Source organism: Numenius arquata, chromosome 3, assembly GCF_964106895.1.
Source record: "Numenius arquata chromosome 3, bNumArq3.hap1.1, whole genome shotgun sequence".
In the NCBI taxonomy this organism is placed as follows: Eukaryota; Metazoa; Chordata; class Aves; order Charadriiformes; family Scolopacidae; genus Numenius; species Numenius arquata.
In genome coordinates this window covers 54,596,307-55,749,739 of record NC_133578.1, presented here as the reverse complement: position 1 = coordinate 55,749,739, position 1,153,433 = coordinate 54,596,307, and the positions used below count along the sequence as shown (strand labels likewise).

The window sequence follows — 1,153,433 nt, the reverse complement described above, 5'->3', positions numbered from 1 at the left end:
AGAGTCTGTAAAACCAGGAAGAAATCATAGCCAAGCATACTAGAGTGTTGGGTGGTTCCTCTGCTGGGTTTATGAAGAACATTCAGGGTCACAGAGCTTCTGATCTCTTGGCTGTCCATGACCAATACCTGAGCCTTTTCCTTTCCCACAGATGTACCTTGCAGCTTATCCCACCTTCAGATGGGATCTCTGGTTGCAGCACTCTGTGTGTCAGCCAGGATTACACTATGGGGCTGACTGTTTGCTGCCCCCACATGCTTCCTGTGGCTTCCATCATCAGTCAGGGATGCAGGGATACACAGGTGCTGCAGGGAGCAGGAGGCTGCGGTGCTGAGACAGCAGCTCCAAAGCAAAGCACTGGACTCCTCTGGTAGTCAGTGGAGAGAAATCAACATGTCCAGAACTGGATTGCTCTTGTCCTTGTGCAGATGACTCAAGGAGATCAGGCAAAACACCTTTCAAGTGCCTGTTTCTCTCTGACTACAAAGGAAGCCCAGTTGCCCAACCGAGAGAAGACACATGGAAAGCACTGAAGTCAAGTGAAATCAATCCCATCACATCTTTAGAAACCAGGGCAATTTCACACAAGTGTTTGATATATAGCCCTAATATGTGGAGACAATTATGTATGGAGATACTTGTGTGTGTAACATTATACCAATGTGCATGAGAAAGCATCATCCTCAAGATGAAATAAACAGTACCCTTAATCCTCCAGTCAGAAAGCTCTAATGCCATAAGGTCTTTTAGTACTTAAAACTGGGTAAAATACAAGAGTGACCTTAAATAGTCACCAGGATAATGCCCAGGACTAGTTTAGGACCAGACTGGCCCCAGAGCTGCTGAGCCCCACATTGGCAGAGTGTGTGACACCGGGCCTCATCTAGAAGTCACGCGTGTGCCACAATTATTTTTTTTCTTTTTAGTACAAACTGCCCTTGATTAGTCATCGACCTGGTTTAGAAGTTGCACCACTACCACTCAAGCTGTGAGCGAGGTACATATTTAAATATAATAGGCTCTGCGATCATTTTAAAACTGGCCTAGATCTAAGCCCACGGGGGGCTATAACTAATTTGATAGAAACTGTAGCTTCTAAGTAGAACCACCTGAGACCTCTCAAGAGTTCAGCTACGGGGCTCACCGTTCCAGCACAGAGCCTCAGCTGAGCTCCCCTGACTGCTTCACAGCCCTTCTCAGCAAACTGAGGCCGGTCTTGGGGGGACAGCAGGACCGAGTTTCCTGATGGGTATCTGTCCCCATGGGAATTATGAAGCAAATCATGGGAGGGGAGGAATTATGGTTTCAACTCCCAAAACTATTGAAAGTCTGCATTTTTGCACAGTTTTGAGTCAAAACCATATGCAGCTCCACCGTTTTGGCTCTGTTTTGCCTTGCGTTTTTCCCAGCTAATGGCAATAGTCACTGATCCAAAAGGTAGGAGTAAGTGAAATCACCGTATGTTTTAAACCTTCCGTATTGGAATGTTTCATGCAGTACGTAAATCCCGTTTTTAATGTCAGAAGCACTTCCCACCTGAGCTTTTTAATTGTTCAGCGTTGACTAAGTACCTCTGCAAACTCAGGACTAAATATCTGCCTTTCGTCAGCAAGCGCAACACTGTCAAGCAAATAGGGGTGTGTATCTGTAGTTAATCTGTTTGCATTAGCAGGTACTAATTTTTTGCATTAGCTGGTACTCCTGTAGCCTCCAGACTAGAGGTGCTGCATCTATATAAATAGTGAACAAATCTTTGACTGATGGTGGGCGGCACTTCAGTGCTACTGAACTAAAATCATCAGCCTACGGACGGTACCATAGCTGAGGTTCCCTTGCCCATCTCTGATGTTTGCTGAAGTGGAAATCAGCCATTGCCCCAGGCTCTTTTATCAAATTTCATTTCTTTCAAATTTCACCTCTCTCCAAAAAAGGTTTTAATGGAAGATTTGAGTGAGAATGTTCTATAGCTGCTGTATTTGCCTCCAAAATCACTTTCCCACTTCTGTGTCATAGTATAAAGCCATGAAACCACAATAAAAGGTATAGTAAAGCAAGTGTTAGTGGTACTGAGTTCTAGGATCATCTTTATTCATTGCAGATGATACTACAGCATGCATTCTGAATCCAGTGCTTCACAACTGACTGAATATCCTAGTGTAGGTAAGGCTCACCTGTAAAAATGTAAGAAATACCAAGTGCAACTTACTTGCTAACTAACTTCCTTGCATCAAATGAAAGCAGACATTCCTAAAATGTTTATTATTTTATGCCTCCTCCACATCAGCACAATCAGTATTGCAAAGTCTGCGATATTCTTAATGAATTCCACATTCCCCTAGATCCCAGTCATTAGACCTGTATCGTGCCCTTTCTTGCCTGGGGCACAGGAATAATGTTCAAATCTTGAACATGCAAAGGGAGTCCTTCCCCCAGGATTTGAGCGAGGGAGGGACGTGGCTGACTTTGTATGCAGATAGGGTTAATTTTTCCTTTTTCCTGCATTCTTTCAAACAGCTATCCTGAGGGGAAGTGTCATGTTACCTCACCTCTCATTCCTAGGTTTCTAAGTTGGACCTGGATTTGAAGTTCCCTGGCATTAGAGAGGAGTCTCATTCACTGTTCTGGTTTGGATCCATCTTAGAATGGTAGGTGGGACCTTCACAAGAAAGGAGTTCAGTTTGCTTATTCCCAATCCAGCCCATCTCGTTTTGCACAAATCCTGGTGTCTAGTCTCCCCCCTTTTGTTCAGCTGTGGAAGATCCTGGGAGGAATCACTGCTTTAAAGAGGAAATAAAGCATTGCCTTCCCATGGGAGAATTCCTAAAGACAGAAAGACAGGATGGTTAAGCACTGCAGCCTTGTCCTGGCTTGTCTACACATGAAAGTTATTCCAGAATAAGCTAGGGGTTGAATGTAAAGCAGGATAGGCATTCCACAACTGCTGCTTGCACACTGTGATGCAGGATAATTCAAAGGAGACAGTTCTGAGTCCGGAAACATCTAGTCCATTTTCCACACCAGCACAGATGCAATCTAAAGACAAGCGTTGCCTGGCATTTAGCCAGATTTCACCCAAGCATTCTACAATACCCCTAAGCACCAGGGATACAAAGAAAGGTTATTCTCTATGGCCTTTAATTGAGAATTCATGTCTACCGTTTCCTTGAACAGTCTGGCAGTATACCTTCAGCCTCCACCTCCACCCCTCCCTGCTGTCCACTGCAGGACAGAAGCAGGGCAGTCAAACCGATATAAACCCCATCTTGAAGGCATTGGCTGCCCACCTTTTTCCAGTGCCATGTATAGCTTCTGCAGCGGTGAGCATCGGATCTTCCCTGAAACTAGATTCTGGTGACTGTCTGGACTGTTAGACACTCACTAATACACCTTGTCTGATGATGATAGCACCCAAGCAAAATCATCGAATCATAGAATGGTTAGAGTTGGAAGGGACCTTAAAGATCATCTAGTTCTAACCCCCCTGCCATGGGCGGGGACACCTTCCACATAATAATCATACTCTTTATTAGACTCCTGTTTGCTTACTTAGGATAAAATTCTCCGTGGTGCTCATGCCATGGTTCTGCTGCACGTTCATGGAGTGTCCCATGGAGGTGACATCTGCTGGCATTATTTGCCATTAGCCCAGCACCATGGGTGAGGAATGGGCCTTAGGGTCAGGAGCAGAGGGGCAGAGGTGATGACAACAGACAGTGGGTTTGTTACAGCCTCTGCATGTTCCCGCCATGTAAACGTGAAGCCAACCTCCCCTCGAGGCAGAGGAAAGGAGGAGGAAGAAGCATCCCTCTAGCATTTTAACTGATTTTCTCTGTGTGCACGACAGCCATTCAAAAACAATTGTTTTACTTCTTGCTCCCAAAGATATGAGGAGTCGTGAAGGAGAGGTCCTCACACACTTGCCAAGGTCATTTAAACAAGCAAGGCAGACACTTTCCTTTGCTCCCCAGAGGCCTCTGACCCCTGCAGCCATCGTTCCTCATCTCCAGGTCCTTCCTGTCTCCACTCAAAAACCCCTGGGGCTTCTTGCCTCCCTCAGCCCCACTCTGATGATCCACACTGCTCAGTGTCTTTCTCCTCCCAGAAACAGGATGGCTGCCACCTCCTCCCCCTCCAGGAGCTTCTTTCCTTGCCAATTGGAGCCACTTCGGTCACTGGCCCAGCCTGCCATGTCCTGCTGCCCACCAGTGCTGCCCTAAGATGGCGGTGGGGCACTGCCCTAAGATGGCGGTGGGGCCCTGCCCTCCCTCCTGTCCTTGGGCAGCAACGATGGCTGGATCCGCCTGTGCCCCACCAGGCCTCGCTCTCAGGGCCGGCCCTGTGCTTCAAGGTTGAGATTCCCAATTAACCCAATTAACCAGCATCCAACCGAGGTGCTAATTAGGGCTCCCCAAGCCTTCCCCTGATGGCAAACTCTCCGCTCTGGGGGTGTGCTGGTCAGGGTAACGGTGTTGCCAGGCTGGTGCAGGCAAAAATCTTCCATTTTGCTCAACTTCACAAATTACCAATATTTAACTTCACCCAATGAAATAAAGATCTATAAGGTCTAAAGTAGCTGGTCTGGATCAGAGCTTGTTGACCCTTTGGCTGAAGTGGAAAACCAGCAAAGGAACAAAATATGGGAACCGGGCACAAAAGCAAAAGGTGTGGTGTTTTGTTTGGGGGGAGAGGCTGATTTTTACTGAATTAAATGTAGGAAAAGGCTTTTAGATGTGAAAAAACAGAAGTTTCATTTTGATCGTGTTGGGAGTAAGTATTTTCAGAAAGGTGACTGTTGAAACAAACACAATTCAGTGCATTCAGCATAGACTTACATATGTGTTTTTAACATCCTCTTGTCTCCCAAATGTGGTGGACTCCAAAATCCCCAGCTGGCTGAAGTAGAAAAACTTTATGCCCCCAAAATTTAGGAAATACTTCCCTTGGACTTAAGAGGATGCACTGCTTTGCCTTCCCTGGAACAAGATGAGAGATTAGTGAAAAAAATTATTTTAACAGTGGTTTAAACACTTTCTTTTTTCTTTTTTTTTTTTTTTTTCTGAGAAGCCATAGTCCTAGGCTATGCCTTTGTTGTGAAAAAAATGTGGTTTAGTATAGCTATAAAGTCCAATTTGAGATAGGCTTCCCTACTGTTCCGCCACAAATTGGACTGATGAAGCAGGGGTTGGGTTCAGTTTTTAGAGGGTCTTTGCAAAAAAGAACTTGAGCATTATTTTGAGCTTCCATGGAAAAAGCTGGGGAACTGCATTATATTACCTGGGCCTCATTGTGTGAAATATCTCCAACTGTAAGCAATAAAGTAAAAAAAAATGTATTTGCACAGACATAACATCTTTAGAGGGGGAAGAAAGAAAAGCACAATAAATCACATCAATTTGGTAAATCTGAAGAACGCCCCGCAACACCTTTCCCTCGGTATGTTGGCAGTAGTCCTGACATTTTCTCCTCTAGCTGGGAGTGCAGCTCCCACCCGCTCCTCTCCCTGCTTCCCGTGGTACTTTTTCCCCAGCTCAGAGGCATGCAGTCAGGGAACATGCTGATGCCTTGCTCCTGTTTTCTGCAGCAAGGATATAATTCTTTAGTCAAACACATCAATTCTATAGAGGTAAAGCTTCAAAAACAGACATACGCACAGTGCTCCAGCGAAGAGTTACCATCTGCCTTCCCCTCTCCTCCTCCTCCTCAAAGGAAGGAAGAAAAATTTAGCAGGGGCTTAGCTCTTCATTACCTGCTTGCACTGACATTCATGAGATTCCCTGCAGGATTTTTCTTGCTACCCAGGCAGGATGAACACCCACAAAAATTGGCAAGGAGATGACTTTTAACTCGTCTTCAAAAGCTGGCTCTGTTTCAAGTAGACAGTGTCTCTCTGGTATCAAACCAGGAAGAATTTGGTTTTGCTTTTCTCTGAAAAATAGAAAAGGCAAGTAGCCATCCTACTGGTTGCCTTGAATACTAGCAGAGAAATATGATGTTTCAAGGATTAAAAGGAATACAGTTTCACCTGCCAGAGCCTGGGGATGAAGTTCCATGTTTGCCTGATAATATCTTTTAGCTGAGCATCCTAAAAACCTGAAGCAGAGTTTACTTTCTGCACAGCCTGCTCCCCTGCCACTACTCTAGAGATGCAGGCGCTGTTGCCTACAGCAGGGAACACCCAAATGTCAAATTCAGAGTTCAGCCATTGTGTCAGGAGCGAGCTGTTGCTGTTACTGCTATGCGAGTCATTAGAGTGCAAGGTTACACATCTGAATGATATTTGTATGCTGGGAAAAGTTGACTCTTGGTACAAGAGCAAAAAAGTAATTTTGTTGGAATGGGTTTTTTTAGATTGAGAAAAGTTAAAACGGCTCCCTCAGCAGAAACATAAAACAAACCCAAACCAAACAAAAAAACCCAACCAAACTTCTTTAGCCAATGTACCTTGAGTAAGTATCACGGAATCACGGAATTGTCAGAGTTGGAAGGGACCTCTACAGATCATCTAGTCCAACTCCCCTGCTAAAGCAGGGTTGCCCAGAGCACATCACTCAGGACTGCATCAAGGCGGGTCTTGAAAATCTCCAGAGAAGGGGACTCCACGACCTCCCTGGGCAGCCTGTTCCAGGGCTCTGTCACCCTCGCCGTAAAGGAGTTTCTCCTCATATTTAAATGGAACTTCCTATGTTCTGTCTTGTGCCCGTTGCCCCTCGTCCTATCACTGGAAACCACTGAAAAAGAGTCCGGCTCCATCATCCTTCAACCCACCCTTTAGGTACTTGTAAACATAGATAAGGTCTCCCCTCAGCCTTCTCTTCTCCAGGCTAAAGAGCCCCAGCTCTTTGAGCCTTTCCTCATAAGGGAGATGCTCCAATCCCTTAATCATCTTAGTTGCCCTATGTTGGACTCTCTCCAGTAGTTCCCTGTCTCTCTTGAACTGGGGAGCCCAGAACTGGACACAATATTCCAGTTGTGGCCTCACCAGTGCAGAGCAGAGGGGGAGAATGACCTCCCTCGACCTACTGGCCACACTCTTCCCTACGCAGCCCAGGATCCCATTGGCCCTCTTGGCAACAAGGGCACATTGCTGGCTCATGGAAAGTTTGCTATCCACCAGGACTCCCAGATCCTTCTCCTCAGTAGTGCTTTCCAAAAGATCCATCCCTAACCTATATTGGTGCCTGGGGTTCTTCCTCCCCGGGTGCAGGACCCTACATTTGCCCTTGTTGAACCTCATTAGGTTTTTCTCTGCCCAGCTCTCCAGCCTGTTCAGGTTAAGTAAATTCACTCTCTCAGCAGAACCTTACAAGGCTTGAGAGAGACTTGACAGATGACTGGGAGTTTAACAGAAATGCAGAGAAGCAGTGGGTAAGAAAGGACTGCTGTAGAAGTGCGGCTGCAGAGTTACTCAGCATAGGAAGGCACATGTATTCTCAGACAGTATTAATCTTAATAAGCCTTAATTTCAGTCAATTTATTGTCTGGGCACTACCAAGAAGCATTATGCCTAACAGGCTATCCAAGACAGTTCCCCATCTTGGAATGGCCACCTCTGAGCTTTGAGTTACAACTCAGCTGATTTGTGTTTTTCAGGGCAGTGAGGTTCTGCGATTGCACATAGAAGTGTCATTTTTGAAAGATATCAACCAAACTCTACTCGAACCACTTGGAAAAAGACAAACTTGCTGTACATTTCATGTGCTACAGACAGGGAATGTGTTTCTTTTATATGGCCCCTATTGCAAGCTCAGCAAGCAAAGCGCTGTGAGGAGCTAGCGCCCAGCAGAATTACACGACTGAGGCTTTTATGACTTACTGGAAGTCTTCCTCAGCCCGAAGAAACAGTTGCAGTTTATTGCATCAATAAGAGTGCAATTTACATTAGAAAGTAAGAGTACAGTGTTTATTCCAGGAAATTATTGCCATAGCTTGATGCCACTTATTACCTTGAAGGTGAAGAGCAATATCACTACCTTGTAGTCATTAGCAATAATTATGAGCAGCTCATCAACCTTAATACCTCCTGTGGCAAATAGGGAATCTTTGACTGCAATCTCAACCATCTACAAGTATAGAAAGCAAGTAAACTCCTGAATACTGTCAACAGTGGGATGGATGACACTCTCACACTGCCACAAATATATGTTTTCCAAGGCAGCACAGGAGCCCATTATCTTCCACCTCTTTGTCTGGATCAAGATTTCTCACAGGCCAAGCATGAGATTTTTCCTTACCATAGGAACTTAAGGGCTCTCCTTTCCCCTAAGCTTTTCAAACATATAAGAAATATTGATGTATTCTGTTTCCTGGCTTATCTTATGTTCCTCCAACGCTGTGTCAGTTATGGAGTCTTGCTCCATGTTAACATCAGTTGGATCAACCTGTCTTGAATGTCCTTAGGTCTAGATGGTCCTGCCACTGCATCTGGCTTATCTGCACTTCATATTCAAGATGGATTCAAGATAAATCTGTCCTTCAGATTCTTACCACCACTCCTGGCCTAGCAGCAGGAAGAGACTCCTTCTATTTCATTCACCTGTAATGAAGGGTCTGACCCAAACTTCAAATCCACATACTCCAGTCATTGTAAAAATTTGCATTTTGATCCAACACTACAGAAGTCTTGCTAATAACTGTACACACAAATCCCCTGCTGGCTGGAGAAACATTTCATACTGGCAATGGGGACCTGTTGCTGACACAGTTAAACCATCTCCCTGAAAAATTCAAGCTATCTATCCTGTATGTGCTGTGTCTGCTTTGGCTGTGGGCTCCAGGAGAGGTGCCGGCAAATCTTTGTCAGTGAGAATATTGTTTTTCCTACTCCTGAGCCAGTGGGGCTGTGCCAGGAAAACTTGGTATCCAGGCCCTGCCTAGCATGACTCCAGTCCACTTCCACCTCTCTTCTGAGCAGACTTTACGATGAATGATGTGCAATATCTCACTTCAGGCAACTCACGAAGTCTCCCTTCCCAGATTGCTGTAGCTGCTAGGAAAACCAGTATCCCTCAAATTAGACACCTACTTTAAAGAACAGTGTGCCTCACGGTAACAGACATGATAAATGCTATGAGTAATGACAGATCCATGTGTTAACAGTACTCTCTATCAGCCACCTACTGGCTCATTTCTTCTTTTGATAAAGGTTTTTTCTCCTCTGGTTATGTATGAAACGCATACTTCTCGTGGGAAGGTGGATCTCTCTGCAGAAGCAGTGGGAGCAGAAGGCAGGAGTTCTTGAGTCCTGACTGCGGCTGTGAAACAGACTCAGTGCTGGTCAAACAACTGGCGCTCTTTGCCTCAGTTTCCCCACTTGTAACATGAATAATGTCTATGCTGCAATCACGCTGCAAGGCACAGCTAATATTTGCACGGTGGTGCTTTGGAGATGCCAAGCATCAGATAAACCCAGGAGACAACAGTATCGTCAGTAAATCAATTGTATCTACACAGTGAACAAAAGCAGGCACAGATGCTAGCATAATGCTATGCATTTTGGTACAAAACGAAATAAAAATCTTGCCTTCTGTCCTCAGATTTCTTGTCAAACATTTATTGCTTCACATGCTGAAGCAGTTAGCAATACAAAGCATATTTCTATCCTACTTTATTTTACATAAAAAAGTGAAGAACCATGATTGAATCTTAATACAAAAAAAAAAGGGCTTAAGTTACATTCTCCTGGGATCATCTGTAGCAAAGCATAATAAGTTTCTCAATATCTGACCTGATTATATCTGTCCTTCTAAGTTTTGTTTCCCATAAGAGCTAAATGTCTATGGTTAAAAATAACATTTGAAACTCCTCCAAGTTCCAACAGAACTTTTTCAGCCTCTCTCAAATTTAATATCTATTTTTAATTTGTTTTAATTTTTCACCCAACTTTAAAAGTTATGATTTTGAGGCTGGCATTCTGCTCTATTATCCAGCTCCTAAAAATGTTTGGGCTAGATAAACTCAGGAGCTGGGGGGGGGAGAGAAATTGTATTATGTGTATTTATTTCATGTTGGAAACATACCACAGCTATCGAAACAAGCAACAGAGAGGCACAGGGAAGGAAGGATGCCTTTGTGGTTGAAAAGGAATTGGCTCTGTTTGTTAGAAGTGTATCTGCTGGGTCATGTCGAGGCCTCTTGACAGACAACACCAGGCAATTCTGTGATGGCTGTTTGTATCGTTTGTCCCTACCCGAGCACCCAGCTCTGCCAGCAGCCACTGCCCCAGAGCAACAGTGCTGGAAGGTGATACAGGCTCAAGCCCCCACGACCCATCAGTTCTGTTTAGAGCTCCCCGTACCAGTGGAAAAGCTGGCAAATTGTGCTAGTGAGGGGATGGCTGAATCCTTCATACTCATCTCTTCCTGCTGGCCTTGTTATTAGAGGGCTGGCACAGACCTGAGCCTGGGAATGCCTCGCATCTGGATCCACTTCACACAAAAGTCAGAGATCCCAGTGGCCATTTAAAACCTTTGTGCCTCAGTTTCCCTCCCATAATCCATGGAAAACGGCACTTACCTTCAGACACTGTGAGGCTAAAGTCCTAATGTTTGCCAAGGGCTAGGAAATCAGCCATAAATTGTTTAAGAAATACAAGGGATTATTATTATAACCAGTCACACTCCATTCCCAGGGAGGTTGATCATAAATAACATTTATACGGCACCCTCCATTGTGAAGAGGCCACGAAGAAAGACAGTCTGCACCCAGAGATCCAAGCAGGATTTTTGGATGGAAGATTCAGCTCAGCCCTTCTCTGTTGAGCGGCTTTTTTGGCCTTGTGGCAGGAAGAATCTGGAGATCGGATTGACTATTTGAATATCAAGCCTTGTCCACCTGCAGGAGTTCTGCATCCATCACTGTGGACGGGCCATAAAGCCTCATCCCGGAGCTTTATAAATGGTGCTGCCTGGACACAAGAGCAGAGCCGGCCTGAGCTCTGTCTTCACGGTTCAGTTCACGGAAGGGGGGCGCAAGCTGAACAACAAATGCGGTTTATAATTGCCCAGCCGTTCTGCTTGGAGGGTCTGGGAGACTTAAATGTCACAGTATACAAATGGGAATTGTTGGGAGAAATAGAGCAATGCAAGGCTCAAAGTGATTTCAAAGGCATCCGAGTCCAGTGCTTTCTCTAGTTTGTAGCACAGGTTCAAGGCTGGAGCAGATTGCCGAAATTCCCTCAGAAAGATGCAGCGAAGGGCCGTGAGGACGAGGCAGCAGCTCCTCAGCAGACCCTGCGGTGAAGAGATCTGGCTTTGTTAGATGGGCGGCAGCACGGTTTGGTGGTTACGATATTCCCACAGGATGTGTACGTCCGGACCCCTGCGGGCTGAGGCGGGCGAACTCTCCTGTTTCACTGACCTTGCCTTAACCGTCGGGCTATCCTGCTGGTGCAAAACCTGGTTGCAAGCTCTGGATCCTGACTCTGAAGCATCTGACTTTTCCCTAAGAACTCACGTGAGGGACACATTCATACCTTTCGGTTGGGCTGCCTTAGGACCACGGGCTGCTGTGAGTCCCCAGCTTCAACCGTAGCCCTCAGCTACGGGGAATTCAATGCAGAGCCAGCCCAAGGCTCCTCAGAAGAGCCGGTGGCACTGAATATTGCCATCCTGAGCACAAGGGGCCCGGGCTGGGTTGCTTCTGCTGCAGGAAAGGGGAAGGAAGGGCAGCACTGTGACGGAAAACCAGGCTTGTTACCGCTGCCTCCTCTGCAGAGATAGGAAGGGTGAAGACAGAAGTGCTGTCGCAGGATGGGGCCCTCCCTTTGCCCCGAACTGCAAGCGCTGCCCTGGCTGCCTGCGCTCCCCTGCCGGACGCTGCAGCTGTGAGACTGGTTTCCCAGGGCTGACGCATCATGTCACTGTGACAGCCTGCACTCCTGTCCCTGAGCTGCCTGTGGCCAGCACTCGCCCTGCGGGGGGTGCGCTTGGCAGTGTATGTTCCCCCTGGGGAGCCATGGGCCTGCATCTGCAGCACATCTGCCCTGGATGGCAAAACACCGTCCGGGCCCTTGCAGAAGGCTTGGCTAATATCTAGTTGGACTAGATGGTCATTGTAGGTCCTCTCCAACTGAACTATTCTATTCTATTCTATTCTATTCTATTCTATTCTATTCTATTCTGCTGTATTCTGTTCTGTTCGTCTATTCTATTCTACTCTATTCTATCCTATATCACAAAGCCATCTTACTCTTCCTAGAGGTGGTATCCCATACAGCAAGCATTTTGCAAGATGTCTGGAGTTAAGGCATCTCCTCCAGAGAAATAAACCATCAAAGGGTTGGCAGCAAGCAGAGCATCCTGCATTCACCCCTGCAACAACAGAACCACCAAAGGAGGAAAGAAGACAAGACAGCAGAGCTTTACTTACATTGGACTCTGGCTACTGTAGGTGGGGACTGGGATATAGTAGTGGTACTCTGGCTCACTTGTAATGCAAGGGGGGATTTTACATGTGAATTAAATGCAATGTGCTTCTATTCTCCATTTTCTAGCTATTCTCCCCTGGATAAGGTGTTGCACTATGTTTTTTTCTTTTACCCATCTTTTTTTTTGACGAGTAAGGTAGAAATTAAGGATCCTAGACACTTCTGAAAGTTTAAGTAGTCCAAATTTTGGGAAAGGGTTTATTTTTCTCTAAGATCTTTTCTACTAAAAAGATGGTTTACAAGTACAGAGCACCTGACATTCTTTGATGATATATCACAGCTCTACCACAACCACTTTGGGAAGAAGTAGATGGGAAAACTCCTATTACAGAAAAGCCAGCGTAGATCTGTCTTGAAATAAAAGGTCTACAATTTTACCAACATTAGGCATCCTATTTTGGGAAGAAACTGAAGAGAGAACTTTTTTTTCCCCAGAAAATATTGACATTTCCAAAAGCAATATATTCATAGGTGATGAGACTGATTTACAGCAATAGGTGCACACAAACATTCACTTGCCTCTAGACTGTGAGCAGGAATGTCAGAGATTCATTTCTAAATTGGGCACTTGCACCTGCATGTGTAATATTCCAAACATAGTAGCTGCTTCTGACTGTTTTCCTATGTCTGATTTTGAAAAATCTGTTCCTTGCTAGATTGAACTCATTACCTCCCAAATATCTTCTTAAATATGAGTTTGCATGTGATATTCATCCTGGAGTTCTCTGCAGGATCAGTTCCAAAGTTATGTTTTCGGATGTTACTTGTTTTCATTGTTCCATAACATTTTTCTGTCCTCCCGTTCATTTCTATCTGATCTCCCGGTAAACCTTTATAATCCTGATATGCGGTTTTCATAGTTTCTCCAGCTATCTCTTTGAAGAGACTGGACAAGACAGACCCTCCCTCAAATGATGCAAAACATTTCCCTAATGCGGACATTATGTGTGCCAAGAAATTCCTGACTTCATTTGAGTGTTTCCATACCGCATTCACATATGTCAGCAGCAGCCGCGGGAGCTCTCTGTCCTCACCGGAGACCGCTCATTCCCAGAGAGGCTGTTTTGCACCTCGAGGTCACCACGTCTGCCTCTGCCAGTTCCATCACCAGGAAATATCCACCCTCAGAGATCACCTGTGATCACAATTCAGATAGATAGCCAATGCTGGTTTATTTTTATGGCTAAATGCTGCCTAGATGCCTCTTTTAAAAGAATTCCCTTTTTTCTTTTTTTTTCTTTTTTCTTCTTTTTTTGGTGTCTAGAGCAAGTCCTGATCACCCAAGCAAAGGCCAAAGCAGAGACACTTTAAGCAGAAAGACACAAAAATAGGACCCTCTCCCATGGCAATCTTGGATTTCCAGCAGAGCTGCTCTCCAGTTGTTGCAACAGCCTTTACACAATCGCTGCTCCTCTGCTCCCCCCTCCAAGGGAGGTGTCAACCAGCCGAGCTCAGCACCCTGCCTCCCTTAAAACACACAGGCTGTGCACAGGATGACGGGCTGGTGCCACACACAGCCAAGGTGCGCAGTGGGGACCTTGCAGCTCAGTTGTGCATCTCGCTGGGAGGTCAGAGCCTGCCCACTGTGCCCCTTTGCAATCTGTCGATCCCTGTGTGGAATAACAGCATTCCTCTCGTTTCTAGCTGCTGCATCCTTGCTAAAGGGAATGAGGGTTTGTTCTTCTATCTCTATTTGTGAGAACGTTCAAATGCTGAAGTTAAATCCAGGCTTATCCTCTCTTTTCTTTACATAAAAGCTCCCACTCAAAGCAGACATGTTCTCACATCTATTATCCTCTATATTGTTCATAGTGGTTCTAATTTTTCCCACATTGCTCAAAGCTCTATCCTCAGGTGACTGTTCTCTGAGCTTTTGCAGCTCAGCTTTACCTTTCAAATAAGATTTATCCATTAAAAAACAATTCCACTGCTTTTTGCAGCTATCATTTTGTCACATATGGATTTATTCAATAAATGCTTTTAATAGCAACATTTCTAGGCTTTGTTTGTCAAGAGCTGCCAGGCTTTTACAAGCCAGGGCTGGCACAGACGCCAAATTGCCTCTCTGTACCCAGGGGAGAGTTCCCTGCTGGTCATGACAGAGGTCCTGCACACACAACTAAATGAAAGGAAATTAAAAATATGAGTATCTACATAGTTCACAGCCAGCAAATGGTGGAGAATATCAGGCTTCCAGAAACTTCTGGACTTCATCAAAGCTTCTAATAAGAGCAGGGGTATGTGATTTTAATCTGCAATTCCAAGATCTACCCAAAGACCTTGAAGCCCAGCTTCAACATGGGCACCAGGGCAGGGAACCATATAAAGGCCATCAGCAATAGCAAATTCAGTCAGCCTAAGGGCACTGGGACGTAGCAGCTGACAGGACAGAAGACAGAGGTCAAGATCAGTATGCCAAAAATCCTTCCTCCCTGGGTCAGCCTGAAATTCAGCAGCACTGCTGTTGTCTGTCTGCTGCCTGCTGCGGAGCAATGGGTGTCCAGCATTTGTGTCTCGGTGTGCGTGGCATCCACCCATCCAGGATTTCAGGCACATCTCCTGAAGAACCGTAAAAGGTGGCGGTTGTTGAAAAAGAGAGTGAGTCTTTCCTTTCGTTCGGTTTCCCCAGTCCCTTGCTTTTTCTGAGGTATTCAGATGTCTATTGCTAGATCCTTGGCCCAAATTCTCCTCCGTGAAAGTGTTGCAGTACTAAGTTTGTCTAAAGCAAAATTGAAAGAGAAAAGAGAACACATTGCCTAATATTCTTTTTCAGGTTTTCCAGGAATTATAAACTCGTTTTGGTGCCTCTTTTGCTTTCTTTCAATGAAATATTTAATACATTCAGACATTGGGAAGATTTCTTTTTTGCTCATCTTCCTCCATTCTCTCCACAGTCCCCCACAGTCCCACAAGGACTTATTAATTAAATTCTCTCGGTACAGCGCTATCTCTCTCTGACTATCTCTATTTTCTGTACTGCAGCTTGTGTACATTGTCGAGAGGAATCAGAGAGAGCAAAGAACCAAATAAAAAGATCCCTCCAGGAATACAGCGTTCGATTATACAAAGAAAACCCACAGTTTAGATTGCTCATCCTTATTTCCCAGGGGAGGCCTCAAATGTCTTTGTTCTTTGGCTTTTTAAAAAGAATTTCCTTTTTCTGGTAAAATCATTTTACCTGCGAACTGCAGGCCAGGCTTTTGGTCACATTTACTTGCTTTTCCATTATCAGCTGTTACATATTGTCCTTCCCCGTGCTCTGCCTCCAACAAACAGCTTCGGGCTGTTTTGCAGCGCTCCCTGCCCACGGCTTTGTGTCCGGGCTCCAGGACCTTCCACCAGCTCTGGCTTTCCTGGGAGAAAGCCTGGCTTCACGCAGACACCACAGCACGTTCTTCTCACAAATGACAAAGTGTCATAAATGCATTACTGTTGATAACAGCGATGATGAGATCCCTGGAGAGGCCAGGAAAGGAATGAGCATGGGGCCCGAAGCCCCCTCCCGTCTCCTGAAGTGCTGTACCTGGTTTATGGACAAAGAATAACTTCTGCTCCCAGAGCTGTCAGTCAAAGCCAGCTTCCTCAGTGCTAAAGTTACCATAAATAACAGAATAACTCTTAAAAACATAAATGGGAAGTACAGTAGTATATATAATTCACCAAGCGCTTCAAGCTGTGCACTCCCTGCCCCCTCAAAGTCCACAAATTTGTATGACTCATAGGCATCACACCTATGTTGTATGTGCACACATATACATGTTTTGATACGTTCAGTACTTTGCTCTTGTCTAAAAATAAAGCTGTAAAATGGAAGGGGAAAATCCATCTACCCCCTTACACTTCACGCTGGGAACCTGATATTACCTCCAGTTTGCCGTCTTCCCAGCTGGCTAGATATTGTATCGTTTATGTTGGACCTCCTCCAAGATTAATGGCATCATCTGTACAGTTTTAACACTCTAATCTTGCTAAATCTCTTTGTTTTGGAATTTGATTGTGCCTGATCTCCATTATTTTAATTGTTTAATGTATTATAATTAAGGCTCAATTAGATCTAACAGATCCCAATTCAGCCCAACATATTCACATCCGCCTGCGAGCTGCAGGGAGACAAACCAGGCTGATTCCATGCTGGTTTTTCAGTCCAGAGACCAGGTACTATTTTTGCCACTGACTTACGTTTGACTGCAGGCAAGTCATCTATCTTTCCGTTTCTCCAAGGGATTCCAGCTTGCTGTGTTTATAACCTAACTGGGTGTTAGCACAGGTTGACATCTTTACACGCCAGTGTTATGGAAATAACAATAACAACCCACAGTCCATCCCATACGCAGCTGTCTTCTAACTGGGGACTGACTCCTGTTGATACGGAGCACAGGAAGAAAAATCGTGAACACAGAGGCTTATAAATATGCGTGTCATTTCAGTGCAAAATGTGGAAACCTCCCTTTCCTCCCCACCCACCTCAGATCAAGTTCTGGCAAGATTTTGGTACTTCCCGGAGGACGGGCTCTCTGCCTACGTAGAGGGATACCTTCCACTTGCTATGCACAACGCAACCCCATCGGAGCCGTGACAGTCATCTCCTGAAAAGGCAGCTGCTGGAGCGTGCACAGGCCTGGCCTCCAGACCCCCAGCACCACCTCTCCAGTGGTGCATCTTCTGCATTCTCCCTGCATCCCTTCCCTCTTTGCTTCTTCTGAAGACGGAGCTGGGAGAAGAGCAAGCAGGTATCATATTTTCCTTTCAAACAGTGAACAAAGTTGCCTGTCTCCTCCGCTCCATCACCTTAACCCAGCACTTCAGTGGGAAAAGGAGCCGGGACACGTGGGACCCAGATTCAATTCACTCCTGTATCTGAGAGAAGACAAACCCATTACTTCAGAGCATGCTCCTGGCTCCACAAGGGGACCTTTAGCTCCTGCTAAAAATCTGTCATACTTGTCCAAAAATTAACAACAGAATATTGATCCTGAAAGCAATGGCAGCCTGCTGGTCTGCTGGCCAGAGCTCGCAGCCGAGGGCAAGGAGATCTGGTTCTGCTCTGTGCCTAAGGACTACTTCTGCGTCTTATCCGGTGATTATTACTGTGTAAAATAAATAAACTCAGATTACCTTTCCAAGGAGTATCAGGGTTCCCTAGAACTTTCCTTGCAGCAGTAGACAGTATGGGAAAAGACCGAAACCACCCGATAGGTAACAAATCAGACCTTGACTTACTTCATCATTAAAAAAAAGATGGGAAGAAACAAACATGTGCAGAAACCTGCCGTTTTCATCTCCACAAGGAAACCGCATGTGAATGCCCCCCAACCCGATAAAAAACATTCCCATCAGCGTTGCAGGCAGCCAACTGCGCGGGGTCGTTAACTTGACAGTAACGAACAAATGCTCCGAGGAAGACGCAACAGGTGTGACAGGAAAAGAGCACACGCTTATGGCCCAGCAAAGATGCCCCCCACTGGGTTAGAGAACGAGCCCCCACTGGTACCGCACCTCTCACCAGCACTGGATTTGCGGCATCAATGGTGTGGGCTCAGCAGCCAGCCTTCTCTGGAAGTGGCTCATTCAGATTAATTAAGACCCTCCCCCCCAAAAAAAACCCCAAGAAAAATAGTATCTTATTTAGGAAGCTCGGTATAAAAGAGGCAGAGAAGAGGATCTCTAGCAAACATGGAGGCAGAATTTAGATTTTAAAGCCCTAGGAGTAAGAAAAATATGCGCCTCCTTTACTTTTAAAACGCCTTTGAACATTTTCAGATCTGTAAAAATATTCAGTTAGAACAACTGTAATCAAAATAATATAGTGTGTATTTTTGCAATTAGTTTGGGCATTCTTTTCCACTCCCAAAACATAACACAGCCTTGGGTTTAGGTAGAGGAACATTTTTATTTTTGCAGTTTATTTTCTCTCTGAAGAAAATGTGCTTTTAAATTACGTGCAGGACGGATTCATAAATTTGGAGCCGTTTGCAGGCCGTTAGAGCCGAAAAAATAATTTGAGAGTTTGCAGCGTTGGGGCCAGGTATTCCCACAGCCGGCCCTTTCCGCTGGGACGGTCCCGGTGGCTGGGTACCATTCAGCTGATGGCTTGCTCTTTGTCAGGCTTGTCAGCAGGGCTGCCGAGCGTTTCTGACTCAGGTGGGCAAAAACACTTCACACCCCAGTAGCCATGACCACAGACTGGGAGGAACCCAGCAGGAGCTATTGTTGCCAAGGGAGAATCTGTCAGAGCAAGAAGCTGGCTGGGGAAGGGAGGAGCAGGCCAAAATCACCAGCAAGGCTGGTCTGTGGGAGGAAGATCATGGCGGGGGGCAGGGGGGGGTGGAGCGAGGAATTTTTGGCTGGTGGCAAAGCACCAAGGCACAGAAAAAGAGCACTTTAGTGCCGCGTACATACAAATGAATGTATTGAAGATCCCTCTGAACATCCTTCGAGCTGCTATGCCTTATTTACTTGGAGAGGTAATACGCTGGAGATATAAATCGTTCTGTGAATGTCGGAGTGGTGCCAGGGACCGCGTGAGCCGGGGGCAGGACGTGCCTAGCAAAATCCCAGATCGTGCTGGGAGCGGCACGCTGCTCGAGTGCCAGGAGAGGCGGCATTTGCAGCTGAGGTACAGGTATGTCAGCCCGGCTCGTTACCCAAGAGCCTGCAGGAAAGGTCTTCCCCAAGTTTGTGTCCGGCTGTTTGAGGTCTGGTATTGCAGACCAAGTCCCTCTGCACCAGGAGCTTAAAAGTTTTGTCAGAAAGAGAACTCCTAGCTGTGCTTGTCTCATCACCAACTACCTGTAGGAGATGGAGAAAACAAATAGTTTGGAGAGCATCTTGTTCAGTGCTGAGTGGCTGTAGCATATACAGCACTGCCTCATGGACTTAAGCATGCTCAGTGGAGTTCAGGACATCTTGAGAACTTCCTGCCCAAACATCAGTCACAGCACTAGCTGGACACTCCCAAATCTCCTCCTTGTCTTGCGATCTGCTCATTAACACCCCCCCGCCACATGTGCTTTCCAACAGTTGCAGGACGCAGTACAGATCTTTCCATCCTTTAAGACAATCTATGGATTTCATCTGTAGTAGTCATTTTTAGTGCTTGTTTTTCTTCAGCCAAATTCTGAAACTAGATATGCCTCAGACTTCTTTTAATACCCTCCTTCCTTTTTGTTTTCACAGCAGGTGGAACATTTTCTACACTATGTTGGGGGGGGGTTAGTTTTTCTTCCCCAAATCTTGTCCCTCCACCTATCACTGCACATTGGCAAAAATGTCCAGTTTCACTGTAGCAGAGCACACAATCTCTGCTTTTGAGCTCTGATCTAAACAAGAGGAGGAACTTCTTCACTTTGAGGGTGGCAGAGCACTGGAACAGGCTGCCCAGGGAGGTGGTGGAGTCTCCTCCTCTGGAGACGTTCAAAACCCGCCTGGACAAGTTCCTATGCAACCTGCTCTAGGAGGACCTGCTCTGGCAGGGGGGTTGGACTAGATGTTCTGCAGAGGTCCCTTGCAACCCCATATCATTCTGTGATTCTGTGATCTTTCCTTGTGCAAGGCATCTTCTCTGAAAATTGTCACTGGTCAGCATCTTAATCCGTGGCCTAAGAAGTCTTCCTGTGCACTGTTGTCTCCATACAACTTTTTGCATTTTCAGGTGTAAACTGTAACCAGCCCTGGTGACAGTTTCTCTGTTAAAGAAAAAGAAGAAAAATGACATTGTAAAATCTGGAGCTGATCAACAAATCTGTTGGTGAAGCTCAGAGGCAACTCACAGCATCCTGAAGTTAGTCTACTGCCATTACTGCTGCTCGCATGCTGCTTATTGTATCATAGAGATCATTTGGTTACAGCCTAGTTGCACTCTTAATTAGCCTAGCCAGAAGCCTGCCAAGTTAGAAAAAAAATAAATGTTTAACTGAGAAGTGAGACATTAACTATTTGAGCGATAATAACATCCATAATCTTATTAGTCTGCTTCAGCAGTTTAACCTTCTTCTCCTCAAAACCTCGTTTTCAAGTAGGAAAAGAGAATCCAGAAGTTGTGTAAAAAAAAAAGGTACCTGCCCTGTGAGACCTTAGGCCTGGATCTTTTGCTTCAAAAATCCCTCCTCAAGGCCTAGGTTTCAAAGTCTGCCCTAGATAAATGACAAGAAACATTGGCTTGAGGGCTCTGGCCCCGGCTTGCAAGTGAACGGGGTGGGCTCTCAGCCCCTTCTTCGGCCTCAGGTTTTCCATACGGCCACAGGCAAATCATGCAGATGTTTGTCCCTACAGAGCCTCCTCCTGCAGGACTGAGTGTAGATGTCAATTTGCTGCTGACCTTTAAACGACTGTAAAACTGTAACTTGGCCACACTGCAAGCACTCCCACTAATTTTATACTTCCTGGGGCTTATCTATTATGCAAAACCAGACAGGTTTCACAAGCTGGGAAGTTGTGCAGAAGAGCAGCTTTTATCACAGCGCAGTACTATGTATGTGTCTATTCTTTGTTTTAACATCATCAATTGTGTCCTCTTTAGATAATTGACCAGAGAAGAGCTACCAAAACTTTCCATGCTGGATAAGGTATCCATCTTGAGGAAGGACCTGACAGAAAAGACAAAAAGGAGACAAGGCATTTTTCTTTGTTTCTCCAGCTAAGCTAATTTGTAAAATACACAACTCTCACACAGGTTTTTAGAGCAATACAGACCCTGCAGGACTGTCATAAGCTTATAGGAATAGTCTAAATACATTGTGATGTTGGGTCGGATATACCGTTTGAAATGTGTGTACAGATAAAAAAAAAAAAAAACAACAAAATAATTTGCTTAATTCTAGTTAGCTTCTTTTAAAGTAGATTCACTAGCCCCACCACACAACAGCTGGGTTTTAAAATGTCAGGTAGCTGGCAGGGGGGCAAAATAACAATCCACAAATGTTTGATGAGTATAAATATCAAAGCAGGAGATTCTCCAGTCAGGACGGAAAGGGGTCAGTACCAATTAGTTTTGTTACAGCTATTGACATGAGCACATCCTAGCAGCCCGGCTGAACTTTTTGGATGAACAAACAGCCATTAACTGGCTCCCACCAGGGTATATCTGAGACCTCATTACTAAATCAGACAGAATTCTTAGGCCGGTTAAGTTACAGGAATTGATGCTGAGCCAGGAGAGCAAGGGGAATACAAAGATAGCAACAGACTCTGGAGATTCTGGGAGGGAAAAAGGTGTTCAGGGTGGGAAGGAGGAAGAAGAGGCAGGGCAAGAGAACCAAGTTGCTCTGCAAGAAATAAAACAAACAAGGCAGGGTTTGATTGATTGATTTCATGAACTTAAGTTCTTTGCCTCCTAAAATCTCTTCTGTTGTAACAACCTCGGGTTCGCTTCCGAAACCCACCCTCCATATAGGGCACATGCTATGCTCAATCAAAAACCTTTGAGCATATTCAGGCAGGCTGGCGGCTCTCAACCGCTATATAAAGGCTGGCTTCCACCTGCCTTTGCCACAGCGCAGGCATTTAATTACACGCTTTGTCCTCTGTACAGCTGCAGTTTTTCACAGACCTTATTTATCTTGAGATTTCAGCTCATCTCTCACATTTGGTTGAAATTGGGTCCCAAAGTTTTTAAGGGGAATTGCTGAATGTACAGAGAGATAAACAACACAATCTCATAAACCTCATTTCAAAGGCAACCAGGCTAAAAAATGCCAGTTTTTAATTTCTGATCCTGTTCATGCCAAATGTTGTCTAACATTTCAGCAGCAATCTGTGGCCCTGAGAGCCTCTTTCAATATCCTATCAAGAATATAAAATAAATTGTGATAAATGTAGTCAGTATAAAATAAAATGAGTTGAAATTGGTTGCTGGGATGCAAAACTGAAGTTGACAGGCAGTTGAGAGGAAACTTGCAAGAAAATGCTTATTTTATGTATTTCTTTGGGGCTTAGCAGCCTGGAGCTGTCAAGATGGTTTTGCACATGCTCAGCAGCAAAAACAAGGGAACTGAGCAATTTTACCAGTGGAAAATGTAAGTTCCTGCTGCATTAAGAAAACCTTCAAGGATAGAAATGCTATTAATGCCTATAACTTTATTCAAGTTACTTAAATACATATTTAGGGGCCTAATTTTCCCTTGTAAAACTACATCCTGCATTTGTTTAGTAGCCTGTTGTGATAATTTCAACAACGGCTTGTGAAAATCTAATAGAATATGTTAGCAAGTTCTCCTTCATCCATACCTCTGTTGAACCATTCAGATACCAGTAAGAGATTAATGAGACAGATTTATCTACTCTAGAAATTGCCGTTTCTTAGACCATCTCATAAAATGACCTCTGAGGTGCTGTATCATTTCATTTTTAAGTAGAACGTCAAATGATCATCTAATACACAATTTACTGTATTAACTATTCCTTGGATTACCTGGGATTAAAAATACAGGTTCAATAGGCTACCCATCGATCCTTTTAATGGCAAATGTTTATAGTGAGAGTTTGCATGTATCCTATAGCAACTATGCTATTTGGTTCTTGAGGTCCTCCAGAAATTCTCAGCGTGTACCCTTATGAGACTGGTAACTTGGTACCTTGGCATTTTTTCCAATGCCTCAACTCTAACACCTATGATATCTTTCTAAAGAATGTAAAGAAGGTAAATAATTTACTATTTAAAAAATAAGAGACAAGCTGAGCATAAACACATACAAGACAAGAAACTCTGAAATTAAGTGGCAGAACCGATTTGAAACAAGATACCTCGGAGCCTTTTTCCTGACAATCAAGATTAAAATAACATTAGCTAGTAAGCACAAATAAATAAAAAATAAGTCCAAAAATAAATCAAAGTAGGTATAATAAAATGATGTTAGTCTCAAGTTTGCTTCAAGACATCCTGTCTCTTCTGGTAACACTTTTTAAATATTATCTTGCTCACTCGAGCAGTTACACGTAACGGAAATGAATACAAGCTAAAAAAGAGTTCCAAGTTCCCAAATCCCAATGGCCATTGTTTGCAAAAAAGAAAAGTACTGTTTTCAACTATAAACCAACAGAATTACTCAGGATTTAATAATTCAGGGTGTAATTCAGCCCTGTGTGGAGGCCTGGGATAAGGCCGATGCTCAGTTAATTTACCAACAAAGTATTAAATCCACTCCAACTCGTACTTCCAACCCCGAAGGACCCACGTTCAGCTGGTGCTCCCAGCAGAGGGGGTGGCCGATCGCCTTCCCACATCCCAGGGCAAAGCACGCCCTCTTCGGCACCATCCATCTTGCTTCCTGTAGGGAGAAATGGAGAAGAAAACATATGCAACAACGCTCTTTCAATATATCTTTGGAAGACACACAAATACCTCAGCACTGGGCAATCAGTTAGGAATGAGAATATAGTAAGATCGTAATATATAAACCATATATATTCCACTTGCAGGCCTCTGTCTAGCCTAGTGTTTTCAAACACTCGCGTTAAATCTCCTTTTTGTTGCTGATGGTTGGGGATATTTCATTTGATTTCTTCACGGTTCTGATGACTGCAGCAGCATCCCTAAAATGCTCCTTAGCTGCATCTCAAAATAGTCTGATTAATCAACCTTTTTCAAGAGCAATGAACTTTGTTCTTCCGTGCAGCTTTTGAGTTTGCATCTAATATTGTAAAATCAACCCAGGTACAACACAGAAACAAACTGAATTTTCCATGGGAAAGTAGATACACCCAAAGCAATGCCATGTTGCCCGTTTTCAGAATGAGCTCTCAGCAATTCAAGAATTTGCACACTTTTACATTCAACATGTAGGTGCACAGATGCCACTGATGCACTCAACAAGAAGAGTGAAAGGAACTGATGAGATCTGTATAAGGACCTACATTTTGTACGTAACAGCCTCGCCACCCAGACCCCTCCAACCCTCCTTCCAGCTATCCGGCTACTGGAAGTTATTGCAGCCCTTCAAGTGAGGCCAGATCCTGATGTCCTCCCCCATCTCATGCACTAAATGCAGAAATAAAAGTTCTTTAGATTAAATTCAGCTTTTCAGTGACACCTGTGCAAGATTACAGTCGCTCATACCTTTCAGGAGCTTTTTGTAAACAAGGAAGAACAGCATTTAGCTTCCTTTCTCAGAAAGGTCAGTAGGAAGTAAAGAGCAACGCTGATTTATCTTCGTCATTTGGTGACAAGTTCTGTGAAAGAAGTTGCCATTTTACATCCCTCTTTTTTTTTCCAGAATCAGGAAATGTGATAACTTACAATTCATCACTTCTATGTCATTTATTTGGTGGGTACCCTGACATCATTCTTGGATACCTGTCACTTCGGTGACAAGATGTTTGCAAACATTTTAAAATTATTTTTCTGAAAAAAATGACCTTTGCATTTTATTGACGGCCCAGTCTGAGGAATCATCCTTGGGGACACTTCCAATCGTGCACTAGCTCTCTAATATATATATATTTAAACTAGTCCACATCCAAAATCATTTCAGGATTTTAATCCCAGGTACAGGATTACTTAAGCAGGACTCACCAGTACTTTGATTTTCAGCTAAATGTGTCATTTTTTATTAAAATAGACTATGGACAGACAGGTGAGGAGGTTAGAGAAGGTTCTCAGGACATCTTGGGAGAGGCAGAGGGAAAGGCCATGTGAGATAGAGCAGTTCTAACTACTTTCCACTCAGTGATGGAAATCTAACTACTTTCCACTCAGTGATGGAAAACAGCAGCCTTATCCACAATTTATATGTTTTCTCACTGGCACTTGACATAGAGTCAGAATCTGACTCATTTTAGACCACTGTGGGGAGTGGGGGGTGGAGAAACAAAGAGAAAAGACAAGAAAAGAAAAGCCAAAAATGCATCCACCCTTCACTGAAGATTCCCAGTTGGGTCAACCTACAAGAGTGTCCTGAGGACAAAGGGTGTCAGTTGATCCAAAAGCAGAATCAGACTACAAAGGAGAGGAACGGAAGATCTCATTCCCTTGTGCAAAGCTTGAAGTTTGGCTTGTAAATCACAGGCTGTGGCCAAGGAAAGAAATAAAGACAGCAGGGACATATTCCTAAAAATGTTAATAAATGTTTTCTTCCAGAAAGGTGGTGATACTCCGACAATCTTGCTTTCGCTAAGTGGGAGGCAAGAAGCTCAAAGCCCTCCAGAAGCACACAGAGGCTGCATAAGAGTACTCCTGTATACAGTATAATCATGCAGCCTGAGAACCAGCACAGAAAGGTATGTATGTAACGAAGTCACAAGAGTCAGGATTTTAAACAAGCAGCTTCCAGAAAAGCAGCTCCTGACATCAGGAGAGCACACAACAGAGCTGCTACTCCTCTTTTCCCCCCCGCAGGCCATAGATTTGAAGAATCATCTTCTGGTCTCCGGAGAAATGCCCTTTGCTAGGCTGCCTTTCCTCATTTTCCTGTTCCCAGGAAAAACAAACAGTCAATCAGAACACCTCCATTTTCTAGCAGGAGGCTGGTTAGCACCAAAAGCAACCACCTCTGCGCCTTCCAGTCCTGACAACCATTCACCGACTTCCAAGAGCTATTCCTACAGACTTCCTGGACTGCCTTCCCTGGCCCGCATGAGGGTAACCCCCAAAAAACCCTGCCATACTCTTCTAGTGCATGGATAACCCTGCCTTGCTACCCATCCACTTTTAATTAAATATGGTTAAGCACAGGGGCAAATAACTAAGCACGTATGGGAGAAAGGATGAGAGGGAAGAGGAAAGAACTAAAGGCTGTGTTAGAGGGAGAATAAAAGAGATCTGGCGTAATTCCCCCCTCCCCATCCCTCAACTTCTTCCTCTCATGTAGGAAAGTAAAGGAAGAATCACTGTAAATAAACATACATGTATGTACTTTTATATGCAAATGTGTCTAACTCTACAAATGAGTTTTTGCTCGTAGCTGCCGAGGAGTACGCCTGACAGTCTGAGATAGTGAAAGTGCAAGTCATCGAACAAAAAGCTGTGTGCGTGGAGCGGCAGGGAAAAGGCATTTGAAGAAAAGGGAAACTGATTAAAGCCTATCTTTTTAAGAGACCAAGCTCCCTGGTCAAAACTGCAACAAGCAAGACAAAATAAAACATTCCACACTGGGGTAAATGCAGGAAATATAAGAATAGAAGACGGCAGGAGAGTATCTGTTCAAGAGACGGCATATGCAAAGGTGAGTAATGTCTAATTCCTTGGATCTGTTTCAAATGGCAGCGTTCACGAAATCCAGAGGAGTGGAAATGGTCTTTGGCAAAAATAGCCCACTTAAAGGGGAAGGAGTGCAGAGTCTATTGACATACGAGGCTGCTAGCAAACAAAAACTATGGTTAGTGGCAATTAGGGTTGTTCCATTCACTCCAAAACCAGAAATAATGGCAAGAAGTGAATGGAAAGGCTGATGTTTTCCTTCCACAGAACTATTGACGCTGCCTACAGTATTGCAGCCTACTTCAAAAGGGGTTCCCCTATATTTCCTGGAGATATCAAAAAGCAATGCATACCTGTGCTTCATCTGACATCTGCTCCAGGTGGGATTCTTTACACACTTTTAATGATTATTATTTTTTCTGTATCAGTTAATTTTTCATCACGCTACTGCAAAATATTCAAGTACCTCTGAAAACGTATAGTCTATATTTGGGTGGTTGCCATTTCAACGAGACTTTTCTACAAAATAAAGGTTTAAAGCTTATGTTAAAAATGAACTCTGTAACATAACTTCAAGCAAGTTGCAGCAAATGCTGTGCCATCATACCATCTGTGTTCAAGTACAGCTCTCAAGCTCTCCTCCTATTGCTTCCTAAAGTAGAAAATAATGATAAAAAATAAAAACAGAGAAGACGAAGAAGCATTGTGTACTGGAATACATTATGAACCTGAGCATTACGATGCTCGTTTCAAAAATTAACTCCTCTGTATCTGTATACCCCAACAAAGCATAATTGGGGAAGTAAAAAGGAAGGTTATATTCTTCTTCACGTTTAAATTAAGCATCAGTGATGTTCTCACCTGACACAGCTACTAGATTCTGGTAAGCTTTGCTCTATCCGATATTGCCCGCTTTGCTTTTTTTTTAGCTCTCTTCACAAGCGTTCCAGCAATATTCCACAGGAACGTGAGTGAAATTCATTAAACCTCGGAGTAAATGGAAGGCACTAGAACTGATGAGAAATCAAAAAATAATATTCTACGGCTAAATCAATGTCTAAGATAAGAGAAGTCGCTGGATAAAACTTACACAGATTATGACAAACCGTTTAGGCCACGAGAAAGGGTGGTAAGAGATCCATATAGGTAAAATGCCACCACAGAAAACCTAACTGCTTTTTATATAATATAATTTTAAGGGTAAATGAAAAAAAAAAAAGCCCTATTCTTAAAAAATCAACTTTGTCATGCGGAGCTTAGAATAGCACCTTTCTGATATTCAGTGAAAACACAGGATCATTGTTTTGAAGATTTAGGAACAAAACCCCCGTTCTGGTCACTTTATCGAGCTATCAGGCCTGCAGTCACTTCATCAATGCAGGGCAGAAGGAAGACAAGGAACATACTGAGAAGCTACCCCAGAAGCACCTGGAAAAGACAGAGCAGGGCACGCGGGCAAGACTAGGAGGCACAAGGGAGAAGGCAGCTCATCTGCAGGAGAACCTGTTGAGGCCGCTTTCTCTGGTCCCACAACAACCTGGTCCCGGCCAGTCACTTGTCAATAACACAAATACATTCGTAACTTCCTCTTGCTTTCCAAAAAGCAAGCGCCCCACTCGTCCTATGCTATTCCCACATACTGCCCTACCAACAGATTTTTATGACTCTGTCTACATAAATACACATCCGTCCCGTGCTGTGGCTATTTCCAACAATTAGTCAAGCAAGTATTTCTGATCCGAGCAGGAGCCCCTCAGAAAGCTGCTGCCGCTTGATTTCCAGCTATGGCTCCGCAGCTGGGGTACGATAACCCAGCACGTGAGCAGAGCCCGGGGTTTTACGGGAGACCTGGCATTGAAGAGGGATGGGGCGGAGCGCTCACCGGGGTCTCCCACGGGCGCCAGAGCCTGGAGCAAGCCCCCTGGGGGGGAATCTCCCTCTCCCGCCGGAGATGGTCCTGTTCCATGGCATCGTCAGATCCTACATGAGTCTGGGGGAGAAAATCTCCCTACCTCCTCTATCCCACCTGAACCTTCTCAAAAAACGTATCAAGGTGCTTTCTTCGTCTCGTTATTCTTCAATCTTACTTTTAATTCTGTGAAATAGCACCGATTCCCAGAAGCAAGCATACGAGATGTTGGGACACTGCGGACTTGAGTCAGGGCATCAAGCTGGGGCAAGCTCCTCAAAAAGGGAACAAGTGAGTGCAGGCTTTGAACACCTTTGGGAAACACTCTGTTTTTTCTTTTTTTTTTTAAAAAAAGCACTTCCAACAACAGCAATATTTATTATTTTAATACCCTTCCCACTCCCATCAGCACATTCTCATCAATGTCTGCGTGGTGCTGGCCGAAATGCCCGGTGGCCTTTCCAGGGGAGAGGCTTGCAATAGGACAGTTTGCACCCGCAGAGCCTGGCTGTCTGTCAACCCCGGCAGGGTCCCTCAGGGCTCCCGGTACCCTCAGCCCCAGGCTCCCGGTGCCTTCCTCTTCTGGGCCTTTCCTTTCCAACCCACAACCTCCCTCCTGCTCCGGGCCCAGGAGCCATTAGGTTCCCAGCACAGGCCATTAGGTTCCCAGCCGGCGGTTCGATGCCTCGCTCGGCACACGCAGGCCGTCACGAAAACCCGCACCACCGGGACAGTCCCCGTCCCCTCGGTAGCCCGGGGCTCACCCACGTTGCGGCCCTGCAAAGGGAGCAGTGCCGGCTGCTCAGCCAGGCCCCGCGGGGGCAGGGGCAAGGGCGGGTTAATGTGAGAAACTCGGCGCTCGTGGAAAACCCAAGGCCCGAGGAGGTCACTGGGGGTGTGCGGTAACCGGGGAAGGGGGGGGTGGCGGGGGTGACACCCACAGACAACCCACGGCCACATCAGGCGGTGCCTCCCCCCCCCCCCGGGCGTTTCCACACGGCAGGCCCGGCGGCGGCGAAGGCAGGGGAGGGTGAAGGCGGCTCCCCGCCGGGCCGGGCTGGGCGAGGCGGCTGGCGGAGTGTCAGAGGCCGGGGCTGAGGGGGCGGGTCGCCGCCTCGCCCCAGCCCGCCCCGGCCCTGCGGCAGCCCTCGCCCCCCCCCGGCTCGACTCCGCAGTCGGGGAGGGGGGAGCGGGGAGGGGGGGGAGGCGCGCGCCCGCCGGTTCCAGGGCGTGTCCCGCCCGTCCCGCGCGCCGCCGGCGCCCGCGGCGGTTGGCGGGGCCTCCGCCCTTGCGGCGCGCGGCGGGGGGGGGGGGGGCGGGGGAGAGTTGGAGGGGGGCTGCGCGGGCTCGGCGCTCGCGCCTCCGCCGTTGCCATGGCCCCGGCTTGACGTCACGGGCGGTGCGCTGCCCGTGCCGCTGCGGCGCGCTGATTGGCGGAGACGCCGTGTGTGGCGCTGGGAGAGAGGCTGCAGCGCAGCGAGCCGCCAGACAGGCACAGTCCGCGCCGGCCGCCCGCCCGCCCGCCCGCCCCGAGACACCCGCCGCCGCCGCGCTCCCGCCGCCCACAGGTAACGGGGCCCGGCCGCGCCGCCGCCCCGCCACCCTGCCCCGGGGGGCTCGGCAGGGGGAGGGGGGGGGTCGAGCGAGGCGGCCGGCGGGCAGCGCCGAGCCCCCCCCGCCCTCCTCCTTCTTCGGCCTTGGCGGCGGCAGTAGGGCGGCTCCGCGGGGAGGGAGCGGGGCGGCGGGGGCCGCTGCGGGGGCCGCGCAGGTGAGGCCGCGGCCCCCCCTCCCCGCCGACGAGTAGGGAGGAAAGCGGGGGGAGAGCCGCCGGTGGGCGGCGGGGCGGGGGAGGGGGGCGGCAGGTGAGGGCCCCGCCCGTGAGGCGGCGGGCGGGGGCGACCCCGCGCCCGTGGGGAGGGAGGGAGGAACGGGAGGGGGGTGCGCGCCGCCTCCGCCGGGCGGGGGCGGGGGGCCTGGGCGCGGGCGGCCGCCGCTGGGTGTGGTCTCCCGCCGGGAGCGCTGCCCGGGCGCGGAAGAGCCGCAGCGGCCGCCCCTCGTTCGGGAGCGCTTCCCTCCCCCCCCCCCCCCCTCCCGCCCCCCCTTGCCTCCGCCCCTCCTTCCCCCGCCCCAGCCAAGGGGTCCGGGGGTAGCGGCGGTTCCCCTGGGACGGAGGTGGGGGCTCCTCCTCCTCCGCCGCCCCCTCGTTCTCCCCCCCCCCTCCCCCCCGGCTTCGTCCCTTGGGGCTGGGCCCGCGGGCTTCCCCTCGTCCGGCCGCTGCCTGGGCGGGGACGCGGCATCCTCCTCCGCCGCCGCCCCCGGCGCTGGGCGGAGGTGAGTGGGATTAACGCGCGCTGAAAGTGGGCTGGGCTCCGGCGCCGATCCGCCATGACAAAGGCGGCCGGCGAGGCGCTCGGTGTCCCCGCGGCGGGCGGATGCGGCGGTGGCAGCGCGGGGAGGGGCGGCCCGGAGCCGATCCGCCTGGCCCCGGGGGGCCGCGCCGCCCCGCCCGCTGCTCCCCCGGGCCGCTCCATTTTCTGCTGTCACCTCGCCGGCGGGGGAACCGCGGGCAGCGCCCAGCCCTGGCCGCGCCTGCGGGCGGTCGCCCTCGGCCGCCGGGAAGGACACGGGCAGCGTGGCCGCCGGGGAAGGATGCTGCCGTAGCAGCCTGCGGGCGGCCCGGTGGCCCGGTAGATTGGCGTTGAGGCCGGCGTTTTAACCACCCTCGCCCAGATCACGCCGGGTGGTAATTAACCGTAAACCAAAACCTTGCCTTAAAATGGCTCCTTAGCCCGCCGTTCGCGGGTTCTCAACACACGTTTGCAAACGCTGCGGAGCCACCGCTGAGTTTGTGCCCCTGTGTTGGGGGTAGGAGCTACTAAAACTTTCCCTTTCAGGTGACTGGAATGTTAAAACATGCTTAATTTATTCCTAAATGGAAGATAGTGCCACTATTGTTTGCGGTAACTTCATGTGAAATGACAAAAAGGTTAATGGTTTAAGATGCTGGATTGTTGTGTATGGAACGTACAGAAATACATAAAACATATGTGGCCAAAATTGGTTCTTGGTTTAGTAAGCTAGTCAAACTTTAAAGGATGGTGTATCCCAAAGCACGTGCCAGGGCCTCAAAATGATCGAGTCAAGGTACATAATAGAATGGGGTGTGAGGGAGGAGCATTCTTTCCTTATATACCAAAAAAAAACCCCAAACCATTATCTCTGTTCAGCAGAGCTTGATTTATTTATTATTTTTTTTAAGTGCTGATAAGATGCAAGTTGTGAAGCATCTCAGACAGGTTGTGGTATCTCAAATACCGATATTGAAGTAATATTTTTAAAATAGTAAATTTTCCTTTTGTGTCTGAAAGCATAGCCCCTCAGGCTGAGAAGCAGTACCTTGCTCAGAACATCTACCATATGCCATTTTGGGAAAGGAAGTTAACACTGTTGAAGGGTGTATACTTCGAAATGTAGATATATGGTGGATTATGACTCTAACATCCAGTGTGGGATTTGATTTGCCTGTGCCAAGTGTTTCTGCATGTAACTGTAAGATTCTGTTAAGGCACAGAGAGTTGCCTGGTACTACTTGTCTAGTTTTTATTTTGTCTGTTCCTGTGAAAAACTTACTATTGGATGTTTTCTTTGTCAACTTTGGTATATTGATAATTGGATGTGGTTGATGCTGCAGCTTGAATGTAGTCTTATGAGAGAATGATGGCAAAGGACTAGTATTGTTCATGTACATAAGATGGGACTGACTTGCTTTCAGTTCACCTTTGAATGCTTTTGTTTGCATTTATTAAAATAATAACATACTTTTAAAAGTTAACAAATTTTCAGGGGGAAGCAGTGATTTTAAGTCTTCGATTCACATATTGGTGTGTTAGAGCATTGAGAGTTTGCGTGCCTTGTGCTCTCTATTTCAGTTGTACCTCTACAGTTCCAAAGTACTTAGAGGTTGCTCTGCATATGAAGTTAAAACACTTTTGTCCTCTATCAATGTCTGAATAATGCCTTGCTATTTTTCCTCTTTAGAAATATCAGCATGGATAAAAATGAGCTGGTGCAGAAGGCCAAACTGGCTGAGCAGGCTGAAAGATATGATGACATGGCAAGTTGCATGAAGTCTGTGACTGAGCAAGGAGCCGAGTTGTCCAACGAAGAGAGGAATCTTCTCTCTGTTGCCTATAAAAATGTTGTAGGAGCTCGTAGGTCATCTTGGAGAGTCGTCTCAAGTATTGAACAAAAGACGGAAGGCGCTGAGAAAAAACAGCAGATGGCTCGAGAATACAGAGAGAAAATTGAGACTGAGCTAAGAGACATCTGCAATGATGTGCTGGTGAGAAATAATGAAACTGTTGATCCATTTTTACTTAGAGTTGCAGGGTAAATGGTGCTGGGTCCTCTGGGACTACTTCTAGTCTGTCAGTAAAGCTGTGGTCTCCTATGCTGTTTCTGAAGGACAAGGTTTAAAAAAAGTCTGACTTTGCTTCTGATGTATTCATTATTTATATACAAATAGTCATAGTTATGAATGCTAGTGAATTTGGAGACATGTTGAAACACTATTGTATATAAAATAAGAGGTATGAAAAACCAACATACTACTTTGAGACTGAACTAGATATAGGTTTAGTTTGAGGCTTTCTCCTCTGCCCTTCCCCCTCAGTGCAGTATTTGTATTCTAGATTGCTTTGATTTCTGCAACTTTAATATGCTGCTCTAGTTGTAAGAGGTAGTTCTTACTCTACGGAAATTGTGCCCCTCCCTGGGTAAGATGATGTAATGTTAGTTATGACTCAGCCATGCAGAAAATTGTCTGCAGGAAGGGGCAGTAGAAATGTTGTGATACCCTCTTAAACTTCAGATTTTTAGTAGCAAACTAAAAGGGTGTTCAAGTTAGACGCTTTCTGTGGCTTGTAGTTATGTTAAAATGTGCGTGTACCCAGCAAACAACCCTATATTTTCATTAGGAGACTGCTTTATGAAATCCAAACCTCTTCCAAATGCTTATTCCAGATTGTCAGGTTTTTTCGACTGGATATGCCTGTGGCGCTTCAGCGAGCACACGATTAATGGATGTCCAGTACTGCAGCCACTTGTGAGGTAGATGTTACTGTCGGGAATAGAATTGTCCATTGGACTGTGGAACCTACTGGTGTGTCATCCCATATGTGACAAGGGATCACGTACCTGGAGGTGGCAGAATGACGTGTGATAGGAGGGAAGTGTTAAATAGCTAAGTGTGTGCTTGAAGATCTGATGTCAAATGAACATTAGGATCAATGAGTAGCATGTATTTTGCTTGCTTTATAAGATAACTAAATGACGCTTCTAGAAGACTGGTTCTCTGAGGGTGTGTAAAAGTCAGCATGGATAACTCTTGAGTCTTGGCTTCCAGTTTAGGCTGGCTTCCATGGTTATTGTAACACACCCAGTTTCGTATCTTTTGTTACCTTGTGTAAGGGTAACTCTTAATCTTCCACTTGAAAATGGGAATGCCAAACTTACACATATGAAAGAACTGATTTACTAGTTCGTGTATTAAGTGGTGGCTCATCTATTTAAGCCAGGGAAATAAGGATCCAAATCTGGTGTTCTGATTTATTTATTTTATAAATTAATTAATTTACTTTATTAGTGGGAAAGTCCTCGGGGGTGGATGCTTTCAGCTCAGAGCGATCCGAAATTCTTTTGTAAACTATGTTTGGGTTTAAGAAATTTTAACTAAGTTATTGGGCTTAAAAACCCCCTTAGTGTTTGCAATTAAATTTTTTTTCTGATAATGGAAACCAGATTGAGGTGAAAACTAGCTTTTATTGTGCATGCTAAATACGAAAACTAAAACAAAAACCCAGCTTTTGAATTTGCCGCAGCAGCTAAAGTATCTAGGAGGGGGGGAACACGGGTGGGGAATCTTGTTAAATCTTCTGAATCTCAAAATGGACTTGAATTTCTCTTCATGTTTAATGAGAGATATGTATGTTATTCAAAGAAATTATTATTCTTTGACATGTTACTACTTTTAGGAAGCTAATGTCTTAGTAAATCTTCTGTGTTGCTACTCCAATTTTTCTTCATAGATTAAGGAAAAATTACTATCCAGAAGAAACAATGCCTTAGGCAGTGATTAGTAGTAATTAAACTACTTTTTTTAGACTTTTTAGACTTATGTTTAAAAAGAAAAAAAACTTTTTTTATTCAAGGGATAGGGTTTAAAAATGCTTTCAGTTGGCATGCACTACCTTTGACATTGTTAATTGCATTGAAGAATTAGGTTTATATTTAAAAACATATTCTTGTTTTCTTTGTTGGAATATTCTGTTCACATGCATTCTTACTTACCTAGAAACATGACTGACTATTGCTTTATTTGACATCCACTTTGCTTTAACAGAGGAAAAAGGATTGTGGTAACATATTTAGTTGGTTTTTATGAACAGGAGTCTGCACAATGCTACGTGCAAGTGTAGAACTAGGGTGGTGGGGTTGGTTGGTGGGGTTTTGTGTTTTTTTTTTTTTTCAGAAGATCCTCTGTAATTTTTGTACAGCATAATCTAGTCTATAACTGTTCACAGAAGTGAAAAACAAGGCTTACCAATCGTGGTGTGAAGTATGCCATTAATAGGACCTGAAGCGTTAACAGACTTTCAAAGCTTTCAGTCACGAGCCTTATCAATTGCAGTACAAAAGCAGCTTGGAAACTTTTGTACCTTTTATTAAGACTGTGAATCTGTTTGAGCTGTTGTTGCATCTTCAATTGCCTGCTAGACTCTTAAGTAATATTTAATACCCTGGGGTGTTACATCACAGCTGAGTGTGGAAGTAACTGGTGTCCAAATTTCAGTGTTGAAGGGAGGAAACCAATTAAGAGAATGTGTTTGTCACTAGCAGAATGTAGCCAAAGCTCGCTCCTCTGCAGCTTCTCGCTCTCTTTCCTCATTTATTGGAATCGAATTACTATGGATTGGAAGAAATAGCTCCTCTAATCCAGTAGATGCAGAGTGTACTAAACTCTTCCTGGGTTCTGTTCCCAGCTCTTTCACTAGTTTACAGAGTGAATAAGAGCAGTTAATGCTGGACGTTTTTCGTGCTTCATAACTATTTGACTCAGCAATAAAAATTTTAGTAGTTATGTGGGTTGGGTTCAACTGTTTGTTTTTCTCCTTTACACTGACCTTTTAGCAGGAAAAGCCAGCATCTACTTCCTTGCCACTTCCTAAATCTTTCCTCACTTGAACCTCCCGTGGAGTACCTCTACAGTTCTACAAACAGCTGAACTTGTCCTCTTGTGTGCTGCGTACAAAGAAGAGACACCTAAAATCTCTTGGTCTAGCACCAATTCTGTCAGATAAACACTGGAGTATTTTCAGGTGTAGTATGGTCTGGTATTGCTGATAAACTGCGAATAATTGCAACACATTGTGCATAGTACAAGTTCCTTGCACTGTAACGTTAAAGACTGAATTTCCAAATTCTTCAAGAATAATATAATGTGTGTGGGGAAGTACATACATTGCCATACTTGAGCATCTTAAATGATGTACTTCAGTATTATAGAAAATTTCCAGCCTCAGAAATGTCATATTAATACAGGAAATTAAGGTTTTTGTTAAGTATTTTTCCTCATGTTAGCTACTTCTGTGCTTCGCATCCTGTTTCACTTTCTATAGTAGAAGGGAGGGTCTGTCTAAAATACCAGTATAACGATCTTTTATTTGTCATTTCCATAATAAAAATTGTTATTAATATAACAGGTGTGGATTTTCTTCAAAATGCTTTTTGCAGTTAATGGGGAACAGAACTGTGGCTGAAGTGGTTCAAATTAAATCTGTGGTAAGATGAATTTTTCAGCTAATGAGGATTCTGAAGTACAGAGAAGAATGCAGAGAGAGGTCTTCAAATAGCTAACATCTGATACTGCTTGAGTGTTAAAAGTTCTCAGGAGCTCTAAACTACTAGTAGCTTTCAGGCAGTCTCTGACATGAGCTAAATGTAAACTAATAATTTAAAACACCACTGGCTATCTTCGTTTTAGTATGAATGTAATTCTAGACAGTTACACTCTCTTCCCTAGGTTGGGACGTACAGCGATAGTCCCCTGCATGTCCTCTGAAGTAAACCATATGTGACAGTTCCCATGTTCTTCCCCCATGCCCAGTCTTTTGGGTGATGTCGTTTCCTCCCCCCAGGTTTCCCCACAGCATACCTTGAGTAAATCTCTTTGCTTGCAGTGCCCAAGTGCTCTGTTTTGCTGTTTGTTTTCCATTTTGGTGGTTCCCCTTAAAGTCTAGAGAGCTTCCTGAAACCTTGGCTGCCCTTCAGCACTCTAGAGTTACTGTTACACATAGGTGCTACTGCACCGGCCTTTTTCCCCCACTCTGTCCCTACAAGAAAAGCTGTGGGGTAATGGTGCTGTTCAGGACCCTCCCAATAATATGAATTGTTTGCTTTCTTCATGATGCTATTTCTTCCTAACTTCATGCTTAGAAGCATAAAATGGTACTCCTTGTGTGCTTATGCTATTTAGATTTCTTTGCACTTGTTATGGATGCTTCACTTTTTAGAAATGGTAGAAAAGAAGGTGCAGTTAGATCTCAGCTAAGTGACTTTAAGTGTACAATACTTTCATGTGTATGTTGGTTTTGGGGGGGAGAGCAGGAGAAGGTTTAGTAACCTGTCATGGGGCTCTGGTTCACTGGAGTGAAGGGAGCGTAATTAGAATGCATCTAAATGGCTTTTTTAAAGAATATATCACAGAATTAATGCCTGTTGCCGTCATACTCAAATTACTATGGGACTATTTTCTAGTTGCCTGTAAACATCTAATAGGGTACTATATTAACATCTATAAAACCTGTTTCTGCTCTAATTCTTGATGACAGCATTAGGAAATGTTGTCCTCTGTCTTACAGGAAGCCATGTGCTTTTTGACATGCACACGTGTGTGTTTTGCTGGGGTTGTTTTTAAAGTCAACGCTTGTATGCTTAGTGTGTCCTCCTGATGGTCAAAGAGCACGACTAACCTATGGAGTGGTGCTAACAAACAGATTGCTTATGAGCTCAAGTGACTGATTATACCATACAACCTTCCATGCTATGAAGATACCTGATACTAACAAAAAATTCAGTGTTCTGACTGAAAATTGCTACCTTTAGTTCTGGGTCTCCTTCAGGCATGCTTAATTTTTTACTTTTGACTGCACGTTGTTTCTGTCTTTGAGATGTGTGTCTGTTATTTGATATTCTTGGAAAAGAAGAAGAGGCATTTGTAGAAGCTTCTGTTTGCAGAATATCAATCACAGAAGAGGGGTGGTTAATTTCTTGAAATCTAGGAGTTAGGTGCCCAAAATCTTTGTTTTGAAAAAATTAGTCCTGATTATTTTAAGCTGTTTTGATAGACTAATTTTGGTTGGAAGGGAGGTCATTTAGTTCAACTCTGTTCAGAACAGATCCAGTTAGACCACATTGCTCAAGGCCTTGTCAGTCAAATTTTGAATATCTTTAAGGATGGAGAGTCCACAACCTCTCTGGACAGCCTGTCATAATACTTGATCATACTTATGGTTAAAAGAAAAAAAAAAATCCTTGTATGTAATCAGAATTTGCATGTTCCAGCTTGTGTGCTGCCTCTCATCACATCACTGTAGACCTTCAGGAAGAGTCTGGCTCCATCTTCTCTAGGCAGCTGTACACAGGAGTAAGATCTGCTGGTCTTCTCCAGGCTGAAGAAACCCAGCTCTCTCAGCCTTGCCTTGTACATCGTGTGCTCCAGACCTGTAATCATGCTGGTGGTCCTCACTGGACTCCAGTATATCCGTGTCTCTCTTGTACTGTGGAGCCCAAACCTGGATATAGAACTCAAGATGTCATTTCATGTTGTTAAGATTTGTGTTAAATGGTGGTAATAGATAATGTGCTAGAGGCATATGTGAAAATACGTGAGTATCTCTGGTTCACAAATGCTTTTCGGAATGAACTTTTATGTATCACAGAGCAAAATGTAGCCAGGGTTTACTAATGTCCCAGGATGGTTATAATTTAAGCTCTTGATTACCTCTCCAAATCTAGCTTTTTCAGTTAGGGTTTGGCTGGTGTAATTGCTCAGATACATTGAAGGTAGAAGGCTGAGGCAATTTGCATCAACCTCATGATTTCGCTTTGTTAATCCTTTAATCACTTCCCTGGTTGTAGCTACACCCCTTCAGGGTTTTTTGGTTGGCTTTTTTTTGGCTGTTGGATTTTAGTTTGGGGGTGGTTGTGTGGTTTTTTTTTTTTTTTTCCTGCAGTGAAAGCACTGCCTAAACTAGAGCAATTTTTTTTTTTTTTTAAGCAAATGGTCTTCATTTTTTTAAAGCAAATTAAACTGTTGAATCTTGTTGGAGAATTAAACGTTCATTCATGGACCAGCTCAAATATGAGATGACTTCTGTTGTTTATTTATTCTGCATTGTTCATGTAATTGTTTGTAAATGCATGCTCATGTTTGACAGGATTTTAGATTCCAGTATATATAAGTAATTTACTGGTCATTGGGATGCATGGGCAAAGGTGAGCTAGTACTTATTAATGTCAGCGAGAAGTGCATCCATAATGTTGATACGTGTGTTTGATGCATCCATTTATCATAACATCAGCTAAGGTGCTCTGTGTAAATACAAAAAAAAAATTTGAACATGCAGTTACCATTGATACTTCTAGTAGCCACGCGCACATGTGTGTATACGCTTATATACATGTGTCTATATCCTCTTGCATTTATCAGAACAAATCTTTACTATAACAGTCTGCTGTATTAATTTCACTTGGCATTAATGTTTAATAATTGGCTTTGATTTTTTAAAAAAGTACATAGTGCTTAACACTGTTCAAAAGCATCTGAGGAACAATTTGCTTTATTTGACAGCAACCTTCAGTATTAAAGTACTTTTTGCAGTTGCTGCTGCTATGCAGTTCTAAGCAGCAAAATAAAATAAGTTGATCGGTTTAGGCACCTGTGACAGATACTCTCCTCCTGTGCTGTTGAAGCAAGAATTTAATAGGTTGTACTTGAAATTTTGTGAAGCTGCTAAATGTGTTTGTTTCACTGGTTGGTTACTTCGAAGGCTAAGAGGAGAAATGCGTTGTTAAGATACCACCTTTTACTGTGCCTGTGAAAGCTGCAAGTGGTAGAAATACAAAACTTAGAATATGAGCAGAGTTACTGTGTTATCTCTGTACATCTGTATAAACAGATGCCACACTATCTCTGGTTTTATCTGGAAACTTCTGTCTTGTTACCATGCATTTGACAGAAGTACATGTTTCTGAAAGAGGTTTTCAAACACTTTAGTTGTTCTTTGCTGTAGGCAGACACAGGGGCTCCAGACTCTGAACCTGAAGTTGGTCATCCATTCAGGCAGTAGTTGACTACGGTTTTGAAATAGTTTGAGGAAACTTGTGCTATTAAAGTTGATTGAAGAGCATTAAGATTGTGATTATTTCTTAAGCTTGTTTTTTACTGAATCCCAGCGCTTGTGTAGTTGCTTATTTTTCTTGAAGTCTGACAGATTGGCAATGCCTCTTCTAATGAGGAGTAATAATAAGTAATTCTGCTGCTGGGATAAACAGTAAACTCTTATTATTATTTTTTATCACATGTAATGCAGCTCAAATAGGTTAGAGAGCAGTTGTATGTTGGTTTGGGGTTTTTTTCTGGACGTTATTACCTTCTGTGATTATGCAGGTAACAAAATATTTGACAATGGGAATCTGATCTCTAACTGATCAGATTCTCCTAATGCAAAGTAGGCTTACATGGCTAAAATGGCATTTTTGCTAATAAAATGCTTTTATTAACACTCTATGCTATAATGAACTTCTAATAGATACATAGTCTACTTAGGAGGTATCAGATCTGCTCGGAGTGCAAGCAACTAAAGATAAATTGTTCCTACTTCTGTTTCTTACCAAGGATAAAAAGTATTATGTCATGTTTATGAGGTTTTTTAATAGTATTTCTTCAGAGACCAAACTTACAGCATCTTAAGACAGCTAGAACGTGTTCTGGTTCAGAGTACACAATAGCTGTCGCTTAGACTTACCTGTTCAGCAGAAATTCTCATCCAACTAATTTGTTTTCAATTTTGTTATTATCTCAAGTTTCTCAGCAGATATACTGTTTCTTCAAAGAATAATGATTGATGCATTTGGTACCATTCTATTTTGTTGCAAGTCCCCAGTAGTCAAGAAATAAATTAATGAGGTGATTAAAAAAAAAAAGAGTAAAATTTGCATCTAGGCTTTGATCCTCAGCAAAGACTATAGTGATGCCTCAACAAATTTAATATTTTAATCCTAATTATTTTTCTATTAAGTGTCTTATTGGCTGCTGCCTTTCGTATGCGTTTTCTCAGAGTTGGTTACTAAACCAGAGAGGTATTTTTGCCTGTGTTTAAGAATTTGATTCCTTCACTGTTGCGTGTTTGCTAAGCATACTTTGGTAAAAACTTGTGATGATTGGCATGAAGGACTTTTTAAAGTCTTTTGAATTATCTCAGGGAGTATATCCTTATATTAAGCACATTTGCTTCCCTTGCCATAAATACTAATTGGAAAGCAGAGTGGTAGGAAGAATAAGCTAGTAAAGGGCATGATAAGTCTAAGCTGGGGAGCGTAGATCTGCAAGGAGAGCTACATGTGTGGCTGCAAAAGTGTGAACTGAGATGCTGCTCCTCATTGCTTCAGTTCCCGTCCTTTTGTGCAGACTGATGGTGTGTCCATCCTGAAGTGCCATATCTTCCCTCTAAGCATCCTGTGGGTGGTTTAGTGCATACACCTAGTTCTTACTGATTTCGTTCTATCTCCCAGCATATGTGTCAGCATGAAGATGATTTTTCAGGGTGTCCTACTTCTTCCATGTTTTCCTCTGCATGTCCATATGTGATGGACATACGGACCTATGTCTTAATCTAAATGTGTTTCTTTAGAATGTTTTAGTAGTATTTTTTTGCATAAGCTGAAATTTCTTGCCATTCTTTCTGCTATACAGGATTCCCTTTTTGCCATTAGTCCTTTAGTTTTTGGGTTTTTTTCAGTTACCTTCTTATTACTCAGGCCTCATTACCTCCATATTTTCACTTAGTCAATCTGGTGAAGATCTACAACAGCAAAACGGCTAATCAAGTGTACCTTTTTCCTGCTTTTTTCAATCCTGTGTGTCCCTGTGCATGTCACATCTCCCACTGTTGCATGAACTCCGCAGTCAAATTCTTTCCTTCCCCTGAAGGTCCTTTGTTCCAAATTCTGAATTCCTCCCCAGCTGAAGCTCATGGTTCTCATCTCTTCCACCCAGCCTTCTCACCTTTTTCAAACTTCTGCTGCTGTCTGTTTATGTGGGCGGCCAGTTTGATGGGAAGAGAGAATAACCGGTACTGAGAACAGGCAGCAGGCTTGTTTCCTTCTTCAGCAGATGTTTTACCAGAGAGATCTCCAGTGCCACAACAGCCACTAGTATTTGACAGATTATATTGTATTCCTGTTGCAGCGAGCAAATGAGCAGATAGAAATCTGTAGCTAAATTTAAACTAAAGGCTTTGCTTTTGGCTGGAATAGGAGGCTGACAGCAGAACAGTCCTTTTGGTTTTCCACCAAGAGGGTTGGAGGTCACCCATGAGGCAGCAGTTGCATAGCCCTGATCCACAGCTCTGAGTAGAATTGTAATCAGAAGCAGCATAATGAGCCTGTCTCAAAACAGCCTAGGTTTGGGAAGGGATTGTCTAAAAATATTCCCCTTAAAAATACAAATATTTGTCATTTTCCTCCAACAATTCAGATAGATGTGTGTAAATAAAATTTCTATTGGCCACGGATGGCTTGGTTAAATCCTTTGTAGTGTGTGTGCCAGCCTACAGTACAGCTAATTGCACGTGGTGTTTTATAGCTGGAGTAACTTTCCTAATGGTGATGCTGAGGCAGAAAACACGTGCCTGGAAAATCACACGCTAGCTTTTTATGGGAATGATAGGTGTCTTGAACTTGTCTGACACTTTAATAACTTTGTCATCAAAATAGAAGTCTGTAAAAAAACAGCTTAACAAAGGTGTGCTGCAGTTACTGTGCTGGTTGGTTAGTGGGTTCCACTTGGTGAAAGCAAGTACATGTAGCTCTTCCTCCAAAGTGTGTACCTGGAAACACTGATCTGAATCAATTTTTTTGAATGCCTGCCTAAGTACACCTGATAGGTACATATATGTAATTCTTTAAAATACTCATGCTCAGCTGTTGGTAGGTGTATCTTGATGCATCTGGAAACCTGAATCTTAACATTCAATAGACTAACTTTATTGCTTGTTCTAACACAGTGGTTCAGCTGGATGTACCTTTTCTTAATATCCATCACATCTTTCTTATTTTCCTTTCCCTCCTCCTCTGCTCACCTTCTTCCTTTTTAAAGAATAAAGTAAATAGCTACCTGGATGGTGTGAAAGTGCAGCGGGGGCTTTTGATTCCTGTTTGGGAATGGTACTGAAACTCTTCAAATAATCTGAAATTATCTGGTAGTCTTCTAAAATGAGTGCAGACTTCAATACCAATGCTATTACAAGCTAAACTTCTTTTTTAAATGAAACTGGGAAGTAGGTTAAAGACAAAAAATAACACTTCATTCTGTGCAGGTAGTCAAGCGTCTCCAGCTTCTTCTCCGTAGTGTATTGTGGGTATTAAGGTTATGTTGATGTAAGGGGAGTTTGAATATGTGTGTGGAACATGGATAAAAAGCCTGTTGAAGGTTACTATATTCAGAGAAACCACATCTGGCTCAGGAAGTCCCTAGGCATTGATGGAAGCTGATGGAAGCATGACATTTTCTTGCTTTCTTTATGTGTTTTTCTAACGGCATCCTCTTTTGGGCAGTGTTGCAGGTAGCTTAGTAGACAGAAGAGTCCTGTCAGCCAGTACAATCCCTCCTATGTTCTTGTAATGTCTTGGAGAAAGATAGTGGCGTGCTGCTTGCATCATGAAAATACTAGGACATTGTCAATTAGTATGAAATAGGTTTCAGGCTGAGTTTTAAAAAAAAAAAAAAAAAATAAAAATCTTTCTTTCATGTCTTCCATGAACTTAAAAAGCAAAGAGTTCTTCCATATTGTCTTCATCCCCATGCCATATACCACAGATGGATGACAAATAAATTAAAGTTCAGCTGATACACCTGTGTAATTTATCTTCAAAACTACAAATTATGTCATAACTATGTCAGGTGGCTTTTGATACTGCAGGAAAACAAAAGGCCTGCTTTTTTTGCTCTGAGCAAAACTAATACTGTTTAAATTACCTAATGTTTATTAGTGTATTTTGGATTTTTGCTGTTCTGCAGCTTGGTTCTTTTGTGCCAGAGCTATATCTTTTTTTTTGTTCCATAGTTCTAGAGTTTTTACTCTACAGCGTGTCTTAATTAATTTTTGGTATTTAAAAACAAAGTTTCTTGCTCAGTACCTTAACTATGTATTGCCTACACATTTACAACTATATTTTTCTAGAATCTGGTGATTTTATTCTTATGCTCCTCTTTGTCAGGAGGGGAATATCTTAAATAGAAAATTGAGCTGTTGATGCAGTCCTCAAGTGCATTAATAATTATCTAAAGTTCCCAGGCAATAACACTTACTGAGACTGAGCCTTTAATAAAGGGAAATACGCACAGAACTAAAGGCAGCAAGGCAAAACTGAGGTGTTGATTTTAATGCTCTTATGATGAATTTGGGAATAGTCTTCTGACCCACACAAGTCATTTGCCAAAGATGTAAGCAAATGCTTCTAAAAGAAGGGCAGTTTTAGGCTTCAAGTATCAGGAAAGGACTATTCAAGTCTTTATGGGTTGGCTTCCTGTCTTCAACTGAAGTTCTCACCACAACTTGGCAAACTGAAGCATGTCTACTTGCAGTAAGAAGCAGGCAGGCTTTTTGTAGAGGGTTGAGTGTTGGGGGTTTTTTTTGTAACACAGAATTACTACTTGTTATGCTTTCTTCACACTCCTAACTGAGTCTGATAACTTCTCCATTTCGGACTTCATCTTGCAAAACCACACGGACAAGTCCATAGGGCCTTTCATCAAAATAGGCTCAAAGCACAATGTGCTTAATGTTACCATCTGTTGACTGTGTCCTGTTCTGGCAAAAGAATGTGTGCAAGAATGAAGAAAGTGAATCTCTTACAGTTTAGTGTTTAAAATAAGCCAGGATTGAAGTTTGCCAGTAGAATAATGAAGCTGTGTGTACACAGCCTCTGTTACATCTTTGGAGACAAAGACTTTTCTCTAGTGCATACTTGCTGGGGGTGGGGGGACCACACCAAATATATGAGATCTCTTATCTGTGGTATGTGTGAGCAAAGCTGACATCTCCTGAGCTCAAGTGTGCTGTCTCTCCCGGTCCAGGGGACCAGAAGGCTGTTGACTTAGTCATAATCACAGTTGCAGATGTGAAGTGTTGATGCCTGATCTTTTAACGACCAGCATATTAGTAAGAGTTGATACTCAAATTTGGTATGTGCATGTTTGGGTTTTTTTTAAAAAGTAATAATTTTCCATTAAGTTTTTGCTATGAAAAGTATAAGAAGCACTTGTACAAGCTGTTACAGGTTTTGGCTGAAAGCGCTCCGAGATGCTGCTGCGTCTGCCTAATTGACTACAATGCTATGGTTTGTTTCACAGCAGTTAGATTCTTGCTGTCAAATTAAAAGCTCTGACAATTACAGCTGAGTAGTTGTGAGGTTTGGGGGGTAGGGAGTGGTGTTTTGGTTTTGTTTAAAAAGCTGTTTCTGCCAGATTCTGATTGAGGCACTGTAATTAACTGGCCATGGAGTTGTAGTTAGTGCATATTAGTATATATCAAAAACGGACGGGAATTTGGCACAATAGCAACAATGTCATGAATGAGCATGAGGGCTTAGCTACATACCACGTAGCTATAATATATCCGTGCTGTGTGGACTTCAGTTGTCTGGGTGTTGAATGCATCTCGGTGATGCAGATCACCTAGCAAACTTAGTCATTACACATCAGCTTATTGGTGCAGTCTTGGGCTAGCTGTTAGTGCTTCAGTAGCCCATATGGTGATCAGCTCTGTACTGATAGACATTATCGTATCGACTGGTAACGGAGAGAGAAGGTAGGTATATGTTGGTGGTACTATCGAAACAGTTCTTGTTTCTGTTTCTTCTGCTTTGTACAAACAGAACCCATCAATAGGACTTAAATATCAAGATAGTCTTCCTTGTGGAAAAAATTGTATCTTCCAGAGAAGCCTTGCAGTTAAAAGTTAAAGCTATTAAAAATAATATAGAGATAGACAGTATTCCCCATAAGCAGATGTGTTAGCAGATAACAAAGTGTTAGATTGGTTATTCCTTTCATTATGCCTAACATTTTATGTTACCTTGTGTAATTGAACTCCAAAAGGTCAGTAGTTTTATTGATCTCATCTATACGCCTTTCTGTAGCCACACCACCTCCATTCAGACTGCAGCTTTCACAGCCACTCTTCAGGATAAATCAGTGTACTCTGAGTCTTCAGGCTAACTTCAAAGGAGTGTTTTATGTTTACTTATGCCAGTAAAAGAAAATACATCCTGAACTAAAAAGATCAGTACAATCAGGAGAAACTGAATATATAGTACTAGATAAATAATAGGGGAGAGATCTCCTCTCAGTAATTTTGCATGCTAGCTTTTAAATGTTAATCTGCTTTCAAATTTTGTTGTTGCTGTTTATGAAGTACTTGGCATAAATAAAATTCTCCCAAAGATATGTGGCCTACCAGTCCTACATGTTGTTTGTATAAAATAGAGTCTTTCATCCAGATACAAGCTAGCTACCAGTGCAGTTTCAAAGCCTCTTTGCATAGGCTATATTCTATGAATAACTGTTCAAAGGGGTTTTCTTAGTTCATCAGCCTTTTAAATTTGACATGGGTTTAAAACTTCAATACAAGGTTTACACACTGTCTGAGCTGCTGTTGCCCTGCTACTATCTATCTCATTAGAAAGATTTTCTCAATTGGTAGTCTTTCCTCTTCTCTGCTGGTCCAGTTCACCATTCTGTTAGGTGTTAGCAAACGTCACCTTGTCTGTTGCTGAAGTCAAGTTTAAGTCTAGAAGTTTTGTTGCTGCTATGGGAGTGAGCAGAGCTGTACTTCTTAGTTGGACAACCTTCTATACAGATGATGAATGATTTCTGTTCCTAGACTCACTGACAATATTTTGGGCTGAGCAATTAATGGAGGGTACAGAAGGAGGGCGACTCCCCGTGGTGCCAGAAGGATAGGTGCAGACTGACACACCTGACTTAATTGCAGCCCTACAGAAAAAAACTAATAAGGAGCCTTATTCTCAGTAGCTGGGAACCTTCATTTGTCATTGGAGTCAGAGTTTCTTGGCACTGATGAAAAATGTCATAGCTATGAATCTTGAAGTTCTCTAATGGTGAGAACACAGCGTGTAAGTAGTTATAGAGAGCTGAAGCGCGTGACCCATATACCTTGCAGCCTTCTGCTTCGTTCCAGCTGCACTGGGCAGAGGTGGCTCTGAACCCTTCTTGCATAGTGTTGTGCCCTCCAGAATGGTGCCCTTGGCATGAAGCAGCTCATCAGCCCATTTGACTGGCTCCACAAAAAATACTGCTGCTGCCGACGTGCTTGTGTTGTGTTTCCTTTGTTGCCAAAGGGCTGTCTCTGCTGCTGTTCAGACGGGAAGCAAGGACACAGAGTATTTTTTGATATCTCCCTGCGTGGCTATAAAAGGAAGCTGTATACCAGCCCCCCCAATATTGGAAATACCTAATAGTAGAGATGATTGAATAAATACCTTCCATTATGTTGACTCTAATAAAGTCCATTAACAGTTTTTTATCTCTTTGGAGCATAGGCATAGCTGAACCTTGTCTGATTTTTGGTTTCTTCCAGCCAAACTTCTTCATTACCCTATCTGCTGAGATAGAATGAGAGAGAGCTGTCATAGCAGGTCACTTTATTTTGAAGGGTTTCATGCAAGGTTGAGGCTACCAGACTAAATAATCATGATTTATATAAATGAATTAGCAGTATTTTAATTAAAAACAAAACAACCAACCAAACTTGTTCACTCTTCTTGCTCTTTCTGTGAATTACAGAGTTCTGTAGCTTTATGTCAGTTGGCCTGTTAAGCAGAGCAGGTACCACAGGTAGTTGTGTCACAGTACAGTGGTTACAGCCTACTGTATTCAGGGTATGCCTGCCCCAGGAGTGCGTTGTAAGATACTCGCTCAACCTGCAGGATGCTATCTAGATGAAAGTACCATAAAGCAGCCATCGTTCTGTGGGTTGGAATGGAATTTGATTGTCCATTTCTGTGGTGTCATTTGAAATACGAGTTAAAAACAGACAAAACTGAAAAGTCATCTAATCTACAGAGGGGAAAAGACACAAACATTCTTACTAAAACCTCTGTTAAAATTTTTTTTGCTATGTAGCCTTGTATATGTAACAGCTTCTGATTTAATTTTGAGTATTCAAGAGCACTTCTGCACTTTTTCTGGCTTTTAAGTAACTGGCTTTTTTTTTTTTTTTTCCAAAGTCTGACTTTAAGCACTCAATATCAAGAAGTCTGACAAGCTTGTACCTTAATTTGACTAAATGTGTTGGAGTTAGTGATGGGGTTTTTTTTTTCCTTTTTTCTTTCCATCATAATAGAACTCTTGCTAAATTACATGACTGCCTCAGCTGGGAACTTGCTATGTTAATTTAATAAGCAGTTAGAATAATCTAGAAAAACCTGGTCTTAACTGGCAGCCTGCAGGGAGGATTTGGTGGAGTGACTCCAAAGAGCTACCCTTGCTTTGGAAGATATAGGAAACACCTGTTAGGGCAGCACATAAAGTCAAATAGATGATCCTTTTCAGTGCTATGCAGCTGACTGTCAGCTGTCTGGAAATGAAAGAATCCAGGTTCACCTTGCAGTTTCTTAGTGGCAATGCCAGTACAGCGTTCCAGTTAATGGAACTAGGTTAACGAGGCTTATTTATTGCCTGTGTATGTAAGATATTTGGGTCTGATTTAGCAGCTGATATTTCAGATGCTTTTATTATCTTCTGTGAATGCAGACTTTATTCCATTGTATACCCTCTGCCCAGACACTTTGGATTACCTTATTTTTGTCAGGGTACTGTATAATGGCTTATAGAAACCCTTCCTTTGGTCATACAAGGCTCATCTGCTAAATTAACACAGTCTTCTCACCACTGAGGCACAGCGTGCAGAATTCCTTTTCATACCTGGAGTTGTGACCCAGAACATGTTCTCCTTAGTTGAATATGCTATGTAGCGTGTGAAGAAAATAGGCAAAAATTAAAGCTGTCTTGACTTTGAAATAGATTGTAGTATAATTGAATTGTTGGTTCAGCGCTCTGTAAAAGTATGTATGTTCAAAACACTGTGTTCTGTGTTTCTCTTTTAGTCTCTGTTGGAAAAGTTCTTGATCCCCAATGCTTCACAAGCAGAAAGTAAAGTTTTCTATTTGAAAATGAAAGGAGACTACTACCGTTACTTGGCTGAGGTCGCTGCTGGAGATGACAAGAAAGGTACTGTATGTCAGCTTGTGGCTAAATATTGCCAAATTAGATTGCTTTTGGTGGGGTGGTGACATGACTAATTTAGAATAATTCTGATTTGGATGTACATTTCTGTGGTAATAGGCTTCTTGTTTTTTGACGAAAAATCGTTGGTCATTGTCTTTCAAATGAGTTATGAAAATTTCCATGTACCCGTACCGTTGTAAGCAGGGAGCAGATGTTCAGTCACAAGATCTTGAAATTCACTCCAGCTTATGTGTGTGTGCATCTGATTTATCACTGAAATACAGGTTTATGCATCTTCTGCCTGGCTGAGTATTGGTTTTTTACCTCTTCGCAGGAGAACAAAGTCTTGTAGCTTTTTGAAGTCTTATTCATGCTGTTTCTCCTGCATTTCTACAGTATACAAAAAAAAGTCTGAGCAAAGAGACTAGAAACCACCTGGAGAAGAAAAGGATTAATAAAACTAATCTTACTGTTAGGAAAATTTCTTCTGTAACCATGGTAGTTTAACGTCCAAATTTCCTTTTATTTCCTCTTATTTCTTGTATCTTCATGTAAGCAGCTTGTCATAATTGCAGGTAAGTTGCCTTCACCTAAATTTAGTTAGAAAAGTTAGTGTAAGGCACTTTAATATATTAGGTGGATTAACTGCTATAATTGAAGAGACACCCTAACTCCACCTTCAATTCAGAACGACACATTATGTTTAGATACAGCTCGTTGCAGACAGTGCTGAGCTGTTTCCTAGAGTTAGTTCAGCACTGGTGGCAGTGTGCCCTGAAGAGCAGTGCACAAGACCCCAATCTAGTAACTCCTGCTAGCCCGGAGCTCTTCCATTGCACACTCCATTTAGTCTGCACTCCATCTCCAGAAGTATGGGATGCTTGGGAGTGTGCAGACAGGTTTGACTTCTGATACTTTGTGCAAACTGACCCAGTCTTGGTGGTGGCGGAATTGCATGTGTAACTTCAGATCTGGTGTTGTACAGAGAGTAATTATATTTTCCTTTTAGTAATTTCTATTCACATGCATAGAAGGCACAATATTTTGAGTCCCAAAGTTTCTTTTTCTGTTGAGGATTAAGGTGCAGACTTTAAACTGTGAAAATCTTTGTTTAAAGTGGTTTTGAAGTTAATTTTTATTTAACCCAGTCTCCTGGCAGAGCAATTTTTTTAGTGGGTTTCCAGATGAAGAAAATTTACTGAAAGCCCATCTAGATCATACTTGCTATGGCTCCCGAACTTAAAGTTTCCAACCCCCAGGTGTTTCATCTCACAGGCTTTTCCTGTATGTTGTCTGTGACCTTGAAGAAGAGCAGTTGATAATTATTGTTCAGGAAATAATGGCCGTTTAGTTGGACAGTATTCTTTCAGCCTTTTGCAGTAAATACAGCAATAGTGTAAAGTTCCCAACTCTAGGAATTGGATTTTTATCTTCATAAACCAGATTGTTTATTTTAGCGACTGGGTTGTTTTTTTACAGCAATCTAGTGGACAGGAACGTCAAGCAGGTACCTCACCATGCTGTTTCAGCCTTGAACTTTGGAACTGTACTACACTTTCTAAAGAATTCAAGGTCAAAAATCTTGCAACTTGTTTTATACTGGGTGATTGATTTAAAAATTAACAGAATATATGAAATTTTGCACTAAGTTCCCCAAATCACTGCTGAAAAGGTAACTATTTTCTCAAATAAGGAGAAGAAATAGGCCTTTTTTTTTTTTTATGGAAGTTATTTATGTTAAATAAAATTTTCTAAGGCTTTTCAATTATGGGAAGAGTGAAACACTTCTCACTGTTTCTAAATTTAACTTAGAGTAAACCTCTTTCTTCCCAACCATAATATACCAACTTCTGGTCACTTTGAAGATATTATGGCAGTTGTCTGATTTTTCTGGAGCACTTCATTATTACTGATGAATGTAGAGAGGACAGAGTGTTGAGTAATTGTGCAGTGAGTGTCCTCCCTCTTCCATATTGAAGAGAACAATATGATGCTTTAACTTTCGTGAATACATAAAGGTGAACAAATAGAGACTGCATAAACATCCTGAGTGTTGGTACTCGCTTATTCTCAGAATTTGAGTACTTCTGACTTAAACACTGATGTATTTTTGAGTCCTTAGCCTAAAATTCCTTTCTTTATTTTTGAATACGTGTGACTGGCACTGTTGTAGAGATGCTGGATACGTTTCTGGTTTGATCCAGAAATGTTAGGATTGGAATCCTTTTGCATCTGAATTGAATGACTTCCTGCCCACCTTTTTCTCAGATGCTATTAACAGCCTCAGAGAGGGCAGGAACAAAGGTCCCTTTGTGCTCCGTGTCTAAAGTGTCTCTTGCCTCCTGCAGTCATCACCGGCATCCTCCAGCTGGTGGGCTCTGTTGGGCCGTGATCTCTGACTTGTGCAGGCATAGTCTGCTCCTAAGTTCAAGCGTTCAGTGAGAATGGAAACTTTTGAGCTCTTCAATCTTAGTATACACAATATAGTTGGGTTTTTTTCCACGAAGCGTTTATAACTTGTATAATTGAACCAATTAAAAGAATGGCAAAAGATTAATATCTAAAAAGAGAGACTAATTGTTAATTTTTCTCCCTTCAAAGTTTATAGGTACTAGAATGTTCAAGTTGGCTAAAAATGCTTTCCATATCTGCATTGGAAATGGAACTATGTTGAAAGCTTTTAAAAATTTACGTTTAATTGGGATTGAAGTATGCCACACTACCTTTGCCAAGCAATTTGAATGGGAATTTATAGCTGACTGTTACTGAAAGGGTTCAGCATGATAGGCAAAGGTCACCATTGTTTTCTGTGACTAAAATGTGGGTCTGTAATGCTTTGCGGCATTTAAAGACGTTGAATTTGTGGCACTGTTATCAAACCTGCATGTAGTTAAAACTTCAATTTTGTACCTTTTCGTGTAGGTGGTGGGTTTTATATTCCTTAAGTGCTACAAAACTGCTGCAAAGATTTGTAAATACAAGTAGTCACAGGGTGGCAGGGAGGGACTCGTCACTGAGCAAGTCACAGGTTTAACTTTGGTTTTCTGAGTAATTTAAAAATGTAATGTAGTAAAATCTTGATAAAATAGCGACTTGTTAGGTAAAGTGCTCATTCACAGGCATTCGGTCTTAACATACTTTGTTAATGCAAGCGTGAACACAGTCCTGATTGTATGTCTGAGTACAGTATGTGAATTACTTACTTGTTGTGGTTTTTGTGTGTGTGTGTTTTTTCCCCAAAGGGATAGTGGAGCAATCACAACAAGCATATCAAGAAGCTTTTGAAATCAGTAAAAAGGAGATGCAGCCAACACATCCTATCAGATTAGGTCTGGCTCTAAACTTCTCCGTGTTTTATTATGAGATTCTTAATTCCCCGGAGAAAGCCTGTTCCCTTGCAAAAACGGTAAGTCTAAGGGAGGGAAAAATCAATTTATGTTATTTTCATAACCTTTTGTCACACGGCCAATGGAGTTGTTTGTTTTTATAACACTAGGCTTTTGATGAAGCAATTGCTGAACTTGATACATTAAGCGAAGAGTCATACAAAGACAGCACGCTAATAATGCAGTTACTGAGAGACAACTTGACAGTGAGTATCGTTAAAGCTTGCATACTGTTCATAACGGGAATGGGCTTTGTGGCACTCGGTGTCCTGCTTGTTCATAGCTGCGGAGCTGTGTCTGTCATTTACTTACAGATGAGTTTATGGTACATCATCTTTCCGAGCTACATCTTTTTCTCCTACCTAGTCTTTCGTGTCTGCATGCTAATTAGCACAGTTTTCTGACATGACAAATTGACCAATTTTTTCAGTTTTTTTTATTCAAGGGATTTAGCTTAGGTGACGTAGTTTGGACTGTGACTAGCAAAGCTGTTATCTTTTGATAAACAGCATTTGAGAATACAGTTGCATTTGCATCTTCAAAACTTACGTCAAATTTAATATAGCTTATTCTGTGTGATTCACATGCAAGGAGTAGATCCTACATGAAAACTACAAACAAAGGTAGCAAGTCCATTTTAAGGCCTGTTGTTTGGGAGGTTTTTGTTTGATTTTGATTTTGGTAAAGCTGAAATTGGAATCAGTGCTAGTCAGGCTGTTCCATGGCAGTTGAAAAAAAAAAAAAAAAAAACCACACCAAAAAACCCACTGTCTTAATTATTTTTTTTCCTTCGACTTACAGCTGTCTGTGGTGTAAGTCAGGGATCGAGATTGTGTTGCTCTGTCAGAGTAATCAAAATCATCTTGTGTGGGGTTTTTTTTTAACCTACTTTGAACTTTAAAACTGGCAAAGCTAAACATCTAAAGCAAATGAAACAGTAAATGTAAGCAAACATGCAATAGTGTAATTAATATCATAGTTCACTCCCCGGTGTCGGGGGGAAGGGAGAGCTGCAAGCCAGAACTGCAAAAATAAGAAGCACCTTTTGTCACCAGATGTAACCCCTTGTTCACATTCTGTGCAGCTGATATCAGGGACATTTACAGAATAGCTGGGCCTCTTTTAACATAACTAGAAGTAAGGCTGTACAGTTGCATAAAATTGGAGTTACCATATTTTCTGCCTTTGTTTCTAACACTTTATTTCCCTATTCCTTGGAACCTTTTCCACTAGAATGGCAACTTCACTGAAAAAACTACTTGTGATTGTTCCAGCTGTTGCTTACCAAACAAATGGAAGGGATTTCTCAACCTCTGTAATGGAGACAGATACAGGGTTGGCGTCGCTCTCAATGTCTGTGTGTACTGTCCCCTTGTGAGATTGCTCAAGAGCTGTCCTTTGAATGACTGGTAGTGAAATAGAGAATAGAAGCTAACTTTAATTGCTAGCTTCCCAGTAAAAATAATGTAAAGCTTGTTATAGCAGTTGGAAAGCAAATTGTATCATACAAGAGCAGAAGTTGGACTGAGCTACCATAGTGTGTGAATTACAGTAGTAGGCCTGATAATTGATGTGAGCTTTCCATTATAAGGCAGAAAGCTGTAGACAGCTGCAGGATTCCGTATTCTTGGATGGGTGATAAGTCTTGCCTTAAATGCTTTGTGTGACCTGTACAAGTGCATTGATTCCATGTTTTTCCACAGCTTCTTGAGGTAGAAAATAAGTTTTGATGTATGTGTGACTGACAAAGACTGCAATGAATTTCATAAATATAAAAAAGGTCTGTTTTGCTAGTTGTGCGAGTCTGTTACAATGGCTTTTGACAGTGGTCCAGTGTGTTGATCAGTTGTGTGCAGCAGCAGTTTCCTCAGTTGTTGATTCTGTTTACGTTGAGTCTTGTATAGTTGAAAAAGAGTCTGTGTTCATTCTCAGCAGGGACTGAAGGCACAGAAGAGTTCAGTGTTGTTTAATATAACAAGTCACAATTCCGTTAAAGTAGATTTTTAGGTAATTCCTGATTTGCTCTGTTATGAAATTGGTTTTTTTTCTTTAAAAAACAAAAACCAAAACCCACAAAACCCTAAGGGTTTGAGTTTTTTTTCCCCAGCAGACTTGTTAAACTATGCTCTCAATTGGTAATCCTTCTTTCATGCCAGTCAGGCCCTTTTTATTTAATGAATAAAAGTATGTATATATCTGTAGATACTCTGGAGGTGAGGATTTAGGATAGAAGCCTCCGATAAAATTCTAATAAAACTGTTCCTACTAACTCTTCCCTGTAAGAATAGCACTGAAGTTGAGAATAACACAGTATTCTAATAATGTAGCCAGGTGCAGAATGTAGTGCAGGGGCTGGGAACTGACGAGTGTGCTGTTGTCTCCAGTAAACTAACTTGTTGCCTGATGCCTTCGGCGAGGAACATTTAGTGCAGATATTGTGTATTATGTTCAGAGCCAGAACAAAGCCACTGGTCTTGTGCAAGTTTCTCTATTGTCTTCTACTCCTGGAAAGGATATAATGTTTCTGATTGTGGATTTTGAAATTTATTTATTTTAGTATCTTGCGAGACCTTAATGTAGTTAGAGAATTAGTTGTTCTTAGGTTTTACCACCTTAAGCTATAGAGCGTGAAGGATTCGGTTAATGCTGCTATAACTCCATAAAGCGTGATATTACAAATCGTACTGCGCTGGTAATAGTTTGGAAGCAGCCAGCGTGGCTAAGTACTTGGTTCACAAAATAATTTCTTTGCCCTGGGTATTGCTCTGGAACTGATGCTTAGTTTCCTTAGTTGGTACTTAATCTTGATATATGACTGCTTAGTATGATATTTACGGAGCTGAAAATAAGATTTTGTGCATACTGCATGGTTAGCCTGACTTTCTACCCTCCTTGCCCCCTGCCCTCCAAGTTTGGAAGCTCTGTGTTCTGTAAGTTGCTGAAGGGGGGTACAACTGACAGAATAGAGCCAAAGAAAAGAGATTTCAATGAAACGTTCTTGGTTTTAAAAAACAAAAAAGCTTCAGATGCCCGCTTTGAAGAAAAGGTAACGCGCACTGTAATGCTGGATGTGGAGAGAGACCTTTACTGAAGCTCTTCCTTCAGAAAGTTGTGCAAAGTTCACTTGAGGAGAAGGTATAAATCCACAGGAAACCAAGTATTCTTAGTTCCTGATTTTTGTGTATCTGTTCTGTAGGTCTGATTCTTGCCTGCTTGTAATTGTATTCTACTGAGCCTTGTGGATATGAGACTTCGGTTTTGCCTGTTCATGAACTTCCTCACTCAATGCAGTGTAGAGTTGGGGCGCCTAGGACTACATTTCCATTTTGTCTTGTGTAGAAGTAATAGCCAAGAAATATACTCATGTTAACGTGTGCTTTTTTCCCCCCATGGTGCTTAGTAGGACCTCTTACAAAATTCTTATATAAGAAGTAGGCTTCCTTTCTAATAATTCCTTATTAATTATTAGTCATAAATGTTAATGTCTGACATGTTTTACTCTGTTTTCTTTCCTGAACAGTTGTGGACATCGGATACCCAAGGAGATGAAGCCGAAGCAGGAGAAGGAGGGGAGAATTAACCAGCCTTCTAACTTCCGTCTGCCTCATTCTGAAATTTACACAGTAGACCATTTGTCATCCATGCTGTCCCACAAATAGTTTTTGTTTACGATTTGACAGGTTTATGTTACTTCTATTTGGATTTCTATATTTCCCATGTGGTTTTGTTTAATATTAGGGGAATAGAGCCAGTTAACATTTGGGGAACTTACCTGTTTTCATCTGAGGTGGCCAATATAGGGTTGTGAAATTTTTATACCAGTTTTACATGTTTGGCATAGTACTTTTGGTACATTGTGGCTTCCCACAAGGCCAGTGTTAAAACAGCTTTCTATGTCAAGCGAAGACAACTGCTTGCATATTGGTCTGTCACGGTGGAAAAAAGGGATAATCAGTTGCAGCCACAGGTGTAGTTAGCATGAGTTTCCCAGCTGGAGCACACATGGCTGTGAGTAAACTGATGTCCCATAGATATTGCATGTCAAGTCAACATGTGAAATCTGTGGAATATACCAATCAAGTGTACATCTTTGATTGCAGCTGAAGTGTTCCTTAAGACAGTTTGATAACCCAGTCAACTTTCTCTAGAGAAGGACAGAGAAACGGTTCACATTCCATTATTTGTAAAGTTACCTGCTGTTGCTTTCATTATTTTTGCTACACATTTTATTTGTATTTAAATGGTTTAAGCAACCTAAGAACAAATGTACAAGTAAAGATGCAGTAAAAAATGAATTGCTTGATATCCATAATGACACTGTATATCGAGCACAGCAGTAAAACAAAAACCCATGTATTTAACTTTTTTAGGTTTTTTGCTTTTGTGATTTTTTTTTTGATACTTGCCTAACATGCATGTGCTGTAAAAATAGTTAACAGGGAAATAACTTGAGATGATGGCTAGCTTTGTTTAATGTCTTATGAAATTTTCATGAACAATCCAAGCATAACTGTTCAGAACATGTGTATTAAGTTGATGTAAGTGGAATAAAAGTTTTATGAATGGACTTTTCAACTACCTTTGGTGTAGATTTCATGTGATCTGTCTTCCCGCACCTTTTAGAGCAGTGGCAGTATTATACACAAAGTCAATAGGGAGGTATTTCTATTATGGAAAATCTTAATACACATGGAGGCATTTGGTTAATTTCAGGGAAGTCAAGATTTAATATTTCATATCTGATTTTACTGTTGCTCTAATTAATTGATTTACAGCTTTTAGATGTTGTCCACAACTTTCTGACTGTCTGGCTGGTACTCTGGAGATACCTTAACAAACATATGGTCCCCAGACTTGGGCAAAAGACATACAAAGTTCTTTAAGAGATGACCTTTGGAATAGGTCTAGTGACATGGAATCCCAGAGCTTGCTGTGACAGAGAACTGAGCAGGAGCCTCCAGACAGCTCAGAGGGTTCAGACGCTGCAGCTCAGTTTGTGGAAAGGCTCCCCGGAGTAATGATACTCTTCCTTTCTTCATCCCCAGTGTGGGCTGCACTGATGGTATTCACAGAATAACTATGACATTTGTAGATATTTGGTTCGAAACTGAAAGAATTGCAGGGACATTGAGACTATAATTCTCGAACAGTATCACACCTCTGTTGAGCTGAAACTCTTGGAAAGTAATTGAATTATATTAAATATTCTCGTATTTATCTAGTCAACATAGGGGAAGCTTGAGTGGCCTTTTTCTTGACTGAGCTGCACCTGTAAGCAGAGTGTAAGTACTTTCTGGTTTTAGATACCTTTTATTTGGCTGAAAAATTATCCTGGTGTCACCAGGTTAATCTGATACCTGGAATAAGATGAACCAAGTCACTGAATGTGAACTCCATTGCCTCACCCTTTTGCACACACAGTTGACTTAAGCAAGTTACAGGTCTGACTTTTTAGAAGTTCAGTATAGGCTTTTTATTGTATTTAAAAAAAAAAAAAAGTTAAAATACATATGATCATCACATTCAGAATGTGATGCTCCATTTCTAGAAGCAGCTGAGCCCTTTGTCACAGAATTTAAGGATCGAGATTGGTAGAGAAGGTGGGTAGGGTAATCTTAAACCTTAAAAAAGTGGTTAGGGACACTAGTCACCGTTCCTAGAATTGAAAGTTAATAATCTGTTATAATAGGTAATAGAAATTATGATCTGATTAAGAATAGAGTGAAGGGAAGAATATGGAGGGCAAAGGTTAATGAGGCTTTCTAAGGGAGAACTTAGTATGTCCCTCAATTACCACTGAAAAAAGTAACAATGGCTACTTTAATACATGAAAGCACTTGTCAAAAGGAAAAAGCAGTAATCAAATATATTTACAAAACAAAGGGCTACATTGCAGTCTGGAAGGACACAGGTTGGCAGACCATGACTAAAAAAATCCTTTGGGGATATTGGATCCACTTTTAGAAGGGAAAGACTATAGATCACTGTCGCAAAGGTGGGTTCTGTCTCTCAGAAAGGCTTTAATGAAGATGTTGCCCACTTCCCGTGCTGGTAGGATTTGACTTTCAACTTCCAGGGTAATCTGCTCTACTCTAAACATTTAAATGTAAGCTGTATGAAATAATGGGACCTCAAAATGCTTTTTTTTTTTTTTTTTTTAACCTTTATCCAACTGTTTATGAAAGTTTTGAGTTAGTGGGGTTCTGTATAGTTACTCCATCTACCTGGAGAAATCAAGGTATTGCTGAAAACTAAAAAAACACATAATCAGATGAGGACCGGTGGAATACAGCAGAAGTAGTATTTTACTCTGGTGTCTTTAAACACAAAATATGAAGGTACCTTTACATAGAAGGTCACTGGCTTGTCTTGGTGGGTTTTGATTTTTTTATATATTTTTTTTTTTTTAAGAAAGCCTTCTCTTATTTCAGTATCTAAGCTGATCTTTTAAATATTACAGAAGATTTACCCCTAATCCTTCATTTCCCCCATTCCTCCACTAGAGTGATCTACAGTATTTGATCACAAAAAAATTTTCCTGTATTGAATGATCAGCCTCCTCTTATTGCAAGCATATTTTCATGTCGTTTTAGTCTTTGCCCTGACATTGAAGACCCTCCTACAGCGTGTCAGCGTTGCTTCCCGGGCAGTGCATATCCCATTCAGCAGTGCCGTCTCCTGCTCGGCTGAGCGGAAAAGGCTCAGGGGGTCTGGAATTCTTTGAGCCTTTAGTGCAGTCGTAGCGCTGCAGCCGTTTGCTACACAGAACGCTGTTCCTGTGGGATCTGTATCGTGCTTACAGACCTATGGACCCCCCCAGCACAGGCTGAAGGGGTCCGACAGCGAGAGAGGTTGGGGGTGTTTAAACCGAGCAGCCTGCCGCACTGAGGGCAGCCCAGCACCCACCTCAGCCCTGTGACAACGAGACTCCCAGAGCGACAACGTGGGCACGCAGAAACTAAAGATGTGAGTTCGAGACCCTGCAGAAGCAATCTGCAGTTTGCCCAGTTAGCGCCTGCCTTTTACTCACCTCGCCTTTTGCTTCAGGTCCCTTTGGAAGGCAGGGAGCTGAATTAGCTACACCTTCTCTGGGTGAGCCGTCTGCAGCCGGCAGCGCGGGACTGGGTGTGCGCCCCTATTTCCAGTAACTTGCATCTCGGCAAGATCCTGGCAGGCTGATGCTTCCAGATTCTGAACGGAGGAGGCAAGGAAGGACAGCCATATGGATAAGAAAATGTATTGGAAATCAAGATTTAGACCTCTATTCCCAGCTCTCTCTTGGGATTTTTTGATGGTAAGTAGCTTTATTTTCTTCCAAGGTGCAGTTAAAAGTTATTGGAAAATGGGGAATCCCAGCCTTTCTGAAAATGGTTACTCAAAAGTCCCCTTCCAAACAGGGGAAATCGCTTGCTGCTGGTATGGTGTTAAGGTGCCTCAAAACTCAGGTGAGGAATCTGTTGAAAGTGAGAACTGTTCTTAAAAATCACTGTGGCCTTTGGGCTGTATTCAAAGGCCTTGTGTTAATCTTATGGATATAACTGGAAATAATTTTTTGCCTACCCCATGCTTAGAAAAATCAGTATTACCTGTTAGCTGTAGTAGTAGGAGCTGCTGGCTGTGACGAGTAAGACCCAAGGATGCTCTTCCACTGGAGAGGTTACGAATTACATAGTAAGGGTTGCTTGATTCGTGTATTCTTCTGTTTTAATGTAACAAAACCATTTGCTTTAGGGATTCTTCTCCTTTTCCTGTCCTCTTGTAGCCTAGTCTGAAATAACAACAGCAAAAAAAAAATTCATTTTAAACCTGCCACCAAGCGTTCATTGCCATAACAACTACCTGCTTTTTAAAAAATGCAGGAACACTCATGACAAGAGAGCTTCAATATGAATCCAGAAAATGAAACTCAATTCTATGTTTTTTGCATTGTGCCTTGCTGTCCCCAAGCTCTGCTTCTGACAGAGGAGTGACAGGAGAGTGCTCCAAAGACTTCCATGGAATTCAGTTTCCAGCTGAAAGCGGAAAAGCTGAGGCTGCTCCCCTGGTTTGGGCTCAGGGTTGAGGGATCCGCCTCGGGTCGCTGTGATTTTACTGGAGTTGGCACTTTGCGTTACCTTTAGTTGTTTAAGTTGTGGGTCAAGTTATCTTCTGCCCTCTCCTCAGCAGGGCTGACATGGAGCTTCAGTAGATACAAGCCCAGCAGCCTTTAAATGGGTGCTTGAAGCAGAGCGAACTATTTTAGAGGCGTGATTTGCTTTGGGGTTGAGAGGGGGCATTAGGGGTATTGGTCATCTCGTTAGCGCTGGCTGGTGCAGGAGGACTCTTCAGTCGTGGGGTAGGGCAAAGTCGATCGACGTACCAAATTGCTTTTTTAGAACCAGAAGGAAAATGGCAATTTGGGATTCTGTTCCCGGGCAAAATCCAGCAACAATTACGGCTTGGAAGTAGGGGTTTCTAAGGCCTTTAAGAGGTTCACTGTGCAAGCCAGGCAGTTTTGCTTGGCGTCTCAGGAACCCACATTTTTGGAACATCCAAGGTTCCTGCAGTGAGCAGGGCAGTTTTAGACATGTTTGGAGAACTTTCTGGTACAGCTGTTCTACAGAAAGTTTTATTGTTTTTTTTTAAGGAAACTTCTTCTAAGGCAGCTGCTTATATGGATGCTTAGTCCCACTGGCAAAACCCCCAGATGTTACCAGATTGCAGTGGCTGAAAGTTGCCTTGGAGGAAGCTGAAACATACGGGGGCCCAAAACTCAACTACTAGATGCAGGTCTGAAATGCTGAAATTCATTGCAGACCCATCACTTTATGTGACTCCTGACTGGGAGGAAGAGGGCAAAAAGAAAAGGTTTCAAGGACGGAACTTCAGATATGTCATGCCCTGGTTTACATGTCTGGGGCTCGGAAAATAGTCAAAGAGAATCAGTATTTTTTAACCGTAGGCTTTCTTTTGTGTTTTTGTGGGGTTTTTTTTTTCTTTCTTAGGGTGAGTGTTTTTTTTTGTTTTCTTTCTTACTAGAGATGTGCTTCCCTGAAGCAACTTAGTAAATGATTTCTGTTGACGAGCCCTTTCTTACCTGACAAGAAAGATTGGTTTCGATGGGAGGAATTGCTCCCTTACTGCCTCTGCTTTGCTCCATGTTCTTTCTTCTCCTTGCTTTTAATTGTGGTCCATTGTATAAGCCGTGCTCTAGCACTTTAAAGCTGGAGCATTTCATCAGGGATCTACGTATTTGTGGTGAGTGAAGTGACATCTGTGTATTGGGAGCGTTCATTTACAGTGCCAATATTGCTGTAGATCAGAGTGCCGTCTACATTAAATCTAAATATCATACACTGGAGCTGCCATCACAGCAGACCATCTCAAGCAGACAGCTGAGCCCCGCAGGTGACTTGAGGGCAGACATAATGGCTTGGCAGCACCTGTGAATTTGCAAAGCCACGTCCCAAGCTGCTGATACTTTTTTTTTTTTTTAAAGAGGAAAGAATTACTTAAATATAAATCCTTATCATGGTAAAATATCCTTACTCATAGATGAGTGTCAAATTTAATTCCATCGGGTTATTTCTTTATGTCTAAATTTGCTCATTTTATTTCTTTACAATAGAAGAGTAATACTTTCACATGCTCTGGTCTGGATTGACTCTTCCTGCTGCCGTGCAGCCACGCAGCGAGTGGAGAGGAAGCCCGATCCCCAACCTTGTGCCGCAAAGCCAGCGCTTGTCCGTGGCACTGAGCGTTTTTTAAGAGGCTCATTATAGTTTAACCTTCTGGGACAGGGTAGTTAAGCTGTTTTGCTGTTAATGCTAAACCATTTAGCATCAGCATATCTTATCTCCAACTCCTACTGCCAAGAGAAACGGGAGAACCCTTCTAGGTCAGTGAGATTGTCTCCGGATTGCCAGCAAGTGGCATTTCATGAATGAGAATTTTTCTGACCCAAGATAAGGGTGTGCCGTTGCCTCTGTTGGTTCCTTAATGAGTCCTGGGGGTTGGGTCATGGGTTCTAGGCTTGGTAGAGAAAACACAAAACTTTGGCAAAACACCTGTATATGTGTTTTGAGACCTCACAGCGTTTCTGCACTCAGTTTCACAATTCTGTTCCAAGTAGAGAAAGGTGAACTCCCTAATGCTGATAGCTGAGATTCCACCCAAGCTAGATCTCATAAGGCACTTCAGTGTGACTGAGTCCAGACCATTCATCTACTTTCTCATCCTGCCACACGAGCAATGGCCATGGAGGGGAGACAGGCTTTTATACTAGAGTGAAAAATTACTCAGTTACTGAAGCAAAGTGCCTTCCTTTCAATAGCAGGGAAACAGAAGTGTAAGCCTGTTACCTAAAGCAGCGAACATCAGCAGTGAGCGATTTCCTCCAAGAAGCAGCAAGTCGATGGTCAGTCTGCGATTCTAGCATAGCTCCAACTTTAATCCTGACCTACCAAGGCACAAGGATGGGGTTTACTCCCTGCTGCCCGTCAGTAGTATTAAAGAAGTCTGACTTTCGCGTGGCAAATTGTGTACTATCCATCTTTTCCCGGTGTGTTTTGTCAGGCTTGGAGTTCACTGTGTGCTAAACCCCCAACAAGACAGAAGGTTGCGCAGCTGGGGCTGTAGAAATAGCTTACTTTTAAACATTAGGGAAGATAAGTCTGTGGTGTTATGTATTCTGGAAGATAAATAGTTCTTTTACAGAGAGTGCAAACAGATACTTCGGTGAGGTGAGCAAAGAAAATGCTAATAACAAGGCTACAACAAAAGGAAGGAAGACGACGTGCTGAGAGATAGGGAAGTGAGGCAGCAAGAATCTAACCTCAAAGCACAGAGAGATTACACGACCCGACTTCCGAGCCAGCCCTCTCAGCACTTCAGTGAGCAGCATAGAGGAGCACCTTCTGTGGGACCTGCCGTTCTGTAGGACCAAGATGTGTTTTAACAACCCGGGCTTGACCAATGAGGATTTTTAGACAGAATGTGACCTACAGAAATGCTCTGGACTTTTGCAAAATGGGATCATGTTCATGAAATGTGACCTTCAGAGAGAAGCAGAGTTGGGCTTATATATTTTTGTTATTACTTTATACGTTAAGCATATGAATTAGAATTTATATGTTAAGTATATGTCAGGCCTATGCTACTTACCGAACTGTGATGAGATTTTGATTAATATTTGGTTTTGGTTTTACTGCTATCCCCGGTAGAAATTCAGATCACAATTAAGGTCATAGGGGAACATGTAGAATAACACCATCATCATCAGAGTGAAGATACCGAGTGCTGCACAGATAAGGGTTTTAAAGGAACCACCTAATTGATTTGGATTTTTCTTAACTAAAAAACCTGCCAGTGCCTGATGAGCACTGGGGCATGTCATCACGGACCCAACAGTCTCTACTTTTCAATTACTGCAGGAGCTCAAAATTATTATCCTGAGGGGTTGGTCAGCAAAGACAGTTTTTGCTTCAGTGGCTGTTACAGTGATATAATATACACCAGAAATAATTCTTCCTTGCTCTTGAATCTGCCATACATACAAAGCCCAAGGTTTTGAATATACTTGGAAAGTAAAATCAAAAATCAGCCTTGACATTCCCAACTGCAGCATGGACAAGCCAAGGACAATCTCGGGCCATCGTGTGGGAGCTACCTGCCTGCTGCCCACCCCTGCAGCACATCCCAGCTGCCAACAAGAGGCAATTCGCTGTCTTCTGCAGCTCCTGCTTGTCAGGAGCAACTACCAGGATGGACAAACTGCCTAAGGAAGCCCGGGAGCCTTCCCCTGGGGTATTAAGCAGATTGGGAGAGAGCTGTGGGATTGGCAAGCAGAAGGTGAAATGATTGATGGATTTTCAGGGAGGGGAAGGAAATAGCTCTGATGGTCAGGATGCAGTGGTGAGTCTTTTTATGGTAGGATAAGCGTAGTAATAGTGGGGAAAAAAATCTCCAGAGAAGTCCTTTGTTAAATATTTTCATAGTACATCATGGTCCAAACCCATGGAAATGTAAAGGATGGATCCAGTCCAGATGCTTTCCAGTCAAAATGGGCTTAATTAGGGATACCATCTGAAAGTCAAGTGAAAGGCTAAAATTGATGCCTAGATGAACATTTGGTGGTGGCAGATGTGTGTGTGGAGGGGGAGGGTGGCTTTCAATCTTTATGGTCATGAAGTGTGTGATGAGTTTGCAGCCTCAGCAGATTGTGCCTGGTACCTCTAAAGACCCCCCAGTGATTCATGAGTCACCTTCTCCTTTATCCTACTAATACCTGGGGGATTGATAGCAAAGGGAAGTGAAAAAGAAGTTGCTGTGATGGTTTCAGCTAAGTTTTCTTACGAAGAAACTTTACTCGGACTAGAAAAAGCTGGATTTTCTGTCTCTGAATTTCAACATTTTTCTTTTTTTCCTTATTGCTGTCAAGTGGATGAAACAAGGTAGCCAATTACTGAATTGTCTCTTCACTTTCTTCTGGTAATACTGTACATTTGGTATTTTGTGGAAAAATGAAAAGGAGTCGTCTTATTCCCCAAAGAAGTTCAAGAGCTTGGGGTGTCTGTCCTGTGCTGCACCCGAGTTCCAAGCCGCGCTGCTTCCCTGTCTCCGTGAGCATCTTGACTGGGCAACGCGCGTGTTCAGCAACTGCTGCTGAGCACAGGAGCGCTCCGAGGGCCGAGTCCCCATCTGTGACTTGCTTCTCCGAAACACTGAGCAAACTTAATTTCAGAGACAAAGCCATGGAGATCTCTCTCCTCCCCCCACAGGCTGATACAATGGGCGCCTGAGTCATTTTTGCAGATTAGTCCGTTAACGCATTATGGTCATTACAGCTTTGGAACACGGAAATCCCATCTGAGGCTGACGGTGTGAATGACAAGTCCACCAGTGACGTGGAGAGCCAGTTCTGAGCCTTTGGGAGAGTGTGTGTTTATGGCCATCATCGCTGATGCAATATTCCAAAGTGGTTCCCTGGAAATTCAGTTCATTTGAACCTGGGAAGATGATGTGACCAACCTCCACCTGCCTGCCAGCTCCTCCTCCAACGGAGAAAGCAGTGCAAGTGATAGACCTCCAAGGAGCTGGATGGATTCCCCACAGGCATCCAGCGCAGGCTGCTGGTGACAAAGTTCATCACCAAAAGGGGACCGAACAGGCCAGCTCTTTCTCTGCTGCAATCACAGCATCTGTCACTGCTGCTCTCTAGGTTTTGTGGTATAATCATAGGAAATTGCATTTTCTTGGGAGGATAATGAGGAAGCCTAAAGTCTTCTCTGTCCCTAGAAGCTGTCCCTAAAGGTTACAGCTGAGGCAGACGGGCAGGGACATAGGAGATGGCTGCTTACCCTGCTCCTGCTCCTGTTCCCTGGCTAAAGAATGGACTTCAGTCTGCAGGGCTGCCAGGTTTGACTTAAATTCATGTAAGAGATCTTTAAATTGAAATGTTTGATTAAAACATTTATTATTCAAACAAGAAGCTTCAAGATGGAATTTAAACCTTATATAAAATCACATAAATTCTTGAGTAAGTGTAAGCTGGATTTGGAGCAGATTTCGTGCCACATACTGAGCAAAAGCTACGTTACACTCTCCCTGTCAAGGTTCCTGGGACAAATCAAAGAATCAATTATGTGTCTTTCATGAAGAAATAAGATGTCCAAGAGGGATGAGCCAGATGACCTTTTCTTGATTTAAGAAATGTCTGTTACACTCTGACGATACATTTTTCTTTCAGTTGTTAGCCCTACAGAATGGATGGTAATTTTATTTTTTGTGATATTAGATTCTTCTTAATTATGTCTTTCCTTTCATGTGGCATGTGCTAAGGTTCCACTTGTGTCATGGACTTAGACTCCTTATGCTAAGACCATATGCAGCTGAAGATAAAGCTCAATTAAAAAAAAAAAAAAAACCCACAAAAACAAACCAACAACAGATCCAGAAGCTATCAGATGCTCTAAGGCAATGTCAGTGGCCTATTGCAGCAAGAAATAAAACCTACCTGTCCAAAAATGAGAGAGTTGCTTATGTTGTTGATAGAAAAGCAAGTATTTTTGTAGTTACTTAAGAGCTACTGCTGAAAGTAGCTGACACCCACCTTGAGCTGCATCTGCCTGTGGATGCTGTGTAGAAGTCTGGCTATTCTGTAGCTGAGGAAGGAGCACCGAGAGAAAGGTTTGTTGCTTCTCAGAATTGCCAGAAGATGCAGAATTATCTGAGAGAAGAGGGAAATCTCTTAGGAGATGTTTGTGCTGTTGGTAAGGGCAGCAAATGCTGTGCTGGGCTCTGCAGAGGCATACAAAACACGTGCCCTGAGGGAGCTTGTGCTCTCAGCGGTCGTTCAGTGCATCTGCAGAATTCCTCCAGAGGCTGAAGGCGATGCTGGAGTTCACATCTCTGTCCCTTACTGCCTGGCAGCTCCATCTGCTCTGTAACCTCAGTGGAGAATTGTCCAGACACCTAAGTACTAAAGCAACTACAATTGCCTGCAACTAAGTGCTGTTGGCAATCCACGCTGAAACTCCATTTTCTATGGTAAATAATGAACTGGAGCTCTCTTAGCAGAGCAGCAACATGCGTGTTTTCTGTCCAGAGATACCTGTAATCTTTCTTTTTCCCCTGGCCCATAGGACAGCATCATTATCAGCAAGTGTCTGGTTTGCCAGGTCGTGTAGTAGGAGAAGGATGTCAGGCTCCCCACATTCAACACCGCATCCAGCCTAACGGAGCGTTTCTGAGCACAAAGGCCCCTGGACACTATTTTTCGTCATCAAGCCATAGAACAGAAGAGGCCCAGGTGCCGAAATACGAAACATCTAATCCTTGGGATTGGTACCGTAGATGGAGGAGGCAGAGTGGGAGTGCCCCCTCAGCCTTCCTCCAGGAGCACGCTTCAACCTGCAGAGTGGTGGTCACTCCTGTGGCCCCCTCTAAAGCCAACAGAAAAGAAAGGGACCCTTTACCCGGGTGACTAATCCTCTCTAACAGGATAAACGGGATCTCCTGGAGATGCCCTTCTCTCCTTCGATGGGCGAGTAAGCCCCAGTTTTTGATGGCTGAAGTCAGAGAAGGTGCCTTTCCATGTCCTGACTCATGCCTGCTCTGTTTCGTGTGTGCAGCCTTCTCTGCTGCCCTTTCCCCACCACCTCGATGCCAGGCTGTGTGTGTTTAAGAGCCGGTGTCCCCGGGAGCAGGCAGCTCTGGCAGCCCTCCTGAGCTGAGGAGCGTGAGAGCTCCCAGAAAGGGCAGCCTCTGCGTGGCTGGAGGCGACGGCTTGAGGAGCAGGGAGATTCCGAACCCTGTTGTTTTTATAACCGGTTCCCTCGCTGCCAAGCAGCGGGGAAAGCAGCGGGCAGCTCCTGCAAAACCCTCCAGGTTTCTCTCGCTTGTGTGTCCAGGGCAGGAGGGCAGCAGAGCGGGGCTGGTGCCTCTCCGTGGGCTCTGCCTGCAGTGACCCCCGTGCCTGCGGGCACCCCAGAGCCGCGGGAAGCTATTTCTTGCCAAACTCATAATCTCTGAATAAACAGAGGAGCTGTGCGGACAATAAACCCTTGATGTTTCAACCTGTCGTACACGTGAAGCAGAGCTCTGAAGCGAAATGACACACAAAGCTGCCAAGAGTAAGTATTCGAGCAGAAAAGGCGTTCGGGAAACCTGCAAAAGGGAACCTGGGCACGTTTTTCTTATCATTAATTGAGAGCTGTCGGCAGCACGTCGATGCTATCGGCACGGAGCAGTGCACGTCAGGACACTGACCTGCCCTTCACTGCCAAGAGAAGGAAAGGAGCTGCCGTCCCCGCTCGCAGCCGCACATCGGGGCAGGTCCCTCTCCGGTTTCGGAGGCTGCGCCGCACCCCGTACCCAGTGGGGAATCAGCTGTCTCCGAAATCAGTTGGGGTCCTGCTGCCGCCTTTCAGAGAAACTGGACTGGAAGCTCAACAAGGCAGAAGGCGCGTGTTGCAATTAAAAAGCAAAAGCATCATGGCAACGGTTGTAGTTTACGCTGGAGGGAAAGATTTACAGTTCTGCTGTGTTTCTTTCCCAGGAGGACTGGGCTATCCTACGCATCTCTTGGTGTGGTTTCGCAATCAGGAAGCTAACGCAGCTGAAAACGAGTATTTTCTGCTGGATGGGGTCCCTGATGGCAGGGGCACAAAGGTGCCAGTGTCAGCTCCAGGAGGGTGCGGGACCACCCTTTCTGATCACCGCCCGCTGGGAGAGGGCAGCCTGCACTCGGAGCTTGGGCCTGGGAACTCGCCAGAGCCACGTGCAGTGCTCTGCTTTCCCGTCCCGTGGAGCAGAGGTGTGTTTTTGGTGAGCATCCCTGACCTGAACCGGGCTGATTCATCCGTGAGCCGCTCCTGTGTGAAAGAGAGGTCATGCCGTGCCGAATCCTGCCCTGCGCGCTCTCTACTCCTGTCTGAGATATAAATAGTTACTGAGCCTAAAAATGTTTACAGGTTTGGTTTTTTTTATACCTGAAAAGAAACTAGGTTAGTGAAAAAGGACATTGCTTCATCTTTTTTCCCCCTAAGGAGAGAGGAAGGTGAACTTTCTGTTTATAGACAATGTATGTGAAGGGTTTTCATCAGTGAGTTTCTCTCATCCTCGTGTTGCATTGTTACTTGACAGTAAACAGTGTGCTGATGAGATCTCTTAACACTTGCCACAAGATTGTAGTGACATGACAAGGGGTAATGGTTTTAAACTGAAAGAGGGCAGATTTAGATTAGATATTAGGAGGAAATTCTTTACAGTGAGGGTGGTGAGGCACTGGAACAGGTTGCCCAGGGAAGTTGTGGATGCCCCATCCCTGGAGGTGTTCAAGGCCAGGCTGGATGGGGCTTTGAGCAACCTGCTCTAGTGGAGGTGTCCCTGCCCATGGCAGGGGGGCTGGAACTCGATGATCTTTTAGGTCCCTTCCAACTCTAACCATTCTATGATTCTATGAAGATTACGGTTCTATTAGTGTGATGCTGTAGCTGCGGTGGGCTGGAGATAGAAGCCAGGCCAGGTTTGTAGGGAGATACCGATGCGTCGTATCAGACCAAGTTGAGATGGTGAATGTTGGGCACAGCTTTTCTCAGTGCATTTTCACTTGAGAATCTCTCTATCGCACAGGGTCAGGATCCAGGGTGAATAAACTGAATCTTACAGCTTGTAGCATTTGCTGTCTCCTACCAGCTCAGCTGGAGGAGAGGGGACAGGGAAAGGGAGAGCAGGGAGTTAATGCAGTTTCCATTGCCCCGTGATGTTTTTTCTTAAAACACTCAATGCACCACAGCCCCACTGCGGTGCCCAGGCTCCGGCGCCGCTTCCAGAAACAACACAGGGCTGTTCCTGCTTGCCCTAATCGCTCCCCAAAGCTCATGGTGTTGCCGGCAGCTGCCGGCAAGGGGGAGTATCGCTGCCTGTCAAATGAACCGTGGTAACTGGAGAGGAGAAAGGAGCCTCTGGGGGTTCTTAATATTCCAAAATTCCTGAAGTACATGTGCGGTAAGATAAAAAAGCCTAATTCTTTTTGTATTCGAATAAGACCTTTGGCGAATAACTTTGATTTCCCGGATCGAGAAGACTGGCAACAACTGCTGAACCAATGTAAGCATGGCAAAATTTAATGGCCCCGCTCACCTGAGATCAAAACACAGTCTGAGAAATTGCCTTTATAAACAAGGTGCTGGAGGGAAAGGTACAATCTAGACGCTGTTTTTCGTTCTTTAGGAACACGACCATATAGCAGCTTCAACCGTTGATGTCCTGATTGCAGCTGCTTGGAAGATGCCGTGCGAAGCTGCTGCGGCTTTGGGCAGGAATGGCTTTAAGGAGCGTGGTCGCAACCGGTACCTGTGGAAGGCAAGGAGAGACCACCACAGCTCTGGAAGCCCCTCCTCTCCTGCCAGCAGCCACCAGCTGCCAGGCCCTCTCTGTGACACCAGTGGGGAGGATGCTCTGCACGCCAAGGCCATGGCAGATGCTGCCGGGATGTGCCGGTGCCACAGGGCACTCCTTCACCGGTGAGAACCGGGCAGAGCTGGGAGCATCGGGAGCAGCCGTTGCCTTCCTGCACCGGGGTTTACCGAACTGGACGTGCTCATATTGGAAATGAAATCCAAAGTGCCTTTTGGGTGTTAGCAGTAAGTTACGCTGCTGAAAAAGAGATCATGAGATCATCTGAAGTTGTTTTTTTGTGCAGGCTTAAAACTACACTGTTTGGGATGTGATGAATAGTTCTCACAAAGATTCAGGGGACCACCCAGGAGTTAATATGATTAAGATCATTTATTCCTTTTGTAATTCTAAGAAAGCTTTCAGGTTCATCAAGTGAGCAGCTTCTGTTCCTTTTATCCTGAAATGGGTACACCTACTAGAGCTCGCTGCATGTCACCTTGACAAAATGCATTTTCTGAGCCTTATCTACATGAAAAAAATCCAGATTATGATCAACGTTTCTATTCATGTCAAAAGCATTTTTATTTTGCGAGCACTTCTTTGTTATTTCCGACTTAAACTTTGCTGCTCAATCACGGCTGCTGAGAGGGGAGCTGGTGCTCAGCCTTCCCACCTCCCGCTGCTGAACCGGGGGGGGTTCCATTTCTGCACGGGGACGTTGGTTCTGCTGCCGGTGGCCCGTGGACACACACATGCTCAAAACAACCCCTGGACCATCTGAGCTCAGAGCTTCAGTCCCAGGAGAGTCAGGGAGCGCTGCGGGATGCGGTGTCCAGGTTTGCCCGTGCGTGCGCATGGAGACCGTCCCTCCTGCTCCCCCACAAGGGCTGATGACCAGAGGTGGGAGATGGCCACCGAGGTCTCATCAGGGAGCCGAAAGGAGACCAAGAGTGGGCAGCACCCAGCTCCTGCTGAAACGCGAGCTGGCCTGGTGACACACAGCCTCCTGCATCTGCTGGGCATCAGCCATCGACGCACCCAGAGCCGTCAGAGGGGCACTGCTGTCACTGGTGGGCAGTGCCAGCGTGAAGCGGCCCTGGGCGAGAAGACCCCTTGGTGCTGAGCACTGGGACAGGGGCCGACCTGATGCCTGTAGGAATAGGGGAGACCAGAAGCTGCTTTTCAAGGAAGGAGCTGGCTCCAGCCCTGGGAAGGACAAGCTGAGGTGGCTGCTGGGGGCTCACCTGTGAAGCTGAGCTGCGGCAGAAGGGGACATAGCCATGGCACAGGGGTATGGAGGCCACTGCAGGACAGCAGAGTGGCATCTGGCCTGGCACTGTGATTCCCACAATTAACCATGGGGGGTTTTTTTTGGCAGCTTTTTCTTATTCTGCCAGTAGCATACTTGTTCGCAGTTGCATCTCTGTGAAGACCCTGCAGTCACACGAGATGTTACATAAATCAGTTGCTAATTTCTTCAGTGACTGAAATAGCAGACGGCCCCCGGAATGGCTCAGCTAAAGAAGCAAACCCGGCGGGGGAAAGAGGGAGGACGAGAGGCCTCCCCGCGAACCCGGCAGAGCGTGGGGTGCAGGCACCCATGGAGGCTGAGCTGAGAACAGGGTTTCCACCTGCCCAGGGCTTGTCAGCAGAAGGAAAGTGAACCCATCCAGCATGTTTTAAGCGCGGCTGTGAGCCCGTAGGGCACTGGGCAGTCAGGTAGACGCCAAGCTGCTCCCTGCACCAATGGACCCCGCTCTCCTCCCTCGTGCCCGGTGAAGCTGCAGTGACCACATAAACTTTTAGGTCCTTCAGATGGAAGAGGCAGGTGACATACCTGGGCAGAAGCAATGCCACCTCCTGCCCCTGGGGAGGAAGAACCCCGTGCACCAGCACTGGGGCCGGATGGCTGAGAGGCACAGGGCTGCTCACAGCAGCCTTCTGCCTTCCTCCACTCCTTATTTCTTTGATTTGTTTAAAACACATTAGTTTCTCGGCTGATGCTGCTCAAAAGTTTGCATATTGCTGTGGACCACAGTGCTCAGCAATGCCCTACGGCACGAGGCTGCTCCCGGTGAGCCTGGGACGTCAGGGTGGGACATCCGTGTGGGATGTCAGCATGGGATATCAGCATGGTCGGCGTTTGGAACTGGCAGACCCATCCAGGTACACCGGGGACGTGGGATGGCGAGGCTTCGGCAGCCAACAGACGCTGAGCCAAAGGCTCCTGGACGGCTGCGCCTCGCTGCCAGGGGTCATCCATTTGTGCTTGGAGCCTCGTGCTGTCCTCATCCCCGCGGGGTCTGTGCGTGGTGTGGGTAAGAGGATGGGCTGGTTTGCCAGGGGTCCCCTCCAGCCCACGTAGCCCCATGACAGCTTGCCAGGGGCTCTCCTGGGTGTCTGCAGTGTCAGAGACTGGCTAATAACTGAGTAATCGTATAAGGTAATTACAGGGTTACTTTTGCCCTCTAAAATAAAGCACTACCTCATAATTAAAAATAAAGTGAATGGCAATCATAATTATTAGGCTTTAATTAGGCTGACAGAGGCACACACGGCACGGCAAGTACCGTTCTCACAACCTGCTCTCAGTCCCCACTGACACCTCCCACCAACATGGTGCTCCCAGGGAAGCCCAGGGCAAACTCTCCCACTGAAAACAGAAGGTGAGACATTCATCTCCACATAAACCTCATCAAATGCCATGGAGATCTGAAGAACAAGAGGAACCTGCCCTTGAGCATCCCTCAGACTTCGATGCCTGCTGCAATTTGACCTGCAGGCTGCTGCTGACGCTCAGTCCTCAGCCACCTCAGCAGCTCATGCATTGCAATTTTAACATCAGAATCATAAATTACACCATGTTACATCTGTTCACATCCTCATGGGAGATAATCATAGCCTGGTAGCTCTTCGTGCTTAAAATACTGCAGCAAATACATCATGTTGTTCTTCCCAGCTTTCCCCCAGCAGCCTTGCCCCCAGAACGCTGGGGAAGGGCCATGTGGGCTTGTCCGGGGCTGCCTCTGCCGAGGCGCCAGGTACAGGTGCCTTGTGCCGCAGGTAAGGCTCAGAAGTCCCTCTAAGTTCAAGAGTACCCTTAAGTCTCGCTCCCACTAACAATGAAGTGACAAAATGCTCTATTAAAAACTCCAGTCCTGGAACAATTGAAAAAAAAGCATGAAAATTGAGCTGCCAAAGTCTGGGCAGGCAGATTTGCCTGTGTTCCCTCATGAGCCTCTTTAGAGTGTCTTCAAGTCCCACTCACCCACGCAGCTGGTGCTTCCCACCAACAACACCATCCACTTCAACCGCACGGAACACACCAGGGCTCCCTGCTGAATAAAACCACAGCCCTGCCTCTGCCACAGAGCGGATCCCACGCCTCTCGGCAGATGGGGCTGGACCTGCAGAGGCAAGTCTGATTTCTAGGAGCCGGGCTGAGTGTTTGGGGTCAGAGGAGCCCCTGTGGTTTCACGCTGCAGCCCGGCACCTCTGGGGTCTGTTTGCAACAACCAAGCAGACACGGGGCTGCCTTTCCCGCCGTACAGGTCAGAAAACCAGGAAACGAGGAATTAAAGTGATAAAATGCAAATGTCTGAAAAAAGGTACATCCCAAAGGCAGCCCTGTGAGCCAGCTCGCGGTACCTCACCTACTGCCCAACCCTGTCCCCCCAGCCCTCCCTCCCTCCCTCCCCCAGGGCACCCCCTGCCCAGCCCTGATGCTCTCACGCTTATTCCCGATGCGAAGGCAGCCAGGAATGGTTTTACCCGTGTGCCTGAGGCTGTGACCTGAAACGCTCTGCTCCACTACTCAGGGGAGCACTGCTGTGTTACCTGAGCCAGCTTTCCTCTTCCTCCCGCTTAATCAGTGCTAATTGATTGATGGGGGCTCACCCCCCACTCAGAAGAAGAGAGGCAGCACCGCTCTGTCTCCACAGAGCACATGGAATGTATTTGCCCTCGTAAAGCTGCTAGCATCCTTTCAAAAGCAGGTGGTTATTCTCCCTGGCGTTAACACGAAATCAGCATTTAAGTGGGATGGAGGGCAGCTGCGTGCCTGCCAATTACTCTGACACCTCTGCCTGGAGCGGGACCGGCAGTGACAGTGCCCAAGTGCCACTCGGGTGTGATGGCCACATGCCCCCAAGAGCCTTGAAACCCTCTTCCCCCACCTCCTGCCGCACCGAGGCGCCTCAGCGTGTTTGGCAGGTACCACCCGGGGCAGCATTTTCCATCGTCCTTCCCTTGGGGAAGGAGGGGACAATAACGGTATGGGGACCTGGTATTTCTGCCAGGGGCAGGAGGGGTACTGGGGGGGACGGCAGGCACCCGGCTGTCCCAGGGAATGGGGCGGGGAGGGGTCCGGAGGCTCCCACCCGCTGCCAGGGAAGGAAGCGGTGGTTTTCGTCAGCGGCAGGAGGGGAAACCCAGCAAAGCGGCTGCTTCGTCAGGGCCTGAGCCTCCCGGGAGGCCACGTCATCTTGCTGAAAAAGGAGCTCATGTGCCGGGAAAGTTAAAAATTGACTCGGGGTTATTTAGTCACCGGCCACGAGCTGGTAGTGGGATTACGGGCATGAACGTGGTGGCCCCCCCCAGCACCTACAGCGTGGTGCCCGGGGGACAGGCTGCCTTTGCTCCTGTGCACCTCGTCCCTTCTCATCCCCAGCAGTGCGGGACAGGGGACACACAGCTGGTGGCCCTCGAAAGGCAGCTCCGGCCAGCCAGAAACCCTGCCGCCACGCTCCCCTCGCCTGCCCCGGCGGCAGCAGCGCCGGCCTCTCCCCTGCCTGCACCCAGCCCGGCCCCGGCTGAGGGCCACAGCCACCCTGCGTGCCACTGGCAGCCTGCAGAGAGAGGGGACATGCCTAGGGGACATCCCTGGGGGATGAACCACTGGGCTGGTGAGAGCAGGATGAGGCTTTTTAATTCAGTTGTCCCCCTCCAACTAGGAGCGATCTTGGACATCCCTCCAGGGCGCCACGTGGTTTAGAGGTGAGGCTGTCCTCAGGTGCCATCGTTTTGCACATTTTAACACAGAAAGAAGAGCACCCCCCCACCCCGTGCCACAAGAAAGGGGATGGCAGGACCCCAAGAGACCTCATATCCCCTGAGCAGAGGGGCAACACTGCCAGGAAAATAAAGTGAGTAAAAAGGTGCAGCGGCATCCTCCCCTGCTCCCTGAGGGCTGCAGGACACAACCATTTGGGGGTCAGCAGAAGCAGATCAGCAGTTCTGGACAACCTTCCCTGTCCTCCTGTTCCCTTCTTTTTAAAACCTCTGAAGGGTGCAAAGCAGCAGGGAGGAAGCCAGAGAAGCAGTAAAGACTGTGATCTGAGAGCTACGTGCCATCAATTCATTGCTCACAGAGTGGGGATGGCAATTAACTGTCTAAAAAGTGGAGCATGAAGGAGAGCTCAAGGAAGGAGCAATCAGCTTACATAAAATAAGCCGTTCTGGATTGCTGTGGTCACCTACATGGTACAAGACATCACAGGACAAAAAAGTTGGGAGAGAAGACTTTCTTAAACTCCCTTTTAAGTCTCACACTCCAAACACGACTTTCCACCCCACGTTGTTTTGAGGGGATGAGCTGCCCAGGTCTGTAAGGAGGATTCTGCGGCTTCCAGGAGAAAGGACCTCTCGGGATGTAGGCTTGTAACCGGCAGCTTGAATTCAACCTGGCAAATAAACACGGGTTAGAGTCAGGCTAAACTAGTAGTTGTACAGATGAAATAAGAGAGGTCTCCAGATCCACACAGCTTGAGCTCCAGGGAAGCTGAGCCCACCCTCACATGTTCAGTCCTGAGATGTAGTGAAGCAGAGACCAGCAGCAAATTCTGGACACGAATCAGATGTTTCCAGAAACATATGAGATTTTTGAGGTCCTGGCTTCTGGTTCAAGCCCACCTGTAATTCACGGTTCTGCTTTTCAAAAGAGAAGGCAGTGTTTTGGGGCAGAGTGCTGGACTGGAACAGCTTCAGGCTCAGCAGCAGACCTTGCCTGCATGTGGGCACGTTTCCAGTGACCTCCTTGTTTGGAAGGGCTGCCCTCTCTCCTTGTCCTCAGTGGATGGTCCTCTTTTGAACATCCCTTGGCTCACTGTTTGCATTGCCATTCTTAAGATTTCGAATCCGAAGCACCGGTTAGGACATACACCACCCGCGAGAACATATTGCTATGGCAAGGCCTATGAAACTGCAGGGGGTGTTAATTGGCTATAAAGCTCTTGAGCCAACCTTCTGTAAATGGTGTCATAGGGCTATAATTCTCCATTCACCTCTCCAGGCAAGCTCTTGTGGATAGGATATTGTTGTCTTCTGGCTTGTTACTGGATTTTAGAGAAATGCTTTGATTCTTCTTGCTGCCAGACAGGTGGTCTACCTGGCAGGCTGTCATACGGTGCACCGAGCGCTCCAGCCTCGGTCCAGCAACACGACGATGTGCTCTGTCTAAAGCATGTGAAGGTTCTTGCAGAAGTCAGCGTAAGGGACCAGCACCTTCTGGATCAGGCCACCAGCAATCCATGAGGGAGGAGCCATCAAGTGGCAAATACTGCCATGGCTGGATATGGTTCTTCAGAGTGATGAAGTGGTGAGTCATGGTCAGTTCCCAGTACGTACATCTCTGGTCTGTAACACCGGTTTCCACTGCAAACATTTTAAGTTGCTCCAGTATGTGCCTCACCCTTCTAATTTATAGGAATTAGTGAGGCATTTCATGGGAAAAAAAAAAAAAAAAAGGGTGGGGGTTCCTATTAAAGCAAGGAAACAATGACAAAGCAAGAGATACTGGTAGTAACAAAAAATTAAAATAGAGCTTGCCTAACGAAACAGCTACCCTATTATCTCATCAACATGGCACAGACAGGAGAAATTATAAATAGCAGCAGCGGTAATGCCTGGGAGTTGCATCTTGGCACCACTGCCTCTGGCCACCTCTTTCTGGCTCCCGTTCACAGTGACATACAAGGGCAGGGACAGCAGCTAGACAGAAAAATCCCTGTCAGCTCTCTGACCCCACGCTCTGGCAGCGCAGGCCCCGAGCCGAGCGCTGGCGGGGGATGCAGCAGGCAGGCATACCGCTGACACTCGATCCCCGCCGAAACAGCAGTGGAGAACAAGGCTCTTTTGTTAGGAATCGCGGGTTTTCTTAGTGCAACTAGCTGGAAGGCACGAGGGGAAGAGCCGGGAGATGGGGAAGGTAATTGGTTTTAACTGGTTGTCCTGATATTTGAGATGATGGTGCACAATGCAGCCTTGGCTATGATAATCCCTGTTCACAGCAGGGAGAAAGGGTGTGTGCCATTACTACGATACTGGACTTAAGAAAGGCAGGAGGAGAGCCAGGAGAGCATCTGTGGTCTGGCTCTCACACCGAAGCTGGGAATGGGGGGGGTATCATTTATTAATTTCTATTGGGAAGGCTTCATTAAGAGTGTAACTGTGTTTATAGTGAAGGAAACAGGAAAATTCAATGATGTTGGAGACATGGATGTATATGAGCACTTCATTGCAAGACCCTCACGATACGGGACAGACACAGCCCCCCAGAGCCATCCTGGTATTCCGGAGTGGTTGCAATGGGCTCCCACTTTCTTTTGTTTTTCAAACAAGCACATATCACCAGGATCACAGGCAGCAGATCAGTCCCAACTGATGGTTCAGCTGATGGACAGTAACTTGGGAGCTTTGGTAATCTGAAACGTGTTACCTTCTTCAGTGTCAGGCCAAGCTCCGCAGATGGATAGGAACTTGCTAATTTAATGTCCTGGATTCAGCTGGGATAGAGTTCATTTTCTTTCTAGTGATTGCTGTGTTTCAGATTTGGTATGAAAGGAATGTCAATAATGCATATTGGTTTAGTAGTTGCTAGGTGATGTTTATACCATTCAAGGACTTTTTTCAGCTTCCCATAGAAGCTGAGAAGGGGCACAGACAGAACAACGGAATGGCCAGTGAAATATTCCGTGCCATAGATGTCATGCTCGGTATATAAATGAGGGTTGGCAGGGAATCCACGATCAATGCTTGCATCAAGCTAGGCAACCAATTCACTGGACAGTGGGAGTGACTTGTGTCTTGTATATTCTTTTACCATTATTATTTCCCTTTTCCATCATTGTTCTATTAAACTGTTGTTATCTCAACCCACAAGGGTTTTTTTCTCCCTTTCCCCTCCTTTTCTCCCTCTTCTCCCTAACCTTCTGAGGGGAAAAGGGGGAGTAAACGAGCGTTCATGGTCTCAGTTGCTGGCTGGGATTAAACCACAACACTTAACCTGATTGATTGCTTCAAATTCTATGTCCCTAGCCTAAGGTCTGTATTTTGCCAAGATACTCCTGGCTCTGAAACTGAGGCAAACTTCCCTGCCTGCTACCTATGTGAAGGTCTTCTGCCCGGGGCATAATGCCCTTATCTTACTGATCAAATGAAAAGTGCTGAGCGCATCTCCTCCAGCCCTCTACACTCCAGCCATGGGCGTATGGAGCGGTCACACATCCCAGAAGGGCTCCAACAGTGTCCCCCCACTTCCAGCAGAGCCTGGCCATCACAGCGCTGGCTGGTTGCCTGGCACTCCAGAAAAGAAAGGGTAACTGGGCCAAAAATACAGGCACAGCTAATTTCCAACAGCTGCCCTCGCTGATGTGTTAGTTGCAACACCTCCTGATGTTCAGAATGGAAACCATCCTCGGGTGCGGATGCATGGGACTCTCCATTTTGTGACTGGCACAAGGAGGCAGCGTGTGCTCCAGCCCCTTGATGGGACATGGGACCTTCTGCACCAAATACAAGACCAAGCTTAGACTCCTCAGCTCCCATTTTGTCTTCAAAGCTGAATTCCTCAGCGACTGAGAAAGAAATCACACAGAATCTCCACAACGACAATAGGAAATGCTTAAAAAACAGGTTGTGGCTCAAAACCACTGGCCCAGCAGCTGCTCGCAGGTGGAGAGCTGGGGCACGGGAAGCTGTGCTGGGCTCTGAGAACTGGTGGTTCATGTTCTGCAGCCACATCCTGGCCACAAACCTCTGTGCCAGCAGAGAGCGGGTCAGCGACTGAGGGGCTCCAAAACAGCCCGAGCAAACAGCCAGGGATCTGGCAGAAGCTGAACAGGAGATGATCCAATAATGAAATTAAAAACAAACAAAAAGGGTAACTCTGAGAACAGGAAACTCTTGAGTGGGGCTTTTCTCCTGACCAAGGAGGACGAAGAGAAGCAGTCTGCAGATGTCTGCGGTGTGGGCAGTGCAAGGGGAGGCTGCAGAGAGCCCCACCGCCAGGAGCAGTGCTGGCCGTGAGCTGAGCGAGGGCTTTCACTCACCCAGGCAGTCGGGACCAGCTCTCCCCATCGCCCTTTGGCTGGCATCAAGTACCTTCTGCAGGTGGCTCAGAGGTGGTCGGAGATGGCCCAAGACTGTGCACTGTGTGCCGGCAGCCTGTTGCCTTATCCAGGACTCAGTATCTCCAGGAAATCTCCTTCCACCATGCTTTCTCCCCACGTGGCACAGCCAGGGCACGGCAGCATGGAAGGAGAGCAGAGCGCCAGCTGCTCCGACTTGCTCTGTTTAGGGTAACGGCAAACTCTTTCCTTCAGGGAAGGGAGTCGCACAACCGGTTGTGTATTCCTGCCTTCTGCGGTTTCTCACTGTAAAGCCCTGCTTGCTGATAAACCAAGCGATACATGTCAGGGCCCCTGCTTGCTTCCCGGCAGTGGGAATTAGTGGGTAAATCCTGGCTATAGAAACGCTGGCTTTCATGGGGACCCTGCGATAAGAACAAAGGTGGGGAAGGGGATAGGCAGGAAAACTGAAGTGCTGGGATAGGCGACAGCGATGGGTAATTGGACATCGGATACAGCATGGAGGTAAAGCCCTTTCCAAAATAACAAAATGCAGAAGAGAAAGCCTTTCATCAGGGTGCTCCAGCCCCAAATAGCCACCACGTGGCTACCGGGCAGAAGGCTTCATCTGTCATGAAGAAGTGAAGGTGGGGCAGACATGTAGAATTATACAGAAAATCAGGAAAGCCAAACCTAATCAGCAGCAGAGCTTCCTGTAGAGTAGTCCGTGTTGGGGCACTTGTGCCTTACTGGGGTTGGTCCTTCTGGAGCAGAATACAGGGTTGTTTTCACTCAAAATCGACAAGATTGCTCAAAAAGTGAAAATGAAGAGCCCTGGGAAGCCAGCCCTGGTTTTCAGCTCCACATCCCCATAGCCCAATGGTACCTGCAGCTACTTCTTAGGAATTGTTCTTAGTTTCTGTGGTGATTTCGGCAATGACTTCCACCTGGATTTGGAGAGGTTTTGGATTATAATGTGGAAACATCCTGGCAGTGCCCCTGTGGAGAAATTGAGCTGTTAAATCTGAGTTACCCAGCCAGGTCTTATGAAGATGGGGAGGGGGATTGCTTTTATGCAAAACAGCTAAGCCAGCGATAACTTGGTTTTGAAGATCAGTAACCTGGCTGCAGCAGCACTGTTGCAGGAGGTGGAAGTTGTTATTATCCTCCTTTTTACTCCAGGGAGGCTGTGCTGCTGCCACGCAAAGCCAGCTGCAGCGCTCGGGAGCACAGGGTCTGCTGGACAAAACCTGGCGTGAGCCCCACGGGGCAGCGCGGCCAGAAAAGGCATGGAGGAGTTAGAGCTCTCCCAGTCCTCCCTGTTCAGCTACGCTTACAGCGGCGCCCTTGGGCTTTGTACTTTGCTAACACGATATGGAAGATGATTTTGGATCACTGTGCTCACTGTTTACTGCAGCTCCCTTGGGAGTCTGCCAGCGCGCCGCACTGATACCTGCTTATTCATGCCCATGCAGCGTGCACCATAGGCAAAGAGCATGAAAACATCAGCAGCAGAGCTGGAAGGTGCAGCTGGATGAAACAGGCTTGCTCTTATGGAGAAAAATGGCTGGCACAAAAAAAAATCTAGTAAAAACCAGTCCATATCCATGTGTAAACCAGATCCTCCTGACTATCAAAGTCCTGCTGTTAGACTGCATTTCTGCCTATCCAAATCAAAGTGCATGTTCCCCGAAGACTTTCACACTTAAGTCCTCTGAAGTACCTGAGCATCCCTGCTCTCAGCACTGGGGCATCTGACCCCGGTCTGTGGAAGACCTTCACACCCTGCAAGAGGCACAGCCCAGGCTGAGAGCAGGGGAAGATGCCAGCAGCAGATTCCCACTGGGTGAAGACCTGCACCAGGGTGGCTGTCCCCACACCACCTGGACATTCCCTCCAGTGCTGCATGCCCAGCTCCGTGCCACATTTGGCAAAGGTGCTCTGTGCCACGGCGTGCATCTACGTGGCTTAGTCTCTCACACCCTGCAACAGCCAGAGACACTTTTCTAGGCTCTGGATTCATTTTTAGTTTGTATTTCATAGAGTCAAGAAACTTGTGTAATTCCAAGCCCTGCCTGCCTGGTTTTTTGGGGGTCTTTTTCGCAGTATCCCCAGGTATTTGGGATTGATCAAATTTAGCCAACATGCCTGAAATATACCGGAGTTCCTATAAATTTACTTACAATTGGTGGCTGTGCAGAAAAGAGGGAGAGGGAGACCCATACCAGTGACCCTGTCCTCACCTGGTAGGAGTTTGCTTTGATGGCAGATGACATGTCACTCAGCACCAGCCACCCCTCAGCACATGAGCACAGTGGCATCGCCAGCAGCAAGATTTAGTGGGCTGGGCAGCTCAGGGGAGGTTGGGAGCCCAGTTTTATCCATTCCACCACTCAACAGCTTGTTTCCTGATGCTTTCAAAAAGTGGCAGCTTGCAGTGCATGAAAAGACAGTTCCTGTGTTCACATGATATTTCTTTGGATTGTTTTTGCAATGACATTTTTAGTAGCTGTTTCTGTTTCATTTTCCTCTCTCTTTGGGCTTAACTGTGCTTATGCTACTGCAGTTAAGAATCACTGGCCATTTAATGGTTCACTTTTCATTTTAAGCAGCCACTTAGAGCATCATTTGTCCATAGGACTTGTCCACATCCCTTACAGTTGATGGCTGAAGTCATGTGCTTGTTCAGAGGGCTCTGCCACTTGTACAGATAGAGGCAAGCGTGGGGTCTGGGTAGAAGGCTGCATGTGAGTGCAGCAGGGACCAGGATTGATGCAGCCGATGATGCTCCCAACTATGCAGGCCAAGCAAAGGGAGTATCATAACTGTTTTTAAAGTCCCGATTTTGAGCTGAGCCTGCAGTGCTGGGCTAGATGTAATCCCCTCCTTGCTCCTTTCCAGTCCTGTTTTGGATGTGTTATACTCAGCCCTGATGTCGTCCTTTGCCCTCCCCTTCTCCTCCCAGCCCTTGGCACAGCATGGAGCAGAGCTGGTGCTGCACATCACTCTCATGGGCACTCAGTCCCGGCCAAGGCTAAGCGAGGCTGACATCGCAATGGACTGTCGATAACTCGCTTCTCTGGGTCAAGTCACCCATGTCTGGCTCCCTCACTACATTCACCAAACACATAAGCTCGGGGGAGGAAGCCCTCACCAAGCACTCATCAGGAAGCTCTTGAGTGAGCTGGAGTGCAACCAATTGCAATTATAAGTAAGGGTTTGGTATTCCTCACTGAAATGGCCATAAGCTGGGCAGGCGCATGGAAGGTATGGATGGGCACTGAGGAATGGATGTTTAGAGCAAGGTAAACAAAGCCAAAAAACACCAGAACATTCAGATGTCTCTAAGTCACCTACAAGCAGCATCTCCACAGGCTCCAGCAGCCAGCGCTTTTGCTCTGCATCTTTCCTAGGAAAGGCAGACAATTTGTACAGTGTTACATCATTTGCTAATTTGTGCACTACCTGGCATTTTGTTACCTGCCCTTTGGGGCTGCAGGCGACTGGACTGGTTTGAATCCCATACCAGGGGGAGCAGAGTCTCTCTCAGCTAGGAGGAGAAGCTGTTGAGGGGCCAAGGACCACTCCTGTGGTTGTCTCAGGGGGTAGGAGAGCTCCTGCTGCATTACCAGCCCAGCTCTCCTCTTCCTCCGCTCACTGTGTCTGTGCAGACTCTTACAAAGCTCAAGGGGAAAGAAGCTAACCTGGTGAGAGGACAGAGGAAGCCCTAGGAGTCTAAACTGACTCTCTTACAAGACACAAAGTGTGTTTTATCTAACACTGCTAATATGGGTTTGGGCCTTCAGAGACCAAGGTGCTCAGCCAAAGACCCACCATATATTTCCACAGCAGTTGGGCCCTGCTCTTTTGTTGGGAGAAATGGGACACAAGCCAAACATGTTAGATGTTAAATCCTGCCCCAGGCACCTCTTAGGGCTCTTGGTCAAATTCCCCTTGCTCTGGAGGTGGGTCTGCTCACCCTCCTCCTGGCAGTCATTGGAGTCCTCTGCCCATCAGATCACTTTCCAGCCTGAAGTCCCTCTTGACACATCATGTCTCTTCAGTCCTTTCACCAACAATTAGCCCTTTCATCTCTCTCCTTTCCTTCCACTCTCCACCTTTTTTTGGGTAAAAGAGGGTGACCAAACAATTACTGCTAATTATTCCTCCAGAATCGTGCTGCAAAGGACAGTTTAACAGGAGGCCATAAGGCAAATTAACTTTTTATCAGCACTGGAACAGTCTCCCTTTGTCCCTGGGCATGAACCCTGCTGCTTATCTTGTGTCAGCTCTGACTCTGCGTCAGATTTAACTCACTAAAACATCCCAAACTCACTCATTGCAAAAAATAAAAACCAACCTTTTAACCAACTAACCCTTTAGAGGAAAGCAGTCAGGACTGTATGGGCTGGAGAAGGGGAGAAAGCCGTGAAGACAAGGGAAGAAGGAAGCAGGAAAGGGGAAGAAGAAGGGTCCTTCTTCTCTCAATGGCAACAAGTCACTGAGTATGTTCAGCTGCTGGTGGAACCACAACTGGTCAGTCAGTGCCCTCTAAAGGATGGCCAGGCAGGGCCACGCTCTGTCTTCTCCAAAAAACATCGTGTTTTTGTTGGGTCCCGCCTGTAACCGAAATGCATTGGAATCCACAGACACCACAAAATGCACCTGAACTGAACAGTTATGATATATAGAATCATCATTTAGGTTGGAAAAGACCTTTCAGACCATTGAGCACAATCTAACAATGGCAATACCCTACTTCCCACCTCTTACAGGTAAAGAGCATTATTATAAGGCAGTTATTAATTGCCAGTACGATCCCTTTGAACTAAGAGAAAAACTCTGCTGTGGTGTCAGTTGTGGAGAGCAGAACAGGTTCAGCTTTGGTCAGAAGCCCATGTCATGCTATAGGCAATGCGTGACTCCTTTCACAAGCGAGGAGCACAGTTTGATGTTAAATCGAGCTGTAGTGTTCTAAAATTGGGCTAAAAGCAGTGTATGACATGAAGTGCTCATTGATATAAACTCCTCATGGTGGATGAAATCTGTCCAAACAATGACAATGTTTTAACTTCATACTATCAGGCTTTATGCAGGTTCTGTCATCATGTCCAAGCCAGGGTTCCATGGCACCTTGGAGGTTTTGTCATCTGTTCCTTCTTGCTCTCCACCTGCCCCTTCATCCTCAGTGTCACCAGCTTCCTCCAACTGCAGAGCCCTTCAATCCTGTTCACATCTTCTCTCTGGGCACCTGCTATATGCACATCTTTTCTTGCCTCAGATGTCAGGTCTTGTGTCCAACTCCTCCAGAAAATGTTTGCCCAGAACCTCCTGCAACTGATGTAATGGTTTGAAGTCACTCTGGAAAGGTGAGCACAGCACTGAAATTGCACTGGGAGTGGGAGAGGAGAGCTTGGCAAGCAGATCTGCAAGATCCTGAGGTGGGTCCAGCGTTGTGGAGCCAATGGACATGGACCAAGGTGAAGAGTGAGAATTCAGTCAAGCTAGCACAGACTCAATGGGAGCTCATTCAAGTATCACCCTCATTTTGAGGGTCCCATAAGGGCTTATCGTCACCAGCCAACTCCTCATGCTATGTCTGAGCAGTGTCTCCATGCTCTGCACACCCCTTCCTTGGTGGGCATCCTTCCCATCCCATGCTGCCACTGCAGACCCACCACCAGTACAGTAGCACCAGGCTGGCGGAGACACTGTATGGCCATGCAGAGAAGGCTCCAGCCCCACCACCCCGGCAGCCACCCTCCCTCTCTCTGTCCTCTCCACAGCTCAGTTTCATGCAGGTCTGTGAATGATATTCTACTCCAGTTTTGTTTTGCCTTTTGTTTTTCCTCTTTGTACTTCGTTTTCAAACAGTCCTTGCACTTTTCTTTTGCTCACCATGTGAATGGAGGTAATTAGTTACAGGCTGCCAGGGCCTGCAGGGCTGCGCTGGAGGAGCTGCAGGATGACATTTCAGAGCCAGTGGGGTTTCGGCACCAGGCTAGCAATCCAAAGGTGACAGGACCATGATAAAATAGTTAAAGGGCCTAGATTGAGACCTGTTAGAAAAGTTTAGGGGAAAGCATCCTCCATGGATTAAGAAACACAGAAATACGTCCTACATACAGACAATCTCAAATCATAGTGGACTCCTAAAGGACTTTATGTAGAGAAATTGGCCAAAGCATCCTTTGTGAGTTGGTCCTTCCAGTTCTCATGGCAAATTAACTGCAACTGGTCCAGTGGAGGTCCGTAATTTCTCTCAGGCAAAGCACTTACGCTATCACCACCAGCCTTTCGCAAAGGCAATATACACACAAAACCCTCACAACACAGAAGGACTGCGTGCAGGTGGCAGAGCAACAGCAACTCGCTCTGGAATAGGGAGTGGCAGATTGGCACAGGCTGGCACAAAAATCACTATCATGTATAGGTGATAATTTAGCAATGTCCATCCCAAACAGATGAAAAGTGTTCTGCACTTCCACTGGGGACAGAACAAGAAGGAACTGTGAAAATGGGAACTTGGGTCAGACATTAGGGAAATAATTTCCAATTTAAGGAGAGTAAGGCCCCGGAATAGACTGCCTTAGAGATTACTGAATTGCCATCCTTAGAGGATTTTTATGAAAGAACTTGAAAAATCTCAGTCGGGGTGACACAGTGCTCTCACCTGGGGAGAGAACGGACTAGGACACTCAGCACACTTCCCTCCTGTATCTTCTCCCTCCACCTCACCCCTCCAATTCTGCATCTTTAACAGTCTACAATCTGTCATGATCTCGGTGTTTGCATAGAAATATGACAATAACTCTGGTTCCCCAAGTACACGACAACTTACCAGTCCCTGTGTGGCACTTTGAGGACACTCAGGAACAGCAGCACGATACTCAAAATGTTTTTGCTTCAAGTACTTTTCCTCTTAAAGAAGAAATACTGCGGCTACCGATGAAGGGAGCAAGCCTCAGAGTTAAGATATTCCAATTCTAGGTAGTAAAGGGCAGAGAGAGAGAGAAACACGAATCTGTTTTTCACAATACCTTAATTTGGTGGCTTCTAAGTGAGGGGGGTGTACTGTATCTGGCAGAGGAGGACAGGGAAACAGAGCAGTGGATCTGGCTGCACTGGGGACAGGGATGGAGCAGCACGAAGCTCACTCCCAGGGAAGGAAGGAGGGGTGAGAGACAAGAACCAGCAGGAGACACGGAGCAGCTGAGCCTGTTCCACAGGGCAGCGGGTGACAGCCAGGTGACAGCCAGGCAGGGACTCCCCCGGCTCCTGCATTGCACTGTCCTTCTCCTCCAGACAGAGCCTTCCCAGAGCAGCTCCATCCCAGCCTCAGGCCAGACTATACTTTTGAGGAGATACGAGGGGAAAAATGCTGCAGTGTTCCTGACCAAACTCAGCTCAGTCCCTTCCCATTCCCCCAGCTGCACTTGGCGTCAGAGAGAACAATCCCATCACACAAACCTGTAGCTTTGTTTGCTTCAGGCACGTTATAAAGTAAGTAACTATTAGCTTTCCCATGTCATGACTGCCTGAGAACAACACTTCTTTCCCTGTTTGTTGCCAAAACAACTTCTTCACAAGTTCAGTAAAGGATGCAGACATACAGTTCTTTGTACGAGTGAAGAATACTCATGAAACAGAAAATAAAAAAAAGCTAAACTGGTTTTGCTTATGTCCAAGAAGATTCAAAATACAGAGCCCTGAGGTCTTGATGTAGGCTTTTTTTGCCTTCTTTTTATTTTTTATTAAACAAATTACTCAGAATTTGGGACTGGCTCTGCTCAAAAGATTATCTCGCGCTGAAAAGCCTATCTGGACTAAGTAGGCTACCAAGAGCAAACAGCGTTATCAGCCAGGCACTGGGTTTAAAGAAACCGGCACTCCCCTTCAAAAGGTACATGTTCTTCCTTATCTCTTCACACAGACCATCAAGGTTTTAGCTTTCACAATGCAATTTTAGGACAAGGCATTGCTCTGTAGCTAAACAGAAAAGGAAAATGCTGAGATGTGACAAGATCACACGGTTCCTGAACCCAGAAACACAGCATGCGTATCCTCAACAATAAAACTTTCTTTTTTAAATCAACTATCAGCCGTTTTAATTTAAGGGAAAAAAAAAAAAAAAAAGATCTTCAATATTAGCACTTTTCAGATACGATTTTAAAATGCTTCCTGTGGCTAACTAACAAAGCCGGGTTTGCATCATTTCCAGTTTAGTGCAATCCATCATATATCAAAAAGTTGTAATTCCTAGGGAACAGAGAAGAAATGTCTCGAAGTCTGAACACATTTCAATAACTTTCCTATTTCCATGATAGCCTGGAATAGAAAAAAAAAAACAATTGCATTCACAAATCTTAATACCATTGGCACAAAAGAAAAATGTTGTATCTGCTTAGAGCTTTAAGTCACAAAAGAACTTTATTTAACTTTGGTAGAACCTATGTTTAGAAAACACATTATCTGCATAATCTAAAATATTCACCAATTGCTGTGAGTGAAAAATGCTGTCTAAACTTTGCTCTTTTTCCTATTTGGTGGTTCTATTAATATTTAGTTGAAAGGAGGCAACGTGTCCATCAGGTAAGTCATCTTATCTGGATTGTGAAATACTTCAAAGATTTATAATTAAGGAATTATTACCCCTCACCTCATTCAATTCCTGTTTGGCTTAGATTCCCCGAAGCTGACAAAGGAAACTCTGAGTTAGGTCTTCCAGATAAATCACAAGCGTGGGGTTTCAAAAAAAAAAAAAAAAAAAAAAAAGCAGTTTCTGTGAAGAGGGCCGACTTGCAGGCTCAGCCACACACGAGTAACACCTGCAATGGCAGGGCATAGACTGGGTCTGGGCAACGAGCCCAGCGAGACAAGGGTGCTACGGCAACTTTTATCAGCCACCGTGTAGAGCCTGAGAGCAGCAGAGCTAAAATGGACATTGGAGAGACTCAGACGAGAATACCAGGTAACACTCAACAAGGTCTGTCCTGCCAGGATCCCTTATAGACCCCAAGCATCCAAGTCCTTGATGAGATTTAATCCTAAATGACCAACAGAATTTGCCAGCACAAGAATACAAAGCTTAAAGCAAATCTTCTGCCTCAACCACAAAACCATCCTTTCTTGTTGCCTCAAAACACTTAAGGCCACATCTTGAAAAATAAGTTTAGCACGTTTGTTATAGGAGGGCGACAAGATAATTGTTTGGGGCACCATCAGCTAACTATACCTACCTCCTGCTGCAAAGCTTTTTTCTTTTATACAGGATATCCAAATTTCCTCTTTAACACTTTGTATAAAGGTGTGGGGGCAACAGACAGCAAAACTTTTACTAACCATTACATCCTTGCCTCGAGTCAAAGCAAAAGGAGTGCAATCTATGCAGACAAGACCCAAGCAGCATATTCTTTTGCTGGAAGAAGAAACACTAGAAATGTTTCATTAGAAAGCTCCAGTGCTTTTGAACAATAATTTGAACTCTGCTGGCTATCCATCTAAGGTTAAGAGTGCAATTTTACTGCCCTGATAGCATTTAGTGTTAGAAAAAGCCAACGTCATAGGTTAAGAGGCTAAGAGCAAGCTCACCAAAAAGTTCCTCTCTGCTGAAAAAAACCTGCATTTTTTTAATTTTTTTTTTTTTAAATTGGGCCAGAGAGAATAAATGCCCTACCACACTCTGGGCTCTTTACTGCCATCATCCCAGGAACTTGGACAGAAACAGTGAAAGGAGGAAGAACACTCCTAGGCAAGAAGAAAACATGCAAGAATATGCCCGGGTGCCAATGACAGAGAAGCGCGAAAGAAACGGTATATGAAAAAGGACAGTCCAAGGAAATGAGATGTGCTGAAGAACAGAACCGAGGAAGGGAGAGAGCAGAAATAGGAACAGTACACAGTGCACTATAGGGAGGGCATTGTAAAACAGTATTTAAACTAGAGATTTTTATTTTTTTTTCCCCTGTTAAAATTTAAACTGTGATTTTTTTATAAACACATCAGACCTCACTATAAGATAACCATTGACTCTGGCCATTTGCTTTGCTCATCCAACAGAAGTAATCATCGCTGTAGCAGGGCCAGAAGAGAGCACATTCCTTTGTCAGCTGCTTCAAACGCAAAGCCAGTACCTCAGCCTGAAACCCCAGTGCGGGGTGGTGGTTGAACAAAGATGTCATACTTTCCCATGAAACAGATGGGGAGATGCCGGTCCTGCTGTGGGTTTGGTGACCTCCAACAAGAGGCAGTAAAACTGCAGCAGCTGAATGCAAGTGGAATCCTTCACATATGACATCAAAATTCCACAAGTACTCCCTCCTACGGCTCTATTTAAACCCGAGATGGCAAATGCCGGTGAAAGAAAAATTAAACAAGATACAAAAATGCAGAGAATTCTTCCTCTTTCTGTTGAAACTATGTAAAAAACACCCCAAAACAACCAAAACCCACCACACACAGAAGGAAAATTTCATTAAAGAGCTGTCATCTCCAAGACTTGCAAATCTAAGATCTGAGTCCTTGCCTTACATTCATACTAATCTGTTTAGCAGGAATGAAGCACATTCAATTTGGTCCTATTCTTTTGTTAGAATGTGAAACACATTTAATCAGTTGGTAAAAAAAAAAAAAAGCAAGCATAGCTTTCTAAAAAAAAAAAAGGAAAATACTTTCCTTTTTTTATGAAAAGCTTCATTTTTTTAGGACTGGAGAAGCTAGTTAAAAATAAACAAGCAGTATGCTTGTTCACAGGTTTTCTAAAATCCACAGGATTGCTTCTTCTCTTTGAAAAATTCTTTATATGGCACAATGAGTGATACTCATTTGACAAGCTTCTAATGGGGCATTATTGCCTACAGCACCCCCCCAGCTGTCCAGAATAATGGCAGATGCTTTACATACTTGTTGAAACTACGAAAAGATGGTCAGCTAACGCCTGATACCATTCAACCTACAACCAAAACTTTAATGCTTTAACACAAAATACAGCAACAAAATACATTAAACTTCAGAACAACCCAAAGCAAAACCTAAGCGCTGTTCCCGCTAAACCCAGCTTTGCCAGTCTAGCGACAATCCCCCTCCTGGAGAGGCAGCTTCACTTTTTTCTCCAGTCTTTTACTGCTTCTTGAGCAAAATCCGCAATCCCGGACAGGTGTCAGTCTGGCTGGCGCAGCTCAGGGGAGGGGGGGAGCAAGCCAAAGGCATCGCCGGGCTTCTCATCAGCCAGCTAAGCCATGCTCGCCAAGCCTTTTGAAAAGCGGCGCAAGCACACCAACCCCACCAGGTGACGTCACCTACCGCCCAGGCCACCCCTGAAAAAAAAAAAAAATAAACCCCCAAACTCCTGAGCGAGGCCCGAGCCCGCGCGTCAGCAGAAGGAAGCTCTCGCAGAGTGTCTACAGCGTGGCAGCGGCACCCGGGACCCAGCCCTCCCCCCCGACAGAGGGACGGCGCCAGGAAGCACCGACGAGCCGTCGCAGAGATGCGCGGACGGCCGTTCCCCGTGGGGCAGCCCGAATCCCTTACACGGGCCGGGCCGGGCCGGGCCGGGCCCCGCAGCCCGCCCAGGCCCCACCCGCCTCCATCACCCCCTCACGACGCCGGCCCGGCCGGAAGCGGCCCTCCCGCGCACGCGCCGCGGGGGCCGGCCGGGCCCAGCCCTTTCCGGCCGGCACGCGACCTTCCTCGCCCGCCCGCCCCGCCTGCGCGCCCGCGCCAGTGGAGGCGCCGCTACTGGCGCGCGCACGCGCGGGGCAGGACGAGGTAGGGCTAGGCGCACGCGCACGGCCGCTCCCCCGCCCTCCCGCCGTTGATCCGCTCCCTGTGCGCACGCGCCCTTTGACCCGCGCCCCCCCACTCCGCACCGCGCACGTGCTCTCACCTCAGCGCACGCGCCCTAGCGCCGGGGCCCCGGTGACGTAAGCAGGCGCAGGCGCGCTCCCTCCCGGCCGCCCCCCCACTCCACTCCCCCGGCGGCCGGGGCGCATGCGCCGGAGCCTCCCTCCCTCCCTCCCCGTCCGGGCGCCGGCGCCGCGCGTGGCCCCGCCCCCCCGCGGCGGCGGCGCCTGCGCTGTGCGCGCGGCCGGTGCGTGGCGTGCGGCGCGGTGGGGGCGGGTGGGGGCGGGGCGGGTATATATAGTGCGCGGCCGGGGCGGCGGCCTCCCCCTTGTCCCCCGGCCGCCGTCGGAGCTGTGTGCGCAGTGCGTGTGCTCCGGACACCCGGACACGCCGGCCCGGCCCCGCCGCACCATTTATTACTAAAAATATAAAAAAAGCCAAAAAAAATCCTAAAAAAAAAAAAACCTTAAAAAAAAAAATTAATCCTTCCCTCTTCCATCTCCCGTCAACCTTCAGCAACAACCGGCCGGTTTGATATAAAATAACCCGGTGAAGCGAAGCCCCCGGACCCGGCGCAGCCGAGAAGGAGACACAGAGCGATCCCGACCCTCCGCCGAGGCCACCACCGCCACCACCAGCCGCCGCCACCTCCGCCAGGCCCGGCACGGAGTGAGCCAGACCCCCCCGCCCCTTCCACCCGCCGCCGCCGCCGCGCATCCGCCTCCTGCAGCCGTTAAGTTTCGAATCCGCCTCCGGAGCGTCGTGTTCCCCCTCCCCGCCGCGCCGCCACCGCCGGCCCCTGCCCTCACGGACCGCCGGGCCGCCGCGGCCTCCTCGCCTCGTCAGCGCCTCCCCCTTGCCCTCCCGCGCCGGGAGACGGCGGCAGGATGAACCCCAGCGCCCCCAGCTATCCCATGGCCTCCCTCTACGTGGGGGACCTGCACCCCGACGTGACGGAGGCCATGCTCTACGAGAAGTTCAGCCCCGCCGGGCCCATCCTCTCCATCCGCGTCTGCAGGGACATGATCACCCGCCGGTCGCTCGGCTATGCCTATGTCAACTTCCAGCAGCCCGCCGATGGTGAGTGGCCGGCGGAGGGGAAGGGAGGAGTGGGGGGAGCGGCGGCGTGAGGGTAGCGCCGGGGCGGCCGCCACCGCCGGAGGAGCCATGTTTCTCCCCCACCTCCACCAGGGCTCGGCGCGGCCGTCTCCCCCCTCCCCCATCCCCTTCCTCTCTCCCTCCCCCCCCGCCGCCCCGCATCCATTTTCCACGCCCGGGCGCTGCCGGTGTTGCCGGGACGCGGGCGAACTTGGCGGGGGGAAGTTGGCGGCGGGGCCTTGACGGGGCCGCCTCGTGGCGGGGAGCGGCGGGGGGGGGGGGGGGGGAGAAGCGGGGGGGGGGAGGGCGCTTCCGCCGCCGGGAACCGAAAAGGAAAGGGCCCGAAAGGCCGGGGCCTGGCCGAGCTGCCCCGGTGTGTGTTGGGGAGGGGGGGGGGGGGGGGGTGGCGGCTTTCCCACCGGCTGGCACCGCCGTGCGCGGCGGCAGCAGCAGGGACCCGAGATGAAGGAGGCTTGCCCGGAGACAACATCGTAGTCATTAGCGCCTGTTAATAACTACGCAGAGACGGGGTGTGTGTGTGCGTGATTAAGAGGCCAAAAGAAGGAAGTGGGACGTGCCAGGGTGGTTTAGTAGTTTCGCAGGCGTCCAGTCAAAACCCAGGCCAAAGCGTAATAACGTTAAAACACCAACTATGGCAGATCTGTCACGGGTAGGGAGGGGACGAAACCACTTGGGCCTCTTTTCCCTGCTCTTGGTGTAACAAGCTGTGTTCTGATCCATTTCTCTTCACAGTACACTCTTCCGACATTGTGTTTCCCAAGTTGTGTGTTTATTAAACTGGCTTTACACGACATGTTGCTGGTTCTCTGAAGTTACATCAGTAAAGAAACTTTCTGTGTAGTTCTGGTCACGTTTGCGCTAAGCTTGGCAAACTAACTTGTTCATTTGGAGAGTGTTTCGATAAAGGATCCAAATGTGACTGGTTCTAAGTTTTGTGGAGTACAACTTAAAGAAAAAATAATTCGGCCAGCTAGAACATACTTGGTTTCAAGTACAGTTAAGTAAACAGCTTTCTATTGTAATAGTTTTATTTTCGAGCTCATGAAGGCGACAGATTTGAATTACAAACTTTTCAAGCAATTACATTAGCTGGCTTTCAAAACTGGCTTCAGTATATGGCCATTATCAGATGAGGCTTTGGTGTACTGATGATATCTCTATGCAAGTAGTAAAAGTTACTGTCTCATCTATTTAATAGGCAGTTATTTCACCTGTTATCAGCTCTCTCACTTTAGAGAGCTTTTAATTTATTCAGCCATTGTTTAGGATGAGACGATTTGAAAGCTTAACATACTTTGCTTTCATTTGATAAAAACCTATGGTACAGTTTACTCTCAAAAAGAAAAATAAGGGGTAAGCACAGTTCAGTGATATGATAATGTCAAGGCAGAAGCTGAAGGTGATTCAGATGCTTCTCCTCCTTAGTAATGGCAGAATTCTGTAAGGGCCAGCTTCATCCTCATTAGTTGAGCAACCTATTCAACCCTGCATTTTGTGACTTAGCTTGTAATTTGTCAAATGTGTGAACAAATACAGCTTTTCCACTTGCGCAGTGCTTGCATTCAGAGTTTGAGAATGTGCTGCTTATAGAAATGCTGTTGCTCCAAACATTACAAGTGTTTTTCAGACTTTGGGAAGCATACACACTTTATTCTACACCTAGTCCAGTTCAGCTGAAAGCATTTCTCATCTGTATCAAACTTGCATCTGGCATGTATCTGGACACACTTGCTTAAAATATACTTAAGTGATATTGTGTGATTATACTCTTGCAACACTTTTAGAACTTGATGTTGTTGTCAAATATCTAGAAAGCATTTGCTGATCTTTTTCTTTTTTCATAGATCGTTCTGTCTGTTTACTGAAACCTTGAACTAGGAGTTCCGAGGATGAATGGTTGTTCTTACAGTAACACTGGTTTCATTTTGATTCCAGACTGGCTGCCTTTTCTTGGTTTAGGCTAATTCTTAGCTACGTCTCAGGCTATGCTTATTAAACATTTGTAGTAACAACTAGCTCGGCTTTTGAAAAATGTCTTTGAAGGTGTGTTTGACATTACCAGCTGTCTGTAAACTAGGGATCATCTCAAAGCTCTTCCAAAAACTAATTAGGCCTGATGACACACTTGTGAGGTATGCACCCGTTTCGTAGTTGTGAATTTGAGTCATAGTCCCGAGTAAAACCCAGGAAGTCTTGTTTCATCACTAAACTGGAAATATTCTTGAGTAATCTGAAGCTGCACTTTGACCTTCAGATTTTTTGAATGGTTACGTTTCCAGAGATTTGTTGTTCTGTAACTATTGCTATGTACATTTAGCACAGTTTAGCATTAAGCGTATATTCCATGTGATTTTGAAATTGTTACTAGAGTGGAGTGTCCAGTTGCTCACAACTAAAATGGGAACTGGTGACTCATTCAATAAAAGCTCCAGCAGAATCAGCAAAAGTACAGCATGGGTAGGTGTGTCCACTTGGTAACAAGTTAACTGCCGAATGGAATTGCCTCCTTTTATGGCAGAAATGTCATGAAAGCAAGCCAGTTTTACTAGCTGTGAATTTTAATGAGAGAAGCTTGTACCTGGTTGCAGATGTATTCTAGTAATGTTTTAAAATCTATTGTGGAATGACAACGTGGTGTTGGTTAAGCAGAAATATTTAAATTTTCTTGTATTTCTACTCCACAGAAGAGACGAGGAGAGCTGTTGAGAGTTTCCACGCTCTATGTCTTTGTGGAGCAATTGCATCAGTCTAAGATCCGTGCTCACTATTAGTGCAGAGCAGTAATTGCTTGCAAGGGCTAGTGTGGACCCACTTGGAGTCAGATGTTTGGGAAATGTGTCCAGGAACACACGTTTTTGAGGAGTATCAGGATTATTCTAGAAGCAATTAGCATGAATTAGAAAAGCCTCTTTTCTAGTAAAGGAAGCCCTGTTACTACTTCTGGAACTAATGAACTGTTTGTTGCTGGCACTTTTGCTGGTGCTGGCAGTAATAATTCTAATGACTTCCAGGGCAATAATAAAGTGTTAGAAGTTTCTACTGTGGCAAGTCTGATATCCACAGTTCTTTTTTTTTTTTTTTTGCCTTTTTTTTTTTTTTTTTTGGTAATGTAAAGCCTTCCAGTACTTTTTGTTTCTCATTATCAGTATGTAGGTTGACTTTTCTCTCATTCTTAATTTATATTAAAGTTTGTGAAAGCTTTGTTAACTTACTTGAAAGACTGGCAATGTCTTTTTTTTTTTTTTTTTTTTATGGCTTCAGCTTACATGAGTTGTTGACCTGCTATTGCCTTATGAATATGGTAATATTATTGACAGATCATTTTTTTTTTTACAAGAAAATGTTAGAAGTCCTTACTTCTACAGATGTCTTTCAGAGAGTATAATCTTCAAATTCACTTGTAATCTGAAAATGTGGGAAGAAGGGACATAAAACATGGTGTACCAGCTGAACAGAGGCTGATTGCAGATTTTCTTTGGCCACGATATCTACCAATGTAGCTAAAGATAAAAGCAGCACTTAAAGAACAAAAAATAAGGGTTTTCACAATATGATTGGCCCCTAGTCCTCCTCTGAAGAAAAGCAGTTAACTGACATGGGTACTGTTTTTAAACTAATACTAAACTTGATTTCAATCTTGTTAACATCACATTGCTCTGCTATATGCAAATTGCAGTGATGTGAGTTAGTACCAATAGGTATGACTTCAGGTATTTATTGGGACTTTTTTCATTGTCCTTCCAGATGTACAGGAACGATGATGAAAAGGAGATAGTGTAGGAGAGCATAAATTGTCTGCCATGCTTGAGACCTGTTGCTCTTTCTTGCTTAAATACCTTGTTGACTTAAAACATGACAGACATGTCTTGTTGCTTTGAAGGGACATGTGAAAACTGAAGTCTTGATACTTCCCTATCTAAATATATTGAGATCTTAAATACAGCCTTTGAAAAGTTAGTTATGGAGCTCTACTGGAAAAACTGCTCCATTGGAGTAACAAATCCTGGTTTGCACTACTTAATTTTGCTGTTTTAATGCTTGCTCTTTCATTGAGCTTGTATGTATTTCATTATGAGTTTTTAAAACATATACATAAAGAATTTCAGATTTTCAAAGCAAGTACTAGTTTTAAATCTCTTTGTACTGTAGCTTGCCCGGAAGTCCATCATTGTCACTAAGGAAGGAGTTGTGTGGAACAGCTGCCTGAACCAGGCTTGAACTTCATCTAGCAAAGAAATTTTGTCTGTTTAGGGGTATTGATGATTTAGGAGTTCTTATGTTAATGTTTGCAAAAGGCCTCATATGGGCACAAGCTGTACCCCTAAAAGCGTTTTTGTTGGTACAGTCTACACCTATGTGATGTGGGAGTGGCCAGGTGACTTTTCACAAATGTTAAAACTTTTTTTCTCCTGTGGAATAGGTTGAAATGGCATTACTCGATGCATTTTCTCTTGCCACTGTACCTTTAGACTACTGGGATTTCTACAACTCGTTCAGCTGACCAGTGCTTCTTCCTGTCTCCTAATTGCAGCTTCTGCTGAGGAGTTTTTGCTGGTTTTTACTTGCATAAAACAGAGTGGAGTTTATTTACATTGGAGGTTTGGATTTGTATCTTGGTGGTGGTGCTGGACCTAAAACAGTAACAATTTTATGAAGAATTGTACTTCAAATGCTGTTTGTGTGTTTATTAAGGTAACTAGCATTTCCTACTAATTCCATTATGTTTTTCCAGCTGAACGAGCTTTGGATACCATGAACTTTGATGTCATTAAAGGCAAACCAGTGCGCATCATGTGGTCTCAGCGCGATCCATCTCTACGCAAAAGTGGTGTGGGAAACATCTTCATCAAAAACTTGGACAAATCAATTGATAACAAAGCTCTGTATGACACATTTTCTGCTTTTGGAAACATCCTGTCTTGTAAGGTTAGTGGAGAATTATTGGTGCATGTAATGGTTTGACACAAAAAACTCAATTTACACTGGAAACATTCTATGGGCATTACAGCAGAGTTTTTCTTTAATAGGTGGTATGTGATGAAAATGGATCCAAGGGTTATGGATTTGTACATTTTGAGACACAAGAAGCTGCAGAAAGAGCTATTGAAAAAATGAATGGTATGCTGCTTAATGACCGCAAAGTGTAAGTACAAAAATACACAGTTGGGCGTCAACAGACTGAAATTAATTTTACAGCAGACAAATATTTAAAGCTCAACTAGAAGGACAGGTTGTTCTAAAATTTTGTAATTTTAAAGAGTATTTAGAATTTTAGTGCTAGGAATACTATGAAATGTATCACCTGCCTATTCTAAAGGCAAAATAAGCTCAGAAAAGACTAATAATTGACTCTAGGGGAGAAATTGTTATATTAGTTGTCTTAACAAGCCAGTGTTGTACTGAGGATTTGGGAATTTCTCTGGTTTTCTAATCATACTGTTCTGAGATAAAATACAATCCATCAGATATTCTGAATAACACTTCCTTTATGAGAGTTGTGAGATCGGAACATCATCCATTTTTTGGATGAAAATCAGAATGATCTAGAGCTACTCAGTCCTGAATAGCTGTCAAATTACACTAATGTTTTGGTATGAATGTCTGTTAATAGGCATATCTAGGAAAATAGGAGTAACAAACAAAACTTAGAGAAACATAATGTTGTAGCCATTATCACTGTTCTGTAATGTAGGGAAGAAAACGTTATTTGGCTACTTGGTTAGTGATAATCTACACTTGGGGGAAGGGCATGCGTGCCCCTCAGAGCTATGCGTAAGGGATCATTGTGGTATTTGGTATAGTTACAAAAGAATAGCTCTATAAATACTTGAGAGGGTTTGGAAAAAGGATAACAGAAATCAGCATCGGTGTACCATCATGGATTATTTTTACATGTAGAGATGGGTAAATCAAGCCACATACAAGGAGAACGTACATTTTTGATGCTTTATTTGTCCTGCTTGTTCTTTGCTTGACTGGCATGCTGTGGATGTTTTTACTCAGCTTCCATGTTTATACAACCTTTTTAAATTAGTTTAAAAAAAGCACTTATTCATAAAAGCACATGATTTATGTAAACTTTGGTAAAATGCATCATTAGAGTTAATTTTGCTTTGAATTTCTATTCAGTCTAGGCTTTTAAAAGTGAAGTACTTCACTCACTATCAAAATCTGCTGAACACATTGCACTATCATTCTTACCATTCTTGGTTACTATAAATCAGGTGAAGTTGTCAAAGTTTTAAGAAAATGTTGAGTTACTGTATGCTACTTTATTGGATTTGTCAGATTTGGAACTATAAAGTTGGACAATACACTAAAATTTGAGAGCAAACATCTGCTACAATCAGAAATCAGTGTTAGCCATGTAACATCTGTACCAGAGCAGTTCCTTGGGTTGCAGAGTGTTGTGTTCAGCTTCTGTTCTTTCTCTGACAGTATGAACTGACCTTTGGTGTTCCCAGCCAATTCGCAATGGTATTTGACTAAAGAGCAAGCTGAACTATTTATTTCTTTATGCCCATTTGAAAAAAAAAAAACAAAACCCAAACAAGCCAAAACAAACAAAAGTCTTGCTTTGATATAGGCTGGAAAGGTGTGTAAGGGAGTTAGTTGTAGAGATTAGTTAAATATCTTGCTTAAAAACTGGATTGCAGAATGGTAACTGTTTTAAGGCTGCCAAGTTTTTAGTATGGCAGAGGGATTATGCTGATCTCTAGGATTTCTGTTTAGCCACTTTACCTAGTGCTGTGTCCCGTTGTCCGAGCTCCTGTTGTCAAAGGCTGTTCTATAAGAGTGAACAATATCACCAACGGCTTGAAAACATTTTTGTGCTAGTAACTGTGAAAAGCACACTGATGTAGCAAAGGATAGTGAAATTGCTTTTCTGATGGCATTTTATCGCACGTATTTCATCTAAAGAATTTTATGCCTATAATGAACAATGAGACTGTTTAAGAATAAAATACAATGCCAGAGGATTAAAGTAAATTTTTAAACCTTGACAACTTGCTTTAATCTGCACTGTTCTCCTGCAACTAGATTTGTTGGAAGGTTTAAATCCCGCAAGGAACGCGAGGCAGAGCTTGGAGCCAGAGCAAAGGAATTCACCAATGTTTACATCAAGAATTTTGGAGAAGACATGGATGATGAGAGACTTAAGGAACTCTTTGGCAAGTTTGGTAATGTCTTAAAGTTTAAGTTTATATAAGCACGAGTAAACTTCGGCTTACTTCTTACATCTTACTGTACAGTGCTTTATAATACAAAGAATCAGCTGGCTGATATTGATGTAAAAAAATGAAAAATAAAAAAAAGGTACTGAAAAGTTGGTACTTAATTCCAATTTCACATTCAAAGTGCAGTAATATCCACTGCAGAATTTTAAATAGGCAGAATAGCATATATAATCCTGCCATCAGAATTGTTTCCAATAATCTGAAAATAATTTGTCTAAATAGTCTTCTGATGGGTTTTGCAATTTCTTTTAGTTGCGAATAGATGCGTTTTCTATTTTAGTACAGACTGAAGTTATGAATTCACTACAGGATATGTGACAAATGAGTTTGCTCTTGCTTTCATTGACCTGCAGATGTACCTTTACTCAGAGTGTCTCTGCTTTCATTATTCAGTTGCATTGTGGTGGTTGACCTAATGGGATATTATAAGGAACTTTTCTGTTGGCGAGATATTTGGCTCATTACTGATTCTTATACTTGTTTACAGGATGCATCTTCTTCAGCCTCAGCTTTTTTGGTTTTGTATTTCCTTTCCTCCATGCTTTTGCTGTTCTCCAGTGGATCTTATAAAGCAAGACAAAGCCTTGTATATGACATATTCTATGGCAGCTCTAAGCAGCGTTTAGAGGAAATTCCTTTCCACTATTGAAGTATCTGTGGTTGAAATGGTAGTGAATTTAGCTGCTAATGTCTGTCTCAACTGAGTCTGTGAACTGCAATTTTTCAAGGGTTTGGAATTGCTGAACTGGGATGGTCTTTCACCAGGGTAAATGGTGAGGCACATACCTAAATAGAAGGGCCTCCTCTCCAGCTTTCGGTACCTGTTTCAAAGGATGGAAGGACTGATGCTTTTTAAGTGTTGTAATTTTTAATGAGAAAACCAATTTCATTCACTTTGAGGAGAAATTTTTAGTCCCATTTTGGTTAAAATACAGTAGGAAAGAAATCCAGCATGGCAGAGTTGAGCCATAATGGCTGAAGTTCAGCATCAGGGCAAATTAGCAATTTTGTATTAATGGGTGATGTTTACTAGATACCATAATTAGTGCAGGAGTCCTTTGTAATACAAGTGAAACAAACTACATTTTAAGACTTCTAAACAGGATGTTCAAAACATGAAGAGAGTACTCTCTGTATACAAAGCATAAGTATTTCATTCTCTTTTTAGGTCCTGCCCTAAGTGTCAAAGTTATGACCGATGAGAGCGGAAAATCCAAAGGCTTTGGCTTCGTTAGTTTTGAAAGACATGAAGATGCCCAAAAAGTAAGCTTCTGGACTTCATTTTAGGAATTCTATAACTGAGACCCAAATAATGTTTCATTGAGTGATTTGAAATCTTGTGAATTTAAGGGGTTTTAATTGGTCAAGGACACTGCAAAAACAGGTGTCTGCTTCCTAAATGACTTAGCATGGTTTCTGCCATTTAGAGTGCTTTCTTATGAGCAAATGTCCATTGATTTGATGAGGAGCCTATTAAGTCAAGATACTCTGAGACAGCTGGAACTAGTGTAGAAATGAGGAATCCTAAATAATTTAATAACCTGTTGAGATCTAACTCCCTCATGCTGGGCAACATACAAGCATGGTAAATTAAAGCATGGTAAATTATTACAATCTGTGCAAAACCCAGATGAATCATGGTATCCAATTTGGTTGCACAGAACACTTATGCAAGGCAGAAAGGATTGTGTTTTCAAACTTCAGCACTGCAAAGTCAGCAGGAAAGCTGTTAGTTTTATGGAGCATGTTTGGCACAGCTGTAAGAAAGTAGTCATAGAGCCCTGTGATGTTGCTTTTACTCTGAAGAATAACTTGGGAAGAAGGGTCCTTTTAATTCGTGTATATGTCTATAACATGCCGGTGTGCTATATGACTTCATTCTTTGTCAACTGGTTGCTTTGATGTGTCAGTTGACTCTGGCAGTAGGGACATTGTATCAGGAGAAAAACTCAGCACACAACAAATCATGGCAACAAAGGAAGTTTGCTTTTCAAAAGGTGTTTCTGTAGTTTGTCAGTAGTGCAAGTGTACAAACGAGATTAGAACAAATCCTGTCTGTCTTGCATCTACATTGTTCAGTCTTGCATACGTTCATTGATGAATTGTTTCTCTGACAGTAGTCAGAATCGCACATACGGCGTTTTAATTAACGTAAAGCTCTAATATCTCAGTAGATATGTTTTTAATGGCTTTGATTATGAAGCTATACAATCCCTTCTGTGACTTTGGTTTTAAATTAATTGAATAAATCTGCGCCAGAATTTTCATGTCTTAATAGTTGTAACTCACAACATCTTAAAGGAAAAAAGTTAATATTTTCATACTCTTCAAGTATTTCCTTAATGAAAGATTAAAAATTAAAAAAAAAGCCATCTGTGCCAGCTGTAGCTTAACATAAAGAAAATCTGGTAGATAGTACAGTTTCAGATGTTACTTTTAAAAACAGAAGTCAGGTATGTAAATTAGAGCTTTTCAACTTAATTCGCTTTATTTTCTGTGCCTTTAGTATGATAAGGCTGGAGAAATAGTTTTCATTGTATGAGTTCAAATGATGGGGTTTTTTTCCCAAATTCATAGAAGGAAAGTTTTTTGCCTCCCTTCTGACTTTTCTTTAACTGGACAGAAGCATACTCAGAAAGCAATTTCCATTTAACTTTAAGCAGGGAAGTCTTGGGGTATTTTGTTTCAGCCAGTGATACTGTAGATGGATTGGATCTTTTTCTGGAATCCTTATGTAACTTTTTATATTTGAATTACTGGGGTTTTTTTGTATGCCTGAAAACCACTGGAATACAAAGCACTGCTAACCTCTTGTTTATTAATGAAGGCTGTGGATGAGATGAATGGGAAAGAGCTCAATGGGAAACAAATCTATGTTGGCCGGGCTCAGAAAAAAGTGGAAAGACAGACGGAGCTGAAGCGCAAGTTTGAACAAATGAAGCAGGACAGGATCACCAGATACCAGGTTCAGTTTTAATTCAAGAGGACTAAATATTATTCTATGATATTTTTAGATTTACACAGACTGTTTGCTTTCAACAATAACTTGCCTTTTTTTAGGGTGTAAACCTTTACGTGAAAAATCTTGATGATGGGATTGATGATGAGCGTCTTCGAAAAGAATTCTCCCCATTTGGTACAATCACTAGTGCAAAGGTAAAATAAAGTTTATAAATTGTGCTTATCCTTCCTCTGAAAATGAACAGTGATCCTTCACCAAGGAAGAGTGATTTGTTTCTTTGACTACCAGATGTGACAGTCACTTATCACTGCTACAGGGGACATTTGGTTTCTTGATTATTGTACATCTCAGGTTAAACCCATATGATCATCCTTTTTGAAATAAACTGAGTACTGATATTCATGTGAGAAAAATGACACCTTTTCAGTGCAGTAATGTGATTATTACTTCACTGAGATTTTTGTCTGTATTCAGTAAACAGCTATTAATTAATAATATTCTTTTTTTATAAATCAATTCAGTAAAATAAACCTGTACTCTCACTTCTAGCCATCTGAAAAAAGAAACTTGTGAGTTGAGTAGATATGACATTCTCTTGTTTTAAAACTAAATTTTATACTGACAGGTCATGATGGAAGGTGGCCGCAGCAAAGGGTTTGGATTTGTATGCTTTTCATCACCAGAAGAAGCCACTAAAGCTGTCACAGAAATGAATGGTAGAATTGTGGCTACTAAACCATTATATGTAGCTCTAGCCCAGCGTAAAGAAGAGCGCCAAGCTCATCTCACCAACCAGTATATGCAGAGAATGGCAAGTGTAAGAGCAGTACCTAATCCTGTAATCAACCCTTACCAGCCAGCACCTCCTTCAGGTTACTTCATGGCAGCTATCCCACAGGTACGTATGGAGATGAGTAACTGAACGTTTTGTACTGTGTATAAAATCTGTTTAGGTTTAACAGTAAATATAACTATCAGCATGTGTCCGTCACTTCAGCGTTCTGATTTCGGAGCAGAAAGGTGATGGACTTCAGCATGCCTTTCAAAGATAGCAAAGTGACACAATGTTTTTGTATCTGACAGACTCAGAACCGCGCTGCATACTATCCTACTAATCAGCTCGCTCAACTTGCTAGACCTAGTCCTCGCTGGACTGCTCAGGGTGCCAGACCTCATCGTAAGTCACTTTACCTCTTTCCTGGGGATTATGGTAAACTCCATAGCATTTACCTTTGCACTTTTAAGTACATTTTCATGGCATTACAGTATCAGTCTTCTCTTTGTCACCTTAGTGCTATTACTTCTGAACTCTTCCCACCATTCAGTGTTTCAGCATGTAACAATGTATTTTCTCTAAAACATAGCATTCCAAAACATGCCTGGTGCTATCCGCCCAGCAGCACCCAGACCACCATTTAGTACCATGAGACCAGCTTCTTCACAAGTTCCACGAGTCATGTCAACACAACGTGTTGGTGAGTTTCATTTCTGCAGGTTTTAAGTATTAGACTTTGTTTAATTTCTCTGATTCAGAATGATCTCTCAAAAGCATTCGTAAGTTCAGTATCACATGTGGTAAACTTCCCTCCTTTTCTGGCTCTTGCTAAATGAGTAAGCCAGTATCACCTTCTAGTAGTTGCTTTAAATGTTGTCCCAGGAAAGACTCCTGCTGTGGTCCCATTTCTTTAGCATGAAGCATTTCTTCTTTAGTGTGCATTTTAATAATACTGTATGACAGCTTCTGCCATTTCTAAACATTGTTGTGGCAATTGTAATAATAGGTTGCATGTAGAAATACTGAGATTTAGAATTTTAGCTCTTACTGTTTTGTCGTAGAGTACTGTGAGCCAGTGTCAGGATGTAGAATCTGCACATCACCGAATGAACCAGAATTGATTATAATAGAAACTTAATTCTCGCAGAATGTATTAGGCAGTAGTATTTTTTAGCTATCTACTTCATAAAAGCATCTTTTTTTAGGATGACTGTTGATGTCATGTGCTCAGCAAATCAAGTGTCCTTTGAGCTTAGAATGAAATTTAACACTCAACCAAAGTGAATGTTTTCTCACAGATCTTTTTTTCAATAGCATGTAAGAAACGCAATTCATTAGTGAAGTGACTGGAAGGTAACATCCAGTAAACTTTGAGCTTTGAACCTTCAGATATGACCAGTGATGTGACAGTTGATAACAATACTGAGATGAAACTATAATGTAATACCTAAATTAGGTATTCACTTTAGGCTGGATTTTTTTTAACTTGTACAGTGTAGGCTAAATAAAAAAAACCCTGAATTATTTACATACAGAATAATGTTGTCTTTTCAGCTAATACATCAACACAGACAATGGGTCCACGTCCTGCAGCAGCAGCTACTGCAGCCACTCCTGCTGTACGCACAGTACCACAATACAAATATGCTGCAGGTGTTCGTAATCCTCAGCAACATCTTAACACACAGCCGCAAGTTGCTATGCAGCAGGTATGGAATTTTAGGAACTGGTCCACACTTTTGTTGGTGGTTTTTTTTCAGAGAAAGGGGGAGGGGACACTTATGATTAAGAGTTGTCTTTGTTATTCTAGAATTCAGACTCTGCATCATGGCAGCAGAGTTACAGCCTTGGGGTTTTAAGTATATTTCAAGCTTGGCTGGGACAGGATGTGATCCTGTGTTACTTCATATTTTTCAGTTGCTTGATACCTTAGCCTGAATTCTCCTTGTGTTTGCTCCACAATGGAGTGGTTGATTAACTAATCTCCAGCATCACCCAGCTCAAACGTGCACTATTTGATTAAGTTGACTTAGTTGTAATTTCTTCCATGTTTCTGACAGTGTAGGCATTGTTTATGCTGAGTTGTGGAACATTGGATATTTGAAGCTGCACCTAATTATGAGCTAGAGTTTAATATTGAAATGATGTTAAATTAATTTGCAGCCTGCTGTCCATGTGCAAGGCCAGGAACCCTTGACTGCTTCCATGTTGGCTTCTGCCCCTCCACAAGAACAAAAGCAGATGTTAGGTATGTACATGATATCTTTCTCCATGCCTTGTAGCAGAAGGACAGTTGAAGTACTCTTTTTATCAGTCTTAAAATGCAGAATAGATAGTTTTAGCAGTAGAACAAAGTGTTTGTTTCCTGTTTCCCTTAAATCTAGGCTGTGTTTGGCAGATGATGTTTGTCACTGATTACTTTTTTTCCTCTCCAGGTGAACGTCTATTTCCTCTCATTCAAAGCATGCACCCTACTCTGGCGGGTAAGATCACTGGTATGTTGTTGGAGATTGACAACTCTGAACTCCTCCACATGCTCGAGTCTCCTGAGTCTCTTCGTTCGAAGGTAGGTGGACTTGTGCCTTACACTGGTTTTATCAGCAATTCGCTCTACACTGGTTGAACAGGTGTTTATGCTGGCACAGTGGAGTAGCAGCAATGCAACAGTGGCTCAAGGCGAAAAGTTAGAATACCCTGTTTGAGAGGGTGGCAGTGACTTACATTAGCATGAACTGGAGGTGTAATGTTACCCTTTCCTTTTTAACAATGCAGGCATTGTCTGTATGTATCATTTAAGCTGTTTCATTAACTTAAATATACAGAAATTACTAAGCTTCCCTTTATTAATTTTTCTTTTTTACTTCACAGGTTGATGAAGCTGTAGCCGTACTACAAGCCCACCAAGCTAAAGAGGCTGCTCAAAAGGCAGTTAACAATCCCACTGGGGTTCCAAGTGTTTAATAAGTAAGTTTTCTGAGCACTGTAGTTTTATAGCTTGAGTAGGGTAATAGTCCTTTGTCCATGGCCTTATAAGCAGTGTGCTTCCAGGCTCTCTCGTTTGCAGCCAAATAAAGTACCAGCTGTGGTCACAGTTGTAAACATACTCTGTGTTCAAGCCTGTTGGTCAAATTCTGTAGCTCTTGGTTAGCAAATGCTACTGACATTTGGCCTTGCATATTTAGCTGGAATTAACACATTGTTTTTAACAGCATATTTAGCTGAAATTAGTTCTAGGCACGCTTACCAGAATGGGCAGTTCTGTCACACTACTGTTCTTACTGTTGTCCAAGAGGAACTTATGGAATTGAACTAAGCCTGAAACAATACTCCAAGCCTATTTTAATTTAGAAATTAAATAGCTCATTTACACTATAATTTGTATATACTTGCCAAAATGTAAAATTATACAGTAATTTAAAACTAAACTATGTATTGTCTTGACTTCACATTTTGGTGAATTTAACTTCAATGTCAATTAAAATATTGATTTTTCTTTATTGCCTTCTGTGGGGTTAGTATCTTAATTTTGCATGACAAGAAGAGGCAAAAGGTGGTATCTTTACAATTTTGAAAGGGGAAAATGTTGCAGAGTTGAGGGTGATACAGGAATCTATTTTCTATTCAGTCCAGTTAGGTTTTGCCTGTCTATGAACTTTCCATGTTTATAGCTATCAGTTGAAGATGCCTGATTTAACATTTAATCACTTAAAATTTTCTTTTTTCTTGGTCTTTTCATTTCTGCAAATTTCATTTTGGAGACAGAATTTGAGTCTTGGTTTTTCCACACTTTTTTCTTTTTCAGTATTTTTTTTTTGCTAGTGACACTTTCACACCGGAGATAAACAAGAGCTGAATGAGTTGTCTGTCCTAAAGTGAGATGCCCAAACTTTGAGACCATTACTCTGTGTGCTCTGTGATGTTTTAGTAATTGGAAATTGAAGATACTGCTAGTGTAGTTATTTGATGGGCCTTGGTATGCTGGCCTTAAGAGTGGAGGTGATATGCAGTCGAGTTAGTTATAGTAACAAATTATTTTGTGTAGCCATTGTCCAAGGCCATGCTGTGCTAGTTTAGTTCTAGATTCAGTTTTGTCTTCGCAAGTGTCACAGACTTGGGATAGTTTACTTCCACGACTCTAAAATAAAGTGGGGAGTACCTCTGATACGCTGCCTGTAAAGAACTTTGGTATGATTGATACTGTGAAAGCCCAAAAGCTGTCAGACTTACGGTTGCAGAAAGCGTGTCAGAAATCATAAGGTGCTGCTTTAATTTTAAAACCTAACAATATTGTTTTTGTTTGCAGAAAGATCCGGGACTACAATCTAGAACTTCGCTTCACCGAAGAAAAAAAAAAATCTAAACATGGAAAAACTATTAAATATTGAGAAAAACATTGCAAAATATAAAATAAATAAAAAAAGGAAAGGAAACTTCGAAGCTTATGTACAGAGCAACGCCGGGACTAGCAAAACGAGTGCTAGTCCTAGATTACTTATTGATTTAAAAATTTAAAAAAAATAGTAAAATAAAAAATACAAATTAATGTTTTATAAACCCGGGGGAAAAGAATTTTCAGCACAGTACAAAAATTTAAAGCATTCCTTTCTTTAATTTTGTAATTCTTTACTGTGGAAAAGCTCAGAATATCACCACTGTTTTAGTTGACAGTGAGAATTGATAGCTGAGCAAAGAAACGTAATTTGGATTATAAAATTCTTGGTTTAATAAAAATTCCTTAAACACTGATTTACTTGTGATAGTTTATTTTGTACAGTGTACTTCTGATGAGGTGGTCATTCAGAATAACAAAGTAGAATCCCACTCTGTAGTATGTTTTAGCAGTTTCTAGAGAAGATTAGCGTACGTATAGCCAGCTGTTACTGATAATACAAACTTAGGCATTAAAACGAATGAAAAGAGCAGCTAAATCCATATCTGGGTTCTAAATCCTTAATAACACAATGTCTGAGCTTTTGTCTTCTAATTAGAAGTAGACCTTTAAATACCCTACTTTGAGATGATCAATAAGAAATGTTACTATAAAAGGCCTGTGTGGGAATTGTGTAACATCCCAACACATGATCCCCTTTTGCCACCTGCACGTGGTGTTCCTTCTCCCAGGTTTTGGTGGAAGGAACAATCTCTACACAGGTCTCTGGCTGCGTTGTCAGATGGCCTGAGATGGAGGTGGTCCTATGGATATAGGTGAATGAGCAAGGATAGTGTGTTGCAAAATTCCCTTATTGGCGATGTATGAACACAAGGCATTCCTAGAACAAAAGAGGTGAGGCTTCAGGTGGCAACATGTTAAAAATTGAATGCATAGTAACCAAAAAGATCATGCGTTTTATTTACACAGTAGAAATCCTGTGGACAGGACTTCTTAATCCTCTGAGGCAGATATTTCTAATGCTGTTTTCCCTAACAAGTGAATGGCTGCTGTTACCTTTTCTTTTTTTCCCCCCTCTGTTAGTAAGAGACCAATTGGTTTAATTTTAACTGCTGCATTTTGGGGTTTTTAATGTGCTGAACAAATCTTTGTCAGAGGCAACTTTGGAAGCCTCATTTAGCTCTTTGGTAACTAAATTCTTGAATTACTGCTGCAAAAGAACACAGGGTGCTTTAATCAGCAGATTTGAAAACTAAGAAAGTGATCTGAAATTGAATCCTTATTACTTAATATTCCCTACCAAGATCTCTTCAGTGACTTCCAGTTGTAATGTGCTATAGAGCTCTGCATACAGTGAGCTTATGTGAAACTTGGCAGGTTTTTTTTTAATCAAATTTGTGAATGGTGAAATAATTCTAGCAGTTTTACTGGTTCCAGGAATCTGCTTCTTCCTGCAAAAGGTGACCTTTCTGGTTCATCCCTTGTGTTTGACTGTCATTTAAAAAATTGAATTGAAAGGGAGGCGATGCCTTTTTAAAACAAAATGCTGCTTGATCTAAATCTGATCTAGTGTGCGGTACCACAGAAATAATCCTGTCTGCATTCGGGGCTGATGGGAGGGACCTTTAGGTCACCTTGTGTGATAGTCACCAAAAAGAGCATCCGAGCAAATGACCAGTGGCAGCAAAAGTTAGAAGGGCCAACGCTAACACAGGAGCTGCTTACTTTGCTACACAACCTTACCGTGGAGGAAAGTTTTGCAGGATGAAAACTGTTAAATGCATAACCAAGAGAGACAGAGTAACAAGAGCTTTGGTAGTAAAACAAACTTTCACTGTGTAAGCAGATACGTTGGAGTTGCCTATCTACAGATGGGGTATCTTATAGTTGCTGCCTTGCTTTTTTCCCCCTTCCTTTACTTTCTGCAGACCTGCAGGATAATGAGAGGTGTTTTCTACCCAGTTTAGCCCATAATTGGCTCTGTAAGCTGCTTAAAACTGATAATGCAGGGGGAGAAAGGAAGCAGTGAAGATGGCACATCCTCCTTTTGTGGAGAAGAGAGAAAAACCTGGCAGGCTGGGATGGGGGAAAGCAATGAAGTGAAGATCTGTTGGTCACGGAGGAAGGCATGACTCTTACCACTGCGATCCATCTGGCTCCAGTTGCTGTATTTAAAGGATATGGTTCCTACAGAATCATGGGAAGGGGTTAGTGAGATCTTTGGGGAAGGCTCTCTGAAGTCTATGTTGTATGGGGGGAACACCAGTGTTCTCTGGACCTATTGTTGCAGTCTTAAACCCCTACACTATGCTTTCTAAAGTCCTACAAAAGACAATTCAAGAGTGGCCTTATTTTTCCCCTTGTGCAAAGATCTTAAGTCTGGATTTTTTCTGTTAAGTGAATTTGAGAAAGGAGCCTAGCGCAGAGAGGTGAAACTGGTCTGGCATAAATGAATCCTATTTAGAATCCCTCACTTCACTATAAAAGCATTAGGTTAAGCTTGTACAATTCTTGTGTTCAGTCCCATGGGAGGCAGACTGGGTCAGCCTTTAATTTGCAATCTTGCTGAAGTGTACAACTATATAAGAGTTTTTGAAATTGGATGGTAAATCCTACAAAGGAGGGGATTCAAACAAGATGCTTGCATGATAAGAGGTTGAATGTACAACTTTAATTTTATGTAATGCCAACTATAAAAACATTAAAGCTTTGGAGGCAGTTTTAAAGACCTAAAAATATTTAGCACCACAATAGAAATGTTGAAGAACCAGATGATATTAAAGGTTTAATGGAAGGTCTAAAGGATGATACAAAAATGTAACTATTTGCAGGAGTTCCAGGGCCCTTAGCGGGAAAGTAAGAGCCCACCTCACTTCTGCTTGTTTCCCTAGAGAGGAGGCAGTGGGTCTTTGGTGAGTCTGCCGGAGTTAACCAAACTAATTTTTCTGTTTTGTAAGGATGTGCAAGTCATTTAACCTCTTGCATGGGGGTAAACTGAAAGAGGAGGGAAAAAAGGGGGTTCTTCCAGCTCTGTACAAGGCTTTTGTGGGTGTGTCAAGCACTAGCGTCTGTACCAGCCTGAAATACTAGCTTGATTTTTGTGGTGGAAGGAAACAGTGAGGCAATTCTGCTGAGGCGATCATGACAGCTTAAGAAAACAAAACCCTGGGTTGATTTGGTTTATTTCTTTCCACTCTTAATTACATGATAATTCCCCACTGTATACTGCAGAACCCTATTTCATCAATGTCTCCTTTTTTTTTTTTCTCCTTAAATCTTAGAGATAGTGAACAATGTGTTTGTCAGTGCCTCTATCAACGTATCTTTAGAGCGCTGCTGTAAAACAATGCACCACACAGAAAAATCAATTTATTCAATAGAGGTAGAGCATTGTTCCCTTGGGTTAATAGGCAGCCTAACTGGCAGTCACTTCCTTCTGCCACATGTTCCCTCTAACGTGTCAGAGGCTTACGCTGATCCTCCACCGCCCTGCAGCCACCCAGCGCTAAGCTGATTTTGCTGGATTCTCTGGTATTTTGTTCCTTCAGTCTTCCCCTCTCTTCCATTCTAACCACAGCAAAGGCATCACAGAGTTCAGCAGCAGCCAAAAGCCCACTCCTGAAATGAATGGAGATATGAATGAATGAATGAATGGATGGATGGTACTATATCCACCATCCGCTTTCCTGAGCAGAATGTGGCTTTATGGGCAACTAAATGAAAGATTTGGTGCAGAGGCAATCTGGATTGCATGCATTTTCCTCTTTGCTGCTCTGCAGAAGTCCAGGAAATTTGGACTGGGTGCTGGGGGAGGAAGGAGCAAGGTGGAAGAAATCAAGATGTTCCTGAGTCAGGCAATGTCATTATAGGTGCCAGTTTACACTAATTAGGTGTCTACCCTTGAATAAATAAATAAATGTTATCTTCAGTCCTTCCACCTAAATGCATTTCCTTCTCAGGAGCGTTGTTAACGATTGCTATGGACAACTGGGTGTTGAAAAACAGCCACTTGCCATTTTGGATTAGGATTCTTGGCAAAAAGGTTTTCTGAATTCTGCATTGAACAGACGTATTTCTGCTTGGAATAACTGCAAAACAAAACAAAACACCTCCCAAAAAAAACCAACCAGGATTTTGTACTTATTCTCAATTGATCCAGGAGTTGTGCTTCAAACTGACATGCTAGAGTGCCACAGTCTTGTCCTTGGGACCACAATTCACTAGGCTTTCATAATTATGTTTCAGGTACGTGGCAAGGCAGTTTTGGCCATCCTACTTGGGATTAAGTGGGAAGCTCCATTTCTGGGATTGATCCTTCCATTGGGGTTTCTCCCTGAAGACAACATTTTCACTCCCTGCTGTAGTAGTTTAAACTACTAGTGAACTCTTCACAGTTTCCCATGTGCATGAGTTGTCTCTGAGAGGCAATTTGAGGTTAGAAATGCCTCCTGAGTAAGTCCAGCACAGGCCTGGATTTTCTGGAATCAGAGGCTACTCTCACAAGTGTCTTGGTTCTTCTCTCAGATTACTTTTTATGATGTAAGTGGGCACTTTGAATTAAACTGCCCTATTCCCTTGCCCCCTTCCCATTTTTCCTTCGATCAACTAGTCCTTTCCTTGCAAAGAGAAACACCACATCCTATGTCCCATTAGATCAATTAGCTGCCTGATTAACATCATGGCAAGCGCTACTAAGAGCCCAACACCATCTTTGCAATAAAAAGCCATAGGAAGGCTACAAGGTTTGGCTGGGAAACGCTGCAGGTCTTCTCTGACGGACCTGCAAAGGCAGCATGCTGGCTTAAAGAGGATCTGCAGCTCAACTGCTATTGCGGAAGGCAAGCCTAGGACCTCCCTGTTCTCATGTGAAGACTTGAAACCTAGGGAATCAGTTGCCTCAGTCTTCACTGGCAAGGGCCCTAACCACACTGCCCAAGTCACGGAGGGCAAGAACAGGGGCTCTGGGAATGAAGAAGCACCCACAGTACAAGAAGACGAGGTTCGAGACCTCTTAAAGAACCTGAAGGTGCATAAGTCCATGGGACCTGATGAAATCCATCCACGGGTCCTGAGAGAACTGGCGGACGAAGTTGCTAAGCCCCTCTCCATCATATTTGAGAAATCGCGGCAGTCTGGTGAAGTTCCCACTGACTGGAAAAAAGGGAACATAACTCCAATATTCAAAAAAGGAAACAAAGAAGACCCGTGAAACTACAGGCCGGTCAGTCTCACCTCTGTGCCTGGCAAGATCATGGAGCAGATCCTCCTGAAATCCTTGCTAAGGCACATGGAGAATAATGAAGTGATTGGAAACAGCCAACATGGCTTCACCAAGGGCAAATCGTGCCTGACAAATTTGGTGGCCTTTTACAATACTGCCACAGACTTGGTAGACAAGGGCAGAGCGACTGACGTCATTTACCTGGACTTATGCAAAGCATTTGACACTGTCCCGCACGACATCCTGGTCTCAAAATTGGAAACTCATGGATTCGATGGATGGACCACTCGGTGGATAGGGAACTGGCTGGATGGCCGCATCCAAAGGGTTACAATCAATGGCTCAATGTCCAGGTGGCGGCCAGTAACGAGTGGTGTTCCGCAGGGGTCGGTACTGGGACCAGTACTGTTTAACATCTTTGTCGGTGACATGGACAGTGGGATAGAGTGCACCCTCAGCAAGTTTGCTGATGACACCAAGCTCGGTGGCGCAGTTGACACGCTGGAGGGAAGGGATGCCATCCAGAGGGACCTAGACAGGCTGGAGAGGTGGGCTCGTGCAAATTGCATGAAGTTCAACCAAGCCAAGTGCAGGGTCCTGCACCTGGGACGTGGCAACCCCAGGCACAAATACAAGTTGGGTGGAGAATGGCTGGAGAGCAGCCCCGAGGAGAAGGACTTGGGAGTGCTTATGGATGAGAAGCTCAACATGAGCAGGCAGTGTGCACTGGCAGCCCAGAGAGCCAACCGTGTCCTGGGCTGCATCAGGAGAAGTGTGGCCAGCAGGTCTCGCGAGGTGATTCTGCCCCTCTACTCTGCGCTCGTGAGACCCCTCCTGGAGTACTGTGTCCAGCTTTGGAGTCCTCAACACAGAAAGGACATGGACCTGTTGGAACGGGTCCAGCGGAGGGCCACGAGGATGATCAGAGGGATGGAGCACCTCTCCTATGAAGACAGACTGAGAGAGCTGGGGTTGTTCAGCCTGGAGAAGAGAAGGCTCCGGGGAGACCTTATAACAGCCTATCAATACCTGAAGGGAGCCTACAGAAGAGCTGAAGAGGGACTCTTTGTCAGGAAGAGTGGTGACAGGACAAGGGGCAATGGTTTTAAATTGGAAGAGAAGAGATTTAGATTAGATATAAGGAAGAAATTCTTTACAGTGAGGGTGGTGAGGCACTGGAACAGGTTGCCCAGGGAAGTGGTGGATGCCCCATCCCTGGAAGTGTTCAAGGCCAGGCTGGATGGGGCTTTAAGCAACCTGCTCTAGTGAGAGGTGTCCCTGCCCATGGCAGGGGGGTTGGAACTAGATGATCTTTAAGGTCCTTTCCAACTCTAGCCATTCTATGATTCTATGATTCTATGAATCCTTGTATGCCTTACTCCTGCCGGGTGACGATTTGCATTTGCGGGTTCCTCTCTCTTCCGAGCCACAAGTCAGCACCTCACTCACTGCCTCCCCTCTTCACAGGTTTTTCCTCAATTAATAAGCTAGGATGAGCACACAAACCCATGAGATACAATTCCTCAACAAGGCGGGCGGAGGCACACCAGCATCCTAACTGCTGTTCCTTTGGCAGCTGTGAGCTCGTGGTAAGACTACCTCTGCAAAGGAAAGCTTTTAGTCCCGCTTACCTTCTGTAGGATGTGGTCAATAATGATGGATAGTAGCTGTACCCAAATGAAAACGCAGCTAGCAGGTTACAAAACCTTAGGGCATGGCATTTGAAGTGAATGCAAGTTTGAAAGAAATGTTTTCAGCTACACTGAGACCACAAGGTGCACGTGTCGTTGGAGCTCCCTTTGAAGGACTTGGGCAACAAGAACAAAGGAAGAATATTTTCAAAAAATAATTTGAAACATAGGTTTCTCACTTGTTGTGTTGGGATTGAATGTAGTCATTAAGAAAAAAAAGGAAATGAGAAGCTGGGCCAACATAACGGGTCTGTTGCACATTAAGTACTAAGAGCAGTTTATCTATGCCAAACAGTCTCCTACTTCCCACGTAACCTGCTAAAGAAACATCCCTAATCAAGTCACGTTCCAGCTGGCGATAGCTTTCCAGAGGTATGTACTTTTTTTATAGCTCTGAGCAGAATTTAAAACATTCCATGTGATATCTGAGCATCCAGAAAATGAAAATTATGCCCTGGGCAGGCTCATTGGCTGTGTCATGTTACAGTGACTGGGACCTTGGGTTACTCGTGGTCTAGGTTAAACTTGAAGTCAGCAGATGACATAAAACAGGGATTACAGTTCAAAAAGCGGGCCCCAAACATTACATTGTCACATCTGTAAGTGGAAGCTTGCTTAATCCTGTCTCTTGCCACCATTAGAGAGATTTGTCATGAAAGGTAGCTCAGTTTCCCCTCCTGTAGTTTTCCAGAGGGGAAATAGATTCAGGCAGATGACAAGAGACCACCAACCTAGAACGACAGCAGAAGTGGAAGATTCCTGCCTGTGGACCAGAGCATAGATCTTTCCTCTGTCTGCCTATACCTCGCATTTTTCCATCCAACTCGCCACACAGCCACCTTGCCTCCCAGGTTACAAGTGGAGATGTGGATTTGCAAAGTGGCTTGGGATGGGAACAATGATGCACACAGAGGCCTTGCTCAGGAGCGGAAGAAAAGCTCTTCCAGAGCTCCCCAGGGCACAGGTGCCTCCTCTCCCAGGTACAACAGGGCAGCCGTGTCACCGGGGAGCTACAAAGGTGGCTCTGTAAGAGGGTGGTTGCGTGGGTGCTCCAGAAGTCGCCAGACTGGTTATATTTGGCTTCACAGACGAAGAGGAAAAACAAATCAAGTTATCAAAGATGTTACACAATGTTATTTCACTTACTCTTCATTTTCTCCAGAATGCCCACAGTTAATCCTGCTGAAAAACAAGCACAAACCTTGTTCCACTGGGAAGGGGTTTTCCCCAGGCCAGTTAGTGAATCACGGCCCTCCCAAAATGATTTTCTTCTTCTTGACAAAGGGCTATTTGGTGAGGCCAAAGCACTGTGCTGGTGTCAGGCTCCGGGTTTGCAGGGGAGGCGTTTCAGCTGCATTATTTCCGTGCTGATGAACTCATTTCACGTCTCCAGCAGCACTGCCTGTGTAAGGCTAGCAGGGCTTCCACAGCCATCCATCCACGCGAGAAGGCCCAGCTCCCACAGAGCCTTTCCCTCAGGGGTGCCAGAAATACGATAAAGGAAGCTAGGAAATACAGCAAGCGTAACTCATCTTTATTGTCTGGTAATGAGCGATAAACAAAACTCCCGAGCCAGAGATGGACCTGCCATTTTAAGTATATTTGACCTCCAGTGAGGCACTGTGTGAAAAAAGGACTTTCTTTTCTTGTAAACCTGCTGCATACCCCTTTCACCAAATGGTCCCTAGTTCATGTTCCTCGAAAAAGTGAATTACTATCACTTCACAGTGAATTAGTAGTCCCCTTCCCCGTGCTGTTCACGCCTCTTTCCCTCCTCAGCGCCCCAGGTCACCCCTGCCGCCCTTCCCCGCCAGGCCCCGTCCCCTTCGGGCACCGCTCGGCGCTTATTGACCATTAATTTCACCCCCGCGTTGCCCCTCACCCATAACGAGGCCCCTAAGGCGGAGCCGCCCTCCCTCAGGCCCCTTTTCTGGAGGAATTTCAAATAAAAGCCACCGCCGCGGCGGCTGCGCCTCAGGGACGCTGGCGCCTGAGGGACGGTCCCGCCGCAGCGCCCCCTAGCGCCGCGCCCGCTCCTACCTCCGTTGCCTCCCCCTTCCCTCAGCCCCGCCGCTGCCGTGAGGGGACGGGACGGGCCCGGTCACGCCATGAAGCTGCACTTCAGCATCACCGCTGCCGAGGAGCTGCGGGAGAGGCGCGGACGGAGCTACGTGGTGGGCGCGGGGCGGGGAGCGGGCGGCGGGGGCCGGCGGGGAGCGGGCCGGGCGCGGGTCTGACGGCGGTGTGCTTGCAGCTGTACTCGGTGTGCCTGGAGGGCTTCCTGCTCGGCAAGGCTCGGTACAGCCAGCTCCGCCGCTGGGACGCCCAGGTAAGGACCGGACGGGGGTTGGTAGGGTAGGGGGGCACTCCCAAAAGCCTCGGTGGGGGCAGCCTGGCGGGGTGCGAGCGGCCGTCGGGCCCTGCAGCCAGGCCGGGCCCCTGTGAGGGGCTGCAGAGCCAGCGGGGCTCTTCTGGCCCTCACAGGCCCAGTGTGGGATAGGGGTAGTGAGTTGGTTTTGCCCAAATCCGCGTTATTAAAGCCTTCCTTCATGCTAACAGCACGGGGAGGATGCGCTTGGTCCCGACCATTGCCCTGTCCTTCACCTGGCCGTGGCACCCAGCCTGGTCCCTCCCAATGCTGCGCTGTCAGAGGGCCAGAGCTGCCGCTCGCGGCGTACCTCGGTGTTTGCAGGGTGAAATCCAGCAGCAACTGAGGCAAATCCAAAAAAAACCCCACTAAGGGGTGTGGCAGAAGGATATGGTGAGCTGCCTTAGTGGGAAACGTTGGCCGAGCAGCAGCAGCAGCTGTGGGTTCCATGTACCACTTTTCCTCGGCCTCTGGGAAAGAGATGCAACTGCTTTATTTGGGTAATTAATCCTATGAACAACTCTAGAAAGTGTACAGAGGTCAGTCCAGGCAAATTGCAGGGTTTTTTTTGGACAAACCAGGGGTTAATCAAGTGTTGGATCCTTTGACCTGAATTGCCTAAGTGTGAACCTTGGGAGTGACCCTTTCACACAGGCAATTACTAGGCTATTGCAAAACAGCTGGAACACAGGCTTAGAGTATTCCAAGAAATAGTGGGCATCAGGGTCCCAACTAACTGAAGTGGGTTATTTCAGGGTGAATCTGCCTGTTTATGTCACTGCTTTTGTTTTGTTTCTTGTTCAAGTTGCCTCTGTCCCTTTCCCCTCTAGCCTTCCTTTGGTTTTCTTAGAAAGATAAAAGGGAGCATGCGGTGTTGAGCTTCTCCATGGAGGCAGAGTGGCTGCCAACTTTCTCTTTGCTAGCCTGATCTTTCTGGCCTTTGCCAGTCTTTGGCTCCAAGCGAAATCTCTCCCAACTCTTCCGTCAGTCTAGGTGCACACTGTCATCCCCGCTGAGCAGCCTTAATTTACCTTGACAACCCTATTTTAGGACTGTGTTTGATGAATGCTTCTAGTAGTAGTGGGTTAGGTAGGTCCTCCTTCTTTTGGTAGCCTCCTTGCTGTGCTCTCAGTTGCAGTGATAGGACCACTCTGGAGCAGTTTTTCAGCCAAGTAACCCTGGATGGGGATCGGTCAATCTTTCCCAACCCTGTGACTGCACGAGCAGCTGGAGTAGCACAGCTGAAAGACAGCTGAGTCAGTAGCAGGCCTGCTATGGGAAGGAATGTTTGCTGAGGTATGCTCTTGTGCCCAAGCTCTGCAATTCTTTTCCCTGTGGGGGCTCTCTCAGTAATATTTTGCTTTGGTTAATGGTGCATTTTGGATAACATATCTGAACTCATAAACCAGCTTATGTATTTGCTTGCTTTTTCTTTAAGACTTACTGTTTCTTGCCCAAGAGGCTTTAACTTCATTAAGGCTCTCAGCAAAATCTTTCCCTTCTCTGCTTTGTAACTGACGGTTTGCCTCTTGCTGGGATTTACAACTCATTAGCTGATTTTTATTCTTAATTCCTTAGCTCCTGCTGTTGGTAGCTGCCATACTTGGTCTTGCAGCTTACAACTACACTGCTGTCCCTTAATTGTCTTCCCTTATGTGAGGTTGCTCATCTATAATTATCATATCCTGTTCTGCTTATTTTGCTTGAAATGCTCTGTTAAGGTAGAGAAATGCACACATACTGTATCCTGGAGTTTAAGACTTCTTGTAATTTCACCCTCTTGAGCAGATCACACATAGTGTCCACAAAGTCCCACAGGTGCAACAATTCTGTGATAGACAGATGCAGGACATGAATTAGAAATAGGCTTCCCCCATGGACAGATTTCTGTATGATTATACTTGGCAGTATTTCTTGAACACTGCTCCAGAGGATGTGTTTCTGGGCTCTCTTGGATGTGATGCTGGACTAGTTGTGCCTCTGATCTCCTTCAGGGTAGCGATCAGCACTGTGAAAGGGGGGGTGCAGGTCTACTAACACTGAGCAGCATTTCCTTATCTCTAGGTGCCTTACCTGAAAATGGGGTTCACAATTGAAGCTGAGTGCCCAAGGCAAATGGTATAGAAGGAGGTGTGAACAAACAAGAATGATATCCTAAAAGAGATCTTGCCTAGAAGGAGTTGTTTAGGCAGGGGTGGCAGAAATGCTGAGGAGAGCAGTGCAGCTTTAGCCCTTCTCCTCTTGTGGAGATAGGTATTTGGCTGTGGATTTCTAGAAGGTGCCTGTCTTGGTCTGAGGATTTACTCAACCTTCCTCTGGGAGATAGGGCTTTGCATTGGCTGTAAGAGGGTCCACAGGTGGCTCTGCCTTCTTCCTTTTTGCCTCTTCTTTTAGAAGCTAGAGCATTCAGTTGGGGGAAATCCAGTTTTCATCCCCTCCATTATCTGGAGTATTTAGGTATTAAGTACTAGTAGAAGGAAGGACAGCTGGAGGACCAGTCTCTGTTTGCTTGGGATGAATGCCATACAATTTGGGCAGCGTTCCTTATTGTTTGCACTTGCTGAACTAGGACTTGTGTTAGCCGTTCTCTGCAAATGACTGTGAGCAGCTTCAGCAGGAGTGTCAATGGCAGATGGATGTGCATTTTAAGGATCTAAGCTTTGACCCTAGGTTTATACAAGAAGAGATAAGGCAATGCTCTGTACTGTAGTAGTGTTCTCCTCTGACTTTAGTTCTGTGGGGGCTGGACATGGACCAGAGCTCTGGGTCTTTATTTTGCTGATGGAGAGGTAAGACTCTCTTCCAAGATGACACAAATGACAAGAACTTCTAGAGTAGGGCTAGAGATTACCTGGACAGTGATTTGTGCACTAAAAACGTTCCTGGATTTCCTCGAAATTGAACAGTTGCTAAAGACACAGGCTGTTCTGGGTTTCCAATGTTGTGATGTTTACATTTGGCTTTTCAGTTTTGCAGCTGCTTAGCATATCCCTCTCTAAACAAGTATCATAATAATGAACCTATATGCTGTTGTAGGACTGAAAGGAACAGATTATTTCTTGCAATTGTTGGAGTATTCACTGATTTGCTTCAAGGTAGGGAGTAAATAGGAAGTGTCCTCTGTAGGGCTAAGAGTGAAATGCAACACTGATGGATTCTGGTCATGATGCCAGCCTCTACTGAGTCAGTTAGCAGTGTCAGTGATTGGTATGAACAGCTGTTGGGAAAACAGTTCTAAAAAAATCTGTTAATGAGAATAAAACAATTGGTAAAATGAAATTAAATATAGAAAATGTTTTTGTTGTTTTTTTTATATTTTTTTAACTTCATTTAGCCAGTCATATGCCAGAATAGTCTCATGTCTTTGATTGCTTGCATAGTTTCTGCATACCTATATTTTAATTTTCACGTGAGGCATGTTTAAGCATTTTTAATCTTAGAATGGTGTCTTCTCTTTTTCTTAATGTTTAATCAGGTAACTGAGAAGGAAATGCCCAGAGGCCTGTTCATTCTGTATATAATCCATGCATAATAGCTTTATAGTTACAATGCTGCTCTACTTTTTTTCAGGTTAGCAGTTTTGGTTCTGGTGCTCTGTCTGATTCTGGTATCTGCACACCTATGATGGAACATGGCCCTGGGTGAAATAACTGGTCTAGACAGCACAGGCGGGATCTGACACCAAAAAGCAGACCTATGGGATTAGACTAAGTAGGAGATGATGGATTCTGGTCAACTAGACTTTAAAAGTGATGATGCCTCCTGCTGAGGTGGGGAATACTTATTGCAGAAAGATGAAAAAGAAACAGTGCCAACTATGATAGGTGTCTTTACTCCCCTTTTTAGAGAGATTAGCTCTTAGAGTTTAAAACTGCCGTATTTAGGGAAGCTGCTCTCTCTCTCTTAGGTAGAAATCTTGGAGGAAGAATGAGTACCTCTCCCACAACGTTGTAACATCCTCTCTGGGCTTCCAGCACAGTCAGATTTAAGCTTGTTTTCATGATCCAGTCTCCTGTGGGCTTTCCTGCCACTTGCTCTTGAAGCTGCCTCCGGGGTGGGGAGCTGGATGTGGAGCTGTGCCCAGCCTCGGTGGTGGGCTGTGAGGCAGGACTGGCGCAAGCGGCTGCTGGGTATTGCTGACAGGAGCTGCACACAGCGTCGGCAAAGAAGCTGCTTGGTCAGGCACGCAGACAGGCCAGAGGATGGGAGTCCTCCCCTTGTACAGCTTGTGGAGCAGGATAACTTGGAAGTACCTGTCTGGTCAAGTAGGTCCAGTCAAGAGAAAACGTCAGTGCACAGGGCACCCTTGCTTGGGGCTGAGATGCATGTCTTCTGCAACCTAAAGCCACTCCACAGAAACAAACCCAAAGCCTTAAAAAATATGGTCAGAAGCAGATTTTGGGTAGGGGACCCATCTCTTATGGTGGTGTTGGCTTGGCAGGGCTGCAGGCAGGTGGCACCTGGCACCACCAGATACAGCGTTGTTGTTGATTTGCACTTAAAACCTAGCCTAGGCTGTTGGGTTTGTGAAGGCAAATACTGGCTAGTTTCGTTCTGCTAGAATGGAATTTCATGCTGGTGGCTGATAGTCTGGTGGACTTACGGCACTGTACGCAAATACACACTTTATGGGTTTTTCTTTGATTCTTTGAGATGTGAAAAAGTATCATCAGCCTGGAGAAGTTTCTCTTCTCTGTAGCCCAAATCCTGAGAACACACAATTGCATTTCAAGAAGCTTACCAAGCAGCTGGTACTGAGATGAATTAATTATTTTTTAAAGTAGGCCAGAGTCTCTGCTTGTGCAAACTGATGATAACAGACAGCGCAGCTTTGTGTAGGTGAGGCATGGCCTGAACACAGGGAGGAGAGAGGACCTCCTTGTTGGCAGTGTGGCTCTGGCTTTCTGACTTCTGGCAATTTTTTTGCTGTATCTCCTCAGTTTCCCTGCCTGTAGAACAGAGATAATATTTTTTTTCAGTCTCTGGGGGAAGATCACATATGTGAAGGACTCTGAAGATAAAAAGCACTCTATACTAGCTATTACGGTTAGCTTTACATAAAACCAAAGCATGTAGTGTTATCTAACTCTTTTATGCTGTGTATCTCAGAGTCATGCATATCTAGTAATCAAGAGCTCAGAAATAGCAATGTGTTGCCAATGTAGGGAAAGTGGAGCTGTGCGAATATCTTGGCCAACAGGCAGGAAAAGGTATTGCTAATTCTTGCAGTAGTAGCAATATTTTTTTTCTTCTTCAAGCTTCATCTGCTGGAGTCATGTGAAAGACTTGGGCAGCTGGGGCCAGAGGGAAAATGTCGTCTTTCACAGGATTTAGTGACACTAATTGCTGAGTTCAATGCTGGTGCTTAAAATTTAATTAGTAGTAATGTCTCAGTGTACTATAGGAATCTCATTTTACTGATCATGTCATATTCTTTTGGTGAAGGAAAGTTTCCAGGCAAACTTGCTGTATTTTGCTGTTTAGTAATGTGCATATTGAGAAGGTAAACATAGCTCATCCGTCTCTTGAGATAATTTGCCTATAGCGGAGAATTTTTTTACTTCCAAGTGGCAAAACACTGCCCAAACCTATACTGGAACTGTCTTACGATAACATAAGATAATGTAATTGTGGTTCTCTAGTCCTTTCAGGTTTGTTTATAAATGAGGTTGGGATTGTATAGAGACATTATGCTCCTATTGGCTAGCTGATATAGCTGGAGGAAGAATCAAACTTTCAGATAGTGTTCCTGAAAGATTCTCTGGTTTTTGTTGTTGTGTTTTGTTTTGTTTTTTTTTCTTTGACAATATTAGATGATCTGATAAAAGTTACGGCCTCTCACAGATGAAACAATAAAAATCTCTGAGGAAGCACAAGTCAAGGGCAGAAGTCACTAGCTCTTAAAAAGTAGTTCTGTGGTTATAGATCAAAGTAATCACGTATGGATTACTGGAAAGAGAAGACATGTAACCACATCTTGTTTGTCCATGAGGTGTATCAGACCTAGCTGATAAGGTTAATACAGTGCTACTTTTCTGGCCTGGAGCAGGAGCTCAGAAGTGGTAAGACTGTAAAAAGGAGAGGCCCATCAAAAGAGGATGCTCACTTGGGCTGTCTTCTGGTGGCTTTGCCCTCACTGTGGACCCTGAGGGCAATCAGGGAGGTGCTGGGTGGGTATCCCTGTGCCCTTTGCAGGTCTTCATGTCTTGCTGTCAAAACAAGAGACCAATGAAAGCTCCTTGGAAACTCTGAACACTTCTTCACTGATGTGGAGTTTTCCTTTGGCTGTTTTGCAGCTGAGGCAGCTTTTTGGGAGTGCTGTGCCTGCTTTCCCTCCAAAGTTTTACCTGGCAATGACCAAGTCAATGGCAGATGAGAGACGGTCTCAGCTGGAGCAGTACCTTCAGAATGGTAAGCTTGACTGTAACAACCCAATCGGCTTTCATACGTAGGGCTTAAACCTTTGTGGATGTGTCAACAATTGTGCTTTACCTTATATACTGAGCTGAGTAAGGGTGTACCTATAAGGCTGGGGCTAAGCATTGCAGCCCTGTCCTTTCTGTTGATTTACTGGGGCTAGAACAGCAGCATATCCTATCTCTCCTCTTATTTCTGAAGCAGCTGCCTTTCTGCTGCTTTCCCAAAACGTAAGGGAGCAGTTTCACATTAAACTTAACCCAGCTTGTCCTGGTGGCAGCCTGTGGTCTGTCCACTCTCTGTTCTTCCAGATCTGTGAGCTAAGCCACCCATCCCTGCTGCTTCATGTCTGCCAGAGCTGACATGGGGTTGGGTGTGAGAACTCGTGGCTGATGGGTAAAAGAGAGAGGCAGAAGACAGGCACTTGGACTGGTAGAAGTGTGATATCGAACTGGGTTCCACATAAACCTCTTTCCTCCAAGGGTTTCGGGGCAGGCTTGTGAGAATTATAACAAGATAAGAGTTCGTAGAAAAATTAAATCTCAGGCACAATGTGTTGTGTTAAACGCCAGGTCTGCAGGATCCTTGAAATGCATCTTGTGAGTTTCACATAAGCCAAGAAATAAAAAAACAAACAAACAATAGCAACAAAAAAACCCCAAACAAACCACCACCAACAAAAAACCCCAACCATTTCAACTACCCACAAAGAAGGGTGTGTGAGGGGATGAGCTTAAAGAGGTTTTGTAGCCTCTGGCTTCAGATACTTTGTGCCTGGACTTACAAAAGAGAAACTCAAGATAAAATAATCACTAATTAAGGTTTTAAAGACTTATCTTTCTCACTTGAGTATTCAATAGTTCTTTTTGGAGTTACTGGCCATGAGTGACTATGGAGTTATGTCGCCAAGAACCTTGCTTTAGGAGAATAGCAACACTACATGTGTTTTGCACTGTTTATGGCTTCAGTGATTTTACAGACTAGTAAAGGTAGCTGGGCAGAAACCAAAGGATGAGTGAAGTAGCACTGACCGTTTAACCAACAGTCATGATGTATGCATCTTGTTTTTAGACGCTAGCCATGATTTTCATCTTGTGGCTAAGTTTCGTTTCCTCCTTCCCCATTTTCCTCTTGTTTTTCAGTTACTTTGGATCCAAATATTACCAATAGCGATGTCTTCATAGGTTTTTTCCGAAAGCTACAGCAGGTAAGTTTTGAATTTTTCAGCCAAATAGTTTGTTATATGAAAGAGTAGAAATATTGTCCTACCTCCTGAGTTCAAGGCTTCCTTTGCTATCTTCCTTTCCTTGTGTTCTCATTTACAGTCTGTCCTGTAAAGCAGCAAGTTCCAATGATAGTGCTCTCTGTGAAGCCTGGGTGGCAACAATAATGGTATTGCTATTGTTTTGTCCATGTATGAACTTGTTTCTCACATGGAAAGAACTATTTGCTTTGCTTTTATATCCTGTGGCATATCTGATGAATCTTTTGCCTCTAAACAGTTCCCAGAAGAGTCTTTGTGAAAGCTCAATAGAAGGATTACGCACACTCTTGGGTTTTGCAACTGTAAATGCTTTTTGGTAGTGTCAGTGCTTTGGACAGATAAGTGTATTGATGACTGCTGTGAAAATGTCATGTTCTCTTATCTTGCAGCTGTAGTGATGGGTGGAATTGGGCGTGTATTTGGGTTGTTGCAACCTAGATGACTTTTGAAATCCATTTTAATGTGATCTATGTCATGTATGATTGTTCTTTGGCAGGCTTGGAGCCTGGATAGCTCTTGCTTGTGTCTGACTACTGCAAGGTGCCATATGTCCCTTGTCTTCCCTTTCCTCCTCTCCCGCTGTTGTGGTTCTTATGAGGATAGTAGTGTCTTGGAGCAGGTGGGTGCAGTATGACTCCAATGGGGAGGGGATGCTGCTTTAGCTTTCTGGGAAGTGCTTCACATGCTGCTGGTGCTGCTGTAACCTCACTTCCAGTGAGTTGTTCTGGAGAGAGGGGATGTTTTGAAGAACCAAGTAAGAGTTTTGTGGCTCGAGCTCTTCACTTGTTATGTGTAATTAAGGTATGTAAGGGTAGTTCAGAAAGGCTATAGAAAATGGTGTGAAGAAGTATTCCTACAAATTTTAGAAAGCTTTTTCCCCTATATACTTTGTAAATAAAAAGATACAGTTTATTTACAGTCTCTTAAATCAGACCTACTGGAGTGCTCAAGACAGTGAATGAAAACCCCCTTTCTGATTAGGGATTTCTGTTTGTGAGAAGCAGTTTCTCTTTAGTTCTGATCCAATGCCTGTTATAGCCCTACGGATAACTCCCAGCAGTTACTGCTGAGTCTTGATTAGTGTTGATGAGACCGATACCAGGTCTGGTAAAGAAAGTTAAATCCGTCAGGAATGCCTGCAATTTGCCCTCAAACACTGCCAACTGACTCTTTTTTGACAAAGTTCTGGCAGGAAATAATAACTCCTCAAAATGCATGTTTGCAGTGTTTAAAGATGTCTTTTCACATGCCACTATTGTTGATTTCTCTTAACATTCCATCAGAAATGATGTTGTATAGTTTAGCCTTTTCCTTACTGCAAGCCCTTTTGGTGAGGAGGAGTGACTTGATAAGTACATGTGTGTTATGTACATACGTGTGTGTGCTTATTAAGGCATGTGATGACTGTGCTGCCAAAAGCAGTCAGTTATTTTGAGGAGTTCAAGGTAGGCACTGAATTATACCTTAAGTGTTAGTGCAAGGTTAGTACATTCTCAAGACATAAAATTAACCCAAATTTCTGTTCCACAATACAGTGGATTTTCATACACGATGTTTAGGCTTCCCGTTTGGTGAAGACAGTAGTTCTCCAGCTCTTCTTGTTTACAGTTTCAACGTATAATGTTTGTGCTTACATAAATTACTGCTTCATAATACAAACACCAGTAGTGCTTTATGCAGTCTTTCATTATGTTAAAGAAAAAACTTCTAAGAGAGATCAGATAACTTTATGAAAGACAAGAGTGCATCTGCTGTCATTAGCCATGTACAGTGCCTTCATTCAGCTGCCAGTTACACCAATTAAGTTGGCTATTAAAGGATCTCACTCAGCAAACTGGCTTTGTGCATGTTCCACTATTTATTAGTACACTGTGACTTGTGAGATGTTTTATGGCAGAGTGATAAGAGTTCTGTAACAGCACTGAAAGACATGGGGTAAAGTTCATGTTTAAAGCACCTCTGTACTGTTCTTTCCTTCTCCATTGTTGAAGATGTGTAGGCAGAACTTAGCATCCTACTTGTTGCTTAGGAGTGAAAACATAGGGTTTCAGCATTACTGCTACTTAGTGTTAAAACCAGACATTCCTCCAAACTTACTCTTGTTTATGTTACGTTGCAAGAGGGATGACTAATGAATGATTCAAGAATAAAAACATTAAAATGATGAAATAGCATGCTTCTTTTCTGTCAGTGACATGAACTGGCTTTGACTAGTCAGTCTCAGCTACCTGAAACGAGTTAGTGCACAGCTGTACAAGCAACCTGCCGGCAAGCATGGGAGAAGTGGCAGAGGGAAGGAGTCACACACTTTTCTGCCACCACAGCTGTTTAGTGAGCACAGATCTGTCTGCAGGTAAAACCCATGTAGCTTTTGTAATAGAAACCTTAGTTTCTAAGGTTTAATAAAATGAGAAGATAGGAAACCAGAGGTGAGTGAAATTGCTAGGCTAGGTTTTTTCTTAAAAATTCTACTGCTGACTTTTTTCACCTTCACTTATATCTTTCATTGAGAGAGAATAGATCTGTCCTCAGGCAGTTTGCTAGTGTTTGCTTCTTGCTTGTCTTGGCTTGTCTTAAAGCCAGCAGTATTTAAGCTTCTAGCTGAAGATGTTTGTATATGTCACTGACTAAAATATAAGATGCAAAGGAAAAATCACCCTGAATTTAAGACCTTTTTGGTCCTTGTCCAGTGTTTTGCTTCTGAATGGGGTTGTGAAGGGTGTGCCAAGACTAGCAGTTCCTGGAGCCGGAGTGCTGTGTGAGGACCTTGGCTTTGCTGTGGCTGCCTGACAGTATTGAACATGCCTCATCTGTATCTGCACTCAGCATCACACCAACCAGCTATATCCCCCTTATCTAACAGGGCAAACTCTTCAAGTGGGGGCAAGCCCATGCAGGTAAACCCTGCTTTCCAGGCCCATGTTTTTGCCCAGCACCAACTTTACCTGTTGCTTAGGCTGTTACGGTTTGCTCCTTAAAGCAGGCATGCTCTGGCTGTTTTTCCAGCAACCTACTTGCACAGGAGAAGTTGTCAGGGGACAGCAGGACTCCCAACACATGGGCAAGCAGCCTGGCACAATGGATGCTTTGCTCAAAATGAAAATTGCTGAAATATTTACTAACACTATCAAGTAGCGGAGTTGAACAACCTGACCCATAACCTCACTGCCCCTCCGCTCTCCCAAATTCTGCAAACTTGGCCAGTGACCAAGCTGGAGAGACAGATTCAGTATATGCCCTACTCCCTCCAGCCCCTAAAGACAAATGGCACAGTTCTGGCAAGAAGTCATTAGCGAAATGAGACAGTTGTGGCTGTGTTGTGTCTTCTCCTTTTTCATCAGGAGAAAGATGATATGAGAAGGTATGTACATCCTTATCAGTCTTGCGTTAATGCAACTCATCTATATCCTTGAATGTAATCTGAGATAATGGTCTGTCACTGTATTGGGCACCCATGGAGTAATGTGGTATATTCAGGATGCAGCTTTGAGGACAGCTAGTCATTATGCATTTATGAATAAATTTGAGACCTATTTCCTTGCAGCAGCAGAGATTTGGAGCTGGTGGTCTAGGAGGATGACCTTTTCTAGTCTACATTGCTGGTAAACAGCAGCCTTTAGTGTGAGCAAAAGGATTCAGGTGTTGGCGAAAGGACAGATGAAAAGTTTCTGTGTACTTGAGCAAACAGAGCCAACTAGTGCTTGGTAACAGGCAAAAAGCAGTGTTCTTATGTGGTCCTTCATCAAAAGACTCTCATGGAAGGCAGTTTTCCTCCTGAGGAGCAAAGCCTGAGGCCAAGGATTGAATAGCATAAGAGAGCTGTGGTGTGTATGCTGTTGAGAATGTAGGTAAAACATGCAGATGTTACCAGGAATCAAAGCATGTCTGATTACAGGCTGCATTTTCTTGGATAAAGCCCCTGCCTCTGACCATACAGCCTCCTCTTCCCTGTGCACTTGTAACACACTTATGATTTGTGCAGCAATGGAGGAATGCATGTTTGTAACATTCCTCTGTGCTCACTTGCAGTAACTCACAAATGTGTTTGGATGTGTATGTAGACAAACAGAAGTCAGGCTGAGTATCTGTGATTTCAGCACTGCTCTAAAAAAGTTATTTCCTTCATATCAAACCAGGTTGGGTTTCTTATTTATGAACTTCTATTTCAAAAATGAAGCATGTGGGGAGTTCCCATGCTTTCACACTTTTATTGTGTGCTGGCCAGGGGGAAGGTTTCTGGCATAGAAAGTTCTGAAGAATTTTAATTCAAAGATGTCAGTTTTATTTTTTGTTTCAATGCAGTTCAGTTGCTTAACCTGCTGTTCTTGTCAATATGTTGTAATAAGGGCCCCATTCTCGCCTTTTTTCCTTTTATGGTGCATGCTTCTTAGCTGAGCAACAAATCCATTGAGAGCTTGCTGAGGGTTCAGATTGGTGTTGACTTCTGTTAAAACAAAATAACTTAATTTTAAGTTTTCTAATGGAAAACTGAGAGGGGGGGAAAAATAAAATCTAGATATCTATTATATAGTTCCCCCACAGGAAAAAAAAAAGGTATCTTTTTCTGGGTTGTTTGTTTGTTTGGGGTTTTTGTTGGTTTTGTGGTTTTTTTTGTTGGTGGTGGTTGTTGTTGCTGCAAAACTGTTCTTTTCATCAAAACCAAAAAAAGAGTCCCTCACCAGCTCTGTATTTTTCTGTATTCTTCTAGTAATGACTGAGCTGTGCTTCAAGCTACTGGGGCAGGCAAGTGGGGAGTAGGCAGCAGTTCTTGATGTTTCAGGAGATTTTACCATAGGTAATAGTGACAGCGTTATGGGGAGATTCAAATAAGCAGTATTAAGGGATACAAGAAAGTATCCAATTCTGGTTACATGGCATGTTCCCTGAATTTCAGGAGCAAAAGTGTAGGAAACCTAAAAAGTACTACTGAACACATACTGTAGCCAAAATACAGAGTTCTTTTGATGTTGGTGCCTGTTTTGAGTAGATGAGACAATGAGTTCACTGCTTTTTCCAAAACTAAAAAAGCAGCTTGGGAGAACATCTGAACTTTTCTGACTCACTGCTGCAAATTTCTTTCAAAAGTGTTTTTCTGTCTATTTTGGAAGTGATTGGGATTGCCATGTGCTCTCACTGAAAGGATTATCACTAACACTGATAAATGATCTTCCCTTTGTACTTGTATTAAACTTATGCTGGATTCTCTTCTGTTGTTTTAGGGACATGTCTGTATTTGTATTTCTTCACTTAAAACTGTCTTCTCCTGCCTTAAACTGCACTGTTTCCTCCTTTTGTTTTTATGTAAGTAATTTTTTTTTGTTTGTTTCAACAATACTTTGCTGATAAGAGGCTAAACACAAATATTTATAACACTGAACAATGTGTGGTGTTTCTGGCATGGACAGTTCTGCCTTCTGGGGTAAAAGCATGTGATAAAGGCAGGGAAAAATCCCCAAACACAACAGTTTAAGATAATTATTTTTTGGTTTGCTGTGTCATAGTCATATTAAAAGAACAGTAGTCAAAAGCTGGAGATAAGAAAGTAGGGAATTTTTCCCCAAGACCATGAAATGAAGCTGTGTCTGTAGTTCAGTAGAGTCAAGAGGAAACTAAAGCAGTTTTTAAAAGATGACTCTGAAAACCACCAGTTTAAGCATTAAACCATGATATTTCATGTGACCATTCTAGATGGGACTGAGATTCTCTTTTCTCTAACACAGCCTTTCTTATAGAGCCTCAAATTAATCTGCCTACTAATATGTTGATGGTGTTCTTGGAGAACTCAAACTGCTTGGAAGTAGCTGAAAGTTTGGGTTATGCTTCTCTTCTGCCCCTCACAATTGCCAAGTAGTGAGGTGGCAAGTAGGGTTGGGTGATGTGAGGTGGGACTCCCTTTGAGTGGCAGAAGGGTAAAGTGATCTTTTTGTCTTTGACCCTGGGTTACCACAGTGGACAAGGTGGTCTGTACTTAGGCTGTGAAAGCTGCAGGAGCAGCAGTGAGGATCTGGCAGAAGTAGATACATGAAGCCCTTCATGTCCTTTCCCTGTGGGAGCTTCAGCATTATCAGCCCACACCCAGAAGCACAAAGCGTGTGAGCCTTTGTACTCGCCTTCACTCCCCAGCGCTGCTGAGTCCTGGGTACTAAACTGGCTATATAGTGACCTGCTTGTTCTTCACCAAGAGTTACATGTCTTTATCTCATTCTGATGCTAGCATCCCGTTTTTGTTCCATGTTTCACATATGTTTTTATCACATGTGAAACATTTCATACCAAAATGTGCGCACCAAAGGTGTTTGTAAGGAAATGTCTGCTCCTTGTTTGAGGAAAGTAGTAAAGTACTCGGGTAAGCACAGATGATCCTCGATGTAAGAGAGAGAGGGGCTTTTGTATCTCCACAAAGGCGAAGTAAGGCTTATTTTAATTAAGAGGAATGACTAGACCTGTCTCCTGGATAAGAAGGAAATTAGTTTGGGGATAAAGATTAAATGTGTGGGTCCCCAGAAGGATGTTGGATAAGGCATTGGCTAATGCCTTGAGAAGAGGTTCACTTGGTGTTTTTTTTAATACATGCAAACAGATGTCTAGTCATGCAGCTAGGTGAAATACTGGGTGTCAGGAAAATCTGTAGAAAGTCTGTTTAAGTAAGAAAGTTTGTTCTGTTTTGGTTTTCCTCAAGACCTTTTGTCCCCACATCATTCTATAAACTTTTGACATGTTCTTATTTTTAGATGTTGTGGAAGAAAACACTTTTTGTTTGCATTTGATCTTACCTTGAAATAACTCTTAAGCAAGCCAGGTTTACTAGAATATGTGGTCTTTCTGACCCAAAAAAGTTACTAATCTGAGCTGAGTTAGTTGGCGTCATGCATCCTAGCATGTTCTCCAGGGTACCCGAAGGAGTGTAATGGAGCACACAGCATAAATGTCAGCTCTTGCTGACATTGCAGGGGTCAGGAGATGCTGCTATATACAGGTACCATGAAGACTCTGCAGCAAGATCTGAGACTATTTGAAACCTAAGGACTCCCAGGCAATCTCTCGTATCTTCCAACAGTCTAGCAAAGGTGGATACAAGAAATTAAAATTTAATGTTGCATGTAGTATGTACAATTACAGCATTTTCATCCACTGTGAATCTCAAGGGAAGTACCTCTTCTTAATTAATAAAAATGTCAGAAGGACCACTGCTGTCCTATGATACAGGGCAGTCAACAAGAAGAGGAGCTGCAGTGGTGAGTTGCCACCTCATCCAGATGTGTCTCCAACAGTTCTCAAACTAGCATCCATCCTCTTTTAACATGTAACTGACTTCTCATGCATAGCAAGGCATGGGGCTTCCTAAGTTTGAGCTTGGGAAAGTCTTCTAGGGAAATATAAAGTCTTGATTTAAAACCAGTTATGGTTTTAAATGTGCTACCTCACTGTTGGAAACATGTGCTTTACTTTTAGTCTGACCGCATCTATCATCAGCTGACAGCCAGTGGATCTGGCTTCTGTACTCTAGTTTACCAGATTGCAAATCACCCCTTTATTATGTCTAGACATAAGGCAGTTCTGAGGTCACTTGCCATGAAGGCTGTTTTCTCGTGACCTAAATGCTTTCAGGTTTCTTCTTTACATTCCCCCTCCATTTGCAGTGGTTTTGAACCTTGGGCACTGGCACTGCACAGTGTTCCAGTCGCGGTGACTCCAGTATATTGAGATACCATAACATCATTATTCTTACTGAAGATTTTCCTATTTATAGGTACAGGGATGCATATTTTTTTTTTTTCCCTTTTGGCAAGATTGTGGCTTTGAATATTCACATGCAGCTGTTTATCCACCTCCTCTTTTTGGAGTTTCTACTTCCTAGGACAGTGAGTGTGGTGTTCCTACAGGCACTGAGACACTAGGTAACCTCTGCTCAGCTTAACATTGAGGTGACCCTCCTCTAATTCTGCAGTATCTTCCCACTTGCTGTTCTGCGTATGGGTTTTTTGTCATCTGCAAGCTTTAACAGTAATTTTTTTGTAACTTGCTGTTTACTAAACAGCAATCTCAGTTGTTTATTTTACTGCAGTAAATAGGCAAATGGAGCATCAGCATCTTTGGAAGGGCTCTGGCAATATGGAAAGCAATAAAACAGTGTTTTATTTCTACCTAACAGGATACATTTAAGATCCAGACCCAGAGAGCCTGTTTGGATGTTTACCTCCCTGATGGCAGCAATATTAGACTTGATATCCAGACATCGGACACTGCAGAAAGAATATTAGAGGTAATGGGCTTATAGAATTGTGTTGAAATTTTCCATCTGTGAGAAGCAGGCAAAAACTAAGACAACTTCAGTCAGGAAAGGACAAAACTCCCTGTTTGAAGACATATAAGAATAACTTCTTTTGTTTTTTGAGGGGTTTATTGTACCAGGGGTGAGGGGGTTGGAAGGCATTGCTGATTTTGCAGATGAGCTTTTTTGGTTCCTACATTTGTCCATAATTTATCTCCTCTAACATTACGCACCCTCGGCTTCTATGGGATTTGGCTGTCAAGTTCAGGCTTCCTTAATTTATGATAGAATCAGAAAATCTATACTATTCCTTACGGGGACACATTCTTAAATAACCTCCTGCTTTGGTTTAGAATAGTGTGGGTGCAAATGCTTGAACACTATAGTCAGAAATGATAGTCTAGTCTTGGCTTATGTCTTAGATGGTACACTTAGTGTTAAAACTTAGTGTTAGGCTGATACATCTTGTTTTTCTGCGTGCTTCTCCTTTACTTGTTTTGTGTCCCTTTGTGTTTGCTGTGAAACTGTGGGGACTTCCTTTGCAGTATTGGCGCAGTTCTAGCCCCCTGGCTCTGGGATGTCCGTAACAGCTGTTGTAATACATACAGTAAACAATTGCTAGTTACACTTTGAAACCGCTAGCAACCAAATGTTGTTGACACAACTGGCTGGCTTGTGTTGAAACTTTCAGCTGGCGTTACCTCCTCAAGCCAGGAGAGGAGGAGCAGCAGTGGCTCTGTGTATTTTGTGTATTTGCACGTGTGTTTGAGAGCAAGGCTGAAGCCTCTTCCTCAGTTGCTCCTTTTTCCTAATCTTAACAGCAATAACAACACATATACCTGCCAGATGGGTACTCTTCTTTGTCATGGGAATCTGAAATATCCTTTTATAATACAGAAAATTGAGTACTGTATTTCTGTTGTGCCTTTGTAATCTGAGTTTGTCGAGGTGGTTCTCAGCTGGCCATGGGTACAAGTGAGCCGAACATGTATTCACTCTCCTCCATCAAGCTGATATGTGTTAGTCTGGCTGCAGAACACACAGTGTCTGTGCAGAGTTACCATGAGATGGATAATGCAGGGTGGCTCCTTGCCAGCTTTGTTCTCCCATGGGGTTTGCACCGCCTGAGGCAGTGCCAGGACCGGTTCTTCCAGGGAATGGTAAGTGTTGGAGTTGGCCTTAGACCCTACAACAGGAGACTTAGTGGGGTGGGAGATGCTGAAGGCAAAAAGTGTTAGGGGTGGCAGGGAGGTAGGAATTTTGATTTGTAGAGAGGGAAGTAGGTCCAATAGGATGGAAGAAGGAAGGAGACATTTTTAGATAGGAGCTTGCACAGGGACCTTGAGTAGGGAAAAGATTTGCTAATATACTTCAAAAAAATACTAATAATTTGGGCTTGATAAGCTTGCTAGTTTTCCAGTGGGCTAAGGTAATTTCCAAGCCAGACAGTGGTGTTGTGTGATGCTTTGTATATTGCATTTGTAGATGTTTAACATTTATGTGGCACTTTAAAGAAACAACATTTGAAATGCTGCAGGCACCATTTCTTCTCTTGTGATCTTAAAGATGAGGTAGGACTTTTAGGAATTATTTAGCTTTTGTGATTGTAAATGTGCTGCTGCATTCACTGTCCTTTTGCAGTGGAGGTAGATTTTGTTAAGTCACTCCCTAACATCCTGGTGCTTGGGCAGCATATACCAGCATGTGCTTTGATCCAAGGAAAAAAAAAAAGTCAAAATCCTACTGAATTGGAGATCTGTGCTTGTCATTCCTGGGAAATGCCATTCATACACTTAGTATTATGCTACTGAGGGATAACATTGAAGCACTGTGTCTAATTTCTTGAAGTAATTTCTGGGGACTTCTTAGCACAGAGGCAGACAGAATGAAAGATGGTGCTGCTCATAATCACTTTTGTCTTTTGCGTTTGGACTTCTAAAACTCTCTTCCCACTATACCTGGTGTCTGAACTGAGTGTAAGGCAAGTGATTTTTATTCTCTGCTGCCCTCTCCGGTAACAGCCCTGATACTAACAAGTATAAGGAAAATTTCACAAATGCATTCTTTAATTTTTAAACTGGAACAATTCTTCCCAACCTATTTTTAGTTTGATGTCTTTTTTTTTTTTTTCTATGCACAAAAACATGTCTGCTTTTTAAACCAGCTGATACAGCTGGAGAAAAACTTTCTGAACTGTGGTCATGAGTGAATTTACAATACTGTCACTGTGACACAGAGCTGGAGGTGTTTTGCGATTGGCACACTTTGGACGAAGACTGAAAACCGGTACTTCCACCTTATGCTCAGACAAAGAAAGTCCAGCTTCTCTGACCAAAGCATGACTCCTCTATCAGGTTGCACAATCTGTCAGATGAGCTATGCCAGGAGTGTTCTCAGGGGTGGAGAGTTTTCTTGTGGTTGCCACACTACTTCCCTGAGCAAAGTCAGGAGATTATGGTCACTGCAGAATTCAGGAATGCTCTGGCAGCACTGTGCTCCTTTAGGTTATGACTGCTTTAACTTATGCTTTGATTTTTCAGGACATAAAACAGAACAAGACAATCACCCCAATCGGGTTCAGTGGTTTCTGTACTCACCTCTGCCTGATTTTTCTGTTCCCACTATCCCATTTTGTAGCCAATCCTGCAAATAATTTCTGCATTTTCTGCCATTGCTATTTCTGCCCGCTGTCAGAAGAGGTGTAGAGGGGCCACAGCAAGCTAAAAACAATCCAAATGTCAAGCTGGATAGGATTTTTTTTCTTCCTTAAGCATTGTCAATAATGAAAGCTGAACAGAGCTCTAATCTGCTCTTGTCAGAAGCCTTCGCACAGAATTGTAGAACCCTACAGCTAAGACTACTGCTTTCAGTAAAGGGGCAGGACTTCAAGATATTTCCTAGAAAACAAGAGGACACTATCAGCTTGGAAAATACAAAAATCCTGTAAAAATACATATTTGTGATGCTCATGAGCAATGTTGTTATCTCGGAACACACAGTGCTCACTACAACAGGATTTGAGGAGTAAAGATCTGGAATAACGTGGCAGATGCCTTGTGTTAGAGGATACTTAAATGCACATCAGAGTAGTAAACATTTTCTATTTTACTGCATTTTTATGTTCCTTTGAAACTTATGAAACTCCTCACACGCTCAAGTGCTGCAGTATGGGAATGGTTATACTTGCTGTTAAATGGACATAAGGGAAATTTTAAAAACAATTAAGATGCATTAATAGGGATTGAACGTTTCTTCCTTAATCATGCTAATGGATAGCTAAGCTTCTGACCTATGTTTTTAAAGGTTACATCATGCAAGATGGGGCTACCAAGAGAATTAATGAAATATTTTAGCTTATTTTTCTTTCAAGATCATGATGATGGAGCACTCTCTGGTAAGTTTTATCCCTCCCTTGGATTACTTTTTTTTTTGTTGACTGCAGTGACTGAGCCTGGAGTCTGAACAGAGCTTGCACAAGCCTGCTCGGGCTGAAAGACCCATCCTGTCTGAAACCCCCTCAAGCCCTCTCTCCACATGGCTTGCAAAGAGTGGTAGTGGGGAACAAAGTATGGCAATAGGTAGCGTGGTGCAGGGATCAGACCTTTTTGCAGATGAATATTGCGTCCCTTTCAGTTCACAACTTCAGTGCAGCAACTTCATCACATGGGAACTACTGGGTGTATCTTCTGGGTAGGCGTTTAGTTAGATGGCCGTACCTACATAAAACAGTTCTTAATTTATAGGTCACATGCTGAGTTTAACAATGGGACAGGAAACTCTTTTGTTATATTTATAAACAAAGTCTGGCTTACTTTCCTTTATATCATGACATGTTTCCTTTCCTAACTGATAGAAGCTTAAGTTTAACCACAATGGTACCGAGCAATTTGTAAATCAGCGTTGTGAGTCTCTTTATGGTCGTAAAATGTGAAGGGGCTTTTATGTCATCATGGGTCTGCTGATGTCCTGTTTCCCATGTGGGCGGGTGTGTGGATGAGGCTGGATCCGGGATTGGGACTGGGATAGCCTTGGGCCACATCAGGGAAGTGAACACAGTCTCTGCTGTTGACTGGAGTGAAACTAGATATTGCAGCCTCTCTGTGTGGCCTTGACAAGTCATTTAGCTTTATTCAGTATTCTCATTGGCATAAAGACGTTAATGCTCTTCTGAAGCTTTTCAAGATGAAGGTCCTGTAGTAAACTTGAGCTTACTCAGTGGAGTAGGAACTTTACTCTCTCTGTTATTTATTGCTCCCCTGCCCTCTTCTCTCCCATTGTGAATGGTATCTCTGAGTACACAGTCTGTTACTTTGTCTCAAATGTATCTGGATACAATACATTATACTCTTCTACTGCAGTTGCAGATGGATTTATTTTTGCCTTGTAGTGTGATAGAATTAGATAATTAGAATTAGGAGAAGTTTTTCAATTGGTTACATTTCTATGCATCTTTGATATTCCTCACAAATATATCAAGTCCAAATGTAACCCACAGTCCACTGCCAAAAAAAAAACCCAACCAAAACCCCCTATGTTTAGAAGCTCACATGCTAAAATCACGTTTAAGTGCTCTGCTGAATTGCAGTATTGGCTTAGAAATAAATGTTTACAGGTTTGGGCCTTTAGACATACAATTTTTAAAAAGTGTGCAGGAAAGTAGTGACCTCCAAAGTGTGATGTGCTTTTCTTGCTGTACATTAGTTACAGTGCTCTTGTCTGGTGTTCTCTTCAAGAAAAGCACCAGTCCTGGAGGCTTGCAGCCACGTGTCCTTTAAATGCAGAAACATCTCTCCTGCTTAGCTGTGTTTTGAGAGAAGGATATTCTATTAGAGCGTAGTCTAAGGGAGCAGAGATACTCTGTAAGTAATAGACCTATGTAAATTTAGAGTTGAAGAAGTGAGGAAGATAACTAACCTGTCACCTTACTTTACCCCAGAATTTATATTTGTTAAGTTCTTTTTCTTCTCTAAAGCACATTGCTAGCCAGCACTAACTGATGCATGAAAGTAGCTGGGCTGTTTCACTGGATTTCACCAAACGTCTCTCTGGTTTTTCTTCTTTTCACAGTGGTGAAAAAAGTGGCAGACTTTGAACTTCCTTATGTGAGTCTTCAGAGCATGAAAGAGTTGCACTGTAAGCTTGGGATCAGAAAGTGGTGAGCAAGAAGCTTAAGAGAAACTACCAACATGCATGACGACTGCTATGAACAGAGAAAGAAATCCATTGAATAGCTTAGTTACAACGCCTTCAAGCCTCTGCAGCTCGACTGCTTTTCTCTGAGGCCAATTTGTTAGTGGAATTTACTGGTTTCTGTGACCCTGTGTGTTTTAAATTTTATCACTGTAGTATCCCTGAAGTGTCCTTTACTGCAGCTAGCTATTTATTCCTTTTCTCTTTCAGAATCTATAGAGAGGTGCTGTGTGGCTGCTTACCTCCCAGTCTTATGCCTGCATAATGCAGTGACCACAAAAATACAGGAATATACCTGTAAACAATATAGAAGAGAGCTCCGAGTTCTGAGTTTCAGGTTGCAACTCTGGGCGGAGATGGGTTACTTCTTGTCTAAAGTGTTCATTTCTATGTAGTAATACACAAAATACCTGTAGCTTGAGCATTTTTTTTAGTAAGTGGCCTGGCTTAAGCAGCAGAGCACTTTTCCCCTTTCATTTGCTCGCACCTCAGGCTCCTCAGTTATGCTGGTGGAACTATGTGGGCAGACATGGTGAACTGGCCTGGCGAGCTAACCTGGCCTAAAAATAAATTGCTGGCTGTTTACTTTTTTTATTTGGTTTTGCTGGCTTATTTTTGGCCTGGGTCAGTCCCCCAGTCTTTTTTGGTGCGTGGCAAACAGTTGTGCTGACTTGTGGGTGAGGATAAACCCTGGGGACAGGGGGTCTGGTGCCCAACTCCCGCTTGTCAAACAGCGCCCTGAGGATGCAGTCAGGCAGTATAGCTGAGCCAGTCCGGTGGCTTGCTGCTGTGCTTGTGGTCTGGTCTGCTTCTCCCTACAATGAAAAAGAAAAAAGGGAATAAATTGTTGCATGCTTAGTGAGTTGCATTGGCTGCATTAGATGAATACTAGAGCAAGGACTGTGGTTGGGAGCAGAAGAGGAAGAACAGGCCATGCTTTTTGGTGGCAGCGGACAAGGTTGCTTGGCTTGAAGCTACACAGAAACCTGTTGTTTGATGCTTGTAACTTGTCTGGTTTAAATCTACTGGGCTAGACCTTGGCCTCTACAAAGCTTTCTCTGTTTTCCTGTGTGTGCCCTTATAAACTAGAGAACCTAGCAGCCTAATGAAAGCAATGTGTGGTTCTAAGTCATGATAGAGTGACTGTCTGAGCAGATAACTTCTCCATCTAGCACTGCTTTGAAGCTCAGAGGTAAGAAACAGCAGTCCTGGGGTTGTTCCTGTGCTTCAGGGAGAATATCGCCTGTGCAATGTGAGGAGTACAGTTGTACCAGCTACGGAGCCTGTGTTGCTCTCTACTGTCATGTAGACTTACCCAAGCTGCTTTTAAATAAAATGGCTCAAGCTAGCTGTTGCAGCGTGACACTTGGATAACTGAGTATTTAACTTGCTTTGCTGCTAGTGCTGGTCTGATCCTGCAGCAGTTCTACAGTAGCTGGTACGCAGCTAGCACAAGACTAGCTCTTGTATGTCAGCACTGCAGCATGGCAGTGGCTGCTCTTGAGAGTCTTACCAACTTTTATGCAGACAAACCTTAAGTTCTTCGAGAAAAGGAGAAGGGAAGTTTTAGTTCTAAATTGTATCTGTTATCTTTGGAACCGCAAAAATCAAAGTGGAGAGACTGGATAACCTGGCTTTAGTTTCTTTCCGTTCTGCTACAATGTATAAAGAATGAGTATAGTACACACTTGGAGGGCACAACTGTGTTCTGTTGTTGTGTGTTGTGTGGTTTTTTTTTTTTTATCTGGTAAGTAATGGGATCTTTCTGGGTTGTGCTCACATCATGTTTAGTTGAAAAATCAAAATGCCATATTTAGAAGCATATCTTCATATTTTATTACTTTTCTCCCTTGGCATGGAAAAGGTATATGGATCCTTCTCTTGACACACTGCTGACGGATTGTAGAGCCTCACTGAATTTGCTATATATGCAGGTAAAACTGAAAGGTCTTTAGAATTTTAAAAGTTAACTTACCCACATCAATCTACAAATTCTTAAAGTGTTTGTTAAATGGTTTCTCTTTAACACTGCTTTGTTGTGCTTTTCCAAGTGCTGTTGTTGATCATGTTTTCTTTTTTTTTTCCTTCAAGCTCATGTAGTAGATATTGTAATTCATCTATGTTTTGTGCATGGGAAAAGTATTGCACAAAAAGGACACATTTAGGTATCTGTCCACTCTATTTTCAAGTGTGTGTTTGTCTCTGTCTTTATATGTAGGTGCTATGATATGATATGGATTTGATTTCTGAACTATAGGTGTGTTGAGTTGTAGTAGCTTTGAGAACTATTAATTCAGGAGGAAAAACAGCGTAGCTTTGGAACCTATTAATTCAGGAGGAAAGAACAGTATAGAGTGAACTTGTGCCAAAATCAAAGGCCTTGTTTGGAAAAAAAAAAAGCTTTCTATATGTGTGTTTCTGAATGTTTGTGTGTAAAAGGAAATACACTTTTGCTGACTTTTTTTGCTATTTTTACAAATTCTTTTAAGGCAGTCCAGGAAGTTAAGAGGAATTGGGTTAAACCAACAGAAGGGCAGATGCAGGAACTTGAATTTCTACAAAAAAGTGTGAACAAAGCAAAGGTAAAATAGTGTTTTTAAAACAATATAAACAGATCAAAGGAGTGGTTTTTGAAGCAATGATACTAGAGGCTGTGACTTTAAAAATAGAGCATAGTTTTGTGGAGTGGTTTGAGCGAGAGACACAGGTCTCGGATCTGGTCAGATACTGACCCACCAAATACAAAAGGAGGTGTCCAGCATTTTAAAACATCCCAACAGAATGACTTGGATGCCAAGGGCTAGCAAGAAGTTTTTGACTGTGAATCCTAGTCTTCTCTATTTGCTAAACTTAAGTGCAAAAGTTTGGCATCCAGTTCAGGAAATCAGGTGGAAATTCAGACTGCTGGGACTGCTGTTCTCAGTATTTCTTTACTGGTTAGTTCGATCTCTTCCTATCATATCTGATAAGCATCTAAAAGACCCAGGTCGTCATATTCAGTGGGGAAAAAAATATGAAGTTTCTAAGTCTAGACTGTGAGTGCTATTCTCTGAATCAAGCGTTGATATAGTGTTGTGAATCTGTGTCCTCCCTGGAGAAGGAGTATTAGGAATCTGAAAGATTTGTGTTATAGCCTTACTTCCCCACTCCCCGCTTCCCCCCTCCAGTCACTAGATGTCACTTGCCTTTACAGTAGATTGCTTTAGTTATGTCTTTTTGATGCAGTTCCTGGAGCTGATTCAAGAAATGCAGTTTTATGGATATGTACGGCTTGATCCTTGCACTTGTGACTATCCAGAAGAAGGCTGCTCAGTTGACATCTATGTCGGCAAGAATGAGATTAACTGCTACATAAAACTGCCTACTAAACAAACCAAAGAGGTCAGCTTTAAAATCGACAGGTTAAGAAGCTGGCAGGTTACTTTTCTTGTAAGTACTTCACTGACTTTGTATCTGAATTCACTTTCTCTTGATGAAAACTATGGCTGTTGGGGAAGGGCAGGTCTAGGGGGAAGGGGGTGGTCTGTTTTAAATCCCTCACATCTGCCCATATTCCCCTCCAAACCTGTCCTGAAACATACTTCCTTGGTAGTAAACATTGCCTTTACAGTAGTAAACTATCTAGCCTTATTCTGCTATGATTTCTCCCTTCCCTGGCATTCCATATCATACTTTACCTGCTCCTTTCCTTTCCTGTTGGAGATAGTTTTGTGTGGGAGCAAAAGAACTGCTTTAGCTTTATGCTTGTAAAGACTCCCCCTTCCTACCTCCCACTTGCTCCCTCCCACAGGAGAAGTGTTCTGGTACAGATCTTGACCTGTTTTATTTATATACTGTATAAAATTAACTTGATTGACTAATTCTGATTTAAGGCTGAACACCTTAATGTTGTTTTTAGCTGTTTCTTCTGTTCATTGGTTGGGTTTCTTTTATGGGTTTTGGGTTGGTTTTTTTTCAGGGTGCTGCAAAGGATGGTGAAGAAGACACTCTGGAGCTCAGATTTGAGTACAATGATTCAGGCACATGGGAGTGGATAATTTTGTACACAAAACAGGTTAGTTGTCAGTCCTCTGAGGAAAGGATCAGAATAAAATGTAATCTTACAGCCACAGGGGATCTTCAAAAGCAGTTAGTCCATCTTTACCAGAGTGCAGCAGCTATGCTTTTAAGCAGGTTAGCCTAGGGACAGTTATCTGGGGAAAAGCATTTGAGTTTCTAGCATAAGGGGAAGAGATTTTTTTTATATTTTTTTTTTTCCTGTTGAGGAGTAATGCCTAGTGCTCAGCAGCAAACCTGCAATGGAGTGTGGAGAGGTGTCATTTTCTGGACTCAGTAAGTATCCAAAATCCTTAATTGGTCAGACCCACCTAAGATCAAGGGCTCCCGTTTCCCACAATAAATCCTATTGTTCAAATATATTTATATGCCATATTGACATAGGTTAATGGAGGGTGTGAATATGTGACATCATAAGTACTTTTTTACATATAAATAGGACTTTATAGGGTGCCATTCCTCTCACTATTTTCAGGCAGCTCTTTAAAGAGAAAGGTATCCAGGAATTCACGTCACCCATCTGTGGTTATGCTGCCTAGCAAATAATCTTGGCTCTGCAGTAAAGAAAGCACCAGTCTCAGTTTAGGTACAGAGCTTCTATAAAAAAATATGGAGCCTGTTATTTAAGTAAACTGCTTCTCTTGCCTTTGAGACCCACCCAACAGCAGACAGGATTTTTAAAGTAAAATCAAAATGCTTAATTTCTCACACATGACTTCTGAATTCTGGGGTGGTGATGCAGTTCACACAGCTATTTAGTAAGTGCTAATTTCCTGCCATGCTTAAGTTTTATGAGAACATGAGCCATAAGCAACTAGCTTTCTAGTTTCTTTGCTTTTGGAGAACAAAAAAAAAAACCACCTAGAATTATTTCAGCATTAATTCTCCTGTGAAATCCATTAGAGTTGTGCTTGATGTAGTGACCTGTTGATTAGAAAACCAGTGTCCCACTTTCCTCAGAAGTGTCAGGAAGAACTAAAGCCCAGAAATGTGCTGCTGTGTGGAAGAAACAAGGATTTGATCCAACAGCCCACTGCAGAAAATGGAAAGACTGGATGACTTGGAGCTTAGTCAGATATGGTTCGTCCCTCCATCACTGATCTTGTAGGATATTTTGTCTTTGATTCACCTGTTGGTGCTTGATGATAACATAAGGAACTAAGGACAACTCCACTCCTTTCTGAGGTGCCTCTGCTGGATACCTGATACATGGGGTGAATGTGTACTGCTCGGTTCATATCAGCTGTGCAAGATGCAACTCTGAGTTGGGCTAAAACAAGTGCAGCCATCTCATGTAACCACCAGGGTTTTGATTTTTGGCAGTGCTGAGTGCCTGTGAACTCCAGCTTGCTTCATTTGTTGAAGTGGTTTTGATGTTTATAGTGCCACATTTGATTAACCTTACTTACCCTTTGGTGTAATTTGGCAGCCTTTAAGGTAGGAGCCACAGACAACTAGAGAGAATAACTTGCCTCACAAAACCAGTAATAAAAATACTTACTCTCCACTCTGAGCAGTGCCATGAGGGTTAGTCATGCTGAGGCTGGGCTTTAAGCAGCTGCAGCTAGTTTGGTCCACTGTAAGGATGTTAAGCACAGAGTAAAATTAACTGCATTAAGGAAGTAATAGCTGATCAGTAGTTAAGGACTGTAATTTTCTGGTGGAGGAGGAATGGAAGAATCAAGTACACTTTTAATAGAAGAAATCTGAATGTTCTTCTGGCTTATCCTCTTTAGGCCTTTTTGCTCAGTAGCTGCTTGAAGAAAATGATAACGGAACAGATGATGAAGGCAGCCAAAGAGGGCCAAGAAACGGTGAGCATGTGTGTATATTGGTAGCGACTTTGTATTTAAAAGAAATAAGCTTGCTACTCTATCGTTCTTTCAAATATGCGGAGAGAAGCCCTGTTGAGGAAAAGGATCTTGCATGTTCCAACATCTCAGTACAGAATTAATTGACTAAAAAGAACATCTTTGCTTATTTTTACTGAAATAGTATTCTGAATGTTATAGGTGGCTTATCATCACGGTTTTAATAATGTTTTGCATTCTCTCTCCTTTAATTTTTGCTGCATATGATAAAGGATATCTGTGGCATAATTTTTGTATATTCTGCAGCTATCCTGTGGTATCCATTTCTGGCTCTCACTTTTTCACCACTTCACTTGCTTCCATCTGCTGCAGTGTTAGGCCAATTTGAGATCTGTGACATTCACACTGAGAAACTTTTTGGTTTTAAATAGAAGTGTTAATAAAATACAAATCTAATTTGTAGCTAAAATACTTCTGATATCTTTTGTGTAGGCCTTTAAGGATGAAAATATGTTTAAAGACTTGTTATTTTTAAAAGTAGCTTCCAGCATTAATAATGCTGTTGTTTAACCTTGTGATACCTAAAGACTCTGAATGTCCGCTAACTGGTAACTTCTGAAGAGAAAGAAGGAAAGGAACATGTGTGATCTTCTAGACCATGCTGATTACAGTGAGCAAAGAACAGCATGTGTTTTTTCATAGCTTTAAGCTATAAATGATTCATAAGCAAAGACCAATTTTAATTTTGGAAAAGATTTGATCTCTTTCATACTAAGTTTATTTGTAATGGAAGTGGAGTAAATCTTTAATTATGAAGACGAGCATTCATTACTTAACTGTGAAGCTATTGATAGTACTCAGGTGGCTTAGACTGAAACAGAATTATGAGAGAAGGGTAAATATGCCAGTTCATTTCCGACACACTTTCTGCTGGGTTTAACTGAATGCTGATGTGCTCAGTGTGTTTTGTTAGAGTATTTGGGCGAGCATTTAAGCTCATTCTAAGTTTAAATATTTTAATCTATGTAGGAGATCAAGATGCCTGGATCCACGAAATATAGTAAGAAATCCAGCATCCAACAAAAGCAGGTTAGTGAGTGAGAAAGTGTCTCCAAAATGTACATGTAGTGTGTCTTGCTTGCTAGTGGTATTTAGCCCAGCCTCTGTTTTTCTGGTTAGGGAGATTCCTAATAAATTTAATAGAAACTTCTTTGGTAGCTGCTGAAAAGGAGCTAAACTTGAATCTTGAAAGGAAGAAGAAGGCAAGAAACATGGCTGAATAAAATTTTTATTTTAGTTTGATGGGTTTAATGACAACTTGCTTCATTTCATTTGCTTTTTGCAAGTGTTTCTGAATGAGACATTTGAAGTTTACAGAAAGCCAGAATATATACAGAGTCCCAGTGTGTATATTCACAAGCAGCTGCTGATGTAGTTTACAGACTTGTACTTGGGTTCTGCACTGGGATTGATTATACATTCATTTTCCCCGTAGTTGGAAAATTTGACATGTTATGTATCTGTACAAATATATACATTCATATCATGTAAAAGATGTAATTCCAAGTTCATTTGCTGGAATCACTATTCATAGCTAATAGTTCCTGAGTAGCTAAATGGCTAAAAGGTGCTGCTTTTCTAAGTCATTTGTTGAATATGAGATAATAAATGGATATGAGATAAATAAATGGAAAGGGAATAATGTAAAGCAAATGAAAATAAATACCTCTATTTCAGTGTGTGATTGGCCAAAGGGAAAATATTTCTAAAAGAGAAAACCAAAATCTAATCTGAATTTAGGAAAAAAAAAAAGTAATGTTTCTGTATCTTCAGAAACAGCATAAAACAAATCACTAACTGTTTCTTCAATAAGCAAATTGATTAACCTGTGTGGCGTGTTTTCTTGCCCCTTTCTTTGAGGTGCTCTGTACTTGTCACTGCTGGAGACAAGATTCTAGGTTAGGTGTCGCCGTTGGTATTCACAAATAACTTGCAAATGATAACAAGGGAGAGAATATTTTCTGAGTAGACTGAGATCTGTGATGAAGATCAAAGGATGCAGTTCAGTGGCTTCACTGTGGTACAACTGTAGCAAGGACTAAGTTGTGCGGCACTCTGGGCTTGAGGCAATTGTTTTGATGTGAACATATTTTAAAATACCTCCTTGATGGGCTCTTGAATGCTCCCTCTGAATTTTTGTGAGGAGAGCAGCCTTGGACAGGGCAATATAAAACCATTGAGCTCATCAGCTGTGTCTTCTGGTGCAGTGTCTGGCTGCTACTATGAAACTTGGTGAATTCAGAAAATTACAGCTGATAATTAGAATAGACTTGTTTGTTAAAGTAAGTCAAGGTATGCTGTTGTGTTACACAGTGATATTATGGCATGCTATGCCTCATTTTATACAGCAAGTTTAAACTGATTAAGGTCTTCATGCATCAAACTACTATTAGATGGACAATTAATATACAAACTCAAGCCATGCTTAGCCAACTTCTAAATGCTGTGTTTGCAATATTAAGGTACTTCAGATTTCCCTTTCCTATCGCTCTATTTCTCTTTGCAAGGCAGTTGAAAAAGGTATTAAAAGCGTATCTTTGCACATTCTTGTTTCAAAAAGTGTTGTTTGAGTTGGGCCTTTAATTTTGTCATTAGTGTCCCCAAGAGTCTTGCAAGTCTTAGCTCCATGTTGGTGGGAAGTGTAAATGACTGCTGTCCAAAGACTCTGAAAACTTACACCAAATATTTTCTGCTGACTCACAAGAAGAAAAACTTAACTTTGGTTTTCTTTGTGATCCTGTAGCAGTATGCTGATACTACCGGATCAGTGTAACAGCCTGTAAATTCTTGTTTGAATAGATAATCCAGTGCAGCAGGGAGTTTTAGTAGGAAAATCAAGAACAATCTTTTGAATTGAGATAAAAATGATTTAACTAGTATGCAATAGGTGGACTTTGCAGATAGTGAGGCTGTGCTGTAAGGGTATGCCTGAATCTAGGCAATTTTGCTGTTACGTCTTTTAGAAGTCTTGGGGAAAAAAAAGAGGTATGAAATAATTTCTACAGAGATAATCTATGCAAAATTTGGCTCCAGTTTCCTAACGCCTTAGTGTTGGTTATTGCAGCATGGTTGCCATAGCTTTGTGATTGATACTTTTAGTAGGGGTTTTCAGGACATTTACATATATATCAAAATACCATGTTGCAAGAGGCAGAAGAAAAATCTGTGCTGTGCATTTTCGTAATACAACAGAAAACTACAGATACGTGCAATGTAAGGGTATAGTTTCCCTGCATATACCTGCTGGGTGATATGATATTAGAAAGTTTCAGACAGTACATGGTAGCCTTTAGGAAAAGTAGAGTTGAAAGGTATCATTTATGCAGGCGTTATGATTAAAGTTAAGAACATGTGATTAACAGTAGTCAACCTCACTCAGAAGGCCTAGTAGGCAGTTAAAGTACCTGTAGGTATGTTATTTGGCATTATAGTGGCCACAAGGGCATCAATGTTAGCACATTTGGAACTGCCACTCAATCTGCACCACATTTAGTACATTGCAATAAACCTTAAGACCAGAAACAACTGTCCTTGTGTCCTATTCCAGCAGGAAAAAAAACCCACAAAATTATTTTCTGAAATGCCAACTATTGTACCCGAACAGTATCATGTCATATTTTCTAGCTTATGTTTGTCTCTATAATTATTGTAAGGAATATACTCTCTTAACTGTTTATTTGTTTCACTGCAGGTAGCTCATTCGGGTTTTGTATCCAGGAAAAGATTTTTGGTTAGGCCAAATGAAGAGGACTGTGTATTTGAGAAAATAAGAGAAGAGGACCTGTGATAATTTATTTTAGATTCTGTCTTTCAAAATTAATTGTCTGGAAATAATAAACCCATTGTTGAAACTTTGAATTACAAGGCGGGGGGGGGAATCTTCAGTGTTCTCTGTAGCATTTACAGCCCTAGTGAAGCAGTGTGAATGGGCGGTGAGAATCTGGAGACATCTTACATGCTTTTTGGGCTTTTTTTCCCTAAGACTGAAATTGTTGGGGGAGGGTTCATTAGACGTGGTGCTATGATATTAGAGGAGGAAAAAGTATTTGCCTATCAACGTGAAATGTTTCTGTCAGTGTTGGTATAATCACTGTGATGGCTGAGCAGGCTCTTGCCACCTAGACATGGAAAAGGTGTGTATTATGATTGTTCCACTGACCAGGACCACTCCTTCCTCTGTTGTGATGCCCTTAGTGACCTCCTGAGATATCTTCAGTGCTGGTATTAAAGTACTGTTTGGCCCAGCAGTATGTGAAATTGAGCAGTTTTATACTGGTGCTACTGGGGTAAGCGGGTACCTGATGTTGCTGGATAGAGGCAGACGCACCGTTAGCCACGCCACTAAGTTATTTGCTACTGCAGAAAGAACCACCATAGTGACACTAAAGCGAAGTTGTAAACGCCATCCCTTTGGAGCCGGAGGAGGCCGTGCCTCGCCCAACCCGGCTCCGGCCAGGCGACAGCCCTGTGAGGAGCGGCGTCGCCGCGACCGGCCTCCTCGCCGCTGCCCGCCGGCCTGCGGCCCAGGGGAGCGCTGGGCGGAGCCGCGCCTCCGGCCGGGTCCCCCTCGGTGGAAGCGGAGCGGCGGGGGGTACTTCCCTCTGCTTGGGCCATGGCGGCGCCCGGCGGCGGCCTCCGCCCAGCAGGGGGCGCGCGCGGCCTCTCCGCCGCCCCTCGGCCTCCCCCGCCCCTCCGTCCGCGCGGCCTCTGTGTGCCGAGCCGCCGCCGAGTGGCAGGTAACGCCGGGGGGGTGTCGCTGTCTGTCCGCGGGGAGGGGGCCGGTGTCCGTCTGTCCGCCGGGGGAGGGGGAGTTATCCGTCCGTCCGTCTGTCTGTCCGCGGGGAGGGGGGCCGGTGTCCGTCTTGTCCGTGGGAGCAGGAACGGTGTCGGTCAGTCGGTCGGGGAGGGCAGGGCGCTGCCCGCCCGCCGGTGCGTGTGGCGGGCCCGGGCCCTGCCGAGCGGGGGGTGAGGAGCGGCCCGGCACAGCCCGCCCCGGGGCCGTGTCAGACTCGCCGGAGCGGCGGCGGGGAACGGACCGCAGCGGCTTCAGCACCGCCCCCGGCGGGCCGGCGGCGCGGCGGGGAGCAGGGCCGGAGGGCGTGGGGCCGCGGCCGGGTCCGTGGTAGGAAACCGGGGGGAGGAGGGCCCGGCGGTGACAGGCACCGCAGGCGGCGACAGAAGCGACATGGGCCCGAGAGCCGGTGAGGGGGTGCACAGGCGGTGCTGTTTTCGGATGGGAGAACAGGGAGTGCACCGTCAGCCATTACCGCGGGACGGAGGGAAAGAGGGAGCGGAGAGCGGCTGCCCTCCGGGTAGGACGTTAATAAGTGTGCAGCTCCAGTGGGTGCTGCTTTGGAACATACTCTTCAGGAGAAAACAGTGAAGATAAGTGAAACTTAAAGGTGACACATATTTTTGCCAGAAGACCTTCTTTTAACCTGTCCTCAAAACTGTCTTTGATAAAGTAATTACTGTTTTTAAGGGAAATGGAGTAGTTTTCTGTGTTTTCTAGACAACACTAATGTTTTTGATCAGCTGCTGCAAAGGAAATCGTTATTGTGCTGGAAAGATAGGGATAACAGCAGATTTGTAAAGAGAATGGGGAGGTAACAGGAGGCAAACTATGGTGAGTAGTATTGAAAGAAAAAACCATCAAATCTGAGTATAAAAGATTATAAAATGAATTCTTTGACAATCCATCCTGAGACCAATGTTATTAAATATTTAATAAAAATCTTGATGTAACAATTAAAACTTTACTGTTCTAATTTAGTAGCGATGAAGAGTTGGGAAGCACTGGCAACATAGAAGTGGGTTACAGTACTACACGGAAAGAATTGGATGATCCTGAGATCTAGAGAATGAAATAAGTACAATAAGAATTTAAAGAACAAGAGTTTGTGGTTGCGACCTTGTAAGCACACAATTTACAGAAGAAATTCTTACTGATTGAAAGCACCACAAAACCAAAATGTATATTAGGCAGTTAAAAGATACGCAGTTATGGAAAAAGTGAATGCTGACCTATGATGATACAGAAAAAGAAGTTACTATAATCCATGAAGAAAACTCTAGAATACTTTATATAATGTTAATCATCTCATGTGAAAAGCTAAAGTGAAACAGGTGCAGGAAGATGTGCCTAGGAAAGGTAGGGAAATTAAGAGTCTGTTGAAAGAAGCTTTTGGCTTTTTTAGTTTTGCAGAATAAAGACCTTTTTTGCTTTCTATTGAACCGTCAAGGTAAACACTGTGAATAAATTGAGCTCAAAAATGATGTTGATACATGAATAATTTAACACAGATGTTAAGATTAATAATATATTAAAATTTCTAACCATTAGAGGGCAGTGATGTTCAGGAGTAGCCATCCAAAAGGTCAAGGAGGAGCAAAAACATGGCACTTTTTAAATAGAATGTAACTGTTTTGTAAAAGTAATGCTTTTATTTGCTGCAGCGGGGGACTACGAAGCTTAGTGTTATCTGTAGATTTTAGGTCTGGTTTTTTTTTTGGTTGTTTGTGCAATAGATTATTAATAAGAACTTGTTAAACACGTTTTTAGAAGAAAAATATTTGTAGTAATGTTTGCAGTCTGAATAGTTGGATTGGTGACAATCAGAAAATGTCACTGGCTAATTGCTCTGTTTTTCAGTTGAAGAGAAGGTATTGGAAAGTAAACTGAGATGAGTCAAAGGCTGGAGTGTAGTATGATTGAGAATAGCCCTGAGGAGAAGGACTTGGGGGTGTTGCTGGATGAGAAGCTCAACATGACTCGGCAATGTGTACATGCAGCCCAGAAAGCCAGCTGCACCTTGGGCTGCATCAAAAGAAGCATGGCCAGCAGGACGAGGGAGGTGATTCTGCCCCTCTAATCTGCTCTGGTGAGACCCCACCTGGAGTACTGTGTCCAGCTCTGGGCGCCCCAACATAAGAAGGACATGAACCTGTTGGAGTGAGTCCAGAGAAGGGCCACGAAGATGATCAGAGCGCTGGAGCATCTCTCCTGTGAAAACAGGCTGAGAGAGTTGGGGCTGTTCAGCCTGGAGAAGAGAAGGCTCTGGGAAGCCTTCTAAAAGGCTAGTGGCCTTCTAGTACCTAAAAGGGGCCTACAGGAGAGATGAGGAGGGACTCTTTATCAGGGAGTGTAGTGGCAGGACGAGGGGTAATAGTTTTAAACTGAAAGAGGGGAGATTTAGATTGGATATTAACAAGAAATGCTTTACTGTGAGGGTGGTGAGACACTGGAACAGGTTGCCCAGGGAAGTTGTGGCTGCCCCATCCCTGGAAGTGTTCAAGACCAGGCTGGATGGGGCTTTGAGGGCCCTGGTCTAGTGGGAGGTGTCCCTGCCCATGGCAGGGGGGTTGGAACCAGATGATCTTCCTTCCAACTCAAACCAGTCTATGATTCTGTGATTCTATGTGCATCTGCTGTCTTCTTACCAGAGTAATGTTAGTTTGCCTCTGCGAGAAGGGACTGTAAAAATCAGTTCTATCTGCACTCAATGATAGGTTTCCTCTTAGCGGGTTTTGGTATCCTTCACTTAGAGTTACCTCATCAGCAAGGGATTCTAAGTGCTTTAAGTTGACTGCATTATCCCACCTCATATTCTTGTGCAGCTAATTTCTGAATATATGTGGCCTTGAAGTCCTTATCTGCAGCCCAGGACCCGAGATGTCTGGTCATCCAAGGAGTGAACTACTTCTTGGGCGGCTCTCCTAGGGATCTGGATGTGCTGGAATTTTGAGGGCTATTTCTCTTCTCCTTTGATCAGTCTGTCAGTTGGTTGCGTCCCTCATGATCTCAGTGGCAGATGCTCCACTTCCAGATGGGTCAGTTAATAAGCATATAAAATATTTCAGAGGGCATTTGTTTGTACACGTTCTGTGAAATAGATGATCCCTGGTGCATTGAGCTCTCTGCAGAGACCATTCATAGCATGCTGTTAGTGTAGGTAACAGGCTGATGGGCCCATCTTGAGTGCCTGGGCCTGTTCCACCAAATTTCACTTGTTGGTGTTTACTGAGATTCTGCCGTTGCCTAAGTCAAGAGCACAAATACTGAAATGTTCAGATTTTTTGTGGTTCGCTTTACTATTTAAAGACGATACCTACTAAATATGTGGAAAAAGTTTTATCTTGCACAGTACCTCACTGAAGCCACACCTATACTTAAAGAACTTGTATTCTGTCTTTAGTTCATGTATCAACACCACTTTTTCAAGTGGCATTTATTTCTTTTACTCATATCAGTGAGATTTCAATTGACTAAGTGGAACAGAGCTGCTTAAACACCAGTTCTGTCACTCAGCAAATTTCTCACATCCAAGTAATGCAGCTACATCAGCGGAATTTTATAACCTAAACCTTAAGGAATAAGTCTTTCAATGTTTATTGATGGGGTTGTGTTCTCCAACGTGCTCAAGACCTCTTACAGTGTCAGATCAGCATAACGGGCAGCAGCCCGTTTCAGAGAAGGCTTCTGGTGTGTGGGTTTCCCATGGATGGTGTAGAATGCTTGTCCGTCTGCTTCACCTCGACATTTTTTTGTGCAGATAAGTGTATGCCTGTCCTTGCTGTGCGTTAGTATGTTAGGGACTAGTTCTGCCTGAGTTTGGATACATTTTTCAATGTTTGCTACATCTAACTAAGGCTCACCAGCTTTTACTAAACTTTACTGAGTAGGATTGTAGATGCAGATGATTCAGTTTATAATCTACTTGGATTTTCAGGAAGCATTAAAAAAAAGTACCCTACCAGAGGCTTTTGAGGAGACTGGGTGCTTATAGCACAAAAGAGATTTCTTACATGTGGAAATATTTGAGTTGAAAAACTAAAAAGAGAGCAAAAATAAATTGAAAAAAAAAAAGGAGGAGGGCAGAAAGGTGGCACATGAGCTTCAGTGTACACAAAGGTAAGATGATGTCTTGGGTAGAATAACCTGAACCATGTTTATATGGTGCTGAACTCACAACTGGCAGCCGCCACTCAAGAGAAAGCTCTTGGAGTCACCATTGGCAGTTCCCTGAGAATCTCGGCTCGGTGTGCTGTGGCAGCCAGAAAGCCAGGAAAATGGTGACTACCCTCAGGGAGGCTACTGAGAAGAAGACAGAGGGCACCGTTTTGCTTCTCCAGCTTAGCGCACCCATATCTGGAGCAGTGTGTGTGGTTTTGGTCTCTGCATCCAAAGAAGGATACGGGTGGTTAGAGAAGGGCAACCAAAAGGGCCATAGGGATCACCTTCTTGATGACTGGAAAGCCAGGGTTGTTCACCAGAGAGAGGAGATGGCTGGGACGTGATGAAATGAAGGCAGTGGATAAGGTGAGAGTTATTTGTCCAGTCTTGTGGCACTACAATGGGGGTTGCTTGCTGGGGCTGGTGGGAGGGTGGTTTCAGATGGGTAGGGGGAAGGACTTCAGCAGGGGTGATAGGGGAACCTTTGGAGGCAGGTTCAGGAAGGGGTTAGAATAACTCATGGACAAGAGGTCTGTTGAGGGGCTGTTAAACGCCTGGTCAGGCAGGTCCTCAGTGTAACAGCGGCAGCTGCTGGGGTGTGTTTGGGGAATGGGCTACAGAAAGCAGCCAGGCTCATATGCTCTCCTGAAGAAGGATCTCTGCCACTGTTGAAAGCAGAGTGCTGAGCGAGCTGGATCAATTTGATCCAGGACAGCAGTTTTTGTGAACTTAAGGTCAGTCTTTTCAGCGGGAGAATTTTAGTTCTGCAGAGTTCAGTTCTGGATTCTGAACTGTTTGCGTTTCCATGAACAGCCTAGAAAAGGCAGTGAGCAACAGTGACAGTGTCCACCGACGGCATAGAGTCATAGAATATCTCAAGTTGGAAGGGACCCATAAGGATCATCGAGTCCAATGGTAATGTCAGCTATGGAAAGCTGCAGAAGGACCCTGTAAGACTGACTAACTGGATAATATAACGTAACGGCACATGAATTCACTGTAGGTAGAGTGATTCAGATAGCGAAAAAGAATCCTAACTTCCCATATGAAATGCTGGGCTCTCAATAAAGAGCAGTAGTATTTTATAGTTACGATAAATGTTCCCATGAAAATGTAACCACAATGCTCAGCAGCAGTCAAAAAGGTATGTCAGATAGTAAACATTGGTGGAAAACAGTAAAGAACAAACAAAAGAATCTTGTCATGGCCCTCTGTTAATCCATGGTTCACCTCAAACAGCCTGTGTGGTTCCCCCACTCCATCCCCCAGCTCAGAAAGCATATAGTAAAAATGAGTGAAATTTAGAGAAACAAACAAACAATGGTCAAAGACAGACCCCTGCCATGTGAGGAATGACCAGGAAAGCTGAGACCCAAAATGCATCCTGGAAAAGGGTGCCTGAGGCAGATTGAGGAAGGCCTGTGGAATCTTGAGTGGCATGAAAAGAATGGGCAGGGGCCGAATGTCCATTCTTCCAGCAAGAGAGCTTTTCGCCCACAAGCGAAGCTAACACAGTCCTGATTCAGCAAGATCAAAAGATGTGGTTCTTCACAGGCAATTGAGTTGGAGAACTTGCCAGAATATGGTGTGAATATTAGAAGTATATGTGTTGAAGAGGAGAATGGGCAAGTTCACAGAGGGGTGGCACTGAAGGATGCTAAATACCTAGGAACCACATCCAGCTGAGAAGGATTTGGAATGGGAAAAACAGTATTGCATATGCTTGCCCTATTCTACTTTTTTTTTTTACTGGCTGTTGGCCATCATTTGAAAAATGATACTGGGCTTAAATTGACCTTTGCTGTGATCTGCTGTGGCTACTTTTATGTTTGCTTTTGCTGGAATAAAGCTGACTAAGCTCTGATTTCTGATGATTCCTGCTGGACGCAGAAAGTTTTTCCCATATTAGTAAACTTGTCATCTCAGACTTCTTGGTTGTCTTGGTTGACTGTGCTTTTGGGCGTGGAGGGGGTGTTTTGGTTTTAGTTTTGTGCTTTTTTAAGAAACAGACATAAATGCCTACTTTTTTTGAGGAAATACCTTTGTCTTCAGAACTCAAGCCACATACCAAAGTCCTCATTTCACTAATACAGGATCAGAGCTTAAAGGAGATGGCTGTTTATACCGCAAGGGACTAGCAGTTTGGATTTCAGAATTCTTTTCTATCAGGTTTTATAAAATCTTATTTTCAGGCCTTCCGTAATTTCCTTCCTACAAAATGTAGAAAAAGCAGTCTGTGTGAGTCCGGGGTTACCCACCCCACCGTCCCTTCCCTTCAGCCGGACAGGGGTCTGTCGTTCCACGCGGTGGCACTGTGCATCCAGACACGAGTGCGGTCCCTGCTGCCGCAGCTGATGGCCCGCCGGCTGCCATCCATCCATCCCTCGCTCCTCAGGTACCCTTGTCTGCTTTTCCTGGAGGCTGCTTCAAGGTCTGCAGCAAATTCAAACACAAACACTTCATCAGGAGTGGAATGAATTCTCTCTAGTCTGTTAAAAAACAAATAAACCAACAACAAAACAACCCTTAATAGTTTCTTGACTAACATATGTGTTCCCAAGAGAAACAAAGAAGGAGTTGGAATAAAGGTTTGTGACGAGGTTGATAATTATGACTGATGTAAGTGATTCAATAACTTTCTATAAAAGCAATATATTCAAACTGACTACAGTGATGAGGGAAATACTGCAGTTATTTACTGACTTCTCTGAGCCGGTTGTGGGGAATTAAAGTTACAGGTGATTTGAAGAAATTTGTAAATTGCCTTTCTTCCAAATTATTTCTTTTGCAGAAGATGAAAAATGAGCAAGGTTCAAAAATACTTAAATGTATATTTGATAGAAGTGAAATGCACTGAATGCAACTGAATTACCAGTTAAGTGTAGTAAGGATAAAATGTTGGTGAATCTGCTTGTCAATAAAGGTGTTCTAAAAGAATGATTTCTTTCCTATCATTACCTTATTTTGTGTACAAAAATACACAATGGATGTACTATGTTATCTGGGGAAGCATTCTGCAACCCTGGATTGGCACTTGGGATTTTTTTTATTTTTTATCTTGTAATGTTGACATACTGTACAATGATGAGCAAAGCTCCCTGTTGTTCAATGCCATTATCTGCTGATCCATAAAAGAGCAGCAATGATTATTCTATTTTTTTTTCATAAAGCACTTTGTAGCCTGCATGTGCAAAGCACTATGTATATGCAGTGCACCAAAGTTTCTACTTACAAGATAGTCCTGACATCAAAAAAATATACTTGTATGTCTCATGTCTGCAGACAGGAATAGGAACGACTGAAAACGAATGCCAAAATTGATGTTCTTGTATTACCACTTACCCATGTGTCTGGCTAGAGATGTGAAAGGAGAGGTAGGAACCTGCTGTGATACCTTGAATCCAGGAACTGTTGAAAAAATAGCTAAAGTTAGGAAGGGAAAATGCTGCAAAATGCAGCCGTCACACTGTACTGAATCTGAGATGCTGCTTTAGTGGTGGATCCACATTAGTGGAGCAATAAAACTCTGTTCCAGTTGGACTTAATAGATAAAAGGTTTTTAATAAAAGATGCAGAACTCTCAGTGGAACATGATGTAGATAATGGGGGATTCTTTCCTAAACAGAAAGGACAATTGATTGTACGATTTTTCACTAAATAAAACATGTATTCCGTTAGATGTCTTCTTAGTAACTTACACATAAATACAAGTAGGCCTGAAAACTTACCAAGGAATTTCTCCCTCAGCCTGCCTGGAAAGAGAAAGAGAATAATATTGCTGGGTTTACGTTTCAACATCTGATCAGTGTTCAGAGGATGCACAAGCAGGGTAACGTGGTTTGGTTTTCTTTTTTTAATTATTAAATTACCCCTTTTAAAAAAATTTATCTTGTATATCCAAAGAGAGCACAGCGTTTTTAAGGGAACAATCTCATTTGACCAGGAAACTTTGCTTTCGGAGATTGTGGGCCTACAGTTTAAGCGAAGAACTGGAATGTTTTTCATTCATTTAAAGACTGAAGAGGAAGAGCTCTGCAAGCCAACTGCCAGATCTCTTGAAGTGTATTCCTGAAAGAGGAAGCTGTTTGCCACAAGGGAGTTGGCAAACGTAGATTTTACAAGTAACGCGTGTTGTGTGTTTCGCTGGCACAGGGTGGGGGACGTTACTGTTTCTTGGTTTTATTTTAGTTTCCGTTTCTTGGTGGTGGCAGTTTCTCTAGTGGTAGTCCTACTGACAGGTTGTCAATGTCAGAGTGTGTATTAATACTGAGAAATCACAAGTACTGAGCAATTCAATTCTGTTCCGTTGTCCTGACATGTTGTTTTAAGATAGGGACAATTACTTCAGTTTTTCTGAATGTTCTTGGAAATACTGTGGTTTTGAATAACTGGTATATCCTACGTAGCAGTGACTGGGTGATTAATTACAACTTGTCAGGTTTATAAATATTTTTGTAGTGGAGAGACGGATCCCACCTTGGTGATTCTGTCTCACAATCTAGGCATTCTCTCCTTTTTCTGGAGCTATTTGGTGTTGGTGTCTATTGGTATTTGTCTCTGAGAAGGCAGAGACAGCAACATATATTTACTGTAAAATTAAACTGTCCGTGGTTAGTGCAAATTCAGGACTAGTTTAAGAAGCAACAGAACTGGCATCTAGCTTTATGGTTTGAATTATTCAAGATCGCTCCTGGCTTCTGCAGGTGTGAACGTGTTATACAACAGATCAGCTGTGGTCAGTGTACTGAGTTACCGTCGTACACAGTACAGTGGGAGACAACTGTCTTCTAATAAATAAACATAAATTCTTCTTAGAGAATCACTTAATATAAGCATTCCTTTTGAAAACAAAACAGTTAAATTAGATTTTCTTATCCTGTACTAGACCACGTGTCATCGAAGAGAGGGCTTACACCATAACTTCTAGAATTATTAGTCAAAGTACACTGTGCTCAGGCTATATCCACATTGTGTAAATTTAGGGAAAATGTATTCTTTTATTATGCCTTTCTAATGGGAATCCTTCTTGCTTGGGAGGACGTCTTTGAATTTACTTTTTTTCACAAAACTAATTTTCTATCAAAGTACCAAGTTATTAACAGTAAAACTTTTTTTTAAACAAAAGTATAATTTAAAAGATACATTCTCAGTAGATAGTGATGTATTTTTAGAAGCACTCACTGAACCAAATTAGATTTATTTAATTCCAGTAGTAGTAATTTATAGGGATATTCAGAATGCTCATTTTGCAATACTTTTGTCTTGTTACTAACGCAAGTCCCTTTGTCCTAATTTGTGCCTGTGACATTAGTGCTTAATGGCAGGTGTACCAGCTTTTAGGCAGATTCAGAGTTATTACCTGATTCACCTTTCAGAAGGGATTTAAAGAGAATGGCTAATGCTTTGGAATTCTGTTTCTAAATCCACTGCATTAGATATTCATTGCAGCAATAAGCTTTGTGATACATACGAGATATACTGTGGACAGAAATGTAACCACAGTTTGTTCATTCAAAAATATCTAATGAAGTTGACTATTGTAATTTTTTTCTGAGCTTTGTTAGACAGGAAATTTTACTAAATTGGGTTAAATCTGAGGCGAGAACATACCATTTGGGGACTAGCATTTTAAAAGTGGTATATGGTTCAGCTTTGTATGCACCTCATATCTGGCATAGGTTAGGTAGCCATATGTGAAACAGAATTGTGTTTGTAGAAAAGGTCTTTTTAATCACAAAGATAAACCAAACCAGACGGTCCCGATTTTTTTGTGTGTGAATGCGTTTGCTTAGTCCACAATTTTCAAATGTTGGGAAGAAGGATTTGTTGGGTTTTTTTTTCTTTCTTACTGTGAAATGCTAAGGTTTCACTGTAGCCTTCTACACTCCAGAGATCAATTCTAGAAGATTCTAGTGATAATAAATTCTGAATCAGAATTACTTCCAGTTGCACTTTCTGATAACTGCTAATCTTTTTGCTTCCTTTCCTGAGAAGATAAGGCAGTGACAGGGTTTTTTTTGGTATTGCTACCTTGTGTTTCATCAGAACATACACGTCTGGAATGAAAATATAAACATTAGCTTATATTTAACAGAGCATACCACACTGGTTCTCAAATAGAATGTGTCTCTTCCTGTATAATATTCTGTTGTTCATTTATGTTAGGTCTTGTTTTAAAAGACGTTTAAACACTCAAATATTCTTTTACAAGCAAACCCCCACGATCCTTTTATCAAGTACAAGTCGGGTTTTGTGCTGTTGATATGCTGTTACTATGGCTGATAGTTGGAGGTTTTTAAATGATTTATGACCTTGCTTTAGGGAAGATTTAGTGTGTAATGTAAAGGTCACAATCGCATTGTACAGAAACTGGGCCCGGTATTTTTCTCAGCAAAGGTTGGACTAGCAGAGTTGAAGAAGCATTCTTGTATCATTTATGATTTGGTGGGAAATGGGCAAGAAAGCTGAAATTGCTGTCAGTGGGAATCCTAGCTTTGCGACATCCATATGTTTTGTAACATATTCATTGGAAGGATGAATAAGTACATTGTCCTTTCTTTTTGTGTAGGGTTATAAGGAAGCTGTTAGTGACCTAAATGACACCAGTCTTGCATGAAATGTTTTACAGTACATCAGTGAACTGGCCTTTCGCTTTTGGATATGATTGTGGATATGATTGTGCTTGAGCCAGGGATAGATCATCACGTGCTTAAAAACATACTTGCAGCTTAGGGGAATGTACTCTGCTTAAAATCATTCCTTGTGCAGATACTGGGACGTAGACTTTATTCCTATCTCTTTCTCTTCTGCGTCCAAGAAAGAAAAAAAGCTGTGCGTTCCTGCACTGGGAAACTAGGCAGTGTTGATACATGTAGCAGAATTTGTCCAGATAGGAAATACAAACTAGTGAATTTTGAGTATGATTTATTAACCTCAACAGCCCCGAATGCTACAGCTGTTAATCAGACCAATGTGTAAACATTTTGAAATCACTTCTGTAGGTACTTTGATCTTGAATTTGATCTAAAACATGGAGGAGGAGCTATAAAATATAGACATTACAAACTCTCAAAAAAAGGAGAGGTTTTAAATCGAATTCTTTGGCTACTGGCCATGTTTCCATTCTCCCGGCTGAATGAGTGCACTGGTGTGGAAGGATACCTTATATAGATGAGAAAATTTAAATCTGTGTATAGTGGTTTTAGTAAGAGGTTCAGATAGGTAATCAGAACATTGCTACATCATGAGCCCAAAATACAAACCCTGGGCAAGTGAAATACACTGTTTCAAGTGAAGTTTCAGTTCAGTTTCCATTCAGAGCTTATCTCCTAAAATCACTTTTCCTTCCTGTCACTTGAACCGTGTCGTGTCTGTATTGAGATTTCTTTTAAGGATTTTTACTGGTTTATATGATTGGTTTTTTTTTCTTTTTTTGCCTCCTCTCTGAGGCAGTGTGAAGCTTTGCTGTCCAGTCTCCTAGATGTTTTCATTTCTTCTTACTATTGGCCTCATGTGTGTTTTACTGTCCTCTTGCATAGTCATTCTCTTTTTTCCTTGTTTTCAAGTCATATTTTTTGTGTCCCATAACCACAGTGTCATCATATCTCATTATTTGACTCATCCTTAAAATATTCTTCTGCAAAACTTAAATCATAGTTCATTAAATGTTCCATATCAAGAAATCCATGGTGAAACAACGTTTATCTTTCTCTTTTACGTCCTGATATAGAAAAGAACTTAATCCTTTATTTAGTATCAAGCCCAGGAAACTACATTTCTACATATTGGGGTTCTAGTTGAACCCACAATAGCTCCGTACTTGATTTTACCATTGTCCTCCTTGGAGCCACTTCCAGTTTTCACTTTCAGGTGGGCAATTTTCCATAGTACACTCAGTTTTCCATGGTCCGTATTGCTATTCTTCTTTGTTGAGTAGTTTGTGTATCTGGGGCACTACAAAAATAATGTTCTGCAAAGAGTATTGAAAAATATCGTTCTTGCAGAATGAAGGAATTAGGTTTTATAGTAATGAAGCATTTTTAGCAACTGACTGTACTTTGTGCATCAAAGTTCAAATTCAGATGGAGGTAATCCCACTGGAGTAGCTTTGCTTGTAGCTAGTGAGAATTATAGTTAGTGTCACTGTACCTATCAACTGGATTGCTTATAGTTTCCCGATTTATGAAAGTTGGTTCTTCTCCCTTTCATTTCTGATCTACAGTGTTTTGCCCTTTAATATCGATACTACTAGATGTGATCTCTTACTAGGTGAAAGGTAATCACCTGTCTTGCATTTGTGGCATTGATCTTATCAGTTTTCTGTAATAACACAGGTTTGCTGCTGTTTCCAGAGGTGTGAATAAGACTAAAAGGAGCTCTTTCCATATGACCAGAAGGGAATGCAGCACGCAATATACAGGACAGGAAGATTTCAGAATTGGTTTATGAATTTGTTTGCAGTCTTGTTTGGGAACCTGAGCAGTCCACCCAATATTTGTATTGTGTTTATTTGCCTGGTTTCACCATCATTTCTTCGCACTTTCACTTGCAGGTTAGACACCTACTCCAGCAGGAATCAGAACAATGTCCTACGTGTTTGTGAACGACTCTTCCCAGACAAATGTGCCGCTGCTGCAGGCTTGCATTGATGGAGATTTTAACTATTCCAAACGACTGTTAGAGAGCGGTTTCGACCCAAATATTCGTGACAGCCGAGGCCGAACCGGCCTTCACCTTGCTGCAGCCAGAGGAAACGTAGACATCTGTCAGCTCTTGCATAAATTTGGTGCTGACCTACTAGCCACTGATTACCAAGGTAACACAGCCCTTCACCTCTGTGGGCATGTGGATACCATCCAGTTCCTGGTTTCTAATGGACTTAAAATTGATATTTGGTAAGTCACTTTTTTTCTTTTTTACAGCATATACTTTATAATATATTACTCTTCTGTCACCAGAGCCTTGCATATAAATCTGCTGGTTTTGAAATGCTATATTTGGTGCAGTTCAACTTTTTTTTAGATATCACTTAATAAAAACACAAAATGAGAAGGCAGGAAAACAATAAGAGGCCACTTCTGCTAGCCTGTGCAACAGGCAAAGCAAATAAAAATAGCAGCTGCTGGTGTGGGCTGCTGTATCCAATTCTGCCTCTCTGATGACATTGCTATCCTGGTTTGGCCAGACAGCCAGGTGTGGGTGGTTGGCACCAAAGAAAAATCACATTGACTACTTTAAAAGAATTTTCTCCACCACAGTTCTATTGTAATTGTTGTACTGTCTAAGACAAAGAAAATACAGTATATGTGTGTGTCAGTTCATTCCCATACTCCTTTGGTAACAATGCTTCCTTTCAGTGTTTTCCCCCTCCCTCGAAGTCTGTGACTCAGCCCTTCTTTTAAATATTGTATATTCTTTCCTGCTGGCTCTCAGCAGCTGTCAGATGCCAGTGCTCAGATGCAAGCTCTCAAGCTGCAAAATAACTAGTTGTTTCATTGCAGTAACTGAATTATTTTGTTTGTGGAACTTTCTGCATAGTCACAACACATTGCAAAAAAACAGTAGTAACTTCAAAACCGTGGAGTTTTAAAATTTGTTCTTTTTTCACCTGTCCCTCATTAATGTTTTCAACTCAGCAAAACTAGTTACAGGCAGGCCAGATTCTTTATAGGTTGCAAGTTATTTGTTTTTTTTTTTTTCTCATTTCAGACAACTCTGGTGAAAATCGCTAGTCTGAAGGCAGCTCTGGTCCTATTCAATATTATTTTAATAGTAGCAGAGGGACCATCTGTATTTTATTTCATTTTTGCCTGATGTCCTAATACCCACATGGAAAAAGGAACCATGAGGAACCAGATTGCACAATTCCTTCTTGAAATTAAGCATAATCTTGAACATTGCCATAAATCTACTGTTTATTTTCTGTTATAACACCCAGAGTTTCCCATTAGATTAGTACTAAGAATTCTCATTTTATTTAGAGGAAAAAGAATTGTGCAATTTCAAACCCAAATATACTGATTTTCTTCTATAGTCAGTTATGCCATAACTTGTATAGACAGGAATTTCTTACCATCTGATATGGCAGAAAATAGTTCTGAGGACTTACTAAATTATAATGTGTTATGCTGAGTTGTCTTACTACAAAATTTCTATGTTAAAAGTTTCTTTTCTTCTCATGTCCTTTTGTGGGGTTATTTTAGCAATCACCAAGGTGCAACACCACTTGTCCTTGCAAAGCGAAGGGGTGTGAATAAAGATGTGATCAGACTGCTGGAATCTTTAGAGGAGCAAGAGGTGAAAGGATTTAACAGAGGAGCTCATTCAAAGCTGGAAACAATGCAAACTGCTGAAAGCGAAAGGTATTTACAAAACAAAAATAATTACTAGGAGAAATAGTGTTTATGGCTTTTAGATTTTTGTGATTGACTTGACAGTTTGTTCCTCAGAACAGATAAGATCACATTTCCCCTGGTGTTATCAGACCAAATCAAAATCAAATTTTAAATTTTGGAAAAATCTCTTTAAACAGATCAAATGTAAGAAAAAAAGAACTTTTTCTATTGAGACTTTAATTTTATGGTGGAAATTTTTAGAAGTAATTACTGATTTTCCATTCCAGGCTCCCAAAAATAAATATTCTACCACTTATCACAAAGCCAAAGGGAAAATGGGGTGAAATGCAAAATGCCAGTATCACAGGCTAACCTAACACCCTTTCAGTAAGATGGATTGTCTATGCAAAGAAGGGGTAGCAGACTATTTATCTATCTGTACTTGAATAAAGGATTTGATACGGTGCCATATATGAAATTTCTATTGGTAGTAGTCCTGGAAAACATGGAGAGTAAAATAAGAATTTCGTGGTGGCTAAAGAGATAGCAAAAGGAGAGTAGAAGATTTCAGGAAAATTGCTGACAATTTCAGTGAAAGTATTGGATCAGAGGGAAGTTACTAATGCATTCCTAAAGGTGTGCTTACTTATAATTTTCATAAATGATACTGGCATAGTAGCATGCTAGTGATACTAAGAAGTGAGATATGGGCAACCCAGAGGAAAATTGGGATGGCATAGACAAAAATCTGGGATGACAAGGGAGAGGAAATTAACAGGAATAAATTGTGATTCAGTAGCAAAAAATGCAACTTCATTTATCTAAAGCTGTGTGCTGTAAAATGGAAGTTTCTCAGTGAAAAACGAGGATATAGGAGAAAAGACTTGATGGGTTAGTCAGTTCCAGGAGTTGATGCTACCCAGAAAAAGGCAATGAAGTCCTAGAACGCACAAAACAAGGTATTTCCACTACATAAAGGAAACTCTCAGTGCCATTGTAAAAAGCAATGGTAAACTTCTGCTGTATAGTGTGTTTTATAATGCTGTTTGGCCCCATTCAAAGAAGTTTAATTTATCCTTTAGGAAGCATGGAGAAGCAATACTTCAGCACTCAAGGGAACAGAGCGTCTCCTTGCAAAAGGAGGCAACTAGAGTTTTAGCCCGTCAGAGTGAAGGCTGAGGTGTGTGTGGTTGCTCACAAGAAATACGGGTTTTGAACAATGTGAAATAACTGTTTAAGACAAAAGCTGATGATAGCACAAGAGCCAAAGGATACAGATAAACCACAAATACTTTTTTGGTTGAAAATTGGGAGTGTTTTTTTACAATGAGCTTCGAAGACAGACTTCTTGTCAGATTTAGATGAGGCAAGAAGCTTTGCAGGTTTCAAAGGCTAATTCTCTTGCAGAAACCATTGAATTGCCAGTAAATATGACAGAACATGTCATATTTTGTAATGCAGATTAATAATGCAAGGGATCCTTCCAGTACTGTTTTGTTTTTTAATTTATATGGGAAACAGGTTATCAATGTTGTTCGGAATACTTGCTCTTATACTGAGTTTATTCAAATTTGTAATTTTTTATATTGGCTAATAATGATCGTGAGCTGTGACTGCTGGAACATTATATCACAAAAGACAGAGTTTTGTCACGTAATTGTTGAGTTTGTGTCAAAATGTACACAGCCTTCACCGTAAGTGAAAATTAAACTGTGTAGATGGAGTTGTTATCTAAGTTGAGTAAACAGAAAAGGTGAAACCAACAAAATTACAGAAATCGTGCAAAATACTCCCAGTGAGCAGATTGGAAGTTCTTTCTTATACATTAGATGACCCTGCTCATCAGAGAGACTGTTGTAAGCCCTAAAATAGAAAATTTAATATTATTCTCAAAATTACATGGGTATAAATTATTAGAATTTGTGCATATTACATTTCTGAGGTAACGACGTTTTATTGAAAGTTCCTTGTCACACAGAAATGCGTTTATGTTGTTTTTGTTCAAACATACGGACCAACAGCTCAGCCCCACTTAAATTCCGATTTTTGATTTGATAGTGTCCCTTTAATGAACATAGCTTCCTTTCTGTTATTTGACCTTCATAAATGTTATATTGTTTGCTTTGGCAAGGAAGTCCGCAACTCTCCTTGGGGAGAGGCACAGAGACATAAACAGTGCATTACCCAGCCTGTTTGTGAATGTGTTTAAAATGTCTGAAATACATTATTTTTAAAATAACAAATAACAGATGCCTGCAGCAGCAGAAGCAAGTGAGCTTGTATGCTGTCTGCTTTCTAAATAAATAATGTCTTCCTAACAGTTGGCTTTTCAGACCTCCACCGTCTCACTCCTCCCTCTTAGTATTATTTTCACATTTTAGAGACGCTTAGATGAATGTCTTCTGTCCTCTCCCTCCCCAACGCTCTTACATGATGTATGAACCTATGGAGAAATAATGATTGCTCTTTCTATAAGCCGTCTCTGACCTAAGTTTTCTGCTCCTTATTGCATGCAGTTGCTGCTGCTCTGGAAGCAGATGCCAAAGTTAGGTTCCTGAGTCAAGTGTATTGTCTCTTGCTTTGTCCTCCTCCCCATAAGGAGTGGCCCTGTGCCGTCAGGAGGCAGAGCTCACTCTGTCTTTCAACACAGAGGATCTGTCCATCTGCATAGCCCAGCGTGACCTGTGACTGCGTCCACATGTGAACTTCCACCTTGTGCTGGAGGCAGAAGAACACATCTGCCTGGGCCATGCGGCACAAACTCTTCTGTAGGACGCGTTGCTGTGCTACCATTTCTTACGCAGCTGTAATTCATAATAACAAAAAATATCTTGGCTAACATTGACTTTAATTGGGTTGTAATATAAAATAGCAAAAGTGTTTTCTGTGTACGCTTTTCCATTTAATGAGCAAGCATGTGATCTTTTCACTTAAATTGCATTGCACCTTTATTTAACCTCTCTTGGTTATGTATTAACTAGTTAGTATTTAATGAGTGAGTAGTTCTGTTCTACACCAATAGCTGTCTTACTAAACGCTTTGTTTTTCTTGGGAAATCATAATAAGCAAGGAAGATGACTAAATTCTGCAGCTATGGGCAAGCAAAAATAGCTTTACAGCAAGGTAAATATTTAAAAAACAAAAAAGACAAGCTGTTTAATAGGCAATTTCTGAAATCTTCTCCATGTGGTGCTGCAATACTTCAGCAAGCTATGGGAGTTTAGGCTAATTATTCTTCAGTGGCTGTACATCCTAAGGAAAAATACCATATAAATAGTGTGAAGTTTTTCTGTGGTGCAATCTTAGAAGAGAGATTCACAAATGAGACCTTTTTCTGATAACAATCACTTGTCAAATTATTATTGTCACCAAAAACAATAGCATTTCTACACTCAGTTTTGACTTGGAAATTACTTTTCCCTGAAGTGTTTTCTTTTATGATTTCTATAAGAGAGAATTAGGAATATGGTAACTGAAAGCAATTAGAAAGGAGGAAAGAAATTGGTTTTTCTCTGCTTACCTTCTGCTATTGACATCATTGTGCACGTAGTTGGTTTGTGCTTGTCAGAGCCTGATCCCGTAAACACCTGTGTCTGTAATTTCACTCAGGTGAGAAGTAGTAGGGCTGTGCAGATGGCTGAAATTTTTCATAAGTGAGATCTAGTAATACAAAAGTTTTCCTATTCTTCGTGAGGTTTTTCATGCAGCAACAGAGAAAGTTTCCTATTGTAAAACAATTGTGAAACCAGCAAAATTGGGAGAATGATACAAGAAGCCGTAACATATTTGAAACAACTTACATCTTTTTCTAATGGCGATTCACTGTCAAGATGACTGCATCTTTCTAACTTTATATTTGTTTCTCATTTAAAAGTGAGAATTCCAGTCCCTAATTTATAGTCTGATGGTTTAAGGGGGCCTGATGGATTGGTAGTGGAATGTTAAAACATCAAAGCAGCTGCTGAACACCATATGGCAGAAAACACAGCGATGCCAACTTGTCTTGAAGATCAGAAAGTTTCTGAACTTCTTGTTATCCAAATTTATTGTTTTCTGTGATATTTTTATGCTAGAGAAGAGGCCTCTGTAATAAAGACATGGAGGAGAGTAGTAAAGAGCATTACAGAGTTCAGCATCTAAATTATATTGGTTAAAGTTTCCATTTTATTCATCAGAGTTTATTTTTAAATCATATTTTTTGTTTTATTTAGAAGAGCCGTGGCCCTTGAGGTTTCAGCTTATGCTTTGTTAAATTTTACTAAGCCATATTTAGTAGGAATTATGGGGAGTGACTTTTGAAGGCTAATAGGTGGCAAGCCTGCAAAAAAAGTGTGGTTGTACAGATACAAATATCATTCTCTTTACGCAGGTTAATAAAACATCCTTTCAGCTTACTTAAGTTTAAGAGTTAGGAGTCTTTTCCTGATCTCCCTTTGTCTTGATTTAGCAGAGGCGATGCTATAAATCTGCGGGTGGGTTTAGTTTTTAATTTAGAATGTTTCAGGTGCTCTTAGTCGGATTACTGTCGTCATTAAAGGTGCATTCTTTTGCTCTGATGTATTTTTAACTTTAATCCTCCGTAGTGCGATGGAAAGCCATTCCCTCCTTAATCCAAACCTGCAGCAAGGTGAAGGAGTTCTTTCCAGTTTCCGCACGACATGGCAAGAGTTTGTGGAAGACCTGGGCTTCTGGAGGGTGCTGCTCCTCATCATTGTTATTGCTCTCCTGTCGCTTGGAATCGCGTACTATGTTAGTGGGGTGCTGCCTTTCGTAGAAAACCAGCCTGAACTGGTGCACTGAGGCAAATGCAAAGAAGCGCACCATGCTTTCCCCTGGTCTAATTTTATTTTGAGCTTCTTGGAATTATTCTCTTGGTGCAGGCAGTGGCAGCTGTATATACTGTTTGCCTTTTGTACTTATTATTAACCCCTTTGAAAGAGGGATTAATTCATTTCAAGTAAAACACTAAATTCTAAAGTATTCCTAAGCTACCTCTGACTTATCTTGACTTGCCAGCAAGATGTGAAGATAATCCTCTCTGTTGATAAAATACTATGATTAGAAAAGGCCTTTCGTGATGAATATTAAATTCTTGGGCATGAAAAATATATGCTAGTACAGAACCAAATTGGATTTATTTTCCCTATGAAGAGAGGTAAATCTATTCTTGCATTTTTGTGTGTGCTTCAGTTGAAAGAAAAACATTATTTTAAAAGTCCTCCTCAAGAAATCTGAATAATATAATAATGCATTCTGATATACAGACAGTAATAAGCTGCATCTTCATAGTTCCTTTAGTGCCTCCCCATAGTTTCATTTCTGCTAGTTTATGAAAAGAATTAGTTCAAGTTTGACTATGGCTTTAATGTATAGATCACTCCTTTATTTATTAGGTTAACATCGTGTTTCTTCCCCAAATGAATTTGGTGTTGTTAATACCTGCCTGAAGTAAATTTTGTGGAACAAAGATGTTTGTTGTGCTTTGGAAGTAAATTTGTTTCAGCCTTAGGCTGAAAATTTTGCCTTTTTGTTGACATGTTACTAAGCAAACCTTTGTTTGTAAGGATGGTTAAAAAGTGATTTCGGTGTTTTGCTCTGTATATAACAGTTCTGTAAGGCCGTTGTTGTTATGAAATATGTCATGAAGGATAACTTTTCCTTCCTCCCACAAGGACCAGACTGAACCATATAATTGTATTGTTTTTATGTTCGTGGAGAGGACTTGGTTGAATAGAATTCCTTTCTAGAATTGTTTTCCATTTCAGTTTTTTCAGACAGCACTTATATGAATTATTTTCTGAGTATGCAGAATAAAAGTAGTTAAAATGTTAATATTTAGGAACATTCTATGAAATGAAATCTTGACCCATTCGGTACTTAGCTATGAAATTCTTTGTTTGTAAATAACCTAGGGATATGAAACAGTTAAAATAATTTCTTATGAAGGCTAGAAAGGTACTACACATTAAGTTGGAGGTTTTCAAAGAAAGCAGATTCTCTCCTTCCATGCTGATTAGACATCTAAGTCCTTTAGTTGTCGTTGCCTTGAAAATCCCAAACAAAATTAATTCCACAAACCTAATGATTTTTTTTTTTTTTTACTTAGCCACTCCTAAATTTTTGCTAATAACATCAAATCTTTATAAAATTATACATTACAATAAGTACTGACAGAAGTAACCACATACTGGTCTGCTGTCTTATATTTTTCTTTCTTGTTTATTGCTTTGAGTGAAGAGGGTTGTTGTCTGTTTTGATTTGTGACGTGGACTTCACTGAGCTGGGCCCTATTCTAAATTGCATCTGAATAATTCTTGATCTCATTTCTTAAGTTCAAGAATGTTCAAGTTAATGAAACGATACTTTTCTAGCATCGACAATGCCGCAGAAAGGAGAGCCTCTTAAAAAAACTAAAACAAAACAAAAAACCAGAGCATACTCCTCTTCTGAATATTTCAATTGTTGTACATCTGTTCATGAACAGAGAAACTCATAGTATACCTAAATTACATTTACTTCTCTAAATAAGTACATTTCTGTTAATAATACTCTGTCTCTTGAATAATCACGTTGTCTTTCAGTATGTATTGTCTGCATAATTTGTAATTGTATTCTCAGTATGGGTGAATGCCACAAATAAATATGTGTAGTAAATATGTTTTGTTTTATTATTACGTTAGTGCAGCAGTAATCATGCTACCCCGTTTTACTGAATTCATTTGTTGTGCATTGATAATGAGCATTTCAGAAGTGGGGAGGTCTCCTCCCTGAGAAATGGAAACCACACTGTTGGTATAAATGAGGTTTTAGAACATGGTTTCTTTAGGTTTGCCGGTTTTATTTTCAGTATTATCCATGAATCAAAGTTGCTCTCTGTCTCTCCCTCATCTGAGATTTCAGGTATTGAAAGCCTTTCAGCTGTTGATCTTCAGGCTCCTCGAGATTTAAGATTACCTCTGAGGGAGTACCAAACATAACCAAGAAAACCAAGCTTGAGCCTTAAGTAGCCTTTCCGACTTTGCTGTACTGTGCTTATGCTGTATGCATAAACAGTTTCGGAACTGTGCATTGAAGAGGTTTGAAAAACCATTTGTGTGTTCCAAATTAATGTATGTCACTTTTGAAACCCAAGGCACTGTTTGAACTTCAGTGTGTAATGTCTGTTACTCTCTGAAATAAGGACGTGATAAACATCTGACTAAAAGGGGAATTTGTTCTGTATATACCTCTGTTATTGAAAAAGGACAGCTGTGTCTTTCGATATATCTATAAACATTAACGACTTCCTTTTCAAAGGTTGATTCTAAAGAATTAATTTGCCTCCTGTACAGTAGATTTCAAGGAATACTATCTGCCTTACAGGAACAGAAAGAGGACTTTAGCCTACTTCCTCTTGAAGCTGTTGTCATAGGGAGTTTCACTGTTTCAGCATAATGACATATATCAGTTTAGATTATCTGTAGGTCAATAAGATTTATTTTATTTATTATTGCAGTGGTGTCTATATACTTTGATCCAGGGACTCCCATTTTGCGAAGCAGTCTTCAAATCCAAGACAGATTGTTATCTCAAGCTGTTCTCAGACTAATGAGCTAAAACAGAGTAAGGGTCCTGCACCTGGGACATGGCAATCCCATGCACAAATACAGGTTGGGCGGAGAATGGCTGGAGAGCAGCCCTGAGGAGAAGGACTTGGGAGTGCTTGTGGATGAGAAGTTCAACATGAGCTGGCAGTGCGCAATGGCAGCCCAGAAAGCCAACTGCATCCTGGGCTGCATCAAAAGAAGTGTGGCCAGCAGGTCGAGGGACCTGATTCTACCCCTCTACTCTGCACTCGTGACACCCTACCTGGAGTACTGTGTCCAGCTCTGGAGTCCTCAACACAGGAAGGACATGGACCTGTTGGAGGGTGTCCAGTGGTGGGCCACGAAGATGATCAGAGGGATGGAGCACCTCCCCTATGAAGACAGGCTGAGAGAGTTGGGGCTGTTCAGCCTGGAGAAGAGAAGACTCCAGGGAGACCTTGTGGCAGCCCTCCAGTACCTAAAGGGGGCCTACAGGAGAGATGGGGAGAGACTCTTTATCAGGGAGTGTAGTGATAGGACAAGGGGTAACGGTTCTAACCTGAAAGAGAAGAGATTTAGGTTAGGTACTCAGAAGAAATTCTTCACTGTGGGAGTGGTGAGACGCTGGAACAGGTTGCCCAGAGAAGCCGTGGATGCCCCATCCCTGGAAGTGTTGAAGACAAGGCTGGATGGGGCTTTGAGCAACCTGGTCTAGTGGGAGCAACCATGGCAGGGGGCTGGAACTCGATGATCTTTAAGGTCCCTTCCAAGTCTAACCATTCTATGATTCTAAGGAATTGAGAGAGAAAACAATCATGGAGGGATTTTCTCCAGTGCCATAAAACAACCTGGTGGACAAGATAGTGCAAGGTAAACTGGAGTGTAACATGGATACTCTGCAGTGGGCTGTCCCTGTCCCCTACCAGACATCGGTAGTTTGCTTTGGAGAAGGGGGTGATCTGTTGTGTGACTGCCACGGGTAGGTGTTGTTTCTGGTGCCCACAATATAACAGGTATTTCATTACTGGATGTGACCTGGGGCGCTGTGAGGTGCATCATCACAAAAAGTTCCTATGAGAGAAGAAACACGGTTGCACTTTAAAGTATTGAAACAGAACATCTAGGCAGCTTCTGGATCTGCAGCTGATCTGGAGTTTGATTTTAGCATGAGTCAACTAATCTCTCTGGCTGTTTTTAATATCTTAAGTAAAAAATAATCAACTCGCCAGTGTATTGTAGATGGGCTTGTTAGCTGGGTAGCTCTTTTTCTGATCAAAATAGGTTTGGTCACAGTGCATTAGAGAAATGCAAATTAAGTACTTTATTCAGAAATTCAATAGCATCATTTTAAAGTAGTACTAGAAAGTACAAATTGCAAATGAAAACTCTCCTGCAAACTAAAAAAAAAAAAAGGTTAATTTTGGCTGTTGTCATATTGAGAATTTTCAAGTCTAGCATATATTTAAACGTTACCTGAAGTTGACTTTTAACAGAACTGATTTCTTCCTCAGCTGACACACAAATGATCTTGTTTCTGAAGCCAGTTGTTTCTGAAGTTGTTCCTGTTTCTGAAGCCAGCTCTTTGTTAAATTGTCACTTGGTTCATATTTGAATTGGTAATTAAAATAAGTCTTAAATGATGTGAGAATTAGGTCAGAATGCTTTTCCTTCATTCAGTGTTCTTCTCTTGTATTTCAACATTAATCCTTGTAGATTGGTTACTTGGGCTACACTTTGGAAAATTTCCTAAGTGTTCCAAAATGTTACAGAAATTGTTGTTGTCAGTTGTTACTACATTTCTCATCCCTGGTGTTGGGGCTTTCTAGAAGAATTCAAAAGTCATTTATTTGCACAGTTTCATGACCTGCAGCTCTCGGTAAACTTTGTAAATGCTGAACTACTGTTGAATCATGAATCTCTATTAATGTTACGAAATTGATTTCTTTTGACAGTAGAGGTAATTCTGTACCTGCACTTGTACCTGTTTTCTTAAACGTATTTTAAGTGCTTCAGCTGAATTTCGTGTTGCCTGGCATCTTTTGTACTGCTCTTACAAATGCTTCAAAGGAGGAACACTTTAAAAATATACAGTATTGGAAAACAAATGCAACTAATTGGTAGCTCTTTGCTATTTATTGCCGGGAAATGAAGTGTTCCCAGGGTCACACTGCCAGAGAAATCTGAGATGAAAACTAGATGTCTCCGACTGACAGTGTTCTGGTGTAGTCTGTGCTCTTATGCAAAGCAGAACTAACGCTCTGATGTTGCAGCTGAAGCAGTCTGTGTGCAGAGCCCTGACAAATGTGTCTCCACTGTAGGCATTTATAGTCTGTAAATCACTGCTGTAACTAAGCATTAAGCAACCAATATTTCCTAATGACTATGATGCGACAAAACTGTTGTTCTTCATTACTGCCCAGGGAATTGGAAATCTACTGGAAATTGCCATAACTAAAAGGCAACAAATCAGAATTTCTTTTGATGTCAAAGTGTGAACAAGTCACAACTGTGGCTTCAAGTGACATGTTCTTTCCACTTGTGATTTTAAACTACCTTCTGGATAAGGAAAAACGAGGAGATGTTTGGAACACAATTTGTTGTGCGGTATGTATGGTTTGCAGAAAATAGGAGGGAAATGAATGCAGTGAGCTGAGACAGCAGGCAGGGAGGCAGAGCAGTGTGATACCTTCATGAATCACTGCTTAAAGGCCAATCCCAATGCTTGTAAGAAGCGCAAGGAGTGACCAGTAATAGCCTCCTAGCAGGAGAAGGATTTCACTGGCGTGTGATTACACCATCTCGCAAGGGTGGCCTGCAACCTGAGCTGGCCCTTCTTGACTTTCAACGTCTAGAGCGCTGCTATTTCAGACAACTGCATGTTTGAATGTGTGCCTACATTAACAGCTGCTCATGTGGAAGCTGAACTGGTTCCTCTTATACAGGAATCCTTCTGCACATAGGTTAGCAAAAGAAGTTTTACCAAATGTGAACGGAAGCCCTTTGTAAAACATGAAATATTTCTGGTGTGTTAAATTATGTTTATCTAAATATCAGAAGGCAGGAATCCAGATGAAGGATCAAGTATATGCAATAATATCTCATTTTCCTTTGCCAAAGAAAAAAGAACAGGTAACATTCTCTTAATGCGAAGCAAGAAGAAAATCATAGTGCATTTGTTTTCAACTGTAGAATATGAATTCCTTAGTATGAGGAATATTTCAGATAATATAATATATGACAGGTAAGTTTTCTAGTAGAAAGGCTGGCATAACCTTGCAAGTGCTGTGAAGGTGGTAATGTTGAAGGGTTGTGCTGGCTCAATGAAGTGTGCATCTTGAAACAAAACTAGTTAATAAAGGTAGTGGATTTCTGCTAGGATGTAAGAATCGAAGTGCCATATGCTCATCCTTATATTGTTGTTGTCTCATTGCAGGCTAAACAGCTGGCTCGGTTTGTTTTGGTACAGATATTTTCAGACAAAAAATGAAGTATGTAGACATCCATTGGTTTAAGCTGGAAAGCACAGTTTCTGTAGTGAACATAAAGAATAATGGAGTACCCCACTGAAAGGAATGGCAGCTTGTATGTGGACTGCTCAATCCTGCCAGACCTGTTCCTTACAGAACTGGTGTTTTTCCCATTTATGGTATTGGTTTGAATCCTTGTGTCAGTCGACGAACACCAGTGGTTAACATCGGGGTTGAACTGAAGGCTGTTTTTAAAAAAAAAAATCAGTTATAATAGAAGTCAAAGCTTTATTCTTTATTTCAAAGTTCAAGGAACTTTTTTTTTTTTTAATCTAATGTTTACTAGAATTGCAGCCTGCAAATGTGCACAGATAAGGAGCATGTGTGTGTCCTCACTCTGAGCGCTCCTATGCCAAAAGGAGGTTTAGGAATAGCAAGCAAGACCTCCAGGGAGATCAGTTTGAAGTAAGTCTGGTTTAAGGAATTCTGGCTTTTGTCATTTGTCATCAGATTGGTATTTAATATACCGCCAGCTCTGTTTTTATTCATCGCACTGACTTACTGACATATTTTCTTGGTCTCAGGGTACGGTTTGGGAAGTGTAGACCACATTGCCTACCTCACAAAGGTGTGCTTCACCTGCTGGGCACCATTATTTTGGTAAGAAGTGAACTCTTCAGTTTCAAAACATTCGTGAATTCTCTTTGGGTTTTAGAGTTACGCTGTCTGCTTTGCAAAGTGAGCAACTCTTTTGCTAGTACAGTACAGTTTGTTTAGTTAAGGACTTGGTTGTTTTGTCCATTTTTCATGTGAAATGAACAGTGTTTAGGGGAACTGTTGGCCTTGGCTTTACCTGTTCCTCCTGAAAGCCTCTGCAGATGCAGCAAACACTTCGAGGATTAAAAGACAGTCTGGCCATAAAGCTGGAGATGTGTCTATTCCCTGCATTTTCAGGCTTTCCAGAACCCTGGAAATTTCATACTGGGCATTTGGAGTCACTGTGCCGGAAGGACCGTAACTTTGTAGAAACGTTTGGTCTTTCTGTATGTTCTGAAATTCAAAGGAGTACAGTTTTGAAAGCTCTTCTCTTCCTCCAGGCAACAAGCTATGCTCCAGTAAAGCAATTAGGAATAGTTCATACGTATTTTTAAGGCAAGAAAGCAAGCTAACTGCAGTCAGTTCTTAAATCTTAACTAAAGGGTACAAGGCCACAGAGTTCACCTCCTGCCCACACCCTACTAGCACCTGCTCCTTTATTCCCAGTGTGCTTCCCTGTCCCTGCCCTGGCACTAGTGCCAGCACGCCTCTGACCCCAAGGACCTGAGTTGGGGAGCCATGCCAGGGAGCCCTACCAGAATTTTTCTCTCACTCCCACTGCATTCTTCCTAACTCTGCCCTTCCCTGTCATTTCATCTCCTGCCCTCCACTCCATGCCTCTGTCACGCTTCACCTGGGCTTGAGATTTACCCCATTCCTTATGCTCCAAGGATTCTCTTCATAAAACATATTTCTTCCCTCTAACTTCTTTCCATTTTGCCATTTTCATTGCTTACAGCAAAATACCACCCATCTTGAGCCGTTGTTCTTTGCCAGGTATCTTTATTTCCCTGGTCTAGGCTATGCTGAAAGCATAGAAGGTACCATGAAGGTACCGTATTTTGAAGAGAGGGTTATCACTTGGCTGCAGTTCACCAGTTCACTGTTAGCAGTAGTTGTCATCTTTTTAATTTACACATTCCTGTAATAAAGATACAAGAAGCTAATCTTGCTGCATAAGCCCTGTTTTCAGTTTTACTTCCTTTCTCTAATGCTGTAGTCAATTCTTTTGGTGCCTTCATTAAATCAAACTAACTCACGTGTGGATTGCTTCAGCTTTCAGTAGAAAATGTCCCGAGTCTGACTTGTGGACAAGCTGAGCTTGGTTTAGGTCAGTGGATATGAGGGATCTGCGCATCGCCTGTGAGACTCTCTGGGTCTGGATGGAGACCAGTCTCTGCTCCACAGAACAGGGTATTGCAGCCTCTGGACTCTTGTAGTCCACAGCAGCAGCACAGATCACAAGAACAGCATTGAGCTGGGCATACAGAAGATGCTGAAATAGCCTCTAGAGTGGACATACACCGCCAGAGATGCTCCCCTTCTCTTGCAAGGCTTTTGACATAGGACAGTTAATCCATCGAGGCCAAAACAGATGTGAAGAGATAAGACCAACCTGGTTCCTAGTTACCGCCAAGTGTCAGTGTGCTGGTAGGACCAGCTGCACATCTGCCGTGGGTTATGAACATACCTCGGGTTTTTCAGCTGTGTCCTGTCACTTCACAGAGGAGACAAGGATGAGCACCTGCGGCAACGGCGGCCGGGGAGGGGGGGAGAGGAAGTGGAGTCAGTGTTGCATAGTCTCTTATCTCTGCACGGCCAGTTAGCAAGCAGTTTGGAAGCCACAAACCCTATGTGAGATCCACTGGTGCACAAGAGAGAGCATATTTTCTTCATAAAAAATATTTTATGCAGGTAACTTCTGCTGGTTTGGGGGTATTTCTTTTTTGTAGGCGAGCAAGCTTTAGGATCCGAGCTTCAGTGTGACTTTTTAGCACATGAAGGAAGAACGCTGAAAGTAATGGATCAAAAAGAGTAAGGAGAAAGACTCAGAGAGAGATTAGCAACTTCCTTAGAAACTGCAGATGTTTCTGAGAAAAAAACTGGGCAGATGCAGACATGCTCCTGGCAAAAAGAACAGCTTTGGGAAGATCTTTTCATTCTCATGCCTCCAGTTATAGATGATATCTAAGTGTCATTTTACCGGAGCTCTCAAAATGAGCAAAACATTCCCAGTTTTGTAACAAGAATTGGAGTTTTTTCTCTTGACTAAAACCTACAAGATTTTTATTGTGAATTTTATTTCTAACGTCACCTAAGACATTTCTGTATACTGGGACTCAGAAGGCTGTGTTTCTGAAACGATAATGCATAGCAGGAGTAGTGTCTGGTTCTGACTTAACTACCTGCAGAGTAAGTTTAGAATGTCAGGTTCTAAATTAAGTATCAGAATATGTGATTTCCCCGTCTATTTTTTACACGTGGGGATTGGATCGGGAGCTCTTTCAGCTGCTTGACTTCAACTGAAGCCCAGTTCAAACAGGGCCATTCAGTTCTTTATTCTCTACTTTCTGGGGGGGTCTTGTTGATAAGTTCTTTGTCACTTGAACCTCAGTCTCTACCTCTCTTTCCGTGCACAAAAAAGATTGTTGTGGGTACTTAGATTTGAATCTGCCAGCAGTAAGTTGGGATTCATCCCATGGCATAAGTTGCATAAGCATAAATGAGAGGCAATCGGAAGAGGGTTTGTGGAGCAGGCCCTTTGCAGCTCCAACTGCTCTGTGCATTAAGGCCTCTACAAGTCCCATCTGATTATTCAGGGAGCTCTGTCAGGTTGGGCATCTCCCGTCTGTTTACCTGTAAAAGGAAATAAACTTTTTATGGAGACTCTTAATGGCATGGAAATGAATTCTTTATTCCCACTCCAGAGCCAGATTCCAGGTGGTGTGGTTATAGTACTGTCACGTAATCGGCACTTCCCTTCACACTCCTCTTGGTTAATGTCACAAAAAGTCTTTGAAATCACGGGGTCAGTTCCATTTAATTTTCTTAGTTTTCCAAAAACATTTCATCTTTGAGAGGAGTAAATTAATATTTAAATTCTTAATTTGCTTAAAATGGGTTTGTTTTTGTAAAATGTTCCAGTACATGCAGACAGGTCCAACACTGAGGAGCAGACTTCCATACTATAGAGCAGTAGCACAGAAATAGTCTTCCAGAAGCTGGAATAACGGTATCGCTCCTGGTTTCTTACAGTCTTGTAGATGCCAGGATCTGCACAGAAGGGAACAGTTCTGCCTTCCCTGAACTTTAAAGCTAACTTGGGATAAATCTCTATAAACTGCATTTGAAATCTCAGACACATTAGATTTTCTTTGTACTGGAAATCTCATGACATAAGGCTGTTGTGTCTGACTTTCAGTTTTGTTAAAAACACCGTCAGAACAATCTCCCTCGTGTTTTTCTAGTGCTCCTGTTTCTGGCTAACGCACTGGTAAGGTGTGACAACTTAAACAGAAGTTGGCTCACGTTTTTTGAATAGCAGAAAACATTTATTTTTTTAGAATTAATGCTTACTTTATCTGTACCTTTTGTTCCTTTTGATTCCTCATGTCCCTTAAGAGTTTGCTGGAAATATGCATTCCACAGTGAGTCAGCATGGCCTGCTGGACTGAGCGGAAGGCAGATTTGGGAGTTACAAATCCAAGCACTTACTTGCTGTGTGGCCTTAAAAAACTACTTAACCTCTACTTCCCCACCAGTAAAATCAGTATAACTTATCAATCTTTGAGTGATGTTGTCATTAATATGCATAAAAAGAGTTTAAAAATAAATACGGGTACTGATAGCCTGTAGGCTTTTTTACTCAAAGCAATTGTATTAGTTTTACCCAATATATTCTAAGCATAATCTAATGACAAAGGAATATGTACTCCTTGATATCTCAACAATTAATCTCATTGCTTCCTATTATTTCTTTAGCACTCTCAGGCATGCATGAATTGCAGACAAGAGCTCTGATCTTACATCGTCAGTCTCCGTCTGAGACTCCTGCAGCAGTGTGTGGAGTCCCATTGATTTCAGTGGCTGTGGGCAGGAGCAATTGGTGTCCAGAGATGATTTAGATCCAGAATCATGGTCAAACATGAAAGACCTGCCTGTTTTCAGGTAGGCATAGTGGAAATGGAAGAAGACTAAAATACAGAAGGTGAGCCAGGTGTCTGCCATTTCCTGAAGTTTTTAAGAAACCTGTTCCCAGGGTCAGTGCCTCTGGCTGAGGTTCAGTGGAGGCAGAGTAGGAAGGATTGTGACCAAAGCACTTCCCTTTCTTCTTTCTGGTGGATGTAGGGGCTCTCACATTTCCCTTTGAGCAGGGGATCAGTTTTCATTCTGGAAACAAGTTTGGCAGCAGGGGATGTATGAGCTATGGAATCAGAGCTTTGGAAGGTCTTCAGTGACATTTCTCCATTCTTAGCACATCATTTATCGACAGCACTTGATGGCCAGGTCCTAAATCCAGCACCCAGTCTCAGAAGTCAGGCCAGACATTGCATGTTTGTGTGCAGGAAGCTGGGGAAGTGCTCTCCAGCCGTGCCTTGGACTAGCTGTGGAGCTGCTTTGCTCAGACTGCTCCAATCCCACGGTTGCTCTGACTTTCACAGGATGAAGATGAGTTTTTACAATGGGGCTTCTTTCTGTTCCGTAGCATTTCTAAGTCCTACCCATTCTGCTCCCTGGGTTGCCAGTCCAGGTACTCACCCAGGATGATATCTTAAAAGTGTTATTCAGCTTTCATACAGCCCTTGCCAGCACCTGGTCCCATGTAGTAGAGGTTAATGCCAAACCCCTGCATGGCCATGGAGGAGGCAGGTAGTTTGTTCTCAGAGCAGACAGGAGCTGGTGGCCCAACATGTCTTCTGGTATCCAGAAGGAAGAAGTTCAGGAAACTTAAAGGGGCAGAAAAAAGAAAAAAGTAAAAGCAATCAAGAATCCACTGAGAGATAGGAGGGAGGAAGAGTAAAGGGAACTCAAGGTCCTGATGGCAAGTAATACTTTATGAGCGTTTATTTTGGCTGCAAAACTCATTGCTTTCACCAGCGCTGTGCACAGTGTTGGTCTGGGGGAACAAAATGCCAGTGTTTGGGCTGCTGCATTGCGAAAAGCTGCCTAGAAATGTCGCCTTGATTTTGGAGCTCTTGGGTGCAACATAGCTAACATCAGAGACACCCATCTAGTATGGAAACAGCCAGACTAAAGGGCATTCTTAGGACTGCAAACGGTGTAAGTTAGGAAGTCTTAGAACTCCTGTGTAAGCTTAGTTGTTTCTATTTTCTATTGTGTTATGCTTTATAAAATGTCCTTTACCACAGATTTTATTGCACTGGGCTGGGGCAAGATCAAGTGTGAACCTCTCTCATTGGGTGTTTATTGTCTTAGCCTGCATTGGTCACGTTGACCACTAAGAGATCCGTCACTTACACTGTTAATAGTAATCCTGATTCTAGAAAAATCTTTCTCCCTCTGCAGTCAAAGATCCATCTTCCTTTAGAGCAGTTGTATCCTTTGCATTCCCTTACTTGGCTGCTTGCTCATCTTTCATGAGGATAAACATAGAGTTTGAGGGAATTTCCCAGGTGGAAACTCCCTGTTCTTTATGAGAACACTGTGTGCAGCGTTAACTGTGTGCAACAGCCACTACACTTTACTCTTGGTCCATTATCATTTTTATTAGCTTCATTGTCTTTCCTGGGGGGAAAAAAAAGTAAGAAAAGGACTTACTAATCCCTTATTAGTTGTCCAGATTTCAATGTCACTTTCCTCACTGTAAATCCAGAGTAACGCCACTGAAGCAATGCTACTCCTCCAGCTTTTGACTATGGAATTGCCCATCTTCATTGTCATAGAGATATCCGGTAGAGATTGACAAAGATGTCTAATAAACAGAACTGTCCCTTTCCAGTTGTGTGAATTGCTGGCAACTCTCCAACCACTGACAGCCCAGAAAAGTATTTTTGGATATGGGCAGCTCCTCAGTTCATCAGAGACACTGCTATGCCTTAGCAAGGTAGCCAACTTAGGACAAGGAATTTATCCAGTGGATTTTGTCTTAGCAGTTCTGTGAATGTAACTATTTGGTTATAATTTATGATAGAAACACAAAAGGGTGGGAATACTGGTTGACAGTTACTCTGGGGATGGGGAAGAGATGGGTACGCTGAGTTACATTGCTTAAATGCTGTCACTGGCAGACTATAAGCATCTTTAAAACACAGTGAAAAGTGTAGATTCCTCTTCTAAAGACAAGATTAACTGTTTTCTATTGCCAAATAGTCTTCAAGGAGTTGTTACAATTTGTAAACAAATAAATTTCTTTGCTGTTAGAAATCACCAGCTCAGGCAGATTTTATTCAGTGTGTCCTCTCGTCCCCCTGCTGCACTGTCCATGTTGAAGACGCCCCCCTCTTATTCTGCCAAAGCTGGATTGTTGTTTTCTTGGGGTTTTTTAATGAACCATCTTGAAGATGAGATGCTTGGTAGCTTCTGCGAGTCCAGATGATAGACTTGATGCTTTGGTTGAACTGTACGGATGAGCAGGCTGAGGCTTTTCGAAAGCTCTTTCAGTTTAGGTCTATTCAGCTCTTCGTGACACCAAAATAAGCTTCAGTTTTGGAAGGGGTGGTTTTACAGCCAAAAGATCTTAATCCTTTCCTAAGCGATTTTAAGAAAAATAGCTACAGTAAGTGCAAAGTGCAAGCCTCTAGCCTCTTCTCTCAGTCCTTGCAGAAGCAGGTACTAATGTGCTGGAATTCAGCAACAGTATTGGTAAAAACTGCTTGTAAAACTAAGAGGTGCAAGATAATTCTTAATGCGTATAACTTGGCTACTCAGTGTTAAGTAGCAAATCCAGCTAAATTAAATATTGATTAAAATGCTTAGGCTCTGCTTACAATATCTTTAGCTTTAAAGTCTGAATGCATTTCTTTGTATTGGGGAAAAAAGAAAAAAAAGAAGGTAAGTTGGAGTTTTAATAATGAGGTGGTTTGAGGACCAAGTCCTAAAACAAGTCCTGAAAGCAGGAGAATTATTCTGATTAGCGTATTGGAAAGCGAATGAAAGTGAAGCCAGCTCTCTGTAGGGAAGGGAGAGTTGGTTAGGCATCTCAGCTGAGTAGAAAACAGAAAGTCTAAATGAACTAGACTAGATCTGTTTTTCTATGTAAAGAGTGACTTACACCAAGTAAAAAGGCATATGATTCAGGCAAGGAAAAATACTGTCTGACTGGGAATAATGAAGTACTATTCTTTTAAAATTAGAATTCAGTTCTGCAGTTCCCTCACCCCATTTTAATGGCACTCTGCCTCATGACTTTTCAGTGGCTTTGTCTTTACTTTCCGTGTTTATTCATCATTTATATTACACTGAAGCCTTTTTTGTGAGAAAGCAATATTATCCTCCCATGATTACTTCATGGATATTAAAAAGGGAAATAATAAATTCTATGCTGTTTTCTTAATTTATGTACCCGGTATCCTTTTTCCCCTATGTTAACAATGAAGGACGGAGTCCAGCACAGACTTTGTAAATCACCCGCAGTGTAGTTCCAAAAAAGCTGATGTGTATGAGATTATCATCACAAAAGGCTTCCAGAGACCTTGCAGGTACCGAATTCTTGACAGGAACTGGCTCCTGTTCCAACTAATGGCAATGCAGTCTCTATGGACGTACCCCAGATTGCTCTTTTGGTGAATGCATGCAATGTGCTTCTAGAGCTGTGCAGCGTAAATGTCATGGGTCAAAGCCATTCTCTTTGGAGCTTTGAGCTCTTTGAGCTTTGGATGGTAAAATAAAGAACAGCAAAAAATTCCTGTAGCCCCGTTGAGGTGCATCTCCTGAACAGCAGAACTGGGTTCTGCTGGTGGCAGGTAGCGTGCAGCGAGATCTGACCCTTGGTTCCTGCGCTGCCTGGAGAACTGACTCATCTGAAAACTTTCAGTTGTTCTGAGGTCTGAGTGCAAGGATGCCAGTCAGTGTGTATCACCGTATAATTGACCTGATACTGTTCATTTATCAGAAAGACTGACTTGAGGGGCAATAGATCCAGCCCACAGGCTATGAGCGGTGGTCGGAAACCTACACCAAGGCACCCCGATTCTTTGTGTGACTTGTTTGAAGTGGCACCCTCCATTTTTCGGACCATTATAGTTACTTTGGGAACAAAGAGGTAACAGGTATGAATGGAGCTTTATTACACAGTGAGACAGATTGGGATGTGCAAAAATGAGATTTTTTTTTTTAAGTAGACAGCATTTATGTACATAATTGTATTCAGTTTGAGAAAAATACAGGGCAAGTACAGAAAGAATGTAAACATGGATGTGAATGGAATGGACTAAACCAGTGCAAGCCTGGCTGGTGAGTGCTCGGAAAGGATGCAATAAAAAAACAAATTAAAAAGAAAGTATAGCATGGAAAATCAGGGGCAAATTCTATCAAACTAAAATTAGGCAAATATGAAGTAAATAGATTCAATTTTGATGGATTTACTCTGGATTTAAATACTTGTTTAACTGAGAGCTCTATCTGGCCTTAAGCACTGACTGCAGTCTTCTAGTTCTTGCCCCGAAACAACCTCGTTTCTACCAGTATAACATGATTCACCATTTTACAAAGAGTATCCATGTTCTTTATGATGTGTAGCTTAGTGTTCCCCAGCTGAGAGCAGGGCCAGTTTGTGTTAGGCATGGCACAAGCATTCTGTTCCTCCACAGCATGCAAACACTGTTCAGACATTCCCCAGGTATTAATCAGCACAGTACCCTAGAGCTGAGACTGCTGATGGCAAGGCTTGGTAATAATAATGGGTGTTTTATATCTTCAAGAAGTGCATCAGGAAGTAAACCTTTTCTGGAGAGAGACCAACCGACATTCATAGAATCACAGAATGGTTAGAACTGGAAGGGACCTTAAAGATCATCGAGTTCCAACTCCCCCTGCCATGGGCAGGGACACCTCCCACTAGATCAGGGCCCTCAAAGCCCCATCCAGCCTGGTCTTGAACACTTCCAGGGATGGGGCTTCCACAGCTTCTCTGGGCAACCTGTTCCAGTGTCTCACCACCCTCACAGTAAAGAATTTCTTGTTAATATCTAATCTAAATCTCCCCTCTTTCAGTTTAAAACTATTACCCCTCGTCCTGCCACTACACTCCCTGATAAAGAGTCCCTCCTTATCTCTCCTGTAGGCTCCCTTTAGATACTGGAAGACTGCTATAGGGTCTCCCTGGAGACCCTCTTCTCCAGGCTGAACAGCCCCAACTCTCTCAGCCTGTTTTCACAGGAGAAGTGCTCCAGCCCCCTGACCATCACATTACAGGAGCCTGAGCCATAGTTTGCAGGACTCAGCAATTTTCTGCAGACAGCAGTGTTCTTGACCAGAGTTGCCACTTTTCATGCTAAACAGAATGAAAAACACAGACCGTTTGAGCTGACCTTAGCATTCCTCACTCTCTGACAAACGTGCACAAATCATTATGCTCCATGGACAATTGTAATTTTCCACCCCAAAAGTTACTTCAGTCTGTTTCCTGTCTATGGCATTAATTTGCAATCAACTTTGGGATTTCTTCTAAAGCATGCCATTCATCTTTAATTTATATTTTTTTTAATATCACAAAAACATTTGCATTAGCATTAAGTAATTACCATCACTTACAGTATCCAGCCATCAGGTTTGCTATGAGGATGGTCCTCACAGAGGAAGAGCACAGTGAGCCATGACTTTCTTGGGTCTCTCAGTCCCAATGTATGTTGTAAACTCAATGACAAAAGCAAGAAACTATTTTCCACCCCAAGATACACCCATTTGAACTTACAGCAGAGGCAAATTTTACAAAGCTTTCATTCTGTATGGGCCTTTATGACTGGCCACATCTTTGAGTGCATTCCAGTAATGCCTTAAGCACTGTGCCTAACATCTGTCCAGTGGGGCTTGTTCTCTCACTGTCGCCATGTGTCCATGCTTCTCAACTGATCTTTTCAACAAAAAAAGTCTCTCTAGACTCTGCTTCCTGCTATTTTTGCTCAAACTTCCCTTCCTCAGATAACACCCATCTTCACCCAGCTATCCAAAGCAACTTAGCAGGCTACTGAGTAGCTTCAGCAGTTGCCCTCGCTGTGTGGGAAGATAGAGACTATTTTTTCTCAGAATAGCTCTTCTGTGAACTTGTGTGCTATTTCCTTTTCCTGCCTCCTAAGACCTTGAATAGTTCCCTAATTTTGGTTCTTGGAAAGCTGTCACTAAGCTCTTCTCATTGCCTAAACAGAAACAAACCAGAAATTTCAGTATGCATGACCATCCCCAAACCAGCGCCTGCTATAAGCCTACAGCTCTGGGATAGCTCTTCTGACGGTGAGACTCGGTCCTGATGGGCAATGATAGCAGCTGAGGTCCATGGACTCCACTGTGTTTGACCTATTTGGCAAGTGAGCTTCTTTTTGTGTGCCACACACAGGGCTTTCCAGCATCCAAACCTGCCCCAAATGCCTACAGCTAGTCCTCTAGCACAAAAGCCTTTTCTTCAGAAGTGGGTATTTTATTCTTGGAAGACAACAACTAACAGTGTCACCAAAAGCCCTGCCTGCCCTTTTGGCACAGTAAAGATCCCCTGAGCTTTCTCAATAAGTATTCTTCAGTTTCTTCGCAAAAAGCCTTCCCTCTTCAAATGCAATTTTTCCATCCCCCCTGCTGTCCCATTCAGTGTTAGGAATGGACCATGGCTGTGAAGTAAATTCATCATCTGTTCAAGTCGAGTTCGAAGTCTCTCAGCACTGTAAATGAAACTAATTTTTGCTGTTGCAAGGATGGCCTGGCCCTAGTGTCAGAAGGGAAGGAATAGAGGGAAAGATTGTGGGGGTCCTGAAGTCAGACTTGATGCTTCTGCTATTACCATTGCAGTGGGGAGAGGAGAGGGTAGTGCCTGCTGCAGCTGGATGGGCTTCTTCATCAACCACAGGTAGCACAGAGAAGAGCAACAGGCATTGAACTCCACAGGCAAATGGAGAGAAACCTGAAAAAAACACATAATGGACTACAGCAGGCAGGATTCTTGTGGAAAATTAGTATATTAAGAACATGGGTCACTATTGTTGCAGTTAGTGAGATTCATTAGGAGCAACCACTCACAGTTATTCCTGCAGCATCTTTTAACCATGGGATTTCAAAGCATCTACCAGGAAAAAAACCCCAAACCACTAAAAACCCCCAACATTTAAAAGGTTTTGAGCCCCAAATCAACACTTCCCACTTGGTTTAAATATATATAAAATTGTGTAAACAAAACCTCAGTTAATTTGCAAAGTCAAGCACTCAGAAAATGTTACAAATATGTTTCTGTACAAATATATTGTGGGGTTTTTTACATAGGGGCTGCAGCTCTCAAAGCTTCTTACAAACACCCAAAAATCTTCACTCTGCCTCTCTAAGAGGGTGAAATATGGACTAGGTAGGTGGCAAAGAAGTGGATGGGAAATTGGCTGGACAGCCTGACTCAAAAGGTTGGGAGAGCAATACAAATCCATCTGGTGGCAGGTTACTATTATTGGTTTCCCTCTGGGACCAATACCGGGGCCAACACTTTTAATACATTTATTAACAATTGGAATCTGTGGATGATCCCAGATTTCAAGCATGTGGTTGATACGCTGGAGGGCAGGGATACTATTTAGAAGGATCCTGACAGTGGGATTGACAAGAGTCTCATGACAATCCGCAAAGGTAAATGCCAAGTCCCTCACGCGGGATGGAATAACCTTGTGCGACAGTTCAGTATGGTCAGCTGTCTAGAAAGCAGCTTTTCGGAAAGGTACCTGGGTGTTCTGGTGGACCTCAAGCTGAACGTGTGGCAGCAATATGCCACTGTGGCAAAGACCAACTGAAATGACCCCAGTTCTGAGAGGAAGGGCCACTGAGGGGAAGTTCAGTCCCACTAAAAGCTATTGCTTCCGATATGAAACCTACTGGTTGAAGGGCACGTGAAATGCTTTTTGTGGCATCCCACAAAAACAGTTGAGATTTTAGAATTTTCAATATTTTTTTGTAGGTGAACAACGAGGCCTTTCTAGGCTTTGTCTGGTTTGGTTTTTGTTTCTCTGAAAAGATGTGAGAAAAAATTGGCTGTTTGTCTGGTAATCAAATAGCAGTTGAACTTGAACCTGGAGCTCTTTCATCCAAGAAGATCTTCAGGCCAGAAAGTGCTAGCCTCCCTCCACTTTCCCTGGCACAGCATATAGTTTATCAGGAAAAGTAGCTCCAGAAAGGATAAGTGAGGCATTTTTGCTAGGAAAATAATTTAGTCAGAAATTTCTGAGCGGGTCTGCATGGGCCCTGCAGTGCAGGACCACACAGTGACTTCAGAACAAAAAGTAAAGAAAAAACTCACTCACGTTGCAAACCGCTGTATTTCTGAAATAGAAGGAAATTGTGAAGACAAAGAAGTTGGCCATTATTTTGGGATTAACACCTCTGAAATGTGAAATATGTCCCAAGACAAATTATAATCATAAATGATAGAGCTTTGCTTTTGTGTCTCACGCAGTAACGATGTATTTGATCTGAGCAGGGACTTACTACAGAAAAAAAAAGAAAGCAAGAATGAGACTTCAGGCTTTCAGCTCATGTGGTCATCAGGCATCTTGTGACTGTGGTGCTTTTGTGTGTGGCAAGAGGGGCAGTGGTAACTACAGTTCTGGAGCAGACTTCGTAAGCAAGATTAGAATGCTTTCAGTGATAAAGACTGTGGTGTTATCTTCCTTGCATCATTCAAACAGTGCAAAGAGACGTAAATCTGTCCTAAATATCACATCAGATCTTTGTTGGCTGCTTCTGCAATACCCCTTTTGCCAGAAATGTTTAGTTACAGGTGGAAAATGCTCCCACCTGCATGATAGTGTCCTGGACTTCAATCCTGTCGGCCACATCTGAGGACGTGAACACGGGGGAAAAACTGGTCCTTGTGGTTCTTATTGCCTCTCCCTCAGTTGAATCCAGACCGCATTCAGCTGAAAATCTGGTGTTTTATCTTTCCATTTTAGTCTTCCATTGCAGTCATGTGCTCTTCAGGGCAGGCTTTGCCTCTGCCTGGATGCCCAGTGCCCACCACAGCAGGTTCCTGGCCCCTGGGCACTACTGCAATAGAGTAATACTTATCCCCAGCCATCCAGACACCGGCACAGTTGTGCTGTGGATAACGGTGATAGCAAAATAAGAACCAGGATGAAGTTATTTTTGTGCTGCTGATAATTACAGGGCATTTGGGGAGAGCATCTGGAACAGCAAAATCCATGCTGTGTGTTAGCAATCAGTGTTATACCATGTTGTCTTGAATGTTATGAAGACATTTTATCCAGTTCCCAGTTGCTTGGTGAATAGAGGGAAGGTTATGCTGTATGGATTTGATGGTCAAAAATTGACCATCCTGACTTGCAGCTGGCTGGCACTTGGGTGAGGCGAAAGGAGGCTTAAAGCTGCCCGTTGCCATCACGGGCACATTTGGGAGTTCCCGAGATACCTAAGAGCACTTGGCTTCCCACAGCCACCCTGGGAATCCCAGGAAACCTTTTGTTAGAACATCTTTGCTGTCTTGATTCTGGTTCTGCTCAAGCACAGATCCTGGATCCGTACTTTGACCCCTGGATCCTGCACCCTCCCGTGGTGCAGAGGGGGCGGACGGCCCTGTCAGACCATTAACAAAGGTTTGCTCAGAAAAAGCTTCACCACATCCAAAGCCAGGATGTAACTCTGGAGAAAAACATCGCTTTCCTGAACGGGACCACTGTGTTCAAATCGGGCAAGGAAAGTTTTTAAATAGCTTTAGCAAAGCCTGTTTGCCAAGCCTGTGAACTCTCAGGCCATGAGAGGGAGCTTTTAAAATGCTCTTCATGTACAGGAAAGCCTTTTGTCTTCACGAGTTCAACACGGCCCCGTCCTGGCCGTGCTGCCCAGCTCACCAGCGGGCTCCCGTCCCTTGTCCCTCTGCTCTCCGCTGCCTGCTGAGAGGAAAGATGCCGGCAGCCACAGTGACGCAGCCCCTCGGCTTTGGAGCAGTTCTTATCTCGTGTTTATACTCTCAGCGTACAGCGCGCGGTCGCAAAAGAAGCCAGCTCCAGATCTGGCTGCCTCAGCTGGCGACAGAAAATATGCTGCCGATGCGTTCAGAGGGGTGGCTAAGTCCAAGGGGTTTCATTTGCTTTCCGTCACACCAGTGTTTTCATTTCTTCTTTCACTTTTACTAAATCTTTAAGTTTAGAAAGACGTGTGTGAGAGTTTATGCACAATTTGGCAGGGGGGTGTTAGCCATTAAACTATTAGTCTTAATAAATAGTTTTGCCTCATGGTAATAAGACCAGTATTTCTGATAAGCCTGTGGCAACGGACATAAGAAATCTCATAACTGCAGTTAAATAACAAGAGCTTCTTTCAGATCGGAGCCAGGGGACAGGGTCAGGCACCCAACTGCCACAGCACCTTCCATTTAAACAGACAGCTATGGCACTGGGGTAGTCGTCATCAGGGGCTGATGTCAGACACAGTTATTTTCTCCTGTGGCCTCGTTTCACGTCTGTAACCCTGGGGTCTTCCCCAGAGAACAAATTGTTGTGATACAGTGAGGAGTAAGGCAGAGTTTGAGATATTTGAGTTTCTTCATTGTATTTCTAGATTATCCAGTGCTCAGCATTGGAAAAGATGGTCTTATTAAAGGTGTTTCACTTTTGAAGTTTCAGAATTTCTCACTTGCAAAACAACCCTACCGTGTTCTTTTGCACTTTGTACCTGTAGGTAGATATACCTATATAACAATTTGAGGCTCAGCAGGATAGATTATTCTTCTCGAGCTTTTGAGTGGAAATCTTCTTGAGCTTTTTAAAATACTCATGACTGGATTATAACATTTTGATATGTGGTCTTGTTTTTGGAAGATACGTTGGAATGTTTTCAAGTTTGTAATTTTTCTTACTGTGCAAATCTCCCTAGAGGAGGAAACAGATTTTATCTTTTTAAGAGGCCCTCTCAGGCTTCTAACCCCCACAGGCTGTAAACTATATGGGGACCCTTTGACGGTGTCTTGGAGCATTTATCTGCAAACTAATCAAAGCTCAAATATCTGATCAGTTCCAGTATGGACAGCCTCTGCTCAGATGCTCCAGCATCCATCCAGTACAACTTGTTGCTCCTTCGTTTGGATCAATAATGGCTAATGAGGATGAAGGTAACACATCTGACTCCTTCAGCGGACTGTTGCTGCTCTCTGACAAGCTGTTGGCTGAAAGGAGTGACCTGCAGGCAGTTTCTGTTAAGAAGAAAAAATAACAATGAACATTTTTTTTAATGCAATCCCTTTCATTTACAAAGCATGTGCAAAAGTCTGTTTCTTTTAGAGCAAAAGAAATCAAATAGCAGTGACAGCATCTTGGAGCTGGGAACAAAGACATTGTCTTTCAGCCAAAACTCTGTGGTAGGGTGGGGGGATTTTTCCTGCCATGAAGACTTCTATGTTTGTCTGCACTTAGTTGCTATCTTTTTTTCTCTGCTGTGTCTGCATGTCTTTTACATCACACAAACCACCAGAGATAGCAAAGGAGCCGCTCTGCCTTTGTTATGAAGCAAAATCTTCGTTGTTTGAGTTACTTGGTTCCAGAAGGGAGCCTAAGCCTTTCTGTAACGATGGGAAGTGGCTTTGTCCACCCCCTAACGTTGCTTAGTGTTGTAATAGCTCCAAAAGTCTAAGGACACAGCCAAGGAAAGGATAGCAGGTCTAATTTTTCATGAGACCACACACTCAAAAACTATATATAAATCTTTGGGCAACCAAGTTTTTTTAATAGGTCTGAGACAGAAGCTGCAATTTTCATGGTACTGGTTGTGAACGATGGCTTTGAGATCAGTTTACTTTCAGTAAAATAATCTTAATAGACTAAGCTATTGACACCCATGGACCACAGAGGGTGTTATGCCTGGGGGGGATGGTGACAGGTAGGGAGCCCCTGAGGACTGAGAGGGATTAGCGGGTGTAGGAGGTGTGAAACATTGCAGGATGACGTGAAGCAAACGTCTCTGCTGATCTGCTGAGTTTTAGTAGCTAGTAAAGGTGAATATTATTTCCTAGGCTTATTTTTGGTACGTCTTTCTTGCAAACTGGCGAGTAGAGATGGAGTAGTTGTTTTGTGAAAAACGTTCTCTCACGGGAAGCTGGCTTAAAGGTTATCTTGGAGAGGTCATCCTGCCGGGCAGCGGTCCTGGGCTCACGTCTTCAGAGACCACAGCACATCACAGCTAGAGTCTTCCCCCCTCCAATTCTGCACGGGGGAGAGTAGTAAAAAGGAATCCAGAATACAGTCACATGACTTTTCTAGTGATTTTAATTTCTTTTTTTCTTGTCTTGTCTTGTCTGATGAACTTGTCCAACCATCCCCAAGTAATTTTGAGTATCATTTCTGGCACAGATGAAAAAACACGCTACCGATTCCCTTCAGGTTAGTTTAGCTATGAGAGGGCGTGAGTGTGGTTATATGTGGGTGTGGTGCATGCGTAGGCTTATCAAAATCAGATAACACCAGAAAACTAATTACAACTTTTAACTGTCGTTGCAATCTCTGCTGTGGAAGAGAAGTTTTCACATGAATATTTCTTGCATTAGAGGTGAAATCAGATCCCGGTCCCGCACTTGCTGTGTTTGGAGGCTTGCCAAAAAAATCTCTTTCAAAAAGGCATTCCTACTGGAATATGTCACGGACTATTCCCAGCTCTGATGGGCTTCAGACAGGGAGCTGGAATGCAGACTTCCCAGTCGCACAGGAGTGGCGGCATTCGGGGGGCTCACGTTGCAACCTAGAGAAAATAAGCAGCAAGGCAGGGGCAATATCGCATGAAGATGACAGGGAGAAATAAGCAAATGCCCTGTGCTGTGTGTAGGGAGCTCAGCAAGTCCACAGCTCTACAAATCTGCATTTAACACTAGCCAGAGCTGAAGTCGGTGGAATGATTAGCTGGGATTTACACATACGTACTTCTACTAAAAAGTTATTTTTATTGCTTTAAAAGGCAATATCCCCACAGTAGAATGGGCTGCGTAAAGAATGCAGTGAAAAGCAAGGAATGAAGGAAGCACCTGAGCTGAATAAGGTGAGAGTTAGGTCAGGGAAAACTTTTTAAGGCAGAGCATTAGATGCAGAGTCCTCTTCATTCATCTCTCGGTTAGCTCTGGACTATCTGGCTGTGAAAGAGGCGTAAATATATATATTCTGAGCTAGGGATAATTTCATTTTAGGTTCTTTGTTTCCCAGGTTTATTTTAAACAAGCAGACCCACCCCCTCCCAGTAAATATTTCCTACTTCCTTTGGTGTCATGTCAGATTAAACCTGGAATATCTTTTAGAGATCATGTGAAAGTGGTTCTATTTTCGCCGGGTAACTGTCATGAATATCAACAGACTGTGACAATAAAAATGTTGATCTCTGCGGCTGCTGAGAGAGAGACATTAAGTGAATCTCTCTGATATTTAATTTGCAAACTGAATTGCACCTATTTAGGGAGGGAAAAAACAGCAATGCTCATATTGATGAGAAATTCTGCATTTAAAAACACTCCTTATTAATGATTCAAAACATACAGTCCCTAGGAGCTGTAAACAAGTTCAGTATTCTGTACGCTAATCCATAACCATTATCATATGTAGAGAACAAGAAGTTACTCACAAACAGATGTTCCTTCTGCCAAACCCATTCATTTAATGCACATTTTACTTTCCAAGTCCTAGTTAGCAGCTTTCTGTGGTGGGCGGATTACACGGAAGGATGGAAAAGCAGGGATTAGTTTGCCTGCAAAGGAGCAATGCCTTCATGTTTGTTCTGGAGTCTTTTCCATCTTGTCTTGCAGTGGAAGAGTTATTTCTCTTGGACTTGCTCTCGCTGCCCTGGAGGGCACTGAGCTTTATGTTTCCCGGCACCGTGAGGCACTATGAGATGCCAAACTTGTTCTGTTACCAGAGAGCTGCATCATTAAATGTGCTCTCTGCGCTGACTGGTAATGAAGCCTGGCATTCGCAAATGCTCATGCCCAGAGAAGACAATTACCTCGCCTAAGTTATAGGTGAGCTTTCAGGGAAAGGTATGCCAAAAGCTAAGGGTGGAGGAAGAATTACTGCTCAAAGCATGACTAATTTCAGAGTTACTTCTTGTTTCTCAGGGCCTAGTTCAGTGCAGTTTTAAGTATCTCCAAGTATGGAGATTCCACCACCCCTCTGGGCAATCTGTCCCACTGGTTAAGTACTCCAGTGAATTTTTTTCACTGAAATTTTTTCCTTGTGTCCAGATGGAATTTCTCTTACAACTTGTAACCACGTCTACTGTCCTTTTGCTATGCACTTCCAAGGAGCATGTAACTCAGTCTTCACTGGAACTCCCTGTTACTTAGATGCAGGCAGCAATAAGACCCTCCCTCAACCTTCTCTTCACCAGGGTTAAACAAATCCAGTCTTCTCAGTCCCTCCTCCTGCAGCACCGTGACCCTCCACTGGACTGTCTCCAATTTGTCAATGTCTTTCTTTTACTAGGAGCCCCAAACTGGACCCAGTACTCCAAATGCAGTCTAGTGAGTACTAAACAGAGGGGATCCTTACATGGATCCTTACAAGGAAAAGGACTGTCATGAATTAAAAACCTGACCAGGCTGTGCTGAGCTGTCCGAGAACTCCATCATTGCAAGTACTTAAAGAGGGCTTATAAGAAAGATGGGGACAGGCTTTTTAGTAAGGTCTGTTGTGATAGGACAAGGGGTAATGGTTTTAAACTAAAAGAGGGTAGATTTAGACTAGATATAAGGAAGAAATTTTTCACAATAAAGGTGGTGAAACCCTGGAACAGGTTGCCCAGAGAGGTGGTAGATACCCCATCCCTGGAAACATTCAGGGTCAGGTTGGACAGGGCTCTGAGCTGCCCTGCCTCTGATCAGGGCAACCTGATCTTGTTGAAGGTGCTCCTGTTCATTGTATGGGAGGTTGGACTAGATGACCTTTAAAGGTCCCTTCCAACCCAAACTATTCTATGATTCAGTTAGCACGTTGCTAACACTTTCTCTTACCTGAATGCTTTCTGAGCAAGCCAAAGAAAAGAAGACGGAGCCAGACTCTTCTCAGTGATATTTAGTGAAAGGACAAGAGACAATGGGCACAAACTGAAATAGAGGAAATTCCATTTAAATGTAAGAAAAAAATGTTTTACTGTGCAGGTGGTCCAACACTGGAACAGTTTACCAGAGAGGCTGTGAAGCCTCCATCCTTGGAGATACTCAAAACCCAACTGAACATGGTCCTGAGCAACCTGCTGTGGCTGACCCTAATTTGAGCAGGGGTGTGCTGCTGAGTGGGTCTCCAGAGATGCCGTCCAACCTCAACTATTCTGTGATCCTGTGAACTGCTAAATGAGATTGAAGAAGCTACGTGTTTAGGACAGGTTATAGCAGGAGGGAATTTCAGTTACCCACATTTGAATCACTCCCTCAGCAACATAAAATGCAGAGACACAATAAATGATTGTTTCTTAAAAAAAACTAGCCATTGAACCCACAAAAAGATGGTCATCTGGATTTGGTGTGGGGTGACGTACAGAATCTGCTTCAGATGTTAATGGGAGAGCAGTTCTGTGACAATAATCATAGTACAGTTATGTCAGGGTTGCAATGGGAGAGAACAACCCACATATTCAGCCCATGGATATTCTGTTTCAAGAGAGGTATAACAAAATGAGATTTAAAAAAACCAAAAACAAACAAACAAAGAAATAAAACCTTAAAAAGAGCAGTCTGAAAAGGAAGAAGGGAACAGGCAGCCTAGATGCTGTTAAAAAATACTAAAAAGGTGACAGTTGTGCCACAATTTGAAAAGAAAACAATGTGGTCTGAAAAGGCCATTTCACGGCTCAGTAGGAACATTAAGGATGCTATTGCAGGCCATAAGTTAATGTTTAAAAAATGGGAAGCTTACCCGAATTAGGAGAACAGGAAAGCCCATAAAATACAGCAAGTCAACCATATACCAGAAATTAAAAGGGCTAAAAAAGAATGTGAGTTGAGCCTTGCAAAGACTGATAGTAAATAGTTCTTTATATAGCAAAGGCAGGAAGCCAACTAGTTTAATGACAAATATGTAAAAGGGCACTCGGGGAAGACAAGGAAACAGCAGAAATGCTCAGTGAGCTTTATGTACCAGTCTTTCCTGCTGAAGACATAAGGGAGAGCCCCAAACCTGACATACTCTTGATAGTAATTCATCAAAAGAGCTAAACCAGTCTGAACTGAATTCACAGACATATCAGACCAAGCAGATAAGCTGGAGGTCAGTAAACCAGCAGGACCAGGCACAATTTACATGACAGTTCATGTATGAAGCTGCAGAACTGCCCGCCAAGGTGTGTAAACTCTCATTGGAAACGGCCTGTGTGCTGGAGGTGGGCAGAGTTGCCAGTGTAGCTCCCACTTAGAGGGGCCTTGAGGAACAGCAGACCAGTGAGTCTGACTTCCAGCCCTCCTGTGACAGCAGAGCCAGGGGATCACTGCACACATGGGGAAATGCGATGTAGAGGGGAGCGGTCAACACGATATCTGTAAGGGACAAGCCAGCCTCACCAGTGTGCTGGAAGTCCATGGAGGTGGTAACAAGTAGGTAGCTAAACTGGACATCATGTATTTGGTTAGGCTCACAATGTATTAGGTTAGGGCTCAACAGTGACTTTTCAGGATGGAGAAAAAGCAGCAACAGAACCCCTAGGAATCAGTTCTGGGTCTGGTATTTTTCAACATCTTTACCAGCAGCCTGGAGTAAGGGTGTGTGTTGTGGCATGCCCAGGTTTGCAGTCAATAGCAAGATCATTTGTCTGCCGAAATGCTGAGCTGTTGGTGAAGAAGTCCTGGAGGACTTAGCAAAACCAAGGGAGGGGGCAGAAAGGTGGCACATGAGCTTCAGTGTACACAAAGGTAAGATGATGTCTTGGGTAGAATAACCTGAACCATGTTTATATGGTGCTGAACTCACAACTGGCAGCCGCCACTCAAGAGAAAGCTCTTGGAGTCACCATTGGCAGTTCCCTGAGAATCTCGGCTCAGTGTGCTGTGGCAGCCAGAAAGCCAGGAAAATGGTGACTACCCTCAGGGAGGCTACTGAGAAGAAGACAGAGGGCACCGTTTTGCTGCTCCAGTTTGATGCACCCATGTCTGGAGCAGTGTGTGTGGTTCTGGTCTCTGCATCTGAAGAAGAATATGGGGTGGTTAGACAAGGGCAACCAAAAGGGCCATAGGGATCAGCTTCCCTATGAGGAAAGACTGGAAAGCCAGGATTGTTCACATTAGAGAGGAAATGGCTGAGGCATGACCAAAACTTTTGTTGTAAATTTATTTTTCAAATAGATGTGGGTGTGAAATCTGGTCTCCTGGCAGTGAGGGGATAACTCACTAAAAAGAAAAGCAATTGTTTCCAGGACGCCAAAGGCTTTATTGATGGTGTAGGTAGTCCCCCAGAGGAACTTCTTGTCACAGGGACCAGGATTGTTCCTGTGATCTCATCACACCGTGTGCCCAGGAGACTTTGCAGATGGCTAAGCAACATTCTCTGTTCTGCAGGAACTCAATTTTTTGCTCTGTCACTCTTGAGCCAAGGACTGATCCCGTCCGTGGGTGTGCGGTAGAGCTGGAGCTTTTACTTGAGAAGAAGCAGAGGTCCTGGGACCAGCAACAGGGCTGAGGTATTTCCATTAGAGCCAGGCATTTGCTCTAGTCTTCTGGCCAACTTGTTTTGAGTGTCTTTTGCCATTATGTGGTTTGCAGTTGTGTTCCAAAGGAAAAGAAATTATATGTATGCCCTTTATGCTCTTTATAGCATATTAAAAAAAAAGGGGGGATAAAAAACCCCCCTTGATTTGAGTTTTCTTCCAAACAGGATTTTTTTGGTTGTGTTTGGATTTTTTTGCCTTGTTTTGTTTTACTGGTTAATGTCATCATTCATCTTTCCTGTTTTCACTGTATGACTTCTTAGATGGTTCACAGATGTGGACTGGAAATTCTCTCACTGGAAATAAAAGGTACCATGCTTAATGTTGAACACAAATAGTCTTTGTTGGTAACTTGGGTTGTTATTGCTCACAAAAGCAGACAGAAAAGAGATTTCACTAGATCTTGCTGCTTTGGTTTCCCTTTTCCCTGGAATTTTAAAAAACTGCCTCCCAATACTTGCGCAAGCCCCAAAATAGGATTTTTACAATAACATCACAGCTCAGTTGGCATCTTTCCCCTAAACAAGTCTTTCCTCATCCCATACTTTCTTCAGCCCTTTGCTAAACGCAGTGGAACTTTCTAATCAACAAAACCTGTTTTTCTCTTTTTCCTTCATCTCTTCCAGCAGCTTGTTGCCCGGCTAAAGTATCTCTTTATGCTGTTTATTGCAAAAAGCCAGGCTGATACATAGACACATTTTCCCTGGTTCTCCCTGTCAGCTGTACTTCTCAGGATCCCCTTCATATCTCTTTCTCCTCTCAAACTTGGACTTGAGCATCCAGACACGACCCTCTCTCAACTTTCCAGGTCTAAGCAGAGTTTCTGCCACATCTGCTTCGGATACTGAGCATCTTCAGTGATGCTGAACCTTATACCTTTCTGAATTTTGCATACTCCTGTTTCAGACAGGACATCCTCTTTTTAGCAGAAAGTCATGACTCTCTGGGCCAACAGAGACAGCCCTATACCATCTGCCCCAGTAAAACAATATTCCCAACTATTTCTGTGTGTGTGTAATATGTCATATTTTCTTCATAACACGTAAAAAACACTTGGTTGGAATGTGAACTATTCGCTGGAGATGGTGGCAAACATCCCCATGCCTGCTGTCCACCGAGTGTTAGAGTTAATCGTGTTCCTCCAGAGAAGCTGCATGACGATTCAGCAAAGAAAGGTGGCAGAGTATCAAGCATATCAAGCATCTCTGGAAATTGTATCATCTTGTTTTCATTAGTTTCCGACCTTGGTAGGCTGGGATTGACTGAATGCTCTGAGGGAGTTCAAAATGAGAACGGCTGAATCACAGCAGACTCACTGGAGTGATCGAAGGCAACTGCAAGCAGAAATCTGTGTGAGTCATCCTAAAGAAAGAGGCCAGAGAAAAGGGTGGGTGTGCTTTGTACTAAAGTACATAGCTCTTCTGGGAACATGAACTTCTCAGGAGCTTCTGATTTCCTATTCTGGTGGAAATCTGAAGGGAATCTACTGATTTCTATGAACTGCTCTAGATACATATGGGCTCTGCTGGGAACCTGAGGTACATCCCAAGTTCTTACATATATTCTGTCCTTAGACCTGCCTGTTTTTCACCTGCTGCAGATCCATGTGTGTGGGAAGGCATCACGCCAGAACAAAGGCCCAGGGCTGAGCAGGGGCAAATCTGTACCCAGAGATACTATGGGACCATGGCATCAGTTTCCTCCACTGTGACATCCTGAACGTGTGGAGAAAAGGAGCTGCTCTTCTTGGGCAGAGGCTGGGAGCACAGTGCCTCTGGCAGTAGGGCCGTGCCTCTGGCAGTAGGGCCATGCCTTGCCTCTGTGCTGCCGCTTTGCACAGCCTTCCTTTCATGCCCTGTCTGACTAGTAGTGCTGTTTGGCCTTCTACACCTCCCACGCTTGCCAGCATGGGCAGGAAAGAGGACTTTCAAGAGCTAGTTGGCTTGACAGGGGGATGCGTGATATTTTTTGTGCAGATCGAGGGACTGGCAATGCCACGAAGGGTGTTGGTCTGAATCCCACGCATCAGCAGCGTCCTAGCACCCTCGCACTTTGACAGGAGCTGTAAGGTCTTCGCAAAACCAGTGTTGTCTAGTTCATAGTAAGCAGCTGTGTAGTAAACACAGCCACCACCAAGCCTTTGCTTAAAATCCCGGAAGGGAACTAGCTGCCCCATCATCTACCTATCCTGTGGTGGTTTCTAGAAAGGATGTGGTACGCCTGCCATCCTCAAACTAATTACTAGTTCCCACTGCTCATTTCTGGTGGAGGACGCAGTCCCTTCAACGTGCTGAGCTGCTGGTGAGACTGCTCCCAAATGTCCTTCTGTTGGAATGAGCTGGGTGAGACCAGGCAGTTTAAATCATCTGTCAGGTTGATAATTTGCCTCCTTTTGACCCAAGAAGGTGAGGGGTAGCCCAAATGAATACCTGCCCTAGCAGCCTGCCAGTGCAGGGAGGGTGAGCAGCCGAGTGCTTGCTCATGTGCTGTCTGACGCCTAGCACTGGGCAGCATGTTTGAGGGACACCCTCACAGTGACTCCAAAAGCTTCCTCTGGTCAGGCTCCTTCTGAATTTTCTGTTCAGGACACTCTTAGCTACAAGGTGGTGTGATTCCACAGCATGGTGCAAGCAAGGATCTCAAAGCTCTTTATAGATGGAAATAAGCACCATCTCAACAGTGACCTTCCAAGGTGGGGAAGCATCTGAAGTCTCAGCTTGGAGCCATAGTAATGGAGTTGTTTATCTTGGGGGGTCCGAGGATGCATGACTCTACCTCCCATCAATGACAGGACACCCCCAGCTACAGTTGGTGGCAGAAAGAGCTGAGGGCACTCAGCACACTGGCAGAATGGGCTCCCAGCTTGGCAGGGAGAACACAAAGGGCAAAAACCAGGCAGCCTGTCAAAAGGATCCCACAGGTTATCCTCTCGCAAAGGTGTCCACGGACAAACCTCAGCACCTGTGGATTCCTGTCACCCCCCTGAAGGAGCAGCCTGTGGCGAGGGGGCTCAGGTGACATAAACAGTCTGCTCCACACCCCCAGCTGCTCCCACAGCTCACCTCCTCTCTGCCTGGCTTTATCTTCCTGGGTTTGTTGCTTTTGCTGCTCTTTCTGTTAGTCACAGGAAAAGCGCCAGCACGACCATAAACCCCGCGTTCCCCTGTGGCGAGGCTCCTCCACATTCAAAGGAATGAAGTTAGGCTAATATTGACAAGAAATATTCTAATTCCAGCACGTGAAACCATCGTCTTGACAACGTCTTTCTGTGGCTAAGCATTAAAATGTTTATTCAGACTGGACCAAGGTCTATTTCAAGTCAAAACTCCACAGTCAGACATTCCTGCATCCTCCGACAGCGTTCCCTCAAGCCAACCATGACAGGGCAGAGCTGGCTGGAGCTGTCTGGGGACGGAAAGGTCATCTCCCGCACATGCATCGTCCCCTTGTTTCTGAAAAGCGATGCACAGTGACAGTCAGGGCTTTGGTGGCTCAGTACCTAAGAAACATTGCTGCTGCGCATGTGAATGAGTGCCCTGCGCTTTCAGGAAACTATGAGATGGGCAGTTCCCCTTTTTAGTGCTCTCTGATGTCCACTGAAAACATATATGGTAAAATATATGCACCAAACTGCCTCCATCTAAGCACTGGATCTACTACTGGATCTACACTGGATCCCACCAATCTTCAACAGCAGAAAAACATCTCCTGGAAGCTGCCTTCATTTCCAGTTTCTATGTATCTTGATGTGGAAATCTAGTGTCTGATGAGATATGAGAACTGCTTTTTTTCAGGCTCTTTTTGGCTTTTTTAACCACATTATTAGATGTCTCCCAGAAAGTTTCTCTTTGTGATCTTACGGTATGGATACTACTGGGGGTATTATGGCATGCATCTTCCCAGACTAGTCCAGGAAATGTAACCAGGTGAACAAACAGAAGCATAATTGCATATTCCTGCACCTTCTATACATGTAAGGGTCCAATAGGGATGTAAAAATACCAGGTTTGCATATATAAATATGATAAATGCAAAACAAAACAATATTCTCTGTAGAGAGACACTGCGGCGACATATGAAGTGACGTGTATGTATGTGTACATGTATATATTGTGCCTTCCTGTTGTGAAGTGTGGTATTACCAACTTGGAAAACTAAAAAAAAAATAACAAGAATGATTATATTTCCTTAAAAATAATGAGATTTTTTTAAAGTCAATATATAGTGAATTTTCTGTCTTCCACTTTTTCAACCTTCAGGTTTTGTTCTGGGATATACTGTCAAGCTTATTCCTATATAATCAAAACAGGGCTTGAAAAGACACCATTTGTCATGAGCCACACACTGAAGCTGTGAGAGCTGGCAGAAGTGACAGTATTACAATTAAGAATAACATTTTTTCCAGATAGGCTAAACACCATTTGTCACTTCATAAGCTTTAGAATTTGAAAATGGAACTACAACTATTTCCTTTTCTCTTCCAGATGTAGATGATGTTGCTTCATCTTCTGACATCGTAAGCATTAGTAGACATCATTAAATAACGTCTCTTTCTGCTCCCCTCCCTTACACCCCAATTTTGACAGTGTTTTCCTGAGTGTTGATGTAGAAGCCATCCAAGTGCTTTACTACTGATTGGCTGTATCACTTTAGATTGAAAATGTGCTATAATAGAAAAGAAAGATCTGAAAAGGATGACAGAGAAGTGTGTGGGAATACTTGAAGTTCTCAGTATCCACACTGGAAAAATCTGGTATCTGTTATGGCAGCACATTTCATAATTGCAGGTCTAGGGTCTGTATGACAGAGGTAAATTTGCAGCTAAACTGGATGCCTGCGTATCGTTTTGTTATGACAGTTGCACCCTGTATAGAAATGTCAATAAAACTGTTAGCTATTCATTCCATATGTCAGCGAGCAGGAGAGGGATGTGACCGTGTCCGTGGGTGCAGCTGGGAATGCTTACTGCAGCTCTGCAGAGCAGAGGAAACCTAGGAAGGATCCCCGCCAGGATTTCCAAATATTCACAGTGCAATAATCTGGTGCACATCACCCAGGACAGCTGTGGGAGTGCTGGATGTTTAATGATTTTAAACACCTTTGACAATCCATCGGCAAAAAGAAGTATGTCACTAAATGAAATGTAACTGCAGGGCGCTGGAGAGACCGTGGTTTTTCTCAGCAAAGTTAAAAAGAGGTCTTTAACGACCACAGATAAATAGGATCCAGGTAACGCCTCTTACTGCTGACATGGCATAACAGGGTGTCCCCTAAGGGACACAGAGGAAAATTAGCCACACAAAAGGCCAGCAGCACTCCCCGCAGTTCTTGTGTCTTTCTGAAATCTCTCCTGCTGGCGTGTGCCCGGCTCTGAGCCACAGGGGCAGTTCCAGTCTCTCCAACCTGCGGGGCTTCTCATTTTACCTCCCTCCATGACTGTCAGAGCTCTGCTCGCTGACGTGCTCTGCTCCTGCCTGGGCTCTGGGCACTGACGAGTCAGAATCTTTCCAACTGTTTTTCTTCTATTGGTCTTGATTTTGATTTTTTTTTCCCCAAGACAGTGCCCTCCAAAGTGATGAGAGGCAGCCTGGGTGCAGATGGCCAGGCCAGAAGCTTCTCCCCCTTGCAAAGCTAAAGAAAATGCACATTCCTTTGCAGAACCATCATGAGAGACACACAGGTCCCTTCTGCCCACCCCTGCCCTCACACTGGAAAAAGACAGTGCCCTAGTGTGGGGAGAGAAGCACTGCTGGGCTGCTTCCACCCTGCCCTCCATGGGGGAGACTGTCCCTCCTGGGGCCCGAGTCGGTGCCTGTGTTAGCCGGCACTTGATGGTCCAGCGAGGAAGAGGATAACGTGAGTACCAACGACTTGGTCCACCTAAAGGAAGGTTAATTTAAAAGAAAACACTGCATTTAGCTACGGCTCCTGAGAGAGCAACATCCTGGAGCTACCGCTAGGAACAAAGCAACAACTTAGTGGGGGACAGAGATCATATTCCATATACAAGAAGATGAAAAATTGTTAGAAACTGCAAAATTATATACCCAAAAAGCTAAAGTAAATGCGGAACCACCTCAGCTTAATTTTCTGCGTTACAATAGCCTCCCCACACTATCGCCCAAGATGTCTTCGCCAAGGCAGGGGCACACTGTGATGGGCCATTAGTGAAATAGGCTCTGTGCCCAAGCCTCACCCCATGGTTCAAGGTCCAGTTCCCTGCCCCACAGGCAGCCCCAACCTCTGCTCAGATCTGAGAAGCAGTGCCCTGAGACAAGGACCTCTGCTTTTTCCCCCATACACCATCCCAATTCTGAGGAGAACAAGGACCAGCCAGAAGAAGGGCAGCCCTTTCGGCTTCCTCTGTTCCCAAAATACCTTATTTATAACCTTAAAACATTCTTTATAATCTTAAAACAGCCTGGGAACTTGGCATCTCCACTGTCTTTGATCCTCTGATGTTCACTCTGGCTGCCTGCAGTTTCCAACCTGGGAAGCGTGGAAGTTTCATGACAGTGCCCCTCCATTTAAGCGCTTGTCTGCCTTGGGGTTGAGTCATTCCTGGTGAGATGATTTGCAAAGCAAAGCCCTCCTGACCAGAGCTCATTATTTTTTGGCCTCACCACACTGCCTGGCCCCCTCTGGGCTGTGAAAAGAGCACTCACACGCATAAGTTGGTTCCTGATGCACAAGCTCAGAAACAGCAGAAAAAGCATTTGACTGGCGTGTGTCAAGTGTGCGGGAACAGATCAGCAGGTGGCAACGAGAGGTGCCTTTTGCACAGGAGAAGAAAGGAGCATGGCAAGCCTTTTGATGTGTCTCAGAGAGCAAGCGGCGACATCAGCAAAGACAGGAAAAGATTTAGAAAAGCTTACTTGTAATAGTTGAACATAAAAGTGACAATTTTGATAACTTCAGAGACGGTTTGCTTTGTGTTGTGCCTGATTGGCCCATCATTTCACATAATGTGAAAACTTGAAAATAAGGCACAGTCAAAATGTCCTGGAGAGGTAACTGGCTGCTCCGTTCCCCCAGCACTAACACCCTGCCTGGGGTGAACTCCATCCTGCAGTCAAAGGAGGGAGGTATCCATAGGCCTTAAGATGGGGGTGGTTTAGGCTGTATTATTCAGAGCACTTCTGAGAGGGAGAGACACAAAGAGATGGGAACAATCCTCCCCTTTTACCTGAAGCCTTTCTGCTTTCCCTCCTGCAGTGAAAAATCTCCACGGCCATTATCACCCACCTCCCACTGGCTTTGCTGTGACCCTGGTCCAGGGAGTCCTCAGCTGTTTAACCAACAAAGCCGAGCAAAGCAGAAGCTGAAATAAAGGCCTGTGACTAATTAAGATGTTATCTTGTGAGCACATTCAGATGAAAGTTCCTGGGAAGAGAATACAAAAATCCTAAGTAGCTGTAAAGCGGCTCTTTTCACCAACCTTAAAGCACAGTACCACATAATAATTCACAGCTGTGCATATTTGATCATCATCTAGCGTCAGCTCATGCATTATTTACATCCTTATTACTGGCAGTGGAGCTGGGCAGAAATGACGGTAATATCTGTTACACCTGATGGGCGGCGAAGCATTTTGCATAGCTCACACTTGTTGCGGAGCACAGCCCCTTTGCTGGAATAGCAAGGCAGGGAATGAGGAGGTGGGAAAGGAACTGAGCTTGGAGAAACTGGAACCCTTTGGAAATCAGAAAAATGAGAAGGGGGGAGCATGTTCTGGAGTGTGAGCAGGCGCTCAGTGGATGGGAGAAAGAAAGGAAACTTGCTCACTTTGCCTTTACACAGTGCTGCAGCAAAAGAGCAGGTGAAGAGTGGAGAGGCTCGAGTGGAAAGTCCTGCAGTACTGGCAACACATGAAGCATCTGCACGATCTCAGAGAGTGAGCTGACGTCCTTGTTTGTAGTGTTCTTTGACTGACACTTGATGGCCTATGATAAAGGTAAGGGGTCAGGCAGGTTTCTTGACTACCGGCCCAGGCGTGGAGCTGCTCCCCAGCACAGAGACCTCTAATAGGCACAGGGGGCCCAGGCCTTCCCCTAGAAGAGGCGGTGAGGAACACCACACCCTGTGATGCTCAGCCAGCCTCCTGCCATCAGGAGTCCCGGGACGGCTGTCACGTAGACTGGTTGTGGAGGTGGCTGGTGGCAGCTTTTGCATGGATGACAGCCTGTGGGAAAATAAATGGACACCACCAATTACACCCATGCAGAGCACCAGGCAGCTGGTGGCAGCTGAAAGCTTTCCCTCCTTTCCAGTGAGGTCAAGAACAAAACCATGAAAAGCTGCGTTTTCTGTGCCTGAAACCTGTTCTGGTTCCTACAATGCTGTCCTACAAGCAGCCTGGAACAGATTATTTCTGCTGTCTTAAGCCGCTCCAAAGTCCTTGCTGGACAGCAGGGACAACCTTCCCAGACAGGCTGCCAGGCAGAATGGTTTGGCTCCGCTGGTGCCTTATGGATATCACCAAAAGGCTACTCCAGGACCACATCCAGCTGCAGGCAGAAAGAGGCAGGAAGCAAACCCACAACCTCTCATACACCATCTGCTCCAAATACCGGAGTCAAAACCCCTAAGCAGCAGCTTTTCAGTCAGCAACGTGACTAAACCCAGGTCAACTGAAGCCAAATTCTCCATTTGAATAAGCAGACCTCCAAGTATTACTTCTCTGACACACACGGTAGCACCACGCCGGATCATCGCACGCAAGATGAAACTAGCCTTTCTCCTGCCCTGAACCCTCTAAGTCAGAGGCAACTTTTCAATGAGTCATGGATCGGTCTGTCCAATTGTGTCTGATCCATGTGGGTCACGCAACAGGAGCACCACGTTGCAAAAGCTCTGTGTGCCGGCATGGCTGCAGAGGAGGAACGTGAGGAAGGAGTCAGCAGTGTGAGGCTCACGTTGGCTCAAGTTCCTGTATACATGGAGGCTTGGACTGAAGTATGTTACCAGCTGCAGCCACCCAGGGCAGCCAAGGCTCAAGGACAAGCAAAACTTCTGTGGATGAAGGTCACGGGAAGAAAAAAGGTCCCGTGCTGTACGAAAGGACCCAGCCTATTTGGAGGACCTCTGAGCAGTGGCCCCTAGGGAAGGCATTGCTGCCAGTATGCATAATTGCCAAGAGTTTTAAAGGGAAAACCCACAGCACAGCACGACTCTTGATGTTGTCCAGATCAAAGCAGCTTTGTGGTTTAGAAAATGTGTCATCAGAGGGAGGGAAAAAAAATTAATGGGAACCTCTTCCAGAACAGCCTAGCAGTAAGTAAGGGATAACCTGCTTGGTACAGACACCCCGTGTGAGACTGTATAGCCCTCACTGACAGCCTGGCTAATTGCTTGACAAAAGAGGGTACACTGTGCCCCATAGCAAAAACAAGCTCATCTGCATGGGCTAGGTTTGTGGCTTAGTTCAGCTGGCTTTCCCCTTCCAGGGCATCTGGACAATTTGCCTCATCTTACATCTTCTCTAGTGTCTTAGGTGATTTAGGAAAATGTAGGGAAACATAGCCTCAGCTTTCCAGGAGCTTCCCTTGCAAGGTAGCCTTGCAGAGGATGGCTACAGGAAAACTCCTTGTATTCCAGCCTTCCCTCCCCAAGTTCTTCTATGCAGGGGTGAGGAACAGATGCACCTCAGCAGTTGCTGCTTGGAGACAATCCCACTTTATACCTTTATCTGACTCACCTGATTTGCCCTGACTCCAGCATGTGGCTGATGTAAGCGGTAGGACAAGCCTGGTGCGGAGGAATATGTTTGTTAGTGCATTCCATCCCTCCAATTGTCCACAGATGCCTAACGAGACCCAGGAAGGCAGCCATGAAGCCGGGCAGCTCAGCCCTCATCTGTAATTGCTTCCTGTGCAGCAAGTTGCAATCGTATGAGAGCTACAGATGTTAAGACTATTGCCCCATCAGGAACACAAACAGGAGAAGAGACCTCCCTGACACGATTTTAGTTCAAATCATCTCAGGATCCACATGTGCTATGAGAGTCACAATTAATGAGCTAAATCCTGAAGGCCTTGCTCAGTATTTTTTCTGGAATTGAATAGTGTTTGTGGAAGCCTTACCTGGCTAAACGCTTTGAGAGCAGGTGTCCTGTTTTCCCTCAACAGGTATCTAGCACCACAAAAGCCTGCCTGCCTGTACAAAGCACCAAAGAGAGGGATTCTCTGCCCTGAGGAATTCACATTCTAGGAAGTGTTAATATGAGGATGGGCGGCCTCTTAGACTCGTAGCAGATTAGTCTCCATTAATCTTTAGATCGTTCACATTTTGTCATTTTTTGAAAGAAAAAAAAAATTCCAGTGTTGTTGTGAATCCCTTCAGAAACCTAAAGCAGCAGAGCACGCCTGCACGTTTGCTGGAGGGACTTGACAGGAACGGTGATAGGGGAGGTCAGAGGAGCTCATGCTCTGGAGTCCATAAAGTGATGGCAGGTGCTGACTGAGGGTACGTTTCTCGACCCTACCAGCAGGATGGAGAGAGAGCTGGGAAAGAACAGCCATGTGATTCCTTGCATTAAAACAGATGATTAAGTACTATGGGGTGTAGTATTGTGTGTGTCTGGGCAGTGCCTGCTGAACCCAGTGACAGCAAGGGGTCCTGTGGCTGTCGGCACAGGCACTCAGGCTAATAACAGGCTCCCCCATCATTTCTTACAGAACATGGCAAGAGGTAGCAAAGAAAGATGTCTCTTCTGTTCGCTATTTATCATTAGGGCTGAGGCTTGTTCAAGGACTCCCTGTCCTCCCCTCCCTGACAGGCCGAGGTCAAATAAGAACACAAATCTCACTGATAAGGTTGTCAAAGCATGCCAATTGAATATCAGATTTGATTAATAAGGAAGATAATAGTGATGTGATAGGTCATGGGGAGGAGACTGCAAAACCAGTTGTATTGATACATTAAAGGAGGCAGCAGAGCCAAGCCAGAGTGCAAAGGTTTACATTGCAGAGCAAAAGTCAAATCTGGGTGCTGGTGTAGGAAACTTTCCTATGAGCTCACTGGTCATTATGGAAGGGCTTGGACCATCTGCAGGAAAGTCACCCTCTTACAACATCCAAACGGTTTCAGGATAACTTCCAGAGACACCTGTGATTTCATTGCATTAATGCGTTGCATGGCATTCCCTGGTATACTGATTTTCAGCCTGGACATCTATCTGGCTGAACTGTCTCTGAGTGGCAGTGGGACGTGTCCCTAAAGAGTTTAATTCTTTAACGTTGTGACTAGGGACATAGCGGGGAGAGGAAATCCCCAAACATACACCACTTGCAGGATTACAAGGACAACTACGTGGGCTGCAGCTTCTCCAGTCCTTATCAGCATCAGCTGCTGCAACATACATGCTCCAGGTCACCCAGGAATGGCCATTTGGCTCCTGTCACTCAGATTACTGTTGTTTCCAACCCTACACATGTTTGCACAAAAAATGGCTGGAGGCTGAGGTAGAGGAGGATGGGAAAGGCTGGGCACAGAGTGCTGCACTGCTCCAGCAAAGAGAGTGGGTGAAGGGCGGGACAGGTTTTACACTGCCCTTTCAGCTATCCCAAAGCACCTGTCAGCCGAACCAAGAGGTGATGTAGTAGGGGTGAAGAGCACATCACCTGTACCTCAGAAGAAAGCAAGGCACAGGGAAGAGCTCTTGCTTTCCTGGCTCATGATCTCTTGCTTATGCTGCTTCTGAGACACTTGCCCCACACGATGCTTCAGGCTCAGAACGGGCCACTTCACCCCAGTCTCAGCCTCATTTACTGCCTTGGGTTCAAGGTCGTTATTGTGAAAAAGCTGGAGAGGACAGACCCCGGCAGCTCAGCCTGGCTCACCCTTGGGCCCTGTGGGTTCTGTGCCTGTCCAGAGGTATGTGCTGCCCCGGGCACCCACTCCGTGTGTTCTGCCTTTCCCTTCCCAGCTGCACCAGCATCCTCCTCTTCCCCATCGCTCCTGCGCCCCAAGACCTAAGGGTCTCCACTGGCTAAGCTGAGGAATAAGCAGGGGGGAAAGCAAGTGCTTTGCACCTGTGAGAGGGTGTTTCTATGTCAACTGTCAGTATACCGGGTTGTACCGACACACAACCCTGGCACAAACGCATGCGGCTGTAACCTACACACGACGTAACTCCAGACAAGCAGAAGTTGATGGTGGGACCTGGGGTCATGGCAAGGGAGCAGGTTTCTGGCCACTGACAACAGAAATTTAGGTTAATTTTTATGCCAGCAAAACTTCCATTTTAATTTAAAGCTCATTCTCATCTTTCTGCCTTCCTACTCTAAACCAAACATGCTTTTAGCCACTGGAGACTCACTGCCAGTGAATCAGATGAAAAAACCATTTTTCTTGCACTGTCACGAAGCCCCATTCTGGGGCGACTGCGTATGTGGAATTTTCCAGGTGGTTGTGATAAGCAGCCTGTGTGTAGAGAAAAGTAAACAGTACAGCTTTTAGAATTGCCCTGGATTATTTCCGCAACACCTGGACGGGCCCTTAACCAAAGCCTCTGGCTGCCTCCAGGTGAGACAGGACTTCAGTGCTATCAAGACAACCAAACGCCAAGCAGAGCATTTAGAAAGTGTCAGCAAACAATACTGGAGTTGTTGGGATATTTAAAAGTATCTCGAACGGCTGTAGCCAGCTAAAGTACATAAAAGGCAATAGCAATTAATTCACAGTGGTCCATACCACTGATTTAATGCACACAAACTGGAGAAGCAGGGGCCTAAATGTCATGCTCCTGGCTTGTTTCTGAAGCCCAAGTAACAGATTTCCAGTTCCTTACCAGACATAGTAGAAGAAAAATGTGCAATGATTTACTGCAGTGGCTGTGGAGTCAGATAACTCTAGTATGAGGGGTCATCTTCTCTGATCCATAGAAAAATGAAATAAAGTTCCCTGTCTCTATGCAAGTATCAAAAAAAGTCAACTGCTTCCTTCCTATTTTTTTCTTGAATATGTTTTAATTTTCAGGTTTAGTTGAATTATTTCAATTTTCAAAATCAAATTTCACAGATTCCTCGATCCATTCCCACTATTAAAACCAACAGGAATTTCGTTGATGGTTAGTAAGAGAACTAGTCCTACTGCAGATCCTGATCATGAGATCCAGTGTATAGGCATCAGAAAGGTGAAGACCCGCTGTATTCAGTATTGGACACCTTGAACACTGTGTGCAGTTCTGGGCTGCACAACTGAAGAAGGAAGTGAAGGCCTTGCATGCATCCAGAGGAGAGCAACAAAGCTGGAGAAAGGGCTGGAAGGAATGTCCCGTGAGGAGCAGCTAAGGACTTTGGGCTTGTCTAGTTTGGAGAAAAGGACGATGAGGGGTGACCTCATTGCTCTGTCCAGCTTCCTGAGGAGGGGAAGTGAAGAGGGAGGTGCTGATCTCTTCTCCCCGGGATCCAGTGACAGGATGGATGGGAATGGTTCAAAGCTGCGCCAGGGGAGGTTTAGACTGGGCATTAGGAAGCATTTATTTACCAACCACTGGAACAGGCTTCCTAGAGAGGTGGTCGATGCCCCAAGTCTGTGAGTGTTTAAGAGGCATTTGGACAATGTCCTTAACAACATGCTTTAACTTTTGGTCAGCCCTGAAGTGGTCAGGCAGTTGGACTAGATGACTGTAGGTCCCTTCCAGCTGAGTCATTCTATTCTATTCTATTCTATTCTATTCTATTCTATACACTGGAAAACTGTGTGCCTCCATCCAACACACCTCTGCTTTAGCAAAAGGCATGGAAAGGGCATATGTAGAGGTCAATCCTGCGTCTGGGCTCAGTGGGGCTGCTATGTTTTCTGTATGAACCTAATGCACCCAGAGGAAGTGTTGGGCAGCGATACATATGCTCGAGCTAGAGAAAGGGCTAGAAGGTGCTCCTGGGATCACCAAGCTGACGGCCACAAGCACTGCATCTTAATTCCCAGTATGAATTTTCATACAGGATGAGAGGGGTTATACTCCCCTTCCCCTTGCACCCCAGCCCAGTGACACCACACATCACACGGTGACCTGGCGGCTCGGCCCCTCTGTGTGTGTGGGAGCTGGACTCTCATCATGCATCCACTTGTCAGAGCCCCTCTGAAATGTGCTTGGGATTTTTGTGTGTCCCTGAAAAGCCTTTGAATGTCCTGGCAGTCTCATTCCCCAGCCTTCAGCATTAAGATACTTAAGGGAAGAAGGCTGTATACGTTGCTCTTACAGGCCTCCCTCCTACCCCTCTTGAAATCCTCAACTGCCACTTCCCTACAGTGGACCCCAGCTTCACGTCCTTCACAGCCTGTCCTGCACCAAGGACTCTGTCCTCCCTCATCTCCTCTCTGCCACACACCTGAGCCTCTCCATCCCTCATGTCTCCGGTCAGTCATGCTGTCACCCTGCACGATCCCTCCCCGGCAATCTTCTGCGCTTTCAGCCTTCTGCCTTCCCCGTCACCTGATGAGCATGTGGCTGCAGTGCCATGGCCCACAGGAGATCCAAAAGAGGTGAGAAGAGACCAAGCCCTGTGACACTGAAGCCTACATCTCCCTCTCTTCGCACGCACTGTCATATGGGACAGAAGGGAGACCAGAAAGGTACAGGCATGGGGCACCATCCAGACACATCTCACGTCCCTTCTATGAATTACAAGGAGGAAAAACTTCTGAGGTGGATTGTGGGTAGTTTCCAAAAACAGCCTCCAGGATCTTCTTCAGCTGGCACTGCACCTCAGGTAGTCTTTAAAGGCTGGAGCTGAGGCAGCAGGCAGCAGCTTGGGGACCGCTCTGTGCGTGGGCATCAATTCAAAGGTCATAAGAAATGCAGAGGCTCTCGCAGTCACACACAAACCTGGCTGTGCCAGCTGAGCCAGGAACAGCTCGCGGGGAGCAGACAGCAGAGCCAAAGAGCCTGTGAAAAAAAAAATTCAGCCCAAAGGCTTGAAAGAAGACAAATTTCTTACAAACCACACTTTTTTTCTGCAATGCTGACAAATTGTGTTCAAGAAATCCACCTCTTCTTTTAGAAACATTCACCCGACTTGCTCCTTCTCCTGAGAAATGTTTCCAAGCCCAGAGTGAGTGCAAACAGATGCGAGTATGTCAGAGGCTGTGAAAAGCTGGAGAATCTTTATGGGAAACGGCAGCCCCGCAGAAATACACTCAAGATCCACTTTGAAACTTGATGATGGTAAGTCTGACCTGAACACCAGGAATGGTGTCAAGGGGGATGGCTTTCATGAAATATCCAGGCAGCTCACCCGTCCCACAGCTCACAGTGCCTCTGATACCTTCCCGAGGGCCGGCCGCTCCGATTCCCACTGCCTGGATGCCAAAACCTCCGCCGCCGCTCCCAGGATGCAGCCCGGCATTTTCGCTTTAGCATTCTATAGTGCAGTGACAATGTAATATTTAAGAGGAGCATGAAATTAAATGTGATCTCAAAGTAGGTCTCCCCAGGAGCGCTGCACAAGGTGCATTATTCATTTTCATATTTAATTCATTCCAAAACTCCATTTGTGGATCCCGTGACGTGTGCTGACCTGGAGCAGCACAGAATCAAAGTTTCTCACCACAGGACGCATGGGGACCCACACCACAGGATGGACAGAACTCAGAGAGTCTTCTTCTACTTCTTGGGTGTCTTGGACATAACTACGTGGCACATGCCTGGGTTCCCATGGCTCAGCCCTTGGGCCTGAGATCTGAGGTTTAAGGTCTGTCTTGGTGCTCGTTGGGCTTATTTTTCAGACATACTGAGCACCAAACTGAAGTCTTCGAGAACTGAACTTTGAAACTATGAGTAGTATTTGGTGATGGATACTGTGTAAAATTAGGTATATCTCAAACTGTGTCCCACAAGTTTTCTAATTTTTCACCTTAATCTGTCTCAATTTTACTAAATCAAAGCTATTTTACCTTAATCTAGCTCAGTTGGCCATCAGCAGTGAACATTGCTTCCTCTGTAGAGAGGATGTTCTGAACAGAAGCTCATGAGGTGCTCCAAGGCAACAGAGATGAGCACCAATGACGATAAAGAAACAACAATTTTTTCTTGGTGGCAGAGTTTGAACAACATGCAGTGAAACGGATGTAAATTTACATGTGGAACAGTTAGGGGAAAACCAATCTTTCCTCATTGCTCAATAAATTAGTACGGCACATTTCATACACTGAATGAGGCAATGAAAAGGGAAAAAGCAGAATATACGATCAGGTAATTAGCAGTATGCAAAGGAGACTGAATTAAAGTGGCACAGGACTCCCTAATCCTGGTCTTTCCTGTCTTTGGCTGCTTGACTTTGCAGCATCAGTGTTCTTTGAACACAGATTTGGGGTTATAAATTAGTATTTATATTACGGGAATATCCTCATTTCCCCCTTAAGACAAGATGCACCAGATCAGGCACAGCATCTGATCCAGCAAGCTTAGTCTAAGAAGGCTAGTATAGAAGGAAGAGGAGGAAGGAGAAATAAAATAAGCTTTAATGCATATTGTTGTGTGTCTACATACATGCACGCACACATACACAAAAAATGCAGTTATATATACACATATATGTTACATATGTACTGATTTAAATACTCAGCATTTTAAAATAATATGTATATGCATAGAGTATCTGCAGAATTTTAGAGAGATATATATGTGTGTGTGTGTATATATGTCTTGAGTATTTAATGAAACACTGCCTTGCCCTAGCTGCCTCGTAGCCCAGCAAACATACAGTGGCTGGTTTTCCTGCTGGCATTGTAGCTTCAGCAAGCTGCGAGAGGCATATCAAAGACAAGGCCTGCCAGATTTCTTCAGGGAGACGCTCCATGCATACGGTGAAGCGCGGTGATACTGCAAAAATATATGTGGAAGGAATGTGCAAATTTTCTGAAAGCTTCTAGGAAATTACCTTTCTAATTAGCTTTGGCAGAAAATGTTTTGAAGCAGCATTTAAATGGGAAATTATTTTAAAATTTCTTCTATTTACTCGTCTTCTGTAGAAACTGTCCATTTTGCTTACTCCATTTTGAAGGACGGAGAACAAACCCTGATTTGGGTGTGTGTTGCATGAAAATTGAGACAATGTATGAATTTTAACATAAAAAACCCCACTTTTCACTCTGAGGGTGACTGAGCACTAGCGCAGGTTGCCCAGGTAGGTTGTAGAGTCTCCATCCCTGGGGACATTCAAAAGCCATCTGGACACGGTCCTCGCCAACCAGCTCTAAATGCCGCTGCTTGAGCAGGGGGGTCCGGAACAGGTGACCCCCAGAGGTCCCTGCCCACCTCAGTCACTCAGTGATTGTGTGATTCTGTTCATTTGGGCTAAATATGTAACTCTGATGACTTAGATTTCTCATTTATATAATGTCATTCACTGTCATCTGCAAATGGCAAAAGTGGTACTCAGTAATTTTCAGTTCTTTTTGAGTCATTAAACCCTAAATGTTTTTCCAGTAGAAATGCAGATTCATCTACAGTGAAATGAAACCTAATCACAGGAAGTTTAATTTTCTTACTCATGGTTTACTGAATCTGCTGGTCCCTGGGTCAGGGGAACACAGCAGGGCTCCAAAGACCCCAGTAATGTAATTGTTATCATTAATAAGTACTTATTTTCTTAGAAGGACTTTGAGATCAATCAGGCACCTTCAAATGGCTACCAGTGAGTAATATCATACATGTGTCTTGAGGCGCCTGGCACTACTCCCATCCTTCAGGTCTGAATAGAGATGCCCTGTAAACAGCTGTGGGCTATTCTTGGGACACATGTATTTCCTTGTCAGTATTGCACACAGCAGCTTTTGCTTCTAGTCTCCAGAGTAGTTTGTTTCTGGAGTTTCATTGATTCATTTTTGAAGTGGACAATTAGCTGTTTGAACCAACCTTACCAAAACCAACACAAGAGTTTACAAGAGTGCTGAATGTCCCAGGAAACACACACAAACACTCTTTTGCTTTCTCAAAAGCCTGCCTGTCCTGTGTACAGACTTACAAATAAAAGTGCCTGCAGTGGTGACTAATGCCTCCCTTGAAGAAAAAGACTGGTTTCATGTGATCTGCTGTACTTAGCAAACCTGCCTTTCTTCATACTCACCAGTGTAAATAAAGACTAATTCAACTGAAATCAGTGGTTATACCAGTGACAAACTGGGACGTAGTAGCATCTGATCCAACCCCACAGGGGTGAATATACAGCTGTTGACAAGCGTGCATGTCACAGGCCTCAGCTTTCAAGAAGACTGGGAAGCCTTGAAATTGTGTATTGCATCTGTAGCAGCTAAAGTCTGCTCTTTGAAATACCCCTTCCCATCCTGACCCGAAAGGGAAAGGAAGAGGAAAATTCTCCTGTTCTCTTTATTCTGTTATTAGTTAACATTTTTCTACATATTAATAGCACCCGAAGTGCCCACCCTTCCTTCAGGGCCTGCTGTGAAGGGGTGAGTGAACAAGGAATGACTTTTCAGTGGAGGAAACTGATGGACCCATGAATCAAGGAGACAGCTCCTTCCAAACCGTGAGGGGAAGACAAGGAGAGTATGGCTGAGAGGAGGCAATCGCTCACATGCCACATGCTTCCGAGAGTCTTTGCGAGTCTCATTTTTTCATTCAACCTTATTTCACAGCTGCATTCAGTTGCTCTAGCCTTCGCACAGGCTTCCATGAGCACAGTTGTCAATCAGTGTTACAAATGGTCTAGCTCTCAGTCTGCAGTTGTCGGCTGTCACACAGATTTTGTATTAATCCTGGCTGCCTGAAACGTATGGCTGAGTCCCATCTTGAGCACCTTGCCTCAAGTCTAAAGTTAAATGCAGGGGTTTTTTTCCTATTTCTGATATAATCTACTTGAAACACATATACTTGACTCAGGAAATTTCTACTACTTTATATTCCTTGATAAAGGCATTTCCGAAAAAAGCACCTGCGTGTGTTGCAGTGCTTGCTGGAGGCACACTGGTAAATGGGTACTCTGTGTCCTTTCGGTTGGCATTAAGATTGTAATGAATCATTGATAAAGCTAATAATGTACTCAGTTTAATCTAATATTACAGCACAGGAGCTGCACCCAGTGCTTACAGCACAGGAATATACAAAAGTAATTAATTTTACACTACTGAAGCTAGCTGCAGTTGAACCTCTCCAGGTTATGAAAGTTTGCCAAAGCAAGTGGTGAAAACGATCACCGTAGATGACGCAGGGGCTGAGTTTTAAACAGCTGAGCTAGACTCGGTGTCACTTTAACAAAAGAAGATATAATATCCATCTGATGTATTCCAAGCAGCCTGTAAAAGAGCTATTGACACCTACATATGAAACTGAGCTACATGGGAGCACATTTCAGGCAGGCATTGTTGCTTCCCAAGTCTTTCATGGAGCATGCTGGATGTTTACTTTATGAGCAGACTCAGTTCATTTGCAAAGCAAGCGTAGATAACATGGGCCAAAAGTAATCATAGGCCTGAAGCCAGTCCCTTCACTGGTATGTACCATAATAGCTCTTTGATGGAGTTACACAGTCACGGGCCAGCTGAAGCTCAGATCCACTCGCTCCCTGAAATGGCAAACTAAGCATTTTGTATTAAATTAACATTTTTAATTAAAATCAGAATGTTATACTCCAGGTTACTATATATTTAAGTAGTATCCATGGACAGACAACTCCCATCAAGTATCATATCCTATCAAGGTAGAAAAATTTAGTTGAGCTTGTTCCTATAACAGCAGAAGCCAGAAACCAATTTAGCCCAAGTTTGTCCTGGTCTGTGGATCACCACAGCCCAAGACATTCACAAGGGCATTTATGGCTTCCTCACTAGCAACGATGCTGCATTTTCTGCCTCTTCAGAGGCATTAGCTACATTAGCTACAACATAAGAAGCAGGGTAGGATAGGAAAGGAGAGGATGGGAAAGAACAAGAATACGTGACTGGCTTGAGCTTGTGAGGCCATCAAGCCCAGTCTCCCACAACATATAATTCTTTTTGGAAATGTTTCCAGCTCGGAGACTAGCATCACGTTACCCATCTGCCAGGCTCACTCTCAGGGGTGACCAAGGAAACATCAGCTCAAGCCTCCAGCCAGCCTCTGAGGAAAACCATCCTCTTCCTACCCAAATGCCCAGCATGTCGCATCTCCAAAGGAAAATCAAACAGATGGACTTGACCAAACAGGAATTTACGGGAGAGAGAGCGAGCGAGCTGAAGAGCAGAAAAAGCTCCTCAAAGATAAGCAGTCATCCCACAGCACCAGATGAATAAGGGCTTGCCTCTTGGTGGAGGTCTGTTAGACCAGATGGCCACTATCCCCCACTGCATAGGGCAGGCTGAGCAGAGATGTCCTTCTCCTCAGCTCCCTACAGACTGCTCTGCTTTGACTGCAGCGTTTCTGCAACAATTTGGCTGTGTGCAGGGAGCACACTGAGTACCCTGTCTGGGAGAAAGACTTGCTAAACAGTCTCACTTTCACTCCTTGTCCATAATTTCTTTTACCCCAAGATGAGAAGCTACAACAGCAGTTAGTGTTACTACTCACCCTATTCAAGTGGGGTCGGTTTGCCCTCTGCCATCATAATAAAAAGATATATTTCACATTAGGTTGTGACATGGCTACTCTTCTTCCACTAGGTCAAGCCAGACATGGTGGAACAGAGCTGGGCATCAGGTCCTAGCAAAGTCAACAGCCCCAAGAACATCAACCAGGCTCCTGCGTCATGTTTAGTAGCAACGCTAAGGAAGCAAGAGAGCTCAGTGGAAAAAGTAGAAAAAAGACAGATATAAAACGTTAACACAGATGGAACAACACCAGGAAACAAGAGTACTGTGGCCAGCTGAAATAACACTGAACATTGGAAAAATCATATTAATCTAAGAGAAAGCCTATCAGAGCTAAACAACAGGTCTTCACCAGAGTCCCCCCTGTTTTTGCCACCTCTTGGTTAGAGCTTTAAAGCTAATCTACTTTGTTGTACTTATTTTATGAACCTTGTCCAGCTGGGCCATGGATGAGTTTTACAGAGGAAGTTCACTGTGTTGATTAACAACAGAGTCAGTTTTGCCAAAAACACAGCTCTGCTGGCAGTATGTTGAGTTTTATGGTGATAGGCATTTTGTGCTGTTATTTTCAGCATTCTGCTGTGAAGCCTTTATCACCAGGACCCCTGGTTTAAACAGAGAAGAGTCTTACAACCACCCGAAGTGGCTTTTTAATAGGGAAAGTTTCTAGAGAGTAATTTTTTTTATCTCTAAAGTTGCCATAAATTTTCATCAGCTACTTTTCTCTCTCTTTAGAGATCTATAATGATAACAACAATAATAACAGATCATAAACAATTATGAAAGGTTCTAGCCAACTCATTTCTATCCAGAAAGATAGGACTTGCTTTGACTATTGTCCCTGCTGTCTACAATTCCCTTCATCAGTTGAAGTCTCTTCTGTTCCTGTGCTCATTTTCTTGCCATTTGGCCTGGCTTTCTTCAGCTTTTCTTTAGCATTGCATAGAGGAGATAAAAAGAGAAAAAAGAATAATGAAGAAAAAAGACCCAATTGCTTGAGATGATTTTTCTTCTTGGTGAGAACGTCTGTCTCTTCAGAGAGACCAATTAACATTCTCATCATCTCTCCGGACCTAATCTAAATATGAATAAAATATCAAACCCTTCCTAAAATTGTTCTTTGTTCTTCTTACCACACTGAAATTAACTTTTTGACATGATGCCAGGCAGAACTTCAATGCAAAATGCATGATTCCTCCCTCTCCACATTTGCATACCGAAATGCCTCCCCATGTGTCACTGGGCACTTCTACTGTAATAACAGACACGCAGTCATCCCCCCAGAATCCCAGTGGTCATCTGTAACAATTCAGAACTGTCCCCAAAGTTTGGGGATTTGGGGTATCTGGATTACTACACATGAACATATGACAGACTCTTTGATCTAACCACACCTTTTTATTGGCTTAAAGAAAGGAGCTCGTAGTAAGCACTGAACGTCTCATAGAAAGATGAAGAAAATCTCGTATATGGGAACATTTGCAAGGTTCTTGCTCATTTCTGGCTAATTATGGTCATTTCCCCATGTAATTACCCAAATTGCTCTTGCAATCAGTGTAATTGTGCTACGTTGTTTAAAAATCAGCCTCATTAGATTTTGCCTGGTAAAATATACTGTTTTTCAAAACCTAAATTTTGATTTTATGTTAGCTGCCAACAGGCCTTTAAAAGTAAATAGGTTTTCTTTTGTCTTCCTCCTCCCTTTTTTGTATGCTGGTGTGAGTTTTTTTACATTCATTACAGCTTAACTGTAGTCGGAAAATTGTCTATAACCTCCTGTAAAAAGCTATTATGTGTGTCTGCAAGTTATTGTATGGTTCTCTTTCATTTTCAAAACCGTAAAATCTCCAGTCTTTATGGCTGTGGAATTAAAAGAATACTTCAAAATGTGAATATTGGGTGTTTAGCTAATTCTACCCTGAGTCTGCGGTGGGCTGAAGTAATGAATAGTCACACAATAACCAGAGCCGGTCACTGACTCCTGCCACAACCACACAACCGCATTTGGGAGGAAGAGAGCAATATGCCAGAAGTGTGCTTCCTCCCAGCAGTTCTGATTGCGTCTTCCTAGGATATAACACGCCGCCTCTCCCTACCTGCAGCATCTCTGCCTGGCCATCCACCTTGCTGCTTTCATTTCCTTTCCAAGAAGTTCCCCCTCTCTACGTAGTCATTTACGAGGAGATGCTGTAACTGCAGTAGGGTGCTCTACGCGTCCTTGACTGTGGCTCTGCTCCAGCAGCACATCAGAAAGATGTTGCCCCTTCAGTGGTGCATTTAACCTCACTGGCACCCTCCGCGGTGGGAGAGACAGCTCTATATCAGCTCAGCAGCCCTGGGTTACGCCAGGAGGTGATAATTGTCGAAAGGGTAGCACTAAGTGCCATGCTGAGTGTGAACATCCGCTGATACGCCTCCACAGTCCTCTGTCCGAAGGGTACTTTTTCACTTCATGTTTTCTTTCAGAATAAAAGCTATTTGCTCATCGGTAGTAGGTACTTGAGTCTCTCTTTTCTGTTTTATTTTAGCTGAAATAAATATCTTGTAACCCCAAGGACATGCCAGGGTCAGGGTTTGTTCTAGAGAGGAAGGCACAAAACAGGAGAGGAAGACAGATACAGAGAATTTCATTAAATAGAAGCTTGAATTTTGTGTGGGCACTGAATGAGCAGTGTGAAAGGGGATGTAGAGTGAAAGGGGATGTAGCATGAAAGGGGCTCTCCTCAACTTCAGGGCTCAGAGGTGAGTGGGGTGTCAGGAGGCTGAGCCCCAGGTAGAACCTCAGTGGGCTGTGTGTGGAGCTGGGCTCAGCCCAGCTCCACCCTCCAGTCTGCAGTGCAGTCCCATGGGTGCGAGGGCACGTCTTCTTCTGAAAAAAGTAAGTGATGAGCCTAAACACAGCTACAAGTGAATTTTCTCTTATCTGAAGATCTGTTACTTTCCATGCCTCCCTTTGATTGTAAAGGACGTTATGTTGGAGTCATCTGTAACAGCTGCATTGTAAAATACCTCAGTCGTGTGGTTTTAAGCAACCCAGACAAAAAAGCGCCCAGTTCTTTAAATAAAGTTACATGTATTCTTGTGACATTTCCATACAATTGCAATTTTCAAGGGAACCAAGCACTCATTACTACACAGGCTGTTCTTTAGGGGCCAAACCTGACCTTTAGTCAAAGAAAATTCCCATTTGGTTAGGCTTATTCACACAGCCTACGGTTTTGTTGAATTCTGCATTGATTGAGAAAATTTTAAACTGGACTGGAGAAGTAATTAGATTAAGAGTAGAACTATTGAAAATCCTGCATTGGCAGAGAAATCTAAGGATCTTATCATACATGTCGTTTCCAGGGATCTAGATTTAGAGGAAAACTGCTTTATAACAGTGTATTGCAATTGTAGGGAGGAAAATGAGGGCAAAGAATGGCCCTGAAGAGGTTATTCAAACTAGGACTTAAAAGGCCACACAAACATCCAACTTTTCCATATGGTAGATCACAGGTCAACAAAGAGACTGTCTTGCAATGCCTGTCTCCCCTGCTTTCAGGCTTGTGGAGATCATCTTTTCTCCAGTACACATTCACATAGTACCCTTGGGGGAGCCATATTCATTATTTCTGTAGAATACCATTTTCTCTCTGCTTTTATTAGAAGCTAGCAGCTGGAAAAGATGAGGAGCCAGCAACATGTGATCAGATGAGTCTATTGGGACCACCAGGCAGCTCTCCATAGATTGTAGTTGGGTATTTCTAGACAGATTGAAAAGAATTGGTCTCACTCTTGCTCTGTGCACTGACACTGAGACAATACATTTAGTCATGCCAGAAAGGATATTTAGTAGAGTATTATATGGGTTAAGTTATGGTTTTTTTCTGAATTTTTCTATTTATAATCTAAAGGCAGGCACAAGCAACAGGGAAATGAAAGTTTGCAGCATGCAGTATTGCCGAAGTCTTGGCCTTTTGGATAAGATGCTAGTAAGCATGAGTATTCATTTGAAAAACAAGAAGGGACAGGAAAAAAACTGCAAAACACCAAGGGAAAATAATCTCATTAAATTGGAAGGGATATAAGAGTTCGGGAAATGACCAAGCTGCAGAGAACTGGGACTGCATGGTAGGGCTGTGCTCTGGCAAACTCTGGCCAAACTAGTTGGAATAGTTCCCCATATTTCCCAAAGGAAAGTGAATACCTTCAGCACTCTCCTCCAAGCCTATTTGTGCATATGAAAGAAAGGAAAGAGTCTTCTTTCCGTACAGGTATTTTCAAACTGTCTTTCATTTTACCTAGATCTAGAGAATGTCGCTAGGATTAGATATACACCAAATGATCAGTTTTATTTATTGATCAAAAAATTGCCCTTTAATACATTCTAGCAGGGAGACATCCTTGGGCAATAGGGATGAAGGACCTTTGAAATGGAAAGTGCCCAGAAGGTACATGTAGGTGCTTTTCTTTAGAAACAGGAGCACTAGTCAGTTTGGATGCCCAAAGATTTGCCTAACTCTTGTTAAAATATTACATATGGTTTTCTTGTTGCTCTGCTACTTCATTCCATTCATTAATTATTGCGAATGTTTCTTTGACAGTTGGTATAGAAGTATCTTATATTCTGCTAGTGTCCACTTCAATTTCAGGAAACATAATATTAGATATTATGGATTATTCTTCTTGCAATTAAATTATCTCAATAAGTTTAATTGCTCAACTTGTTTAAGCTCAACTCCATTTGTGGCTTAGAACTTCTGTTATCTCCAAAACAGGTCATACTTTAGTGAAGTTCCACTTGCCCTTCATTTCCCCTTTTCTGTAGATAAGAATCTATTTTCTCTAAGCATTTTGCTTAAACTGATTTCTCAACTGAATGCAGCATTTTGTCATCTTCTTCAGAATTCTGCAATACTACTGAGATGGCCAGAACTGACAGCCTCGTTGCTCTTGTTATGTATGTGTGTCTATGTGTAAAACAGAACACTAGATCTTGCAACAAAAATATATATTCAAATTACAGGTTTACTGGCATTATGTCTTCATACTGTGCTAAAATAATCTCCTGCAGTCTATATTCAGTGTTTCTATTTATGCATCCTGTATTTTGCTTAGCAGTAAGACAAAAAGAAAGCAGGCCATCGTGGCCATAGCATTACAAGGATGTTAACACTTTCCTCTCTGGGGTCTTCCTAACCTATCTGTATTGAGGGTGATTCTTGTTTTTAGCAATATGTTTAGAATTATTCTTTTCTGGCTTCTCTGTGGGGAACATGGCCTTAGACTCAGAAATGTGATGAGGCTCAAGAGCAGATGCTCCTGAGGAGCTTTCTGTCTCCTGTTTTTATTATCATTCACTTGCTTGAAGCCTCAGCTATACCTGAAGGGAATCACAGCAGACCTTTTACTGACAGTTTATTCACTGCTGAACAGCCCTAGCACTTCTCTCCAAGGCTGGCTTTGAGCCCCTCAACAGCTACACAGCAGAGCCAATGCCTGCGAGCTGTTTGGTCTGGGTCCCCGTGCCAGCTGCATCCCACACATGCCAGCCCCTTCCCTCTCTCCAAGAAGGAGACACAAATGGTCTTTTGGGGAGCCCCACCTCCCTTAGCAAGCTTTATAGCTTAGCCTGGATGCTTCAAGAAAAGGTGATTCTGTAAAGGGTAAAAATGAGTTCAATATGGTGTGAAGACCTGTGATCTTGTACTTTCTTCTTCTACTCATTCTAACCCTCCATTAGTCCTGACATGCTTTAATCCCGCATGGGGCCCTCTCAATGCCTTTTACTTGGCTGTAGTGTCTCTTACACATCTCTGGTACTGCACAAGCACTAAATCAAGGTTTCATGTGCAATAAAGAGGAATAAAAGCTACCAACCGGCTAGCTCACATCTTTACATAGCAAAAAAAAAAAAAAAAAATAATCCTTGCAAAGAGCCCTTACCACTTCCCTCCAGTTGCCTGTTGTGATCTGGCTGACAGAATCCTCCAGCTGTGGAAAAATTGATTTAAGGGTCTTAGAAAAGGAATAAGAGTTTATTTGCAAATTAAACTACATAAGCTATATCATCACTGGCTAATTATAGCACTTTTAAGTATGAGCATTTATTATACCAAATAATTCTGCAAGAATCACTATCTAGATTTTTAGTAATGCTGCAGAGGAAGGAAGAAAGGAGCATTTGATATCTTTTCTGATACCTGACTAATCTGAGGGCAGAATTCATCTGACCTAACCTTAACTGTTCAAATGGTAAGCATGAATCTAAGATCATAATCTGTGCTTTCTCTACACTGAAAGAAGAAAGACAGATGCAGCCAGAAGGTGATTCATACAGCTTCTTCATAGACAACTAGTTGATATGAGGCTACAGTATGTCATGGGAAAATGGCATGCCTCAGATATATGATAAAATGTTTACATTAACCTATGACTTCAGTGTCAAGATATAAACTGTTAAAGTATCTCAAGTCTTCAGAACAATATGGTACACCCCTCATATCCTAACTGCAAGTGCTCAGGCTCCAAGTGTTTTGTCTTACCACGGTAATTAAAAAAAAAATAAATTAAAAAATCAGTCTTCGTGCATTCTTATTACCAGATGAGAGAAACCCAATTTGTGAGCTGGAGATTTTTTTCTCATTTTGTCAACAAAACTAAAATAAGCAAGCATCCCTCCATACCTTTGGTAACTACCTTAAACTCACTTTTGGGGTGGGGAAGTGTTTCACTGGTGTAAATTGCAACCTGTAAAATGCTAATGGTGACACTGGATTCTAACTTCTAGCAGCACAGATAAAGAAATTGCAAACTGGAAAGCGATCACATCAGAGCAATGGGAAGTTGCAAGATGAAAAGTTTGAGTCCCAATAAATGTAAAATCCTGCAAAAAGGAAGAACAACAAATACAGATAGAATGGGAGATGGCAAACAATCCAAAGATTTCATTAAAATAAGTTTATTGAAATTTTGTCTTCCTCTTAGGCAGTGGTGTTGTTTTTTCATGTAACCAAGCAAGAGAGTTCTCACGAGGCAGGTGGGGAATCAGAAGCAGGAGTGTGTCATGAGATCTCTGCTGTCAAGCTGTAATTCAGTACCATGAAAAGGATTTAAATTGATGGCATTGGAGTATCTGCCATTATGACTAAGGTAATTACTCCATTGAGCCTTGTCTCTAGCAATGGGCAATATCAGAGGCTTCAGAGGAACTGCTCTACTATGAAGACTAAATGCACGTGTGGAGGTGCAAACTCTCCCTGGTTGGTAGTTAATAGGTTGCATCATTTGCTTATTGTTTTCTTCAGCTCTGTAGATATGTGAATTTTTATCGATCATGAACTCATCCAGCCTTTTGTGAAAGTCAGCCAAGTATCTGGGTATAGTAATGAATTCCAGTCACCAATAACATAAGATTCTATATTGCATGGCCCAGATCTGACAGCTAAATAGGTGGTGAACTGGGGTGACCTAAAGCTTAAAACATACACTCCTGGCATTGCAGAAAGATCTTCACATAAGCAGAGACATGTGTTGCCAGTTACTGTTCCAGGGAATAATTTTGTATCAAATCTCATAATCTTTGCTTTGTTCTAAGACAGCATTCCCTACTGAAGCAGCAATGGCAAGACTAGAATCTCAAGATCTCAACTGACTCAGTTACTGCCAGCATTAATGCTGCAACAGTACAGAGCACTTCTCAGCCTGGAAGGCTGGTGTGCTGTTTGTCTTCCCTGGGTGCTGTGCTCTCTGATTGCACAGCAGGCCAAACCCTCGTAGAGCTAGCCCAAATGCACCTACATACCTTGCATTATAGATAAACACCACAACAACATCAGAGAGGCTGCTTACAGAGCAGTATGGCTGCCCTTTTGTTGCTTCAAATAGAAACCTGGACTATCTCAGTGGTTCAGCTTTATAGAAACTTGAAACAGAAAAAACATTAAACAAGTTTCAGTGTCAAGTGTCAGTTCTAACCCTTTAGGGATAAATGTGGTACAGAAACACCTTCCAGAAAGCAATGAGTAGCACTGCAGTCTCCAGAGAGGACTCACTTCTGCAGATCTTGTGGTAGACTGCATCTGCAGTGAGTATAGCATTAGGAATGGTATCTGAAGGAGAAAATGATCTCCCAAAAGGCAGGTGAAACCCAAACCCTTCCTTCTAATCATCCAGACTTCGTGACTCATTACCCTTGGGTGAGAGGAAATCTCTGTCCGTATATCTTGGCTAGAATTGAGTGCAAGGGGTGGAGGGGGGGCAGAGTGAGTGAAGTCTTAGGTATCATGTGTTTAGCTGATCTAATGCAAAAATAGAAACGAATCAAGGGGAAAGAAACCCTGTGAAGACCAGCCAAGAAAAAAAAAAAGGAAGCAGCACCAACACACGCAGTACCTTCTGCAGAACCTGAGGCAGACACAGTCCTCAGAGAAGCCAAATCCACTGATTCCTGCTTTGATTACTTTGGGACAGTAGGCAAATTCTAGCATGAAAGAAAGTAAAAGGCAAACTCAAGACACCTGGTTCTAGAAGCTAACAACTGTGGCCTAAACCATATGTTAAATACATTTTAAATCAATTCAGTTTTCTTTTTGAGAAGGACAGGCAAATTGGGCACACCACCCAAGAGCTGTATGGCAGAATGGCAGAGGTGAAGCCGGATGGAGGGCCAGCTCCTGGGGACCTTGTTGGACAGCAGGAAGAAGAAAACATATCACAGCATTTTCCTCACCTTGCCATCAGTGCAGGTGTACTTAAAGTCCCCCATGTACAAACTGCATAGTATGTGTTCTAGTCCTATGGTTTTGAGCATGATAAAGAGACTGAACTGGAAAAGACTGCAAGATCTGGTTCAGAGGATTATCCCATAGATGATTCAGAAGGTTGTTATCATGGAAGCCCTTGAAGTCTGCTGGATATAGCTCTGTTGCCACTCCTCTGCTGTGATTTCCTTCAGGTCCCCACTGGAGCATGTCTCCTGAAGATACCTGTACCCTTGAGGCCAGCACTGGAACCTTGTGTATGGGTGCAGGGGCTTGGCTTTGCAGATTGCAGCATTACTTTGCAGATTGGGAGCATTACTTGGAGCAGTTCTCCAAAGCTAACTGCCCAGGTATCTGGGAGAGGTGTCAGGAACTGGGACTCAGTCCTAGACAATGCACATTGTGAGCACCAGCTTAGACTGGAGAATGAAGAAGCTTGGTAGACAAGATAATCTCTATCAAAGGTTTGGGGCATTACATTAATAGTCTTCATTGATATTTCTGCTTTTCTGTAGCTTGGTCTGAGTGGTGACTAGACTGAAAACCTTTTGGCTGCTTCAGATATTTCCCTTGTGTGTGGAAGGGATATTTGAGACCACCAGTTATCTTCCAGTCATGTTGCATCATGGCCAAGCTAGGCACGTCCTGGTATGCTGGCTACCATGAATCAAAACTATTTAGGGCTCTCTGTCAAAGATTTAGCTATGTACCATTCCTGGGTAATCTCACGGCACTGCAGTCACTGCCCTCTCTCTACGCAATGACTGTCCCAAAAGAGGTTTGAAGTGTTGGGAATGGTTAGAGAGATTATTGGACTTGGATGCTCCTGACCATGGGAAATTGCTGTTACTTACTAACTTGTGTCTGGAATCAGGTTCATGCAAGGAAGAAAGAGGTTCCCACCTCACTCCGGAGGCGGTCTGGGAGGCCTGCTCCTGCCCAGCCTGAGGAAGGCGAGACAGCAGAGGAGACTTCTGGGCAAGAGGTGAAGGCCACAATTGCTGCTTCATGAGGGTCATGCTGAGAGTAATCACAGTAAACAGCAAACTTGCCAGAGATGTTGGCAGGAAGTCAGGCATGGTGACAAGCACAATGCTTGTGGAGAAACTGCCACCCTGGCAGTGGCTTAGTGCGTAGAGGAGAGCAGCTGTACATGGCATGCAGAATTCACATCCTGATGCTGGGGAGGATCAGGCCGCCTTGGAGTGCCCTGCTCATGTCCTCCACCCTTGGGCAGTGGCTGGGGCCACAGGATGTTCTATTGCAAGTGGGAATCGCCAGATAAGCTGGTAGAGCTGTGTCTGCAGCTCCCCACACAGAGCAGGCGACTCTCCCCCACGAATGGCCCGTCTGCCCTGGTGAGGCCAGGAAGGATGACGAAGTTCTGGAAAGCTCTCCCTGTACAGAGGTCCTGTGTCAGCTGGCTCTCACAGACTTTGCCATTCTACCAGAAATCTCATGCCCTCTAAGCAGGGGCTAAAGGCAATCACTCCTCCCTGATACCCACCTCTGTCCTTTTCCACCAACAACGTGACTGCATGCACATAGCTCTGCTTGTGCGAGCTCTTCTTGAAGTCAGGGATGTCAAAGCCATATGGAGTCTCTGCAAAAGGATGTGTTGGGGCTCCGAGGACACCCACAGCCTTGACTGTCCCTACCCAGGGACCTTATTTCAGCCTCTGCCCTGGCGACACTGCAGCAGAGACAGTATCCAGCTCCCATGGCCCTGCCCTGCCCCACCATGGGTCTCACCAAGCCAGGCCCACCTCTGGGCTCATGTTCTGGCCTGGCCTCAGCCTGTCCCCAGAGAGGTGCCCAGCGCCCAGGACTGGCGTGGTGGGACAGGCCCTGGCTGCCAGGCCCTGCCCTGCCGCCATGGGGAGACTCTGGCCTGTGCTGCTCACTGACAAGATGGTTTTGTGGCCACAGAAGAGTCAGAGGTTGTGCACTACAAGTCCAGCTGAGGAGGACATCTCCTTCACTGTCTTTGTTCAACATGTGCTCAGGCTGGACATCCAACATCTGGCATGACCGCAGGTGACAGCATGTGACAATGGGTTGTGTGGTGTCATGCCTGCCTAGAATCTCCTCCTCGTGCTGTCCAGGCTGGCAGTTGTCACCCTGGGTGCAAACACGTGCTGCTTTCAGGTCCACTGACCTCCTTGCGGTTGACCTGAGACATCTTACCAGGCTCTGTGAGGTGTTCCTGTGGAGAAACCCTCCACTTCTGCATACCCCACAGACACAGTGACAGAGGCTCCCTTTGGACCCTCGTTGTCACACAGATGGCACATTTTTTTAAATGTCTGTGAGTGACTGATGATACTTAACTGTGATATGAGGACATGCAGAGAGACAAGGCCATGAGGCCTGCTGTGACACTTTTAGAGGTCCTGTCCCATCAGTAGCAGACTGTGGCTATGGTGCGCACCGAAGTGGGAGCCCCAGGGGCACCAAGCACCTCCCTCAACAGCCTCCCCCATCCAAGTTTAATTGTGAGGGAACCTGTAGATATACTGCAGATGAGCCACCCCAGGAAGGATTATGCAGTAATGGGCCAACTGGAGGACTAGAACTTTGGGGTGCAATCAGTGTGTCACCATGAAGAAATGGAGGCACTGTTTGTGACTCAAAGGACAGCTAAAGCTGAGATAAATTAGCTCCTCAGGGAAAGTCTAAATGTTCTCTGGCTCTGCCAAAGATGGACCGCACGTGCTGCTTGAAGGACCCTCTGACTGATTTGAGACGAACTTTAGAAAAAGTATAGGTCTTTCCTGAGCAGGGTTATTTCCACCATGACTTTAATGTTTTCACATCTAGTGATGCTAATGAAAAAGTTATTAAGAAAATCCTCAAGCACTTTTACCTTTATGCAATTTTTCCCCCTACCCCACTGTCCTCACACTTAAAACAGCAAAAACATTCTTGCTCAAGCTTTCCAGAAACATTTTCACCTTTGAGCAGAGACTAAGCACATAACTTCTCAACCCACCAAAACCAGAAGTTTCAGACTGTTCTGAGTAACAGAGGAGGAAAGCCCAGGGGACTAGAATGGAAACTGTTGTACAACAGAAATGACAGTCTGCTGCTTTCCACAGTATAACTAACTCTTACTTGATTTTCATTTCTTTTTCTAACAAATTGAAGCCATCTAAGGATACAGACAGTGATAGCAATTGACCTTTAAAAAGGGCTAGCTCCAAGAAAATACAAAGGTATCACAAGTACATCTAGTAGCTCCTCACCTTTAGGCACCTGACTTCCAGAACAGTCTCCAGAACTTAAATATTACATCCAGGAATACAGTTTTAGGTATTCAAGAAATGATAAGCTCATAAACAAGTCTTTTGCAGACTTTTGGAGCATTACAAGTTGAGTGGCATCTGATACGTGTTTAGGAGCCACATTTTGGATTCAGGCACCCGGACATCTCTAACTATTTCTATTGTCTCTCTTTGGGAATGGAAATAAACCTATTTAATTGATTTAAACAGATTTTCTTTCTTGCAGTTGGCATCCTCTGGGGCCTGTAGTTCTAGATATGTTAAATTTTCTACCCTTGCTTTTTCTTTGTTGACTACTACAGAAACTGCTTAGATCAGATGATGTAACTCTAAGATATCTGAGATGTTTGAAATGGCTACGGAAGCCTTCACCTTTAGTGTTTTATGACATGCCGATAACTTGAAAAGTTCTCACCCTGCACATTTTTTACTGGTATCTTGCCACTTTGTAACTTGGATCAGTGAGGGTGCATCTACATTAGACAGCTCTATTTGACATCAGTCTATTATCCTAGGCTTGTCATCATGGTGCCCCTGTATTTAAATATCCTTTCATTTTATCTTCAGGTTAATGATGTCTTTTGAGAAAATCCTAATCTGGATTTCTTCCAGAGTATGTATTTTTTAATCTATTGAACTCAATACAATTGATGAAAATCAGTGCATGGCAAATAATCTTTCACAAAGGGTGAACAGAAACCTGACAGAATTCAACACCTATTCCTGTCCCATGTGATTTGTATCTTTGCTATACTGATATATAGTAAGATATTTATCAGTTATATGCTGATATTTCTTAACATTGTCAATTTTTGCAGGCCCAGTCTAAAGACATGTTTTGCTGCCAATAGATATTGCAGATATTTTAGTTCATCAAAGCCTTTTATCTTTCCTTCTTAAGCTGCAAGTCAGAATGCATTTCCATATTACATTTTCTCCACTGGCAAAATTGATCTAGACAGCTCTCTTCCTTCCCTATGCCACTTGGTCCTGCTGCCACATCAATCTTCTGCTATGTTTTTTGTGCAAATGCAGCCATCTGTGGGGCAACACTGTAAGACCAATCAGTAAAATCAGGGGTTCTAAAAATAAGCTCTCCAGAAAAAAAAAAAAAAAATCGGCAAGACAGTTGAGCTGCAAAATATAGGAGTGTGGTGAATCCCCAAACAAAGGGTGTTCTTCAGAACCAGATGAAAGAAAAGCCAGGAACACAAATGTGTGTGTCAAAAGGGGGAAGGTTGAGGATGTCTCATTTCCCCCTAAAAAGGATGGACTGGAGACCAGATGATGGCAGAGGCTGCAGGAAATACAAAATTATCTATAGAAAAGAGTGTGGCTTTGCCAATTTGATGTTGAAGATGATGGTTGAAATTTCAGATGAAGATTTCTAAGAGAGATTGAGATCTGGGATCAGAGAGATGGAAACATTTACCCATCATATTTCATACTCTTCTGACATAAGTTGTTTAAAGAATAGACCATAAACACATGAAATCTGGCCCAAGGCAGTGGATTTCACAGTACTCTTTCATATGAGATACCAGTGTTGCATATTTAAATACCAAAACTATACTGAGGCCAGCAGTTCATACGAGCATAGAGTATGAGAAAGCTATTCTAAATTAAGATAAGGTAGTCCATGTCACACCTTTTCTCCATTTCCTCCCAGTGGGAGGAGAAGGGCCTTTCTTCCTCGGTCCTGTCTGCTCACCTCTCTTCATGCCGATGTGATTTTCCCCCTTCCACTTTTGACAGCGTGTTTTGTGTGCTTAGAACGCACCAGATGTTTTGCTTGCAGGGCAGTATTTTTGTATTCTGATATAGTACTTTGTACTTTTCTGCCAGCAGCTGAATTGAATACCCAGAATGTTTCGACCCTAGATGTTGTCCAGAAAGTGTTTTGGAAAGACAGGCTTGTTTATTTTCATAAATCTTGTATGCTTCACAAAATGCAGTGCGCATGAGGTATTTCCTCTTTGTTAAAGGATTTGGGCAGCCCCTGCTTTTCCTTAATACCTTTTTGTCATCCTGTTCTATAATAATAAGCAAGGAAGCAAACAAACATATCTTCCCTACATATCAAAACAAACCACTGTCAGTTTTTGTGTATAGCTTGTGCAGAAAAGATTCTCTTTCCTCCCTGTGCTTTCTGTGTTTTATTAATTGACTATTTTGAATGCTTCTGGTGAAAAGCACCTACTTGGCTGCAGGTTCTCTGCAGCAGAGCTCTCAGGAGGCTGGCTGGCTGGAGGTTTGCTTTGTCCCTCATCAGCTTCAAGGAGAAACCATCTGACCACCACAGTGACCGATCAATCTCCCAGTGCAGAATTTTAAAACACCTGGGCTCCGTTCCCCTCCGGTTCTCCAGCATGAGCTGAGAGACTTCAGAACACTTGTACTGATTTGCTGAATCCCTCTGGACGTTTAGAAAGTAATACATCACTGCATTGCTTTGCGTTTCTTGTCACTGTTTTTGTTTTATTGGTGTTTGCGCATTTGAGTTGGTAAAATGGTTTACTGTTCCTGTTCCAGGCAAAATTTGTTCACCTACACTATCATGCTATTCCATACGCTAGGCTGTGTTCCCCTCTTCGTTTTCTTTCTCTTATCCATCTCCGCTCTTGCTGTCCCTTTTTTCTCCCCTCATTTTATGAACTCCAGTTTTCTAATTCCTTTTCTCTGGACCAAATCTCATACATTAGAAAGTGGCCAAGACTTTACCCTGCAAACAGTTATATGTAACATTTTGCTGAATATCTTGTCCCGCTGACTACAATGGCACTACTCGCACGTCTTAAGCACCATGTAGATGTCTGCAGTGTTGGAGCCTAAATAACTCACTGGGCTATGGCCTTTTACGAGCAAAGAAGGGCTTGCGTGGTTTGTACATAATACACCAAAACTCCAGCATAATCTCATTGCTGTTATCCTCATTTTCCACTTCCCCTCCCTGTTTGTTGTAATTGCCTCTTCTGTCATTTCAGATTAAGTATCTCACCATGGAACGACTTGTCTTCACTGTTAATTTGGTGTACTGGAAGTACTCCTGTTGCCTTAAATGCAACTATGCACATAAATAAAGGTAAGTGTACGTGTAAGCCTTTAACAGACCCTACATTGCAAATCCCGCGGGAAAAGTGCGGTACATTTTAATCATTTTACAATATTTGCACACGTTAAATGCAGGTTGGGTAATTAGTAACTTTTTCCAGAGTAAGACCCGCTTAATGGAAGCATCACTCATCATATGTAAACACAGGATAAACTCCAGTTCCAGAGATGACATGAGACAGTACGAATGATTAAGTAGAGAAGAAGACAAAAAAAAAAAAAAAAAGCACACAATTTAAAACTAATGTAATATTCATGTGTGCAAACAATTCTTAAAACAGGCCAGTGGGCAGGGGCGAGGGATTCAGAGCTGGCCCAGAAGGGGAGGCGAGGAGCAGCGGGCAGGCTGCGGGAGAGGGCAGCAGCCGGGCCAGACTCCTGTCCCTGCAGAGGGAATCCCGTGAAAGGCGGGGACAAGGTCGGTGGCGAAAGGAGCCGGAGCAGCGGGCGGCACACCGGCACTTCAGCTGCGGGACGGCGGCGCCCGGGGAGCCGGGGCCGGCCGCGGTTACCCACGGAGAGCAGGGTCACGCCGTGGAGAAAAGTTGGGAGCTTCTGGGGAAGTTCTGAGACGGGGTCCCTTCCAAACGGCACGAAGGGCGGCGAAACGCGGAAACGTCTGCATTTCGGCGCACGAAATCGGGGCTGTGCTGTGTTCTACAGCACGCATCAGGGGGAGTGAATCAGCGTTCGGCGACATGACCCTACCGCAGCGCCTCAGCGCGCTCGTCGCCCCGCACGACTACGTTTTAACGGGTATGAAGTCCAGGGAACAATAAATAATTACTCTGCGCTGCCGCCGCTGCTCTCGGCACCGCTGCGGGCTGGCCGCCACCGGGAAGCCGACATACCGCTCCCCCCGCCCTGCCGGGCCGGGCCGGGCCGGGCCACCCCCGAGCCCGGGGGAAGGTCGCGGGTGGGGGGCGGGAGCTGAAACTCCCTCGATTCCCGGCGCGGCCGGGGCCCGGCAGCGCCCTGAAGGGAGCGCGGCGCCCGCCCCGCCCCAACCCCCGCCGGGGGAGGGCGCGGGGGCGGTGCCTCCGCTGCCGTGCGCGTGCGCTCAGCGCGTCGCGGAAACCAACCGCTCGGGCCCCGCCCCCCCCCTCGGCGGGCAGAGCCCCGCCCCGCCCCGCCCCGCCCGCGGCAGCGCCGCCCCCGCCGTTCCACACACACACACACACACACACAGACAGGGAGCCGCTTCCTGCGCGGGGCTGGGCCCGGGCGGGCGGAACGGCGCCGCTTCCTCCATCTGACTCGCAGGTACCGGGGGGCGTAGGCCGGCGGCGGGGCAGGGGGCACGGAGGGGCCCGGCAGCGCCGCGGGGCGTCCCCCGCCTCGGGCCTCCGGCGGCGGCCGGCAGCCGCCGCCCTGAGCGTGGCGGAGGGTGGGGGGGTGGAGCGGAGCCTTCGAGCCGGAGCCGCCTCTGGGCGGGGGACCGAGTCCGGGTGGGAGAGGATCCCGGCGGTTCCCCGTTGCGGCCGGGAGAGCCGCGGCCCAAGGGGTGTCCCGGAGACCGGGAGAGCGGGGGGGGGAGCCGGCGGCGTTCGCCGCTGCTCCTCACATTGCTGGAGGGTGAAGTCATTGTGCCCATTGTCTCCCCCTCGGTTTCCCCCGGGCGGAGCGAGGGGCCCGTCCCGCCCCGAGCTGTGGCGGAGGAGTGGGGCACGGCCGGCCTGGGCCGCCCCCCGCCCGAGGGGCTGGGAGAGCCACCGGGTGGGTTTCGCTTGGCCTCGGCGTGGCGGGTGGGTGGGCGGGGGTGTGCGGGGAGGAGCTGCCGCCCCCCGTCCGCCCGGGTGGGCCGCGGCGCCGCTGGGGGCCCCTCGGCGGGCGCCTCGCTCCTGCTGCCCGGCAGCGGCACCGGGCCGGCGGGGCCCTGGAAACTCTTACACTTGAACTTACAGGGCACGGGGAGAGCAGTGTAGGCAACTCCTGGGCCTTCAGTGCAGTCCGGGGGCAGGGCTGGCACACCTCCCAGCCGACAGTTTCTCGTTTACCTCTCAGTGCTCTGCTGTCCAACCCAGATCCGTGAGTCGGAGGAGTGGAGGGGTCTGGAGTGACCAGGGATATTGCATCTTGACTGTAAAGGCGGTGGGGGACAGCAGCGGTGATAACCGGCGTCTTGCCGAGTGTTTTCCCTGCACAGGTCCTTCTGCAGAGCTGGGAGTTTTCCACCTGGCAGTGTACTATACACACAGCATCTATTGCAGGCACATCTTGGAAGGATAGGGAAAAACGGGTAACAAAACAATCTGAAAGCCAGCGTGCATATAAGTGAGCTGAAGAGGTGATGGTTGGCAAGGTGTCCTTCTGCCTTTCCCACTTCTGCTCCAGTACTCTTCAACGGAAAGAGATGCGGCTTTGCCAAAGGGTTAGTAGTGGAGTAGAGTTATGGGGACATGCCAAAGGGACAGTAGTAGAATGCCGTTATTGCTGAGCAGAGAAATCAAAATTTGAAGCCTTCATGCCCTTGTGGTCGCTTATTGGAAATGTGCCCGTGTTTCCCTATGAGGAGCACAACAAATCTTGTTTCTGTTAAAATACTGTAGTTGGCATTGCAACTGATTAGTGCTTTATCTCGATTGTCATCAAGGACAGCATTATTTTTAAAAAGCAAAGGGTAATTTGGGAAATGGGACTTGCAGGATTTAATTCTGAGGACAAAACTAACCATAAATTCATTTTTAAAAATTCAAATTTTTTCCTATCAAGTTTTTTTTTTTTAATAATTCCTCTTTTGTCAGCAAAGAACTGTATTTCAGTACCTGATGAAATGTTTTTTACCAAGTTAATTGGAAAAGAAGGTTTTCAGTTTAATATTCAGGTCAAACTGAAGTATAAATTCTGAGTTGCCCAGCTAACAGAATTCATTTTCATGCTTAGAAATGATGGCTGTGTAACATTACTTAACAACTTCCAAAATGTTACCATTATTTAACTGTAAACATTTAAATGCTAGAACTTAAAGCTTTCAGAAAGCTGATTAAGCACTTTTTTTTTTTAAATTGCATGTGAACTAGGCATATTTGGTCCAGAAAATGAAAATGAAAGTTTCACTTTTGCATAATGGTAATAATGCTTCTCTTAAAAACTGGTTCAGTAAAAGGCTTACATATGCGTAATTCTTCTTTATGCGTATTTCTTGAAGTATGCCAGAGTTTCAACTGTGCTTTATACAATTCAGCATTTATAAAATGCTGAATTCTAGCTCTTATGTTTATGTTGTCAGCTATTTTTGAGTTTGAGGATATCAGATCATCATTTCTAAAAGAGGGAGTTGAAATGTTTATGTGTAGTTTTCTTCTCTCCCCTTCCCTTTAAATCTACCAGACAAATGACGCATTTCTTATATAGAGCGATTATCAGATTTTGATTAATTATGCTAGCTGAGGCTCAGGAGGAAGGAAGATGCTTGACAGATGTATTTGTTTACCTTCATAGTGTGTACAAATCCTGGTCTCTCTATTAGTAAATGAACCATTTAAACTCCCTTAGCTATGGGATTCCCAGTTATCATTAATATATGCATTAAGAAAGCTTGTTTTATGTTAATATTCTCAACCTGTGAAAGAACACAAGCCCTTGAATTCTTTTGGCAGTTGGGTAGAGCCTTTTGTGATTGAAAATGGTTTGGTTTTTTTTTTTTTCCCTCTTGCTAATTACTGGCACTTAGCTACTACTCCCCATGACATAAACTTCGGACTGAATTTGTTCAGTGGGTAGGTGATTCTTCCTAACGAGTCCAATTTGTTTTGTTTGGTTTGGTTTTTTTTTTTTTTTTTTTCTGTTTGCCTTGGGCCTTTATGATCCTTACTTAGGCTTACTAAAGTATTGCTCATTGAGATTTCACACCTGCCCCTCTGCTTTCCCAGCAAACAAAGTAGGATGCCTAAATCTTTTCACAGGACTTCTGAATCCTGGTTTGGAAATGCTAAGGAAGGTCTTTGAACTCTGAAGTACAACTATACTGTTCTGTACCACTGCCTTCTGATGGCCTTAAGCCAAGCTTGTGGTCTCCATTATGGGGTCAGTTTATTCTTGCCCATGGTCAGGCATCCATAATTAGCTTTGTGATTTGTTTTCTGAATTGTACGTAAACACCACATACCAGCCTCGTAGAATAAATTTTAATACCTGACTAGCATGGGTTGATGGATACGTGTTTTAGACTCTACTCTTCTTGGTGTGATTTCTGGTTTGTACCTTAGTTGTAAGTCAGTTTGATTCTTTCTTAGGGTCAGTAAATGCTCTTTGAAGGACTAATAAAAATAATCATTCTAACACTAGCTTATGCATAAAGAAGTTGATGTCAGATTTTTCTCTTTTTGCTTTTGTCTTAGCTCTTAAGTTTCCATTGTCCCTTCTGTGTTAACTGATGGAAGATCTGTAGCTGAACGTATTGGTGTACATAACATACCTTCAAGATACTGAGAATGGTGTGGGATCTTATATTGCTAAAAGCATCTGAATTGCACCTGGAGATAGACTTCCACCAAGAAGGTAAAAAGTTATGTTGAGTCTTAGAGAACTGCTTGCTTTTAGTACTGTTGCAGTGTATGATTTCTTTTTGTCCCCTGTAGGAAGAATATGGAAGAGGCTGTTATCACTACCTAGAAAACAGTTGGGTTTTTAAAAAAATGTTGCCATATTTTTCACAGGAGGAGACTTCCTTTTATTTCTTATTCTCTGAAGTGGAAGTTTTAGTCGTGATTTAGTCTAAATTTAGTTCTTTTCTAGTAGTTAGTCTTTTAAATCCTCAGTGAAATAATCGTTAAGGAAAAACTTAAACTTTTTTGTGCTGTATACAGATTAGATTTCAGATACTGGGTATTCTACTTTAACTCAGAAAAAAAATAAAAGTCCAAATAAACAACTGTGACTTTGAACTAACGAGTAGAAGTCAGCGTAGAATTTCAGTCTTCCCTCTTAAGTATTTACTTGAACATTACTTCAGAAGATTTCTTCAGACACTTTTTTTTTTTTTTTAAATTTAGTTTATTTCTCAGTGCTTTGTGGTAAGTCATTATATAAGTAAGTATTTAGCCTATTGCTGATAGCCGTGGATTGACAGTTTTATTCCAAGCTTCTTTAAACTAAGGTGTACCTCATTATCACAAATATTCTTGTAAGGTTATTTTTTAGTTGATGAGAAGAGACTTTGCGGAAGAGACTTTGCTCATCGTGAGTCATAAGGCGACTTAGTCTTCTTTCTTCAGTGATCTGTGGTTGTTCCATGTAAACTTACGGCAGTTCTCAGGCACTGCCGAATAGTGGTTTACCTTGGTTTTGTTTGCTTGTCCCTCTCTGCCACGGGTTGCTTGTTTTTCCTTTGTTTCCTTCTCTGAATTGTGCGATGTCATTTGTGATACCATCCTTAGGTCTTTCTTCATTAAGGCATGTGACGAGGGTCTTGACTGTCTTGTTTTGCTTCACTTTCATGAAGTCGTGGCATACTTCTATGAAGAATTAACCTTACCTTGAGGTTTATCCATGAAATAAGAAAAAAAAAATAGGAGTGCTTCTATTACTTTTTTGCAATGGAAAGATTACTGTAGGCTTTGCCACTCTTTAACTGTGGTCTGAAGTCAGTCACCTGCTGGTGACTATTAGTATCTTGTTGGACAGGTAGCCAGAACACTGCAACTGTAATTGCCATTTACAAGACAAGAATGGCTGTAGAATTTCTTTTTTTGAAGGGTGCATTTCCAACAAGCTCACTTCACATCTAGATATATTGCACCAGTCTGGAAAGATGATAAAAGAGTTGCTTTAACCCAAGCAACTTAGTGAAGGACCTAATGAAATGAGCTTAAATAAAAGTTACATATACACAGGTGTTTCCTCGTGCATTAAAACTTCCTCTCTCTAGAGGCCAGCATATCCCCTAATGATGTCTTCTGCAAGATGCCCTTCAAACATCTTGCTGAAATAAATGTTTGTACCAGTTCAATTTCGTATAGTCACTTGTTTTTGCTTCCGAAGTAGAGCACAACTCTCTTAATGCAAGTATCCTGTTATTGTTCAGCACAAACTGTCATTGTGGGACTATGTCAGTTCTGTTCTGTTTCCATTTATAGTTGAGACAAATTACTGTTAAACAAACATTTTTCCATAGGTCCTTTAGCTGTTCCCGTAAGGCAGATTAGAGCTTTTACTCTAAATTGGAGGCCCTGGCTGTCCCCTTCAATTGTTCCATTTAGTGAATGAAGAACTGCTTCAGCGAGAGGACTAACTCTGGAGAAACGGTCTGCAGTAAGAATCATGTTGCTTTGTTCTCATTGTGTTTCACTGATGCTGCATATCCTTAATAAATACAAGCATCAGTTTTAAGTTTCTCAGTTAATGATCAGATTTTTCATGTAAAACCAAACTCTGCAAGCCACATTGAGTTAATGAAGTTCTATTTTTATCTGGAAATGCTTAATCTATAAGACAGTTCCAGCTATACTGTTTAGTTCACTGTGTAAGACTTCTGGTGATACAAATTTACCTTATGTGTGTTTTCAAGAAATGGTTTGTAGGGAGTGCAAAATGGTCCTGAACCTCGGGGAATCCTACTGAATAGTGGAGGTTCAGGTGGGACTGAAGACTTTAGTTGAGGCATGGGGATTTACAGTGCTACCTGGCTAGTGGTTTGGATATGATGACAGCGCTAGTGTTGCTGCATATTGTTTTTATTTCAAAATATTTATATAAAATAGCCTTGTTAACTGATGCACTTGGGCAAATAACAGTTTGTCTTAGTACCATAACGGTTGTGTTCCAGAGGAAAAGGCTATTGGTGGTGCCATGCCTAAATGCATCCATTCATCCATTTCCTCTGCTGAAAGTACTTGGTGCCAATATATTTCAGTGAAACTGGGGAAGGGGAGGGATGTTTTGGTAGATCTTCTGCAGTATTGTCATTCAGAACTCAATCTCTGGAAGAAACGTTTATACCTTTTTTTAGGAAATAAAAGGCTTTTATTCTGTCTAAATTAGATAGTTGATGAGTGCTTTGGGCTTTTTATGACCTGAAAATTGGGGGCCCCTATGCTTAGCCCATATTCAGTGCTGCAGGTCTTCCTTGTATCAAGGTGTAATTGTACCTTAAGAGTAAATGTTTTAGTAAGTATTAACTGAACATCTGTATGGGGACTGTATATAAAGTGAAGATGCTGACAGAGGGTGGTTGTTGCAACATACTGTTTAGCTTTTGTCCTTTGTATCAAAATGTTTTATGTAAGGAGCACCCAATTGTCCCTCAAACATCTAATAGTGGAAGAACATTTAGATGGGAATAAATAGTGGCTGTAGTGAGACCACTCAGCTGGCAAAGGTGAAATCTGCTGAGAAACTTTTCCTTCTGCTTGGCTGTTGGGAAGTATCTTACTTTGAGTCTGCCTTTCATTTGTCCGTAATAAGCAATCTAATATGGTGATCAGTGCAAAGAAATGTAGCTGCAAGATGAAACGTGTTCAAGGTGAAAGACTTGTTTAGAATGTGTACTGGAAAAATAATTTTTATCAAAGATTTCTCCACTGTGTGTCCTGATGGAGGAACTCTGTGTTCCTCTATCTTAAGTCAAGTATAATCAGAATAAAGCCTTTAAAATCACTCCTTTTTTACTGAGCTGAAGACCTTGCTTCAGTTTCCTGAGAAGAGCAGTTACCTTCTCAGTTTCATTTTACCTGTAAAGCTGCATCTGATACTTTTTGTTTGACTTTGCATTTTCAAAAAAAGGAGTCAAGCTTTTCTTTATATGACATTGCTAAAAATACATCCTGGGAGACCAGGAGCCCTTTTACTCAGGGTCAGAGATGGAGGTATCAAACTTCTAGGTCCTTTTTAAGCAAAGGGATCTTTAGTGCTTTATAGCCTGTGAAGCCAGGCTGTTGCTTTCCTGAACTGTAAGATAGTGCCGTCAGTGCAAGTATGTCTGTGGGACAGCATAGAGAAGAAACCTGCAAAGCTATTGTGCTCACTATTTCTTTTAATTTCACAACACCATGGTTTTAAACCATCTCCATTTGGACAGAGGGATTTTTTTGTATCTAGTGACCAAAAATATTTTCCTCCTTAAGTTCCTACCTGACTAGTTGCTTTTTTTCCCCTTTCTTTCTTCCTCTTCCTGTTCCTATTTGCTGTTGCTTTTTTGCCTTTTTTTTTTCTTCTCCTTTATGTGGCATTATGCTTTTGTTCACTTTGTGGTGGTGGTGCATAGCTGTATAAAAGTAGACTTTGCCTTCTGTGACCTGACACCAGGCAGAAATTCAGCCAGGGTAAGAATAGAAGAGAGGCCTGTAAGCTCAGCACAGGAGTCCCGAGTCTTTCCATTATTAACAATTAAAGATGATTCCAAGATGAATTAGGTAATGGATTAACTAACTAATGAAAAGAGAACAAGGATAAACAAAGAGAAAGATCCTGCCTTGCAAGAATTCAGATTATTAGGATTACATGCTGCCTGTCTGTCTGGGAAAGGACGAACAAGCTCCCCTGTGTTCATTGTCAATTTAGTTAGTAGAGAAAGTACATGATGTGCCGGATAAACTTATCTTTTGCTGTTGAATTGAAGATTTGCAAGGAGGTGTTGTTTACTGGGGAATAGGTTAAGAAATAGAAGCATCCTGTTTAGTCCTGCCCAGCGGCGTTACAGCTTTTTTCTCTATAACAGTAAGCAGTGAAAACTGTTTCTTCCCACCTCCTACACCCTGCCCTAATCAACATAATATCGTGGCTGGATCTAGACCAAGAGGAGTTGTTTGAGTAACATATGAAGACAGCGACGGTTTTGTTTTCATTGTAGCTTTTTTCTGTTTTGTTTCTGAGGTGCTGCTGGATTTTTTTAGGGCTATATAATCATATCCGTGTTCTTATCTCAAAGGTCATACAATGTTACCTTTCTGTTTTCGGAGTAACATATAGTTTTGAAGTCACAATTTCAATGTAAATCATCTCCCACAAACTGTGGGGTTCTTTGCACTCTATGCCTTTTAAAGCCATTATACAGAAAATGGCATATGCCCAATTAATGTGAAGCCACAGTATGCAGCATTTGTGGTACGGATTCCTTGAACCTTTTGTAAATTTGCTTTTGTTCATCTCTGGTGGTTAAAAGTAAAAATAATAAGGAATATGTATTTTGATACGGTTGGCGTTCTTCCTGAAATGTGTGAAAACACACCTCTAAGAGTAGGCAGAAGAATAGTTTTGTTGTGCTAAAAGTCATTCAGTAAGAGGACAAATTAGAACTCTGAAAGGAGGGAGCTTCCAGTTGGCAGTACAGTGAGGAAAAAATGCAACACTTTCTATAAAGCCTTAGTAGATTGATGCTTTTATCTGCAAACAAGCAATGTATGTACTGACGCTCTCTGTAAAATGTAGTCCTTCTGAAGTTAGAACTACTCACCTTTAAAGTTCAGCTCTCTGAAATGTGTGCTTTGTTTGTACAGTATTACTGTAGACTACTAACTGAATATGGGTGGTTCTACAATATTTGGTGATGAAGATAAAACCTTGTTGTGGTGATTTGATTTTCTTCAAAAAAGGGGGGTTATTAGATTTACCTTCATTATGACATAAGTGTCAAGTCATCAAAGTAGTTGACTGGAGTATGGCTTTGAGCAAGTATTGTCTAACTCAGTATGTACTTGCGATAATTTTAACTTCTCTAATGGGCATTCTGCAAAAAAGTGTATTTTGTAGGTGAAGAATGGCTCAGGTTTTAATAGTGTGTAGAATGCAAAACATCTGTCTTTCTGTTGTAAAGTCAAGGAAGATGCCTTTAGGATGCTGGTAGGTTTTGGGGTTTGTTGGTTGGTTGTTTTTTTTCCCCCAGAAACTGTGATAATGAGTGCACTAGAAATACTAGGAACAGGTAGGAATGGCTTCTGCAGTAATTAGATGACTGACTTGCCCTGGTTTTGTAGTGGTGAAGGATTGCACATGTCAATAAAGTGAAATTGATTCTGCCATTGCATGCAGTTTACTGTCATTTTAAGGTTTCAGGTCAAATTCTCAAACATAAGGAAATGCTAGAATTAAGGTTGAAGAAGCAACTATAGTTTTATCACCTTTTGTGCCTGCCTTTATTAAGTTATAGTCCTTAATTATACAGCTCTGTTTTTTTGGGTCGTTTTTGTTCCCCAGAGAAGCATTTGTCAGAATACATTTGCCCTGTCCACTGGGGAGTCCATCTAGCTTGGGCAGCAATAAACCTAGTCTCTAGGGTAATTGTTCCCTTTAAAATAAGTTTGGAGATACAATGCAACTAAAGCAGAAGACTGAAAAGTTTTTCTTCTTGCCTGATGAAGGCATCTGAATCCTGGCGATGTGGTATCAGTGGTATGTCTTGGTTTAGGGGGATGGGGGATTGGTGTATGTGCATGCAATTGATACTGCAGTTACCTTTGAACATATAATTTGCTGTGTAATATAGCCTGAAAGAAATTACCTTCTTGGGTATCTCAGATCAGGCACCTGAGATTGGTAAATAAATCTATCCTTAATTATATACTTTATTATTATATCTGTTAATAGAGATAATAACCATGCTACTTCAATGGGTTGAATATAATATTTGACTATTTCAGCAATATTAATCTAGCATATCAGTGCTCTGCAATGACCTATGATAAAATCAATTCCTGCTTTCAATGTAGCATTATATGCAATATTTTATTTTTTTTAAGACAAGGGGCACAATGAGTACGAACAAATAAAATACTGAGTACTGACCTGATAAGTGCAAACCTGGCAAAGATTCTATTGGGGGGAAAGGGATAAAAGCCATGCAATTAAACCATCATAATGTATTTCAGCACTCATTTCCAAACTCCAGGGCTTAATTCTGTTTACTTGACTAAGTTATTTCTAATGTAGTTTGTGTGCTGTTTCCTAGCTGTTAAAAATAATAATAGCCATCATATCAGCAGGTTTGGAAGCTACTCACCAGGCAGACCGCTGCTATTTGAGCTAGTGGCATCTAATAATACTCTGTCATGCTTTATAGGGATCAACCCTAGACAGTATGATGCATGTGCTTATGCAGAGGGTTTTATGGATGTCTTTGGACTGTGGAGGATGAGCTCTAGAGGAAGACATGCTTTGACAGTACAAGCCGCTTTTGCTGCTTTTTTATTTGTCATCAGCAATGTACCTTTTACTTTCTGCATAGTTAGTGTTTTACCCAAATCCTTCTATTCACATTTAGTCAGTCATGATTTTTGTTAGGCAGATATCTTAGTCAGTCTGAAATCATACCTTTTTCAATACCTAATCTGATGTCTTTCTCTCCTGTCCCTTTTAGATGCTCCCCTCTCTCTCTTCCCAGCTCAACTACTCTTTGTAGGGTCTCTTTGTTATCTTCACCCTGTGCTTGTTAGCTTGGTTTTTCTCTAGTGTTTGTGACCAGCCAGTCAGTTCTCCTGCCTCACTGGGTTTTTCATGAGATATATTGTCTCTGTTACTTGTGCTAGAGTTTCCAGATTACTTCCCTGAACAACTCCTGTTGGCCTCACTCTGCAATCCCTGTTTTTTCTTAGATTTTTCTCTCTGGCAGTCTCTGATGGAGTCTCTGTTCAGCTGTCCTGTTTTGGTGCAGACTTCAGTTGCCCTTCTGGCAGTCACCACTTCCATTGTTAGAATTAGGCAAGTTTGGTCTATATACATTCTTGTTTTCATCTACTCTTTCCCCTCAATCCCCTTCTTTCCATGAGTTTAATCCTCTGGATTAATGAGCAATCTTCTACATTGCTATTACTTAGTAGTGGGATCTTGGAAAGGATAAGACAACTTCCTACCTTTATTTTCTGGTACATTGAGCCATCATATTGTGCACCTGGAAGTGAAAGGAACATTCTGTTTGATTCCAGGCTGGATCAAGTTCAGGAGAGATTTTAGCAGATAAAATCATAGAATGGTTGGAGTTGGAAGGGACCTTAAAGATCATCGAGTTCCAACCCCCCTGCCCTGGGCAGGGACACCTCTCACTAGACCAGGTGGCTCAAAGCCCCATATATGCTCTTTGCTGAAAATAATGTATTATTCTTCTCCCATTCCCAAAAACTTGCAAGCATGGCTATATTCATATTGCTGGAAGTCTGATAACATGCTACATCCTAGATACACAGGTCAGAATTCAAATTCCAGCTTCAAAGTGTGCTAATGCTAAACCTTTCCAGAGAAAATACTGCAAGTTTTAGATTTGTTTTCTTTTATAAGATAATTTTCTTTATTAAAGTGTTGCATGTTTTTGGGGTTTGGGTTTTTTATTTGTTATTGACTTAAGTAGTTTGGTTGAAATAAGAGCACTGAAGATTTAGTATGTAACTTTTCAGCCCAGTTTGAGAAGTTTCTATGCAGATTTGATATGGTTAGGCAATAATAGCATTACTAGCCTTTCTTTTAGCAAGGAATCATTGTCTTTTGAAATAAATGACTTAACTGTAAAAATTTTTGAGTCACAATGCATTTAACTTCTTATTACTTTGGTTTCTGTTTTCAACAGCACGCTTATATTTTTCCAATTTGACTTAATCTGACTGTCTGCTTACATTGTCCTCCCCCATAACATCTGCTGTTTAACCATTAGGTGCTACATCTATCCTTGCTTTAAGCCTGCTGCTGCCTTTTGTAGGACTGTGGTACTCTTTCATGTGCTGCTTGTATCTGGCCTGTAGAGTAAGGGCTGGTAGACGGTTGCCTTTGGGGAGTTTGTCCCATAGAATAGTGTAGCAAGCTACTTTGGAAGCTTAGCTGCTGTCATAAGCACATTGTTAATTTAGCAAATAACTGCAGTGGTTTAAAATCTTAAACCTTTTACCACCTCGTATTTATTAATGTCCTCCTACAGGCATGAATATAATGAAATGTATGCCCTTGCTTCCATCAAATCTGGAGATTTAGCTTAAACCTATCTTACAGGCAGTTTAAACTGAGTATCTGACCTCACTCTGAAGGGGGCAGGGTGGCATTTCTGCTGCAGGGTAGGTTAACCCACAACAGAGACAGCACGGACATTTACTTGTATTAACTTAAACCTTTAAGCTAGTTCGGTAGGGGCTTCATCTGTAGGACTCTCAAACTACATAGTGAAGCTTACTGGGAGAGCCCCTCTATACCAGAGCCTCTTGTTCTGGACATTGGATTGCATTTCCTTTAGTATTCAGCATTTAAAATCCAGGGAAATAACTTTGTATCTACATCCCTGTAGAACTCATCTGCTGTGTTTCTGTCTGCATTGAGTTGCTTTGTGAATTGTTGTAGGAAATTTTATTAAAATAGAAGAAAAAAAACCACCTGCTGTCATGTTGCTAGGTATTTTACCAGTTAATTGTAGTGATGTTGAGATTTTGTTCTTCATATATTTACAAATTGAAGTGACATCGGTGTTTTGCTGGCACTGTGATCACTTAATTTTGTGCTTAGGGCCATAGCACAGTGCTTGCTAGTACTGTAGAACAGTACACTGTGGTTGCTTTCCTTTTGTAAAGTAGTAAGATTAATATTAAAGTTTATGTTCTAGTAAGTAACTTTAAGAAAATGTTTGAAAGATCACTGTGCTGACATAAAGTTCCTTTTTAAGACTCTTGAATAGCATGTCAATGAAATTATACACCTGCTTCCTCTAATGTATTTGTGTAACTATTTTCTTTGGAACTGTAGGAGGAAATAAATGGTTTCAAATAAACGGTGAAGCTCCTGACTTCAAAGAACTTCCTTCAAAAGTGAAATAACTTCACTTTCCTTTCTCAAATGAATAAAATACAAACATACCTTGCCTTGTTACATTTTCTTATCCATGTGTATAAATCTACAGAGATTTTCATTTTGGGTCATCTATAGGAAAAGAATTATTAGTATAGGACACCTTGAATTAGGTTACAGTAAGAACATAGTTTAGTGGTGGACTTGGTAGCGTTAGCTTAATGGTTGGCCTCGATGAATTTAAGGGTCTTTTCCAACCTAAATGATTCTGTGATTCTGTGAATTAGTGTTGGAAAAGATTTACTGGATTTATTCTCATCTGTTGCATGTCATTATTACAGTGATGTAAAAAGAAAAGTTCTCCTTGGAGATGATCTCCCTGGATGAGAAGAGGCAATACAGCTAAATTTTTCTGCAGTGATGCTGCTGGGCAGTGTCTTTTCTTCTTCAATGACTGCTTACCTAGAGTATCCCAAAAATAGACTAGATAGCATTTGTTCTCATGCTCTGCTTAACCAGGACGTTACTTAAGGAATATAATTAAAACATAATAGTTTTCACTGGCAAAGGCTGTTTAATTAGGATGCATGCAGATATCTGATCTTCAAATAAGCTTATATATACACACAGATCAAATGTTTGAGTGTTGGACACCCATTTGTTTTCATTGTTCTTAATATAACTACAGTATTGAATGCTCCTGAAATTGTCTTGTTTAGATTTCATTTCTTCTGCAAATCTGACCTGTGAGGACTGCTTTCTCCCATCCTCTTAGGGTACTGAGTATGTGTACTCTTGCTGTGTTTATAAGTGTATGTTTAGTATTTTCAAAAACTTGGTTTGCTTTGGTCTGTTACCAAAACTCTTTATTAAAGTGTGCTCCTTTAGTATTATGCTCTGTAATACAATGCTTTCAGCAATCTCCTGGAAATAACATAATTTCTAAGATTTCTATCAGTTCAGATATACTTCACAGCATTTTTTTTGGTAGGTTCAGAGAAACATTTTCCAAGTCCATGATTAGTAAAATATTTTATTCTGATTGACAAGCCAGACCAGGTGTGAATTACATATGAATACAAATAGGGTGTTTTATATACCAAATGCTCTCCCTAGGTCAGTAATTGGTCTGACTTCCTCTTGCTTTTAATCAGGGCATATTATTAAATGTTATAGCATCAAAATCGTTAAATTACTGGAAAAAAATCCCTATCACAGCTAGATAAATACTTTGTTTCATTGGAATAAAGTTACTTTAATTCTTTTTTTAAGGAAGCTTTTCTTCACAAGCTTCTTTACTGGTTAGAATAGGTTAGTATGCTTGCATTGTAATAAAGTACATTGCTTTCCATCCTGTATTTGGGATTTTGGGACGGATTTTTTTTTTTTTGATGAAAGTATTCGTTAGAAAACTGAAATACTAATGTATATTTATATGGCCATAACTCTTTAACTTCAGGGTTATTTGTTTGGTTCAACACTCTTAACAAGCTTGTTCCAGATATGAGGAAGTTTGCATTCCTCACCAAAAATTGTATACTTTTTTTTTTTAAAAGGCAGATTTGAATTACTGGAGCATCTGGCATCCAAGGCATCAGCTTAAAAAATTTCCTTCTTGCCAGTTGGTAAACTAATGAGGAAAAAAATAAGATTTAGAGTAAAAATAATTCTTTTGAATAACTGTGTCACTATTACAATATTAGATAATTTTTTCTTTAATTCGGTGATTTTGATAAAACGTTTGGGCTATTTTAGATGTTATATCTAAATTTGACACTATCCCATACAACATCTCTGTCTCTAAATTGGGGAGACATGGATTTGACCAATGGCTTGCTCAGTGGATAAGGAACTGGCTGAATGGTCACACTCAAAGATTTGCAGTCAATGGCTCAATATCCAAGTGGCAAGCAGTGATGAGTGGTGTTCCTCAGGGGTCAGTACTGGGACCAGTACTATTTAACATCTTTGTTGGTGACATGATGTTGGGATTGAGTGCACCTTCAGCAAGTTTGTCGATGCCACCAAGCTGTGTGGAGTGATCAACATGCTGGAGGGAAGGGATGCCATCCAGAGGGACCTTGATAGGCTTGAAAGGTGGGCCCGTGCAAACCTCATGAAGTTCAACAAGGCCAAGTGCAAGATCCTGCATGTGGGTGGGCAACTCCAAGCACAAGTACAGGCTGGGCAAAGAATGGATTGAGTAGCCCTGAGGGGAGAGACTTGGGGTTGTTGGCGGATGAGAAGCTCAACCTGAGTCAACATTGTGCACTCGCAGCCCAGGAAGCCAACTGCATCCTGGACCACATTAAAAGAAGCGTGGCCAGCAGGTGATTCTGCCCCTGTACTCTGCTCTTGTGAGATCCCACCTGGAGTACTGCATCCAGCTCTGGAGCCCCCAAAATAAGAAGGTTATGGACCTGTTGGAGTGGGTCCAGAGGGGGGCCACAACAATGATTGGAAGGATAGAGCATCTTTCTTATGAGGACAGTCTGAGAGAGTTCAGCCTGGAGAAGAGAAGGCTCCAGGGAGACCTTATAGCAGCCTTCCAATATCTGAAGGGCGCCTACAAGAAAGCTGGAGAGGGACTTTTTACAAGGGGATATAGTGATAGGATGAGGGATAACAGTTTTAAACTGAAAGAGGGTGGATTTAGATTAGATATTAGGAAGAAATTCTTTACTGTGGGGGTGGTGAGGCACTGGACCAGGTGCCCAGAGAAGTTGTGGATGCCCCATCCCTGGAAGTGTTCAAGACCAGGTTGGATGGGGCTTTGAGCAACATGGTCCAGTGGGAGGTGTCCCTGCCCATGGCCAGGGGGTTGGAACTAGATAAACTTTAAGGTCCCTTTCAACTCAAACCATTCTTATGATTCTGTGTAATCAGAGGTCAATATGGAAATAGCAGGGAGTTACTTCATCCCGTGCTGTAATGGAAAATGAAGAAAGGGAATTTACCTCTGAGTCAAGTTGTGGTTCTTGGTTTAACTGTGCACACCTGATCAGGTATCTAAGAAATCTTAGTAATGGGAAGAGTATCAGAATATTCTTGTATCCTTTTTTTGTTGTTGTTGCAGCTAATATCATGATTGACAGGAGGTCAGATTTCCCTTTTACCTTTAAACAAAACCAAACCAAATTCAAGTCCCTTCTGCAGCCCAGACTTGGTTTTGGACAGAAGTTATGCATTGGGTTAGGGAGACACATTCATTTCTGACCCCTGCAGGTGGCCGATGAAAACTTTGCAGCCTGAGATTAAATCACTGAAACAGATAGCAGTGTCAGCTGAAAGACATTCAGCGTACTCCAAAGGGATTTTATCACAAGTTTAATAATGCCTCACAAATGAGAAAAAAGTATGCTGTCAGTTTGCTGTAAAATTTATTATTGAGACAAAAACTATACCTGGTCGGGATGCAGTTTTGTTTGTTTTTTCCCCTGTAGACTAATTTTGATTATTGGGTATAAATATTTTATGTTTTAGTCCACAGTTGAAATTCAAGTGATTACTATGGTATCTAGTTGGGGTTATATAGTATATAGTGTGTATGTGTATGTATGTGTATATATATATATTATAGCCTGGTTCTCTTCTTCTGTGTATGTAATTAGACAGCTGTCTTAATATGCTGTGACATCCTGAGTCAAAATAATCTGGTTTTTCACTGCAATTTAAATTTTTTGTGGAAAGACATTTTCTTGAATAGTTGGCTTTTCTATCTTTTTTTTTTTTTACATGGTTATTTTTTACTCCTTATTTAAGAGATGGGACAGTCCAGAAGAAGCGATGCTCAGGGATGGCAGGATTTTGTAGTTGCACAAGAAGGTGATTTCAGAAATTGAGGTTAATTTTTGTTGTTGTTGTCATTGTATCTTATTTCTTAATGTTCATTGAAGGAAGTCTTACTGCATTTACATGCCACTATCAACAGTGTATCTGTAAAACGGAGGGCCAGAGTTGTTCGAAATAAAGCCTGTCGTGTGACAAAGCTGGAAAGAAAACGAAGGGTTTGCTGCAATTTGGCTCTGATGTTTATTTGGCAGCCCTCCCGCCTTTTCCTATCTTGGCTGCTATTCCATCAGTCAGTGCACTTATATATGGATTGCTTAAATTCTATTTTTTCAATAGCCAGCAGAAAATGTGATGCATCAGAAAGCATATCACAGGTCTCTTCCATAGTCTGTAATAAAGAAAAAGACCCAAATTTGTTTTCCTTTTCTGAACAATCCATAGTTACTCTACTATCTATTAAAATCATGATTATTTTTTTTAGATCAATTTGTCTACTGAAGTTCCTGTCACTTTAAAAAAAAATGAGTCTTATGTAAGACCAAAAAATTTCATGGTGTTTCTTCTCAGGGTTTATTATTTCAGTCTGATTCATTTCCTGTTTTTCTGCTAATGCACTGACAAAAGCAGAAACAAGTATGCTTCAACTGTTTGTAAATCTAGAAAATATGTAATTTGCTGTATTATAAGTGGCTGTGTGTGGCTGTAAATAGTGCAGAGATTTATACAGCACTTCCCTCTGTCAGTCCCTGGTCATGCACTTGCTTCCCTGGCTAACCCCGCTGCTCCAAGGCTTCACATCTCTTGGCGGCAATTCTGTTCAGATATGAGAAAGATGAAGATAAGTTAGAACTTCTCATATTATAACATGAGAACAAGGAGATAATCAGTGAGATTAGCAGCAAATTAAATATCGATTTTAAATGAGTAATTTTTTTGCACTGTGTTTCATTAGGCTGTTGAGCTCATTACCATAGACTTTCTTGGGGATTCACAGCATTAAGAGAGAGATTTGATATTTATATGGATGGCAATATAGAAAGTGCTAGAATATGCTGGCAGGGAGATAAACTTACTTTTTGGATTTGAAAGCAGCGTGATGAGTTAAGAGTTCACGTTTAAGGCATGGGCCCAGTGGGAGATTTCTTTCACCCTCATCTGCGCCATGGAGTCTTACATGCTCTGGACATGCGATCCTTTACTCATGAAATCCAGCGTAACTGTTCTTATGTTCTGGTGAACTTTGAGGGTAGTTGGGAATGTCGATGATTATTCAAATGACAATGTGATTTTTTCATGGTTACTGATACCTTGAAATGTATTAAAATTGTAACATTTTAATACATTCTTATAAAATTTATGATGTTTGAGTTAAATATAGATTTGTCTTTATATGATATATATTAAAGGGATATTGAAAAAGCGTGTCTTACATAAAAGCTAAATCCCGTTCCTTTCAAGCAAATGCCTGGAAAAAGACAAACACTTCCAACAGGGTATTTTTTAATGATAATGTAGTTCATACTGTAAGTCACAAATTTATGAATTAGGAGACAGTTGAAAGTTTGCCGTTTCTTTTACAAAGCATAATCAAATGAAGTAATTGCTTAAATGACTTTTTAATTAAATTTGGGATTACGGTAGTCTAGTATTTAAATCCTTTTCAAACTTGTATTTCAGAATTAGTATGAGTGATAGTATAGCAGGCTTTGTCTTGTGTTTATTTCTCGGTTAGGGAAGACTTTTGAGAAGCAAAAGCAAGGTCTTAATTTAAATACTTTTTATAGTGAGCTTTTCTATGTGTCGATTAAGTTTTACTAGGTGCTTACTTTTAGACAAAATTTTCTATAGTTACCAACTTTTTCCTGTTATAGTTTATGAAGTTAGTACTGGAGGTGTCATTAAGTTCTTTGGGATTATGTTTGTCCTTTTTTATCACGTATTTGCCTTTCCTTCTAGATATGAGGGTCCTTCAAGGATGAGAAAAGCATACTCTTGAATGGCATTAAATACCTCCAGGCTACCATTCAGACTGTGTATTTTGCTGAGCAAAGAAAAATTTAAGGGCTTTTTCTTCAGTGATGTCTGTCATACGGAGGATATTGTAGTGTAAAATGACCAGCGGATAAAGGGAAGAAACATAATCTTTTTGTACTGGCATAGTCTATGGATATTTGAGAGAGACCATGGGGATATGTGTGATGGAGGAAAAAACATACTTTATTTCTACTCCAAATGGTGGTGGGATTTATAAATGTTTTTGAGGATAGACTCGGGGACGAGAGACCAGACTGGTGTCCATATATTAGAGTACAAGTAAATGAGTGCAAGTTGTGAAGTGGCTTAATGCTTAGAAGCTCAGATGTAGGAGGCTGCCTGTTCGTGCGATCTCAGGCTAACTGAGATAAGACACGTTCTCCTGTTCTGTGCATTGTCTGTGTGAGAGTTTGGCAAGTCACATTACCTGTTTGCCTCAACCTCCTATCTGTAAAAATAAGAGCAATGCATCCTTTCTCTCCATGCTGTGTTTTTAGAATTTACACTATATACAGAAAGACACAATTACACATATGCTAAGTGTATGATGTAGTGGAAATGGCCTCGGTAGCTATTAATTTTGACTGGGGCCACGATCATCAAGTAAGCAACAAAGAATTCGTCTTTTTAGGAGTATACGACTGTATGTGTATACAATGCTTGGAACTGACAGTATCTTCTATAAATATGATTGTTTCATACTTCACATTATGAAACCAGGCATTCAGGTTTTTATTATATTTAATTCAAAACATAGTTGGTCTGAAGCACTTACATTTTGTGGCTCAACTTAGATATCAAAGCAAACAAACAAAAAACCTGTCCTGAGAACAATTTGTGTCACGTCTTTCCCTTCTCTCAGTAATTTGTATGCGACAGTGTTACTGGTGAGGTGAAATTAGTGAATAACCAATGTTGCATCAATGTGCCAGTTGTAGAGACTTACAGCTTCTCTGATAGCTTATCTTTTGTTCCACCCATTTCATATTTCTTCTTTCTCCTTTTCCTCTTCCCCCTTCTGTCTCAGCAGCGCAGACTCCTCTAGGATTGTGGTTCCAGAGCTGACTCTATAACTGTACAGTTGGAGGACATTAAATAGAAAGGAGAGGGATTGTACCCAGACAGGGAAAACTGTTAAGTTTTAATAACTTGCTAGTTGTTTCTGACACAAACTCTTTACTATTCCATTGAAAAGCTGCAAATGTTGCTGAAGCTGCTGTAACCTCTCTAATGGGGAAGCGTGGGCACATATAAACTACTCCAGTTATATCAAAATTTAAACAAAGCAGTATCTTTTTGAATGTAGCTGTTATCTTCCCAGTATGGAACAATGTCAGCCTGACCAGCAGTTATTTAAAAAGGCTGCCCTCAGCATACACTTCAGTTTGAGTTAAAGCCTGCTAGTATAAGTAAATAATGACAGTCTTGAGATGTGAGACGGAACAATTCCTTTTCGGACATAGTGTTGTGACATGCGAGTTGACTTGTCAGATTGTTATTCTAATTTATTTGCATTATTTATATTCTCTACCTGTTTTGATGTTAGAATTCTTTTGAATGTGCCTTGTCCTTTCTGCTTTCTTACATTGCATTGCACAGCTCTCGGTTTTACAACCGTGATAGCTACAAGGTGATGATTTTCTTTTGCTGGGTGACAACAGTTTTGCTCTTCCAAGGAGGATTCTTTAATAATACTGGCTAAAAGTTGCAGCAGAGTACTTCTGTAGTTGCATGCAACTTTGAGTCAGGAATCATTTATTTGTTCCTTCAGTATTTGGTAGCTTTCAATTGGCAGAATGATTTGAGGGTGAGCGCTTAACTGTGGGATTGCAGGTCAGAAAGGTCAGAAATAAGGGCAGAAAGGGAACTGGCAGGAACACCTTTATTGGTAGTGGTGATCCTACTTAAAAGATATGAGCAGGAGAAAGACTTTAGAAAAAAGGAAGGAAAAAGCATCTAAAAGTACTTAAGGATTAATTTCTGAATAACTTTTTAGTTACAGTTTTTGTAAATAAAATTTGTGGAAGTATCTACTCTTGAATCACAGACTTGAAGCTTCTAAATAACTATTAAATCATAAAATTCCCATTTTAACAACTTACCTATGTTAATGATCTGATTAGAATGTCTCAATTCTAAACTGCTAGAACTTTTTTGACATTTTTATATGCCTTCTTTTTCAGGTAAAGTTGTTAAACTTCAAAAACATTGAAAAAGTTAATCCTACAGTGGAAACAGATGTGCAGCTGAGGTTTTTGCAGGGGACTTTCATTCCTCAATAACACTGATTGGGCCTGTTTTATTCTCTGTTTTGGCACTGTTACAGTGTATGATTCATTTGTCTCATGCTAGCTGTAGCAAGGAAACCACACGCGTATTGCAGCGTAACAAGGTTAGAGAAGTACATTTCAAATGGAATACGGAACAGTCAACAAGGCTATTTTTTCATTCTGTAGAAGTTTTGCCCAACATTACAAAGCAGACTTGGGAAAAAAAATAAATCTCTTGCACAGATGTGTTTCACCTTTGCTGTAGGCAGTTCTGTGCTGCCTGAAGAATGGAGCTGGTGATAATACTCCATTCTTGAAACCTTAAATAGTTTTGGAGTTTGTTTACCCTGGCTGTTTCCTCCTCCTCTCCCCCCTGAGAAAACATACCGCATTTTTTGAATTTGTTTCAATAGCCAGCGGAAAGGTCTGGGTTGAGACTGGAGCCTGGGGTTTATACCTAGGTAGTGATCCTTACAGCTGAGGGGAAGGAAACTGTGATAGCTGGACTTCCCAAAGAGCAGCTGGCATCGTGTCCAGGTATTTTTGTATTGATCTTGCTGGGAGATGGCAAACGCAAATACAGGTTTGTCCAGATCACAGTCCACTGAGTTGGAACAGGATCTCTTAGCAAACTGCACTTCACTCCGGGTAATATTTGATAGTGTCACCAGGTTATCTAGAGGCAGACGTGGCCCTTTGAGTATGAAACTTGAAGCTCTTTGGGTTTACTTTTTGTTTAAATGTCAACATCATCTCTGGTTTGTCTGGTTTCTCTGTCAGACGCTCATTTTTTCTCCCAGGAGCTGATTTTCATTCAAGAACAGAGTGATGTTGTCAGTGGCTGTGGAAGCTAAATGTTGTTATCCTTGAATGTTCGTGTGCAGGTTTGTAAAATCTATGTTTTAAATCTGTTTCAGCTACTGCTGTCATCTGTGAGGGTTCTTCTGTTTCATGTAGCGCGTGCAATATGTCAGGCAGAAGCTCTGATAGAATTCTGTGAGGGGCCTTTTATTATAAATGTATGGGGGTAGCTGAGAGTAAGACATAAAGACGGCTCACAAGGTCCTTGTGCAGTGAGGTGACTGCAAGTGTCCTTTTGCATACAGGCTCGAATTTGAGGATCTGTGACATGAGCTGTCATACTTGTGAACGTGCCTTCGTGTCTGCATGTGTTTTGCTGAGAGTGAACGCTACCCTTCTGAGTAAAAATTCAGAACGTTATTGGTGTTGGGTTGAAGCAGCGGTGGCCCCTGGTAGCTGTAAAAAGCTGAGTGACTAGAGGAGGCTTTTGAGTTAATTTTTGAGATATTTTTAGTGTTATTGTTCATTCCCAGACAGCCAGCGTGAGGTATTCTGCCACCATCGTGGACACGGTGTCTGCAGGCAGTTTCAGGAATCCCTTAGTCTTAAGTGATCTGCAGAGTATACAAACTGTTAGCTTTGGCTCCAGTTTCTGCTTTTAGAATAATTCAAATGACTGTTTCTTACTTGAGGCATCTGCTTTGTTTTTGAAAATGGAAAAGAAGACAAATGCGCTGCTGTCTGCCCTTATTCTGTCTGGGTCAGGCTGCCTGGCCCGAAGGGACAAGGTGTGCTGAGGGCTTGTGCTGGTTCCCTGCCGAGCGCTCTGCCTGGCCGGGAGGACACAGGCAGGGCAGCACACTGTTCCTCTGCCTTGCCTGCTCTCTGATCACTGCCTCTCTCCTGGCTGCTTTAGCTGACCTCTTCGGCTCTCCCCCCCGCCGCTTTGTTCTCTTCCTGGCTCTGGTTGATAGCGAGAATTCACCTTAAGCCTGGAAAACGAGCCAGTCACACGGAGAGACTGTGCCCGGTACAGCTGTAGTCTCGGACTGAAAAATGGAATTTGTCCTCCCCCTCTTCTTGCTCTTCTGCATTTGTTTTCCGATTCAGGGATCCAACCTCTGAGTTACATTAAGTCTCTCCATTGTGCTATGTAACTACTTCCAAAGCATCTGTTGGCAAGAAAACTTTGACGTCAGCGATGTTGGGGTGAGGTTTTGCATTGCGCACATTCAGTCGCTCTGGTTGGTGTGGATAACGGCAGGCTGGAATTCAAACTCAGTTTGGAGCCGGGTGGGGGGGAATGGGGATCACTGTGCATGGTGTTTGCAGCTTGCTACTCGGTGTATATATCTTCTGTGGGTAGAAAATGTACTTGACAAACTATATATTGTCCCCTTTGTTTACTAGAGACATTTCATTTTATTTTGTAAATATTTGTGCTCCTGGCTTGCAGGATATTGCTTTTAGCTCTTTAAACCGGGATTACAGTTAACATTTCTTTGCTGGTGTTCTAAGAGAAGATATTTTTAAGAAGCAAATTACATGTATTGCTCAAGGAATTTTTTCCAGTGTTTACACTAGGTTTAGTTAAGCAAAAGGAAAAGAAATTGGTAATCATCTACTGCAACTTGAAATTCATAATGGTTAACTCGCAATTAGAAAGAAGGCAGGGGCTTAAAGACACAGTGTGAATTCATGATCTGCCAGAAAAGTAGTATTTTATTTTATAGATGATTGACTTTAGTTATTGCTGATTAAACATATATCTTTGCCTTGGAAATAAATATGAAAGCCTGTGTGTTAGATTCAATTTCAGATACTTCATCTAAGATTTATCTGGATGCAAACAGCTCAGGAGAGCTATATTTAAGTCCATCAGGGCAGAACTGTGGGTGTCACTGTGACAGGATTCAAAGTCAAGCTGGAGGACTGCAGCTGATTTAAAAAATAAACAAGAAGCTTTTGTAGTGTTTACAAATTATTTACTCCGCTTTTTAAAGGAAGAAGTCATCCTGACATTTGAAGACTGTATCTCTGGGTTAGCCTAACAAGTACTCTTGGCCTGAGGCAGCATCTTCTGTACTAATTCACTGTTTCTGTGGTCTAGGAAGCTTTTAAATCTGACTTAAGGTGTTGGGTTTTTTTAAAAAGTTTTAGTAAAAAGGTTATAGTTGAAGGCATATACCAGTGTTACTATTTAAAAACCACAAAGTAGGGTTTTACCTCAGAACCTGAAATAACACAGGTTTGTTTAGAGACTATAATTAGAAAGTGTTTAGCTGTTCTAAATAATGGAGAAAATAAGCACAGTAGCTTTTCTAGGAATTGCATTATGCTTGCTTCATTTTTTCTTTTGTGCCTGTAATTGTATGAAATGGATGATGTGTCACAGTCTGTCACACAAAGGGACTTAACTAATGATGTTTCCATAATTGTGTAGAAAGAGCTGTTTAAGATGATGCTGTGTGGAGCAAAAAAGTAACATCCAACAAATTGTATTTAAACAAGTGTTAGAAAGAACACGTGAGTTTGCATGTGTAAATGTGGGGGGAGTGAGTAGAGGGGGAAAGCGTTAGGGGAAAAGGCTTTGTAATCCCTCCTCGAAAGCAGGAGGACAGGGGATTTGTATTTCACAATTACTCTCTGTCTTGTGAGGCCTGGCGATGGAGGTGTAACTTGCTAATTTAAAAGTCATGGAGTAAATTAAATAGTCCAAATACCTCTTGACCCACGCTTACTTTTCTCCTTTCCGGCAGTCGCTCCCTGAGTGTGCCGCTAAGCACTGTTGCGGCACTCCTCAGCTGGCAGAGCAAAATCGCTGTAGGTCCCATGCATTTTTTCCTGACTTTGTATTGTGCTGTTAAATGTATTAAGCACAGCAGAGAACCTTTCAGTATTTTTTGTTTGTTGTGAAGCGTTCTGACAATCCAGAATGTCACAGCATTGCCAAGGTTTCATCAGCACCGTGTGACCTGGAGTTATCGCCTGATGTGCAGGACTGTAGGGCCACTGGCTAATGCGTGGTGGCTTGCAGGGGATTGACAAACTCCCCCATGTTGCTTCTTGCTTGGATGCCATTGACGAGGCAGTGAGGACTAAGTAAGTTTCACAAGAGTAAGTCTTTAAAGCCACGAGTGGGTGTTTTTGTACTAACTTTTCTAGCCATTTGAAAAAGCAGGTTTTTTGCATAGAGAAACTCTGCTTAGTCCTCAGTCTGTTACGGTTACACTGCATTGCTGTCAGTGAAAAATGTTTGGAAAAACTCGCATCAGCCTGGCTAAATCCTGCTGTGTGCTGACAGGGCATATTTTTTGGCATAGTATATGATGTTGTTGTAGGTGGAATAACTGTGCTGGCAGAATAACTCCTCCTGTTGGCATATATTGTATGTCCAGCATAGGTACAGCATTGGTTGCACTTTTAATGACAAACGTTCAGCTTTTTCTTGCTTTATGCTTTTTAACTAGTGTCTATACTAGTTATAATGCTAGTGGAGTCTGTCTGTCTTAAAGGCTGCTAGATCATTCCCCTTCTTTCGCTCTGTCTATGCTGAATGGGCTCTGTCTTTTCAGCCTGTTTTTTAAATTTATTTCTTTTCAGTGGAACTGGAAGAATCCTTTCCACTAATTCTTTACCCCAAAGAAGCATCCGTAGGATTGAACTTTTCACGTCATGTATTCATAAGCAGAGATCTCTGTGCTTGATGGCTAGTCAGTTTGTCTTTACCTTCCTTTTCTAATGTTCTCCTTTCGTTCTACATTAGGTTCAGCTGTGAGATAAGTTTTGTGGTACTTCTGCCATTTCCTGACGCCAATGGTTTTTCTGGAGGCAGTGAGTGTTTCCTGTCTGGAAGCTAGAGGCAGTGTTCCTGGCAGGATGGAGTATTTTTGTTTCCCTGGCTAGACCTTTCCCTGTCTTTGTTTTTGTCTCTTTCTCTCATTTTTTTGTTCTTTTTTTTTTTTTTTGATCCTGGTCTGTATTTGAAATTGCAACAGTTTAACTAGGGTTATCATTAAAAAAAAACGGACTTGATGATTTGATGTACATCCACGTAGGATTTTTCAGTTAGCATACTGGCAGAATAAATTCATAGGCCAGGCAGCAGTAGAATTGGACATGTTATACTAGGTTTTGCACTAATCCTGCTTTTTGAGTGAACAGATATGGTTAGTTAATGCTGGTGTAACTTTGTATCTGACCCGAGGGCAGTTTCAGCAGTTACAGCATTAGCCATAACAGAATTCAGAAAACCCTGTCGTAGTTCCTGTCTCTGTCCTTGACTTGCTGCTGCTAGAATACACTGGCTTGGATTATTCCCTGAGTCACCCAAGTTTTTTCTGAAAGTTTCATATTGAATTATATTTACCAAAATTATAGTTTCTCTCTAAAGAGACTTAGATCAAACAAGACCCGTGCACAGTAGCTACGCAGTTCTCAAGGGCTGCAATGCTGTCAGTTTACAGTGGCTTAGTAAATTGCTGTGAGTTGTCGCAGGGGCTTTCAGAAACCGTGACCAAGTTCTAACCCCATCCCATGGTAAGGTAATACAGCCTAACTTGATCTCACTGGAAGAATTCAAAACTCTCATTAACTCGCTTTCTTTTAGTTACTTATGAACTAAAGTTTTATCCAAAGTATATCTGTATTTCAGTTTTGTTAAAACTGGTAAAATAACACTGGAGGATTAAAAAGTAATCCATTAGTAGTTTCCAGCACCTCTTGAGGCAAAGCTATTTCAAGACAAGTGCACATTTTGTTGTTGTTTTGGTTTTTTCCTCCCCTGCCCTGAAAATAGAGGTTGTTACACTAGAGAAAAAGCAGAGCTGGAAGATGCTGCCAGTCAGGTGGTCAGTACCTTTCCTCAGTGCAAGACAGAAACTCCTGGCTCTTGCTGAATTTAAAAATCAATGGGAGCTGGGAACTGAGATTTGTTACCTCTTATGTATCCCCCCAAGCTGCTATTTCTATGGTATACTGTTAAAATTCTGCCTATGTGCTCTCTCTGGAACTCCTGCTCTTAGATTCATATTCCTTTACTACGATATTTGTCCCACCTTATATCTTGGTACATATTATTTGATTTGTTTTTATAGTAGGGTAAACTTTAAAGCCTGCTGGAGAACAAAAGCTTGTCAGAATTCAGTATGTAGCCATTACTGTTTGATTGGGCAAAATTACAGAACTGAAATTACATCTGTGTATTCTGGAAGTTTGTGAGTCTTGGTTATTTTCATTTTGGAGCAGTTTTTCTGTAGGAATGATCTCAGCATTCAGGAGTGTTGCAATGTTTTCCACTCGCAGGACTGGTGACACTGCAGGAAACAAAGCTTTCTGATATTATTTCAGTGGTGTATATATTTACTCCGATTATTTGCAACTTAAAGTTTAGAATAAAAAGTAGCTGCAGGAAATTCTGAGGTATCATTCAGCAGTAGTTTTAAAGAGTAAAAGTGGGGAATACTTGCTTTCAACTAAAATAAATGTAGAACTAAATAAAAAAACTCTTGAAAAATTTCTTTGGGATTTTTTTGCTATTGCTGTTGCCAGATAATTTACTTTGTTTCATTTATGCTTTTGTTAAGACTGCATTGATGAAGTATCTGCATCTGTTTATACCATATAAGCATTCTCAGAAGACAAAATTCAGAATTAAGTTCCTTAGCTCTTTTATATTGACTGCTCTTATAAATGATAAGGATTTTAAAAGCAGGATTTACAGTATATTTCTACTTTATGGATGGGGAAGATTTTAGGTTTATGGGAATTTTTATTTGTCTTGGGAAGGTCAAACAGTCATTTGTCAATCTGTGAATGATTCGTTCATAGAGGCTAATTTTCTTTTCAGCTGGTGGTCAGAAAAAGTGCTTAGTTTAAATGAAAGTGTTAATACAGTTAGAGTAAAACTCTTTTTTTGGTGCATGGGCAGTTTGTGCAGTTTTTAATCCCTTGGCGTTGCTTCCACTTTCTAGACCACCGACTAGTCAGATGATTTAGAACATTACTTCAGTATATATATAAATAAATATCTCCACAATATTCAGAATGGAAAATACATGCCCATCGTTGCACAGAGAATACGTTCCCATCACTTATGCAAGAAAAAAAATTGTTCTAGCCTGGGGATTTTAGTGATTAAAGGATTAAAATAGTTAAATGTTCTGGTGATGCTTTGTTTTCCTTCTTTTTTTTCCCCTCAGTGTTTCCAAGACTTTGGTTTCTGTTGGCTGAGTTTGGTGTCCATTTGCTTACAGCAATGCACCACAGTGTACAGAGGATAAGTCTTCGACACGGCCAGCAAATGCATGGTTGAACTAAGATGGCTCTGCTCAGTTAGATAAGGGAAAATTGATCCTGTTATTTGCAACAGATGTAAGCCTGGAGATTCACAAATAGAAGGCATCTCTCCACTGAGTTCTTAGCTTTGGTCAACCGTTGCACTCAATATACTCAGATTTAGTGCTGCTGGTTTGGAAAATTAACTTCTTTAGAATTTAAGGAGTTCTTGCCTGTTAGCCATTTGCTAGCAAAAGTACAATGTGGGCCCTTATGAGAAGCTCCAACTTACCATGTCTGACTTTGCTTATGAGAGCGCTGATGAAATCTTTTACTAAACATTTGAATTGTGGAGGAAAAGATGTTTCTCTTCCAAGCAGTTTTGATTGTGGTGTGTTCCTTTGGGGTTTGAAGAGATGGTGATGTAAAAAACAACAAAACCCAACCAGACTGAGAGGAGGTGCTTTAAGTGCACTCTCTTCTTGACAAACGTTATCTGCAAGAGGAACAGTTTTGCTGGAGTTGGCAGTGAGTTGTTCAGTAACTTTCAGAATGAGTTGAGCAGCTTGCGAGACTTCCTTTCCTAATAGCAGCTGTCATGGACACATGATACAGGATGTATTGCACATACGTTTCTAAGGAAGAAACATAACTCTTTTTTTTTTTTAATAAGCTGTTAAGACTTTTCTGGATGTCGGCATTGGTTTGTCATGTGCTACATACCATTGTGAATTTTGAAATAGAACATTGTATATCGGTTAACTTTTGGCAGTTCTGCAGTGTATACTCTGCAGACTTCTGTGTATTTTAAATACGGTCAATCTTTTGATTTTAATGCATGGTCAGTTTGACTGTCTCAGGCTTTGAGCCCAAGCGGATTCATAGTCTGTCTGTTTGCTTCATTGTTTTACAAACAATATTGTGTTGTTCTGTAAGTGAAAATAGACTTTCCAGATAAAGTGCAATCAGCATAAAGTCCTGTGTCAATTATTTTTCCTTAAACTTGGACATAGTAATAGTGCTGTATGTAGATTTTTAACAAGTTAAAGTATCTGCCTCACAAGTGCATTCTTGCATAATAGTGTCTGTGAATATCAGGGGTTTTTTGTAACGTGATTTAGAATACAAAGTAATAATCTGGACATAAAGTTGATGAGAGAAACCATAATGTTTTGCTTTAATGTTGTTGAAAGATAATTTACAAATAAATAGCAGACTTGTTCTTGCTTTAGTGAAAATCCTCGCTGAGGTGCAGATTAACCGCTGAAAAGAAGGGCTTGCATGTGATGAGGGAATAGCTCTAACCTATTGTCTGCTTTTGGTGTCTAGTCTATTATTTAATTTTTACAAGGCATTACTTAGTGTCTCTAAATTAATCCTAATTATTAGAAGACTTTCCTAGAGTAAACTGACTGCATTATAGAAATTCCCATACATTAGAGCAAGTCCTTCTGCTCCTGGAAGATCCCTTGTTTCTCACTTAGTACTGGCCTAATGGCCTATGTGTGTCAAGCTGGCTTGTCTCTGAGGGTTTAACTTCCTTTCAATTTAGGGATGAGGGCTCTACTCTGTTCTCCTTATCAGTTCTGTGCTGATACGGGCATGTCCCAGATCTTGTCAGCACCTTCACTGAGCCTGCTGCAAGCTCCAATGTGAAATTAGTGACTGAATGCTTGGTACAGTACTTGCTGGCAGCTCAACTCCCAGTCTTTTGAATTTGCATAAGTTAAGAGTGAAATTGTTTCACTGAAGGTGGTGTTCTGTCATTTAAAGATGATGTGTAAAGTTTGAGACTTGACATGGCAGAAGACTTTTAAAAATCTCTTTGCTCAGTTGTGGATTTGGGAGTCCTAGTTTTGAAATAATGGTCTCTGCAACTATCAGTAGTCTGTTGTAAGCATAAAGAAATGAGAGCCTAATTAACTAAATGATTAAGTGATTTTCACTCTGAATAAGATTTACTTGTAGTAGAAACAACTCTGGTAACTTCCATAAGGACTAGTCTTCATGCTTTAAAAGAAGTATTTGCAAAGCAGGACAGGAATGCAAAGATATCTTCCTGTGAAAGTGTCTGAAAGATAAGAATTACTTTTAGCTTAGATTAATTTTGTAAAATGTAAACTACCATACTGGTGCCCTCTTTTTCAAAAGAGAAAAGCCATAATGAAGTAAAACTTACATGAGTATATTTTTAAAGTAGTTGTACACAGCTCAGTTTGAGTTAAATTAATTATTTAAGTCACTTTGACTTTACATTTTTGCATCCTGGCATACTCTGACAAATAACTGTAAATGTTTGATCAGTATCTGTAGGTCTGGGTTTGTTTTAAAAGCTTGAGAAATCTTATAATACAAATTTCCTAACTTTCTTTTATAGAATTAATTTTTCAGTTTAATCCAAATAGTATCAACCCTTTAATTTCACCTTTATTAGAAATCAACATTAGAAGACATCAAAAAAACCCCACACAAATTAGATTTAAATGTCTTTACAGTCTTCTAAACATTAAATGGAAAATGTTACTAATCTTAATTTTAGTTTTTGAGGGGAAATGCATTGAAGGAGTCTTAAGTGCATTCTGCTAATTGCAGCAATTAAGCATTTCACCTATGCTGCATTATGTTACCATTGAAGGATTTTATTTTTCAGTTTAGTGCATATAAAGGTTGTGCCAGAACCTTTGTTGTTTCGACATAATTTCCATTTGTTTACTTCCAAGTTCCAAAGTGTTGGTTCTGCTTGTACTAAATCATCTGTGATTAAACCAAGTAACAGTCCTCTCCTGCTCTGACACCACCTGCATTGATGCAAGTATGGTGGGGTTTTTTAATGGGACATGGTGCTACAGAGGCAGGTAGCTGTAAAAATTGTTAAGCTTGTTCAGACTGTTCCTCACTATTTTAACTCTTAGTGATGCCAGATTTTTAGTTGAACATAAGTGATGTGTAAAGCGAGTAGGGATATATTCTTTTGGAGATCCTCAGGCAAAAGTGTTTGGGTTTTTCCCCCCCAATTTTAAAACTATTGTGGAATGAGTTGATATTTAAAGAATACCTACTGAAACAAGAAAGTTGATTGCTGTTTAAAAATCCTGTGCATTGGTATTTAGTAGCTTAAGCTTTCAGGTCTTTCTGTTTTATGTTTTATTCCACTATTTTTACAGTTCTTACACCGTGGAGTAAATGAAAAGCAAAACATGGTTTTTGTGCCTCCTTTAGGTGTTTAGAGATACCTCTGTGTTGAGAATATCAAAGCTTAGAAATTCCAGGATGCTGTGTGATTGGCAGGAGATGCTTGTTGGAAGAGGGAGACAGAAATGTGTTTCAGATCCGTGATGCATTTTCAGTGGATGAACTTTAAGCTCGGGTGTGGGATTTTTTTGTAACAGCTCTCTTTAAGCTGGAGCAGTGCATCTCAGAGAGCAGCTACAGAGTATAGATGTTGGGAGTTACAGATATCAGAGAAGGAAGCTGTCAGAAGTCAGTTTTAATCAAGAAGTAGCTTTCAGTACGCTAACACAAAGTCAGTGCTTGGTTAAATTGCCAGGAGGAGCAAATGCCTAAAATGAAGTGTTCATTTGCAAAGGAAAAGTCTAAATTTGCCATTTAAGCACCAACGACTCGAGGGAATGTTTAGGGAGGATGTAGCTACATCTGTGTTTATGGTGGTTTTTCTCCTTTCCTACACAAATGTTTAAGCCTGCCTTCATTTTGCAAGTGTGTGTGAAGCTGCATGTGCTGATGGCAGACTGCATCGTTTGCTGCTCCTGTGCACCGGGCTGAATGGGGAACGGAAGAGCGGGTAGCATGTTGAGCTTGTGCCTCTGGTGTGTTTGGAGGACAGTTGGGAGCACAAGGGAGTTAGTCTCCTGCAGCAGCTGGCTTTATATCACTCTTTTCTTGCAAAATTGGTAGGGTTATACTCAGCTGCCCGAGTGCTTTTCCTAAAACCATTGAAATTGGTAAGATGAGACAAGCAGAGGTTATGTCATGGAGAGCCATAGTAGAAGATATTTTTCACCCCGGTCATCTCCGAGATGAAAACTTCTCCCTTTGCAAGGTTATTCCGATTTCCTTTCTCTCCCCTTCCATTATATGGTCAGCAATAGCATTTACTTAAAGTGGCATGGGCAAAAAGAATTACAGAAGGAACTTGACTGCATGATAGTTAGGTTTCCCCAGAAAACAGTTTAGGAAGGATTACTGAAAGAACAGATAGCAGTTAAGTACTGAGCTCTACGTGAGTTTGTCTGTAAATGTCATTTGTGCTTTTGGAAATCTTCAGATGACAAGGTGTGTTTGTGCTGTGGTAACTGGTGTTTTGTGGTAGTCTGTGGCACGAGCAGAATGCGAAGCACGGCTGGAATTTGGGTTTGTGGTAGGGCTTTAGGCATGGCGGGAAGCCAGAAACATGGTCGGTAAGTGCTTTTGAGGAAATGTTGAGGACAGTGGTGAACTTACATTTTTAGGAGTTACACTCCATGTGTGGTTTTTCTATCCCTTCGCTGTTGCCCGTATTTGTTTCTTCTGTATGTTGACAAAACTTATACTGGTCAGTGAGAGTGGTGCAGGACTCGCAATGAATGCTGCCTCTCAAAATCAGATTGTTCATTATTATTACCATAATCGTGTGTCTCAGCTCATTTTAAGTCTTTTGATTTCAGAGCTTCATTTTTCACACACCATATCTCCTTCCTGGGGACTCATTGTTACTGGAATAATACAGGCGTTGTGTTCTCTGGCTGTACAGAATCACATATTTTTTCCTTCTTTTTGTCAGCAAAAACATGCAGATGCTCTGTTGGGTTGGGCAACATGAGAACTGGCTAGTGCTCCAGATTGCGCTAGTAAGGCTTTTATGATTTTATACAGCTCTGATCATTATTAGCTTTTTAACATTTGTCTTCATTTTTTTTTCCTGTAATAAATCATCTGCAGAATCTCTTCGGTTCAGCAAAGTCATCTTTGAACGTCACTAAAATGGCAATCCAAAATTACTATATAAGGAAGAGTATGGCTTTTAAAACTAGCTTTATGCATTTAAATCTAGAGAGCATAATTGATGATTGTCTGAAATAACTGGCAACTTCTCTATTCAAAAATCCTGTCAAAGTTTAACCACTTTCTTTAGAAGAGCAATCTGCTATTTCTGAGAGACTGCTTATCAGATCCCATTAGGCAAATAAAACTATGGGACATTACTGGTCTCTTTCTTTAGAGCATGGGAGAATCTTTGTTTATTTAAAAAAAAAAAGTACAACTGGTTCATCACCAGAGCTGCTATTTCTTGATTTTGTACATCTGTTGGAACTGGCAAAAATGCTGTAATACGCATTCTTTCCTCTCCAGAGAAAGGGAGGAGGGGAAGGATTGTAGTCATAGGCTTGGCTGTGTTACTGTGTTTACTTCCTACTTTTTATTTATTTTTTAAAAAAACACCTTCTTGCCTGAAATGAGTGCTTTGGTTGCTGTTCATGTTGTGCATGGATTCTTCTGGTTTGGGGAGGATGGCACTTTCCACTGTCCTGGTAGTATCTGTGTGAACATACAAATATTAGTAAGTATGTAGTTATGATAATGCTTTCAAGGTTATCCTTGCACTTCTAGACATACAGTCTTAATTTATTGTCAGCTATAGGCTATAGGATTTGTTTATCTGTAGTATATTACTGTCTACCAACTGCATGTATCTATGGTATAACATCATGCCAAGATCCTAGAGAGAGGGATATTCCCTTCTGTCATCGTTGTTGAGCTGTCTTTCAGCTTCACCTTTTTTCTTTAGATAAAGGGAATGTATTAGTTCATTTAATGAGAAACAGCGGCTGTAAAACCATTGAATTTGTTTTGGGAACAGAAGCAGGTAAAGCATCCAAGATTCCTTTTGAGTAGATTTTAGGCTGAAAATGTTCCCTTAGGAGGGAAGGAAGAGTATGTTATGTTCTTGAAATATGCTTTGTTTTAGACAGACCCTGGGAATAAAATAAGAATTTTTGCATAGTGTTCTACAGAGCTAAGATTTTCCTGGGGCAGGGAGGGAAGAGAAAAAAGTAATAATAATTCAGCATTTGAAAAAATAGAATATAGTGGCTTTCAAATTTTTCCTAAGAAAAAAGTAAGACCCAAAAATGTAAGACCTCTTCTTAGCAAAACCAAGAGGTGTGAGGGGATTTTTGGTTGAGTTTTTTATTGGTTTTTTTTTTCTCTTTTAAATTCTTACACTTGAGGAAGGTAGTATTCTTCTGAGGTACTACTGCACTGCACGGTAGGAAAAATAGTGTTGACTTGGCTCCCTGCTAGTACGTATATAATATCAAGCTACAGCAGTCTGAAGAGAGCACAGCAGTGCGTTTGCTGCAGGCATTGCTGGGGCCAGCTGGGCAGCCCGGGGGCTATTTCTGTGTTTCCTCTTCGGAGAGGGATTCCTGTTTCCGCTGCTGGTCAGTCTTCCTCTGAAACTTCCTACTCTTGACCCAGTCATCTCGCAGATCCTGTCCCAGAGACATACAGCGCATGGTTGTTTTTCAGCCGGTCTCTAGCTGGTGTGCAGACTGCCTGGGCTCTGGTAAATAGAGGCATTCACCTCAGGCAATGTTGGGGTTTTTTGCCTCCCTTAGTCTTCTCCGTACCAAGATGTATAAGTTAGAGATTATATTTTTGTATCATCATCAGTAGCCCTCTACATTCCTTTGTTTCTACCTTTTGACTTATTTTTAGTATCCATTTCTGATACTGATTTTGTCGTCCTACGGTAAAATCATAGAAACCCAGTGCACTTCTTTCTGGGAGGTAAGTTGGGAAACACTGAGGAAAGAAACGGTGCCAGCAATAGTTGCATCCAGACATGCAACACTGATGTCACATAAGAAATGCCTTCTCATTCTTCTATTACAGAAACAGTTCACTGAGAATTAGAAAAATTCCTCTTGTACAATCAAGCTTATAAGAAGTGGGAATATTTGCACGTTTGGGGAAAGTTAGTGATTTCGGTTGGAGGTGATCTGTCACTTCTTGTAGTAGCCTTCTCTGTTGGAGGAAAATAGGAAAGGCCTGCCTTTCTCTCTCCTCTTGGAGCCAGTCAGTTAAGCAACAAGGAACAGAAGGAAATCCTTGCCATCATCTTGTACGTAGGGAATAATTGAAGCTTGATGTGTGTTGGGAATCAGTGTTTAGGGGCTTTTTTTTTTTTTTTAATAAAAACCAGCATGATGAAAAATCCAAATGTCATCAGCTTAAGTCTAGCCTCTGCTTGAATTGCGATATGGAAGTTGAAGGACAAGATGGTGTTGGCTGTCACTCACTCTGCAGCTCTGCTTCCTGAAATATTCAGGTGCCTTACATTATAAATATGCATCTGCATACTTCTCTGAGAACCCTTAGGTTTTGAGAGTATCTTGAGTTGTTTAGCTACAGTGACTTAATTTCTGCTGGCAGTCTAAGTGGATTCAAAACACACAAATAAATCTCTCATTTCTTTTAATTAACTATAATGGGTTTGTACATATCGCATGTGTGGAAAATATAAAGTAGAGAAAATGGAAAAGTTTCCAATGCTGTAAGTCTGTTACTGTGCTTTATAGAAGAACGTGGTATACATTTACTTAGTTGTCACCTTGCAATATGGTAGTTTCTGCACATGTGTGCACACAAACACACCACCGCCTTAGGGAGCAGGGGAGTGAAGATGCTGTTCTCAGCACTACTTAAGTGTAACAAAGATATTACTTGACCACGGGGAAATTTCAGGCTTGTTAAGATGAGAAGGATGTAAAGGATAGAAAAAGCTGACAGAAATATTTGGTCAGATGGTGAGGAGAAGATGGTAGTAGTATGAATAACAGGTCATTAGAGTGCTGTGCTCTTTCAGAACCAAAAGTGATGGATGTGATTCTAATCTATCTCTTTTTTTCATCTTTCCTCCTAATATAGGGAATTCCTCTGAAGAATTTGCTGGAAGTGGATACATGTGAATTTTCTGCATGAAGACTCTCAAACTGGATTACATAATGCTATGCCTGTATCCTCTGACTCTGTTATTTTGATCCTTAAAAATGATTAGGGTTGTATATGAAATTTAACCCATTTCTGATGAGTGACCTAGACATGAGTTTACATCGGCAAATGGGCTCTGATCGGGACCTCCAGTCTTCTGCTTCCTCTGTGAGCTTGCCATCAGTTAAAAAGGCACCAAAGAAAAGAAGAATTTCATTGGGCTCTCTTTTTCGGAGAAAAAAAGACACAAAACGCAAGTCTAGGGATTTAAATGGAGGTGTTGATGGAATTGCAAGTATTGAAAGTATTCATTCAGAAATGTGTACGGACAAGAACTCAATTTTCTCCACATGTACCTCTTCTGATAACGGAACAACCTCTAGCAGCAAACCAAGTGGAGACTTCATGGAATGCCCCTTGTGCCTTTTGCGGCACTCCAAGGACAGGTTCCCGGAGATAATGACTTGTCACCATAGATCTTGTGTGGATTGCTTGCGTCAGTATCTCCGGATAGAAATCTCCGAGAGCAGAGTTAATATTAGCTGTCCAGAATGCTCAGAACGATTTAATCCTCATGACATTCGTTTGATATTAAATGATGACATCTTGATGGAAAAATACGAAGAGTTTATGCTTAGGCGGTGGCTGGTTGCAGATCCCGATTGTAGATGGTGCCCAGCTCCAGATTGTGGGTATGTATTTTTTCCCAATATCTGTAAAAAAAAAAAAAAAAAAGTGACAGCATAAATAGGTAGTGTTCATAGCGTTATGCTTTTTGAAAAGTTAATTGCTTTACTTCAGCGTTTTATGTGTTGTATGAGTAGGTAGCAGGCAGAATTCTCTTTAAAACAAAACAAAACACCAAAAAACCCCCCACCAAAACAGATGAAAACCAGAACAGCAAAAAAACCCAAACAACCACACCACAACCCACATTCTAAAATAAAACCCTTCAAGTGGGGCTATTTTTTTTTTTTTATTTTTTTTCCTGCCTAGAGGGGATTTCAGCAATGTCATGAAACTTATTGGTAGGTGGTTGCTATGTATCTACAGCAGGCAAAAAAACAATTAGATGCCTTGCACTGCAAAGGCAACAATGCAAAGCTCAGATGAGAGAGAATTGAAAATTTGGTGACTGTACTTTTAACTTAGTTCATTTATTAAAGCACGGTGGGAATTTTGGTTGTGTTTTTTTTTGAAGTTGTGAATAATGGTTGAAGGTTTTCTTTCAATGAAGAGGTCTCTCCAGCTTCAGCTATCTTCCATCTTGTGGCTGGTTGAGACAACACTTGTTGCCTGTCAACAGGATTCTGATGTAAGATAATAACCAGTTTGTTCCTGCTTATTATCCACAGAATGTAATGTTTTAACATTGCTTTAATACTTGAACAGTTCTGAAACAATTCTGACATGAGGAGGCTTGAATACTACTGAGCAGCTCATCACGCTTTTCTGCTGTTAGTGTCTCCTAATGCCATTCTCCAGCAAGTTGCTTTTGTAGAGACTGTTTGCATTATCATAATGTCTAAAGGTTATAGCCGTGACTGCAATCTGGATGTGCAGTGCACGGTAAAAACTTGTGGAAGATGACATCTCTGTTTCAAAGCCTCACAGATGAGCAATAAGTAGAAAGAAGAAAAGAAAGGATGCTGGAAGAGAGTAAGCAAAATAGGACTATTAGATTAAATATTCCAATATTAATGTTCAGGTGCTTAATGTTTGGGAAGCTTTCAAATTTAAATGATAGGTTAAGAAACATATTTTAAATGCAATTTTGCTTTCTTATTTTAAATGAAATAGAATTTACTAATGTGGATCGAAAGCAGGGTCTGAAAAGGTGGTAGTTTCTTAGGTCCTCTCATCCTAAGTGAATGGCATTGCTCTGGTTTAGTTGAGCAGAGAAGGAAAAATTACTTGAGAGATGGATTGGTTGCATGACCTTGTAATAAATTCATGTGGACAGAAACAGTACAGCTTGCTCTTAATATTTTGATACTGCAAAAGAAAACAACCACTAGAAAGCATTATTTAATAGGCAGGCGTATGCTTTGCTCAAGTTTCCCTGAGTTTTTATGTTCTGAACAAACTGTTGTTACTCAAGGTAAGGGGAAGCATATAAGAACTGTTAAACCATTTTCTTTTAAACCATGTTTCAGTGATTCAGACACTTTTTTAGTACTTCAGTAAGTAGACTAAGGCAGATTTGTTTAATGGAGATTTTTCACCTTGCTTATTTTTGTGCCTCATTTTTCTCATCTTTTTAAAAAATCCTAAGTATCTTTAAATGGTCAGAAACTGCAGTGATAATTGCTATAGGTAATACCATTATAAAAATAAAAAGTAGGTCTTCAGAGCAAAGTTAGAGTTCCATGCAATCATGTGGAACCACAGCAATGTATTAGTATATAGCAAATATGTAAATCTTTGCTCCAGAACTGCTTACTGCATGCTCCTTACTCTGAGGGTGGAATTTTGTGGAAAACACAGTATATTGCCAGACAGCTAAACTATGCCAGTGTTTGTGTGAGGGGAACAAACTAGTACTATATACGGTGACCTTAACTGTACCTTTGACAACACAACTTTTTCCTAATGTATTTCATGTGGTAGGGAAATACTTCACAGTGAAAGATGGATTCTGTTTTTAATGCACGGGTAGTACCCCCTCACTGAATTCTCATTCCTAGTTTAAAATCGGATCAGGATGGTTACTTGGATACTTCTCAGCAGGATCGCTCTTATGATTATATTTTGTCTTTTTCCCATCCTTCTGCCGATTGCTTTTGAAACCTTTACCACCCTCAAATATGTTGAGCAGAGGGGGTTCAGCATTCAGATGTAAGAAGTTTTGGGAAAGAAAACCAAAATATAATACTGAGCAATAGAGAGACCATCAATAATGCCTCCAGCAAAACAAATACCTGCATATGAATCCTACATTTACCTTTTTAAATTTGGGCTTCTGGGCAGCCACCACAACACCGTCTGGCAAGTCGGTATGTTCCTTGCTGGGAGTCCTGGTCTCTCCCGTCCCTGTTAGCCGGGGGAACTGGGAGAAGTACCCAGAGGGAGGTGGGAAGGAGAAGTGAGGGCAGTATAGAAAGTAATAACAGGGATTTAATGTTGTTGTGGAATTTAGAAGGAGGGTGGAGGAAGGAATTGTACAGGTGTGGGGTTTAGGGCAGCAAACACTGTTCAGACTTTCACTGAAGAGCCTATGCTAACAAACAGTGTTCAAAGATGAGGTATCACATACAGTAAGCACAGACTTCAGATCAGCAGATGTTTGCTTTAACAATTACGTGGCACTACAGTAGTCACAGTTTCTAATTGCTTTGGCAACTGTAATCAACTTGTACAATATGCAATTAAAACTGAGGACTGCTTTTTTTTTTTTTCTTCTGAACAGTTTTTGATGTGTGGTTCTGGCAGAACACATTAGGCTTCCGATGGTAGCTGACCCAGTTTTAGCATGGATCAAATATTTTATGAAGGAGCTGGATGGAGTGCATTTACTAAATTTGCAATTAATTCCATAGTAGGAGAGGTGCAATAACTTCAGAGGGTAGCGTTATTTCCTGAAGTTGTCTTTAAAATTAGAAACAAGTACTGTGGTAAATAGGAAATAGGTGCAAAGTAGAGCATTTTGGTCAGAAAACTTGCTGCACAAATAGGTAAAAGAAGGAACTGAGTAGATGGTGCATGACAGTGCTTCAACTCTCCTCAGCATTGATGAAGCATCCCATGTAATATCGTTTTAGAGTTTGGGCATCACACTCGGACAAAGATCCGGACCAAATAAAGAGCAAATAATGAATAAAACTTTGATTCCCCAAGGAGGGGGGAAGAATGAGGAAGGAAGAAAATGGAGGGAAGCTAGATTAGTCTGTTAGAATGGGGATTTTCTACATCGTCAGCCCCCGTGTTCTCAGAAAACAACAAATAGTTAAGAAATAAATACTTCTTTTTCAGCTGTCTTTCACTCTATTTGGATTCTAGAGATGGTAAAACTGGAACCAAACAGAACTTGAAACAAAGTTAACTGCAGTATTAAGTGTATTACTATTTCTCCTGTCCAAGTGGAGAACTTATGATCTTCCCAAGAAGAGGACTATGGATTAGTTTGGAGGAGAACCTCTATTGCGGTAGTTATGCCCTGGACAGGCTGCCTGGGAGCTGCAGGGTCTCTGGCACTAAAGCAGTCTAATGCCAGAAATGGTCCGTACCGCTGGCACCACGGTCGCTCTGACCCTGGGCCACTTCATCCTTGGCTTTTGTTGCAAGCTCAAATGCACCCTGACTGTTGTTGTTACCTGAAATACTGTAAAAGTCCGGGCCAGCTGCAGGCTACCTGCAGTGGCTTGGTAAGGGATGCTGGCAAATAGGTGACCTTTCCCTGGGGAAGGAGCTTGGATAAGGAAACCTCTTGGCCTTTGTTCCAGACTAATTTTTTGAGATTCTCTTTCTTCATATCAGTTTTCCGATGTAATTTTAACAAGTCTTAGTGAATCAGTATTCCAAATACGTTCTGTTTTTTCTTCTGTCTGAATTATTTAATGTTTTTGTGCTGAGATTGTATTGCTGACATTATTAAAGAGTGGCAATTTCTTGATTTTTCTTGTCTTTGTCAAGCAAAAAGCAGATTCAGCAAAACAGTACAAAATCTTAATTCCTCTTCTCACTGTACATCCTTTTTTCAATTAATTAAATTAATCTTCAATTAATCAATTTAATTCATTAAATGCCTCTGGGTTTGTTTTACTTGTTAGTACTTTGAATTTGGTTGTTCGTCCCTTCTCTCTGCCTAACAAGAACTTTTGACTTTCACATCACCTGTAAAATGAATGCAAAATGTTGAAATTAAACCTGTAATCTTGTACAGTTTGAACTGAGATTTGCTCTGGTCTAAAAAGTTACTTTCTAAAGGCATGCCAATACATCAATCCCAAATGGGGAGAGCTTTCGGGGATGTGCCCAATCTTTATTAGCAATAGGAGGCAGAATATAAATTGATACTTCATTCTGTGGCATACGCTTGAGATTCTTTGATATAACATCAGTGAGTCTTGGATGCATCCCTGTACGTTGAAGAAGTGTTTGGATCAGAGTCTCTTTGTGTACATACAAAGCAATTATCCCTTCAGATGCTGTATGTGGGAAAATAGAGCTGATTAACTTGGCAACAATATAGAGTAGTCTAGCAATTACTGAAACTAATTTTTACTTGGAAAGTAAGAAATATTTGAAAACAAGCTTATATCTCAGTTTTATTTGTAACCGCATTATCTGTAAATTGAATGCTAAAGGTTGAATGCTTCTATGGGTGGAAAATCTTGCAGGGGGGAAGGGGGGGAACCTCAAACATGCTGTTTTAAAACACTTAACAAAAGGGACAGGACTTGCATTAACTTTAAAGAGTTTACTATAAAATAGCTAAGTTTTCAGATAGGTATGTGAGTGGGAATAATTTTTTTTAGTATCACTACTGATAAAGAATATTTTTAAGTTAATTTTATGCAACTGCTGTAAATTGGGGAGGGGGTAAAAATAAACAATTTAGTCTTTCAAAATAAAACTACCTTAATTTGAACAGCCATAAATTTAAGCCCTGGTGCATTTATAAATCTATTGAAGTCTATTGAGGGGGGGACTGTTCACATGAATAAAACTGTAGATCTGTTGTAAGTGTTCGCTGGTGGACCTCATGTCATTTTCTATTTAAAAGCAAGTCATTACATAAAACCATTGAAAAAACTACAGAGGGTAGGAATGAAGTCACATGTGTGTATATGTGTATATATATTTATATTTTGTATTAATATGAACTATAATACACATTGTCTGTATTTTTATCATGTGAACTTTAAAATGCAAACCTGATGGAGGAATTGATTTATGGCAACAACTCTCTGTCATTGTAGAGAATTGTTCATGTAGTGTCTGATTATAAAATAGTGCAACACAATTTTGTAAGTCTCAACATTTTTGGAGTTTTTTGCTCCATAGTATTTCAGAGTAAAGGTTGCAACGAGGCCCTGAACTCTTCTCAGTTTCTGCATTTACAGTTTGAAATGTATAAAAAAAAAACTTGTCAAAAAAAAATTTAGTAAATACTTGTTTGGGGGGTTTTTGACACTTCAAAATATAAAGAACAAGCAAACATCTATTTAGGGTAGATAGTGGTGTTTGTGATAAAAGGCAACCAGTAAAATATTAAAATGTCATGCAGTACCAAGTCAGATGCCTTTACAGTAGTAGATTACACTACAGATCACTTAGCAGGGATCCTCGCAGTTTATAGAAAGGGTCAAGCTTAGACATGCCCATAGTGACTGGGACACTTCTGAAACTATGACCTTTTCTAGCTACTTAAATACCTTTTTTTTTGTTTTTATTGTCCTGCTCTTCTAAACTGTGGTTGCTTTGTGACCATAAACCTTACAGTACTGCATTCAGCCATAAATACGGTATATTTCAGTACTGCATGAAGTTATTAAGGTGGGGTGGAACAAAGCATTACACTGACTGTAGTATTTCTGTACGGTCTTAATGTCATGCAATAGTGATGGAGTTGTGGAAGGAGGTGGTAAGGAACCTGTGTTGGACATCTAATGTCAGTTCCTGATGTCCACTGCCTTTGTACCCACTTCACCTCTGGCAGCTGTCTTGTCCGCTTTGGTCTATAGATGGGACTGGTTTTATTAACAAAATTTTCTCTTGCCCCTCTTGACCATTCAAGGTATGCTGTGATCGCTTTTGGATGTGCCAGCTGCCCCAAACTCACGTGTGGACGAGAAGGCTGTGGAACTGAGTTTTGCTACCACTGTAAGCAGATCTGGCATCCCAACCAGACCTGCGATGCTGCTCGCCAGGAGAGAGCCCAAAGTCTGCGCCTGAGAACAATCCGTTCTTCATCTATTAGTTACAGCCAGGAATCTGGAGCAGCAGGTATTTATGATTAGGATACTGTGTCTGTAAAATATCTTTTTGGTACACTTGCATAATGAATTCTAAAAATGAAAGAACTGAATAGTAGCACGGTAGATACTAGCTACTTTGTGTTTCAGAAATATAAACTATACAGTTTTAAGTTTGAATTCAAATTTTAAATGTTATAATTTAAAGTACTTTGCATCCAGAGCATCTGACTTCAATCTCAGAGGCTTGTTAGCATTTTAAATTCTTTGTAGCTGAAAAACATCAAGTCAAAGGAACTTGCTGCAAAGCACTCACTGTTTGGCATGCTGACTTCATTAGTTGTATCACTTACACACTGGGAACACTTATTTTCTCCACTGTAGGTGAAACTTCACAGGGCTGCTAATAATAAAAGCTGTTAAACTCAAAACCACTGATTTTTTTACATTCAAAATAGACTGTTAGTCTGATGCCAGCTCTGATATTTGACATCTATGTTTGTTGGTATTGATTTCTGTTTTTCAATAAAATGCTCATCTGTCTTGTCTATGAGAAGGCAAACAATTGCATCTCTTAAAACTGAGCTTGTTTTAACCCCCCAAAAAAGAGAGTAAACTATTCAGAGTAGTATTTTGCAGAGCAGGAGTCCAGTTTGCTATTGATAAGAGTTGGCTCTAAATTACACCAAACTCTGATCTATTTGTCAGCTTTTGTGTCTGCCTGACCAAATAAGGTAGATATTTGGGGGAAAGAGTCTTTCTTGCTCCTTGAATGTAGCTAGAGCTGCTGTTCTCCAATTCAGCCCTAGATTTGGGAGTCTCTAATTTGTTGTTTGTGCTGGCTTATTTTAACAAGGCACCCCAACTTGTCTTAAAAAATGGCATCTTGCTCTAGTTTTTCAAATACATTTAAAAATAAACTTTAAATAAATTAGCATGCCACCTCCTTTCCTTCTTGGTCCTTCCCAGCATGAACAGCCGTTGCTCTGCCATACCTATGCTATAAGAACTTGCTCAGGTTAGTTACTGCCCTGGAGGTTGTGCATCTGTTCCCAGCTGGGAATAACTGGTGCATCCTTTCAGCTGCTCACTGTCCCTGTGCACCAGAGTTTATAGAGGTATCGTTTTCTACTGCATCTCTTTGGATACACTTTATACCAAGTAGAACCCATCTTTTCCCTTTGTCCTACCTAGTAGCACAGAGGCAGTAAACTTGGACTTCTGCACTAGGAGCTGCAAGTTACATCTGCTGCTGTGAGTCAATAGCTCGTCCCAAAGTGCAGATGCTGAGCAGTAACGTGAAGGAGCGAAGATCACAACTGTGGTTGTGTCAGAATACAAGTATTTCGCTGTTGCTCAATGACCCCTTTGTTAATGATAGAGCTAGTCACTTAACCGTGTTTTTCAATATTTGACTGGGGAACAAGAAGAGCCTCCAGAATTTTATTTCTGCTACAATATTTTTTTCTAGGGAGTAACTAAGTATTAAGTAGGGCTGTGAAAAGGACTCAAGAAGGTTGGTGATACCAAAGAAATGCACTTAATGTGGAAGGGGAGATAGTTTTAAGATAAGAAGAAATAAGAGTGGAGACTGAATATTCAAGTAAAAGATTCATAACAGCATGAAATGTGGAAGAGGATTATATTTAAAGAGACCGTATTATCAGTCCTGTATTAACATACATATTTAATGTCCAACTAATATATATTGCATTAAGCTTAGAAAAATCTTGAACATGGTGTATGCATTAACTATTCAATTACTTGAATGTGATCTAATATGTCTTGTTTTCATTAGTTTTACTTGGTTCAAGGTTTACAAATGCAAATAGCTATGAAGTCATTGCCAAATCAAGATTTGTAAAGCAAACTTATAATACACTTCTTCCACTTTTCAGATAATGGCTCAATCCGTTTTCCCAAACAGATATCTATATTTTGATTAAATCTGCTCATATAAAGAACTGATATGATCTTAATATTCATTTTTAAACAGCTGATGACATAAAGCCATGCCCACGCTGTGCTGCTTATATAATAAAGATGAATGATGGAAGCTGCAATCATATGACTTGTGCTGTCTGTGGCTGTGAATTCTGTTGGCTGTGTATGAAAGAGATCTCAGATTTACATTATTTAAGGTACATTTAAGAAAAAAGTTCTATGTGGTTGGTAATTTGTTTTCTAAAGGATCTAGAAATAGATTCCTGGCTGCTGTAAGTTTGGCTTTCTTCCTGTTGGAGAATCACAGTTTAAGTATCCGTATCTGAGAATTAAGTTAATTTTCAATGTGTGTATTCAAATTAGTGCCTTGTTATTTTTTATTTTAAAATATTTTTCTAAGTTTCATGCATGCAGTGTGTATTTAGTACAAGAAATGAAGTGCTTTAGATGAACATACCCACTGTTTTTATTGATGTCTTCATACTGCTGTATTGTCTTCGTAGGAAGCAACACAACCTGTGAATCACAGATTGGCATGTGGTAATATGCAGTATGCTTCTTTTTATGTTGCAAAATATACTGTAAAGGCAAAAAAAAAAATATCAGAAGAAATAACAGATGATTTGGTATTTATAACATCTGTAACTTGAAGCTAAAACCAATAATTTTTGTAACTAGAGAACAGTTCAGTAGTGTATAGTTATGTTGATGTGTTTACAATTTCTTTACAATTTTCTTACTTCTTTCTATTAGCCCATCAGGTTGCACGTTTTGGGGAAAGAAACCATGGAGCCGTAAGAAGAAAATACTGTGGCAACTAGGGACACTTGTTGGAGCTCCTGTAGGAATTGCCTTAATCGCTGGAATTGCTATTCCTGCTATGATTATTGGAATTCCTGTGTACGTGGGACGTAAGGTAAAATGTGCTACGACTCCTAATACGCTTCAGGTTTTACCTTCTGCATACTTGGGCGGTACTATATTCAGTTGGCTATCTTCACCAGCCTTTAAAAAAACCAAACCAAAACAAAACCAAAACAAACAAACAAACAAAAAAAAAAAACCAAAAACACCACCACCAAAAAAAAAACCAAACAGCCCCCAAAAAACAAACCAACCAGCCCCTGGATTGTTAAAGGATATTTGTTTCAATTGTACAGGAAGGAGAAGCAGTGTTTTTAAGAATGTAGTTCCTCTTAAAACAGACAGAGCAAAACACCAAACGATTTCTGATTTCTGCATCTTGTCATGGAAGTTCTTGCATGCTTTTTCAAAAATTGCTATTTTTTTAACCCCTAGTTTTCCTTGTGTCCCTTAGAAATAAACAGTAGAGGAGAAGGAAGACAAAAAGAAAATCTTTCTTATTTTTCTTAAAAGCAGATAGTTACCAGTATTGTAGTATAAAATTCTGCTGGCATAGGTTTATGCATGCACACACTTAAGTATTTATACTCGGCAGCTTGTTTACTGCCTTAGGCCAGTCCCCCATGTGGAGCAGTGTTCAGTGCAGTTGGCTAGGCAGCATCTGGCTTTATTTTACTGTTTGTGGGAATCAGCTAGAAATGACCATGTTAATCAGAAGGCAGTTGATGTATTTCCTTTCAAAAATGCAATAGATAGCTTTTAATATAAAGTAAATGACAAATTGCAAGGAAAACAAAAGATAATTGCATCTCCTATTTGTAATTTAGGATAAAGTAGTACATTATCCAGATCTCTTGGAAATGGGCTTTTTGAAATGATGGTTTGGTTCAGCAGGTGCTGAGTGTTCAGTTACACATCCTGGATGGCATAACCAGAAGATTTGTTTTTCTGCATGGGTTCTCACAGTCACTGGCACAGACACATCATTCCGCATTTATTAGGCGGGGGGGGGAGTGTTTCTCTCTTACGAGCTGTTGCTGCTAGACAAAAATTCCAGGGATGCAGCTCTTCCGCTGTATTCTTTTTCATCCTTTTCTTTCAAGCAAGTATTTCTACCTTCTGCTAGTGTTTTTTGGACTCTTCTGTTTCATCTTAGTCCTGTACGGTCATTGGAACCTTATAAACGATAAGAGGAAGAAGGCAGCAGTTACTTGTTTTGAATTACTATTGCATGTTTTGCTTTTCTCGTTAGATTTTGGGATAGGTCCCCATCACTGAACGCCTTTCATGTATTAATGGTAAAGTCTCAGAAAGTCAGTCTCTGAGGGCAGCCTCATGAGAATTTCCATTGTACCCCACTGCTTAATGGTTATTTTTCTCTGCACTTTTCTTCAAAACATCTGATGATGGAGATTCCACAGGCTCTTGGAGCCTAACTTTCTTAGTCAAATTTATTTTTCTAACAGAAATGTAAATTCTCTTCCTACACTAAATTCTTATTGTCCTGTCTTCAGCTGACAAAGAATCCTTTTGCTCTGCCATATCCCATTACATATTTGATGATTCTGAAGGCCACTTTCATTCTTACCTCTAAATGAACCTAGCACTTCCAGTTTTTCTTGACAAGCTGTCAAGAAAATACACTGGTTTAGATTTCTGATTCTCATCTTCTGTTCTGGATTTCCTTCCAGTTGTTCCTACCGCCTTTGTTTTTGTCCACTTTCAATAGAGCAGTGAAGCTGAAGCATTGCTACTGCTGGCTTAAATGAAAGGGTGATTCTGTGCGTGTAACTGCAAGTTACCTCTTCTCAAAAACACGCTATTTTCATTTGTGTACTTTAAAACACATACCCTTCTCCACCATACTGATTATTAGTCAATTGGTCTCTTCCTAAGGGTGATCTTGAACTCATTATCGTTGTGTTACATCTTGGTCATTGCAGGCTGTTTTGTCAACTTCTCAAGACCAGTATGAGTTCTGGCATTCTTGCAACCTTGCCAGATTGTATTGGCCTGAAATTCAACACACACATCCTTCTCCTTCCATCATCCAGGCTAATGAAAATGTTGAATACTCTTGGATCTAGGGCATGGCATATCTATTGGAAAAAGTATAGGGTGAAGAGTTTCAATTTGAGGAGTAAAAAAGACTACTGTCAGCTTAGATGTTTTCTGTCAGTTTTACATTAAGCTACTAGTAGATTTCTCTAGCCCGTTTTCAGTCTGGACTATTGTAACCTGTTTGACTGTCATACAAGCAAATATCAAAATTTTGTTCTGGTCAGTATGTGACATCTGTTTCTCTGCATCCTCAAGGCTAGTTAGCTTGTCACAGAAGGAAATTATTCAGTGTGATTTCTACTTGAAAAAAATAAGTGTGGCCTCTCTATTTCCTACATTTGCTTTAGTGTCTACAAGTTCCCACTTTTCAGGAAATTGAAGTTCAGTTCACTGGTCTTTAATTCCCAAGCTTCTTGTTTTATACCTTTTTAAAGATTATCATTGCGGTTTAACTTTTTCCAGTTTTCCTGGGTTTTTTTGGTTTTTTTTTTCAGACGTTTTCTATGGATAGCAATTTTCAAAAAAATGTTGTTAGTGGCTCTGAAATTGGGCCTGCTGAGAGATTTTTTTCAGATCAACTCATGTAAGGACACTCTAACCTGCTGTTTTCCTGCAGATCTTACTCCTTTGTCACCAGTCACCTGGCTCACAGTTGATCTTTAGTGGCAACTGAAAGGAAAAAAAAAAAAAAAAGAACATGCCTCTGGTTTCATGCTCTGGCTGTCTTTCCTCTTTGTTAAATAGCAGATTGATCCATTTTGGTCTTCCTCTTACTAGCGGTGTACTTGTAAAATAATTTCTTGTTGACTTTGATGTCCCTTGCTTTTGGTCTTCCCTATTTTAACCTTTCTGATTTTGTCCTGACACCCTCATGCTGTTCCTTTATACCCATTCATAGTAATCTGACCTACTTTCTATTTTCTTAATGCTGCTGCTGCTTCTGTAAAGGAAACTCCGTTGTTCTTTTACAACATTGTCTGTCTTCTGCATTGGAAGAGTTTGTGCTTGTGCTTTGATAGTTTCCGTGAGGAAGTGCTAGTCCTCTCTTCTCATAGATGTGTCTTGTTAACCTACTGTTTTTTCTGCATTTATTGAAATCCCTCTTCTTCTGGCCCAGTATTTTTATTTGGATGTTCTTTATTCTTTACTCAATATTCTGAAGTCTCTTATTTCGTAGTCATTCCTATGAATGTAACCTTCTATCTTGATGTTTTCAATCAGTTTCTTCTCTGTAACCACTCCCTTCCATTCCTTTTTGTTGCTTTATGTTCAAGGAATCCAGTAGCCTTTGTTTGTTGGATGCCTTTTGTTGGGTAGTTAAAATTGCCCATAGCAGTAAAATTCAGTGCCTGAGATGATCCTACTAATTGCTTAGAGCCCCGTGAAACCTGATCTTCCTGTGTTTGTAATTCTTACACGCTTGTACTGTAAGAGTGTTCATGTTCAATTTTTCCTTTTTAATCTATAGGTATATTCCACATTCAAGTGCTCCCTCAGTCTATGTTACTCTTTGTATAATGTACCTCAGGGCATTCTCTTTATAAAAGTGCAGTGTCTTCTCTGCCCTTTCCTTGCCTGTCTTGCCCCAAAAATACAAATACTTTAAGTTTATTCCAAAATGAGAACTACCCTACCAAATCACTATTGAAATTATAATTTAGAAAACACAACATCTAATAAAAATTCCGGCTCATTTCTTGTCTCTTCTTTTTGGTTTTTTTTTTGTGGTTTTTTTTCAATGGCATATTGATATAAAAATACTGTGATTATCCTCTTAGGACTCCTTTGTGTTCCTCATTAGACGTAGGGAGGATTAACTTAACCTTATGACAACCATTAAGATAGCGACCTATTGTTCCATTGTAATTACGTGTTAACCAAGAATGATGACGGATGAAGCACATATCCCTGAAAAGCCATGTTCCTAGAGAGTAAATGAAATACACAAAACGGGAAATCTCTGTGAAACAGTGATCTTCAAAAGTCTTCCAGGTTCACGTGGGATTTGCAGCAAATAAGTTTGAGGCAGTCACGTTTCAGAGTTATTGCAGACTTGAATCACCAGTAAGGGGTTTTGTTAGCGGATTCCTCAGTAAAAAGTAGCACAGCTAAGACTCAGGTTTGCTAAAATATTTCCTGCCTCAACAGAGTTCTTGTTCTAACCCCCACTACTTGCCCCCGCCCCCGGCTATGTTTGGTGAAGGCTGCCTTTCTATGAGATTTTCATGACTCTGTTATGTCAGTTTCTGTTTCCATAAATTTAATAATTTGTGAAAGTTTCACTCTGTATTGTTCAGGGGAAAGGTGGCTGGGAATAAGAAGTGTCAATTTGATCAGATGTGGTAATTCTTTGATCCTGAAAATTGTCTACTGTTGCCAACCATGTAAGCTGGAGTAATGATTAAACAAACAAACTGTTCAATGATTTAGTACTTTCAGCCTCAAGTTAAAAGAAAGTGCTTAGTTGCTGGATGGGAGGACTTCGAACTTTCAAGAAGCTGCCTAAAATTAAGGAATGCATAAATTTTCTTTTATTTGAGATAAGGAATAAGCCGTGACGTAGAATATGGTCCCTCTGGAAGAGAGCAGGGTACAGATTCCAAACTATATGTCAGTTCTTCCATTCTTGCAGCAATGTATTATTGGTGATGCTAATACTCTAAAAACCCTTTCTTCTTTTCTTCTCTCAAGATTCACAATCGATATGAAGGCAAAGACATTTCAAAGCACAAGAGAAACTTGGCTATAGCAGGTGGTGTAACCTTATCTGTAATTGTTTCTCCAGTTGTAGCTGCAGTAACTGTAGGTAAGCAAATGTTACTATTTTGTGTCTTGGTAGCGCTTTGCAACCAGAACTCTCTAAGCACTCACGAATAAAACAGCAGGGATAAGTCCTATAGTTTCCTTTTGTAGGTAAAGGAACAGAGACGGTGATGAGTCTGAGGTTATATACACTTATTGGGACAGAATGGAGAATACAGTACTTCAGGAGATGCTGCAACAAAGAAGGAGAAACAATTTTTATGTTGCAAATTGAAGCTTCATTGTCATATCTGGCTTTTAAAGCTGAAGTATTTAAAGCCTCTTTAAATGACTGACCAAGAAAAAACTGTTGCCCAGATTCTATTTGCATTTGAATAACTTCATATTAAACTCTTCTCAACACAGAAGAAAAACATAGTCTCTTACACTTAACATGACAGTAGTTGACAAACTATTTATTATGCTCTGGGAGTCAGCTTGAATTCTTTCACATTATTTCTCATTATTTGAGGATAGCATTTGAGGAAAATAGGCTGTACATTACAAAATACTTGTCCTACCACGTAATTTCGAGATCGCTGTAAACAGACCCTGGTTTTTGAAAGGAATGGACTTGCCCAGTGCTGCCTTGCTTCTCCTTTGCTGCAGCAGAGGCATCTTTACAGTTGCACAGCAAGCTGCTGTGGGTACCTGATTCACGTTAAGACCCACCATTTAGTTTTAAGCCGGACCAGTCCCCTGGTGCCATTCATCACGCAGTTGTGTATGTAGTGTTCCCCCTTGTGCCAGAAGTAGTGCACTGAGAGGAAGGAGTGGCCTCAGGAAGGCAGGGCTGCCTTTAGCCAAGCGATGGTTTAAATGGAACAAGAATCTGTGGCTTTAAACCGCTTGTTAACAATAGCTGACCACTGTGCAAAGGCAGATATTCTAGTCATAAAACTCTGTTGTCTGTGTGCATTGCATTGGTCTCATGTAGCTGTGGCACCAGAGCCCTGCTAAGCAGGGAGTGGGGCGCAAAGTTTCATAAGTGTATTTATGCCTACTTTACCACGTTCTTTTGAGCTATTTCTTATTCCTGACCAGAGATAACTTGGTCTTTTAGAGAAAGCAGTTGGGTTTTATTTTGTGGAGTTTTTGCTTTTGCCCCACTGCCATTAACGCATGGCCTCCAGTCTCAGGGCGTTATATGGCTTCCAAAAAAATGACCTTGAGGATATGGATTTCCTCCTTGAATGCAGAGGAATTTCTAGTGAAAGGGGCTTCCTATAACTGGAACCCTTCTTTTAGGTCAGACTGAGGAGCCTTTGCAATGGGTCTGCCTCTGTCCTAGCTTTTTCAGAATGTGCTAGGTTGCCACTCTTCAGTCTACCGTTTTTCTGTGCCTTCTGTGTACTTCCATCAGCAAAGGTTTAATTCATATGCCAAAGGAGTAACTTCCATCCCACCACTTCTAGCGGACCGTGAATGTGCGTGTATATCTGCGTGCACTTTAGCCCATGGCTCCTTTCACTGGTTTCCCTTAACTCCAGCTAGGCTCCTCCACAGAATTGTTTACTTTTAAGAAAAACTTGTATAATTAAAATTTTTAAATTGGATCAGTGTGATACAAGAAGTGTGAAAGATCCCATGATAATAATAATGTTAAGTCCTATTAAATTGATAACAAAACCCTGTCTGACTTGAGTGGATGCAAAATTAAGCCCCTTATTAAATTAGTAGAATTCATTTTTAGTTGAATAACATTTGAAATAGATCTCTGCTATTTCTCTTTCTCAGGTGGAGCATTATTACAGTCCCCAATGGAGCTTATATGAACCTTTAAAGTATTTTCATTGTGTTTATAAAAGATGTTATGGACATATTGGAAGTATTAATTAATCAAGCATTAAGCTTCTCTGCATACCAATGCTAATAGAGGACATTCTGCCTGCTGAAAGTACTTTCCTGTCGTTTCACCATAGTGATTTACCAATATTTCTTAATTTTGCTCCCTCCTGATTTCTTTCAAGTGTGAAATATTAAGTAATCATGGAAAATGAAATCGCTTTTATGAAAGGCTCCAAAAATATAAGTCAGACTTAATGAAATACTGTACTTTCCTCTGTAGGTATTGGTGTTCCTATTATGCTGGCTTACGTGTATGGAGTTGTTCCAATTTCCCTCTGCCGAAGTGGAGGCTGTGGTGTGTCAGCAGGCAATGGAAAAGGTGTCAGGATAGAATTTGATGATGAAAATGATATAAATGTTGGTGGAACAAATGCAGCTGTAGGTAAGAAAATACGTGTTTCATTTTCTATAAATTTGGGCTTTGTGACTTACATTTGATGGCCTTAAATAGTAGAGTACTTATTTGCAGAAGAGGTACTGTACAGTTAGGGAAACCTCCGCTCGCTGCTGAAAGACCAGCTCTCAGATGAGGACAGCTTCTCTGTGTGAGTTGTAATACAAGCATTAAAGCTTCTCTTGCACATTTTAATCAAAGCCAGACTTTAGTAAAGTCTTTTCTGTGGGTAAAAGTTTTAAGATAAAATTAATGCTGCTTTTTCAGAATACTGGTTTGTGGAAGCTTGCTGGCTTTCATCTGTTCATCTATAATAGGGGGAACTAAATGCTGATCCGTGTTGTTATTTAAATACATGGCAATATCCTTTGTGATAGGGTCTCTCTGTTTTCCTTGACTCCATGTTACCTGTCCTGTCGATGGGTAACTTACTGGTATCTTAATTATGTGACGTCAGGCGTAACCATTGTAGCAACTCCAAGAAAGGTCTCTTTTTTATTTATTTATTTATATTTATTTATATCTTTTTATCACAGTATGTTTTAGAAATCCTTTTTCTCAGCATAATTTCAGGAACAGTTTCCATGGTCACATTCTAGAAACTACTAACTTCTGCTTCCATGACTGACAAGCCTTCTGTATTTCTGTCTAGATACCACTTCAGTAGCTGAGGCACGGCATAACCCTAGCATCGGCGAAGGAAGCGTCGGAGGACTGACTGGCAGCTTGAGTGCAAGCGGTAGCCACATGGATAGAATAGGAGCCATTCGAGACAACCTAAGTGAAACCGCTAGTACCATGGCCCTGGCTGGGGCCAGTATAACAGGGAGTCTCTCGGGAAGTGCAATGGTTAACTGCTTTAACAGGTAAGAGTTGTACTTCTACTGTGCAGTGTCCTGCTCCACATATAAGCAGAGGAAGTGGTATTAACTAGGTTTTTTGATTTTTATTTTTTTTAAATTGGTTCCTATTAAGAGGAGCTGTCTCTGGGAGATAGAGACAGTTCATCTCTGACAAACTTGGTGATTTCCAAGGGATCCTGCCAGACCATGATCCTCAAAGGAGAGTTTGAATTTTTGTCAGGGTGAATGGGGCCTGAGATCTTGTTTTCCTGCTACTCAGGAGGCAGGGGGAGGCACCTCATGTCTAACACAGGCACGTTCCCTGGTGCATCTCACCCCAAAGACAGAACTGCTGACTTGTTCAATGTGTGTCTTCAAGTACCAGGCTGTGCTTTCAGAACACCTGGGTGGAGCGTGGATTCAAAATGCACTTAGGAGGGAGGCAGGTGGGCACCTGGCCTTGCTGAGGTGGCAACTTCTTGTCACTTAGGAGCTCAGTGCTTCCTGTGAATTAAGGCCTTGCTGTTGGCTGTCCTGCACCCTGGAGAGAAAGGGAGTGTCTGGAAAGGATTGCTAACATTTAGGGTTTATGGAATTTGCTCCTTAAATCAAGTGCTAACACTACTTGTTTTCTTGTGCAATTCGGAAGTCCAAGCTATATAAAATGAGGAGTGCAGGACAGCATCAAGAGTTCCCTTATGCTGGGACAGGTGTGTCAAGCTGTGACTGCTAAGTGAGGTGTATCTATCCTTTTTAAAGAGCTGAGAGTGGAAAACAAAATAAAAAAACTCTTCCAATTCACTGTCAGAACATAAATAAACAAGGCATTTGGAAAAGAGCTTTAATTCCATTTCTGTCTTATCCGTTCAGCCCGATTTAGGATTGCTCAGGTTTCTATTATTCCTGTTGCAGTTGATAACAACACAATATAAAGCAGAGTACAGGACACAGTCCTCTGCCTGTTGTTTGATTAGTAATAATTTTGCAGCTGGAGAAACATGAGAACTATCATGTCTTGAACTTATGTACCCTTCTGATTGTTTTTTTCCATTTTTAGAGTACAGTACGCTAGCTGCAAAAGAATTATAGCTAAGCCTGGAAGTTGTTCTTGTAAAGTTCAGGGAGGAAAGAATCCAGAAGCTCTGGTTAATGCGCAACATTTTGCTTTGTTGGGAAATTAATCTGGTTTTGCTTTGGGGTGGTTTTGGGGTGGTTTTTTTTTTAATTAAAAATGTCATTTTTGACAGTGGGAAGAGAGAACCTGTTTTAGTGGGGTAAATATGCACATCATACTGGAGTAACTAATAAACTTACTACTGAATGGTGGAGAAACCCTTCAAGGTGACACTAATTTTCAACTAGTGTGCTTTAACTGGAGTAGCAGTACATCCAACTCTTTTTCTTTCTCTCCAAGACTGGAAGTACAAGCAGATGTGCAGAAAGAACGATACAGTCTGAGTGGAGAATCTGGCACAGTTAGCTTGGGAACAGTTAGTGACAATGCCAGTACCAAAGCAATGGCAGGATCCATTCTGAACTCCTACATCCCTTTGGACAGGTAAGAGAAACGGGAAAATAGACGATGAATAAGCCTTGCCGTAAAGGATGTTCTAAGCATGCCTCAGCTGTTCTACTTTAGTCGTTACCCTTTGAAACTGCAGATTTTGTTACAAATTGAATTATGTGTGACAACTTAGATTTTGCCAAGGTTATTTCCAAAGAAGAACAGAATTGCTGTAGCTCAGTGAAGTGTTTGGTCTTTCAGACTTTGTGTTTTTCTTTGGGCTGTTTATTTGGTTAAACACTTAACTACTTCCCTAAAGCAAGTTACATCTCTTAATTTTCTTCTGCTATGTATCTTGGAAAGCGGCAAGAGTTTGTTTTGCTGTGTTAGCTGGCTTGTCTTAGATGACCACTTACGCTCATGGATTCTTTTTTGTTCTAGGGAAGGCAACAGTATGGAAGTGCAAGTGGATATTGAATCCAAGCCAGCCAAATTCAGGCACAACAGCGGCAGCAGTAGCGTGGATGACGGCAACGCTGCAGGTCGTAGTAACGCCGGTTGTTCATCGGCCTGCTTGCCAGAAAGCAAATCTAGTGCCACCAAGTGGTCCAAAGAAACAACAGCAGGAAAAAAATGTAAAGGTAAGCTGAGGAAGAAGAGTAGCATGAAGATAAATGAGACAAGAGAGGACATGGATGCTCAGCTGTTGGAACAACAAAGCACAAACTCCAGTGAATTTGACTCTCCCTCTCTTAGCGATAGTATCCCATCTGTAGCAGATTCTCACTCGAGTCACTTCTCTGAGTTTAGTTGCTCAGATATGGAAAGTATGAAAACTTCCTGTAGCCACGGTTCCAGCGACTATCATACTCGCTTCACCACAGTCAGTGTTCTCCCAGAGGTGGAAAATGATCGCTTGGAAAACTCTCCACAGCCAAGTGGAATCCCTGTGCCTGCTCCAACAGCCCCAAGCACTGATGTTCCACAGCTGAGCTACATCGCTGAGGAAAGCATTAATAATGGATCTTCGACAGATGTAGATTTAGGTGGTGGGGAAACACTGAAAGAAACAAACAACAACCATTCACAACATGCTGCGGAATTAAGCACTGCTATTCAGACTGAAATTTAAGCCTGTAAGTGCTGCAAAAATATATTTACCACTAAAGAACCCTGTCTGAAGGCTGGTTGATTTACATGCGACTTCCGTAAGTTTCAGGTGACCAGCAGAAGCAAGGTTTTGATACAACTGCATTTTATATATACTGGTCTGATAAGGCAAAATGCTTCATATGGATCTTAGACCTGTGTGAAGAGACATGAAGGCTTTAACCAAGTGCATTACAGCAGTACAAATACGTCCATGTTTTGTATTTTTGCCACAACTTTGCTTGAAAGCATATACTTGGTGTATTTAGATAAAAATTGGTAAATTCTTAATATGTTAAATGCTGAAATGAATAATATGTCCTGCAGTTCTTCACTGGGAAGATATGGGGTTTCGGATAAATGGGTGTTAGCTGAGCGTTAGTGACTTCAAACCATTCTTGTGTGAACTCTATTTAAGGGAAGCAAAAGTTTTGCAGAGACCTATACAACCATATTTCAACAGTGAATATTGGCAATGATGATTTTGTTTCCTAACTGGACACGCTGTATTTAGAATGCATGTAGAATGAGCCGCATATTTCAGATGGATGTAGCCTGTGTCAGAAGAGTTTGTGTGTACACTTTGAGCAAGGTTATGGCATTTGACATAATTTAGAAATTGGTACTTAGTATATGGTGGAACGGAGACGTCACCTGTGAAGAACAGTGGGGTTACTTATTTATTCATGCAACCAACCATGCAGCAGACAAGGCTACTATATAGTGTATAAAAACTGTAAAATAACAATCCAGTGATTTATAAGCATTGTAGAAAAGCAGATGCAGTCACCTTTCATTAGGGGGAAAAAAACGGTGCCCCATCAATTCTTGGTGCCTTTGGAAAAGACTGGGTTTGAAGTGCCTGGTCGTTTGAGGATTTTACTGTAATGTTTTTCCAGAATGTCCTCTTTGGCCACCTTGGATCACAAAAGAAAATCCTAGTGAATAAAATGACTGTGGTAGATAAATGTATAATAATACTGAAGTATTAGCCTACCAAAGACTCACTCAGGCTTTAGTGGACATGACATCTCTTTGCAAGACGTGCATATCTTCAGCCCCAGAATCAAAGTGCAGTGCAATGACTGCCCAAGTGCAAAGATGGCTTCCAAATATGCTGGCTTTTTCTTTTTCTTTTGCATATGGAAGATGTACAGCTGAACACAAGCTGAAGTTGGCCAAAGCGCCTGCACTGTCAACATTTTTTTGCTATGTAATTCACTAAAATGAAAAAAAAAAAAAAGAAAGAAATTGTGAATATCAGAATAACAGTTAACGATGTTCTGTCTTGTGTTTCATGTATTGCCATTATGGTGCTACTGGAAGTTTGGTTGGGTAAAAAGAAAATGCCATGAGCTGCAGTCCTCTTCCATGACTTATCCTCACCAGTTTCGGTAATATGCTTATAACACTAGTGCCAGTTACGTTATTTGGTAATGCTTGTTACAGTATTTGTATATTTGCAATTCCGTTTGGCTCAATAATATGCGTGTAAACTGCATATCTGAAATAAATGTCTAAATACTGACTTCTAGTGGCCCTTTGTTTAGTCTGCTGAGTAGCCTTATAAAAATGTCTGTTCCCAGAAGGTGCTTTTTTTCCTGTAAGGTGCTGACTGCTGTCAGCTCTTGTTGCCTTTAAGCACTTTCATTTTGTTAGCTGTGCCTTGGAAGTTGAATGCTCTGCTACTTTGAAATATAAGATCTGAAGTTAGTCGCATTTTGTCCAAGACTTCAACCTGACTTCATCTTACAGAACAGCAATCTCAGCTGCCTCTATGGCAGGCAGGGAGGGTAAATGGGTTTCTGAGAGGATGCGGCTCTGGCATAAGCATCTTGCTCCTTAGACCCAATTGCACCATCTTGGTATGACTGGGAAGGCTGAGATGGCTGAGCTGAACTCAGACTCTGCTTTCTCGGTCTGAAGCGATGCTTTTCTCGATTCACCTGGTCCGTAAGAAGTTCATTCTGAAACACTGCAGCATTTCTGGGTAACAACTTGGTATTTTTTTGTTTGGCTGAGCTGCCTGTTCATGAGGCTCAGCTTCGCACCGGCATCGTGACAGGCTCGAAGTAAGAAACTAAGACCGATTGGGACGCAGTACAGAAGACAAAGCTGGATCTGCCTCATCCCAAAGCCATACGTAAGCTATATTCATACTAGAGTAAATAACAAGTGGATAACTGTTGTGCTGGGTCAGCTCTAAAGCTACAATTAGAGCATTATTTATACCATTTCCAACGGCAGAAGAGATGGGAGGAGTGAAACGTAATGTACCCTAGAAATGGTAGTGAGGCTTTATAAGGATAACCAAGCAGATGGCTGAAAAATCTTAACTGGATTTAATGAACTTGAAAATAACTTCCCAATAACAGTTTGCTTGGTTTAGGTGTTTAGGGGAGAGATTTTAGGTTCTTTGCCCCCATTGCACTGGAGGTTTCAAGAAATAAAAAGGTGCCACGGTCTGTGGGACGGGCAGGAGGTGGACACGGCGCAGAGAGCTGCAGGAGCCGGGAGATCACCTTCCGCATTGCCTGGCAGGTGAGCAGTGACGGCACATCACTGTAAAGGGCACCAGCATTTTTGGATGCCTTTGGGTGGGGGGGATCAAAGTGTCACCAGAGCTTTAAGTAGCCATTTTAAAGATTTTTTTTTTTTATTTTTTTTTATTTTTTTTTTTTTTAAATGGCAGAAATTCTTAGATCCACTGCTGCAGCTTGTGCTCTGGCGTGGATCCTGCTAACCAGAGGCAACTCTCCCTTGGGGGTAATACTGCTTGCCTGTGTCTACTGCAGTTTTGTTTTCTAGCAGTCACATCAACTAAAAGTTTTGGGGGTTTGAGTGTAAACCAAAGGACAAAAGGTACATGACATCCTCCATCCTCAAGTGTTACTTTGGGATGAAAAGATACAAATGTTAATATTCCATTGATTCAGGTGAAATGAAGGCAGTTGAGCAGAAACTCAGGAATAAACCCGAGAGAACCTTTCTGAAATGATAAACATCTAAACTGCACCATTAGTACCTCATCTGCTTCTATCTGCCCCGAAGGTGACATCCATCTGGTCTTCTCAGATGGAACGATCTGATGTTGCTGTGGGAGGAAAATGTTCTCCACATTAGGGTCAAAGAATCCCCAGGTCCTATCTCGGTGAGAAGCACAGTCCCGGTCTGGTGGTGTTGTCTTGGTTACCTTCAGACTCGAAGGGTAGGAGAAACAGAGAAATGTGGCCATGAGGTACTTTGAAATCCAGAAGCCTGAATGGGAGGCAAAGGAGGATTTAAGAGACACAGACCAGGAGAGTAGCACTTAACTTCCATGCCTGACAGAATTCAATCTACGAGACTGGTGTGATGCCACTAGCTCTCCTGGCAGCGGTCACTGCTGCCACTCATACACCAGGGACCAGGCTGTGCCCCATATGGCAGGAAGGTTGAAGTGCTGTGGGCCCTGCAGTAGCTTCCTCTGCTGCCAGCAACACCTTCCCATCATCACTCTGAGGAGCGCACAGACTAACGGGGCTGTCGTAAATGCTCTTGTCTGTAACTTGCAAAATAACTTGTTCAGCTTCCTCACTTCCACGGTGGGTTCCCATCTTCCGTTCTTTAGTTCTACGTAATAATGGCTGAAAAACACTTCCCCCAGAGAGGAGGGGAAGAGGCCACAGTGCTAGGTCTGGTTCATTGCCAGCATTATAGACACTGCGTAGTGTAACCTGTGGGCAGCCTCTTGGACTCCAAAGAGGAGAATCTGGTAAGTATTTACCAGATCACGCATAAGGTTTTGCAACATGTAAGTAGATGCAAAGTTTTCATCTAAGGTTTTAAATGCTGCCGTAAAGAAACTGTTGAGAAGGTGGAATGGCCTCTGTGAGGGCATGAAACCGCCTTGTGAAGATGTAACTGGAAAAGGTGCTGGAACAAGTCCTGGCCAGGACACACTGGTCTCTTCTTTTCATGAGCTGGAGTTCAGTGCAGAGAACCATCCCTGCTCTCAGCTGTGCTTCTACGAAGGGTCATCGCTACAAGAACTGGATCACAGGGTAGGTCTGACCCTCCTGTTGTTGTGAAGGGAACCCCAGGCTGTGCCGCTGGAGCCTCTCTGAGGAGCTGCCTCTAGATCTCCTCCTTGTCTCGCAGATAAAACGCTTTGTTCTATTTTAGCAATAACTCTGAATTTGAACCAATGTAGCAATCATCTCACCCATTTCAAACGAATTAAGTAGATGAGAATTTTAAAATGCCCTTGAGTACCAGGGGCAGCAACAGTTGTCTTTGAGGTTGTTTAGAGTCAAAACACAAGTGAGTTGTGATGGAATTCACAGTAAAAAAAAAAACCTATAAGCAGTCATATTTTTTTCTGAGGAGCCAGATTTTATGTATATTTATATATATATAAATACACACACATATGTATTAATTATACTTTTCTTTCTCATGATTTTCTTCCTTCCATCTCCCTACTCTCTGCTCCCAGAGCTGCTGCCTTTGCCTGCTGCAGCCCCCTCTTCCTATGCAAAATCTGACTTCCTTTTCCCTTCACACCACTTCTTGATCCCCTAAGTTTGGTTTTTGGGTGATGAAGGCCCTGCTGCTGCTGGAGGCACCTGGGGACAGGGATGGTGCCACAGGGAGGCCAGGCTCGGAGCTGCAGTTCCTACAGATCTCGGCTCTGCAGCATCCCCATCACAGCAGACCCCACCTACAGCAGGGAAAGTCTTCAAGGCAGACACAGAGCCTGTTCCTGGCTCTGTGGTGGGGTTGTCGGGTGATCTTGTTCAGCTTCTCTTCTGCATGGAAGACCTGAGGTTCACCTCCCAGCTCTCGTGGTGCACAGAAAGCTGCAAGCCTGGTGTGGCCATCCAGCGCTGGGCTGGGCTGTGCTGACCCCAGGATGGGGCAGGGCTGAGCACTGCCTTAGTGTCAGGACAACACAGAGCTGGCACTTGGGTGGCACATGGGAAGCCTGAAGGGAGTGGGACTGTGGAGCCGAGCAAACCTGTCCTGCTGCTCCTCAGCCGTGTCCTGTGTGGACACATGTTGGAGAGTGAGTGAGCTGACAAGTTCTGCTGACAAACAGCTGTGTGCCAAGCCCCAGTGTAACACTTCTGGCCCCAGCACCAGCTCCTCGCTGTTTGGTTGGACTCCATACTCCGTGGGACCTGTGGGGCAGGCGAAGGAGGTGAAGCGTCTGGGAGCACTGCAGGGTAGGAGCATTCCCTTGCCAGCCTCTGGCTGATACCTAAAACACGATCAACCGCCTGCACTGGGCTTCCCTTGAAATGTTTGGGGTTTGGCTGAGGCAGCAGAGGGAACAGGTATCTGCCCGGCACGAAATCCACCCTCCCCACGGCAGCTGGAAGCTCAACCACAAACGTGACCCTGCTGCGGCACCTCGCTCACGCGCCAGGCCAGGTAACCAGGTATCTTCAAGATGTGACTGCCCCAGCACCGCCTGCGCACCAGGAACCTGCAGAAATCATTGTGGTGGGCAAAGCCGGAAGCTGATGTGACACAGCTCTCCTTTCACCAGATCCTGGTAAGCTGGCTGGAAAAAATTAGTGCTTACTGTCTCCACAATAAGGATGTTAAAATTAGGGTGGTTGGGTTTAGGCACCAGACCGGTGCTGTTGGGGTTTATGTGGCTCGAGCTGCCCTTTCCTCACAGGCTGTGTGCTCAAGATGCTTCTGAACACGCTATTCCGTGTGCTGGGCACTTTATCCCCCTATAATCCCCCTCGCTTACCAGCAAAACCACTCTCGTGTTGCTGAATTTATTTACGAGGGTGGCATTTAGCAAGCAGGAACTGAGAAATAGCACAGGGCTGCAAGGAAGTGACACCGATGCCCTGCACGGCCATGGCTGGCGGCTGCGTGTCACACCGAAACATGTTACATCCCAGCAGGGAGGTAAACAGGGACGCAAGGAATGACGGCTACTTACGGGTAAGTGACATTTAATACCCCTTTTCAGGCAGCCATCGGGGTTTGATACCCTGCTCCAAGCTGCGTAGGTGGCTGCAGCTCCCGGGCAGTGAGCAGAGTTTCACCGACTTGGGTCATAAATCTTGATTTACAAGCCAGGAAGGAGTCTTGTTCCCCACTGTTCAAAAATAGATATTTTGTTTATTGCAATGAAAAAGTCTAAATGCTGCAGTTCGTGTGCTTCTGAAAGGCCCGGCAGCCACAAAGAGTAGCCCTTTATTTGTGCCAGTGGGTTACACGAAGCAGAGCGGGGTGTGATGAGTGGAAAACACTTCTCACCTGAGATGAGCAAAGAGCGTGGTTTGCCAGGAACTGGGCTCTCGCCGGGTTCCGGTGCCTGCCCCACTGCGCAGGGAGGGTAAAAAGGCTGGTGGTGAGGGCTCTGCCGAAAAGCAGCGTTTTAGCCAGAGAAACAACCGTGCCACGATGACATTCATCCCTTGGGCCACAGCACCTCTTCTACCTGGAGCCGGTCTCTCTAAAAAATACAAAAATATTTGGGAGGGAGCAGAATAACAACAGTGGCAACCCCTGTTCCCCGGCACGCTCTATTCCCTCACCACTACCCACCTTTTCAGTGGTTACAGAAACTCCCCATCTCTGCAGCTACATTAGAAACAAGGATTTGTCAGCTCGGCTGTACGGGAGAGTGTGACTCTGCCATTGCTGTGTTGGGGCTGGCCAGCTTTCAGCCACTTCGGGACCATGCTTCACCTGCCTGGTCCCATCACCTGAATAACTAATGTTCTCTGCCTGAAGCAGGTTTATGTATTGTTGTGGGGTTTGGTTTGTTTGTGTGTGTTTAGTTTCTTGGGGTTTTGTTTTGGTTTTTTGGTTTTTTTTTTAAAAGGTGGGTGCTGAGAGAATGTCAAGCCGCAGAGAGGAACACTGAGCTGGGATTTGGGTCTCCCCGCCACAAAGCCAGGTATGCTGTCTGAGAGTCTCTTGTCTTCATCTTAAAACGCTTTTTTCTAAAAAGGATACAAAACCCAATACCAACAAAACAACCACCCCTTTGTCCACTCTATTGTTTTTGGGCCCCTGTGTTTCCATGGAAGCCACGCGGGAAGCCACCCGCTGCAGTGCTGAGGGGGACCGCCGTGTGCTTACTTCTGAGTGGCGGAACAGCTCAACCTGGAAACAGAGCAGAAGAGCCGATGCCTGCGAAGGGCAGAGGGAGATGAAAGCAGGCAGAGGGACCTGCCACCCAAAGTGCAGGGCAATCACAATTACTGCATCAATTACTGTTCAGTGACTTCCGCTTCGGAGGTGCAGTTGGGAGCGAGGGGCACACTCAGGCGCTGGAGGGAATTTGGGCACCTCCCAGAGGTGGGGCTGGTGCCCGGGATCTGCTGGGAGCGTACACCCAGCCTGGCGGCAGTCTCAGGAATGCAGGGCTTCATGAGAGCATCTTCTCCCCTTGGAAACATGGACTGGAATAAGCTTAAAAAAAAATTAGGAAACGAGTGCTGGGAACATACTGGAATATGGTGTGAGATCAGTGTCCAGCTACGCCAGAGGAGCTGCCTACTGATGAGCATCTGGGGTAGGTTGGGGGTTGTCTAAATACTCAACCAGCCAAATCTCACGGCCTGCCTTAAACCGAAGGGATGGGACCCAACACAGGGGAAGCCAAAACCCCTCGGTTGCCGAGTGTTTCCTTAGGGCTGAGTTTAAGCTTTCTACCCAAACCCGCCCTCTTATTACTGTCACCAGAATCTCTCTTTGCTTTGAGAAGGAAGGTGGGTGACTCCACAGCAAAGTGCTGATTTTTCCACATCGGGGGATGTTTGTTACTGAATCTCTCACTGACGGCACTGACACACGTGGGTAGAGCCCGGCTCCCTCCCGCTGGCTGGATGACAGCTTCGCTTGCAAGCCCTACCGCAGGTCTCCAGTTAGAACGTCTTCACAAGGGGTAACTTCAGCTTCCTGATCTGCTGATCTCTGTCATTTTTACCTCAAACTGAGCAAACCTGTGTTTCAGCCGACATTCAAGCTGGAAGGTATTACAAGAAAAGGCACCTTCCTGGACTACTTTTCCCTGGAACTACTTCTAGGTTTCTAGTTTAATCACTAGGGATTGATTAATACTGTCCTAAAATTAGCTGTGATACTGTATACCCATCTATGAAAACCCATTTGTCTGCTTCCTCCTGGATAAATTATTTGTCAAGAACACTCCATTTTAAAATCTTATCTTTTAAAGCCTTTTTGTCTTTTCAATAATGACGTCTGATCGTCTCCTAAAATTACTAAATTATGTTTTTATTATGATTTGCTGCTGCAAAGGTTCTGATTTTTATCTTCAGTGTCAAAACAAACTATACAAATGAGATACAAACATCAGCAGTTGAGACTGCTGCCTACATCTCTAAAGAGCTTTTAATGCCTGGGGTTTTGGGTGCACAGGGAAAGATGTGGTGGCTTTTGACGTTGGCTCTTACTCAACTACAGTTTTTGAGCAACTATTTTAAAATTATGCTTTCTTCTACCAAAAGAACCTTTTCCTAATCTGTGAATAATACAATCCTCCAATGTATTACTTACTGTCATTAAAAACACTCTGAACACTATTAAATGAAAATAGATTTAAGTTATCTGAACCATGTTGCACACATTCAATGGATCTTCTCTGAACATACTAAACAGCAGTGGAAAAAATAAAAAGACTGAAATGACTAACACAGAAATTAGTGAATGTGAGTACCTTTCCACATGAAGAAGAATGAAGAATGAAACTGGCACTCTGTTGGTGAAGCACAACTGGTTACGCACAGAGTAGATGAGCGACGGATCTCTCTTGAACACGTGACAATCTCAGAAAAAGAGGACATTTAAAAAACAAAACCCATCAGTTGTACTGACAGTGCTTTAGGAATTAAAAGCCTCGTTTTTGGTACTCCAAGACAAAACTCATAATCCACGTCAGGATTATAAACCTAAAGAGTGTAGAACCAGAAAAGAGAATCCATACTTGTACTTTTCAAGAAAAAAAACTTTATTTTTTTAATTGATATGCACCTGAGAAAAATTTTCATTAGAACAACATTCTTAATATTTCTGCAGTGCCAGTGAGTTCGATATACATCTATATCACATGTGCAAAGAAGGCATTTGGGTATTTGAAAAATTTAAAAGCTTCATCTCAAGAAAGGAGCTTTGTCAGAATCAAATATAAAACATAAGTACTGCCTGAAATAAAATTAAAAAAAAATCATACTGGTCCACAAAACGGTTTTACTTTTAGCTTTATAAATATGTCTGTAAACAGAAATAGCTGGTGTTTTAAATAATCTGATTACAAAACCCAAGAGTTAAATATTTTTATTGCTAAGTGCAGCCACTTCTCCTGTTCACCACTGTCACTTCAAAAGCCACGCAAACCAGCAGGCTTCCACACGCACAGAAAAAAAATAATCCTCTGTGCGCTAAAATTACTCACTTGTTAATAACTTTAAAAACATACCCATTTATTTAATAATTAATTATTTTGATTCAAAGCGTTCCATGGCAAGCTAATATATTATTCATTCACCTTTGCTGCTAAGCTGTATTGCACCAAAAATATTTAAATCTGTTTTGTACAGACCAGGGACAGTGAAGACACAGATGGCCTCTAGCAGTTCAGCTGAAAAACGTTAATACTTCTTGTAAACTCATTTTAGCAAAGCTATTGCTAACTGACCCGTTTATCTTGAAGACACTTCTTTATCACAAGAACATACAACTCACAAAATGATATAACAAGTGATGCCTAAAAGTGTATTATCTATCGTACCATCAAGATAGTTCACATTATATATATAATGTAAAATATATTTTTATATATATAATTAACACAATCTAAATAAAATCAGTATGCCAAATAACATTAACTCCATTACTGAACACAAAGACATGCATTAAATTCTAGAGATTAAAAACGTATACAACTACAAGAAAAAAAGAGCAGCAAGTTTTAAATATGCATATGCTGTCAAAACAAAATAGGGTTCAAAGAGTCCGGGTAAAGACCTACTTCAATCCATGCAAGTCTGCAGAGTTCATACCTCCACCTCAGAAACATGAACCATATGCATGCAACCTGCTAATTTTAACTTCTTAAAGTTCATAAACTTTTTTAAGGCTCTCAAGATCTTCCAAAGAGTACTGACTATTCTGATTTTCTGAAAGTAAGTCAAACAGCTGCTGAATCTGTTGTTTCTCATTTTTGCTGAGAAGGGCCAGCACCACCTGAAAAAAGAGATTATTTTATAATTAGCACAAGTTTATTGAAAATCAGTATTTGACAGAGATACAACATCAGTGTATTTTTCCCCTTTTAAGACATGAAAATTTCCTTTAGGTTTCTGTTCACCTTAAGTATGCATTCAGTCTAGGTTCTTACCTTAAATCTTTCTGCTTTGCTCAAGTAGAGAAGGTGCTGATATGCAAGGCCAGGATCTTTTCCAACAATGTAATATTCCAACGACTGGATAAAAATCAAAAATATTTCTCCTTCGAGTTTGTTACTTAGCAGCACTGGCATTTTTTTTGGATCAGTAACTGTTAGAAGTTCTGCACAAGCGGCTTTATCCTTATTGGTATTCACTGCATTTATAATCTGACCGAAGTCATAAGGATTAGATGGTTCAGAAATACGCAGTTTCTCGGAGGTCTTCAGTGGCACACTCTTTTGAACTGCTTCCTTAGAAGCAACATGATCGGTCACAGCATCTTCTGATGTAGCAAACTGTCCCTCTTCCTGTTCATCAGAGTCAGTCACCTTCACAAAGAAAATGGCAACAAATCATTTTAACGTGGACATACAGATAACCTGAAGCTTCATAAACTGCATGCTTATACCCATCAATAATGTCACTAAATTAAAGTTAGCATTTTACCCTTACTAAAAGAAAGGCACCTACGTTCTTAATATATAACTTAATTAAAATGCAATAATATTGAAAAATCCCAGCTTCTAATCAAATTTTCCTTACTCTTCTTTGCAGCCTGTTTTCATAAGAACTACCTTACAGCAGATAAGACAGGGAGGGCTCTCTAAGGGGGCAGCTGTAATTATGACAGCAAACAAATGCTTCCTGCCCCACCCCTGGAAAAAGGACCGCTGCCAGTAATGTAGTCAGCTGGTCTCTGAACAACGCAGTCACTTCCCAAACCTCCTGTAAACACTCCCCAGGTCCCTTTGTTTGTCACAGCTCGGAGCTTAGCTGACACTATACCCGGCTTATGCCAGTTACATAAAACCCCAAGAACTCGTGACAATGTGAAGTGTTTCGATAAAACAAGTTGTTTCTGTATTAATAATTGCAGTTTCTGTTGTACCACCATTTTGAAATTACATTATCAAATTACAGTATCACTCTATGGAGTGGTAACTATGCATTTTAACTACATATTTGAAAATTAAAAGGAAAAAAAAAAATATTCCTAAAGGACCAGCAAAGCTACAATCCAAAAATATCAGATGACTGAGAAAATCCTTTCATTGCCTAATTCTATCCAGCACTCTGCATGGCTAACATTCTGATCCAGTACCTAACACTACATCACATATTTCTTTTCTAAGATCCTACAGATGTTTCACCCATACTCTTGCTCTTTAAGTCAGGATTTCATTCTTCAGAGCAGTCACTTCACTACGAGCACAAGAAGAGGCAGCACGCCAGCTGACAGTCAACCTCTGCCAGCGCAGCCCCAGAGGCTTCCCACGCAGCACAGACTTTAAAAGCAAAATTTCTATTTGACAGACACATTCCCTAAAACAGGTATTTCAGAGTCTAAGCAGTTTTTGTTTACAAGGAGTATATCCTCAAGTTTAGTGCAATCTAAATGTACTTTTTTCGGTTTCTCCTGTGGTTCTGAATACACTTCAAAGCAGTCCAAGCTTTACTATAGAATGTAATGGACACTGAACACATCATATGGAAGAATCCTCCAATATGCCCTCAAAATAACATGAAAAATACAACCCCACCCCAAAAAAACGTAGAGCTAAGAAGTGCAAAACAAAAGCTTTAGTACTATCTCTTAAAATGTGTGCCTTCTGTGCTGCCTGCTTTTAAAAAGGAACAGGTTTACCTCTTGTATGGTTATCTTCTTCCTTTGCTTTTGTGGACTGCCAGGTACAGCACTGCTGTGAAGGTTCAGCAGTTGTGTTACCTCCTCTAGTTCCTTCTTTGCTTCAGGAACATTTGGATCTATTAGAAGTACTCTGTTGAAATCATCAACACTGGCTTGATAATTCTGTAAGTAAAAGGGAAAATTATTTTTTTCATAAGCACATCATTATAAAAATAAATGTGAACTACCATACTGTTCTTTGGAATTAAGAAAAATTAAAATGCTAGGATCTTGACATTAAGCACACAAAAATGATCTAAATACAGACAGTGTAATTTCATTAGAGGGGAAAAAAGGTAAGATGAGTTGGAGTTAGTGTTTTGCGACTAAATACTTCTGTATTAAATATGTAATGTGAAATAATTTATTCTGAGAAACAGAATTCTGCATCAGAGCATAGATTATTGAAGATTGCTGCTTTAAGCATAATTGCCTACAGTGTAACACTTCCTCAAGATTCATATAATGCGAGTCGATCAACAGTCTGCATACTTGCTTTGCCAATAAAAGAGAATTAAATTAATCTTAAGATTAAAAATATACCTAATCTTCATGGGCTTCAATCCCACAGATCAGCTCTTACAGTTTGAGAAGGGAAATTTTTGGTAATTGGGATTATGCTACAAACTCTGGAATAAATAGAATTAGAAAGACAAACGCAGCAACAGAGTGGCATTAGGTCACAGTTCCTTGATAGTCAGTCTTGTAATTTTGTTTTAATGTTTTTATTTCAAATTTTGACATTAGGAATTACGACTTTTTAGACTAAATTTTCTGGAGAGAGAAAGTTAATTGCATCAATTCTGAGGAAAACTGAGGAAGACTGGAATATCACATAGAAAAATCAAGAAACCTTGAGGGCTGGAGTATCAAAAATAAGGATGAAAAATAGCAGTGAACAGTAGAAGACCATGCAGACAATAAAAGATCAACATAATTTTTTTGTGTGATGGACCTAATATTTCTTCTGTTCCCAAGCAGTATCATAGCATTACTGTAAGTCATTCATATTATCATGAAAAAAATCCTGACGTACCAGCTGAGGTACTTCCTCAGCATCTCAAATGTAATAAAAGCAAGTGTACAAGTCACTCATGTTCTCTTTCCTACATGGAATATTTTGTTCAATACTGATTACCAGGGTTCAAGGTGCAGAGACACTGCAGTATGTCTGTAAGTGAACTGAAGTCTGCTGCATCATGAAAGAAAAGGAAGAGAACTAGAATTATTTAGCCCTACCAAACGAATGCAGAAAGGGGGCAGATTTCTTTCATCAGAAAACAGCTACTAATTAAGCTGAACCATTTGAATTACAGATGTGAAGATTCAAAACTACAGAGAAATGAAATTCTGGAACAGACTTCTGAAAACCATCACAAGGATCAGCAAACAAACAGCCCTCCTGGATTTAAAATTGCAGCCTGATAGACTTCTCAACAAAAATCATACAAGATGGTTGCATCCAAAGCAAGAGACTGGAGTACCAGCTGTAGGAGATCCAGTCCAGGGTCCTGTGTCCTATGTTACAGGCCTAATTCATCACACAAGCATGATTTTTTCCTGATCTTCCCTTAACTACATCTCAGTAAATCTCTTAAAAAAACCTTAACGTACTACATTAAATTGCACTGCAGCTTTTGTGGTTAAATATCTGGATATTTATATACAAGTAACACTTCCCAGTTTAGTTAGGACTTTGCCAAACTACATGCTTTTAGCTCTTAAAATTTTTCATTACGGAGTCATTTGTCAACCTCAAATCACTTCTGTTGCTTTTTCTGGTTTTACAAATAACCTTCATCCCTAGAATCAGCAATAATGAAGGCATTAAATCCAACCGCAATGAAACATTTTGTGAGTCTCCAGATCAGACTGTTCTGAAGGAATCCATGACCAATGTGCTTCAGCTTATGTCTTCAACAATACAAGAATATCATTTTTTTCCTCGGATATTCAAAAAAGCAGAAGTTATTTCTCCAGTTCTTGACTTGCTTCATTAGTGTGTAACTCCCTTTTTTGACTGGCAGAACCACTACGTACCTTTGCTCATATTTATACATTTTTTTTTATCACCTTCAACAACATAAGGTTACAGATGATTAATACCAGGTAGCTTGGTACAGATACAGAAAATATTTTACACAATATTAAGACTTCACCTTCTCTGAAAATTAATCAAAGCAAACTTTCAAAATTTCATAGCTACTGTGACAGAGGAACAACTTTATCCCAAACGAAAGATCCCATGGTTCCTACGACTTGCATTTCGAATTATAACATTGGATGAGAATAGGCTAAGCACAAACAGGTTGTCCTCAGGTGATTTGTAAGCTGAGAGACAGTCAGGTCTTTTTTTGTTAAGGCATCAAACATAATGGAGGTCTGAGGTAAGTATTCTTTTGATGGACACGGCTGAAACTTGGTTGATGCTTGGAGTGATCACTTCCAGTTGCAAAGAGGAACATGGGAGAAACTGCTGAAGATGCTTGTTTAAAGACAGACACTTATAAGATTTATTATAAAATAGATTATGATAGCTGCCATCATGAGCCAACAGAAGTGTGAAGCTCATAATTCAGTAACAGGTACAAGCTGACAGGTAGGGTAAGGATTGCTATGAAAGAATTATGAAGTGTAGAGGCTAATTAACATCACTGAAGAAGGGGAACAGAGGGATGGACAAAAGGAACAACATTCCATCAAGCGATGGAATACAAGATTTGCAGTCGCATTCAGGATGGATATGAGCAATATAAGTCTGCATTTATGATGATCAGGTAGAAGGATAACTCAAAAGACAGTACGTAAGATGAGCACAGTACAGAAACCACAACTACTGTGTAGATGGAAAAGGAGAGGTTGGGTACCAACACTGTCAACAGAGTGAGAAAGCAGATTACTGACAAAGGTTCGTAATGTGTTTGGAGAAGGAAGAGTGAGAGAATAAAAATAATTAATACCCTGGTTTAATATGACAAGCACTCAAATATGAGCAGATGCCAAAAGACAGCTTGAGATTGTAGTTTGGACAGATGAAGATGGACTTGGAGAGAATCCATTTGTCATCAGCAAAGATATAGTAAAAACCCGACAGAAAAAACAGACTGGGATACCCACAAGAATATTAGAACAGAGCTGAAACTTGTTTAACCCATCTCCAGTCAAACCTCATTTATTCCAAAATTCTTGTATTTTCTCAAATTATTACAAATCAATATTTGCAGGTTTTTAAGTTGCAAAAATATTTACACAGTGTTTTACGTATGCCTAATGCTCTACAAAGTAGTAAATCATCAGCACTGCACACTTTTTTGTATTCACCCATTGGCTGCAACTACCTGATTGCCTTTGAAGAGGATAAGCAAGTTTAGAAGTGCTTAATACCTGCCATGTTCTTTTTCCTCACCTGTAATCCTTTGTACGCTAGTGCTCTTCTATAAAAAGCTTTAATATTAGAATCTTCTATCTGAAGAACATGATCACAATCTTGCTTAGCCTCTTCATATTTATACAGTTTCAAGTAACAGAGAGCTCTAACACAGAAAAACAGAATACACTGCAATATAAGTAAATTCTACAGCACTGTAGTGCCAACAGTATCTGACTCATAAATGTTAATTACAATACTTCACACAATTCAGTCTCAATGTGGTATTTTTTAAAGTACAAAAAAAAACAGTACGTAACATCACTGGATGGATTTAGAGAGTGCTAATTCCCGCAATAAAAGTCAAAATTCCAAGTATGACTAATGCTTGAAGTTAGGCAGATACGTAAGTATTTTAAAAGCAGAGCCTATGTTAGTATATCATAGTATAGTAGCTGATATAGTAGTTGATTTTATACAGCCATTCTGGGTAAAAAAAGTGCTCTAGATTAAACAAGCAATACTGCTTTCTGCACCTAATTATTACTTGGAAGTCTCCTATTCAAGTACTGACCTAATCAAATCCTTCTTAGTTTGTGAAAGCTGGTAAGATTACAGAATAAAGAATTATGCTGCAGAATTAGGTCAACCTTTAAAATAATGCTGTTGCATGACCCTGTACCTACTTTTGTTCTCTCAAAATGTACATATTCTCTGAATTATGACTCTTCATATTTGAGATACTGCTACTGCACTTTAGTTTTTAATTAAAGTCATACCGGTATTCTGAAAAAATGCTGCAACATGCTATGCTAGTTCTAACTTTTACTATTGCTTACTCTACTGATATAAAGATTTTAAGATATACAGCACTGACATTAACACTTACTCTCCTTGGAAAATAACGCGGTTTAACAAAAAATCAATTTTGTTATTAGATACACTCATCAAGTAGGAAAAAATAACAAATAATTTTTTTACAACACTAACTGAAAGAATGTGAAATCTGTATTTGCAGTGAGAAAATATAACTATTGTTATCCCAGAAAGTGGGGTTAGATTTTACATTTTTACCTGTTAGTGTAGATTGCACATTCCTCGGTATTTAACTTCATGCATTCGCTGTATTTATTTACAGCTTCTTCATATTTACCCTTTTTTACAAAATCATTCCCTTCATTTTTTAATGTCTTGAACTTCTCCTCGGCTTTCTCACCTACATTACAAAAGGATCACAGTGTTATATAAGAAGGTCAGTTCATTACGGGTAGCTGAATAATCTACCCAGACTAAGAATAAATTCCCGACAACTGGAGTATCTTTATCGGTCCATGCATTGCCATTTCTGTCCCACATCTCCCCGCTGATCTAAGAAATGTGTAAACTACCATATCTACATTTGGCACAACACGTACTTCCCCATGCCCCAGGCTACCTATTTTGCTGAAAATAATGGGAATGCAACAGACAGCTCTACGCTTCCAGCTCCTTCTGTATGCTAGAGAGGGACTATGTATCTCCACTGAGGTACCAGTTTTATTAACAATGGTGGAGATTTAATCAGCAGGATTAAAGGCCTTCTAGATCTTCACCATCACACCAAGGTGGCCATAATTTGATCTAATATTCTTTCTGCAAGCAACCATGTATCACAACTACTATACTAAACTGACAATGACAAACAACTCATCACATCAGTAGGGCTTAGTGATACATCAGTAATATTCTGTAAATAACTATTTAGAAAAGATGCTTTGAGGAACCTGAAAACACCTAACTATACTTTTTTAATTAACACTGTGTTCTTCCACAATTGTTTTTCCCTCAAAACTCCACATCATTTGTTGCATTGTTGCTTCTGGGTTAGACTACAATTTTTAGCTATGTTTGCAGTGGAAAACCAATCCTGACTGCAGTTTTGTGTCTCTGTTGTGAGCAAACAATAATTAAACAATATAGCTCTAAGTAAGTCATAATGAAAAAATCTACTTTTTGTACCTTGCTAAAGAATAAGAGCCCCTTGCCAAGCTTTAGGTTTTAAACACTGTATATAGCCAGGTAATTTTAGCCAATAATTAAACTCGGTGAGTTCTTTTATAAAAACATGGCAGTCTCCCATGCCAGAAAACTACACGTGGACTTGGGGGGAAAAATTACGTAACATGAAATCAGAACAGATGTATGCAAAACACACAACTAAATTATAACTCAAGTTGTAACACACAAAAACCAACAAACAGTTCTTGCAAAGAAACATCAGCCACCAGTAAGGTTTAACTACTGACTGAACATTATTGCTGGCATGCCTCCGGCACCAGTGAAGAAAAATGATTACACAGCCTAATATTTAGTATTTCTAAAAACAAAGCCTAACCAAAGCCCACTCTATTTGAAATAGACTGAGATGTGTTTTGCGTCAAAATGTCGTAAGAGCACGGTTAATGAAGACAGCAATGATCAGTTTCATTAACTTTTGTAACAGGCTAAACACAATCACTAGTGTTCTCCGGAGCCAAGTAGGTTGGTTATACATTGAAGTAAAAATCCAACAAGTTGTATTCCATAACAACAGGAAAAGCCGGGAGTGTAATCAGTACAACAAAAAGCACTTTTCAAGTGAAGAATTTATGTTTAATAGCAACAATTGTGCAGAACAACAGTTTTCTACTTCACTTACGAAACCCCAAAAGTTAAATCCAATTGCTGCCCAATCCTTAAGAGGGATGTACCAATAATGACATGTACTGACAACTGTAATGAAAATACTTGCAAATGGACATTTTAAAAAGCATAGTAAAATTTTTATCAATTTAATTAAGCTTAAATTATACATCAACATGCCTCAGGTTTCTTAAAAGAAAAATAATTCTCTGCAGCATGACCAAAGTTTAGTATGCACTACTATTCAAATCGTATATAAACCACACTATTAAAAGTTACTAGAACAATGTCTTATTTTTGAGAAAAATGTCCAATTCTCATAAACACACATATTTGTAAGTCGTTTTACATCAGGTACAAATAAATTCAATGTTATCTGGAAGATTATTTTAAAGTCATTAAACCTGTAGTGCCCAAGAGTGTAGATTATTTGAGGACATGCATTATTGCAGTAATGCATGATGGACAGATAACCCTATCACTGCTGCGTATTTGGCCAGCAACACAGTTATGCATTGCAGCCTTCCCTGTGTTAATTGAGGGGAGATTACCTTCAGCACTACTTTTCTTTACATTGAAATAAACTCAAAGGGGAACCAATTAATAGTTGAGTAATCATACAGTTAAGGCCTTTGCAAAAAGAATGTTTCATGTCAATAAAAACTGAATCAGAAAGGTTCCTTCACCTGATTTACTGGAGGAGAAAAATGGAAACTGTAATGAAGGGAAAAATTCATGAGGAAGAAAGCGTCCTAAAGGAGTTAAAGACTCAGAGCTTATGCGTAAACAAGTCCAGAACTAACATTTGTGAAAGGTGACTACTAAACGGCTGCTGAGAAAGACAGTATCCATCATAAAAAAAATTTAAAAATCAGGAGTGCTTTTCTACAGCCCACTTCACCAACTACTAGTCACCTACAAGTCCACCCTTTCTGTTCTGAAGAGCTGAGTAATGCTTTCATAAAAAATTAAATGACAGCTACAGATTATGCATCTGATTATGCTACTGAGTTTGGGTGTTTGTTTGGGTGGGTGGTGGGTTTTTTTGTAGAAAAAAGTGTTATAACTGTAGTATGACGTCAGGGAAACTACTGATACTTGTAATAGGAGTCAACATACTGCTGATGAGTATTTCTGCTGTATTTTCTTTTTATATAACTTCAGAAATTACATGCTGCAAACCACATCACTTGGCTTAAAAAAATTTACTTAAAAAAATAACTGTGGCTCCATAAAGCACATTAAACTCAATCATGTAAATGAGCACCACCTAAAAGGGTCTCTGATAAGTATTTTCTAAAGCAGTTTCTTTGACATTATTAAACAGTATTCCATTTTTCAATTAAAAACATTTTCTCTTCTGCATATATATCTGCATTAGCTATACATACAATTCATCTGCAACTGTTCTTCTCTGTTGATATCTGTAGTACTTTTTGGCTTATTCTCTGAAGTAAAGTTTCCTCCATCCCACCGGTGTTGCTGAGCAGCAACTGGGACAACTGGAATTGGTGGCAGCTTCTCCCTCCAACTGGGACCATCCTGATCTATTAAAGTCTTTGTTATTCTGAAAGAGAAAAGCCCCACCAACATGACTTTTCATCTCTTTAACTCACGCTTTAAAAACTTACACCCAAATTAAATAATGCAGTGTTCCAATTTTTCAAAAAACAACTGACCCATTATCCTTAGGATTAATTTAAAAAAAAGATTGTCACATCAGTCAATGGTATTGCACTCATTTAAGACTGAGACTTTTTTCACTTTTTAGAGTACTTATACTAGCATTTAGAAGACACAAAGCTGACTTCTGCATGGTCTGTAAATATTTAGCAAATGACCGATTTTGCAACTAAGCTCTAAATGCTGCTTACCACATGCAATAAAGAAATAGGGAAAAAAAATTGATTTCTTTATTTTGTTTACTTTTCTCAGCTGTTCATAGGTGTTATTTGTAACAAATATAGATTACAATATCCTCAAAGTGTGGTACCTAAATTTGCCAATGTCAAATGAAACCTCTTACACAACAATTCTCTAAATAACCAATGCTGGTCACAAAGTAGGTATTAAGTTGCATTTTATAGAACAGTCAGAAATTTGCCAATCAATCATTCTTTATCCCCATTTAAAAATGCTAAGAAAATATATAACAACCGTTTAGTCTTTCCTAAACCAATACACGTATATTTATAGGTGAACTAGTTCTGTACATGTGAGGTTCAATCCAAAATCCATTCAAGTGGGAGTTCCTCATTGCTGTGATACATTTTGGAGAGGGCCCCAAGTAAACAGAATGCGCAAAGCCATACAAGACTTAACGGTTCCATTACAATTTTTGTAGTGTTTTTTTTAAAAAAACAAACAAACAAATATTCATCAATTAATAGTGGGATAAACGTCTTCTGATCTCCCAATGAGCTTGAGTTGAGTTCAACTGATAGTAAGTCTAATATCTACTTTACGAAAGGAAAATTCTGAATTGAGTAGTAAAGCAAGTCACATTGATGCTAGAGCCAACAAACCTGGAATTTGTACATTAGGTGCGTTTCTATGTAATACAGGTGTAAAATAACATACTACATGAATACACATTAAAAAAATAAATAATCAAGAACCTTGATTATTATTATTGTGACATGAAGAATGAGACAGAATGAGCAAAAATTACCCAAAACTTGCTTAGTTCTGTTTTTTTAAATATTTGAATAGCAGCTATAAAACAAACAAATAGAAGCGTCAGTATAATACTATGGCAACAGAGTCAGAGCACTCAGGACCAAATTTTTTTTCCCATTAGGGTCTGATAGAAAAAACAATACAAGAAGCAGCACCTGTTCTAATCTTCTTTATTCTAAAACAGACATTACCAAAGTAGTTTAACTAACAATATAGACTACAAAAGTTGTTTATAGAGCTATATAATGTGTGATTTTATATATCACATAATGCTGCATGAAACATACCATTTCTCATATTTTTTAATTGAAAGTAAGTTTCTTCATACACAGAACATCACATTTCATAGTATTATCTAGTTGCTTTATTTGTTTCCTAAGTGAATAAGAAGAATATTTTTGCGTGTGTTAGCTGCATATGCCCTTCCAGGGGTTCTCCTCTACATGTAGTATTTTATAGGATGTACCAACAAAGCAGCTTCTTCAAGTGCTGTTTTGCTCTAATTATACTAAAACTTCAGGTTTTTTAATGATAGTCTGAATTAAGTTGTTAAGAAAAATGTGGTACACCATCATAAATTAAACAGCACTAAGTTTTACTCAGGTTACTTTATTAGAGAACGAAACTGTGCACTTCTTATTAAAAAGCCATTTTATTCCATTTAGGTATTTCCCATAGAAAGCAGCAGAATAATTCTACAGTAAACCATGGTCCCACTGACTCCCTGTTTAATTTTTCTCCATTTATCATAATGGGCTTAAAAATTTGGAGAAAAAAACTGATCTAATTCACCAATATAAGCAGATGAATATAAATAGGTGAATTGACTTCTTGTAATATAATAATCTAAGCAAAAATGCGTACCTGTGTGCCATGGTTAGTTTAAAAACCACAGGTATCTCATGGTAAAACTGGGACAAATATACTTATTCCCCACCACCCATGCCCTAACTTGGCCCAACAATCCTGCGGTTTTGAAGTTTATCACAAATTTCTCTGCACAGTACAATACTCATATTGGTCTTTGTAACAAAAGCTTCCAACCTATCTAACGCAATTTGTGAACTGATGTTAAGTGAGTTGAGACAACTTGAATGAAACTCCAATTTAGCAAATGGAAATGCATAAACATATTTCCCCAAATAGAGCTTCTGTATTTCTAACAGCAAATAATAAAACACTCAAGAAGAAATTAAAATACACAAAGTAGGAAATTCATTGATGTTCACAAAGGTAGGAAAATGCCGCTAACCAAAAGCGTGCTTGAAATGCATTTTCCTGTGACTTGGCACACACCATTAAAAGAACACTCCTTCCAATTTATCTAAAAATCACCTCAGGATAACCAAAACCATAATTCATTATCAACAAATCAACACGATAAACACTCGAATAACTGTTTATACTTGTTTTCAGTTGACTTTTCATAAAAATATGTATTTACATTCCTAATTATTTCCTTCTGATTGCAAAATGATCAAGTAAAGGCTTTATATTATCAGGTAAAGGCTTTATATTAAAAATTCTACTTGTCTTTTACATGAGAATTATTAGAAATATTAGACTGAACATTCATTTGATTATAAGATTTTTGGAAAGCCTGCTTAGTTAGGTAACTACAGAAAGATAAGCCTTAACACAATTTGTCAAACCCTTAGACACAAGTAGGACGATGCGTGTTTCCTGTCGGCTTCCCACAGCATCACCATTCAATTTCCCACAGGAGCTTAAAACCAAAGAAATGCTCCAATAAAAGCAACTTGTTAAGACCCTATATTCCTAGTATAAAAAAAATTTAAATTACGTTTTGGAGTTGTCCCTTTCAGTTAAAAGGCAGTAAAAGAACTAACATTTTTTGTTAAAATTCATTTTTTAAAAAGTCTGTTACTTTGGAAAAGAAAATGAATACTTTGGTAAACAATTTCAGTTTAATTCATAAATGATAAAATATTAAAAAATAAACCATAGTAAAACTTCAATTACGTGGGAGGTCTATGCTTTAGAAGCTAAGAATTTGCAAGCAAAAATGAATTACCAGCAGAAGAGAAGAAGGAAGAAGCAGCTGAAATAAGGTGATGGGTTGCCAGGGAGGAAAGAGTAATGAGCAGTGAAGCTAAAAACATAAGGAAGGCCTAGAGAGGAGAAAAGGAAGAGTGTTAAGGGAAAAAAGGGAATAAGCTTATTACTAAGCAAGTTACAAGTCAAGGAGAAATATGAAAAGAGTATCTGCAGATAAAGTCAAGAAGATTCAAAAAAAGTATACTAATCACACAGATACCGGGATGAGCAGTTATCTCACCAATCCGAGTGCTCTATTATCTGCGTAGATACAGGAGATCAGTAACAATTTGTTGTGTTATGAAAAATAAGACTTCTAAGAGGAGATGATAAAGTGTCGTGATCTCCTTTGGCCATCTCTGGTCAAATACACAGAATTTAAAGATATTACGGACTTTTTAATGACGTAATAAGGTAAGTGCTCATAGCCTTGCCTTAAAAAGAAAAAAGTTACTAGATTCCATTATTAACAGTTGCATTCACGTGGCTTCCTGCTCAATGATTAATGGCTGGTCTGCTTTCATGAATACTTTTTTTGCCCATTAAAAGATAAAAGGAAAGAAAAAGGAAACAAAATCCTATCATTCACACTTTTAAGTACTTACTACATGTTAAGGTGAACACAATTACAATAGTGTGTATACACTAATTTTACGCTATTAAAATACAATTATAGGAATTGAGATGTTCTTGGCGGCAAGAATTAATGTTGGAATTATTAACACTTAATTTAAAAATAATATTCAATTCTATTTTTTACACCTCTAAGCTTTGTAGCCAAGCACTGTATCAAGCTACTTCAGTGTTTACACAACTGCAGCATACAGAAGGTTTCACACTTAACATAAATCTCCAACTGCTACAGGAAGACTGCTAATATGAAAAGGAAACAGAAATGTCAGAGAAAAGGTATGGACCCTAAATATACTTTACATGGTATCACATACAAGTTCAGAAAGAAAACAAGCTGAAGAACCAGTAAAAAAAAGCCTTTAAAATATTACATTTTTAAAACAGAAAGTGACCTACTGCTAGCAGAGGAAAACATGAAGCTATGAGGAAACAACTAAATGAAACAGCCAGTCTCGCTAGTTGTGACAACCCTGCCTCTGAGAGGTACAGAACAGAGGGAGCATGTAAGGCAAACAAAATTGAATTCTACTTTTCTATTTGGATGAATATCAGAAAATTTTTAAGTGGAGTTACCTATTAGCACTATCATTCGCTGCTTGGATGCTGCTGTCTATTTGTAGGACTGTTTTATAATCAACGTATGCCTGTCGATACCGCTCCATAGATTCATTTGCCATTGCTCGTCGTAGAAGAGGCTTAAGGGAAAATGGCTGAAGCTCCAGAGCTCTGGAGAAATCAAAAGAAAAAGGCAGGATTGAAACAGAGAAACTTAAATAATATTAATAAAACTATTTTATGATATACACAACTACATGTAACAACTTCAGAATTTCAGATGGGCCTTACAGTAACATAACCAAAGAAAATGGGACTAAGTGGTTTATGTTAATACCCTAAATGACATGCAGTTACGAAACTGTGAATGCTTTTACTACAACTTATTCTACTTAAATCCTTATCTGCCATTTGGAACACTGCTTTCATCACCAAGAAAGAAGACTAATGTAATGGCAGCTGTTTAAGAGCAAAAGTTATTTTTCCTAAGTCATGCCTAGATCTATGGGGATTTGTAGTATATGGTGCATTTGCCTACATATTTTCAGTTTTTCCTTACAAAGAAGTTTGCACATAAAAAATACATTTAGTAAGACATGAATATACACCTGTCTTTTTTTGGCGTTTAGGTTTTTGTCTGTCTTTGTTTAGTCTTCTGCTTGTCTGCCTGGTCAACAAACACTGAGCTCAATCCCTGCCACTGTGCAATCAGAACTCCTTCCAAACACCACGCGCTTTTCCAGCACTATTAAGAAGCAGGCACAAAGGCTTTATTTATTAGAAACTACCTTTTATTAATCAGTGATTCTTTCTAAAGAAAAAGATAAATTTTGAAATACTGAAATTAAGACGAGTCTAGTCAATTCGATTTCATGGAATCATAAAGTAACTCGGGCTGAGAGGTCCCTAGTCCAAACTTCTGCTACAGGCAGGGTTAGCTCTGAGATCAGACAAGGTTGCTCAGGGCTTTAACCAGCTGGGCCTTGAAAACCTTTAAGGCAATCTCTGCACAACATCTATGGGCAACCTGTTGCAATGCCCCCCACTGTTCGTGGGGAAAAGGTTTTTCCTAATACACAGCCCAAACCTTGTGTGGTTCAATTTTGGCTGTTGTCTCTTGTCCTCCCACAATGCACTGCCAGAAAGAGCCAGGATCTCTGGATAATCTCCTCCAAGGTACTGGCAGGCTGCTGTTAGGTCCTCTGGAAGCCATTCTCCTGTAGGCTGGACAAACCCAGCTCCCTTGGCCTCTCCTCTCCAGGCAAGTACTCCAGAGTTCACAACTACCTCGGTGACACTTCACTGAACTCACTCCAGTTGATCACAATCTTTCTTGTACTGGGAAGCTGAAAACCAACACAGTCACCATAGATGTTGTCTAAGAAGTGCTGAGTACAATGGATAACCACTTCCCTCAATCCACTGGCTGTGCTCCTGTTTATGAGCCCAGCAGGCCGTTCGCCGCCTTTGCTGCAAACTAGCTTTGCAGCATTACTCCTCCCCTAAAGCTAGAGAAACAATGATTTCTAGAATAAACATTTCCAATTTCCATTTCATAAATATTTCCAACATTCCATTTCTCTTTGTGTTGCTGAATGCATTGGAAAAATACAACAGTGCACAACATCATAGCTCCTACAAAACCTCTGCAAAAATGCTTGACATTCTGTAACTTAGAAGAATATTAATGCAATTTCAGGTTCCTAACATCAAGAATGAAGAAAAAAACAACCATAAATAAATTACAGGAAGACGAGACTACTTGAAGAATAACACCAGTGGGAATGGAAAACTACATTTCCAGGGTAGAATGCAAAGATAATACAGCCAGGGACCAAACCACATCACTGTGCTCAATAAAATAGCATTAGTGCACAGGACTCCTATTTCACTCTCTGTAACAAGAATCAAAGACACTCCAAATCAGTGTCTTGAGACAGAGAGATCCAGCAGAGGGGTTTTGATACGCTTCTAAGCACTAAATATCTAAAACTCAGTAAGAGATAATGTTCAAGACTTATTTTTATATCACGAATATAAGCACTACACCATTTTTACTCTGAAATCAAGTAACCTATCTGTAGATCATCCTTTATGCTGTGTTGCCTAGAGAAGATTTAATTGACATTGATTAATTCATGTGTGTTTGCAGTTTTGCAGTTTTGCAGTTCTGCTTCTCAGTCTCTAAATTATTTCTACCTCCATTGTGCTTACTAAGCATCATGGGTCCTTGTGTATCCAGAAAATATGCACGACACTAAGGACACTATCATTAAGTAGTAAGAAAAAACTTCCTATTGGTAAGAATACAAAATCCAAAACCTTTTTATTACTGATTTCAGTTGAAGTCTTACATACTTCAGACCTCCTGAACAGAAAAATGTGATGCCATCTTGTTTTATCAACCAGCTGCCTATGGTCCTACATCTATTTTAACAAAATATTGTTAACAAGTAAATTTTTTCAGATGACATTTTCAGAAAACTTTTCTGTCAAGTAGAATATATACAGTAAGTCAAATATTTGGTTAATACAAAGTTACATGCATATTTTATTATTAGTTTTGGGGATTAACAGTTGGGCTGTGCTGTAAGAAACCCAGCTGATTAACTAATATGACTTCTAACTGTCTTGGCATCCTTCTTTGCACCTTAAGCCTCAGTCTTACTAACACTATCTATGAAAATATAAAAAAAGATATCTAGAAATACAGTAATAATATAGTGGAAGGCAGTGTCTGGAAGTTATTGAAGGTGTCTGATCCTCTCTAATTCCTGTATCCTTAAAAGCCGAAATAAGCCTAACATAATTACTGTTTATAACTATGCCACGTATATATTTTTAAGAAATGAAACAAGACAACAAACCAACACAGCGAACACACACATATACACCATACACATCTGTGAAAACAAGTTCCAACACTATGATAAGCATCTGGGTTAACAAAGCTTTTACATATGAGTTCCTACAGAACATCACTGAAGCAAGCCAGCTTTTATATTAAAAATTTCAAGCCTACTGTCCATTTCTGTGTACACAAGATGCCTAATAACTGCTCTCACAGTAAGACAGTAACTTAAAACTTACGCCTTTCCTAGGTTCCATGTGACTGTTTACATAACTGACAAAGACACCTGTCATTTAGACAGGGAAACAGACTCTACCGGATTGTTCTAAGTCCAAGTGCAATAACAATCTATCAATTAAAATGTTTAATCATCATCAGGAATGTTGTTGCTCTACATGGGAGGTTGCAATTTACCTGTTACAATCCTGAATGCAGTCACTGCAGTTGCCTTCTTTGAGATAACACGCTGCTCTGTTTGAGTACAAGACACTTAAATCATCTGGACTTGTTTCTCCTATAAGAAGTTACAATTGAAATCAAAGACCATTACTAAAATGACATTCAAGAATTAAAGATTTGCATACTGTAAGGTGCACTGCAGTGATGCAGTTTGCTGACAATGCAAAGCTGTAAGGGGCTTTCCTTTGTCGTGTCACCAAGAATATGTAATTATTCAACACATAAATAAAAGCTAAAAGCTCTGCCCCAAGGAAGTTAAAAGATTATTTTACTTGTCTTCCTATATTTTGTACCATGTGAGTTATCCTCTACCGACAATGACAAAGAACTTACTGCACAGTAACTCCTGCCAAAAATCCAGGGACAGGCTAGTTCATCTGTAGTTCTTTTAAATAATCTAAGCAATAATCCTAGATTTAAGTATAAGGTATTGCACTCACCTAAACCAATGACATAGTCAATTGCTTCCGAGTATTTGAGCACAGCCTCCCCGAACTGTCCACTCTTAAACAACTCATTTCCTTCACTTTTTAGTTTTGCTGCAGTAGGAGGAAGTGAAGTAGAACTGCCACCACCAGCCGACTGCGACCCCGCTCCCTGCGGTCTGGAGATGTCGGCTTCAGAGCTTTCACTCTTTTGATCACTCCGTAAATAGCCATTAACGTCACCTTCGTGATCTGATAAACGCTTTTGTCTTTTCTTCTCCGATGTGCCTTTTTTTAATCCGCTCTCATTGGGTTCCTTCTGCTTCTGTGTCTCTCTGTCTTCCGCCTTACTGCCACCTCCTTTGCTATGAAACTTTCTCTGCGTGTTCCCCATTGCGCCCTCCCCCGCAGCTGCCTCTCCTCGAACTGGCACGCTAATTTCTGCAAGGAAGTTAATGAGCTGAGTTAGAGCTTGCATCATCAGAAGAAACTATCGTCCTGGCAAGAGAGGGGTGTACAGCCAAAGAACACGGTACCAAATCCTCCAGGCGTCTTAGTATCGCAAAGATTTATTTGCCTCAGAAAACGCTTCCCAGAACACAGAAAAAATCCTACTTAATGTAACTTGCAGATATGACTGAGAACATGTTACTGTGAAATCTCATTCCTCCGTGCCGGGCACATTGTGAACCCCTGTTCTGTAGTGCCAGAATGGTAGAGAGTTCACCTTGAAATTAACTCTTTAAATACTGGCTGTTACAATATTGATACTTTGATTTTCCGTGGCCAAATCAAAATGCTTGCATGTTAAAATTAGAACACACGGCTAACAGACCAGTAATGTTGCACACTTCAAAACTCTCCCCAAATACAACATGGAATAGGAGGGATAAAAGCTTAAAAATCATTCTCAAAAAGGTTTCATTTAAAGATAATGTCAAAAAGCCTTTGTAGAGAGTTCAGATCGTTCCATTTTCACTACTATTATTAATTAGGAAAAAACCCCATACAATAAGGGTATCCGATATTAACCTATATAATTTCCTTATTCACCTGAATTCTAAGAGATTAGCACCACAGTATTCAAATATCGATCTCAGCAGAAAGCCTGACTCTTGATTCTACCAGTCACACAAAGGCAACTCTGTGCTTTTGTACTACCAGTGAAGGGTGCTGGGGTTTCATCTTCCCTTAACTTGATGTGCTCATCTGTCCAACAGAACTTTTTCATGCCCTAATATATTGGAGTGATACCTTCAATTGACTCAAACCAAACTTCTGAAGTAGACCAAATATGGATGAACTCCAGGTCGTGCCAAACCACAGAAATGATTCTTTTTTAATACACAAAATGTTACCAAAATCAAACTGAACGGGGTGGGAAAGAATAAGATTTTATAAACAATAGATTCTCTAGTGCCTAATAGACAAAAGCTCCATCCTTCCTAGTTGTGGTCTCTGTTTTGAAATAATTTTGTTTAATAGTATGCTCATACTCCACAGTGAGAACAATGATAGGATAAATCTATTCTACTCACACAGGCATTTTTATAAAACTTAAAGTAAATTATTTATATTTTAGACTTCCATCCATTCATCCATCCATCAAATTTGGCAGTACCAAATATGCCAAAAAGCTTTAAAATCTATTTGGTAAGGTGGATGAGGGTAAAAGGCTAGCTAGGCAGATGTGTGAAGACAGCAGTACTATAATAAGTTCCTTAGGATACATGCTAAAATACTTTTATGTTACATCCACCAAGACACAGAATAATCTGTACACCACCTACTTAAAAAAAAAAAAAATAATAAAAGGAAAAAACAATTTTAAATTGCACAGACATTTAAACAGGTGATAGGACAAATTTTTAAAAAAAAATGCACAGCAAAACACTCTTGGAAAGCATCCCAACTGCTAGAGACAAAGAAAAAGCAAGAAAGGCAGATAACGTGTGATGTGAATGTCATTAATGCAAACGTCATTTCCTGAATATAGGAGAAAATTTCCTGAAGGCGAAGTGCACAGAACAAATCCTGGATTAAACAGGAAACATTTATAGCACTTGGAGTCCCCCTGAAAATAAGACTACTCGTATCTAACTTGTTTAGCTGTCAGGTCATGCCAATTGCCTAAATATTTCTGGACTAAGTAAACACCGTGCACAAAATTGTACAGATACATTTCTCAAACCTAATTTTCACTGTCTTTCAGTTTCAGTGTTTATACATAAACAATATTCCTGTATTGTCTATATAGAGAAATGTATTAATGAAAGCCGTATGTATTCTAGGCTTTGTCTTAAAAAAACAATGAAAATCAGAGCTTATGAACTTAAAAAAAAAAAAAAAAAGGTCTAGATGCAGTATAAATTCCAAAGACAAGTTAAAGAAAAGAAAGGTACTGTAAAGCATGGATAGGATTTTGAACAGAATGACAACAAACACAAACTAGAAAGAATTCACGTTGGTACTAAGAAAATGAACTTAAAATGGAAGGACTGTCATAAAACAAAAACCACTGAATACTCCAAAAGGAATATTTGAAGTGTTTTCTTTGTAATAGATGACATTGTCTTTCCTTTAAAATTAATTTTCACCTACAGAAAGGATTTATACTCCAGAAGCCTGGCACAAAAATAGTGGTGGCAAATGAAAAGCAACATACCTAAGTTTAGTTCACAATGAATTCGCCCATTATGAAACCAGGAAATATTTTCAACTCTCTTATCTGCTCTGGACTAGCTACATATGAAGGCAACTGGAATGGTACAAATCTCCACAGATTATTTTTTAGTAATTTTAAATAATTTTTTTCCTTTTGTGCCACACACAGTCAGCAAATATCTGTTTTGTATTACATGTTCTTAGTTCAGCTGACTGAGATTGTACCTGGATTGTTCTGAGCCAGAACATACAATGAACAGACTTCTCAGATAACTCTGATCTCTGACTGCTTAGGAGCAGTCTTTACTCATAAAGAATAAAAAAAGATTTACTGGTCAACATTTATACTGACGCTGTAATTGAAGGCTTTTCTTAACTTCAGGATATGCACTACAAATGCAATTCTAGATTTAATTTTCAATGCTGTTTCTTTTAACAGGATCTAAATTCTCATAATGCTACCTTGCAATAGAGCCTAAAAGCCACAGGAGGTTGGGGTCCATTGTGCTAGACACTATACAAATTAGCTCTAAAGGACAGCTCCTTCTTCAGAGAGTTTACAATTCTAAAAATCAAATACAGCAAATGAACAACCAGGCTGGAAAGAGGATCAAGGAATACAGAGTAACTATTATATTGGATAACAAGGTGGCCAAATGTCCTCATACAAGACCTCATCAATAAGGCTTCTGACCATAAGGAGAACAGACACAATCAATTATTCAGGGCTACAGTAGCAAAGAAACTTCCTACTGCAGTCAAATTCTAGTCACAGAGATTACTACAAATTAAAATTTGGATAGACGCGAACTCATATATGGTATAAATGCCAAGGGAGCAAGAATACAGAGCAGCCAGAAAGCATAAATCAAGAGATAACATCTCAATTATCTTAGAGCCTCAGTGGTAGAGGAGAGCAGAAAGCAATACCAGGAATGCAGAAAATATAACAGCAAGCACAACTGATCACTTGAGTAGGGAAGAGCTCTAATTGTCTCCTACCCAATAAACTTTGCTTCTTAACTAATCAGAAACTTCAAAATGCAAGTCTAAGATGGTACTGTTTTCTGTGAAAAGCCATGAAACGAACACATACGTTGAAGAATTATCTGTAACATCAAATAAATGTTTCATTATTCCACATGGAATAATTCAAGAAAAAGTAAAAAAGTAAAGACAAAGAATCCAGTTTTATTTGAAGATGTTGATTTCATAAAACATGTTTAGAAAATCAACAAGAGAAATTAAAATAGTGTTATCAATCCCTACTTGTTTTGGAAAGCTGTAAATCAGTTATTACAATGACAATTCCATTTATTTAAGGTCAGAAAGCCCATTACATCAGAGAAATCATGACACGTGGTCAAGACCAGTTGAGAACACAGTGCATAATTCATCAAGGGTGCAGAGAGAGTTTTCGTAGCTATTCAGCTCCTAACAACATTCCCAAAAAAGGACCATCTAGCAGGGAAAAAAACCAAAGTCACAAGAAACACAAGATAGTGGAGTGATACAAGGAAATGCTCTTCAATCTAAGAATGGTTCCAAATCACAGTACTGTCATGTTCAATGACAAAGACCTTAATTTGGTGCTATCAAGTAGAAAATACACTGGAAAAAAAAATCAAGCTAAGCCAAAAAATGTAGCCAAGTGCTGTGGCATCAAGTAAATAATAAGTTTAGTAGGAATGCATGACGTTTGCCAACTAGAATGTGAAATAAATGCAACTACATGACTGGACTGCATGAGCTACTGGACTGTCTGTGACTGCATGTCTAGATGTACAGAGAAGACATATAGGATGCTAAGTCTACTTATTACTGTTAGGTTCACAGAACACATCAGATTTATGCAATAACTGATTTCATATTTGTTTCCAGTTCTACTTTAAAACAGACTAATCTATGAAGATGCTTGCCTCCTAAATCTCAAAAATACTTATGTATATCACATGAACACATGTGATTGACGTCAGTTGACAGTCTTCCCTATGTTTAAAAGCCTAACCTTTCATCAACGGAATGGGAGTCTTCCTATGGAGCTAGAAGGCACTTCATCATCTGAATGCTCCCAATGGACAGGAACCCTAAATTAACTAATATTTAAGGCTAGGGACATGATCCGTCCTTTCTTCCAGGATTTTAGCTGAGAAGACTATTAGTGGATACCTACTGATTTTGAAAAATGTGTTTTCTTTAAATTTGTGCAAATAATGCATTATTAAACCACACATATACAGTCTAATATTCACAATTAAGTTGGAAAACCCACAGACTGATTTAATTTCAAGATAAAGAACTACATAGGCCACAGAAAACATAAAAGCCACAGTTTTCATGCCATGTTACCTTAAAGAGCCAACAGAGATGAGAAAGGGTGGAAATCAACTAAGATAAGTTATTCTGTTGCAGGTTGGAGCCCAGACAGGCAGCTGAATCTAAAAGTAACCTGTCACTGCAAGCCTCAGCAGCCCCTGGTGCTTCACTTCCTCCTACATGTCATATATTCTGATTATGCCCGTAGTTTCATCTCAGCAGTCCTGCAGTTAGTCACACACTAATCCAGGAACGGGAGCTGCACTTCAACTGCTCATAAACTACATACAGTATAAGAATTACAAGTTATTTACCTCTAACACATACTTTTGGAGTGCGGAGATGAATTCTTACATTACAAACCAAAAAAAAAAAAAAAAGATTTATAGTTTTCAGAACAACTAACCAAAACGAATCCAATTACATGCCACTTGATCATTTTTACACCCTTTGATCCAATCAAGGGAGGAAAAATGCAGAAGGAAAATGTGATGGTGGGAAGGCAGAAGAGCTGTGCGAGAGAATGAGCTAAGAAACACAAACTGTTTTCTAACACCAGAAGAAATTCCCACTGGGTCCACATCAAAGGATAGGTACAAAATTACACAGGAAAAGTAGGTGATTTATAGCAACATTTCCCATCTGTCTTTGTTATACCCTTTATAGAAATAATTGCAAAGATGTGTAATAAAACTGGATTCTAGATTTCACACTCATATCAACTTTAAGTAGTGAATGTAATTTTAGTCTCCAAACAGGCAAAATTCTTTGCAAACAAATATAGATGAATTAAGTCAATAAACATTGAAATAGTGAAGGCAATGATTTTTTTCCTCTGGTTAAAATTAAATAGAAAATGACATGACATTACTTTTATTTCTGCTGCTTCTTTCACATTCTTCTCTATTTTCCCCTCTTTCTTCATCATCATCTGAATCCTCTATATCTTGAATAAGTATTCTTTTTCCTTTGCCTTGTGTCTCAGATACAGGCTTTAAACCTTTCAGTTTCTTTTCAACCTCTAGCAGATTTTTCTGCAATAGAGAAAAAACAGCAACAGCAGAAGCCTTTTTTTGTAGGTATATAGATTGTAATTTATATAAACTACATTCTGTTTAATAATCTGCAGATGCTGAAGAGCTATTGAGATACCATGTTACCAATATAAAAACAGAGAAAATAAAAGTGACTTTTTCCAAGAGTCAGTATCAAAACACTCAATTTCTCTCTCTCAGAAACTCAGAAGATATCACACAAATAAATAAGTACCTTTGTTGAATGAACAGCTTAAGCAAAAATAAAGCTAAATTAAAAGGAAAAAAAGTAGATTGTACTATTGTGATATCTGGCATGGTCTACTTGGAAGAAACACATGGAAAGCAGGCTCGTTCCAGACTCTCCAAAAAAGCCTAAAATCAGTTTATCAAAATTTATGCTATGGACAATTTGGTGTCTGATGGATATCTGATGGAGGCGTGTAACTGATAGAACTAGAATGAAAAGAGACAACAGTTTCTTAGCAGCGTAGCAGAAGGACACTCTTGAATAATGAAAAGGTTTGCTCCTCTTGTAAGAACTGCAAATTAGATGATCAAACAGCCTCTCATTCCACAAACATTTTTTGATTACTCAAAAAAAAATACTCCAACTGCACCTTACACTCTCAGAGTAAGACACACCCAACATTATGCACTATTCTGAATTTAATTCAATGCTGTACAAGGAAAAGCCATTTCAATACCCACTTCCTAAAAAAAAAAAGATAAAACAAGGACAGAAACAAGCGAAGGTTCATGTAGACAAAGTACCTTGAAGAATTCCAGTTACTAACAAGAAATTTACCTTTATTTTAGTGACTCCGCACATAAACATTCACTCTGCATGTGTACCATACATTCATATTTAGCTCAAGAGGCTCTTCAGGATTCTCCAAGCAAAGAGCAACTCAAAAAATGCCCTGCTAAACACTGTTACCTCTAGATGTCTCAGCCAAGGTGAAATAGCTGGCACAGATAAGGACAAAGCACAGACGTCTGCTTTCAGCTACAGAAGCATTGCTCAGCAAAGCTAGTAATGCATTTGGACCTCTGGAAGAGTGTACTCAAAATGAGTAAGTATCTTATGTCTGGTACTATAACAAGTCTCAGCACAGCCTATTTGATAATCTTTTCACAAAGACTGTTGCAGGGTTTGTCAACACAGACTCAGGCTATTTAGTCGTTCAGTCTTCTAAATGGAAAAAAAAAAAAACCCAAAGCTCTTTTAGAACTCAAATCTAGAGACAAAAGTGTTTAAAATGAAAGGGGGGGGGGGGGGGGGGAAGCAAAGCAGGCAGATTGATTCCTTGGTTGATGTGAAACTCAGGAACTATTCTGGATGGGAATTTAACTCCAAGAACACCCTAAAAGGGATGAATGTTCTATATGGTGAGTTTGAAATAACAGGCTTGGACTTCTCTTACAGGTACAAGCGATAGCAGTGATCAAATAAGTCCACGGAAAGAAGCTGCCAGCAGCTCAAAATGGGTCAACAAAAAGAGCTGAACAGAATTCAGGTGATGAGGCAATTGCATAGCATCCAAAAGTCATACATAAAAAAAATGGGAAGGCAGCAGTATGATGGACTCCTAATTAACAGGAAAAGAGGAGTTTAGTATCAGAACTGCCTAGTACTGAAGATTCTCAGGACATGTATAGTCCAAATGCAAGGACTGGGTTCTAACCCACAAAACACCCCTAACAAGATACCAACGAAATAACACAGACTAATCCTCTCCTAAATAGCTGAAGTAATAGTAGTACAAAGACCCACCCTGACCTTGAGTTTCCAAAGAAAGCATCCAGCTTTCTTAGATGCAAGAAAGGTACAGATTCATCAGAAAGTATGAAAGGTTTTTCATTCCAGCCGGGAGGTGAGAAATAAGGATTTATAACATCACACTGAAGTGAGGACAGAACACAGGTCCTCTCCTTTTGGGTCACTACAACAATAAAGGTTTGGCATGTCTTTTGAGATGCCACCTATCCCAGTGGATCTTTTTGAGAGAAATTTCCAAATAACTTTCATCAGCTAAGACATTAATGCTGTAAGCATGTTCAGTAGCAAACTTTTAGGCACCCAAATTATGTTAATAAAGAAGATTTGAGTGCCTACAGGTTCTCACAATTAAATAGCGAACAGAAGATCTGGTCACATTCAAGTACCTATGTTCCACCACAGGCACCTCTGTGGTCTTGCAAAACTGATTGCTGGCACAGTAGACCAAGTGTGTCCTCAAAACTTGTATTCAAATCAAACAACATAAACTGTACTCACTTTGTGCTACAACTGCATACAACCTTTTTCTAGTCACATTCAACTCATTTATCTTTACCTTAGCTATAGCGTTTTCTGGTTCAATGCATAATACTTTGTTCAGATCCTCTATAGCTGTCTGGTAATTCTTCAGCTGATTGTGTACAGTGGCACGGCGTATCAGTGCTAGAAAGGAAGAAAGTGTATTATTTATGTATTTAAAGCATAAAACGGATAACAACGCACTATTTTTTCTAGACATTAAGTGTAAAACAGTTTTAAAAATTCTGCTTTTACTTCTTAATGACTGTATCGGTAATAACTGTTCTCAATAATTTTCAAAGATGCAATTTCACATGACACCTTTTGAGATAGGAATCATGAATTGTGAAGCATCTTTTCATATTTTTCCAATTTTTCCCCTCCTCCCATGCAAATATAGTTAGCTACATCCAAGCCCTTGTCTTCAGAAAGGATTAAATCAGCAACTTCCATTGTTTTCATGTCACTTTTAAGGTAATTAAATACTTCAGTGTGGGTATTATGGAAACAATGCTCTGCATGAATACAAGAGGGCTCATACAAAAAACAACAGTTGGCCCCATGCTGCTGCATAAGAATACCCATTACAGATCAACAGGATGCTGTATAAAACTTCCCTGACCCTGAAAATACAGTTAAAATTACTTTTGGGATTTACTCTGTTTCCTTCTTTATGTTGCACTTCATCTAAAGCTCACTGAAATCAACTAACAACATGAACAGATATGTACCATTTTATCTGCTAGAAATAAAATAATACATAGAAAGGCAAATTTATGTTCAAGTTTACCTTTTATATTGTCAGGTTCCATATCTAGTACCTTCTCACAATCCTGCAAAGCACTGTCCCAGTCCTGAAGTTTGATTTCTGCTTGAGCTTTGTTATTATATGCAGCTGCAGTGGGTATTACTGAAATACTCCTGAAAAAAAGGGAGCATTGACCATGGTAGGTTCATAGATAGAAAAACTGAATGTAGAAACACTTCACTATTGGAAACTGAAAACAGTATAACAATATTAATACTGGTACTTTAACACAATAGTGGTTAGAAACTCCTTCCTGCAAGACCAGAGGCAACCACCCACCCAACTAGATTTACCATCTTTAGAGGTCTGTTGCTTGCCAGGGTTTAGATTTGAGATATGGCAGGGAAGATGACATGGCTCATCTGGTCCCTTAAACTATTAATTCTTGCTGCCATCCATGTAGACTCGAATGAAACTGCCGAATGGAACCTTTGAGAATATCAAGAATAACTGCAGAGATCTGGAGGCTATGATGAAAAGAATGGGGGGCTATACAAACTTCTCCTTGATCTTGCTTGTAAAAGGGAAAAGACTCAGGTAGCAGTGGTTGAATCGTCCAGGTCAACGTCTTGCTGTGTGGCTGGTATTTTAGGCAGGGCTTTAGCTTCTACAACAGGGTCATCTCTGAGCAATAAGGACAACTGGGATACATATGACAAAGTGCTGCAAGACAATCTTTGCCAACACTCTGGCTAACCTAGCAAGAAAGACTCTAAACTTTAATGTTCACTGGGAAAAGGGGGCAATAGAGAAATGCTGAGGGAGAGCATACTGGAAGAGACTCTCACACTTTGCTTGTGAAAAAAAAGCATGACTGGAGGACTTTCTCAAGTGCTTGTGCACAAGTGTCAAAGCATGGGAAACAAAAAAGAAGAATAAAAGGGTTGTGTAGCTCTGATCTCATTGGGATAACAGAGGTGCGATGGGATAATCTGTGAGGCTGGAGTGCTGTGATGGAGGCATGCAGGCTCTTTAGAAAGACTAGGAACGTAAGGAGGAGGAGGAAGTGCATTCTAAGCAGTGATTAAATGTGTGAAGGTTTGTCTTGGAACAAGTGAAAGTATGACAAGCCTGTCCAGAGAGCTTATGGGTAAGAATAAGAGGTCAGACTGACATGGTGACATCATGGTAAGCACCTTCTTCAGACTGCCTAATGAAGAAGAGCCAGCAGATGAAGTCTTCTTCAGGCAAGTAGAGGAAGTCTCACAATTACAGACAGGCTCTGGTTCCTGTGGGGGACCTGAATGACCCTGGTATCTGCTGGAAGGGCAAAATGACAAGGCACAAGAAATCTATGAGATTTCTGGAGCGTGTTGAAGACAACTTCTTGAAACAATCAACAAGGTGATGAGGGGGAATGCTCTGCTGGAATTGTTACTCACAATCAAGATCTGGTTGGGAATGTAAAAGTTGATGACAGCCTTGGCTGCAGCAACCCTAAACACTGCAATGGGCTGCCCAGAGAGGTTGTGAAACCTCCATCCTTGGAGATACTCAAAACTTAACTGAACAAAGCTCTGAGTAACCTGATCTAACTTGGCCCTGCTTTGAGAGCCGGTTTGCAGAAAATATCATTCAGAGGTTGCTTCCAACCTGATGCTGTGGTACAACTGAAATGACTTAAGCAGAGTGATTTCACTAGAGGTGTGCAGAAAAATAGGCAAGATCCATTTTAAAATCACATCAGCATAACAGAACCATGTCAGAGCACATCCTCTGCAAAAGTTTTGAATCTCTTTAGAAATGAGAGAGAGGTTTAAGATTTTTTTGTAAAATAAAAAGTACTCCCTATGTTCACCTTAGAATAGTAGGCCTCACAAGACAAACAAAATGAATAACTGTACCCTAATTATTTTTACATAGAACCCTACTCTTTTTCCCTTTTTATCCATATACAAATAACCTCTTCAGACTATTATCAATTCACCCAAAATATTTTATTTAAATATTTCAAAATGTAAGAAAATGGGAATTTTCAGATGGTGTTAGAAAAGTGCCCAGTTAGAACAGTATGCAGTGTCAAAAATATATATATTACAGAAGGTGTACAATACCCCATGGACACTGAATATGGAAAGACTCTCCATTAGGAAGGATTCTGCCCATCCTTATTAATTAATACCTTATTTATGCCCCAAAAGCAGGTAGTTTTACTTATTTTTAGATTATGGATTTGTATTTTATTTATTGTATATGAAATACAGCTATGGATGTTTTTTATATTCATGTTCATGTATTAAAAAAAAAAAAAAAAAAACAAGAAAGATGCTAAGGCTGCAAGAACAAAAAAAAATACACATCAAATACCTCAGTTCAAACAGCCTGGATATCAACACCTTTGTGCAAATATATACATCAACAATCTCCAGGTAAATTTTCATAACCTGTTCTACAAAACCCTGCCTCCTTCAGTGATGGTATGAATGGTGCTTCCTAAACACAAATCTGTTCAATATTTATTTTATTATTGTTGCACACAATTTATTCCTATTCATTATTTTCTCCATACTTGCCTGCACTGACCACAGACACATTAACTTTCTCATAAATGTTTTTTTGAGAATATCACACTATAATATCATAGCCCATAAATTATCTTAACACTTCATCTCACAGTACTGCCATACCATTACCCTCAGTTTACACTAGCAATTAATACACCAAGGTCCCCATATGCTCTCAATTTCTAAGTTACAACTTTGACACTTCTAGGGACTGTGGTTTTTTTAAGTCCTTATCATTTCAAAGCACAAACATGAAATCAAGTTTCCTTTGACGTTAGTTTAATGTAGGAGCATCAGCAGTTTTGCAAGTCAGACCTCTAGCATCTCAAAATGAGTAATCTGCAAATGAGAAACAAATGTTGGTCGCATGTGAAAGACCTGTTTTGCATAAATGGCATCATGCTTGAACACTGTGAAAAGGGAAGAGAAAAAATTTAGTTATCCCACGGCAACATTCAAATACATTAACTGAAACACTGTATGTCTCTTCCTGTCATGCTCAATTCCATTCACCTTGAACCTTTCTACTTTTGAAACAATTACAACAGAGGTCCTGTAGAAACCACCTCTATTTATATAAATAAAGACAAAGTCTTTATTTCGACACTAAATAAGGCAAGCAACCTGTAAGAGTCTGTTTGGGTTTTTTTAATCCTGTGTTTATATACCTTTTTTCTGGACTGCTACTAATTACAGACAGTGTTGTGATGAAGCTGCACACAATGATTTTTCTTTCTGCTAAGATGAGGTCATTAAATCAATTTTACTTATTAACAATTGAGACTATCCTACTGATATTGCTTATCCTTGTTTTTTGGAAACTTGCCCTTGAATCTCAATGGTTTTGAAAAATCTGAAGAAGTTTGTGACACCTGCAGATTGCATCCCATCACTATCCACTTCTCTTCCTGATAAATAAAAATTTAAGTATTCTTCTGTCAAAACTTTTTGCCCTTTTGAAAATAATCTAATTGTCACTAGTTGCTCCAGTAAGAAGTTCCTTTAATTGCATTGGTCTAAAAATAATATGCACAGGTAATAGTCACTAAAATAAAAGAACACAATAGTATTTACCCACCGAGTATAATAAGTCACTGCTTCCACAAAATCGCCAATGGCAAAGGCTTCATTGCCCTTTTCTTTTTCACGAGTAGCAATAAAAATCTTCTCTTTCATTGTCATGCCTAGAAAAAAATATTTACACATAACAACAAATATCAACTTGCACAGATGCAAATGAAACAGCTAAAATACTTTAATGTATGAATGTCATAATCTGTATATTATTTTTTTAAAAGGACATGGCTTACTAAAAGATAAATTTGTATTCTATTTTCTGTAATAAAAATCTAAATTCTTCTAACAGGCATACAAGTCAGAATGCAGGATGAAACCAGTTGGCTAACTTCTACCACTGCTTTATAATAGCAGAAGTATGCTTTACTACTTTACCCTGTGCTCTCAACCTAAACATAACATAAATGTTTTAACTGACTATTAACACCGACTAGATTTTTTTTTTTCAAATATGGCTTCAAGCTCAGTTGACCTCCTTCTGCCATCTCTAGGGGTATATGAAAAATATATAAAGACACTTTTAACTATAATATGCTTCTTCAGTTTGTATTCACACTCTACAACACAGTATTACAATTAAAGAAAAATTATATGTTTCTAAGACATTACCAGTTGTGTCTATTTTCTTTTCAATTATAGGTAGACTGGGCCTACTAAAGAATCTTGCTTTTGAGTTATTTTCTTCACAGCCTTCATCAATTTTAGAACACTCCTGTTCCACATCGAACCTTAAATTAAAAAAAAAAAACCAAACAAATTCAATAGTGCTGCATAGCAAGACTCCTCTACTAATAGAAAGGTATTTTATATTTCCATTATAAACCAAAGGAAAGGAGACTAGTTAGGAAAAAGATGTTTAGCCTTATCTCCTTTCCTTGTGTTGGGGTTTTTTCGTGTTTGTGTGTGTGTGTGTGTGTGCACGTGCCTCCCCTCTTCCTCCTCCCTTCTGGTTAAAACCAAACAAATAAAATGAAGAAAATGCCTGTCTCGCCTCCTCGCCATCCCTCCAAAAAAGACAGGTAAAATTTAAGAAATAGTATCATCAGCTCCGATCCCAGTCCTATCAAACATCTCTATTAACCTTTGCCAAAATATCTAAGAAACAGCTTCAAAGCAATTAATACTGTAAACATGAGAGAGATTTCAAAATAGTCTCAGGCACTTCCAAGGCTACTTTGTAAAAGTTTTTGAAAACAGTGTTTAGGAATTTATATAGAATAAATATTGCTGCCATAGTCCTATTAAAAAAAATACAGTAATAACAAATTCCTACACTGTCTAGAAACACTGCACTCACTGCTTTACTGTTTAGGACAATGAAAAATAGCCTTTGTTTTCCACAATAATCTTGATTATATGAAAAATTTCTATCTGAAATAGACACAATTTTCAAAATTTATCCAATTCAAAATGTTTTCAAGTAAGACTAATTGCTCTCCATTTTGATTCTGATCTTTTTCTAGCTTAGCTTCACCTTTTTATTATGTTATCCACATTTCAAAGTAAGTTTTTAAAATATGCAGTGAAACATTTTGTTCAGAAATTGTATAAACAATTATTTGAAGGTTTTGAAATTATCCTCAAAATGTTCTGAAAACACAATATGCTTCAAACTGGAAAATTTCTTCCAAACAACTTCTGTTTCAGTATACTTGTATAATCCAAAATAAATACATTATATGGGAAAATTCACAAACTGTAGTATTATCAGCCTGCTAAAGCTCTTAAAGATTGAGTACATAAAGCTGTCAACAAAATCCCCACATGATTAAATGATATGGAGGAAAGAGGGATGAAAGAATAAATTGTTGCAGAAGTTATTTTGATAACCTGTTTTGTTTGTCCACATTTGAGCAGGAAGATTCCAATTTCTGAAACATACGTGCATGAAAATAACTTATACACACAACTGTTTGTAAGAACAGCGTCTTATGCAGGCAGGGTGTTTGGAGGGGTTTTGGGGTGGAGTGACCCATTAAGAGTTTCATTCCCCAAACCCCACAGTCTCTAGATTTAGCTCCCTATCTACTGTACTGGAAACTTGTGCCCATGTTAAATAACCCTCGAAGTGTTTTCAGACTGATAAATTAAGCTAATTGTAATTCCTTGCTTTTACATACCTCCATAGATTTTATCTTAGCTGTTGAAAGGAAAAATGAAATCTGAAATAAAATCACTTATTTATATTTTCTGCTGGCTTGCTCTATTTCACATAGCTTGTACAAAAGTATAGACTAGTTTGTTCTGTTGTTAGCACGACAATGCATCATTTGCATTTTAAAAGATCATTTATTATGAAAAAATGAAGTTTCACCGTGTTATAATTCCCTGAAATGTTGACCTTAATACTATGTTTCTGGAAAAAACACTGAAAAAGAACCACAGTGTTCCATTATTAAGCAAATAAATAAGACTTAATAAAAATGTCAATATAAAGGATTTAACATACTTGTCCCATTCACTGTAATCCCGTGGTATGTTTTTCTTGTTTCTTAGTTTGTTTTGCAATTTTTTGTTCTGAAAGAGAAAGAGCCAGCCTGTAAGACAATTTTTTTAAAGTGGCAATTCACAGCCTTTTTTAGGTTTTGTTTCTGCAATACATATTCCTAGTAACTAACACTATTCATGACTAATCTCAGCATAGTCTTGAAAACTTAATTAGTCCATGTATTTTACATATCATTGTAATTTAAGGAACTCCTCAGTCTCACATTTTCTCTCCACTGCTCTGTTACATGTCACAGAGGCACTGAATATAACTTTCAGATAGAAGACTGCTCTTCCTAATTAGTATCTTGTGCTGCCGTCTTCCAAACCATCCTTTCAACACAGCAAGGGAGAGCTCAGCCTTGGGAAAGCCCAGCCTTGTGATGAGGTGTCTGAGATTGAATCAGTAACCTCGTTCTAGGCTTGCCATTTCCAAGAGAATGCAAGGCACAGATTTTTATAGTCTCTGGAACCCTGACAACAAACGTACAAATGTTTGACTTCAAAATAGTGTCTAGACTTCTTTTGACTATTTCACACTCCACTCAAGCTAATTCCCAAGATGATTCTATATCTTAGACAAGCTCCATCATTGAGTTTTGCCTTACTTAAAATTTATTATTAGGACCTTCCTGCAACAATCAGTCCCAATAACAGATTTGACTGACTTGTATCGCAACCCATCTCCTACTCTAATGGAACCTATTTTCATAGCTGGCACCTTTGGCATCTCTTCTACCTCTGCCATGAGACTGTATTTCTGATATGTCCCTCCCTGCTTGTTGACTTCAACAATACTTAATAGCAAGGTGTGGTTCCAAACAGGTATTCCACAGCAGAACAGCCAGTTCAAAATATTCCCATCTACTCTGTCCTGGCCATTCAGCCCTCCTCTTACCTTGCAATCCATCATTAACTGAGTTAGATCAATGTAATTAATTGTGGAGTTGCAGACTTATAATCATCTGGGTCCAAATAAACAATTTGATAGAGATTACAGTACAATCCCTAAATGTCTGTGCCAGTTCAACTGAGTATGGGATAAACTGGACCAAAGAAACAAGTGGCAATTTCTTAAACTAGCTTTACCAGTGGTGACATTGTAACAAGGAAATACTTCTGCAGTTGGATGTAAACACCTCAATTTATATAATGCAAATGTGACCCTTCCCGTAAACACTTCTAACTATCTATAATGTTAGGTTACACGAACTTTTATAGTATATAACTTCAGAATTACTTTTAATGTTCCCAGTCTTTCAAGAAGCTAGACAAAATGACAAGTACATTTAGTGATCAGCATGTGTTTAGAGGAGGTAACTCCTAAACATGGCTTCCTGAAACATGAGTTACCATTATGTACGCATCCTGGTGTATATTAAAAACTTACTTTGCTCCAGAAGTGAATTCTTGATCAGAATTAAAACATTATTAGAAGACATATGCTAGTACTAAGTAGTCACTTTTGCTTAAGCATTGGTCTCTTGCAAAGGAACTTAAAGGTTTTTACTTTCTGGTTAACAAAATAAACCTAGTAAGAAAGACTCAATGACTAGAAGTTTGTACATATAAAATTTCCCGATTTTAGAAAGACATATAATTAACATATCTTAGAAAACTGGAGATACCTGATTAGCAGGAAGATAGCTGCTAGAACAACGAATAGGAGGCAATTTATCTTGTCTTTCATGCAGTGCATCTGTTCTCAGGTACTGTGGTTTTTTATCATCTTCATTCATTTCTGTCACCCAGCTCTGGAAATAAATAATATATTTGTACCTTAAAGCAGTAGAGCAGATATACTTCATAGTCTACAACAGTGCATCTATCCTTATAATGCACTGTTCTTAATGGGGAAAAGCAATTAAGACAAAGAGCAATTGTGGCTTTTTGAACAAAAATTAATCTATAAAAAAAAAAAATCTGTAGAGTTAAAATGGGCATTAAGGATTCAGTGACATTAATTCAAGAAAATAACAAAAAAACAACATAATCCTTTGATCATTTCCTCATTTAATCAAATAATTACATTCTGCTTAGGCACAAGAAGAGGAAGATTGATACATCAAAGTGATTATATTACTGACCATTATAAATTAGAGTTATACTGTACCATCAGTTCACCATTAATTGTTTCCCATTCTTCAGCTGTGAAATCAGAAGCTGTGGCTGCAGGCTTATCTTTTCTCAGAGCTCTGCTCCTTGGATCTAAATGCTCGATACGCTTTTCACAAAACAGTGTAAGTTCAGGATAACATCCCTCTTCACCAGACCTTCAAAATGCAAAGATAAAAAAGTTACAAAAAAGACTAAACTGCACTGCATTCTCCATATTTTTCCTCCACGTGTAGTCTCTTTGTAGCTACCACAGTCACTGCAGAGGACTATTTTCCTCTTACAACTGAATTCTGCTACCATATAATAACATTTTGATCCGAAAATTCCAATGAGTCAACCTTCAACCACTTTCCAATGGACAGACATACACAGTTGAAAATTATCATCACAGTGCTAATAAAAAAATGCTCGTGTCATTTTCAGCAAAAGTTAAACAGGCATCTGAAATTACCACAAACAGGCAGGTAAGATGGCTTAAGGGCAGAACAAAAACTCAGCAGCAGCATTTGAGAAAAACCTGGCATTGAGTTACTCAAATCTTTTGAATGATTAAAACAGGATTTGGATTTCTAGTGTTATCATTTGGATACTTTTAAAATTGTTACTTTAACTTTGTATTTTAATTTTTAAATGAGAAACTCACAAAGAGGTTCAAGACAAATAGAGTATTTATGTACAGGTTCCTTCAAATTTTGCACAACAGGAATATAATTAGTAATGAAGTTAGGAAAATATAATGTTTACCTTAATACCCTGAGAATCTTTTCCAGGTGTTTAACATCTGTGCATTTTTCAATGAACTTGTAGTCCAGATGACCGATTGGTATTCGATATGTTTTAGTGGTTCCTTGGTCCAGAAAATATGGTACTGACTCATCACCCATAGCTAAATATAAAAAGAAAAAAAAATGTAGCAACTCTGTAAGCACTTAGTTATATTTTGAAGCAATGCTAATTAAATGAATAACCCCTCTCAGGCTCAGAAGTACTACTGTTATGCAAGCAGACCTACTGCCACAAAAAAAAATTTCACATTTTAAGACCTGATCACACAAACTGACAGAAGTATGGTTATACATGAGAGATGCTTTGTAAAAAGAATATGTACAACTCTATCACTTCTGCAAAGCAGAAGAAGTCAGAAAGGACTGGTTAAAGAAAAATTGCCACCATTTTTTTTTGCCTACCACATTCTCTGTTTTTCGTTGAACACAATATGGTATTATCTATTTTAAGCAAATGTGGCTGGGATGAAGGAGAAGATGGTGCAGAACCCTCTACCTTCTTTCAGAGAGAAGATGTTAACCAACTCAGTGTATCTAATGGAATGAAAACCTTTGCCTTCTCTGTGGCCAAAATAAATCAAATTCTTTGTCTTCCCTCACTAACTCCATTTTCTGGGCCTCTAACTATATTACTGTACTAATCCAAATCTTTTCCAGTAAGTCTGTAACTGATGAACTGAGGTGTTCAAATTGGACACTTCCTGTACCTTTGATCTACTTATCTTCCATCTTTTTCTATTTTGATTCCAAGCTCTAAGGAGCAGTATTTCTTGTTTTCTCCCATGTTACATAGTGCTGAAAGTGATCAGTTATTTTTAACGAGTACAATGAAGGCTGCTAGCTAATGTGTGATAACAACTATGTATGGATATAAACCAAACTGAAATAATTGCGTTCTAATGTCTAGCATAATTACACATAGTAATTTGTAGTTGCAAAAAAATGTTTACAATACAGTATCACTTAAATAATAATTGGTCGTAGCTAATTAGGTATTGTATAAAGACAGGATTCTGCCCCAAAAATTTACAGTTTCAGTACAGGAAAAGAAACGACATGTATGGAGAGACAGAAATTTCACAGGAAAGTATGGGGTTGGAGTAAAAAGCAAGAGAGGCACTCATCACGAAACTGCAATATTTTCTCTCGTATTTCACGTTAGGAGGAATAAAATTGCTCCTTTCCTCGAGTGCCCGGAGCAGCTCTCGGGCGATGCGGTAACGAGGAGACCTGGCTTGCACCGCCTCAGCACAAGGCGCCTCTCTCCTCCGGCCGGCTGCCGGCAGCTCCCGAAGCCGCAGCGCCGTACCCTGTTTCGCGCCCGCCGACAAGACAACTTCCACCCCCCGAAGCCAGGAATTTACCTTGAAATCCCCCCCAAAAGAGCTCCCCTCACAACAACAGCCGGAGCCGGGGCAGCGCGGCCAGCCCGTGCCTAGCAACTGTTGCTATGTACAACATGGCGGCCGGCGGCGCGCAGGGAACCGGGCACGACGGTGCGGACACGGGGCTGCCCTCCCCAGTCACCCCCTTGGGAGGGTCCCACAGAGCCCTTGCCGAGCTCCAGCGGCGACACTGGCGTCGTGTGGCGGATTCCAACGCCCACCTGCCCGGTGTGAGCTGTCTCCGGGATACGGACGCCACCCGGCCGCGCCTCAGCCAAGGGACGCCGGCGCCGCACTCGCCGCCGCGCATGCGCGGCAGGGCTCCGGCGGGGTTCGGGGGGTGGGCCGCGGGCGGGAGCGGGGACCCGCGGCCCGGGCTGAGGAGAGCGGCGGGGGACGGAAATACAGCTTTAATAAAACATCACCTGTTTGTTTCCAATGCAGTATTTTATTTCGCTTAGCACAGCCCGTTATCGTTTATACTCGAGTGTATCTGGCTTCCAACGAAAAACCTAGATAAGAACTGTAACAGCTAAGATCAGATAAGAGGCCTAAGAAAATCTTAACCAAACAGCTCCAAAAAAAAAACCAAACCCTCAAGAATGCTTTTTCATCCCCTAAAATGACCCACTGTCGTTCATTTATGAGCCTGGTTTATGATCATGCAGTCTGTAACAAAGATGCCTCACTCACTCATAAAAGTTAAACACACCATCTCAACGTTAACAGCGTCATTAACACCATCACAACTGATATTTACAAGATTTAAGGAGGCTAAATTATCATCAGGTGCAGTCAGCAGTACTTTGTAGTACGCCTTAGTGATAAGGATATTTTAGTATTACTTCACAGCCATTCCAAATAGATAAATGCAAAAAGTTTTGGCTCATCCATCCTAAACAACCACTTTGATCTTTTTAATACAGACCCCTGAGAAGTCACCTGAAAAAGCAAAACAAGTCGCTATTTTAGTTTCGGGACGCTACCCAAGTTATCTTTATAGCACAGACCTAATCCTTCCCTTGAGTAAAACCAGGTCAAGAAGCACTTTGTGAATTTCTGTTTACACAATGCTTCTTAATATTAATCTTGCCTCCCTCCCCTCTTCTTTTCTGAGAGATGATTTTTTTTGACACTTCCTCCACAGCTGGGTGCCCGAACTGGGTGCTCTCAAGTCCTTTGAGATTTGCTCTTTTGAAAATTTAGGTCTGTATTTCAGACCTAACCTCGTGCAGCCTATTTATTTTCAGTAGAATTAATTCAAACCACAGTTATGCAGTTCGTAGGAGTCCAAAGAACATTTAACAAAATTAAAATGCAAATAAAGTTTAGATGAGAGTAACAAAGACAATGTTAACTCAAAAAGAACACAATACTACTGAACTTAAACTACTACATACTCTGACTACAACTTGAACGACAGCTTTAGAAATCTATTGCTGGAAGACAGGAAGACAAAATTTAGTATCACGGTAAAATTTAATATTTCAATATCTTAAAACACAAATAAGAGCGTGCATTTGTACATCAATGGATTTACAGAGCAAAGTTATCAGAAAGATTGAACTGCAGCATAAAGTCACTGTATCTTCAGCAGAAATCATCTGGCATCAAAAACCACCACTGGAATAGTGCAGTTAAAGGAAAAAAAAAAGTGTTGAAATGGTTGAAAAAAGATCAGGGAGAAAAAGGGGGGGAAGAAAAAAAAAAAACACACAAAAGAGAGACTGCCTAAATCTAAAGTCACAACTAACTACATAAAAGCATTTCAAGACTCATCTTTAATTAACCCCACAACACCTTCCTTTTGTTGTAAGGCTGATTAACATACTGTTCATAGTACCTCACCCAGCAAACTACCATGACTTACTATATTTTGCATAAAAATAAAGGAAAAAAAAGAGAGAAAGTGCCAGGAAAGAAAACAAGATCCCCAGTCACGTTGCAGAGATTTCCCCACGGTACTTTGCTCTGCTCTACTGATTTTTGACCTTGAAGGATTCTTCCATAATTACTCAAATCTTCAATTTTGTTTCCCTTATGGACCTTGTCTCCATCCACAGCTTCCCAAATGCATTCCATGTAAAAGGATACATCTTTTTGTCCTTTTCTTGTACATTATTCTGTAGCCACATTCTCTGCATCTGATAGGATCTCTTGCCTTTATTTCGTTTTCCGTATGACATTCTGATGCAAAGGAGGAAAAGAAAGGGAGTGGGTAAACAAAAATGGCATTGTTAATGCACAGATAACTTTTGAAAGTTGTAACAGTCAAATTCCAATTTGTGGTAAACAAAACATTATACAAAAATAATTGTAGTGAATTTTTACCAAGAGCTGAATGATATAAAGATACTGTGCAAAAAAAATTAGCAAACTTCACATATTAAGATCAAAGAGGACCTTGCTAGAAATCACTAAATTATTACTGCACAGAATACATTCCATTCCTGATACAACTAGACTGTCTACTAATGGAAACTTCAGCTCAGCCCCCTAAAGCCCCAAGTTTATTTTCTTAAGACAAAATATTTGAGACTCCTGAAGTGACAACTCAAATTGATAAATTTTTAAGTTGATGACTCATATATAGGTAAGAGAGAATTTGACTACTGCACTTCAATAAAAGCTGAGTGACCAGACAACATTTTCAGAAAAAACTCTCCAAGATGCACTAAACAGAAGGTCCACCATCTGCACCACAAACAGACACTTAGAGAAAGCGTCCTCTGAAGACAGAGGACCTCCATAGAGCAACACAAGCTCTAGTGAATTACTTCCAGATCGCCATCCATATAAATGCTATATAAGTGGTACCATCAGTGTGTAAAGCTTTCAAGAACATCAGGATCCACGCTGCAACTACTTGTGTTTATGTATTCTTCAGTATAATGATTATGCGTTCTTCACTATTAAAACATATAAGTAAAACAAATGAAAAAAAAAAAAAGCATTGATGTCTTGTCTTTACCTCCACAAATGTAAATCATCGGCTGCTGCTTTGGAGGTTGAACATCCTTCTGGGAATCCATGTTCTAAACAACAAAAAAAAACCCAAAACAACCACAACATGCACACCAGTTTGGGGTTTTTCTTAAATTATTTTTTCAACGCATATCACAACCATTTCAGTATGGGGGGCCTACAGGAGAGATGGGGACAAACTTTTTAGCAGGGCCTGGTACAATAGGGCAAAGAGTAATGACTTTAAATTAAAAGAGGGAACATTTAAACTAGACATGGGGAAGAATATTTTACAAAATTATTTACAAAATATTTTACAATAAGGGTGGTGAAACAATGGCACAGGTTGCTCAGAGAGGTGGTAGATGCACCATCCCTGGAAACATTCATGGTCAGGTTGGATGGGGCTCTGAGCAACCTGATTTAGGTGAAGTGCAGGGGGGTTGGACTAAATGACCTTTAAGGGTCCCTTCCAACCCAAGCTGTTCTATGATTCTATGAATATCTCAATCTAAAGCTAACAGAAGATGAAAAACATCCTTAAAAGTAAATATAACAAATTCCATCTGTATTTAATACACAGGACACTGGGTAATTCACATTGGAAGAGACTTCAGAAAGCCATCTAGTTCAATTTCTCAAAAGCACAGTAAAATCAAGTTTCTCAGAGCTTTACCAATCTGGTAGAGAAAGCCTCCAAAGATGGAGATGGCACAACATTTTCTATTAAACAGGATTTTAAACATTAAAGCCCAATGAATATTTTCTTTCCTCCCTCCTGCCAATGGTAAGAATTTCGTTGCTGGAAACAGATATAATTTCTTACGTATCACTCATATAACAACAGTGCTATCATAAATAAGATAAGCCTTATCATATTCCCTCCCCACCTTCCCTCCTCCCCGGAACAACACTTTCTAACCTAATCCACCTTTTCATTGAACTAAGGGATTAGAAATCCTGGGAACAGACTGCAGGTAGAAGAGTAAAACCCAAACAAAATGAGGGGCCTGAGAGAAGAAATTCCACCCTCAAAATCCTAACATAGGTGTGTATGATTACCAAACTGATCAAGAGTTCAATAACTCAGCGGTACCCTACAAACACCTCTTAATGCCCTATAACGGTTTTGATTGTTCAGACTTATTTGGAAACAAGTATTCCTTCAAAGTATCAGACTAAATAGTTACATATACTCCACAAACGTTCTACCAAGCTTTAAGTAATCCTATCCTAACACATAAATATGGTTGCAATCACAAATTTTAAAGGTTGCTGCTGTAACCACTAGCGATAGTAAACCGTTTTTTTTCACCTAATGCCACTCTATACTAGAACATGATTATCTCCTTGTAATTTTTATTGAGGTTGCTGCTTTCTGTGCTGCTGTTCTGCCTGATATAGAAAACAAGAATTCCTAACACTTATGCCAGTGAATAGCCTTCATGATACTTCTTTATGAGCATGACTTTCGGATACTTTTGCTTAATATTATCTCCCTGATCTTCACAGTTTGTTTCAGTATAAATTCAACCAGGAAAACTAGGATCTTGAAAACAGAAGGACAAGATTGACCAAAACAGTTCATCCTTTAAGAAAGCCTGATCAGCACTTGACAAACCACTTTGATAAAACACTCTATTTGGGAAAACTGGAGATAATTCATTAAACTCTATAGCTTTCAAGTAAAGTTTTACTCTACAATAACCATAGTGGCCCCTTATCCATGTGTGTTATAGTCTTTTTGTGCCGGTACATTACACTAAGATACAAGCAGTCACCCATTAGCACCTGAAAACAGCAGCATCTCCCTCTGAGCCCACAAAGGAGGACAGGCCGCCTTCCTCACCGGCCCCTTAGCCCCAGACACCCCAACCCGCCCCAAATCCGAACCCGGGCCTCCCCTACCGCCCAGCGCGGCTTTTACGCAGGAGGGAAGGGAGCCACCGGCTCCGAAAGGAGGGGGACGAAACCCCAGGGGAGCCCGAACCCGCGCTCACCTGGGCAGGCAGTGGCGCCGGCCTCCTCGTCTCCTCAGCGCCGGTTGATGACGCCACGGGGGGCGCCGGCTGATGACGCCACACGGGGCGCCGGCGGAGGCGGGGCCGGTGCAGTCGGTGCGGGTCCCTGCCGGCGTTGGGCGCCGCGGCCGGTGTTAACCACTTCGGGGGAAAGCACAGGGTATCGTGTGGCGTTTTTTAACAGAGAAGCTTCCGCGCGAGCAGCAGCGCCGGTCCCCTGCGAGGGAAGCAGGCGGCTGCGGGGTTAGACAAATACAATAAGAGCCGCCGTTCTCGGTATTTTTATTCGGCCGTTTTACCTAAAATCTGTGGAGAAAACCCACATCTCGGTATTTTAGTCTGGTGGGCGGTATCGTACGTAGCCATATGAAACCAAAACCGACAAGCCGCGAGACTACGTACTGTCACAGCGAGGTCGTGTTGCGAAAGACGTTGGAATGTCGGCGATTCCCGCCCGTGCCGAGCTGAAGCAGCGCAGAGGACTAGTTAGTTAGCTCAGGTTAGTTTCACTAGTCCGACACGACGCCGGCTGCCCCCTCAGTCACTGGCAGCGTGAATTTTGAGTCTTCGATGGGCATTTTGTAGAATTAGCTATGTCTGCTCCCTTCCTGGAAAAATGTTCCACAAATACTGCGTTTTGTGAATATGCCGATTTAAACGACTTCATCGTTGAAAAGGTTCCCTGGTTTAAGGAAGGGTATTTCTTTCTCTATTTCAGAATTCTGGTTAAAAATTGTTTCCTAAGCACCCGAATGCGTTGATATGTATGAGGTTTTATCAGTTGTAATTTATTGCTATTATTCTCAGAGTAGCAAATCACCACCTTACACCACCCATGGCTTATCTAAAATAAACCTGAGGGATGATAAATAGTTGCGGGTTTTCCGCATTTTGTATTTGAGTTAGGCGTAATGAAGACCCAGTCGTGATTTCAGGCAGCTCACCTGCTTCTCCAAACGGTATGAATAAAGCTACATGTAACTCTGGGGGTGCCAGAACAAAGCACACGCAAGAGAAACGACACGCGAAAGGCAGAGCCGCTCATCTCGATTGCCCGCTCCTCGCAGAGGCGGGTGTGCACCAAGAGCTTGAAGCAGAGGAGAGGAAAAAAAAGGGCTGAACGCACACTAAGTAATTACCATCTCATAAATAAACAAGTTAAAACCCCATTGGTATTATTTCTCCAGGCGCGTTTCGTATTTTAAAATGCGTTTGACACATCGGTGATTTTCAAAAAGGACTCGCTAATAATACCGCCGTGAAAAAGTCAGTTTAAGTTAATTCTGTGAAAATAAGTTCTTCACCATTAAGAAGGAAATAATGTGATTGCTTGATTATTGGCATCCTTTAACTGTTCCCTTGGAAAAATAGGATGGTTTACCAGATCTTCGGTTACTTCGGGCGTTTCTGATACAACCCGCCTCCTTCCAGCGGAGCGCTTTAACAGGAAAACCCATTTTATGGGCTGATAAACACCAGCCCTAAGGATGCTCCTTGGATTTTGAGTAGCAGAAAGGGTCGGGACGGTGTGGGACACCTCCACCGCCCCGCCAAGCGAAACAGCTCCTGGGGAATCGGCAGGACAGCGTGAGGAAGGGCTTGCGGGCGAGGCGGGGAGCCGCAGGGCTGCTTTTGAGGTGGGAAGGAAAGGCGGCCGTACCCGAGCGCAGCCCGAGTGTGTTGCAGACCGTCTCACCTCGTTGTGTTTGTTTAGAAGCAGCGTTCTCAGGTTTGGGTTGGGGTTTTATTTGGTTGGTTTTGATTTTTGGTTGTTTGTTGGTTTTGGTTTTGCGACTCTTTTTGTTAAATCGCGCTTTTTGGAGTGCATTGCATTAAATGCCACAACTGCAACTTACTATGTTTCTTGGATATTTTTGATCCAAGTCACATAAATCCACCCGGATTTGAGTGACAGAGAGAGAACCTGCAGCTGCTTGCGTCCCGCTTTAAGGAGTTAACAAGCTGCCAATTTCACAGAGAAGGTAATTTATTTTGTAAATAAACACAACCATCTGAAAAATAATTTCTTCCGATTCCCGTTAAATAGATGATACCAGAGAAAGCACTTTCAGAAAACTTGTATTACGTTTCCGAAAGTTTCTGATGATTTCTCCCCCTAAAAAGGAAAGGGGGAGATATCCAAGAGCCTTTCTCTTTTAATCCGTAACAGTTACCTGGTAGTCACATAAACTAATATGCTTTATCTAGATATGTCACGGTTTTCCCCAGCCCTGGATAAGGTAACTTTTAACTCCGGTTCCTCTCAGGTCGCCGTCTCGGCTGACAGGCTGGAGGGTGCCACAGGGGAAGGCTGCACACTCGCCAAACCTCACCTACAGGAATTGTGTTACCTAATTTCGGCGTTTCTTTGGAAAGCTTCTACTTTGCTTCTTTGGATCTAGGTGTTGCCCTTAGAGTCACACACGACGTTTTGACATCTCTCGTTGAGATCGGATGTTGTTCTGGTGGAGAAAACTGGAAGCGTAAAGAGTGAAAGAACCAGAAAAATTAGGGATAAGCCGGGATAAATGTTATATGAGTGAGGTGAAGGAGAGTAACACCCAGCGAAAGGAGAACAAACACAGCGATGATTTATTTGGACTCACAGAAGGGTTTGAGCTGGAAGGGACCTTCGAAGATCATCTAGTCCAACCCTCTGCCACGGGCAGGGACACCTCCCACTAGACCAGGCTGCTTAAAGCCCCCTGCACCTGACTTTGAACATCTCCAGGGATGGGGTATCCACAGCTTCCCTGGACAACCCGAGCCAGCGTCTCACCGCCCTCAGAGCGAAACGTTTATTCCTTACGGTCAGCCCCATTTCTGACTCGGGGCGGCCGCAGCGAGGCCCGCCGCTTCCCGCCGCCGGCAGCGCCCCCGCCTGACCGGGCCCGCAGGTCGGTGAGCCCGGGCAGCCCCGCGGTGGCCGTACCGAGCCCAGGAGAAACGGGCACCCGAGTACTCGGGGCTGGCTTTCGGTTGTTTTTTCAATATACAGGTTAACTAAACCACGGCAAAAACTAGGCGCCATCGCTGGGCATCTCCCACCCGGCTGACAGCTGACTGAAAGGAGACGGCACTTGACAAACGCTCTGTGATCGTTTTGTTCCTGGGCCGCCGGGTACAAACGTACTAATTGTCTCGAATTAATTAGCTCAAGCTTAAAGGTTGTGGTGCGGATAAGGCTCGTCATCTGTGAAAGCCTTTGGCTGGCCGTGATGGCCCATTGCCCCTGAAGCCGACCCTCAGCGCGGGCGCCCGCCGGCAGGGCTCTGAGGGGGCTCCCGGAGAGGCGGGAAAGCCTCACCCTCCCCAGGCACCTGAGAAGCACCGGGCGGGGGGAGGAACGGCGCTTTTAATGGTGGGCCGGGTGCGGCGGGGAGGGGGTCCCGGAGCTAGAGTATAAAGTGTGAAGAGAGAGGCGAGCCTCCCCAGTATCTCCCCGTGCTCCTGAGAAGCAGGCTCTCGCGTTCGGCGGGACCGCTCTCCTCAGGCTCCTATCCCTCGTTCTAGGGCGGCGGCCGCCGCTCTCCCAGGGCCCGCAGGGCGGAGGGAGCGGGGGAGGCAGCGGTTGGTAAGGGCGGGTAGTTCAAATCCAAGCGAGGGAAAGCAGCAGCAGCGGCTGCCGCACGCGAGGAGCCGGTGTGGGTGGAGAGAAGCGAAGCGGCTCCTCGCCAAGGGCAACGGGCCCTAGAGCGGCCGGCGAGCTGCTGAGGCGGCAGGACTCCCCTTCTCTCCGGCTCTCAAGGGGCCCCGCCGGCCGCCTCAGCTGCGCTCGGTGGTAGGGGGCCTCTGGGCTCGCCTCCCTGAGCTGGGTTTGCCAGATGAGGCGGTGAAGCTGTTGCTTTGCTCCTGTCCGGTATCCCAGGTGACCGAGAGACCCTCGGGTGCCGGTCCCTAGGTAGCCGCCAATAATCTTCATCGCTGGGTAATGAGACGTTGCAGTGAACGCATATACAGACCGACTGAAAACTGTCTTACCTGGGTAACGTCTCTCTTACACCTCTCTCTCTTCTCTCCGCACCCTTTCTCACTCTAGGTTATCAGTAGGGGTAAACAGTACTTTGAGTACAGCACCTTTGCTTTGGAAGATCTCGAATTGCTTCACAAATTAGGGTAAGTGACCCACATCTTACAGATAGGACTTAGCGATGCCATCCTTTGCCATATTAACACCTGTGAAGGTATGAATGACTTCTCTGGTTTTCGATCAGGGTGCTCAAAGAGCAGAGTCTTCAGATGCTTTTACTGCAGATAAATAATATCTGTTTAAATAACAAAGGAAATATCCTTGTATCACCAAAACTTTGCCTTTATCTGTTTTGTTAACAATAGTGAACAAACAAGGACAGAAAACATCTTGTATGAGGCATAAATGTTCAGTGTGTGTTGCTGGGGAATGTAAACTATTATCAGGAATAGGCGTGAGTCCATTCTAGAACTCACATGGAAGTTATAGGCACCATTTGCATTACCTTCTAGTAGCCAACATTTTTGCCTCTTTAGGACACTCTGTAAGACTAAGCTTGTCAGAAATTTTCTTGTCAAAATATCTGAATCCTGTTCTTAATTTAGCTTGGGTCTCTGAATACAAAATATTTTGTTTTGTAAACTGCCAGAAAGTTTGCAATTGACTTGTAGACCAAATTGAGAACTGAAAAATTAGTAACATATATGGGAAATGTATAGAGCACAAGAATATACACTTAGCAGATATGGAGTTTATTCCTTCTTCTGTAACTGACTGGTTCTGTGACTCTTTTCTTCCCTGCACATCTGTTTTATGATGACTAAAACAAGGTTAACAATACTTACAGAAATTACTTCAAGATCCCCAAATGAAAAGGGCTTAATGTTATGTATCAAATCTAGTAGATGAAACTTTTTTCCTGATGGAAAAGGACGTGCTTATAAAACACGAGACAAATCATAAGAGGTTTTATTAGGCATCTCTTATGAATGCAAGTAGCATCTCATTCTACTATGAGAGATGCTCAGCACCTCTGGAAGGCTTTCCCTTCTGTACTGTATCTGTAAAATGAGACCTTGTGTTAAATTAAATGTTAATTTGTACAAGTAATATGTTTTGAAAAAGATAAAATATGCGTATATAAACCTGAGCTGTATACTGGAATTTGCTGTAAAGAAGTATAATGGACATTGTTCACTCCGTATTGCAGTGGCTTCCCTATAATTTTTTCAAAATTGTTCTCTCAAAATCAACATAGTAAGCCCACAGGCTCCTCCTGCTGGACGTTGGCGTATCTACAGCGTATTTTTGGCTTTTACTTGAGTTAGCAACAGCTCTGCTACTCTGATCTCCCCTACGTGCAAAAACTTGCTTTTCTGTGATTATGTTACTTGAAACACCAGTTTGCTTGAATTCTTTCATACTGTAATATTTTAAATTTCCTTTACTCTCAGTTGTTCATAATATTAGCTAGTTTCTTCCATTGAGTATCTGAGTGATACTGCAAATGTGAGTTTTCCTTTTGTTGTTTCTTCAGTATGCTGCCTGAACGTTAAGTTTCTAAACCTGTGAGCCTGTGCAGTTTTGTTAAACGTGTGGTTAGTTTGACTATGTTTAAGGAAAATTAATATTTTTAAAAGTAAGTATGGGTATGTGGTTGTGGTAGTGTTTTTTGTGTGGTGGGATCGAGATTTTGAATAGCTGTCTCTAAACAGCATTCAAAATTTAAATCTCTGTCTGTCAGCATTTTTGGTAGGAATATCTCCTAACAATGTTTGCTAAATAACTGCAGTTCACCAAAATACATCATAGAACGATGAAACCTCTGTTCTTTTTGTAGATTACACAAAGATAATGCCCTATTGTTACTACAGGCCTCTTATAGGTCTTCCTCTTTTTACAAAAAGAAGAGCTATGCTGATGTGATGCTCTGCTCATAGTGTGAATAATGAGCTGGAGAGCAGCAATGTACTGCAGAGAGACTCTTCATACCTTTTTCCTTTTTAATACCTTTTTAAAGTTATTGTCTAGTTCATGACACAGCATTTGTAGAGGTAAATGGAAGAGGGAAAGCAAGCAGAGTTTGTCATCTTCTTGGAATTATTTTCACATACCTTTCCTTCCTGGAAGAATTTTTCTCAATTAATGTGGATAGATTTTTTTGTTTGTTTGAAATATGTTTGTTTTCATACTGATATTAGCATGATGCTATAGGCCTTTATGCCAGGCTCTCACAGTCTGCTCTTTAATATAGAATTTCAAAAGGAACAGGATATGTTGCTGTATCCTCACAGTAGAAAACAACAAAGCACTTCCTATATTGAAATGATCTTATAAAGTGCCTTCAGCATGGGTCAAAAAATGCTAATTAAATGACCCAAGATTGTCAAAGAATAGTGTTGTTGTTCCCCCCTTATCCCCCTCCTCTCCCCGCCCCCAACTGGGTCCACATTGCTTGTGTTTGGTTGGTTAGGGCTTGACTAAATCAGGACTGTTGGGATATTAACAATGTCTTAATATTTGGTGTTTAAGCCACCTTTAGCAATTCCTATTTTTGTCTGTTCTTAAAATTCAATGACCAGAATTCAAGTTTCCAGGCTTACATTCCAAAATACCAGTTCTAGAGGCCAGTAACATGCCACAGTAAAAGGTGCTGATTCCAACTTTTAAAGTCTTGCAACATTGATGTGAACTACTGTGGTTTCTGTGAGAACAGCCCTCATGCTGGCATTATTCATGACATCTGTTGCCACGCTGGTTAGGGTAGAGAAACTCTGTCATGTGTGAGTTGGGGACTAAAAAAGTGAGTCTGTATTCTTACACCTCATTTAAATGGGTGCATCAGCCACTTGTAACCTTTCTAGGAACACATAGAGTAGATCTTAAAAGCTTACTTGGTTGTAATTTATCTTTGTGTTTATGTATAAGTGCTGTTGCTACTAAGACTAATGAAAATACTTTTGTCATGGCTGCTAGCTTGGTAGACTTACACAAGACTTTCTCACTAATCTGAAGGTGTTTTGGTGACTGCTCTTATCATTTGTTTCAGAAATAACACTGGTATCTTCACTTACAAAGTGCCAAGCAGAAGATGTCAGACAGTCATTCAGTAATGTTCAATACTCTTAAAAGAAATAGAATAACATCTCCCAGCAGCAATTTGAAATACACAAGTTTTAAAGAGACATGTTGCGCTTCGGTATTTCTGGACAGCAGATGCAATGAGTCAGTAAAAGATCCTGATGTAGAACATAAAGCAGCACTGAATGTAACAAGTTTATCATTGCTACAAGAGTATTCTGAGCACATTCATCCAAATGCCTTCTTTCCTGTGTCGTCATCTATTGAAAATGAAATGAATTCTATCTCCTTATCAGAAAGAAGAGAGGCAAACAGAAGTGCAGATTTTTTTGAAACTCCTAAAGTGAGTAGAAAAGGCTCCTCACTACGCAGGAGGCTGCTTTTACCTAAGACTGTTCCAGCTGGAACAACTGCAGGATGCTGTGAAAGACAACCTAGCTCTTCAGGAAGCAGCAGGAAAAAAGTATTCTCTTGTGTTTTGAGCTCTGAAGAAAGAGTTTCACAAACTGCTTCAGATTCTCCAAGAGATAAAAGTTACAAACCTCTGACAGCTAGCACTTCAAAAACTGAGGACTCCAATCCTGATTGCCTAAAACGGAGACTTTCCTTTTCACAACAAAGGACTTCTACGTTAGATGAGTCCAAGTGTAAGGACCCCTTATTGCTAGAAACAGAATGTTTATCTCCAATTCAGTATAAGGAAGTTATTGCTAGTAACACTAATGAATTCAGTGAAAGTGTCCTTGCGAGTGTTAGTGATGGGTTGCTCAGGACTTCTCCTTACAGTGTGTTACCTGAGACCAATGAGGGTAAGTTCCTGACTTCTGTCAACAGTCTTGTAGAAAGCTTTAACTTTGAACTTAGTGAAATAAACTCTCCCCCTGTTAAGCTGACAAGTTACCCAGCTCTTTCAATACCTGAGGATAGTGGATATAATTCACTTCATTTGGACAAATCGGGAGACTTGTTGTCTGATCATGAGGGATCTTTCCAAGAGTTCTTGCAAAAATGTAAAGAAGGTTCCAAAGTTCTGGATAGTAAAAGAAAGACAAGAAAACTTGAACAAGTTAGAAAGTTATCCACTCTTCAGGAACAAGGCTCGCAGTCAGAGACAGATCATCACAGCAGTCCTTCCACTTCAGCATGTATGTCAACAGAAGAAAGAAACTTTGTCAGTGAAGACTCTGCGTTAGTTTTAGAAGAACATCCTAGTGGAGACCTAGTTGTAAGTCATGGAGATCTCTCAAGAACTCCAGCTCTGAAAATAGTTCATGAAATTTGCTTGCAAAGACAAAGATCAGACCAAAAGCGAATATCACAGAATATTGATGGAACAGAAATATTTGCATTAGAACACGTTCTTGCTGGACTGATTGGCAAGAAAATGGGCCTTGAAAAATTAGATATTTTGACAGAATTAAAATACAGAAATTTAACACATGTTCTTGCTATAGTTTTAGATGCTTTGACAGTGGAAAGTCTGTGCAGGTAAGTACTACTGCTTTTTATTTTTTCCCCAGAAAAGGTTAAAATATGTGTTTCTGCAAGTAAATTAGAATAACTTCTGGAACGGCGGGTGTTGTCAATAGAATTTATTTGTTGCTGAGGAAATTAAAAAGTTTTGTCACCATTAATCAAGCGGCTCTTTCTGTGAAGTTCTAAAACTGTATTGTATGGGGGGAATTAAAAAAAACAACTAAAAAAGCCAAACACAGGAATTAATAGACCTAAAACTAAATCACAGTATTCATAAATTTTAAAATATATTAAAAATATATTTAAGATTAGAAAGTAATTTCTTCCCATTAAAAGTTCCCCAGTAATGCATAGTACTCAAAACACATTTTTCCAGATTTTTTTTCTTGTGTATTTAATATTCTCCGTTATTTCAAAGCACAAAGATAGTAAAAGAATTTTATTTCATGAGTAATGATTAGATTAATTTTTAATCACTAGAAATTGTCACTTATTTCAAAGAAATTAAGAATGCCATGTTGTTATTTGCAAAGGGAATGGGAGAATGGGTGGAAATATAAGGGCAGTATAAGGAAGTGTGTTTTCAGAACACTTAACACACACAAATATGACTTTAGAAACAAACTTGGTAAGTGGCTTATGTGGAAGGAAGAAACATAATTTTGTAAGCCAAAGTTATGCTGCATTTTTATTGCAATTGTTCTCTGGACTCTTTTATTATCCAATACAGTGGTGCATAAGAGTACAAGATCTGTGTTTCATAGCAATACGGTGAACTCTTGTAGTATATAGCAGTAGTCTGTAAAATGACCAATAGTGTATGAAATCGTGCAAAAATATTTAAAAGGTAGTCTTACTATCATGACTTCTATACTACTTGGGAAAAATGTGAATGTGGATAACTTTTCATTCATTTATTCCAGCATCTGGAAAGTGAGCAAAAACTGGCGTGAAATCATTGTACAAGATAAAAGTGCAGATAAGAGAAGAAAGTTGTACATAAAACACCTAAAAGAAGAAGCTGGGGTAAGGTTCATCTCTAAGGTAATTTTTTTTTTCCAAGTGTGAAAGAGGACAGGTGAGAGGAAAGAAGAAACATCTTGTAAAGCTACAGAAAGGTAGCTAATTGTTAACGGTTGGACTGATTATCTTAAAGATCTCTTCCAACCAAAATGATTCTATGATAGAGACAGTTTCAATGTGTGTATGTGAAAGATTCTAACAGGAGAATGTAATAACTTCTATTGATTTTATTTTTTCAGCTGTCCACAGTTTGAGTACTAGTCTTTCAGTCATGGGAGACTTTCTTTTTTCTCTTCTCCACCCTGCTAACCCCCCAGTTCATCCTTGAGAATCCTGTAGGATCTCCTCCTTAACTGATTCTGGCTTTAGATCTTAAACCTTGTTCATATCTTTGTGCCGTGCTGTTCCTCATTTTCCGTTTCACTCTAGTCTGCAGTGCTGCAGGATCCACTCTAGATACTTGCTGATTACTTTCAGGATTGCTTGTGGCTAAGCTTCTTCATGGTGTACTTGTGAACATCAGAAGGATATACAGAAATTTCAGGGGTATCTAGAAAAATAAGCATATTAATAGCAGTATAATTTTTTTCATATCCTCCACATGTGTGTACACACACACTTTAGTGTAACTGTACTTTAATTGTGACAAAACATGCTTGCTGTTGAGATGTATTCTAATTCAGAAAGATGAGGACCATCAGAGTGCTAAAAGACAGTTGGCTTTTACCTTACTCATGGGATTTTTTTTTTAAAGGTTCCTGTCTGTTGTTCCCTTACTAAATATAAACCTTTAATGGAAAATATATGAACTATGCATAATTTCCATACCTAATGTGTTGTTGTAGAGGGAAAACAAAAAGAGCAAAAAACCAGCTACAAATCCCAAATAAAATAAAACTCTGATTTGCTTCCTTTTGTGTGGTGTTTTTTTTTTTTTTTTCTTCTTATAATTATAAACTTTAACAGGAATATTTATTGAAAGCTGAAGATGCTGCCACAAGGCTTAATGTTCTCAATAGATCTGCTCTAAGGCCCGTTCAAGCTCAAGCCAGAACTTCTGTAGTGTGGACACCAGCTTCATACACTGAACTTGCGCCCAGGAGATGCAGTTCTGTTCCCCATTTGACTTGTAGACAGGAAGAATATGTAAAAGTAGGTATCTAAGAAATTCCTCGCTTTCAGTTTCTAGAAAAATTTTCATTTATGAGAACTAAGTAGCTCTTCTCTCCCTCCTTTTGCTACAGGTCGCTAAAACTCTGTTCACTGATGAAGCTATAAAACCCTGTCCAAGATGTCAATATCCTGCTAAATATCAATTGGTAAAGAAACGGGGACTATGTAGCAGAGAGGCATGTGGATTTGAGTTCTGTATTTTATGTCTGCATGCTTTCCATGGGTCAAAAGAATGTAATAGTTTATCAGCGAAATGGAAGAACAAAAAAGATGCTCCTCCAGGAAGTGCCCAAAGCAAAAGAAATTTAAAAAGACTCTAAATTTGTAAGGCATGTAAGTCCTTACGTTTAAATCCTTTTCCCCTTCTCCTAGGTTTCTGATCTTGTTCATATTCTTCCTAAATATATGCATTTTGAAAGTCTCATTCAATGTGTTTTTGCTGACTTATCAAGAATAACGTCTCATGTATATATCCTAAACAATTTAGTATATTTTTGTTTTTGAAAAAAGTGAACATTTTAAAACATTTTGTCTTGTTTTACCTGTCGTGTAGTAGCTAGACATTTACTAACATCTTACTTTTTAAATAAAGTATCTTAAATGTAGTCTTCAATATCTAGCTTACAGCACCTCATAGATGTTTAAAAATGTGATTCTTGTCTTAATGACAAATTAAAGAAAATTATTTTAAAAAAATCTTTTTAATGGGATTTATTTATTATTCACTTTTAAATTACAGTAGATGTTTTAAAAATATCTTAAAGTGAAGCACTAGGTATGAATGTAAAAAATACTTCTACCTATATAAATCATGAATTCCTCAAAAGCAATTTATTAGTTGTCTGAATTTTATATCAGAATAATTATTTTGTTGTTCTCTTAGCCTCTGTAATGCAAGACAATAGACTAGTAACTTCTAAATCAAGATGATGCTCTGTGGATATTCTATTGTACTGTTTTTTACAGTTCTTGTCTTTACTTGAAAACTTCACGTGATATAGTATATATTCACATATCTAAATATGCTGTTGAATTACCCTTGTTGTGAACTTACCTTTCAATTTAGTCTGGCTTTACTTCAGCTCCCAGATACTGAACCTTCATACTTCTGCTTGAATTAAAGGATTACCTACTGTTAGAAATCATCCTTTTTCTATCCTAGATTTAATTAAGGGAATTCACTGATTTGCTTTTGAACTAAATATGCTGATCATTTACAGAAAAAGAGCTCAATCTGCCTCTTGGACCTCAAATGATTTTTGTGGTTTGTTGTGGGTGTTTTGTTTTTTTTTTTTATAAGAAACCTCCTAGAAATTGTAAACAGGTTGAAATACAGGTGACAGAAGTGGACACAGTACTTGCTCTACAAAGATATAACAATAATTTACTTCTCCAATTGATATTGTCCTACTTATCCTTTCAAGGAGTGCACTTGTCACAAGCATCTTGCAGAACACCTGTAGTCAGCTGGTGTTTCTTTCCCACTATACCTCTGATTTTGTCCTATGTGTTATATTTGTGATGTTGCAATTTTACTACGTGTATTTGCAGGTAAGCCTTATCACTGAGCTATTTAAAAAGTAGTCTGTTTTTTTTTTTTTTTAAAGAGCTTTCAACTATGCAATAAGCTGTGTATTTGCATCTATTAATACTTATTCACATATCCCTTTATTTTTATTCTGTGGATGTTTAAGACAAATGGACAAGGAAGATTCACTTCAGAATGTTCTAGAAACATCACTTGCTATTTCTCATCTCTAACTGTTGTGATTTGTAATTTGGTAAGTACTTTTAGCATACTTGATTTCTGGGACAGTAGCTCCACATAGCACTTGGAAACATCATTAGAGTTAGTACTAAAAGTTCTATGTCATTTTACTATTAACCAATCATGGTATCGTTACATTGGGTTGATCCCTTCCTTATCTGCCAGAAAATCATGTTTATTGCATGAAAAAAATTATCAACACTTTCTTTCCATATTTATTTGTATTCGCTAAGCCTTTGCATTATTTTTGTCTAGGGTTAGACTGATAGCACTTGAACTGGAAGACTGAAAGAGAAGTTTATATAGAATCTATTCCGAAGGAACAATTTCGGGGCAAGGTAGGGAATATAGAGGTATGTGTGTATATAGAGGTATGTGTGTATATAGTTTTGGTTTAGGAAGAATGGCAGCTCATAGAGGAGGCAATTCAGAGGAGGAGACTACAAGCAGGAAAATTGCTAAATTTTTGATTTGTTTAATATTTGCATTTCTCTAATTGTTTGGAACTTTAGGTGTTGAAGGTCTACTTAAAAGTTAATTTAGCTCAGAACTATTGGATCGGTTCTTTTATTATTAGGTATAAAGTAACTATACATTTTTAGAAATGCTTAATAGTTTCTATGAAAAGTTAAACTGACATGATGAATAACTTTCTAGGCAGGAAGACATATTACACAAGAATCTGAAGGTATATAGTCTGTAACTTTATGATAACTTAATTTGGATTAGTTTCTTGCCACTGAACTATCAAATACAATAAGGGATGGCAGTAACTGCAATGCAGAATGAGTACAGCATGTCAGCATGTCAGACTATTATTGGCATGACTGCATTTTACTTTTATAAATATCAATGTACTTTGTCTCAAATATAAAGAAAGGGGGGAAAAATGAAGTTTTAAATGCATCCTTGAAATTGATGAGAGAGTTATGACTGTCAGTGAGAGGATTTAGCTGACTTTCTGATGCGTGGAATTGCAGTCCACTCCAGAAATTCATGAGGTACAAGCCTAGTTTTGAAAACTTTAGCAATAGTTCTGAAAGTACTTTTGAAACCGATGCTCCTTTGGATGGAAAGCCAGTTTAAGAATCAGTTGTTAATTATCCTTTCCCTTTGAGGAAAAAATTCTGGTAAGAGATGTGTGACCTTATCCAAAGAGTTTGCTTTTGCTAAAATCTGAATAATTCAGGAAGAATAAGGGTGATAAATTGGTTCTGTATACAGGCATTTTTTGGTTTTAGAGGTAGTATCTTTGACCTCTACAGTGCCCATCCAAAGGAGTAGTTTGGGAGGAAAAAATACTTGAGTCTTATTTCCCAATTTTAAAATTTTTTGCCCCTGTTTTGGCATGTTTAAAACTTTTTTTTCCCCCTTCTAAATCTGTCTCAAAAAATCTCTCGAATCAAATGTCTTTTGTTCATTTAGGTCTATCACAAATGCAAGTATGCTGTGGTGTTCAGCTGAAATGATTATTGTCCACTGCTACACCAGAGGTGGGGGGAAGTGAGAAAGCCAGACTTCTCGTCTATGGGTAGTGGTCCTCTCTGACAGTGTGGGTTTTTTGTGTGTTTGTTTTTTTTTTTTTTTAAATAAGCTTTATGCCTTGACATAAGGGAGAAGTAAAATCATTATATACTTAATGTGTGGGTAAGGATAATATATCTGATGGAACACTAAGTATTTTATAGTTATCTAATAGCATCTAATAGTTTGGGTAAAAGGAACAAAATTTTTTTGTGATATTTGATTGATTTACTGACAGAAATGAAGTCTTTGGGGTAGGAGAGTGGAAGTAACTCTTTTTTGAGTCCTGGTTAGTATGATTTTTTTTTCTGTGTACTCCATCCCTCAATCAGTCTCCATCAGATACCACTAAGCTATATGAGCCTGAACTTGAATGAAACAACAAAAAGAGAACATAGGCTCCTATGTTCCCCAAAAATCCCAACAAAAATGCCCTACAAAACAAAACCCCAAACATAAAAACAGTGAGTGTCAGGAAGTCTAGGGATTCATGTCCCTAGGGCTGAATTAATTCTCGAACACCTGAGGCCAGGTACTAACGCTTCTAGCTAGTACAGAGAAGAAGGTTGCAAAAGTGGTTGTTGGGTAGAAATTACAATGGTCAAGAGTCTCCTAAAATATTCTCCCCATAATTATTCTCCAGCTCTATTTTTCTTGCAATTGACAACATTGTTGGAAAGGGAGAAGTGAATTATCTTTCAGTCTGGAAGTTGGGGATAATGAGATTAAAATTAATGTTCAAGGTAATATTGGGCTTATTTGCTGCTGAAAACCTTATTTTTGCAATCCTTATTTCCATTGAGACAGGTATGATCTGTAGTGCAAGGAGTGATATTGCCTATGAAGGATTCCCAGGGAATGCATTTAGATTTCTGAAGGTGATGGTTTGAGCCAGACCTGGGGGTTTAAATTCTAAAACAGAATTCTTAGAAGTAACCTTTTGCTGCTGACAGATATTGCTGCAAGAATTGTACTTCATGAAGCTTTTTTTTTTTTTTTGGAGCAACAACCATAAACCTCAAGTGGTCTGTGAGAAGGAAATTGAAATTACTTAAGTCTCTGATCATTCTTTCCTTGGTGACAAGTATGGAAGAGCTGAGGCAAAAAAATGTTACAAATCTTTTAAATTGTTTATAGGCTAGTGAATGTTAGTATGTTCTATCAATAACTAGCTAAAAATGATATAAAATTTTGTTTGTTAAATTAAGGAGCTCATCAACATCTGTTAGATTATTTTCCTATTCCATATATTGCTTATTCATTGGTACCCCTTAAGCAATTTAAGTCATGCAGGTTAATTTTAATATAAGATATAATTCCTTTTCTTTCTGTTTTCATAGGCACATGAGATACAGGAGTGTCAGATAAGAAAGGGACTCCTGGAGTGTAGTGTCAAGTTCTTGTGTGAACTCGCCAAGTTCTGTCTTAAAACTGGATAGAATACTGTCTCATGACCTTTATGTTGGAGACCTATTCCACATCGCTGTACTATTCGCTTGCTTTTTTTTCCCCAGCATTGCTATAAAAATAGTTATTCTATACATCTTTTCCTCCACTTATACTTTTTCTCCCAATGTTATGGTTGTGTAGTATACCCCCTCACTATTTCATTGACAAAAATGTCTGAGCTTAGTCTCATCTCTTAGATACAACCTCTGTCTCTTGGATTGTCTTAATGACTCTTCACTGTTTCCATTAGAATCTATTCTTTTTATCTGTGCAACCAGTGTTCCAGGTTAAACCTCCTCAAGACCTCGAATAATATTGGAGCTTTCTTTTCTCTACCAGAACTACTTTGACCAATGCATACTAAGATTAGCGTATTTCTACATGTCTTCCACACACTCATAGTTTAGTCCCTAAGTGTAGTACTCCCACATTCTTCTCTCAAATTTTAAAAAGATTCCAATTTCTTCCATAAATTCTTACTGAGCCTTAAGTGCATAAACTCGTATCTTGTACTACTAAGCTTTAGGCCTTTTTTCTTTCTTTACTTCAGCCTTGTGGTGATTTAGTATTTCATGTGATTATATTACATTTTTTATAAGTGCACAATTTTTCTGTAGTGAATCTTAAAGGAATTTTTTGATGCAAAACATCTAGCAGATTCTGTTATTACTTGTCAGATGCCCCCCAAAACCTGACTGCTCTTGAGAATGATGTATTTTTTTTTAGTTAAACCAAAACAAAGCTTGCTTTTACTTCCTGAAATTGAGATTTGATTAGTTGAAATTCTCATTACAAGAAGTCTTAACATTTTTTTCTCTTTACTTTGACAAGCCTCTGTACAGTGTTAGAACCTCCCTAAACTTGTTGAAAGCCTAAATGGTAGTAAGCCCTTACTGGTTGTTAATGGATGAGTAGTAAAGAAACCAACTCTTCAGCTGAAAATATGGGTGGCATGGAGTTCTGAATGAACTCAAACATTGGTGTTTAATACTAGAAGCTTCATATAAAAACATATCTCTGACTTGGATACTGGAGTTCATGTGTTAAAAGCCCCTCTAATTTTTCCCCTCTGTGTTCTAAAACTCATTCTGAAAACATCTGTGTGAGGATCACTGAATTGTTGTGTCTTAATTCTGTAAGCACCTTCAGTCTTTGGCAACTGGGATGGCAACTGAGTCTGTATTTCAACTGCTTCTTTTCAGTCCTGAATCATAGTGAAAAACCTATTTCTGTAAGCTGTTTAAATATAGGTATGGTGTCTTGACTAGAGCCGGTAGAAGGGTAGTAACTTCTGGCAAAAGAGGGACAGCTAGCTGGGAAGCAATTGTACCCTAGATAAACATAGTAACACTGGCTAAAAGTTATTTGGAGTCGCAAGGTTATTGCAGAATTAGACAGCAGTTGCGCAGTGGTATTCCACTTTAGCAAAAATGTTAATTATCATCCTAAAGTGCTGCTGTTGTCTAAATGGAGGACTCCTATCTCATGTTCACTGAGCAGACTCTAAAGTTCCCTAAGTACTGAATTGATTGTAACTCATTACTTGGGAGGACACATCTAGAAATGCTTTGTTCTGCCAGGACTTGATAGCTCAGTAGCCAGCCTATATGTAGACAACTGGGATACAAAATGAAGTTTTCCTCTCATATGAATTAATCACATTTTCCTGGTACACATTTTGATAGATTACACGCTGCACAGATTGTGGTGATAGCAACATTTTTGGCTTTTAAACACAAACTTTGGTTGTGTTGAGGACATTCTCCTGCCTTTGTAAAAATTTTGTACAAAAGTAACACTCACAAAATATTGGAATTTCAGGTTCAATTTTCCTTTATCCTTTTCCCATTGTGTACTCTGGTGTATGAAAACTATTATCGGGATGCAGTTATTCTCCAGTCTTGCTGGTGGGGGTACTTGTCAAGAATTTGTTCCCAAACTCTGTGTCCCAAATGGGCATACTAAGAGCAAGTATGATTTATTTTTTTTTTTTTTTTTTGTGAAGGGCAAGATATAAGTCCTGTTTTCTGCTCACTTGTGCACTGTTTAAGTTCCTGTTCTGGACTTCTTCTGTAGTTTCAATACTTGTCATAGAGTAGTCCAGGGAGAATGTCATACAACACAGAATGTTGTTGAAAGAAAGCAAGAAAGCAAACTAATTCTAGAAATGCTTTACTCAATTAACTAACTTAAATGTGGAACTACCTTAAGGGTTGAACTGCTTTCCTCACTCAAAGTCATCCTTTATTTCAAATGCATACATTCTGTTCATAAAAATATTTTATCACAAGGGGGCACCAAAGATTTTTCTTACAGAACAGAACACTAGTTTTTTTTCTTCTTGCTTTAACCCTTACACAGTAATTCAATGTTACAAATGCAAAATATTTTGAATAGCTTAAAGTAAGGCTGGCCATAATTCCTGCCCCCAGGAGATGCATGCCAAAATCTCCAAGCCAAGAGTGGCATCCTGGGAAGCAGTTCAGATGGTATTGCTTCTCCAGGGCCTCCTCTCCAGGGTGAAGCTAAGCTGGGCACACAGCCAGGTCCTACAGCAACCAGGCAAGATTGGCCTAAAGAGCGACTGCTGGCTTAGTTCCTCCCTCAGCCATGGACAGTGGTCTCCATGCCAGTCTGGTGTTGCCTAGAAAAAGTAACTCTCTTATGGAAGTATTGCGGTTGAAGTATTTGAGAATTGATAGTTTCAGGAGCTGCACACTCTGGACTTTATTTCCCAACTACAGAAAAGGTATTTGATAATAAAATCCAGTATGGTTTTGCAAAGTGTGGATAATCTACAAGTGCCTCCTCAATCTATCATGATTTAAAATGATCACAGGAAGACCATCTTATTGTATGCATTTTATTCATACTTAATTGATGTTCTGATGCCTTTAGTGAACAAGAAAAAAATAACTTTTTTTTAACCTCAAAATTGGAAAGGGGCTAAGTATTCCCACATAACATATTTTAAACAAAATCAGAATGGCAGCATTTTTATTTTTTTTTTTCAGTCTGTTAAATGAAGACTAGATGAGAATTTGGGAACTTAATGTGTTCTTTATTCTTTAACTAGGTACTTCTGGAGACTGGGAGAGCGATAGGTAGGAAAGTAGAATATCTACAAAATAAGAAAGCTATAGGTTTGTATGTTTTTTTTCTGAAGCACTATTGAAATCTTAAGAAGCAGCTATTAGTTATGGATTCTTATACCATTCTTAACACTTGTTGTGTTCACACTGCTGTATTCTGGAAGCTGACGTACATCAAGACTTTTCCTTCTTTCCTCCTGAATTTTTTTTTTTTTAATCTGGATCATTTGCCCAGTTCTGCTTCATTATACAGCTACACAAGCAGCCATGGCAGTATAGCGCAAAAGGGTGGGGACTGGTAGTCAGTGGGATGTGCTGTCTCAAGCAGCACTGCTGTTATCCACAGGCTTGATGTATCAGTAATATCTCACATGGATAACTTAGCTCCTACCTGGGGAACCCTGGTTTTGGGGTCTGTTGTTGACATCTGTTTGATTGTAACAGCAAGACTGGGAAGACTTACATGCATTTTGTGTCTCTTGTTCAGTATATGCCACATACTGCCAGGAGATGATCTTAAAGGATGTGTTTGGCATTAGTGGTGTATATTATTCCTATCTGCTGAAGCTTCTTCATATGCCTCTTTTGTTGTCTCCTTAATTGGTTAACATCTGTTAGGCCTAGATCAAGGAACTGACCTGACTTACACCAGGCTACAAGTAACCCCAGAAAAAAAATTGTCATGAAATTTACCATCACTTCTTCTAGTTGTGCAAGCAAATTTGCAAAGCTTATATTAGCACAGCCAAAATGTATTACAAAACATGACTCCAGTTTATCTACATGAAAAGTGGAGAATTGACAGTGACAATGCAATCTTTTGTGCATAGTGCAAAAATTTGATGCATCCCTGATAGTGAAATCTCTGTGAGATATAACTGTCATAGTTTCTTCTGATCTGTATCTTATGTTTCAGGTGAAAGCTTGTGCTACGTTAACTGTAGTAGGGCTGCTAGCAATAAACTCTCTCTGCCTTGCTGTAAACTTAGGCACCATCCCAATTGTTTTTATCTTGTATGTGGTTTGATACATGTGGGTCTAGTAGTTCTTTCCTGATTTTCATATTGTCTTCACAGAATGACTTTATTTCTGTCTTCAAATTGCCACAATCCTTCTGAATAGTTTTTTCAATTAAGTTTTAATGCTCCTTTGCAAAATTAGAAAAGATGGTATGGTGCTCTCCTAAAGTTCTAGCAGTTATCTCTTAAGACACTAGTATGAATTTCTGAAGGGTTCAGATGACTGCAGGTATGAAGGATGAAGCTGGTGTGTATGAGTTAACAAATGTACAAATGTATATCACAAATTGCTAGGTGGTCCTTCCAAATTCTGATTCACTTTCCAGGTATGCCTCTGTGTTTCCTTTATCTTTTCCAGGACCCATACAACGACCTCGTATTGTATATGGGTCAAAACATATGACCCATATGTATTGACCCATACAAGCAAAGGGAATTTAAACTTTATTTAAAGCCTTTAAACTTGATATAACACCTCTACTTCGTCCTGATGGAATAAGGTTGTTATAGGAATCCTTGGGCCATTGGTGACACGGACAAGTGAAGGAATATTCTACAGTTATTAAGCCAATAGGGACTTCTGTAGAGGTCAAGCTCTTTGGAACTGCATTCCCTCTGCCAGTCTCCTCCACTAGTAAAACATTTCTAATGTTGATAAACCAAAGCTACGTTGCACCTCTTCCTTTACTATTTAGCCTTTCCTATTTTTTTTAAGCACTTTCTTTTTTTTTTTCTCTTTACCTAGGCTATCTTAAGAATGTTTGGGTTGGTTTTTTTTTTATTCTCTCTTCAGAATTCTTTTGAGCTCTCATATTCCCAGCAACTGTTTCCTCAGGTGTCTGCATTAACTTTTTCTGACAGCCACAGAATTGCATTAAACTGTGTTGTAAACTAGAACTATCAGATTTAACACAGAGAGACTGTACTACCACAACAGGCAGCTTCTGCCATTTTGCCAACAGAATAATTTAAGGCACTTAAGGGCCAGCTATCTGACGATCAATTTGTGCTTTCCTCTCAGGATCTGACTCCCATTTTGGCAGTTCTGCAGTCAATATTTAAATAGGTTTCCTAGCACCTGTTTCCAGTTTATGAGATTGCATCTGAAAGCAGCAAAAGCTAAAATGTACGTGGCAGTCATCCAAAGAAAAAAGAGTAGTTACATTCAAGTGAAGTTGGATTTCTGTAAACTGTAAAGATATTTAGGTATTACAGATATCACAAGATGAAATGCCCACCTCTATCTGAGATGGGGACTTTCTTTTGAAAACTGATGGGAATTAGTTTATAGGTGCCCTTGGAGATCCCTTCAGATGCCTATCTGCATTATTTTTTTTTTTAAATAGTATTTGCTACTTTTTGAATGAGTAATTAGTTATGGGGCTGTCCATGACTTCACTGTGACCAGTGCCAGGAATTAAACACAGGTTAGCACCGAAAAACAAAAGCGCACATTTGCATTTAATAAAGCAACCCAATTTATGTCTTGTCTTTACTTGAGCAAATCACAACGAGGGGACTTGTTCACCCAGCAAGCTGGTGTAGCTTATCCACTTGTTTCTTTGAGTGCAAAGTTGTCTCAGCAATTTTGATCTGATGTTCCTGGCTGATACTTTGAAAAATTTCCTGGTAAATGTTTGAAAGCACAAATTTCTGAGAAGTGTGGAGGAAAGGGACACTGGCAGATTAAAGTCCTGACTGAAAGTTCACCTCTCTAAATGGCTCTTCAGTAATGAGCAGAGGAGGGAGATGCCAGCAAGGATGGAAAGAACCAATTTGTTTTTCTCCCATTTGTCTTCCTGTGCTGACCCCCTCTGCTGGATCATCATTTCTCAAAATGCTAATAATTTGAAACCCACTTCTAGTCTTTTTGTTTTCTCTTGTCTAGAGTTTAACTGGTATCACCTTTTTGGGAACTTACTCTCCATCCTGTCTAGCCATTCATCTTTTCTATAAGATCAGATGTTTTTTGGAATAGATAGCTTTGGCTATATTTATGAAGCATTCTATAAGTCTGCAGTTCTGCTGAGATAAATGATCATCAAAACGAAAATGAGAGAAGAGCATGGAAAGAGGAAAAAGTAGGAAAATAAGACTAATCTTTATATCTCAGCTTCATCAGCTGGTGAACGCTTGACTGACAATATAAAATCAGGACTGAAATGTACGCACAAAAAATGTTTGACCTAAATGTATGTTAACTAAGATAATGAGAAAATGATAAGGACTGCTAATAGATTCTCTGTGAGAGAGTGCAGTGTATATTTCCTGATGAGCTTAATCCAAAATGCAATCTTTGAAGCACACTAAGAAGAGAAAAAAGACCTAAGAGTTTTATACCAAAATGTACCAGATGACAGAAAGAGAGAAAAAGGAAATTTTTTTTTAAACTCATTTCCAAACTTCAATTCTAGCTAAGCTGACTTGTGGCTTCCATTTCTAATTTTAAAAAAGACACTTTTGTCATGTTTCTGTTGTTTTTTCTTCAGAAATTGCAAGCAGCTAATGAAGTTTGGGAGAACATTATACACCAAAAACTATCTAAACCCCTATCAGAAAGAAAAAGGAGCAGGGGGGAAAGGAGTGGAATGAACATTAGCTTAAGCATTTGAAATAATATTAAATAGTTTGGTTGTGAGGCAATGCAATCTTGTATACAATGCAGTGCAGTTCTACCTGTTGGAAAGGTTTCACTTAACATTCTATGGACTATCCTGTTATACATATTTCCCTTACATATACATTAGGTGTACCTACTTGAACTACTTCATAATCACAATAGAACATGTCCTGATACACAACACTAAGAAATCATGTGTTGAAATGTTTGCCATTTAGTTTTAACCTATTGTTAAACCTGTTGTCATGTCATCTTGAATAGAATTTGCATGCAGAGAACTACAGAGTAGTTAATGCTTCATTAGAATACTGATCATGCTATTCAAATTGTCTATAGCTCACTTAAGTTTGAATCTTTATATTTTATTCTTTGCTTCTGTTGAATGTTTTTCATATATATCAAACTTTTGGCTGAAATGTGAATCTTGGCTATGATGTTATTCAGCTTATCTGCTAGGTCTTTGGAAAAACTGTTCGTCGCTTAAGTGAAAAAAAAAACCAACCACAAAACAATTCAGCCTAAAAAACAAATCAGAAGCTAACAGCATTCCACCAAGATACTCAGACGTTACCCTGGCATTTAGTAATTAGAGCAGTGATGGTGGTATTCAGGCAGGCAGCCCCAGGAGTGAGAATGTACCTCTAGAGTAGAGTGCAAAATACCATGTCTTTCTAGAAGATGAAGCCATTTTCCCTGCCTCTATATTTGATTTGCTGCTTGTTCCTTTTTTACAGTCATCATTTCCTGGACTTTAAGCTGTGGTCCCTGAGCATGTGCATTTGTTCTGTTTTTACTTGATCTTGGATTCCACCAAAGTCATATGAATTAAAATAAAACTTTTTTTCACTGCTGAGGAGCATGACTGGAGATACTAAACAGTTCTGTGAAAGGGGAAACAAATGACAAAGTTTACTGGGAATGGGAAGCTCATGGTGCATCTTGGGCACTTCCTGGCCACAGCTGATGGATTAGGCTTCTAAAAGGAGCCCTTCAAGTAACTTGCATATGTGACATCTTGTACAACTGATCCCAGTGGGATTTATGCCAAGCTGCTGAAATCAGTGCTGTTCTGGAAATAAGCAGCAGTAGGACCTTTGAGGGAATTTTCATGCCAAAAACCCTGAAGGTGCCTGAAGAATTTAAGCAGTTCTAGGATCAGATACATACAGAATCACAGAATCACCTAGGTTGGAAGGGACCTTTTAAGATCATCTAGTCCAACCGATGGAAAAAAAAAAACAAAAAAAAACCAACACCACAAAAAACCAAAAAACACAAAACACCCACAAACAAACCACACACACCACCACACCACCCAACACTAATCCATATTCCCAAGCACCATGTCAACTCCTCTCTTGAATACCTCCAGGGATGGTGCCTCAACCACCTCCCTGGGCAGCCCATTCCAATGCCTGACAACCCTTTCAGTAAAGAAATATTTCCTAATATCTAACCTGAACTTCCCCTGGCGTAACTTGAGGCCATTGCCTCTTGTCCTATCATCTGTAACTTGGGAGAAGAGACCGACCCCTGCCTCTCTACAGCCTCCTTTCAGGTAGTTGTAGAGAGCGATAAGGTCTCCCCTCAGCCTCCTCTTCCCCAGGCTGAACAGCCCCAGCTCCCTCAGCCTCTCTTCGTAAGACTTGTGCTCCAGACCCCTCACCAGCTTCGTTGCCCTTCTCTGGACCTGCTCCAGCACCTCAATGTCTTTCCTGTGGTAGGGGGCCCAAAGCTGGACGCAGTACTCGAGGTGGGGTCTCACCAGTGCCGAGTACAGGGGGACAATCACCTCTCGGGTCCTACTCTGTTCTTGATACAGGCCAGGATGCTGTTGGCCTTTTTGGCCACCTGGGCACACTGCTGGCTCATGTTCAGCCGACAGTCGACCAACACCCCCAGGTCCTTTTCTGCCAGGCAGCTCTCCAGCCATTCTTCCCCAAGCCTGTAGCGCTGCCTGGGGTTGCTGTGACCCAAGTGCAGGACCCGGCACTTGGCCTTATTGAACCTCATTCCGTTGGTCTCAGCCCATCCAGCCAGCCTGTCTAGATCCCTCTGCAAAGCCTCTCTACCCTCCAGCAGATCAACACTCCCACCCAACTTGGTGTCGTCTGCAAACTTACTGAGGGTGCACTCGATCCCCTCGTCCAGATCATTGATAAAGATGTTGAAGAGAACCGGCCCCAGTACCGAGCCCTGTGGGACACCACTCGTGACCGGTCGCCAACTGGACTTCATTCCATTCACCACCACTCTCTGGGCCCGGCCCTCCAGCCAGTTTTTTACCCAGCAGAGAGTATACCCATCTAAGCCATGAGCATCCAGTTTCTCCAGCAGAATACTGCGGGACACTGTATCAAAGGCCTTGCTAAAGTCTAGGTAGATAACATCCACAGCCTTTCCTTCATCCACCAAGCGAGTCACTTTGTCATAGAAGGAGATCAGGTTTGTCAAGCAGGACCTGCCCCTCGTGAACCCGTGCTGGCTGGGCCTGATCACCTGGGCATCCTTCATGTGTTGCATAATGGCACTCAGGATGATCTGTTCCATCACCTTCCCAGGCACCGAGGTCAGGCTGACAGGCCTGTAGTTCCCTGGATCATCCTTCCGACCCTTCTTGTGGATGGGCGTCACATTTGCTAGGTGCCAGTCGGCTGGGACCTCCCCAGTTTGCCACGACTGTTGGTAGATGATGGAAAGTGGCTCTGCAAGCACTTCTGCCAGCTCCCTCAGAACCCTCAGGAAGAGGGGTAGAAACTAGGTAGAATGTTTTCTGATCCCAGTTGTGGAACACCTGAAGTCCACTTAAAACCTTATACTGGAGCCTGAATTCCTTCTTTGTACACAGCTTCAGCTGACCATACCAGAAATGTGACTTTCTCTTATATCCTTATACATTAACATTCTAGGAGTAGAGTCTCTTCTATATCTCTTAATGTCTTTTCCCCTTCCACATATGCTATTTATAAACCCCCTAACTGAGGGAAAACGCAGCTGCCTTTGGATTTCTGCTAGGTCTGGGTCCCGGCAGCAGGGCGAAGGCTTTGCCAAGGCTGCAGGTTGTGTTTCTGGTACATTGCAATGGAGCCGTTCGTACCTGTTAGGGAACAGCCCCGGTTTCATCTGGGCTTTAGGAATATGATGCTCCTTGCCTTTTCTTACTTAGCTGCAGTGGAAATTGTCTACCACAGGTAGGACTGACTTTGTTATTTGGGATCAAGCCTCACGATCTGCTTAGAGGTGCAGAATTATTTGGTACATGATATAAATTCATTGGTCATTAGTTGTATGTTTTAAGATATTTTTTATTTAAGGCAAAATCTCATGTGGCTGAAGGGCTTTGCTAATGTAGGAGAAGGCAGAATATCATTTTAGAGAAAGAACTGCCTAGGCCAATTGAGAAAAGAGCATTTAACTTAATTTCTTGCTGCAAATATCCTCCAATTCCTAGTTCACAGGCATCTCTTTTGGGACCACATCAGCAGTGTGCCTGATATCTGAGCCTGCTTCCCATCAGCAGTGGAAGCATTTGCTTGCCGCCCGGCTCATCCCATGTGTTGTTTGCAGTGCCATAGCAACCCCGCTTGCCCTGAGCCACGCAGCAGGGCCAGCCCGCCCCACCGCAGACCAGCACTCCCCAGTCAGGCCCAGCAGCTCTGCAGCTTCTATTTCTGGTCCGTAGCCCAGGATTTCACCTCTGCTAATGAGGTGGTAAGCATGCAGGTGTGGATGCCGGCCCGTATGTGGGTAGATCCGAGATGTGGTCGAAGAGGCTTACCACGGGTATGTAGCGCTTTCCGGCTCTGTGTCAGGCAGGGGGCCTGACCCCAGGGTGGTTGCCTCAGGTATAGATACAAAAGAGAGAGATTTTGAAATGCTAGGTTTAAACTTTCCCAGCAAAACTTATCGATCTGAAGAGAGAGCTTTAATCCCTTCAAATGGCATCACAAAAGACGAAATATTCTCCTAGAACAAGTGAGATTTGGTTATCTGGGAACACCCACAATTAGTTTTATTTTTTTTAATTTTATCATATGATTCGTAATATTTGCTGTTCGAGGCTCCCAGAGTCTCATACAAATCTGTGTTTTCATTAAACCCAGCAAGCTTCTAGTAATCAATTTTGGAGAGGAAAGCTGACAAGAAGTGAACTGATTTGTATGTAAAATAATCTAGTTAAATAATACTTTAATTATATTTAAATCATTCTTGTGATTCTCAACCTTTTTATGTATGGGTCAACATTACCACATTTTCTTAGAGTTTATTTTTTTTCCTCAGACTGAGTAATTTTATTTCAGAATATCCAGGAAGGTTGTCATGCCTCACTACTTTTTGTTTCTGTTCAGTAATCATAGTTGAACAAGCTTGATTGTATTGTTTGGATAACGTATGATGTTTCATTTTCGTATTTCAGAGCCTCCATGTATAACAGAAGAAGTGTTTGTAAGTATGCTTTATAAGGCTTGATCAGTCATTTTGTCATGCAACTGTAGAGCAAAAAAAAAGTTTTTGCAAACTGTTGTCTTGTTTCTCATTTTCCTCTGTGTAAGTATGGAGTACTGAGTAATTTCTTACAATTTTCTAAGAGGAAAAAAATACTTAGTTTGAAAATAACTAGGAAAAAAAAAAGTAAGAGGAACCTATGGAAACTCAGGATGGAAATGGAAAGGAACGTGAAATAGGATGAAGGAAGGAAACAATCAACTGGAAGTTTCAACGTGACAGGTTTAACAATCTTCTCTTTGCTTTACTTGTTCTGCCCTTTGCTCATAACTCATTGTAGGATTTCCCTGATGTTTGTCTTCTCATTCGAAAGGCCGATATGTTTGTCTGTTACGTCATAGGAAATGACACCTTAAGTCTTGCAGCTTAGGTAATGTTCGCCTCTTCTCATTTTGGATGCCTTTGTAACTGTGTATTTTAAAGTATTGCTATTCCTTTTGGGAGCCTGTAGATATTATTTTATTTATACTATTTATTATCATAAAAGAATCAACATGAATTCAGGTAGAGATAAATGATATATATAGCTGATATTTAGCTGTACGTATTATTTATGCATTTCAAGATGGTGCCGCTTTTACCCATGTTCAGCTTATCTTTTGGTGTCTAATAATATTTCTGTGTTTCTATATTTTTTCATGATGGCAGTAATAGAGAAAGCTATCAAATACTATAAATAGAAATTAGGTTTCTTTCCACAAAATATATACAATGATTGTATGCCATTGCTGAAATGATTTTAAAATTCCTTTCAATTTTAAGAGTGTCAGAAATCAGGCCCAGGGTATTCCTATTTGTACACAAATTGCACGAAGGCAAAACTACAGTTTTGGACCAATTTTTAGCACACCCTGACATCCAGTTGCAATTGTAAGGCAGCTTTTTCTAGTCATAATTTGGATTATGGAGCAGGAAAGATGGCATAGGCAGAAATGAAACAAAATGCTTCCTGACACAAAAATCTAAGCTGTAGTATCGTATATGCAACTCCATAACCTAAAATGTACAAATATGAAAGTGCAACTATGCTTTCAAACGAAAATAAGACTGACCACAAAAACCCCTCCAAAACCCAGAGGAAAGTATATTGTGTATAGATGCAGTAGGATCAGTAAGTAATAAAGCTTGCATTAATAAGATCATAAACATTTTATTGATTAATCAACCACTGTGTTTACATTTCTTGCTGTTATATGGGACTACAGAGAATTGTATCCTTGACAAATTAAAAACACATGTTACCTGTATATTCTTAAAGAGCTTGTACTTCAGCCAGTAATAAATTATTGTTTTTAATAAGTTCTTTAAAACAATAAAATAGTCACGTGGGGTATTATACCTAGCCACCTTCAGATTCATCCTTATCAGGGTCAAATATAGTTGTGCATTACCCAAACCAAATGTGAGGCAGACTGTAGCTTGTTTCTAATGACTTTCTTTTGTTAATTGTGTTAACACATACTGAATTGAGATTTCCGGAACTGATTGATTGCCTAGCGACATTAGTGCGAGGATTTTCTGTTGGCTTCAAAATGCTTTGGGTTAGACACTTTGGTAAATTCTCCTATTTAATTAGGGCCCTAACATGTCTGGGTCCATGGTACTGCAGCTGCATTGGACCATGTGCCTGTGATTCAAATGAAGCACAATCTGTGTGATGCAGAAAGCCTCGCTTTCAGTGTTGTTCAGCATTTTCCAGGAATGAGCATGAGGTAACTTGCCTGTCCTGTATCAGTCATAGCAGCAAACATAGCGCTAAGGAATAAATGTTGGCAGACTAAGGCTGGACAAATACCATCAAGTCTGATTCTGTCTTGTCATGCAGCACACAGGGGCCTTCTTGAGTTCATATTACAGTAGATTAGCTCAAGATTTCTTCCTTACCTAAGTACAAGCTGTCTCTAGGTGGAGACACCGTGGAGTTTGCATCAAGATACTGCCTGCCTGTAAGTGATACCACATACACTGTGCATAATCTCTCTTTAACACGCTGTTCATCCCTAGTGCATTTCAGTGCTATGAACTTAAGAAAATGAACTTAAGAAAGAGAAGAAAAGATTGGTGTCACAAGACCTTTGCTTATATCAGCAAATACATTTGATTTAGGTGCATTCTCCTTGTGTTTCGAGGCAGAAATAATAGAATATTCAAGAAACTGAAACTATTAAAACTTGTTCAGAAGTCTTCATTATATTGAAGACAGATTTCTGAGCATCAATGGAATAATGTTCTACTTGTACCTTCTGTTGAATTGAAATGAGGGTGGTGGTGATGCTATTTAGTGCAGTGGAAATAAGACTGAGATTGATATTTGTTGATTTGTCATAGCAAAATAAAATTAATTTCTGTTTTACAGTTTTTGAGTCTTATTAATAGGATTGAAAATGCAGGGGTCAGAAAGGGTACAAAACCACCTGCAGATGCAGTCTTCATTTCTGATGAGGTCAACAGGAAGTCTCCCAGTTCTGTCAGATGTCAAGTATGGCATATACTGCTTGCTTGGTAAGCCAAATTACAGATCAGTGAACTCCCTTTTATTCCAAACATCCCCAAGCAGCAGTGCGGGAGCAGAAGCAGGCTCTGGTGAACTTTCATACTCTTCTCCTTCCCAGATGTGAGGGAGAAAAGTATAATGTGGGGAATTTCTAGACTGTTAGCTTATGCACATTGAAGCTGTTGGGTTTCTGAAGGCTTTATCTGTAAATTTCTTGGCAAAGGATTTACCTTCATGTGTGTTTTTTAAATTGCTAGGACCTCAGTGATGTGCAGTGGCTAGAATATAACGAAGTTGCAATAATTGTATTCTCAAAAGTGGGAAATAACCTTTAGCAAAAGTTTGCATGTCATATCTCATGGAAAAGTCATTGTTTGAGGCAACAGTGCATTCAAACCATGTTAGTGCAGATTAGTACAAGCTTTGCTTTGTGGTTTTGTCTCTCTGTAGGAAGAATGCTTAGCCACAGATGATATGCTTGTGGACTACTTTAATGAATTTTTGAGTCTTCCGGTAAGTACCTTTTAGAAGTTCCTTGCAAAATACAAGAAACACTTTAATAAGATTAGTAGCATTTTGCTTAGAACATTTTGCATTTTGCCACTGAGAAATTAAATGGCCTTTACCATATGTCTATTTTAATGGTAGCAAGAGTTATTATTACAGATAATGTTATTATCTGTCAGGAAAAATAACATAGTATCTGGACTTCCGGAGACAGACTTTCTCTTGCAAATTTGCATATTAAATCATAGTGCACCAAAATAATATGATTAGGACAAAGAGATGTAAATACTTATATAAAAAGCATAAGGAGTCTACTTTTATTCCAGTATCATGACAGGCTGACACAACAAATGTTTGTCCTTTTACATTCTTCTGGCCATTAAAGTGGTCAATAACCACTTTACCTCAGGAACCGACTGAGATGATCTTAAAGGTCCCTTCCAACCTAGGCGATTCTGTGACTGTTTCTCTTCATGGCTGTGAAGACCTCAAAGTTGGCACTCCACTTCTCTTCCCCCCCTATCTGCAGCTAGAAGGATGCAGCCTTATGCTCTCTTCTGTGTGCTGATCTGGTTGCTGTTAAACCACCATACCAGTGCCCTATATTTAACCAGTTTTTGCTCCTTTTCCCTGTCAACTGCCCTGCCTCCCCACACTCTCATGGGAGTCACACATATTGTCCTGCTCCCTCAACGCAGCAACCTCACCCAACTTCATCTTGGTAGTCTCAGCCCTGAGTCTCCCTGTTCTCTCCATCCCCACACCTCACACCCATACTACTCTAGAAGGTGGCACAGACCTTTCCACAGTGTCACTCATGGCTCCCATGGGGTCCCCCAGCCTACTTACCCCAGAGCTGATCCACAGCCTGTCCCCCTCCTAAAGTACTTCAGCCCAAGAGGCTCCACTATGGGAACATATATCCATTTCTGCAACTTCTTTGGTAGGAATCACCACCAGCATTAGGAATGGGCAGAATATTTCTTGATGCTCCTTGGAACTAAGACTATGGTGCAGCCACTATTGAAATAAATTCAGTTATGATTCAGGTTTACCAAATTGAACTTGACATAGATGTTCTCTCTAAGCCACATCACAGATTTGTGTAAAAGTACACATAATGGGAGCTGCAGAACTAAGGATGGCAGAAAGGGCCATCCCCATGCCAATTTTTTATCTTGAAATAGAATCTGGAAGTATTAACTCTATATCAGAGTGTGGGGTTTGTGCACAGCAGCAATACTGACTTCTCTTATGAGCTCAGCCTTTACATGCTTTCACCACACTGCAAGATTCCTAAGAATAATTTTTACAAATCTAGGGAGACGAAGACAGAAGAAAATGTGTGGTGAGAGGGATGTATTTTTTCGTCTTTCTCCCCTACTTCCCCCCTCCTTGCAGCTGCTTTAGGATATCTGCCTAAATCCAAGCCTAACTACATAGCTTTTAAACCCAGGCCTTCTTCCACATGCCAGATTGCGCTCAGCACAGGAATACCGTCCTCCATGCCTTTGCTGCTTATTTGGAAACTATGCTTCAAGTTTTCCCCAAATCACAGAGGATGGAGCAGGTAAGAGGTTCAGCCTGCTTAGTCTCTGGGTCTTCCTGGACATGCACAGATTTCAGGACATAATTAGAGGCCAAAATTCTCCTTAGCCTCAGAAGGCTCCTCAGCCCGCAGTCCTGGCACAGCTCAGCAGCTCTGAACCACAGCAAATGTCCAGGCACTCCTGATGGCTCTGGAAGCCCTCAGAACAGAGTTCACAGACACTCCTCAGTAAACACTGTTTTACGCTGTTAGTCTTGGTAGGTTTCTATGATGGCACATGGTCTCTCTTCTACATATTTACATATCTTTATGAAAACAGATGCTCTATTAGCTATTTTTATCTGTAATGTTCTCATAATTGGTTTTATTTTCTCTTTGATCTTTTCTGAAGATTTACCCTCCTCAGAATTAAGTTCTACTAATGCCTTGAGTTCTGTGGTTTGAATACCTTATATTCCCAATTTCCCTCTCCTTCTCAGAAGACTTCTACTAAAAGACCGCATTGAAATTTCCATTGCTTTATTCTTGTTGTGCTTATATGCTGTTGCCTGGGAACAGTATTACCCAGGTGTGCTAGTAGTTAGGCAACAAGTTAAACTGAAAATATTGTGTGACTTGATACAAGAAATCAGGGGTAGCACGTGCTTATTTTAAGAGACTGCCTCTGCGTTGATTTATAATGCACCCCTAGTGTATGGAAAGTTGTATCAATGGGGACTTGCTATAGCGGCAGCAGATTTTTTTTTCTTTGATTTACAGTATATCCTTTAAGTGATCCTGTTGTTATAATAATATTCAATACAATCTGACGTGAATATCTAGGTACTCCAAAGATCTACATACTGTAATAAAGGATAGTTTGTACAGAAAATATTTCTGAAAGATAAAATAATACAAAAACCCTCATGAGGGCACTTGTTTCCAGTAGTAAAGTGATTTCACAGTAGCAGAAACAAATTACATGACATACAAACGAGTTACACCTTCCTTAGTAACTAATCTAAAATGAAAGATTTAAGAGAAACATTGGCCTGGATACATTTCCATTTCTAGCCTGTCAGGCATCCCTAGAATTCAAATCTTTGGTCCATGTATTTAAAACATCCAAGAACATGTTTATCCAGCAATGAAAATTCAGAAGTCAGAAATAGCCTTCCAGCTCAGTGTTGGTGGCCTCGCTAAGAAAGCACACTAACGTCAACTTGTTTCTCCTGCGCTCTTCAAGATGCCTGCTACTCATTCCACCCCAAGACCATGCTGGGACCTTACCCCTCATTTTCCAGCTACCAGTGGAACAGGTCCTGATGAAAATAACACTCCTCTTTGCAACCTCAAGGAGTTGCACTAGAGTCAGAAAAGCTAACTGTACCTCAGTTGAAGTACTTCAGGAGATGGGATTCTTGGTGTCAAGTCCCCAGCTGTGGGTTTCCCTTGCAGTAGAAAGCTACCAAGTGACCACAATATTATCAACTTGAGATTTGAAGACTACTTCTTTTGAAAGTCATTCTCACTATAAAAGCTCTCTGCTGAATAGTTTGGGATCCAGGATTTGATGCAGGTGATGATTCTGAAAATAATTAAAGCCCACATAATAAAGTTTGGGCCAATCGGTCTTTCTGAAAACAGAATGGTCCTGAAAACCTGGTGCTGTCAAGAGTAAAACCAGGCCTGATCTATGAGTAGCAGATGACGGAAAGGGCAGAAAGCAAAAATCAATCCACTCTGCCGCAAGGTTCAGGCCCTTCTCTGCTTTGAAGATGGCTGTGAATAATTCAAAGCATCAATTCATGCTCATTAGTTTTCTCTTGTCTTTTCCAGGTGTGTGGAGGGAGGCTCCTCATGCCAACACAACCTCCCTTAAAAAGGCTTTTACATCAATGAGGCCCTACATGCATGTTATGTTGAGTCTTACCCAGGGCTGAAACTTGCTTGATGTCTTTGATATTAAAGGAAGCCTAAAAAGCCCTCCCAACTTCTTTTATTATTGATAGTGGGTTTACCCAAAATTTTCTCCTCTTCTCTCTTAATTAGATTGTGGTATGTGATTGTGACTTTTGTCCTATTCATTAGCAGAAGGGAAATCCTGGACTCATTAAAGTCAATGGGAGATTTGCCATTGACCACGTGCAGTGTGAATTTTCCAGGCACTTTCTAGAGCTGCTCAAATTCTCTTCTGGTCTGAACTCTTACTGACATTTATTTATGATACATGCATACCCATCTTAAGGAAGTTTTGGCAAAGCTCCTGGATGAGGACTCTATTCATTCCCACCCTTTCAGGGCCTTAACCTAAGAGGCGGCCAAGCTGCGGTCATTCTGTTTCTCTTGGGGTCAAACTACATTACTCAGGGTGGGATGTGGTGAGCATATTTACACATTTGTTAAGTGTATCTGGAGTCAAGTATATCTGAAAACTGTTAAGGCAGAGAACAGTAAGATTTATATGTCTGATATCCTGGCAACATGGTGATGGATGCTGTTTTGGTTTCTGTTTTGGGAGGACTGAGGGAAATTTGCCTTCCCTTCAGTTAAATGTATAACTTCAGGTTTCAAAATTATGTATTCTATTTATTCTTCAGCTGAAACCATACTCAATGTGCATTTGACAACTAAGAAATTTCATTGCTGTCAAAAATGTACACGTGATTGTTTAATTAATAGTATTGCTGTACTACAGTCTGAAAGCAGCTTTTGTTGTTTGGTTAGAGATTTTTTCTGAAGCCGAGATTACTACACTGAGTTACATTGATCATACTGGGCTCAAGGGGAGAATTGCCTGTGAGTGAAAGAGTTTGCAAAGTCTCTGTGGACTACTTATTTGTTGGTATTCTCAAGTCCTTGTTGATACTATTTATTGTGCTAAATTGATAATGTATGAATCCCAAGCTTCAAGGCTCCTGCCAAAATGGATTTATTTTTTCTTAACATCTTGAGGTATAATTTGGCTCTGGAGTTTTCCCTCTCTATCTTCAAAGGATCAAAAATTGGCCCAAACTAGAGAGAGAATGTAGGGAAGAATGCGTTGATACACTTAGTCTTTGGTTAGTGTATTTTACTTGTCTGTAAAAAGCCAAAGTGCTTGCCAAATGTAGGGTAAGAAAGACATTTTTTAGTATATTAGATTGGCACAGTTTTTTCCCTTCCTTTATAGTGTAGGCTATCATCCACTTCTTAACAAAGGCATCTTCACTGAAGATATTCCTTGTTATTGCAATGACCTAGTATATTGGTGGTGCCATAAACCTCTCTCATTATTGTCCTGTGAAACATTGTAGGATTTTACAGCACTTGGCTTCTGTGGAAAAGGTTTAACGTTTGCTACAGGGTATTGAACAGGATTTTTTTTGTAGCTTGTAATGTATGGGAATGGTTAGATTGTGTGTTTTGGTACAAAGTTTTCCACATACTGAGAGGGAAATGGATTGACTGATCCTCTCTGTCCTGTACTGTAGCTGGGAAAATGTTTCCTACAAGAAATTGAGTTACTCTTTTTTGTGTGTTCCCATTTGATTTTTGTCATGGCATTATAACTTTTTTCATGTAGTGGGGATGAGTTAAGAAGGTCAGCGCTTACCTCTTCTTTTATCATGCTTATAAAAACCATTCCGATTTATCATTTCGGTTTTCTTAAATAAGCAAGTGAAATACTCTTCTGCAGAAAGGTTTTAACTATTCTAAAATGCTTTTATATGATAGTTTGATGAGATGCTCTGTCTGGTGGGATTTTTAGAGAGTCATAGATCACTCAGGCTGTAAGGGGTTTTGGGGAGGTCTGTAGTTTGGCTTCCTGCTCAAAGCAGGGTCAATGCTTTAGTGTTGAGACCAGGTTGCTTGGCACCTTCTCCAATTGGTCTTGAAAACCTCCAACAACTGATGTCATAGTCTCTCTGGACAGCCTGTTCCAATGCTAATCATCCCACAATTACCTTTTTTCTTATATCTAGTTGAGACGTCTATTGTTTCAATGTATGACCATGGTCTCTTGTCCTCCCACCATGCACCCTCATGAAAAGCCTGGGTCTACCTTCTCAGTAACCTCCTTGAAAGTACTGTAAGACTGCTGCTAGGTCCTCCCAGAGGACCTCCTCTTCTTCAGGCTAAACAACACCACTTCCCTCAACCTCTCCTCACATGGCAAGTGCTCCAGCCTCTGACCATCTCGGTGGTCTTCTGCTGGACTTATTTAAATATATGAACATATACTCATATATATGTACTGGGGACCCAAAACCAGATGCAGTATTCCAGATGTAGTCTTACTACTGTCAAGTAGAGGGGATCTACTGGCTACTCTCTGACTGATACAAAATCAGATGCATGCCTCTTAATGTTTCTGAAGATAGGTAACTATATCTTGGCCCAGAACCCAAAAGTCTGGACTAGAACCACCTTTTTCAGTCAAGTATGTAGTGTATGACGTCTTAATCCTCTTATTCCATCAGTGTATGTTCTTTTGTTCCATTTGTATATGTGTCTTACAAATGATTTGTAGTCAGACGCCCAAAATAGCAATACACTTTCATTTTAAAAATTGTCACCAGCATCTGTTTCACTACATTAAAGTTGCCGTATGTTTTCTATTCAGTTAATTAGAATACGTATTGAAAAGCCTAGATCTAGAGTGAGTTACTTAGGATTAAGTAAAAGTAGATGTGTGTGATAAACTAATGTTGTCTCTGCTTAGTTTTCAAGTTGAATAACATGGAACTAAAATAACCTGGTCATGTCTAGTCACATAGCCCTATATTATGGAATTTGCACTTTGTTTGCTTTTCTCCACAAGCAAGAGCATTTCGAATCTTGAGAGAATCAAGCACCTTGTTTCTTAGTGTATTTTCTTCTGTTTCCTTTTTAAAAACATGAAAAAAAAAATAAGAAAGAATACATTTGTAGGTTATTAAGGTTGCACAGTTAGTCACTTATAAGTTGGTAGCAGCCCAAAGTAGGTTTGAAAGTAAATGAAATGTACACACAGTGAATTGGGAGGGGGTCTAAATGAAGTATAGAGAAATCTACTTACTACATATAAAAGCCTCTTTAAAATGCTGTTCAGTACATCTGGAGAAAAAGCACTAAAACCTGCAGAGTACCCTGGAGAAAATTAATGCCAAAAGAGGCACAAGGTGTCAGAGAACAAAAACCAAGCCATGATTTTCAACTAACGTTAGGTAACTAAAGAGACTAATGCAATTCAATGCATGGCTCTGAGCAGTGACAGTCTGATGTCATAGGCACTAACCATACACTTAGAGCTCCCACATGCTACGTGCTTTGCCAGGCTGAGCCTCCACAGTGAGACATTATAGGATAAGTAGGGAATGTTGTAACCACACGTTGCAGCCACATGGTTTGATCCTGTGCATTGCTCTACAAGTCATTGATCAACAAGGGGGCTTCAAATAGAAGCAGCAAAATAGCTGACGCTGACACGGTTACTTTGGACTTATACGGGTGTGAAAAAGAGTAAAATTGGTCTGTAATATATTTCTATATTATATGTAGCATATATTCAGCATATCTAGTATGTATATGAATTGTGCCTTTGTGTGTATATATGTGATATATGAAAATGTTCAAGGAAATGAAAAATGTAGTGCTTGAAAAAATAAAATAATCTTATTAAGTGCAGGGGAATGACAACTGTACAAACACCAGGTGGGTTCCCGTCTGGAATGAAGCCAAAAAGGATTTTGGCACTGGGTCTGGATATGGCCAGGATTTTCTTCAGTTCTTAAATAGAACATGCCGCCCTGTTCTCCAGCTCAGTGCGGAGATGCTTATATGCACTGGTTGTAAATAATCTCATATTCATACCTGTCTTGGGTACCACCCATTACTTCTGTAAAATCCATCATATTTTCCCTCTTCATTTCAAGTAAGAGAATTTGAAAGATAATCTTTTAGAAGAAAAGGCAGGAAAATACCTAATACCAGAGCTCAAAGGATGAAAGATGGCTCTGCAGTGGTTTTTTTGGAGTTGACAATGGTTACAATTACATAGCTGAAGATGAAATCTGGTCTACCTCATGTGTTACACAGTATATCACTGAACTAGTGATGTACAATAAAACTTATTACAGGCCATAGGTTTTGGTAGGTGGTTGACCTACAAGTAACAATATGGCGAAAATCCTTTCCTACATATGGAAATCTTCACATTCGTCCTCCTCAAACACATCTCACATTTAACAGGACAGCTTCATTGCTAATCTTTTCAAGCTCTGATTTTTTTTTTTTTTTTGTGCTAATGAATGGGAGAGTAACACTGGAGATCTGATCCTACAGGTAAGTAGCCTCCTGCAGGACAGATTCTAAAGTCACTGTGAATTATATATTCTAGATATCTGTGCATGAATCTATTATTTGCATGTGAAAAAGGTCTATGATCTAGAATGAGTTAAATTCCTGACAATTAAGCATAGATGAGACAAAAAGTAGGAATGCTTTGGAAAGCTATACAGCAAAGAGACTAAAGAAAAAGAATGCAGAAAAATTACTATTCCGGGCCCTAAAGATAAACTACAGCAGGCAAGAGAAAGAAGCCTCAAAATACCAGCTTGCGCTCTGTAGGATGCTTCTATACTATAAAAAGTAACTTTCTTAAATGAAAGACGTCCCTTATTACAATGTTATAAACTTTCCAAATTTCTTTTGCAGACTTTTGCCCAGCCAATTAAGTTTAACTCTGACTTTGGGGTTTTTGAAGTAGTTAATGATGCCCCACAATGCCTGGAAAGCCAGCTGAAAAAAACCCTGGATGATCAGAAACCTCCAAACCCCATTTATGATGTTCTAAGGAAAGCAAAGAATGATGGGCAGCTCTCCAAAATGCACAGCGATTCTCCAACCTTCAATATTGATCCAAATTACAACACTATGGTAAGCATCTTATAGCCCTTGAGTTTATATTTAGATCTTACTGTAGAGATACTGGCAGTAGTTATTGTTGTGTTTGGCTTGGTAGCTTGGGAAAAATGTTAATTTATGTTAGGAAAACATAATGATGGGCCAAATTATGCCCTGCAATGCACATGTGTCTACCAGACAAGTGAATGGAATTACACATATACATCCTGTAGCACAAAATTTTGAAGATTTTGTAGGGCAGGATTAGGTTGTGTGGTCTGAATACTTTTTAATATTAAAAGAAAAAATATTATGACAACAGTGACTTTACTAGTGATCCCTGGAATGTGCAAATTGACTGAAACTAATGCATCTCAGTCTTTCCTTATTAATTAATTTCCTTGTGTGGCTATGAGCTCATCTGTGGTCTGGCAACACATAAGTCTCTCTTCCATTAATTCCCAAAGGATTTACATGGTTAACATCAATTGAAATGGCCAGAGAAAATAATCTTTGGCCACAAGAAAGCTAAATTAGTGGAAAGATAGGTTAGATTTCAGAAAAAAAATCTTGTTTCAGACTTGCTCAGACACTATCAATTTTGGTGTTCTTACCTGTTTACTTTCAAGGCTGTCTTCGCACCAAATTAAGCAGGTTAAAATTGGCAATTAAAGCACCACATACACCTGCAAGACTAGAAGACAGTACAATTAGTTGTGGGAGTTTACCTTTAAACAATAGCTTTGGAAGAGAAAAAATATTTCACTGGAATACTTAGTTTATTCCTTCTTGCTTACTTTGCATTGGTGTGACTGATGTGACTTTAGTTCATTTCATTTAAGGCCAGCCTAAGGTCTTGCTACATTTTTAGAGGCGGCTGCTCTAAATTATGTCATAGCTGGAAAGCTGAGAGAAAAGCAGGGAGTTATAACAGACTGCTGCTTTGCCCACTATTAGCTTAATGGTTTTCAGAAAACAGTTTTGAGAGAGGTCAAAAGGCAATGCTGTTTAACAAAATTATAGTAATGGGAAATTGCAATTATCTGCACCTAAACTGGACAAATGCTACAAAAGGACAAGGCTCACAGGCATCCCTACCATGTTAAATTATTATTTTCACAAATACTTTTCTTGAGAGCACAAAAGCAGAAGAGCTGCTCTCGATATCTTATTTGCTCTCAGGATTCAACTGAGGAAATGTGTGCTTGTGCAAGTGTGATTAACACTCTGGGATAATCTCACATCATTGCAACTCTGGATGGCTTTTCTTGACAAATTCAAAGCCTTTTCACTATTACTTTCATGTGGTTTGGAGCAACAGGGGTTCTGTATTATTTAAGAATGCATTTCTTTGGGTCATTTTCCATAGATGGGAAGTATTATGGCCTTTTGAGAAGTAGCATGCCTCAGTACACTTTCTTCCCCTTTTGGGGGGAAAGGGTGATGTTTCTTCTTATTTTTGATGACTCCTTTACTGGACAGGTAACCTAAATGCCTCACCCAGTTCAGCTTGGCATTTCAAGGCTGAGCTGGAACAAAATGGCCTACAAAACATCATGCCAAAAAATTGTCGCTGCAACTACACAAGCTGAAAGAAGTCAGCTTCATTCATTGTACTACACTATGACGGAACCAGAAGTCATCCCAGACCAACTCCATCAAGTAGTTCAGTTCAAATCAAATAGGATTTGATCCTTCAGGCACCAGGTGATGCAGGCTCCTTTGCTTTGACTGCTTTCTTTGCACTGACTGGAGAGATTGACCGTTGCTTTGAATGTTACATTGCTACAAAAAGTCACCTTGAGTGGCCATCACTGGTGCATTACTAATGAAAATGAGCTACGATTGGAGAATCTTAGTAGGCCTTTCAGGCTACAGCCTGAATTTAAAGATGTCCTACATAAGAAACACAGCTGGTGCTATTTTTCTCTGTGTTTTACTTTCCTCTGTCAGAAATTTACAGATAAGCAAAAGTTCTCAGCATGTGTGCATCCACACTTGCAAATATTGATATGGAGGTAAGTATCTTCTTATCAATAGTCAAAATCAATTTGGCGTAAAATATGTTAAGAAAAAAACCTGTGGAGTTGGGTAGAATTGATCACAACTATGGAAAAAAACTGGCTGGCATCCCACATACCTTACTTCAGAGAAACCCCAGTTCAGCAAAGCACTTAAGTATGTGTTTAACTTTAATCAAGGGAAGTTAAACACATGCTTAAACTTAAACACGTGCTAAAAGCTTTACTGGATTGGGTCCCAGCAAGGCCTAAGGCTGACTGGGTAAGGAAGATAACCAAGGTAACAAACCCCATCAGATTAAATGTAGCATCTTTCTCTGGGGAAGGGGAAAGAGTAGAGTTTCTTTCCTTCTGATGGTATACAGAATTTTGTGTACCAGCCATGTACAGACATGAACATGTTATGAATTACTCAGATAAAAAACTGGGCTGTGAGTCAGTAAATGCATAAATATTAAATGCCAAAATAAAGAGACAATCTTCTGTACTCCAAAAAAGCTTGTCAGTTACCAAAAGGAGGCATACAGTGTGTGGTTGGGAGTAATTAGTCTCCATCTCCACAAATTACATTGTATGAGCCACTGCCAACATAAGCTTTCCATATTTTGAAATATTTTCTTCTCTCTAAATGAAACCACCCACTTTCTGTGTAATTCAGATCTTTTTTAATCCCCTACAGATATATATGTGGCAGAAATAACCCTTGTCCCTAATGGAATATTAGCTCATGGAAAGAAAATCTGAAACGTAATCTACATGAACTGATTATTTGATATAGCAAGGAGCATCCATCCTTGCCCAAACTTCACCTGTTTTTATGGACAAAGGGAGTTACTGCATTCTTCCAAATCATCAGCCTCACCATCACTAAAAGGAAAAATGTATCTCAGATAAACAATTCAGGTCATCTCCTAAAAGTGAAAAAAGTACACTCCTAAAAAAAAAAAAGTTAAAAAGTGTACTGTGTGTAATTTCTAAGGGGAACAGCTATGGATCACTGTGGCCGGTAGTCAGAGGGCTCACTCTCTGTGTAAGACCCTAGGCAGAGTTTTTGGCTAGTTGGCTCTGTGCAGCTCGCTGCTCGACACCTCCCTTGCACCCCCCAACCCACTTATTGGAGGTACTTTCCTCTCTGTTTTGATGAGACACCGAGACTTAGACCGCCTGAGCAGAAATCTGTTATGAGCCCGACCCATAACACACTCAGGTTTCCACTGTAAGAGTTACTGTGTGCAATGCAGTTGTGCAATACTCCAACATAAAAGCGGGGAAGGTGGTAACTGATTGACTTTTTATTTGTTTGATTTTGTTTTTAATATCCACAGCTCTCCCATTCTGGGAGTACAATTTAATTTAAGAGTTCCTTACTCTGCAAATTCTTCAGGGAAAATGTAATTGTGGTTATTGATAAAATGTGATAAAGTCAGAAAAATTATCAGTTTCCTATTGCAGAAAAATTATGAGCATCTAATTTGTGTTTGGTATTGTACTATAAATGCATGATTCACACACAGATTATTTCTGAAGAAAAACCACTATGTTTCATTAAAAAACTTATATTCTTATAGGTGAAATCAGTTTTAGACCTTATTAGCTGTTTATAGGAAAGTAAGTTAACTCAATTGTCCTAGCACGATTAAGGTTAAACTGAGTAACAAAGGTGATGTTAATTGTATATTTGTCTTCCTGAGACAATGCTTCTGTATAAGATGGATAGAGAGAATCAGTTACATGGCAAACAAAATGAGAAAGTCAAGAACACTACAAATGTTTGGCATTTCTTTTTTAATAGTGTCTTGATCGAGAACAAGCAATTCAGTGGATTAAGAAAGAAAGACTTCCAGCATTTCTAGAAAGTGACTGTTACTTTGAATACAGGTATTCCAATCTTATATGCTGTCTCTTGTTTTAAATTTGTACATTTTTCTCTTCTGTTTAATTCACCTTGACAGTATCCTTAATATGTTTTCTCCCACCTCTAGTCCTGTGTGTTTAATTTTAGCATTTTAGTGAGCTGGATAAAGTAAAATCAGTGACTACTTTCACTCATCATTCTGTAGTTTTCCTTGACCATGAGTTGCATACTATGTTATACCATTACAAAGAAAGTAGGAGTGGGGTTCATTGATTTCTGAATCTCTGTTCCACAGAGATATCACAGTAGCAATGCATCTCTCTCTAATGAATATGGAGGCCATATAAGTGGAAGATATGAATCCAGGAAATCTATTGGGAAAAAAAAAGCCACCCCTTTTTATTTCAGTTTTAAGTTTTCTGTCTTTGGGCCCATTGTTAGACTTCCTTTTGCAAGGTTCTCTGTGGGATGCCGTGGCATAGTTGGATGGTTTACTGTTATACACTTGCTATATTTTTCCAGATGTCCTTCCAGCAGATGTTTAGGAGGTTTAGTGTGCTTTTTTTGGAAGGATCTTCCTCTACATTCCTTAAGGTTGTGTCTAGATGCTGAAAATTGTAGTGTGTTTTAGAGGTCCTAGCAGGAGAGGCAGCCTGGCATTAGGGTTCACAAAACTCATGACTGTTGATTGTAATGAATGACTAGTTACTGGGGTATGGGCTTCCATATGAAAATTTTCAAAATATTTTTAACTTTCAATACCTGAAGACTGCACTTGAATTCAAGGGGAAAACTGTGCAAAGAATAAGTAAAACATGAAAGAGTGCTCCATTTTACCTTTAGCAGCATCCTGCTTTACAGGTATCTGGGCCTCGTGAAACACTAAAAATTTGGTCTTCTGCTATAGCAAAGTATTTCCTTGATCGAGGAGAGTTACCTAAGAGAAATAGATAAAACTAACCTTAAACATGTTCCTGATTTCCATTGCTATCAGTACTTTAAGTTGCTTTCCTGAATCAGGATCAAGAAAAGCTGAGATACTAAAAGAGAAACCTGCGTTTAAAGATGAAGAATCCCCAACCCTAGAATGAAATCCTATTTGCCCTCAAATAGTGGAGACAAACAAAACTGGGCATTCAGCTCATGGCCATAGGCTCAGGCGTAGGCTTTTTCTTCCCTTCACATGTATTCCAGTTGGTTTTGTACTGCTTACAGAACTTAGTTAAGTTCTTCTGAGAACTGTACTTTTGTACTGCTTGTACAGAACTTAGTTAAGTTCTGTCCCAGTTCTTGAGCTCAGAGCATCCTCGTTATCATCACGTGGTTCTAAGACTGCCTTTCCTGTACATCACAAGCTTCACACTAACACAAGGTAGCACTGGAATGCAGTTCAGTACTACAAAGTCCTCACACAGCAGCCAGCTGAACACAGTAGCGCCAGCTGCCTTGTTATCATCTGAAAGTTCAATTAGTACGATCGCTGCTGTGGCATTGCTGCTGGAAGATTGCTAGTATCAGGACCAGGAATTGTAAGGGCAGGTAAGGATGTAGGGCTTCTGCAATATGGGAGAATAGTTCCATTTTAGCAATCAAGGGCTTCTTGGCAGGGCTTGGGACTGCGTAGATACATGCAAGATCATCCTAACAAAAATTGATTTTACTGGTAAAGCTTGATAATGCAAAGCAGGCCACCAGCTTTAAAGCTAGTGGACTATGGAATGGCAGTGCTGGTGTTTATATATGTGACAGCAGGTGAGGGGTGAAATAATAAAGCAGATCATTAATTTCCTTGTAGCAATTTATTTTTAGAGTTTATTCTAGGGAAAAATCAACTGTTTCTCTGACTAAAAGCTAAAATAAACTATTTTCCTGTCTCAACATTTAATTTCAGGCTAGCTAAATTGATATCACAGGTAGAATGGAGCAAGACTGGCATTAATTTCATTATAGATAATGACTATTATCCCTGGATAAAGAGGAGACACCCAAATTCTCCCTCTCCTCAGGAGGATGACATTTTGTTGACTATGAAGAAATACTACATATCACTTGGCCAGGTAAAATAAACATGCTTAGTGGGTGTAACATCAAGCTAGATTGAATGCATTGGGTTAAATGAATGTAACTGAGGTCACAACCTAAATGGACAACTGATTCTCTGAATATCCCTTCTTTTCAAAGCTCTTTGTACTATAGAAAAAGGTTGATGGGTTGCAATATAGCTTAAACAGAACTGGGGACTACCATTATAGAAATCTGTGCAGATGGACTGCACAAGATGACTACAGACAGTAAGTTCTCTGCTCTCAGAAACACTGCAATAAATAGAGAAATTTGTATTACTCTGACATTTCTTTTCCTAGGCTACAGTTTCTCAGACAAAGGATTGGTTTACATTAGCAAAGCAAAGTGAATCCATGAAAACTACAGATTCATTTATGCGTCCTGTAGCTTCTAGTCAAATTCAAGATATTCGGTATTTACCTGGGCAGCATGAAAGAGATGATTCGTTAAGCGAAAAAGATAGCCTTCTGGGTAAGTAACAGGGGCTCAGCTATAGCATTTATAACACAAGTCTGACTAGGTGGAAAGAAAAGGCATTTCAAGAAATTACTAACTCTATTTATTTGTATGGTATCTTAGGCTTCAGATCGGGATTTGTTTCTTTCCATAGACACAACTTTAAATTAAAATTTGAGCTGGTAGCCAAGTAATTTTTGTAATAATAGAAGCTTCTTTTCTTACATATTTCTGTCTCATAGATGTCTGTAAGTTTCAGCTGAGGGGCACTTTTTTTTATTTGATACGTTTTGAAAGACCTTCTTGTCTGGATTCTTTGGGTATTTGATAATGTATGATTTGTGTTGCAGCCATCTTCTCAGGGTATTTATGTTGGGTTCTTAAGGGCCTTTTGGCTGCCAATTTTTATGAATCTTATAGAACATAATCGCTTATGACACTCCTATCTGTCAAATTTAACTGAAACTGTTCAGCAGGTTTCAAAAGTATTGGGAGAGAACATACAGGTGCACATATGGACATACCTCATTGCAGAGCCTTGCTTCTGCTCTGTAGGCAGTGGCAAGATGAACAGAGAAGTCTCAGCTCATGTTAGGAGTTCTCTCTCTCCTATTCTCAGAGGAAAAAAGCAGCCATTCCACTTTGAGACTTGTACTGCTGGGACCTTGGGGTCCAATGGCTGAATGGAAAATTGAAAGACATGGTAACTCCAGAAGCCTGTCTTCCTCTCCAAACCCATGAGGTTCCCCCAGGAAATATATAGCTGATTCATGAATTATTAATTCAAGTTGCACTTGCTTGCAGCTCACAACTCTGTACTGGAGTGGGCTGGACGTAGGCCTATGGAAAGCCTCTGTTTCTTCTTTTGCTGCAGTTGTCCTGCAGTCAACAGCATTTTGCCTCAATGAATATTTTATGTCTTCTCACTGATAACTTTATCTTATAGCATAGACTTTAATTTTACATGTGCTTATTACTCTTCTTCATGGTTATTTCATGGGAAATCCAACATTCTTTCATTCAAAACTTATTTTTAGGCACAGTATTCATCTGGTGTAGGTGTCAAGCACCGGAAGCAATAAAGGGCATCAGCTGAGTTTCTCAGAGCCAGCCTGCAATTAGAAAGAGTTCAATAGCTGAAGGTGTTTGCTTGGACAATCCAGTTCAAATTCCTTGCTCACTGCTTCAGCTGTATCAGGGTTATCAATTAATATCTTGAGCAAAACCCTGAGCCACTGGGCTTTTGTTTACTCAAGAGCTGTGTAACTCTCTCCCTAATTTCCTCAGGTCCTCTGAAATCATTCTTCACATTTCAGTTTCACAGAACTGTGTTGAGAAGCCATAATTTTTCTTTGTCAAGTGAAAACATTTGAAATAGTTTAGAAATAAGATATTTTAAATCACACTGATGTTTATATTAATGTCAACATATTGTGCCATATGTACTTACACATGAAATTACGTAAATGCAGAGCGGGGAATCTCTATGCCGTATTCCTAATCCAAGCGTCTGACTGCGACAACGGCCAGCCCTGGTTAGATGTGGCTTATTTTCGGAGGAAGACGGAAGGGATGTCTAACTGCCATTGCCATTTATTGACTAGGCCACCACAGAGGGCTACACAGGCTGTTAACATTACAAATGTGAAGTCAGTGGATCTGAGAGGTTTAGCCCTTTTCTGTCACAGCCTGATGTAGTGCACGTGCTGAGAGGTTGTAGCAGTCTCCTCAATGACAATGTTTTGCCTTAGTGACACAATACATCTTAGCTTTAGAGAAAAACAGAAGATTCAGTTTATTCTATCGTTTAAACGCCGGATTGATATGAAGATATTGTAGAGACACAATTGAATTATGACTTTGTTTTCTCTTACTTTCACTTAGATTCTGCTGCTGTTCACAGCATCTGTAGTTATTCTGCTCAGTTTTATGGGACTGACTTGAACAGTGCCAGCAGCATTAACCTAACTGAGTAGTATGTATAGTCAAGGTCATCTTTGCTAACGTGCTCCAGAAGTACTCGATTGCTAAAAGTCTGGCAGAAGTAGGAAAGATATTTGAGCAAGCTAAAGCAGTAAGTTTCTTTCTCACCAGACCAGGATGGCAGGGAATGCTTAATAGCATGGGAACGATGAGGAGTTGGGTAAAAGGACTTAAGTAGAGAAGTGTAGACAAAAAAAACCAGGGCTGGTCACTGTTCTAACTTGTTAGTTATGAAACATTTCTAAGTGGAAAGAAGCCATTTCTTGGTGGCAGACTGGACTGCAGGATTGTTAAATGTTTCCAGAGCTCTTGACATAATAATTTGTTTTGTCGTCCTTCTACGTATGTCAAGATTTTACCCAGCTGACAGAGGCCTGTTTGATTTTTTTAGTCTTTTGCAATAATCAGTGTAAGTAGACAAAGAATTATCACTTACTATCACTTCCTCATGCCTGAACAAAAGCCAGTCCTGCTACATAACTCTGACTTCGATCAAACAATGACCAAATGCTCAGGAAGAAACCAGGCCTTGCAGCACAACAAGGTGGTTTAACAAGTGCTGAGAAGCTGGGATACTCAGCTGAGTACACAAGACAACTGGCTCCAGAGAGGGTTGTTCCTGAACTCTGCTGCTCTGCTGGAATTCAACAGGGAATGAGTTTCTGAATCACGGGTCTGAGTTTCTAGCCTGATAGCAATAGCAGAAGTACCTCTGCTATTCCCCGCTCTCCAGCGTGACATGGTCTGATTGTTCTGCAGCAGCACAATATAAATATGTTGCATTTTTTAACTTGGAAATGTGGATATGCAAGAGAACAGCCCCAAATCAAAAGATTGTTCAAAGATATTTTCTTATCTAATGCAGACGAAAGTTCCCTGTCTAAGGAATACCACCAGCGGAGTTTCCTTTCCCCTCCAAGGAAAGTGTCAGAAAAAGCCAACATTATTAGGGAGAGATCCAGAGAGGCTGAAGAGGGCTCATCTGTGGCCATTGCTGAACCTCCTTCCCACACTCAGTTAAGAGTTTATCTAGACCTGAAACGCGACAATGCAGCAAAAGAAGAAAATGGACAGGAAAGCACAACTTTTCAGACACCGCAAGAATTCGTACTACCTTACACTCAATTTGTAACAAAGGAACCCATTTCAGAACTGACCCACCAGCCAGATGCTGACACTGAGAGTGAAGTGAATTTTCGCAAACAACCTGAAGTGTTCATACATGATTTAGCAGATAATGAATTTGCCCATGGTACTGCGGAGTCACTCTTTTCCCAAAGTTCTTCTCCATTTACGGTCTTGGACTCCAAGGGAGATGTAAGAGAACGAGATACTGAAGAAGTAAGCTTAACATCAAGTTCTGAAAGTGATGGCGCAGACAGTAGGGCTGCCTGGTGTATTAGTCACAAGACTTATGACACTGGCAACAGACAAGAGTTTGAAAGATTCAAGAAGTTCATTAAAGGAACACTTGGGGAGAGGTACTGGTGGCTCTGGATGGATATTGAAAGACTAAAGGTCCTTAAGGACTCTACAAGGCAGCAAAGGTAATTCCCATTATTTAACAGTTACTCCCATTGTTTTAATACTTGTAACCCAGCCAAATCAATGTAGGTTTTCAGAGATTTCAGAAAAAATTGTAGTGTTGGAATAGAACAGACACAATTAAAGAAATCATGAGTGTCCTGGCAAGATAAGTCAGAAATGACTCTGCTGAAGCTGATAAAACTCTTTTTGCAGAGTCATGTTTGCAAAGCTTACATGAAATCAGAATCACCTTAATACTAACGCTTTGTTAGAAAGAGATTTGGAAAACAGATGACAACAGAAATTAAAAAAGAAATAAAAGAACTTAAATTCACAAGTACGCATTCAGTATGACAAAGTACTTTAATGAAAGGCTCTGCTGGATTCAGATTGTTTATTCTAAGGCACTCTACATTTTATCTTATACATAACCTGTCTTTAATTTGCGGAAAAATTGTTTTGGCTTCTGCCACTTGCAATTAAAAACATGTTGCATGACAGCAGTTTAACTGGTAGGATGAACTGTACTTAGTTCTGTGTAGCATCTGATACATGCTTATGTGACTATTTTTGTTGACTCAAGGCAACTCACTAAGATGAGAAAACTCTATCTGCTGAGCAGTGGGGACTATTTCCTTGGTTCAGAAGTCTTACTCAGACTTCATCTACTGCATGGACATCAGTGGAATATAAGGCATTTAAGACGGATTCAGCCTGAAGTACTGAAACCTCTACTTCTTTACTGGTATGAAAAAATGAACACGAACTAAGATTCTATTGTTTAACAAATTTCCTTTTTCTTTGATAAGCCTATTAGTTTTATTTCATCTCACTTATCCCATTGCAATTATGGGAAGTAGTGTCATCATAAATATTAGCAAATGTTGCCTCTGAATTTTTAGTTGAGCATAAACTGCACTGCGATCTGCTGAGAAGTCAGGTAGATCTGTCTTACTGAGCCCTTGTTATTTTACTGCCAGAGCATCTCAGCTACTTTGTGTATAGCTGTCTCGGATACTTTTCAACTAAACTTTAGCCTTCAGGATAGAGCAATCCCTTCTGGCATAAAAGGTTAATTCTGTCCTAACCAATTCCCCATATTGCCCTTCTCATGTTTCTGAGGATGCTCTGACTATACATCTACACGGAATTTGACTCCGAGACTTTAGTGTTCAATATCTGTCATACAAAATGCCTTTTACATATTGACAGCTTAAATGAGAATACAAATTCTAACCTGTCTCCAAAACATAAGCTAAATTTTTGAAGGTTTCTCCTCCACAAGGGGGATCAACAAATTGCAGACATAAACAAACACCTCTAATTGTGAACTTTGCTGTGGGACCTCATGAGAGTTGTTATCTGAGTCCTGTGACCTACAATACTTTTCTATTCCTTGCTGTAGGATGGATGGAGCATATCCTACTGTGAACTCATACAAAGGCAACTATGTAATCGTGCAGAATTTGCAACCTAAGTTTATTTATGTGTGTCTTGGTTTTAGATTTGCAAGAGTGCAATGTCAAAATATATCTTTAGCACTAACTGATTTTTAATTCTAGATGCATATAGCACCATATCTTAATACACTAAACACCATCAAGGGGAAAAAAAGAAAGAAACCAAACAGTCCAATAGTTCATGTTTTGGGAAAGTTGTACTTATGAGCTTGTTTTTTTCCCTAGGGGTCCCAGATTTTGTGTGACTCATTCAACAGCAATAGATACTGCCAGTGCAAAACTGAAGCTCTGGCACACATGCCAAGAGAGGCCAAGGGTGGACATTGATCCTTTTCCACAAATGGTATCATTGCTACCATTGGCACCTAAGTCTTGCATGCCTAGGACACCACCTTCCGTTCCTCAGGTAGGATCACAACATTGAAAAAACAAAGCCTTGTCCCGTCAAAAACAATGATAAAACTCCTTGAATTCAATGGAACAAGAAGATGGCACGTGGTTGTTAGGAAGTCAAGATTTAGCAAGGTGGTCTGTTGCAAATGGTTATGTATAAAAATGCGTCAAAACTTTACTATACTTTATGCAACAGGTTGCTACAAATTGAGTCAAATTATCTTCTCAGTTACATCCTGGCTATTTCATAAGTCTTTTGGATAGATATTTTAGTTCAAAATTCTCAGAACTGCAAAATTATGGATCTAGCAGCATAGATTCTGACCTTCAACCAGCCTTTTTTTAATCCAGAGTAATTCTTACAACTTCACTGCAGTTACCCTGAATCTACCTGTCACATTTGTAAAAAGGGCAGAGTTCAGTTCATTTTCTATCACCACAGTCCTTCAAGCAGATACACATGATTTTTGCTTTCTACAGAGGTCCATGAGCCACACAACACAGACCTTTTCACAGCTTGTAGCATGCCAATCAGTTTTGACTCCTTTTTTTCCTTGAAAGCCTGAATTTGAGAGGTAACTGCAATGAAGGCTGCAGGTTTTCAGCAACACACTGTTAAGCCTCGGCACAGAAGGTACTTGGAGAATGTAAATCAAGACTATGGTTCCAGTACCAAGAACTGGCTGGTCTATGTCACAGACTGTTCACATACACCTCTGTTAATTTGATTTGGATAGTTTTAGAGTACAATTATATTTTTTAAAAGGCAAATTCATGGAGATAACGGAGGAAAAACAGTAGGAAAGATTTTCTGTTCAGAGGAAGCTGGGTCCAGAAACCAGGTTCCCTCTGATCACAGCAGGAATGGGAGCCAGAAGCAGCTGTCTCTTACAGAGATCCATTCTATCTTCACAAGGTACTCTAATAATCCAGGACTAGCTGTAGGTCAGGCAGACAGGATCCTAACTCTGCAGGTTTTCCAGTTCCTGTGGAGGTCAGCACTTGAAGAAAACTATGACCTTGACCTGGCATCCATGAACCCTATGGAATCAGCTGATGGACCATTTGCTGTTTTTTTTTCTTTTCTTTTCCCTTTTTTCTTTTCCTTTTTTTTTCTGTGAGAAATCTGTACTTTTGAATCTTCCTGTTTCACTGTGCTTGCAAGAGCTTAGGAAGAGCAGTATTTCTGAATAACTCTGAATATTCTGACTCTGAATTTTTGAGGGTACTCTGAATGCAACTGACATCTCCAAAAACTCATAGCATGATTTTGATCAAAATAAGTCAGTGATGTATGGTAGAATCCCCCCTTTCTCTCCTATTCTGAGTGATTGTATCTGTCTTAGTGAGCTACTTAAGGTAATCTTAGTAAAGATTCACAAAACACTCACATTCTCTTCACCTCACATCCTCTGTAATTTTGTACAAAGTGCATGTAACATTTCTACCTGTTGAAAATGTAATTTTTAAGCCATATAGGTTATAAAGGTGTGCTGAAAAATTTTGCAAGATACTTAGAGAAGGTTTTTGCAATTTGCAGTTTTACATATTGTGACTGACAAGGAAAAACAGTCCTGAAAACCCTTGAATGTTTCTGAGTAGTTAATGAGAACATGTTAAGAAAACACAAAGGTGTGAAAATAATCAGGATTGCCTTATTTTTCTGTCATTTCTTTTAGAAAAGCAGAACAAGCTCACCATCAACTTTATTAGAACTAGCTATGCCACATTTATCTTTGAAGACATCATCAAGATTATCACCCACCCTGCCACCAAGTCAGAGTCCCCGAAGTGATGACATTTCTAGGGGTAGAAAGTGGTAAGTACCAAAATCCCTTGTACATCTTTTTGCACACCAATATACCTCAAATATTTATGAAATGTTTTTAGATCATACTGTTTTCATGAATACTTTTCTTTAATACAACAATCTGCTTAGTGAAGCACAGTTATGGTACAGATTGTGTGCCTAGAGGATTCCTCCCTGCTTGATTAGTTTCTCATTTGTTTGTGCCACAATGCAAAAGGGTTTATTTCTCTAAATATGGGTGTTTTACCTACTCTTGTGTAATTGTTGATATTATCTACACACATTTCTATTCTTTTAACCTCTCTCAAGCACTTGTCCTCAAAGATATGCTGTCAGTGATTTCCAAGGGCCACGTGAAAAAGTATTCCTCTATATTTTTTACATTTATTATAAATTTGAACTCCATGTACTTTTTCCTCTGCTATTCGCTATGTCATTTTACCTCCCTGTTTTTAGCTGTTTATTTTATAATCAGTTCTAGTTTTTTCTTAAATATGTATTGAAAATTTTGTTTGTTTGTGGATCTAGGCCAAAGTCAGTGAGCGGAAACATGATTCATTGCTTAGCTTTGGATGACACCAAGGACTCAAAATACCAGGGGCATAGAAAGTACACCTATGCTGAGCTGCTCCCGGCAAGTAGTGCTTGAAAACATTAGTTGTCTTGAATCATGGGTTAAAACTCTTTATTCTGTAGTATTAAAGGGGAAGTAGTCAATGATGGGGAGAAATTGCTTTGATTATGTGAATGTCAATGCCATATGCAGAGGTATAATTAGAATGTCAGCATTTTCTGTGTGGTATCTGTCACCTATTTGATAGGAAATCATGGCACGTACAGAGGTTTATTTTCAGTAGAAAGTGTTGATCTTCTCCATGGTGACTGTGTGTTCAGTAGGCTATTATGGAAAATTCACTGAATAAATGCTTCAGTGGAATGGTTGCCTAGGAAAGTATACCAGACTTAGAGTGAAAATTGAATCTGCCCTAGAAAGTCATTAAAATAGTTAAATTCATAAGAGGAAAATGCTTCACTTGTACAACTCGTCTTTATTGCTTGTGTACTTCATTCTTTTCTTTGTTGAATTATTGCCTGCTAAGCAAGCCCTCAATCCAGCAAATCTCAAAAGGGACAGGCTGCACAGAATAGCCTTTTCTCAATAGCTGTTAAAATGCTGACAAATTGAACACATGAGATGTCAAGATTTAGCAATTTAAAATATATCCAAAACTTTTCACACTTGTGGAATGGTCTCGAAACACACTGCAGTTTCATCAGTGTATTGATACCCATGGCCTCCCAACTAAAAAAAAAAAAAAAAAAGAATTAAGACATCTGGGCCTGTTTACATATGCATGGAGTTTGCTGATCACTTGAGCACATGATTGTTTGTTTTTCACATCGAAATCATACTTTGTTTATTACTTCACTAGGATCATTTTACTTTGTTAATTTTGATGTAAGAAAAGGGTAGTCTTTGCAATTAGGGGACATTTGCAGTTAGAAGCTTATATTAGGGAAATGTTAGCACCGTGAACTATTAGTTTTTATACACCTTCATCATACAGAGTTTCCCTCTGGCTGAGGGAGGAAAATATTATCCATTTACACTTACAGGGCTAGAATGGAACCTACAGTCAGGACCCCACAATTTTCCATAACAAATATGATGCAAAGGGAATGCAGGGATCCACAATTTAACTTTATACTGAGTAGTAGGATCTTCCTGCTCTGCTTCAGAAGTCTGGCTTCCTCCTGCCCTTCTCCATCCCTGTTATTATTTGGAAAGAAGCTGGTTGTCAGCCACCACACTCATGTGCTCCCACTTCTGCTATCAGAGACAGCAAGTCAGCCAAGGTTCCTCTCTTGTGATCATCAGAAGCTAATTTACTAGTTTTTACTCTACTCTGGTTTCTCTGTGAGCATTGTCAAAATGGATGTATTCTTCCTCAAATGCTCCAGGAGCTAGCCACAGTAAAGGGCATGGGTTTCCTCTCCCCTAAAATGCTCATGATTTTGATGCTGATGTCAGCGGTGTAACCCCAGGAGACATAGCTCTTGTTCCATGATAGCTAATCTTTTTGAGGCTTGACCAAATAACCACCTGTTGATTTCTGTTGGTTCAAAAGACAGTAGCCTGAGCTGAGACAACTTTTGACAGCTAAGTGATGTGGTTTAGTATCATTGGAATTCCCCAGATCTGGAGCTAAGGAGTCAATGACAGAATTAAGGCCAGGTTTGTTTTCCTGTTTCAAGTATTGAGGAACCAACTAAGGGATGCTATGGTCATTTTGCTACTCTGCATGCCTTCAGTCATCAGACTTATTTCACTGGATGTGAATATTTAGTGGGAAAATGGTATGGAGAGCTATGATCAATTGCATATGTAGTAGAAAATGGAGTGTAGTTTCTTGGGATGAAGATACTAATTGAACACACTGCACGGCCCTCCATTGCAATGTACTGACATTTGAAAATAATGAAAGCCTGTTATTCCTTGCTGTACAACTATATTTTATTTGTCCAGGGGAAAAGTGCTGCTGGCAGTGTTGTTTTAGGGGGAGCAAGAATGGAAAGCATGCTGCAGTCTCTTTATTTGGAGAACAGAGCAGGCTACTACTTCACACACTTCTGTGAGAAGTCAGGGAATAAGGTATGAGCATTTTCCTACCCTGTGATAATTTAGTTCACAATTGACTGAATGCCAAGTTATAGAGGGTAGCCAGACTGAAAAAAAAAATGGAGAAAGAAAGATTGATGACTGGATGAATTATTACTTGTGAGACTCCAATCCCTCAACGACAATAAACTGTTCATGTGTATATTCAAACTAATGACAGGTCTTAACCAAGCTGTCAGATCCTAACTGTCTCAAACCTATCGGAAATCTGATTGTACCATCAGGGATAAAAAAAAAGACTAATCATTTTTAAAAACTAGCCTTTAACTTGGCAGAAAAAATGAGGTCTTAACCCACAAAAACATTTTTTAAAAAGATGGAAAATCTGCTATGCTATTACTCATGATAATCTGCCTCCTTCTCACTTGTTGGGTTAGTGATGTCCAAAATCTCCAATGTTTTAAAAACGTTCTTCTGCTTCCACGAAGCTTCTTGGATTTCTGAGAAACATAACACTATTTCTTGTCTGCAGTCAGCAGATCCATCATTCATTGCTGGGTGTAAATTGAGGATTGGTTGGAACAAGTTATGAATCTGAGTCAGTGTTTAGTGGCTTTGCAGAAAAATTGAGTCTTTAGGGGAGATTTGAATGCAATCAAGATGGACATCTGTTTCACCGCTGGCACAACCCGGAATCCAGCAGCAGTAGCTAGAAATGCCTTTGGCTACCAGAAGGCAACAGCCAATGTTTCCAAAGCGGAATACCTTCAACTAAAAATGTTAAATGTGTATAGATAGAAATCTAAGTAGAAGTAACTTATTTTTTCATTGGAGATATGCCCCCACTGACATGTTCTCTAGCCTTTGCAGGTGCCAGACTCCTTTGAAAATTATTTCCTTAAGGTTTTGTCTACAACTGTGGAACCTATTTCACTCATATGCCAGGTCTGGCAGGCTACAGTTTGTGGAACAAAGTTCCCTGCCCCTATCTTTTTGGAACACTTTATTCTCCAGTGATGGGGGTTTCAGGGTATTTTTAAGATACAAACTCCATAAGCACATGACTAAACCAGAGGACTTGGGAAAAGATCTAGACTCCTTCTTATGAAAGATCTTTTGATGTTTGTTTGAATTTATGAAATGACGCCAATACTCTGTGCCTCAGAAATGCATGTAATAAAAATGTAATGATAGTCCCAGTCACATACGTCAAGTACACAATATTTAATTGTCTTAGTTATTACTGCAAAATGCTATTTCACCATGGCACAAATTCTGAATGTCCATTACCAGCATTTCTCCTTTTGTGCTGGCTTTATGCCACTGAGATGTGGTTACTCTTCAAATGTTAACTACAATGTTAACAATTTTAATGGCCAATTATGCATATAGGATACAATAAAAGATACAGTATCACAGTGACGATGCCATTAAATATGTTGTCCTTCTGCCAGTATGCAACAGGAGATTAAATCCATCTTAAATTGAGCTTGATTTATGATGAACCCAAGGAGCTAAATAATTACTTGCATTGGAAAGTAAACCTTTTATAAAGCTGTGATATTTGGGTAGCAATAACTTAAAATATTTTTTTGTCTCTAGTTGTGGAAGAACAGTGCGTACTTTTGGTTTGACCTACAGGCTTATCATCAGCTTTTCTACCAAGAAACTCTTCATCCTTATAAAATATGCAAGCAAGCTCAAGTAAGTTGTAAATAATGTGTTTTCCCTTCACAAATACATTTGTGCAGTGTAGAGACTGAAAAGAAGATAGAAAGTAGAAAAGTTTCCAAATCTTGACAACCCACACAAAAGTAAATCTGGGCTGTGGACAACAAAAGAAGCTCTTTGGATTGTTTCCATGGAATAACTTTATTTAAATGTTAATCATGCATAGCCTGATTTTTAGGCTCTGCTGCCTGTTCCCAGTTTTATCTGTTATACTCAGTTTGCTTAATCTCCCCTTTGCTACTCTGTGTCATATTTGGAAACTATCTGCTTAGCGTTAACATCAGAGATATTTTTTCCAAATCGTCTAATTAAGCCGTACCTTTCCTTCCATCTCTTGTGTGGGTTGGAATTGCAGGTCTCACAGTCCAGACCTCAGATAATGGCCTTAGTCATGAAAATGGATCTTTCAGTTGTCAGTCTTGTTTTTCTGATTGTCAAGGGCATCACTATGCACTTTTCGCAGTCATCGTTACCCCAATTTGATCTTTAGACCGTCATTTACCATAAAGTGGAACTGATACTTCCTATAAACAAGCATTCTTAATTAAGCATACACTTTAAGTCAGGGAGTAAAACAAAAGTGAACTGGTTCACCACATGGGTGCTGATGGCTGTCACCAACCGCGGAATAGTCTGATACTGCCAGGGAAGGAGGCAGCAGAAGCGTGATATAATTAGAAGAACTCCAAGCAACTTTTAAAATCCCTTTGTGAAATTTAGGTCTGTTTTTCCTCTGTAAACCCTGTGTAGGAGTATATCCTATCTGCATATTTCAGTATATGCTGTAATAGAGCAAAGCTACTTCACGTGTCATTGGAAAAAATATCTGTAGAGAGCAGTGGAGAATAATCTCTTTGTATGGTTTATGTTACTGAGCATCTGGACTTCCTTAAATTTGTCTTCTTTTCCTTCTTGGAGGTTTTACTGGGGCAAATTACAGAATTTTGCATAGCCATCCAGAATTCTCACCTGAATTGTGTTATTTGTACAGAAACTCCAAGTGGAGATTCAGGCACAGATTCCTGCCTCTCTCCTGTCATGCATTGGCTAAGTTGAACTGCTACCCTGTTTAGTTGGCTTCCCCTCCAGCTCTATTTACAGTCTGAGGTTGAGGGCAACTGACTGCACCCCTCAGGCTGACTGTCTCCTGTACCTGCCCAGGCCTGTGTGTGACAAGGGACCCCACTCACAACAGGTGTACAAGTTAATCATATCTAGACTGTCTCTTTATTTTCCTATATGTTTTGTTGCAGGCCAAATCTTAGGTTATGGTACACAGTGGTTTTCAATTTGGTTTCATTTAACACCAGATTACACTCTTTCTGCACCACTTGCACGGCTGAAAATTAAGGCCCAGGTTGTTTTTCACTTATCTTATTTCCAGTGCTGGCCTGGTGGTGACAGCAGAACATCGTACAATCAGTGTTACCAGGCAATTGCAGAGAGCTACATACACATAGCCATTAAAGTAAATACATCAAAACGAAATATGTGAAACTGTTCCATTAGCATAACTAACAGCTGAAATGTAACATAACAAATCAACACATGTGCTGCAACATTTGGTATCATTCTCAAGCTTGCCTTTTAAGGCTGCACAAAAATTATTCTTGTTTTCATTGGAACACGGTAAAGAGTCAAGCTGCATCCAATCTACAGGGTTTGCTTATGGAAGAGATGCCTTCCCAAATTCTGTGCTCACCTTTGGCACAATAGGATAGTCATTCCAAATACTCCTAGGAGAATGTGGATCAGATTTGCACAGCACATCGTCATGTATATTTTGCTATTTATTACAGAAAGATAAATCCAAAGTATTCTGTATGTGTTCTGCCTGCTTCCTGTTAGAAACAAGAGCAAACCTGGATTGCTATCTATCTGCTATTCATTGTTTCATTTGTTAGGCATTTTCATCTCAGCTTTATGACAAAGTAAGAAAATGCATTCCAAGGTGTATATTCTTTCATCCAGGGAAAGAAACTACAGAGAGAATGAAGTCTGATGGATAAGAAAAATGATGAGTACCAGTTATCATCCAGGAACATACATTGTTATTCACTACGAACATATGCACAGGAGTGTAAAATAAATTGAGAAAGAAAAGCAATAAAGAAACACATATTGTAGTTTTTGATAAAAAAACAGTTATTTAGAGTTAGAAAATTTAATACAGTTATGAGAAGTACAATATTTTAACACTAGAATCAATTTAGATAGAGGGAGCTATCATTACTGTAAACTTTTAGGGTCAGACACAAGATTTATGTTAGTGGAAAGTGATGATGGGGGTTAAGGAGTTTAGCCTTTCCATTTAAGACCAGCCAGTGCATTGTATTATTCCATCATATGATTCTGTCAAGCAGCTGCACAAGCCCCTCATTTAGATCAGAGCGGTATCCATGCCTTTGGGCAGCAATACAAAGCACTTGGGCTTAAATTTTCTTCATGTTTCTTGCTTCACTCTAGTCATTCTGAGAACTCTTACCAAAGACTTCTCATCTGGGAATGAATTCACACCAAAACCCAAGGCCTGAACAATCCCTGATTTGGAAAGTCATAAATGATGCCAAATTCTTAACTTGAATTTCCTAAGTGTTTCCTGTCTTCAGATTTGTGCCATTATAAGTAATTTCAAGATGCAAACTCTGACCAAATTTCCACATAGGGTTTTGGGTTCAATACATCACTTATTCTAATACATTTATAGGAAAATGTATAGCTGGCAGGTAGGAAAATTCTTTCTGTTTTGCAAAAGGAATAAAATGTTGAATAAATGAAGTGTGATGTGCAAGATAAGATTTTTGCATGAATTTGATAACGTTTAAGTTCATTAAATGTAATTTTTTCCTATTGATCCTTTAGGAGGATGGCCAATACAGCAATAGTATTGCTATTCCACTGAGGTTCAGAAAACCACAAGACTTCTATGACATGGGAGTCAAAAAAGGCTATGAATATTCCTTTTTAAAGGATACAATGTATTTTCCCCTTATATCTCGCTGACTTCATTGCCCATTGTTCAAAACTGTGGACACAGACACTTCCTCTTTTTTTGGCATGTCTAGAACACTCTGCAGCTGGTTTCCCTGCAGCCTATGCATTCAGATCAGTGCAGATCTACAGATGCACTTGAATCCTCAGCAAGGGACACAGGGATGAATGTTCCTTCTCATTTCTCACCTATCTATGAGTGCACACATTCACTTTGTTGTTTTGTGATGCTATCTTTTTACTTGATGAATCAAATCACATAGCAATGGATTCTTACAAGAATTTTAGCAAAAAGATGGCATCATCCCAAATCCTCAGACACTGTAAATCAGCATCCTTCAAAAGTGAAGAGGCCATCCTGATTACAGCAGGGAGGGTCTGGTCCTTTGAATTTGGAAAAGTGCACTCCTACAGCTAGCTTAATCACCTCTGAATTTCTGTATTACCAGCCCTAACTATTGTTTCTGGAAAAAAAAAAGTCTGTTTTTACCATAATCCAGGTTTGCATGTGAAGTTATACAGGACTGGGTGCAGTTCTGCAGGTAGAGCAGCTTGCAAAGGCAGTCCCTTCTATGGCAATATATTATGACAGTATTTATGTGAGCAGACTGACAATAGTTTATGGCCAAAGCTTCCTTAGTCCAGGCAATTTCTGACTCTATAGGCTGCTGGTTTTTTTGTCAGCTCTAAAGAAGAGTAGCAAATATACTCAATTTAATCCATTTCAGACAAAATCATGGGGAAAAGAAGACTTCCACCCGAGAGACTTGCGGAGTGTTTGTTTTGATTTTATTCTTAAAACTATGCTAAAAATGATCAGCCTTCTTAGAAACCAGGTTAAATATGTGTTAAAATGTGACCTCTTTTGGACCATTTTCACCAATTTACAGATCCCTTGTATGGTTTTATGAGTCATAACAGGTGGACCAATGTAGCCCTAATGATGAATAAAATGTTTAACCCCTGTTTAAAAAGTCTATTTTTAAAGATACCACATCTTTGTATCATTGGACTGGTCCCTTCTAATTTGGCTATTTTATAAGTTAAATGTTTTGGACAGACTAGAACATGATGTAACTGAAACTTCACTAGTGTCAGGGTTCTTTAAAATAACTTCCAAATTTTGAAATCACTATGAATCTAATTAATGCCATCTCTGTCAAATTTAAATTTATTTGGGGATTTGTTGAGAAGGGCATAATTTAGACTAAGTGTGGTCTTGTTCTTCATCTAGGATTCTTCCAGTGGATGTCCTCATTTTTCAACCTTACCCTTGTACTTGGGGGCCTTTATCGCACTATAACATGGACCAAAATAGCCACAAAACATCTTTGTTTTCGGTGATTTGGTCTAGGTAGAAAGTGGGTGGAATCCTGTATAGACAGTAAATACCATAATCACAACAAATTCTAACTGGGGGATTGATGTCAGCCATCTTAGCCCTGTATTCCTCAGTGACCTGATAGCAGGAGAGTCTAAAGGGCCTGCTTCAAATTGTTAAGGTCCAAAATAATGGGCATGTATTCTGGTACCGTTGCTGTTTGAAAGAAAGAGACTAATAAATCAGAATTTCATTTAAAAATAAACAGAAACATAATTATTTAATGTACACAAACATTATCCCACTGTGCTTGAAATCTAAACACAACAATGTTTGATTAATGATTGAACAAAGAGTAAATGTATTATTTTCTTCTTTTCTACTGCTTTGTACATTTGCTACTTACAGTTGGATTTTAGCAACATAAGGAAAATGAGAATTATCAGAAACCTGCATTCTTCATTGCTAAATCTGTGTGATAATAAATAGTGAAGATGAGCTCCTCAGTTCTATCGTAGAGAGGAACTCTGATTTATGCTACTAATCTGATCCCCTGACTATATGTTTGAAAATTAGTTAGACTTTGATGATATGAAGAAGATAAAACATTAATAAATATCTGAAATTTGTTATGGCAGCATCTTTTTTCACTTGAGTTCCTAGCTGCAGTCAGAGTCATGATGTATTAGAAAGATATATTCTTCTTCCAAGATATTCCTGGAAGAAAGTGTTTTTCTCTGAGTTTTTGATATTTTTCATAGCAATTTGTTAAACATTTAAAAAACAAGAATTTGACTTAGGGGACTATTTGGAAAAAAAAATCCTTTGAAATAAATAAAAAAATTACTCTATGCTTCAAGAATGAGCTGCTAGTGAGAAGGAAACATTTTCCAGGTTCAGCTTTCTTCTTTTTGTAGATGTTGAATGGTAAACTCTGCTTCATAAAAAAGCATATTGTAATCCTTGCTTTGGTAAGGATTTAGACCTCAATTGTGCAGTGATATCTCCTGTTATGGATCCTGTACCATGATGGAGTCTCACCAATGTCAAAGAACTGTGCAAGAGAATCTCCACACAGAATGAAATCTTGTAATTTTTCATTAATTTTAACACTGAATTTATACATTCTCTTCTGTTCCGAAGTAAGACTCCTTCACGAGTTGGCCCAGCACATATTCTGCAAAAAAACCAATGTGACTTCATGAAGAGTGCAGTTGCTGTAATGATTGTGGTTATCTGAATCTAACTAAGAATCAGTCACATATCTCCAAGCAAAATTTCCGTTAAGCATTATTTTGTCGTCTAACCATTTTCACAAACAGGAATATAAATGGCACAGAGGTTATGGCAATAACTGAATTTTGGACAAAATATTAATATTGGTAAAAAAAAGGTCAGGTATAATTAGATGTATGTTCAGAATAAACAGCAGGGCAGCGGGAGACAAATATGCACTAATTCTGTCCTTCAATGGACTGTGATTGGATAATGGCTAAAAACCAGTTTTCTTCTGTTTTATTGTAGTTCCTTTATGCAAGTTACATTGCCCCATCTGCCAGTATGGACATTGGACTTCATCAGAGTAAGAAAAACATTATTTACCAGAAAATTGACCCAGCTTTTGAGGATCTTTTTGACCCAGCAGAAGAACATATTCTCACTGTTCTACTAGAACCCTGGATGAAGATGGTGGAAGCAGACAAATACGCTTATGGAAAGGTAACTGATCTGGATGATACTGTGAAAAGTTCTTATGTTAGGGAAGAAAATCACAAGAGCCTTCATATGCAACCAATTTTACATTTATAGTCAGCAAGTGAAAAGTATTATGGGATGTTTTGTTCACCCACTCCTTTCTACGCTGATGCAGAGAGTAGGCTGAGTATCCTGTGGAGAGCAGACTTCCCATCCAAAAGGAAGGTTCTGGCTTCATAGACCCCTTGGTCTGTGAATTAGGGAAGAATGCATCTTGCTATGGCAAAATTTCTCTTTGCACTCAGGAAGTGCATCAAAATTGATCAAAAGTGATTTCCTTATGATGGATTGCCCACAAGCCTTCTATGTTTTTAATGATAAGCACAAAATAAGCTGTGTTTCTAGAGTGTCACTACGGTGATGTTAGGTCCGTATTAATTTTATGAAGTATTCCTTGGTGTTTAGAATTCAAGTGTAGCTACTGATTAGCATAAGAGGAAACGTGGTACAGTGAACCAGCTGTATTTCCCACACGCACTTTTTAGGTAGCTGCCCTGCTGTGTAAGGGCTAACTGTGCCCTGCAGGCTTCCTGGAGTAGGTGGCTCAGCGATGTACTCAGTTCTAATACCAGAGAGCCTCTGAAGGCCTGAATGGAGCAGGTTCATGCAGGTCAGAGGAGGTAGCTGCAATCCTGACTCTGCTTTTGACAAATAAGAACAAGAAATGGTGGAGGCAGTGGTGCAGGCTGTGGCTCTCTGCTCTTTATAAACTTAGCTACAAGTTACCAACTGTAGGTCAAACTTCTAATTCCAAGTCTTTAAGATCTCTCTCCTGGATATGGAAGGAGAAAGTGGCAGTGAGGAACCAGGAGTTGAAGGGCAGGTAGTCCATTCTTGTTCCTTTTTTTTTTCCACTATGACCTTAGATGAAGCACCTCCTTTTTTACAGGAAATATCATTACTTGCTGCTGATACTCCTGTCAGCATGTAATGAGAACATGCATGCATTGCCCCCTGCAACACTTCTGAAATCCTTTTGCAGAAGTTTTGTAATGCAGTGTATTTTTGTTACTATATCACGCATGCATGTATGAACAACTAGGAGAACAGATATATAAAATCAAAGTTGAGAATGATCTAAGCCTATTAGGTGGTGGGCAGTATTAAACACTTAAGAATAGAGCATAAGAACAGAAAAAAACCCCATACAGAGTATTGCCAGCTTTAGCACTTTGCAGCTGAGGAGGTTCATGAAGCAGAGGTCTTATCCATGTTTATGTGTTTAATAGTCTTTGATGAGGTTTTTTTCCCCCATGGATTTATGTAAATGTGTCATTTTTGAGTCATTTTATTTCTTCAGCCTCATTGTAGTAGTGTGTTCCATGGTTAATCATGCAATAGGAGAAAAAATGCTTATCTTGGTTTGTTTGCAAACCCCTCCCTTATAATTTCACCTGGTGCCCTAGTTTTGTATGTCATGAGGAACAGTGAACAATTGTTAGCTTGTCATATTCTCGATGTTGTTATGCTTTTACATGTTTCTGTTGTATCCCACTTCAATTATATCTCTTTGAAACTCAAGAATCCTAGACTATTTGACCTTTCCTCTTAAAAAAGGTGTTCCATACCTTTGTTACACTTATCACCCCCATCTGTATCTGTTATTTTATATTCTTTCGATGAGATGCAAGGACTACTCAAAATCTGGAGGCACTAAGGATTATCCAGTGGCAGAATCATGTTTTCTATTTTGCTCTTTGTTCCTTTCCTAATTGTTCCTATGGTTCTAATTGCCTTTTGACTTACAGTGAACCTTGAGTAGATGTGCAAAATGTAAGCTAATAGCCATCTGCAATGATTCCAAGATCTCTTTACTAAGTAATAACAACTAATGGAAAGCCCTAATTTGGAGCTCACTGCAATGACTTAATGTTTATTGTCATTGAATTCAGCTGCCCTTTTATCATGCAGAGGCTAAAGTGTCCTGAAATCCTGCAGCTCTTCACAGTCAATTTAATTTTTTGCTCTGTGGAATCATTTTGCAAACTTTGTTGTCTCCTAACTCACCTCCTTTTCCAGATAATTTTTGAATGTTTAAAAAAACAACCTCAGTGCAGATCCCTGTGAGACTCCAAAAGGAACCCCACCCCATAATGAAAGTTATTTATTTCTTTATTTCTTATTTTCTACCTTCTAATTAATTCACAAGGGGATCTTCCCTCTCTTCCTGTGATAACTTAATTTCCTTAAGAAACTTTGAAAGTTTAAACACTGAAAAAAAATTACTAAAATGAAATATACTAATCCAAACACATCTGCAAAATATTCTCTTCACTTCAGCATCTTTTATAAGCTTTCATATAAATTATTTTTTCTAAGCTTTCAGCTATAATTGTTTATGATCTGCAGAACACTGTGTAATTGATCAATGTTTTAATTAATCTGAAATTTTATTTACCTTCTATCAGAATAGTTTTACATTCTTTTGTAAATGTGTATTTTCTGTGTGTATTATCAACACTAGTTGTCTCATATCTATAGCCAGTCCTCACTGAGTCAAGTCATTGACTCAGCCGAGTAATATACATCATTTTTCTATAAAAAGGACTCTGCTTTTGATCACGCTCTGAATACAGTGTTTTCATTGCTTTTAGCGGTGGAAGAATTCCTCCGAAGTAAGAACTGAAAATACAGTTTTGCTTTAAGTTAATGTGTATGTCAGTTTATACCCCTTGAGTTAACTGAGGGATAATCTATTGCCCTTTCTGTTCAGAGGACGCTTTTCTTTGCAAGTGTAGTTACATGCAGACTTCTCAGTGCCCTAATAACACAAACATCTTAATCAGAGCACGAAAAAACAGAACTAAATCCTTTTGAGTGCACAACACACGCGTTTGTGAAGAGTTATAATGCACAGGCATAAACCGACCTGTTCTAGGAGGCACTAGATTCTCTTTGTACTAGGCGCAGGCTGATGCTTAGGCACACTCCTTCCCAGCACAAAGACAAGGTCTGCTTTGTATTTTGTTCAGTCCCTGGCTCTACTCTTCCCCTTTGTTCTACCATACAGCAGGATATATTTGGCCCATAATGAAACAAGATATTTTATCAAGAATTAGGTGAGTCCAAAATTGTTTATTTGGGACATGGTCAGTATGTACATTTTTATCTTTAAACGAAGCATGAAAACAGGAGAGTTCCTTTTTATTGTCGACTATCATCCTGTCTCTATCTGCTTTCGGTTTAAACTTTATGAAAAATGTTCTGAATTATTTTCCTATTTACTTTTAAAGTCCGTTTTCTTTTAAAGGAAAGAATACCCAAAAGCACTTTATAACAGTGGAATAGAGTTACACTGAGCCTGAAGGCATTCAGATAACACGGTGATTAGTGTGGTATTCACATTTAGACAAAAGTGTAATGAATATTAATCTAAAAACTCTCTTTTCTCTCTTGCACACAAACTCTTGTACAATAAGACCACGGCTTTCTAATCTTTGTAATGGGTGTGTTAATCAGTACAACGCATTGGCTCAATTTTGCTAAATATCCTAAACCCTGCATTTGAATGGTTTAGTCAGCCAAGAGGGTCACCAAAATGTTCCTTACGCAGTTACCGATTTTTTGCACATAACATGGAGAACTACTCTAGTTATATACATAAGGCTTCTAATTAAGATAAAAAATGCCAATGCTTCACGAGTTCTAATCATGCACAATTTATTATTTTAAGGCATTACCCAGTATAAAACTAAGGAAGGGTACAAAACTGGAAGTCTGAAAGTTTTCACCTTCATTGTTTAAACGATACAGTGTCTTTCTTGTCTTAAATTTCCATTTCTGGAAATCTGTGCCACTCTCTCTTTTTGACATTTCCCACTGAAAGTCATAGTTTTAAGAGCTGTTTTTCTGCTTCTTTGACATACAATTTGCTGGTATAGGCAATCAGGTAAGTCTGACACAATATACACAATATCATTTAGCAATTATTTAAATACAAAGTTCTTTTCTTAAATATAGAAAGGTTAGATTATTTAGTGGTGTTCTGTAGAAATCTACATGAGATCCTACACTGATCTGAAAATTTTGTTCTACCAGACCTTTTAATTGAATTGTTTGTCACAAGGATGTGACTTTTACTGTCTTCTAAACATCACTCTCATTACTGGCAAACATATTCTTTCCTATCCACTGTCACTGGCAAGGTGCCCGTCCAGTTCTCCATCTTTCTATAATGTGTACTGTAGGGATGACATAAGATATTATTTTTATTAGGTGGAGTTGGTGGAAGAAACTCGACAGCTGGACTCCGTGTACTTTAGAAAGCTCCAGGCTTTGCATCAAGAGAGTGGTTCCAAGAAGGATGAGGTAAGACGAGTACCTACTAACAAAAACAAACTCTTTTTCTATCAGAGAGGGTTAACACTTTGAGTATCACACATGAAAGACTGACTACATGTCAGTTTGGAGAAGCAAGCAGTCCAATTTCTACCATTCACTTTGGGTAATGATTGACAGCCATTGTGTTAATTACAAATACAGGTTTTCTGTCAGTTATATCAACATCAGACCACTGTATGATTTGAGTCAATGAGATAGTTTCCATTAAAGTCTATAGAACGTATTTTGGGCCCTTAATCTTAAGTTAATACCTAAATTTCAAGTAAGTTACAGCTAGATATTAATTTATTTGATTATGAAACCTGCACACACTGGTATGTTTAAAGGAAACAAAAAACTAAGAGCTGGAGCCTTAACTCTATTTTCTTAGCAATCAAAAAGCTGTTCTATAGAGACAGGAGTTATCTAATGCAAGGATTATTAGACTGAACAAAATACAGACATGAAAGAAGCAGTTATGTGAGTGAAATAATTTCTTCCCTCAGAGTACAATTGCTGACACTGGTTTGCCACCCTGCCTTGATTCTCTCAAAGAAGATCAGCACTTGAGTCAAGCTCCCAAAGAATCAGCAGGTCCTAGTCTGTCTGACCTGATCCACGACAAAGAGAAGTTAGAACAGTTCTGGACTTTTCTTAATGAGCATTCTGCTGGGTATGTTTCTTCATTGTTACTATTTTACTCATTTCTAAGTTCAGAATAAATCTTTGCTGGGGATCTTGGCTATCTCAATGTTCACAGATTTTAGTCTTTTTAAAAAATATGTTTGTATATTTATGAAATGCACAGGCACATTGTTCAGAAAACTGACTGTCTTAACATTTTTTTGGTTAAAAATTCTCCTGTCATAACATGATGGTATTTCAGTTCTGCTTTCACTTTCTGCTTTGATTAGTGGCAAACTCCTGAGTAGAGCAATTAGCCTATAATGAGTAAAATTTTTTCTTTTTTAGTACAGATTCAATTTAATACATTTTAAAAATTAAAGCTGGATGTTATAAAAATGTACAAATAGAAGACAGCCATATTATTCTCACAGTGTGAGAGCAACCACAGTTTTGTGTTTGCACTGATCTGAACAGAATTAAGTACCAGCTCACAGCAGATACAGCTTATGCAGTGTTTTTGAAAAAGTGGGCCCATTTATTTAAAAATGAATCTAAACAGAAGTTCTAGCAGAAGTAAATGTGAGTTTGCCACCTTTTTTTTTTTTTTTCTTCCCAAGCCCCATACTAATCTCTATCCTGTTTTAGGAAAAAGCAAATATATTTTTAAAATAACTGTTAGCAAGTCCTTGAACTGTCACTTCCTTCCTTTAAACTGGGTTCTCATGAACTGATGCTTTGCATATTGCCTATTGCTTCCAGTCAGGCACTGCTATCATTTTAGATTGGATATTGGTCAGCTTTTTCAAAAGTGTCCAGAGATGGACATCTAGCACAGGATTTCTCTGGCCAAGTCTCAATGTCATCACTTCCGCTTATCATCATAGCTTCCCTTTGTAGTCAGAGAGAGAAATATACACTTCTGGACACAATTTTTCTAATTCTGAACGTAACATCTAAAACTAGTTTGGATAGATCATTCCTGAAGATGGCTATTTCTGCTCACTGACTACAAAAAGACTGTAGGTTATTAGTTCGGATGGAGATTCTTATGCTGTGGGGGTCAATGGTCAAGTGAATTCTGCATTAGTTTTCTACACCAGTGGTCTCCAAACTTTTTGGATCGCACACCCCATCAGTAAAAAATTTTTGAGCATGCACCCTCAATATACGTATATTTATTTTTTTATAAATTATATATTTGTGCTACTGAATTTCTAGTATTTTCTTCCTGCCCCCAATAAATCATCTCACATGTGCCCCAGGGTGCACAGAATTCACTTGGGAGACCACTGGTGTAGAGTTCCTGTCTAACTAGGGAAATGGTAGGAATCACCAGAGAACAGGTCACTGGCTAGTATGGGGTCCTGGAGAGGTACACTGAATTGCCTCTGGGACTTGCTGTCTCTCTGTTAATCACAGACAAGTCTCATCTTAAGTGACAGAGCCAGACAGAAAAATGTTTAATTCATGGAGAAATTTCCTTTTGTAAAAATTCATAATGAAGAAAAACATTTGAGAAAGTCTCACAAAACAGAGCTGGGTCCAGACCTAGTAACTTCAATGTCCAGCTGGCATGATAAATAAAGATCCTTAACGGTACTATAAGCTGAAGGGATACTAGAACTAACGCAATCTGGAAAATTTCAGCAAAAACCAACAAATATGTCATTTGCCTCTTCATCAAAATTTATGGTTCTGTTATTGCCCAATTGTAAGTGATCCAAGTTTCAGGAAGGACAGGCTGCTGAGCACCTAGGCACAAATTCTGGTAAGAAACTAAACAAAATTCCATTAATTAATATTTTCTTAAATATATAGGATATATTCACACAATTGCAGGAGAATTTGTGTTACTTTGGGTTAATGGGTTACCACTTGTTAGTCTCACCAGACTACCTGACTATGCACGTCCTCCTGATCTGTTGAAATGAAAAAGAATGGTACGCTAGGACAAGCTGCCACTGTAAATGGTTTAACCTAACACACTTTAAGATTATATATTTTGCTTTTTAAATCAGATGGATGTATTTGATCAGTTATCACAGGCAGATGCCAAGGAATAACTCCCTAAACCACAGTAACTTGGATCACTTGCATTTGGGTGAACTTATTCGTGTTGTGATGAACTAGCGAATGAAAGAATTTCAGTCTCAATAGAACTTAGGTCTGTAAGGGTCTCAAAAGATTTTTGAAAGGGGGACATCTGTTCTTAAATCAGTTGGATGCTTTTGAAAATTTTACTCATAGATTAATGTTTCAAAAAAGCCACTTATTAACTGAAAGGAAAAGTGAAATAGATTTGTCTGAATTTAATGTTTCATATTTCCTGCTGAGGTGAATGTCGTCATTAAAATGCTCACAAAACTTCAGCTAATAAGATACTATCAGAAAACAGTCATATAAATTAAACTGAAATTGTAGATATGTCACTTACTTTGTCCTCTGGTTTAAAGCATAAAACCAATATATGTTCCATTAAAGAAAACTTAAATTGACAGCATACACTCAAATGATTATGAACAATATATAGATCAAGAATTGCATATGGAGATTATTTGTCACTTACTATGGATAATGAAGCAAGTAGTAGAATCAGTAATTTATGAAAAGGCATCCCACAAAAAGCCCTAGAAACAAAATTTATCATAAATTGTTTTTGTCGTCTTGACTGCGGACTGACTTAAATTCTAGCCCTTCACATGGGGCAAGAAAGGGGGCATTTCTGGGGTTGATGTTCCCAGCTGTCATTCCTGTTCCTTTCTCTGGCGATACAAGGAGGAGGCAGAACAGGGGGTGTCAACTCATCTCTCGGTGGCTCACAGCCTCAGTACTGCTTCAAATTCTCATCTGTTTCATTTTTCATTCCCTCTGTGAGCTCTGCACTATGGCTCTGGTTCACAGTCCCTGCTGGATTTAGCAGCGGCACACTGAGGAGGTTAGTCTTTTCAGGGTACCCCAGAAGGGACCCTAAATTAGATCCTGAAGATGTGTGTTTGATCTGCCTGTTCAGTAAGTGCCATGGTCTCACCAGATGGTACTAGCAAAGGAAAAATGACATAAAATTTCAGTCCAATCTGACCTGGTATTTAGGACTTGAACACTTTGGTGGCTTGTGGTTAAACTAATAACTCCCTAGAATGTCGATGAAATTAACTCAATATTGTAATAACATTCTGTTTAAATTTGTTTGTAGCATGGATCTCATGTGCTGGCTAGATATTGAACAATTCAGAAAGATGTTCCACAAGGATAAAGAAAAAAGGGAGGAAAAATCTAAGGACATTAAAAACAAATACTTAAACAAAAAGTACTTCTTTGGACCAAACAGCCCAGCTACCAGAGAACAACAAGAACAGGTACCAGTTACAAAACCATTCATAAATAGCAATCATACTGAATATGACAGATAAAAGTCCATAAACAGCTTTAATCCAGCTTTTCCCCATAGTATCTCCTCAAATCTTACCTACATTTTTGGCCAGAAATCTGGATCTGTTCTGGTTGTGGGGATCCCCTCCTTCTTGTTTACACTCTTCCTCCCCCACCCTTACAGAACATCTCTCTTAAACCCTGATTTGAGGCCACAGCCAGAGCAAGCACAAAACATCTCAGAAAAAGTGTAAAAATGGGTTTCAGGCAGAGTGACTTCTTCCAGCTTTCTATTTTAGTATGTCAGTAAAGGCACAGACAGTGAGTCTGGGCTGTGGTACTCCAATATATCTTGATGCTTAGGAAATTTACTTGGTCAATCTGGGGTATTATTTGCCGGAGTCTGTATTCTATTATAGGTAGGGACAAATGTAATCTGTACCCTTTTATGAAAAGTACATGTGAGCCTTGGGTAAGCACGCATTAAATGCTTTGCTTACAGTTAAGCTCATGCTTTGCTAAATCAAGGATGTAGAGAGATAAAGGACTTTTGGTATACACAAAAGTTTATGTCATGTGTTATTGTATTTGGATTGCTTAGCTAATACGTTCAGGTGGAGGATGGGGACAAATCCTTCATGATCAACTTTCACCAGCGGTTCTGATAGAAATTCAGCAATGCGTCCAGAAGAGATTAGAAAAACAATGGCTGCCATTGTTCCTGGCAGATGAGCACCATGGGGCGGAGGGACAAGCAAAGGTAATTTTTTAACAACAGCATCACATTCAGGCATTGTTTTTTATTTGGCCCATAATTTACCATTGGGATAAAATGCTTCAGAGGAAAAGCAGCCCACAGCTCACATTCAGTTTACACTAAAAGCGATGCTCGAGCATGTACAGGTCGAAGCATTTAGCTTGATAATTGTGAAGGCAGTTCCTCTGAAGGCTTAGTCTGGCCGACAGTATTATTGTTAGATCCTGAATCTGAAGAAGCTGGTGTTAGCTGTGCTGCCAGCCAGGCTGCCAGAGGAGTAAACTAATCTTTGAATATGGGGAGTGCTGCACTCCCCATATGCCATTCTACTCTAGCCATATACTTGCCCCAAGAAGAAATGGTACTTTGTGTAAAGGATTTGCCCAAGGGGACGAGAACACAAGCAAATGAGTGGGCTTTCCACGCTGTATTCTCTCTGTCTCTCTTACACTGTCCATATTCTGCCATCTGGAGCTGCAATGCATGTAGAAATGACTCAAGGACTTGTGAAACTCTGCTGAGTGGGGAGGTTAACTGTTACAAGCCTTGTTTCCAATTGGTTACTTCAGAAAGTTGCCAGAAAAATGGGGATGAGAAGCCTTTCGCCTCCTGCTGGCTCATTAGAAAGACTGAGGAATGGGCAGAGCTAACATATGCCTTTTATGAGAGTGCCTGTGTGGCTGGGATCTGTGCAGGGAGATCATCCTGCTGGTGGCAGATACAGAAAGACTTGGGGTTTTTTGCACTTCCACAATAGCTCTGAAATGCGAATGTCACAGCAGAAGGAAACTTGACAGTTCCACCAAGCAGACACATAGGCAGACTGCATTGACTCATAAAACTCGTTTTCAGTGATCTTTTTAACATCAATAAGGTTGTCAGAAGTGCATTTGAACTGGATCCTTTTCATTGACTCAGAGCACTAAACAATCTGAAAACTGCAGGTTCTGATAAGGCAAATTGTAATTTTAATAATGATTATGTTAAAACAAAATTTCATAACCCTCTGCCCTTTTTTAGCTGAACTCCATTTCCTTTACGAGCTGTGGCACAAACCCATGTGATAAGGCGAAGTCGCTTCCAGGTCTGGAAGTCAGCTCATGCCTCCTCTTGCACCTGCTGCACTGTGCTGGCAGGGAGAGCAGCCCACGCAGTTTGGAAAATGCTGTATTCAACTCTAATAAACAGTTTACAGGAAATACATACTTCTAATGAGCTTTTAGTCTTTTCCTAACTCCATTTATGTCTGACTGCTCTTTTCTATTTCTTACTGCAAACTCAGAGGATGAAAAGGTCCTTTGAAGAACGTATTTTAGAAGAAATGAAACCAGATGACATTCTCCACTTGGCTTCATATTTCACAGTGACCAAACACTGTGGGCATGCTATGTAGTCCTTATTCAGAAAATCTGCCCTTGATTTGAGGTGTATTTTTGCTACAAAGAAGCTGCAGGATCGTCTGTATTTCTGATACAGCTGTCCAAAGGAACTAAAAATGTTTCATAGAAAAAAAAAAAGTTATAGACCAAAATCTGTTCCCAACAGAATTGGTCCCTCATAACATTATGGGTGAGGTAAACCAGTAGAAGAGCGCAGTTTGACTGCCATTGCCTTTTGTCTTCTCTAACTCCCCAGTGTTAATGAGCACATGCTCATTTACACCTGAACAAGGGATGGTGTTCAGTGTGGGTCCACAGCAAGTTTCAAATTTAAAGATCCAAATGAAGATATATCAACTATTCTAACATTACTTACATTACATAACTCAGTCATTAGAGGGCTGAAGATGAAACAAGAAGAGTTAAAAAATGCAATGATAATCTTTTGTTCAACCGCAGATAAGGGACATAACTGAAGATCTTCCACGCCAAAAACAGAAGACAACCAGGATGTGGAAGGCAAGTGAAGTTTACTGTGTCTCTTGTGTCTGCAGTTTCACTGTCTTTTCTGTTTGGACCTTACACATTGTTCACAATTTCCCTGCTGACTGTGTGAGGCCCAAATGTAATGCTGTCAAAAGCGGGCATGACTGTATTGGCTACAGTGGACTGATTACTCACATTACTGGTGAATTTAGCTCCCCGCTGGATGTTCACGGTAAATTTCTCTCCCTTCCTGGCTGGAGAGGTCATACTTGAAAAAAACATGCTTCTTGTCCTGGACTTTGGAGCACTCTTAACCCTCCTCAAATTGGTATTGTACCTTTAATTCACATTTATCTGTATTTTTCATGCAGTGGACTTATTGGGACAAGCTGTTCATTCCAGCATCTGGTAGTTTATTTATTATTGCGAGTGGATTACGTGCAGACACAAAAGGGAATGTGAAGTATGCAGTGGAGTGGGCAGGTTTAATCATATCTCACAGTATCTGTTTCATTTAGAATTGTATTTTAATCTTACAGCACTGAGATAATATCAATTTTAAACATCTTAAACCTTTGTAATAATACATTTCATCAGATATTTGCCAGTTTTTTCCTCTTGAAGAGCAGTGAACTCTTTGTGATTGCCAACATACAAGTTGTGTACATTTATTCAGTTGAACTTTTATTGTCTGTTGAAATCAAACTGGAGACCCGGTCACCAATTATCTGCGCAAACCATTAGTTCGAAAGAGATCCAAACTCCATGTGGGTTCTGTTAACTGAGTTTTCCCTTTGTCTGTTTGTCAGGAAGACGGTTATTTTCCATGTTCTGCTTCAAGGTTGTTGACCCATAAAATAAGTAGTGTTCATATAGTAGTATAGGGATGGGAGCATTGTTTTGTTCTTCCCATCATGAATATGCTCCAGAAATAATTTTTCCCAAAAGTTCCCTAAATCCAGGCCACAGGGGACAGAACATGTTTGGAGAATTGGAGGAGGGCTGAGAAGATGCCACCTTACTGTCTAAGTTGAGCTGACTTTATTTTAACCAAAGGACCCTTTGGACAGCCACCACCCTCCCTCTCTCAGGTGTAGGCTCTCATCCCTGGCAGGCTCCGCGGCAGGATGCTAAGCATAACCCCTGTTTTTAAGAGAAGCTGCAAAGACCTTCAGCTTAGAATCAAATTAGACTTCCAGGACTGTCTGCAGCAATTAAAAATGTTTCTGTCCCTTGCTGACCATTGAACAGCACTCCATCCCTCCAGGACTTCAAGAGTTTTATACCACTGTTAGAAGATAGTTTTCATTCATCCATCTGATAACAAAGAGGGGGTTGTTTGGCTTGCTCCTCAGTGACAGCACAAGAACTGTTTGTTCAGGAAGGCAGGCCAGCCTGAACTTAATTTCAAACAAACCGTCCCTGCATAAGCCATCTTTCTTTCTCCACCCTTTCCTGGCTGCCTACTGCTCTGTGCTTTGCAGCATGAGGATTTCCAAAATGTCTCGATGACTTTAAATTCTATTTTGCTATTGGTAGCTTTATTCCACAGAGAGCAAACTCCCCAGCTTCTGTTGGTGATCATGGCAACACATTTCAAAGCTCATTTTGTTGGTGAGATCCCTGTCAGAAGCATTTTACAACTTTAAGCTATGTGGTTTCTCTGTTCCTTTTTCTTTGTTGTTTGTTTGCACAAAACTCAAACTGTTCTCTAGAAAAGTAGCCTGTTGCCATAATCAATAACAATAGCTGTTTCCATACTTTATAGGATGTAGTCATATGGTCTAAATCATTGTCAGTCATTTCCTCTCCCATCACGTCTTCCAAAAAATGTTGCCCAAACCAAACTGGAAAAAAAAAAAAAAAAGAAAAAAGAAGGAAAGAAAGAAATGAAACCTTGCCACATTCTATTGTATCCATGTCATAAACTCATAAACTACTGAAAGTTAGGGTCAGTGCAAAGATAAGAATCAGACAGTTTACGCTAACTAATGCCTTTGTTACTGCTTTTTGAAACAAAGTTTATTTGGTACATTTATTTCTTCTTTTGACAGCATGTGGACAATAAGTGTGTCTCTTCATCTAGTGAAATAATTGCTTTCCGCAAAGCGCTGTTGAATCCAGTGACAGCAAATCAATTTCAACGCTTTGTGTCACTGAAAGGAGACCTACTGGAGAACGGAGTGCTCTTTTGGCAAGAGGTACAGAAGTATAAGGTACGGTGGTAAAATGGAACAAGGGGAATATTGTTCAATTTGTAAGCAAATGCATCCATTTCTGCATATCAGTAGAATTTTAACAAGAATATCTCTAGGCATTTTCTTGTTCATAGTAAAACCTCTTTCACTGTTTAACCTGTTTTTCTTTGATAAAAATCCTTGCTTCTTAAGAGTAGCTATTTTTAATGACTTGACTGTATTATCCCTATATTTCTTTACGCTTCTTCAAACTGTAACATTCTTCTTAGTCTCTAAAGGGACACTACTAACTAGCTAATTCCCAGATTTTGGTATACATCTACTGAGCAGTAGAAAATATGCAAGCATTAAAATGTTAATTCTGTTTTTATAGTTACATACTGTTAAATAATGGGATTATTCCTGAATTTGTTAATCCCTCAAAAATCAGAGAAAACTTTTAAATTCAATCAAACGTACAGACGTAAAGACAGTATTTACCCAAAAAGCTTATATGTACAGTGAAGCCCCCAGCTCCCTTGCACTCCCTACAGTCACATTTGACTGCAGCTGAGGGTGCAGCCAAGGTATAACGTGATAGGGAATTTCAGCAGGGGTTGCCTCTCTCCCAGTTAGAATTAGGAGAACTTTTTCCCTTTGTGAAATTGCTGCTGTGTGGGCTGAAACACAATGGGAAAATTCTGGAGTGAGGCTTAAAATCACAGTGCAGCCTCCTAGTAGCACCCTGGACTGAGTGCAGGACACCACAGATCTTTCAGCTGTTCCTTTTGCCTCTGGGATACTGCTGATGCAAAAGTGCTACTGGAGTCCACAGCCTGGAGACTGGGCTCCTGAACACAGCCTGTGCGCACGTGGCAGGCAGGGAGCATGAGGTTAGCTATCATGCTCAGAAATCAGGAGGGAAACACAGTTGATGCTGCAGTAGCAGTTGGAGATCCTGCTGCAGGCACGTGGGTTTATTTTCACTGTTTAGTTTTACGCATTTGAATTTGGGGTCTGCTTTAGCAGCTGAAGCCTCTCTGTTTCCAGGGGGCAATTTCTCCTCCTCACAGAGTCTCTGATCCCCAAGTGAGGAATCATAGGCTGAAATGCTCTCTGGAGCTGCTGCTGTCTCTCTCTTGGTTACAGAGTGACTAGCTTAGACTAGAAACTTGACATGAAGGCACTTGAAGTTCCCTGACATAAATCCTTCTCAAAATATTTGATGCTTTTTTCAGATTTGTGACTCTTCATCACTGCGTTGTGAAGGAAATGGAAACTTTCTGCAAATTAATGTGGAGTGTAGTTTAAACTGTTTTCTTTGTGGATCTGGTCTCTGAAGAAAACCTTCATTATTTTATGTCCCACCCTCTCTCCTTCACTTATGTTAATTTTATTTGTCTTCTTATCAAGAAAAAGTACAATCTGACCATATTTCTACATGCACGCGATTTGTCATAGTTGGCAGTTGATACTCTTTATAGAAGCAAAGGGCTGGAGTAGTAGGAGTGTTGTGGGTCAGGCTGAACTGGAAGAATATCGCCAAAGATGTGGGCAGCGCTTTGCACAGTGCATACTTGTATTGTCTGAGCCCTATCGTGCCATCAGTTTAGACAGAAATCCCTTTAGGAGTCAGTGACTGCATTGCTCCTTGTAACCCATCAAGCTGGCAGCACATCTTGGGACAATCAAAAAACAAATTATTATTTTTTTTAAAACAAATATGAAGAAATATAACTCTGTGGATCATTTCCATCTGTTCCTCTATGTTCATGTCTCATCCCTCTTGATATCATATGGCTTGTTTGTCTTCCCCATTTAAGCTCTCTGCCTTTTCTTCTATGTTAAATGAGCAAAGGAAGCCATAATATATTCTTAGGATATATTGCATATGTTTTTATATTGCCTTACTTTCCTTATTGTAGCTGTTATCATTCTTTTTTTCCTTCACAAAACTAAAAAGTATTCATAATAAAACAAGCCAGCTCTTTCACATACCACATTTCTGGTTAAAAACTCTGGTTTTAATTTCTTTGCAAAGTAAATACCTAGCCTCCTATACCAAAACTAAATGCAAATTCTTCATTTAGAGCACGCTCTTCCTGAAAATCCTCCAGGGTGCTCATTTTGTCTTTAGGAGATGTATGTGATAATCTCCTAGTGTTATAAAAAAATCTTGAGGTTTATGGATAGATGGAAAGTTTGTATTTCAAAGCATTTGAAGGAAGTTCTTTCAATTATTTTTCCGTCCTGCCAAAGTCCAACGGTAGCATCGTCAGAGTGTGAAAACACAGTAATAACAGGTTTTACAAGAACAATGGGATCACATTTAAAAAAGTAGAAACCCCCAATGTTTCTTTAAGATCTCACCCTTGTAAGTCCAGGTTTGTTTTGTATTTTGTTTTGCACAGAGTTATTTCAAACGTTGAGCTTTTTGGGAAACTAGAAAATATTAATGAATGGGGAAACTAGATTTCAATGAATAGAAGATTGTACTGGTAGCTGAAATTGTCCCCTCTTGTGCCAACATTCCTGGTTATAACACCTTGTACCCTCTAAATAATTCCCCTCTTTTCTTGGAGTATTTAGAGCATTTCTTTGTCTTTTAGTTACTACGGCTATGCTAGTCATAGCAGGCTTATTGTGAAAATCAGTGCATTTCACACCTGTAAGTGTGTTTCTCTTTTCAGAAATGCCTCATATTTGCCAGTAACGTACTTAGACTGAAGGCAGGATAAAAACTATCCTGTTCCATCAGAATGTGCAGGCACAGATTATCACCTCAAAGCAATGATTGCTATATATCTGCATTTGCAAACCAGAAGTCCCACTCATGTCTTAACTATGTCTTTGACTGTGCACATTTGCTATAAGAATTTTGCCCTACATACTGAAAAAATCTATTGTATAATTATTTTTGTATGACTACTACTCTTTGATCACTGGGCCCCTGTGAAGGGTCTGAGTCTCTCTCTCCATTGACTGAAAATGCTATTTTTCATCTTTCAGGACCTGTGCCATTCTCATTGTGATGATGCCACAGTCCAGAAAAAGATCACAGCTATTATTGACTGCTTTATTAATTCTGCCGTACCCCCAGCTTTGCAGATTGACATCCCAACTGAACAAGCAAAGAAGATTCTGGAGCGCAGGAAAGAACTAGGACCTTACATTTTTAGAGAAGCACAGGTAAGAAGCTGGGAGAATCTCTGTAACAGATCTGACCAGAGTCTCCGTACCCGATTTTAAGGACAGTTTTTGTTGTTTATGTGGCAATTTGGACTCCATACATAAGCCTGGGCATGAAGGAGAACACGATAGTCATGCATTTCAATGAAGACTGTACGGTGGAGATGAGAGAGGTTTCAGATATTTACTGCTCAATAAACTGGACAATCTCTGACAACTAGCTGATCCTGGAAAGGTGTTATCCAGGTCTGTGCTAGGAATTCTGGCAGTAGAAATGAATTCTGTCTGTGTTTTTAATTGCTTCTTTTTTACCACTTGCTTAATGTCAGAGAAGTAATTCATACTTAGAAAGTCTGTAGGTTTTGTAGTTTATGAAAAAATACAGATGTGAGTAAAGCACAAAGACGGCTTAACTTAATGTCTTTCCCATTTTTATTACAGAAAGTCTGTATTAAGTGGCCGTAGGCAATTTTCTCTCTCATCTTTGTACTAATCAGACTGACCAGCAATTTTTGAACCTTTACTACAGACTTACTATTTTCTTATTCATCGTTACTGTCTCCTCTGACTTACCTTATAAACCCAAGAAAACTAGATCCTCTTCTTTTCCTAACAAACTACAACCAACACCTTTACACATCAACTGTGAGTCCATAAAGTGTTTGGATCACAAAAGATGAATAGTTTGTCAGAGAAGAGGGTTCACACAGGTCCTAAGAGAAATATGAAGTCTCATTTCAGCCTGTCTATACCCAGTGAGCTCCAGAAATGTGGCACAAAACGAAGGGAAGAACTTGGCCAAAAAGCTGTGACTAGAACATGACAGTGACTCACATGTCACTTTCAAGTCTGTTGGGCCAGAAGTGGTGAGGTGCTGAGCATGCTCGCCTCCTTTGAAGCCAAGTTTCTCAATGAGAATTAAACATCTACATCGAAAAATGTGAGCCTCAGTATGTGCAGCAACAGAATTCACTAAGCCCCTCTGTTTGCTTTTCTAAAATTGTTTTTCTTATTCTAGTTCAAAAAAGACCCTGTGAGAGATTATATCATTTAAAAATTATCCAAGATTTGCTCATAGATCTGTAATGTGGTTTAAGAGCCTTTCCAGAGGCAAAAAAAGTATTTCCTTTCTCTTAAGGAGGGAAAAAAACCCCTCTCCCTAATGAACTGAATATTTGAAATACTTGAGCAGAACAGTTGTGCAAAAGCAATTCAACTGGTGTATATTTTATCAGGAATACTTGTAAAAAATGATGGATGTTTTCATTAATGCAAACAATTGTTTAGGGAAATATAAAAAAAGAAAGTGCCTTTTAACTGTGTTTTAGGAAGATTTCTCACCAGTAATAAACACACTGATGAAAAGCATGTGCCGAGCAAAGCTGGGCTGAAATGTCAGGACACAGTACGTGGGAGGAACAAGGCTGTGTATTCAAAAAGAAATAGTTATTTCATTCTCACGGTAAACTACATTTTATTTTACAGTAAACTCTGTTTTCTTAATATGGTCAAGACTGACTCTCTTTTCTTTCTGTGCAGATGACTATTTTTGCTCTTCTGTTTAAATTTTGGCCAAAATTTTGTAAGTTTCGAAGCAATTTGGCTAGTGACAAAATTCTACTTGCCTTGGAGAAAAAAAAAGGAAAAAAGATGCAAAAGAAGGAAGGCAAAACAGCAGAGGTAAGGCTCACAAAGTTTCACGTGACAGCTGACAAACCGTATAAAAACTCCTTCATGAGCAAACATGCAAGAATTCAAATATCCCTTTCTCAGCCTGATCCAAAGCTACCGAAATCTTTTTCTTAGAATTCAGGCTTTACATGCAACCTGGTCCGGGGACGATTAGTTCCCAATCCTGCCAATGCACATACATGTGTTTAACTTGAAGCACATGAGTCAATGGAATACTCCTTTCATTAAGCAGAGGGGAAAACGTATTTGAGTCATCTTTTGTGCCAAGAGAAGAGCAAAAAAGAGGGCTGCATTAAAAAAGAAATAAATCTATGTACAGTCCATGTGTACAATGGGAAATAGCAGACCTGTTTGCACTTTCATTATGTACTGTCCTATTTTAGAATTTACAGTCCTGTGTCATTATTGAAAGAAAAAACAAACCAAGCCAGATTTCATATCTATTTTTCAGAAGGAGCATTTGAAAATTCTGCCTTGTGTAGTCTTTGTCTTTTCTTGAGTATTTCTCAGCTTTGACAGTGAAGTTGTTAGACTGTTCACAATGAGTTTCCAGACAGTTTCAGTGCATTAACAGAACTGTGACCTCTACATCGGAATGCTTGCTTGTAAAATTGTTTTTGTTGGAATTTTATTATTAAAATATAATGGATTTTTTTTTTCTATTGATTATAGGCTTTGCAAAAGTTTATTTTTTACAAAATGTAATTGTTTGGCTAGCTTTGAGGAGAGAACATTCCTTTAAAGGCAGAGAAATTACTGGACTTGCAAACTATCATAAGTAGCATTAAAAGACCTTTACATATTTTAAATACCATGTACACATGTGTTGAGATGTTACTTGTGATGAGAACCACATGAGAACCTGGACAGATAAAGACATATATGCCTGTAAGAACATGTACACATTGTTATCCTCTTTTAGACACATGAAAACTGAGGACCAGTGAAGCGTTACTCAAGGCCACACACCAATGTCAAGTGAAGTCTAAAATCCAAGAGCTCTTGTTTCTTTCTCCAAAGCACGTTGCCTCCATACAGATATGTCTGGCAAGGCCATTGGCAATACTTATAGCACAAGAATGCAATATTTCAAAGTAATGCACTTTTGCGTTTTCACAGACTTATTTTTTCCATCTGTTTGTTGCCTGTCTATAAGATTTCTGATTAAGATCAAGGAAGTAAAGAGCAAATCTTGGCCAGGAGGGCAAAAGCCTAGCTTTTATGGGGAACAAATGGGAAAGGTGAATTACCCTTCTAAGCTGGGAAATAGGGTAAGAAATTTTAGAAAGTGACAGGCAGAGAATGCATGCAGTTCAGTAAACAGTTTGCAGACCATTCTTCTCACAAAATGTTATCAGTAAACCAGTTGCCTTTTAAAATCTCTTGAAAGAATAGCTGGAACAGATAAGTTTTTGAAACCTTTCTTCCCCTCTATTATTGTTTAAAGAATTTGCCATTCCGTGTTCTCTTGCCTGAGATTTCTGTCCCCTCAGTGACAACGTAACTATTCAAATGATTCAGTATCCCTGAAGGATACTGATAAGACTCATCCAACATAAGCGATAGCAGGTTCACTTGGCAGCTTGTAGAAGGTGATGATTTCTTGGCATTTAAAATAATGTCTATGCTCCTCTGCCCCACTAGGCTCATGCTGAAGGAGAGGAAAGCTCTGGCAAGGGTTATAAATGATATTTTTTTTCTTATATGTATATTTTCTTCTTCCCCCCAAATCAGTTGCCATTTTGGATTTATGTCAAACGGAACAATCATTGTCCTGGGGGAGGAATTTTACTTTCTCCTTTCTCACAAATTTGTCCCTTGGGTGCCCAGTCTACCTGGGCTCACCTCACTTTCTGAATGAACTGGATAAGAGTTGGACTTGTATGTAGTATTATGGAAAAAACGGGCAGTCAAGGAAGTTTTCACTGGATCATGATGCATGACTTGGTATTATTTGACTATCTCAATATTTTTTGAGTGTGCCTATTTGTTATTTATGGGGCGAATCCTGTTGAAGGCTTCCTGGCAATGGACTCGGTGCAGGGGAGGAGTGGCTGACTGTGAAGGATGCCATGCAAGCACTGTACAATGCAGAGACCTCTTTTAAGCTTGGTGTCTGGAAGGCAGGGATTGGTAGGTACAGGGTGAAATAAACTTGAACATTCAATATAATGTGATTGCTTAAGTACTGAGCTGAAATAGTTATTTTAAAAGATATTGGGGAGAGTATGGTTTGCTTCTGTGTTTTCACATATCTGCCCTTAGTGTGGCACAGCTTTATGGGCTCATCTTTGTATGGGCCTGTCTGTGGATTTGTTCCTTTGTTAACTGCTAGATGCACATGCCACATACTTTAAAAAATATCATTAGTCACTTTTTGCAGACTGCCTTGATGCCAGTATTTGTAATTTGTTGTATACACAGTTGCATTTTACTTTCAAAATAGATTTTGGATGTCTTGCTTTCAAGTGTACAAAATAGTTTCAACTTACACTGTAAATCTGTACTTATTCTTTCCGTGCCCTTAGCAGAGAAAGGTAAAACCTATTTTGGCAAAACGAAAATAAGCATTAATTTTCCTTTTCCATGTTTCCCTCATCTCTCTTTAAGCTTCTTAGCAGTAAGCTTATTTGTTAGTAAGTGGTATATTGTCATGGGATATGATATTACCATAACATTGCCTAATTTGATATGACAAAGCATTACTGAAGACCTCACTCGCTTCACTATTCTCATTGAGAAAGCTAGCAAACATAAACTGTGGTATATTAGCATACAGACTACTGCTGTATTTGCTTTGGCACCCTTGATCCACCAATTTAGTGTGCCACAGAAGTTAGTAAGTCTGCTTCTGGAGAAAGATAAACATCACATTGCCTGGCCAGTTCTATACCTAAAAGTCACCTTTATAGATGATGGCTTCATAGGACAGCGAGGATGATGAGGAAAGAAAAGGGACCTTGAGAGCAAGGAATTTGGATATTCTGATCCTTTTCATATCTTTCAAGGGCTTTCTGAGTGACTTTGGGAACCATTTGACCTCATTTTTTGTCACCTTCTCATTTGCAACATGGGAAGGTTATATTACTCGCCTCATGGGGATGTCATGGGGTTAATTACCTGAGGTTAAATATGACAATTGATAAATGTTCATAAAGAGTTTTGGGATCATCTGACAGAATGTGCAAAGCTGCAGCCTTTGTAAAACACTGAACCAATGTGAAAATGACAAATAGTTAATCACCAGAGCAGTTTACCAAGGGTTACAATGCCTTGTCCTTCACTGCAATTTTTTTAAATCAGATTGCCTGTTTTCCTACCATGTATACTGTAGTTCATTCACAGCTACTGGATCAAGCTGGAATTAATCATGACAATCCTACGTTCTACATTTATACCTGAGGCCAAATTAGAGGATCACAAAGGCCTCTCTGTCCTTAAAACATGCTATGTTGCAGATCTGCCCTCTCGCTTAACTATATTTTGGAGTAGGTATTGAATCTGAAAGGAAGATAGTCGACAGGAGTGTAGGGGTGAGGAAACTCCAATTAGGACACAGAAATAATTAAAAAACCCAGTATCTTCTGCTGTTTTTTATTATGACCAGCATGATGAATTATGAAGTATGAAGCTGGACATTACAAAACATTAGTGCATATGACACTATCTCATCTCCAATGACAACTTTTGCTTCCTCAGACTTTGCTTTTTACTTTAGCTCAGTAACTATTGTTTATATCTAATTATGAGTTCTTCCTATTGGCAGGTTAAAGAAGTGGGGACAAAACTCATCAGCAGTACTTTGGTAGATGAGATTAGCGCAGAGACAGGATCAGCATCATTTTCAGAAGGATATGGGTTGCAGGTGAGTAATAAAAATGTTGCTACAGATATCACTCAAGAGAGAGAAAATGATCTTGGGAGAATGGGAAGTTTGAGTTTGGTTTGGAATACTGCTGTCACGTGATTCTTCAATAACTGTTCTTTCTTCTACAATTAACTTTGCTGTTATAAGTTTATCTACCTGTCAGTGACCACTTTTTTACTTTCTTTGTTACTTTTTTTAAGACTTAGGTTCTGAGTAGTATTAACGTCTAACAACATATCAAGCCCTTTAGGTGTGTAGATTTAAAAGGAATCTTTATTTAAAGAACAATTGAAGAGAAGGAATTTCAATTCTGAAATAAGAAGCTTTTCATTACTTGTGAAATTCATATCCAGAAAGAATTTGGTTTAGGCTTGAGTTGTGTTCTGCTGATATGCAGAGATTTGCTTATTTGCAGCAATAGTATTTTTCCCACAATTCCAGAATTGTCATGACAAAACTTCTCTTCTTGATAATTGTGATTATTCAATAACAGGGATATAACATAAACAATTTTTTTGTCTCACTGTTGAAACGGACCAGGAACTACCAGTGATATGGTCTGGAGGCTGATGGTTTTCAATGGTTCTTGCAGGCTTCCTGGTCCTATTCCAAGTACGTAGAAGCCTTGGCGCGGGAGAGAATACACCTTAAAATGGAAGATGATCTGGAGAAAAACTCATCATCATTCCTTACAGGTTGTTAACCAAGCTCTGTAGCTCAGGAGGACAAGCTTATAACTTAGGTGAAATTCTCTCAGCATAAGGACTTTGTTTGCTCTCCTTTGAAGCTACGTACATAAATCCCTGCCCCTCTTACGCTGTCTGCAGAAGAGTTGCTCCCTGCACCGTACTTGTGACTGATAAGCTTTCTAAGAAAGGGAAAATTAAAGTTGTAGGGTATCAGCATTGTCGTTACTGCACAGGTCCTACTGCAGAGACGAATACGGCCATTTCTTCATTCTGTATGTGGCATGGCAATCCTATTTTGGGGGGACTTAAAAGGCATTGCCTCATCATCCTGTGAGCTGGGTATATCCTCTTAGGTCTTTCCCAAGGATATTATGACCTGTTTTTTCATTAGATAACTCAATTTAGAAGTAGGGCTAGCAATAACACTATGTAATATTAAAACCACTCAGTTTCCTATAATTTTAATTTTCTTTCCATACACAGGTGCTTCATATATGTCCTTCCTAAAGCCTGGAAACTCTGAAAAATCTACCATTTCTCCAAAGAGTAGTATGATTTTGGAGAAACACTCAAATCTTCCCAAGAAATAGAAAGTGAGTAACAGACTGCCAAGAAGTGTGCTTTGAAATTTGGATTCTTAAAAGCTAGTTTTTCCTGCTGTCAGTACTGATGCTCATTAGTAGAAAGTTATCCCACACCAAATCACGTTTAACTGAAGCTGTACAGACTCAACATGAAGGCAAGATTATTTTTCACTCCAACCATGGTTAGTGGACCTAATGTTGACCAGATGGAATTTTGTTGCAAAATGGTAGTCTCTGAAATGCAGTTATCTAAGCTTTCCAGTTAAAATATTTTAAATAAGAGCATGAGATGACTGGAGGAAGCTCAGACCCCATGGTGTTACTGGCAAGGGCCTGACACAGAACTAGCAATAGATCATCTCTGCTGAAGCCAATTAAACATTAGAATGGGAGAAAGAAGTGGGACAGCAAAGAGATCTGCTAAAGACAGAAAAGCAGATTTTGCTTCAAAGCTTGAATTCCTAGATGGAAGAATCCCCTAGAGGTTTTGTTTTGTTTTTTTAAGCCTATGCTCAAATTAGATGGACTGAAAAAAATTAATAGAACTTAGACTATTGCTCCCCTTCCTTTTCTGCTCCTTCTTTCTCTAGAATTCTAATTCAGTACTTCAACACTGCTATTTTAGGCAAGTTGGTGTCCTGCCCTTGCTAGTCTCTCCTGTGGCAGCATTTTCTGTATGTGGCTTCAGAGAAAACTTCAGAATTTCTTTATCTTCCCTCGTATTGTCTTTCTGCCCTTTTATTACTTCCTCTAGTTGCAGTTAAAGTCATCCAGTCACCTTGGACCTTATGCACCTCTGCAGGTGTTACTATATTTCATAGATTTATGCCTTTTTGTACTGCAGCTCTGCTTCACACGCAGCTGTATCAGTGTGTAGAGGTCTTGCACAGGGGCTTTGGTCCTGCTTTGTAGCTGAGAAACCTCCAGCTGGTCTCAGCACTCAAAAAGGGCCTACAAGGTAGCTGCAGTCATTGCTGCAGACCAGCCCAGCAGTCCCTGGCCCACCCTGTGATTCAAAACCTGAGAGCTGCATTCCCGCCAGGCATCAGGCTCTGGTATGGTCTAACACCCTGAGAAAGTAGAGGTCTTGAGTCTTGAGTGGTTTGAGATGTCTTTCTCACCAGCTTCAGTTGCAGCCTGCTCTCCAATACGACTGAAAATTTGTCTACCCTGCCCCTTCCCTCCCAATAGCTCAAGTGTTGCCACTACATTTGAGTGGTTTCCTCTTCTTCCGTCATGACCCTCTGGTGGTTCTCCTCAGCCATGCTCTCTGCTGGTCGAGTGAGATACTTACAAAAGACCACTGCTGCTCTTGATGGGACAGCTTCTCTCCGCTTTGTTACAGAGGAGGTCACACCTTGTGTATTGAGTATAAATGGCAAGGTGCTGGCAGTGGGGGGACTGTAGTGGGGGCCTCTGTGAGGGGGGCTGCGGCTGCCCCATGCTGGACACCCTTGGTTCCAGCCGGTTCCAGCCAACCCACCACAGGGCACAGCTGAGTCCTGCAGCCAAGATGGTGGCACCTCAGGGAAACATATTTAAGAAAGAGCAAAGAAATCCAGAGGGGGCAGGCAGGAATAAAAAGAGTGAAAAACAACAGAGGAAACACCAAGGCCAGAGAAGGTGGTCTGTGGTGGAGCACATATTCCCTGCAGCCCATGGAGAACCCACACTGCAGCAGAGGAAAAGAGTGAGAAGGAAGAAGGGGATGCCCAGTGCCTCACCCACTGCAGTGTGAGTGTAACCTGTGGCGGTAACAAGGAGGGGAAGAGAGGTGCTTGGAGAGACCTAGAACCTGGAAAAGGTGGAGGAAAAGTGTTTTGTCTAAGTGTATAAATGTTCGCTTTTCTTGGGTTTGTTTCCCACTACCTGAATCAGTAATGATTTATCCTAACTGGCAATAAATTATTTTTCCCAATTTGAGTCTGTTTTGCCTGCAACAGTAATTGGTAAGCAATCTCCTTCTCTTTCTCTTCCCTGTTTTTCCTCTTTTCTCCCCTTGTCCTGCTGGGGGAGAGTGGGGAGTGAGTGAGTAAGCAAGCAGCTGGGTGGGAGACTGGTTGCTAGTGAGGACCAGTCCAACCACACCTTGTTTCTCTTTTTGTGATGCATTTATTGAAGAACTGTTCTGACTATTTCAACTGGCTGCAACCCAGCAATGACTTTCTGTTACCTTTTGCAGGCAGATTAAAATCTCTCTGAGGAAGGGAATGCAGAGACATTTAACGGAGGTGGGCAGGAGGCACAAAAATAATGTGCGTGCAAGGTTTGTCCTTATGTTTCCAGAGCTAGGATGATGACTTGGAATATTACTAAGAACCACAGGACATTAGTCAGGGGTAGAAAATAAACATCTTCCACATCAACTGGTTGCGATACTGACTCTTGTGTTACTGATTTGTTTAATAGTACACCGTGAGGCTCAAGTCAGACTAAGATTCTGCTGAAGTATGCATGGTACAAACAACCGGGTGGTCTTGGTCCTAAAGATCATCAAACCCAGTTCTTCAGTGCCTGATCTAATGAACAAGTAAAACACTGCATTGAACTCACAGCCCTGAAGCAGCGTCTCGGCACACTATGTTCTCAGGACTGCAATTCATGCAGCTTCTATCTGTCAAGGATAACTCATGAGGTGTCCAGGCTATCATAAAATCAAACTGTGTTGTGGTTTGCTCCCAGTCCAGCCTGATTCCTGATCCAAAGTACACCTCCTGCCTCATTTCTGTATGGATCAACAAGGAAGGCTTAAAATACATCAGGACACAGATGTGATTGAGAACTTCTGTAACACATCATTCCTCCCACAGTCAGTTAGTCAACAGAAGGTTGCAGGACCTCATAGCTCTTGTGTAGCTCTCCCTACATTCTTGCTTCTTTTTACAATTTTAAGAGTTTTGAAAAGAACTGAGGCAGAGTCGATGTTGGGACTAGGGCCAAAGGATTAATTGCAGAGTCAAGAGGAGGCAGGGGCAGAATTAACTGCTAGGCAGGGGACAGGATAATGATAGACCTCTCCACATTCTTCAGACCACTTTAAACACCAGTCCCCAGCCACAAAGTTGTTGGCTCCATTCTTCTCTACATGTGTGTAACGCATGTAAGAGAAAGGCAGATCAGGGAGCTCCAGCTTGCTGAGTTTCCGAGGACTACCCCTGAGTTAGGGAAGGGATTGTTTTCTGCTACCCTTCCCAACCTCTTGGACAGGGAGAACAAGCCATGCAGCCCCACCACAGTTGTCAGAAGTACAGGTTCTTCACTTGGTTCTTCACTTGGAGCTCTTAGATCACACTGCTAAGGACCATTCAAGAGACCTTTCCTCCTCAGTGTGGAGTGGCAGCTAAGGACAACTAATAGTCTTTTTCTTTTTCACTTTTGACACGATGACCAAGAATTGTATGGTAGTTCCATCGGGAGTTGCTTCAGACAGGCTGGCAGGGAAAAAAGGCACTCACTTTTATGGATATAGCTGCCCTGCTCATATATCCTCACAGAGGAGCAAGGGAGATCATTGGTTCAGTTCCTGCTTTCACCACAGTTCAGAGGCAGAGTTTGCCTCGTGCTTATCTCCATTCCTTCTGTGTTTGGGTTGTTTGCTCGTGTGATGTTACCTGAGAAAGATGTCGTGGGTGGAAGCCACAAGGGAGTAAAACAAAATTCTTGTTCATGTATTTCATGTTTTCCCAAATTTCACAGATGCAGGAAACTTTAATGCTCACTACATCTGAGGAGGGTGGAATGTAGCATCTTGTAGTGAGCAGAGCACACGTGGTACTGTGTGGCCTACCACTCATTAATGTGAAAGGCAAAGAGGAATCACGAAATACCATAAATGCAGTGGTGTATGTCAGTCTAAAAAACACGTGAGAGGCCACCTTCTACTGCTGTAGTCAGTACAGCACACGAAACCAATTGCTGGTGCATGGCAGTCAGTTTGTTTTGTTGTACTCTTGCCTTCATGGCATTTTGAGACAGTTAAATAACATGCAAGGCAATGCTCATCTTACGGTGGTAGCTTTGACCTGAATCACACTTGGATTACTTCTAAAATGAAAAATATTATCCAGATATTTGTCACAGATGATAAAACTCCTTGTGAATATGCTCCAGCCTTGCCAAATTGTTAACAAAAATTTACCAGCCCCTACGCAAAAACTACTGTCCCAGACAGTTACTATGATTAATACCATACACGTCTATCAAACTTAAAAAAACAAACAAAAAAAGTACTTCATGTACTTTGATGAGTGAGTACAATTTTGCCAACTGGCTCTATCCACTCAAAGTTCTGCAAACCAATGATAACCCTCAATCCAGTTTGCAGTTTTGTCTCCATGTTAACTGAAATATATATATGCGTGTATATATATCTGTGTATAAACACACAGTCATTTATAAGCCATAAGGAGGATGCAACTGAAGAGGATCATGTGTATTAGTAATGCTAGAAATGCATGTCATATCAGTATGCCCATCTTATGTGTTAATTTTAAAGAAATATTGAGCAATTTGACAGGGGATTTATTATGAAACAGGGACCCTTTCACTTCTGGGTTACTGAATCTAATCTGATGCAATGGCAGATACTCCACAACTGCTATGTGGTCATACACCTGAAATGGAATAGTGGTTTTAGTCTCCTCCCAAGGGACCAAGCAATGACTATTACCAATTCCAGTAATGAGCCCAAGAACTGAACAGCTATAGAGACTAACGAACTGCTATTGTTCTAAATGATGGCTCTATATGACTTCTGTGATACAGCACTTTCTGCTTGGACTGCTATTGCCTTTTTATCTTGTTCTTCAGATTTAGAATCATAGAATCATAGAATGGTTAGAGCTGGAAGGGACCTTAAAGATCATTGAGTTCCAACCCCCCTGCCATGGGCAGGGACACCTCCACTAGAGCAGGTTGCTGGTCTCTCTCAGGTTGCTGGTGTAACACCTATGTGAGCTCGGCAGTTTTAAAGGGCTAGAAAAGTTTTACTCAACGAGCTTATCACCTCTCCTTTTAGATAACTAAAACCTTGTTCCTTCTTTATTTTAACTACATATAGCTTGATACTTTCAGAAGTCCATGGCAGAACAGTTGTCTGTGGAGTTTGTTGCTGCAGACAATACAAACCCTTTTCAAAAACCTGCAAACCCAGAAACTCTTCTGGATGGATTTATGCTTTAGTGGCGTTCAAAATACACAATCTAATCATATTCATTCAGACTTACTTTTCATGTTTACTCCCAAGAAATGCAACATATTGGAACTATTTTGGAATTTTTTTAAGCCATCACTTGGATTCATAAATATTTACGCTTAGATGCTATTACTGTATATTTCACTTTTCTCTCATCAGACCTGGCATGTTTATTAAAACATTTTATAATCTTTGAGGGTGCAGTCCTGAAGTTGCTAATTCAAATACTTTTGACATCAACATAAGCTGTGACCACGCACTTCAGGAAGGGGCTTTATACGCTTTGCTTTGACTTCTCTCCTGCTACTGCATGACACATAAATGTATCAGACTATGTGATTAATTCCTGCAAATACGTAGTGCCAGCTTATGTTATTAATGTGCACACTTAACAACGGTTCACAAGAGTGGTAGTGGTAGTCACCAGGCCATTTAAAAAGGAGCAAAATGCTTTCTCATTTGTGTCTGTACAATGCTGCTCTGCCGTTGCCTCCATACTCCTCACGATCACTTTTTAGTGGCTGTTTCTTAAAGCACTATTCATGGGGAACAGTCTTAGAGCCTGAGCTGCAGCTTCGTTTGTCCCTTTCAAGGTGTGGAAATCTAGTATTTAATCGTCAGGCACTGAGATCAGCAACGAAGACAAGCTCTTTGCAGACACAGCAGCAGAACCAGATTCAGCAGACCCAGTTTCTACCATTGGTCCTCTCAGCAGACAGTTCTGGCTGGCCAAGGCCCGACTGGTTTGTGCCACACCTTTTACATCTGTTACATGAGAGGAATCACTGTGACTCACTTTGCAAATAAGTTTGACTTAAAAAAAAAAAAAAAAAAAAAAAAGAGAAACCTGCACTAATGAAGTCTACAGATAAAAGGATCAATGAAGTGGGTATTTTCATAAATGTGGGACCTTCAGTTCCCTGCTGTTGAGAACTCTAAAAAATGGCAGATGTCCCCTTCTGTGCCTTTAGCCCTGTACTGCATTACAGACTTGGGGACATTTTCTATCCTCTAGCCTTTGTACGTTTGTGAAATGGCCAGCCTCAATCCCACCCAACACTATTGCTCAAAAAGATTCACTTAAGCTAGTGTGTGTGTAAAAATGATTGAAAAGAGACCAGATGTTTCAAAGTTCTGTCCCAAACTTGGGAAAGAAAATCTTTAAATTATTTATGTTTCTAATGTTAAACGCTGGGCCAAACTGATCACCGTGCAGCTGTACGTGGCCAACGGACCTGCTGTAATCCAGCCTGAATTTGACCTGTTTAAACTGTCCCATTACATTCAACTGATGATTTTTATTACTGCTTTTCTATAGAAATGCCTTTAGTCTGTCATTGTGAATCATGTCTGAATACAGCTAAGATGGGGTTAACTGGTATTTTTTTAAGCTTATGGAACATTGCTGGTTTTAATACATTCAGTAGTTGCTGTAAAAATGTTAGGGAAAGACAAGTTTGAACAAAAATTTTAGATCTGGATCTGTACTCACAGTTCAAACCTACCTCTAATGGTCTGATTTGGAGCATTCCCAGGATTTCAGAGAGTTATAATTCACATCTGTGTTTCTAACTCCTTCATGCATGATTGTTTGAATGTGCACTTTTGGAACAGGTCCATGTCTAATAGGCTAAATTGCAGTTCCCAAATCAGAAGCCACATGGTATTGCTATATAGCTTTTTCATTTTTCCTCTTATTACGTGGCCTTCAAATAAGGTTCTGTCAGTCCAGCACATTGGATTAATACAAAACACCAAAGTCTACACTTTCTACCTACCTGCTAATGAACTCACACATTTTGATTTCTACCAGTGATTTAGTAAAGCATTTGCACAACGTCCATGATGGATACTTCTCTGCCAAGTAATAATTTATTAGAGCGCTGGAGCAGATTGGAATTATGCAGGACTCACTAACCTGTCCTAATATGGTAAGGGTAGACAAGGTATAGATGAAATTCCCTTATTTTTAATATTCATTGAGCCAAGCTAATTTATATGTCAAGCGCAGACTGCATTTGCTTGGATTTTCCTCTATTTCTCTACTAATTAAAATATTTTAGTTTCATGGTAACATATGTGAAAGCGTTGACAACAGCATTGCTTATTCCACATGTTAATTATGTATTTGTTCAGAGTATGCTGATGAACTGTGTGCATTTCTCATGTTAGGTTTTCATTTCATGTCAAAGGAAAAGTGGAAATGTAGTAAGCTCTGTACCATATGCGTTTGAAAATCTTTTGTTGGCAAAAAGTTTAAAAAGAAAGTAATACTCGCTTCTCAGAAAAGGATTTTTGAACAAAGCAAAGCAATTGTGCCATTAATGAGAAAGTTAAATGAAACAAATGACAAGGCAAGCAAGAAAAAAACAGAGCATCACACTCAAGGAATGCACAGGCACACAATAGCTTATGCAATATTCCCCATCTGTCAAAGTCAGTAAATACAGAGATTTCACTGGGAATACTCAGTATAACAGGCTGCGGTGCCTATGGCTCGGTAAATGCAATCACCAAGCTTTCAGCATTCTTAGTAGTTTTCAACCGTAGGCAACTCAATGAATTTCATCCCAGCTGCGAGACCCAACCGACCAGCATTAGTTTTGTAAACCCCAGACCCTGACTGGCTTGAACATCACTCATTCCACAAAAATGGGAATCAAATCTGTCACATCTCTAGAGTAATTTACACCTCTACAGTTTCGTATGTGTATATGTGTGTGCAGGCACGTATACATGTCTATGTACTTCACGGATTTGTGTGTGCTTGGGTGCATACAAATATACACTATATATGCATAAAATTACCTTGTTTGGTAAACTATTTTACTGTCATAATCATGTAGGGCTTAATTTGGTGCATATCATCTTTTTCCTAATACAATATTGCAACCATTTACTTCTGTGTATTTTTTTTTAAATGAAGGTCTTTACGTTTCATTAAAATGTTTGCGTTCATACTCATTTGCATTTGAGAGGACAGAGCCATTACACTTGCTTTGCTGAGGAATATGGCTCTTTCCAGAGGTCTGCGTGGCTGCTGGAAAGAGAAAATAAGTGCAATTTTTGGGAGTTCTTTTTCCTCTAGAAAGCATATGCAAGAAAAAATTAACTTTCACTGTGTTTTTTCTCCCAAATGAGAAAGTAATTAACAGCATGTGTTGGGCCACTCACTAAAGACTATGATAAATGATTTACTATTTTCAAGCTAATGAACTGAATACTTGATCTAAAAAAAGGAGAGTATGTATGATTGTGTTCATCTTCCAGTTATGACCTTCCAGTTCAAAGATCATCTTAACTCCTAGCTTCCTGATCCTGAAATTTGCTGAATATACTGAAAGTTGTTCTCTTAATTCACGTCTCTGGAGGTGACTACACCTGGCAGTAGTAGGCCTTCAGAAAGCTGCCCAAAGGACGAAAACAGTGATCTTTTGGGGTCTTTTTCCGAGCGAAACACCAGGAAAGCATGGCTTTGTCACTGCAGCTCCACACAACAGTGTATTAAAAAAAAACAAAACAAAGCAAAACACAATCAAATACACAGAAATACATAGTCTTAGTTGGGCTTGCCAAGGTAATGTAGTACTAATCACAGATTGTATTTTGAGACAATAGTTAAGCGTTGGAAATGAACTGCCCAGAGAGCTTTTGGTATCCTTATTGTCATCAGAGGGATTCTAAAAACAGATAAGATACGCACATTTGCCAGGAATGACTATGTATTTTCAGAGCCATATTGGGGCAGGGGAGTGAGTAGATGAACTCTTGAGGGAGTTATTTTCTCTGAATCCATATTTGCGTTGTTCTGAATGCAAAAGCTTAGCCTCTGCTAAGGAATCTTACGACAGTCAAGGGCCGTGACACTTCATTTGCTCTGCACCCGAAACTCCCACTGAAGCCAATTATTCAATCTGGTTTAACAAAGACCACAGCTTCTCTGGCTGTGCAATTGTTGGTAACCATCAACAAACTGATTCATCTACTATTGGGCCAAATGTTACAAAATCTGTTTCTGAGTTCTTGTTTGTACCCCCATCATAAGATTACACCAAAATTAAAGCATGCAGTACTTGAACTAACTTCAAAGGCTGAGCTTGCACTTCTAGCTAGTTCAGCCTTTTTATTGGTTCATGTTTTCCATTTGGCTTCAACATCCTGTTCCTTACTGATGCCCTTCTAGAGTTTCATTTACAAATATTACGTCCCTGGTTAGTGAGCCATGCTAATTAATACTGTGGTGGAGGATATGGATTATAGTAATCTCATGCCTCCTGCTTGGAAAAACATTGCAGTTTTTCCAGACGTTTACATGTGATGCCATATTGAACATGGCCAAATTTGTCTTAGGAAAATGTATCCTGAACTCACTTAATCAAAATATATTTAACTAAGGTTGCTTATGCTGTTATCTATTGCCAGTTTTGTTAATCATGAAGCTCAAAAATTTCAATGCAGTAGAAACCCGAGATCCACAATTTCCTAATTAGATTATTTCAAACAAAACAGTAAAGTTAAAACAGGCTGGTTTAAGTATACATATTTTAAAAAGTTTATTCTAATAACAAGTTTGTTAAAAAAACACAAACAGATGATTTGACTACTTTCTGGAAGCCTCACACGTCTGACTGTGCCTCACCTTTCAAACCTGGGACCACAATCTGACCGGATTTTGGCTCCACTGGGGATTTTGTAGTCAGGGACTCCCTGAGTGGTAGGACTTCAAATGTTGCCCAATTTATGGTTGTAAAGAAAATCTATTATATTTTCAGTACCATCAAACATCAAATAAAAGCTATAGACCCTTTACACAACATAGCAATGCTTAATCGATAGGTTTTTCCAACACCAAAATAAACAAAAGCAATGGCGTTTTTTAGGAAGAGGGGATATCTTTTATTAGACCAGGTGATGTAATTGGAAACAACAGACAAGCTCTCAGGCTCACAATTCGTTCACCAGGTCGCAAAGAGTTCAAGAAATACATAATCTCTGGGGTACTTGTTATTTTATTTCTGTTTTTAATTGTGTTCATGAACTCTCTTTTTTCATAAATGGACACAATTTGGTTGGCGTGACTGCCGTGTGATGATACAAGTCACAACAAATCTGAGACACCCCCTACTCTTTCTAGACTATCATTTCAGACCCAGAAAGGAAAACTTGCCAATGTCTCATAGCACTTACCATGTCATCACCTCAACATGAATTAAAACAGACTAAAACAAGAGGTTTAGAAACCTGTAAGAAAAGGTCTAAAAACTTGCCACAGGAAACAATTGCAAAAGCGGCACTTTACACTTAACCTGGCACAGCCTTTTATTTCGTCAGGATGTGCTCTGCACTGTGCTGCGTAAATCAAATAAAAGGCACAGATGTCTCTCGGTAACATCCTACAGCTGCAAATTTTTAGGTGTCACTCTCTTGGGGTGCAGTCCCTAACCTGAGCAAGGCCTCTTCTCCTCTCCACGCAGCTCGCTCCTCTGAGAGGAGCCCACTGAGCCAAGAGCTGCCCAGAGCAAGCACGTTGAACCTAACCAAGAAAGGGGCCAAATGCAGTGACCTGTGGAGAGTGAGTCTGATCTTCTATTCGAAGGAGGCTTTCCCACATCACAGCAACTGTTTTACACCCACGGGTAAGTTGGTCTGTCATTTTCTGTCAGAATTAATTCCTTGAACAAACCAATAGCTGTATGAACAGCAGCACTTGGCCACTTTCCACTTTCCTGGAGGTCAGATGATCACTGGTCACATCTAGGAAAAACAGAAACTAAGAAAAGGTCTGGTCTAAACCCTATTAAGGTATGAAGAACACTCTTTGTTTGGGCTACTGAAGGGTACCCATGAATCTTCTGCTCAGACTTACTGTAACACACCCATGATCAAGGAGGAGAGTTCTGGTATGTGTGCCAGGTGCTTGTGTGTACAGACCCACCAGGATGCCGGGCAGGCCATGCAGATATCGTCTGCCATACGATAGTTTCCATATGGCAGATGACGTTTGGAGCTAGAGAATTTCACCTTGTGTGAAACCAAACCATGTCACAGCACATCAACCAAACTCTGTGCTCTGAAAAGGAATGTGAAAAGCTTGGCCTTTTGTCCTCCTGTTGTGGTCCTTGCTGTCATTTTCAAACGGAGGAACTCTGCTCCTGTGCTGTTCTTACCTGGACACTTTCTGGAGCTCAACCCAGGCTGGGAATGCTTGTGGCCGACATCTGATGGGCTGTCAGTTGCTGAGATAGGACTGTAGAGGCTGAATTACATGTAACAACTTCATGTGTTGACTGGTTGATTGGAGCATTTGTCTGTAAAGGTAGTTTAACTCCACCAGTTCATGGGAAAACAAGGATGGGGAATGAAAAAGCTTTCCCAGGGTAAGGCCCCTCTACGCAAATACAGAGGAGTAAAGGAACAGCATAAAAACATTGTCTTTGACAACTTTATTTCCGTTGCAAACAGGCTACACAACATTTGAAAACACAAAAGACAGAAAAATACCGGCACCATTTAAAGGGCTTTGAGCAAGGAACAGGGACTGGAAGGAGGTGTTTCTGTGGGTGTATTTTTCTAAGAAATCAGATGATAATGTAGAATATTTCCGGCAATGAATGATGAAGTTAAACTTGTCTAAGTTAAGCTTTTAGGCAAGAATGACACATATATAGAGTATTACTTGCTTAAAAATGCAGTTTATCCAAAAAAGGTTTTCCTGTTGCTAAAATAAGCAGTATATTTGTTTCAGACAGGCCCTCTGAACCTGAAGGACTCCAGAGTGAGAACAATTAATACAGAACCATGCTCCAGAAAAGAAAGTAGGGGGAGAAGGTATCACATGAATGTTAACGTCTCAGCTGTGGAACTTGGTTTGTTTTCTAGTTCCTGGGCCTGAATACACACATCAGCCATGTCTTCACCACAAGTTGGGAACTTGGTAAATAGCAGAGTCTCTTTTTTTAACAATATAGGTCATGAACGGTACCAAACACAGGATCATTCACGTAATTATATCACTATTCAATGTGTATAAAAAGACTAAAAATCCAACTCTTTACAAGTTGAACAGAACTTAAGAAATCTCTTTTTTTTTTTCCTCTTTCAGAAGCATGCATAAAATCAACAAAGGCTTGTGAAATCCCTGCCCGCTCCATTTATTCTGATTTGAACTTTTGCTTTTTTTCTCTCCTTTGTTTATAATGCCCTTTTGGAAGTACAAAAATATTTTTCTTCCCCCTACTAATTTTGACTTTTTCCATTTAGGAATCATTGATTCACCCTCATTTATTGTACGGCTGCCATTCCAATTCTGCTAAATGACTTCTTGTGCCACAATATCTTTGTTTGTTCCACAGCACCATTGATTGATGTCGACACGGCCGTGGTAAGACAGTACGCGCTTAGTTAATTTCTGGCACAGAAATGGGAGGAGGAGCACAAATGTATGCATTTTCATATGTGGCACATAACATTGTTTAACTTTTTTCTTTTGTGATAGAGAGGTAGATTTTACAATAAACTAAACTATTTAGGCGTGCAGCTGGCTCAGGGGATTGCTGATGTCCCATGTGATCTTTTTCCAGTAGATTTTTGGTTCTAATTTGATCCAGATTATGACTATCTAAAGACTTTTTGTGGCATATGCAAAATCACTTGATTGTCACAGTCCTGTTCCTAGTCGGCTCCAGTCCACACCACAGAGAGTACAGTGCTAAGTATGACAGCTGGCACTCTTTGTGGAAAAGACAAGGATCCACTGCCTAAATTTTCTCTCACTAAAGTCAGAGGTAAATTTTATTTTAAATTTCAATGGAGCGCAAGCAAGAAATGCTTTAGCATTAATGCCTTCCTTCACTCCTTCACAAAGATGATTCCTTTCAAGTACTGAAGAAGCATCAACTGTTGCTGGTGCTATAGCATTTTGGAGAGGGAAAGAGGACTGCAGTTTCTAGTTCAGTAACCGTGGCACCTTTTGAGCAAATAGTCCTAATAGTCAGGTCCAAAAGACAACTGAAGCAGGTGGCAGAAACTCCAGGGACTGGGTGGACCGGGAAGGAAGTAACTGCTGTTGTCTCTGTACTGTACGCCTCAGTGTTTTCAGAAGGTTTATTTGCTCTGATGGATTTGGATGGAAGGGGTCGACTCAGGTTCAAAACCACATCGAGCCATTATAATCTGTTCAGAAACCAGCGTGATAGGAAGCAACTCTGTGCACTAACTTGATGGAGCTGATTATCTTTGCCCTCCTTCCACGGCTCTTCCTCCAACGTATTTCTATACTTTTTTTATCCCTTATTTGCACAGTCCCAAACTGCCCTTTATACAGAACAATAAGGAGTTGGCTGTATATTCCACAGTAATGACGTCAAAGAATAATAACAATTAGCACTTCATTTAGCATCTTAACTATAACACAAAGATGCCTAGCCAGCAGTATCTCAGGCACATGGGGAAACTGATCACATAGAAAAGAATTTAATGACCTGGCCAGCCATGAAGTAAGCTATTGAAAACAGCAATCAAGACTTTATTTGCAGACCTAGGTCCATCCACCAAACTCTTCTGTCTCACCAAGACTGACGTTTATAGGAAAATTCCTTATATATAACGATAGTAGCCATGAAACCTGCTCCGCTGTTATTCCAATTAATTTTGTATCCTCTTTTTCTGACATTGCATAATACTAGGGCAAGTTGAGTGGAGCTTTTAAGATTCCCTGGACAACTCTCCCTGCCATTTCTTTTCTGGTCTCACCAAATGACTTCATGAGCTTGCCTCAGGAACAGCAGCACCCTTGTGGACCTGGGTATTTCCTTAGACACCCCCCCCAATCAGGTTATAGATATATCTTGTCATTCTTTCTGCATGACATCATTAACATTTGCCTTTTTGTGTTAATCCACACAGGAAAAACTCTTGGACAGACATTTTTTGTTTCAGTCTCAACTATTGTAACACTTTGAGGAACGTTGTCCAAATTCCATCTATTCAGACTGCTGTGGCAAAGACCATTCTCCCAGCTTGTAGCCGTGGCTGTATGATTTCGCTCTGCAATTTTCTACTCACACTTTCCTCTTCTTTAATTCCATCAAAGGAAAAGCAACTTCTTTTCAGTTTTAAGGGCCCATCTCCTCTTGCCATTTGATGTCAGGACCTGCTGGCTTTGGCAAGGGAGTGCAAGGTTTGATGAATATCTCGCTGCACATGAGTGGCTTCAGTTTTTTCAAGGCAGGAATTTATAGCATTTAGAGTAAATCCCACAGAGACTCCCCAGGAATGGAAACAACGACAATACCATATGCAGGTGGTGATTAGATGGAAACCCTGGGCAAAGCACACATGTGCCTCATTCCCAAGAAAGGTGCAAAAGCTGGCTAAGGGATATCTAGGAAGGATTACAAACAGATTGATATGTTTCTAGGCTTGGTCAATCATTCTTAGCAAACTCTACAAAGATTATTAATTCATGTATTCTGGTATTATGGTCATTTGGGTTTGATGGCCACTCTGGAGATCTGGAAAAGTGACTGACGTGTGGGAAGGGTGGAGGGCACCGGTTTGTTGGGGAAGTGGTGGGGCGGTGAGCAGGCAGCATTGCAATGGCTCTTGGCTGGCACGAGGGCTGTGGTTTGGCCTGTCTCGGCCCAGCAGGCCTCGCTGAGGGTGCTCCATACACTCATAGAATGGTTTGGGTTGGAAGGGACCTTCAAAGATCATCTAGTTCAACCCCCCTGCCATGGGCAGGGACACCTCCCACAGGACCAGGGTGCTCAAAAGCTTCATCCAACCTGGCCTTGAACACTTCCAGGGATGGGGCATCCACAGCTTCTCTGGGCAACCTGTTCCAGTGTCTCACCACCCTCGTAACCAGAGGCAGCTCCCTCAGCCTGCCCTGGTGTCCCCCAGCCCCTTACCATCCCTGGGCCGGGCCCACATCCCACACACCAATATCCTTCCTGGACTGGGGAGACCAGGAGGGGACAGATGCAGTCACCAAAGTACCAAATAGGAAAGGAGGAAGGCATTTTTACTGTGCTTTTTCTTGTTTTCTTGTTTTTTAAATTGCTTATTGCTAAATCTTGAAAAGAACTCATAACTCGGCCCAAGTGCACCGGTGGGGAGAAACCAGGTGTCTCGGCAGCGGCCAGGCCAGCCCACATGGCACTCGCTGTGCCCGCCGAGGGTGTTGGGTGCCCAGGAGGCCTGAGGTGACGGAACGGCCGTCACACAGCGTCGCACCGGTCGCCTTTCGGCTGGGCAGCCCGCCCTTTCCCCTTGGCAATGCCCGACAGGGTGAGGCCGATCGTCCCACCCCCTCGCCCCTGGCGACGCGCGCGCGCGCCGGGTTTGAGCCCAGCCGCTCGCCGTAGCCAGGCCGCAGCCTCCCGCGCATGCGGGGTAGCGCGGCCGCAGAGGTGCCCGGCCGGCGGGGCGGAAGGACGTTGGTGGGCCCGCGCTGAGGTGAGGCCGCGCTCCTGTCCCCCCGGTCCTGTTCCCCCTCCCACCTCCCCGCCGCCGGTCCCCTCTCCCCGCATCGTCCCGAGGGCAACCAGCCGCCGCTCTCCCTTCGGCCGCGGCCAGTTGCGGCAGCCCGTGACCTCTGCGCGTCCCTGAGGGTGGCGGGGACGGGCCCTGCGGCGGCGGGCGCCCTGCCTTCTCTGAGGGGGAACCGCTGCGGGGCTTGACTCAGCCTGGCCAGGGCGGCGGTGGGGCCGGAGAAGGGCCTTTATGTGGTGGTTCCTCTTCAGTGTGAAAGGAGAGTGGTGCTGCGCGGCTGTGGCAGCACCGCGGGCGTTGGGGACAGCAGGGCCACCTCCTGGTTTTTGCTCCCGGGCTCTGTGGGCGCTGGAGGCCGCACAGAGGGCAGGGCAGCACGGCCTGGGAGCCGCTCCTCGCCCAGTGAACCTTTAACTGCTGTTTAAAGAGAGCCGCCTGCTTCAGGCCTTGTAGGTTTTTAGTAAAATCTTATGGAACAGAAAAAAATTCTTTTAATGCAATAGAGTGTGCAGTTATTAAAAAACAACACCCCAAACCACAAAACCAGTTCAAGAAGCATATGCTTTTCCTTAGAAATGAATAAAATTTGATCAATGTTCTGAATGTGTTTTGATGTAAATGCCAGGACAGTAGGACTGAAGTGGTAGACTCTGCAGGGAGGAAAGGGTTTAATATGAACAGTGAAGGCCAGTCTTGATTCCATGAGTGTTGGATGTAAGGAGTATAAAAACTTAATTGGATTCATGTCATAAATAGGTCATCCTTGAATGTTGTCCCTTAAATAGTCTCATTGAGAAGTCAGATAGAGAAGGAGTGCTCTTGCTTATGTTGTGAAGGTGATTATTATACAACAGAAAAAGCACAATCTTTCTAGCGTAGAGTTACAGAAAATTATTTAAGTAGAACTTCTTGTCCCGCAATTATCTTTTTTGTTTTCTTCTAGGAAATATAATCACCATGTCGTCTGCACTGTTGCCTAAGCCACAAATGCGGCGCCTTTTGGCCAGGCGGATGAAGTTTCATCTATTTGGGGCATTTTTTGTATCTGTGGGATGTGCAGCTTTATACAAGGTGAGATCTGTAGTCATTCAATTATAAACTGGACTCATTAGAGTGTTTTAAGAATTCATAATATTTTTTTGTTGAGATTTGGTTGAGCTGTTCATCAGAAAGCTTTAGTAATGTATTTTTGTAAGCATGTTTCCAGAACATAAATAAATCTTTCTAATCTTCATTTGAAGAAACGATATGAATAACATGATGCCTTAAGCTGTGTGATCAAGATCATGCAATTCGTGACAACTTAACCTTGAATCTTCTGGTCTTAGACTATTGATCATTCACACGATTGACGCATGTTAACTCTAGATAGTCTGTGTCTCTCTCCATCATGGTCTCCGAGACTCTAGAGTTGTCAGAGTCTTATTTTATCTCCAGACTGATTTCAGAAAACTTGCTTATATGGAATTCGGAAAACCCGTCTTTCGGGAAGGCCAGTATGGTCCTTTTATCCTTTCTTTTAAAGTATTGTGGGAAAATGGAGCATTACACTTACAAAAAAGCAACTTACACATTGGATTTTGGTTTTCGTGGTCCTTAAGAGACTTCTGACAAAGGGTGGTGGTCATTCTTGAATGCCTTTACTAAATAATTCTTGGATCTCATGCACAAAGCAACACAGTTTGAATTCCTGTGGAAGAACTGGATCTTGGCTTGCCCATTGAACTCTTAAACTATTTGCAGCATTTTAGTACTCGGGAAGCTATTGATAAAAGTGACTAGAAATTAAGTTAATTTCAGGTTGTTCATCAGAAAACCATCACAGTTGACTTAAGCTTCTCAGAGATCAACAAATGTCTGTCAGAAACAATAACCATATACAGTTAAAGCTCAACATCTGCTTAACACATCTGTTAAGAGGTAGGCAAGCTTGTTTGTGGTCAGACTTATAATTTTATACCTTATTTGGTTTTAAACCTTATTTGGCACCCCTACATATTTGCCTTACCCCCACACTGGTAAGGCAGCAGACCATATTTAGAACTAAGTAACGTGGATCTCAGTAGTGATTTACTTGGTTACAGTTAGATACTGTTGAACAAACCCACCTTGGACTTTTCTTCACCTTTTTGGGGGCTTTTTGAGCATATTCCTGTGCAGATGGATGAATATCCAAGGAGTCAGGACTGTGTCTTTTTCTGTCAATGAGCTGTAGGTGTGGCTTGGCAGGCTTGTAAAAATTTCCCAGACTTCTGTAGTTGACCTACAGTGCAGCTTAAATGTAATGCATTGTTTTAGGATGCCATTTTATCTGGAGTTACAGTTTTGCAGCTGTCCACAAAACTTGCCATAATGGCATGTTTTACCTATAAAACTGTTAGCAGGGAGGGCATTGGACACTTGAGTATCAATATAGGAAGAGTGTTTCTGCATCTGTGTAATGTGCTATTTTGTAATGAATTTTCTTTTTAAGGTTTCACTTCAGACATTTGTTTTTCTGACCAGTGGTCAGGTGGATTTGAACAGGAACAAAGTAATATTTTACTAATTTGAGCTAAGGGCTTGTTAGGCCGATCTCCACGGATACACATCATAGCACTAATAGAAAAAAAAATAAACCCCTGCTTGTAGAGCTTTGCAAGCTTTAATTTTCTGTGTGTTACTTTCCAGTTTGGAATTGCAGAACCCAGAAAACGAGCTTATGCAGAGTTCTATAAAAACTATGATCCCATGAAGGACTTTGAAGCTATGAGGGCAGCTGGTGTGTTTGAGTCTGCACCACCCAAATGATGGCAACCTGCATTAACAGGTAATAGTCTCCTCTGCATTAGAACAAGAGTAAGCTTGATTGTTTCAGTGAAACATTGTGCTTCTATCTGGAGGTTCTTCTTTTTTGATCAAGTAGTAAGGTGCTCCCAAAGAAAAAGGATACAAATTGCACTTGAGAGACCTCCGGGTAATAAAAACATGAAGAAATACAGGAAGTGGGGAGCGGGGAGTAGGGGCAGAATAGAGAGCTCCCGAATACCTTTTGGGTAATGTGTTTAACTGGTGTGATACAGGAGACTTGCACAAGGTGAGGCCAGGCCTTTCCCTGCTCACGCAGCAGTGGAGAGGAGACAAGGCTTTTGTATTAAGCTATAAGATTTGCCCGATATTACTGCTATGTTGATGCTGTCACATCTTGAACTACTTAGCTTTGGGCTGTCTCTGTTTGCTACTTAGGTACTTGTGGTGGAACAGTGAATGAGAAAAGGGAGAGGCTGTTTCTCTCTCGTAGCATCCATCTTAGTGTATGAAACAGACAGCTTCCACACAGCCTTTTGTCTTTTGAAGTTGGTGAGAGGGGGAAGCTAACTAGTCATGAGGGGAAATACATTTAAATACATACATAGATACACAAAATCACAACGGCATACAGTTCCCTGTACTAATACTCAGATTTTTGCCGCACTTAATTAAACTTGAATACAACTTTGTTCATGATGATATTTTCCTAGCACTTAACACTGCCTTTTGTTTGAAGATTACCAAACTTTGTTCTCCCTTACTTGTTTTCATAACACCAGGGAAAAGAAGCCTTGACTTCAACCTTGTCGTAGTTTATTAATAAGCACGCTCACTGCACAAACTCATGATGTGACAACTCAATAAAGAATTCCTCCCCCTCTCTTGATCCAAATTTTTTACATTGAGTTCTCTGCTTCTCTTAAAATGACTTCAAGTTAATCAAGAACGATAGCTTTTTCATTCTTTTGGAATGTTTTCATATTGTGATCATTACATGATAATCTGTGGCTCTAATTATCCTGGCCAGCTGGATTTTCTCAGCCTGTTTGCTTAAAGCAGCAAGATTGAATAAAAGATTTGTACTTAACACTATTAATACTAAATTCTGTTGTGTCACAATCTACAACTATCTGGTTTCTGCATAACACAATGACATAAAAAAAGCAGAGCTCCACCTCTTCTAACAAATTTAAAAAGAAAAAAGATGGCAGTCCCTTTGGTAGTTTTGGGTTGGTTTTTTTATTTTTATTTTTTTTTTTTGGTGAGAGGGCGAAACTTTGTTTTTTAGCTATGACTGTAACAAAGATAAATGATAAATTTACCTGGTTTTAATTCTGGTAATTCTGCCTCTGGTTTGATCGTATTGCTAATATATAGGCACTTTTAAGCTTTCTTAGACACTAGAATTGCATTCTTTAGTCAGGTGGCCTTCATCAGAGTATTCTGAAAGGCCATCTGGTGGTAAAATCATTTGAAACAAACACTGTCAACAAGGATGCATGTTGAATATTTAATTGGAATCATGAACAGGAATTTTTCAGTGCAAATAGAGCTCCACTCTCAGCAGCTTATGTTCCCATTGCAGTTAAAAAAAAATTGCACATTGTGTGCACCTGTTAAAATTAAATGTTTCCTAAACATGTCTTCCATTCCTTAATTACACCAGCTCAAAAGAAAAATGTGAAAGACAAATCCTTTATCTGTGATTTTGTTTGAAGTGCTGATGCTTCTTATTCCTTAGCCTATTTAGGTAAGAAGTTAGATTTTTCACTCTTTCATAGTTGAAAGAGTTGGGTTTTTTTTTGTGTGTGCCTGCACGTGAATACGTAAGTTGAAGAAGGGGAAAACAATGCCAGTGTTTCAAATGTTCTGAAAAGACTGTGAAAAGAACAAGTACGCAGAACAGATGGAAGACATTTTATTTTGCTTCAGTAGCTTAAATCCTAGGAAGCTGGATGGAGGCTGAATTTGATGGTATTTTTGGTATAGTTACCTAAAGAGTACAGTGGTCATGCACGGTCTACATCTCTCATTGTATTTCAATATATTCTGTATGTGGCAGCAAATACAGTGGTTTAACCTCATAGAATACTCACTCTGGAATGGGTACTTAGCCCCAGAACTGAGGAAAGGGCAGTAGGCAGGAAGCAGAATTCCTGAGTTAAGGTGTTAGCCTGGAGCTCTGCACCAAGTTTGTTCCTGCTGGGCATGTAGGCAACTTGGTACCAAAGTGTGAATTTACACTGTTTCACCTACTTGGCATGGACTTTGTGTGGTGATTCTGGTAACAGAAACCAAGCGCAAGTATAAATTTGAGGGGTCTCCTACCTCTGCAGTGTGCTCAGTACTAGAATAAAGGGGCAAGCTAAGAGTTCAGTGCTAACCACTTGCATGACTCTTGTCATGGAGCGCAGCTGGTCTTGGATTGCGTTCAATATAATGTGGAGAAGCAATTTGAATTTGGTTTTCTTCCTTCCTTGGTAGGTTGCCTACACCACTTGCTTCCTCTCTGGCTCCTATCTGAAAGCTGCATTCCTTTTTCTTTCAGGCCCTTAGCAAGATTGATTCAGTTATCAGTGCAGCATGTACAGTGAATCTGACGTGCTGAGCAGTATTGTTCCAGCTCTTGATTTGTTCCATGTTTCACTTCTGTTTGCCACATGAAGGGTGTGTGAATCTTAAACCATCAGGAAATAACAGGGGGAATTCCTCTAGACTAAACCACCACATAAACATAATTCTCTCTATTGCTTTGCATTCATACATACTAATATGTTTTCCTTAGAGCATAAAGTTTGTCCAACATAACTTAATATTTTTTTTTATCTTGCAGATTCCCTTCAGTCTAAAGAGACTTGATGACCGAACCTTATTTGCTCACTGAACTGTAAAGTGTAGTGCACTTCAGTGCATGGCACGCTCTAATGTAACTCAATAAATAAAATACATATGTCAGTGGCACTTAGTTGTCTTCATTGATGTCAAAACGCTTAAATGCTCAGATGCTGGGAAGAGTGGTGGAAAGTCTTCATAAATTGCTCAAGATGGCTAAGTCTAGTTTTCTTTCCCCCAGGAATTATTTGCATCCCTGTTTTGGCCAAATTCCACATTTGATAACAAAGTCTATCCCTGAGCAGTTACCGCGAGGTTGTCTCAGCTGCTGATGGGAATATGCAAGAGGATAGTTGTTACAGGCTGGATTTCTGGAAGGTTCTGTGTTACCTCTGGCTTCACAAGGTGAACTGACCTTGGGCTGAAAGAATTTGGAGAGGAATTCTGGAAATACACTAGCCAACCTTTTTCTGCTGCCACTGCTGTATTGCCTTCCTTACAGCAGCAAACAGCTACATCAAGGCTTACAAACTCTTATACGAGGTATGTTACTCTGATTAGAAAAAGACTGTAAACTGCAGGTACGGTCGCATCTATTTGATGTACAAGGGGAAAGAGGGTAAAAGCAGACAAGAAATACTTATTTTTAGGATTTTACAGTAATGAATATCTTTGCGTGCTGCTTCTAGACATGATTCATCTCCTTTTTAATCTCTGGAAGTAGTCAGCTAACCAGAGTTTTCATCTCTGCTACATTCTGTGTAGTCCAAGACCTGATGCTTTATCTTCTGCCATGACACCCCTCATCTGGGGCTTTGTGCGTTGCCTGTTGCTGAGGTTGACAATGGTACTAGGACTGTAGCTCTCGATTGCTGCCTGTGGGTACTGGTAGAGGAGTCAAAGCTGACTCTGAAAGGAGTGAAGGCTTTGTACGAAGCAGCGTGACAAATTAAGCCATCTGTGTTGTATTTGAAGGTCTTCAGTTCAAATCCTGTTTGGAGTAACTCTCATTATTTTAAATGGATCATTAACTACTTAACACTTAATAGGTATCCGTGAGCAACATTTGGACTAATGAAAGCAAGTAAGTAATGTATTTGATCCAGAACACTATTACAGAGCACCGTGGGATTTCCTTTAAGCTTTCCGTACAGGCAGTGCTTCCTTTAAGCAAAGAAGGAATTTGACATTAGTGGTGCAGGGGAAACGCGCTAGTAATCAAAATACCCCTGTTCCTATAAATGTAAACCAAAGCTTAACAATAGCAAATGATACCCATTTATCTTCCTCGTGTACAGTATAAACATTGTGTGCCATTAAGAACTGACTAACATTTTCTCAGGCATGTCTGCAGGTTTAAATAGCCGGGGGTCTTTAGTCATACTGACAGCTTCAGAGGCAAAGGAACTTGCTACTGCCAGGTGTGCAGGCTAATAGACCTGACTCCCCTTGCAGCCCTAGCCCCTGTATTCTTCCCAATTGCTAGGAATTAATTTACTTTTAAATTCTAGGTTTCTTCCAAACTGTTACAGCCAACAGCAGTTACTGTTGTAGTCTCTGTTCCTGATTTAATGAAATGAGAGTGTTTGTGGCTGAAGGTATCTCTGACCAGACAGCAGAGCTCGAAGATGTCTCTGGCTGAATGTGTGCAACAACAATGACGAAAGGCGAGTGCTGTGTCTGTGCTTTGGGTGTCTGCGGGTTAGAACCGTTGCTGTAAAATGATATTATGGTTTCACAATGGCTGCAAAGCAAGTACTTCTTTCAGCAGGGAATGGCAGCCAACCCATGGCTGCCCTTCCTCGGGAGTGGGAAGGGAGGGCAAAGCTGGGTAACTAACGAAGGAGCAGGCAAAAGGGCTAACCTCCTCTTCTGAAATCTGCAACAACCCATCAATTTTCCTTTTATTCCACTCCCCCACCCGCCTGGTCTTTCTCTTTGCCTTTGCCAGCAAGAGTTCAGCTAATCCTGCCTGAGACGCACTTGGGAGTGGGGTGTAGCATGGGACAAGCCAGACCTGTGTGAGTTAGACCCTAATCAGCTGGTTGTTACAGAGCCTGGCAATGCTGTTTCTAGGAGATGCAGAGCTGAAAAACGTGCTTGTCTGCGCTGAGGCCATCCCAACAGTCTGCAAAGGTTTCTGCTATATTTATGCATGAAATAATATATAAAAAGGAATTGTTTGACCTAAACTACTTTGGGAAAGGTCTTGCTGTGTATAAACCTGACCGTGCCTTCAAATTTTTGGCTGGCTTACTTTACTTTAGTCTCCAGTGTTTGAGGAATGATTGATTGTTCTGGAAGCAAACTAAAAAGATAGATTTGAAGTTGTGAGCTCTCCAGGTCTAAAGAGCATTATGAGAGTAGGCATGTTTTAAGAGTACACATTGGAGTGCTTTAGCAGCTAAGTACAGGCAGCTGCTCTTTGCACAACTTTTGTTTTCATAGTTCACGCAGCTCATATGCAGGAGAGGCTGATTTATACGCCATCTCCACACGTTTCCATACATGTGGTCAGAAGGGGGAGAAAGAACCTGCCTAATGCAGTAAAGACGCTCGCTTAATTTGCTGAAGAGGAGTATAATTTAAGCAAGTGTTTATTCCAGGAGAATATAATTCAGGGAAAACCACAAATGTATCTTAAATGATGGCTGCAATCTACAAACTTTTAGAGATTAAACTGCTGCCTTCCCTCGTCTTTTACAGGTGTGTTTGCATCCTCTTGGCTGCTTTGTGCACTGCGTAAATAACGAACAGAATAGTCTAATTCTAACGGTGACTACAGTGCTGGTTTGACTCAGTCACAAAAGCCTAAAACTTCTCAGCACATGTTTTTTTGGCAAGCTAAATCATCAGTTTTTACTTCCAAAGTATTGTCATGACCTATTGCATTTTCTGGTACGTGACAGAGTCCAGTGACCAACTGGAGTCTAATGGGGTCTACGTGAAGCTTGTATGTCTGTCTTGTCACTGCTCTACACAGTGACCTGTTCATTCCTTTGTAACTGACTGACTGAATAGCTCACAAACCCAAGTATTATAGGAATAGCTTTATTATCTTCAAACAATCTCATTATATTACAATTTATCCACCAATATGCAAAATTAGAAGTATTAAACTATTTCCATAAAATATTCAGGAATTAAGCATGTGTGTATATATACATTATTTAAATAGTGTTATTTAAACAATGACTAAGTTATTAAATCACTGTATGAAATGTTAATGAATGGGCTTATTTCACATTCAGGAAAGGACAGTGCAGATCCCAGGGTTCTGTATTTTCAGTACACGAGAGACGCGGCTTTTAGAAATACCTTTTAACAAAACAGAACTCACGAGAAAAAACATTGCAGTTACTACATTCTTATTTACTGTGCATTTGGTCGTATCAAGTATGCATAGACGTTATTAACTATAAAGCGCATGTATCTGCTCCAAATGATGATCAGATTTTATTCCAGTTTTCTTGTCTCCAATTCTGGCCATGTTCAGGAATCCCCAGACAAAATTCATGTCCGTAAGTACATAGAGAATGGGGGAAAAGTAACACGCATAGTTGAAAACCAAGTAAGCTCTTGTTTTTTAAAGCTGCCGTAGCCAGATTTGGTGTATAAAGTAACCTACCTGCGCCCAGAGACAGTGATTTCTTGTCTACTACAAACTGTAAAACATCTGAAAAATAAGATGTGTTTAACATCATAAGTGTATCGTGATGGCATCATTAACTAGTCATGTAATTGGAGCCTGTGGGTCCATACTTTTTGATCAACTTGAAAAAAATAACTCACTTCGCTTAGCAAAAACGTACTTGAAAACTCATGGTTTTAAATCTCCCTGGCTTTAGCTGTTCCATGATGATAAGCATAAAATGAATTAGGGCTTAAGTGAAGTACATACTGTGTAGTGGTGGCAGATCAGAAGTAAGTGAGACCCAGCAAGGTTATACGTAGCACCTGCACATCTATGTTATATTGACCTTACAGATTTTTGGTAGATTTTAAGGAGACTGAGCTCTGCTGCTTAAAGTTTTGAACTGCATGTTACTGGCTTCCAGCTAACAACCAGACAATGCACAATGTCATATATACATTGAAAGTCCTTCTGAATATTTGATGGTGGATAAAATAAAGTTTCTGTATACAGAGAGTTTGAAAAATAAATTCATGTTGTAGTTCATGTTTTGTTCTCCAAACCACACAAAGGCACTAGTTTACATTAAGGACTAATGTCCTGCAAAACTTCAGTCAAATAAAGGAAGCTATTTTAAGGTTAAAGTGGTGCTAAAACCCAGCTGTCACTAGTAACTTAAACCAGCCACACTGGGTTTTTCAGATTTAGTGGGGGAAAATGTTTTGCCTCAGGACGTACGTGTTGGGGGGGGGGTGAGTGTGTGTGGGGGGAGGCTCAGCCTTGAGCAAGTTGTTACAGCTGAGTTATAAACCTGGTTTATAACAGAAACTGGCAGACCCTAAAATATGATAGAGTAGGTATCGAGACGCATTTTGTGTGTGTGGCAAAGATGTCTGTACGCACGCAATTTTTCCTTAATCTCTGATTTTTGGTTATTAAAAAGGAAAGGATTTTGATTGAGCTATAGTCCAAGGCTGTTCCTTTTCACTTTATTCGTTTGCTCAAACACTTCCTTTCCAGCGCTCACATTTTGGCAAGGGAGCAGGAGTGCTGTCAAGATTAGAAAAGCTATTGGGCTTAACTTTGTTATCATCTCCTTCTTCCTCAAAAATTACATGCATCTCCATTTGATGTAGGTTAATGCGGAGAAAGCATTAATTTCAGACCGGTAAGGTATTACTGTACTTACCGCAAATTAATTAAATCCTTTCCTCAAAGCTTTATTTTTCACCATGGTGAATTTGCTAATGAATACTTGGGCAAAATTTGGATCAACTACATATTGGTAAGTTTTCGTTATAGTTGGAAGGTGGTCGGTAGCTACAGGTTGCACTGCTGGCGCGGTGCTGGGAGGGAGGTGGTAAGATGTCTTTGTGATGTACTCCACAAGGCGGTTGTACTGCTGTTCCGATAGTCTCTCTCGAGCTCCATCTGCCTGAAATCAGATGAGATAAAATGATTATTGAGTGATTGACAATAACCGAACTCAGTAGTAAGGACAATAACTAACTTCCACATGACTTTCTGTAGTTAAAAGTCTTCCTCCCTGGCATCTTTTCTACAATAGTTTAATGGATGTTTTAATCAACAGTGTTTTCCCATAGTTCAGTGCTTGGTGGATTTGGACACTTCAGAGAAGCTCTAACTCTTTCTTAGGAAATTCAAGCAGTATCTTTTGAGAATTTCAAGGGTGGACTCTATACACTTTGCTCAAGAATAGATCTTTACAACAGATCAGCTCTTTGTAGACAGGAAAGCCATCTGAACCCCTTTTAGAAAAATGCCAGTAGCTCCTGGCAGTGCTTATCAGATAGCAATCCTAATTAGCAAAACCTTTTTCTCCCAAAGTACAATTAAAGACGGCCCATAGCTATATCTGTGCAGCTCAGTTTAAGTCTTTAACTTGATTTAAAATAAAGGCTAGAAAGCTACCTTCCAGGTGAATGTTCTACAACAGGATATATCCGTCTGCTTCTGGCCACCAAAAAAGCCATTCTGGGTCAGAGGACCCACACAATTCCATTTTTTGAAACAAAAGGGTTTTACTAAAGATGGTTTGGGTGTGTTGTTTCTGGAGAAGAAACTAAGGCGTCCGTGCAAACTGCCTTTTCCATCACCATGAGTTGGAAGGACTCATCTGAAGAAACCCCTTTTTGCAGGCTGAAATATGTAGATGTTCAAGGCTCTGTAGCAAGAGGGATGCAAATAACCTACATCTAGTGGGAAAACCACACTAAAACAAATACCCTCACCAGAAAGGTGCCATCTACCATACGGTTCCAACCAGATAAAGTATTAAATGACAAGTCATGGGCAAAGAAATTGAAGATGACTATGACTAGCTTGAGAAGGGAAAGCATGCAAGCAGCATCAAGCTAGTCACATTGTTTCAAAAATATGTATTTCAGAAATACCACCATGGATGCAACAGTGGTATCACTAGCAAAGTCACTCAGAATAGAAGTTATTTCCAAAATATGACCATGAACAAAAAGGCAGAAGCTGTTCCAGGGTGAGGCTTTGAAGCTTCCTTATTTCCACTTGGAGAACTGCTGATGAGTTTCATATTTGTAGGATTTAAGATGTCTTTGCTTGTTGGCTGTCACACTAAGGATTCAAAGGCTGCTGTCTCCTGACTGTCTTTCAGGGAGGTTTACACATGGCTCACTAGATGGGCTGATATTTTCAAACAGTGCCATTGGACTCCATTTAACATCCAGGATCAATATCTCGTCACAACTCTGGTCTGCAAGGCTCATTTTAAACAAACCATTGCTTATTTGAAGAAAGAATTATTATGATTGATAGATAGCGACAGATGTCACATCCAAATCAAAACAGTCCCCTCTGGTTTTTTTTGCAATGCCTTTGGAGATGGATTTGCTGCTCAGCAAGTAGGATCCCTCCTGTTTTCAATCATCGCCACAAAAATGCTAAAGGAAGCAGCCTCATGAACAAGCCCAGAAGCTCAAGGTTGGAGCCTATGCCTAGAAATAGCGGAAATGGCGACACGGGGAGAGGAGAGTGTGTTTTCCGTCAATGACCTTAGAGGGAGGGAAAATCAGCAGGCAGATCCCTGCAGCAGTCACACGGCTAACAGGGGAGAATGGTCTGAACCAGGTCCTCAGTCTGGTGGCACAGAAAAAATATCTCAGCAGTCAGTCCATTTTACCAGTTGAAAGGAGAGAAACACATTAAAGTAGCACCTACGTAAACTAGATTTTAAGAAGTTATGGGGTAAATCTTGCTAGTTGGTGGCTCCACATTTTTTTCCTGGTTTCTACTTCTAGGTAAAGCCCAGGTGAAGCTGCATTACAGTTCTGCCTCCACACTGACCAAAAGGCCCAAGTTATAAAAGAAGATGGAACTGGTGTTGGCATCCCCACTCACCTACTCTTGTGAAGCCATTCTTCATTTTCAGCCCCAGGCTATATCCCACAGACACAGCATAATTATTCAGGAGGAAATATTAACTGCACTTGGATGGTCTTCCAAAGTAACAGGGACCCTACTTGCTTCCAGATGACTTCATCTGCAACCGTCTGCTTCTCCAGCCAGTTTCAGTTTAGCTTATATTGTCAGGACAACATCAGAAACTTAGAATTGCTTTTATTCTAAATTTTTCCTAAATGGGACCTAACGTTGTCACTAAGTGCCTCAGCCCACTACTTTGAACAGCTTTAATGTTAATAGCCAGATCATTTCATGAATCCAAACTCAAGTCAAGGATTGCTTAACGCACCTGCTAGAGGAATCCTAAAGATACCATGTCCTTTCATGCTGGAAGGCCACACTTTTGGGCTAAGAACTCCAGAATTTTTCTAAAATTCCTCCCATTATGACTTATAAAGAGTAAGCCTTCAGCAATTCTAACTAACCCTACAGTAGCTACAGCATCTTTGTTGCGCAGACGGGACGTGTATGGAGCACTGATGGTCTGTGCTTTGTCTGTCTGGAAACAAGCAGTGTCTCGATTACTTTGGAAGATAATCCAGGTACAATTAATGCTTCCCTTTCAACAACAAAGTTGTCAGTGCCAGAGTTTTCAAGAACCCACCCAGGCTATTCCTAGCCAGATGGATTAAGTTATATATTGTGGAAACGAACAAGCCATCGGGCAAATCTATTGCTGAAGGAGTCAAAATACGCTCTATAACATCTCTGGTGACTACAGCTCTAGAGCAACTCATGTTCTGTTTCCTAATAGTTCCAAGAAGCTGAGGAGAGGGAATGGGAGAAACTGTTTTGGGCAGAGCTGAAACAAAACTTTTGGCAATTATTTTTGTGAGCAATAAGACAAATAAGTGGATTTTTATAATGTTGAAATGAAACGTTTCAATTTGCTGTAGTATTTCTAGGATCTCTGACTAAATTAATCAGAAAACCAGACATAATTTACATTTGGTAACATCACCTCTATTTTGCTAAACTCATCATAACATTTTGGTTGACCTGACTGGGCATTTTCCAGCTAAAAATTCCAGCCACCTTTACTAATATCGTCATGTACAGATGTGTCTGCACTTCAGCTGAGGACCTCTTCAGTGCAGGAAGATGGTCTGCCATTAATATTTAGGAGTCGTGTCTTATTTGGGTGTAGGCCTGCAGCTCTGAGGCTGCTCGCCTGCACGTCACAGCTTGCTGCTCCTGAGCAGCTCCTCTTCCTAATCACACTCTAAGAGTTCCTACAGAAGCTCTTGTAGGGCAGTGGAAGGGGAGGCCCTGGCTCCCACCACCACCAGCGCTGCGCACAGCACCCCAAGCACCGCAGAGCTGACACGCTCAGCTGCAGAAAGGAAATGACTATGAAATTTCCCAGTCCGCTAAGGCAATAATCTATAATAGACATAAATTACAAAAGAGTATTACATAACTCCGTAACTCTAGGTAATTACTAAAACCTTTGAAGCTTTTGGAATCTTTTTTATTGTGTAGCTGCCTTAGCAAAAAAAACCCCTAAGTTTTCTTATTCTTGTTTGCCTTACTTTCAACTGCTCCTCCTTATAGCCTATTTTCACATAAATTTCAGCATCGGCTTCTGCATTCTGAAGGAATGCTTATGCCAGGTCTGTTTTGTACAGCATCACTCAGCTTTTGCTGTCTTGCCATCACTGACTTCGCTCCACCCGGGGCAAAGGCACTCTTCACTGCTTTTATCATGCCATATGTGCTCACCACATTCTCAAGAGCCTATGTCAGCAGAAGAGATTGTCTACTGAGGCTGGGTGGCTCAAGGCTTACAGCTCCTGGCTTTGCTACGCCACTGGAGTAGGAGTCCCATATTTCTATCCAGAACTTCAGAAAAAACCATGTATTTGGTCCAGTACCTGCAAAGCAGGTCACGTCTACCGCGTGCACTAGCATGTGTATGTGGGAACGTTGGACTCTGCACATGCCATAGAGGGTTGTGCTATACATGTACGGCAGCCACTTGCCCAGGAGTCCTGTACATTCCCAGCTGCAGGGACTAGAATTAGGCTCCCTGTTCCTTGCCTTCCCTTCTCCCTGACAGGCAGCCCCTCTGCCTCATCACCCCCTTGCAGCAACCTTTGGGCAAGCAGCCCTTCCCCCAGAGCAGCAGCCTACTCCTCACCCCCTGGATAACCGGGTACAAAGACAAGAGCCATTGCACTACAGCCTAATAAAAAAAAAGTGGGCTGGTGCTAAAGTTAGGGTTAGGATGGGCCGAGTGCATCAAATGCCTTAGGGAGAACAAATTATCTTCCTCTTCTCTCCAGGACAGTAGCTCTGGACCGAGCAGGGTAGTCTGGATTCAGTCTGATGTGTGCCTCCAGCAACCACACGGCATTCGGGGATAAAAAAGCTGAGCTTTGCCCGCTTGCATCGAAATTTAAGTAATGCCTCGTGCAGCTTTGTGGTGAGAGAAGGCAACTTCAGTCAACAGCACTCTGTGAGACTGAGGTTAGTGGAAAGACAATAAATGTAAATAGAGAATTCAGCACTAAAAAAAGCTTTCACAAAAAAATCCAAGCGCTGTCATGACACAGATGAAGTTCTTGCTGTGCTGGAATCGATGGTGACTTCAGCAAAATTAGGATTTCATTGAAGGTGCTGAAGCCTCCCCTGCTTTTTGGCACACCTCATACTTCACGGGGTTTTACGTATGCTCTTTTCTTATATTTGAAACAGAGAAATTTCTGGTATGGCGGTCTATGGACTACCTGACACACTTTTATACAAACAACAACTGGGACATGCGTGTTTGTTTTTGAAATGATCACTCATATGATTCCACTTGAGAACTTAATACAATAAACATTGTTTCCCGAAAGTGTAAAAATATAACATTCTTCTACCATTAAAAGGAGATAATTCATCCAAAACCTCAGCATTCAAATGGCTTAGAGATCTTTCAATATGAAGATGAAGGATTTATGCTCTTACTGGCAAACACTTAGTGCATCCAGTCTCAGCAAAGGAACCGATCCTTTTAAAGTTAGCCTTTGCAGAAGAAGGAAGATCTAAGGAAGCAAATACGGGGACCTGCCAAGTAAGACACCACTGCGTTGGAAGCGACAAGGTAAGAAACGTGCTGAAAGGAGCATGCAGCAGCATCACTGAGCTGTTAAAACAGAATTGATGGAAGAACAAAAGGAACTGTTCTCACTGTGACTTTGTAGGTCGAGGCAGCAACACTGACTTGCCAAACAATGAACACCTCACTCATAGGTAGTCCTGAGAACCTCTTCAGAAAAGGGGTTGTGCTTACCAAGAACCTGGGCTTCTCTACTTTTTGTCTCAGAAAATCGCTGTCACAGATATGAAATATCTTGACGAATAAAAGGACAGAAGGGAGGAGACACGTCCCTTTCATCGAAAGGGCAACACAGTCAACTATGAGGTGCATGAAAACAGCAGGTGCCCTGGTTTGGCACTCTGGCCTCCTGACCCAAAGGTGAGCATGCCCAGTGCCAAAAGCATCATCACCATCAGTGTAACTTGATCTTTGAATGAAAATCACGCTCAAGTCTTTACCTCCAAATCAGAAGGCACTCTCTGTTGTTTTAGCTGCACCTTCAGCAGGTCTTTTTGCTGATCATCTTCCAGACAATCGATCTCAGTCACCGGGAACGCCTGCTGCTGCGTGTCTTCACTGATGCTGACCACGAAGAGCACCTCCGAGGTGAGCAGTAAGCAGCCTTCATGCTGCTGCCCTGATCCACTCACGATCATGACGTCTAAGGCCATATGGACCTCCGGCCTTCCTAGAGATTGCAGCATTTTCCTGCATTATCAAGGAAAAAAAAAAAAAAAAAAGAAAGAGAAAAAGAAAGAGAAAAAGAAGGAAAACCATAGTAGTAATTAGTGTTATGCATTGGATCCTCCAGGACTTCTTTTGATCACTAATGTTCTTACTTAAGCCTGTACCTATCACCTACACATATAAAATAAGCCAGGGAATATATTCCAAATCTCCATTATAAGATTTAAGATTTAGAGAATAAATGTGTAACTGTTACTTATCAAAACTCCTTAATCGTTCACTGCAAAATTGGCCTAATAACTGTGCTAGGTCAGCCTATTTCCCATCCTAATAGAAAAATTACCATGAGAAGTGGCTTACAAATCCAGTGCAGAAAATAAAGCTATCTTCACTAGCAGCTGTTTCTGGAGACGTGCAGTATTTTTCTTGGGCTCAGTGCAATGATAAATAAGTAAGAACTCACTGAATGCCATTAAATAAAGATCAGCTCTGTAGTTCCAAAGCTGGAAGCAGATCAGCAGCCCATCATTTGCAGATTGGGTTTCTATGCACTACCTTTGTGTTTAATGTTCCTAAACAAACTGCCGTAACTCAGCCCTTCCTCGGGAAGCAGCCCGTTAACTTGACCACGGGCCAGAACCTATTAATAAACAATGTGGATGTAAAAATGAGCAAGTGTCTAAATAATTTTACCAGACATATTTGACGTGGCTATTTGGAGCCTGCTCAACATGTTGATCGTTTGGATGAGAGCGCTGCTTGGGAAGCTGAGAAAGTCCAGCTCCATGCAAAATACCTGTGGTAAGAGAATTTGAGTTTTTTAGTAGTTGTTTTCTACAAAGCAGCTACACGTTGTGGTGATGTCATCTGTTTAGAGCAGTTCATAAAATAGTGCAGATCCGAAATGATGTCACAACTTTGGAAGCTATAATCAAGATAATTCATTAAATATTACAATGCAAGAGTTACGCACTTAACCCTGGTGATCTTGCATTAGCAAGAAACAAAAAAACCCCACTGTATGTTCTAAAACTCAGCCATACCCTTGCAATCAAGAGAAACATAATGCTCCTGAGAGCCATCATTTCAGAGTAGGATGGGACACATCGCTTCAGATTTATGTAAAAAAATCAAGACTGTTGTTAACTTTCTTGCTTAATATTAAAATACTTCCACATACGTGTCACGATCGGTACAAATTAGAAGGCAAGTTTGCCTTGATACTGTATTTAAATGTTCAGTTACTTAATCCAGCTGTTAAACACAGATCCATATACATTTATGAGATCTCCTGGGGCATCTGGTTTATTGTGAATTCTTCTTAGTGCCAGCACAGAATAGAGACTACAAGAAGCAGTTAAACAGGTTTCTAAACAGACTATCCAAAGCTGAAGACGATACGGTACGTATGCTTTCAGATGGCTTGTAAACTTCTAAAGATGAGGTATGATCACCAGAAAGAATGAGTGGGTTGCAAAAAAATTCACAAATTAAGTAGTTTTAAAAATTTTTACAAGACAGACAGGAAGTAGGTTAAGCAGCAAGCACCAGTGTTATACGGTTTAGTGCAAAGTTACTCTTTAAATAAACAAAGACATTTTCTTTTGTCTAATTAAGCATTCCATTGAAGCAAAAGGCATTTTTGCATAAGGGTGTCAATAACTTAGATTCCTTTTTACACAATGGATAATAATTTAAACAAAACATCAGTGCTGAAAAAAAACCTTTAATTTTTAGCACACATGTTGATGGTAATGCTTAAAAGCAGCATCCCAGTTGTAACAGTTGGCTTACCGAGGTTCTCAGCATTATGTGAGTGAAAATGTTATTTACAGATGGAGAAAGAGAGAACATGTGTTTATTTCTGTGTGGTCCCCCACCCCTCGGTCCCCCCCAAGAGGCACGGTCCCACTTCCAATCCAGTTGTGGGTAAGAGTTACTTGAACTCTTGTGTGTTTTCCTCTCACGCACTGTCAGCTATTATTGATACAGTTTTTATGTTTTTTCCTGGCTAACTCTTTTTGTCACATGCTCGTGGAAAACATGATCTCTTGTATACCGTATCTGCAAAGAAAAGCGTCCCTCAACTGTTACAGGTTTCTTGATAAAGAGTGCAGCGGGATTAAATCTAGAAAGAATAACGCCACGGGCAGCAAACCCACCACTCAGCCGGCTGACAACTGACAAAAGTTTCTGATTTTACCGATACAGTTTTTACACCTATGGGATGCATAATTCAGGAGAACAGTTATTATTTACACTCATACAACCAGGATAAAAATAATTTGAAAGAACGGCAATAATTGTTTCATTATTTCTTTAAATAGATTGCTTCAAGGAATGAGTTCTGAATGTAATGGGAAGCATGGAAACAATATCCTAAACTGAAGTCCTAGGAGAACTACTCGTATTCTAATCAAGACATCACAAACATAAATACTGCTAGCGATTAAAGGCTTAAATCTTCAAGGTTTGTCCGGTGTAATCAGTGAGGCAAACTTATTGACACATCTGTCCTTGTATCAACAGGTCTCCCTGGTTTTCTTCCCTGAGTGCCCCCCACCCCCAGACCAACAGCTTTGACTTATTGATACTGGGAACAAAGAAATTAGTGTATTTTGATATTTTATTTTTATCTTTTACAGTTTGTGGTTGTTCAGAAGTATTCACATCAATCCGAAAGGTTTCACCACCACTGCCACTAAGTGCTCAGTCGAGCTGGAAAACCCACCTCTGGTTGTTAAAAGGTTACCCGTGTATCTAAAAACAGGACTCTCTTCTCACAACTCTCCAGTTCAAAGGGGATGGTCCCACTACATGACTCACTTCTTGCTCTGGGAACAACTCTCTCTTTGTGTAGAGATAGCACAACTCTTTCCTTGCCGTAACAAAGCAATCTCAAAATAACACTCTAATTGGATATAGTGTTGCTCTAATACTTTTATGTCAAAAATTCTTTTGTAAGCACATGTGTTTCTGTAACTAATTCTACTGTATTCCAAGAATTACTTCATGCTTTCTGCATTCTGTGTTTCTGTGGCTGTACAGCGCTGAGCGGTAACACAAGAGAGAAGCACAACATGATGGTTTTTAAGAAAACGAGCACAACACTTATAGCTATTTAGTGCTGGCATTTCTGAATCTTTCTTTAAGTCACACAGCTACTAAGCCACGGAAGTAAGACATAGCAGGTTGTATCTGAAGAGCATTTTAAAATTAAAATAGGGATGTTGGAAATGGAGAAACTCACCGTAACCTGTCTGGGAGACGAGCTCAGCTGCCCCTCCGATGGGCTTTGTGAAGACGCCCATGATTCCTTTCCCCACCCCCGAGATGACCCCTCTGGCTTTATGCCCGGCTGAAGCTTGGGCTTCGGACACTCGCTGAAAATTCTGCATCGGCTGATCCACAATCCCAGCGATTGCACCTGAAAAAACAAAAGTCCCCAGTAATTAGTAAAGATTAGTATCTCAGAATAAGAGGAAATCTTAGTACTGGACCTGGATGTTGCTTGGATTACAGACTGTACCCCACCCTTCTCATACAGCTATTTAGCACGCGACCAATTAGCTAAACAATGCATTAGCTTCGGTTTAGGTTAAAACTCAACTTCCATTTTTTAAAATGTATTTTACTTTTTTAAACATTCAGATCACTTAACTTGACAGTATGCTTTCATCTTTCACCTACTTTCACTAAATGCTTTTGCTGAGTTAGTTTAATTTAGCTCATTTTGTGTAGCAATTCTGAAAATATTGGGCTCGGAATAAAATCCACCCGTTTTAGAAGACTTGAGCTGTTATGGAAATGAGGTTTTCACGTAAGCCTGAGATTGACTTCATGAACGTAAAAACTGCCTGTATTCAATAGATCATTTTTATATCCTCTTCCACTGCCAGAAATGTTCATAAACTAATGCAACTTTTGATATATTACTAAGATTAGCAGAATTAGACTTTGAGACTTTTTGTTACTTTTTTGTGAAAACGATCATATTTTACTTTAATGCGAATGGGTCAAACTTTTACAAGTGACACAGTGACCTTCCCAGCTTTTAGTATCAACAGAGAACTCCGACTTAAATCTTCCTAAATGTAAACAGGTATGTGAGGTGGTACATTTCTTTGATCTTGAGTTTACTCTACCCACTTAACCACAGACATGTCTCTAGTTATTGTAATTTTGATAGATAAGCTATTTGGAAATTGCTAAGAGTACAAGGACTGGACAAAGTGACATCAGTTAGAAAAAGGTCTGCCTGATCCGAGGATCTTTGCTCAGTGAAAAGCAAGTTTGCAGGCTCCCCGGCCGGCTCCGAGTTTGCACCTTCAGCTGCAAATATCAAGATAAAACAATTATTTAAGGAGTAAGATCCAGTGTCACCTTGGTAACCAGGCATTTTTACTGCAACCCAGACGTCTTTGAAGATTCTGTTTTGTGTGTGGAAGCAAATCCAGGCGTAATTCCACAGATTTGGACAATCACGGCTGAGGTATTTGGCCCTGTGTGTTTACCAGCGTGACATGCACTAGTCAGCTCGCCGCTAACCGTTTCTCAGATGGTTTTAGTTACCGTTACTGGATAAACAGAGAAGTTGCTGACTTTGAACAACAAGAACTAATATCGTACTTGTACACTGGTTTTCTGTCCAAAGAAAAGACGAGGATGAGAAGCAGCACACACTTCCTCAGACCCTTGTCCCTGGGATACTATCATACTATCTATCAGCAATTCAAGAAACTCGCCTCCCCCATAAATGCCTTCCTCTCCTCTTAGAGCGATTGCTTCCAACTTCTAGATGTGTACCTTTTACTAATAAACGTATAGGATTTCCCCTGAAAATGTTGGTCTATTTTTAATGTGCTCCCCAGTTTTTACTGATCTCAGGCAGTGAAGCTGAGCGTGCAGCTGAACGTTCACCCTTTGTACCACAAAGGCCACAGTGTCCTTAATGCCACGCCATGGAAATGATACAATTTTCAATTCAATTCTGTTTCATTAGTACTTACCAGCTGCTCCTGCTGCTTGACTAAAATAATACCCCAACACCGCATTACACAATTGGGATTGTTCGTCCAGTCTTTTCTTTTGTACAATTGTGATGCATTTGAAGGCATGAAACAATACTTGGTGTTCTGCTAAGTTACAGTATTATGTTACCCTGTGACCTCCTTCACCCTATCTATCGAGGTCATCCACAGCAACTGCACTTTCAGAACAGAAGTTATTGCCTTATTAAATGTAATCCACCTAAGTCCTAGCACTAGTAAATTATTTACTGCAATACGCTTGAGCAATGTTATAAGGTAATAATAAATAAGAGCCTACTCCAAAGGACCTGTGGTATGCTCCAGGCACTTCTCAGCTGGAATTAGGCCCAGAGGACAAGGAAACAGAATGGAAACTGCTGTGACTGTGTTATATAAGATTATTTATATAGTACCCCAAATAATATATAGCTTAATTAGCCAGTTGTTTAGTACTTCCACACTTTGTGTTATTCTGCCATTTTATGCATGCTCTGAACTTGTCTGTGAAGACATTGTCCTTGTGTACCTCAAATCCTTTTGCAAGTCCTGTCTTTCTACCTGCAAAATATATAACCAATGATCTTCTCTTCCCTTTCTGCTCATCCTTTGTAATCTCTCATCCTGAATTGCAACTCACTGATATCACTCGTTCACATGTTGTGGTCACGCCCACAAATCACATAATAAACTCTAACCTTACTCCTTTCATTAAGGAGTGGCTGGTCCTACCACCTTTGCATGGGAAAGCCAGATCTGTGCAGCTCCTTTCCTGTGTGCATCATGTGTTGGCCAAGGGTAAAAAAAAAAAAAAAAAAAAGGTCAAAAGGCTGAGCAACCTCAAAACCCAACAGCAGTGAGATAATGGTGACACCCACATGAGGTTCACTGCATCTTCTAGCACCAGAAACTATGAAGCAGATGTCACCCGGTGTCCATGTGGCTTCTTTCTTTCTAACAAAGTTAGTGCTAGGAGAACCGTGCTGGATGGACTTACCCCATAAGGTCTCCCCCCAGATTTCAGTGGGGTATCAGGGAAGCAGAGCATGGAACCACATGTAGTGGTTCCTCCCCTCCCACTCCCATGCACACAGCCTAGAGACAGCTATGGTGTCCTACTGCTGTCCCTGTCCCTTCCCCATTCTTTTTTTTTTTTTCTAAATGAAACCATTCTCCATTTTTCTCTCCTTCTTTACCCTAGGCATTCAATTTTATATGCATGTCCACATATGTACATACAGATTATGTATGTATAAAGAAAACCTCAATAAAATTAAACACCAAAGCAACAAAACAAAAACATATTCTTCCATTACTGGACCAAAGAGGTTCCAGCAACACCGTAACATCTGCTAAACATCAGCTGGGGTGCACTCTGGTTAATATATGTTGCTCAGTAACCATAAAAAAGATACTTTGATAACTACAAAATTCAGATAGTTCAGAGTATATCACTGTATTACTTCAAGAAGAATTTGATTATGGGCAGCAACTGATTCGTGCAGAGTCTGACAGTTTGGTGAACGTAGCGCAGCTTACACAACTTAGCAAAGCTGGGGTTGCTTGTTGAAAAACTCTTTCAGACCAAGAAATAATAGAAAAAAATCCCCCAGCAGGAAAAACTGGCCATGCCTTGCCATAAGGCTGGAAGCCAGCCAAGCTGAAACCATTTTGCTTCCTTCTCTTTTTTCCCCTGTTGTCCTTCAGGATTGCCGCAAGTGTTTCCCACTGAAACGAGGCTGAAGCATAGTCTCATCACAGCAAACATCACATAAAAATACAGCTAAAAGAATAGAGCACCTGTTGGTGTGCATTAATGTATTCACAGAATTGGCACATGGAATAGTGGCCCAGTAGTTGAAAATAAATCCTATAGTTTCAGATCCTCTTTTACACGGCTCTAAATTACTGTTTTAAGCTTGACTCCGTCATGCAAAATGCAAAAGATAGTTCCTTGGTGGGGAGTGCCGATCATCTAAATATTTTCAATGCAATTTCACTGCATTTTTGTCTAATCATGTAAAAGAAAAAACACACCTATCATAGGTTTTTGCTTCTTTCCACGCACAAATGTTACTAAAATGACCCAGAAGTCTCTCCCAAACAAGAAAAGAAGATGACAGCCAGCCAAAGATAACAATCAAATCAAACAACACCCTGACAGTGCTTGAGTCATTTAAAATGAGACAGGACAAAGCACTTAAGAATGTACCACAGGGAACAACTTGCACTGAGGAGGAGACAAGAGTACATGATTTTGGCCCTGATTCAGCAAAGCACTTAAGCATGTGCTTAAGAGCTTTGCTGAATCAGGGCCACCATGAGCCAGATTTTCAGAAAAATCAGAAACGCAACTCTTCTTTCCGCGTAGATACCACAACGTATCGGTGAACTGACGGCTCTTACACGCCTGTGCCTAGGCACGAAATCTGCATTTGTAATTATTTAAGCTGCTCGCACGAGTCAGATAGCTTTTACAAACGTGACAGTACTTTGACTATCCTAGAAATCTTTTTCACACTTCTCAATTTCACAATTAGAAAGTCATAGAAATTATGGCTTCAAAGGATCTTGCTCTCTGCATTCCTGTGCTCATCTGAACTCTTCATCCTTGTGAAGGAAAAGAACATCGCAGCTCTGCTTCGTTTCGTTACGTATGAAGAACCTGCAGTTATTTTTAGAGTAAGCATGTTCATGTTTACTCTGAACGTTCCGGTGAAAGCAAGCAGCACAGTGGTACCTCCCTTCAACCACAACTGTTTTTCTGGGGGAAGCCACAATATTCTTTGAACTAAATGTTCAGAACAGAAACAGCTTTCTGATGCATTTGTAAAAAGTGAATTCATAATTTAGGTCTCGGCACAATTTACATCAATGCTGCTGTGTATATAGAGAAAATGTGCTTTTAAAAAATCAGGTTTAAATAAAAAAAATTACGCCTGATACAAATTCATTGGAATATTTCTGATTCCTCAGTGTTCGTGAGAGGTCCTATACTTGTTAAGTCCAGTTGCACAGTAACCGCAGCTATTTATCTGAGTGCTTTGTTGCCTCCACTGCTAAGAACTGAGGTATTTAGCAGGGAGGAATCTCTAAATAATAACAGCGGGAGTAAAAACAAGATCCTAGGCTGTGGAAGAGCACTGTTTAAATGCTAGTATGGAGCTCTAGGTTTCTCACATGAAGTCTGATTTCTTAGGAAGTCAGCGACACTGAAATTATAACTCTTTTCTTTGGTTTTGTTTTTAACTCAGTCGTAATCCCACGACTGACCACAGCCTTGTGCGCAGGGAGGAACAGGCATGGCGTATTTGTGCCCGTATGCCGTGAGTTCCCAGCTTTCCTGAACAGCAGAAACTTTGCCTGGTTACAGCCAAAGCTACAAAGTTTTGCTCTTTAGTTTGGGCTGTACAGCTGATGCTTTTAGCTCTGAGGGCTCCGGTGTGTCGGTGAAGGGGACAGCCACCATGTTATTTGTCTCTTATTATAACTGAGCCAAGATCACCAAACCACTTCACCAGCACACATACACCAGGCTGACACAGTGCTTCTAGAAGTATAATCTTTCATCCAGCTACTCAACCTGACTGCCCGTAGCCCAATAAAACAAGAAGGAAAAATAAAAACTTCTCTGAACTGCCTTTGATTTGCAACACCAGTAACAGCTTACTATTGGGAGAGTAGCTACTAATATATGAAATTTCTCCGTTATGCACATTTCTCCCAGGACACTCGCTTGCCGGTTTACAGGCATTATCAAATGACAGTGCTTCACATCATCTAATGTTATTGCTTAAAATAATTTCCAGTAACTTAACCCACACTTGTAACATTTTTACCACTTCCTCTTTGGGGCTTTCAGGGTTGCGGTTGCAAATTTAGGAGTTGTGTACACTACTGAAGATTAGGAAAGAGGACAAATCCTTTCAAGCTTCAGCTCTTCTAACCTTTTGCACTGGACTGCTTTTGGTCACTTTGATCTCTAAGGGATTCATACTCTTTAATACGTACTGAGGAACTCTGCCAAACAATACAGTTCTGCATTCCTTGCTGTGTGACAAGTAGAAGTAACCTAGAAAATCCAGCTCCTCACTGCAAAACTTCTTGCAGAGATTTTTTTTCCAGTATGGGTTAGTTTTCAAATTTTTAGGTACTATTTTGAAATGGCCAGAGTAATCTTCACTTCTAACCAAACCACTTGGCTACCTAATGAATGCAATTACACTGAATCAGGATGATCTGGGTTTCTCTGTTAAAGCAGAATTCCTCATCAAAGCTTACTTAACATCCGCACTAAGCTCAAGTGGTTTTCAAACAAAACCAAGAATCCCCGATATCTACAGTGCAGCAAAACCAAGCAGGTTCGGAAGGCATTCCTATAACTCATTGGAAAGTAAACATCAGTGTGATGACGTCTGTGTGCTGACTTAGTTGTAAGTCACCCTGCCCAAAGCAGAATTATTCTTTTCTTCCCAGATATACATCGTGTACCAATGAAAATACTATTTCATAAAAAGAGTGCAAACTTGTTCTATAACTGCAATGATTTTTATCAGCAAAAAACACATACAAAAGTTACTAAACCTTAATGAAAAGAAACTATCTCATATACATACTGTGAGGCTATTTCAAAAGAAAACACCAAAACAAACAGATTTTTCAATTATAACTCACATGGAGAAAAGGCTGGTGAGAAGATCATAAAACAGTATTATCACTCAATTTGATAATTAATTGTACGTTACCTAGAAGGCTAATGCCTAAACGAGAGAGCCCCTGTCTCAGTCCTTCTCCCAAGCTCTCTGGAAGCTGCCTTCTCCACTCTTCTTGTCTGTTGTAATGCTCCTCATCCAGTGACAGCCTATCCATATTCCGAGCAAGACTTGTTGCCAGATTGGTAATTGACGTCAGTGTACCTAAATACATGGAGATATACATTTGGGTCTGGATCAAAATGCTTTAATTTAAAACATGGAGACATTCTATGCCTCACTGAAATACTGAGCTTACGAGCAGAACAGCAAGTCAATTGAAAAGTTGCCCATGTGTAACATACTTTACTATTTGTTAAGCATCGCCACGCTGCTCCGACGGTCCCGTGTCACGCCTTTTACATTACCCTGCACCAGGTTTCCCTGGCCGGTGGGAACAGCAGCTCATCCCAACACCCCTCTCCAGCTCGCAAACTTCTCTAAGGCTAATCTAATTGGAGGGGGGGGTGTGTGTGATGAAAAGGTAAACAAATATTTACAGAAGGAGCTCGGCAGGACGTGTCCTGGGGGAGCCTGGAGAGCAGTGAGCGGCTGAGGCAGCCACGCCGCCGTCTCTCCGGGCAGCTGAAGCCACGCGATGGCACTGTGTGTACAGACTTCGCAAAACAAAAGCTGCTCCTGTTCTCAGGCCAGACCAGCCCCACTGTCAAAACCTATCCACGTACTTACACAGTTATGACAACTGTATCTACTTTTTTTTTTCTTGAAAAAAAAGAAATAATAAATATGATGAGGCGACACAGTGTAGAATTTCTGATGGTTAGCAGAAGTACAGAACACCTTTAATATTTCTGCAGTTATCACATGAAATACTGGCTGAGCCAATCTCCGTTTCCCACTGGGAGGTTTAAAATTCTGAAGTTTCTGAAACATTCTTACACACTGTAGTTAAGCGGTGATCTGTTTAATACATAAGATGTTATATATGAGCTTTGTTACCCTCCCAGCATTTCGCTGCAGCCTAGCAAGCCAAACAAAGCTGCAAGCAATATTGTTTAAAACTTTAACACATCCTTTAACAGCGCACGACAACAAAGCAGTAGTTGGAGCAACAAAGTGAAAGCTCTACCTTTGGAAATGTGTTTTACAAATGATGTTGTTCCTCTGGAAACTCCACTGACAAATGCTCCTGGGCCTCTGGTCAGCCCTTCATAGGGGAGCCTAAAGAAATCAGCTATGCCATTCCCTATGCTTCTCACCAGACTTGCCGGGCTTCCGAGAATTTCCAAGGATCCGACAACCCAGCCTGTGTGGAGAAACAAGACACGTTATGGCTGCAAAAACTGCAGAAGCAGCAATTGTGAAAAGGTTATTCCTTAATTCTCTTTTTCACACTAGAATTCATCGCATTATGAACTTCCTTTGAGCAAAACACGGGAAGTAACTCATGCACTATGAATTCAGAAATGGCAATCTTTCATACTTCGTAAATCAAAGAAATCCTTTTGGCAAACTCACAAATAGCTTTAGAATGACTTCCTTCCAGGAGCTTCCCGTATTTCTGCTAAAAGTGTCCTAGAGAGGCGGATACTAGAGCCTCACAGCTTCAGAGGAACAGGACTGCAAGTTCAGATGGCTGGGTCGGTTTTAGACACTATAAGGCAGCGTTGTGATTTCACATCCCTCTGTGATAGAATTGTGACAGGGAGTTTACACTGATACGATGTACTGCTTTACCGGAGTGTGGAGGTCAATTGCTTGATGGAGTGTTAGGAAAGGGGATGCAGATTTTTGACAACTGCTTAAGAAGTTATTCTAAATCCACCCCAACCCTTCTAAGCTGATCATTTTCTTTTAGAGTGCAGTGAAAGCCAGACAAATGTCTTTTGCTCAGTACAGTTGTGTAAACAGCAATGACATCTACATGCTGATTAGGTTACTCATAGGGGAGTATTCCTTATGCATATCCCAGGAGAGGTATCTGCGGATCTGGTTTCCTATATAAACGCAGGGTTGCCAGCAGCTTGCTGGATGGCTGAGCGCACAGCAATCTGTTGCTGGAAAGCTGTTTGCAGGTCTTGTCTTTCTCAGGCTGGTTGGCAGCAGATTTATTAGGGAAATAGTGCTGCACAACTTTTTTTTCGGCAGCCCAGAGAGAGCTATTCAGAAAAGGCAATAAATGTTAAATGGGAACTGCCTGGTCTTTGAGCCCCCGTACCATGGATTTCAACTGGCACTGTCAGAGCGACACAAGGCGTGACAGGGCCAGGAGACTGAACGATGGACAGATTGGCCTCCTGCTCTCCCACCGAGGGCCCTTGATCTGTGCTGCCCTCCTCATTCCCATCTCGTCACCGCGAACTCCTGCTATCCAGATGCTTTTCTTGTTTTCTAGTAACCCCTCCCAGTCACTCCTGTGGAAGGCTGAATCATGAAACTGAACAGAAGAGAAAATGTTACTCATATGAAATGAATTAATCTCATACTATCATTCTAAGCTCCCGGAAAATCTATTATTCTTGTTGAATCTGTCCCACATTTCAGCCCTGGCAGGTCGAGAACTCCAGTATATGTAGTATAAAAAGCGGGAACCGCAGTGGACATAAGGGAGAGGGTGGGATGGACTATGAAAACAAAAAACAAGTACTACTGGCAGTGCGACAAGCAGAGCGGCAACGAGCACTGTGGCCCCACGGTCCCTGCCCTGGGGAGGAGTGTCCCCCTGGCAGTCCTTCCCTGCTGGGGACCGGGGGAAGCCAGCACTCCAGGCTGGGCCTGCGACTCCCTCGCTGTAGTATTTTTAACAAATTATCCTTGCCACTGTGTGAAGTGATGAAAAGCTGGAGGGGCGGGGAGGCCTGTACAGATGGAAGAGATGCTCTTTCTGCTTTTTCTGATCAATAATGTTGCTATAATCCCTTATAAGCAGCCTTTTTTTTTTTTTTACTAAATGTTTTTGGCATTCCTTGTCCTGAGGTGGTGATGTGACAGAAAGGGGCTGCATGACACTGCGGGTTAGTGCCTTGCTGCCCTGCGACACCCCGGGCAGGCACCGCCAGGCCAGGCCAGGGGAGACTCCAACTCCACTCACCTGTTTGGCCAGCCAGCGGGCTCAGGAATGAAAGCCAGAGTAAAACCAGGAATGAAACTGGTTAAACACAAAGCTGAGGGGTTGCCTGGTATCCTGGGGACGGGCTGTTGCAGTCCAGCCCTGGCCTGTGGGCTCAGTTTTGGAACCTCTGGAAGGAACGTGCTCACCCTTGGAGAGCACTCGGGAGGAACGTGCAACCTGCAGCAAGGGTGACTCTCCCTGGCCAAAGCCCAGAGTGAAAGTCATGGCTCCTCGCTGCCGGCATGGACCACCCAACCCAAGGAGGAAGGCGTGGGAGTAAGTCAGGAACAGGAATATGACGAATCAGGAATAATCTCTCAATTCACAAGCTCTGTGCTGCATTTTACTTTGCAGAAATATAGTATTATGTCAGGTTACCATTTCCCAAAGTATGCTTAATAATTATATCCACTAATACGAAATAATTATGACTATATTAGCAGAGAGCCACTGCATTTTCTTTTTAGGTAACTATAGGGTTAGATCTAGCTAATACCAGTAATAATTTTAAATAGAAGCCAACTTAATTAGAAAAGAATGGGAGATTTCCATTATAAGTTTTGCTAATTTGAGACAAGCAATGCTCGTCAGCATATTTGAGCAGAGGTCTCCAGCCCCATTCATTGCTTCCAAGACATGGATTCCAGCTGCTCCTTTGCAGCATATGGGGCAGCCTCATACACCGCCTTTAGCAGGCTTTGCGGCAAACCCTGTCCCCTCCCACAGGGCAGCAATGGTCTTGCACACAGCTAAGGGCAAAACGAGACGATATCCCGCTTGAAGCATAAAGCACAGCTGTGTGGGAATGCTGTTTGTGCAGATGCTACAACGATTTATGCATGAGGCAGCGGTGAGCAGAAGGTGGGGGGATGTCAAACAACCCCTTGTTTTGCAGATTAATGTGGTTAAAAGGCAGGAGAGTGAGGTCCTCTTCCATAAGAGACCAATCCAAGAAGTGTAACTCACCTGAGGGTGAGGAAAGGACTCAGGGTTTGCAGACCATATAAAGCTTTTTGCTTGATTTTGTTCCTCCTTTTTAACTTTGTTGACACAGTCAGCCTTTTGATGAGTGTCACAAACTCTTCAAAATAAAGCACCTTCTTCGCCCAAGCAAACATTAATCAACACAATTCACCATTTTAATCATGGTAACCCCTTTCCAAAAATACATTTTAGTTTCAGTGCTTTGAGCAGGATTTAAGTAGTAACTAAATATATGCTTATGTGCTTTCCTGAAGAACAGTTCCGCTGAAGCAAATCTTATTTCTTAATATTTAAACCTGCTTGATTTCAGCTACATCATAAGCCCAAGAAGAGCAAAGAGTGGGCTGTGCACTGCTGCACGCTGCAAGGATAGCACAGGAGGAAAGACCAAGAGCAGGCTCAGGAATCCCTCGCTAGCATATGTGCCTCACCTGGGATGTTGCAGATGAAAAGCCAGTATAACCCCAATTTCCTGCTGCAGTCTATCACCACTTGTATCACCACTCCTAGCCACTTGTGGGGAGAAACATTCACACTGTGGACCATATTTGGCCACAGTTTTGCTCTTAACTAGGAAGAAACTAGATCTCCCCTTTTGTACTATGGGATTTGACTGTAAACCAAATCCAAACAAGTAGTAAAAAGAAAAACCTGCAAATCTTGCAAGCAAAATAATGCAAGAAAATAATGAATCAGTGCACAATGTTCTGGTGCGCAACTGTGTACGCAGCTGCCAAAATCAGCTATGCAAGTCAGGTATGCCACAGTGAAAGACCTGATCAGCATCTCTCTATTTATAAATGCATGTGTACAGTTTTGCAAACTGTGCATAGAAATCAGGTCGCAGCCAGGCTTGCAGCACAAATGGAAGCATCAGGATTTCAGAAAATCTGACCATTAGTATTACAGGAAAATAAATCCCATGTTTCAGCATGGAGTATATTACTTGTGTGTGATCATGGAGGAGCTTCCTGTTTTCTCAGGTACAAATTCCATTCCACAATAAGATACAGCTGAGACCAAATTTTGTTATTTCTAAATTAATCTTTATGAGAAAGAGAATGTACCTGCTAACCTAATAGACTAATTGCTCACTATTGATCCTATACGGAAAAAAGTTAGTAACAGCAAACTTCATAGTTCTTGGATCAAAGGACAACAAACATCTGCGTGCCAGTTTAGCATGAAGGCTGCATGAAGAAAGACAGATTCCTAATCATAAACTGCAGCCAAAAGGAGTTTTAACAACAAAACAACATTCAGGGCTATAATTTACTTCTGAATGCAGAGCAACATGCTGAATAATTTGATTAAATGTAGTTTTGGGGAGTTTATGTGAGGAATGTGGGTTGATTCTGACTAGTGCTATAATATAAAATGACAAAACTTAAGCCAGCTAGAATACATTTTTATGCTGCGTTCAGAGTTTTGTAAAGCCTTCAGGCGGCTGGCTAATGTTTAGCACAACTTTATGAATCTTCACTGGTGTCTGCTCAGCCATTTTATTTCCCTTCTGTCCTATGGCAGGACATGAAAGGCGTCTGAAAATATCATTATCAAACGGTGTTTGAGGAAAACAGTAATTGTATGGCTCACATCTAGGTTAGTCAGCTTGAGAGACAACCACAGAATCTTGGTACCTAATAAAAATGCTATATGTTATGGAAAAGTACTGACCTGCCCTGAAAAGTGCTCCAGCAGCATAATGCATGGCTAAGGCATGGACAAGTTGCCTGGCAGTGGTGAAGATGGGTCCTCGCTCAAATACAGAGAAGGAGAGAGGGGTGTGATCTGAGGCTATATACAGTTTCAAGGAAGCGTGAATACTGACAAGGAGATTAACAGGTTGTATTGTTAATTTTCTTAACTTCACTGGCTTGACTAAAGCTCTTGCATGCTCTCTCACTTGTTCAGGCAGTACCAGGGTAGTATCTGAAGTATTCATGGATTGGCAAGCTGTTTTGTTTTCTGGAAGATATGTATCAAACAAAGTCTTAATGTAGTAAACAAAGGTGTCTTCCACATACAGCCTAGCTGGTTTGAGCTCAAAGCTGAGGTCATTCACATGAAACATGAAATTCTCTTCTTCAGAAAAAGCAATGCAGAGTTTTATAAAGCAGTTTTCCTTATAGCTTTCCAAATCTTTGTTGCAAGCAATGAGGTTGTTCACTCTGGACCACTGCACAGTCTCATTTTTCTCTCCTTGGCACAACAGGACTGCAAAATGGAAATTGGATTTGCTGTACAACTGATTGTCCAGTTGCAAGTCTTCACAATACACTTGGAGACTATGAAATTGTGGGAGGGCTTCCATGGCGTCCCGCTGGTACTCCTGTGACAGGGGTCTCAGGTAGCTGGTGGCTGGGGCCATGTGGAGGAAAATGTTGTCTGCTGTGAGACGCAGAAGTTCAGATGACACTTTATGGTTTGTAATATCGTCAAACGCAGCAAGACTTAACTGACTGATGAACATTTTCAGTGACAGGGTCTGCTCTTGACTTCTAAGACAGGAAGGAAAAGAAGTTTTATCACTTCATGTATTTTGACTTCACCTGGCATCTTGCTTTCTCCAAAAACTATCAGGAGAGACATTCTCTGTAATACCTGGGAAACTCATTGTGCAAGTCCCATTAATGTTAATGGGATCTAGCAGCCTTAATCACCACAGTGGGTACCACCCAGGGGGTCTTCTAAGAAATGGGATAATTACACATCTATGCCAGGTTTCTCATGCTTTCTTATGCATCAACAGGACAGCCTGGACAGGAATGTCTCTATATACAGAGTAACTCCCTACTGGATTTACAACAGAGTCAGGTATTAAAGCAGACAAATACAATTTTCTGATAATTGTCATACAGCCTCAGCTGTTACAATATCTTCTGGGAGCCACTACTGATGATTACTATTATGGATAATTCATTTCACATCATGTGCAGCAAGTATCCTCCAACATAGCCACCACAGCATTTTCATACCGATGGCATTGAGGGTCTTCCCCACTCCAGTGTTAACTGCCCATTGCCAAGTTTAACTAGCAAGTAGGCTGTTATGTACTGCTGATGACCAGTACCTTGGGGATTAATACTTAATTACAGTGCAAACAAAAACAGTACAACAAATTCCGCTCGAATTGTAACAGCATTGCTGGAGGCCAGGCATCGGGCATCTTGGAAATACGTAGTGTTATAATTGCGCTTGCATAGAACTGAGGAACAAGTTGTGGTGTGCTATGGAAGTGGACAAGTCTTCCAAAGAAGAGTATTATAATAAAGTACAATTAATTACTGACTGTAAGACCATTTCTACAGTCCTTGCATATCAAGCTGCCTACTAATTTTAGTGGTAGGTTATATGAATACAGATGGCAGGACCTAGCTAAAGACATTTTAAATTGATGAACACAATCAAAATTAATTACAATGGAAAATGTGGGGTTTTTTAATGAACAACTCAGGACTTTTTGTATCAGAAATCTAGTGTTTACCCTAAAGTGACATGACTTTTGATGTTAGATTGTTCTTTTTTAGCTCTGATACACAAAGCATAACATATGGTCTAAACATATGCCATAGAGCATGCAGCAGTATTAAACAAACCAAACAGTTAAGCCAAGGTTCATAAGTCAGTTAACACTCAGAAAGCTGACTGACCTCTCAGCACTGTTTTGCAATGCTTTTTATCATCTTTTATGTGCGTTATGTACCTGTTGAGGTTGATCTCGACGGGTCCTGCTCTTCCTTCTGGGGCCAAGGTTATGACTATTGTTCCACACTGATGGGCAATGTCCACATAAACATAGCCAAAGCCAGTTAAGAACACAATCTAGTGGAGAGAGTTAGAAACATATGGGATGCTACTGAAATTACTATTTTTCATATGCCATAATTCAAATCAATCCTATTAATGCCTTCTAGTTGAGATCATTACCCGAATCATGATACTGTTCAGGAAAAATAGAAACAGATTTCAATACATCAGAAAATAACATCTCCAATACTCTAAGTATTTCAATTGTACAGCAAGATGAAATTTGCACCTCATCCTTAAACTGTATAACTGAATACAATTTAATAAGAAACTTTTTCTCCAGCAATAAGCAACATGTGCTGGGGAGGGGGGAAGTTATATGAGAAAAGAATAAATAGGAAATTTTAATTTGTGATTTTGGATTAAGGAGAAAGGCATATTGCTAGAGCTCTGCAAAATCCCACCTTCTCCTCTGGAAAAAAACCTCTAAATTAACATTATTTTGCTATGCCCCAGCTCAGAGCTGGTTAGATGAATGTCTGCTAACATGATCCAAAACACATGAAGACTAAAAAAATAAGTAACATGAAGACTTGCTTAACAACTCAACACTGAACACATTTTAAAGCCATCTAAACTGATTTGGTGAGAATACCCTCACAAGCAAGGTGCTCCCACAATGAAATTGCAAAAGTCTATTGGAACGCGTAAAGTGTCTAAAAAGGCAAGAAAATGGGAACTTGACAACAGGTTTGTGTCTTGGTTACAGATATGCAAACTTTCATTCTGAACATGTTATCCTTAATATTCTACTGAAAGAAATGATGTATTGTTTTTGGAGCTTAATTCTACAATATTTCTGTGCAAGTTTTGTGTTGCAAGGAAATAATATAAATATTTAAATATTTATATTTAAATATTTATATTAAGAAGAATATAAAATATAAATATAAAGAATCTTTTATCAGAATATAAAATATTAAGGTCTTTTCAGGTTTGGAAAACTCACAGCAGTCCTTGTTAGAGCAAGCTGGCTTGTCTCTTCTTGTAGGGCTACTATCAACACAATCATTTACTAGATTGTAATGACAGAAGCTACAATTTAAAGGAATGCAAACTCAAGGAATAACACAAAGATAATGGGCTAGCACAGGTAAAATTAACAGTTGTTTGTCTTGAAGAATCTTTACTGCTGTTAACAAGTCACCAGATGGAAAAGCACCTAGAAGTTTAGTAAGATCAGCACTTAAACTGATTCTCATTACACTATTTATAGTGTACAGAGTGTATACTTGTACAGATAATTAAATTTTGTTCATCAAATTATGTCTTATTCTTCTGAGAATTACATATAAGAGAATTTCTAATTTTGATATGTGGGTTTTAATCCTTTGCTTATCTGAAAGAGATTTGCAATCCTGCATGATGGAACTGAAGAAAAAAGGACATTTACTGAATTTTCAGTACACCCTCATTATTCTAAAAAACCCCTAATTGATCTTAAAGATTGGTAATTTTAATTCCAATTTCAGATGATTTTGATGATAAATACCTTAATTTCAGTAAATAAATAACATTTTCTTTCTAATAGAATAAGAAATACTTATCTGTGACTACATAGAAAGAGTACAAATTACTCAAGATCCTTTAAATCTCAGTCATTTCACAATCTGAACCGAGTTGTATGCAAAGCTATTAGCATATTCCTTATTTATACATATTTATAGTTTTTTAAGAGAAAGACTGACAGAGAAATCCTGGGGAAATTCTCTAGGTGTAAACCCTAAAACTTCAATAACAGAAGGCTACACTTTTTATTTGGGGAGTTCTTCAAGCAGACAGCGATCCCCAAATCTTGTCTTAGCATCTAATTCCTTCTAGGAGCCAGATACTTATAAAGAGCCCTGGTCTGGCATAACATTAATGACTGAAATCTGAAACCTTGCGTTGCTTGACTGGCTTGCTGAATGAAACTGAACTACTTGCTATATAACGTAACACTCAATAATCAAGAGCATTTTGTGATTGGTCCCCAGGGAAAACATCTGAAACTAGTATTTCTTTCAAAGAGCCAAGCAGTTTATGTTGATTCCATGTAAACTAATGACTTCAAAGATGGAAAAAATTCCCATCAAAAAGAATTACTCCAGTGAAGGAAGTTTTCATTTACCTCAAAACAGGAGAAAAATAACAGAAGGAAAGAAAAGGGGGTTTTGTTTTGTTTTAGAAAGACACATGTAGCTTCTGTGAAGACATCGAGGGAGAATGACAGTGATGATTTCTACAAGATGTAAAGATAAAAATCCTGTGATAATTAAGTTACCAAACTGCAGGATTTTCCTGGCTCCTCTGGGATTCTTTGCTTACAGGGGCCAGAAATTTTCAGGACTGATTTTTCCAGGGAACACCAGGTTGATTAAAAAGAAGTAAAAACCCCTCAGCGCTAGAAAGCCTGTATTTTGATGTAGCTATTTTTAAAAACAGCCAGCAAAGAAGGTAATCTGCATACTACAGCTTCCACAGGAAGGGGCTTAGGAAAGAGAACTCCCAACACTTAAATAAAAAAAAAAAACCAACAAACCAACAGAAAGGATATGCTTATTGCAGAGGAACGATATACCATGCAGGTCAGGAAGACAATCATTTATGCTGTGAACTAGGAAATAGTTAATAATGATTTACTTGTGTTCCTTGATTGTTGATGTCCACAAAATCACTCCATTCATTTACTAATTCATCGGATGACATCACTTTCAGAAGAATGCTGGGCAACAAGTCTCTTGTTTTGCAATCTGGATAGCTGGAGACTTGATGGTAAAGTTCATGATGAACTGAACATTGAGCTGGAATCTTTCTACAATAAACTTCAAACTTTGGTGTATCTGAAATTATATAAAATATACAAGATTAGGGCTTTCTAAAACCTGTATTAAATCAAAACTCAACTATGCTTACACAAATGAGGAAGTTTCTGTCTCAAATATTACTAATAAATAGAAACATTTCTATTGGTGGAATTTTTATGTGTTCGGGCTTTTGTCCTTTTCTTATTTATGTCATTACGATTTACATAAATAGTGTTCCACTGTTCATTACATTAACATACTGTAACTGGAATTTTGGCAGCATGTTTTGTGTCACATTTGCAAATCTGAGATTTAAATGTTCCATGGGAATGAGCTGATGTCCACTAGTCTGCTAGAGCCAAGTCACCTTGACAGCTGGAACCAGGGAGACCCAAAAGCCTGGAGCCATGTAAGTTCATACTTCAGACCTCATCATGATGAACTCCAATAGCTTCCAGGCTTCAGTATCTTTCAGAGTCTTTCATTTTGAGACAGACCTTTATGAAGGCATCAAGGTCTTGTAACCAAAGGACATACTGAACTCAGCTTTGTATTAGAGATACAGTAAAATAATGTATACTGCAACAGTGCACTGGTTTTCATTACTGCATACCACCTACCTTTGAAGTTCTCTTTTACAAGCAATGGAACTGAGCACCTATTGTGGATAATTATACGAGGACTAGGATCTTCTGTAAGTGTTAGGTACATCACGCCAAGATGCTCTTGGTAAGTCAGTGCTATAGCTCTAAAACAGAAGCAGATATATTTGATTATGCACGTTTTGGATTAAATCTTTACGTATTATTACTCTGGACAATTAAAAACATCCAAAACTAGCATCTGTAAGTTTCTTTATGATCAAGTTCCAATTCCACAGATATTTATATACATGTAGGCAAGCACATATCTCCACTGAGTATTATATTTAGATAGAGGAACACGTGGAAATAGCACGAAAAACAACATTAGAGAAGAAATCACTTCATAGAGACTATTCATGAGTTAAATTGAGCACGTGTGTTTGCAAGATGAGAGCCCTAGCCAGCAGAGATTTATATTAAATTAAAAACATGAGATTGTAGGCCCAAATTTTCAACATAAATCTTCAAAAATTTCCAGAAGAATTTGCACGCATACTTCTCTGATACACACGAAAGGTATTTTTAACAAATACATAAATTTGTAACTGACTGCTCCCCTGGAACAATCCACAATGCCATTGCCCTTTCAAATGTTAATGTTATGGATCATCACTACATAAATTTCCAAAATGAAAATACATTAATCTAGTTCTACTCATTAGCTACATAAAATGCCTTCACACATTAACACAAATTCTTTTTTTTCCTTGTGCAAATTTATTGGTTATTTCTAAAAAACTTCACCTCATGGTGATTTTAAAAATCCAAACAGTTTGAAAAATTGGTTAAGAACATGAGATTCTCTATGCCTGTCTCTGTATTATACGGAATTCTTTTCTTGTTCTTCACATTTTAAATTTTTTTAAAATCTGTAGTCTGTGTGAGAATCTCTAGTATCCACAATGACACCTCTTAGACTCTGCAGAGGAACTATATGAGGGTTTGGATGGTACCAAGCACTTCAAGAAAGGGAAAGATCACATGGCTGGTAATATATACTGATGTAGCTTCTCTAATTTCAGCAGATTGATGCTTGTTTATATCAGCATAAGCATGAATAGATTCAGATATCAGGTCTGAGAATTAAAGTTGGGCACCTGACAAGTCATTGGACTGTTATTTTAAACTAGCTGGATGCATTTGTTTTTAAGTGGAGTGCACATTTGGATATTTCAAGCTTTAAAACTTGGAAATCTTTCCTTGTTGCACTCTCAAAATAGTTTCATCCCCTTTTTTGCTTTCCCTATTTATCCTCTTATTATTCTTACTAAAAAATATTTTTACTTTTATAAACAAAACCTGAGTTTTTGTATTGTATTATTTCACAATGTCCTTGAACTCTTAAACTGTTACCTGCAAATTAAAAAAGACCATAATCTCAAATACAAACTTTTCACGCTCTTATTTTGTATGCATGTAAAAAAATAGCAGCACATACATTATAAAAATTGTACAACTTGTACATGGTCATAACATTAAACCATTTATAATAAAACCATCAAAAGATAACAATTTTTAAATTAAAGTAAGACTTGCCTTTACATATGGGGGGCATGTGTTACTTTGACTTTTGTATTAATCTCTTATGGTTTGTTACTGGCTGAGGCTTTATGGCAACAATTCATGATTGTTCAGTGTACGGTACCTGGTACAAAATCCACTTTCACCACAAACCCCTGTGGGCACCGCCACGCTCTGTCTAGGAAACTCTTGTTTAATGACAGCTGGTAGGCTCCACAGCTCGCAACTGCTGGCGCAGCCGCCTGGGCTGAAGCTCAGCAGCACACGTTTTTCGGTGAGAGGCACCCCTTCAGCTAAGGGACCGGTGTCCCACATCAGGTCCCAGCAGGGCACAGTGCTCAGCGTCTCGCTGGGTGGTGTCCCAGCTGGGCTGACGCTGAACACCGTACTGTCTGGTGAGCGGAAGTCCTGGAAAGAAAAAAGATGGTGGTAGCACAACATGCTGGCTCCCAACAGGGAGTTTATTCATGTCGATCTTGCACAGAACAGTCTCAAGTAGCAAACTGACCTCAACTAACTAAGAGTTGCACTAAGACCATTGCATTGAAAACCATTTGGCCAAATTCTGTCCCAAGGTGTATTTACGCAGCTAACTGAGCACAGTTATCTACAGTCCATGCTCAGTTGCACAACATAACTCTACCAAAAGCAACAGTACTATAACTGTGAGAAGAAAATCCATTTATAGATATAAAACTAAGAATAGATTTTAGCCTCAACATTCTTCCAATTTCCCATCCCAAAGACTGCCATAAAATGTGCGATGCACAAACGTAGCTACCGATGTGAAGAAAACTAACGCAGAAGGAAAACAATACAGAAATAGAGAACTTCAAAAATTTGTTTATCTGCCAACTCCTCTAGCAAGTTTAACCCTGAGAATTCTTTCCACATATTTTACTATAAATGTAATCTTCAATAAATATGTATAAATGGTTGATTAAAATATATTGACCATGCATACATTTTGGTTCCTGTAAGCTAGTCCCTAAATATACTGTGCAATTATTAGAAAACTGATATTCACGATTTGATGCAGCTCAGTGAAATACATAAACTCTGGGCACGTCTCTAGCTCTGCAGCTTTGTTCAGATAACTGGAATCTTCCCAAAAGGATAACAAAAACTTTTCAGCCTGCCAGGCCAATATACCTCTTTTACACGCGAACTCAGTAAAAATTCTGAGAACAATTTCAACAGCTACTACGGATTACGCTGCCTATTTTACAGAAATGGGCATTAGTGCCTGAACAGATGGAGAACAGGCAGAACTAATTTTGCAACGTGCAAGAATCTCCTGCTTTGCACAGATTTCTGATCACAGTTAATTACCGGAGTTGAATTTATCCAGGATTCTGTATTTTAAATTAAAATGATATAAAATACTTTATCATTATTATGTCTAAAGTTTCTGTTCAAGCTCTGCTATATGCAGTTGAGACCACACAAATCTAAACACCCAGGTACCGCACATGACAAACAAAAACAGTATGCACAGTGCTTTACCTCTTCTCCTGAGTGGGGTTTGGAAATAGAAAGCTGTGGCCTATAATAGATTTGGTATGACGTATCATTGATTATTGTTGTCTTATCTTCTATCTGTAGAATTTGTATACCTTGTCGAACCATTGAAGAAACGCAGAATTGACACAACTGTAAGACGATAAAAACAATGATGTCACACACACAACCACAAAAGGCACAGTGACAGAACTGCCATTTTCTTTTTAACTGTGGAAATCCTGTCTACATTCATGCACTTCGTAACTGGAGCCACATCACGTATCTTTGAAGTTGCATCTGTCAATGTTTTTCAAATGAGATTGAGAAGTCATTAATTCTTTTTCAGGAGATATTGTATGATCTTGATGACTTGGGTAGAACATTTTTGGCCATCTAATTCTTTAAATTATGCTTCATACATTGTTTATACTCTCATTATGTATCTCACATGTATTAACATAATTAGGCAGCTTTCACACATTTGGTTGTTTTCATCTGCTATATGACTTTGTTTTTAAATGATGAAGTTATAAATCATTATAATTTTCTTCTAACCTTTTGATGACCTGGAAAAGCACCAAGTTTTATTTCAGCTTCAACAAAACCTTCTTCGTCCAACGTAACTACTTCTCCGTTATCGGCATCCTTCCATTTTGGGGAGGTTACATTATGAACCAGTTTAATTGCCACTGATTTGTGAACGGTATTAGTGTTTGCCCAGTATATTCCAACCTGAAAAGCCTCCTGCAAGTGAAAAATGACCAATTGTCACTTGTTGACTATTTGATACACTTCTACTAGAGTTAAATGTAGTTTCCAAGTATGAAGTCCACCTCATTTCCTCCCTTTCTCCCTCTGTTTCTTTCTATGCAGTACAAGGATAGATGAAACCACAATGCAGCTGTGGGACTAATCCTTCACAGTGGAATCAAGACCATAGTCTACACTGATGTGTTAAGAGGCAGACCTTTTGTTTATTAACAGACATACATGAGGGAAAAACAGATGGCAAAATAAACAGAAAGCATCAGATTGTCCAATCAGAATTGACAAGATGCTGTGTCAAATTATTTTAATTCTTTTAAAAATGAAGAATATTTGGCTCATAATAAAAAAGCTCATGCATGGCCAAGCTAAGGTATATGAGAAGATCCACTACACAAAACTGTGAATTCAGGAAGACAGGCATCCTAAAGAATCTTCCTCGTTTGTCATTCACCTTATGTCATTGTCAAACCTTTCTTGACAGCATACCAGCTGTGCAACAACTTGACCTAAAACATTCTCAAACCAAACATTCCTTCCAGGCTGTCGGCTTTGCTGCTGTGGTCACAATTCCCAAGTGACAGGCTGGCACAGCAGGGGCCAAGGTCTATACTTGGCCTTTATAGCAATTTACTTGGGCTGCTACATTATGCCTGTGTTGCAAATTCATTAGCTGAATTGGGAGGAAGGAGAGAAGTCTGCTGAATCAGATGGAATGCAGGTCCTCTTCCTACAGTGTCTTACAGACAATTTTTAACTATGCATCTTTAAGACATGTTGTTCTTCAAACATTGCTATCAAATATGTTGTTCTACGCACTTGGTGGCTCAGTCAGCGTGGCAAATTTCTATTGGTATTTTTACTCCTCACCATGTGACTAACAGACACAGTGACTGGAAAGTGGGAATCATCTGGATTAATGACTATTTTTCAGAATCAGAATGTTCAGCAGAACTGTGCCTGTTAACGTGAATGGCAAAGTTACCTCAAAATTGGGAGGTATAATTACTTTCCCAGTAGGTACTTGAAGAATGATCTTCTCTCCTTCAAACAGCCAGAGATCCCACTTGGACTGATTGATAAGCAAAGCCCAGGGCAAGAGTTCTATCAGCAGAGTTTTAACACATGGTTTCCACACCGACAGCTTTACCCGCATTGGGCTATCCCATTGGGAGAGTTGTTCGTTGCTGTTCAACCACAAATAAACAAAAAGATAAAGACAAAGGAATAATGAATTCAAGATAACACATGATAAGGTGTCACTTTCAGAAATTTGCAAGGTTTTTCTGGTTTTGAAATAGAAAAACAATCTCCTCTTACCTTATCATTCTGGAACACACTGAGATGCAGTCAGGCAGATCTAGCTACATATAGACTATAAAGACATATTTTTAACTGCATAAGCTCAACCTAAATTTAGCCAATTAAAGAAACACCTTAACAAAATTACCACTCTCCCTCAGAACTAAACCTATGACTTCTGTAGTTGTAAAATCACATTTCCATCTTTTTTCCCAGCAACAACTCCTACAGCAACTCCCTGTCTCTGCACTGAAACAGTTACTGGATAAACAACAGCCTCTAGAGCTGCAGTAAAGATGCACCAAAAAAAAGTTCCATTTTTTTTTAATCCTTGCTGACGCAATCTTCTCAGTGTAATCAAGGGCAGCCCCTAGGCTGACCTCAATTTTTTCCCACCTGCAACAGATTCTGCAGCTTACATACAGGAATCATGTAATTACTGAAAAATATTCCATGTTGATCACATATAGTCTTCCTGAACGTGATTTCAGTTCATTTGAAAAGGCAATGGAACAACCATGAAGAAGGTTTAGCAAAGAATTACCTGTCTGAATCCTTCCTATTATAAGGCCATGCAGGCTGGGGAGGATTAGCGGTGCCATAGAACTCGGACAGTATTTGGTTGACATTGCCACCTGGATGGGACTTAGTGGCTATCTGTTTAATTAGTGTGGTTGAGATAGGGACTGCACACTCTGATGGATCATCTTCCTCCCTGTCATTGAAAACAGATTAGTCACACAACAAGATCAAGCATCAGTAGCACTAACATTTTCTTTAATGAAGCTTTCCAAGTGCACTCTGCAGAGGAGCGCTCTCAAGGTAATCATGGATGAATCAATTTATGATGTCTAACAAGTTCCTGAGCATCATCTGACATGTGTGAATTTGTTATGACACTGTAATGACCTTTGTGTCTGAGACCTTAGAAACTCTTCAGCATTCTCAAAAAACATTTCAAGATCATTTAGGAATTTATTTTTCAAAACACAAAAATGTGGACTGTTTATGCAAACAAATGTCAATTTGCTTAGGATAGTGATACCAAATTTATTAGAATCAGAATCAGAATCGTAGTGGTTGGAAGGGACCTCAGAGATCATCGAGTCCAACCAACAGTAAAAAAAAAAAAAAAAACAAAAACAAAACAACAAAAAAAAAACCTCCACAAACAAAACCACCACCCACCACCTGAACACACAACAACAACAACCAAACCAAAAACCATCACCCACCCACACAGCACCCCACCACAAACCAGTAATCTTGGACACTAGAGCATGCCCTGAAGAACCATGTCTACACGTTTCTTAAATACCTCCAGGGATGGTGACTCCACCACCTCCCTGGGCAGCCCATTCCAATGCCTGATAACCCTTTCAGTAAAGAAATGTTTCCTAATATCCAACCTGAACTATTGTTTCCTATCATATAATTTCAGGCCATATATGCCTGTTCTGTTGTATCTCCTCTGCATATCCCATACTCTTGGAAAAAATCCACCAGAAGTTAAAGTGTAAATTATTCCTTCTTTTGCATATAAATGAACCATTTTCAAGGAAAGTGAGTATTTTACCTGGCTTGAAAAGTCAAGTGGTGCGTAAGATCAGGTTCTATATTTTGCAGTTCTTTCTCCTGTCCTTTTCCTGGAATCACTTGTGTTTCATTCAGTCCCAGACTCCTTTTCTCTAAATGTATGATAATCGGGTCTGGAAGATGGCTCCTTACAATGAAAAGAGGGCTAAAAACAATCTACAAAAAAGAAAAGAATATAACAATTTAAAGCTAATTTTACTCCAGTATTACAACTGGTGAAAGAAGATATTAATAAATCTTTAAAGTGGGTCATTCTGCCCATAATTTATTATATGACATGTAAGGCATAAACATTTAGATTTCAGAGACGTTAAATGTACTTACTAATCGTTGCTGCACATGAGAGTTGGGCTCTAAAGTCAAAATTGTGCACCACACATATGTAATTGAACTCTTTGAAGATGGTACCTGTATGAAGAGAGATCAGCAGCATTACACTAAAATTATTTCAAGATGATAACATTCAACATTTCATCATATCAAACAGAAGTCTAAACACAAAGTCCCCAGTTCTCTCGGACATTTTTTGGCTATATTCCACATAACTATTTCTACTCATACCTGAATGACAGTGCTGTGTTCTGTATGTTTAGAACTTAGACATACATCTTGGGACCAGTCTTCATCTCCTGTCGCTTTCACACTCAGCTCGGTGAGCTCATTGTTTTCTAGGACATACGAAGGTAACTTCTGCTTGGCTGCAAGGCAGTTGATGTGTTCTTTAACAACAGCCTGTCCATCCTGACTAATGTAATGCTGAACCACTTTCAGTTCAATACTTTCGGAAAGGTAACTACAGACTGTCTGTCTTCCACAGATTAGGATCTAAAACACACAAAAATATGCAGCTCATATATAAACAATTGTGAAACAGAAAAGTCAAAATTGAATTATAGAGTGAAAAGCTGTACAAGAATAATCTCCCTATTTTAGGTTTTCCCAAGCACTGCTGAAGGCAGTGAATGGTAAAACATTATTTTTGTTGGCCAAACGTATGTGCAATTTCATAGAAACCTAGGCATTAAAACGCCTCAAATATTGCTAAGGCAATATCTGGGCTTGAAAGAAACATGTAACATATCCACTTTCATTCCCACTGAACTCAGCAGTACTGCCCACAGCTGACATAGCTCTGGTTTGGATTTTGAGAGTACTGTGATGGTCCTTTAATGCTGAGCCCTTTCTGAGCAGACACAGTGATATACTTCAGAAGAAAGGTTTCTACTGACACCTCACATTCCCTTCACAACCCAGCCATCCAGACCTTTCAGCGTGGTTGCTGTTTTAAAGTTTATAATGACATTAAATGGCTGTACCATATTTCTGTATTTAATTGCACCCTCCTAGAAAATGAGCAAATTAGACTCAAGAGTTGTTGCTGTCCATCATAGATGAATTATTTATCGTAGAACATATATCTGACTTTTTCTAAGCTGTACCAAGGAACAGCATTCCACGTGTATCCCTGCTACAGCCATCTTCATTTGCTTTTCATTAATGAGGGTGCACACGATAGCTACAACCTACCAAGCAAAATCTCAGCAGGGCTTTCAGTGACGCCAGGCACTGTTCTTGTCTGATCAGCTGTATTTGTGTTGCACAACATAAGGCGCTCTGCCATATCCATGAGCTGAACATGTCCACCACATGCTCTGGCTTCTGCCAAGGCAGGCAGTATTATTACAGATCTCTTTACAAAGATAGTATGAGAAAAGTTGCTGCACAGCAGCCCATTTTCAAATGGTAATTTGGTCATTACTTCTTTCTCTTTTAACAATACAAAGGCCTGAATTACAACCCAGAATAAGATATGAACAGTTTCTTAAAAAAAAAGTATAAATTCTGCTTCTCAAGAGCTTAAAACATGCAAGAGACTGTGTAATTTAGCACTGTCAGAACTTACAAACCACGCAAAGGGAAGTTTACTGGAACATGTAAAATATGTAGTGGTAATAGAGCTTCTAAATGCTAAGATCCATATGAAAGTGAAGAAGAAGAGTTGTAAAAACTCATGAAAATGCCATTGGAAGACCGTTATACTTGGTTTTTTGCAGATCCCAGTAGGAGAGAATAAATAATAAGGTGACTAATTCGTGAATAGATAAGAGTTTAAATTACTCATGTTATTTTTTTCCAAACTGGATCAAAAACTTACTTGCTTTTGCACTCCACTGAGCTGCTGAACCTTGATAATAAGTGACGCTGTCCGGCCTTTGTACTGAATGGTACGAATAAAGGTCCCTGCATTGTCCACACTAAATGGTTCAGACCACCGCCAGTTTCCCCAGCCTTCAATACAGATGTGTAACAGCTGGAAAGAAAGTAATTACTACTTCAATACATAGCTGGAAAAAAAAAAAGCCCTGCAATAGGATAGGAATTCCCATGACAGAGGAAATATTCTCAGTTTTAAAACTCAGAAAGGCTAAGTACACCAGTTCTCTGAATGATCCACCTATTCTGTGATTCTGTGATTTCAGATGCAAACAGAAAAATCAACAATACTGTAAGATGGCTCTGCATCATGCATTTCTATAAATTATCTGATTTAACGCTGTATTTAGGAAGGTAAAAATCCAGCACACAACTCCTCTGAAAAAAAGAGTATGTAAACTAGAGAGTATAAAACAGGAAATAAGAGATTTTTTTTTTAGTGCCCTTGAAATTGTTCTAGAAATCCATCCTTTTTATTACCAGCAAGGTGATATGGAACGCAGGTCCAGACCAGATTTTTGGCCTTCAGAATAAGACAGAAAATTACAAATACCCTTCCCTTCAAAATAAAGGAGGATGGAAATGTATCTGTATGTATACTTGTACAGCTCACATATATGTGTGTGTTAAATGTAGAACTTAGCATATTGCTGAGAGATGGGAAACATTTCATTTCTTACACAAATGTGGTGGCAAGTTCAAGCTCGACTGCATGAGAAGAAATTTAACTGCATAATTATACTCCCTGTGTGATTTATTCCGGAAAAGGAGTGGCTTTTTTCCAGTTTAACTTAAATCACTTCCAGAGCAATATAGTCTTTCATCATTTGAAGAGCCTTTCATCCATTTACCCACCATACGCACTTACCTCTATCCCATGGAGATTCTTTAAGCCAGAGTAGTGAAAATTGGTACTGTTCCATGTAGGTCAATGAAGTTACATAAATTTACGCCAGCTGAAGATCTGGCTATTTAGCTCTGTATAGATCTTTTGTGGCTGTGCAAACTTAAGAATGTGAGTTATATATAAGGGATCAAAGCAGTAAGCATTCTGGGTAAAATTTATTCTTTGCAGAGGTCCAGCACAGAGCCTAAGCATCACTTAAGTCCTTTAAAACAGTTGTATAAAGGCCTTGTGGGAATTCTCTCTTGAGGGTTGAATTTCACTCTGATTTTGGACATCTGTCATTAATTAATTTAAGTAATTGAGAACAGGATCAGGCCCAAAGTTTGATTATTTACACGAGCAAAAATTGAAACTTGTAAATATTATGTTCTCCCATTATTTGTTTCCAAAAAGAGATAGCACTGACCATAGATCTGGCCAGTTGGACTTGGTGAATGGCTGGATGTTGGGATTTTTCCATTGTTTTAAGAAACAACCGCAGCAACAACTTTCAAAGATATTACAACTCAGTAGCCTGTTTGCAATTTGTGGTATCCTCAGCACAAGTTACACACAGAACAATAACATCCATTCAGTGGGTGGCTTTTGAATTTGCAAGAGTGATGACTGTTGCATTCAGATTCAAATTAGTTTTACGCTGGAAGCACAAAGGCTAATATGTGCCAGTGTGCACATGGGCATGCATCTGGATGAGCACATGCGTGGGCACAGCTCTATATTCAAGAATATGTTGATGGAAGCTGTGTACTAGAACACTCAAACTCATAAACAAACACGTCGCTTTGATTCTCAAGTATTCGTTACAGAAAAGGAAAAACAAAACAAACCCAAAAAATCTGACTGCAGTGGCTGGAACCAGTTCAGTTTCTTACAGAGGCAGCTGGGAATAAATCTCATCACATATGAAAACTAAGAGAAACAAGAAAACTGTTTACTTTGGAGAGACTGGTAGCTGGAAATGACAGCCAAATAATGAGAAAAGGTACTAAGTGGTCAGTCTTAGCTAGAAAGCACACAAAATACAGTGCGCTCCAAAGATAGATGTCATATAAATGCCATAACTGATGATTAGTAATTGCATGGAGCTCCAACATCGGATATCTTCCACCCCGTGTAAACAGCTTTGCTCGCGAGTTGAATGTTCCCAAGGAACACGCTGTCAGCTTTCCCTGAGCAGTCATTAGCTCCCAAATGCTGCCTTCCTAATTTTCTTTGTAGCACAATGATTAGTCTGCATTTAACTTCCCGTTTCAGAAAGAAAAATAAGGAAGAGCTATTACCATATATTGGTAATTTCTTGTTTTATAAACATACTATTTGTATACTGGTAAATGCTACATACAAAGGAAATACAGCCTTCATAAGTTATTTTAAAGATATCTAATATATGTATATTAATGACATAACAATATAGGAATTGCGTACCGTGTAAGTTTACTTTTGAGCCAAGAAACTGCATTCCATGAAAACGCAAAGGGATCTTTGGGTGAATCAGTTATTTAAATGTGAGATTTCTGGAAAACGTGGCTCGAAGTAATTAGCAAATGACGCTAAGTGATATAGGGATATATGGCAGGAAATAAAAACTGAAGTAATTTTAGAAAATTAAGTAATCAGGTGTTAGCATTATTTTAGCAGAAGACGTCATAATAGATGATGTTAGATATTCAACAAGGCAGAGCTCTAATGTTATAAAATTGACCTAATAGTACAGATTCATGGTAATTGCCATGTAACTCCCTTTCATTTATCAAGCTTTAAGTAAATGCTAAGTATTTATTAGACCATCTGCTTAAAAAAAGTTCAACAAGTATAGCTAAGTATGGTACATATATTAGGAGAAAAGAGAAGTCATTGCAAAAAGCTACAAAGAATATTCAACAGACTTCAAAAGCGTTCTACCAAATGTAATCCAGTGATAAGTGGCAATTTATAGCTTAGAGAGAATTTAAAACAGACTATCTATTGTATATGTGAAGATAGGTACACATTTGTGTAACCATTTGATTTCTGCATTTTCTTTTAGGGAAACATAGCAACAGATAACACACAGGTTTTTATTTTGACTAGACTTTGCTGGGGTTTGGATTGGTAATTCTGAGCCATTATGGATTTCTGTTTTGAGAGGGAAAGAAATTGAAGATGAAGCTGCTCCTACTGGAGTAAATGATTAGAAAAGCTGTGTTCTTTATCATGTCTCTTCACAGAATGTTTCTATGCACTCCTCAAAATTTACTTAGGTTTTCAGCTAGATGTGCAAGTGAAGGATATGATCTGACTAAATAAAGTTAAGTGTCATATGACAAGGCATGAAGACTAAAATGGGGGATTAAAAATGAGACTGAGAATGGAGCCTGTCCAGAAAAGGCAGCATTTCCCAGCTGTAGAAGTAATTTAAAGCTTGTGCCCCCAAAATGCTTAGTGATACAAATTTGATTTCTACTTTGCTTGCAGATTCACCAAAGTTAACTTGGTTTTACTGTAGTTAGATTATATCTGTCTTCTAGGTGAAACTAGAAAATGCTTTTTGGGAAGAATAAGGGTTACTGCTCTCAACTCTGAGAGACTGAGAGGAACCAAGTGAGGACCTGGTTAATGGTGTGGAAGCAGTTGATTATTTTAAAACATACGAGATAGTAAAAGTTGTGATGATGCAGCAGCCCAGAGGAAATGGAAACCTGGAAATGGGAGCTGAATTCTAAGACTTGAAGCTAAAGCAATTTTTAATTGAAAAATTAAAGAAGGATGATCGGTATTTTTTGGTTATGTTTTCAGGATACAAGGCAGGCCTTGACCAGGACTAGGACTTACAACAATAAAACCTACTAGTATTTGGGAAAACAGTTAATGAAATGTTCATTCTGCACATTTACAGCTGCAGCAGCCACTAAAAAAATTTTGAATTTCATTTTGGTTTCATTTTCTCATGGGACCTGGGAAATCTGACCAGTTCTGCGCCATTGTCCCTTGTAAGACAGAAGGCCAGTATGAAGCATGGGAGAAAGCAACTTTGCTTGCATCACTCCCCATGCTGGCTAGTAAGCAAAAGGTCACACTCAGCAGATAAGACCCTGGAGGTGTTGCGAGCCTCAACACAACCTGCAAAGCAGGCCTGACCCTGGCAGGTACAAACTAGCTCTAGACAGTGTGGAAAAGAAGAGTCTTTTGTTTAAGGAACAGTAATCAAATTATGAGGATTCATGTGATTCATGGACATCATCAATCCTTATCTGCCCCAGGTATTATCTAGAAAGCCAATTACATATAATACAACATAATATAACCATTGATTTCAAATGCAGGACCCCAAAGTAAAGCAACATTATATTTCTCAGCACTCAAACAGTGTAAAACAACATAAACTGTTTTATTTTTTTGGCCTGATGTTGTTCTGAAATGACCTGGGGAGGATTATGTAAAGTACAAAAGGTTGTGCAGAGAATTTGTAACATCCCTAAACAACAAAAGAGGAAAATATCCCAATAATAACTGATTTATAAGTAATAGTTTCTAAGTTTGAATCCACAGAGTACTGTATATCATCTTATACTTTATATAACACAATACCTGAAAGAATGGCAACTTGGAAATAAATAACAATGAATTATGATCCTGCTGGAGATGCAAAATAAATTAAAACTTGGCTTCAGTCTTTTTTTGTAGGAGAACGAGGAGGAGGTTCTAAAAGCTGTTTCCAAATCTACAACTGCCTTTAAAAATTACCGTTATAAAATTCTAGCAGAAGTTGTCATTTGCAGCACTATTTAAAATAAGAGAAGAAAAACTTCAAACGGGTTCCAGTGAAGGTATTACTAATATACTAACCACTACTAATATCTAGTCAAGAATTTGTAAGTACACATTCAGAACAGAAAAGCCAATGACAGAGATATTTTCTCTCAAATTCTATTTAAGTAGCAATAAAGTGACACATAGCTGTTTCAGGCATATTTACCTACTTTGATAAGAAATAAATCTATTTTGTTTATAACCAGTAACTTGGTCACATTCTCATTGAAGTCATTGCCCAAATCAACATAAGAACTGGCTTTTACCTGCTGCATCTGCTGCTTCAAATAAGGACAGTGTGAAGGGAAAATGAGCTATAATTATAACCCTGGGAGAAGACTCTGGAGAAAGGTTTGGGAGCTGGTAATTTTAATACAGACTTCACCTATGCAACGTTATGTTTTATGTATAAAGTGAAATGATTTTAGATCCACTATTCCTTGCTTCTTCAGAGGACTCTGCTGAAGTTTGAGCATGGGGAAAATAACTAGTAATAACTAGCATGTTGGAGAAGATTTTTGCTGTTTATTCACAACCAATCTCTACACAGAAGATTCTCACATAGTTCTCACATAGCTGGTTTTTACATTTGCTGGGGATCCCTAGTGCGACCCTCCGGCTGCCTACCGTCCTGCAAGACAGAATTCCTTAACTCTGAGTAAATTGCTAGGAAGATCTGATCTCTTCTAACTTCAGAGTTTCACCCTATGTATCACATGCTCCAGTTCTTCTCCTAAAAAACAGCTGTCTTGGAGACAAACATGACTTTTGACATAACTGGATCCCACAAAGCAACTTGAAGATCAAGATAAGTAACACAGATTGGATCCAATAATAATGTAGGAGCCAGTGTTGTCTGTAGAGCACAGGAGTGATGTAGCTTCTCTTCCCTTTTAATGATATCTAACAGACCTCTAACTTTCATTAAAATCTGCAAAAGGAACTCACAATGTCTGGCAACTTTTGCTAGAATTGTTTAAAGCCTCAAATATCATCAGTTTTGGACTCCCCCCAGCTCTGAAAGGGGCTATATAGTTGGGGGTGTCTTATCCCTAAGGAAGGTCAAAACCTTATGAAATCTGAGGAAAACACGGGGGATGGAGTGGAGTAGAAAAGCGAGCATTGGACCTCAGACTTATTACTGAAATATTAGCCAAACTAGCGAGACTTGGAGGACTCAGAGTGAAAGTTAAAAGGGAAAGGTTAGGTTCCGTGAAACATAGAAGATCCGGGCTGGGAAAAAACGAAGGAAGGAAGGAGCTTTAAGTTAAGCCAAACAGTTGGAGGGACACCATCAATAGCTGATAAATCCAAATCCTTAGTGTGCTATAGCTGTTTTCGTAATGTGAAAAAGTTGAACATTTTTTAATTATAGTCTATAGTAGCTTAATTAATATTAAAATTAACTCTAAATGTAAATAAGCATTATGTAACTATCTGCTATTACAAAAATAACTTCATTTAGGAATATATATTTAATTGTGTTAAATAATTCAAATGAGCAATTACTGCATCTCTCACTATGCCTAATTAGCAAAAGAAAAATGAAGAATTTTATTGATGTGAATGTGAAAGAAATACAATCCTTTTAAAACTATTTATTTTCATTTAACTGAACTGCCTTGCCATACTAAAAAAACATTTTGCAGAGGTTAAATAAAGTATTTCATGGCAACCACTGCTTCTTAGTGCCTGTGTAACAAGAAACATGAGCCAGCCGAAGTTGTGCAAGTTGGTTTTCTTTCCCAGTAAGAGAATGTGGTATCTAAGACCTTGTCCTAACTCATTTTATCCCCAAGAGTAAGTCAAGTAAGTCAAGTATGAACTAATGCCTGGAGGGAAGTCCCTGACTCCAGAAGTATGGATTATTTCACATTTATCTTACAATCTGCTCTCAGAGTTCTTAAAATTCACTAACTTGGCAAGTTGGGAATTATCATGAGAAATGAAATAATTTCATAACTATGAAGTCATCTAGCATTCCTTGAATATGACACTTGGAGGGTTTGTCCATGCTTGGGCATTATTCTGACCTTTGGATAATAAGCTGTTAGATAGCTTTGCATGGAAACAATTAAAAAAGTGCCATAGCATAATAGGGACAACCTGATGTCTTAATTGAGTCGCCATTTTCATTTCAAGGATTTGTATTAATCACCGAAAAAATTTACACGACTACATTTGTAATAGTATTTAAACAAACTTATTTTGTATGATCTAAAACGACAAAGGATTGTGCTGTTTAGACTGTTTAGATGAACTGCCTTTCTGGAGCATGCTAAACTTAGTGATTTGTATTTAACATTAACCAAATGAGCAAGGTTTATAGATGGATGCCAAGATCCTCCGACCTTTGTAAAGAAAATTTGCTTCTATCTCAACAGTGTGTGGAAAGCCTGTGCTTCCATATGTTTTCAGTGAAATTACCTCACTGCTATTTTTTCGTCTCTAAATTTCCCAGGAAGAGGTGGCTGTTGAAAAACATTGAAAGAGCAGAAATGGTCTTGAAACTTTTCCAAGGGCTGGGACAAGGGAGGTATAACACCCCTACTAGAAGAGCCTGCTGGCCAGCAATGTGGTTGAGTCAGGAGGAGCGAGCTGTTAGCTTTGCCATCTCCTGGGACATGGGAATCCAACATGACACTCCTGACTATTTATCAGCCCAATTCAGTGAATTTTAATCTGATCAGAGCAAAACAGAACGGGGAAACCCTTTGACATCACCATCTTTCAGCTGAAGAATAAATATCTGAAAAATGAATCTGAAGTTCCTACTGTCACCTCATCTACTTCCTAATGTGTGATTTGTTTTTCTGCTGGACTTTTCCATTCTTTCATCCTGCACTTTTATTTTTCATTTAATAAGAAATTTACATAGTCACCACAAAAATGGAATGTTTTGCACAGCCCAGGTCTGTGACTGAAAGCATAAGCTACTGATGAGTTTTAATATTTAAGTTCTCCAGGTGTTGCATGGCTAATGCCATATATTATGATGATGGTCTTTAGCAGCTCGGCTGCAACTGATATTACATCTGTAACAAGATGCAATTTTAACTCTCCTACTTTTCACTTTGCTGAAATAATCCTCTTTTTCAAAACTCCTTCCAGTTTGCACCATTATTGGAAGTACACCATTATCAGAACTATCTAGAATGATGGTCAAAAAGAGGATTCTCTCAACTGAGTAATTTTATATAAGTAACCAGAAAATGGATAAGAAAGATTGTTAAGAGGAAAGCTAGTTCTGGTTTTATTTATATTTGCTTTAAGCATTTCCTTCTTTTTCCATGGGTTTATGAAAAGGTTTATATGATTTTTTGGGTGGTTGCTAAGTGATAATTGGTCATGAAATATGGGTCACATTTCACTAGCTTTCTACAAGCCTGGTTGTCACCCATTTGGGTTGCTGGCCCATGGGCTGGGGCATCACAGGCATTTTTCTTGTATGAGAAAACATATATCCTTTTTGAAAATGTGACAAGGGAGGTACAGTACTCCAATGTCTCTAAGTCTCCAAAGGTCCCCCGCTCTGTGCACTATTACACCAGCGCACACAATTTATAACAACTGCTCTGTCGCTGGGATGAGACAGTCCTTTATTAGCCTGCCTTCCTCTGAACTTACGCCTTGACTTCACTGTCAACTGCAACTGTTTACTCTGCTCTAATTTGCTCTCCATATATTACAGCATTCATGTAAAATTCAGTCGTTTTGCATATCCACCAACTGACATGTGAATGAAAAACAGTAAATTTGCCATCTCTGCTTCCCAGTGAAACTTGAAACTTGTGAGCAGTGAAAGTGGGCACAGCTCCTGTTTAGAGATCCCATCCAAACTTCACCTTCTTTCTGACATGCTAAGGCTGGTATTTTCCAAGTTAGGAACCCCTATTCGCTATATTTCTTCTAGGACCTGTAAAAATTTTAGTAACTCTTCAGCACAGGACTGCTGCTCAGCAAGCCTGGTGACACAGGTCTCTAGTCTCCCACTCAGCAGGAGCTGGGCATATATTAAGAAGAGAGAAGAAATGGCTTTGATGTCTCATAAACACTATTTTTAGATTTGAATTCTTGTCCTATCTTGAATCAAGATGAAAAGTCCATTATTCACCACCAGTCAAGAAAACCAACAACATGGTTTCATTGAAATATTTCCTGTTGATAATTTTAAAATATTTTATTTCAGTTTCAGTGTTTATCCTTAAAAAAAACACCCAAGAAACAGAAACTGCATTATTTAAACTATGTAAGTGGGGTGTTCCTGACAATTTAAAATCTTTTCTAATGCAAGAACATACTGAGTTGAGAGATTTGTCCAGTTTGACCCTGTTCTGCAAACAATTTCAGTGAACAGATGCTTCTGGTAAAAACAATTCATTAAAAAAATTCCCCAAACCTCTAATGTACATCACAGAAAACAGACACTGATCACTTAGTTATAAAAACCTGGCAAGCGATCTTTTGCTTTTTTTCAGAAGCTTCAGTTTCCACAACCGCTCAGTTTTAGAGAAAGCGGTCGTGAACATCCAGTTCTACCCTCGAGTAGCTTCTAAACACTTCTGGCTTTCCTCACTCTTTGTTTACCTTTTCTCTCTGATGTAGCCCCAGCGTGTGGCTCCTGAAGGAACCGGAGCATTAGAGATAGCCGAGCCCAGAGAGAAAATCCAGGAATCAATGCACAAAGCCACCAGTCTGCTTGAGCAATTGCTGCATTTGAAGGGCTGTTTCTGACGTACCTGTGGGGACTTGTGCGAGCGCCAGCTGTACTGGTGACTGTGGAGACTAGCCAGCAAAATATTTTCATCGGTATCCACCTGGCCAAACCGCAGTGTCTCCTGTGTGTCATTACAGATCACAAAATGGCTGAAGACCAACTCCTCTGCCTCGGGGCATTGGTTCTGAAAGGAAAGGGATATGAAAGCCAGTAAGCATCGGATTAATTGCAAGACATTTGGCAGCTGTCTGCCTAGTGGCGACTGTTACAAGGCAGAAATGTTTCAAGATCTCTTGCCATTAGCTTTGGTCTCATAGTACTCTACTCTCTGCAAAAACCAGTGTTTGGGTTGACAAAAATACCCTAACACTTAGCATATTTTACTTTATGTTTCTGTAACGCAAACCTTAAAGATTTAAAGCTACAATAAAAACTAGATTTCCTAACTTACGTAAAAGACTTCAACGACATTAAATTCAGTCAGAAATGACACGTCACATAGGGCAGGCAGGGCACTACAGGCTGAGCAGAGGCATGGAGAGGCTTCTCCATGGTTGACAACTGATCTCTCAGGCCAACAGGCTGCGCTTCCTCTTCCCCAGCTGCTGCTTCTACTTTGAAATGTTGCTGTGGGTCAGCAGCAGAAGACTCTCTCTCTCCTGATACCACAACACTTAAACAAATAACTAAAGAAAAAGCAGGAGATTTGGGGAGAGTATTTTCACAGCTCCACCAGGATAGCTTGAAAATGCATCGTGCAATTTGATAGGAAAATAGGAAAAATCAAAAACTATCAAAGGTTTTAGAAGTATTTTAGATTTTACAACACTTTTTCTCCTGCCTACAGCATCCTTCTATCCCTTTCTTTCTGCTTTTCATCTGGCTGCTTGTCACTCTGTTGACACAATCAGACGATATGATAGTCATAAAAATTACCAGAGCTAGAGGTCTTCCGCTCCTGAAGGCACAAACTATAATCCCCTGTACGGGAGAGGTCAAAGTGTGACTGACAATTTGATTTGGAGATCATCTCTCATATATTTCTGTCCTAGTCACTACCAGGCTGGCATCTTCCACTTACAAGCAACTATCTAGCAACCATAACAGTTACTCCAAGAAAGAAACATTTGGATCGTCTTCATGCAATTTAATGTGTCTAACACAAAGAATTCATCTTCTTGTGCTTTTCGTTACCTCTTTTTGACCCATCTTTCCCAGCACATACTTTTGACAATGCTTTATTGTTGGTTGGTTCCCTTCTCTCTACAATATAGCCCAGCTGGTCTTTTCTCATCCTTTCTTCCCATGACGTTTTCTCAAACTTAGGGGACCTCCATGGTCTTTGGAGCCGACTCTGCTTCCCCTCCTTTCTTTCTCAGTGGACCTTTTAAACAGCCATAATGAAGCTAGCACCTCCTCTGTCTATGATCATATAGGTCTCTAGTTCTTTGATAACAATGTGCCTGGAAGCCTGCAGAAATTCAGAGATCAAACAAGAGAGAGAAAAATATTTCCTCATAGATCCCTATGGATCCTTAGTTACACATGAAAAACCATTTGGTACATTGCTTCTAGCACATTGCTGGGTGATACACCTGGAACAGATTTTCCGAAAAGTGAAGTGTGCAAGGTATGTCCAATTTAGCATCCTTGAATGCATGTTCACCACTGTTTATTAGCTTAAGAAGAACGTAAGGTGCAGGTTGCAATTCCTTTTGTAACTCACTGTCAGAAAAGTTGGCTGGGAGTGTTTGTGCAAAAAGCTATTCAAATTATATCTCAGCATGATAATATTTAGATTAAAGCTTATTTCCAAATCTCATGAATTCTTCTGCATAAGATGAGGTATCTTCTGTGAAACAAGAGTCAGGTGAGCATAACCAAAATCTCACTTTTTCAAAGTGGTAAAACTCACTACAGAACAGTATGTCTGTATCACATTCAGTAGCAGATCTGGGTATGCTGAAGGCTGACATTTACAGTGCCACTTCAGAGTGCAGAGTTTATTTTGGCATTTCCTAGTGGTGGATCTATGACTTTTTACTGTCAAGCTGCCATACCCACATACCCATAAGTCTACCACAAATATATATATTTTCCTGTTACAGCTTTGCAAAATTTTTTTTTTTTTTTTAAGGGAGGATTTACTATCCATAGAGCTCAGCATGTACCTAGATATAATCGCAGGGGACTTTAAGAAAATTTTTTACTCCAATACATTTTCTTGCTGATTACACACAGACTGGAAAAACAACACCAGAAGATGACAAACTTCCTTCTTTTTACCTGACTATTACTGTCAAAATGGAGGTTTTTTGCATTTTCTGAAGGGAAAAAGGAATCTAGCAAGCTTCAATTTTTTTAATCTTGAGTTTTTGGCATTCATAGAACTTCTAAATTGTACTGGGGGAGTATTATCCCATTAGGGATTTTTAACAGTCTTGCACACATTTTGGTACTGATGAATGACTGCCATCAATCATTACTCTTAAATGGTAGGTTTGCTACTAGAATACACTGCTTTTAACAGTAAGCTTCAGCTAAGCAAAAGAGGTATTTTTAAGTTCAATTTCATAACAGTTCCAAAGGTTTAACCAAGGAAACACCAAGATTTGCATGATAAGGAATTGCTCCATGCTGCCAGGCTTCAGAGAGAGCTACTGATGCCTCAAGTCTTGGTAACAACAACTGACTAAAGGATCATCAAGGAAGCTTGAGGATGCTTTGCTCAGTATGGCAACTACGCACTGTACAGGCAATGGTCTAGGCAAACTCTCATGCTCCTTGCAGTAAATGCAGGAGATTTTTCCCAGACTACCACCCATGCTTCTCGGTCCCCGGGGAGCTGAAGCAGCTCCCTGCATGCTTCACAGGGAACTGTATCCCAAAGTTGCTGCTGAAGCCTGAAAATAGAAGCTTCTAGGGTAAGCAAAAACCAAAAAACGCCAAAGAATCAGAAAAAGGATAGAGTGAGGAAATATTGATTGATAAAGGAGAGTGTAGAGAAACCAGACATAATAAAACCAAACAGAACTGGGCCATTTGTATGGCAGTGATGCTGAAGGGCTGAATGATGACTCTAGAAGCTGAAAACACCTAAGTGTGGATTAGGAAAAAATTCCCGCTCTGAATTAAAACAGCAAATCAAAAGAAACAGCCAAAGATCAACAGCCTGAATCAGATACAGATTAGGGTCAGTTCCTGGGGGACAATTTCCTGCCCCTCTTTAGATCACTTTTCAGCTGTTTCTTTCTCTCAGAGAGGCCTGGAAAGTGTTTCTCCTTTATTGGGCTTTCAAATATTTTGTGAATTCTATTCAGAGAGGGGAAAAACATCCCACATAATACTAGTCACCAGGCTTTCCCTGTTTCAGGACTTTCTGCTCACATCTCAGCTCACAGCTATTTCAAAGCAAAGATCTGGAAAAAAACCCCATAAAAGCCTAGGCCTCTTTATATGCACAAAGTTATTTTCTGTGTGCCTCACAAGCTACCGAAGACCTGGGCAAACCTTCTCTCTCTCACACACACAAACATACACACTCTCTCTCTTGTAATGTTTTTTTGACAGAAAGTCTTTAGCATTTTCTTATTTCCCTCAAAGTCCTTTTAAGAGAAAAGAACATTTTCCTTCTGATTGTTTAAACTTCATTCTCATGGCAGTATCCTGACATGATACTGCCATGATAGCCTGGAGAAGAGAAGGCTCCGGGGAGACCTTATAACAGCCTATCAATACCTGAAGGGAGCCTACAGAAGAGCTGAAGAGGGACTCTTTGTCAGGAAGAGTGGTGACAGGACAAGGGGCAATGGTTTTAAATTGGAAGAGAAGAGATTTAGATTAGATATAAGGAAGAAATTCTTTACAGTGAGGGTGGTGAGGCACTGGAACAGGTTGCCCAGGGAAGTTGTGGATGCCCCATCCCTGGAAGTGTTCAAGGCCAGGCTGGATGGGGCTTTAAGCAACCTGCTCTAGTGAGAGGTGTCCCTGCCCATGGCAGGGGGGTTGGAACTAGATGATCTTTAAGGTCCTTTCCAACTCTAGCCATTCTATGATTCTATGATCATCTAGAAAGTTAAATTGAAGCTACATGCAAATTTTCTGCACCCTTTTCCTTTGTTCTTTGTGCTTGTGGTAGAAAGATGGGGAAAGTTCTGTGATCGCAGATGTCATTTTGACTGATCCCAGCTCATTAACAAAACTTATGCAACTGCCAACAGAAAGGTTAAGCACCACACAGACCTCGAGGAAAAGAAGGTCTAATGGTTTAAAACAGGTTTAAAACAGGAGCTTTTATAACTTCTGAGGGGTTCAGGAAAACATTTGCAGTGCGAGACCACAAAGGAATACTTTTTTTCCCCAGGAATACTCAAGTACCATACGTGGGGAGCTGTTTTCTCAGGTGACCCTGTGTCTCCAGGTATCATAAAGCACTAATGCTATAAAACAATTTGTGAAGGCTTAAATGTCCAAATAAAGGGCACCCCGCCCAACACCCCTGGTATATTCACAGGAGACATGCGTTTTCTATCTCACTTGATACTCTATGTGTTATTACTAAATAATAAAACTAAATTAATAACAATCTTGAAGTTCCCTGCCCAGTTATTTGATTATCAAAACCATTACTTTAGCTTTGCATTTAGATGTGCATTAGGCCATTACTGCTTGCATTTTAACAGGGATTTCAGACTAGACAGTGAAATATGTCAAATGGGGAAACTGTTTTTAAAAAGTGCTAATCCTCTCAGATTTTCAGCATGTGACTTAGAAGTATAAAGCAAGTTGTATGCCTAATGTTTTTTAGGCTTAATCTACTTTCAAAATGTTCATCATTACTTAAACACAAAAAAAGTATCAGTCCAAATCTAGGAAACAAAGACACCGACAGAGGCTTCTGTTAATCCTGAACTCTTGACCTAAAGGTGCAGGGCCAAATTGTTTCATGCTTCATCTGTCTGTCCACTGACTACAACATCACTTGTTTCAGATATTAATCCAGTAAAAAATATGTGGAGAATTCAAATAACCTTTCCTGCTTATTAAATTCATGGTTCTAGTTGGCAGCATTTATTTTATATTTTATGTAAGCAGTAAACATCATACAATGCTTATCACTGGGAAACTCATTCCCTCCCCATGCAGTGTGTTCCACCCCCAGCCCCCCAAACTGGAAGTAAAGCCACATACAAAACATCTTGGTAACAATTTAATAAGCCGTTTTGAACTCACTTGCGTGTTAACTGTTCCCTAATTTCAAAGCAGTGCTAGTTTTTAATCTTGAATACTCAGGGCTAGATACCCACCACATCAGAACATGGTGGCAAGTACCCTTGACATGAGAGGAAACGAGAAAATTACAGCAACAATTACAGAAGTATATCCTCCTGTGGCTCATGTTAACATTGCCAAATCCATGTATAAATCAGTACCAACTATTCATAGAATGTACCTGTCAGCAATATACTATGCGACATATGGCTCTACTTAATCAAATATACAATTCCATTTTTTCAACTCAGAATATTCCTTCAAGGCACAGAGTAGTCAGTCAGTCATTCACACTATGATGTGGTTTAAAACATTTAAATATTTATGCACCATATTTTATTTATATGTATAGCTATGTCTGAGAGATCTTTTTTTTTCTTCCATCCTAAGAGGAAACTGACCTTTCTGAAGGCCATTTTGCAGTAGTTGCCACACATGTCTTAGATGAGGGACTAGTACTAAGTCAGAAATATTTTGGGTTTAAACAGCCTACCAAGGACTCTCTTGTACTTTCTATGTTTGTTTTTTATTAAAAGCATTGTTCAAAATATGACAAAAAACAGAAATTGGAGCTACAAAGATTTTTGTTCACATTGATATTTGAGCCAGCTGTAAAGATTTAAATCACACTAGATCTTGTTTTATGAATGTCCTTTTGCAACAAGAAAACCATGGAATGCCCTTAAAAAAGAATTTTTTGATATAAAACAGATGTTTTATCCTTTTTTGGGGGCTTTGTTATTGTAGTGCCATGATAGGTAATTAATTCCCAGGCTCCACATAGGTCTTCAGGCAGATGAAGAGAATGATTTGATTTCAAGGCTATAGTGGAGTAAGGGAATTACAGGCCTTCAAGGGGTCATTGCAGAAGCAAGGTTCCTTACGCTGGGACTGGCTTCAGCCATTAATGCTGCTTGCACAGAATGTAATGTGAAACTATTGTTGAACTTCAATAAGGATAGAAGTAGTAGCTGGAAACAATATGCTCTACTGCTCAGACTGAGCTGTGCTTACATATCATGCATCACTCACCTTTTCATAAATTAACGGAATATTATGCATTTCAAGATCAAAATTCTGATTATTCTGACATAAATCCTTGTAGTTTCACTGCAACTCAAGCAGTTGTGACTACATTTACCTTTACATATAGCATTTATTTTCTCCTAATTCTCATTGCTATCACGGAATTAAAGTTTATCAGCAAAAAACACTTCTAGTGTAAATTAGCTTACATATCTTGGAATATTTTTAAATGCAGTTGGTATTCTAGTTTGCTATTAAATGAATCACAATAGCTACATTTTTTCCCCCCATTATATTTGCATACCTGCTGCCAAGCTTGAATTGCTGTATTTAGAGAATGAAGAGCATATTGGCCAAAGTTGATGAAAATGGGGTCCACCATTATCGTGCAGTCCAATAGCCTTCCTACTGTGCCGCTGGAAATAGCAATCTGCCCCCAGATTTTGAAAGGTTTCACAACACTCTGCATAGTCACGTTTCGGCATTCCAAAAGTTTACAGTCGGCTTGAGTTGAAAACTGGATCTCTTGGAACATCAACTCATCACTCCACTGACGAAGATAAACATGAGGCTCATCAAAGGAAATTATCATGTATTCTAGCTCAGATGGCATGTTCTTATCAGATAAAAATGGCTGAAGAAACTTTGGTGGTGCTGAAAAGGGAAAGAACAAGAGTAGAACATCACTGTTGCCACATTCTATATGTTTTTGTAAACTGTGTTTTAACCACTTGTACATATGATGAAAACAAGTAAAATTCATAAAAGAGTTGACATTTCTGAAATCTAAAATTAATCCTGTTCACGCTGTTTATTAGATGTAAAATAGAACTGTAATTAGCAGCAGCTGCAAACAAAAAGTATCTGCAAACCAAAATCTTTTCATGGTAAACAGACCAGCCAGCCAAACTGCTTCACCTACACACTGCACAACACTTCAGATCGCCACCTATTTGGAGCAGAAACCATTCTTCTGTGAGAATTTTTGCTATAGTACATGTATATGATATTCCACACATGGTACATTTCAAATACAATAAAAATTAGCAATATAATATTTGCTGACATGTGACTGTGCAGGCTAACAGGCTCCACAATGAAAATTATCTTTGCTGCAATTACAGGGTTCAAGACCACAAACCCACTGAGAGGCAACATATTACTCCACAATACTAGAAATTAAACAAAACAGTATCCTGAGACTAAAGCATGAGAAATATATCATAAAAAAGATTTTATCGCATTCACTGAAGTCTCAGTCCTGCAAAGTGCTGAGCCCTGTGGCAGCAGACACTGCAAGGCACGTACACCACTTGTTTAACATTAAGCATGCAAATATTTCCATTGATGTTATTATTTATGTTGCTGGAACTACTGACATGCTTAAAATTAGCATATGCTCAAGTGCTCTACAGCTTTGGAACCAAAACACTCATCACTTTCCAGGATCAAGCCCTATTCTACAAATACATCATGGATACAATAAGCTTTGTGCTCCCTTCATGTATGACATAGCACAAGGGAGCCCCCAAACTTAAGGCCTTTAGGTGCTGTAACAAGAACAACAGCAGCATCAGCACTCATCAGTCGCTGTTGAAAAATGAAACAGCTGGATTTGATTTTAATCCGATTTTTGCTTTTTCCAATACATGTAATTTTAAAGATCGAGCATCTGGAATTGGAGTGTAATAGTTAGGAAGATTATGTACTGATAAAGGTACCAGATAGACAAAAAATTATTTGCTAGACGTTGAGCGTCAGTCTTGGTATGATTTGATATTGAATATATTATAATACTTGCAGAAACACAAAAACTACTCACGGAGAGAGCTCTCCCTGTCAAAATTATCTAAGATATTTGCTCATCTTCCATGGAAAGCATTCCTGGCATTTGAAAATCAGACAATAATCTAAAGATCTCTTGGAATGTATTTGCCATTAATGCAATGACAGAGAGCACTGAACAAAAACAGATGTAGCTCCAAAAGTGATCATAATTGAAATAGCAGTTAAATCTGCAGTTCTCAGAGCTCTTCCAAGGAATTCTTACTAAGGGGGTTGCAAAATCTTCAAATATTTTAATAGTGCTGTTAATATGCTGGAAAATTTAAAAGATCAAATTCATTCACTAAGATGGCTCAAAACTGAAGCGGCACCTGCTGTCACTAATCAGACTCCGAAAACCGGATGGCTTCTACAGTTACCCATTCCGGAGGGAGGAAGGGGGGAGATCAGCCAGCCCCGCTGCCTACCGTATGTACTTTCTCAACACACAGAAGTCATCAGTTTTAACCTGAAGTCTGTAACACTGGTGATATTTCAAGAATGCCTGTTTGAATGAGGAAATGGGGACAACAGACAGCAAAACAGCAGTTAAGCAGTGTGTATGAACTACATATGCTTTTATTATTCTACATAAAGGAGTACATACCTGTGCCTAGTTGATCAAGATGATGACAGAGGTGGACTTCCAAATGAGTAAATTGGATCAACACACTTAGCGATGGCACAAACCAAGGAGTAAAACAGGAGTCAACCCGGGTACAGGCTGCTAATGCCGTGGGGGTTACAAGCTGATCACACGCACTTTGTGAGCCAGATTCGCTTTCCGAGCTGCAGAAGGTAGATAACAAAGTGGTAGCTCACACTTCCAGGATTTTATCGCTTTACAGTAAGACATGACCACGTGCCATGTTGGTTTTCCGACACAGCCAGCCCCATTGTTTTCTTTTAACTGCTAATGTTACTGTATGTACTTTTTCCGAAGCAGAACACACCAGACAAGATTGCAATCCAACAATGCCTTTATCACACTGCAATTTCAATTTACAAACTGAAACACCTGAATGCGATCCATATTTACAGAAATAAAACCAAACCATACCAGTTATCTTTAATTGTTGAAATAGCTAAACAGAGTACATTACCATTACTAAAGTGATAAGAATGAGCTGAAAGTTAATCTGGTGAAGAGAATGATTTTCTTCATTTTATTTTAAGGAAACCAACTCAACCATCAAACTACTTCTACGCATAAACCTTGCCCCTTTAAGCTTTCTTTCCTTCACTCTTCTCATTCGACGGTCATAATTTAAAAAGAATCTCTGAGTGTTATAAGCTCAGCCTGGAGCCTTTTACTAGCACCTATTACAACACATTAACTATACATTTAAGATGCCACCCCAATGATTTCTTTTTTTTCGCTAGCTGTACTCCTGACGCCATGAATTTCCAAGCATTATCTTTCAGTCTCTTGAGAGAAACTAACACCACACCACAATTCTATAGGTTGCTAAGACACCACTTTAGTACAAATAAACTTTCTAATTTAATCCAAATCTACCCTTACTGTTCCTTATTCTCACTCCCTTTGCAATTTGGGACTAAAGAGCTTTAATTTCAAAACATAGATTTGATTCAAGAAAACTAAGTCCACGTCCTCAGTCCAAAACTGCTTTTATTTTTAAAATAAAATTTAATGAAGGATTAACTAATGCCAACTTACTATTTTTGACATAAAATAATTAGCTTTTGTAAAGCACCATGAATAGATTTCCATGGACATTTTAAAGATACTTTAAATTCAAACACAAGTTTAAATTTCAACAGTGCCTTTCAAAGCAACATGTCTTATGCTTTTAGGACCAAATTTTTCATCACTCCATGTGTGTTACTGCAAAATTGTGCACAGAGTAGGTACTCCAAATATTCAGCTGCAAATGCGTAGAATTTCATGGATAGGTAAGTTTATCAGTATTATTTTGTGTTACGGTAACTGACTAGTATGGTATTTATTTCTGGAGCTTAAATCCAACTTTAGATTTGTGGACATAAATCAAAATACTTGTATAGCAGTAAAAGCCAACTAAAATTAGCTAACTATCAAAGATTCAAGACTGAATTAGGTCGGTGAAGAATGAAAGGTAAAACAATCAGATTTTTAGCTGCTTTCCTGTGCTTTACCTCTTCAAATTGCCTGTTCACATTTCAAAAATGGTGTTGTAGGTCTTTTGAGAAGTGGTATCTTTGGAAATAAAATTGTCCTTTGTGTTCACATGATAAAACATCTATGGGAGTGGACTAGAGTCAGAGAAATGGGAGGCTTTTCTTTGTTCTGCCATGGACATTCCTTAGATTGTTGGAACAAGGCATGGAAGCAAATCCAAAAACCACCAAAATTCATATGCTGATTTAGACCATCAAATACTTTGGAATCTGTGAAACTGGTTAGTTCTTTCAGAATAACTGTCAACTTTTTAAGATTTTTTTTGCTCACTGCATTTTGATTAGAAAAAGAATTTCAGGTACATATGGAATGAAAACAGAAAAAGGGTAAAGAGGTGCAAACAAATGTTAACCAAACTATAAGGAACTTTAAAAAAAATAATTACACTTTATATTCTGAATTAAGATTTAGTTTGTACAAACAGGTATAACTAGTTGCAGTAAAAAGGAAGGACATTTATTTCTGAAATTTGAGGTTTATTCTGAAATTATAAATTTATTTTCCTTGGAAAAGTATTCCTTGAGTCACATATCAGTGAATCAGCATTTTTATGTCCTTAGACATGTTTTTTTGGAGATGGATATTTTCACAGAATAAAAACCAAAAGTCTCCAAATTCTTATTTAGTCAAATTTTATATACCTGCTTTTTACTTATTAAGCATTTTAGCATGATGGGACCTTTGTAATTTCTCATTCATAACCACAACGGTTACAGGGCAACATGACATGCTTGAGGAAATGTAGCAAGAGCTTCACACCAGGGAAATACTTTAAAGCATTTAGCCATACTTTGCTCTGATTTTTCTGCCCCACAAGCAGCAGATCAAGCAGAGGTAATATCGTGGAACTCAAGATGTTGGGAAACAGAAAAGATCGAAACCTGTTTTTTGTTTCCTCATAGAGAGTCACCTTAGAAACCAGAAAGACCCACTACTGAAAGGATTCCCTAGCAAACTTCACTGCCCATCCACATGCTTAAAAATCTAGCCAGAGAGAAACAGCAAATGAGGGTGGGACAACGTTGCTCCCTGGGACAGAACTGGCCTTACATTCTCTCCTGTGGTAGGGAGGGACAAGCACTGGCAGTGGAGGACTGAGAGGAGCAGGACAATGTGCGCTAAATGACGTTTTAAAGGGAAAGTCACTCTACAGAGAGAAGATCACCTTCTAGAAATCATCTGAAAAGAGATGCAACAGGGATTCTTTCATCGCTGTTTTCCTGTCTGATCAGGCTTTGTTCAAGTGTTCTTAAACACGAAGGGGCCCATTTGATTTTTACTCAACCAGAAACCCTATCCAGAATTATAGCCCCCATGTTGTTATGAAAATAAAAATACAGTTAAAAAACAGCATAAACTAGTTACGGTACACAATATACTAAGAGCAGCATGCAAATTACCATATTATTGCCTTAAAAAAGAACTGTAATAAGAGATCATAATACTGAGGTGGATAGTTTTAAAGGGGGACTGTAGTCCCTACAATCACTACCGTGACCCTTCGATTTTAAACTAAATCCCATTAAAACTTTTTGCCTAGGCAGACTTCCGTCAGACCTTTAGCACTGCTACTTTCCCCTTTTACTTTCCATAAAGCACAGAAATAAAAGGCACAGTCCTCCATCACACGCTGTGCACAAACAGAAAATAAAGCGGTGTTAGCTGGAAACCCAGGAAACTTTCTATTAAGTCTTGTTGAACAACAGTAGAAGCGTTAATATCATAGAGGTAGATTTGATTGTGAAATCAAAACTTGTGCATCAAATGAATACAGTATCAAAAAAATCCCACATTGTCTTGGTTGCTTTGGAGCTACAAAATGCAGTGTGGAGTGCCACAACTCTTCAGCTGGGGAGAAAAGGAATAACTAGCTTCTACTGCTTTGTGTTTGGCACAAGATGCTGAGGGTTGGGTGCAGCAAAACCAGAGGAAATTCTAAGTAAAACTGACCTGACTTTAATGCCAGAAATTTCTTTTTTCTTTTTTAATCCTGTGAAATAAGGGAATTTTTAAAATGGAAAAATACCTACATTCTAAGTCATTATATATTATAAAGCATGATAGTTTCACATCATGCAAAGCAGTTCAAATTAAATATATGGCAACTGGGAACAATGACTTAACAGTGACCTGCATTATTCTTGTTATTTTAAGAGTGGAATATTTAAACCAAAACTGCCATTTGTGATGAAACCGCAACATGGGAAAATATCCACTGGGAAGAAGAAAGAGACCACTTAACTCATTTAATTTATGACTCAAATGCTGGTCTGAACCCAAATTGTTAGAGGTCAAAATCCAGTACATCATCTACTTTGAATAAAAGCTAAAACAATTAGCAAGAAACATGATCATGATTCCTCACTTAAATTTTTAAAAAGTAGCAATTTAAGGCTCATTTAAAAGCTTTTGTACTTGTTTCATGGTTTGTATCTTAAGGCATTTTCAATTACTATTTCACATTAGTATGTCAGTAATTATAAAAATACTGTTTACATTACACAGGAGATGCACAAATATATAGAACATCTTGCAACGTAAACCATTTAAACAGAGAATGATAAACCCTCCCAAGCAGACCAGAGAGGGGGTTTAGTGTCTCACCACCCATAGAGAGCTTTAAATAAAAGTAATTTTGATTATAATTTGCTAGTCCTGCAACATGAAAATGCAGCCTATAAAAATAATTTATTCTATGATAATTTCCTTTTAATTCCCCATTTTAAGGTCTTCTATAAACAGTCATTTATGCCATATATGATTCGTTCCATAAACACCCAAGGGGATCCTAAATTATTTCACTTAGGACTTCAGATTTGTTCATTCATTGAGTAAACATTCATAAATGTTCACTCAAACCTTATTCATTCATTGAATAATGAATGGTTTACAAAATTCTTAAAAACAAACAACAAATATATATATACTATGTCCTTAACCAGATAACCCCTTGATTTTAATATTTCTAATTACCTCCTGATCAATGTCAGAAAGAGCTTGCATATCGCAGGATTTGGATCATGACATCTCTGCATATTCCCATATTCATTACTGGTTGATACCCTCCAGTGTGCCAGCTACTGCTCAACTTATCACACATCGTCTCACAAACGTTTTCGTTTGCCTGTCACGAGCCACATACATTTTATACTTTATAACTGATATTAGGAATCAGTAATAAAGTACTTAAGGGATCAGCTCTCTCCTATTAATAATTAGCATATCATAAATGTTACCATAAAAAAATCTCTGCAGAATTTGAAGGAAAAAATATTATCATTGATCAACAGCTGCATGCATATGGCATCTGTTAAGAGTCTGACCCAAAATAAAAGATCAAATTAAGAAAATAAACTTCAACAAGACTAAGCATTTTTATACTTTAAAATTAATAGTGAATTACATTTGCTAATCAATCATACAGTTATGGCATGTCAATGGTGTAATGTCAAATCACCATGAGTCTCCAGGAAAACTGAGATTCAACTTTTATACTGTGTTCACTTCTCGCTCTCATTCACAGATACCCTCACCCTCGAAGTCCCCTGTCTAACACTTGGCACTGGCTTTAAGCACAGCTCCTTGTGGCTCTTCTCACAAGTCTAAAATCTCGTGTTAAATACTTGCTTTAGGAACAAGCCTAACATTGAAATTTACCATGACATGGGGCAGTCTCTCTCTCAAAACCAAGAAAGTCTGGGATTTTTTTGTCAAGTAGAATCCAGAATACATTTTAGGGTGCTTGGTCATAAGAAAGTATCCATACTGGTAGCCATATGTTTGTTTGATGAAGATAGAGCCACAATTTCAGCAAAGCTACTGCCAATATGGCCTTCCTATGCTACTAGGGGCCTAGAAAGGTTGGCCTTCTCTGCAGGTCCACTGTATTTGTCACCATCTCCTAAACCAGGCTTCCCTTTAACAGAATATGATCCTTTAGGGATTAACCGTTACCTCAAACTTGTTCTGCAGCTGTAACTATACGTATTTCAGTGCTCGTGAACTGTCTCAAAACCTCAAAACATGACCGGCACGGTTTGCTCTGTCTCCAACAAAAAGATAGTGTGCCTCCAACACCATAGGTCAAAGCCTCATCTCTGAGGAAGAGCTGCTCTTTTTCTGACCCGTTGTTTCCCTATGAAGGATCACTCCAGCATGGTCAGGACTAATTCTTCCACACCAGTCCTTCCTGCAATTATCCTTAACAAAGCTTGCAGTACAGCCTTCTTTGAAGCTAGTATAAAGAGAGATCAGTTTGAATTTCTATCTGAAACTGTGGCTGAGGCAGGGAATTTAATCTTCTCTGATTGATTTCAAAGGTTTTCCTCATGTATCCCCTCAGGTTTCTGGCTTCTGGATGTAGTTCACCCCGACCTACGTGAATCTTTAACTTTCCAGTCTAGTGTTCATGTAGGTGTAAACTACACCTATTAAAACTATTACAAATTCCTCAGGCCACCAAAAGTATCGGGACTAGTGACTCTGCAGTGTCCATAACTCATGCCTAAGGAGCTGGCAGTTCATAGCACCTCCCCTTGACTTCCCTCTTTCTCTTCTGTTTGTTGACCTTCAAATACCTCAGTAGTGTGGTGCATGTTTTTTGCTGCCTTCTTTACTTTCCCGTTATCCCTATCCAGTGAATTACTAATGCTTCAGTTTAATTCCTGTCCTTTCAGCTGTAGTTTCTGTTTTAGCTTTATGTGTACACAATCTGGAGGACACAGCGCTTCTAATATCATTGCTGTGGACAGAGCAATTGTCTTCCTTGGAGGCTTCTGGTACCTCAAGGCCATTAGGATATATCTACTCCTTTATAACTAGACACACTGATACCACTGAGGACGGTCACTATCATGGAGCAGGTCTGCAGCCTCCCAGGTGAAAACTCACGAGTTCAGACCTTCTAGGCAAGTGAATTCATGTTATGCTGCAAGATGTTTCTGGTGTTAATCACAGTCCAAACTGGTTTTATATATATATTTTTAAGTATTTGTATTTCATTTTAACCCTAGCCTCTTTCTGAATGATTACTACTCATTAGCTTACTGGAGCTCCCTGAATGAAATGCTGCATATAGTGATGAACCCTATTTGAGCAGAAAACAATAAACATGATTACAGTGCCAAATGGCTTGATGAAAAAAATCTACTAGATTTCACTACTTCATTTTCAGTTCCCACCGAGTTCACATTTCTGCGGTGTTAAGCTGACCAGGAAGGCAATTTTGCCAAGGTCCCACATTCAAAGGAATTAACCTTGTCTAAAACACTTAACTTCTCAATGATGAAAATGCATTCTTTCACAATTAACATCAAGAAATCATTTCCAACCCGATACTATTAATGGAAACCAGATGTTTAATTTTCTTCATTGATTTTGTTAGCCATGTTTGTATTTCCTGATTTCTCTGAATTCTGTAGCTTCATGTAACATATATGTGGATGCTACAGACTCATTTAAGCGTGTGTCAAAGGCAGCAACAATAAGCAAATACCAATGACCCCACAGGATCGTTCTGGGTTTTCTATTCTAACTATAAAACGTTAAGAAGGTCTTCAAGAGCAACTCCACTGCTGTTTGTGGAAAGAATTTGTACTCATTTCTTCTTACTCTACATATTAACCAAAATGGAGTGAGTGGAAGTAGAGGGAATATCTGTCATTGTACATTGTTTCCAGCTGTAAACATAATGAAAAATGTATCCCCAGTGTTTGAAAATGCCAATTAAATTTTTTTACTGTTAGCATAGTAAGCAAGCTGTGTGAATAATGCTGCAATGCTCTTGAAGTACTAAAGTTTTGTTTAATATATTTAAAATAGACACTTGGCTTATTGTAGTCATTGACTTGCAATGAGGACAGAATAAAAGCAATGTATGGCGGGTGCATGGAAGAAGAATGTTTACTATTTATTACTATGTTATACAATGGATTGCGTCTCAGCCTCCTTTTGTTAATTAGCTAATTTTACTGCCTTGTGCAGCTAAAAGGTTTGAGGATATGGCCTGTTTGTCTTCACTCTTCAGTAATCCTTGTGTTCAGAAAATTGATGAATATGATGCTGCCAGGCTGCCTGTAAATCTAAAGGAGAGCTCTTTTAATGCACACTCCATGCCCTTGCATGAAGGTGAACTACAGTGTGAAGCACATTTAAGACCAGTGACTCTTACTGCGTATGAAACCAGTAACTTATTTCCTAAGTCTCTTGGAGAAGACCTCTCAAGAGTGTAGCATTAGATTTCTGTTTTTCCTTTAAAATTACCTTTGGTCATCAGCCACATTCTGACTGCTGTTCAGGACAATCCTCCACAGATCGGAGGCTATGAGCTCTTTCTGGTCGTTCACAAGGTTGATACTGGGCAGCTGTAGTTCACAGACTTTGCTTTCTGAGAGACTGAATTCACGGAATGCAACAAATGATTTCTGAAGCTCATCCCAGTACTCCAAGCTGCAAGGAATCTGTGATAAATGGGAGAAGGCATAATTACTTTATGCTTGATTGCAAATATAATGGGATTTACTGTACATGCAGAAAGTGCAAAACTAACTAAATTAAATAAACATAAGCTGTCATATAGAAAATCAGAATTGTAACCGTTACTCAGGTTCTGAGCTGTCTTGACTTAAAATGGTTTTAGAACGTTATTGCAGAATAACTCTTCAAAGTTTCTCTCACTTGGTACAGAAATAGCTACTTGTTCCACTGTACCCAAGAATAACAATGACAGTTCCACTAATCATTATTTGTACTATACAGCCAAAAAATCCATCAGATGTCATCACATGATTAATGATGTAACCATCATTAATTTTTTTTCTTGAACTAGCTCTTTCAATTTTATTACATAAAAAAATCCATTTATTAATTATCCATTTATTGTCATATTAAAATAATCGAAGATGTAGAGTAAAAACAATGATGGGCAACACAATGCTTTGTGGTGGGCCAACACACGAATAAAAATCCTGGGACAAATCATGAAGTATTTGTAATTACGTGATCTATTTAGATAACTGTGTGATTTTGAGAACCCAAACACAATAAATACGTAATAGCTTCTGTTTAATCGCATCTCTAATTTTAAGACTGTAAATAACCCACTTGGATTATTCCTGGATGCATCACAAGATATGAAGAATTTAGAATTAAGATACAGAAATCCAGAGTTACGGTACTTGTACATGCTCAAGAAATACTAAGGTCAAGTTGACATAAAGCAAATAGTAAAAGAATGCAGGTGTATGTGCTATTACCTTTTTTATCCCCATCTGTCTGTATATACACATACATATGTAAATAACTAGGAAAAAAGTAAGAATGTGGTAGAGATGCAAGTAAATCTAGGCACAGCTAGAAAAAGCTCCATAAGTACTCTTCCATGTTACTCAGTTAGGACTATAATGCACATGCAGGTGACAACAGGCTGATTAATTAACAGGAATGAAGGCTAAATTCAGGGAGCTCAGTAGTTCAAGCTTGGGAGGGCAAGGTAACATAAATAATCACCACGGAATTCTAGAAAAATTAACACGTGGAACCACCTGACACATGGATTTTTACTACATCTGTCAAGTCACAATGACACCTGAAGATTGAAAAAAGCAACCACAGTCACTAAAATTTTAGGTTGGGATGGAGGAAAAAAAGAAGAAAGTATCTGATAACTGCCAGCAGAACTCTGATGCCAGTAGCATATATAACAGAGTAGAATAGCAATATCAATCAGGAATGCTGATTTAATTTTGAAGACTAGAGTTTGAGAAAATTTATTGATCTAACATCAAAAAGCACACGTCATATACATAAAGGTACCAATACATTTTTTTGCATATTCAATTGGAAATGGCGAAGATATAAAGGTCATCTGGAAAATTACGAGACAGTATGATGATGCCTGGAAAAAGTAGATGTCTCTCAGGGTGGCATTAAGTGATATATTTCCAAAAGCAAGGGACAAATATTAATTGACTTATATAGGGCACCAGTAGGGCCCCATCTGGAATACGGCACTCATTTCCAATTCTTCACGTTAAAACCTTATTAACTCACACTGGGATCTGTGCAGATTTGAAGACCAAAAGAAGAAAAACAAAAGGAACATGTTTGCTCTACCCACACACCTCAGGAGAGAAATAGTTAATGGAGGAAAAGGTCTATAGAAGCTATGGGTCAAAACTGAGTTGCTCTATGAATAAAATGTAAGGTTAGAAACCTGAACAGAAAGAGGTTGGATGGTTCGAGGACAGCTTGATTTGTTAATAAGACGGAGATAGTAACAAGCATTGCCCCGCTGCGAGCAAGCTGGGCTTGATGACCCAGAAAACATCTTTCCTGGTTCTGTGTTGCTAACTCGAAAATGGTACCATGCACAACCGGGGCAATATAAAATATCACATTATGGTGTTTGTAGCCATATTTCAAACTCACACTATATTTATTCTTTTTGCTCTCAGTGTCACTATAGAGTTTTAGATTTCTTCAAACCTTCTCATTGCTGAATTATTTTAACCTTTAATGCCTATGGACAAACACTCAAAATTACAATACCACAGCAATGTTCCTACCCTTCAATTATGGATATATCCAAGGAATTCCCCTACATTAATGACGAACACATAAGGAGCAACTTCCATCATTCACTCTCTTTCATACTACACTGTGGAGTCATTCATGCTCAGGTACTTCTTTTCTAAACCTCCAGAGTCTCCACTGGTGATAAACATTTGATTTTACTTAAAATATTGAGATACTTGGCATATTGCCTACAGCATAAAGTCTTGGAATTATATAATTACAACAGGATCTGTATCATTTTCAAAAAAATGTTGCAGCCTTTCATGGTTACACAGGTAATTCTACATACAGCAGTATTTATTTCTGCATATTTTTAAATCTCAGTCCTTAAAATACCATGAGATTTTTTAGGAATCTGTTTCAATATATTTGAATACTTGGTTTGTTTTTGTGCTTTCTATTCCTTATCAACACCTAAGTTATCCTTTCTTGTCAATGTTGCTGAGTAACATGTATGCAACAAAAGTCTCATAAAGCTATCCTATTATTTATGATATTTATTTTTTTTAGATTACATCTCACAACAAAACTTTTTCTTTTTTTTTTTTTGGATTAGAATGGCATGTACCGGGCATTTTAAAAGAGGGTAAGCAAGGTGATGAATTCTATTCCCACTGCAATTAATGAGCTGGAAGAACAAGTAAAAGAGCACAATAAAGGAATTTCAGAAGTGGTACTACAATAAGAAAAACATAAAACTCTCACTAAGGCTAGAGGAAAGTATTATGGAGTGATTGGAAAATAAAGATTGAAAATAAAGGCAGGGCAAAACTTGAAAAAAACCCCAAACCAGATTTCATATATATTGTTTAAAAATAAAAAAAAAGAATAGGTACACTGGACTCAGCAGTATGAGTAGCCAGAAAGAACGTATCACATAACAATTAAAGCAGGCTGGTAAGCACATTGAAAAGATTATTCCTCTTTATTTTCACTCAGGAATTTTTTCCTAACTGTGTTGTAATACGTTAAAAAATCTACCAGAGCAAGAGACAGTATGTTTCAAGACACCACCTGCGCATTAGAAGTAAAAAGTCAAAGACATGCTTTATGTGATTGCCTATACAAAATACAGCTCATGTTTGGGACTGCCCAAACTGTAAGCTTTCTAGTTTGAAGCTTGCAAAAGACTTAGTTGACTTAGAATCTTTGATTCCTACATATCTAGCTTTATTTGTTCTAGGGGGTTTATTACTAATGCCTGATCTGGGTAAATTTAGGGAAAGATGGTAGCTTTGGGCAATATTAACTGCCAAAAATAATAGTTGTTAAAGCCTGGAAATGGGCTATAACGCCAGAACTGAGTCATAGGCAGTGGGAATAAGTGAATTAGCTGCAACAAAAAATTCCCCATATGTAGAATTACGTATGGTACTTTTACCTTAAAATATTTGAATAAAACCCAAGCTGTAATTCAGATAACTGTTACCTCTCAGAAAATGTGACCACTTGTGCTGTCTCTATAAAACTAAAAAGTAATGAAGTGTATCTAACCACAAACTTCTTTGCTAACAACAAGCATGCTTCTTCAACAGACTTCTGCAGAGCTTTTTTTTTCCCTAGCTCTCAAAGAAAGTTTGAATTGCAATGATTTTATTCACCTGTAAAATGCAAAAAGAACCATTAATGTACAGCCCCTGCCACTTAGGTGTGCAAAAACTATCATTTAACTGTGGGTTCAGATTTATCCAAGAATCTCCAAGCTCCCTTTTGCAGGAAAACCACGTACGGGGGCACAAACAGTTATTTAGAAGGACAATTATGGCAAGAGAGAGCAAAACAGCAGTCAAGTGTGGGTTTTTTTTCAGCAGCATTAACAGAGATCAGAAGCAGGGTGAAAAGCTTAATGAAAGCAGTCTAAACTATAAGTACTTGTAACAAAAGCTGTTAGTAAGATAAATCAGTTTAAAACAAAGCAGATCATTTGAAGGTTCCCTCTTTTTCTCTTTAGTGCTGTGGACTATAGACACTGGAGATCTGAAAATTGCATGGCACTCTTCTGATGAAGAATGAAAATGGTGTATTAACAAATTCTGACAGGAAGGAAAGCAGCTGCCTCTGACTGACAGTTCCAGTTCTGCCCCCTTGGAGTACAGGACACAAAGAAACAACTCAGATGAAATAGTTACCTTGTAGCAGAAATCTTTTGAATTAAGAAAGTGTGGATTTCCTGTTCTCCGTGAATCTCTTGTTTTGCTTCATTTTAAGAAAAAAGTCTTCATATATATTACACTAACAGACATTACAAGAATCACCTCTGTGAACATACATCAACTTTCTACAAATAGAGCCTGTCTCAATTTCAGCAGAGCTGAAACCTCTATCATATACATTTACCCCAAAAAGAAAAATTCCAAACTCAAAAACTCCCTCAAAAACCTGCATCCTTCAAGTAATTTCCTGCGAGCTTGTTAACCTATCAGCAAGACAGTATTAATAACCAACATGAAGTATTCCCACTAATGCACTACAATGTGACAGATCATGTTTTTTCTTATTCATCATATATTGTGTCACACATTATCTGTACCAGCATAACTTAATTCCTATTTGGAAACTAAGGGTCAAAAAATGCTACAGAATCTGTTAACGGTATGTTACATATCAATATTTTCATCCATGTGCTGCGCACCCTATTGACCACATGGATACTCCTCATTCCCAAAGTTATGTGTAATAATAAAAAAGCAACGGGAAAGAAATGACTGTTGATCCATATGTGCTTTTTAAAGGCTTTCATGATCACACGCTTCTAGATTTCCCTGTGACCTGATGTTATCCTCCCAGCTTTAGACTACTTTGCTAATTTGGACTTGAAAAGCCTTGAGTGCACACCACTTATCACTAGGTGTGTTTCTACAGCAGAGCTCTGCAGCTGAGCAGGGGGCTAACGTCGATGCACTTCCACAAGCTGTCACGTTACCATAAATCATCATACCTATTGTTCACTATATATATTGTCATAATGCCAACAGGTCTCAGACACAGATGTCATTGCCATTTAGGACAGAAATAATTAAAATATCTCAATTTCTTAGCTAATCTCATCTCTTTCACAGACATCTTTTTTGCCTCTAGGAAAAAGCTACAGCCATCTGCCTATTGCTTTGAGGTTGCTGAATGAAGGGTATATGAAAGTATTATTGGTTTACTACTTAAATACTGGAGCATACAATTTTTAAACTCCATATAAAAAATAGACCTTTTAACTATGCACAGGCAGATCTCTTAGGCTGCAAAATACATCTTGTCCAGCTCAGAAAGAAAGAAAGATATTAACAGCTGGGTTACAGAAGAATGTACTTAATGTTGCTTTCAGCGATGCTTCCTTTTGATTCATGTTTTTGCTAGAAAATAGCCTACAGAATAAATGCTCATTTCTTGAATCTCAGTCCCTCAGATGGTGGGCGCTTCCTCTTGGAAATGAAGTTATGCTCATTCCAGAAACAACTACTGTACAAGAAAATGCACACAGAAGACAGGAAGCGTGTGTGTGTTTTATCTTCTCCGAGCAGGGCCACCTAAGTGAAGCAGAGGCAGAATACAATACAAACTAGCACTTTGTGTCAGACGCCAACCCATGCTGAGATTTTAACTCCAGCTTCCTGAGCATGAATAAACTGATTGCTCTGTAATAAAGCTATTCTGTTATTAGGATATTTTACTGTTTTAGGGCCAACTGCCTTAAAAATACAATTCTCCCATTAGGTGACCAGAAGTCACAGTAGTAGGAAATAAAAAGCTTTATCCAGATTTTTATTAGGGAAAAATTCTTGGCAATAACTACCAAGAACATTACTTTTAAATTTGATTTTGCAGTATTATTTATACAAAAAATAGCAAAAAAACCCTTGCAGAAAAATATATTATGTAGAAAATGTGCTTAAAAGACAATTAATATTAAATAGAGTAAAAGCTTTCTAATATGCCTGTTCACACAATACACACAATCCAATCTGACCAGTGGAACAACATTTTGGACAAATGTCGAACACCTCAACATCCACATTCCTGTTCATCTTATGTGACTGACATTGTGAAATCGTGCTACAAACCAAAATCCCCGTTGGATAACATTTTTTTAGCCTTCCTCAGGGCTAAGACTGTACCATATCAGCAGCCGCTCCTGCCACAGCTACAGACCACCAATTTTCCCTTTTCATGAAGGTCCAAAAAAACCCCACCAAAACCAAAGATGTAGTGGTTTACAGTGAGGTAAAAATGTAGCCAGTATTAGTAGTATTAGGATTAGCAGTAGTACTAAGATTAAAAACATTCTATCTGTACAAAGTATTTGCTGTCCCCCGGCTCAATCTCCTTTGTATTTTTATTATGGTTTTCCGTACTTTGACACCATTTTGATATATTACGTACCCGAATAATTTGGGCAGTTATTCCACTATGGTGCACTCTCAATTTTCAACACTCAGGAATAATCAGATACCACAACTGGAGAAGTTTTTCAAAATTACCCCATATACAATTTCTTCACAGAATTTGTTTTATTTCTCTTTGAATTTGGTTTAACAAATTTTGTCCAAAAGCTAGAACTTTTAAACTATAAAGACTCACTTTAAAATTGAATATGCAGTATCTGCTTGATTTAATTTTTTCCCCTATCCATCCTGAGGTCTTTGGCTGAATAATGAAAATAACTACTATTTTGCTTTCTGAGTAATAACATATACCTCAGCTCTTTCAACTCCATTTAACAAATTTATTTATGATCCTATTAGCATATTTATTTCATTTTATTTAAATTTACATCTGTTCTGCAGTTTATAAAATAAATATTAAATAGAGTTATAATAAAGAGATGTGAAAGAAAGCTCCTGTCTTCTGAGAGAAATTGTTCTTTAAAAATACTTAACTGCCTTTTAGCTGACTTTGGAAAAAAAGCTTCTATACATCTTCAACTAATAGAAACTATAAAAAACCCTTTGTAATATTGGAACCAGTTGAGAAACCACAAGTATTCAAATGCAGGAAATCATGATTTTATAACATTTTAATGTGATCTACTCTTGGGAAACAAAGTTAACCAAGCCCTATTTCTGTACAGGAAATATTCCACTGTACAGTTGTAATACATTGTGGTGAGGGGTACAGCTGCAAATTTTTCACCTGTAATGCCCCACTGGTATTGTGGCTTACTGAATTGCATCAAGATTGCCTTCCTGTCCGGAAAGCCCTCTAAGTACAAACAAGACTCTAAGCCCAGGTTTTATTTTCCCTTGGTATCAGAATATGGTAATTTAAGAGCCCTGAGAAATGCTTTTTAACCTTTTAGAAGAAATATGTAGCATTCTTTTATTAGGAACTACGTTCTTTGCCTTTTTAAAACAACATGTGACCAACTTATCAATTTATCAGGCTAGCAGGTTCAGGGCAAATGCAGGTGTGTATAGTAATGTAATCTGTCACAGATACTGGCTTTTTTCATTATGGAAAAATTACTCTAAACACACTAACAGCTTTTGTTAAGAAAGCACAGAATAGCACTATGCTACAACTGATTTCTGCAGGACTTTTTTTCTACTAACTGTCATTCATCTTGAGACTGAGTTTATGTGAAGATCACTCGCTCTTCTAATAGCAAAAGCAAGAGTATTTCATTTAATTTATGAGGGTTTTAATGTATTGTTGTGAGTATTGAGAAACAAAAGTATATAGATAGGAGATCTTACATTAGGGACTTGCCTACTTCTTGCAATACTTACTCGCTTTTTCTGATGCAGGAACAATCTTTCACATTGTGTTTAAGACTTTTCATTTTCTAAGCTTCAGTATTTATTAATAATATAAGCACTATGCTGTTGAAATGTAGTCACCTCTGGGATCAAGGGTAGCAGTCTATTAATACATAAAGTACTGGGTAATTTTTGGTATATGGGCTATTTTGACCACATATTCTCACCACAGTAAAGCCAGATTCCTACAAGAAGTGCCACAAGATCAGCGTATGGCAGGAAGGACTTTGGTTTGCAAAGTTTCATAAATCAGAGTTACAAAATCTGAAAAGTACAGAACACGAGGAGAGTGTAAATCTGTCATTAAGATAATCTGATGGTTTCGTCAGTCCTCTGGCACCCGGTAGAATTTTCACTGGCTCAGTAACCCCAAAGGGTAAATTTCAGTGTGATGCACAGGCAAATTATGCACAACTTCCATTAACATTCCCAACAAGTTACGCTTAACTCCCTGCAGACTGCACAGAAACTGTAGGCCAAACGATACAGTCTCATCTCAATGCAGTGAACACTAAGATCACACAGCAAAATAATTAAGATTATACACACAAAATACAGTAACAAAATAGTGAAGTCTGAGATAATCCTTCTCTCAGGCAAGGAAGTTCACAAATAATGTTTAAAGCTAGAATTCCTAAAGAGAACGGGCTCTGTTTCAACATCTGCGTAAGACTCACTGTGTAGCACTTCTACTTCTTTAGCCCCGACTTCCTTCCTTGTAAGAAAATGAAGACAATACTTATCATTAATCGTCAGAGAGTCTTAGTTTTCAAAAACGTGCAAAACTCTGCCCAGCATCACAAAACTTGCTCACATCCAGATTATCTGATGTTTAAGTGGCTCAGGCTAAAAGCAAGCCTTCAGCCCTCTCAAACAGACCAGTTGTTCACATGATGACCTGTGTGTCCATTTTTGTACACAGGCAGGGATGCAAACGCTGCTTCTACTGACAGGAAAGCAGTTTCCTACATTAGAATAAAAGGCATTTGTTACAGTTCTAGTTTATGATCAGATATGCTCAATAGTTATACTATATTGTTTCGTTTCAAGCTTGTTGCAACTCTTCGCACAGTAGAGAGATCACAAAAACACCATATACAGTCTATGTACAGCATGACTAGTACAGTCATTTTGAATATCAAGAGGTAGAATTATCAAGAAATGTTAAGTTTTTAAAAAGCAGAATCCCAGACAAAGCACCAAATTTGCCTTCTGAGCAATTCACAACAGCTAGACAAATTATTTTGCCATCCATCTACAAAGCCTGAATATTTGAAGATAGTACTGAAATGCACGGCGGTAGATTCAAAAAATTGCAAACCGACAGGTTTATCGATAAGCATGGTTGAACTTTACAGCTTATTATCTAATAACACTATGAACTTAAATCACTAACCTGTCACGCACAAATCATCTGGATTTCCAAAATAGTTGTTGCTTTGTGAATGTAAGAAATAAATCAAACATGAGTAAAATTTGTGGTTTCCCAAAAAGCTCTTTTCCCAGACTCTCAAATGCCCAGCTGAACACTGTAGCCCCAACAGGGAATGAAAAGTAAAAAGGAAGCAGAGCCAGCCAAAGATGAGGTATTCTCTGCTAAAAGGAAAAATGAATGTCTTTGACATTGATCATAATTCTTTTCCTGTTGACTGTCATGTCAAATCTTTCCTGAAATAATGACTTACAGTAGGTCTAATGTCAGTCATTCTTAAGCTCATGCTTCCTTAAGCCACTGTTTAAATAACCACAAGGTGTTAGAAAATGACTGTTTATTGGCTGACAGTGTTGAAAAAAATCAGATTTCAGACTGCAGAGTTTGCAAATGCTTTATTTAAATAGTATAAGCATGTAAGGCAATGCAACAGATAATTTTTTGAATCCTAGCCTTCTGAAGTTGGAAATACTTTACCTTCTCCTAAAAGAGATTTCACCATCTCAGCAAATTCTCTGAGTGAATTTCACCAGAGTGGTTTCATTTACCTAGTCTTTCTTTATTGAATCTCAGTTAAGCCCTTGGAACCTCAGAACTATACTCACTGTCCTTATTTTCTCCAGTAGACCTTGAGATCTGGTTAATTTAATCACCACTTTTCTAAACCAGGAATAAGTGCTCTGTTTATTAGGAGACAGTATAAAGAAGAAAGGCCAAAAAAGGAGACCTCAGCACACATTCATCTTTTCATCAGCTGTTATAATGCTGACTACACTTGCATGCAATAGGAATCCTGGCAGGTACGCAAGGGAAACATCCTCAAATACAAAAACCTGTCAGGGTATAGCTCCGTAGATATTTTATTTTAACTTCATATGGAGAAATGAACAAATGCCATAGATTATCCTCCTTTTGTCTTCTAAGCTTTAACAGCTTGTATCTCTCACTGGATAACAATCCAGGAGAAAGAATTTTAAGTCTGTATTGGTGATGCAGCTTAAATATATCAGAGAGCTCAGAATTTGGAGCATTACACATTATACGACCACTTTGATTAGACAAATCTGGTTTTCTCCACCTTTTAAATCCATGGCCACTTGTGTAAACGCTCTTGTGACAATACATAGCTTTTTGTTTGAGATATGGAGCAGTGCCAGCAATACTCTTTATTGGAAAGATAACTCTACAACGGAATGGCAAACACTGAGCATCTCTGTAAAAAGTTCACTAGCTAAAACAGGCCTCCAGCTGTACAGGAAATCACTTGTATGTCCTGTTCACCTGCTTGCACACAAAAGCAGAATAGTTCCTTGATGGCATGCATATTGCTTTCCTATCTTGCTGAGCCCCCCTCAGTCTTTGCTTTCTCCCCTGCCAATCCAAACCTGTCAACCTTGTTCTTGGTAAAGAAAAATGATATAGACATGTGGTCCAGATGAAATCGGAAAAGTAAAACAACATAGGCTAATCAGAGGCAAAGGCATACGTAAATCTGAAATTCACAAGACTGCAGACAGACACAGGAAAACTTTGGGAAACTAGAAGCATAATGCAAGCACAGTTTTAAGCCTCACAGCACAGATATCCAGCAGCACTTTCTTTGAGCTTAAATGCCTAAATGTAGCTAAGTCCCATTGTATCTGTACAATTTGAAGGTAACTACTGAATCACTAACATTTTTTTTTCCTACGATTCCCTCCTTCAAATTGTAAGAATACCACAGAAATGAAGAACACTTATCCTTTCTCAACTGCTGCAACCTGACAGGTCCAAGGAACTGTACAAGCATAGTTGAATTTAGCATTACGTAACAGCTCTGAAATACAGCCCCTTCTTATGGTGCGGAATCTATTCTTCTTCAATTATCCTTTATATTCTGGGACAGTGGCATTATCTGCATAATCATAAACTATTGTCTGGAATTAGAAATTACTCTTACTCCTTTCTTCCTAATGCCGTATTTCCAAAGCAACCAGAACAATCAGTATGGAGGAAATAGCTGCAAATTCTCTTTCAGATGTCCTTGTAACCAGCTCAAGCCAATGTTCTCATCATTTGGGAGATGAGGAGAAAGGCTATGAAGCCCCTCCTCTCCAGTTCAGACTGTCTAGCATGCTTTTGTTCCTGAGTTGCTCATGTATCTTCTACCACTCTGATACCCCTACAGGAGACATTTCTATATACCTTATAAAACATATTCTGCTTGAAGTCTATTACCATGCTTCAAAGTCCTCAGTGGAAGACATATAATGGACAAAAATGAGAATCATCACCATCAACAGATTCCACCTTCAACTGCTACGAACAAGAATGTCATAGAGCAAATAAGAGACCTGTTGCCCTATAATGACGAGCTGGTTGCCTTGTAGAACACAGTTTAATATTAGACTGGGAAACAGAGGCATACTTTAAGTCTTCACATCTGAATACTTGCTGAGACAGATCTATAAACATCTGCACAATTTTTACTATAGAAATTATCTACACAAGAGAGTGTCCTAAATGTAACATTAACTACTGTGGAGGCAGAGCAGTAGGCTTTGTCTCCCTGGTTTTGTGTACATGTTTTCTTTAAGTACATAATAAAATAGGCTTTTAAAGTTGCTCGTCCACATATCTTCAACTACAAGACTTTCTCTTACCAGCAATCTACTTGAATGATTTAAAAGTTTCACCTGTTGTAACTGAGAAAGTCTCAGAGAGTTATCTTTTTTGATCTACCAATACCAATCTTCAATATTTTGTCCCAATTAAAGTAATGGCATTGCTACTTCAACTTGCTTGTTATCTTTTGAATTAATTTTGTGAAATTTTTCCAAGTTTGGAGTTTTCTCTGCTCCTGAGGTGCGAATATGATTCTCACATCAACACCATTCTACCTTTTGCCCTTGCTGATTTGGGCAGTAATGGATTACCCTGGCTTACATGACATTATATGGAGTCAGCGCTGGGATTAACTTCACTCTTATGAAACATGCGCTGTCTTAAGTGAAGTTATCGGTGGAATGTGCTTTCTTTTCTCCATGTATTTGAAAAATAATCTTAGCAATAGTAAAGATCAAAAGGATATGCCTTTACCAACATTTGAGTTGCTTCCTGAAGGTCTTTTCTGTAGATTCCCTTTATACGTTAGAGCAATATTTATCACATTACTTCAACAAGACACAGCCCATTTACTTTTTCTTCTTACAAGAACATGATCCTACTGCTCTCGTGTGTGTATTCCTTCATCTCACATTGACCTTTACTAAGATATTTAGCTGTGTATAGAGCTTTCTAAACACCAAAACACCTAAACAATCAAAAAAATCTCACAACCTGGAAAACACAGAACCATTAGCAGAAATGAAACAGAAGCTGATAGAGCAGTCAAGAGTTAATAGTTTTGATCAAGGAACTAGAAAGATGTTCAGTATAAAAGACTGAGGAATATTCCACATCCATAGCACATCTGTCTCTTGATATGGAACCCTAATTTTTTTTTTTAAAGTTAGCTGTACAAAGTTGCACCCAAAACACTTGTAAGCAAAGTGGCAAATTGATTTTTGCTTCACTTCACTGATTTTGTGTTTCAAAACCAATACCTGCGTATGTACTTTCTTCATTAGTAAGAACTTGCAAATACTACTATATAAACTTTAAAACACTCTTGAGAAGGTATATTCAGAAAAGATCTTGGCAGTGATGTAGACACAATAGGAGTAAAATAAGAAAAGGTCTCCAGGTCAAAAAGGGCTAGAAGTGATGCCAGACAGTGGCTTTAGTACCTGAGGATAAGATGCACCTTGTGTTGCCGAACAGGAACTGCTTAAAAAATTAAAAGGTACCAGGGAAGTCTAAAGGTGTTTCATCAAATACTACTTATCTGAAAGAACAGTAAATCACATAGTGCCAAAGAACATTTGTAGCATGTGAAAATGGGACAATGAGGGATTAAAAATTAAATAAAAAGGGGCTGCGATGTCCGGTAAACAGGAAGAAAAAAAACTTTAGATACTCTCAATCTCACAAACGAAATAAAATCCTGATACAGTTTCTTGCAAGTGCATCTAGGATTTTTTTCTCACTTCCTTCACGGAGATAGATCAAACTCCTATGTCAAATCGCTAAAGAAAATGCAACATGCTATGCCATGGTAGAAACATCAGTTCTTCTTTGTCCCACCACAAATAAAAGCAATAATGTTTGGATTGTAAAAAAGTAAAGAATTAGAAACTTGACCAGTGAAAAAGCTTACTTTTACAACAACACAAGTACAAGAAAATAAGCTCTTAGGAAAATTAGAAATAGCAGCAAGGTAAGATTTTACAGAGACAATATAGTTCATATCAACTCTTACAATCTGAAGCTGTTTGCTTATCCTTTAGCTGCAGCAGATGACACACAACTTCAATAGCTAGAAAAATTCTCTTTATGGTGAAGCTTTTGCAAGTTCCAGGAATTTAAAGAATAGCTATAAAACCAAAAAACCTACCTATGATTAAAACGATATGCCAAAAGAAGTTTAGCAAAGATAGAAAGCTAGATGAAATGTCACACCAACTTACTTGGAAAGAAAGAACATGCAACTGGCAAAGTTTTAATTCAAGACAAACTACAAAAGTGCACCTTTGTCTGGGTTTATGTGAAATAAAGGATTAAGGGAGACTGGTAACACAGCTGGTGACATTATGGGTCCTCCTAGCATTTGAAGATATACACAATCCTGGGAGAGTTTTTAAAATATATTTTTAATATATTTATATCATTATTGTCTTTAAATTTAGATTCTTTTTTCAAAAAAGCTGAAGTCTTTGGCTTGTAGATGTTCCTCTAATGTTTTATGTCAAGAAGCGAATAAAATAAAAGTGTTGTTTTGTCTTTTTACTCTTTTTTTTTTTTTTTTTTTTTGTGAATTTTCCATATGCACTAAATACGCAGTATATTAAGAAACAGACATATAACCATACGGGGAAAAAGTGGAGCTGATGAAAGGCCTCATGATTAATTTAAATGAGAAACTAAAGTTTGAGATGAGTATTCTGTAAATCCAGTTTACCTAAAGAATGTATAAAATTGCTCTGTATTACTTATTTCACCCACATAGATATGTTAGACTAATAAAAAAACCCCTATTGTCTATGTTTAAAACAGCTGTTTATCTATATTTTGCAGAGCTGCTCTGTGTAGATGCGTGGCCATTTGTGGAAAATGTGATAAATCACCACCTAGAGCCAGGCAACAATCACTGCCATAATTAATGGCCCACTACCAAAATGTGGATCCTCTTGTAGACATTTCTGTACTTCATGTGCTTTTTGAATAGATGCCCTCTAATTTGGATGATATCTTTCATCTCGTCCCTTGTAATTGAAAGCCCAAGGCAGTAATATAAGACTTACTAAGAATTAATTAATCATAAAGTTGACAGACCTTAAGAAGAGAGTGTGTCACAGTAAAAAGCATCATGGAGGGAAGCTATAAAGGGATGCTTGACCACAAACTTAAAAGACGACTGATGGAAACAGTTCTCTGTGGTCAATGTGTAAGATTAAATGCAAATCTGAAGAATTACATGAAGACCAGTAGAAGTTGACAGAACCTGAACACTAGTAGCTGAGTGCTTCCCAGTTTCTATCTGACTGAGGCAATCTCAGGACTAATGAAAGACAATTGCAACTATCTTCTTTTCTCTAGATCGTAGCATGGAAGCACAAAGCAGAAGAATGTGTGTGCTACTAGAAGTCTAGATGCGTATGCCCACTTGAAGAACCATCGATATTCCCCCTGTACAGGGTCATATTAATTCACAAGCACATACATTATGTTCATGATGTCTGTTATCTATAATGAGAGCTTAATGCAATTATACCAAAAACTTGGTGTGCTGTGCTCTGAAAATACCATCCTGAAAGAAGGCAAATCGCCGGCTTCCATAGTGACCTAATAGGGTCACCAAGACAGCATACAATAACACAATTTTGATCTTTGATTCAAACCTCATGCCAAGGGGAGCTGATTTTTTTCCATTTCTTTTTAATTTTCATATAACTGAAAGGAGCTGACATTTGGCTGTCTAGAGGGCAAAGAAATTGGCAGGACGCTTATATGATCTCACTAACAGTATGTGCACGGTAATAACATTATACCATTTATCTGAGGAAGATTACCCTACTTACCCATAACTCAAAGCATATTGATGCATAATTCAATTTTAAAAGCAATTTTTAAAGTTACAGCAATAATGAAATATAATTCAACATTTCTGATCAAATAGGAAGAACTGGGAGATATTAATTTCCCTGGACTTACAACACCATTCTGATTAACAAGTGGATTCAGATTTAAAAAAAATGACAGATCCGATTTGTAATACAGAAAAGAAAATGATATTAACAAAATTAAAACTGAGCAAATATCCAAATAGGTATGCAAGGAGTAAGTGAATTTATAAAGATGAATTACACTGGACAGGAGAGAATGTAACTACTTGATTGTATACTTGAGAAAGCAAAACCTCTCAGAGTTAGGAATCAGTGTAATCGTGAGGTATGGTCTATTTTTGGGGCACAGAGCCACACAGCTGTAGCACTCAGCCCTCCTTTGAAGGGCAGTTCCATGATCTCACACAGTCAAACTGGACTGCCCACTTCAACTCTCTCAAAGCAAAACAAGAGAAAATGGATCCTTTCTCTCTACCCTATGGATCTTACCAGAAGAAGCAGAGTCATCTGCCAACACAGACACAGGACAGGATGGCCAGATTGGAGATTTTAATGATTCCACTGAATCTTAGCAATCTCAGACCAGGTGTTTCCTCACATGTCTCAGTTTCAAATCAAAGTGAGTCTTTAAGTAAAGACTGATGGATGAAATCATAGGAACATAGAATAAAAATCCTGCGTGCTTGCAAACCAGAAGTGATAAATTTAGCTATAGCTTTTTATGTCATGGAAAAACTTTACAGGTAAGTGGTTAAAATGTTTGTACAAGTAGTTTTAAAACTAAAGATGCGCTCAAGCTGTGGAATTTACCTCGTATTGATTTTACAGAGCTCCTGACATTTGTTTTGTGCTCATTTTTAATAAAACTAAGTTTGAAAACATTCACTTTACAGCAGTAACATTTTCTTTTGTTAATGGAAATAGAAAACTCTCATTACCCACCTGAAGAACATCTCCAAGGTCAGCAGTACTAATATCTGGGTCTTCAGTGGTATTAAAAGGAACAGGGTTAATTCTTACAAGAGTGAGCACTCTGGGTTCTGGATATCTCCACAACATCATTCCTGGACTATCCTCAGTTTCATTGTAAAACACAACTTCATAGGCACTGGGCAATTTTTGTGCTTCTGTCAAATGAAAGAAAGCTATAATCTGTTATACAATTTCTAGAAAGAAACATGCTGGTATATGAGACCAAAGTAGTTAAAAATAAACCCCTCAGGATCAAAAGGAGAGAAAATAAAAAAGCAATTTCCCTGACTTTTAAAAGGTTGCAGCTTAATGGAAAGAAATCAAAAAAGTATTTTTTTTATTCTAGCAGATGTCTTTTCAATTGCTTTTCCAAAAAAAAAATAAATATCAATTATTCATTGTAAGAAGCAAGTAATCTTTAATAAGTTACTACTGTATTTACTTTATAACTGAAAAAAAAAAAAAAAAAGAAAAAAGAAGAGAGCAACAATATTCTTCTTACCTGCATCCTGTATATATTGGAACAGGCCTGTTCTCAGATCATCTGAGGTATGCTCAGTTTTGGAGGCCTGATTCCTTTCTGTAGAAAAACAAGTGGGGTGTGTACGTTCAGACACCAATGTCTCTACACTGCCGTTTTTAGTGAGGTACCGCCACAGAAGCTCCTGGAGAAGAACTAAACAGTTCAAATGCTCTTGGCCCCAGAAAACCTTTAAAAAAAAAAGAAGAAAAGAAAAAGAAAGAGAAAAGACAAAACAATTACATAAAAATACTGAGTCTTTTTTGAAGGAGCAAACCTCCCCAAACCAATAGGAACTTTATACAGCTTTCAGCCTGCTCTACTTACACCTTAATTGCTTGCAAGGATCTTTAATGTGAAAATACAGAACAGGAACAACAAGAAATCTTTACAAAACCATTTGGCAAATTTGTTGTTCTCATCGTTTGAAGGAAAGCATTAATTCTTACCACTTACAATTGATACTGATGCTGCCTGGAAGAGCACAGAACTTAAAAGTGATACTCAAGAACTTACAGCTGAGTGCAGTACCTAATGCTAGGACTAGTCACAGGTTTTGCAGTTTAAGATATGACAAAAAAAACCTTAAAGATGCAAAGTTTGAACTGTTCAAAGAGTGTGTAGCTCCAAAAGTGGAATTCTGGAATGCATTAAAAACTAAGTGACACAGCAAAGAAGATGACTAGAAAGACATATGAAAGACGATCTTAAGCACAAATATTAAGTATATACAGCATATGAATTGGATGTGCTCTAAATTCTGAATGAGCTTTAAAAGTTTGACTTTTTTTTAAGTTTAAAACAGAAATTTAGAAAAATATTTAAGAAAAACTGGCATTCAAAGTCCATAAGATTCATACGCTTTACAGCAAAATAAAAGGCAAGTTCCTCTCTCCCAGCTTTGACAAGCAGCACTGCTTTTCTCAAATCAAACTCTTGTTTGAGAGACTCATGTCAATGGGGACAAGTCCTTTAGTCTTCATGTGCAGAAGTGTGCCCAGAAGCACCAGGGAAGACATGGAATCAACTAGCAATTAATGAAGAATTAAGACTTAGAACCAGTGTGGAATGAAATCAAAATCACCAGACAGTAACTTAAAAGTCCATGGTAAGGGTAGGAGTAAAGCAAACAAGTCAGGTGTGCACATAACAAGTAGTGCAAATTTTTTCACTGGGGAATACTAATTTTCAAATATGAAAAGACTAGAAGAAGCCCAACAGCAGTGTAGTACAGCTGTCAAAAAGGTAGCTTTTCCTTCCCCTGCATCTACATGTAAGCCCATGGAATAAACCAAGACCGTCTTGAAACATGGCTGCAGCTAGTCCTGAGCTAAATAGTCCCGGGCTACCCGGGTCATGTCCCTAAGAGCAGTTTCTAGAGTACCCCTGGCCTCAGGGCCCCACACTTGGTCTAGCACCACCTCAAAGGAGCTCTGTGTCACCTAAGCCCATCTCAGAGGTCTCAGTCCCCCACTGACTGAGGAGGGAGGAATGCTTTTTCCCCCCAATTTTATTTATTTTATTTTTAGGCAGCTGGAACTCCAGAGCATGGAACTCCTACTACAGTATTCACAGATGAGGCACCAGTTTCACAGAGGCTAAGGCTCTGCTGCAATACAAATTAACAGTGGTATAAGATGAGGTCACGTTTAGAGCTGGTAAAATCATTAGCCATAAATAAATTAATTTGAAACAGAATTGCTAATGCTCTTGTCAGCATTCTCAAATCTATTCTGCCAGATCAAATACTTGTTTGTTTTCTGCAAAAGCTAGTTATCCCAGTGTATACTCTAATAATAAATGGCTTTCTCGGATTTATAGATATTTTTCTGGTCCTTGTCAAAACGCCAAAGTTTTGGGGAACACCCCTCCCCACTGTTTATTATTATGTACAAGTAGTCAGCCAAATACCTGTGAATAACAAATAAAAAAGAAGCAGAGAAACAAACTGACTTTATGTATTCATTAAGATATATATATTTTAAAATTCATATTATTCAATTAGCCCTATTTGCAGTGCTGTGGTTTTAAGAACTTCTAATGCCGATTCTGGGAAAAGACCTAATGACACGACTAAATGTCAAAATTTCCTTTTTGTGTTTTATATGCTTGATTTATATATTTATTTTCAAACATTTGGTGTGTATAGATACTACAATAAAAATAATTAAAACAAGACATATCTTAAAGCCCACTTGTTTAAGCTGCACAGAATCTATTTTTCATTTCAAGAACTCCCATGCTTCTTGGACTGGTTTCAAGTTGTGGGCACTTCCAAAAAGGAGAGGATAGCATGGAAAACTGAGTATTAATTGCTACAGACAACAGTTTATAATTACTCCCCTGAGAAACTGGTGTAAGTTTAAACAGAAAGGATATGTATTTCTTCAAGCTACCCCCAGGCATTACAGACACATAGCTCATGGACAAACATGCACACATCAGAACAGGGTCCTAGATATTAAGTGTTAGTAATTTGATCCAGTAGTTTTAAGGGAACACACACATACAGCTACAATACATGGCTTAAGCAGTAATAAAAACAAAACAAACAAAACACAGTACACAACCTTTCAATCCACAGTTTTACGTGAAAAGACTAGATACTTATTTTAAAAGGTAAAATAAAAACCACCCAAAACAAACAAGCAAACCCCCTCAACCCAATGAACTGTTGTAGGCTGCAAAGCGTTACGGGTTCTCATGCAATTTATTTATGAAATCTCAATCATCGAAATCCAGTCCAGCTCAATAACAGAAACAAGCATCTTATACAGACCTGCAGGAGTCCTCCTCTCAAATCGATGTATATTTTCGGAATAGATTGCTCTGGGCCAGGATCACCACTGTGCTTACACCACTTGGCTTCCACATTAACAGAGCAGCAAAAAGGGCCCATCAGAGATCTGGCTCTTTCTTTGAGACTTGTTTTAAGTAGGAAATCCTTTACGTCAAGGACAAAAGATGATCCATGGATTCCTAAAAAGAGAGAGAGACAATTAATCCTGCTCATTGTTATTCTCCCAACATTTATGGACTTATTTCCTCAATTCATTTTACCATGAGCCTGCAAGCAATTTCTCACACGAGTAGTCCCACTGACTTTCATGGAAATACTTGTGTGGACAATTGCTCTCCTCACCAAGCAACAGCATCACAGTTGGGCCACAAGACTCGTGATTTATTTTTTTTCTTTTAGCTTGCTCTTCCAACACTATTGAGCACACTTTATACAGTGTTGCAGTTATGGAGCTGGTATGTCTCATGCACATACCTTACAAAGAACTATTTACCAAAACATTATGACTTTTTATATGTGTGAGCATTTTAAGTTTTATGAGAAGAGACATTTTTCATTAAACTATGAATTTTTTTTCAAAAGAGTCTATTAAAAACAAGAACAGCTGCTTCACTTGATTATATTTTAAACTGATAGGAAATAGCTATTTTGAACAATTCTCTCTGCTTTTGTTCAGGTTAGTTATTATAAAACATTGCCTTGCTAGACTTTGGAGTGCTTAGCAGGAGAATAAGGGTAATGTTTGAATTCAAGTATTCAAAACAATTACTGTAACTCAAAATATATAACGTGTTTACCTAAAAAACAGTTTAATCTACACTTTTCACATCATAACTATTTGCACTTTATATAGCTTTATAAAACATAAAAAAAGATAATGGCAGGTTAGATTTATGACAGAACTTACGTATTCTCATTAAAGACAAACATTTTTAGGAAAGAAACACTATCTAGAAATGTCACATCTCTTGTGAATTTAACTTACAGCAAATCACTGTTTAATAAAACAAACCATACTTAATAACTCTGTATTTCTTTTGTGTATTTACATGAAAAGTACTACATCTGAGGTTGGGTCAACTTTTCCTTTTCTGGTGCTTATACTTGGACTCAACACTCTGAATACTGAATGTCACCATAATTTATTAAGTCCACAGCTTATTTTTCTAATGACACTGGATATTTACCCAAGGCAAAAGATTAAAAAACCTCTAAAGCTTACATACAGATGTTTCAAGGTACAGTTCCCTTTTATATTTTCATACTTTTGCTGGTAGAAAAATCCCACAAAAATATACCTCACTGTTTTGAATACAGGTAGTCAAACTTCCCCTATGAATTTCTTTTAGAATCCAGAAAGACATCTGTCTGCATCCTAGGAGTTATGACTTCATAATACCGAGAAAAATTTTATACAATGGAAGGAAATATATTTGATTTTTTCTTTTTTTTTTCTTTTAATCCACCATCCAATAGGAAGGTGGTCCAACAGTCCCCATAGCAATAATGGTGTTGAATTGTATTCAACTCAAGTGGGAACCACAAACAAGAAGAATCTCTCCCTTGAGCAGTTTGGAGTTTAGTAAGAATGATCAAGGGCTTGAGTGAACCTTTGTCCCATGCCAATCAATGGGACTGTTGTCACCAACTGGAAAAGGGTTTTAGCTCTGGGTTATTTATGCTGGCTTCTGAACCCCTGCGTCTGGTCTCGTGTATAACAGGTTTATACGACAGAAACTGCTCAGTGTTTTTTTGACACAACTTCAGTGATAATCAAGAAAACATCAACACACCCTGACGCCTCTCCTTCTGGTACTGGTTCAGACTTCAGTCTGTAAACTGTGGAATGAAGCAGCTTCACATACCAAGAAAAAGATGTGTTTTTATGGGAAGGGCTCACCCTCACCCGGCTATGCTCAATCTAGCTATTTTAAGAGGCACTGCAATATTTGGAAATTCAATCTTTTTTTATACTATACATACTAAAGAGGAGAAATTCTCAGTAACTATTGCACAATTCTGCAATATACAGAAACGTTCTATAGTTTTACTGGAATATGTGCCAAGTTGCAGAAATAACAAAAGGGAAAAAGGAATGCCAGAATACAAGTGGTTTTATTTATGTTTTCTTTCACTGGGATTACACTTGGAAGGATTATGCTTTGCAGTCTTTTTCTGTTGTCCTCTCAGCTTCCACAAAGTACAAAGAAAACACAATATCCAATGGCTTAGAAACAGAACTGAGCATTCCGCACATAATGCTGCTGGTTTAAAATCAGCACTGCCTTTCTCAAACGCTATGTAAACAATGAGAAATGAAGACACAATTAAGAATAAGGAAGTGTTGGTAAATTTTAAATAAAAGAAATATTATAAGACACATTCATGGGTTGCGTTCTACAAATACCAGGAAAAGTTCATAGATCTCTCTCAATGAGAGATTTTTTTTTTTCTTGCTGCAATACAGATTGCTCTTGTGCAGGCAAAAATTACATCCTCGTCCTTCCTAGCAGTTTTATCTACATTGCCTTTTGGAGATGAAGTATAAAAACTATTTTGCTCTTAATAAAAAAAACAAAATGCAGAGAGCATTCAGACAGACTGTACAAAGTGATGTCTTGAGGAAGCTTGAAGAAAAAAAATGAAGAAAACCAAGTATGCACAAACCCTAAAAAGCAAGAGTAAATAGATCTTTGGGCCCGAGGGAAACTTCAATGGGGTACCATTACTACGGAAATCCTTAAAAGATGATATTAGAAAAGAAATAATCTCATATCCTAAGGGAAGGGAGTGAAGAAATACCCGTATGCACTAGAAGGGACCTTAATTTAAGATTTCTAACTGCCGTACTAACATTGAAAGTATATACTCAGTTAGTGAAGTCGCTTTCCTATGCCCAAAGCAATCATCTCAGAAAGGTAAAGATGCAAAACAATTCTCCTGTTTTCTTCCCCTCCCATACACTATTTTCAGTCAGTCCTCTCATGCATCTCTCACAAACTTCAATTGTAGAATACTAACTTCAGTTTAAACAGATTAAATCAAAGACAACATTTAAAGTGAACTTGAGATGGCACCACACAGAAGCAATATATCTTCACAAACGATTGTTGTGATCTGTAGAAGTTAACTTGTTCTGTTTGGACTATTGCTCATGAACACCAACACACTTTTCAGTACGTGCAATAATTTACTTCTAGGAACAAATAGCTTCATGACTTTTAAAATACTCCTCCAAGAGACTAATAAATATGAAGCACTTGCTTTGGACAGTGTTTAAAAAACGCCGCCAGCCCTCCGTTGTCACGCTCCACCCAGCCCCAAATAGCACCGCAATACGCTGCCATGTTAACTGAGCAAAATATAACTTACATCAGGCTTCTGCATGCCATTGGAAGGATTACCTTTATGAAAACATACGCTCAAAAGGAATAGCCAGGTATTTTTATACAGTTGGCAATAACATAGGAGGGTTTGAAAAAAAAAAAGCTAGCACTTGCTTGGTAATGTCAAGAAATTAACTTGCTCAGAAATTAAAGATGGAGATGATTACAACAGAATAGCAAAGAGAATTTACTAAATTTGTAACATCTTTCTTTTTTTAGTCAGTAGAGAGTTGATTTATGCTTACAGAGACATTTCATAGAATCCGAATACTCTGAGTTATAAATATAGTTATATTAGGTTTTATATATAACTATAATATAGTTACATTAACATTTACCAATAATAGGAGGCTCCATGTTTGTTACACTGCCCTATGCGCATAAATCCAATCGTGTGTATAGAAACAAAAAAAGCTGGCCCATTTTAATAGATGCAGCAAATACATTAAAACAACCCTTGCCTTACAGTAACAATCACTTAGTGTTCAGGCAAAACAGGTGTTAAGAAAGAGTTCTGTTATTTTTCCTGGTTCACAGACAAAGGGAGAGACAATGTTTTGACATTAACTATGGACTTCCTGTTTTCAAAAACATTTTAAAATACTGATATTTGAATCAACTCCAAATGAAACAAGTAGAAATGTAGCAGTAGTTCTTTTCCTTCTACTATGCTCTACGCATTTGCTCTTCCTTAGATAGCTGCAAATCCTGCTTGGTTCACTGCACTGTCACCTCATACAACATGCAGCACAATTTTAATTGGCAAACTTCTATATGGGAAAAGAGTTTTCTCCTAGAGTTTTCTTCTATATGGGCAAGATGCGTGGGAGTGATGTGGTCTGCACCGACGGCAGCAGCTGGCAGGTGACATTACCACCCAAAGGACTGCGGTGCTCTCTGAAGGACCAAGTCCAGGCTCTCCCATGGGCCCTCCATGCCTGGGCAGCAGAGATACAATCTGGCTGCTGAAGGTTAATTAGCAAGTGGTTTTCCTTACTACTTTCTGCTTTAGTGTCACACATTACTAAGGTGATAATCTGCGATATTTGCTTTTGAGCATTCAGAACTCTTCATACCTGCAACTTCAGTAGCTAGTTTAAAGTTGCCAAAGGTACTAAGACAGCTTTGAATATGCACCTATGTTATCTTCTCTAATATATTGATAATTACCTACATGATTTTTTTCCTCATAAGAAAACTTCAGATACATCATGTAATGAGTAGTTATACTACAGTTACACTGCTCTGTTGACAGGTAACCTCTACGAAGCAGCTTCTGAGAAGAAAGGGTAACAAAGCCATGAAAATAATTACAGGGGAAACACTGCAGTTAGTTTAAAAGGCAGCCAATTATTCAAGTCTGGAAAGAGCAGTAGCAAACAAATGGTGAGACGCAGTAAAGGACAATTTTCCAGGAGAGATTTAGTTAACAATCCTCTGACCGCACTGGATTTCCCATTAGTGTCGAGCTGAATCTTATGACAGTTCATTCTCCCCATGAGAACAATATTTACACATTACCAATTAACTATTCTTTAGTGCAATTAAGTTTTTCAGCATTACATGGGGGACACATGTGGGCTCTGTAAAAACATGAGATGTGTAGCACACGGTAAACAGAAAGTAATGATCTTAAACAGGCCAAACCCTTGAATTCGTCACTAATAAATGTCCCCATGCATTCAGCAGTCCTGGCTGCTGGGAGCCTGTTTTCTTCAAATACTTCAAACACTAAAACCCAGGAACATTTATTATTTTAATCCATTACAGGCAGTGCTTGATTTAACTTTATTGGTTGTGGTGGTGGTAGTAGTTATAGTGGGGGTAAAGCTATGTTCTTTTACACATCATTTCAAAAGGGCTTAATTATATTTTATAGCTCAGGCCAGGAATCCTGCTTGTTTTGTGTCTAACAAGGTTCAAGTGGAGTTCAGGTCAGTGATGAATCAGAAGAGAAGTCAAAGATGGTTATCTATTTGAAATGAGCTCATCTCCCTTAAAGAATAACTGGGCAGGTACATGATGTTCATTACACTACTGCATACTAAATAGCTGAAAAATCTCAATTCACTTGTTGATTTGGTAATTTTGGATTTTGTGACTCCTGATTAGAGAGGGCATATTAAAATTAAGATCTAAAGGGATTTTCATTTTTGGTCAAGGCTGTCTTTGGTATACAATAATTTAGAATGTATTTGTAAAGTTCTATATTGCCCTATCTTATTCTAATTAAGTGTAGAAAAATGCATAATGGAAAACAACAAAAATAGTGTTCATTTTGCATCCATGAGTCCAGCTTTCAAAACTGAGTGCTATACTGGCATGCGTAATACTTGGTTCTTGTATCATAAACATTTTATTTTTAGATACCAGCTGTTTTCAGAAAAGAGACTAAACATTTTTACTTCATCTTTACAGATGGCCATGGAGAGGTTCTTCAACTTAAAAAAAAATAATCTATGGATTTTCATATCTTTATTTTAGGCAGTTGGTTGAAAACTTCAGTTTGTTTTCAGGAAATAGCTGGTACCTACAACTGTTACTGATTTATAAAGCTGTAGATACTTACCACTACTGAAAAATCAGACAATGAATGGTTGCATAGTAAATGAAGCATTACAAAATAGTGGATGCCACTCAAAGTGTAGCCCTATATAATTGCCACAAGGTTGAATTAGAATTACAGCTTTGGTGTAATTTTGCTCCTCTGCTCACCGGATTTCAACTGCTTTAATAAACCACATAGCCCATGAACTAGAGGATAACTTTTCTTTATAAATAAACCATCCTGAAGACAGTGCCTGGCAGCACCTGAGCTGTCTAAGCCTCTATAACCCAGTGAATTACGCTTGTGGAAGTCTCAGTCTTGACAGATATACCCAGGCCACTCAAACTGAACAGGTTTCCCTACACTCTTGGAATGTGCTTTCCCAGGATTAAGGCCAGTCCAGGTCCAGGCTCCAACATTGAAATCTTCTCCTCCCTTCGATCCTTCCTCCCTCTCCCTCCTTTATATAGTTCTCTGAATTGTCTTTTGTGCCAGCACGGTCATTAAAATGTACCTGCCCAGTGAGCCAACTGCAGGAGACAATCCTGCTGGAAACTTTTCTTTCCTGTTGGGTTAGTTTTAGACAGATCAGTGCCCTGACTCAACAGTGAGTAGCTGCCCGAGTAACAGTGTTAGCACAAGGCAGAGTGTGGAAATATGCGGCCACAGTAACCTAAACTTCCTATGGAATTGCACCTTCGGTTTGGGCAGCAAGCTGGTGATCCTAGCCCATAAACAATATTCTTGTCATAGAAAAAGAAGAAACGTGTTACCAGTACGTTAAGAATTTAAACAACGTAAGGACCTGGTCTTTAAGACAGGGCAATAATGCCTAATCTCTGTTCTGTGCCTCACACTGCAAAATGTAGATTGAACTAGAAGAATTGCACAGAAAGCATAAAATGTACAAAGAAAACATTCAGCTTTCACTGTTATCTGTATTTCCTCATGAATGTAAATATTCTATAGAATGGATTACCATGAAAATGCTGTATCACCTACTACTGCCACTGGGATCCACATAACAAAAAAAATTCCAGTCTCAATAGAATATGCAATTACTTTTAAAATAAAAACTGAAGAGATTACAAAAACAACTACATTTGTTCTTAATGTAATTTCATTTGGAATCTACTTTTTAAAGTTAAGTTATTTAAACTGTAAATGCAGTTCTACAAAATTAGTGCACCCTGTCTCGAATCAACAACCTACAACTAACTGTTTGTTTTTTGGTTTTTTTTCCCCTGGAGTTAACGTGCTAGTTCATCAGTAGCAATTCTGAACCCTGTTACAAAGTACCAGTAGGGAATCTGACCAGGATTAATAGTGGTACTCAGGCCTGGGATTAGGTGGTGTCTTGTTTCATGGATTTTAGGCCATCTGTTCTTCCCTCCTACATTATACTCCTGCAGAACTATAAACGCACCTCCACCTCAGGGACTATAGAAAGGAATTAGAATTCTTCTGCTTTTCATTATCACAAGATTCAGTAACTCATTTCATTGTCAGGATAATCCCCTTTTACTCTTTCTTTTGCGCTTGCAGGGTATGCCAAAATGACAAATAAAATCCCAGATGTTAGAGACCTGATGAGGTCTCCACCTTTTCTTGAGTGTCGGGTTTAAGCTACTTGGGACACAGTGTCAAATCTGACAGGACCCTGATTGCCCACACCCAATATTCATTAAGGTTTGTTAGTGATTTGTATAGCTGTCTACAAGCTGCACTTCCACCTCAATCCTCAGTGGCCATTTAAATATTTAGTTTGTCCTCTGGCTTTTACTGACAAAGAATTAATTTCCTATTGTTCAAGTGTTGGAAAGAGTTTATATTTCTTTCTAAAAGTAACAAAGGTCTTCTGGGTGTTGTAAATGGCTTGTTACTGCTGCATATTATTTTAGGTAGTCATATCTAATTTAATGTTTTATTTCCCCATGGGCTAACTTGCATATCTGCAGCATCCAAAGGCTATGACAACGCCTTAGCAGAGTTTTCTCGAGAGAGTCAGTTAACTCCAAAATTAAGTTTGGTCTTTGTGCTACACCAATTAATAGCTGCATTTAATTTTTAATATTTCTGTAAAGTATCTTAAGTATGCAGTTTCTTTCAGGTTTAGTAAAAATCCTTGCGATTATCATACGACCAACAAGTGTTTATTTTTTTCCCTAATTTATATGATGAAGTAATCATCTCTGCATATGGGATGAAGGACTGGTAGAGTTCTGTCTATGATCTTTGGAATACTTTATGTCCGTAACTCTCTCTGTTCAGACACTGAACAGCAAGACTTCCCTCCTGTGTCCAGCAAGAGCAAAATAAAGTTCCACCAACAGGCTACAGGCTTCTTGCTGTCTTTCACTCCGGGGAGAGTACAGTCCTCAACTTCTCTCATTTATCTGCTCTTTTGGTAGGTAGGTAGTGCTAATTTCAACACCAAACATAAACTAACTGAAATCCATATGTTCAGAACTGCATTCTATTTACCAGTATTTGTTGCTAAAAATTATTTCAACTTTAACGGCATGTGCTTGTTCTGGAGAGAGCTCCATACCTCAGGTGTGATACCAAGAAATCTCAAATCTGACTGGGTACATGGCACTTGAGAGCTCTTGCCACTTTGTACATGATGCCACATACTTCAGAGGACAAAAATCACCAACCAAGGTCTAATGATAGTCCTTGGGAGATTTTCTACAGTACAAAATAGGTATAAATAAGCTGCCAAAAATGAGCTAAATGTTTGTTATTTGCTTGTATGAAATGGGTACAAGTTTTAACTTGTAACTCTAAGCCACGAAATATAAAATGACCACAGATAATTATTTTATTTAATTTTATTTTATTATCAGTACGACTTAAACTCCTGCCCTTAGGGGTGTCAGAAAAACTATACTGGTAGCCTCTTCTAAAGTAAAATTAATAATATTTTTTTTTGGAAAAGGGATTTTGTTTTGGTTTGTTTTTTGCCAATACACTGCATCACATTCTACAACAGTATTACTTTACTAAAATCAAATACTCAGGATTTCACCATAAGTACAGAGATAAACATAAGTACTCTAGTAGAAATAGTAACCATGTTGTTACAAGTAACTGTTGTACTAAAACATGAAAAATGTCAAAAAAATGAAGTCCCTTGACACACTAAGGGTTTGGGGTTGTATAACAGTGCAGCAGGATGTATAGAAAAGGAGGTGTTTTCATTTGATCCAACTGCAACTTGAGTGTTCAACACTTAAAATCTATTTTGTTATAAATGAAATAATTCAACTAATTAGCCCCTCTGTTTTTCAGAAGCTACATCTTTTTGCTTTCATAAGAAATTAAGAAGAAAAATTAACACAGAAGGCCTTTAGCTTCCATGATTAAACCAGGGAAGTCTAGAGGGAAAACTGATAATTAAAAAAAAAGTTATATGGCAAGCTTCTTTCTTAATTTCAGCTAAAAAAATCAAAGCATTAGGCAAGGTCACGCACTTTTGTTTTCCCCCTATAAGGGAGGAAAAATGCTTACAACACATTCTTGTAAGGTTTTTTTTTTGCTAAATAATTCCTAGCAAATAGGATTCCTTACAAACCAACTTCATCTACATTAAAACTCATCTGGAAAGGGGTCGTTTACACTGTTTATAAAACACTGCCACATAAAATGTGTAAAAAAACATATTTCACTAAAAATAGCTTGCGTAAGTAAGGGATTAGAGTAGTTTCTACTGCTATAATTGTTCCTTTGTAGTTTTTTCCATGATGTTTTTGAACAGTGTTTTTAACTATGTTTATTAAAGTCAGCACATCAAAAAGGATCAAAGAGAAAACTAGTGAGAACCAAAGAAACCCCAAGCGTATTGTGTTGTCTCACTGGGGAGTTATGCAGATTCAAGTAAACAAGTGCAAATTGTTGAGGTTTTAATAAAAATTTTCTACAATTATTGTATCTGAAGTCATTCTATATAATAACATCTGTACAGCAGATGGTCATACTGTACAAAAGGCAACCAATGCTCCTTTTTCTTCCTCTGTTTTAACAGTACATCTGAGATGACTACTTTTGTCATTGTGCTTAGCTCGGTTCAGCAAATAATTCGTAAAATGCAGCTGCTGCAGATGGTCACAATAGTTATTTGACTGTAAAATCAAAGACACAGTGAAGTATTTGCGTATTAGTTTCATTCTATAAAAAAAAAATCTGACATTAACCCTGTTCAGCTCAAAAGGTAGATCTATAAAACCTTTTGTAAAAAGAAAAGTAGTGAAGAACTGACATATTTAAATACTCCGTGCTCCCAAGACGCAGCTACTACACTTTTTTAAATTGAGTAGCTTGCCTAATTTCTTTGCAATAATAAAACAAGTCAAGTTAGTAACTACGGCATTATCCTAAAGTATTTGGAACACAAGTTTATAATACCGTTTCCCCCACACTGAGTAATTTATCTTCTGTTCTGAAGCTGTAATTTCCACTGTGGTTTCTATCAGTACTTTAATTTTATACTAATAATTTTAAATAAAAATAATAAAAAATTACTAAAAGATTTTTTTGATAGTTTCAATCAGTTTTGTGGAAGTGTGTCTTTTGCACTTCTTGAAACTTAAAACAATTGCACCGTCACAAGAGCATGCAAAACCTCATGAACATCTACTTGTCTTTTTTTAACTGGGAAAAAAAAGTGAAAAGAGTCTGTTGATGCCTATTGTCTGGTTATGAAAGTTCTTCATATAGAACTGATTTCCATTTTCACTAGATTCAGCATCAGTATTGCTTTACTTAACAATGCTTGCCAGACTAGAAACATACCGAAGATTCATGTATAGCTTGTGACATGCAAAAGAAAGCTTGGCTTCCTCAGACTGCCAGAAGAATTAAGAAACAGAACTTCGTAGCAGAATGTTTCTGAGGCTTAACGTGCAAGGCAAGGTACATCCTCCTGGGAGATGAAAAACTCCAGGGTAAGTGATATACACTGCTGAGTTTGCCAAATTGCTTTCGAGTACAGCGACGGAATGGGCTCGGCTTTGATATATCGAAGCTTGCTGTGGACACCATAATGTACCATGGGACTGATAACGTATATAAATGATAGAGGGGAAGTGATGGAAGGAAAGAGGATTATTACACAGAAAGAAAACTAAAACTCTTTAAAGGACATTAGAAAGGCCTTCTGCTCTGTTGCAGTGTTTTCTATGCTAGGGTTGAGATTCAATTGAAAAAGCGTGGGAACGCAGGCACTGTTCCTGTCTGTACTGCTGTTTATTTATGGATAAATCAAGAGTTTCAGGCTCCAGCACTTTCACAGGCTTTCATGTACTACAAACCTTAAATTTTTCATTTTTAACTTTTAAAACAATAAAGAAGCACTGAAACTTGCTGGCCTGAGGAGAAATATTTCTGATGAAAAAGAAATAAATCACCACCTCACTTGGCATGCAACTTGTTCCTCTCAGCTACAGACCATTTTACCTCGCAAGCTACTCTGCCAACTACCTACATCTGGCTCATCTCCACATCATGTAAATGTACCATCTTATTCATTTTATTAAAAGACTAATAAAAGAATTTACAAAGACACTCAAAATGTCTTTATTTTAAATGAGTCTCTGGTACCCTGTTAATTGTACCCAAGGTGTAATATTTCCTCACAGCTCTGCAGTAATGAGGCTGGACACCCGTTTTCCCTGGATGACTCTCAACTGCGCAAAGGAAGCATGTAAAAATTTAAAACTTCATAAGCCTGAAGGAGAATAATGGTATGACCCAATATTTACATAGTAGCATATGTCAGGGCTCTGAATAATTATTTTTCTATTTTTTTAAAACAGAAATATAGGGTCCTAACAAGAAAATGTAGTTAGAGAGTGAAAACTGTCAAAATTTTATCCTTTGAAGTATGTAGTAAATTATCAGAATACAGAATTCCAGCCAGAATTCTGTCAATAAATTAGTAATTACAAGCTCGGGGATATTACCTACAAAATTAAGCTCTCTTGGGTGCTGCCTCACTGAAAGGAAAACTCAGGTAATGGAGCCTGTCAGGGATTTGCTATTTTCTGTTATGGATTTATTATGTTAGTTAGAGGAGTTCCCCTCAGTGCCCCAAGCTTTAAAATGGTTACCAGGCCACCACTTGAACAAATCAGTAGCACTTCCAACTTTCAAAAAATCTTACCTGCAGTTTTATGTCCACTTTTAATATTCAGGCTCCCAGTGAGGTTTGATAAAGAGACTAGCAAACAAGGTTTATTGGGATGTGGGATGGTTTCCATCGAAACAACCATTTGGACGGTGTGAATGGAGATTTTCTGGAAGCAGGAAAGGGCTCGCCACAAGTTTTCTTGTACTGAATCCTTTTGTGCAGTGCTGGTGTGCGCTGCAGGTAGCAAATCCTTTGCACTGGGGTGTTTGGTTATTGAAGTGACATCCTCATCTGGAGTCATGCCAGCTGATGGAGCAGCCTCCTTCCTGGACTCATCGTCATTTCTGGTTATGATTTTCTTCAAAAACTGGTTTATTTGATCAAGTCTGACAAAACTGAGATTTGCTTTCAAAGGTTTTGATATGTCCACGTTTATGTCAGCTGTAGGAGAGAATTGGAGAAAGAAATATGAGAAGCTGTAGTGCAATTATTCAAGTAATGTAAATTAGATGTTTAGTGGAGATAACATTATTTCTACCATGTTTCATTAAAAGGAGTGAATCAACGGTAAAATAGAAGGAAACAATATTTTTAGGAATAAATCTGAATTAAAAGATCACAAAAAGTACTCTAAGCAATCTTCACTATATACAGTTTTAAAAGGAGAAATGTGTCCCAAAGTTGATCTTATTTCCTTGTTTCTTCCCAGGGATCACCACAGTTTTCCGAAAGACACACACTTTATTTGAGTGTGTAGGAGGGTAAATACATAAGTCCTTTTGTGTCAGAATGAAAATATACTTGACATTCTCTTGAGTTTTACATCCAGTAGAACTATTTGACTAAACTCCAAAGCCAACACTGAACATTTTCAACACGTTTAAATGAGTGAATAACACGTATATTCTGTTGTTTCCTACATAGCTAATATGCAGTATTTTTCAATGCATTTTCAAGATGAAATGTGAAATAAAAATCAAATATAAAAATTGAGGTATGTTTAGATTTCTTTGTTTTCCAGGGAGATCAGAATAACGTTCTTGGCCTCCTTGTTAAGGGATTCTCGTACTTCCCAGACTGCTAAAAGACTCACAGAATTTTTAGAAATCGCAGCTAATATGAACAACATCAACAATAGTGATATTTTAGTAGCTGAGATGTCGTAATTACCAAGATTCTTTCACAGATGGGAAGCGGGATTTTACGATTGGTTGAAACTTATTTCTGTGCTGCTATGCTTCAGCCTGGAGAAGAGAAGGCTCCAGGGAGACCTCATAGCAGCCTTCCAGTATCTGAAGGGAGCCTACAGGAGAGCCGGAGAGGGACTCTTTGGCAGGAGATGTAGTGACAGGAAAAGGGGTAATGGTTTTAAACTGAAAGAGGGCAGATTTAGATTAGATATTAGGAGGAAATTCTTTACTGTGAGGGTGGTGAAGCACTGGAACAGGTTGCCCAGGGAAGTTGTGGATGCCCCATCCCTGGAAGTGTTTAAGGCCAGGCTGGATGGGGCTTTGAGCAACCTGGTCTGGTGGGAGGTGTCCCTGCCCAGGGCAGGGGGGCTGGAACTCGATGATCTTTAAGGTCCCTTCCAACTCTAACTATTCTATGATTCTATGATCTGCCTTTTTAATCAGTACATTACACTTCATTACAGAAATCCACTTTGACTTAGTTTTAAAATTTTTTCACTTCAAATTCAGCTTTCACTCAGTAATGAGACAGCCACCCTGGGCAGGGGGAAAAGTTTGCTTTTCACTTTGCTGTTTGATTCCCATCACCCCACCCCCAAGAACCGAAAATGATTAAAATTCTGTGCATATATCTAAACTAGATTAAAAGTTCACAGAAAGTAGCACTACTTAGTTTTGAGTTTCATTATAAATATATAAAGGAAACACTGTTTGTTCAAGGTTTTACACAGATTAATGAATATTTCACCCAAATTAAGACCTAGTTTTAAGTTCAAGATCATGTTCTACTCTTCATGCTGATGCAAACTCAATGAGCTCGAATCTCCCACTCTAGGTAAATTACAAGTTTTTACAACAGTAAAGGGCTGTAGGAGCAAAGCTTCAGAGCCGCTCATAAACACAGATTTATACTGACTTTAGAGAGTCCCAGGCACAAGAAAAAGCACATTTCTAACCCCCCAAAAATATCTGGGCGTTCTAAACTTCAGTTAGATAAGTTTCGGTATCTGAAAAGATAAGTCTCTCAATTATAATCTAGCACTTTCTCTAGCACAAGATAGACAAGAGAAACTTACTAATGGCCATGTAAGATTTGTTATAGCCGAATTAAAAAACCCCAAACAATCTTAGAAAAAAGCCTGTAGTACTCTACAAGCCACAGCTAACTGGCTTTAAGGCTGAAAAACTATTCTAATTGCAACTTACAATTTTAATTAATGGGTTTTCTGAAAACTTTTTCTCTTGTGGTAAAGCCTTCCCACACTGAACCAGTAACTGTGATAAAACACTAGCTAACGCATGGGCAGAGTAGAAAGGCAAGTATCAAAGCTGGGGAAGCTGGGCAACATAAGAAGAGAGCAAGATTTTTAGGCATCCAAAACCACATTTGATCAATTTGGAAGATTTTTCAACATACTTATGTACCGATATTTTAAATTAAAACCAAGGGAAGAAAAATGCATAACACTTGAAAATCTCTCCACCATTCTTGGCACTAAAGAATACCCCAAGACTTGCCTGCCTTTTTGCATACATCATTGGTCCTCTCCTCCCTCTGAATGGAGAAAGGACAGTTCCAAATAAAGTAGAGACCCATGTGACATTATAATACTAATTTACTTATGATCCTCAAAACAAAAGGAGTGTTATTCTAGTGAAATCTCTAAAAAAATCACAACAGACAAACAAACGTGCAGCATCTTTAAAAAGACACAAGTTTGAAATCCAACTCACACTAGGATTTGCATTTCTGAACCATTTAGGCACTTTCAAAACAAGTCCCTTATTGACTTAATTGTCTCCATTAGTGATCTAGCAATAAAGGAGTGAAATAGAACAGATACTCTTGGTTTTGCTACATAATTAAGTTTGTAAGTTACTAAATAAGGAAAGGATGCTTATTGCTTGGTGTCACAGCTTTCACATCTAACTGCTTTGTCAAAGGCACATTTTATTGCCAACACTTTCCTATGTAGGACAGCCCAGAAGAGGAAAAAACCAACGAAAACACTACAACCCAAAAACTGCTTAGACATAAGTTGATAGAATAGGTGTCAAGCTAAAGCCAGAGAGTAAACCAACTGAGAAAGATTTAAAAGGAGATTAACATGAGACCAATGGTTCTGTCTTGGAGTTCCTCAGGACACGGTACAGAAGACACAGGGGGCTGGTGAAGCTCAATGGTGGAACACGCACGGCACCTACGGTCCTGGGCCTGTGTTTCATCCCTGCTGCTAGTCATAGAATCATACAGTGGTTTAGGTTGGAAGGGACCTCAAAGATCATCTAGTTCCAACTCCCCTGCCATGGGGGAGGTTGGAATCACCCACTAAACCAGGTTGCTCAAAGCCCCATCCAGCCTGGCCTTGAACACTTCCAGGGATGGCGCAGCCACAACTTCCCTGGGCAACCTGTTCCAGTGCCTCATCACCCTCACAGTAAAGAATTTCTTCCTGAGATCTAATCTAAATTTCCCCTCTTTCAGTTTAAAACCATTACCCCTCATCCTATTGCTACACTTCCTGATAAAGTGTCCCTCCCCATCTTTCCTGTAAGCCCCCTTTTGGTACTGGAAGGCTGCTATAAGGTCTCCCTGGAGTCTTCTCTTCTCCAGGCTGAACAACTCCAGGTCTCTCAGCCTGTCTTCATAAGAGAGGTGCTCCATCTTCGTGGCCCTCCTCTAGACTTACTCCAACAGATCCATGTCCTTCTTATGCTGGGGGCCCCAGATGGATGCAGTACTCCAGGTGGGGTCTCATGGGAGCAAAGGGAGAGAATCACCTCCCTCGACCTGCTGGCCATGCTTCTTTTGATGCAGCCCAGGATACGGTTGGATTTCTGGGCTGTGAGTGCACACTGCAGGTCATGTTTGAGCTTCCCGTCCACCAGCACCCCTAAGTCCTTCTCCTCAGGGCTGCTCTCAATCCATTCCCTTCCCAGCCTGTATTTGTGTTTGGGATTGCCCCACCCACATGCAGGACCTTGCACTTGGCCTTGTTGAACTTCACAGGGTTTGCACGGGCCCACCTCTCAAGCATCTTCAGATCCTTCCGGATGGCATCCTGTCCCTCAGGTATGTTGACTGCACCACACAGCTTGGTGTCATCAGCAAACTTGCTGAGGGTGCACTCAATCGCACTGTGCTTGTCACCAACAAAGATCTTAAACAGCGCTGGTCCGAATACTGACCCCTGAGGAACGCCACTCATCACTGGTCTCCACTTGGACATAGATCCATTGACCACGACTCTGTGAGTGTGACCATCCAGCCAGTTCCTTATCCACAGAGTGGTCCATCCATCAAATCCATGTCTCTCCAATTTAGAGACAAGGATGTTGTGTGGGACAGAATCAAATTGTTTTCACAAACACTGCACTGTTCCAAGAAAGCAATAAAAAAATGGACACTAGGACAAATGACGTCCTTGTTTTCTGTTCGGAAACTGCACGTCACACAGAAAAATGTTGTTATGACTGATAACTTTACAAAGGCATGTATTAAGTTACCATTATCCAGTGAATCAGCCCTGACATAAGGTGGTGGCAGCCAGAAGCATAATTGCAGAAAATGTAACTCTGGAACCTTCACTGCAAATATTTTAATTATCTCATAATGACATAGGTTATTTTTACAACTGGGTAAAGATTATGTAAGGAAATTCTTTGGCACTTTAACTAAAACATGCAAAAAATAAAACCCAGTTGAGCAATCAACATGTTTTTAGTCTTTGTCCTGTTTTACACTTAGCACAGTAAAAGAAGCTTTAACATTCTTTCTAAGAAAAACATATTTAAGTGATGGACAAAAACAGTGAAAACTGATGAAATATGAAGAGCTATTTATAGCAGTTGATGAAGATAGATGTTCAGCAGCTTCTCCAGTCATGCAAAATGGGCTAAAAAGAGATGTTACAATGTAAAGGGTCACCTTTACAGATGCAACTGGAATAAAATTTCTAGGGTGCAAAATCCAATCTTTTAGATGATTTTAAACACCTTGGGACGCACCCCACGCAACACTGCAGATTCTGTACCGGTAGGAAAACAAAGGTTCCTATAATTCAAACATGTCTTTGAATTGTCCAAAATTACATCAGAATCAGGACAGGGCAAAAGACAGCTCAAAGCCACTGCTATCTCCTCAATTACATCAGTCTCTCCTTGGCCTGTTAGTGACTGGCTACCATAATTATACCCCAATGCTTTCTTTAGATTTAAGACGTAATAGCAGTAACTTATTTTACCAGGGTTTATCTATTTCCAACAAAGAAATACAAAGAAATGACCATGCTTGTAAACGGACTGTGTTCAAGTGAGTTATTTCTGCTAAATCTGCTGATGTTTAAATCAGACTGAACTAGATGATATCAAAGTAATATTTTTTATTACAGTGTAGAATTTGAGTGTTGAATTTGATTTTTTTCTCTCTCTCTCTCAATTTCTTCACTACATCTCTTTAGATTACGCAGTAAATCCATGTCTGTCAATTATTAGTTACTAATTACCCTTCACAACTTTCTGAACAGCTACTAGGAAACAGAATGATGAAATAACTATTGAGTTAAAAGGAGATTAGATAAATATAAATAAATTACACTTATTATATGCTCCCACCACACCAGGAGATGACTTAACAGCGAAAGGAAAAGAATCACGTTGCAATAATGAAATCAGAGAGGGAATTCAGGTCCCAGAGGCGATTCTACGGAGTTTATGTTAATGTACACCTTGTGGGGGACCAAAAATCAACTGGAATAGTTTCCTGAAAACTGTTTCCAGCTATTTTCTCATTTAAAAAGTTCCAACTTCACTTGACCCATTAGTCATCATATTACTTACATTTATTATGTATTTTGAAATCTATTACAAAAAACCCAATGGATTCAATATGGCCTGTTTGAACAAAATCATAACATCTATAAAAGAAAACCTATAAGCAGCGCTCTGAAATTTCTGTCTGAAACAATTTTTCTTTGTCATTTTATTACTTAGAGCTTCAGATAAAAAATTTCAGAGTTATGAGTATTTTACCCTTGTTCTCCATAACATTCAGATTTGTACTGTGAAGATATAATTTTATTCTTTGAACTTGGGATAATGATATTACTCAAAAGGACTTTTTATTTGGTGGGCTAAGAATGAATAAGTAACCCAAAAATAACAGAGCTCCTAGCAAGTTGCTTTAGGTCAATCCCAGCTCTTACTGAAGTCAGTGGGCTTAGTCTAATATATGCCATGACTTGATGTACACCAGGTTACTATTTCTATGACTAATAAACTACCATAGTATACTCTTAATCTGAAAAACCAGAAAGTAAACTCCATGAAAATTATTTATAAGCTTTATTTATAAGACTGGGATCTTTTCATAGACTATGAGAAATGTTGAACTGTGAGAGAGAAAAATATGGCATTTTCCAAGAATTTTTTCACTTCTCATACCCCTCATTCTGCAGTGGATCCTTTATTTCTCATAGCTAATATAGAAAAGGCAAGGTCTTTCTTCCTTGGGTTGGACATCTGTCTCGCTTTCCCCTTCCCCAAGAAGGCTGTAAAACATTAAACTTCTTAATAGTACTGCTATAGAAGAAACTACTATTTGCCCTAAACTCTTAGGAAGATTGAATTTCCTAGTCCTAAACAGGACAGAAACAGACAACAGGCACGAAACATTTTATCACTAGTAATAATACTCTCTTTCCAGGAGCCACCCATCCCGATGTAAGGAGTCTAACAGAGGAAATCTGAGGAAGGTAAAGGTAATCTTGAGCCCTGATTCTGATTTGGAGTCAGGGTGGCCCTTCGGTAACAGGGAAATGGCTGAATTGCAAAAATTAAATTTATAAAGATACGAAAGAGAGAGACATGTGAAGGAAAGACTAGCTGTACTGTTCTCAATTGTCCCTGATCAGGCATCAAAAGAGAGACAAATTAAAAGAAATTGAAAAGCAAGAAGAATACAAACGAATTGTTTTTATCCTCTAATTCATCATTCCCAATTTGGATCAAGGGAAAAGAAGGAAGAAATTTGAGACAAGGCTTCAGAGGCCATCTGCAGTCCATCTTGTGTTCTGCTTCTGTGAGACAGATGCCAATTAGTCTGGAAGTGGCTGGTAGTCACTGCTCAGTATTCCTACCTACTGCCGTCTGTGTGCTGCAGCCCCACAGAAGGAGCTCTCTAAGGCCAATATGGCAAACTACAGCCTTGAAGCAGCTTAATCAACTCGAGCCGTGGGGGTGGTTCCCCCACGGTAACAACTCCTACTTCCACAACCTAGTATGTCATCGACAGTACGTGAAGGTGACATGAAGACATTAGCAGCTATTGCTAGCCAGTGCCTGGGTTTGAGATCTCAGACAAGGCTCAGTGATGTAATTCTATTATATTTTTTAAATTGTCACAACTGAACCAAAATAAATTGTTATAGGTTGAAAAGACCAAAGATACCATTAATAAAGGACGGAGGTTTACTACTATTCATAGGATGCTGACTGAAAGGAAGGGATTGTGCAACTACCAAATATATTACAAAAGCATGTCAAGGGTTGGATGGCGAGGCCAAAATCTATAATGTGGGCATTAGGAGGCACTACCATGAAAGGAAAACCTGAGCTAAGGGAAACACTAACTCTCTCAACAGAGTCAGGGAAGCTGAAGCACAACACAGTGAGATGAAATAAATTGTTCCAGGTCATGGAGCAGGTCTGTGGAAAAGAACCCATAAATATTAACTCTCTATTATCTGCTTTAGCTGCTGAATAATACATCTATATTAAGACATACAGGAAGAAAGGAAAGAAAAAAAAAAAAAAGAGGGTTTCAGAAAATTGGGCAAATGTTTCAAGTAAGTTTTAAAAAGAATGTTAATACACAAACTTATCCACGTGGCTCCAGTGTGCAGTCTTCATTTTTAGTACTTAAGACATTTAAGAAACTAAATTTCATTTACACTAAGCATTGTAGACATTGCTTTTAGAAAGGTACTTTGATAATTTTACATATTATTACACTGATATTACAGACAATAGATGTGTCAAAAAAAAAGCAGTACCTACAGGCTGGTCCACCTGTTTGGAATATTTCCCTTTGCCCTCTTAATCAAATAAATATCATTTCATGGCTACAGTGTCAGTGCTTTAAAAACTTGTTTGTAAAAGAGCAAAGGGGAAAAAAAACCAACTAGAAAGCTCAAAAGTTTTGCAAATGACCCAGAGTTAATTAGAAAAGTCTGCACCCTGGCTAGTTCCCCTTCTCACGTGTCAGCTCTCATTAAATCAAAAAATTCTCATTTCAAAGTTAACAAACACCATGGTTAACAAAACTGTTAAACCGGGATCAAGTGGGCACATTCCTAGGTTTATATATGATGTCATGCTAAGCAGCCCACAGCTGAACTTGCAAGTCGTATGAATGATTTTTCAATATATTAAGTATCTGATCTAATGCTAATTTTCTCTCTATAGGCTAACTGTGCTGGGAACAGGTGGCCCTGCTTTCAATTACGGAGGGCTAACATGCCAGTGTGAGGCCTGGATTAGTTCACCTTCTCACAGGGAATTTGCCTCGGTTGGGAATGGATTTATTATGGCTTCACACATGGAACGGAGCTCATGTCAGCTGAGGGCAGTGATACATCATATGATTCAAATTAACCTGCTGAGGACTGTTCCGCAGGGCTGATATTGTGTATTAAAATGACGACATTTTTAAAACAGCTTGAAAGAAACCAGGATTGCTGAAGTGCAATGGTTCCAATTTGTTCCAACTAATCTATCACCTGCTGGAGATATTATTCTAGTGGGTTTCTGGTAGCTGCTATTTTCCAGGTTTCTCCAAACCACTGACCTTGCTAATGGATACAATTGTTGCCTTTACAAACGGGGGGAAAAAGCTGGAGAGAGTGCCATAGTGCGCTTTTGTTCCTTGCTTTTTATGCATATCCCTAGATCCAGCGCTGTGTCCAAACCCCGCCAGGGAGGGACTGGCAGGAGAGAGCCCCCCTTCCCCTGTCCTCCAGTTCTCACTTTATCTTTTAGAGGGACACGGTATTTCTTAGTTTGTCTGCATAGTTTCTTCTGCAGAAATTACTTCAAAAGGCAAAGTATCAAGGACGGCAGTTAGTTCACACATTTCCCCAAGAAACTGCTGGGGGAAGAGGACTTCGGCATAAACCACCTATATTTTGCATGTATAAGTATTTTAAGGCAATTTGTAAGAAGCTGTAATTCATAAACATGGTTTGTATCATTTGCATGCAGAAAGAATCCATCAAAAAGACAGCTTTTATGGCTAAGAAAGCATAGTTGATTTAAAAAAAGAATCCAAAGGACTGGACAGTAAAGACAATAAATTTTCAACAACTATTAAAACAAGATGGTCATATTTGTTCCTCACCTAATGAATAATATCTAATGCTGAAGCAATAAATAATTCACTTATATGTATTAGACAAGAATTAGATGCACAATCCAATACCAGACTGAATATAAAAGAGAGAGGGTCATGTAAACTGATGTAGATGGAATTTTAAAAATTTTAAATAATTAGTTACTGTAGAAAGAGAAAGAATAGTCCTTTAATACATTGTGGGGTTAAAGTTGAGGTCTGTTCCCACAGGCCTGATGATGAATGCTTATTTCTCCTAGGATCCTATTACCTTAAATCTGGAAGAAATATCATTTTTCTTTAGTTGCCAAAAATGTACAAAATAATCAACTCATGTGGCAAGAAGTGCATTAATGTATCCTGTTATTCTCATTTAATTAGTGGTTTCCAAGTTTAGCTACTTGCTGTAGTTTTTTGATCTCGGAGCTAATATGGACTGACAACCTGGTTTCCTGTGTGGTGAAACCATACGATTTTTCTGTGGAACACTATCTACTTATCTACTTCAGCTGACAAACTATTTACAAGGAGTACTGGTTTTATCTAACACAGCGAACTCTGGGAACCACTTGCAGATTTTTTCTTTTAACTGCTTGCACAGTAGTTTGCATCATAAAACATAGGCAAGTTTGCTATATTTGAAATTTAACCTCAGCACACCAACAATGTAGCTTGTAAGAAAAATTACATTACAATTAAACCACTGAACTTTGTACACTTAAAATCTATACAGAAAACTGTACAGTTATCACAACTGCTACATCCAGATTTTTGTCTGCATAGGCACAGCTTTTAAAAATGTGCTGACTTTTCAGAACAGCAGATCACACCTGTACCCAACAGGTAGCACCTACTGGTGCATCCAATGCACTTTAATAATTTACTTACTGCAGTTATAAAATGCAGATACATAAATGAATACGGAAACACACAGCATGTCCTTAGAAAACATGCCAGTTAGTAACAGCACTGTTTGCCAAATGTTCACCAAAAAAGAGTAAGTTTTCAAGGCCTACAACATAACTATACTCTAGCAGTGCATTTATTTATTCAGTTTATTAACTGTGATGACTCCCGTCACAAATATCGTTTGTCTGGTGACCTTACAAGAGCTCTCAGGAGTTTTGCTGAGGTTCTTGTCCTCAATAAACAACTGCCAGCTTAGTTAGGATCTGGTGATGTAGACACTTTCTCCAAGCCCACTGACGGCCAAGCTACCTCACCATGGAAGAAGTTGCGGTTAGAGGACTTTCCCCCCAGGAGAGTCAGTAACTTATTTTCCAGTAGCCTGCTGAGGAGCTGTCAAGCTTTCGTAACTCTTTGCATGTGCTGCTCTGACGCAATCACATGCGGAAAGCGCCTTCCATTACTCATCCAGTGAAACCTCCAGCCCCCAAGGAAGGCTTTTTGGTAAAGGTTAGTTTATTTGAAGAGGATCTCATAGTGGCAACAGCTGAGGTTAGAAAAATCTGCAAAGGAATGCAGAGATGTTTTGCTATATTACACCAGCAAAACACTTTATCAAAATTCAGAGAGTAATTACCGTTGAGTCATGTGTAATGATAATTCCAATTAGCAGCAAAAAGATGGTAAAAAAAATGCCTTCTGGCTAAGAAGAGATCCTGGAAGAAATCTCTGAAGTTTTATAGGCTTTGCAAGAATAAACAGACTGAAGTTTATGATGCATTAATTTACGGTTTTTCACATGGTATTTAGTCAAATACCATGGAGGGGAGAGATGAAACACTGATTTGGGATCTGACTGACTTGTTGAGAACGGAGTAGACAGAATACTTGTAAATAGATACTTTCATGCTGGTACCAACTTCCATGTTTGCTAGTTTAAAATTTTGTCCTACTGACAGAAGAGTGTCAGCAAAACCCCTTCAGATGTGTAATAAATTAAATATAAAGGCTGCACCAGGAAACTACAAGGAGAACCTTGAGAAAAGGGGAATGCACACACTAAGAGTCTGGGAATATGGGAATCTGCCAGATGTGGGGAGAGAGGACATCAAAAAATTGGAAAGAATAGAGAAAAAAAAAAGGATTAAAGAAAACCAATTTGGCAGCAGTGACCAAAAGATTGTGGCCTTGAGAGAGAATATTTTCCTTTTGGCTTTCCAACGGAACTCAAAAATCCTGACTCTTGATGTTCTTCTGCTTTCATCAGCTATCTGTAAAGGCCACTGATAGTAGGTGTCTCTACCTGTCTTGTGCTGGTCATGATTAGAATGAAAATCTACTATCATTTAATCCTTTAGTTGACATGGCAGTAGAACATGCAGTAAGTCAGAAGGTTCAAAGTCCTACTAATGAAGCTGAATAGGGATCAATATAACAAAAACTCTGCACTGTCAGGTAGTTTTAAAATCTTATCTTAAAATACTTTTTTTAAGAAAGCACAGAAAAACAAAAAAGGGGCAATGATGAGGTTGTTCATGTACTTTATTCTTTCCTTGAGACTCCTGCCTGCGTGCAAAAAATGGATTTTCAAGTTACTTAACCACAGTATTTATTGTCAGCGGGTAAATATGTATGTCTCATTCTCTGGCTGTCCAACTTGAAATCCCGGGCTCTGATATGCAAAAGTGTTTACTGCTTCACCCAAAGACAATATGAACTGTGTTTCCAACATCTAAAATTCTATGTTTTTAAGTAGCTTGGAAAACTAAATTGTGTGTTTTAAATTGGTATCCTTAATATAAAGAGAAAATCTTTAATTTCCCTGTGCCTCAGTTGCCTTCTGTGAAATGGCAAGGGCATACTATTCCATCACCCATGGGAGGGTTGTGCAAGTAAATTGGTATTTCTGTAGCGCTCAGATCCTAAAGCAGTGAGCAACGCAGAGGAAATAAGCAATTCTGCTGCAGAGCCAGGTTTAGATCGTGTGCTGTTCAAGACTGTACGAATAGGCAACTGAATGAATAGGAAAACCCAGTACTGAAGAGTGGCTCACTAAATGACTGATAATATTCTGTGTGCTGGGTGAAGTAAGGATATTCAGGGAAAAAAAAAAAGTTACAGAATTCAACAAATATGCATAAGAGAGATGAATTATGATGGCACAGGTAAATGTAAATGTATTTTCTAACTTCTACTATAACCTTAATTATATTCTACATAGTAATGTAGTTATAAATACATAATTCACAAAGCAGAATGGATTACATACTTCAATTTGGAGAAGTTTCTGACACTCTAGGAGTGAAACTTCAAGTATTATTTTAAGTAAACGCTAACAAATCTTCATACTACACCACTTATATTCCACGTTAATTAAAGAAACACAATATCACTATTTTTTAAATTTTACAGTATTGACACTTTAGATGATAGGAATTTGCAATGTCAGGTATCCAGATTCCAAAGAACCTAAGAGAAGCCAGTTTATAGAAATCTTCAGAAACATTTCAAAAGTCAGCTTTTGTAAACATAACTGTAATAAAATTTCAGTTGTTCTAGGGCTAGAAGCAGGTAGGTTTCATTCTGTTGGAAATTTGCCAACCTCTGCCATCTTGAGGAGTAAAATTTCTAAAATTTTTCTAAAATGGGAAGAAAATAAATAATTAGACCTTAAACCTATGACTGGTCCAGGACTGACCATTCCTCAACTTGATTTAAATTCAGAATAATTGCTGGGGGAAATTTTCACATTCATTAGCAAGGAATACAACATTTTTGTGATGATCTGATGTGAGTGTCTATGTGTGCATATCTACAAACAGATTGCACCAGAAAACAGAGATTGAAGTGCAGCATTTACCTGGTCCATTAAGGAAGTCTTTAATTTGCACGGTGATAAGAGGAGGCGGAATACCACTTTTAGCATCAACCTCTCCTGCTACCGTCTGCAACCAAATCTTGCAATAATCCAGAGCTTCTGGTAGAGTCTTCCCAGGATCTAGAAGTGATAATGAACATAGTCATTAATAGTAATTAATGATATTCCGAGAATATGATACATAATAAAATGATATTTACAAAATTGATGAAACAACACGTGGCTAAAAGTACATTAAATATAATTAAATAAAAAAGTTTAAAATGTAACACAATAAATAATATTCCAATACTACTGTTGTACATAGCATTTGTGCCTACAGACAGATGCATGTGTATAACAACGCATGCATATACATGCAAGAGGGCAAAGTTCTAATTACACAAGATGTAGAACACACGCAAAAATACCACATAAAATATGAGTAAAAGACACCAGTTATTACAAGATAACTTTAAATAGCACACGATTTTAGCTTTAATTATGATGACACTTAAGGAGTCCTTACAAGAGAATCTGTGCTCAAAACCTGCTACTTCTAGATTGTATTTTCATTGCCAGGCAGAGAAAATAATGATGGAAAGATAAATGATAGAGGCTAAAAGCCCAGATCTCAGGAACGCTACCAGATCTCAGGAACAGAGCATAACGACAATGTGGTTATATCATTCTCTTTGGATTTTCACTCAATAGCTAATCAGTAGTTATTCTTGCTACCACCTTGAATTGTATTCCTTTGACCCATTTATAATATTACAGTAGTATATTACATTTCATTTCCTCCTAGTCTTCATTTTCCACATATTACAAATGGCAAAACTAGCAGTGTAAAAGGCTTTTTAATCTTTAGGAACTCATGACCTTCATTATAATAGTCCTCAATTCTGGCACTATAGGTCTTAAATTATGAATAATCAATTATTCTTTGTTATCAAGACAAAGATAACTATTGAATGTCTGCCTCATCATTAACGATTTAAGGAGATTTTCTTGATGCTATTCTCTCCCATTTTCAGTCAATTAAAAACTGCTATAATTGCTTTGTTTGAGTTTTACTGAATGGATTTCTTTCAAGAACAGTATTTACATACCCACTATTATAGTCAACATATGGTATCGTGGTATCACAGTCATATGTGGACTGGGTATATAAAGTCAGCTTTGGAATTTGTATTTCTTGACCTTATCATGTGATTCATATAAAACTTGGCACATATGAACCCTTATGTGATTTCAAAGAACCTACTGAAACCAATTGATCATGACTTTAGATCTATATGGAAAAGATCAAAAGTTAGCACATTCTTCTGTTTTTATTTGATCAATTTTCAGGCAATGACTTTACAGCAGTATTTGTACTGCATGGCATATACATTACAGCCTTTCCTTCCCTTTATTCCTGCTATACATTTATAAAGTCAGCTCTCAACAGTTATTTAAGAGCTGTCACTGCATACAACAGTTTTGTATATTTTCCTTGTGAATTTCTACATTTTTATGGTTCTTAGCCCTTTCCTTTAATTACACTAACCGTAATGGTGTGACACACTCCCTTTCCTATAGTAAATGCTTTAGGGAATATCTTGTTTCCTGTGCCTGGAATTTGCCTAATATACTGAAAATTTAAAAAAAAAAGTATAAAATCTTTATCACCAAAGTACACATTTTTTCCAAAATATAGTTTTGTAGTTGTTCTGAACAAGGATGTTACCTCTGACTTGGATCTATACCATAATAACTTGTTTTATGCTAGTAGTTCTTCATAAATAAGTAATGTGCTAATATTTTTCAGAATATATAGTGTAAAGCATTCTAAAAATTACTGAATATTGTGCAGTGAACATCACTGAATCAATTAAATTGATCTCTAAGTTACTGTTCCTTCAGAAGTATTACGGTAAACGTTTAAGTATACCAGCATAGGGCAAAATGTTGCAATATACCATTATTTGATCTTATTTCTGACAGTTAATCGTCACATACCGTGTATAGCAACCTAGATCATCCACTGTCTTTTCAGAAAATCCAATAAATTCAAGCAAACATTTCTTTTGCAGAATACATTTGCAGGCATTCCTAATATTATTCCTAATATTATGTTATAAAATACCTGATAATTATTATAAAGTTGTAGCTGTTTAAAGATGAACATATCTCTGATGAAAAGAGCTTACATAGCGGAAAATCCTTGCATGACATAATACATCAGGTACACAAACCTTGCCCTCAGGACAGTGGGAATTGCAGCACATAAGCACAGAATCAAAAAAAAAAAAAAGGAACCATGGGGCTCTCAGGAGATTATTTTGCTCTGTCATGTCTCCAAGGAGCACAGCACCGTCACCTCTTCATTACCTGGGGCACCACAGGACTGGGATACATGAATAATGAGAAGGACTCCAGAATTTACAGATTAGGAACACAACACAGAGAAACCTCAGTGAACGAAATTAGCCTGAGTCCAACAAAATATACTATTTTTAACATAGCACTGGCCTTACTGATTTCAAGCACTTTTTTTTTTTTTTTTGTAGTTAAAAAATCATAGAATAGTTTGGGTTGGAAGGGACCTTTATAGGTCATCTAGGCCACCCCCCTCCACTGCAATGAGCAGGGACTTCTTCAACTAGATCAGGTTGCTCAGAGCCCCATCCAATCTGACCCTGAATGTTTCCAGGGATGGGGTGTCTACCACCTCTATCAGAAACCTGTGCCAGTGTTTCACCACCTTTGTTGTAAAAAATTTCCTTCCTTCTATATAGTCGAAATCTACCCTCTTCTAGTTTAAAACCATTACCCCTTGTCCTATTGCAACAGGCCCTGCTAAAAAGTTTGCTCCCATCTTTCTTATAAGCCCCCATTAAGTACTGAAAGGTCACAATAAGGTCTCCCCGGAGCCTTCTCTTCTCCAGGATGAACAACCCCAACTCTCGCAGCCTGTCCTCACGGGACAGGTGCTCCAGCCCTCTGATCATCTTTGTGGACCTCCTCTGGACCTGCTCCAACAGGTTTAAGTGAAACTGTGTTGTTCTGAAACTGAGCTAATTCTGTAAGCAGGATAGTTGCACCGACACAATTTTGCATTGGAGGTAATAATACCCAAGGGCCATGCAAAGAACTAGTTTGAGTGCTTCTGTGCCCATGGCACATGGTTAATTTGGAACCTGGGTTACAGACTTGACTGTACATCCAAATATGCCAGATATGGATTAATAAATTTTTACATAACGAGAATAAAGCTAAAATCCAGAGATTTCAAAACTGACTATGGTGGTGTATTATCTCAAAAACTTGAAGTAACATCCAAATAGGAGCTATAAAATGTATCTGTGTAGGACAAACTCATGTATGCCAAAGTTCAAAAGACCGAAATAGGTGTGTCTTGATTAAAATACTTCGTAAGGTAGGAAACATCATACACATTTTCATAGGATTAAGGATTGGGAAAGGAATAATATCAATCAATCAATCCCTATGCCAAGGGCATAGGAATCACCAGAGAAGCAATTAAATGAAAAAGAAAATTTAGGCTGAAAAGTGAGGATTTCCTGATGAGGAGAGCTGTTAGAAAAGGACTCTTCTCCCTCAAGGAAATGATGGAAATGTTCAGAATGTTTAAAAATACACTTGACAGAACACTATAAAATGTACAATAGGGAACAATTATGCATCAGCAGGGAACCGGTCTGAATAATCTATTATAATAGGTCATTTCCATTTCCATTTTCTATGATTCTCCCAAAAATCAACACTTAAATTTACAGCTATTTGTATAAAGAAAATGCTGGAGAAAACCCAAGGGATGCATATATAAGTAAAAGGAGAGGCTAGAATTACTCCACAGCAAGCCAAGAGAGAGAAAAGAAAGGCTTGAGAAGGGAAGAGCAGTGAAGACGGCCAGAAATTCTATCCTCTACACCATGTGAAAAATTTGTCTGTGGCAGCAAAAGAAAAATTGTGAGACAACTATCGCAGATTGACAATCAAGACTGTAATTTAAAATCCGCAAGACAGAAGCTCTGAGGCCTTCAATAAGTCCACACCTTCCCCCTGGCCTTTTTTTTTTTTTTAGAAAAAAATAATCTCTGGCTATTTTTAAATCCACCCAAACATCCAAAGCCACTTTTAGTGTTGCTAAGGTCCAGACCTCAGCTCCAAACTTCACAGTTTATGAAGTACCTTCCTAAACTTGATCTGAACTTGCAAGCTTTTGATTTCACCTGCTCTCCTCTCATTCTCATGTTAACAGGAGACAGCAAGCTCCAACCTTGCAAAGAGAAAGGGAAATGAGAAGAAAGGAAAGGCGAGAGGCAGGAGAAATTTCACATCTTGAAGATTTTAATTCTTCACAATGTGGTTCTGTTCCAGTTTGCAGCTGAGGGCCAGGGCAGCTCAGGGGGCATAGCCTGTGGGAGGCTTTAAGGGGGAGGCTCCGGGCTCCACAGCACCCCAGCAGCCGCCAGGCAGGGGACAGGGCTACTGAGCGTGTGCGCGGGACGGCAACTTGGCCTCTTCAGCTGGAACTTTACCCAGACCAAATGAGCTCTGCAACACGCTTTTATTTCAATGGATGAATCATATTTTGGTCTGCAGTCAATTTTAAAAGCCAGTACGATGCTGCAATCATCTCTGCATTTCAAACTCAAAAGTGGAACGTTTGGTCTTGTTTTAAAAATGGTTTCCATTGGAATTTAAAGAACACAAGTGGGAAAACATTTCTACTAGCGTACTCACAAGTGCTGTGTCAGGAAGTTCAAAAATGAGCACTTACAGTAACCAAAGGAATGTATATTCCCAGGCCAGCTTGTCTTTCCGGGTGGGGGCTGCACACACACACCCCACACCCCCCCCGCCCCGGCTCCTGTCTATGGATGCAGATGTACTGGACAATAAATATACTTGGAGGGGAACAGGTGACACTCCAGCAGAACTCCCTCAATGCTATGCTAGGAAAGAGCCTTAAATCCTCTCTCGGCCTCGTAGGAAGCAAAGGCTGACAGAGAGGCAGTGAATCAGACTTCCTGCCAGAGCCAGGCTGTGCTGCCCTCCACACAGCCTGGGCTTTCCATCAGATCAGAGGTTACATGTGGTCTCAGCTACTGCATCTGCTCTTCACGGACCCCCTGCCATCAAAGGCGTGGGTGTAAAAAAAAAATAAAATACTATAAAAATCAAGAATAATTCTGGATGGCCTCACAATGCCTGTTTTTTTGCAAATGCTTCTTTGGTGGAAGCTGAAGAAATTCCATGCATAACAAGTATTTATTGAGAAATTTCTCTCCCTTAAAAAAACCAAGCACCACAGCCTCCTCTTTGAAAGTAAACAAACAAACAAATAGAAAAAAGATTTTTCAAGAATGCCCAGAGCACAATGCTCAGGAAATGAGGCAATTTAGTATCTGGATCACATTACCTGAAACAAAGCAAATAAAGATTTAAAAAAATATTTATAAAAGCGGCTTATGAGATTACATTAAAAACAATTGCACCCACTTTTATTTAAGTGGAAATGGCCAATGCTCTGTTTGCAAAAACTAACAGTTAGCAGATGCCTTTTTATTCAATGTAGGACGATCACTGAATAAAAAAAGGTTGGTTTATAGTATCTTCCAGGCTATTTATACAGAATCTTACAAGTAAACTCAGGGAGCAACTAGTCTTTTTAATGGTGCTTATTAAGCAGTTAATATTTATTCTGTTAATTTATTTAGTTTGACTTGAAGTTCCTATACCTGGTGGTAGCATAATTGCAATCAAGCTGTGCAATTACAAAAATAATTTAAAACACAAATGAAGCAGTTTAGCACAACCATAATAAAATTGAGCTAACATTTTAATAACCGACTAAGTCTCCTCCTCCTACAAACTGACTTGCCAGTGGACTTGGTTGGAGAGAAGGACAGAGGAAACTGAAAGCACAACCATCAGATCTTCAGCTCCAAGGCAGGCACATGCTCCCCCATATAGACACTGGTCTGATGGAAATGTGCTGCTACTAACTGCTAATGAACACACTAACAATACTTAACTTTAAAATAGCCTATTTCCTCCTATTTAATTCTTAAGTTCTTATTTCTTTCATGTTTCAGAAAGCAAGCAAAAAAATAACACAGCTAGTGGCAGAGGTGCCAAGTTCTTTGGATGAAGTTTGGTGTTTCGGCCACCATGTAATACTCTCACAAAAAAAGTGATAGCTTAATGTGCAACATCCTGAATTTTAAGGGAATTAACTTGAAATCTTTCAAACATAAGAAGAAAACCCTCATCCCAAATAAAATACATGTGGTTTCATAACAGTATTAAAAACTTCATTTCTACACATGCTCGAAGCAGTAAACCATCATAAGGTAGTAAGCTTAATTTTGTCACCAGCCCAGGATTAACTATTATTCTCTTTAAAATTCATGCTGGTGCAGTTTTATGGGATAATTTCCCTATTTTATTCAAAGCTTCATAAAATAGACTCTCATCAAACTATCTGTTAGCAGCAGTTATAAATTCTAGAGTATTCTTTGTTAATTACAGCTGAACAATGTATTTCTTAGAAATACACTAATGGGAGGTGAAGGATGGAAAACATAACTAGGTCTAAACTATTACCAGCTTTTCTTTACCCTAAAGGTTTTTTTTTTTGTATTTGTGTCTGTCTTGCAAGATTTGAGAGTTGTTTCAGATCTTTAGATTTTTTTCTTTTAGAAAAGCTGTAAGAAACAACACAGTATTTCTTAGGATCTCAATCTAGTGCCATCAAACAAACAGAAGTCAAGTTTTCAGAACTACACAAAAATGATCCAAAACAATTTTTCTAAATGCTTTAGAACATTCCTAAGACATTCTTATGCAGCATATTTGGTGTGTATATATACATATATATATATAGAGAGAGAATGATGATTTGAAATGGCAGAGTTTTTATTAGCATGTTTTGGATTGAATCTACATATTTCATATATAGCTTAACTATGTAAGCTTAACCATATTAGTATAAGTAATGAGAAACCACCCCCACAGGAGTACCAATAAAACTTTATAACAAACATTTGCCCAGACAAGTCTCAATTTTTTTAGGTTGTGATGAAATTTGCTATGTTATAGGCCCAACCTTCTGAGCTGCTGCTGTGCTGTTGTCTATCTCCATCATGCGATGCAATGCACACAACATTTTCATCAGGCCCGCTTGCCTAGTCCCGCTATTTAAATACTGTTGGTTTTTTTTAAGGGGAAATACGCTCCATAATCTAGTTAAAATACATCTTTTATGTTTAGCTTATGTCCTCTTCCCCATCCTACCTTAGACAACGGAGAGATAGCTGCATTCATACCCATAGACACAAGAGCAGTCTTCTAGGGAGTCTAACTGGAAATAGTCTTTAGCAACATTCACTGTAAATTAAACATTGTTCTCTTCCTACCCTCCAGTCCTTGATATACAGAGAAAAACAAGAATTTAGTGCATACAGAGGGAGAGAAGCTAACTTATTTCTTTCAAATAAACTTCATGTTGCTCTGAATTGGGCCAATACATCTCTTTCAGATAAAACTGTCAGCAGATAGTCGCAACATCAAGAAAAATTGTCGTGATTGATGAAATTGACTACAGCAGAGCATAAAATATGTCATTCAATGTTCCTGATGCTATATTATATGATATGCAATATATAATACATAGTTCACGGCTATTTTCCCTCAAATACGTGTGCTAGAAATGAGAAATAAAAATTTCCAAAAATAACATGTTACTACAGTGGTATGACAACATTAATCCTGAACAATGCCATTACAAGCACAGCAGGTCTTCCTCAACAAGACGCAATAAAAACTTTATACTACCTATTTTGCTGTGTGAGTTAGTATGTGACGAAGCGTGGATTAGTTTTATTAACTTATTAATACATTTAGGATGGTGTTTTTAGGCACTAGAATGTTGCCACCCATCTCTCAAACTCTTCTGAAAAGAGCCCTAGTGCTTCAGTAGCAAGCATAGGATTCTGTTTGATACATAAACAAGGTATTTACTACTGCCCACAAAGGCAGAAGGATGAGACCAGAACTTCTGCCTTCACATAATGCCTGACTCCTGCTTCCACACTCTTTTACCTTTGCCTGACACAGAGACAAAAAGCCAAAGAAAAGGGCAAGACCATGCAGGGCTAGTCTTTGGTCCTCCAAGAAGACCTCTATGGGTCTCACTGAACAACTGCTGGTGACCAACATAGAGCTCTCAGGCTCTATGTTCCTACTATCTTTATTATTAAAACTTCTTGCCATGCTTCTTTGCTCTCTGATCCACTTTCAGTTTGTAGGAAGACCTTATTACAGCTTGTATTTTCTAGAATTGCTCCCATAGATATGGAGATGGTGAAAGATTTCAGAAGTTAATTCTAGGAGCAGAATGGAGAGAACTTTGCCAAGTTTATCGGTAACGTGGGGCAGCTTGTACAAGGACACAATCGAATGCCTCGGACATGAGAAATGGGTAAGTCCTAATGCATCTTTCTGAAATGCTAAGTTAATGAATTGGTGATCTTTAACTTACAACTACTCCAACTTTTCTTCAAGCTTTGCTTTGTTAATTGATTTGTTAATTCTTTTCATATTAATTGCTACAATAACCACCTTTTATATAGTATTTAACAAATATACATGGGAATCTGGAGTAAATCAAGTTCATGACACGGCTGTCTTTCTTTCAAGACAAGACAGCAACAGCAGAGAAAGATGAAAATGGAAGGATGATAAAAGAAAACAGAGAACAAATTTTCTCCCTATTTTAAGTATCTTCTTTCCAGCTGTCTAATCTTCCTCACTCTTTAATCCCTCTTAAAAATCCACTGTAATTCAGATTTCTGAAAAAAAGTTAAGGGCTATTAAAAATAGAATTTTTAGTCTTTTGCATAAGCACATTGTTTTAATATCAATCTTCAAAAAATATCATCTCATTCAGCAAAGATTCAGTATAGCCGTAGAAAAAACATATACTGCTTCTCACAACTAGTGTGATGTATGAACTCTGGCAACAAAAAACTAGCAATGTTTTTTACCTACAGCTCTCTTTCTGTGAACAATTTAAAACCTCACACTCTGGCTGCACATTCAGTAGACCTCTGCATCCTCATTTACATTTTTTGGGGTAATACTCTGTAATGATGTATCTCATTAAATTCTTGCACCCAGTACTGGCTGTCAGACAAATGAATTGCAGTCATTTGCTTTCTCTATTCAGCAGTACAGGTAAGACAGAAAAAGAAATTTTCAGATTATTTTGTTCTGAACAGTTATTCTGATATTTACTATAAGCTTTGCATATGAAAAAAGAAAAAGAAAAAGAAAAGCCATTCATTAAGAGAAGGAAATTCTTGCAAAACCCTATTACTCAGCTGAATGAGAACTTAAAATACATGACATCATTAGATGTCATTTGGAAGATCACTATAATTTTTTTACAGTGTATGATCAAAACACCAGGTGCTTCTACAATGTTTACCTTTAAATTTTATCAGTAGGCTAACATAGGAAAATATTGTGATATTCAGTCATAAAAAATGCTTTTTATGAAAACAGCTTGGCTTATATTCCTTAGGAAACATTGAGAAGTTAGGGTAATGCAACAATTCTGGTAATGAGAAAATAATATCAAGGAACAGGAAGAACTGTTTGCTAAAAGGTTAGATCTTAATTAATTTCAAACATTTTACACACTTAACTTGATTCAGCTGTGGGGTATAATCCTAAAAATATGTATATTTACCGTTTGATTTTTAAAGACGTCCTAGAAGTCTCTCAGCTGTTTTCCACCACTCCAGGAACTTTGAGAAGTGCAATTATTTTGGCAGTTATAACCAGGAGCGAACGTTAAATGCTCTTACCTGTACACTTGTAGTCTGAGGCTACTCCTTTAAGACCAGCGTCGAACACTGATATTTCTACCTTTTGCTTTCTGTGGTGGCAGCTCAGGAGGACAGAGGGCTGCGATACAATGAGGTAGAGAAATGGCTGTAGCTCTATGTCCCCAGTTCCCCTGCGACCAGGCTGCCGAACTATTGTTACACCCAGGGCTTGTCGAGCAGACGATCGTGTGGAAGCATGCAGACTTTCCAGTGACAGAAGACCTGTTTTTCTCCCAGTAGACAGGGGAATGTTACTGTTCAGAAGATCATCTGCTGTCACGGATGAAATGCAAGGCTGACTGGGCTTCTTGGTATCATGGCTGCCACTAGAGCCCGATTCTGGAAGGTTTAAGGAGCTTTTGCTTATTTTCTCACCCTCTTTCTGATCTTGTACTGATTTTGATTTAGGTAAGGCACTGCACGAGTAAGTCATCAAGGATATTCGACTTGCTGTAACAAAAACGTCAAAGGGAATGAAATTGAGATTCTTCACGATGGAAGACTGGCGGGAAGGACGGGCAATGCGGTGCTGGCTGGTACCACTGTGCTGCTCGATCTGAATGATTCTGATTTTAACACTGTCGCTGCCAATTCCACTGTCCTGTGCACCGCTATAACGGGAAGAAGTCTCAACTGTTCCTCCATCAGACACATCCATTTTTTTCTGCTCTTGTTTGGAAACCTGCAAAGGAAAATATTATATTAACTTATGATATCCATATCCCAACTGTTTCCATTTCAGTGGCAGCAAACAATCACTATATAAACATGATGTCAAAGAAGAGAATTATAAAAAACTATCTGCCAAGTTAACTTTAACACAGTAATCACTCATGAAAACACAGCAGGTGTCTGTTCCAATGAAATGATGACTCACAACAGATGAAGTGCCAAAAGAACATATGAAGGAAAAAAAAGGAGTAATGATTTCTAGGCTTAAATGACTTTTTTTTTAAGATTTAAAATCTTTCTTTAAACTCTAAAGAATCTACAAGAAATTTATAGCTTAATATAAAACCATATCTCTGTGAAATAAGCAATGTAAATAAAAAGCCTCATCAGGATTGTTTTCCAGTTTTGAGTACCAAAGCTCAGAAAGTCCTCTTTGGCACTAAAATATTTTACCATGATTAGATGAAATAGAATGTAATATTAATCTACTGCAAAATCACAAAAAGACTAAATGGAAATTGCAAGCTGAAATGTACAAATATTATGTTGTAGGAAAAATATTTTTCTTAAGTGTCATGGAAATGACAGCTGTCTTATATAAAACACCAAAGTTGAAGGAAATGTCAGCACCACCCAAAGACTGCCTCTGTGATGGGGTATGAGTTCTCTGCTTACCAAAGCTACATATGGTCTTTGCTGTGACATTCATGGGGTTTCACATGAGAAATCATTCCATATAGAAATATTCCAAAAAGAAAACATACACCACTGATAAACAGCAAAAAGAGCTTTCCTTCTATCACAGGAAATGCAAGAGTGAAACAAGACGTTGCAAGGCTGTGGCCAGGGATCATATAGTACCATGTCAAGAGACAGAGATACCCAAGACAAGGTGTTTCAGGAAGAAAACACTTCCAATACTGCTCGTGAAACAAGTAGAAATCTTACAAAGCACTTCAGGGCAAGATCGGGAGCATATGCTAAAATATTTAGAAAAAAACCCTGCAAAAATTCAATAATGATAATAATAATAACAACAACGATGCATGGCCAACTCCCCTGGTTCATATGGAGTTTAGAGTCATGCATTCAGCCTGTATAGCTTCCACAGCATAACTAACACTTCCATCTGTGCTGCCCAGTAGAAGTGTTTGTTTCTGCTCTGCTCCGCACAAGAACTAACACAAGAAATGCCCAAGTCAATCAGATTTGTGATCCATCCAACGCAGTACGCTGCTTAACAGCATAAGGAGGAGACTCTGTCAAGAGAGACCGTGGACTGTGACCACTTCCTGCAGTCTTCCTCTCCCACTCCCCAAGCATCCATAGCTGTTGCATTTAGGATGCCAGTGCTACGCACCTGTGTAGTCAGTTTAGTACCATTTCTGGACTTCTTGTCTATGAATTCGTCTACTTCCTTTTTGAATATGCTGACAGTGTCTGGCCTCCACTACCTTCTGGGGCAGCAAGTTCCAATTTATTTTTTTTTCTCTGGTTTAAACCAATCTCCTACTAGCATCATTGCATTTCCCCATCTTTTGTAGTGCAAGATTTGACTATTCAGCATTATCACTGCTGATACGACTTTGTAAACCTTGATCATAGTCCCCCCCTCAGCCTTCTCATCTCCAGACAGGGAAATCCCAGCCTTTTTAGTCGCTCCTCACAAAATAGCTGCTCCAGCACCTTTAATCGTTTTAGTTTCCCTTCTCTACTTCTGTAACTCCACTATGCACTTCTTGAGTACTCTACACAGTATTCAGAAAGTGGGATCGCTATGGTTTTATACAGCAGTAAAACAATGCCTTCTGTCTTGTTCTCAGTCTCCATCCTGATGTCCAATATTTTGTCGGGTTTTTTTTGGCTGCTGCTGCACATTGACTCAATGATTTCATTTCTTTGTTCCAGGACCTACTTCAATAGTTTCTTTTCATCTTCTTCATTCTAGTGAATCTTTGAAAAGGGGGATATAAACTAAGGCAAACCATACTTTAACTTCCTCTTGAAAACTATAATCGTGAATTACAAGAACTTAAAAAATTTATCAGCAACTTAACTATAGGAATGAAGGACAGTGAAGAAATTCAGTGATTCAAACTTTTGTCTTTAGGCAGCAATATGAATAGATTCTACATATATTACAGAAATTGGGTTGTGGGAGAGTTAAAAAGGCGGGTTTTTTTAAAGGTTCCTTTATATTGTGCTTTATGAAACAAAGGGAGCAACCCCCTCTCCTCTTCTTTAAAGGAAAGAATATACTAGAAAAAAAGTATTACAGAGGAAATCCTAAAACAGAACCATTAACTAGCTGAGATTTTCTTTGAAAAGGCTTTTGCCAGCTCTGGTTACAATCTTTTCAGATTCACTCATGTACATATTTTTCAAATAACCAATAAAATTCCTTGTGGCTGATTTCTATGGCAGACTCGTATCGCTGACTTGTAAATGTGATACCACTTTTAATGCAGCCTCTGTAAAAATAACTGGAGACAATTTTAATGAATTACTACATTGTGAGCCAAGAAATCCTGACTCCTCCTGATAACCTAGCAAAGTCAGGCTATTTACACCTCAGCATTTCTGTCTGGTAAGCTATGAAGTGCTTCACCTGTATTCTGCACTGATGGCACTTTTGAAAATGGTAGAAATGGTTTTACTGCTCATGTATTGAGGGCAAGCAGAAGACAAAAGGGATGGAGCTGTGAAACAATCTCGTCATATGAGTTCATGAAAATGCTTCCTGAAACAAAGTAGAGGGCTGCTGCTAAACCCAGCAATTTTTAATTGCTCCATAGCCATCAGGTCAGTCTGATGAAAAAATTTTTTAGAAAGCATGGTTCTGTAGGGAATGACGCTCTTACGGGTACCTACACGACATTCCCTTGTTCTCCTCTATGCATCAGGAATTTCTACAGCTACCTAACATTTAGGTTATGCTTGACTTGGCTAGAGTGATTGAAAATACAACGTCATCCACTAAATTATAATCTTCCAGGGAGAAAAGAATTGAATGGGTATGCCTGAGGGGAGAGTGCAAGCACAGTACTTCTGGTTTCTGAAGGGAACCTCTCTTCTTACACCTAAATAGATTTGACTTGAAGCCTACTTCTTTTCTTTTGCTTCTTTTTATAATTAAGTATTTATTAAACGTGCTGGTCTATGTAAAGCACCTCAAGGAAGGCAAGAAAGCAGCTCTGCTTCCATCCGTATTCAGACTATAGCTTCTCTGTGAAGACTACTGCAAGGGTGCTAATTGGTCCCAACTGCTGAGTTTCCTGTTATGCGGACATTCGACTACAGAAACTTTACTGAGACCCCAAATCAATTCACGCAGGTCACTGAACAGCAGTCAGATGGTAACTTCTGCTCGGTACTAAGCAGCATGGAATATGAACCAGTGCCCGAAAGGTGAAAGACACCATATCCTATTACAGTTTTCCATGCCACCCGGTTCCACAATGAAACTTTGACTTATGTATGCTCTTACCACATATATTATAAAGGTTGGAACAAGTGAGTAATGATTTGCAAGACAGCTTTATATAACAACTGGGTACAAAATAAAGGTGCAGAAGTACCGCTGGAATTTCTTGCATCAATTTCAGCTCACTAAGCATCAAGCCTTCCAACCAAGTTTCACAGTTAACCTGAAAATACGCCTAGTAATAAACTTGGGAATCATTTAGGTATTCCTCTAATGGGATAAGGATATGAGAAGGAATGACTCTCAGTATAACAACTCTTAAAAGATTCTTTGCTTTATTATGGAATAAATGGGCCAATACTTTAAAGATGTCAAGAACAGCATATCAGCTTGCTATTAGCAAATGTAATGGTAACATTTATCATTGGGCTGCATTATATCAATTCTCTTACTCTTTACATAACCCATTTAAAATGAACAATAAAAGTTTTCTTTAATTAGCTACTGGTGTGCATTAACATGATCATGATTAAACCATAAAAACCAACTGTACATTACTCTGGTCCCCTATCCCATGTGTTTTAAATTATTTTAGTTGAAAATGTACTTTGAGTCCCTTTTAAAAGTTCGACCTTCTGCTTTCAGAGAATTAAATGCATATTACTGTAGTGGAGAAGATAATGTTTCAGACCTCCAGGCATATATTAAACACACTGGCAGCACATTAGACAAAATGCTTTACTTATTAGATACTTCCTATTCTAAACAGTGTCATCAAAGGCTAAAAACAAAATCCATATAAAAGCTGCACAATGCTTCCACACAGAACCTGTGCCAAAATCCCTGTACTTTCCAACTAATGAGGAAAGGATGTGTACTCTTAACATATGAATGTAAGATTTTCCAAGCATTCACTTTAGGAAACAGGACTATTGATTCCACATGGCTTATGTTAAATGAAACTGTATTGGTAAAATAACCTTTAAGATACTTGGCATGATAACTATAATTAAACAGTATTCAAAGGAATAAAACAAAAGGGAATTTGGTTCCACAATGGCTAATTAAAATAAAATGAAAAAACACAGCATGTCATCTATCAAGATAAATTGTTATTGTTTAAGAACTATTTAAATACTGTTAAAATATACTTTTAGATAAAATCTGAAAGGACTGGAAAAATATTTGTGGCTTAAAAACGGATAGTTTGGCGAAGAAAAAAGTATAGGATGCTGAAATTTTATGCTGAGATAATAGTTTTAAAGCTTTGAGCATAACCAGATGGTACTTAAATTAGAGGAATTCTACAGTTTCACTGTCAGAATGAGTTGCAATATGGAAAGGTTTTCAATAGCTAGAAAAAACATGTCAAGATGATAGTTTACTTCTTAGATCACTTCAGTGCATTTTCTCGTCCTTTCACAGTTATATATCCTATCAATACTAGACACCATAGAAAAGGTGTTGAAAGCTACACTGGTAGCTAGGGAACTGTGGCTAATTCTTCCTTTTCATGTGTTGAGATAGGTAACTTTACTAGCTTAACCCCCTGAGTTCAACAGGGCATATGACACATATATCTATTTAGTGAAAGGGCATGGAAATAGCATGTCCGGTAGAACACACACAGAGAAGTACATCATAAAATCAAGGCTAAATATATTTGCTTTTCAAAATTGGCAAGCAGTCCCATCTGAGGTCACTGCAATCTTAACCAGGTAACTCTTATTTATTTTCTGTTCTGGATAAAAGTATTGAGATGGCAGAGACATGTCAACAATAACAAATGCAAGCGTGTGCAAATTTCACTATAAACATTTCTACCAGTTTTCTTATCTTTTACTAGTTAATTGTCTAATTAATAGAATAAGTGAAAGCAACATAATCTTTGGAAGTGCAACTGCTCTAGTTCAAAAGCATTTACATCTGCATAATTTTTCCAGCTTCTCATATTAATTATGGTTATATAATGTCACTATTGAAGTAAAATTTCCAGCCTTCTACATAGCTGTTCCTTAAATCTAATCAAAACCCTTCAGTTCATCATGAGATCATTCTTCACATTATATAAATTATGGAAAGAGTCACAAGTGTGAAACCACAGAATCAAAGTGCCAATCACATCTGCTCCATCACTGTGGCATGTGACCTAGTTTTATTTCTTTTGCTAAAAAGTAGTAAATATGTTCATGGAAGTAAAAATCTTGCCTACCACACAAACTGAGCTATAGGAAAGGCTTAAACTGAAATTACAAAGAAAACTGCAGAGTTTTTTTCTGGCTTTGTTCTAAGTACTTCATCTACTGCATCAAAGAGTCTCCAACACTTTTGAAATTAATTTGACATATCATTGTTATCTAAAGAACCTTTTTTTTTTGGTTAACCAAAGTTTGCTACATTGTTCTACTGAATACTTCAACTAAAATAATTTTATCTGGTTCTGTATATGAGTTATATGATTGACTGTGACCATCATCAAAATTATTTTGGAAATTGACATATTAATCTCACATGGAACATATAATGGAAGACACACATATAAGCGTATTAGACTCCTACATTATGTCTTCCATTCTAAAAAAGGTTTCCCTTTTAAGTTTTAATTAAAACTTCAGTCTACAATTTAATCTACACAGGCTCACTTCTACTTGTATCAATCCAACTACAGAACGAATTTTGTACAACATGAATCCAACACTGTCCTCCAAAAAGGGAACTATTAAATCAAGCCAAAATGAGGCAACAAAAATATCAGAAATGTTTGAAACAGTTTATTTCATATAAAAGCCAAATGTATTTTTTTTCACTAAAGAATTTATCTTTTTAACCAGAATTTGCTGCAAAACAAATTATGCTAGTTTGAAGTGTAATGATGTATATGAGCTCCCAGACCTACAGAAATACTCCTGACAGGAATTAAATTGTAGTTTTCACAATACTGTAGGAATTACGTGAAAGGTGTCATGGCAAGGAACAATACAAACTCAGCTTCTTTGTGCAACATATTTCCAACTCTTCAAAAGTAGAGTAAGAGGCTACATTCTGCTAAATGCTGATCCAAACATTCATAAATCAAAGCTGTGCTTAATGTTCCAATTGTAACATGGGAATATGCAAATGCTAAATCCTTTCTAATGCCAACATAATTCATTTTATAATCTTAATACAGTATATTTATTTTGCTACCCTATGAAAAGGCTAGTAAGAAACTTTTGTGTTCTTTTTTTTTTTTTCCTGAAGAAAAGCTTTCAATTGAAAAAGACAAGGCTGAAATCTGGCAGAGTACTTTGTCCAACAGAATTTTTTCACCAATATTTTTGCTAAAAGTGTTAGCTTTTTTGTGTTATTTTTCAAATTTAGTTTCAGGATTTTAAGTTCATATCTTTGCTTTTATGAGAAAAAATCTGGATTAAAACAAATACACATATTTACTTTAGACAAGGTGAGGGTTTGTTCATTTTTGCACTTTTTTTAAAGCCAAGGAATAGCATTTTTCTATGGGACTCTGCTTGCATATTTTACTTTGACACTTTTAAAAGAAGTAGTTGAAATTTCAGCTTGATTTTGCATGACATTAACATTTCAATGTTAATATTTCAGTAGACAACTGCAGTTTTACCAGTATCAGTTTTGGGTCACATTTCCACCCAGAAAGATATACTGAATTAAATGGTGGTTTAGTGTTGATCTGATCTAGAGGAAGCAACTTTGTCTCATCAAGCTAGCTGAACCTTGCAGAAGGCTGAATTAACTCTCATTCACTTGTTTGCCTAAGTACATTGAGGAAAAAAACCAATGAAATCCCAAAACACAACAAAAAACATTCAAGGATTTACAATTTTAAGTCATTAAGGCTGTGATTTCACAACAGAAAGCTTGCTCTCAATCACTAGAGAGAGACTAATTACCTAGTTCAGCACCCAGTACGGCTGTATAAACAAATTTGCCATTGGAATTGGCACGTCACAGCCTGCGATGGGAATATTTTTAGTGGTGTTGCCACTGACCAGTCCTGGGAATCACAGAGCTACCGGGTGACACCAACCACAATACTGGGCTCAGCTGCAAAAAATCCCTGGGTCTTACACATTGATGTTTTCTTGACCAGGCGTTCAGTCATAGATCAAAAACTTTCTCACATGATGAGTACGTTTAAATTAAAAATTCACTGAACAATTCTGAGATGCAAGAGTTTAAATAATTTAATAATATTAAATATGGAAATATCAGATGATTCACTGTTATGACATGAGAAATTTAACAAAGTTATTTACTCCCATTGGAGTAAATTGGAATATTCTCCCATTGACTAATATTCACTGTTCTGTAAAATAAATGAAAAGATGTAGAAGCAAAGGCCAGATACCCCGGCAGTGATTCAAAGCAGGATTCAACAGAGCCTCAGAATGCAAATTTAGACATCATTTTCTAGGATAGGATGAACAAATGTATGAAGAGAGTCATTATTGTAACGCAGTAAACTTGGTACTTGACTTTCATAAAACAGAATCTCCTTACAGCCTCTTAACTAAATAAATGTACAGTTAAATGAACTATCCCCAAAATAAAATGCTACAATCTTTTCCTTAATATGTATAGAGCCATTATCTGTTTTGAACATCTTAAAGAGCAATTAAAATATCTAAATCCACAGCAGATTAGATCACAGAATCACAAAATATTTTTGGTTGGATGGGACCTTTGAGATCAACGAGTCCAACCACACAAAAAACCCCCCAAAACAAACCCACACACCCAAAAAATCCCAGAACACCAACACCAAAACCAAACCAAACGCCCACAACCACACCCCACCCACAAACAGACACAAACCAACAGTCTCGGGCACCAGAGCATGCCCTGAAGTGCCATGTCTACACGTTTCTTAAATACCTCCAGGGATGGCGACTCCACCACCTCCCTGGGCAGGCTGTTCCAGTGCCTGACCACTCTCTCAGTAAAGTAATTCTTCCTAATACCTAATCTAAACCTACCCTGCCGCAACTTCAGACCATTTCCTTCAGACCATTTCCTCTGGTCCTGCCATTATTCGCTTGGGAGAAGAGGCCAACACCCACCTCTCTACAACCTCCTTTCAGGTAGTTGTGGAGGGCAATGAGGTCCCCCCTCAGCCTCCTCTTCTCCAAACTAAACATGCCCAGTTCCCTCAGCCTCTCCTCATATGACTTGTTCTCCAGACCGCTCACCAGCTTGGTGGCTCTCCTCTGGACACACTCCAGCACTTCAATGTCCTTCCTGTAGTGAGGGGCCCAGAACTGAACACAGTATTTGAGGTGAGGCCTCACCAGTGCCGAGTACAGAGGCACCATCACTTCCCTACTCCTGCTGGCCACGCTATTCCTGATACAGGCCAGGATGCCATTGGCCTTCTTGGCCACCTGGGCACACTGCTGGCTCACGTTAAGCCGGCTGTCCACCAACACACCCAGGTCCTTTTCTGCTGGGCAGCTTTCCAGCCACTCTTCCCCAAGCCTGTAGCGTTGCCTGGGGTTGTTGTGACCGAAATGCAGGACCTGGCACTTGGCCTTATTAAACCTCATCCCATTGGCCTTGGCCCATTGATCCAACCCGTCCAGGTCCCTCTGTAGAGCCTGCCGACCCTCAAGCAGATCAACACTCCCACCTGGCTTGGTGTCATCTGCAAACTTACTGAGGGTGCACTCAATCCCCTCATCCAGATCATCAATAAAGATATTAAACAAGACCGGGCCCAAAACTGAGCCCTGAGGGACACCACTGGTGACCGGCCGCCAACTGGATTTCACCCCATTAATTACAACTCTCTGGGCTCGGCCATCCAGCCAGTTTTTTACCCAGTGAAGAGTACACTTGTCTATGCCATGATTCGCCAGCTTCTCCAGGAGAACGTTGTGGGGGACGGTGTCAAAGGCCTTACCAAAGTCCAGGTAGACAATGTCCACAGCCTTCCCCGCATCGAGAAGGCGGGTCACATGGTCATAGAAAGAGATCAAGTTGGTTAAGCAGGACGTCCCTTTCATAAACCCATGCTGGCTGGCCCTCATCCCTCGTGATAGAGGTCATCATAGATGATGTCATGTACGCATGTTGCCCAAGTAAACAAACTTCCTTCTACATTATTTCCAGTAATGTAAGTCAGACTGAGTCAGACTATATGCCACAAGCAGAAAAATCCACAGTAGAGGAGTCTCCAGTGAGAAATGTCCAATTGCCTGCACACTACTGCTCACTGAAACGGATGCTGGGATGTCAAATGCCTCAGGTTTCAAAGCTTCCAGATGTCTGGAAAATTATCTTTTCTGCCTTACTGCCTTTTTTTTTTTTTCCCTTTTCTTTTATTTTCTTTTGCTGTAAGTTGTTACCTCTCGCCTATATCAAGTTAAAAAAACTTGTGTCTAGCCTAATGTTTGACTAAATCATGTTTCGATTTGTCCAGTGTATCTTATAAAAAGACTAAGGAAGTAAAGCACATGCAGTGGCATGTGAACTAAAGACTAGGAAATTAAGAATTCCAGAATATGCTTTTGGTAACAAGGCCATCACAAAACATCTGCATTTTTAGCAAGTTGTTTGTCACAGGTCTTGAAGCATCCAAAAAATAATCCCAGAAAGAAAAAACAAAACCAACAAAACCAAATACCCCCAAAAATGTGAAAAAATGTATTTGTTTTTTTGGCCTGTTCTGTTTCCTGCACTGTGTCACTGTAGTACTACAAAGTGAGAAGGAAAAGGACAGACTGTGGCAGCGCAGTTTGGATTTGCCTAATGAGCCTCAAAATTGCATCCTAAATTGTGCTGTGTGAACTCGTTTGAAAAATAATTAACATAAAGAAAAGAACTGTGGTACTGGAGCAGGAATAAAAGGTCAGAAACAGGACCTTTGTAAGCCCCCTTCAGGAGCAGATGACACATGGGACTGGATCTTCAGGCTTTCCTGACTGATCAAGCCTGGCAGTCTTCCAGCTGCCTTAGTCTCTCAGTGCAAGGAAGCTGCTTCAAAGCACCCAGAACTCAAACCATGCTGAGATTTGACTTTATACCTTACTGCAAAATCAACACAGAATTATTATGAAACGCATCCTGCAGCAGTCTGCCATTTTCAAAGCTTCTAACTGCAGCGCTAAGATTTTACTGGAGCCATCAAACTGTGGGCTGATAATGACATTAAAGACAATTAGAGGGCCTAGATACAAAGACAAGTTTTCTTCTTAATGAAAAACACTTTTTGCCTTTACATGCTTCTATGTGACATTATTCCAGTGTATTATATTTAAGATGCAAAAAGATTATAGATATTACTGAATATTATTTACATATTATGTTTTTTCATAAAAATAATGGTTTTCCAATTTTGGGCCATGAAGTTCCTGTTGGTTCACTAACAGTTGCTGATTTTTCCCTCTTTTTCCCTGTTTGTTGAATGTTATTAAAACACTTTCTTAAATATTATTCTAAGTATATTCTTTTAAATTATGCAACTGCTGCAGTGGCCACGAGGAAAATATATACTGTTGTAAATGCAAATGCACACAGCATAAGAACAGTATGTCTGTAGGCCATGCTTTCAAAATATTTGTGAGGTGCTGCCTTAAAAGTAATGTTCTAAATAGCTTCTAACACAGCTATATAGGCTGTGCAAGGTATTCCTTTCTGCACATCATTTTAAAAACATTGGTTCACATTCTGAGTACTGAAAAAATAACCTTTGAAAAGCAAGCTCACGATGGTCCATGTTCTGGAATCTCCAGTCCGCCCAAACACAAGATGGACAGAACTGCCTTATCTATTTAACAGGTGGTAAAAAACCATGACATTTACAAAGGTCATTTGAAATGTGCTTCCTTTAGTGTACTGCTATAGGAAATTTTGTCAAAAACAATCTTTGAGGAGGTATGTTAGGATTTTCTATTTGTCTCTAAAGCCTTTTTAAGATACCAAACCTGCAGCACATGCAGTGGTATCACACAGCTATGAACTACTTTTAATCACATCTTTAATCTACAGCAAAATAAAAGTTAGGGAGAAGCATAAATTCAATGAATGGAACAAAAACCCCCTCCGTATAAGGGATCAATGTTCTGCTTGAATTATTACATAAATGCTAGTAAGTTTTAACTGTTTAGAGTGATGATCATTATTATGCGAGGCCATACTGATTTTGCACATAAACCCATTTGCTGTGGTGGGCTTCATCATGGACAAATCTGGAGAAAGACCCAATGACGCACCCAATCCAGACCAGCCTACTGAGAAATGGCTCTGTATAAACACCAAGGATCCAATAGATACAATGGGTAAAACCCCCAGATGTTCAACATGTAATAAACATTTATCTGGGGAAAATACCTTACTGCCAGATAGAATGAATTTTATGACAAGCAGAAAGATTTTTAAGAGCATGTAGATCAGTTAAAAGTTTGGCAGATAATTTATTTGTGATTCTGAATCTCTCCTACTCTCTTCTGTCCCTGTTTTGGAAGGCAAAGAATCAGCAAAAGCACCTGATTTGTATCAACAAAATTTGAAAGCAAAATTTTGTTGATACAAATTTGGGAAAGCAAAAAAGACATACAAATTACTGCAAGAACACAGGTGAATTAATGCAAACACATAGACCTAATTAACCCTGTAGCTATGTGAAGAAAAAAAATGCCTGACCTCCTAAAATACTGTCTTCGCTCACTGTTCTTCAAGTATGAGTTTCATGAAACTGCCTGTAGGCAGGACCTCTACTCAGGAAAGCTAACCATTTTCAGTTTTATGGATTCTCTATTTTAACCAACTTTCCAGTAATTTGAAATAGTTGTCACTTCATTTCTGAGAATACTCTAGTAAGTCAACTATTACTCCTGGGCTTTGATGGAGAAAGTTAAAACCAGTGGAAATCTTTACATAGGAGTCATCAAGAATGAAGCTTTCAGTCTTGATTCATGCAATGAGTTACAGGTAATCCGGAGGGAAGGTACAGTCTCAGTGAAGAGAGTCAGAAGTACTGCCCAGAAACTTGCACTGAGGAAAAAGATTGCTAATATGCAAGGTTATTAAGCAAACCCGTTAACTAGTGTAGCAGAAACACCAAAGTTGCATTCTATGTACAAACAACTGAGAGCTTTACAATTTCTTCTCTCTGCATAGATACTTATGGCCAATTATCTGCAGAAATAAGTTCAGAGTAATTAGAAATGGCTGCAAACCTGAATTTGATTCAGTAAATGTTATTAGTATCATGTGCATGACTCATATCAGTGTTTAATCACAATCATAATCTATGATTTCACTGTTTGATATAGCGACCAGTAACTCAAACAGAGTGAAGCTAGCTGTAAAAACCTAAAAAAAGGAAGTACTGGCCTTGCTCTTTAATCTCCTCCATACCAATCAGAAACACTCCGCAACGTAAGTCAGTGTGACAACTACCTCTGCTATCTAAATGGGAATTGGAACAGTACTGGATTTTATCATAGTTATCGAAGCCACAGAACCTATGCATGTACTTTGTGGGTCTTATCACCAAAGGGTGACGATGTACTAAAATGCAGTTCACTGTAATTTTACTATATTGGCTTTTGTGGTAGATAGCAGAATACATTGAACATATTAGAAATAAATTAAATAACAGCTAGGCTCCTTATTACCTTCCAGTCTGAAGACTGTGTGTCCAGGAAGAAACGCTATTACATTCATTTCTCCATTCAACAAAAGTCCAGTGCAATATTCAAATGTTCAAGACAAGTGGAAAATTATTATTGCTGACACAACTGAACCTCCCTGCAAGCAAGACATCGAATAAAAATAAATTGTTGGGATTCAGAGAGGCTCAGAAGCCCATATAATCCCAGAAATTAATGTTGCTCGTCATAGTGAGAATATTAATATGACAGAATTATTGTCTACTTTTGGAAACCTCAACTGAAATGTAAAGTTCAAAGTACATTCTTCTATTCAAAATACCTAGTTTAAATACAGCCATCTTAAAGTTTTCATGTTGTGACTGTGGATGCAACTTGTGCAGCATTGTAGGAGGATGAATGAAACTCTCCAAAGCAATTTAAAATATGTTAAAAAAACTGCTTAGATTTGAAGCTCAAAACTAAATTGTGCATTTCTACAAATTTCAGGTTGACGCACAACTCAAAGCATTTGTCATGAGAGGTTTTCACCATCTAAAAACCTCTATGCATGTATACACAACCACATACAGGCATATGTCCTTTTGAGTAATCCTCATGTGTTCTGCCTTCATATCTATAAGATGGACCCTTTCTCTTAAGGCTTCCTATTTTAGTGTGAATTTTCTTTGGTCCCTCACCTCTTTTTTGCTTAGTTGAGAAGAAAGATTTCTGCTGGGAAGAGTCTTAGTAAAATCACAGCCATTTTCCCAATACAAGAATTGAAACTAGGTTTCTACTGGAATGAAAATGTTTGCTCATAGGAAGTATCAAAAGTACTGCACAGCCCTTCAAAAGGATATCTCCCTGCTGTTTCTGGCAACAAAATCAAATGATGAGACAAAGCTTCCAAACAATGGAAACATGGTATGGTGATGACTCAAGATACTGGCAAGGACTTTATTTTGATAGTGTCCTTGAACTAACCAAAAATAATTTTATTTTCAGGAAAACATCCGACAAGTGGCTATGTGGGAATCCAAGTACTGGTAAAGCTACCAGGAAAATGATGCAAGTATTATTCAGCTATTCCAGCGAAGGGTTTTTATTGGCATTCTCAAGAAGTTACACTTTTGGCACTCTCTCTGACACTATCCAGCTACAAGTTTACTCTGCATTTAAAACTGTATGAACATAATAGCCCAATAGTAAAAATTATCAGAAGACAATGCCATTTATATTTCAAAAGATTTAGCCATTTCCAAATTTTAAGTATTGCATTAAAAGCAAGACTTCAGAAAAACCAAAATAATGTCCAGACCACCAGACAAATCAAAATAATACATAGTCTATTTGTCCAAAATAATACAAATAGTCTATTTGTCTTCATCTGATCTACTAACATGTCAACATGTCAAAGAAATGAAGACAACTTGGCTCAACGGAAATTGTAAAGCAAGAATCTAACGCAAAAACTTACATCTACTTTTAACAAATATAGGGAAACACTTTTTTGCCTTCCCAAGAAAGTGACGAGTCCTCACTAAGTTTTTCTCAATAGAAATGAAAACCCATTTCAGATTCACCAGTCTTGGATAGCAAGACCATTATTTACAGTTTTCCATATTAGTTTCTCTTTGGCCTGTGACTTTCTTTCAGGTGTGAATACTCTGCATGAGGTATGATTTCAGCATTGCTAGAATAGTGTCCCACCTATAATATAAAATAAGATTCTACTGTATCGCACCCTGTTAGACTTTAGCAAACAAAGATTAATTTTAATTTATTGCACAACATATCAAATAATAGGCAACCACAAGGAAAAAACTAAGAGGGCAATAATTTTTCTACCTCAAGGGAAACAAAGCGTTTGTTACACATCAAGATACTTGGATTTTAATTTTATTAGAATCTTTCTTGTCATAAAAAAAAACCCTCTCATGCACTTTAAAGGACTAAATCTAGTAAGTCTGCTTACTACCTAAGTGCATAAGATTAATTTGTAGAACAACGTATACTAAGAAAATGAAGTTTTATACACAGTGCAAATTTTGTCCATCAATTCTATGCACAAGTATGTCTCAAATGTCTAACTTTCATACACATCTTCGTGTTATTTTGTATTTAGAAAAAAACCACACAGACATTAAATTAAGTCATACAGCTTCTTTTTACATTTCAAGGTTTCAGGTCTTTAACGTGAATTGAAATTGGAAACATATGTCACAGAATCACAGAATCACAGAGGTTGGAAGGGACCTTTTAAGATCATCTAGTCCAACCAATGAAAAAAAAAAAAAAAAAAAAAACCAAAAAAAAACCACCACACACGCAACCCACACACACACCACCACACCACCCAACACTAATCCATATTCCCAAGCACTATGTCAACTCCTCTCTTGAATACCTCCAGGGATGGTGCCTCAACCACCTCCCTGGGCAGCGCATTCCAATGCCTGACAACCCTTTCAGTAAAGAAATATTTCCTAATATCTAACCTGAACTTCCCCTGGCGCAACTTGAGGCCATTGCCTCTTGTCCTATCATCTGTAACTTGGGAGAAGAGACCGACCCCCGCCTCTCTACAGCCTCCTTTCAGGTACTTGTAGAGAGCAATAAGGTCTCCCCTCAGTCTCCTCTTCCCCAGACTGAACAGCCCCAGCTCCCTCAGCCTCTCTTCGTAAGACTTGTGCTCCAGACCCCTCACCAGCTTCGTTGCCCTTCTCTGGACCTGCTCCAGCACCTCAATGTCTTTCCTGTGGTAGGGGGCCCAAAGCTGGACGCAGTACTCGAGGTGGGGTCTCACCAGTGCCGAGTACAGGGGGACGATCACCTCTCGGGTCCTACTCACTACACTGTTCTTGATACAGGCCAGGATGCTGTTGGCCTTTTTGGCCACCTGGGCACACTGCTGGCTCATGTTCAGCCTGCTGTCGACCAACACCCCCAGGTCCTTTTCTGCCAGGCAGCTCTCCAGCCATTCTTCCCCAAGCCTGTAGCGCTGCCTGGGGTTGCTGTGACCCAAGTGCAGGACCCGGCACTTGGCCTTATTGAACCTCATCCCGTTGGTCTCAGCCCATCGATCCAGCCTGTCTAGATCCCTCTGCAAAGCCTCTCTACCCTCCAGCAGATCAACACTGCCACCCAGCTTGGTGTCGTCTGCAAATTTGCTGAGGGTGCTTTCGATCCCCTCGTCCAGATCATTGATAAAGATGTTGAAGAGAACCGGCCCCAGTACCGAGCCCTGTGGGACACCACTCGTGACCGGTCGCCAACTGGACTTCATTCCATTCACCACCACTCTCTGGGCCCGGCCCTCCAGCCAGTTTTTAACCCAGCGGAGAGTATACCCATCTAAGCCATGAGCATCCAGTTTCTCCAGCAGGATACTGTGGGACACTGTATCAAAGGCCTTGCTAAAGTCTAGGTAGATAACATCCACAGCCTTTCCTTCATCCACCAAGCGAGTCACTTTGTCATAGAAGGAGATCAGGTTTGTCAAGCAGGACCTGCCCCTTGTGAACCCATGCTGGCTGGGCCTGATCACCTGGGCATCCTTCATGTGTTGCATAATGGCACTCAGGATGATCTGTTCCATCACCTTCCCAGGCACCGAGGTCAGACTGACACCTTACAACACCTTACTGACACCTTACAATTAAACATTCACCATCTTACAAAGGTGCTGCAGAACATAGATTTTCAGATTTAGATGACACTGATTCAGATGCCACTCTTTTACTAACATCTAATGAATAAAGAATTATGATCATAGATTGGATTTTTTTTTTAGTTTAAAACATTATAAAAATTATTAAGCTATAATATGACTATATCTAATCCTGCTTAGCATACAACTGGTTGTAAATAGCCCAAGGATACTATTGCAGCACAGATTCATGTGAATTCATTTGAGAGGAAACAGTAAACACCACTTAACTCTGTCCAATAAAATAATCTGGACCCCTGGAATATCTTTGCATCCATTTGATTTTATATATACAGAAGGCTATTCTCTTTTTATGTTTAAACTCACTACCAATAAAAAGAAAATTTATTCATACAAGTATTCTTGTTCGTACTGTTTTAAGTATGAAAAGCTCTTGAATATGTACTAGAACAGGCAAATGAGTTTTTGAGAAAATACCCATATTTGTTTCCTACCAAAATCTGGCACGAGTTAGTGCAGTCTCAGATGATGCAGCACTACCTGAATTTGAAAACAGACTACCGCTGGCCAGAAAAACTGAAAAAGTAGGAAGGCAGATAATACGATTAACAGCAGTACACTCTCAAAAATTATGCCTAAGCATAATTAAGCTTAAGCAACAATGTCATACTAAACTGAAGTTCTGGCCTTCAGAAAATCAATTAAGGAGCTTATTTATCCCTAGTTGACCACCCAGTCCATACAAGCCACACAAGTGGCCAAACAGTGTCTACTGCCAGCTATTGAATAACAGCTTTCCCTCACTGGCAACACCTGTTTTGGTTTCTCACCATCCATTTCCTGATTTTCACAAAACAGATAAAAAGTTAATTAACATTAAGGCTTCTATTCTACTTTTTAATTTGGCTGAACACACAAGATATTACATATTATTTGAGGAAGACTGACATACACAGTGATCGTACTAGCTTTAATTACTTCTAAAACCAGGTTAAAATGCCTGAAAAGGACTGTTCCTCGTGAAGGAATGCCAAAAAAAAAAAAGAGGTTCCTTCCTGCAAAGAAAACAGGGAACTTCAAAATGAAAATTGCTCACTGCGCACTGACTACAACTTCAATTAACTCTTTACTGGCTTCAACTATCCTTTCTGCTTTTATTCCTCAGCTTTCCCTTTAAGAAAAAAACATATTATTTTACTTTAAAATGAAGAGCATTACAGAATCCATGTGTTTATAATTACTGTCAAGAATCAAGTTTTCCGCACTACCAAGCAGGTGATGTTCCACATGGGGAAGAAATTGTAACTGGTGCTGTCTCAAGGTAACGTTGCCACAGCATCAAACTCTACTGTATACAAGCGTTAGATGACTCAAAGGAGAAGATTAGTCAAGATCAAAGAATGCAGAACCCTCAGTCATACATCGTGTGACCTAACACTCAAACTTTCGTCTCCTCATCAGGCGATTAAGCAAATCATCACTATGACACATTCAATGTCCACAGTGTGAGAAAGTCCAAGCACGTGTTCTCTCACACTTCTGTTTAGCGTGAGTTTGAGCCACTGCGTTGTCTTTATTGATTTTGTCCTGTCTACATTTCAACAACCAACTATACTTGCTATTTATGGCATAACTATAATAGTTCTTACACGGTTTCTGTTTTTCTAATCCTTTTTTTTTCAAAATGAACCAGTATGATTTCTTGCATGCGTTCTATAATTTAAAGAACGGCTTGAATTTTGGACTTGTTTCATAGCAATATTTTTATTATCTCTGTAATGAATACTTCAGATTCTCTGGTTGATAAATTAAATGATCTGAATTGGCAAAGTTTTAAAATTAACTTTACATACCATTTAGTTATTAATAGTTTTGATAAAAAAGTACAATAATATTTAAGTTACTGATAATAAAAATAATATCCACAGGTTATGTTCAAAATATTGCTAGGCAGAGTATGTAATTAAGAGATTGGACAGAACACTTATGTCTTTTAGGGTAGTATGAGACAAAAGAAACGTATTTCATAGAGCAAAGACAAGACGGTCTGGTTCAGATAACCAAGTACTGTAGGCGAATTGGGGGTGGGAAGTGGACAGAACCCTAACTTGCATTTAAAACTCAGGTAAAAATTGTTCTATCCTATGAGGCTCCATCTTAAAACACTTAGAAAAATGTCAAAAGAGAAAAGAAAAAAACCCCAAACCCTGAGAGATGAATTACTATTAATGTAAACATAGAACAAAATCAACACTTTTTTTTTTTGTTTTGTTTTCTTGTTTGTCCGTTTGTTTCTTTCTTATTTTTTTGTTTTGTTTCTTTTTCCCAGAAAATAACAACAGTCCCTATGAGGTATTTTCCTATTAGCTCTGTTCCAGCATGGCAGCTTCACTACACTTTAAGAATATGGGACATCTTTAAACTTTATTAATATGAAGCTTCACAGTATTCTGATGAAATACCTGTATTTTCCCTTTCACTAACAATACAAAATATTCTTTGGAGTGTCCATGCAAGGAAGATTTGGAAGTGTGCCTATAATTCACAAACTCTTTTGCAGATTATTGTTCTGGATAAATTCCTCCCCAGCTATGTTTTATGTGAAATCTTGATATGCATGAACATTTTACCACCTTACTTCAAGTGGTCACAGAAAAAGTTAAGAAAAATGTCAGAGCAACTGGTTCTGAATCAAGCACGCTGTTTAAATGGCTATGGGATACAACTTCCCACTTTTTTTCAACATAATTTGTGTGCTTGGGGACATTAGAAACTAGCAGGAAAAAACAGTTTCTTCCTAACAAAATGAAATACATTTTGGATCTATAATTTCATTTTTGGTTTTACTATACTGAGAATTCTTTATCTTTTAAGTTTAATATCTATCTTATTTCATATGTTTGTTTATATTTCTGAACTACCTAAGTCAGAATGCTTAATGAACAGACACTTCATTGTAAAATAAAAAAAAAATTCTTAGCTTTGTACCTCCAAAGAGAGATCATAAACCCTACTTTTTCCACTTTAATTTCATCTTTGCAGAACCTGAGTGTGAAGATCTCTTCAATACAGCTGTTTAGGTTGCAAGAATCAGGTTGGAACGCTAATTTTTTTCTAGTAATTCTGGGACAGAAGTTAAAGTCACATATATTTATAGCAAAACAGATTTTCCTTTGTTTCCTTATTCTTAATTTTCCTTTTTAATCAGATTGATATGAAATGCCATCCCTCCTTATCAAATTTAGTGAGCTTTAACGTTACGGAAACCATTCTCTTACAAATTCATGTAGGGTGTACAAGGCATGCTCTGGATTTAAAGCACACTGAAGTGGCTTCGCACAATGAAGGCATAAAACATCTCTTAATGTCAATGACACAAATTAGGGCTACTTTGGAGATTTAGTTGTGGCGTGTGCTTAGAACTACAACTCCCTGCAATCCTTCCCATCTGAGAAAATGTTTCTCTGGAAATACTCCTTTATTTCCAAAGCCATAAAATAAACACAGTGAGAATAAACAAGCCTAATTTTAAGCTAGCCTTTGTCAAGCTGCTTGAGAACCTCTGCCAAACTGCTTCAAATCTAAATAATCAAAATTTTTTTTACTTTCTCTTTACCTTGTTTCTTAGGGCTCTTTCTTAAACTTTACACTTTGTAACCTAATTAGAAGTTTTATAATACCTCATGTTTAAAAGCATTAAACATACACTCATGAAAAGAAAAAAAAAAAGGAAGCTACATTTACTGATTATTCATGCAAAAATGCAGCCCACACATCCCAGGTAATAAGCTTGCTGCTAACAATTTTATTAAACATATTAACCAGCTTCAATAAATTAGTGATTCTCCAATTACTGTAGAGCTGTAACCCACCAGAAAGTATCTCTTAGCCCAGGATATCAAAGATATGGTACTATGTGCTGTGTGATCTGCTATTCCCTGAAATGAAAATTTGAAGCTTTAAAACATGGGCCAAAACTGAGCAGATATGCAAGATCTGATCGATAATTGTGCAAACCACAAGAAAGACAAAATTCTCTGAGAAGTATTTTATCAGTTCACATTTCAATACCTATTGTTTCTGGGACATTACTGTTACCATACACTAAAAGTTTGCTCTGCTTCTAGTCATTGCAACAAATTTCAAATGCATAATGAAAAATGTCTTTAAAACCTCAGGAAGCTATCTTCACACAACATTACCTTTTTTATGTGCCAACACACTTTCTCATATCAAGACATACCTAAATTCCTCCGATCCATATAAAATACAGAAACCAAGACTGTTCTGGCTCTCTAACACTGATTACCTTCGACTTCAGGAATCAAAAGACAAAAGATAAACAGCTTCTTCAAAAGAAACTTGTAAACGAGGATGCCAACTTCTCCAAGTTTCAACATACTAAAAATACTTCCAATTACACAAGCTTTCCATAAGGATACTAACCAGTCAACGCAACATCTGTGCAACATGTGCATCTGCCACTTCACACTTTGGCTGTCTGGCTTCTTAAGTAGTATTATCTGGAACTTGTTTTACCAGTTTTCTGATTGTTATTATTTTTAAACAAAATACAAATGGAAAACAAAGTTATGTTTGTTTTCAACAAAAATATGGTACTATTTGATTTTTTTTTTCATTCTCCACAGAAGTAATACATTGATAACCTTGACTGAAGTGTAGTTAAATTGCTCTTCACTCAAGGCTTTGCTCTGTTAAAGTACCATAGGCAAGAGAGACTCCTATAAACTCCATTAGCTATCATTCCTTCAAATTTTATGTGATACAATTGTAACAGCACTTCTGTACATACCTCCTGCTGATCATGTTCTTGACGTTACAGTGAAGTTATAGCAACAACAGAAAGTTGATGAGATTGCCATAAGCAGAAATAAACTATAAGAGAACATAAAGTGGTGCTACTGGGTCAGACCAAAGGTCCTTCTGGACTCCTGTTCTTTGACAGCAGCCATAAGTGGGTGCTTAGGGAAAAAAGTACAAATAAAGTAAGCACAGAGAAATACTTTTTCAGAATACTCTTCCAGACTTCCTGAGCCAGCATATTACAGGGTACTATAACTTACCAGAAATGCTTTCTTAAGCCTAATCTGAAGTGATAAAGAATGACTTAGATCTTCTCCAGATACTACTGCAATATCTCTAATGTGACAAATAAGTATATCGTTTGATTCAACCAGGCTAGAAAGGAATCAGCTGCTACAGATGAGTTTTCTAGGCCTTCTCCCTTTTGGAGACCACTCTGTTAACAATTAGTTTGCCGTAATGAGTGTGTTGCCTATTACGCACTGAAGCGTTTGCTGATTTTGTTTGGGTGTCTGAGCAGATAGGAGCTGTACTTCCCCTAGCCTTCCCCATTACTGGAATGATTACAAGTAACATTCTGCTCACTATGAAATATCCGATCTTTACATTAGTGAGACTCCAAAAATAATTTTTGTTGTAAAAGAACAAAACGCCAAAGTTGAAACAACTTTTGCTTCTTCCTCCTCGCCCCAGTATTAAAATCATTTATTCAGGAAGCTGGTGGGTTGTCTTTGCAATTTATCAGAACATGGGGGTTAGCCTTATGGAACATGTCACATCTGATGGTGGGGTTTACTCAAAGTGATTGGCAAAGAGCCAGGTCTAGAAGCAAAATATCATCTGGCAGGCTGACGAACACTGCTGGGGCCAGTGCTTGGGTAGCCAAGACGGAGTGCTCAAAACCAAATACCTAGAAGAAGGTATTACAAAAGCAGAAAACATTAACCAGCAGGTCGTACCTTGAATTTCTGAAAGAAAACAAAGATCTGCCCACACCAGGTTTCCCTCGTTTTTGCTCAACACTGCCCCCAGGTGAATGACAGCTTCTGTCCATTGGCTATTGGCTCTGACTGCAAATTATGCTTGAAATACATATCAGTTGTGAATAAAAATTCCAACCAGACACTTCAGTCCCAGGTCATTCTTTGTGTGACCATTTAGCAGTACATCTGAGTCCATCCTTCACCACCTGAATTATTAAATACAGTTTCTCCTCAACTTCAACAAGAAGTTTTTTTCATGTGTTTTGGGGGAAGAAATATTTTTTTAAGCATTAAATTTGTGCAGGATCTACTGTATTCTAATAGCTAGCAACATGTAGATATAATAACAGCAAGTACATTGAAGAATTTTGGAAGCCTTGATCATTGCTCAGGGAGAAATTATAGAAAGCCAGAAAGTGGCAGGGGAGGTCTGAGTGGGATCCACAACAGGGACAATCTTTTGGTTTCTACTTCTACCGTGAGCAAATATTTCCATATTTGCAACAACTGATTGTTGAGTGCTGCATTCATCACTGCAATTAAAAACTTGTGGATAAGAATGATGGATGCAAAAGACGATTAATTTGGCTATGATTCTTTCAAGACATAGCTTATGCTTGTTTTTTATTACTCTATTAGATACCTATCTAAATTTCAGATTGTATGGGATAGCTATGGACTTATAGCCTACTGAAGTGTGCATTTGGGCTAACAAAAAATAAACAAACCAGACTATGTAACCTGACAAACGGGGATGGAGGGGATAGGGAGAAATACACCAGTAGAAGACAGAAAATGGGTTAAGGCTTCAGATCACATCCTCTGGAAAATACCTCAGAAATTTAACTTGCCATGAATTTTAAAAGCAAGCATTTTATGTTCACTAGTGCAACTGATTTCTCTCCTAGAGCCACAATCCTCACAGAGATTTTGTAAAGAAAAAGTAAGCATTTGAAAGAAACTTTTAAGTTCTTTGGGGAAGATACAAAATAACTGCACTTTGTATTCATAATTGTCTCCAATGTAGATAGTTATTAGACAAGAACATTCTCTAGAGTAAATCTAAGCAAAATTATTATTTGTTTAGAAATGAATACTTTCCCAACGTCTAGCCTTACCCTGAAGCTTACGGAGGAGTACTTTGTACAAAAAATAGTTGGTAATGATCTCAATGGCCATATTTGATTGAGGAATAAAAGATTTACTGTCTTGCAGTAAGAAACGTTATCCATGCATGCCTACATGGACAGCAGCAGACCAAGATGAGTGTTGGTTTGTATTTCATTTCTTTTTCAAAGAGGAGTTCTTGTATTTTCCTCTTCTAAATGCTAGTATGACAAATAGATGCTCTCTTGCCAAAAATCTCCAGGTGGTAAGTGATAGACACCAGGAAATGGATTTGCCAGACTCAGAAATAAACTCCTTGAGAACTCACCTGTTGTATCACTAATCAGCAGTAAAACTAGTTATCATTTATATTGGAAAGACTTTTACCAGAATATTAAAAATTCTTTTAAGAATGAGGAAATATGGTCCTTTATTAATATTGCACCTATAATCTTAGGGGCATCACTGAATGAAATCAGGACATTAACTGCACTTCACTCTCATATTTGTATTGCTTTTCCTAGCACTTCCATTTCTGTTCTCCATGTGCAGGTATTATATCTTCTTCTTGTAAGAATTTGGCATATATTAATTCTAAAAAAGTGAATAATTATGAAAAGGCAGCAACATTCTTTGCCCCTCAGGTAATTTATCAAACACCACATATGTGTCCATACTTTAAACCTGTCAAGCAGATCAAAGCAATATTCTTTGCAATAATAGACTATACTTTATGAAGAAGTCAGTACAATAGGTCTACTGTACATCAAAGATGAATTTATAAAAGAGTCTAAAGCTAGGGCTTATAATAAGTAAAAACACAGCACTAGAGACCTGGCATGAAACTCTTTACAGAATATTAAACCACTTAAAGAAAAAAAATTACCCATAAATCATCACTTCTTTATTATTTTTGTCTACACTAATCTTTACAACATTGCCCTATAAACCACCAAATACAGTCCATTTGGAAATCACACCTTTAAATTTTAAACAAGGGGTTGCTACTTTGATGACTGTCTATACTTATGTAACCAAAGCATAAAACAGAAAACCACAATGTATTTTATCTTTGAGGCAGGAGACAATTATTTAATCCTTCTATTTACCAAGAACTTCCAGTGGAATCAAGCTTCCTAACTAAGATTAATGATGTTTATAGTTGCTCAACAATCCTCAGGATTTGATCTACTCAAATATTTGGAAGAGAGTGAAGTTTTTTCACATTTTAAACGCTGTTTCTTTTTCCCAATTTCCCCCATTCTTCTTCAATACACATCAAAAACATTTTTCCAATGAGATTCAAAGCCAGTATATAACCGATGTATTTTCTCTTTATTCTTCCAGCTTTAAAATATAGTTAGCTATTTCAAATATGGTTTCCAGATAAAAGGGAAAAGAGGTAACAGACTGCCACCTCTGACACTTGGACATTAACAGCAATTATTGAATTTTTGAAGTTATAGATTGCTATTTTAAAACAAGAAATAAGGTGCATTTTTTTAGCTTGGAAAGAATTACTTATTGGAAAAGTTTATGAATGACTATAGTGGATTCTCTATCACTAAATTATTTTATTATTTTTAGAAAAAATATTTATGGAACAATCATTTGAAAAACTAATTAAAAATCTCCCACCTAAAGATGAATTAATTGAAAGAAATCTTACAGTCTGAGGTAATTCCAATCACAGTGATCTCCACTGTCATCTTAATCAAAGATATCTATACAACTCTGAATTATCAAAAATCCCGTAATGATAGAAAAGCCAGCGTACCTGTCAGCTTTGCTTCCGATGTTAGACAACTTTCCAAAGGACATCCTCTTTACTTGCCCAAATCAGTTTTAATGCCATTTCTTTCAGCCTTAACACTACTTGTCTCGTACAGGCTAATCATATGGCTTATTTGTCTGAAATTGCTCCCCTATCTATTTTCCAATTTGATACTTCATTTAATTTCATTTTGGCAATTCATGTGTTTTAATTAAAGCTTGCTAAATCTCTTAACTAAGTTCATAAATCAGTAAAAATTCCAGTCATTAGTTCTACCTTAAATAGTGACTAAAATCAAACAAATCCAGTATCACTACCAATCCTTCAAAACCCACCTGATGCCTCCAACAAGCACCATGTGATGATTAGATAATCCCTTAATGAAGTTAGATTCACTGCGATTGATGAAACAGTGTCATTCAATGTGCCCAGGCTTGGAAAAAATTAAGAGCAAGTGGACCAGCTTAAGTTATTGAATTAATTATTGGTTATTTATTGAATCGGCACCTGCTGTGATCTAGTATCATTCTAACCTGCAATGCTAAACTGTTGAAAGGAGAAAGTTAAGAACAGCTCTTGGCACTTGGAAGATTATAGCGGGCTAATCAGTAATTTTAACAGAACTCCAACAATCCTTATTATTCTGCTCATATAGTCATAATAAAATATTCCAGAAATTCAGCAATGCCAAAACTTCAACATTTTAATTCCACTAATAAGCAACTACAACTTACAACTACATTTTGATCTTATGTTCATGGCACACGTACAGAATTCTATTTCTAATGTAACGTTCTGATAAAAACTAAAAACTGTCAGTACTATGTTTTTTAGCCTTACTAAATAATTTTTTTATGTCAGTAGAATCAGAGATTAATCCATCTAGTTGAATTCACATGGAGAAGAAAAAACATTTTCTGAGAAGTCATAGTCTTACTAACTGATTAACTGCAGTTTACTGGACTAAGGTATGTCTGTGGGTTTTGAGACCCATATACAGACTGTTCCCAATTACAAACAGATATTAAGTAATACCCATGTTTTTAAAAGCAGGAACAAACAGTATGGTCACTCATGCTAGAAAAGTTTTGCTGACTAAAATAAAACATAATTTCAGGATGTTACCTCTGCTGTATTTCCATATTTCAGAGAGTCTTTAAAAAACAGGGCCTACATTTTTTGGTGAAGGTTTGTGTTTTTTAACAGGTTTGTGAAGTTATTGGTAGCAACGTGAAGTTATTAGGCACAGAAAGACTTGCAATTTTCCGTTTGCATGCTTTTTAAGGGGAGAAAATGGATTTGTTGGTCCTACTTTGCACCAAAGAGGATCTGCATTTGAAATATCATTAATATAGCAATATACATTACTAGAATATAATTGCCCTAACTGAAGCAGTAATACAGCTAATTTCTCTCCCCATTTGCTCCAAGTACCAGTGCACTTTATCAAGAGTTAAGATAAACCTCAGATAATCTACACCAGTAGCTTCTAGTTGTGTTTTCAAACCCTGGAAGATTATAAAAATATCTATTATTAAAGACAGACATACTCTAAATTACAGATATATACTGACTCTCACAAAGGATTGTAAAGTACTTAGAACATGCACAAGGCATGTTTTATATTTTACCTAGCACATATCACCAAGGATTAAAACATAGTTAATTTATATCCAGAGTGAGATCCAGACAGAAACTGTTAAAAGTATTCTGTGCTGAAAACTTATCCACTGTAAAACTGCTGATTTGTACTCATTTGCCACAAGTCAACAAGAATACAGGGAAAAGGCAACTACTGCATTCTTCCCCTTCTCTTCAGAGAAAGAACATCACTGCTCACAGCCAGACCTGTAATGACATTACCGTAAGTTATTTATTCCTACAGAAATAAGATGCACATGTGCTTTTTCTGTGTCAGACTGAATGCTAAGTGGATTATTGCCTTTCCAACACTTGAACCTAAAGTTCTTAATTTTATTTGAAACCCAGCTTTAGACCATCATGCTGCCACAGGAGGCTGGGGGAGGAAAAGCACAAATACAAATTTCCTATTTGCCTAAAACCTTAAAAAAACTGCCACGATTGCTTCCCTGACTCCAAAGGTCAAATGTTTATTAACACATCAAAACAGGCAGCTGCAAACTCAGGGTATTTCCAGTCTTAGTTATTTGATTGCTTAAAAGCCTATCCATAAGTTTATCATAATCAAGTCTGGATTATTATAATAATTTATAATCTGAAATTTTACACTTCAAATTCATATATGTACATAAAGTCCTGGGCTAAAGGCAGAGATCCAAAAAAATCTATTTACTATAACCACGATATTTTAAAAAGATAAATCACTTGTATCCCATTAGATTGTTTCTAGATTTTTACTACTAATACATTTAAAAAAAATTTAGTTATATAGTTTTAAGATTTTTCGATTTAATTTAGAAACAGAAATGACTGTTTCTCAATGCCATGTCCACTACTAAATCAACCCCCACACTTGGGAGAACCCCAAGTTTCTCTATAAAACATTAATTATGTTGGATAAACAGCAGAGATGAGTGTGCATTTATGTAAACTTTATATAGAAAATCGGTTCTATTTTCAGGTGTGTGAGACACATGTGTAATATCCATGGTACCTAATGCAAAACATCAAAAGAAAAAATGTTTTCCTTCCAGTGACTGGTGTCAAGCAGGTCATATACCTTTATAGTACTAAACATCTGTTGGGCGTGAATTAACTTCAGTGGCATAGGTTTTCTTAATGAGCGATGTGCCAAAATTGTGATACAATGTGGATAGCCACCTGCTTTCAATCAGCTTAAATCCAGTCCCTTGGTAAACTTTCCATCCCTTTTCTCAGTATATCCTCATCTACATGTTAAAAAAGGATAATGAAATATTAATTATATAACAGCGAGAATTTAACTTCAAATACTGCGGACAGGAATATTTAGGAATGTCACAGTTTTGTTACTGCAATTTTATTTATTTTTAAATACACTAAACTTGCTTGCATAAAGGATATTTCATTCTTTTTTCCTTTAAAAACAAAGAACAAACAAGCTCTTCAACTCCTGCTGTTGAAGAGCTACAAAAGGCTCTTGAACTCACCCATTAAAAGATTGCTTTCTTTCCAACAAACCAGATTAAAAACTTAAGAAAAACCTCTCTAAGCATGAGCCCCAGTCAGGTGCAACAGAGGGAAAAGGTACTGAGAAACATGATGGTTCTCTGAAGTTTGTTCACAGATGAGGCCTCAGGGACCAATGAATAAATAAATCAGCAGTAGGCTCTCTTCTCGCAAGTAGTTATATTATTTGTGAGAAGTAATTACAAGATAATTGTAATTCTGGGAAGTATTATTAAAAGATAATTTGTTAACTACTGATAATTTCTCACTGTTTATCCAGGGTAAAATAAACTAAACAAAACATAGAATGCAATCCATGTTTCTAAGTTACAGTGAAAATGTTATAAATTTAACTCAAAACTGAAAAGTCCTTAACTTACAAAAAAATAAAAATAAAAAGCAATCTAAAAAATAAACCACCTTGAAAATTCAGCATGGAAACAGGAACAGCTGTATTATTACTAAGAAGGTTAATTTTAGAGGGGAGAGAAAAAGAGGAGGAATAGCCATATTGTCAGCTGAGTTGAACTTCAACTGAAATTTTGAAATGTTGGGGTTTCAAGTTTTAAAGACTTAAAATTTGGGACAGTGACTTAAGAGCAAGACATGAAAAATCAGAACTGTACGAGGCAACAAGCTCACTACAGGTAAGTGTGTCTGATTTCAAACCAGCTCCCCATTTTGATGGGTTCCCTCATCAGACTTGGAATATCGTCTACAGAGAGTACATTGTAAGATTGCGGCTTTAGGTAATTAAGAGAAAAAGTCTGTTCTGCAGATAAAAGATTCCCACTATTGATAAGCAACATGCTAGCTGGGAACAAGAGCTCAATTCAGCATGTGTCTAGTCGACTAAGTTTCCATGGAATAAGGAAGAAGGTCCTCACCTAGATAAATAATTGATCAATTAATCTAGATGACTCAACTAAGAGTACAAGGCCAAGTTAACGATTCATAGTTATCAGTGTATTCTCATAGTGATGTATGCTGATCACATTAAATATATTCATAAATGGAAAAAAGAATTAAGAACAAGGTGAGAATTTTTTCTAAGTATATTAACTTATTCAGGAGCCAAGTGTGAAGAACTGAAGACCCTAGAATGCTGAATGACAGGGCAATAAAATAGCAGATTAAATATAATACAAGTAAATGTAAAGTGGTGCAAGCAGGAAAAAAGAACCATAAAAGGAATATAAAAAGATGGCCTCCAAGTCGATTATTGTCACCTGAAACCAAGTTCTTAACCTTATTACATCCAGTTCTATGAAAGGGTCAGGTAGAAGAAAAAAAACAAAAAAGATCAGTAGCAGACATAAAACCCCAATTCTCTTATCAAGAATTACAGGAAAGGGAGATGGAATAAAAGGGAAAACATCACTGCGCCAACATATAAATCCATGTGTGCCTGTCTGTATCTTTAATAGTGGGTGCAATTCTGGTCTGGACCATGCCCCACTTATTCCTTAAAAATGGACACCGTAAAACTGAAAAAGAGCCAGAACAGCTTAACAAAAATAACTAATAGAACAAAACAGTCTGTAGGAAACAATCCTAGTTGAAAAAACCACTAGGAATCTTCAACCTGGAAGAGGTACTGAAAACAGGGTATGATCTGAGCATGTGAGATAAAATGATAAAATGGCCCAGAGATGTTGGCTAAGATTATTTTTTTCCTAAGATAAGAACTTGATGCAAGATAAACAAAAAGAAATAAAAAAAAAAGGGGCGGGGGAGAAGAGGTGGTGTATTATTCCCACTGCATATAGTTACCTGTGGAACTCCTTCCCACAGGTTATTGCAGATGATGAAAGTTTAGATGAATTTCAAATGCAACTGGACAAATCCGTGAGAAAAAAACACTGAAGATTATCAAATACATAGACATCACCACTACCTCTGCAAGTGCCTGAGCTGCAAATACTACATTATAGGTGGGAAAATATTGTCGGGATACATAATTAATGTATCTGTTCTAACACTGTTTTCAAGTCATATGCTAATGTAGGGCTAAATAAATGAGCCTCAGTTTAAGCCACTAGGGCCATTTCTGTATCATGTGTCTCACATATCACCTACATTTATGTAGTCATGTCAATCATGTTTATCTAGTAACGAGTCCAAAATATTAATTCCTTTCTACATTCTGTGCAGTAAGCTCAAAAATATCGATGAATTTGTCATTCATCGTACAGGAAGTACTTGTGAAAATTTTGGGTATTTACAAAAAAAGAAAGACCAAGCTAGAAATATATAACGGTGTTTTTTAGACTTACCAAAAAAACCCCCCAAAATTCAAAGATAATATGGTACTGAAGCAATAAGTATGACATCCCTTCCAAAAGATGATCCAGGAAAAAAACAAAAGATTTTGAACAAAAGCAAATCTGCCAGTGAAACTATCAACCACTGAAGAAAATTTTCAGATGTTTCTTCACTTTTAGCTTTTCAAGTTAAGGAAAAAAACCTGCAGAAGGTACCATGATATTCTGAAGAATTTTTCTTCCTGTGTGAGAAACTGGACATCTTCAAATAATTTCCAAAGACACAAAGCTGCATTTATCCTTGATGTTATTATTTAATTTCCAACATAGCAACTTTGCACAATGAAAAAACTGGAGGACTGCATATGAAAATCATGAGTGAGTCAGGTCAAAAATACTGGAAGTTAAGACACTTATGAGTGGATTTCTGGAACAAAGTAGACTGTAGGAGATCAAGAAGAAAGAGTGGAGTCAGGAAACTGAGGAAAAAAAAGTTGTATTAGCTGTATGACTTAAGGGTGGGATTTTCTTTCCTGTGGAATACTGGACAGAATACATACATAGATCAAAGAGCATCCCAATCTCTGCCTTTCTTAATGATGTAGTTCATCCCTGCCCCCTTAAAATATGTTTTTTATTTTGTTAAAAAAATATAAATATTTGACCTGCTTGAAAACACTGGTTTCAAAAGTAGTCATGTGTTATTCTTTATACATGGTTGTTTTTAAAGTAGACAATATGATGATTACTTGATATTAATGAATAACAAAACTAATTACTGCTGGTAATTCACATGCCCCAGGCAGTCTTAATATAGTCTTTATCTAATAAAGAGAGATTTACCTGCTTAATGATTTTTAGGCTTCAGAGAATGTAATTCACTGATTTTTGCCATTTTAACTAAGTGTTGCTTATTTTTTTGAAATCCAGGGCAGGTGAATAGAATTTACTGAACTAAAAATCACATAAATAAGAAACTGATAGGTGGCTGTTATGATCAGCTAGAGATTTTAACATTAGAACCATTTCAATCATAAAACCACAGCCAGCAGGTATTCTCCTGATATGAAAAATCAGTGAAAAGACCTCAGCTCAACATCTTTCTGTCATGTCCCTTAGCAGTGTTCTACACCAAATGAGATTTTTCCTAACATTCAAACTTGAATAATGTTTCCTTTCATTTTTAATTATATAACTCCTTGTATATCTCTATAATTCTTTGTACAACTCTAGATGAGTCTACTTCAGCCTTGATGTTTGCACTTCTCAAATATTTGTGGCTTCACAGCTCCATAACATTCATCTTGCAGCCAAGGTGTGTGCATTTGACTCTTATGACCCACTCCCTGGCCCATAAATCATACCCAGAATCCCCAAAATATTTTGTTGTCTTTCTTTGGAATACTGGTTAGCTTCAAAGGGCTGCTTGCTGGAAGAGCTGTCATCAGCCCTCATAGCTGGCACCCTCAAGTGCTCACCTTGCTGGAGAAAGAATCAGCAGAGAGGCCTACAGAAAAAATGCTAGAGAGAAGCAGAAAAAGACACAAGCTTTAAATATTCATAGTTTTTACTTGGACATTTGCTGCAAGCAGTAGAAACTATTGGCTCTGAAAAAAATGCAAAGCATTGCTAAGTATCAAAGAAGATGAACAGAGCTAAGTGACAAAGCTCCTGACTAACATGCTTTGCCCTTCCTCAGAATCCACAAAGCAGACATCTATCAGATTAGTTTCTATGATAAAATGGCTTGATCTGTGGACAAGGGTAGAGCAGTGGATGTCATTTACCTCAATTTGTCAAGGATTTTAGCACTTCTACAATATTCTTGTATCCAAGTTTGGACATTACACAGGAGAACTGCCAGATGGATAAAAAGTTAGTTGAATGATTGAGCTCAGAGGCTACTGATTAATGGGAAGCAGTGAATATGTGCAAGGGCAGGGCTGCTATCCACTGGGACATAGACAGGGTAGATGAATGAGCCAAACAAGAAAAAGAAGGATGTCAAATGAGGAGAAATATGAAGTCCTGTACCTAGGAAGAAAGAACCTCAACAATGATACAAGCTGGTTGCAAAGCAGTCCTAGTGGACATAAGCCAGTGATGCTGCTGGGTAGCAAAGGTGGCCAACAGCATCTTGGACTATATTGCCAGAAGCATGGTCAGTAGATTGAGGGAAGTGACTATTGCCCTTTACCCAGCACTCGTGAGATCACATGTGGAATACTGTGTCCAGTTTTGGGCCTCACAGAGTAAGAAAAATATCAACTGAGTTCAACAGAGGGCAACCAAGATAGCTCCAAAATCAAGACAGCAATATTAGATGATGAAAAGTTTAATCATATGGCATCCATGGGCATGTGTACAACTACCTGGACCTGCAGTCCATAGAGAAGATGGTGCCAGACTCTTCTCAGAGATGCCCGGTGATAGGATGAGAAGCAATGGACACAAGTGGGAATACAAGAAACTTCAATTACATATTAGGATTAATTATTTTTTTAACAATTTGGGTGGTCAACTAGGCTGCCCAGAGATTTGTGTTAATTTCTGTCTTTTGGGGTATTCAAGACTTGACTGAAGCCCTAGAGCAACCCGATCTAATTAGGCCTGCTGTGAGCAGGGGCCTGGACTATATGAACTCTGTAGGTCCTTCCCAGCCTAAATTATTCCACGATTCTATCCTACACCTTAAGGTTTGTATGCTAAAAAGCAAATCTATTGTAATTATACACATGCATAACTATGTTTGAACAGATGCTAACAGGAAACAATACGATGAAATGAATATTCAATTCATCACTACTGACTTTTCCTTGAAATAAGACCTCATACTGTAAAAATAGCTTCCCGACAACAGGTTAAACGCCACATTTTTAAATGTGGTTGAACAGCTTGACTGCAGGAAAGATACATGATCGAGACTGTCATCTTAATTAGTAATAATGGGAGTGCCTAAAGAAAAGCCAAGCAAATACACTCATTGCCTTAAGTCACTGTCATACAAAATTCCATTCATAATCTGAGTTCCAATCTAACTTTCCTTTAGTCTCGAAACCATGGTGCTCTAAAGTCCCTTCCAACCTTAAATTTTTCTTTTCACTACATCTGAACAATTATGCTCTGTATTCTATATGCTGGATTTTTTTTTTTTTCTTTAAAAAGACTAAATCCCTATGAGCAGTGTAGAATTTTTCATCAGCTGGACACCTTCAGAAACAAAATTTTTGCAACTTTCACTAGTTCATGGTCAGATGTATAAAAATCCAAATGCATTTCTATGAGTTCTTTCAATATTTCATCTGCAGTGTCTTTAAAGTGGCACCAATGCATTAAAAAACATGAAGAATTTACCATTCTTGTTCTCTTCCTACTTTTAGGTAACTCTTGAATCCTACAGCTTTTGTTACAGTTCATTTTTCAGTATTGAAGTACACTTTTTGACAGATGCTCAACAAAATCTTTGATAAGAATCTATCTCAATCTTTTCATTATTCTAGCAGCAAAAAGGACCATCAATAAACCAAATTTCATTTATGGTCGGGTATCTCAAGAAATTCAAGGCATTCCTTTGTCCCCTTTCCTATTCAGAGAGTGCCCGTTTGCACTGTTTCTACATATTTCTGTTTATTGCGTGGTTGCTCATTCATTCATGAGTCCCTGAAGAGAAGAATCGTATGTGTGTAGGTTCTGAATACCCTTGAAAATAATTGAACAAGTAATTAATGCTAACAGTTCAGTGGTATAAATTCATGTACAAATACCAAAATAATATTTATTCAACAATGTGTAAAAATGTCCCTTCTACAAAAAAACGTTTTATTCTTTTCAACTTCAAGAAAAGCCCTGCCATGTTATCTTGAGGCAGGTTCCATACATTCTGATTTGGAAATGCAAACTTTCTTGGTTTCTCCATTTCCTGTTATACATTCCCATGGGGATAAGAAATATTGGAGAAAATCCTCAAATGCTACAAACCAGAAGCTCTAAATCTGCAAAGCGAACAGGCACTGTGGGGAAAAAAAATCTTCAAGCTATTTTCTATGAATTGTCTTGCTGAGTAAGACTGTGTTGAATGCAAATGCAAGAGGAACACTGAGGCATGGGAAAGAGAGCACAGGTTCTGTGTATCATTATGACCTGCATAATAGCCTAGATAATTTGCAATATTTTAGGAAAGCCTTTGGAGGATGGATAACTGCAGCTCAATTTTTCAGCTAAATTCAGCTCAAAAAAAATTTTTTTTTTTTTCTCTTAAAATATCAGACAGCACATATCCAAAGGTGTTCAAGGAACTGGCCAGTGTGACTGCTGGGATACTCCTTATATGTGAAAGGACGTGTTGTCTGGGAGACACTTTGATGTCTGGAAAATAGTCAATGTCACGCCCATCTTCAAGAAAAGCAAGGAGGAGGAGCCAGGGAACCTAATGAAATTATGTTTTGATTCTTGCAATGAAATACTTAGCAGGCGTGAAGTATGAATAGCCATGTGCAGGCTCCAGACTACACTGAGATGAAAACAGCAGCATACCAGCATACAATGTGTATTATGTTTCACTCTGCTGACTAAAGGAGAAACATGAGGATAATAGCAAATGTGCATATATTAGAGGGTGAGGTAGCTTCATATAGGCATGTGAGACTACAGAACACTGAAGAAAGAAGTGGACAAAAAGTAACTGACTATTGGATTTTACATTTTCAGTATAGTGAATCAAGATATAGTTCAAACAACACCACCTTCAAACCAGAAATACTCCCATTACTCATTACAGGAGACCTCAATAACGCAAGGGAGATATCAATGAAGAACAAATTGGTATCTTGTGATGTAGTCAACAAAAAGCTTTCTGAAATTATGAAGTAAATTGCTTTTAAGTTTGTACAATCCACATCAGTCATGCAGCACTTCTGCACAGTACCAACTTTAAATTAAAATTCTTGGCACCCATTCAAATCTTTTGATTCTATCCATTCCACTGACAATGGGAAAACAGTGCTCCACAAATTGTTTATTGAAGATATTCCTATATATACTTATTTATAATGATTATCTCCAAAAGAGGCCCTGTTCTGCAAAGTATCCAAGGAAAGGAAAGATACACTGCATTTCTTTTCTACATCTTTCATGTTTCGACATGGTAATGAAACAATGCCCTTATTTCCCTCTATCCTTGGGAAGGGATAAAGGAGGCAGGAGGATGATGTGATGCCTAGATTAGCAGGATACAAACAACTTCTGGGTTTTGACAGGGTGAGAAGAGAGGAATATAAGCAGTTTGGCTGCTCTGGAACATTCCCCATTTCCACCCAGCCTCACATGCACGCTGAATCTGTGAGATTCAGAAAAGGGAGGAAAAAGTTTCTTCAGCTCTCCCATTAGCTAGATTCTTGGAAAGGAAGAGTTGATTGTGTCTTGCTCTTTATCTCTCTCCCTAACTCTTGTTCTTATTTGTGAAGATTTCCTCAATGAATCCAAAACCATTCCAGTGGAATTTGTACCTTGTCACATATCATCTTCTACTGTCTTTAAAAGATGCTGTCAGCCTGACTAGATTCCTGGTTTTGAAGATAAGAAATACATATTTTTTCTTATGGCAAAGTTTTCACTTTCTTTTCTCCTAACCTTTTTTGTACCAGCCCAGAAGTTTAATAATTAAAACTTAAAAGTCTGTCACAGTTAGTGATTGGCCTTTAATGCAGACTGAGGTACCAACTTTCAAAAATAAAGAAGAATGACAAATTCATGAGATCGTAGCTGAACACTGTACAAGTCGAGAAAAAAGGAAAGATTAGTTGTGAAGATGAAGGACCCTTCATGATGTACCCATCACCATTCTTACTGGAAAAGTATAAGAATATTCAGAGGTGGGTTGAATCTTAGGGACCTGAGTGAAGAGAGTTAATGTGAGTAGTGGTTACCAGGCACAGTGAAACTTTTATAATTTACTCGCTTTAGTGAAGCACACAGTAGAAAGTAGGTGAACTCATAAGAAGATGCCAAAGCTTCAATAAAAGTTAAAATTAAATGCCAAAACAACCTCAAAAAACTACTTTATTGTTTACATAAGATGCTGCATAAGACTGCACCTTAGTCTAATTTATTGAACAATATTCTTGTTAAAATAACACATCCTATTGTTAGAAAAAAAGTAGAATGCATTTTAAAGCTGACCAAGAAGCAATAATACACATATTTCATTTACCTATATAATTTTGTCTAGATGATGCAAACACCTGATCAGAGTTACAGAACTCTAAAAAACACAGCTGCAAACCAGGGAAAAACCTACCTCAGTGGTGCTACTGGAAGGTTCCAGTCCAACCATATTGGCTTGTACCAGCTGCTGAAGAAGTTGTACTTGAGCCACATTGAGGAAGAAATCCAGGTTTGTTGTCACATTCACCTCCAAAGAATGACCACACACCAAAATTTCCTGAGGAAAAATTAAGGGAAAATACTAGCTAACAGCTACTGGCGAAATAATTTTCAGCTTCTATTGAACTGTACTGTGATTCTCTTCTGTAGTCAATGCTTCAATATATATAGTATTAATTAGGTCTTTTCAGGAGAAAGTGGTGTCTCAGCCTTCTAAAAAAGGATGTGGCTTATTCTTTGCTCTGCATTCAACATCATAACTATTAAGACAAATTTTGCAAGAAAAGCATCTTGTGTGTAAGGTCTTGCTTCCATCTCTTGGTAGTATCAAACAGTAGACTGTCAGATTTTGTTTTTAATTTTCTGGCAGTGACTACAATTCTCCTTTCCTTCCAAGAAAAGGATGTACTTTGTTTCTTTTAAACATAAACTCTTCTTGATTTATAATGAAATCTTGTGTTGGAACTCACTGATAACCAACGTAATTGATTTCTCTTTGCCTGTAAACCATTGTTTAATACCTTGGCAGAGCTAGCTGGATGGCCACTGTTTTACTGGTATTATCCAGCACAAAAAAAGCTCTTCACCACTGCTGGCAAGTGGTAAAGAGACGAAAACCAGAACCAATGCAGAAGGGTTGTTTAGTAAGTAAAAGTACTGCCCCTTCTCATGAGAAGGTTGTACAATGTTCAAGCTCTTCACAGTCTAAACTAGACCTTTCCCTTCATCAGTGAATGTCACCCAGGGAATAGGTAACAGGAAGAATGTAAGCACAGAAAACACTGAAATTCTTGAACATGAACATTAGTAAAGCTCAGAGATATTTTTTTTTTCAATTGAGTAACCTCTATGCATCCTAGCCAGCCCCTAAGCTTTCTACTTCTTTTTTACATTAAATAATTTTTACATCTGCCCTTGTGATGACACTTCACACAAAATATGAATTTTCATTTTTTCTTTCTATATCAATTCATTATTATTTTCCAACCATGTACACCTATTGCACATTGCAATACACACCTAATACTCTTTATGCTCCTGTACCAGCTTTGCTATTCCCAGGAGGTAGCTGTTACAAGAAATACTCCTTGTTGGCTGACAAAAACTTTCTGATATTTCCCCTACATAAAGTGTTTTAAATTCTTGGGCTACAAATCAATGCCAAAAAGGAAGACAATACCTTTTGTGTGTAACATTCTTCACAGACTAATCATTAACAAGCTGACCCACAGACTGGTAAAAGTGATTGTTAAATTTGTAATACCTTGAAATACCCGCAGTAATGGTTGGGAAGTGGATGCTTTGTGGAAATTTGTGGGCTTGAAAATCTGACTAGAAGAACTCGGCTCAACTTTCTTCTTATAGATAATGTACAGATTGCATTTTCAGGCTTCTTTATGAGAAGCTTGTGAATACAATGTTTTGTAATGTTGTACTATAACACCTCTTCTCAACACCTTTCCATCACAAATCGTTGAAAAATATTGCTGGAAATCATTAAAGAATTCTTATTTTCTGAAGTGCAAACAGGCTTATCTACCTCTGGCCTTTAATATCAAATCTTATACACAATTTTTTTTGTCCAGCAGAGAAAGAGAATTTCAGCTAGTAATTAAGACTACCTCTTTTTTTTATTTTATTTTTCTTTCCCCCAGTGGGCAATCTCTATACTTGAAAACACCTAGACACTTAAAATGGTGGAACAGTAAAATATTAAGAATTAAAATATCAACATATTAAAAGTTATGCTATTTCTGTTCACATTTTGTACTAACCTCTGGGTGTAAATTCTCTGCAGCATCAATTTTTGTAAAAATAATTGCAGGAGCTGCAGTTATTCGAACTGTGAAATCTGTTAAAATTGGAGTTAAAATTGCTCTCCTCTCCTGTTGACGCCTTATGCTAAAAAAAAAAAAAATACAAAACAAGAAAAAAGAAAAGATTAAATCACATTATAAATTGTTGAGCAGCAAAACCTCATATTCTTCTTTAAATCCAGCATGTATCACAAAACTGCTTTAATACCAGCTTGCATTTGACTGCTACCTGAATAAGCATTAAACATCATCGTTATACACCATGTTGTTTCCAGTCCTAAAGGCAGACTTCTACCTTCTTTTCACAGAAAAAGTACGTCAAAATATTCGAGTCTTCAACCCATCTCCAGGTAGACAAGCTTGACATTTGACATTGCTTCTACTGTGTAATGAACTATACAAAACCATTTGACCAAAGATACAAAACTTTATTAACAGTATTTTTCAAACTTGCCTGTGGATGCCCTTTCACTTTATGAATAGCTGTCCTGAAGCCTGCATAATATTTGAATTCCTACGTTAAAACTCTGTGGTGAAAAAATTCTGCACACAACAACATAACTGAAACAAAAATCGAAGACATGAAAAATTAAACTAGCAAACCCCAAGAAACTCTAGGGCTTGCACATTAAATCTGTGATAACTATTGCCAAACATGTTTAAAATGCCTTGAAAATGGAGAGGTGTGAGACTTTCTCTACTTGTTTTGTCTCTGGTTGCTCTTAGTTGGTACCTTTTCATCTAAATATCAATGCTTGCTTGCCAAGAATATTTGTGCCATTGAAATGAAAAATTACATTTGTTTTCCAGCTGACTGTTTATTTTTTTTTTTCCTTTAACCAAATACTAAGCCTAGAGGCACAACCCTGTTATATTTGGATCACTAATAGCTTATGACAACACATTCCAAATAGCCAGAATCTTCTGGGTCAGGTCAAATAAACTATTGCCACAAAATGCCATCTGAGAGCCTCTGATCAGTGAAAAAAAAACCGTAATGAGATCAAGATGGTACTCAGCCCCTAAAAGAGGATACAGTTCAAATTCCTGGGAGAACCCTTCCATCAAGATAGTTTTTTGATAATTCTTTTTACCTGTCATTATGTATAGAAATGCTAAATACCTTCATTTCACCAAGGAGAATTCTCAAAATCAACAAAAAGTTATTGGGTCAAGATAAGTTTTCCTATGCTTACAAAATGGAAAACTATCAACTGTGAAACTATGCAAGTTAAAAGTATACACTAAATTATTCAGCTATCTGTCACAATGACCATACAGAAGATAATAGATCTGTGTAGAACTCTTCAGATATATCTGCATGTCAGGTATCTGAAATGGCCCTACAAGAAAGCTGGAGAGGGACTTTTTACAGGGCATGTAGTGGTAGGATAAGGGGTAATGGCTTCAAACTGGAAGGGAGCAGATTTAGATTAGGTAGATTAGGTATCAGGAAGAAATTCTTTACTGTGAGGGTGGTGAAGCACTGGAAGAGGTTGCCCAGAGAAGCTGTGGATGCCCCATCCCTGGTGGTGTTCAGGGCCAGGTTGGACGGGGCTTTGAGCAACCTGGTCTAGTGGGAGGTGCCCCTGCCCATGGCAGGGGGGCTGGACCTAGGTGATCTTTAAGGTTTCTTCCAACCTAAACCATTCTATGATCTTGCCATCTCCAGTAATTGAGATGTGGCAGTTCAGACATCAGCATAAATCACACAAGTGAGCCAGACACATGAACTACGCAATTAGACAATTAGTCCTTACCATCAGCTAGAGTTATCCATGTTAACCTCATTAAATAACATGGCTATATGCCTGTCTGTGAAGAAATCTCTGGACTGCATATGTAATAGGTAATTAAATCTCTTGATTAGGAACAGGTATTGATATACATAGTTTAGTAAAGATAGTAGTTCTGAAATGGATTCTGTTGAAAAGTACACAATCTCAAATGCCAATGGTTTGTAGGCCAAGGGTTAGGCTGAAAAGAAATTAAATAGATATCATAAGTTGACTGTAATTCAGCAAAGTTCAAAAGATTCAAAATCCATAGATGACAATTTACTGCTCAGACTATTTAGATTTTGATGCTTCAGATTCTACTAACAATTTGCTAAATGTCCTCAAAACATGTAGAAAGCATGGTGATCTATAAGGAAATATAAACTGTCAGATGTGGGTAGGTCTTAAAGCTTTTAAATTTATTTAAGACAACAGTATCCAGAAGTTAACAGCAAATGCTACAGACCACAGAACTAGTATTTAGTGAGCAGAAGTCTAATAAACTTTTGCTTCAAATGACCTCCACAAACACTGCTGAGCTGGGTGCACACTACCGTAAGCAGTATGCAGTTTGCTTAAGAGCAAGGCAATTAGCGAGTGTAAGAAAACTACCATCTTACATTAAAAGCTTTAACATTTTGGTCAGCTGTAGCTCTGGTGGTCTGCAAGGACGGTTTTTAAAGCAAGATTAGTCTAACTAGATCTCCACATTAGAAAGCAGACCTGTTAGTGGTTAGCATACATCTTCAACTGAGAAAATGGTCTTAGATTTTGCCAGTTCTACAAATGCTTCTCTCCCTGCCATCACCTTCATTTTAAATTTAAACCAGATGGCTTTCTACCCAATTTCTATTTCCCCTTCACAATAGGACGAGAAAGAAGTGCCTTTGTTTTTGAGAAAAATGAAAGAGCTAAATAGTAGAACAATTCTATGAAAGAACACACAGCTATACATTAAAAAAAAAAATCCACTTGAAGGGACATAAAACTGCTAGAAAGTATGATTTCAATATATGAAACAGAGCTATAAAGGCAAGTTATTTGTTGAACCCCAAACCCACAACTGGTTCTATTCAATCATTGTTCAAATTATTTTTCAGCTCATACATATTACCATTTCTTAATTTTCAAATGTTATTCCAGTAGATACCCAACACACTGCATCTTAAAGGACTTTTTTGGTAGTGCAGATTGATTGCTGATTTTTTAATTTTATTTTAAAATCATCCCTACGTGGTATCCATGTCCTGCGCTCGTTACTGCTTTCTGCATTTCTAGTTGGTGAATTTGAACCTCAGCCAAATCAAGTATTAGCAAAATAATTGTAAGTACAAACAGAAGGCAAACAGAGCACAGTAAATAATGACGGGAGAGGATATGAGAAAGAGCACAAAAGGAACAAAGAAACAAATTCCACTTTGAATTATTAAGTCTTCCACACTGCACCTAAGTGCACCGTTAACTTAACACAGGTGTACGCCACATGAGCTTATGAAAAAACTTGATTGTGAAGAGCGTAATGATGGCTCTATGTCTGCAGCACACTCATTCCATGGTTCATTTATGCATCTGTTATATATTTGTCTTGGAAAAAAAAGGAAAAGCTAGTACTTTTAGAGATGTTAAAGCAGTTGATCATCTACACTTAAAAGTACAGCACATTTGAAAGACCATATGCTAGCGCAAAGCAACAAGGCAGCAAAGCATTTGTGATAAGGCCTGGAGGTGCCTTTTACTCAGTGCTGACTTTGGGCTGTATCTGCACGGTAACGCGAAGTCTAGTTATGGACCACAGATTCACATTGTAAAAGCACTGGACAAAAATAGTCTCTGTCCTCAGAGGCTTACAATTTAAGTATAAGAAAAAAACACCCATACGCAAACAGGGAAGTAAAAGGGAACAACTAAGCACCGTGGATCATTATATCTGTACACTGGCAACCTGAAAGCTGTCTTATGAGTTTTTATATTACAGCGTAGTAGAAATGAATTTTTTTTGGAAGGATTTGGAAAAAGACATTGCAATAACTTTGTGAATGTTCACAGGAAATGCCTTTATAACATATAGGTTAGCCTAGAAGTGAGGAAGAAAGTGCTTCTTCAAAAATGCAACGCGGCAGCCCTGGTTACTGGTATGATGAGATCTGATGAGCAGTGAGTGTAGGTGTGTCAAAGCAAGTGAAAGGAGACACGTAAAAGGAAATGGATAGACATAGAAGTCTAGCAGTACCTTGAAAGCAAAGACATATCTAATGATTAATATGACAAAAAAATGTTGTGGGAAGAGAAAAAAAAAGGGAAGAACATAATTTTGTAATCAAAGCAACAACATTTCATTACATTGAATCAAATCATCAGTATTTGATTACATCCACTCAGAAGCACGTTGAATTTATGAGGAGAAAGGACTGCCAAAGAGATGATGTTGCACTAATCAAGGAAGCGTGAAGATGTGAGACTGGATAAGCTGTGAAAATGCACAATAAGGACTATAACTTGGATGCTTTATGTGGAAAAAACTAAACGAAACAAACCGAAAATACTGGCCAGTAAGAGCTAAACATTACGTAGATGTGAAATTTGGAAATGTTTCCCTTATTCTTAATTGTTGTTTTTTTTCCTTAAAAATACCTTAATGAATCTAGAGTTTGAGCCCTTATATACTTAAAAATACATAGGTCAGGGAGAAACTCATATACATTCAATACATGAAAGATGACCAAGAGCTCATTTATGCCATGTAAGTTTATTATCTACAGAGAGACGAATCCTCACAATGAATTCTGCGACTTATAAAAGGAAAAAAACAAGTATTAGCATGGAATGGGCCACATAACCAAATAGTGTTCTCCAGTAGTGTGAGGCATGCAAAACCAAAGATATTATGTTGGTTAGCATGCTAACTTAGGACTTAAGAAAGATTTTTCTCTTGCATGTTTACCTTGTAGTTGTATAAATCAGTTAATCCCTGATTCACAGATGTATTAGCATATCTAACTACTACTAATATCATCATGCCTCAGACCTCCGTCTCCCAGTGGACACAACAGTTCACACCCTGTCAGCTCTCTGAGGTGTTGCAAAGACACCCTGCGAGACAGTGAAACAGAATAGCAATATTTTGAGGACTATCTAATAACGAAAATTAGATAATGAACAAATGTACACCATGTACAGAATGACTATAATATAATTGTGCCTCAGTAAAGCTAATTTTCATCTTATTAAGAATGCCGTGCAACATTTCTTTGCTGTGGGTTAATACTCCATCTTATTGAGTAAGGCTTTAAGAATACAAGCATGACTTCAGATACAATAAACACAGTGACTGAAATACAGGTCTGAATACTGGTTAACTGCATTTTATTCCAAAAGATTCACAGGGGATGCCCCTCCTTCCCTACGCATGGATCTACTGATCACTTTTTTCTGGTTTTTCTCGTTAGAACTTGGCAAGCTGCATTTCAAATTTAAAAAAAAGCATGAAAATGAAAACTATTCAAAGAAAAGTCTGCAGGAAACCTTTCTGAGGATCCTTGCAAAGCAAGAGTGGTATTTTGTTCAGTTTAGTACAACAGATCATTGGCTCCCTGACGTACTCAATGAGAGTTGCAGAGAGCTGTTCCAGATGGTGGTATGCCAAGGACAAAACTGTACTGAAGTATATTGCCACACTCAATTCATTACCACACAGAGAAGTAATGCTTTTAAGCTCAATTATTTTTTTTTTTTTTTTAAACAGAGTTTATTCAGGCTGCAGGAAGCAGAAGTTGCTGCTGGGAGCTGTAGAGGGATTGCACAGGGACGGGGGCGAGGCCTCAAGAGAGGATATATTTCTTTATTTCCTTCAGGGCTGTTGTTTTTTCCATTGAGAGGAGGTAGAGGGAGGAGGAGATCTGCAAGCTGAAAAAGCAGTTTTCAATCAAGAAAACTTCTTTTGGTTAAGTACTCCCAGTTCCCCACATGCTGTTTGGTAAAGGGAATAAATGTGGACAGGTTTCATTTGTACATAACCTTATTAGAACTGTCTGACTGTTTCCAGTATTCTTTTTATATATTACACCATTAGGGAGCTTTTTATAACATCTACAGTGAAGTATAAACATTTCATAATGGGAAGAGTTATGATCCCTGATCCTCAGTACAGCACAGCATTTGGATTTTTTTTTTTCCAAGAGAGGGCATCCGCCCTACCAGAGTGCTCCAGTTCCCCTATTCTTCTTGGGGTGACCTGTGGAGGCACAGAAGGCATCACAGCAGCACTTCAGAACAGCCCCCCTTGAAGAATTTTACATTAAACACCTTGAAATATTCAACACTGAGTCTCAAAGCAAGACTACTTGCTTTCCAAATTACAGTGTAAAAGTTTTAAAAAAATTCAAAATCATGAGATATTAAGTAGTAGAAATATTGAACTCCAGAAAAAATGGCGGGAAAATTTGAATTTACTTTCTGTGTAAAGATTGTTAAAGTATTTAAATGATAAATTATGACAAAAGCTTTCAAATATTTGTTTGCATGATATCCATAGATCTTATATTTACAGTGATTGGTTTTCACTGATTTTTTTTTTTTTTTAAAACAAGACCAAATTTCAACTCAGTAGACTAAATTACAATATAGCCTATTTCAGAAATGAAATGGCTGGTATCTATGCTGAATATTTCTTTAAAGTGACTCTATGAAATACTTGGACATAGGTTGGATTCTGTACTGCACGACATAGGACCTAAAAATTAAAAATTGGAAATGGATCTTAAAAAATAATCTTAAAGCCCAGTGAACCTAATAAACCAGAACACTGGGTCTAAAAGATAAGTAAAAGCAAATAGAAGTACATTAAAACCAAACACAGAAATGAACCCTAAAATAACTCAGTAAAAATAATTCATTATGTTCCATGTTAAACATGTCTAAGAAACTTAAAGAATTAAAAAAGAAAATAGTATCACAAATAGGTCAAAGAATAAAGCTTCTGTGGTAGTTGCAGGAAAACTGAAGATAAACTTCACCCTGCAGACTCTAAGCACCATGTAAAACACCACACAGCCACCCTCTTGCTGCATGCTTGGAAATATCTTAGTGGATGGCAGAGTTCAATGCAGGTTCTTCCAGTTCTCAGCGCATAACTTCCACAGATCATAAAATAAACCCAGATGCAGCAAAACTAACTGCCAACTAAAAAGCAAAAATGCAAACATCCTGAAAAAGAACTGTAGTAAGTGTGTAAAATTTTAAGCCAAAAGGACAAGAAAACACTATACAAACTTTCTCTTTTAACAAATTCAAGCTGGAATTAAAATACTGTATTGTGTAACACTTGGGAAAAGCTAATGTATTTAATTACAACTGATCTAAATTAAAACCCAAGTAAAGATACATTCAAAAGCAATTTCAAAACAAGCATACTTGTTTGTCAAATATATTCTAATAAAATTCTATTTTGGAAGTCTGCTGAGGAAAAGAAGAATGTCCAAGCAGTTACTAAAAAAAAAGAGAACTCAGATTATCTGTAATAGCTGCTCCTCTTATTCTTATCTTGATAGCTTTTCAGGAATCCCACCAGACTTCCTATCCAAATCTATAACCATAAAGCTCAGACCAAAGTGTGCTGGCAACAGGATTTCAGTGACCAACGGGAAGGAGAAGGAAAGCCAATTCCTCAGGGGGTGGTTTTGCTATTTTAGCTTAATTTGTGAATTGGCCAGCAGTCCTTTGGAGATTAATGTCGTCTTATCTTTCAAGAAATGCCAGTGGCCCTGTGTGGTTTTATGAGAAAGAACTTCATGGGCAACTTGCCCAACACCAAGGCCCAACTAGCAGGTCATATACATTTTTTCAATGCTAAGAAAAAATTGTCTATGGAATTGTACTAGTTTAAAATAAAATTGTTAAAAGACAGGCAAGAACCAGGTGATCTTATAAATGAAGAACAGAAACTATTACTGTGTTTAAATTTTTGTCTATATTCCTGTCACTCCTTGTGGTTTTATCATTACTTCAGTTAGACCTGCTTTTCCTGCCCTCTGGTTTTCAATGATAAACTGGAATTTATTCTTGATCACATCTTTTTCCTGCACACACTCCTCCAGAATAAGCTTATTTACTCTCTTGGTTTTTCATCAATTCATTATTTATAAAGTTCAGCCTGTGTGCCATCCTCACGTAGCTTCTTAAATATCTCTGAGAGTCCTCATCTTCCCTTTTTTTGAAAATCAAACTAGCAATAATTCAATTTTTGTCTGTCCTTATGATACTGCCTGTTTTTCTATATCACTTTTAGGAACTCATCCCTCAATTCAGACAGGAATCTTAGGAACCATAAAATTATGCATGCATTCATAAAAATTAGATTGTTTTTGTATGAATTAGATATATGGAACTTTTAAGTGAGAATAATTAAATAAATGTGTGGGCAAACAGAAATCTTCTAGCAGAAACATATACAAATCCACAAAATGACTTTTGAAAGCTTTCTTTTGGCCATCAGACCTTATTCCTCTTGCTTTGAAAAGACAACTTTGACTGTTACACAGTCTATAAAAATTTCGCTTTAAGCCACCTGTATGAATTGTTAAGTAAAGAAAGTATATTAAAACTAAAATAAAATTTTCAAATTTTCACAAATTACCTATTAGCCCCCCCCATTTTATATTTGAAAACTTTAATTTTTAAAATACCATGCAAGTGTATGCATGCTTTATCTTTCAACCCTGCTTAACTAGAGGGCGGGGCTTTGCGTGTGTGTATCATACAATACACAATAAGGGAGACTCAGTTGAAATATCTCATTCTCAAAATTCATCTGGTTTTACTTACAGAAGTGCAAAAAACAGTTCAGAACCAATAGGAAATGTTTTACTTTATCCTTCTCTAACTTAAAAATGTCTAAGCTGGTTTTACTCAAGCTTTGTAAAAAGACAAACAAAAGTTTTAAAAAAAGAAAATCCCAAACCTCCCATTGCTTGTAGACCCAGAAGCTGAAGTCTGAGCCCTGAAGTTATTTTTATGGACATACAGTAAGCTGCTCAGAAAAGAACATATAATGGAACCAAAAGCACACAATAACTTGACAGTAACTACAGTGTAACAATAATAGTAATATGCATTTCAAATGTAAAATCCAAAACTCTATGTAAATATCCTTGTAATAGAAAGCAAAAACAATACAGAATTATTTGATTCTGACATAGTGTGGATGATATCTGCAGTGTTTGTGCTATGTAATTCTAGAAAAGAATAAGTTAAAAAAAACTTCCTACCTACTGGCCATGTTCCATTCAAGTGCTGGATTTTGAGAATTTCTTTCACTCTCTGTCAAAACCCCTCCTTTTCCATTTTCCTTCTCTGGTTTCAACTGATTCCAATAAGCAGTACCAATGTTTATAGATTGAAGATCTACTTGATATTGTCTGTCTTCAACCTCTGATCCAGGGTCTCGAAGTATTCCTAGATTCAGTGCTCTCCTGCAATTTCAAAGGAAAAAGGGAAAGAAAAAAAAAAAACAGAAAAAAAAGAGCAACAATGGTCAAATTCAGACCACTCAGATATCCACAAAGATACAAAATTAAGAAAATTCAAGTATTAATTTTTGCCATTCTTGACTACATCTAAGCATTATTGTAAGTCCAGATCTTCAGAAGTATCCACCTGCCTCTTTTCTACGGAATTCAACAGGAGATATGCAAATAAATATATTCCAAAATTTAGCCAGATCCACCAAAGTTGATACAAGATCGGTCGACTGACTTCACTGCACTTTCAATGAGCTCCGTATGAGCAGCCTTACGCAGAAGCAGGACAAACTCATATCTGCTGAATAGATAAAGGATGTCACATTCAAAACCTCAAAAAGAAGAGCTACATATCACTATTATGAACAACTTTATTGTGAGACAATTGTTCCACTGTCCAAACCTATCGAATAAAAATTAGAAAGAGCATTCCAAGATGATAGAAAAACAATTCAATCTTTTAAACATGGAATTTCATTACAGAGCTTTGTTATTAGAATTCTTCTGACAAGTGAGAAAAAAACTTTTTTGAGTGAACCGCATTACCTGTGGATTCCACTAAATTCTACTACATTAGATTTTATGAAGAATTTCAATCTTGAGCTGAGTTTGGGAAACAGTCACACCCAACTTCAACAGATCATCCAAGAGCTATTGGATAAGGGGAGGCTGCTAAGACCATTCGATTTTACCAGTGACTGGTGTCTGAAGAGTCTCCTACTACCATTCGTCTTCTGCTAATAAGCACTAGTAAATCTTCCAAGAAAATTATCTTGCCCTTTCAACACTAGGAACAACACTGCTAATTTGATATTATAATAAAAATATGCAAATGAACTTATCACTGTTTTTCAAAACAAGCCAGTAAAGGGAGCAAGGGTATCTTAAATTTTTTTGCTTTGAATCTATGATCATGTCAAATTGTATTCTTTTTTATTGTTTTCATATATCTGAGATGAATCTTAAGCTTCTTATTTGCATATGCCATCCAATCTACTGTTCCAGTCTAGGTTGTTGTCTTATGCCAGAGTCATTATTTAGTACATATGCGCTGTCTCCACAGCAAACTTAATAATTCTGCAATCTGTTTAATCATTAATGCTAACAATCTAAAAATAAGGATTAAAGCAGCACATTTCAACCTGTAATGCACGCAGTGCATGCCATCTCTAAATATAGGCACGCAACCTATAGGCATACAACCTATTTCAAAGTGCAATCCCAATCCTGTCCAAATCTCAACCCAGTTGAAATTGTTAATATCATTGCCATTCTCACCAACAGAGTATGCTAGCAATTAAGAAATTAAGTAATTAATCATATCTACCCACAGAAGCATGTGAATGGCAGGAAAGCCATTTTGATCAAGTCATTCCTGGGGAGGAAGTGTGATGGCATTGTTCAGTAGCCCTGTAAATTTCTTAAATGGTTAGCAGAAATACGCTAAAAATCTGTTATGTCAGTAGTGGTATTTCAAAATTAGATGTGGTTTCTTAAAACTCAAGAATGTGTGTGTCAACTTTCCACACAGAGAGATCTAACCATAACAATTGTGTCTTTTATTAGAATCACAGAATAGTTTGGGTTGGAAGGAATCTTTAAAGATCATCTAGTCCAAGCCCCCTGCAATGACCAGGGACATCTTCAACTAGATCAGGTTGCTCAGAGCCCTGTCCAACCTGACCTTGAATGCTTACAGGGATGGGACATCTGCTACCCCTCTGGGCAACCTGTGCCAGGGTTTCACCACCCTTATTGTAATTTCTTCCTTATATCTAGTCTATATCTATCCTCTTTTAGCTTAAAGCCATTACCCCTTTTTCTATTGCAACAGACCCTGCTAAAAAGTTTGTGCCCATCTTTCTTATACATGTAAAATACGAAGATTAGTTATTAATGCCTTGATGTTTCGACTAAGCTGATTATTGCTTTCAGAAAGTACATACTGCCAGTATCATACAAGGATCATAATATAGCCTTTTCCCAAATAAGTTATATACATACAGGCATTTACACAAGCACTCATTTCTGGTTTTCCATATCAACTATTTTCCTAAGTATGCCCCCAATTATTAGTTGTATACTAAGGATGAGAATTAGTTAAGTCACAGCAGAACTGGCCTAATCGTAAGCACACACGCTATGTATAAACTTTGCAGCCTTTTTGATTCTGCAGGTTTTGAAATCCTTGTCACAAATAAAATCAGGGAAACAGAGTAAGCCAAATCCATGACTTCTCTACCCCTAGCATAAACACTGTTTTACCAGCTGAAATGTACTGTAGGGCTTATTATTGTAATTGCTTCCCTTTCTGAAAACAACTTCACTGTCCCATCTGAACCTTTCGGCAGGTGGTGTCGAATACAACAGTTAGTCAATAATACAGTAAGATCATAAGCAACCAAAGATGACCATAAGCATGTAACAGGAAACACAGTTTTAATGTTTTTCTTTTTAAAATTGATTTAGTCTGGGTCAGGCTTTTTGTATGTTTATATAAGAAACAGCTCATGTTGAACCAGTTACTACATGCTGCTGAATAGGCATAACTCTGAGACGTTCTGTAAAGAAGCTATTCACATTAAATCTATTCACATATAGCTCATCTGAGACCTACAAAAAGCTAAGTAAGCAAGGAAAATGGCATTCAAAGACTATACATTATGTAATGAATAAGAAATATTCATAGACTTTACAGAAAACAGCTAATTTTTGTTAGCTCTTACTAGATCTCTGTCTGTACTGATTTCCACTTCCAGTTACAGAGATGACAAACCTATCTATCCAAATTTCAACTATTAAAGGTTTTGTCTTGTGGTAAAAGAGTCTTCCTATTCTAATTTAAAAATTAAATAGACAGTAAGCTTGGATCAATATATACCTTCTACTTTATAGGAGAAGAACCAGTGGCACCTTGTTGGACCTGGACATAGATGCTATGCAAGAGGACCACCTCCTCTTCTGCTTAAGCTTGTGGAGCCCGAATGTAGTCTGAAAGCCCATCACCTATGAATGAGATGTGACTGAACTACTGTAGAAATCACAGCAATATTTATCACTGACTTAATGCTCCTTAGCTGCCTTTTCCCCAATTCAATTTAATAAAGTTTCCTAACTTAATCCCCATCGAACGTGTTATACCAAACAGGGGAAACTGAAACAACTGTTAGGGAAGCAATGGACACAGCTCCATTTGGAGTGAGATGCCATAGATATTAAGAAGGGCACAGAACAAAAATCTGGTAAACCTAGAGCATCTATGATAACCATACTGGCCTTTGAAAATACTGAGCTTCTATTAGTAAAATACCAAACAGGTATCAGCTTTCCAAAGAAAGGCAACTATTTTTTAATTTAATTTTTTTTTTTTTTAAATTATAGCAAGTAGATGCCTCTTTGCCACAGGAGAGTAGCTAACGCCTGAGCCACTGGGAAAGAAACAGAACTTCCCCAACATCACAGAACATATGTAGACATGATCTCAAAACAGGAATAAAAGAAATCCTGTAGCATGACAGTTTATGATGGAAAACTTGGGTTTGCCTCACTTTGGAGAGATTAAAAACATATATTTGTGAAAAAGACCAAAAGAAGAACGAGAAGTTAAGGAGAAAAAAAACAGGAGGGCACAGAAGTGTGCAGGAGGGAGAAGAAAGATGGCAACAAGGCACTAATACTGAAGTTAAAGAAAAGCAGCAGGTAAGAAAATTCTATTCTTGCAAGAAGAGAGGAGGAGACATCCTTAGGCAAGAAGGAAAGGTCCTGATAAATTTCTAAGATTCGGTACATGATCCTGGATACACATTCTGCCATACTGAGAGAGCTCCCTGTCTCCCTCAAAGGGTAACCTCAGCTTTGCTTCCCTGCCCTGCCATCTGTCCATAGGAAGACTTATTTGTGGTTTAACAAACATAGTGTTTTGTGACTGCTGGGATGTTGGAAACGGTTTATTTTAGTCTGGGTCAGTACAGCAGGCTGTCAAATGCTGTCAGCAATAAACTCCAGTTCTCACCGTTTCTGCCTCTTTTCCCCAGGAACTATGCCACATATGACTGGCTTTCTTGGCAGCTGCGCCTTCTCCCCTCTCCAGCTCAGCCTCAGAAGAACTCAACTACTGCCCCATCTCCATACTTGCTGGCAGCATACTCTGGGTGTGATACCAGCAAGTTTTGATTAAATAAAAACATAAACTGAGTACAGTAAGGCTCCTTTGTTTAATGCTTTTCTGATGAGCAAGTGACACTATTTTGTTCATATGCCTATACTCCACTTTTCTAACATTACATTTAATCTTTATAGGAATTTGTTTAACAAAGAAAACTACATTCCCCCTGATTAGCTCTAGTGTTGTGTTCTGTACAGCATTATCTACAGAAGACACTGTATGACAGGTGTCCCGTAAGTTAAGGTACCTGGGTTCATCATCAAATGTGGAAGACCCTTATAAAAAGAAAACATCAGTGCTGGCTCTGTGAGCAAAATAAAAATGACTGGCCACTTCTAAAGATTTCACAGTGGACAAATACATCACATTACTAACACAGAGGAAGAAGTTATTAATTGAATTCTAAATTAATACATTTTGTAGACATTAACGGACATACTTCTAATTCTATAATGATTTGCAGTGTTTATAGTTTTTGTGAATAGACATAAATCAACTGATAGGTAGATTACTTTTGCACTTAGTATGTTGAAAAAAAAAAGACAAGCAGTGACTAAAACATATAAAAAAAATCCTTTTGATTGTGCTAGACTGCTTCAAACAATTGATATAGGTAAGTAAAAGTACAAGTATAATGGGTAATTTTCCTCTATTTTAAACTAATGCTGGATAAATATCTGACTTGTCTCTCTTGGGCACTGGTTCCTTTTTCATTCTGTATTCTTACAGATGAGTATCAAGGCACAGAGAGGAACTGGTTAAAGTGTAAAAAAGCTAAAGAGAAGGATGAGACACCAAGTAGCTATAAAGATCTTTAGGTAACAGAAGGATAAGCATAGTGGAGAAATTATGGAACTCAGTACTTTCAAGTCACCAAAAAAACCAAAGATTCAACTACAGATTAGTGTGCACTAAGACATCATTCAAACCATGAATGTCAAAGTGCCCAATTGAAAAAAACCAAAAGACAATTGGGTGTACAGAACAAATCATCTACTTCACAATCATCCAGATTAAAGATCTGGATCCACCATCAAATTAAAGAGTACTAAGATTTAGTTAAGTGTCATTACATGTCTTTTAGTCTCCTGAATGTCAGAGTCTGCAATACATAAGGATGTTAGATACAGGTTTAGAAAATTCAGCCTTGAAAAGGAGTTTGATCTGCTATTTCAAGACACTAAGCTTCCAGGTACGTCAAGCACAGCACAGAATCTACTACTATGAAGATCTCAGTTCCTGGCAAACAGAGAATGACATTAAGAGAAAGTATTGAAGATCTTCAGCAAAGCCATCACAATACTCTATCAACAACTGTTTCGCTTAAATATCTCCAAGCTAGGTATTACACCGTCACATTTGAAACAAATGTAGACGTGACAGATTGAAACAGACTTATTCCCTCTTCTGCTTCTAGACTTTCCCAGTTGTGCAGCAATAACTCTTCTACAGAAAATAATAACAGTAATAATCAAATTACTTAACTTTTTTCAAAAAGTCTTACCAAAAATACACTGTTTTATTTTCACTAATACTTTTCAGCACAGCTTTTTCGTGCCAAGCTGAAGCAGACAGGTCTTCCCTTACAATTAGTTTGAAAGCTTTTTCTTAAAAATAGACAACACAGACAAAAATCTCAAAAATCTCTTTAAGCAACAAAATTAACCTCTTCAATAGTTTACTCACCTACATTGTGGGCATAATGCCAAAATGACCTTGTGACTAAAATTAATTAATGGCATAGAAAAAATTTTGAGATCATCGGATATACAGTGCTTAAGAATGCAAATATATAAAAATATGTATAAAAATAAACTACTGCAATTTTTTATCAAGATACTATTTATGTAACTATTTAAATATTTTAATTTTGAAATCCAGTAGGTACATATTCAGAGGAAAAAAAGAACACCGCCCCCTCATGCCCATTAATTACAGTGGTGGTGCCAGGTGGGTGCTACTATAATTCCATTTGCGATTCATTTAGGAAGGTCAGATTTTAGTGAACTGGACCACACCAAGGTCAGGATTGGTAGCAGTGCATTGATCATATAAAAGCTACTAAACACATGAAAGGAATTACAGTAGATCACACATCAAACATTTTGGCCCTGTGCTTCCTTCCTTTAGTCCTACGGGCAGGAAATGCTCTACATATCCTGTAAGGTGACCAGATATTTAAAAGTAGCCCCTTGTTCCAAAGGCTCTGCTACAGTAAGTAATTGTAAAGAAGCTGAAGAACTTCTGCAATGCAGTTGTTTTCTAAAGTCATATCTGGAACACCACATGAATGATCCTGTGATGATAAGGTACAGTCTGGTAAACTATAAAGCAATTTCAGCCTTTCTCTCTCAAAAAAAAAAAAGCGTAAAATGAAACAAAGCTGAGGTTTGCAGCTGTGGATTTAGATGTCATCTGTTTAATTGCTTTTGTAATTTTATTGTTTAAATTCCTCAGCAAAAATAACAGCACGAGCAAGTCTGAACTTTTAAAGATCAGTTTTTCATTTTTATACTGTTTAATGTTTAGACAGTTCGAGGAATCTCGTTATAGTTTTGAAGCATTCACCAAAATTCAGGGAGCATAGTATAAATATACAGTTGACAGACTGTATAAATGATAAGTATGCACAATTCCAAAGGAAGGTCTGTATGATATTTTTGGATGCCAAATGTTTATAGAAAAAACAAGTGGAATAGAGTTTCTCTAAATAGAATCAGTGAGGAGAGAGCTTGAAGAGTTTAAGAGGGTGGAGTGGAAGTCTGGGGTGGCAGTTAACAGAAACGCCAAAATACAATATAACCCAAATCCTTTAATGCTTTTGTTTCATGGCAGAAATAGTTTTATCTCAAAACCTAATGCTGTTTGGCAGTAAAAAGATCTTTAATTTTGATTTTTCAAATATTTAATGCGTACTTGGTTTACCAGATAGCTAAGGTAAATAATCTTGTGATTTTCCCATTGCTTTCATCCTGTATTTCACTTTGTTTTAGTTGATTCGCCTAGTTTAGTGATACAATACCTCAGTCTTTTCAGATGTTCTAGAAATTCACCTGGAAATACTGAGGTTGAGTTTCACTGAACACAGTCTTCATATTTGATGCATGGAATTTCTTTAAATGGTGCAACCAGGTACAATGGTAGAAGCTAGAAGACATACTGTCCACAGTGTGTTTGATAAGCTGACATGGGACAGGATTTCTTTTTGCTGTTGTGTCAGTATATCGAACTCACACCTGGACATCAAACAAATTCTATACAATGTAGTACAGAATGTTAGAAATAAATAAATACCAGTTTTCCCTGTATATTAAAAAACGTGTACTAATCCATATTCTCAGCACACGTATATTGTAAAAGATGTTTACAGCATAGATACTGCAACAAGAAACTATTCTAAAACACAAATATTCAACTTTCAAAGTCAATCTGAATTTATCTTTGACACTGATTAAATAAGTTTCTCAAGATGGCACTTGTATTTTCTTTTTCTTTTTGCAGAACCATTACATTCATAATGGCAAGCTCATACTACTTCTAAAATACTTTATATGATATTGTAAAATAAGTCAGTAACAAAGTCTTTGAAAGTAGCCCCTTTAAGTCTTCTTTTCCGAAGTCCTTGCACTGTTTTTCCTATTTACTTATCACTGGGGAAACTGTCCTGATAGAAAAGTAATTCCATATTCATTATGAAAGATATTACCTGTCTTGTCAAAACCAGTATTTTGTCTTCCTTAAAACCCCGTTAAACTATTGTTAATGACACTTCCAAATTCAATATGAATCTATGCCTAACAAGATATATTGCAGGAGTTTACGTCTAAATACACTTTTGAAGAAGGGAAAAAAAAAGAAAAAAGAGTTGCAAATAAATTCTTAATTTATTCTCAGGGATTCTTAGGACTACAAAAGGCAGAAATTATTCATAATCATATCAAAATAAAACATTCATTGAATAATGTGTACTTTATATTTCCCCAGAGTATTAAAATTAATCTTGTGTGTACTGAAAGAAAACATTATGATTTGACTAGAGAGGCGGTAGAGTTTCAGGTTTCTTCTAATCAGATTAGAAAAAACCAGAGCCATCTATACAAACCTGATCATCCCACGAGTCATTCCCTGCAAAACACAAGGAATGGCACCTTTCATATACATTATGAGCTGTATGGAGTAACTGAACCTTTACTTTTTTTGTGTGTGTTTTAAGGCTATATATGATATGATTGAAGCACGCTACTTTTTTCTTGAATATTCTCTTATATGACTTGAACTTATCTACAGTATGCCTTTGGATCTCATAAGAAAATTTGGAATTCCACAGAAACACAGGGATTCACTTCACTTAAAGTAGTCTTAGACACAAAAACTATTGGAGGATAGTTTTTCGGTCCAACTTTCGGTCCAAAATACTTCGGTCCAACCAGACCTCCCTCAGCTCACAGGTTATGAAACTGTAGTCAGTTAGGCACTGCTAGTCTGTTCAAATTGGAGTGATTCTCGCTTCTCCATTCTGAAATTCAATGAATACATATTGTATGATCCTAATATTTAGATTTGTCTAGATTTACTAGCATCAAAATTAAGATTCAAGTTCCCTTAGAAAGGTACCAAGACAGGCTGGATGGAAAGACGGCCCTTTAATCCTGAACACAGGGGCGAGCTCAGACTGCTGAAATGATCCTTTTGCAGAGGAACATGGGAAAATCAGTTGTAAATACAACTTCAAAAAAGTAAGTAAAATCTCCTAAACATTGCAAAGAGCAAGTGACTGATTACCTATTTGAGAAGCTTACAAATTTTCTGCTGAAAACAGCCTACTTGAGAAATTCAGATTTGCCTGAATGTTGAATTTTTCTCATGACAAACTGGCATTTTTACAGACATTCATTCTTTTCCTGCTTTCTTCCTAATTTAGGTTGCAAATCAACTGGTTTCTCAAGACACTGATGCATATGTGAATGACAATTTTTTTTTATAATTGTCAGTCTCTTTTTCAGACATGATGCATGTCTGAATAATAATTGCATCTACTGTATTTTCTCTTTTTAAAAGATATTATACCTCTCTAAAATGAATTAATTTTCCTGAAAGCACATCTTGAATGTTTGTACCTGTAAGCCTGAACTTTTCCCTTGGTGATTTAAATTGTATTTTACTTCTTTTCTTCAGCTATGTCTGCTAAAATGTCCTGACTTCAGAGAGGTCAATGTAAAATCATCAGTGCCCACAAAATATCAAGGTTCTACCACTTTTAGTTTCCTGAGAGAATTAGAGCTTTGAGTTCACATGCCTGTGGGTAGAAGCCCTTGCTACACAGACAGAAGCTAACCAACAGGCAAGACCTCAGTTACATAGAAAATCATTGTTTCACTTCCACGTCTTGCTCTTTCTAGAGGAAATTTAGTATCAACTATATGCTAATAAGCGTTTCTTTTTATAAAATATTAGGACTTGAAAAATCAAGGTGGTGTTATCAAAACACAATTCACCTGGTAAGTTTACTCCTTTCTTTCCCTAGAGAATTCTTCTTGAACATAACAAAGTACGGAGTGCCTGCAAACTCCCTCATCTTGCATTATTCCTTATTGGACTTCTATAGGTTTCTTGTCAACTGCTTGAGAACCAGATAAAGCAGAGTCCCCAAACCTTCCAGCTTTCCTAGGATCTGTTACAGGGTTTTTTCCCCTCAGAAAAAGCTTTTGAACATCCATCTCTTCCATTATGAAAGTAAAATATCCTCCTGAACAAACTGCTTCACCACCAAGATTTTCCAGTTTATCTGGCTTTGCAGGAGGACTGAAGCAGAGGAAAGAAGTGCTCCACTACAACATACTTTGATTGGGGAGATTATGATACACCTTTTGATGGTATTTCACCAGTTCTTTTAGGGACTTACAGTAAAGCTTTTAGGTATGTTATTACTAGAGACCTCATCTCCTCTTTAATACTGTTTCTATTCTTTCTTAAACTATGACTAATAGAATCACACCTAAAGGTCAAGCACATTCTCCTTGACCTACAACCATTAGAGAAAGTTTTCAAGAACTAACAACTTTGACAAAGGGTGTAAACTTCCAAAGAGAAATCTAGGAAGGTTTTCTAAAAGAAATAAGAGACTAAAGCTATTGAGAAGTATTTTGCACATCACTTAAAGGACTAATATTTTTTCCAAACACCTTTAATTAATTTAGTGAAATATCCAGATGTGGAAGGATGCAGCAAAACTTCAAGAGAGATCAGCTTGAAAGGTCAGTTTACAAACTAAGTTATGATACATAGATTCTCACCTCAAAATCTGTAACAGATCTACAACTATAAGCCACATATTTGGAGTCCCATTCTTACAGTCAATTTTAAACCCACCAATTCCTCCATGTCATTAAATACAACTACTGCAACTTAAATTTTACAAATAGTTATTTCAGATTGAAGTGACTGTAGCTTGTTTCTTCTACGATGAAAAATAAATTAGTAGCTTTTTTCTGAAAAGCATACTACTGCTAAATCTTAAACTGTGATATCAATAAGTGAACTTTCTGAAAGTAAACTTCTACATGCACACAGACGCACTACTTAAAAAGGGTTGTCTATGTAAAGGCTTTTTAATATATTTAGAATATGTTTTAAAAGATGAAAAACAGAACAAATGAAACATATTAGGAAATTGACCTCAGAACTCATCTTTAGGACAAAAGTATAAAATATCTAAAAAACTTAGAGAATGAGAGAGAGAACAACAAGGACATAACAAAAAACAAGCAGAGCCCAAACTCAAGATGATTCTCATTCATTATAAACTGTTGCTGAGGTAGCTTTTGGCAGCAGGAGACAACATATTCTTAAGAAACCTACATCCTGCCATAGGAAGCCACAGAGTACAACATTGCTTTTGTAAACATTAAACATAAAGCCTTCACACTAAATTGGTTAAAACCTACTATTCAGCATGTACACAAAGCTTGTTAGAGATGTTTTTTAACAGAGGTTTTAAGTAAGCTTCACTTAAACAGGGCAATATCAGGCAAGAGTCATCCTTATCTCAAAATATCCCTGTGTATTCACAACATTGACCATGAAGACCACAGATTCCGATGTCAGGTATTTCAACTGACTCCATGAGGCACCCAAAGCATATAAATGGTGGTGCCAATGAAGAAAACTCAAGAGTTTTACAACACAAACACACACATAAACCCAATTCACTGCATTGCCCATTTGGGAAACTGCAAGTTCTATCACCTGTAGTTAGTTTGTGTCCAGTTTTGTAATACGGTTGCTTAAATTTTTTTATGAGCTGCAATGTATAAAGAATACAATATTTAGGTTTTAAAAATTATTTTTAGAAAGCAACTTCTACAACACTTGCCGTTACATATGTCAGGCATTTTTTTATTATGCCAAGAATACGGAAAATCAACCATTGCAAGCTGTCTGAAGAATAAGGTGTATCAAAATAGAGTCTGAAAAAACACCTACCAGAGAATTGTATTCCTCTGAATTTTTCTTGAATATCTGTACATACACATATATATACACACATCCAACCTTAAGCTAGGAAAAAGAAAACTTTCAGATTTATTTTGCAGCTGGGTTTGCTAATCTGTAAGTTTCTTCCTGTTCCTTGAAAAACTGTCACATACAAACATTAAATAATACTACTCAATAGTTAAATAACTTTGGTGATTAGGAAGAGTTCAAATCTGTTCTGTTCCTATCCTGCAAGTATCAGGATATATCTATATGTAGATACCCCTAAATTTTATTTGTATCACCTCCACACCTGTTTATTTTTTATTGCTGGAAAACACACACTATGATGCAGAAAAACGGATTATCTGTGATTTATGCCACTCATTGACATTGCACTCAATGGAGATGCCTGATATTAACTCTGTATTTTATTACTCAACACACACTTGTGTTAGCCATTAACGTATCAGTGTTAGCCACTGCCTTCTCACAGGAAAAAAAAGATACCCTAATGACCAAAAGCATCAGAGGGCATGAAAAATGTTTTGAGATGCTGAAGAATGTTATATTTATCTTTGTGTCCTACAACTAATAAACCCCATAAGAATATGAAGCAGTCCTAAAAAAAAGGGGATGGATTTATATCTTTAAGGACCAAGAATTAAAAAAAAAAAAAAGGAACAGAATGTGAAATGCAACAGAACCACTGTATATAACTTTTTAATCTGTTTTTTACTGCAGCATAATCAGGTTTAATAGGAATACTGGAAGACAAATTAGACAAAGTAGACAAAGTAGTAAGCATGCCTTTTGACTATACTTAAGGTGGTTGAGCACTAAGCTATCTCGGAAGATCAGTAAAGGGTGAGGAACGATACTCACTTAAACAATACACTTTGAGCTGCTTGGGAGAAGAGGAATAAGGATTTAATTTTGCCATGGTTTGCCATAATTTTGCCATGAGCTTTGAATAGTATCCCATAGAGAAATGTGATCAAATAACATGTAATCATTCTATATATTTCTGATAACCCTTTTTGTTTACTAACCAAAAACCAAAGTAGGAATACATAAAAACATTAAATGGAAAGAGATTGGCAAATGGTTTTGCAAAAGAAAGAAATCTTCTATCCAAAAAGTAGTTTAAGAACTGTGGTATGAATGTGTCATAGATAAAACCCTGTGAGGGACATCAGAGAACCCACAAATATTTATGGAATGAACCACAATCTGTATACAGAAGTTAACAAATGTCTCATTACAAATGGGATATGGTTTTCCCAGTAACAGAAGCACACAACTTGCATTATATTTAACTTGAGATCCTGTTATAATTAAAAATACTATGAAGAAAAAAAAGTCTGCTTTATACATTACTGGAAAATACTTTTCAACAAACAAAACATTTGTTGAAACCAAATCTGATGGAAATCATATTTACTCACAGTTAAGAAGAAAACTGTATAGAATAATAAGTTTCTAGAAGCTTTCCTGAATTATTTTACAATAAATTACTTATCACAGGCAAGATTTATGGACGTTAATTTTCATCATATAAGACAGAAAAGTAACCTTGATATGTGGACTCAATCATATATGTTAAGAATCAGCAAAGGACACCCAGGGAAAAAAAAAGACTGTAAGGAGTTTTTTTGTAAAGTCACTGAATTTTACTTAAGTAACTTGTATAGGGGGATCACGCCAGCTCTTAAAATGGTATTAATTCATAAGGACCAACTAATTATTTTCTCACACATTAACAGAAACCCAAACACCTCTCTCCTCATTCCCTCCACTATTTTACAGTAACAGGCAAAATATAAAGCTATGTGGTTAGAGAAAAAGAAAGATTAAAGGGAGGTAACTTGAAAGAAGAAAAGAAATGTAAAAACTTCAATCATGTTGCTTTATAACATAACACATTCAACACAACTCACATAAAAAATAACTCTAGCTTTTAGATTTCCTTTTATTTTCCAGTTTTACAGCTTATCTGCAAAATTTTTCATTGCATTCAAGTTGCTGAGTATGTAAACTGTGAAAGGTATCCTGGGATTTTTAACTGGTATTTAACGTCTTTTTTCTTTGTCTCTGTGACCTTTTTTGTTTACCTTTTTAAACTGTTACAGTATGTTTAATAATGTTAATACTGAATCTGAGAATTTTATTAAAATTCTTAGTTCATAGTGTCAGGTTCTGTGCTGTGTTTCAAAAGCCCAAAGCATGATGGCAGATGAAGCTGATCCAAGCCCAGGCTGCTGCAATACTACCTTCTTGCTAGGGCTAATCCTTCTGTGCCTGTACAATAAATAAGCTCAGGGCAATGACCTGACTGAAAAAAATTGCCCCAAATTTTTTAAGCTCCTTCAGCTCCCTCACCCAGCTCACTAAACGCAAGTACAACCAGCAAAACCACGGAGCTGCAAAGAGAAGCAGGTCTTAGAACAGCTCGAGTTTAGATTTGCAACCTAGGTGGGCACAAAACTCATTGCCCAAAGAAGACCGTGGCTGAAGTCATGTTAAAAGTCAACATTACATCCACCCCATTCTGGTCTGCCCAAAGGAAGCCCAGGCCCAGGCTTTACACCTGTAGCCCCCTCACTGGGCATGGCTAGTCTGCACATCACTTGCTCCTGCGGGAGGCCGAGAGACTTCTCTACTCAAACAGCTCTTCAAATACCTAACATGTTTTGTCTCCACCGTAGTAACTCAAGAATCAATTTGGAGAAGAATTAACAGTTTGAAAAATATTTTCAAATGGATGGAAGAGCCATTATTAAGAGTTAAGGGAAGCGAACAGTTACACAACCTGATTTCAGTGAGGGAGGTGTGTTGGTTGAGGAGAAACAGCGATACGAGATTTCTGAAGGGGTCGTTTAAAATGAGTAAAAGGTTACAAAACAAAAAGAAGAAATGACTCTTCTTAAGGGAGAACACGACAAGAACTGCAGTAACCTTAAGGTCTCAATAAAAAAAACAAATTATGCACAAGTATGTGTCATCTACAGATTAGGAAATATCAAGGCAAGTAGTTTGAAATATTGAGCATTTCAGTATATAAAATGATAACAGAACATAATTAAAAGTTCAAAAGGATTAAAAGGAACTAAAATTCAAACAATTTTTGATTCTATTTTGATTGGCTTCACTATAATAGGCTTCATCATAGTAGAACTGCAGCTTTTTGGACAAATGGAAATAGAAAAAAACTATGTTAAACAGCACCTCAAAGCAGTACAAACAAAGGAAATCCTAATCTCTCCTCCACTCAGTCACCGTAAACATATTACAGATTCCAAAACTGAAGTTGTATGAACTTCATGTGTCAAGCTCCATATACACCACACAGCAAATACTAATCAACTGTGTTAAAACAGTATTTGAGACAGCAAGAAATATCAGAAGACCAAGGAGTTTTAACTTAGCCTTGACTTTGTAGAACATACAGTAGTTAAGATCACCCACAGCTGAGAAAGCTTTTTATAGAACAAAGTGCAGTGCACTGGCATAACAGAGAGAGCAATGCCCTTGTGAAAGTTTTACTTTACAAGTGCTATTTACTTCTGACCTTAAGCTGTTAAATGATGGTATCTTGATTAAGTAGTCAAAGAAGTGGAGTACATGCTACAATAAATTATATAAAATATGTTATTGAACACTTCCTAGGCTCCTTTTTTGAAGAGGTGCTTCTCTCATTCTTGTCTCCCAAGTTCACAGCTAAACTGTCTGACCTGAAAATTTCACGACCTGAACCCACAGGCCAGTTTAAAAGGAGTCTGAAAACCTATTTCCCATTTAGTTCTAAATCACACACAGGTGTTAGTGAGAATGAGCTACACCTGAATAACGAAACAATCATAGCCACACTGTAAACTCCAAAGCTTTACCAGAAAAATCTAAACATGGTGCCCTAAGTGCTAAAACTGAGATATTCACTCTGCTGCAACTCCTTCACTGTATAGCAAATGGACTAGAGTGAGGCCAACAGCCAAAACAAGGTTTGAACATGGAGCACGAGGCTGTTATCATCATATCTGCCCACTAAAGTGTGTGCAAGACAGCCATGGCTAGCCAGGTACTGATCTGAAATTGGTACACAAGGCCAGGGGAGCCCACTGCACTGCCCTGCACTGCTAAGGAATGGGCACCTCCACAAGATGCCCAGCTTCAGAATGGTTCTCCTCACCATGCTTCACCACTGAAGTCCCTCTCAAACATGTGAGCAAGTTCCCATGATCTTCCAGGTCAAACTTGAAGGAATTTGAGAGATCTATGAAGATGCCCTTTGAAATCTCTGCCTGCCTCTAGAGCAGGACTGTCAGGCACACATAAACACATCTTTGTGAATCTCCATAAAGTTAATTTCATTCCTTCTCCCCCATCCTCCTCATGAACGGCTGGGATGTTGCTAGAGTGAAGAACATATTTGTACAAGAACCTCAACCAAGTCAGAAGCAGCGTACCCAACTGAAAGGAAAGAGCTTTGCAGACAGAATGCTTATTAAGTTCTCAAAACAAAATTGAAAGTAACAATATATCATTGAGAAGGGATGCTATTTTTTAATATGAAAATCTTTTTTTTAATACATGCATTGTTTGAGAGTTACTAGGAGACTTCAAATTATATCTAGCAATTTTACAGATTTCACCTTTGCTCTGTTTGAATGAATTGGTTATTCCTTTGAATTCGTCTTTTATTGACATTCACTTGACAGTTTTTTTCCCTGAATTATTTAATAAGATTTCCAAAAGAGCTGCCATGATTAACAACAAATGGATGCTTAAATGACACAATAATGGCAGTGCTCTTTCATAGAAATGTTTCTATAAAGCATATTTCAATGTGCTATTTCTTTTGTGCACAAAGAAATGAAAAATTATTCTGAGAATCAGATAAAAAACCCTCAGTGCTACTAAGTGAAAGAGAAAATATAAAGTGGGTATGTGCAATGAGCACACAGTGATTAAACTGATGAATTAAACAGAAAACTAAGTTGTAGAAATGCTTTTCTTATTATGATTTTTATTTTAACTATTACATTATAAGGAAATGTATTTTTAAATGTATGTATTTAGGCAAATTAGTTATGTATTACTGCAGATTCCAGTAAAACTCACAGTTAAATAAATTTCAAGTAAAAATAAGATTGATAGTTAAAGCTGAACATTTTTAAAGTTGAATTCCAAATATAAATTTAGCTTTGAATAGCTTTTGGTATTAGATAATTAACAAGCTACATTTCTGAAACTAAATGGGCAGTTCCAGCTGTTATTTTACAATTAGTTTCCACTGAGGTTTTTAAATTAATAACTGCTGCAATAGCCTCAAACATGCCAATGTTAATTAGGATTGGTGTTTCCATGTAATGCTATCCATATATATGAATATTTTACTGGGCAAAAGGTCTAAGTAGACTTTTTTTTTCCCCTCTCTACTAAAGATAGAAGAGAGAAATGTAAAGCAGGAAAAGACTTTACTTCCAAGCCCTATTACAGAGAGAGGAATAGGATTCTTAAGGAAGATAAAGATGATATTTCCTAAGGTCCTTATGCTAAAAAAAACACGGGTGCAAGTACAACAGGAAAGGACAATATTTAGAACTTGCTATTTAATATGAATATTTTGATTTAAACATTCAACATAAACAATAAAGCTAAAGATTATTAAATAAAAAAAAAGAAAAAAGATTGCATATCCAAATTAAATGTAGAGAGAATCTTGTTAAAAAAAAAAAAAAAGACATCCTGATCTGAAAAGATAGAAAATAAGTTACAGGAACAAGTTTAAAATATTTACTGTTACAATTTTTTTGTCTTGACACAGGAAGAAAAGGACTGAAAAAGGTGACAGCATAACCCTGTTTCACAACCTCTATGCAATAAAATAAACACCTCTCCTTGAAATACGATGATATTTTTTTCCCCTAAAAGTTATTTTCCTAACATCACCCCTGCAGTTTTAAACATTTTGAAATTAAAGAAAAATTGCAACAGAGATCTTATGATGCACTGTAACTTTCACTTTTTCTAATTACCTATGGTATATATACACATTTTAATAAGCTGCTCACATTTCCAACAAAAACTATGTATTAATACATTTTTTCACTCATTGTTTTTGCTGTCTTTTTTCTAAGAAAAATAAAGGACCTCAGGTCAGCATTAGCTAATTCCTTGTTTTCCTACCAAATAAGCTTCAATGAAGTATTAAAAAACCCCATAGAGTAGAACAGAAATTAAGTTTTATTATAACTTTTACACAATAATCAACTCTTAAAAGGAAGTTATTCTTATTATGTGCACATTCTGGGTAACATTTACTTATCTGAATACTTAACTTCTATGCAAAAAATATTTTTATTTTTTTTTTACTGTTAATTGGTTTGAAAAGGAAAGCCTCTTTAGTACAATCATAGAAAATTTAGGCTTTTTGTAACAATAATAAAAAGGTGAAGTTTTTTGAATATAACTATGTCCCTCGGCAATTTAATACTGAACAAAAAATATTTCTGAAGAGAAGATGCTTATAGATGTGGGTACTGTTGAAAAGTTTTGAAAAGCATTTGATTTTCCAAACCACATTTGAAAGAAAAAACAGATTTCCACACAGACTGCTGGCTATGTATGTGCTTCTTGCATAAACTCCTTCCATCATTCTTTCCTTCCCCTCACTCCAGCTCTATCAGCACAGACACAGAAAATTGTTTATTACTCCTTTTTAAAACTGAAGGATTTTTGTTAACCAATTATGGGTATTACGTGATTATTACAAGCATGTTCTAGATAAAGCTCCTTGAAATAAAGATAAATAGCAGATATTTTGTAAGAAATACAACACTGTTATTTGTAAATGTTCGAGAGTTAAAAATACAGTGGAAAACAGTAAACTACAAAAATGAAAAACACAGCAGATTAGATAAATCTATAATAAAAAGGCTTGTACTGACGAAAAGTTTTAAGAAAAAATATGAAATAATTTAGTTATCTTCTCATGATTAAACTCTTTAGATGTAATTTTTTGGGGGTGGTGGTTGTCTTTAAAGAATTTCCATTTACATTCACAAATTGAAAACAGTCTAAGGACAGCTTTATGCTTTGATCTGTGAAAGATCTACATGTGAAAATGACCATGGAACATTCAGACCTGGACTAGTAAGCTTTGATGTATGACATGAATGAAATCCTTGGATCTCAAAAATGATGAATCCAGATCATGGAGAACAATTAGATTCTTTATTGGCCAAGCTGAAGAAAGCTTGTGATTCCATTCACCTAAACTTCCAGAACTTCATAGTTTAGTAATATTTATTCCGGACTTTTTAAGTAAGGCCTTTTCACAATGGCCTCCAAACAGCCTGTATTCTCTGTCATCTGTCAGCCATTTCGTTTTTGTCTTAACAATACTTTACCTCAAAATTATTTCAGCCTATGTTCATGGATACTTCCTAAAATCCTATTAATTAATGTTTCACATCACAGTTTGCTAAAAACAACCATGTTGGGGAGGACTGGCAATTATCTATATAACGAAGCATGCAATTTGCATAGTATTTGGTATAATAGGGCCTTTATCCCAATACAGAATGAGAACTAAATGTCATTTCAATTTCAACTCTGTGCTGCTTCATATTTAAGCAGAGCCATGTGTCTTCTTCCTGATATTTTTCAGTCAGAGAAACAGAATTGTTAGGACTTGTGATGAAGTTTTCTCAGCCATTTTCCTACCAACACTGTCCAGTTCTGCTGCTAGTTTAGCACAACTCGTGCTACTCATTGTTATAAACCCCTAACATCACATTTTTTAAAAAAATTCAGTCCTTTTTATGTCATGTTTCCATTGACTAAAAGTGTTCAAGGATTCCAACTATGCTCAGCTTAATTGCACTAAGCACTATTTGTATATACAGGAAAATACTGTTGTAATATAAAAAGATGATGAAATAATCTCACAGAATGTGAGATAATTGGGCAGAAAAATGGCTAAGATGATGACAGACACATTTGATTAGTTCCACTTCTTTAAAGTATTATAATTTATTCATGCTGATATTCTACATTAGCCACTTTTATTAAAAGAGAAAGAACTAAAGAAATGACAAAAGAAAAACATATGAAGACACAAAAAAAAGAAAATGTGGCTTTTTGAGCTACCCCAGGAGATGCTATTCTGTTTGCTGCAGCCATCTCCATACATGGAAAAGGATCTTCTGGACTGGTGCCCTCTGAATTCTTTATATCCATCAAAAGTCTGTTCTTTTGACAAGTGATTATCAGGCAGATTAAATAATCTGCTAGGTTTGTCTGGAGAAAGACTTGAGCAACTTGATCCAAATTGCTTTGAGTACGAGGCTGGACTAGATGAAGTAGAGAAGTCCTTTCCAACTGAAATTATTCCATGTTTCTATGCTTCCCTTGGATTTTATGGTAACAGAATCTGCCACATAACTTCTTTTAGCACTCTCCACATGAATATATATATTTAAGTTTTTAAAGAATTGTTCACTGCTAATATGAAATCTTAACTGATGTCCTCCAAAGCAAACGAAGTATGCTACAAACACCACAACTGCTAGAAGTCTCTGTGTAGCTGGTGTACAGTTAAGTTCTTAGTACTTTTGATGTTAGGTACCAAAAAATCCAAAGATGAGAGATATTTATGAAGATCTTGAGGAAAAAAACCTCAGTTGGAATTTTTATCTCACTAGACGCGGGAGCATCAAACAAGAGCGAGCCCAGGACTGAGAAATGCAATTTTTTGCCTCCAAAGAGATACTTGTTTTTTCTTGTAGTTACAGTGTTTATAAAATTTCCCTCTGATGTAATTTCTCTGATATGAAATAGCTGGCTGACTTTCACTCCATCAGGTCATTAACACGATTTCCTTATCTCAACACTCTTCCTCTCCAAAACTGCTAGACCTTTCTCTGTTTTGTCAAATGTATGTGACCATTCATTTGGCTACTTCAAAAGTTCTAGCATACACAGCATGATCACACAAGCCAAGAAACAACCACATCATCTTGCATTTCTGCAACATGCTGAGTTGTCTCCAAGCAGCAGCGCCCCCAAACCCAAGTTTAATATAATCAGGTAATTAAAACCAATAAAATGTGGTTCTCTCCAATGCTTAGCAGAAATTTCATTTACTCTGACTCCTCCACAGTTTTAATTAACTGTTCTTCCCTCTCTTAAGCCAGGATAGGCTGCTGCCTCACTTGCATCCTTATCCAAAGTCTCCTTTATTCTGCTCCCTGGACCTAACACAAGGCCTTCTGGTATATACAAGAGTTCTGCTCCACAGAACTGGCAGTTTCTTGATGGGAACATAAAATTGTGATCACATTTGTTTAAGACAAACACACCTTACCTGGGGTTTAAGAAGCAGAAATTCATGAGAATTCACTAAAACAAACAGAAAAACCTCCTAGGATTTAGTAGAAAAAAAAAATTTTGAAAAGGAGAAATCGTCTGTTACTGTTACCAGCTAAAAATGTGCCCCTTCTTTCAGGAGCCCTATATTTACTGTTATGGTACATGCATCTATGCTTACTATGTGTATTAATAGTCTAAACTAAATTAGTCCATTTTCTACTGGAGGAAACAGTTATTTTAGAATAATTTTTATATGGTATAAGAAAACCGAAGTTACGTTTCTTTCCAGCTTCCAATAATCACCTGAAAAAATATTTGTGCCCAAACTTTTGGGGCACGTTATTTTTCCAACATTCCATTTTCAATTTAGTTCTTGCTCCAAGTTAAGCAAGTAAGCTATTTTTCCTAAGACATACATGGAGGCACTTCAGCTTACAGGTCAGAAGTGTTCTGGTTCATTTAGTATGACCTGCAGCCATACTAGATTTACTCTTCATGCACTGGCATTCTGTTGATGATAAATAAGCACATTCAGTTTTTCATGTTTGAATTTATGGGACAAATTCAAAAGATATTTGGAAATTCTATTCAGCCTTTAGCCATGAAAAAGTTTCTCAGCCTTTTCTAAAAGAGCACTTTCAAAATGAGAAGCAAAAATTCTTCTTTCTCATGAAACACTACAAAAGTGACATTAATTGCATGTGGTTGTAGTTCAGACCTAAACAGAAGACGGTTTAAACCAAAGTGACACCACAAATTAAGTTTGTATCCCCACTCCAGAAACACTGTAAAGACAGTGGTTCAGACAATGATTTATTTTCTTTTATTCTATTAAAAGCAGCAGCAGCAAATTAGAGGAGAAGAGAGGTTGGAAAAAGACAGAAGATGACATGTTGGGATTATTAGAATGCTGTAGCAGTTAATTCTTCAGTAATCAACAGGCTGCTGTAATTCTAGTCTTTTTTTAGAGTGTCTTAAACTGGATAATGTACTACTTGTACCTCTGTTGATATTTAGTAACAAATCTTTCACCAAAATATGTAAGTTACATGTTGTGTGGGTTTGCTCATTTTACTACTTGATTTTTAAGCATTCTGTATTAGCTCCAGTTACACATTTTTGCTATCTAGTACCATCTACCGTGGGCAGGTTAAAAAGGGCAAATACTGTGTAAGTTAAGAAATCTCATAGTATCAACATCAGGCCTTTGTGCTAAAAATATCCCACTGAGCTTTCCTGTCCTTGAATACAGGCTGTGTGGCCTGTCTTAATAATACAAAAACCTTGGTATTATCTTATTTTCTAAAGAAAAACTGTCAAATGGTGAAATTAACTCCACTCACAACTGCACTGGTCTAATAGCCATGACTGTCATGTCAGAAAATTAACGGCTATCTTCAATGATGCTTCTGTAACTACAGTATGTTCTGGATCAAAGAATACGTAATTAGAAAATGCATCAACTTTGACTCCAAACTGGAATCTTAATATTTTTAATTAAAAAATATTAATTCATATTGCTCAAAAGTGTTGACGCTTGTTTAAACAGATCAAAATACTAACTCTCTTCCCAAAACCAAAAGACCACCCACTACCAACTTCAATATTGTCTCATAAAACTCTGCAAAGTAACTTGACACTCTGCCCCAACGTATTTTAAAAACACTAAAGCTAGTATAATTAGATGATTAAAGGAACAAAGATAAGACTGAGTCATTTGACAGCTGCTGAGAAATTAGAAGAATGGTCACTGAAGCAGTTAGAGGAAATTACTGAAAATGGCAGACATTTCTCAGAAAAAGACACAGGAAGCATGATGTTGCGAGACTGGTCACAAAGAAGCCATTAACAGTCAGATGAGAGATGCCTGGGGCCCAGTGCTTATTTCTACCTTACCCATTTGGTGTCCCAACTTCTAAGGGAGGACTGGAGCATACTGTAACTGTATAAAACTATGAAAACTAAACACACACTGCACAAATGTAGTCTGGAACATTTGTGTATATAACAGCCAGAGACCCATAATTCAAAAGGGCAACTGAACGACTTTTGGATTGAAAAGTATGGAATTTCTGCATTTCAGGTAAAACCACAGATGCAAACATATCAGACTCAAAAATTTAAGTGGGCATAGCTTCATTGATTTTAGATGTAAATCACATCCCTCCTGTTGCTTACTCACTGATTTGTGATGTGCATACAAGGAACATTCCACAGTTCCCCTAGGTGACAGAAATGACCTTACAGAAGCTGGAATTTGCAAATTCCACTTTACCGTAGCAGATTTTTCTGATAGATTTTGGTTGTTGTGAGAAGCAGAGTGGAACCTACATTTGGTTCTGTAAATCTCAAAGCAGGTATCAGATAGGAGTCTCCTTGGACAGAGAGGGCAGAAGCAGAGAGAGCCTGTACAAAGGCCAGGAAGATCTCTTTTAACTATGGCACTTTGAGAGTTGGATCAGGCTGTTACTAGTGCCAGGCTGTAAGATTTCTTCCATGAAAGCTCCATTATACAATAGATACAATGCTCATTTAAAAATCCAAAACCAAACAAATCAAAAAAGCCCTGCTATAACTAAACATACAAGCAAAAAACACTAATTTAAATATTTCCACATGGAAATATGAAGAAAAAGACTCTCTTGCAACTTCTAAGTGATCAGAAGAGAAACTGGAGATATTTCATGGTCTCCTAAAAATCCTAGTCTTGACAAAAAGTAAAACTTGCTGTCATTTTCTACCCAGTAAATGTTTTACTGCTGGGAAAAAGATTTTGATGTTTGTAATTTCTATTGAAGAGCACTATGAAGTAGTTAAAAATATTGCCACATCTGAAAAACAGACCAACGGGAAGTATAAGACACTTGTTCATCTGTATTTCTGTGACTTTTCTCACTTGATATTATTTGCAACCATACTTTCATGTCTGGCAACAGTGCCAACTCTACTAAGGATCATATATTACTTTTATCATGTTGATTACATATGTTCACCAGTTTTGCTGCCTATATATGATTAGTGTGGTTTGCACATACTTAGTGACACAATCCAGAGCATGACATTTTCACAGAAAATGTGTTTACTGGGAAAGGGCTCCTTAGAAGTTTGCATTCCTTTCAGCTTTGATCTACATGACATCAAGAATCCTACAGTTTGAATATATGTTTACCATTTATATTATTAAGATCTATCTCCTTCACACTATATGGCTACTGAGCACTCTGGTAGTCACAAAAAAATTCTTTATCTCTTAGGTGAACTTAGTAGTAGCTGAATAAAAGAAAGCCTCTTAAAATGTTCTCATCTGTGAGCTTAAGCTTCGTAATGACTTGACATTTAAATTCTGTTATTCATCAGCACTTCACAGAAGAACTTGATTTGTCTAAATGGATTTGAAAGCCCACAAGTGAAGAAAATCAGAAAAACCTGGTTTTGAATATCAAAAGATTGTATGTGAAAAGTATTTTTACAGGCTGCACGTACCCGTTTTATTGATCAATTAACTTCTCCTAAAATGAATTTTTCTGAGACCATATATGAAAACCCCAACCCCTCCCCCAACACTTACTGATAAATGTCTTTTCTGAGCACAGCTCTGCTAAGAGGGTTGTCAGCCTGAGGAGCCATAGAGACAGATCCAATCTTGAGAACCAAAGTGTCTTCTTTAATTGCTGGATTAGCTGTAGTTAGGAGAAGAGAAAATATGTGTTTGATTAAAAGTCAAATGCACATAGCAGAAATACTAAAAAACTATTTCTTAAAAAAATCCAAATAAGAATGTCTGCTAAGGGTTCAGTTCTGCTCAGGAGCAACAACTAATGCAAAAAAATCCTCATAAAATCAATAGCACTGTTGTGATACATAAAAGACAAAACTATTGTAATTTAATTTCCCCACAGAGCTTTATGACACAACTAAATCCTGGTCTGGGACTTCTCTTTTTCTATGATGCTTTTTTATTTCAGTTTTTTTTGGTCCAAAATGATGTTGATCCCACAAACTTCTTTGTGATCTGTTTCTCCAATAATTATCTGCTGAAATATCTGAATCATGCACCCTTTTTAGTATGGGCCCAAGCCCTTTAGATTTAAAACACTGCAGGATATTACAATGTAACCATCCTAGTAGCATTTGGTATGGGTTGCAACACACATGAAAAGTTCAAACACAAGGACTGAAACAAGAGAATCTGAAATCTGACACATATACAAAGAACAAGATGTAGTACTGGACAGTAAATTCCACATCAATAACAAAATTACTCCAAGAAGAAAAATCTCTGCTTTCCACTTCATCTCCATCATATTCAAATTTCAGCCACATGTACAAATTCTTAGTTTTAAAAGCAGCAGTCATATAGATAGAAAACCAAAGTCCTGCCCAGAAAAAAAATAGCACCACATTTCTTGTAGTAAACAAACTCTGTGAAGTTTCCTCACAGGAAAAGACTGAGTCTACTGCAACTCCTTCTCAGCAGACACAGACATACACAAAACATTTGGAGAAGCTTGTGCTCAGAAGACTTCATAGTAACTAGGAAGCTCCTGAGAATGTGTGATGCAAGCTCAAAGAGTTCATCACTTGAAGTGAAATGGTTGACTTCAACACCACCACGATAAGTAACAAGGAAATTCTGCAAGACGCTCATATATGAGCTCTGAAAACAAGATGATAGTAGCAGAGCAGAGTTTAAATATTTTACTGAAGAACAAAACGTTTTGTGTGGAAAGAACCAGTGAAATCTATGAGCTTAAAAAAAGCCTTCTCTAGTGTCTTAGTGAATAAAACACCCTACTTTGCAGCTATAAATATACACATATGTATATTTTTAAACAGATATAAGAAATCACAGAAATTCTAACATGGTACTTTGAAACAACTGTAGGGAATATCACAGTAACCATGCAGCAGAGGCTAACACAAGTTCTGACACATAACTAAATCAGAACACCAGGGATTTACTTAAAAGAACCTCATCTACTTAAAAAGCAAAGTCAAATCCTTTAGTCCCCAAAAGCAGAGCAAAAGCATATATAGATGGTTTGGTTGCTAGAACTAAGGCAGAAAAGTAAAGCTGACAACAAAATCCTGTTTGTGACTAAATCAGAAACTGTATTTTCAACTTTTAAATCAAAAAATGAGTAAGGCATCGTACAAAGCATTAGAATTCCTGCCACTGTATGCTTAATTGTATTTTTTTCTCTGATACATAAGAAAAAGGAGTGAAGGTATTAAATACACTTCAGATTGTAATTGCAACTTAATTAGGTGGCAAATGCCTCATTCTGAGAAGTGGTTCTTAATAAAATATATCTTAGGCTAAGAATTTTAATTTGTCTCTGACACTTAGCACAGCAAAATAAACACAGGACCACTCATCACAGTCTCTATTATATCAGCAGTTTAAGGCTTTTTTTCAAGGCTGAGCACGGTTCTTTTGTGTACAGCTTCTGGTAGGTCAAGGAATTAAGTCAATTTTAAAAACAGAAAGAATTACAGGCATTAATATTTTCAGCTGGTTTCTAATGAGTGGTAATCTGAGTCATGACTTAAGACGATGAATTCGCATCTCCATTCATTAACCCATGAATTCTCCCATTGGTTTTTCAAATTTTGGGAATAATGTAGTAAACTGTCCTGGTTTGAGGACCATAGTCATCATAAATATTTAAAAATTTGAGGGGGTAAAAAGTCTACGCTACACAATAAAAGTACAATCTAGGAAAAAATTACTTACCCAACTATAATAACATTGTTCACAATCTCACTCAGTTTTACCCATTCATCTCAGTATTCTTTTTGCTGAGCTAAACACATTATATGCTCTTTTAATCTTTCCTTGTAAGGCTTCTTCTCCAGCACTTGATTAACAGTTGTTGTACTTTTCAGCACCCTCTCCAGTTTTATCAATTCCAATTTTTATAGTAGAAAGAAGTTAGACATGATATACCATCATCTGCCATATGCAGAAGTACAGCTACTGCTCTTATTTCTTTTCACTAACTCCCCTGTCACCCTTAAGCTGTTTTGAGCCACAGGTTAGTCCCTTCATTCCTGAAGATATAGTATGCATAAATATTTTCCTTGATATATAACTTTAGCTTTAGAAGATTTAGTATATTTTCTACAAGCAGTGATGTAAGCACAGTGATCCAGACGCATGGCCTATAGAGTCCTTAATGTTATTTTCCTCAGTAAATTCTTCGCAATATTGATGCTAGCAGCAATGGTTTTATAGTTACTTTCAGATTATTAAATACCAATTTTGCTTATTATTCCCAAATGACAATGTATTTTTTTTAGACTTCCAGTTAGCCATTTTTAGTTCATTTAACATTTCCACAGGTATCATATGGGGATATATTTAAATTAGAATACCATGAGACACAATGTCAAGCTCCTTACGGAAGTCTACGCATATCAAATCTTTGCAACATTTTATCAACTAAGAATTGTAACCATAATCAAGAATGGAAATCAGATGTGTTTAGCAAGACTAATTTTCCATAAAACTATATTTATTATCGTGTAACAAGTATGTAACTCATTATTAATCGAATCTTGTAAAAGACTTTTTTTTCCTTTATTTTCTCTGAGGGAGAGTAATAAAACTACCTGCCTTAATTTTATTTGAACATCATACATTTCACTTTACTAGATATACCTTCAGCTGTCTAAAACCTGCTCTTCCAAGGTGTGTTAAAAATTAGCCTCAGAAGACTAAGACCCCTAAGCACAAGTTACTCAGTCTGACTGATTTGAAGCTCTTTAGTGGTAACAAAGAGGATGTTACAGACCATATGTTAGGACGGACTTCAAAGTAGGGAGTCATGCTCATGTGACAAGAATATATCACTTCTACAAATGCAGGACATACGTTTATTCAGTATGCCGCCTTTGCTTTTTCATTATCAACAAGTTTGTCATGTCCTTTCTAGTGATTCCTGATATTTTGCTTCTAGTACCTATGAAAAAAAGTTCTTATTGTCCTCAAACCAGCCAGATGTGGGTTTTCCTTGTCTTTACCACTTCTTATCAGTTTTTTGGAATTTACAATTTTTACTTATAGTGTTCTGCTATGCAGTATGCCTTGTTTCTATTTGTTATATATTGCTTTTATATATTTAGTTGTCTTTACTTCAACACTAAGTTAAGTGTGGGCTGCTGGCCAAAGCTTGAAACACCACCCGATGCATTAACAAATCAAAGTGAGGGAAAGCAGCATTGCTTATTGCCTAGAACAGAACGCTGCCCTCAAGTCCACCATGAAGAGAAATGTTAAGCTAGTGCTGCTGCAAAACCCATGAAACTTAAGTGTTATAAAATTGCGTGGGTGTATTAATGCATGTATGTAAATTCCTCAGGAGAAAAATAATGATTTTGGTTATTTCATAGAGTTTGTGTATCACAGTTCATGGTGCAAGTTTGGTTTTGGACTGCATGAATTTTATTTTTTAAACTCTATATGTAAAGTCACAATTGCAATATGTTTTTTGGGGGGAGGATAGCTTTGGTAGCTATCACTAGGTACAAGCTATGAACAGTAAATGACTGACTTTTACTGCAGCAATCACAACTTGAAACATGAAAATCTTACTGGATTAAAAATCTCTCTTAATAAATGATGAATGAGGTCTTATGGGGGCATATACCCACAATATATAGCATTTTTCTGATCTAGCATACCAGTAACATGGGTCATATTCAACTCTTACTCCTTATTATTGTTTCTAATTTCTATTGTTCTTGAAGACAATAAGCAGTAGAAGAGAGAAGCAATTTATTTCACATTCAGAAACAGATGAGAGTTTGGGAAAATATGGGGTGAAAGAAGAAATGAAAGGATTTTCATAGTGATGATATTTCAGAATTTTCCAGTGGAAAAGGCTAGCTGAGTTCCTTATTCATTTAGTAAAGCTAATCTTTAGCACTATTCTTTAAAAGCATACATAATTTTTCTTCCTAAATCCATGGTTAAGCATGACAATTGTGTTCTTTGCACGTATTTTCAAGTAAGAGATAGCAATAAGACAAAATTTTTTTATAATTTCTTTTTAATGATGTATACAGCTACAGAGCTACAAAAACATACTTTTGAAAAAAGATTTCTTTGACAGCATGCCCTAGAACTCCCAACCAGAATCATAACTCTTTCTTGCCAACACAGCCAGTCTAATTTTATCTTCCTGTGTTTTCAGCATTCCCAGTTGGAAAATCGTAAAGGATGCTGGCAAAAAAATGATCGACGTAAATTCTCACTGTCTGCACTTCTTGCAATTAGGTTATGAGAAAAATCTAAAGACTATACTCTTAGGATTATATTGTGTGCTATCACATGTAATGATAACAAAAATCCATACCTATAGGACTTATGTAAACATATCATGATACCAGTAAAACACTTTTTTCCTTGTGGGATTTTTGGGGTTTTTTTAATGTCTAGAAGAATTGTTGGTAAGAGAAGTGATCACATTCCTGCTAGCTGTTACATCGTGTAATTTTAGTGTCAGCATCTCCTTATTTATATATGAAGATTGTAATAGGGTTGTAAATATATTTCATGTATGAAGGGAAAACAATCTCTTACAGAAAAGTATTATCCATAGATCAAATGGCTACTCACTGTTTGAAAGAAAAGCTTATGGCCTCTATATCTCTGTAAACACCTGAAAGCCACTTACATAATGGAGTCTGAATAGCTTCAACAAAGACCTACTAAAGAAATTATAAACTATATCATCTGTTGGGCATCAATCACAAGGTACATTTTAATAACTTTCTCCAAACTGAACTAGAATATCTACCTGCTTCACTATTGCATGGTTTTCTAGGTGCCAATTTCCACAGGAGCTAAGGCTCAATGCTTACGCTCCATCCCTGAAACCGGTGTCTATGGAAGACTGAACTGGTATCAGCATAATGAGAGCTGACACAAGAATCACCACCGCAGAACTGGGTTAAGATCTCTATCCACAATTCTTGGACTTTTTTTATTATAATCACATTTGAAATGCAAACTCTATAGGTAGCAGGAAAGCAAAGCTCAAATAAATACCTAAAAAAACCTTTTCAGCAAATCTCTAGAGAAGTAGCATGAATGTTAGATGTTTCCTAACTCTGACCCTTAAAACTGAAGGCCCTAGCAACGGTCAGTAATTTAACTAAGTTAGAATTCCTGTCTACACTGCTGAACAGCAAAAAAACTCTAACATAAAATACAGTACCTTCTGCAGTATGATGATCTTCCTCATTTTTGGGAAAGAAGACTCTTATTACACCAGTGTTGATATAAATCAGAGGCAAGTTGCGGGAAGTTAGAGCATGAGTCCTCATGGGTTGGCCTGGTGATTTTCTTTTCTCCTTTTGACTCCTCGGCAACCTGGCTTGAAAAATGCTTGCAATTGCATTAAGCAACGGAAAACAGAGGACCACATCAAAGGCCTGAGCAGAGAGAAGGATCTCATGAAGAAAGTGAGGAGAACCATCAGTGTGACCTTCTGATAGCTTGTGGAATGTTCTTCGTTCGTTTCTTGATATCAACTTGTGCCGGACGTTTTTTGTCACAGCTTTGGTGTAAGTGAGAGAAAGAAATCCATGTTGCTGATGTGAGCCATCTAAAAGCTTTGCAGTTGTCTATTTCAAGGAAAAAAAAAAGATTAAAAAACTGCTGCAAAACTGTTATATGTACACATATAACATCTATCAATTGCCATATTCTCTGTTAGTTAGGATGTTTAGAATTCTATATCTTCTAATAGTTTTCCACCGTTTCTGAACAGTAGAAAATATCTCTTTCCTTTTTTTGAATGGACAATTTTTCCACAGTGTGCCCACACTTTACTGTATTGTTTCAGCTAAAACTATGGATTACTGAATATTTTTTCTTTTCTGATTATTTATGCTGTATGACATTGAAATCCAATCTGCCAAAAAAACCCCAAATATTCAAGATTCTAAATTTACCAAACATTTTCAGATAATTTTTCACACAGTTAAATATTTTGATTTCTGCTTCACTTTAGACATTTTAGGAGTAGATGTTATTCCCTTACATAGTTCCTTCTGTATGTGCAAATACCATAGGTGCTAAAATAACGCTTGGGTGCCGAGATAGCTTCGCTTCACCTAAACATGGGTGTATAAAACTCCTATAGTCAACTAAATACTCTGAGAACTGAACTGTTTTTTCCCTCATCACCTCTGAGTATTTAAAGAGAATAGCTGTACCATGTGCCAAAGCACATCACTTAAATAAAGGTACTTAGCACTGTACTTTAGAAATAGCAGATCCTTCACTTAGAAAGATAGATTTCCTAGATAAAGATGACAATTAGATGCTTAGCTCCCAGAAGACATATAGTACAGTTTCTATATTATCTTTGAAAGTCTTTTAGTCACACATTGTTAGTGAGTGAAAAATGTAAAAGTATTAACTATAAAAACCATTATTCTAACAGTGTAATAAACATTTTGATAGAATTCTATGATTGTTTAAAAATGAGCTTTAATCATGTGAGCAGAAATGAAAGCAACTATATTTTGGAAGTAGTCGCTTCTTGCAGCATCTTAAATTTGAAATAATTTAATCTAATTTAAACCTTGTTAATAGAAGAACAACATCTCTTTCTTAAGTAAACAGGATACATAGCTTAAATGCTGAAAAACTGGAAGCTTTTATGATTAAGTGAATTTAAAAAACTGGTAAGTTAATTTCCTGTAAGAACTAAAACAAACAGAATAAGAGAAAGTATTACCAATCAATATCCACGACAAAAATAAATCAGACCATACAGAACTTCCACTAACATAAAAAGACTCTATACAGCCATACATTTGTGAAGATAAAAAGCCCAATGTCATAAGATATAAAATTTTTCAAGGATAAACAGACAAGAAAAAAGGTATTAAATATCTCACACTGAGATAATCTGAATCAACAAGTAATGTTCCAAGCATTCAAAAGAAAGACTCAAATATGAAATTGTTAATTGTTCCATTATCATAATTATAAGAAGTAATTTTAAAAGGTTGCATAAAAGGTACACTGCAGTACTACAAAGTACTTAAATCCCTAAGTAGATACAGAATTACATGAACAACATGTAGTGTTCAGTGCTGGCTTTTCCATATTTGGTCTCCAAACATTACAGTATGTGCTCATTTTTAATATAAATGAATCCCATTGGCCTCAGTGGACTGCTGTTATGTACCAGGTTGTGAACATTCCCATATCTACTGAAAAATGACCGACAGCTATTACTAAAGGATAAGACAGAAATAACACGATGAATGTAATAAAAGCAACAAATATATTAAGTAAAAATAAATTTAGATGACAAGCAACTAAACCCATTTGAGGTTTATTTTTTTTTACCACAACTGGTATTTATTAGTGGAAGTTCTGTAGTAAAAAATTAAAAAAAAAGAGATTCTTACAGAGGGAAAGAAGCCAGAGAAATTACTGAAAGGGTCCTGCTTGCTGATGGGTCGAACCAACAAGGTACGTCTGTTCAGCTTGTCAGTACAGGAAAGGAACACACCTCCATATTGCCCCAGAGACCAAGAATCTTCCCCAAGGCTTGAGGTAATAAACAAGGCATGGAAGAGAGGAAGACAAAAAGCAAAAAAAAAATAATAATTGCTATAAGCAAAAAAAACCCCCAAACATTAAACTTGCACGGTTCTATGTAACTGCAAGGTAGAGCCTATGCCATACCTTTTCCTAAAAAGCTGAAATTAAATCAAATCAAGCAAAAAACTGGTAAAGAAAAAAAAAAAGTTTGTAAAATTTTATGTGGAAGGACAACCTATAGCAAGAGGTCAAGACACATGAGAATAAAAGTACAGTAAAATTCGGCATACAGAGAAAGGACTTACCCCTGGATTTTCAGCAGATTGCTTTATTGGAATGAAGAAGAGAATGATTACAAGAACAAAGAAACTGTGAATGAAAAGCTGTACTCTTATATGTTATAAAGTCATAGAATTGTTTAGGAAAAAATGAGCTATTAGATATTAAAATGTGCTTTGTACTAGAGTTCCTGTAATCATTCTTTTTAACATGTATAAGAATAAAGAAAAATCTGTTGCTTAAGAAGATTTATTCAGGTAAACACCTTAGTTTACTAAAGAAATCTCACCAAAAGCTTTTCTCTGCATTGTAGAAATATTCCTTCAAAATGTCCTGACTGCCAGTCTCCCCCTGGCCTGGAAGAAAGAATGTTCACCTTATCTATTCTCTGCTTTTGGTTTTAGTCCACAGAGATTTAGAGAAAGGTACTTTGAAGAGATTATGAAATATAAATAAGAACAACAATTTTGTCAAATGAAAATACTATTTTTTTTAAAGCCTTAATATAACTTTAGCAAACAAGAACATCCTGAAGTTGAAAATATTTCTAATGGAACGTTAGGGTCCTGGGATGAAGTACTTTTCATAGTATCTGCAGACAAAGCAGCCTGTTAAGAGCACCTAGCTACTGGGATTCCAAAGCATTTTAAAGCATCATGACTATTTTAAAAAATCTTTTTAAATCAAAAGTACAAGTTTTGATTATCAAATATTACAATATGTACAAATGATAACTGCATTTCTAACTTCAGCATGAGAACAGAATTAAAACTTTTTTTACACTGATCAGAAAAAAAGTCTCACAAAGGCTGGTAACCACTAAGTTGACATTAAATCTCCTTCCTGTTCTACACAGAGAACGATAAGTGTCCAACAAGGCCTTACAGACATTAGCTCCTAAGTCAAAATGATGTGTACTTCTAAATATTTTAGTAATTTTCAATGCCAAAAAAAGCTCTGAAGCTTTTAACTATTTTTTTCCCTCTCAGGGAGTAACACGACAACTATTTTTTCCTAATTTATGTCTCCCATAACAGAATCTGTTGGTCTTTAATGGCAAATACCAACCCAGTTGATCAAAGACTATGTAGGCTCTCTATTATTTTGTCAAGACTAGCGTGTTCGTGGCCAATACAAGCTAGAAGGCGGCACACTCAATCTCTCTACGGAACTCTGCATCTGGGTGCCAAATGAATGCAGTTGCATTGGGGCAGCAACCTATTCAACTAACGAACTTGGCTAAAGTTGCAAGCATATTAGGCCTAACTACCAACTAAACGTACACAATATTGATGATATACTGGTTAACATTAATTACTGAAATATTACTCGGGCATGTCTGCATATCACTATGCCGTGTTACACAAACAGACATAATGAGCTTAGTTCCCTGCATTATAGTGTTGCTAAGCCACAGCAAAAGAAACAGTTCCATTTTTTAGAAACTTTTTAATATCTAAGAGTATGGTAGGATAAATCATCATGAAGCAATATTGAAGGAATTTTCCATTCAAAAGTTCAGCTAAAATGAAAGATTTTTGTCTAATGGAACAAGAGAGCAGTAAGTGTGAAAAAACACCCTCCTGATTTACAATGATTTCTATATCTTTCTTTGGAATCAAATATAATTCTGAGAAAATGTTCTGACTTTTATTACTTAAAAAGTTAAAATCATTTTGTTGAAATTGAACAGTTACCGTAAACATATGTTAAGAATTAAGAAAAAAAACCACCAGTCTTCTTTCAGCCTGAAATTAAAGCAGAATAACTCCCAGGAATTACCTGTTTCTGTAATGGTCAATATTGAAGCTTTCTATTTTACATTTGATTTTGGTATAGACATCCTGCATATCCACTGAGGCACTGAGATCTTCTAATTCACTGACAACACAAACTTCTACAAGAGTCAAAGAAAATAAAAATTATTAATCTGAAACTTGCAAAATTTTAAGCAAGAAACATATCTGAGACACTACATTTTGTAAATAGGATGATGTTACTTCTACTCAAGAGTTTTTTCATAAAGCACTTTTAGATTCAAGTGTCAGGAACCAGAAAAAATCCTAGAGTCCAAACTTTTTTATACAACTATGCAGAGAGGTTTAAGTTCAGGTGTTCACAGTATAATTCCTGAAAAAAAAATGTAAAATAGTATTTACCAAGATATTTTCTCTAACAATACTTGAAATTTCTTTCTCTCATGTAATTATTTTTTAAAATCAAAGGCTCAAGTACATCTCCTTGAAAATTAGCTTTAACAATTAGTCTCCTTATATTTTCACATGTCTATGAGTAACAATGTTAATTACTAAGCAGCAGTGTTTGCTTACAAAAAAAATATTTGAAGTCTTGCAGTACATTTATAGAATCTGAGTTCCTTCCAAAGAATTACTGTCTGGATGATAATCTAACTTTAATCTCAAAGGAAAAAGAGAAGCTGGGTACCACACATATTTACCTTTTCAAGACAGAAGTTGAAACTTCTTTGTTGAAGTCCATATTAAACTTCCTATGACTTTAACGATTATACTATGATAATTATGTTAAATTTAAATTTGAAATTATCAATACAAAACTACATATTTACACATGGACATACACAAAACATACTACTTAATAAAATGAAAAATTATTGCTTCTAAGGCAATAAATGCAGTACTATTAAGTAAAATAATCAACTTATTTCTAATTTAATATAATAATCTTTCCACATGGAGAGGGAAGTTTATGCCAAAGAACAACAATGAATTCTGATTATTTGCACTAACCTAACAACAGCTTGTCACTCTAACTTAAAATATAGATCCAACCCACTATTTCTGCATTACAGTGTTTAATATTGTCAATAGATGCTCTGAATAGCTAATCACAGAATCTTCTTGGTTGGAAAGGGACCTTTGAGATCATCGAGTCCAACCAACAAAAAACCAAAAAACCAAAAAAACCCAAAGAACCAAAACAACAACAACAACAACAAAAACCAACAAAAAAAAACCCCCACAACAAAAACCACAACACCAAAACCAAAGCAAAACAAACACCCACAACCCCACCCCACACCCACCCACAAACAGACACAAACCAACAGTCTCGGGCACCAGAGCATGCCCTGAAGTGCCATGTCTACACGTTTCTTAAATACCTCCAGGGATGGCGACTCCACCATCTCCCTGGGCAGGCTGTTCCAGTGCCTGACCACTCTCTCAGTAAAGTAATTCTTCCTAATATCTAACCTAAACCTCCCCTGCTGCAACTTCAGACCATTTCCTCTGGTCCTGCCATTATTCGCTTGGGAGAAGAGACCAACACCCACCTCTCTACAACCTCCTTTCAGGTAGTTGTAGAGGGCAATGAGGTCCCCCCTCAGCCTCCTCTTCTCCAAACTAAACATGCCCAGTTCCCTCAGCCTCTCCTCATATGACTTGTTCTCCAGACCGCTCACCAGCTTGGTGGCTCTCCTCTGGACACACTCCAGCACTTCAATGTCCTTCCTGTAGTGAGGGGCCCAGAACTGAACACAGTATTTGAGGTGAGGCCTCACCAGTGCCGAGTACAGAGGCACCATCACTTCCCTACTCCTGCTGGCCACGCTATTCCTGATACAGGCCAGGATGCCGTTGGCCTTCTTGGCCACCTGGGCACACTGCTGGCTCACGTTAAGCCGGCTGTCCACCAACACACCCAGGGTCCTTTTCTGCTGGGCAGCTTTCCAGCCACTCTTCCCCAAGCCTGTAGCGTTGCCTGGGGTTGTTGTGACCGAAATGCAGGACCCGGCACTTGGCCTTATTAAACCTCATCCCATTGGCCTTAGCCCATTGATCCAACCCGTCCAGGTCCCTCTGTAGAGCCTGCCGACCCTCAAGCAGATCAACACTCCCACCTGGCTTGGTGTCATCTGCAAACTTACTGAGGGTGCACTCAATCCCCTCATCCAGATCATCAATAAAGATATTAAACAAGACCGGGCCCAAAACTGAGCCCTGAGGGACACCACTGGTGACCGGCCGCCAACTGGATTTCACCCCATTAATTACAACTCTCTGGGCTCGGCCATCCAGCCAGTTTTTTACCCAGTGAAGAGTACACTTGTCTATGCCATGATTTGCCAGCTTCTCCAGGAGAACGCTGTGGGGGACGGTGTCAAAGGCCTTACCAAAGTCCAGGCAGACAACGTCCACAGCCTTCCCCGCATCCAGAAGGTGGGTCACGTGGTCATAGAAAGAGATCAAGTTGGTTAAGCAGGACCTCCCTTTCATAAACCCATGCTGGCTGGCTCTGATCCTTCGGTTGCCCTGCACTTGCCGTGAGAGCTCACTCTAGATGATCCTCTCCACGATCTTTCCCAGTACTGAGGTCAGACTGACAGGCCTATAGTTTCCCGGATTATATTAATACTGTGCTGTAAAAATAATGTATGGAATTTAAAATAGTATATTAGGGGAAAAAAAGCTGAATACCTGTGCCATTATTTCTAGGATCAGGAGCAAACAATTTTACAGTAATTTTTGGCAACATCCACTGCATCCATAGGCTGACACGTCCGCTTGAGACTCCAATATTACTTGTTGTTTGTTCCAATGTGATTGAGTCTGAAAATGGAGAATCATCACCACCCTGAAGAGAATCACCCTATGAAAAAGATGTAACAGCTGAGAAAAAAAAGTATTGCTTTTCACCACTCCTCTTTTTTCTTCTGTCTAGACTGATGTACATGCCCAAACTATATAAATATAAATACAGACTCACTGATAGTATATTTGAACTAAGTCATTTATTAACAAATGGAAAAAAAGAAAAACAAAACCAAAATATATCCCCTTTTCTCAGGCAGAGGTAATAGACTTTGGCAAAGATTATATGGTAAAACTGTAAGGTTCCATGACTTAGTTCCACTTGGCACAGTGAGCTTTCCTCATTAACTCTACACTAATAAAATACTATCATCAATGAAAACACACAGGCTGATAGGAATGTTCTGAGACGCAATGGGAAAGGGGATAAGGAGCTTGAGCATATCTGAAAGGTAAAGGAAGAAGGAGTTGTTGGAGGTGCCGAACGAAGAGCCACCCATTATGGGCATAACACTTCTATACTAACTACACACTGTTTTGGGGGTTGGTTTTTATTCCCTTCTTTTATGTGCTTCCCTGTAACTGCTTGGGAAAAATGATTTTAAAAAATAATAGCTTTTTTTAAGAAATGGAAAGATTTTAGTTGCGACTTTTAAAATATTTTCATTGTTTAAAAAAGGTAATTGTCACTTGCAAGATTCCAAAAATATACAATCTATTGGCAAATGAGTTTCTAGAAGCTTCTGTGCCATCAATAATCTCCATTCATTATCTGAAACATTAAGGGCGCAACAAAGAAGACACAAAGGTTAATGTTTTTAGGAAAAGAACATGACAAATAAAACTGAAAATCCTGTTAAAAGGGCTTATCAGAGCCCTCAGAGCACGTTCTGATAATTCTTAATGGCACAACTGACATATTTACCAGCCATAGTACTTCACCCTGCTCCTTTGCTGGAACTTACTGTCTCCAAATAGGAAAGGAAAGACGCAAACATATAATTGCTCATCATCTTGTGGTGTTTACAGCCTATTAAACTGAATGCAATGGACACAGAATTCCTTAATGTCAACCAGAAGCCACTAAAATCCACCAGCATGTTCACTTGCAACTCCACCAAGTGTTGCAAGTTTTCTTTGTTATTCAAGCACAAAAGGAAAGAACCAAGTTGTTTCTAAGATTTACAGACCAATAAACACCCAAAGCCTTAACTTTCAATTAAGGTTTTGGGATTAGAAATTGTAAATTCTGATGAACAACATGTTTGGGAATTTTGAGATTTATCTAATGACTACCCAAGATGACTTATATGGAAAACACCCTGGAATCGGACCTACACAGAAAGCATTGCAGTTTGACTGAATCCATTTTAACCTGTCAGGCAAGAAATGACAATGCACTCATTTCAGCTTCAGATGTCCCAGGAAAACTTACTTTAAGTAGCAGAATTTAAAATCTGACAGTATTTGACTCATTCTTCAGTCCAAGACTGGAGAATGTGAGTATGGAAATTCTGTTAGCAATCTATTTTCTGGATGGGTAGAATTTATCCCAAACGAAATGACACAGCTCATACGGAAGCACTTATGTTGATAAATCACATTTTCAATCAACTCAGGTCTACAGTTTAATTATAGGATTTCTATCATGTATACATGTTCTCTTAAGACCAACCTTACTGCAAGAGAAGACAAGAAGGTAGGTCAAAATCGTACAAGTCTTGCACACAATCCATTATGACTTTGGGCTATCTGATATACACCAAATGGAGCAGCTGAGATTGTGCTTTTAGAATTTATTGCATAACGAAGAATATGATTACCTTTACCACTTTATTTTTCAGAGAAACACTCAAACACAGCTTCTGCTTCATGTTTTCAGCTATATGTCACTCAAATTAATATTCCCAGTGAAACTCTTAGAGGACACAGACTGAAACAGCAAAGGTACTTTATCTCTGTGCAGTATAACCTCTACTCTTGAAAAAACTCAGTGACATCTATTACAATTGGTAAGAAACCATCTATGTTGTCAATAACTGACATAGAGAACTTACCACTAGAGATATTCACTCATGTGAGGAAGGGAGAGCTTGTGCAGCTAAGGTATGTTACCGGAAAATAATACTAAGAAGTCTTGAAATGAAAATTAAGATTCAATTCACCTTCAATTATCTATGGTGATAGTATCTTGCATTAATCAAAATGCAAGAAAGAAAACAGGTCTACTTCTATTTATTTTCATATTTCTTATACAGGGCATTATTTCTTGCAGCTCTGAACAGACTACCTGTAGAGCCATAGGTGACCATGTTTTGAATAACTGTTAGACTCCAGAGGTGCAAAATGTTAGTGGCTATTAATAAGAGGCTTCATAGTGGAGTATATATATATTTCAATCTCCTCATCTCACTTTTGAAAACAAGTGAGCAGGAAAAATGAATCAAGCCACAGCTCAATTAAGACAAACCTTCAGGCTAACTACTGATGGAGGGAGATGGTATACAGCAGTGTAATGCTCGTTCCATAGTGAAGTCACACAATTCAGAAAGAAAAGAAAAGAAATATCCTACTCTCATCAATTAAGAAAAATCAGTGGTATTTCCATAACATTATATATAACTATAAACGTATGCAATATTTTAAAGTATCAAAATTGCTAGATTTAGTTTAACAAACTGCAATATGTTTTATGGACTGAGAAATTAGATTTTGCTGTATGAAATGTCATTCAAGTAACAGTGGGCTTTTGCTCTTCAGATACCATTTGTGAAGAGGAAAAGAAAGAAATACAAGTCCAATTCTAATGTGTTCGAGACTGAATCCATTTAATGCTGCTTTTTCATTATGAATGTAAATACCTAGTACATAATTCAGGTATGTGTAAAACTATCTATGTACAAATCTGCATTGACTATATTAAAGAAATCTGTTTTTAAAAAAAGCATCACAGGAAAAAATACCCTGGTAGTTACTTGAATTAAAGCTTCTCCTTCTAAAAATTAAGTAATTCAACTTATAAATTTCTAGGATTAGAGATTAGTACTATCATCAGTGGCTGGTCAACAGCAAATAAAAAAATGCCTGTTTTTTGCAGAAGAGTTGATGATGAAGAAAACCATCTCTTTGAGAAGCATTTCATTAATGTACAGAAAGCAAGTGCTGTTACAATTGGAAAGATTTCCTTAAACATTAGCCATACTGTGTCAAGGAACCATGGATATGGCATTACGTGACAGCGTACAAGTCAAAATAAAAAAAGGTATTACTCATTGGATTTGTGAGTGCCATGTAGGAATGAGATCACAGACCATTAAAGACAGACAATGGAGAGTTTCAACCTATAGGAAAACCAAGCAACTCACCTTCAACTAACAGAAGGTAAGAAAATCATGTAATATTGACAGTACTAACCTCTGAAAAGATGCAATCTAGGCTAGCATCTTAAATATGAAAAGGCAAATAAATAATAAATTTAATTGGAATAAATAATTCCATAAATATGGAATATTTATTACCATTATTTAATATGGTAATAAATTGGAATGCATATTATATATTCATTTTCCTATGACAGGTTTTGTCTGTGATGTCTTTATTCTATGTAAATCTTCTAGATGTCTACTATAAAATGCTTGATCACTTATTAATGTTCAGATTGAGAGAGAGAAAATATAAATGAATGAATGAACAAACACACACAGAGCTGGAGGTACCGAAGACCTGCAGAAACAAATTGAAGAAAATAACACCTATGCATTGGTCTGAATTAAGTTCTGGCTCCAATAAAAAAAGCAGTACTTAGAGGGCTATCAATTAAATGTGTGGTCCTCATGGAGTCCATAAAGACAGAAGTGCAATTAGCCCAGACACTCAGACAAAAGAAAAACTCCTCTCTTTCTTTCTCTATGAGACAGACATGTACAGACTGGTCTGAAGTCGCTGGACAAGGACCAGAAGGGCATGAGCAAGATCAATCAAAAAGAAAGAACACTTATCTGTGTATGTACATATTTATTTGCATGTGTGGTGGAAGAAGGAGAGGGTTGCAATAATAGGAGTTAAGAAAACAAATCTGGGAAAGAAGATTCTGAATGTACTTACAGAAGACAAGTTACAGAAACAAGGGATGAATGGATGAGTGCATTGGCAAGAGAGCTGCTAACAGAGCATAGAAGAGAACAAGCAGACAACCAGAGTTAAAGGAGAAGGAGATTCATCTGGTTTCCTTCAAGTAGACCCCCCAGAGGGAAACTTCCCTATACTATTTTATCCACCCATTTCTATAACACCTTCTCTCTTTTAGAATCCTTTCTTCCCTGAAAGGTTCTTAATTGTCACCAAGTTGATGGCCTGTTTAAATCTGTAACAACTACCTTATAAACGAAATGGGAGAAAAGACCTACTCAAGGCTATATGCTGATTTAAAAAAAAAAAAAAAAACACAACACCAAAACTTCAGCCACACACTACGCCTTCTCTCCCTTCCTGCTTCCTTCCCTGTCCTTTTTCTTTTGAGCGTTTCTTCTCCAATATGTTCTCATTGAACAACTTCCTTACACAAAACCACCTGAAATCCCTCTCCAAGACATGGACTTAATATGACTCTTGTTTTTAGAATTTGTTCACTCTTGCCTCTTCCATTTTTCTCTTATACCGTCTGCAAATTTAGATTATTAAATGTAGCCCGGCCTGTCTCCTGCTGTGTATCTACTAATATTTAATATCTACCACAGTAGGACACCTAACTGGAGAAATCTCAAATAGCTCATTTCACAAAGATGCATCCAACTCCAAAGCTAGCATGGCACAGTGGACATAGGGCATTCAACAAGATGAAAAAATAAAGGGGTGGTAGAACCTTCTAAATAACTGTTTAGGGAAGAGAGAAACTTTTTTCTGTCAAACTGTGACTCATATTTCCTATTTGCTTCCGCAGCAAAATCCTTCCTCCCTCTTGCCACACCTTTTTATCCAAAGACTCCTATCTCTGAGTACTATTTATGCCTTTGCAAGACATTTCCTACTGTCCTCACAAAGAACTCTACTCTCTCCAGTTCCGACTAATTGTCCTACAAGGCAGTACTGACAGCAACATGGAAGTAGGTATCTTTTCAGCACTGTAAGCACAACTCAGTTTTGTTTCTTCAAGGAAGATACTATCCTTGGAATGCAAAAGTATGGAGAAGGAATGAAAATTGTGAAACAGCCTTAGAGAGTGTTACCACCCAGCCTCTGAAAGGATGTAGGTAGAGCAGCCACTTCTCCAGTACTAACCAATGGTAGTCATTGCTTCTCCTGAAAAGGCAAGCTCCATTGACAGGACAGTGGCATAAGCCAGGAGGCAAAAACCAACCAGCCATTCTGTCATCCCCTGACTATCGCTGTCCACCCTCTTAAAATGCCTGCCTCCCCGCCAACTATCTACTCTGCCTACTTGTAAAGCCATGAAAAACAGGAGCAAAACTGTGTCCTTCCAGAGCTGGAAAGAACACAATTCTTTGAGAATCCTCCTTCCCTTCTTAATGAGTCTTTATTTGTAAAGTCCTCATTCTGACATCAGAGAGGACTCATCCTACTTCATGACTTGCAATTTCATGCCATCAGCATGGCATCAGTGATGAGCCTTTTAATTTCTGCCAATAAATTCTTCTTGTTTCTTTCATATAACTCATCCAAACAGTTCTTTGACACTCTGCTTTCCAGTAACTTCCCACACCTTTATAATTTGCCTTTGCATGGTACCCCTAAAAGATGATGCTTCTGTGTGGGTGTTTCATTGTGTCTGGGATGACTGTTCTCATCAAACCTCATAGGGTCTAGAGATGCTGGAGTCAGTGGTATTTTGGAATGGGGGGACCCCTTGTGCAGGGCACTCTGAAGGAAGGAGACAGCCAAAGACAATTTCCCTTAGCTGAGATCCTCAGGTGGATTTTACAGGGTATCAAGAAATGGAAGCCAATTAAAGGTTAAGGAAAGAGAGAAACAATACTAATTTAAACCTGATAATATGTTTATTTACAGTTCAAGTCAAAGTTCAAGCCAATGTTGATATTCTGTGGACCAATTTGCTGCACTCTATTCTGTTCATTCTATAAAAAGCATTTTCTCTTTTTTTTCCCCTTTTTTTTTTTTAGAGCTGTAGTATTTTTTGAGTTCTTTTTGTACTGCAGGCACACTTACTTTGCCACACTGTAACTTACAAACTGTGATGGAGGGGGTGGGAACGGGAGACCGTCTCCTCCCCACCCTCCATACACACCCTCACTCTCCCACTGGATATGTTCCAAAATGCTTTTTCTATGAAAATCAACTTTGTTCTAAAATTTTGGCAGGTCTCTACATTTCTGATAGTTAAAAAAGAAGGAAACAATAGTAAATTAAACTTAAAGGGGCACAGTTACACAGCAAATACATACTGCTACCATGGCAAGTTTTAAATTGTATAATTCGATTCTTTTATTTTCATAATTTAATGTGTTCAGATGTTTCATGCATTTTGTTAACTTTTTTTTTTCCAGAGAGCTGTTTTTGTTTAGTGGTTTGAGTATATAGATAACTTTGTTCTGTAGAAAACTGAGGGTATCATTTTCCCACACTTTTCTTTAAGCTTATTTTTTTTAAGATATTAAATGATGTACTATGACTCTCAGAGAATCAGCCAGTTGATAATTTTGGCATAAGGCTACTTATAACAGTATTTGTGAGATTCTTGAAGAACTGCATTTATCTAGCATAATCCCTGACATATACAACCAGCAAATTAACCCAGGAATGTGCAATCAAATTTAAAAGCAGGAAACCCTGAATTTTGGCCCCTACAACCTCCAAGCCTATTACATCTGTGAAGTTTACAACAAAACAGAGTTACAGATACAGGCCCAGATGTATCATCCAAAACTGATTCCTCCTTTTCTAAATATGTAATGGAATAGGCCATACATCTTATATGCTATAACCAAAAAAAAATACACAGGTGAAGAAAAGAGGCCAAGAGGCCAAGGCTCACAGTCTCCATTACTATCACTGGCGCTAAACTTTCACTGGCATCATTCCAACGTTGTTTGTGCTTACACTTGCCTGATTTGCAGATGTTTCTCACACTTTAATTTCAGTAGCACGCCAGGTGGCTTTATTAAATGCTATTCAAATTGTGTGGCACACAATTGCACAGCTGTAGAACAAAACTTTAGTCAGTCAATACACAAGGCCTACACATGCACATATTTCTGAAGCGAAGTTGAAGAAGAAAATTAGTCCTCGAATTTCTGGGAGTCAAATGGAGGTTATTGATGTACAACACCATTATCAGAAACAAAGGAATTGTGAACCTCTGAACACAGTCAGAGGCAGAGTAAGCTAGGGGACAGACACCTGGACCTGAAATTGCCAGGATTTTGGAACTTGTTCTATCACAGGGCCTGCAAGTCCTAACCAGGGCCTCAACTCACTTGTGCTTAGCTTTGCACTGCAATTCTGTACTCGGGTTACCACATTCCCATCCAGTATTCCAGGTCACTTGTGCATACTATGGCTTGGACTAGCTAAAACTGCATTAAGCTGAGGTTTTCAGGGATAACCTCTTCTGTTTGCAGCTGTGCCAGCTGCAGAGCTTATCAACAGGCATCCCCAGCTGCTCAGCACCATGTCCCTCTCAGAGGTGACCAGGTTACCGGCTCGGCCCATCCTCTACCTCAGCAGTTCAATGTGAACATACTACGTGAATTTTTTTCTGCCATTCATACATAAGTAAACAGTTGAATTGGCCCACTCTGTTTCTCAGTGGCAGAAGCACTGCAGATGTTCCTCTGAAGGCAGATGTTGATACATGGCTATCCTTTTGGGGGGTGAAAAATGAAGAGACTGAATCTCTTCTTAGACTTCTGTTAATGGTACTGTAACCAGGATCACTGGGCAGAGCCACAGGAGCTGAAGAACTGATAGTCTTCAGTAGCTGGTGTCTTTTTTATTTCTTTTTTTTTTTTTTTTAAATAACCTCAAATTCTTAGAATTTTTTTTGCAGTGAAAACTAAGAAACCGAAGTGAGAAGAGAGACTGTGCTCTTGTTTCTCATGCAGTTTCAATTTTCATTTTGGATTTTCAGCACCCAGCATGGTATTGTTAAATATGTTTATGCATTAATTTTCTGCTCTGTTTCCAGATCTACACAAAAATCAAGCCAGAGTCAGAAACCCTGAACTATTTTCCCACAACTTCTCATGCCAAGTCCTAAAATATACAATTTAATTCTTTCACCAATTGTTGCAAATTGACCAATATACTGAGTTTATTTTCTTAGGAGAATTTATCTTTGTTCATCAGGAAGATCCAAACATATGAGGCCTTCATCCTTGGCCTGCCTAAAGCTCAGGGATGATCACAGTTTGGCCACACTACTGCTATGCCTTATCAAAATAACTTCTGCGTTCTTGCTCAATCACTGAGCTTCCCCAAGGACTAAACACTTCTACCACTGTTTGTACTTAAGTAAACAGTAACAAGTGGCCTGTTGTAGTCTGTACTACCTTTGCTTTTGCTGTTCCAAAGAAGGGATGGTAAAAATGATTAACTGTTTCCAGCCCTCCAGCACTTAAGCCTCTCACTCATGTTTCCCTCTCTTACCACCACCCAGACTAAAATTCAGTAAGCTAGGTAGCTTGATCCACATCGGTCTGTGGTGCTCACTATCAACTTGTCAGCATGAAAAGAATTACACGCAGCTCAAAATATAAATCATCCACAGATCACATAAACAAATTACTTCTTTTGCTGTTTAATATAAACAGTTGTGAGAGTTTGCTTTCTTCCGACTCATTTATAGCAAGTCCATTGCAGCTGAAAGAAGCTTTAAAAATAATCATTTGTCTCCCACAGAACAAAATAACACATTAACTGTAAAATCCCTACACTTAAAAAAAACCAAACCTATTGCAGCAAAGTATTTCTGTTCAACAAACTTCGGGATTTCAAGCTTTAAAAATATAAGAATATATAAACAAAACACAGACTCTGATAAAATGCAAACTTCTGGAAAATGTCCTTAAGTCAAAACTGTAGAAATGCATATTATTGTTTAATAACTCTATATATTCATTGCTGCTTATTAGCAATAATGACTATAAAATATATAGGTGCAAGGTGACATTGTGGCTGATGCACTTGATTTTTATATACCATTTTACCATTTCTTTCATTAAAAACATTATTGTTACAATAGTCTGAAAATAAGTTATAATTTATAAATACAGGATGGTATTTTCCAATCAAACAACATGGGTTTGCTCCCACTGACTTCTTTGTGAGTAACAATAGGCCAATAATAAGTACCTTCAAATTTCTGAAGACCAAAATATGCACCTATAAGTAATCAATACTAGCATTTTAGAGAATGTAAAGACATTAAATACACAGTATTTGAAGAGATTAAAATAAAAGTATTTTTCTACTTCTCTGAGTATTTGCAAGTTGTTTTCAGACCTGCCAGTATCAAGACAGCAATCAAGCAAGGTTTTGTTGGTGTTAGGTCTCCCGGCCAGTGAGTGCTTGCACTATAACTGCCTCATCTTCTTTTATGGCTCCCTTGATGGAATTCAGACTCCGTGGGAAGGGAAAGGAGTAGGCCAGTTCTAACCAGCAGCAAAACCACAGACAGGGATAAATCAGATGCAAGAAAATAGTGGAACACTGCTCCAATCTTCTCAGCTGCCTCCCCAAAGTTGCCTTCACCTTCCCTTTCCCCTCTACTGTTCACTGAAACCATGCCTTTTTCAGTTATCTTCCACTTCCATGCAGTATCACTTATTCTCAGTTGGTTAACTTTCCTGACATCCCAGGTTTCTACAATCACCATTTCTGTGAGGTATTAAAGATAACTTTTGCCTTCATCTCCAAATACCACCAATCCCTCCCCATGGCTCGGATTTTCTATACCAGTCTCTGAAGGGTACTTGAAGAATACCACAACACATGAAGCTGACAAGCATTAGGTTATTCTGACATCCCCCACCCTGCTTCTACACTTTTTGAAATTAAAATTACTTCTTCAGAAGATACCTGTAAAAATATGCAGTCCTCAACTGTTCTTAGTGCAAGAAAATGCAACTGGGTTTTAAAATAGCGGTTTGGATTTCACCAGTTAGGCTCCTCTGAACAAACAGGGTTTCCAGATAAAGTCTTGTCTAAGATAGATGTTACATACGATGATCCACACTTGGATAGACTGTGGAGAACTACGTCCCTCAGCCAGAGGAAAAACTTAGCCTCATTGAAAACAGTATGGTATAACAGACTGACATCTGCAGCCCATTAGGCAATTTGACAGGTAGAACTAGCTGCTCTACTTCACAAGAGACAAAACAATAAAAAAAATAAATCTGTTTACATTTCTCGTCTACAAGGCCTGTTGACTTTGCTTGTTTGGGGGGCAGAAGGCGGCTGTATAGACTCTGTACAGATGCCACTCAGATGCACCCCTGCATCTATAATAGGGTTCTGTGCATATTTGAACATACTAAGGAGGTTATTTTTCTTCAAATGAAGACTCATTTATAGCAAGTCCATTGCAGCTTTAAAAATAATCATTTGTCTCCCACAGAACAAAATAACACATTAATTGTAAAATCCCTACACTTAAAAAACCCCATTCCTCAGCTAATTTTTCAATACGTATGTTTTTAAATTCTCAACAATCCTTACCTAAAAGAACAGGACAGCAACCATGTCATTGTAATGAAAACCTAGCTCATGCTTTGATACTAGGAAATACATTGAATACGTTCAGAGACAGCCACCAACCACAGAAGAGAATGTGTTATGGAGATACTGCCAACCATTATGTTATGAATTACTTAATTTATATTGTCTAAAATAGTCTATTAGGAATGTGAGAAGAAAATATGGTGCCTTTTATTATTTCTCACTGGTTAGCCAAGTATAATTCTACTACATCCTTCCCTTTCCCACTCCCAACTGTACTACACAACTCACAGACATCAGGACTATGCATAATCTCAAGAACAATGTTCTTAGCTACTTTACACATCTTGATCTGCAAAAGTTCATTGTATAGCTTCAAAACACTTTGAGATTTATTTTCATTGATGGCCACCAAAAGATTAAAAAGAAAAAAACATTCAGGTAAAGTGATGACTACATTGATTTAAAATGGTGGTAGAGTGCATAAGATCATTTTCCCAATGGCTTAATAAAAATCTGGAAAATGTTACTTTGTTTACATCATCTAGAATGCATTAACTTGGTCATCCTGCTAGGCGATTCACCTCACTCCAACTGGTAGCTTGACATAAATTAGTCCTAAAAGCTAAGGGATAATTTGCTTTTTGAGGTTTGTTTTGGTTTAAGCATTGGTCTTTAAATAGAAGAAAGCACTAGGTCAAGACAACCTTTGAAGTTACATCCCATAACAACCAAATCACTTAGATGAGTCCTTCCCTGGCTATCCATTCTTTTTCACCTTACAGTACTGCTAACTTTCTTCAAGAAATCACAAGACTGATATCAAAGGTGGTCTTCAAGTATAAACATTGACTCTCAAATTCATAAAAATGATAGTACCCACAAACTCAAGTACAGCATTTTTGCAGCTACTAGTCTTATAGGAGTCTAATCTCTGGCTTGAATGTCCATGTCAAAGATTCTCTCCAAGTCTTTTTTCAACCACAGTAATTCAAAACCTTCACTTTTTTTTTTTTCCTGTTAATTGAAACCCTTGTAATGCCTACATAATACTTTGGTTTTCATCACCTCAATACACCTAATATTCCCACCAGTTAGTCAGAAATGGAGTAGGATTTTCCTCAGCAACTGAGCAAAAAATATTACCCTCCTACTTGAACAACTCTGTGAATCTTTTCCTTTCTAATTCTCATTTTCAATTTCTTGAACAAAGAACTTCTTACAACCTCAAATATCTGGTCATGTACATATTCTCCCACCTCAGTGCCTCTATTAAACAAATGACACCTGCCCCAGTATGCTTTTCCATCTGTGCACTTATACATCCCTTGTGCTGGGTCTTTCTTCTGAACTGCCTTCCTACCCCAGAACACCGTGGACTGAGAGCTCTGAATGGAGGCAATGGACAGGAGCTCTATTCCTCAGTCTTTCAGTAATAAGAACTTATAGTTTGCTTCATGCAAAAGTCTTCTCCTGTTTGTAGCTTTCTTTCCTCTTCCATATATTTAGTATTTTTTTTAATTTATTGGGTCAATTTAAAATTTATTTATCCTAAGCACATACATTTCTTTCAAACCAGTTTTAAAATCTCAGTTGTAAAGTGCTATGTAAACTCTGAGTCCTCTATCAAGGAAAAAAAAATCCAACATTAATGACATCTGTTTTAATAGAACTTTGCATTCTAACAAGATGAAAATTATGGTTTTAGCTTCAGAGTGGAAAAGACTGAACACAAATTCTAACATTGTGCTTTGTTGGCTAATCCACCAAACTTCATTTAGAACAGGAGAAAATTTATTTAGCTAATGCGTAACATTTATTGAAAATAGGAATAAAATTATTTAAATGATGAACAACATTTTTGAAAAGGGTAGGATATGAACGTTGAACTTGGACCTATATTACCAAAATAATCTTGGTAACATATGGATTAAAACAATTACTGAATCAGTTTCAAGTAACGCTCCAAGTACAGCATGTACTCCAAATACTGCTGTCTATATAGAGGGTCAAAACCAAATTGTTATTTATAAAGCTGGTGGTTTCTGATTTTAATGAGAAAAGGATTTGATGTGAGTAGGTGAAAAAAATACTGGTTTTGTGACCATATTATTTTCTTACTATGATTGCTTACCTTCAATTCTATATCCATGGCAAAATTTTTCACAACTGAGATCACACACATAGAAATACACCAAAAATCAGGCTATTCAAATAATCTAGAAACATTTTAGTGAAACAACTTAAGAACTGAAATTCTAGCTCAAATACCTTTTAATGACAGTTACCTCTGTCTGTGTGTGTGTGATGCATAGAAAAAGTAAGCCCTACCAACCACCATTTCATTTTCCCCAAACGATACCAGGAATTAATACAAACCATACATAGGGTTAAAGCAATTCTGGCCAAATGTTGTCAAATATGTAATCGCACTTAGTGTTCAAACTGCTTTGTATTTGCCTGTGCTCCAGAACTGTTCTGTGAGGCCCCCCTAAATTGCTTTGTTTATCCTGAGAATGAAACTCGGTCTCTCAGAACAGTTGCACAGCCTCCTGTGACCACCCATTCTACTGTATCAGCCACTTGGTGACTCATAGGTAATGATACTACTAGTGTAAACTCATGGTTTAACACTGTATTCACACTGATAAAAGAATTAGCCTTTTTTCCTCAGTATGGTGGAGACACAGAACTCCTTCCCATATTTTACAGCCTTAGGTGCAGACAGAGATTAAGATCAGGTACCAGATCGCTCCAGGTAGTTACACAGTGCTGTACATTAAAGAAGCAGAAATACATAAAAACAAGTGGCCAATCTTTCTTATATTTGAAGCTGCTCACCCAAATCCTTACGTGACTGCGTTACAAAAAAGCAAAGCACTCCTGAGACACAGGACAGCTGGGAGAGGGGAAGGACCTGAGCTCCCGAAGTAGCTCATAGATGGAAGGTAACAATGGCTGGATGGACCTGGCGTGAGGGTACAGCTGGGTGACCCACGATGCCAGCCTTGGGAGACTTCACTGCCCCTGTATCTCTCCCAGTTGTCAACACAGTCTACACACAGCAGCTCTCCTAACTCAGGCTTCGCAGTGACAGGCTGTAACATCACAGGCTGACTGCTGAAACTGCTTCGGATGACTCACAGGTATCCCAGGTACTTCAAAACACCAGTTACAATTCTAATAATTCTGGAGTTGAAAAATGCTTTATACTTCTTGACCCAAAAACACTAACCATAATTTTCTGAGAAGAGCTAATATTAATTCACTTCAAAGAGAAACAATCCAGACAAATAATAAACATAGGAGCAATAAGGCAATTTCTTTTTTCTCCTCCCGCCCCCCCCGCCCTTTCCTCTTTTTCCACCAAACTGAGTAATGAAGTATTCTTCCTCTGTTTACTGGGGCAAAGCTACTTTCTGTAGGGACACTGCCACTCCTTCTGATCCTTCTGATTCTTACTTGACTGTGCACCACACCTTGTAAGTCAGAACTCACATGCTACTTTTTTTAAGAAAGCCTACCTCTGTAGTGGTCCCAACGTCAGCAGATGGGCTATATGTGCTGGTATCTGGTGGAGCGGTACCAACACTGCTTTTAACTGGAGAGCTTGGAGGAACAGGTCCTGTCACTGTTTCAGTGTAGATAGAAGACTGATACAGCATTCCTTTCCTCTGAATTTTATTCCAAACTTTACTTGTGATCTCAGCCAGTTCATACAGAAGCTGCACCTAAAAGAAAAAGAAACCTTTTTTAAGATGGAGCTTTCCTTAATGAGGTGAAGGAAAATCATCAAAGTCATCCACCAAGACTTAGAATGTAGCAAAACCGAACTTCTCACCATTTATAATGTTCTGATAAGCAACTACATTGCAATTAAAATAATTAATACCAGTTACAGTATAGTGATTTTGATAAAAATAATCTGTGCTTTGTCTAAACATATGGTACGTAGCTCATAAAAACATAACTAAGAACATGGTCTTGTAAAACTTTTACTAATATAAATTTTAACAATTAAACAAAGGTAATTTGTGGTATATTTCATATGTATAGGTGCTGCCTCTAGAAAAAGGTAAACATATGAGTTTTATGAAATATTAACAATGCAAAAATTATTCATTTAAATGGTATTAAAATAATGATCCTACGCAGCATATGAAACTGTTCTATGTTTTAGAAAGAATATCCACTATCAAACTCAATAGCTCCCTGGCATATGTCATTCTAATATTCAGAAACACAGTGTTTAACTTGCACATTGTTTGACTCAGTTCTAAGATATTTACACAAGTTTTTGTAAATAAGCATTAATCACAGAATTTGTATGACAACATATTGCAATATACTGTATAAAACATGCTCAGAGAAAACTGCAAACAATATATAAGCTGATCCACAGCTGGATACCATACCCAACTTGCCATTATAAAAAATGGAAATTCTCATATTTATAAGAACTTTAAGCCTCAGGACACATCTAGCCTATGAAGCTGGCTTCTTATGTGGGCAGAACAGATGCAGAAAAACACTGCTGTCAATCTACACTTGATATAAAACAGTACTTGATTTTGTGCGTGAGAGTGTGTGATGAAGTCTCAAAATACATGCTACAGTCCTTTCTTAAGAGGTGAAGTGCTGGAATTTTATAAAAACCTTCTCAATTCATCCTGGATTTTCTTTTGAAGTTTCAAGGCTTACACTGAGCAGGTCATATACTCTTTCGACAGAATTTTTCCTTAAAGGAGATGAACTTCTCAGTACTTTTTTTGTCTTCATATATAAAACAACCTAGAGACAAACAATAACTCCGGCTGTGGCAAAAAGTTCTTTTAGTTATGCTTGAAAATATTTTGTGTCTGTAGCGCTCTGATATGCACTGGCAGCTTTTAAATTACTAATCACAAATTTCTAAGTTGTCCTGAGTTTCTTCCATGTAACTCAGGAATATCAACTAATAATGTCCATGCGACAGATTGAGTAATATAACATTAGCTGGTGTTGACACTTAAGCTGGCAAAAGAGTATCTAGAAATTAACTGGATACAGGCACACATCCAAATCATACGTGCTTGCAACCTCCCCTCCCTCAAAATATTTTTTGGTCAAGAAACCTAAGGATAGTTTAAGCTACACTTGTCTTAATGAAGCAAGGCTTCCAGAAATTTAATTATGCTACTGCTTATAAAGGCACAAAATAACCCAAAAGAAGGAATGATGCAACTTCTGCGTTTACATACATGCTCATACACAAAGTAAAGAGGTTGGTCATCAGCTAATCCAACACTGAAGAATTTAAACAGTCATAATCATAAAAGCTAATAATTACTTATGTTATTTGGGAGATTTTTTTTTTTTAAATGCTCAGGCTAGAATCTTTTCAGGAACTCTGAAACAGCGGCTATTTCAGACAGCAGTAGCCATCTCTCCAAACATTGCCAGCAACCAGACAGCTAAGTAGTATGACCCTAATACTCTACCCTGCTCTGGAAACCAGAGACAAAACAACAAGTTCAGCAAGAAAAGGGCACATTTTAATTATGTGATGATTTTCATGGAGATATGTTAAAAAGTAGAAAATACCAAAAAGCCTTACAACAAAACATCATTAAAACAAAAAAGGTGGCACATGTCTAAAGGTAAATAAAAATTTTAAAACTTCAAATAAAGAGTTAACATCTCTGATTATTTTTAATACACTTTTATTCCATGGTTGTTACCTATTAAAATGGAAGGATTTCTAATTCTCTTGTTGGTTGCACTTTTTCAAGTGAGTAGTCTTAAGATTTTGTGTGCTGTTTTTGGCTGGGATAGAGTTAATTTTCCACACAATAGCTAGTTAGGGGGCTATGTTTTGGATTTGTGCTGAGAACAGTATTGATAACACAGGGATGTTTTAGTTACTGCTGAGCAGTGCTCACACAGCATCAAGGCCTTTTCTGCCTTTCACATCAACCCACCAGCGAGCAGGCTGGGGGTGCATGAGAAGTTGGAGAGGACACAGCCAGGACAGCTGATCCAAACTGACCAAAGGGATACCCCATACCATATGGTGTCGTGCTCAGTACAGAAAGCTGGGGGAAGAAGAAGGGAGGGGAGGGACATTTGTGATGAGATGGCATTTATCTTCCCAAGTAACCATTACGCACGATGGAGCCCTGCTTTCCTGCAGATGGCTAAACACTTGCCTGCCGATAGGAAGCAGCGAATTAATTCCATATTTTGCTTTGCTTGTGCACACAGCTTTTACTTTACTAATTAAACTGTCTTTATCTCAACACATGAGTTTTCTCACTTTTACTCTTCTGATTGTCTCTCATCCCACCAGGGAGGGAGTGAGCACGCAACTGTGTGGTGTTTAGTTGCTGGCTGGGGTTAAGCCACAACATTTTGAAAACCTATTTCTGATTCTATTAGAAGAGCTAATGTAAGTGTAAGGCCTCTCTCCTTTATAAGTATTTTTTGAGCATAACAGTTTAATATATAATAATTATTTTTAGTATACTCTATTCAAGAGAGGAAAAATAGTATGACAAAAATAGGAATAACTCTCCCAGTATTTGTTAAGAAGTTTCCCCCCCTTTCACTGATTTCACGCCCTCCCCAGCAAAACCACACATAACTCAGTAGAGACCCCACTCTCTAGTTGGCAAAATCTGTGAAGTTCAATATATATTATACCATTTTATACTTAAAAAATAACACATTGCTAAAAAATTGAGAACTACAACAAAAGGCAATATCCTGGCAATTTTGCACACTGGAAGCATCTACTGATTTTAAAGGGATACAACCATCAGATCATGGTTTCATATTAAAATCATAATAGTCATACAGTAAAATACTTCACCTTTGCTACCATTTAACAAATTCACTAAGTATCACCTACTTTAAGGCTGTCATCTATAGAAAAAATACAGACTGTCATTCTAAAGAATCAAATTGCACAGTTACTCTACTGTGAATTAATAACTATGAAATGCTGTTTGTGTAATTGTATTTTCCATCTTCTGTCCTTGAACATCTGGTTAGAGAAGATTGATGGGTTTTTTTCCCCTTTTGCATAAGTAAAGCAGAAAGGGCAAGTAAGGCAGATGTAAGGGAGAATGTACAGCTCAAGAACCTTCACTAATCTCAAATAATTTGTCTGCATCCTTTTGGTCATTATAATACTTCAGTAAATAAATAACATCACAGTGTAGAAGGACATCCTTTAAGACAACAAAATTTAGTCTGATATCTATCTGACTGTACAACTTCTTTTTAACATTTTACTATACTCATAATATGATTTACGTGAAGCTTACAATTTAAATTTCCTAGTGCAACGATTTTCTTACAGTTTGCAAAACAAATTATTTGATCACACTTTGGTAGGAAAGCTTAAAAATGTGTTTTACTTAACCTATTTTTCTTTTTAATTTGCAACTACAGTTTAGATGAGGTTTTCACTTATAACAATGCCATCCTGCTTATAAATGAATACTATTAATGTATTACATATATTAACGATGAGATTAACTGGAGATTTAAAAAAAAAAAAAAAAAAAAAGACCATTTGCTGGAATTTCACTGAGAACATACCGATCTAATGTAGCAAACTATTTTGCTAAATGAACATCTTACAATATTTGCCAATTCTCTGAATAGCAGCAATATCAAGACAAATTTTGTACAGTTCTGTGAAAATTAATACAGAATAAGGCAAGTTTACATAGGTTGTAAAACTATCACATATTAATTCATTAAAAGTTATGGAAATACCACCAGGTTGCAAATTAAAGCTTTCAGAAGCCTTTAAGTATAAAATATAAATTTTTCAGCAAAATCATAATTTTGTCCATTCTCATTTACACATTTATAACACAGTGACAACCCTTTATATGTGCAAACACACCTGTCATACAGCTTTACAAGTCTGAGTAGACCTTGTTGAGGCTCCTCAATTTTAAATCTTAATTTGCCATGTCCAGTGCATAATCTCACTCTACCAACCCTCTTCCTGGAGAGTGTGAGCCCATCCAGTACAGAAGACAATGGCACATAGCAAATGAGTCAGAAATAACTTGGATGGAAGACAGTGAATAGGGCAGGAGACCACACACTGAGGATAAAATAAATACATAGTTTAAAACACTTCTTTCATTCATAGAACAAGGAATGAGGCAAGGGAAAAACTGCATGTGACTGAGAAACACATTGTAATGAGTACACACGAGGGATAACATTAAAATTGCACCGGCCACCTTAGTGGCTTTAATACCAGCTTTAGTATTCCCAGACTTAGGCCATAGGTCCATAAATCTTCACAAACGTGATGTGCTGCGTATCAGATCAAAATTGTAATACTTTGTGTTCTTTTCCTTTCTTTCTATTAAATGAAGCAATAAACAGTCCTTTTTGTCCATGACATCCTTAGAAAAATCTTACATATGACTAAAACTTCGGAGCAGACAGTGTATGAATGCAGAGCCCTACTCAGACCTCAACAGATTTGCAGTTCCCAAGAACAAGAGTGTTCTCTCCAGCACCACTGGAAATGTTGCAACTGTCAAGAAAGCGTTATTCAAGTTGCAGTCAAGATTAATAAAAATTTGGCATAAAAAACCCTACTCTATTTGGAACTATAGCAAACTTGATCCAGGTCAGAAAAGTACAGGGTGCACTTTCTATAAATCTATTTGCAGAATCTATTTGTATCTTTGCCTTTTAATAAACATAAACAAGGTGGTAACTTTTGTTTACACACATTCATCTGGGTTTTCTTCCTTTTCTAAAGATTACTACTGCCTAAAAAATATTTTACGTTTGAAGAAATGTTAGTTCTATGAAAATATGGTAAAAAATTACATTAAACCACTTCAATATATGAATCCATGGTGACAGCAGAACAGCACTATAGCATTTAACTGTACATCTGCAATTCATTTCACTCCATCAGCTAAAAGATGCATTTATACTGTAGCTATTACATTTTGAGAAGAGTTTAAATTACAAAACTTGAGAGAGCTTCAAAGCAAATCTTAATCTAAGCACCTTGATCTTGATGGCCCAGTTAAAAAAAAATTAAGATAGAAGAGACCCTCTTCAACAAAATGCAGAACAATTGTACTTAAATTGAGTTATTTTTAATTTCCTTTCATAAATCAATTAAATGTACCAACCTGGGGGTTGGAGCATTTTATTTCAAGGGACTCGAGGTCGACATGGAGGCAGACAACAAATGAGTGTCTGGATTCTGGCCCCGAAGCAAGCAGTTTCTGTGAAGTAACAGCTAAAGTAGAAGTACAGCCCATTGGTTCCACTAAATTAAGTGTCATCTGTTGTCCAAGGAGAGTATATACACTGAAATGATGCAGACTAATAGTCCACGGAAAAGCATCACCTAAAAAAAAGGGCAAACAGTTAAATAATTGCATAATAAAAACTAGGCAATTATTTTCTCAAAACTCAATAAAGGCCTTATCCTAAACCCTCTCAGAAGTCAGAAAGCACAATTAACAACCATTAAATTGATCCCAAACTCTCACAAATATAACTCAACCATCAATTCCATTCTATACCTTGAAATTTAAACAATGGCAATAAATTTTTTACAACTTCTAAACAACTGAAGTTCATTGCGAATTTTAACCCCAAACTGTGAATAAATGTGTACAACATAGTCTTTAAAGAACATTCTTTTTGCTTTATAAGATCTTCCTCAAACTGAGGAGTATCCTGAAACCACTCCCCACTTATTTCAGCATATGGATGGCAGAGGCAGTTCCTTACATAATATATCTTCCACTGCCTCCACTTAACTTCCTAGGAACAAAATGACAATGGATTTTGTAAAAAGAAATTATTCTAAGCATACACTGAGCACTTCATTTCCTATATTTAGGAGGGAGCCTAACTGGAGAAGTACCTGGCAGCCTACTATGAATCATTATCAAGAATAATCAGCAAGGGAACTGGCAGTGTCCAGCTGAACAACAAAATGGCTGCAACTTCAGCACAATCAGTTTTCTTTAGATTGATGAAATAGAAAGAAAAGAGAAAGTTTCCAAAGCAAGACCACAGAGAGAACTATTTGGGTAGGTCTTTAAAAGGCCAACAGGAACTCTTCTTAGTATAGAGAAAACCTTCAACAGCTCTACCAGGTACTGTTGAAACGAACTGAGAACACAGATTATGGAAACTGAAGCAGAATCCCTGTGGTAGGTTTGAACTTGCCTGGTCACCAGGAGCCCACCAAAGCTGCTCTATCAATCCCCTCCTTAGCTGGACAGGGAAAAGAAAATATGACAAAAGGCTTGGAGATTGAGACAAGGACAGAGAGATCACTCAGCAATTACCATCACAGGTAAAACAGACTTGACCTGAAAATTAATTTAGAATCACAGAATCATAGAATTGTCTAGGTTGGAAAGGACCTTTAAGATCATCTAGTCCAACCATCAACCTAACTCTGATAAAAACCATCACTAAACCATGTCACTAAGCACTATGTCAACCCGTCTTTTAAATACCTCCAGGGATGGTGCCTCAACCACTTCCCTGGGAAGCCCATTCCAATGCTTAATAACCCTTTCAGTGTAAAAATTTTTTCTACTATCCAATCTGAACCTCCCCTGGTGCAACTTGAGGCCATTTCCTCTTGTCCTCTCGCCCGTGACTTGGTAGAAGAGACCGATCCCTGCCTCTCTACACCCTCCTTTCAGGTAGTTGCAGAGAGCGATAAGGTCTCTCAGCCTCCTTTTCTCCAGGCTGAACACCCCCAGCTCCCTCAGCCTGTCCTCATAAGACTTATTCTCCAGACCCCTCACCAGCTTCGTTGCCCTTCTCTGGACCCGCTCCAGCACCTCAATGTCTTTTTTGTGGTAAGGGGCCCAAAACTGGACACAGCACTCGAGGTGGGGTCTCACCAGTGCCGAGGACAGGGGGACGATCACCTCCCGAGTCCTACTCACCACGCTGTTCCTGATACAGGCCAGGATACTGTATCAAAGGCCTTACTAAAAATACAAAGACTGTATCATACAAAAAAACACCTAGTAGGCCTTACTAAAAATTACAGACTGTAGCAAAGGCCTTATTAAAGTCCAGGTAAACAACATCCACAGCATTTCCCTCATCCACCAATTTACTTTATTGTCAATTAACACCAGAGCAGGATAACTGGAAATAAGAACAAATCTAAAACGACCTTCTCCCCACCCCGGGCACAACTTCACTCCCAAATTCTCGACCTCCTCTGCCCTGAGCAGCGCAAGGGGACAGGGAATGGGCGTTGTGGTCAGTTCATCACAAGTTGTCTCTGCTGCTCCTTCCTTCTCACACTTTTTCCCTGCTCCAGCCCCAGGTCCCACACACAGAGGCGCTACCAACACTGCTGATGGGCTCGGCCTTGGCCAGTGGCGAGTCCATCTCGCAGCCAGTTAGAAGTGGCTCTTTCGGACCTGGGGGAAGCTTCTAGCATCTTCTCACAGAAGCCACCCCTGCACTCCTCCCCCCTACTAAAACCTTGCCACATAAACCCAATACAATCCCGCGTATGATAACTGGGTCCCAGAGAAAGAATTTAGGCTCTACAACAGACACTGAACCAAAATCCAAAGAATCCTCAACAGAAATGAGGAAAATGAGAGAATAAAAGATACGTGGATAATTCTCATTTTACCTGAAACAGATATGGGTTTTTGCTCTTTAGAAGTACAAAAGTGTAACAATTCTTTCAGGTGGTTGTTTGTTTTTTTTCCTCTAAAGAAAGTCTTCATAATTCCATTTGTCAGATTTTCTGCTGAGGAAGTTGGGCCTTTTTCCCCCACTTGAATGATGGAGAGTCTGTGCCCAGCATGTGAATCTTCAGCCCACCAACAGAAAACTGCCTGCCCCAATTCAAAGTACCGTAACAGTGGCTGGATGCAGTCTCAGATGCAAACACAGCAGGCTGGTGAGCATCCACAAACCTCAGCCTGGGCTGAAACAGTTCTCATCTTTGTGCAGAGCACATTCATTTGGAGGAAGAGAAGGAGAAAAGTTCTCCTTCCAATATCAAAATTCAGAAGATTATTTGGTATAAAGTTTAATTTTCAAGATTTGGGCCTGGAGTTACGGGTAAGAAGACTCCAAATTAATCTATTAGCCCAGAAGCATGAGGCTTGAGAATCAGAACAGAAGATGGCAGACAAATACAAGTATACATTGAGATGGGCCCTTGGAGTCTCAAAAGGCAATAAAAAATTCCAAGTAGTGTATAAGCAACATATGGAGAGTGTGTTTGCTGCCTAGTGTGGCTTACGGTCAACACTATCCTGCTGAGAAACCACATCCCTAAGAATTAGCACAAATTAAGCTTTAACTGCAATTATGTTAAAGAAAATTTAGAAATAGTTTTGAGATTAAAATAAAGCTGGATCTAGACATCTTTTTATCATATTATTTTAATAAGAGTTCTATTGTTTCTTCCACAGGTGGCAGCAGCAATAAATTTATATGGTCAGGAGTACATATCAGGAGAGTCTGTGTGTCTCATCCAAAGTGAGAACTGAAAACTTTATTTTGAAGCTATTGTATATTGAAGAATTCAGCTCAGCCAAAACTAATTTAAAAATATTTTGGAAAGGTTTCAGATTAGAAATTTAAAAGTAGTTAGAAATCTGTATTTTTTCCAAATTCAGTCAGCCAAGTAATACAAAATATTAATTGTAAAAGATGGAAAAAATTCAAATGCAAAGTCAACTCTAATGACATGTTTCTAATTACTATGCACGAACTTTGTTTTCCTCTGTGACCACCACAGTAAATTAACATAGTTTATATTTCATGGATTAGAAAGAAAGAATCTACAAAGAAAATACTGAATATTAATTTTTCTGTGCTGCATACATTATCTACCTTAAAAGGAAAATACCAATCAAATTTTATCAATGTACAGAAACCACAGTATGCTGAACAAATGCTGTAGTAAAGATATGGCAAATCTACAACTATAAAATTCCCCCTAATATCATCAGTTACCTCTTTTTCAGCTCCACCAACACTATGTGACCATTCTAACATTATACCGGAACTCTCCACCTGATAAATCCTTGTTTTTTTGCTGTACCTATGTTTGCTTTATTGGTTTTTTAAAAAAACCTTACCTGCATTCATTTGTAGATTGGTTTTATGAAACTACTTAAATAATTAATTCAGAGTGTCTAAACATCAAAAGCAACATTGTTTATAGGATTTATTTAAAAAATGGTTTATTAGTAGGAAGAAATGAAAAGCCAGTGCCACACTTGGCAGATATTTTCTCTACATCTAACCTTCCTATCCATGTATCCTATTGTTTTGTCACTCAATTGCTGAGATTCTTTTATGCTGAAATATTATAAGTAAACCTGACATTGCCTTCAGTGGAACTAGAGCTTACCCCACATCTCTTATGGGTAAGATTATAAAAGACACACATGAAAAACTCCTAGCATGGCTGAAGATTCCCATTAATTCCTGATCTACTGCTCTCTAAATCCTTATTTTTAATTTCTTCAAACATCACTATTGATTTAAAAAACTTGAAGATGTATTCATTAATATATTTCAACTGCTTTGATAACTTCTTAAATTTATAAATACCACTTTCAGATCTTTGGAAGTTGACTGACCCACTCACCAGACAGTTTTCAAAGAACTGGCATTCATTATTCATCTGCTATTTGCAATAGTTTAGCAAAACTTCTTTCCTACAGAGTGTTTGAGTTATTTCTCCAACATATGTAATTAAAAATTTTTGCTATGTGCAAACAGTTTCTCCGGTAGTTACTTGATGCACATTGTTTCTTAGCTAGAGTTAATGTTCATTATAAACCTTTCCATATGCGTGACATACAACATTGATATATGTACTTAACTACTAATAATTGTTATATGTTTGCTCTCACTTTTATGTGATACTTCTCTTTATTTTAAAAATTAGAGTGCAGAAGTGGCAATTGTAGACAATATTGTGTATACAATGTTGACAGTTGTATAAATGCGAAATTTTGTTTGTTTAAAATTAGTAATAGTAGGAGAGAGATCATGAAAGCTTTATCATGCATATGATCTGGGATCTATTCCCAGACTTGCTAAAGGTATCCTTTGCGATCTTCAAAAAGCATCTTGACTACTCAGTCTCCATTTCCCTTTCTGTACCCACACTGCAGGGCCGTTACACAGACTTCCAACACACTCACATTCTTGTGTGACGTGCAATGTTTAAAAGGCATTGCAACCATTAGATGTGAGGTCACTACTGTACTTCCTCCCAGTCAAGCAACAGGGAAGCGGTCGTATGGCTGCAAATCCCACATGCACCCAGTCAAAAGGCTTGAGGGCTCTGCCCAAGTCCAGAGCACACTTTCAGCAGATGCGATTTAGTTCCACAGACTTCGAATGTAAGTACTAACACACCAGCTTTTCTAACTTAAACCCAGCTCCTAGAGAGCTCTAACAGCTGAACATGACAATAACGAGTTGTTTATGCAGAACTTCATTGCTTTTCAGATACTGAAGAATGTCACTAAAATATGAGAACTAATTTTACAGTGTCATTAACCATAACAGATAAATTAAATACAATAATTACCATGTTTAACAGCTGGTGACATTGAATATAAACTCAGATAGCACACTATTTGAATGTCAGATATTCACCTTACAATTTACAGAAATTATTTTTCGGTTATTATATTGAAGTTGAGCATTTTTTTAAAATCTAATGCAAGACGACAACTTCTAAGAATGGCCAAGATATTGCCCCTCCACTTTAAACGATTAATTGCCTTTTTTGCAGGTTGAAAGATATATGTTTCTATTATATTGTAGGAGTTTATGACCAATACATTTTGTTATAGCTAATTCACACACGAATATTAGATGCCCTAATTTTCTATTTCCCTACAAGTCACTTGACAAATTATTGAGTTTAAACATACGCTTAAAAAAAAAAAACTGTGAGGTTATACAATTTGTCATATTTCACAAATAAAAGCCACCTGATTTAAATGTTTGGAATACAGTGATTTACATGATTGTCAGTATACAGCTATCCATATGAAAACATGAACATAGTATCTAGCAATATCAACAACAATTTTAAGATATTTTGAACATTGGTTCCTAAAATGTATTTTACTCTCTTACCTAAATATCTGTATCTTACTGTATCTGACCTAAGCAAACATTTTTACAAAGATGGATTCATAAAACTTACTGGTATGAACCCAGTGAGGAACACTTTACATGCGCTAACTAGGGATTATTGACAAAAGACAAAAAAAAAAAAAAAAAAAAAAAAAAAAAAAGACAACGACAACAGGATTGACACAGGGGCGACAGACCAAACCAAAAATAACTAGTTTAAAATGTGACTGGGAGCCAGGAAAAGATTCTAAATTAAAAGAATAAAAAAATGTTAACTTCTAAACACAGGAAGATTTCACAGATGCCAATAATGTTCTCATTATTACTCTAAAACTTAGTGCTTTATCCAAAGCAAAATTTTAGTTGCCTTAACGTCTTCAGTTTACTTTCCTGTTATAACATTATACATTTTTGGAAGCTACTTAGCAGTCCAGAAGTCCTGATCATAAGAAAATACTTTGTCCAACTGCAAATTTATCAGATTTTATCCTATCACTCTAGGTTGGGACTTAGAGAGTACATAGATGAACTGTCAAGTATTTGAAGTTGGATGTACACAAGTATGCACAGAAAGTCACAACTCACCCTCTGCAGTTCTCTAAATATTTCAGTTCTGATCAAACTGACTTTCTAACTATTTAATTTCTTCTTTGCAACTATTTTACTTAAAGGGAAGCTACAAATAGGACAGAGGTTCCCCTCTTCACAAGGAGCTAAAATGGAGAAGACAATAGGCAACGGGTACAAGTTGCACTGGGAGAGGTTTCATCTTGATATAAGAAAGAAATTTTTTTTTTTACAGTAAGATAAATCATTCACTGGAACAACCTTCCCAGGGATGTGGAGGTTTTCAAGATGCGACTGGACAGGGTGCTCGATAATGTCATCTAGGCTCCCTTTCCCACAAAAGTACGGACCAGATGATCACTCAAGGTCCCTGACAGCCTGGACTGCTCTATGATTCTATTTTAATATCCTCAGTGAGTAGTACCTCATGGATAGATCACACTTGATTGATTTGAACTGTAAATATAATACTTAAAGTAATTTAATAACTTTTTATGAACTTATTTAGTTGTATTTGTTATTCAACAGCAGTTCAACAGAATATGTCTTTCTTCACATAGACAAATCCATTTCTGTTCTTGAGTTACTTAGCAGGACAAAGCTAAATTATATTTCTGTATTGAAGTATTGTACTTGAAATGTTCTTTTAAGTATTCCTACAAACTACTATTACCTCAAAAAATAAATGTATCAGAACTCTGAAAACAAATAGAAAGAACTGATTGTGGGACACTGTATGAGCTATTTTTAGCATGTTGACATCTTGAGGTCAATAAGTCTCTGTGAGTAGGCTGCAATATCCCCAAATGACAGTATGACTATGCTCCCTTTTCCTCCTCTTTTAATTTTTCCTGTAATAAGAAAAATATGAGTAAGCACACAGCTTTCTTAAAAGTAACAATGCATCTCTGCAAACAAGCCTTTTACTTACATCTTCTTTATAAAAGAAGGAATGATTCAAAAAATAGTTTCCAGGAAAAGCAAGGCTGAATAAATATAATTTCAGAGAGACGGTAACACGTCTTAAGAATGATGGTATGTCCCTGAAGTCTTGTTCAAAGATAGAATGGATATTAAGAGACTCTCTCAATAAGAGTTTATAAAAATTATTTACATCTACATGTGAAGAAAGAAAGAAGGAAGGTGACTGAAAAGCTTTGAAAAAACTTTTTAATAGTCTGTTTAAGGGGGGAGTTTTGGCATGGAAGAAGGCAACGGCTCCATTAGAGAATCAAAAATATCAAGATTGTGAGAACTTCTGTTTGGCATTATTCCCAGTGCACAAAGCCACACACAAATAAATTCCTTACCATAGGCTTTATCCCAACCAGGGGGATTCTTTTCTTTTACTAGGATCTTTCCTTCAAATCTGGGTTTGACAAAATTCAAATGACTTCTTACTTCCATAAATGGTTTAAATTACATCATCAGTTTAAAACAAACAAAAGACTTTGGTTAAATTTATCTTTTATCTGTTACTATGATTAGCAAATTAGACCATTCCTACTGAAAGTTATTAGGAAAAACACATATACCTTTCTCTCTCTCTTTTTTTTTTTCTTTCAGTTGGCAGGATCTCTAATATGATTTACATTATTAAAAACTACACTTTTATCTTTGTTGCTGTGAGTTAAGGTGAAATACAGGAAGGAGGAAAAGAGTCGAAAATAAGTGGTAGAACAAAGGGAGAGGGAAAACACAAATCCAAACGAATTTCAGATGGCAGGAGCAGGGGTAGCTCTTGAACTTGCTTTTGACTTAAGTTTTTCATAGCATACCCTTTATAATTGTTTATGTTTCAGCAATAAATATGCAGAAAACAGAATAGTTTTCCCACAAAATGCTGTCAGAAAAGCACTGGAACAGTTGCTGCATCTCCCTCTCTCCATCTTAGAACAAATACACAAACCAGCAACAAGTCTTTCAAAAAAAAAATGATGAACTAACTGTACACTGATGTACTGGTTTTGGCTGAGACAGACTTAATCTTCTTCACAGTAGCTGGTATAGGGCTATGTTTTGGATTTGTTAGGAAAACAGTGCTGATAACACAGGGATGGTTTAGTTATTGCTGAGCAGTGCTCGCACCCTGCTAAGATATTTCAGTGAGCAGGCTGGGTGTGCACAAGAAGCTGGGAGGGGACACAGCTGGGACAGCTGGCCCCAACAGACCAAAGGGACATCCCATATCATATGATGTGCTCAGCAATAAAAGCTGGGGGAAGGAGGAAGGGAGTTATGGCAGTTATGGCCTTTGTCTTCCCAAGTATCTGTTATGCGTGATGGAGCCCTGCTTTCCTGGAAATGGCTAAACACCTGCCTGACAATAGGAAGCAGCGAATAAATTCCATATTTTGCTTTGCTTGCACATTTAGCTTTTGCTTTACCTACTGAACTGTCTTTATCTCAACCAGGAGTTTTCTCACTCCCACCCTTCCAATTCTCTCCCCATTACGCTAAGGGGGAGTGACGAAGTGGCTGTGTGGGGCTGAGCTGCCAACTGGGGTTAAACCACAACAACTGGCTTTTCCATGAAATTTTCAACTTAGACATAAGACTAGGTCTCATGGATGCCATTAAAATAAATCTAAACCCCAAGACTCAAGACTGTTAGGGATACTTGCCTCACCTATTTCCAATATGCAATTTTTCATATGAGTATCTGTAGAAGAAGATTTTTACATCAGTATTCCTTCAGAATACTGCTGCAAATCTATTTAACATTTACTTGGATTATTTCTAAGGGCTCTGTTTAAAAAAAAAATAAAAAAAATCATATTTTGCTAGGTCCTTTACCGCTTATCCCCTTCTTTCATTTCTCAATCCGTTGCGGAATGTTAAAAGCTGATTCTTGCCTCAAATTGGTCTACAACTGAAACCTTTATCACATATTAGCTTTTCAAATTAGAACTGCCATACTTTTTCTCAACTTTAGCCTATGCACAAGACCATCCCCCCATAAACACTCATACCAATCTTCTCAACTGTTTTTTTTAAAATATCTACAAAAACCTTGCTACAATCCCTATAGATACAAAACAGAACACAATTTTTGCCTATCAAGATGACCAATAAAGTTGCTTTTTTAAAATTGTCTACTGTATTTATGAATTTCTTTTCTTGTCTTACATAGAATCATAGAATATCTCAAGTTGGAAGGGACCCATAAGGATCATCGAGTCCAACTCCCTGCAGGACTACATAAAACTATACCATATGATTAAGAGTGTTGTCCTGGTGCTTCTTGAACTGCCAGGCTTAGTGCCATGACCACTGCCCTGCAGAGTCTGTTCCAGTGATCCTCTCAGTGAAGAATCTTTTCCTTATGTCCAGTCTGAATGTTAGACCCAAGACTTGTTTTGGGGTTTGCTTGTTTGTTTGTTTAGGGTTTTTTTTGGCCAGAAATGGTGGCATGGGAAGTTTGTCCTAACTTGCTTCCATTCTCTCTTGGAATTCACAACTCACTGCCTGCTCCAGCTGTGTCAAACCAACTGTTTGTGGCTACACGTAACGCAAATGAAAAAACCAACGAAGGTAAAAATTGCACTTCTGCATTCTTTTGGCTTCAAACAACATACAAAACATATCACAGAACTAGCTCTTTGATGATGACTTTCACTTTGATCTGCATGGGGCAAACCTTGCTATTAGTATTTCTATCCATCAATAATACATAACATACTGCTAAAAAGGCAGCACATCAGAAGTTTTCAAAATAAAATGAAGCTAATTTTTGTAACAGTTAAAAACAGTTAAAAACAGTAAAGTTTTTTGAGTTTATCACACTACCTTCTTCCAAGATGGGTCTCAGCACAACAAATGGGATTTCCTGCAATGGTTCCATGTGTTTGTGTCCAGCACTCATAATCTTTATCTGGGGCAAGCAGACAACAAGTGTGCCGGGCATACTGGCCTGCCCGTGATACCAGCTTCGCACGGTCCCAGGAATGTCGCCCGATACAATAGTACTTGGGGAAGGCAGGCTGTCATTCGGGAGGAATACACAACAAGATTGCACTTCAAGCTGAAAAAACAAAGCCAAAAAAGATTTCTCAGAAACAGATTATTATTTTTTCCTCCCCATGTGGAGTATTCATCTTGGTACAAAATCTCAAGTTACTCATCCACCACAGTTGATTGAAAATAGTCTAATTTTTTGTTGAATTCAGAGGAAAGGTGACACAAAATATTGGAAAATAATCTATTCTTATAAATTATGACTATGAGAGGGAAGAAAAAGTGTGAATTTGGTCTGTAAATTTGATCAGAAAGGTGTTGCCATATAAACTGAACATACATCTATCTACATTTCAACAGCTTTTTACAAGAGGTGTAATTGAGTCAGAAAATGTTCTCACAATAAAGCTGAGAAAGACATCTTTTTGCAGTTCATTAGTTGTTAGCAATAGCTATGCCTCTAGAACTAACCAACGTTTTATATGCCATTACTTTTTATAAAGAATTCTATAAAGACCTATTTCAGGGAAAATTTTGTCTTTGCTTTGTCATCAACAGTAATAAGTGTGTATAAAAGGGTTGATCATCAGATAAACTAGGAAAAACATAACCTTTAGTGAAAAAACAACTTTAAAACAAATGGATAGGTGCATGCATACACAAAGAGAAAGAGAAATGAACGAAGTTCAGAAAGTTTATATAGCTTTTATCCTGTTTTCATTGCAAATCAGAAGTAGTGCATATGGTTTCATTTGAAATAGCACTTTTTTATCCTTTATTTTCAAGCAATGCTGTTACCCTGAAACATTTCTGACCATTCTGCCATCTCCTTATGAGCTTCTAGCAGGCTGAGTGAGGCCAAACCGAGAACTGAACTCATCGTGACTTGTTAACTCAGAGGTGGTGTAAGCTGCAGACTGTTAGTCTTTCCTTGGCTCTTACAAGTAATATTCTGCACCTGGATATCAAATAGCCCTAACAGCCTGCACACTTGAACAAGTGTTAAGCGACTACAAACTATGATTCAGTTCATTTCTTCACAACAGTTTGGAAAAGTCCAGTGTACACAATGTTGGACACAAGTAGCTATTTGTGATAGAAGAACTTTTGTTTGCTGCAAACTTACATAAGAGAGTCTTCTTATTTGACATCATTAAAGACATCACAGCTTAAAATCAAGGTTCGTACTCCATACCCTCCCCTGAAGGCTAATAGTCCCCCAAAACCGTAATAGTGATTTGCAGCTGAGCTGGAATTCCTCAGCACCATAAGTACTTTGCCAGCCTAGTGAGGAGAACACAGATATTCATCTTTATTTCAGCATTTTTGTGCCCTTTTGCTTAAACAAACTGACAAGAATTCACTGCAGAAAAATAAAAGTAGAATTTTGCAAAAATAAATACATTGTTACATGAAGTCTGTGTTTGTTTCTAGTTTTAGAACTGTTTGAGTTGTAAAATGAAGTTAATTACATCTTTGATAAGTAGTTTATTGATCCAAGGTTGCAGAGTGTACTTTATTTATACTGGATGAAAAGCAACAGTGTATTGTTACAGATGTAATAGATTTGGAATTTTTTTTTAAACTGGTAAATTAGTCATTGTGTCAATTTGCAAAGATTTTTACAGTGACACATTAAATCGTTTTCTGGTCTATTAGTAATAGGTTGCAGGTCAAGCCATTGTCGGATAATGATAAATATATGACAAAAGAACTTATGATCAGTATAACTTTTGTTTTATCAGTGAATTTGCTGAGTAAACAGTTTATAACAAATCATCCATTCTTCATATATGTATCCATGATGATTAACATCAAATGCTGCCTGGATATACAAGCCATGTGGTAATAATAATCCAAAAATTCCACCAACTTGGAGAGATATTATACTTCATCACATTACCAGCAGCAGGATCTACAGGAGATGTTTTACAAAGTACTCTTGAGAAGAGATCTCAATACTCAGTAGAGTTTTTACACTTAATTTACAGTTCAGTACAGCTTTGTAACTGAAGACAAGTTCTTCAGATCACTTTGTTTCCTTTTACTTTGCTGTATCAAGAATATTGAAGTGGAATCACAACAGTTTCACTCCTTCAAATGCCTGAGGGAAATTCCTGTTTACATAAGCATTACTTTGCCACTCATTTTCAAACAACTGAATGGGAGTCAGACCACGAATTTTGGTGGCATTTACACAACAACATCAGGTCCTCCGTATGTAATATTACAGATTTGCTTACAGGTATGTTTGCTTACTTGTGTTTCATTTGCAGTTTTATATGAATAAATGAATTTTGCAAAACATTTTTGCAGGATTTCAAAGGCCAACACAATGAACATATGGCAAAATTCCACATTTTAGGGCAAATCATGCAATTATTATAATTACATAAGAAATTGCCAACTTGGATGCACAAGGGCCCAATAACTGCAAAACTGAATTGCACCTGTTGAATTTCTTGGAGGCAGATTCTGCGTAGACACAACTATCAACTTCAACAGAATCTGTGTACGTTTATCTGACAGAATCTGGAGATCTGTCTAATAAGTTCCAGTTGAGGAATGGAAGAGCGCACCTAAAGTGATGGCATTATATGTTGGACAAAAGTGAGAACGTGTGCTACAGATTGATTCACCAATCGGAAAGTGCTTTAAAATATATGTAATCCAAGTAACTTAAAATTAAACTACATCAATAGCATATATTAAAGCTATCATATAAATCTTTTTACACTTTTTAAATAACTGTTAAACTGTGTGTCTAAAATTGTGAATTTAATGTAAAATGTGACTGATTTATGTAACTGAATATAAATCTGCAGCAGTAAATCTTGCATTAATGTAAGGATCTGACAATCCAAGGGAAAGAAAATGAAGTAATCTGCCAGTAAGAAGTCCTCAAGCTGGAGGTCAGATCCTGTTCATGGAAACCATCTGGTTGGGACCCTCCAAGCCACACCAAACACAAATGATCTTTTAAAAAAATATCCTACTCATTAATGCTTCGCAGCTGCACTGAGTGTTACTTCATTTTTCCATGGCAACATCCTTTCTGTTTCAAGGATCTTATTTCAGTTTTGGTAGCAACGTGTTCTTTTGCCAATACTGAACACATTCATGTGTTAAAGAGAAGGAATTATTACAAATTCTTGAAACAGAATCACCTCCTATTTTCATTTCTACTATGTCAAGGCCTATACATGCTAAGTAACGTACACTAATGGTAAACCAATGAAGTAAGCAGTATTTTCCCCTTCTACTGCTAAAAAGTTATGCAAAGCATATTGCTCTAAGCATTTACTAATATATAAGGCTAAAAAAGTGCAATGACTTTAAGATCTCAGTTGTATAAAAAGGAAAATCTTAAGTTACCAGATTAAATGGAGTATTTTTACTTAATAATCTATAAAAAGGAATGCTGCTCGATAGAGAGAATGCTGAAACATACACTGCAGAGAATTAGGTCTTCCTAACTGAGGAGAGTGGGCTGGAGGGACCAAAACAGAACAAGTGACACACCATAGTTATCCTGCACAAGCACAACGAAGAGGGACAGGCTGTACAGGAGATTTTACAGCCTTTTGTGACAGTGATGCCGTAAGGAGATTCCCTTCCCTAACCCACATTTTACAGCTTTATAAACCAATTAGAGGCATTGAAGATGACCCACAAGGTGACACTCACATAAAGGGGTCTCCTGGGAAATGGCCTCTCTCAGCATTAACCGTCATCCATCATATGCTCTCGGCAGAAAGGCTAATGCATTTTTCTGGGCATTTCAGATACAGAATATAATCTCGCAATGACTTCCAAAACTGCAAAGAACCACCATGACTCATTTTACGCAGGGGCTCTGGTGCAGTCACTATTATAAGACCATACCTCAGCCTCTGACATCCAAATTAGCTCTACCTAATTAGACCATCTGCAGTCGAGCCACACACACACTGTTCATTAGAATTTTAAAAGGCAGGCCAGAAATTCATGTTTTGAAATTAGACAAAAAGTAAAAGAGATATGAATGGAAAGCAGCGGACATGAGTAAATGAAGTAAGAGAGCAGGCCGCCTGTACATACAAATGAGTATAAGGATCAGCTGCGTTTTCTTTGACCACTTAAAACACAATGTCTTAGCACTACACAGCATTCCTATTTTTTTCTAAGAAAGACTGATTTTGAAAAGTTTTTATTTTGGTTACGGAAAATGTCATTTTTTGTCATTTCGTGGTAAATAACCAACTTTAGAAATCATCCTGTCTCATAACTGCTGAGTGCTGATAGCTGTAACTGCTAAGTTACAAGTCACAGAATCTCTTCCTGACTCGTGAATGAAGACCACTGTTGAAAGAACAGGAACTCCAGTCAATCTCATCCCTACGTTCTGTTCTTTCAATCAGTGTTTCACTTTGACTCAAATCCTGTAGAAGTTACATGCTTTAAAGAAAATATTATTTTCAATAATTTCAGGAAACAGACTCATTTTTTTCAAATAATTTCAGGGATATTTAAAGGCATGTGGAATATCTGGGTAAGTTTTATATGTAAAAATTACACTCTTATTTAGTTGGCATTAATTAATTAATTCATTTGCTTTTAATACAGATCCTTCATTATTCTCCCTGGAATTCAGCATTAACAACCAATTAAAAATAATTGTGTTTATACTGCTCCACTATTTTAGCAACTATTAGTAAGAAGAACATGTGAAAAGCAAGTATTACCCTCCTACAGAGTTTAATTGCCAAAAAGACTTCAAGGCTGCATATAAAATCCTACAACAACTAAATAATAAAACCAACTTTTTATAGTTAACTATGAAAGTCTTTTCACTTAAATACTAATAGCTTACCACAACTCCAATGCACAAATCTTCGTGCAATATTCTATCATAAGCAAGCCAAGGCTAAGGTTAAGCAAGTACCAGCTTTGGATCCAAAATAAACGTTCCAGTCGCTTTGGTTCCAAACGCATTTACTAACTCAAACTTCCACTAAAAGAATAATCCTTTGATGATTTTAAGTTATGAAGTTCTGTTTTATCTGATGACAACTACAGACTTCTCTGTTCTACAATCATGTTAATAAAAGATCCAGGAACATGAAAATAGCTTTAGAAAAAAAAAAAAATCTTAGAGTCTAAGTGCTTTAAGCATTTAACCGAACAAAATATTCTAGAAATGTGCCTCTTTCATGCCAAATGACAATAAAATATACAAAAGCTGTATGAATTTAACATATTAATATATTTATGTTTAATAAAACAACTATTTTGTTTTATAAAAAAATAATCATACTGTACTTGAATTGAAAAACAGAGTCATAACTCTCATCATCTTACCCTCTGCACGTTGCCTTGCACAAATTTCAGCTTTCCATATAGGCTGGTATTGAAGGAAAAAAGCTATACATATGCATTTCTACCTTGAAAAAGATATTTAAATAAAATAGACATAGGGACTAAATAATAAAAGGAACAGCAAGCATATCTATAAAGCCTTTATATTTCATTAAGAAGGACTACTGCATATTTGTTTGAAGGCATGGTCTTAGACTTGTCCTGTGGTGTTTCCTTGGAGCCTATTGAAACTTCTCACCAATAACATGTAATGCCCTTCTGGCAAGATGTTGGCATATACTTCACCAAGTATGATTAAAGCATAAGGATGAAACATATCAGAAGCGTGTAAGCTGTTGTATGAATTCATAGGGCCATGTAATTTCAACACAGATAAAACCTAAAATTATAATTTCATATTCGTAATGATGAAAACTGAAAGCATGAGTACCTTACCAAGAAACACTGTAAAAAGTAAATAAATCTAGAACCTCAAACATCAGAAAGAGTATCTAATACAAAAAAATCCTCTGCCAGTAATAGCTCTAATCCATGAGTATATTATTGCAGAGCAGTGATATATTTACAATTTACTGTCAGAGAAAACATGTGCCCATCACTGTCATCAGCTTTCATCTCCACAAAAACCCCACTAGTTTTAACACAAACTTTTTTTTTTCTTTTTGGTAACAAGCAAACATTATTTTTAGCTAGTCAGCATCTTAACCATTCTTTGAAACAAATTCACTTTGCTGGTTGTTTATATAACAAAGCGTACCTTGAAAAATGTACAAACAGAGTATCTTACTCCTGATTCAATCTTTCCCATTTATAAAGGATCCAGCTCTTCATCATCCTAGTTATTATATAATTATTTTTATTATGACTCACACTGTAAGCCTCATTTATATATGGAGTCTCATTATGTTAGGCACCACCCAGACATGTAACAAAAATACACTGCTTCCTTCAAATAGCTTACAAAGTCTCTCTCTTGACTCCCCTTATCTTGCCATTTTAATCTCCAGTGGTGGCAATGTTAAAAAAGAAAGGAAAACAAACAAAATCCTCATGAAACAATGATGAAAGAGCTGGCCAAAAACTAGAGTTACAGAATCATAGAAGCATAGAATGGTGAATGGTTAGAACTGGAATGGACCTTAAAGATCCTCCCATTCCAACCCCCATGCCATGGGCAGGGACACCTCCCACTAGAGCAGGTTGCTCAAAGCCCCATCCAACCTGGTCTTGAACACTTCCAGGGATGGGGCATCCACAGCTTCTCTGGGCAACCTGTTCCAGTGCCTCCCCATGCTCACAGTAAAGAATTTCTTCCTGATATCTAATCTAAATCTCCCCTCTTTCAGTTTAAAACCATTACCCCTTGCCCTATTGCTACACTCCCTGATAAAGTGTCTTGTCTTCACCTTTTCTGTAGGCCCCTTTTAAGTACTGAAAGACTGCTATAAGGTCTCCCCGGAGCCTTCTCTTCTCCAATTTAAACAACCCCAACTCTCTCAGCCTGTCAGGCCCTCCGCTGGACCTGCTCCAACAGGTCCATGTCCTTCTTATATTGGGGCCCCAGAGCTGGACCCAGTACTCCAAGAGGGGCATCACCAGAGCAGAGGGGCAGAATCACCTCCCTCGACCTGCTGGCCATGCTTCTTTTGATGCAGCCCAGGATGCGGTTGGCTTCCTGGGCTGTGAACGCCTGTTGCCAGCTCATGTTGAGCGTCTCATCCACCAACACCCCCAAGTCCTTTTCCTCAGGGATGCCCTCAATCCATGCTCCACCCAGCCTGTGTTTGTGCATGGTTAGTTAGTTAGAATTGAGTTAAGTAGGTTAGTAGAGTTAATAGAAAGCACCACCTCAACTTCAGTATGTTCTGCAATCAAGTCACGAGTTTGAAGTTCTTGCTCAGGCAAAACTTTCAAACTTTTGAATATTTTTAACCCAAAGTAATTTCTGCGTGAATGAGGAGTAAAACAGACACAGGTTCTGGGATAAGCCTATATATAAATAATTATATTTCTTGATAGGAAGAAGGGATAGGCATTCAAAGATTACTTTCTGTCAGAAATAGGGGGGTGTGTGTGTGTATGTGTGTGTATTTTTTGAATTTCATTTTAACATAAAACCAGCTTTGCTATTATATTCTGGTGTACCATAAAATACCAATCTCACTGAAAGTCCTGTTCAAAAGGCAAAGATTATAATAATTCTAAATTAGGGTAATTTCTAAGCAGGCACTTGATAGGTACTTGGAAGAACAGAATCCTAATTCCAGCATTTCTAAGCCATCCAGTATTTGATCATGGAATTTTAACATTAGACTTCTAACATGGTCTTTTTTTGTGTATAGTATGCATATATACTGCCACATGAAAGCTCTGCTTTTACTGATCACCGATCACAATCTAGAGCAGTGGAGGATGAAATGGTTTAATCCAAGTGGTCACCTACTTGTCCTTTATGAAAAAGTAGACGAGTAAGCAGCTAAGCCATCACTGTATAACATCATATTGTATCATACACCCCAAGAAAATATTTATCACACACATTTTCCTCAAATATTTTTAGAAAGGAAGCTACTGTGCAAATCTAACTATGGATAACTGTGACACCTTTCTGTGTTATAAACGTAAACATTTTTTTCTTCATATAGCTTTTTAAAGGATCTTCCCTTTGGATATAAAAACGTATTTTGAAAACTGATATTCTAAACCCAAAGCATTCTTTGCCTAATTTACCAAAAATCTATACTTTATTTTTCATTCTCTAAGACTTTGCAACTACTGAAATAACACAATAAAACTTGGGAGCTCCTCTAAAAACCCTCTAATAAAAAGCACTAGGATGCATAAAAAGTATCATAAAGCTTGGAAAGACACAGGGCTTTTTTCACTTCCTTTTCATCTTACCTGAAGTGTAAGGCGTTTAACTGCATTCCACACTATTCCAATAAATTCCTTCATTCTTTCTTCAGGACTTCTGCAGCTTTCAGATGAGTTCAGCATGGTTTTCACAGGAAGTGACAAAGGACGAGATTCTAATGCAAACAACAAAACTTAGTTACACAAAGAATATATAAGTAATATACTTTGGTAGCAAAGAAAAGGATCATTTATTTTAAATTTTAGAAGAGATTTTCTCTCACTATTTATCTCACTATGGACGTAATAATAGTGTGTCTATTATTAAACTTGGCAATGCAACTGTATCAGTTAAGCTTGGTGAGAAACACAATGAAATGAAGGGCTTAAACTTTTTTAATGTAAACTGCTAAGAAAATATGATGAATGCATGACCTAAGCAAATTAAGACAGTTTTCAAAGTGTGATAACCTATTCGGTGATGGAATAGCAATCCAAGAGGTTTTCACATACATTGCTGCCAGTGTAATCTAAAAATGGTTTTAGTTTTCTAAACTCTTAAGAAATGAAGACAGCCCATATTAAATTACAGCCCTTGGTTTTTTCCTCCTTGAAAAATTCACTTAACAAAAACTGGAGTATGCTCCCTCCCCCCCCCAAAGGCATAAAAATTAAACCGTTTTCTTACTTTGTCAAACTTAACGGTACTAAAGTATGAAATATTTCAGGAAAATTCAATATATTCTAGTAAAAGAGAAATTTCCTTAAATTGTTAGTTATTTAATAAGATCAATATGAAAATATTTACGATAACAGAAGGATTTAATTGAATATAAGCACAGTAGAACTTCAAAAGAGGACTGGTGAGGAGACCAAGCAGTAACTACAAACCCATTGATGACTGTTTGAGTAGTACATAGAATTATATAGAATCAGAGAATTGTCTAGGTTGGAAGGGACATTTAAGATCAAAGTTCCTTCTGTCATCTCTTAAAGAATAACCTCCTTCTTATATTTTGAGATACACACCAAGTTATTGTCAACTTCTTTAATATTTCCAGTTTTGGCCTACATGTTGTTGAGCTGACAAGACTGCAGGAATAAATTATGAAGTTTTCATTACTTCATTTTAAAACTAAATTGAAACCAGCACAAGTTTCAAACAAGAGACAATTTATGTCTCCCAGTTATACAGCTAAGGAGAGATGTGGCATACAAACTACAGAAAAATTCTTAAAATTATGCTATTGAGTGAACTCAGGTGAGAAAAAGTATATGCCCCTTGATATGCATCACTGGGTCTTCAGACATTTTTGATCATGCAAGGAAACATGCAAGGAATTAAAAATGAAACATCTGAGAGGTGATTATCCGCCAAAAGCATGCAATGTTAATGCCACTTGAAGATTAATTTGTGACATTTTTCCCATCAAGGTTAGAAAACACCAGTGTTCATTAATATTCTAGACAAAATCCTTCAACAAATAGTATTTTTAATGATCTGAAAAGAAAGAGAAGAATTAACTTTATTAAACTGATGGGGAATCAAAAGATTCAAAAAGAGAGGTGATCAAGAATGAAAGACAATGTTTATGGCTGCAGTATGATTAGTCCTCTCAGATATTCCTGGCTCCAGTTATAGATCTAGTAGAATGATAAAGAATGAAAATTGGATCATGAGAATGTAAAAAGGGTGACATTTCAGGATTGTTTGTTGTCAGCTGTGCTGGAGAGACCAAACAAGTAAATTGTTCTTAAGGAGAAGCAGCGTGGAGTAGCTATTTGATAACATTTTCTCATGTGGACACTTTTATGCCATACAGTGAATATTTCATCCACTGTATCATGGAATCACGGAATTGTCAGAGTTGGAAGGGACCTCTAGAGATCATCTAGTCCAACTCACCTGCTAAAGCAGGATTGCCCAGAGCACATCACTCAGGACTGCGTCCAGGCAGGTCTTGAAAATCTCCAGAGTAGGGGACTCCACGACCTCCCTGGGCAGCCTGTTCCAGGGCTCTGGCACCCTCACTGGAAAGAAGTTTCTCCTCATATTTAAATGGAACTTCCTATGTTACAGCTTGTGCCCGTTGCCCCTCGTCCTATCGCTGGAAACCACTGAAAAGAGTCCAGCTCCATCATCCTTCAACCCACCCTTTAGGTACTTGTACACATAGATAAGGTCTCCCCTCAGCCTTCTCTTCTCCAGACTAAAGAGCCCCAGCTCTTTGAGCCTTTCCTCATAAGGGAGGTGCTCCAATCCCTTAATCATCTTAGTTGCTCTACGTTGGACTCTCCAGTAGTTCCCTGTCTCTCTTGAACTGGGGAGCCCAGAATGGGACACAGTATGAATGGATTAAGTTAAAACAAAGACATTCAGAGAGGAATAGCTGTTCTGCCTTAACTTCTTACCCTAACTCAGTTCACAGCATCTTCTCTGTGTAGTCAGGCCCTACACTACACATATTACAAGGTAAGAATTAGAAGCAGCTTCAGTGTCAAGACATATCAGAATAAAAGAGTTACTGGAATGTAGAACCCCAGAATGCAAGTGTGGATAAAGGGGAGAACAGTATACAAAGTCACTGTAAGACTCTGGAAATCTCACAGGCAGGAATGTTTCAGGTCAGGATGAACAGATAAACACAATGTAAAATCACATCTTTTACAGCACAATCAGCAGGCAACATCAACATCCTGTCAGTGAACAAGTGCATTCCTTGTGAGTGGACCTAAAGCTAGATTTTGTTCCAGTCTTCCATGTTTTGTTCACTGGGAAGCATGCACTCTGCTAATTCTCTCTCAATTAGGGGAATCAACTTTCTAATACCAGAAACAACTATGTGTGAATTAAAAATAAAATTAACTGGTGGAAGCTCCACTTGTTTCTCTCTATATATGTGCAACTTAAACCTGCAAAGCTGATTCAAATTCCAGGAATATCCGTGATAGACAACAGCTTCACTGTAATACCCCATACTCAACCAGAAGACCAAGAAAACAAAAGCCTTGAAACCCAACAAACATAAAGGAAATGATTTAACCAGAAATCATGGAAAATAGAGAAAGTAAAAATAAAACCAGAGAAATAAAAAGAAGTGTTTCAGAGTAAAAAGAAGAATCAAACACATAACTCCTGAAAAGAAAAAAAGCCCTCTTCATTTTTCTCCTGTACTGGTAAGGACCTGACTTTTGTCTGAAGGGATGCTGTGACAGAACAATGTCATCATTCCTTGTCAGGCAAGGCCATCAGCAGGTGACAGCTGCTAAGAGATGGCAGTAGTCTGGTGTGGCTACTGTGAGTGTTTGGGTAGTCCTCTATAGTAGACATGTAGACTGGATCAGCTCCATCTGTCTCAGTATGAAGGTTAATCTCCTAAAATAATTATGCTACTCAGCTACTGCTGAATTCAAAACCTAGGAACACTTCCTGGCATTATAATCTGCCTTGTGCTGAAGCCAGGAGCCAGTCAGCAATAGCGAGATAGAAAATATGATTTGTATGAAACACAAACTGATGAGGAAAAAAAAAAAATGGAATGGGGGGTGTGTGTTTCAGGTCATACAAATTGAATGAAAAACCAGTGTACAGGAACATAAAATGTTCCTACTCTCATCTTTTAGTCCCATATTGTGTAATTGGTATTTTTGTAAAAATATATAGCACAACTATTTCAATCAACTATCAATCACTCAGAGGCTACCACACTCACCATCAATTTCAGAACCACACTGGTAATAAACAGACTTTTTTAAAAGGACTGATCAGATGAATCAGGATTGAGCTACCAGAAGCAGCAGATTTCACAATTAATTTCACAATTTATGGTTAAACTATAGAGGGAGTTTCCATAGAAGTTTCAATCCTGCAAAATTAATCATAAACATACTGTCTTTGTAGATGCCACTAAGCACGACTTTTAGGTATACATTCCAGATCAAGGTGTCCTTCTTATATGGACATATGCTGCCTCCTTTATGGTTTTTAACCTACTGGGAACTGGTTGCTTTAGAAGTCTGATACACAAAATACTCAAAAGTTTTAAAAATAAAAAGATCTTTGAGGAAAACGGTGCTATTGGTATTCACTGCCTCAGATATCTCATGCATTAAGAGGGCAGCAGGTTCTTTCTGGTTGGAAAAGGTTACCCTGCTGCAGGCAAACCCATACTTTCAATGATCCCCAAAAGCTCAGAGAGCTCCTACTGAAAGACCAGGTCCATGGACAGACACCCATGCAGCAGCCTGCAGCAGGACAAGCCTCTCCGCCATCCTGCCGTATGACCATACTCAAAATGCATCTGTCATATGACCCCAACAAGCTGGGCAGGCTTTCCTTCCCACGTCACATCATCTGTCACGCAGCTTCTCACACATCAGAACTGAGGTAAGCAGAGAAAAATCCTATTGCAAAATAATGGTAGTTACTAAGAGGCCATGACAGCAAGACACATGAACATTAATAGTATTCAAAAGAAGAAAGAAATCAAAGGAAAGTGTACTGTTATTGCATGTTTTTTTCTGGAAAGATTGTTCCTCTGCTAAAATTAGAAGTAGCCTCCATAGTGTCAAAGAGAACTCATTGGGTTTTCTTAATATCTATTCATGTATTCATGCATTAAATATGGCTTTATATCAGAAATAAAAAAAAAATAAATACCAAGGTGTTTCCAACAAATGCAAGCCATTAAGGAACTGATCAAGGGGTCTAAAGGATTAGAGATGAGATTAAAATGCAGTGGAGGAGAAAAATGAAACTTCAAACAACTCTGGAAAAAAACCTAAATGGCCTACAGATTATTTTTTTTTTGCGGGAAAATTGTTTTTTTCATATGTAAAACAAAACAAAAACTATTCCCCTCCCCTCTCCCCACCCCACCCCCCCAAAAAAAAAATAAAATAAATGCCACCACCTACTTAAAACTTAGTTGCTCTTTTCTGTAAAGCAGCATGTTTTGGTTTCTATGTATAATAAAGCTTCTTTGCCCTAGGTTTGCATTCCAATTTTGCTCACAAGTCTACATATTTTTGTATTTGCAACACAACAGAGCTAAACATATATGTATATAGAGAGAGATATATGAAGGAATTACAAATGATTCACAATTTTGTGTATAGATATATGATGGCCAAAGAAACAAATTCTGTTCTCAATAGAATGCATTTCCATATAATAACTTTGTTCCATGATTTGATATTAAAACATTATACAAATATAAGAAATTGCAAAAACACAGAACAATAGCTCATTAAAAATACTTTCTATCTTAATGTACTATTTTTTCCCACAATCCAATTCAAAAGTTAATCCAAGTAGAAGGCTCAATGAAAGCATTAGGTGAAGCTCAAAGCTCTATTTACTAACATTTTCTGAACCACCATTATCCATCCGAAGCATTTGAGAAATATTCACATTTTATTTCTGCAGTATCATAAGAGAAGTTATTCCCTATGCCCGCATTCCTGTACGACTGATATTTGAATTATTCGTGTAACTGAGATTTTTTTTTTCTACGGATAGACTATGATGATCTGTATGTAAAAGAGTTTGCACCCTTCACCAGGATGCTCGAGAATAAAAAAAAAGAACTTAAATAACAGCAGGAAGTCCTGTTATGTTTATAAAAATATGCAATATACTTGCCCACATACTGAACAGTCTTTGCGTAAATCATTTCTTTACTGGCCTTTGAGCGTTTTTGCGTTCTACTTTACTAATGGTGCAGATAAAACATTTCTTTTATCAATCAAGAGGATAACTGAGCCACACAGTCCTTGACAAGAAACTAGAGCAAGTCCTTTAGGCCCAGGGAAATGGCAGCAGAGGGGTGTAGAGACCAAATCAGTCAATGAGTTAGCAGCAGAATAAGTGTTAAAATACAGAAGCTTTTGACTTTTTACCTAACATGCCTTTTTCTACAGTAAACATGTCAGTAAACAAAGACAAATGTGATATTAACATTGTTGTGCAAGCAAAAAGGATCTGTGTGAAAGTGGGGGTTGGCTAGGGAATGGCTGTGGTCAGCGTTTTCTCCCACCAAATTCTTAGCAATTGCTGCACTTTTTCTGGCAAAAAATACCTATTTAGTTCTGGAAACAAAAATAAAAAAGGACTGAAACTTTTGTACAAATCAATAACAGTCTTTCACAGGCAAAACTGAGCTACTATATTAGTAATTACAAAAATGTGTTATATGTGTGTTCATATCTAAAGACTATGCCTGAATTTATCTTAATCTCACCATTCAAAATAAATTTTATACTGTGAAGTAAGAATTTCAGCCTTCAGATTTGCAAGGTTTTTTCTGGTAATTGCAGGAGGAATTCTGTCTAGTTTTCTGCCTTTTAAAAAATACACTGAAAGTTCTTTAGTCTTTTAAATATAATCTAAAAATAAACACACATTCTCTCTCTCTCTCAACTTTGAATTTCTCCATACAGAAAGTGGGTTTCATAAACTACATTGGCTTTGTGTTACTAACGTTTTTGAAATCCATGTGCTGAACTGAAGAAATCATGCCATCATAACACAAAAGTCAAACATTTCACTAGCTATGAAAACTCACAATAATTAATTTTCAATATAGGTATGTGACTGTCCAGCCATTTAAAAATTACTATAAGTCATCTATGCCTGGAGACATTCCTTTTGAATAATCCTTCCAAGAACTAAAGCCCATTTATAAAAATATAAAAATCCTAGTATTTTCAGGCACCCTAGGTAAATGAGCGTCAGATTTAAATTCCTATATTTTCCTTTCCTTATTTAGCATCTATTTAATTCCATTCATCTTCCCAAATAAATCAGTCACAAATTTGACAGCAGGCATGAATAAACGATAATCATTCAGTTCATTGAGCAGAAACAGTGACCTACTAATTCAAATACTTCAGATAATCCATTGATTTCTCACCAGCCAGACCTCACTCACATTTGCCAGTTTTTTGCATTCCAACGGCTTATTTTAGCAGGAATCTAGTTCAGCATTCTAGTTGTACTTTAGGAAAAAAAAGCATCAGTAACTGCATCCAGTTTTGCTAAATACAGGTGATATTCTGCCATGCTGTACCCAGCAGAAAGTTTATTAACTTAAGATGAAATTTCAAATAAAAACATTAACACAGCATCAGTTGGTCTAAATAAAATAGACACATATCTACATTTAAAGCTTCCTCTTTTCTCCACTTTTATGGAGAAGTACTTAGTAGTGGTTCAGAAATATCTTGTGTATATTTTGAAGGAATTTAAAGAATTACTTGAGCAGAGCTTCCAAAATGAACTTACTAACACTTCCTATAACAACCAAGATGTTCCAGTTATAGTGAGTAATGACCAACTTGTGTGTTACTATACCTACACTGTCAAATGTTAGAAAGTGATTGAAAGGAAAGATGGGGATCTTTCTTTGCCTGTTTTCCTATGGAAAGGTGGCTTATGCAATCCTATATTCCATGCAGATGCCGCAACTCATTTGCTTGTCCTTTAATTAATTTTACATTTGCTGGTCAATATAAATCAAATTTGACAGGATAAATATTCCAAAGATATTACATTTCTACAAGCTTTGGGAAAATAAGTAAGCAGGGTAAAGAAGATAGAAATTGGCAACAGGAGCTCTGTCCTTATGAGAAAGCAGACAATTTATAGAGGGCAGAGAATATAAAGGCCACCTAAGACAAAGTTTTGAACTTTCTTGTTTTGACACCATCCTCCATCTGCTTGAAATACAAACAAATAGTAGACTTGGTGTTAAGAGCGTTTATGAAACTTTAAAAATCGTTAATTATTTCTCTGTAAGAAGAATAGTTTCACAGAACAAAATGTCTATGTTTCAGAAACACAAGAGATTTTTCCAAACTGCAACAATTTCATATCCTGTCTTTCTTTCTATATGCACATACTTTTATGCACATACTTTTATGCACAACTTAAGCGCTTCCTGCAGAATGAAACAATGCTGGAATTTCTTCTTGGCTTTGAATTTGGGACTGATTATTCCATGGTAATACTGAAATTGTAGTGGAATTACACGACCACTGCATGCTCTGACCTGTGGACCTGACCAACCCCGCCTATGGAAAAAAGTTGTCCAAAGCCCACCATTGTTGAATTCTCTTTTGCAAACGCCCTTGCAATCTGTCCACTGGACAACAAAATGGAGCAATCCCTGCTCACATGCGCTAGACCTAGTGATGAAAACCACTTACCTGCTGTCATATGCCCTGGTGTACACTGACGACATGGCTGAAATGCAGTCACCCCCTGCACCAGGACCAAATATCTGGCTGTTGCATAACAGGGAGCAGCAAAATTGTACGTGACAAGTGTAGTTTCAGTTATGGGATAGGACACTTAGTTTTCAGTTGCCTTTGTAAGAGGCTGTCGGGCCTACTCCAGCTGAAAGGTTCGTGACTTCTGAGACGACACATTAAATTTCACGTACCTACCTAACCTGTGGCTATAAGAAAACTCAACCTTCAGGATTCTGAGCGAGAAAAAAATTAATAACCTTTTCAGTCTCTCTAAAGTAGCTTCTTTCATTAAAAGCGTTCCTTATACTAAAGAGCATGTGTGAGGCTACTTTTCTGTTACTGAAAACTTAGATGCCATAGTCACTGGGCTACACCTCACAAGACAGTATCAAATTTGTGTCTGGGATATGGTTACTTCCAAGCACTGCTAAATGTTGGATGTCATGATAGATGTTGGTGAAATTAAATGTCAGTGTAAAATACCTCACTAGGAGGCAGTAAAAAAAGAAGACCCCAAACAATTTCATCTTTATGCATAGAAAGTGTTATTGTATTTTTCAAACAAACTGAAAATAATTATAATAATTTAATATGAATGAAACCCACAAGTTGTTTTAGTAAAGAATGAGCACCCATCTCAAATGTTTGAGAACATACACTTTAATTATTCAATAGTGTGCACAGGACAGCTTTCAAAGACTGCCCTATCCATCTGCTGTGGCCCACCATATCTTCCTGTATAGGTATGCTACAAATGCTATATATATATATATATGTATATATATAAAAATAACGTATTTATATACACATATAGCAACCATTTTGCCACTATCCAGACATAAGAGTTATACTTCTGTGTATAGCTATAGGTCTGCAGATCACTTTTCATTGAACTAACAGGGAACTACTGAATTGCTGAGAATAGGAAAAGTAGGTGGATGAAGGAACTGAGGTAAATACTTTTTAAAAAAAAATATTCTTTATCACCTTATACCTTACACCACATTATACAAACTTTAAACCATATATTCTGTTGTCTTACTCCGTTTTTGAAGCCTCTGTAGTTAATGAGATTTATAAATAACTACAATTCGAGACTTCAGAACAGAAACCTTGGATTTTCACAGACAGATACCATATAAATAGCAGTTTTGCTCTTTTCCCATGTTTCATTTTTGGCAAGGTCTCAGCAGCCATTAACTAATAAACTGAACTCAAGATCAATGTTTTAAATCATTTTACAGCTGTGATTACAAACTGCTTTCATTTAATACATACGGTTGGTTTCTAGCAGTTCTCAAGGGAGTGACTGCTGAGATCATGCTAGACTTGAAAAGGATAAATTCCAAATCAGCACCTGAATAGCATGATTTTAAGATCCAGGCTCTTTCAATCTGCAAAGTTTATGCATATGTGCTTGCTATCAATGTAGGAATCTCAATTTTCTGACAACTTAAAGCATCTGTAGGTAGAGCCTTGATGATTAAGAAATACGAGGCTTACAAGGATCATTGCCTCCTTTACCTAGAATGCTTTTGTAGCATAATATGTCCTAGACCTATCATCATTGTGATATTCCTGGTTTAAAAATGTGAGACAATTAATGAAAGAAAACTCAGAAAGTAGGTGAAACTAAAAGAAAGGAAATAAAGCAAAAAATTGTGGGAGGAAGGGACACAGAAAAATTAGAATCACAGAAAAAAGAATCACAGGCACTCTATTTTTAGTTTAATAAACAAGTCACTCATTCACCATATTGCAGCATGTTATATACCTGTAAAGAAACGAATCGTGAGAGGAAGGATCCACCAAAACTTCTCTGAGAATGAGATCTCACCTTGTATTCATCCAGCCTTTTCTAACCACTGTAACTGGTGGCTTTGTTTACAAAGCAGAGACTTTTTTTGTGCTACGACATACGTGTTAGCCTTTACTGTCCCTTGAATCTTGCAGTGCAAAGCCAATTCTGTTGAACGGGGCACAAGATGAACCGTAAAGGAAAAGCTTCTAACATGGCATGAAGTTTCAGGAGGCTCTACAGAGAAGCAGCCTGCATGGCACTGTGGTGTGCTCTCCTTTCTTTCTTAAATTAAGGGAAAACTGTGTGGTCTACTGAAGGAGACAGATAGCATCCCTTTCAATAATTTCATAAGTATACCAGGGTTTTGCTCTTTGGCATTCATTTTATATTTTTATTCCCCATTCTTTGCATGTAAATCTCAAATACTTCAGGTATTTTACACCTAGCATTTTATCTCCAGAGTATAACAAATAGGTAGACATTTTAAAACACAGGCTAGCCTTCAAACCAGCAGTCAGGCACGCCGCATCCTAAACCCCAACAAAATAGAGCCTGCGCTATATGTATGTAGCTTCACTTAAAAAAATAGTAACTTTTTTCAACAAATTTTAAACAGTTGGTAGTCAAAGAAACCAAATCTAGTCATCTCTTCTTTAAAAGACTGCTTCTCATTCGTAAAAGAAAATGCTTAGTCAATGTTATCACTTGAGAGAATCAGTACTATCATCTTTCATTTATTAGTATCAAACTCTATGCCGTGAAATTGTTTTATAGAGAAGCAAATATCTGCTTAGTCACAAAAACCCCAGCATTTAGGCTAAACTATTTGATAAAGTGAATGCGTAAAGTAAATGGTAGCTAACGTAAATGAAACTTAAAAACGTACTTTTCATTTTTGCAGCGATGTATGTTGTACTAAGTAATTGAAAACACATCTTGATTTTGACTTCAAATTATAAAGTGGAAGAAGTTGAGATGCACGAAAATCCTCCTTTTGCTTTTAGGGCGTTATTTATAGTTTATCATTTTGTTTTATCATTTCTGCTCTTACACACACAAAACCCAAAACAAAAGCAAAACTGATATTCATGGCATTTCTAGATTTTGAACAATAAGATTTTCCTTTAGTAGACTATTCTGGTGTGGTTGTTAATGCAGAAAAGATAATACTCAAGGTGAAGAATAATAAAGGCTGAAGATCAAAACTGGCTAGCAAGCTGAGCAGGTACCGGACTGGGACACTAATTTTCAGAACTCAAGTACAAAGCTACTTCTGCAAACTACACACATACTTTTATAAGTTGGTCATTAGCGCAAACTAATCTATCACCTGTTCATGCAAATAGCTGGTTTTGAAGGTCAAAGTATTCAAAGTTACAAAAGTTTCTCTAATGAATTACACCTTTGTGCTTTGTTCACAGGCACAGGCAGAATTAAACTCAAGAAGAAACAAAACGTATAATTGATGATGTTGATATAGCAGAACAGGTGATAAATATAGTTAAAAGAAGAATATACTTAGTACAGTGATTTCATTACAGGCAAAATTAAAGGAAATTCATAAATGAATGGTAAAAATAAAGGATATTCATACATGAAATAGAAAGCAGTCTTTGAAATGAATCTATTATTTTACTACCAATGATAATGTGGCAACCCGCATAATATTCAGCAAACAGATTCTCTGGTTTTAGTCCATCCTTTTTAATCGCAAAATAACAATTAACCCTACCACTAACAGACAAGACTGTAATCGCAGTTTAAGCAGACAACATCTTGAAGTACTTCATGATTATCTGGAAATAAACATCAATGCAAAGGAAAAGAGAATTTGTTCACTGTATTTCAGAAGGATTACTGAAAGTCTCAGCTGGATAGTCACCTTTATTGGAAGTTCTCCTACTTTACCACTTGCAGACAGTACTATAACCAACTAGAAAACCCCAGAAAGCCTTATCATCTTGATTAGTGATAACAAAGTTTAATTTTAGCACTAGTAAGTGGCCAGATAATATTCCTAAATTTAATAATTTCTTGAGCTCCAGAAACAGAAGTGCCAACAAATGAATTTCTATGGGAGATTTTGAAAACAGTGAATTTTAACTGTTTATGCATACATCTCGAGTTCCATACATGTCACACTTTAAGCAATGTGAACAGACTGACTGAAATCAAAGAGATTAACCACAGCGTTTAAAGTCTGATAAAATTATGGACTACAATATTAAATATCACAGTAAATAGAGTATATTTTATTGAAAGCACATCTCCCTTTATCTCATTTTAGAAAATTTGTTACATGAAACTATCAGGGCCCTGAAGATAGTACCTAAACAAAAATGAGAAGAAAATTAAACATACATTTCAAAATTGCAAATTTGATTAATTTAAAAAGTTGGAATTTTCTAGGAGAAAATTTCTTTAAAACTGAAAGTTGTTCAACAGTATTTGCACAGCTGATGCTGTTCAATTGTGGACGCATGTTATTGAGGGAGGTTGCAAAGGCAGAATGGGTAGTTTCAATGAAGTGACCATACGTACCTGTTACTGTTTTTGTTTTGACAGGACTGCTGGCATACTCGGAAGCTTGATTGGACTGCTGCCTTGCCAAAGGTGCACTTCCAACTGATGCCTCATCCTCTTTTTTTCGAGTTACTGACACACCAAGCGGGACAGTTCCGACAGACTGCTAGAAAAATAAATGCCGTGTGAAACACTCAAAACCAAAACACATTAATACTGAATTATGACATTGTCATGAGAAGCATGTCTTAAACTACATATTTTGAAATATATAGAAGACAACTTGAAATAATGATTGGAGCACATATGTTTTGAAAACAAGTTATGAAACGCTACATTGAGACCTGCACTTGTAAGTTTGTTAGTCTGAAGATAAGCTCTATGATTACAAAAATGTGAAATATAATTTATTAACTTAAAATACCATGCTTGTTAGCCAATCAAAATGTATATGAATAAACCTGGATGATCACCAAAGCAAAATAATTACCTAAATGTCTAATGGATACAGCAAAATTTTAGCTAGATGTGAAGATCCCAAAATTTGGCAAAGAAATTTATCACCCTTCATTAAACTTTGAAAGAAAAGATGCATTGTTATTTACACATTATATTTGTACCTCACATTTTAAATATAAAATTTAATTCTGACCACAGCTGATTTTGAATTGTTGTCTTTCAAGCATATCAATAAATGACGAACTGCTCAAAATATGACACTGTTAAACAAAATTGAAGGCATTAAAATCTAGTTTGAAGGACAGCATCCTTATTTTAAGATTAGAAAAGAGTGATGCTTATTAATTCACATGGATTCTGGAACTGGAAGTCCTCAAATGAATACAGTCTATTGGCTTTGTTGTTACTTTTTTTTTTTAAGTAACATGGGCTAGAAAAGACAAAATCGTTTTAAAAAACGGATCCTCAACTTTGCTGTACAGTTGGCTGTTAACATTTTGCTGTAGCATTAGCTGCTACATAAATTGTATCCCAGCTGACAAAAGCAGAGTATTTCTACCATTGATTTTGCAGGGGGTTATCATTTAAAGATGACAAAATTTTTTTTCTAAAGATCAGACATCAGGATTACTCGCATCTTAATCAATTTTTGTGTAATTTAATTTTGTTGGTATTGGATCGAAAATGTAATCCATATAGCTGAGTAACGAGAAACCTCACACGTTGCATTAGGAATCTCTGTGGGAAACAAATTCGTGTGAGGCGGGCAATGTGCTTGTAAATTTTCTCCAATAGAAAACAGATCACTGAATCAAGCAGTGTGCAACACGTGCACACATACAAAACCCCAAAACAAACAGAAAAATCATTTAATTGAAGGAGAATGACTTCCAAACGCCTCCGCTATTTTCCACTATAAAAGTAAATTAAAATACGAAAGACAATCAACTATTTAATCCAACTCCAGTGAAAACAATCAACTTATATATACAGTGGTATGCAAAGTTAATAGGAAAATACTAATGTCAATGACAAACAGAACTCTCATCTCCTCCTCTCTCTGAATGTACAGTCACCAGCTTTGTCTCCAAAAGCCCTAAAAAGTCCTTCTGGAATACAGTAACATGCTACTTTGGTGTCCTCTAGCCATAACAACAACAAAAAAACCCCATCAGCTTTGAAAAGACAAGTTGTACACCACAGAAATACTACCCACATGCATACAGAGAGAGAGTCTGAAGTTTTGTAAACTTTTGTCGGACTCTTTACATCATTTATTTTCAAAATTTAGCAGTTTATCTGATACAACCTTTTAGAAGGCAAAGCCATCTGTGGCTTTCCCATGACAGCAACTGTTGAGCCATGATTTGGCAATTCTGGACATAACACTGCAAGAACACCGACGTGCCGAAGTGAAACAAGAGTTTCTGAAGAATGAACACAGACGATGCAAAACAGTACAAAAGACAATAGGATGGAAATACTGTCAGAAGAAGCAGTATCTATTTCTGAACCACTGAAGAAATGGATCAGCAAAATATAATAATAAGTTACACCACTAGTCATATAGTGAAAAACATCAAGGCTATCACAGCCAGACAAAGCTGGAAAAAATTATGACCAAATATTGAGTGTTCGAGTGCTGATCTGGACAATGAAACAGCTGTTTCATCTTTGCTCACTGAAATCAAGCCTGATGTTGCTGTTGATGACGCCCAGTACAATCTTGTCAGATTTTTGGCAAAAGATTTCTGGTTAAAAGAATGCAGAAGATGAAAGATCAACATTGAACTAGATGGAAAAGGATCATCAAGATTTGGGTTTTAGCCACAAACTGATGAGGAAATTGTGGCTTGGGAAATAGCAGATGACAAGAGCCCCACAGCTGTACGAGAAGATGAATCTGATGGGAAAGGAGACATTGCAGGCAAGTGTTATCATAAGCATTTCATCACAAGAATCCAAAAAGCTAGTTAGAAAAGTAATATGTAGTAAAGTTTAACACACCTACTTGGGATGTAAGCTTTCTGGTTACTAATTGGTAGTATTATCAAGAAGGTAAATAAAGAACATTTAATAAAGCTATGGAACTATGGCAACATTTATATGACGTTGTTACGTTGACACAAAGTCACAATCAGATTCTGTTCTAGAATACTGACCATAGTTTTATCAATGCAATAATGTTCTGTGGCTATTATATAGTGAATACTAGATTAATAATGATTCATGGTACTCAAAATAATAAAATTTACCACTTTTCCAGAATAATTATTACAATTAACTTTTAAAGCAGTAGCTAAAAACCTACAGGAAAGCTACCCTTTTCCAAATTTAGGTTTTATTGACACATAATCTAACACATTAGACACCATAGTAAGTGTGTACACAACACTGACACATACATATATGCTATTTATGCATGTAAATGGATCAACAGGTAAGACTAAATTTTTTATCTTACTTCATACTGTGTGGTCAACATGACTTTGGAAATGATAAAGATCTAAAATCAGAGAAAGGCACAGAACAATAATAGCTAAAAACCAACTTGCCAAAAATACCAAGCCCCAAGTATTTCCTGATTTATGTGGAGATATGACAACTAACTGAAGCTAAAATATCCTGTAAAGAGGGCTAGTGGAAAGTTGCCCCAGGTAGAATAAATTAGTATTTTATTTTACTTGGGATTTTTGGTAATAAAGTATTTTATTTCTGAATTATAACTTCCCATGAGTGTGAGGCTGAAGAAGATGTAGGCAGATTTGGGAACATGCGAAATGTATTCTAACGAAAACTTGACCAGCTGAGCAGACCCATAACCTTCATTTGAGGGATGCCTACACAGTCACCTCCCTGATAACAATCCAAAGGCAAAAGGATACTCCAAGATAGGAACTTAAATATTATTACTAAAAGAAAAAAATGAAGCACTGGCTTGTGAAATACTGAACTCAGAAGCCTCAGCCCAGACAAGGGTTGCCATCTTTGAAATGACACCAGACCCAGATTGAAGAATATTTACCTATGCTGCAAAACCGTCCCACGCTGTGCCCGAATGAGCTCCAGCAACAAGGAGGATCTACCTTGCCCACCTTGCAACAAGTTCTAATATCATGAAATCACAATTGCTGCTTGACTACAGTTACATTTCATTTGTTTTATTTCTGAGACTAATAATATATAACACATATATAAAAATAATAATATATATAAATATATTTTATATATAAATAATATATAATAAATATATAATTTATTAATAATAATATTTATAATAATAAATATATAAATATATAAATATATTATAATAATAAATATATATAAATAATAATAACATTATATATATATATATAAATAACACACCTAAATCGCTTCAGAGGCCTCAAACGAAACTAGGCATTAGGCCTACTTCTCAATTAAACATAATTAATTAATAATATTATATGAATTAAAATTAAATTGATCCCCAATTAAGAAGATTAGGCATGCTTAACCCCTGGGGTTCACAAAGGCACCTTCTTTCCTGGCAGATGAACTTGCTCATTCAAATTAAATTCTGTGACTGCTGTGTAGGAATTTCAGGTATGCTCAGGAAAGTGCTCTGCTGGGATAAAAGACCAATCGCCAATTAGCTGTAACCTTTCCAAACTTATGCGATGAACTGATGTCAGCCAAGAACCTCCACATTTTCACCAACTAGTGAAAGCATTCTATCAGCAGTTTTAAGGGGTCTCTGAAAGCAGAACATATAAGGTTCAGGTCCCATGTAGCTTTTAAGCAGTAGCTTCATTCTTACATCCTTCAAAAACTTAATTGTTTTCCTTGGGGTAAGAGGTGACAGATTCTGATAGGGATAAACACAGTGCTTTTGGCCTGCAAACTATCAGAAATCAAAACCTACTATAATTTGAGAAATCTTCACACACCAAGAAGATAATTAAGTTTACCACAGAAGCATGCTTGTTTTATCAAAGCCTTTCCTGCTATTTATCAATGTAGAAGAGAAAAACTAGAACTAAAGAAGGGCAACACAGCTCTACCCTCAATGCCCAATTTTGCTATAACATGGAAAAATCTTAAATTTGGGCACTGAAACTTGCCCTTACATTGTGTTATTCATTCATTGCCATTCATTCAGAAGTGTTTGGCTCCTAAAGACACAAAGATCTGCAATATTCCAAAAGTCATCTTAAGACAGATCAAATTAGAAAAATTACTTGTTCTACATGAGTCTATTGACCAAGTCATGATGACAAAATCATTTCATCTTAGGCAAACATTCCAGAGAGACCACTGGTGCAGACCTCTGAATGAAAAATTGCCCAAAGCATACCATCGAGAGTTGATAATATCCTCAGCTCACAATGACCTTTCCGTAAAGCAGTGAAAGGATTCTGTAACAGTAAAATTCCTAAGGTAATGGTAGAGAAAAGAGAAAACGAGCAGAGAAAAATGTTGAAAGGAAAAAACAGATTAAATGGAATTGCTAATGATGAATTCTGTAATCTGCCTACCCAGCTTATGAAAAATTCTTGGTTTTGAATTGGGATACACAATCTTCCACGGTGTATGTATTCATGAAAAGAGGGAATAGTTTGGATTCTGGAATCATGTAGGTATATTACATTCCAGTACTTTAAAGCATGATGAATCTAGAAGACGTGCAATGTCTTTTCCTTAGTTGTTTCTATATATAACTAAGGATGACAAATTCCCTCTTTTTTAACATATACATTAAGTAACAAGTTCTGTTTGTTGTGTTTTTGCTTTTAAACTAACAATTTGGTCTAAGCATCTTAATGGGCATGATGATCAGAAGGTGCTGAGTTAAAACATCTCTAAGATGTCTACAGCTTACAAGTAAAAAAACGAGGATTTTGAAAATAAGTTTTGAACTTTAAGTCACAGTACTTTGATTTATAAAATTTATTCCCTGCTCTGCACTAAGACTCAAGTTATTTCAGGTCAGTATTGCTGAGGAGTTAAACTAATATAACTTAAGAAAATCAATTCCAGCAATTGCTGCCCCTTTAATATATACCGTGTCTTGGGTGCTCTTGGGTTTTTTGTTTCTTAACCCGTTAGCTGGCAAAGGTTTCTGGTGTTGATTACTACACACTGTACACACAGTACAATGCTCCAAACAGGCAAGGTGATCTACCAATAGCATCTTTCTAGACAAAGCAGCTTGTAATACTTGCTATACTGATTATCTGGAAAGATAATCAGCTGATGATGAGGTGAAAACACTCTCATGATAACAAATACCTTCTCCTTACCTCCTCATATCCCTGTTGCCAATCCACATCTTTTTCTTCCTTTGCTAACACCAAAAACCTGCATTTTATTCTATTTGTATATTATTCAGAACCGTTAGACATGAAATCAACATGGAACATTGTTTTTAAGTGTGTATAAATTGTGTATTACACAATCTTAACTAACTTCTTTTGTTCACTTCAGTTAAGAACAGGAAAGGAGTAGGAGGGCAAAAGAGCTATAAAGAACCAGCTAAAATATTTCATGGTCTATAGGAATACACATTGATATCAAGTCAGGAAACTCATGAGCTTCTTTTCCTATTGGAAAAGGCTGAGGTACTGAATGCCTTCGGCACCTCAGTCTTTACTAGCAAGCCCAGCCTTGAATGCCAGCTCCCAGTCACCAGGGGGAAAGGACGGAGCAAGGAAGACTTACTCTCAGTGGAAGAGGATCAGGTTAGGGAATACTTAAGCAAACTAGACATATGTATGTCCACAGGCCCTCATGGCATGCACACCACATGAGTGCTCAGAGAGCTGGCAGATGTCATCACAAGGTCACTTACAATGTTCTTTGAACAATCATGGCAACTGGGAGAGGTACCAGAGGACTGGAAGAAAGCAAACATCACTTCTATCTTCAAGAAGGGTAAGGAGAAAGACACAGGGAACTACATTCCAGTCAGCCTCACCTCAGTCCTTGGGAAGGTGATGGAACAACTAGTCCCAGAAACGACTTCCAGGCATGTGAAGGACAAGAAGATGACTATCAGCATAGTTTCACCAAGTGAAAGTCATTCATTACCAGTTTGATAACATTTTATGATTAAATGACTGACTTGGTAGATGAAGGAAGAGCAGTGGATATTATCTACCTTGACTTCAATAAGGCCTTTGACACTGTCAGATCTTCATAGAGAAGCCCATGAAGTATGGGCTAGATGAGCAGACAGTGGAGTGAAAACCAGCTGAATGGCTGGGCCTAGAGGGTGGTGATCAGTGGCATGAAGTCTAGTTGGACTCCAGCAAGTAGCAATGTACCCCAGGGGTAAATAATGGGTCCAATCCTGTTCAATGTCTTCATTAATGTGAGGAATGGCTGATATGCCAAAGGGTTGTGCTTCCATCCAGAGGGACCCTGGCAGGCTGGAGAAACGGGCTGACAGGAACCTCATGAAGTTCAACAATAAGAAGTGCAAAGTCCTGCACCTGGGTAGGAACCATCTCATGCACCAGTATATGCTGGGGGCTCCCCAGCTGGAAAGCAGCTTTGCTGAAAAGGTCCCGGTGGACACCAGGTTGAACAAGAGCCAGCAAAGTGCCCTTGTTGCAAAGAAAGTGAATGGTATACTGGGCTGCACTGGAGAGTGTACTCCCAGCAAGTCAAGGGAGGTGATCCTTCCCCTCTACTCAGTGGTGGGTCTAGTTCTGGACTTCCTGGTACAAGAGAGGCATGGACATACTGGAAAGAGTCCATCAAACAGCCACAAAGATGATTAAGGGACTAGAGTATCTTCCACATGAGGAAAGGCTGAGAGAGCCGGGACTGTTCAGCCTGGAGAAGAGAAGGCTCACGGGGAACCTCATCAATGTACAAAAGTACCTGAAGGGAGGGTGCAAAGAAGATGGATCCAGGCTCTTTTCAGTGGTGCCCAGTGACAGGACCAGAAGCAATGGGCACAGACCGAAACACGGGAGGCTCACTCTGAACATAAAGAAACATGTTTTTACTATGAGGGTGACTGAGCACTGGAACACGCTCTTTATTGAGCAAGACCTCAAACAACTTACTGTAATAGCTAAAAGAATTTTGCAGACTTCACACATAAGAAAACTAAAGAGTTTGCCTCAAGTTCAGTTCAAAGAAAGATGTCAGTTCTATTCCTGACTAATATAAAATAAGCAGCATTGGCTTTGCCATATCACCTTTCAAAGAAAACATGCTGCACACTGTATACCATACAGTACACAAACAGAGAGCAGAACTTCTTACTACAAACTGTTTCAGTAGTTTCCTCTATTATTACTGGGAAAATTTACAAATTATAAACTTGAAACAAACATATTAAAATAAGGACATCAAAAGCCTGCAACAAAAGCTCTGTGCTTGTTTGTGTTTTATATATATAGACTTGTTGTTTCATTTCTGCCAAACCAAAGTTTGTAAGAAGCATTACTACTCATTAAAATCCAGTTATCCCCCTCAGAATGGCATTATACTGACCTATGTCCAGTATCACCAATTGGGTAAAAGGCAATAATGGACAAGACTATAGATACAGAAGAGGCTTATTTTACACAATGCTTTCACTTCAACAAAGAAACTTAACTACACCACATATTTCTAGTAGCCATGAAAGAAATTCAAAAGCAATACACAGATTTGTTCAAGCACCAAGAGTGTCTCATGGATTTTTAGACTGAAATGTTCTCATTGTTTCTGTGCTTCAATGGGGACAATGGAAAACTTATAGATGCATGTTGGAATTCAAAATGGATAGAGAAAAACAAGTTCTATTTACTTCCATTTACCCTAAAGCACTGACAATATAGCCACAACAGCAACCCCACAGACCATTATTCAAATACGTAACAGCAGCCATGCTTTGGCATGCACCGTCCCTTTGTAACAAAAAGGTAATACGCCACAACATCATTCACTGAAAGCATCTGGCACCAAACATTCCATTGTATTTTAAAAAATTATGCAGAAGCCTTAAAGGCTAGCTCTATTTCCAAATTTTCCTTTTTTTTTTTTTTTAAGTCAGTTTAAAATGAACATGAGAATGAATGATGTATGTAGCTTGCAGACCATACAGAAACACAACTTACGTAGAAGCATTGTACATTAAGTGAATTTCTAGATCCTAACATTTTCTTTAGATAAACACTAAGTCCAGTCCCTTTCTCCTGCAAACAGCTGTCATACACATTGTTCCTAAAGACATAAAATTCCATATATGAACAAGTCAGAAAATTCCCTTCTAATGATAACAGAAGCAGCAAAAAACTTTAGTCTTAATATGCAAGATTTTAAAATCTTTTACTTCTAGCCTAGATATATGAAGAACCTGTTTATATCCACTGATTATTGTGCCAAACATAACTTTTCATTTAAACAGCTTCTCTCTCCTTTTGGTGTTTACCCTTAGTCAGACTTTTAAAATCCTCATTTATCATTCATCACAATTTTCAGACACCACCTAAGAACATACCAGGACTCGTGGCCTAGTGTACTACATGCTACATAAACACGGTTAAAGAGTTTATAACCTAATTGTACAAAATGGACGCACTGGGTAAAGGAGGGGAGAAACTAAAAAGAGGTAACATCTGTACAAACCAAGTGACAGAACGGCCTCAGCTATCAGCCTAGTTCTACAATTACTGGCTGCTGGGTAAGTGAGGTGCAAACAGAGGTAGGTTTAGCAAGAGTCGAACAGTAATAAATGAAAAGGGGTTGTCCCCACTGGGCTGCGTGTACCCCCACACCCCAACGCAGCACTCCTTCATTGTCCTGTTCCAGTTGAATAAAATCTCAGTACGGACAAAGAGAATTACATTTCTTAAGGACAACACAGTAAAGCTTCGTGGAAAAATCATTGAAAATTTATGTGTTTTGTAAAAACACATTTACTTTTGTGCTTACTTCTGTCCTAATCCATTTCAGCTTATAAAGTTAAGTATGTTCTGATATTTCTAACTTTTCATGCTTTCAGAGTAAACCCCACCAACACAGTTACATTACACATAGGGAGTATTTCAGTAAAGATGTAAAATACACGTACTAGCAAATTGGCATCATAAACCCAAGAATCCCACAGTAATAATTAAAAGAAAAACAAATCTGAAGAAGTTCCGGTACGTAAAGGTATACCTGTCTCTGTGGGGAGCCAGACCATCCCAGCCCTATCCCTTTATGCCATGACAAATTTACATGGCTATAGTTGTGATCCCAAGTAAACTAATAATTTGATTTAACTTACTGAACTCAATGTTATTACTTGATAGAATGTGTACACAGAAAAAAATGTACTGGAAGATTTTCTGACTATGGGTTTTCAGGTAAAACTCACAATTTTGACTCAGTTATAATGACAGAGCAAATAAATTGTATCAAGTAGACAATAAAATTTAAAATATCTTAACATTTAAGATCTCTGAATCACACAAGGAACTTCTAATGTGATGTACTTTCCTTTTTTTCTGTTGCGATTGTATAAGACTGATAAAATAGAGGAAGAAAAGAGGTTTATGAATCAATAACATTTTGACTATAACTTGGTTGAAAGCATCACGTCTTACAGTTGTTCCATTAAATGTTCAAAAATTATGAAGGTTGTACAAAGTATGCAAGTTTTTTTATACAAATTAGACTATGGAAACTAAACCTTTTCCAGTAATATACAAGGCCATAACTTTGACTAAAATCCTTATTCTAGGATAATTATAGAGTTACATAAAGAAAGTCTTTGGTTAAGGATAGTTTAATACAGGTATAGCATTTTCTTTTCAATTAAAGTTTCTTCACAACTACTACAGACATTGTAACTTTTATTATGTGCAGTCAATTACCACAGTTACATTAATGGTGAAACTAGTATGATGTCAACAGTTAGGCTTATAAATTTACATTTAAAATACTTTCAAGTCACTAAGCAACTCTAAATGCTCTAAATGCTAATAAATGTGACACACTAATTTTAATCAGAAAAAAATTAGAAGGCTGTATAAGGTAATGACACAAATTGCAAATAACCACTTAATCAAAATTTGGCTAAAAATTTTGCTACTGGTGATCAAAACCAGAGACAAATAAGTTTGCTAATGTAGTCATTAAACCTTTCTAGTCACTCAGTATACAAAGGCAATCAAAAGAGAAAGCACTGAGTAACAGTTGATTATATATATAATAACGTTAAGGAAAGACTCATATGAACATTTGAAATAACCAGGTTCAATTACATTTTGGAAGGATACATAACAGTATTGCAAAAGTAAATAAATGGTCTGTTTTAAAAAAGAGGTATAGTAGGAAATGTTGTGCTGCTCCAGTTACAATGCAGGAATGAAGAATAACTCAACACATTTAAAAACAGCATAAAGGTATTAAAATGATAAAGCAGCAGTGCACACATTGGAAGCTTTTCAGATGGTGCTGGTGCCGAATGAGCTTAATGGGACTCAAATTCATGTTTGACAATTACTACCTAACAAGATCATTTACACAAAAGAAACAGGGATGTTTACAGATCATGTTAATCACTTCAAGGGCCCAGTATAAAACTTCCCTGATGTGCCTAGTGTTCTATAAGAGATATATATGAGACAAATATCAAAAGGTTCTTTATTGGCCACTTAATAATTGACCACATAACCGAGGCAGAACATCAGGCTACGCAGACCACTAGTTTGATCAATTATGTCAAATTTAAGCTTTAGAACATCTGAAGAACATCTACTGATCTGCAGTAAAATAAGTTAGAAATCAGTTTGAAATCAGTTTAAAATCAGGCAAAACCTGTGTTCTTTCCAGGTCAGGAGTATGAGGCATGAAAGTTAAGGTCAAGAACATGTCAAAGAAAAGACTGTGCCACATAGACCCACAGCCTTAACTTTTCGTATCTTTTCTGAGCACTTCAAATGCAAATATGTGTTTTGACATGATATACAGAATCTCTGTTACAGCATTCACTTATGGCAAGTTCTAAACTGTATGGTTCATCTATTAAAATGGGCTTTAATAAGAGTAGTGATTTTATAACAAGTTATGCAATTATTTCATAGACGATCCCAAATGGTTAAAACACGTTTTACTATTCAGGCTCAGGCGACTTATGAGGTCTCAGTAGTTAAAGCTACTTGCAAAATACTGATTGTAAATAGTGACCATCAAAAAACATTCTATTCTTTTAATTAAAGATTATAAATTAAAATTCCATGACATGAAAATTCTCATATGCAAAACTTAACATTTTAAATAATTCAAAATAAGATCAGCAGTACTTGCGGCAAATTACAAAGACCAGAGTGAGAGAAAAAAAAAAATATGCAGAACAAGAATCCACTGTTGGCAGACATGGAAGAGAAAGTTTCCCCTCTCCCCACTCCTTTCCCTCCAAAAATACATACCTGCTGAATGTGTCTACTAGCTCGTTTCTGAGGCTGGTAGATAAGCCAAGTATACAGGACTGGATCAACATTAATTGCTAACCCTTGTATGCTGGACAAGAGCACTGCACCTACACATCATAGAAAAGAAAAGAAAACGTAAATTACCTCCATATATGTATTCATTTTTCGTGCACACAAATCATCTTTGATGCAGACTTTTGTTTGGATTGGACTTACATATATATTTCTTTTAAATTCCAATCAAGAGTAATAATTAAAATATAAAACTCAATAACTTCTTCAAAGTGAGAAACTTGCCAGCGCTGCCAGTGTTATGGACACACACAAAAAACAAATGCAGAGAATTGCATTTTGATTTTGCGTATTACAATTTTCTGCCAAGAAAAATGCTTGTTTTCACAAAGTTGTGTGTGTAACTGAATACACACAACACCCTTCCTCAGATTCTCAGCCAACAATAACATTATGCAAGACATGAGTCAATGAGACCCCTGACAGAAAGAGATTATAATGCATGACTCTCCCCAACCTCAGTAAAGAAAAACTTGTCTAGAACAGTAGGTTCTTTTAGTGAAGACAGGTCTAACTTAGGTGCCTGTTCTGCCCAAAGCTGCTCAGAAAAACATGTTTTGTGTAGATGTGGTCACAAATATTCTTTAATGGACTAGTTAGGTAAAATAAGGCAAATTTTTGAACTCTGCTAATGTTGGCAGTCTCAGTACTGTAAGCTCTTTGGATTTTGTCCTATTTTACAATATGTCATATTTTCTTTACATCTCACTTTTGAAGTCCTACGATTGCAAGATAGGACTACTATATCTTCATTTCTTAAAAGTAAAATTCTTAATTTTCTTATGCTTGTGAAGAAATACTTTCATGGGAAGCATTAAGGCTCAAAATAGGACAAAAACTGTTCTCAGTATGCAGAAATCTCAGCATATAGTTCAGACCAAGCACATTGAGACCCAATTTATGAAGCGCTATAACCTGCATTAAAAATCTGATGATGTATTAGTGAGGCTTTTGTTCCAATAGTACAGATACCTATTGCAGCAGAACTAAATTACAAAGCTGTAAAATTCAGAAACAAATGGATTAATATAATGCAACGTTATCAATTATATTAAAAAGGTGTGGCAAGTAATAATAGCCAGTTATCTTTTCACATAAGTTTTACAATTTCACTACAAATAAATAAATAAAATAAATCACAAAATAAATTCAAAACAGAAATTCTGGTTAGTGGAAGGTCCTCGCACCAAGTTCTAGAGAATTACAGGACTTCTATAATTCAAAGAATCATAGTTCCTAAAGCAATATATAACATATTTACTCTGTAGTATACAATATAATTATGCAGCAATCTGAATAATAAATTCAAATAAACTCAGAAAGCTTGTCACACAATTGAATGTACTTTCCAAAAACCAGCAAAAAACATACACCTGAAAACAAGTAATACATCACCAAAATTGTGATGGGAGGGGGGGGGGGGGGGAAGGTAAGTTATGAGTTTATTGTTTATAACAACATGTATATAGTTTATTGTATATAACAACATTTTCAACCCAGCTGAATTCTAAATGGCAGAAGACCCACCAACTTGGGGCGATGCAAGCAAAGCTTGATGAGTTCAATGGGAAAATGGCAGTCAAGAAATATACAAAGATAAATCATCTGCTTAGCACAGGCTCAGAGCTGGAACACACACTGTGAGGAACTCCTATACACAGATGAGTCTGTGTGATCTGATGGCTTTAAATGTCAGTAATAAACCTTAGAAATAAATCTGCGATTTAAGGCAAAGCCAATGTCAAGCATAAAGTAAATGGGTAACGTGCAAGTCAGAAGAGCAGTGAATATGCCTTGTAGCAGGATCTGGAGGAGACTGAAAAAAAGAGGCAGAAGGTAACAGAGGACTGATAAAGTACATGCTACAATCATTAGCTTTTATAAGATACTTGGAAGCCAAAATAAGGGAATCCTGCATCTTTAAGAGATACGGCCTGTTGTCAGCAATACTTAATGAAAGGTTTAATGTACATGTGATATGACAAGTGGGAGTCAGAGACCTCCCAAAGAGTGAGGGATAAAGTCAGCCTACAGGCAAAGTCAACAAAACCCCCATATTTATAACAGACTCCTGAAAGGGGAGAAAAAAAAAAAGAAATGTTACTGTAGCACATGATGCTACTTACTCAATTTAGTTTCTTGTTTACTGAAAAATTAGCTAAAACTAAGAATTTCAATACAAGTCATGCTTTGAACTGAAATTATGTTTTCACTGCAGTGAAGTCACACTAGCACAATCCCAGAAAACTCTAAAGTAAGGTAGAACAGAGAGCAAAATAGTTTATTTTTCCAGTTGTCTTTTGTCCTTGATAGCTTGTGTTTGGGACAGAAAAAAAAAACAACAACAAACCCACGAAAAACCCAGTACAAGTACTCAGATAAGCAATTACATTATGTGCCTTTCAATTTGACTGTCAGGTAACTTTGGCCTCCTACCGAGCCACTTCTGTCACATTGAATTACTGAAATTTACTGCTGTATTTGCTGCTTAGCCACTATATTCAAAGAGCAGTTAATCACCTATGTAAAGTTGTTTTCTGTGTAACAGCTTTCTTCAAAATAACTATGTAGTCAAAGAAAAGGTTCTCAGATTTGCCTCCCCCCCGCCTTAAACTTGTGTTTTCATGCCAAGAAATAAAAATCCCCCCCTCAGTTTTCAACGAAGATCTCACTGATGTGAGGACCAAGCTGTAAGTTGGCAGCAGACTCCTTACACGTCTAAGGAAAAAAAATTAATTGCTATTTTGTCTCTGTCAAAATGCAATGCTCGAGTTTCCTGGATTTCATTAAGACTGTGGTGAACTTTCTTTTCTCCCCTCCCCTTTTCTCCTTTTAATTAAATTTATATTTCAGAAAAAACAGACCTTAGTCCCATACCATACTGGGTTTCATTTCCAGATCCCAGTTCTTGCCAGAGTTATCTATTACGTCTATCTAGTAAATGATTTGAAAAATAAGAATCGAACCCAACACCACATAATCTTTGAACATTTGAGAATTTCCTCAAAGTCATGGTGTTGTTTGCATGATGCAGTTTGGGCAAATAATTTCCTTCCTCCCCAACTTTCTTGTCTCTCTCCTGAAGGAGCAAGCCGAGGGGAGGCTGCAGGCGTCGGCGGAGGAGGAGGACGAACAGGAGGCAGCAGAGCACAGCTGCGCTTGGCACTCTCATCCTTCTTAACAAGCTTCCTTGGCCGATGACAGCTGCAGCAACAGCACTCATCTTCCCACGGGACCAGGAGGCCCACAGAGGATAGATAACCTGGTGCCCCCTGCATTTGGGTTGGCTCTGCCACCACCTCCTCCCACCTTGAATGCTGAGCAAAGGCTGCTGGAGGAGCAGGGAGAAGAGGGGTCGCTAGCCTTGGGCTCTAGCCCTACCCTCTCCTTCAAAAGGGAAATTCAAGCACGTAATACGTGGGACAAAAAGGGAATATGGTACACTTCTGGCAAGGTGGAAGAGGACACCCGGGGGAGGCAGCTGCAGAGAAGAGGCCAGAGGTAAAGGCAGGAGCAGTGAAATGGAGCAGAGTCGAGCAGCAGAGCGGTGATGCTGAGGGATGTTCAGCAGTGATGAAAGAATGGGAAAGAGCTTTGAATATCACAGAGATGGAAGAAAAGGATGAAGGCAGCAGGATGGTGAAAGAGGACGGCAGAGGTGAACGAGTGCTTTGGGAAGGAGAAGGGAAGTTAGTAATATTTGGCAAAAACGGCTGTCTTGGAAATGTAAGAGCTTTGTGAAAGAGTAAACTGCATTACTGAGTCACTCCCAACATTTTGGTGAAAAAGATTAACTAGAAAAAGCAGACAATAATAGTTCAGTCATAAATTTACTTATTGAAATGAAACACTTAACACAATGACAGCATACTATGATGCACTAGACATTGAGAAGCAGCCTTGCTATTTATGTGCAGAAAAATGTATTTTATTTCTACAACAATAAAGGATCACCCTGGGAGAATTCTTTCCAAATTCTGCTGTATATGCAGTATCCAAACACATCTATATTGCTATTTCCAGTAAAAACTTTCAGTAAAACATTTTACATATTCCCCTATAAAACAAACTGAAAAACCTCTACAGGAAACTGAAGTTTAAGTTATAGTTAATGCACACTTTCTACTGGGGAGGAATCACAAATATGACCAAAGGGAATGATCTACAAAAAACCTAATTCTGACAAGTTTTGTTTATTTTTAGCAACTAGGTAACTAAAGAAAACATTACACCATCTTGCTATATAAGCTGCACCATGAATTATTTTAGCACTGAGGTTATGACTCCTAGACGTCTCAGGACATGTGAATGATAAGCAGGTGCTGATACAGGTTGAGTTAGCATCATTAATTTATTATCCAATTATTTTAAAGGATAACAGAAAGAAGAAATAATCTTTTTACTTATTATCTTACTGTTTTAAAGGGCATTTCCACTAAGGCATATTATAAAAATGTAGATCTGCATATTACACCCAAATGAAGAGCTCTTTTTTATAAAAGTATATAGGAAATTAGTTCTTTCTGCTAGTTGACTCAGAACAGATGCATTGTAAATCACTAAATGTGGAAACATCGAACTCTTGTTTAATTTTAGCCTGGGAGTCAACTGAGGGAAAAAGAGTGCTCTTTACTACTCTGCTTACTGCCAAAATGGCTCACTTACCCACATTCCAAACAGGCTTTACCAATTAGCTATCCTATGGCACCACAGCCATTTGCAGTCACATCCCAAGCTGAAGAATGAGAGCTGAAGTAGGAGTTAGAAATCGCAGTTACACAGCATAAAAATGAAACATGCAACCCCTTTTTGTCCACTTTGGAATACCGGTGACAAGCCAACATGATTGTCTTGCAAAATAAACAGCTTATCTAAGAGACAGAGTCCTGCATTTCATCCTGAATTGCTGAGTCAGACAAGGGAAACAGATATTTCAAGCTACATCAAAGTTTATGTGATTGTGAAAAATTATTTTTACATTATACCAGCTACGATAAGTTAATAAATTTTGCCTAACTACTGAAATATATGTCTGTGTGTCTCCCTATTCAAGGTTGAACTTGAATGATTACAGATGGCCTTTTATGTAAACATTACCACAATTTTATCTGAGAGAAAGATCTCCAAGTCTACTTACTTGCATACAGTTTTATGTTCACCAAGTGCTTAGAAGAACTCTAAGATCAATTAGTTTAGTTGCTTAGACCAATATTAGAATATTTCATTAAAACATAAGTAGAGGGGGAACATTTTCTCATGAACTAAGTACTTTTGTCTGTAATATCAAACACAGTTCCTTCATACAACAGTTAGTCTTTGCTCAAGCATACACACCCCATAATATTTTAACACTATTCTTTTTTTTTTTTTAAAAAAAAAAAAAAGCTTTTGATCTTTGGAAACATTCAATAAGAATGTACTTCTACTGCTATCGTGATCTTGTAACTCTCCTACTGAGGTTTATAACAGAAACGCATTAAGTGCTGAAACAAAAGAGGTCAGCATCATTATTTTTATTTCAAAAACAGAGAAAGTGAGGCAGAGAAATGAAGTTATTAAATCACACAGCAGGACCCAGGGATAGAATTCAGATGTTAAAGTTATGTGCCACAACTAAGTACCTACTGTAACTAGTAGCAAAAATAAATGTAGGGTTTGACTTGTATTAATCATCAGTCTAAATCATGCGAGCCTAACTTTAATTGACTGTTCTTATAAGCTATCATTATGGTTAAAGAAACATCCTATCTCCATCAATATACATACCCAAGTAGTCACAAATGCTGAATTATGGAATTATAGAGTTATAGTCAAAGATGTAAGATAATGAGGTGAAACACGAAACCGCTGAATACATTGGTTATCACAAAGAGCTGTTCTTTGGGCAACATTTTTCTGAAGTACAAGGAGCCACGTTTCCGCAAATCAATCTGAAGCAAGGTGTGGAGAACAAACCTCAGTTATTTCATATCATCTCTGTCCTTTCATGTTAAGAATGGGGTAGAGGCCATTTAGTATTTTGTCTTTCTTACTGAGGAAGGACATCATGGCATGCTAAGACGCAAGTTTTTACAAAAATGCTAGAATATTCTTATTTAACTTGTTTGCTGTATGTTCTTGAAAAAAAGTATCTTGAAAAGCTGCTTTGTTTTCCAAAATTCATTTGAGCAATAGTTGAATTTCCTTTAGAGAATACACTGATATGGGTTCATGGAAACAGTTTAATAGGCAATAACAATCAAGAAAAATAGGAAATGTGTAGGCAGCTGTAGAATACAGAAATGTCTGCTTTGTTTGGATGATTACTGTATCGTCTCTATGAAAACATAACAGCAATATTCCTATCCTAAGTTCCATAGCACCTCTTCCCCAGTTTCTAGGTTTTTAATGCAAGAACGTCTCATTCAAGTATCATTTCCTCATGTTCACTTTTAGGTGTTATTTATATATTTAACCGTCACACTTACTATTCTGTAAATATAAGGAGAATGAGGAGCTCTAAATTCATCTGAGAGAAAGGACTATACAGATAGGAAGCAAGGATATATTATAATGACTTCAAAATCACATTGTCAGTGAGTGAATAGAACTATATGAACGTTTTATAAAACATGAAGCATTTTATACAAACCAAGAACACCTGGTTTGTTTTATTCATAAAAAAAAAATAAATGGGGAGAAATACAACGCTCAAGTTGCCCTGAGAGTTACATTTCCACTCCGAAAATGCAGTGTGGCCCAAACGGACTCCAAGCAGAGGCTGGTACTGGAGACAGCACTATACAAGGGGGTACTCGGAAACCCAGTAGTGCTTACAACTAACCTCTTCAGTGTACAAAGGTATCTACCACAGTCTAGTCCCTTTGTCCTTTTTCCCCCCAAAAGTCTCACTAGAAGACATAACATTTGATGTTATAAATCTGATCATCAATCTGACTCTACGTCCATAGGCTGTATTTGTTATGAAACCTCATGGATAAGATCTGCTCTGCAAGTGTCGTGACACTTTCACGTATAAGAGAGTTAGCTCCCAGGCTACCAACAGTTCTGCCTCTGTATCTGATACCACCACAGTTACATGTATGACAAGGATTGCCTAGACCTCTAACTAATGCCATAAACTATGTTAACTTGATCATATCTGGTCAGGTTTTCAAAATTCTAACAAAGGTTTGAGAATTTTTGCTTGTTTAGCTCTGTGACAAAAGAACTCAAATACGTGTTGTAATGTCGAGGTTGTTCCTTTTCATTTTCCATATGGAACCTGTACAACTTGCAGTTACTCACTCTTATGGGTCAAGAGGAGACTGTACATTCCATTGAAGCAAAAAGTTGTTTGGTGCTCTGAAGAAACTATGAGGCAGTTTTCCAATTTTTTTGTTTGCTCTACTTGGCTGAGACCTCCTCGATCCTATTTTAAAGGCGGTGGTGGCTATTCTTCAGATTATAAGGACTTTTAGTCTCACTTGTAAAATGCAGTAATTCCATAGAATGGATTTCTGATGAACTACTGAAAACAGACATCTTCTCAAATAGACTAGGAATAAAACATTCATATGTATATTTTTTATTAAACGAGAACTTTGCTAATTCCTCTATTTTATGGTCTGAGATTAGAAATGAGAGTAGGGCAGAAAATGCCTTCTTTCATTTGATCTCAGGAGTCTAGTACTACTTTTGGATCATATTCTACTCTGCAACTAAAATGTGAACAAATTTAATTACAAATTGAGAAATACTATGGCTCAAACCTAGTGTTCTCCTAAGGAATCAACAAGCATAAGGACAAAGCAGATTTAGTTCTGTAGTCTACCGGAATTCCTTACACAAATTTCACAAGGTGTTTCATCAAAGCTTTTAAAGAAATTATGCTACCTATAAAGGATAGGAGAGGAAGTTAAATAGATAAATAATTTGAGATTGGATTAATCATTTAGGAGAAAAGAAACAGTGACAGAAAAACATGCTAATTTTCACTGTGGAAGAAGGCAGAGCCCTGCAGGGACCTGTGCTGCCCAAGACATTCCAGGAGATTAATGTGGTGACCAAGTCTGCTGAGCTACCCACAGTAACCAACAACAGGGCTGAGAGGACCCCCAAAGCATCCCATCTAATTCAATACAGATAAACATACTTTTCCTACTGGTATCGCTGCCTCATATCTTAACTTTACATGTAAAATGATAACTGTGCTGACTGCTTTGACTCAGAAAACAAGATTTCTGTTTGTTCTAGAAAAGTGTTAGCTCAATGTTCAGTAGGAAGGAAGGAACAGGCAATAAAACAGAAAATATCATCTGTATCACTGCATAAATCCATTGTGTACACAGATACCGAGAACACTGCATGCAGCTCCGGTCAGTCAAAAGGGTCAGTTTTAAGCACTCAAACCTGGAAACTTCTGTTTCACAATACAATTCATTCAGTATTTATGCTCCCTGATTCATTCTATGCTCCATGCCAAAAGCATTATACATTCTCCAAATCCCACAGCAGAGAGCACAGAAATAAAAATGTATACACACGTGTATCTTGAATTTCGCTTACTGGTTAAGTAATTCTCTTTTCTTCATTTTTAAATGATTGCCTATTTACTATAGTCAACTCCAAAGTAAATGTGTTTTGAACAACTCCAGGTCCAAACCACCTGGATATGGACCTCAGAGCTTTAAACAAACTGCAACGGCAGAACCTCTTTTCCAAATGCAATATTATTTGTAGATTTTTATAACTGCATTGTATGTATACAATATACCACCAGTAGCTGCACTTTACATACTGTTCAGAAAGACGTTAACTGATTAAGATGCCAGTGTCTCCAGATATGCAACAAAACTGTAGACAATCCTGCAGCACAGTTTGATTAAAAAAGCCTCCAAATTTCACACAGAAACTGCTGCACAGAGAGCTTCAGCTGAAGGCCAAAGGGCCATGGAGATGCAAACCACAGGTGAAGAGCTCATATGGAGCAAGAAAACACTGGAGATACTGAGAGCGGAAGTCTCAAAACTATCTTAAATAGGCTGGGTTTGAAAGGATTAGTCATATGGAACCATTCCTAGACTTGTGGAGCACCTGTAGAGTCAGAGATGTGGCAGGAGGACATCAGAAAAGAGCACAGATTTACCTTTATCTTTAAAGGTCAGACTTCCTCTTTACTTCCTAACAAAGATACCTATACTGGGCAATTCTCAGCCCAGAAAAACAGACATTAGAATTATCAATATCTCATTCAGCTTAAAAAAGCAGAAAATAGCTGAGGTCTGCTCCAAGGCTCTGAAATCACAGGAAATAGACCTTTGCTAGAATACTTGATTTCACCGATGTCCCAGCAGGGAAGAGAGAACCACATGCCATCATCTTTCTTAATGTAGAGAACAGTATCAGTCATGATCCAGATGTATTAACTTAACTAAGCTATCAGAGAGTCTAATAAGCTCTCTCAACTTTTCTACTACAGCAGAGTGAAGCTTTACTATATTCAGTTTAAAACCATGATTTCTATGATCTGTAGGCAGTTCACTGTGCATCGCAATATACATAAGCACACTGATAACAGAATCGCATCCTCCCTTTCCCTGTGACCAGAGTGGCAGAGTGCCACCACTCCTTTTCTTCTATTGTGAAACACTGTAGGAAGATTGTGAACTAACGATATAGTTAAAATGAGCAATGCCTCAATATATCTCCATCCGAGTGATTTTCAATACAATCTCCAGTTTGTTAGTTTTATATTATGGATTTTAAACTAAAACCAGCGAACGCTCTGAAAACTGCCAAGAAGTTTCCTAATACAGTTCAGCTTCTGTATTTATAAACACCTCACTATCGTCTGCCAAAATGCTATTTTGCAATTTCTTACAGCAGTATTCCTCTGGGAATTGCAACGAGATTCTTCCCCTACGGCAACAGGGCACCAAGGGAGCTATTTTCATTCCTCCTTCAGCAGCTGAACATTTGTAGTGTTGTGACTATGGATACCAACTGGTCTTGAAAGTTAAGTTATAAAACTGAAATCTTTTCAGCAGGAGATGCCTCATGTGCCTTCTCTTAAAAGTAATTTGAATAATATGCAGCTGTGGTTTGTTTCCTTTTTTCTTAAACATTACAGCTTCTGAGAGGCAACAGGAAACACAGAAGATTTCACATACTTTCTTAGGTGCTCAACTAAAAGAATACACTCACAGACACAGAGGTTGAGGAATAAGAAAATAATTTAGGAAGGCAAGCAAGCTTTAGAGCAGAAACTCCATGTAAGATTATGCTTTTCTATAGCAGAAATGTAAGTAGAGGAAGAACAGAAAACTATGCATCTTATAAATAGAAAATAATACACTCCTTTATATTGCTTAAGAATACTTCATGCTCTACCCAAGTGATTCAAGATTGCAATAAATAGCATATAAATGAGTTGCCAAACAATGAGCCAGAACAGAAATAGCCACAGCGTGTTACACTGTCAAAGTTGTGACACTACAAGATAGGTAAAGTTACACAAGTAGTTCTACTACCATAAACTTTTTTTTTTTTTTTTTAATATGTGCACTGCAACAGAAATTTGATACGTAGGGCTCAAGTTGAAAGCAAATGTTTCTTTAAAAAAAACAACAAACAACTTTGAAAAATATGAAATTTGTAGTGCATGGATACTGAGTGGGAAAGAAATACAAGTTTTGATATACAAGAAATACAAGATATACTATGAACATAAAATGGGCAGATTTTCTAATGGACAGTCAATCCTAGTCCTTTTTGCAGCTGATGTCTACATATGGAAGAATTCCAAAAGGGGCGTGAATTTGTGAATGCCGGTACACACACATAAAAACACACACTGAATCTGTGCCAAATTTACACAAACAAGGAAAACTACACTTTAGAGGTAAACTTAGTAACACCATATTGACTTAATTCCAAATTTGAATGAAATTCCACAAGTCCATTAAAGATAATTTGATTTTGAGCTTTACAGTACCATTTTGATAGACTTACACCTGTCACACAAAACCAAAAAGCCTCCCTCAACTTATAAAACCTACACGTAAGGAAGGAGGGAGAACAGATAAACATCTCCACATACACTGCAATGTTTGTACCAAGACACAAACAGGCATGGACTAACTGACATCTTAAATGTGGATATAACTGTATTCACATCTAGAGATGGGAATCCAGCTTCAAAAAGTCTTGGGAATGTGCTGTAGTTTCAAGAGATTCTAGAAAGAAGATTTCACATAAACTACATTACATATTGGAGGACTTTTTCAAGCTATAATGTGTACTACTAACTGGAAAACTCCCACATAGCGTGAATACCCAAGAAAATATGCCCTGTTGCTGCATAGTGTGAAATTGCCTAAAATTCTGATTGAATTTACATATCAGTATATTGAACACATATAGTGCAATCTAGATTCCTTGCCTTCAGTTTTGCCTGTTACTTCCCTAACTTTCATCTGGGATGCTAATAAACTCTGCAGAAGAAATAGTTTTCCTTTGTATAATCTTCTTGCAAATAAACATAAAACCTAGAAACAATGAATTATTAATCACAGATTCAGTCATCTCAATATATAAAAATGTAAAATTCACCTTTATTGGTATCAATTTTACCCCTTTCTAGAATACCTTCATATATATCAGTTACAAAGAAGAACTGATATGACATTTCCTCCAATTCTTTGGTAACTTCCTAAACTAGCAATTATGCTACTAGAAACGTATAGTAATTCAGACTCTATAGACAATGGTTAGAGTCACTATGAATGTTACAGCTATAGATTTCAGAAGAATCTTAGCTGGGCAAGGGAAAGCCCACCACAATTCTTTTACAGAGATGAAGCAATAATGTCAAAAATGCCAGAAAAGAAAGGATGCAATGCAAAGCATCAACATGAGTAATACTGGAGGAGACTGTTGATCATCCTGTCTTTATTACTGAGGGTAACTTTGAATATTTTTAAAGTATTTTTTTAAAACTGAAATAATCTTCCAATTCATAAACGTTCCCAGGTAAATTTATCAAAAATTCTGAATTATTGAAATAACTTTTCTCAATAATATAATGAATTTTGCCATGCTCACCGATAGACAAATAATAAAAGCATGTCTTTACAGGTCATATAGAGCGCAAAAAAATCAAAGGATTACATTAAATGTGATATTTAAGTCTTTATGGCACAGTACAGTATAGATTTCAGAACATGTTATTAAAAAAGAAAAAAAAAAAAATCAATGAAAGATAGCATTCAGAATATTCTTAAAGATATCCAGATTGCCAAACTAGCTTATTATAAAAGTTGCTTTATTCTTCTGCCTTATTCAAAGCTGTGAGCCTCCAATGCAGAAAGCAGAAAAAGTAACTATTAGCCTTTTCACATCCGAAATTAATGCACAAAACCACAAACCAAGCCAAAGTTTGTGCAGTTCATTTCTACCTGCAGAGCACAGGGGATGGCTGTTTAATGTTTACTAGTTGTTTCAAAATTACTGCATCATTTAGTTGAAGTAGAACAAAGTTATTCTTCTCAATAACAACATGTTTGCACGCTTTGAACACACAATTAAGGTCAGCTGTTAAGAAAAATTATTCTAAGGATCCAGAAGAGCTAGAAATGATGCATGCAAAAAACTGAAATATCAAATATAGTAAACTCATTTCCTTTTAGACTGAAATACACATTCTTGAATGGTGTTGAGACTTATGATCAGTGTCTTCTCACTCACGGGGACCTAATCAAGAACTTATTAGGTACAAGCTTGCTAAATCTCCTAACTAATATTTCTGAATGATAGGAAATATGTATTAGATTAACCACGCTTAATATATATTAAAGCATTAGCTATACTATTATGAAAACATATCTCTTTTCAAATCCATTTTTTAACCTCTTCTATCACTGGTAAACGTTTTAAAAAACTTGAAAGAAAGTAAAATTTAATTAGATTGTTTGTTTAATAAATCCAAATGTTGTTTAATTCAGTGTTTTAAATCACTTCCTAGCTAAACTGAGAGCAGAAATTTTACTTTCACTTTTGGGCTTGTGTGAATGCTTCTCCTAATTAAAAATATCAACAACACTATCTAGTTGGCTATTATTTAAATTATTAATTTTTTTAAAAATTATTTTTAAAAGCACATAAACCTCTCCAATATGGGCACTGGAAAAACCACAGGTAAGGTAAATTATAAAACTGCATCTCTTAACTAGTAGAAGTGCAGAAAGCTGCTGTCATACACTCAGGCCACAGTGGGAGTTTTTAAATGTTGCCTTGAAAAACTGATTTTTAAGTGAAACCAGCTTTCACATTTTTACAGTGTCTTCTGAGAAAAATGTTACAAATAAACAGAAACATGTAACCTTTAGTATTATTTTGGCAGTAAGCTGAAAACTGCAGCTTTATGATTTTACAAACCTCATTTAAGATTTTTCGCAAGAAAAGTGTTAAGTAAACTGTATAAAACATCTGCACAAGCATTATAAGAACACTCAGTTTCTTTACAAAGCAAGTATTCCTGCAGATAGCTAACGATACATCATGATGTGTTCAGAATGCTAATTTTCTGAGCAAATCTTTTGGGGATGTGCTCCAAAAGAGTGGTATGTGCTCTTGCATCATCAGATCAGCAAAACCCGTACCTGCTTCACACTACTTCGATCAAGTTTTCCTGCATTTGTTAGTGCAAACGTCAGACTATTAAAATTATAATTAAAAAAAAAACCAACAAACAATTGGGTAAAAACGGTAAGAAAATAATCAAAGAGCTAAGCAATCAAACATTAAAAGGAATGTTTACTTGTAATCACACTTTAGGTTCTCCAACGTGATTTTAAATGTTCTGCCTGACACCACCAGTTGCGGGTCCTGCACGGGCCCTGCCGTGTAACCATAGCACAACCTCAACAGGACGTTCGCTCGCCCAGGTATCTCAGAGCTGTATTTCTGCGCTGGGGCTGGAGTGGTGCCGGTTCTAAAACCAAGAGGTGAACATAACAGCAAGCAAGCTAGCCAATTCCTGTACCTCTAAGAGGAAAAAAGCTAGCGGATTTTACCTCATCTTCATTTTCTGGATATTAAGGGAAATAATTCTGACCAGCTGCTTCTTCCCCGGCTCATTAACCTCATAGTCCGTTATTACGATTATAACGCTGCGTGTAGAAACCAGATTTCTGGAATAAAATGCAGATGTTTATAAAATCTTGTGCCTGTTTATAGCTTTATGTTTTGTGATACTAAGTAGATATTTGGCTTTTGGGTTGTTTTTTTTTCTTTTGGAGGGGTGGGGAGTGGGCTTTTTTTCTTTTTTTAAATGGTGAGAACATTTTAAAACTGTTTAAAAAATGAGTGATGTATAAGCATTTCAAGCATGCAGTTGCCATTCTAACAAAACCCCATCATGGATAATGGACTGAGTAATTTTAAAGTTTCATTAAGTCATGGGTTTAAGAGAAAAACAGCTGATATATACTGTTAACAAAAGGAACGGTACCATACATGCTGTGCTGCAGTTGCTTCCTGCTCCTTACCACATCATTAATTTTACGTGGAATAAGTTTTATCTGTTTTGTTACTATTGCTGCATAGCCGGTTTCTCTTTTTATGTGAATTTATACTAATTCCAAAGGTTATTAAAATGACATAAATTCTCTGTAAATATTAATCTATGTTCAACTATCTCCAGAGTGACAAGCTAGATGCTAAACAGTGTCCAACTGAAAGACGTGACAAAATAGTTCAAAATAACTGTTTACTTAGCTGTTTTCAGTCCAAGGCAAAAGAAGACAGTTAATATGACTGCCTTGGAAGTTTTCAATGTCATGTTCTTATTTTACAGATATATGTTAAGAAAAGAATCTTCGTCTTCACTTAAAATTCAGAGAATTTGCCAGAAAATAATTCCATGTTGTCGATAGCTAGGAATATCCAAGTTGTTTTTGCACAGTAACTAACTTGAGTCCCTCCTTAATTTAAGGAAAATACCTTCTATTCAGATCAACCCGATCATGTTTGTGATGTGCCCTGGAAAAAGAAACAGGGAGGCTCACAACAGCAGTCTGCTATAGTTAAGAGATATACTGGAAGAACATTATTTAATAGAATCTACTCTAAATTCTTGTACCCTCAGTGGGAAATGTCCTGCGTGGATTGCTATGAAAACAGCAAGGTACAGTGAGGGAGCAAGCACCTTATTGGGCTGCTTGTACTGCTTGCTGGTTAGGAGAGCGTGTTTATATCAGCGTTTGCATCTGTTGAATCTCAGAAGACCTGACAGTACTGTAAGTTATTTCATTAAATATAACATTCCCTACTACCCTCACATATCATTTGTAACTCAGATGATTATATGCTGAATTCTACATTAATCCTTTTCACACAACTCAGAACATCTTCCTGTACAGCAGCAAATCTTTGTCGCAAGCTGCTCTATGATTTTCATTTGTAACAATTTGCAACATTTTTACGAATTTACAAGAAATATTATTTAACAGCCTAAAGGATTTGCATTTTTGGATATATGATTGTCTAGTTCTCCTCATTTGTTCAGCTACACAAGAGCAGGGTAGCAGATTTCAATGGATGTTTAATGGATGCTTTTGATTAAAACAGGCTAAAACCCAATTTTCTTAAAACTCCCAGCCACTAAGAAAAAGATGATCCATATTTGAAATAATCCTAATAATGATTAAAAAGAAATACTACGATACTTGTAATTCAATCCCAGTAGCATAGTAAGAGTGAAAGAAAACACAAATGTATTACTTAAATTTAAATGCAATTCAGTTGTGAGAATTACAATAAGCAAATGTAAAACCATCAAAAGATGCTGGAGTTCACAATGTAAGGTGAACATGGACGGCAAGATAAATGTTACTTAAACTTTGATTTTTGATTTATGACTGACCTGTCCTAGGTCGTGTATTCATAAGGTTCAATCAGATCAGATATTATTTAAATATAATGCATAATAACGTATGAAAGTTGTATGTCTCCTCCCGCAGAAGTATGGTATAAAGGTAATACATCAGTTAAAAACAATCTGTCTTAAACATCTATTTTGTGTCTAACCACAAGTTAATGAATACTAATTGTGCCTAAAAATCAAGGCAAAAAAAAGGTTCTCGGACATTAAAGATGAGCATTTTTAACATCAAAGGACCTACTTTACACTTCTTTATTAGACATGACTTTTTCACTTAAGTGGAATAAAGCAAATGAGCAAATAGATCATCTGTGCATCTAATCTGAATTTTTGCAGTTGTGCCCATATCTTATGCTCTCCAGCTGTAGTGGCTAGTGAAGGAGTTACAGACACTGAAAAAAGGTTTCAAACATCGTATATTTGATGTGCAGCACATTTTATACTCTAAAACATTATTATTATTATAAGGAGAACATACAGTATTTACAATTAAATAACCATTTAATGATAAAAATTCACAAATTAATTCAGTCTTATATTATTCTATAGCAGAACAACCATTGACAGTTTCTTCCCGATGTCAGAAAACCACTTAGCATTAATTCCTCTAACGTGTTCTACAGAATTTTAATGTAAGAGATACCACTGTTACTATAATACCTAAAAATGTTGAGATGAATTATTTTTTTTAACTGAAGAAATAACATTCTATTTAAAACACTCCTGAAAAATTATACACCAATTATTCCCACTCTCACAAGATACAAAGACTGACTCCTCCAGCCCTTACAAAGGCTCCTGTCCCAAGAGACCACCAGGTTCAGGAAAGGGATAAGAATCCTCCACAGATGCCACTTGAAGAACAAATAGACACAGCTCCCAACACCTTCCAGCAGAACTAGCCCATCCTCCCAGACGGACTAGCTATGCCCCCAGCTCACAAGCCCCCAGCCCTGTCAGAGCATGCTGGCTGGCACATCCTAATCCTGCACATTCCTTCACTCTCAAGTACTGGCAGCAATCTCGTGCTAACAAATACGTAGCAGATACACTGCTTGTGAAGTGCCTATGGCAGATAACACCAAAACCAGCATTGCCTCCAGGCAGCTGGTTGATGTGAAGCTACAGAAGTAACTTTCACAGTATATGCAAGGATTCTATCACTTTAGATATCTCACTGAGGAAAAAAAAAAAAAGAAGTCATTTATTCTACCCGCCAACTTCATGATACTCAAGCTTCAGTATAGCAAAAGTCAAATAATAAAGCTCAAATGCAATGTCAATTTTTATTACATGAAAGTTTACTTTCCTGTCACTACCGCCACATTCAGAAGCAACCTACAGCTCTGAATATCTTTTATGTATTTTCCATTAGTGCAAAATGTTTGTAAACATTCTCCAAGCTGAAGACTCAAACATATAGTCTTTTGTGAAGAACCTTTTCCTCATCATTCTTTTATTATGAAATTAGCACATAGCGTAACATAATAAAGTAGATTAAAAATATTGAGAGAAGCTATAATCTCTCTTTACTGAGACATTAGTTATTCACAGACGATATTATTTTCATATTGTCCAATGGAAGCATTGAGATGCCACATGGAAGTGCATGTTTTTATTGATTACCAGGAAACTGTGAAACTGTGGATCCTAAACATCAGTCCATGAATCATACCTGAGGTGCCTGAAGTAGGAACACGAGTCAAGCTTCCATGGTAAGAGGGAATGGACATGGGGCCAAGGGGTGGGGAAGAAAACCTTAACACAGAAAACCCTACACCAAAACCCAGGAAATGTACCTTCTATCGTCTTTCCACATCACTTACTGGATCACGAAGGAAAAAAGGGTATTATCAGAGCATAAGTTGGGAAAAAAGACACAGCTTCCTCTATAGTCATTGACTATCTCCCAGAGGTATCTAACAGTATGGCCCCGTAAAGAGACCCAGCAGTGCCCTCTGGTGATCCAGGTCAAATTCGGCTGTGTTACATAGGAGAAAGATGGACCAGGGCCCCCACAGAAGCTCCTGATGAAGGAGGAGGATTCCGTCACCTCTGCTGGGGTATTACAAAGCAGCACATCCAATCTGCATATACTTGTACTATTCTGTGACATTTCTGCTACAAAATTTCCTTTGTTGTAAAGAATAAAAATTATATCTGCATTTGGGGCAAATATGCATTTGTGTCCAATATGCATTGTGTCCAATATAGTTTTTGCAAGTTGTCAGTGCTTTGCTAACACTGAAGATGACAGTGGTGGAGAGAGGAGTTTTAGAGAATGGGACAACAAAAGAGGCATTTGGGTTTTTGTTTGCTTGGGTGATTTATTTTTTTTTTTTAAGTTACATAAGAGATTCCCACAAGAACATGGCAGGTTCCCACTAGAACACGGTAGGCTAATATGGTTTAAATCAACTAAGTGCAGGAGACTGGCATTATCTTTTGGTCCATTGATAAGTCTGGGAGAAACAATGGAAAATGGTAGCATGGGAACTTCTGGCAATGTTGCTGGTGTCAGTGGAAATCCAGTATTCCAAATCCACCCAAAGTATTTAACTGTATGACGATCTACCATGCTGGATTCCCAAAAGAAAGCTTAAAAAATATATTTTTAAGGCATAATTAATTTAGGTACTTAATATACTGACATCATTACTCACTTTTTATACCTTATTATCTCCAAATACAGTTACTCTTCCCGAGTTCTAATCTTTCTTCCATGCATTCTGCTATTTGACAGCTTCCTTCCATCTGCCTCATCTTCTTTCGCAATTCTCATGTTGTATTATTCCCAACACACCAAATATATTTATTCTCATCAGCATCTTCCCTCATTTCTTCAAATGCAGCCCCTCAAGTACATTTAATGTTTTCACTTTCAACCCATCAGTGTACCTCTTACTCTTACAGGCATGTTGTCCTACACTCACCCTTTTGGTTTTTTTTCTTAACTCTGTTTTCTGAACCTGAAATATAGGTGTTTTGTTTTTTTTAATGTACCATTTACTTTTACAGTGTGACAAATAATTTACTGCAATCTGATTTGAAACCCAATTTTGGTAACTGAAGTTTTATGATGATCATTATATAAAGGTCTCATATAGCAAATAATTATCATCTGTCCTACTAAGTCTGTATTACTTCAATTTGAAATTGAAACAAAATTAATGAAGAAAACAGATTTGCTGCCTTGCATAGACTTTGATGCTGTAATCCAAACCTGAAGCCTTTCAAATATATTCTTCAGCTGAATAGATTTAACTGGAACAGAAATGAAAAGCAACACAATCTCAGAAACAGGGAAAGTGAGCAAAATGTTAAGACAGTATTTTGTTCTTTTTTCAGTAAAAAGTTATGGTAATAGGACAAGAAAATTCTACATATTTTGGATTCTCACTTCACAGAGATTCACTGGAATGGTGTTGCAGAAGAATCAGTTAACTCAGACCATGTGGATCTCAAATTTTTTCTCTTAAGGAAAATAAAGCACAGACAAGGAGTATGTCACTCAGCTCCACTTCAACAGCTGTTCTTCAACCCCATTCTGTGTCGGCTAATTTTCCTCTGTAGTCATTTTACGGCTATCTCCTGTGCAATTGGCTTTTGCGTCTGCCCTAAAATGGCACAGAAGAGCAGCAACTTCATTACCACTGAGCACAACTTTAATTCTTATCTGGCTACACAGTAGGTTCAGAAGTAAACATTCTTTTAACCTAATTTCTTTCCTAAAATACTATTACTCCTGCTAATCCGTATTACATCTTAATTATCAATAGGTAAGTAGGGACATGAAAAATATGTTGTTGAGCTACTGTTTCATTTTCCGTAGTTCAAATAAAAGTTTCCATTCCTTTTCTGTTCATCACAGCAGCACACGCTGTCAGGCACATGATTTGCTGATCTGTGCCCCTTTGCAGCACTGCCTGTTTGGAAGGCAAATTGCTAAAAATTACAACAAACAATTCTGTTGCTAACAGATAATCACGCAGAGCTTGCTATCCTTACAATAAGGGGACATTTCTAATTGCTTTTTTTAATTTTTATGTTATTTTTTGTCCATTTAATTCCAATATTGCAAATGAAAGCCTCAATCTTAAGATAAACCTGAAAAGTAAATGAGTTACTGAAACGATAACTTACTAGTATTTACAAAGGTTTACTGTAGGTATAAAAGTTGTCATAAATGCCTACATATCCCCCATTCTTCTCCTACAGACAATGGGCAAACACTATCACCTATTTTCCAAAATAAATTCGCACTTCAGAGGGAAGATAAAGCCTTTTCACTTGAAAAATGAATTTTATCAAATTGCATAAAGGACGAACATAAAATAAGGGACTCCATACAGCCGAAGAGAAGGAAAGATTTCCTAAATACCAAACTGGAAAAAATATTGCTGTCTGCAGCAAAAGTTGTTGTTTGGTACCATTTTAATGGTCTCAAAACGCGGAAGAAACCAAAATGGGTTACTTCCAGCAAAAAAAGTCATTATTGACTACATTTAATAGATTACAAATTGTTGTGCAGAACAAATTTAATGTTGCAAATAGTAACATATATTAGCACATTTAAGACAAACTAGAGTTAAGCAAGCATATAGTGTAAGTATAACACTGACTTTGTACTTGTAAACATCCTTTCCACACAGAGCCCTTTGGGACATTCAAAGAATTTACTGAATGAGCTACTTGGAATAAATAAAGAACACTCAACTTGGCCTGTAAGAACACTCGACTTGGCCTGTAACACTTTAACTGATTAAAAAAAAGTTTTAACTGTTCCCCTAGTTGCCTGGAAATGGCCATTTAAAAAAAAATGCTGCTGTGGCAATAGTAAATCTTTATTAATTCCTCATTTTTGTATTTTCCTGCATGGGGCTTGTTAAAAATAATCTTTCAACCCAACCAGTTCAGGACTGAAAATTTAGTACTATACAGTGAACCACACAAAAGTACAGAAAAAAGATGTTGGGGTTTTGGGGTGGTTTTTTTTCTGTTGTTTTGGGTTTGTGTTTGGTTTTTTTTTTACTTATTCACAGAAACCAGTTAACTCCAGCAGTAAAATTAGCTTCAATGAGAGTTATATGATCTAAATGATAAGATTCATTTCTTCCAGTTTATTACCTTGCTTAGCTTTAACAAAAATCACCTTTAACTCAGTTACATGTACCAGCGACATGGCTTTGTTCAGAAGTTGTTAGAGATGACCTGTCAAATTTTATTTTTAAAATCTTGAAATGGATTTTAAAAGGTTGCGGCTACACTTACGGAAAATTCATTTCCAAAGAAAGTTTACTGCTTGAATCTCTACTTAGCAGTGAGATGATTTTCTAGAAGACTTGTGGGCTACAGGTGCATTTGCAAACTTACCAGTTATATTTACTTCAAAAGCGCATTTCTTTGAAAGCTATATGTTGGAGAGCATCAGCACCTACCTTCCCATACCTTATTTTGTTTGAATACCAAGCAAATAAAAGCAAGTTGAAATCTAAGAGCTCAGAATTGACCAAAAAAATATTTTTTTTTAAAACTGCTTTAAACGCAAAATGCCTTCCCTACATCCACTGTACGTTCTGACTATATCCATATGGGGGCAGTAATGTTAAAGAAAATAAAGCACCCTAAAGCAGTCACCTTAATTAATTTGTCCACAATTTCTTAAAATATAAGGCTCTCATTACAATACTCAAAAAAAAATAAAAATTGAAGGCTACTGCTCCTCAGAACAGAGTAATCAATCTTTTCATCATCCAAAGCCTAGATCTATTTCTTGGTGTATTTAATTGTCCCTATGAATGATCTACCATTATATTTGCATTGTACTTACTAAATCTAAACAATGCAGCACTTCCCTAAGACAGGCAGCAGATGGGGAGGAACTGGTTTGTCCATAGCGTCTGAAGAAACAAGGTGCTGAAACAGCTATTATGGATTGTCACCAGAGTAACACTTCCTGGATTAGGAGAACTTTATCTCAATGTAAATTATTCTATCAGGTCGGCTGCCTTCCCCCTCCATGGAGTAGCTGGAATCTTGGTTGGATAACCTCTGCCAGGACGTTCAGAGCAGCAGCTTCTCCCTTGAATTGAAGCTAGCCTGGATCAATAGCCAGGCCAGACTCACAAATGGATGTTCTTTCAACCTTCATCCTGTACCCCTCAGGCATACTTTCCCAAACTAGCTGCAAAAAGCCACCATCACATGCATCTCTGAAAAAAAGCCAGTTCTTCCACAACCTTTCCACAACACGAGATGATTAAATCACCATCGATTATTCAATGGCTTCCTGAATATACTGGTAATCTACAGGGAAGAAGTCATTTATTGTTAGGTGAAAGGCTGTAGAAACACAGCAACCAGCTTTATAATTTATTAGAAGAGACAGACCTGAAGTATGAGCTACGGAAGCATAAATGCTTGCAATGTTTCACAGAAAATCCCCCAACAGAAATCAAAACCAAGAAAGCATGCCAAAGACAGAGACCGTTACCCTCATCCCTTCACTAAAACTTACCGTTACAGTCCCCCAGACAGCCTTCTGACTTTCCTAGCACAACAGTTTTCAGCTTTTTGGGGTAAAAGGGCTGGGGGGTGCCACCACCTGTGTGAAAACAGACCCTCTACGATGCAGTCTTCGTACCACTCCAAATTTTGAAAACTCACTAATTCACGCAAGTTGCAACCTACTACCATGTCATAAACCAACCAACAAATAAATAGAAAGCTGCTTCTGCGTTCATGATTCAATGACAACTACTTCAGAACTCATGCAGAAAAAAAAAAAATCATTCAAAAGTGGAGTTAATCATATCAACAGAACTCCATACCATGATGATAGCTGTGCTACTTGGAGATGGAAATTATATAACAAAATTTTCTTCTAAAATGATACTACACTTAATCGGCTCTAAATACCATCAACCTAGAGATAACCCATAAGATCTTGAGTCTACTCAATAAGAGTCATATGATTGCCTTACAAATCAAAAAATCCTAAAACCTGCATTATTTCAGGTGCAAAGGGTATTGCATTTGTATCTAATGTGGAAAAAATGAGTGGAAGCCTCCTTGCCTCCACCTTTGTATACACATTTCGGGATGAAAACAGCCATTCACATTTCTCTTCAATGAAGGTAAACCTATTTCTCCCTCATTCTTCATTTCCCAAGGCCAAATCTCTTGTCTCTTGACCTTGCAATCTCCTCCATCCTTTCCTGCAGCTCATCCAGCCGCCATTCATTAACATCTCCCAACCATTCATTCAATTATTCAGATTTTTTTTCTCTTTATTCTCAAAAAAATCAGAAAGCAGAGGGAAATAGGAAAGTAACTGGAAATAAGACTACTTTCAACTGTAAAAAATAATAATAATTAAAATCAGAGTCCAGGAATGATACTTCAAACAAAATCACAGTTATTTGTAAATACTAATTTCATCTCAGCACTCAAATCCCAAATACCACTGAAGTCCCACTACACAGGGCATATAGAGACACAGTCTACAAAGAAATATAGTAGTTTATACAAATCTGGAATAATTTTCCCAAACGTTTTGATATCAATAAGATGTGCTTGCTGTGCTCCCAGCCACTTTGGAAAAAAAGAAAAATAACTTAGTTCTCTACAGAAGAATACAGAAGTCAAAGTTTAAAACCTAGATTTGAAAAATTCTAATGAGGTCTGCAAAATGGCATGAAGTACCACAACTCATTAGATGAAATTTGATCTCCACAGAAAAGGAATTTGTATTTGATGATGACAGTTTGTATTTGTCTACATTTCTTTTTTTTTCTAAAGAGTTATCAGAATGTCTGTGACTTCTGTAAAAAAAAATAAAAGGAAAACGAGCAGAAAACTTCCTAATTTCTTACTGTACCACACAAATAACTATGGCAATGCTATCCAACGACTGTGATGTATAACCATTTTGAGAGTTAGAAGGAAGGAAAATGGATAACAGGATGGGAGAAGACTTTGAACATAATTATAAATACCATCTAGTCATTTTGAAGATGCAATAGCCTGATGTCACTTCTGAAGCAACTGGTCAAACCCCAAGCTTGACTTGCAGTTTTCAAAGCAGCAGTGACGAGCTCTGTTACTTCTGAGGCAAGCAGGGACTGCATTAGGACTTAAGAGCACCCTTACTTAGAAGGGAATGACAAGCTTGAAGTAGATTTCCGGGGCAAGGAAAGGAAAGCCTTATTATCTGTGTCTGATCATTAGCTCACGGAACAGACACTTTCCTATATAAAGGGCAGAAAAGGGTCAGAGCCACAGAGCATGTCTAGTGATTATGTTGATAGCTATCATGCCAGCCGACAGCTGGGGGAATTGTGGGGTGCATTACACATGAAGTTGACTTTATGGCTGCAAAGATATCAGCTTTCTTCATAATTTGGAACTAACAGGGAGTTTCCTCTTAAGGCAGATGGATTTTTTCTGGCCATTTGAGAAGGATCTTGGTTGTTAATGCTAAGAACCTGTACAAAGAGAGAGAATGCTAACAACTGTCTTAATTGCACTTCTGACCAGAATACCCACAGAGATGTAGACCAGCAGAGCTACTGTATCAGATAAAATTCTTTCCCCAGACATTTGTTTGCCCTATTCAATCAGGATTTCTCAGATAAACATTTTGGATTTGGCACTAGCAGATTCTAATTTTGCTCATGAAAAGACGTGCTGAAAGGTTTTGGTTTTGAAAAGTAAACATGAAACATCCCTGGTGCACAAGTTCATATTGAAAGAAAGAAATCTCACCATTATACATTAATCCTTGTGTGCGTATAGGGTTCCGGGTAAAAACTCAGGGGCGCTAACTTGTCCACCTAAATCAAGAAGATATTGTGTTCTCCTTAAGTAGCAGAGAAATGTTGCAATAGGTTCCAGGAATTATTCTTTGAGTTTCTGTTAGTAACTGTCGCCTGACTAAAAACTTAAAAAAAAAAAAAAAAAACCAACGAAAAAGGAGGGGGGGCAAATCGAGGGAAAGGGGAGAGGAAGAGGGGAGGGAAAGTATAAAGAGGAAAAAAACAGAAAAAGAAGAGGAAAAAGAAAAAAAAAAACCAACCAACTTTGGCATATAGAATCATTTAGGTTGGAAAAGATCTTTACGGTCATTGAATCCAACATTAACCTAACACTACCAAGTCCACCACTAGACCACGTCCTTAAATGCCACATCTACACATCTTTTAAATACCTCCAGGGATGGTGAACTCAATCACTTCCCTGGGCAGCCCATTCCAATGCTTTATAACCCTTTTAGTGAAGAAGTTTGTCCCAATATCCAAGTTATTGAGTCCAGTTCCCTTACCACGAGGAACCAAAATGCATTACCCAGCTTTACTTACTGTGGGTTCAAAAGCTTGCTGATACCTAAAAGACAGCATATTCAGAGTTTAAAAACATTTGTAAGTACACTGTGATAAATAAATCAATCCTGAACCCCAGAGCTTGTAAGTCAGGTTATTATAAAATTCACTGCCCAAGTTGAGTGGAATGGGGAGTGATTTTTTTGCCTCTGATCCTTGTCAGGCATTTCTATTTATTTCAATAGACCTGTAGGACTCCTGCTCTCTTAAAGCGACAGGATCAAACTATCAGGTATCTGTAATTTCATTAATTATCCAATCAGGTCACATATGCCAACCTAGGACCGCTCTGACACTGACAGCAGGATGTAACCATCCTGTGTGCTCCTAGCCACAGCACCTGCAATATGCTAAGAGTAATCAGCGCATCACCATTTCACTGACAACTAATTATACCAGCTAAACCCAACAACAAAGCCATGGGATTAGATACTAACTGATCTGCCCATTCTCTTAAAATGAAGTGTCCAATATAAAGTCAAGGACAGAGAGAAAAAAGCATTTGTATATACATCCATATATATATATACACACACACTTAGATACATGCATATGTATGTGTGTGTGTCTATATATATATATATATATTTGGTCAAACTTTTTGTATCTCCTAGTAAAGAGAGGATTATTATAAACTACTTCCTCATCACCCATCTTTAAACCCATCTAGTATCCACCTAGTTTTCATTACATAGTTAAACAATTATATACATCTCAAAAGACATGAAAATATTTCACTTGCATCAAACTAGCAGTTCAGATTGCATTACCTTTTATCACTAGTGCAGAGCTTATACAGGATGATGGAATGATGAAATCCATTATTCTTGTGAAATAATTATGTACAAAATCATTTATTTCAGCTTGATTTTCTTTCTGGGCACCTCAGATTGCCTTTTTTTTGGTTTTTTTTTTTTGGCAGGCAGAGTGGCTATCATCTTAAGTCTCAGGCAGCTGAACGACACTGTTCCAGCCTCTTCAGATACCACACGCGGACAAGAAGCTTTCCCACTTTATAAACAGGAATATATGCATTATCTACATCCTCCACACACAGACACTTGCTTCTTACTATCAGCATTTAGTTTCTTTCACAGATCTCAGACTGAGTATTAAAACCCAAAGTTTTATTCATAATATGACTATATTATGGCTACATGGACCAGGTCCATTAGCACTCAGCAGAAAACACAGGTAACTGCTGGGCTTTACTTTGGATGTACCAGCAGTTACTTGAAAACCTACCAGAGAAAACTCAAAAACATTCCTCCCCCTTTACTGACCTCTCCTTGCTTCACTGTATAGCAAGGCTGACTGGGTGACCTAACAAGCCTTTTCCATCTCTTGCTTCTGTGCTGACAGGCTGACAAAAGAAGAGTTTTTGAGGAGGAATTTCAATGAAGATGGGGAAATGCAATGCACAACAAAAACATAACAAGAATAAATAAATTAATGAAAATAAAAGACACTTGGGAGATTGGCCAATCTTTGCCACTTCAAACAAAACTAACTTTTTTTGCAATTTGAGCATATTGTCAGCAACAGATAAAACAGAAATGTTTTAGCCTTATATGTGTTCCATACTACAAAACACAACTTTTATATAATATTACCATTAAAAAAATATTCACTAGTTGCAATTGCAAGAAACATCTGTTGGCTGAAAAATGTGTATGGCTTTAGACATATATAGAGAGTTAATAATTGTTGAGTTTTCTATCATCACAACGAATTAACTTTCAGAGCAATAAAATATAGCCAAGGACTTCTTAATAATTCAGCAAAATAATAGATGGCAAGTGCGAAATCCCTTTGCAGGTTGTAACAGTGCTTTCCAGTAATACTATTATAATTAAGAATCTGTCATCATTGCTACTTAAGACAAAAGAGTGCGAGGGTTTAGACTTTCAGTTATAAAAAGCAAAGCTATTTTCCAGGAAGTAAGTTGTGTTCAGCATCCCCACTCTTTTCCAGTAAAAGCTGTGGTCAGGAACAGTAGCCTGTTGCACTCATGTAATTGGGTTTTCTATCTTTACTTATAAGTCTAATAAACAGAAGTATATAAATAATTATACTATTATAGTAATTTCCCAGTATTGCAAAAACACTGGAAGAAGCCCTGCCCTGCAGCCTACGATTCTAGTATGCACAGTAATTTCATTAGCAGATTCACAACTAGATACGTATACTTCCCCCCATACACCCCCAGTGAATATTTCAATTACATATAAGATTTCTCCTTACCACAGTAAGACTAGTACTAAAGAACTTTCCTTATTTTTAGATCATTCTCCTTTTGCCTCTGTCTTGTTCACCATCTGTGCTTAAGATTCTCCCCATTACAGTCCTGTGACAACACAAGCAGTCTAAACGAACAACTGTACAACTTGGCAAACTAACAAACTCTTGAGGAGACCTGTGGAGACAATAATATCTAGCGTTGTGCTTATGAGGGTGCGATCGCTTTCTATTTTTGGTGAAGTATGGCAAACTTCTCACTCTGTCCCAATAAAAACAAACTCCCTCTCATGTCACCAATTTAAAAGCACTGCCCTAACCCTGCTAATGCTATCGCTGCAGCTACTGGTCACACTCCTCGCCACAGCAGCAGAAAGTCTCTTACTTTCTCCTTCACAGACCTCACAGAAGAGGAAACAAATAAATAAGCAGCAGAGAAAGAAAAGCTTGATAAGAAAGGCGTTAACAAAGGATACCGCTGTCAAAGAGCTGTGACGCAGACAAATCTATAAATTAGCTGCATAATCCAATGAGACTATAGAACAGCTCCAAAGCCCTAATGCCTGTTCTTTATCAGGCAAAGACAGATCGAGGTCTTTGACATTTTAATGAAGTAGAATTATTACTGATTTGGGTTATCAAACCAAGAAGCCCAAAAAGGCGACCCAGCCAGCAGCTAGCTGATCTTTTCAGCATCGGCCACTTATCATTAACAGAGATAAAGGCTTCACAGAATCCAACTATTTCTACTTACTTAATACTTGAATCATGGGATTGTGGTAGAAAAGTACCCTCTATCTTAAGAGACTCTTTCCAATAAATACAAGAAAAACGGAACTTACAAATTGGTACATTAGGTCTAAGCTTTAGCTTGAATCCTCTGTCAAATGTGAAGTATGTGAGAAGTGCCCCTAAATTCTGACAATCTAGAAAAAAAAATCATTATTGTTCAGTTTCCTACATCTTTCCTTTTGCAGTGTGTCCTGGGTTGAGAGACACAGGACTAACTTTTCTTCTAATGCTGGGGAAAATTGCACTTTTAGAAGACTCTAGTGTCTGAATTTGTGAAAATATTTACTTTACAGCCAGCCAGGCTCTGTGGGATTCAAGGTTTTAGTGTTTTCGAGCCTTGCCGGGTGCAAGGACAAGGAGGAGCAAGGCCTGGGCATTTGACCCAGGCTGGCCAACGGGATTATTTCATACCATGAATGTCACATTCAATATAAATTAGAAAAGTTTGCTGCGTGGCTCTCTCCCTGATGGCAGCGGGTCCAGACAACTCCTTGCCCCGGTGCTGGAAGCCTGAGGCCTTTCCTTCCTCCTGAAGCCATTGCGCTCCCAGTGTCCGATACTTGCTATCCACTGCTGGGAGTGCACAGCTTCCTGCTGATATAGTTGGCTGAGTATAATTCCTGTATATCCTATATCAGTATCGGGATTAATACTGGTTCTTTAGTATTATTGTTAATTATTTAGTTTTAGTCTATTAAATCTATTTATATTTCAACCCTTGTATTTTTTTGTGTTCCCCCGATTCCCCTTTCCGGGTGGGGAGGGGTCGTCGGGTGATAGAATAATTGTCTAACAACAATAGATTGTTATGGGTTCTCTCAAACCATAACAAATTTATTAAGAAAAATAAAAGCAAAGGAAACAAACAAAATAAATTTAATGGAATCTCTGCTTCACTAAAAGGATAAAGAAAAGCACCTGACCAATTTTAATCCACATTTTAAGATTAAATATTTATGGTAGAATGATAATTTTGCTCCTATCATACCACAGTCATAGTTCCTGTGATTAAGCATCAAATACCCTCCAGAAATTCATGCTCTCTTAAACAAAACATTGGAGCAGATCCGTGTAAATAACCTAAACATATTCATTAAACACTTTTTAAAATGTCAATCACAACATAAATTTCGTCACAACTTTATTCTAACTCCCCAAACCTGAGGATTCAGTCGATTAATTTTAAATGTTTGCTTCCTGCATTTGAGAAGCAATATAACTTCACAGTTTCTGCAAGTTTCTTACTAGCCCCTGATTTCTCTTTTTAAGACTTTCTAACGTTTATTTTATTTTAAAAAGGTATGTGTGATACTCATGAGGTAAAAATATGGTGATCACTGGGCTTAAAGGAGCAGAAGGGGACCGCACAGTAGAAAGAAGTAAAGAAAAAAATACTGGAAACATTCCTTTTATGAGGTTCCTTGCATTACATGCGGACTAATCTGGCTTTTGTTGGGCTAGCTTTCCAACCCCTACTATCATTAGGAGACTTCCTGTGTTCTCTTGTGGCCACAAATGTTAGTAGGTTCACGACCTTTTCAGCAAACAAATACAGTTTTACTGGTATTGGCATAAAACAACCCTGTTGAAAAGTTAAAAAGGATTAAAGAAAGGCTCTTGCTATGAACAGCTGAAGAACCATCTTTAGTTTCTCGGGAAACAACTCATTCCTGAGCCTTGGGAGTGCAAATGTAGGGACCCTCTGGGTCTTCCCCAGGTACTAGCGCTCAGGAGAGTGCGTGAGCTCTAAGATTTCTTAAAAGCTCCCTAAGACTTTGGCAAGGGCCAAACACATACACTGATGCCAATGGGGACTGTGAACCCAAGAACCCTAAACTTGGCAGATGGAGTAGAGGTATGGTAACGCTGCTTAAGAATCAAATTGTGTGTACAATTTTTTTATTTTTTATTTTTCTCTAAATGGAACAATTCTATACGATGCTTTTTCACAAATGATGCAACACTATTCAACTCACCTATTAAATTCCATGTAAGGAGTACTTTTTCCTCAAATTGTTGAAGATTTGTTTAAGTGGTTTTATTAGTAAATACTACACTTTCAAGTGAATTACATGTGGCTAGAGATGGGGCATTAATCCACTTTTGGCTGACTTCTGTTTTCAGGCTTCTACTCTCAGAACAAGCTCCATCATCCGGTTTTGAACCAGACTACACAACCGTCAATCCTGGAGACACTAAAAAGTCACATTAGCTGAAGGTTTATATGTTTTACCAGTGAAAAACCAATGCTGCTTCTTTCATTCTATCTCAGAGGAAGTAAATACATAAGTAAATACTGTCAGCTTGTGTCTTCCATTCTAACTAACATTCTGTTTTGAAATAACAACAGTTTATGAACTGAAATATCACCAATTCCCTTGGTAAATGATTTACGGTACATAATTTATATTGTTCTTATGTTTTGTCACCATCCAAGCAATAAATATACCTTCTTAAAAGAAAAGTGAAGCACATGAGTGTAAACACAAATGAAATAAACTGAAAGAGATCTGAAAAAACGAAAAGAATGCTCAAACTAATTTTTAATCTTATGATTCTCAGAGCTGGTTGTACAATACTTGGAGTTGCCATTAAACACTCTTTAGTTTCTGAGACTATAATGCTCTGTTATATCACTGACAGCAAAAGTTGTCCCATTAAGCCCACTTACCTTTTTCTGCTGGAGGAAAAAAACAAAAACTAACCCAGTTTGGCTTAATGAGCACCTAGTCAGAACACTTTTTGTGCTCCAAGACTTAATACTGGTTACATTCCTTCAAAGAATAACATGACCTCTGAGGGTTCCTCCAGCTGCTGCTCTCAAACCACTGCCATCACCTCATCTTATCTGGCTTTCAGCCAGCTTGCTCTCATCCAAATCTTATATCTTCATTAGGCACTGACAAAGGGACTACCCAAAGGGGACACATGCAGCTGGGTGCCATCAATGCAATGCAATCACTGCTCCACAGAACGGCATATAAGATACTCAACAGGTTGTTAGAATTCAAATATTTTAAGCCTGCATTTAAAACCAAACTTCTAACTTTTGCTATCAGATAGGAGGAAAAAAACAACAAATCCAAACTTCTGAAGTTATCTGAACGACCAGAAACAAGCATAAATGAACTGAGACACTTCGTTGCATCTTACTGAGAGCACACCTGAGTGCCTACAAGAGTGGGGCCAGCTGCAACCTTAAGTCTTTGCTACATATCTTCCTTGCATTTAATACATAAAACTTAATGCTCCAAAAAAATATTGGCATTAAGTTGCGTATTACTCTTTTAAGTTTGTTCTTCATGTATTTTTGATTTCTAGAATTTAAGAGGAAGAGCAAGTACTGAAGAATCCCACATCTTAAGAATTTAGGAAAAAAGCTCTGAGGAAGACTAGTAATGGCTCTGTATTTTCTAACTTACCAGACAGTCTTTGATTATTTTAGAAATGCTATCAGTACCATGTGCTAATTGAGAGACAGCAGTAAGTCAAGATCCATCCACCTAATTAATTGTACTGAAAAGCAGGTGACAGAACTTCTCTGAGTTTGCCTTCAAACACATAGCTGTACTTGAACGTATCTTCTGAAAAAGCCCTCGCTTGGTTATTTCCAGTAATACAGACTACATTGATCACCCTTCATAAACTGTTCAAATCATCACCTTCATTAAAATACACCCCTCTGAGTTTAAATTGTTCCAGAATCCCTGTTCAATCTTGTGTAGATTCTGAAGAGCTTCAAAAAACTGTTGCCTTACCAGCATTCATAAAGTTCTCTTTTAACTGCCTTTTTAATAATCTCAATAAACCAAGACACTTCATTATTTAAAACAGGTAAATGACACGTGCCCACTTACATTACATCAACATTACAATGTGGTATTCATTGTGTTACTCTTCATTTTAACAACATTTGGCTGACAGAAGTAAGCATCTCACATTCCACTTTCCCTCATGATCATTTTAGTGGCATTAATTTTACTCCATGTGCATATGAAATTCCATATGGATATTCCATAATTTATCTAGAATTGGTATCAGCCAGCAATGCTAGTACTACAAAGGTTATCCTGTCTCTTTAAAACCCTCCTCTTCTTCACCCCCTACACCCAAAAAAACCCAACACCTGTATTCTTCCAGTGCTACAAACTTGTTTTCTCATAACTTAGTGAAAATTGAAAGTAATGACCTAGGCTGATGCTTACTTTACTTTTTCATTTATCTTAGATGCAAACGTGTCGATAAAGACAAGGCCAGTAAATAGGCAAATTGACTTTCTTCAGGTCTGCCCCCTGCCCCTCTCTCATATCAGACAGTTAAGACTAGCCGCTTTTAAAATTACCTAGTAAGCAATTTCCCAATATTTAGTTTATCATAGCCCCACTGTTTAGTGGTCACTTCTTTTTCCTCGAATCTGAATCAGTACTTTTTCCCAAAACAAGCTGTATGCTTTCTCTGTAGTATCAGTACTTGTCATTCCGTATCACGAAACTTTATTCTAATACAACTGCCTGTTTGTACTTCAGTAAGAAATACAAAAATCTTCTGTCTTGTGGGGAAAAAAAGACTCCCCCCACGCCAAAACAAGGATTATCTGTTTCAAATCACAACTAGCCATCCCTTCTCCCTATCGTGTATCTAATAATGTTACAGGGAGAACTTAAATCTCTTCAGGACAGGCATTCTGATGGAGCAGCACTTCACATCAGGTAGTGAGAGCATAAAGTAACCAAGTCATTACGGGGCGTGGGGGAGAGGGGGAGGGAATCTGACCAAAATCCTCAGATTGGCAGTTATGGATGGGCTTTACTGTAATATGAATAAATACACCTGCTTCACCGGCCCTGATCTGGGCCCTCAACTAACAAACATCACTCTTACACAGACCAAGAAACAGCTCATCCGTACACGTTGTCATTCCCTTTACACCAAATTCAAGATCAGGTCATGCCTGAACAGTGTAACTAATTAGCACTGGACTTGTATAAAAATTTCACTGCTTGGTTCTTTGGGAACTATGAAGGAAAGTATTGGATATATTTTCCCAGAAAAGCAATTACAAATTACAGGAATTTAAATTAGTTTAGTCAAATGTTTCCCAAAGTGCTGCTTTTACAAAGAAAGTAAAGCTATGGCACAAGCAACCTTCCTCTTAAAGAAAATCTCATTACAGTATATTACTGCACAACTAAAAAGCACATAATTTATAAGAATGTTTTGAAATAGGAACAATTTTTAAAACTGTGTTAAAACCAAGAGGATGACCCCTCTTTCACCAGGACCAAATTAAAAGAAATGTATGTACCTTAATTTTTAATTACTTTCTTACTTTCATACCACCACTAAACTTCAAAGCCCATTTTCCAGCAAAGAGATCCAACTGTTAGCTTAAAAAAAAAAAAAATAATCCCAATGCTTTTATCTCTTAGCTACTGTCTGCAAGGATCTCCTCCAAAACACCCAAGTAAGGACTTTATGCATGCTCGAATCTTACATCCCATCCTGCATTCATTACTTCACCCCATTAACATTCCACGCAGAGAGCCCTTTGCTAGTTTTATGAGGCGAAACCACAGAATGTCAGGTTAACAAAGCCCTGCCGAGAATATTCCCCTCAGTAAAACTGTTCATCGGGAGTCTGTTTACACAGATTTGCAACGAATTATTAGCATTACGGAACTGGAGAAAAATTAGAAAGGTTGGTAATAAAAATACATAGCTTATCTCTATACCTACAAATAATGCTGATTTCGTCATCACTGATTTTATTTCATCATTTCATTGTTTATCAACAAAAATTAAAACCATAATTAGTATGTTCTCTACTACTTTATCTCAGGACTATTTTTTTTTTCTTTTTTACTCTGTTATAGGGTGGTAAAATGGAAAGGCTTTATGGCTTGTAGAACACGTGGACTGAATGTTTTGTGAACTGTTCTGACTTAAAATTATTATTACGTTGGTACCTGCACTTCATTTGATGATGTGGATGACCCAAATCTATATTCTTATATTCCACACACATAAAATAATAACTAAAGAAACAAAACGGCTGGGTTTGTTATACTGGGCTCTACCTCACCAATATTTAATTAAATGAAGAAAGCAGTAGTTGTGGAACTTATGTGTTTATAATATCAATTTGATAATTAAACAATTATTAATGCACAGATCAAAATTAGCCTATACACCTAAACATATACCCACAATAATACACAGGCAGGCACAACATCTAGGTATTTTACACTGTATCCCATCAGTAGTCCCTCCATACCATCCACATCAGCTGACCCACCATGCCTCTACCTTGCTGCTCTAGAAGCTCAGGTGCTTACAGGGCTTTAATTGAATTCCTCTTTATTCAAAAGTTTTTTCCTATTTTGAAAAGAAACAGCAATTCTTTGTATCTTTCAAGAGGTCCATAAGAACGCTTGTATTCATTTTAGATTGAATAAAACTGACCGAATAAAAAAAAAGAACTATGAAAGTACACAGATTTTTATCTATAAAATTAGTTAATTAATTAGTTAGCCAGTGCTCTACCCAGCTTGTAAGAAGGGAGAAATTAGATGCCACCTTTATTTTAGTTTTAAGAAAGGATGAAAAGAAAAATCAGAAAACTAGACGTTAAATAAAACCTATAATGGAAAATAATGCTAAGGAAATATATCAATATGCTTGAGTGAAGTTTTGCATAACATGCCCCTTCTTAGTTTTAACTATTTTCTCTAGCTACTGAAATGAGGCTACAGAAATACAAGATTTTACTAAGACATGATGGAGGGATGCTGAACAGTTAATGTAACATAAGGTTAACAAATAACAGTTAATGTAACATAAGGTAGTAATTGTAATACTGTAATACTCAGCCAACCTTCCTTCTGTCCTTAAGTTATCATCATCACAATAACATTATTGCTACAAAAGCATGTACATAGAAATGTTGGTTTGAAATGGTTAAGTTATATGACTTAAACTTTATCTAACAAATTTGAAAAATAAGAGAATGGGAAACCATCTTGAAATGATGGTTGCCACAGGAAACACTGTAATTCAAGGGAGTTTCCCAGCACTGTCTATTTTTAATCATAGAAAATATTTACACTGTTCATATACATCACTTCACTCTGGTTTTAAGGACAAAAACTGCTACTTTCAATGATTTCCAAAGAAGGTATCTTCTATGTTTTCCAAAGGCCACTTTAGCTTGGGTACAGAGCAATTCTCATGTTGAATTAGCTGGTCTCATATTGTACCATTTCTCGCAAACAGAAGTACAGTTAAGGCAGTTCGAATAAGAATTATTTACATGACTGTTTCCAATATGATTCTCATTACAAATCTCAAAGCATCGATCAAATCGTAGCATCGATCAAATATCCCCCATTCAAAAATCTCACTTACATGTGTCACTACACAAACTCTCTAATAACTTGAAATCTCCAGACAGTAGCAACACATTGCTAAACTACTAATTCTACTTTTGCTCTAAAAAGAGAAAAAAAATGGTAAGGTTAAGGTCATAAGTAAATAAGGAGGGCCGTTTTCAGAGGGACACTGCTTATACAGTGGGAACTTAGAACAAGGACCACCTCCAGCAGGCAGCCAACTGTATTAAGAAATCACTACCAAATTTTTCCAAGATCTGCAATATGACTTGTTCGACCTCTAGTAAAAGGGCATCTCTTTCATGCAACTGCCTGTTGTTGGTCCCTTGGGTGGTCCAAGACCTGGGTGGTCTAGTGATTTTAGCTGGGACAGCTTATTTCAGTTTTTACTGTATTTAACTGTCTCACATCACATTTTACTCTTCTGGAGAAAGAACTCAAACTTCACTAGAACAAGAAACAGTCTATTTAAATCTTGCTTCCTCATCATTAACACAAGTCTTATGAGAAAACTGTATGACATAACCAAAACAAACAAACAAAAAGCTTTTCCACTACATCATTCTAAAGTGAAGGACCCTAAGGACCCAAACCAATCATTCACACAGTAGTTTGAAATCTTTAATGTTGAGGCTACTATTAATGTCCTCATACCACAATTTCTAGCAGATCCACCAGACAGAACTGTGGTGATCATCATGTTTTTTCTTATCAGTGTGGGATGTAAAAAGGAAGAGAGCGAGTCAGCTCAGATGAGGTTTCAACTCCCACAGTTGGCTACTCTGCTCTTGGCACCTGGCTGAGCTCTGCTTTGATTTCCGCTGGATGCACTTTACATGCAATCTGTTATGGTGTGAAATTGTTTGAACAATGATGGTTCTTTTAAAACTGATTCTTAAAACATCCAGAAAAACAACAGCAACAACAGAACTGCACTAATTACTGAACCCTAGCATTTAACCAAGTAATAAAGAATGATAACATCGCATCTGGATGCAGTTCAGCATACTGTAGTTTTTCAGCACTTAGCCTTTGATGGGCCCCAGTGCGAGTTCAGGTTTATCCTTTGTTTTTCCCTTCATACTGGTGTTATACTTTTTCCCTCTCCATGTTCGCATTCGTTGCATATATCAGACATAAAAAAATTAAAGATAATTAAATTGTCTCAGTTATCAAAATATGTAAAACTTTGGAGTAGACAGCTCAGCTCTTCCACACAGGGATATAAACATTCATTAAGAAGTCTAGGCAGAGTAAAATTCAAAGAATATTCCAGTAAAATTAATTTTCCAGACTTAAGGCAGACACTGAAACACACTGGATGAAACCAGTAAGTGGAAATAAAGAGCATTAAGTGACCAAAACAAAACCAAAAAAACTCACCAAAGAACAGATGCTCATTAAAAAAAAAAAAAAAACACAAAGAATTTTGATCAAATCAGAAAATCTAATTTCAGTGTTGGGGGGAGGGGAGAGAAGAGGGGTAGAAAAGCAGCAGCATTTCTACAGTTTTGTACAAACAAAAACGTGTTCTCATTTTTCAAATGTACTTCCCCTTTTTTTTCTAAAGGGAGATGATTATATAAAAAAAATATTCTTCTCATAATGCAGAAAAATTATTATTAACTAAGGTCAAAGAAGTTTTGAAGGATTCAACGAACACACTGGCAAATGCGCTGTACCATTACCATCTCCCAAGCTGCCTTCATGAGGACTTGGTAATAAATTTGCTAAATGAATTTGAAGTTTTTCCTCAGTTTCTAATTAAGAGTCATTTTAACAATACAGATTATAAAAATCTACTTAATGATTTCTGCTTATTCTTAACTTTGTATTAATACATTAGATGTTACACCTGGCCTCAAATGTACATTGTCATTGCATACTCTGGAAAAAGGAACTATTATTGGTAAATAAATGTTTCTTAAGGGCATTATCGGATTGGGGGATTAAAAATAACCACTATCCAATTTCCCAGTGAATGCAGTCCTGTTCTTTTTGCAGAAAAAAAGCTTAAGCTAATATATATGAAATTTTTTACAACATACTTGCTTTATCAGAACTGTTTAAGATTTAAAATACGCATTTAAGATTTTAAAATATTTTAAATTAATAAATATACTTATTTAATAAACCAATTCTTCCCTATCAGTATTAATGCTGGTAAATCATGCAGTGCCCAGAAGATACCACTACAATAGCTGGGCAAGGACGGTGGGCACGGCCCAGGCCAGACACTGAATTGGGAGATTCTCTTTTCTTCACCCAAGATCTGACAGTCTCTGGCATTTGAGGGGAGTAAAAGCCTGCATTCATTTAATTTAAATGCATTTTAATAGCTTTGCAGGCAAAAGCAGTCTTTATTTTGGAAAGTGAAAAACACCAAACAGACAAAAATTCTTCTTTGACCCAAGGACGAGCTCCAAATACCTCATATGAAATCCCACTGTGGGACAGAAGCAGTATTTGAAACAACATGAAAAAATATCTTGTATTTTAAATATACCTGTCTTAAGCGATAAACACATTTAAAAAGCTTCAGTTGTAGAATTCTGCTATGTTATTGATTTTCACATGGAAAATGTATGAGCAGCATATGTAAAACTGCTCAAACCATTTTGCTGTTAAACAAACAAGCATGTGCCCAGAGGGGACAGAATAAAGTAACTGGTCTCCTTATGATGAATAGCATTAACTTGCTCTGGCTTGCCAAGTCAGTAAGCGGTGTGAATTTAATGGCAATTAGCCGAGATCAAAGTTGAAGTACCATGAACAAAGTAGGTAAAACTGACAATATCAAAGAAGGGAAGTATATCATGGGTGACTGAAAAAAAATTACTTAGATTTATTTAGAATGTTTGGAGCTGTTAATAGAAAAGGACAGATCCTTACAAAATGTTTATTTTCAAAACAGTATTACTGATTAAGCAGATTTCTAGGAGACTGCTTTCATGGGTAAATTGGCCAAAAAGCCTTGATAGTGAAGTAAACTATTCTGTAATAGCTCCCATTGTGGACACACTGATCAGAATGATATTTTCTCAAGAAATTCAACTCTGAGTGAAAGTCAAGCATTCTCCCTCCTACCTGGAAAACAATTTATAAGCCATTCAAAGCAACAGAAAAAGTTCACAGGCATCAGAAAGAGGCAGAAAGGGAAAGAGTTCATGTGTTTTACATGCAGTACTCTTTAGGGACTATTAGTAATAGGAAAAATATTCCTCTCATTAAATCTATGTGTCTTAATCAAGACTGACAAAAAAACTATAAATTTAAACTATACATGATTAATCTGGGAAAAACAGCTTTGGGGTTTTTTCTAGTGCTTAAGGAGACCTCCAGTTCCACATCATAATTATCAGGAATCAAATTCCTATCTCAAATAATAGATGCTTAATAAATCTACAGCATGCTCACTAATACTTAATATATAACTACTATCACTATAAAATTCCAGGCTTCATACAATACCTTCCAGATGAGAGTCTGAAAATATTCTTATGGTAATTCCCATAGCATTTTGCACCGATGGTAATATACATTTTTTACAGACGAACTGATACAGAGAAGTTAAATAATTTGTCAGGACCAGCAAGTTAATCGAAGAAAAAAGAATTAACACAAGATAGCTTCTTTCTACTGTAATCACTAGCCCATTCTTTTAATATGGGTAAAATAATAAACAACAAAAGCAAGTTGCAATGCTGTTTGAAATAAACATGTTAAACCCAGGCACAAAGAAATGGTCCAGTATAATAAAAAGCAATATATTTTTGACCTTAATGGGAAGGGTAAAGACCCAGCAGTTCTTTGGCAATTAGTCAGTGACGTCTACGAGAGATGCGCTTGAGCAAGGACTAAGTTTCTCAGAAGATCAAAGATAACTGGTGTTACACTCTGCCCTAACCAGACCCAGATTCACACTTTCCATTACTTATTTACATTGATCTTATGACTATTTTTATAGATCCGTCAGAGTAAGTGTGCTTTTACTCTTTCGCTAATATTTGTTTAATTAAGTTAATTAATTACAGCTTAACTAAAATATTGTACAAAAGACCTCACGCAGCTTTCAAAGTGAAGGCTGAATCCTAATCCTCTTTTTTTCTTTCTTTTAACTAGCAGTAAGGGTGAAGTCAATAAATTGTCAATTAATAACATGCTTGCTTTGATGGCTCTTCAGTAATTTACTTTCATACCACTTCATAAATTTCTTAGGAAAACTTCTGGGATCGCTGATACAGTACCTCTGCCATGGGAAAATTTGGTTTAAATCTGCTCTGCTGCCAATAAACCAATAAGACTAACTGGCTGATAATCCTCCCACACTACACTGTTTAGGTATATGCACTCAACCAGCAAAAGTTTAATTTGTTCCGCTAATGGCACAGAAAACTACTCAAACTTATTCACCATATAAATTTGAACTTCAGTCTGCTACTTTTTGTTATTCCTTAGGCAGAAAATTTAAGCTATCGAATGCTTTGTAATTCAGACTATTTTATCTTTTCTTTGATCCAAAGCATAACAATAATAACGGGCGCTATCAGTAACTAAATATTAAACTGCACTTCACAGAAGAAGCATATTAAAAAGCCTTAGAAAAGTATGAATATTATTTGCATTGGCAAACTGACATGCAAGACACATCTACTGTTCTAAGCAAGTGTAATGTTATTCTTAAACTACTGCACTAAAACCAGTGACGCTAACCACCTTTTACATATTTCGAGCTGCCATACTTAATAGCTTTTGTCTAGGATTTCTGGGGCAGGGGAGGGGGGTGTGGTGGTGTCACATATCTTTATTAGGTACAGCCTATTTGTTTGGATAATTTAATTCATAAGAGCACACTAAAAATTTAGTACAGAAGCCACATGAAGCTCAAAAAACTTATTTTCTCTAAAGTTATGTTGATAGCATTGATACAGGTTATATAAACTAAGACATCTATTATGTATAAGTTAATGTGACATGCAAACTTCATTTAAAAGTGCTGCAGGTATCATATATTCATGACAGGCCAAGGCCAGGTAAGTCATGTAAAAATTCCTAAAGTAAGTATGAAGAAACTATTATGTCATAAGATATTTTACTATTATCTTATGAAGGAAAAACTACTGGAGAAAAACTCAATCAACTGCTACTCTCTTTTCTATCCCACCGTAAATAAGGAGAGTTTGTCTAAAAGATGTCAACCACACTGCACTGGTACTGACAGAAACTAAGTAGGATTTGTCAAAAACCACCAAGTGTCTTGCTGGCATTCTTCCTGGGGTATGAAAAACCAACTGGAGATTTTCCAAAGGGACTGAGTTATGGATAAAGGAATTAAAAAAACTCTCCTCCTGTTCCCCTTGTAACCCTCTGGGAAACAAGAGCATCTAGAGATAAAAAGACTTATATTTTCTCTCAAGCTGTAGCTCTCTGATATATTTATAAGGGTAGGTCAAAAAATGTACAGTGGATTACAACATCATTTTTCTAAGTTTTCCTCCCAAATCTCACTAATACTCAGAACATCCTATTCACAGATACAATAATTATAGATACCTTGTTCGCTCCTTATACTTACACACGTGCATGTATATATACAGATATAGCTAAGCATGAAAATATTTAAGGAAATTATGACAGCTGTCTGGTAAGAAGCAATTAGGTATTCCCACTTTTTTCAACTGTAATTTAGAAATCAACTCTGGCCATTCCAAATTCTTAATTTTGGCATTCCAGGTTAAGAAATGAATGGTAGGAAGAGGGCTTTATCTCTCCTTTAAGAAAACAAGTAAAATTGTCCAGAAAAAGAAAAGGAGTTGGACTGCAAGCTGGGTTAGCTTCATATTTTTGGTATCTAAAACATTTTTTTTTATTTGTTACACTGGTTCTGCTTCTCTGAACCAGCAACAGTAGGAAGGCTTCTAAGTTCCAGTGCTGTTGGGAGTCATGGCCCTATGAGGAGTGAACCCCAAAGGTTAGGTCAAAGGCTCAGGAGCACACAAACTGCAGTCTTACATGCTGGCTGCTACGCTATGAGCCAATAACCTCCCCTAGAAAGAGCAGTAAGGAAAAGGAACACACAGAGGTATCTGTATTAAGACAAAGGTTATAGAACTTTGCTTGCCTCATGTTGGAAAGCATGGCAGGAACTCAGTCGTTGCTTTATTTCCTCAAAGCCAGGACCAAAATGCTGCTGTAACTGATCCTGAGTTAGAGTGGCCCCCAGTACAACAGCATTCACTTGCAAGCGTTTCACTATGGGACCTCACAGAAAATGAATGAAAAACATCTCGTTCCCTTAGCATTACCTCATACTACTTTTGTACAAGTATGCTTCTTAATTACTCATTTCTATGCTCTTAAAAACAAATGTTCTGGCGTCACTTGCTCAAGTATGTTCACACCTCAATATACAGAAACCATTTACTGGAGCTGAGCTGCTGCCATTTGAGAAGTGACAAACTGTTGCAGCTAAAGCCAAAGAGAGCCAAGTCACAGTCAAGGCTACAAGAGTTAGTGCATCCTTCTTGCAAATATCCCTCCGTCATCCTCTTGGAGCAGCCCATTAGACTACCTCAGTGGGGAAAAGCAATGCAAACCATTCCAAAATGTTCCATTTTGCCCAACAGTGTAAGATAAGTAATGTCCTCCCTGGTTATATCTCCAATACCTCTAGAGTGCTGCCCTGGACAAATATTAGTGGAAATTTTAACCATCATACTTCTACCTTTAAGGTGGATTATTTTTGCCTCTCAGTTTTCCCATTAGCAGAAAGGCAGGCATGATCTCTGAGTTTGTGGTTTAATTTCCTACCGTTGTGTAGAAAACACCTGCTCCTTCCACCACAATTTTGAGATAGTGATTTTCCAGAGGAAAAAAACAAGTTTGTATGGTGTATGTTAAGATGCCCTGTTCCAGGAAACAGACTGAAATGAAGTACAAGGGAAGTACAAGGAATCCTAGTTCTACTTGTAACAGAAACAAGAAGGAAAACACTACTTGACCAATTCCTGAACAGTCTTTAAGTAAGCACCCCTGCAGCCTCACCGACTGCTCTAAGATGTTTATGAGTACCGCTGGACAGATAAAACACGGCCATTGTTGAATGCCTCCAAAGTGCCACATAAAGACAAAGTTCACACTGCCCTTACAGATATTCCAACAAGCAAAAGTGGGAGTTCCTGCTCTCGCTCACATTGTGTCACTGCAGCTTGTACAACTCCTGCACTGAGAGTGGTTATTTCTGCAGCCTTAACTTGGGAAGCGTGAGGATACTTGATACACAACATCTGGCACTTCTTATCAAAAATCTCTGATTCAAGCATAATGGGATGCACACTCTTTGGTATTGTGCAAGCATTTGAAGAAAAATTAAAGTTGTACAGTTAATTTCCTACATGTCTATCTTTTCAAAGGAAACACGGTATCAAGCTGTGAGGACAAGGAACCTGGCAATACAGTCATCTGCAAAAAATTGTGCGAGCTGCAACACCCCAACAGTGCAAAGAAACAGAAATCCTTTTAATACACGGCTTTTACCAGCTATTATACTCATGTCTTCGGTGAGCACACAGGTAGCATTTTTGGAATTGCTACCCCATACATGGGCTTTATTTTGATAATTTAAAAATCTATAGGATAACTACTCCCTCATCAGAAGCACAACAAAAGTTAGAGAGCAGCCTATGTATTATAACAAAACAAATAAGGTCTTAAAATAAAGTTGAAATAATCTGTGCATTAAAAGCGTGCGAAAAGCAGATAAATATTTGGATTCTTAGGCCCTAAATGTTCAAAGGGCTCTTGAAAACAGAAAGTCTTGAACCGAGGATGCAATGATTAAAATAATACTAACCTTAGTTAGCAATTAAATGATCACATCTTGCTTCAGACTAAAACTGCAGACAACAGCTAGTAGCTGACATCTCACTTCAACATTTTACAGCTGCTCTAAGCAAAGGCTTTAGACATTTGAACGCATGCATGCATCTTATTTTCCCAGGATTTCAAAGTCCACGTCTAGGCTGCTGCTCAGCCATTATAAATGAGTAATTCAAGTAGGGCATGACTGCTTGTTGTATTAACTTGATAAAGATGTTTCATTCAAAGTGCATCAACAGTTGTGTTAAGTCATCCCTTTCACAGGCTTATACTTATTCTGTGTTATGTTGCCAGTGAAGAAATAGAAAAAGTATTACTGGCTTCAAACTATTATAAAAGTCTTTACACTAAATAGAATTAGTATTATGAAGATTATTGTTATGTTTTTATTACATCTGTTTTCAAAACTCCAAAATACAGTCAAGTATACCTTAATTATTTCCTGTTATTTAATTAAAAACAATTTTATCAACTGAATGCTATCTGCATTAAAGTTTTATTTCATTGATTTAGACATGCAACTGCTTAAAGGATTGATGTGCACTTTAAAATTCACACATCTGCTTTCAGAAAATTCTATTACCCTGATCACTTCGTATCCATCAAGTTTTCCAGAAGTTGGTTTAAAAACACAGTTTTAAGGTAACAGATTAATTTTAAGCTTATCCTTTAATAATGAATCTATCATCAAACATGTACAAAACAACTATTTTGCAATAATTTTAATGTCTGAAAAACATTAATCCAGGGCTTGGGCTAAATTATCTTTCAAATAAAACAAAGACATATCGAACATCTTTCATTTTCTTGTACGAATTTTCAGGTCACAACCTAGAGAGAAGATTTGCTAAATACTGAATCCCTCTTTCTCTTATCACAGCTGGGACACTATAATATGAGCTCAAAATTAGACAGAGAAGAGAATTTAAATTCTCCTTTCATTAATTTATTTCCACTGAAAAGATAACCAAACATGAACATAGCTACACTAAATACAAGAAATATACTGTATATATAATTTAGTCAAAGCCCAGTGAAGAAAAGATATCCAGTTTATTTTAAAGATGATTAATTACATCTTACTGATTACCCTCTATGCCATGGACAAATACAGAACAGAAGAATAATCTCCAGAGGTGATGATTCATCACATGTGCTCCATAACCCTGCTCACTAATGTTGAGCCAAACACTGTATTTGATGCTTCATTAGAGTCAATCATATCTTCTCTTAGTTTTCCAGGAAGAATTGTTTCTATTTATAAAATTTCCATTATTTTCTCCATTTGGGGGGGGGGGGGGCGGGATTTTCCTATGATAGCCAGTTCTAATATTTTACTTTGTATTGTATTAAAGCAATGTTTCTGTATGGTTTAAGTAGTTTTATTCCAGAAATAAAACAAGCACAGGCATTTTCAAGGGCAGGGTGGAGACAGGAAGAGGCAATCAGCCCCTGATTTATTCAGATTATTATTCTGGTATCTAAGATCAATTTTCAGATTATAATTTATTTTCATTTATGGTTTGTATCATATTTTTAGAATATGGTTGGTTTTTTTCCTCTAGCATGACAGTTATTGACACTAAAATTAAAAAAGATGTGACTCAAACTCCAATTGGTCCGACTACTTTCATGTCCACCTTCCCACAGGCAGTGGGCTATTTTTCCAAGATTCCTGGATATGAGGCAGCATAGTCAAAGCTACTTCTCCAGCTTGGCACCGATCCCAGACAAATGGCCTAAGAAGGTGTATAGTGACAGATGATGCTCACAGGCTAGAAGTGGAAGAGTTGGCAGATGCAGGCAGACTCTTACTAGGCTAACTGTAAGAGCTGACAAGTTTGCTTAAGACTCCCCATCCCTTCAGTTCTCATTGTCAGGGCACCCATTCCTCCCTGCATAACCATGCAACCTTCTCATTAAGGTCAGAGAGTAGAACCCCAAGATGTTTTGCTATTCTGCTTACAGACATAAAGAATCAATTTTCTAAAACTCTTAGGGAAAATCACAATATTTTATTTTTTTTTCAGATCCATCTACTTCATCTTAAAAATGCATCAAGAATTAGGAAAACACTTAGGAGAGCCAGACTTTGCATTTATTTTCTGTGCTGTAAATGGACCTCAGTATCAACAGTTAGCAGCAGAAGAGTGTTTGAATGCGAACTCAGGACTCAGGTCAGCAAATTACTTTGCTCCAGCAAGTGTTTCTGTCTTAACTGAACCAGCTTTCAGACACTACTTCAGAAAAATATATTGGTTTTCCTTTTTAAAATGCCTTTTCCTCTGCTGAAGAGTGTAAATCAGATTTAAATTAAGAATTAAAAATATTTAGCTATTTAATTAAACTATACATCCACTATAATCTTATCACTGCATTTCTCAAATATATTTAGTACTCCATGTGATACTGAGAATGTCAGGATACCTCAAATATACAGTATTTGTGTTTGAAGTTGCTGTAGTTAGAAATCTGTTATATATATATTCAATATTAAATGCTCACATTATATAATTATGGTAATTTTAGCTATTAATAGAACTGAAAAATGACAGTGCACTGTTTTCCTCGTATCAATTTTAAGTATTTCTGCTACTTTACACCAGTAAACACATGAATATCTTGCACATATTAGTTCTATTTCAGCGCACCAGTAAAAGGAAAATGAAATCAGCTCATACAGCACAGAAGTGATTAAATGGTCTAAAGGTTAAAAGTGACTAATCGCTCCTGCAGTACTAATTTCTATACAGTTTGAAGATTTTTGATAAAAATAGAAATTGACTTTCAGAAGCTTCACAGCACATGAAGGAAACAAAACTAATGTAAGTGTTCAACTATAGGATTATGTCTTAGCTTGGGACTCATCACTGGAGTTATCTCATTGAATTAAATAAATCAATATACTGCTGAGTTTCTAACCTGCTTTGTCTAATCCTCCCTTTAAATGTTGCTTTCTACATAAAACTAAGTATTCAGTCACTTGGTAATGGCACAACTTTATTTTGTGACCACAAATGGCTATTTGATGGCTGGACTAGATGATCTTAAGCGTCCCTTCCAACCTAGACAATTCTATGGTTTGTTACATCATGGAAAGGAACTTGTGTAGGAACTTCAGGACAGTTTGGGTGGAAGGGGACAATGTGGCTGAATACTCAACTCTGCACATTTAAGAATGCATCCTAAACCATATAAATGATACTATTAGTACTATTTGTGTGTATTATAACCAGAACACTGGAATCTTGGGAGTGACCCAGAGCTTCTTTTTAACACACTACAGAGTTGAACCATGAAAATTACTAAGAAAAAAACATTAGTTAGAAAAAAAAATAGATTTAGATCATAATTTCTGCATTAAAATATTGGAAATACTTCATTTAATGCTGTTTTTCATCAAATGTGCTATATTTCTGTTCAGCAAGATGTTATTTAAACAGTTGTTGCTCAAGTCTGAAAAACAAAAATTGACCTTCTCAAAACGCATTTATATTTTACCAGCAAAAGTCTACTGATTTTCAGTTATATCTATTTAGCATTTCATTAAAAAAACCAGTTATTTTATATGAAACATTTATATCACCAAAGCGGTAGTGAGAGCAATATAATTCAATTATAAAACCTGGAAACAGTTTAAACACCATTTGAAAGTAAACAGTTACAGTCCCTTATGCCCATGTCTGGGAAGCATCCAAATGGAAGTTAAAGATCCCATGGCATTTTTTCAAAACGAGTAGGAGCTATCCCAATATGTTGGCCAACGTATATTTTCTCAATTAAAAACAGATTTCAATGTCCAAAGCTATGTGTCAGCAATTGCTGAGAGCATATGCCTGTCACGTTTCCAAAACTCTCTGCACCATCAGTAAGTATCTAGTCACCTTGCTGAATAATGCTTTTCCAGATGCTACAAGAGGAAAACGTGGATGTATTTTCCCAAATATATGAAGCACAGGAATATAATGCTATACTGTTATGGAAATAGAAGTTATTCAAAAGCACATTTAGATTTATTTTTTTCATACCAGAAGTGTTAAATATGACTTTGGTGGCCAAATGAAACACTTTGATACTACCAGATTGTAAATTAATAGAAATCCTACAGAACACACATGTATACATACAAAGTAAAGGTAGCAGAAATAGTCTCATATCTGCCATTCCCCAACTTTTACATATTTAATGAGTTAAAAGGTTAAAAAATAAAAAGGCTTTTTTAACAACTCAACTTTTTCAGTTGCTTTTACAGAATTTTCTAGGTTATGCTCTGTTTAAAGAGAAAGTAGGGAGATTTCCTTTATGCACTTTAAAACCTGCATACCCCATATTACCCACCACTCAACAGCTCAAATCTTCAGTTGTTGAGTGTAGCTTTTTTAATATCAATTTTTCAAATATCATTTTACAAAACTCAGAATCCTATTTAACCACAATTTCAGAATTCTAGGCTACATGTATTGTTGAAAGATTTATGGCATATTGAGAGAAACTGAATGCAACGTATGAAGACAGATGAAAACACCTCTTTCCCCAAGAGGATTTGCAGAATTACTTGATGGAAAGTTGACCAAGCTGCCTTAATTCCTGCATTTCACAATTACCTTTCTATAACCAGAACTTACAGCCAGTTGCCAGAGATATGCAACACACTGTAAATAACCTTAGTCTAGTTAGCATCGTAGAGTACATCCCTCCCTGATGCTACTCCCATGGACATGAATTTTATAATTAGAGCCAGCAGAGTAACAGACTGTGCTTGAGGACAAGTTTACTTCCCTCTTGCAAAAAGTAATAACTATTGGACTTTTGTAAGACAGTAGATACGGAGGTGATTCAGGTCTGGAAAAATATTTGATACTTAACCTGGCTGTAGAGCACAACATATTGAGCTGTGAGGGTTACGGGGGAAGATGGAGCATATACAAGCTGCTAAAATGTACAAACTAAATGCATTTTAAAAGACGCTTTTACTTTCTCAGAGAGGTATTAACTATCTGGCATTTACCACTGTTACCAACTTGATCTTCCCCACACCACCCTCCCATCCTGAACAGCCGAGTAGTACCACCATCTGCTGCCCCTACTTGAACTTGTGATGAAATTAAAAGATGTCAGACATTTTGCATACTACAACAAACTAATTTCAAAGTTGTAGGAAAGAGAAAAAGGGAGGGAGAAACTGAATTACCACAAAATACTTCTGCCCACAAGTTCTGTAACTTGGAAAAATTTTAAATTTAGCCTCTCAGTTCGGGCAGTTGTACATCTATTTTTAACCCAATTTTGAAAACTTCAGGACATTACTAGAAAACTTGTTCTAAAAATGTATACTTATGTGAATTTAAATTCACCCTACTCTAACATAAGTACTACACGAGCACTGTGTTTTCAGTATCTTATACTATTAACATTTCTATTTTTCCAAGGCAAAAATATGAGAATAAACCAGATTTTAAAAGCAATTAAGAGGATATAAATGTTGTGCGCTGCAAGAGCACAGTTCTCAAAAGACCAGAGTCCTGGCAACTATCATAATCCTTTTGAAATTGTTCATATTAAGATTAAAGATCACTTTGTTCCTCTATTCCCACAACTAGTTGGTATGGTAAAAAGATCAGTCCCCTAGTTTTATATGTAACATCTTTAACATTTGCTCTCCTTTCTGTGCATGTGATTAAATGTAACATTTTGAAATCCCAAAGTTCTGAGAAAAACATAAATCCTTGTCCACAGCTGCTGTTTGACTCTGGAAACACATGCATTTTCTTTTCAAGCATCTACCATCAAAAAATCCCAAAGGACTTGAACTGGAGAACACCTGCATCTCTTCATTTAGTTCCAATAACAGAGTCTAAACTTCAAAATTACAAAAATAGATGCTATGTTCAGCTGCAGTTACATTCTGCCCCTAATTCCCGTGAACAAAAATGCTAAGAGCATGAAATCATTCAGGCAAGCTCTGTCATCGAGAGGATAAGATTTTTTGCACCAGAAGCCCAGTGGGAACTTGATAGAAAACTGGCAACAATTACAGATAAAGTACATAGTGAAATCCTCAGGGAGAGAAAAGGAAATGTAATAAGATAGATGGGTATAATTTTTACACATTTATACCCAAACCACAAATGTGAATTGTCTTTAATTACTCCAATATATTAAGCATTTTTACTCATTCATTGTGTCAAATCTTTCTAAAATACTTCCAATTAGTTTATGAATTCTCTTTTACAAGGGTTTTTTTTCATTTACTAGCACAAGCACTCACTTAAATTAGAATTGAGAACATAAAAAAATATCATTGTTCCAGCTTTAAAATCCAGACTTCACAGTATCCCCAGGCTAAGTAGTCAAAATTAAATAAAAAAATATGTCAGTGACAGGCTTTTTTAACTGCAAGAAAGGGGGAGCTGGGGGCATATCTAGGTGTGTATGCATAAAAACAAACATATGTAAAATCTCTCAACTCCTTTCAAATAAGTTCTAACAGATAAAATCAGCTGGTTTATGATAGGAAAAAAAATGTTCCTGCTGGTACAACATTTACAGCACTTTTTTCATGTTGGAAGATAGGATTTCTTCAGTCTTAAAAATATTTTCTCTTCACAAATTATTTTTCCTTCTTGTGGAAGGGGCAGAGAATGGAGTGATCTTATCTAAACTTAAAAAATATTGACAGTGGAAAAAAAATCCAAAAAACTTTGGAAGTTTAAGGAAAATAACACTTAAAGGAGAAATTACCAACTTTTACCAGGTTGAATATTTGCTCTTCAGCCTTCGTGCAGCTTTCACAAACTAGAGAAGCCTTCTCACTCTTACTTCACTCCACTGGGTGTATCAATTTACCATATATGAGCATGATATTAATACAGGTACTTTTGTTTACTCCCTTATTTCACTGTTGCATTACTGAATATTTAAGCTAACCTCAAAGAAAACTTCATTAATTGTATTTTTTGTTTTAGGTCCTCTTGATTTATATGTAATAAATTTCTCCATACACCGGCTGTGCAGGCACTCCCAATTATTCAATATGGCAAACCAAATAGAGCTTAATCAGCTCACCTCATCTATTCAACAGCTGCTCATAATTAAATACTAACACCAGCATTCATTCCGAAATCTCCCTATTTCTCTGGAAGGCCAGGTGAAATAAACAAGGTCTGCAGCCTGCTCTGAGGGTTAATAAAGCTAGGGTTAGTTTAGAGAAGCAGTAAGAAGACCTTCCCAAGACCTGGGGTAATGGAATAATCTCCTTTCTTGTATTTATTATATATGCTGCAGTTTAGATAAATGTGATGAAAATAAATGTGGATGTGCTGGGGAGCACATCCACTGATTTTTACAACTATGCACCGAAGTACCTGGGGCAGTTTTTCATACAACAGAACTGTCCAAAATTAAAAGCACCCACATGCAGACTTCTGTTGAAGGACTAAACAAAATAATATTTATATTATGTATCCCTAAATACTTCCTCTGCCATAGGTGGATCGGTTTTCCACTGTGTCTAACAATACTTTGTGCACCAAACAGTAAAATACTCTTGCTAAGTAATCACCAGTATATGCACTTGTTATACATAATGCTTACTTTGCCTGTATATGCTATATATCACACACTTTATAAAATGTAATTCCACAAAGGGTAACAATAGAGTTTTTTCCTTTGCTGGTTATACTCAGTGCAGTACGGAACTACAAGAACCGTATTTTTTCCCCTCTTCCTCTCAGCAGCAGCAAGTGAAATAGCAAGAAATAAAATACTAGTGTAAAATACCTTATCGCTCAAATTGTAAACAGACACTGAATCTTTGCAGGGCCACCTACAGACAAGCAGTAAAAGAAGCTGCACAACCGTCCTGGTCACCCTAGACCATATGATTCAAGTGGTACAGACAGTAGACAGTCGCTGACTCGAGAGGGAGAGGAGGAGGAAAGGTGCTCTACTTGTTCTCCAGGTAAATACTCCCTGATTTATTCAAGATTCTCATGCAATCTGCACAACCTCTTCCTTGGCATTATATATCCAAACAACTGCTTTAATTTTGGACCAAGTTGTTTTCCATTCAACTTCACAGAAGCATAATGAATTCATTAGTTGCTCTTCCTTTACTAATTTTTATATAAACAAGAAAAATTTAAAAGGCACTTCAATAAGCATTGTGTTGTATTCCAAGATTCTTCCAGAGTACCCAGAAACTCCCCTGCAATTGCTTCTCTTGGTTTTACACACTAAAAGCTATTATATCACTCTGCTCTTAATGGACATTCTCTATTCCAGAACACTGTATCTAACATTATTAGGATAAATTGCTTGAATAGCACAACTTCAGTACTACACAATCATCTCCAGAAGTACAGCTATAAACAACCCTTTTTTCCCCTGAGACATGAGTCGAATTTGCTGTCAAGTTATCCAATATAGCTTTCTTAATTCCCAAAAGTGACTGCAACTGACAGCAAAAGCATTTTTATGCTCTCAAATCACTTCACATTTTCTCTCCGTGTAGTTTTCACAGTGGTAATGAAAAGAATAGCCTTATCTCCTGTATTAAATTGCCTCCCTTCCTTAAGCAAGTATTTGAAAGCGAAAGCTTTAATTAACTCCCTCATCCTTTGTATAGAACCTGAGATAATTTAAACGTTATTGTTTCCTAGTTTAATTTATATTTTAAAAAACCCCAAATACTCCCACACCATTTGCAATACACTACTCTTCATGTTTACTGGGACCAAAGCTTTAACATACCAGTCAGCTTTTCCTTCTTATTTATCATCAATCACGGGTGCCACCTTACAGACCTAGAGAAGCAGAGCCGGAGCCTGAGCACGCAGGTCAGCGACTGCCCCTCAGTACACAGGATCAGTACAACTTTCCTGAGGTACTGGGGGGTGGGAGTGTGAAGCATCTGGTAAATTTTCAATTCTAAAATCTTAGCATTTTAAATTTATCTCCATTCAGCTACAGAAAAGGTACCATAGACACTCGTCTATTACAAACCAATTTTCTGCCTCTCAAAGTCCCTGCATTTGGGTCTGGCGGTCACTTCATTTGTTGGTGCCTTAATTCTTGTAGGCATCTCCTGCCACAGCCTGTCAAGTACTCTCTTCTATCTAATTGGATGATCCATAATACTGATGAGCTAAAATGTATGTGATCACTGTGACCTGTAACAAAAGCAATAATTCTATAGTATACGTAAGTATGCGCAGCTCCTTTAAAATGCAAATAATATTCTAAGACAAAAATCAGAAAATTAAACTAAAAATCCTCAAAAATGGCAGAAAATGTAATAACAGTAATATATATCATTATTACGAACATTTAAAAGCTACTTAAGTGAGCCCACAAGTGCAACAGATTTTCACTTTTTTTAAAAACCAGATCTGAATAATTTGACTTGAATCATGAATTGCTTTTCAGCAATGTTTTAGGGGCAGGAACTTAAGATAATTGTTATAAAAACACTGCCATAAACATTTCCAGCATGATGCGCTCCGAGAAACATACAAGCACAGTAACTGAAAAAATGACCTGACAACTGCTGGAGTGCGCAGTGCTCACAAATATTTACTTTGCATAAGAATCAGAGGTTACTTACATATGCATATAAAAATTACAAAGATGGTAATAAACTCACTGTGACTTTTCAGACTAATGACATTCAACAACCACTACTCAAGAAAAAAATTAGAGAAAAAAGCACACTTTTCATTTTAATGTTTCATAATATTGGGGTCAGCTAATTCTTTTACTTTCCTTAAACTAGATGCTCTTTTCAGTTTGGTTTTTTTCCACATTATTTGATTGCACTCTTAGCATGGCAACAGGATAAAGCTTTAAAAACACAAGAGAAGGTTTTAAAATGTACCATACAGACAGGAAAAAGCTAGATCCACGTGTATTTCACAAACTATATTATAGCTACTTTAAACTAGATAAATTTCAAAATTGTCAGCGTCACTTAAAACAGACCAATGTTTTGTTTAAAGCCCACAGAAACCATAAGAATGTCAAGTAAAAGTATTTAGTTCCACAAAGTAAACAACACCCCTAAATTTATCCAAGCCACACTATGAATATATTAACTTGTTTCTTATCTAAATCCACCACAACACCAAGTTTGATGACATTAAATGTGTGCTCGGTAGCATTTTAAAAATCATCTTTCTTATTATTAACAAATTTTATGATAAACAAATTCTCTAATTATAAATTATGCTGCAAATTTATATGAACCATTTTGAATTCAGTATGTCAACATCTGTATAAGAAGCTCGACCCAACAGATAAAGGGAAGAAAGAATATAACTAACATTTTCAACATGGATCCTACTCCCAAAAAAGAAGTTTACAAAAGGTTCTGTATAAATAATTTAAAAGGCAACTAAAGTCAATGAAGCATTCCTTATTGAAGAAGATGCACATCAAAATGCTGCTTTTAGTTTTTGTGTCTCACAGTGAGCTGAAGTAAAGTAATAATGTGAACAGTATGTGAAAAAGATACTTTGGCATTTGGCACATTTTATATCAAGCCCCTCTTTTGAAAATTACATTGGATAGGAAAAGTGTAATGTGATACCGGCTTAACAAGAGTTTTGCACTTACCAGAATTATGGCAGTAGTCCATACACTGTGGAATTTGGATTGTAAAGGCTACCAAATCTGGAGCTAAGAGAGATTCTGGCTTTCTACTCTCATTGAGCCACTTACTGCTGTGTAAGTCTCTGGTGTCAGAAGGGCCTTGAATTAAAGGAATCAATTTCTCTTTTCCACCATCACCTAAAATAAAGATTAAACTCCTTACAGCTTTTCCTGTAACAAGATAAATTTTCAACACATAAACATTCACTAGTCCAAAGAGAACAGCTATTAACATTGTAGGTACATAATTAAAAGAAGAAATAGAAAGAGCAATCTCATATAAACTATAAAACAACTTCCTTAATATTATATTGTAAATGTCTTTACATCCAGGAGGATTTCAAATAAAGTAATCCATTCTCTTTAAAATAGTAATTTCAATCCCAACTTTATAAAATAATACCTTTTTAAATCACCATTAACTCAATTTAGATTTAAATACACTACGTTTTTAATATTCTTGACATTAGCTGCCTTTACATATGAAGGAATCATGGACATTGATTGGAAAAGTTCCTTCATGTTCTTCAAGAAAAATTCTATTAAAGAAATTTAAAAATTATTTATCACAGAGCCCCCAAAAACTTAACAAGCAAAATACACACTTGCAGCATTAATGGAAAATGAAAATTTAAACAATAAGCAGAATACATCAAAATTATGCTACAAATAAAACAAAATGCAAATACTCTACGTAATGCAAAAATGCAGAGTTATTCCAGTTTCTTCACTGCTTTTAGATTAATATTTGTCTCAGCAGAAAAAACCCAACATCTTTATTTTTTATTCAGTGTAAAAATTGACTATACTGGGGCCAGACTGGATCATCCTGGCACACTTAACAATAATAATAAAAAACTCCAAAACAGAATACAAAAAAAACCTCTCTGATTCATAGGAACAATGAGTAAATTCTTGTTTCAGTAACTCTCCTTGTAAAAAGCAAGGCCAATTCTCCTATACAGGCAATAAAGTTTTACATGGTCCAGCTGCACATACCTGGGGCTTTGGCACAAATTTTTATTGATCCCACGGTCCCAGAGGCACATTTGACCAATGATGTGCCGCAGTACTTCAATTCAACATTCTGGATTGAGCCCTCAAGAGTTGGCAGGGGATTCTTAGATTTCACACCTAATAAAAGAAAACTGCAAATGTACTAGCCTGTTGAATTTAAATATTTTTATATTCCTTCACCAAGGCATTTAAACTTAATTATACTTTAATTATCTACCTTAGATGTTCTTATAGCATTTTTTTTTTTGTGATTCGCAGTTTTTAAATGCAAGAGAGAGAACGCTGTATATGGGCATTTTAATACAAACAGTTGTGCATAAAACATATATAGACACTGTGAGGAAAACACACAAGGTCACTTAGAAATTGGAATAATAAATATGTATTTATACACACATACACTTTTGTTTTCACTTTATAAGTGCCACCTCAACTATCCTCTTTCATGTTTTTATTATGACCCTTTCATTTCAAGATCTTAAAATCACTAAGTGTTTTCAAGCTTACATTTAGACAACAACATTTTACTCAGTAGCCATGTAAAGCATTAAACCCAGGCAGCTGAACGGCAGAGAAGGCCAACGGCACACTTGCCATTTTTTGACGGAAACTGGAGTTCAAACCTTGCCTTAGGTCACAAGTGGAAATAAGTTTTGGTGGTCTTTCCTCAGCCCCAATTTGTGCACATCAGAAAACTACAGCACCGGTTGGAAGAAACCGGTGCTATTGGCAGACACTTCTGAAGAGCTGCCTAGAACGGCGGTGGCAGCAGCAGGGGATCTTACAACTCAGGACTGAGATGTGTTGGCTGAGCTCGAGGGCAGCCCCCAAAACAGCCCCAGAGCACGGGTGGAGAAAGCAGCCCTATTCCATACAGCGCTGCCTATCAGGAAAAAAATACATAAATTTACTTGCAAATTAGAAAGAAATAGTTTCAACACCTGTAAGAAGTATGAAAGGAAAAACTAACAGAAGTTACCATTTTTTATGGTTTTTTCCCCCCTCATGCACAAGTGACTTGGAATTTGTCAGTTAAAACTGGCAAGCAGCTTGTTAATTATGCAAACATTAGTATAATTATGGAACCATTTCCTTTCATATGTAACACAGAACTTCTTCCAAAATCCATAATTATGCAAGGAAAGTATTATGGAATATCAGGTTAAAAAAAATTTAAAATCATTTTGTTACGTATTTCAAGATAGTTACACATGTTAAAGAAACTTAATATATTTTCTGCAGAATGAACTCATTAGTTTTTTTCACAATCTCTCAAAGACTTAACCCAAAGAAAAACCTACAATATATAGTAGTAAGGAAAATGCCTAGGAAATTATAAGAAACAGAAAATTTAGAATTAAACCTGGTAATTGTGCTTAGTTTACTGTGCTTATTTCAGTTCCTAAACATTGAAGTATATTTGGTAGTGCATATAAGACCTTTTGGTAAGCAGACTTCTTGACATATATTTAAGTTTTGTTCTGATAAGACATTAAAACAATTTTTTGAATAAAAAGTGCTTTCCAAGGTAAGAAGAGAGAAGCAGCACACGAAGGGACACATGTCATTTAGTAAATCAGAGTGCCAGGTGAAAGTAGGGTTTACACTCTGTGCATCCTTTCTGACAAAATTTAACTTGTCTTCTGCGTTTGAGATAAGCCAAGCCCAGCTTCTCCCTAATTTGCAATTCAGGAAGGCTTCAGGCTCAAAGAATGCTCACTGCAACCTGTTTGTGTGCCTGCCACTACAACACCCCATCAGTTCCCAGTCTGAAAGATCAGCTACCAGTTTTAGTCTTGTGAATACACCCTCATTCCCAGGCTTGCCCAGGGTAAGCCTCTTTTAAAGCTGAAAATCCCCTTTGATCTAAGGTGTGGTATCAGGCACAATGCATGAATTTCTCAAAAGCCGATAGGGTATCTGTAGGCATTTCCTAGTCTTAGCTCTGCCTCCTCATAATTCCTATAAACTTGTGCAAATAGAGGCCATTGTGTTGGGGGGAGAGGGGGGAAAGGTATGTTTTTCCCTTCTGCCTATTCCAAAACAAAGATTGTAAAATACTATTAGTAGCAGCCAAGATTACAGTCAAAGCAAAACAAATTTGAGTTCATAATCTGAACCCCATCTTTCAAGTCTTCTCAAAACTGGTAGCTTCTTACTATTTCCACCTGTCAGCAACTCTTTTATGCCTCAAAATATAAGGTGTGATGTCCGATACATTTCTTGCACTTCACTACAGAAGATTAAGTACTTTTAAAACTAAATATTTTCCATCATGGAGTCCACTTTTAGATGCATTACCCTGGACAACCTCTCTGCACTAAGGCTAAACTTTCCACATTAGTTACACGCATAAATTGAATTTTATTTTAGTATCATATTTAAGAAGAAGCAACCAAGTTTCATGTGATCATACTCCCTATTTGTTTCCATTCAGCTCTATGCCCTCACTAAATAACTTCTGAACACATTGAATTTCAGCAAGATATGGCAACATTATCGAAGATATTTATTTCCTACAGCTTCATGAAAATGTGGGTATATTTGTCCTGTGACCTGACCAGGCAGCATATGCAGGGCAGTCAGCAACGCATAGGTCAGACTAGGCCAGTGCACTGTTTTTCACCCAGCCAGCACTTTGGGTTCATGATGGGAAGCTGGACAAGCCGAATAGCTTGGCCTTCAAGAAACTCACAAACTGATTTCTGTACTAAGCTATTTCTTTCTGGAACACCTATTAGAGGGATAGGATGAACACGTTCTCAGTTGTTTTTAATTATTTGATAAGAAAATTAAAAAGTTTTAGGAAGACATGGCATAATCATGCCCCTCCTTTTTTATGTTGCTATGACATAAATGGCAACATCATCCTGCCCATTTTAACACCTGATAACCACAGCACACCACAGTAAGCAAGGAGAAGTTGCAAGAAAAATGAATTCTGCTCAGGTTTCACAGGTCTGGACTGAGGAATACTCAGAAAGCCCATTTATTAAATATTAAAATCCTATACAGAGGCTACAATAAGGAATAAGGAACTTAGGATGCCTAACTAGACTTCCATCATTAAGTCAAAAATCACTTAAACTTAAGGTGATTCCTCTTGCCCAGACACAAGTCTCTTTTTCAAAGTGCAGAAAGTTTAGAGACTTTTGGTGAACGATTTATAATGAATAGGTTTAATATAGAGAAACAGCACATTTTCTTTGGTCTCTGAAAATTTTTGGAAATGATGAACCACCCCTCATAAACTTGTCAAATTGGCAAGCTACTCTATAGAGGAGAAAGAAGCTTTGTTTCCTATGTATGCTTCTTAATATCTGTAGTTTCTCCTTATTATCTCATTCATTATAAAATCAAAGCCTCAGTTGTATACATAGTTAAAATATTCCTTAAGTACCTATTTCAGCAAACAAATGTTTAAGCGAGCAAAGAACAGGGCTCCCTTCCCTTAATGTTTATAAACTTTTTAGAAGTAGTGTCTTCTCAAGGGATTGATCGATTGGTTGTTAAAAATCCTAGATAAGAAATGCTCCATGCCTCCAAATATGAACTCAAATTTAGTATGGAGACAAACATTGCACAAGATTTTAATTAAGACACTGAGCGTGAATTCAAAGAGGAACCAGGGAAAACAAATCTATCATTGCCAAAGGCAACGTTATCCAAATTCAACGTCCTGCAAATGAAGCATGAGAAAGGCTTATTTCCAAGGTGCAAGGCAACAAAGTAGAATTTGTGCTGTACTCGCTCTCCTGGAAACACACCTTCAAAAGCAGCACTGTGATTTACCTCACTTTGTTACTCAGTGTAGTCAGAACTGGAGAACAGAGCAACCATGTCTGTGTACTCCTCACAATTTCTTTAGTTAATTTATTATTTTCATCAGGAATATGGCAATCAAGTACTTTTTGGAGACAGAGAGATACATATACCTGTCTCCACCAAATTGAACCTGTGGCTGCTTCCAGAAAAAAAAAGTTACAATTTTCTAGTTGTGTAATTTTTGTACTGGAAAAAGCTTACTCATTGTAGAACTACTTGCAGTAAAAATCAAATGTTTCGTTCCTAACATGTAACCGTATTTATACTTGGTAATCAAACCTAATCTGTTTTAGCTGAATCAGACTATCGCACGCAAAATATAACACATCACCAAAGCCCTAAAAAGCTGTTCCATACTGCAGAACCCCAAAATAGGCAGAAAGGTTTTCTAACTTAAAATCTACTACGCCTTGACAATTTACACCTTGTGCACACTAAGCCACTTTAATTTTAACTCCAAGCCTAAAGAGCCATTCTGTTCTAGAAACAGGCACAGAAGTATCACACCGTCAAGGAAGGTTCTCCCACACTTTAAAGCAGGCATTTGCATCCTCTCCCCAGCTTTTCTGGTCGTATCTTTGGTCCTCTCCATGTACATAACCCAATTATGCAGCTTGTCCCAAGTCCCTGCATTCAGTGACATTCTATGTGCAAGCAGGAGGGAATCAAATACCAATGCAGGTCACAATTGTGTCTTTATAGATCAGCCCAGGATTTCTGCTAACAAGCCTATTAATGCTGAGCCATCATCCAATTTAAGTTCTGTTAAAAAAAAAAAAGTTACCTAATTAGTGATTTTACCAATGGCCTACACATCTTTTACCAATCCATTTGTAATAAGGTGAATTTGCAATGATTAATGGAAAACCAAGAGACAAAATCTAAACTGTCAATAGAAAAGACAGGAAACCAGCAAGAGAGGTATGTTACTGATTCTGAGGACAAAAGTCAGGACTGTGTGCCGCCAAATCCCTGAAATTCAATAAATAATTCTTTAGAAAGATCACAAAAGAGAACTGCAAAATGCAAAATAGGAAATGAGTAAGGCATGACTAAAACTTCTAGAAGCAGCTCCACATGAATTCTCTCCATATTTAAGTTATGGCCTCACAAGGAAAAATTTCAATATTTAAAGCATTAAGTACCAATAAACTACGGTTTGGCAACATGATATAGTAAAGGACTGTCACATTCATGTCAAAATGATTTCAAACGCAGTAAAAGGATAATCTATGAATAAAAGCAAGGATCTATTAACCAAATGAAATAACATTTAGGCCTAAGTCTTACTGGAATCAAGAAAAAAATGTCCCATTATTTTCACAAAAACATATATTTAAGTAACAGAGAAAAGCTAGTAAACTAATTGAAGCATAAGAAAAACCTCATTTCTTTCATGAGAGATACTTATGTTCAGTCCCTGCTTGAGCAGTGCCCTCAGTGAGAACTTCTGAAAGTCTGTACTGAACTCGGTTAGAGAGATGACACTTCTGAAGAACTTGAAGATAAAACCAAACTTAATTCCTTCCTCCTTGCAGTACGAACATAACAGAAGCCACAAAGAGCAGCTCTAGCTGGCATCAGTCTTACTTCTCATGTTCAAAGCACTGGGGGAGCATGAGTTTTCATGTTCCTCATTGCAGTAAAACAGCAGCAGCATCGGAACTTCAACATCTCTTTCGATCACTGCATTTGCTCACACACAACACCTGAAGAGAAAACACTGGGGTTTTGTGTTTGGGTTCTTTAATTCCTTTTTTTTTTTTTGTAATTGGAAAAACAGAGGGGAAAAAAGTATTTTCTAAAATGTAGAAGCCAGGTTATAAATACTTTCTCAGTTTTTTTCTGTAGTAAAACTAAATCTTTGTGATTAAGTTCCCCAAATATCTTTACTGTGTTCACAATTCCACATTTTTAATCTGCCACCATAGTCTGGAGACCACATTTTGCAGCCCTAACATAGACACTCAGCGGCTACTATTTTATCTCTTCTTCAAAATGGTAATTCAGGCAACTTATTTTAAGGAGGTATCAAGGGACAGGTCTTTTTTTTTTAAAAAAAAAAACTCAACTTTATTTAGCATTACTATTGCTATTGTGATTATCATAATTATTTGTTTTCTTGTAACTGTGTCAACCAGTTTTCAGTCTATATACCACTATTCTGTGAAATTATTGTTGCATCCCCACCCACTCTCAAGACTTAACGGGGAATAACAAAAGGATTATGATAGACTTGTCTTGCCTCTAATGTGTGGTGAGCTGCGTAGATTTTCCACTCTCTTGAGCTTCTTGTGCCACAGTTCTACACCTCAAAAGAAATCTGTCCTAAAAAATAGCTCTTCTTTCATTTTCTCTTCAATCATGGTACTCAACGGAAAAGTAAATGCATGGCAGGGTGAGAGCAGTTATTGACAGACAGGAGGAAATATACTCTAAAGAAGGTCAAGCTTTTTTCTTCTTGGGCAACAACGACAAAACATTTACCAATGTAAGTATCCACCATTCTCTTCATCAGAACATAAGCTGCAAAAACCACATGTATGAGCACATGTAACACAAAAACAAGTCTCCTCACATACTTTCAGTATTTTCACAGACAGATTCCAGGGCCAAGCACAAGTCATACACTGGTCTTCACCTTGGAGATCAATATTAGGATCTCTGTAACTAACCATTTTAATCCTTAAACTGCCTGTAAACTAATTAAGGCATCTCCATTTCCTAAACACTAAAACAGATGTAGCACCATCATTTAGTAATGGAGATTTACACATCGCAATAAACTTCCCAGCTTGCTAAAGAACAGCAGCATTTTACCTAGAGGGAGAGTCACTTAAATCTGGCAAATCCCTGTTGCTACATTCACATTTCGAGACTCCACACAACGGCCTTCACACACGTTCTCATCTGCCTTTAATCCATGAACTTCTTGATTTTTCTAAAATCCTCCTTCAAATGGAGAGTTAAAAAAGAAACCTGTGATTCAAAGACTGAAAACCAATATTGAAGAAGTCACAGAACATTTGATATAATATCTTAAATGCATTCTAGGTCAGAAGCACCTTTGAATAACTCTTTATTGATAATCTGTTTTAAGTGATTATCCAGTCAGGTAAAATAATACTTTAATTTTGAATGTTCATAGAAGAACTAAGCAGCTACCACTGAAAAAAAGCCTCTTCTGAAAATACAACAAAGCTGGGAAATGCTTCAGAACTCCCTTTACCCACTGTACTAAGGCCGGCCAGCAAACATTCACGGACTTACTACCACAACCTATCAAAATGACAAGGACCATCATGTAACATTCTCAGCGTAGGGTACAGAAACACCATCCATCCATAGTCTGACTGCTGCTCCTTTTGATCTAATTAACCAACATTTAGAGAAGGAACACCACCTTCCATCTTTAAACTTATATAGTATTACAACTAGCTCTAAAATCTTGCTGTGACAAGTGTAGTTTTGGGCAACTCATTATTATCAACCTTGTTATTGCTAACATGCAGGCTATTTAGGCATCATCAATTATAAACATACTTAATTGAAGCTATTATTTTAGATTTGGCAACATGACACTGGTCAGGACACAGGATTAAAGTGGCTTTACTGGCACTGTTCCTGCTGTTGTAAACAGAGGTTCAGAAAGAAGAAAAGGATTGATTTTCATCCTGCAGAATTCAACAGCTGCATTTCAGATACCGCTGTATCATCTGAGACAAATGGTAGAAACGCAAGTTAATGCATTAATATAACCTTTTTCTTTCAAGAAAACATAAAAAAACTATCAGAATCTGAATTTCTAACTCTCAAAAAGCACGTCCTATCAATCTTTGTATCTATACATTGTCAGTAGACAAATGCTAAAAATTACATAGATGCAAGTAATTCCAGGACACATAAATAAGAACTTGAGAAACTTTCACCATAAAGTATTTGAAGCAAGATCCTGAAGAAGACAGACAGACAGATGGAGAGAGGAAACAGCTCACAGTTTCCACCCTACACACCCTTTGGTTGGAAACATGCACTCGCAATTGGTTGCTTCCATCTTAGTCGTGTAAGTCTTCTATCCCTTTCAAATACAGTAGTCTTGCTGTACCTGAGGATAAGTTCAATAGCTCATGCAAAATGTCAACACCTAAAGTATATTAAAACATTCTTCCTCATTATTATATGCTAATGTATTTAGTGGTGGACTTAGCAGTGCCAGGTTAAAGGTTGGACTCGATGATCTTAAAGGTCTTTTCCAACCACATAGATTCTGTGATTCTATGGATATGATCATCAAAAACCTGAACTGCATTTTTTATCCTGAGTTTCTATTAAGTCTAGTTTAAGTTCAATCCATTACCAGTGCAAATGCTTCATCTTCAAATACACTAAGCGTAAGTTGCAATATATGTTTAGGCTCTGGAATAAACCCTGAATTTTAGAACTCTTCTTTTAGTAAAAAGGTGCATAGCAACTAGAGAAAAAGGGCATCTGCAGATTTCTAGGACAGCAAAATGTAGGATGAAAGAACAAAGTCTTAGAGGAACTAGAGCTCATCTCAGATCTCATCACCTTCTGTTTCAACTGTGGAGCTCATTTTTCTAAGACACATCTATTTAAATAAGCTATTTAGAATTATGAAACTGATAAAGCCTGGTTTCCCATGAGTTTGTATTCCTTTGCCCTAAAAAAGCCTCATTCACCAGAGCAGATGCAAACTTTGAAGTGCTATGTAACATACCTACTATGCAGAAGAAAAGAAATGCCAGATCTCACCTGGACCTACACATAGTTCTGAGCTTCCCTGTGACACACGTGACACCTGGTCACCTGCTTGCTGTCAAACAGAGTACCTAATGGCTAAAATCTCACACAAGATCAATTTGAGATAATTACATATAGGACAGAACAGTTATGGACTAGTAAAAACATCAACAAATTGAGGATTCTAGAGGATGGACACAGTAATTCTTTAAGAAGCAAAGAAACCACAAAGGTTCATAAAAACTTGAAAGAAGGAGTGCAGATGTGTTCAGTAACAGTATTATAGAAAAATAGTAAGAACTAACATTTAAGGTGTAATGATTAACAGTTTGATTTCCTGAGTTTCTGGTGTTGTTGGGGGAAGTGAAAGAGAACATTTACGTCTTTCAGTTGGGAGGCAAAGAAAGCCAACGGTCAGGTGGTTAAGAAATGGACAGTAGAGGTTGCTGCTGGGGACATTGACTGTAAAGGAGTAGGAAATGGCAGGAAGACAGTAATTGAGACATGGTGGGTAAGTAAAACATGATAGAGACTACATGGAAAAATATTTAAACACAATGTATCAGTATTATCTTGAACAGTCTCCCCATGATTTTCCTTCTCAGATAGTATATGCTGCTTTAAAGAACAGAAAGATCTAAGGCTACCCCTTCACATGCAGTTTTCCACACACATAGATGACAAGATTTCAGGTTCTTTAAAAATGTGTTTTGTTTCTAACTGGAGTATCATTCTTACTCAATCAGTTTTCTATATCGCACTGTATTTCTTTATGATATCACTGTGCTCCTCCCAGGAATTTAAATACACATCTTTTAGGATAGAAGCTTAAAACCACAATGCTCCGAGTTTGTGTTTAAATTTTTTATAAATGTTTATATTTTCTTTTAAATATTCTATGCAACTACTGAGGACTTGAATGGAACAGTGCATTTAGTGTCTGGAATGGCAGTTTCTTACACCAGGAGGATATTAACCTTTAATCCTTGAAATCATTAAAGAAATGTTTGTAGAAATATTTTTAACCTCTTTATCTGGTCAAAGTACTGGAAGTTAAGTCGTGTCTGTACAAACCAATCATTTCACCAGCAGTTTTATATTTCTTTAAAGCCTCATATAAAAAGCACCTGCTTAAAGTGAGTAATGGAGTTTTATATTCATTGCACTTAGGAACAGCGTATGTAACCTATTCCGTTTTCCTCCCTTGTGGAATATATTTCAGCTTATATTGCACAGCACATTACCGATGTGTATAAAGACTCTCTGATCAGCAATTTGGACTGCAGACAGCAACCTGCATGAGTACACTTTTTCCCCCTCCTTAAATACAGTATCCACTTGATTCACCAACACAAATTAAAACCATCCTTTAAAGATGATGATCTCACCTTCACAGTGAAATACATGAAGTCCATACACGCTAACACCGTAACAATGTCAGGCTACAATCTACAGCATATACCCTGCACAACCAACAAGCAAGACACATGCTGTCAGCGTTATTAAAACAAAAGAATCTAACATAATATCTTTTCAGACCAAAGAACAGAAAAATCTCCATCAGCGTGATTGATTTCTGAGAAGCTAAAATCTTACTGTCTATTAAGATGCAAAAAAAAGAAGAAAATCCAAATGCAAGGAAAGTGCTGTAACACAGCATATAGTAAGGATGCAATTTAATCTTTGGAATTCGCATTTTATCAAAAAAAAAAAGGCATGAAAAAGAGTACTTCCATACCATAGATTATTAAAGCATGTTTGTGACATACTTCTTCATAGCTGAGAAATTTAAGGAATTCTTCAACTGAGCCTCAGCATAAGGTTTCCCTACAGAATTATTTAGTGCTGTATTTTGATAAAAATACAAACTTGCAAAAGCCTAACAATACTGTTCTTCGATTACAACAACATTTATACTGGGCACAAGTATGTAATATAGGCATGACCACAAAACAAAAAGTACATACTATTTTAAGTAAGCTCCTGTTTTTAATTTTAAAAGCAACAGTGAATTTTGATGGAACAATTTAAATAATTTTTGTGAACACTTTTGCATGATTAAGCAGAATCATACAACTGTATTCATTAATCCATTGTAATATGTGTTATGATTATACACAGAAAGCTCATTGATTTCAATATATTTCAAGCAGTGTCCTTAGCAGACTGATTTATCCTCTATGCACAGAATCATATCTTCACAAAACCAGATGTTACCTTAAAGTAGACAGTTACTCTTTGCATCTTCTTCCATTCACGTATCTCTATGTTGATAAGTTTTAAATAACATGGAAAATAAATGCGGCGGAACAACTTAAACTAAGCATAGAATTACCCGTCAATATTATTGCACATAAGTACTTACTCACTGAACTAAACAGGAAGAAGGGCTATATTACATTAGCTTGATTAGTACCTCATGGAATGCTGCAGAAGAAGTTTTGAGGTCAAGGCAAGTTTACAGAGCCCAAGAGAAGTGGAAGGAATAGATATTCTGCAGTCACACGTTTGAAGATGTAATATGTGTGACTGGGGAAGTACATGTTTTCTAACTTACTGTAATTAGGCTAACACTACAGTAAGCTTGTTTGTTAGAAATTTCAACTCTGATATACTTAGTACAGTAAATCTTGATAAATCTACCCAATATTAAAATGCCTGAGTAAGTACAGGACTTCAAAGTTAAAACGAAATCCTGATAAATCTTCACAGTATCTTAGGATGACATCCAAAGGAGAATTTGAAAAGAAAAAGAGTCAACATTTTAATACAGAAGAACATTACTATGAACTGACTCTTTCTACAGTGTTGTTTCTTTTGCCAATTAGACGTCTTTACCATAATTTCAAATATGTACTGAATGTCATAGGTATTATAGCTCAGCTTCGTTTATAAAAAGGAGGCCTATATGAATGCCAGTTGTATGCTTTTCAACAGAAGGATGTAAACTTATTTAGCGATCTGTTTTTCTCTTTCATCTTATCTCTAGTTTCTGTGTAGATTTATAATGCTCATTGTTTCCAATTTTAACAAATCACCTAATGGCAGAAAGGAAAATATGTTAACCTTGGAATTATTTGCAGTTGTAGAAATCCCTTTTGTCTGGCTCATGCAAGGCCTGCAATCTGTTTTAAACACAGATTGTCTGTCTTTTGTCTGACAGCCACCAAGCTGCACAAATTACTTTCTGCCTGTTCACCTGTTTGCAGCTGTGTCTGTAAGCTAAGGATTCTGTAGTTTGACTTGAGCAACCACTCCAGGATTGATGACATGTGCTGCTGATAAACTGAGCAATTTGAAGAAATTACTGGCTAAACTTATTGAAAGACATCTGTGCATGAGCTGAGAACTAGAAGCCTTCAATTGTGTGTTTGCAACCTGCAGTGGCGGCAATCTGTTTGAAGTGATATCCTTCTATAAGAGAGCTGGCCCCGACACAACATAACTAAACCATCTTTGCAACATATTTCCTCACACACCAACACAATTCTGCTCTTTTGGTCTTAAATATGCTTCCTAAATAGAGGATATAACAACAATTAAGACTTCCTATACTCATCTAGCAGAAGTAACTTCTTTTGAAGTGTTTCCATTTTTCACTCAGATTTGGCATCCTGTATTGTTTCCCGCCCTTCTCTGCTGTATCGACTCCTTCTCAGCAGCTAATGGTAGCACCAGCATCTCACAGGCACCCTTAGGCTTTTATCTTAGCCAAGACGACACGCCTCTGCAGAATTATGGGGGCACAGCTCAACTCTTCCTCCCACTTGCAGTACATCATTACCTCTTCATCTAACTACCAGGAACACTAGTGAAAATTCTGCTCTAAAGTTTAGTAATCAAGAAATTGTGTTTCCGAACCTTGGGAATCTGAATAATGTTTGAACTTCTGGGGGATACTTGCAGACATTAATTTTAAGCTCAGGAAGCCCAAGACTGCTATCTCAGGGTGAGCATGTACATGCACATGTGTGTACGTATGAAATTCTTTTGGTTTAAAAAGGCTCCACCAGACTGGTGAGCTGTGTGTGATGGCTAGTCATTCCTAAGCTGTACATTACATTTAGCAAAATAAATTCTTCAGTCCTCAGAGACACATTCTATAGTGATATACTTCAACGTTGCTCCCATTTTCTTTGTTCTTACACATTTAGCGTGAACGTATTTCAAGTATACATTGTGACACAGTAAGCCAAAGCAGAATTCTATGCATCTTCAAATGTTTCAGTAGCCCAGAATAAACAACCAATTAAAAACAGCACTAAAATTGCTTGATAAAGTAAGGAGGAAAAAAAAAAAAGTAATTGAAGGAAAAATGTGTTAAGCCTAAAAATGTAACTTAAGGAACATCCAAAGCGTATATTCAGCAGCACAGAAACCATTCACTTTCACAACTGCATATTAACCCTCGCTCTGCCAAGCCCTCCTTTAACCCATTTAAAAAGGATTAAGTACGCAGTACTTAACTATATGCAGTGAACCATCAAAACATAAACTATTCATCTCAACTCATTGTCATTGCACCTAGTTAGTACCTTGACTTTTAGTATGAACTAAAATGATGGAACAATCAAGACTTAAATCTGTGCTATTTGTTAGTTTTAGCAAATGAAATCAGTACTTTCTTTTTAATTTCTTAGGTATTCGAAGGCAAATATTACCTTTAAAAGCATCTTCACAAACAAGGTCTACTAAGAATAACAATTTTCAAAGCTCATATTATATTTGATGAAAAATTATCACTGTGCTTAAACACATTCAAAAATAGGAAAGCAAAGCTTTCAAGTTAAGTAGCTATATAAATTGGGCTTTCACATTTCAGAACCCATAAACCGGATTCAACACAGAGCCAAAGTGACCTCCTAGAAAAAAGGATATATAGTATAGTGTATATGCATACAATAAATCAAGCCCTGATTATGTGCAGCTAATAACTACACATCACTAATAATAAAACCCTTAAGATACTGTGCTATAGCAGGTATCTAAGTAAATACAGTACGTTTTTATCTTTTACCCTCTATGCATACTGTGAGTTCGAGCATTTTTAATGTCAGCTTTTATTTTAAAAGAGCTAAGTCGTGAGAACATTCTTATGTACCACTTCATAACTCTGACACCAAGTATGTATAAAAAGATTAGCCTTTATTTGGTATAAAATCAGTTGGCAGTTTTACATCTGTGCAATGCAACATAAATACCCCAGCTGGCATCTCAAGCTCACACACATATGGACTTCAAAACAGAAACTTCCTTATTTGCAGCACTGCCAGGGTAATTTTGTATACTCTGCATACTACAGCTATTTGTCAGGCCTCTGCAGGTGTGCACTGCACATAAACACACAGCTGTAGTCTCGCAAGCCAAGTGTTCCATCAAACACATAAAGGGAGACCTCAGCAGCTGGATTAGTCATCCCTGCAACAGGTCCAGGGAGAACAATATGGGTTAGTATTTTTGGAAAAGCATGGATGGTAAATTTATGATTATGCTGGCCTTACCAAATAACTGCTGGATTGTGTCATTTTTATGCAATGTCTACTTATTAAAGTTTTTGTTAGAATGGCTGGAACAGACTGAATATTTTTTAGTTTTTAATATAAACAATAAGGTAGTTTATGTATAAAATAGTTTATTAAGTGCAAAATGTTAAAAGGTTTTCATGCTAGTGCTTGGTTTTTGACAGATGTTACAATTATTTGCATTGGCTTTAACAGACAAATCACTGGAATTAATTATAGTTAGTATATCATAAAGTTTCTTACTAGTTATATATTATACTTTGTCACATTTACTATAACTACTTAGAATTTTTCTATCTATGTTTTTTGCTCTAACTGCTTAGATCACAGGTGACCTAAATGAACACTTGAGAAAAAGTAGTGCAGAATAAACAATTTACTGTAACTTGTTCGCTTGTTTAAATTATGATTTTAATGGGTTTTTTTTTAAAAAAAAACCAACAAAAATTACACGCTCTCAGAACTGTCTGGAAGACACCGGCATCTACAGAATTTCATGGTGGTCATACAGATGTTAAAAATATTTTAATCAACCAGAAAAAGCACTAAGCCTAATTTTATGCAAGTTTCCTTTAAGAAACTTCATATATCAAAAGCAAGAATAAAATGAATCAATAAGAAAATTAACAAAACTTTTAAAACAACTTGCCACCTAATTATCCAGAACTTTCAGTGTATGGTATGTATTTTGGCATTTAAGAATTGCGTCACAAAAGATGAAGAAAATTGAATACTATCAGGACAAATCCTAGATGCTTTTCATCCATTAAACTTTGAGTTCAAATAACACGCAGGTGCAGGCACTTACTTCTCTTTGGTGCTTGTTTAAAATAATGAAAATTTACCAGATCTTTCTTACCCAACGCTACCTTTTCTGCAGATGACATATTTACACACTCACATGCTGGAAGGAAGATATCAATTCAACACATCAGTAGGGCAGACACTGACCAGCACCGAGAACGTTACCACATTTTCCTGGAGTACAGAGGCACTTGGCAGCACCTGGGAACACTGTGAGCAGGAATGCCCCCTCTTCATTAAGTTAATTGCATGATTTCAAGAAAGAAGAGAAGGAGCTTCCTAAAGGTCATTTTCTTAAACATGACCTAATGACATTTCGAGACCATGTACCATTCATCCACTAGGAATATCACTATCAGTGGCTCAGTAAAGTTAATAAAGGTTATGTTAACATTATGGTAAGATCTAATAATTAGAATTACTGATAGGTAACTAACAATCACATAGTGATTCCCTCATGTGGTATAAATAAAGGTAGCTGTTCTTTTAAGCCCAACAGGTTGTAGTAAATGCTGAAAAGCCACACATGGCACCAGAGACAGAGAGATGAACACCACTCAGCCATACTCAGTATGAGAGCCACTAAAACACTCCAAAACAAAAATAGATATTTAGAATATAGGGAAAATGGAAATGGCAAAGTTAATTATTTCTTTTATGCAAACAACTATATCTTTCTGAATCAAAACAGAAAGGTGCAAAATATGTATCCCTGAAATTATAGGCTATCTCGGATCTACAGCCTACAAAAGAAACATATAAAGCTTTAACCATGGAATTACTCTTTTCTGGTAAGCTGAAGACAAAGTGCGTATCAAAGATACAAGAATAAATGGAACAGTGCAGAACAGACTGATGGTTTGAGGGCAAAGTTATCATGATTTAATGGCATATTATACCACTAACAAACAAACCACATTCAAAAGAAAAATAGAATTGTTTTATTAAAATGATCTACCACTACATAAAAGCTCCTGAGAAATCAGTATGCCCCAGTTCAGAAAAAAACCTGAAATATCTTTCTTGAAAAACAACTAAAGATGATGACAATACTATGGAGCAAAAAATGTGATGTTGATAAAGGAAAATTGTGCCTTTCCAAACCACTAGTCCTCTTGGCAAAAATGTGAATTTTTAGGAAATCTTTAAGAAAGTGTTTCTGTGAATACTACAAAAAATTTTAAAAGACGAATTAGCGGTCCTAAGTGTTAATCAATACCATACAGTGAACTATAAAAGACTAGAAATTAAAGAGGGGGAGAGAGAGAGCAAGGGGGAAAGAAAGAGAGAGTGAGGGGAAGGGTGAGGGGCATTGGCTTACCCCGCACATTACAGTGATACAGAGGATTATACACAGACCTATCAGCCAGAAACTTGCATTCTAATCCTGGTTTTGGCAGGTATTTCCTGCATGACTTCAAGAAAAACATTCGGCTTCTAGACATTAATTTTTCTCTAGAGAAATACAAGGTCTTACAGGTGTATCTATTCATTACATAGGGGAAGATTCATGTTTTGTAATCATTTCATTAATATTATACAAATTAATCACTGAAAAATTAGCACAAAACTATTATAGTGTTGCTGTTATATATGTAGATCTAAAAGAAGTCTTCTACATGTACACAGAAATAATCCTAACTTTGCTGTTACTGGATAATCTTTTGGATTAACCAAACTGCACAATAATTGCTGTGTTACACATCAGTCCCACTGCTGTTAATTCGCTCAGATTCAGCCTTTCCAGAAGCAAAGCTTCAATATCACCTGTGAAAATGATGGACCCAATCACATATTCTACTAAGAGTATCATCATATTCTGGTACTACAAATGCATGGTGCTCGTGTCCATTACTAGGGGTGGAGTTGGAGGTGGAATATCCTAGTAAGAGACAGAAGGCAAGAAAGGAGAGCCCTGAACACATAAAAGGGAAAGTCCTACAGATGCCAGCAGAACCTCAAGACCTACTTCTTCAAGTAGACTAAATATGGAACTTGGCTTGGCCTTGTTGTAGGTATGAATCTGAATCTGGCCTGAGCTCTCTAAGACAATCCTTTCCAATTAAAAAAAAAAATAAACCCAGAAAATCTGGGCACGTCATGATGCAAATTTCCCTTAACCCATTCCCATATTCTGAGGAGCACTATTCCAGTACAATTAAATCAAGCCATAGACCCTCTTTTCTATCTAGAGAACTCAGGCAAGTGAAGTACTTTCAACAGAAGGTCCTCTCCAGGAAGAAAAATTAAGTTATTTGAACTATCTGATAGGGAAACACAGTTCTTATTCTAATGATGAAGGATCTATACAGCTAGATGGCAGGGATGAACGCATTTTTTTGCCTACACATGAAAAATAGTATTCAGAATGTCTTTACAATCAAGTCATCTACACTTTTGTTTTCGTTTAATTTAAAACTAAAATATAACAATTTGTCTGTCTTAGTTGGCTGGGATTTTAGGCACAGTTATATTATGTATATCTTAATCAGATCCTGCCTAAGACTGTATCAAACCCTTCTGGAACAAATCAAATCAAGAAATCTACAAGAATAAAGGCATTAATGAACTTTTTACATTTTCTGCTGTAGATAGCATGACTCTTTTTTTTATCAAATTAATAAAAGTTAAAGCATAAGACCCCACTTGGGAACTACTCAAGAACACTGATGAACAAGAGCATTTTGTGTCTCCAAAATTTTTATTTATTCATTGAGTCCTAACACTTAAGACATTCCTGCATAGTGTTAAACCAGTAGACCTCATGAAGTAGATTGCCTACCACAGGAAAGCTACAAGCTACTGCTGAAATAGCTTGCAGTTAAGTTAATCAACTGATACAACATATTAAAGAGGATCCATACACAATCACTGGAAGGATGCAATAGTTCCCTGAATTAAAGTTTGTGTCTCAGCAGTGACTTAAATTTTAGAACACACCATCACTAATACATTTAATGTTCTGCAAGAAACAAAAGAAAATACTGTCCCTGTTCAAAGAGCCTATGAGCTGAAAAAGGGACAAAACCAAGGTGGGATACACAGAGACACGTTCTATTTATAGAAACGAATACAAATGCAAAATTAGTAAAAAGATTTTGTAGTACAGAGAAACATTCTGTAATTTTGGTCTTTATTCTAGTGAAATCTTACCCTTGCAAACATCACAATTAAAAAGCCACCCAACAACTTAAAATGCTTGAGAAATGCATCTTGACTGTACCTCCGCAATGTTTTAAAAACCTGATAAAACCTAAATTGATAAAGAACTTCCTATATTGAGAACTACACTGTTGCCCACACAGCTGAAGCAACATCATCAAACTGTAACCAATTCCAGACCCCTTTGGGCATCACACAGACCATGCTTACTTCTCTCTCCACTCCTACCCCCACTTTTTTCCCATTTTTCTTAAAATACAAGCTATTTTATAGGGTGACTGTAATATGATACTATGATCATTGCTGATTGCAGTTAGAAACAGACCCTTCTAATCCAGCTGCTCTCCACTTCAACAAATGCCATTTAAAAGCTACTTCATAAAAACATTATTGCTTCATACTTAAAAGACATTAAGTCAAGATTTTGGAAATTCCATTCACTTGATTATATCAGCAAGTGCACTATATGTTAGATTTATCATTAAAGCAAAATCCATGAGAACTGTTTTCCAGACTTTAGTTAATGCTCTTATGACACACTTGGCCAACGAAAAGGGATGAAAAACAGTAGTGCTTTGAAGCAATAGCCAGTAAATGCCGCTGTGGTTTACCAAGAGTGGGATGCACAACATATTAGACCACAGTTAATGAAATTAAACCATTTCTTATGTTTTTTAAATGTGTCCTATATTACTTGCTTGGAAACTACACAACTGCTTCATCTTTTACTTTTTTCTGTAGTAAATTGTATCTCTTACATCTACTGGTAATTAAATCAGTAAGTGACTACCACTGTTTTGTATTTTATAATGCTGTTTAAGGCAAAATAACTCAATAAATAAACTGCATGTTCTTTTTTGTTTCCACATAAAAATGAAATTCTGACTTTATGTTCCTCATTCAAAGATCCGGGAAAAAGATTACTGTGAGGAAAACAGGATAAAGAATTTGCATACTACCTAGTTGGTAGATGTGCACTGATAAGTAGTTTCCTTCCATAACATGCCCATGAAATGTGGATTTAATGTAACGCTTTCTTTATGCAGTTTGACAGAAAAAATTCTCCTGGCAGATATTTTGGTGCAGTAGATTTTTAAAGCTTTAACTTCAGTCTTCACGTACATTTTCTTCAAAGCAATGAAGTGGCTTGTTTACCAAAATAAAACACTGTTTGTCCTCTATTCTTCTTGAAGCACCAAACAAATAATCTTCAAAATCCATTTATTTCTCTAGCATTTTTAAGTATTTACATACTATTTATACATCTATGGTTAAGACCTAGCTAAATTAAATCCTTAAAGAGGACTATATGTCTCCACTATATAACAATAGATTGTATATTCTCGTATTTACATCAATAAATTTATGGAAACATAGACTTTTTTTCTCAGAATTTAAGACAGAGAGCTCACAGCTCAAAACGGATTACTTTCTAGCAGTCCAATCAGCTGTTGTCTCAAGCTAAGGACTCAATTCTCCTAAGTCCTTCACGCTTTCTAAATGAAGTTCTTCACACATGGTATTTTAACAAGTTAATTTATGACTAAGTAATGTTAACTAATAAACTTTTCCAATTAGCATAATTAGTTAACAGTAAACTGAGGGACGGTCAATAGTTCAAGTCATTTTTACACTGCGTCACTTTAAGAAGTCACTACTATTCTTACCCAGGGACTGTCAAGTCACAATTTTGCTAGTTACAGTCATCAGCAGAGCAAGAAGATTTATATGTGAGAGATTAGTCACGAAATAACATCAATAACAATCTGTAAGAGAAAAGGCAAATGGGAAGAGCCTTTCTACTACTTTCTTCTGTTTGCTACTTAGAAACATTTTAGTATGTATTTGGAAGAACACCAATATAAAAATTAGAACTCTTCTTTGTTGGGGGGCGCAGGAATGAAGACATGGGACCTTCCAATCAACAGAATATATTTTCAGACAAATCCCTTTTTCCAGATAAAAACATTAAAAGGTCAACAGTGGAGCTCTCAATGCAACTTCCAATATTGAGACTATAATTTCTGCATATATTAAACCAGAAGTCTCCTGAAGAGAAACAAAATGAGATCATTATTGTGCTTAGCAGAAAACTGTCCTTATTAGCAAAAGTGTTGAATAACATGGTCTTTAACATGAGTTACACTGCACACCAAAGCGACAGCGAAGCTCAGATCACATACCCTTATTTCCATAATCATTTTCACATGTCTAGAATGCATTAAATACAGTACCATCTTAAAAATGAAAAGCAGACATTCCTTTGGAAATTAATTCAATATTTAGCATGTCACACTCAGAAAAGATGTCCTCCTTTTGTAACACAGAAAAATTGGAACATAATAAATAACTATAAGGATGTTTATTATTTCATTTGCCTTAATTTTGTCCTACAGGCACAAGCATACACTACAGTTGTGGAAAGATGGCATTTATGTCTAGAACACTGTATTCTAACAATGTAAACCATAAGTCTTTCTCTGAAAATAAACATATACAGAACCTAAAAAAAAAAAAACCACCACCAAACACCAAAAAAACTCACAAAAAAACCCCATGGAACCTTCTTTACCATGCATTTCCACATACCTCACATTAACTACTCCTGCTGACAGACTTTGATCTCAATAGCCTCGAATCACTTCCCAGAAAGAAACAAACACAGACATCACAGAACATTTCGTTTTACCAGATTCCTTCCCCACAAACAAAAATTTAAGCCTACACTTAATTTTGAATCCCCATATGCCTGCATTGCAGAAGTTAGAGCTACGGGGTCCGTGCAAGAATGGTAATCAGGAGTTGCTGCGAATATTGCTTCTCTTTATGGTGACTTTTGAAGAGAATCAAATTCTTCCCTACAGTCTGTATCTGGATTATCCATACTCAAGTTAATCCTCGTGTTAACTTCACTGAGGGTAATTGTTTATGTAAGAAAACTAAAAATTACTGTGTCTGCAGCAGCGGTATTGTTGCTCATTCATAATTATTATTAGCAGAGATGAGCCCGTGGTTCTTCTCACCACGGCAAATTGAGTTCAACTTCACTGTGAAGAACTTGATTACCTGTTCTGGACAAACAGGATAACTTGTGAGAAGCCACTGAATAATTTGTAACAGGCAAGCAGAGCTAAGTGACATTCTCCCTGAAGATCACACTATAAAATATGTTAAAATAAGCATTAACGTGCATCTTCTTTCAGGACTTTTCATTATGCTACTACAACAAATTCAGAAGTTCTGCATATAGGAACGGAAATTCATTTTGCAGTGTTAAGAAGCCCCTACTCAGCAAATGGATAATAAACTATGATAATTAAACTTTTCAAATTACATTTGTGCTTTGAAGAACACATATATAAGTGTGGGAGCAAAGGAGAATTCCTCTTGATGTTCAATTATGTGATAAAATACATAAAATAACCTAACATCAAGCTTCTCCATTTATATCACAACACATTAGCTACTTCTTGTAGTGGTTACACAACACATGACAGGGTAGCTCCCAAGACTTCAGACAATGTCAATAAATACAGGAAAGAAATTTTTTCAACACACTGACCAGAATGCGTAAATAATAATCAGACATATGTTTCAAATGAATTCCCAGAGGAAATAGTTAACTAATAACCTTTTCACAGAGTACACAGAAACAATGTGTAGACCGGCTATATGAAATGGCAACTGCTGTTAAACACACTAACTTTCAATAGGCTTCATCCTATTACGGGAAACTGTACATCTGCCAATACACTCACAGGTGGAAAGATTTGGGCTATTATCTCACCAACCCAAAGTATTTCATTGTAACAGGAGACAATACACAAAAGATAAGCCATATAAAAGGCCCAAACTATTTCCAAGAGGAAAACAAAGAAAGAGAAGATGATGTTAACATGATTTGTGAAAGTCAATTTACACCGTAACAGTGATCCAAATAAAATTTTAAGAAGGGTAAAGATTCCTAATACTGGTGACAAAGCTAAAATAGACATGCTACCTGAATACTTAAGATCCAAATGCCTTTTCAAGAAGAAAATATACCCATACTGATATGGACACACATAAATGCAATGTGTAAAACAAAAGAAAACAAGATAGAGATCTCATTTCTTGTATAAGGAATGCATAGGTTCTTTATTTCCTCTGCTAAGTGTGTCATCACTGTAGGGTAAGGCCAAAAATATCCAGAAGTTTTAATAAGAAAGATTATGAATAAACTTGCTGATGATCAAATTTTGTTCTTCCAGAATACAGTTGTTAGTGTTATAAACGGAGGCTGTTGGCAGTTTTAGAAACCTACTTATTTAGAATTACTCCAACAGCTTCCTTACAGATAACGCCTTTGTTACATTTTAAAGAAAGGGAACACAACAGTTTTACAATTCATTAAGCTGCTTTTCAGCTGCACATTAGCTGACAATTCTCAGTTATATTCCCTAAAGATTTGCAGAAGTCTAAAATATTTCTGCTGCAATTGTATAAACTGAGTAATTTGAAAACCAAACGAAAAGAGTAATGATAAGTATCTTAGAGGAATTCCTAAAGGAATCTCATCTGTGTTGCTGACACACTTTGCTAGTATAGTTGCTTTGCTAATATGAAAAATACCACACCTATGCATGACATACTCATGGGAAACATAGAAATGAAGATGAAAAAAAGGAAAACACACACTGATGCTTCAATTGCACCCAGTAATCACAAAACAGGTAGACCATTTACATATTTAAGCTACTAAAGGAAAGGCCAACCTTCCTTAGGAAATAAAAATCCCAAAGAAAATCAAAGTGGAAATCAAACCAAGGGAAAAAGGTATTTGGCTCTACACCCTAAGAATTGCCTACAGTAGCGTATAACAGAGAGGTCCCTGGAGTCTGGCTGAGCTTCAACAGCAGCAGCATTACACCAAAAGTACTGGGTCATCAGTGGCATAGTTAGCTGATTAAGAGATGAGGTAATATATTTACTTCTTTTAGTAAGAAATGGCACAAAATATAGCCATACAGTCTGATGTACAGAGAATTTTTGTACAGATATCAAATAAAGCAAGACACTGAAATCAATCATTATTAGAAGGAAATATAAGTGACTGAGACACCTCAAGGAAATTGCATCTTACTTATTTGCAAAGACGACAGAGGAAACCAAGCTAACCTCACAACCATCCTCCAAATGCCCAAATCATAAACAGAATAAATTTGTATTTGTTTCAATAAAAGCACAAAAGGAGGACTCTTCTTGTTAACCAAGAATTATCTAGAGGCCAGGTGTGGTAGCTCTTGCAAAAAGCATTGTATCTGGTTTTACCATGGATAAAATTACTGCTTAGAATAGTTTTCGATACAAATAGTCATTTTCTTTGCAGAGCATACCCATGCAGCTGTATAGAGGGCCTGCTTCACAACTCTTTACAATTGCAGGATCCCTTTGCAAACACAATCTTCATATGTACCTCCTATAATCAAAAATTTCTATTCTCTTGACTCCTACTTTAAATTTCTCCTCTACATCTCCAAACTAGATAAGATAACAACCTTTCAATGTTGACTTTTTTTTTTTTTGGCTTCAAGGCCAGAAAAAAAACAGTTCAATTTTTTATGCCAGTGTATGTGCAGAAATCTCACCATATGAGACTGGCTATATAGTAACACCTTCTGAAAAGATCACTAAATAGTAGAGGTATATAAAAGAAACGGAACCTTTCCTTTACAGAAAGTTACCACTTCAAAACTGAGGGACTAAATCCTACCTGCACACTGACTACAGATACCTGCTTTGTAAATTCTCAATGTAGGGATGTTACTAAAGAAACTTCAATTTTACCTCTCTTAAGAGGAATGCACAAAGTATTTTTGGCACAAAGCTACAAGTATGTTACAGCGTAGCAGCATGTAGAATCTCATCAACTATGACTTCCTTTTGATTGAGATAGTATGGATTTCAGCCTTAATAGATGAGGCACAAATAATCTTATGCAATTTACATAAATACAGTGTAAACAATAAGAGGGAATTAATAATTATTTTAAACACACAAAGGTTGTAAGTAATTAAAAACCTGCAAATTATGCATCTTTCAGAAAGTAAAAGAAAAAGCCAACGCACTAAAGTAAGAGTTTGGGATTGCTGCGGTGCGTGATACCAAGACCAGCTTATAAATTCATTCAGCTCCGAGGTGCTCTCCCCTTGGGGCAATGCCATCATTCCCTCTGCCTTGCGTTGCCTCTAGTGCTCATGTGGTCATGTTATAAGCCAGATAAATGACTAAATTGACTGAAAAATAACCCTCAGAAGGAGCAATTTCCAGCTGGATCTAAAAGCTGAACTAACTGCTCACATATCTGCCTGATCATTAGAAGGTGTGGGAAAGATGCTGTCAGGAGTGGAAGGGAGGACCACCCCTTTACACAGTAGTATGATCCTACATCAGGTAAAAATAATAGGAAATCACATATTTTTCAAGACAGTACAGACGAGGTTTTAAAACCCTCTTATCCTTATGAAAATGCCTGCAACCAAAATCTGGCACCAAAACACTTCAACAGTGTATACAAGAATAAACAGGTGCCAAAAGTTTCAAAAAGACTATGTCGTTGCAAGAGCTAGATCAAGTTTGATGTCTTTATTCCTTGAACCCTTAAAAGCCTTCCATTACAGGTATGATTAGACTGATAAAATAGTCTAAAAAACCCAAAAGTCTGGCTCAAACACTGTAATCACGGCCTGAGGGGAGACAGAGCAAAACTCTGAACCATTATAAATGAGACACGATAATTACAAAGGAAGAACATAAACCACTGATTTGTTTCTGGGGTATTCTTCCTTGCAAAGGTACATGTTCTTTGTATAGAGCTACTGCCTAGAGATCTCAGGCATCAAGGCCCTGTTGTGCTACATTAGTGATTCTGAAGAGCAGCTATGAATGCCACCACTACATTAATTTAACAGATTTACATCAATTTAATAGATTTAAGAGTTAAAACACAGTATGGATTTGCCATCATATTAAAAAAGTAGATCCATAATATAAGATACTATACACATATTACTAAAGCCTGCTTCAAATCTAAAGCACTTAGAGCCTAAGGATCTGGAATCAAGGAAATGAGGAGACAGATGGGTGGGCAGGACCAACAAATTTAGGATTTGCAGTTTCCACCTCACATCCCTGCAAATAAATTAACTAGAATATTATCAATTAGTGTTGGGAAATTTTGGTGGTTTGGTGGGGTTTTTTTTCATTAAATGACAAAAATTAATAACATGTATTTCTTCCACAGGGTCCCTGTATGTAATTGCAGATCACATGCTCAGAAGTAGCTCGGATGCTTTGGATTCTCAATGGTAGCAACTAGACTGTCAAATATTAGATGAAGAGGAAGAGAAGAGGGAAGTTTAAGGTAACTTAAAACAAACCCCTACAGAATGAAGGAAAGCAAAAGATAAGACAGCAAAGATAAAGAAACTATATAGAAAGTCCCTCTACACAATCAGTAAGAGAGAATAAAAAGACAGAACTAATAGGCTCAGTGATAGAGCTTTGAGCAAAACTGTATAAACAACATTTGAACGTGTCCTTCATTCCCTCAGAACAAGCCCAAACATCTAAAACAATGCTGGTAATATAAATCAATACATACATATATATATATGTAGCATTTGTGCAAGAGAGACAGTGAGAGATCATTCTTCCTATAACATGATCCAGCAGGACTATCTTCAGTATCAAGCAACCAAGACAGCCACCTGTTCCAATGGTGAGTTACACAAGACAACAAAAAGTAAAATATTTATCACCTGCTGAAAATAATAATTTCCTATTAAAAGCCACTACATTGTCAAAAGTCATTACTAACTTTCTTAGATTTCGTTGGGCATTAAGAAGGAAACACTGATTAAGGAATAAATGAGGGAGAGAAGTTCCTTGTACTGGATAATTTGAGTTTGCATAAAAAACTATTATTATACAACCTACATTTGCTGTATGTCGTTTTAGACTAACATCCAAATTTTGAGTTTAAGACAAAAATGTTTCCTTCCCATAAACAGTTTGCATTCAAAACATTATTGAAGAACATAAGAGTTAAACCAAAGGTCCACATAAACCAACATCCCACCTGGAACCAATGCTGCATTCCTAACGAACAGCATCAGAACAGGGAAAGTCTGAATGACGTTTCCTAGACAATTCTCCATCTATTAAAAATGTATGACTCTTGAACCAGAAGGGTTGTCTTTGTTTCAATAGCCTTTCCACCATTTTGTTTTCTTCTCTGTATTTATCCAGAGGTGGTTTTGTTTGTTTAATGTAAACCAACAGCAACCACACTGCCCTGTAACAGGGTTTGGTTTTTTGTTGTTTTTTTTTGTTGTTGTTGTTGTTGTTGTTTTTTTACAGTGTGACTACTTCCCATGACTCCTGTTACTCGGCATCCTTTGGAACCTGGTATTTACTCGGTTTGTCTGATGACACCTAACTCATGCTGGAGGAAGTAGTTACTCAAATCAGAACATTTTTTTGAAGTTTCTATGCTTCTCTTGGTAGGCTGGTCTAAATATAACCACTTTCACTATTGGAAATGTGTCCTTTATTTTTAATATACCAGTTTCCGTGGGTTTAACTGGAGGGCTTTACCAAAGAAAAGGCAAAAAGAGATGAAGGAATCCTTTACTACCCAATTTACTATTCATTTGAAGGTACACAGGTGGCACAATCAGGACATTTTTCAAATCTCGGAAGACAAAGATGCATTTTCTACTTATTTCAATTGAAGGTGTCTTTCTCCAATTCTCTTATGAGCTTTACAGATCTCCTCTGTGCACTCTTCTACTTTTTGATTTTCTTTTTAAGCTACAAAAAATTGGATATAAGCATTATCTTCTACCTTATAAGCATCACATATAAAACCTATGTTTACATATTCATATTTTTACTTATCGTTCTCCTATCACAAACACCAAATTCTCACTAGCTCCCATTAACACAGCATGACACAGAAAGTCCCTGTTGAGTTGCAGACTGCTATGATTCCTGCACATTTTCAGCATCTGTGCATTTAAAGAGTGAGATCTTCTTTGTATAAATTGGTCTACATTTCTTATTCAAATGTACATAATCCTGGATTTAATTTCAGTGGATCCCAATAACCACGTCCTTCAAATCCTACTGTGTAACTGCCCTATTACTATCATTTGACACTCTTCCTAAATCTTATATTTTGCAATGCCTAAGGGTAAGGTTTTTTCCAACAGTTCTGTGAAAAGGAATATTTCACCTTTGAAATGATGAAAAGTTCTGGAATCATAAAATAGAAAAGCGTATTTCGTGTGTTTTAAAATAAAAGATTCATAACATTATACAAATGTCACTAAACCAAACAGATGCATAGGCAGTCTTGATTCAGGTAAATGACATATTAGCATGAACAATCATAAAAAATGCGTAAGGAGTAAGAAGCCTATTTAATGAAAAAACATAGAAATGTTTCCATATGTTTTATGAAGTATTCTTTACCCTTTAAATGAGCACATTCAGATTTAGTCGCTGGCTTTGTTTCAGAGAAACCCCATCTGTACACTACATCGCTTACAGGCACATCTCAGTCATGCAATAGCTATGTCACAGCTCGTATATCAAATAAAAATCACATTCAAGGCCACACAACCTTATATACTCAACGTCTTCCATTCTATTTAAAGTAATCCTAAGAGAGCTCTTATTGCACCTCACTGCTGATGTCACATGACTTTTGTTGGGAAACAGAGTCCTACAACTGAAATATCAAACAGTTCTTAACACAGATGAGAATGATCTGAAGGACAACTCTATTGTGCTTACGTATTCTAGAAGTGGGGTTTTTTTTAACAAAGAAACAGGTGTGGAACTAAAAGTATAAAAATAGTAGCACTGCACAACATTATTTTGTACTGTGCAAAGCAGGATAAAATACAGACAACTCACAGCAGGCTTAAGGAATTCATCTGACACATTTCGATTCCAAGGCTAATATCAAGGACCGAAAGTGAAGAAGTTGTTATTTTACCTTCCCAACTTCAAACTGAAAGATGAAGTTCCCAAGCCACTATCCATCACATTTCAGAAGTCACAGCAGTCCAGTAAAGTTCCCACTGACTGGAAAAGGGGAAACATAACCCCCATTTTTAAAAAGGGAAACTACAGGCTAGCCAGTCTCACCTCTGTGCCCGGCAACAGATCCTCCTGGAAACTATGCTAAGGCACATGAGGTGATCGGTGAGGTAAATAAGGAGGTGATCAGTGACAGCCAACACGGCTTCACTAAGAGCAAATCATGTCTGACAAATCTGGTGGCCTTCTATGATGGCATTACAGAGTTGGTGGATAATGGAAGAGCAACTGACATCATCTACCTGGACTTGAGCAAAGCATTTGACACTGTCGTGCATGACATCCTTGTCTCTAAAGAGAGACATGGACTGCATGGATGGACCACTCAGTGGATAAGGAACTGGTTTGATGGTCGCACTCAAAGGGTCGTGATCAACAGCTCCATACCCAAGTGCAGACCAGTGATGAGTGACATTCCTCAGGAGTGGTACTGGGACCAGTGCTGTTTGACATCTTTGTCGGTGACATGGACAGAGGGATTGACAAACTCGCTGAGGGTGCACTCAATGACACCAAGCCGTGTGGTGCAGCTGACATGCTGGAGGGATGTTGTCCAGAAGGACCTGGACATATTTTAAAGGGGGACTCGTGCAAACCTCATGAAGTTAAACAAGGCCAAGTACAAGGTCCTGCACCTGGGTCACAGGAATCCCAGGCACAAATACAGGCTGGGTGGAGAAGGGACTGAGAGCTGCCCTATGGAGATGGACTTGGGGGTGTTGGTGGATGAGAAGCTCAACATGTCTGCTTGCAGCCCAGGCAGCCAACCGTATCCTGGGCTGCATCAAAAGCCTGGCCAGCAGATCAACAGAAGTGATTCTGCCCCTCTATTCAGCTCTGGTGAGACCCCAACTGGTCTACTGGATCCAGCTCTGGAGCCCCCAGCATAAGGAGGACACAGACCTGTTGGAGCAAGTCCAGAGGAAGGCCATGAAGATGATAAGAGGGCTGGAGCACTTCTCCTGTGAAGACAGGCTGAAAGAGTTGCGGTTGTTCAGCCTGGAGAAGAAAAGGCTCCAGGGAGACCATATAGCAACCTTCTAGTACCTAAAGGGGGCCTACAAGAAAGATGGGGAGGGATTCTTTATAGTGTAACAACAGGATGAGGGGTGATAGTTTTAAACTGAAAAAGGGTAGATTTAGATTAGATATTGGGAAGAAATTCTTTACCGTAAGGGTGGTGAGGCACTAGACCAGGTTGCCCAGGGAAGCTGTGGATGCCCCATCCCTGGAAGTGTTTAAGGCCAGGCTGGATGGGGCTTTGAGCAACCTGCTCTAGTGGGTGGTGTCCCTGCCCATGGCAGGGTTTTTAGAACTAGATGATCTTTAAGCTCCCTTCCCACTGTAACCATTCTATGATTCTATCCATTATTACATGGCAGTTCACACACCCAGTAACTTTTGTAGCAAGCAAAAAGTATGAACAGCCATGATAAAAATCTTTGAAATCATGCAAACCCAAGCCACCTCCTCCACAAAACAGCTTGAGCAAGCAGCACGCTGCTGAAACACTTCTCTGTTTACTTTTTTAAAAAATTGTTATTATCAGGAAGTTTCCTTTGCCAAAGAGAAATTGTGCAAAACGGAAAAAATATCTGAGGTAGTCAGTTAAGTATAAAAGCCTCACAATGAAAACCAGCTATCCTCAATTAATGAGGGATTCATTCTTGTCAATGCCTAGAATTACAATATATCTCTGAATTACTGGCAATACATATAAAGATGATTATTCAATAGTTGTTGCTTGATAACTTCCTAAGAAGGTAAAGATTTTTTCAAGCAGCATACGAAATAGCTGAGTCATTATAAAACAGAATAAGTTTGTTGCTTTTGAGGTTTTTTCATTCTAAAAATTACACTGATGAATGACACGGCAATCATGAGGAAATTATATTACACTTATTTAACTTAAAACAGTCGGTTTCATGGAGTTTATCCTAACGGCATTTAATAACTTCTTTTTAAAACAATTAGTGAAGCAAAAGAAAGGTGAGCGAACTTCTATAACATGTCACATTCAACAAGCTTTGTAAACTTTCCTTATGGTTTGGTATTGTAAGCCTGGATTCTCACAATACTGATGAAACATTTTATTTTTCAATCACCATTCGCTACAGATAAACCTATTAAGTTAATATGCAACAGAAAGAACAGAAGCCTCATATAAAGAAAACATATACACAACAAGACTCAAATTAAATATAAACCAATAGCAAAATATACAACTCCAGCTAGCACCAAAAGCTAACAAGGGTCAACTGCATTAAAGAGACACAGCTTGATCAACAGGCTAGTTCAGAAATCAGCTGGCTCCAGTTAGAGATCTGGGGGAAATAACATTTCAAACAGAAAATAATTTGTGAAGCATCAAATAACACAGAATGAAAAAGAAAAGAAGGAAGCTGTGTGATCATCCAGCCTCAATTCTTTTAAAATACAGACCAGAGGATTCCCCTACTGTATGTAAACAGCAGCATGAATCTGTCAAAAAGAACAACCCTGCAGTCTCAGTAAGTTGTTGCAGTCTTTAACTACTGCCAACGTAAAAACGCATCTTTTAACTGGAATTTATTTTGGTTAGTGGAACTTGTTATACCTCAATTTGCTAGATGGAAAAGTTTCATTTTGAATAGATGATGCAGTTGCCTCTAATACCAGTAGATTTATCTCTTACAAAGCAACTCTTCCACGCTTGCAAGTAATTTCTGTTATGAGTTTTATTTCCCACTCCGAAGTCCACATGAGCCTTGAGAAAATCAACGGCTTTTCGAATGCCAAAATAATGACTTGAAAAGCATTCAAAAGTCAAGCTCTTCTTCAAGGCTTCTGGGAGGACCAGACAACGTACAGCGCTAATCTAATGTAGGACAACCACGGAGCCATTTCTCAGCATTATGTTCTTTTTGCTTATATGTTTAAAATAAGTGAAAGCAAAAACAAAAAATGGCAAAGAATGAAAAGATATTCCCCACTTGAATACAAAGACTTAGCCAAAAGGGTACATATGTACTTAATATAGGTAAAAGTGAATTATAGAAATTATAAATATTTTAACTCTTTTGTTTAAATCATCATTCATTGGCTTATGAAAAGAAGAAAGCATCATGATGCTATGGCCAGCAAGTTTCTGAGCTCCAGCTGGTAAGCTCTGTGCTCACAGGGAAGCACCGTTAAGTGTACTTTGGCTCTGAACTGTGATTTTAATTGCAACTGCACTAAGAAGTCACCTTCTAATTGACTAAAACCAAAAAGCTCTGTACTACCTCAATGAAATAGAACATGACTCCTAAGTATAGAAGAAAATTGAAGTGGGTTTTACAGAAACGAAAGGCATATCTTTTCCCTTTAGATCATGAAATGCTACAAAGACCTCTACCCACGACAACTTATCAACTTATAAGATATTATTAACGAAAAAGGTTTCAAAACAGCAATTAAGTGAAGTCAGAGTTGGTTACAAAAATTTACACATGGCCCTATTTTACCTATTGTATCTGCTCGTTATTTTTCACTACCATTTTGGGCAGCAATTGCAAGTCATACTGCAGGACAGAAAAGAGGTAAGCGAGCCTTAGAGAAGAGTTGCTTAAAAGACTATTCCTCAAATTTCAGAAAGGTTAACGAACAAACTGCAACTCTGACCTTTTTGATGCAACTTCTTAAAGACTTCTTAGAGATATCTTCACCACGTGAAGAAATCTGACACAATCACCATTTTGTCGTGGTTTCAAAGAGCACTTACCTCTGCTTGAGAAGAGCCAGTATTCATTTCCACATGTAAGTCAACACCCACCTCAAATTCATCTCTTACCCTTGATTGTACCACCATAATCAAGTTCAGGATTCTTAGCTCCAAGAGGAATAGCAGTCTACCATCAGCTGTAGTCCTGCTCACTGATGCAGAGAACATTCACATATTAAGGCTCTCCTCCTTCATTATTCTCCGTATTTCATGCTACGGGACCATAACATCAGTCTGGACTAGGACCAGCTCTGTCCTGGTTGCGGGGACTGCAGTCTGGCAGTGGGCCCCAAGAGGATGCCCCTTTTACCTGCCCCGGGGCATTGTGACTGCATTGCTGTCACAAAGGGTGACAGTGGGGTGACACACCAAGCTCCTCGGGAGCCATCCTGGAAGAGCGAGTCACACTGTTGCAGGTACTGGGTGTCAGCACTGGATGCTCCTTTGCCACTCCTTCCCCGGGCAAAAGAAACCCAGAAACCTAAATCTTCTCTTTGCACCATCAGATCTCTTCAATATCCTGCCACCTCAAACCATACTTTTTTTCTGCCATTCTTTGTAAAGTTTCCAAAATGACTTCTGCAGTATTTCTGTGATCTATTAGAAGCTTATACTTCCATACATGAAATGTGGACATGAAATGTGGAAATTCGAACAACAGAATAAAACACTGAACACTCTGCAAAGGAGATTAAGGAACGTGATAGATACACAGAGAAATCATACTGCATTACAGCAAACAAGAATTTCAAGGGAAAATTAAAGAAAATCTCACAAAAAACTAATTAACACACAGATACTCAAGCCATTTTGAAAGCCTCAAAAAAAAAAGCCACCTAGTGCAATAAAATATAGCCTCATGTTCACCCTGGAAGCATTTGTACAGTTAGATGGGTTCCAGAAAAGACTGGGCAATATTACAGAAACCTAAATGACAACCTTCATAACTCAGAGCAGCTTGAGAATGTAACAGGGAGGAACACAGACAAAGTCAGTTCTCTAGAAAATCATCCATTTTTCTTGTACATGCGCTTCAAGGTGTTTTGTTATAAAGTTTGCAGCTTCTTTTTCTGCAGCCCAATTTTCTCATCAAATGCTACCATAGCAAATGCAGCTTCTGACTGAACGCCTGGCAGACAAATACTAGAAAAAACATGTTTTTCAGTGAATGCTCTGAACAGTATTTCTCTATTTCGTCTCATAACCATACATGTGGACTTTTTAGTGCTTACTGCAATGCCCTAAAACTGATCACCAGCTCCTTTCTGCTGATCATTTTCCCCTCCGGTGTTTAGGTTAGAACAGCTGTTTACCGACATTCCTAGAAAGAAACTCCCCTAAAAGTTTATATTCAAACTTAGACAAGTCATTCAAACAAAGGCAGCAAAGGAATTAGGAGGGCATGAGATGGGAAAACTGAGACCATGACAATAGCTTAGTCCAGTACTATTCCCTTCTTCAGCTAGTTTTTTTCCTGTATTTAAGGAATACTCTGTACATGCAAAGAGAGTTTTTCGAGTATTTGTGCAAATTTACAGAAGGCAAATTTTAGGAATTAAAGAAATAGTTGTTCTTATTGCTGAATACGGTAGAGGTACTATCTTGGTAATAAGCACAAATCTGTTGGCAAGCTGTGCTTCATTGATAACATATGGGATACTGCAACATACGAATAGATAGCAGCATAAAAGTGATCCCACTGGGAAAGTAGCCTGGACACGAAGTACACATCAAAGCAAGTTTTATAAAAAGCTCTCTTGAAAGACAGAAGATCAAGTGCTTAGCACTTTGGTGATCACAATCACCTCATCTAAGCCCAGTGGACGGAATACAGAGTTAACTGATGAAACCAGGAGCTATGAGAGCTACAGCAAGATGCAATCATGAGCTTTCAACAGAACTGCAAATGCTGTTATGTCAGTACCTCAAAGCTTTGCTTTAAAGCCTACAGTCAGCTTAAAACGAGTAGACGTAAATATCTATGGACTCCTAATGTCTCTGAAGTGATCTGGTCTGTTAGCACAAATAGTATATTTTTAGATGTAATTTCTTTAGACCATGCCCAGCATCGTCAGAATAGAACACAGCTCAGCCTTCTGAACTGTATGTTATGTTCATTATAACACAATTCCACAGCATTTGAAAAGCCACTGAATACACACAGAAACTATGTTCTTTAGAAGCTAAGTGGGACTTCAGAAGAATCTGCAAAAAGATTAAGTACAATAGATATCTAACAGGTGTTTCACATTGTACACCCTACAATTCTAAACTTGCCAGTCATACATTTACTGCCAAGAGTGCACCAAGCACACGGTCTGAACTACTTACAACAGCAAACATTCACTGTCAAGCACTCATACAAAAATTGCATTTAAAACCTGGGAAGCATGAAAGACAGTACAACTGGTTTAAAAAAAAAAAAAAATTTAAAAAATCATTCATCCTCTCTGTACCCAATTCCTTGGTTTATAGCAGGCCATAATAAAAACAACCCTTTTGCTTTGGTGCGTTTTGGAAGGAAGGGAAGAGAAGACTTTGTTCCCTTCTGGCAGGCAGGGCTGCAACTCGCCTACATTCTACTGGGTAAAAATGGACTCTCTCTCTGACAGCAAATCACAACAGACTCATGGGATATCCAAAGTGCCTCTGAAAACATCTATTTTTATTTCTAACTCTAGTCATCCTTTGGAAGCGTAAACATTTGAAACCTTCTGTTTTACCAAGCAAATAACTAAACCAGGCTCTTATTTAACTCCTTTTGCTGACACTTGCTGCAGAGGGATGGCTAATTCTTCACAGTGGTAACAAATCTGAAGGTACTCAGAAAAGAGTATAATTCTGCATCCAAAAATTTAATTGTGTTCTGGATTTCTGAGATGGTATGTCGGTATATATGTTAAAGGGGACATCACAAACCTGAGATTACATACAGGAGAATGAAAAATGTTAACTAATACAGGAATAAAGTAGTTGGCATAAAAGAATTGCTGTATCCAGCTGTGGTATGTCACACAAGCCAGGTAAAAATGAGATCTAGCATAAGAAGGGAAGTCAAAGCTTCTGCAGAGGAGCAAGCTTCTATAACGCTGGGATTCTCACATCTTCCTCTGAATCATCCAGTACTCACTTCTCTCAGAAAGCACATAGAGCCACACGACAATATTCTCCTGCTAACGTGACAATTCATATGAAAAAGAAACTAGATGTAGTTTCTTAAGAGCAGACCCTTAGAGCAATGAAGCTTTTCTTCTCCCAACAGCATGTTCAGAAAAAACATGTCAATGTATTAAATTGGAAAATTTGAAAAATTACTGGAATACTTAAAAAAACCCTTTGTATCAGTCTAGATTTAAGACATTTCCCATTTCTGTAACACTACCCAAGAGCTGCATTTCTTCTTAATTTCTTTATTTTCTACATAGTCGCTCCGCATACCCTGTAATAATGGAGAAAAAAAAATTGTTACAAAATCCCTAGCTCAGAAGAACATTTAAAGCTACTATGCAAGAGACAATTTCACCCCTCCATACCTAACAGACCAGATACCCTGCTGTTCACTAAAGAAAAGCAGAAAAAGAGGCAAATCAAAAGGAGAAAGGAAAAAAATAGGAACAAAGATGTCCAATAAAGAAGAAGAGGGTCGAATATCCTGGGATCCAACATAAAAACAGTAAAAAGAGGAAAAGATCATCAATGAGATGCAGCAACAAAGCCAGGGTGTAAATACAGCAGAAATCAGCATAAGAAGGTGTAATATCTGGATTTATTTATCATCTTGCCCTCAAAACAAAGAAAATACAGCCAAAAACTGAGGGTGAAAAAGGAAAATAAAATTTGAAAAAGCAAACCACACATTTGTTTTGATCTGTGTCCATACCAGCCCTATGATGTAATCATAACAGAAAGAAAGTATGCTCAGACTGGGCACTACTCTTATTTATATGATCTCCAACCAAAACAAAGGTGTTTCTGGAAATAGATCTGATTACCTTCTCTGAATTGACAGCAGCAAATTGTCTAGTTCCAAAGTATGTTCTGGAGGATGTTAAGCAGATGTAGGAGCTCTTATTTTGCATAAGACAGAGCTTCCAGAATTCAGCAGATGTGGTTATACATAAAAGTCCAACATCTCCTTAGAGTTTTGAATTAACATATCACAGTGTGATATTCATGGGGAAAAAAGTACAACAACAATACTGCAAAGTAAGGAATGCTTTCCTACAATAGTAGAACACTTCAAAGCAAGATCAAAGCAGTTACATCTGCTGTGCCATATTTAATTTTCCTATTACACTTCACACAAACAGAAGGGACATCACTAGATACCGTTAAATAACAATATAACAGAACACCTCCCTTTATTCATTTATTCCTCAGCAATTCCCCTCCAAAAGCATTCTGAACACTGTAACATATTAATTTAAAAATCTTCTTCCTTACTATAGTTTCCTGAGAATCCAATGTTTCACTAACTTTGTCTGCCCTATTGTTACTACCTTTTTGTTACTGTGTATTACTAACATTGGTAGAATTTTTCTCCAAAATTACTGCCCACCTTTAGAGGCATAATACTAACCTAAACAACTCATAGTCAAAGCACTGCTCTAACTGTAGGTTAGCACTTTCCAGTACAAATACACTTTGTCTGTACCATTACCTTATTGAATGTATCTTGCATTAATTTCATTCTATGAGTGTGAGGTGGACTAGACATGTAGGAAAAACATTATTCTTTAGTATTCTTTTGTGACAAGGGTCACAATCATCGTTCCTCATACAGTCTGACTTTCAACAGCTTAACAACTCTACCACAAGTTATCTTCCTGGAAAAGAGTATCTTTTTCTTGAATATCCCTGCAATTACAAACTGGGATTTGGATCTATACTCTCTAGGTTTAAAATAATCACAATGTAAATAGCTTTTTAAAAGACCTGCTTTAATATAATAATAAATCACATGTGGCATCAGACTAGCAATTGCTATTGCAGTGCGTAATACTCTGGTATCTTTCCATGGCAATACCATTGGTATTTATCATCTGACCACACAATGCCCACACAAATGGAAAGTAATTATATTCAGAATGTCACATTATTTTAACTTAGCACAACTTCTATTTGACCAAGACTACACACATTACGTAAATTCACTGCTCAAGATCAGCCTTCAATATTACACATTTGCAAACAGAAACGTTTAATATTTTATAAAGGTGCTTATTCTTAAATCTATCTACTTTTGATTACAACTTGTGGGTTTTTTCCTAAAGTAAAGATTACTACTACAGCAAACATACTTTCACTACGAGAAGTTCCTCAAAGGAAATTTTTCGATTCTGTAGTTATTATTTACTCATTTCATTCACAATCCCTAATAGTCTATTGCATTCAAAATTTCCTTGCTGGTATTTCTTGCCTCATCAAGACCAAAATGTCTAATTAGCCTGCTACTTTCCAAACTGCAAAATTTCTCACTCTGATTATCAAGGGGGGGGAGATATGCTATAAGATGTTACAATTTCTTTTTAAGTGATCCAAGTTGTTCCAGGATCAGAAAGCATTTTTATTAACTTTAACCCTACAATGAAAAAAAAAATGCCATTCTGTTATTCAAACAAAACTACTGCCCTGCACAACATTACAGATTGAACCAACTATTTCACTCAGACTGAATTAAACGCATAATACAGGGATACAATACAATCTTTTCTCATTACTTTTTTCTTTTTATATGGATAAACCTGAGGATATTGTGGTTTGTTTTTCCTGGAAAAGGTCTTCAGTAAGAGTGTAACATCTCTAAGTGACAATCTGTGTAGGAAAGATAACCTGGAACATTTTCTTCTGGATGTACAGTAAATTTGGAGAAGGGTTAAATACCTAATTTAGTCGCTATCTTTGTGCTTTTTTTTGATGCTTACAATATTTGGCACTTACACTTGAAAAAGTGGGGAAGATCCCCGTACATTTTTCAACCGTGTCCATATAGAAATTTTAATACTTTAATTAACCAAATGGAGAAAAAATGAAAGGCATGGATGTATTAGGGAGAGATGAAGGCACAGAAAGGGATTCTTATACCAAACTGTAACTGGATGCTGAAATTTAAGAGCTGACATTATTTTAATGCACATACAGTACAGAACCACGAGAAGCGGGAAGATTGTGTATGAAAATAATATACCTCAGTTTTACAATCTAAGCTAAGGAACTGCTAGGGGAGCTTATTTGTTTATGTTCACTCCAACAGTGGCATTTTTAAACAGCACTACATAATGTGATAACACACATCTAAAATTTTTAAATACAAACTACTAAAGCCCAAGAAATGAAATTTGTGAACAAGACCCTGTAACACGCAGTTTTAGCAGCCTGTTACAAATGTAAAGCTTTGTTTACATTTTAAGATGAAAAGAGGCCTCATGAAACCATAAACAGAAAAGATTATACCGTTAGTAGACATAAATTATTGATCATTTGTGTTGTATCACCTGTATGCATTTTTATTTCCTGCTCCGAGTATCTCGCTGTATCATAGAATGGTTTGAGTTGGAAGGGACCTTAAAGATCACCTAGGTCCATCCCCCTGCCATGTGCAGGGACACCTCCCACTAGAGCAGGTTGCTCAAAGCCCCATCCAGCCTGGCCTTAAACACTTCCAGGGATGGGGCATCCACAACTTCCCTGGGCAACCTGGTCCACTGTCTCCCCACCCTCACAGTAAAAAAATTTCTTCCTAATATCTAATCTAAATCTACCCTTTTTCAGTTTAAAACTATCACCCCTCATCCTGTTGTTACACTATAAAGAATCCCTCCCCATCTTTCTTGTAGGCCCCCTTTAGGTATTAGAAAGCTGCTATAAGGTCTCCTCAGAGCCTTTTCTTCTCCAGAATGAACCACCCCAACTCTTTCAGCCTGTCTTCACAGGAGAAGTGCTCCAGCTCTCTTATCATCTTCATGGCCTTCCTCTGGACCTGCTCCAACAGGTCCGTGTCCTTCCTATGCTCAGAGCCCCAGAGCTGGATGGAGTACTCCAGGTGGGGTCTCACCACAGCAGAGGGGCAGAATCACCTCCCTTGACCTGCTTGCCATGTTGCTTTTGATGCAGCCCAGGATACGGTTGGATTTCTGGGCTGCAAGCAGACATAGCTGGATAATGTTGAGCTTCTCATCCCCTAACACCCCCAGGTCCTTCTTGTCAGAGCTGCTCTCAATCTATTCTCAGTCCAGCCTGTATTTGTGCCTGGGATTGCCCCAATCCACATGCAGGACCTTGCACTTGGCCTTGTTGAACTTCATGAGGTTCACATGGGCCCACTTCTCCAGCTTGTCCAGGTCCTTCTGGATGGCATCCGTTCACAGCAGTGCACAGTAGGAGGATGAAAGACAATGGTCATATATTGAAACAAGAAAGCTTCTGCTTCTATAGGAGGAAAAACTCTCACCATGAGAACAGTCCAGCAGTGGTACAGGTTGCACAGAGAGGCAGGGTATTCTTACCCTTGGAGATTTTCAAGGCCTGACTGGATAAAGCTGTAAGGAACGTGGTCTGATCCTGTAACTGACTGCGACCGTAGCAGAAGATTGGACTAGAGACTTCCTGCAGTCCCTTCCAAGTTGAATTTTCTGATGACCCTATTATTATTTGTCAGGGTCAAAGAAGTAGTTTCCTTTTGCTCTTCTGAAAAGCACTGTTCAGCAAATGGTAGCACTTCTGTTGCAGGACCTCTGCATGCATCTTCTTCTTGAAACACAGGCACCGAAAAACACCGAAAAAACTTCTCATTCATGTTTTATTCTGGTATCGGCAACCACTTATGGCTTCCTTGTTCACTCTGAATTTGACAACAACTTCTCTAGGTCCTACCCAAAAAAGAATCTTTTCTTCTCGTATCTCTGAAGCTTTGTGTCTGCACTGAGCTCTCCTCAGAAATTTTCCATTTCCTATTATGCAGCAGACTCATGACTTAATGTTCTTCCTAGTCATCTTGTCATAATGCTGAATTCCAGTAGCTTAGTCTCAACACGCTCTATTGCTCTTAGAAAAGAAGCCACCACCACAACCTCCCTGTAGCATTTTTGACCTGATGCAGTACGTGGCAGCTAGAACAAGGCAAAAAGGCAGCCTACCTCCCTGCTGTCCAAACACACCTTTCTTAATAGAAGAAGAAATAGCATAGAGCTAACAGCTGAACAAACAAAACAGGTGCTCTCAGTCACAGCTTCCATTGCTATTTGTGCAAATAAACTACAGAGTCTGGAGGAAGGGCGCTATTTATAGCTCTAAGCTTAGGTGTCTTGTTTTTGGTAGCCCACCAACATACTCAACAAGAGTTTGCTGTTAATTTCAACATACACACTGAACTGAGCTCCCCTGCAATTCTGAAATACAATTCAACTGAAGCAGCTTATATACATTTAAGTATATCTATATATTTCATGTTTACACATCTTCCTTTCACAAACTACTGATTGTTTCTCAGCTTTTCTTTTACTCCTTGACTGTAGTGCTGTTGACACTATGTATACATTCGCTTTCCCCACAACAGAAGTTTAAAAAGTCTCAAATGGATCTTAAGTACACTAGATTCTTTAGCACAATGTTATAAATCAGAGTTAAGCTGGTATGAATGCCTTAAGTATGCCTGCCACTATTCTTTCATCAGAAAGCTGTATTTTTCAATTGCAAATCTTATTAGTGTATATGAATTGGACTGGAAAAAAAAAAGGCAATTATAATTACAGGTTCACATGCATACTTCATATGTTAGTTCCTCATTTCAGGCCACTATAGAAACATTTCTTCAAGCAGTGGATTTATTAAGAAGAAACTCAAAAAGCTAAAGCCCACTGATTACATATTATAGTGATAAAATGTCCCACCTATCCCATGTTCAGTGTAAGTCAGTTCATGACTTAAGAATAACACTAAAATATCTACAACAAGAGGAAATAAAGATTATACACAACTATATTAAGCTCAAATAATTAAGATAAAGAACAAATTTTGCTTAGGTTGCTTATTGACACTCTGTTTCCATCTGAAACTAGAGTCGATAACCTACCAGAAATATACAATGTATAAAAATAATACTATTTAGACATTGCATTCAGAAGCCTCCATGAAGGATGAGGACACATGTAGGTACAATCACCCATGCAAATGTTTTACTGTGCAAGTTTCATACAGCTGTGTCCTGCCGCTCCCAAGCAACTACTTAAGAGAATACACTTTTACACTTTGATTTTAAACAGAAAGTTTAAGCTATACTCCTCAAAACCTACGCTGAAACTGGCCACATTATGTGGAACAAACAGATTAAATGCCAATATGTTGCAAGGAAGTGATTAGAGCTTAACAACCTGCATTACCACAAAACTTCGAAATGTTGGGCTTTTGCTGGGTTTTGTGATTTGGGGTTTGGTGGCAGGGGAGCAGGTAAGAGGAAAAAAGTAGTTTTAAAAACAGTGGTATTAGAAAGGCAAGTCACTTATTTCAGTCTTTTTCCTAAGTGGTTAAAAGAAATATGCAGCAGCTCCACAACCCTTTTTTATACATACACCTGGGAAGAATACTGAATCCTGTTACTTTCCTCAGTGTTACCCTGATGTGGTTTAGACCAGATGTTTAAATGTTACAGTATGTACATTTTCTTCTCTTCTTCCAAGGCAAAAGCAAAATAGGAGGAATATTTGACTTCACTCCACAAGAGACCTATTTAATAGTTTGGCGGTTATGTAAGTAAAGGTAGCTTGGCTAAGTCAATGTTGACGACATACAGAACGACATGATCCTAATGAGTTGGAAAATATTGGCTCTCATGAGATTCAACCAGATGCTACCGCGCTGAGAAAGCTACTGTATTATTGAATTTCATTTTTATGAGGTAAAATTTATTATTCAACCATTAAGGTATCCCACATGAAATCTTGCATAAAATAGTTTTACAGTTACTTTCTGGAAAGTAGATTTTATTTTAACTTTAAGACATCATTTACATGAGGGATTCAAATGCCTATTTGATCACCTTCAACAGAGAAATGTAAGGTCTGCAAGCAATTTTCCCAAAAATACCAGATTAATGGAACCGAACTGTCAACAAAATAATGAACTACCTGAATAGGACAAGGAAAAAGTGGTAGCAAGTTCCAGTTTTCCAGAGTAAACTAAAGCCATGTGTGACTGTGTATATGTTTTCTTGGCAGGCTGAAATGGTTAGAAACTGAGTGCTTCAGGTACCTACTTACAAATAATGAAAAAGTACACTGTAAAATTACTCCATAGGATTAATTATGCTCAGCCTTTGAGAAATCTTAACTGCCACTATTTTCCTAAAATTTTGGTATTTGGTACCCTTACTTTTTAAAAAAAATGTATAATAATAGTAATTGTAAAAGGATTTTTTAACATCAATACATCTACTTGCAAAAATGTAGAAAGCATGATGCCTTTCAGATTCATGTTTGTTTCCACATTTATAGTGTATGAAATGCAAAATCAGGATGTTTCATGAGCATGTGCAAGCATAAGAACTAACATATTTCACTGACATGAAACATACTATTGTGCTTATATACCAAAAGGATTATAAAATAAAACCAAAACACAAACATAAATTTCCAAAGAGCTATGTGTGGGTTGAAGACTCCTTTTATCCTTAATTTTTCTATTTTAGATGTAATGCATTATCAAAAAGTTAGTAACGCCTTTTTCTTGACCCATGAAAAAGAGCAAACAGTTGTTTGCAGCTGTTTTATTTATCCATTTCTTATTTTGCATTTTGTCACTTTGTATTCCCATCTTCTATTTTAAATTTTGTATTCTTTTTGTTCTTGCACAACTCATATTTTAGGCAGTATGAATCTTTCTTGTACTTTTTAATGGTAAAATTTATTCATTCAAGAAGTTTCATTGTTTTCAATTATCTCAAATTTTTTAATTGTCTTGGCTTCTCTGAACCCTAAAAATACCAGTTGACATTTGAAAAGAACCTTTGCCAAGTGGGCATTTAAAACTAGGGATTGCAAAAGTGCTAAGGTATCACTGCAATGAAGGGAGTTAGGTGCTTTCAAAAATCTCATTAAGCCATTTCCTCTGTCTTTAAATTCCAAATGAGTTATAATTAAAAATCTGCTTTTATCAGAACCAGTCTTAAGGAAGGCACAATATCTAAACACATTTACAATAAATATCTAGTCTAAAACCCATATATCCTTCTTGAAATACTCATTTTACCCGTTCTCCACAAGTTCTGAGCTCACAGTACCATACTCATCTTTTTACTGGTAGTTTTAAGATAACACACCTTATAATATGTATGATAAACACGGATTTTAAGTAGTACAGACACTTCATTCTTAAATTCTGTCACAAACCAAACACATACAACTTTGCTTTTGAGATTTCAAAACTTTTTTTTTTTTTTCCAGATAGCCTGCCTTTGACCAAGTTAATCAAAAGAGAAACTCTCAGACTATCTGATGAAGACAGCAAGTCTCACAACCAATCAACTATGAAATACTTGAGGAAACTGTTTTTCTCCTAGTAGAAAAAGGCTTCTGGAGAGCAGGGGGAGGAGGGTAGGTGGGAGACATAAGAGTGTTAATCTTCAGGCAATTTTCCCTCCCTGGTATTCCATGAATCTATTTCCTAACAAGAATTTGTACAGGAAAGAGCTTGAGAGTTTGTTCTGAATCCCTACACCACCCTCAGTCTAAATTAGCTTTGAACAAAGTTTTGGAGCAGAAAAACATTTCTGCTCCAGATGAAACCATAGGACAGAACCTCAGATACTAGCTATAAATTCTGTTCCTACTTCTGTGGAAACACACAGTGCAGAGCTCCCTTTTTAAACTACATCCAGAGAAAGTCTTTCAGCAGTTACCCAGCAGACAGGTTCCCAAAGAGGCCTTCGTACCTTGAGACTCCCCGCAGCATGTCAAAGGGCCAAGAGTCATATGTTCTTCTCTGATGTTCTCTCCTCCTGCAACTCATGTATCTGTACTTGTCTTCCTACTAAATTTTGACTTTCTTAACTTTTACTGCTTTTCTACTTTAACTCTACCTGCTTCTCCTTGGTTTGTCTTCCCCTCCATCTCTCCCCTTTTTATTAGCTGATCCTCTTTCTCCCTTTTTCCTTCCTTTCCACTTTTTCTTTCTTCCCCCCCCCTCTAATTAATGTTGTTCTTTCCCTACAGTATGTCTTAGACCATATTGTAAGCAGAGTTTCAGCGATGCAGTTTTAAAACTGGAGAAGATGGCTGTGTTGGAAAAGGCATACAATACAACTAGGGACCATAATTCCTGCTAAAAAAGATCTATGAGGATCCAAAGGCTTGTCATATCACTTTTGAGTTCAAGTTATACGGAATCAATACATTATGGAAGCCCATCACTCACAAAAAGCACCAGGCACAAAGCCCCAGTAAAGGCATAAGGAGCTCAGCAACAACTGTTTCAGCCCAATAACGGTCTTCAATCATCACACAAAAAGTGGCAACACAGACCTAGACAGTTCAGAAAGATGCAGGCAATGGAAACAAACGCCAAACATATCTGAGGCCAGCTATGTGCAAGTAATAAATTACAGAAGAGAAATTTGAAGCCTCGGTATATTTTCAAAATCAGCAGAACGGATCTGGAAGGGTAATGCATAACTAGAACACTTCTACAGTGAAAAACACACAGTTTTTCACAAAGAGAAAAAAAGCACAGTGTTCTACTATGTATCAAGAATGTGTAAAATCCTATGATCCTGATCACAGGCAGGTAGATTTGCTGGAAGTCTCCAGATAACAGCAGACCATAAAAAAAAAAGGAAGACAAACTACATAATCTCTTTCTTTATTTTTGAGAACGTCACATCTGGGCAGGGCTTTTTTATTTATTTTTAACAGAGGGATAAGAATCCAGATAGAGACATAGCTGTTTGTGCTGCTATATTTCTAATTAGTTAGAAAGATGGCTTTTAGTAGTTTGAAAGTGTAAAGGGAGAAGATAACTTGGGCACCAGTACTCATGAAATACAGTTTATGATTCTTGTAATAGCACAATGAAAGCAATGAATTTCAAGAAAGAGACTCCCTGGGAAACAGGATAAAGTGAAGGTAAGATCTTTAATTGTATTGTTAATTTTTCCTGCAAGAACACGATTTCATAGAAACAAAATCAGGAAAGGCAAAGGAATAAAGGGAAAGAGCTATGAAAGAAAATAAAGCAAATGCATTTATACTTGCATTATTTGTACAAAACTGATCAAAGAAATAATCAATCCACAGCACCACAAGGACAGAAATCTGTTATCTTGAAGTACTTTTGTAGTACTGCTGTGCATAGCTAAAAATGAGCTGTAATCTGATGGAAAACACAATACCATTGACAAAAAGACTGATATTTCCATGATATGTCATGTTATACAATAAAAGCTCACCTGTACACCCACAAACATGCTCAGAGAGAAAATGGCAGGAAGGGAAGCCCAAATAATACCCTGCTGGGCTATTCCCAGGCCCACCACAGGAGGCATCAGCCCACCAAATGCCAATCTGCACAAGCCCAGAGAAGCACAGGGACACACAATGCAGGCGGGAACTGCTGGACTCCCAAGGAACATTCATCAGCTGCTGTTTTATGTTGGAGAAACTAAGCTGAATCTTAGTAAGAGAACATCAGTAATTAACAAATGTGTTTTGTTTACTGAAAAGTTCCTTATTGAGTACAGTATCCTCCTAATTGCCTCACTAAAAAAAAAAAAAGGCTGAAATTCCAATTTCGTGTGCAATTACTGTCAGGTTTTTTTTAGAAGCTTACACACATACACTTTATTGTTTAAGTAAGTGGAAATTGACACTAAGTACAAGGATGATTTTCAACAAGGCATGATACAAAGTTTTATACAAAGGTATTCCAACAAAAGGTAGTAGACTTATAGAATTAAACCAGCCAAGAATTTGGGCAAAAGGGTAGACAGCAATCATTTCATAGCCTTGAACTCAAAGCTGCCTTCATCTAGTTAATGCAAAGTACAACTACAGAAGTATAAAATTTACCAGGTCAAGCGTTAAGCCATGAACAAGAGAAGATCAAAACAACTGTACTATTCTGGTCATTTACTTTATTTTAAGTACTTAAAATGTGTGCTCCAGATTTCTATTCTGCAGATGTATTGTTAGCACGGTTATATCACAGTTCATTGAACTGAAGGCCTGAAACATGTTAAATGATGCATCAGGTTAGTTTGCAACCGTGCAAACCCTAAGGTCATCTGAAATGGTCAAATGACTGTATTTTCACATTTTTCTGAGGTGTGGATTGTAAACCTGCTCCCTTCAGAAGTACCAGTACTTGAAAATAAAACCTCAGAATCTCATCCTTAAGTGACCCACAGAGAATGAAGGAATCAGTGACTTTTGGGAAAGAAGGAACAACTAAGAGCTTAAAACAGTTATTCCAAGGGTTACACACCTGAAAATACAACAGTTCTTTTGAACCATTAGATCAACACAGATTTAGCTTTAAAAAAAAACAACAGGACTGAAAAAGGAAAATAAGACTGATAAAGACTTCCAGTGGTAGTCTAATCTATCATTCTGCTTCAAGTCATCATTTACTACATCTGAATCATTCTCCTAACAAATTCTCCGAGACAATGGAGATTCCAAAAGATCTAAATTGTTCTTGTTACATGTTTATCCACAACAGATAAACAATAATGGGTCTAAATAATAGTGGGTCTAAGTGATTCTAGCCTGCATAGAAATATAAAGAAAAAAAATATATATTTTCTTCTTCTGAATGACCTTTACGCGCTTGAAGGTCTCCTCTGTAAGCTAGTCAAAATCCTTAATTTACTCCCAAAATACACAGGTGCTTTGAAAAAGGATGACAGGTAACCAATTTCATTGTTTATATCATCATCACTGAGACTTGCATATCTTCAGTAGTTTCACAACAGTCAAGTAACATTTATTTATGAAACTGGATAAGAAACACCTGCAGCCCTTTAAAAATATTCAGTGTATGCCATTGATGAATAAAGCCCTTAATAATCCAGTATTTTTTATTTCCTCCAACAGCTTCACCTCTGAATGATCTTAAGTTACAACACTGCACCATATAAGGTAAGCAAGGGTGGATGTTTCAGATGAGGGAAGCATGGAAAAATTATCCTGTATGGGAAAATTAAATGCATCCAGAAATTGGTGCCAAGGAGTGAAGCTTGGTGGCTTAGCTTACATCCTGGATTTTAAGCATAAGCTATAAATACCCATATACACACAAAAAACATTCTGTCTGTTAACTACTATAAGTAAAAACCTGGATTTAAAGGATATAGTTGTATGCACATTCACTAGCAGTGCTCTGTACCATAATAAATATTTAACCAAAAGCATCACATATTTACCTGACGTTTGGAAAACCTCATTCAGTAAAGCTTCATTTACCGGCACCGAACCGACATTTCCAACAGGATGACACCAGCTCTGATAAATAGTTTGAAGCAGAAGGGTTTGAGCTCTAGTTGCTTGAACTGTCAAATTAGGAAGCTCAAATATGCATTCTGTTAGTGGGACATGAGCTCGCTTGGTCCTGTTTAAAATATTGAGGGGCAAAGAAAAAGAAAAAAAGGAAAATCAATTACTTTGGTGCATAAAAATAACAATTTAAAACCTTACTCACATATTAGACTATAAGCTGTTAGTTTGTAAGGTTGGAGCTGTGTATGCCTGTTAAATTTCTTCTTGTAAGAGCTGATTCTACTTATACTGAACTTCACCCTAAATAGGACTTCTGTTACATGATTTAACTCTACATCTCCGTCCAAAACGAGGAAAAATCGTATTTTTATCTAATTATGTCTTGGGTTTAAAATATTTAATCAAAGCAATTCCAAGTGATCCCACCAAAACAGGAGCTACTCATAAAATTGTGCAGTTATTAAAAACATAGATGTAATCTGTTTAAAAATTGAATTTTCTGAAAAATTTTTATTTAAAAGTTTACAGTGTATCACTAAACGAGATATGTCCAGTGATCCAAAAACACATACAGACAATATCCATACAACAAAATACAAAGAGCCCCATATTCCATATTTCTCCTCATATTCCTTATAGTTGGCTGACATAGAGATCAGTATGTGATTCCAATATTTTTCAACACTTTTTAACTTATAATTGGGGAGGAGAAACAGGCAGAGAAAATCACTGGGAGGGTAGTGCAAGGTAAAGGACATTCAGTTTAGAAATAACTTCTTCTCTGACAATACAATCCACTATTAACAAGACGGCTCCACTACCGCTATAGTGAAATCAGTAAGTCACTTTCTCTTCCTAATAAACTGAAATTAAGCAACAGTTTGATTTGTTACATTCAAGAAAAAATGCAAAGGTTCTTTAAAATTCTCATTTTGGAGCCTTTTCCTGCAGCATAATTACAACATTATTATTCTTGCCCTAATCACCTCCTGCTCCATCACTGAAATGTATTTTTGCGTTATTTAGCATTATTTTCTCTTGTGTCCCCAGAATATAATCACTGATGCACAGATTAGCTCATTCTCATTCTGGAGAATGTCCTCCATTAGAAGATTTTAGGGACAAGCCTAAAACTGCATGAAAATTAACAATATTAGGTTAATGTTCCATTGGGAATCAGAACCTCAAATGAGCAAAAGCTGCTGAAGCTGCTCACACAATCCCTTAGCCCAGAAAAAAAACATCCTTTACCAAAATGTTCAAGGGACTGAAAATGTAAAGACACTCCCCTGCAGACACTGAATGGCTCTTTACATTGGCAAAATCAAAACCTTTCAAGGAACTGTCACAAGCAGTCACAATACACTGCATCTCCTATCTGGCTCCACAAGAAAATGCTTGCAGCCATATAACCAAACACACGATTATACTAGCAGTGGAGACTCTGCAGAAGACTTCCACGAATTCAGAAACAGGCCACTCCTGATGCTCAAACTCTAACATCTGGAACAGTGTGAAGCGATACAGAATTCTGGCAATAAAAAGTAGACTTCCTTGGCACATTCTGCACCTGATTGGGGGGGAAGTAGCCCTTTACCAAGAAAACTGAAGAGAAAAAGCACATCATCACTTCTCAGACCCATGGTCATTAGCATCATGGAACAGACGAGGAAGCAGAATAGCAAAAAAAAAAAGCTAACGCTTTTGGCCCATAAGCTGCAGATAAGGCCTGTGTGACATATGAAACGTGATTTGGAAACAAGCATTCTGAACATGAGAAGACATGTATCAACTACCCTGTTGACACGGTAATACAGCCAAAGGTAATGTCATCACTTTGAACTGGGGCTCGCACATACAAGCATCCACCTGAAGTCAAAAACAGATCTCCTCCCTCAATTCATTGTCGATACCAGGAAACAGCTAATTGAAAACCATTTTCTCTGGAACAAGTGGAATTAATCTCATCAAGTGTTAGATACCTTTTAAGGTAAAGGAAAGAAACCAACACTTACATATGTTACAGAGATCCATTCATTCTAGATCTAGGGATTAAATGAACTGCTTTCTGTAGGTCACTATTTCTGCCCATTGCCTATAAAGGGAGATTATGATAATTATCTCAGCTCTGGATATCTACACCATAAATCAAAGTATAGATAAAGGCCATCCACAAAAGCCAATTCCATTGCTCCTCACTGAAAATAAAACCAAAAGGAATAAAACAAAAGCTGATTCCTATGAAAGAAAAAACTCATGAAAGATTTTCAGAAAATGGAAGTAAATACAGATAGAAGACAAAGAACAAACAAAAACAGATGTTGTAGCCTTCTGTAACAGTAATCAGTATTCTTTAGACCAAAGTTTTTCAGCATCAAAGCCGGGAATCAGGACTGCCTGTCTCAAAAATACTGAGAAGATGGGAAGAAACCAGCAGCAAGTTTGCCTCTGAGTCGCAACTCATTTGAAGCTAATGACACAACTGTACTGCCAGCTTCAAATGCCATTTGCAGAAAAAACATGGATGAAAGAAAAACATTTCATGATTATATGGGAGAATTGAGCCTTGTGTCTGGTAGTAGAAGTTTCCTTCAGCATGGAAAAGGAAAAAAAAAAAAAAAAAAAAAAAAAAAAAAGAAAAAAAAAAGAGTCCACCATTTGAATGAATCTTTCAGAATCTATCAGTCTTTGAAGTTTGGAACTACCATATTTTGATCGGTACAGCCTCTGTGGCTAGGAAAAATCAAAACTCATTAGAGGCCTTTTCAGAAGAGATCTTGCATTAGCCTCATTTCTTTGGGTTTGTTGTTTTGTTTTGGTTTTTTTGGTGTTTTTTTTTTTAATAGTAGTCAGACACCAAACAGCGAGTTAGAACAAGAAAAAAAAAAAACATTTGTCCTGCTTGGGGGAACTAAGTAACTCCTACCTGCCTCTTCTGCTGACAACCATGTAAAGATCTTTCTAGAGTACATGAGCAGACCACATGCTGGCCTCACTGCCCGAGATCGCTGCTCTCAGCAACTGCAGACCAACAGGTCACTAAAGCGCTAAGAAATATCGGTACAAAACTCCTGAAGCTCTTTCTGTCTCTCAGTTTGAAGTTCAAACAAACCACACACCTTTCCTAAAAATGTTCTTCTCCCAAAAAGTACAAACACCCCATGTGGCCATCCCAGAAAAGAATGCAACCAAACACACCCGAAATCTGTTGTCACAAGACAGCCATTTAAAAAAACATTTTTGTCTAAACTTCAAAAAATAAGCTATTTAGAAAATTAGAACTCCTTTAAGGAGAGACAACAAAAGCTGAAACTACTACTAGTATTAAGTCAGGCAAATCGAGAAAGATGCTGCCTGGTTAAAAAAAAAACTAAATAAAACCATTTTTACTCAGATAGACAACCAAAAGGAACTAACAGCCTAGAACATATTCTGACAATTTCTACCACACAACACACATGAAAGGACACATGAAGATGACTCTCTTGTGGACACAATGAGATAAAAATATATCTCCCATTTCAGCTCCTCAGATAGACATACGTTCCTCCGTGTACACATAGCCATACAGACGCTAGAAGAAAAGCTCTGGGTTCCATGAAAAGCACAGGTGGAGACTGCAACGCTGTGGCCTTTTCTAATTCCTAAATTAGCATTTGAACCTGCTCTCCTAGAATTTCCTAAAGCGTAAGTCTAAGCTCTGCAGTTGACCAATTTAAGCAGAAAAGGTGCATATAAGTAAAAGACTATATAAGGTGATTCCGTACTTAGGAAAATCCATCCCTGTAAAACTAAATGCTATACATACAATAAGTAAAAAATAAAAATAAAAAAAAAATATTTTAAAACTCAAAATTAAAGACAGCACAAACCATTTACTTTTATGTAGAATCGAAGCTAGAAAACTAGATATGCTCTTTACCAAAGCTTTTGCAAGTATTACATGGAAAGAAGTGTAATGCACGATCAGAATGTTTCCAAGTATTCCTTTTTTTTTTTTCAAACCATGTATGGTGATCTTTTATTATTTATCTCATCACAGAAGTGCACTGTAACATTTTTCCCTTATCCTTTTTCCTTTCGTTATTCTTTCAGATAACTTATACTTCCTACCTTTTCTTATTATTGCTGAATATTATTTTACAGGATCAAAACTAAATATTTCAGAAAAAAGTATCTGAATATTTTGAAAGACGGGTTCCCTAATGTAAAACTGGGAAGGAAGGAAGAAGGTGGAAAACCTTTTTCAGAAAAATTCAGGAAAAACATGACTCCACAATAATTCCATTTAAATAACACGTTTGTATTAACAAATTCATGTACTTCAGAGGGAGGTCTGTGAAGAGCTGTGACAATCACAGCACACAATATGACAGTGGAAAAGATTTTGCTTTAAAAGTTTGCCTATTCATTTAATACATATTACAGCTACTGTACTAAACTGTTCTAAATATAAAGCTTAATTTTCACATAAAATAGTCCCTTATGGGTAATAGCAGTGTATGAAATTTTTTTAACAGTATGCAAATTCTACACTTATTGTACTTTAGCAATCCCATAGGTATGAAGTCTACTGGTCCTTTTCAGATAACTTTGGAGGAATGGGAAGTTGAAGAAAATAAATCCTTTTTTATAGAAAAAAAAAATCAAGGCAGGGGGGAGTTTTGTACCATGTGTGCAGCAAATGTTGCTTAAAGGAAATTTTAACTAGACCTGGCTACTGATGAAAGTGCATTTATAATTCAGGATTTATTATAATAGTTTTGAAACACAAATAATGCATTTAAAAGAACTTAAAATACAAGTTTGCTACCAAAATGCACCTGTTAATACAGAAAATCCATCATTAATAAGGTACTGAGCTATATTTAGCCAAGTTTTATGACCCAAGAGATATATTCAAGCAATAATTGAAAATACAAGTACAAATAAGTTTTTCAGTAAACTAAGTCAGATCTGTGTTTCTATATTGTATCATTAAATTTGTATTAAGCAACTGAATGTGACTTCATATCAAAACTCATCACCATATTAAAACAGTTATGGCACATAGTCAGAGTCTAAAACCATTATTTAAACTGTACTTTAAAACTGTAACAACAATAGAAATAATTATTTCTCAAATCTTTACACTCAAGAGTTAAGATGCAGTTCTGAACATATGTTCATTTAACTGAACAGGTTAAAAACCTACCAATTCAAACACTCTTCTCTAGGGGAAAATAAATCCTAATGTAACTAGCAGGATAGGCTACTCATTAAAGCTGAACTTGGACAAGTTCCAGAATAAATTTAAGGAAATATGAACAAGCAAGTCTTGCTGTGTAGTGGCACGGAGTGAAAATGAATCTGTCCTAATTAAACGATTTTTAAATACACTTTGGTTGTACCCAGTTTGCTGACAAACTGTAATACAGACTTGCTGAAATATTTGGATAAAACTGGCATACCATTAAAGAAAATAGTTTTCTTCGCTGTTTTTGAATGAAAACATGAATTGGTCCTTATTATACACCACGCATAGGCACCAATATAACCAATCCATGTAAGTTCACAGGCCTGCTATGAAATATTTTCAGTCTGTAGACGTTAGGAACAGCAACTCATTCTTTTAAAATCAACACCTCAGAGTGATTGAAAGAATATAGTGGTGAACAGCTGGCTCCAGAGGTTTATATAGAGTCCCCAACTGCAAAGCTGGAACCTGCAAAATGTTTCCAAAAATTTAATTTTTGTTATTACTCATATCCTGTACAGTAAAATACGGTTAGTTCATTTTTTCCAAAATAACAAAACTAGTAACCTGCTACTAGAACCCAGCAACTGTGCCTTAGAAGAACCTGAATGTAATTTAAATGCCTAAATAATGTCACTCAGCATTTGCACACCCTTCCTCTTAGGCAAAGGGAAAACGTATGCTGGTTTTGTATTTGACATGAACAAAGGCTTCATCTACATACCTACAAAAAATCCAGATTTCTACTTAATCTGATCTTTCATATCAATTTTAAGAAAATGAAAATTCTGATCCTTTTCTTAACATTTAAGCAACTATTATTGGGTAAGGGAAGCAATGTCCAGCTAATAAATTACAAATATCAAAACTCTGAAGGGAGCACACAGGGAGAAGAAGAAAGGGAAAGGAAGTTAACCACTACATTCTTGGAATTATTATTTTTTTAAATGCAAGACTGAAGTCACTACTACTCACAATAAAAAACCGTCATGTCACATGTCTGCATACAGTAACAATTTTTACTTTTCAGACAGCAACATACAGGTTATTTGTGCTAGAGGGCCAAGTTAATTATTATGAAAAAATAATAATTAAACCCACTTTGGAACACTTCATAAATGAATGTCCTTCTGTAGGCTTCCCTAAAGGTTACCTGACATCTTATATCATCTCTTACACAGGTACATTTTCAGCAACTGCAGCTGCCTTGGCCTCTTATTTGTAGGAAACACCGCTAATCCTACAATTTATTACAAGGGAGAAAACTATGAATTTCACCAACTTTTTCTCTTTTTTTGGATTAGTAAACAAATTAACTTTTTCTTTCTGAAAATTTTAGAGATGGGATTAGAAGAAAACACAATCATTTCAAAACTGACTTCTGTATAGTATTTTTTTAACATCAGTTATGGAATTGAAATTGTCAGTGATGAAAAACGTTTGCAAAGTGTTAATTCATATGTGAACGTCAGCAAATAAATGGATTTCCTTGAAACAATTGTGAAAACAAAACAATGCAGGCTAAGTACAAGCTTCAATACATCTTAGAAAATGAACAGAGAATAGTCAGTACAGTGTGTGTGTTAATGGAACAATAAAATTTAGCCTTATACAGCAAAGCAAAAATAGATGCACTATTACAAGAACAAATACAATTACTAAAGTCAAACAAATACTAAAAGGAAGAAATCTTGCAAAAAGAATCCCTTTGAAGCAAAGAATGCAAGACTCTACATACATGCTAGGAGCTCTAAACTTTTATTGTTTTTAAAATCATTTAAGCTTGTTTTGTTACATCTGGACATTAAAAATGATAATAATTATTAAAAATTATTAAAATTATTCTTACATGCAAGTAATAGGACTGTTTTTTGAAGCAACAAGGAAGCAAAAAGCAGTGACCTCAGTAGGATGGGTTTATATGCTGTGAGACACCAAGAGAAAATGTCAAAAGGTGCAAGAAAAAACAAAGATCTGGAATGTGAGGGTAGGAAAGTCTAAATTGCCTTCAGCTTGAATCCAGCTACACTAAGCATCAGAAGAGTCTTTTCACCCACTGGATTAAAAGTTTAAGAAAGGAAGAAAGCAGTCTATCTCCACTTCCAGTTAAGTCATTACCTATGTCTCAAAATGCAACAGATTTGAACTAAAGATTTGTTGATACCAAGAAGGAATAACCCAACAAGCAGTTGGGTCTTCAGTCTTATGTTTGGACACGAGTGGTGGCTGCTGAACCTGTAATGCAGGAAGATGTTAAACCTGCAGCTGCATTAGAGAAAATATATTTAGGAAGTTTAGATCAAATTCACCTTGTTGAGTTTGGGAAAGCGCATCAATGGGACAGATGCTACAGATTTGAACTCTCACCAAACTGCAAGTGGAGGTCAGTCACTAATTGCTATTTCTTCCTTTGAAAAAAACCTCTTTTTCTAATAACTAGTTAATATCTGTCTCCAGAAACAATCATTAAAATGATATGAGCAATCTAGAAAAGAATAACATTCCAAGTTCTCTGCTCTGAGATTACAGTATGAGTCTTCAGTCTTCTTCGTGTCCTTTATATGGTTAGCTTTACATACATCATCTACCAACTGAATCTTGTGCATAAAGTTGTATCTTTGAAGAACTGCATCTTCAGAACTCCAGAAGGTGGGGGGGGAAAGGGGGGAATGAGAAAATAAGGGATAAGAAACTCTCCTCATGGAATGCAATTAATGCCAGTTTAGGACATTTTTTCTTACTAACCCTTTAAACATCTATTCTTTCCTTATTTCCGTAAGAAAGTCTGTAACTTCTTCATTTGAATTTAGGAATCTTATTGCCATTGGTTATGGCTATTGTTTGGGACAAGGGAAGAGATATAACATTTAGCTGCATTATGTCCAGCAAGATCCAAATATAACGATCATGAGAAAAATTGGTTCTCAGTACAGAGACCAAAGCTCAAAACATATATTTAAAAAACAAAAACAAAAAAAAAAAAAAAAAAAACAAAAAAAAACAACCAAGAAAGAAAGAAGTCCAGAAAGAAACAAGGACTTTCTATAGGGAGCCAGTGTCTTCATGAGGGTAGTACAGAGGGAATCAGACCAGACGCAAAGCACTTCTATATCTACCATTTCAGTTGTGCCTCGTATCTTTTCGGGAGAACTAGTTCCTACTCGGAAAAGCAGCAATGCCAAAATAAATGCAATAATTGTCATTTACCTCCTGGTAAATGACAACCCCTGACGGTGGTGGAAATCATCAGGAACTTGGAGATGCTGTAATAAACAACTGCAGATAATCAAGACCACCAAAACCACCAGAAGTAACCAGGTAAGAGTTGCTAGTGTCCACAAACGTCCAGACAGCAAAGGTCTGTGTTTATTAAAACAAACCATGAGCTATTTGTAGCTTTTGTAAATTCATTATTTGTAATGTAAATACATTATTTGTAGCTTTTTTAAACCCAATCTCAGTAGCCACAGGGGTGGAACAGTGTTTGGGAAACTGCCTTCCCACAGAAGCAGCCTGCTTTACTGTCCAGAGAAGCAACTTCTCCCCCCCTCATCTCCTCCTTCCCCTTTCACACACTCCCAGAAGCAGCAGCAACAGCCAGTAAATCAATCCTCTAAATCTGCCACACAGAGCCATTTGGTTGCCATTAGCAGGTAAAACAGGGAGCCAGGAGGGCTCAGAAACACGCTGGTGCTCAATGAAGAAAACTGCGGAGACAAACACAGGCATCTGCTGAACATGATGCTACAAAACAGGAATAGGACATGAAGGCTGCTGCCATTTGGCAAGGAGAACCATGCTTAATCTGGTGTTATCGGGGGAGCAAAAGTCTTGCCTGGCAGCCCCGAAAACAGCAACTACAACCACCATCCTTTCATGCTGTCAGAAAAAAGAGCAGGAGCTCTCAGAAACCACCCCTTCAAGCTGAGCGAAATTCACACAGTCAATTCAGCAGCTAATAATACAGTCAGTTACAAGTATTTTTGTAGGACACAGGATACGATTTTTGTAGGATAGAATTTTTTTAATTAATAGAAGCACAAGTAAGGATTTTTTGATATGAATTTCTACCCAATATGACCTTTTAAAATTGCACTTTTAAGTTACTGTCAAATCACTTCTTTTATTCCCAGCAGAGCTGCAAAATTTGGCTTCTTAAATACAAATTAGTTATCTCCATATAAATTTATTTCAAAATGTGCAGATATTTCATTTCTTAATCCACTCCATTCTATTAATGATTTCAAATTTCAAACTTTTTTCCTACACCAAATTTGCACTGTGACTTTCCTCTCTGCTATTTCTTACACCACTTTGGAAATTATCAGACATATTCAAAAATTACATGTACATTATTTAGAAGAAAACAGCCCAGCTCATGGGCCCTATCTATGGTGAGGACCTTTCCATTTGCCAGATCCAGCACAGCTGACCACTATCCTCTGACCAGACCCTATCCTCTAGGAGGAAAAACATGAGCATAAAGTTGTATTTTATGCAGAGGAAAAGTTGCTATCCCAGAAGTCTGACCCTTCTCTAAACAACACAGATGTGAAGAATGCAGATATGGTGAACAGAGGCTTTGTTTTCTTCTCATCTGAGGACATCTCCTGAAGTAAGGATATTAGCAAGTCTTGCAAACTAGGAACAGTGGCTTGTGAGAGTTAACTGAGATAGAAGATGACTCCTCTTTCCAGGGAGCAAGGAAGAGGAACTGCTTCGAGCAGGAACAGTCACAAGGACAGATAACAGACTTTGTTGTCTTAGAGAAAGCTATGGAACTTGCAGGGCATTCTCCCAACCCTTGAAGAAACTGCAAGACAGAAGGTGACAGAAGATGACAGTGACATTTAAGAAGGAAAGAGGCACAAAAAGGCTCACAATTATCTTCCTCTCACAAGTTTCAGACAGTAAGAGGAAAAAGAATGAAAAAAAAAAAATCAATACAGTGGGATTAAGGCACAAGGATAGAGAACATACACCAAGAAAAAAAAAGAAACAAGTAAGAAAATGCAAAGGAAAAGAGGCATCTTTAGAGTATTTCCAATAAAATGTTTGGAAGATGGGAAGAACAGAAGAATAGAAGAAGCTCAAAGCACATGTGTAGAGAACAAGCTGTATGACTGAATCCTCTTTAAAAGTGCTTGGAAACTCAAAGTAGGGATTGGGAAAAATAAAAGTTTATTTAGAGCATTAAGAGAAAGATAGCTGTGGAATGAAATGCTGAGAAAGGGAACAGAAAGAAAATACATATAACTCATACACACACTAATACACACATACCCCTTCCTGCCTCCCCTTGCAAATTTCTCCTGTATACTATTTTTGAATACATAGTCTTAACTCATCTCTAAGTACTCCCACGAAAATTGTGTAAAACAAAAAAGTGACAAAATGTAGATAAATTTGCCTAAGTATTCTTTTCTTGAAGATTATTAACAGCTACAAAGTTGTTAGAAGATCGACAAAAACTCCCATTTTGTTTCCTCCATGAAAAGTTCAAAGTCCTTCTTGGGAACCAAAACAGTTTCAAATTCCCTGCTAAGGATTCAAGAGCTGAACACCACCTCAGCTTCAAGTAAACACTAACAACTGATGTAAATAAGAAACTTTGCCCAAGAAGGTAAATTGGTTAGGATTTGGAGTTTTCTGTGAATTTCTTCTACTAAATATTTTTGAATACTGCTTATTTTCCTTTATAAATGGATAAAATCTTTCGGCAGAAAAAGATGCATTTATAGTGAGAGAAAAAAAGGTTGTTTGAAATTCTGGCAAATTCTTTATAGCTAGACCATAAAGGTCAGAGGGGTAAGAAGGTACATGTCTGCATTAGCTAAAACAATATTTGAACTAAAATAGTGCACTGATGGAGATGACACAAGAAGAAAGTGCACAAGACTAAAAGATACAAGGTCATATTTCTGTATTCACAGGCAACTACTGAATTCCATTAAATCCATAAATGTAAATAAAAGCATCTAATTCCACTCTTCTTTGCCTGAAAGTACCCCAAACGCCAATTCTAGGGTTTTTTGAGACAGAAGTTACAGCATCAAAAGGAAGTTGCTGGAAGGAGGGTGGTGGTGGTGGTGGTTTGGTTTTGCCATTACCAGAATATGCCTTTAACATAGCAAAGGATGGATCAAGGGTATCATCAACAGCAAGGTTGTGCTCGTGGACAAGGTGTGCTAATGATTCACATCTATACACTGCAGAAACAATATATCAGCAGAAAGAGTATAAAGGCTGTTAAAATAACTCTATTGCGGCCTCATTAAGTAACTTCAAAGAATTTTAGGAGATATCAGAAGCTATTTACAGCAAAATATTAAATCTTAGTACATGCATAATACTTTTTACTTCAAATACTACAATTATTGTTAAATCTAAACTTACCATCTTAAACATTGACTCCGCCATTGATGTTACACCATCCATTCCCCAAAATAATATAAACTTTGAAGCAGATTCTATGGATATAGTTTTTTATTCAGTTTTGGTCTATTCACTGTCTCATTACGTCTATTTCATTTCTTAAAAACTTCACAAGGCCCAATAAGTTTTCAAGACCATCAAAATTATCACATACACACATACTGAGGAAAAGATACTGTCAGTAAAACACATCAGAAAAACATTTCCTTGCTATAATATGTATACACAGCCAAATTCGAGATGTATGCACAATAAAACTAGAGTATAACAAATAGCCTCTTTCTCTGAACATTTGTGTCAGTGACAGCATTATTACATTTCCATTTTCCCTTCTTTTAAAAATACAAAAATCAGACTCTTAACTGTGTCATTCTGCATGTATATGCACATTTCTTGACTATCAAAGGAATATTCTAATCAGGCTAACCAAATATACTTCCTTCTGTTCGATTGTTCATTTTGGAATCATTCATTAAATGCAAAGGATATGCTAGTTAAACATCAGAAAATTCATTAAAATTTATTTTAAAATCCTGCAGGCTTTTGTTTAAAAAATGTACATGCTATAACGGATAAAAATTCTCATCAACTGAAAAATAAATCAACAATTCTTGTATTAGCATCTTAACTAACATAATCCTTTCTATTTCTTGCCTCAATATCAGAAGCACCTGAAACAGGTGTAACCTATTTCCAACTCTGTTCTGATAAACAGATTTTATTCTCACAGGTCACTGTTTTAGCGCCTCATCCCACACCAGCATGACTTCAGTTCCTCTCTTGTTTTTCCCCTTTTGTTCAAATTGCCCTCTAACATTCTCCTCCAAAACATGTCATACTAAAAAATCTAGTTCAGAAACTGGTAGTTAATGTCCTTTAGAAGATTAAAACCTAATTAAAAATCAGACAACGCCTACAGAACATACAGGCCCAATAGAGGTCCAAACATTAGTGTGTGTTCAACAAAGTACCTGTTCCTCAGCATGTGCAGCTGACAGGTTACTTTTAAAATAAGTTAAAAGTGTTGCCAAAGAAACAATAATACAAAAAATTATACAAAACTATAAAAAACTAGGATAAAAGTGCTTAAAGAAAAATGCTGAGGATGTTTCCTTGTACACAAACAATATACAAACACTTAGCCAAGAACAAAAGACAGATCCTGATCTATGAGGACTATTCCCACAGAAAAGAAAAAGCACATCTGGGTCACAGAGGGAACAAGCAAGAGGAGAATACAGCAAACAAATGATACTGGACGCAGGGCAGTATGCTTCTCCTACCCAGAGATAAGCACAGATAAAAGTAAAGCTGCTAAGGTATTATGGACAGGTGAACAGGTTAACATGCTGCTCCAAGTGAAGATAAATACAGATTTTATTTTTTTTAATAAAATGTTTCTGTCACCATTTATCATGGTTATCAAATGCAACTGAGTGTCACATTAACAGGCAAAATTCTGGAGAAATAAAGGACAAACACTGTGTGTGAATAATTGCCACCACTGAATCTTTCTGGCCAGAGTTTACATGGGTAAACCCTCATAAACTGAGAATATCACTGAAATTCCTAACCAGAGCATCTGTCACCCATTTAGAGGCCAGCCCAGCCTAAACCACAACACCAGATACTTTCTACAGATAGTGGTAATACTAAGAGAAACAGAATTTCCAAATACATCCAATACAAAAGCAATATATATCAGGGATTTATGTTTTCTTTAGTATTTATGCCGCAGAACAGCACTTCAGCTTTAAGACAGTAAGTTTTTCATACCTTTCATCAGTCTCAAGTAAAGAAAATGTGGCTTTAAACCTGAAAATCTTACACATTTTGAAATAAATACCATTTTCTTGTTTCTAGTACAAATGTCAGCAAATACTGATGGCAACAGTTACAACAGCCAGGATAAAGTATTCACCATGTGCAACCACTTTCCCTGGACAGGTCTTAGTTACTAGGCTTAATTTACTTTCACTGAAGAGACTGGACAATTAATTAGTTTAAGTAACTACACTGGAAACACTACAGATAACCACCCTTTACTGTCAACTCTGCTGAATTTCCTCCTCATGGACAATAATAAAAAAATGCAACTGCTTTCATTTTACATTGATTAAAAATACACTTTTAACACATTTGTTGAATGCTGTCTGCCACATCTGCTGAGAAGCGGTAACATTAGATCTGAACTAGATTTAAAAAAAAAAATTAAACTAGAGGTTTCCAACTGAAGTTAATTTATAATCACAGTAATCAAGCTGCCAGTCATGTACTCAAAATGCAAAACTCCTCCCGGACAGAGGGTTCTTCTTGGTAACTGACAACAGCTCCTTCCAGAAGAGTGCAGTTGAAAGCTCCCCAACATGTTCATGTTGCAACTTGATACGTTAATATCACTGCAGATTAAAAAACGTTCCACACAAGTTCCTTACGAGTCTTCATCCTTACACACAAGCATGGCCTACCTTAACTTTTATAATGATAGATATGTTAAACAGTGTTATCAATGAAAAATCATTCTCCTTTTAAAACTGTTAAATCAACCTATACTACTGCTTATAATTTGCTATAATATATTGACATACCTACTCCTCAAACAAAAAGCCGCTCAGTAAACCAAACTTCCAAAAGTGTCAAGTTCATTGCTCACAAACCCATACCAAAAACAGCTACCAATAAACTTTTTTTTAAAAAAGTTTGATTTAGTGTTACGTTCTTTGATGCATTTTCTAGGCAATGGCAGAGAAGCACACAATGCCAAAGCAATCCCACATACTCCCTAGACTGATTGTTCACATCTGAGGCAATTCTACACAACCACCTCTGCAGAACCCAAGAGAATGACTGTTTCTGTCTGGTTTTGCACAGCCTGTATCACTGGCATATCTCAATAGTTCAAACAGGTTTTTACATGTGCTAGTTCTAACTCAGATGATGCTGATGTGGCTGAAACTCTCTCCGGTCCCATACACTGATTGCATCTGTTCAGGCACGCAATCTCAGATCTTTTCTGTTTCGAAGGATACCCTGAATTTTCATCTGGCAGTTATATCCAATTACTGACATAACTAATAGTCACAACTGAATGCTACAAAATGAGTTTCATGTGTTTTCAACCTGTTTCTGCTTCTGACCCAGGAACAGAGCATGCCCCTCAACTGCCCATGTGAAATACAATCCGCATCCAATCTAAATTGACATTACTCTTGATTTACTGTGACTAGTCAATAAAATAAGCTGCCAAAATCAAGACACAAGTGTCAATTTATTAGAAAACTTCCTAGATTTATGATCTAATGTTACAGTCTGTGGATATCTGGCTCTGTGTTTCCTGACAGCAGGGTCCACTTGCCTCTTACTAGCACAACTGCACTGAACAGCTACTTCTCATGACTCTTAAACTCACAAATCTACTGTGATTCCTAGTTACAAAGCAGCATTTCTCCACTGGACATGACCTGAGAAGATATTTCAATCAAAAAAGTAACAAAGACAGACAGTTCACCTGATCCCCCATTATACAATTTTAGTCCTCTTTTCAGTAAGCAGCAAATCCGAGTATCTCCTACTGTCATCACAGTAGTACCTTGCTGGTAAAGGCCATGTCAGCAGGAGCTAATTTCCTTGCTAAAGAACTTCTTACCATGGAAGAAGCCAGATCTTCATCTACCACACTGCTTGTGGATCAACATTAATTGCTCTCACTCTGGTCAATTCATTGTGATACCAGTAAATTTCAAGATACCAGAATTTTCAAGATGATCCATAAAGCAGACATGAGCAGGTCCACATGCTGACTCATACTAGACCTTATAATGACCTTACTGGATTGTATACGGAGTCTAATGATGAATTCTGTCAGTAAGAATGCAGTTGTATGGCACACCACTACCTGGCTTTGATTAAGAAAGGGATGTTTGCCTTGTAAGGGATATATGATGGAAGAAAATGGAAGTAAAGCTGTATAAAAATACAAACAGCTTTACAGTAACAAAAGTTTGAGCAGAAACCCAAACAGTAATAACACAAGGTCTTTAGAATCCTCATGTTCTGTAATGTTTAATATTAAAGTTGGAAATTAAAAAAGTTTGAATTGTGTACAAAGCAACTACACGGTGACAAAGTCAAAATAAAAGCTATGAAGCCAGGTAAGAAAACATAAAACGCTGATGGTTCAGGTTGCTGGCAAAATACGTTTCTCAATATCACTGTATAATAGTTAGCCAAAAGGAGGTTATGGCCTAACATGCCAATCTAATGTAAATGTAACAGATTCTAGAGACATAGTAAATATTTACCTGTACAGTTCAATCTGTGTTGAAATATTAAGAACAGATATATTCTATAAATGTTCTTAAGGGTTCATAAAAACAAAGTCTAGAGAAAATACACATATATATTCCTTGTGAGGATCTCTGTATCTAGGTTTCGGTAGTGATCTTTCCGTACTGTGAGGGCACAGATTAATAAAATAACTGTGTCAGGACTGTAATCCACAGCTTTCACAAGTGAAACAAGTGAAATATCTCTGGACAGCTGAGGTAACCAGCATACGATACGTGTGACTTTAACAGCAGAGCAAATTTTAAACTTTCGTCAATAATGATTAGCTCTTTAACAAAAAACACTGAAGGAAAAAGACACAATGCCAACACAAATCAAATCTCATGTTGTCAAGAATCCTTCCTGATCAGAGACTGCTTGAGTAAGATTAGCACACTGCCTATTATGTTTAAGCTAAAATGTATTTCCTACAGAGAATAGTTCAAAAATAAAAAGAATCTTTGTAAAAATTATATTCAGTTAGTCTCTTAAAGATTTTTTTCTGTTTACTAGTAATTATTTAGATCTACTTGCAAGTTTCTTTTTCAGATTTTTGTTCTGATAGACTAATGATTCAAGAACAATCAATTAACTGCTCTGTACTCTCTCATAATTAGAGTGTAGGCCATGAAATCCTAGATACTAATTTACCCAGCAGGTCCTCAACTTGTTCATAAAAGATTCACCCACACTCAAATTTAACATGACCAGCTATTAGTCAAATCTGTACTGGTGCTTCCTTGCAGAGAGCAAATGAGCAGCTATTGCTCTGGTCTCAAAATGAAAAAGAGGAGACTCATTATCAAGGAAACAGACCCCTTGAAAGTAGACTACTGGACTAAGAAGATGAATAGAAAGGATGGCAGGGATAGATCGCATATTCCCCATTTATAATCTTATTCCACCACTGTTTAAAGTCTCAAAAGGTGTCACAGGTGGAGACAGTGAGAACCTTCCCACAGACCTGATAAGGAAAACAAGAGTCTAGAGGAATGCTTGTCCACAGGAAGGGAATTTAGAGAAGACAGGTGAAGAAAAGAAGAAAAGCAATAAAAAACACTCACTTAGAACTGGACCAATATCGAGCTCAAAACATACAGACAACACAGTTCACTATCAATCCAGATATCAGAAAAATAAAGGAAGGCTATTCAGAACCTATATTCTTTAATGTTACTTTAATATTCTGAAGAAGTGCAATATAGTGATATTTTTTTAAGTGATAGAGGGCTATAACATTCAAGTGTCTTACAGTAGATTATCTCATCTGTTACCACAGATACTGTAGCCAAAAATAAAAAAAAAAACTAATTCCTCTCAAAATTTTTGTTTGGCAATAAACATTCTTGTCATCCATTCTAGGCTTTTAACCTTATTCTGCTAATTCTCAGTTGTTTTTAGACATCCTCCTGAAAGCTTTGAAAGCTGCTTTACAATCTGGCATCCAACACTACATAAAGCAGTTGTAAAATATTGACATTAACATTGTATTTTGCATCTTGTTATGCTTGACCAAAACAAAAGACCAGATGTTTTTACTTTCAAATAAAAATAGATTAGTTATACAATTTAAAAGAAATTGAAGACTTAGTTAAATAGCGAGCTTCAGCACATTTCTTTTATAAAAAGAAAGTGTATTAACTGAAATTAAAACAGACATCAATCTAGTAGGCAAATGAAACAGCACTTTTCTAACATTTATGGCTATTTACTAGAATCTACTGTGCTGATGTTGATGAAATTTTATCTGTTAAAACACGTTACCAACGTTTATCAACTAGCTTTAAAAAATAAATATTAATACAGTATTTTAAACACCGTATACATTTTGAGATTATTATATTGAAACTAGAAAAGAAAGCTATTCTACTGATTTATGTCAGAAATAAAGTTGAGATTTTCACTGCTAACTCAAAACATACTACCTGAGGGATTCCATAACAGTTCATAAAATGTCTTTGTTTTTAAAAGGCATGGTCTGTGGTATATATTTTCTACGAAGAAATAGAAGAACACATGTAGCATCAGATGTGTGTACTTTAAGAAACTCTGGAATGTGAAATCTAAAAATCCAAATAAAGCAGGTGGTATAATTTGGGGGGGGCGGGGAGGGAGAGAGGACTGAATTTAAGTTTAATGACATTACCAGGTTATCCTACCAGACTAATTCTCACTCACTGCATGACTTCAATGAAGCTCTCAGTCCTCATGCTGATTTCGATTTAGTTCAAGTGCTATTTGATGCGTTTCATCTGGAGTTTTATTCACTTCAAACTACACTTCATTTAACCAGGCTGCTGCTGTACTCATTTGTTTTTCTACTTTATTACCCGCAAATTGGTGTTGCTTAGTTTAGATAAATTGTTGGAATAAGTTAATTTTATATAATTTTTATATAATTATTTCACACTGTTAATAAATAAATAAACTTTAGAAAGATATCATATCTCATTAAAAAAGTGAGAAAGCTATTAAAATTATTTTTAAATACACTAGACCACAATAAGTGTTGGTATTACAAGATTACTAATAAATGCTGATAGATGATTTGCTATTTTAAGGCAGGACCATTCCCCTGCCTCCACTCCCCAAAACTACTGCTCATTTTTATTTTTCTCTGTTATTAGTCTACCATACTCTATTTTCCAGCTGGGCACGCTTGTAACACAATGTATTTTTAATAGAGAGAGAAAGAGAGTGACCAAGATATAAAGCACAAGAGAGAAGCAGAGAATGCATGTGAGAGAATGCAAGCGCGAGACTGCGAGCGCGAGACCTTGGACATATGAGACAGAGCACGATGGCAAGTGTGCAACAGCACGTGTGGGAAAGCACGAGAAACCAAGCACGAGCAAGCAAGAGATTGAGCACAGCAAATGCAAGCACACACAAAAGAGAGCTCAAGTGCACCCATGAGAAAGCACTAGCACTTGAATAACATGAACTTGTCAGATGACAGACTTTTTTTCAACCATTTCTCATCTATAATACAATTTTTTGGTTTTGCACAACTAACCATGGGCTTTATAATGTACTAAATAAATTTAAGTTTACTACTAAACACTAATTTATTTCTACAGTTTAACAACAAGGATCACTAACTAGAGCTTAGTGCTAAATGTCAGGTCATGTCAGGAAAGGCTGTCAATCCCACCAAGTACTCCGATTAGTGCTGACTATGGGTTATCCCGGTGACATTTATTATTTTTCAGCAAGATGCTGCAACAGAACAGCAATTCATCTTAAGTGGTTAGCACATTGGTAAACTATTGATGGAAAATATGAGAAAGTCAATTAGGCTGCTACCACCTGGTGGTGTGCTGATTACGCTAAAAACCTCTTATATTTAACATGGTATCACAGCTTGTACAAGAAAAACTAGTATCTTCTCTAGCACTGTGAACATCACATATGTAGTCTTCTCTTTTTTGCTTTCTATCCCGTTAAACTTTTACGAAGAAATGACTGTTACAAATTACCTATACAATACAGAATGTTTGAAGCCAAAGTATTTAACACATTAACCTGTTTTTCTGTTATTTTGTCATTTTATGTAAGAAGGTTTTTTTATGGATTTAATTATAAAGTAGTATCACAGACAGCTACTGCTCAACATGAGGGACAGAGAAAACCAATGTTCTGTCCACAGTATTGCCAAAATGCATTTTCTTGAAGATAGTTTTTATAAATACTATTTATTAATAAAAATTTATTGACATTTATCATCACAAGATTAAACCTGTAGAACTGAATTTAAATACTGAATTTCCATGGCACTGAAGTAAGAAAAAAAATGATATAGCTCATGTAATACTAAAGCACAGAACTGTTCTCAGAACAAAAGTGTTTGCATTTAAAATCTGAAATGCTACAATCAGCTCAATACCTGATCACAATGTTAAAACAGTTCCAACTGTAAATAGTAAACAAAAATAAATCATTTTGTTGAGGTGTTTTGGGTTGGGTTGGTTTTCCCCTTCCCCTCCATTTCTTGCTTTTTATTGGGTTGAGTTACAACAGAAAGAGCTGACCTGTTAGGTCAGTTAAACATCAGGCTTGCCACCAGTATACAACTTCAGCTTTTGAATCCATTCAAGGAAGAACAGAAACTGTTTCACAGAATTCTACAAGGTCTAGAACAAAGCCATTTACTACAGGGCTTGCGTAGCCTGTTCTCTCATCCAACCTAGGGTCTAAAATGTTTATTAACAGCTATCCTTACAAAGAAATTTATTAACGATAATAGTCTTAATAGTAGAATATGATAGAAGAGACAGAAGTTTAGGGATATATATATGAAGCATATCATTTTTAAACCATTCAATTAGAAACACAAAACTAGTTGAGTATATTACTTAAGTACACTGTACATTCTTAATGCTTACCAATATTTGGGAAACTTGATCAGCTTGCCATAAACAGCAGTACTGAATGAGGGAATAACTGGAACAGGGAAGCAGTACAATCCTTTACTATCCAAGGAAGTCAGTGATGCTTGAAAACCAAATATCTGAAACAAATTAATTTGGTCAAAGTGTATACTATCACATGACGAGATCACTTTCAAGTTATTTTTATATCATAATATACATATTTTTTAAATATAGTTAATAAAATATGAAACAAATTGTGTATTATTTTTAGATAATTCCTTTTCCCCCAAACACAAAAAGCTAGAAAAATCTACGTAAAATAAATGTACCAGTAGGAATACATACAAAAATCTTTGCTTCACTCAAAAAATGTTGATGTTCTGCTGAATTTAAAAAAAATGCCAAATTATAATTAATCAACTAGAATACATTACTCTATATCCTTTAATTCTGCCAATTGCACATTGCCTTGCAAATAAAATGAACAAAATCACTTTTTGCAATTATAACATGGGCCTAAAAAAAAGTGGTAATTAAGGAAATGAGAAGCTTCTCTTCACAGCTTTATTTCTTAATAAGAGCATCTAAAGAAAGCTTGATCACAATTGTTTTTTATGATTTTTCCTTGTTTGATAGAAAATAAATGGTTGTAGAGTTGACTTTTTAACATGCTGTACCACCATTCACATAAGAACAGAACACTTTGGTCTATATTCACCTAGCAAATAAAGCCTATAAAAATCAAAATTGTAGTCCACATTTTGCAAACAGTGATCAAACAGCTGCTAAAAACTTTTTGAATAGAAAAAAATTCCCTTAAATTGAAAAACATACAGATGACTTGCACGATCACCATCCAATCACTTTAAATGTGACAGAAGGTAGTTTTCAGAGAAAACAAAGCTTGTCTCGCATTTCTGGCAGAGTTTGTTTTATGTAGATAATAAGAATTTCATCGTTTAAATCTCTATTAAGATAGCAGCATGGAACTGAATGGATAACTGAAAAATTTAGCAAAATGAACAGTACTAGTAGTAAATATTTACATTTTAGTAGCACTCCAAAAGGTTTCAAACTGCCTGAGCACAAGCCAAAAGGTTGGAAGGCCTGTTTTAAAACTCTGCTTGAGATTTTACTTTTTCATTCTACTAAAATCTCAGCAAATGGCTACTAAATAATCTCAAAGCAATTTTTCAGTACCTTCTTAAACTTGCCCCAACCTCACAATGAGAACTCGTCCCACACAATGGATCTGTAACATTCAGAAGGTTTTCCTTTTATAATGAAAACAAGTGAAAATGCTTGGCAATAGTTTTTGATTGCATACCTTCACTGTCATGGTTTTGCTCTATCAATACTAGTAGAAGTGATATTTTTTCCTCATAATATCCCATCAAGTTTCTAAGCGTAATCCACTACAATCTACATATTCTATAGCATTATCCTAGAAGAGGGGGAAGGTTTCTTCCCAAATTATTTTAACTCAGTCTTGCCAGAAAGACCTTGGGGCTTCAGTTTGCATAGTTTCCTCATGTGAAGTTCTCTGTTTATATTACAAAACATTTGGCTCAGGTCAGAAGCAGCGATCCCAAACAACAACATTCTGTGAGATGTGTTTACATCCTTTTAGATAAGCTGAAAACTTTCTCTCAAGAAACCCGCTAACACGTAGGATTATCTACACTTATATTAACTTTTTCTAAGCATGTCGCAAGAAGAAACAGATCTCAAGCCTTCTTTTACCTTCAGATAGCAGTGTGAGTAACAGTAATGAAGCAGGTTGTCCGATGGCTGGCCGAGGCTGCTGACCATGTGCACCAGTTGCTCGGCGTACATCGGCACTGAGTGCTCCAGGTTAACCTTATCCACCAAAATTCGGACAGAAGGTAAAGGCCGCAAGGGCTGGAAGCTTGTAGCATTTAACAGTCCACTTAAGTTCTAGGGGAGGGGGGGAAAAACATGCAGGTATTACACTACAGACATATTATCTGGCATATTTACATATTCTTACCTCCCACACACAGACACAAGCAAATGTCCATGTAATAAACTGTTTACAAATAGAATGGCCTACGGCCATTACAATGTGAGTCCTCAAATCTTTTCAAAACAATTTCTACAAAGTTTAAAATTTATGTAGGAACTTTTTAATTCATAATTGTCTTGGGTGTCAGTGCCCAGGTGCTGACAGCAGGGAGGTGCAGGGGTGGCCTCTGTGATGGGAGACCAAGGGCAGCCCTGTGCTGGGCACAGCTGTTTCCAGCCAGTTCCAGCCAGTGCTGCAACAGCCCCACCACAGGGCTCAGCTGAGCCCTTTGGCCAAGCTGGTGGCACCTCTGTGGAAACATATTTAAGAAAAGACAAAAATGCCACACAGGCTGAAAGGACTGAGGGACAAAAAAGAGAAACAGCAATACGAACAGCAAGGTCAGAAAAGGAGGGGGGGGGAGGTGGTTCTCCAGGCACCAGAGCAGATGTTCCCCTGTAGCTCATAGAATCATAGAATCATTTAGGTTGGAAAAGATCACCTAGTCCAACTGTATATTTAACACTGCCAAAGCCACCACTAAACCACGTCCCTAAGTGTCACACCTACATGTCTTTTAAATACCTCCAGAGATGGTGACTCCATCACTTCCTTGGGCAGACTGTTCCAATGTTTGACAACCCCTTCTGTGAAGAAATTTTTCCTAATATCCAATCTGAATCTCCCCTGGCACAACCTGACCCCATTTCCTCTTGTCCTATTGCTTGTTACCTGGGAGAAGACACCAACCTCCACCTCACTACAACCTCCTTTCAGGTAGCTGTAGAGAGCAATAAGGTCTCCCCTCAGCCTCCTTTTCTCCAGGCTAAACAATCCCAGCTCCCTCAGCCACTCCTCGTAAGACTTGTTTTCCAGACCTCTCACCAGCTTCATTGCCCTTCTCTGGACAAGCTCAAGCACCTCAATGTCTTTCTTGTAGTGAGGGGCCCAAAATTGAACACAGTACTCAAAGTGTGGCCTCACCAGTGCTGAGTACAGGGGGACAATCACTTCCCTAGTCCTGCTGGCCACACTATTTCTGATACAAGCCAGGATGCTGTTGACCTTCTTGGCCAATATTCACGTAAACTTGCTAAGATTTCCAAAAGAGGACAAAAGCGAAAGCTTCCCTAGGCATTAACTGAGCTACTCACTTGCCGATGAAAACACCAAGAACCCAGAAACCCAATTAGTTCTGTTTTCCTACATATTTCTGTAGACCCTTCACTAATGAATTACCAATTTCAAGTTAAAAGCTTCTAGAACAAGTTTAGTAACAAACTGTTCCTGATTTAAATGAACATATTTCATGTTCTAGAATAAAAACAACCTCTTCTTCCTTTTCCTGATTTTCTATAGTACACTTGTGAAAGAGTTAAGAGCTTAATTATTCTTGTCCCAGTTTGAAGTAAAACCGAACCAATTTTCTGTTCTGTAACTTTACATCCCAGCTAGGCCTCCTCTAACTCTCTGAAATTAACAGCATATTGTGGAGAAAACTCCACAATAAAAAAAAATTATCTCAGAATGATAAGACCAATGTTTGTGCTCCATGCCAAGGAATGGTATGCAGAGAGGCCCTTGCTTATACTTATTGCTATAACAACCAAGGTCAGCCAAGTTCGTTATTTGCCCCCTTAGAAGGTCGGAAATGGAAAAACGTTGAGGGGTCACATCGGTGGGGAGGAGTGGACAGGACAGGTGACCCAAACCTGACCAACTAGGGTATTCCATCCCATCTGCCCCATGCTCAGTATAAAGGCTGAGGGATCAAAGGGTCACCCCCCTTCCTGCGATGGCCGACATCCAGAGAGGACTCTGTCTGTTCATCTGCCTTTGATCCCGATCCGTGTATTCCTGACTCCAGAGCTGGAATCCAGTTCCCATTCGTCGCTGAGTCCAGTCTGGGACTTCCCCAGTGCCTGCTGGTGACGTGATTGTCATCCTGGGAGCTTGATACGGTTTTGTATATATTGTATCTATTTCATTATTTTCTTCTTTATTTTTATTTTAATATTACTTCTTCATTAAAGTAGTTTAGTTCATTGTAAACTTCTAAATCTCCTTATCTCTTTCTCTCCTCTCTCTTTTGGCGGGGAGAGAGGGGGGAAGGGTCATCTGTCAGTCTGGTTTTGGTAAATTCGGCTAAAACCACGACAATTCTCCACCATCAACTGACATTCAGAGAATTTATTCAACTATCCCTCAGAATACAGCTTCAGAGTGTGAAGATTTTAATTTTATGCTGGAGGCATGTAGAAGCCACTAGTCCTGAACTGCTGTCCCTTAGCAAGGGACACAGCATATTTAGTACCTGTAGCACTTTCCATCGGTGGAGCAGCTGTTTCCCTGCAGCCCGTGGAAGGGACCACACCAGAGCAGATACCCACACTGGAGCAGGTGGATATGCACTGAAGGACACTGCAGCCTTGTGGAGAGCTCACACTGGAGCAAATTTTTTCCTCAAGGACTGTGGGAAGGACTCCCACTGGAGCAGGCCAAAGCGTGAGGAAGAGGGAGTGGCAGAGATGAACTGTTACAGACTGACCGCAACCCCTATTTCCCATCCCCTTATGTTGCGGGGTGGGAGATAGAAGAGTCAGGGAATGAAGGAGTCAAGTCTGGGAAAAAGGAGTATGGGGGAAAGATGCTATTTTGATTCTTGTCTTTGTTTCTCACTACCGAAATATATTTTAATTGGCAATAAGTTAAATTAATTTTCCCCAAGTCTGTTTTGCTAGTAATGGTAATTGGTAAGCGATCTCCTGCTCTTTACCTCGACCCATCCTATTCCCTCCCCGCTGTCCTGTTGAGGACAAGTGAAAGCGGCTGGATAAACATCTGGCAGCTGGCCAAGGTCAACCCACTACAAGAATATGCAAAGTCAAAATATTTTGTTCTATAAAATATTTGCTTACATTTTTATCACTCCAAAGCACTGTCACCATACTAAACTCATGCTGATCTAACCTTTACACTGTCATATATTATTATGTATTCACAGTCATGCCAGACATCTCAGCAAAAAAAAAAAAAACCACACAGATATCGTTCAAAAAAAATAAATATTGCAATTTTACACATCCAACTATATTTTTGATAGTGTCCATTGAAACTAAGTACTGTATCCAGTACAAGAAAAACATGCACATATCAGAGTAAGTTTGTTGGAGGGCTACCAAAGTGGTTAGAGGGTTGGAGCACAAGAGCTCTCTCTCAGGAGTCATTCAGCCTGGAGAAGGCCAAAGGGAGATGCAACTGCTATCTACAGCTACCTGCTGAGAGGATATAGAGAAGAGGGAGCCAGACTCTTGTCAAAAGTGTACTGTGAGGTAATTGCTTTTTATAGAATCTCTGTCCTTGGAGCTAATTCAGCACTTGACTGGACAGCCCCTGGAGCAACCTGCTCTACTTGGGCTTACTTTGAGCAGGATGTCGGACTCCTGGAGATCATCTCCAGACATCTCTTCCGATCCAAATCACTCTATCAATCTAAAAATTTTATGAAACTTGTATCAAAATAGGACAAGTTGATGTGTGTATGATTTTCAATCTAAAATTCAAAATTATTATTATTATTTTTAATAGGTTTGGCTTCACTCAGGGAACGTAAATTGAAACTCAAAATTAAAAAAAAAATAACAAAAAAGTTCACTTGAATTCAACTTGTTTGCCTCAAACCTACAATAAATATGGGGCTGCTCTCCCTTTATAAAAATACTATCTGCACATGCCCATAAGGTGAAAACCACCACAATCCCATTGGGCTGTTCCCAGCTGAAAGGAAATAATGCTTCCCATTAGATACCTGGTAAAGTCCCCTTTTCTAGTATTAGAAGCTTCTGAATGAGATAAAGATTTGTCAACAGTTCACTCCCTCCAGCCACCTTAACTGAAAAGATAAGCAGTCTGAATTTAACAAAGAGATACACGCTCCTTAAGCACACTCCAAACCACGACAACGGGCACATGCTTGAAATTGTATATATGCTGCAGCCTATAGACTAGTGATCCGAGTGAAGTGTTAATGTGTATGCAATTGTGTGTATTTCACTTCACCAATAAAAAGTTATACAAGCACACTATAAGAAATACCATAAATTAAGACTTTCGGAACTCTGTTCTCTTACGCATACACATAAATGCTGTAAATAGGCACATTCTATGAGAAAATAGAGCACAAGTGAGACAGTGCTCCCCTAGTCAGCAGGTATCTATCATATTATCAAGATAATTTAATGACATTGTGCCTTCCATCACCTAATACTACTCAAATTCATCTCTGGGGGGAAAAAAAAGTAATAAACTTTTTCCAATCATTTTCACCTTTCTTACATATAAATGCTTCACATATACTAATAAGATTACTTTCACAACCCCTTCAGAACATACAACTTCATCTCCATTTTTGACAAAAAATTATCACTGAAAAGAAAGGCTGATACAAAAATAATTCACTAATACTGAGAACTTCTGCAAAATACATCCCACTAGAAGTTTGTCCACAAGTACAAGGAACATGTAGTGTCCACTTGTCAAAAATACATTGGAAGTGTTTAATATCACATGAAAATTCCTAGAAATGGAACTCAATCAAGAATTGATTTTTTTTTTCCTCCCCTCTTCTTCCTGTCCCTTCCCTCATCCATAAAATTCCTTCCAGACTCTGCCACAAGAGGTAAACCTACTGCAGAAGTCTTCACTACAAAACACTAATGCATCCCTGCAGTTCCTCAGCTTTGTGCAATGAGGAAGAAGGCCTGTAGGAATACAACCACTACAGGATTCTTTAGGTGGAGTTCTACTACATATATTCAGAAGATAAAACAAATCAAGGAAGTTAGAAAATGTCATTTCTGGCTCTCTGAGCTAGTCACTCAGCCGTTTGGCTCAGTAACAGCCAGAGTCCTGCTGGTGTCCGGGCTGGAACTAGTACAGAGCAAGCTGGCTGCTAACATCTATGAAGTCTCTAGCAAGCCTATGTATTCAAAGATTTCAGACTTATTCAAGTTTGGGAAGACATGCATGGCAAAATGATAACATTTACTCTTCTGATCAAAAGGTTTCCATAAAAAACTTCAAGTCGGAGCTACTTCTTTTTTAATCTGCTTGATGATTTAAAATCCTATTTCTTCCGAATTCTTTTTTCCTACCAGTACATGACACCTTCAGTTTACAAGTCTAGCTAGCCACTGCGCACACCACTTGTCTGAGGTATCTGAAGGGCAGGCTCATGGGCACCAAACTCATTTGGAACTCAGTAATACATCTGGCACATGGAATAACAGCCCAGTAAGAAACAGCACATGCCAATATAAAGAATTGAATAAATATCTGTGCATACATACCTTTTCACCCATGATTATTGGCATCAAGTGGTCTAGTAAATTGAATTCTGCCACTGGGATTATAATTGTACACTTAAGAACAGTGAACGTTGTAAGTCGAGTGGGAATGTATTCCTCCAATGATGCCACTTCTTCTGAGCTTGGTATAGTTCTATTTCCATCCATAATATCTACAATAAATCAAGATTACATATGTTTGACTAAAATATATAAAATAACTTCCACAAGTGCTGTTTCAGAAATGGCTAGGGATGGCCAAAAAATGGAAAGCATGCCCCCCTCTTAATAGTTAATAATTTTATTGGTTCTACCTAAGGCTAAATGCAATCAGAACTGTATTTTCCTTACTTTGAAATTTGTATAGCCCTTTTTCAGAAACTCATCTTAATGGTTTACCATAGCTTGTACCCAGCATTTTTATCCTATATAACTATTATTTCAAACTAATAAATACATACCAACAGGGATGCTTTCTTCTCTCAGACTCCAAAATTAAGCTAGTTATCAATGAAAAAAGCCCTCCTTACTCAACAAGAGGCTTGTCATTGAAACAAATGGCCTCCAAAGTGTCTGAAATTATCTGAGGTATATCCAACACTGATGGGGATATTGTGATTAATTTTATCTTTATTTCAAATTTTGCTTTTTGGACTCATAAAATCCCCTGACAGATTTGCAGTTTAACTACTTGGAAGTTACACCTTCAAGAGCACCGAACTTGGCCTGGTTTAATTCTGTGTATTCGAGTATATGCAATAGGGGCAAACCTGGCTTAGTTCTGCTGTATGGCTCATATTCATGTTCCAGAGCACAAACTATCATTTTCATTATCCGGTGTACCGCGCTGCTATCCAATCGAAGACTGAGTGGGCCCACAATAAGGCTTTTTGTAGACATCTCCTGAACACCTCCAAAATCTTCACTCTTTACTGAAGAAAGGTCTTGCTGATTCCCAGAAACTACAAGGAGTTTTATAAATAAAAACAAATTACACCAAACAACTGGACATAGTAAAATTTTTTATCAGCTACTTTTGTTTCAAATCCTGTAATCACAGACATAAATATACAGAAAATACAACAATGGAAATTCAATACATAAATACACCATGACTAGTTTAACACGTTTAAACAAGCATTATTCCTGTTCAACGCAGAGCAAACGGCAAGATTCTGCCTTGCCTCCAAGCACAGCACAACTTGGGAACCAACTCTGGACACCTTTCTCAAGCCTGGGACTCTTTGAAGGTGCCCAAACTGTCTCCAAACTTCTGTGGCAACTTAATCCCAGGTGCCAACAACAGCTATGCTGTTCCAAACTTTCTACAGTTTACCACAAAGATATCCATCCCAAATAATCAAGGAAAAGGTGTGCTTGCAAGGAAACTACAGATATGGTACCTTGAAATGCTAGCTGCTGGTACACAGGCTAGAACAGTGATGGGAATCACGCTCACTTGTATTGTCACAACCCAGACTGACCCTTCCTTCCATTCACTGATGAGGTAAAGCAGGCATATGGCCTGCTGTCAGGGCGTGCTTTATTTAATATGCAGTTAACATGGATTTTTTTCTTTCCATTTCTACACAGTATCCAGTTCAGATGAACCCTACTAAGGAGGGTAAAAAACCATAACCTCACATAAAAATATCATGGCCAAAAGCCTTTAGAAGTAGTAACAGCCTACCTTTTTTAAAAAGAAAAAAACAAATTCATTAGTATATATTCCATGTATATGAATAATATATTGAAGTGACAGCATTTACACAAACCACTTTCTGGAATAGTTCCATGCAATTCTAACTAAATGCAAAGAGAATGTGATAGAAAATCTGTTAGTTCTACAGAAGTAGCTGATCACAGGTTACTTTTGAAACTTTGCAAATGCATAAAGGAAAATAATTTCTGATCACTGAGTGTTCAGTTCTCCATAAACCATAAGTCTAATTCTAACTGACAAAAAAAAAAACTTAAAATGAGGGTGCTGCATAATAAACTTGCTACCAAAACAGACATGTACACATTATAAACACAATATAATTTCAAAAATACACCCCATTAAGTCTGTAGGGCATGCAAATCAGTGATGAGGAACTGACAGCCTACACAATGTTTCAGGGAAATTACTATTTTGTATTGATATACAACACAAAAAATAGAAAAATAAAGTTGGGAGGGAAGGACAGGCAGAATTTCAAAATAAAACTACTGTGCATGACTATCTATCTTGTTTTCATTCAAAATTCTAGAAGTGATTAATGCACTTCTATAAGGGACACGTGAAACACCTGAGGTTAATGTTATCCATGAGGCACTTGCGGTTTAATCAGTAATCGTATAGGCTTTGGGAAAGGTTAAAGGGGCAAAGAAGGTGTCAAACCAAAATTGCCTTAATTAAAATCTTACAATCACAATAACAGCCTCTCATAACTTAAGTTGGGTTAAGTTTTTTAGGGGAAGGTGGTGTGCACTGATTGTAAATAAAAACATAGTTATCAATGTCAAAACAAGAAATAGTAAAGCGTAAATATTTACATAAATACTTCCATATAAACATCACATTTTTTAAATGCGTCAAGATTTATATTGTTTTCAAAATCTTGAGGTATTTATAACTTCACTTCAAATGAAATAAATTTACACTTCTTTGATCATGTTCTATTTAATAATTACATACTGGACTCACAATATAGAAAAATAAGCTAGAAAACTGGCAGAAAATATCGTATTTACTTTTCTGAGGAACAAAACTATTTGAAAATTTAAGGTTGTAAGTTCTTGATTCTAGAGCTGTAACAACCATTTAACTCATTAACTTAAAAATTAATTACTCCATTCTTTTATGTAGCCAGGTAGCTGAAATTAGGGGAGCACTACTGAAATAAAAGCACACACCAAGGCTTGACAGGAATCCAAGCAGCATTTTGTGAGCTGTTTTCCTGATGAGTGATGCAGGAAATAAAAGCCAAGGCCCTGAGAAAGCAAACTGATAGAAACAGAATAGAAGCTGAGGAGGTGAAAAGGTAGTCAGAAAATATCAGTAGCCTGGCCTTGAGGAAAACAAAAAAAATGTTGCCGAGTTCAGCAATTTCTGAAATGGATTACTTACAGTCAGAAAAAGATGTGTCATTAAATTCCTTGTGCAGAGAAATACAACAAAATACTCCACAAAATGATTTTTTCCTCATAATCAAATAATCTATGCATATTCAAATTTCCATACCAAAATTCAAAAAGGAGATAAGGCTTACCCTAGGTCTTCATCTTCTCTACAGAAATGTTCTGCATGCAATTAAACAATTATTTCTTCACTTATCTAAGTAGTAGACTGCAGTAGAAGCTTGACTTAACATACATTTTCTCAGCTTCACATCACACTCATGGTACAGAGAGGAAAGACTCAAGGCCAGGAAAGAACTGTTAAATTACCTAGAGTATCCCTCTACTGTCAAGGGAAATAGCAGAATTTATTTCTTTTTATAAGCTTTGCATGATCCATCCTCTAACCAAACTGGAAGTTTTTCTTTCCTAGTCCTTTTATACTCAATGTCCAACAAGTCCAGGAAAAAAAAAAAAACCACAAAAAAACCACAAAAACATTAGGAGTTGAGACTTCTCTTACATAGAAACAAAACCAGCAAAACACCACAGATGAGTTGGACTAGGTAGCAATGACAGGTAAATATTCAGTCACAGAATAGCAAGACATTCCCAACAGCTGCCCACAGAAATAGTATTCATGATAATAAATACACAGGTGGGGAGGAAAGCATTATTTAGGCAATAAAACTGCAGAACAGCAACTGCAGATGACAATCTTACCAGGGATGGGGGGAAATCACATTGCAATTCATGATAAGAATATCTGTATAAAAATATATACATATTACTTGCTGATACATTAACTCCTTTATCCTGGCTTCTGTGACACTCACAAAAGTAGGTATACTTACTGCAATGAATCCACTGTATTTTCTCAGATTTAGAAAATAATTGACAGGAATCTCAAAAATTACTTAGAATTAGCCAATATCTATGTGTGCACTGTTTAGGCTAATATTTGCTCACAAAATTTTCCAATATGTATATTTCAAAATTAATTCTCCACACTATCTCTCATTCTTGCATTTTTTTTCACAGGAGAAAACGACAGTCCTTTTCAACTTCTGCACCAAGTAGATGATCAACTTCATTCTTCAACTAAGGTTTCTCAAAAGATATTCCCACCCCACCCCACCCCCCAAAGTCAATAATGACAACAACATTTAAAAAAAAGACATCATAAAAAAAAATGGCTTTATGAACTTCATCACTGCTACAAGAGAATTTTTTTCAGTTTAGTAACTGACTATGAAAGATGTCATTGTGATTACTTATGCAGGAAAAAAGAGAACACCAACAATCAACAGCTAACCAAAACAGCTTATGTCAAACACATCAGCGAAGATGAAAACATTTTAACGATGAACCTGATGCTAAATCTAAGGTAAGTTAGAGGACAGTTGGTCAAGGACCAGCTGGGCATGAAAAGTCTTTGTTTCTATTATTTAACAGGGTAAACAAAGAAAAAAAGGTACCTTTGCCACTGGTGCTTTCCATTGTGTACAAGTAATCCATGTAGAAAGCCCCAAACCTCTGCATTCCGGCTATCTCTGTGTATGTCTCCTACCAACAAAGCAAAGCAAACAAAGAAAATGTTGTATTAGGAAAGAATCTTGAGATTATCAACTGATAGGTTGGTATGAGAGAGATATATCCATGTTTGAATTTGTGCATCAACACACGGAAAGGCTTATCAAAACAAAGGACAGAGGTTATCCCAAAGAATTCACCTTTTCCGATAGGTAATGTAACTTCTATTTGAGGCCACACAAAGGGACATCAATAATTCCAGTGGACATGCTGACCAACTCATCAATAACAACTAGTTAATTAGTACCTTTAATGGAGTAAATATTCTTCACTTGACCTTTTGCATCCAACAGATCTGCCTAATTAAATACACTGAAAATTCAAGATCATTCATTCTAGTTTGCTTTATTTAAGGAATATTGTGGCTTTGTCTTTAAACAGTAGGAAACCTATCAAGGCTTATGCCATCATTGGGATTGATATATAATATAATCCCTTATTACACAGCAAGCTTGCTTCCCCTCTTGCCAAAATATAGGCAAATCATAAAAGCATCAAAGACAGGCCAAGGAAAGAGTAAAGTTTAAAACTAAAACACACTATGGGAAATGTTTGAATATGTATAGGACTTGTGATTTCACTCCTTAATTTCTTTTTTTTTTTTTATGAGATCCTTCAGCATTACACTTCATCAGTAGTACCAAAAAGGTGGAAACAGTAAAAATTTAAAAGAAATTAGATATATTTAAAATTGGAAATTGCTTACCTGTGCAATAACACAGAGCATAGAACTCTACCTATGAACACACCTGGAAGGGACCACCATGGTCACCACATCCAGTCTTTAGTAATTGCAGACAGTCAGGCAATAAAGTTTTACTGCACAATTTACAAAACAGAGACTATAGGTGACTGAAAATTTGTCTCTACCAAAGGCAGAATTAGCAAGTCTTCCTCTAAGTAGACAAATATGGCACAAAGACAATAAAATTAACATTGCCCAAGATCCAGTTTCCAAGAGAGCACTTCTTAGTTTGAAGACCTCGAACTACTTCCTGGTTGGGTTTAAAGAAGTATGTGCTGGTAAAGCTTGACCTTTTGTTAGCATTCTCTCATATCTCTCGTTTTTCTCTGCAGGTATTCTGTAGTTAATGCTTTCAGAAACTATAACACTAATTCAGCTTTTAGGGCAGGAGGGGAGTTTGAGGTTTCTTTTGGACATGTTTTTGGTTTGGTTTTGGTTTTAACCACAAACAGGTTTACTTTTTTTTTTTTGGCCATCTGAAAGTAAGACTCATTTAGACATGACAAAGTAATGAAAATCAGTCCTCTAATAGTACACAGATCTAAACAATAATTAGAAATCCGTTAGAGAGCATTAGAATTTTTTTTCTACGAAAAATGTAATTCTCTGACCTTATGATGAGCTGCATCCAATATAAATTCTGCACGAATGCTATTATTTTCTGGACTTCTGTAATCGAACAGTGAATTCGTAAGGTATGTCATCCCTTTTGCGCTCAGATTTTCTCCACAATTAAAGAAGTAGGCCTCCTTCATGAGGTAGCAGAAAATAATAATAAGGCAAGGGAATAAAAAAAAAAAGTCAAGTTAACAGACCAGTTTCAGTTCTGTCATAATGCACTAATGACATGGTAGCATCCCTCAAGAGCATATTTCATTATGAATGAAGATAAGAAAATTAAAATAACTTTATTCAAACAATGCTGAATTTCCCATCCACTCCCTCCCCATTTTCAAACTAAGACAGACTGAGCTACTGAATATTACAGAACCCACAATACAGAACATACTAGTTTCATTTTAATAGAAAATAACCTCAGATCACTGTTACTCCAAATTCTGTCCCAACCTCTTAACTATACAACATCTTGTCACTACATACTCCCATTTCTCTGACTGACCAATGCCTTTCAGATGCTTTATCTAACCTTTTCATGAAAAGCACTTATTTCAGCGTATGACCTGCTTGCTACCTCTTGCACTCCTCTTTACTCATAGATTTTTACACGCCTTCTCTGTATCCCAAACCCTCTATTCTACTGAAATCTACACAACTTCTCCATCAAGAGTTATCCTTCCAAAACAGTCATTTATATGAGATTGAGAATAGATGGTTGGAAAAAAAAAATCACATACAACAAAGCTGGAACCTTTATGAAAGGCACAGTCCCAACTACAGCAGCACAGAAAGATGACAGGTGAGGCAGTATCAACGTCACCATCATTCTCACAAAAACAGATATTTTCTTAAATTCACACCCTAGAGGGTGGCAGAAAAATGAAAAAGAGCAAAAACCCAGATGTCCCTTATCAACTAACCTACAGGAAACTCATTCGCTCACCCACCCACACCAATCCAAAAATCACTTCTCTCACGATTTTATATCTCACAATCTCACAGTTGCTGCAGACACAGCCGCCATCCACCCTCACATCCCCAACCACGCCTCCCTTGTATCTAACAAGGTCAACGCAGCACCTTTTACAGTTGGCTGACACTTGCCTCCCCAGCCTTCCTCTATGAAAAAGCCCATGTGTATCCAATGCAGCACACCAGCCACGTAGTGTCCCCCAACACACCTCTATAAGCCCAATAACATCATGGGGTAACACAACAGCTGTGTAAGGATATCTAATTCTTCTTGTTTGTTTTCTGTGCTGCACATATTTGCATACATTTTGCTTGAGACGGATGCCAAGAAATGCCACTCTCACAGGGGAAGTATAAGAACCTGCCCCATCATACCAACCATAGTACAGTAAATGATCATTTTCCAAATAAGGAGATTGAGAGCAGCCCTGCCGAGAAGGGTACCGGCTGATAAAAAGATGGACATGAGCTGGCAGTGTGTGCTCGCAGCCCAGAAGGCCAACCGTATCCTGGGTTGCATCAAAAGAAGCGTGGCCAGCAGGTTGAGGGAGGTGGTTCTACCCCTCTACTCTGCTCCAGTGAGACCCCACCTGGAGCACTGCATCCAGCTCTGGAGCCCTCAGCACAGGAAAGACACGGACCTGTTGGAAGGGGTCCAAAGGAGGGCCACAAAAGGATCAGAGGGCTGGAGCACCTCTCCTGTGAAGAAAGTCTGAGAGGGTTGGGGTTGTTCAGCCTGGAGAAGAGAAGGCCCCAGTGAGAACTTACTGTGACCTTTCAGTACTCAAAGGGCCTTACAGGAAAGATGGGGGCAAACTTTTTAGCAGGGCCTGTTGCGATAGGACAAGGGGTAATGGAGGTTGGACTAGATGATCTTTAAAGGTCCCTTCCAACCTAAACTATTCTATGATGATTCTAAAACATACCAGAATTGCTTCTTCTGCAAGTCAACTGACATTTCAATATACTCACTTCTTCACTCCTATTCATGTTCTCTTCAAAGTCTTTAATTCCCATAATTCCTTTAAGGCACATAGCTTGGCAACCAACAAAGCCTATTTGGCAATCAAAGAAATGCTCCCCTTTCATAAGGACCTAGTGAGGAAAAATAAAATGTGTATTTTGAAGAATTCTACTCCATGAAAATTAGATAATATTTTGAAGAATTCTACTCCATGAAAATTAGATAATATACAGAAAAGTGAACTGAAATATGTTTAGGTTTATATATTTAGAGCTTTAATAACGAGCAAGATAATCAAACAGTGTACCTCGAAGGAAGGGATTAAAGTCTGATCACTACAACACTAGAAATTTAGAGAATTTCTGTCTACGTGATTATTACAATGAACACATCCAATGTAGCAGAACACGAACAATCAGTAATGAAATAATTTCAAAATATTTTATTCGTAACTATTTACTACAGTATTTATAATGAATAAAAAAAACAACCCTGTCAAAGGAAAATTACCTCAACTGTGGTTCCTTCTTGTTCCCAGCATATAACTTCTTTGGATTTTACTTTCTGAGGGCTGTAATAACTACTTTCAGCTTGCATTTCAGTGAGCTATGAAACAACAGGATAAACACCTTATTTAAGTCAATATTAGTATTAAACAGCAGTAATGTCATTAATATACAGAACTGATGAAGACAAATTAAATTATGGGCTAAAATTTATTATATATATATATATATTCCAAGCAGGAAACAGGTGCAGTTAAACAGCTGTAACACATTATCCATATAAGAACTTCTCATATTCAACTTCTGGTTGAAGTATGCCATAACAGAAAGTCTTAAAACCACTATAGTATTTTTAGTTTGCTTATCTAAACAGAAACTATGTGAAAAGATGAAACAGATACACAGCTGCATTATTAATATAGTATCAAATTAGCTTATAAATTGCTATAAAAATCCATACATCATTATTTATTCTTCCCAGCAAACAGCATGATAATCTTAGAGAAACATTTTGATTGTCGTATAAATGCATGTTTCTCTCAATTGCCATTTCTTGCATGATTTCGATATAAAAATTTAAATTGGTGAAACACGTACGCACATGTTAAAAAGAATATAACCTGCAGCTAAGAAAAAGGAGAAAAGAGACACAAAATAATGAAGGTGTTATGTTTTGCATTAAGAAAAATATGTACATTTGTTTATGCTAGGCAGCTTAAATAGTTCAAATTCTAATTTTTATATAAAAATATCCATAAGCTCTCATTATTTTCAAGAGTGGATACACATGGATGTGGTTTCCAATTAAAATTTTGTAATCCAAATGTCCAAGAAAATTGGATTAAAAAAATCGCTGATCACCCTTCAGCTGTGTGCAATTATTGTAGAGGAAAAGCAATTAATTGATTAAAAGAACTCAGACATTACAAGAATCATTTTCACAATTATTAGAAAATGCTACATTTAATTTGGCATGATTTTTAGTTGGAATGATATCAATTGTTCAGAATGCTAATGCAGAAACTTGACCTTATTTTTTAACCAAAATATGAACCACAAATTAATTCCATATATTCTTTGCATGCAAGCAGAACAATGAATTCTGTTTTCCTCCTAACCGTCACCGTATTAGTATCATACATCACTTCAAATTTAAAATTTATAGAATGCAAGATGTTACATTTTAAGTAGTTTTTATCACTTCCTAATACAAAATGCGTAAGCTTCCCAAGGAAACATTAAGAAAGGCCAATCCAGCAAATCTTGTTCAAAAGAGAAGTTCATATTATTTTTAATGAGTTTTCCCATGTGAGGAAAGAGGACACAAAATTACTACTGTATGGCAAGGCACAAAAGAAAGAAGATGCTGAGCAATGATAAATGAGAAATTTCAGTTATGGTTAGTTGTTCAGCTTTTTTAAGTAGTGTCCCAGGGATATAATTAAAGGAGGAAGAAAAAAAAAATTCGTTATTTATTTTTAGCCTGTTTGTTGTGTTTTTTAAAAATGAAGGCTGAAACAGATTGACACAAAAGAACATGACTGAATGGCTGTTGATGTTTTATGTCCTCAAATTCTGCAAACAAATTTGCCAGGAGACTGAAGGCTTAAAACACTAACCTCCCCACAGAATGCCTGCAGCTGCAAAAGTTGCTTGTCTCATCCTTTCTGTCAGTTGCTGAGCAGCTAAATGCTCTGCTATGCCACCAAACAAAAAAAGCTAAGAGAAAGTAACCGTGAAGCCACTCAAAACACACTCTTGTGCACAAATAACAAGCCAAACAGGCAGAAAAAGGAGCTGGTGGTATTGAGTGTATAATCAGGCCCATAAACATTATACAAGGGTTATGAACATCATAGAACAGACTCTCCTAGAAGGTATGCTAAGGCACAGGGCAGACAGGGAGATGATTTGAGACAGCCTGCATGGGTTCACCAAAGGCAAGTCCTGCCTGACCAACCTTGTGGCCTTCTATGATGGATTGGCTACATCAGTGGACAAGGAAAAAGCTATGGATGTCGTCTACCTGGACTGCCATAAGGCCTTCGACACAACCTCCCACAACATCCCTCTCTCTACATTAGAGACACATGGATTTGATGGGTGGACTGTGCAGTGGATGAGGAATTGGTTGGATGACCACATCCAGAGGGAAGTGGTCAACAGCTCAATGTCCAGATGGAGATCAGTGACAAGTGGTGTCCCTCGGGGATCCGTACTGGGACCAGTGCTGTTTAATATCTTCATCAATGACATAGACAGTAGGATTGAGTGCACCCTCAGCAAGTTTGCAGATGACACTAAGCTGAGTGGGGCAGTTGCTAGGCCTAAGAGACAGGATACCATCCAGAGTGACCTGGTCAAGCTCGAGAAGTGGGCCCATGAGAACCTCATGAGGTTCAACAAGGCCGAGTGCAGGGTCCTGCACCTGGGTTGGGCAGATATATAGACTAGATATAAGAAAGTTGTTGGTTTTTTTTATAATGAGTGTGGTGAAACACTGGAACAGGTTGCCTAAAGAGGTGGTGCCCAGTGACAGGACAAGGGGCAACAGGCACAAATAGGAACACAGGAAATTCCATCTCAACATGAGGAAAAACTTCTTTGAGGGTGCCAGAGCACCAGATCAGGCTGCCCAGAGAGGTTGTGGAGTCTCCTTCTCTGGAGATTTTCAAAACCCGCCTGGAGGTGTTCCTGTCCAGCCTGCTCTAGGTGAACCTGCTTCGCTGGCGGGGTTGGACTAGATGGTCTCCAGAGGTCCCTTCCAACCCCTACCATTCTGTCATTCTGTGGTAGATGCCCCCATTCCTGGAAACATTCAAGGTCAGGTTGGATGGAGCTCTGAGCAATCTGATCTAGTTGAAGATATCCCTGCTCAACGCAGGGGGGTTGGACTAGATGACCTTTAAAGTTGCCTTCCAATCCAAACTATTTTATGATTCTATGAAAGCACTGCAGTTCATCCAAAAGGCTGAAAGTGTTAAAAAAAAAAAAAACCACCAACCTTAGTTATTCCGCTGCTCATAGAAATAGTATTAGTTCCTACTCCGAAGAGTTCTGGCCTTGATCTAATATATGTTTAATTACTAAACTAAGAGCCACTTTCTATTATAGTTGTGCAAGCAATTCTATGTGTATACAGTCTGGCACTTGTAGAAAGTATTTTGCTAATTCAGAACCTTAATTTTTAATTTCTGTCAGTACATCTCAGTATCTTATTCAGGCTCTCTATATTCCCTTCTACAAGCTTATAAAAGGAACAGAGAGAAGCCCAGCAACTATTTTATGGTTTGTTAACAGAAAATACTTAAATCTTTCTCTGCATACATAGTTTATAGCTCAGAGTATACGTGTAATTTATCCCTTCTTTAACTCAGTTCTAACCCATGGAAAATAATTTCAACATTATCAATTTAAATTCATATTTGCACATATTATAGTTTAAAAATAGAAAAAACATTCTTCAAATTCATGAGCTATACAAAGCTAAAAGTTTTTTATGAAGAAGTATATTTATATAAGTGTTAGATGGATAGAATACTGGAATAAACATCCATAGAAAAACTTTTAAGCTTTTTCTCTCATCAAAAAATATTAATTTAAGTAAATCAAGTGGTTTCTATTCAAAATTAACATGTCCATATGCAAATTCCACTTCAAATAGCAAAACTACCTCACACTGTAATTAACAATACATTATGATGCGAGAGGAACTTTCAACATTCACATTTGTTATTCATTACTGTAATATTTCCTCTCTCAAATCAAACAGTAGACAAGCATGCAGATAATCTTTAAGCACTTTCTCAACAAGCCAAATAAATCCTATTCAACACAGAGAAATACTTACCTTAAAAGTCACTGTTGCCTTTGTACAGTAAAACCCAATTGAAATAATTGGATCCTTGAGGGACTGAGATTTCTGCTGGTGTAGCGTCGTTCCATCACTAGTTCCACTAGAATCATTCTCTTCATCATCGTAACTCACAATAGCAGGAACAAAAGACCAAGCCCAAGAAACCCATCCTTGCTGCTGGTCATCGTCTTGATGCAAATAAGGATCTTGATTAATATACTGTGTTGGATATTGCATTACTGAGCTTGTTTCATCTTCTGCACCTTTTAAAACAAAAAGTCAAATTTCAAATCAACCATGCTTGAAAATTAGTTTATTTTACTCAAAATTATAGCATGTGAAATTTACCTAGGACAATATTGCACATATTATTCACTGATATTGGATTTATAATGATAGAAAATAAGAAGAAATTTTAAATTTCTGAATATAATTTTCTAAACACTTGTTTGATTCATTAACATTGTCCTCCAAAAAATATTAAGGATCTTTGCAAAAGTTTTATTATCATACATTTGCAATGGGACAAGAATTTGTCATCTATACCACATGCTTTCAAGACTTCTTTTGTTAAAGCCATTCTGAAGTTGCTAATTAAACACTACTAAATAAACATTTATTAAAATCTTATAGTTTTCAGTTTGAAAATTAAATAAAAAAGGACTTCAGTTGCAAAAGCCATAATAAGGAAAATGTAAACACAACACAGATCCAAAAATTAAGGTTGAAAACCTCCTTTGTCTAAAAATCAGGTTTTCAAGTATGAAAGACACAGGTTTACCTACACTCAAAAAAGCCGGTATGCCACCTGTGAGTCAAAAAAATCCAAATGCTGGTCTTCTGTGAAAAAAAATATTAAAGACAGCATACAGAACAAAAAAAGGATTTCCACAGAGATACAAGTCAAAGATTCATGATCCAAATGGGTAACACCGTGCATGTACAAACAGCACAATTAACTTAGCTTTCATCACCACTCTTCTAGGACTCTCGGGGAGCATTAACTGCTTCAGAGTTACCATAGGTAGTACAGGATGCAGAACTGTTCCCCCAGGGGAGCAATATTGAATGTATTATTTAACTGAGAATGGAAATAGGCATATTCCATTTCTATTTACTTATTTTTTTTATCTCGGAGGACCCACTCTTGCAAGTGTTAGAGCTTTTAGTCTTTAGTCTAGTTAGTCTTTTAGCCTAATTATTTATACACTTGTGCAATAGGAGAAAGCATAAGAACAAACACCCATGAGAACTCTCTGCACACGCTTGGAGGCGAGGACATCTCCTCCCATAAGGGCAATGCAAGCTTCCTTCCTGCTCTCTCTACAAAACAGTGTCAGAGTTCAGATTTCAATCCAAATGTAAATCTTGAAACACAGGAAATACAGAAGAGGTGCGCATAAAGTCTTGGAAATGGCTAAGAGGCAGAACTGTCAGATGTAGAAGGAAAAAGAATTCATATGGAGCATGACTCGAGCAGCTTAGCCTAGACTGTTGCTGGCAAGGACAGAAGAAATGGTGGAAAGTCTGCCAAAAGGGAAAAAAATCCAGAGGTGAAGGACCTAGGTCATGCATAACATTTGGTCTCCATAGCCATAAAATTCAGCCATCATTTAGCATACCTCTTTGCTGCGGTATGTTTACGCACAGAGACAACAGTAAAAGATGCCAAATAATAGTTTGGTTCATAATATTAGTATTTTGGAAGCCATTAAAATAAGACAGAAGTTAGACTAAAATGGTGATATCTATATGCTGTGAGACAGAAAACATAAAAAGAGGAAGATAAACCTATCTTCTCTCACTAAATTAAAACTACTACAACCATTACGTAATCAACAGTCAAACTTTGGAACAAATTCACATCAGCCTCGTAAGCAATCCACAACATCCTCTAAACACTTCAAAGCATAAATATAATGTAAATACCTTTATAACAAGTAGTGCATGAAGGGGAGTATGTACTTTGGAAACCCAAAGCCTCTTTGGTTTTAACTAACTACACTAACCACTACATCAACTGCAAACATAGGATAGTGAAATATAATGATAAAACTCCTATGCTTCACATGCAGCAGTTTGTTAAAGGACAAAATGCTCCTACTCATCAAATTTCTAAATCCACTCTTGCTAGCTACCCATAGCTGAGATCACACTGGAACAATCTTGCTTCATACTGTAGGGCAGTGATTCCAGTTAAGAAATACGTTTTATATAAATTACAAGATTGCAGTGTGATTGCATCTCACTGTTTCCATGTCCAAATGAAGTTTGATCTTGAGAAATTCCCTATCCTTTCTTTTAAAGGGTTTGAGATACTTATCTCTAAGAGTCTGGAAACTCTAAGAGTCTGGTATCTCTCACCATAAGTCTGGAACTAACCCAGTAGAAAATTACTCTTTGTATTTATTTATTTTTCTTCCTGTGTTAGATTTCAGCCAGGTATGGCTGATCCAGCTTAGCCTGTGGCAACATAAATACAAGTGCTAGCACTAGGGAAGAGGGAGGGAATGCATCGCCATCCCTGCTGGCAATAGCATAATTTTTCATCTGGTTTAATAAACCATGAAACTGCATAAATGAAACTTCATAATTACTTCAAGAACACAGCTGTAATGTTCATTCTATTATCACTAAATAATGCAGATATAAAATTCATTTCCTCAACCAGATTTTACCTGCTATAACCTAAAGACGCTACTGCAAACTCATTGCTAAAATGACATTATCATTAATTATGAATACAAACAAAACCAAAAAAAAGAAAAGAGAAATTTGCAAGGAACCAGAGTTATCTGGTTGATAACAATAGTTTTGGTGCTGACCCTGAGAATGCAATAGCCCTTAAAAATTTGTCCTTGCAGCATGAACTGTTCTTGAAGAATCTCAAATGTAATAACACACATGTTTTCAGAGTAACAAATATTTTCTTATAACTTTCCTTTGCAGGTATTTATTACATAAAGGAATGCACAGAAATTACTAACATACAGAAAAAAGACCAAGTTCAATGTTTGTAAAAGTTCTCCCCAATATGTTTACACTACTCAGTGGCTGTGTTGCCAAACTGAATTTTATTTGAAAGATGATGTTCATTTTGGATCTAAACCATAGAAATACAATAAATTGACTGCCACAAGAAAACTCACAATATTTACGATGATAGTAGCTTAAATTTTCGATGTTCAACTAGTTTTACTTCACAGTACGTATTAAAAAATAGTGTCCCATGATCTATCACGTACACATTACACTAGCACAGCAATATCGATGAAGGCAATTGCACGTAACTGGAAATGGTACCAACACCAGCAGAAACTAAAATCCTATGTACCAAACTGTAGTCCGAAAGGTATTCTGCATCTCCTTTTGAAAACAGATGTACCTCCAACACTTTCTAGTTGAAAATCTGATGCCATCACAATTGTAGCATGAATAAAATATTATAACAAAGTCATTCACTCAAATGACAGTACTTTTACACATTTAAGAGGTATCACACTTATTTTGCACAAGACAACCCAGTACAGTGATTCAGACAGCCAGGAATCAGTACTGCAAATAGTAACACTTAAGGGTTTCTTCTTATTTCTGCATCAAGAACAGCATCTTCCTTAAAGTCCAACGTCTGGATCCTACTAGACCAGAATGCGCTCCCACCTTACAGATAAATGTAAATAAATATCAAGGGAAGAAATCATAGCTTCCTTTTACTTCTGACTTGCACAGTCCACTAGATATGGAATGTGACTGGAACACAGAAAAGCTTCAGGTTCGACTCTATAGAAAATCTGCTTTTTCATAGTACGTACCTCCATCTATTAAACAAACTTCCCCAAGCTTCTACTCTTAGTCTACCTGGCTTGTTTTACTGTAAATTGAAACTACTCTAGCGAAGAACTGATGGATAAGGAGGGAGAGAATCATCTTCCAAATTTCTTAAGAAAACTCCAAATAAATAACAATGCCAAAAGTGCTGAAATAACACCAATAATTATTCTAAAGTGCTCCCCATGATACTACCTGGGGTTGCTAATCAATTATTTTAAAATTCCAATTAATTAAACAATATCCCACTCTCAATAAAATGAGAAGCAGATATAGTTAAGGGCGAGCTACAAAACAAGTGACAGTGATTGTAAAACACCAGAACTGGGACAAGAGGTATGGGATCTATTTTCCATTTTAATGGCAAAGGAGACTAAATAATATGAAATATCACAACAAAAGGGCAAGCGCCTCAGGGCTGAGGTACACATCACAGGACAATTAATCTCAAAGTGATATGTAAGTGCATATACCCAATAGGGAGAGGAAGGTGTTAGTTGTCTGACAATGCCAATCCGAAAAGTACTTTTGTTTCATATCTCGCACACAAGCTCAAGCAGATGAATTGGAAATATACTTTGCTCACTAGAAGCCTTAAAAAAAAATGCTTGCATTCCGCCATCTACCTTAAATTACTTTTAAAATCAGCAGCAGAAAAACTGGGCTGATATTTAAGCTTTTGTGTAATTTAAAAAAAAAAAACCTATGATTCATGCCTTTCAAAGATTTAATCACATTTTTGTGGTATCTACTACAAAAAGGGTATTAATGTTTTTCAAGAAAAAAAGAAAATGGCAAGACAACATAAAATACATGTTTAAAAGGTATTCATAAAAATCTAATTCTCCACAAAAAGGTTATAGTTCCTAAAACAATAAAAAATATTTAACAAATTTAATCTCGCCAATTTAGGAACTTTAAATTTGGGAAGATTTATTTTTTTTTATTTGCTACTCATTTTAACTGCTGCTCATTTAACTGATGTTAACAGACACAAGCAATTCTATGTGCCCAAACATTTATTCCAACTTAATGAAATCTGGCCATCACCATACAATGAGCTTGATACCCATCCTCTGCATATAGGATCTCAGCAAACAGTTAGATTGCACTATTATAGATGCCCACAAGGTTAGTCACTGTCACGCTGGCTGTTAGATGGCTGCACAATGCACTGACCCCACAAGCCCCATTTCGTCTGTCTACGCTGCATCTTTACAGCCTGTTGAAATACGAACTGCCGCTATACCTACTGTTCCTTGGGAGCATATCAAAGCGTATATGCCAGGAAGAATCTCCAATAATGGAGCTAGATGACTGGAGGGGAAAAAAAAAAAAGACTGTGGGGTTTACTGCACTGGCCGTTTACCCCACAAAACACATGAAAACATAAAGAGCTGAAACAGTATTATGTACTCGGGTACAGAGATCATATGTATTTTAACCATCTCTTTAACCCTCAAAAGCAGACAGATAAAAAGCGTAGGGACAAGAAAAATACACAGGGAAGTGCAATTTAGCACATACGACCTTTTATCCTGACATCATTTCAGTCTAACTGGGGACCGTTTTCTCCACTGCTTAAGAATAACTCAACTCTACCCAAACTCTTTAACACAGTGTACAGCCGCTTTTCCTCAGGCAAGTATGGATAAATAAATCTATTTCAGTTCTCCCATTTTTATCCTAATAGAATACTGCAGAGTCAATTCCTTCTCCAACAACTAATGCTCACATAGAATTTCTTGCTGTCACAAATTATTTGCACCTGGTTTTCTCAGTCAACTGAAATCTCATATTCAGCCCAAAGCTGGCAATATATTAAACTCATTCTCTTGATCTGCTTTTTGTTCCATTTGTATCCCAAAAAATTCCCCATGCTACTACTGTTCTTACCACCAAGTTTTCAATAAGGAGCACTCCAGCCCATTAAAAAATAGAGTTTTATAGTATCTATGCAACATTTTATGTGCACTCGCGTTCACAAAGGCCTTCTTTATTTTCACTTCTTTTTTTTTTAGAGTAAAGATCATGACAGGGTCAGTGTGCTTTACAAATATTAGAAAATTTCACAATGTTCCTTTGGGATGAAATGGTACTGTTATTATTGCCATTTTACACCTGGGAAACACGCTTTCTATACTGGAATTAGATCTGCCATCTATTTCATTTCATGAAAAAATAAAAAACAAAACACTTTCATAATACAGAATCTCAAGGCAATCGTTCAGAGGAGGTAGCACCTGGAACTGTTAAAACCACTCTCAGAAGCTCAGTAGCTCATACTGCTCATGATTCCAGCTTCTCACATCTTTCCCAAGCTTCATACTCAGCATCTCCTAACATCACTGTGCAGACTCATCTCAGCTGTCTGCCTTCCCCGCACCCTCCCTCAGCCAAGCGATTTTTCATTTCTAGTCCACTGTTTGTATTTCTCTGTTCAGCGAGTGCTAGATTTGCTCTGCTTGAGCGCTTTTTCTGTTCTTCAGACCTCTCAGATCATTCTTTACTTAACCAGTTCTAGTATTTCAGCCTCAGATCATCAACCTCAGCAACCCCATCCAACTAAATTCCAGCTCTCTCTTGCCTCCTGGTTTCTTGTCCTCTTTCATGCCTAAATTGTTTTCATTTCTAGTTACATTAGCCAATTTTTCCACCACAAACCAAAAGTTTATTCTCTAGTCCCAACCTGCCACAAATACGGGTCTACCACAGACTCTTGTCCAAACCCTTCTCACTTCTGTATCTGTCTGAACTGAAATACATCAATTTTCTTCTTTGTGCTACCCGTACAGACATCCAAGCCCACAATTCAGGCAGCCCTCAAACCCTCAGAAGCAAAAGGCCTGTCCAGCTCTGAGCAAGAGCATGATCCAGTACGCATGCAGTACCAAGTGAATTTACATACCAAACTAAAGCGAATTTGTACCTGTATTTCTGACCTGTAATTTTACCTGTGTATTTTGAATGCTTTCAGCATAACAGAATTGGAGCAAAATAGATGTTCATGACACAGGCTAGTCTGCTGCCAAACCTCAAAGTTTTGGTCTTACGGTTGGGTATAGAAGAACAATCTGCTGCTGGAATACTCAGACATGGACAGGTGACTGATTTTATTATGTTAACTATGACATAATAAAAATAAGGTCCATCCAAAAGACTAAGAATTAGTGATAACCAAATCCAGTAAATTCTTTAAACTGAAAGGGTGGGGGGGTTGCTTACTAATAAATACTGGATTAAACCGCTTAATGAATCTTCAGAACCCTTTCAAAGAGTTGTAACAATATTATTTGTAAAGGAGGTCTGTACATAATTAAACTGTAAAAAATTTAGGCACAGTTCCAGTGGAATTAGTCCTAGATTTCATGAAGCGCTACTCTTGGAAAAAAAAATGTGGCTAATATAGCTCAGCAGATAATACGTGTCATTTATTATTGTACTTGATTACATATTTTTTTCTGAAAATAGTAGCACGTTCAAAGTTTCCTCAGGAAAGTTCAAATCTGTGGTTGGAAATTGGGATGACAAATGCACCATGAAGTGCTAAGAAAGTGGGTTTTTTTTCCTTCTCACAGATAAAATATGAAGCCAGAAAAAAAAAAAAGTAAACTCACAAACTGATGGTATGGTTAACCTGGTTATATGTCAATTTGGCACTGCTGCTTAACTGCACTGAACAAGAGGAAAAAAACATTAGATATTTAAGAGTTTTATTTGTATGTGTACATGCATGTGCACACGTTTGTGTCCGGTATGCCTATACATATACTAAACTCTATGCAGGAAACGAGCATAAATGCTATGAAGGAAAACAGTTGGTAACAGGGTTAGCCTGTATGTGGCAAAATATCTTCATCTAATTTCTGACCCTTTTGGCAACTCTTGTGTACCTCAATGTGAAGTTACATGATATTTATTTTTTAGATGGCTGTTTTATGAAAAACTAGGAAGACACGTTCACAGTTGTTCAAAAAAGAACTCAAATGAGATTTACAGACAGCAACTGCAATTCAACCTTCCTGAGGACATACATTAGAAATAAGGATGACAAGATACACATTGCCAAAGATTTTACTCATATTTGGAAATAAGAATTTCAAATTCCATTCCAGATGCAGAAAAGACTGAGTACTTGTAGGCAGATGCCTTTCATTTTACCCTTAATCTTTGCTTAAACTATATTTCTGTTTCACCAGCCATCTTGCATCCTAACCAAAAGAAGCCAAACAAACGAAACCTGCATACCTCTCCTATCCAACTTCCACCCTCTTCCACAGTTACAGATGTTCATTTCAGTCTTCTCATTGCTCAGCTAATCTTTGTCTCCAATCCTTACATCTTTTCACATGAAACTCACTGCCTACCAGATCTCAGCTGTTCTCATATTGACTTACATGATTTCTCTATTCTTTCACTGTCTTTCCTATATTCAAGCGGTCCTACTCGCCTCAGTAGCTCCGGGAATCCAGCTACAAAGTTCAAGCAACTCTAAATATCATAAATCTCTATGGCATGAAAACTTGGTCAAATTTGGATGAACTTTGATGGGAAGAAAAGGAAGCTATTCATGGTACAAAGACAACCCTCTTTCTGAAAGCAAGTGTAATGCAACTCTTCATAGAAAAGCTCTTCACCCTTTCTCCTGCAAATAGTACAATTAAAACTTTGGTTAGATGGAAGAAGTTCTTAAAATGCATATCAATTATTTTTCTAAAATCTGTATGCTTAAGTCTCAGGAGAAAATTAATATTTTCAGAACATTAAGTACTTCTAATCATGTCTTGTGTAACATACTCCACATTCCTTGTAAGGCAAATAATTTCTAGTGCAAAAAACTATTTGAGCATTAGAAAAAAATACATGAGACCTATTTACAGACATCTTATTTATTTGCTCAGTTCCACATAGCAGGAGCTTGACAGAGAATCCTACATCTGGCACAACAGTGAAATGGCTATCTGTGCCAACCAACACTGAAGGCTATATTTTGGCAAAGAAATTTCCACTGCTGTCATTTTTCCAATGTTTTCTTTGAAACCAGAGAAGACAGCAACACAGAGTCAAAAAAGATTATAAACTTCTTATGTAAATTAAAATTGTGTATTTCTTAAACAGAACAAAATGAATTTAGCAGTTTATGCAAAACCATTGTAATACTATAAACACAAGTATAGTTTAAGAGTGCTGCATCACCTTCACATGTATTTCCAAGAATTTTCTAGAAGTTACCATGCTCTTGGCTGTGTAGTAAATATCTCTTCCTATTCCCCCAGATCCAAATTCAACCTTGGAAAGATACCCAAAACTTATTTCTCAAGGAGATTAAAATTACAACACAAATCTCTAAGTAAGTTCCCTGTTTTGACAAGTAAATTAACTTCTGCTCTACAAAAGCATAAAACCAAGAAAATTCGGAGTGACAGTTCATCCTCTCTTTTCTCTTTCATTTAGTGCCTGATACAAGAACTTCAGATTCAAGTTTAGATGTTCAAGATCATAACATTCCTAATTAAATTACTGAAAAAAATAGTGTGATATAAGTCAATATGACTGCTTGACTCTTGAATGTTCTGTTTAAATTTTACATAGAAGTGAATAGAAGTATAGAGTATTTAATTTCTAATGTCTACTTAGAAATTTCATTTCCCTTAGATTTTAATATAAACTAAGCACCTATATGCATTTCTTGTTGCTGCAAATTCCTAATAATTCACCTAACACATAACCTCAACACTCAAATACATGACACGATACAACTAGAAAAAAATAAAGATACAATAGCAAAGTTGGTAGCTCCTAGAAAAGCCACATAAAATTGAGGCTGGAGTAAAAGCTTCACATCTCAAAACACACCACTGTTCTAACAGCAATATTTGGGAAGCTGCAGATAGGAAGCCGTCACACAAAGTTAAAGAGAATTCACCCCTCAATCAGTACAGTGCTCCTCAAAATATCATGTCACAGTAGGTTCCCATGAAAGATGATGTAGAAGAGGGAATACATGTTTTACAAAAATAAAAAGCGGAGGAGACTAGACAATGAAAAAGGACAGACCTACTGAAAACATAGTGCAAAATAATGCTTTGCTGTTTAGAACAAATGCCGATAGATCTATTCTCAGTAGCAAGTTTCAAAGCAAAATGGAAAAACACATCACTTTGAAACTGGCAGCAGTCACATTTGAACTAAATAAAAAAGTCAAAGTCGCCTAAGGGCAGGTGCCTCGTTGCACAATATAGTAATGGATAAATTCAAAGTACCCTACTGCATCACAACTCTTAAAATGGTCTTTTTAGATAAAGTTTAACCTGTTTAGTCAGGACTACCAGAATACTTTTCAGAACATAACATGAAAAAGATGTTAGAGCACCACATACTTACCCAGCACAACGAACTGCCTCTCTAATAAACTGTTGACTGCTGAGATACTTTGCAATGACAAGCCTTGGCCATTTGTATTTGTAAAAATCAAAGAAATTAATGTCTTTAACACTTCTTTTTAAAAAGTAAAAGTTGTACTTACCTGTGATATTTCCCAACATATCTTTAGTGTGGCAAATCAATTCTTCACTTTCCCCATCTTTGAAGTTGCCTATTTCTCCATAATACAGAGCAATCCCAAGCTGCATTATACGTATAAACATAGGAAGCTGCTGATCAGAGATTGAAAGTTTCAAACTGTCAACTAATGTGTGAACCTATAACATGAAAGAGAACAAAGGCAAATAATAACAAAGCTCCGTCATCATTAAAGCCAGCTTTTAAACCATACAACTCCATATTTGTTTTGTACATGCATTTGAATTTCTATAAACAAAAGCTGCAATACAACACAAGGCAAAAGGGTACAAAAAATTACTGTCAAAAAAATACACTCTTTGAGTTGAAGAAGGTTGGAGACCTTCAGGTTGAAAAGTCAAATGTAATATATTTTGCATACATATATATGTTTTTTTTTTTACAAATGTTTTTGAAGTAATTTCTAAAATACAAGTCACATAAGCACATCTGATTAAACTTTTTCTGTATTTTCATTATAGATTTTCATAAAAATCTCTGCACGCTAAAGAAAACCTAGATATATTGGGTTTCATATAAAGGGTCCTTCATTTTCGTTCTTTCCCACTCCCAACATTGTTGCTAGTGGACAAGTAACGGGGCCGGAAAGGATTCATTCCAGCTGAAGCGCAGAAAACCAGCTTCTCTGAATATTTCAGTTCAAACGTGCAATTAAGCATTTTTCTCTAAATGAAAAAAAGTTTTTGCAAAGACTGCAATTACTGAGATGAAAAGATATCCTTCTTTAAATATTTTAGCTATTTTATTCAATAGTTCAGAATATTTTTATGAGTATGTGATCATACTATAAAGACAAAATCAGCCTTGCTAAGAAAGCTACCTTTCATTGAAGTAAGACCTGCGTAAAATAGTAATCTTATTAAAATAATTTTGTCTATAATGTTAGACATGTTTCTAGCTCCAGGTCCAGTTTCTAAATGTTGGGGGTGAAAATAATGGAAATGGAAAGTAACTACACATCAGCATTGTCCTTAATGCAATCTACTCAAGAAACGTGAAAAATGACTTTTTAAACAGTATTGCACATGGACAGGTAAAAATACAGTAGTAAAATATTTGTATAAAAACATGCAAATTTACTAGTAATAGTTCACTAATAAATTTATATGAGTAAATTCATTAATAAAGCCACAGCCTTAGTCATACAGAATGAGTGACAACATAGTATCAGCGATTTATATGGACTAGAGAAAAGATTTCAGATATATCAGAATTCAGCTATTATTTAAAATTCTCTGAAAGAAAATAGCATGTAAAATCCTAAGAAACATTTTTGAAATTAAAAATTAATCCTTCAATATCAACTTTTCAGGGCCAGTTGATTAAAAATTGTCAATAATAAATCTTTTCCAGCAGATGAACAACAGGAAAGATAAGGAGCAAATAACTGTCTTAAGATTTGGGGAAAAAAAAAAAAATATTATTTTGCCAGAAGCCTTTTTAAAAGTCGCACAAGGGGCATACATCATAGTGAAAGACAGGAACACGAGGTAGCACTGCACACAATGAACATACTTATATAGTGGCCTAATTGAAATTATGTTACACTTCTGGACTTCTTGTGTGGTACTACCCTCCCATCATGATCCTGCTCTTACATTGCCAGCAGAACTCACCTGTCCCTCAGTTAACTTGACCCATCTCCCTAAAAGCAGTGGAAAACTATTTATTTCTTCTTGTGCAGTTAGCTCTCTGTCAATACAGTGAGTTGCCTTAGATGACTGACAGGTCAGACAAATGTCAGTGCTGCTGCAAACAGGGGGAGGCAGGACTGACATCCCCAGTGCAAATCAGCTCATCTGTCTCACCGTTGTCTCATCCCATGATGATTTCAAAAAGAAAAGCAACAAAAAGCTTAAAACTCTAATCATTTTAAATGTGTTTTGCCACCTTCCCCCACGTACACTATTTTCATTCTAAAATTGAAAATAGGAGCTTAGTGTTTAAAAGCATACAAATGCATATCCAAGTACTGTCTTCCATTAAGAAGTCTCAAATTAAACTCATTAAGATTAGTTTGGCCAAAACTTTGCAATAGACAATGCAGTCAAAATTACACAGGTTTTAGAAATATCCTCTACAGAGAAACCAAAAGAGCATATGCTATTGCAAATGTGGAAGTCTTGGAAACTTTCACTCAAGACTGAAAAACAGATGTGCTTCACCAAGTGAAGAACACAGAGTATCAAAGCTTTCATTATAGAGATCTTCACAGATTTGGAGAAAAAGATTGAGCGCTGCTGGCTTTTGTCTCTAGCTGGGAAAAAAAGCACCAAAAGAAAAATTGCTGGCATTCAGAAATCTACCCTTCAGGTGCATTCTTCCTAATATCTAATCTAAATCTCCCCTCTTTCAGTTTAAAACCATTACCCCTCATCCTGTCGCTCCACACCCTCATAAAGAGTCCCTCCCCATCTCTCCTGTAGGCTCCCTTTCATGTACTGAAAGGCTGCTGTAAGGTCTCCCCAGAGCCTTCTCTCCTCCAGGCTGTCCAACCCCAACTCTCTCAGCCTGTCTTCATAGAAAAGGTGCTCCTGATCATCTTTGTGGCACTCCTAACTGAAAGAGTGACACTTTTAAATTATATCCTTGAGAAATGCCCATCAAAATTTATCTCAGATTGACTATTTTGCAGTACATGCACCTGGAGATTGCTTTTTATTAAAACTTGGGAAAAGCCTACTATAAAGTCTGTGTGTTAATTTAAAACAGTTCCCAACTAATTAAATGGGCACCACTGGGATTTTTTTGAGAGAAGGAGGGAAGACAAAGCTTACGTGTATGACATACAGAGCAGGGGGAAAAAACAAAGGAAAAAAAAAGAGTGAAAGGTGGTTTAGTCTCTCTACCAATTCAGCATTTTTCTTCTGCGCTACAAAATGTGAAGATGTCACCTAGTGACAGATGAACACGAGTAATATTGCACCCCTACTCACTAGGGATTGGGCTTGGCTTGCTAATCCATTTCACACAGTTCACTAAATAGTGTTAATACACTGAAGTTTCTCGTTATTTGAGTTGAAGCTACACTTGAAACAATAACATAAACAAAAAATCCTTCCCATCTCATTGGAGGCACCTTAAAGCATACAGTTGGGTTTTTTTATTTAACAGATTACCTGCAGACATTTTTTTTCCTCTATTATGCTTTCTTTTTTAAAGCTTCAGGAAAAATAGAAAAGATTAGAGAGTATTACTTCCATGCTTTTACTGTACATAGAATAATTGCATCATATGAACAAAACACAACCAAAAAAACCCTTACCCAAGAGCATTAGCTTTTCATTTTAAATTTCAAAGTATATTCTGAAAAACATCAAAAAACTTCACAAGTGAATAGCAAAAAAAAAATTATTTTGGATACCTACTTTAATAATAGATGGCATTTTGGAGTTGAGGTTATCGTAAGTAAAATGCAGACGAGTCCTGAAAGAACATTTGTACAGCAGAGGTTCCTGGTAGAATTCGATTTTACCACTAGCATTTCTCTTATCAAGACATACTGTGCAGTCAGAAAAGTTGATCATCTTTCTCAGTACCAGATCGGTGGCTTTTAAAAGAAGTATATAGGTTAAAAAAAACACATTGTTTAAGAAAAACAAGTTATGCATACATGTTCTTAACTAGAAGAAAACAACATGAGAGTCACATGGTAGTTATTTAAATCATCAGTAAAGTACTTGCTTTTGTGACTAGAGAATAATTTAACGTGTTACAGACTTTTTCAGCTGCATACTTGAGTGAGGACAAATAAGTTACACCCAATTTAAATTTTCATCTCTTTACTGTACTTAGATCTATTTATAAAATAAGACTACTGCTTCATGTGCAAGCATAAGACCAATAAATATTATTCTCATTATTCTCCCAGAAAGAATCTTACATATTTTTCCCCAGTTTTCTTTTGAATCTTCCAAAGTAAACAAAAGCTATTATAGTGATCTTAACATGAAATGCATTTTGTAATTTTGCCATGTTAGTTTGTAATAATTTTAGCCAGAACAAAGAAATGGGTCTGGTGGTCAGGAATCCATTAGTCAAATTCCCTGTTCTACCAGAGATCTTTCTGCGTGATCTTAAAATACTGTGTCCAAATTCCACCTCTACCAGATGTCAGTAAGAACACCCAGACTTATAGGTGAACATTTGTAATTCAAAGACCGACACATTCAGATACTGAAGACCAAGATAAAAATCAAAATTTGGGAGGTTTTTTTGCTGAAAATGTGAAGCTAAATGAAGCATGTCAAGCAATTGGTGTGCTACGCTCACCACAATACAGCATGTTTTACTAAACACTCTAAACAAGCTGGCTAGATAGTAAGATCATCACAAACAATTGCAACAGGACACCTTAAGATGCTCATTCACAAAATGAATGAATTCACAACTTGGCTCATTCACAAAAAGAGAAATAGACTGCCTAAGCACTCACTGCCAACAGCGAGTGCAAAATAAAATGTAATCACAGAACGATGGCAAGTATGAGCAGAGGGGACTTCAAAACCTGTTGTATATTTATCTGTGATTATAGAAGTATGGGTTAAGAATCAATCTATATTATTATAATCGGCTCTTCAAAATGAAGAAGAGAAAAACTGTAAGAAATGAAAACAGGCAGGAACTATCTCACTTCTGACATAAAGAGCCATTTTCATTAGACTTGTGAATTTCTTTGTGAATTTAAGAGCGCCTCCACTGTGATACCTAAAACCAAATATCTACTCACCAGAGATGTCCATAAAAGCTCGATCCCAAAACTCATCCACTGTATAACATTCTGCAGAAGTGATATTGACTGAGAGAACAATATCATCCTCCACATACTTTAATATGAGATTGTTGATCACAATGTTGACGTTGTTCACAACACGCCTAATCAAACTCTGAACATAACCTATAAAATAAAACAAATTCTTTGGAGTTATAGGGAAAACACCATGCCAAATTCATTTATTACTAAGGTCACTATTTCCAACATATATTCTTTTTAAAATCAAACTAAACCAAACCAAGTACAATTGTCCTTAATTTACCCAAAAAAATCACACAGCTTTCAACTCTCTAACATCCAAGGCCATTAAGTCAATCAGCATCCTGGAAATGCAATAAGCTATAGGAAAAAACCCTGTAAACACTAGAAATGTAATATATGCAAAAGATTAATTTTTGGTGGCAAGAATCAACTTTCAAACTAATTAAGAAAACAAGACTAGATTAATGTAGACAAAGAATTTTAATGACAGTGACTTTTTTATTTGAAAGTTATTTAGAAATAGGTTTGGAAAAGTGAACACCAGTTGCTAGGTTACTTTTCATGTATGCACGTATTACGCCTATGTGCCCCCTCACCTATTTTTTTTAAAGTTAACTAAACATTAATATGCCTAGTACTTCTTTTCATTCTAAAAGCTAATATATCCACAGCATGCTCAGTAAGACCCCTGTGAGGTATAACAAAATCAATTTCTGTCAACAACCCAAATAGTAAGCACCTGCACTGAAGCCTGCTGGGAAGAAATCCATTTAAATTTTTTCAGATGTAATATGATTGGAAAAATGAACTCATCTGTGAATTCCCAGTATGCAGTAAACACTCATATTTTACCAATATGGTAAAGAAATCAAATACTACCCATAGTCATGTCTTTTATGTATACTGAATGTAACTATGGAGCTAACTCATTTGTGCTGAAAAAACCCCAAGCCTTAAAATTTCTGTGTTTTAAAATTTATAACATTACTCACATTCTATCTAAAAATACATTTAATACATGCTATAGAGGTCTAGTTTGGTAACTCCACTGAAAAAAAGCCAGTTAATGACACAAGTTTAAGTCCACAGGCTTCAGGAGTAGTTTTCTGAAACTTGCGAAACTAAGACTCATTTATATCAAAGATTTTAATTCAAATAAAATTGAAAATGAACATCAAAACATTGTGAGATCAGTAGAAGCAGACTCAGGATGCTACTTCCATTCTATTCTGCTTTTTCTAGCTATTCATTGTTTTCACACTCAAATATTACTTTTCACCTTAGAGTATATGGAATGTTTTACCATTACATAAGTGACTGAGTTCCACAACTGCAAGTTTTACACAGTTTACATAAGACATTTTTCCTTTTCCAGCATTCAAAGCCTGCAATCACCTCTTTTACTAAACGCAAAAAAGGCTTTCAGCTACCTTTAGCAGAATATTTTGATTCTGATCAGGTACATTTCTAAGTTTTAGAAGTATTTCAATATTACGATCTTAATTGTAAAATACATATCACATTTCTTATCATAACTCAGCTTGCTTCATTTTATACCATTCTTGAATATACATAACCCTTTGAGCACAGCTGGTTCCAGCAGGACAGAAACAGCATTTTAACATCTCCTGCCACCTTAATAGGATTGTAATTGTATTAAAACAAAATCTTGAAAATGTTTTAGAACACTGTCTACAGAAACAGAAAATCCAGAAATGCAGCAAAAGTCAAAATTTTGACAGGTTAGTACTGTCAGATTTCTAACAATTCTATAATCTGAATTTACCTTTTTAGAATATCACTCTAAAAAAAACCTACTGGAAAATATGTGGAAAAACTTGTTTTTAAGAATTTTCTCACTGACTTCTGAAAATGGTAACATATTTTTAGGTTATATGAATTCAGGAAACCATATGTATTATTTCAATAATTAAGGGGCATAAGAGCCTCATATCCATCACTACAGAAGTGTAAATTGGTCTGTATATAACTAGAAGCCAGCAAAAAGCATTTAGTTGCTTAGGTTCAGCACAGAAATATTTTGCAGACTATATAACTAACAGCTATAAAAATCATAACCAGTAATTTAATTATGGTTTTAAAGCAAGCTAGTAATTTCACTGAAGAAAGCAAAGCTGTCACTCCACAAGTCCAAAGTTTTTCAACATTTTGCTTTCAAGGGTCTTTCAAAGTCAATCTAATTTACATTTTCCTGCTGTGAACGACAAAAACATTACACATCCAGCATCACAGCAGAAAAATAAAAAAGCAATTTCTATTGATAGCTTCCAGCATTATTCAGGAAAAGAGCAACAATGTTTTCATCTGCGTGTCTTTTTGCCTGAAGGGATAGGAGTGAGCAGAATTATATCTTCCAAATGAAACAGGGGTCACAGATTTCATTAGAACTTTGTTTCACATTTCTGTGAAGACATTTCCAAACTAGTAGTACAGTATATTGTTAGAAGTACCATATAGGTACCAGCTTTCTAATTGAGTTTAGCTTCAAATATACTAAAATCAGATTCTTGAGAAGTCTTTTTAAAAAATTAAATTGTAATTCTTGCTACTTGAAACAAACTAACAAAAACATCAGCAAGTTCATGTATAAGACAGTTTTAAAAAAGGGTGTGTGTGTGTTTTAAATACAAGCGGGAGAAAACAGGTGGGGGTTGCTTCTTATTCCTGTAATTTTAAAATATAACACTATGACCACCTTTGCCACTAAAATTCGGGTATAATATGATGAAGTGACTAAAAATACTAGAAAATCTGTAGGGGTAAATTCTCTCCAGAGGTGGACCACAAAATCCACATGTATGCTTTTTCCAAATTCTCCAGAACCCGTCAGGCTGCACTGTGCAGTAAGAGCTACAAATGCAGTTTCAGATCCAACCCTCCAAAATATCGTAGCATTATAGTCAACAGAGTGGTCTATTGATTCAACAGAATTAATATCATCAGACTGGTCATATCTAAACATCTTAAGTTTAGCAGTGCTCTGTTACTACCAAAGCTACTTTTTCAGCTAAGCTCTGTCTAGTGCCATCTCTGAGAACACAACAGAGCTAAATGACAAATCTTTCAACAAATTACAATAGTAGTATGATATCTATATCCTCCAAATACTAAAACTAATCTAAGTAGATGACTCAACATCTTACTAAAATCCAGGATATGCAAATTAAAGCTTAGCAAAGCCATATCCTGTACCACAGAGAATAAAATCTACTCCTCATGGAGGCTGTTTACCACAAAGGACCTCTCTATTAAACAGTGTTATTTGTGCATCAAAAAAAAGGCAAAACCAGAATCAACTGTATTTAGAGAACTTTGCCACATGGAAAGAAACTTATAGTCCATCCAATGAGGTAAAATTTCACTAATTCTCTCTGAATCATTAGATTTCACTACCAACACACTCTATGCAGTTGAAGAAGGAATGTGATGACAGCAAAGGAGGTGATAGTGCCCTATAGCTTCAGAGAAGCACAAAGTACATCTACAGAAACTATCAAACAGGAACATAAGAAGGCAGCAGATCTGATAATTTGCTATGCTACTGCAAATATAATACGTGCAATTTGTGTGATCACGCTGATCATTAAGGACCTTAGTATTTTCATAGAAGATAACACACAAACCAATTTTCCATGAACACGTTATATCTGGGTCTGTGGAAACATCTATTGGAAGGTTTTAACTTCATTAGATGTCAACATTACAATAAGCAGACCTCCAGCCTTTCACTAAGACTACACCTTTCTGGGAGGTCCACAGATAACACTGACAGAAACAAACTTGAGGAAAAAAAAAATCCTAAAAGTGTCACTGAAGGCAATACAATCATCCGACACTTTGGCAACCCCTTGACTCCTGTTGTTCAGGGATGAGGCCCAAACAACCAAACGCCAAGGAACTGCCAGAGGTGAAGCGCTGTCCATGGTAGGACATGGTGGATGCCAAGAGTCCCACAACTCCAAGCCACCGGTTTACAGGATCTCAGAGAGGGCCTCCAGACCTGGCTCCTCCAGTACCCTTTTTCAAAGCAAGATGATACTCTGTAGTACATAATATTCCACACACTAAATTTCAACGCGCTCTTTTGATTCAAGGCAAGGATAAGCTTTCTGTTAAGAAAAGACAGAAAAAAAAGCTTAACAACACTGTCATGTCTTTAACCCATCTAAGATTAATTCCCCCAAGAAGGAAAATTGCAATTCATTTCAGTACTCTCCAATTTCATTTTTCCGCACAAAACACCTCATACTTCAAATATTTGTGCAAACTCAGAGGCAATAGTAATGAGATATACAGTTCCTTAGGAATTTTTATATCATCTAAGTATCTCCAAGTTCAACTGAGCTAAATTCCACATCAGAAAAAAAGTGAACATCTCCACCAGTAGATACAGGACTTGATAAGAAATATCTCTCAGAATTATCACTCTCAGAAAATCTTACCTTTATTATAAAAAACTGGTAAAAAAAAAATGTCTGAAAACATACAAGACAACAACTTTATGTGAATCACTGAGCAGTTAATGAGCAGTAGAAAATGGAGTGATCTGAAACAGGAGAACCAGAGCAGCAGAGGATAAAAATTTAACACACTACCCCTACAATATATTTCTCACACTTATCTATCTTGCGCTACAAGTTCTATAAATTTAAGGATTCAACAAAATGGAAGGAAAAGATATAAGGATAAACTACGTTTTATTGCAATTTGGTTTGATTTTATAATATTCAAGTGTTTTGCTCACCTTTATGTGATTTGTAGGTGGACAGACATATAATAGTCTAACTTAGACACTGTGGTCACCTGAATGAAATGTAGGTATTTTCTATCACTCGAATACAATCCAGGTTCTGAAATGCCGTGGTTTGGGCCAGATTGGCCAATGAGAACGACAGATGCTCTCCCCCACCTCCCTCTCCAAGGAGAGGAAGAAAAGGAGAAATCCAATTATGGATTACCTGGAGGTAAATCGGGGTCAGGAGAAGCAGATTGCTGAACTCGTCGTGGTTTTACTGCTGATTTCATGCTTTCTGTGGTACTGCGGTTGGTTGAACTGGAACCACAACTTTCGTGGTCTTCCTGCAAGAGGAAAAGAAAGCAATTGAGTCAACCAAACAAAAAGAAAATAAATGCGGGTAGAACGACTTAGTAAAGATTTGGCAAATTAAACTCCTGTTACTGTTTTTCCATCAATTCAATCCCATATACACATATAACTACAGAAATTATTACAAACCTAGTAGGACAAGAAAAAAATTATTTGCAATTAATACTTCCACTAACTTTTATTTAAAAGAAAACCTCAGTAATTTAATTATTAATTTCAATTGAACACATTTCATCTAACTGCATTTCTGCTGAAACATTCCTTCAAACAGAGACAGAGCCCTGCAGACTACCAAAACAAATACAAGAAACTACTGAATTTTATGAGCTTCCATACCTACTCATGAAACCACCTCAGACGGTTCCAAGATGTCAGAGTCATGTCCTTCCTAATACAGCTAATTGAAGCTGATTCACAAAGAAAATATTTTCACAGACTTCTAAAATAGTAAAACATGGCCCCAGAAAAGATAAATGAACTGAGGGCACCTGCTCACCTTGAGCTTCTATGTAGCTTATTCACCTTAAGGAATTCAGAAGCAGGAAACACGGCTCATAATTAGAAAATATGATACAAGCCTTACAAGATGAAATTCACAGACACACAAAAATTTTAATTAGCTGAATTTAGGGTTTTAAATACCCCACTAGTAGTCCCATTACATTCCAGAATGACAGTTTAACTACAAGACTCAAGTGCAAGAAAGCCAAGAAATGTAATACAAATATTCTTGTAAGTGTATTAGAAGAGCAGGTTAGAGAGGAAGCAAATTCTTACAACTTTTGACCCAAGAAACTCTCTCTGATAGATGTAGTCTACTGCAGAAAAAAAAATAGTGAAATGCTCTGTGGGTCATGGCACTATTGGGATCACACAACGTATTTACAAGAAGGTTTCAGGGAACAAATGTCAAGTGCTTCAGTATGAAGCTACAGCATTCTTAAGTCCTCTGATCACCAAAAAGCAAACAGCTAAAACTGTGCTGGGTTTTTGTACAGGATAGATCATGTGTTTCCCTGCAGTAACATGTAGGGATACATTTTAAATAGAAGTCTACAACTTCAAAAACAATTGAAGGGAGGTTCTTTCCTTCCACTCCACAGTTAGAAAAAACAGAACACAGAAGGAAATTATCTGATAAAGTGGACATACCATTTCACTAAGAAAAAAAGATGAGGAAATAATCTTAGCTGGGCATGGTGTGGGGACAGGGGAGACCATAAGCCTAAACTTATTTGGAGAAACTGCAGAAAGACAGACCCATTCATACATTAGAAGGGTAGAAGACAGCTTTTTATTAAAAAAAAAAGGACAAGTTACCACAAAGGATTTGAGATTTTCCAGTCATTCCTATAGAACTGAAATAAGCTGTTTGTTGTTTTTTAATTTATAGTTATTTGGCCATTTCAGTCATTCAGGACTTTCCCATTCCAGTACATGAAAAAAATTAAATGGGTGTCTAGCATCAACTCCAGAGGGCATTTGTTTGCTTTCTTATCTCTGACAACCTTCTGATGCTTTTCATCCAGGAATGTGAGTCTCCTTAAGACTCTCTCAGAACATCTAACTACGGTGCAATTTCATTAGAAAGCCACCGCTCTTTTCACGGCATACCTGAGACATGATGACAGCTCAAAGCTCTTGCTTTATCTTTAAACCTGGGGTGACAGAAGCCTCTTCATCAGCATGTATATTTTGTAACCAGAAAAGCTCGCCTCTCCTTCACAGCTCCAGCTTACTGAGAAAAATTAGATCATAGACCTATAAGCTAAAATTTTTGAAATAACTTTTAACCATACCCTCTTTCTTGGAAACTAGTTCATATGTGGCATGAAAATATTTTTTCAGATGAGTCACCACACTGCTATTTTCGTGTTGAACTTGCAAAAAACCTCAAGATGTCAGAGTGACCAAACAGCTTAATTAGCACATTTCCTTTTTTCCTGAGCTCACTTATGGATTTGTACTGAATGCTGTGGTACGAGTATTTAATGATTTGATCTGATAGGATCACATTACGCTTGCCTTTTAATATTTATGTTGGCTATGAGAAAAAGAAAGGGGGGCTGAGGACATGGGAAAGGCATTCTATTTTTGAAGTGTTACCTGTATCAAGCCTGACTACATTCAAGTCTAACTTTTCTATCTGCATACTGACACAACCTTGTTTGATGTATCATAAACTTCGTGCAAAATCTATGCAACGTTTTAATCACATAGAGTATTACTAACACTTAAAGATGAAATAAGAGTGGTTTAAGCTTTTGAGGCTTTCAGAGAGTAAGGAATACACACTACCACACAGGTGTTTGGGTGGTTTTGTTTGTTTTAAAGGAAAGAGGCAGAGAACCCTTAGATCGTGTTAACTTTGAAAGAAAGTCTCAAATCTTAACATATAAATAAACTCAATGTAATAAGCTTTTTCTATTTCCCTGAGCTACAAGTCTGTTGTGATGGAAAATGGTTGCAACCATTTACAGCAAGTTGGTCCTAAAAGTAATCAAAACAAAAATGTACATGTTCCAAGATGATGCCAAAATGCAACACAAAAATTTATCTCAGAAACAGACCTTTGTGACTTAATCCATGTGAACTAATAGAGTATCCCTCCTAAATTTAAGGAGAATTCAACCTGACCAAACATTTGGAAAAATTTTTTTTTTTCATCTAGAATAACATCCATTCATTCCCTTAAATTACAATTATCAAAAAGGTTTTCGAGAGCTGTATGGGGGGTTTCTGAGTGTGAACACACACCATTTTTCACAACAGCTACTGATACTTTATTAAGCAAATGTTCTATTCTTTAATTACTGGAAGATGATAACAGTGGTCATGACCTTATCGGAACTACATTCCTACACAGATGTATAACCAAAAGCTTTTTGTATCTGCACACTTCTGCTCAATGTTAACTTTAAGAGCACACTATTAATTTCTCAAACATGTGGCTGTCTCATAAGCCCAGAAGTAAAACACGTTCATTAAAGAGATGGGAAAAAGTTCCAAGCAAACTGCCAAAACTAGCATAATTATGAAACTATTTAACACTGGAACCAACTAGAGTCACACACTGTCTAGATCACAGTGATGTCATCAGAAACATACAGCCAAAAGGCACTAAAACTACTACACTTCCATAAATCCACCTCACACCAGATGACAAACATTTTAAAGTTAAAGTCAAAATTATACTGGGACTGGGAAGGGAGTAACATTCCAAAAGTGCTAATAACTATAGTCACAGTATGAGATTTGATAAATGCCCATTCATTTTAGCAACAACAATAGTGATTCCAAACAAGAGTCACAACACCAGAAAACTAAAAATACTCATAATGTACCCGGGGAGATGATTTTTAAAGAAAATAACACTCATTTACAAAAATATCTTTTCCCACTAGCTTGCTTCATAAGTAAAGCCTAGAAAACTTAAAAAATTTAAGATGAGGTCCTGCTTGTGGGAGTTGTTATTCAAATGTACTTTGGAGCAGGACAAATAGAAGTTTGCACAACCTGGCTCCTTCTTCCCTTTTGGCAAATGTGTCAGCAGGTACATGGCTGAAATGTTTCTATAAAGCCCTACGGTTACATCTAAAACTATGCAAGTCATAAGTAACATGCTAAGGACGCTCAGGCTACTAAATTTACATGCAAGTTCCTCAGTCAGTTTTCTTCTACAATATAAAACAGTTATCATGAGGCTTAAATTGAATTATAATTAACAACACCTGAACACATACTAGTTGAGGCTTATTATGATCTTTCCTAATAAGCAGAGCTTATTATCTTCATTCATTATTTTATTTTCTAAATTTAAAATACATAGTTCTTTTTCTCTTTAAAAAGATACTTTCCCCTTTTATAACACATAAATCCTATTTAATGTGCAAGATCTCCCAAATAAAATACCTCATAAGCATGCTTCATGGGAAAATAATGTTTTCTCTTGGGAATCACTTCGCTATTTATGCAAATATTGTCTCTCTGCTTTCATCAAATCAAGTTAAAAATAAGGAAAACTGAGTATAAAAAAAAACCACCCACATACAAGAAAATATATAAAAAGAACCATTATGAATTACAATTTTAAAACCTGAACCTACTGCACAAACTTGCAGAGTTCTCCATTGCCATTTTCTCTCTTCCTCTACAAAATTTTGCCTTTTCTGATCCTTTGTAATGTCTAAAACATCAAGCTTAATATCCTTTACAAGTCAGTAAGAGATGCATATTTCTATTTCTGTAAAGGATATCTTAAATTGCAAGATGGAAAAACTGCAAGAAGAGGATTCATTTCCCACTAGTGGCCTGTGCTTATATGGCTGAGTTGTGAGCTGCCTGTGGTGAGATGGAAGGTCAGCACATATTCATTCTAGCAAGGCCTTTGACACAGTGCCCTGCCCAGACTTGATTCCCAAACTAGCGAGATATCAACTGGATAGTGAGAGATAAGTTGGGTGAAAAAGCAGCTGGACCACTTGGGCTCAAAGGGTTGTGGTCAGGGGTACAAAGCCCAACTGGTGGCTGGATACTTGTGGCATCCCTCAGGGATCGGCACTAAGCCTGTGGTGTTTAACATCCTTATTAAAGGCCTGGAAGATGGGATAGAGTGCACCCTCAGTGAGGCTGTGGATGGTATCAACCTTCAGGGAGGAGCCGATGTAGTGGTGGGCAGGACTGCTATTGATAGGGTCCTTGAGAGGCTGAATAAATGGGCTGTTAAGAACTCTGTGAAGTCCAAACACTAAGTCCTGCACCTGAGATGGAGGTACTCTGTGTAACTAACAGACTAAGACCCAAATTGCTAGAAAGCAGCTTTGCAGAAGAGAATCCAAGGATCCCAGTGGATACCAAGTTGAACATGAGTCAGCAGTGTGCCCTCGCCATAAAGAAGGCCAACTGTGTACTCGACTGTGTTAGCAAAGATGAAGCCAGGGGCATGATTCTTCCCCTCTCTTTGTCCCTGGTGAGATATTATGTGGAATACTGCACCCTGGAAGGACATGGACATACCAGAACTAAGTCCAATGGAGAGTCACCATGGTGGTTCAAGGGCTGGAGCACATACACTTTCCATCAGGGGAGACTGAGAAAACTAGGGTTGTTCAGCCTGAAGGGAGATCCTACTGCTGTCCACAGTTACCTGCTGGGAGGGTACAGAGAAGAGGGAGCCAGGTTCTGTGTCTGTTGCCACTCATTCTCTCACAGTACTTTGACAAATCTGAAACACAGGCAATTCCAAGCAGGGAAAAAGCTTTTTTACCAGGAGGTTGATCAAGTATTGAAACAAGCTACCCAGAGAGGTAGTGGAGTCTCAATCTTTGGAGCTTTTCAACAATTGGCCGGCCAAGCCCTGGAGCAACCTGCTCTAATTGGACTTGCTTTGGGCATGAGGTAGGACTAAATCATATTCAGAGATTATCCCAAATTGCTCTATGATTCCTCCCCATGCAAAAATGAAACAAAAAGTAATACAAGTTTTTAAAAATATTATCTCAGAGAAGGCAAAAACATGGCCTGTGAGAATGAAGAACTGCCCACAGTAGAAGATTAGGTTCAAGACCATCTAAGGAACCCGAAGGTACATAAGTCCATGGGACCTGATGAAATCCATCCACAGGTCCTGAGGGAACTGGCAGATGAAGTTGCTAAGCCGCTTTCCATTAATCTGAAAAGTCGTGGCAGTCTGGTGAAGTTCACACTGACTGGAAAGGGAGAAACATAACCCCCATTTTCAAAAAAGAAAAAAAGGAAGACCCAGGGAACTACAGGCCAGTAAGTCTCACCTCTGTGCCTGGCAAGATCATGGAGCAGATCCTCCTGGAATCTCTGCTAAGGCACATGGAAAATAAGGACATGAATGGGGACAGCCAAAATGGCTCCACCAAGGGCAAGTCATGCTTGACAAATCTGATGGCCTTCGACGATGTTTCTACAGCATTGGTAGATAAGGAGATAGCAACAGATGTCATCCACCTGGACTTATGCAAAGTGTTTGACACTGTCCCATGTGACATCCTGGTCTCTAAACTGGAGAGACACAGATTTGATGGATGGACCACTCAGTGGATAAGGAACTGGCTAGATAGCTGCGCTCAAAGGGTTGTGGTCAATGGCTCGATGTCCAAGTGGAAACCAGTGACAAGTGGCATTCCTCAGGGGTCAGTACTGGGACCAGTGCTGTTTAACATTTTTGTTGGAGACATGGTCAGTGATGACTGCACCCAATGACACTAAGCTGTGTGGCGCAGTCAACACACTGGAGGGAAGGAATACCATCCGGAGGGACCCGGACAGGCTTGAGAAGTGGGCCTGTGCAAACCTCACGAAGTTCAACAAGGCCAAGTGCAAGGCCCTGCACCTGGGTCACAGCAATCCCAAGCACAAATACAGGCCGGGCAGAGAATGGCTGGAGAGCAGCCCTGAGGAGAAGGACTTGGGGGTGCTGGTGGATGGGAAGCTCAACATGAGCCAGCAATGGGCACTTGCAGCCCAGAAAGCCAACCACATCCTGGACTGCATCAAAAGAAACATGGCCAGCAGGTCGAGGGAGGTGATTCTACCCCTCTACTCTGCTCCAGCAAAAACCCCCCTGGAGTACTGCATCCAGCTCTAGAGTCCTCAGCACAGGAAGGACATGGGCCTGTTGGAAGGGGTCCAGAGGAGGGCCACGAAAATTATCAGTGGGCTGGAGCACCTCTCCTATGAAGACAGGATGAGAGAGTTGGGGTTGTTCAGCCTGGAGAAGAGAAGGCTCCAGGGAGACCTTATAGCAGCCTTTCAGTACCTAAAGGGGACCTATAAGAGAGATGGGGAGGGACTCTGTGAGGAAGTGTAATGATAGGACAAGGGGTAACAGTTTTAAACTGAAAGAGGGGAAATCTAGCTGATGTTAGATTCAGAGAAACAAGTAGTAGCAGTGATGAGCAAGGCACACTGTCCTAGAGGTTACACCCATCTCTCAGTCTCTTATCATAAGCCATGTTTTGTTAATTTTATATTAGCATAGCACAACGTGCTCTGAAATAGGGGTATGAGTTAAAAATCCATGTGAAAGCTGTGGACAGGTTAAAATGCTGTCACAGCAGCCCCAGCTGAAAGCCAAGAAGCTTGTAGGAAGTCTGTTGCACTGATACTTGAGAACGTGTGCTGTTTGCCTATCTCCCTGTGATGTTGCTACTGTTTTGATTAGGTGATCATCTGAGGTATTCAAGAGGAAGATTCCTTTGTTTACAAGAAAGGGAGCTGTCAGAGTCTAAAAGCCTATGGTGATAAGGCAAAAGATAAATAAAATGGGCTATTCTCACTAAGTGATCCTCAGAAATACACCCCAATTTCTCAACATCTAAGACAGAGCAACAAATAAAATGACTTCGCAAGTCTTTGAGGGAAGTAAGTTGTAAAAACATCTTCTTCCTATTTTGGAAAGAAAGTTATACTATAAAGTGTTAACTGATCATCTGGTAAAGTTTCTGATACATCATGGTAGGTGGCCTCATAATTTTTTTTAAAAACACAATAAATGTAAGTGCTTTTTAATAGAAACAAACATCTCAAAATGGCTTTTCTGCAATTTCTCCTAGGATAAACTTTTAAAGATTTCACTCTTCCTCATGTTACAGAAAGTTTGCCCTGTGGTTTCGGGGGATACAAGTCAGGGTATCTTAATTCTGTAACATTATGCTGTGTTTGTTGAATACCTAGCACAGAGGGGTCCTGATCCATGATCAGAGGTCTCAAAGCTACAAAAAAACCCCAACAAACAATAAGTAATATTACAGTAGTAACTGGCTGCTATACTCAAGATTTGGCATTACTATATAAAGAAGTACTGTTTAGTTTGAGGAAGAGGAGGCTGGGACTGTTTAGTTTGAGGAAGAGGTGGCTGAGGGGAGACCTCATCACTCTCTACAACTACTTGAAAGGACACTGTAGAGAGGTTGGTGCTGGTCTCTTCGCACAGGTAACTAATGACAGAACAAGAGGGAATGGCTTCAAGCTCCAGCAGGGTAGGTTTAGACTGAACATTAGGAAAGAATTTTTCACAGAAAGGGTGGTCGGGCATTGGAACAGGCTGCCCAGGGAGGTGGTTGAGTCACCGTCCCTGGATGTGTTTAAGAGACGTTTAGATGTGGTGTTGGGGGATATGATATAGGGAAGAACTTTGTAGTGTAGGGTAGTTGGTTGGACTCGATGATCCCAAGGGTCTCTTCCAACCTGGATGATTCTATGATTCTATTCTAAGTATGGAAGGAATGAAAAAAAAGGCACTTCTTAAATGTTTATTCCACAGAGCTCTAACTCAGTAATTCTCACACCAGGGTGGCCTGAAAGGAAAGGAGCCTAGAGGAGAGATGTAGCAGAAAGACTAGTGCTAGGTGAGCTCCTTCAGCAAAACCAATGGTGTGGAGCATCCTTGATATGGGATGGATGTGGGCTAAAAAAGGTTCTTCTGCCCAACATGTTCTCTATGACTGGAAACGAGAAGGAAGACTGGCTGAAACAGTTTACCATGAAGGACTGAGAAGAAAGTGACAGGAAACACACTCAGAACAGACTGCAAAACATAAAAGAGACGAGAAGTGACCTACAACATTTTTATTCTCTTTTCTGACTTATGTTCAGAAAGAATAAAAATCTAATAAAATTAAGAGTGTTAAAAGAACTGATATCTATTAAAGAAAATCCACAACTTTTTCTTGAAATTTAAGTCTGAACAAAACAGAATATGTATTTCACATTGAAACAGTTTATCTCCAATACACGGAAACTCCAGAACAGATTGACTGTTCTGCTGTCATCCCACCTAACCCCCCTAATTCAGGGGCTGTTACAGGACCCTCTCACCCACAGACAGGTCCAACCACTGAACCGGTCAGCACCACAACAAATGTTTTTTTCCTTACACCACTGCATTTCCTCTGTGTACAGTAGTGATACTTAGGCCAGTTTACTTTTTTGTGTGCTATTCTGGAAGACACTGTACTGGACATACTTTCATCCTTGTTACAGGTCCCCAAAATACTAATTAAATAAATGCTAGAGAAATAGTGCTCAGCTATTCAAGTATGTTGTTCTGAACACTGCAGGAAGATCTAAATACCATTGTGAGCATGGCTCAATCATATCACCAGTTCATTAAAACTGGGAACAATTAGCAAAAACCTGGCCCATTCAAATCACTCTTCTTACTGTATTTGTTCCACCTGCTACAGGGCTAGCACTAGTCCCCAGCACTATTTCAATTGGCACCAGACTCTTCACCACAACACCACTTTCCTTTGTGGCAGCAGACTCTTAAGTGTACTTGTTTCCTCCCACTGTCCTAGTGGGTTGTAGTTGCAGGTCCATTTCACACTTTTTTTAGGGGGTACTTTCCCCTAACACATTTCCTACAGCAGTTTATTAGAAAGCCAGACCCCACGTGCAAGAATTCCCTCCACCGAGCACCTGCCGAGGATGTAGTAATAATTTTTATTGCAACATAACCTTGCCACCCACTTCCTTCAGAGGAAGGTAGAATACTGTCCAGACCAAATTTTCTCCTAATCCCAACCACTATTGGGAGCATACCTACAGCAGGGCCCCAGAAAATTGAGTAATCCCCCAGCTCAAATTTCTAACATCACAACAAACTTCTGACACATGACAGAGAAAGGCCCGAGGCACAAAGCTTTGCCTGGAGAACATGCGATCCAAGCAAGCTCTTCTCATTGCTGAGCATCATTTGGGCCCTGCTTGGCTTTTGGTAGCTGCTGGGGCTGGAAAGAGAGGAAAGGAGGTAATGAAATGGCAATGGATTATACATGCCAAGGTCAGAAGGAGGAGTATACCTACTAGGGTCTCCCAGCTGCCACTAATTTTCACAAATTTATAGGTTATTATCCTTAAAGTGACAAATTCTCCATCAAAATTGTTTTAAACTAGTCAACAGTTTCAAAATTTACTGGAGCAGTGTGAAACAAGAGGAAGAGAAGACTCAACGACAGAAAAAAAAAAAACCCACACATGTCTAGTTTCCTTAAGATATCAAGGTTAAAACCAAACAACTAAAAATCGCTGGGTCACACATTTTGGCCAAGCGGTCCTTTCTTCCCTGGTTACCATTTGAGATGGGGCCAAGCCAAATTTGAGCTTGTGGCCATTTCCACAGAACACACACCAGTGGAATTCTTTCCAAGCTGGAAACGGTACTTTTCAGGACATTTTTGCCAGTACAGGGAGGTTCAAGTAGGAAAGAGAGCTGTCAGCTGCAGGCACAGAAATACTGAAACTCTCCACAGTTTTCACAGCATTCTGCAAATTCAAAAGCGTGGGGATTTTCATTAAAGAAAACGTAAGAACTCAGCATTCAATACCATCTACAGAAGGAGATTGGAACATGGACATCACACTTGTACAAAAAAATTTCCCTTTTAAGAACTAAGCAGAATCTTCACAACAGGAATACTAATGGCTTTTTAGTGTTATGTTAAGACAAAACTTCATTTCTTAACATATTTCCAATAGTCATTCTCATGCAGCGTACTTTTTGTGCATTCTATGCACATTCATGTAATACTATGTAATTGTATTGTTAATACTACTTATGAATGACATTCAAATACCTTTAACAAATTAAAACCTATTGGGTGAGTGTAATTGTATGTCAAATTTTGGAGACTTCCATACAGCCAGATGAAACATCATTTGTCCTAATTTAGATAGTTTTCTAACTTTTCAGCTAATCAAATTCTAAACACAGAAGCCAAGTTAGTGGAAGGTCCCAGTTATCTCCAGCTATTTAGTTGTCTCAAGCAAGGCTTCTATAAAAACAAGATGATGTTTTTAACAAAATGCTTGTATTTAAACTTCCAATTACACATTAATAGCCCTACTGTATTTGTAGCAACTCACTTTCACTTAGAGTAAAAATAAAAAATAAAATTTAACTTCAGACACCACTATGCGGAAGAATAGTTTTTTACCAAATGTAATTCATCAATTACATCTTATCTAAATAAGATTAGTTAAAACTAATGGACTGAACTACAAAGCTGGCTGAATGGCTGCAAAAACTTCCTAGTTAATCAATGTAAAAAAGTACACATAGCTGCAACTTATTCAAAGCATGTACATTAAGGAGTTTTTGCTTATAATCAGTCATTTCTTTTGCAATTGTCAGTCTGTGATGTGTACATCATTTCAAGGAATTTATTGCCATTTATAATGCACTACTTTTTAAATAAGAAAGCTTTTGAAACATTACCTTAAACCTAAACAAACAATAATCTATCTTCTAAAATAGTCAGCAATCTATCACACAAAACCACCAGAATGCTACATATTGAGAAGTGGAGCTGTCAACACTACTTTATAACTGTTGCGACGTTTTACAAAAGACCTCTGTAATTGTAACATAACATGTAAGCTTTTATCACATTGGTTAGTTTAAAATACAATGTGCCTCCTTCTCAGGCAGTAGCGACTTTTTATGAGAATCCAACATTTATTATTCTTTCTAGTGACCACAATGTGCACACCACTTCCTTACAGAAATTTTGACTAAATTCTTCAAATGAATATACCTTCCTTGGTACAAGCTAATCGGAAGGGTTTGTTTTTTTTTTTAATATAAAATTAAGAGCAAAATCCCTTCTCCCAAATCTGTGCCACTCATTTTGAATGGAAAATAATTTTTCTTTTATTCCTGGCCTAATTTGCAACAAAAGAATGAGTACAGGTTTAAAATGAGGGAGGAAAGTGAGTGTCAGCAAGAAATGAAGTTAAGTGCCCAAGGGAATTAAACATACAAACATTCTGACAGGAGCTGGGGGGACTGTTACTTTTCGTTGCTCAACTGCACACTCCAGCCCCACGCAAAAGCAAGAGATTAAAAACTGGACAACAAGATGGAGAAATAAAATTCAAGAGAACTTGGGGAAAAAAATATGTATGTGGGAAAGTTAAAAGCCTGGAAACATCCTCTAATCTCATATGATGCCAAGCAGGAAAGCTCAGGGAGCATTTAGTGTGGAAGAAAATAATAATGTCTCATTTCAAATCAAAACATGGAACATCATCTGTAACAAAACTACTGAAAAACAGAGGCCAAGAAATATATTTAAAGCTAAACTCACGAAAACAGTCTCTTACATCTATAATTCATTGGGGTTTTATCTATTCACATTAAGAAATGTGTTCTATAAATTTAAGTAAGTTTGACATAAGTAATCACAGGTATGTAGTCACAGGTAAGTTTGACATTTGTAATCACCACTAAGTCACCAACTCATTCAGGTTTCTCTAACATTTATCATTTTAAATGGTATATATATTTGTTGGGATGTTGGAGAGTTTTAGCTTCTTCAAAAACTTAAAAGTATACTATCCACAATACTATAAATTCATTTAAGTGCAACTGCATTCATACCAAATGAAAAGAGCGTTTTGAGTGATGCTTTTTATCTACAGCCCTGAAGAGAAGTTACAACAGGTAATTCCATTATTCAGAAGGCAAATCCCTCACTTTACAAATAAGTCTGGATGGGAATTTTAGGTAATACCAATCGCTTAAGGACTAAGACAACTCAAGACTGTCCACCCATGTAAATCACCCAGGAATCACGTTCATGCTTTAGCACCCTCCTGTGGCACAGACCATAGTCCATCTACTCCTGAATCCACCATATACACACCCTCTACGCTTACTCTTTCCAGGCAGGTCTCCTCACCACTGTCTTTTCCTCCTTCCCCCTCAAACAGCCTGTGCACCAAATATTTACCCCACATCTCAGAGAAGGTTGAGCTACATCATACTTGTGCCCATGAAGTTGGACACTGCAACTGTCACTTCTGAATGAGTCCTGTAATGAGACCTGTACACCGTTAAAACAAAGTTTTAAAAACTATGTTTGTTCAACATAAAGTATTGATACATACATATTATTTAAGTTCTCTGGAATATAAAGCTCTAAACCATGTCAGTTCGAGCAATGTGTTTTTCTGAAATTTTGAAAAAGTATGGTCAACTGATTCTGAGAGCTGCTCTTTCTCAAGACTTACTGTTGGGGGATGAACACAAGTTTGTGATTCACTACACAAAGAGGTTAGTATTTTTTTTATATTTTGTAAGAAAAAAATGCTCTAGCTTTCATATAGCTAATGGGCCAGCACATCAGAACTTCCAGGAAATTTGGAAATAATGAAGCGTTGAGTGCTTAAACGGTCATCTACATCTAAGTGAGCCTCAAAATCAGTTTCTAAGCTGTAATACAAGGTTCAAATAGACAATACACTGCATATCAAGAAAGTTACCATGGACATGATTGTGGCAGTGCATCATACTGATATGAGTCTCTTAACGTAGTCACACAATGACATGTAAATATTCATCTTTTTAAATATACTGAACTGTGTTTCCTATATTGTCACTTCCTATGTGTTTTTAGAACCATAATCTGGCAGTTAGAATTTCATCCTAATCCTGCTTGGTTTGTGGAAGCCCACAGGCACACTTACATGTAGATAAGCGTTTGTACCAAATGATGAACAGCCTTTTCCTATCCACATGCAGTCTTGTTTTAAACTATCTTATACTCTACAAGCATTAGGATGAAAAAGAATCTAGTTAAATAGAAAAAGAAATACAAAAAATTAATTTAAAATATGATTAAAGAGTTGCTGTTTCAATACAATGGTAAAAAAGAGATGCAATACTGGAGACAGACAACCTGTGAATTTTATTAAGTCTTTGAAAAATAAAAGTAGTAACAATATAGATTAAGAACAAAGAGCATCTACATTATCAAGCCAAAACTTCATGCCAAATCATGATACAGAGTATTGGAAAGTCATCAATTGTATATATACTTTTGTGATTTTTTCATAAAAAATCCAGATGACAAAAATCGCAGTAGTCACAGTGCTATCATCTATGCCTTATAAATTTTTACATCACAAGTGTCAATGCAAAACTTTTCATAACTTAAATTTGTAGATTACTTCTACATATACAGATACAGCTTACTAAAATGTCATTTCCAGCTACAAATAAACATGACACATGTAAGATATCAAAAACCAAGGATGCTTCTACATCTGCTCTTTTATGCTTATATTAGACTCACATTACGTGCACACTTGCCCATCACATACCCTCTGCTCCTATGTGCAAGTGTACTATTTGTACATAGTAGCAGAGACTAAAAGTCTTTAATTACTTCCCACAAAAGATTACTTCATGAAGGTATTTTGGCAGTGTTCATCATTGTAGCAAATAAAAAAAGATTAATACACACACAATATATGTGGATATACTTACAGCTAAAAAGAAAAAACACAGTAGACTGAATAAAGCACAACATTTTCCCATGAGTATTCTGTGTTCCTGTACTCAGCTTTCCAAAACCACATATGAAAGCGGTTTTGGTAAGAAGTACTAAGAACATGAGGAAAAACTTCTTTACTTTGAGGGTGACAGAGGGGGACAGGGGACCAGACTGCCCAGAGAAGTTGTGGAGTCTCCTTTTCTGGAGACATTGAAATCCCACCTGGATGAGTTCCTCTGCAACCTGCTCTAGGTGACCCTGCTTTGGCAGGGGTTGGACTAGATTATCTCTGAAGGTCCCTTCCAACCCCTACCATTCTGTCAATCTGTGAAGTGGTATTCATGGTGTTACATTTTACTAGAAAAGTATCCTTGTGTTTAATCAAAATTTTGCATGTGGTATCCTGGTCAGGGAGAGTATTTTTTATCTGTTACTTTTGTAACAAAAAACCATAAATATTCATAACTATCCCTGTAAATTAAAGATCCTTGCCTGGTTTGTGTCCCCCCCTCCCCTCCTCTTAGGTTTACACTTCAATGTGAAACAATTCCCTTTCTGATCAGTTTTTTTTTACGGATCACAGAATCACAGAATTGTCAGAGTTGGAAGGGACCTCTAGAGGTCATCTAGTCCAACTCCCCTGCTAAAGCAGGATTGCCCAGAGGACATTACTCAGGACTGCATCCAAGCGGGTCTTGAAGATCTCCAGAGAAGGGGACTCCACAACCTCCCTGGTCAGCCTGTTCCAGGGCTCTGTCACCCTCACCGTGAAGAAGTTTCTCCTCATATTTAAGTGTATTTAAATTTTTTAAATGTATAGAGTTTATAGTCTTTTAGTCTATTAAATAACAGTGCTAAAAATATGCCATGAAAACCATATTTATTTATTACATAAAAATATGCTCAGTTTAGAAAACCAAGCAGAGGCTTAGATTTTTCTTTCAAGATGCAAACCATCCTCATCACTACATTATTTTAGGTCAATCACAACAAAAATACTTACATGTATTTGGAATATTTCATTTTTATGATATCAGACCGAAGACTTTTTAAGCTCCAAACAAAAATTAAAAGTCTCAAAACCTAACAGGCACGATGTGAGACAGCAGAAGACTAAAGACATTTCTCTTGTTTCTACATGATAGGGCCAACTGGGATTTGTTCTAGAATAAAAGCTTTACACTGTAATTAGGTGCTAAAGATGAGTCAACATACAGACACAGTAGCTTTTCACTTTCAGATGGTTTTGATTAATGTAAATCACTGATGAAATCATATTTGTTACCTCTCATTTTCAAGAAGTTGCACCAAGTCCTTGATGGACAGTGACACATCAATTACACATTCCTAAAAGCAGGAAAGTACTTCAAGGCTGCTGAAGAATCACATATAAAAAGGCTGGGGATTACCAAGTTTCAGGGTACTGCACCTTCCTTACTCTTTCCTTATCAATCCTGATTTACAGCTGCAGAAATCAACGATATAGAACCCAAAGCTACTGTGAGGAGTTACTCTATCTCAAAGGACAAATGACCAAAGACAACAGGAACATTTTATGCAGAACACCTGTACATTGTAAGTTTTTTTGAACAAGATTAAATCCTCACAAATATATTTCATCCAACTCTACCCTGAACTTCAAAAGCACTACAAACTGAGGGCCTCTAAAAGGAATTTTTGCCAACTGGTGCATCAGCAGCACGGAGGACAGAAAACTGCAGGAGCAGAAGAGCAAGCGCTGAAAAGTAGTGGGGCTTTTCAGTTAAGTTAAATAATATTAACAAAAAAAAAAACACCACACAAGAGCTGCTTATCCAATCAAGAAATTAGGCATGTTCCACACAGTGCTGAGGAAGCCATTATGCAGAACTACATCCTGCACATCACATCCTAGAGAACTCAAGAACCACTAACATACTCAGCACTTCTTTTCTGGTCCCTACCCTCTCTATTCTCTCCCTCTCTTCTCCTAGGCAAATGTTACACTTGACTTAATATACTCCATTATGCGGAAGTCCATCCATCCACCCATATCCATGCAACCAAAAGGTGACATAGTTCATTTTGCCAAATACCTCAAAGAAAGTGTACATGAGCCACAGACCACTAGTCCAGTTGAGCCCTTTCCTATGTTTACTACTGTTAAAATTGTAAAATTACAGTATCCCAATCTCTGTAACAAGTTCTGCACATGAAATCCTCCTTCATTTCCTAACGTCAAGAGGGAAAAGGGAGAAAGTACTCTTTATTTCTGTCTTCCACCCTACAGTCTCATGTTGCTCCCCTGCTGCAAGTTACATTAGCCCAGAGCATGCATCTGGGACACCACCAGCCCTGTGGCAGTATATACATCAGAGAATCATTAAATCACCAACCCAAACTTTTCCCTTGTACTTCAAAGTGTGCAGAAACAAGGCCAGAGATATTCAGATTCCTAGGGCGGCAAGCCCTGCAAACATCCTGATCAATTTTAAAACAATCCTTCATAAGTCTACCAAAGAAAAGAAACTTCCAGGCACAAAACTGATTTTTTTTTTTTTAGGTGCCATATGTTAGCCCAAGGAAGAAACTTGATTTATCATAGTGCTAAAGATCAGGGAAAATTAGTTCCCTTTTTAGATACCTTCTTATAGTAAGATTAGATGATCAAAAAGCTCCTGTTAGGTCTCAAGTGATGAATAGGTCTCAAAAGCCTATTCATCCAGGACTGTAGGAAGCTTCTTCAATAATTACTTTCTCCAATATTGGCTACTGAATAGTGCCAAAAAGGACAAAGTAGTAGATGATCAGAAATGGAAGGGGGATAGTAGAATAAAGATCACAAAAGACAAAGGAAACAAGAACAGAGTATTGTAGAAACAAAAAACAAAGTGTTCCTTAAATTCAGCACCTTTAATACACAAGAAATACCACTTTCACCAAAGAGTGCGACTCATAGCATGGCCAGTCATCTCCCCAGCTTAATACAAGGGAAAATAAAAAAAAGTAGACACTGCCCTTATTCCCTGTCACAGGTTCTTTCTTTTGCTATGTGAAACTCAAATGTGTGACTGTCTCTCTACAAGGTTTTAAAGGGACTAAAACTTACTAAATGGCTTATTATATGTAAGATCTGTAAGCTCACCAAAACAGTTTGGAAGAAGTTATAAAAACGGCTCTCTGAACAACAGCCAAACCAACGAGCATGAGAAAATTCCCATAAGCATCTCACAGCAACACTTCAATCAACTACAACATACTAAGTTGAACTATGCACAGAGTGGTAAATCTTAGTTCCAGCGTTATTAAATGGAAAAAGAAGCCTCACTCACACTTGACAGTAAATTTTAATTTGGCATTTGAATGTAAAAAGTATGTCCAATAATTGATTTTGATCATATAGAGACAATTACATACACAGCTATTACTAGATGTATATTAAATGCTGCAAGATATATAAGAGTTATTTGAAACAGGTTTTTCCCCATACTAATGTACAGTTGTTTAGATGACTACCTTTTAAACCATCTGAATATTCCACAGGACAAAATTTAGAAACTAGGTGCCAGTATGCACCTCAGATACGTCCAGTTGTTCCTGATGTAAAACAGGACCGTATAAGACAACACAGAATAAAGATACTGTGTTAAAGCATTTCAGATAAGCAATGAAAGGCATGTTTGGTAACTCTACATACCTAGCAGGCTTGGGTTTTTTCCCCTCCCCTGCCTTCTGGAGGAAGGAGCGTGTTTCTCAGGTGGAAGGAGCCTAGGTTTCCGAGTTACTTTGCCCCAGTATTACCTTTCAAGCAGAGTCTGGGACATTGTCCACCTCAGAGTGGGGAGGTAGGAGGTGGCCAGCATTGAGAAAGACTCAATTCATTAAACCTTTTGCTGGAATACATGCAGGTGGATTATTGTAGGTTTATTACAAAATACCACCATGACTGTACAACAGCAGCTTGTTATGAGATATTCAGTAAAACATTTTATTGAATAAGAGTACAGCAAAACCAGCTGTAGCAAACCATGCCCCCCAGAGAATCGTGAAACTACCTGCTACTCGCACGGTATTCTGTGCGGATGCCACTGCTAAGCAGGAAATTAAAATGGCCAAGTATTTTCAAATTAATCTTTGGGCAACTGAACTACTGGTTTCAGAATTGCATTAATTAAGAACAATATATATCGCAGCAATGAAACAGACTGGGTAAAGCTACTGAACCACACATGAGTTTTGCCAACTGGGGAACCTGCTGGACCACACACAAGGTGAGGGAAAGGCTGTGGATGGCAAAGGATGAGATGGCCGACCTTGGGAGTCAAGGGCTTTGCAGACTTCTCAGCAGGTACCATAAGGGCAGTGAAGAGCAACATTGCTGTCCCCAAGCTCATCTCCTGCAGCACCTTAAATGCTACACCCTGTAGCAACAACAAGCCTTCTCCATAAACTAGCTAATTTTTGTTTTTTCTCGGGCCAAGCATTGACTATCTGCCCAGCAAACACCAACAGGCATCTGCTTTCAACATAATAGAGACTAAGCTCCAGCGAGTATTGTCTCTGAATATATACATGTACTAGAGGCTAGTTTTGAAGTTCAAACTTACCAGTTTTATTAGGGACTTTTTCCAGCAAGTTACATGTTGCTAGAAGTTTGTCACAGCTGCTGTTACACAGGAGCAAAAGAACTGATATGCTGAACAACTAATGTAACCACAACACATGGGAACACTGGATCTGCAGCCATACATACACACACAAAAAAGAAAAAAACACACACCCAAAAACCACACTGTGAACCCTCTTTCTACCAAATCACAAGATCCATTACTGCTAATATTTTTTTTCCTCCAAGCCTTAGACTATGGCAAAAAGAGATAATGGTGTAGAAAAGTATTTGCATTTTATATCATTACTGTAATTTCAATTTATATTTAAATGCACCTTACTTATCAGTGTTCTCTAATAGGTTAAATGAAGTATAGAAGTATGTTCACATGAAAGGGGTGATTTTAATCACAAGATTGGAAAAGCAATGGCTCAATTAAGAAAAGGGATCATAAGAAGAGGCATAACATTCCAGTGATGAATTTACTTCGGTCTGAAATACATATTTTTACTAGAATGTTAAACAAGTGGGTTTATAGAATCAGAATTATGTATAAGCTTTGGACAAAACATCACATATTTAAATAGTTCATGGAATAACATTTTTTTTTTTAGAAATGAAAGTTCACAAAAAGGACAAATAGAAAACAGGAGGAGGGTAGCATTCCCAAGAGGGTAAAGGAAATTTTTCCTTAAATACACTGAGTTTCATTAAAAATTTTAATCAAGCAAGAGCTTATAAAAAGCTCAATTTATAAACCCAAGTGTGATAAAGACTACTGTTATTTGCATTTTTACTGTCAGAAAAAAAAACCTACATTAGAAAAGTCTATGCACACTACCTCTGCTTACCAAGCCAAATGAAAATACTTTGTAACTTTGAAATTGTGCAAGAGTCTAATTTTTTAAATTATGAGATTCATCAAATAATCTATTAAAGGGTTTGAGCTATTCTAAGGGAATCCAAATGTCTTTTTTTGTGTGTAAATTTAAACTCAAAAATACAATAATATAAAACTTGTTTTGTCAGACAAGCACTTGTTAATCTTTAAGGCTTATTAATATTTAAGAAATAAGTGTTTCCAAATACTGTAAATATTGATTAAAACTACCTTTGTCCTCTAATTAGTTGCTATGCTAATTGCATTTTTCAGCCTAGTTGAGATCAGGATTCTGATTAAAATGAGTATTTGTGGAAACTGGTACAGGACTGCAGGACAAGCTTTCAAGGCCTGGCTTTCTGGTGGGGAGCTTATATGCTTCTCATCTTCAAAATACAACATGAGCCCATTCCAAAACTGAGGTCTTGCACTCCTTCAATTAAGGCCAAATAGATCATGCAATAGCAACAATAAATCTGTATTTACATTCAAAATGAAGTCGCAGTTGAAACACTATCGGTTTGTTAAGGGAGAGAGGTGGTTGGAGCAAGGAGGGGAAGTTCAGAAAGGCAAAGCATAAGCTCAGGTGGCAGAGAAAACAGCTCAGGGGGAAAACAGCATCTTACTGTACAGCAAGCAGCACAGCAAGTGGTCATCTGAAGTAAGTGAGGAATAGAAAGCTGAAACATATGAGATCCCTCAGGCAGTAAAGCCTAAGAATCATTCTGAACATGTTCAAGCCTACCAAATTCTTACATGTGTGGGCTGACCTGGATGTAAATAAGCATCCTTGTCCTCCCTTCCCCATCTTCCTGCCTGTCCTACCATTTCTAAAACAAGATTTGAAACTGTAGTGCAGGCCCAAATAAAAAAAAAACCACAATAGTATAAAATACAAGTATGCTGCACATTAAAGACGCAGGTATCATCACTATTAAGATTTTGAATTGGGTAAAGGTATCCAAGAATATCACATATTCATAAAATGTAAGATGTCATACACCAGACATTTTAGATTGGCAAAACTCACAGGTCAGGCATCAGAAAATGAGCAAAAGTCAAAAACACTAAAACAGGCAGAAAAAAAAAAAGAGAACTTAAAAATTGGGATAATTTTGAGATGAAGCACAAAGGAGTGGGGGGAAACGAACACATAGAGCGCAGCACCACACATGTGACTGTCTTCAAGCAGAGCAGGGCAGGACAGAGTTTAAAGAGGAAGGGCACCACCACTCATAAAAAGTTCAATCCCACCAGATCACATTTCCTTCATATTTTTGTTACAGTCACATCTCACAAGCAAGAGATCTCTTCAGAACCACTAGCAGCAATCTCCACAGCTTTCTCTCTCTCTTTGTGGCACTACCCATTACTTGTTCTGGAACTGGCAAACTGCCTCCCAGTTCTTTTCCACAAAGCATAAGAAAGGAGCACATCAGACCGCTCTGTGCGCAGGAGTGTTCAGAAGCTTACTAAACCAGAAATCATGAAATACCAGTGTCAGCAGGTCACAAGAAATTAGCTCAAGAGCTGGGATCCACAATCTATGAGCAAGCAACACACAGAACTTGTACCAGTCCCACTGGTGCCAAGGAATAAATAGGATCTTGGTATTATATAATCAACAGTTTGGTTTAACAATGGAGAAAGAAAGACATGAAGCATTAGTTTCAAATTAGCTGCAGTTTACCCTCAAGTAAGAGTCAGAATCATATAACTGCATCCCAAACTAAAAATCTGTGAGCCAGAATCATCAACCTCTAGCCAGGTCCAGCATGGCCAGAGGCAAGACAAGTGCTCATCAGCTGTCAATTCTGAAGAAAATCTGTTCCTCACCAGATGCTAAAACACTGGCCAATTCACTGCAGTCAGGCTCCTGTGGTCTCATCACCTGGATACTTTTAGTACTAGACCAGGATGAAAACTGTGGGGAAAAAAAATCATTAATTGAAAGCACCAAAGTTTACTTTCAGATTTCTGAGAAGCTGTATTTTGGTATTTCTGTTTCAAAGAAAGTTTTCCAACATTCCACAAAGCAACACAACTTTATTTTGTCTGAGTTTTCACACACAAAAAACCATCCAACTGAACTGAAACATGGCCCAAGACACACTAGCCCTGAGAGCATCCAGTTTTTTCTTCCAAAAGCACATCTCTCAGGTGGTGCTCTGTAGCCACAGGACTCATGCACCTTATTAGGCACTTCAGTGAAAGACAACAGGAATGCTTCCAAGGAAACACAGCCAGAAACACCAACCAGACATCCAAGCTACAAATGACACACAACAGCAGTTTAATTAGATACAACTCAGTACTTCATAGACCCAAAACTGTGAGGGTCCTGCTTTGTAAAGTAGGAAAAATACTGCTATGTGTTATTCCAAACTCACTATTGTTTCATCTTTTTTTTCCAAGACAAAAGAGAAAGAAAGGCTAAAAACAACATCGGGGTTTCACTAGAAAGAAAATATAATTTTGCAGAAGTTATGTTTTCATCAAAAATGCCAAAAGTAAAGTGACTGAGCAGCTATAGCATGCTCTTTTTTCAAGTTAATTTGGGTTATACCAACACCAATATAAGTGAATCTCAGCTTTTCCAACAACTATATGCACAGTTCACTTGGTTTTACTTTACTGAGGACAGAAGTGCTTGGGTAATAAACTACAGTTTTATAAGCCACATTTATGAGTGGAATACTCTTAGATATGTAATAAACAAAGAAAAGATGAGAGTACCTTGACCTTTAGACAACAGTCCTGAGGAGGGAAAGTTAACTGCAGAAGATTTAGCATCATCAACAACTAGAGGATTTCAGATGAAAAGAACTGTCATATACACATAAGTAGATAAAAAAAGATGTCCACTATTAACTCCATGCCACCCAGTTGCTTTCAACTTTTATATGGATACAACCATAGTTCATTTTTGTACAAGTCAAGCAAAGTAGAACATCCTCAACAGAGCAGGAAATGAAGTTTTATTCATTGCACAAAATAAATCAACAAAAATGTAATGTCTGTTGATGACAATGAAACCACTAGCATATGCACTCAGGACTCTGATCTATTCTGTCCACCAGATGCTCCCTCCTCGTGGAAGGCTGGTAAAAAGAATTAGAGAGTTCATTGTGGCTTAAGCAGATTTTTCTCATGCTGTTAAGTATTTCTCTAAAGTTTTACTGCAAAATCTTAATGTTCTTCACAATTGCAAGCAACTATCTAGGATGAACAACCTATAGCCCACAGGCCATATGCAGTATGGCAGGACAATTCATCTAGCTTGTTCCCTTTGGCCTCCTCTCTTAAGAGCCTCAGCTGCACACCAGATGACTGCACTGCAGAAGGCAGCCTGCTCCCCAGGACCATTTTATCTAGAAGACTTGTAGCCTCTCCCCCATCATATAATGAACCCATATTTAAATGCACACTGGGAAAAGGGTTGAAGAGCTTCCAGGAAAGATGGCCACTTTCCACTGCAAGAACAATGCATTTACCCTACAACCCAGGCACTGAGGAACATATGGGAAAGAGGACTGTCAGGAACAGGCTGAATGGACTGTATGGAGTCAGCCCTCTTGTCCACCCTCTTTCTCAGGTTTTCATCAGGTCCTGCTGGGGAAAAAAATACAGGGCAGAAAGCTTAAACACCTGGAATCCAGTAGAGATGCAGGAAGACAGAGGCTTCCAGAAGGCAGCAAAGCTACACACATAATACAACACAGTCCAGATGATATTCACCTACAGAAAGCATCCCAGAAACCATGACACATGACACTCTTCTGCCACTGGGAATTAAAAAAAAAAAAAAAACACACACACCTAAGAGTAGCCCACCCACCCAAAGAACTGGAACGCAACTGCTCCTACAGAAGATAGCAGAGCAGCATTGATTGCATTGATCAGAACACTCAGCTCACAGAGCTGCATGGAAAAACCACTGTGGTTCTTTGGAAAGTAGTCCCTAATTATCAACACAACTCCAAAACACCAGGACTAACGAGCTTTGGGCCTAATACTAAGTAATTACACTTTAGTGCTGCTGCAGCAGCTGTTAGTTTATATCAGGGAATCCTACACTAACCTGAAATGTTGAATAATGCTGACAGGCTAAGAGGAAAAAATAAGGGGGAAACAAAAGTGCTTCACTATGTAATGAAACCAAAATACATTTTCAGCTTTAACCAAAAATACTTGCAAAATAAATAACTCAAATCCATAGAACCCTTTACATGACAAAATCTTCCAGAAGAATGATTCATGCATATAAAATAAAAAAGGGTAAAGCAGCTTTGTGTTATTCATCCTCCAATTAGGTGCAATGCAAAAGGACTTACACTGAAAGTGACGGACAACACCTTATAGCATCCTGGGCTCTTTAGACCTCTGCATTTTGACAGATAGCCCTGCTAGACACCAACTAGTCCAAAGCTGATGGGTGCCTGGGTAAAGAAGACCAAGTAAGGAAACTCAGAAAGCCAACGTGATGCCCTCAGGACAGTCTTTTCGCAAGTCAGAGTCAGAACCACTAAACAAACATGCCAAAGAAGAGAGGAGGAAGAAAAAAAAAATTCACATTTCTCAGAGGGATCAAGTTTGTTCCCTCTTCTCCAGAGGGAAAGAAATAAACATGAAGTTCAACTGTAAATATTTATTTAACAGTTGGAGTTAAACTAAGAAGATGACTGAGACCACTGAATGGTCCAGGATATTGCCTGCAGTACAGTACAAATTCCCTGGGGTTCTATGGCCTGTAAAAAGGTACAGGAGTGATTTTTTCCTTAGAAAACAAAGTGCACATTTAAACCTGAGTATTTCCCCATTCTTTGAGAATAAGTGCACCTCACTAGGACAGAGTTTATTACTGTGTGTTTTGAACGCTTACAGGCAATCTACATCAGTTGCTCATCAAAATTATTTAGCAGGAACCACTCTTTAAGTGCAGGTATTGTAAGGTAAGTCACACGCAATAGGTGAATAAAGGGAATTTTTCTGCTTAAGTTCAATAACTGTATCTAATAAATTATAATCGAATCACACCCTTTCAGAGAAAATACCACTCTTTCCAAAAGGAACAAGCTATAATTTCAGAGTACACCTTGTACTTGAAAGAATTAAGAGTATTTTGTCTTTTGGAATTTTAAAATGCTTTTACCAAAGGTGGATAAATTACAGGTTTTTTCCACTACAAAATCTGTAATCATGCCCGTTCTGAAATAGTAGGTTTTGCTATAATGAGGAGTTAAAATACATTCCAACAAATTTAACTATGCTTTAATCTATCAACAAACGAGGAAAAACTACTTCCTCTCCAAGGAAATATTTTTAAATGCATTACCTCACCTCATTCCCCCTTAAACCATACCAATCCAAACTCTTCACCCAACTACATGAAACAAAGCTGGATTGTAGGGTCCCAATTTGATGTCAGATGGATTGGGACAAATCTGGAATTACTCCAAAGTAAATCAGTTGAGGTATTGCAGACCTACGCCAGGGAAAGCCAAATCAGAATCTGACCCTAGACTTCTGGGAATTATGCCAAAGATGATATATAAATCCTTTCACCCTATACCTTGGAACAAAGACACTGACTATCGGCATTGCGTTTCCTTGCTGTAAGTAGGTCAAGAAAAACCCTAAGTAAAAATAGTAAAGGTACAAGGATTACTCTTAATCTTTCTACTTTATACACCTGTATCTACATAGCAGAACAGTTTCTCTGTACTTTTATAAAGATAAATACAGCACTTAGATGTTAGTACTTGCATTTGCCTTAGTAAACCTATTTTCTGGAATATAAATCAGCAAGGTTGTGGTATCTGAGTTTCAACTCCTATCTACTTGCCCACCTGCAGAAGTAAAATAGATAAATACTTCTGTTTGTTTCTACTTTCAGTAATGAAGTCTATCACAAAAACTATTATTGGAGGTTTTTTTCCTGTAACTTGATCAAAACAAAGGTCTGCTCTGAAATGCGATTCTGTAGCAATAGTACTGCAGTGATCACCATTTGTCTCTGTTCCTGTGCAAATGGATTCCTTTCCAAAATTCAAGAATACATACCATGACATCACCCCCAACTACGAATTCACCAAATTAATCACAGCAAAAAAGAAACCAAACAACCTTTTCTAGCTGATGCATCACCACGAACAGTGCAGACTTACGCTGCAACAGCCTTGTTCTGAAAGCAGCTGGTGCAGGTTTAAATCCTGAACTGCATAATAGCAAATGCAACTTAGCCTTAAATTTAAAATTCAGTTTCATCAGTGACATACAAGCCAGCTTCTGCTCTCCAAATGCCTCAGTCCACACCACAAGGGAGGAAAGGGTCTCTGGCTGGCTAACACAGACCGATCCAGTTAGTTACCTGCCCAGGACTACCCTCAGCACAGTTCCTCAAATAATGAGCTTCTGCACCATCCTCTTAGCTGTCTTTGCAGACAGTCTCCCAACACACAAAGTTACAGATATAACATTTGTACTATGTTGTTAAGTGTTGGCACTCATAGTTTAAGTAGTTGGTACTACTTATAGTTTTCCAAAATCGTTATGTATTAACACACAAGTCTGACAAGACGTTGTGCTGTTTTCCCTGCTAATTTTGATGTGATATGTTTGTACGTATCTGTATGTACATCACAAAGATTAATAAGCTCATAAGCACGTGTCATTGTATTCAAAAGTCACTCTAAAGCAGCTCCTAAGATGTGCAATAAGTAGTTTTCTTAAGTTTAATCAAAACGCAATAGTTAATTCAACTCCGCTGTACCTCCACACCTGCCAAAGCAGCTGTGTTTTGGAAGTTAAAAGTCTTTGGAGTGCAAGATACTAAAAGCATGAGAAAAATTATCTTCAAGGGGACTAATGTCAGGAGTGACCTTCCAGAAGTGTATTCATATTCAAATCCGCCACAACTTTGAGACCCACAACATACTCAGAAGTTCTAAAAAGCAAGTTACAATGGTCATCGCTGCATTAGCTCTAATACTTATGCCATCTACTTCCTTACTATGATGTTGGTTTGCAACACGTAATCCCTTCAATTCCCTAGCAGCACAGCCACTTCAAAGGGAAAAAAATATATAATCACTGGATACTATCCTAGCTGGTACAGAATAAAACTATTATTTACATTTCAACAGAGCACTTTCTAACTAGTGCTTTGCCAAGAGTTCAACCTGACAATCAGTTTCCAAGTTCATTTTGAGCCTAGAAATCCCTTGCATATCATCTTCTCTCTCCACACAGCAAATTCAGCTAATTTGATCTATAAACAACCATAACATTCACAATCTTAATGTAGACTCTCTAGAATATAGCTGTACTACATAGTGCAAATACTCAGTCTGGGGTCTGCACTTTTCTAGTGATTACAGAACATGTGAAGAATGGTCCATGAAAGAACTCCAGAAAAAAAAAAATGGTTTAGTTTGAGGAAAAGGAAATATGTGGGCATATGTGACAGTGTTTGCCCACAAAACAGTCAGAAAATAGCTCTTCACTGCCTTACTAAAACATGGAATAACAATGAAATTTTGACTATATAAAGACACTGTTTACCTATGTACTACACGCTATTCATATTTCCTGTCCCAAGTGTTCCTCCTTACCACCAACCAATAATGAAATTAAAGAGTCAGATGGAAAGCTGCCTTTAATATGCAGAGATACATGCCCACACAAACATACATATAAAGAACCAACTTTCTACACCAATGCAGCACAGCAGGTAAGTAGGTTTGCTGCTTCTTCACTTGTTAAGTAATATCACAATCCATCAAGCAAGGGAATCTAAAGATACAGAGTATGAAATAGGGAACTACAGTTTTAAATTAATCAAAGAAGCAACATCAGCTTCCTCTGAGACAAAAACTCTTCCCCTCCACATGGGCAACACTACTGAACTGTCAACTTTTGAACTACTTCACAGACAAAGTAGGAATACCAAGAGAAGTGGGATATATATGGATGTCAAGCATCAAAGAAATGTGTAAGAGGCAGCTCACTAAAATGAAATTGTATTTCAAGACAGAACTCATACAGAGATAAGCACAGAAACATGATTATCCATGCAGAGAAGAGAAGCACCTGCTTCTGGTTAAAGAAAGTAATACAGATTTTGCTAACACTGGTATAGGCTTATAAATTTTCATGTGCATGACCAAAGAGAAATGTGCATATTTGGAGGTCAAGCAGTTTTACTGGCTGTTGGCATACATAATTTGATTTCCAATTCATTTTTTAAATAGAATATAACTTGCCAGTAGCAAGTTACAGTCAAATACTAGAATTCATTTTAGAGAACGTTATGGAAGCAGAAATAAGAGAGGAGGTAGGGAGAAACACAGAGAGAAAAACAGGTTAAAATGACCGTTACTTGTGCCCTATTTGATCACACTAAAATATTTTCAGCAATAAGCAAGTTTCCACAACTAAGATATGGTGAAACACTTCAGCCAGGACATACTCCCAGCATGTTTTGCAGCTTCTACATGAACTAATCTCCACTCCTAATACACTACAGTTCCAAGAAAAGTCTCACAGATTGACATCTAGCTCTTGTTTTCAGAAATGGTAGCCCATGTGCAACATGTTCATAACACTTCAATTTTCAACAAATGAAAATAATTATTTTTCATCAATGATACTATTGAGAAAAAGTTATATGAAGATGTGTTGATTTAATATTAAATTTTGAGATTTTGAATTCTCGCCGTGTTATTTCTCAACGAACTCATTTTTGAAAATGGACCCAGTCTGCTTCTTCACTCTGTGTTGAAGTAGAACTGCAAAGTGCATTTACATGGCGTTACGATAGACAGACACCAGGTCTTGAAAATTCCCTAGTCCCAGAACATGTCAGCACATGGAAAGAAGTAGGCTAACGCTGGAAGCAAAATGGAAGGCACTGAGTGAGCTCCATCAGCCAAGTAAACTGAAGGAAAGACAATAAGAATAAAGGCAAGACATCCACAAGTTTGAGGTGACCTGCTGAGATATTATTTCATGAATTTTTGTCAAAATTGTATTTTACAGAACTTGGGAACACTGACAGAGGAAGAGACCTAACATGGAAGAGAGAAGAGGTTACAAAAAGGAGGGGAATCAACTTATACAGCCAAATACCAAAGACAATTATAGCTAAATTGAAGTTATAAGTAGGAGAAAGCTAATTAGGAAGTCAATGCCTGCATTTTCAGTGTTTAAAAGAAAAAAAAAAAGACTTAAAAATAAAGAAAACAAAACAGAATAAGAAAAATAAGGGAATAAACAAAAATAAAGAAAAAAAGTGAAAAAGACTAATTTAAAAGTGTCTGCCCAAAAGCCAAAGGCTTCAAAAAAGTACAAATCAGAAACACGTCACGTAAAGCACTGATTTCTGGTGAAATACGAGTTGATCCAGAAAACACCAACCCCGATATCCACATCTATTTTAGAACAAACCCATGAAATAACTGTGTTCTAGCAATTTGCTCTGAAGAAAGAAAAATCCCCAAACAATTTTCAAAGCATAGTCATTTAATATATTATTTCCTAAGACTGAAATATTATGACAGATTCAAGAAATTCAGCACTATTCAGTATTCCCCAGAAGATTCATACACGTGGAAAACAACCCCAATGTATCCAAAATTAGTATTATCTTTCCAAAATACAGCATCCTGACAAGGTTCCATGAAAATGAGAGATTTCTCAGCTAGCCAGGTGTTCCAAGGTAAACAAATGAAATCCTTCATGTAAGCTTGATACCCTCATTTGATTAAACAATGTATTTATAATTACCTGTAAAGCTACGAAAGCTTTAAGGACCACCACCCACTACCCCCAAAAAACACCTCCCCCCTTCACATTCATCAGGTGGCTTTAATTCCTTCTCACCTATTTGTCCATTTGGCTGCCCCAGCCCTCCTCTATGTACTACTCCTATCTGCATCATCCCTTCCTCTCGCTACTTGCAAAAGACAGTTCTCCAACTGATGTTCTGCATAAGACCAGCGAACTTCAAAAGGCATGCTCCAAACAGGTTCCTTGCGCTAAGCTAACACCACCATAAATCTGATATAAATTGTGAGATGCCTGCTTTCGTAAATATGGCTGGGACTCTACAGCAAGTCAGAGAGGACTCCAGGAGATGTCTCTCGGAAACACACATATCCTGCAACAATCCAGTTAACTCAAACTTCACCTGATGAAGGAAGAAAACCGGAGTTGCAGGCTCTGCAGCTGCAGGGTTGTTTAACAGGCTATAATAAGTTCATATATTAAGTGAGGTACAGAGCTAGCACCACACAAGTATTTGAAAAAGAGCTCAGCCTCCAAACCTAGAACATTGATTTGGGAGTTAAAATGAAGCTCATGTGCACTTATATATAAAGAATTAAAACATTATGACCTATATTTATACATAAGTAAATATATTTCTGTCCTTCTTGGACTTAAAGGACAATTAAGCTGTTTTGAGGGGGTTTGGGGGGTTTTTTGGGGGGGGCAATGGGTTGTTTAAAACTTAAAGTGTTATTTCCTCTTTGGCAAGGCGATGTTTTCCAACACACAACAGACATCTTAAAAAGACAGTTAGCCAGACCAAGCCAATATAGCCAAATAATCATAAAAAACAAATAATCTTTAATCCTAAATACTTAAATTTTAGGAAAGCAAAGAGCAACTTGGAATAGATCACAAGAAGCCTAGGCCATATGCTTAAGACAAACTGCAAGAATATACTAAAAGACACAAAGTGCCACAAATCATGGCAAGGCAACCAAGGAACCTGAGGTCTTGAGTCTCAACAAAACCCCAACAGTTGACAAGCATTACTACCTCCAGAAGAAATTTGTTTTTAAACAGCAATCCTCCACAAATACAGCAGCTGTAAGATAATACATCCATGTCAAATTAGCTTTACAGCTACCAGGACTGCATTACGAAGACTGTCTTTCAATCATTTTTTGCAAACTGAAGGAAACCATCAGTTTAGAAAGATTTAAAACTTGATAGTTTCACTCCTTGAAATGCTACCTCGTTCTAATAAGCATTTAATTTTCAGCCAGTTGGAGAAAGTGTTTAGAAAACAAGCAGGCAGAAAGGTAAACACACCTTGTTGGCATCTTTCATGTATATGTGTATTGTCACAATAAAAAAAAACACAAACAAACAGGAAAATGTTACAAAACCCAGAAAGTTTGGTTACAGTGGGCACTCATACATTCCCTTTCTTGCTCAGTCATACACTGTTTGGCTGCTCAGAAAGGTGTCCTCCTAGTGAGATCCTTCTAACGTAAACAGAGTCACAAATATTCTGAAGATACTGGGACAGTTTATCATGCCTTGTCCCTATGAGCATTCTCAAGAGCTGGGTACAGCGCTGCTGGTAAAGATGTCACCCTGTATTGCATGAAGCAGAAAGCAAAGTGCTTACTATCCAAAGTCTTGTTCTTCAGCAGAAACACTGAAAAGCAAGGCTCACTCACCAGACTAAGCACTAGGATTAGGCCAGGATTGCCCCTCTATCTTTACCTGTAGGCAGCACACCAGTATTGGCTTAGGGTCCAGGCACAAGCACAGAAGAATCCAGGGGGACCACTCATACCTTTCATAGTAATCCATTTCAGACATTTGAAAGACATTTCAGACATGATCACCATCATTGAGCCCTGAAAAAGGCTGAAATTCACAAGGAAACTGTCCAAAAATCACTAACATGGTAACAGCCACTTTGGTAAATAAACTATTCAGGTTTAGGCAACACAATGGCAGTGGAAGGACTTCTACAGCTACAGTAATAAGAAATGTGCCCACGTGCGTCTCTGCAGTAATTCTGCTTGCTAAAGAAGAAATTGCCTTTGTGAATTTGTTCAATCTAAAATGTCAGATGCCTTGCTTTTAAAGACTTTCATATGAAAGTGCTTAGTAGAAAAAAAATTAGTAAGTTACATCATCACTCTTGCTTGCCCAGCCAGAACGTATGAATATTAATCCAGCTTTAATCAAAGATGTTCAGTATCTCCTCTTCAACCACTCATTTGAAAACACTGGAAATACAAAGACAAGTGCAACCAAATGCTGCAAGGCCTTTTCTAGCAGCTGTAACAGCCTGCCTTCACTGCTTCATCTACTGAAAGAGTAAGTTTACTACATGTTTTTGAAAGATTTGTGGGACATTGTATTTCTTCCTCAGAAAGATAATAACCCTGAAAGAGAACCTCCTACCTAAACCACTTCTTTTCACATCCAACAATTCACAGAAAACGTAAGAATTCTTCAGACTGGAGATCTTGATAAGATATGGCATAAAACCCAACCAAAGGTTCTGCCAAACTTTCCTGAACCTTTGGAAAAGATTAAACTACTTAAAGTCCAATTTACACGAAGGATTTAGTTAATTAAAATTAATACAGAAATTGTTCTTGTTACTTACATATACTTATTTGTATGCACACTCACAGATAAAATCCCCTTTGTTGTATTAAGCTAGTAAAATAAATAAAAGCAGCATGAACTGGCTGCTTAATGATGAATTTCGTATTTGTGATTAACCTGAGATTATGATTCAACACTAGCTGATGACAGTTTGCCTCCTGTAGTGCAGCTCTCGATATAAACTTCATCTTAAACTTTGTATAGAAGTGTTAGAACTCAGTATCAGATTTACTGAACTAAAGATACCACTATGAAAATGAGCGAGTAGCAAATTAAAATATTTCAAAAATAAAGACCTTAAGGTTCTACATGAAAAAAATGAAAAGCAGAAAGCCAGGCCACTAAAGACTGTTAGTTAATCCTCTGACTTGAAGTCTTACCATATTTTTGCCATCACTGAGCAGTGTACGTATACACTCAGAAAAAACAGCACAGCCACATTCATTTGAACTACTATAACCCAGGTGAGGAGGAGAAAAGCAGTAAAGCAGTGCTTCAGACCTGGAGCTAGCTTTACCACCTAAGCAAAAACTTTATATAACTATACGCTCAAACACAAGCCTTCTGTCTTCAAAGTCCTTCATAACCTGTCTGCACACCCTATCTACCATCTTGATCATTTCCCAGTCAAGATCAATTTCTGCTTTCAGCATTCTTTGATGACAGTCTCTACTGATTGTCAGATAAGAATGGGTCTGCTATTCTGACAATCATGCTTGTGGGCTGTTCTCCACTGTTTCCACACAATTATGCTATTCCTTCAAAAACTTCTTTGTAATGCCTCATAAAAGGAACAGTGCTTAATTGTCTGTATGCTCATCCAAACAGCTACTGGGTTTCCCTGTACCCCTGTAAGTGCTTGTATCTAACAGTCCTCCCGGTTTCCATAATTAGTTATCCTTGGGAAAAGGGAGAGCTTTCATATTTATATACATCAGCATATTCCTGATGCACTGTGTCCTGAGTAAAGGCAAGGACTCCAAAAATGAAGCAATAATACAGATAATACACGTCTCCTTGAATCTCCTCATTTGCGTCAGTTCCAAGGCTAAAAACCGCAGAATTCAAGGTTGAACATAAAGTTGACTAATCTTGCAGTTAGTTTTAATGTCAGGAAGATGAAGGAAAAACAGAAACATACTTGCCCTTCCCAATTTGTACAGTCTGAATTGAAAGCCTTTGGTTTGGGCACAGAGGTATTGTAGCATGGAGAGGCAACGAAAAATGAGCAAAGAATTTCAAATAGCTTTTATTAAAAAAAATTGGGTAGAAAAGAAAAAAGTTAAGGGCCTAACAGTGCAAAAACTTAGAAAATCTCTAGGAGAAAAAACAGCATCAAGAGAGGTTTAGCAAGAGGATTTCAATTCTAGATAAAAGTCCTGAAGTTTAGTATGCAGAGATAAGTAGTGAGAAGAATATAACACCAGGAATTTAACCGCCCCCTAAAATAATACATAACATTCATGAAGAACAGTCCCATGGGAGTCAATTAACATAACTTAACAAACAGAAGTCAAGCGAACTTCAGGACCACATATAAGTGTTTAAGAACACATTTCAAATAGTACTTACCAACATATTTCATGAATTTGATAACATTATAAATGGTCATACTTAAAACTCAGTGCTGCAGAGGATTACTTTCAGTAGCAGAAAAACTCAGGTACAGTTTCATTAAGCTGACAAAGCAAACCAAAATGCCTCACACTCAATTTCTACTTCAATTACTGGCAACAAGTAACTTCATAACCCAAAGAGCACGTATGAAGCATGTTCAATAGGACACCACTTTAATCACTGCAAAGTTCTGCTCCTGATGCACTTAAACTTCATTTTCTTATAAAATAGCCATATTTATTTAACATTCTTGTTTTAGAAGTAGTAGTATCACCTGTAAACAAGGAGGCAAGAAAAAAAAGCACAAAGAAGAGGCGGGGGAAGCAACAACCTTCAAGATGCTCAAACTTCAAAATTCACTAAAAATACCACTAATTCTACACTCTGGATTTTGTATATCACTGGGTGAACTTACCACTTTTCTGCTTAGAAAATAATATTAGCCTAAAACTAGAAGTTGAGCCACGACTGTCTACTCCAAACTTTTATCTCCTGTGAGGAGATGCTGCAATAGCATAAACAACAAAAATAAAGCCAAACTAACACCGAAACTGAATTAACAATGACACAGTATCACAGTAAAGCACGGATGTACAACAGCATTCCCAGGGGGCTGACACTCTTCAAAAACATAAAGGGAGAGAGGTTTTTAGCTCAAAGACCTGTAGGGTCCATTGGACAATAGCTTCAAACAATGCCCTGTATTTTAATCCCCGTACATCTTCAAAATAAACATTATTTGAAATAACCCTTTTCCAAAGAATACACATCATACTAAATTGAGGTCAGAAACTTTATTTTTGCACTGGTGAAATTATGCATGTGCTCAGAGGTTTCACCTGAGGAACTAAAATGCAGGATCAAGCCACTAAATTGTTGGGAACTAAAGTAGGCTTTCTTGCTAATTATGCTTTTTGCTCATATGAGGTTCTTGGCAGAACAGTTCCAGTTGGAGTTAAATTCATTGCAAGGTCATTTTATTATCATTTTCCAGAGAAATATTCTATTGCATTCAGGTTTTTTACTCACTGATTACAAAGATTTTTATGACAATTGGTTTTAGCCAATTGTCACACTCAAAGTTTGAACACAAGAATTTGTCAAAACATTTTCTTTTTCTAAAACACTTTCAAATAGTAATTAAAGAAATAAAATTCAAGCTGTCAACTTTTTAAACCATATCCTTAGAAAACAGCATAAGAGTGTTTTCATTTACATTCTTGTTAGTCAAAGGTAATCCTTCTATGGCACAGACCCAAATTTTACCCTCCTGAGTGTACATACCACTGAATAATTTGTTCAAATGTCAGTTGCAATTTTCAAAAATCCTTTCCTGCCCCTGAATCTTAAACATCTGTAACAAATACTTGTTTTGAGAGTACTTTACATTCATGACACTTGACCTTTTGCTGTATGCACCACAAAATTTAAGTTTCAAATACCATGCAAGCAGGAAATCTGATCATTCTGGTAGTAGCCATCTGCATGGTCCAATATCAAATATTAATTTTGGGTTGCACAAAGTCATGGGCTACAAAACTTCTTCTGCAACTTCTTAATTAGTTGCAATTTGCTGCTTCTAAAACACATTTCTTGTTGAACATCTGGCCTCGAAATCTTACCTTAACATTGGAAAAGTACTTTGCATTTGGTTGTTGTGTGCACACATGTGTGTATATGCACATAGATTAAGTGTAACTACACAACACAAGCAGATACTTTGTGGGTGGCATACCTAGGAGTAGGAATTTCTACTCCAGCAACAAAAGCCTTTTAACTCTGGAATTGTAAAAGAGTATTACAAGAAACATCAAATGTAATGGAAAAAGTGTTTTCCAATGTTCCTGATGGCTTGTATCTAATTTTTGATGTTAAATGTTAACAGCTCAAACATCCTATGAAGCACTTGAAAGCTTTGCACGAATTGGAATTTTCTTTTGCATGATCCTTAATGTAACTGGAAGACTATGTTGAAACTGCAATGTGACCAAGGCTTTGAAAAAAACCCAAAAGCAAACAAAAAAACCCACCACAAAAACCTCTCTACAGTTAAAGAGCCACACTGACTGAAAAAACAAGTTCAACATTAAGATACGCAAGTACTTTTTGTTATATGAATTAGACATATAACAAAACTGAGCCACAACATATTTCAGCTTTATTGTGTCAGAAGGAAGTCTTTCCTGAACCTGTGAAATGTCGCAGTGGCCAAACTATTGCAAGCAACTAAACAAAAAGCCCTTTGAGACCCTTGTATCTAAGAAGCCTTCCAAGCGCATTCAAGCAAGTACTACAATATCTAAAGGGAAAACAGAATTACACTCCAGGAGCCGTAAAGCACACCAACACCTCTTCTGAAAAATACCCAGTGTACAGCTCAGAGCTGTCTCAAGCAACCAGCACTGCTTCTTGAGAGGCAGAAACTGGGAGCACACAGGATGCCATATTGCTCAAAGCACTATTAACACGCTTTTACATCTGCAAGAACACAGCTAGAGCTAATAAAGAATTAAAGACAAGCATACAGGAAACTATTAGCCATGATAAGAATAACAATATTACCCTCTCAGAAAATAACAGGGAGCACAATTTCACGTGCCTTATGCTTCATATGGCTTTAAAGAAAGTGACCTATATAAGCCATTATTCTCATCAACTTCTTAATGTTAGAACAGCATTCATCACATTTCTTACCTGAGCTCCATCCTTTAATTTCAAGATGCATTCCATTGTATTGATAGTGATGACAACTGGTTCTGATCCCAATTTTGTCCATGGCACATGAATCCGAAGTTCATGGATATGCCCACTTAAAAAAGTAAATGGTAGTTTCAGCTCCTAACAACAACAAAAGAAGCGGTGAATTAACTAATGAAAGATACCAAGATTCAAGACGCATTTGTAACTTAAAATAGTGTGGCTCTAGCACAAAACATAAGTCAAAATTTGTTCTCCCTCCTCAGATCAGAGGTGTGCAATGGGTCTTGGCAACTGGCTTTAGAATCACTTGCATGCTTACGTTACAATTAGTCTGTTCAAAGGAGACATTTGGATTACCATGGCCTTGATAACAAAAGACAGTTTAAAATCACCTCCCTTGCATGAAGCTACTGCAAAATGCATCATTTTTCAAGGGAGAAATAGAAGTGAACCAAGCGAAAGTAAATACTTAAACTGATATGTAACCTGCGTTATTCTGAAGAACACAAATTTGGAATTAAACAAACATTGACAAAGCCACACAAAGGCAATTTTCTCCAAAATATTTTAGTACTTACGTTTTAGTATATTTTACAGTTGTAAGAGTCTGGTGATCTTAAGATTGGCCCATTGTTGCCCCTTTCACATCAAACTGCTCAGTAAATACAAAGTTATTAAATTCTTCATTGGCAAAATCAGACTCCTCCTCTCCCAAGGCCTAACATGGATGTCACACTGCTTTAAAAACTGGCACAAGTCAGTCCAGAACTCCTAACAAATGCCTGGCACTCCACCCGCTCAATGCACAGATCACACCTCTATAGGACAGCCACAGTGAGCCAGCTGCTGCATGCAGCAAGTCACCAGGAAACCATGTCCCAAGGGTTTAGCCAAATTCTTCAGATATAAAGAGTTGACATTTCTCCAGCAGCTTCAGAGGTTCTCCTGGGAAGCATGAGCTTAACCCTTATCAGACAGAAGGTCAGGCTAGAGACCTGGTCCCAGGACTTGAAATCAAGATTCAGAATAATGAAAATAAATGCTTAGTGCAAAATAAAGAAACAATATTTTATGTGTCAGAATTTTAAGTCTGCATTCTCAACACTAACGATTCTAATGATGAGGCCTCAATGACAACATATCTTCTCACTTTTCTCATCTCCTATCCTGACATTTTCAGTTATCAAGGTTTAGAGTTTCAATGGAGAAAAAAAACCAACCGATGTCTTCACTTGGAGTTGTTTAAACTCTTAAACACAGACAGGCTTGGGGGATTAACCACCTCCCTAGGAAGCCTATTCCAGTGACTAACCACCCTCTTGGTAGAGAAAAGCTTCCTAACGTCCAGTCTTAACCTCCCCTGGTGCAGCTTTCAACCATTCCTACGTGTCCTGTTTCTGGATCCCAGGGAGAAGAGACCAGCACTCCCCTCTCCACATCCCCTCCTCAGGAAGCTGGAGAGATCAGCGAGGTCACCCCTCAGCATCCTTTTCTCCAAACTAGACAAGCCCAAAGTCCTTAGCTGCTCCTCATGGGACATTCCTTCCAGTCCTTTCGCCAGCTTTGTTGCCCTCCTCTGGAAGCATTCAAGGACCTTCACATCCTTCTTCAGTTGTGGGGCCCAGAACTGCACACAGTGCCTAAGGTGAGGCCACACCAACGCTGAATACCTCTTTGACCGGCTGATTACACTGTATTTGATGCAGCCAGGATGATATTCACCCGCTTGGCTGCCAGGGTACACTGCTGGCTCATCTTGAGCTTGCTGTTGACCACCCCCCCCAGATTCTTAACTGCTGTGTTTCTTAGTGAACTCAGAGACATAAACCTTTGCTCAAAACTTCAGAATTTCCCTGGCAAAACTGGGCCACCTGGGGCTTAAGCACCTTTGCACCTCAGCCCAGTTTATGTATTTACACACTTTGATGCAGCACTCCTAGAATGAGTAGAATTTAAACAGAGATGGTCCATAAACTCTGAGGTCAAACAGGCAAGTTGCTAGGGAATTCCAGACAAACACATAGAAGTGGATCCAGAAAGTCTGTTTTCCTGCACTGCTTGACTCTAGACCTATCCCTGCTGTATACAAGTTCTACACAAATAAAATTTGAGGACAAGTGGATTTTGCATTTAGTACTTGACATATATTATAAAGTCTACCCATAGAATATTTCTGTGAAGTTAGTTGATGTTATTATTTACCTAACATCTTGAAACTGTAATCAAATCTTAGTGACATGTTTTGAAAGCCCACTAAGAATTTTGATTTTTCTAAGTAGTAACCGTGCTGTAAGTTAAGAGTCGAAATAACCACTACCATAACTGTGGCGGGTTAGCATCCCGAGGTAGCCTCTGATTAGTCACCCAAAAGAGAAGTCAACTATTCTTACGCACAAATATCTAGCGCCATCACAGCAACAACAGCTGCTAAGAAGCAATACTAAGCTCCATTCTGCAGCTGATACCTCCTCAGCCTTTCTACAGGTACTATGAAAAAGTTCATCTTGCATCTAAGAGCTAAGAGTAGACTTAAGTATATTCACTGCTGACAAAATCTTCAGAAGACAACTACACAAAGTTATAGCTGTAATTTTTTCTGGCAAAGCACAGCTTTCAGTTTGCAAATTAGCTTTGGGGGTTTAATGAGCTTTCATTAACAAAGTTAAAAAGCCACACCCATCTCACACCAGGGAAACTCCCGACTGCTACCTCGGCCATGCTTACACAAAGTCACATCTAATTTCAAGTCCCCATTCTGAAAGATGAGAGTTACAGACCTTCTCATAAAACCAGTTTGAAGAAAACTGTTAATTTGTTTTTACAAAGTGTTTTTTTCTTCATTTCATTCACTAATATACTGAAGGAATTCAGTTAAAAGCTTCAGTCCTAAAAATTCAGCCTTAGGCTTACAATCAACACAAAATTTTAGTCTAGACAGTTTCAGTTAAACCACTGAAAAGCAACTACTGGACAGTTCAGCTACAGATGTTGCTACCTTACGTCCCACAGCCTGGGGGGGGAGGGGAGAGAACACAACACAGGACACAGAAATAAATGATCAAAAAATATGCAATATAGAAATACAGTATGACTTTAGACAATGCTTTCATGAATTAAGACAGCAAACTATTACTATCAACAGTAATAGAAATAAATTCTGTTTCCAGACTTGCCGATACATAATTTTTATGTCACCAATACCCCAATGTCTACTTAGATCCTGACTTGCGTTCACAAATTTATGTTATGAGTTTACTTCAAAAGGCATTCCAAAGTGGTTTTACACTATTTGCTGGATGGGTTTAACACATTCTCATTTTTGTCTGGTTAACTGTAAGATATTGAAAGAAACAGAAGTAGGAATTCTTTCAAAATGAGGTGATGCAACCAAATGCACAGCGTATTTACAAGCCACTGTTCTTTAAGGGAATTTAGATACAAATGTTGTCTGACATTATCCTAATTGCAAAAGCAAGTTTCCTTAAAGCAATGCAGAGAAATCTTTGTGGTGCTATTTCAGTAGACAATACAAAACAAATGTGTACCATATTTAGTAACTTGTTCATAATACAACATAACAAAGATCATTTTTATTCCTCCCCCTTTCCTGTGCAATCTTTCCCCTTTCATTAAGTACTGCATGAAATTCTTAATGTATCTTTTGTATTTGTGAATGATTACACTTTACACTTCAGGTTTACATTTACGTCACATAAATCCTTCAAAAAAATTATGATATAGCTGAAAACAAACTCCTGGGCTTGACTCATACATGACTGATATCATGCAAGACTGCAGACTAGACGATCATAATTTCCCTTGCCCTAAAATACAAGGCTCTCCCAAACTTCAGGGTGATAGGCAAGTATTGTTTCCTCCATGTCAGTATTAACTGAAATACAGCCTTGAATGTGAAGAAAAGGTATTTCACAAGTAACCTAGTGGCCCATAACAGACACTTACAGTAAGGATATTTTCATGCCTTCATTTCCTTAATATTATTTCAAGTATATTAGCATTTTTTCATATTTCTTTCTAAGTTCTTTCAGATATGAAAAGTCCACACTACAATAAAATTCACTAATTGCTAGATCAAGTCCTCTTTTGTCTCCCAATCAAAGACCGTTCTATCTTTGCTTATAAAAGAGCTAACATAGTAAGCTATGATGCTATAGAAATACACACAAACAGTAAAAATAAAAGCTCCCCACGTATCTTACCTCTTTGGTACCACTATGACAACAGAAATATTACACAAAAACTAGTTACCAAATTCAGTTACCAAATTCATAGGCAATTCTGTTACCTCTGGTATCATAGTGACCTCCACCACAATTTTTAGATTTAATCTTCAACTAAAGACAATTATTATAAAATTAACTGGCTATTCAAAGAGTAACATAATTATGTACAAAAGCTACATTGTACCTAGAAGGTTGAACCTGAGTACAAACTAGTACTCAGCTTTCACTAGTATTCCCCCACATACACAACAAACAAGGGGAAAGGAGCAGGGGAAGGAGAGATCTAAGAGTTATTGCAATAGCATTCAGCCTAGTTTAATGCAAGCACATAAAGCATACAAAAATATATGTAAAAACATGCATAAGCATTTTCACGTACTGAAACCTTCTCTTTGTGTTCGATAAATCTTCTATGTCAACAACTATATTACAACTAATTTCAAAAGGTATTGGTTCCAACTTGGTCCCAAACCCAAAGATCTTCTACAATAGACAGCAGTTTACCCTCTGTTCTTTGGAATTCTGTTTGCTGGCCCATAGAGCGCAATGTGACATGGGAACACTAACATCGGCTGAAGTTCAAGGAACGAAGGGAGAAAGCACAGACTTGTTCCCAAACTTGTTATAAGGTGCTTTGTCCAGGTAGTTTGGCAGCTATGCTGACGTTCCCAAAAAATCACGTAGAGTTCCACAAAAGCTGGCATTCTGTGAAAACGTTTAAGGCTCCAGACAAAGATATCCAGGGTATGTGCATTTGTATCCAAAGCCTAAAGTACAAAATTAAGGCTGCATTTATGCCAGATAAGGAGCAGGGAACCAGGCTGGGGACAACAGCCCAGGACAGAAAGGATGTTAGAAGACCAGAGCAGTTAAGGTGACTAATTTTGGATATTATGAATCCAATCAGGCAAAGAACCCAAACAAAATATTATATACTGGTAATTTTTAGAGAGTTTAGCTTTTCAAGGGAGCGCTCTGCCAGCTGAAAATCCTTGGGGATATAGTACTACACACCCAAAGAGTTTTGCTGAGCAGGCATAAAGCAGCACCCCTTCCACAAAAAAAAAAGAGAAAAAGACATCCTAAATACAGTCTGTAGGTCCAGGTAAGTTCCAAAGAATAATAAAAGCCAAATTCAGATGACTACATTTCACATAAACACAGAGTCAAATAATGTAAAAAAATTAATCTGAGCTAAATTTTGTGTTCATCACATACTCACATCACCATTCAAGCTCATAAGACATAAGCACAGGTACATAAGGTAACATCTGCCTCTACGAAAGCCATGACATTAACAGATTGCACTGGATATTTAGGTACCCAGCTGATACGTAGGCAGACAAAGATGAAGACAGGGATCACCTGCAGCAGAGTGCAACTATTTGAAAGGGAACCACATAGATGATGGCAGCAAAATCCTAAAAACGCCAGGTAATATAAGCAAATTTAATATATCCATCCCAAATCATTCTTTGTTACTAAGACAAACTTTTTCTCTACACAGTATAGCAGTTTACCCAAAGAGGAAGTTTTCACAACCAAGACAGGAGATTTCAAGACTCAACTGGAGAAAACCAGAAGCCAATCTGACAATGCTGGCAACAGCCCTGCTCAGAACACGAGGATGGACTAGACAGCCTCCCGAATTCCCTCTGATCAGCCCTTCTTTGATTCCATAATACATACAGTAAAAAAAAAAAAAAAGCTTTAAATATTCACAGGAGGAACATATCCTACACAACTGAAGTCTAGTATCCATATCAGCTGTATGGACAAGCTGTACCAAGAAAATGAGGAACTAAAAGACTTGAGAGAAAACACAGAGGCCACCAAATACTTGAAGGAAGCCAAATCAGGCTCTTCACAGAAAACAGGACAGGATCTTTTGAAACACTGCCTCCTCTTCCAAAGTAGGATCAGAGATACTTAATTAACCATAAATATTATGGTTAATTATTATTATTATTCACATTCTAAAAGGTCTCCCCTGATAGAGACCATGCGGTCTTCTCAGTCTACTCCAATGCCTCAGAATTCAATTAAAACATGAGAAAATTGTCCTTGATGTCCCATTTAAGTTTTACTGAGTGCAATTTATCCCATTCTTTGTCTCATCCATGTAACTCTTGCCCTATCTTGTCTCTCCTTATTTTACTCAAAATTAGATCCACATTCCCTGTCTATTTTATTCTTCTTTCAATGGCCATATTGTCTAAATCTCCCATTATTTTTTGCTGCATTTCTCTCAGCTCCTTCACTTGGAAGCAGGACTCCAGCTAAGACTTGCTACACCACACACAACAGCAAACAGCTTTATCTGGCTCACACACTCGGCTCCTTAAGTTGCCAACTCAGATAATGATAGAAGGAAACAGTCCCTCCGCTAAGACTACTAGCTCATATTGACAGCTACAGGTTCCAAACTCTGTATCAATTGTTTTATATTGGTCAAGCTTGTCTTTTTAAGGCTAAGTTTTACAGAGCCTCCTGATCTAACCCACACAAACCAGTTGATCAGACACGTCCCTCAATTACTCTTAAGTTTAGATACAACTGGAATGATGAAAACTGGAATCATAAAACAATATGAGAACACAAATCTGTATTTACTGTGCATAAATAAGAAGAGATCCTACTTTACTTTGTGATATTTTGAATTAGTTAGTACATGCAATTAGTAAATATGCCTGGAAAATCAAATTAACTAATGTTCATGCTGTATAACTATTGTTACTGAAAGAAGAAACATGTCCACAAAAACAGCCTTTCTCCTCACACCCCGTAACTTACAGAATGTGCAAAGAATTGCCATTCATTACTAAATAAATAGCATTGAATTAATGCAAGAATAACTAAATTCGGGGGGCGGGGAAGTACTTGTGTAAGAAAAAAAAACAGTGAGTACTAAATGAACATTTATCTGCACTGACCAATCCAAACTATTTAGTCAATTTCTTTCAGACCAAAGACATAAACTGTAACTATCGTAAACATAACATACCTGTTCAAGTACATCCAATTTTAATTCAAGTTTACTGAGTACAACATCCCCTCCCCAGAGTGACAACTGTAGATCTGAAGGCTTCAAGTTCTTTATGTAGCGATTCACATAACTCATCAAAATAGGAGTTACATATGACTCCAGCATTCTGGAAGATTTCTGTATTACAGGTCAAGTACTAGGGGAAAAAAAAAAAAAAAAAAAAAGACAGGACAATGAGATATTATTTATAAATCTGTCAGCCTGATTTTCAATAAGGCAACAGTCACATTGCTTGGACGTATAAAAAATTATATTTCAAATTCTGCTTTCTAAACATATATATGTATATGTAGAGACAGATATACCTACACATAAATAGGTGTAGGTGAAATATACCAAGACGTATACACATGACATGAAATATACCAAGACGTATACACATGACATGAAATATACCAAGACGTATACACATGACATGAAATATACCAAGACGTATACACATGACATGAAATATACCAAGACGTATACAAGACACATACACATGAAACATACCAAGACAAAAGGACACCTGTTTTCATTTACAAATTTCCGACTTTTATATATATACATATGTGTGTTTATATATATATATATATAAACTAATAATTGGCTTGCTCACTATCAAAAGAAAAGCCAACCCAAAAAAAATCATAAAAACAAAGAAGGAGGGGATCAAGCAGCCTACCATGCTTTCACATGAAATTTAAGTGACAAAAACCGTGGAACTTTTAAGTGATAAAAGTCCACACTAAAACATCACCTTAGACACACCTCACCCATCTGATACCTCCAGTATCCTGCACACAGCAAAAACGCCAGCTCCGTGCCACCCTTAACTCTAAGTAAATCAACATCCCTCATAACCCAAGCTGAAGTTACATTAACGCTTGCCACCACCACTCTCCTACCCCCGACCCTCACCGAGGGGACCTTTTCCCGCCCCCATCACCGCCGCAACCTCCCCTGGGCACCCCCACGAAGCCGGGAACCCCCCGCCCGTACCCTCGGGACACCCCTCACAACTCCCTCCCCCAGCCCTATGCCCTCTCAGGACCCCTTTTACCTGCCCTTCCAACCGCCTTCGGAGGCTCCGCGCCCCCGGGCCGGCCGGGCCGCAGGAGCCCCGCGCAGGCAACTCCGGCCGCTCCGGCTCCGCCGCACGGCAACTTCCGGGTTCCCCGGCGCGTGTGCTCTCCCTCTGGTCCCCGCCGCCCCACGCCGGATAGGTTTCGCGGTGGGACCGGAAGTCGGCTTTGAAGCTGGCGGAGGTCACGCGCTCTGCCAGGGGGGGACGGGCGGGAAGGGGGGGCGGGCGTTGCGCCGGGGGCGGGGCGGGGCCGCCGTGAGGGAGGTGGGGGGGGCGAGCGGGAGCGGTGGTGGGGCTAGGAGGTGGTGGGCGGGAAACGGGGAGGTGGTAGAGGCCGCCGGTCCTGGGGTCCGCGACTGCCGTCACCTCACACGGCGGAGGGGGTCCTGCCGCCGCACGGGCGTAAATTCCTCGGGAAAAGAGGCCGAGGAGGGCGGGCTTTAACCCGCCATAAATCCCCGAAATGGGTTACTGTTGGGTGTGTGGCTTCGGCCAACGCCAGCTCCAAATTGTGATTCACATCGTTGTATCGATGGGTGGCCATTTGGGGTAAACCTCGGTGACGCCGGACACGTTGGTTATTTCCCCTGTGTTTAATAAAGATGGACGTTTTCTGCTTTGCCTTTGAGTGGGGTTTCTGCTCGGGTTCTGAATTTCACCATTTCAGTTGCGAGGCGCAAGTTACGCTTCGGTTTGCTGGTGTGGCCAGAGCTCTTCTCAGTGTGCTGGCCATGAAGAAAAGCCCCCCGTAGCAGCCCTGAGCCCTGCCGGGGTCGCTGCTGTTGGGGAGCAAACGCCCTGGAGAGACGTGAGGTAATGGACTCCTGGCGGGCTGGCATGTGGGTCGGCTGGAAAAGAGCCGGGGCCCATTTTTTTCCAGGCTGGAGTGCAGTAGGCAGCGCCTCCAGGCACGGCTTTGATGTAGATAATGAATAACCTTTTACAGGGGCCTCTGATTTGAGTTTTAAAGAAAAGCCTGGGAGATGCCCGTTGAGTTAGATATCCCTCCTGGAAATTTGCAGTCAGGTGTGTTTAATCTGCACGGTGTTGTGGCATGGCTGAAAACAGAAAAGAAAGCAATATATGGGCCCAAAGAGCGTGTGGTCGGGTAGGAGTCTGCCCTCCCGTAGCAGTACCCATGTGGAAACCTGGCTGAGCTAGTCAGGGTCTGAAGGCTCCGGCTCCTGATGGGTTAGCTGTCTACTCTGCCTCTAGTCTACGCACGCTGAGTTAATCATGAATCTGCCCGCGCTTTACATACACCGTCGCCTCGTTTGCTGTGCCATCCTCACTTGTGAATCACAGCCCGTAAGATGGTATTCACCTCACAAGGAGTTGAAGCAGCTTGGGTTGCTTTTCCTCTAACGATGGTCACCACTCCCACAGCTCATACCCGAGCGTATGTCTGGCCATTCTTCAGCAGCTGTGGCATGTTGACCTGTGGCTGAGAGGTGGCAGCAGGCAGGTGAAGGTCAGAAACATTTTAACATCAATGGTCTTTGACTAAGGATCTGCTTCTGACTTACGAACGTTCTTGAAGAGTTCCTTTACACAGCCGCTACACGTTTCTGTCCCTCTGCTGGAGTTGTGGGAGTGTTGAATTTTACTGGTAAAACTTTTTGGGAGTCTGCACTGCAAGCCATCTCAGTGAAATAATCTGTGTTAATGGAAGCAACCTCGTTTATAGCACAGGCTCCCTATAGAGTTGCATTGACACAGCAGAGGGACGCGCCAACAGATAAGTGTAATGTTGAAGCACACCCTAAGCATGCATCAAAAGTCCTCGTTTCAACAGAAAAAAATTCCTCTGTTTCTTTGTCCATTGTGTGACTACTTTTGAATGACACATCCAATCAACGCTGGAATGTTTTCTGAAAGTTTGGAATTGAAGAACAACGCCCTGTTTTGGTGAAAATCAGTAAACTAGAAGAAGAGTAAGGGAGACACGTAGTGCTCCTGGCAGCTGCTTGGCAGACCTAGCAGCTCAGAACAACTCTGTAATTTTCCTGGCAGTTATTAGCATTTCATTATAACTACCTCCATCTCAGTTCCAGTGCAAGTATGTTGACATTCTGAATAATTTGTTTCCTACAGAAGAAAAAAAAATACAAAAAAATGAGAGGAAGGGGTCATACGGGAATCAGTCTTTGACAGAAAGGAAGTGGGTGGCATGAAACAAAAGTAGCTGGAGAGGGTTTCGAGAGGTCCCTGCTGTGCAAAGAGGTGAGAGCCGAGAACAGGGGGAATTTGCAAGTAACAGGCAGGTTGTGTGCAGTAATGAACTTGAGCATACCAAGCAACGAGGGCATGTCTGCTGGAAACATCAGCTGCCTGAGCCAGTCCGATTTATTCAATGTTTCAGCAATTCAGTGAAATGTGCCCAATAGATATAACCAAAAAGTGCAGATCTAGTGGTATGAACGAACATCTTGTTCATTCATATAACTTGAATCATTCTGAATCCCTTAAAAGCAAGCGAAAATAGGACAGTTCAATCTGGAGACTGGGAAAGTGTACACAAGTTTGTGTAACATTTGGCCAGAAGTGAAGAGGACAGGACTTCAGGGAAGTCCTCAGGAAATGCATCTATTTACAGAGGACTGTATCATGATAGAAGAGACTGTAGGTGTGTTTCTATCTTCAGTGTTGTTGCTGCTATGGGTGATGTGCACTTTCTGCTACAGAAGTGGGATCGGTGGAGTGCAAAGTGGCGGGGAAAAATAGAGTTCATAAAAATGAGGAAAGATGAGGAAAGTCAGCGGATGATTAAGTGACTATCCCACTAGCAGAGGCTGCAGTCAAGGGAAAAAGCAAGGAAATTAGACATTTAAATAAATTTTTAAATGGTTGGCCTAGGCTATTTACAGGAAGTCGGGGAAATCTGAGGTTATTGACAAGGCGAATTGTCAACAACCTGTGAGGAACTCCTTTTTCACTGGAAAAAGGTTTCCAATCCTCTAACCTTCTCCTTCGCTATGTCCCTTGGCTGGCACAGGGTACTTTAACCAAGTTAGCTTAGTGGGCAAGCTGCTGTCTGTGTCTGTCCTGCTCCGATTCTACTTGTCCTGCTCCGATGCCTCCAAGTAGAGCAGCATGGATGTGGGCAGGTGGTCCCAGGAGCCTTCAGTATATCCATATGGGAGAAGACTTTGCTATTTTGTGGTCCTTTATAGCCTATGGAGGTGCCCTCTGGACAGCATGAGAGTGACAGCATGAAAGAGTTGGTGACCTTAAATAAGCAATGCTAATGGAGATATTTTAGAAACATCTGTGAAGGAAATCAAAAGTGACTTGGGCTTCTTCCTCTTCTGTTCTAGGTGCTAAAATTTGGACTACTTAATCTGTAACGTTTTGTGCTGATTCCTTTTTCCTATTATATACTATATAGAAATATATAAAGAATGTATATAAAAGCATGTATTATATAATATATGTAAAATATATTGTAAAGAGATTTTGTAAAGATATAAAGTTTTGCCCTCTGTTTTACTGGGAATTTCCTCAGCTCATGACTAGACCAATTAAAATTATGTATCTTCTAATATTTTTCAGACATTTAAAAATTACGTCAACAAAAGCAAACAATATAAATCAATCTGTTTTGCTATTAGAATTGCATAGCTTATTAGTGATGTCATATATGTAATTATTAAATCATATGCAGCCATCAAAAAGTGGGAAACAAAAAATTACCATCCCGTTTTTATGACTATGGGGTTATCTTCAAGCTCAACAAAATGCACACAGATTTAAAATTTGGAAAAAACAAAAACAAATAAAAATTTAAGAAAAAAAAATGTATGTAATGTGAACGTTAGGTGTATCCCAGTGTGACCGAGTGTCTGTTGTAAGCTTTGTTGGCTCTTCTATTCCCTAAATTTTGCTTGAAAATCTACTGAAAAAACTTTCAGCTGTAGGCTTGAGGTAGTAATTTTTTTCAAGAGCTAAAGAAAATAGGCTGAATTGTGGCACCTTCAAAATGGAAAATGAGAGTTCAAAAGGAAAAAAAATATTTAAAAAGTAAATTTAGAATTTGTAACTATGATTATGAGCAAGAGTCTGTTGAAATGGTTAAGTCCACACTAAGTAAAACTGAACAGTATTAATTCAGTGAATGAAGGTCACAAAGTTCTGGAAGCAAGTAGCTTTTGATATGTAATCCAATCTCATTGCTGCCTCATCTTGGCTTTTTAGGAAATCGCTTTTCCCAACACTTTCTAAATCTCTGGTAAATGTAAATCCCTGTAGCAGGTTGGGGACAAACTACTCAGGGCACTGAGGAGTGAGGCACATTTATGCAGATTCGCGTGCTAACCTGGCTCGGAGGCTTTGCCAGCTTCCCCTAGCATCTCCTCTGTCAGAGTGTTGGCTCTGGGTGAACGGGGGAAGCATCTGATGAACCCCCTCTTCAGAAGGATGCACATGGACTAACAACCAGCTTGACCAGAGTGAGCAGGGTTGGGTTGGAAAGGGTCTGGTCCAAACACCCAGGGTGCACTCGAATGTAAGGATTTAACTACAGTAACTGGTGTTTTAAAATGTGGACTACATGCATAAATTCTTTTTACATACATTCAGATTACTTTGGGAATTATTAGACCTCCGATACAGAGGCTGTATTGCGTCTCCAGAACACCTACAGTACTGAACTTTTCATTCACACACCAGAATGAATGAAAGACGAGATAGGAAACCTGAATGGAACAGAGTGGGAGTGTACAAGCAATGCACTTTTGGTCTTCTAGGAGTATAATTTCCCAGTAAACCATATAAACTGGGAAAGTTAAAAGTGTTTTCCAAATATTTTTTCAACTGGTAACAAAGGAGAGCAATTGTCTTGCAGTCTTGCAGTAGTGAAATTTTAGGGTATAGAAAGATAGTTGACCTGTTCCAGTATGTTTAAAGGGTTTATGGATCCTTTGAGTATAAAGAGATATCTTTGACTTCTATACCTAATTATGGAATATATATATAAAAAAAAATCAGCCAAGAAGACATTATTTCTGATTCCAGTACATGAAATGTATGTTTGACAATTTTAAAATGTATTTGTAAAGAAACATGTAATTTATTACTGCCTCCAGGCATGAGGAGATTTATGCACTAAAAGTTTCACACAGGTTTTTGCTTGACGATTGCTGTACTGTTCATGCAAAACATATGTACTTCTAACGACAACTTCTTGCGTGCATTCTTTAAAATAGTCCTGCTTTTCAAGAGTTAAATGATCACTGTTTTCTGATATTTATATATTTATATTCACCAAAAAATGACAAACACATGCATTTTTATATGTATTTGTCTTTATAAATAATTTTCAATACATATAAAATACACACATATACTATATATATTTTTTTAAATAAACATTTAGAAATACCACCCTGCTATTATATTTTTTCCTGATTTTAAAAATTTTGTATGTTACCGAAAGATAAAAAGTAACTGACAGCTTATTTCTGTGTCATCACTTGGTTCTTTAGAGGATGAAGATAGAAATAGCAAAGCTCAGTAATGTTTTTTTTCCCTTGAATTATGCTAAAATGCAGTTGCCTTCATTATTTATTGCAAAGTTTTTCGGTGACACTGTAACCCTCTGTGATGCCCTTTGCTTGGCTTGTCCTTCAGCTGGAGCCCAGAGCATTTCTGCAGGAGCTGAAGTCCGTTCTAAAGTTTCTTCTTACTGTAAATGAAAATGTCCTTAGGTTTCATATTGTAGAGCTGATATTAATGAATATCAGACACATTGAACAGCTAGAAGAACTGCAAACTCAAGAAAACGTGTGTCAGTTCCAAAAAGCCTCCCTTGGAACCTGATTGGCAGCCACAGCTCCATGCAAGTAAAATCTTTATTATTGCAGCACTGATCTCCTGGCTTTCTTGGACTTTATAGATAAGTAAACATGGGTCCTAATGCTTAAATTAGTCTGTATAAATTGAAATCAGACCATGAAAGAGACAAAGGACTAAAGAGAGAGCACGTAAAGCATATAAAATTGGGATACTTGGATCTTATATGTGAGGGAGGCTTTTTGCGTTTCTAGAACTTCTGCTAATTTTTTAGCTCTTCATCCTAGCATATAGCTTACAGACTAGGTAGCCGTATTTTTTTCTCTCCAAAAATTTACAGACATTAGTATTAAATTTCTGACATATTTTGTCAAGCAATTAAGTATCTGTTTCACACCTCTCAAAAAATCAATGGCTATAAAAGCTCTGCAAGGATCCCACTTCTGGTGGAATGGCTGCTCAGGATTCCCTTTGTCCCTGGAAAACAAGATACAGAGTCTGGGGAAAATGTCTGCCCAGAGCAGGAGGTTTGGAGGAAGCCTGAAAAGATGGACAATGAGTGACCATCCCTTAACACCAGAAGGGAGATTGCACCAACGCTTAAAGCTGGAAGCCTAATGATCTGATTGGATTTTAAACTGAGGAACAGACAGAGCAGGTGAATACGACACAGAGGATGTAGGTGAGACCTGGGAAAAGGTGATTAGGAGATAGGTACACTGTCTATTCATCAGGTTGCAGTTTTGAGACATTTTTGTTTTGGTTAGAAGTTTTGAGACACTGTGGATTTGTTCTTGCTTTTAAGTGGTTCTTACTCTCTAGGCAGCCACTGTCAATTACTTGCTGTCCTGGTTCTTTAAATGTTCATTCATGTAATTTCCTATCCACATTTTGGATTCAACATTGCTGACAACATTAATCTAGGAATGAAATGAAAGTTGGAGAAAGTGGAAACTTTTCCTTTCAATTTTAAGTTCACTAAATAGACAGCATCTTGTGTTACATTCTAAGGGCTTACTTTTTTTTAGTCCATACTTTTATGTAACACGCTCACTAGCAACTGGTACTGATTTCCAGTGTGCCATACCCAACATGCACTGATGTGATGCACGAGAACTTGTTATACTTCTTGTTATGCTTTTTGTATCATCCAGCCACAATATAGTGAACATCTCTTTATGTACAGATAAGTATCATTCATTAGTCCAAAGATGAATAATGGACCACCCAATTGACACTTTTTTTTGCATTTTAATTCAGTGTTCTTGATGCTATTTCAATTACAAGATGTGCACCTAATATTTTCTCCATATAATCTAAAACATGAAAGGATGGGAAGAGTGTTGACTTACCCCAGATTATTGATGGTAGCCGGAATTTGAGAGAGTCTTTCATGAAGTACCCAAGTATTTATAGCATGATTTATTATAATATTGTATGAGAGATTGCAAAGGATTTTATTGGCGGTAGCTCTCATTCTTTTCTGAATCTTGCTCCATGTTGGGAAGTCTTAAGGTCTATGTGAGAAATAAAGGAAATATGACTAACCCAATCTATTAGTAGTTTACATTTGTGGCATGGACTGCAAAAATAAAGCTTGCTGACATGAGGACGCTGCGTTTCTGATCACTTGTTCAATCTTTACATAGATATCTCATGCCTAAGAACAAATAAGTACAAGTCTGTGAGATGGAAAGAACTCTCAAAAAAGAATTCTTAGTTTCTATTTCAAAAGCTGACACCACATGAATCACCTGGTTTATGGAAATGGATCTCATAACCTTGTGTCCAGATGTTTTGTCATCACATTTATTTTGTTTTCAAACAAACACATGACATTTCTAGAAACGAAAATTAGTCCTAACAATTTAATGGACTGAAAAGATGTTCTCTTCCCAACGGAACAGAGCTGCTGATTTTAATTCTGCTCGCAAATTACCTGGAAAAACTGGGCCATTTTAGGCTATTTTCTCTTTGTACCTCTGCTTTATCTCAAGTTTCACGCATTTTCGTCTTCAACAAGAAAAAAATCTGTGTGAAAAGGGAGAAATAGTTGTATTTCATAGGAGGGTGTATTTGCTTCGTTGAGACATACAAATTTGGTACTGAGAAAGGATGAATATTGTTTTAGGGAAGCTGGACAAAATAATTATCAAGGTAACTTAAACTTTACTCATGGAAAACTTCTGAAAGCAGGGCAGCTGCTATTAATTAGCAAAGATAAAGTTCATGTTCTCATCATCTCATTTCTGAGGTACCACAGCATCCTTTCCTAAAGCACTTGACAATTGCAAATCTACGCTATTTCTCTTCCCTACAAAGTGCCAACCTCCCTTTTGCATCCCTCCATTAAGTTGTCCGAGTTTTTCACAATAGATACAAGGGATTTCATTTTCAGTGCTTTGCATTTCTTTCAAGCACATTACCCTTACTCTCCCTCCTTTACTCTTGCAGCAGATCCATGCTCACTTCTGCTCTGGCAGGTGTGCAAATCACCATCCCGACACAAAGTTTTTCACCCTCTGTATGTTACTGCCTGAGCAGTCTTTCATACATGGAGACAACATGTTTTAAACATCTGCAAAGACTGTCACTGTACTTTGTCTTCTCCTTCCTTAAAACTCCCTGTCACCAGGATGTCTACCAAAATGACAACAGCTAGGAGCAAGGGAACTGATACCCTCCCTGTCTGATGGATCACTGTCATACGATTATGTCCTTGGGCTCCCCATCCATCAGTCATATCTCCATGTTATCTGTTACCTTAGGATGTAATTAGGTGCAACATTTTTTCCTGTGGCAAAGCTTATGTACAAAACACATGCCAACTGTTACATCTGGGAAAAGCATAAAGCCAGATGACACCTTTATGTTGTATATTTTTCAGGCGTGGACCACCTTTTTTGTTCTGGGTTTGTACAGTGTCTTGTAAAATATTATTTTGATTCCTGACTGCAGCTTTTAGCTCTGCTGCAATGCAAATAATTTTGGTAGCAAAATCCTTTCAATGAGATCCAATCCATTGGACTGGAGTCATACAAATCCAGTTTGCATTACTTGGATGGCCTTTAAATCCACTTGAGTTAAAAGCAATGGGCATTGGCTCATGAAGAATTATATGGCTTCTGATCTCTTCCAGCTCAAGGGCTTCCCAGCAGTTGGCTATATGCACTGGCAAGAGGACTAAAAGCCTTCCTGTACACTGCAGTTCTCAGAACTGTACACTAGATAAAGAGAGGGATATAGTGACCGTGGAGAAACACAGCCAAAAGAAATGTTCTGTGTAAATATGACTGGGAAAGTAGGTGAACCCAAGTCTGAGTAGAGAAGAAGTTTGAACCAAAACATCCTAGAAACTTCAGGGAGCTGGGAGCACCTCCAGTAGGTCTGTCTTTGTCCAGATGCAACAAGAAATGAAGCACTTCTTTCCAGACACCAAGACAAAAAAAGAATGGACAGCAGATGTGTCATTTTTCCCAGCTAAGCAAACTTCTGATGGACTGTTTCACTCTCACTTTACAAAGAGGAAAGAGCAGAGTAGTACGATCCCTCTGAACAGGGTTGCAACAGACGCGCAGACCCTCATCATCTTGCTTTCTGGGGGTGTGCTACCTTTTGTGCTCTTTCATAGATGGTTAGCACTAAAACCACTAAAACATTACCGTCTCCAATTGAGTGAGAAGCCAGGGCCATATCACAGTAGTTCTTTGCTTCTGAATCAGTGGTCAATCCATTCTAAGAAGACAAAAGTACAGAATAAATATTGTTATTATTCAACATGTCCTGGTAGTATTGTTTCAGTCTGTGGGCTGGAGGGTCTGCAAGACAGTGCACTGGTTAACATTGTAAAGGCTCCTTTCAGAACCTGGAAAGTTAGAACATATATTATTTTAATGAAAGCATAGATTGTGGAGGCTACAACAAAATCCACAGGAAGATCCTAAATCCTCCAACACTTTGGATTTTTCAACAGCCTGGATTTGGATTGACCCTAATAATGTGTATACTTTGCGCTTAGAATCACATGTATAAGGTCCATAGAAAATACAATTTACCAGCTGTGCAAGTATTTTTCTAATGACTCAGACTCTCTGCTTTTTTGTTATTGTATAAAAATGTGATGCTTTTAAACTGAGCGGCATAAATTACATTGTTGCTTCTCTGCTGTAATATAATGTAACCATTTCCCTTGGTTATATATTTTAAAGGGGTTGTATAGGGAGTTCTCTGTATCCAGTGCACCTCCTGGAGTTTGGTTGTTCTCTATCACCGGTTAGAGTGGCTTTCAGGCACTTTTGCTATCGTTTACTTCCTCCTCACCAAAGATTTAAAATCTTCCTGTTAGCTATTTGTTATCATGGGAGGCATGAGATACCTCTGCATTTGGATGTCTTTCTCTAGTTGAAGGGTTACCTTCAATTCTTAAGTACTCCATTGCTATGGCAAAAAAAAGTGTCGCTGTCATGAAACATACTTTTTGCAGACTGATGCCATAAAATAAATTACCTTACATGGTAATTTAAGTAAGTTTCCTATGAGAGGAAACCTGGTCAAAAAAACCACCAACCCTGCATCCGAGGCAGTTTCTCTGCAGGGAGGAATGTGGATGAATAAATAATTTGTTTTTGAGCACGGAAGATAGCAATTTCTTTTTCTCATCATTAAGAGCCTTATTGAGATAAATAGGATTGGGACATGACTGAGCTCTGCATGTAGTAATTCTGGGCAGAACTGAGTCAAAAGTATTGCATTACAAAATCATCAAACATTAATTTTTTTGAAGTTTTGGCACAAAGATTGCACCATACCATCAATCATTAAAAAGTATGTGCAAAATATAGCAAGTATCTCAAGCAAAAGTAAAGCAAAAGATTCCTCCATGTGACATGCTCTTTACAGAGACAAAATTAAGATGACAATACAATAAATCAAAACATTAAACTGGAAGATGCATGGTGTTGCTTTCCATGCAGGACACCTGACCCATGACTTACTGAGTGTCCTGATACTTACGAAACAACCTCTCTTAAGCAGGACTGTTGTGTGGGTGAATCAGTTTGCAGAAGGGCTACAGGATCTTATTTTATGCTCACTTAAATGTATGGCTGAAGTATTACCAGGAGGTTTGACTGTGCCTTAACAGGTATCCAATACATAGAACACAATCCTAAGGGCTAGTAACTGCTAGCCAGCTAGGATGTGTATTTCAAGAGGCAATTTAATGTAAACTGTTGCTTATAATATACCACATATTGTCCTATAACAGCCCATCAGGACCTCTAGTGTAATTTGCATTTTCCTGAAGTTCAGCTCTCCATTGTGTACATCCGTCTCTCTTTCAGGATGTTACAAAAAACTACCAATTATTTTTCCTCATAAAATAATTGCAACAGTTTCAAATGAAACGTAGAAAAGTGAATGTAATTTCTTATACTAGCGAAAAAAATAATGGAGTTTGTTTTTCAAGAAAATATTACAAAAAATTAATAACCAATGCAAAAACACATGTATATGTATAAACATAATTTTGAAACTAGGAACAAAGATAATTTATCCTGTATTTGTTTATTGGCAAAAGACGTTCCATTATTTTAGAAAATTATATTTATAAAATGTTGTTTCCTTAGATATGGCAATACAAAAGCATTTATATTCTTTTAATTGCTTGCACTTCTATATAACTTAACTAATATGTACATGCTTGGAAACCTAGCTTTCAATAGCAGCAAAGTATGTACGTAATTAGTAACGGGGCCTTCAATCATTCTCCCTCTCATGTTCCACTGTTTTCCCGTATTCCAGCACAGTTATGTGCCCTTTAAGCTATTTTTATCAAGTGTGACAACTTTGAACTTGTTCCAAGACCATATTGCCTTAGATGTGACCTTCTGGTGTGGAAGTTAAATGTTCTCTGAAAATCTTGCATATAACATGTACTTCTCTATATTTACTCTTAATGTAATATCTTCAAAGAATACCAAAAAGTCAGTGAAACATGAACTTTTTCTATAACAGCCTTAGAGCCTGATCCTTTATACATGACTTCAGTAGGATTTACACATGTGTAAGGGCTGTGGACCATGTGTGCAAATATGGACACATGTTGTATCATATTAAGGTTCAATAATAGGGCTGGCCAGGAAACAAGGATTCTGTTTCGTGAAAAATTCTGAGGTTTTGGCATTTGATTTCATTCTGATGCAGGGTGAAATTAAGACTTTTCAGCCCGTTTTGAAAGCAAGACAGTCCGAGAAGGAGACAGACACATCGCTGGAGCTAAGTAGTTACCTGTCGTGGTGAATCCCCAGTTCAGACTGCTTCAAATCTGACAGCAGTGATTTAAACCTGGCTGTGCCCAGAGCAAGATAAATTTCCTCACTACCACATTATTTGGTGTCCATAAGTAAGTGAAGCCTTTCCTCATTTTGGCTGAAATTCCATTCTGATGTTGAGGTGGGCAGCTCTGGTCCTCCCTCAGCAGGACAGCCAGCACTGTTTGCTAAGCTTTTTGCTTGTGGAGCATCATCTGGCCATGAGATATATTGTGTGCCAGGGGACCCAGGTGGTGTATTTTATCACAAGGCAGGTGACAGGCCATGGTGCTGTACTCTGCTACCTCGCAGGACTCTCTAAACCTGTGCCCAGTGGTATTCCCCGAGCAGCCACAATCTACTCACTTGTGAAGCAAAGTTTGGGGACCAAAGGTGTCAGCAAAAGGGCTGGGTGTGATGGTTTTCAAGCTCAATTTTTCATAATGTGCCACAGGAGTTCCTGTCACTGGAATTGTTTGTGTGTTATAACTGCAAAATATTTGTCCAAGATGTACATCTCTAAAGTGTCAGCTTTTCTCTGGGTTTACAAGGAATCAAGTATCCAAGGGAGCAAATTTTCTGTTTAATGAGTGGTGTTTGGTTAGAAAAGAAATGCTGAATGATTATGAACCCCATCAGCTCTGCTTTGTTTCCTCTCAAATGAAAGTTAACATTATTTGATATGTTCCTTAAAAAGAATACAGTGTTGATAAAAGGACTTGGAGATACATATGCATTTGAGCCATATCTGTATCACTGCAACAGCAATATCAGCAGTTTTTTTAAGCGTACTTTGAGCATTTTGTGTCCTAAAAATAATGCCACGTCACTGTGCTGACTTGTTCTGCAGTGATGTTGTAGATAATGATAGTAAAGCAATTCTCACACAAGTTACATTTCCATGTGGGTTACACTACAAAAATTAACTTCTCCAGGCAAGATATAACCTCTAGCAAACATTAGTTGATAATTTAGTTTAACTTAGTATATATTTGAATATTTATTTTGTGCAATAAAAACCCCAAAGAAACCTCAACAACTTTGAGTGAAATTCTTATGGACAACTGGAATATAGTTTTGCCTGTGGGTTGAAAAAGACTTGGAAATAGTAGTGGGTGCCTGTTTTGTTCAGCTGTTTTACTGTTTGCAAGCACTGAACTGTGATAATGATAGGAAACAGTTAAAACCAGTGAAGAAAACTTTCTAGAACAGGAAATGACAATTGACTGATACTGCTTATTTAAAATTTTAACAGTTAGGAAATTGATGAACAGAAACAAAATCCAAATTTTCTCTGAGATTGTTTCCAAGACAATTGTCTAAATTTAATCTCTATGTTTGAAAAAACTTACAGACTATATTTAAAATAAAAAATGTTTGCTTTCTTCATCATTCTTTTCTAGCATGACCCAAGACAAGTTTCTGGTACATTTTGCCTAAGGGCCAAAGTAATAATTTCAGTCTGAATGTAAAATACCATCCAGCAATCTGTCCTAGATCTTAACATAAGAATTGGCCAAGTAGACTTTTCTTCTGTTCCTTTTTATTAAAACAGTATTTCAAAGGGTAATTTTCCAAAAAAGGAAAAAAAAAAAAAAGGCAGTGAATTGGAGCTGCCTGTTTCAAAGATCAGATGATGGCAAGTTTTAACATTTATGTGGTAGCACCAACGAGGCCTGACCTAGTCAAGCAGAGGCAGCTTAACAGATGATATGAAGTGTAAATGCTGAAGATCTGCTTTGGCGTGTCTGGTAAGTATTACAAGTATGGATTATTCCCACTTTGTAGATGTGGAAGCAAATCAGAAAGATCATAACTAGATTTAGACCAGGACTCGGTGTTAGAGACAGGATTAGAATTCAGGACTTGATTGCTATCGAGTTTAGTTCATTAACTCAAACTGCAAGGCATGCTACTAGATATCTGGCCGGCTGCTGGTCACACCAGAGGCCACCCAGCCCTAACAGCCATAGCTCTGACTGCAGCATTTTTCGGCTCTCTGAACGGATCCACTGCATTACCAAGTGTGGCTCCTTGCTCACATGGTTACTCTGTAACAGGCCACAGCCAAAGTGAAGAATTAATTCTTTTCACAGAAATGCTCAGACTGAGCTGTTTCACCAAGGATATATTTTTAGCATTGTATTTCCTCACTGCCTATGGCTTCAGATAAAGTGAACCTGCAAGACTACCTGCAATAATGCCAAGCTGATCATGTATCAGATCTCCCCAAAATCCAGACCAGTAGCTTTGGTTGCCCCATGTGCCAGAGCTGAGCTGGGAATGGCTGTGTCAGGGAGCATGAGCCACCTGTCCATGTGGGGAAGAAAACAGTGACACTAATGCACACTCAAATCAGTAACATGATGGAAATACCATTTTAAACAAAAAAAAAATCCATGAAAAGACTTCATGGACTGTAAAACCTCCTGTTTGAAAGACTTAAGGTGTCCATCTTCATGTGCTATTGGTCCACCAAGGGTGGCATAAGCAGCAGTGGTCTCACAGCCATATAAAAATAGAACAAGCAGAATGCTTTAAGATGCTTTCTTTTAAAAAGCTAGAGGACCTAAATTTGTCTTTATTTTGGTGTTGATGTGTAGAGGCAAATGCCAACCAGAAGAGGGAGCGCATGTCAACTGGAAGTCTATTCCCAGAGCTCTACTGACTCAACTAATTATTCTGCTGAGGAACACAGCCATGTTGGCAAAATAAATAAAGAAGATAAATCTGGGCTTGCCTTCTGTAAAAGGTCAAAGCTGATCAGAAATGAACTGATACTAACATACGCCATTGAACCACCCTAGTAGAAGTGTTTCCACATTTAAGAGTGGCTGGATTTGCAACAGAAACCTGTGTCACTCTTGTGCTTTCATGTACATCACTCAGCTCAAGCTCCTTGCTGTGCCTCTCCTACTTACAGCTCACATAGGGATCACTTGTGTGTGTGGTAGGAGTAATTTCTTCCTGTAAAGAGGCCATGACCATTAATTTTACTTTTCTTTTGTACTCTCTTCTCTCTTTTGCCCTCTTTTACAGTAGGTTTTGCTTTTCCTTATTTCTTCTGCTGCTCTCTTCTCCAGCTGTCCTTCTACCCTCACCTCCTTAGGCACCGGCACACAAAGAAGATGGGAAGCTGCAGAGGTCTGGCTGCCTGCGACACCCCTGCTGTTCTTGGGCTCACCCCTCTCACAGAGCAAGTACCAAGTGACTCCAGCCACAGCTGGCTGCAGCTGGCCTGTTGGCAGGAGCACTCTGCCCAGGGAGAGGTGAGGTTTTGCTGCCACTGCACTCTTTCTGCCATTTTTTCCTGCTCCCTCTGACACTGGGCCACAGCTCCAAGTAGTTATCTTGGCATCAAGGCTGCACAGCCATGACCGTAGGGCGCCTCAGAGGGGTTGCGTGTGGGTAACTTGGAAGCACTGATGGCTCCAAGAGAGACTTACCCTTCTCCCTTCAATTTAGCACTCACCTGGGGAGGTTTCCTTTCCTCCCTTGTTAGTTTTTTCACCCTGCCCTTATTTTATGTAGTTCTCTCTTATTTCCCCCCCGGCCTTGGCTTCTTATGCTCTTTCTCTGTCCCCACTAACCCTTATTTTTCGTTCTTCTCTGTCACATTTTTTTATCCTCCACTCCTTATTTTCTATTGTTCTTTTTTATTCTTGTTTTCTTTAGCTGCTACCCCATTTTCCTTCTTTTGCTTTCCTCTTCTTTGTTCTTGTCCCTGCCTCTTTACCCCTTGCCCCATAACCAAAGTTAATCTCACATCTTCATCCTACCAGAAAGTAGTTCTGCTTAAACACTCACATCTATTTTTCTTTCTCCTTTGGGTCATGCCTCTTAATACATCTTTCCTTCCTTGAAGGAACCAGGCTCTGATCATGGTTGCAAACATTTTTTTTAATGGTTACAATGAAACAAGGATTTGAGGAATATTAATTCAACAAATTATTTTCTCATTAATGTTTAATATATTTGCCTCTCCTCAAATAGTAATTGAATTGTTATAGTAGATTTCAGTCTTAACAGCAATTAATTAACATATAAACAATAACTTCAGAATCATTAAAATTAAGTTGCAAAGCTTATTTTCATTTGCAATTTTACTGATAAGTTACATATCTGCACAAAGAAACTAAGAAGCTAAGTGTAAGTATCCATTATTTTCTGTTTTAAAATCTCTGATAAAGCACGACTTTTTTGCAAATAATTATTTCACGTAATTATTAAAAAATAATGTTGCAAATTATTATTTTTGGTTCATTACTGAACCAAAACAAGAAAGCTTTTTTCCTTTCAACATTATTAAGACCAACAGAAGAGATATAAGTGACAGTTTTATTTACATGCTACAATGGGACAAGAGACCATTAGGCTTTACACAGTATAGAGGAACTAATATTATTCTTTTCAATCTTTTTTTTTTTCTTTCTGAGCCACTGAGCCCTTGATCTTTTTAAACATCTCTAGGTCAAGTCAGCTATCTGAGGAACAGTTTGCTAGAGAAAACAAAAAAGCAATGGTGTCTGACAGTCTTCAAATGCACTTTGTACCTTGTTGTTTTAGTGTCAGCTATTGACAGATCTAGTTGGGGAAATTTCTAGTCCTATCAGCAACAACGATTCAATCTTCTATAGCACTTTTCACATCAGAGCACGTTACAAATAGCATTATCATCCCTCCCTTGATAGCACAGGAGGTTGGGGTAGGGATAACTGACAGGTTATAGGTAAAGGAAAGATCCAACTGGAAGAAGTAAAATTCCAGCAGAAAACAAATATGAAATTATCTTTCAGTGCCTTTCCCCCCCCCCCAGAAAAAAATGCTACATGAAGAACTTTTCAAACCTTGCTGAAATTCCCCATCCTTTGATCTGACTTTAGATATAGTTTCAAAAATAGTGAAATTAGGGTAACTTTTGCTGACACCGTTTTGGATTAGTCAGGTCTTTTCTTTCTTTCTTTCTTTTTTCTTTTTTCCTTTTTTTTTTTCTAAAGTACAAATTCGGTCTCTAAGGAAACATTATCTCTCTGCCACACAAGTGGTAAATAAAATCTACAAATAAATTCTACTATTTCCCCAAATGTATAGGATACAAAAAAATGTATTCATTAGTGTGAGATATAAAAATGTAGACTCACACTTCTGAAATCTACGGCTGTTCCTTTCACACTTGTGCCAAAGGCAAACAAACATAATTCTCCCTGGCAGCTGGACGACATTCCAAACAACCACCACATTAATTCACTCACCTCCATCAGCCTCCGCCTGCAACCTGCACAGCTTGCTGCCAGGAAGCCTGGCAATAAATTCCAACTCTAAATACCAAACAAGGTAGAAAATACCATACAATGCATTATTGCAAAGGACAAAATGGGCTCGCTTGATAGGGATACCAAGGAAGGGGTTTTTCTACCGCCTTTCGGAGTTTCCCTTACTGCACTTGTGGAAGTCGGCGGTTGTCACAGAAAATGTAGGTTTGTGCTGGCACTTGAAGTGTCGATTTTTTACTCAAAATTTGAGTTGTTTTGTTAGTGAAGTCTGTAGCTGGATGTTTGATTAAAACTAAGATTATGTACGTTGACGATTTGCAAACCAATGATAACACAGGATGTGATTACAAGGGATCAAGCCTGGAATTTCTGTGCATTCAACTGCTTCTGGAGAAGGGCGCTGTGGACACCACGACGCAGCTCTGCAACATCTGTTAGTGCAGGGCTCCTTATTTTCTCTCCAACAAAATGTATATGCAAGTGGATGAAAGTAACAAATAATATCATCTATGGTTGCAGATTATGTTTATTTACTTTATATATATATTTGGGTTTGGGGTTTGTGTATGTACATACATATTGTGTGTGTACATAAATATTATGTACATTTTTGTACATAATACACAAAACTATTCCACTTTTCTCTGAATCTCTAATTTCAAGAATTTCAAGATGAAAACCAAGAAATAAAAGTAATTCTGTTCTTGTGGGAAACAACTGCAAACAAAATGTCCACTGTGTCAGAAGACAGATAATTTCTCAAGTTAAAGGTACAGTATGCTATAAAGGCATCAGATATCCAAAGCTTTTCAAATACGGACTATTTTTTTACTTTATCTATTCACCTTTTTCAGGAAAGTTGTGTATTCTGCAATAAAATGAACGCAGTATGTTAATTTTGTTTTCCCTGCAACGATTTTGAGGAGTTTCAGGAAGAACACACAGCAATCTAAAAATTTCCCAACTTCTTAGGTTATTATGAATATGAAGATCTGGGCTGGAAAACTCAAGGGAACACCTGTCAAAAAAGGTTATGGCTGTTTCGGCTTAAGGTTGCACTCAGCACATGAGAAAGTCAGCCATTCTGTACATTCGGGCCCCAGCCAAAACTAAATGGAGCAAATGGGATAGTAAAGGGATAAAATAATTCTCAGAAGCGTACCAGACACTTCTGATCTCAGAAAAGTTTTACTTTGTGTTTTGAGCGAAGTTGCTGACAATAATTTCATGCAAACTGCTTCCACCCATGTTAGTTTTACTAACTTGGTGTTAGTTCACTGCCTTTAGGGACGGCAAAAAAAAGCTCTCTCTGTTTGATTAGTCTTCTATCTTGACTTTATCTTTTTAGAGTTTTGCAAAGCTGATAAAAATACAGAAGTTCACACAGAACAATTTATTTGGATTTCAGCCAAACCTTTGATAAAATTGTGTGTCATGAGCTTCTGTATCGGCAAAAGTAACTAATTTTTGAACAATAGGATAAGTAGTTCTTTAAAACATATTTTACACCTTGGAGAAGTGTTATAGTAAGGAAAACCTTATACCCTGTAGATCTATAAATTTTTCATGTTTTCTTTGAGTGAACACCTACTCCACATTACATCAATGACTTATTTTTAGTGCTTCTTTTTGTAGGGGTAAAGGGGTCATTCATACGATCTCTACTTTTCTTGTTCTTTTTGAAGTTGTACTAGGTTCTCCACCTGTAGGCTGTTTATTATGTCAAGCGGCTGTAGTTTCTGTAGAATTAGAGCTACAATGAGCTTTCTAATAGAAATTGAATTCAACGCCTGTTTATTCCTCCTTCCAAATTCTAATTACACTACATTTCCTTCCACTGGACCCTTGCCTGGGACAGATTTTGGTACTGTAGGGTACAAACTGTGCAAATGTCTCCCATTTATTATTTTTTTTTTTGACAGCATAGTTGAAAACTTTCCCTGTGTAAGTTTGATTTCTCGCCACTCTCCACTAGGACTGATGCTTTCCAGTTACGTGTTTTTCTTCTTTATGATTTTCTTAATCTCCAAATAATTTAAACTGTTTTGTGGACTTCCTAAAATATCAGCGCAGGGTAAGGAGCTGCAGGGTCAACAGGTCTCTCTATAATGACTAACTAGACAAGGACTAAGTGCTGCAGTCCTTTCACATTTAAAACTCCTGTTGACCTCAATGAACCATAAGGAGATAGTCGCTTTTAACTGTCTTCACCTCAAAAAGGGTATTTGCTGGGCAAAGAGGAATGACGACAAAATTGCTTCACTTTAGGAATGGTGAGAAGTATACCTTAATTCGCACTTGCAAATCTTCCAGTGCTTCAGTTTTTTTTCATTCTGGCTGCTGAGCTTGAAGTGGCTTTACTTTCAGCATGCTTTAAAGTTAATTTCTTTTTTAAGAAATTACGTTCTTCTGCTGTATTTTTGCTCTGCCTTCTTAGTGGAGATTTACAGTCTGAATTCCAGAATAAGAGCTACTTTTGGTCTGGGGGGATGGTGGTGTTCAGTTTTGAGAAGTCTCAAGATTTTATCTTGAGTTTCAATATTTGCTTCTTCCTTTATAACTGCCATTCTTGGATGTGAATGAACCCATGACCGCTTTAAGCTTCTTTTTCTTTAAGTGTTTTTCTACCCCTCACATTTGTAACATCTGAAAATACAAACACAAATTTGATAAAAGGTTAGAAGTTTAAAAATTCCGTCTTATTATTTCTGGAACTTAAGACTTTTAAGCTGGTCTCATTATTTTTGATGACTGTAGGATGCCAGTTTTAGGGTTAGCAAAGCTATATGTTTCAACACGAGTTTGAAACCAAGGGATTTAACGGAGCCTTAAAGAACAGCTGACAAAAAAGAAAAAAAAACCCCAAAACCAACCAAACAAATAACCCCAAACAACAAAAAAACCTACAAAAAAAATGAAAAACAAACAGACTTTTTTTTTAATATGTTTGTAATTCAGATATTCTTTAACAGAGACAAACCCAAGATCCTTATTTTTCATTTTCAATGACTTTCATATTGTATTTGCTGAGTTTACAGGTCAAAAATCTGTTTTTTCCAGCTGCCAACCTGCAGCTTCCACCTGAGATTTGAAAGTAAGAAATATTCATTCTGCCTCATAGGTCATTGCTGGTAATAAAGATTCTGCAATAGGAAATTAGCTGACAATTTTGTTGATGATGTGAAAAACAGAATAGAAGCCAGCTCACCCTCCCAGAGCTTCCTGCCTCTGCAGTGCTAACAATAGTAAGAACAGGCTTTTGGTCGGAAAAGTAAGCAGCTCTAATTCCAGGGTACGCAGGGAACAGCTCTGTTGAGGCAGAGTGTGTGCCTTCACGTAGCAATTTTCCTGCCCGTAACTCTGCTTTAAGCCGCCGGCACCCAGCGCTGGGACAGGGCTGTGTTCCAGCGGCGGGCAGCTGGCTCTGCCTGCCCGCAGAGGTGCACCCCCGGCCCCCAGCATCACCGGGCTGGGCTCGCCGCTGCTGGAGGGAGAGGAAAAACAGAGAGAGCTACCAGGTTGTGGGCGGTGAGGTCCTTCAAAGGGAAATGCCAGCAGAGACAAGATGTGCGCTGGTCTGTTGGAGCAAACAGGGCTCAACTCTCCTGGGCAGCTGCGTGACGGCTGAGATTATCTCCGTGATGAACGAGAGCTGGTATTTTGCTTTCTTCCTGTTCCTAATAAAGAAATTACAGCCACTTTAAGAAAGATGTGTTCCTCGCCCAGGTTTGCTTTTCTTAAATGATCTTCACATAAAACTTCTTCTGTATCAAAGAATCTTCAGAGATTTTGAAACGGTTGTGGCTCTGTCTCTTATTCCTCCCCACAAGAGAGGGAGAACAAGGCGCAAGCCGGGACTATGAGTCTAAATTTGCTCACAGTCTGTTCCTTGGGAAGAGCTACTCCATGCATGAACAGCTTGCAACCCCTTACAAGGTTAAAATCTTGCCTGTGGCAAGGATTAGTTTAGTGAAAATGCATAAATAACATGGGTTTGTCTGCAATGATACATTCAGGTGTCTGACTCAGTATTATTACCAAGAATAATTAACTCAGCAACGGGGAAAACACACACGTACACAAATGAGGTGCTGATATTCATGAGATAAATTTCATTTATCACGAACTGTCTCACCTGCCTTCTGCTCTATGCCATGCTCTATGTATGCCATCTAGGCCTCTAATGTGAAGCAGCCTGAAATACATTAAGAACCAAATAACCAAAAATACAAATTGCCAGATAAAGGTTTCCTTTCCTCTTCAGAGGCTGAAGAAGCACAGGGCTCCAATAAAGTGGTATTTAATGTTGCATCTGGGATAGATTCAATGAGGGGAACAGTGCAGAAGAGGGTGAGCTCAAGAGATAGCAGAATGCAAAATTATGGCATTATGAAACATGGAGCAGCTATTTTGGTGTCATTTGAGACAATTCTTAGATCATAAAATGTTTTCTAGTAGGTTGTATAATTTCACTCATGCAAAATCAGTAGCCTGATTTTAGAAGACAGCGAAAATATATTGAGAATAAAATAATATTTAACATTCGGATGCCGATTTTTCAGGTCTATATTGTTACCCCCAACATTTTGGAAGTAGTTTCATTGGCAAACCCAGTAAAAAATCACAGATGTCTGTTAGTGAAAGAAATTAACTTTATCCAGTTTGTTTCTTCCCACAAAAGTAGACAACCATATCATTCCTCTTGGACATTTCCCAAATCCTTTTGGATAATGGGATAGAGATGCCTTGGAGTTGTGAACAGTTGTATTTCTGCTGTGAACCTACAGTAGCCCTGTTTTATTTTTTTCCATTGTGAACCTTGCTTGAGGAATGACTGCTCTGTGGATTTTATCTTCTCCTTCCCAGTAGGATTACTGAATACGGTTCGATTCTGTGCTGGCTTGCAATGCAATGAAGCCACATGAAGTGACAATACTGGCCGCAGGAGGATGGCTGGAGAGATTAGCACACATATGGTCCTCAGATATCTGCTGAGCAATGTAGGCTGAAGCAGGAGGAGGCATCCTCGTTGCAGCAGGCAAGAAGAGACAGTGGTGCGGTGCAGCACTTCTTATCAAATAGGATGAAAAAGGGGAACCCCTCTCTGCTTTCAACAGAGGAAAAGAAAACCTTTGCTTGACTTCTGAAAATATTTATCGAAGGGAATAAAAAGACTAACTCTAGTGGATGTGCATCTCCTGTTAAAGAGCTACAGCCCTGAGTCGGGCAACACTCCTTCGATATCAAATGACAACATTGGCAGTTTTGCTCTAGTAAGGCTACAGAATTTGGCCCATTAAAAATGACTAGACTATCCTTTAATTTTCAATCAGCTTTTCCAAGCCAAATTCTTTTTCTTGTTTATATTCATGTAAATCCATAGAGGAAGTAAGATGAAGTCATTAGTCCCTAGGTTACACCGTTGTAAAATTTTGTTTTTCTAAATTCCATGACTCAGCTTTTAGGGACTTGTTTTGTTATCATTTTCGCAAACATTCTGAATCCTGGGAAAGTTCATTACCTGGCAGCCTTTTTTTCTGGAGGAGTTTAATACTGAAAAGGAATCAAAAACCACTTAAGAGGTTTTACTTGGGACTACAAATATTGTGGAGGCACAAGTTTTGCCAAGTGGTTAGCTGGAGGCCAAATTCTGCAAATCTTAAAATCACATGAGTATTTCTTTCTACTTGAAAAAGACTCACCATTTGAAGGACGGCTCATGTGAATAGGGATCTGCAGGATTTGGCCTTTTCTGGCAAGGCCAAAATCATGGCTTTTCTGTATGTAGTCAACCTGCATTTTGTTTAAAGGCATCCCATCAGGAAAGTGGAAACAGATTTTTCTTAACTAACTGCTTACAGTTGAATTTAAAAATGCTGCCCTTGTCAGAGGTTAAACTGTTCCCTGCCTCAGTCTTATAAGCATTTTAAACTATCTACATGAAATACTGTAAATAGGAAATACAAGGAATGAGGGCACGATCTAAGTACAAGAAAATGTAAAACAAAAGGGCAGTTTTGTTGTCCTTATTAAAATGCATAAAAAGTCCATCCAGCTGCTTGTGTTTAAGCAATGCAAAGTATGATTTCACACCAAAAGAACAATTTATTCTGTGAATTAAAACATTTAGAAGGCCTTATTAACAATGGTGAACTTACACCCACGAGCAAAGTCAGTGGCTGTATGCACATGATTAAGTGCTTACTAATGCAGATAATGCTGCAAAACTGGGGTCAAAAGTATATAGAATAACTAGACATGGTTCTGGCTAGAAATTAATCCTAGAAAAGCCCAAGGATCTGAACTGCTGCAGTAAAATAAATGAGGGGGGTGTATACATAGAAGTTATATTCAAGAAACTGAGCCCAGTTTCTAATTTCCATAGCATCCCTTTCTATCTTGTTGCAGGATTAAAAATCTTGTGGCTTAGACCTATCTCTATTGCTTACTTTCTCAAAGGTCTCGACTTGTTTTCTGCATGGAGAGAGTTGGAACTTTTTCCCGTGAGGGTGTAGCTAGAAATGTTTATACACACATCACTGAACCTATTGTGCCTCCTGTCCACCCTCTCTCAATGTCAATATACTCTACCTAACATGATCAGTAATGCAGCAGTGTAATTAGCTACAGAGATCTAACTGTGTGTTAATAAAAGGCCTAAGGAAAACAAAAAAACTCTCTTCCAGCAGGAGTGCCTGTCTAAACATTTGTTTCCAACCTCCCAAGTTTTACATAAAAATACAGGGCATCTCTTCCCTAACAATACCTATAAATAAATGGACATGGACTTCAGTCAATTTTTACTCTTTTAAAAATTGCTTACTGGCTTATTATTCTGCTTTTCTTCTACCTATTTTATTGTTTCTAGTCTTCTCTACCTTGCCCTAGACTTTCCTTTAGTTTCTTCCACTGTTATAGATTTCTTGTACGGGTTTTGTTGTATTTCCATTTCCCTACTAATTTTCTCCTTTTAAATTCTGTTTTTTACTCTATTTTCAGTTTCCATGTTACTTCATTTCCACTACCTAGCAAGTTCTTCTCATTCTATATTCTGCTTTTTTTTTGTTCTGCTTTTTGTAGCCTCTCTCCTAACTGCCCTTGCTTTGCTTTACCCACCTCTGCATCCTTCTTCTCCCTGGCTCTCCCCATTTCTAGCTGGTGCTCCCCCTCACTCTACCCTTTATGTTTATATCCCACCTGTACTGTATGGAAATATCTCAGGCAAGCCCAGGACAGAAGCTTCTCTTATCATGTGTCCCTGCAATGTGTGTGACAAGATTTAACTGCATGAGGAATGGCAGAGAATTTCCTTTAACATGGTAAAATTCGTGAAACTTCTAAGAGACGGGAATCTTTTTTGGTAAGTAAATGAGACAGTTTGAACACTAGCCAGTAACAGTGACGCATAGGTACAGGTAGAAAAAGCTGCTTTTTGAGGGGGCTTGTCAAGGCAGTGAAGAAAAATTTTGTCCAAATTAAAAAGAAAGACAAAATCATGAGAGACGTAGCAAGAAACTGGGACTGACTGCAAGCACTTTTCTGGCTCTGCAGTGCATTTTACACCAAAAAAGCAATAACCCCCAAAGAGAAAGTCCTCACCCTAGAAAAATCCAACTTAACCAAAAGCAATTTTAAAAATTGGCTCTATGTTCTTTGTATTTTTTCAGTGTCTTCACACTATTTCTTCCCTTTTAACTTTCTTATGTTTTTCTCTTTTGAGATGTTTCCTCTTACAACGTGCAACAGTCGGCTCCCCTGCTTTTCTCCTCTGCCTTTTGTGTGCTGTCCCTCCCTGTCTCTCTGGATTCCTTCTATCACTCTTTCTTCTTCCCGTCTTCCTCAGTCTGACTCTTCGTGCGCTCTTTTGTATTCATCTTTTAACCCAGATGTTTCATCATACTTTCATCACCGTAGAGGTCTTCTGTGCTAGCTTCTTCCCACGCTACGAATTATATATTTATGCTCTGCTGGCATAGCTACAGAAACTGGCTCTCTCTCTGCCTTCACTCGCATGCACTTTCATTCTCTCCTATGCACACACATTGCACCAGCACTTCAAAACTAAAACAAATATGTGGATACATGAAAATTTCCCCAATATGTGTTTGTACATGCAGGCTCCACAAATCTATTCAAAGCCTGCTTACAGGCTCTATGCCAGACCCAACTTATGTGGGAATTGTAATACAACCTCCTACTGAAACACATGTTCAACCTCTCTTCAGCACATGTACCCCACTTTCTTCTAGATCGCTTTTCCACATACGCACAGAACCTCCTTCTCATGTGTTTTCTCCTTTCCTAATTCATGCATCCTCAGATGACTTCAAAATAAAGAGGATCAGGTTTTGAGTGATAAGGAATCAGCTAGACTGCAAGTAGTTGGGTGAGAGTTGTGGGGGAGAAGGTTTGCTCCTCCACTTTGGAAAAACTCTCCTGGTTTTCTCAGGAGAAGGGTTTTTAGGTTTTTATTCCTGAAAGGAACGAGGGACATCTTTGTTTTGAAAAGTAGGATTTTGGTAGCAGCTTTCTGAGCAACTGGCCTGAACCAGTATCCTTACTTGGTCTTAGGAAAAAGCTCATTTGACTTTTCAGCGGACATTATTTATAGCATGATTTTGTCACACTTGTTTTTAGGCTTTTGTGCTTGCCCTCAGACATGTCAGAAGAAACTAAAAACTAAAATGTGAGCAGTTTCATGACAGAGGCAAGGTTCCCCAAAGCAGTGCAAGGAAGGACAACCGTAACTATTGATTCTTATGTGGCTAATGACTGGGGTGTATATGGTACAAAGATACCAACCCCTCTCAGGGTTGGCAAAGCGGCACAGAAAGGCTCACACATTCCTCAAAGACTCTGATTTTATCAGGACTTGGGGAAAAATATTTCACAACTTTTCTCCAGTTAATCTCCCCTCCTCTTGCCCACCCAGCTAAGGACAACACGGAGATATGACTTCCAGCCTTTGCACTGGAACAGTTTTTTGCAGTCTGCCTAAAGTACTGAAGGTCAGCAGAGCACTCAGCATTGCAGCCGCATCTCCAACCTACATCGCGTGGGAAGGCAACGCAACCACTTGCAGAGGTCATGGTTCTCAGCCTGGCTGGGCCCTTAGTTTACGTGACCGGGGAGCCAGACCCTCAGCATGTAGCACACACCAGCTACTCAGTGAAGATACACAGTAAGTGTTTCAAAGTGTACTTTGCCAACAGTCCTTCAAAATTGTGACTCTTGGCCTCTGCAATGTTCCCCTTGCTCAGCTCCCATGAGACTTTCTACTGATGATCACTCATCCACTTAAAAGCAAGATCTTGACTGAAGTTTATCAAACCTGTCTGCTGCCCTGTGCTTTCTCTGTTCAGTGCTTCCATCACACAATAAAACCATGTGATCCAATCCACACATGCTGCCTTCAGCCCTCAAGCTCTTCTCAGGCTCTTCACTCAACCTAATACCAATCTAGCTTGCTCCTTTTTACAGAAAAAAATAAAAAGAACTATTCAGCTCTTCAGACTGCATTTAGACATCCTGGTGTGTGGGTGTTTGGTGTACCCCAGGGCTTGGTTCCTCAGACCAGAACTCAAAACTGGGAGTTTGGTTAAAACATGAGGTAGCTCTCTTCTGCACAGGGCACCTAAGTTTCTTTCTGATGGTAATGGAGTTACAATGGAGCTGAGGAGAAAAGTGGTGTGTAGCGAGAGACCACCTTAATATGGGGTTCCTATGCAGATATGTTGCTTGCTTAATTTCAAGAGCTCCAAAATGTTTCCAGGGCCACCAGTTTAGAGGTAACTTTAGCTCATCGTGTCAGCCAGGGGAGATGTCAATGCCCATCAGCAAGCAATGTTGAAAGACTTGCATCTTACTTGTGCCCCAAGAACCTCAGAGAGTTTTCTGTCTTGAAATAAAGTAAGAATAGGGAGTAGGGTAGACTTGGACAGCAGCTCTGAGAGCCAGTGCTTGTCTTACAGCCAACTATGGCCAGTCTTTGGTAGCAATTGGACTAAACCATCAATTACGTTTGTTTCATTTCAGAGTGAAATACCAACCACCTGCTAAACATCTAGTTATTATTTGCATAAAATGATGTCACATCTTTTTTACAGTCACCTACTTTCTCTTATGGTAAGCAGCTTCCAGGCTGGTTCACTTGTATGCCAGTTATGCCACAGAACAGACTCTTGCTCAGTGGGTTTCATAGAGGTCTTGATACTGCTTTGGTTTAAAACCTGCATAGTAGCAGCTTCCTCCTGTATTATGTGTGTGAAAAAGCTGGTACACCCCATGTCCCTAAAGTTTGAACTCACAGAAGGTCCTGTAACGTTGTTTAGTCTCATGTGTTAAATAATGTGCAGGAGCCTAGGACATGATGAAGAAACTTCCGTCTGAGCCAGCGTGGGTTGATAAGCAGTAGAAATGTGCCTGAACGAACGAGTTCTGCCTTACGCCATCCTGCTGCCAGACCCTGTCTAGCTCATTTGCACAGCAGTGATCTGTGCCATGCCAGCTTGCTGACGTGGCTCACTACAAGCCCAGGGATCACTGCTGGGCTCAAGGTGGAGACACTGCTAACAAGTATCTGCCTCCCAGGGAGTGGTGGTGGGCAGGAGGAGGAGGTGCAGAAAAGGGAAGGAAAGGTCTCTGTTGTCTGCCTTTTTCCATTACATTCTCATTTTATATTATCATCATCTTATTTACATATATTTGTATTAGCTATGTTTATTCTTTTCCACACTATTTTCTCTGCTTTCTCTTATTTTATTATGAGAAATATCTATTGATATTTCTTCCAAGACTCTTAAATGTGTGGGAAACCCTTGGTGCAGCTAATGGAGAAAGATGCTATAGTAAGAAAACAACTTCAACATGATGCTGCCATCACATCTATCGGGAAACATATTTCACACCTTTAAATGTGATCACTATAACCAGTAGGAAAGCATATAATATGATGCTATTGAAACAAGATTGAGGCATTGCACTGAAAACAGAAATACCCTGTTGCTTTTGTATCAAGTTCACTGTTACCAACAGGATAAAAACATGCACTGGGAAGAGTGTCTTGCGATACAGCTGCAGGTATATGTGTAAGGGCAGAAAGTCATAAACAACTTTTAACAAAAGCTTCTGTCTACACAGAACTAATTTTTAGCTAGAGAAGTCCTGCAGCATGGAAATAGGGGAAATAAGCAAGAAGTACTCTGACAGATAGAAAATCCAACTATATACCATTTTTAACCAGGGATAAAAAAAAGTGAACCTCTGCCCAATGTATGTGTGAAGTGGATAGTTTTCCTTTTTTTTTTTTTTTTATTCTTATACAGCTGGTTTCAAGTCAGAGATTTGGAAAATATCTGAAAACAACGTTTGCAAGAAAAAGATTTACAAGTGCTTGTGTCTAGCTTTCTGATAGGGTAGCCAGACTTCAGGGAAAAACTTTGCTTGTCTCTCAAAAATATTGGAGCTATCAAGATGAATTGGGCACAGAAGATAGTATATGTAAGGGCAGCTGGATGACTGAAAATAGAAACTCTCAAGAATAAAGCAGAGCCATTTTGGAAGAGAAGTCTGTATCTGGAGAGCCGGAGGCACGACAAACTGGCCAAACTGTATCAAGGATATCCAGGAACCTGGTGAGCAGATGTGAGACGTGGGGAAATGTGGTCCAAACTGCAAAAGAGACTATGAAAAACTGCAGCATCCCTAGCAGGCCTGGAGGCATAGTAGGGATGGACCTTTTGAGAAAATGCACCACAAGAAGTTACAATTTTGAGCTGGAAGTTACTTACACAGTAAGTATTCATACATCTCTTGCAAATGCAAATGCAAAGTTAAAGCACTGTCACTGTTGAGTGTAAACTTAGTCCATTTTACTTTGTTTTTGTCCTGCATATTGTGACTTGAGACTGCTTCCCAACTGAGAGGCAGTAACTTAACCCAGGAGCGTGTTAAGTTGCATGGTTGCAATCACATGAACACAGTGTGAAACTGTATCTCCGCAAAAAGCAAAGAAAATATACAGTCAGCCGTTCCTATATAAAGAAATACACATACCAAGAGCTTAAACAGCGTCCTGAGGCTGCACACAATGTTGTCTGCAGATTTCTGCATCTATCGCCCCAGCATCGCTGTCACTAGTGGTGGTGAGAGGATGAGGAAGAACGGTGCATATGAAAAGATGAGAACTCACTACCACCAAAAACCTAACTGCCCTCTAACCAGGAGACCTTGTTGTAACCAGGGGTCTCCCCAGGCCAAACTGTGATCTTGAAAGAAACTCAGGGCATTGAAGAAGTAAATTCTTGTTGACATAATACAGCAATGGGCAAGCATGTGTTTCTCTGAGACATTATTGCAACACCGGGACATTGGCATTGCTATGAGGGATAGTAAAATCTACCTCAACAGAGATATGATCAGTACCAAATTGAGAAACTTCAGCCACCGGAAGGACTGAGTGTGAGACAGCCTTTTGGCACTATCAGAAGATAAACACTCATTAAACTCCTACGGGGTATATCCAAGACCCTGGGCTACGGCACAGTGTGGAGCAACACCTCTCCGAGCCCTGAGGAAAACATCTTAGATCCCACACGCAGTTAAGAAAAGAGAAAAAGAGAGATGAGTGTGTTAAAATATGTATGATGCTAATGACTTTAAGACTTCAAGGGTGTGTAACAGAATGCTAAGCACATAAATTGGTCATGGTATTTGCACTTAATTTCGGTATCTCAAAGAAATGCAGTAAATGGGACATTAGTATAAATATATTCCCTATGGGGACATAGTCACAGGGTAATTTACTGTATATAACCTGTCCATCCTTACCCTGTATTGTTGGCTGATATCAAAAATATCTATGAGCTGAAGGCCCATCCACACTGCTACAATAAAGACAATGCCAGTATCAGCAGGGAGACCTACATCAGCTTTAATCTAAATAGTTCATGCAACAACAGTGACTATGCACAGGAACAAGGTTTAGCACAAGCTCCACTAATCTCCCTGGGGGGGAGTGGCTGGTTTACATAGGTGCCTGTGCAAGTCACAAATTACTGATGACATTGTCTGAAGTGGTGTGAGGATGCTTACTCATACTCCAAAATGAAGCGTAGAGTGACTTTGAGGAGGCACTTCATTAGAGAAGACAGCACGCAAGACTGAAGGAATACTGCCAGGCTATTGAATTGTCTTGACTCTCTCGCTACCCGTGCTTGAAAACTGAATGATCCCAGACATTCATTGTCATATGAATTTGGAGAAATCTGCCTCCAGGCACCGCCGTGCCTCCCCATGTTCTTCTTACAATCTTCTGGGACCGACGGTGCCCAGAGAGGGGATGCCCAGCTCTGATGCACTGTGGAAAGGTGGGGGAGACAGGTCTGCTGTTGTGCGCAGCTGGGTGGAGCCACCACTTTCTCTCTTCTCTTCCCTTGTCCAGTTAATTTGTTGTGGAGTGGAGCACCTGATGGTCAACGCTTTTGCCCCACTAAGCACTAAAGCTGTTGTACACAACCTCATACAGAGACACATATGAGAGAGTCAGGCAGTGAGGGGAATCCTTCCCTGCACCCACGTCCAACTATGTTCAGCCTGGATATAATTTAGTTCTGCATAAGAAAGTTAAAATCTCTTCTGATAGAACTTTTTTCTACTTCTAAATTACTCATAACATTCAAGAATTTGACTTAACATCTGAGTGTTGCTGGTCAGTAACCTGCTGAATGTAACCTCTCAATGGGCACTGCAGCCAAAAGGGATCCTAAAGGTATATAGCCAGGAGCACTTACAAAGAGTGAGGAAGATGATGTGACTGCTACACTTGGTATTGGTGGGACTTGTGGTGGACTGGAGTCCATTCCTGATGTTTACAATCCATAGAGGATGCTGATAGATCACACAGATTTGGGAGAAGAGTCATGGGACTCATTAAAGAATCCGAAAACATGTTTTATAGCAATACACTCAAAGAGTTCAATCTGTTATTTTAAGAAAGAAGAGGCTAAGAGATGAGATGAGATGATCACAGACCATAAGTATCTATGGCAGGGATATGATTTTGATAAATGAGAGTTAGTCTAGCAGACAAAAGCATAATAAGATTTAATTGCTGGAAGCTGAATCAAGGCAAATTCAAAATAAAAATAAGGCACAAAAATGTAAGGGCAAGAATAGTTGTTCCTTGAAACAATTCACTAAGGGTTGCTGTGGGCTCTCCATCACTGGAAATATTTTAATTGAGATTGGCTGCTTCTCTAAACTTTGTGCTCCAGTTCAAACAGGAATTAATTCAGGGAAGTCCCATGGCTTGTATTATAAAAGAGGCCAAGCCAGATGATCACAGTGGTCCCTTCTGACTTTATAATTTATGAGCTCTGATATAATCAGACCCTAGCACAATATAGCCATAGGCAAAAACACTTCCTATTCATCACAGATTATTCTGAGAAATGTTAACATCTTCTCATTATTTCATCAGGATAAATCAGGCATTACAGTTTATGGCTGTATTAAGCTGGTAAAACATAACTGTAGTTTCATGTGTCTTTAACTCATTACCTTAAAAAACCTCAAAACATTTACCCAGCTCATCCTAACTATTCAGCGTAAAAAGCATTTTAAAGTTGAGAACAATGAGTTCAGGCTCCAATACCGCTGAGTTGTCCTTCAGCAAGAACACACAAAATGTATCCTAATAAATCAGCAACCCTAAAGTAAACCCTGCATCACTATCACCTGGATGTAACTACACCTAATGTCCCCTTGATCTTTGCACAGAACTCTCATTGCGTACACAGCAAGGGCAGTAAATGGCTCTAAGGAGGTAGATACTGTTTCACAAAAAGGTTTAAGACAAACACAGACAGCAGAGAAATGCTGATTTAGTAACAGAATATTTTACAGCAAAGAAGGTCACAAATTGGCAGCATTAAAGGTTTTATTTTGGTTAGTTGACAAGTGCGAATAAATGCTGTACAGAACAGGTAGTCAAGTGCCAGCAATATTTTTCTTTTGAAAATGTTATCTTCACTTAGATCTTCTTCAGTAGAATATCATCAGTCAATCATAAAGCTGGCTGTTCCAGCCAAATACTTTTACCATTACACAATCCTGTGAATACTGGGTTCACGCAGTGGAGACACAATCCTGCAAACCCTGAAGGAGATAATGTTTTCTAATCCAAAAAGAGCCCATTTCCCCTTTATAGATTAGGAAACGAATCTGTTCAGAAAGTGGCTTTTAAAACAAGCTAAATTCCTATTCCAGATAGATCGCCTTACCTAAATTTACAGAGTTGGACCTTTCGTTATTAGGCAAAAACCAAACAGCTTATCTCCAGCATGTTTTTCATGCACAGTCAAGGCAGTATCTTGTGACCAGATTCACAGAACACATCATTTTAACTAATGTACAACGTTTAGAAATCAGATAGTTACAAACAAGCTATGTACTTAACAGTGAGTTTAAGCAGAAAATAAAAAGAAATTTACTGGAATACCACATAGCCAGTTGTGTCATGTTAGCCACCCATTCACACCAGCCAAATTTACCTGAACTGTCCAGATCAGACTTTTTGCTGCTTATTTGTTTAAAGTTCATGGGGAATTAACATCTCCTTTAAAATTATAATTCTATTTTTCGTAACTGTAACAAAAGACATTTCAAAAGAGCTGTGGAGTCTCATCGATTCACCTTTTCTTCAGAGCTAGATCATATTTTAAATGCTGGTATGTAAATGTCACATAATATTGCCACAAAATATTTACATGCTTATCATTAGCAACACGGGCGATTAAAAAAGCAAGTAGATTGACTTAATGAGCTGACAAGCAGCAACTTGTGGATTAAGTTTTAAGTATGCAATAGAATTACCAGCAGGGCTCCAAGTGGATAATACCTTCTTTGTTTTTGTTACTTTTTAATTGTCCTGATGACATCTCTACAGCCACATCCTCCAAATCTTATCCCTCTTCTGGCTGTCTATGACACGTTCCCACTGCCTTCTCCTCTACACATCCTCCTTCCATTCCTAACATTGTCTGTTCTGTGTCGTGTCTTTTTCATTAGGTTGTATTACTTTTTCCTCTCACTGGACCTTTACCTAATTTATATTACTTGAATTCAGCTTAAAACCACTGAAAGCAAGGTCCATATTTTATCTTGTTCTTCATAGCACAAAAATGTCATGACTTGAGATATACTTTCTTGTTTTTCATCCCCAAACTGTACTTATACAAAGAAAATGTACAGTAAATATATTTCTGATAGATGTAATAATTTGGGCACAAGAAGATTAGATTAATGATTTTTATATGGGCATTGCCTTTTGGTAAAGGAGTTGTCACTGAGGTATAGCTTTTGATTGCCAAAGATGCATGGATTGATCTATGTACACGAACAACTAACCAGCACGCTGTTGTGCACTATCAGGAGGATAAAAAAACCTATTGGCTGAGATAAGAAATGAAAGACTATTTATTACAATCCCGAGGAAGAAGTAGCAAAGCAACCTAAATGAAAGTAAAGCCCCTGAAAAGAGCATTGGATCTCTGAGAAGATGAAAGGGGGGTGTCAGTGCTATCTTATGATTTATAATAGCTTTGCAGTTGCAGGCTATGATGTGTGAATGTGATGTGTTTTCCTAATAAGAAGAATAAGTGGTCCGAGTTGATCCTTAAATAAATGTATAAAGTGCTGAAAAGCACGAGCGCAGAGTATGGCTTGAGAAGTGTAAATACAGATATGAAACGACTGCTCTTGAGTGCAAGAGGCTGGGTGATAGAACAATGAGAATGAAAGAATACAGTGTTCCTTAAAGAGTTTACTGTTTAGTGACAAGAAAATGAACATACTGTCTTCAGTCCTACACTCCCTCTTTCTTTCTTCCTTTTATCATCTTGCCAAAATTGTTTGCTTTTGAAAAATAATTTTTTCTAAATAACAAGCCTCCTTATACCTTAATATGTAGCTCCATTTCTTCGAAGTGCTCAGCAAACATTACTAAGTCTTCCTAACAATATGGCTCTAAAATATTACTATGAGATAGGGAAAGCGAACCCTGGAGATTAAATGGCTCAGCTGGAGTCCCGTACTTAAAGTTTCTAAGTGACACTGTTGTACAAATAATGATTATATTAATAAACAATGCCATTAAATAGCTGATAGTGGAATCAAAGGTGGAACATGGGATTTCCTGCTTCTTATTTTAACATTGTGGACCACACAGTCTGCCTGTAGAAATCCATTTAATAACATTCTTCTTCACCATGTTCTTCTTTTGCGGTATGAGCCTCTTACCAATGAGTAATCAACTCCTGAGCTATCAGTTTAATAAGTTACACATTATGCCTCACTTGCACATTTTATCAAATGGGATCTATGATCCATTCTAAACACCTTCTACACTTGGAGTATGTTGGGAATCCAGTGTGACCTGGAGAGATCCAAATACAGCTCCATGACGCCAACAAATGAACCTGATGGTCTCCACAGCTTTCTGCCTAGGAAGATGTCCCTATATCAGAAAAAAATGGTTCCACAATGGCAAGCCAAACTTGAAAGAATGGAGACTGCTAGCTCACTCCGATTATGTCTCTTACTAATCTAAGTTTCATGATCAAACTGAAGTAAACTTAAAGGACAATGTGAGTCCATTTTGCTGTAACTGCCTATACTTTACTTTTTCTTTCAGGAAAACTATTACCCTATCAGCAGCTTGCAGAAAAAGCAAATTTACAACACCCTCACTCTCACCTACTCAAATACCTATGGTTCAGGCTTGCCCTGGTATGTCAGTAATAGGCAAAAATATACCGTTTGTAAGAATACATGAGAACAGAACAAATACTATAGAATACTGGTAGAATACAATAGAACGCACAGAGCTGCGTATTCCATAGTACGGGATAGTAATGTTTTCTGAAAATATGTTCTTCAGCTGGGTCATCCTCATATAGATAATCTCTTCTACAATTGCATTTTGAAGATCTCAGAAAGCTTTTTCCCAAAAAAAATCAATTATTTCTAAAAATGTCTAATAAGAGTGCTTTTACATGCGACTGCTCTGCACCTTTGATGACTTCACCAAAAATTTAAGCACTGCTGGGCATATAGTTAATAGGAAGCTATGTCTTTTTGCTAACTCACTGAAATACCAAATCCAGCATTCTGGATTTGGAACACTCCCTTGAGGACTTTGTGACCATAAACCAATAAATGGATTACATTCATTCACATGCTTTTTTCCCATCTGTGACAGATAATGTGGCGTGCCACAACTAAGGTAAAATGGGATGGTCGAAATGCAGTTTCTTTCATGCCCTACAATTCATCAAGAAACATCAAGATAAATGCCAAGACTTTCAAAATCTTGAATCAAATGCAGAGGCTGAACCCCAGAGGTTTAAATAAGGACACTGACATTTTGAATATCTGGATGGGGACATCACTGTCACAGAGCAGGAATACTAACAGCCCAGCTGCAAATGGGTAAAAATTGCACTGAAAGCAATCAGCTTGGGAGTATGAGGCAAGAACTCCCACAGTTTTCTTTCCTCCTCCCCCAGCCAGCAATGAAAAATCCCACAGAACAGAAAAAGTTCCATTTAGTTCGGATTTTAGATGTTAAAAAATAGGTATGTCACTTTTATACAGCTCCTGATGTATTAAGTCTCAAATAACATAGGAATTCTTATATAACCCAGTAATCAGTGGACTCAATTGTTTATAATATGCCAACAGTAAATGCAGCAGGAATTTATAATCATATTTTCATGGGGTGTAAGCCAAAACCCCTTCTGCAATTCAAACAAACTGCTTCACTTTTTCATTTCAGACAGGTTTAAAACACAAAGAGATATGACAACATGTCAGATAAATTTCTCTTGTGGCATTTTCCCCATAGAGGTGACGCAAAGAAAAGTCAGAAGATTAGCTTGTTATGTCCAGTGTGTATTTTATAGTTACTATACAGGTGGATGGTTACAATAGTCTGAGGACAAAATCTCTACCAAAAAAAAAAAAAAAACGACCAGAAGATTACTTCACTAGCTTTCTATTTCTTTCTATTCATTTTCTATTCTTCCTGTCAATTCTCTACTTTTTTTTTTCCTATTCTCAGAATGTTCTTTTCTTTCTCAGCATATCTCTCCAGTAGACTTTGTTTTTCTCTTTCTTTCCTGCCTCTCTTAGACTCCCTCAACAATGGAAATTAAGTGGGGTTGACTGAATTGGTTCAAACACAATAGAAATACAGTTCCAATGCCTGGAATTTAAAGACAGATTTCCCCTGACTGATGTCTGCTAGTCCTAGCTGTTTTAAGACAGTATTTTAAAATTATTTCTCAGATGTTTCTTCTTCAAATGAAATGGTTCCATTCTCAGTAGAGAAAGAGACAATACCTTCCTCATTTCCTCACTGTTGGCCATCAGCTGCTTTTTCTCCTAGGCTTCCCTCCTTCCCTCCTCCACCCGCTCCCATCTCTAGCCTGAAGCTTCTCTTAGAAGACATTTCAGCTAGGAATGTGCTTGAGCACCCCAAAAGCCAATCCATACCCTTCTAAATGTCCCAGCGCTGGCAGGACAGAGTTCCTGCATCGCCTTGTCTACACTAGGATTTATAGCATCGTAGCATTGCGAAAACACATCTTCTCTCCTCTTACTTTCAGCCAGGGTCATTTTTAGACACAAGCTGCCCTGGGGCTAGCAGGGACAAGAAAGCAGCCCTCCCCAGAGCCAAACCAGGCACTTTACCAGGGGAGCAGGACAGGAGCAGAGGGGATGTCCCTTGGGCATGCACATGCTGACTGGCATGGTGAGGTAGGGAAGCATGGGGGACAATAGCAGGAAAGGCTTCTTGTCAAGGTGCAAAAGTCTAGCTAAGGAAACGTGAAGGACTGAGTAGTGATACTTGCAGCTTTGTGGGAATTTGTGGTGGTTCTCTGTTTGGTGTGGTCCCCTGATATCTTCCTGATCTACTTCTGAGCCCTCAACCCTTGCACTCTTGCCCTTTTTTGCCTTTGCCTCACAGGCTTTTTTTTGGTTAGTCCTTTCTCCTCTGGGGAAGTCTTGACACTCTGGTTGGCCCCAGACAGTCCTGAGCTGAGACTGACAAAAGGTTCCCTGCTCTCCCATTCATTTCTGCTCAGAAGGAAGGGAGAAAGGGTTGAAACCCTGGGGAGGGAGGGGGTGGAACCAGAGATCAGACCAAGGCACAGCTATAATTTCAGTCTGTGAATGTGGGTTGTAACAGAGAAAATTAAGATGCTGTTTTTCCCAAGCCCTGCAGACAAGCCAGTCTAGGGACACGCTGGAGAATGTTCTCTTCACCTGGAAACATTTCACAGATTCCTGCTGACACTGATTCCTCTTCCAAAGTCCAAACCTTACTTCGGTTCAGCACCTATGTTTAAGCCATAGCTTTAAAGGCCAAGATCTCAGCCCAAAGTGGTGCAAAACTGCCAGGTTTTTTCCTTGGATTTAGGGCAAAGCAACCCTTTCTGCACTTGGGCAAAGGCGCTTGTCTTCGGTGATGAGGCTAAGAGATTTGTGCTTGAAACATTCTTAGTAATACAACTTCAAGATGCTTGGCACGGCTGAACTCCTGTGAAGGAATCTGATGCAAGAAAACAGATGAAAGCTGCAACGTGGTTGAAGGGAATTGCAGAGACTGGATTGAAGACAGGATTTGGCCTCTACCACTGAACATTCATGAAGCCAAACATGATATGGAAACTGTTTCAGTAAAATGTACTCCACAGAATCAACATGCCAGGGAGCCTGAACAGCTTCATTTATCACTGTTCCACTGCTGGTGCTTGTCTTTACACAGGGTTATAACTTTTTCTGTTAAATCCCTTATCTGACTCTCAGTCGCTATTGATTTCTAAGGATGCAGAAAGATGTTTATAACCAAACCTGTGTGTGACTCCTTTTTTAAAAGAGAGCTACACGCTTAAAATCCTTCTGACCAAGAAGTAGGAGTTTGGATATTGTTCTGAAACCACTGAGAGTAAATGGAAAATTAATTGCTACGGGTAGGTGTGGCAAAGAGGAATACTAAATGTTAAAAATACTGTCTTTAGTATAGAAGAGTGTCTGTGGCAGTACCCCAGCTTTACAAATATGGAGAGAACTATGGAAAACTTGAGACTCTTTGATATCACAGAACAAAATTAGTCAAGGATGTAGCTGTTCTTTCACTCTCCACCTCCATCTGATTCATTTATCTTTGTGTTCCCACAGTGTTTCTTTGAAGCAGCCCAAACACCACAAGCTAGAAGAGCTTTCCACTGTATTTTTCCCACAAATTTGTTCAAGGTTGTTCAAAAAAAAGTTTCACACATATACACTTATTTTCATATGGAAATCTTTAACTCGTGAAATGAAGATAACTCTTTGGTGTCATATCCAATATTTATCCTAGTTACACACTTTTAAAGAGATGATACTGATTTGCGCCACTAAACAAAGAGCACATTAGTATTGCAAGCAGTCATTTTCCATCCAGCTAAGCTTTCTTTGGAATGTAGCTGTCAATTTTTCCTTTTTCAGACCCTGAAGGAAGTATCCACATTTATTCAAAATAAAGAATCCAAACTCTTGGACTCCTCAGAGCAAAATAAACCAGAAGGTGGAGTTGCAACTGTAATTATGATCTCTTTAGTGCCTGAGGACAATGTCTTTAGTTAACTAGATGCATTCCACTGCTACTAATGCAGTCTGTTCATGTTTAAAAATGTTTATTTTGTCCTATCTAGTCATAGCTTTCAATGCTATTGACGAATACAAGCAATGTGTGCATCCAATAAACATATGAAAAGAATCACTGAAAACATCCCTGTCTTATTGGCCCAACATCAGGTTCAAAGAATCTGTTTCAGAAACAATTAGCTATTCTTTTATTTGATGTAAATACGATAAATGTAATGCTTATCACACCCTACTAATAGTTTTTAAATTGTTTTAGAATAGTGTATATGCACCTAAACCAGAATTGATCTGATCAATTTTACGCATGAAAATATACAAATAACAGAGATCAGTAAATTGTAGAGATCAGAGGAAAAGTGAACCTTTGTGCAGTTCAGGTTATAAGAAGTTTGCCCCGGGAAGAAAGTATGGAAACACTGCAAAGCTGTAACTCCATGAGAATATTATACCTCCATCAGCTCTGCACTTTTTGCGCAGTGGGTTCTGATGAGAGACTGTTTTTAGATTCACTTGCAATTAAAACTATTCTACTGTTCTTTGCTACAAGTAAATATTACTCAAGATGGAAAAGAACTTTAAGACTGTGAGCTGAGAAATACAGTGCAGTGTAACTGTGCCTGCCCATAGCCCTCACCTTTTTAGTTTGAAATGCTTGGGGAATTTTTTTCACAGGAGGAAAAATCTCTTTCTGGCACTACACACTGCACCTTCCTATCAAAATGTGATTAGCAGAGCTAAAGAGTGACTGGATCAATACTGTAAAAATTAGCACTTGTTTGAAATGTGAGAACATTGCCTTGTTGCAGGCATTCAGAAATGATACTTAGCTGTCAAGATTTTTTTGCCATCATTTATTTCTTTTCCTTTGACAAAAGTTCATGCCACAGATCTGAGATAAGCTGTGTGGTTGTAAAACTAGTGTGAAAGCTTGCCTACAGTAAAGGAACTGAGAACTGTAAATTATTTAGACAACGATGAAACAATTTTGTAATTCTGTTATACTACAAGTTACTCAGCTCTTCCAAAGGCTCGGAAGCCGTGTGTGTGTGTGCATATGTGTGTGGGGGGGTTGTATCTATATGGAATTTTCATGGCAGTGGATTTTTTTAATCTACAGTCACATACCTCAGAAAAGCTAATGCAGGTGTCTGTCCTTTGAGCTAAATGAAAAGAGCAATTTAGTCCTGTCAGGAGTAGGAGGCTGGAGACAGTGGAAGATGCCACCTCAATGGTGCTGGAGCCCGAACAGAAGTAGGCTGAGCTCAACCAGAACGTGGAGGTGAGGAAGCCAGCTGGTTAGATGGGGGGTGTGTGTGTGTGTGTGTGTGTGTCTCACTGTCCATGAGAAACAGCAGGCAGAGAAGCAGTCCTGTGAGGGGCCCAAAGCGGAGCAGCGCGGCTCTACGAGGAACATGCTGCACTACAGAAGCGAGCTTGGAAACTTTGAGTAAGAAAAGTGCCTGTTGTTTGTTTCTACTGCATTCACAGAAACAAGATTCTGAGTACATGCTTTGTAAATAAACCAAAGACATTCCTGACTCCTATCATCAATTTCTCCTCCTAATGGAAAAAATCCAGTAAGTTTCCACTCTGTGAATAGGGGCAAAATATAAGCACGAACACAGGGTCAAGTCAAGTGCTATCCTCACTTATACCGGTACAGCCCCACTCAAATCAGTGCAGGAAAACAGGTCCCTCAATAGAAGAGTCAGAGAAATACTTTCTCTCGTATTTGAATTTTCAGACACAGAAAATTAAACGTAGAGGGATTGACCATGCTCATTTCACTAGAAATAAAGTTGCACTTCCAATGAAGTGAGTAGAATTTGATTTCACTGAGAAGTTTTAATTTATGAACCAGCATTTTTCTAGTCCTGAATGTACAGAGTTAGCTTGCTCAGATCCCTTCTTCTTTAACCTTCCCAAATGCAAAGCAGTTCTTGTATCACAGTACCAGGCTGCCTAGTGAGAAGGTGTGAGACCTGATTTTTGCAGACTCAGATCCTTTGGAGTTGGAGTTCGTTATGATTTGATAGTGTAGCCTCCATATCAATGCCATATTACAGTTAAAGACTAGCAGAACCCTTGACATTTTCTACGTTCTATTTAAAAGTCACCTTTGAAAAATCACCTTTGTTCCAATAAAACATTATATTTGAAGGTTTCTAATTTTTCCTCCTGAGATACTCTGGTAAAAAAAGTGCACATGGGGTTGAGTGCAGCTACTGATGTAAAGGGCGTAACTGTGCAACAGGGAGGGCTGTACCGCGTGCATTCATGCAAACAGCCTTGTGCGCTCTGGTCACATCTTGCAGGAAGACAGAGAGGAGAGCATAGAGGAGAGACCTAGGGCTGAACTGAATAATTTGTCCACAAAGACTTTCCCTAATGTAACCTTCTCTTGCACAAGAGAAGTCCTAGTGCAAGAGCAGGGCTCCTGACCACTGCAATAACTCAGGCAAAATAGTTAATCTAGTGATAACTAGACTGTGAGTTGAAAGGCAGTCTTGTCAGTTTTATCATATTCTTTTTGAAGGACCCACCTGTCAACGAGATTTCTTGCTTGGGGTGTCTTGCAGGAGAAGGGCAGCAGCCAAGAAAGTACAGTAGTCCAAATAGTGTCAAAGAACAGCCGGGAGGGAATCTATCGGACACTGCCTCTCCAAAGCTGCAGAAGCTGGAAAAGCACAACAGATGTCACCATGTCCTGGAGTGGAAAAGAAATAACAGCTCTAAGAAGGACAAAGTCTCACAAGACATTTGATCTGTAATTGTAAATGAGGGGGGAACAATAAACCCAAATTAAAGAAAAATCAAGGTTCTAAAGGCAGTTGACTTAAAAGTCCAGAGAAACAACTAGTCTAAAGGAGTAACTGTTCTTCTGGTCTTGTGACTTCCGCCTTTTTGGCTGTGTGGAAGAAATGGGAAAGGGTGGGCTTTTTTTGTTCAAAAGCAGGCAAAAAAAGTGAAAGGCAGGAGGACAAGGCAGGAGATGCGCAGTCTGTTTATGAATCGTTAGTGCAATAATGACTTCTACATTTCTGTTTCTGGAGGAGGTGGTCCAGAGATGAAGCGTAGAGAAACCAGGGAAAGAGATCAAAGACAAAAACTGAAAATCAATAGGGGAGCATAAGAAGGAGTTTCCAGAGAACTTGTTAAAAGAGTGATTACAGAACTGGGAGAACCACAAGACAGAGACAATACAAGAAACAAGAGGACAGGATTGCAGTAAGACACTCTAATTGCTGAAGAGAAGAGAGAGAAAGCATGAAGTTGGGAAGAGGAGTCCAAAAGGAGTAGGACTCAGGCTAAGGAGATGGGGGTGGGAGAGATCTGAAAATACTTCCCAGATACAGACCCCACTTACTCATGGGGAGTTCATGCAATTGATGAAGTGCAAGTCTGGCTACATCCCCACCTCAACACCTCCCAGCCAGCCAAGGGTTTCTCCCCTCAGCCGGGCTGATAACCACTTCTCAGCAAAGGAAGCCCCACTGCCTAATGGGTGCCCCAGTCCCTCTTCCTCCCACCCCAGCTGCTCCTGGTCCCACTTGCTCCCGTGCACCGGCTCTGATGCTTACCCAGCCCTGCATTAAGCCAGAGTAGAACTAACTCAACAAAGCAAATAGTTTTCCACCAGCTTAGTGTACTATTAAGCAATACTTTAAATAGCAAAGAAAATACATGGGATGACATATGGAGACACTTTCCCACAGAAGCATTAAAGGGAGTTTAGCACAGTGCTTAGTTTCAAGACGTATGAGTATCTTTGATGTCTGTAGCCCCACCTTTACTACTGCTTGCAGTCTCAGAATACCAGATGGAGAGCAGGACGGATATACAGAGGCCAGTGTTTACTCTGAGCAACAAACTGAAAAGGCTACAACATTTAAAAAATAGGAAATCAATGCAGAATCCTGTTATTTCTGCGTACACTAAAAGCTACTCAAATTGAAACAACAAGTTCTCATCACACTGTGAAACGCCTTATATATTTAACTGCAACTGCAAACACATCAACCAGATGTATTTGGTCATAGCCCTAACACAACAGATCATAAATGTGGAGACAGAAGGTGGGAAGATAGCCCTCTCCCAAGGCAGGTGTGGAAGGACTATGCCCGTGAAGAACCAGGTAATATTAACGCTGTATCACAACAGACAGCAGCACAAGGTAACAGCCCATTGCCATAGGGCTGCCAGGCAGTTCCTGCAACATCTCGCTGCTGTGGGGTCTATGTTAGGCTTCGTACAGCATGCTGATGTAGAAAAACTAACCTTCTAAAATCTTAGAAAATGGTTCATCTGGACAGCAAAAAAAATGGTGTTTGCTCATATATACATAAATTCAGATCGAGGGTGTAGGTCTATATATTATAAATGTGAAATTATTATTAGATTTTAGGGGGGTATAATAGAATGTTAACAGTGCAAACTATTGCTAGTATTAACGCATAATGTAGTTATTCCCCAAATAAGGATGAAAGGAATATAATTATGAAAGTGAAAACTATTGATAATAGTAACATATAATATAGTTATTCACCAAAAAAGGACGAAAGGGATATAATGATGAAAGTGTATGTGTGGAGGAAGCTACACACTGCAATAGTACATTTACATACAGAGAACAGCCAAGACATACAGGGACTCCATTTGCAGAAAGCGCTTGGTGAGAACACTATATGTGGAGGAAGAAATAAAAGCCAGGTGTTTCACTCTCCTGGCTCTGGTTCCGTGTTTGCTCACAGAGTGAGCGGTGACTTTAGCCCAGTCCAGCTTACTGTTCAGCCTTGCCTCGGTGCTCACTGTCAGCACTTGTGTTTTCAAGCCTTTGCAATATTATCTGTTCATCATGACCTCAAAAGGCCATGGTACATGTGTATCTAGAAGAAGGAGCTATTTATCTGGACAATTAGAGGACACTTGTCACTCTGCTTTCTGCTGAGCTTTTGGGAAGGGCAGGCTGCCAGGGTACACACGCCAAGGGCAGCTCTGTCTTACCTGGGCCCGGGATGGGAGGGCACGGCCATAACGTGGTGTCACTGACCCAATTTGTTCAGGTTCATGGCATTTTTGTGGAGGAGGAAGACAAGTAGAAGCTCTGGTCTCCCCGGGTTGCATGGCCCATGCACCTGTGGCGTGTGGGAGCCCTTCCTCCCTCGGTGCAGACAGCGTGAGGTGTGCAGGCAACGGAGAGAAAGGGCCACAAAATCTGTGTGTTAGGAGAGAGAGCAGCCAGAGTGAAGCTGAGTGAGTGCTGGCTGTAGAGCTGGGATGAAAGCAGAGAGCAGAGCTCCCTTTCAGCAGAAAACTCTCTGGAAGGGCTGGCCAGGGATTCTGGGCAAAGACATTGCGTGCTGCTGCCGGTCCCTCCTCAGGTTCGGGAAAGCAGACTCTGTTTATTCTTTGTAAATAAGCAGGATTGCACCAGAGAATTACCATCAAACTCACATCCAAAGGAAACACCCAAAAAGGCCTTAAATGTTGGCTGTCCTCTTGGACCAGACCATGACAATATAGCCGGTCCAGTTTCTAATGTCCTGAAACACTTGCAGGAATACCAGTATGAACTGGCAGAGCCAGACGCCATCCGGCCCTGCTGGCATGGGGAAAGAGCTGCCCTTCCTACAGCAGCCTGGCTCTGTCCGAAGGCCCCAAGTGTGGGGTTAAACCCCCAGGGAAGGGAGCATCGGGGGTCAGAGGTTCTGAAGCAGGGATCTTGGGGTAGGGTTTCTTGAACCACTCGTCTCTCATACAGAAATTGTATCATCTAAGATAGCTTTAGCATCACTAATATTTGAACTCAACTGGATCCCCACTGCCAGGTGGAAGGGGAGAACAGGTTTGGGGTTTGATAAATTTCTTTTGAAAAGCTTTACCTGGGAGAGAGAAAGGCTGGATCTCAGGTCTCATCCTGCAGGTACCTCATGCAAGCCATTCTTAACAACTTCTCCAAGGGTCGGGTTTTCTCCTTTGATTAAGGCAAGCAGGATTTCATCAATGATAACCTCGTCTTTCTGTGAAGCACAGCAAGTTAATTAAGTTCATATCTCTCCTGACCTGGCTAGAGGTCTAAGTTACTAAATGCAAAGTGATACCTGATAGCAGCTGAGGGCAGGAAAGGCAAAAGTCCCACCTCAAACCCAAATGTCAGATGGAAAGTGCATGGGCAAAATACAACCACCCATGCTTATCCACTCTCATTGGCATGCCGAACTCTTTGGAAAAATTATGTGGGATCTTTGTCATGAATGACAACGGCTGATTTCACATGTTATCCCAAAAGACTCCGCTAAAGATCCTGAGGAATTTCTTAAGTAACCACATATGTTGAACTGTTACTTATCTTAATGAAAAAAAGATAGTCACTTAACAGAAAGATATCCAGAGATGAGTTCACGCTATGGATTATACAATACGTAACCCCCCACCAAAAAGACAATCTTAATTTATATAATCACAAATTTTCCATCTGAAAATACTAAATGTAATTGTTTTCTGTCATTTGAAGGAAGTCCTGGCTCCACTGAAGTCAATGGCAAAACTCCCATTGAGTTTAAATGGATCAGGACTTAAACCTTTGCCTTTAAAAATGTGCCGACTGATTTTTAAATTTTCTTAAAAAAAAAATCAAAAGAAAAATGTGCTTGTATTTAAAAGTTTTGATGCCAAGTTTTGTCCCAGAGTGAATTACTTCAGCCTTGATATAAATCTATCAAAAAAGGTTTAAAAAATGTGAAGATGAACACACCCTTGAAGAATAGCCCTGCTTTCCTCTTCTGCTCAGGTTTGTACAAAAGGATTTTGCACAGACAATAATGTAAATAAAGGAGAAAAGATAAAATAACAAGCCATATAATATCCAACCTTATGGATATAGTCTGCAATTCAGAAATAGGCAACATATTGTATTCCTAAGTATTTAATAGTAAAAATATTTATTTCCCCAGCTTCAATTTTATTGACATGCCCAATATCCAGGAAATAAAATTAAGGTATTTAAATTACTTTACATCAAGTTTAATTAATTACAAACATTTAATCTGAATTTAAAAAAAAAAAAAGATACCTTTTCCATTTTATTTAGTGTCTTGCATAATACAAGAAAGTTGACAGGCTAAAAGTCAATCTATCACTGTATCCTATCTTTGGCAATTTTTAGGAGCATTTGTTTTAAGACAAAGTATAAAGCCACGGTAAATATAGAAGTATCAGTCCAACATCTTCTAAAATGCAGCAGATGCAGAGTTCATTAAAAGTTTTTATTCTTTCTTCAAATTAATTTGAGATTTTCTTAACCTCTTCTGTATCTGACAATATTGTCTTGTAGAGATCAATGAACTAACACTGCAGTTTGGTATTAGCGTAGATCGCAGTGAAACTTCTGCTTCAATAAAATATTTGCATCCTTCCCATTGTAATCTTGATTCATTTCTAGTAATGTTAATCAAGAAAAATTTCTTCTGTACTTTCACATTTAAGTAGGGAAGCAGCTGGTGTCTTTTGACTCTGTCTGAAAATTAACCAAGCTCCTAAACTCGAAATAATACCCAAACTGAACAAGTTATGCAGTTTTCCCAGATGCATTAGCATAGCTCATCGATCATTGCAATGATAGTATGACACAATGACGGTACAATGTTGCTGTATTAGTTACAGTGATACCAAAGCAAAAAAAAAAAAAAAACCAAACCAAAAAAGAAGGACTCGACGCTGCAGAATGTTGTAGAAACGATTTCTCTACTTTCTGATTATGATTAAATCTTGGTGTGCTTTGAAATCCCTAATGTGTAATGCAAACCAGGATTTGGGGTGTTAGGAATGCATCCCCACCCTTCTTCCAAAGTGCTCTGTAAATTATCATCTGCAGACCCCAAATCCTTGAGTGGAGGGGGGAAGGAAAGAGAGGGAGGCAGGGAGCGGGAGAGGGAGAGGGGGGGAGACAGAGAGAGAGGAGAGAGATTAGAAGCACTTTTCACCTCTTGGTCCCGTCAGTGTGCTCAACGCCGAGAACCGTGCTTCAAATCCAGTGTTATCGTTAGGCCTGATTCAAAGGAAGTGAAATAGTCTACTGAGAAAACAGTGGAAAAAGTAAAGGTCCTGAAGAAGTAAGTGCTGCATGTTGAAACGTATGCATGTCACACCCCATTTGTCTTTCATATTGAAGAATAAAGCAGCCTGTCCCGCAGCAGTTATTATACACCATATTCTTTATTTTAAAAATGCAAGAAATTTGGCACAAAGAACAAAAAATCAACTGATGAAAAGCATTTATGTCATGGTTTAAATTAAGACCTTTGTAATGCAAGAATTACATCAGCAGTGGGCTTAGCTTAATGAAAATAAGACAGTGTTTTTAAAGACCATGAACGAACAAATCCTCTCTGCTTTCTGAAGAGAGAAAAGGCAGATATAGATAAATAGATAATTTAAGCTGAAATCAGAGCAAATCACACTTTGCTACTTTTAGGAATTACTGAACTTTTTATTCCTCTGACAATTCTGGGTCAATGAAGTCAAGCGAGAAGTTATTTTATATTCACATGTGGATTTTAAATATTTTCAGGCAATATTAGGTATTACAAAGTCTCTTCAATATTCTCATTGTGTGAACTTCTGGTTAAGATTAATTGAAATTTTAGATTTTACTCTCTTTTAATGTGTTTTTGGGTTTGGGTCCACGTAACGAGCCAAAAGTTCAGATGTTCTAGTTCATCAACTTTTTAAAATGTTTATTAACATACTATTTTGATATAATGATGGTTAAGGATTTAATAAAAAATCAGTTTGAATGAGAAGAAATGAGTTAATACGAGCCATTTGTGGCTACTAGCAATGATGTAGTAATGATTTGATTAATGTTAAAATATATGGGTGGAGGTAGCAAAAGGGAAGTGAAGTCTCTTCTCTTTGATATGTATTGTTTGACATAAACTTTTGTTATCTATGCTTTGTGCACATTTTTATCTTTATGGGTCTGTCGAATGTTTTATGAGAATATAAGTAGTAATTTTCTGATGAGAAAGAACATGGTAATGCAAGATAAAATAGTGGTTTCTAGTGGAGTTGAGTATAGAATTCAAAATCTAGACAGAAAACTACTGTAGTATGGTGAGTATAACTATATATATGATTTTAATATTTCTTTACTGCATTTATGTGACAGAAAACTGCAAAGCGATTGGATCGAGTCCATGTTTTGCTATTATTGATGACAAATGCAAATGTTTCAGTTACAAAACAATATATATATATTGGGGAGGGGGGAATGTATATGTGTCCAAATATATATGTTATTTACTCTCTATAAAAAAACATAATCAACTAAGAAAAGTTGATTTAAATTATATCAGGTTTCCAGGGAGAAAAAAATACAGTATTTTAATTACAGTATTTTGCATTACTCTGTTTATTTTCATATGTGAACTAATAATGAATTAATCATCCACATGCTGAAAAACAAAGTTTTCTTAAATATTTGGGGATGTAAATAAATGAGATGGGCATGCACAGCACAGAAGCAACTCCAATAATTATGTTTTATAAGCATGTTTTATAAATATATTGTTTCTGAACAATGTGAGCACGCTAGTACCAATATTTGAGATGATTATGTATATTAACATATTGCTAGTCAATCTGGCTTAAAGATTCTCTGAACTAGTTATGAAGAATAAATTATTTCTGATTTGGGTAGGACTAGCTATCCAAATCCTGAAAAATCCTTCATCTTAACAACATTTCTTGATGTCTTCACTAGGATTTCCAGAAAGACAGTCAGTTCCATGATAAAACAAGCCTTGTCCTCCGTGCCTACGTGGACTCTTAGTAAGGAAAGAATGAGCAGCAGAGGTTTTTTCCAAAAAAAAGATTATGTCAGTGTTTTAGAAAATAATTACTATCTTTCACTTTCAGAGGACTTCTGGCATCTGTTTCAGTTTGATTTTGAACAAGTGCAGAAAACAATTGACTTTCATTTTCCACTTCCTTTGGGCTGTGGGAATGAAAGGGTGAAGGGAAGGGATTCGGAGAGATGGGGCCTGATTCTGTACCCAGAGCAGGTCAGCAGCCACGGCTGGTGTCGAGGAGACCTGCTGGAAAACAGCAGCTGCAGGACTGGGCCTGATGCTAAAGGTGATCTGGCGTGCAAGAAGGAAGGGATTTAAGGAAGCTGGATTTGCTGCTCCTTTTATTTGCACACACACACACTTCTTATCAATCAAATACAACCCTTCCTCTCGCAATTTGTGTCTCTCAGGGGGGACTCAGAAGGCTGTTAGGAGTCTGCTCAGTCCTTGAAAAACAGCAGAAAATACACAATGTTTACCAAGAAACTCCTCCCTCCTGCTAAGTATTGTTTTCAAGGAATTTAGGTAGGGACAAAACAAAACAAAACAAAACAAAACACTTTCAAGCTGTCCAAAATGAAAAAAATGTCTTTTCTTCCAAGAATTCTTTGCCCCCTTGGTTTCTGTCATGTCATCTCAGATATCTTGTGCTTCCATCATCTCTAATATCCACAATCCCCAGGAAATAAAGGGAGTTAGTAGCTACCTTCCTAGCAGCAAAAAGGGGGAAAGTACGCCAGACTTCCTCCATACGGTGTTTCAAGAGAAATCCAGGCAACAGATGAAAAGACCCTAACATCTAGACCACTCCGCATTTTACAGATCACCTTGAAAAAAGCCAAAAAGCCGATACCAACATGGGTGTTCTCTGACGCGGTGGCAGTTGTGTGCTATGGGGGCAGCGGGTGCAAGAGGCTGGGGTGGGAGGCAGAGAAGCTTGGTCCCCGTCTGGGATTTCTTCCCCTGCTGTGCCGAGCAGTGTCTGCATGCTGCCCTGTTGCTGTGACACTACGCTTCTTGAAAATGTAATAAATAAGCAGCGCAGCCTTTCTTATTGGGATAACTGCTACTTCTGTTTTGCCAGAGGATTTGACAGATGCTGCTAATGAAAAGATAACATTTCTTTTCACCCTGTCACTGGTAGGTGCGTTTGAGATCTGCTCTCCTGCCCTGCTGAAGTTTCTGAGCTCTCAAAACACTTCCCCAGGCAGAAAGGGCACCAACATGAAAAGCCTTTGTGCCAAGGGACTTTTTCTTGTGGGCAAGGTTCTGACAGCTGAGACTGCCAGGCGGCATCCTGAGTGAGATGTTTCATGCTGTTGTTTATGAAGCAGATATTCCTCCTGATGTGCTAAGTCAAAACAGCAGGTCTTAAAATGTGGTCAACGAAGCATGTTTTCTGAAGAGCTGGCTACTCACCTGGTACTAAATTCCTTCCTTCTGCTAACTGCTAAATTGCATTAGACACAGACAAAAGCCCATTAAAGATTTTCCTTACATTAATTTTCTTAATATTAATTTTCCATGTCGGCAAGGGTTCTCATTACCGCAAATATGTTAGGCAACTGTGGGCTGCACAGCTAGATCTGCATCGCAACTGCTATCTATTAAGGTATGAGCCACATCATGAAAATATTAGAGAATGTCTGCGTTAAAAAATGACTATCTCCTGTTTAAAGCAGATTTATATTAATAGGGATCCTCAGCCTTAAGTGTTTTGGGAAAACAAGCCATCGCTAAGAAGCTTGATGTGGAGCTAATGTTCACGGGGCCTGATCTTTGCAAATGTGTGCGCTCATAAATAGTTTTATTCGTGACAGAAGCCGTACGGAGTTTAAGGGCTTGTTCTGTCAGATGACACGCATACGTGTTTGCAAAATGGCCGCGCAGGCAGTCATACGAGTCTTAGAGACTGCACTTTGGTACGAGACAGGGAAAGAATCTCTCCAGCGAAGGTTATTTGAACCCATTCACTTTTTTTCTAGAATACGGTAAAAGGTGCTACAGCTTTAGACTTCAAAGTTTCGAAGATTATTTGCGGTTAATCCACCGCTGTTACAAGGTATAACAAGAACTCTGCCCATGCTGTAAAAAAACACTAATAAGAACTATCTTGACTCTAGAGCCTGATAGCCACCCACTTCAGGAACGCATGGTCGGTGTCTACCTTCCCCGGCTGGACGGTCAAATTACAATAAATTATAATTAGCAAATTAAAACTTAAATAGTCTTCCTGCTTGCTGGAAAGGGGAAAATTGGTTAGAAACGCTTTTTTTCTGATCCTAAATTAAATTATGTTGCATCATAGATGTGTTAAATTTTTCTCATAGAAAAAGAGAAGTCAAGCTTTACCCTCCTCAGCATTTAAAGCTGAGCTTCACACACAGACACATATTTATACGCAGGCGGATTTTTGCCCTTCCAGCTCCAGTGATTTCAATCTTTTCATTTGTAATTGTCCTGACACATTCCTGCTTCCATTAATTTTAATCATCTCGGATTGTGACTCTTATTTGGAAACTGAAGCACTTGGACTAATTCAAAAGTACTTTCTGAAAGAAAAGTTCTTTTACGCAGCATTTTGTAACACTACTGTTGTAACATATTACAAATTGGTGGTGTTAGACCACCATAAAAGAGACTACCACTTCCCTGCTCTGCTCTTCTGAAACGTTTACTTTATCCTACAAAAAAAATAATATCTAATTATGCCTCATGATCAGCCTCATTGCATAAATAAGTGTTAGTTTCCTTGGGTTGCTAACAAGAATACTGAGACACAGATGGGTTAAATGAGTTGTTAAAAGCTGCACAGTAGCTGCATTTTTATTATAAGGGTTAGCTCGAAGGGTAGCTTCACTGATTTAAAATATGAACAAAGGAAAGAGAATCCATATGAAAAACAAATGAAAAAAATTCACCCTCTGTGGACAAATTTCTGCTGAAAAGGATATGTGCAGTGATCAAAGCAAAGTTTAAAGAATGAGCGTCTGGAAAAAAAAACTTTAAAAGATGTTTTAGTTATAATAATGCAGTTATCCAAATGTCAGTGAATTTGATCAAAGCTGATCTACAGAGCTCAGGTTTAGCATTAGGTGAGTCATTTTCTTTTATTAGTGATGCTTTTTCATTCAAATGGGTAAAAAGGTGAGAGTTTGGATATGTTGAAGGTTTCATTGGCTTACAGTAGGGACAGACAAATGAGGCCCACCTAGTTTTACAATCTGGCCCACAGCTACTTTGTTTTTAATAAAACGCAGCATATTGAAAGGGCATGTCTCAACATGTCTTGACCCATCCAAACTGGATCAAGATGGAGAGCCCCATATTGAAACCAGCCTGCTCCCAGGATGGGGCCTATTGTCCCCGGGGAGCAGACAGGGCCCCTGCCTCATCATGGGGCAGAAACCAGCCCGCCTTGCTCCTACCAGCCATGCACCCACCCCTCTCCTGGCTGTGTTGGGGGGAACTCCAGTCCTGTGGGGAGTCCTGGGAGTTCATTCAACCATCTTGACCGGCCTTTACGCTGCCACAGTCTGTCTAAATTACTGGCAAGTGCAATGTGAAAACCAGAGTGGTGCTAAGTCCTCAGGGGCAATTTACACAGCCCACAAGGTTTTGGGGCAAGGATCTTCTCCCCACCAGCACTCCAACGCACACCTGTACGAGAAGAGTCCCTGGGGCTCCCCAATGAGAAGGAATAATGCACCAGCCAAAAACCCCACTTCTCTTCTCATGGCCCCTGAAGAGCATCTATCATTGCTGTGAGCAGCATTTCAGGGTGCCTCTGCTGCTGCCTGGCAGAGGAGACCCCTGAAAACTAGATTTTAAAATAAAGTTGCCTTCCTAACCCTCTTTATTGTGTCTGGGACACTGTAATGTGCTAGAGGGTTTGCTGGGGTGCTTAGACAGCAAATTGTGTGATCACAGAATCTTCTTGGTTGGAAGGGACCTTTGAGATCATCGAGTCCAACCACAAAAAAAACAAAAAAACAAAAAACCACAAACCAACAAAAGACCAAAAAACAAAACAAAAACAAAAATCACACAAAACAAACACCCACAACCACACACCACACCCACCCACAAACAGACGCAAACCAACAGTCTCAGGCACCAGAACATGCCCTGAAGTGCCATGTCTACACGTTTCTTAAATACCTCCAGGGATGGCGACTCCACCACGTCCCTGGGCAGGCTGTTCCAGTGCCTGACCACTCTCTCAGTAAAGTAATTCTTCCTAATATCTAATCTAAACCTCCCCTGCTGCAACTTTAGACTGTTTCCTCTGGTCCTGTCATTTGGGAGAAGAGGCCAACACCCACCTCTCTACACCCTCCTTTCAGGTAGTTGTAGAGGGCGGTGAGGTCCCCCCTCAGCCTCCTCTTCTCCAAACTAAACATGCCCAGTTCCCTCAGCCTCTCCTCATATGACTTGTTCTCTAGACCCCTCACCAGCGTGGTGGCTCTCCTCTGGACATGTTCCAGCAGCGTGATGGTAGGACGAGGGTTTCTTGAGCGTCATTGGGAGGTTGTCTACTACGAAGAGGCCCTGATCCTCCATTGATCTCCGTGCTATTAGAAAAACCAGTATTAACAGCAGTGTTAAAGTTCAGAGCTCGGGGAGCTGACACTCTTCACGGCTTGCGACTGAAACTGTGTAAGTGCACTTCACAGCACGTTCTCTCATCTGCAATTTCCTGTTGCTGAAGCCTGAAGAATTTCAGTCAAACCAGGTTGCTGCCTGCAAGTGGCTGTGGGGCAAAGGCCTTTGAGCAGGGAAGCTCCCATGCCATTCCCTCACCTGAATCCGGACTTTGCCATGGGGCTTTTTGGGAAATTAACCTGTTGTGCCCCAGAGTTCAGGGAGACAAACAGCTAACTGCAGGACAAAGTAACATCAGCCTATGGTTTGGTTATTCTTTGGTGGCAAGTGCCCACGTGCACCCTCTTACCCGGCAGTACCTTGTAGCACAAGCCGGGTGTCTCATCCCTTGTGGGAGAGGGGAAGTGAATTTGTGTTTATGAGGGGGTTAAAGAATACATAAGAGCCGTTTCTTGGCAGTAGCCGAGATGCTGAATTTTCACACCCCCTGTTTTCCCTGCAGTAACTTGTTCATCCGCCTGTATCCTCACTTCCCAGTTGGAAAGCCCTGTTGAAGCAAACAAACGAAATGCTGCCTCTGTAGGGCTCGACTTGAGTGAAGGCAGAGAGGTCCCCACCTACAGCCCTCGCTCCTGCGCCATGACCCCAGTTTATTTGGACCTATTGGGCGATTTAATGGAACTGAGCCTGTTGTGCCCCTAGGAAAGGACAAGACCATGCAACTGCATCGCAGTCTGATTTTTCATTAAAAACTTGATATGTTTAGAGTTTAGTTTTCATTTTAACTAGGCAAACGAGGCTCAGAAACATGTGAGTTGCCCACAGCTGAACTACTGAAAAACTGCTAGGTAGTTTTTCATTTTTTTAATGGGAGTTTGAAATTATGAATCATGACACAGATGTGGTCGTAGCTTGGCAAGAACATGACATGTGATGCTATGAGCTGCCACATGCCTCTTAATGCAGCATTAATTTCAAGAACCGCTTTTCTGTGAAAGAAACTTAGAGGATAATGGGTGCATGAAAAAAGAAGACAAGGAGGATTAGACCCATTCACTCAGATTCCTTCTGTTGTCTATATAACTGAAATCTGTCTATATAACTGAAATCCCCTTGAAGGCTTCCTTATTTTCCGAGTGTTTGTCAGTTGTGGTCCATGCCCATGCATCTCCAGGACAGAATCAGGCCATCGTTTCCACTGTGGAGCAAGAAAAGGAGGCCACAACATGGAAATGAAAGGCAAAGTCATGGGATGCTTGTGTGATTGAATGATTCATCCCAGCAGAACCAGCTCCTGGACTAAATCAGAGCTGGGTTTCCATTGTACCTCAGCCAGGCGGCCTTGAAAGGGCTCTGAGGGCCAGGGCGCCCTGCAGGCAGGCGCACCGCCTTTGCATTGCCCTCACAGGCAGCCTGAGCACACCTGGGGCTGAGGCTGCCCACCAATCCCATCTGCCATGGCAGCCGGGCCTCGGGGCCTTCTAGAAGGACCCCTGAGGGTTTGCCTTCCCGCCACCCTCCTCGCCAGCCCAGCGCGCAGGCAGACGGGCCAGCACGCAGCCAACACAGCGTAGGGAGCCACAGGGATGCACTGGAAGTATTAATTAAGTATTAATTTGGGCCATCCCCAGGACCGGTTTCAAGGGTGCTCCAGCCTGTGACCAGAGGTGGTGCTGAGAAGCTCCTTCACAGGCACTTTGGTCCTTTTCCCACTGACACTCTGAGCATCGCCACCCAGCTTGGCCATGGGACCCGGGGAGAAGAGGGTGCCTCTGCCAGCAGGGAGCATTCGCTGTGCTTGCTGACGGCGAGCCCCAGATTAACATAATCCAGCTGCCTGCCTATGTTTATCAAGCCAAAGAATTTACAAGGTTTAAATAAAAGGACTGTGATACAGCAAGGAAAGCACCAAAAGCACGGAACTTGTGTGGGAGATATCGAGCCTGGAGCAGCCGGGCTGGTTTCGGGCAGAGACTCAAGGGCGAGCTCTCCCCGTGTGCTCAGCGTGGCACGTGGAGCGCAGGCTGCTTTGAACGCGGGCAAACCTGCATTAACACGATGGGAAGGAGCAGCCGCATTCTAGCGCACCAGTGATCCATGCAAAATGGGTCACCGAGAGATTTAGAAACTGTACCTTTCAATCCCAGCCAAAGAGATACATCAAGGCACACTGACGTGGAGCACAACTGACACACCTTGAGGCATCTTCAGTGCACTGAGTGGTAGTGACGCCAAAGGATGTCAGCTGGCAGAATCAGAGACAATGCCTCGTATATAATCTCTAAGGAAAAAAAAAAAGAAAAAAAAGGTTTTACTTCCTCTTATGCTTGAAAAAGAAAAAAAGAAGGGCAATCAATCAATCAATCTCCTTCCCCCAGACGAATGAGCAGGTCTCCAAAATGCCCTGGCGTGTAGGAGAGCCCTCACCATGGTGCAGTGGGGGAGCCCTAGGTCAAGGCGCTGTCAGAGCAGGAGCGGGAGTCTGGCAGCGCTGCCTACGGCAAGACACCACCGGAGCCGCCCGCGCCGGCAGCTTTCCTGCCTATCTGCACAGGGAAGGTGAAGTTTGCTCCTTGCAAAGCCAGAAGTCTGGGGGATTTCTGCAGAGATGGAAAAGAGCGGGGGTTTAAATAATCTTCTCCCAGCCGCAGCCCTCAGCCCTGTGAGGCGATGGAGCCACTCTCTGGATCCTACGAGAATTTCAGGGAAGCAAAAGTCCTGCTGCTCCCCTTCTCCTACTGAGATGAGACTGGAGGCAGATGGACCCCAAAGGCCTGGAGATTTGCTTGGCTGCTCCCAAGCAGCCCAGGGATTGCCCAGTACCCTCCTCCACCCCCTTCCACTGCAGCCCCGAAGGAGCTGTCAGCAGGACAGCTTATGGGACCGCACCCCCAGCTCCCAAAATCCAAACCAGCCCCGTGACAGCCACCAGACTTGGCTGCTGGGGCTGGCAGTAGCCCACAGCCAGGAGAGACGCCTCCTTCAACCAGCATAGCCAGACCTGAGACATCTGTCCATCCCCTGGAGCCACCTCATCTCCCAGCACCGCACATGGGGTCTCCATCGAGGCCATGCCACCTGCATACCCATCTGTGCCCATGCCTGTGCACTGGCTGGGGACATGACCTATTTGCACTCCCCACTGGTGCAACCATACTGGCAGGGCCGTGCTGCATAGACCACTCGCTTCAAGCTGAGGTCGATATTCTCCATATCAGTAAATTTTAAAATAAGTTTTTAAAGTGACTAAGCATGGCATAAATTCCCAGGCAGTATTTGAAGGTCACGGCTGGAAAAGGATGCTCGAGCTCGCAAGGGAGGCTTGGAGTAGGGAGAGCAGTCTACACTTCGCATTGCCTTAATTCTGCAGATTAAAGTAGATGTTTAGTGTTCTCCACGTAAATATTTTTGCATCTCTTATTTGATAGACCAGAAGCTTCTAGAAAAAGTTTCACAAACAGCTGCATCTGGATTTTTGAAAATAGAGATTAAAATGAAAGTTTTATACAGATGTGATGCCTTTTGAATGTAAATAAAGATTTTTAAATCTAAGTATTTATCTCTTTAATAACTTCAACAAAAATAACATTTTGGCTAGTAGCTACACTATTTTTGCCATAATTACACCATTATAAGTAGAAAAAAAGATCTATTCAAAGCTTCTGTAATTAGGGAGGAAAAGAGATGCTGTGAGGAGGGAAGGATATGCTGGAAACACAGTACAACATTAGTATGAAAGCAACATATGCCTAAATCCTTGTGTAACGTAGCTTGGTAAACAAAGTCACTCTTCCACACATAAAGGACTATCTGCAGTTACGATGTTAGGATCACGGAGCGATGAGAGGCTCTGAGCTGCCAGTGCAGCTTAGCCGACTAACCGCAAACTCCGACTTGCAATTTTGGGGCCAGTACATTGCTTTTTTCATTAACCTCAAATCATTTCCCACCCCCCCCGCCTTGATGCCTGTGAGGGTCGTGAAGGCCGGGGGCTGCAGTGCTGCTGCCAACAGAGCTCCCACCCTGAGCAGCAGGGGCTGCCACCAGCCGCCTGTGCCGCCAACCCATGTCCTCCCGGGACCATGCTGCTGGCTTTGTGCCGGTCCCAGCGTGCTTAAAATGCTCTAAGGATGGCTAGTGTACCTGCACTGGGGCGGGGGGGGCAGAAGTTCAATAAATAATGTATTTTCACATGTTTTACTCAAATGTCTTGGATTTGTTGAAATAGTGGGATCCTGGGCACTAGCCCTCAGACGCAGCCAGACACGGCCATGCCACATTCCTGCACTGCTGGGCTGTCTCCCATTTAGATCCAGGCTGTGCCTGCTCCTGAGGTGGGACCAGTACAAAGTTGGGCTTTGCCAGCAAAGCTGCACTGGCATCAGGAATAGTCAGCGCTGGTCTGGAATGGCGTGGCGTGCTGTTGCTATGTAATAGATGACCTCATAGAAAAGCATTATGCACACATAGCTGGGCTGAGCTGCTCTGCCATCGGCAGCATCCATTTCAGCAACTAATGGTACAAAGAGCTCAGTTTTCAGATGCAACCTAAAGGACTATATTTTTTTTTCATCTGATTTTCCCCCCAGAAATCGAGATTATGGCCACATTATATCTTATTATCTGCTTTTTTTTTTTTTTCTCCCCAATATGTAGCACAGCTTGTCCTTCCCCATGCTACCCCACTGCAGCTGCTGCCTCTAACACAGCAAAAGGTGTAGAACAAATGGTGCCAGTCCAGAAGACAAAAAGCAGTGCCAAAAAAAAAATGGGGACAATGGGGGACAGAAGAACATGGGGAAGCTGGATGCAGGTGGTTTGGAAAGCTCCAGGAAACTGCAGAAGCGCGGAGCTGCATGCTGTGTGCTGGGACTGAGCTCCAGGGGGAAGGAGGATACTTCACACAAACAGCAGTCACGGGGATATCAGTGTATTTAGTGTTTGCATTGTGAAAGTCAGGATGGCACTTTATGGCAATAAAAACCCTAGCCCAGCCCCAGAGATAGCTTTACAGGATCTGTTTCTATTTCCAACAGGTCTAATACAGATGAACTCTATGTGTATTGTAACTTGCTCTTTATAGCTGTCTCTGAAATTTCCCAGGGAGATATGATCTTTTAAAAAAGTGAATGGAGCGTGTCAGTGCCATAGGCAAGTGTATTGATATTAAGGAGAAATACTAAATCATCCTCTGACATTTTAAGATGATAGCTACTGGTTTAAATTTAAATTAAAAAAATTTAAGTTTAAAAACCAGTCTAGGGACCAGCTATTAGATACTTGTCACTGCCCTTTTTCAGCTCTTCAGGCTTTGTTCTGGCCACTGAACTTTTGAAATCCTCAGAAGATAAATTTACAGTCTGTGTCTGCTCAGGGGGAAGGTTATTAAACAAGCAACTCCAAACAATTAAATAAAACCTTAGCTACATGCAATCGCTTTAATTTAGTCCTTTGATATTGTTCATCAGATTAAGTTCCTTCTAAACAAACTGCACATAGTGCTTGGCCTAGGAGGAGCGGAATAAGCCCATATGCATCCTGACAGGGGTGTTTACTCGAATGGAGTTATCCCAGCCTCGCTGCGCGTACTTGGGTCTGAGAACAAGAAACCAGGGATGCAAAAGGGCCTGGGGACAGGAACTCGGAGAACAATAAGGGTAGAGAAACTTAGAGGAAATAACCTACTGGGAGAACGGGAATACACTGGGAATAGAAAAATCAGTCAGACAGGAAGAAATCAGATACTGGGAAGATGCCCACGGAGAGGGAGCGAGAGATGCCCATGGAGAGAGGTTTGGAGAGGAGTGTGCTAGGAAGGGAGGTCAGGGGCTGCCAAGACGGAGCGGGGAGGAGGCAGTGCGGTGCAGCACCCAGCAAGGGAAAGGGTGCAAGTAACAGGAGGTGAAGAGGAAGGGAGCAGATGGCCCTTAAATAAACTTTGACTAGGGAGGCTGTTCTTTAGCCAGCAGGCCAATATTTCTGGCTGAAGAAACTTTTTTTTTTTTTTCCTTCTGCATCTTGCTGGACAGGAGCAGACGGAGAGATGAGCCTTGACCACCTAAGAAATTTTGGCCACATTTGAGACTGCCATGTCAGCTGCACCAGTGGAAGATCACCTCAGCCTGGGGCAGAGCAGGGCTGGCTTGGGGATTCCTACCCCTGGCCCTGGGGTGGACAGGGTAGCCCTCTGTGGAGGCAGCAGACAGCGATAACCAGCAGCTGCAGGCAGCAATGCAGCCCTTTCTGCACCCGTGGCCCGACCACAGCTCAGGCGCTTCTGGTTTTGACTTGCTACTCATTAACAGGTTTCAGGCTGTTTGGTTCCCTGCTGCGGGACCAACAAGGGTCGGGGATGGGGACACTATAGCTGCTGGGACCTGTGACTCCCCCATGCATAGACTATCTCCGAGCCATGGCACCCTTCTAGGTGGGGCCCCCTGCTGAGCTGGGTGCGAGGGGATCGTTCTCCCCCTATGCCCCCCTGGACAAGGCTCCCTGGGCTGGGGAGAAGGTTTCTCCCTGCCATTCTAACCCTGTCCTTAGTTTGGGAGAGAAGTAGGGCAGGACAGGTGTCCCCAGCCTGGAACAGAAGAACTTTTGGGGCCCCAAACTACCCAAGACACTGCAGGGAGGGTGCTGACAGCGACACGAGCAGTGGCATGGCAGAGGAGGGGATGCCTCTACCTGGTCTAGTTGGGGGTGTCCCCGCTGACTGTGGGGGGGGTCGGACTAGATGACCTTTGAAGGTCCCTTCCGGCCCAGATGAGTCTATGGTTCTATGATTCTGTGCACATCCAAGCCGCCTTACAGCACCTCAGGGATAATGCCTCAGCACTGTCACCAGGCCTTCCCAGGGGGGACCTGAGGCACTGGTGAGGGGCTCACAAGGGTGATAAAGGAGGGGAGGCCGGGTGTCTGTGCCCCCACCCTTCTACCTGCATACTGGACGCAGGTGCTGAGCGTGCAGCCCTTGGGGTGGGCATGCCAGGCCGCCGAGGGGGGGGTGGCTGAGGGCTCACAGGGGTAGTGAGGGAAGGGGGGGCATTGCGGGGCGAGGGTGTCCCGGGAGGGGGGAACAGCCCCTCTCCTCGGCGCCCCTCCGTCCGCCCCCAGGAGCGTGACCTGTGCTCGGCAGCGGGCGGCTCCCGCGGGCGCGGCGCGGCGCGGAGCCGCGCGGACGGAGGAAGGGAGGGAGGGAGATGGGAGGGGGCTCCCCGCCGCCAGCACCGCCGCCCTGCGAGGGGCCCGCGGGGGTCCCGGGGATGAGCCCCGCGGCGGGGGCGGGGGGGGCGGTATTTGCGCCTCGCTGTTTGCTCCCAGAGCTGTCGGGAAAGAATCGTCTTCTGCAGGATAAAGTCCCTGTCTACGCGGGTGAATTGCCCGTGTCCAAAGTCTACTGGCAGGAGGCTGCCTGCTGCAATCTCCGCGAGAGGGATGACTTTTACAATATATGGGCTGATTGCAAATAAGTTACTAATAAGCCGCTTTGGCGTAAGAACGGCTCTATGCATTATTTCCTAAGATCTGTTTATTTGCAAGTATTTCTTCCTTTCTCTTCTTTAAAAAAAAAAAAAATATTTCGTTCGGGAAAATAATAAGAAAAAAAAGTACAGAAGTTAATATTTAGACATTCATACTATTAAGTAATAGATCTATAAACTCTCAAATACGGCACTTTCATTTTACTTAACAATAGATAACACAACAGCGACAGTGAAACAGGCCAAACAAAAGCGATCACCAAAATTGTTGTGACAGTACAATTACCCGGCTAGGAAATTTATTCAATATGCTTTACCATTGCATTGACACAGCAGGAAAAAAAAGCCCAAATGTTCAGAGAATAATACAACAAGGCAGGAGGTATTTGGAAAAAAAAAAAGGATTTATTTTGAAATACACTTTTAAGAGATACTTTGCCTTCCCGATTTGTTATCGATGTGCATCTGACACGACGATACGAAACAAACAAACGAAGAAAAACCACATTCTGTACAGAGCTCTAAAATGAGCCGCGAGTATCTACAAGATGAGCTTTACGCCTGGCTGTGGGTTGGAGAGGGGCCCGATCCTGCAGTCCGCACTCTCTAAACGAGTTTCGCAGACGTGTGGGTAGGAAAGCTTGGCCCCGAGTCTGCGTGTGTGTCTCCCTGTGTGTGTGTGTGCCTGCCTGTGAGCTCCTACAACACAGTCCTTGAGTAAAATGGGCAAGTTGGAGCTGCCGGAGCGGGCGCGGGTCCCTGGCTGCTCTAGAAGTCCTGCCGCGGGGTGTGAGTTAGACTGTGCCGCCGTAGATCACAGTTTCGCCTGAACACTTTGCCGCACTGCTCACAGTTGTAGGGCTTGATGTCTGTATGGGTAAGAAGGTGAGTTTTCAGGTTACTTCTTTGATTAAAGGTTCTTCCACATGTGGGGCATTTGTGTGGAGATTCCTGTTCAGATTTGAAGCAAGCAAAGGATTAATCCTTCACAAACTACCCGGGTTAACGTATTACTGCACTTTTTTTCTTATCGCAACGCACAACTTGGAAATATCGGGGTTGGACACGAAGCGAGAGCAGCCGCGGGCGGACGGCAGACCGCCTCTGCTCGCCCCTTCCTGCCCCAAAAGGCTTATTTTATAGTTCTCGATCGGTGACATTTCGCGCTCCTTGGGGCGCCCGGAAAGCGGCCGCCGCGCCGCCCTCCCGCTCCGGGGCTTCCGCTGCCCGACGGCGCTCCGCGGCGGTCCCGGCGGGCGAGCGGGGCGCTCCGCACCGCTCCGCACCTTTCCGCGCCGCTCCGCACCGCGCCGCCGGGCTCCCCCGCCGCCCTGCGCCTGCCGCCGCCGAGGCAGGGCTGGAGCCCTCAACGAAAAACGCCTCGAAGCGGCGGGGCGGGCAAAACCGAACCCGGGGCTCGCTCCCCGCCGCCAACCGCGTCGCCTCCGGCTTTCAGCCCCTCTCCCGCGGCCACCGTTTTTACGCGGGTCTCCCGCGGCCGCGGCGGTAACCGCCGGCCGCTTCCCTCTCCCGGGGAAGCACGGAGCCGTCAAGTGCCGGAGCCCCCTCACTCCCCTCCTCATCGGAGCCCCGTCCCCCCCCGGCAGCCGCCGCCCCCGCCCCGCGGCGGGCTCACCTGCATGTGTAGGGTTTTGTGGACCGCCAGGGTCCTGGACTGGCAGAAGCCCTTCCCGCACTCCTGGCACTTGAAGGGTTTCTCTTTGGAATGGATGTACCTGGAAGGCAACCCGAGGGGTGAGCGGTGCTGCCGGCAGCGCGGGGCCCACCCGCTCCCCCAGTCCCGGTTCCCCCCCACCTCCCGCTTAATTTCCCCCCTCCCGTATAATTCTGTTCACGGTTAAACACCTCTACGGGTTTAAAACATTTGCAGTATTTCGTATCGAGGCGTGATTGCCCTCTCTGGTGACAGATCGGGACAGCATCTGCTCCGCCGGCGGGACCCGAGCCCGTTCTCCCCCGAGGGCGGCGCGGATCTCCCGCGGGCGCCGCTCGGCACCGGCCCAGGGGTGCGGAGGTGGAGGAGGGTGAGCCGGGGAGCGCCCACCTGCGTCCCGTCCTCCTCCCCGCAACCCCCAGGGCCGCGCTTCAGAAGCACAACAGCCCCGGGGCCTTCACCCCAGCCCCCCCAACGTGGATGCCCGTCCGACGCAGAGGGCAGGTTTTGGCTGCCCTGGCCCCTCCGCGGCCGCAGAAGTCGGAGCGGCCGTTTTCTCCTGTTGGCTCAGTCCAGAGCTCCCGTGGCAGCTCAGCCTCACCCCCCCTCTCCCCCGAGCGGCTCCCCCCACCCCAGCTCCGCCCGGCGCCTGTCGCGGTGGTCCCTCACCGGTGGTCCCGCAGGTGGTCCTGCCTCCGGAAAGCCTTGTGGCAGATGTCGCAGGTGTAGGGCCGCTCGTCCGTGTGGGTCCGCTCGTGGATGAGGAGGTTGTAGGACTTGGTGAAGTGCCTGCCGCAGAACTTGCAGATGAACTCCTTTTTCGTCTTGGAGGGCAGGCGGCCGCGGGAGGGCTTCCTGTCCGGGGACAGCTTGCTGATGCCCGACAGGGGCGAGGCCAGTCCGGGGCTCAGCTTGGCGAGCTCCCCCACCTTGGGAGGGTCCTCCTGCGTGGCGGCCACGGCCAGGTTGGCAAAGTCAAAGCGGGGCCTGTCCTTGTGCAAGGCCGGGAGGACGTGGGCGATGGCCCCTTGCTTGGGGTGGAAGAGATGCGTGGCGAAGGGGAGTGCGGGGAAAGGGAAGCGGGAGTCCACCAAGCCCTGGGCGGCCGCCATCTCCGTGATGGTGGAGCGGGTGATTTCATGCACATTGGGGTAGCCCAATGTCCAGTGGTTCATGTGCATGGTTTGCACGGCGCTGAGTCCATACAGACCTTGCAACTGGTCCACAGCTGCGGGGAAGGTGTTCACAGCCTGGAGGAAGGAGTAGTTGGTGAGTTGGAGCGAGGGGTGCAGCGGAATGGGGGCTGGCAGAGCCTTGCTTCCCATCTTTCCGGGGCGGGCGCAGGCCGGCGGTGCGGCTGGTGCCTCTGCTGGGCTTTCGAGACGGGGAGAAAATCCTGGGAAAAAAGAGGGAGAAAGGAGGGGAAAGAGAGCTTTACCGAGAGCAGCGGGGTCCCCCTTACCGAGGCGAGCGCAGCGGCGGAGCCAAGGAGGGCCAGGCACGGCTCCGGTGCGCTGCCTTGTCGCGGCCCCGGCGCCCCGCCGCAGCCCCGGCTCCCGTCCTCCGCCGGGGCCAGCGGCCGCCACCGACCCACCGGCGCGATCGCTTCGACCGGAAAAGCTACAGCGTAAAAAAAAATATAAAAAATTAAGATATCACTCCCGGAAACGCCCACCCCAAATTAAAAGAAAAAGGAGAAAACGCAGCGCCGAGCCAACCGAAGGCGCCGCGGATTCGAATTAAACGAATCGTGGAAAAATACACCCGGAACAGAGCCGGGACGGGAGCCGGGGCCGCTCCGCTCCCTGGGGCCGCCGTCCACCCGCAGCGCCCAGCCCGGGCCGCGGGGACTCCCGGGGCCGCCTCCCTCCTGCCCCCCGCGTCGCTCTCACCCTCCGCCCGGCCCCCCCGGGCGCGGAGGCCCCGACCCCGACCCTGTCCTGGCTGGGGCCTCCCCGGGAGGGAGCAGCGTGCTCACGGAGAGCCGAGGAAGGCCCGGGTGGGGGCGAGGCGGCGGGGGGGTAAACCCCGCGTTTATCCCACCTCGGGTGCTTATTTTTCTTCCTTCAACAACAACTCATTTATCAAGATAACCGAGGGAGAGAAAAGGAGCCCCTGCCCCGCACGCACACCTCCTACCCAGCCCCCCGCGCCGCAGGTCCTAAATAAATCCACTTTGCGCTGAGATCCCTTCCAGATGGCCGGGGCCGCCCCACGTAGCCCGCCCGGGCCCTGGCGATCCCATCGGCGGCGAGGAAGGCGGCCGGCCCGGAGGCCTCCCCGGCCCGCCGAGGGCAGTCCGGCAAGGCGCTGCCCCGCAGCCGGCTCTCGCCATCCCGCAGGGCCGCGAAGGGAGAGCGCAGCCTCTGCGGGACGGAGCCGTCCGGCCGAGCCCCCCCGCACCCCCTCCGCCGTTCCCGGGGCCGTGAGCTAATGAGCGGTGCGTGACTGTCAGAGGGTTTCACTCAGCCCATTCAACCGAAACAGCCGGGCCGCTTCTCCCGCCGCCCGGGGGGACCCCTCGGCGCCCCCGGGGAGACGCTCCCCTCCCGCGGGGCCGGGAGGCATCGGCGCGGGGGGTAAGCTCCTGCCCTCTCCTTTTTTTTTTTTGTTTTCGGCGGGGGTTCACTTCCAGCAGCCAAGCGGCTGCCACGACCCAGAAAAGCGGCGGCTGTTCCCCAGCGGAGCGAAAGCAAGCCCCGGGGTCCCTCCGGGCCTGTAAACAAGAGGTAGGGCCGAGGGTGCCCCAGCACCTCCTGGGATGTAGGTGGAAGGACTGGTAGTGCGTAGTTTCTAAAATAAAAAAGACATTCCGCCCCCTTCTCCCCTCTCCCCCCCCCCCCAAGAAAAAAAGAGACACCCAACAACAAACCCCAAGCCCCCCAAACAACTCCAAAAGTAAAGGAAACTCTCGGAGCGCGGAGCCCGCGCCCCGGGAGCAGCGTCCGGGCCCCTCTGGGCCGCCGCCGCCCCGCAGCCCTCACCGCGACCGCACGGCTCGGGCCGCTCCGCGGGCACCGTGCAGCCTCCCGGTGGGAAGTGACTTTTGGGTATTTTTTCCTAAAATATTTTTCCTCCCCGTTTGTGGCACCGCACTGAACTGGCCTTCCGGGAAAAAAATGCGGCAACGAGTTCGGGGGTGAACAGCAGCGCTACCCACCCCTGTTTTCGTTTTCCTTGAATCGTGGCTCTCCCGGATTTCCTCCGCTGCTGCCCAGTTTTTCTCGTTCCTGATTGTATCGAGACCAGGGACGGTGTTATCGATACGACCTATTATATATGGCGACTTTTTTTTTTTTTTTTTAAGGGTGGTGGTGGTTATATATAGACATTTATTTTTAAAGATGTCGTAGTGTGAGTTCCTATTCGCTTTCCGCCAGAAACCGACCCAGCGGCAATAAAATCGCTTTTCGCTGCCTGCTACCGTGGCTCCTGCTTCCATCCTGGCTCGCTGCAGCGGGACTTGGGAGCCACCGGCTACGAGCTATAACCGAGGTGGGTACGGGATTTCCGTAGGGCAGAGCCTCCTCCTTCCCAGCCGCGTTTTGCAGCTCTGTGTGGCGGTGTCATCGCAGGGCGCTCGTCTTCGTGTCAAAGAACCAAGTCCGAAAAACTATTCGGAACGCGAAATCGGTATTTCAACGCAGAAACTCCTCAAATGACACCGTTGCCTGAACCACGGTTCATCTATTACTATTCGTACTGGGCGGTAACTTTATTAAAACCTACCAAAAAAAAAAAAAAAAAAAAAAAAAAAAAAAAGACCAGAAAGTGCCTTCCTGCGTGATTTTAAGGCCAGTTATAATAAGGTGCGGGGGGGAAAGTCAACTAAAAACGGATGTTACTTAAACCTTGGCACTTCCTTTTCCCTTGCCATTCAGAACGCTTAATTAAATTAAGTCCGGTGCCTCGGCAGTACGCCCCTCTCTACCTGCCTGCCTGTCTGCTGCCGGCCCGGCCGGCGCTCCCCTGCCTCCCGCGGCGGGGCCGGGGTCGGGGCCGTGCCCCGAGGGCTCTGCGGCCGTTCCCGGGGAGCGGAAGGGCCCTGGGCCGCCTCCGCTCCCCGCCAGCCTCACCCGCCGCCGCCGCTGCCCGCGCAGCCAGGTGTATTTCCACGGACCGAGGACTTCTCCAGCCCGACCCGCGGGTCAGTTCACGCAGGGATCGGGGCTCCTCCCCGCCAGGAATTTCGCGTGGAGGACATCGACCGCGCACCCCGGCAGGCCCCCGCCGCCTGGCCCCGCACCAACGCGCCCGCGGGCGTGCGGGGGGTACCCGCACCCGAGCCGCCGCGGAGCTGCAAACTGAAAGTAAACCCGGAGACCCCGCGATCCCCCTCCGCCTCCCCGGGGCCCCGCCGCCCCGTTCCCGCCGACGGCAGCGGGCGGGGCGGGCCGGGGGAGCCACTCACCTACCGCAGTCGGCTGCTCCTCCCGGGGCAAAGCCGAGGCGGCGGCCGCGGCACCTTCACGGAGACATTAGATCCACAGCGGGGGCGCTCAGCGGGGCCGGGGCCCGGCGGCGGCCGGCATGTTGCGGAGAGCTGGGCGGCGGCTGGGAGCTCTGGCTGCGGCGGTCCCGGGGCCCCGGCATAGACCGCCGCCACCCGCCCGCAGCCTCCCGCCTTCGACCCCGGCGAGGCTCGGCGAGAGTCTGAGCCGCCCCCTGCCCGGTCCATCACATTTCAGCGGTGAGTGGCGTGGAGCGCTGTCCCCGCCCGCCCGCCCGCCGCCGGCCCACCCCGCGGCGCGCACAGCCCCGCGCTCGGGGCCGCGCCGCTCCGCTCCGCCCCGACGGGACGGGACGGGACCGCCCCCGGCCCCGGCCCGCCCCGCCGCGCCGGCCCCACTGTTTACTTGTGTTTGGGTAGCAACTGGGTTTTAAAGGGGCAGGATGCCCCCCCTTTCTCCCCTCTCACTCCCCCCCCCCCCCCCCCCCCCCGCCCCGCGTCACCTAAGGTGACTTTTCCCTCCGAGAGCGGCCCGCCGCCCCCCGCCCCGCTGCCGGCCGCGGCCGCGGGGATTTGAGCGCTCCCTGCGCCTCACCGTCCGTCGTGCCCCGGCCAGAGCGACACTCACCTTAAACACCTAACGTAACCCCCAACCCCAAAGCGTGGGGGTTTTATGGGCGCCCATGTCTCCGAGGGGACACGTAGGTGCAGGTAGCTCTCACGTCCGAACGGCTCCGCGGCCGTCGGGTCGGGTAGCCCCGTGGACCGACACTGCAGCCGTTCGGCTCTTCCCTTTAACTGATATTTAGGCGCCTAAAGGCAGATTCAAAAAGAGAAGGGAAGCGGCGGTAGCCCCATGAGCAGTGACGAGGCACACAGTCCCTACCTGGAACAGACAAATAGTTTCGAGAGCAGTTTCGATTTATTACCGGGGAATTTACTGCTAAATGGGGCCTCTGTGACCTTTTTCAAATTTCTCGATTAAAGCACTGTATTCATTTTCGTCGTTAGCTGCAATATGGTAGGTCGCATAGAGCAATATGGGTTGAATTTTTATTTGTAACGTTATCTTGTTCTGTGCATTACTTAAATCACATGTATGGGGAATTTATTCTATAGTCTAGACTGGAGATCGGAGGTAGGCTTTGAGAAGTATTAAAAGATGTCGGAAGAAATGGCATTTAAAAACAGCTTTGAAAAATTTTCAAGGTAGACTCTGTGCCAGTTAATTCGAGCCCGCGAAAGAAAAGAGGACAGAAGTGGCGGCTGCATCGGGATTTTCTTTTCCTCCTTTTAGCATATAGTAGAAAAAAATTAATCAAAGAGAAGGAACAGGAGACGGCAGAGGAAGGTCTGAGGTGTGCCCTCCCAGGACAGGGCAGCCGAGGCTGGCGCTCGTTGCAGCGGGCGGCTGCCGCCGGCCGCTCGGGCTGTTTTTCGTTTCTTTTCCTAAAATCCTGCTTCGAAAATGCCCTATTTTAACTCTCAGCCACCCTAAATAAATAGTATTTCGTCTCCTGGGCGGTGAGGACACCGAGGTTCCCAGTTCCGGGAGAAGGAGCGATCCCCCGGGCCGGGTGCGAGGTGGGTGCGGGCGGCCGCGGGAGCCTGCGCGGGGCCAGGGCTCGCCGGCCGCGGGCGGGCTGGGGGGCTGCGGGACGGCGCAGTGCGGGGCACCCGCCTGCCCTCGTTGTTTTGCTTTCCCGAGCGAAGCCGGTTGCCTCAAGAACGAAGTGGAAAGGGGACTTTACAGTCGAATTTTCCGCCCCGCACTGCTGGCTTGCGGGTGCCGAGGAAGAACCCCCCGGACACAAGGATTTGAGGGATCTGTTTCGGGAGAACCATAATTTCTTGCCCTTTACAGTAAGGAAAAATAAGCCGCACTTGCTGAGGATTTTTTTTTTTTTTTTAAAGAAAACCAACCACAAGTAAACCCAAATTAAAAACAAAACAAAACAGAACAAAACAAAAACAAAACCAAAAACAACCAACCAAACCCAACTCAAAACCAACAACAATCTCCCCAAAACCCAAACCGACCAGGTAACGAAAAAGGCTCAAAGCGGAGGGAACCGGGGAGGGGAACGGAGCGGTGCAGGGTCGCCGCCCAAGCTGTTTGCTCCCCGGCCGCCCCTGGTACATTCCGGCTACGCTCTCCCGCTACCGGCAGCGCGGCGGCAGCCCCGCACGTCTGCGCCCAGTGACCCCGGCTCGCCGCCGCCCGGCCCGGCCCAACCGGCAGGTGCGCGGCGAGACCCGGCCGGTACCGCCGGGGCGCGGGGTCGCTCGGACGTCGGGGTGAGCTCCGCGGCAGCGGACACCCGTCCAGCAGGGGTGACACCCAGGGGGCCGCAGGTCACAGGGTCTCGCCGGAGCCCTGCGCTTCCGCGTCACCTTTCCGCGTCCACCCCGGGCGGGCCCCTCCCGCCCCCACCGGCCTTCCCGCTGCACGGGGCCGCCACCGACGGCCACCCCGCGGCCTGCGGAGTACGGGCGTTTCTGCTCTGGGCAGGTGCCCTGCTCCGGCGGGGCAGAGCCTGCCGCCCCGCTGTGCCCTGGACGGCCGCGGGGCCCGGCCGGGAGAGCGGCGGGGGCGGGGGGGGCGCGGAGCTCCGCGTCGGGCACCGCCGGCGGCCCGCGGTGCTGCAGCGCCCCCTGGAGGCCGGCGTGGCGCCCTACCCGCTCCGCCCGCAGCCGGCTCCGACACCGCTCCGCACCCGCGGGGTGCGTTCGGGCGGGGGTCCCGGCGGCACCCGGCGCGGAGCCTTCCCCGCACCGCCTGGCAGACGGCGGCCGCGGTGTCCCGACGTGGGGGGGAGGCAGCGGCGCCCTCCGCGGGGGCCCCGGTGCGCACCCCGCGCCGCCGACTCCCATCCGTGCGTCCCGCCGGTGCCGACACCGCCGCGGCCACCTCAGCTTCTCCCCGCTCTGTGTCCTCGCCCCCGCCCCCCGCCCCAAATACATCCGGAGCGCTGGACTCCGTCCAGGGGAGCAGGGAGATAGGCACTGTTTGTTCTCCCTGCGAGGAACAGATTAAAGCAGTTCCTCCGCTGGCAGGGCAGCCCGGGGCAAACCTTGACCACCCGCCCCGTTGTGAGCAAAGAAATGCACCCGGGGAAGCGGAGGGGGAACGGGACCGCTGCTCGGCGGCAAGCGAGGCCCCGCGGCGGGGTTGGCCGGCCTTCCCGCGGAGCACCGTGCGCGGCTGCGGTGCGCGACGCACGCACGAAGCGGCTCAGACCTTTGCAAACCGCTGCTGTCAGCAGTGGGCGGCTGCGGTCGCTGGGGGACTCACACCCCCTTAGAATGACTTGGGGGGGGGGGAGGAAGGTGGGGGGCGAATCTCAGAGCCCAGAGCCCCAGCCAAAGGAAAAAGGGGCGGCCGGGAGCGGAGACGGCGCGGCCGGTGTTCCCGCAGCACCGACCCGCGGGGGTACCCGGGCCGGCTCCGGCTCCCGGCTGGGGCTCTGCAGAGGGAAAGGGCCGGGAGCGCAGTCCCCGGAGAAGGGCACCCCCGCACCCGGGCTAGGGAGGTGCCCCGACGGCTCCCGACGCCGCGGGCTCGGGGGGCGCGGCCGGTGCGCGCAGGGCAGAGGCGCCGCTCGGCAGCGAGCGTACGGGCGGGCCGCGTCCCGGCCCCGGGCTGCCGCCCGCCGACAGACAGGCCGGTGCTGCGAACGACTCGGGCTACACACCGAGGACTTATTTAATTTTATTTTTCCTTAAGGAAAACAGTGACTGCCAGTCGACCCGGCATCTGATTCCGCTGGTGTTTCTTGGTGACTAAATCATCACCTACTTCACTCCGATTTAATGGGGTGGGATTTTTTTTGTTTTGTTTTTAATGTACCAGTCAGGAGATGCCAAGGTTTGACAAGCAGGCGGAGGCGGCCGGAGGCGAGGCGCTGGGCAGGCTCCGGGGGACACCCGCCGATGCAACTCCCACTCAGCCTCTCCCTTTCCCCACCTCAGACTCGGATCCCCGTAAAACAACGCCGCGATTAATTTCCATAAAAGAAGAAAGCAATTAAGCACACAACGACCTCAGCGGGACGGATCTCGTCCGCGTCTCCCACAGCCGCGCAGCCCCCGTCACCCCCTCGCCCGCGGCCCCTGCCCGCGGTCCCCGGCCGCGGGGCTCCCCGCGGGCGGCACCGCCGGCTGCCCGCCCCGACGCCTCCCCGACGGGCACCACCACCGCAGCCAGCCCGACGGGTGCTTCCTCCTCGCCTTCCCCTCGGTAGGGAGCATCGAGCCCCGGCGGGCTCTTCAGCCGCCGCCGTGCCCGGGCCCCCCCCCCTCCCGGGAGCTCCCGGCCCCACGTCGGGAGACCGCGGGGCTCACGGACACACCGGGAGAGGTGTCAAACCGCCCTTGGCCGAGGCCAGCTTTGCCGTGGGTGCACGGCGGTGGGGGCCCCTCGCCCCGCGGAGCTTGCGCGCTGCGGTGCAACCGCACGGTGCGGACAGAGCCAGGGAGGATGCGGAGGCGGTCGCCGGCCCCGCGGGGACCGGGCGCGGCCGCCGCCCGCTGCGGTGCCGCCGCCTTGCCCCGACTGCGGTCCCCGAGCCCGGGAGAGCCGGGTCGGCCCCGCGGGTCTCCGTGGAGCAAAGGCTCCGTGGCGGGGGCACGGGCTGGCACAGCCGGCCGGCGCCGGCGGGGATGCTCTGCCCCGGCCCTGAGAACGGGGGTGTCCATCTCCGGCCGGGAGAACCTCTCTCCTTGCAGATGTCCTGCCCCGAGGCGAGCCCACCCAGCACACCCCAAAGCTGGCGGCTCTCTCCTGCTCCTACCAGCCTGCTGCTTGCTGAGCTCCCCAGGGAAAAGGGGGAGAAAAGCCTCGATAAATGGATTTTTCTAGTCTAAAGCATTCTTTCCCCCGCCATCAGCAATGAGATGTTTTTGTGGTGCCTGAAACGAGCAGTTGTCAAGACATAAAGAAATACAACGTGCCGTACCTTATTATAGTTTGGTTTAAGCAACCATTTGGCTAAAGTCTTTCCTGCCGTCAGCACTGAAACACTGAGCAGGGCTACTGCCTACAGCCACGGCTGGAAGCATAGACACCCATCCCACACAAAGTGGGCCCCTTCCTTGTCTCTCCATACCCCTCTGAGCTGAGCCTAGGGACTGCAGAGGGTCGCCCCCTTCCCCCCCCCCCACGCCCCCCCCGGCTGGCAGGCTTGGCTTACTCTCTGGTGGTAGCATTTTACCTCGCTTGGCAGACGTGCCAAGTAACAGCCCGCAAGGTGGAGGTCCGTGGGGCTTCAGGGCCGCCTGCTTGCTGCACAGACGTGGGCTTGTACGCTTCGCTCCTGGGGAAAGGGGGATTTCAGGCACTGATGAAGTTCTGCAGCTGCCTCAGACTGGAAGGATCCCGAAGTTTGCAATCTTGGAGCCAACTGTAAGGGGGGGAAATCTAACAGAAATATTGTATAAAAGCAATAAATTGGTTTAAGAAATGCAGTTGTACGTTTGGTTGCATGCCTCGTAACTCACCTAGGACATGAGAACTCCAAGGCAGCAGAGAACAGGGCCCATACATCTTGTCCTGTGGCGTATACTAAATAACTCCATTTCCTTTTAAGAACTTTTATATCCCAGTGAATAACTTGATTTTCACAAATAAAATTAATACTATAGGGTGAAAGTCAGCAAACAATAGAAAAGCTCAGAGGCTTTTTTCCAGTTGTAAACATGCAGAATCCATATGGTCATTAGATACATCTGTGGGTTAAGCACTGATTTGTTTATGCAAGCCTGATGCTTATGATACTCCTAAACTGGGACTATTCTGTTGAATATATGTACACTGTAATCCCCTTTTACCTACCCTCCGCATGTGTGTTTCCTGTTTTCAGCAGCATGCATTCTTGATGTGTAAACTGTGGCGAAGGATATGTTATAAACCAGGATACTACAGAGCATTTCAGATATTTTCAGAGCATTACAAGCACGGTGCAAGCATATGCAAATCATCACTTACAGATGTGCACAATGTCTGTATTAATCTCTGCGTGTTTTTTCAGTTGTTTGTGGCATCTAATTCAAAGAAGAGGACAATAATGGATATTACGAAAAAGTACCAATTGTTCCAAGGCAGACTCACCCCTGGGATGCCCAGGCAAACCTTACTGATGGAACCCTGCACTTCTTAATAAAATCAGGGTCTTTTAAAGTTAAGATATTGAAGATTCCTGAAATACGAAGAAATCGAGGGAAAACTTACCATGGTAAGGCGTTTGAAAACTCTTAACGGTAATGCCAAGGCTGAACATTACCCGGTATCTCTATTTGGTATAATCCAATAAAGCACTTAAGCACATACTTAAGTTCATCACTACCCAGGGAAGTACCTAAGCAGGTCCTTTAATTTCTTTATATGCCAAAGCCACCTGCTGAGCGTGTGTTCTACCACTGGTTTAAAAGATCTCCTCAATCAGGGCCATTATTTTCAGAGTACCTTATAAAAATAAACAAGTGAATACAAGCTTATAAAAATTCCAAGGGCAGTTACCATTCTAGGCAAGATTTTGCATCATGTGTGCTTTCATGTCCTTTTCCATGAGTTAAATTGTTGGCACTCACTCATCTGTTATCACCACCTTGTTTCTGCCTTAGGTGCTGGTGTTCCCCTCAGCTTCTCCTGCTGCCACCTCGTAGCACCGCTGTGTGCACCTTCTGTTGGGTTGCTCCAACGTGAAACTTGTGGACATTGTGGTGATACACTTTGGAGACTTTTCAGAGCAGAGCAGAACATTTTGGATCTAGCTTGTGACATGGAAAAAAGAGCCCTTTTTTTGGGCTCTTTTGAGAGCCCCAAACACATGAACTCTACACAACCACTGTGGAGAAATATCAGGACAAGATCACTCTGGAGCACAGAAAGGCTGCACAGTAAAAGCAATGGCTAGGAACAGGAACGGATCAGTTCAAGAATCTATCTGAGCTGGGCAGGGACTAGTCAGAAGACTTTCTGGTGAAGAATTTTCTTGATCTTGCCTCCCCTTCCCCTCCCCTTCCTTCCCCTCTCTTGAAGTTGAGACCCAGCAGTGGATTTGCACCTTCTTTGCTCAGGGACTCCTGTTTTCTGTTCCCGTGGTGATGCAGGTCCCTGATCAGAGGATTGGCATTCCATTTGCTCTCCTTAGTTCCCCTTCATAGACACTTCACAAGCATTCGAGGGACCTGCACACGCTGGTAGATGGTAAGATGAAAACTAGTGAATGGCTATTTCCCCTGTTTCATCCATACTAGATGGCATGGTCCATCTCATAAAGAGTATCAATGATTATTGCAGATCTGCCTTGTTTGCATTAACTATTTCATTGATTTGACCTGCTTACCCATGATAGGCTGATGAAAATTATTAGTTGGTTATGCTATTCTTTCAAATGCCCCTTTGGGAACTGTTTCCAAGAAAAATACAAACCCCATTCATTTCAACAGCAGAACTCATTTTAGCACCCGAGAAGTGCTGAAAGCCGAGGACATCACACTGCAGCAGAAACAGAACTGCCTTGAGGCCCCTTATTTTCAGCTTTTCAGATCAGTGGAGAAGGGAAAGAGATACTGTCAGCTACACTACAAATGTTCAAGCGTAATATGTATTCCCTTTTTCCACTTCATTTGTCCTGATCATTACTGGTTGTTCAAATGTAACCAGGAGCTTTTGAATTTCACTGTTATCCTGAGTCTGCCTGTCTCTGAACTGCTGGATGGAACCCACCTGTGGAGATGCAGCACTCTGCTGTTTCAGGGGGCTGGGTTTGCATGGAAGGGAGCAGCAGAGACCCTGGGACAAGGCACACTTTGGAATGACAACCTTCCTGGCTGTGATGGAAGCAAGGATCAATGGGGCCTGCAAGAAGAGGGGCTTTCAGGGAGCTTATGACAGTGCCTATGGAGAGTTCAAGGCCAGGCTGGATGGGGCTTTGAGTGCCCTGGTCTAGTGGGTGGTGTCCCTGCCCGTGGCAGGGGGGTTGCAACTGATGATCTTTAAGGTTCCTTCCAACCCAAACCATTCCATGATTCTGTGATTAACAGAAATACTCAGGACAGAGAAATGAAAGCTGATTATATTAAGTGAAAAAATATTTTCTAAATCCAAGAAAGGCCCCAAGAGAAGACTCATGAAGCCACCTGAAAGGATTAATGAACAAAATGTATCTTGTGCTTGAACTCTTTGTGAAACCTGAAAACAGAGAAGTCTCCATGACTTTGGCCAGAGGTGGCATGGTAAGAATTTCTGTTGGGAAAGAGAATCAAGCAAATATAATACAGTGTGTTTATTTCAGTGGGAGCTGGTATTAGAGTCAGTCTGTGGCCACAGCAGCGTTGCTGACACTCCTGAGATCTGAAAAGGAGACCACCGATAAAGGTCATTAGCTAAGGTTAAGCAGGGTTAACCCTGACCTTTCTCCAGTCTCCAAGCAGACAGGTCTTGAGGAAATACAAAGCCACAGTTATTAAAGAACCTTAAACAACTACAATAACAGAGTGAAGTCAAAACTGCAGATCTGTTCTATTCAAAGCATAATATTTATAGATGACAGATCCTGAAAAGCAGCAGAACTGGTTTAAGGACCAACCCTGTACCTAGATAGTGGAGGCACACTTGAAAGCATTGTGTATTTTGAACCACAGTGAGAAGTGAATTTAATTTTCTCAGAAAGAGTATTTTCATTCCTAGAGCTTGGTAATTCCTATGTGCTTGGTAAAGAATATTAGAAATACTCAACTTTCTGTTAGAGTTACAGGTGGAGCCTGAAATGCTAAAAGGCTGTTCAAAGCATCACTTAAGTCTGATCTAGCTCAGCATTAGTCTAATGTTATCTTTTCCCCACTCAATGGTTTCAAGAAGATGTATAAAACCAGACCAGAGCTGATGTTTACTTTTGCAGCTAATGGTTCCTCAAATCTACAAGAACTTCTAAGGAGTAGATAAAAGCAGCTGCAAAAGTGATCTAGAAATAAACATCCAGAAGAAAACATAACTGCAATCAAAGTTCCAGCTGTTCTCATCTTAATTCTTATCAGTATTCTTTTTAATCAGGCACATTTTGAAGTCAAAGGCTTATTTCCAACAGCTTTTGTCCATACATATATATATGTGTGTGTGTAAGTCCCTTGAAATATTACAGAAGTTCTGTTTCACATCAAAATAGTGTACATTGTCACTGAAATTATTAATTTTCTTTTCCTCATCCCCCATGTTCTCTCCGGGCCCCTCTTTTGCATCTGGCATGTGTACTGATACTCAAGATGACAAATACTGATAACTGTGAAGCTGCAATGCTGCATACTTCCATAACACAAAGCTTAGCCAAAGTTAGTCACTGATTTATGTCCCGCATTCTGCTCAACGGCGCAAGGGCTTCTTTTTTCTAATTCCATACCTTTAATCCTTGCCACCTTCAACCTAGTGTGTGTCAAATTTCCATCTTATTGTTGCAGCTGTGGTTTCTTAAAACTAAAGTACGCTTCTTGAAAGCAGTGACACATTCTTAAGTTTATTCACAGATTTAAATACTCAGTTGTTCAAAACTGCCCAAACTCATTAAAATGCAATGGTGTGGGGTGGTTTTTTTTGCCATATTAAATGGTTGATACAGAGGCTTTAAAAAACAAATGAGGGATGTTGGGATGACTATTTTTATTCAGCGCAAATCTGTCAAAAGTGTGGTAACTTAGGCAGAGATCATAAGTCTAGGGTTCTCTTTAGCAAAGAGGTTATTTACAAAATACGCAAGGCAGAAAAAGCTCCCCCCCACATAAAAAGCCTTCTGCAGGTGTACAGATGAAAGGAAACAAACTCTGCACCATCGAAGTATGATAACTTCGGATGACTTCATGACCCACAGTAGGAGACAGCCCACAAAGCAGACTGATTTCAGAAGAATCTGTATGCTTACAAAAAGCAAAAGGTAAGTATTTTTATCACTACCTTCACTGTTTTAAGAGAATATCGAGCTTTCCTGTGCTCTCCCATGGAAAATGGACAGGAGGCAAGATGCTGTAAATATTCCTCCACGAGCTTGCAAGCAAGTCTTCCACATTACCCTCCCAACGCCTCCGACAGCTGTCTGTGCAGGATTACTTTTCCTGTAGGTGAGCTGGTGAAAAGGACCATACCTTTACTTCAGCCACTTCAGTTCAAAATCTGGGGCAGTAACTCAAACCCGCTTTTATAATCTTTAAAAGCTAAGAGGTTAGTGTGTTCCACCAGAGCAGCTGAGACATGTCCCATTCCAGGAAAAGGCCAAGAAAATAGCTGAGAGCAGTAACAACTTAAACCGCTGCAAAAAATCTGCCAGAGGACATCTGTCAAAGCCCAAAGAGTTCCAGTTATGTATGATTTCATTTGATCCCAGAGGCTAAATAATGTACAGGAAAGATTTAATAATGTTATGCAGATTATGTGCGGAAATGTAAAAGGAACCGAATACAATGCCAGTTTGAAAGATCTTCATGTGCTCATAGCACTATTATTGCTGCACAGTCAGAAAACACAGCTTGAGCAACAGACTATGATAATAAAATTAAAAATTGGAATTGCTAGAATATTTACTCAGGTGAGACTATTTGATTTTAAAAAGATGACTTAATATTTTCCCTCTGCCAGGAAATTATCAGTGGAGAGAGCCCCGTTTCTGTTTCCACCACATCAGTTCCATTTCCATGTGAAACTCTGATAGTGAAAACATGGTAACCAAGGATCACTGCTCACAACATTTCCAAATGCCAGTACAAAGGAGACTTCAGCTACTAAAAGAAGAACAAAACCGAGTGGTCCTCAGCTATATCTGCTTGCAAGCTTGAATCAGGGCGTCTGACCGAACTAGAATTGCTGAACTACAGGTACTGTCCCTTTTGCCAAGTCACTTCCAGAAACAGTAATTTCTGGCAGAAAGTGGGAAGAGGTAGCTGGAAGGGTGGTGTGAACACCCACCACAGGATCTGCCAAATGGTACCTCTCAAATCTTCCAGTAGGGAAATGCTCCAATGCCATGTGACACTATTTAAATACTGGCAAAGGAGGGGTTATTAAACAGGATTCTTAGCCAGGGTGGCCATGGGCTTCATTGTTAAAAAAACAACCTGAAAGCAGAAGCAAATGGATCCTATCTGGTAATACCTAAAAACGTTTGTGCAGACTCTCACAAAGGAAGCAAGCATAATGTTTCCTAGATTTCTTGAGGCTGGCACTTGTGGTGGTCTTTCTCTGGCTGGTACTTTTATCTCCCTTGGGACAGCATTTATAGTTTTAGCAGCTGAAACCTTATGCTCACCAGTTTTTCTTTCAGTGGAAGGATCTAAGACTTTTCCTTCCAAGGTTGGGTCTTTATTTGCAGGGAGTTCCAGCAGGTTTCTTCGGTTTCTCATTTCCTTTTGCTATTTCTGCTCTCATCTGTTTTGCAAATGGCCACCATAATGTTAAGCTTATCTAATGGCCAGGCCTCCAGCTGGAAGAATGCCAGCAGCTTTCTGAAAATCAGTCATCTGAAAGCATTCAGAGGAGATGGCCATCACCTTCTCCCTGAACCTCAAACATAAAACTTCCCTGATAAGCACGTACTCCAATGCCATGAAAAGCAAGAGGTTACTCTTAAATTCAGATATCACTTTAACCAGCTTCCTTCAGTGACACTCAGATACTCTGCTGAATAAATCTCATTCTACAAATAATAAATTCTTTTTTTCAGTGTTTGGAAAAAATACTGGTTGTACATACACACAATAAAGAGTGCATGTCCCCATAATGGCTTCACTGTGAACGCAGGTTTTGTTCTACAGTTGGCTTCTCCTCATTTTATTAATTGAGATCCTTCTCTCCCTCACTGGCAGGGTCCATCTGCTCCCAGCTTTTGACATGAGGCGTGGCCATGGCAGTTCCTCCCATCGATGAGACTTAGGGCCTTTGCCACAATTCCTGCTGAGAAAAGTGGGAAGGCCAGAATAATTTTATTTTCCTTGGTAAGGGGAATTGTGTGAAAATGCAAGATTTGTTGCAGGTCTTTATGTGCAGACACACACAGAGGACAAAAATCTCATGAATTTTGCTATTGACTCAGTGAATTCTGGATTTTATTCAAAAGGAGGAATTCAGTAGGAGTACTGGGTCTCCAATTTAGAAACTTGAGAAGAAGCCTAAAAAACTGCCCAAGGTCTGCACGCTGGGGACACAACATATAGCAATAAAGATTGATGCTAAGCGCTAACAAGCTTAACCTTGTAAAAAGATAAACAGAAGTTGGTCGTCATAACATTTATTTAGTTAAGACCTGAGAAGGAAGAACCGAGACCAGCTCCTATACATCCTATAAGAGAACAAACTCCGTAGGAACGGCATCTGTGTGGAAAAATCATCTGTCATTTGGACTTCTATTTCCCCCAAAGAGCAGGAATTCTGACCTTGTGGAAGACAGAACAAACGGGCCCAAAGCAAGAAACTGCAGCATGAAGACACCTACACAACAAGAGACTACCCTCTGGAGTAACCTTATTTTGGAAAGGGGGTTGACAGCAGGAAGAGAGCTGAGCTGGCCTCAGCTACATCTGTCCAAGGGGTTGGTTCATCCGTCACCGAGAGAGAGACCTCCTGAGAGCCTGCTGGGAAAACAGTGTTTCCCAGCTTCCAGGGATCCCACTGCCTCAGCACTGTGGGATCCGCTACTGACCGTGGCAGGAAGGCTGCTGAGTCAGCCACTGAGCATCAGTCAAACACTTCCCACTCTGACATACCAGAGGACGCAGGAAGCAGAGAGGCAGGAATGCACAAGGAAACTAGAGAAGGTATCACAGTACGCAAGGTAAACGCCTTTCTGGAAAAGAAAAAAGTCATAGGCTTAATACTGTTTTACTAGACTATGTAGTACAGCTTAGCTTATTTATTTTGAGTAAGTAAGAACATATTTAGGAGGAAGCTACATTTAAGTGACTTTAGTCAAAAATTAAGCTTAAAACAACAGATATATAGGTATAAAGTGGCTCAGCTCTAGGGGTGACCACTGGTAACTTATACCGGCTGCAGCTCTGTCTCAGCACAGTCAGTTGTTGATGAAACAAACTTTCTTAAGGCTAAGGAATCCGAATAACAGAAATGAGGCTCCCTCCAGCTTCTAACTTGCGCGATAAGGTCGTGTGCTAGCCTTCCTGTCCTAGAACTAAGACAAATAAACAAAAATAGAATTTCTGGAATCCATTGCATTTTTGAGGGGTATTATTTAAAAATTAGACTGCAAGAGATCATTACCACTTTAGTACAGATTTCCTAGAAGCAAAGCAAGTTTGGGGAAAACCTCTCAAACAATCCCCCTTACTGTAAGACACCTGTTCTCCTTAAAACACGTTTTTTTAGTGGAAGTCACCCCAGCTGAATTAAATTTCTTTCCCTTGGGCCTGCATTTTCTTTAGCCAACACAACAGCTGCACCATGTGGAGATGAGCCACGAGAAGTGTAACAACACATGTTTGTGATTGCTGTATCAGCTTTGGCAGATTTAAGTGCAGAGGTCTTTAGCTGCCTTCTATTAGAGAGCCAGCTTTACAATATACACAACATCTTGCAAAGTAGTAGCAATAATATATATAGTTTTATGTATTTCTTGTACATGCTGGTACAGTAAAACCAGAAAGGAACTAACTATTACTGATAGCTATAAATATGGTATTAAGCACAAACATTTTCTTTTGCATGTAAAAGCAGGAACAGAACAGGAGGATGGGTTAACTACAATAAAATCCCTTGAGACCCCTGTGGTAGCTGTTATCCAGTCCTGCAGAGACGCTCAACCATTCAGAATGTGCAGTAACCCTGTTATTTCAAAGCTGCAGTAAATTTAATCTCTCCAAGAAATTGCTGAATTCCTGGAAAATAATGCATAATCTTGGTTCAGCGTGCTTTTTTTTTTTTTTTTTCTTATTTCAGGAACAGGTGCCAAAAACTGGTCTTGTGGAGCCTAATTCAATATACTTTAGAACACAGTTTTAAAGTCTGCTCTTGAGGCATTTAATTAAGAGCTGTTGAGTATCCCACACCCGTCAAAATGAGGTACTTGTTTTTGAAAGACTATTTTAAAAGGTCAAGATAAATGCCAATAATACAGCAGAGAATCAAGCATTTGTGTTTATAATGTGTTGTTCCTGTTACTTTATGCATAAGTACTGCTGTATGTATTTGAGGGTATTCTAACACAGTTGTGTGACTTTAATCTTCCTACACATTTTCTCACTTAAAATTGCTATGCCGTTGCATATTGTAAAATATGCAATGCGTATTATAAGCTGACATTGTAATGCATTATACATTAATATGCAAGGCATATTATACAACATTGCATAAGTGTCCCTGGGACTCTGAACAGCAAATTTTCCCACTGTCTGAAATTTCAGATGATTAGTATCTATCCCACAATAAGGGGACCACTTCTCCACTGTTTATCATTTCTGACTGCATTGTTTCTTATCAAATAAACCTATGACATATTATTAAGAGGTTATGTCAAATAAATGGTAGCGTCTAATGCGATCTGCCTCCAATTTTGACCTTTCCTCCATCCTTCTGGGAGATGAATTGGGCCAAGGATGGAAACACCAGTCAAGTAAAAATCTGCATTTATATTCACAGTCCCATGAACAAACTAGACAGGGCTCTCCTTTGAGAACTGATCCCCGAAGTAGTATATTTGAAAGAAAGACTCTGTTGACGTTAACAGATTTTGGATCAGGTCCTAGAGACATTCTGCCTAGTTTGAACTGCATAGAGCAGGGATTTACTATCTATTAATCTTACTGAACGAGAGACGCAGTATATATTAAAACATGTTTAGCTTTCTTCTTCTTCTTCATTGCTTTCTGTTTTCATTGCTTTACGTAGTATTCAAATTAGCACATTCATTTAAAAATTAGCTTTAAGGAATTTAAACTGTGTATTGTTAATCCGGTAAGAGCAGCTTAATACCACCAGTGTAACAAATCAGATCATGGAACTACAGAAGAGCTCAAGGATGAAGCAATAAAAGTTGTGTATCGGCCAGTTCAAGGTTACACAAAAACATTAAGCTCTCTCTTGTTTAGAAGACATTGAAATGTGATATATGAACACAAAAGAAGTAATGTCTTTAAATCTTAAAACGATTAGCAGTTTTACTCTGTAGGGATCTATGGGAGGAGATGGACTCCACCCTGAGGAAGATAAAAGACCTCAGTTTTCTCAACTGGAAGGAGTGATTCATTTTAGGTGGAAGTGGTATGCATGTGATATTCCTCATGTGGTAAATTAACTGTTTCCATTAAGAAAGCTCCTAGCATATGGAATTGCTCTATTTTCCTCTGCTCTGCAGAGAAAATTATATCACAAGAACATTTTCTTTTTGCTAAACCCAGCTTGGGTAAAAATGGGCAGTGTTGATGGCTGTTGATACTCTTTTTTGTTATTAAAGAAATCCATTACTCTTCCACTGGTTTTCTGCTTGCACCTAAGAAAATTCATTTTCAGTGAAGGAATAGTAGAAAAAGCTTAGGTCTCAAATTTATTTGGGTTCATAAGCTCTCTAGATAGGAACGTGCTATATGTTTCGCTGTGTTTTTATAGCCTGACATATTTACACTCAGTCACTTCAAAGTTTTGTTTTCAGCAGAAAGTTCCCTTGCTCGTTAGTGACAGCAGTTTAAGTACTCATTCTGGCGAGCAATGAGGATACCATAAAACTGTCCCCTACTGAACCAAACCGAACCTGATTAGAGGAGGCTCAAATCAGTGCATCGCATAAAGCCAGTTCCGTGAAACTTTATTATTTGCTGCTTTGCTCTTTCTTTAGTACACGGGCTGCTGTGAGGAAGGCTTCCTGCTGCTTTTAAGAGCAGAATGGGAATGTAAGTGCAAAGCTTAATCTTCTTCTTGTTTTGGATATATTTCTACTTTCCATGGGATCTTATCTTGTAATCAGAACCATTACTTCACAGTCAGTCATGAAATGGCTGTTACGCCACTGAACTTTTTTTGTGAAGTTTTAAGACTAGAACTGTATTTAGGTCTTTTTTTTTTTTTTTTTTTTTTTTAAGTGTGACTGTACATGTTATATGAGTAGCTTATTCGGACTTGAATTATGATCTTCTGGCATGTTTTGATTGGGAAAGGTTGGAAAAAAATAGGAAACTGAAATTTTTGTGGTTTCTGGATTTTAAAGCATTTAGAATAAGTGATTCTTCCACAAACAAAACATTTGCTTCGTAATATCTATGAAGCAAGCTGGAGATGCACTTCAGAAATAAATAGGAAGGGTTTTATTTAAAAAAAAAAAAAAGCCCTGTAACTGAATAAGCTGTAAGCATCTCATGGCATTGCTTTTGTAGCGCTCAGTATTCACAATCTGCTTTCCTGTTGCAATGGGTTCTCCTTATTTGTCATTTGTTATTCTCTACTTGTGCATCCCACCTTTTTTTACTTCTCTTCAAGCACTTCTGTGAAAGGCCCACAAGGGCAAGGAAGCCTCCTTTCTTTAGAGCTGAAAGAATGGGTCTTGTTAGCCTCTTGAAACAATTGTCCCTAAAAATAAAAAAAATATTCTAATCTTCCCTAAACACTTCTGTTGTGTATTCCTCAAACTCTCAGCTCAGGAGCTACAGGAAGATGGGAGAAAAATGCAGCCTCCATTGTGGTGGAAGCCTTGGGCATCAAGCTGTATATATTTAGGCAGCTTCATGTAGCACTTGCTTCATAAAGTAATGATGATCCAGTCATTCTTTAGTTATTGATACCAGTTTCCATTCCGAATGCAGGTATGAAGCCTTGATTTATTAAGTTATTTATTTATTCTCCAGGATGTGAGCACACCTCTTTGCAGACTGGAGAACAGATGGTTGCCCACCGAAAGCAGGGGAATATTTTTATGTAGAAAGGAATCCAGAGTAACCCTGAGTATTACCACAACAACAGTAATTGTTTTACAAACCAAAATGAATTTTTTTTTTTTTCAAGGTGATGGTAATCCATAGATCCCACAAGCACAATCAATGCAGCTGTAGTACAAACTGGAATATCTTCTGTGGTTAACTGTAAATAGCAGCTCTGTATCCATGGTTTATTTTTACCATAGTGTGCTATAATAGGAAAAATAGCAAATGGTAAGTCTATATATAGCCTGTTACTAAGACTGTGAGTGAAATGGTTAGTCAACAGAAAAATCCTATCCTAATCAACAAATGTCTTTAGGTCTAGTAATAATATTTTGGATACCAAAATGATGTATACGAGGTAGTGAGAGGAACTGCAGCACTGCAGCTAAGATTTTACTATTGCAGGTTTTTACTGCTCTTTTTAATGTATTTGTGAATCATGCTGATTTTAATACAGTGGCTATGGATGGCAGAATCTGTACCTATATTTCCTGACTATTTATTCTCTGCATCTTTCTTTTACTGGACCAGAAAAAAGTCAATTTCCTTTTATGTGACACTAATTAACCACTAAGTTGTCAATAGTTCAGGAAATGAAATAAATTTTAAAAATTATTCTTTATTCCTGAGCTTGATTAAGAACTCACTTTGAAAAAAATTTAAATTTTAGTCCAAACGAGAATATGCTGTTCTTTTATTTATGACTATTTTATGACTGACAGGGTTAGGAAAGTATATAACAAATTCTTAGATAAGCCTTCAAGGTTACTTTGCATTAGACATGATAGGTGGGAAAAAATATAGGCAGAAGTCACTTTTTCTTATCTTCTGTATAAACAAGCTGGTATTTCATTCAAGGCCTTTTCTTTAACTTTCAGCATACCAGATGGCTATCAGGCAGTCACAGGGAGAGACATGCAAACATGTTGTTGTTGACTATTTGTCTACAGAATTTATGAATCGGTTTCTAAGGAAATCAGGCTCCTGCATTCATTCCGTCTCTGGGCTTGCCTGCCCTTCCTTGCCTTTCTCCTCTTCGCAATCATTTGTGACTTAGCTAGCCAATATTAATCATTTTTTTTATGAAAAGCTGGAGGTCTGCAATTATAGTAAGTTGATGGCTAGGAGGGAAAGGAGGAGAGAATGCCCTGTTTGTGAGGCTCTCCACCCCACGGCAAGGGAAAAGTAAGGGAAACTCTGTCCCTAGGTGCTGGGTTTGGGACCATGCTGTGGACTGACCTGTGCTCTTCTCCTCTGAGCTAAAAACCTCCTGTGAGCTAAACGGCAGGTTGTGGTACAGACACAGGATACTCATAACTCCATGGGTAACACCAGGGTGGTCCAAGGCACGGTGAGATACCAGTGATTGTGGAAGGATTGTGGAGAGCACAGAACTGCGGGTGTGCTTGGGGAGGGTCTATGCAGGCAGTAAGGATATTTTGGGTTTTGGCACGCCGAGGGGGTGAATGGAGGAACTTTGGACCGACACAGAGGACCCTGCGAAAGAACTTGGGGGCTGCTGTGGTGAGAGGGTAGAAAGCACATGGGGAAAAGAGCTATGCTGTGGAAAGCACCACAGACATGATGAAGGACTAGGGGTATTTAGTCTGGAGAATGTAAGGTGTTTGTGACATATGGAAAACATGTACTATTAATTCTGCTGTTTTCTAGTAGTGCCGTGTATTACTTACAACACACGTTGTTTAAATAAGCCTGATCGAATACCTTCTGAAGTAAATGCTGCTTTTATTTGCTACCAAAGGAACTAGATAAGGTCCCTACTATAACATACATAATTTATTTGCATGATGTTTATGAGTGACTTTGAAGTATATATTTGGAATTTAAATCTTAATTAGTAATACCTGTTAGAAACTCAGCCACGAGCTTCTCAAGTAATTTTTATCCTTCTCAGTTTATTACGAATTATGTGCTATGGAGGCAGGATTGACATCTTGGGACTTTTTGGTTCATATATTTATAGGGGCTTGTGAATCGTCTTAGTTTGTGGTTATACAGCACTTAATACTTGTCCATGCCATCATGATTCCTGATTCCATTGCAGTATAAGTAATTACAATATACATTATTTTATCTGTTTACAAAACTACATTATAATATAAAATAATTATAGTACTTAAAAACTAAGTATGGTCTTCATCTACCCTTTGGTCTAAGGAATTGCATTTGATGTTGATGCAGAGAAGGGAGTCCTAATGCAGCTGATAAATTGGTGAACTGGATGAAATACTTTAGAAGAAAAAGGGTAATTCAGTTAGGTTTCTCCTATATTTTTAAGATCAGGCTACATTAAACCCTTTCTTACTCACCTGTCTTCTTAGCAGTGTTATATAATTCCCCTGTTGGAAGAAATCATGGGAATACCCATGTAGATTGTCTGCAACTTCCTCATCTCCATGTTGTCTAGACACCAGCAGTAGCATATTCATGCCTCCAGAAAATCTAGACTTCCCTCGACTGGAAAGCCTGAATGACGCAGCAGAACAGAGGAGTCTGTTTTCCCTTTCAAAGTTCCTTCTTTGCTGGTGGCTAGGTACAGCATTGCAATGAATACCAAATCAGTGCTATATTTCACAGCACGGATCCTAAATTCCTGGTGCAGGGGAAAGGTGAGATGGTGTTACTTATTCCAATGTCATCGATTAAAAATCCGTTTGCAATGGTAAGAGATTAATAAAGTAATCTTGAAAAACACTACCGTATATATCTTGTCTTCTTATTGATATTTTATTTTCAGCATAAATGTACTTAGAAAGCATTCTGGCAGTTGAATAAGGCACAACTGAAACTTCTGTGAGAAAGGCATGGAATTAGTCCATATTTTTTGGCACTGTCTGCCTTGCTAGGTTATAAAGCCAGGTAACGTAACTTTTTCTGTTTCAGGCATCTTGGGTTTTTTCCCACTCTTCTGTCTTCACTGGCAATGTTGAAGGACATTCCTGTCCCCTTCCTCAATTATCGGGTCGTCAGGGTATTTTCTGGGAGTGAGGACTGTGGTATTAAATTTTTTTGAATGAGAGAGCCAGTATCTAAATCTGCTATTCTTGGACAAATCTTCTTTAGACTTGTTCTTTGTCAACTGTTGTTAAAGGGGGATGGAAGAGTGGCAGATTAGACTGTTTAGCCTAACATTTTCCAGAGAAAGAAATATATGTATGAATGGGGAGAGGTAGCACTTATTGGCTCCCTTCCTTTGTCTTGCTGTTACAATGATACTAGAATGCCTGTATTTTCTCTAAGACAGACTTTCCTTGCTTGAATGTATAGTTTATCACAGTTTTGACTGAAGAGGGGGAGCTGGAAAAAACCTGCCTCCTCTGAAATAACCCGGACAAAATACTTCCTTAAAATTTTGTGTTAAATGATGTGGAGACAGTCTTTACATTCCAGGGGTATCACAGCGAAGTAGGGATGTCAGGCTTCCCTTCATTAAGTGGAATTGGTGAAATGTAAATAAAAATTGGTCAGTGGGTACAGGCAAATACCTTGTAAAGCAATGTTGGCATCTTCTACCAGACTGACCTCTCTTGTCCTAGAACTGGGAGATGGGAAGTGTTGCGGGGCTCCTCCATGCCACTTTCTAATGCACTCATACCACACTGCATCTGAGGTATTTGCTGGATCCTTCTCCTGGGTTGTTTTTTTTTTGGCATCTCCTACAAACAGTCATCTATGGTATGGACACATCTGGCAGTACTGCTGGTGAGCCACTCTGGCTTGTGGGATGATACTTGAAGAGTTCTCCGACAATCTGTTGTGCGGAGGAAGCCATTCTATTGCAGTTTTTCCATGACTCAGAAAAACACAGACACACAAAAGGTCATATGGTGGTGTGTGATTTGTTTTATGGACTCATTCGATATTGCCATTGTGCATTTAGCCCGACCACAGTGAGTCAACTGTATTGGACTGACTCAGCCAAAGTAGAGGACTTGCACAACTTCATTCAAAATTCCCTTGCTAATGCACATCAAAGAGACTAAATTAGGTACGGAATGCAGATTTTTTTTTAAGGCGGAGTGCTGTTATGCTCCTACATCTAAAATCACTTTAAAGTGCAACTTGGGCACCTCAGTATTTGTATGGATGTTGCGTAAGTGTTTTACTACCTTGAACTTCCATTAGTTAGGCAAATAAACCTATTTTCAGGAAAGGATACAGAAATTGGCTTGCACATTTAAGCTTCTCTTGTACTGACTTGGCCGGATCTACTTGGATGCTCTGTCGGTTCAACTGCTACACAAACAGCAGGAAGTCAGAAGTTGTAAGGCGGAGAAATTGCAGGTAACTGTCCTATGGTCCTTGATGGCCTAAAATCTGCTGCGTGAGTAATGATGTGACAGCTTCCTATGGTTTTGCAGTGTAACTTGTGTGCTTTGGCACCAAAAAGCCGAGTGCCAAGCGCCAGCGTTCCTCACCTCAAAGCTGTGCCGTGTCACCGGGGCCAGCGCTGGAGCGCAGCCCCCCCAACTCCTGCCATGACTAACTTCAGGCTTCCTCTCTGCTGTGCCCCGGAGCCAGCTGTCCATGAAGAGACTTAGCGTTTCCAGGAGGGGCTGGATGCAGCTCAGCGCGGCTGCCCCTTGGCTGGAGCAGACAGGCGGATGAAAGGCGCACGCCACCGTCCCGAGGAGACGGGGCCCGAGGGTGGCAGCAGCCGGGGGAGAATCGCCCTCAGCCCCCGCCTCAGGCGGCGGCTCTGCCCCGGGCCTGCCCTTGCCCCAAGGCCCAGCTCCAAGAGTCGGGGGACGAGGTGAGCGTGCAGGGGCGGGACGGCTGCCCTTCGCCCCGACGTCGCCTCAGGGCCCCAGTTCTCCCGTTTCTTCGCCGCCCGGTTTGCCTCGCCAGGCCGGGCCCCTCCCGCGGGAACGAGTAGGGCCAGTTGCTCTGCAGGACTACAACTCCCGGCGTGCCCCGCGGGCCACGGCCGCGCGGAGCATGCCGGGAGCGCAGCGCCTCGGCTCCCCCCGGAGGCACGGCCGCCTCCATGTTCTTCCCCTCCCGCCACCGCCCGCTCTTCCCGTGGTGGGTGGGGCCGCGTCCCCGCTGAGCGACTTCGGCACCGCCCAATCAGCACTCGCGGTGGCACCGGTGGTAGCCACTGAGAGGCGCGGGAGGGGCGGGTCTCGGCCGGCAGCCGGGTAGGTAGCGGTAGTGGCGGTTGCCTGAGAGAGGCCGGGAGCGGCGGCGACGGCGGCCGAGGGAGGGCGCGAGCCCCGTTTAAAGGGCCAGCGAGTTCGCACCAAAAAGTTGTGAGGGAGTTTAGCGGCTACCGGCCCGGTGCTGCCCCGGACCGGGAACATCCCCCCCTCCAGTCTGGACGGTGGGGCCGGCAGCGGCATGGAGCAGGCAGCGCCCAAGAGGTAACGACCATCTCCCGGGGGCGGTAGGGCCGGGGTGAGGCCTTGGGGGAGGAACGGACGGGCACTTCCCCCTCGGCTCCCTACCGGCCTTGGGAGGCTCCGGTTCTGGGGGCTGTGAGGGGGGCGGTGGGACAACGGAGGGAGCTGAGGGGTTGTGTGCTGTTGGGGGTGGTTTTCTGTGTGTCATTCCCGAAATAACCGCCTTGGGTAAGCGTCCAGCTGTAGGTAAACGCTTAGGGGCTGCTTGAGTCTCAAGAGGAACGTTTTAATGTGAAATGAGAGGAGCTTCATCGCCGAGATGAGTCCTTTGTGGCCTGGGGGGTGTGTGTGTGTGTGTCTGTGCACTTTATAGTCCAGGTCTGTGGAAGAAACCGACATTAACTGTTCTTATCTTTCCATGCTCTAAAGCGCCCTTGTGTCCGGCTGGCGGAGGGATGCTTGTGGGGGTGGGCGTTGCATAGTTGCAATTGCAAATCAGGGAGTGGGAAGAGGCAAAAATCGGGAGTATTCCCACAGTATATTTATTTAGAATGATATATGCTATCTGGTCATATTAATTACTACGCGGGGTTGGGTTTTTTTGAACATTTATGACTTGACTTCTTTTTTTGTGCATGTGTAATGACGTGAAACCATGAGCTTTTGCTTTAAATGTGACACTCAGTGCACGAAATAATTTTGCTTTAATTGTATGTATATATTTAAATTTGAACAATCCTTTCTTGGATGTAGTTATATCCTACATAGAATGTAGTTGTGTGGTATACAGAATGTAGTTACACAATTTACATAAATACTTACTGTCTTAGAGCAGTCCAAGTAGTTTGCTCTTGCTTCTTGTTAATTTGATGAAAAATCTAGGAACTGCACAACATAAATTTATGGCAGAAGATAATAAATCAACTTTTACATTTTACTTAAAAACATATAGATTTAAAACCTTTAAAACAGCTTCCTGTGGGATGACAGGACTTGGGAAAAATGTGGTCTTGAACTCTCACTGTTTTTTTTTCCTCCATCAAGTAACAGTATCTACTACTGAAAACTTTGACCTAGAATTGATTAGTAGTTGTTATGCAGAGTGTTTTTAGCAGGTGATGGAGCAGTATCTACTATTGAAAACTTTGACCAAGAACAGTTTAGTAGTTACGTGGAGTGTTTTTAGCAGGCAATGAGGGGAGGAGGGACAGGCCTACACTGTAGTTTCAGACCGACAGTACTGTATGTCTCAAATAAAGGAAGTAGGAGAGGCACTAACAAGGGTTTAGGGGAAGAAATGGGAATGTCTGAGGAGTAATCAGTGTTACCAGCACCAGTGCAAAGCCTGAAATGTGGTGATACCAAAGGATTGAAAGTGAAACTTGAAGTTAGCATAACCTACAGGAGTTTTTTAGAAGATCTGGAGTTTGCTCTAATTACTGCCTAGCTGGATGTGTGTGTCTGGCCTGATTGAGAGTAAGAAGCTGTTTAAATCCTTAGATTCAGTTAAGAAGAACTAGAAAGCTAATGAGAGAACTTCTAAACTCTCTGGCATGTTTTTATACTTTCTGTGTTTTTTGAGGCTTATTTCTGGAAACTTGAATGTAATGAGAACTTAATGGATTTAATTCTCTAGTGGAAGGGAAGATTTAAACTCAGTTTTTCGTAAGATGTAAACGTCTGCAGCCTGTGCATATCTATCCACTTTATCCTCTTTTTTGTACGGTTTCTGATTGGTGTTCCCAACTCTTCTGCTAAGCCACCCCCTTCTTCTGCAAGTCTAGAAGGAGTACAGCCTACTTCTTGGGGGTTAATTTATTTCAATGCCTCCTTGTGGATACAGTAGTGGCTTGGGATGCACCATGTTGACTTGGCAAAATAGATGTGGGCACTAGACTTCTTCATTTTGGTGCCTGCTGACCACAGGAGCGGTTACCATCAGGCATCTATTGTGCCTGATATCTGTAGTGCAAGATATTCATTTAGATGTAGCAAGAATTCCATATGAACACTTCAAAGGTGCACTGATGTCCTAGAATCCCAATGTTCTTTCACAGGTATAGGGCCCTTATATTCCCCCTCTGCCTGTAATGGAACACACAAAACACTGTGTGTTGTGTAAATCTTTAAAACAGCCTTTCAGTAAGTAGCAGCGATGATGCCCAAATGACGGGCTAGGTGACTATGGCTTTTAAATGGGGATGCTGTCAAAATCACTTGCTTTTCTTGTTTGAGCAAAATACTGCAACAGTATAAAAAGACTTCTAAGTATGAGCCCTTTTCAGAATCATTTTACTTTTAAAAATAATTTAAAGTAGGTGTTCTGACTTTATACTGAACAATTTGTACAGTAGTTGACACAGTGTTTTCTTGCAGCTGAATTTCTAACTATTTCATCTGTGTATTCATACTTCTTCACTAAAAGGACATTCACTCTCAAAATAGTCAGTTACAAAATTTGCCTCAGTTTTGTAATTTTACCCTGTTGTTATTGTTACATTTTTCTGTATATATTGGCATACTCAGGTATGAGGACATTAGGTTGCATACAAGTGAAAAGGAAAGCAGCTAGACACACAGTTTTGTCAAATACATAGTTTTTAATCTTGCCCATCTCCTGCACACTGCTGCCAAATTAAAGGTGTCTTAACAAGTGTGGAGCTTGTTAGTTAATGTTTTCTACTCCTTTCCTTAAACTCAGACAGTTTAATTTTCACTGAAATTTAAGTTTTGTGAGAAGGAAAAAGTTCATATTTTAAAAACAAGTTATCTGTGAAAAATACACTGGTCTTAATTTTTGTGTTAATGGGCATGTAAGGTCACATAGATGACAGTTGTCAAGTTCCTCCTGAAAATGATGGGACAAAAGTGTAAGTTTGTTTGGGTTTTATTGGTTGAAAGCTAAATTTAATAGAAATTTAATAACAATATAACAATGTAAACTGTCTTAAACTTGCTTCTACTTGTGTGAATGGTGTAAAGCAGGGTAAATGTCTCAAGGCTTTCATATGCCACCTCTATTTCTGATGACTGCAGTGATTTCTCTTACTAGCTTCTCTTTTAATGTATCAGTATAATTGATCCCAGCCATTCTTTTTAAATGTTTCAGTGTGCTAGTTCTTCTGCAAAATAAACCACACATATTCATGTTTCACGGAGCAGCTGTCCAGTTTTCCATAACTCATGACAGTAATTGATGGAGTTCTATTCTTTAGTCCTGCTTTATTTTTCTTTGTTAGCTTTCAGGGCTTTTTTTTTTATGCCTACCTCTGTAGCACATCACCAATCTGTTTTGTAAAGTCTGCATGTAATGACTATAGGACACTAAACTCAGACTTTGTTATTTAATTTTGGGGGGAAAAAACCCCATATCTCTTGCTCTTCCAGGTCGCATTTCAGATCTTTCTGGTCTTTATGATATTGGTAGTCTTGGGTGCCTCTCGCTGTTCCTAGATCTTTCTGCATTTGGTTATGTGGAGTTTAGCTGATGTACTCAATGATGTGTAAGACTCTGGTTATGCTAAGTATGAATGTTTTCTCGCATCAACTGGGTTTATAAAAGTACAGTTCTTTGATAGGATGTATTTTCCTTTTAAGCAAGAGAGACTAGGTGTTATGCAGAAAGTCAAACCTGCTTGGAACAAGAAAACCCTTTTGACAACTCTTGTCCCAGAATTGTAGTTTGGTTAGTTCTCCTGCTTTCAGGAACAGCTCTCCTGGAAAACTACTGAAATAGCCCATAGCCAGTACCTGATGATTTTTCTAGAGTGAACAACAGCAGGATGACTTTGTCCCCAGGTTTTATACTTGTCTTCTATGCATCTCCTTTAGGCTTTCTCACAGATATATATATGTGGCACTTATATCCTGTGGCCAGAATAAAACAGTGCCTGAATGTACTGATTTATTTGTTCTCTTTTAAACACTTGTGAAAGTAGAGGACACGTGAGGGAGAGGAATGAGACAGCTTCTTTCTCTCTGTTTTTGAGAGCCCTTTGTCTCTTCAGTTTTGCCTCCCCTCCAATCCTCTAATATTTCCAGTCATGTCTTTGCAGATAGGTATGTTGCTGGATGCTTATAGTATTCACTTCCCACATAGAATACTTCAAAAAAAAAAAAAAAACGGTGATCCTTCTGAAATGTTTGGCGCTCTGTGTCTTATCTTGCACATTTTTGAAGTGTGGATAGTAGGACATGTGCACACAAACAACCGATTAAGAAGCTGGTTCTGAAGTCTTGGATGTGTTTCTCTGTCCCAAGTTTTAATTGCTTGTTTTTAACCAATATAATAAGATAATGTTTCAAGTCTTTTCTTCTTGTATGCTACATAGTGCTTTACAGCCAGTTACAACAGTCATCTTCCTCCTCCTTGCTTCTCATGAAGCTTTCATAAACACTTTCTTTAGAATCATAGAATCGTCCAGGTTGGAAGAGACCCTTGGGATCATCAAGTCCAACCATCTACCCTACACTACAAAGTTGTCCCCTATATCATATCCTCCAACACCACATCTAAATGTCTCTTAAACACATCCAGGGATGGTGACTCAACCACCTCCCTGGGCAGCCTATTCCAATGCCCGACCATTCTTTCTGTGAAAAATTCTTTCTTTATCGCAATATACCTTTCAGGGTATATCAGATGCTGTTCTGTAGTTAAGAGCTGGGAATTCTATTAAACTTCTAGAAATAGAAGTCATTAAACAGTCTGAGTCATTAGGATCTTTCTATGATTCAAAGAACTGTGGTGTTAATACCGTCACTTGAACACTGGACCTAGCGTCTGTACTTTTACAATGTATTTGTGAAAGACTGTGAAGCACTCTGAGCAGTGTGTTTGGTGAAGAAATTCCTGAGGTTGACATATCTTTCTTCCTCTAAATAGGTTTAGTATTCAGCTGCCTTAGTATTAAGTGCAATTTTTGTCTCATAACCTGTTTGTTGGAGTTGGATAATGTGAAAATAGTTTTAAAACTACAGAATACTTATGTCTTTGGCCTCCAGGTTGCCTCTAAAGTACTCTGGATAACCTATTATTTGACAGTGACATTGGTTTTGATCAGTTTATGGCTGTTTGTGACTGTTTCCATAGCTCTTCCCAAGCACACCCAATGCCTTGGCATTAATGGTTCTGCTGGAACCCTTTTGGTATGGATATGTATCTTTTTTCCATCTCATTTTAGCAGATGTTGCTCTTCTGATGAGCAGGTGGAAGTGTTCTCTTCTTAGACATCTTTGGTTGAGGTTACTGCATGAGGTTACCCTTTTCTTGCAGTTACTAAAAAGTTCAGTCCCTCCACTCTTCTGTTGAGCGTGTCTTCTGTTATGCAGCTCTTCGGTCAAGTGAGAGACTCAGCTAATGGTCATGCTTCTTATTTTTTGAGACTTTGCTAGCATCATGAGCATACCGTGCATGCTTTTTGTTGGTGGCAAGCAGAGGACGATTGCAGTAACTTATTCTGTGAATGCTGCCTTTGAGGCTCCAGAGAACCTGATCAGAGGGGGAAAAAAGAATCCGAAACAAAAGAAGAAAAACAAATGATTTGTTTATTTAATACCTATCTGCAAAGTATTTTTGCCCCCTCTTCTTTTTTTTTTTTTTTTTTCTGTGAACCTACACTTGTTCAGTAATGAAATGTGTTCTATCCTGCAAGATTTAAGTTCTGTCTTTCTGCTTTCTAGTCTAACAAGCAGAGAGAGGGCAAAAAAGAAAGCAGAGTTATGTGTTCCTGTGCTTGATTTGTAGGCCACTTTTGCAGACTTTATTTAGCTGCTCTAATTTGAGTTTTACGCTGTTTTTCTTCATGTTTAGGAGTTGTGCCTTTCCTTTGCTGTGGAGATTTTTATTCTCCCTTAAACACATGTGCTTTCCAGCTTCCTGCCTGTTCGCTTTACCAAACTGCATGGTCTCTACAGCAGTTCATGCACCTCTCCTCACTGATTGTGGATGTTTTTTGTATTCATATAACTGCTGCATCTGTGAAATAATTCTTTGATACATAAATGTGTCCACCCTCCTGGTGCACACACCACCACCACCACTCCCCCCGGCCCTTGCTTTGCTTGTTTAACACTAATCCATATGACCTGTGTGCTTATACAATTACTTTAAATTTTTGTCTTTGCTTAGATGGCTGGCAGTAACCAGTTTCTTCTGACTCAGGAATTACTTCATCGATCGTTTCTCTTTTTTTTTTTTTTTTTTCTTTAGTGCTGTGTATTGTGGAATTGCATCTCTTAATATGAAGGAGTTTCTATAAGCTCTCAATGATGTGCTGTGCTTCCAAGTTGTGGTTTTTTTTCCCCTTTTTTCTCCCCCTGCACATGGAATACATTGTCTATATCTAACATTACAGCACCAGCTATTCTTCAGCTCATCCTCTACTTTAATAGTACCCTTGGCAATCATATAGAGTTAACTTGTTATTTGAATCTTGCAGCAAAATTCCCTTTATCTTTTAGGCTGAGGGATTTATATGTTGCAGCCACCCTGTCTCACTGCAGTGTGTGTGTGGTTATATTTTCCTGGGCAATATTAAGTATCAGCTCCATCACAAACTTGCAGCCAAGTTGTGTTCTGAGATTCGACAGGAGTCTGGAGGGCTGGCTGGATGGGAATGCTGGAGACTGGGGAAAGGCTAGGACTGTTTGTAAAAGACAAAGGATAATGGGAAGAGTGTGTTGAAGGTGCAGGGAGAAATAGTAGAGTGGTACTGAGTGATTTGAGACTGTGTGAGAGAGATGGAGGGCAAAATATGGTGGTGGTATGTAGTGAGAGATTTTGTTGCACTTGTCCCTATGTACATTCACAAAGATGCAAAAGGGGCTGCTCCAACAACTCTTTGAGTACCCAACTCTTGGAATTCCACTGTTCTGCTACCACCTGTGAAGGTTAAGTGCTACCATAAGCTCCCAGAGTCATCTTGACTGTAGATTCTGCTTTTAACTTGATGTAATTCACTGGCTTATAAGTGGTGTAGTTTAGAAAGTGGATACTTCATGTGTGTGAAGGATTGGTTTATACTTTCTTAGATAACAACGTGGCATACTCTAGGCAGTAATGAGCATGTGTTTGCGTGCTGGCTGCTCCTTGATGAAAGGTAAGCTTTATTGTATTCTTTGACTGTTTCCACTTTAGCAAAGTGGTTTGGACAGTGGAATTGGTCCCGTGCTGCTTTGAATTGAGGAAACATTAGTGGGAAAGTGATAATGACAATAACTGTCATGAATTTTTCTATCTTATGTGATGGTTGATTAAGATTTTATTACTGTATTTTAATTTGGCACTTTATTTTCAGTGTAATATGTCTTTCTCTAGAATCTTTTTTCTGTCTGCTCACTTGTATGAAAGTTTGCCTGAGTTCTGTATCTATTCACCCCCCAAACAAACAAATAATGTTTGTCTGTCTTTTAGCAAACTGAAAAAGCTAAGTGAAGATAGTTTAACTAAGCAGCCTGAAGAAGTCTTTGATGTTCTGGAGAAACTTGGTGAAGGGTAAGTGCAGCTATTTATGAGGGGTTGGGATCAGAGGGAAACTGTATATAAAGCATGTGTTGAATATTAAGTTACAGAGAGAGTGACTGTAAATGCCCTAAGGAATGCTTCTCTAGACAAGTTTTAATAATAAACCAAATGCATGCATCAGTAGACTTCTGTGCTTCCCCAAATATGTTTATGCATTTTTGATTTCCCGAGTTTATTAAGGTAGAAAAAGTACCTGAGCCTGTACTGGAGTTAGATACACTGCATCTTGACAAAGATTCATTCTTCAGAGGCATGTCTTTCTTGAGGTCCCGATAGAACTGAATTTTTTTGCAGTCTGAAAAAACCCTCAAACTTCTGTGTAAACATATGGCTTCTGTAACTTTTTTAAAGTTTCTGAATAATGGAAATGAGAAGCAGTTTATCTTGTTTTAAAAAAAAAAAATAATAAAGATCTCTCTTATTTTTAGGTCTTATGGTAGCGTGTTTAAAGCAATACACAAAGAATCTGGACAAGTTGTAGCAATTAAACAGGTCCCCGTGGAGTCAGATCTTCAAGAAATAATCAAAGAAATTTCTATAATGCAACAATGTGATAGGTAGGTATGACAATTCTGCTCTCTTTCTAGAAGTGTATGTGAAAATGTATTTGTACTTGTGAATCTAGGTGAAATATGTGTAGCTGCCAACTTTTTTTTATTTGGAAAATTAAAGACAATTTATGTAAAGGAAACACTATGCGGACCTCCTCCTGTCCTTAGCTTAGATTGAAGGAAGTACAAATAATGTACATCATCGAAACTGTTGAAAAATAAGTACTTGCCTCTGCTTAGAATTCTCCGTGCTTTCTTTGTTTCCTGCTTTTCTTTGAACAACATGTTGCATTTAGTATCTACTGGACGTGTACTATTGTATGATTTCTTTTTTTTTTTTTTACGAGTAAGAGTTCAGAATTTTAGAACACAAACTCTTCTTTCATTGGACAAGATGCCACCATTCGCTGACTGAAAAGAAGGGTTGGGCTGCAGCTGTGCACCGTGGGCTTGTGTGTGTGTCATGTGCCTTGGTGCAGAGAACAGTGCTGTGCAGTACTGATGGGAGGGATGATGCACTTTTTAGTACTTTATTTTCATGTGTGATGGTTCGGTTCCACAGATATTACAGAAAACCACTGAGCTGTTGCAGCATCTCAAATAAAAGATTAAGGCTTAACACCGTTTCTTTCTTCTCGATGCCTGTTTCTAGAACTAGCTACACTGTATGTACTGAAGCTCTTTTAAGGGGAGAAATGTAGATTCTAAGACAAGCAGTTGATATGGAAATGGCTTTAAGCAAATGTGAACAGCTTTTTGAGGTTCTACAGCACTTGATGTTTTGAAAAGATTATCATGTCCTGGCTTGTAGTAATACATGCAAATTGTTCTGGGAATACTAGCATAATGTAAATCTGGCAAGAGATGGTAATGGAGATCAGTGGGTTTTCTTGAGAAGTAATGGTAACCTTTCTCACTTCAGGAATTTATAAGGGGCAGGATCAGTATGTCATACTTGTTTGTTAGACATTTTCACTAGTTAGGAGGGAGTTGACCCAGCTTGCATTCTGTAAAGGCAAGTTCCTGTAGGAACAAGGCAGTATTTTTAAGAAGAGAAACATCAATGACACTATGAGGAGTGTTAAAAAATTAAGAGAGACCTTAGAGGAGGGAACCCCAAAGCTTTATATCATAGAATCGTAGAATGGTTTGGATTGGAAGGGACCTTAAAGATCATTTAGTTCCAACCCCCCTGCCATGGGCAGGGACACCTCCCAACCACTAGACCAGGTTGCTCAAAGCCTCATCCAGCCTGGTCTCAAATGTTTCCAGGAAAGGGGCATCCACATCTTATCAGAAGACTAATGTTTAGGAAAAACTATGTCTGTATTTGAAGATCACTGGAAGCTAGTGATATATGTAGTATTGCCTTTATAATTTTATTGAGCGTTCAGAATTTATTCTAACAAGGCATTGGTTAAGCTAATTACAGTTTTAAAATGCGTTTGATTACACTTGCTCTTTAGCTGTGTTAGTGTGTGTCAAACTGTAATTTTTAACATTTGTAATGATGTGGTGTTTTTTTTTTCCCTGCTAAGAATTAATCTATTTGTCTAACTTTTTTTTCCATCTAGTCCCTATGTTGTCAAGTACTATGGCAGCTATTTTAAGAACACAGATCTATGGATTGTTATGGAATATTGTGGAGCTGGCTCTGTTTCAGACATAATTAGACTTCGTAATAAAACGGTGAGTTGTTTCAAAAAATGTATAACATTCACTAAACTTCAACTGTGAATTTAGACTAGAAGCCATAATGAAAATTAGAGTTACAAGACAAGATTCTGGCTGATGCCAAGGGGCATATCTGTGCCTTGGTTTCTCAGGAAACAAGCTCGTGCAGTTGTTCTGACTATCTGTTTGTCCATTCCTCTGTGGAGTCATCAGCAGAAGCAAATGGGTTTTGAAATATGGACATCCTGTAAGTTTCTTGAAAACTACTGCTTTGTACAACGCAAAACTGTGTGCAGCTTCTTTCTCCTATCCCTTCCACCTCACAGTCTTGTCAGCAGGCCACTTAGTACGTGCATGGTTTGGAAAAAGGCATACAATACTCATGCTGCCTAATTAGTGAGTGGGAGCAAGACAAATTGGCATTACTCAAAGAATGAGAAGGGGAAGGGATGCCAGCTAAGGAATGTGAGAGGGAACCAGACTGAGGGTTGTATGGAAGAGTGCTAACGGGCTTATAACAGCAGTAATATAGGAGAGGGTGCAAACCTGTAGGAAACAGGCTTTGTTAGCTCTTCTTAAGAAAGAGCTTCTCTGAAAAAAATGTTTTGTTGTAGATGTCAAATAATTCTTTGTTCTTTTGAGTCCATTATCTCTGGTAGTGGGCTGTAACATAAGGTATTCGGTTTACCAATAAGTACTGTGACATGACCCTCTACTTGCTAGCTCTTTACATTTTGTAAATGTGCCCCGAAATGTTCCTTTCACTGTACCTGGGAACAGAGGGAAAGAGAGGTAGAGAAAAGCAATGTTTAGGCTTAGAAAATAAGATGTAATGGAAAATAGAATTTTATTTATTAGGAAGTGGTGTTGATGTCCAGACTAGAGGGAGCCCCTGTGGAGAAGGTCGCTTGCATCAGGGCTGCTGTAATGTTGAACTGATGATTGAGGAAAAGCCAAAACCAATGGGAGATTCCTGGAGTTCCTGCAACCTTTAAAAGCGGTGTCCTTACAGTTGTATATAATCCAATGGTCAGTAGCTCCAATGAGAAATGGTGCACACTAGTCTAGAATTGAAAGGACGTAGCAGATCTATGGAAGTTAAAGGAAGGTGACAAGGGTGATCAGAAGTAAAGAATACTTCTCTAAAAGGAGATATGGAATGAGTTAGGATACTTCTGTGTTGAGAAGAGGTACCTGGAGGGAGAGAGATGGTGGAAGGGTTTGAAAGCTCTGAGTAGCACAAAGAAAGCGAGTAAAATATGACTGTATCTTTCTATTCATTATGGAACAAGAGATCACTTATGTTAGTAAATCCAAAGCAAAATGTTTTTTTTCTCTACACATGATGATAAGGTCCACTGTATAGTTATAGAAGATCTTACAGATGCTAAGAGTTTGTTCTCAAAAGGCAATTCAGTAAGACCAGGAAAAATTGACTGTGGCTGAATACAAATATTTAATGGTTGGAGCAGGAAATCCAGGTGCTTCAGGTCTCCAGGAAGGTGAAGCAGATAACTATTGCTGTTTACTTGACACGTGCTTACATTCAGACAGGCTACCGGGCTAGATGGAACTTTTATTCTGGTTTAGGATAGGGGGTGTTCTGGTGCTTGTAACAAAAAAAGCAAAGCAAACCTCTGCCCCTCTCACTTGCCGTACCTATGTGTTGCAAGTTTTGGAAGATTTAGGCAGAGGCTTTGGATTTGTTTAAATTGTCTTGCTCTTTGTGGAACAGTGATGTGCTCACCCAGACTGTGTGTGGGAAAGCTTGTGACTGTATTACTGGAATGAGGCTGCTTAGAGTACTTCAGCATTCTGTTAGTGACCTTAAATTTTTTTTTTAAGTGGAAACAAGAAGTGGTTTCACTGTACTTTTCACAAGAGAAAAAGGAAATGTCTTCACTTGGAAGTAAGGAGGGAATTGATTCTTATTTTGTCAGAATACTTATTGAATAGACTCAGACACACAATATTATGTGTTCCATGATTTTCTTAAATTGTCAAATGAAGACTGTGGCTGGGCCAAGGAAAAGCTTATTTCCTGCTTCTCCACATAAATAATAAACTGAGGAAGAGAGAGTTGAAGTAAGAACCCTTGCTTTAATGTAATGGTTGTTAGGATCATCACTTGGACTAAATGACCTTTAAAGGTCTTTTGCAACCTGAAATATTCTGTGATCGTATCAGAATAAGCCACAGGAAAAGGCGGATGTCACCTCATATTTGGAGAGGAAACATTACTATATGTTTGCCCTTGTTTCTCATCTCCAAAACTAAAAATTTACTGATCTTCTTTTTCTGTATCTGTGTTTCCCCTTACTTCTTCAAAAGTTTTGTTGTCTAGGAAGTGAACAACGCTGGGCTTTGCTCTAATGGATCAAAAACGAGGGAAGCACAATTCAAAGTTAAGGAAACTTCTAGTGACTGTTGGAAGCCTGTTCATATAGAGAGGCTTTCAGCTTGACGGGAGCGGGTTCTTGTCCAAGAGGCCCACGCCGCTACTTTGAAGTTAAATTGACCCCTGGAATTCTACCCTGGAGTCTTCTAGTGTGCCAGGCAGATCAGCAGCACTAGAGCGAGCTTATGATGCCTGTTAGCTCATCAGCAGTGTAGTTCATTAGTCCAAGGCAACAAAGCTGTATATCTAGTTTTGTCTGCTTTTCTCAGAGACTGATTTGGGAGGCACCTGTGTCTTACACAGTCAAATTGTGGGTTACTGCCAGAAAGGGCAGTTCTGCTGTTATTCTCCAACCTGGCTGATGTGTTCCTGCCTCTTCCATGCTTCAGATGCAGTGATTGTGAGGCTGCAGGGTGATGGTGGCTAAGCCTGATGATCTGATAGGGGTACTTTTTCCTCTCTAGTCTATCCTTCCCTCCCTCACGTGAGCTAACTCAGGATTTACTGTGGACGCACAGTGGCTTGATCTGATGCAACAGACATTAGAATGAGCAGTGGGGAAAGAGAAGGAAATGAAGGAATGGGACTGACCTTTTCAGTGGCAGCTCGCAATAGAGTGAGATAATTACAATGTGAAGCAATACTTGAAGTCCTGCTGGCTGGTGTTAATATATTGGGGATTATTGACACACCAGCAACCCTGCCTCTGCTGATATTTAGGGTGCACTTCCTCATCCACTGACCACAATTAACTGAGTCATTCTAATCCTGTCTCTCTTGAGGACCAAATTCAATTGGCTTTAGCCTCTCTGCGCTAAAAGTACTTTGCTCATAAGAATGTTATTTTGCCGTTTTAAGCAGTCGTATTTCACAGTTAAAATAGTGCAGCAAAGGCCTACAAATTAAAATTAAAGTACATGTGATTTGCATCTGTTAGCTGGTTATCTTAAGGCCTCTATCATAGTATATATCAGCATCTGTCACAGTATAACTTCCTCAATTGAGCCCACATGGATTAATTAGTAGCTGGCTAGTCTATACACAAAGACTGAAATTCCTTCTGTGCTGGCTAATTTGTTTAACTGATATCAGTGGCCAGAATTTATGGCAGTGGACAAGTCCATCCTGGATATGCTGCTGTCCATGTTGTGTCGGTAAGCCTTCTGGGAGATGAGTTGAATGAATGGGCTAGTCAGCTGAGTTACAGCTCAGAGACTGATCTTTAGGCCAAGACTAAAGTACTTTTCTATGCAGCCAGACTGAGGAAGACGAAATAAATTGATCCCAAATGCCCTGGTTGCCTTATTCCATGTCTAGCTTTACAAACCAAGGTAGTGTATACTAGCTTCTGCAATAGCATCATATAATACACTGTACTTTCTATTTTTAAAATGTGCTTCTTGGAAGAAAACTTACAAAGTACTACTTCGGTTCTGATGTCTGTCTTTGCTGGGTTTTGCAACGTTCATATTTGCTAGTGATCTCTTTCCCTTGTCAGGTCACTGCTAAAAGCTGAGAGAGGCTATAATATGTTCGGGGGGGATAGAATTTTCATGTGTTTTTCTGATCTGTACAGTCTGTCTAGTTGCATATTCAACAGATCTCCTTTCCTTTACCACCTTCCCTCCAAATTTCAGAAGGCAAATATGGGGAGATTTTTGGAGAATGGCAGAAGTTGCATTTGTGGTTTGAAGTCAGTTACTCATTTTTTAATTTGAGCTGCTAAAGATTTTTCAAAGAGAAGATTGTTAGAATTACATAATCTAAGCAACAACTTTTTTCCCCCCTCTTCTATTTAATTTTCGGTAATGCCAGTTTTAAGTTGCTGAAACAATAAAATGAGCATGTAAACACAGAATATAAAGAAATTTATACTAATGTGTTCCAATCAGAGGTAGGTGTTTAAATGAATGTTTAATCAGGTACCCCACATGCACCTCGCATTGCAAAACACTCAAAGTCTTATTCCTGTTATACGAAAGGGTGGAAGTTTAACCTTATTGCCTCCCCACAACGCTCTTTCCCCTTGAAGAATCCCATTATTGTTTGCCTTGGAGAGCCAGAAATACCATCTGAATTGTTAATGTCTTTCCAGTTTGAGTCAATCTCTCTGCATATAAAATTCTAATCCATCTAATATGCCTCAATCTGAGGAATTAAGCCAAGTTTCATGGTCAGAAAAACATATCCTTCTTCCATATACATTTTATTTTGCAATAAAAGAATCTGTTTAAAGTTGAGATGGATTTATTGCTGTATATTATTGTGGTGAGGAAGTGGAGGCAATGTAGGAAAATTCAGGGAAAAGGAAAGGTTACTCTGAAATTGGATGTTTGTTTTAGAGGTGGTGAGGAAGGAGGTGAACAGTGAGCCACTGCTTTGAAATAAGTGATAATTTTACTTTGAAAGGGACCTCTGGAAGTAATCTAGTTGAATCTCCTGTTCCAAGGAAGGTGAATTTTGAAGTTCAATTAGGTTGATCAGGACCTTGTTCCATCGAGTTTTGAAAATCTGAGAAGGGGGAGACTCAACTGTCTCTCTCTGCAGCCCTGTGAACTTTTTTCGTGTCACAAAGGAAGTTCAGTTAGATACCACTTGTGACTGTTGCCCGTTCTTTTCCTCTGCCACTCTGAGAAGTGTCTGCCTCTGAGGATTTTTTTTTTTTTTTTAAATCCCCCATTTAGATTGTTGAAAATTGCATTGAAATATCCATTCATCTTCAGACAAGACAAACCTTGCTCTTTCAACTTGGTATGTCATGTGCTCTAGCCCCCACTGCTGGACTCTCCAGTTGGTCAGCATTTCTTTTATAGTAGCCTGAAGCTGGGCACAGTCTTCCAGATTCCACAACTAGCTAAATCTGCTAACTTGCTAAATAAAGAGGAATATTTACTTGACCTGACTTCCTGACTGTACTTTCTTAATGAAGACTAACGTATGGTGAGCCTTCCGTGTTGTGAGAGTATGTTGCTGATTTGTGTTCAGCTTGTCTACTGGAACCACCCCAGAACCTTTCCTGCAGCAATGCTACCTGCCCCATTGATCCTCAGCTGTTCATGGCATGGTATTCTTCTGTCCTAGATGTGGGACTTTGCATTTGTTGAACTTCAAGTTTGTTGTCAACCTAATTCCTCCAGCTTGTTGAGGTCTTGTTATCTGAGTGGCGGCCCTGCCTTTTAGTGTACTGACAGCTTCCCCCTGTTTAATGTTACCCACAAACATGATGGGTGTGTGTTCTAGCTCAGTGTCTAGGTTGTTGATGAAAATGTTGGAGTATTCACCCTAGCATCAACCTCTGAGGAATATCACTTATAGCTGGGTGTTAGTTACATTTTGAACCACTATTGAGCCCAGCAGTCCAGCGAGTTGTTCTTCTGCATATTCTCTATGATTCCCCAGATTGACAGTCTCCAATGGAACCTTTTTAGCCAACAGCCTTTGTAAAGTCAAACTAAATGAAATCCTGAGCTCTCTCTTCATCCTTATAGGAAAGCGGCCAGGTTAATTTGGCATGATTTCATTCTGGTAAACTTGTGCTGACTGTTTCCATTCACCTTTTTACCCTTTGTGTGTCTAGAAATTAGCTTCTGTCAGGATTTGCTCCATAATATCCTACGGACTGAGGATAACCTGGTCACCCTGTAATTTTTTGAATCATTCTTGCCCTTTTTGAAGATGGTATCATAAGGGACATCCCCTGATTGCTGTAGCTTTTTAAAGCTGGTAAGATGTAGCCTTGAACTGGCACTAGCCAGCTCCTTGGCACTTCTGGATGCGTCTCTTATTTGTCTTTAGTAATCTATTTCTGCTTCTGTCTCTTATACACTTCAGTTTTTGCACTTTAGCTCTGTCAGGAGTTCCTAGTTCATTACAGATGGCCTCCTGTTGTACTTGTTTGTTATCTTGCATGTCAGGAATGACTGTTTTCATACTTTAAAGAGGTTGCCCTTGATGCTCAACCAGCTCTTCAAGGTTCCATTGCCCTCTAGGGCAGCATGCCCTGGGATCCTACCTACTAGTTCCTTTAACCAGCTGAGGTTTGCCATCTGGAAATCTGGTTCTGCTACTTGCTTTTGTTACTTCCTCCATAATTTAATCTCCAGCATCTCATAGTTGCTGCTAGGGCTGCCTCTGCCATCCCTTGGCATGTTCTTCTACTCATGAGTGGCTGGTCTAGTTGAATACCTCCTGTAGTGGGCCTGTAAAGCACCTGCAGTAAAAATTATTACGGCTTGCTCCTGGATTTTTTTTTTTGTACCCTGCCATGTTGCCCTCCCAACAGGTATTAAGCTGGTTGCACCCCTCCCTCCCCAGGTCGGTGGCCTATGATCAGAGGCTTCTTCCAGTGCTGAGGATGACTTCATCTATTTTACCTTTTCGATTGTGTGGTTTGTAGCAGATGCCATGATGGCATGCATCCTTTGGGCTACACTTCTGATTTTTTTTTTTTTTTTTTTTGACCTATAAACTCCCAACAAGTTTAAGTGTTCCATAGCAGAGCTGCATGTTTGTGAAGAGCTCAACCCTGCCCGTCCTTCCTGCTTGTTGCTTGTGAGGAGCCTGCGTCCATCTCTGACAGCATGCTAGTTGTGCGAGCTGTCTGTTCCGTCTCTACTTCCAGTGACATCATAGCTCTGCAGCTGCGCACAGGCTTGCAGTTCTTCCTGTTCACATCACAGGCTGTATACTTCTGTGCACAGAGTTTCAGATGTACCTGTCTGCCCTGCTTTCTCTCAAAGGGAGTGAGAAAACCTCCCCTGGAAACCCTGTCCAATACGTGCTTACCCATTCTCTGTTCCTCCACTTACTTGAAGGCTTTGATGTCTGTTCTCCAGTGAACCTAGTTTAAAACTCTTCTGTCTAGGTTAGCAAATAAAGGTGCTCTTGGCCTCCTTTGTCAGGTAGATCTTGCTTCTTTCCAGTAGCCTTCATTCCTCTGAGGATTCTGTGTTTTTACAAACACTAAGCTTTGCTGCTGTTAGCAGGCCTGTTGGAAGGTGGTGATCTGCAGATGCATCTGCTGCTGCTTGAAGCTTTGCCCTTGTCTGGCAAATACTTCACAGATGTCATAGCAAGCTGGAACTTGGGAGTGAAGAATAAGGGCTAAGTAGTCTGACTTCCATATTCTAATCAGTTCTTTGTTTCCCTATGTGTGCTTATTAGTGCTAGCTAATGTTGAGCGTGTGACCATGGGAGGTGCCTGAGATCCTGAAATAGTTTTCCATGTGATGTGTGTTAGATAATTTTATGTTGCTGCTAGGCTATATTAATTTTTGAACTACAGGTAGAAGACTGATTTGTTAGTGCTATCTTGAATTATCCAGTATAAAAATGCTAATTTACGGAGAAGAGAAGATGGGGACTGTTGCATATTGTATTCAAGAAACATAACAAAAGTTATGTTACTGGGATTATGTAGTCAAAAACAAACATCTGAAAAAAGTACTGACACTGATCATCACCTGTGCAGTGAATGGTCATTGTTATGTTTATTGCGGCATATTTCCCATGTGATTTTACATGCAGCATGACTTGGGATCAGTAAGAAGAACGGCACTTGCTGCTTTACTTCCTTTGTATGATCCTGTGCCAAAATTTTTACACTTGAGTAAAACTGGGAATTCTCCTATAATAGTTCATATTCTGTCCATTATCGTAATATTGAGGTCTCCCATTAGTTATAATATAGGCGTTTGAGACAATTATTGAAAGTCTTAGGCTAAACTTTGTCATCATAAGTAATTTAGATGTCATGATTTGGTATCTCACCCAAGACATAGGCTGTGATTTTGTTTGAAGAGCACTGTCTTTCCACAGAGCATGCAGATCTGCTTAAAAAAAGAAGTCTGAAAAATAATTGCTCTGAAAGCGAAGCTCAAGGGAAGTGGCATCAGGAGAGTGTAGTCTCACTGAATTTTGTAGCAGACAATGGGAACCAGAATCTAATGTTGACTTCAGGCTAGAGCTGCAACTGTAAAAAAAAAAAAAAACCTCTTAATTCATGTTACGCATCCCACCTGTAGTATTTGAAGTATAGCATAGTAACTGTCATCTCCCCTGCTCATTTGCTCATCTCTCCTGCATTTCATCTTCTTTGTTAGTCCAGTCTTGTCTTCACATAAATTAAGAATAGGAGAAGCATGAGATAATAAGGTCGATGATGTTCAAGCTTCGTAGCTTCTGGTGGAAGAACAATTATACCATGGTGCCTTTATTTGCCATGAGAGTGCACTTAGCCAGTGTGCTTGACCTAATCAGACTGTTTAGATGCAGTGATCTGATACTTCCTGGAAGCGTCAGGCTTAGTGTGCATGTATTACTTAGTGTAAAAAGAGCAGCTGGGAATGGACTTAGGCAACTAAAGCAATTCAGCTGACCCAGACCCTTTCAGAGGGGCCCTCAGGAAGGATAATGATTGACTGTGAGCAGAGAATCTGTAGATGAGTTGTCCCAACAGCTGCATGGATTGGGTAGTGTGTGATAGACTGTATAAATGCACTCTTAAGTCTCCCTTGTGCGTGGCATCCATAGATGTAAATATGTGGATTAACTGGTCTCCTAATAGATTTGGAACACCTGAATTTTCTGCGATCTGCTTTGCTCCAAATTTCAGTTTTAAAGATTGGCTTCACACTTAATGTTTCTATGTACACTGTGAAGTTGTTCACCTTTATCGTTCACATGAATTTTAATGTATAACTTGCATGTGGTTTATATGGTGAAGGATTTGAAGCTGCTTCATGGCCGTTTCATATTTAGCGGGTAGCACCAACCCATCAAAGGGACAGCATACAGAATTATAACTAATTAAAGATACCAAGCAGGTAAATGTTCCACAGGATTTTAAATGAGGATCTTGACACAACTGGAAATCAGAAATGAAGTAGAAAGATAATGACTGTGAAACTATACTAAGGTGCGAGGTATAGAGCATACTGTGCTAATGGAAGAATGGTGCTGTAAGTATAAAAGCTCAGAATAAAATACGTTAACTGTTTTAACAGGAAATATAATACCCATATGGCTTGATCAGGAATAGTACAGTATAAGAATCTTACATCCAGACCAGGATAGCAACATTGACTGTAACATATGGCTATGTACTTTTTAGGAAAGACAGGCCAGTGGGGCAAGGTGGTGGAGTTGCTCTCTATTTGAGAGAGCAACTGGAATGTATCGAGCTCTGCCTAGGGGTGGATGAAGAACGTGTTGAGATCTTATGGATAAGAATTAAGAGTCAGGCTAATATGGGAGACACTGTTGTGGGTGTTTACTACAGACCACCAGATCAGGATGAGGAGGTTGGTGAGGTCTTCTACAGACAGCTGGAAATAGCCTCACGATCATAGGCCCTGGTTCTCATGGGGGACTTCAACCACCCTGATGTTTGTTGGAAAGACAAAGACAGCCAGGCACGCAAGGTCCAGAAGGTTCCTGCCGAGCATTGATGATAACTTTTTGACACAGGTGGTGGAAGAACCAATGAGGCGAGGTGACCTGCTGGACCTTGTGCTGACAAACAAAGAAGAACCAGTTGGGGATGTGAAGGCTGGGGTTAGCCTTGGCTGCAGTGACCATGAGATGGTGGAGTTCAGGATCCTGTGTAGAAGAAAAGGGAAAAAGAGAAGAATTACAAGCCTGGACTTCAAGAGATCTAACTTTGGCCTCTTCAAAGACCTACTTGGAGGAATCCTGTGGGCTAAGGCTTTAGAAGAAATGGGGGTGCAAGAGAGCTGGTTAATATTTAAGCACCACAGGCTCAAGGTTGGTGCATCCCTAGGAGCAAGAAATCGGGCAAAGGAGGCAGGAAACCTGCATGGATGAGCAAGGAGCTTCTGGAAAAACTCAGATGGAAGAAGAAAGTTTACAGAATGTGGAGAATGGGACTGGACATTTGGGAGAAATATGAGAACATTGTCGGAGTATGCAGGGATGCAATGAGGAAGGCTAGGGCCCACTTGGAATTAAACCTGACAAGGGGTGTCAAGGACAATTAGAAGGGCTTCTTCAAATACATCAGTAGTAAAGGAAGACTAGGGAAGATGTGGGTCTGCTGCTGAATGAGATGGGTGCTCTGGTGATGGAGGATGCAGAGAAGGCGGAGTTACTGAATGCCTTCTTCAGTCCTTACTGCTAAGGCCAGCCCTCAGGAACCCCAGACCCTGGAGGTGGGAGAGAGAGCCTGGAGAAAGGAAGACTGTCCCTTGATCGAGGAGGATTGGGTTAGAGATCATTTAGGCAGACTTGACACCCACAAATCTGTGGGCCCTGATGGGATGCACTCACGAGTGCTGAGGGAGCTGGCAGATGTTATTGCGAAGCCACTTATTGTTTCTGAAAGGTCATGGAGAACAGGAGAGGTGCCTGAGGACTGGAGGAAGGCTAATGTCATGCCACTCTTCAAAACAGGCAAGTAGGAGGACCCAGGAAACTACAGGCCAGTCAGCCTTGCCTCAGTCTCTGGAAAGGTGATGGAACAGTTCATCCTGTATGTCATCTCTAAGCAAAGGAAAAGAAGGTTATCAGGAGTGGTCAACATGTGTTCACCAAGAGGAAATCATGCTTGACCAATCTGATAGTCTTCTGTGAAGGCATGACTGGCTGCGTGGGTGAAGGGAGAGCGGTGGACGTTGTCTACCTTGACTTTAGCAAGGCTTTTGACACTGTCTCCCATAACATCCTCATAGGTAAGCTTAGGAAGTGGGGGTTAGATGAGTGGACAGTGAGGTGGATTGAGAACTGGCTGAATGGCAGGTTGTGATCAGTAGTGCAGAGTCTGGTTGGAGGCCTGTAACTAGTGGTGTTCCCCAGCGGTCAGTACTGGGCCCAGTCTTGTTCAGTGTATTCATCAACAACCTGGATGAGGGGACAGAGTGTACTCTCAGCAAGTTTGCTGGTGACACAGTGGCTGACACACCAAAAGGCTGTGCCATGATACAGTGAGACCTGGACAGGCTGGAGAGTTGGGTGGAGAGGAACCTAATGAAGTTCAACAACTCCGGTGTAGGGTCCTGCACCGGAGGAGGAATAACCCCACGCACCAGTACAGGATAGAGATTGACCTGCTGGAAAGCAGCTCTGCAGAGAGGGACCTGGGAGTCCTGGTGGACAGCAAGTTGACCATGAGCCAGCAGTGTGCCCTTGTGGCCAAGAAGGCCAATGGTCTCCTAGGGCGCATTAGAAAGTGTGTGACCAGCAGGTTGAGGGAAGTCATCCTCCCCATCTGCTGTGCCCTGGTGAGGCCACATCTGGAGTAGTGTCCAGTTCTGGGCTCCCCAGTTCAAGAAAGACAGGGAACTACTGGGGAGAGCCCAGTGGAGGGCTACAAAGATGATCAAGGGACTAGAGCACCTCTCCTATAAGGAAAGGCTGAGAGACCTGGGTCTCTTTAGCGTTCCTGTCCAGCCTACTCTAGGTGAACCTGCTTGGGCAGGGGGTTTGGACTAGATGATCTCCAGAGGTAATTTCTTCCAATTCTGTGCTATGCCTCATATTAAAATATCAAATAGTTTGTTTCTTTTAACTGTACTGTGTGGTAGTTATCAATGGTATTGCTTGTATGTTAGCATCAAACTGCTGTTAGAACTAGAGAGTACTGGATATTAGGTAGATGTCAAGTTGTGTGCAATTACAAGGTGTATTATGGGCTGATTCTGTACTTAGCTATTTCCTTTGTTAGTTGAAAGTCACTTGCCGGGACACAGGCACTACACTACCTGCATAGTGACTTTTAACCATCCTTATGAGGAGAGCCTATAATTTATGGTAAAGGAGGGAGGAGCTGTAATTAGGAACTATTTTGTGGTGGATTTTAAGAGTTTACTTGTGGTTTTGTAAGATTTTGTAAATAAATGAATAATTGGAGGAACTTCAGACCTGTTCTTACATACTCTGGTGCCTTATTGCTTCCAACAATTGCTAGGCTTGAGAAGTGTATCTGGCTGATCTGTTCCCTCAAATTGCATCAGGCTTATGTTAGTTTATGTACCATCTAGTCTCCATATGATGTAAAGAAAAGCTATATGTTGTGTCTTGTGTTTAAAAAAAAAAAAAAATATTTCCCAACAAACCATTTTTTTCATATCTTGTACATACGAAGACATAAGCCATTGATGCATTTTAGGTAATGTGTCTTCAGGAATGTGCCTCCTTTTCTCCAAACTAGACAAGCTCAAAGTCCTTAGCTGTTCTTCATGGGACATTCCTTCTAGCCCTTTCTCCAGCTTGGTTGCCCTCCTCTGGAAGCATCCAGGGACCTTCACATCCTTCTTCAATTGCGGGGCCCAGAACTGCACACAGTGCTCAGGGTAGCCCTGTTCACTGCAACCCTTTGAACTCTGCCCTTCAGCTAGTGCACCATGAACCCACTCATCCCACAGCTGGACAACTTGTCTAGAAGGATGCTGTGAGGGACAATATCGAAAGCCTTATTAAAACGCAAAAAGACTACATCTGCTGCTTTCCCTTCATCTGCTAGGTGGGTGACCTTATCAATAGAAGGACATCCATTTAGTTTAAACAGGGCTTTCTGTTTGTGAACCCATGTTGACTGTGCCTGATGATTGCATTGTTCTTTAAATATATTTCAGTAGTATCCAGTATGTTCTCCATAATTTTTCCAGGAACTGAGGTTAGACTAAATGGTCTGTAGTTTTCTGGGTCTTCCCTCATGTCCTTGTAAATTAGACTGACGTTGGCTAGCTTTCAGTCTTTAGTTTGTCAGCCCTTTGGTGCGGGTGTTCTATTACCCTTTCGTTTTGAGACCTGGGATTTGCCATGCAGCTGCAAAAGCACTTCTCCATCTACAGTAGATCCAAAGATCTCCGTGTGGTTTAACCATTAATTTTTGAAGAACTAAAGCTAGGGATTTACCTCTTTAGGAACACAACATATTGAAGAGAGACCTTCTCTACAGAGCCTTCTAAGCACAGTTTCTCCTAATACTTGTTTCTGGATGAAAGTGGGCAGTAAATTGTATGCCCCTCTTGCTGTACATTTGTCAGTGCTTGGGATCATTTTTTTCATGCGTGTTCAGAACTAACTGCATGGAAGTCTTTGGAGATTCAGGATGTTGTATTGTTTCTGCAGTGGGGTGGATTTGGCAAAGGTCTGGCAGAAAGTGTTATGCTCAGCATGTCACAAACAAGTCACGACACAGTATTTGTTAATAGCCAGAGCTTAGATTGCCCGTAGTACAAGTCTTCAGATAATAACAGTTTTAGTGTACTTCATCACAAAATTATTAGCTCATATAATGAGAGTTGTCTCTTTCTCCAGATACTCTTCTGACCGTAGTTTAGTTTATCTTACAGTTGATTGAAGGTCCATTCTTTCTTGACTCCAGAGCAGGTAGGTGGTTTCACTCCCTTGGTGTGATGCCAGGAGAGCTGTCTTGTTTGAGCTGCTTATAACAGGGTTTTCAGTTCTCCTGGCATACAATCCGTTGAAGCAGCATAGTAGTCACCATAAAGTAGTAGCACAAATAAAGACTTTGAGCAGCGTGCCACTGAATAGAAGCACTGAAAGATCTCAGAGGTAAATGACAGGCAAGGAATGCGCAATGTGCAGCAGAGGTGGTGCTTGCTGTGGAGCATGGAGTTAATGCCACCATCAGTTTCATCCTCTACTTGCATAGGGAAAGGTTTCTAAGAAGTCACGGGGACTCTGGGTATAGCGACACATGTACTTATTTGGAAAGCAACGCCAGTTTGAGCAGCTCCTGCTCTGCTACATCCTTGTTGACTGTGCCATTAATTGAATTGGGGGAACTGAATTGTTTGACAAATAATTTGGCAGACAGGTTTATTTTTAACTAGGGTCAGTTACAGTTGTTGAGTGGAAGGGCTGGCACACAATGGGAATTACTGCTGTAGGTTCCACTGAAAGGAAGGACTGGAGCTTGGCACTGCTGTTCAAATAAATGCGTGTGTAACTGCGCCCTTGGGCTCCACGCCCAGGTTTTATGAGACTGGATAGAAGCTGGAATAGGGAAGTGGTTCTGTTTGTTAAATAATTAAAACTTGTTATGAGCAACTTAAGTGCAGATAATCTTGCTGACTAATCATTTTTTCCTTTCTGTTGAGTCATTCTGTTGGCTTTGAGTGATTATGAGTGCGTTTTTTGTTTCTTGTGGGCTTTTGGTGGTGTTTTTTTTGGAGGGAAGTGCGGATGTGTACCAGTACTTTCAAAACTGAAACTGGAAGGAATTGCTATTGCTTGATTTAATTTCTGTATATGATTGGAAAAGTAGGGGAAGGGGAAAAATGCAACCTGGTGTTGCAGCCAAATTAGAGTATTCATCTTCAGTTTGCAGTTTCTTGCATTTCTAAGAATTTAAGTTTGTTTGTTTAGTTCTTATATTAAAGCATCGATGTACTGTAATTGAACAGCATTTCAGTTGCATGAATAGTTTCTTTGTAGACCCTTGAGAAATTGGATCACATGGGATGAATTGTGTGTGTGGTTTTTTCCTTCTATTCTAGAATAAATGTTGGTCAAAATCTGAGAAGTGTTCTTGATGTGTCTAGTACCTGCAAAATATTTACTCTTACTGTTTCTCTGATAACACTTGCTCAGGAGCTTTATGTGTTCCTTTTATGTTGATCTAAAGCGATGAAGATAAACAGCTGTGCTAGCTGATAACTTACTCGTAGTTCATGTAATTTATGAAACAGATAAATGGAAATATCTTTTTTTTTTACTGTATTGTTTCTCAGTTTGTATTTAGTTACTTGACTAATTTGAGAGTACCTTTCCGTTCATCTTGACTGTAAAATAAGCAGCAAACATGATATGAAAGCATAACTATGCAAAAGGTATTGTTGACATCAGGAACTCTAAAGTCCTAAACTCAGAAGTAACTGAAGGCAATGCTATTATTAAAGAACATAGAGAAACATGTTAAAAATTCAGTGTGGCTGTAGAAAATAGTATTATGCACTGGTAAACATTCTGTAAAGGATTATGTTTTTTAAGACACCAGAAGATATTAACAGGCTGCAACTGCTTTTGAAGGTCGTGGATTGACATGTTGCATTATCTTCACGTAGTGGTAGTTGTGCTTACTAAAATCTGGCTTGTCTTATAAAATATATTCAGGGCCAACTATATTAAGATTTCTGCTAGTTCAATTGTACAACTTCATAGTGCGATAACAACATGATATATTATAGTGTAGCTCATGTGGATTGTCTACACTTAAGATTAAGAACTAACAGGAGACATTTGCATAGACAGCAAAGTAACATTTTTGGTAGATATTTAAAAAAAGAAGCAGCTCTTAATTCATTCTCTCTAATTTGTAAGTTTTGCTGGCAATGAGAAACTAATAGTAGAGCAATTAGGAAGGAATAGCTGGTGGACAAAAGATACTATTAATTGTAGACAGAGCATTTCATATGTAGGAATTTGCGAAATAAAACATGGCATTCCTTTCATCTCTTTCTGAATGTAGGACTGTTTTAGTTTGGGCGAACTGTGTGAAGAACTTACGGGCACAGATGTTTGAGGAATAGCTGTAGCCTTCCACAGTAGAGAAAGGGCTAGGGCTATCTCTTTTTCCAGGGATGTATTCTGGTATGTGCCATTTAGTCCAGTGGTGACCACCGTTACCTTTGTTTTGACAAAGGTAATGCATAACTTCACAATTAATTTGTATGATCATAGTGATAAATATATTAGTTGTATATTGTAGAAACTGTGCAACAATCTTTATGAAGGATGTCAGTATCTAGAGAGTAGTAACTTTTGATTGCCAGGCAAGAGAATATTGCATATTCTGCTATCTGATCTGCATCAGTCAGTCCCTTCTTTGGTTTTGCAGCTCATTTGCTCTAACCGGACTCTAGACATGTAAGAATCAAGCTACATAGATCAAGTTAGTAAATGAGAGTTTTGAATTGTAATCCTATTGGCCATATTCCTGTGTTAAAATAAAATATATTAATATGCATTGTCTTTATTATTTATAATAATTATTATGAAATGATCATATTTTAAATAGTTCAAATATATAGACTCTATGTGTATACCTTAAAGTGGTTTTATCTTTTCTTTCAGCTAACAGAAGATGAAATTGCAACTATTCTGAAATCTACTCTTAAAGGTCTTGAATACTTGCACTTTATGAGAAAAATACACAGAGATATAAAGGCTGGAAACATCCTTCTTAACACGGAGGGACATGCAAAATTAGCTGATTTTGGTGTGGCTGGCCAGTTAACAGTAAGTACCTGTGGAAAGGTAATTTAAAAATGCTGTAGTGCTCCTAACTATGTTATTTTATTTTTGTCTTTTCCTTCTGCCTTGAATTTTGTGTCTGAGGAGTGACTAGTGGTAGAGTGAACGTTCTTTATCATGATAAGCATTTAATGTATTGCAAGGCTATTCAGTTTTTAGTTGTTTATTTTTAAAACCCAGTGTACTTCAAGTGCCTGATGATCCCATTTAAACTTGTTTGAGGTTTATGATCATTGTTACCTGTTTGGCCTCTGTGGGCTCGTGGGCTGAATCTGTTTGGTCCTAATTGGAAGTCACTACCATTTGACCTTTGGGTGGCTAATTTAACTTTTAAATATAGAATTCATATCAAAAGAAACTGAAAATAAGCATCACTGTTTTAATTGTATAAATAATATAATTACAGGATACAATGGCAAAACGTAATACTGTTATAGGAACTCCATTTTGGATGGCTCCTGAAGTAATACAAGAGATCGGCTATAACTGTGTGGCAGACATCTGGTCCCTTGGTATCACTTCAATAGAAATGGCTGAAGGAAAGCCTCCCTATGCTGATATTCATCCAATGAGGGTAAGAGTGTGTGGTGGTGTTTTTTGTTTTGTTTTTTAAATACAACAAGCAAGAACAAAAACCTGAAAAACCCCTATATGCTGGAATCATAAAACTGTACATTTACGGACAAAGATTTTAAGACTAAGGATTTTTACTTGCTGTCTTGCTTCCTATTTACTGCAGTTTTCCTGTGTTTTAACATGATTCTAAGGTTTCAGAATGCTTTTTATCTCTGCTTGAGAGAGAACTAAAGCAGTAAGGGCTTAATTGACTTGAAGGCAACATATAGAGCCTATTGTATACTGTACCTGCACTTGGAGAGCTCCATAACCAAGAGACCATCTTCCTTTGAAAGGGAGTTTTGAAGTAAGGATGACCTGAAGAAGGATTCAGAATTGTCTTATGTGAGCGCTGCTACTATTAGTAACCTCTGACAGGTTTTATTTATTACTAACTTTTAAAGTCTGCTACTGAATTAATTTACTTTTTGCAAAATAAAATGTAAATAGAATTAATTACTTCATGAGTAGTAGCAGTTATGAAGAAATTCCTTGGAGAAGTTTATGGGGAACAATATCTAGGAACAACTGTTGCTACTGTTAGTCATGCTTTTATTTTTTTTGAAATGAGCTATGGAATAGCTACACTGATTGCACTGAGTATCAATAAATACTCCCTTCTTGAATTGTTTATATCTAAAACCATTTGATATTAACAAGGCATTTTATATTGCTAAAAGCAGGTTTTTTTCATCTTTGTGATTTGCTGCAAAAATGGCATGCATACTGGATTATTTTATTCAATTTTTTCTTGCTGGTGCCTGATATATCAGGATCTTAATATAAGGAAGCCACCTCAGTTGAAAGAGAAGCTACTTTTCATATATTACTACTGTAAGGTGATGGAGATATGAGTTCAAGTGTGTTTAGTGCTGTTGGGTTCGTGATTTTTGTTTGTGTGTGCTTTGGAGCAGAGATGTTTCCTTAAGTCTTATGGCAATGTGCAGCTTGGTTAAACCTAGTGAGTGTTTTGCAATTAGAAACATGACATAATTTTGGAAATAAAGCTTAGTAATTTTCCTGTTCAAACTGAAAATACTCAGATGCGAGCTGAGAACAAAATAAGTATCTCTGAAGTTTGTTTTTCATGTGAAGTTAATTTCAGATGAAATAACATTTAAAAATATTTTTAAGAACTATTGATTACAGATTAAATACATTTGATCATGCCGGGATTTTTGGTTGTACTTTTAAATGGAAATGTCTTACTTACATCTAAGTTCATTTTAACATCATTAACCTAGTTGTACTAGGTGTTGAAAGGTGAGGACTACATTATCAGAGAGGGTTTTTATACGCTTGACAATAGTTGCTTATAAATCAAAGGTCACTAAATTTGAAAGATTGTGAATCTGCTTAATTCTTGTAATCAAATGAATGCTATCAAAGGCCAAAGTAATTTAACACAACAATTCTGGATTACATAGAACATGTGTTCTTGTTAATAAATTACATTATGGTTTTTAAGGGCTTGTGTGCTGTTAGTACTCTTTTGTATATTTGATACCTGCAGTTTTCCTTAATTTTTATTAGTGAGTTGTTACAGTGGTTAACAAGAAATACACAGATTTAAGTTGCAATAGTTTTCCCACTGTCATATGATACAGCTTCACAAGACTTTTAGACATATGTAGATGCTTTCCTACTTTGTTTTAGTTATGACATAGAATTGATACAGGCAAGCATGAAAGCTTGGGCAAATTTTCATTACTTTTTTCTAGATGTTACTGGAGTTCTGTGGTATTTATGTAAGGCACAATTTTGTTACTTGGGAATGCATGTTGAAATTACCATGTGCATTATTTTGCTGTAGGCTGGTTGGCACTGCCACAAAGGTAATGCACTGCCAGTAGGCCATTTCCTTGTCAACTGCATTTACAGCTTAATAGAAATATTACATGACTTCTTTAAACAAGTGTTTTGGCAGAGAGGAAATAGCAGATTCCATGCAAACAAGCATAGCTTCCTCTGCTTAACCACACTCTAGCTACTCCGAAGAATTGCACTAGTTTCAGCTGGGAAAGAATGAGAAGTGGGGGGAGTGCAAAATGGAATTCCATGTGGGGGGAAAAACAGCAGTTTTTTTCTGTTTAAGTATCCAGTTTTAGTGTATTTGACCCTGTGTCATCAGCGCTATTTCACTTGTTTCTGCTGCAAATCTGAGTTCAGCAGAACCTGCAGTTGTCATACTTGATTTGAGGCTCAAAGTTCAAGAGCATTTGCCAGCCCAGTAAGTCTAATGCTTTATTCACGTTTAGAGTAATGGAACGCCTCACATTCAATGTCAGAGTCCTTTTGTGCTTCTGCTAATGATGAAAAGTGAAACTTCTGTATTTTCTCTTGAGTTTTCATCAAACCGGGAGTGTTTTCATGTATTTTTAAAGGAGGAAGAAATACAGATGCTCTCAAGGTTGCCCTAAAATGTGGTGATACAGCCACTGGAAATAGCAAGAAATTTGCTGATAAGTCCAAAACTTAGACGAATCTAGAAAACTTAACCCACCCAGCAGGGCTAAAAGCATGTTGATTGCAGTAGTCAGTGCAGCAGCCAGGGTTAATGTGGCTAACAGTGGTTGCATCTGCCTTTGATTGCTCTGCTGGGATGAGCAGTTGTGGATTTATAGTGGAGCTAATTAAAGGGGGCTTCAGTGTGGTTCTAGAGCAAGACTCAAGCTCCTACTCTGAAGCTGCAGTGATATGTTTTAACAGCTGCATTCCTGTGTCCCCCATTGACTGCAGCATGTATTCTGTCCTGTTCTGATGAAGTATTTATGTCCTACTGCTGACTGAATTTAACTCAAACCATTAACTGCTTTGTTCAGTCTCTCATCTTTGTGCAATATCTGTCTTTACTATAATTTATTTCAAAATTCCTCTTTTTTTTTTTTTTTAAATCTATAATGGAAGCATAAAGATTGGCACTGTTTTGCCATAATATGTGTGATCTTGCTTTTTGATAAAAATCAGTAATGTGCTTTTGAAGTATCTTCTGTCTTTGCAATTCAAGCCATGATCTCAAATTTGTCATGTAAAAGAATTTTTTCTGGTGGAAGATCCTTTAAGCTGCAAAGTTTTTACTTGATCATAATCCACCTATTGCTGATATTTGGTTTTGTTAACAAGTAGATTAACAACACTTTGCCATAAAGCTAATTTTAAAACTTAAGAATAGTGGTTTTTTGAGGTCCTTTCTCTAGGACCACCCTTACCACAAATTTTCCTTATATTCACAACGACATAATCACTTACTGCTATGAGGCTGTGACTTTCTTCATCAATTTAAGCCAAAATACATGTGGGCTGCTGATTATAGAGACAACCAGTCCCTAGTGAGGAGTTCCTGACCTTTCTGTGAAGTGAACACTAGCATTTCTGTGGCCTCACGTGGAATTGGATAAAGGAACTGATGTTCTGAAAAGTTAGCTTGCTAGAACTGCTCTTCTTTGCAAGGTCAATGCTTACTGAGCGGGTGGTGTGCTTCAGATAAATACTGGTAGCTCTTTTCCAAGAAAAAAAAAAAGCCCCCAAACCCCCGCGCTCTTTTCTTTCATGCTTATCAGGCAGCTGCAATAATTCACGTTGCTGTGGTATGGAAGAAGCTGGTGGTAGATGTGTTTTTCAACACTTCACAGTATTGGCCTTTGTTTCTTTATAGTGAGGTTTGTTGGAAATAGACATGTGGGCATCACATGTTCTGCAGTGAATTGGAGGAAGCCAATTTGAACTGCTTCCATTTGCCTTAAGTCCAATCATGATATTTATTTTTCCATGGCACTTACCCAGATTATCCATGCCTCCTGCTTAGCCTGTGTAATTTCCACCCTGGACTAATCTGTTTGTAATAACCTTTTATTTCTGATGTATCTTATAACAATCAACCGTTTCCCAGTTTTTTATTCTCGGCATATTGCATTAAAACTGGAGATTGAAGTGAGAATTATTGCTGTGTAAAGCTGCAACAACCAAGGAAGATGTCATGTTGAGCATCGTTGTCTGATTGCGACCAGTTTTTCAGTCATTGAGCAAATGGTTTCCTTTATGCCTTTTGTGCCAGACATTGAAGAGAGGGGAAAAAGAAAATCTACTTCTGGCTATGTCAGATGTCTTTCTGTATAGTTACTCTTGCATTTCATCTCTCCAACAGATGGAATTGTCTTATTGGTTTCTATTATTTTCTTTGGGAGTTCACCTATCTTATCTCAGCAATAGTGATGTTAATTTAGAGTAGGTTTGTAAAAGTGTATTACATGTTTTCTTATTTTAGTGTTTTTGCTTAACTTTAGAAAAGAGTTTAATTCTAAAAGTCCTTTTCCTTTTAAGAACTTTCTGAAGCACTTTTTGTTAATTTGTAACTTGAGATATTGCTTGCTGTTTCTAGATAGTGAGCTAATATTTTAAGGGATTTAAAATATGGATTTTTGATTGTACGTTACTGTTTATTTTACTACCTTTTCAAAATCTTGTGGAAGAATGACAGTGAGCTGTGGCAGGACTCACTGAGTGTGATTCCTCAAGGAGGTCATAATTCAATATTTCTGTTGTGCATTCTATGTTATGATAGTTCCCTTACAATTAAATATCCTAAGTGCATTTAAGTGACTTAACGTACTGAGATTACTTTACAATAGTTAAATCTTAAGTCTTGAAAAAGTGTGTGGGACCCTAACACATCCGGTTCTTTAAATGGTAGGAATGCATATAGTTAAAAGAACTAAAAAAAGTGACTTCCTTTTCCTCTGGATCTTCCATTGTTTTGTGTCTTTTCTTGTATTTCTTAATAAATCTGACTTCTCAGGACAGGATTTTAGTGTGTGTTATCTTACACAATGCTGTATTTATTCTACATTCGTAAATAATAAATGAGTACCTACGACACTGATGTGATAGGGTTGAGACAGTAGACAAAAACTGGAGAAGCATATATCTTGCTGCAGGCTTCCCAAAGAGCTGTTGGAAGACCTTTGAACCTCTCTAGGCTTTAAATAGAGTTTTTGTTTGCTTTAAACTTGCCTACATGCAGGCAATGGCTGCAAAGGAGTGGTATTCCTACCTGTTTCTGTGCATTTTCACCACCCATTTCTGTTGGAATGAGCGTTTAGGTGGCCACATAATAATCTGGATCAGAAAATTAGGGGACAAAAATATGTGGCTGGAACCAGTAGGAGAATCGGGTCATTCCTTTTCAGCTAAGTTGGTGCTGAGGTTGACTTAAAGTGATTGCAAAACCAGAGTCTCAGTTGTCCATTTATAAATTTATTATGATTCATTAAATAATAATTAGTTTTAAAGTCCTGTATACATAAGTATATCAAAGGTCATAATGTTTTCAGATACTGTCGTTCTTGGGAGCTATAGCTGTAGGTGCAGTGCTGTCATGCTGGTTTTACTGCTCTGGATTTCATTTACATTTTGAATGCAAAGAGAGTCTCAGGGGAAGAAAAGAGATTGCTCTTCCTTTTTCTGATAGACTAGTAAGTGTCTGCAGACTGCAAAGCTTTTCTGGAGGTGGCCCTTAGAAGTGCCTGTTGCAAGGGACAAACTGACTTTTTTGTAGCCTCTGCTTTTGGATTTTTTCCAGTTGGGCGTATTAATAAAATGAGACAGGGTTCTCAGACCTTTCACGGGTAAGTGTCCCCCCAGAAAGCCTCCCTCCTCCGCCTCATTTGTTTTTCCATCTTTAAATGCTATTGCCACGATACAGCAGAACTTCATGGGGTAAACAACTTCCCTTGGCCTGCCGTTTGCATGCAGCTGAAGGCAGGTGTTTCATATTTACCATATTTACCAAACTTACTTATTACTTCATATTTACTATTTATAGCCAGAATTTCAAATAGATGTTATAACTTTATTCAAGAAAAAAAAAGTGCACAATTAATACCAGACAGTATTTGTCTATTGGAAAATAAACTATGTTCTCTATATGGATTGGGAAAAAAGAAAAAAAAAAAAAGAAAAAAAATTAATGTCAAAGGAGTTGCTTCTCACATATATCACCACAAGAAATGCAACTCCATATGGTAACAGGATATGTAGCATTTTTTTCTTTGAGAGAGGAGTAGTAGTATGTGCTTCAAACCAGTTGCACCTATACTAGTACCAGTGCTGATCTCGGGTAGTTTTCTTTTTTTGTTCAACAACTTTCTTTTCAGGGTTGAACTCTAAGGAAGTGTGACTTGCTTTACATGAGAGTTTTTAAAATAGAAAGCTTTAAATTTTCTTTTAAATATGCTGCTACTTCAGATCAGTAAGCAACCTGTCCACCTGCTCTGGTCAAAACATGAATAATTGTTGTATGGCCACTTTTGTATGAATGAAAAAACCCAGATAAGATACTTCTTTCAGCAGTACATTTAAAAAATAAGGTCCCAAGTGCTTTTTCATTCAAGATCCATTTTACTTGTCAAAACAAACACAGATTTTTAATTTTTTTTTTTTTTAAACTTAACTATAAACACTGATCATTCTTTAACAGACCTCTTTACCCGAACTCCTTCTGATGTGGTATGTTATAGCTGAGGTGCAGGCCAGTTCCTAACCCCCTGTTCATGATTTGACTCCTTTCAACAAGGCTTCTGGAATTGAGGGATTAGAAATGTTGGGCAAATAAAAATAAGTAATTTTGTACATTTGATCTTCCATATCTGTGTATATTCCATTTTTTTTGGGTGAGAAAATACCTGATGTGCATACCTACCTAAGATATTTGCATAGACTTTGCATAGAACCTTAGTATCACCAGGAAAGTCGCTCTTTCTGTGAGTTAAGATGCCAGTTAGTGCTTGCTATAATTGTAATGAGACTTGGACTTGGTTGCTTATTTTGTCAGCATTCTTTAATAGGTGTATAAAAGCAAGTTTTCTATGGGTTGTTATATGTAACTTAACTTGAAGAAATACATCTGTAAATTTTCTGGAATACAATTAAGGCACCTGTTAACTCTTGCAGCAATGTCATTTTTACTAAGTGAAAAGAGACAGGTTTTAGGTACTTGGTAATTGTGTCAGTTTGACATTAGTTTTCACTGTGGTTGAGTTATTTTTAGCAGTGGATTGAAATGAAATGAAGTGCAAACTGGTCCTCCAGAAAAGTCATTGTTTGTGAAAGCTGCACTTGTGGCTCGTGGGCAAAGTGCTCGTAGAGCTGCAGAGATTCCTCCCTTGCCCCTGCATGCGATCTCCAAACTTAAAGTTACGATTTCAGTTAAAATGCATTCAGTGTTTACTTATGTATGTAGGGTGGTCTATGAAGGGTTCAAGTGCTTTCCTCCTTAGGCTCCTATTCTTTGTGGAAATGCTAGGCATAGATACAGACATAGTACACTTTGAACATAACATCTTTTTTAGTATTTAATGCCTGCAGGATTCATGGAGGAAGCAAATTTCTACAGGATTTAATTTGCTTATTTGCTTGTGAGCAGCCCTTCTATGGACTCGCTGTAGAGGAGGAGCGAATGGGAAATAATCTGAGGTGAGAGAGGAGGTCAAACCAGGCAAGTGCTCCCAGGGTATAGTCTAGTTTCTTGTGATATCGAAATATAACTTCTTCCCATTTTTCAGCATGTCTAGTGTAGAATTTTAATGAAAGTTCCAACACGCCAAGCACGGCTTATCCAAATAAGATAAACAGAGTAAAGGAAATAGTATGTGAGTGGTTCTCGGACACTGAAGATGAGTTTAGAGGTGTCCAGTTGCAAAACATATGAAATAAAGCCTGAGATATTTTATTTTTTTAAATTGCAATTGATAATTCATTTCTTGACTTTACCAGATCCACTTACGAGTGTCAAGCCTCATAGAGAGTGATGTGCTAGCGTGGCAGCATCCAGTTTCCAGGACTTGACAGCTTGCTATGCAAAGGGATAGTATGCTTAACATCAGCCTATTTCATGTGGAAAGGAGAGTTTTTGTAATACTGTGGTGAAACCAAGACAGGAAAAATACCATTTGTTCTCTGGCAAAACTTGCAGATTATAAAAATTTTCTCCCTGATACTCCAAGGAACTTTTTGAAGAGGTTGCGCCACGTTGCTTTATCAAGAGCCTGTACTCCCTTCTTCCCACGGAAAAGACTGACGGATCTTTCTGGTTTATGGTATTCTTGAGAGTACAAACCACGTGAAAGACTGGGTACAAACAGTTGTTCAATTCTCTTTCCCTAGAGATTTGCAAAGGGGTGCAGGACTGGCCTGATTAATCTAGTTTCTTTTAATCAAGATACTGACAAGGTAGTATCTGATTCTTCATAGGGAGGAAAAATGACATAGAGCAGGATGTAAGGAGCAGAAGAAATTAAAAGATGGGGATAACAGTAAACAAGGTTGGATTGAGTCCAGCTTTAGAAATCCAGAAGATGCTACTGCAGTAAGACAGGGGAAGCTCTGTGAAGTCTGGAAGAAGAGCTCACTAATGAGAGGAAATCAGTGCTTTATAAAGGTTCACCATCCATTCACATTTGTTTGTCTAATCAGCACAGAATGGTATGACACTAGCGTTGATCTGCATACTGTGAAAACATTAGATTACTTGGGGTGTGTATGATGATTAAATCGGAAGATAACAAGGCCCTATTCTCATCCACATTAAAGCTTTTGAAAAGTCCACAGTCTGATGTATGTAATAGTTGTTTTCTTGTATGTGTTGCTTAACTGCTCTTCTTTCTTGCTTCTCTCTAACTTGTTTTTCTCTTCAGTGAAGAGATGACTTGGACGTTCACATAGTAAAACTGTTGCAGTATAAATAAAGTGTAGTTAAAAGTATTTGTGGTTACAGAATCTAGCATAAATGTTTCACTGTGGTTTAGAGCATGCATCTTCAGTCCTTCATATCACTAGAATTTTTTTGGGTGGAATAAATAATATGCTTATTACTGTTAAATTAAAGGAATTATAAATTATACTTTTTTTTTATGATACCAGATTTGGTTGCATATGTGTGCAAAAAGGAAATGTTAATCTGTCATGTGTAATAAAGTAGCAGAAGCGGTGAATATTTGAAATTTGGACTGGAACTGGAGTTTAATTTGAATTAAATGAAAAACATTTATTTCATGCTTTTAAATGAGGATTTAATTAAAATTAAATTAGTTCATCTTTTTAGACTAACCCTTGAATAGGAAATTTGAAACATACTTCAGTTGATGGTTGGTTTTCTCTGACTTTGATTAATCACTTTCAAAGTAAGTGGAGGATCAGTACAGTAATTTCATAATTACACACAAGTGAGTTTAACTTGAAACTTTAACTAAAATAACTGTAAAGGAAGTTTGATGTTGGTTAGTTTCATGTAACGCTGTGTATCTTTTCTGTATGATTCAGATTTTTACAAGTGCTAATCTGAAAAAAGGACCATACCATGATACTACCCATTTATTTGCAAGATACTTTAATAGGGAATAATAGTTTGACCTGGGAATATTACTTTTCAAGGACATTGGAACGGTAATGGAGGTTGAATGAAGCCATAAAATTGATGGAAGGATTCTTGATGACTTTGAGTGAGCATTGCATCAAATCCTACATCTGTAAGCGTTGTTAAAGATTATTTGATAGAACTGTTAATGTGGATGAAGCCAGGCATGTATTCAACAAACCTAGCGCAGGGTAGGTTAACGTTATTCTCTGTTGCTGAGCTGGCTGCTTTCGCCCTGAACAAATGTTAAAAACAAACAAGTGAAAAATAGCCCACCAAAAAGCTCATTCAGAAATTTTAAATCACTGTAGATCTGCTCATATGTGATATTAGCAGGACTGTAAATGTAGCTCAAAGTGCAAAAGAAAACTATTTTGCACTTAGCAAAGTGCACGGTGCAACTTGAAGATCTCAACAAAATTTTATTTGAAATAGGCAATTGGTATTAGTAAATCATCAAGATGCATTAAAACTAGAATCATAATTTTAATATTACAAGACTTTTTTATTAATCAGCCTTACATATATTCTTATTTGAAAAAGCCTGTCCATCATTTGTACACATCATTGTATACTGAATTTATTCAATTTCTTTTTAACTTGCACTATGGACTTGGAAAATTACTCGCTATGGTGTTTATGCACAGATTTATGAGAACTTTTTACCAAAAATTCTAAAATACCCCGCAGGATATTGTAAAATATACCATGGATTTAAAAACTTTTAAGTGATGAGCTATATATGTTTACTATAGATGCTTCTATTTTTTTTTTTATTTCTATAATCTTTCAATTTCCAGGGTTAACACAAAATATATAATGTTAATTTTTATTCAGAGGTCTGGCAGGTAGCTTTATTGAAGAAGAGGGAATTTGTGTATTGCTTTTAAGTGGTAGGTCTGTTTGGATTTTTGTATGTGACTAGTGTCTTGTTAAGCCAAAAAAAACCTCAGTAAATAATTTTAAGCTTGGAAGCTTGAATCAATGCTTATTTATTGAAGTGAATTATATATTCATTTTTTCTTAAACTTGGACGTGTTTTCTGTCAGTATAGCTGGTTGACTTGGACAAAGTGCTTTAAAGAGACTTGACTGCTATATCACCAAATTCTTAACATGTTACTACACTTTTTAAAAGCAAAAGTGTATCTACTTGCATTTTAGCTAAAGGCGTATTTATTTGATTTTTAATAATATGAGAGAAAACCGCAATCAGATTAGGAAGAAAATACTAAGCTTCTATTGCTACTTACCATAAGATTTTAAAATGCTTAGTCTATACTTTAAATACTAAAGTCTATATTGGTTGTTTACTTTGTAAAAAAAACTTAAAAAAATTGCTTAGATCAAAAGGAAGGTAAAATTTGGAATGGAGAAAGCTTATTAAGGCTTTATGTACCCTGTTTCTGTCTTGGTATTATATTGCCTTAAAATGTACACCAGGTCATTTTTAAAGAGGATGATGCATATTTAATGGAAGAAATTTATCTAAAAGGAAGGGTTGCCAACCAGTCTAAATTTGTTTCAGTTAAAACTTGATGGTCTAAAGACAACTTATAATCCTTTTCTTGTTATAAAGTATTGTCAAATTTGTAGTAGTATCGGTTAAAAAGTTTATGGAAACTTTGTTTTAAGGTGGTTTAAAAGAAAACTAAATCTTTAATTTGTATTTGATGGCACCTGTTTTCATTTTGTTTCCCTGGCAACACCAGTGGTATCAAAAATTGCCCGTAGACCACCCTGGTTTTAGAGAAGAATGAAACCAGCCTGGCTTTTTCATTTCAGCCTTTCATTTTATTGACTAAATACTTAAAGTTCTAACTCACAGTCGTTAGTTTGTGAACTAATGTGAATGATTTGGGCATGCAGTTGGTGATTTTTGTTTTAGAATTTTCTGTATTAATGCCAATTTGTGTTGTTACTTTATTTTAAAAATGCATTGAGAGACTATAGAGGATGTACTTTTGATATCCCATGGCAGAAAAAGCTGTGTTTAAAAGCTGTACTGTCTACCTGCAGAGAAGTAGAGTAAAAGTTCATAATTTTTAGATTGCATGGTCTATATGGAGCCAAATTTTTATTCCAGATATAAGTTCTCATTATTGGTGTTCCCATGGGAAAGAAAAGAAGCCAAGACAAGTGTCACCTCCAGGTTTCTACTTTCTTCTTTGCTTCTTTACCATGTTTGAGAATTCAGATTGATTATGAAGATTATTTGTACGGCGTTCCAATCATCTCAAATCTTAATGCATTATCAGTTTCTAGTTTGTGTTTCAGAAAAGCAAACACGGACATAATTTTTGGAAATATGCTTATTGTGTGTACCTGCCTACCTGAAAACCTCTACCAACAAAAGCCTCTTCTGTGGAGTATATTCTTGAACTCTATGCTATTGATTGAGATAGAGAGAGAGAGAGAGAGATATATATTGATGCTATATACTGTTGATGATTAAAAAAAGTAAAAAGTGTTGGTGTTTTGGTGGAGCAAATCAGAGCTAACGAGAACTTTTTGATTGATAGTGAGAATTACAGAAACGCTGGAGAGTCTGGGAAGTTTCTGGTATGTAATGTTTTCCATTATCCCTCAGAAATTTAGAGTAGTTTTGGAAGATAATGAAGTGATCTGTTCTCAGAGAAGACTATTTTGCTGGGGAGGACCTCTGATGGAATTCCAGGGAACTTATGATGGCTTCTGTGGTACTTCCCAGCATCCTGGTGCTATGTCTGTAGGCTTGGCAACAGAGGTGGCAGCCCAGTGTTCTATCTGCTGCTGCTCCTTTTTTCATGCTATGAATGTTTACGTAGGTAAATGTAAAAAAATGTGTTTGCATTAGCAAACACAAGACTTACGGGCAAACTGACATGCATGTCCTGAAAAAGAGTCATGTGTTTCAACCAGGATGTTCCTTAAGAAATGTAATAATCATGAAGTCTGGCCTTGGGACAGAGGTTGTGTCTGCATTGGGCACGTACATAGAGACACTAGTGAGCTTTGTCCATACTGTTCTCTTACATTTCTCCAGGAGTTTCTCCAGGGAAACTGTGTGTGCATGTTAAATAATTCCAATTTTTTTTTTTTGTCAGATAAGAGAGGAACGTTCCTTAATCTTGCTATTTGTATATTTCTCTGAATAATACAACTAATTTCTGCAAACTGTATTTTTAGATATTGAGAAGCAGTAAGCATTTGATTTTTGGGAACCAAAATTAGCATGTGTAAGTTCCTAATTTTTAAAACAAACTAAAAGAGGAGCTTTAATGAATGTGGTGTTGTTAAAGAGTCTGAATTGTGTAGAGAAATCAGTACAAAGTTTCTTAAAAGTTGATCCTTCTTGCATTCATGTGAATTGTCATATATAAACGGTGACTCTGGAGCAACTGGATGCAATGCCACTTCTGTGGTGTGAAAATATGTGGAGTATGAAGTAGCTAGAAGGTTCTTGCTGGACTGGAAATACTACAGTAAGCTGATGGTACCGGAGGGAGGTCTTACTGCTGTAGCCCTGGATGAACAGTGGGATAGGCTCAAAGCCTAAGGCCATGTCTGTCTGTGTGGAGGTAGAAGAGTTGATGGGTGCTCAGACAGAAGTGCTCTCAGAAGGCAGAGTCTGAGTCAGCTCCAGCTCAGAAGCCCTACACCGCTAATGGGGGTCTCTATCCAAAGTAACACACCCGGCCTCTGAGCTTGTTTACATGTTTATCTCTCTTTGTGTATAAAATACCTGCTGTTTCAGGCTGTAGTTCATAATCTTTAATACTGGATTCATTCATAGTGCCTGGACTGAGCGTGGGCACAGAAGTGCATTTCTCTAAGTGGCTAAAACATGCGTTGCTGTATTTGTGCTGCTGGCTTGTTGACTTTATGCCAGCTGAGGGTAGATTAAGATTTGGTTCAACATAAAGTTAGCTGATACAAAGTTTAACCTATTAAATTTCTTTTTTTTTAATTAACTTACTGGAGGAGAGAGTGTGTTCTGTTGCAGTGTTTCTGATCTGGCATTATGATTCCTAAAGCTGCTTTAGTGTTGTCTGAAAGGAGCCTTGATAAAAATCAACCGGATTAACATGCCCGTAGTATGGCTACACAGCACAAGCGTGACCGAAATACTGACAAATGTGTTTTATATAGCGTGTGTCTCCATAGCAATGATTATGGGTGGGAATAGCAGTATGGGACATCTGGCCAAGGGACCTGGGCAAACTTAATGAACGCAGAAAATTGGTATTACCATGACTTGACTCCATCCATTCTAGCCATTCCAGAATGGCACAGTCACACCTTCAACTGCAAACTTTGTCATCCAGGGTTGTTCTGAAAACTTTCACAAAATGGCTGTAACTTAAGACAAAAATTCTCTTGAGTTTGAACTCTATAAAGAGAAATCTAAATTACTTCCTAAAGTAAAAAACCAAAACAAAAATCTGAGAAAAATCATCGAGAAAATAATCACAAACTTTAAACAACTTTGCTATCTTTTTCTCCTAGCTTAATGGAAGTGTAAAATTTAAGCAACTCAGCTTTGCTGCTGTGGAAGGGAACACCCCTAAGGTGTGTCAGGATTTTTGCACCTAGTGTTTTGTGATCTCTTGTGCTTGTCGTACCTGACAAACTTGTCTGGTATTGTTGCTGAGCTGATCCAAATTTCTGATTTGATAGATAGTTCCCTTTTTTTTTTTTGAGATGGCAGTAATTTTCTTCCAAAATAATGAGTTCAGTTCGTTTAATGCCGTCAGAGAATCACTGGAAGTGTGTGAAGGGGAGAGTAATCTCCCTTTTGCGTGGCAAGAAGCTGTTACATCAGCATAGCTGTATCACATCAGCTGTGCTGACACAGCTGGTTTTTGAACAGTATTGTACATTATTTCATTGATGTGATATTGGTTGAAGGAGGGGGCAGGAAAGACTTTCTGGAGGAAGAAATTCACCCTAAATTCACCTTACTATACACGAACATAAAGGTCTGCAGATGAAGGATTTGTTGAGAAACTGCTTCCCAGAAACCAGCCCGTCTTTCTGTCTGTCTTGAAATGTTTTAGAGGTACAGATGATTATTTTTAAAGATTCCCAGAGATAACAAATGGCCCTGTATCTTGAGTGTTTTTGATGTACCTGAGCTCTCAATAGTACTGACTTCCAAATGAATGGAAAAATTACATGTTTGTATCTATAGCATTCGAAGAGTTGAGTGGGAAAACCTAAAAACTTTGGGAAGAAGTGCTCTGATCTATCTTTCAAGATGCATCAATCATTTTGATCAAAAGCCTCCGGTGTTCCTTGCCCCATCAAAGAAACTAGGAGGAGATTAACGACATACTTGTAGGCTAAGTTTAATCCCACCCTTTATTTCTGAATCACGCAGAACATTCAAATTACTTAACAACACATTTTTCACTGTTCAAAAACCTGTTCTCATTAGACCTGCTTTTGCATGTTTTTTGTAGACTTTGATTTATGCAAGAGGGGATCAAAGCGGGCCCTTTCACGTTAAATTTGTTGTATATTGTATATGGGTGTTCTTCCTAAAACATGATGCAGTTACAAGCATCCCCTTTGCATCAAAACTATATCTGTTTCTGATTCATCTGCCTCTTGAAAGTATTTTGGTGGTAGATGAAGTGATCCCTGTGATTATTTTTTTTTTTTTTTTTACGTCTGTGGTTGACAGGTGACTTAAGGACTGTTTGGTCTGTATCTAGGTATGCTTTGCTTTCAGCAAACAGTATCATACAAATCAATTTCCTCATATTTGAAAAAAAGGCAATCGGTATTTGGTGCCCCTGGGGGTTATTAACACTGACATTAGGTTAGCACAGATACGTAGGAAAGAAAGTTTTAACGAGAACAGTTTCCCTCTTCATTTTTGTTTCCTTTTCTTTATCACCTCTTCCTTTGTAAATATTTTAACAATGATGGTAGAGCAATGGTAAAAGTATGTTTCCAAACAATGGTATTAGAACTGTGGTGTTAACTGCAGATTTGAAAAAAAAAAAAAAAAAATTATGAAAAAATCACTAGGACTCTATAATTCTGGCTTCATATCTTTGACAATCCTTACAGGTATAGAGCTTGAGAAGGCACATTTTGGCTTCCTGGGGCAACCTGAGCTCATTGGCTGGCCTTTTGTAAAGTTTGTTCTTGATCCTTTACTATTTTGTCTTTTTCTTGTGGATGAAGTCAGTGGGTAAAATGTTCATTTTCATAAGCCGTTAAGGGCGAGATGTGTCCTCCAGGTCTTGTTTCACACACCGAGTGCGTTCCTTTCCCACAGCTGCTTAATAGTCTAGTTAGGATGTTACCTTAATTACTTGCCTATATTCAGAAAATAAAAACATGGCTGGCTCAGCTTTCTTTCGGACCTTGAGGGAACTTGTTTTCCATAAAATTAACCTTTACTGTTAATGGAAGAAAAAGGTCTACGGTGAATGTCATGCTTACGTTTGTAACGCAGTTAACTAATAACAGTTATCAGAAAACATATGGTGACTAGATGGATGCTGGCAACCCTGGCAATCACACTGTAACTCTTTTTTTGCCTTTTATATCATTACTTTGATCAAAAGGCTCTCAGTGCAAAAGGCTTTCTTACTAAAATAAGAAATTTCATACTCCAGAATTTCGGCAATTGACAAAAATCTCCACTTCTTATGGTTTCCTTTGACAATTATGTTTTTATAAATAGCCTGGAGAGTGACTTTAAAGGCAGTAAACTGGATTACTAGGGACCATGGCACCAAATCTGGACCTAAAGACAATGACTGAAAATACCTTCTTTTCTATTTAAATTGGAGAATTGTTACCTAGGTTGAGCTGCTGTAGTAGACTCTCTAGGTGAGGTGACTTCCGCATTATTCCCTTCAGTAGCCTCTTCTTTGCCTTTGTGTTATGAATTGAAAACTCTATCGTTTCGTGGTCACTATGCCCAAGACTGCCTTTAATAAATAAAATAAATGAAATTTTATTTAATTATTTATGTTTCAGTACTAATTTGTAAGCATTCAGGTAGCTTTATGATTAAGTTTGTAAGAATTCCACTAGGCTTTTGACGTTGAAATGGTAGCTTGTGGTTGCTGTTGGGACTGCAGAATTTATTAACAAATAAAGATTGTGATCTGCAAGAGAAATTTGTTCTACAGAGTAAAATGTTATGTTTCTAATGCCTTTGCATTTCAGCTGCTGGTGGTTTAAATTATGACACCCAGTCCAGTGCCTTAGGGCTTGGGATTCTGTAACTTTTTTCAGATGCATCAACTAAGCATTGCCTAATTTGTTATGAAATTGAAAGAAAAGTTGTTCAATAATTCTGACTAAGTTGTGCTGCTAACATCTGTTTCTGATAAAAAATTGGTAATATGATAAGAATTTGAAAGAATTGTTGATTACTGGGTTCAGGTAACCATTGCAATGATAGTCTACCAAAGATGGCTTTTCCTTCCTTGAGAGAGTCATTTATATGTATGAGGTGTTATTAAGTCCAAATGGCAGAGAAATCTAATGCTGGGTGGCGTGCAAAGGTAAAGCGTGTTGGTTTTGGGTGCTGTTCTTCATGGAAACTGGCAAATTTATGAGATAAGTTCTATGTTTTCACGTCTTCAATTTATCATGAAGTGTATTTATAATTTGATTAAGGAAATTGAGTATTCACTACTAAAATGAAGGTGACTTGCTATAGATGATTAAAATATGTATGCTTAGCTTTTTTTTTTATTTTTAACCAATACTTTTAATACATAGAACAGTGGTTCTCAAAAAAAGATTTTATGTCCTTTGGCAGGTGTGCGATACGTTCTGGAAGTGGAGGGTGTTAGATGGCCCTATTTTGAGCCAGAGTGTAACGGTTGGCTGGTCCTCCACCATAAGTTGAGGCCAGACTTTGATGCTTAGTAGTCAAGCAAGATCTGCTCAGAACTGTTGTCTCTTTCACTGATTTCCACATGAATTTTCCTCTCTTCCACCTCCTCTCTTATCCCTGTTGCTTTGGCTGGGCAAAGGGGAGCTCCCCAGCAGGCAGGAGAGAAGAGACAAGTAAAGCCAGAGGGGTGAAGCTTGGCAAAGTCTCCTCCTTGAAAGATTGCATTTCTGTTTCACACCTTCTCTTTCCTCACATCTGTGAAAATTGTGTGTGGGGATTTGTTTGAATTATATTTTTGGTCTTCATCTATGTGAAGTTTGCATATTAGAGGAGGGTGATGTATTGCACCTGACTCTAATTTGACTTAGCTGCAGTGTGTTAGGAACTTTAGCGAAGATGAGAACCCAGCTATGGTGATCCCTTCACTAAGGGAACCTCTGCTTTCAGATTTTTCAGTAGTATTTGTTTCTGCTGTATTTTGTTGTCTCTGCATGCCAGCTTCCTAAGGGAAAAAAACTGACGGCTGTGAGGTCAGAGTGTGAGTAGCTAATGGGATGTAAGTGGTACACTGTAAGAGCTCACCCTTCCTTAGCTGCTGTACCTTGTGCTAGTGTACTTTAGAGTTATGCTTCATCTCTGATACAGACAGCCTTGATAGGGAATTACATGCAAATCTTGTTCAGAGGCAGAGCAATGAATTTAAAAAAAACTTGTTCCAGAAGATAAATAGATGGTCAGAAGCCTCAGGATTTTCAGACAAAAATGAGCATTATATTATTCATAATCTCTTTCCCGTGGTTACAAGCCACTTCCAAACACGTAGAAACCTGCCTCCATTGAGTGAAGGTGAAGAAAACAATGATTTTTTTTTTATTTTTACTGATTTTTTTTTTTTATATATATATATCTGTATGGAGTTAGGTCTTTGAGATATATATATGTGTATATATAAGATCTCTCTGTATATCAATATCTACAATCAAAGAACTCACATGTGTGTATATAGAATCATAGAATGGTTAGAGTTGGAAGGGACCTTAAAGATCATTGAGTTCCAGCCCCCCTGCCATGGGCAGGGACACCTCCCACTAGAGCAGGTTGCTCAAAGCCCCATCCAGCCTGGCCTTAAACACTTCCACGGATGGGGCATCCACAACCTCCCTGGGCAACCTGTTCCAGTGCTTCACCACCCTCACAGTAAAGAATTTCCTCCTAATATCTAATCTAAATCTCCCCTCTTCCAACTTAAAACCATTACCCCTTGTTCTTTCACTACACTTCCTGACAAAGAGTCCCTCCCCATCTCCTCCTGTAGGCTCCCTTCAGATATTGGAAGGCTGCTGTGAGGTCTCCCCGGAGCCTTCTCTTCTCCAGGCTGAACAACCCCAGCTCTCTCAGCCTGTCTTCATAGGGGAGGTGCTCCATCCCTCTGATCATCTTCGTGGCCCTCCGCTGGACCCATTCCAGCAGGTCCACGTCCTTCCTGTGTGGGGGACTCCAAAGCTGGACACAGTATTCCAGGTGGGGTCTCATGAGCGCAGGGTAGAGGGGTAGAATCACCTCCCACGACCTGCTGGCCACACTTCTTTTGATGCAGCCCAGGATGCAGTTGGCTTTCTGGGCTGCCAGTGCGCACACAATATATATGGAATTATTTTTTTATATACAAGTATGGCTAGATCTCAAGGAACTCCATATATATGCACACACACACACATTTGAGTTCTTTGATTTTATATGTATTTCCAAATAATGCCCAGTTACATCTGGATCTTTTCAGGCAGGCAAAAAAGTGCAGATTTGTTTAATTATTTTTTAATCTCCATGTTTACCAACACTCAGAAGGCATTGTTTGTTCAGTGACTTGTATGATGTCTTCTTGTTGACCACATGAGTGTGAACTGTTGTCTCTATATAGCTCTTTAAGCTATATTTATATAGCTTATTTGTGCCTAAGAGCTATCATGAACTTATATCTCCATCTGATACTAAACTGAGGCTCTGTCAGTTTTATTGCTAAGAATGGGTGCCTTGGGAATGCTAAACTACTGTGTAGAAAATGTTTGTTGCTTACACGGGTCTTGTTATACATTCCCAACAGTAAGTGATTGTCAAATATATCCTTTGGAGAAGACTTCATCGGAGCTCCTGGTAAATCATTCTGTATTTGTCTGTACTTGTAGGCAGATTCACATGAAAACGTTTTAACTTTGACTTCCAGTCATTGCATATTGTCGTATGAAAAATATAACAACAGGCATTGAATCTCTGAATTAATTTATCCTGAATTTATTTTATTTAAAACTTCTGCTGCTGTTCTTAAGATCAGCTTTTTGGTTCCTTCCTACCCTCAGGCAGATCATCACTTCTGCCCAACTTGGTGTCATCTGCAAATTTACTGAGGGTACACTCAATAGCCTCATTCAAATTGAGACCCACTTAAAATAAGTGAAATTTTATTCAAGTGAATGCTCTTTATCCTGCTTGTTTAATGACCTTTATAGCATTCCTAGCTAAGTTTTTATGTTCCCTTTAAGTTATGAAGGCTTATTCCCTTCTTTGGTGGGCATATCCGTTTATGGACAAAGAAGATAATTTACTGGACACTGGGCTTGTTGGGGGCCTTGATTTTGCAGTGCCTGGGGCTATGCCAAAGGAAGGGCCCTCTGGGGTGTGCTAGACTGTTTTTGAGTCATTGCTTCAGAACATCAGCGCACGTAACTCCTTGTAAGGAGCCAAGAGAAACTGCAGAAGGAATAATCAGGATATTGTCCTCTGTGCTTTCTGGTCTTGCTGTCTGTTCTGGAGAAGCCCTTGCTTTATCACTTGCACTTAGCGCTTTCAGGCGGAGTGCCCAGCATTTGTCTGCCTGAAGTTTGAGCCAGTAGTCTTCAGCAGCTTTCCAGCTCTTGCTGTCTTCCAATTCACTTGCTCTCATTTCTGATTTGAAATAGATTCGGGTGCAGTTTGCAGCCTGGTATTAGGCTAAATGTGTAGGGTTGCGGAGGGAAGACATCAGCTCTAAATACAGTGATAAAGGAAAGAATGTTCCAGAAAAATTTAAGGACTAGTAGAGATGTTGGAGTTTGTAGGTACAGTCACGGCACTCTTAATGCAAAGTCTTCTGGTGGCCCTGTTTTATATTAGTACTTTGCTTTGGTCTTGATGAATGGACTGTATGCCTGGAATTCACATCTACACTGTGCTAGCTCATAACTGACTTTGACAGTATCTCTGAGACTCGGGTTGCCTGGTATAGCTTCAGTCTTCATCCTGTTTTAACAAGATGATATTGTCATCCACTTCTCATCATTCACATCAGAAACTTTGGACATAAGAGCTCCTCTGTGGCCTGAGGACATTATATGTACATGTGACCAAGACGAGCGATCTCCTAGGAGAGATCGCTTTCTCACAGATGAGGGTTAGTCTCCTAAGGAACACGGGCAAAAGAAGGATGCAAGAAGTCAAGGGAAGCTGAGTCCCTATGAAGTTGTTTGTTTATTATGCTAAATTTTTATTTTTTCACCCAAGGTATATACAGTAGTATAATATTTCTCAGGAACAGCTTCTGACAGTTTTCAGAAAAATTTCGATCTGGGACAACGTTTCAAGATTTGTCCTTTGAGATGGGGACTTCCAAAGGAAGTCTTTTTGCTCTGGAAATTCACAGAAAGTAACAATTCCATATTTCATATCCAATTCCCTATTCCATATCAAGCTTTTTCTTTTTGATTTTTATCACTTATGTTACTTCTCTGTTTACTGGCTTCCATGAGGGACTTTTTTTCTTCAGTCATGCTGTGTTTGAGTGCTGAGAGCCCTATTCAGCTAGGAAGTGTCCCAGGGCATACATAAGGTATTCAAAAGCTGTGTGGACATGGTCCTGGGCAACTGCCTGTAAGTGGCCCTCCTTGAGCAGGGATGTTGGACAAAATGACCTCCAGAGGTCCCTTCCAATCTCAACCATTTTGTGACTCTGTGCTATCCCTCAGAAATTCTTTCAAGTCTGTAGTCATTTGCTTTCATCTGCACCTTTTAATAGTCTTCCTTTTTGTTGACCTTGAATCTGCAGAGGAACGGAGCAGTTTGATTAATTTTGTGACTCTTGTGCAGACTTTTATTGGGATTAGGTTATTATTTTCTTATGTTGGGAAGCTAACCAGCTGATACTTTTTTCAAAATTGCATGCATCCCTTAGCTAACATTATAGATGTCAGGCATGCTTTATTTTTCTATTTGCTCATGAATATCTCTTGCCTGTATTGTCTCTGCTATAGGAAGCTCTTTAGATACTATTATCTCAAGCTGGGGACCATTGTATTGGATAGAGGAATTTCAGTAAAGCTGCTTGAGTGGAATGAATACATATAATTATAGCAAGAGAGAGAGGTGAGATCTCCAGCACTTTCAAAGTGTAATTTTCTCAGATCTGCAAAGCCTTCACTTGGTAGTTCCATACACGTACTGTAAAGTACTTTGCCATTCAGAGGCTGTTCAAACGAGATGAGTCTTGATAAGATGCTTTTTGAGATGCTTTTCATGTGAACTATGTAGTTTACTCAGTGAATAGTTATGATATTGCTAGGAGAACCAGGAGCACGAACACTGACATATCTGTTGAGGGAGAAACAGTTACACATAAATGGTCGATGTGGCTGCCATGTCTTGAACCTTTGCATTCAAAATTCCTTCCCTGCCTTCTGCCTTGAGGGTGTGGTTTTTTTTTTTATATAAACTGGGGACAAGCTGCTAGGAGTTAAGGCTGTGATATGACCCATTTATACGATATCAGCATTTCTAGTCAGTGCTTCAGCCATTGCTGTATTGTTTGCATACTTGAGTGGTTGCAACAGCCACATCGCTAAACTGTAATTTTTCCAGTAATATAGGTTGTAAATTTTTGTTCCCTAAACTGTTTGTGAAAGAATTTTGTTTCTGTGTGTACCTGCAGTAACAGGGCTTTGCTTTCAGTTGTGTTTTTTTTTTCTCTGCGGTGTCAGTCATTGTAGGGAAGCCATGATACGTGCCTGAATGGAACAAAATGCAATAGGTTAAATGAGACCCTAACAAAAATTTAGGAAGTGTGATTAATAAGTAAGTTTTTGAATAAGGCAGTACAACACAGACTACAGATTAGACCAAAACCTATAAAATTTTGTCAGCATTGCAATAAAATATTTCAGGTTAAATAATTTGGGAATCTTGAAAAATGCTTGCTTTTTTTTTTAAAAAAAATAACTAGATTCTCCCTTAGGTTTATTTAAAACTAGGCTTAAGCAAAGTAATTTAGATGCAAGGCCAATTCACACTACTGTGGGTTCTTTTATCTCAGTGTCTGTACGTATTCTGGCCTCAAAATGTAACATTTTACCTATGAGCTTTTTTTCTTCATTACATGGAGAATTTTTTTTCTTTGTCCTTGATCCTGCAGGGTGATACCATCTGCAACTAAGCAGTTTATCTGCATGACTTCTGTGTATTTCCTCTAGGGTGTGCAATATTTTGAAGATGATGACCAAGTCTGGAAGACATCTAATTAGCATTAGATGCCATTAGCATAATGGGATCTAATTAGCATGTGTGGCGTTAGCTGCTGTTCCCTGTGTTGGATGAGCTTTGTTAAGAGCCGAGCCGATCATGTTGGGTGGAAGTAGAGATGGGTACAAAACTTGAGATGATACAAATAATAAATTACTTGCATAATTCAGTGTGTTTATAGAATAAGCAACTAACCGGGCTATTATTTTTTAATACATATGAAATTCTACTTCAGCAGTTGTTACTACTGTTTGAGAAGTGGAAAACTTCTGGGGAAAAAAAAAAAGGTGCCAAATCCAGACATGGTTTGAAAGAATACCGTTGACAGATTTACAGTCAGTTACACTAAGTCTAGATTGATGTATTATTTAGTAGTGTAGATTTTAGTTATCATTTTATAGCTAGTGTTTTTGTCAGAAAGGATTCGGTCCTTGATCATGACTGAGACATTAACAAAGACATATTGTTTATTTGCTTCTTGGAGATAAGCTTGAGGATTTTCCTACCCCTCTGGAACTAGTTTCTCTGCATTATCAGTAAAGGTTATTGTATGGCTAATTACGTGGCAGTTCAGGTTGATTTAAGAATACAAATGTTATTGCAGAAATAGCAGAGGCTTAGACCATTATTATTTTTAGTGTTCACTAAATCTCCAGTGCTATGTTTTTCTTTTTTACTGTGTTAAGTTCAAATGAGCAGGCTTGAAAAGGTTAGTTAGCCACTGGGGATATTAAAAATAAAGTGGAAACTACATTGTTTATACTTCTTAGAGTATTAAAAATGCTTTTTTTTAAATTGAGTGGAGAAAGAGGAAACAACAAAAACTTCTGGTGAGTCTGTTCGTATCTATCACCTCAGGGTGGGAAAGAGATGGATTTTAAATTAGTGTATTTCAATGTGAGAAATCTAGAAGGCATGCAGGAAAAAAAAAGGTAGTTTTTAGCTTCAGTTCTGTGTTTGATGTTAGTCAAAATGTAACTCAAGCAATTGTGTTCCGTAGCCACTGTATGACCTACCCAGGGGCAATCGGCCTCCCCCCGCTTCTCTTTTTTTTTTTTTTTTTTTTTTCTTTAAGGCTAATTGGCCCATGTTTAGCTTACTAAATGTCATCTGGACTCAGTAAAAAGCAAGTGACCTGCATTGAATTAGTGTAATTGTAATACAAACAGAACATCTCATAGTTTTGGTCTTATACAGGAAAAGAGAAAGTTGGAGAGATTTTTTCAGTTTGATAAATAAAACTGAAGATATAGGGAGCCAACTTTGGCTCACAGTTCATTTTACCTTTTTACTGTCTTCATTTAAAAAATAATAATAACTGGCATTTGAATTTTGTTTTCTTCTTGGAAGATTTTCCCTTCCTTGGGACGTGTGTCGTGTCAGTTATTAAGTCATGACCAATCATTGTCAATTCCAGTTTTGTCAGACACAATGCCATTACAGAAACATATTTTCTTTTTGATCTACCTGGCCTGTCCACAATTTGGTATATTGTTTTACCTTTGTCATTTGGTAGGATTACTTTTGAATGCCATTATGTAGTTCATATTTTTTGCTTTCTGTTTCAGAGAGCAGTGGTTACACCTACCAAGATAACAAAGTGCCGTGAAGAACTGAAGTTTCAGTTCCAGTGGTATATTTTAATTTTGACTCCGATTTTGATCTTGCAGTTGTATTACTCACTTTGGTTTAAAAGTGGTGTTACTTTTTAAAAATGTCGGACTAGTGTCATTGTGTAAGTGTCACTGTGCTTTGCTTATACTTCTCTTTTCATTTTGTCATTCAAATGTCCAAATTTTACTTTGATGCCTCTCACTGCTTGTGCCTGCATCATGGCCTATGGAGTAAAAAAAAAGTTAGATTTGTTCTAGCAACTACATTTCTTTACAGGAAAGGATGTAGATAACTTTTACACTAATCTAGCAATGAAATTAAGGGGCTACAATGTAAATTATATTTTTATGAAGGTATTACAGAGAATATTGGAAATACTAGCTGGGCAAGGACGGTAACACTGTTCTCTGTATGTACCTGGTAGCCAGGAAAGCAGCGCCATTGTCTTGTATTTTCTCAGTACCTTGGGTTTCAGTGGAGTAGAGACAGGAGAAGTTTTCCTTCTTTGCTTGAAAGTAGACAGAGCTTTAAGATGGCAAAAACTTAATACTCAGTTACTCTTTCATAGACTAGAAAATTTCAGTGGGATGTAGGCATTTAATATCTGGAATATTGTAATATATCAGTTTAATTTTAGTTCTTTGTCTGAACACTGCAAGTGAATGGGTCATGTTTCTTTGTGCTGGTGGATGGATTTTGCTGTCACCTGTTTATTTGTTGCCATTGTAGGTGGTGAAGTAGGAAACAGCAAACATTATTGTGAGCATTTTTCCTTTGTGTTCATGTTTCTTCTGTTAAACATGCTTATTCTGTTTCTGTACCTAGGCTGACCAGACATGATAATCCTCTTTTTTTTTTTTTTTTTAAATTTTACTACCAAAGTCACCTTTGGACATCCCAGTGGGCTGTCAGCCCCTGTAGGTTTTTTAATTCACAACATGAAGATTATTTTTCTAGCAAGACTCTACTGCAATTGTGATATGATTAGATTAAATTCCTGCTTTCTTTTGTGCTATCTGTAACCTCTTGAAGTATTGACTCTTAAATATAAGTCCTTACATAATCCACATAAAATCAGAGGCAGGAGAGCTGCTGCAGGGAGAGAGAGCAACATGTGACGGATACGCATGCAGTTTCATTTTGTTTAGTCTTTCTGTAATGCACTGAATCTTCCACTGAATTTTCAGGGTAGACGTGGGGAAAATACTGTGTCTTCTGAGACTTCTTGATCTGCATGAACACAGGGAGGTGGTGATGGTGGAAATGATCTTGGAAACATATGCCCAAATTTTGGTCATACAGTTCTGAAACTGTGTTTGTCTATAATTTTTGGTAGAATACAATGACAAATTCTGGAACTTCTCAGGTAGTTTACTGGAAACTTTCCTAGTCTGTAACATGGGTATTCTTTGTTGAAATTGAAACTCATTAGCTTTTCTTCTGTTTTTTACAGACTTGAAAAAAAATTTTCTTCCCCTTTGAAGTGGTGTTTAACATGGAGACTGTTACCATGTTCTTACTATAGTCACCTCCTCTTTACACTAGGCAATCCTAATTCATTCAATCTTTCCTTGCAGATTGTGTTTTTTAAATATCTAAGCATTATAGTTGCTCTCTTTTGAAAAAACTTTTTGGTTGGTTTACACGTCTCTGAAAGTGCGCTGCCTAAAAGTGAACAGAGTACTGCTGCTGGAGGTCTAATGTATCCTGAAAAAAGACAAACTACTGCATATTTCTTCAATGCTTTCTGTCATTACTACTGTGTGTGGTTATGGCAGAGGTTTCACATTTAATGTCCAGCTATTATACTACAGCTTTTTCTCACAAATATAAGTTACTCACTCCTTGACTCTTTTATTAGTAAATATAATTGCAAATGCAATTTTTCCACTTCATGTCTCAGTAAATGTTAGTACATTTCTGGATGTAATCACTGCCTCATTTTCTCAGAAACTGCAGAAAATACTGTGGGAAGAAAAGATTGTTATTAAAGTAAGCTATACGGTTGGAATTTTCTTGGAGGGAAAGTAAATTTCTTAGTCTGGGTAACAGAATTGGAACCTTGAAGGCATTATGTCTCTGAATTTTCAAGATAGTACTGAATCAGGAGTAGAAGAAACTATGGTGAAAGAAGACTAAATTAATCCAAAAGGCTATTCCCTGGATTCAGTCACATAATGTGTGCTACCAGAACCGTTTCCTTGTTTTGTAACTGTTAAGAAACTAGTTGTTCAAGTTGAGCCTGAACAACTCTTTCTTTTTTCAGTATTGAAGACTCTTCTCTTATGTTCTAGATCTCGGATTCTGTGAAAGTGGGGATTTAAGTGAATAGCAGGATGCTTCTATCTGAGAGAGGTACCAACATTCATGAAGACACCTTCTTCCTCTTTTGATTCCTGGACACTCGTGTGTCTGGGAATTGTCCTTTAGGCAGTGAGTTGCCTGGCTCTTGATCAAAGATCTGCCATAATGTATAATTTTGTCTGAGAGGCTCTTCAATGTTGGTGAAGTTTCCTGAGGGCTGTGGTAGAACCTTGAATTGATTAGTGGTCCAAAGTGGCCCCATCTCTCTGTTACGGTGGTTTCCTCACAAAAAGGAGGTGTTGCCCATCGCTATCAAAAGGAAATTTTCTCCTATACAGCTAGGTTGAAAAATCTTTTCCAAGTCCATGTCAAGTAAAAATTGAATTAGAAGGTTAAACCACTACATCAGATACTTCTTTCAGTCTAAAGACAGCGTGTCTTTCTTGCCCAGTGCTGATATTGGGGGTACTTCTCAGAACAACAATCATGAACTAATTTGTGGCTCATTTAGGCTTTCCTTTTGGTGAGTGAAATTGTTGGAAATACTGCCCTAGGTGGTGTATGAATGCTGCAGTTCCTTTCCGGTGTTTGAAACGCTTGTGTATGTTTGTAAGGATTGCTGACTTTCATTGTCTTGTTTTCTGGTTGTTTGGATTGTTTTAATCATTGTGATTTTTGGTTTGGGTTTTTTTTTTCCATTTTTTTTTGTGTGTGTCCCTGGACACTGTAAAAATGTGGAGACATAATTATTGTGGATGTGAACTTTCAATATAACCTTTCAATAAAAAGTTAAGTAATTTTTGCTGTTTTGTATCTATATGGCATTATTTGAAAGTTAGGTATTTTTTTCTGAAAAATCCTGTCTGTCGACTAATAAAAAAACCAAACAAAACATCATTGAGTTCTAAACATTTCCCACTAGAACAGGTTGCTCAAAGCCCCATCCAGTCTGGCCTTGAACACTTCCAGGGGTGGGGCATCCACAACTTCTCTGGGCAACCTGTTCCAGTGTCTCAGGATATTTAATCTAAATCTCCCCTCTTTTGGGACACTATCCCTTGTCCTATCACTACACTCCCTGAAAAAGAGTCCCTGTCCCTCCCCATCTCTCCTGTAGGTCCCCTTTAGGTACTGGAGGGCTGCTGTAAGGTCTCCCCAGAGTCTTCTCCAGGCTGAACACTCCAACTCTCTCAGCCTGTCTTCATAGGAGAGGTGCTCCAGCCGTCTGATCATCTTTGTGACTCTCCTCTGGACTTGCTCCAACAAGTCCTCAAAAATCTTTAGCTGCCTGGAGTAGTTTAAGCACAAAATCTTGAGTAGCCTGAAATTATTTTTGTTTTCAGTTAGTGCCTTTGCTTTAAAAATTGTGTAATTTCATTTATCTAAAACACCCTCCACCTCTCGCCCTAAAAAACCCTCCAAAGAAACAACAAAAACACCCAACTGAAGCCAAAGAACAGTTAAAACACTTTTGTGAGATTGCAGATATTTCCATGCTTTGTCATTTCTACAAACTTTCAAAAGGCATTTATTGCCATTCTTTAAAGGTTTATTATCCAAGTTGAAAGAGTGGAGAATTTTGAGGATCAGACTGCTGACTCTCTCTTCTGCTGTAACTTCACCTATGTCAATGAGTTCGTAACCTTGCAGATGATATGGGAACTTGAATGTTACATCAATGGGAGGACAATGTTCAGAATTCTGGAATATTTTCCGGTGAAAAGTTGGATTCAGGAAATTGAAATAGCCCTACCGAATTGGATATTCCGTTCCAATTGGTATTCCATTTTAAAGTAGAAGATGGAAAGTTGGGACAATGTAATAGCAAAAAACCTACAGGCAAAAGTCATGAAGAGTTCCCCACATCATAGGGAATTATTTAAATGTGTTGAAAGAAAGCCTGGAGAAATATTGATAAGTCTGCTGGATTTGAAGGGAGAGGAAGAAGAAATAAGCAAGCAAAAGAAGGCCACTGCAGATAAACAGTTGTTTCTTTGCATACAACTCCAGCAAGTCATTTGTTGAGTTGCTTCCAGATCTCTTTGGATATTGTAAGTGATGGCTTATGAGTGGTCGAGAAACTTTCAGAAAGGAAACGAAACAAAACAAAAACTCCTGGTTAAATTGGTAAATTAGCTGGCATAGGACAGCAGGCTGGGGTGATATTTCTGGGAAAAGATTGGTGGTAATAAATATTTTTATTACTCATCTGAAAAAAAGGGTTTGATAGTGAACAGACATATGCAGATGACACCATCCTTCTAGATGAGTTAGCAGAGAGAATTTGCTCTTCGTCTTGCTAATTGGATAACAGCCAGTTCAATAAATCCTGCCTGTTAAATATACGAATGCAGATTTGTCTCAGGATATGCTAGAGCTTTAAAGTTATGATATGTGATGGGATTTAAAAGTCAGTTGTATAAGTGAGCTTGTTTAAAACCAGTGAAAAAAAACAAAAAACCAAACTGAATGAACTTGTTTCCTTAGAATGCTGACTTCTTCAAACTGTGGTCACAGAATAAATTGTGTAATGTTCTTTTGAAATTTAAAGCCTTTTTTTTTTAAAGGAAGTATCATAGAATATCTCAAGTTAGAAGGGATCCATAAGGATCATCGAGTTCAACTCCCACCTTTAGTAGAAAGAGTAAGTTCAGAGGTGAATCTTGAGGCACAGTTCTCTTGCGTGATGGTTCTAACAAGGAAAGGGTTGATTCTTTTCAGTAGATTTACAATTGCATTACTATGTTTGATATCTTTACATTCTTGACCTATTGTAACGCTGTCAAAATGTTATGAGCTTACTAGCAATAATAAATACACAGGTCAATGTAAGTGGCTTATCTTTCAGTAACCCATCTTTGCTGTTAATCATGTGATTATTCTTTCCATTATGTATCTTTTCTCTGTGTTTATTACTTTATTACTTTACATCTTAAGTTCATCATACTTTGCTTTGAACAGCAAAGGTCATCATTCCAGAGAGAAGCTTGTGACAGCGAATGGCTGTTAAACCACTGGTAACAGTTATGTGGTGGGTTTTTTTTCCTTTTCTGGTGTTTTGTTTTATTTTTTTAAGTCCTCCCAGTGTTAATATGTGAGATGCCTGTCCTTTTATCCTAAGATAATTTGAGTGTCATTTTTGCTGTAAGCAGTATTGTATACATGATTTAATCAGTGGTCACTACTAAAGAACGCCAAGGTGAGCACAAAAGAATTGTATGTTAAACGTCACATGTATTTCCCTTCATTAGGATTAAAAATTCTGTATCGGTTGTTGCTTGTCCAGAAGTTTTCTGGACTAAATCTCCACTTATCCCTTCTTGCATTTAGGCCTGTGTTGGTAGTTCTAGCTGTGCTTCGCTGGGAGCTTGTGAGGTGGATGGATGTAACAGCACGGTGTTCTCGTTCTGTTACTCAGTTGGATGAACAGTCGTTGCTAACTCCTAGTGAAGAAAGTGCCTTTCTGTTTGAACGGTGATAGGTATCTTTAAGTTTTTGCTTAATGTTGGAAATACCTACTCCTAGCAATTAAACTGTATTTTTCAATATTTGGTGCTATCAGTTTTTTCAAATTTTGTGAAAGGGAAAAGGTGTTTCCTTCCTGTTTTGATGCTCTAGCTTTCAGAATAATGTAATTGCTGGTGTGGGGTTTTTTGTGTGTGGTGTTTGTTGGTTTTTTTTTTTTTTTTCAGATGATATTTCCAAATATTTTTCTTTTGATAATTCATTATTAAAGTTGACTGAAAAATTAGTACCTTTAGTGAATGTTTTTTTCCCTAAATTGGGAACAGCTTCTTCAATATTTTAGCTTAAAACAAAAAAGTATTTTAGCTAAGGTATGGGAGAAGCAGTTATCCATTGGGTGGCTAAATCAGTCTGGAGTGTTTATTCACTGAGCATACCTTCAGTAAATGCTTCTTAGGGGACACAGTTTCAAAAAAGTGTTAGTGATAAGTGAAGAGGTTGAAAGTTGTTTGAAAACTTTTGCATTTTTCTAATCTTTAATTCAGGGTAAACTGTTCTTTTCCTGTGCAAAATTGAGATGAATGCTTTGTTTTAGTGTGTCTCTTCAAGGCACTTCTGCTAGAAGTATGTGAGGTATGAGAGAGGCAGTGAAAAAGAAGAAAATAGCACTGCACAGGCCTTTGGATGCACAGTTTTGATTTGAGTGATTCTCAATCTCTGTAGTTCATGCTGCTCTTGCTACTGAGATTAGTAAAGAGCATGAATAATAATTGAACGAGGTGAATAAGAATTGTTGCATGACTGAGAAGCCACTTCTTTCTTTCTGAAAAGAGTGAAAATTGGTATTGGCTGCTTCAACAGAAGTAATATTTCAAACAGAAAGATATTGAAGCTTTTCAAACATTTTGAATCACACATCCAGATTCCAGTTAGGGGTTTTATCAAACTCGGGGGATATTGAGAATCTCCTTGGATCAGGTGTCTGATAGATGTCTGATGGAACCAAACCTGTTTGTAATTCTCACAAATTCACACAAAAAGTGTGAGCATACTAGATCTTCAGGAACTACTGTGTTTGCAGACGGGAGGAGGAAGCTGGTGATTTTACCGTCTACACTAAAGCAGATCATGAATTGATTCTTTGCCTTTAAACTCACAAGGTGTTGTTCAGTAACTGTGTTTTTCCCTGTTACAGTTTTGCAAAAAACTTTGCTGTAACAATATGGTAGTTCTGAATTTTTTTTTTTTTTAAAAAAAAAGCTCCACAAAGCAAAGCCAATGTAGAACCTGTTAGTATCTCACACTTCTTGTCCATGCTAGTGTTTCATTTCTAGACATCTGTTGAATTGTGTAATTGAATAATTAGTGGTGTTTCAATAACCTTTTTGAAGGCTATTCAAGAAGGGAGGAAAGTTCCATGGCATCTGTCACAAAGAAGAGGAAATTATGTCTTTCAGCTGATTCTTTGTCTCTAAAGCTAATAAAATGTTACAGTATTCAAGACTTAAACTCTCCCAGCCTTAAATAGGATTTTGTACTCTAAAATGTGTTACTGAGTTTAAATGTGTTTTGGAGTTTGTTTTCTGCAGTAGTTTGATAAACTAAGTAGCATAATTATGGAGTCAGAAACGGCCTGTGAGTGTCTTGTATCCTTCCCCTCTTTCTAAAAAAGTTTCTCTCTGCAGATTCTAGCAACAGAGCTTCACAGTATGAAAATTATAAAATTGCCACAATATAACAATCTTTGCCGTCTCCCTCAGTAGCATTCATGATACTGGGCAATTAATAACAGTAAAAGTTACTCTTTTGATTTCCTGCTATTTATTAAAAGTCATTTATTTAAACTAAGCAATAGAAGCAAGATATTCAAGGAGCTAAAGCCCAAAAGACACAGTACCATGTTAGTGTTGATCATTTAATGTGTTCGTGGGCTGTGTGAAATACAGATGTATTACCCTGACTGACAGGAAGAATGAGCTGCAAGGATTTTCTGATTAGGAAATCCCAAATCCAGTATATGAGGGTCTCATTTTTCTTTTGGCATTTCCTAATTCATCTGATTACACTTTCACGCCAATAAAAGTATCCATAAAGAAACCTTCACGAAAAGTATGTTTTCAGCCTGGACTTCATTTTAAATGCTAGGCCCTTTAAGAATAATAAAAAGAAAATAATGTGCTGGCTTGTGCAGTTCTGCTCTCATTTAAGACCTGGTCCTCAGTCCAGTATTCAGCTTAACCATAACTGCTGGTTATTGGGCCGGTAAGTGCTTTCAGGCAACAGTTAGGGTAGAAACTGTGTTACCTGAGCAAGACTTGCCAGTCTATCTCAGGTATGTAGGGAAACGTGGAAGGTGATGTTGAAGGTGGGAGAGAGAGAAGTATTAGCCCCAGCTCTTTTGTAGTATGTCAGAGCCTGCCCCTTCTGCTGAACAATTTCCTTCTAATGTTTCCTGCAGATGTTCCTGCCAAATCAGCCGATGTAATTGGGTGGATGGTAGCTGATAGTTGTGTTTTTCTTTTAAGCAACCATTGCCTAACGCTGGCTGTATGGGCATTACTATCAGCCCTACGCAAGAACTGAACTAATATCAGTAGCTGTGGGAAACTTCCAGAGAAAATTCCAAGTGTGGTGGTAAAAAATTACTACAGGGACTGGAGAAATATAGAGTAAGGTGAAAGAAGCCTGAAAAAACCAGGTCTCTTAGGTTTCCTGCTTCCCGTGGCACCTATGGAACAAAGTGGCTGAAACAGCTCAGAGGGGACAGAGTTCTTTTAGGATAGAAAAGATCTATTTGACAAGAAATGGAAGCAAAAATGAGGGATAAATTCCTGTCAGATAAGCATTGTGTCTTTATTCCTGGAGATTTGGGACTAGCTTTATAGTTCTTCAGTGATTGCTTTGCAAGTGTCTTGGAAGGAAACAGAAGTGGTTGGAAGCTAAATGAATAGAGTGTTTTGAAAGAGAGGAGGAACTTAACTTTATGCAGAGAAATACGTAAGTCAAAATGAGGAAGTAGAGGGTCAAGTTGGAATTGAAACCCAGCATTCAGGCTAGTTAATGAGAGCTGGGGGGAGAGGTACACACTAGCAAGTGCATGGCATAATTAACAAGTTGGACTAAACAAATTGGACTAAATACTCCAAATAAATAGTTTCTAAATATTCTCTTGTATTGCAAAAACACATTTACATTACTTTTTTTTTAGCTAACACAGCTTATGTCACGTATCAAGATTTAGAAAAGCCTACAGTTCAAGCATTAAGTAAATATACATGCTTCTGAAGTTGGTATTTTCAACAAACATGGAAAGTGTAAATGTGGATTTAGGACCCTAACTTTAGCTCGTGAATCTCTCCTTTTGTGACTTTTATTGCCTGCCATAAAAGAATGATTCATGAATTCCCTCTTTCTTCTCATTGTCCGTTGTGAATTATAAAGAAGCCACTTTGCTGTGGTTCTTAACTGCTGTGCCGTTTATGAAAATAATTGGCAAAGGCAAATAGTTTTCCCAGAACACTGGAGCTGAGTTGGACTCTGAAACTAAGGTTCGCTTACCTGCGGAGAGACAGGACAATGTTTATTATCAAACAGGAGGTATACATTTGGATACCACATAAACAGAAGTTGCTAGTCTTTTGTTACAGCTGCGCGTTTTCAATAGCTACTGCAGAGCTCACTGTTCGAAACAGCTAAAGATAAGATTAAAAGTCATCAGTTCAAAGTTCAGGAGAGATCATTGCTCTCAAGGACAGAAACAGCTGAATTTGTTAGCCACTGCTTTATACTAGAAGCACTTCTCTGGTAGTGACAATTAATCTTTTATCAGAAGTGAAGTATGTAAGGCAAATTACAGGGTAATAGAGTGCCACGTTTTCTATCTGAATTCATATACTAGTTTGGCACTGCTGCCCACTGAAAATACAAAGCTATTATAGCATATGTCTGTATTAAACAAAATGCTCAGGCCTCCTCTTGCAATTTTTGTATTAGGCAGATAATGAAAGGGATTTTGTAAACATTTAAATATTTGAATTAAAGCAGACTATTTAGTACTGAAATAATTTTTCATTAAAATGATAACAAACAGTTTTTTGCATAATTTTGAATGGATTCTGCTTTTCTTCAGTGTATAAGAATTTTAGAAAGAGGGTTTGAACAAGTCCACCTAACTGTCAAGGCCAGTCAGACTTAAGTTATGGATAAAATCTCAGGAATCTCCCTCTCTCTTCTCCCTGTGTTTTAAAACCAGGCTGAAGCTTCTGGTGCCTCTACTATGTTAACAGTGTGCATAATTTCTCATTTCAATATTTTCCCCTTTTCTGAGAACGTATTTTTGTCTGTCCTTGTAGAAAAACAAAGAAGGAGCTTTTACTTTCTTTTCACTTTAGAAAATGTGGTTGAATTGAACCTGGTTCTAGAATAAAATAGGAGCTTATTTCTGTCAATAAGACCTAATTCCAGGTAGTGTGTTGCTGTCATGTGTAAATCTTAAGCAGCAATACTAAATTCATTTGAGATATTACATACAGAAGTTCAAAATTTCCAATTATTTTACAGTAGTATCTCACAATTGTACTGCCTTTTTTTTCCCTGCAGGTGTAAATCTATAATTAGAGGAAAACCTGGAAAAAATCATAAAGAAAATGGCACTATATATATAATCTTCAGTGGGGCAAACGTTTTTTTTTTTAATATAGTATGAATCTTTTTTTTCCTAATTGAAAAATCTGTCTGCATATGGTTCTCGACAGTGTGAAATTTCTGTTATATAGGTAAAATGCTGTCTCTTCAATTTCAAATTCTGACTGCTACTAGGCAAGTTACTTGATTATTTTATTTTTGTTATCTTTTAGTGTTGTCTTTGGTCTTTCAGAATACATTTCTAAATCTTACTAGTAAAAGTAAGTTTTAAAACTACATCCAAAGAATTATGAATGCAAAAGGAAATAGCAATCCTACCAAATTTCCTAAGCAATTCTCATATAAACCTAAATGCAGTTAAGACAGAAGGTGAATATGGCTTTTCACAGCAACTGTATATGTGTCCGTTTAAACAAGCAGTGCCATCATTTCTACTAAGAATTTCCAAAAGAACAAAATCCTCTCTTGAGACTGATAAACAGCAATAGATAAAATAGTGAGTGATGTGCTCAATGGGGTACAGTTTAAATAGAGAAAATCTAATGGGAAGTAGCTACATTAGTAGCAGATGGATTTACTTCCTGAATCTTGATCCAAGTGGAAATCCTAGCTTACTTAAATTTGTCTTCCAGATTCTTAGCTTGATAAGAAAGGTGGATAAAGCAATTTATTTACTTGGCTTCAGTGCTATGATTATGTGTTTTGTTTAAGCTTGCTATTGTTGTTTGATTTTTATCTAGGCTATTTTTATGATTCCTACAAATCCCCCTCCAACATTCCGGAAGCCAGAGCTCTGGTCTGATGAATTCACAGATTTTGTGAAGAAATGCTTAGTGAAAAATCCTGAACAAAGAGCTACAGCAACACAGCTGCTACAGGTCAGTCTTTAAGTTACTGAGGAAATGCAAGTTTTATGGCTTTTTTCCTCTAGTCTCAAACTAGAACTGCTGTGAAAATTTCTTAGGGCAAATCTCATTTTAACTATTATCATGCCTTATTTCTTTTCCATTTTGTGGTCTTTTCTCTGTCAGCTCCTGTATCTCCTGTATTTTCTTTCTCCTTTGCCACTTCTAAAAATTAATTGCTCTTTATATAGTTTAGGGCTGGTTCTTGCTGTTAACATTGGATCCTTGCTTTGTGGTTAGAGGCTCTCAGGATTTAGGTAAGTGTTAAGTAAAGGAACTGAGCCCAGGTTGCCCCTCAGTGTGGACCACCCATGGAGTATATTTGATCTGCCCCTCTGGTTATGTCAAATTAAGCAGACAGGTTGCTCTGTGTCCTAGAAGGGTCTGATGCAGATGGGCAGTATAAGGAGTTTGTTCTTGGGCTGATTTATACCAAGTAACACTATTAAATTTGAGCCACAGTTGGCAGTATGGACTTAGGGAGCCAGGGCAGGGTGTGCCAGGCTTTTGCCTGCTCATTGACCTGAGCTTCTGGTAGTTGCTGAAATCTAACAGTTGCGTCTTCTTGGTACTGAGATAGAAATAAAGCAGAGAGATTTCAAAGAACTAAAAAAATCAACCAGGAGGGACTAATCTGTCATGAAAGATTTAATATTTGTGAAGTGGACATAATTGTAAAGGGCCCACACATTTTAGTTTGTATTCGCGTTATCTGCTGCCTTCAGGGTTGTCATAAGACTACAAGTAACTAAGGAAAAACAAAGGTAGCGAAAGAGGAGGGGGAAAAAATGATTTCTAGAAAAATTATAATAGGTTCCATGATGATTGAAATGGAATCTAAAATTCCCTGTAAATAAGCTTGCTTGATAATCAGACAGAAGTGAAAAAATTTGCTAGTTCTTTTGCTCCTTTTACTTTCTGATTCCTAATTCATTAAATTTTTGGATAACTTCTTGTTGTTTTAATGCTTTTCACTGCTATTGGTAAATATGATTCCTAATTTTCTTTGTTCATGAGTCTACATAAGAATCTGATCTCCTGAAATTTTGTCTGTAAGACACTCATGGTAGATTTATTCTGCCTCTAAGTAGCAGTAGCCTCTTTTAAAATTTAAATTCCAGTGAACTCTACTACAAGGAGAATATAAAAATTTTGCAAAGCAGTTTCCAGTAATATATCATCAAGTTCATAACTTGTGTGAAAACATCAAAATGTAGGCTGCAAAGAGAATAAAATTGAAAGTTTTAGATTTTCATAGGATGTATGAATCAGTACTTGAGACCTTAAAGATTTGAAGTTCATATGGTTAGCTGAAGACTGGCAGCTGGATAGAAAAGACTTGCCTTAATGCGTGCAAGTAAGAAGAAAAAAGAAAAAAAACAAAAACAAACCAGCTTCAGTGTTCCTCTTTCCACATGCTTACCGTCCAGAAAACTGTGTCCAGCACAACTACGTGTTGCCTTTTCCCTTTAGCTGGAATTTGGAGCATGTGTGATGGAGCTGGAGGTGCTTTAGGTGTGTGTGAGTGGGAATGAAAGTAGCTCTTGTGAGGAAAGATCATGGAGGAAAAAGAAGAGTGATTGAATTAATATATCAAGGGAGAAGAAAGATAATAGGTGTGGGACACTAGGCTTCATCAACTCTGTGGAACAATTTTTTAATATTTAATAATACGTTTCTGAGGTGCTTAGAGTTATTTTTCTGACAGCAGGCATTTACTAGACAGCAAAATTAATGTAAATGGTATCGTGCACATGTTGTCTTAAAGGAAAACATGATATTTTAAATGGCCTTGAATTAAAAATTAATCTTCCTGCTAGAAGTAACGTATTTTTTTCCTTGTTCCACATTTCATCATCATAAATCAAGAAATGTTTTATGACATATAAAGTACAGGTTTGTTGAAGTAGGCAGCCATAGTTGCTTTGCGTACAGCCACTAATTTATTCTGTCAGTTTGTTAAGATTAATTAAATTCTGTAACTGAATATCTGAAAAAGTTTGTTTTTCTATGTCAGACAATCAACACACTATTTATTTACTACTTATTGCATGTTTCCTTTGGACAATTATATCTTTAACTATTAAACAGTTGTTATGTGATTACATTTCTGAAGGCTTGTAGTTGTTAGAAATAGGTAAAGTAAAATCTTAGTTATGAAGCAGCTAAAAGATATTGTATGTTGTATTAGTGTAGATTTTAATTATTGTGTAATGTAAAATGCTATTTATCACTGAAATCTGTGGTTTAGAATAGTAGTTGTAATTATGTCTGAAGTGTAACTATTGTAATGATGTTATATAATTCAGTGACTCTTTTTTTCTAGCATACATTTATTAAGAATGCCAAGCCAGTTTCAATTTTAAGGGACCTGATCACTGAAGCTATGGAGATAAAGGCAAAGCGACATGAGGAACAGCAGAGAGAACTAGAAGAGGAGGAAGAAAATTCGGTGTGTACCTTTTTTTCCTATAACTAGCCGTACTTTATGGATAAGTTGTAGTTAAACCCCTGCTTCCTGTATTTGTGTTCAAATGTGGTTTTTTTTACCAGCTTTCTACCTGTTTTCTAGCCTATGAGGGCTGGGTATTCCACTCTTATTTATGATGAGTAATGCTGCTGTGAGTAATGCTGTATGAGCCAGCTTTCAGTGCTATTCCACGAGGTGTCCTAGTGAAAAGTTTTTCTAGGAGGTGGGAAAAGAAACCATGTCGACTTCAGCTGTTCAGACTAACATGAAAAAAAACCCAACAACTCAAAACTGTTAAGGTTCCACTTTCACATACGGGCTCTGGACAAGTGGTTTAATTTTCAGTTCAGACTACTTAGCTTTTTTTTTTTTTTTATATATTGTTAGTTAGAAAGCACAGTAAGTAGTGATTACAATATGGTTTGAATCAAGTTATGCCTAAAGTGAAAATGGTGACAGCATTTCATTCTTCAGAAGACGTCAGCATGTTTGAGGAGAGAAGCAGGTCATGTGATAAATAGGTTGTATTTAGAATTGTTTGGCAATGTTAGAAATAAGTCAGTGTTCCTGGCATTATTACTGTCCCTACATGATTTATTTTAGGGCAGTCTTGTGCAATGCAGCAATATGTGCTTCAGAGAAGTGAATTGCCACATGTACAATGAGAGCCAAGGTCAACCAGGAATAACACACAGAGAAGATGGAGACGGAATGTTAGTAGAAATCTTACAGCTTTGAGCAAACAGAGAAGAGCAGTGCAGTAATGAAATCTGCCCTATCCCAAAGTGCAGAACCCTTGTTATGTGTTACAGAGTGTTAGGTGATGATCTATATATAGGAATACCTTTCAAGGAGATTCTGTGGAGTGTGTTGTATCCCAACAGACAGTATGGCCTTTTGTTTGCTGGATATTTTTCTGTTCTAAGAGTATTGATAGCTTGTGTTTATAAAGATGGCTTACTCTGGGTTGTATTTGTTTAGCCGGTAATTAAACAGACAGGGAAGGTTGGGATTATTTTTCTTTACATTAGGAAATGTTGCCTATGTGGACATGTGTTATTTGACATGCAGAGTTGATGTTTGTGACTTGATATACTGAATAGTTGATCTCTGAAGAGTCTGATTTATTACCTATGTGAAAACCTAATGCCTTTACTAGCATGCTTTCCTCTCTGCTATTGCTGTCTGAACTGTAGACCTCAAACACTTGGGCATTGTTGATGTCTTCTGCACTAACCCCGAATTAGGTATGACATCTAATTACTTATTCCGAGGTTCAGATGGGGAAACCAGATTGCCGGGCAGGGATGAAACAATCCCTGCCAGCTCAGTATGTGGTGTACACCTTCCCTCTCCCACTACTGGGGGAAGGGTGCAACGCAAATTTGGTCCAACTCGACTGAAGAAGTGTTTAGCAACTCCTTGTGCTTCTAAGAAAAAGGAGAAAAAAAAAAAAGTATACAGTATATACAAAACCATATCAAGCTCCCAGGATGATGATCAAGTCACCAGCAGGCACAGGGGAAAGTCCCAGGCTGGACTGGGTGATGGACAGGAGCTGGACTCTGGATCTGGAGTCAGGAACACATGGATCAGGATCAAAGGCAGACGAATAGACAGGGTCCTCCTCGGACGTCGGCCATTGAAGGAAGAGAGCTGACCCTTTGACCCCTCAGCTTTTATACTGAGCATGATGCAGATGGGATGGAATACCCTGTTGGTCAGTTTTGGGTCACCTGTCCTGTCCGTTCCTCCCTACAGGTGTGACCCCTCTACACTTTTCCACTTCCGACCCTCCAATGGGGCAAATAACAAATTTACTTGACCTTGGTTGTTATAGCAATAAGAATAAGCAAGGGCCTCTCTGCATACCATTCCTTGGTATAATCAGGTTTTATCACTATGAGAGCGAACAGTTTCTGAACAATACGCTGTTAATTTCAGAGTTTAGTTAGTTAGAAGAGGCCCAGCTAAAAAGGTAAAATTACTGAACAGAAAATCAATTCTGTTTTACCTCAAACCAGGACAACCCCCTACTCAAGCAGGGCTACCTAGAGCTGGCTGCTCAGGACCGTGTCCAGACAGCTTTTAAATATCTCCCAAGGAGGGAAACTCCACAGCTTTCCTGGGCAGCTTGTGTCAGTGCTTGGTCAGGTCACCCTCACAGTAAGAAAAGTGTTTCCTGATGTCCAGAGGGAACCTCCTGTGTTTCAGTGTGTGCCCATTGCCTCTGGTCCTGTCACTGGGCACCGCTGAGAAGAGCCTGGTTCTGATCAATTTGTACTTTCCCTTCAGGTATTTGTACACATTAATGAGGTCCCCCATGAACCTTCTCTTCTCCAGGCTGAAGATTCCCAACTCTCTCCAGCCTCTTCTCATTGGAGAGATGCTCCAGTCCCTTAATTATAGCCCTTTGCTGGATTGTCTCCAGTATGTCCATGTCTCTCTTGTACTGGGGAGGCCGGAAGTGGACCCAGTACTCCAAGTGTGGCCTCACCAGTGCTGAGCAGAGGGGAGGGACCACCTCCCTCCGACGGGCTGGTAACAGTCCTCCTAATGCAGCCTGGGATGCGATTAGCCACCTTTGCTGCAAGGTTGCCTTACTTTTATAAGCGCAGTAGTAGTCTATGGAAATGCTAGGTCTGTCATTTTTTACTTATACTAAAACAATTTTAGGGGCTGTAATCGTATACCAGTTCATGAGCATCAACAAATCCAGAACCAATCAGCCTCCACTTGAAAGAAACTGCTCTTAAATATAAGGCAGAAGGTGAGAGTGCATGGCAGAGCGACACAGAGGAGAGAGATTAGTCAGCATGAGAAGCTCTGGAATTAGCATACCTTGCTCAGCTTTTTTTCAGGATCATGACAGTGAGGAGTTTTAAAGGACAATAATGACAGTCTTGCAGATAGCTAGAGGCAGCCCTACCAGTAGTAGCAGGGAACCTGAGAAGAGAATAAAGGGGTTGGAAAACTTAGGAGGTGAGTAATGGAAGAGGCCAGTTTGAGGTGGAGCTGACTTCCCAGTACAGAATGAAATGATAGATAGAAAGGGGACTAGTGAATCAGACTAGTCAGCTCTGACAAGAAACGTAGAAAAATGAAAAGTAGAATATGACTTTAGCATAATGAAAGACAGAAGGGGAGAAGTTGGAAAATGAACTTTTATAGTTGTATTATCTAGAGTGGAGGGACCACTAGATGACACTTCGGATGACAAATAGGCAAGAAGGATGAGAGAGTCTGCATGAAAACTTTAACAGTATAGACATTTTGAAAAGAAGGGTATGTTTGTAAGGGCAAGCCCTTTGTACTGCTGTATTTGCAAAAGACTTCAGAAGTACTAAATAAAAAACAATAAAATACACTGAACATGCTCATTATGCTGTATAGTATCCTTGGAGTTAATGATTGAAGTACTTCTATGAATAGTGTTATCCTTCATAATTTGATGTCTTATACTCCTTTTTAGTTTTCTATGGTGATGGTGACTTACAGGCTACAACTGATTAACTAAAATTAATAGATAATACCAAATTAAGTTTGCATGAGATGTTAAGAGAGATGAATCCTGGACATTGACTTCATAATATATTGTATTTGGACATAATTAGATAAGCCCTTGCGGTTGCATTTTTGAGCTAAGTAATTTGCTTCCTCAGCAAGATAAGCTGGCTGCCTCTTTCGGCCTATTTTAATAGAAAGTAAACTTCATAAAGGATGGACTTAAAGTAACACTGAAGGTAAGCTGAATACAAAGCACAAAAGAGATTAATGCAAACTACCCCTTAATATTTTAGAGCATGAGAAGACAAGTTTAAGAGTTCAACTGGGTGGTTAACGCGTGTTGTTAAGGGCTGCTAACTGCTTGAACTACACATTCTAACTCTGCTTAACAGGTTATTGTAACTGTTTTTCTTTGGGGAAAACACAGAAAGGTTAATCCTTACAATTTTATGTCTGCTTTGTTTGCTGTGAGAGAGGTCCAGTAGTAGACTAGCCTACATAAATAGTCTGTAGTCAAATTCATTGTGAGCTCAGGTAAGCCAGGCTGTCTTGCATTTTCTATAGACCTATTTGTATGTTTGAAGCAACAATAATTCAGAGGATTTATTTGTAATATCATGGTAAGGTGATTGAGAGTTTAACTGTAGTTCTTCAGCAAAGGCCAGCTTTGCTCACGGCAGAGAAAATTGGTATTTTTTAAAAATAGTTTGTGTCATTCTTGTAAACTTTAGTAGGGGGAAGGAATAGATCTCTTTGAGTTTGGGGGAAGTTCCAAATGTAGAGAAAGACCATGTGCAAAGATAAGAAGATGATACAATACTTGTAAGTGGAGCAAACAAAAGAGAAGTACTAGCTGGTGCTTCTGGCAAAGTGGGAAGTGGCGCTTACTGGAATGATGATTTTGTATTTTTTATCCTGATCATGAATAGATAAATTTCATTATTCCTGGAGATTATTCTGGAGAGGTTTTGTGCCTTTTTTCCCTTTATCTCCATCAGCTTTATCGAAGGAAGACTATAAGCCACCATGTATTTACTACTGCAAAAATGTCTCGTAGTGGACAAGAGGATGTCCAGGTATTTTTGCTGTAACATTTATATTGAATAGTTAAACTTTTGAAAGAATTTGCCATTAGATTAAGTGAAAAGGGATTTTTGTTCCTATTTTTAAAAAGATTTTTGTTTATGTTCTTTTATGCTGTTGAGGTGTTTCAATTCCCAAAGTTTTCATATGGTTTTAAAATTCTAAAAAATAATCTGTCATAAGGTTTTTAATTAGGATGAAATTTTTACTTTTGTTAAAACTGTTAATGTGATATTTGGTAGTAAGTATGACTTTTGATATTGTTAAATATATGCCTTTAGTAATTTTGGATTTCTTGGTAAGCCTTGAGTGAAAAAAATTTGGAAATACTTAGCTTTGCTAGAAAAAATGAGGGTACAAGTGTGTGAAACGAAGAATAGTGATGGTGAGGTGAGGAGGAGGGATTTCCTTGTTGACAAATACAGTTTGTCAAAACTCCATGTTTGGTAGTGACCTATGAATAGCTTTCGTGTTGTCACAATGCAGAACTAATTTTGTTCTGAACTGGTTTTAATAATACTTCGGTTGTAATACAGACTTCCCGTGTTTTGCAACTGAATTTCAATGCAGTGCGTCGTAAGAAATTCCAGATTCATTTGAGAGATGACACCAGCATCTTGTTCAGTTGCAGTCACTAAAGACTTTGATCACAGCCAAAAGCACAAAGCACAAAACCAGCCAATCTAAGAAACAGCAGGATAAACAGTTACTACTTTTTTTTTTTTTTTATTTAATCAGAGTAGTTTTCTGTACCATGTTTCCTAAATTCATGTTGTTCATGTACTCCATGCTGGAAGACTCCCGAGCAACGTGTAGGTGTGATTCAGGCCTGAATTAAGTGAAATTCTGGACAGCACAGATTTTAGTTTTTAGAGTGTACTAGGCAGAGATTGATCAATGGACCCACAAGTTTTTAAAGAAAACCAGGATGAAAACCAAAAGAATAAAATTAAAGCATTGGAACATTTGTGTTTGTCATTTAAAAAAAATCCCAAACAAATAACAACACCCCCCTCACTTCAATTTGATTTCAAATCAAGATCAAAGATTATGTCTTCCATTTAATTTAGAACTTGTTTGGGGAACTGCCAGAAAAGCAATAAACCAATTCTTTTTTACACTTCTGAGTGTTTATTCTTTCCCTTCTGGAAAGGGAAAACAGATAATATGAGGGCCAGTTTGGTCTATTGCAGTGGAAGAAGTTAGCAGTCCAGCATTCAAGTGTAAAGATAAATAACCATTTCACATTCCTCCTTCTTATGTACCAGTCTTCACAGAACCCTGAAGAAATATAGGGCTGCTTGTGTGTAGTTTGCATGACTACACAAACTTATAGTTCAAATGATAATACAGGTTTTGATAAGCCGACATGCAATGATGGCAGCAATTCTAGAAAGATTAATGACAGTCTCTGTGTTACCTTGTGTAGTAGCAGGGACAGTGAGTCATGCGTATATTTCTTCATATTTTAATATCTATAAATGTTTACAGATTGTATATGAAATTAGAGTCACTGTTCAGTTGGAAAGAAATAGCCACCTGGCACATAAATTTAGGAGTGGATTTTTCCCAACAGTCTTCACCGTAGACATGCAAAGGCGCAGTCATACCTGGAGAAATGCGTGTTTAATAACACCTAAAAGCAAGAGCAAATATTGATGTTAGTGTTAAGTAGAATCTATCAATGTTAAAGATCTCTCATGGGCAGTGAATTGAGTCCATATACTTTTGAAAAAGAATGGTTTCAGTTAACCTGTTGGGGTTGTGAATTTATTCTTCTAAACCCTGAAGAATTTCTGATGTAAAGCGTGAGCAGTTGTGCCCATTACTCACTGGTGCCTGTTTTGGGACCTATCCAGAAGAAGGGTGTAGAATGTCTGACTACGATGTTCATTTTATTAGGAAACCAGGTTTAACCCTAACAGTTACATTTGAATAAGGCTTGTTACAGCTTTAATTCCCACATAAAGCCGTATGTGTATTGCAATGGGCACTCAGGTTATAAGTGACTTGCTTAACTAAAAGTAAAATGGAGAGGAGTGGGTGGTTTTAGAGAATTAATCAGATGCAAGGATTTCACAATTATGTGCTTAATTTTCAGGATTGATTCAGATTGTTTTCCTTCAAATGAGGAAGAGTCACATCCCTAAAATTGATTCTTATTTTTCATTTTTACCTTTTTCTGTGAACATTTCATAGTATAGGAAGTTGTCGGTTGTAATGTAAATATTTATTGCTGTTCAAACCTTCATATTATACAGCTGTAAATAAATGGCCAGGTTGAATACAGTCTTCATGTCTGTATCCCTCCGGAGAGATATAATATCATTACAAATAGTGTGCTCTGAACTGGTTTTATGCCTGTTACGAGAGCTGCTTGTGTGATGATGAGAATGCCTTCTGACAAACTGACATGTTTTGATAGGTGCTGAGAATTATACAGATTTTTTTAATTAAGCAAAAATTGCAAGTGGTGTATTCTACAGAAGGTTAATCCCAATATCAAAGTTTAAATGTTAGTTTAGGCTTTACTGAACATGAGCAATCTCTTCTCTCGTGTGTTTTTTGAAGTGTGATGTGAATTGGATGCTGAGGCTGGGCAGCTGTATTATGGGAATGTAAAGTAACTCGTTGCCTGGCAGCTTGCAGGAAACACGTCTAAATATTTATTTCTGTGGATCTTTAAAGGAATGAGCTAAAAAGCAGCTCTTCCTATATGTTTTCTTTTACATTTTAATGTCCCTATTATGTGAGGAATGCTTAATTATTTTAGAGTATTCAAACAAGGAATTACTACTTCAGTCCTCCATTTTTGGTTTTCTTAGGCACTTAGTGATTGACAACTATCAACAACTTAGCCAACCATCAATAATCAATTATTCCTGTATGTAGGCTTATGTATTCATTCGTACAAAAGTTTCTTCGGTTAATCGTATATTAATTATGAGAAGTTGGTGTCTGTCTTTTGACACCGTAAGAAATAATTGCTATAATTACTCCTTTATATTTTTACAATATTTATGTAGTTTTTTTAAAGGAACTAGTGGTCATTGAGTTATTCTGTATTTTAAATTTGATACACAAGGCTGTATTTTTCTGAAGGTTTTTGTCTTTCATGTGTTTATGTATAGGATATATCTATGTATCTGTATGTGTGTATATATATGTAACTTTCAATGACAGTGTTAAAACTTTGTTTTCATAGCATTTTTCCTTTAAGCCAGAGAGCACTTAACATGTGTGCTAATTAAATTTGATTGCAGTCCTTTAAGTGTCCTTTAAGTTAGAAATATGTAAAGATGACTTTGTCGAGTGAAATATAGCTACCCAAGGGGCATAAACAGCTTTTTAGGAGCATATTGTTAAAATCCACAGCAATTTAGAGCCAGAAACCAATTATAGGAAGAGTAAGCATAGGGAGGTAATTATCAGCAGCAAGTTGTTACTAGGTGTATCAATTAGAAGGAGGTAGAAAACCACCTTAAACATTGTTTTGTGACATATGTCTAGTGAATCTGATGGGATTTGAGTTAAGCCTTTACCAGTTTTGCTGATGGGTCTAAGCTTAAAGGTGTGCTCAGTGTTAAGCATATCCTTGGGTTGTAGTTGGGCCTTGTACGTTAGGAACTTTTACAAAATCGTTGTTCTTGACCAAACTATATTATGTGTTTATGTAGCTAATACAGTGCTTTTACAAAAAGATAGCTGTGACTGCAGCCACGTTATTCAAAGGTGATGATGAGGTGTTAATAGTAAATGAAATTATTTTACAGGATACTAAATTTTGCCAGCATGTAAATCTTCCTTTAATGTATTGCAGTCTAGTTAGCTGTCTCTGGTGCCCTCTAGTGTTGATTTTACATGCACAAAACATAGTTAAAGAGCTTTTAAAGGCAAGCTGCAGTATTTGCTTGTCTTGTTTAGTTTTTTCTTTATCAGTCTTCATCCCTTTTTTTTTCCTATGAATGTTAAAAATGCAACCAAAAAATCCATTAATCTTTATCACCTTGGCTTATTCATTTCTATCATGATGTAGACTCAGGTATGATGTGTGAGGCCATCTTTTCTGAGAAAACTTCTTGTGTGATGCAGAACTCTTCTACGTTAGAAGCATATTGTGAAGTCCTGTGTGTTGTTTACACTGAAGTCTCTTTGAAGACTGGACCTGCTGGAAAGCACTTCTGAGGGAAAGGATCTGCGGGTCCTGGTGTAAACTATTCATGAGCCAGCAATGTGCCCTTGTCGCCAAGAGGGCCAATGGAATCCTGGGCTGCATAGGGAAGAGTGTGACCAATAGGTCGAGGAAGGTCATTCTCCCCCTCTGCTCTGCACTGGTGAGGCCACAACTGGAATACTGTGTCCAGTTCTGGGCTCCCCAGTTCAAGAGAGACAGGGAACTACTGGAGAGAGTCCAACGTAGGGCAACTAAGATGATTAAGGGATTGGAGCATCTCCCTTATGAGGAAAGGCTGAGAGAGCTGGGACTCTTTAGCCTGGAGAAAAGAAGGCTGAGGGGAGACCTTATTAATGCTTATAAGTACCTAAAGGGTGATTTGAGGGAGGATGGAGCTGGACTCTTTTCAGTGGATCCCAGTGCCAGGACGAGGGGCAACGGGCACAAGCTGGAACATAGGAAGTTCCATTCAAATATGAGGAAAAACTTCTTTCCGGTGAGGGTGACAGAGCCCGGGAACAGGCTGCCCAGGGAGGTCGTGGAGTCCCCTTCTCCGGAGATTTTCAAGACCCGCCTGGACGCAGTCCTGAGTAATGTGCTCTGGGCAACCCTGCTTTAGCAGGGGAGTTGGACTAGATGATCTCTAGAGGTCCCTTCCAACTCCGACAATTCCGTGATTCTGTGAATTAGCTGTCCTGATAATCAAGTCTCTATGATTGCATTTCCATGCTTTAAGGGTTGGTTTTGTTAATCTTCTAACTTATTTTAATAAATAAGGAGATTCAAGCAGTTAGTCCCATAGGGTTGCAGGGTATTGGCAATGTTTCCTTGTACTTACTTTACGCTCTAATGTTGTTCAGAGTTTCTGTAGTTTATTCTATTTTCTGTAGCATTTCAAGAGATATTAGTGATCTCGCTTGTGCGCTCTTTCTGTTGCTGTTACTGGTGGTGTATCAAAAACCCCTGACAAATGTAAGTTTGGTGCTTATTACTTCTACACAAGAAAATGGCAGAAAATTTAATTCCAGAGTTAGCTGGCCTTTATTGCTTGATTCTTGGATCTGTCTTCGTAAACAGTATGAGAACATGACACTTCAGCTTTAATACTTTATATTTTTTTCCTGGTTAAAATTGAGATTGTGTTTGTTTTTATATAATCAGTGAGTTTACTGTTTTTAACAACAGATCTGAAGTTCTATATCAGTATTTACAAACTGTAAAGCAGGAATCAGAATTTGTATGAAGGAATCACTTTAATCTCTCGTATAAACATGCACATACATAACTTGGATCCACTAGATATTTTTGTAAAGTTACTTTTTCAGATCCAGTGTAGTCTACTGCCATTATCAGCTAAATCTCATATTTGTGGGAAATACTGGAATGAAAAATTAATTATTTTGGGGAATGTACAGGCTGCTAAAAAAAATTTTGTATTTCTCTCTCCCTCTCTCGGTACATCATTTGTGATCAAGGGAAAACAACATTGATCAAAACTGTTGTCCACTTCCTTTTTGGGGCAACTATTCTGTTAGTACCGAGGTGGACTTTTTTGATCCTTAGCCTTCTAGGTAATAGAAGATAACTCTTCTCTTTGCTGAAAGACAAGAGTAAGATAAAGACTTTTGACACTCTCAGACTGGAAATGAAGTGCTATTCTTTGGAACAAATCCAGATGCTTGATTTGACTGAATAAATAAAATATCAATGTTTTTAATGAGTCAGAAGATATGAGAATGGTAGGTCGAGGGAGGTCATTCTCCCCCTCTACCCTGCCACAGTTGTGAGGCCACAACTGGAATACTGCGTCCAGTTCTGGGCTCCCCAGTTCAAGAGAGACAGGGAACTACTGGAGAGAGTCCAGCAAAGGGCAACAAAGATGATTAAGGGATTGGAGCCATCTCCTTTATGAGGAAAGGCTGAGAGAGCTGGGGCTCTTTAACCTGGAGAAAAGAGGGCTGAGGGGAGACCTTATTAATGCTTATAAGTATCTAAAGGGTGGCTTGAGGGAGGATGGAGCCGGACTTTTTTTCAGTGGATCCCAGTGCCAGGACGAGGGGCAACGGGCACAAGCTGGAACATAGGAAGTTCCATTCAAATATGAGGAAAAACTTCTTTCTGGTGAGGGTGACAGAGCCCAGGAACAGGCTGCCCAGGGAGGTCGTGGAGTCCCCTTCTCCGGAGATTTTCAAGACCCGCCTGGATGCAGTCCTGAGTAATGTGCTCTGGGCAACCCTGCTTTAGCAGGGGAGTTGGACTAGATGATCTCTAGAGGTCCCTTCCAACTCTGACAATTCCATGATTCATACTTGCTCTTATTGTTAGCAATCACTTGTTTTCACTAAGTTCTAAAATAAAAGTTTTAAGTCTCAGGAAAATATTTGTTTTATTTCTGATTTCAGTTTTCTTAAGTTTAGGACCATAGGCACTGCAAGTGGATATTAATATTAGTCAAGCAAATCTGTATATAAAGTGTAACTGTGACTTAAGCTCAGAGATTTGCCTGCCTGGTAGACACACTGCATCTGTAGCACTTAATAGGAGAAACAGCAGTATATTGTGAGTCAGTTTTGCATTGTATTGAAGTACTGAGGGAGGCACTTGGAAATAACTTAATTTTTCTGGCACTTTTAAAATGCAATGCAAAAAGACACTGTTGGACTTTACTTTCTGAGTGCCCTCATTAGAAAGGTAAAAATCTAACTTGTAAAAACCACTGGGGTTAGCAAATGTTGTGGGGTAAGTAAAGAAAATTAAAGTTGCCACCAGGAGGAGCAGTACTAAAATATTCTCATTTATTTACTTGCAGTCCTCTAGTGCTGTAGCTGCAAACTATCTGTATCTTTGGGAATATTACAATTTTTTTAAGGGTAGGGTACTAAATATAGTGTTTTAAAATGCAACTAGAAAACCCAGGAAGAACACAAATGAAAAACTTTAATATTTTTACAAATTATGAACTGGTAAAGAATGATGCTTTTGACATTTGAAATTTTAATCACGGATTTAGATCTGTGTTCTGTTTTCAGTATGTTACGCTGTTAGCCAGACTCTCCGAATCAAAATTAGATCTGTTTTTTTGTCTCTTAGTTGAGATGTAATAAATAATTTTCAGGAGCTGGTGTATTGGTGTCACTGCTAACTACAATTCTCAGTATCTGCCTAGACCAACAGTTAGAGAAGCAGGCACTCGGGCAGTGTAACTGGCTCATGCGCTTACATCTATACTGGAGGCAAATTGTCTGCTGCAATAACAGGAAAGGAAAGAAACGAGTTCAGTAAGAAGTAGAAAGTGCCAGACCTTATAGAGTTTTGGGGCTTGGGTGAGTTTTTTAAATTTTATTTTTGGGGAGTTTTTGTTTGATTGGGCTTTTTGTTTTGTGGGTGTTTTTGTTTTGTTTGGGTTGGTTTTTTTTTTTTTCTTGGTGTGGGGTTTTTGTTTTATTTTGTTTTTTCTCCTTGGGTAATAGATTTTACTTATACAGAAAATGTGTATAGTCCATCACATTATTCCTGACATGCTGTGATATTGTGTGTATAATCATAGAATCATAGAATGGTTAGAGTTGGACGTGTGTCCAGTGTCTCACCACCCTCACAGTAAAGAATTTCTTTCTAGTATCTAATCTAAATCTCCTCTCTTTCAGTTTAAAACCGTTACCCCTCATCCTATCGCTGCACTCCCCGGTAAAGAGTCCCTCCCCATCTCTCCTGTAGGCCTGTTCCAACCTGACCTTGAATGTCTCCAGGGATGGGGCGTCTACCACCTCTCTGGGCAACCTGTGCCAGTGTTCCACCAAACACTGAAATAAAAATATAATGGGTCATGAAAATCACCGAGCTACTCAAAGCTGGCTGCTGATGCAAAGTGTGTATGTGTGCCATGTTTCTGGTATATCCATCTTGCTGTACATCTGTGTGAAAGAAGAAAGTTTTTATTCTTCCTTAATATGGATCATTTTTTATTTTGTAATTTCTTTTGAAGTTTTAAACCTGGAATTCTAGAAGTACACTTAGGTCACCTGAAGATATAAAAGTAATCAATACTTTGTTTTCTTAACTTTGGATTTTTTTTTAAATGATCTGCTGCATTCTGACAAACGTTTCTTCATAGGATGAAGATGAGCTGGACTCTCACACCATGGTGAAGACCAGTTCAGAGAGTGCTGGTACCATGAGGGCCACAAGTACGATGAGTGAAGGTGCTCAGACAATGATAGAACACAACAGTACAATGTTAGAATCGGACTTGGGGACCATGGTAATAAATAGCGATGATGATGAAGAGGAAGATGGGACCATGAAAAGTATGTTGTTAATTTACTTTTCTTCTAATGTTGTAATATGTTTTCTTATACTGCATGAGAATGTTGTATCATCAGTGGCTTTTTAGTGTCAAGTTCTGTGGTTAAAACAGGAGGAGAGGGGTATTTGTGTCTCTTAAGTGCTCTCTTTAATTTGTGGATAAAAGGTGACTGTAGTGGGAGATTCAAAGCAGAAGCCTGTTTTTGGTGCTTTGCCCTAAAATGAGCCTCCTGTGAATTCTGCCTTCTACTGCTTGTCTCTTGCTTTTTTTTGCCTCGTCTCACATACATTTGGATGAGTTTCTTGGAGCTAAACTAAAGTGATGTGATTATGTGAGAAGCTGCTGCTTCAATGTCAGTGGTCCTGGGAACTCGAAATGACTCTCCATGGGTTCAGCAATCAGTACGCATCTTGCAACAAAATTGGCTTGTAACTCATGATTAATTAGCAGACTTTTATTTTGTAACTGAGTGTTATTATTTGAACACATGTTGGAATGTAATTGAATAATGCTTGTTTTACGGCAGTGTTTACCCTAAGTAAAAAGTCCAAATTGACTTCAGCAGCACGTGAGGGAGTACGTAACAAAGAGGGAAAAAGCATTGCAACTGTTTTAAAGTATAAAATTATAAGTTACAGCGCAATATGCATAAATAGGTGTTTGTTAAATAGTTAACTTACATAGCTACATATTGATGTGCTCATTATTTGGCTGAAGACTACTGCATAATGAGGCCTGCTGAATTTAATAGAACTATCTGCTTGAATGGGCAGCATCAATAGATGAATCTTACTTAGGCCATAGGTGTGTAATTTCATGAGGTACAATGCAATGTTTAACTCCAGGCAATTGTTTGGGGCAGGGTGGGGCAGGGGGAGGTAATGAATAAAGATAACGTCCCAAGAATGGAAATCAGTGCCAAATAAATAGCTTTGTTGAATGCTTTATAGCAAACGTAAAGTTGCATTTGTATTTGAACGTATATACCTGCTGTAATTTTGCAAGATTAGTTGGAAGTGCAAAGCAGGAATATGTTTTCTTTGCAGTTTAATGTACAGCAAATTGGAAGGAAGGAGGGGGTTTGTCAATTTTTTTTTTTTGTGGTAGTTGTTTTGCCATTTGTTCTATTAGTTTAGGGTGGTTTTTTTTTTCTAGTATTCTCAGCAAAAAGATAGCAAACACCTGTTGATTAGTGATTAGTTTAAGTAGGATGATTTACCTCATGAAAATGCTCAGTACATGCTTTGATTTGTTTTCGTACTGAAACAGTATTTGGCTATTAAACTGTGAGGCTAACAGAGTCAGTACAAGCCATCTAAGACATCAATTTCAACAAGTTAATGAAAAAATGAGTGATGCAAAAAAAGAAAGAGAAAAGTATTATGGGCAAATTTGGAGTACATGATAATAAAGTAATCCTTAGGGTGGAAGTATTATGAAGTAGAGTTTTGTGTGGCCTTTCAAATCACTTTAGGCTTAATAACTATGTAGTTTTTATATGTGCCAAGAGAAAAAACCTGTTAGTGTGCCAAATAGATCAAAAAAAGTGTCATTAGGTTTACACTGCAATCTTTTATTTGTGTCCTGTTTGTCTACCATGTTCCTGGAGACACTGTTTTTAAAAGGTACTGTTATTTTCATTTTTAATTGATTCCAGTAACAATCTGTAGATAGAAAGGGAATTACCTTTTTACACCTTGGCATTTAGTCAGTATAATTCTTAAACCCCTTCTTTCTTCTTGCCAAACAAGAATATGTAACCTTTGGGACAGCAGGTTTCCTTCCCCTCCCTTCCCCCATAGGTGACTGTTCTTGAGACCTGTAACTCCAGTGAAGGAAAGCCAGCAAACTGGAGGTAGCCTGATGGCAAGTGATGATTTCATCATTCAGCTGGCAATCAACAGGTTTGGTTCCAGCACTTAATCGCTGAACTTTCTTGTATTTTGCATTAGACGTGTTGATTAAAAACTAGAAATAATTCAAGAATGGGACCTCTCTCAGCTGAAAATAAATATAAATCCTGTCCACTGTAGCTGGTCATCCTCTGGTTCTGTGATACATGTGCTATTGGCTGAAACGGGAGCAACAGCAAGTATCCTGAATAAATGTCACCAGGAAGGGACATACAAATCCTTGCTCTCCCTGATAGGCAGATACAGATTTTATGCTTCTTTGTGCCTGACAAAGACTTAAGATTTTGGAGATTGGTTGCTTTTTCCAATGTACCTTTACAGGGAAGGTGGATGCTTTCTAGATGTTTGTGTGGTTTGATTATAATGAATCAGAACAGGTAGCTTAAAAGTACTCTTTGATACTTCTGAATAATAGAACATTGCAAGCAAGAAGCTTGCAGAAATAAACTTAGCTAGGGAGGAGAGATTTCATTTCCTTCCTAGAGACACAAAACATTTATGACAAACTTCTTTTTTTTTAATTGCTCTTGTGTTTAGTTTCACATTTTGTTTCCTTCTGCCTTTTGTTTCCCTGCTCAAGGACAAAATAAGAAACAATAATAGGTTTTTATTTATAAGTGCCCATGCTTAGAGGCCTCTGGGAGCCACGACAGAAAATAACTGAAACCATATTTTTTTTCACAAATAGGGAATTGTGCCCAGATAAAATTGGGATTTGGAACAAAAAGAGGTCTGTCATCCTACCCCAACATACAACATATAGCCTAGCAATAAACAACATTTATGCCTTCTTGCTTAGTATGCCTGTGCGTGCTCTGAGCAGGCTATGCAGAATGTACCTAGAAGGAGAGAAGAAAATGCAGAATACAGAGAGATGGAAGGACAGACCTTCTGTCTTTAAGAGGTGTAACGTGGAGTGGGATTGATGGAAGGTGGTACTACTTTTGTTCAGCCGCTTGGATTGTACTTATTTTCATGTAGAAGCTTTTTCATACCTTAATTCAGAGACTGGTTTTCAGACCAGCTTCCCTGTATTTCCTTTGTGGCTTTTCAGCAAGGCTTAGTGTTAGGGATTTCTGGTTCACCCGAGCACTTCTGGTTGTTTTCCTTTCACCTTCCCCTTTCTCCTTTTCATTAACCCTCTTTTTTTTTTTTTTTTCCTGTTAAATTTATATTTGCCATCTGGCAAATTTGGGCTGACAAACAAGCTGCCTCTTCTTGCAATTTGGACTTATTCTGGGTTTCTAACTGTTGCTTCAGACTTCAGTGAAGCTTCTAGATAGTTCGTTGTTGGTAATGAATATATTAAAAGAAGAGGACAGTGAACTAATGAAGTGGCACATGACAGAATGTAGAAAAGTGATCACTTTTTTGTTTTATTACTTTTTGCCCTATAAGACATTAGGTTTAGTCTGTATAATTCCTAAACATTCTTCCTTCTTATCAAACAGAAGAGTATAATTTTTGGGACAGCAGGTTTGCTTCCCCTCCCTCCTCTTCCATAAGTGAGTGTCTTGAGACCCACAACTCCAGTGAAGGAAAGCCGGTAAACTGCTGGCAAGTGACAGGTTTGGTTCCAGCACTTACTCGCTGAACTTCCTTGTGTTATTGTATTATGGGATCCTTGATTACAGAAAGACATGCACCACGCTGCAGAACCTACATTTTTGAAAGGAGAATTCATGAGTTGATTTTATTTACTTATTATTTTTTAGTGATTTCAGTCCATCCAGTGTAAGAGATTGTGCCATACCGTAAGTCAATCTCCTTTGTAATAGGAGTTGGATGCTTGGGTAGCTCTGGAGTAACTCTTAGGCCGAAGTCCTCCACCTGGTTTTTCAACTGAAAAGCAAAAGTTGTTGATATGTGTTTTATAACAACCTATGGCCCAGGTCCAATACGAATTCAGCAAGGAAGCTTAATTATAGGCTGGTTTCAGTGGTGCTGTAACATGGGCATTGATATTTCACGGATGTAGTTTTCATCAAGCATTTTACTGTGCCTATTTTAAGACAGTTTGTTTGATGCCATATGCATCAAACATACGCATATGTAGTAGTATTTTACTCCTGTGTATATAGAAAGAGATGATAGGTGTTTCCAAGCCTATTCCAGTCCTCGAGCCCTCTCCTGTGATGGGTAATAAAGTTGTTCGTTTATGCCACTAGCAGTAGTATCTTTTATGAATGTTGGCAATTCTGCTTCAAGTGCTGTTGCAAAATGGTAGCTTCACATGGATTTTCTTTGTTTTGTTGAAAACTGAAATAAAGTATAACTCGGCTGGAATGAACTGACAGGTTTATAATAGTTGTGTCATTGCATATTTTTTTTGCTTCTCCAGAAGGCGGAAAAATAGAAGAGAAGTTATTAAACTAGCTTTACAAGTCTCGTTCTCGGGAAACAAAGCAATGCTTTGTACAGGAAGCTCTTCCCCATTCAAAAAGCCTTTAAACTTGAGTTCATAGTCCTTCAAAAAGTCTGTGAAGGCTTCAGCTGGCTGAAAAATATGTGGAATTTCCATTTAAATGCCAGTTACAATTATTTCTGATAAATAGATATATTCTAAAACAAGGAAAATACTGAATGGGGCCTGAATTTGAATGAAGATATGGCTGCTTAAGTCACTGTGATGTGAAAACTGCAAACTCGGTAACCACTTTATTACACAGCTCTCTGTAGTCAATCATTTCTTGGATAAATCCTTTGGTAGACTCCCAGCTGCTCTGGCCTAAGGAACTGGTCATCTAGTTTCTGCTGGTGGTTCCTTGCAATTCAGAAATTGAGTAGACTGACCTCTCATTCTCTGAGGTGGTTGTCTGATAGGCACGTATTAGCAGTAGAACTCATCCACTCATAAAATCCAGTCACAATTTCTGCTTAAAATATGGCTGAAGGAGGTGGCTGTGGCGGCTTTCTAAAACTTAAGAGCAGTGCTTAGAAAATCTTCAATATTTTCTTATTACGTGAGAGGAAGGAGAATATCTTACCTGTAATGGGCCAACATTTTGATACCTCAGAGTTTCTAACAGAGACACTGGTAATCTTGTTTTATAAGTGTGTCTCAAGGATGAAACATAGTACAACCATCTCAACAGAAGAGAAATATTGGTTGTGAAAGGCCGGCAATGTGCTGTCCTGTCTTTGGTACAAATAGTTTCAGGGGTTTTGGGCAGCGATCAGCAAGTAATAAAAAGTTTGTATTATGAAAATGCATAGTATTTCTGTTTTTAGTTCCAGCCCCTTCATACCACTACCTTCTCTTGGATCCGTTTTTTAAATTTATGTTTTGCTAAAGTTTAGGTTCTTCTATTTTTGCCCATCAGTGCTTATTTCTGTGGTATCCCTGCTGCTTACTTCTCATCTCTTCCTCAATCCCAGACTCAAGAGATCCAGAAACCTCATTCAAGTGATCTTGAGTTCAGTGGGGGCAAACTTGGGGGTTCTGGAGAGGAGGTATCTGCTCTGTGGTCTGTTAAATTCAACCTGGAGTTTAGTTCACTGAATGTTTTTGTCTGGTTGTAGTTGTGATTTATTAAAAGATGGTGAGTAGAGATAACTATGATATGGGATTAGAAAAGAATATTAGAAAATAATATGGCAACAACTGAGAGAAAAACAGGCTGAAAAATGTGGGGAGGAGAAGGTATGTATGGAAACATGGCAGACTGAATGGAAGAATCATCATGGAGCTGAACAGAAGCAACTGGAGTCAAGTGAAGTGAAGCCCAGAGCATAAGTAAGGCAGTAGAATACCACCTTCAAAAAGCCAGAAGAAATCTTAGTAGAACAGAATGATGTAGAAAAAGCAGAAAGAAAAGAATGAGTCAATATGCTATAAAAGATGGCAGTACAAAAATAAGCATTAATGAAAAAAAAGGCCGCTATTAACCATGCAGCAAAATTGGAATGAATTAAAAAAATCTTGAGTCAGAGGAAATAGTTTACCACAGGAAGAGAAGACGAAATAAGAGGTGAAAGAGGAGGGGAACAAAAAAAAAAACCCCAAGTAGTGAATTAATAAAAACAAATCTAAAGCTAGATATGAAGTCCTAGCAATCTAGTTAATTGCACGTCCTAGCAATCATGTTAAACACAAGTTCAAAAGATTTCCAGTGGTTTCCCTTTTAATTTTTTAAAACAAGTAGTTCAAATAATTTTTTTAGATTTATTATGCTTATAATTAAAAAAGTATAGTTCTATCTGTGGATTGTTTTGTTTTTGCTTTAGTTTGGTTATATTTCTCATTCTCTATCATATTTTACTTGTGGAAATGTACTTCATGTTTCGCTATGTAGAATGTGTTACACTGCAAGCAAGTACACGTTTCACGAGTCAGTGCTACACAGAGTATAGTCTCTGAGGTGACAGTTATGTAGAACTACTAAAGCATTTCTTATGTTTTATTTATTGTTCTATTTAGTAATGAACTTGTGAAATCCCACAAATAAAAACAAATTTCAAACTTGCTTTGAAATCCTACAAATGGAAAAAAAAAAAGTCATTTAGGGTTGTAGATAAATTCTTTTACGTTTAGTTTCATGAAGAGGATAATAGAACAGGAGTTCGTGCTGATTTCAGTCTGCTTCATAAAGCTTTTGTAGCCACGTAGATGATGATGATGATCCCCCAGGGCTTCCACACCATGGAGATAGGGTGCTTTGCAGCCATCTGTAGAGTGTGATCCTGTAACTTGTTGAGAATCCTTGTTGGCATTGAATTTAAGCGGTGTCTAGACACAGTTTGTGCAGTTGTTTTTTTGCAAGTTCTTTTTCTGGATAAGTTTTAAATCGCACCTGTGGTGAAACTGATGGAGCTCTGCTGCTTTCCTGCAAGTGCCTGTGGACCAGGCCTTGAAGTAGGGGCATTCAGCACCCAAAGGGATGCTTAGCACCTTGTGTTATTCAGTCTCTATAACAACAAATAGATATCTCATGAAGTAACTTCTAATATTTGTATGTGCAACTCTGAAATGTCTTGAACATTTCTCCACATTGTATCTTGCTACAAAAATATCATTCTTTGGCGATGAGCTTTTGTGCCAAAGATCCTCAGGGGACAAATGGAGGCTTGCACCAGATACAGATGACTATATTAGTTTCTGTAAAATCCAAAAAAATTAATAAATGAGTTTATTTTATAGAGCAGTAAACCTTTGATTTTTTTTTTTTAATAGCTGTAACTTTTTTTTTAATTTTTTCTTTCAACTAAGGAAATGCTACTTCACCACAAGTTCAAAGACCTTCTTTCATGGACTACTTTGATAAACAAGATTCCAAGAATAAAAGCCCTGAAAACTGTAACCAGAACATGCATGAACCTTACCACATATCCAAAAATGTTTTTCCTGATAACTGGAAAGTCCCTCAAGATGGAGACTTTGATTTCGTAAGTACATTTTTATTGTTTACTTTCTTGCATGCTGTTTATTTTTTATGTGCCAAGCATAGTTAGTCCCTTTCTATAACAATGTTAAGTGAGTGAACTTTCAAGAGTACCATCCAATTGTCTATCTGAATGCCTTATCCTGGTTGTTCAAATAAGTATGTTTGCTTAGCACAGGACCTTTTTCATGAGGAGTGGTATGTGACACGACGAATATACTTCTTTACAATAACTATTTTTTTATTTTTTAGTTTTTTTGGTTCTTTATAATGTATGTGTTATAACAACTTTAAAATTTGACCGAGTTCTATTTAAAAAAAAATAAATTGCTACAGGCATGGAATATTGTTGTCACGTTTGCTGAGTATCTCAGTAAAATGATAAGTATTTTAAACTGGATTGGAGCCATTTAATCAATCTCCTTGGAGATGGTTAAGATCACCTACTGTTTTGCACAAGCCAGCTTCTTGGTACTATTCCAATAGCGCACATCTCTCTACATAGAATTATTCTATCTAACACCAGTCTGTCTATGTTAGGCTGCGGTTTTTCTCCCTCCAAAATATGTGGAGTTTATTTCTTTTGGCCTGTGTTGCAAATTAAACCAGAAGCAAAACCAAAATGTTTTGAAGTTATAGGCTACTCTAAAAGTGAAATAATTACTGTTTTGAGACTTATACCTGGTTTTAACCTTTGTTAATTTTTTAATATGTTTGAATGAAAGAATTTAGTTTATCTGTTGTAGATTAAACATGTTCTTAACTGCAGTGCAGTAGCTAAATATGATCACACAGCACCTTTTTGGAAAGAACGCTTGGGATTTGAAGAAAAATGTGTTTAATTTTAGGTGACAGCTGTAGGTGTGGGATTTTTTTCCCCAGTTTTCACTTATTGCATTTCTACATAAAGCTGACTCTTAAATTTAAGCTGCTGGAGTAAAGCCAGTTAAATAGCACAGTACAAGCTGTTGCTGTTGGAGAGGTTTGATTTAAGTTGGATTTTGGTTTGGGTGGGGTTTTTTTAGGCTTTTTGGCTTATTTTTTATTTGGACCATAAAGTGTAGTAGTCATCATCCTGGTAATTGACTAACAAAATAATTATTTGCACAATTCACTGGAAAATAACTGGCCTGTATTTAAGTGGGGTTATTATAGTGGCAATAAAATTACCCGTAGAACAATTTAAAATTCATCCTATCTTTTCCATTGTTAAGAAATGCAAGCAAAAATTATTCCTCTTGCAAATGCTAAGACCTGGATTCTGTAAGTGCTTATTCATGAGTAATTCGCACATGGATAATTCTATGGAACTTGTTGACATTGTTTGTACATATGAAGTTGCTGTCTTGAAATAGGAATTTCTCCTAGACCCAAACCTGAGGAGTTCTGATCTTCAGAATCTAACTACTCTGTGTTGTCAGCAAACCTTGCTAGTGGTCTTAGACTGGCAAGTCCAAGACTTCGGAATCATAGGATGGTTTGGGTTGGAAGGGACCTCTAAAGGTCATCCATTTAGTCTAGCTTCCCTGCCATGGGCAGAGACATCTTTCAGTAGTTGCTCAAAGTCTTGTCCAGCCTGACCTTGAGCACTTTCAGGGATGGGGCATCCACAGCTTGTCTGGGCAGCCTGTTCCAGTGCCTCGTGGAAGTTACATGATGTGCAGTCTGTCCTTAACTTCCTGAAAAGGCAGCACTGTGAGGCTTGTTGCTACAAATGATTCTGATTGAAGACCAAATAGGATTTAAAGAAAAATGAATAGCTATTTGCATGGGCAATGTATGTAGTTGTTGGGGTGGAATTTTGTTTTAAGTTTGATGAAAGCCAAATAGTTCCATAGATAAGCCAGCCTAAGAAAGAGTTTAGGAAGACTCTTCAATGATGGATGTACTGCTTCAGAGTAGTCCTCTCAAGAATACATTTCTCTGAAGCATCTGGTAGCAGCTCGTGTCATGGAGGCTATTGGTTTTATCAGCCTGCTGGTTTTAACTATAGGCAATTATTATTTATTTATATATTCTAGAAGCACTTCTATTTATATTTTAGACAGCTAGTGGCAGTATTGGTAAGTGGCCTGCAAGAGACTTTCTGAAAGGATAAATCGGTGGGCAGCATGCATAATATATTGTCTACTCTTTGTGAGATCAACTTGAATGTTTTCAGTTGCTGACATGAAGTCTTTAAATGATTCATGAAAGGGATAAATAATGGAAACTTTTTGTACTAAATAATTCCATTCTATTTTGTTTGGAATTAGCCTTAATGGGATCTAGAAAGAGATCCTAACAGTAAATGCTGACAATCATAATTTCATTTAAAGGGATTGAAACACTAGAACTAAAATATAAATGATCAAAATCGAACTTAATGCTAGTATACTCTAATAGTACTCCAGCTTTCTATGTAGAAGAGGAGGGATGCTCTGTAATTTGGAGGTCACCAAACTTGTTTGCTGAATGATACCATTATTCTTATTTACCCATATACCCTTGTAAGCCGTGCATAGGATGCCAGTGCTGGCAGCCAATAAGCGCTTTACTTATAAGCCAGCGCACAATGACAGTGCCATGCTGAGAACTGATGCTCAAGTGTATTGAATGGAAAGACTTAGAAGTTTATTAGTGTATATGTCTGTTACAGCATAAACTAAAGAAGCAGAAATGCCATTGAGGTGGGAGGGAGAAGGGGAAAGGAAGAAAAAACAATCCTTATAAATCCCTGCAACTCATCAGTTTTCTTATTTCTATATATAAGGTGAGACCTGCAGAACTGGGAGCTAATCCTTGTGGCCGAATGATATATTTGTTTTAGGTCTCATCGATATTTTATCATATTTTTAGTATATTTTTCTGTTCGATAAAACAATACATAGTTATTTTATTTGTTTAAATGTACAAATACATGTAATGCAGATATAGCAGTTTTCCACACTTTTAGATAATGTAAATAAATGATACAGGAAACTTTTCTCATAAAGTAGGTAAGTGAATGTATAAAATAATGCAAAATGAACTTAGTGCTGGGTTTGGTTTGAAAGTTTTTGTGTGGGCATAGTTTTCTGTCCTGACGTAAATGCTTTAAAAACTCCTTGCCAATGAAAATAGAGGTCTTTCCAAAGAAAAATAAGATGCTTTGGTCATCAATCCGAGATTTAAAGAAAGTAATTTTACTGGCGTTTTTTCTTCTGTAAGTACATATTTATGCATTGTTTTTCACTGTTAAAGTCCATCTGTTTTGAAATTCAAAAGCTGATCTTATTTCTTTTTCACTAATGCCATATGGGAATTTGAGATGTATCTCTGACTGTTGGTCCTGCAGGCCTTCGGCTCCGTGATCAGTCTGTGGTGGTTATTGACATAATGTTCCATGAGTTGATGAGAAAAAATTGCCACTGCAGACCTTCAAGTTTTACCTTGCATTGAATCAGGTATATTGCAAATAACTTTTAACTAGACTGAAATCTGGTACTGTATAGACACCTTGAATATCACGTTATTCCAGATTTGCCCTGTTATGTGTGCTTCAGCACTAAGGTGCTGGGTTTTGTGCATAGGAGTTGTTTGGGGCTTTTATACTGCATTTCTTGCTTACAAGAAAAAAACAACCAAACAACCCTAAACATTTTTGAACGCTGTCTTTTCTGTGGCTAGGAATTTGCATAAGGTTGCTTTTTTTGATCTTTGTTTTTAATTATTTTGTTGTCTGTTTTTGGTTGTCTCATTATAAATTCTGAAAAACCAAAAGCATGGGTCTTTTGTATCAGTGAATCTTAGGGGAATGTATTTCTGGGGAAGTACTTGTAGATGTTTTGTTTTATTTTTTTCCACTTCAGCCTTTGAAATGGAAGTGTTGAAGCTCTGATTGCATATGAATCTTTCAAATACCAAACTACTGTTTATTCAAACTTCGGCTTTAATATTAAACTTTTAGCATATATTTTTATGCTCAAGGTTTCATTGTGGACTTTTTGTTTTCAATTACTATTAGCAGACTATAGGCAATTCTTTTACATGTTTTCGTTATTTTTAAAGGGCATGCAGCAGATAGCAAAGTTATAGCAATATTTTTAACCCTAATTCTGTCGGTTTCACTTGAGGTTAAGTGATCTTTTATGCACAGCAAACCTTCATGCCGGTAAGTCTAATCAACAAGATACTACTCATTGTGAGGAGAAGTGGCATAATGTCTTTGAATAAGGAAAGATGCAGTAAAGCTGTGTAGTGTATGGGTGTGATATTCATAGAAATGCTAGCGATGCATGGCATAAGCAGCTTTTCATAATGAGGCTTAACTGTTTAATGGACTGGCTTTTAGTCTTAGCTCACAAGTCAGCAGTTTGGATCAGAGTGCCGAATTACAGCAACTGATGCATTTGTTTCGGCCATCTAAGTGACCAGTCCTTTTAAGAACACTTGTTTTTTATAGATATAGATTCATATGACCACGTTGCTATTATGATAGCTTTGTTCTTTCCATGGGGAATGTTTTCTGTGAGAGAGCTGTGTATTAAATGAGCAGTATAACTGCAAGGTGTTGTTGAAGCAACTTCCCCAAATTTCTTGTGTCTTTCACGGTTGAAGATTTTGTGATATTTTACGTAGCATTTATCACATTTTTTGGGGCATTATAGAAGATAATTTTCACCAAAGAAGGTGAACTTTTAGTAAGCAAAAGTGCTCAAAATTTTTATCATGTGGAGAAAAACAGGTAAATCTTAGCTTGCTAGATTGATGTGCTGTGTGTGCATGTTGTTAAATAACCTGCTACTTACAATTTTACTGTATCATGAAATTTTACATCTCATTAAGATGTAAAATTGCCCTATAAATCCTTCTGCCCCTTAGTAACATGTGTTAGTGTGGGATACAATGTTAACAAAGGATTTACATGAACTGCAGTGAAGCGGTACCTAATTGATGATAACCCGTGCATTAACATTACTCTGAGTTGCTAAACTTCATTTGTACTGATTGAATATATTATTTCATTTTAAATGAATCATTTACTTTTTATTACGAGGTAATAAAATGTAAAAAGGCAAATCTATTTATTATAGCAATGCTAGGGTAATGATTTCTGTCTTTAGTAGAATTATTTCCAAACATGAATGGTATCCAGATTGTTAAATATTAAACAGTGAACATGTAGATCATGTTTTGCAATAACTGCAGTATCATGTTTAAGTAGATGCATTTTGGGTGACTTAAAGATTCTGGAATAGCAACAAAAATTTAAAAAGCCATCTGTTACCCTAGGCAGAATATTTCCCTGGGTTTCAAACAGAACAAATACATTAGAGTATAGTCATTGTGAAATATTATTATTGCAGATACCGAGCACTTTAGTTAACATTTTTACATGTATAATGTGACATTTGTGTTGTTAAAAAAGTAAATACCATGAAATGACTGAAGACAATATAGAATTTAATTAAAACTTCAGTAATAAGGCTAGGCTGAGTTAGTTTCATTGGAAGTATTTCTTTGTCCAAAACCTTGGCTGGGTTTCCTCTGATTTTATTCAAGCAGCAGATGAGTTTGTTTATTACAGTCTTTGTTCTATTTAATGGGAATGAAGTATTTCTTTTATTTTCAATCATTTCAGATTATCCTCTAATTAATTTGAAAGGTTTAAATGAAGTATTAGCATATATTCATTTTGCTTTGTTTTTAATTAGTTGCTTGAATATCATGAAGCATTTCCAGATGCTGACAGAATGTTTTAACTAAGCAAATAAGAAACTTAGGTTTCTGGGTTTGCATGGGCCATATGCATATGAGGTAAACAAAAGTATTATTGGTGTCGACAGTCTGCATGCAGAATTTCATTCATTTCAGTTCAGACACAGCTAAGAGAGGAGAGACTGTAAAATTAATATAATGAATATAATATGCTTTATCTAGCTCATTTTTTGAGGACAGTGTGAACTTCAGCAGTGGAGGTTTTCTGTACCTTTTATAATAGGCGGCTGGTACAGAAGCTTCCTGTGTGTTGAGTGGCTATTTGAAAAAAGGAAAGGTGTGGGGGTAACTCAGTGGGAGAGATATTCATGTTAGGAGTCCACGGTGGAGGGTTTGCAGGTCATGGCCGTGGTTTGTTAGACTGATCATGTAGCTGCTTAGGCCAGGCAGTAGGGGAGGTTATGCCAGCCTGACATGTAAACTGAAAATGTAGAATTGGTTGAGGGTTTTTTTTTTTTTTTTCCACTGGGCAAAGAGAACAGATCAACCTATTACACTTTTTTTTTTTTTTGAATCTCTGCAACTCAAATACTGACTGATTTAACTAAGTCATCTTGTATATTCTGACCACAAAAGGAGAATTCTTTTTCTTGCAGAGAGTGGGGGAATACACTACCTGAGCAGAGTGTTTCTCCAATGAACATAAGATCCTTTCTCTTTGAATATATTTCTTCCCCTGTTAGTATAGAAGTAAATAATTGAAAATCAAGCCTAGTAATTTGGTCTGATATATAACTAAATTGGTTAGGCAGTAAACAGAATCAATCCTTTCTGTTTATCTTAAATTGCAGGATTATTTTAAAGCTGTTACTGTGATCACCAAATCATTCATTTCAAAGTGCCAGTGCTGTACTTCTGCAGTTTTGGAAGGTGGATCGTGCTGTCTGACAAAGACTATATGAATTTTGTATCCGAAAAGAGCACAAAAAACACCTTGCTAGGCCAAAAAGCTTTTTGCATTCTTACTTGTAGAAAACAGAACTAAAGATTTTTACTTATCATTGACATGTACTCTGAAGATAAGACAAGAACTCAGGCTTGAATTGCAGCAATTTACTTGAAGTTAGATAGTAAGAAGAATGCCTGATAGAATAACAATGTACGACAGCAGATTGCCTCAGAGGGTTGCAGAAGTTGCAGTAATTGTGAGTGTTGAAGACCTGGTGAGATAAACGCGTCAGGAATAGTTTTGGTGGAGTTGATCTCGCTTGGAGCAGAGGATTGTTGTAGGTGAACTCCTTGTGTAAATGTTTCCAATGGCCTCATTTCCTATGGCTTTTTAAGCCACTGCTGACAGCTGACGTTTGTAATCATAAACGATGTTGAGAACACATAGGTCTTACAAGCTCAAGCTCTCAAAAATAGTGACATACTTAATTTGTTTATTAGGAGGGTCAGTATTTTGGAGGAGCTGGACCTTGGGTAACCTTGACAATTTTCGCAATTAGCAGTCAACTATTATTTCCAAACATGAGTCTGCCTCTGGAAAATCTCAGCCAAGATTTGGTCAATAAAACTTAATCACGTGTCTCTCCCAAAAGTTTAAAGCATCCCTACTGTCTTATTTTATCATGTCAAATAGTTTCAATGTGCAATGTGTTTTTTAATTACAAAATAGTTTTTAGTGAGAAGACACTTTAAAACGTATTTTTCAGCCAACTTTCAAATTCTTAGTATTGAGTTAAGAATGAAACTACTTTGCTCTGAAGAGTTTAAAATGCTTGCATTATCTAACCTTCCCTTCCCCCCCTTTTTTTTCCCCTCATTAGCTTGAGTGGAAAGGCTGAAGTGTAGCTCTAGTGCATATATTGAGTTATACGGCAGGTCTGTAATTTGTGCATAGTTTAAGGAGAACAAAGGAAAGAAATGAGTGAAGCTGATGAGCTGGGGCAGTGCTGTGGGTTTAAAGTAACATCTTGTTACCTTAGTAACCAGTTGTCTGTACTAATATACCTCTTTGAGATCATTGTGTAATAGCTAAGTAATGTGTATAGCCTAGAAAGAGCTTTGAAATACTTGGGAAAAACAGTTGTGGCTGGACAAGTTTTAGACGATCCTTTTTTGTCCATCAAACCAATTCAGTTTCAGGTCTCTATTCTGTTTTCCCTTATGAGAAAAAAAAAAAAGGGGGGGGGGGCGGGGGGAGAGAGAGAGAGATTTAATCCAAATAGTTTCCACGTTGCATGATTCACTGTTAATGTCAAGACAGCGTACCACACCTTTGTGTGTAATGTCTGATCCCCAAACTGAGTGCTGGCACCAAGGGGTGCGTGTTCTACTTCAGGGTTTCAGCAGAATTCTTTGAAATCATCTCTATGACAGTATCATGCAAATTTACCAACATGAAACAAAATCTGTTCTCCTACTCTTTGGTATGATGATTAATGACAATGAAAAGAAGTAAAAATAAAACTTGCCTCAGGAGAGTGGGCGACTGGAATTTTGCAAGACTGTTTTAAGTTAATTTTTGTAACTCCTTAGTTTTGAAGAGGATTTCCTCATTATGTGGTTTGGTAAAGAACATGTGATGGTTTTGTCAGTTTAGCTTTTTTTACTTTTTTTTTTAAAGTATTTTTTTTTTAAATTTTATTTTATTTTTACTGGACTCAAATAGGAGCATGAGAACTTGTCAGATAGGATTCTAGCAATTTAACAGAAAAAAATGTTTGGATTAGTTCAGTGTCCGTGTGAGTAACTCTCAGTAATCAAAAAGCTTGTATTAGATTTCTGTCCCTCATGCTTTGATCGGCATCCAGTAAGTACCATGTAGACTATATATTAAGCATAGATGTTAACAGTATTTCATAAACAAAATGCTGGAATTTAAATAGCTGACATTTAATATTATTGAGCTTTATGAAGAATGGAAAAAAAATCTGTGCGGTTTTTGTTTGCAAATAACTTGTAGAATTTGAAGAAAGACTTTTGCATTAAGGCACTGACTTCAAACAGAGGGCTCATAATACTTGTTGTTCTTTGTTGTTTGGAATTACTGTCTTCAGATAACTGATTAGATTTGACTTAGTACACTTTTACCAAAGCTGGGAATTGCCCAGGATCTTTTGGTTTACATGTAAATTTTATTTATTTTTCTTACAACTTGCATAACTCAGAGATAAAAGGGAACTTCTAGGAAACTTGAAAGAAAAATCTGTATTTCAATAAGAATACTTATTATTCTCATTTACTTGTATTTTAGTAATGTGTGAAGTGTATACATTAAAGTGATCCAAATGTCATTCTTTTACATTAGATCTCTGCCTATAGATGCCTTATAGCCCTCATTTACTTTTGTTTATTGGGAGTTGTAGCATCACTATGCACTAGCCATTTCATTTTTGGTGAAAAAGGTGAGGCTTTTTATAGAGATGCGTGCAGTGTAAAGCTGTAAGCTAATTGTTTGGAGGCTTGAGTGTTTGGTTTTTTTCCATTCATTGTTGCTGTATTTGTGTCTGGATAAAAGTGTGCCTCATGGACAGTATCGGTACCTAAAAAGGTAAAAGACCTTATGTAAAATCACCCAGGGAAGGGTTGAGGTGATGGTGGTGGAACAACCAAACAAAACCACAAAATTATTTGGCAACTTCTTATTTTATAGTGTTATATGAGTAACAATTTAAAAATAAAGCTATGCGAGCCCAATATATAAAGGTGCAGCTATTGACAAATTCTCTACGGAAGGGTTAATCTCATACGTGCTGAAGTCAGTGCCAAAGCACCTACTGACAACAATATTGAGTTTAGCTGCTCAGATTAATAAAGAAACCACTTCCATTTGTGTGCCTAAATGTGAAACTGCATTTAGGTTTAGGGTTAGAAATTTCACAGTTTAGACTGTTTCTCTCAGTATTCCTTAGTTCAGGGCAAGTATGCCTAGTTTCTAGGAAAGAAGTATCTGAAGAATCAACACTTCCTTGGCATCTACGTAAAGATCTTGGTATTGCTTACATTTACATTTGCATTGACAGTAAGAGTTGTACAGATGTAAGAATACTAGTAAGAGAATGTTTCTTAACCTAAATAAGATGTACCAGGACAAAATTGATCTGTAGGAAAGCTCTAAAGATACAGTAGCATAATTATAGCTGTTTCAAAAAGCTGCTTGATGCTTAGCTGAGAATCCTGACTGCATTTCCCTGAAATTTTTTAGTGTACTGTAGTGAGAACTAAAACAAGTTAGCTTAAACCATTTTGAAGAATTTAACTTATTTTACTTTGCTTTGAGTCAAGGTTAAGTCTTCAGCTGAGAAGCAGGAGCTTTGCAAACTGTGCAGCCTTGACTGTGTGATACTGCATGAGCCTGCTGTAGTGCTCATAGATGTGAATTAGGTGGAACTTTCTAAAAACATGTTTGAATTTTTTTTCCCTCATGGTGTCACTACAGCCCAATATATTTAGTTGTTTTTTTTTTTATATTTGAATATTCTCCTTTCAAATAAGAAAGGAGAAAAAAAATACTCTTCAAAGACACTTGCAGACCAAACTTCCCCACCTCCCTAAAAAGTTCTCTAGATCCAACAAGTTCTCATAGTAAAAATGAGCTGTCCCAAAATGACTCTGTCTTTTATTTTTTTGTGTCTTTGAAGATTGTGCTTTTTGGCATAGGGAATTACAAGTGTGTGAATGGACGAAGAAGCTTTCTTACTGGGAGCTTCTTGGGCATTGGGCCCACTGGAATCTGGAGAAGGCGCTTACATTTTTTGAAGGTAGTTCTTCATGTGCTTCTAGTGCAAACATTTGGGTTTGGTTTGGTTTTGTTTTGGTTTTTTCCCTGCAGTGTCAGTTGGATTATCAGTTTCACAGAATGACCATTTATTTTTTGTTGAAGTTAATTGTTACTTTAAGATTGCCATTAATTATAGTCACATGTTCTAAATGCCATCCACACACAAGAACATACACTCTACTGAGATGGATAATCGCCTCAAGAAGAGAACTATTATACTGGTAATGTCATAGAGATAGAAATATGGTATTTCCACAGGGCTTGTGATGTGTGGATAGGGTGGAAGGGGCTTTTTATTTTGCTTTTGCGAAGTTAAAAATTTCATTGCTATTTCTGCCTTTCTGAAGAGTTTCCATTAACTAACAGAATACTGCTGTGAGTCAAGATAAAGAGACCCATATAAGTAAGCCTACGTTCAGACAGATTAAATTAAAGTAACGAAGACATTAAATTAAAAAATGAAACTGATGCCCATCCTTTGGGATTTTGTCTGTGACTAATGATTCACTGAGACGTGAGCACCTGTGTGCAGCCCACCTTCAATGCTACTTCAGAGAAGCAGAGGAGGAATCGGTAGGAGTGTGTTAATCCTAGTGCAGCTTGCTGCGTACATGCTCGGCTGTTTCATTTGTTGTCTCCTGAGCTGGTTCACTTCCTTCTCATGGGTTTCAAAGAGACCTGGTTTACAACAGTTATTTTTCCCTACATCAAGTTCTCCGACAACTGCTAGTGTGCTTTGAGTGGTACTGTAACATAGAGCCTTTTGAAGGAATGACTTTATGGCCAAATAATGCACAGTTCTCTTGCACTCAGCGGTTGGCAGGATTTAACTCCCAAACTGTGCAGTGCCCTTTTAGTTGAAAAACAAAACCAAAAAAATCACAAAGCATAAGCCCCAAACAGTTTCCAGAGAAAAGGATATTTTCAGAGAAAAAGAGACGGGAAAGAGCTGATACCTTTGAAGAGGATTTCTGAAGGATTTGGGGGAAAGAGCAGTAGGTGGAGGGAGGCCAAACTCTGTATTACTTCAGCATCCCCATGGCCTGGGAAACTCAAGTGTCTTGTTTTCTCCTCAATGCTGGCTGATGACTCTATGGCAACAGCCCACTGATCATCTCAGAGGTGGGCTAGTTCAAAAGTACAAGTGAAAACAGCAACATTGGGAACGGTGGTTAGTTTGAAACTACCTGACCTGTTTTCCATGTTTTAAAGAGCTGTTGCTATGGCAACAGCAGCTCGCCGAGGACCCAGCGCTGCTAAGTTTCAGAGGTTCGGCAGTCATGTGCCTGTGGAGGGGGTGTATCACTTCCAGCACCAAGCTGTGTTCCTTGCACCCACCTTTTTTACAGATATCTATGCCACCCTAGAATTAGCACGGATACTTTAGAAAAATTTCACCTAAAAATATTAGCTAAATTCTAATGGAGCAGTTTACTAATCTAGCTTGATTTCAACTCGGTTCTTCCTTTGTTCATCTTCTGCATTTTATTGCAGCTTCCCAAAATAGACCACCTCCAAAGAACAATAGTTGCCATATCTGTTGGTCCTCAAACTGTCCTGTCAGCAAACACCATGATTATTTTGTTCTGCAATTCCATATCCCACGTTATGGCAGTCAGCAAACATAAAATGTTTGACCGTGGGTTAGGGAGAAATTAATTCCAGAGCTAAGATGCCTTCATTGAAAAATAGCCTGACAGTTTTAATCAGTGAATTACTATCTGAAATGCCTCTGCTGCTGGCAGTTGCCATTGTAACATATGGGGGAGAAAGATTTTGCAGATGGCCAATTCAAGAAGCTATTTTATAGCTTTAAATTGAAAATCAGTGCAGTGAACTTCACCTGGCATCTGGAGCGTACTGTGCTTATTGTGAAAACCATCACTTAGTAAGTGGACAACAGTATAGAATGGTAACAGAAATGTTTGGTTAGTAGAGGTGTAATCCAATTTTCAATTTAGTGCAATTTTTTTATTATGGAGTGAGAAGAGTGGTTGTAATGTGATCCACGTCTGAAAGGAAAGTACATTCTTGCCAAGCACAAATTTCAAGAGAAGTCCGTGTCATAACTGCACCTCGGATTCACAGGAGTAGCTGAGAGCCCAGTGAAGCACCTTAGTTATAGTAATACTGGAGCCTCTGCCGTACTGAGTGGGAGCTATTAGGAGAAAGAACATTCTAGATGGCTGCTTCTTTTTTCTTTTTTTTTTCCAAATCTATTAGCATTTCTTCCATTTCTTCAGACTTGCTTATGTTGAGCCATGAATTGAAAGCCTTCCTCCATCTCTAACAAGCAGATTATAAAACCAAATGTGAAGAAGAATGTTCATCTGTGATGTTTACCTTATTGTTTATCTGGACAAAAGTGATGTAATAATCATGAAGGATTCTCAACTAATCTCATTAAATGCAAAAAAGCATTAAAAAGCTGTGTTCAGGTGCTGAAATCAAATGTTCAAAAGTTAGGGAGTGATGCATGTATGATCGCTTGACCCATTATGGGCCCATTCTTTAACGGAGTTTTAACCTATAATCATATAATTAAAGAACGTGTTACAGTGTTTAATAAGAAAAAAGCGAAATGAAGGTCACATAAGGTTGTAAGATGTTCTTCCTTGATGTCTTTCAAGTATTTTACTTAACATTCTTTCCAAGTGTTTTATACATAGAATATAATTTCATATCCATTTAAGAAGGAAAAGGAGGAAGAAAAGCAACACTTACTCCATGCAAGCACAATAGCCCTCCACTGCTCAGCATTGGTGAGGTTTGAATGCTGAATTGTTAACCACTGGTACCCAGACCACAGTGTCTTCAATTGTTAGAATAAATATGCTGACTGGTGGAGAGAGGAAATCAAAAGGAGTAGATGACTGCTGGGAACCTGGATGGAAGGAAACAAGGAAGATTGACTTGTCTTTCTCCTGCTCATGGGATAGAATTAATATGAGGTGGTCCCACAGAGGTATTTTTCTGAACAAGACACAAGTGGCTTGGAGCACCAGTCATTGTGACAGAGGGTCAGTCCAACCCAGCCTTCATATAATAGTGCATGTGTAACAGAATTGCCCAGTTAAGAAGCATACTGTGAGATGACAATGGGAACTGATTAGGTGAGTTAGACTTGAGAGTTCAAGTATCAATTAATTCTGCTTCCATGAGAAGTGGAACTAGGCTTAAAATGCTGTTAAAAAAGGAGTTGGACTAGGTGATATTTAAAGATCCCTTCCAACTCAAACCATTCTATGATTCTATGAATGTGCACTTGCAGCTCAGAAAGCCAGTTGTATCCTCGGCTGCATAAAAAGAAGCACAGTCATCAGATTGAGTGAGGTGATTCTTCACTCTAGGTGATTCCACCTGGAGTGCTGCATCCAGCTCTGGAGTCCTCAGTACAAGAAAGATGTTGACCAGTTAAAGTGGGTCCAGAGGAAGGCCACGAAAATGATCGGAGAGCTGGAGCACCTCTCCTGTAAGGGAAGACTGAAAGAGTTGGGGTTGTTTGGCCTGGAGAAGAGAAGGCTCCAGGAAGACCTTACTGTGGCCTTTAATATATATAGGGGGCTTCGAAGAAAGGTGGAGAGAGACTTTTTACGACGGCCTCTAGTGATAGGACAAGGGGCAATAATTTTAAATTAGAAGAAGGTAGATTTAGATTGGACATAAGGAAGAAAATTTTTATGATAAGGTTGGTGAGACATTGGAACAAGTTGCCCAGAGGAATCATGGATGTCCTGTCATTGGAAGTATTCAAGGTCAGGTTGGACAGGGCTTTGAGCAACCTGATCTAGAAAAAGATGTTCCTGCCCCTGTCAAGGGAGTTGAACTGGATGGTTTTTAAAGGTCCTTTCAACCCAAACCATTCTATGATTCTATGAAAACTATGAGAAGGAAGGAGTGGCAGCAAGGAACTGTTATGGACTGACCATAACTGCGGGGGAAAGGGGAGTGGAGGTTGTTAGAAGTGTCTGTAATGAAGGAGTGAAGTCGAGCTTGGAAAATAGAGGAGGGAAGGTGTTGCTTTAATTTTTATTGGCAATAAATTAAATTTTCCCCATGTTGACTATGTTTTGCCCATGATACTAATTGGTAAGCAATCCTCCTGTCTTTATCTTGAGACAAGAGCTTTCTCATCTTGTTCCCTGCGCATGTCCCACCCCCCCACCCCCCCCTCCCCTGCCGAGGAGGTGGAGTGAGTGAGCAGCTAGGTGGGTATTTGGCTGTTAACCAAGGTTAACCCACCACACCTGGTAAGACTCTTCTCAGCAGTGTTCTGTAGCTAGAAGTTCATCCCCATCTTTGACATATGGATAAGTTTTCTTGGTCTGTATCAGATCTTCTTTATCTTTTCCTGATACAGCACTTCCGTCAAGCATCTATAGCTCAGTAACTAAGAAGCGCCATTGCAGATGCTTGCTTGATTGGAAAGAGCGCTAGGTCTGGTTCCCCCCTCAGTGATCTAAAGCACAAATACCATCTGTCCTACAGTTAAGGTCACTTCAGTGAGTTTCTACATTACTGCTCACATTTACCAGAGACAGAGAATCAGTCTAGCTGCTTTTTAATTTCTTTTTACAGAACTGTCCTCAAATTGCCCCATATCACATGTACAGAAGTACTGCTTCCAAATTCCTACTCATTAAAGTCGGCAGCTTTCTCTGGGACTTCTCAGAAGAAGGCCTTGCCTGCAGTACAAGGGTTTCAGGGTGGCCTGATTGCATTTCTTGGCTTTTTACTAGAGTGACTAGCTGTCTGCAGAATCGTGGTCAAGTCAGAGCTGGCTCAGAGCCTTCTTGGTATTTTGCAATAGCTAGATGATTGGCGAGTAGGTATACTAGTGAATGTTCAAGTAAGTAATGTTTAACTAGTAATGTTTAAGCTGGTGAAATTCATCAGGCAGGCACATGCTTTGTTCAGATACACCCCAAAGGACAGTTGCGGTTCAAGAAACTGATCCCACCTTGTGCTCCACTGTGGCAATAGAGTATTAGGAACAATCTAAGCCTCTATATGTCAAGAACACCAAGCAGGACGATAATTTGTATGAACAAACAAGGAGGCATGAGATCTTGATGCTCTACAGAAAAGATGGTGATATTTGGACTTGACGTATCTAGTATCACACTCATATTTGCTATCTGTTTCTTGAGATCCCTGATGATACGAGTAATGGAGACTGGAGAATTGTGACTGAGTAGGCTTCAGGAAGGTACAGGAAGGAAGCTAGTTTTCTGGGACCTGAGATGTTTCAATGGGCCTGTTTTTCCTGATAACGAAGAAGAAATATTTTTGATTAAGTGAATAAATGTTTTTGCTCTTGGCCTGGTTTATCCTCAGGGTCCCATTTGGATACCTTTTTAATCCACTAGTCACAGTCATTTTACTAGTCTTTTTCTTGCATTTTTCCTTCTTTCTTCCATCTTTCTTTGCACTTTTTCGTATTGACTGATCACCCTCAGAAAGTTATGATAGTTGAAAGACGTACATTTTCCATAGCTTCATGAAGGTAGTTTTTATTCTCTTTCACCTCTCCATGATAACAATTAGTTTTGGGATTTCAGGCTTACTGTCACAGTATTCACATTGCTTGACTCCTTAAATCTTAGGCCAGATTGTTGGAAGTCTCACAATCCTCTGAGAACATCTTTATCAAAAAGTGTTAGGAAGTTCACTGTGTGTACATACACAGCCAAGGGGACCAGTTTCTGTGGGTGGTGGTCAGCTTTGTACTTATTCTCTATGTTTTGAGGGGAATGTCTCCAAGGAGACCTTCGGGTTCATTTTCTGAAAACAAAAATAGCAGTTGTTCTTCAGGCACTCTTTAGGAGTGCACCTCTTTCCTGGAAATGTTTTCATTATGTTCTTCAGTGGAGTTTCCCAAGAGCTTAATAGGATCTAATGAACCAGTTTATTATTGAGACTTTAATGTGTTGTCTTTACATCCCCTTGTGTATCATCTCTATGAGCTTATGGCTACGTGCTCACTTTTTCATTTTCCTAATTCTTTTAGTGAAAATCGTTTTTTTTCTAGTGATTACTGCATGCTTGGGAAAATATATCTTGAGTCATACTGGCTTGCTTTATGTTGGAAAAAACAGTATAAGGTTGCACTTCATGTGGTTCCTGCAGAGTTTGATTCAAGCCAGGAAATCAACCTGGCTTTGTTCTTACCGAAGTCACACAACCCCAGGACTGAGACATCAGATACGTTTTTTTTTTTTTGTTTGTTTTATTTTTTAAAATTCAGATGCAAAAGTTTAGGAAGATTGTTCGGCTTTTCAAACAGATGGCAAACACACCTGTATGCATAATGATGTCCCCATAAGGAAACAGTGTAGTGACAATAGCATGCTGGGTCGGGATCTACTGCAAAAGGGCTAGGAGTGTGACTCGTGCATCCCCCTGAGCACAAGTGTGGTCTGAGATCTGAGAAATGTGTCCATCCCTGAGACTTGTAGATTTGCACCAATAAATTCCGTATGTGCTTTTTGTCAGCATGGTGCCATCGTGGAGGCCTTCTGGGCATGATGCAGCTCCTGAGAGTCATTCTTCAATCATTGTTTTCCTCAAGGCTTTATGTTTCTTCATCAGTCAGCCTGTAGGTTCAGCTTGTAATGGAACTTCTTCAAGAAGTTATATTAATGTATACATTCCTAGCTCTACCTGAATTCCCATTAAAAGTTGCTTGGGATTCTGGGTGTGAGGAACTATGGATGTGCATTTACCAGTTGGTACCTCACATCTGTGAGCCTTGAGTATGTATGCCTATGAATATTGCAAAGGTGAAAAAAATTGTTTTCTAGGATTGTGCATAGAGCAGCGTATTTCAAAGGCATTCTAGTTGCTGGTCACCCTAACTTATTTTAGGTGGTGGTGTGAATTCTTATTTATTGGGGGGGAGAGGAAAGCCCTTTGGGAATTTAACAGAGAATTTCTGGAAGTTTACTTAGGTATCCACTAGTTTAATGAAATTAAACCCAGAGAAGCTGTGGATGCTCCATCCGTGGAAGTGCTCAAGGCCAGACTGGATGGGGCTTTGAGCAACCTGGTCTAGTGGGAGGTGTCCCTGCCCATGGCAGGGGGTTTGGAACTCAATGATCTTTAAGGTCCCTTCCAACCCAAACCACTCTATGATTCTATGAAATACACGTAATTAAGGGAGAATAAAACATAAGTTTAAAAATTGTTTTGCTGTTTTGTTGTATGCTCCTTGAAAAAACTCTTTAAAATGCGAAAATAGTTAGAAACTGTACAGAAAACAGTGGGGAAAAATAGTGGAAGTGGGAAAGAACTGGGGAAAAAAGAAGCAAACTGGTTTTGAATATGATGGTTCTGATGGGGAGCATATAGAGGGGGACACAATTGAAGAACGATTTAATAAATAAGCAAGGTTGCAGTTATGTATGTTTATGAGAAGAAAGGGTAAATAACTCTAGGATGAGAGAATGGCAGTTTGGACTCTTCTTACTTAATTTTCTCCTTGAAGAATCCTACATCTGAATGTGTGGTTCTTTACATAACAACCACTCTTAAGTTTTGGAGTTGTTAACTTCACACACTATTGCAAGGAAATTAAAATAATGAAACCACCATGAGGCTGCAAGTCTTCTGGTAACATTGGAAATTGCAATGCTTGCTCTCTTTCACTGCCAGGTTTATGGTTTTGATTTCCTATCTGGGCATTAAGAAGAACTGGGATTTCTTTTCAGTAGTAAGGCGTTCTGGGACAAAGATGAAGGGAAAAACTTTAGCAGCAATCAAAATTAGAGGAAAGCTTGGACTGTGGTTATTCTGCATGGCAATACAATCTAATTGTAACCGAATTAGAGAAGCAGAGTTCTAGAGGTAAATACTTGGTGTAGTATATTGAGTTACACTTTTATATGCTAATATGACTAGAGAAGACATTCACATTCTCTTACTCCAGCATTTGTTGGTGTTTCAGTTAAAACTGAAGTTCTTTGGATATCCATACAGTATGAAAAAAGAAAGAAAGAATAGAAAGAAGATGGCTCTTGAAATTGGCTAGCAGGTTTTTTTTTTTTGAGCTGCTGCTTTGTTTCTGTTGTAATAGGTGTAAAATCCCACTCACCTGATAACTACAAAAGTAAAAAACTGAGTCAAAACTGTTTTATGCTTTCCTGTGTAAGACTGATTATAGCACCTGCAACCCTTGTTTTAAATGCTTTTTCTCATTTTTGAATTTTCCCCTTGCTTGTATACAGACAGATTCACCTTATTCTGTCTCTTGCTTCCACCTTTCTCTTTCCTACAAATGGTGAGCACAACACTGTGTGATAGCAGTTAATGAATGAATGGCTAGTTCAATTAATTTTTAATCTCAGATGTGACGTATTACAAGTTGCACAGGAAGCACCCTTTATATCAGCTATACATTGCCAATAGATTCTGTCAGCTGTGATTTATCACCTTTTCTGGTATGAGCTCTGAAGATGTGCAAACTTAATTCTGATTTAGTTGGGTTTTCTAGCCAGTAATTTGTACTTAAGCTTTCTTATCTCTGTAAGGTATCTACCTGTCTCTAGCTTTGCCCCTCTGAGAATTTGTACTGACCCTCTTTGAGCCCCTCATCCCTCTTTGCAAATATCAGGTTTCTACTCTAACTCCTCATGGCATTAACTTGGCTTACCTGTGTTATTTAGGTTGTAGTTTAGAACTTGCGTTTGTAGTACCACTTCTTCAGCCAGGAGTTTATCTTCGATTATGTGAAAAAATCTGCAGGGTCTCAATTGTAGTTTGCATCTGCCACTAAATTGTGGGTAGACAGGGTTACTTTGAAGACACCTTATATTTCAGGAAAACTTGCTTCTGCTATTAAATTTTGGGCAGGCAGAATTTCTCCAAAGACATGTTGTTCCTGAATACACTACTAGTTGAGGATCATTGATTTCTGAGTTTTAGCTCTTTGTGATTTTCCTAAACAATCTGGAAATACTGACTCTTAAAGTTGTTGGGAAAGAAGTTATTTTTCTCTTTCAAATCAAAAGCAGATAGGTCCAAAAATATTGCAAATAGATCGTTTTCTTGCACAAAGTAAAAAAGATGACTTATGTAGACTGTCATGAATTTTTTGTGGCCTTTCAAAAATTTTATTTCAGATAAACTTGAGTTTCACTTTCCCTTTATGTTTAAATGAGCACCTAACCTAAAGAAAACATTAAGTCACAAAACCATGCAAGTCCACTCGTGATATCCATTACAACTCAAAATGATCAGAACAATGATTTTTTGTTTTCTTTCAGTGGTTTCTGAGCTTCTTATACTTGTGATGTGTCGACACGGTAATTTGAGTATGAGCACATGCAGAGGTCCTCTTAAGTAAATTAGCAACTAAATAATGATTCCAATATTTTCTTTTCTTGTGTACTACTGTATTATTTTTATTTAGTAAGGTAATTCTTGCCCAAACCACTATTAATCTGAAAAATTAGAGATCAAAATTACTTACTAAATGATCTATTCTGTATCCCTACTAAAGTAGATATGCTACTGAATGCCTCTTCCAGACTAGCTTAACACATTTGAATTGAAAGGTACTCCCATCGCTTTCCTTGGGGGCCTGTGTCACAGTTTTATAGACCTGACAGCTAAACAATTTTTTTTTTATCTTCAGTTTAAAATTTTATGATGTTATGTCTAGTTATAGCTCTTTGAACAATCTTTAACAATTCTTATTCCTCCAAGGAGGACTAACCTACTCCAGTTATATAGGTTATTAAATCTTCCCTCACATGTCTATCTTAAGGAGAATATTGCACAAATAAAACGATAAATGCATGAGTGTATAAATACCCACCCCAGAAATTACTATAAAGAATGGGAGCTTATTTCTGCTTTGAAGGTCTCTGGAGCATAACCAAGCTGTTAGTAGCTGCCAGGAATATGATCAGTTCTCCCATGTGTCAATTCTGTGCTTGCATCATGAGCATCCGCAGGTGGGAATAGCTGGTTCCCCAGGAATAGGACATCTGTCATCAGACCACTAATTTTAAGTTGTGACGAGCCATCCTTGGTTCTGGAACCACAGCACAGGAACAAAAATACAGTAGCTGCCTTGTAACCCCTTGACAACAGCCAGGGGAGATTAGTCGGTCTGTGTGCCATCTTCCTTAAGGAGCTACTTTCTCTCCCTATATGTTGAATAGGCACTTGACAGGCTCAGAGAAAAGGTTTTTGAGCTCAGTCTTTCCTTTTGGACACAAAGACAAAACACTGTCAAGTTAAAAAACAAACAAACAAAACCATTCTGTTGTTTCATGTGTGAACTGTTTTAAGATACCATGTAAATAAATGATTGATCTCACAGAAGGAACAGGCTGGCCACTGGCAGACAGCAAGGAATTTGTCTTCACAGATGCTGCCAGGGTTATTAAATAGTTGTGTAGTGCAGAAAGCAGAGATGGAGCCATTATCTTCAGTCTTAGTATTTCATTCATGTAATCCAGCAGTTTGTAGGAACACTTTTTTAGAGTGAATTATTTTCTGCTTGGACTATCTTGTAATGTCTTCTGGCTGGTATTGAGGGCTTGAAAGAAGAAAGTATCTTATACTGTACATATATTAAGATAGGTTAATAAAGTTCATTACTAGAAATATGAATGCCAACTGAAAGAAGCAGTCTCTGAAACTTTTAGGATAGTCTCTTGATTCCAAAACAAAAGGAAATAAAACATTGTGTGCTGATTTTTAGGATTGTTTTCTTATTTTCACCATGGATTTGCCTTCTTGCAGTATTTTTGACAAGTTTATTGTGCTGCAATTCTACCTGTGGAAATGATTAACTATGTGCTTTTAACAGTTCAGAGACTAAATAATGTCAGTTTATTTGGATCAGATTTAATTGAACAAAAAGATTATCTTAATTTGCCTGTGTTGTGCTGGTGAAATGGTGAATTTTATTTTTTTTCCCCTATTTAGGGAAATACTCTTCAGGAAAAACTATTACTGTTTTTGATTTGCAGATAAACTGCATTTTAACTCTTTGTGCCTGTTCTTTTCAGAGTTCATGAAAACTCAGCTATATTAGAGCATTTTGCCCTGCATGGTCTCAAGGCTTTTTCTCCAGATTACCTTTTTAACCGCTAATGCTGGCTTTATTCCTCTGTGCTGATGTAACATGCCTATTTTGCTCCAGGTTATGTTTATGTCACTAGCATTGTTTGACAGACAGGATTATTTTCATTTCAAACTAGCACAGCCATGCCAGATCTGAAGGGAATGAAACACTGTTGGAACCTATGACAGATGATTTTCATGGTATGTTAGTGGGTGCCATGTTTGTGTGTTTGGCGTAGCCTATGTTGTAAGAATAGGATTTTCTGGTATAGCTAAAGCAAAGTAATTGCACTGGCACAGACCTTTTGGTTGAGAGACGACAGTGAGAAGGATTCAGACCTGAGTATTTATTCAAGGACTTTCTTAATTGTAGCCTTGTAACGGAAAAATGAATACATGCTGTTATCAGGAGAATGGTGGCAGAGAAACAGAAAGTGAGTGATTCTGCAATGAGTTTGTAGCAGAGCTGGAATAAGATGCAGGAGTCCTGCCATCAGATCTCATGTGAAGTGTAAATTCTGCTCACTCCCATATCTCTCATCTTCACTTTCCAAATGGTCTACTATTTTGTGACAAACTTAACTCGTTTAGATTGTGTCCCCTTCTGGGCAGTTTGGAACGTGCCAGGTAGTAGAGTCTTGGTTTAGATGCTGTTGCAGTTCAGTTAAATAATAACTGATGTATATCATTATTTAATCAACATCTACTATATATATGATTTGCATTATAAAATTTTTCTTAGTATTTAATTTCTTTTAATGTATTTGTTGAATTCCATCGGTTGAATATTAAAAGTTTGGGATTCTTTTCTCCTTTAGACAATCTCTGTCATCCTTATTTTGCCAGCCAAGTAAATTAAGTGATGGATGTTTGTCAGCGTTCATGATAACCCGCATATATTTGCTTATCTATATAGGATACTTTCATATGAATTTGTGTAACCTAACGATGAGTGAAGAATTATTTTTCTCAGCATCTACCCATTCAGACCTACTATGTATGCAAAACACTAACTTCCTTGTTATCTATCTTCAAAATGTTGGCTGTGTCAGAGATGATAGTAGTCTGTTCTCATGCTGAAACTTTGTCAAAATCTCCAATACCCAGCTTCTCTACCCCTTGTGCATTGGAGTATTCTATTTTAAAAGTACTCAGTGGTCAGCAATACAGAACATAGACAAATATTCTGAGAATACATCTTTGAAAGCCAGCTGTTTATGAATTAGCCAGTTCTTTGGTAGACCTCTGCTGAGCATGCTCAAACTTTAATTCCTGTCTTTCCTTAATACTGTTGTTGACATAGTTTACCTCAAATGAAATACATTTGTGGTTCTGGCATGTTGAGACGGGAATCTCTAGGGCTGTAACGATGACCAGTGTCAAAAGAACAAGGAAACGACTAGAAATATTTTGAGGAGAATGTGTACTTAAATTATTCCTGTACTAAAATGAATTTGCAATGTCAAAAAAATACATAATGTAAAATGATATGTGATCTGGTTATATTACAGAAATTTTAGGCTTTATTGGATTTTGTGTAGGCTTTACATTCTGTTGACTTTAAATCTCAGATGCTTTATTAAATATGCTGTGCCTAATTTCTTAGCATTACTTGGTCACAAATCGGAATAAAAAACCTGTATCAAATATGTGAAGACCATTCACTGCTATATTGAAGCATTCTTGTAAAAACAATTTGTCAGTGAAACTCTTCAACACAACTGAAGAAGGAATGTAAGCACATACTCAATTTCAAGTAGGTAAGTAACCACATTCCAGCAGCAGGGTAACAAATCTATTTAAGTTTTTTGTGTCAAAGCCCTTTATTGCCTTTTTTTCAGCATATAGTCATTGCTATAGTTTCATGTTCCCTTTGTTCATAGTTGCGGTACTCGTACAAAATCACTAGTTTCTGAAAAAAGTTGCTTCAGCTTCAACAGGCTGCTGCTTGTCAAGTCTAGATTTAGTATAGTCGAACACATTAAAAGTATCAGTAGTGTGAACTTGGTGTTTACCTATAGAACTGTTTATAGCACTATTGAAATCTAAGAGGGATTTGCATTAATAATGAGGAAAGCCATAAAGAGTGTGTACAGATGTTTCCTAATGCAGTAAGTCTGTTGCTCTAAAGGCATATGATCACATTTGGAAAATTGCTATTGCATGTCTTGGCAGTTCGTTAAAAACTGAAAACTTTAAGTTAACCAGTATTTTGATAGACTAAGTTCAAGGTCACCTTTTGTTTAAATGATGTTTTGTTTTCTGTAATTAGACCATGCCAGGTGTATTAGGTATGTAATTAAAAACACAAGGTTTGGCTAATTCATAGTAAATGAGAATGAAATACAAGGTCATTATTCGTCTCTAGTGAGACTCCAGATGAACAGCGCACATGGAACTATTTATGCATGGTCAAAAATTGCTTTAGGTTGCTGTCCATGGCTTTTAAATTAAACTACTCACAGATTTTTACAAAAGTACCTGTAGCGTATAAATATGTTCCCTTGCCTAGTGTTGAATTTGAATGGAAATAAAGTATATATGATGAACAATTTTATGGCATAGATTTAAAAAAGAAAAAAGGAATAAAGAAGAAAGGGTAGTAAGAGAGCCTATGAGGCACTCTGCAAAACGTTATTAAGGTGAACTTCCACTGACAGCCACGGTACTGAGCAACTGGCTCAAAGCGTCACAAATAATACCTGAAAGGGAATGGATTACTTTTGTACTAGTGAGCTGAATTTCTTCATCTGTAAATACTCTGTGTAGTACATTGGTGGCAAAGTTCCACCACTGTACGACACAGTAATCAAACCTTAATGGAGGCAGAATTCATCTATCAGTGATGATATTCATTGTTTCTGTGCCTCTGACCCGCGTAAACGAGGGTGCTGTGGCTCCCACGGTGTGGGGCTGGAGTGGGATGTAAATTATGTATCTGACCAGTCCGAGGCAGAGCTCATGGAAGTTGGTTTAACCAGGGAGATGTTCATAGTCTTCCATCTCCCAAAGTTAGCATCCTTTTTTTTGTATCATGTATTCTTTAGGAAGAGTTAAGTCAAAAACAAATACAGTAAAGCGTGCTGCTTCGATTTCATATATGCAAGTGAAATCCCTTAGATTTGTCTTAAAAAATTAAAATAGTCCAAAGTTGCAGGGACACATAAGCTAGTACTTACAAAAGTGATATGTGATTGGGTTTTTTGTGGGAGTTTTTGTGGAGTTTGTTTTTTTGAGTTGGTTTTTGGGGGGGCAGGTTGGTTTTGGTGATGTTTTGTTTTGTTGCTTTTATTTTAATTTTAAAGAAAATTAACTCTGCACTCTACAAAAAAAAAATTGGAATACTGTAAATTGGCCCCACTGAATGCAAATGAAACAAGGAATGTCTATACTTTGTTTCCATGGGCTTTGGTATTTTGGATGTTTCTATGCAGTTGACATTATAAGAACTAGATTGTTTAGAGTTATGCATTTTCTTTACAACTACGATATACTTGGAAATGCTTTTCAGTGAGAGGCCCCTGTTCTTCACAATTTGTGTCAACGTCTTCACTCCGTCTAAAAGTGACAGGAATTGAAGAGAGGTGTCTCCAAAGGACTGTCAAGAGTAGCCGGCTGTGTAGAAATGCAGCCACCATAAGCAAGTTGCTGAGCTTCGTGCTTGTGCCGTGTTTCCTGAGGGAGAAGTTTCAGAATTCTTACACAGAACAGCTGGGCAATTGCTCTTACCGTTTGTATTTCTGTAGAGGTAGGACCAGAATTTCAACAAGCCCAGAAACTGTGACAAGTGGTTCATCATGGGGGGGATAATACTTAATCTTCTGCTTATATCTCATTATCTATTTTAGAGCTTGGGCTTGTTAAATTCCCAGATGAGGAAGGAGTACCATGGTGTTGCTGGGTTGTTTAGTTTCAATTATGAGAATGTGATAATGTTCGAAATTACTTTCATGTTAGATTACTTCTTATTTTTCTAAAGATATCCTTATTTCTTTTCATGGTGTTGTCTTCCCCATGTTCACTGCTACATAACTAATCCCGTTTTCTATTGTCTGTGGGTTTTTTTCCTTAATCTTATTTTCTAGTGTAAAATGAGTTCATTATCTTTGCAGTTTGTCTTGACAACCTTGGATCCACAGAATTATTCATTTCTTGGAACCTGCTGCCAAACAATTGCACTGGTTTCTTATTACATGATAATCCTACTCTTAATTTGGAAAACAAAGCAACTGGTCTGAGCTGTACATTGTAAAGCCCATCTCAAAAAGCAAGCAAAGGTGATGGAATGTACCTGGGCTGCATGGCGCTGGCGGAGTCTGCAACATATGCTGGAGCTGTCGTAATTGACGGTAACATACTCCAGCTGCCGACGCTGCACTCCAGGGGCTGTATAACACTGGACAGTGAAGCTGGCACCTGCCCTGTACATGTCCATCCTGAAGTTGATCACATACATACGCTTCTGTGCTGGGTTCTGACAAGGCAGTGGAAGAAAGAGGGTCTACGTACATACACCTACAGCTACACATTAGTGTGGCTACATTTAGTGTGGCCAGCAGGTCGCAGGAGGTGATTCTACCCCGCTACCCTGTGCTCGTGAGACCCCGCCTGGAATACTGTGTCCAGCTTTGGAGTCCTCAACACAGGAAAGACATGGACCTGTTGGAACGGGTCCAGCGGAGGGCCACGAAGATGATCAGAGGGATGGAGCACCTCCCCTATGAAGACAGGCTGAGAGAGCTGGGGTTGTTCAGCCTGGAGAAGAGAAGGCTCCGGGAAGACCTTATAGCAGCCTTCCAATATCTGAAGGGAGCCTACAGGAGAGCCGGAGAGGGACTCTTTGTCAGGAAATGTAGTGACAGGACAAGGGGTAATGGTTTTAAATTGGAAGAGGGGAGATTTAGATTAGATATTAGGAGGAAATTCTTTCCTGTGAGGGTGGTGAGGCACTGGAACAGGTTGCCCAGGGAAGTTGTGGATGCCCCATCCCTGGAAGTGTTTAAGGCCAGGCTGGATGGGGCTTTGAGCAACCTGCTCTAGTGGAGGTGTCCCTGCCCATGGCAGGGGGGTTGGAACTAGATGATCTTTTAGGTCCCTTCCCACTCTAACCATTCTATGATTCTATACATGCAGGGTCTGTAAGCAGCATGTCCCTCTCTGGGAATGTGCACTCCCCTTAGCAAAAGCAGGTGTTGGTGCCAGAGCCATGGGAATGCCCCTGTCTATTACCAGACTGTGATTTATGGAAGGCATACTAGAGTTTTTCAGCTAAAAATTGAAATGGGTGCCTGATGTATGAAACTACTGACTCAGGAGTCTGGTGATCCTGCCAGCTGCTTTTGCAGGACTGACTACATTAAAAACATAAAAACCAAAAGAAAACAAAACCAAACAAAAAAACCCGCAAAACCAAGTAGTTATCAATTTGGAATGCAGTGTCCCTGAGAATATATAAACACAGAGCATAAATCACATTTTAAGTAAGATCTGGTTTGCCTCTTATTATCAGCAATACAAGTTTCTTCAACTGAACAAAGGCAAAAGATTTAAATAAGACACATTCCATTCCTGAAGTTAAATGAAAGCATGTTTGTGCTTGATATGATAGGAAATAGCTTGAAGAATATTTTATTCTTAAAAAAAAAAAAAAAGAAAGAAAGAAAAAAGGTAGCTTAAAGCTGCCAGGGACTTTGTATGCAGGTGGTTATCAACTGAGTAAGTGTCAGGTATTTAAGTGGAAGCTGGCTGGCTTATCCATATGGGGTTTTATTATTAATTTTATTTTTTAGCCGATTGTGCCAGCAAACTTCATGCTTTGTTTTGCTTTGTACTCATCTAAATACATGGTACTTAGTGGCAGGCAGTCCATGATCATAACTAACCTTTTGAGAAATTCAACTAGAATTGCTGTGTTCAGTGCATTCATGAACATGGAATCTATATTTTTATGTACTGGTAACGTCTTGCATACTTGCATACTTGGTACACTCTTTAAGGACGTTTTTCTGCTTGCTGTGATGGTCGCTGTTGAATCTTTGCTATTACATTAGTACATGCTAGTACGTTAAAAAAAAGCCTATGTTGATGCATGGTGGGGGGAATGCAGAGTAAAAATGCTGGTTTTTATTCTGTTAATTGCAGTCATGTCTACTTGTGAAGCAGTCAGGAGATAGAATTTTGCTGTAAATAAAGCAGGATTTTGTATCAATTTAGGGACATCTACAGAACACATCTCTGGAGGCTGGTAAATGTCTTAAGATTGTTTTTTGTAAAAGTCAGGCTCATGCTGACACTGGTGCTTTAGGAAGTTCATCTCTAGCTGGACAATCATAGGAATCATTAATGGAGAGTTTCCTGTCTCTGTTGCTTGCCAAAATTTCCTCTTGCTTCCTTCTTGAATGGGATATACGAGGTGACTTCACATATTGAGTACAGAAGGGCTTCTAGTTTTTGTCTGTGGGAGGCTTATGTTAAGAAGTGATATTTTACTTTTACAGTATAGATATTTAAAGGTTAGGCTGAACCGTGTTCAGTGAGAGCTTTGTTGTTGACAGTACCCGTATCAGACTTGTTCTGATTTTGAAATTTTTTAAAACAGCCACCTGAAATTAGTTGAATCCTTTAAATGAGCGCATATGTCATGATGATGTGATACAGGGAATCTAAATACAATGTGACTGCACTTCAAGCTTTGCTTGGTGAAAAGCCATCTGCCTTAGGGGTTAGGGTACTGCCATAGCTCATGACGTGGTTCGGGAATGTGTCCTGCCCTGGATGCAGTGAGTGAAAACCTCCCTTTCCCTACTGTCTTTGGTTTGCCTGTTTAGGCTGGGAATATTCTGAGCCTGTTGCTTTAGTAACACCTTTTCACCTCAGTGTTATGTGTTGCATAGTGTGAAGTAAAAGTGGATGAGGTGGTGTAGTCCTTATCAGTAAAAGGTCTCATTACTTCAGGAGTAAGATATGTTTTTCTTGCAGTGTTGTAGAATCTCACTATTTGGAGAGTTTTAGTAGGCTGTGCGGTAGCTTATTTTGCAATACTTGCAGAAGCTTTTTGCCCTGTCTTTTATATTCGGTAGGTCCACAGATGCCTTTTCATTCACAGGACAGAGAATTGCCTAATAAACATTCATTTTCTGGTGAAATGGTTCCTAATGAGACTGTGACTTAAAACTTCTATTGCCATTAGTTGTGTTGTTTTTAATAGTAATAAAAATATATGTTAAAAAGTGAAATAGCAATTTCCTCACTGAAATATTTTAATTAAAACATTTTTGTTGAAATGTTAAGATTGTCTTTGCGTTTTCATCAGAGCTATCCCAACAATGGTGGACAGTGCTATTCATATACTGCTTTTCAATTTGTTACGGTTTTGATAAAGTGATGCTTTTGCATAATGGTGAGAAGATGTGATGCCAAGTCACTGATGGCTTTTCTGAGAACAGAATCCTTCCAAATTCAGCCAAGGGCTGCTTAAGCAGTTAATTGAACACAGGTCAGGACCTCAGCAGTAACACTGAAGCAACATAAAGGGTGGACTGTCAGCGACACCTTCAGCTTTTTCTCCAAAGATGGTATTTCTTCCTCTTTGAGGATGTGAGGGATTTTTGGAAATACATTTGGTAAGTTAGATTTGTTTAAAAATTCATTGTTGTATAACTGCAGGGTTTGAGTAGATCCTCACCTACAGCCTCTGTTGGGTCATAATTCACATTCTTTTTGTAATGTGAGAAGACTTACCTAGAGAGTAAAAGAATCAATGGTGCTAGTTTCTTCTTCTATTACTTTTATTCCATTTCCATTTTCTCATGTTTTTAGTTGATATTAGGAAGAGATATAAAAACTTAAGAAATTATTGCAGTATTTTATTTTGTAAGGTGCTGTTAAAAAAAGTTTTCAAAAGCGTGCATTGTGTAATCCACTGATAAGGTCCGATGATCGTACCATAGCATTTACTGTGTATATTTTGCATTTAAAAAAAAACAAGTTTGTGAAGTACAAAAAAATTTTACAATGTAATTTTCTATGTCTGCTATTCCCAATTCCACAAGAAATAATTGGTAAAAAAGCTTTGTTTGCTGATATTAAGTTTTCAATTGCAGCTTGTTGGATTTTGAGATCCCCTGCCATTTTTGGTATAGGTAGGGCAGTCTTGTTATTCCACTGTCAAATATAACATGAATCCTAAAATGTGCTGAGGATGCACCATCTCTGTGTTTCTCTAAAGTGCTATGAATGCCAGAAAGAGAAAAGCCTCTGTTGGTTTACCCCCAGCCCAGCAGAATCCCCCCACTGTTGTATTTAAACTACTTGTTTACAGTTCTGCTTGCAGACTGAATTTGAGCAAACTACTAATGCTGTTGCCAGAGCTTTGGGGGAAATATTTTATATGATTAATTCTTTAGTAGTTGTAGTGTATAAAATCAATTTTATTCACTTTATCGTAGAAGCATGGCCATCTTTCTTAGTTTTTTATGACACACATCTCTCCCCCTATACTTATCCAAAATGGGATACTCAATTTTACTGTGTGTTTTCTCTTATCTAATTGTATTGGTATTTCCAATTTTTAATTACCCTGTACAAAGAAGATTTTTGTGCAATCTAGCTGTATTTTTGGTCTGTTTCTTTAGGAAAGGAGATTTATGTGATTGTGCTATTTGTCCTGATAACTTTTGAGTTATATTACCCAAATTTGGCAAAAGTGGAGGTTTCAAAGGAAGTTAATTTGCTGCAAGTTTCAATGCTACTAATTGTTATTATTATTAGCCTCTGAGAAGAGGGACCCAGATCAATATCTATGTTGAAATATGGGTTGCGGTCTGAGGTCAATAGTTGTTGTCTTTGGCCTGCTGGTGTGTTGACCTTGGAACCAGGGATAGATGGCTGGCATCTTACTCCAGACTTATTCAGGAGATGGGGGTTATGGAAGGAAAGAGGCATGGCAGAAACAGGCACCTGCTCATTTCTGTTACTCTCTTTGTATTGATTGTAGCAGTCCAGTAGCCGGAGAGCTGAGTCAATTCAACTTGCTCAAAAAACATCTGACACCCCCTTGTCATCCCCACCCTCCCAGTTCAACCTGCAGTTGCAGAATTGGTAGATCTCGTGCAAGGAAGTGGTCAGGAGCCCGAGGGTTTCACATGGCAGGACTGACCCTTTTGGCTACCTCCTGTCATTAGATCTGGTTAAGTGTAGAATGAAGTTGCTTCCTTAATCTTTATCTTTTTTTAGACTGCTCCCAAGTTCTACTGCTGTTTTATTAGCAACAAATCAAGGTTGTTCTTTCTGTTAAGATTCTTGTCTCTGCTTTAGTTGCATCTCACCTGAACTAACTTTTTAATGCAAGAATTCCCTTCTTTATATAATGGTTTCCATATGTCTGCTGAATCAAATCTAAATTTACCATCTTTGGTTTGAGCTCCATTTTAATCTCATCTGCTTTTTTGCCCTTCTTTGAAATGAGAGATGTGAAAAGAAAGTGCTTTTTCTTGATTATGCTCTCAATACAAGTCAGTGGATAACATTCAAAAAGGAATTTTACTAGAGAGAGGTTCGATATTTGGCTTTGTTAATTCTTTAAACAAAGAGCTGTAAATGTATTATTTCTTCTACTGAAGACAGAACTTTGATTTTTGACTGGTCCATGTGTTGATTTTAGCTTTGATATAGAGATATCTGTATAACATTTATTTTTATTTTAGGAGAAATAAATGCATTAAAGGTGTTTTGCTCATAGGTAGGAATGTTATATTATCCAGCTGGTATGACTTCCATGTCAAACAAAATTCAGGCTCCAGGATGTTTTCTCCAAAAGGTCGTTGGAAAGGTGAGGAGCAGAGATGAAATGATATCATTTCATGTTTACATTTATTATACAGTGCAGTAGTGGGTTGACCTACAGGAAAATAGATCCCTACATTTGAATTCCTTCATAACTTCCCAAGTCAATTGTTAGTTCCTTCTGCTGGAGGGAATTTTAGAAAATCATGTAGAACTGGCATCAATTTAGCTATTACTGTATTCTGGTTTTAAGGGCTTTTAACTATTTATATCATGCAACACTGCAGCAGTATTGTTATGAGCAAGAGACTTAAAAAAAAAAAAAAGAACAACAAACCTGAAACAAGTTTCTGTCATAATCTCTGCTGAATTTTGCTAATGTGTTTTACTTTTCTTAGAGGTTTCAACTAATCTGCATGTAATTTCTGTTGAGGAACGTTGGCAGTGTGCCATATGACTCTTTTTGATTTCCACACCTTAACTGCCCTTTTCTATTTCCCCACCTTTTTATAATTCTATCCATGAACTTGTTTGTGCTTAAAATTTTCCTTAGGGCTAGTGCTGACACAACTTGTGCTATTCTTGTCTGTTTCTATGGCGTTTCATCCTTTATTGCTCAGTATTTTCTTACACAACTTTCTATGGTTGTTATGGCAACAATAAATAGCAAATTTGTCAATTTTCAAGCAATATTGCTTTCAAAATTTTGCATGATATTAAATTTCTGAGCAAGAGGTGAAATTTTTTCAGCCTACTTAAGCTAATTAATGTGATTAAGTTAAATTACCTTGTATTTTTGCAAGGTTGCTGCTTCTAGGCAAACTGTTATGCGTTGTGATGCTACTTGGGAGAGTATAAATAGAATACATTTGTGGAAGCAGGAGAAATTGTTAAATTACTGAAACTACTTCTTTGCGATAGTTATTCTAATGGCCAGGATCTGGTAAACGTGACTGGCATTCTAGCAGTAGCAGCAGCAGCCAGGTCAGTAGGCATTTAGTTCATAATTACTGGGGTTCCCTATGCAAGACAGACCATCAGATGGCATACGTATAAGCTCCCAGAATGGAAGATGTTTGGAGATACTAATGTCAAAAACAAGATGATGTTATTCTTGTATTTCAGATATTTCAAATACTTCTGTAAGATTGTGTTTAAAGCAAGAGGAGATACTGATGGAGGAGAGAGGAATGTGGTTTGAGATTGAAATAGGTGAGGACTGCAAGAAGCTAATAGCTCTGAATGTTTGAAGTCAGAATAACTCATGAAAATGGAAGCAATCAAAATTACTTATATTAAAAACTGAACCGATGGACCAGGTCCACATTTTTTAAGTATACAACATGATTATGTTACTACTTTAAAATATCTCTTCATGTATTTGGGATTTTTAAATATTTTGAAGTCACTACTTGCGCTCATTGCGCCTTTTAGTAGAGCCTTTGGTGAATTTTGACATTCAGTCTAACAGAATAATTTGATAAATAATTTTCTCTAATGCATTTGATTTTACAGCATTGTGAAGTCTTGTAATGTACACAGTATTTGTAATTTCGACTCTGTGCATGTGTGTGAGATTAAGTAGGAATATTATAATTAAAACCTTACCTTTTCAGTGCTGTCAAAAACCCCAACAAAACATTGCCTTCTTCATGTCTATAGCATTCTTAAATTGTTAGTGTAACTCTTCTTATGATAGGATGCTGGGACATCTAGTCTTTGATTACACTCTGATTTCAGACCATAAGAATGCAAGGTCTCCCTCCAGCTGTGTTAGCAGCGGTGCAAGTCTCAAAGACAGTAAGCAGAAAAAGAGGCATAGTGTTTTCCCCCATCCAAACCTGAGCTGGCAGCTTGTTTCTTCTGGGAGAAGAGAATTGGCTAGTTGGTCCACTGGTCGATATGTGTGGTAGTTCAACAAGACAGTTTGTATTCAAAACCATAGCAGATTTTCTGAAGATAGTGGCGTAAGGCCAAAATCTACTTCTGTGTCACCAGTAGAATCTGCCCAGAAAATTGTTTGAGTTTCCAAATGAAAATATGTCTCTGTTTTGGGTGGCAAGGGGAGAGATCATCAGCACTGGGGACATTTTAAATTATGACATCTCTGTGGTTCTTAGGATTTGTTGCTGTATGTTAATACCAGTTTAACATTACTTGATATGGTGCTGTTTTCTACTTGTGACAGGGTGTAAACATTATAAAGATATTCACAATTACTTTTTTCTTGCATCCTTCTGCCATGAGGTGAATTTCATTAGCATTGATTCAAGAATGTATGCTATATTTTTACATGTGTAGTTTTTCTTCAGCAGTAAGTCCTTTCTGACCGTAATTTTGCTTCAACAGTAAGTCCTAATGTCCCCATCCAGACATGTGCAATAACTGGATCAAGAATACATGTGCATTGCTAAAGTCATATTTAATATAGAAAGTCCAGGACAGATATGCAACCTTTTTGACACTAAGCCTGTGTTTCCCTGCATTTGTTTGTGCTTATGTGTATGCGTCAGATCTGTTGGTGATGAGGGAGTTGTTCACACCCTCTATTCTTTCAAACTCTGAAAAATGGCACTTAATATGTGACCAGTCCCACTAATTTGTACTTTATTTCTCTTCAGTGTTATGTCTTTGAATGCAGGACACTGTTCAAACTGAGGATTATATGTTCTGTAAGCAGAAACCTCAGCGATGTATTTTAAATAAATTGCAAGAGCATTTAATAAACTCTACGTTTATATCTTTGTCTTTACTTTGCAAAAGCACTACTCTGAAGATGGTCTTAACAATTAAGCTACTTTTACAAGGCACTGTAAAATGAAATCAGATTTTCTTTGGCTTTTAATTACTTCTGAAAGTGCAGTTGTGAAACATAATTCTATTTAAAGATGAGCCTGTGAGCTGTATAGCATTGACTGCATTGAGCACAGATTTTGTTTGAGTACTGACACCTTGCATTTGAGGAATGCATTTGTCTGTCTCATATTTTCCTTATCCTTTTTATATGGTCTAGGAATGTGCTGGATGGATTGTTTGGCACGAGTTGGAGCTCTCACGATTTCCTGCCCTGGTAGTTAGGGTTGGAAATCATATAGATGAGGCCCTTGGTTCTACTTCAGTTTCCAAATCATGAATACTAAATCAATTTTAAAACCTGGATTAAATTCCCAACAGTGTTTTTCTGGAGAAAGATTTAGATTTGAAGTTACAGACACTTGAACATTACAGATGTTCAAATGCAGAATGTGTAGCATTTTAATGTTGATATACTATGCAATGAGTAAGATTTTATAATTCTTTTCCTTTTCTTTATGGATTTTAAATCTAGAAAACTGAAACATAATTGAAACCTAGATAATCACTCAAGAGATGAATTGGAAAACTAGCAGAGAGGCCAGAAAGATTTTACGGAGACTTAGGTCACATCATAAGGGTTTGCAGAGCGCATACGGTTCCCTAGTTGTGGGCTATACAATTGACATAATTTACTCCAGAGATGCAGAAGTGGAATAGTGAGCACTCTAAATTGGGAGTGGGATTAAGGAACAGTGTTGGCACAAAACTGGAGTGTGTCCAGAGAAGGGCAACGAAGCTGGTGAGGGGCCTAGAGCACAAGTCTTATGAGGAGCCACTGAGGGAGCTGGGGTTGTTCAGCCTGGAGAGAAGGAGACTGAGGGGGGACCTTATCACTCTCTACAACTACCTGAAAGGAAGATGTCGTGAGGTGGGGGTTGGTCTCTTCTCCCAATTAACAGGTGATAGGGCAAGAGGAAATGGCCTCAAGTTGTGCCAGGAGAGGTTTAGGTTGGATTATTACGAAAAATTTCTTCACCAAAAGGGTTGTCAAGCATTGCAACAGGCTCTCCAGGAAGTGGTGGAGTCACCATCCCGGGAGGCATTTAAAAGACATGTAGATGTAGTGCTTGGGGACATGGCTTAGTGGTGGACTTGGCAGTGCTATGTCTCAATGATTTTAAAGTTCTTTTCCAGCCTAAACGATTCTATGATTCTGTGAAAAGCTTGCACGTTACCTGTTTGCATTGATAAATAAATTGCAACTATATCTGCATATTATAATCTGAAAAACCTAATTAAACAAACTGGTTTTGTTCTGTGCTCTGTGACAACACAAATTGATCAAATGCTGTAGACCTTCCTAGGAGATAATACTGTAAAGGTAGGAAAGAACTATGCTAATTTTTGGCTTGATCGCATTAATGTTTGAATCATAGACAAAATATTTGGTAATAAAATATTTTTTTGGCAAATGATTTTGGCAGTTCTGGACTCAGTAAGTGAACATGCCACTGAATCATTGAATCTTGTTCTATGAATAAGTGGAGTTTCTAAACTAATACAGAGTGGGCATCACACTTTTCACAGGATGGATTATGTTTTAAAGAATCGAATTGGATTATGGTTGTGTACTGTTTGGTGTTAGCCTGATTTTCTTGTTTATTAACATGAGTGGTATAGTTTTTAAATTTAGTATTGCTTTTAGTTGTATGCTTCTTGATTCATGTGTTTTGACATGAATGATTATCAATTATTATCTTCTGTATTTTCCTACTTTCGGGATATTTCTAAGTGTATTACGTGTAGTGAGAGTAGCCTATTACATGGCTGTAAAGGAAAAGATACTGTGTTTTCTTCAAAAGCTGCTAGCTCAGTGGTGCTATTTGATAGATTATCCATTTCTGTATTTGTTCACCTATTTTAGATCCAATTTCCTCTATGTTAGAAGCAAGACAGCAGCTGTCTACTAGACTTAGACCATCATAAGGTAGATTTTATCATGTTCGTTAAAGATTATTTGATGGTGTTTATTTAAGCTGTGTTTCACAAATGTAGAGCTGGTGCATTTTGTAAAAAGAAACTAAATCCACTTTAATGAATCTCCTGAAACTCTGCAGTATTGGAATAATTTGTAGATAAGACTTCAATAGAAGGCAGCATTAAGAAGAGTTAATAAACTATTCCTTAAGGTGTAAAGAGATTTTCAAAAAATCTGTTCAGCTCTTGAGCATGGTAAGAAAGTTTCCTAAATGCTTTAAATCAGTTTTCATAATATCAAAGCTGTCATAAGCCGATGAAATATAAGCCCCTGTGGCTGGCAAGCTGCTGAACGCAATGCAGGAGTGGAACAGTGCCCTCCTGTCATCCAGGGACTCTCTGGGCCGTGCCTCTGCTATTGGGAACCCAAATCTTTTAGCACGCTGAGTTCTTTCAGTGCTTAGGAAAACTGTGAGCCACATCAAGTTAAATAGGTAGTCAAACAGTTGTGTGTGTGGAAAAAATATTTCCAGAAAATGATTGAGGAAGGAATAAAGAAAATTTGAGGAACTGTGGACTGAGACGCATTCTTTAAAAGCCAGCAGTGCTTCTCTTAAATCCTTAAAGTTGTACAGAACATGAGACTTAGTGCTGTCTAGCAAAGATGCTGGTAGCCTTGGGCTTGGGGGATTGCTTCTCCCTTCCCAGATCGCTGCAGGTCTCTGTGTGCAGCAGCCACATGCTCTGTGCTGGTGCTTAAGCTCAGGTGGGCCTGGCTGTCATCCTCTCCCAAGAGGATAACCTGCGTGCCTTTCCAGAGGCAGGGATCTCCTTTGCTCCCCGCTGCCACTAACAGCTCAGTTAAATGTCTCTGCTCAGCCCTGGCTTTGTTCAGTTGCTGCGTTCAGATTCTGCTCGTTCTGATATTTTGCAGTCCCCTATCAACTGATGACTTGGTTTTGCTGTCTTTTTGCTGCCTTTGCTGTATTTTCTTCCTTCCCTCAGGGATTAAGAGACCCGGCATTTGTTGTCTATAAATTGCCCTAAATTTCTGGACTATAGGATTTTTCCCGTCCATCTTTTACCAAAAGTGGCTGAAACCTATCCTCTGTTGTACATGACTACCAGAGTGCTTTCTGCATGAAATAAAACCCAGCAAACAGCATGTCTATCATTTTTCCATTTATTAAAGATGATGTGTTATTTTCCTAAATCCTTTCTAAATTGGCTGTTTTAAACCGAACGGAATTTTCTTCCTTATAAAGCATATAACTAAGTCAAGGTTGCCCAGCAAATAAGATATAAATTTGCATGTGCATTTTGTGTTGGATGGTGCGGCTGTCCTCCAGCAGACTTTTCCTGTTAGGAAAATTTAGTTTTGTTGTATCCATTCTTGTTTTAGTTTTGAATGTTAACATTTTGCACTTCTAAGAAACTTGAGATTCACTTGTATCTTCCCTTACTAGGATACTAAGGTTTGAGGCTTAAGGTTTAAAATTTTTCTAGCTCTTCCATTGTTCTTCAGGTTAAACGCTTTTCTGGGTCTGGTTTTAACTTCAGGGTTATCTCTCCACATGTCTATATCTTGTGTTATTATATTATATATAATATATATAATATATATTGTGTTATATTATATATATTGTATTATTATATTATATTATACTTATTATATCTTGTGTCTACTCATTATTCAGTGGGGTTTTTTTTATTTTTAAAATAATCTTAAATTGAGCTATTGAAGAAAAATAGCTTTAAATGATATCATTATATATTTCATGAATTTGTAGCTTTTAATACAGTTTTCTTTTTAACCTCAGGACTTCTAGTTCATGTATATCTTTAAATTTACTTCTTGATATGGATATGCATTTACAATATATTTTAGCAAAACTGGGAGCATCTTTCTTTTTTTATATTACTTTGTTAGGGACTCTTAACTGGTTTTATTTTAAAATGGTTCTGATCCCAAATATCTCAGTACTTAATAGAGCTTCTGTCTACATGTAGATTGGTAGAACTTCAGAAATATGTAAAACTGTTATTTTCTGAACATTTTAAAAATGATCCTCTCAAGGAGGAATCAGTTGTCAAGGAGGCAGTGCCTTAACTTGAGAAAAACTTTGAATATGAAAGGAACAGTTTGGTTTTATATAGCTAAATGATAACTGCAGTTTGCTGAAATGTGATCCGTTGAACTCAAGGGCACGGTAATGTACCTGCTGATAGCTGAGCTCATTTTGAAAGACAACAAAAAATACTTGCCCTGGAGAGCTACAGATTACTAGAGAAATGCTGACTTTTTGGTACTACTTAGTACACTAAGAACTCTAGCAAATGAATTCTCTTAGTTTAAAAGCTTTCTATTTTTGCTGGGCAATATTTTAAAAGGGGCTTTTGTTGGTTTGTTTTTTCTTCTCATTTTTTTTTTCTCCATAAGCAGAAAGGGCTGGGGGGAGATCCTGCATATTTTTAGGTCAGGTGTGGTAGCTGCTTTGCTATCGGCACTGTGTGGGCATATTTGCAATCAAGTTTAAATAGCATAGTGAGTATCCAGATGGAGTGGTTTTCCTAAGCTTTAGATTATTTATTCTGTTGAGAGTTCCAGTAAACATTTATAGTATTCTTCAGGGCTAACTGTACCATTAAGCTTGAGATGCCTGGCGTAGAAAATCACAATATTTAAAAAAACCACCAAGATATTCTCTAAGACATTTCAAACTGTGAATTTTTGCCTGTGATACTTTAAAAGACATTTTTTAAAATGTCTGTGATGGATGATGCAAGTCTAAAGAAAGGTTGATAGCAAATTAAGTGTCGTGCTTCAGTAGACTCAATTCTAAGCGTGTAATGTAACAATACACTCGCTGTAAATGGCAGAGGAAAGAGGGAATGGTAGGATTTTTTCCTTCTGTACACTTTTAAAATTAAATTTATTAAGTGTATTATCTAGCAGATGCTAAAGATTTATCTCAGAGGCACTTAATAATGGATGTTTGCTAGCTACCAGGTTTTTGAGATGCATTGCTTGCAGTTTATTTTCCCTTGTTCAGATTCTTCTATATTGTTTTATACCTTTTAGTGAAAAATTATAAACCTCCCAACTACACAAACATCAACTCCTATAATAGGTAAAAAACAGTCTAAATTAGATTTGACCTTCTTAGGATATGATAAAGCATTCATACACAAAACATGACTGGTTTTGTCAGGACCTGTGAAAAATTGCAACATGCAAGAGTTAGCAATATCACTAATTTTACACTATATTTCATGATGATCTGTGCTTTTCCTTAGATTTCAATTCCTGTAGTCAAGATTGCTTGTTAAAGTTATAAGCTCCTAGATTTTTTTTCTCTGAACTTTCTAGCCCTTTTAATTGCAGAAATGCTTAGATTCTATCTGCCTCCTCATGACTCAGAAATGAAAGGGGGAAATAAAAAGACACTTCCCTCCTCCTAAGAATTCTTATTTTAGGTATCTAATTTTTAAGGGTAATTTAATGAAGGTGAAGGACCCAGCTCATGATTTCTGAATTTTAGGATTGGCAGCATTTAATGTGCTCAAAGGAGAGCCCTGGGCAGTATTCAACAAAGGTATGCAAATGATAAATGCACTAATGCTATGGAAAACTCGTTCTTTCCCCTTGGTGGTTTGCTTTTGAAATGTTACTTTATATGAAGCTAAGAAAAGCCTAGAGTTGAAAAGTTTTGATGGTAGTCACTGAGATTTAGCTTTGTGTTGTTAAAATGATGTACAGTTTTAGCATCTGAGCAGAAAGAATTCTACTAGTGAAAATAGGGATTAATCACTGGACATTTATATACAATTTTATCCCTAAAAAGACTTTTTAAAATTACATGAAGTTGTCGTTAATTTTCTCTGAGTGCTATGTGCTTATTTTACCCTCCAAAATATTTAAGATAACTGCAGTCCTATGGAATGAACTTTAGCTTTTGAAATTTAGGTTGTCGGTCCTTCTCTCTCATCACTTGTCAAAAATAATGATACTAAATGAGGTCCTTTTTATATTTGTATAACTCAAATGTTTTATGTTTTGCAACAAGGAGACTTGCTCTTCAGGCATCCTGAAATAAATGCTCTCACTCCATCCCCCGTCCAAGTTTGTTTTCTTGTGACTGATTTGCTCACTGTAGTGACAGCGGGGAGGGAGGTGACAGCATGTCAGAGCTCTGACCTGTGGCCAGTGCGTGTCTCGGACAGCTCATCGCCTGACACTGCTTGTACGAGGTCAGAGTGATTTGCTGTCTAAGCAAACATACAGCAGTTCTCCCCCCATTGCTGCACGGGAGCAGCTGAACAGATGGCAGTAACCATGGAGTATTTCCTTGCACGCAGGCCTGAGACAACTACTACGTAAGTGAGATTCACAGATTTTGAGTGTGAATTCATAGACCAGAAAAACTGGTCAGAAAGGCCCAACTTTCTTAGACTTAAGTTGTATCCCAACTTAAGTCTAACTTTTTATACTAGTAAAAAGGAGTTTGAAATCATCAGTGGAGCTCATTCCATAAGAGAAAAAGAAAACTCTGCTCAGCAGAGTGAAGGGAACAGCTGGAGAGAAAGAGTTTCTCTTACCTGAGGCCACTAACAACACAGAACAATCCAAGGCATGCACTGGTTAAATCAGAAAGTGCTATAGGCAACCCACTTTTGCAATTGCCATAGAAAATTATTGTTGTTAGCCATTCTGTTGATAGTTCATATTGTAGGAATTACTAGCAGATGGGAAAATAGATGACTCAGAATACAGTATTAACAATCCATATTTTTTTAATCAAAGGCCCCTAATAAGGCATGTTGCATCTGTAAGATTCATTTAAGCAGTTGCTAGGAAGAGTTTGTTTTTTCAGGTAAACACAATAAACTTGATACAGATTATTTTTTGATTGAGTATCTATTTTCTTAACAATTTAAACCCTAAAAATACATTTGCTTGTTTTTGTTGCACCAGCTTAATGGCAGTATTCTATAATTTAGTTTGATAGGCTGGAGGTTTGCGATGGTAACTCATGCATTATGGAATTACTAATGAAATCTAATTTTATCATATTGAAAACATCACAGGCCTAGAGTTTTTATTTACCTCTGTTAGCTGTCAAGGGTGGATTAAGATTATAGTGTGCTACATCCACCAAAGCTTTGGCTTTCGCCCCCTGAAAAGTTTGGATGGCTATGGATATGTGCTGGCCAAGTGCGGCTAATGAGTTCCAGACTCTTTACCAGAACCCTTCACCTAAATCCATGGACCGCAAGCACCGCTAAGTATCTCAGATGTGTGTCCTTCTGACTCCTGTGCTGGATGCAGGTGGAAGCCATTAGTCAGAATTTGCTTTGCGCCCTTTGACTTGATGACTTCTAAGAGTCCGTTTTTGGTTGTACTTTATCTCCTTCCTTCTCATCTTATTACTACAGAACTCATGTCTGTAGACAGGAATGCATATATATTTTCCATGTGCCCATTTTGGTCTGAATTTTCACCAGTATGATTTGATCAAGGTTGCGAACAAAATATGTAAGGTACATTGTGTGTCCTCCTGCAGGCACAGGTAGTATTTACTGCAAGTAATTACTCTTTGGTTTGCTGAAAATACTGACCCAAATGAAACCGGTCCATGTGGGTTGCAAGAAGTTTGACTGAAAGCAACCACAAAAGTAAGAATTGTTGCACTTCTCTTGCTGAAGTTTGGTTGTGAGAGACGATTGCATCAGTATGTGAGGGAGGAATTCTTTGTGTGTCACTGTTCGAAGACGTGAAAAATGCAATTGAACTGAAACTAGTATCGACCAGAGTAAGTGCAGTTGAAAGGTTAGTTATGCTTTGATTCTGTGCTGGCTGCCCCAGCTCAGGGGGGTGCTGCTGAAAGGACCTTCTGCTACTGGAAGCTTGGGTTGATGGAGCTGCTTTCTGCTCGAGTGCCTTTCTTCTGCCAGGGTTTCCCCTACGTCACGGAGAGGAGAAGGCAGAGGCAAGAGCTCCTGGCACTCAGGCATGACTGTTAGCTGGTCTCTTTGTAGGCAATTCAATTTCCTTTGCTTTAGCAAAGCAGGGTAGAGAATGTCAGTGTAGCTTCTTTGGGTGCGACTCTGTCTTGAGAATCCATCAGCTTGTAGAAGTTATTCAATGTTATATGGTTCGTGGCATTATAAATTGGAGTTTGAACTGTTGCCACGTGATTACTTGGTGATATGAAGGGTGCCAGTGAAGGCAAATGCTTTTACCAGAAACTCCAGTGACTGAAGACCTGTATCTTGGAGGTGGCCCATCCTGACACTAGTTGCTGTCTGTTGTGTGATTGTGCGTTTTTGATATCTCAAAGAACATGATCAGCTCGGTGATTTGAAGTGGCAGAAATTGAACTATCTATCGTTGTCAGACAAACACTATCCTGATTACTGAACTGCTACAGTTTACAGCTTTAAAAACGCTATCAAAATATAATTTAAAGCCTTTTTCAATTCCTGTAGCTTGCACAGCTGAATGCTCTCCTCTCTTTTCCCATTAATGCCAGTAGCCCTAGTAGTTACCACAACAAACTACATGGGAAATTATGGCAATTTAAATTGCGAACTGTTTGCAAGTGAAAGTGAGAGTGCTGAGCTCTATTGCTTTTAAGAATTTGAATTGAAATATTTATCATGCAGAGGAATAAATTATATAGGAATAATTAAATACCTTGTTTGAGTTATTTCTGCACATCTCATTTGATATATTTCCTGTTGCATTCAGCATTTAGGCTTGTGCAGGCTTCAGGCTTCACAAGGTAATACCTATAGCATGGACAGAGGGCAAGAAAAAATATTTTGAAATTTACCAAGGAGAGATTTATGTCACTGGACACACACACACGCATGTCCTTGATCAGCTGTGGCTATTAGATGTGCTTCAGTGGTTTTCTCTAGTACGTAAAGCTCTCTGACTTCCTGCCTAATCCAGCATCTGATGTCAGATAGGTGAGACCTTCATAACTGCGTTTTCAGTTGCTTATTGTCCCTGTTTTCTGTCATTTACTTCCTTTGAATGTCACGAATGTCAGCCGTTCATACAGATGAGTACTGCAGCTCCCTGGGTCCCCTGGGTGATATGGCTGAGATCATTCTGAATGATTCTTATTCTCTGGATTTAAAAATTCATTGTCTTTATATTTTAATTTCCAGCCCAGCTGTCTGTGATCTTTAAAGAATATTTAATTCTGTTTGCTGGCTCTGTTTCTTGATTGAAATTTAAATAAAAACTCACCCATCACATTCTTCTCTGACAATTTATAAAAAAAAAATGTTTTTCAGTGCAGAATAATTATGTGATCGCATGAGTTGGAGTCTATTCTGTGCAGTGGAAGCCTGGTGTCTACAGTGGTGACTGAGAGGGAATAAATGGCTGCCTGGGCTGGCCCAGAGTGAGTAGGAGACTTCATTAGTGGCAGTTCTCACAAAACACTCACACATGAGGTTATTCATGGTGCCTTCCTTAGTCCGTTTGCTGGTCCATGGAGCCCCAAATATGTTTCTCCTCTTACACATGCTAAAAAACGTGGTTTTATTGCTCCTCTCATCTGTACTGCATTGGGATCAGTTAAACAGGGGAATCAGCACTGTCGTCTCTTCTCATTATACTGCAAATCTCTCTGACACTTTAGTCCTCTAAAAGAGTATCTTCACTGGAGAGTGTTTTGTCATGTGCCAGTTACATTTACCAATGGGCTAAAAATGAAAGAGAATTTTTTTTAATCTTTTATTTCTCTGAACATGGAAATATGTTTTTCTGCAAAAGTCTTGGTGACTGAGGAATTATAATTCCTTTCCTCCATCCTTTCTTGCATATATCAAATGGGAGAAATACAGTAAACTATATGACATTTAATTCCTTGGGAGGCAACTCTTTTCCTCCTAAGAAACGAAAGGTGTCATTTGTCCTTGGGAGAGACAGATGTTACTGGTGAGCTACTGAGCACATCTGAGGTCTAAGGATCTTTTGTCCTGGAAGATAGTTTGACACCTGGGTTTTAATTCTTATCTTCATTAGGAATCTTATTGTTTAAATGACGTTGCATGAAAATGTGCATTTTTTCCATATGCTCTTCTATGTATTTCTGATCTGCACTCCCTCTTTATTATGACTTTAAGTTATTTGTTTGCGATGTACAATCTAGTCTATTAGTAGAAGTCACAATGCTCGGGTTTGGACTATATGTAGCAATATGTGTTGATAATTTTTAATACGCCTCAGATGCTGATAAAAATAAAGATCAAAAGTAGTATCTCATTCCTCAGGGAAAACAGATCAGACTGTGTTGATGGAAGAGTGCCCTAGATTCATGAACGAAGTATTGACTCATTAGTAGGTTGATTCAGAAAATGTTTTCTTTTCTTTTTTTTTTTTTCCCCCCTGAGTTAGGTGGTATGCTTGTTTGCAATGTCAGAATATTTGCAAACAAAATACAGATTATCGCTTTCCTAGGATGAAATTATTTGTGCTATTTGAAATTTGTTGATATTTTTCACACTTAGTGAAGCGTAATTGGCACATAAGCAATTCTGACGAGAGAAAATGCAGAGAGGCACTAGACTTCAACAAGGGGAAAAAAAATACACAGGCCAGCCAAAGGAACGTATTTCCATTGTAGATCCTTCCCTGCAAGAGCAGGTGGGGCAGTACTGCCCGATGTGCCCCAGCACCTGACAAGACTCCAAACTTTATTTGCAGCAGCCAGCAAGCCAGTGAAGCGATTTACTTGTTATATGACCCATCGCTCTTAATGAATGCAGTGTAATGAACTGTTTAACACTTGTGAGAAAATATTTTTAGAAAGTGAAGAGCTCGGTCAAAGGTAGCTCCCTCCCATGAATTCAGGAAATTTCATGTATTATTTAAACACTCGGTTGGCAATTTGCTTTGACTAGTTCTGGCAGCAATCTGTTGAGGAAGACAAGTGCTTTGTCATAGGCAGTGACAAACCTAATGAAGTTCAACAGGGGCAAGCGTAGTGTCCTGCACTTGGGGAGGAATAACCCCATGCACCGGTACAGGTTAGGAGGTGACCTGCTGGAAAGCAGCTCTGCAGAGAGCGACCTGGAAGTGCTGGTGGACAAGTTGGCCATGAAGCAGCACTGTGCCCCTGTGACCAACAAGGCCAGGGGTATCCTGGGGTGCATTGAAAGAGTGTGGCGAGCTGGTCTAGGGAGGTCATCCTCCCCCGCTGCTGTGCCCTGGTGAGGCCACATCTGGAGAGCAGTTCTGGGCTCCCCAGTTCAAGAAAACTCCTGGAGAGAGTCCAGTGGAGGGCTATGAAGATGATCAAGGGACTGGAGCACCTCTATCATGAGGAAAGGCTGAGAGACCTGGGTCTGTTTAGCCTGGAGAAGAGAAGACTGAGAGGGGACCTCATCAATGCTTATAAATATCTAAATGGTAGGTGTCAAGAGGATGGGGTCAGGCTCTTCTCAGTGGTGCCCAGCAACAGGACAAGGGGCAACGGGCACAAACTGGAACACAGGAAATTCCATCTGAACATGAGGAAAAACTTCTTTACTTTGACAGTGCCAGAGCACTGGATCAGGCTGCCCAGGGAGGCTGTGGAGTCTCCTTCTCTGGAGATATTCAAAACCCTCCTGGATGCATTTCTGTCCAGCCTGCTCCAGGTGAGCCTGCTTTGGCAGGGCAGTTGGACCAGGTGATCTCAGAAGGTCCCTTCCAACCCCTACCATTCTGTGATTCTTATCAGAAAGTACCTCTAAATTACTGTTAGACTATTACTTACAGCAGCTGTATGTGTTTTCAGGCTTCTGTAAGAGCCTGAAGTTCAGTAAGAACTGTTTGATTAAGTAATATAGTTTATGTGTGTGAATATAATTGTGTATACTGTGGCATGCTTTTTTCCAGCCTGATGAGTTAAACTCCAGCCCTATATTTATTTGCAACCTGTCTGCAATGTGTGCAAAATGATTTTATTTTTTTTAATTAAATGTACTATGTGTATTTGTGTTTTTGTATGCTGTTAAATTATTTAGTGTGGAGCCTACTAAGGCATTCAGTTATATAAACAGTTATATATGTGTATACATATACTCAAAGTGTGCTAAAAAAACCCCACAAACCGAAACCATAACAAACCCAAAAAACCCCAACTAAAACCAACAACACAACACTTCAGCTGTAAATAAAAGGATTATTGAAGATGGTGGTTATAATTTTTGTTGTAAATAGCTTTTAACCTTTTTTGTGTTTTCCTTTTTTTCATTGTTTGTTTTACAGTTAAAGAATCTGAGCTTAGAAGAATTACAGATGCGATTAAAAGCTTTGGACCCTATGATGGAACGAGAAATCGAGGAGCTTCGTCAGAGGTACACTGCAAAGAGGCAACCTATCCTAGATGCGATGGATGCAAAGAAACGGAGGCAACAAAATTTCTGAGTTTGTTTTACTTTCAGAGATAATACTATGAGTCAGTGTGGACACTGGTAACTTTGCAAGTCTGAAGGAATGCCATTATGAGAGTTTTCAAAACCCCAGTCTTTCGAATTTTCCTTCATGAGGAATGACAATTGGAGCAGTGAAAGAACATACATACGGTGTTCTGCGAAGGCAGCGAAACATTACCACTTGTTTATATTTTCAAATGTTTAATGTAATACAAGTTTAATCTATTAATTCCCAATCTTTTTTGGGTGTAGAGTGGTAATCTGGTGTTGTACATAAGGAATTGTGTTTTGGAGCACCGGGAACAATTTCTTGATTGTGCAACACTACAGAGCCTTATGTTGCAATATATTTTCCTCCCACTTAGTAGCATATTTATTATGTAATCTTTGGTTATCCTATTTATTTTATGCCTATTTTCTTTTTTATTAGGAAGTACTAGGATAATATTGTGGAGAGCAGATTGGATAAAATTGGTATTGTAGTAATAATGAAAAGAAGCTCACCACTATATTATCTTTTAAAACTCCAGTTTCAGCAAGCATCCCAATTCAGGACAGCACTTGAACATGTATCCAGCCCATTCATATCAGTAGGATTTAAGCATAAAATAAGTAATAGAACATGTTTATCTGCTCTCCTGAACCAGGGACTGTGGCTGTAGTTGAGCAATACAGTTGTTACACTACAGAGCATTCTTTTAGAGAGTATTTCTATCATTTTTACGCACACTGAATGATCTCTCAGTAAACAAGAAAACAAGTGCCTAATCAGTTTTGATTTTTCTGTTATTTAGGAGAAGCAATACTTGCAGTCACTCCTTCAGTGTAAATTTCCAATTGCTATTGCAATTCTGACCAGTATAAACCTCTATTTTGCACCGTAGTTTTATAATGAAGTAACAGCTACACTTTCTAGATACGTTTTTGGTTCATTTATTTTTTTTTTATCATTGTTTTGAGGGGAGAGGGGAGTTATTAGTGGTTTGGGTTTGGTTTGGTTTCACATTATAGATATGAAGGGATAGTAATTTAAAAGCCAAAGAAAATCAATTGAATGCTTATATGTAATAAGTACGTAAAAGAAGCAATGTTTTGCAGTCCTCTGAGGGTTTTGTCCTGCAATTGCTAAACAGTCAAAATTCCTGTGGTCTTCTGTGGTAGGTTTTGGGGAATCTGAAATGCAGGACCAAGCTCTTAATCTCTTTTTACAAGTTCTTCTGTCTGGTTTATATTGTGGGATATCTAGTAGGTAAAATTTACAACATTGCAAGAAGTATTTCAGACTTAGTAGAAAATGTGATCCACTTTCTGAACAATCTACTGTGTTCTCTATTGATATCTTTACTATGGTTGCCTTTTGTGTAAATAACTTTACTGTGATAGTCATACTTCTTTAAACAATACAGCTGAAAAGATCTGTACATTCAACCTTCAGCTGTTAAACTTTTAATGGTGACTACTGTATGGGCATCTTCTGTTAAATGTTTTCTGGAAGTTAGTAATCATCTCATACCTCTTAACATTTACCGTCATTGGGCGTGGACCACTTAGATGGAACAGTGCAGATTTTGGAAACAGTGCATCGTATCACAAAGCTTATGCAAAAGGAAAGCAAGCGTTTTTACAAGATCAGGACACTACAGCCATGCTGGGACCATGCTTGGGTTTGAGCTGTATGCAGCCATTGTTGTCGTTGTCATTCTGTGTGGGTGTTTGCGTGCACGCCACGTTCTAACGTGTAAACCCTAGAGTCAAATAAATTTTAATTGTGATTGTTAGAACATCCTTACCCTCAACTCTCTTCATATTTCTTAAAGTAATGACCATCCCTTGCGAAAAAGCAACACAGAAGATCCATGAAAATCACTTTAGGCAAGATAAATGCACCTGGTAGTCTTATGCCTCACATTTATACAATAAAATGATGTAAAGTAAAAAATGGTATAATCATATCACTGTGTCATTAGATTATAATCATAATGCAGCAAAAAATAACAGCACCAACCTGCCCCTATTAGTATGGTTCTTATTTATTTAAAATGAATTTCTAATTCTTGAACTTTCTATTCTCAAAAACTCCAAGGTGTGTGTATGTACATATATTTGTGTAGGTATACACACGTATATATGCATATCTATATATATAAGAAAAAATATAAAACAGATCTAAACCATCAGGAGAGGAACCTAGCTAGCTTGCCTTTTCTTGGTGTGCCTTTTAAGCAAAGTGTCATTGTCCAGACACTCCTGCTTGCATCATGAGCAGCTTTCTTTTCCCTTACTTTCTTAAACTTTTCCTACCAGAAGTAAGTCTTTGATTTTGGAAAATGTGGCTTTACATTGTTATAGACAATGTAATAAAATGATCACAATTTTCGTATTTTGTGTATTCTGAAAAATTTAGTAATGCAGTGCACTAGATATGAATTGCCTGCCCAGAGGGACTCCAGTAAAAGGCCATTTTAGACTAGAGCTGTGGCAGTCTGACATCTGAAAGGTATCAGAAGGTAAAGGACATCCTTTCTTCACTCCTGATCTGTCTGCATAGAAACAACTCGAATAAATTTTGTGCACAGGCATGCACCCAGGTATGGATTATACATGCGGGAGAAAAATCTGAAAGCCGTGGAATAAAATAAAAATGTAAACAAGCTCCTTAAAATGCATGAGAAATAGTGTCTGAGATACTGTAAACTGGGTAGATAGAGGACATTTGTGACCAAAGAATACTTTCACTAATTAATATGAAATTAGTAATGTTGCCCTTCAGATACGGTGCAGGCTGCAGTCAGTGTAAGAACTGTCTTTGGCTTCAGAAGCCACTGTATCAGGCTCTAAATTATGTGCAAGCATAATGTATAGAAATAGGTTTTATATTGAGAAATGGATACAACATATATTTCTTTCTTCTGTTCATATAAATGAATCAAATCATCCATGCTGATGACTACACATCTCTACTGGAGGATGAGCATCTCTGTAAAGGAAAGCCAGACATTTTAAAAGAAAGCCTTTCAGGAAATCTGATAGAACTACTGACAAGTTAACCTCCAGTAAGATTTTAACCAAGCAATTTCTTGTTTGCTTCTGACTTTGTATGTTTAGGCTTAGTAAGTAAAAAAAAAAAAAAAAAATTGACAAATCATTACTTATTACCAGACATTTGTAATAAAAGCTAATTTTTCATGTATAATTGTCGTCTTGTTGTTCATTCTAACTGAAGCTAAATTATGTTAATAGTAACCATTAATGTTCATTTCCATAGCCATCTCTCATGCTTTTATTTCCTTTCTATAATACTGTGAGCCCAGCCGTGAGTGCAGAAAACCACATCTCTCAAAGTCAGCTCTGGAAAGGATTTTTCCAACTCAAGACACTTCTGCAAGCTCTAGAAGTCTGAGGATCTCAATGGAAGAGTATTGAGCCAGTCTAAGGACAGACATCCTCAATACTTTGTGGAGGTCCCTCACTCTTCAATCTAAAGTTGCTAAAGGCCTAATCCTGACAGAGCTGAGCCACCACCCCAATATGTTGGCAGTCTTCATAGACATCCTTCACTTGGAGGTACATTGGCAGCTTTAGGTGCTCCTTTGATTTGCTAGTGTAATGAGAACAACAAAAGGTAATGGACAGGCTTAACTAGG

At 39.3% G+C, this 1,153,433-nt stretch overlaps 13 protein-coding genes across 20 annotated transcripts; 9 read left to right on the top strand and 4 right to left on the bottom strand.

The window, feature by feature from the left end:
• Positions 1–29,923: 29,923 nt before the first annotated feature.
• On the top strand, positions 29,924–57,020 carry YWHAZ (tyrosine 3-monooxygenase/tryptophan 5-monooxygenase activation protein zeta). Its single transcript, XM_074146047.1, has 6 exons — positions 29,924–30,032; positions 32,503–32,806; positions 48,934–49,057; positions 52,297–52,460; positions 52,551–52,646; positions 55,961–57,020. The coding sequence occupies exons 2-6, from the start codon at positions 32,513–32,515 to the stop codon at positions 56,018–56,020; spliced, it is 738 nt and encodes a 245-aa protein (XP_074002148.1). The 5' UTR covers positions 29,924–30,032; positions 32,503–32,512; the 3' UTR covers positions 56,021–57,020.
• Positions 57,021–91,719: 34,699 nt separating this feature from the next.
• Positions 91,720–108,640, top strand: PABPC1 (poly(A) binding protein cytoplasmic 1). 5 transcript variants are annotated; one of them, XM_074144842.1, is made up of 16 exons: positions 91,720–91,752; positions 92,022–92,585; positions 97,357–97,550; positions 97,652–97,767; positions 99,666–99,805; positions 101,031–101,125; positions 102,690–102,827; positions 102,923–103,018; positions 103,450–103,722; positions 103,908–104,001; positions 104,189–104,299; positions 105,154–105,308; positions 105,763–105,847; positions 106,035–106,165; positions 106,468–106,563; positions 107,903–108,640. In XM_074144842.1, the coding sequence occupies exons 2-15, from the start codon at positions 92,393–92,395 to the stop codon at positions 106,558–106,560; spliced, it is 1,914 nt and encodes a 637-aa protein (XP_074000943.1). In that variant the 5' UTR covers positions 91,720–91,752; positions 92,022–92,392; the 3' UTR covers positions 106,561–106,563; positions 107,903–108,640. The 5 variants fall into 5 exon arrangements, with proteins under 5 accessions (XP_074000943.1, XP_074000945.1, XP_074000942.1 ...); XM_074144844.1 differs by having other exon boundaries at positions 91,731–91,752; positions 99,666–99,796; XM_074144840.1 differs by lacking the exon at positions 91,720–91,752 and adding an exon at positions 104,757–104,759 and having other exon boundaries at positions 91,849–92,585; positions 107,903–108,346.
• An 8,369-nt stretch (positions 108,641–117,009) lies between these two features.
• SNX31 (sorting nexin 31) lies at positions 117,010–148,126 on the top strand. Its single transcript, XM_074145244.1, has 14 exons — positions 117,010–117,075; positions 117,156–117,230; positions 123,566–123,680; positions 124,829–124,893; positions 133,103–133,213; positions 136,526–136,616; positions 138,290–138,377; positions 140,277–140,346; positions 140,902–140,994; positions 141,638–141,841; positions 142,371–142,466; positions 144,205–144,282; positions 145,309–145,368; positions 148,031–148,126. The coding sequence occupies exons 1-14, from the start codon at positions 117,010–117,012 to the stop codon at positions 148,124–148,126; spliced, it is 1,308 nt and encodes a 435-aa protein (XP_074001345.1).
• A 911-nt stretch (positions 148,127–149,037) lies between these two features.
• On the top strand, positions 149,038–172,841 carry ANKRD46 (ankyrin repeat domain 46). Its single transcript, XM_074145243.1, has 4 exons — positions 149,038–149,075; positions 161,844–162,186; positions 163,495–163,653; positions 168,210–172,841. Exons 2-4 carry the CDS (start codon positions 161,876–161,878, stop codon positions 168,424–168,426), a joined length of 687 nt encoding a protein of 228 aa, XP_074001344.1. The 5' UTR covers positions 149,038–149,075; positions 161,844–161,875; the 3' UTR covers positions 168,427–172,841.
• A 61,060-nt stretch (positions 172,842–233,901) lies between these two features.
• On the top strand, positions 233,902–291,436 carry RNF19A (ring finger protein 19A, RBR E3 ubiquitin protein ligase). Its single transcript, XM_074145097.1, has 11 exons — positions 233,902–233,999; positions 237,077–237,236; positions 269,528–270,282; positions 276,330–276,538; positions 278,504–278,648; positions 279,205–279,367; positions 284,068–284,182; positions 286,247–286,408; positions 287,073–287,286; positions 288,677–288,820; positions 289,208–291,436. Exons 3-11 carry the CDS (start codon positions 269,666–269,668, stop codon positions 289,896–289,898), a joined length of 2,460 nt encoding a protein of 819 aa, XP_074001198.1. The 5' UTR covers positions 233,902–233,999; positions 237,077–237,236; positions 269,528–269,665; the 3' UTR covers positions 289,899–291,436.
• An 8,568-nt stretch (positions 291,437–300,004) lies between these two features.
• On the bottom strand, positions 300,005–337,659 carry SPAG1 (sperm associated antigen 1). The gene is made up of 19 exons (XM_074145079.1): positions 337,416–337,659; positions 335,769–335,910; positions 335,020–335,179; positions 334,535–334,660; positions 332,869–332,936; positions 331,029–331,147; positions 330,421–330,526; positions 326,821–326,951; positions 326,068–326,174; positions 323,566–323,728; positions 317,730–318,155; positions 317,245–317,344; positions 313,998–314,150; positions 309,446–309,621; positions 306,468–306,609; positions 305,433–305,559; positions 301,985–302,149; positions 300,291–300,668; positions 300,005–300,136 (listed from the first exon to the last, which is right to left on the bottom strand). The coding sequence occupies exons 2-19, from the start codon at positions 335,906–335,908 to the stop codon at positions 300,005–300,007; spliced, it is 2,919 nt and encodes a 972-aa protein (XP_074001180.1). The 5' UTR covers positions 335,909–335,910; positions 337,416–337,659.
• POLR2K (RNA polymerase II, I and III subunit K) lies at positions 337,630–342,197 on the bottom strand. Its single transcript, XM_074145080.1, has 4 exons — positions 342,159–342,197; positions 340,166–340,229; positions 339,289–339,381; positions 337,630–338,817 (listed from the first exon to the last, which is right to left on the bottom strand). The coding sequence occupies exons 2-4, from the start codon at positions 340,224–340,226 to the stop codon at positions 338,795–338,797; spliced, it is 177 nt and encodes a 58-aa protein (XP_074001181.1). The 5' UTR covers positions 340,227–340,229; positions 342,159–342,197; the 3' UTR covers positions 337,630–338,794.
• Positions 342,198–349,240: 7,043 nt separating this feature from the next.
• Positions 349,241–353,222, top strand: FBXO43 (F-box protein 43). Its single transcript, XM_074145766.1, has 4 exons — positions 349,241–350,718; positions 351,630–351,732; positions 352,696–352,881; positions 352,974–353,222. The coding sequence occupies exons 1-4, from the start codon at positions 349,241–349,243 to the stop codon at positions 353,220–353,222; spliced, it is 2,016 nt and encodes a 671-aa protein (XP_074001867.1).
• Positions 353,223–368,132: 14,910 nt separating this feature from the next.
• Positions 368,133–427,406, top strand: RGS22 (regulator of G protein signaling 22). Its single transcript, XM_074145959.1, has 26 exons — positions 368,133–368,157; positions 368,792–368,820; positions 371,825–371,887; positions 380,088–380,309; positions 384,090–384,175; positions 386,044–386,209; positions 386,516–386,687; positions 389,521–390,202; positions 390,766–390,927; positions 391,868–392,048; positions 393,715–393,854; positions 394,374–394,479; positions 396,373–396,498; positions 398,068–398,169; positions 404,033–404,227; positions 408,479–408,571; positions 409,090–409,256; positions 412,404–412,566; positions 413,181–413,339; positions 415,175–415,234; positions 417,256–417,417; positions 420,388–420,567; positions 422,107–422,268; positions 426,026–426,124; positions 426,720–426,822; positions 427,300–427,406. Exons 1-26 carry the CDS (start codon positions 368,133–368,135, stop codon positions 427,404–427,406), a joined length of 3,912 nt encoding a protein of 1,303 aa, XP_074002060.1.
• A 16,639-nt stretch (positions 427,407–444,045) lies between these two features.
• COX6C (cytochrome c oxidase subunit 6C) lies at positions 444,046–448,838 on the top strand. The gene is made up of 3 exons (XM_074145620.1): positions 444,046–444,159; positions 445,759–445,897; positions 448,712–448,838. The coding sequence occupies exons 1-2, from the start codon at positions 444,046–444,048 to the stop codon at positions 445,876–445,878; spliced, it is 234 nt and encodes a 77-aa protein (XP_074001721.1). The 3' UTR covers positions 445,879–445,897; positions 448,712–448,838.
• A 2,911-nt stretch (positions 448,839–451,749) lies between these two features.
• VPS13B (vacuolar protein sorting 13 homolog B) lies at positions 451,750–927,314 on the bottom strand. Of its 2 annotated transcripts, none has more exons than XM_074145995.1 (61): positions 927,168–927,314; positions 919,914–920,057; positions 883,251–883,371; positions 878,245–878,412; positions 876,884–877,065; positions 873,460–873,634; positions 863,100–863,368; positions 859,254–859,349; positions 858,752–858,874; positions 856,801–856,938; positions 855,330–855,417; positions 851,520–851,711; positions 850,753–850,922; positions 845,122–845,316; positions 843,391–843,515; positions 822,936–823,120; positions 775,544–775,678; positions 774,509–774,682; positions 720,225–720,334; positions 708,388–708,535; positions 695,841–695,968; positions 687,414–687,648; positions 677,066–677,286; positions 671,426–671,632; positions 657,093–657,264; positions 654,418–654,532; positions 652,925–652,991; positions 650,009–650,417; positions 644,353–644,464; positions 619,520–619,723; positions 610,438–610,564; positions 608,577–608,720; positions 570,803–571,505; positions 560,919–561,056; positions 547,610–548,017; positions 535,492–535,691; positions 532,695–532,902; positions 532,163–532,347; positions 515,523–515,719; positions 507,687–507,868; positions 505,560–505,909; positions 498,981–499,142; positions 489,487–489,642; positions 487,893–488,156; positions 487,656–487,739; positions 487,312–487,487; positions 486,280–486,450; positions 485,419–485,620; positions 484,224–484,412; positions 483,672–483,818; positions 482,290–482,573; positions 480,621–480,748; positions 479,837–480,036; positions 477,111–477,229; positions 475,082–475,905; positions 470,438–470,614; positions 469,342–469,512; positions 462,820–462,996; positions 460,263–460,365; positions 459,341–459,590; positions 451,750–453,779 (listed from the first exon to the last, which is right to left on the bottom strand). In XM_074145995.1, exons 1-61 carry the CDS (start codon positions 927,312–927,314, stop codon positions 453,540–453,542), a joined length of 12,021 nt encoding a protein of 4,006 aa, XP_074002096.1. In that variant the 3' UTR covers positions 451,750–453,539. The 2 variants fall into 2 exon arrangements, with proteins under 2 accessions (XP_074002096.1, XP_074002095.1); XM_074145994.1 differs by lacking the exon at positions 652,925–652,991 and adding an exon at positions 652,221–652,362.
• A 62,018-nt stretch (positions 927,315–989,332) lies between these two features.
• On the bottom strand, positions 989,333–992,362 carry OSR2 (odd-skipped related transciption factor 2). Of its 2 annotated transcripts, none has more exons than XM_074145381.1 (3): positions 991,642–992,297; positions 990,934–991,033; positions 989,333–990,166 (listed from the first exon to the last, which is right to left on the bottom strand). In XM_074145381.1, exons 1-3 carry the CDS (start codon positions 992,295–992,297, stop codon positions 990,092–990,094), a joined length of 831 nt encoding a protein of 276 aa, XP_074001482.1. In that variant the 3' UTR covers positions 989,333–990,091. The 2 variants fall into 2 exon arrangements, with proteins under 2 accessions (XP_074001482.1, XP_074001481.1); XM_074145380.1 differs by having other exon boundaries at positions 989,685–990,248; positions 991,642–992,362.
• A 25,101-nt stretch (positions 992,363–1,017,463) lies between these two features.
• On the top strand, positions 1,017,464–1,152,972 carry STK3 (serine/threonine kinase 3). 2 transcript variants are annotated; one of them, XM_074144920.1, is made up of 11 exons: positions 1,017,464–1,017,705; positions 1,025,099–1,025,179; positions 1,025,638–1,025,766; positions 1,027,335–1,027,449; positions 1,043,891–1,044,055; positions 1,044,477–1,044,644; positions 1,080,254–1,080,391; positions 1,082,745–1,082,870; positions 1,095,767–1,095,959; positions 1,103,081–1,103,256; positions 1,149,623–1,152,972. In XM_074144920.1, the coding sequence occupies exons 1-11, from the start codon at positions 1,017,683–1,017,685 to the stop codon at positions 1,149,779–1,149,781; spliced, it is 1,473 nt and encodes a 490-aa protein (XP_074001021.1). In that variant the 5' UTR covers positions 1,017,464–1,017,682; the 3' UTR covers positions 1,149,782–1,152,972. The 2 variants fall into 2 exon arrangements, with proteins under 2 accessions (XP_074001021.1, XP_074001022.1); XM_074144921.1 differs by lacking the exons at positions 1,043,891–1,044,055; positions 1,044,477–1,044,644 and having other exon boundaries at positions 1,017,487–1,017,705.
• The last annotated feature ends 461 nt before the right edge of the window (positions 1,152,973–1,153,433 follow it).

Bases quoted from the DNA above. Each gene is read 5' to 3' on its own strand.
- YWHAZ (XM_074146047.1), top strand. From the start codon at position 32,513: ATGGATAAAAATGAGCTGGTGCAGAAGGCCAAACTGGCTGAGCAGGCT. The intron at 32,807-48,933 runs GTGAGAAATAAT...TTTCTCTTTTAG, and splicing joins ACATCTGCAATGATGTGCTG to TCTCTGTTGGAAAAGTTCTT. The intron at 49,058-52,296 runs GTACTGTATGTC...TTTTCCCCAAAG, and splicing joins TGCTGGAGATGACAAGAAAG to GGATAGTGGAGCAATCACAA.
- PABPC1 (XM_074144840.1), top strand. From the start codon at position 92,393: ATGAACCCCAGCGCCCCCAGCTATCCCATGGCCTCCCTCTACGTGGGG. The intron at 92,586-97,356 runs GTGAGTGGCCGG...ATGTTTTTCCAG, and splicing joins CTTCCAGCAGCCCGCCGATG to CTGAACGAGCTTTGGATACC. The intron at 101,126-102,689 runs GTAAGCTTCTGG...TTATTAATGAAG, and splicing joins GACATGAAGATGCCCAAAAA to GCTGTGGATGAGATGAATGG.
- ANKRD46 (XM_074145243.1), top strand. From the start codon at position 161,876: ATGTCCTACGTGTTTGTGAACGACTCTTCCCAGACAAATGTGCCGCTG. The intron at 162,187-163,494 runs GTAAGTCACTTT...GGGTTATTTTAG, and splicing joins GGACTTAAAATTGATATTTG to CAATCACCAAGGTGCAACAC. The intron at 163,654-168,209 runs GTATTTACAAAA...AATCCTCCGTAG, and splicing joins CAAACTGCTGAAAGCGAAAG to TGCGATGGAAAGCCATTCCC.
- FBXO43 (XM_074145766.1), top strand. From the start codon at position 349,241: ATGTCAGACAGTCATTCAGTAATGTTCAATACTCTTAAAAGAAATAGA. The intron at 350,719-351,629 runs GTAAGTACTACT...CATTTATTCCAG, and splicing joins ACAGTGGAAAGTCTGTGCAG to CATCTGGAAAGTGAGCAAAA. The intron at 352,882-352,973 runs GTAGGTATCTAA...CTTTTGCTACAG, and splicing joins GACAGGAAGAATATGTAAAA to GTCGCTAAAACTCTGTTCAC.
- SPAG1 (XM_074145079.1), bottom strand. From the start codon at position 335,908: ATGGGTGATGAGTCAGTACCATATTTTCTGGACCAAGGAACCACTAAA. The intron at 323,729-326,067 runs GTAAAGATAAAT...TCTCTATTGCAG, and splicing joins CAGAAAACGCTATAGCTAAG to AAAAATCTGCTAGAGGTTGA. The intron at 314,151-317,244 runs GTAAATTGCAAC...TGATTTCTCCAG, and splicing joins TGCATTCAGGATTGTAACAG to AGCTCTGGAGCTTCAGCCAT.
- STK3 (XM_074144920.1), top strand. From the start codon at position 1,017,683: ATGGAGCAGGCAGCGCCCAAGAG. The intron at 1,027,450-1,043,890 runs GTGAGTTGTTTC...CTTTTCTTTCAG, and splicing joins TTAGACTTCGTAATAAAACG to CTAACAGAAGATGAAATTGC. The intron at 1,044,645-1,080,253 runs GTAAGAGTGTGT...ATTTTTATCTAG, and splicing joins CTGATATTCATCCAATGAGG to GCTATTTTTATGATTCCTAC.
- VPS13B (XM_074145994.1), bottom strand. From the start codon at position 927,314: ATGCTGGAGTCATATGTAACTCCTATTTTGATGAGTTATGTGAATCGC. The intron at 855,418-856,800 runs GTCAGAGAATTA...CTTTGTTGGTAG, and splicing joins TGGATGCAGCTCATCATAAG to GAGACATACACAGAGATAGC. The intron at 561,057-570,802 runs GTAAGAGCATTT...TATCACTTCTAG, and splicing joins CTCAGACTACAAGTGTACAG to ATCCTGGGAAGACTCTACCA.
- POLR2K (XM_074145080.1), bottom strand. From the start codon at position 340,226: ATGGATTCCCAGAAGGATGTTCAACCTCCAAAGCAGCAGCCGATGATT. The intron at 339,382-340,165 runs GTAAAGACAAGA...CCTTTGCATCAG, and splicing joins GATGATTTACATTTGTGGAG to AATGTCATACGGAAAACGAA. The intron at 338,818-339,288 runs GTATCCTTTTAC...GCACTATTCCAG, and splicing joins CAAGAAAAGGACAAAAAGAT to TGGTGGTTTTTGATGCCAGA.
- COX6C (XM_074145620.1), top strand. From the start codon at position 444,046: ATGTCGTCTGCACTGTTGCCTAAGCCACAAATGCGGCGCCTTTTGGCC. The intron at 444,160-445,758 runs GTGAGATCTGTA...GTTACTTTCCAG, and splicing joins GATGTGCAGCTTTATACAAG to TTTGGAATTGCAGAACCCAG.
- RGS22 (XM_074145959.1), top strand. From the start codon at position 368,133: ATGTGGTCGAAGAGGCTTACCACGG. The intron at 390,203-390,765 runs GTAATTCCCATT...TGTTGACTCAAG, and splicing joins GACTCTACAAGGCAGCAAAG to GCAACTCACTAAGATGAGAA. The intron at 415,235-417,255 runs GCAAGTGAAGTT...TTCTTTTGACAG, and splicing joins AGACAACCAGGATGTGGAAG to CATGTGGACAATAAGTGTGT.
- OSR2 (XM_074145380.1), bottom strand. From the start codon at position 992,297: ATGGGAAGCAAGGCTCTGCCAGCCCCCATTCCGCTGCACCCCTCGCTC. The intron at 991,034-991,641 runs GTGAGGGACCAC...GTTGCCTTCCAG, and splicing joins GACCACCTGCGGGACCACCG to GTACATCCATTCCAAAGAGA. The intron at 990,249-990,933 runs GTGAGCCCGCCG...AAATCTGAACAG, and splicing joins ACAAAACCCTACACATGCAG to GAATCTCCACACAAATGCCC.
- SNX31 (XM_074145244.1), top strand. From the start codon at position 117,010: ATGAAGCTGCACTTCAGCATCACCGCTGCCGAGGAGCTGCGGGAGAGG. The intron at 117,076-117,155 runs GTGGGCGCGGGG...GTGTGCTTGCAG, and splicing joins GGCGCGGACGGAGCTACGTG to CTGTACTCGGTGTGCCTGGA. The intron at 138,378-140,276 runs GTGAGCAAGAAG...GGCATGGAAAAG, and splicing joins AAGCTTGGGATCAGAAAGTG to GTATATGGATCCTTCTCTTG.
- RNF19A (XM_074145097.1), top strand. From the start codon at position 269,666: ATGAAATTTAACCCATTTCTGATGAGTGACCTAGACATGAGTTTACAT. The intron at 279,368-284,067 runs GTAAAATGTGCT...TCTTCTCTCAAG, and splicing joins CTGTGTACGTGGGACGTAAG to ATTCACAATCGATATGAAGG. The intron at 287,287-288,676 runs GTAAGAGTTGTA...TTTCTCTCCAAG, and splicing joins ATGGTTAACTGCTTTAACAG to ACTGGAAGTACAAGCAGATG.